Below are 1,153,433 nucleotides of genomic sequence, written 5' to 3'. Positions count from 1 at the left end.
AACTTTAACCTGTTAAAATGAACTCCTGGGAGAATATTTCAAGAAGAAAATATTCACAGAATGCATAAGAGATGGGAGTTACCTAGAAAAAATCATAAGTGGAAATTCATTAAAGTCTGTGATACAGAAGGTGTGTCATCATATAGACGACGGAGCAGTGGGATTTCCACAGTATCCCCATTCAAGCAATGAAATTCTTTATGAACATCAAGATTTACTGGACATTTAGACACAGAAAATATGAATTCTCTAGACACTGACACTTCAACTTTAGCATAAGAACACAACAACTTTAGGGTTATTACAGCTATAATGTACGCAAGAAGACTGTCAGTATCAGTACAGCAGTAAAGAAATCATAAGCTTAGAAATAACAAATTGTTTATGTGCAAATTTTAGCCAGAGGTCTTTGAGAAAACAATGGCTTACATTAATATCAGCTCTTGAGCATTCCTCTGTTCAAATGACCTAAGCAAAAAAGAAGTCAAATAGATAAGTGGTTAAAAAGGTATGGGAAAAGGAAAAAATATAACCCATAAGAATCAGTGGGAAAAGAAGGTACACTATAATGCAAAAATAATGAAAAGTAGTGAAAACATTTCTATGTGACCTCGAGAGAGTTGTCGAGGAATTAGGCAATTCTCATGGCTGACCTACAAGTGTCCGTGGTTGGATACAAGGTGGGAGTTTGATCTGGTGAAGGATATTGACTTCATGCTTACAAAAGTCTGTGGAGGTAAAAAGCGCTCTATGGGGCTAACCGGGAGACTTTGGCGGTCATTCTGACCCTGGCGGTCAAAGACCGCCAGGGCGGAGGACCGCGGGAGCACCGCCGACAGGCCGGCGGTGCTCCAATGGGGATTCCGACCGCGGCGGTAAAGCCGCGGTCGGACCGGCAACACTGGCGGTCTCCCGCCAGTGTACCGCCGCCCCATTGAATCCTCCAAGGCGGCGCAGCTTGCTGCGCCGCCGAGGGGATTCCGACCCCCCCTACCGCCATCCAGATCCCGGCGGTCCGACCGCCGGGAACCGGATGGCGGTAGGGGGGGTCGCGGGGCCCCTGGGGGCCCCTGCAGTGCCCATGCCACTGGCATGGGCATTGCAGGGGCCCCCGTAAGAGGGCCCCTAAATGTATTTCACTGTCTGCTGCGCAGACAGTGAAATACGTGACGGGTGCAACTGCACCCATCGCACAGCTTCCACTCCGCCGGCTCGATTCCGAGCCGGCTTCATCGTGGAAGCCTCTTTCCCGCTGGGCTGGCGGGCGGCCTGAAGGCGACCGCCCGCCAGCCCAGCGGGAAAGTCAGAATTACCGCCGCGGTCTTTCGACCGCGGAACGGTAACCTGACGGCGGGACTTTGGCGGGCGGCCTCCGCCGCCCGCCAAGGTCAGAATGAGGGCCTTTGTTTGTGCTTAGTTCCAGGGTGGCCAGACATTCTTGCTGGAGCCCTTGGTAAAGTGCAGACAAGTGTACAGAATCCTTCTTGTGGTAAAAAGTTTCAAGGAAGCTGCATCCACAAGTGTTCTGAAATGTCGTCTGCTAGCTCTTTAAAGCTTAAACTGGTGCTGTGTCTGCCTTTTGAGATCTTCGTCATGACATTTCAGAAGCTGTAACATGGACACAGTTTAATTATTTTACTGTGCCTTATCGTGACCTAAGAATCTTGATGTTGATCAGATTCCTGAATGGAGGAATACTAATTTTTTTCACAAGACCTGAGGAGCGACAGATGAACTGTTGCACATTAAATAACTACACTTATGCATTTTAACATGAATTGGTGAAATAAAAATTATCAGCATTCTACTATTGACGTCTTTGTTGGGTGGGACACATTATTCTGTTGTATGTCTTGGCTATTAAACTTACCAAGCAGAAAACACATGAGTTCTATCAATCACATTTGAATTTTTCATAAAATATGAACGGTGTGAATTATACTTTTCCTCCATCCTTAAAGTTGCAGATTTAGCCAAGATTGCAAGTTTTGTGCTGTGGGGAATAACACACAGAGAAAAGAGGAGCCCAGATGGCCATGTCTAGGACATAAAGGGGAATAGAAAGGTACCTAGAGGCATGGAAGCGTTGTTCAGAAAATGAAAACAAAACATTTAGATGAGGATTATATTGCTGATTCCCAAAAAATCGTAAGCATGCAGCAGTCATTTTAGATTTAGAAAAAGGAGGCACTTCATAAGCTAACAAATTTCAATTCATTTGCAAAGTTAACAAAAAGGAATACACATAAAAGGCACCATTGTAGGTCTGATTGATGGGCAGAGACAGAGCGAGAGTGGAAGTAGAAAGGCACAGGTCAATCATTGGGGTGCAATAAAAACACTTTAATGTGGAAGGTATGAACCAATAAATACAAAATTGTGCACTGGAATTGAGAGCTTGAAGAAATTAAGAAAAAACTGTAGATTTGTGTGTGTGTGTATGTTTTTATAAGCTCTTGATTCTAGTTCACAAATTCTGTGACCAGGTCCTGAGCCCAGCCCCCCCCATTCATCTTAGCAGTTGCATGGAGGGTGTCCTCTGAACAGATCCCACGCCCACCCACCTGTTCATGCTACCAAGACCTGCACTCAGCCATGCGCCAAAAGGCTATATAGTTAGGTGAAAATTGTATTTACAAGATAACATTTTAAACTAAAAAAACGCTGAAATTCACCAGTTATAGTTGTCTCAAGTAACTGTAACTCATGTTCTGAAGTAACTATAACTCGTGCCCTGCCATGCACAGTGTTGTTATCAATAATGTAATTTCAAATATTATTAATTATTAATGCAGTCATTGAGCTTATTATGTATGGGTGTGAGTTAAGGGCATGAGTTATACTGGAGACCACATCATGATTTTAAGAGGCTAGAGGGAATGTGGCTCCTTTCCAGAGCTTTTTGAAGCCTCTAGCAAACTCATTCCCCTGGACTGACATCTTTTTTATGGAGAGGGGAAGACTGCCCCTCCTGCTTGAGCCTTTTTAAAGGCCCTGGGACATCAAACCCCAGGTAGGGTGGGCGAACAAAATTTAAAAGGTGGGACCCAGCCCTATTTTTAATTTTGTTGCAGGCCCTCCATGGATCAGCAGTTTCATCAAAAACAAATTGTTTTTAGTCCTCCAACCAGGCTAAGGGGGTCAGGGTATCCACTACCCTTCCCCCTATATGTTTTCTTTAATCTTTTTCAGGACAGGGGACTGAGTCCCTGCAGCCTGATATGGCTGCTGCAGCATATTTTATGATATTGTGGCAAATCAGATTTTATCTTTGGATCTGCCATGTTTGCTGATCCTCCACGGCATGAAATATACGTACATTTAGAACCCTATTTTTTTCAAAAACTGCTGAACAGATTTACACCAAATCCCCAAAAAGCACACTTTCTGAATAAAGATCTAGCTTTCTTCCAAATTTGGTGCCATTCCATTCTGCTTTTTTGAGGTATCGGTATTCAATTTCCCTTGAAAAATTGCATGGGGAAAATGCGTTTTGGGACCCCACTTTTTTGGCCCCCCATGACAAATCACCCCAAACCTTTCTGAGAAGAAGCTGAGGTGGATGAGATATTTTTGGAAAATTTCATGAAGATTTGTCACATGATGCCAAAGTTATAAGGAAACCAAAAAGTCAATTTCCTATGGAAATGTGGTCCTAACTATAAATACCCAGTGGCTTTGAGCAATGTCCACAGAATGGCTTTCCGCAATCCGAAGCATGATCAGGGCACATGGCATGGTCTTCAGCCACACTCCTAACCCAGTCTCCCTCCACCATCCTTTTTTCTCACTTCTTGTGATATTATAATTTATCTTAGCATATTTAAATATTGTATTTATGGCACAAGGTTGCCAGAGTTCTCCTTTTGTTTATGGAACAGGGTTTGTGAACCGAAGCAGCTGGTTTATGCACTCTATATTGGTCACTGGAGCAAAAAAATCTCAAACTAAATCATACAACCCGTGTCATCTCGGTTCATGAACTGGTAGAGTTGTTTTTTTAACTATAAGATGGCAAATAGAAGAGCGGTCATTTTTATATCTAATTTTCTAAAAAAAAGACTAGCGAATTGATTTACACCAAACCTGAAAAAGTCCTACGATGGTCCTACCTCTGACATAATGCTACGTTTGGTCTAATTCTATCCAGACATTTTTGATGATGTTGTTAAAAGTCAGAATTCCTGCCACAATTTTTATCAGAAATGCAGCTTTTCAAACACGACTTGGTAACATTTGCCTCCCTTAACCAACAGCACAACATTTTAAATGCTCAAGCTAAGGGTCATGTATGCTTATCCTGCAGATTTTATTGTAATTTTCGCAAACAGGACTTAAGGTATTAACTGCGTGTAATGTAGAACCATGATGCTAGCGTTACTGTAGGTGTGTGTGTGCACGCTAAAGAGAGAGGGAGATAGAATAGCATTTATTGCATAGCTATGAATTTGTTACATTTGCCACATAATTTGTCGATTTTACAAAAACGCTGTTTCTAGCTCAAATAAATAAAATAATACAGCTGAAGAATATGCTGCATCATTTGCCTTTGTTTTGCTTAATTTAGATAGCCACATAATCTTAGTAGCACTGGTAATGGTAATACTTGCAGAGTGGCTTGAGGTGGTCATTGTGATGACGACGCCCATATTTGATAGGGAACTGTGAAACAGTTTCTATATTTCAGGATTCCCTGTGAAATATGGGTTTTTATACCACTAAATCTCGTGCAATAAAATCAGTGGCAAACGTAGTGGGAGGGAAGTGGCATCACAATCCACTGAGGCTTCGCCTCTTGTGAATCCAGGCTCCTCCACATTCTCAGCTGTGTTAATAAAGATCATATTGCAACCTGTCAATCTACATTTACAACATATATTTGTTTACTGAAATACTTTTAGCAAGGTCATAAAGTTTTTAAAAATGTATTTGTCTCTTCTTCGATGTTAACAGCATATACAGACCTTCAAATTTCCCAATAGTCGCCAATACTGGGCCTAATGTGGACCTAATACAGGCATTGGGTGTAGGGCAGTCGTGGATTTCGTGGTCAGTTGTGGTCCGGGAAAGGGGAAAGTATATTGACATTGAATTGCAAATGCTATTAAGCTACACTCCTGCCATGGTTCTAGGATGCAAATTGAATGCCCCCCCCCCCCCCCCCCCCCACCCCCCATGGCTGAGCTATGTAAGATCCTGGCTCAAACGACTAAATTTGGACTCTTTGTAGATCTGTCATTTGGGATGAACTGGCCCCATTAAACGCTTGGCAAAAATGAAATTCTGTTCTTATGTTAGAATCGATTGGGTCAGGTAAACAACACGTGGGGGACTAATAGGTCCACTTTTATTTGAACCATGTATGTACAACATTTTACCCTATGAGGCCAAGAACATTAACTTCCGCTTCAGTTTGGGGATAATTGTGTTTAGATTGTTCACGGCAAAATGGGCATTGATCTCTGCATAGTGTGTAAAGGAGGCAGAGGGCCATTTTGTTGTTCTGTCCAAGTTGCCAGGTCCCTCGAAAGAGATGGATTATTTCTGTCTGTGGTTTATTGCATTTTAGGGTCAGCGATCTTTAAATCAAAAACTAATGACATAATTGTATTCAAGCTGTCGAGATTTCTGCACAGGGCTTGGTTGCGAAGCAAATATTTTATTTTGTGGTAATAGAATAAATTGTTAGTGCACTTTCGATTTTTATATTTTAGGATATAAGACCTATTTTAAATGCACTTATCAATTACTTTACATTCTCGTCCTATGTACTTGTTTAAATTACTGCTGCTTCTTTCATGGGGCTTGTTCCCCAAAATAAGCAATATTGTACGACAAATTCAATCTGAAAACTGTGCGTTCTGGCTGAGTCTGCGGATCCCAAAGTCAAAATGTTTTTACGACAGTGCACCAGTGCTTTAAATGGAAAAATAGAAGTGCAGGTACTCTCTATCAGAGTACCTGCTTGTTTCTGAGAAGTGCCGTTACACTCCAGTTAAAAGTATTACGTTTTTCTTGAGATATGCCGGTACTCTCCCTCTCAAAATAAAAAAGTGCCGGTACTCAGTACTGGAGAGTATCGGTCCATTTAAAGCACTGCAGTGCACACTACGCTGTTGCCACTACAACTTGCCACACTAGGAGCAGAAATCTTTTCAGCTTCATCTGTTGATTAAACTTGAGTTTATCGAAATGAAAGAAAAAGCAGTTTAGCCAATAAATGCTGCATTTAGGGTTTACATCCAAATGGTACATATTTCTTATCGCTTGCTCGTGGGAAATGTTGCTTTTTTGACACTTCATTGGTAAAAAAAAGAGACCTCGGAATGATATATGCTCGCATAATGTGACACGTGACTATTTACCTTTTAGTATTGTTCAGTGAATTCAATATTCACCCATGAAAATTAGAGATCATTGCTCCCATACATATATATGTCAGTACTTTCTGGGTGAAACAGAGTACCCACGTTAGGTGCAGAATGTATATGAGTATGGATACCGTTGTTTCTTTGTTATATTAAAATTAATATACTTCAATAAATAAAACATATTTCTTTATTTTACAGATTGGTGAGTTACTGAGCACTACACATCCTGCCAACAAAGCAAGTCTAACACTATTTTGCCCAGAGGAAGGCGACTGGAAAAACTCGAACTTAGATCGACATAACCTTCAAGATTTCATCAACATTAAACTTAACTCTGCTTCAATTCTACCTGAAATGGAAGGACTGTCAGAATTCACAGAGTATCTTTCAGAATCTGTTGAAGTACCTTCCCCCTTTGACATTTTAGAGCCACCAACCTCTGGAGGATTTTTGAAACTCTCAAAGCCATGCTGTTATATTTTTCCAGGCGGACGAGGTGACTCTGCATTGTTTGCAGTAAATGGATTCAATATGCTTATCAATGGTGGATCAGAACGCAAGTCTTGCTTCTGGAAACTGATTCGGCACTTAGACAGAGTAGACTCTATTTTACTGACCCACATTGGTGATGATAACCTCCCTGGAATCAATAGCATGCTGCAGCGAAAAATGGCTGAGTTGGAAGAGGAGCAGTCACAAGGCTCTACAACTAACAGCGACTGGACAAAAAATTTGATTTCACCTGACCTGGGAGTTGTTTTTCTTAATGTACCTGAGAATCTGAAAAACCCAGAACCTAATTTTAGAGTACGGAGAAGTCTGGAAGAAGCATGTTTTACACTTCAGTATTTGAATAAGTTGTCTTTGAAACCAGAACCACTCTTAAGAAATGTAGGAAATGTAATTGACCCACTCATTCTGTTTCAAAAAATGGGGGTGGGAAAACTCGAGATGTATGTACTGAACCCGGTCAAAGGTAGCAAAGAAATGCAACAGTTCATGCAGCATTGGAATGGCACTAGTAAAGACAAAGGTGGATTGGTTCTGCCCAATGGGCAAGAAGTAGATATTCCACTCAACTACTTAACGTCAGTTTCATCATTGATTGTGTGGCATCCAGCTAATCCCACAGAAAAAATAATCCGAGTTCTCTTTCCAGGAAACACTACCCAGTACAACATTCTGGAAGGACTAGAAAAACTGAAGCATTTAGATTTCCTTAAACAACCAATAATAACCCAGAAAGATTTAAGTGACAGTGCACCCAGTCCAGCAGTGAAACAGACAAAGCTTAAACATAGAGCTGAGAGTAAGGAAAGCCTAAAAGCAGCCACTAAAACATCTGTCAGCAAGTCTGTCAAAAAAGATTCCAGAGAAGAAGCCCCTGAAATAATAACAGTGAGCCAATCAGAAAAGCCCCCAAAAGTTGAAAACAAAGAAAAACCAATGGTGAAGAAGGAAAGGCATACCAAATCCGAAACAAAGGCATTGGGAGTCGAAAAAGAAGTATCTAGTAAGGAGGAAATACCTCTAAAATCTGAAGCTGTTGAAAAGCAAAAGTCAGAGGTGAAACCAAAAGTTGCAAAGGAAAAAACAGTGAAACGTGAAATAAAGCCAAAAACAGAGGAGAAAAAAGAGGAAAAGGAAAAACCAAAGAAAGAAACGGCCAAAAAAGATGAAAAACCTCCAATTAAAAAAGAAGAAAAACCTAAAAAAGAAGTGAAAAAAGAGATTAAAAAAGAAGTGAAGAAAGAAGTTAAAAAGGAAGTTCCTCAAAAGGAGACTAAAAAAGAGGAGAAGAAAGAAATTAAAAAGGAAGAAAAGGAACCTAAAAAAGAGATTAAAAAGGTTCCAAAGGAATCTAAGAAAGTATTGGCTTCCACAACTGAAGTCAAAAAACCTTTGGTAAAACCAAAGACTCAGAAGAAAGAAGAACCTGTTAAAAAAGAAAGTGCCAGCCCTGGAAAACCAAAAGAAAAGGGGAAAAGTAAGGTGACAAAGAAAGAGGGCAAGATCAGTGGGACAAAAGCAGCTGCTGCAGCACTGGGAACCACTGCTGCTACCATGGCAGCAGCAGTTGCTACAGTAGCTGCTTCTGGAAATACAGCAGAACTTGAAGCAGAGAGATCACTGATGTCTTCACCAGAAGACTTGACGAAAGACTTTGAAGAGCTTAAGGCAGAAGAAGTTGTGGTGGTAGCAGAAACAAAAGCTGCGTATCAGGACACAGACACCGAAGTGGCAAATGAAACACTGCAGAATGAAGCATATGTTGTCATGAAGCCGTCTCCGGATCTAGAGGAGCATGCCTATTCAACTGATGAAGGCATTATTACCACAGAAGCTGAGGGAGAGTGTGAGCAGACACCAGAAGAGCTTGAGCCAGAGGTTAGGCGCAGGGTGGATGAAAATGAAAGATTTGAAGATGAAGGAACTGGCCTGGAAGAAACATCTGACACTGGAGATTTTGAGGAAAAGGCAGAGACAGAAGAAGTAGAAGAACAGGGTGAAGATATAGAAGAGAGGGCTTCACTAAGCACTGCAGAGCAGCATGACACAGAGGAAGCTATAGAAACTGGCGAAGCAGAAGAAACTGAGGAGGAAATTGAGACAGAAGCAGAGGAGTTTGCTAAGTTCAAAGAGAGCAAGAATATTGAGAAAGACGAGTCTGAGACGGGGGATGAACGTGCAGAAGAGGATATGGATGAAACTGCTGAAAAGGAAGCTGCTGAAGAGACAGAAGAAGAAGTTGATGATGACAAAACTCAAGAAGCAAAAGAAGACGATGAAGAGATTGAAAAAGTAGAAGCTGAAGAGGACTTTGGCATGGTTATGGAAGGCAAATCTGCATTCATCGGTGGGGGTGAGGACAAGTATGGACTTTTCATTACTTCGTCAGAAAAAAAGGCTTCACCTCATTCCCCAACTATTGAACCAGCCTCCTCCATACATTATGAAACATTCCCTGGTGGTTCTGAAAGTGAAGCCACTGCTTCTGATGAAGAGAACCGAGAAGACCAACCAGAAGAATATACTGCCACTTCAGGTTTTACCCATTCAACTATTGAAATTTCTAGTGAGCCAACTCCTATGGATGAAATGTCAACACCTCGGGATGTCATGAGTGATGAGACTAACAATGAGGAAAGTGATTCTCCATCTCAGGAATATGTCAATGTTACAAAGTATGAGTCGTCACTTTACCCTCAGGAATATGATAAAGGCAAAGTTTCACAGCTTCCCAATGGCTTCACTGGTTTATCTGATGCTTCAAAATCTGATGCAACAGAGGGTAAAGATTACAATCCCTCAGCTTCTACAATATCACCACCTTCGTCACTTGAAGAGGACAAGTATTGCAAGTCTACCTTGCAAGGAATGTACATTGAAGATATGGAAGACAGAAGTACCACAAAACTTGATATTAGAGATAATTATTCAGAGGTTCATTATGACAAAGATAGTCCAAATAAAAGCCCTGCTCCTCCATCGCCCATTCCAAAAACACCTCTGAGTGAACGTAGCGTAAACTTTGACTTAACCCCAAATGAAATAAAAACATCTGATCTAGATGTTCTTCCTGCACTGCCTGATGACCTCCAAGAATCCCTTGCACAGTGTGCCAGCCCTGATGACAAAACATTAGAAGTGGCTTCTCCATCCCAATCAGCATCAGGGAGCGCAGGCCACACACCATTTCACCAGTCCCCAACTGATGAAAAGGTTAACCAGATTGCTTCTAAAAGCACTGAGAAGTCTACTATTCCAGTTCTTTTTGAGTTTTGTGAGACCAAAGAAAAGCCTGATAGTCCAAGAATCAGCCCGATGGATGAGCCTGTGCCAGATTCTGAATCTCCAATAGAGAAAGTGTTGTCTCCTTTACGCAGTCCACCCTTGATAGGTTCTGAAGTGTCTTATGAAACATATTTAAGTGCGGATGTAAAGTCTTCCTTTGGACACGTTGTTAGTTCTTCTGAAGAAAAGTATGAACAGAAAGTATCACCTAATGAGAAAAGTCCAGTTGCTGAAAATGCTCCAGAACAAGATTCCAAAAGCATTGAGCATATGCCAGCTAAGGATAACTTGACCCTAAACACGACAGCACAAGACACTGGAACCACAAGCTCTCATTATTATAGTGCATTAGATGAAAAGAAATCTGCAGCCGAATTTTCACCAACACAGATGGACATGAACCACTTTGGATGCTTTAAGGAAGACACCAAAATGTCAATTTCTGAAGGCACAGCTTCTGACAAATCTGCAACTCCTGTTGATGAAGTTGTGGCTGAAGACACATTTTCTCACTTGGAAGGTGTTGCCTCAATTTCCACAGCCTCTGTTGCCACCAGCTCATTCCTAGAACCAACCACTGATGATGTGTCTCCTTCTCTGCATGCTGAGGTTGGCTCACCTCATTCAACAGAAGTTGATGATTCACTGTCAGTGTCTGTTGTACAGACACCTACAACTTTTCAAGAAACAGAAATGTCTCCATCTAAAGAAGAATGCCCAAGACCTATGTCAATTTCTCCACCGGATTTTTCTCCTAAGGCTGGAGCATCAATAATGCCAGTTCAAGATCAGAGATCCCCTGAGCAGTCAACAATGTCTGTGGAATTCAGCCAAGAATCACCAGAGCAGTCATTGGCAATGGACTTTAGCCGCCAGTCTCCAGAACATCCAGTAGCAAGTGCTAATATGCTGCACATATCTGAGAATGGACCAACTGAAGTGGATTACAGCCCCTCTGAAATTCAGGAGTTAAACTTTGCACTTAAAGCATCACCAATTGGACACGAGTTATATGCCCACGAAAAAGATCGCGCAGAGATCCTTTCAGGGTCCCACTTGGAGGCCTCCCCTTCTACATCATCTGCTCATACGCCATCACAAGTGGCCTCTCCGTTGAAGGAGGAATCTCTCCCAGATGTCATTCAGGATTATGATATGCCACTGTACTCACCAGGAGCAACTCAGCTGGCGCATAGTCCAGATGAAGAATTAGCACTAGCGTTGGAGAAACTCTCTTCCACCCCCTCTCCTAGCTTACCAGAAGAGCCTTCAGCGATTAAAGAAACGGCTGGTAGCTACTCTTCACAGTCACCACCACTACAATTTTCCTCGGATCAGTTTAGTTACCACGCATTAAAATCAAATGACATACTTCAAGAATCCTCGTCATTGCACAGCCAGAAGCCTTCATCCTATTCAGACAAATTAGACAGTGAGAAAAATGAAAGCGTGTCCGATGCTCTCAGTTATTCCAGAGAGACAGCCTACAGATATTTCACACCTGAGAAGGTCTCTTCTTCCGAATCCCGCCAAGATGTGGATTTATGCCTTGTGTCAGCTTGTGAATATAAGCATCCAAAAACAGAACTGTCTCCCTCTTTTATTAACCCTAATCCTCTAGAGTGGTTTGCAAGTGAAGAGTATTCCAAAGAGCAGGACAAGCCCCTCACTCAAATGGGAGGAGCACAGCCACCGTCTGGAGGGAAACATCAAGCACGCCAATGTGATGAAACGCCTCCAACCTCAGTAAGTGAGTCTGCTCCCTCTCAGACTGATTCAGATGTTCCTCCTGAAACTGAAGAATGCCCATCTATCACAGCTGATGCTAACATTGACTCAGAAGATGAATCAGAAACTATACCAACTGATAAGACTATAACGTACAAGCATATGGACCCTCCTCCAGTTCCAATGCATGACCCTAACCCTCCTCCTCGGCATCCTGATGTTTCCATGATAGACCCAGAAGCTTTGCCTCTGGACCAGAACTTAGGAAAACCAATGAAAAAGGACCTGAAAGAAAAGACAAAAACGAAAAAGCAAGGGACCAAGACGAAATCTTCTTCACCAGCAAGGAAAAGCGAAAGCAAGTCAAAGCAGTTAGCTCCCTCCCCTAAAGTAGGTGGACTGAAGGTGGACACAGAGAAATCTCCCAAAACCGCTTCTCCAAAAAAGAAAGATCCAATCGAGAAAACAGCCAAAAGCAGTTCTGCTACAGAAGTGAAATCTTCGAGAGTTGATGAGAAAGATAAGGAAACCAAGAATGCTGCCAACTCCACTACATCGAAATCTGCAAAATCTGCTACAACAGGTAAGGGAGTTCAGTGAAGTTAAATACAATGCATCGTTCAGTAAACAACTGACACCCAGGTTTCTGCTTCGTTTTATTTTATTCGAATTATACATGAATCACCTATACTGTATTTCTTTAATTTGTGCTTTGACTTTAGAAGCTCGGACGCAAAAACCTAGCTGTTATTCTGAGCAATAAACAGTTTGGTTGAGCTGTGCTAGGAACAAAGAGCAGCGTTTCTCAGTGCTCTTTTCTCCACCTCTACTTGTCCATGAGCGATCACACAAGTTCACCATCAGAGAACGTTCATCACCAATCATAGCCTTTCGAATAGTTCATGGAGGTCGCTAGGGTCATGCCTCTGTGCTGTGTTCCATGTGACCTCAATGACAAAGGAAGTCAGTACACCAGTTGTACATACACCTTTACTTTCTGCAGGGAACTGGGGCACAGGAAGTGAGCGGATAAAGGGTGACACCTAGAGGTTGAGACCAGATACAGCACGCATGAAGGAAGTTAGATTTTGCATCAGTATGTCACACACTAGTGCACCTGTGAGGGAAATACACAATTATAAGTAAAGAAACATAATAGTACCTGTGACTGGTGTGGATTTCTGGCACAGATGCGGATTTGGCAATTAGGATGTTGGTAACACGTGAAACCATATATTAAAATCTTTCTTTTTCATATTAAATATTATAGCAGACGCCGTTACCGTTTAAAAAGAGGTCTGCCTCTTTAGGTGTCGACCCTGCCCTTGTTGAGCACGCTCATCATTCCGTGCGCAAATGGTAGTTTGTTTTCTAAAGTATTTTATCCCTCTCACAAATGCCGTTCCCCCCTTTTAACGTCTTAATTCAAGAGGCTTGACCTTTGTCCATTTTCCAGCTGCAAAGCATTTTTTCAGTCTTACAGTTTCTGAATTAAATTGTTGCGAATTTCTGTGAATCTGGCCTTTTGACATTGTTGTGTCCAACAGGAATTAGAAAGGCAGAGAGCCTATGATACTGCAAAATATGCAGGGTCGTTTGGAAAATAGATTCAGCTCTAGATCCCCTTTGGCGAAGCTCCTCGGGACACGATAGCTGAAACTGACTATTTCAGACTTTTCAGGCTAACTAGGGGTAGTCTAGAGTCAATAGGCGAGGATTTAATCTCAAACTAAAAGATTTATAGAGTATCACCCCCTAAATTTACGTTTCGCAGATTTTCGACTTTTATATTGTGAGTTCTTCAGATGAGACTCTTAGTCTAGCCTCAGTACTGACTGTGTCGTGCCTCGATACCACATTAAGCTGGCATGTAGCACATGGAAAGGAAAGGAAGAGTATCTGAGCAGAGAGGTCTTCAAGGAGCCCCCACCTTTTCACAAACCAGAATTGTCACCAAGAGGAGATTTTTCCAGTGAGAATTCATAAGGGTTCACTACCAATAAACTCACAAGCAGAATGGTGACAGGGGTGTTCTAGTTCTGAGATGCTCCCTATTCACGCTGATGGTGTTGATTGGTTGAGGCAAGCAGTAAGACACTAGTTTTCAGTGATGTGCAGTGCATACGAGTTTTTTTGTGTGGTTTGCAGCTGGGTTTAGCGGGTTTGCTCAGTATGTGTCAGAGAGGGCACTGGTGCCAAGATGGGATGCCAAGAAAAATTAGGAATAACAATGGCCAAGGCAGGTGAAAACGCTAGACGCGGCACAACTAATTCACTGCACGCTTGGTAATATATCAGCATTGTTTACAAAACGTATGTAGACTAGACCAGAGTGCAGGTATGCACATCTGCATGATCACGTCACAACTGCCACAGTATTGCTCTCAAATGATTTCAACGTTTTTTAGCTTTCCTTCCCTGTCACATAACTTTACCAGAGTAAAGCCAGTCACTGTGTATGTGTGTAATATAATTATTCCAGCCAGGATTGTGGCTGTCATATATAACAGCCAACTGCCAAAGGTCTTACTCATTGCTCCTAAAGCTCACTTTCTGTATTTGTTTTATGTGGCTTTTAAGAGCATCACTTGTTTCATTGTTTAAATAATAATCCAAAACATTCTTAGGCACAAAAAAAGTATGCGTCTCGAATACCGTTTTACTGTGATAAAATCTAATTGTAAAGTACTTCAGTGCAAGGGCATGTCACGTTTTGCTCTTTCTAGCAGCTTCTATCCCATGAAGGAAAATAGGGATAGACTTGGTGAATGTCCCATCCACTCTGCCATATATACACTTTCAGTAGAGCAGACAGGATATCAGCCAATTTTTGGTAGACATCCCATCTGCCCCCAATTAAAGTATATATCCTTATACACACACTAAATACGGAAGACTGGACATCTTGCAGTTTTAGTGGAGGTCCCAGATCCGCCAAACTCTAAATAATCCTCTAAATAATCCCCACAGACTTTAAAGTAACAAGTTTTTTTGGCGGTAAGGGCCATTGGCCAATTCATTGAGCCGTCAACATAGTCAGAATTGGTATTTCCCTCCATATAACATTCCTGGTACCACAGAAATATCCTAGGACAGACAAATAATTGGTAGTGGGAAAATGATTTGCTTACTAGGTAAATATTACTATAAGAGCACCTCCCAATGCCCATGCACCCATTCTATCAGCAGTAACCATCCCATGAAGCCATGTACCACTGCCAGGGGCAGTCCAGCCCATTCATAACCAATTCCAAATCACTAGACTACTAGAATGCTTTATCCACTGCACAAATCAACCATCAACTCTCCTCCATTTTCCCCCTTAATTTCGTCATCATTTGTCTATGTATCTACAAGAGGAATAGAAGAAAGTGAGTTACCACAAGGTTCCGCCATGGTGAGAAAAGCAAGAAACACTTCACTGCCATTTACCTTTCCTATTCCTCCTCTTGTAATTAACACATGACTTTTGACCTTAGAAATTAAGTTCCCAGACTCTTTGAATCTGTGGAATGAACGCACAACTAATATTAGCCTTTTTAGGTCTTGAAGGTCTTGCCTGAGACAACACATGCACTTTCGCTTGTGAGACATGTTGTTAGCTTACTATGGGTTTGAAGCCCACCCATTGCTTACCATTGGATGGCCTCAACATCACTCTCATTTGCTTGCTTCTCTTTGGCTAGTGAGTGCCACCTTAATTTCTTCTTTGTGTGTTTGTCCCTCTCCTGGGGCATGGCCCAAGTACTTGTGTTCTTCCGCCTCCTCAAGCTTTCTGAGATATTTCTTTAGGTCTGATCTTGCTAGGGGTGTTGTTCAAAATAAAGGGCTTAGAGCCCAGCTATTGCTTACCATTCATTGGCTTTATTGTCACTCTTCTTTGTTGCTTCCTAATTGACCAGCGAGTGCTGAGCATTCCATCATTTTCTTTCTGTGGAGCATGAATCGAACTTAATTAGGGTCTGTCCGCTGATCATGCTGTCTTTGAGGTATGTGTTTCAAGATGCTTCATCTGTTTCCAGGTCTCATGCTGTTTTTTCCATTCGTTCTGTTTTCAAACACATTTTTTGACATTGTTTATCTATACCTGCATCTTTTGGCTTACTCTTACAACTAAAATAAAATCTCATTTTACGTGGGTTGGATTAAGCTGCTATAATGTAAAAATGCCACACTAACAATACAATAACACCTTTATGATGCTTGCTGCTGCCTATTTTCGATGCCTTTTAGCCATTCATCCACTTTATGCCTCATACCTGTGCATTGATTTTAAGTTTGGTTCCTTGCTTACGTTACACTCACAACTGTACCATTCTATGTCACTGTACTCCACTTTATACCACTCCACTCTACTCTACACCATTTCACTCTATTCTATGCCACTCCACTCTGTGCGACTCCATCCCACTCTAAACAACTTCATGTTACTCCATGCCTCTCTACTTCACTCCATTGAACACCACTCTACTCCACGCTACTCCATGCCACTCCATGCCATTCTGCTTCACTCTATTCTACACCACTCTACTCTTTTCTGTGCCATTTCAACCTTTTTTCTGCTCCACTCCATGCAACTCTACACCACTCCACTCTGTCACTGTACTCTACACCAGTCCATGACACTCTATGCCAGTCCATACCACTCCACACCACTCTAGTGCACTCTATGCCACTCTACTCTATAGCAGTAAGTGCCACTCTACTCCACCCCATGCCACTCCACTGTACACCACTTCACTCTGTGCCATACCACTCTACTCTACGCCACCCCACTCTAAAACACTCCACTCTGTACCACTCCACGCGACTCAAAAACCACTCTGCGTCAATCTAGTCCATTCCATTATTTTATGCCACACCACTTCACTCCATGCCACTACACTATGTGCTACTCCACTCTATGACAAATCACACCACTCCACTCCATGCTACTTTATAGTACTCTATGCCACTCCATGCCACTCTACAGCTACTTTCTCAATGCCACTCTACTCTACATCACTCCATGCCACTCTACACCACTCCACTTTGTGCTTCTCAACTACATTCCACTCCATTTCAGGCCACTTCACTCTACACAACTCTGCGCCATTCTACTCAACACCACTCCACTCCTTGCCACGCCGCTCCACGCCACTCCAGTACATGCAACTTCACTCTTCGTTACTTTACGCCACTCCCCTCTATGTCACTTCATGCAGCCCAAGCTATACCACTCTTCTCTGTGCCACTCCACGCCACTCTTCATTACTCTACTCTATGCCACTCCTCTATGCCACTCCACTCTGTCACTCTACATCACACCAATCTCTGCCACTCTACTCTATGTCACTCTACTCAACACCAATCCACTCTACTCTATGCCACTATTCACTACACACTCCACTCCACTCTACTTCACGCCACTCTGCTCTGTACCACTCCACTCTATTCTACCCCGCTCTACTCTATGCCACTGTACTCTGTGCCACTGTACTCTACTCCACTGTCCTCTATGCCACTCCTACACAACTCTACTCTATTCCAACTACGGCATGGCACTGATTTTCAGCCATGCTGAACAGCAGCCACCCTGCTGTGCAACATAGCTAAAAGACATTGGTAACGCCAGTAGATCTTGCATAGGCATTCTCTCTCATGTGCTTCTCTCACCGTGTTGCTGCTCTCTCATGCCTGTGTGTTTTTGTTCTGTCCATGTTGTCGCTTGCCTTGACTCACTGCCCAAGCTGTTGCTTGCCCTACCTGCTGTGCATGTTGTTGCCTGTCCCCACCCACATCAGCATTGTTGCTTACCCCCGGGTCCCTGCTTGCCTCCACCCACTGTTCGTGTTGTTGCTTGCCCCCTCCTGCCCTCTGCATTGTTGCTTGCTCCCTTCTGCCCTACATGTTGTTGCTTGCCCCCGCCGCTGTACATCTTGCTGTTTCCCCCCAAACCATCTTATTGGATTGCTTGCCCGTACCCGCTGTCTATCTCGTTGACTGCCGCTAGCCACCCTCCTTTTTGTATCTTGCCCTCTCTCGCCTTTTTTTTCATTGTTCATGTTGTCCCCACCTGCCAATAACAAAAAAAAAGTTCCACTGCTTGGCCAGCGCTGGAAAGCTCAAGCAGAATCCGTATTTCATGGCCACTGCACTACATTTCAATGCTGGCAGGTTTGAGGAGCTGGTCTCAGCCACTTATCAGTGCATGTAAAAACAAAAGGCTGCTTCCTACACTCTCCCGTGGTCTCCTCTACGTCTTCCATCTGCCAGGTGCAAAACCCTGTCTACTGTTGTTAGTACATAGGGTTTGCATCCAAACCCATCGGTGGTTGATTTAGAATGCCCATGTACCACTGATGGAACACACCCTTAAGGTGAAGTAACTCAAAGCAGTGCTATGCGCTGTTGGCTTTACTTTGAAAGAACGCAAAAACAAGTTTTGCACTGGAATGTAAATGAAAAAACACATTTACACAGGTTTGCATCACTTTTGTGATGCAAAACCAACACAAAATGTTTGTTTATCTGGGCTTTAGAGTACTGACCATCATGCATACTGCCGTACAACCAGTAGTGCTTCCATTAGAATACTGACAACTTAGTAAACAAATCATAAAGTACTGACAACCAGGAATTAAGTTGTTTGACTAAAACAACCTGGTCTATGTCTGTTAGAGTACTGATAGCCAGATGTGCACCTTTTAGAGTACTCACAACGAGGTGTGTCGTTTAGACTACAGACAATTAGTTGAAGTTCTCTTTGAATATTGACATCTAGATGTGCAGCCCTCTGAGTACTTCCAGGCATGTTACTTCACAACCAGGTATTATTCCATTAGTAAGCTGACAAACAGGTGTGCAGCTATTAAAGTTCCTATAACAGGGTGAGCCTCTGTTAAAGAACTGAGTGAGTGCAGGCACACGCACTCTACGTACTGCACTACCTGTATCATTTAATTAGAATCAGCAAACATAGGGACTGTAAATAATGTACTATTAAATGATTAGCATCAGCAAGCACACAGTCTGTAATCATTGCACTATTTAGAATCAGCAGTCACAGAGAATGTAAACTGCACTATTTCTAATATATCATTTTTGGCAGCAGACACAGACTGCAATACCAGCACTTACAGGACTTCTTGTCATGTGCTCTCACTGCATGCCTCTTTCTTTTTAAGTCTCACCCACTTAACAAGGCATGCACTGTCTGTTACAAGATGTATTGTCAGCTTAGAGTGGGCATAGAGCCTGACTATTGCTTACATTTGCTGGCTTCACTGCCTCTCTCGTTTGCTTTTTCTTATTGATTAGATTATGTGGGCTTTTCTCCCTCTTTACGCATTTGTGTCTTCCTGGAGCATGGACCCATTAAGGCACTGCACATTCCTTTTGTTAAGCTCTCCACAAGAGTGAATGTTTTCCAGCTGTCTCCATTCTGCACTTTCATCCATCAGTTGCACTCATGTTGCCCTTTTTCTGCTTGTGTGCTTCTGCCTGCCCCTCCAGAATGCACTTGCCCTCGTGCGCTTCTCCCTCTGTATTGCTTTGTCACCCATTTGCTTCTCCCTCCCAGCCCCACATTGTGCTCTCTCATCCACTTTCTTTCTCCTTGCTCAGTGTTCTTCTTTCTCCAGTTACTTCCCACTCCCTCTATGTTGAGTCCTCCCACTGGTATCCCCCATGTTGCTTCCACCCACCCCCTTGTTGCTTCCCGCCACCCTCCTGTTACTTATTCACCCTGCCCTCCTTGATTCCACCCCCACCCCTACATCCGTGTTTCTTTTCCCCACCGGTTTGTGCTGCTTTTATTTCTTTGTGTTCACAGATCGAAATAGGATCAATAAATACAAACGAAAAAAGAGCTTGCATCATTTTGTAGGGGTGTGCATGCCTGGCGCATGTACGTACCAAATTACTTTTCTTTTTTATAGGCATCTGGGATGCTGCACAGCAAGGCTAAAACCACTGACAAAGCCATTAGACTTCAAAGATGGGACCTAGTGACTTTTCCAATGCTTGTTTAATTTAGCAAAATTTGGATTTTAATGCCCTTTAGCAATTATGCCTTTTTTACTTTTGGCAGAAATGTCCAGGCCATGCCTACACTTTATTGTGAATCTGCAAATCTAGTTGTAGGTGACTATACTGAGACTGGCTACATCATATGTAACTATATTGGATCTGCTTCATCCTGGGGCATTAACTTGTCTTATGATGGTTTGTTTCTTTTTATTAAACCTCTATTTTACATGAATAACCCTTGCCCTTAAGTTATTAAGCTCTTACCTTATTTCCCAAGTATGGCCTGATTTAGAGTTTGGTGGATAGGGTTACTCCGTCAAACGTGCACCGCATTACGATCCCATTATATCCTACGGGAATCATAATTCGCTGGACAGGATATCCGTCATGTTTGTGACAGAGTAACCCGTCCGCCAAACTCTAAATCAGGCCCATAGTGTAGCAATACACAGCTGACCGATGGAGTGGGAGTGCCCCAAAGTAAATAGAAATAACTAGCCAGGTCTTTATTCATTACATGTGGGGAGACAAGTACCCATTCTTCAGTATACATAACTCGAATCGACAATTAAACAACATCAACCGTTGGATATGAGAAAAAGAAAGGATTTTCTCTTCTGCCCTAATATATGTTGAAACTATTTCATGCAGGTTTTCTTGAGATAGCGTTGCGAGACTGCAGGTGTGGCTGCACGCCATGCGCCTTGACTTCATTTGGATATCTCCTTTGCATGCCACAAAAACAGATTTTTACTGGCTACTAAGATCGCGGCTTCACAGAGAGTTCATGGGAACCTCATTGTGATTGTTTATTTTCAATGAAGCAGGCAAATAAATTCACTCTACATCATGAGAGGACCGTCTCCGATATACTTTTGTTCCTTGTTGGATGATGCATAAACACGTTACTTGGTCGCAGACTGATTGGTAGCTCAGTTATCTCCTCTTTCAGCAGGGATTGCTCGTCTTGACCAGGACTCATTTCAGTGTGTTGTAGCCTGCTAACTGGGACTGTCTGCCCAACGGACAGCTCACTAGGGATGTGATGAATAGTCACTTCACCTTAAATCTGAGCTATTCTTTGTTACTAATAATTTGAAGAAGGGAGTTCGGTAGCATATTGTCACTATTAAGCAATGACATCTTGGTCAGATAAAACATTTCATGGTCTAGGAATACGTTTGGACCTGTTTTATGACTAATAGCGCCCATGGGGAATGCACAGCTGCATTGGTTGTATCCACATATGGACGTGGCAGTCCATATATTTAAGAAGCAATCAAGCCATCACCTTCACAAAACAACGAGTTGCAATGACCGCTTGCACAATTGCATATCTCAAGGACGTCCGAGAGCTAACACATATCACACTATTCACAAAGGCATTTTTGGAATAAAGCGGTACTCCTATAGTTTTTACATACTTGTGCCTGCTATAGTGAATCTGCCCCAAACCATATAAGGGGGGAATAAATGGATGGGGATATTCAGGGAGTAGTTATATACAATTAGAACAAACAGATAGGACTGTACCCTCTTTGCAGTTTTACAGAGGCTAACGTTTCAGAGTGATTTATAAAGGCATGTAAGAGAATACTCATATAGTAATATTTCTTTCTGGTACTCAGTAATGCTTTCGTACTCGGCCCCAAAGTGTCTAAAAAATGTGTAGTTGCAGATTTTGTTCCAAGTTCAACCTTAGTTCCGGCACACTCTCCCAGACAGACGGACTAGTGAGAAATTTAACAGCTGGTGGCACAAGAAAAGACTGCTTACCGATTCCAACCCTGGTACAGAATCCTCCACTGGCCTTCACAGGTAGGTCAGAGAATTCTGTACCACCCAGATTCACTTTACTACAGCGAAGCTTAGCTCCTCCAGTAACCACTTCTGAATCAATTAATATTCTGTCTACCCTGGTATTGTAGATGCCCAACGGATTTCATAATCGTTCAACATTTTTTTAAGTGCACCTAAGGGTTTTTATTTATTGACCCTATCACTGGCTTTTACTTGAAGGCTCTCACTTTTAGAGTTTCATCTATCATATTACAATTGCCATCTCCTACCAGTTTGGTTCTCTTTTTTAGGCCTGCACGAGCAGAATTCTTTTTACACAACAGCACTGTTCAAGGCACCTTGTTTTAGCATTAAGATTCACTGCTTCATGCTTAAACATCTGTTCCTACTTATGACTTAATCCATTTGGAGTTTCCTTTGTTCCCCACAGTGAAAGTCCACCATTATATCTGACATGGACTGTGTTACCACTTTGTGAGAGCTCTGGTATTCTTCAACCCACTTTCCAGCCATCAATATAGCCAGCTTGAGGTGGAAAAGTGAACTAAATCTTGGTCTAACGCGCCCCTGCTCTGTCGTCTGATACTTGCCTTGGTAAAACATTTTCCTGTTAAGACTGACTAGTGATTTGAAGGTCTACTCCTGCACCCCATGACCTTCACTTTTATAGGCAGATCAGCAATATCTGCATCTCTTCCTTATCCAAGGCCCATCCCCACTCCACCTAAAGTGACTTGAAAGAAGAGACATGATGAAATGGAGTCCACATGCTCTCAACATTTTTGCACAACAGTTATGGGTGTGCTAAAGAGTTACTTCATTTCAAATGTCAGGAGAAAATTACAGAAGCGTAGCTTCACTGCGTGTCTCTGAGGTGTGACACTCCCAAATAAATGCATTCTTGCTCTCCTAGTTGGGTCTGCGGGTCCCGACTCAGGTCTGATATGTCGGTGTCGATTTTTCTTCGCGAGCCAAGCAGTGAGGGCTGACAACTAAGAAGAGTGAGGGACAGGCAAAGGGGTGGTTAGTGGGTGCATGTATGCAAGGTGAGTGGGGAATATAAATAAAAAGAAATAGCCAATTACCTTGCTTGCTGTATGATGTCTGATGTCCTTCTCGCTCCAGTCCGCATTGTGCTTCTGTCTCATCCACGCTCTGCAGGCTCCAGCCAATTCCCCTAACCGATCTTGGTGCTGCTTTCATGCTGGTAACCAGCGTGAGAGAAGCACCAGGATTGGAGGGAGCGACCTCTCTTTACACTCCAAGAGCACTGGGGGCCTGTGCTTTCTCTAACCCAGCTGTCTAACACAGCTGGGTAAGAGAGGTTTAAAATGAGCATGTCTGGCCGGTCGTCGCAAGACAGCCAGTCAAAGAGACATGCACACTTTAAACCTAAGTGCACAGCAAGTGACCACTCCTCCCTGCTGCATCAATGGCCCGTCCCATCCTGACATGTGGTTCGGGTAGGGTTGGTGAAATATAAAATGGTAATAAATTAACTTTATTACTGTTTTATTTTTCATCTTTGGGGCTTTTCTGGGGGGCATGCACTAATTTGACAACTCTACCCTCAATGCTTCTTAGTATGTACAGTGACTTTAATTTGAAAATAAGTGATTCCATGGCCAGGTTCTCCAGGCTGTTGTGTTGTACACGACCATAGTCATGAGTTCCCAGGGAGAACTACCAAACCCAGTTTGGATTGGTAGGGGCATAGTTTCAGTGGGGGCGGTTTGCGGTGTGACACCCCTTAAATGCATTCTTGGTTTGGTAGTTGTATCTGGGGCTCATGCGTCGGGTCTGCTATGTCTCTGCCGTTTTTTCTCATTGGTCTTATTTCACTAAGATGTTTTAAAGGCTTAATTTTTAGGGTTTGCCTGCGCAAAGCTTGTGCGTGCTTACAAAATCTTTTGGGATAAAAAATCTTAAAAGGGACTTACAGCCCGCCCACAGGAAACCCATTACTTACTATTTGTAACTTGGCTGGTCACTCTCGTTTTCTTACTTGTCACTGGTCACCAGCCAATTCTCATGTTATCAGACTGCATTTTCTGTCTTCTTTCCTCTGTTTCAGCTGTTCCGTGGAGCCTGGACCAAGTACTGTTTCTGGCTGATAGCTAGTGGCTTGTGGCTCGTGTCCTTCCACTGATCGCCCCCTTTCGAGGAACTTTTTTTTCACTTTCCTTTTCCCAACGGTGCATCTGCAATGTCATCATTTGTCCTGTCACTCTCCATCTCTGGCTCCTTAGGGATGCTTTACCCACCCCAACCCCACTCACTTGTTGATTTGCAGTGTTGAGATGGATTTGGGCAGCATATGCCCCTGCATTAGGGGAAGGATGGGAGATGTTCCTGCTGCAAACAGAGGGTCTTCTCCTCCCCCACGGCTGATGTACACAGTCTGACAATGTGCACCGTCTGCTTGCCGCAGTACATATACCACCTCTCTGACCCCCATCATTGCTTTCCCTTTCATTCATTTCCTCCTCATAGCCATAGGTTGAAGGAACCTTTTATAAAAAGCTCTAAAAGCATGTTCCGAGTGTTTTCAAGTGGGGCCCAAGGGTAGTGGATAAGAAATATCCCTCTGTGTGTGTTCCTTGAGCATCTTGGCGCATGGATGTGCTGCGTATGACCACTCAAACTTGTATGTATACGAACACAAGCACTGCAGATATGCACACTCTGAAATCACACATGTGCACATAAAACATAAGCACCCCATACATAGGCAGGCTTTCAAATCACAAGTGTGCATATACAAACACAAGCATCCCAGGCTCATGTATACTCTCAAATCACACATGTGCGTTACAAACACAAGCACCTCAGACACACGCACACAATCAATCACACGTATGCACATGCCAAAATAAGCACCCCAGATATACATACACTCTCAAATCACATATGCATTCACAAAAACACCACATGCACGCAAAGCAAGGACCCACATATCACCAATCACTTGTGCACACAGGAAAATACCGGTGGAGCCATACGCACATACCTATTAAAAAAGTAGGTCTTTTATTCTTGTTTTTCTTAAGCCTAGAAGATGTATCAGAGTGCTTTACAAAGCACAACACGTCACATCAATCCAAAATATAAAATGAGGGGCGTGGCCAAGCCACTGACCTAAATGGCCACGTGGCTCTTAAGCTCCTGTGGAGGCTCCCAACACTTAGACAGGAGAGGGCACCTGGGACCCAGAGGCGGACGAATGGTGAGACCAAAGCGGTGAGGAGTAGGGGGAGCTCACGGGAGCCGTGGCTGCGGGTTTCACAGTGCGCGGGCACTGCTGTTGTTGCAGCCCACACCTGCCGGCCTACGTGCCTTGGAGGTGCTGAGGTGACAGGGGCTCGGGGGAACCTGAGGGGCTGGGCCACCTGACTGTGCGGGTCCACCAGGGGCAGTTACCCACAAGACCAGAGAGACGCTGGGGGAGTGTCACACGCCCCCCCCCCTTGTCCTTTGCGGAGGGGGCCGAGTGGTAGTACGGCCTGGAGCGGCCCTCTCTGCAACCTTGTTGACACACGAGGGGGTGGCCGGCGACGCATCCCTCTACATGAGGGCACAGGACTGGCTGTCTTCGTGAGGGCCAACAGCGATGTGGCAGGTGGTCCTCGCGCCCTCCCACTCTTTGCTGTTCCGTTGTGCTGCCGGGGGGGGTCGCGCCCCAATTTGCACTGGTGGTCCTACAATCGATGCTGTTTGCCTAGCAATGCGGGGGCCTAGCTGAGGTCCTACATCCCTGAACGGTACACGCTGGACGTTTGAGCAGCGCTGCGCTGCTGAACTGTGTGGGTGATTGGAGTTGCCTGCCCAGTGGCCTAGTTGGGGACTGTTGGCCCCGTTGCTACTGCCTGGATTGCTCTTCACGTGGCATGGGGCCTTACTCAATGATTCTTGGTGTACTCTTGGACCGGTTGGGGGGGCAACCCCAGGTGGCCGTGGGCCAAGTTGAGCCCAAACAATGGAAACTTCCTTTTGAGGAGAGGCCGCAGGAAGACATGACTGTTTCCTCGGCAAGGGAATCCGAAGACATCCATAGCGGTCAGATGCGAGGTCAGACACCAGGAGCTTAGGAAATATTGGCAGAGCTGAGGGCTGGATTCCGCGCCATTGATGATAGGTTTGACTTGCTGACCACCAGGCTTGACAACATGGGCAGTAGGTTGGACAATTATCAATCACACCCGGATGGTGTGGATGGTCGAAACTCTACCATTGAGGACGAAACAGCGATGCTCAGAAAATGCCATGAGAAGGTCGAGGGGAGATTAAAGACTGTGGCTATAAAGTATAAGGATTTAGAGGCCAGAGGGTGCTGTAACAACCTGCAAATAGCCGGTATTGCAGAATCCACCAATACTGGTCAGTTAGACTTGTTTGTAGAGAACCTGCTGGTGGAATTACTGGGGCGCCAAGGCTTCACCTCAATCTTTGTGGTGGAAAGGGTGCATCGTACCTTGAGCCCAAGACTTCCCCCGGGGCACCGGCCCGCTTGATAATTGCTTGCCTATTGAATTATAGAGACTGAGACACCGCCCTCTGACTTGCCAGAGAGAAAGGCCCATTGCAATATCAGGGAGCAGTTGTGTCCCTCTACCTCGATTTCACGCCTACAGTGCAGGAAGCCAGGCGGAAATTCTCTGAAGTCAAGGCCACTCTCCATTCTCTTGGTGTACGCGATGGCATGATATATCTAGCCAGGTTGAGAGTGGAGGTGAATGACAAATCGCAATACTTTGATAACCCTAGTGAGGCCATGAAGTTCTGCAAGCAGAATACCCGGTTGGGTGGGTCGCGGCTCATCGCGGGGGCGTGACAATCTGTATGTTGAGCCTGCTTCGAGCATGGAACTGTTTCCCCCAGACTAGATGAGATGGCCTGGACTGTGGTCACGTCATGTTTGTATAAACAGCGCTCCCCATCGATTCTATCTGATAGTCGCTGTTTCGCTGCTCTACTGTCGTTTTTTTTTTGTTTAAGTCAGGTTGGCCTCTCCTATGCTACTCTGTCAATATCATTAGCAGCTGGGCGTACTCCGTGGCTGCGTTATCATGCTCCCATGGATAATACCAAGATATTTCTTCTGTTGTAATGGTCTTAGTCTAGGGTTTTGTGGGTTTCGCTTGGCATCCTTAGGCTGGATGTGGGTGGTGGGAGGGTTGTTTCACACATATGGGTTGTGTGATGTAATGTTGTATAACCCCTGGAAAGGTAAAATGGTGCTGCAGTACCTACTCAGGCAAGTGGTGCAAATTGCTTCCCTGCAGGAGATACATCTCTCCGCCGGCACAGTACCCTCTTTGCAGCCGTGTGGGGCCAGCACTAATACTTTGCTAGTTACAGCACCTACCCTCAGGGGGTATGTATCTTGTTTCATAAAACAGTACCGTTTAAGCCCCTATCGGCCCCGGTGGATGGCAATGGCAGATATGTGATGATTGCGGGGATTTTGGATAATCGTAAGATCCTACTTGTAAATGTGTCCGCTCCTAATATTGAGGCTCTTGAATTTTTTCAGGATATCGATTCACATATTGATTGCTTTGATATAGATCACATCCTAGTGGGTGGGGACTTTAATTTGGCGGTAGGTCAAGCATTGGACCACACCTCTCGTGCCCCGATGTCCAAGCCTCGCTCCATTAGGGCTTTGAGTGATCTATGCAGTACTTTCGCTTTACATGACCCTTGGCGACTGTTTGGCACTGGTACGTTGGCCCACACCTTTCTTTCAGCACCCCATGGTACCTGGTTGTGTATTGACTATTGGCTTTTGACGGATGCTACTGTGCAGTGGGTTACGGATGTCACTCACCTACCTCGGACATTATCTGACTATTCCCCGGTGTTACTTGCACTTTCTATACCCGCGATGGTTGGGCCAGGAAATTTTGGAGTTTCCCGGACATGGCGCTGTTGGACGCTCTGTTCTGCGCATCCTTGAGGAAGGCGGGGGTTGACTTTTTAAAATTAAATGAGGGCTCGCTGGGTACCCGAGCAGTATTATGGGATGCCTTTAAGGCCTATACCAGAGACCTCTGCATTTCCACACACTCTGGAGTCCTGCAGGAAATACATTGCGATCTAGCGCGGGTGGATGCACAGCTTGCCAATCTTGACCGGGAAACAAAGGGTGCCGATATTGCCCCTCAACTGGGTCGTCGAAAGTCTTTCCTTGATGAGTTTAATGCATTAGCAGTATGGGAGGTACACTACATGGACAAGTATGCAACAGCCCGTAGATATGGAGAGGGGGACAGGCTCGGGAGACTGCTAGCCACACTGATCTGACCCTCATGTCCTGCGTCCCATATTCTCCAAATTAAAATGCCTGACTACAGTGTTGCCGTCAGTACCGCTGAGGTCCAGGTGGAACTTCTCAAATATTACTCCACGCTCTATACCCGCTGGGTCCCGCTTTACAAGACTATCTAGATGACATTGCGTTGGTCTGGTTAACATCCGCCCAACAACAGTTCCTTAGTGAACCCTTCACTGTTGAGGAGTTGTCGCAGGCAATAGATTCGCTGCATGGGACACGTGCCCCGGGGTTGGATGGGTTTACCGGAGTGTTTTACAAGAAATACAAAGATATTCTAAGCCCTCATCTGGTATCGGTGTGTGCCGAGGCTCTGGAGGCTGGGGCTCTCCCTGCATCAATGAGAGAGGCGGTTATTGCCCTTTTGCCGAAACCTGGCAAAGATCCTCTATATTTTGGGTCATATCGCCCCATCTCTCTGATAAATTTCGACAATAAGATCCTGGCCAAAATGATTGCTACCCGCCTGTCCCTCTTGTTGGATAAGATTGTCTCCCTTGCTCTGTCTGGCTTTGTTCCACACCACTCTACCTCTATCAATCTTCACACTGTCTTTGCGGTGATAACCAGAGTCTCCCAAAGGTTCCAGTGGCAATCAGCTTATTGGATGCTGAAAAAGCTTTTAATTCACTTGAATGGCCCTTTTTACATGTTGTCCTTAGTACTGATCTCCCTGCTGTACTCACAGCCCTCAGCAGCCATATGGCTTAATGTTGAGCTCTCCTCATTTTTCCCCATAACACGCAGCAGGGGTGCCCTCTGTTGCTTCTGCTCTTTATTCTGGCAATGGACCCCCTTGTACGCCACTTACATAGGGGACACATCCACAGAGGACTGCAAAGGATCAGTGGTCCACTCCTGGTGTCGCTATATGCAGATGATATTCGGCTATTTGTCCGCCATCCGGATTCGAACCATGCCCCAATATTGGCAGAAGTGACACGCTTTGGAGAATTCTCTGGGCTGCATATAAATTGGAGTAAGTTGGATCTGTTTCCGCTGACCGACAGTACCCGTCCACCTGAGACAGTATTCCCTTTATGCTGGTGCCTCTTACTCAGCGAAATATTTAGGCATTCATTTACACAGAAACAAGGAGCAGGTGCTACAGCTCAATTATGGACCTGCGCTGGAGAGATTCCCCGCACAGGTGGATAGATGGGTAAAGCTGCCCATCTCTATGGCGGGCCAGATATCGCTCATAAAAATGGTGGTTATCCCACAATTTCTGGATCTATTTCTGAATATTCCGATCCAGTTTACTAATTCCTTTTTTGCTACACTTCGCAGTTTGGTCATTCGACTGGTATGGGCAGATAAACATCTTTGCATTCGATGGCAAATCCTCTCTCTCCTCTCTGAGAGGGGTGGGTTTGGGGTCCCCCACTTCCAGCTTTATTATTTGGTGACGCAATGTCCATACACGTATCACTGGTATCATCCTGATGCCCGCCTCCCTTACTCTATCCTAGAGTGGGACCTGTCAGATCCTGTCCCACTGAATACCCTTTTGCCTGGGAGTGGTTCCACTACATTGCAGAGATATTCAAACTCTTTCCACGACTAGCTGAGCTTGGCGCAGACTGTCTTGTTTGCTTCAATGCGACACATTGTACTCCCCAGCACTGACCCTGATTAATAATCCATTTATACTCATTACACAGGAGGCGCTGGTGCAGTGTACATTATGTGCTTTTCAACATCACACTTTTGGTGATGTTTTCCTAGATGAGCAAATATTTTCACGCACTACACGTACTCGTTTCACACGCGCCACACAATTGCAACACTTTGTACTATGCTGTCTACAACGCGACATGCATGCACGCTACACTATCAGTTGGCTCCTGACGAGTTTGCACCACTTACCCTGGTTGCTACGGTGAACTCGGGCGCGTTTAGTATCCAGACTATTTAGTTTGTATTGGGGCTCTCCCTGTCCCAAAAGCACTGCCAAGGGAATCGTGGGAGAGAGATCTGGGTCATCCAGTATCCCAAAATGTTTGGGAGGCCTGCTGCTCGCAGACCAGATTTGTCTCACCTAACCAACGCCACAGGCTGATGCACTTCAAATTCCTTAGAAGGGCATACATCACCCCCATCAACACTGTTCAAATGGACCCGAGTCACTCTGCTTGCTGTACTTTGATTGCTGATTTTTCACATATGACCTGGACCTTCCCTAACGTTAGTCCCTTCTGGTGCGAGGTATATGACAGATTGTTGGCTATTATTGGTTGGCCTCTGTGACCTGACCCACTCTCGGCCCTTCTTGAATACACCGGTGACTTACCAAAGCCCATACGACAGCTCAATGCGATATCGCTCTTGCTGGATAAGCGCGAGGTTGCACTTCGATGGGGGTCCAAACATGCGCCTAGCATTCATTCCTGGTTAGCCAATCTTGCATAGTTCGAAACTAATAGCAAACTCTACGCCTCACTACAGCCTGTGATGTGTAGACCCCGAGACATTTGGCAACCACTGAGGGACTATTTGTTTACATTAGACACCTCTCCTCCAACATCACAGACTTCTGATGATACCAGCTCATATTGAATTCAGTCCACTCATGTCAATCTGGCTGTTGCAGTACTGATTGTCTTTTGCCTGCCACTGCTCATTTGGCCTCTGAATGCAAACAATGATACTATATATGATTTGTACAGACAAACTACAGCTTAAATGTGGTACAGTTTCCATGTTTGAACTGCACTGCTCTGTCTTTGTTCTGATATGTTTTAAAATGACAAATAAAAATATTAAAAATAAAAATAAAAAAGTAAAATATAAAATGATTAAAGCTTTATGACACAAAGCAAGGTAAAAATAAATGCATGGACGAAGAGAACATAGCAGCCCAGAAAGGTTTTCCGATACCAAGTTTTCAGAGTTCTTCAAAATGGTTCTTCTTCATAAATGAGGAGGAGGAGGAAGGAAGCAGAGTGAAGATGTCAAGGGGACAGAGTAGGCGTTTTATGAAAGCCGGGAAAATTCCAAATGAACTGCTATGTACTAAATACCACAAAAAGCCAAGTTGCAGTCGGAACAAGCACTGGCAAAGCCACATGTCTCACTTTGAAAGGCATTAGTTAACTGTTGCTTTACCAGCGCTTGCTGCCCAACACTGAACAGCATCTGCAAAAGTAAAACAAGCATTGGCTCGGTCAGTAGGTCTCACTTGCCTTCTGAGTCCTGACTAAAACACGGAAAAAGCCTGCCGGGTCGTAGCTTGGTCAATAAGATTGTTTGGGGGGAAGGGGGCGATCTTCAGATTTTTCAACAATCAGGCTGGCATATAATGTTAATATACATTATTATACGACAAGTAGAGTGCATGAGAGGGGACTAATGGCCAGTGGAAAGGGAGATGAATTGGTTGGAATACTAAGAGGAAACTGAATGTTCTGTAAAATAACCAATATTTTGAGGACTTTCAAAACAGAGAGGGAGGGAGGGATGGAGTTTGTGTGCATTTCTGTCTGTGTGTATGTAAACATCTTTGGTGAAATCCAACTGACATCTCATAATACCCGAATGAAAGCACCTGCACTCAACTGTTTATCAGAAAATACATTTATTATGGGGGTAAAACACTCCAAACTCTTCCCCTCTCTGGCTACACCCCTGAAAGCCTGTTGGAGTGAAAAAAGTAAAAACAGTCAACAAACAGCTGCAGAAACAATAACAAAGCATACACTATTGCCAATGTCAGTTGTTCTGGCTTATCAACGAAAGTTCCTTTTCAGACGCTGTCAGTTTAGGCACATAATAATTCATTCTATGTGTACTCTGACACATATCTTACACTAATGCACCCATTCTTCCACCAGCCTGCTCATTTTTGCTTTTCCTAACCCACACAGAAAACACCCACAAAAACCTCCAAGCATAAGCATGCTACAGGAAAAGAATAATTTTTTTTTAAATTGGTGACTTAACCTGGTGGGCATATGTTTGCAATGCAAAATGAGTAAAAATGCAAACACAGCAGTGTTCCCTCTTGCTCTCGTCTCTAATCCTACATGACCTGCCGATAGTTGCGTAAAACTTGTAAAACCAGTGCTGTTTTTATTACAATGTTTCTGTGATTGTGTACATGTTCTTCAAGTGTGTGCATGTGAAGTTAATGCGTGTCTGTGTGTGTATGTCCCAGTTTGTACCCCGGCGTAATTTAATACTCGGTGAATGCATGTCACAAGAGGTAGCCTGCTGCTCTTGAAGGCCAGATTACTATGTACTGTTTTTTGCATGTTTTACGGCCAGCATAGCTTAAAGGGGAAAACAAGTTATATACCTCAGCCAGCATTGACTGCATTGTAGCAGAGTTTTTTTGTTTGTGTTTTTTTACACTTCAGGCCGTGTTAGGCCGTGTTGCACAGCGGCTTTGCCAATGATTGATTGGATCAATATCTTAAATATACATAGTGACCAGTTTACCAAAAAAGTAGTAAATCTGCACCAATAGAAGTGCTCCTTGAATGGGTACAAATGTACAACTTTTTGGAATTAATAAAAATTGCCAGTAGACTCAGAAAGCTGCACCAGTCTCAAGTTCCTAGGCATACTACTAGCAATCAAACCCCCAAAAGGTGTTGGGATGAATGCTTGTAAATAGTGTAGCAACTGGCATTCGCTAGGGTAGCATTACAACCTATCATTTTTTGCCCACTGTGGCTCTCTAGAGGCCCACCTAGTGCAAATCAGTACTGAACCTGTTCCTCATGCAAACAGTCCATCTTGAACCTTGGTCATCTCACCCCTCTACTTTGCAACCCACAGTTTTTTTTTTTGTTGGGAAATTTGAGATTCACAACCCCCCAAATCTCACAGATTAATCTACACACCTGGAAATTTGCCTTTTTATTTATTTGCTGGTCACGTGGCATGAATGTCAGAATCCTATTTGTCACGAAGCCCCCATGCTCCAGCATTAAGGAGAATGCGAACCTTGTATACATCATGTATACTTCAGACTGATTTAAGTATGGTGGATCCCTGTCTGTTAAAGATGAGCGAAAAACGATGGAGTGGATACAATACAGATTAATTACCAGTGACTGAGTTTTATTCATTCCATCCATCACGTTTTTCCGTTCTGTATAATAAGAGAGCCACAAATACGTCTGTCAGTTTTCAAAGCCATCAGATTCTTGACCAATATTACAGGCTTAATCTGCATACTAGTGTACTGGTTGCTGGTGCATTTTAAAAAATCCACGGAGAGGAACATAAAACTCCACATAAATAATTTTTTTGACTTGTCAATGTTTTGCCATGTATTTTTGACCTAATATGCTTGCAAATGAAAAATGTTCCAATTGGAAACAGTAAACTCAGAGCTAAGTCATTCAGTACAAATTCCTCCACCATTATTGCATTGTAGAGAAAGAATTTACATCAGCATATTTGCCACAGATGTTTGTGTTTCCTCCAGGAATTGTAGTATTTCCCATTTGCAACAAACTCAATTCCGGTCCCTGAACTTCTGAATTATCCATAAAGGTTATCTGATACTCAGGCTTGTGGTGCCACAATTCAACCAATGATGGGTGGATGGATGTATAGATAGATAGATCTGTTTTTTTTTACTGAGGGGTTTGGGGGTTTCGAGTGACGTCAGATCGAGAGCAAAGCTCAAGTTGTCCTTGATGTCACAGAGAACCCAAGGTGAAAAACATCCCCTTTATTTACTTTTCACTCTTCGATCATTTTATGTTATGTATAGACCCCATATTTATCTGCCTCTGCTTTCTGCTGATATGCAGGAGTAAAGGAGTAACTGGAGAACGATACATCATGTGGTCTCTCCTCCATGTCCCAAATGAAAAAAAAAATACATAGGCTCTTGACACCCGCCCACCACTCTCTACCCTTTCCCTTCCCTACAGAAGCAGTGCTTCTTGCTCTCAGATTCTCAGAGATCCCAGCCAAAGCAGCCTGAAATTCACTGATGACCTAGCAACAGTGGGTAACAGGTTCTGTTACCCACTGTTGCTACCTCATAGCAGTGAATTATTGGATTAAGAATCCGATTATTGGCTCTCTAGAAGAGCCACACATAACAGATTGACCATTTGTATAGCTTACAGTATACCAAGTTGTCTCTAGGTGCTGAGCACATTCACAAGCATCTAACTGTATATTTTATGGTAAAGTGTCCATTAAAGAAATGGAAATTAATTATTTTGCTTTATATTTCAGGAACCGGAAGTAGTAAATCGGCAAAAGTAGCAGCTGTGCCTCCTGGACCTCCTGTGTATCTGGACCTTGTTTATATTCCCAATCACAGCAGTGACAAAAATGTTGATGTTGAGTTTTTCAAGAGGGTGAGGTCGTCCTATTATGTGGTGAGCGGTAATGACGCAGCAGCAAATGAGCCCAACAGAGCTGTGCTGGATGCTCTTTTGGAAGGCAAAGCCCAATGGGGAAGCAATATGCAGGTATGTAGATCGGGCTATGAATAAGGCTCTTCAGATGAAAGGTAAAAAAATACCTCAAAACACTAGTATCAAGAGAAAGGTCACATAATGATTAAAAGGTAAACAAGAAATATATTACTGAGAAACAATGTACTTTGTACAGCAGAATGCAATAATGTTGCACCTGTGATCAGTATTGTAAAATACTTGACAAACGGCAGAGGCTTTTCCATGTGTGCAGCCATAACCCGCTCAACCCTGGTGAATGTTTTATGTAAACTGCTTTGTTCCATGGTTCCAGAAATCAGAGTGGGCAGAAAGCATTTATATATAAGCTTACTACCAGAGATCACAGTATAGGACTGGTTTCACTTGTATGACCGGTTTCTTAGAAAGCTTTATTCCCATGACAAATGTTCTGGAAGGTGGATATCCCTTGTTGCGATGCCCAGCATCTTATACACAGAAGACAAAGGATCCAAATTGATGGAATGTTCACATAATTTCATTGTATGTGGATAAATTATGTAAAAAAGATTACATATTAATAGATCTGTAATGTAAGGAGGCAGTAAAATAATTTTTTTAATTGTCATCTAATATTAACCATGATACTCATTTTCCTAGACTCCATGTCAGAGAGTCACCTTTCTCCCAGCCAGGGACAAAGGTAATAACCAAAACTATCACTTGATGTTACCACGCGTCAAATGCATTGAATTGAGCACTCAACCATCAATCTCACCCTCAGATCTAAAGGTCACAGCCATAAAACCAGGGACGGCTCCTCCATTAGGGCAGAGGCGCGTCAAACCCCCCCACCCACCACCAGTAGCGGCAGCTGCAAACCTTTTACCAAAAAACAATATTTAACTATGTTTATTATCGTTTTTTGGTAAAAAGGGAGTGGCCACAGGCTGTGACGTGCACTGAGGGGGGAGTGCACAGCACTCCCCCTCACTGCGCATGCATGTTTCGTTGCCATCTTGGCCAGCCAAACACACATGCGCAGTGGGCTCCCTCCAGCCTGGCACTGTGTTGCAGGGCTGGAGAGAGCATGCACAGGCTCCCAGTCTGCCTGGGAGTACACTGGCTGGGCGCTCCCAGTCAATCCTGACACTGCTTTGAGCAGCATCAGGATTGGCCTCAGGGCAGGCTGGGAGCCTGTGCCTGCTGAGGAGAAGCGGCTGGAGCGGTGCGACGGTGGTGAGCAAGGTAAGTGTTTATTTTTTTATTTAATTTTCATTCTCCCAAACCCACCCACACCTCCCTGGCCCTTCTGTGCACCACGAGCCACAACTTCATAAAACAGTACCCTGTTGCTGAAGCCGTTGAAGAAATATCTGTTACTTATTTCCCATGAATGGGAAGATGGGATAAATTGATGAAAGTGCCACACCATAATACTGGGGGAATCATTTTCACAACTTTGTAAAAATGTCCTTCTAACCTCTCTCACCAGTCCCTGGGACAGGAAGGAAGAGAGGGCTCCAGTTTGAGATAAAATGCTTTTATTGAGTTGAGAGTGCACTGACAGCTGGTGCCACCTACCTCTCTGCCAGTAACTGAATTTAGTTACAACTCATAAGTTTATCCTCTATACCACTGGAATAATGCAGTTGGGCAACTAAATTATTGAGATACAGTGATGACTACTACCTGGCCAGTGGGTTAATTAAGGACGAAATTAAATGTTGACTTGAAAGCAGAGAATCACAACTCATTAAGGCACAGATTTGTATGTCCTTTAATAATATAGTGTTGTGGACTTGCAGAGGAACTTTCAGAACTGCATACCAGTTTTAGTTTGTTGTCTTAGTTGTGGTTTCTACAGTTTGTAAAAGCATTGACGCTTCCGAAAAGGAAATAGATAATAGTTTATTTGCTAGAATAGTTTCTGAGCAATTTAGCTCAACATCCACAAAGAGTGCAGAGAGATGATTCAAACGTAATGATACTTAACTAGAGGAAATATCATAGACCACTGTGTCTGCTTGTTTAATCACAGCTGCTTTCTGGAGATGTTTCCTACTAATGACATTAATTTCACAGATTCTAAGACGATGATCTGAAATTAAACTGGAGGCAAGCTATTAGTTCTGTTGTTGGACAATAGCATTGCTCAAGTAGGACCACATGTAGCACCACTGATAATGAGGATGTTTATAATAACACTCAGTATTAATGTAGTGGTAAATACCACACTTATGCATATCCCAAGCTCTGTAAATAACGGATGTCTATTACCTGATGTAAGGTTTTCAGTTTTCTTACCTTGAAAGGATAGAAATCAGAGTCTGCCTTCCGGAAAAACAAGTGCTGATAGAATGTAATGAATGGTTACTTCTGAAAGTTACCACAAATGATGATGGCCCCTAAGTGGTGTACGACCTTTCTTTTGGAATCTGACCTGTAGAAATAGGTCTACCAGCACTGTGACTCTTCCCACTGGCTCTGCTTTCTCTTTCCCCCACCCTGAGGTAGAGGTCCTTTCTTCTGATTGTAATGTCATTGATTCTGCAGTTTGCTCTATTCAGAATGTAGCACAACCTGTAAAACTGGTTTAAATCCGTAGAGAAAACCTAAAGTTTTGTGTTCACCTGTGCTCCTATAGAAGAGAAACGTGAAGCAGATCATCAAATTTACTTTTGTATTAGAAACCCCAATCAGCCAATTGTCAGTTGTAAATGTGTGTTCGATGGCATGTGTAGCTGCAGGTACACATGCTATGCATATCTCTTCCGACATCTAGTGTTGGGCTTGGAGTGTTACATGTTGTTTTTCTTCAAAGAAGTATTTTCGGAGTCACGGGACCGAGTGACTCTTCCTCTTGGTTACAGTGCGCATGGGCATCAACTTCATTGTTAGATTGTTTTCTTTTCGCTGTCGGGTTTCCTCTCGGTCCGAGATTTTGAATCGGAAAACCTTAGAAAACCTATTTACTCGTCAGTATTGTTTCGATCGCGTTTTCCATTTAGCATCGAACCGGTATTACCGTCAGAATCTTCATTTCATCCTTTGGGGCGCGTGCGCCCGACTCGGGCCTACTGCATGGAAAGCCTGATGGATCGGACCCCATTTTGATTCTGCTCTCAGTGCCAAGCGAAGTACCCATATACAGACCAACAACTGGTTTGTAATTTGTGCCTTTCTCCGGACCATCGAGAAGAAGATTGCCAAGCCTGTCGATCGTTTCGATCGAAGAAGACCTTGAGATTGCAGGGCCCGAAGACTAGAAATGGCATCGAAAAGCACTGAACATCTCGACGTCATGGAGGAAGAGCTGACGCAGACAGCAGTCTCCATCCGAGACACCGACTCCAAGCAAGAATCGGAAGACGATAGACCCATCACTGCTGGCCTGCACGTAAGCACGTCTGCCCATACGCCCATATATAAAAAACAACCAAAGGCCTTGGGTACACCACTGCCGGAAGGCCATGGTTCGGCCTGAAAAAAGACTGTCATCGACCGACCTTCGGGCTTGGTGCTGAAAAAGGCCACTCCTCTGTCCACTTCGGAGTCGAGCAAGTCGGTAAAAACATCCACCTCCATCTCTAGTAAGCATCTTCACTCTTCGGAGTAGAAGATTCGACGTCCTGCTTTGGAGCCGAAACAGCCGACTTCATTTTCGGCACCGAAAAAGATTCAAACTTCAGAGCTGAAAAAATCCTCATATACAGAGGAACAAGGACTTCTGAGTAAACTTAAGCAAATCTCGAAGCTGATCCAAGAATCTCACAAAGTTTCTGAAGAAGAGACTGAGATTGAGCCAGTATTGGAGATTATGGATGAAACACAATCAAGAATCCATATACATAAAGAGACTGGTCGAATTCTCACTGCACCTCCTTTAAAGACTAAAGGAAAGCTGGCCTCTCAAGAGGAGTTAGACTCTGCTCAACCACCAGAAAAGGTCCAGAAACAAAAGGAGGAACCATCACCTCTCCCTACTTCTCCTCACTCTCCACAGCTTTCTTTTTCACCTCACGATAGTTCACCACCATTGCCTTCTCCAGCACACTTATTATACTCGCATGGAGATACAGTGGATCCTTGGGATCTCTATGATCCTGATCCCATTCCAGATAATGATCTGGACCTATACCCCTCCAAACCTTCTCCACCAGAGGACACTACTGCCTACACTCAGGAAGTTTCTAGGGCAGCTGCTTACAAAGGGGTACTTATGCACTCTGAACCCCTGGAGGAAGATTTTTTTATTCAACACACTGTCTTCCACTCACTCTAGGTGCCAGTGTCTCCTAATGTTGCCTAGAATGGTCGAACATGCTGACCAACTTTTTAGTGAGCCTGTCAAAGCTAGAGTCATTACCCCTAGAATGGACAAAAAATATAAACCTGCCCCTATGGACCCAGACTACATCACACATCAGCTTCCTGCGGACTCAGTAGTAGTCAGTGCGGCTATGAAAAGAGCCAACAGCCAGTCATCAGGAGACGCTCCTCCGCCTGATAAAGAAAGTAGAAAGTTTGATGCTGCTGGCAAGAGAGTAGCCACGCAAGCGGCCAACCAATGGCGAATTGCAAATTCACAAGCACTTCTTGCCAGATATGATAGAGCCCATTGGGATGAGAAGCAAGAATTCATAAGGCACCTCCCAAAAGAGCATCAAAAAAGGGCACAACAGGTTGTAGAAGAGGGACAGGCTATAGGTAATAATCAAATAAGGTCTGCCCTCGATGCTGTTGATACAGTAGCAAGGAGTGTCAATACTGCCATTACATTTAGAAGGCATGCATGGCTACGCTCCTCTGGTTTTAAACCAGAAATTCAACAGGCAGTACTTAACATGCCTTTTGATAAAAAAACATTTATTTGGGCCTGAAGTGGACACCACTATAGAAAAACTGAGAAAAGACTCAGATACTGCAAAGGCAATGGGGGCTTTATATACTACACCATACAGTGGCTCTTTTCGCAGGCCACAGTTTAGAGGAGGATTTAAGCCACAATCCTCTGAAGCTTCTACCTCCCAAGCAAAGCAGGGACAACAAACACAATTTCAAAAAGGAGGATTTAGAGGGTCAGAGTTTCCTTTAGAGGACAATATTTAAGAAACAGAGGCAAGTTTCAAGCCTCAAAGCAAGCCACTACACCATCCAAGTAGTGACGTCCTTCCCACCCCTCCACTCCACACATCTCCTGTGGGGGGAAGACTACAGCAGTTCCACTCTCATTGGCAAAATATCACCACAGACAATTGGGTAATGTCAATTATCCACAATGGTTATTGCCTAGAATTAATTTCCACTCCTCCAAACATTCCACCATGTTACCACAAATTGTCCCCAGAACACAATGTTCTGTTGCAACAAGAGGTACAATCTCTACTATTAAAAAGCAATAGAATTGGTCCCACATTCTCAACAGGGAACAGGAGTATACTCACTATACTTCCTCATTCCCAAAAATGACAGCACCCTCAGGCCCATCTTGGACCTCAGACCTCTCAATCTACACATCCTGTCAGAACATTTTCACATGGTAACTCTGCAGGATGTCATTCCACTACTACAAAAACAAGATTACATGACTGCTTTAGACCTCAAAGATGCATATTTCCATATACCCATCCATCCAGCTCACAGAAAATACCTCTGGTGCGTCATAGCAGGAAAGCATTACCAGTTCAAAGTTTTGCCATTCGGCATAACAACAGCTCCAAGACTCTTCACAAAATGTCTAGCAGTAGTAGCAGCCTACTTGAGAAGACAACACATTCACGTCTTTCCATATCTAGACGATTGGTTAATAAAATCAAGCAATTTTACACAATGCCAACAACACACTCAGTATGTGATAGAAAACACGCATACTCTAGGGTTCACTCTCAATTAACAAAATCACACCTTCAACCAGCACAACTACAACCATACCTAGGTGCTATTTTAAATACTCAAAAAACCCTAGCATATCCAAATATACAAAGGATACAAGCTTTTCAAAATCTCATCCCACACATACAGCCAAATCAACAATATACTGTAAAATTTATCATGAAAATTCTAGGGATGATGGCATCTTGCATAGCCATAGTTCCACATGCAAGACTAAACATGAGACCCTTACAGCAGTGTATGTATGTATGTATGATGTATTTCTAAAGCGCATTCCGGCCCGTGGGCATCGAAGCGCTGACAAAGGTGAGAGTGGAAGCTCGGAAGAAAAGAAAAGGATCAGGGTCAGGACTAACTTGGGAAAAGCCAGGTCTTGACCCGTTTCCTGAAAGTAAGATAATTGTGCTCTTTCCTAAGTTCCAAAGGGAGTAGATTCCAATTCTTTGCAGCCATGATAGTGAAGGCTCTGTCACCCCACTTCACCTTCTTGGTGCAGGGGACTTGAAGTTGATAGGTGCTAGCAGAACGCAGTTGTCTTTTGGGTCTGTACCATTGTAATTTGGACGTCAGATACTTAGATCCGATCCCATGGGTAGCTTTGTGAGTGATACAAAGAGTTTTACAAATAATCTGTTGGGCTACCGGAAGCCAATGTAAGCGTTTGAGGCTATCCTTAGCGGAAGCCAATCGCGGAAGGTTCAATAGCATTCTAGCAGCAGTATTCTGCATCAACCTCAATTTATTGAGGGATCCTTTGATCAGATTGAGCAGAAGAGCGTTACCGTAGTCCAGTCTGGACAGAACAAGGGCCAGGGTAGCTGTAATTCTCCATAGTTTTTTAATATAGGGAAAAACTTTCTTCAATTTCTTTGGGATCCACATACAGGTTTGGACCATCTGGTTGACCTGAGGTTTAAAAGATAGATGGTCATCAAAGAGTAGGCCTAAGTTCCTTGAGGTGGAACCCAGGATGGGGGAATGCCACACTCTTTAGGCCACCAACTCGGGGACCAATGTTCCCTGCTCATACCAAAGCAGAGAATCTCGTTTTTTTCTCAATTCAGTTTTAGCCAATTGGCCTTCATCCAACTATTTACAGCTAACATACAGGTATTAAAACGAGCCGCAACTTCCTCCACATTTTTATTGATAGGGATGATAAGTTGTGTGTCATCTGCGTAGGAGGTAGGGATGAAGCCAAAAAAGCGTATTAGTTCAGCCAGAGAGGCAACATAAACATTGAATAGAGTCGGGCTGAGAGACGAGCCCTGCGGTACCCCACAGGCACCCGGTCAACTTCAAGATCTAGTGGTGATGGACCACCAAACACATATGTCCCTTCAATGGTGAAATCTCAGCAATCTAATAAAGGGGCTGTCATTTCAAGACCCTGTGCCTCAGACCATAATCACAACAAATGCATCAATGATAGGTTGGGGAGCTCATCTCAACAATCATACCATTCAAGGGGAATGGGATCCCAAACAGAAACAGCTTCACATAAACCACCTAGAATTATTAGCTGTATTTCCTGCCCTAAAAGCGTTTCAACCTCTTCTCAAACAGAAGACTGTTCTAATAAAAACAAACAACATGACAACCATGTATTACCTCAATAAACAGGGCGGGACACATTCATCTCAACTGTCCCTACTAGCCCAAACAATATGGAAATGGGCAATGCACAATCACATTCATCTATTAGCACAATACATTCCAGGGATAGACAATCAGCTGGCAGATCTCCTAAGCAGGAATCACCAACAAACTCATGAATGGGAGATTCACTCCCAAGTACTTCAAAAGTGGGGAACACCAAAAATAGATCTATTCGCAACAAGCGACAATGCAAAATGCCAAAACTTCTCATCCAGACACCCACACCCCCTATCCAAGGGCAACGCTCTATGGATCAATTGGTCAGGGATATTTGCTTATGCTTTTCAACCTCTCCCACTCCTTCCCTTTCTGATCAGCAAATTACGTCAAACATCACTTACCATGATACTCATAGTCCCAACATGGGCACGTCAGCATTGGCCCACAACACACCTAGATCTGTCTGTAGTCCCTCATTCCAAACTCCCAAACAGACCAGATTTGTTACTCAGAACAAAGGTCAACTCAGGCACCCAAGCCCCAATGCTCTCAATCTAGCGATTTGGCTCCTGAAGTAATAGAATTTGGTTACCTAAAACTTCCATCAGAATGTATGGAAGTAATTAAACAAGCATGTAAAGCTACTAATAGACAATGCTACACAAACAAATGGAAAAGATTTGTCTACTACTGCCAATCTAAAAATACTGACCCACTTATAGCATCTATACAAGATATTGTATGCTATTTATTTCATTTGCAGAAATCAAATTTAGCCTTCTCCTCCATCAAAATCCAGCTAACTGCAATATCTTCTTATTTAGAAACTATTGAACACACTTCTCTATTCAGAGTTCCTGTGATTAAAGCCTTCATGGAAGGATTAAAATGCATTATTCCACCCAGAACACCACCTGTTTCTTCTTGGAAATTAAATATTGTTCTTACCAGACTCCTGGGCCCACCTTTTGAACCCATGCACTCTTGTCAATTTCAATTTTTAACATGGAAGGTTGCCTTTCTTGTAGCTATTACTTCTTTACGAAGAGTTAGTGAAATACAAGCGTTCACTCTCGAGGAACCTTTTTTCCAAGTACACAAACATAAAGTTGTACTTAGAACAAGTCCAAAATTTCTACCAAAAGTAGTATCTCTTTTTCACATCAACCAAACAGTGGAACTGCCAGTCTTCTTTCCACAGCCAGACTCTGTGGCAGAAAGAGCACTTCATACTTTAGATCTCAAAAGAGCTCTCATGTACTGTATATACAGAACTAAACAATTTAGAAAAACAAAACAACTTTTTGTTGCTTTTCAACAACCACATACAGGCAATCCTATATAAAAACAAGGGTTAGCAAGATGAATTGTAACATGCATACAAACATGCTACATCAAAGCGAAAAGACAACTTTTGATCACTCCTAGAGCACATTCTACAAGAAAGAATGGTGCATCAATGGCATTTTTAGGAAACATACCAATGGCTGATATATGTAAAGCAGCTACATGGTCAACTCCTCATACATTTACAAAACGCTAATGTGTTGATTTTTTTTCACGGCAACAAGCTAATGTATGTCAAGCTGTCTTAAGAACATTATTTCAAACAACTTCAACTCCTACAGGCTAGCCACCGCTATTTTTTGGAAGGACTAACTTTGTAGTCTATGCATAGCATGTGTATCTGCAGCTACACATGCCATTGAACTGAAAATGTCACTTACCCAGTGTAAATCTGTTCGTGGCATGTAGTGCTGCAGATTCACATGCACCCTCCCTCCTCCTCAGAAGCCTGTAGTCATTCAAGTTTAACATTTGTACACATTTACATTTGCATGGACATCTCTTTATATTCTTATACTCTATCACTCCTTCCTTCACCCTTTGCGGGAAAACAATCTATCAATGGAGTCCATTCCCATGCGCACTGTAACTGGGAGGAGGAGTCACTCGATCCTGTGACTCCGAAAAGACTTCTTCAAAGAAAAACAACTTGTAACACTCCGAGCCCAACACTAGATGTTGGAAGAGATATGCATAGCCTGTGAATCTGCAGCACTACATGCCACGAACAGATGTACACTGGGTAAGTGACATTTTCATTATAAAGCGCTTACAACCCCTGACGAGGCATTGAAGCACTTTTTGTGGGGAGCAGCATCCTTCTCTGGAACCCAAGATTAGTAATTAGTATATTTTGTTAGTTTTTTCTTGTGTAGTTGTGTTAGGATTGTGGTCTTAATTTCTAGTGTGTTTAGGAGAGTTTGGGTAAGATAGAATGAAAGAAGTGGATTTGAAAAGGGGAAGTAGTGAGTTGTTTAGTAAGTGATGTGAAGTTGTGTATGCTTGTTATTTGGGTGGCATGGTTTAAAGGAGGGGTGAAACATTGAGAAGGATGTTTGGGAGTTAAAGTAGACAGGACTGGGATGAGTTAGAGGGGGAACGGATGGGAAGGACAGAGTTTTTTTAATAATAGGAAATGTAAATAAATGACATACAGATATACACACAAACACACACACAAACACACACACACAATGCTTGGTAAAGTTTAGCTTGCTTGATTAAACTCCATTAAATAAATACCCATATGTATACAGAAGCGGCAATATTTACACGGTTTGCTGTCTGCATTTATAATGGGGTAAAATTTTATGATTTCAAATAACTGTCATTAACTTATATATACATAAATACACACATTGCAGTTATTGTAGTTCTTTGTAGCATGTGTAACCCTCTATATATGCACCTATATATACATAGAAGAAACGATTTTGTCTTGGTCTGATATACACATGAATCCTGTGGTGTAATATATAATTTTCCCAATTATATCTGCTTATAATAGGAGACATAGTTCAGATTACAGTGATGTGTACTTGTATGAAGGCAGCTCTTTTCCATACCATACATTGTATATTATTGTGGTACATTTTTGAGTTATGAGTATGGTTGTCATGTAGGGAAGAGTCAGCTTTTAACTAATCTTCTGAAGAGGGTGCAAAGTGGAAGAACTGTATTAAGGTGTGCAGTGTCCATATACATTGCCTTTACATTTAAGGCATACCCATTGCCCTGCAAATGGTTAATCCCTACTGTTAAAAAATAGACAACCAATCAGTGCAAACGCTTCAAAACCAGAAAACCAGTGAGCCTTCTAAGTACACCATGAAGACCTTTTGCTAAATAACACACTCATCCGAGAGGTTGTAAAGCAAGTAAATATATAAAGTGAATAAAAGCATGTGTGTATGTGTGCACCTTAAGAGGTGGCTTGTGAGATCCTTATGGAATTTCAGCTGCATCAACGTGGATCGTTACAACACGATAATTACATTCTGTTTACATTTATATTGCGAATTACAATGTATTATCAAGCTGCACTTTACAACACATCTTTCTTAGTAAAAAAAAAAAAATATATATATATATATATATATATATATATATATATATGTTTTATGGCATGTGTAGCTGTAGATACACATGCTGTGCATAAGTCCGCCATCTAGTGTTGGGCTCAGAGTGTTACAAGTTGTTTTTCTTCAAAGAAGCTTTTCGAGTCACGAGATCGAGTGACTCCTCCTCTCGGTGATAGTGCGCATGGGCATTGAGTCCTTTGTTAGATTGTTTTCTCTCCGCTGTCGGGTTCGGATGTGTTTCCTCTCACTCCGGTGAATCTCGGTTCGGTACTTCAGAACTTATTCTACTTTTTTTATAAGATCGTCGGTATTGTTTTCAATTGTGTTTCAATCTATACTCGATCCGATTTACATTGTCGGGTCGAATTTCTCGCCCTTACAAGGGCACCACCCTGTAGGTCTCATGGAACTAACTCGGTTTCGATTCTGCCCTCAGTGTCACGCCAAATTTCCGTACCCCGATCAACATTCCATGTGTAATCTTTGTCTATCTCCAGACTATTGAGAAGAAAATTGTGATGCCTGTAGATCATTTCGATCTAAAAAGACTCTTCCGGACTGTAGAGCTTGTCATCTCGAAATGGCGTTGAAATCCACAGAAGACACACCGGATATCTTCGGTGAGGAACATGCTCAAGAAGTAGTTTGCAAGGGGCAGTCTTTTCGATCCAAGACTCAAACTCCGATCAACCCTCCGATAACGATAGCCACTACATGCCTACGGTGCAGAACGTGAGTACATCTGCCCCATCGCATGACGCAAAAATACTTAAAAAGACTCCAGCACTAGTCGTCGGTTCTCCACTGCCTTCGGGCCATGGTCGGATTTGAAAAGAAAGTCTGGATGACCAACCTTCAGGTTCCGCACTGAGATTCAAGTTGAAAGTGCACTTGGCATCGACCAAATACTCCTACACCAGACTCAGAATCGAGCCAAAAATCAGAAAGCATATCTTCGGAGCTAAAAAAATAAACACCACCTTTGGAGCCGATCCTACAGTTTTTTCTTCAATATTTGACTTCTAATGTTTCATTGATATTTTTATTGATCTTTTAAAAGTGGTTATGAGTGCTGTAACATCTAGGGTAATTAGCAGTGCATTGCGAGGGTGCGAGTTATGGTCACTTTAGGCTGCAAGTTATAGTTACTTGAAATAACTGTAACTATAACTGCTGAATTTCTCTGGTTTTTGAGAGTACATTCAGAACCTAATTATAAGTGAATTTCTAAGGATTTTTAAATTCTATTTCCTACCTATAATGTCCCTGTAACCTTTGGGTTTTTCGGTGAATTTCTATGTTTTTTAACATAAATTAATTTTCATTACTATAAGTTAATGTAACCACTGGCCAGTCCCTGCAGTCAACCTCCTACCCACCCAATCCAATGCTGCGCACAGTGTTTGGCCATGTTGCGGTGGGAGTTTGCCGCAGCGCCTGTCTCTCTTTGTGTGAGAATAGGTGTGAGAGAATGCCAATAGGTGTGACAGTGGCTGTGGGTGTGTCTGAGTGTGAGTGGGTGTGGGTGTGAGACGTTTTATGTGATGTGAAAGTGAATGTAAGAGGCAGCACTGTTTACTGGTTGGTTAGTAAGTACTACTTACATTTGTTTGGGTTCAGGGGGGCCATACGCCCCCCGGGGCTTCATTAAGCCCCAGGAGGGTGGCCCCATGCACCCCCCCCCCCCTTTATTTTAACATGCCCCCGGGACCTGGCCCACTCGGGGGCTTCATTAAAACAGTTGTAGGAGACCATTTGTTTTTTAATTTTTGCCATGGATTAGCTACTCCGTTGCAAAAATCGCAGCTAAATCTTTAAAAAATGTTTTTTTTTGCCCTCAGGTGTCCCTACCTTGCCCTTTTTCTTATTTTGTAAATTATTTTCTGGGACTCGCCTGAAGCTGAGTCCCAAGATGGCTGCCAACACTTCCATGTTGAAGTGCTTGCAGCCAGTCAGATCTCAGCACGAGATCAGGAGGGTTCGCGGAGCCTTCCCGTCCCTATATATACAAATTTGAATTCTACTTAGGAGATTCCCGTCCCTATATATTAAAATTTGAATTTTCTTTAATATTTCGAAAACTACTGTACTTATTTACAACAAATAACAAAAAGGGTGCCTTCTGGACCAAGAACTACCTTTCTGCCAAATGTGGTGTAATTCCATCCGGTGGTTTGGGCTATTTCTGTTTAAAATTCTTATGGGAATTAAAATGGAGAAAACAAGTTTTGGGACCCCCATTTTTTCTCAGCCTCCGCTTGACACATCACCCTAAAACATTTTCTACAGCATCTGACGTGAGTGTCACATTTGTTTGGAAAAATTTGTGAAGATTCGTTAACCAGCGGCAAGGATATAGGCAAGAAAAAAAAACTATTTTTTCTATTGAAACTAAGAGCCAGATTTATAAACCATTTTATTCGGTCCTGTTTGCGCCCTGAAAAATGCTTTTTTCTGTGTACCAAAGTAAGATGCAACTCTGTAACTTGTTTACTGAATCACATTTTGCTTTTGCAATTCGTAATTAGGAAGGGTCGTGTTTAGGGCGTCCCTTCCTAATACTGAATCTCACTGGCATTTAGGAATGCTTTGCTACCATGAATGTGGTCGCAAAACATTCACAGTTACCACCATTTTCAAGAGGTAACTCATTCGCAAACCAGAATGGGTCCCCTGGGACCCCTTCCCCTTTGTGATTGGAAGCATAAATATTTATTCAGAGCAGGCAGTGGTCCCACATACCACTGCCTCTTCTGAAAAAATGAAAAGAATACTTTTTATTTAAAAGCAGTCAAGGTGGTCTGCTGACCCCAGCAGGTCACCATACTTGTGAGTGCGGCCATTCATTCCCAATGAGGTCGCAAATTTAATATTGATGAGGTAGGTCTTTACGACCACATTGGTAATCTGAAACACATTTGTACATCCAATTTTGCGGGTCTCTAAAGTCACATGGACATATATCTGGCCCTAGGCCCTAACTATAACTACCTAGAGGCACTATAACTTGTGCCCTAAGGTAATACCCTCGCTATGCACAGTTTTTTTGTAAAAAATGTTACTGCAAATATTGTTTTTGATTTTATCAATGGTGTTATCAATGATGTCATGAGTGCCGTAATTTGTGGGGTAATTAGCAGTGCATGACAAGGGCCCGAGTTATAGTTACTTGAGCTAACTCTAACTATAACTGGTGAATTTCTATGGTTTTATACATTTAAAATGTGTCCCTAACTATAACGTCCTTGTAACCTTTGGTTTTTCAGTGAATTTCTATGTTTAAAAAAAATTGTATTTCCTAACTATAACTTCCCTGTAACCTTTGTTTTTTTCAGTAAATTTCTGTTGTTTTAACGTATAGTAATTTCCATTACTACACATTAATCCAACCACCGTCACGCAGGCCTTCGGCTGTGCGTGGCAGCAGTTGATTACAGCCAACCCCCTATAAGCACCCAACGTTGCACCACACACGGCTTTCTCCCGTTCACATTGGAGATTGCCTGTAAGGCCTGGCCTGCAGTCAGTCAAAACAGTGGCTGCGACCTCTCTGGGTGTCAGAATAGGTGTGAGAGGGTGTATCTGGAGGTGAGAGTGGCTGTGAGAGTCTCTGTCTGGGTGTTTTAGTGAGTGCGTCAGTGTGTGAGTGGATATTTGCGTGGGTGCATGAGGGTGTCAGTGGGCCTGTGAGTTGGTGTTTGAGAGTCTGAGTGAATCTGTGAGTGGGTGCATTAGGGCCTGACTGGGGCTATGACTGGATGCACGAGGGCCTACGTGCGTCTGTGAATGGGTGCCTGAGTGGGTGCGTGTCTGAGTGGGTGTGTGAGTGAGAGAAAGAGAGAGAGAAAAAGAGAGTGAGAAGGATAGAGATAGAGGCTTTGATGTATGATATACTTAGAATGAGATATTTCTACGCAATTTGAAGACAATAATATATTTGTCATTTCAAAAGTGTAGGATCACCTTTCATATAAGCCTTAAACATTTCTACTTGGAAAAAAAAACAAAAAAAGGGAGGGAAACGAGTCCAGCTGTACTCAAACCCTCAATGCTCAGTGTGAAGGTCTGTGACCACACTGAGCTATTCTTTTTTATAAATGTTTTTTTTCAACCTTTATGGGCTATCTTGGACCCTCAAGGGCTCCCCCGTGGTCCCTATATGTTTTAAAAATTATTTTATAATGTGCCCTTTGTGGGCTATCTGGGGCTGCAGGGGAAGCCTGAAGGCCTCCCCGTGGTCCCGTTGCTTCAGCAAGCAAGGAGCTAGTTTCTGAAGCAAAGATTTCATCCCTGGATGCAGGGAACAGAGATGAAATCTCTGCTTTCTGATAGCAGGACTTGTATGAGTGTTTGGAGTCCCAGGACATAGCAGGAACCGGCCCAGGGGGGTGGCAGTCCCCAGGACCATCAGTAGCTCCTTGAGGGGGGGGTGTGGCCCACTCCAACAATTATATCCCCAGGGAGGTGGTAGTCCCTGGGGCCACAAGGGGTCTGAAACGGCCCCTTCACTTTTTTTCATCTTTGCCCCGGGGAGGTGGTGGTCCCTGGTGCTGGTGGGGAGGGCCCCTATTTAATTCAAAAATCCCCAGGGAGGTTGCTGTCCCCTAGGCAGCGGGGGCCCCACTGCATGTTAATTACTTAAAGCCCTGGGGAGGTGGTGGTCCCTGGGGCTGTGGAGGAGGCCACTGGGCCTCTCCCACAAAAAAAAGCATTTTGCCCCGGGGAGGTCATGGTCCCTGGGGTGCGGGGGGGGGGGTGACCAGGCCCTCTGCCCATGTTACAAAATTGCCCAAGGGAGGTGGTGGTGCTCAAGACTTATTAAAGCCAAAAGAGGGGGGTCCTGTGAGCCCCCCCTCCTCTATTAAGCCTCAAATGCCTCCGGGCCTGGCTCATCTGGGGGCAATAAAGATAGAAAATGCAGGGGACTGCGTTTTTTTTAAATCTCTGGAAATTTTGCTGATCCATCTGTGGATTTGTCCAATGTTTTTAAACAAAATGCTTTTTAGCCCTGCCAGGGTCCCTCCGGGACCCCAGCACCAGGGCTAAAAGTCAGGGTGATTCTACCCTGGCCCCTTTTCTTTTTTTTTGGCTTTTTTTATGGGACTCGGCTGAAGCCGAGTCCCAAGATGGCTATCAACTCTTCCTTGATGAAGTGTTGGCAGCCAATCAGATATCAGCATGGGACAGTTGGATCTGCAGAGGATTCGCGTCCCTAGATATCTATGTTTTTTGGCCTTAAATTACCCCAAAAATACTGAACAGATTCACACCAAGCCACCCTAAATACACAGTCCTATTAGTCCAAAGTAGGAACGCATAACAATATTGCCTTTTCTCTTTTGCCGATTCTGAACAGTATTGACAAAAAGCAGCGGGGATGTCAAAAAGGGAGAAATGGTGACTTTGTCACTGTTTTATTTCTTGTTATTGATCTGTTTTGTCTGTTTCAATATGTATTACTCACAGGAAGCATAACCATGCCTACCGCATGTGCATGGAGACCTTATTCATAATTTTCCAGCCTGATGAGATTGTCTTTACATGCTATCATTCAAGTCTACATTAAGTTGGTCTTTGACAACAGAGACACTTGTGCATACTCCTACTGATTTAGTGCAATTTTAATATTGGAAATATTTCCTAATTAGCAATCTTCAAACACAAGGGATGAAAATATTTGCATTTAAACATCATAAGTGTTATGACCCCCGTATTTTCCTGCAACCCCAGTATGCATCAGAAGGTAAAATACCTAGCTTGTTCAGTCCTACAAGGGTCCAATAAGACCAATCTACAGAATAAATTCCAGTCTTTGTGATTGAGGGTGTGATTTGCAAAAATAAATGCAAATGGGCATCTATCCTGGGGAATATCAGACCTATCTGACAACTGTCCTTCTACCTCCCATCTCTTGATTTCCAATTGAGTTTAGAAGTGGGCAGAGATATAAATCTGTACATTTTAGAGAAATGCCCATGAGAGGAAAGACTAGCTAAGATGTGTGTGAGGTCTGGCTTCACAATCTTATCCAGTCTGGGTAGGACTACACAAAGTTTTTAAAAACTGTAAAAATCTAGATTGCTTATGCTGAATGTACATTGCCAAGTTTGACAACCTTATAGTACTTTTTAGAATCACTGTGAGCACATGAATGGTCTCATTACAGGTTCCAGTGGGATGAATGCCTAGATGTATGTCAGATAATTTTGCTTTTGGAGTGCTGAGGCGTTTATCTAGTGTAAGAGCATTGTCTAACCTACTCTATCACCTACGAGCATCAGTAGCAGGCCATGATAGTCATCCATTTGTCCAGCATATAAACACAACATCCATGCATTGTGCAGTTCCAATTTGCTAAGTAGGTAAGTGCTGTCATGTAAGGTCTAAGCAATCAGCCAGCTTACTTGTATTGAAAAATAGTACAATTCCACATTTCAGGCCAGTTGTCACTAACTCAAATGAATGCACTTTGTTGTGGATCACTTGATAAAAGCTGTCACTGTCAGATATTGTATACAGATTAGGTTTACGTAGAGTCAGTTCCACTAACGGGCACCACACCAAATACTGTCTACGTTAGCTCATTGTGTTGAAAATAACTTCGACTCCCTCTTTCAGCTGAACCTGTATCACATACACTGTCATTAATCCCACTTTTTAATTTGAAAGGGATCTTGTTTCAGCTATAGTGCCACTGATTCCATCAGCATGTGATCTTTGTTGGAGTATTTAGTGGATATTGTCACTTATACTCCCTGCAGACATGTAACTTGCCTAGTTTAACACCAGGTACAAATGTTGAAAGTGACCTCCAATGCCTGTAGTTGATGCACTGTGTTACTATTATTCACTTAATGGTACCTAATTTAGGACATTAGGATTTTGATTGAGAGGGGGGGAACAAATACAATCCATGTCAGGGTGAACCACAAAAATCACTAAATTAGCTTGTGCATAACCCTCCGGTACCTTAGCACAAAATCAGCCTGGCTTAGCTTAGAGGCAATGTGTTAAGTATGTTCGATGGCATATGTTGCTGCAGATACACATGTTTCGCACAGTCCGCTGCCTGGTGTTGGGCTCGGAGTATTACAAGTTGTTTTTCTTCGAAGAAGTCTTTTTTGGTCACGGGACCGAAGGACTCCTCCCTCTTCGGCTCCATTGCGCATGGGCGTCGACTCCATCTTAGATTGTTTTTTTCCGCTGTCGGGTTCGGACGTATTCCTTTTCGCTCCGTGTTTCGGTTCGGAAAGTTAGTCAGAATCTCGGAAGAAAGCGTCGGTATTGTTCCGTTCGGTATCGGGATAGTTAGGTACATCGACACCGATCATCGGAAGACTTTGGGGTAGCTTCGATTCCCCCATCGGGGCCTGGTCGGCCCGACCGCGTGCGACATCGAAGCCGATGGAACGGACCCTGTTTCGTTTCTGCCCAAAATGTCACAGTAAGTATCCTTATACAGATCAGCACTTGGTCCTTAACTTGTGCTTGTCCCCCGAGCACAAGGAGGATACCTGTGAGGCCTGTCGAGCCTTCCGGTCCAGAAAAACACTCCGGGACCGAAGAGCCAGGCGTCTACAAATGGCGTCCACGCCAACAAAACAACGTTTCGACGACGAAGAGGAAACATTCTCGGTTCCGGAATCAGAATCCGGAGACTCCGACGTCGAACAACAGCAACAAACAGTGAGTAAGACGTCGAAAATTAAAACCATCGAGAAGACAAAAGCCCAGGGGACGCCACTGCCAACAGGCCATGGCTCGACCCATAAAACCGGCGACCCGTCGAAGGCGCCGAAAAAGGGCACGCCCATAGCGAAGACACCCGACTCCGGTCGAGGGACCGCCATGGAGCAACCTCGGAGCCGAGATAGCGGCTCCGAGAGGCAAAAACAAGATGCCGGCACCGAAAAACATCGGCACCGAGACACACTGCCGAAAGCCACAAAAATTCTGTTGGTGCCGAAGCCGAAAAAAGATTCTCTCTCGGCGCCGAAAAGTTCCACACCTTCATCCTACACAGAGGAACAAGGAATAAGTGGCCAGATGCACAGATTTGGACAAGAGCTCCAAAGTGTAGAATCAGACTACACACAAAAGAGACTGTACATCCAGCAAGACACAGGGAAGATATCAACCCTTCCCCCAATAATGAGGAAAAGAAGGATCGGACTTCTCAAGGATGACGCACTATCACAAGCCAAAGTGGTTAAAAAAGTCACGCCTCCGCCCTCTCCACAACAGGCATCGCCGGCACAAACACCGCCACAAATGCACTCACCAGCGCAAACTACCATAAGTCAAGATAATCAGGATCAAGACGCTTGGGACCTATATGACACCCCAGTGCCGGACAATGATCCCGATTCATACCCCACAAAGCCGTCACCGCCAGAGGACAGTACCTCATACTCGCAACTGGTGGCTAGGGCTGCAGAATTCCACAATGTCCAACTGCATTCCGATCCTATAGAGGATGATTTTTTATTTAACACCCTCTCGGCTACACATAGCCAATATCAATGTCTCCCAATGCTACCAGGGATGTTACGGCACGCAAAACAAATTTTTGAAGAGCCCGTAAAATCAAGAGCCATCACCCCAAGGGTGGATAAGAAATACAAACCACCACCCACAGACCCAGTGTTTATTACTTCGCAGTTACCACCTGACTCCGTAGTAGTAGGGGCAGCTCGCAAGAGAGCAAATTCCCATACATCTGGCGACGCCCCACCTCCGGACAAAGAAAGCAGAAAATTTGATGCGGCAGGAAAAAGAGTAGCATCACAGGCAGCCAACCAGTGGCGCATCGCAAATTCTCAAGCGCTGCTGGCCAGATATGACCGCGCACACTGGGATGAGATGCAACTTCTCGTAGACCATCTTCCCCAGGAATACCAAAAAAGGGCGCAGCAAATAGTTGAAGAGGGACAAACGATCTCAAACAATCAAATCCGCTCTTCACTGGACGCAGCCGATACTGCAGCGAGAACAGTCAACACTGCTGTCACCATAAGGAGACACGCTTGGCTCCGCACTTCAGGCTTCAAACCTGAAATCCAGCAGGCTGTCCTTAATATGCCCTTCAACGAGAAACAACTTTTTGGCCCTGAAGTGGACACAGCCATTGAAAAACTTAAAAAGGACACAGACACGGCCAAAGCCATGGGCGCACTCTACTCCCCGCAGAGCAGAGGCTCTTTTAGAAAAACTCCATTTAGAGGGGGGTTTCGTGGCCAACCCACAGACACCACCAGCCAACAAACAAGAACCACACCATATCAGGGTTCATTCCAAAGGGGAGGTTTCAGGGGATATAGAGGGGGTCAATTCCCAAGGAGTAGGGGAAGATTCCAGACTCCAAAAACACCTCCACCTAAACAGTGAGTTTCAAGTCACACAACCCCTTCACTCAACACCAGTGGGGGGAAGACTAAGCCAATTCTACCAATCTTGGCAGCAGATTACAACAGACAATTGGGTATTAGCAATAATCCAACATGGCTATTGCATAGAATTCCACAAATTCCCACCAAACATCCCTCCAAAAACACGCAAAATGTCACCACAACATTTAGAACTTTTAGGACTAGAAGTTCAAGCACTACTGCAAAAGGATGCAATAGAGTTAGTACCAGTACAACAAAAAAACACAGGAGTTTACTCCCTGTACTTTCTAATTCCAAAAAAAGACAAAACATTAAGACCAATATTAGATCTCAGGACACTAAATACCTACATCATATCGGACCACTTTCACATGGTCACACTACAAGACATCATTCCACTGCTCAAACAGCAAGATTACATGACCACATTAGACCTAAAAGATGCGTACTTTCATATACCGATACACCCTTCTCACAGAAAGTACCTAAGGTTCGTATTCAAAGGAATACATTACCAATTCAAAGTGTTGCCATTCGGAATAACAACTGCACCAAGAGTGTTCACAAAATGTCTAGCAGTAGTAGCAGCACATATCAGGAGACAACAGATACATGTGTTTCCTTACCTGGACGATTGGCTAATCAAGACCAACACAGTAAAAAAGTGCACAAACGACACCACATATGTCATACAAACCCTTCACAAACTGGGTTTCTCCATCAACTATACAAAATCACACCTCGAACCGTGTCAGACACAACAATATCTAGGAGCAACCATCAACACATCAAAGGGAATTGCCACTCCAAGTCCACAAAGAGTGCAAGCATTCCACAAGGTAATAAGTGCTATGTTTCCAAACCAAAAGATACAAGCAAAATGTGTGCTAAAACTTCTAGGCATGATGTCATCATGCATAGCCATTGTCCCAAACGCAAGACTACACATGCGACCCTTACAACAGTGCCTAGCATCACAATGGTCACAGGCACAGGGTCAACTTCAAGATCTGGTGTTGGTAGACCGCCAAACATACCTCTCGCTTCTATGGTGGAACAGCAACAATTTAAACAAAGGGCGGACATTTCAGGACCCAGTGCCTCAATACGTTATAACAACAGATGCTTCCATGACAGGGTGGGGAGCACACCTCAATCACCACAGCATTCAAGGACAATGGGATGTACACCAAACAAAATTTCATATCAATTACCTAGAACTGTTAGCAGTATTTCTAGCGTTAAAAGCCTTTCAACCCATAATAACACACAAATACATTCTTGTCAAAACAGACAACATGACAACAATGTATTACTTAAACAAACAAGGAGGAACACACTCAACACAATTGTGCCTCCTAACACAAAAAATATGGCAGTGGGCGATTCACAACAACATTCGCCTAATAGCACAATTTATTCCAGGGATCCAAAACCAACTAGCAGACAACCTTTCGCGAGACCACCAACAAGTCCACGAATGGGAAATTCACCCCCAAGTTCTGAACAAGTACTTTCAAATTTGGGGAACACCCCAGATAGATTTGTTCGCAACAAAAGAAAACGCAAAATGCCAAAACTTCGCATCCAGGTACCCACACCGCGAATCACAAGGCAATGCTCTATGGATGAGTTGGTCAGGGATATTTGCATACGCTTTTCCCCCTCTCCCTCTCCTTCCATATCTAGTAAACAAGTTGAGTCAAAACCAACTCAAACTCATACTGATAGCACCCACATGGGCAAGACAACCTTGGTATACAACTCTACTAGACCTTTCACTAGTACCGCATGTCAAACTACCCAACAGACCAGATCTGTTAACACAACACAAACAACAGATCAGGCATCCAAACCCAGCATCATTGAATCTGGCAATTTGGCTCCTGAAATCCTAGAATTCGGACACTTAGACCTCACACAAGAATGCATGGAGGTCATAAAACAAGCTAGAAAAGCTTCCACTAGACACTGCTATGCATCTAAGTGGAAAAGATTTGTTTGCTACTGCCATACCAATCAAATCCAACCATTGCATGCCTCTACAAAGGACATAGTGGGATACTTACTACATTTGCAAAAAGTGAATCTCGCTTTTTCATCTATAAAAATACACCTCGCAGCAATATCTGCTTACCTACAAACTACTCATTCATCGTCTCTATTTAGAATACCAGTTATTAAAGCATTCATGGAAGGGCTAAAAAGAATTATACCACCAAGAACACCACCAGTTCCTTCATGGAACCTTAACATCGTCTTAACAAGACTCATGGGTCCACCTTTCGAACCCATGCATTCCTGTGAAATGCAATATCTAACCTGGAAAGTCGCATTTCTCATTGCAGTCACATCCCTCAGAAGAGTAAGTGAAATACAGGCATTTACCATACAAGAACCATTTATTCAAATACACAAAAATAAAATAGTTCTAAGAACAAATCCAAAATTTCTACCAAAAGTAATCTCACCATTCCATTTAAATCAAACAGTAGAATTGCCAGTGTTCTTCCCACAACCAGATTCCGTGGCTGAAAGGGCACTACATACATTAGACATCAAAAGAGCACTAATGTACTACATTGACAGAACAAAGCTAATCAGGAAAACAAAACAACTGTTCATAGCTTTTCAAAAACCACACATAGGAAATCCAATCTCTAAACAAGGCATTGCTAGATGGATAGTCAGATGTATTCAAACATGCTATCTTAAAGCCAAAAGAGAATTTCCTATTACACCAAAGGCACACTCAACCAGAAAGAAAGGTGCTTCAATGACCTTTCTAGGAAACATTCCTATGAGCGAAATATGTAAGGCTGCAACCTGGTCTACGCCTCATACATTTACTAAACACTACTGTGTAGACGTACTAAATGCACAACAAGCTACAGTGGGCCAAGCTGTACTAAGAACATTATTCCAAACTACTTCAACTCCTACAGGCTAAACCACCGCTTTTAGGGGAGTTAACTGCTTTATAGTCTATGCGAAACATGTGTATCTGCAGCAACATATGCCATCGAACTGAAAATGTCACTAACCCAGTGTACATCTGTTCGTGGCATTAGTCGCTGCAGATTCACATGTGCCCTCCCGCCTCCCCGGGAAGCCTGTAGCCGTTTAGAAGTAGATCTTAAATCTTAAACATTTGTACATTTGTAAATAATTATTATAAACTTTTTATGTACATACGTATTCACTCCATTGCATGGGCACTATTTATAGCAAACAACTCCATCCTCACCCTCTGCGGGGAAAACAATCTAAGATGGAGTCGACGCCCATGCGCAATGGAGCCGAAGAGGGAGGAGTCCTTCGGTCCCGTGACCAAAAAAGACTTCTTCGAAGAAAAACAACTTGTAATACTCCGAGCCCAACACCAGGCAGCGGACTGTGCGAAACATGTGAATCTGCAGCGACTAATGCCACGAACAGATGTACACTGGGTAAGTGACATTTTCATTATGCAGCACTCAAAGAGTAATACAGTGAAAACATAGCACAAGAAATACGCTGCACCAATTTAAAAATAGGGTACAATTTGCTAAATAATTTGAGACAAAAATGACAAACATCTAATCAGTAGAACCAGAGATATTCAATATTAAAGTTGTATGTAAGTATAGCATGTAAAAATACAAAGAACTACAGGTGTTCATCTGGTCGTGCTGGACCTGGGCAACTCACAAGTTGAGGCTGACTACAATGGAGCATGGGTCAGAAATAGGAAACGGGTTAGCTCGCTTAAAAAAATAATTTCTCAAAGTTTGGTGCGAAGAGCCCAGTTCACAGTGGAAGAGGCCACAAGGAGCTAGGAGAGGGTCGCAGATGGTTTCCTTTGTAGCGCGAAGTGCAGATCTCATGTTGCAAGTTGTCACTTGCAGTCACTGTAGCGTGAAGAGTCGGGTTCACTGGAGCTTCGCACTGGTGGGCAAGGGTCCAGTACCTTGGGAACTCACTCCAGAAGTAGTGCTCAGGCAGCTCCAGTTGCAAGTCCTGGTAGGTCAGTGCAGCTGGTCAGCTGGGCACTTCAGGGAGGCCCGTGGAACCTTTTGTGTCCCTGTTGCTCAGAACAGGAAGTCAGCCATCTGACTTTTGGAGTTGCTCTGGTAGTCCTGAGATCAAGCAGCAAGGCAGCCTCAAGCTGCAGGGCAGTCCTCTGGGAGTACAAAGCAAGAATAAAACAGCAGGGCAGTCCTCTGAGGTACAAAGTAGGTCTGGAGCAGCAGGGCAGTTCTCTAAAGTACAAGGCTGTCCCCCTAGGGTTCCCCCACAGGCCCAGGAGTGAACTGAGTTCTTGATCTTAGGGTCCAGGATTGGAGGTCAGAGAAAAGTCTAGACTTTCCCCACATCTGCGTATGGAATGTACTTTCTCCCTACCCGAGCTCCAAGAGGTCTAGGGTAACAAAAGACTAGTGTCCAGTTCTTTGTGAGTGAGCTGAGGTAGCCCCTTTGAAATGCAGTGCTGACAGAATGACCCATCCTGTCAACATCTAGTCCCCCTTTGCCTCCCTGTTTGGGAGGAATACACAAAGGTTAACTGCCAACTATTCAAATTCATATCACCTAAGACACATGCTGCAGGCACCAAATGGTTAGGACAAGAAAATGCCAACTTCCTACAAGTGGCATTTTCAGAACTGTGACCATCCTAAGAGCAGTCAGTTCTAACATATTTCAAAAGGATGGAAGGCAGAGGTAGTGTTGCTTGGATTCCAGCCAATAGCCTACATGAAAACATTAAGTAGGCCTCTGAGTAAAATTAAGCACATCTTTGTTCAGATATTTTATTTGGAGAAATGTCTCAACAATTTACAACAGAATTAATTACATCTGTACTAACTATTTATTCTCATTTGGGGATAGTCCTAACCTGTAAAAGTTCTTATTTGTTTACCTAGATTGGAGTCCTTGGATGCATTGTTATGGCAAAAATCACAAAACAAAAAAAACAATGACTATATAAACATTGCTAGATTATTTCATTACCATCCACCATTTAGTGCTTACCACTCTTGTGGTAAACAAATCAAATATGCACCAGTTTGAATGAATGAGAGTTTTCAACAGATGAAAGTATATACTTTTTCGGTTCAAAGACTGTCAGATCAGTTCCAGTGATGTGACAAGTTGCTATCATTGAGTTCATGAAGCAACTTTGCAGTATACAACAATTGCTTTACTACATGTTTGAGAGCTGTGCATCTGGCATAGTAAAAGGCATGTATGATTCTTCCCATTGTAAATTTGTATTGGAGACAGCAGACCTACATTAATTTACAGCTTATTTATTACACCAGCCTCAGGGCACATATTTGCAATGATCATTTGCTTTCAGAAAAAAACATATGTCCTTTGCCTCTGTTAAGTGATCCATAGGAGTTCAAACGTGCAGAAATCTTTAAGAGTTAGGCTTCTGTTCTTCCTGCAGGGTTTTGCTTTTTTGCTGAAATCTACATTTTCTGGCTTTAGCTCTCTGTGCCCTTTACCCTTGCTAGCCAGTGGTAAAGTGCTTGTGCTCCTCCTTTCTACATGGTAGAATTCAAATACTCCTTATTGGGTTATTTAATTAGCCTGTAAATTAAAAGCTGCCAGTGAACTACAGCTCTCATTGAGCCATCCAGCAGAGTGGTGCTGTAAAGCATGTCTTCTGGTGTACCACTGTAGCTTGGGCATACAGTTTTTAAACTGCAGATTCAATCTGTCGAAATAACCCCATTTCACATGCCTAAACCTTCCTTTTATATATTTATGTCATATTTATGTCACCCCAAATAGGCCTTAATGCCCAATTTTATAGGCAAGATTAATGGTAGTTAAAAGTAGGACATATAAAGGTTTACTGTTTAACATGTCCTTAGAGTGACTAGCACTTTAAAGCTATTTTCACTGTAGCAAGGCTAGCTGTTCTATGGGAACACTCTGGGATGCTGTATTAACTATTAATACTGCATCTCTGGAATGGGATCAGCTAGAAAAACAATGAAACTCTTTTTAATACTTCTAAAAAATCCAATTCAATTGTGAAGTCATTTTTGTTTCTAAATAACACAGAAAAGTAACTTTGAAGCCAGCCAGCAATTAGAATTTGAATAGGCGTGAATGAGGTAAGAACTTGCTCCCAGGCAACAAAGACGTCTCCCCTGTCACAGACAAATATTAGCTAACATTTTGCAGGGCCCCTATTTTGTCTCTCTAGCTTGACAGACCCCAAGCACAGTGAGCCTCTTTTTGACAATACAGTGTCAACGCCTGTTTGACAGGTCTCCTGGGTTTACATACAACATTTTGGGCACACTTCAAAGAATTGAAATAAGATGCTAAAACAGTTTGTATGTATCCACTCTCTGGTTGCTGAAAACTCAGATTTTGTTCTACCAGACTTCTGTCTCTGAGGTTGTGGGTACAGATGTGCCTCAACTGGATTTTAGTCTCAAATGTGGGAGGCACTAGGGTTACCAAACTACACTCCCCACACACCCCCCAAACTTCAGAGCCCAAGTTGAATGTGGCTGAAGATTTCGGCCATATTGAAAATGCTAAAAGTGGGTAGGGCTGGCATCCAGAACCTTTGCCCCATGGGTTAGAGTGTCCCCAGAGACGATTCCCACCTGCTAGCTTGCGTCAGGCATAAATGTGGCATCCCCATGCACCCACCTCAGAACACACCTGATCATGAGGAAGAGCAGAAGATGACTAAACCTGCAGTCCGAGACCTAAGAAGAGTCTGGATTTGCTCTCCCTCTTGTACCCAGGACAAAGAAATGAATTCTAAAGATCATAAAATTGACCTCCTGTTGAAGCTGCTGTGATACAACAAGCTCAGAGAGGCCTTTTCTGCAAATGTCCAGCTGATCAGAGGCAACTGAACCTGGACTCTACTGACACACTGGAAGTCTCTAAGTGCCTCCCCTAGGGTCCTGGGGGACTTTAGAAGTGTACTCCTTTGGTAGGTTCTGACTTAAGGGATTACAGTCAGAAGGTAAAATCTTTGACCAGGGCTAACCTGGTTGGTGTATTTGACCCTCACTACATTACTGTCAGCATCATATTGCACCTAGGTCCCAGCCTGCCCAAACCTTGACTATCATTTGCACTTTGTGCTTCTTGTTGCTATTTTTACTTAAAACGCAAAAGAAAAGTTGTATCTCAGGTTTTCCCTTTTTGGATGTTTGTAATTTCGTGACATTTGGTTTATTACATTTACTCTATTTTCCTAATTTATTTTGGAATTTTAATTATTTTGCATTTTGACATAATGTTTGTACTGCATACATACTATATTGTAATTTAAGTCACTCTGCTCTGTGCCATAGCTTCCTAGGGGTTGAGCTCAAGTTTATGTAGTGACTTTATTAGTTCACCTTGTAAAGGATCATGATTACTTCAGGTGGGTACTTGCCCCCCTCAACTAATAAACCAATGTTATTCAAAGAGGGTTATGACAATATCATAGGAATGCGCATATTCTGACCCTGCAATTGGAATGAAAGAAGAGAGGAGAAAAACAATACAGCCAGTTTAGTGTGCTCAGGGTCAAACATTGTTATTGATGGTTTAAGTTTTCTCAAAAGTATAAAGTACACCTGTCCTTTTCAGTTGTTGTTCAACACACTATTTGATTAATTCAGTCAACGTTTCTTTAATTTACCCAATTTATGTGAAAGTTTTTATTTCCAATACTTTCTCGTTCCACAGATAATCTCATAAATCTATTTTGTTTATCCCTGCCTCTGAGTAAAAAATGTGTTTCAATTTAACTTGTAATAACCACCTTTGTGAAAGATCTTTTGTTTGTTCTACATTGCAGGTGACGCTGATTCCGACACACGACTCTGAAGTAATGAGGGAATGGTACCAAGACACTCATGAGAAGCAGCAGGACCTCAACATAATGGTGCTCGCCAGCAGCAGCACCGTTGTTATGCAAGATGAATCATTCCCTGCTTGTAAGATTGAACTGTAAGATGAAACAAATCAACCATCCACCCACCACATTGAACTTTGTTTCCAGAAATCAGCTAGTTTATGAAAACATCCTTTTGTAAATACACAATCAACCTGATTCTACTGCTGGTCGTGGACTTATATACCTGCCAAATGCTATGCCGTCTGATGGTGGTGCAAATCATTCATGGTTCCTTAGTCTTTGCTGTGTGCTGAGACGAGTCATGTAGAGCCCACCTTAGGGTTCACATTGCTGCTGAATTGCAAACGATCAAGGTTCATCAATGCTGAAAATGTGGAAACCATGCACTAACAAACCCCCACGGACCTGAGACTATCCAACTGACAGTATAAGAGCGAGAGAGAGGGCGGGAGGGCAGAAGGAGACTAGAAAGTAGGCGTATATTCATTTAACAGCACTAGATATATAGAAGATGCCACATGTACGTGAAAGCCGATTTTTATTTTGATTGGGCTGAGCTGTTGTGGGAAAGTCTTCATTTATCGAAGCGTGGTTGGTTGGAAATAGGAATCTCTGATGGGACATTTGCTCTGAAATGGTATTAGACGGCGGCTGCTTAAACTTGAACTGTGCTAACTGACGTCACCAACAATACTGATCGTAGGCTGAAGCACGCACGTAGTTTTAACCTTTTTTAGAAACCTCATATTATTCTTTCAACATGCTAAATCAAATGTTTGTCTAAGGTATGCTTCCAATGAAGGATCACCAAACCCAACCTAAATTGACCAGTCCCTGCATGTATAAACACTCTAACATGAGAACCAGTTCACAGAAGCAAAATACCAAAGCACTTACAGTAGACATTTCGCCTTAGAAAGTCACTTGAATGTACAAAGATTCTTGATGCACTTATTTTTTTAATGTGAGATGGCAAGGGTGCAAACAAACAGTTTAGAAACATGGTTGCACCAGTAAGAGACTTGTGTGTGTGCATGTGCTAATTTGATTGGTTTATCCATGTCATGCTACAGTATGGGTTGTTTAACACTACAGCGGTGCATTTGGTCAGCTGAGAAAAAGCAACAGAGCTTTCTACAGCAAATGGCAGACTTGTATGAAATAGATTTTAGGAGTCCCTATTTTACCTTTTTTGTTTTTTTCTGTTTTAATTTCGTTTAGCTTTCATTGATTTAGGCAGAAAGGTTGAAATATATGACTATTTTATTTTTACATCTGATTATTACTGTAAAAGGTCATTTTTTACTTGCTGCTGGGCTTTTTATGTATCTTATTTCTGATCTGGCAATTTTATTATTTACAAGCACGAAATTGGGTAATCCATTTTGGTAAAATTGGATATAATGTCAGACAGCTTGATCAATGAAAAAAGTTAAAAAAAATATTAAGCCATTTATTATGGCAAGGAAGGGGTTTGAGGTTAGAGCAGTAAAATCTTGTTCAAGTCATTGTTTTAGAAGGTTTTGATTAAGAAGTATTCTTACACCTTGTGTGGCTTTTTTATATACATTTGCTGCTCATAAACAGAATGCATCCTATAAACCGAATCCAGAAGAGTATCATATAGGAGAAGGGTGAGTGTTCTCATTGCTAAAACATGACAAAGATGGGGATATTATGGCCCAGAGGAAATTTGCTGTGTGGGTCTCAATTTTAGCTACAGTCTGCTAGATGTCAGGATAGCACTAAAGGAAGGCAAGCTCCAAACATATGGAGGTTTACTTTCTGAACAGCACTGAAGTAGTTTACATTTGTAAATTCTACACTCGTGGATGGTAATCTTTTTTATTTTACACATATTTAATTAATTTCTTTAATTTAAACTTGCCAGTTTTTTTATATGTTCACAATCATAATTTTTGCACTATGAATGTTTCCAAAGTGTTTTTATTGTGCTTTTAAAAACAATGTCCTGTAAGTTTTGGGTTGTTTGATTTATTTAATGCTGTGAATTATACTTCTGAATGGTGATTAGGTGAAAACATGTTTACTTTTAATTTTGTTAGGAGTTATATTTATTGGTTTAGCTTTAAAAGCAGAAAAACCTTTTGGCATGACAGAATCATACACAGTTTAATTTAGTTAGATCATTTGTTATGTATAAATTCATTTATGTTGAATTTATATTTTTTAAATAGAACTGCCAATTTTTTTAAATGAGTAGGATGCAGGGAATCCTATTGAACACATTACCGTTTCCACACCCCCTTGAATAAGAAAGTTATGTTAAAGTGAAAAACATTTTCATGAATCTAGTTAATATATAATTCATCAATGTTTTTAGGCCAACTCTTCGAGGGATATACCGTTGCAAGCTAGCTTCTGCGGCTGTTGCATTCAAAAGTATGTGTACCCAGACAGTGTAAAGAACTTCCCTTGTGACACTGAAAGTTTGCAGAGAACAATGCCTATAAACCCACAAAATTATCTCTGAAATTATTTTGAAGTCAGACATCAATAAAAACAGTTAACAGTGGTTAAATCTAAACATTGCTGCCCAAAAAATATTTGCCAAAATTATTTTTCAAATTAAAATTTTCAAATGTATTTATTTTCGCTAGGTAATTAAAACATTGCATAAAACACCAAGTTAAAATCTGAATATTTAATAATATATGCTTCTGACAGTTGTTGAATGATATACAACTGTCATCACTTGCTGACAACATAGTTACTATCAAGTATTAGAAATTTCATGTCTGACGTGTTCGGATTACCTCATAGGAGTCTTAAATCATTGGTCAAGGTTAATGCAATATTGCAGCTTACTGTTCTGCATGTGTGTGTGCTGTTAACATAGGCGGAGGAAAAACTCAATGTACACAGTCTCCTAATGATGCATAACCCAGGCGTACATTCTTTTTGTGTTACTAGTGAATGCAAACACTTCAGGTCGACAAATAATTGGCCAAGATGGTGCAATGTATAAGCTTTAGAAGTTGCACAGATCACTTTATAAGAAGGTTGTGAGACTTCAAAAGATTATAAAATGAGGTCCAAGTAAAGGAATAAACCCCTGTAGTTCTGTATGTACAGATTTGACTAATACAGCAACAATCATATCCTCTGCATATGTCTTGCATGCTTATATTCACAAATACAATAAATGATTGTTAAATATATTATTTGCAGTAACACTCAATCAAGCTACCAGCTCCACATAGGTTAAATAAACTAATCAAAAGACAGGCCATGTATGTTGGTATGCAGTGATCTGTTTAGTGCCCACTTAGCTCAATACTGTGAAGTCAGACATCTCCCATCACATACATTGACGCACTAATAAGTAAATATGGCACAACTATCACAAACCAATGAACACTTCAAAATGCTGTTGATATTACCTTAGATCACAAAGGAAGAACAACCTTCAGAAAAGCCAATGAGCATCTTTGTCTACCAAGTATAGAATGTTGGCGTTAGTGATTAAATAATTTTACCTGTGGAAGTGCACATCTTATTGAGTATTTCAGCATCTAGTTTCTGATCCCAAACACTGAATACTGGTGTATTTGTAAATAGTGATTAGACATGGCACACTATTTTGAAATTTAACTTTTATTATAGCACTGCTGTACCAAATGATATTAGAGCGCTTTACAGTGAACCGTTAGAAATATATCTAATCGTAAAGAACAAAAACAAAGGGATGTAGGAGATATTAGAAAGGTATTATCGAAATTTCCTAGACTCAGGTCTAAGTTAACAAAAGAGATGGAAAAAATGAGTCATCGAGAAATCTCCTGAAGAAAGGAAGGGATGGTTAATAAGTTCTTATGTGGTCTTGTACGGAGTCCCGCAAGCTAGTTGTAGTGCCAATAAAAGGCAGACTTAAGAGCAATGGGTGCAGGTCTGGGACAATGGTGCCACTTCACCTGATTGGTATCATTAATCAGCATGTTAATTGTGACTTTCATGGCCTAAAATCTACACATATTTTAAATATACAGAAAGGCAGATAGTAATGGTGTACAGAAATGTTAATGACTTCAAGCTTAGAACTGGTAACAGATATAAAATGCAAAATTAATTGAATATTTTAACTAGCTAAGTTAATTAGGCTTGATGTGAATTAACTAATAAAGAAACTGACCCAGTGTGTCAGAACCTGTTGCACATTTGTATGGCAAATTAGGCATTTCAGTTTCTCTTTGTCTTCTAAACAATGTTAATGACTTAAATGAGGTTAAGGCGAAATTCCCCACTGAGCCAAATGCAAATAAATGTATCAATCAAGGAAGGGACATGCTTAGTTTATTTCATTGCGGAGCACGGAACATAGACTAGACAGCTCAGGAGGATCACCGTAGGGTGAGAAGAAGGGGCTAGTTGTAAAACTAATCCTTATTTCAAGCTCCATAAAAGAAAATAACACTGAATTTCACGAGGTACGGTACATATCTGGAAATGGTCTACACTATCTCTAACAGAATGTGAACTTTGTGAAGCACAGGTGACCAATGTTATAATGTAACTTTACCCAGAAATGTCAGTTTTAGTGGCCTTATTGTTTCTGAAATGCTGTCATATGCATGCCAGTCTACAATCAGGAATCACCGAAGACAGTCATCAGCTACATTTGTGAGAGAAATAATGCCTAACTGTAGCATCTGGAATAGCTTGTCCGAATGAAAGCGTGATTGTAAAATGGAATTTGTCAAAACACAGAGGAACAAAGCCACAGAAGAAGGACACATAGTACAACACGGTTACCATGTCAGGCTGATAAATTGTATCTAATGCTTAAATAATTTGTGTGACTGTTAAAAAAAATATATTATACGAACAAAAAAACGCCGACCAAGACGTTTTGAAATGGAAGAATGCTTCTCTGCACTGCTCCAGCTTTAGGCTTCCGACTGCAGGAGCCACGCATAGCCTTCATCCAAGCCTGGGTGCTGTAATCACCAGATCACATCGGCAGCTGTTAAGTATGCTTAACACTTTTGCATGCATCCATGTATCTTGCCACCTATGGAAAGGAAGAGTCTTGTTGCTGGCCGAGAAGCACCTCACAGTCCTCTCTCTTGTTCTGAATGGTGTTTGTGTCAGTCTGCAGCTGTGTATGGTATTATGTCTTATAACCTTGCATCACCTTTAGTCTACCCAGTCATATCTAATGTAGAAACATAGTTTCCAGTGAGAGTAATATGTAGTGCTTTTATGATATTTGTGTGCAATACCCCTTGCCCATGGAGGGTATTTGATGTAACGGAAAAAAAAACAGTTCCACAATAAAATACTCAAGTGGTAACATGGCGATATTGTGAGGTTTTCTTTGTCTGTGCGTGCATGAATGTTCTCTCAATTCACTCAAAGGAATCTGATGATCTACCAGATGGTACCACGAAATGCAATCAGTAGATCATACAAATCCAGTTAACTTAAGATGCTTGCTTGATTCACCCTGAATACATCACCATAGTATGTGAGGAGCTACGTTTATTAGTAAAGTCCTCATAAAAATGTACATTCAATTGTAGGTTGTTATTATAGTGTACCTGCCAATTTTCCTACCTCCCACTGTTCCCACACGTCTCCCGATAAAAACAATGTCCCACTTGTGTGGGTGGGCCTAGCACCTGAAATAGGTAAGGGCCCAAAATGCAACATGGACACATCAATTTTTTCCACTAAAAAACAACCTTTTTTTTGCAATTTGGTTAGCTGTGGGTTTTGGGTTGTATCTCAGTCTTCACCTATGGAAACCTACAAACCCACACATTTCTGGAAAACAGACCACCGAAGAAGTCCAAGGTGGTGTGACTTGTCTGGATCTCACAAGGTGTTTTTACCCAGGAGCCTTTGCAAACCTTAAACATTGGCTAACGCCATGCTTTTTACTCATATCTGATAGGGAAAATTCCAGAATCTCTGGAAATCCACAACTTTACTGCTACCCAAGGTTCCCATATGTCTTACGATAAAAATGGTATCCCACTTCTTCAGGGGAACCTAGTGCCCATGAAAGGAAAGAGGCCCAAAACGCATCATAGACACTTTAAATTTTCCACTCAAAACCAACCCCTTTTTTACAATTTGGGTAGCTGTGGATTTTGGGCCCTACCTCAACGGGCACCCAGGGAAACCTACGAAACCTGCACATTTCTAAAAAAGAAACGTCCATGGGGTGTCCATTGTGGCATGACTTGTGTGGCTGTCATGAGGTTTTCTAACACACATTTTCTTCAGGCCCAAAGACCTCAGCTACCCCAATCACTTATCTCTCCACAAAGCCCCTTAGGGCCCTGTATGTCTCGGGCAAGTGGCCAGCCCACACAAGTGGGGTACCATTTTTCTCAGGAGACATGTGGGAATGCTGGGTGTTAGTAAATATTTGGATCCCTACAGATTCCTGAACTTTCCGTCTCAGAAAAGTGAGGAAAATTTGTGTTTCTAGCCAAACTTAGAGGTTTGCAAGTGCTTCTGGTAAAGAAAACCTTTTGAGATTCACGCAAGTCAGACCACCCTGGTTCACCTTGGGTAATTTAGTTTTCTAAAATGTGCAAGTTAAAACATATAGGACTCTCTGGCAGTGTGGCGCACATCCCGTCCACCATTATGTCCAGTGCTGTGACTGAAAAGCACTTGGCAAACAGCGAAAAGAACATCTACCACCATGTTTCGACAGAGGATGAAAATGGCAAGCAGGCCACAAATATAACCTGTTGGTGTAGTGCTGGATGCAATGTTATGGGTATCTCTCGTACCTTAACTACCTGTCTTTTATCTAAGTGATATCCCTATAAAGGATGCCTAGGCTAAGTGTTTCGTTCCTGTCCTGATTAATACTATATTCAAGCAAAGTGAACCTTCAGTAACACCTCCTATGGCAGCCGTCTGAGGCTCAGGAAGACGTGTCTTTCATGCACCTTTAGTGCACTTGCTGTGCTAAATCAAACTCATTACAGTTTGAGGATGTAAGCTGGGGGGTGTCCAATGATGCCTTCGGGAATTGGCCTACATTTCTCAAACTGTGAGGATATCTACCTTTGAAACTAATATAATCATGCTGGGGAAGACTGTCCTATGTTTCCTATAGAGCAGTTCAAAAACATCTAAGGGCTTTAGGTTTTGCCACCCAGGGTACACTGTGACAACGTGGTGCATGTTCCGTTTCAATGTTTTGTGCAGTGATGTGACTATAATACACTTGTCATACAGCAAACAGAACATCTACCACATTCTGGTGGCGGATGAAGGCATCAAACAGGCCATAAACAAGATTAATTTTTGAAAGACTGCTTGCCTAATGAAGTAGTGCCCAATGGAAGGTATGTATCCATGAACAGCCATTAAAAGGTATATACTATCTGTAGGGCAGCTCCTGTTCAGTCAGTTTCCCAATACTTTACTTTTTTATGGTACAAAGAGAAGAAAGTTGGGAAACATAGGCCTAGCTGAGATGGGCACTGGAAAGTAAAGCAGACTCTCCTGACTGTTTCCTTGCTTATAGCAGACTCTGCAACAACAACATGGTTGACTCTTTCTCTCTGTTGCAGAAGCGGTCAGCAAAGGGCCGATGCTGCAGTTTTGCAATGTCCTCCACAGCAGGTGAAGTAGAGGCTACTGCTTCTGCAGGAGTTAGGCTTTCAATGATTACCAACTGGAAGTCAAGGAAATACAATGGTCTTCCTGTGAAGGTCTGACAATAAACAATATATACATTGTAAGTTGCCAACTGCAACAGGTAGGTAAATAACATTTTATACCATGTGCAAGTTTTACAACTTGCTTTATATAGCTGAAGTATCTGGTCAGCCCTGTCCAGTACGCCCATGTACTTGTTGTGATCAAGTAAACTGTTGGGCTTTGTGGAATTCTGCCAGTTGGCCCCAAACCATGGCAAGGGAAGTGTTGTCATATTTGATTGTAGTGATCATGTATACATCCCACCTGGCTTATTATTTAACTGTGAGTAGCTCCATGGAATGCAATGCAGTGCTCTTCCTTTTTTGGAGCTTCTGATGAACAAGCTCCTGCAAGAATCTTTTGTGGCAGCCACAAATTGTACGGCATTTCACAGTGCCAGCTTAGTACAGTTCATTGAACAACTTGACTTCTGCCCAGATGCTATCTTATAAATGTTATCACCTTTATGAAGAAGTGATTGGACGGCTCCCATCCAATATTTGCAGTGATTCCTAGAATGCAAGGGCAACTTACAGGATTTAGAGCGGAGTCCATCCCTCTATACACTCTCAGGTGGTAAACATAACCAGCAGAGCTCTCACACAGCACGTACAACTTGATACCATAATTAGCTCTTTTGCTTGGTATGTATTGCCTGGACAGCAGTTGCCTTTTATACAGGATTAAGGACTCATCAACATCTGTATTCTTTCTAGGAGTATAAATCTCTGGAAACCTGGAAGGTAAACGTTCCATGACAGGTCGAATTTTGAACAAACTGTCATGGTCTGGACGGTCCCGGGTCAATGCAGCATAATGATCATTGAAATGCAGCATACTCTGCAATGTAAGAAACATATATCTGATCATGACTGGCAGGAAGCTGAATGTTGCCATAATCGTGCAAGTAGACCGGTAGGACTGTGCGCTTGGTTTATGCACTATCCCCATGTTGAGCGTATAGCAAACAAAAAACAAGTGATGTGCGAATCCACCCTTGTGCCCTAAATGAGACCCAAGAGTGCCTCCATGCTCCCTCAGAAATAGTTTGGCACACAAATTTGTTTGGTGCACAATTTCCTCCGGGAAGTCAACATCCAGAGAGAGATGGACAGATTAATAGGTAAAACACTTTCTGTATTGACTTTACATTTAGAGGGTGCAGTGACTTGGGGAATTTGGGGTCTGCCAAGATAGCCTGTGCTTGCCGTCACCTGTTCCTGCTCTCTGGATTTGGCTACCCAGCTACTGTCTCTCCACTGCACAGATTGTGCTTGCAAAGGAATATCGTGACTGCCATGACCATGTTCCTCAAAATCTCTGGAGGAAAAGTCGTTAGGTTCATCTCCACAGACTGACAAATCACAAATTCTGCTCTATTTGTCACTCCCTCTGATGACGTCTCAGTATCGGATTCTGCCTCATCCACTGAGACACCATCTGTCCTATGTAGAAGGCAAGAGTATGTTTATAAAACAGTATGTGTGTGTGTGTGAGAAAGAGATAGATCAAAGTTGTAAATTAAAAAAAAAGCTTCTCTGTGCTGCAATCTGAAGAACTTCTCCAAAGAACTTCTCAAAAGTAGATAAAAGAGAAAAATCTAAGTATTACTTCAACTTGCCTCATACAGAATACAACAGCATAGTTCACAGGACGAAGGGTGAGTTCACACAAGTCACTGTTCATTTATTAGGGCACTCACATGCAGTAGATGCAATTTTAGGTTGCAGACAGATACAATCAAGCCATATTAGAGTCAGACAGGCACATAATGTTGGCCTGGCAGAACAATAAAAGGGTTCCCCATTAGGAAACAGGACAGCTAGCCAACCATTTGCAAAGCCAATAGGCTTGGCGTTCAGTGCCAGCCTTTTGGCTTTTTCAATGCTTGTTTTGTTTTGTGGTGGCGTTTGCAAATCTTTATTGTTGGGGGAGCTGCTGGGCCATTGCCAGCATAACAAATTGCCTGAAAGCAGAAATATGGCTTTTGTGTCAAGAAGCACACATAGTTTAGTAGACCCTGGAACTGTAGAGGCCTACTTTGTGTACAGAAGTACTCCTTGTGAAAAGGCAGAACGTCATCAGTCAGAGTTGAATTAGCCAGTGGCTGAAGTGGGGTAACACATTGCCTCATGCTGTAGGCTATAATGGTTGGAAAAAAGATGTGAATGACACAACAACAGATCAACGGACAAAGAGGGCTAACTGAAACCCCTATAACTATCATATTTCTATGTAAGTTTAGTAAAATCAAAAGGTCCACGCTAACACCAGAGTTGAAAAAAGTAGTACACACTGGGGCTGTTTAGAACTTATAACCACATGCTGGATAGATATTTTGCAAGGTGTGGAAGACTGCATGCATTTATGTTGTTTGTGGTAATATCAGAGGAATCATCAGTAACAATCTGCCAATCAAATCATAAATCAGGCCCAAAAGTGCCTGGAGGTGCAGTAGATTTGGCCTATTTTGTTTTCCCCTAGGAAAATTGGGCCCCTCCTCGAGAAAACAAACATTGCTGGCAAACAAATTCATGCCCACCACAAGGGTTGGCCTTATGTCAGCTGGCAGACCCCCACAAATTATATCCTCCATTTTGATATCCCTTGGGGGAGGGGGCAATTGTGCTTTCCTTGAGGGCATAATAGCCACACCTAAGGGAAAACAGCCACCCAACAATATACATTTGACCCCCAAGGAGGTCAGGCCATTTGTCAGAAGAGCCAACCACCAGAAAGTATATACAGCATTTTGCATGTCCAAAGGGGATGCACCTCTGAGGAAATCAAATATATTCAAACAAAACTTTTGGTGTTTGGACCATATGTCAGAAGGACCGACCCTCTAATAAATGCAAACAGCCACATGTCAGAAAAGCCAACCCACATAACAAGTGTGTACACTTTTGTTTTTCTGTTGGTGGGGGGCACTATCACAGCGACAGGGGAAAGCAAACCTACCAAAAAAGCAATTTGGTCTTCAGGATGGTCAGCCCATATACCATAGAGGGTTCGTCCCCCTAAAACACTGTGGTCAGGTGGATTCCTAATGATCCAGTGGATTCTTGCTAGTGGATTGCAGAGCATTTGCGCATCATAAGCAGGGATTTGTTATATTAAGCCATTGCTGGAAAGGGGAGACTCTCCTAAATCCCATGATGCCTCCCTCAAATGTGGGGAACCTGCCTAAGGCCTAAAATCCCCACCCAAAGCATGAGAGAGCATTCATCTGCCCCACCCTCACCATTCTAGTGGGTGTTTGTGATGTCAGTGCAGAGATTCCACCTGAGCCTCATTCATGGGCCTGAGAAATGAGAGCGTCTGGTGCAAGCACTGGGGGTGAATGTTTGACATTGTTCAGCATTTCGTCCATCACTTGTTCTTTTTGCGTTTGTTGCCCCAAGTGGGAAGGGTATGCCCAGACGTGGGTCCCTTGCTCCTCATGCCACTGGAGTCAAGCTAGCCTGGCTGATGAAAGGTGATACCCTGAAACCGGTCCTAGGATGCTTGTTTCCAGTCCAGGGAGGACCTAGCTTGGCAGTTCGGGCTGGACTGTTCCCATGGGGAACAGGGTCAAGACTGATTTGCATATGGCTAGGTCCAAACTGGAATGGTATGGGGGGCAAAAAAACGATGGATTTAGGCCCAGATCTCTGTACTGGGGGTGAATGTTTGACATTGTTCAGCATTCCGTCCATCACTTGTTCTTTTTGCAAGCACATCAATGCCACCACTTCTGTTTATTATTGAAATCATCATACTATGCTACTCTAATCTACATTACAACACTTCATTAATCTTTTTCGGCTCCTTCAATTTCATCTCCTGCCAGGTCTTCAGTTGATCAAATATCTCTGCTTTGAGGTCATCAAGTTCGATTTCCTTCTTCCTTTGTCTGGTCGTTTTCTTCTTGTCAGTTTCAATATTAGCACTGGGCATGTTATAAGTTGTTATTATTCTTCCTGTTAGTATTTTCTTTAGTAAACCACCACCAATACTTTCAAGCCATTCACCCATCTTTCCACCTCCCTCACCAGTTTTACTGAACCATCCACCAATACTTTCCCAGACACCGATTTCTCCCAAAGAATGAACCTCTTTCGCAATACAAATTATAATATCAATATATTTATTAACAGTCATAGTATTATCATGTACAACAAAGCCAAATCTTAATCACACAGCACACTCCACCTTCTTTAACCAGGAGCATATCTAAAGCGAATCTCTTTTGGATCCCAACTGCATGAATGGCAATTATGGGTCCGAGGACTGCCACACTTTTGTTGGGAGACTGCCAGACTGCAGATGGTCTGACTGCCTAATTACAATCCTGGCAGGCAGACTCACCAGGGAACCACCGTCCCCACTAGGAACATGGTTCCTGATGGCATGATGGCGGTCAGAGTTGTACTCAGCCAAGACAGCGCTGAACTCAGCACCGCCTGGCTGATTACAATTCCCCTCAACGCCATCATTTCCATGGTGGTCTGACCAGCATGGAAAGGCTGGTGGTGAGGGTGTGCTGGGGGACACAGAGGGTCCCCTGCACTGCCCATGCCCAGGGCATGAGCAGTGCAGGGGCCCCCCTGGCCCGCACTATCCGAATGCGCACTGTCTGCTTTGCAGACAGTGCACTTTCCAAGGGTGCGGGTCAGCCCCCCCCTATTTTGCAATGAGATAGCACTCAGATCCTTTAAGGGAGCCGAGTGCTATCTTGTAGCACTGTTCCTGCAGGTCTGACTGGCGGGAATGCTGTATTGCAATGTTTCTACCCAACAAACCAACAGAAACATTATAGTAGGGCGGGGCTGTGGCATCCTCCCCGCAAGTTCGGCAGTCCTGCAGTGAGACCGCCAAACTCGAAATGAGCCCCTATGTCTTCATTAATTATAGTTGATGCACCTGCAGTGTTTGTAGCCAAACACTCTGCTAAAGTAGATAATTTTTATAATTTTCACATCATTCAAAGCCACACCAATAGGAAGAAATAATATACCAAACACATTTATAAGCACTTGACCGAACTTTTGCAACTCACTTCACTTATTTAATTCCATTTATTTAAAATATATATATTAGGAAAAGAGGTGCTAAATAACAAGAATCTATCCAGGTACATGGACTGTTAGAAGAAGATGTTTTGCCGCAGATGCGAAAAATGCCTCTAAATATAGAGTTTTCACCCAACGTAAAATTTCTATAAATTATAAAATTATGACTATATAGACGTGCTCATCCTAATTGAAGTATTCCATCTATCACATCTCACACACTCATATGCACATCTCCTTCCTTCACTTGCAAAATTTCAAGCATAAGATGCTTCTTAGATGTTGTCTCACCATTTGAATGAAACTCTATTCCTTCAAAATAATTCATACTAATTTGCACTCTCCTCTCACCATGGGCCAGATGTATCAAGCCTTTTTGCATTCGCAAAAAGTGCGAATGCCCGTTTGAGAATGCAAAAATGGCGTTCAGTATTTATGAAAGGCATTCGCAATGCAAATTTAAGGAATCGCTAAAATAGTGATTCCTTAAATTTGCGAGCCTGTTTAGAGAATCGCAAATTGCGATTCTCTAAATAAGAAATCGCAAATAAGGAATCCTTATTTGCGATTTCTAAACCACATGTAACAAGCAATTCCTTAATGCAAATTGGGCATTAAGGAATCGCTATGGTAACCATGTGCAAATGTAAAAAAAAATCATTAAAAATGCATTTTCAAAATTGACATGTAACGCACACTGGCCCTTTGGCATGTGTGCGCCTTCCATGTCCTTAAAAAACTTCTTGAGGTGCAGCAGAGGGGGCCTTAGGCCCACAGCACCCTGGGGTTTGCATTTCCCAAATTTGCGAATTCCAGTTAGGAATTCGCAATTTGGGAAATGCTAAATATTCGCAAATATGGGCCTACAGGCCCATAGATGCGAATGGGGTCTGTATCGCAATTTGCGATTCGGTAATTGCATTTGCGATTTTTAAGAAATTGCTATTACCGAATCGCAAATATGACACATTGCATTTTGCGAATCAGAAATAGCGATTTCTTAAAAATCGCATATTTCCAAATCGCAAATGCCTTTTTTGTGACATCTGGCCCCATATTCTTTAATAAAATTACACTCTGCGTCAATCAATGTACAAACATTCCTCTCATTTGTGCCATTAGTTGTTGAATTTTAAAACATAATGGGACTTTTATTTTTAATGCAAGAACTTAATCTTACAAATTCAGGTATTCCATCTATAGAAACATTTTAATCTACATTTTATTCTTCCAGGAATTCCAGAAGCATGATAAGGGATATATAAACACTACATGATGAGTCGTATGACAAAGGTAGAGGATAGGATACTCCTGAAACAGAAGTAGGCAGGTGTGTGAAGATAAAGCAATTAGGAACATTCGTTATACTCTTATACTCACTGAGCAGATTTGCATAAGTATTTTCCCCAGTGTTTCCTTCAAATGTAGCTTGTTATTACATTTTGAATTATTTATATGAAAGAATGCATATCTGACAGCGATGTATAAATTCATGAAGATTTTAATGCATCCTGTTAAAATAAAAATTATAAAACAATTTTAGAGCCAAGCAAAAATCTCTCTTTATATAAAGCCTTCTTTTTTTTTTTATAAACAGTCTCTCAATAAAATCTCAGCCTCAAAACACCACAAAATAAAAAATTCTCCAAAAATGTGTATTTAACAAAACTAGGGCCAGATGTATCATCACGGCCCTTTGCGATTCGAAAATAGCGATTTTTAAGAAATCGCTATTTCCGACTCGCAAAGTGCCATGTATCACATTTGCGATTCGGTAATACCGATTTCTTAAAAATCGCAAATGCTATTACCGAATCGCAAATTGCGATACCGGCCCCATTCGCAGCTATGGGCCTGTTTGCCCATATCTGCGAATTTCTTGCATTTCCAAAATTGCGATTTCTGAACCAGAAACCGCAATTTTGGAAATGCAAAACCCCAGGGTGCTGGGGGGCTAAGGCCCCCTCTGCTGCACCCCCAAAAAAATTGGGGGGACATGTAAGGTGCACACATGCCAAAAGGGCATGTGTGCTTTACATGTACAATTTAAAAATGCATTTTAAATGCATTTTTAAATTTTGCACATGGTTACCACCAAGTTCAACTTGGTGGTAATTAGCGATTCCTAAATGCCAAAATCGCATTTAGGAATTGCTTCATACATGTGCTAAGAAATCGCAAATAAGGAATCCTCATTTGCGATTTCTAATTTAGAGAGTCGCAATTTGCGACTCTCTAAACAGGGTTGCAATTTTAAGGAATCGCTATTTTAGCGATTCCTTAAAATTGCGCTCAGAATGTATTTCATACATTCTGAACTGGCCTTTTGCATTCGCAAACGGGCATTCGCACCGTTTGCGAATGCAAAATGCTTTCATACATCTGGCCCCTAGTCCTTTAAGCAACAAATGCGGGCAAATCTTGTGGGCATTAGCAAAATAGCCCTTTCATTATAATTCATATATTAATGCATGCAAGAAATAAAATAGACACAAGCATATAATTCAGTAGCTCAGATATTTCCAAAAATCATGCAAGCATGCATGGGAAACTGTTTATTGTAGCACAAAATGATGTTCAAATGTTCACAAAAATTATGCGGGGAATAAATAAAGTTCACAAAGGCTATGGGGGCACAAAACTATCTAAACTATCTCCAGCTGGATGCTAAAGTAGGTAAAAAAACATCTTCCAAAATAAGGGCATACTCTTAAAATGCTGGCAAAAGCAAACATTCTTATCTAAGAGCTATGCAGACACACATTTAAAAAAAAAAAAATCAATCATTTTCTTCTAAAAAAAATCAATTCCATTACTTCATCAGGAAGTTAGCCATGTCGTTCACTATCATTCTCAGTTCATATGTCAAGTTATGGATATCTTTCAAATAAAAATCGAAAAGCTCTTTGTTCAATGTCCTCTAGTTCAATCTTTGTCAGATATGCCCATTCAGGAGTTGTGTACTTCTTGTTTGGCACTCCTAGTCTTGTTGATCTTCTGACTTCAAAACTTTCAAACTCTTTGTCATTTAGATCTGTCACCGAATCAGCTGATTTTCTTTCATTTCCCTTTAGGCTGTTGAACCTTTGCAAAGCTTGTTTCTGTTCTCTTTCAACTTTGAAGAAATCAGCTTGTATCAAGTGTTCATCTTCAGTTTAATTTGTTTCACCTGCCTCATTTTCGTCTACCTTTGCTTCTTGATTTGCACAACTGCAACTAGAACACTTTGATTTATTCTTGAAGTTTGATTTTCTTCTTGTTGACCACTTTGAGTGTGGGCAGATGTGTGAATGAGAGCATTAACTCTTGCACTTCAATTTTTAAAAGTTTGATTTTCTTGATTTTGTTTACCTTGTTCTTATTGTTGTGTTTGTTGTTCTCTTTGTTCTTCTTGAATTCTTTGTTCTTCCCCCTCTGGATTCGTGTCATATAACTCGAGGTTGAGTCTGTGAATCAGCAGCATCTTCCTCTGTAGTCTATACTATTTTTGTGTGAGATGTGTAGGTCCAATACAGCAAACTTCACAGCAGAGTTCATCACCATTATGACTTGGTAGAGCTTCTTTCACTGACTCTCTAGGCAGGTCTTTTGAATGTTTTGCTTCAATACAACCCAGTCTTGGGGTTATAAGTCATGGCGGGCTCACTAATTGATGAGGTGTACTTCATTTCACCTGGTGAGAGATGAAGTATACTAAATCAACAGACTGTTGCAGTAATCCAGAAGCAAATCATCAGTAAAATTCACATTCACAAAAACAGCTGCAGGACTACCAGGAAACATCATGGCTCTGCCCATTAACACTTCATGAGGTGTTGAACTTATGTTTTATTTGGGGTGCTTCTCATGTTTATAAGAGCTAAAGGAAGAGCATCTGTCATCGACGTTCAGGTGCACACTTTAGTCAGCTTTGCTTTTATCGTACGGTTCGCTGTCTTCACTACACCTGATGCTTTGGGATGGTAAGTTATATAGGGCCATATGTACGAAGACTTTTTCCCATAGACACAGAATGAGTAAAAGCCTTTGCTACATCTGGCCCATAGTACTTTTAATCTATTTTCAGTGCTATGCATAAATCCACCTGTAGTATTCTAGAACTGGGCTAGAACCTTGATGGTGAGATTCGCGGTGGTGTAACGGTGGGAAGTCGAGAGACAGAGGTGGTCGGCGAAGGACCGCTCATCAGGAGTGGTTCTTGAGAGGCGAATCACGGATGGTTGGGATGCAAATTAACCTTGAAACTAATAAAAGAAGAGACTCTACGAAATACTGTATGTGAAGTTACTTTTCTACACTGGCGACAAATGGGCGAACAACAATTTCTACAGCTCAACATTCAAGGACGGTCGGATGGTTGATGGTGAATTTGTGACGTTTTTCACATGGCTGCTCTTTAACACTTTCAAACTGTATGTTCAACAAGGTACTGTACCATATTTCTTTATTTCACTTGGCCATAACGGTTGATTCTCGTGGAACTCTCCTGTTATTGTTTGAGAGTTCATGAGGGAGTCACAAGAGCGCTTCCTTTGTGACGCATGCACGTTCTTTTGTGCGTCGACCTCCAGGATCTGTTGCTATGTTTACATGGCAACGTCTGCAGTAATTGACAGAGTGTGGTGATGGCTGTCTCATGCCCTCCCCCCTTTATCGTGTTTCAAGGAATTTCGATCTTGGTGGCAACGGAACAGACCTCCTGCCGCTTCTATTGTGTTTAAAGGAGTTTTTACCCTTGTGGCAACGGAACAGACCTCCTGGGTCAATGTCAGCAGTCAGTTAGTTAGTGCCAACTGAGGTTTTGCAAGCAAGTTTATTGTTTATTACGTTTTATTACACCGGTCTCAAACTTTTGGAGGACTTTTGTGTACATCGCTGATGTACACAGCGTAAAGCCCGTGCATTTTATTCTGTGGGCTGAGTGCACAATATCGAAACTCTTGTCTGCTCATTTGTACTGTTCATTCAGTTGATTGGTGAATCGCTGATGCGCACAGCTTTTGGACTTATATGTGTGCATCGCTCAGCATCTAAAATGGACGTGTATCGCTGATGTGCACAGCATGGAAACTCTCATTTAGTAAACATGTATTTGGTGGATCGCTGATGCGCACAGCTTTTGGACTTATATGTGTGCATTGTTCAGCATTTAAAATGGACGTGCAACGCTGATGTGCACAGCATAGTAATTCACTTCTGCTGATTAGTACTAATAGTAAATTAGTAGTAAATATTTGTTTTTGTGTTTTCTGATGTGCACAGCTTTTGAATCCACGTGTTCATCGCTCACATCTTTTGATAGTTTGTCTTGTTTGATAGGTATTTATTGTTGTTAGGGATTTATTTGTTGTTAGTGGATATTATTCTTGTGGGCATTGTTTGGTGTGTGTGTTGCTGAAGTAGCAAAATGCAAAATGTCACAGCACCTACATTTTTATTTTCTTCTGCGGGTGAGCCTCCGATCAAGTGGGCAAAATGGAAAAATGTGTTTGAGCATTATGCTAAAGTATGCAGGACCTATGAGTGCTGAACGACGAACCGCCTTATTCGTCCACTGTTTGGGGTCAGAAGGTCTAGAAATATTTGATCATCTTCCCAATGTTCCAGATAGTGAAGCAATAGATCTCAATAAGTTTGAAATTTGCATACAGAAATTAGACATTCACTATCTTCCTAAGGTGAGCACTATTTTAGAACGGTATTACTTTGGGAAAAGGTTACAACGGGAAGGTGAATCTATTGAGGACTATGTGACAGATCTCAGACGGCTTTCCTCTTCATGCAAATTTGCTTCTCTGACTGATGAGAGGATTAGGGATCAGTTTATGTTAGGCTGTAACATTGAGAAAGTCCGCAAGGAGTTGTGGCTTAGGGATGAACCCTCTCTTGATGATGTGTTGATGGTTGCGAAAAGAACTGAGCATACTCGTAAATGTGTGGATGTGGTTAAGAAGGAATCCTCTAATGTGGTTTGTACTGTTTCGGATAGTTACAAGAAAGTGCTTAGTATGAAGAAGAAGGTAACTGATTCTTCCTCAACAGGTAGAGAGAAGAGATGTTTTCGGTGTGACAAACTGGGGCATTTTGCTAATGACAAAAAGTGTCCGGCTCTTAGAGCGGTATGTATGTTCTGCAGGAAACAAGGGCATTTTTTCTCTGTGTGTAGCTTAAGAAAGTCTAAACAAAGTGTTTATGATGTTCATACTGGTGATGACGAGGGTTTGGTTGCTGATGATTTAGACTGTGGACAGATTGTACTACAAGTAGGTAAGGGTAGAGGCCCTCTGGACTCTATCCTTGTTGAAGGGAAAAAGACTCAGTTATTGTTTGATTTGGGTGCGAAGATTACGATTGTATCTAATGATTTCTTCTGTTGTTAGCTTAAAGGCAGTGTTACTCTTCTCAAACCAGACATCAGGCCATGTGCTTACGGGGGGGAGATGATTCACTTGCATGGATATTTTGTTGGCTTAATTGAATACAAAGGTTGTTTCACTTCTGGAAAGATTTATGCGTCAAAAAGGGGTTACGGTATTATAAGCTGGTGGCATCAAAGGGATCTTGGGGTAATGATGGATCCTAATAGTGAAAATCCCATTATATTGAAAGATGTTTCTTCTATCAGCTATGTGTCACACCAGACCTCTGCTACTGATTCAGGGTTACAGTTTTATCTCAAGAATTTCCCAGAGTTTTCAGGAATTAATTAGGCTGCTTAAAGGTTTATCGTCATAACATCAAAGTTGTTCCAGGTTCAATTAATTTTTGCAGTAAGGTTAGAGATGTTCCTGTTAATGTCAGGGATGAAATGCTAAGTGAGTTGATTAAACTCAAGGATCAAGGTATCATTAAGGAGGTGGAAAGTACTGCTTGGTTGGCCCAGTGGTTGCGGCCAGGAAGTCCAATTGTTCACTTAGGTTATGTGTTGACCTCAGACAATTGAACAGATGCGTTCTGGTGGATAGGTATCCATTACCTAACATTGCTCAATGGCTCATGATGATCGGTGATGTGAAGTTTTTCAGCACTATTGATCTGGTCTCAGCATATCATCAGATTCAGCTTGATGAAAATTCTATGGATCTTACTGTCTTTATAACACCTTTTGGTACGTTCAGGTATACCAGACTTCCCTTTTGTGTATTCTCGGCTGCTTCTGTGTTTCAGAGAGTTATGGAGAGGGTGCTTAAGGGGTTGGATGGAGTCTGTGTATATCAGGATGATATTCTTGCGTATGGGAAAGGATCATGCTGAACATGGTGCTAGGGTCAGGCAGGTGTTAAAGAGAGTGAATGATCACAATCTAACTGTGAAATTGGAGAAGTGCAGGTTTGGTACTAAGACTATTGATTATTTAGCCCACACTATAACTGGTGAGGGTGTTGCCCCTAAATCTGATTTTGTTAATACCATTCAAGTGATGGTTTCTCCTACCACAAAAGAAGAGCTCATGAGGTTCTTAGGTATGGTTGAATATTATCATAAATTTGTTAAAAATGTTGCTGAAATGACTTACAAGATGAGAGGTCTTTTGAGGAAAGGGGTGGATTTTGTGTGAAGTGATGTGTATGAAAACCAGTTTAAGATGATCAAAGATAAGTTATCTTTGGCACCCTGTCTCAAGAATTTTGATCCCAAAAAAAGTTCTATCATTACAACTGATGCCAGCCTCAAAGGTCTGGGAGCTGTTTTGCAGCAAGGTGGGTGTGGGCTGCAGAACACCATTATGTCTCAAAGGCTCAGAATGCAAATATTCTGTAATTGAAAGAGAAGCACTTGCTGTTCATGCAGCCATCAAGAAGTTGAAAACTCTGTTATGGGGCACTACTTTCATTGTAAGAACTGATCATAAACCGTTGTGTGAGGTCTTCAACAAGAAGGGGATATATTCTATCTCCTCCAGGATATCCAAGTGGGTGGTTGATCCCCAAGAGTTGAATTTTGAGGTAAAGTACATTCCTGGGGTTGAGAATGTGATTGTGGATGCTTTACATAGGTTAGTGTCTGAAAATGGAACTGGATTAATGGATGATGATGTTTGTGAGCAGGATATGGATTTTGTTTGGTAAGGGAATGTATTCAATGTGCCGTGAGTGAGAAAAGTGTGAAACCGAGAGTTCAACCCATGTTGTTGAGAACTTGTCCAGAGAAGCCATGGAGAGATATTGCGCTAGACATTCTGGGCGCCGATGCATAGTTATGGTCAAGAAACATATATCATTGTGGTTACTGATATGTTTTCTCGTTGGCCTGAAATTCATTTTTCTAGAGGTATAGAGACACAAAATGTCCTAAGTTTTCTGAAGGATCTGTTTCTGAGGGAAGGCATACCTGAAACATTGCTTACAGACAATGGGGTTCAGCTTGTTTCCAGAGAAATTGAGAATTTTCTTCAGCTGTGTGGGGTCAAACACAAAAAATGTGCGTTGTATCATCCAGAGTCAAATGGTATGATTGAAAGATTTAATAGAGTGTTGAAAGAGACGATAGCTTTCACTAAGAATGGCAACAAGAACTGGAAAGATGAAGTAATCAAGAGAGTTGGGGTGTACAGGTTCACGCCTCATACAACCACTGGTGTGTCTCCTTTTGTTTTGTTTCGTGGGAGATGTCCTAACACTGTTCTTGAACCAGGTTGGGTAAATACATTTTTGAACGCAGATGAACATCCTGATAGAAACGATCAAAGGAGAGAGAGAGAACTTTTCAGGATGAGGAGTAACAAATTGTATTTTGATCGTGGTCATGCGGTCAAAGTGACTGAAGTGAAAATTGGGGACTTGGTTTTGATAAAACGTCCTGGATTACTAACCTGTGGGAACAAACTGTCTAAACCCATGAGAGTCATCAAGATCTTTACTAATGCTGTCAAAACCAGTGATCATCGTGTGTGGAATCTTAACAGGGTTGTTGTGTATAAGGGTGGAGCGGTGCAGGAGGATTCGTTCAAAGTTGGAAGTGACCCGGTAGAGGTGAAAGAAAGGAGCTATCCAAGGAAGTCTAACAGGAAATTGCAGAGCCCTGCTTATTTGAGGGACTATGTTCAACTCTTTGTTTTTATTTGGGGGACTGTTTTTTTTGTGTGTGTTGTAGAGAGGGGGTTAGTATTCTAGAACTGGGGTGCAACCTTGATGGTGAGATTTGCGGCGGTGTAACAGTGGGAGGTCGGGAGACAGAGGTGGTCGGCGAAGGACCGCCTGTCAGGTGTGGTTCTTGAGAGGCGGGTCGCGATGGTTGGGCTGCAAATTAACCTTGAAACTAATAAAAGAAGAGACTCTACGAAACACTGTATGTGAAGTTACTTTTCTACATCCCAATACACTAATTTTTAGGTTTCCATGGACAACGCATGCACTCTCTGCGAGACGTGTTGTTTACACACACAGCTTATCATTTGTTAGTTTCAATGTCGCTCATATTTTCTTTCTTCCAGTTTGTCACGGCAGGCGAGCGTTGTAGCTTCTTCTGGTGTTTGTTCCTCTCTTGGGGCAAGGATCAAGTACTTTTGTCCACCCTCTGCTCCAATTTTTGGAGCTACGTTTTTCTTTGTGTTCAAGCACTCCATAATAGTGCTTGTGTTTTTAGTCTGTCTCTCATATCCCTGTCCATATAGCTTCTTTTCCCTCCCACTTGGTTTATTATCCCTTTGTGGTGGAAGGGGCGGGGCCACTGGGGTGACGAGCACCGAGGGCTCCCCTCAGAGTGCATTTGTGTGTTTGGCCGGCCGTCTCAGTTGCTGGGCTGGAGAGAACCTGCACAGGCTCCCAGATTACCTGGGAGCGCCTAGCCAGGGCGCTCCCTGCCAAACTCAGGATTGGCCGCAAGGCAGGCAGGGAGCTTGTGCATGCCTGCAGAGAGACAGAGGAGAGGAGCGGCACGAAGCAAGTTAAGTTTTTATTTTATTATTATTTTTTGAATTTATTTTTAGACCCGCTCTTGCGTACCCCCTCCCACGTGTGCAGCCCCCCTCCTCATTGGCAGAGTGAGCCATGACTGACTCTATGCCACTGGACTCTACACTGCTCCACACTACTCTATGGCACTGCACTCTACTCTGCACCACTGCACTTTGTGCCACTGAACTCTAAGCCACTGCACTCTACTCTATGCTTCTCACCCAACACCACTGCACTCTACTCTATGCCAGTGCACTTTACACCACTCTACACTATGCCATTGCACTCTATGCCACTCTTCTCAATGCCACTGCACTCTATGCCACTCTTCTCTTCACCACTCCATACCACAGCACTCTACCGCACTGCACTCTACTTTGCACCACTCTACACCACTGCACTCTATTCTGCAACACTCTACGGCACTCTATGCTACTCTACTCTAAGCCAATGCTCTCTATGCCATTCTGCTCTTCTCTGCACCGCTTTATACCACTGCACTCTGTGCCGCTGCACTGTACTCTGCACTAGTCTACACCACTGCAGTGTATGCCACTGTGATTTAATCTGCAACACTCTATGCCTCTGCACCTTATGCTACTTTATGCCACTCTATGCCACTCTTCTCTACGCCACTTCACTCTATGCTGCTCTGCTTTTTTCTGCACCAGTCTACGCCACTGTACTCCATGCCACTCTGCTCTTCTGTGCACCGCTCAATGCTACTGTACTCTATGCTGTTAACAACTCTACGGTGCTGCACCACTCTACTCTGCACCACTCTGTGCTACTGCACTCTACACCACTCTGCTCTTCTCTGTGCTACTCTATGCCCCTGCAGCCTATGCCACTGCACTCCACGCCACTGCACTCTGCCACTGCTCTACAGGTTACTGCACTCTACTGTGCACCACGCTACACCACTGTACTCTACACTACTCTATGCCACTGCACTTTATGCCAGTCTATTCTACACCCCTGCACTTATGTCACTCTACTCTATACCACTCTGCTCTTCTCTGCACCACTATATGCCACTGCACTACACTGCATGCCACTCAGCTCCTCTCTGCACTACTCTAAGTGGCTGTATTCTATGCTACTGCACTCTATGCCACTATACCACTCTATGCCACTGCACCACTCTACTCTATGCCACTATACTCTACACCAGACCCCTCTTCTTTGCACCACTCTACTCTATGCCACTGCACTCTATGCCAGTCCACTCTGCTCTGCACCACTCTACTCTGTCACTGTACTCTACTTTGCACCACTGCACTCTATGGCACTCTACTCCACTGCACTCTACTCTACACCACTCTGTGCCACTGTACCCTACCCTGCACCATTGTACTTTATGCCACTGCACTCTACATCTCTCTAATCTACTGGACACCAATCTACTTTGTGCCACTGCACTCTGCACCACTCTACTCTGCATCACTGCATTCTACACTACTGCACTCTACATTGCACCACTGAATTCTATGCCACTCTATTCTGCACCAGTCTACTCTATGCCACTGCACTCTATGGCACTGTACTCTACACTGCTGCACTCTACTCTTCACAACTATACTCTATGCCACTTCACTGTAACCACTGCACTCTACTTGTCACTACTGTATTCTATGCCACTATACTCTGTGCCACTGCACTCTACTCTACACCACTCTACTCTGCACCACTGTGCTCTATGCCACTTCACACCACTCTGCACCACTGCACTCTACACCACTGCATTCTATCCCACTTCTCTCTATGCCACTCCACCCTATGCCACTCCACTGAACAGCACTGTATGCCACTCCAATCTGAGCCACTCTATGCCACTCTTCTCTATGTCACTCTATGCAAATGCCACGCCATGCCACACAGTGCCACTTTACGCCCCTCTTCTCTATGCCCCTCCAAGCCACTCTATGCCAGGCCTAGTCTACCCCACTCTATTCTATGCCAATCCATTTTATGCCACTGCACTCTCCACCACTCTACCCTATGCCACTCTACTATATGTCAGTCCGTTCTACGCCACTTCACTGTACACCACCACACTTCAAGCCACCCTACAGCCCACACCACCCCACTCCACTCCACTCCTCTAACCTACTTTTCTCCTCACTGCTGTACAACATGGAGAAAACACATTGGCAAATCCAATAGCTCTTGCATAGGTGAAAACTGCTGGCTTTGCTGATGCTTGTTTAAGTGAGCTCCCCACCTAATTGTGAAGAAATTGGCAGGCCAAGTCTAGGGATCAACTGCATCAGTAATAGCTTGGCTACAGTGAGTGAGTGTGTCACAATGCCTCTTCAGGTATGCTCCCATACCTCTTCTGAACAAATAAATGACCACTAAGATGTATGGGAGGCCATTGCAGAATGGTATTTCTACAAACTCTAATTGTAGGCCTGTGAATGGACATTCTGATTTTCCCACACAACTTATAATCACTTGTATTTTTCTATCAACTACCTACCTTTGACACAGGTTTTCAGCTATGTATCTAAACTAAGGTTTAAATGAATACTTCTTGAGTGTGGCTAACATTCGTAATGTCCCACATGTGTAGGCCAAGCATGTGTATGCCAGCTGCGTAGCACTGCAGCTTGACCTCCACAAATCATCTGTATCTTGAGCACATCTCAATTTCCCCCAACATTTCTTTTCATGCCCTGACACCTCACTTTGTAAGTGTCTGAGTCCATCCAAGGTTTAAACTGCCATTGATAAAAAGTTTTTTTTACATTTTCCACTTAGTTTAGTAATCGTCATCCAGTTCTAATGTACCAGACACAAGAGCATAGAATTTTGCAACTTCATCAGGGAGGTTGTTGCCTAATGAAACCATGTGACCTCCTCTCTTGTATTTCACACATTTTTCAACAGCAATTCTCTTTGGAACTTTTAGAGCTTCCAATAAATCCAAAATTCGTGGGCTATTCTTTATTGGCAGGCCAGAGGATGTCATGAAAGGCTGCTGGGACCACAATTGGCCAAAATCATGGACCACATTACAACCATACAGGTTATCTGAGTAGATTACAACACTCAATTCACTGACCATGTAGCATGCTCTTGGAATAGCAATCTGTTCTGCTACTTGTGCTGAAGGGTATTGCAATGTGCAAACCTCATATACTGCTTGAAGAATTCCATGATGATCTCTCAGACAACAACCATCCACAAATAGAATTACATCAGCCAACTAAAGTGGTACATTTTGAATGTCTGGTCTTGTCTTTGTGCATAATTCAGTCACATCAATACAGACATGCTCAAAAGCATCAATTCCATCATCAGCTTCTACAGCTTCTTCCTTGCGCAAAGATGGTAGTGTAGCAGGATTCAGTGCATTAAATCATTTAAATCAAATGTTCTCTGCCATTAAAATGATCTGTTCATGGCTACTTGTGAGATGCTAAGTGAGTTTATAAGTTAGCAATGTCTCAACTCACTGTGGAACCAACACAATAAGGGGCATATTGATGAAATTGTGGAACAGCGCTGTGCTACGTCATAGGGGAACACCAGGAGTGCACCTTATTTAAGGCGATAAAGTGTATTCCTGTCCTTTCCCCTGCACTGGTGGACAATGGGCTGCCTAGCACCAATGCAGGCACCCTTGCACCATGGTGCAAGGGTGCCTGCGATGCAAGCAGGATTGTTTTGGTGCAGGAAGGAGTACCTTCCTGCACAGAAACAATCCAGAGACGCTTTTTCCTCTTTCTATATGTGCTGCAGAATGCAGCACACATGGAAAGAGGAAAAACAAGAAGAAATAAAGACATGTTTCACGTGGGACACATAGGTTTCTGGCGCATTCCCAGGCCTAACATTTCTGGTAAATATGGGAATGTGTCAAAATCCATGGATGTTGCATGGTAACACGCACGCAACACCTATGGAAACGCTTCCTTGGCACAGAGTAATGCAACGCAGTGATGTGTGTTGTGTTGCATTACATTACTTGAAATACATGAATCTCCTTAGGGCCACACAAGGCGGCCTTGAGTGGCTTCATAAATCTCACTTAAGGTGTGCGACACTCATGTACCATGATGCGTGTTGCAAATGCAACACAAATCAGGTCATAAATATGGCCCTAAATATATACCCCATTAGAATTGTCTCACTCTGTACCATTGCCAAAGGAGTAGCTGCAATGTTCTTTGAACAACCAAGCAAAGCAGCTGCTACCGGACCTGGTGTTGCAGGAAAGTATGCAATTAGTTTATTTGTGGAACATGCTTTTGGGTAACAACTGAAAGTGCACAACCTTCCCTTTTGTGGAAAAATAAACAAAAGTCTTTCTCATAATCAGGCATTCCAAGAGCAGGAGCTACGGAGTTACACACAAACACTGTCTGAGCTCCAGGAAGTCTTTTATATATTCATCATCCGAAGGCACTGGCTTACCAACATTGTGTGCCAGCTTATGTAGCAATCAAGGAAATAGGAATCCACAGAAGACAGTAGCCAACCATTCATAGAAATATCATCACTTCTTTCTGTGTAGTTGGTAGGTGCATTCTCAGAACCACAGAAATGCGTTTTCAACTCCTTCCACAATAGCTTTTCAATTTGGTGTCCCAAACGAATGACCTTCTTTTGCAGTACTGCATTTTAATAGGGGACATGTTACACCCATTTTCAGCCGAATAATTTAATAAAGCAATTGTATCCAGATTACAGACTTCTTTTCTTTTGACTGCATTCATCAAATCATCAATATACTGCACCTGTACTGAGATACAATACAAATTTAAACTCTCCAACTCTATCTTGAGTTTTTGTGAAATTATTGAGGGGCTTTCTCTATACCCTTGTGGGATTATATACCAAATGAGACCTTTATCTTTAAATCTAAACATGAAAAGATACGGTTTATCCTCACGAAGAAGGATAGAGAAATATGTTTGACATAAATCACCTACTGTGAACCATTCTGCATTAGCTGGAATTTGAAACAATCATTGCTGGATGACCTTCGCAGGAACACGAAATCACTATGGGGGTTATTACAACTTTGGAGGAGGTGTTAATCTGTCCCAAATGTGACGGATATACCACCAACCGTATTACGAGTTCCATAGGATATAATGGACTCGTAATACGGCTGGTGGTATATCCGTCACTTTACCGTCACTTTTGGGACGGATTAACACCTCCTCCAAAGTTGTAATAACCCCCTATATATTTTATTTAGTGCTAACTCTGCAGTATTCTCTGTTTGCCACTCAGTTTCTTCAAGCCCATTATAGGTGAAATGTATGGAGTTCCTAGCACTACCTTTAAAATGCCCTGCTCAATCATTTTATCAGTGACAGGAGCGATCCCTTCCTCAGTTTTGCAAGTAAGCTTATATTGAGAAGAGAGTGGGTTTGCTGTTTTAGTTTTACCAAGATCTGCACTTGCTCTGCACTTTTCATCAAGCCAATTTCTTTTCCTGCAAAACCTCAAACATCCTTCTTCGCAGCTTGCCTTAAATCTGGAGGTTGGTCGTTTGTTGTGAGAATTGGGAACAATTTAACCTTTGTCTTTCGTGATTTTATTTTTATAGACCATGTCCTGTTTTTTGTTTGAATGCCAACATCATCTGGTGGGCTGTAAATCACGTAATTTAACTTGTGCAAAAGATGATCACCCAACAAATTCACTGGACTTGTCTCCATAATTATGAATTCATAATTATATTCATATGAAACTATTTTAACAGTGGCATTTGTTGACAAGTTATTAGTCACTTGTTTATTTGAAACGCCTACATTTAGACTTCTTTCCCCAAGCAGGTATACCCTGGTCCTACCCAAGATCTGGCAGCACCTGTAACAATTAAAAATGATTTGCCCCTCCCTCCTGTAGGAAGTCTCAGTATAGTTGCAAATTATAGATAATTATAATTATTTTCTAAATGCTTCTCTTGAAATTTAGAATTAGGCTGCAACCCTGTTGAATTATTCTTTATAGGTTGTTGTATGACTAGGGAGTAGGCATGTTCCCATTGAACTGCCTTGCATTCTGCATGTTCTGTTCAGAGACAGTAGGGCTCAGACTTTTGAATGTATCATCTTATAGTGTGTCATGTAATACTCTGCTGCATTTGAGGCACCATTTGCAACTCATTTGAAACCTATTTGGATTAAATCTGCTAGGTCATTTCCAGTGACCTTCTTTAACACAAATATGACACACTCCTGATTTTACTTGAAATGTGTTAGAATTGTTTTTAATAATACTGTCATTATTGTTAGTAAAACCTCTTGCTCTACAAAGAGGATCACTACTTCCACCTTGCACAAATTGCATACCATCTGGTCATGGATCTTTTAAAAGTTCTTCACAAACGTTTTGAAAAAAGTGTCTCAGCCACCATCAACTTTTGTTTTGTCATTTTCCTTTTCACAACAATAGTTTGCACAGGCAAGGATCCTATCTAACATTTTTTCTTGCCTGCAGTATATGCGCACTGATCTCTGGACCCAAACCCAACACAAAAGCTAAAAACAAATTCAGATACACCTTCTTTTGTTGGATCATCAACTCCACTGTGCTGGTTATCAATCTACATCAATCTCTCATAATATGCATTTAATTATCTGAGTTTTGCCTCGCTCTTCTGATTTTTGACCAGTTGACTTGTTTCTGAGGAATCTTTCCTCTCACATGCTCAACTACTACTATTAATGTTTAGCCATGACCGTCAAAGCAGGATTATTACTTGGAACAACTGTGTGTGTGTCTTCCTCAGGCCTCTGAATTATAATCTCACACTTGGTCTTCATATCTGTAGGTGTTACCATTGAAAACAACACGTAGGAATCCACCAAAACACCTTTAAAATAGTCACAATTCTCTCTTCCTCAGGATACCACTTTTCTAGGTCCTGTCTGAGCTCAGGGAGATTCTTTATAAAATTCCACAAGTCACTCCTTTACCAAAGTACATGCTCATATACTCGTCCAAGCACTTTCCTTGATAGAAACTTTTTTCAACAGTCACTGAGCATTCACAATTACACACTCACATCTCTTTTTGATTTACACTTCATTAATTTTTCAAACTTATCAGGATCTTCTTTCCATTCATCTCTATATCTCGTCACATTCTACCTTTCCCTAATTATATTGAGTAATTCAGAATCTCTTGCAGATGTTCAAACTTACACTTCTGTAATTCAGTTTCTGTCAGTTTCATTAAAAAATTCTCAAGGATACCATTTGTATGCAAATCCTACTTTTGAACCAATCAACAAACAATCTATGAGCTTATCCTCTCTCTGAGTATCACTCCCATTCTCTTCCTTTTCATTCTTTTTCTATTTTTTTATTTTATTTTTGCCATCTTTTTGGCTCAATCACCTGCAGTCTCAGAAAATGCACCAACAGTCTCCAGCACATTCCCTCACCCCGCCTTCTTCCATATATGCAATATCACATCCAACCAATGGTCAACATCTTTTCTAATCCGACACTTCAGCATTTTCTTATGAGATTTATCATTCACCACATTATCCCACTGAGTGCTTCAAACTGAATAGGTCTTGGCTGGGGTTTCATCTCAAACATGATACTCCTCAGGTTCTCAATCTTTTTTAAATGAAACATACGATTCCCAGGAAATTTCAAGTTTTCATAATTCGGGGTAATTTTATGCCCATCTTTAACCTATAAACGTATGTAAGCCAAGGTCCACCAGCATTTCTAGGGCAGGTGTACTAACTGGAGGCTCCAGATTAACCTTTGACTTATCCGAGTGCGCACCCATTGTAATCTCAACCATGCTTCACAGCATGCGTAAAAAATCACAATACAATTCAAAACAAAGTGCACTATTCAGGATTAGTTCTCATTCACAATTAGACTACTAAGGATTTCAGAAATTTAGGCCCATATTTATACTTTTTTAGTGCCGCATTTGCGTCATTTTTTGGCGCAAAATCAGCGCAAACTTACAAAATACAATGGTATTTTGTGAGTTTGTGCCGATTTTGCGTCCAAAAACGACGCAAATGCGACGCTAAAAAAATTGTACGTTTGCACCGATTTTGCGTAAAAAAACTACGCAAATGCGACGCTAAAAAAAGTATAAATATGGGCCTTAATCTTACACCCTTGAGCCACAACTTTATTCAGTAGACAACCTATAATTAACTCGAGTTCTCAATTTTCCATAAATCTGTAACCTTCACACATACATCCTAAAACCTAAACCTTTACATAAAATCTGAATGTCTCTGGCAATATCCATAACCTTGTACAATTTTAGTCATTTTTCGCAACCCATTACAATGTAATACAGTACAACTTAAATTTTTGATGCATGTGGATAACACAATACTAATTGCATAATGCGAAAACACTGACAAAATCAGGAAACCATATCACATCATCTCAAGACAACACACACCTCACAAAGTCCTATTAATACCTTCTCACAACTACACACACAATAGCAATAATCGAGATGATTCCAGGATCCTCCAATTTCTGACTCTCAAAAATGTTCACTATATAGGCTAATTATTCAATTGTAATTATGTTAATTAGATTAATTGGTGGAGTGCTTGCATTCTCCACCAAAATATGTTGAGGTTTTAATTAAAATAATTAAGAGAGTTGAGGCGTAAGATCAGTACTGCCTGAGTCTTCATAAGACTAAACTCAATAGCAATAAATGAAACCTCCACAAGACAAGAATTGAAGTCAAAACCATTAAGGTGTATTCAATATTAAGGTAATTATAGATGGTGAAACGTTGTTAGTTAAATCATGGAAAATCTGCCCTTCTAATCAGTTTAAATCAAATAATGGAAGATAATTAACATAAGGTAAATCTTGGACATGAGTACAAACCAAAATCAGAATATACTTAAGCAAGAGGACCAACACAGAGGCCCTCATTATGACATTGGCGGTAAATGCCGCTTACCGCCACGCTGACGGCCGCCAAAATACCGATACGGTGGCAGATATCTGTTATCCATATTATGATACACACACACCAATCCAACAGAATACTGCCACACACACAAATCCACCACCCCAAAGGTCAGTGGTAAAGTGTCGGTGACAACACCCGTACCGTTACGCCAACAAAACAACACCCACCATATTATGACACACAAAGGGGCGTGGCCTGGGACCAATGGAGCTGCACGCGTAGTGCGGCGCTCTCGGACCACAATCCAGGCCCGAAGCTTAAATCCTGCTATAATAACGACCGGAGGTCTTAAAAGTTGAAGAAAAGTGATCGGAGAATATACAGCACGAGTAGAGACCGCGGCGATACATTTTGGGGCAGAGTTTACCAAGAAAACTCCCCCCGACAACTCCGCGGCTGCCGTGACCCAAAATGGCGGCCGCGGCAGAGCAGTGAACCAGCTGCAGCCGCGGCCCGCGGCTGAGAAGATATGAAGGTCCTGTGGAGGTGAGGGCCCCCACACCATTCGTTGGAGGGTACGAGGGGCTCAGACACCTTCGCCACAAACAGCGAGAGCAACAGTATGAAGCGGAACATCAGCAAATGCGGCATAGCGTTGGGCCTTTGGGCCACAATCCAGGCCGAAGTTTAAATCCTGCCATAGTGACGACCGGAGGTCTTGGGGATTGAAGAGAAGCGATCGGAGAATAGACAGCACAAGTAGGAACCTCGGCGCCCCACCCTGGAGCAGAGATCGCCCGGAAAGCTCCCCCCGAAAACTTCGCAGCTGCCGCAACCCAAAATGGCAGCCGCGACAGAAAAGTGAGCTCACTGCGGGTGCGGCCCTCGGTTGTGAGGACACGAGGATCTCGTGGAGGTGGAGACCCTCACACCATCCATCGAAGAACACAAGGGGCTCAGATACCTTCACCACCAACGGCGAGAACAACATTACGAAGCGGAACATCAGCGAATGCGGCGTAGGGCGGCGCCCTCAGGCCACAATCCAGGCCCGAAGCTTAAATCCTGCCATAATAACGACCGGAGGCCTTAAAAATTGTAGAGAAGCGATCGGAGAATATGCAGCACAAGTAGGAACCGCGTGGCTCCACTTTGGAGCAGAGATCACCTGAAAAACTCCCCCCAATGGAGCAGGAAACCAGCTACAGCCGCGGACTCCGGCTGAGAGGATACGAGGGTCCCATGGAGGTGAGATCTTCCACACCATCCATTGAAGAGCGCAAAGGACTCAGACACTTTTGCCAATAACGACAAGAGCAACAGTACGGAACATCAGTGAATACAGCGTAGTGCAGCGCCCTCGGGCCACAATCCAGGCTCAAAGCTTAGATACTGTCATAATAACGACCGAAGATCTCAAAAAGTGAAGGGAATCGTCTGAGACCTGTTACAATGGTAAAACCAAAAAAACAAGACAAATCACCAGCGGGGGACTCCTCGCACACTGAGAATCCACCCCCAACGCCCACCAGAGAATCGCAAACGGGGCACGAACAACAAGAAACAACTCTGGACACTGTGCTGCTGGCCATTAAAGATTCCCGGGAAGCGGTTGAGCGTAAAATCGACAACCTCACCACAGATCTTTCCCTTTTGCGGGACGACCACCGTAAATTAAAGGAAACAGTGGGTTTGCACGAGACTACGCTGACAGGAGTGTTAGCAGCGCACAAAGGCTCATCCTCAGAAATTAAAGACCTGACCATCCGGCTGAAAACATTGGAGGCAAGGGCGGTGGATGCAGAAAACCGAGCCCGACGGAACAACATCAGATTGGTGGGGGTTCCGGAGGGGGCGGAGGCCTCCGCAGCTAATATAGAAGTATTCCTAGAACAGTGGCTCAGAGACACGATAGCATCAGAGGGCTTCTCAACATTCTTTGCGGTGGAACGTGCCCACAGGATCCCTGGCAGACCACCCCCACCAGGAGTCAGGCCACGGCCAATAATCGCTAGATTACTCCACCACAAAGATAGAGACTACATACTGTCACAATCCCGCCAGCTAGGAGAGATTCAATTGGATGGCCAAAAGGTTATGATATTCCCAGACTTTACGAGAGAAACACAGTCGCAAAGGGCATCCTACATCGCAGTAAAACGAGCCATGCATAAAATATGCCATGCTCTTTCCGGCAAAACTCCAAGTGGAATACGATAACAGAACCCATTTTTTTCTCACACCTCAGCTGGCGATGGAATGGCTTGAATCGCTGAACGTCCACTGCAGAGAAACCCGCGACCGGACATTCCGAAACCCCGGGAAGAAACGTAGCAGATCCCAGAAAAAGACCACGGAAGCGGCTCCATCGAAACGTCAATCACAACAGGAGATGCGTGATGCGGTGGAAACAGCAGCAGCATTAAGCGGGGAAGACTTCCACACATGCCGGACCCCAGATGCTACATCAGACGTTGACTCAAACTACGAACATTCCTCAATATCCTCCCAGGACACTCTCATCGGCTTGCCTTTGATCACCCCAGGAATGGCGGACGAGATTATTTGACCTCGCTAAAAGAACAAGTTGGCAAGTGAGCGGACAATTGTGGGGGAACCTCAATCTGTTTAGGGACATTGATAGGACCTAACCGTAAATATAGAGCAATAGGAACCTAGATGTCATTTCTTAACCGGCACATTACACATGATCGGGCCTGGGGGAGAGTCCGGGACGCTGCCTCTTGGTCTGTGGCACGCCTCCCTCCAATAGGTTGATAATTAGGATTACAATAGTTGTAATGGTTTGGACGGGGAGAGTTGTAGGTACCGGTCCTGGGGAGAGGGAGTTCCAAAGGGGGTTTGATTTTGGTTGTGTTGTCTTCAGGGTTTATCAGGCACATCTATCTCGCAGTCCAAACGGTTCACACCTTAGATTACGAAACTCAATAGGTTTGTCCAGTAGTAGTAATAGAGCGGTGTTAGCGGACCACCTCCACACCCCTCCTTAAACTATGACCACAGAATACAAGATAATCACATGGAATGTCAGGGGCCTAAATAACATGTCCAAGAGGTACAAGGTTCACAGCTTTCTTAAACGAAGGGGAGTGCACATAGCTATCTTACAAGAAACTCACTTGTTGGAGCAGGAGATCAAGGCCTTGAAAAAGCGCTGGAGGGGACAAATATTCGCCACTAACCACGCAGCATTTGCAAGGGGAGGCTTGATATGGATCAGACCAGGCGTTCCATTACAGGTTCTTCATACCTTGATCGACACTGAGGGGAGATACGTAGTGATATCTGGTAGATTGGACGGGAGAGAGGTAACTCTTGCGGGACTATACGCCCCAAATCACGAACAGGGAAAATTCCTAGACAGATTATCACTGATCATGAGCACACTTCTCACTAGTTCTACATTAATAGGAGGAGACTTTAATTGTGTAGTGGATACCGCAATGGATAGATCGCACCCACCATTGTCACAATCCGTAACCCATAAAACAGCACTGCACTTTCAGCAGTGGCAAAAACACTGGCAATTAACGGATTGTTGGCGCAAACTTAATCCCCCCAATAGAGAATACTCTTTCTGTTCAGCTGTTCACGACCTGCATGTACGACTGGACACCGTTTTGGCATCTCCAGAGGTGCAATCTGTGGTGGCGAAGGCCGAGTACCTTGGCCGCACCATCTCAGATCATAATCCCTTATTGATCTCTTTGGCCTGGTGCGGCGAAAGACCTTTGATTCCCACTTGGCGCCTGAGAGCAGAGTCACTTGAAGACGAAGCTTTTAGAACTGGGCACGCAGATTACGGAATTCTTCGAGAACAATGCTGGAACTGCCTCGTCAAGATCTGTTGAATGGGAATCCTTTAAAACAGTGATCAGGGGATATTGTATTAGCACTACTGTGGGAGTACGGAAGGTGCTAGAGACAGAACTAACCGATCTCGAGAACTCCCTTAGGGAACTCGAACGTAAGCACCCATCACAACCCGACCTCTCAACACAACTAGAAGAGACAAGGGCTAGAATAATAGAAACTAACACTAGATTGTCTTGTTTCGATTACAAACAATTCTTGCAGAAGCAACATACAGAGGGCGACAGAGCAGGTGCCCTACTGGCCTGGCTGGCCAAACCGCCCCAACTTCAAACCATAGTGGTGGAGTTAGAGACCACCCCGGGTATAAAAGTATATGGACAGAAGGAGATCAAGGCCACCTTTCTTAAATATTACTCAGAGCTGTATGCCCCTCCCTCTGAAGTACTCAGCGACGCTCACTTACAAGATCTGGGGAACCTCAACCTCCCGGCATTGAAAGGGGAAGATAGAATAGCCCTGGCGACTCCCATATCACTTACAGAAATAAAGACTGCAATCCAGAGTATGGCAAGGGGCAAGGTACCGGGAGCAGATGGTCTCCCTTTGGAGTTCTACCTTACATATCAGGACTCATTAACCTCCCAGCTCAGCATCTTATATGCAGAGGTATGGAATAACAACAGTTTGACTCCTTCCACTACAGAGGCAATAATGATTCCCCTTCTGAAACCTACCAAACCCCCCACAGAAGTTCGATCATACCGCCCACTATCAATGTTGAAGTTAGATTATAAAATACTAAGCAGGGTACTAGCTAATAGACTTCTACCATATATGTCCTCATTAATCCATCAGGACCAATCGGGATTCATCCCAAAGAGAAGCACTGCCCAAAATATCCGTCGATTGATTTCACTCCTTCATGCCCTACCCTCTGACGCACATAGAGCAGTAATCATCTCGATAGATGTCGAGAAGGCTTTTGATAGCCTACGATGGGGCTACCTAGAACGAGTGATGCTGCAGCTAGGACTAGGAGAAGGGTTTGTCAAATGGACGAGGCTTCTCTACACTAACCCCACAGCGAGAGTACGCACTGGCCGTACAATATCCCCTTCCTTTGCCATAGGTAGGGGTACAAGACAGGGATGCCCGCTTTCACCTTTGCTTTTTGCATTGGCCGTTGAACCTCTCGCCCAATCAGCTAGGTCCCAGAGGTTCTACGAAGGCATTACAATCAATGCTTGGACGCATCATATTGCTCTCTATGCGGATGACATGTTACTCTTCCTCTGGAACGCAGAGACCGATCTACCAGGAGCAATGACAATGTTAGACAAGTTTGGAGCTGCATCTGGACTCCGGATAAACTGGGGGAAGTCGTCCATTTTTCCAGCTGCTAGGGGTATCGAAGAACCAATGGACAATCGGGGTCTTCCGTGGTCCCCGTCCACATTCAAATATTTAGGGGTCAATATCTATCACTCCGCTGAGGATTTACTAGAAGGGAACATTCAGAGCATGATTAGGAGTATCAAAAACAGCATGATATTCTGGCAGACACTCCCACTAGCGGTTACTGGGAGAGTTGCACTGATTAAGATGATAGTATTACCTAGAATGTTATATTATTTTGCAACCATCCCACTCATTATACCGAGGGTGGTATTTAAAACAGTTTTGTCCTTGATTACAGGATTTATATGGGAACCAAAAGACAAAGGATAGCATTGCGCACCCTCCAGAGAACAACTGCAGAGGGTGGTTTGGCTGTTCCTGACTTTGAATTATACTATTGGGCGAGCCAACTCCAATGGCTGGCGCGATTCATCAGAGCACCCCCAGTGGGGGAAGCACTGAGAACCCCTCTCCACTGCCCCCATGATAGAATTCTGGGCATTCTACTAAACCCCAAGAAACAGAATAAACCACTTCCGATAGAATGGGAAGCATCACGTCACTGCTGGGAACAATACCTAAAACAAACACATACCAGAACACCGTACTCACCAGAGGCCCCCCTGATCTGTATAGGAGCTGTAACAGGAAATCATGTAATAAGGGGTATCACCCAATTCATGGCACTTCAGATCGACACCATAGGGGCTCTATATAATAACGGGAAACTGTGCACTTATGCAGAACTGCAGGAAAGGTTCCTGATACCACCAGGGCTGTTCCTAACCTTTAACGCAATTGCTAGGACTCTTCGTAGACAATGGGGTACAGGACTAGAAGAGCCCCCCAGACATAACACCTGTGACCAAATATGCACTATAGGAGACCAAGGAAAGTTGATATCAGGGATATATACATCTCTACTAACCAGCATATGTCTTCCCTTAAATAAACTTAAGACCAAATGGCAGGGGGAACTAGATGTTACAATAGATGACACACAGTGGACCAGAATAACCACACACATATATACAGTTTCCAGAAATGCCAGGTTTAAATTAATAAACATATATGTTTATCACAGAGCTTACCTAACCCCCTATATGATATCAAAGATTTATGGTGTAGAAAATGCCAGCTGCCCCCGATGTGCAGAACTAGCAGCAGGGTTGCTGCACATGCTCTGGAGTTGCCCACTAATCGGGGACTACTGGATGGGGATATTTGAGGCACTCTCCACTTGCACGGGCAGAACATTATCCCGATCAGCCATGGTGGCGGTTTTGGGAGATTTCCCTCGCCCCAGCAAGCATAAAATCACAAACCGATTCATAGACCTGGGTTTGATACTAGCAAGGAGAGAAATAACTTCACACTGGAAAGATCCGAAGGGACCACAGATAAATCGTTGGAGAAATGCATTAATCAAGTGGGCGGAAACTGAAGGGACAGTATTACTAAGGGAAACACTCAGGGGCCTAGGAACTAGAGACAATGCTCAGCATTGGAACATGATACTGGACAATTTTAGAACACCCGACACTTCTAACTCTGATGCAGAGGCAAATTTATCAGAGTCAGATCATGTATAGTTGATCAAGACATTCCTGTTGAAGATCGTACAAGAGACCAAATAAGTGATTCATTTGTGAACCGAACAAATACCTCTGTATAATTGATGGGAAGTGCGAAAGGGGAGAGGGAGGGGAAGGGGGAGTTACAAAAAGATGGGAAGTTATTTTGTTTTGTATGCGTTTCATGCAATTATAAAGCAATAAAAGAGATCTTAAAAAAAAAAAATATTATGACACACAAATCACCACAGTGGACATTCAATGGCGCTAAACCATTGGCGGTACATACCGCCGCACTCCGAATGGACACCCACAAACAAAACAACACTACATTGGCCAATACTAAAAATACACACCTGACATTCATACACACACCACACCCACACCACTATAAAACACCCACCCACATTACCCACAACCCTTTGCCAACACCTAAAGACTGCAAGAGTTAGCCACCAACATCACAGAGACAACTACAAACACACCACTTACACCCATACATTCCTCACGCACCCCACATCACACACCCCACCCCATTACTCAAAACATTCTCACCAACATACAACCCCCATGGCCCCACAAAGGCACCCCCGTTTCACTGAGGAGGAGTTAAGGGTCATGGTGGAGGAAATTGTCAGGGTAGAGCCACAGCTGTTTGGAGCACAAGTACAGCAGATTTCCATCGCAGGGAAGAAGGAGCCATGGCAGAGAATCGTGGACAGGGTGACACTGTGGGACAGCGCCCAAGATCAAGGGATGAAATCAGGAAGAGGTGGAACGACCTACAGGGGAAGGTATGTTCCATAGCATCAAGGTACCAGCACTCCATACAGAGGACTGGCAGTAGACCCCTACCTCCTCCCCCACAGCTCACAGCATGGGAGGAGCAAGTCTTGGCATTACTGCATCCTGAGGGACTCGCTGGAGTAGCTGGAGGACTGGACACTGGTAAGTCAACATTTACTACCTATCACTCCCCCCCACAACTGCATGCCACCTCACACCCTCACCCTCACTCCCATCACTCCACTTCCTCCCACGCACTGCACCTACACATATGACTAACCCCAATGCCAACCCCTGAATGCTATACCACTGCATGGACAGCCCTCCCAGCCCTACATGGACACCCATCACCAAAGCATGCAAGGCATAGGGAAACTAACAATCCCACAATACATCACCATACACAAACAAAAAGTGGCAGGGCAACAGCGACCATAGAGGGGAAGCCAGGGATGTACAGAATGTCATACACATGAAGCATAATACATCACTTACATCCCCACAGGTGCCCCAGCCAATGTCAGTGGAGAGGAGGTGCCACGTCTATCCAGTCCCCCAACAGAAGATGCCCCCAGTGATGACAGTAACTCTGGACTTCTGAATCTGGATGACCTACCTGGCCCATCAGGAACCACTGGACAGCCGGTCACCCAAGCCCACTCACAGACCACCACAGAGCATCCCCCATTAGGATCAAACACCACAGCACCCACCCAGCGTCCCCACACCTGTGTCACATCAATCAGCAGTGTGCCCACCTGTACAGGGACCCCAGGCCACACCTCACCCTCAAGATAATCAGGGACCTGGGGTCAGTGGGCACACTGTTCAGGGGACAGAGGCACATGCCAACAGGGGCAGTGGGAGGACTGCTGTGCGCCAGGGGGAGGACAAGAGCAGGGTACCAACTCTCCAGAAGGCACTTTCTGGGATCCTGGGAGCCTACCTACATTCCCAGGACACGATGGGCCAGATCCTAGACAAAGTGCAGGAGAACAGGTGGCTGCAGGAGGGACAGTATCAGGGGATCAGGGAAGACTTGCAGGCCATTAACACCACCCTGATCTCCATAGAAGGGGTGCTGGCAGACATGGCCAACATCATGAGGGAGGCATCAGCACAGCAGGGGGGCCCTACGACTAGCCAGTTCATCGACCAGCCCTCCTCTTCCGCTGCCACTAGTGGGCAGGAGGTGCCGCCACAGGACCCACGGCCACCAGCATCCCTCCCCCTGCAGAAGGTGAATCACCCCGTAAACGTTCCCTGCGACCCAGACAGAAGCCAGAGACACTTGCCAAGACCACCGCCAGGAAATGAGACTCCTGATTGTCCCCCTTGTGTCCCACACTGTCACCTTGTCCACTTTGAACTGCCATTGCTCCCCTTCCTATGGCCCCTCAGACACTGGACCTGTGCTACAAACAGACTGGAACAATACCCTGGACTTTCCTCCATCATCACCCCATTCCATTGCACTTCCCCTCAATTTCTTAGCACTACAATAAACACCCTTGGACACAACTCGACTACTTGTATATCATGTGTTGAAAATGTGTATTCATGGGAACAGTTTCATCCATTGAACATTGTGAGAGCATAGAAATAATGACCTGTAGCTGACAGTAGTCAGCACATCAGTACACAGTTGTTATATCACCAACATCTGTAAAATGACAAACCATAGGTGACAATAAGTAGAGGTAAAGGGAAGTGGATGCCATCATGCCACAGCCACAGAGAATACACCAATAGTCATAGAAATGTTAAGTTGCACTGTCTCACATGTGCGTCATTGGAAGTACTGACGGATAACTGATATTGTGTTGTCCTCATCCTTATCCTCAGCCTCTTCATCCTCACTGTCATCAGGGTCTACTGCTGCCAAAGGGGCATCTCCAGTCTCCTCCTCCTGCAGAAAAGGTACATGCCGTCTGAGGGTCAGGTTGTGCAACATGCAGCATGGCACTACTATCTGGTAGACCTTCTCGGGTGAGTAGCACGGGGATCCACCTGTCAGATGGAGGCATCTGAACCTGGCCTTCAGGAGGCCAAAGGTCCTCTTGATGATCCGTCTGGTTTGCCCATGTGCCTCATTATAACGTTTTTCAGCCCTTGTCCTGGCCCGTACCACTAGCCAGTCCATCGACCAGCCCTCCACTTCCGCTGCCGCTAGTGGGCAGGAGGCGCCACCACCGGACCCACAGGCCACCAGCATCCCTCCCCCTGCAGAAGGTGAACCACCCCGTAAACATTCTCTGCGACCCAGACAGAAGCCAGAGACACTTGCCAAGACCAACGCCAGGAAATAAGACTCTCCTGATTACCCCCTTGTGTCCCACACTGTCACCTTGTCCACTTTGAACTGCCATTGCTCCCCTTCCTTTGGCCCCTTGGACACTGGACCTGTGCTACAAACAGACTGGAACAATTCCCTGGACTTTCCTCCATCATCACCCCATTCCATTGCACTTTCCCCTCAATTTCTTAGAACTACAATAAACACCCTTGGACACAACTCGACTACTTGTATGTCATGTGTTGAAAATGTTTATTCAGGGAAACAGTTTCATCCATTGCACATTGTGAGAGCATAGAAATAATTACCTGTAGCTGGCTGTAGTCAGCATATCAGTACACAGTTGTTATATCACCAACATCTGCAAAATGACAAACCATAGGTGACAGTAAGTAGAGGTAAAGGGAAGTGAATGCCATCATGCCACAGCCACACAGAATACACCAATAGTCATAGAAATGTTAAGTTGCACTGTCTCACCTGTGTGTCATTGGAAGTACTGAATGATAACTGCTGTTCTGTTGTCCTCATCCTCATCCTCAGCCTCTTCATCCTCACTGTCATCAAGGTCTACTGCTGCCAAAGGGGCATCTCCAGTCTCCTCCTCCTGCAGAAAAGGTACATTCCATCTTAGGGACAGGTTGTGCAACATGCAGCATGCCGCTACTATCTGGCAGACCTTCTCGGGTGAGTAGCAGAGGGATCCACCTGTCAGATGGAGGCATCTGAATCTGGCCTTCAGGATGCTGAAAGTCCTCTCGATGATCCGTCTGGTTCACCCATGTGCCTCATTATAACGTTCTTCAGCCCTTGTCCTGGCATTCCTCACAGGGGTCAGCAGCCACGATAGGTTTGGGTAGACAGAGTCACTTGCAAGTATTGAGGGACAACATTTAGCCACACACAATCCTATAGGGTAGACACCAGAGGCATACACTAACATACAGAGGGTGGGGACCAACGCTCAGCTATTAGCCACACCCTGTGCCTCTGTAGTTGGCCCATCACATTTGGGATGCTGCTATTCCTCAGAACAAAGGCATCATGCACTGACCCAAAATACTTAGCACTGACGTGGGAGATGTATTGGTCCGCTAGGCACACCATCTGCACATTCATTGACTGGAAACTCTTATGATTCCTGAACACCTGTTCATTCTGGCAGGGGGACAAATGCAATATGTGTCCCATCAATCGCCCCAATAATATTGGGTTTATGTCCCATTGCATAGAATCCGGCCTTCACAGTGGCCAAATCTTCCACCTGTGGGAAAGCTATGTAGCTGCACATGTGTTTTACTAGGGCAGACAAAACTCTTGCCAGCACAATTGAAAACATTGGCTGTGACATTCCTGCTGCCAAGCCCACTGTCACTTGGAAAGAGCCAGTTGCTTGGAAATGGAGCACTGATAGGACTTGCACAAGAGAGGGGATCCCAGTGGGATGACGGATAGCTGATATCAGGTCAGGCTCCAACTGGGTACACAGCTCTGTGATTGTGGCCCTGTCCAGTCTATAGGTGAGTATTATGTGCCTGTCCTCCAGTGTAGCCAAGTCCACCAGAGGTCTCTTCGCAGGGGTATGCCTCCACCTCCTATTCATCCGCAGCGGTAGGTATCTAAGGGACACAAGAGTGAGTAGGGTGTCACAACTGGAACAACAAAACCACAACTGCAGTCCACATGGTGCACTTATGTATTGGGACAGTGTAAATGGCGAAGTATGTTCCAATCTAATCTGTGACTCAGTAATTGTCGATAGGCCTGTTTCCACCCCCCTGAAATGGTGACCGCCTGTCCTGTTTGGAGGGACAGGTGGAAGTGAGGTAATTCTGCTGACGTTTGCCATCGTGGCGGAAGGTGGTCTTGCGCTGCCATGCAATTCCTCATTGGATAATATGGGGCTCTATGGAGTACAGTGGCCAATGGGGATCTACGCGGACGTGACCGCCATTTTCTATCTGATTCCTCACTTGTTTCCTGACCTTCAACAGGAGAACACCTACACTGCGTGTGATGCTGTGACCTGTGTCTGGAACCTACCATGGCCCGTGTGACCGGGGAAAGATCCCCAGCCTTCACTTTGGAGGAGTTGGAGTGACTGGTGGATGGGGTCCTACCCCAGTACAGACAGCTGTATGGGCCTCCAGACCAACAGGTGAGTACATTTTGGGCACCATGCATGTGGGAAGGATGCATGGAGATGTGTGTGCAAGCATCGTGTAAAGGGGTGTGGGGGTATGGGGAATGACTATTGGCGGTGTACATGGTGATGGAAACAGGTATGGTGGGCCATTTGTGTGACAGGCTGGACTGTTTGTCTAATGGTATTCTCTTGTCTGTATTGCCTCTGCAGGTCAGCGCCCATCAAAAGAAGGAAATATGGCGTGCCATCTCCAAGGACGTGCATACCCTGGGGGTCTATGGCAGACGAGGCACCCACTGTCGGAAACGGTGGAAGGACCTGACATGCTGGACATGGAAGACCACAGAGGCCCAGCTGGGATGGCCTCCCAATGAGGAAGGGGTGCCCATCGGACCCTGACCCCCCAGATGGCCTGCATACTGGTGGTGGCCTACCATGAGCTGGATGGGCACTTGAGGGAATCACAGCAGCCACAAGGGGGTGAGTACAGTGGGTATCATTACATATTTTGGCTGGTGGGGTGGTATCCGGATGGTGGGTGTGTGTTCGTGTGTGTTCGTGGGTGCCCCTAAGGCCAGGCCTGACATTGCAGCATGGGTCAACTGAAGGGTAATGGGTGTATGGCAAATACAGGTAACCTAGCTTGTTAGCAGTCCATTTCAGCCAGGGCATCGGGGTGCCAGGAGTGCTGCAGTTCGTGGTATGTGGTCCTCATCTTGCCTTATTGACTAGCCATATCACTGGTAGTGTAATGCATAGTGCCTAAGCCTGTTCCCTGTGTGTGACTGTGATGTGCATGCTGATACTGGTGTTGGTGCAGTCATTGACCCAGTGTACCCTTTGTCCCCCCCCTTTCTTGTTTTGTCATCCTGTCCCTGTTGTTATGCCGCGGCGCTCACCGCGGCGCTCGCCGCGGCCGCCGGCTCAGGTTGCCGCGGCACGTCAATCTCGCCGCGGCCGACGCCCGGTCGCGAGGAGCGCCGCAGCCGGCGCGCGAGTTACGGCAACCACTGCGGTTGACGCTTGGGTCGCGGGGAATGCCGCGGCTCAGGCGCAAACCAGGGAGGCTCCTAGGAGCCGGTTTAAGGGTCGCGGCACTCGCCGCCTCCCTTATTATAAATTGTACCGTAAAGGCAGACGCGGCATGGCCGCTTACAGCGCGTGATGCGCCTTACCGTTTCTTGCTTGTTTTCATACCACTTACCGATATCCTGGGAAGGAAACAGAACCCTTACACATGGTGCACTTTATACTTGTCCCTTCTTCCTCCCAGCATGCTGACCACTTCCTCTCTGCCCAGCATGCATTGTTAGACGCACATAACTGATTCACCATTGTTTTCTTTTCCCCAATCCAAGATGGTGGTATTTCTACTTCCTGCTTTCTACTTCCTGTCTAAGGGTATATAAAGGGATCTCAACTACTTGTCCATTGCGTTGCAACACTCCTTGGTGGTAGTCACGCTCTGATTGCTCTCCTCCTGCGAATCCTGTCTGTTCCTGTCCTGCCTCGTTTTTTCCAGTCTTCCTGATTTTTGGTCCTAACGTCCTGGTGTCCTCCTTTCATTTCAGGGAGTTCCTGTGGAGGTTTTTTACCCTACTGGGGTTTTTCCTCTGGGACTCCTTCTGGAGGGCACGGACTGTAGTGGTTGCTCATACCAAACAGCACTGTGGCTACTGGAAGGGGTCGCCCTTACCTCGGCCAGAGCAGAACCTGCCGGAACAAGGACCGTTCCCCTACGCCTCTCATCCTCGACGGTAAGACCACGGAAACTCGTGACACCTGTGTGCATTAGCATCATCTGGCGGAGGAGCAGGGACACCGGCGACAGAGGAAGCTGCATCCCACAGGACCCAGGAGGCACAGTCCACTGACGCCGAGGGAACCATTGGGACGGAGGGCGATGGCATCACCATGGCAGAGACTGCAGGAGTCAACACAGACTCAGATACCTCCTCCGATGGAAGCTCCCTGGTGGTGGCAGACACCTCTGTGACCACCACAGCTGCAGGTACAGACACCACAACCGTACCAGCACTACCCTCCCTGTAGCCCCTCATCGAGTTGCCCGTGCCCGCTCACCCAGGAGGGTAGGCATCTCCTTCACCCCAAGTATCTCAGGCCCTGCCCCAGTGAGCCCTGCTGCCCTGAGTGAGGAGGCTATTGACCTCCTGAGATCCATCTCTGTAGGGCAATCAACCATTGTGAATGCCATCCAGGGGCTGGCATCCCAGATGCAGCAATACATTCCTGGAGGGCATTCACTGTGGATTGGCGGCCCAACCGAGATCGATTCAGGCTCTGGCCTCCTCTCTGATGGTAGCCATTGTCCCTGTTTCTACTGTCCCCCCTCCAACTACCATTTCCCATTCCCATTCTCCTCAACCATAACCCATCACAGGCACACATACAGACGAGCATGTACACTAGAAAACACCCAAGAGTGGCACAGACAGACACAAGCACCACACTTCATCCCACAAGCACTCACGCAAACACCAGGCAGTTCCAGACACAGCCACGTCCACTACCTCCACTGTCTCCCCCTCCTCCTCCTCCTGCTCCTCCACCTCCCTCCCAGTCACGTCCACACTCACACCTACATGCACTGCCTCAACATCCACCGCCACCATCACCACACCAAGCAGCACACACACCTCACTAGCAGACACCTCCACAACATCCATGCCCTGTGTCCCCTTCCACTGTCTGTCCCCCCTCCTAAAGGACACAAACGCAAGCACTCAGACACCCAACAGCCATCCACCTCACACATGCACACTGCCCATGCACCTGCACCCAAGTCCAGCAGACGTACACCTCCAACAACTACTCCCTCAACCTCCATTCCCATCCCTCCTCCCACCCCACTGTCCCTAAGAAGCTTTTCCTTGCACACCTTGACCTCTTCCCTCACCTCCCCCGTCCTGCCCATAGAACCAGGGTGCCAACCAGCCAGCCCAGCACCTCAGCCAAACAGTCCATGGGGACAGTGGAGGCACCTCCTAGTCGTGGAGGCAGGACTGTGAGGGATTCCACTCCAACAGCCAGAAAGGGGAAGGAATCCACAACACCTACAGCCAGGAAGGGGAAGGAGCCCACAACACCTACAGCCAGGAAGGGGAAGGAGCCCACAACACAAACAGCAATGAAGGGGAAGGAGCCCAAAACACAAACAGCCAGGAAGGGGAAGGAGCCCACAACACAAACGCCAGGAAGGGGATGGATCCCACAACACAAGCAGCCAGGAAGGGGAAGGAGCCCACAACACAAACAGCCAGGAAGGGGAAGGAGCCCACAACACGAACAGCCAGGAATGGGAAGGAGCCCACAACACAAGCAGCCAGGAAGGGGAAGGTGCCCGCACCTCCTGCCATAGAGGGAATGAAGCCTTCAACTCCATCAGAGGCTGGGAGGGTGAAACCACCACCTCCACCGCCACCAACTGTGGTCATGGCACCCTCACCGCCAGCAGGGGCAGGCCAGGAGGCACCCTCACCTGTTGCCACAGAGCAGCCCCCACCACCAGCTGAGGCAGTGCAGCCATCACCACCAGCGGAGGACATGTAGGCCACCCTCCAGGGACTGCTGCACAAGGAGCCCCCTCCAGAACCAATGGGCATGTTCCCAAGCTCAGAGACTGTGACCTTGCACTCCCCAGCAATGGGACATGGGCATGAAACCCCCTCCAGAACCAGTGGGGAAGTTCCCGTATTCAGCTGTGGTGCCCCCCCCCATCCGCCTGAGGTGCCTGCCCACTTGCAGAATGATGTCCCTGCAGTGTTCTCTCCGGATGATGTCAGGATACAAGTTGGGCCTTGGACTGGGCCCTGTGGCCATGTGTGCCGTTATGAATTTGGACTGGGCATTGGCCCTTTGTGAACATTTGTATATATTTGGTTTGTGTGGTGGGTTTTGCTATGCTAATACATTTTCTGTACATCCGTACTCTTATCCTTGTGTTATTCTGCTGTGTTTTGTGCCATTGGTTTACGTCTGCAGCTGGTTGTGTGTATGGTGTGTGTGTGAATGGTGTGTGTTGTGCGTGTGTGTGTCACTCTAGTTTTCCTCCCTCCCTTGTGTGCTAGGCGGCTGTACTCACCGTCATCATCTTCGTCAGCGTTGGTGTTCAAGGTGGAGCATAACGTACAAGATCATCGGGAAGACTTGCAGTTTGGGTTCCGTGGTGGCGTTGTTCTTTCCTGTGTCTCCTAGAGTGAGTCCTTTCTCTTCTGTGCTCTGTTTCCGCAAGGCTTTTGATGGCGTTGGCACCACCCCAGAAAAGGTGGTGGATTTGTGTGTCATGATATGATGGGCGGTACTTTGTCTTCCACCTGGCTGTTGAGGGCTACCGCTGTGGTGAGTGTTGTTTCCGCCCTGGGGGTTGCTTTGGTACATTGGCTGTCTATGGGAGTATTCACCGCCATGGTCATAATTTGGCGGTACTTACCGCTGGCCTGGGTCGTAATGAGGGCCAGAGTCTGCTTCAAAAGAAAGCCCCTTAAAGTCTGGCACATATCCCCAAAAGAAATGTTATTGGGTTTTTACCAAAAAATGGATAAGAAAGCTGCACACGTTACTTTTAAATGGCCGACATGGCTGGACTAGCAATGTGACCAATAAACGTTTTAATACATTAGAGATATTCAATAAGATACGTCTAGTAACACCTACTTTGCTGCATATTTATGAATGAAGTGTGCACAGAAAATGCAGGAGATGACGGTGAATTTATATAAGTTAAACACTGCCATGCTCAGTGAATGAAAGGCTGTTACGTTCAAACCAAGGAAAAGGGCCCTGAGAATTGCAACATACAGGATCATCTTGAAAATGGCTTCTGCTTAAGGAAGGTACATTATTACAATTATATATTACATTGAATAACATTTATATTAATGTAGTAAACACCACAAACAAGACTTCTATTTTGCTGATTTTCTGAAGGCACAAAGAGAAACACGTACACATGGAGAATGCCTGTGCACATAAAATAAACGTGCACTTTCCTTCTGCCAATGTGAAATGATGTCATTGCAAGTCGTTTGAATCCTAGTTAAGATCTCCTCAAACATCTTTGAAATTAAGTGTTATTTTCTAGTTATTACAAACGCTTTCACGAAATCTGAACGGGGTTGAAACATGGAAGGTGATATAGGTGGTGCAAGGAACTCTAAAAAGCAAATGGAATTGGGATAATGTTCATCTCTGAATGATCCTGGCTCTGGATGGTGGTGGAATTACAGGGTTATATCCCAGGGGCGTAACAAAAGCCCCCGCATTCCCCACGGTGGGGGGGTCCCCAAGCCCCAGGAGGCCCCTCAGCTCAGTAACCAGGCATGAGAGCTCCTGAGTGAGTCTGGAGGGGGCACCTCCGTGTGCTTTGCGAGGGGGGGAGGGCTCAAGGTTCGTTACGCCAGTGACTATATATCCTCGCTTGCAGGACACAAGCTCATAAAAGATAGCGAGAAGCTGAATTAGCCGCTGCAGTTTACAATGACATCACATGCAGTGTCTTCCGAGGATGTGATGTTGCACTTCTATATCATCTCATGTAAAAGGGGACAAGGCTATATTCAGGGCCACTTAAATTATGTGATTGTGTGGCTGTAGCGAATTTAACAGAAAAATAGATTTGCCGCATTTGCCACATAATCATTATTTGCCGCATAATCTGCAGATTTTAGCAAAAAAATTGTTTCGAGTTCAAACAGTTCAAAAGTTACTAAAAATGCTTTGGCACAAGTTGCTGCGCAAGGGAAGGCCCTTGCAAAGGTTGACTTGGTACATTGTTGTGCTTATTCCTACGTTTAGGTGTTAAACTGTTACAAATACGGAGCAACCTATGCCCAGACAGTGTTAACAAGTTTAAAAATGACAAAATAATTAAATAATAGGATCACAAAATGTGTCACATTGTGCAGCATAATTTGCCTTCATTTGCCACATAATTTACTCAACCCTGCTGCAAAATTTGACCCTTCCCTGTTGCATAATTCCAGTGGCCCTGACTATTTTATAGTCAACGTTGTGATAGTTATAACTTTATATGTAATTTGTAAAGAAATGTATATGATGTATGTATTGATATGTAAATCAAATATATATGTACATCTACTTGCTTGTGAACATAAAGCTGTGAATGGTTTAATAAATTCTCAGGTCCACATTTAAAGCGTAATCCATATCGTTATAAATATTAATTTACTCAGTATCAAATAATGGGCAAGTGTATGCAACTGATTTGCAAATAAATACAGAATTAGTGCATGCATATATTAAGACACCACATGCTCTTACGTCATCTATAGATTGAGCTTATTAATTTAGTTTCAGGTAGAATTGCAATTAAATGTCATGTGGTGCATGAGGTTTTTCATCATGTGCATGTTTTATCAGCACTTTGAAATAGCCTCCTGACTGCATGGACGCTTTACAAAAACTACAGATAAATGTATGGATGTGCAAAGGGCATTTTTGATTTCAGTTTTACTGTTTTAGGTCACAGGTATGTTTCCCACAAACCAAGGTACAAATGACCTTGGAAAAGTCTCAAAACGAACTGAATTTTTAAACTGACCTGGAAGGGGTGTGTTAATGCTCGCCGTTAATGTGTTCATTTCCTACACTCTCTGCATATTATTTCTGGGATAGGTAATTAGTTAAAAGAGCCAGAGATGACCCTCTTCTGGGCTATTCTCACAGATACAAAATACGCTGCAGTGGGGACGAAGAGTTGAACTGACGTGTTATGTATACACTTTGCAAAAAGCGAGCAGACGTGGTGGTGTGCAGGTTGATACCAAAACATCTGTGGTTTTCGCAATATATGTTTTTGTTCCTTTGAAATGCACATAATAAAACATTCATCTATAAAAAAAAGTCCTCAAACTAACATATGTGGCTCGGGCCCAACGTAACTCATGAAGCATATTAGACTTTTTCATTTTCAAAGCCTGAAGCCCGATAATAAATGTCAAAGTCCTTGATCCTCTGCACCATCTGGGGCCCAAGTTTTTTGTGTCATCCAGGCTGAAAGGTGGAGAAGCGCCCAGAGACATGACTCAAAGGTAGTTGAGGTATGTGGCGCAATCATCTTAAGCGTACTCATGCCCCGACACAACAGATTGGGGGCCGTATTTATACTCCGTTTGCGCCGAATTTGCGTCGTTTTTTTCGACGCAAATTCGACGCTAAACTAACGCCATATTTATACTATGGCGTTAGAGGCGTATAGCGCCAAAGTTCCCGGAATGTGCGTCATTTTTTAGCGTGAACCCCTTCCTTGCGTTAATGATATGCAAGGGAGGCGTTCCCGTCTAAAAAATGACTCCCAGGCCTTTACGTGGTATTTATACTCCCGGGCAAAAGAGACGCCCGGGAGTGGGCGTGGCTAAAAACGGCGCATTTGCGCCGCTTTTTAACGCCTGGGTCAGGCATGGCGTTAAGGGACAAGTGGGCTCAAAATGAGCCCAGAGTGCCCTCCCCTGCCCCCAGGGACCCCCCCTGCCACCCTTGCCCACCCCAGGAGGACACCCAAGGCTGGAGGGACCCACCCCAGGTACATTCAGGTAAGTTCAGGTAAGTATTTTTTTATTTTTTTTAAATAATTTTTTTTGGCATAGGGGGGCCTGATTTGTGCCCCCCTACATGCCACTATGCCCAATGACCATGCCCAGGGGACAGAAGTCCCCTGGGCATGGCCATTGGGCAAGGGGGCATGACTCCTATCTTTACAATGATAGGAGTCATGTTGATGGGGGATGGGCGTCGTTAAAAAATGGCGCAAGTCGGGTTAAGACGATTTTTTTGCCTCAACCTGACTTGCCCCATTTTAAGACGCCCTAACGTCATTTTTGCCCAACGCCGGCGCTGCCTGGTCTACGTGGTTTTTTTCCACGCACACCAGGCAGCGCCGGTCTGCTTGCGCCGGCTAACGCCATTCCATAAATACGGCGCCCGCATGGCGCTTCAGAATGGCGTTAGACGGCGCAAAATTTTTTTACGCTAAACTGCGTTAGCGCAGTTTAGCGTCAAAAAGTATAAATATGGGCCTGGATGTCTTTAGAGGAGGAGGAACCCATCATATGTTTGTGTGACGCACTACAAGGCAAGATGAGCAGGCCCTTCGCATTCATGACGGCAAACCACTTAGTTTATCGTCGTCGCCAGTGTTATGAACTGGTATAACCTCATCACCAAAGCGTCTCTCAGCCTGTCATTGGGCTCGGCCCCGCCCATCACCTAAAAACCCTGACTTATGCCCTGCGCGAACTGCAAGAAAGGTTGTGCCATCCTGGCCCATTTGACGCATTCTTGCTTGCCTTCTGTATTTCGCTCAGAGAACTCGATGATCTGTGAGCTTATATTTCGTAGCAGAAATGTGAAGGATGCGAAAAACTGGTGCTGAGCCTATCCCCAGGGAGGAGGAAGGGTCCATCTATGAAAGAAATGGAGTTACAGCTAAGAAACTAAGGGCCATATTTATACTCTGTTTGCGCCGGATTTGCGTCTTTTTTTTAACGCAAATTCGACGCAAAACGAACTTCATATTTATACTCTGGCGTTAGATGTGTCTAGCGCCAAAGTTCATGGAGTTTGCGTCATTTTTTAGCGTGGACACCTACTTTGCGTTAATGATATGCAAGGTAGGCGTTCCCTTCTAAAAAAATGACTCCGAGGCATGTGCGCCGTATTTACACTCCCGGGCAAAAATGAGGCCCGGGAGTGGGCGGGTTAAAAAAAATGACGTCCAGCCGCTTTTGCGTCATTTTTTAGCGCCTGGTCAGGGCAGGCGTTAAGGGACCTGTGGGCTCGGAAGGAGCCCAGAGGTGCCCTCCCATGCCCCCAGGGACACCCCATGCCACCCTTGCCCACCCCAGGAGCACGCCCAAGGATGGAGGGACCCATCCCAGGGAACTTAAGGTAAGTTCAGGTAAGTATTTTTATTTTTATTTTTTGTGGCATAGGGGGGGCTGATTTGTGCCCCCCTACATGCCACTATGCCCAATGACCATGCCCAGGGGACATAAGTCCCCTGGGCATGGCCATTGGGCAAGGGGGCATGACTCCTGTCTTTGCTAAGACAGGAGTCATTTCAATGGGGGTTGGGAGTAAAAAAAAAATGGCGCAAATCGGGTTGAGGCGAAAATTTTGCCTCAGCCTGACTTGCCCCATTTTTTGACGCCCAAGCTCCATATTCCCCTACGCCGGCGCTGCCGGGTGTAAGTCATTTTTTTTTTACGCACACCAGGCAGCTCCGCTGGCTAACGCCGGCTAACGTCATTGAATAAATACGGCGCCCGCAAGGCGCTTCAGAATGGCGTTAGCCGGCGTTAGATTTTTTGACGCACAACTGCGTTGGCGCAGTTGTGCGTTGAAAAGTATAAATATGGCCCTAAAGGTCATGTGAACAAAGCTTTTTTGCCTTCACAAACGTAAAAAACGCAAAAAAGGCAATTGGTATGTATGAAACAGACTACTGAATCTCAATTTGGGTTTGTGACCACATACTGATTCAGTATTTGAAAGGGCATGTTTTAGGCATCCCTTCCAAATACCAAATCTGAATGGTTTTCAGTTTTTGCGACACAAATTATGGCCGCAGAACATTAATAGTTTATCGACTAGCAGTGATAATCCATGCGCAGATGGGACGGGTCCCTTTGGGACACCTTCCCCTTTGTGAATGTAAAAAAATACAACTGTGTAAGAGAAGACATTGCTCCAATTGGTCTTCTTAAACAAAAAAAACAAAGGAACTTTTCTTTTAAAAGCACTGTACCAATTCTTTTAAAGAAAATGAGCTGTATTTGAGAAAAAGAAAAAAATGGCTTTATTAAAAAGCAATTACAGAAATGGTGGTCTGCTGACTCCAAGAGGCCACCAACTCTGAGATGACTGTGATTTATAGTGGGTTGCAATTTGCAACCTACCTCATTAAAATTCATGATGTATGTTGAATTGCGACCCACTACGAATCAGTAACTTGCAAATAAACCTACTAAATTACTACACTAGTAGCAAATTGCAACCACTTCTTACACATCTTGCCCCACATTCCTCTATACAATGGCCTTAGAGACAAAGTCTTCATTCAGAGTAGCAAGCAATATAAAAGGTAATATGTGAGAAGCAGGCTCATCTTCAAAGGAGAAGGTTGTGTAGTACTGCTTGGCCCACTGAATAGCACATTGCTGTTTTTAGGTTCAAGCAATAGTACTTGATGATGTGCCTGTATTTCCACATAGCTGTTCACCAGAAATCCAGGAACAGTAGCCTCCACCATAAAGTGCAGCTGTTGCCAACATTCTTCTGGTGGAATGCACCATCATTCTACCCCCTAGGGAGCACTGTGATGTCTTATCGCAGAAAGTGAGGCAGGCAGAGATCCATGGGCAAATGTCCTGTTGATGCTGGGGTTGGTACATGCTGGGGCATTCAAAGGAGATGAATAGCTGGTCTGATCTTCATGTATCTTTAGTATTGTCCATGTAAAATGTGATGCACCTACAAACGTCTAGACAGTTTAGTACTTTCTCTGCTGTTGACAGTTCCTATATCATGAAGACTTCATATTCTCCTGCTCTTCATGCTGATGTCATGACCAGGAGGAGTGCTTTTTCTATGATAGATAATTAAGATGCATCTAACAGATAGAGGTTGGCAGACCCAGACCTGGGGAATGGCCCTTTATTGAACAGTTTGAAGAGATTTTTACCAAAGGTGGGGGGAGCATTGCTCAATCTTCTAAACCCCACAGCGCTGTCACATAGACTTTTACTGTTGTGTACTTAAGACCATCTTTGGCCTGGCAGCGTAGTTATGTCACAATCTGGTGTGGCTGCATAGAGATGGGATTCAGACCTTTAGCCTTACACCATAATGAAAAATGATTCCACTAGGCATGGAGGTTTATGTCAGGGGTGAGTGCTTGAAACAGTATTGCCATGCAATCTGCAGAGACTTCCAGATGCCCACCTTCTAGGGGGTCACTAACCAGGCTACCAGGCTGAGTGATTTCAGGTAGTGATACAAGATATGACCACTGAGCCTGGAGAGAAGCATTGTGTGATTGTTCCGCGAGATACATAGGCATCAGGACTGCAAAACCATCTAGGTATAACAAAATTGATGTTGCTACACCACACTATCAAAATCAGCTAATTTGACTCTATCTTGGCCTTCCTCAGCACCCTGGGAATGAGGGCACATGGCTGAAAAACGTACAGACATTAAACCACGTCACAGAGAGGGCATTGTCTCTGGAGCCTGGATGCCAGTATCTGCTGGAGTAGTACAGACATTTGTTGTTCAGCAAGATGGGAAACAGACCTAGGATAGGATGGCCCCAACTTCCTGAGGATGTGCTTTATTTGCTATTGATGCAGTTCCAGCTAATGACAATCCACAGGAAACGAGTACCTGGGAAGTGCTCTATGCAATATCCCCTCTGTTCCCTAATGCCAAGTTCCAGTTATTATCACCTGACAAGGTATGCCAAAGTTTAATACAGCTGTCAGTCTTTTCTTTTATGTGGGAAAAGCTACATTTTGGGTTTTGTAATATAATGTTTGCCACCATCCTGTCCGTTATTGCCTCCTGACAAGGTCCAAAAGCATGTGCTTCCCTGTTTGGTGATGTAATACATGGAGGTTATGTTCTCAGCTCTGATCAGAATGACCTAGTAAGCAAACTGAAAAAGTAATGTTTTTAGACCCAGCCTTATGGCCTGTTGCTACAAGATGTTGATGTGAAGTGATTTATTTTCTTCTGGCCATAGCTTCTTGTCTATAGCTCCTGCATGTGAGCTCCCTAGCTTTCCATTGAGTAATCTGCCATGATGACTATATGTTGGCGGTCCCTGTAAATGCAAGAGATGTCCACTGGTCGGGGGAATACCCTCGCAATTGCAGGAGTAAAGTACTTTGCCATGGTGACTGCACCTAATCCGTTCACCAAAGTATACATCAGCCCCATAGTGTGCCACTTTTTTATATATTAGGCACCCTGTCAAGTGTGCTTAGAAGGTACACTTTAGCGGAAACGCCAACATCTCAGAGTAGATGTTCCTACATGGCAAAGTCACTTTTTCTTTGCATGTGTTTCTGAGGTGCCTTTAAATTTATCCCAGCCAGGGCACATTGATGGCCCTGTCAGCCATATATTTTGTGTTTGTATAGATCATGTAAATACAAACTGCAGCCTGCATATTACATTTAACTAACTAACATTTAACTGGTGCTTTTACGGTGTCATCTACTACAGCCTTACAGGTAAGTTGAATGGACAATTTGGGTGAAACCAATATGTCCAAAACCATTTTAGGACCGGAGGACAGCCACTGAATAGTAATGTCACAGTGCACAGAGTCCTAATACCGGCAACCATAAGGTCTAGAAAAAAGAGAAAGATTTGGGATGACCATGCAGAAAAGACATCTTGCTACAGGCATGTTCAGAATACAAAGTAGAAGTCTGCTGTAACTGCACAGCAACAAAAACTGCACAACAAGCTGATCGCAGAGTTGAGGCAATGAAGTGTGTTTTGCAGAGATGATTCGGTCAAATCTATCTGAATCTCAAAGTTATTTGTTTTTTTCCCATTTCTGGTCACTACAACACTAGATATTTGATTCTTTATCTTAGTAAGTAATTTGTCAATAATAAAATACAAGATTATTCTTAGATGGCTGCGCTAGAAAAGGTTGAGCTGGGCTTCTGCTGCCAGATAGGCTCTTCTCATTGATGCAGATCGTTACTGAATCACAAGCTGCATGCAAGAAATGTTCTCACGTTAACACCATGCCGAGTAGACGTGTGTTCCCAGGGCTCTGCCAGGTTCAGACAGTTCCTACACTAAAAAGAGGATGAAATGCCCACACTATCCATGGACAAGGTCTTCTAAGGGGCAAGAGAGCGGAGGGAAATAGAGAAATCAGCTGGAGGAACCCTGGTCTCGAAAGATAAGAAGCCTGGTGACGCCTGAAAGAGCAGTTAAGATGACAGTTCCTCAGCCTCAGAGACGATTTAGCAGAAGGAAGATGGGTCTGAAGGCCCGAAGCTTGGAAGTCTGGTGCCACAACAGTAGAGGCTGAATGTCAGAGCCCAGCAGTGGCGGCGGAACTACCACATGCCATCATCTATTATGGCCCCCGAAGAGAGAGAGAGAGAGAGAGAGAGTAACTGGGAGGCCATTAACCTGTGTGTGAGGGCCACAAGTGAGCAGTGGAATAGTGGACTAGGGTGACCATAACTGTGCAGTCTTTATTTGGTAGGGCCGCTTGATAGACCCTACTAGCAGCCCCAGTGGCACCCCCGATGCTCCTGGGAATCGTGGCTCCCAACAAGACAGAGAGGTGACGGGAGGCCGTGAGATAATATGTGGTTGCCACAGTTTGAAAATATGCTGGTGGATTGAAATAGGCACTAGCTGTGCTGTCTTTGTATATTCTACAAGGATATCTGAGACACCTTGACGCCCCCTGCTCTACATTCGGCCTAAAATGCATCTTCACAAGAAAGTCTCCAGGTTCTTTAGGGGCGCGCCCTGAGGAAGCTTATAAACAGCTCATAGGGCAGGATCAAATGCTTCGTTGCCAGACATCACCATAGCTGTCACAAAGGATGGCTTGTTAGCATCCCTCTGCACCTTCAAATCCAAGCTAAGGGAAGAACTTAAAGAGGAGATTCAAAAGAGTATTGCAGATTTAAAAAAAATAGCTCGGCTATTAGATGACTTTCCTACGACAAGATGTAGACACCATCGGCACCAGAGTATTAGAAGCAGAAGCAAAGATTGAAATCTTGCTACAAGGGGCTGAAACCACTCAATAGAAGCTCTCTAAGCTCAAACTTGAATTAGAACAAGTCAGGTTAAAATTCAAAGATCAGGAAAATAGATTGCGTTGCAACAATTTGAGAGCACAGAGGGAACAGACTTGGAGGTATGCCTTATCGGTCTGTTCCACACAAAGATTGCCCTATAAGTGGAAACAAATCTATATAAATACCTTTCATAAAAAACAATAGATTAACAATTTCCTATTAAGGAAAACTATTTTGTCAAAATCACTTGGAATGTTCTTTTTAACATCTCCCTTCTTGGATTCAAGGAGTGCAGTTATTGTTAAAAGAAAAAGAACCATATTAAACAAATAAACAGGGAAACAATGGTGTATGATATCATAGTGCTTTCATAATACTTGACTTCATATCTGCTGTACAAAATTATACTTCAAACATACATATATTTCTTATAATTTCGGATCTATTCCCATATCGTCTCTCCTTGTCTCTCAGTTTACATTTTCACAAGCATTGGTGGTGTATCTAATATTTCATCTTCTAATCCACCAGAAAGGTGTCCATGTAAGAAACAAAGCGATCTATGGAAAAACATTCTTCCCCGAACATTGATTAAGAACCCTTGTTCATAGAGTTCTTTATATTACTTTAGCAATCGCCAGACTCCTATGTATGAAATGTCAATGCGTTGTGACCGCAAATTCTCAGCCTCCTCAGTACTGCAGAAAGACAAGTATTGTTATCTGTCTAAACCCCAAGGAATTTGCAGTCATTAAAAACCCAAATACATTGTATTACTTGGCATCCACCTTTTCAGATACCCTGCCAAGGCGTTCACCGTACTCCCTTAGATATGGCTCTGTGACCTTTCCCTTTAGACTGGTAAACTGTTTTGTTGTCAACATCTATGGCACTGCATACACTGAAGCCATCCCAGGTGATCTTTCACCAGTGTTCTAACCATAAATGTGTGTACAACCATTCTGCCAGATTTATCAATGGTTTTCCAAATACCATGTGTAAAGCAAACAATTTGTCGTGAGGGCACCTGCATGTGAATAACCAAAGCGGGGCACCTACACAACTAGACAAACGGAAACTACAATTCCTCACTTTTTAACCTTCCCTGAATCATTTTGGTTCATCCAAGGTACTTCTTAACTTTCAGTGCGTACATGCATGGTTAAAACGCGTCAATTTGGACAATGCTCCATAACGCAAAACATCATGATTAAATTAGCTGTGATTACTTACAAATGCTGCCAAGCTTTTAACAGGTAACCTTAAGAGCCCAGCACCCGCCTCGGAGTTATTTGTGTACTACCAGTGCAGAAAGAATGTGTGGCATGCAAAGAAGAGCTCTTTCTACATTTCTCCAGTGGCCATTGACAGTCATTGAAAGAAAATTTACCAAAAGGCCAGTTCTTGCGGCTCTGAACAAATTGTTTGCTGAAGGAGGACTATTTTGCTATTGCTAACACTCTTTCTCTGACACTCATATTGAGCAGCTATCCTAAAAAAGTGCTTAAATCTGCCATGAAAACGGCATGGTTCACTCCTTGCGATACACTACTTGAGCCAAAATCCAGATAAAAGATATTTCCTTTGACATGTACTCTTACTTAACCCTAAAGCCAACAAAATAAAGGGAATACTCATGAAGCATTGGGAGATCCTCCCTGGATTTGACTTACCAGCCCCTCTCTTCTCCTTTAATAGAGGAAGAAATTTGAGATGTTCTTTGGCAAGAGCCTCTAGACCACAGCAGACAAAAGATATTTCACTAATGCTAGGTCTCCCCAATCATGTAAGACATTTTTGGTACTAAAATTGTTTGGCCTGCAAATTCACTAGTGATATAAAACGTCTCTCACTTAATGGTATAGCGTTTGCGCAAACAGAATTCTTTAATTGTAGCACAAAAATTGTAGTCTATACCATCAAACCTCCATGCGAAAAAGTATATGTAGATCAGATTACCCAAGCGGTTAAATCCGGGATATTGCAACACAGGTCAAGGACAAAATGCTGCACTTTGGGCACAAACGTGGTGCAACTTTTCAGAACTTGAACCATTCAGAAAATGAGTTTCAATAGTCAGTCCTATTGGCAGCTCAACTGGACAGGAGAGGGGAGTCAGTACTTATCATTTCAAAAAAGACAAGAGGCGAGGAAGATCGAGAAATGTCACACATGTACCATAGGTATCAATTAGATCAATGAGATGTGGGGCCGATGAAATAAAGCACTTTTACAGCTTGCAAATGACCTATCGGGCTCCTTGCGACTGGTAAAATGCTTTTAGACAAACACCAACTCTATTTTTCTCCTGGATTCCACTTTTTACTCTGTGTATCTACTTGGAGATATTAAAAATATAAATAAGGTTTTCTTTATATGGGGGGTCATTCAAAGAAATATTTTATAATATGTGTTTGTAGTTTTAAATATACAATAAGCCAAACTTTGGTTTGAAAGTTATACATGTATACATATTGACAAAGTAGAGGGAATCACATTAAAATGGCCACATTGAGTAGTTCTTTCTCCTAGGCCCCCTGACAATTTCCCTTCATGCTTTGCAACACAGTGTTTCTATCTGGCTGTCTGCACGCGCACGAAAGGATCGGATTTGCAGTTGGAGCTGTGCCATTCGGAGCATTTCTTTGCATGCTGCACGTTCTTTCTGTTCTGAGAGTGCATGAATAAATAACCCCGAGGAGCACAGTGGACACACAAGGTTACCTGACGAATTTGTGAGCAATCACAGCGGATTAAGCATGATGTGTTTCGATATGTAACACTGTCCGTTTTAACCGCGGATGTACACTCTTAAGGTTAATAAGTACCTTGGATGAACCCGAATGATTTGGTTAAGGTTAAAAAGTGAAGAACTGTAGTTTCTAGCTGTCTAGTCATGTAAATGCCCCGCTGTGGTTATTCATACGCGGTTATCATTTTATATGGAGAAGCCTGACAACTTCTAAATCAAATCAAATCAAAAAATTTATAAAGCGCGCTACTCACCCGTGAGGGTCTCAAGGCGCTAGGGGGAAGGGTTTACTGCTGCTCGAAGAGCCAGGTCTTGAGTTGCCTCCGGAATGCGAGGTGGTCCTGGGTGGTTCTGAGGTCGGTGGGGAGGGAATTCCATGTCTTGGCCGCCAGGTAGGAGAAGGATTTCCCACCTGCCGTGGTGTGGCGGAAGCGAGGGACGGCGGCGAGTGCGAGGTTAGCGGAGCGAAGCTGACGGGTGGGCGTGTAGAAACTGAGGCGACGGTTGAGGTATTCGGGTCCCTTGTTGTGGAGGGCTTTGTGTGCGTGGGTGAGGAGGCGGAAGGTGATCCTTTTGTTGACGGGAAGCCAGTGCAGGTGTCTCAGGTGGGCGGAGATGTGGCTGTTGCGGGGTACGTCGAGGAACGAGGCGGGTGGAGGCGTTTTGAATTCGCTGCAGGCGTTTCTGGAGTTTAGCTGTGGTTCCTGCGTATAGGGTGTTGCCGTAGTCCAGGCGGCTCGTGACGAGGGCATGGGTCACGGTCTTTCTGGTGTCGGCGGGGATCCAATGGAAGATCTTTCGGAGCATGCGGAGGGTGAGGAAGCAGGAGGATGATACGGTGTTGACTTGTTTGGTCATGGTGAGAAGAGGGTCCAGGATGAAACCGAGGTTGCGTGCGTAGTCTGAGGGGGTTGGTGCGGTGCCAAGGGCCGTGGGCCACCAGGAGTCGTCCCAGGCAGACGGGGTGTTTCCGAGGATGAGGACTTCCGTTTTGTCTGAGTTCAGTTTCAGACGGCTGAGTTTCATCCATTCTGCGACGTATCTCATTCCATCTTGCAGGTTGGTCTTGGTGCCAGTGGGGTCCTTGGTGAGGGAAAGTATCAGCTGAGTGTCGTCGGCGTAGGAGGTGATGTTGATGTTGTGTTTGCGTACGATGTCGGCGAGGGGGCTCATGTAGACATTGAAGAGAGTCGGGCTGAGCGAGGAGCCTTGTGGGACGCCGCAGATGATCTCGGTGGGGTCTGAGCGGAAAGGTGGGAGGTAGACTCTTTGGGAGCGGTTGGAGAGGAAGGAGGTGATCCAGTCCAGGGCCTGTCCTTGGATCCTGGTGGAGCAGAGGCGGGATATTAGGGTTCAGTGGCAGACGGTGTCGAAGGCAGCCGAGAGGTCGAGGAGGATGAGGACAACTGTTTCTCCGTTGTCCATCAGAGTTCTGATGTCGTCTGTGACTGAGATGAGGGCGGTTTCTGTGCTGTGATTGGCTTGGAATCCGGACTGAGAGGGGTCGAGCAGGTTGTTGTCTTCCAGGAAGTTGGTAAGTTGCCTGTTGACGGTCTTCTCTATGACTTTGGCGGGGAAGGGGAGGAGCGAGATGGGGCGGAAGTTCTTCAGGTCGCTGGGGTCCGCCGTAGGTTTCTTCAGTAGGGCGTTGACTTCTGCGTGTTTCCAGCTCTCGGGGAAGGTGGCAGAAGCAAACGAGCTGTTGATGATGGTCTGGAGATGCGGGGCGATGATGTCGTCGGCTTTGTTGAAGATGAAGTGTGGGCAGGGGTTTGAGGGGGCACCGGAGTGGATGGAGTTCATGGTGGCTTTGGTCTCTTCCGTGTTGATGTGAGTCCAGGCGTTGAGGGTGATGGCTGGGGTTGTAGGTTCTGTGGTGGTTGGCTGGGTCTGGTGTCCGAAGCTGTCGTGTAGGTCGGTGATCTTACGATGGAAAAAGGTGGCGAGGGAGTTGCAGAGGTCTTGAGAGGGCGTGATGGCGTTGGCGTTAGGGTTGGAGAGCTCTTTGACAATGTTGAAGAGTTCTTTGCTGTTGTGAGTGTTCTTGTCCAGTCTGTCTGTGAAGGAATTTCTTTTGGTGGCACGGATCAGTTGTTGGTGTTCGCGGGTGGCGTTCTTGAGGGCGGACATGTTATCTGAGGTGTGGTCCTTGCGCCAGGCTTTCTCGAGAGTGCGGCAGTTTTTTTTAGATTCCTTGAGGGTGTCTGTGAACCAGGGAGGTTTCTTGGTGTTGGTCTGTCTTGGGAGGCGTCTGTGGGGAGCGAGGTTGTCTGCGCAGTTGGTGATCCAGTGCGTGAGGCTGAGGGATGTGTCGTTGATATAAAGAACTTTATGAACAAGGATTCTAAAGCAATGTTTGGGGAAGGATGGTTTTTCATAGATTGCCTTGTTCTTTACATGAACTGCCTCCTGGTGGATTAGGAAATGAAATATTATGTACCCCACAAATGCTTGTGAAAATTTTACACTGAAAGGCAAGAAGAGACTGTATGGTAATAGACAGGAAATGATACAAAGTACTTGTATGTTTGAAGTACAGCAGATAAGAAGCAAGGTATTATAAAATAACTATGATATCATACATTGTTGTTTTCCTCTTTGTTTGTTAAATATGGTTCTGCTTCCTTTAACAATATCTGTGCTTCGTGATTCCAAGAAGGGAAACATTTCTTGTTTAAGTGATTATGACAAACTAGTTGTCCTTAATAGGAAATTGTTAACCTATTATCTTTTATCAAAAAATATTTATATAGATTTGTTCGCACTTGTAGGCCATTTTTGTTTGTTGCATTATAGCCCAGGACCAATGGGGTAATGTGGGCATACCCTTCTTTTGTAGATTATCAGTGTCCCGGCAGATCCTGGTAGTTCCAAATCTAACCCTCCCATTGAACACACCCACTGAGTGGGCCTGCCACATTGTGAGGGGTCGGTATGTAAACAAGCTATAGTGGTCAAACTTAGCAGCTTCAAAATGAAAAAAAGGTTTCTCGGTGCTTCTAGAAAGCTGGATAACATCTCCTGTCAGCAGGGGGCTTGGCTGCACAACAATGAAGTGAGGAAGCGAGGCGCGCTCCTCTGATGCTTCCGCTGCTCCTTTCACATCTGAGCCCCTCCTGATGTTGATGTAAGGCCTGGTGGGGCCGCCAGCCATTGCTGTCTGCCACCTGCCCCTTGCCAGCCCCTGCTGTCTGCCACCTGCCCCTTGCCAGCCCCTCCCCCACATGAACACCTGTGCTAGTAAGGAGAACTCCCCGGACCACAAAGACGCCAACCTGGAGGTCGCATTGCCTGAGCCTTATGGTGAAAAAGATGGTGATCGCAGGTGACCTCTGAAGGCCGTGCGGCACCTGCAGAGGAAGAGATGGGAGGGGGAGAGCAGTGGAGGACTGGCACGGCCGCGTTGAGGACGGCAACATCTTCAGGCTGAATCTCTCGCTCTGGAGTTCGGAAGCAGAGAGCTGATGGGCGGAGGGCCACACAGGTGAAGGGCTTGGCAGTAGAGTGACAGCGCTGCTCTAGGTGCTAACAGGAGTGCCCGCATTCCTTTGGGGGAGCTGCCAAGCTGTGAGGCTTGCAAGTGGCGTGCTTCCCTCTGCCTACTCAGTGGCTCCACTACCGGTGGTCCCCCTTGGCTGTGCCACTGAACCTTGAGGATCCTACCACAGAGAACCTTGATGAGGACTAGAGCCGCCATACTTGCTATACTACAGGTAATGTTCACTCGGCCAATTACTGAAGAGAATCGAGCGGAGAGAGCCAGCAGAACCGGACCAGGGGAGCCTTGGCCCAGACAAAGGCAGCACGATTGGCACCACGGACGAGATCTTGCATATTGTGAATTCCCCAGGAGACTAACAATACACAATTGTCCCTGCTGCCCTGCTTAAGCTGGGCGCCTACTCTCCCGCTGCTATGGGCATCCTTACTTAAATCTTGAATGTAAGACTAGCGGAGTACCCCTTGGAACGCTTTTGCACACTACTGATGGTGTAGGGTTGCCTCCCTGCTGATCGAACCTGCTGAGGGACCCTGAGATCAAAGCCTAGAATTGGAACGTTTTCTGGCCCATCCTACTGAATGATCACTGATTTTGAGAATATAATTGGGGCAATCGGCAGAGGGCTTGCTTAGAGTTTCCTACCCTATTTGAGGCTGTGACAAGTGGGGAGAGTGGCCTCAAGTTAAGGGTACTGCCTAGGGGACCGCTTGGAGGCCGCCAAGGACTCGTCAAAAGGGCGCGTTGCGCCCCCTTCTTGCCCCTTGTTGCTGTTCTAAACTTACCGCAATGGGCAAAGTCACTAGGAAACAAGACAGAAACTGCTGGGCTCCTCTTAAGTGGTACTGCCCTGACTACCAAGGATGATGGGCAGTCCCAGAGCCCTGCAGAAAGTCCTATCCTACAGGACATCCTCCAGGCCATCACAGCCTCTAAAGAAGCCCTTGGGACTAAAATTGACACACTGGGTGCTGACCTAGGTATCCTCTAAGACTATCACCGATGACTGGCCGAACATGTCACAACAGCTGAACAAACAATTACAGAGAACCCTGCAGATCTGCCGACCTTCCATGAGAGACTTACTACTATGGAGAGAAAAGTCTAAACATTGGAACTTCAGGCAGAAGATGCCGAAAACAGTTCCAGGAAGAACAATATTCGAGTTCTGGGACTACCCAAGTGAATTGAGGTGGATGATATGCTCGCATTTCTAGAGAAATGGCTGAGGGACGAAGTAGCCCCTGAGGGACTCTCCCAATTGCACAACCACCACTTTCGTGGGTAGCTCCACAACCTTTGGTTGCCAGGTTCCTCCATTACAAGGACCAGGATTACATCCAGGCTCAAGTCAGACAGAAGTGAGAGCTTAAATCGGAAAACAGCAAAATAATGATCTTCCTGGACTTCACCAAAAAAGTGAAAAAGCAGAGAACAACATTTCTAGAAGCTAAGAGATGCCACCTCCAAAAGGGAGTGGCACACGCTATGCAGTTCCCTGCTGGAATCGGAATCATGAAACCGGATGGAGCACAGTTTTTCAGAACCATGCAAAAAGTATGGGACTGGTCTGACCAACACTCACCGACTGGTCCCAGTTGGAGATCCCCAGGAGGAAACAGGGACAGTGATGTCCGAATCTCAAGAACAAAAATTCCCAAAGGAGTGCCCCTTCAGGAGAGGAGGCTCGCAGAGAACAGCGGAGAGCTTTATAAGTGGCAGCAGCGATGAGCGGTACAGTAGAGAGCCCAGCCTCAACTAGGATAGATGAGGCTGACCATTCCTATGAGTCTGTATTGCCCATCAAGACCTAGACCGCTCCTACCCCAACTGCATGATTCCCCTGTTAACAAACTGGCCCAAGCATTCACTGATTGGATGGAATGGGGACTAGTTGACTCCTGGTCATTACACTCAGAGCAGAGAGACTATTCTTTCTTTTCAACATTGTATGATCTTTGTGTGCGATTAGACACATTCCTGTGCACCTCCAGATGTTCAGAACTCCGTGAAGACCGAGGAATACCTTTCCCGCACAGTGTCTTATTAAAACCCAATCTTATTGGTGACATGGGAAAAAACACAGCTTTGCATCCCATTGTGGAAATTGAAGCAGGAATCACTCGAGAATCCAGTGTATTGTGAGAGCATAGGGAATCACATCAGACACTGTTTCACAGACAATGACGACATTGCCTCCTCTGCACAAATAGAATGGGATGCCTTGAAGGTGGTGCTGCGGGGCAGGTGCATAGCTGATTCAATGGGAGTAAGAAGCACCTTACTCAAGGAAATCTTGTCCTCTGAAGAAGCATTGCGTAGGGTTGAGCTGCGAACACCAGGCAACCAGAAAGTGCAACAGGAACTATTAGCAGCCAGAGAAAAAGTGGCAGAGAAAGTGGAGCACCTTCAGTGCTTCTCCTACAAGAACTATATGACCAGAGCTCATGCGAAGCGTGACTGTACTGGTATGCTGCTAGCCTGGCTGGCTAACCCTGCTAAACAGGGCTCGATAATTTTAGAAACTGAATCAGCTATTGGTCACAAACAATATATGCATGTAGACATTAACAGAGGTTTACAAGATTATTATTCTACACTCTATTGCAGCACATTAACCTGCTTTAAGGTGGACACAGACAATTTCTTGACACCCCTGACTTTTCCAATATTGCCACTTGAGGTAGCAGAAGCCCCTGGAGGGGAGATCATATTGCCAGAGGTCCGAGCTGCAATAAAGTCTATGGCCAGTGGAAAAAACACCAGGCAACAATGGCCTTCCAGTGGAGCTATATGCTTACATGGAAGAACTTGCTCCCTGTTAGAAATTGGGTCTCTAGTTGGCAGAGGTGTGCACCCTGTCCAAGTACGGACCACAGTCCTACTCAGGGCAAGTCAATGGCACAAAAATAATTAGCCTATGCTCGCCCTCTGGTAGCTTGGCGCAGAGGAGGCAGGCCTAATTTAGAAGGCAATGTGTAAAGTAATTGTGCAATACACACACAATAACCTCAGGAGATGCATCACAGAAAAAGACTCTACACTGATGTAGAAAAATAAAGCTTGTTTATCTGCTTAGTTTTAAGAGCAGCATGATACAGATCCAATTCATAAATAGCTAATATTTGCTTTGCATTCTCAAAAGTAAAGCAAAGTTGATGAGCAAGTGCAGAGATCACAGGGGTGGTGCCGGGGAGTCCTCGGTACGGGTGTGCAATGTTTTGATGGACTTCAGTACTGTCCTAGTTGCGCTCCTCTTGGGGAGCTGTGTGTGGCTAAGCTGGGCAAAGCTGGCCAGGTTGACTGAAAGTAGTGAGCTGCAAAGGAAATCAGGCCCGTTCTGGATGGTTCACAGGAACAAGCAGCAAGGTTTGGCATAGCTGTTCGGTGTTGACTGAAATTAGTGAGTGGCAATGAAAGCAAGGAGGCTCCTGGCGGTTCACAGGAGTATGCGGAAAGTCGCTCAGGATGACTGAAAATAATGAGTGGCAAAGGAGAGCGGGCCGCTCTGGACGGTTCACAGGTACAAGCGGCAAAGGTTGGCAGAGCATCTCGGTGTTGAGAAAGTAGCTAGCGGCAGAGGAAAGCAGGGCCGCTCTGGACGGTTCACAGATACAAGAGGCAAAGTTGGGCAAAACCGCTCAGGTTGTCAGAAAGTAATGAGCCGGAAAGGGATGCAGGGCCGCTCCGGGCAGTTCACAGATGCGACCAGCAAAGTTTGGCAAAGCCTCTCGGGTTGCCAAAAAGCAGCAAGTGGCAAAGAGAAACAGAGCCGCTCTGGGCAGTTAAAAGATGTGAAGTTTGGCAAAAGACACTTGGGATAGGTTTGAAAGTAGCGTGTGGCACAGGAAAGGAGGAACCACTCTGAGTCACTCTGGGTTTGGAGAACAGGTCGTGGGCTACAAGACAGAGATCAGCGAGGCGCAGCACAGCAAAGCAGGGCAGCAATTCCTGAGAGCAGTCAATCCTGGCAGAGTAGCCATCCTAGCAGAGTGGCCATCTTTACTCCAGCAGCATTTTCTTGAGTCCAGAAGTGTACTGATTTTAGTGGACCAGGGAACCAGTACTTATACTAGAAAGTGCCTTTGATGTGGGGGGTGACTACAAATAATTCTTGTAAAGTGCACAGGTCCCCCTTTCAGGTCAGCCTTGGCTTCAGACTATCTGTAGGAGGTAATCAGTCACTTTGTGGGGACACTAATCACTACTCTTTGAGGTGTAAGTGAACCCTTCCCAACCTCCTCCCCAGGAAAACGCATCATTATGCAGATGTAGTTGAGTATCCTGTTTTGTGGGTGTCTGGAGAGAATGCAGAAGTGTAGCTGTCACCCAGCCCAGGGGAGACGTGTATTGGATATAGGCTGTAGACACAGAGGTCAGCGACTGCAGAGAAATGCCCACTATCTAGAAATGGCATTTCTAAAATAGTAATAATAAATCCGACTTTATCAGTAAAGAGGATTTATTATTATCATTCCAACATAAACATGATGCAACTACTCCTCTCAGATGAGGAATTACAGCCTAAAGGTATTGAAATAAATTCCCAATACTGGCATATGAGAGGGGCAGGCCTCACAAAAATGAAAAATGACTTTAGGAGTTTTTCATTACTAGGACATGAAAAACACAGAAGTACATGCCCTGCCTTTTGTTTACATAGCACACTGCCCAATGGGCTAGCTAGGGTCTTCCGTAGAGGTGATTTATATATAAGAAAAGGGGAGTTCTGGGATTGGCAAGATGTTTTAGATGCCAAGTCGTGGTGGCAGTCAGACTGAACACACTGGCTGTGCAGTGGCAGGCCTGAGACATGTTTACGGAGGTACTTAAGTGGGTGCCACAATCCGTGCTGCAGGCCCAATAGAAGCATTTAATTTGCAGGCCCGGGTATATGGTATCCCACTTTAGAAGACCCTTACAGATAAATTAAATATGCCAAATGTGGATACACCAACGTTACTATGTTTAGGGGAAAAGCACATGCACTTTAGCACTGGTTAGCAGTGGTAAAGTACTCAGGGTCATTAGGCCAACAAAAAGATAGTCAGAAAAATAGGAGGATAAAGGCAAAAAGCCTGGGGATAACCCTTCAGAATGGGCCATTTATAACACTCCCAAACTGGCGGACCTTTATAACACTGCCAAGATCGCAGGCCTATTGCCACCTTCCACTTGCGAAGCCCTGATATTTCCGCTACTGAAGCCTGGGAAACCTGCACATGAAAAATTAGCCTATTGAGACCCCTTTCAATATTAAACGTGGATTATAAAATACATAGCAGGATACTTGCTACTAGGCTCTTTCCCCACATGTCTACGCTAATACACGCAGACCATGCAGGTTTCTTCCAGGCCTGAGCATTGTAATTAATATATGTAGGCTTCTCGCATTATTAGATGATGACACATGATCATACAGAAGTGGCGATATACACAGTAGATGTAGAGAAAGACTTTGATACCCTGGAATTGGCCTATCTCTACGCAGCCATGAGATGCTTTCAGATGGGGGATAGCTTTACACCCTGGCATAAGCTCCTGTATAAAGATCCTATGGCTAAAGTGTGCACAGAGGGCTATGTCTTGGACTGTTAGCCGGTAAGTAGAGGTACCAGACAGGGTTGCCCCCTCTTGCTCTTACTATTCCCCTTGGCAATGGAACTGCTCACCGCCCACGCTAGAGCAGCTTTAGGGCTTCGACAGCGGAGGCGGATGCATCATATCGCCTTATATGCTGAGACCAACTGATATTCTTCACGAAACATTAACAGAGCTGGCGGGCACCCGAGAGCTCCTAGATCGCGTTGGGCAGTAGTCGGGACTGAGGGGTAGTTGGCAAAAAACACAATTGTTCCCAACTAAAGCGGACCATTGCCAGTCACCAGATTCCAGATTGTGGGAATAGCGCTGCTTCCTATGCCTTTGTGTCAAAATGTTCCATGATCGCAAGGAACTGTTGGAAGACAACACAGGTAAGGCGATTAGAGATTGTAAAAGGAGCTCTGAATGTTGGGCAGCGCTCCCACTCCCAGGGGGTGAAGTTGCACTATTGAAAATGATAGCGCTTCCATGGCTTATCTAGTACTTTGTGGTATTTCCAATATGGATAACCTGGCATATATTTCGGGACATAGATTCCATCACTACAGCTTTCCTATGGGGGGACGAGCTGCCAACGAGTCGCTCTCCACACCTTACAGATGCCAGTAAAAGACAGAGACCTGGCAGCGCCATAGTTCGAAACTCACAATCTGACAGGGCAGCTTAGGTGGCTAACCCAGCGGGGGGAAAGTATATTGGCACCCAGCCCTGTCATGAGACCCTATAGACCAGACACTAGTACACTCCTTGCAGCTCTCATAACTCTTAAGCACTCCAACACAGGGGACTCAAAGGAGTTTAGGGTCCTGAACAGATGTAGGGCTCATTGCTTACAAAATACTAAGATGAAAACTCCACATGTGCCATATGTTCCGAATATACCTATGTCTTATTTGTATGTACTGCCTCATGGTGGCAGTTGGAGAGGTTTGGCGGAATAGGATTAGAGGTTTGGCGGAATGGGAGGCAAGTGCAACCGGGCTGAGTGACCTATTCGAAAATGAGGTACTCCTCCCTTTTGAAGAGTTCCCAACGACATATAATGTGCAGAGAGGGCAGTCCTAGTTCCCTAGAGCAGCAGTGAAAGCAGTGCGCAAGCACTGGGGGGCGGGACTTACAGAGCCAAAGCAACACAATACCTGCCAATACATTCTCACACCTGCTGGCGCTTTTGAAGCTGTCACCTGGCTGTGTAGAACAATGTGGGGAGATATGCTGGGGCCTCTGGCCACTCTTCGGGATAAGTGGGAGACAGGTCTAGGGTGCCCATACCAAACAGACACTGGGCGGACATTTCTACAAAAGGTACCTCGGGTGTCAAGAATGCCCAGTTGATAAATCTTGACAGCGGGACGTATTAATCGATATTTCAACACCACAAATGCCAGCTGTCCAAGATGTGGGGAGAAGAGTGCTGACTTTATTCATGTTCTGGACTTGCATGACACGCACACCCTATTGGGGGGACATAACTGCTACACTCACTGTCATTATTGAGAGGTAGGTTCAATGTACCCCACAGCTTTCCTCATACAGCTAAAAACAAAGCCACAAGCAGATTCCAGGACCTGACATTCCTGCTAGCAAAACAAGAGATTACCCAAAACTGGAAAGCTCAGAAAAGCTCTTGGGTGGGAGTATGGCAGAAGGAACTTGAGAAATGGGCTGCCTATGAGGGAGACGTGATGCTGGGAGAGGCCAGAGTTGGCTCTACGGACTTGGCCAAAGCCTGGGATGTGATAGTAGATGGCATGAAACACCCAGATCCCTCCCCTCAGGGGCCCCAACTGCTAACCTCCAGTTGTAGGTACTCGTATCATAGATTCTGCATGTCCCCTTTACATCAACAGAAAAGATCTCTACACATGGGCTATCTCCTAGTCTTACGTAATGGTCCTTCTTGACCATTGAGATGAATAAGAAACTTTGGCCTCCACCTAGTATACACTATAAACGGGCGCAAATATCGGGAGGCACGACAGGGAGGGATGGATTGGGAAATGTTAGGGTGGTCCTGTTAAAACTATGCTGGTTGAACTGTGATGAATAATGTACGATAATATGCTTTGAATTTTCCAGGCATGCTAAATTGTTTATGTTAATAACAATCAATGAAAACTTTTTTTTTTTAAACACATCTCCTATCAGCATCACTAATGCGTTTTTAGAAGGGTGTAGCCACATCACCACTTATGAGGAGACAACTCTTCAGACTTATCACAGATCAGCTCTGGAAATACCATATCTGATCTTGATGGACTTACCCCTTTGGTTTACCCTTTCCTTTTAAAGGGAAAAACAATAACAAAATAACAAACTATAGCAAAATGCAGCTGACCACTTAGGCATACAGTTATTGGCACCAGACTCCTCCTCATCTTCATCAAGAAACTACAAGAAAAGCCAGAAAACATCGTCAAGAGAGTCCAGTATGAAAATGAGAGCACACAGGCGAAGAGAGCAGCATGGATTCAAATGAAACATGGCTGCAAAATCTTGTGTCCAAACATCCTCAACCGATTAATAAATGGGCCTGAAGTCACTTTAAGATGATCTCTCTTTCCTCTTAACTCAGGTGAGCCTCCCCTCTAGTTTGTGTAAAGAAGACTCTGATGTGTATCCTTACTTTTAGGCAGCAATACAATCGACTCACCTTTGAAACTTGCTTCGTAGGATGGAGGAATAAGATGCTAAGATGAGATGAGAGGCCTTTGTTCACTAAGGGCTGGAAGAGTATTTGGCCATTCTCACCCCTCTCTCTCCCCATCTCCCACTCAGTGCCTGGCAGCCAAGATCCTACTCCAGAAGAGGGAATTTTTTTTGGATTGGCTGAGAATGAGAAGGCAGTGCAAGGATCCATGAGTCTCAAACTATGCATTTCTGTAAGCAATTAACTGGTTTGGGTGGGAGGTTTCTGGTGGCGATCCTCGGTCATTTGCTCCCTTAGTGCAACACAGTGGCATATTTACAAGTGGTCCATGATGGGGGTCACCTTGGGGACCCCATCATTTTACTAAATCTAGATGCTAAACTATACATGAAGATCCTACCCACTAGATTGGAATCCCTACTCCCCACATTAATCAACTTCAGTCAGCGTCAGGCCATCTTCGTTCTTGGATGTGCTTGACTTCAGGTCTCGTATTGCAGTTGCAGATTGGGTTCTCATGCTCACACAACTGTTATTTTACTCGGAGGAGGAGGGATGAACCCAGGAGAAAGGAGATCAGGACTAAGTAATACATTAAAATAATAAGAGAGACAAACTAGTTCTCCTTAAGCTGAAAGAGAAATAATGGGGTTTTGTGTTCTTACTTGGTTAAATATACCCCTCTCCCTACACTCTCTGTTTAATTGCTTCCCCTAAAAAGGAACTAAACTTTCCTTACCTTTCTAGAATCTGTTGAGTTTCTACTAAATTCTTTCTGATGGTAATTATTTCTCTCCGGCTTGGTAGAGGTTAGATTTCCCAGGAATGGCGTAGGAGGGAAGGTGGTGGAATTTGAGTGTCTGTCACTACCAATTGCAGTTCTCTGGCTTTGGCTACAGTTCTCAATGTGGAGTTACCTCACTAAGCTCACAAGTTTCAAGGAGCAGCATTTCCTTTCTGCTCTGCAGGAGTTCTGTGATTTTGGACCTCGTTAAGCATAATAATCTGAGGTTTGAGGAAGAGTTGCTTTGGTTTAGCCTTCAATGGACTCTCAGTTGAGATAAAGGTCTCTTTATAAATTCTATAAAGAACACCAGTTCATGTCACAGGGGTGAAAAATGGCATAAGTGCTTAAAGCCAACTAACTTAACCCAGCCATGGGGTTCATGTTTCTGCAGTTGTGCGTTTAAATTTGGTCAACTTGTAACTATGGGGGTTATTACAACTTTGGAGGAGGTGTTAATCCGTCCCAAAAGTGACGGTAAAGTGACGGATATACCACCAGCCGTATTACGAGTCCATTATATCCTATGGAACTCGTAATACGGTTGGTGGTATATCCGTCACATTTGGGATGGATTAACACCTCCTCCAAAGTTGTAATAACCCCCTATGTCTCTGAAGGCAGTGTACACTCTACAAGCATACCCAATACTTGGCACAGAAGTCTCTGCAATGTTTTGGTTGTTGAGTACTAACTCCAGTTCATCAAAGTTAAAAAGTTACTTGCTCCAGTTTTCAACTTTTAAAGAAAATACAAAGGGTCAGTGACATATATTTCAGGAATGTTTATCCCTCTGTGTTATCCAGTCAGATCTTCAATACAAGGCAACGGGGGTGGGTTTTTATAGCCTCAGGACCTAAAATGCTTGCCAAGACATGAAACTCTTGCAAGAGCTTCTATGCTTGCAAGAGCTGGAGTGTGCAACTCGCTCTCGTGCTACTGCTCCTGTGGGTAGTGTGAGATAAAAAGCAGATGTTTAGATGTCCATTCTTGCAAGAGTCTGACTAAGGTTGACAGTGATAGCCTCATTAGTCTTCTGGTGGTCAAAGAACGGTGTCTGGCAGAACAGAGGGTTAAGGAAGGTATGGGCATTACAAAAGTAATTACAGTATGTAATCAATGTGTAATACAGGGGCACAAGCGCTAATATGGGGCCTGTCCTGAATGTCTGTGTGTGGCATGCAGCAAATAGTTGAATAAAGAAGAGGTTCCATTTGGTCTGCTATGGTCCAAATGTCTCCAAAACAGGGGCAGCCTTGAAAGATATGGTTTCTCACTTGTGTTGACCACGGAGACCAAGAGCCATGGTCAGAGCGACTGTGACTTCTTAACTGGCAATCAGGTTTTATAAGAGGGCGACAACGCCATGGCAATATCTGCAGAATCTTACATGTAATTGAGATAACCCAAAAGAAACATATTCCAGTGGTGATATCGCTTGACACAGAAAAAGTATTCGACCAAGTAAACTGGAACTATTTAATGTTAACCCTTGAGCACTTTGGTTTTGGGATGGTAATGGCAGGCTACCATGACCTATGCTTGACAGTCCCACTTAATATGTTGACATTGGCAGAACATCAACATATTTTCCACTCTCTAGGGGAAACAACTCTTTGCCCTTAGTACAGAGCCGCCTGCTGCTAAGATCAGGGCAGATCCAAATATCCAGGGCATCTCATTCAATGGCCAAGATTGACATTTTTGCAGATGATCTGTTGTTCTTGCGTACCTCACCACATTCCTCCCTCATCCACGTGCAGACTCAGCACAGTTCAAATCAGTCTCAAGATTTAGGGTAAATACCGACAAATATGAGATTCTTAACTTAATGCTAACTCATAAAGAGGTTACCACCCTTCAAAATAGTACCCTCTTCAAATGGGTGACTAAATTCAAAAAACATTTGGCCATTAATATCACACCAGACTTCTCGAACCTCTAAAAAGATAACTATCCACTGATTTTATTATTCCATAAAAAGTATCTCAGGTGCTGGTTACCTCTGTTCTCTTCATGGTTAGGCTGGATCGAAACTATTAAAAAGGAATACTTCACCAACACTATTATATCTCTTTCAGGCTCTTCCTATCTCAGTTTCATCTGACCTCGCTTGGCAGCGCTAAATAGCACAAGCTGTGCTTTGACTAGCAGAAGGGATGACCACGACTGGGTTACAAGGAGATGTGTGGATCAAGAGCAGAGGAAGGATTGACACTCCCCGATTTTCCTCTATACGACTGAGCAGCGCAACTAAGGGGTCTTGTTGTGTGGTTCCCTCGTATTTCAAACAAACACTGGGTCAGCATGGCTAAAACAATTGCAGGCGGAATGATATGGATTCATCCTGGAAGCCCAAATGCAACAGACTTCCCTAATGTTTATTTGAGCACGCCCAAATGCACTGTGCTAAAGTTTTCTTGCCCACATACACCGATCCATCAAACCCGTGCCTTTTCCACATGAGGTTCACTCCGGGTTCCTGTGGAGTAGAAGTCTTAATCCATTCTAATATTCCCTTCTAAAAAACACAAGTTGGGCAGGACAAATGGGGGAGATATGTGGTGTTCTCTGACGAGCTCCATGGCCTATCTTTCTCCTTTCTCAGCATTTATGCCCTGCCCCAGCTAGCAGCAGAATTTCTACATACTTTGAGTGAGCTCCTCCTGCAGTTCCTTTAGGGACCATGGGTAATGAGGGGTGGTCTCAATGAGGTGGGCAACCTCCTCCTAGATAGATCCACAGTCCTACGCACACCCCTGACTAGAGCGACCCGCCTAGCTACTTTCCTAGATAACAAGCTCCTGACAGATGTCTTTATCGCCCAGGCATACAGGCTGTACATACTATTCAGGGGCTCACAAAGTGTGCTCGTGTCTCAACTACTTTATATTCCTCACTTCTGAATCTTCACGGTTAGCAGAGGTGAAAATATTTGCCAGGGGTCTCTCTAATCACCTCCCCCAGTTGAGGTCACTATGAGTCTTGGCCCACAAAGGACTGGCTCAAGGTAGCACCTCAACACTTGGGCCCTCATTATGACTTTGGTGGTCTTTACCGAAGACTGGCGTGGTGACGGCTGCCAAATGATTGCCGCGGAGGTGACAATCCACCCATTGTATCATGACCCACAGAGACAAAACTGCCACAAGGCAACCATAAGTTCAACACCGCCAGAGCCAACAAAGGCGGGAGTCAGTCACACCACTCACACCACCACACCTACAAGAAACCAGCCTCCAAATTACAACCCACAAATCACCACAGCGGTCCCTCAACGGGTGCGGACCGCCGAGGTTGAGTTGAACACTCCACAACAACAGGAGCCAACATTGGCCAAATTGAAAAACCCATGCCTGATACACATACAGACACAGTACACACCCACCAACAGCACTATAAAACAACCCCCCACACAACCTACAATTCTTTGCAAAAGGCAAAAATTTGCAACACATTGCTAGCCCACATTTCACCAAGACTGCACACACAAACCACAGCCACCTATACACCTTACATGCATCACACACCACACATCATACCACTACACCAAACACACACAATACCACTGCACTCAATCAGTATGTCACAGCATCCCAACATATGCACACACCCTGCACCCCCACCAAACATACAACTCTTTGCAAAACACACACATTACACCGACCACACAATTGGCATGTCCTCACAAAAGAACACCCATTTCACGGACATGGTAGACTAAATCGTTAGGGTAGAGCCACAGCTGCTCGGTGCACAGGTCCAGCAGATCTCCATTGCCAGGAAGATGGAGCTATAGTGGAGAATCGTGGACAAGGTGAACTCAGTGGGAACCTATCCTCGCACAAGAGATGACATCAGGAAGAGGTGGAACGACCTATCGGGGAAGGTACGTGCAATGGCATTCAGGCACCACATTGCCATCATGAAGACTGGCGGTGGAGCCCTACCACCTCCCCCAAAGTTGACAACATGGGAGGAGAAGGTATTGGCTGCCCTGCATTCCGAGGGTCTAACTGGAATAACCGGAGGGCTGGAAACTGGTAAGTCACCATTACTTCCCTACCACCTCGTACACATGCATGACATGTCTCCCCTTCATCCTATCTCCATTCAACCCACTCCCTCCCAAACCTAGAACCACCCCCATTACCACCCTCAACAATTTTCCCCTGCATGCCCAACTCACTGATAGCACACCTCTCCAAGGTCATCAGTCACACACCTGAGTAATGCATGGACAGCAATGAAGCACTACCAATCCCACACACCACCCCCAATCACAAACCAAAATGTGGAATACCGTCACCCATCCCATAGGGAAATCCATAAATGCTGAGTATGTATCTGAGGATAAAGTATGCAACTATAATACATTTCCACAGGTATCCCAGACAATTTCAGCCGGATGCATATGCCACAGCAACCCAGTCCACCACCAGAAGAAAGCCCCAGGGATGGCAGCTACTCTGGATGTCTGGATCAGGAAGATCTCCCTGGCCCATCTGGTACCACTGGTCAGTCAGAAACCACCAGCAATACCCGGTCCACCCCAGATAACTCCACAACAGGCTCCAAGATGACAGCAGCCACCCAACGTCCCCAAACCTCTTTCCCCAGGACACATCAATCAACAGTATACCCACCTGTACAGGGACCGGAGTCGTGGTGTCAGTGGGAGTGGGCACACCGTTCAGGGGACACATGCACAGGGAATCAGGGCCAGTAGGAGGATATCTGTTTGCCAAGGGGTGGCCCAACCCAGGGAACCGACTGCCCAGGAGGCATTGTCACATGTCCTGGGAGCATACCAGAAATTCCAGGACAGAATGGGCCAGGTACCTACATTTCTGCAGGAGAACCAGAGTCTGCAGAGGGAACACCACCAGGAGGTCATGCAGCAGTTGGAGGCCCACAATGGCACCATAGTCTCCATTGTAGGGGTGCTCAATGAAATTGCCACCATCATGCGTGAGTCCACAACATACCAGTGGGCCCCCTCCACTACCCAGTGTACTGACCAGCCCTCCACAACTGCTGCAGCTAGTAGACTGGAGGCCCTGCCACAGGACTCACAGACCACCAGCACCCCTCTGTCTGCAGCCGAAGAACCACCCTGTAAACGTTCCCGGCGAGCCAGACATCCTCCAGAGACTGTAGCCAAGACCAAAAACACTGCAAGGAAGTGAGCCTCACCAACATGTCTCCCTTGTGTGTCACTGAGACACCTTGTACACCTTGGACTGCCACTTCTCCTTTATCCCATGGCCCTATGGATACTGGACATGTGCTACAAACTAACTGGGCCACTACACTGAAGATTTTGTTCCACATTACCCTACTATATTGTACTATCCCTTCATATTTGTAATCTCAATAAACACACTTAAACACAACTGAAGGGGTTGTGCTTTTATATTGTCAATATGCAATGTATTGACCCTTAGTATCCTGCGCAAATGTAATGTAAAGTGTGAATCCATTCAATACACAGTCAGTTTGGGGTGCACATTGCCAGTGTAAGTGCTTGCCACAAGTCACCATCCACCAAACTGTGCGAAAGCAGTCTGTAGGCATTCTATGATTTCACTGTAGTGACCACACCAACATCTGAAAAAATGGAAACCATTTTTCACATACAAATGAGGAGTAAGGGGAAGGAAAGCAACATGAGCCCCTGTAACATTACTGTCATATTTAATCTGGTCACATCAACCTTGATATTTTGCACTGCAATTGACTCCATACACAATTAGTGACAAGAAACAACCGATGTAAGGGCTGCAGACAAGACACCACGGTTTTCTCCATGCCATGTTGTCAGGATGCCAATTCCTCTTCTGGTACACCTCATCTAGGCCAAACTGTCAGGGACACATAGGCTGAATCCGTTTTTTCCTAATCATCATACCACTGGCACGACTTAGCACAGATGGAACAGTGTCAGGGTACAGAATACACACATTTGAGTTTGGTACATCATAGCTCCCACACAGCTCTTCATTAACATGGAGGAATGGACAGAAATACAGTCTTACCTGACTGTCATAGGAAGTACTGGTGTATAAGATGTGTCCTGTTGTCCACATCCTCCACCTCCCCCTCCTCCCCATCTCCATCACTGTCTTCAGTTTCCTCTGCTGCCACTGGTGTATTGTCCCCCCATCCTCCTGCAGGAATGGCACATACCGTCTGAGGGCCAAACTGTGAAGCATGCAGCAGGCCACTACTATCTGGCAGACTTTTCCAGGGGAGTAGAGCAGGGATCCATCTGAAATATGGAGGCACCTGAACTTGGCTTTCAGTAGCCCAAAAGTTATTTCGATGACTCTTCTGGTCCGTCCATGTGCCTCACTGTATCAATTATCTGCCCTTGTCCTCTGATTCCTCACTGGTGTCAACAGCCAGGATAGGTTTGGGTAGCCGGAGTCACCTGGAAATAGTGAGAAACTCACATTACATGTGTACAATAGCACAGAGGACAACTCCAAGTAACATACTGTGACATACATTGTGTGAAACATCATGATCACCAATAAGCCAGACTCTCTCTCTCTCTGTAGTTGTGCCATCATCTGTGGGACACTGCTGTTCCTCATTATGTAGGCATCATGCACAGATCCTGCAAATTTGGCAGTAATGTGGGAAATATACTGATCAGCAAGGCACACCATGTGCACATTTATAGAATGGTAACACTCTATTTCGGAACACCTGCTCATTTATCCTGGGAGGGACCAAAGCAATATGGGTCCTGTTAATGGCCCCAATTACATCTCAAATGTGTTCTATTGAATAGAAATCAGCATTGACGGTGGGCAAATCATCACTTTAGGGGAATGTAATGTAGCAGCTACACGTGTTTCAACAAGGCTGTCAAAAATCTACTCAGCACATTAGAAAACATTGGCTGTGACATACCTGCACCCAAGCCCACTGTCACTTGAAATGATCCACTGGCCAGGTAGTGGAGCACTGACAGCACCCATACTACGAAGAGCAGGAGTGAGATCTGGTTCCAATTGTTGACACACTTCAGTGATTGTGGCCCTGTCTAGACAACAGGTGAGTAGTATATGGCATTCTTCCAGGGTAGCCAAGTCAACTAGGGGTCTGTACACGGGTGCATGCCTCCGCAGTGGTTGATATCTGTACAAACAAAACATCACAAGTGTATGATAGCAGGAAGGATAGGATCATAGAACATCACAGTAACTAGAGCTGTCTCATACATTTTAGTCAACCAATGATTGGGATCTGCTCTGGTGAACTCTACATGCAAATGGACTTCTGATACCATACATTCTCATTAATCTGTCATACTGCTACACGGATGTCGTCGTAGTTGTGAGACGTGATAACTACCATTGCATTTTACATGTTTTGTCAAACACTCATCAGCAAGCAATGCACTGGTATGAGCTCTCTTTGAAGAGCCAGATTCTCTCAGGAAATGTAATATGTTGACGTGTAGGAACTGCCTTAATGTGTGCCATCCTTACCTATGATGCACATTTTTTTGACTAACATGATTACAATCCTCAGGAATTTGCAGCCGCCTGCCCTGCATGGAGAGTACAAGTGGAAGTGACCTCACTCCGCAGATGTTTCACGTCATGGCGGAGGGCGATCTGAACCGCTGTGCAACTTCTCATTGGTTAACATTGAAGTTATGGAGCACATAGGCTGATCACTGCCGGCGGTGACGGTGATTACCGGCGTGGGCGTGACTGCCATTTTCAGGAGGCCATGTCACTTGACTCCTGACTTCACCCTATCAAGAACTCCACTGAGTAAGCTGCTGCGTCCTGTGTCTGGAACCCACAATGGCCTGTGCTACAGGGGATAGGGCCCCAGCCTTCACATCCAAACAACTGGAGAAGCTTGTGGATAGGGTCCTACCCCTGTATGGACAGTTGTATAGGTCTCCAGATCAACAGATGAGTACCTTTTAGGTAATTTGGATGCGACATGGCTGTATGTGTATGGATGTGTGTGCAGGCAGTGTGTCCTTCAGGGAGTGTTGTTTATTGCAAGCAATATGAACACAGAGGTATGAGTGATGTGTAAGATGATTTTGGGATCAATGTAGTATGTAGTCCATTGCTGTAACTATATGTAGTGGTAGTTAATGGTGTCCTTCTGTCTGTGTTTCCTATGCAGGTCAGCGCCCATCAGAAGAAAGGGTTATGGCGTGCCATCTCCAAGGACGTGCGGACCCTGGAGGTCCATAGCCCACTGTAGAAAATGGTGGGAGGACCTGAGACGCTTGGCGCGGAAGACCGCTGAGGCTCAGCTGGGGAAGTACTCTCAATGAGGGAGGGGTGCCCGTCGGACCCTGACACCCTAATGGCCCGCATACTGGCAGTGGCCAACCCAGAGTTGGATGGATGCTTGAGGGCAGCACATCAGCCACAAGGGGGTGAGTACTCACTGTCTACATTTGTTTCCTAATGCCTGCCATGGTTTTTGCACGGCAAGGTAATAGTCAGTGTGTGCCTCAGTATGCCCTTGTAGGTATTTCTCTATAGGTCTGCATTGCTATAGTGAGTGTCATGTACAATTAGTATCAGTCATTTCCTGGGATTTCTGTTTCAGTAAGGATCTACATCCTGACTCACCACTGTTGGAGTGATGCTCTGTTGTCCACTGTCTATGTGGTGTGACCTGGCAATTGCAAGTTGTTTAAATACTATAACGGAGTACGTGTAGCTGTGCCTTTGTCAACAGACAGACATGGATTAGTGAGTCACAATAGGTGCGCAGATGGTAGTTTCTTCTGAGTTCTTTACAGCTGTTGATCCCGGGAAATGGTGTGGAATTGTGGTTGCATCGGCATAGTGTTAGTTACCAGTGCGTTAATGTGATGTGTATGCTATATGTGCTGTTATTGACCCTGTGCTCCCTTTCTTTCTCCACCACCCTCTCTCCTTTTCTTTTCCTGTCCATGTGTGCTTTAGCATTATCTGGCGAAGGAGCAGGGGCACCAGCGAGTGGGAGAGCTGCAGCCCACGGGACCCAGGAGGCAGTGTCCACCAACGCCGAAGGGACCAGTGGGTTGAAAGGCGAGGGGAGAACCACAGGGGAGACAGGAGCTGATACTATTGACTCTGATTCCTCCTCGGATGGGAGCTCCCTGGTGGTGGCAGACCCCTTTAGGACCGCCCCAGCTACATCATCTTCCACCACCCTCCATTCCAGCACCGCCCTCCCAGTAGCCCCCCACCCAGTAGCCCGTGCCAGTTCACCCAGGAGGGTAGGCTTCTCCTTCGCCCCAGGCACCTCAGCCCCTGCCCCAGTCAGCCCTGCTGCCCTAACTGAGATCCATCTCTGTAGGGCAGTCAACCATAGTGAATGCCATGCAGGGGCTGGCATCCCAGATGCAGCAATGCAATGCCTACCTGCAGGGTATTCATGTTGGCTTAGCTGCTCTACAGAGCTTGGTTCAGGCTCTGGCCTCCTCTTTGACCGCAGTCAGTGTCCCTAGTTCTTCTGTCCCCTCTCCAACTACCTGTACCAAGTCCCAGAGCCCTCTCCCCCCACCCTTCCCAAGCACACATTCAGAAGAGAATGCACCCAAGACAACAGACAGGACTCGCAAAGACAAGCACACGCATCACAGATCAGACCACAAGCATACACACAGCCAACACACAGAAGCACACACAACAGCCACTGCCTCCACTGTCTCCCCCTCCACCTCCTCAGTCACATCAGCACTCACACCTGCAAGCTTTTCACCCTCATTCCCAGATCCTGCCACCTGTTTAGCCTTGCCCACAGTCACCACAAAAGCAGACACGCAGACTAGCACCCCATTCAACACATGCGCATTCACCACCACCTTCACAACCACATGCAGCACACCCACCTCACTTGCAGACACCACCCCAACATACATGCACATGACCTGTTTGTCCTCTCTCTCCCTCTCTTCCCACCCTCCTCCCAAAGCACATAAACGCTCCCATTCAGACACTCAACAGTCATACACCTCACACATGCACACTTTGCATGCACCTACTATCCATGCCAGCACACTTACACGTCTTAAGACCACCTCCTCTATCTCCAATCCCAAACCTCCTCCCACAGTCTGCCCCACTGTACCTAAGAAACTTTCCCTTGCCCACCTTGACCTGTTCCCTTTACCTGACTCATCCATGTTGTCCCTAAATGAAAGGTCCCACTCTCCCAGTCCAGGACCTCCAGCTCCCAGTACTCCCATGGTCCCCCTAGTGTTTCCAATGTCCCACCACCGCTAAGAAGGCTTCCACTCAGGGACACAAGTCAGGCAGTCCCACCCCCCACTCCAGACCCACTCCCGCCCCCCAAACAGAGGAGCAAGAGCACACCCCCTCCCAAACCCAAGTTCAAGGACCCCCCTTCCAAGTCTACCCCCCGCCAACACCCTGAGATGCCTGCCTCCAACATTTATGTCCCTGCCCAGTGGAGTCACTTTGGCTGTCAGGAGTCAGGTTGGGCCTCTCATGTTGCCCTGTGTAGTGGCATGGACACTTTTGGACTGGCCAATGGCCCTTTGTTTACTTGTTGTGGGTGATATTCCCGGCCGAATACAGTGGTTGCCTAACTTTCTTTTCTTATGGCTTATATGGATGTTGTATTTCTCAGTGAATTGTTCTCCGTGTGTGGTATGTGTGTATGGTGTGTGTTGTGCGTGTGGGCGTGTCACTTTCCCCTCCCTCCCTTGTGTGCAAGGTGGCTGTACTCACCGTCATCGTCTACATCTATGTTGCTGCTCCTGGACTCCCATTGCGTGGTACAGCATCGGGTTCCATGGCGGCCGCGGACTCCTCTGTGTCCCTGGAATTGAGTGTCTCCTTTTGAATGGGTCATTTCCGCCCGGCTTTTCACAGCAGTGGTCCTGCCCTGGAAATCCTGGCTTGCTGCAATGTCGTAATATGGTAGACGGTGAATGGTGTTCCTCCAGATTGAAGATGGCAACCGCAGTGGTCGGTGGCCAGACAGCACTGGCAGTTCAAGGGGTCCATTGGCTGTATATGGGAGGGATCACCATCATGGTCATTATTTGGCGGTACTACCGCCACAGCCGGCGTGGTGGTCAGCTGACCGCCAAAGTCATTATGAGGGCCTAGGTTACTCAAAGATCTGTGTGCGAGGGATCACCTTCAGGAAGAAATACGACACACAACAAAGGGTACATTTCGTCCCAAGGGACATGCAGGAAGCATTTAAAGCCAAGCTAAGGGGAGTCATTATTAGTTACTAAACTGGGGCGAAACGACAAGCCTGCAAGGAGGTTGCAGAACAGGAAGCCCAGCTTTTGGAGCTGGAAAGGCTTTATGCAGATGTGTCAGACATGGCCCTCCTTAGCCATGGTTGCCCCAACCACCTGTTCTTCCTACCATCCTAGCTCCCCTCTTAATGTGGGAGTAAAGATCTAGGCGGAAGTCCTAGTCAACCAACTTCTGCTGGGATCCTTGGTCCATCTGGACCAGTCCGGATTTATGGCCAGCCGGGCTATATGCTACAATATCCAGAGAATCCAAAATGCCCTGGCTTTATTTGACAGAATACTGGGGGAGAAGGCATTACTTCTAGTCTGCTTTTGAAAGGCTCTCGATTCTGTGGAGTGACATTACTGTTTTGCTCTCCTCACTTAAATGAACTTTGGACTAAGATATACCAGTCTGGTTAAATTACTCTATACAAATCTCACGGCTTGCGTCAGAATGGGGGGTTCAATATCCCCAGTCTTCCCCATACAACGGAGCATGCAGCAAGGATGCCCCCTCGCCCCACTACTCTTTGCACTGGCTATTGATCTTTTGGTGGAGCTGATCCGAGTAAACGCACAGATGTGTGGCCTTAAGTGGGGTCCAGGCGTATCAGATGAGATTTCCCTATACACAGATGATGTGCTCATTTATGTGTCTGACTCACCCGGCCGGGTCCTCGCTCTCTCTGAATTCTGCAGGTTTTGGGATAATACTCCTGACTGCAAAGTAATGTGCCCAAATCCTCTTTACATGTGATAGGAGGGTCGACTCAGGCTACTGACCTGCGACTCAGACCTGAAAATACAAACAGGAGACTTTGGATGATTGTGGGGAAGCCTGGAGGGAGAGCCTACAACCTCTTCTCCATAAACTTGATGGAGACTTTGACTATTGGTCCATACTTCCACTCTCACTGGTGTGAAGATCAGCAAGTTGTAAAATGGGCGGACTCCCCCACCTATTATGTAAATTACAACTCTACCCCTATCCTGTCCCCAAGATGTTCTTCATGAATTTAAATGCGGCGTTGAGGCACTTTCTTTGGAACTGGCGACCTCCTAGACTTGCGCTCACTAATTGCTACAAGTTGCTATTTGCCACACCAGATATTTTTTCATACTATATAGCGAATGGTTCATCTGGTTGTGCTGAATGAGTGGTGGTTTGGAGGCGAGACACCCTGACCTAAGCTTCAGAGGGGTGGGCCGTGCAGGGAACCCCAGTCGTCCACTATCTGTAAGGGGAGCCCCTTTCCTCAATGCTTTCCCCGGCGACAAGAGTAGTTTCCCAGGCCTGGAGAGACGTTCTCTATGATCTGGGATATCACAAGCACTTCAGCAAGTCTACTCCATTGTGGAATAGGTGCTGGCTGCCACAGATGGCAGGCTTGGAGTGCTTCAGAGAGACAGATCTCATTGGCATCTCTACTCTGGGGAACATCATGTCAGGAACAACCATTAAATCCGTCTCTAGCCTGAAGGCAGAGTTCGAACTTCATAAAAACCCAATTCTTCCGGTATCTGCAATTCAGACATGCACTCTTGCTTTGTACATCTACACCAATGGAGCCTCCGGAATTCAGCCCCATGGAGGCAGAGGCGCTGCTCACTGCCCCCGTCTGCAATAAACTCTCCTATGTATATGTCACTGGTTCTATACATGTCAAATTCCTTCCCTGATGTGAGAGCTACCTGGGCGAGAGACCTCCACCAGACTGAGGACAACGATTGGCAGAAGCCCTAAACTCCCTCAGAGATGCCGCTATTGCTACATAATTTCATTTCATATAGTTCAAATATCTGCATAGAGGATGCCTGACATGCTCCAGACTGGCGTGTGGGCGTGATCACCTTGCCGCTGTGCCTGCATTGGTCCGTGCACCGTGAAGATTTTCTACACATAGTCTGTAGCTGCCAGCCCCTCATTCCTTCTAGGGGGCGAGCCGGAGGGGGGAAATTAAGACGTTTAGACAGAGATCTGGGTGGCCATGAGCCCATGACCCTAGATTTACATTGCTGCACATTTCAGATGAGGGTAATAGGAATAAACGGACCTCCTGTGCACCGGTCTGGTGGTTGCCAAAAGAGATATAGTCAGGCTGTGGAAGACGGTGGTTGCTCCGTCAGTGTAGACCAATTGAAGGCAGATCTAGATAGATGTATGGCTTTCAAACGTTTAATTTGTGCCACCAGGGGCTGCCCCCAGAAACATGGGAGGATTTGGGGGGGACAGCCACCCTGGTATCGCACTTGAGGCCTCAACAGATTGCTCTCTTCCTATAAATATGAACACACAGTCCAATGGAACAAATTGAGGAGGCTGGGAGGACGGGCACTCGGGATGAGGTGGGAAGAGGGCTACCTGAGGAGCGGGGGAGGTGGCCAGGATTGACATTCAGACAGGGTAGAAAGAGGTACCTCACTTCATTCTATTGCTTTTGTACTGTCTGGATGGGAGGGCCCAAGGATGTATTTCGTTTTGCTTTTCTGGACAGTGCACAGTTACTAATATGGTTATTGTGAACTTAAGCAAAATGCCAATAAAATTTAATACAAAAAAGCCCTGCCTTTACGTCAAAACTGCACCCAGGTTATTTTGATAAATGAAAGCCGGAAACTACTTGACTGTCTCAGATCTCTTTGCAGGCTCAGAAGTACTGTTCCTCTGAGTTGCAGGCAAAAGTTTCACTTTGGCAAAGCATACCATTATGTCCAGGTGACCCATTGGGTGATGCACCGTGAAGTTAAAGTACCAGTTACCCAAGAACATTCCTTCCTTTGAAACATTTTTTAAAACGCAGGTGCTACAAGATGTTCTATAACCTAAACTATCTCCACATGCCTACCGGGCCCATTGTTTGACAGTTCTTGGAAAACCAATAGATGGCAAACAATGGACCGCCCTTTGGAGGGACATAGCCAAAAATACACATAGCAGATTGGGGAGAGAGAGGCTCACTACAAAATAGCATAGGATTCGTATCTTTAACCAGCTACACTGAGGAAGTACTATCCCCAGGTTTTGGATCCCTGCTGAAGGAGATGTGGACTTCAGAGGGACTTTAAACATATATGGTGGGACTGTCCCTTTGTCCAATCAAACCGTTTTTGGGTTGACATTTTAGCAGCGATGAAAACTATCTTAGGATACCCCCTCCAGATTCCAATAGGTAATATACTTTGTGGGCTGCCCACTCCCCGCTTGGAGTATCAACCCAAGGCAAAAAGAATATTGATGTGGAACTGCTTGGCTGGTGGTCAAACAACTATAGCTGCAAAATCGAACAAGAAGGATTCCCCCAATAGCACATTGGTTTAAGAGAAAGTTAGATATTTTAGCAATTGAAAACCTCTCAAAAACAGTCACAAACATGGACAAAGACTTTGATTCTATTCGGAGACCTTTTCATGACTACCTCTCACAAGGATTATCAATGACCTCCTACTCCGTGCGCTTCCGAGACTTGAACTTGTTTCACTAGACAACGAGTTTATTTTCAAATAGCACAATGACTTTAACCAAATATACTGGCTTTTTTGATTGTTAAGAAAACATTGGACTCTTTCAAAAATTCGTCCACCTCTTCCTGACCATTGAACTCAGTTTACAGTGATAATTCTCACAGGAAAAACAGTACTGGGAGATCATGGTTGTTTTCTTTCCTTTTTCATTTTCTTTGCGGTGTTATGTTGAGAAGGAGGGTGATATAAATGTTCTATTTTTATTCTAATAATGTGCAGTTGGCAGCACATGTATGTATTCTTTGTCTTTGCGATGTGTTAGGTCAGCAAGACTTAAGAGAAATTCACAGGGATGTGTCCAAAATTGGGTATCGAGTGGCCGTGCTGAGGAATATAAGTGCCCAGTTACACAACTGTAAACAACTCCATAATAGGATGACCAAAGTGCAACACATCATTCTGCAAACTAAATGTGGAGACTTGCAGAATCGCTCTCCAACAAATAGTATTTGCATCTGCAGAGCATCTCTAGGGTGCAAAGGTAAATATATCACTCAATATATCTAGGGATTGTTTGAATAGATCTTGCAGAGAAGAGGCACTGACTGACCCAATCTTCATTAACAGAAGGCTATAGGCTTGCTCTGGTGTTGAAAGGCTGGAACCCTCTAACTGACCTTCTGGTAAAGGTCCATTACTATCAGGACAAAGAAAGGATCATGGCAAAGTCAAGGCAAAGCTGCCCGAGATTGACCATTGGATCAAGCCTTTAGCTGTTCAAAGATCTCTTTCTAATAACTAAAATCCTTCAAGCGTATCATAGATTTCCAACAAAGTAACTGTCACATACGAATGAGGGAATTCTTCAAGCTTAACTTCTAATGGGAGGGCAGACAACAAGCTTCACATTGCCACCTTTCAGAGACCCTCCAGGCCCCCCGCCCCGAAACATTACAAACAAAAGAAATGGCCAGGAATGAGGGAACATGCATGTGCATACAGCTGTCGGCGTGGGCTGGGTAATGGGCATGTGGTGCAGATGGATGCAGAAGCTGCATCTGCCCTGAAAACATGTATGACCTTATGAACCTAGGTGCTTTGTAACTGATTGTCTTATCCAATTACAAAGCAATAGGAGTTAATTTTTTACAAGCCAAGACTGTGTTGATGCCTGTCTTGCTTAGCAGGTGGATGGGTCCACAAGTTCAACCTCTCCCCCTCCCTCTTGAGTTGAAAAATAAAACACTGAAGCTACGCCAGGATTGAATTAATTTCAAACACATCATAAATTACTTATAAATCTGCCAGTGCAGGGCAGATTAGACCCCTTCTCCCCTGGTATATTGCATAAACTGCACCACTGGTAGCTACCCCACTTCATTTAAGGACAGCCAGATTAGTCCTGGCCCCTTGACGTACCGCCATAAAAGATGTTATCCAGAGATTTTCATTTTTGATTTGTGTTTTTGCATCATCAGAAAAGTAATTTTTCTTCAGTAGACATTGCTAATCCGGGACGATTTTTTCTGGACAACATTTTCAAAAATGGTGAATGTGTTGCAGCAATTGTGTAATATTTCAGGAACCATGAGACCTATGTACTTCATTTTGGTGTCAAAACAGGTTTTGAGGGTCAAGTAGTCTTATAGAGACAGAAAATAACTCCTCACAGCAACTGTTCCGCCATTTTCCAAAATGGCAGCTCTATATTGATGTGTTTTAGCCATCAATGTTGTAATTTATTTTTATATTGTTTTTGTTTCATATTTTCTGTTGAATAAAATTCATAAGCATGAGGGAGCAGGTGGTAGCTGAGGATCTTTACCTCCTGATAGAGTGTTGCTAACTACAAAATCTGAGGACTCCTTCAACAAAGAAAAATGTGTCATATGCCAAACTAATTCGAAAGAAAAGCTAACATCAACTGTGGCTGGACAGAAGAGAGTTCAAAATGCTGCAGAAATATGGCAAGACAAAGGCCCTCATTATCACATTGGCGGTAAGTACTGTTTACCGCCATGCTGACTGCCGCCAAAATACTGCCGCCGCGGTGCATCACCGCTGCCCATATTATGACACACACATAGCAATCCGTCACTATACAGCCACACACACAAGTCTGCCAGCCCAAAGGTCAGTGATAAACTGGCAGTAGCAAAACCCACACTGTTACGCCAACAGAACTACGCCCACAACATTATGACCCACGAATCACTGCAGCGGACATTTAATGGCGGTAAACCATTGGCACTACATACTGCCGTGCTCAAAATACACACACACATACAAAACAAAACAAAAATAAAACACCACCACATTGGACAATTCAATCTACACACACCTGACACCCATACACACACCACACTCACACACCCACACCAGTATAAAACATACACCCACATTACCCACAACCCTTTACAAATACAAACAAGTGCCACAAGAGAAATAGCAAGACCACAGACAAGACCACAGCCACACACCACCATCATCTATACACCATCCACACACCTTACATCACACACCCCAACACATCACCCCTCACACTCTCATCCACATCACTCACACTACACCCATGGCACCACAACAACACCCCAGGTTCTCAGAGGAGGAGCGGAGGGCCCGGAAATCATCCGGGTAGAGCCACAGCTATTCGGATCACAGGTGCAGCAGACATCCATTGCTAGAAAGATGGAGCTGTGGCGGAGAATTGTGGACAGGATCAACGCCGTGGGACAGCACCCCAGAACAAGGGATGACATCAGGAAGAGGTGGAATGACCTACGGGGGAAGGTCCGTTTCACAGCAGCAAGACACCAAATAGCTGTACAGAGGACTGGTGGTGGACCCCCACCTCCTCCCCACAACTAACAACTTGAGAGGAGCAAGTCTTGGCAATCATGCATCCTGAGGTCCTGGCAGGAGCAGGAGGAGGACTGGACTCTGGTAAGTCAGCTCTTTACTACTATCACCCCCCCATCTGCATGCCATCACAAACCCCCACCCTTACCCACACTCCTATCACTCCACCACCTCCCACATACCCCACCATCACAACCCACTCATCCCAATACCAAGCCCTGAATGTAACACCTAATTGCACTTTTGCTGATACGTTTGACCACAAGGGAACTTCTTTTTACCTTTTGTGTCTCTCCTTCACACCCTTTGCAGGGGTACTGGCAGACATGGCCAACACTATGAGGGAGGCAGTGGCACCCCACCAGGCCCCTACCACTAGCCAAACCGATAACCCGCGCTCCACCTCTGCTGCCGCTACTGGAGAGGAGGCCCCGCCACAGGACCAACAGGCCACCAGTATCCCTCCCCCTGCAGAAGGAGAACCACCCCGCAAACGGTCCCTGCGATCCAGGCTGAAGCCAGAGACTATTGCCAAGACCCCCGCCAGGAAATGAGACTCTCCTGGTTGTCACCCTCGTGTCCCACCTTGTCACCCTGTCCACCTTGAACTGCCAGTGCTCCACTTCCTATGCCCCCTTGGAGAATGCACCTGTGATCCACATAGACTGGACTCTATCCTGGACTTTCCTCCACCATCACCACAGCCCATTGCACAACCCGCTCTACTTATTAGCACTTAAATAAACACCATTTGAAAAAATACAAATATGGAGTCTGTCAAATGATTGAACTATGTATTTGTTCAACAAGCTTTAAACACTGCAATACAACTGTACAGTAATGTATACATAGGAATGACCTGTAGCTGGCTGCAGTCAAAATACCAGGAGTGATAGTGGGGCACAAATATCTGCAAATAGAGATGCCAAAGGGTACAGTGAGTGGCCATAGAAGTGGGGAAATCAGCCTGCCAGTGACAATGTCAAACACAAAACAGTCATTTAAATGTGAAGTTACACTGTCTTACCTGTGTGTCATTGGAAGTATTGTCAAATTATTGGATTTCTTTTGTCCTCATCCTCACCCTCTGCCTCCTCATCTTCGCTGTCCACAGGGTCCACTGCTACCACTCGCCCATCTCCAGCCTCATCCTCCTGCAGAAAAGGCACCTGGCGACGAAAGGCAAGGTTGTGCAACATACACCATGCCACGATGATCTGGCAGACCTTCTTGGGTGAGTATCACAGGGAATCACCTGTCAGATGGAGGCAACGAAACCTAGCCTCCAGGAGGCCGAATGTCCTCTCTATGATTTTTCTTGTTCGCCCATGTACCTCATTGTAACGTTCCTCTGCCCTTGTCCTGGGATTCCGCACAGGGGTCAGTAGCCATGAGAGGTTGGGGTAACCAGAGTCACCTGCAAATATCGAGGGACAACTGCTAGACACACACTAACTCTTAGGGCCCACACCATACCTATACACCAACATATACTGGGCGGAAACCAGGGCTCACCTATTAGCCACACTTTGTGCCTCTGGAGTTGAGCCATCACATATGGGATGCTGCTACTCCTCAGGATCTAGGCATCATGCACAGACCCAGGATACTTTGCATTGACGTTGGAGATGTACTGGTCTGCCAGGCTCACTATCTGCACATTCATAGAGTGAAAGCTCTTTCGATTTCTGAACACCTGTTTATTTCTATGGGGGGAGGGACAAATGCAATATGTGTACCATCAATAGCCCCAATAATGTTGGGGATATGTCCCATTGCATAAAAATCAGCTTTCACTGCGGCCAAATCCTCCACCTGGGGGAAAACGATGTAGCTGCGCATGTGTTTAATCAGGGCAGACAAAACTCTTGCCAGCACTATTGAGAACATTGCCTGTGATATTCCTGCTGCCAAACCCACTGTCACTTGGAAAGAACCATTTGCCAAGAAATGGAGCACTGATAGCACTTGCACAAGAGGGGGGATCCCGGTGGGGTGACAGATAGCAGATATCAGGTCAGGCTCTAATTGGGCACACAGCTCTGTACTTGTGGCCCTGTCCAGTCGATAGGTGAGGATAATGTGCCTGTCCTCATTGTTGCAAAGTCCACCAGGGGCCTGTACATGGGGAATGTCTCCATCTCCTATTCATCCACAGCAGTTGCAATCTAGGGGGCAAAACGGTGAGCAGCTGGTCAGTATCCTATATTTCCAAACACTACACATCATTGCATGTTGTGACTGTGACAGTATATTGTTGGATAGGCCCAAATGGTGCTTATGTGTACTGTGACGCAGTTAGGTGCCATGGCCTGCCCCCCCCTGAAATGGCTTCCGCCTATCCTGTTAGGAGGGACATGTGGAAATTAGGTAATTCCGCAGACGTTGTGCACCATTGAGGGAGGAGGTCGAAAACCGCCGTGCAACTCCTCATTGGTTACCATTGGGCCCTATGGGTTACAGTGGCCAATGGTGATGTACGCCGGTGGTGACGGTACGCACTGCCGCGGACGTGACCACCATTTTCTGTCTGTTCACTCACTTGCTACCTGACCTTCAACAGGAGAGGACCTACACTGCATGTGCTGCTGTGACCTGTGTCTGGTTACCTACCATGGCTCGTGTCACTAGGGAAAGGGCCCCTGCCTTCACCATGGTGGAGTTGGAGCGACTGGTGGAAGGGGTCCTACCCCAGTACCGAATGCTGCATGGGCCACCAGACCAACAGGTGAGTACACTGTGAGCACGATGCATGGGGCATGAATGCATGGAGTGGTGTATGTAAAGGCCTCATGTAGGGGGGGTTGGTGGAAGGGCACTAGGCAGCGAGCTGCATGTATGGTGGGCCATGTCTGTGCTAATGGGGATGGGAAGGGGCATGGTGGGCCATGAGTGTAACAGGCAGGACGGTCTGACTGATACCTTTTCCTATGTGTATTTCTCTGCAGGTCAGCGCCCATCAGAAAAAGAGTATATGGCGTGCCATCGGGAAGGACGTGTGGACCTTGGGGGTCTACGGCAGGTGGAGCACCCACTGTCGGAGACTGTGGGAGGACCTGAGACACTGGGCAAGGAAGGCCGTGGTGGCCCAGCTGGGGATGGCCTCCCAACGAGGAAGGGGGGCCCCTCGAACCCTGACCCCCCTGATGGCCCGCATACTAGTGGTGGCCTATCCGGAGCTGGATGGGCGCTTGGGGCATCACAGCAGCCACAAGACGGTGAGTACAGTGCCCCAATATACTACTTGCACGTGGTGGGGTGGCATCCGGGTGGTGGATGTGGGCCTGTGGGTGCCCCTAGGCCAGGCCGGACATTGCAGGGTAGGTCCCATGTTGGGCAGGGTCTGATGTAAATTTCCTCCAACCAAGCTAGTAGGCATCCACTACTGGGCAGGGGTCTGTGGGTCTCAGGAATGCAGCAATTGGTGTTAGGTTTCCCTGTCCATGGGCTGGTGACTAGCATTGTGACTTGTAGTGCATTGCCTAGTGCGTAGGGCTGTTCCCTATGTGAGTGTGCTGTTTACGCCAACGGTGCTGTTGTTGCCGCAATTGACCAAGTGTATCCTTTGTCTCTCACCCCCCTTTTTGTTTTGTCACCCTGTCCTTATGTGCATTAGCATCATCTGGCAGAGGAGCAGAAGCACCGGCGATGGGGAGAGCTGCATCCCACAGGGCCCAAGAGGCAGAATCCACCGACGGTGAGAGCACTAGTGGAAGAGAGGGCGAGGGGAGCACCACGGTGGAGACTGGAGGGGACAGTTCGCCAAGGGATACCTCCTCTGATGGAAGCTCCCTGGTGGTCGTGGACACCTCTGTGACCACCCCAACTACAGGTACAGCCACCACCCCCGTACCAGCCCCGCCCTCCCGACAGCCCCTCAGCATGTTTCCTGTGCACGCTCACCCAGGAGGGTGGGCATCTCCTTCTCCCCAGGCACCTCAGGCCCTGCCCCAGTTAGCCCTGCTGCCCTGAGTGAGGAGGCTATTGATCTCCTGCAATCCATCTCTGTTGGGCAGTCAACCATTGTGAATGCCATCCAGGGGCTGGCCTTCCTCTCTGATGGCAGCCATTGTCCCTGTTTCTAACCTCCCCCCCCAACTTCCTCTACCCAATCCCATTCCCCTCAACCCCAACCTATCCCAAGCGCACAGGCAGACCAGCATGCACACAGGACAACACACAAGAGTGGTTCAGACAAACACAAGCACCACACATCATCCACACGCACTCACACAAACACCATCCAGAATCAGACACACCAACATCCACTGACTCCACTGTGTCCCCCTCCTCCTCGTCATCCACCTCCCTCCCAGTAGTGGCTACACTCACACCTGCATGCACTACATCCTCATCAACTACCACCATCACGCCTATCACTACAAACCCCTCACTGGCAGTCGCCACCCCCACATCCATGCACATGTCCCCTGTGTCTTCTCCCACTGTGTCTGTGTCCCCTCCTCCTAAAGTACACAAACGCAACCACTCAGACACCCAACAGCCATTCACCTCACAACAGCATCCAGCCAACGCACCTGCACCCAAAATCAGCAGACACCTCCTACAACCACCTCCTGTTCCTCCACTCCCAAACCTTCACCCTCTTCCCGCCCCAATGTCCCTAAGATGCTTTTCCTCTCCACCGTTGACCTCTTCCCTACCACTCCCCCTCCATCCTTCACGTTGGACCAGGGTGGTCAGAACCCAGACGAGCACCTCAGCCACCCAGTCCACTGCCAAAGTAATGTCGACACCTACTGCAGGTGGGAGAGGATCCCGGGCACAAGGCAGCCACACTGAAAGGGTGCCTGCACCAGCAGCGTCTAGGAAGGGGAAGGAGGCACCACTAGCTGCATTTAGGAAGGGCAAGGAGGCACCACCAGCTGCATCTAGAAAGGGCAAGGAGGCACCTCAAGCTGCTACAGGGAAGGGCAAGGAGGCACCCCCAGCTGCTACTGGGAAGGGCAAGGGACAATCCCCGGCTGCTGACAGGAAGGGCAAGTGCTGGGACTCAGTCAGAGCCCCCACTAACAACCATGGTGGTTCAGCCGTCCGAGGCTGCAGGGGAAGGGCTGGAGCCTTCCCTCACCACTGCCAGCACCGCCACCAGCACCACTGCCAGCACCGCCGCCAGCAGCAGCAGCCCCAGCGGGCAGCCATCCGAGGCTTCAGGGGAAGGGGTGGAGCCTCCCCCCACCACTGCGAGTACCGCCACCTGCACCGCCACTGCCACCACTGAGCAGCCGTCACCGCCGGCGGGCAATGTGTAGTTCTGCATCCATGGGGTATTGCGCGGCCTGGGCCTGGCAAATCCTGTGGGTCTGACACCGAGGTGAGAGACTGTGAGCTTGCACTCCCGTAGATCTGCATCACTGGGCACAATGCCCCCTCCAGAACCACTGGAAGTGGCCACCCACTTGAGAGCCTGTGGCCTTGCACTCCCCAGGACCAAGCAGTGGGCAAACCACCCACTTGAGAGACTGTGGCCTTGCACTTCCCAGGACCAAGCAGTGGGCATGTAGACCCATCCAGGACCAGTGGCGTTGTACTATCTTCCGGCTGGGGTGCCCCCCATTCCCTGTCTCCCTGAGGTGCCTGTGTATTTTCAACCTGCTGCCCCTGCAGTGTTCTCTCCATGTTGTTGCAGGAGTGAGGTGGGGCCTTAGCCTATGTGATGTGGCCCTGTGGCCCACGGACATTGAGGACTAGGCAGTGTCCCTACATTAGTAAATATGTATGTACTTTTTGATGCACTTTTTCCTAGTATTTTTTTGTATTACACTCACTTTCTTCAAATCATTTTGTCCTTGCATTGTTCCTGAGGGGCACGGGTGAATATGAAATGTTAGTGGATCTGTTTGTGTGTATGGTGTTGGGGGTGGGGGTGGGGGTGAGGGTGGTGGTGTTGCGTGTTGTGTGTGTGTGTCACTGTCTTTTTCCTCTCCCCTCCCTTGTGTGCTAGGTGGCAGTACTCACTGTGGTCATCTTCGCCGGCGTTGATGTTCATAATGCAGCAGAAGGTAGACGAGCATGGGGAATATGTGCAGCTCGGGCCCTATGGCATCGTGGTTGTTCCCTGAGTCTCCACAGGTGAGTCCTTTGATTTCTGACATCTGTTTCCGCCAGGCTTTTGATGTCGTTGGTGCCACCCCGGAAAAGGTGGCAGATAGGTCGGTCATAATAGTGGGGGCGGTACATTTTTTTCCGTCTAGCTGTTGGCGGTTACCGCCGTGGTGCTTGTTGATTCCGCTGTGGCGGTCGATGTGTTAAAGTGGCTATTTGTCTGAGCTGTTTCCGTCATGGTCATAGTTCCATTTTTGTTACCACCGGCAGTTGGCGGTATTACCGCCACTTTATCACTGACCGCCAGGGTTGTAATGTGGGCCAAAGTTCACAAAAGATTGAAACTGATGGGTGAAGAGGATCAAATATTTTATCACTGTAACAACAAGTGCTACAAGTGGTATACGAGGGAAAAAGCTTGGAAAAAAATTGTCAAAAAACAGCAGAAACCGGTGAAACACAAAAAGAAGCTGAGTCTTCTGAGAAAGCACCAACAACCAAACCCAATGCCTATCCACTTAGAAGATTGATGGCTATCCCTCTTCCACCTCCAACAACTGATCAGAAAGCAGAGAATCTTCAATGTGTTATCTGTGGTTTAGCAAGAACAAGGGCCAAAATGATTGACGAAAGAACAAAGTGCAAAAGTACAAAGCATGTGAGTCTCAAAGGGCAAACATGTTTTTATCTGCAGCTGTTACTTCAAGATATAAGTGAAAAAGTGGAAGACAATCCCATGAACAAACAGGCTTATGAAAATGTATTGTCTTTTCCAAATCATGTTTTATGAATTACATCATGGCAAAAAGAAAATCCTACTTCACATGATAACTGCCCGCACAGTTTAAGACAAGTGCAAAAGTAGAAAGCTAATCACTTCAATGATTGGTGTATCAACAAGTTATAATGACATAGTACGGAGCAGGAATTTGTAGCAGCTCATTCTGTAAAATCTTGTGAATCTGACAGCACACCATTTCCAAGTCATTTTACCAAGAAAGGATTTACAATTGCTGCTCTAGAAAATTTTGATTTTGAAGACATCTCTTCTATGTCTGGAACATCCAGCACACACAATACTTCCATGGTGCTTCTTCAAGACTGTACCAATGAAGTAGCTGCTGGAAAATAAGCTGTGTCAGCTGTAGGCATAAACAAACAAAGCTACAAACTTATAACTCAACTGCCTTGCCAACGTGTGAAAAATCACTGCAAACCATCAACATGTCCCAGTCTACAAGAAAGTTTCAAAGGGGCTGATGACATGGATCTTCTACCTGATGCTGTGGTCCGCAAAGCTGATTTAACTGAATTTATCATATTGCTTATGAGGTGCGGACTAAAGGATGAAGGTAAGCCGGTTCCTCCGTGGGCTGGAATTCATGCTCTTATCGCCCAAATTACTGTCCTACTAAAAGGTTGGGTTTTTACCAGTAATACCATCTCCATTCACAAACAAAGCAACACTATACACAGCTCTAAATAATTTCCAAATGTGCATGTTCAGCTTGAACACCAGCATATCCTGCCACTTGTCTGTGATGAAGCTGTTTTAACTATCATAGCTGACATTTACTATGAGCAATCCAGTAGAATTTGATGTTCTTTACCCAATGATGGGATTTTTCACATGACAAAAGTTGTGTTGCGATGTGCAGGAAGATAGCTCAGTGAACGTGGCATAGATGACGCACTTATGGAGGCTGAAATCTTTGGAAGCAAAACTGTCCAGTCAATATTGAGTGGAACTCATTATAGCTATAAAAACATTGTGTTGGAATGCTTTCTGGAACAATAATTACAAATTAGGTTTTGTATATCTTATCTCAGAAATGAACAAGGCACAGGGTGCACTTAATTCAAAAGACATAATGCAAAGCCAGGCAATGTTCAATACACTCAGCTCAAAGTCAGAGAACCTGAAAAAGCAAGGTTGTAGAGTTTGTCAAAGAATGTGAAGACAAATCAGAACTTTGCCAGTACTTGAGATATGGGTCCTGGTATTTGGAAACACTGAAAAAGCTAGAGGTGGAAAAGTGATACCTCTACAGAAAATTAATCCAAAGACATTTTGTGGTTCAATGCTGTGGCTCCATGTGTGAAACTGGAACAAACGATCCAGATATCACAGAAAAGCTCTAAGGGAATTGTTGGTCAGGCATGTAAAAGTAAATATGTTGCTCATTGGCAGCATGTTTACCATAAAGTCCTTTCAACTTGCAATGTTTTCAGAGAGATGACAAATTCAAAATTAATAGACCATTGTGAAACTGTTCCTCACCACAAACGTGTGGGAAAGAGAGATGAATGTTTTAATAAACATGTTGACAGCCTTCTTCATTTCACTCGGCAGCAAGGAAATTACTTTGAAATGACTGAGCCTGTGTGCCTACCCAGCTTAGTGGCCAAACAATATGTGGATAACGATATAAAGACATGTCTACTAGATGTCCTAGAACGTGGATCAAAACTATATGCAGAACTGAAGCATGAGAGATTTGTATTGAAAGAGATCACTAAATGTAATCTTCCACGCTTTAATTGCCATAGTAAGAGTTTCGTCCAACCAGCCACTACAAAACAGGTTAAAAAAAAAACAACTTTCGCAAGCACATAGAAAATGGGTGTAGGTAAAGAAAGGGGTGAATTTATCAAGGACACTCTGTCTCTTGGTCTTCTAATAAACACATTATATGACGGAGATGCTGCAACCAAACCAGTGAAACACAAGCTCATACAAGAGTTCAAAAAAAAACTTTCACCAGAAGAATTTCAATTCGAAAATGTGTCCTCATTGAAAACTGCTGTTGTTGTGGACTGTGTCACAATTGCGAATGGTCAAGATTTCATCCATGCAAAACTTCATAGAGGTCGTTCTGACTGTTCGACAGATATCAAAGTCAGTGTGCACCTTGCAAGAACTGCACTTTACCTTTGACAATTATCTTGAACTATCTGTCAAAGAATTTGACAGCTATCCCTTTGCAACTTGATAAATTCTGGTCATCAACATCGAACAAGATGAACTTTGAGATGTTAACTTGCCAAAACATTGCTGCTGCTTCAGTGAACACTGAATTTCCAATTATTGCAAGTGGAATGATTGTCAATGAGGAGTTGGTGCCTACAGAGATATATTCAAAAGCCACAGTGTTCAAGAACTTAACAGCAAATTGGAGGAAGCTGACCTCCGTGTTGTTCCGCATGTTGAGTGGGCTGTTCGAAATGGTTCCAATTGAGTCATGGTACCCTCAAATGACACAGATGTTATTGTTATGCTACTTAGTTTTGTTGCAATGTTCTTAAGTCAAGGATAGTCAGAGTTATGGAAGAGGCAAGAAAAGGCACTTAGGTGGTCATTATGAACATGGCTGTCTGGACCGCCACGCCGGCGGTGTCGGTCATTACCGCCAACGGCATGGCGGTCCAGACCACTATATTCTGAACACAGTAGTGAACTGGCTGCAAAGCCAGCCAGTTCACTGCCAGGCCAGATTCGACCGCCGGGCCGACTGTGGACACAGTCGACCCGACGGTGGAGGCTGGACAGGCAGTGGGATTATTATCCCATTTCCACCAGGACTTCCCTGGCGAGTTACCCTGCCAGGTAATCTCGGAAAGCATACGGGTGACAGGAATAATCATTCCCGTCACCTGTATGTGACACGCCAGGTCCCTCCTCCTTCTCACAACACCTACCCACCCCCCAAGCCCCTAGCACAGCCCACACCCCCGAAAAACGACCCCAACCTTCCACTCCCAAAACTCCATGTAGCTCCCTCCACCCCGACCCCCACTATCCCCCACTCCCACTGCTACATTCAGGTCCCCCAACACCCCTACCCCCCACATCCACATGCACCTATTCACCCACATGCACACACGCATACATGCACTGAGACACACATCCCCCATACACTCACGCACATCCCCATGCACTCACACACTCACACACACACACACCCCTCCCCCTTCTCTCTCGGACAGCACTTACCTTTTCCGTCGGGCTGCTCTGGGAGGGAACGGGCTCCCTGGATGCTTCTCCACCGCCATCGACGCCTCTCCATACACCGCCACGCCTATAACTGCTTCATAATAGGCGTGGCGGTGTATGGAGTGACGTGGTGGTGAGGGTGGAGCAGCATCCACCCCCGCCACCAACCGCCAGCATGGCGCATGGCGGCCCTCACCATGAGGCACCATGCTCAAAGTCAAAGAAAGGGCTCCCCATAATCTACTATAGAAAAGGGACAAGGGGGACAAATCAAAAACACATGAAATCCCTCATGACAAAGAGAAAAGGCAATAATTACTGGATAAAAAAAAGGGTTCCTAGAGTCAGAATCCCAATCCCACAAATCAAAAACCATCACAAGCTTGAAAGACCATCCACAAGATGATATGAAAAAAAATGTGTAATATTTATTTAATCAAATATATGCTTGTTAATTGAATAATAACCAAAATAACTCTATTACTAATCAACACAAATAATGTGATAGTGAATAATCCTCCCTAGGAAAAATAAATGAATAAAAACAGTGTACACAATCACTCAGATACATTCACACAGAACCTAAAAAAATATACATACAAGAAGGACAAACCAATCAATAACAGCAAAGGATAACCCATCATCAACCAGTCCTTCTAAAAAATGAGGGATTGACAAGGTTACAAAAAATTCATATGTCCAGCTTCTCTAGTCCTCAAAATGTCATCTATTGAGAGAGGTTCTTTGAAGTCTTCTATCTTATTGCTGGTTACATCGATGCTCCTTGAGTGTCCATCTTAATCTTTCAATTGCAACCTTCTTGACCTCCTTGTGAATAAAGGAGGAGGATATTGCTTGATGCAGTGTTATTGTCCTGTGTATCTATGTCAGGTTAAATCCGTCCTACCATTTCTTTTTGATCCACACACCCCCCACATCAGAGCACATCTCCGAAGAATAGCAGTCCATTCTGTTGCAAGAGGTGTGAGTTTTATTTTTCAAAGGAGCTACTGAGCGAGTTTAAGGCTCAGAAATTGGAGAGTGCTGCTACTTTTGCTATTTCCTTGTACTGAAGAGGGATGGGTGACTTTGGTACACTTTAGATCTACAGCCTCTGAATGCCTTCCTGTGGCAGGACAAATCCAGAATGCTTACCCTGGCCCAGATCCCGTCCCCCCTGGACCCAAGAAATGTAATGGTGTCCTTTGACCTGCTTCCCCATAGAAGTTACCTGTGGTTCAAGGTAGGCCAGAAGAATTTTCAGTTTGTTGTGCTCCCCTCGGTGTTGATAGTTGATCATCTTCAAAGTTTGGGGATATCATTTTTAACCTACCTCAATGACTAAACGTTAAAAGTTGGCTTGCAACAGTCAGTCGTAGACCATCTCCAGATGACCGCACACCTCCTGGCCTTGGTTGGGTACATGATCAATAAGCCAAAGTCTGACCTGACTCCTTTGCAGAGGCTTCTTTTATTTGGAGCTGTCCTAGACATGGTCCAGTTCAGGGCCTTCCCTGATTTGCAATGAGTCCAGGACATTTTGGCTGTGAATCCAACATTTTAGCTTTGTCCTGTATCTCAGTGAGAGCATCCCAAAGGTTTCTTGGCCTTTTGGTATCCTCTGATTTTCCTTGTTGACCATGCAAGGTGGCATACGCGGGCTCTGCAATAGAGTCGGATGTTCCATTGCACGCAGCACCAGGGAAACCTATTGGGCACTATCTAAATTTCAAAGAAGAAGGCACCCTATCTACAGTGGTGGCTACTCGCCTCCAGTTGGAGCAGTGACAGGTCCCTCTTTGTTTCTCACCCAGAGCTGACATTGGTAATTAATACATTGCTGCTGGGTTGGGAAGGTCATCTGGTTGAGGTGGGAGTAAGAGTACTCTGGCCTCCAATGGAAGCCCGACTCCATATCAACTGCCACTTCAACCTGACAAGATAAACCTCTTGCCAGGCCAAAACTTCCCTTATTAATACATATAAGTCACCCCTAGGGTAGGCTTTACGCAGCCCAGAGGACAGGGTGCAGTGCACTTGAAAAGATGGACGGAGCCATGCTGGATGATTTGAAGGACCTATCTGTTGGATGCAATGGAGTGCCACTTTAGAAGAATAGTGGTTGCGTGCCATGAATGGCAAGCTAAAGTGGCTTGGTAGCTGTTGCCGCAGGGGAAGGGAAATGGGAGGACTGGTGTCCTTGTTGGTTTGCACATTGCCTACCAGATCCACATCCCCAGCCTCAAAAGCACTGGGGTGATTATAGCAGTACCTGGTAAGATTCACAATTACTATAAGCCAACCCTCTAGAGTAGGCTTGAAATTTCCAGAGCTAGTGCGGAAACTGTTTGCTAGGGGTCAAAAGAGCCATTTAGTGTGCAGTAGCTCTACTTTCTTTGAAATGGTGTAAAGTAAACAGTGTATTTCTTGTCAAACAGGCATTAACCATTGAAAGGCATATCCATGTCAGAGACCTGCAGGTCTCCAGAAAATCCTAGGAATTACACCCACGCATGGCGGTTGAGCACCACGCTGGTGCCAACCACTCTTCCAAGACAATCAGTAGTATTGAGGCCAACATGATTCATGTATTTGGCTGCATCTTGACCAAACTGAATTCTTTGAGCCATTGAGGCCCTAAGGTCTTTTGGGACAGCACTAGAAGGCGTGCATATATCGGGACAAATGAACAGACTGTAATGACTGATCTCAATACTAGGCTGGTGGAGGAGGATATTTGTTTTTCAAACGTCTCAAGCCTCTTAGGTTCCCTATCCGGAGAGCCATGGGGAAAAAAGTGGGCTTCACTTTCGGACTCTGCAGTAGGATATTTAGTGAGGGTCACTAAGTACTGGTCTGTGACATCTGGCCACCAACCTAATCACTGGTGAGCAAGAACATGGCTTTAACCAGGTGCCCATTAAGATATCAATGAAGACTTATTTAAAAGGGAGCAAGGGCACAGATTTGGCAAGACCAGGCTGTAAGATGTCCATAAGGACATTAGTTTGAGTCTCAATGGGTGTGTGCGGTCAAGATGGCGAGAGAAGCTTGATGATATCCTGATTTGCACAGCTGCCAGTACCTTCCACTGCGATCGTTACTGGCAAGTGAGGGTCCAGGCAACTCTTGCGAGGTGATCTGCAGCTCCCGGGTGCAACTGGGGTGAAATCGCTGTGCAACAAGACTACGCCGATCAGAGGCCTTTGGTATGGCCTGGGAAGGAGGCGATGCTGCCTGTGCTGCTAGGGGAACACCCCCCACTGGAAACCGGCCGGTGGGGAGACGCAGCAGAGCTGGGTGCACTGAAGGATCTGGACACCGCACAAGAGGACCCCGGGGTGAGGGAAATTGGTGGAGCGGTTGGTGGAATGGATGGTGCAGCCTGTGCCATCGGAGGGATCTCGCACCATCCGGATGTGGATGAGCGGGTGAGTGCTGGAAGGCTGTGGGCGGTGGCAGTGGAAGACGCCTGCAGGAGATTATTGATTCTGCTTTGGGCCGCTCCCTGGGTGCCCTGCCACCCAGATGAGTGTTAGGGGGCTGTGGCTGCAGTTCAACCACCATGTGAGTGCTCTTCAAAGCACCTCCACCATTTCGAGGGGATTGAAGTAGACATATATAATTTTGGGCACTACTGCATGACCCTCAGCAGAAGACCTATGCGGAGGGGAGGTGGTGTGGTGCCCTGAGGCCTGTCACATTATGCCATCAGCCTAGCGAGAAGTGCTGCCGCCTTGTTGGAAGTGAGCAGCTGTATGTGTTGCTCTCTCGCCCACCCATGCCGGATCTCTGATACCCTGCAGAATAGATATTTTGGACCCTCACACCCCCTTCATATACATCCTCATGGGAAAGACATGACCTGCAAAGACTGGGCTAGATACGGCGACTATTGGTGACGCCATTCCATCTACACCTCCCTTACCTATGGACACCTTTCACCATCTTGAGTCCAAGCTTAATAAATACTCTGAACAGTTTGATAAGGTCCTCCATGCCATCCTTGATACCAAAACTTCTCTGGAAGCAAAAATTGACTCAGTATCTCTTGATGTGAGCCTCCTTCAAGCAGATCACCGCAAGTTGGCTGATAGAGTTAGTGAAACAGAATCAGTGATAGATATCATCACCCCAACAGTACATGATCTGCAGTCTAAACTCACGTTGATGCAGGAGGAGATATCCTCCCTCCACTGGAGGGCGGAGGATGCTGAGAGGAGCTTGCGGCGCAACAGCATCCGGTTTATTGGACTTCCTGAGAGATCAGCACTTCCTTGTGCTGAACTTTTTCTAAAGGAATGGCTCTTTAGCATTGTACTGAAAGACAAAATACTCACTCTGTTCTCAGTGGAAAAGGCTCATTGTATACCAGGATGTCCACCTCGGGCGGGGGCACCACCATGCCCTCTCATTGCCCGATTTCTAAATTCCCGATATCAGGATGTTACAATAGTTTTGCACTAAGGGACCCTGGCACTTTGAGAACGCCACCATCTCAGCCTATCTGAATTTCACTTTAGAGGTCCATCGCAAACGTGGATCTTACATGAATGTTAAGCAGCGCCTCCAAGAACTCCACCTCCGGTATGCATGCCTCTTTATGGCAAAGTTCAAGGTTATTGATGGCAAAACTTCTCATGTCTTCCACACCCCAGAAGTTGTTTGGACCTGGCTCCATGCCAAGAGGTTCGTTACCATCACTGAGGTGGAGTAGAGAACATGGGTGACACCTCAACCCAGACGCCACCATCGCAGACCACCACTGGTGCGGACGATCCAAGAACAGGTGGCTGCAGAACAGGCAGGTTCACTTGAAACAGTGGCGCTCCATCAGACCAACTCCTTTGCTGTTCTGCAAACTGATTCTCCTGCAGAATCAGGCTCCGAAGTTTGTAATTCTGAGGCTTCCGCCACGTGCAGTGCCGGACTTCTCTGGGTCATGCCTCAGTCAGCCGATTACCTTATTTGAATAATTTTGATACTATCTGAGTTCTCTTGTGCCACCTCATTCTACCAGAGCTCAGACACATGGGCACTTGAAGTGCTTGGTTACATGCCGCCTCTCCTATATGGTTATGGCCCCCCCGATGAGCCTTAATCCTGTTCTTATGCCACGTCCCACCAACATCCCTACTCGGACTGGTTCTTTTGCACATATTTTCCTTTTCTATGGTTGTGATAGCGTTAATGTTCATTCGGTGGCCCCTAATGGGGTTACTACCCTTGGGGGGGTAGGGATGATGTATTGGATTGTTTTGTTTTGTCTGGAACTTATTGTTGGATACACTGCTGTTTTTACACATGCCATACAATTATACCACTGGTAATCTGTAAGGGTTCTTACTGGAGGGATGGTGGGGCTCGGGGGATTGGGTGGGATTCGCTCTTCTACACTCCCCTCTTGCATATATTTTACTGACTATGACAAATACTCTGACACTTACACACCACATCCCACACTACTAAAGTACTAACGTACGGGGCATGGCCACACCAACCAAATGTCACAGAGTGTATGCCTTCCTTAAGGGCCGACATGTACATGTGGCCATGCTTCAGGAAACACACTTCACGGCTTTTGAGTTGGACCGTCTTCATGTAAGGTGGCAGGGACAAGTGTGTGGTACTACTACATCTGCATACGCGTGACGGTGCCTGTTTGTGTAGCCCTGGAGACCCCTTTGTCTTTACCGCTCAAAGAGTAGACACAGATGGCCGCTATGTCATTCTGGAGGGACTCTTAGAATGCGCCTCCTAATCAGGCTGGATTCCTTGACGTGCGCTCACCAGCACTTTTCCGGGAGCCGCTACATCCAGCGTTATGGGGAAGAGACTTTAACTTGCTGCTTGACTGCTCTTACGCCGCTTTATTCACAGCCACAGGTACCAGCATAACCCATCACTCTACTCATTGGTGTACACGTATGCACTTACATGATTTATGACGCATGAGGCACCCACACAACCGTGAGTACTCGTTCTAGTCAGCGGTTCATGACTTACACACTAGGATTGATCTCTTTCTATGTACTGATCAGATTGGCCCCTTGAATAACCTGAAAGGAATATCTCTCTCAATCACTATCTGAGCACTGCCCTTTGCCATTAACCCTGATATGGGGCAAACAACGCCCCACCATACCCACTTGGCGACTCCAAAATGAGTTGCTCTTGAAATCTTTTGTGATGCTGTCACAATGTCTTACTAGTTATTTTTCAACAGAAGCTGGTTCTGCCTCATCCCGTGCCCTGAAATGGGATGCCCACAAGGTGGTGGTCTGTAAACATTGTATGGCATCCTCTTGGGGGGGCCGACGCCAACTAACAGAGGACCTTACTGCCCGTGAGCATGATTCGAGGCTACTGGAGACTCTGGTCACGAACCGAACAGACTCGCACCCCTGACTTTGCCAGCTTCACGAGTGTCGCAATGAAGCAGAATCTTCTTTGAGCTGCCATTATTTTTTCAAACGGATGGCCAGGTAGCACGCCCATGGGTACTGCTTGGGAAAATTACTTGCTTTGCTTCTTCGAGGGGAGCTGCATGGTGCGCCTATTGTGGCACTAAGATTTGCTGACGGTGCTATGGCCACTTCTCAATCAGCCATTAATGATGCATTTCGCGACTACTATCAAGAATTGTGTACACAGCCTGACTGTCATTGAGTTTTTATCTATGCACATCTGTTCACAAACTCTCTGTCTCCCAGTGGGGCGCCCTCAAGGAGCCCCATCAAGTCAATGAGCTTCGCATGGCCATATCCCAGATTGCCCACAATAAAACCCCGGTGCAGACCATCTCCCCACCGAGAATTATGCTGCCTTTTTAACACCGTCACCTTTCTGAGATGTTCCAGGAAGCACATGTCCGGGGCCACCTACCAGACTCACTCTGTGAAACCTGTGCTAGTGGTCTTGCTCAACCCGGGTCGGGTTCCCATGGATGTCAAGTCGTATCACCCCCTTTCCCTATTGAATCTTGACTGTAAAATATTGGGTAAGGTTGGCGAACCGCATACTCCCCATTATTCATAAATTAGTCCATGCCGATCAATCTGGCTTCATATCGGGCCCTAGCACATTCCTTAATATAAGACGTTTGCTAAGACTCATTCACAACACATGCTAGACATTGAGAAAGCCTTTGACACTCGGGGATGGGACTTCCTTTTCTCGACTCTCACAGCTACGGGATTCGGACCTCGGTTTCTGAGTTGGGTCCATGCCCTGTATACAGATCCGATGGCTAGGGTAAGAACTGGCTAGGTGATTTCAGAAAGTTTTGCTATTCAGAGAGGAACCCGTCAGGGGTGTTCCTTGTCACGCCTTATTTTTGCACTAGCCATGTAGAGCCTTGCTTGCCAGCTGCGAGATCAGGCGGGAGCCTCGGGTGTTCCTGAATTAGACTCCCATCACATAATTTCACTGTATGTGTATGATGCCTTAGTTTATCTCCGTGATGTCAAGGCTGCACTTCCTGATCTTATGCACCTCCTGTCAGAATTCAGAGACACTCCAGGGCTACAAGAGAGCTGGCCAAAATCATGTCTGTTCCCTCTGCCATGCCCCTCCCCCCATTGTGCAGGGAACTCAGAGAATGCAACCTTGATAACGCAGTTGCCAGTGTCTACTGTTCCCTCCTTTTTTGGCAGCTGTTGCCCTTGTCATCACTGGGCCGTTTTGCCATGTCTAAGATGTTGATACTGCCCAGACTCTTATGCTTCTTTGAGGCACTGCCCCTGGTGATTCTGCATGCCTTCTTTTGGATGCTTAATGGCCTCCTACTTGATCTGAAGCGATGGCGGCCGACGAGTGGTCCTATCCAAACTTCAGAGACCACTATGCTGTGGCGCAATTGAGTGGCCTTTGGCCTAATTGTGCTCCGCCAACTAACCGAAACTGCCTCCAGTGCAAGCATTGCTGGGTGATGTTAGTGTTTACACCTAGCTATCGGACCCGCCTGGACTCTACCGGTGCGTTTCGCACCAGATAAAGGTGGCCCACACATGTTGGCACCGCTTTGTTCATACAACGTACCCCTGCCTCCCATACTCATCGATGATTCCCATATGGGACATACCTAAACTGAATGGGGTTCTTTGAACTACCGATCGAGATCTGTGAAAAGCCACAGGAGTCTCACACACAGGGGATATATACTTAGGGGGCAACCTTATGACGTTTCAGGACATTACCCAGACATACACCATTCCACCTGGACAATTTCTCACCTATTACACATTATGGCATGCAATGTGAAATTCCTGGAAAACCGTGGACAAGGAACCTCCCACGTCACCTGTATTTCATGCTTTACTCCTTGCCGGGGGCACACAGCCCAGTTTCACCACTCTTTACCCAATCTTGCACGTGTCTACGCCAAATCTCCTAGTGACTGGACATAATAAATAGGATGCAGTGTTACCGCAATCGTTGTCGGACTGAGAGTGGATCAAAGTGCTCCATTTAGTGAAGGGAGTGTCCCAAACCCCTAGATTCAGATTCACACAATTTAATTATGTCCATCAGACTTATTTGGACCCCCATCGTATCAGACGCATGTTTCCCCTGCTTTCCCCTGGGTGCCTACGCTGTACATTGCTATGAGCGGTATTTTATAACATGCTGTGGGATTGCCCGTTATTACAACCCACTTGGCACAAAGTGACTGAAACTGTGTCGGAACAGACTACACATATCCTTCTGCCTCCATCCTCTTCATGCTTATTGGGTCTTCGTCCCCGAAAAAAGGGTGATAAATATCTCCACAGATTCATCGATCTCGCCTTTGTATTGTTTAAGCGCAGAGTGGCTATGTCGTGGAAATCACCACACACCCCCGACCTTCAGCAGTGGCTTTGTGAGCTGCTGACATGGACTCACGCAGAGGCCCATGCCATTCAGTGGTTACGAGCACGTGGGATTATCCGCTCAGGGAAGAATGCTGGGAGATGTTTTTACTAAATGTAGAAGCTAAGAACGACCTTCGCCCTCCATGATGACAACATTAACCCATGATACATACTCCTGCACACATGACGAGATGCTCATATTCAGCTTGCGCCTCCTGCCCCCCAGCCACCAGCTACGCTCCTTCCATCCTCCTACTCAACTCTTTCTAACTCCTTAGACAGAATGTGGTCCTTTTTTTCTCACTCTGTATGTAGTTCCATGAGCCTGTTAATTTATGTTTGCTTCTTATGTGATGTTTATTGATGATGTGCACGTCTGTCTCTAAAAAAACGTATTGGTCTCAATAAAGCGCAGTTGTTGGTCTGAGACCTCAGTTACTTGTCAGACTATGCAAAAACAACAAGTGATGGACGGAATGCTGAACATTGTCAAACACTCACCCCCAGTCACAGATCTGGGTTTAATCCATCGTTCTTTTGCTCACCATGCCACCCCAGTTTGAACCCAGCCATATGCAAATCAGTCTTGACCCTGTTCCTCCTGGGAACAGCCCAGCCCGAACTGCCAAGCCAGGTCCTCACTGGACCGGAAACAAGCATCCTGGGACCGGTTTCGGGGTTTCACCCCTCATCAGCCAGGCTAACTTGAATACAGTGGCATGGGAAGCACGGGACCCACGTCTGGGCATACCCTTCCCACTTAGGGCGACAAAGCAAAAACAACAAGTGATGGACGGAATGCTGAACATTGTCAAACACTCACCCCCAGTCACAGATCTGGGTTTAATCCATCGTTCTTTTGCTCACCATGCCACCCCAGTTTGGACCCAGCCATATGCAAATCAGTCTTGACCCTGTTCCTCCTGGGAACAGTCCAGCCCGAACTGCCAAGCCAGGTCCTCACTGGACCGGAAACAAGCATCCTGGGACCGGTTTCGGGGTTTCACCCCTCATCAGCCAGGCTAACTTGAATCCAGTGGCATGGGAAGCACGGGACCCACGTCTGGGCATACCCTTCCCACTTAGGGCGACAAAGCAAAAACAACAAGTGATGGACGGAATGCTGAACATTGTCAAACACTCACCCCCAGTCACAGATCTGGGTTTAATCCATCGTTCTTTTGCTCACCATGCCACCCCAGTTTGGACCCAGCCATATGCAAATCAGTCTTGACCCTGTTCCTCCTGGGCAGCAAAAAAACGATGGATTAAACCCAGATCTGTGACTGGGGGTGAGTGTTTGCATTGTCAGCACTCCGTCCATCATTCTTTTGTGTTACTAATGTCGCCCTAAGTGGGAAGGGTATGCCCAGACGTGGGTCCCGTGCTTCCCATGCCACTGGATTCAAGCTAGCCTGGCTGATGAGGGGTGAAACCCCGAAACCGGTCCCAGGATGCTTGTTTCCAGTCCAGGGAAGACCTGGCCTGGCAGTTCGGGCTGGACTGTTCCCATGGGGAACAGGGTCAAGACTGATTTGCATATGGCTGGGTCCAAACTGGAATGGCATGGGCAGCAAAAAAACGATGGATTAAACCCAGATCTGTGACTGGGGGTGAGTGTTTGCATTGTCAGCACTCTGTCCATCATTCTTTTGTGTTACTAATGTCGCCCTAAGAGTGATGGGTTTGCCCATACGTGGGTCGCGTGCTTCCCATGCCACTGGATTCAAGCTAGCCTGGCTGATGAGGGGTGAAACCCCGAAACCGGTCCCAGGATGCTTGTTTCCAGTCCAGGGAAGACCTGGCCTGGCAGTTCGGGCTGGACTGTTCCCATGGGGAACAGGGTCAAGACTGATTTGCATATGGCTGGGTCCAAACTGGAATGGCATGGGCAGCAAAAAAACGATGGATTAAACCCAGATCTGTGACTGGGGGTGAGAATTTGCATTGTCAGCACTCCGTCCATCATTCTTTTGTGTTACACTTGTCAGACTATTACTGCAAATGATGCGATCTCTTTTGTTGGTGATGAAATGGCAAGTTCAACCCTTCCCAGAAGAAGGATCAAGACCACAGGCCTCTTGAGAGTCATATGAAAATTGTCATAATGAGAGGGTAGATCATTCTCCTCCCTACCATCATCTCTGGGTGGAGGTAAGCCTTGGTCAGGATCAGATCTAAAAAGAGAATGGAGCCTCTGATGTTGCCTCATCTCTGTTAGTCAGAGTATGGTGACTGGTTGCACTTTTGTAGCACAACATTGGTGGGGATCGGTCTGAAGTTGGCTCCTATGGAAAACTTCAGGGGTAAAACATGTTCTGGGACCCCCAATTTCCTTATCCCTGACTTGACCGACCACCCCAAAGCTTTCAAGGAAGGAGTTGAGGTGGATGTACGTTTATTGGGTAGGTTTTGTGAAGAGTCACCAAACGGTGCCAGTTATTAGCAAACAAAAATGCTTTTCCTATGGAAACATGGTCCTAACTACCCAATGGAGACAGCATGCTTTGATTATACATACAATCAAGTCTGACTTGCAAGTAGCACATAGCATGCATGCATTATCAGGAAAACTCTGCTAATATGTGATGGGGACTGAGGCAAAGATTGTGGTGTGAAAAGGAGCGGTAGAGATGATGATGGAGTAAGAGGTAGAATGATATAGAAAAAACAATGGTGTAACAATGAAAAGCAGACATTGACAAGAAACGGCACTAGGTTGTATTCTTTGGAGTCCCACCATAGCTGTTATCCCTTCTCTCTCTATAACTGCCTTAGACGCATCCCACTGTCTCTCGGTCATTGAGTTGTAAGTATTTCTCCGGGATCAGTTGCTTTCTCATGGAGTCGGGCCTCTAAGGAGCTCCATATGTAGTATCCATCTTCCCTTACGCTCTATGTCAGGGGAGCATTGAACTGAAATATCTATTGGAGAATGATCCTACAGTTTGATTGGGTAAATGTTAGTGTCTTGTACCTCTGCTCTTGGTCTGTTACTTATCAGCATGTAATTGATCCTAGAGTGTGCATGGTATACATTCAAGAAGAACCTATAGTCTCTCTGGTCAGCATTAAGCTTCTTCCATGGATCGTAAAGATCCAGCTACTTAATGGTTTTCTTTAGCTTATTGGTAAATTCATTACAGAAGGATGTGTCTACAAATCTGTCTTTTTGTGCGCTGCAGACAAGATTTAAGTTGCCCGTAAATATAATCTCTCTCTGTACAAAGCCAGATAGTACAGTGAAATTCTTCTTGTGCCGCATTAGGGGCATAAGATGTTGCAATTAGGAGGGTACAATTCTGGATAGTACCATTGGACCATGAGGTGCCAATATCTTCTATGTGTCTATTGTATTTCTGAGTGATGAATCCCAGTGATCTGTAGAAGTTGACAGCTACTTTATTATGCTTTGTTGGTTTTTCTGAGTAGTAACCAATAGGCTCTTGTTAGAGTTTAAACTTTTTTTTGTCACGCTCTGCAAGGTGTGATACTTGTAGGGTCAGTATGCCGCATTTGCTTTCCTACAGATGTCATCATAGGCTGAGCTGTTTGTTCGCCAAGTCTAGCCCTCTTTTGTTCAATGAAACTACATTTACCATTAATGATGGCTAGGTAAGTATGTCAGTATAGCATCTAGCCGGTTGTTAAAAGAAAGTTCTCGTTATTATTGTTTCTTGGTCCAGAAGCCATTTTAAATAACACTTTGCGTTCCTTAGTTTGGGTCTGTGTGTGTGTATCCGTTCCCTTACCTTGACAGTTATATAAATAAACTTGGAACTCTTACCAACCTCCAGTTCTTCACACAGCACAGAAGATGGGGCAGTACATCCACTTTTAATATGATTGCCCCTTGAGATGAGTGGATTGCAACAGACCCAACTGTTAATCCACCCCTATATTGGACATGAGCTCTATTCTCCTGCTATACTTAGTGAGGCTGGGTGGAGAATAAATGATAATTCATGGCAGACAGTCCTACATACAGAGAAGTCTTTCTAGGCAGTAGATCCCTGAATCCCTTTCATGATTCTTACATTGTGCAGTATCTCAAAGAAGAGTCATTTATCTTGTTTGGCGAGTTCCATGTCCCGTCTTTGTCAGCTTTCATGTGCTTTTGTTCTCGCCACCTTCGGGCTTCTTGGAATTGCCACTGGGGTCGAAGTGTCTGTCTGAGATGCCCCTTCCACTTACGGATTGTTGAAATAAAAATGTCAAGATAACTCTGATGATTAATATTCCTGCTGGAGAGAGATGGGTTAATTCTAGTGTCAATTTGACTCAGTAGGGCAGAGGGTTAATTTGCCTGCTGCAAAGACTGTGTACCATGCAGATCACAGAATTGTATTTTATGTGAATAGCTCAGTGGTTTACTGCTTTTGACATCCAGATCCTTTGGTTACTTGCAGTGCATAAGTTACAATTCTAATATAGCACACAGAGCCATGAACTGTCATCAAAGACTTACATGAAAACTGCAAGGCATTTGTTACAATGTTCTGTTTATTATGGATTTCCCCAGTCTTTTATTATCTTAACATTGCTAAAACGAGGTTGTTTGGGTAGAAATACATTCTTATTAGTAAGACAAAACTCAACCACTGTGGTACATTTTAAAACCAGAGTTAGGGATTCTCCAGACTGAACACACTTAAAATGTGCTGCTTACAAGTTTAGATTACGTGATTCCTCATTTTGTAATCCTCATGGTTTTATGTAATATATCCGATAGACTGATTTACACACATATGATTTGCTGTCTCTGTATAATGTGTGTGTGATGCAAAGTGCTCTGACACTCTACACTGGTACAAGGAGCGCTATAAAACAAACAAAATGTATGTGAGATTGAGGGGCACTGTTGGAGGGTGGTAGAGAGACAATCTGGGAAGGAGAAGGTCATTGTGGAGGGCCCAAAAAAAAGATTGTTGCACCGGGCACCACCAGCACTAAAGCCAGCACCGTGTGGAAAAGTGATACATTATTGTGCTTTTACCTCATGCTGTTTACAGGAAATGTTCTTTATCTTTGAAGCTGTGAATTTTTACTATGTGTCTTCTGCTTCTAACCTGTCCAGGTTTCCTGGGGGGCCACATGGCATGCTCTTTCAAACTGTATTTTAGAGTTTTCCTGACCTATGAGCAATGAGACCCTAACTTCATGGAAAGTTTCAAGATCTTGCCCTTCTGCCCCCTTCCCTAGGCCTTTTAAGCACATGTTGTCTGAGCAAGCCTTTTTTCATGTCTTTGCATTCAAGTGTCAGAGCCTCATTTTGCATATGGAGCTGATCCACTGCCGATGACAGACGTCCCTTTAGTCTCCAGACTCAATGTTTCCTTCTATGTCCAGGATTCTTGTGCCAACAGATTCTATGTCTGCCTCAAAAGTGTTTACTGTGGCATTTATCTCAGCTTTCAGGTCTGCCCAGTATTTAGTTAGGTCTGACTTTAATTATCCTTGTAGCTCAGCTTGGAAAGCCTACATTTTGATATGAGTTCTGCTTTTTGCAAGAGCCATGTCGACACTATCCCATCTGTGCGTTGGCCTGCTCCTCTTATCTGTGCAGTTCTCTCGAGGCATCACAGCAAAGAAGCGAGATACCTTTTTCAGTAGGCCTCTTGTGAGGCATGTGTATTTAGTCCTGTCTCTCTTTTTCACTTCTCACCAGTATTTTTCCCATATCTGGGGCATAGAAGTAGGCTGTGCCAGGGCCTCATATCTCTTACCATAGCGTTATTCTTGGATGTCAAGCTCCTCTTTTGCTCCACTTGCTCAGTCTCTTTTTCTACTTACGAAACTTCAGAAGTTGTGCAGTCCATATCCATTCAGTCATATCAGGTTATTGTATTTCCAAAGGAGCTCAAAATGTTTCACCCTCCCTTCTTCCTCCTACGCAGCGGAAAGCAATAACTGATGGATTTCAAGCTGAGAACCCACCCTGGCCCTTTCCAAGAACACTGTCTCTATGTGAGGTCTTTGCGGCTCAAGTCATTTTCCTGATCTGTCTTGCTTTTACAGCATGAAGAGCTTTGTCGCCAAGCCCATTGCTTTTTCCCATCCTGCTTGTGTCTCTAAATGTTGCATTTTAGTTCCTGTGATTGTTTATATTTTTAATAGATGGTACTTGCTTGCAGGACAGGTCACCTCCAATGCTGGTGGGCCCTTTTTTAAGATTTTGCCTGTACATCACTTGTGCTGTGCTTGTAAAATCTATTGTTAATATACATCTTAGAAGTGGCTTACACCCCCCTGTTTTTCATTGGTTACTGTGCTTGCCACTTACTTTTCTTCCATTTCTATTGGCTGTAGCATGCTATTTCCTGTTTTCCTTGTGTATTTGCTCTTATCATTGTCCCGAGGCCTAAGCACTGTTTTCATCTGCTTTTGTAGCAGAACTTTTTTTCTTGATGTTCTTCTTGCCTACCGCTTGCCCACATAGTCGACAGCTCTCAACACAGCCCTCTTATACAGAACTGCATGTGCCTTATCAGTTTCATGCCAGGTCTTCTCTTATTATTATTGTGTTTGTCACGCTCACATAGCCTGACTTTAATATGGCCACCTCTCATGACGTTTCCTTGTTTTGTTTGTTCGACATCTTTGATTTAATCTTTTTTGTGTTAGCATGCATTTCAAGCATGCTTCTCCAGGATGTTAAGCCAATGTCAAGACTCAAACCCAGCTCCCCAACTCTAAGGTTGACAGTTCTGGCCATTACACAACATCCTCCGTCTTGTGAGAAATGGCCAATCATAACAATCAAGCATTATGCGTATCCTATTTACATGGTAAGTACACACAGACACACTTAAACACTTGAGGTGTACTTGTGCATTGGTTCTGTAAGAACGTTAAAATGCCGTCTGCATCACTCTTCTGTGTGACCAAGACCTTCACATTTCCAGGGTCTAGGGGTAGGGGGCAGCTCCTGGGTACTCACATCACTGGACACCCGGGGGGGGCAAGTTAAGCTAAAGGTCAATGGACCACAGTGAGAGGGGTTGAGGGACATTGGAGTGAAAGACAGTCCTCACTCTTTACCAGCCTCTTACATATCAGGTGCAACCCCCACCGAAGTGCACCTCACTGCCATCATTGTTGCGGAGTCTTCCAAAAAAGAGAGCCAGATTGACTTGGATATTTTTGCAGAGTTAAAGACTGGTGATGGCATTACTCTGCCCTACATGTAGAATCGTCTTTAAAGTAGACAGAATCCACCCACTTGACACAGGATAATATATGTACATATAAGTTCGTTAGATCAGTTTCATAGGGCTGCTCCGAGCAACATTCAGTAACATTATCCTTGATAGCATGTATTTTTATTTAGCACTCGGGCTCTCACTTTTTGCCGTTTCGAGCCGCTATAAATACATATTACTGCTGGACTATACTGAATCCTTCCTGCGCCTCTGTGTATCCCCAAAATGAAGCAGGGCTGAGAAGGACAGGCTCGGTGCAGCGACCTTGGAGCTGTGGCTTCCAGCACCAGGCTCTTCCTGAAGCGGCTCCTTGGGGAATGTCCCCAGCAGCTCAGACCCTCTGGTAACTGCAGTGCTTGTCTCAGTACTGCTTGTGCAGACGGTCGTGTTCACCTAATGGCTGATGAAGTGCTGTGCACTCTAAAAACACATGCTGACCTTAGCATTATTATACAGTAAGTGTACAATAAGTGACATTTTACCCGGATATGTGTGAGTGGCACGTGACCTGCAGATGTCATCTTCAGTGACAGGTGCTGGAGCACTATCCTCGAAGGTCTGACAGTACCCACCTCTCTAACCGAAATTAAGCCCGACTGGACCTTTTACAAACCCTGTGGCAGAGCCACAACAGTGCTTTGCATTTGTTATGACCGTACATATCAATTTGGAAATATAAAGTGTCAATTTACAATGCACAAGATTGCATTGCAATTCAAGCCTGCTTGTACAAGATGTTGAACCGAGACTCGAACCCGGCTCCCCAGCTCCAAGGTCCAAGGTCAGCAGTTCAGGCCGTTATGCCACATCCTCCATCCGCCGAAAAATGGCCAATCATAACAACAGTGCTGCCTTAGTTGGCTCACAAAAAATAACCTTACCAGTACAAACCCTTCAGGTATTTCATTTTAAAGCTCTTTAGCTGTGAGCTTCTGGGTGAGACGAGACAGCAGTTCGCTCTCACTGATGTGTCTTTATTTCTTGATCTAGGTTTTATCTTTCCCCTTTCTCCTTTCCGTTCTCACATTGTAGCGCCGGACCTGCCTCATTCCTCTACTGCTGACAGAGGCTTTGGGGAAGAGAACACATCTAATGCATGGGATGCCTCGTTACTATTTTTCTGTGCTCAGAGGTAGCCTGGCTCACGTGGCTCACCTTCTCCTTGAAATGTACTTTACAACTACTGCAGGTTAAGTGCAAGGAACAGCATCAGTAAACTGAAAGAGTACCAGTGCCTCCGTCAGATCAGTTTGACAAATGTTCTTTCAGATACATATGGAAAAGTTGCGCTATCCGATGGTTCCTGAAAGCCAGAAGGGGGCTCTGTTCTTAGTGCTGAAGGAAGGATCATAAGTAAGATAATAGCAACAATCAACAATTAGTATGTTTGCAGTTTTTTTTTTTTTTTTTAATGAGAGCAAACTCGCCTCAAGGGTATTGGGGCACTTTCCATGAGCACCAATCAAATTACACAAAGTTTTTTTTATTTTTTATATATATATTTTTTATTAACATTTTAGTTACAAACAGACATAATTTCAGTACCGTTTACATTACTTGTTTCTATGTTCACACTTATTGCTTCATCATACATTTTGGGTTATGCATCAATATCAGACTAGTTCTTGGTAACAAATCATTCGTGGTTGAGATACCTCTCATGCATATAGGCAGTGATTTTTCATAGTCATTTATGTAGAAGTTGCCTGTCTGATTCCATTCAGAACTATGTACACGATGGTGGTATGCAGTGCTAGTTCGGTGTTGTGTTGGGTTGGGGGGGGTCCATTGACATTAGTTTATTCAGTTCTGAGTTAATCCTTAATTACTGAATCTAGTAATGTAGGGGGGAAGGGCTCTGCATGTGCTGATGCCATTATGCTCACTCCTCCACCAGGTCCGTTATGCTGTGGTGTGGTCTGACTCTTTCTTCTTGTGCCTACTAAGTTGCTACTAGACCTGCCTTCTCTTCCCCTATCTACCCGGCTTGCCACTGTGTGCTCCTTGCTCATGATTTCTATTCTAAGGAGGAGGGTCCGTTGTCTCTCCATTGGTTCCCCTTTCCTGAATTCCCTGCTCCCATTTATCTAAGATTTCCTCCCGGTCAGGAGCAATGGGTTTCAGGCGCAGCCCCTTCATCTCCTCTCGCCTCAGTGCTTGAAGCTCAGCTCTCGCCCACCTCGAGACATCTCTTCTCCAGACCTCCAGGGGGGGGCTTTCAGAAGATTTCCATCTAATGGCAATCTGTCTCCTTAATAGTACCAGAGCCAGGTCTAAGAATCTTGTTTTTACTGATCCAGCCGCTGCTCCTGCATACGGTCCCATTAGACATGCCGCCGGGGATTGATCCAGTTACCTTTTCAGCAGCGACCCCAGCTTGTCTAGCACCTCTCCCCAGGCATGTCGGATCTCAGAGCACCACCACAGCATATGGTCCAGGTCTGCATCTAGTTCCCCACACCTGGGGCATGCTCTAGTTTCGCCTCCGTAAACGATATTTAGTCTATGTGGGATGAGGTACGTACTGTGTAGGTAGTTGTATTGGATATAGCACAGTTGTGTGTTTCGTGATACTATCTTGGGGTAGGACAGTGCTCTCTTCCAGGCCGAATCCGTTAAGTCTTCCCCTAGAGTTTTTTCCCCAACGTTCTCTTAACGCCTGTAACTGCATCATGGAGCATTCCATTTGGGCCTTATATAATTTAGCTACCAAGTGGGATTCATCACCCTGTGTTAGAAGGTAATGAAGGATCTTATGAACCTCGGGCTCCGCGTTGGCAGTGTCCCAGAGTGATTTTATGCGGTGTGCTAGGTATTGATACGACAGAAACCTCCCACCCGGGACATTATTTTTATAAGTCATGTCTGTGAAAGTCCTCATTATCCCGTCCTGGAAGAAATCTCCAACTGTCTGTACCCTGGCCCGCGCCCAGACTCCCAGCCCGTGGCCAATTAATATTTTATCTGGGGAGGTTTGCACCTGTACTGAGAACGGAAGGGCTGGTGAATAAGCTACTCCCACCCCTACTCGTCTCGAGCAGCGTTTCCGGCAGGTTGCCGCAACATTCATTAGGGCACTTTCCTCCCACCGGGCTCAACCTCGAGCAATCATGTGTACTAGTATCTTGCCTATATCCTGCACTCCAGTGTCGATGCATCTGTCCAGTTGGCCTCTTCCCCTCAGCCATCCTTCTGTCCACTGGAGTTGACAGGCCAGGTAGTACAGCTCAAAGTCTGGTACTCCCAGACCCCCCCATGAGTACTGGCCTAGTCAGGGCCGATAGGGATGTGCGCTTCCGGCCTCCATCCCACACCAGATCCCTGAGAAGTGTATTTAGTTCGTGAAACCATGTCGAAGGCACGAGCACCGGGAGATTGGCAAAGAAATAGAGAAGGTGTGAGAGCATGATCATCTTAGAAAGGGACACCCTAGCTGATATGGTTGGTCTGAGTGATCTCCAGAATCTCACCGAGGACTGGAGCGAGCGCAACGCCTTCCCAAATTACCCTCGGGAGGTCTTTTAAGTTGTGAAACACCTGTACTCCGAGGTACATAAAGGTGGTTGGAGCCCACACCACATCCCCGGGGCAAGAGGAGGGTCGCTCACTGCCCTCTACCATGGGAAAGACAAAGGTCTTACCACGATTAAGGCGGAGTCCAGAGACAGCACCAAAGTCATCTAATATTCTCAATGCCCTTGGTAAACCAGCCTCGCGATCTCTCAGATAAATTAATACATCGTCCGCGTAGAGTGAGATGATGTGTTCAGTTTGTCCCCACTCCACTCCATGCCCCCTTCCCTCTATCCAGAACCGGGCTGCTAGTGGTTTGATTGCCAGGGCAAACAACAAAGGGGATAATGGGCATCCTTGTCTAGTTCCTCTGTATACAGGGTAAGTCTCCGAAATGATTTTACCCGTTCTAACTCGTGCCAGGGGACTCGTGTATAGCAGATCCAACCAACGCACCCAGCCCTCACCCATCCCCATCTGGAGCATCACGGAGCGCAGGAAATCCCATCGTATTGAGTCAAAGGCTTTTTCAAAATCTATTGCCAACAGTGTCAACCCATCGGGCTTTGCAGCTTGCGGCATATGTAAAAGATTAAACAGGCGCCTCAAATTTAGGGAGGTGCTTTGCGCTGGAATAAATCCATTTTGATCTTCATGTATTAAATTGGGGATGTGGCTGAGGAGTCTGTTGGCCAATAGTATACTCAAAATTTTTAAGTTACAGTTTAACATTGACAGTGGTCGAAAGTCTCACCAGTGTTCCGTTTGAGCAGGGGGACCACTAAAGCTTCTCTCAGTGTCCCTGGCAAGGAACACCGTTGGAGAGCCTCCGCATACGTTTCAACTAGCCTGGGAGCCAGCAGTGCGGAATACTTCTTGTAGAAGTCCATTGGGAGACCATCCGTACCTGGGGTCTTCCCTGACGCCAGCTGTTCTATGGCCTCTTTTACCTCTTCTAATGTCACTGGTCCCCCTAGGCTATCCCCGTCCTGTTCTGTCAGAGTGGTCAACGGTAATGCCCCCAGGTAATCACTGAACCTTTCTATTTCCAGGTTCTCTGGTTGTCTGTACAGGTAGGTGTAGTACTCCCTAAAGGCTCCACTTACCTCACTAGGTGTATGTTTATGTAGTCCCTTCGCACCTTTAACACTCACTATAGGCATCCCCTCTCCACCAGGTCTCACCAACCATGCTAGCATCCTCCCCGATCTGCCCTCCTCCGCTTGTATTGAGGTTAGGTACCTTTGGTGGTTGTGGCATCTTAACTGTTCCTCAGTCTTAGCGTGTGAATCCTTCGCTTCTCTGAGTCTATCGCATTCTAAGGCAGTTCTGCTCTCTTTCTTTTCTTCTTCGTGGATGGTTTTCTCTAAACCTATTAGCTCACGCTCGAGAGTGCGCGTAATCCCAACAGTCTCTCTCTTGCAATGCCCTCTTACCACTACCTTTAGCGTTTCCCATTCCACTCCTCTAGTTGATGCTGAGTCAGAGTTGGTGGTGATATGATCTGTGAGAAAGGAACGCAATATCTCCCTATATGCTTGGTCCTCCAGAGTGGCTGGGCCCAATCTCCATAATGGTATAGGGGGTTTGTCTCTAGTTGTTATGATCAGACAGAGTGTGCCCCAGATATTCAGTGTGGCTCATGTTCTGTGCTATCGCTGCCGAGCAAATCACCCTGTCAATTCTGGTGTGTAACTGATGTAAGTGTGAGAAGTAGGAGTAGTCCCTATCTTGCGGATGCTGCGCTCGCCATACATCCACCAAACCCCAGCCCCGACTCCATTCCTCCAAGTGTTTAGCTATCTTATGCGTTGTTGCTTCAGCCAGTTGCTACAGGTGGGGTGGAGCGGTCCAGTTCAGTATCCAATACACAGTTAAAATCCCTTGCTAATAGCAGCTTCCCCTCTCCCCCCTTTTCTGGCGCATAAGATGACTCGATAGGCGCTGCATGAAGGGTATCTGGTCCTGGTTGGGCGCATAGATACTGATAATGGTAATTGTAACTCCATGTAGTATACCTTCCACAACCACAAACATGCCTTCCTGGGCTATGTCCACAGCTTTGGCCTCAAAGGGGACCCCTGCTCATACCCATATCAGTGCTCCCCTAGCGTAGGCTGAGTATTTAGTAGCAAATATCTGTCCCCTCCATCTACGCCTGAGTTTGTCTACTTCGGAGGTGGTAAGGTGAGTCTCCTGCAGCATGGCAATGTGCACCCCGCCGTTTCAAGTACGATAACACTCTGTACCTTTTAGAGGGCGATCCCATTCCCCTGATATTCCAGGTCAGAAAGTTGTATTCATCCATACTAGATTAATTAGGATGAAACTCAGTTCTGTCGCGCTCCTATGTGTCCCCTCCTCTCCTCCTCTCGTTGTGGATGACTGTGTACTACATTCATAGTGTTTTCATCACCATCAAGAGAGTGCAAACATAAACCCCAACTCCCGGACCCCGGGGCACCTATCAAAATGTAGGTTGCCCATAACACATTGCAAAAACGAAGCAATAACAGCAAGTTAATTAAAGTGCTCGCCATTCTGTCTCGTGGCCGAGAAACTAGTGGGAGGGGTGAATGCGTGTCCATCGGGGCCACATTCGCATGACACTCCTCACCTCGTGTTCAGGTTGTGGACCATTTAACCTAGCTTGTCCGCAGTCTGTGGGGTTACCCTTGGCGCATCACCTGGGCCAACGGAGCCCCCGTCAGAGGACATGGATGCACGATCTGAGTCTCCACTACCACTATCAACCAATGGAGTGCCTCCACAAACGGAGGCCGCCGCATTCAGTGCGTCCATCCTGGCCACTGCCTTTTGGGCTGTGGTTGGTCTTGTCCGCGATCTGTTTCTGTTTCGCTGTTCCTTCTGACCCCTTCGACCTGTGCGGGCCATGCGCTCGATCTGGCCACGTGGTCCCTCTGCCATTCCCTTTGATTCCAGCCACTTCCATGCTTCCTCAGGTGTCTGAAAGAACATGGTTTTGCCGTCCAGGGTTACCCTTAGCTTGGCCGGAAAGAGAAGAGAATATTGTATCCCAGCTTCTCGGAGTGTCCTCTTCACCGACGTGTAAGAGGCCCGTTTCATCTGCACTTCCATTGTGAAATCGGGAAACAGTGTTACCGTGGCATTTTTTACTTTGAATGGTCCAGTCTCTCTGGCCCTTTGGAGTAGGTTATCTCTTTCCCTGTAGTGCATTAATTTGGCTATCACCACCCTTGGTGGCCTTCCTGGTGGCAGTAGGCGCGATGGAACTCTGTGTGCCCGCTCCAGGGAGAAGAAGGGCGAAAGAAGCTCCAGGGCCACGACTGTGCGCAGCCATTCCTCAAGGAACTCTACCATATTTGGTTTCTCTATGCCCTCAGGAAGCCCCACAATCCGTATATTATTTCTGCGGCTTCTCCCCTCTGCATCATCTACCCTACGTTCTAGTTGTAGCACTCTTCAGTTAGGTGTAGGACTGTGGGGGCGCGGTTATCTTGTTTCGGTGCGAGCTCTGTCAGTGTAGTTTCAGTGTCTTTCACTCTGTCCCCTAATTTGTGGTGGTCGGCTCTCAGCAGACCCAGTTCGACCACTACCTGGTTGATGTCATGTCTCAGAGAGGTTTTTGTGTCTACTATTGCACCTAGGATTTTGTCAAGGGTGGTCTGTACCGTGGATTGTGCGGGGTCCTCCATCTTCTCTTTGTCGTAGTCTCTGGTGGTGTTACGGCCCTGATTTTTGCCTCTTGCTCTGTGCCTGGTGGTCATCCGGGACATGTAGATCGTACTTCAATTGTCAGACAGGTGGGAGATTACTCAGTGCCTCGTCCCTAGGCTTATAAGATCACCTCCAGCTGTTCTCCACGGCATTGATAATGCGTTCCTTTGCAATGGCTCTGACTAGGGGTGCACCAATCAGCAGCACAAATCAGGCGCCGTCCCGGTACTATCTTTCTTCAGTGAAGTGGCAGGAGTGCCCCTCAGGAGATTGTGACACCAAGCCAGTCGTCTTCCACGAACAGGCACTGTTTCTAAGGCGTGTCTATGTGTATGACCCCAGCTGTCGTGTCGCTGTATGGTATGCGCTCCGCCCCCAGGCCAGGCACCCCCGCTCCGCGTTGTCAAGGCAGGGCCTTAATCAAGTTAGGGTTGTGCGTTCAGTTCCGCGGGCCTCTGTCTCTCACCAACGGGCGCGTTCTGACGCACCACCCCGGCCCAGGGCTGGCAGCTAATTTGCCACTCCGTGTGCACTCTCCCGGTTCCTCCCATGGCTGTAGTCTGCTTGCCTCAAGGTTATGGGTCTAGAACGATTTTCCCTCTGTGCTGCTAAGTCGGCTCTGCCCCCGCAGCCGAGTCTGTCCTCTCCAGTATAGGTCACTGGCCAAAGCGCCCCTCAGGGGGGCGTGACAACAAACCAGTCGTCTTCCGCCCGCAGGCACTGTATGACCCCGGCAGTTGTGGCCTTGTATGGTACTGCTCTCTGCCCCTAGGCCAGGCACCTCCACTCCGCGCCGTCCAGGCAAGGCCTTGTTCAAGTCGGAATTGTGCTCTTGTCCGCTCAGTTCTGCGGGCCTCCGTCTTTCCCCTACGGGCGCGTTCTAACTCACTACCGCGGCCCAGGACAGGCTGCCAATCTGCCACACAGTGTGCTCTCCCCTGGTTCCACCTAGGGCCGTGGTCGGCTTGCCTCTGGGATATGGGTCTAGTCTAATTCTCCCTTGTTGCCGCTGCGTCCGCTCTGCCCCAGCAGCTGAGTCTGTCCTCTCCAGTATAGGCCTCCGGCTTACCAGAAGTGATAGCGCTCCCCCTGGGCTGGGCCGCAACATCCATCCGGTTGTGCCTCCAAGGGTCTCGTTTTAAACCACCAAAATTCAGCTATTGAGGTACCTCCGCGGGTCTGCAGGTATCCAACGGCAGGTCAGGCCCAAGATTAGGCCATGTCGCCGGCGCCCCACTCAGCGTCACTGCTCCACTCCTCACTTCGGTGCCGCTCTTCCTAGGTCAATCGTGCGCACTAGGGATCACCACTATAAGCCCAGAGTCTCCTCTAGCACGCTGGTCAAAGTCGGCACTCCTCCGCGGGCCCCAGCCCCGCTCCTCTCGCTGCGTCCGTGGGTTAACACAGCCAGGAGGCCCCGGCCCCAGGCCGCCGCTGCCACGGAATCACTCTGATCGCCATGGGCCAGAGGAAGCACACCAGCCAGCCCGGCAGGCATGGGCATGACAGAAGCCCTCCGGGAGCGCAAGCCGCTCCTCGCATCAGTGTCCCACCTCCGCGGCACAGCAAGGCCTCCAGGTCCACTCCTGAAGTAGTCCGCGGGCGCCTCAGAGTTCCCATGCGCTAGCTGGCCACTCCTCGCCTGCGCCTCAGTATCTCTCTGCGCAACCAGGTCTACTGACTCAAAGGGGGAGTAGATTCAAGCAGGATTCTGTTAGGCCCCGACAGAGCCTCGGGATTATGCGTCCGCCATGTTGGTGTGGTTGGCCACGCCCCCCAAGTCAGATTGATTTTTTTAGGCAAGGAGAGATTACGTGATTTGCTCAGAATCACAGGATGTTGAGCCCACAGGACTGGATCCTTATTCCCCAGTTCCAAAATCGGCAGCTCTGGTCATAACTGCCGTTTTAATGAAAGGCACTGTTTTGTGTGTTGGGAGTTTTTCATGTTCACTAAACACAAGGGCTCATGTGCAGCTTTCTTTCCACCAAAGCCCTGCACCCCTTGCCTTGAGCGCTCCACGGTTGCTCCCCCATATCCATTTGCTCTCTCTTCCTTGTGTGCTGTATTTTATCCTCCTGTCCCAACCCGCTCTGTGTATCTCCCTCCTCATGCCCAGTGCTTCTCACTCCTTGTCTTTCTTTAGATTTCAAAATATTATTCTCCCCAATCTCTGGTCCATTGCTCTGCCTCCGTTGCTCTCCTCGCCTGCTAACCATTGCTTCTTGTTTTCATCCACTTTTGTGGAACTATCCGTTTTATGTTTTGGTTGCACAGCACTTGTGTTTTGCTTCTTCTGTCTTCTGCTCTCGCATGTAATCTCCTTGTGGCTGTCTTGTTGCCCACAAAGGTCAGTGTTTTAGTGTGCTTTCTCTACAGTGCGCGCCTCGTTCTCTTGTTTCTGTAACTTTCATTTATTCCACAAGGCTTGGAACTCATTGTTCTACAAACCTCGCTTTCAGTCCTGAGCCCCGCCTCTGGTTATGCTAAGACAGTTCCCTTCACTCCCGCATGTCAGCTGTGGCTGTCCTGGAACAAAGGGTTGCGTAGCTCTCCGGCGCTCAGTTGAGATGATAAGTAAACGCTAGACTCTGTCCCCTTCCACCTTCTCTGTGCAGGTAAACAGCACAGAGAAGGTCAGCATGGTCCGGTCACACGCACAGAAGACACGTTGTGAAATTCCCATCCGGAGATGGTAAATGCTATGGCAACCTTTAAATGATTGTATTCTTTAGCACTTACTATATTCCAAATTAATCTACCATGCAACATGTTATGCGCTGCTGATCAGAATATGAAACACACTGAGCCCTGCTGATGTTAATTAGGAGTCCACAGCTGTTCTAGATATGAACTACACTACTTATTTCTCGTGCTATTGGGTGCAACACCATTTTTAGGTTTCGCCTGTGCTGTGCTTGTGAAAGCTATTGTATTTAATATAAATCTTAAAATGGGCTTACATTCCACCCTTCATTTTCATTGGTTGGTGTGTTTGTGCCCTACTTTTCTTTCATTTCAACTGGTTGTGCCTGCACAGCGCTTGCGCTGTGCTTGCTTGGTTTGTCCTCCACCCTTTACCTAATCTCCTGGTGGCTGCACGCATTTCAAACGTGCTTGGCTACCGCATGCTTTTTTCTTCTTTTTCCTTCGCCCTTGACCTGATCTCACCCCCCATTCTATTACCCACAGTTACTGCACAAAATATATGCTTTCTCAATGAACAAGCGATAACACTTTATGGGGTTTCAGTAACTTTTATTGCCCATCTACTCGCCAAGGTAAAACTTACAACAGCAAAAACAAATATTATTAATCACATAGGTGAAACCTAGGGCATTTACCAATGCTTGTGTTTGATAGTCATCTCCCACCCACCCCTGGGCTTACTGCTCTGCCCTCACGCAGATCCCATTTTGGAGGAGGAAGCAGCACTGATCAAAGCGTACCCAGCAGTTCCCTACTGTTGAGCATATAATAATTCTTGAGCTGATTATCTTCACCATTTGGAAATCGCCCTCTGTGGTCTTCTCAGGCTAGGAGTCAAAGCAGGCAGGGGATAAAAGGAATGACTTTCTCACGTGACCAAGGCTGCTGTGTCAGCCGAAACGCGTTGTGGTTTGATTAAAAATGACTTTCGCTTTCCTTAAATCCTGATTGTGCGAGTATAATTTTTTTTTCTTCTGGATATATATATAATATATATACACAGACACACACACACACACCTTTCCACCTAAAAACCCTACCTACCCTAAATCCTAAAAATTACCTTACCACCCCAAAACCCATACCCACCCTAAACCTAAACACCCCTTACAACCCAAAAACCCATTACCACCCTAAAACCTAAAAATGCCCTAACCACCCCAAAACCCATAGACACCCTAAAACCTAACAATGCCCTCACCGCCTAAAACCCATACCAACCCTAAAACCTAAAAATAAACTCACCACGCTAAAACCCATGCCCACCCTAAAGCCTAAAAATGCCCTTTCCTCCCCAAAACCCATACCCACCCTAAACCTAAAAATGCCCTTACCACCCCAAAACACATTCCCACCCTGAAACCTAAAAATGCCCTCACCACCCCATATCCCATACTCACCCTAAAACTTAAAAATGCATTTACTACCAATAACCGTTACCCACCCTAACCACTATATATATATATATATATATATATATATATATATATATATATATATATTACTCAACCCACGTAATACCTAGCTGTACTTACCTTTAAAACCTTTACCACGCATGCACCTTTAACATTCATACCTTTAAAATGAAATTAGTTCTAAAGGCATGCATGGTAAAGGTATATTCGCGGTAAAGCCATGTGTGGTAAACACATATGTTGAGAAGGCATCATAGTAAATGTATCTTGTTGCATTTACTGCATTGTAAGTGATGTCTCTCGTCTGAGAGGTTTACAGGGCTAGTCATGTGGGTGGCACAATTAGTGCTGCAGGCCCACTAGTAGCATTTGATTTACAGGCCCTAGGCACACATAGTGCACTTTACTAGGGACTTACCAGTAAATCAAATATGCCAATCATGAATAAAATAATCACCAATCCAATTTAGACAGAGAGCACTTGTCCTTTAGCACTCGTCAGCAGTGGTAAAGTGCCCAGAGTCCTAAAACCAGCAAAAATAGATCAGAAAAAAATAGACATGGGGACAAGAGGGGAGGGGTTTGCAGGGTATAAGTGTATAAATAGGATCCTTGTGACTGGGCTGCAGATTATCGACTATACAGTTTATTATTATAAGCTGACCATAGATGGGGATATATTGCTGATGGGTCCATATTTTACCCCTTGATTGAGGCCCAGAGTTAAAGTGTTATGTCACTATGAGTAGTTGTCAGGCTCCTGGAGTTCCCGCACCGTGTGGCGCAATACATGTTTTTCCCTGGGTAAATGTGACTGACCTGAAAATCACCTGGCGAGACTACCAATGGTGTAGTAGCTTCCGTCACAACTTGCCAGAGGGATTAGACCTCCCTGCTAGTGAGTCTCATGTAATGGACACTGAAGTGCAAGGAAGCATGCATTTTGTGTGTGGAAATGGCCGATAAGGTGATCTCTTGGGAATGGGAAGAAATATGCTCTGTAGTTCATCTTACACCCAGCATCACAGTAATGCCAGAATTAATGGCTATGAAACTCTGAATCTGGGGAGCTTTGCACACCACTACCACTGAGGTACACCTATATTGGAAACAAGACAGAATGTGTTTTATAAGGTTCTCCTTATGCATGCCCCTGGACTTAGGGTATATGGTTTAAAACAGGCTGTTGTTAATATTTAAATTGACCAGATGGATGAATGACTACTCTCTTTGCCTAAATTCTGATTAGACACAAGTTCTAATGTGTGGGAACCTCTCCATCTGGTCTCATAAGTGGTGGCCTCAGTCTTTGGGCAAATGCCAAGTACCTTCTACTTCGGACAGGAACTTAGGAGTTTTATTTCACAACAGGCTCTCGTTTGAGTTGCAAATTAATAAATTATGTCAACAATTTAAGCTTACCCAGCTTATTCCTCAGTATTCCAGGCAATTGCTGATGCAAACCTTGGTGCTTAGTAGACTGGATTACTGTAATGACCTACATATTAGGCTTCCTGAGTACCTTATTAGGAGGTTACAACTGATACAGAATGCAGCAGCCAGATTGATCTTCGGCAAGAGAAAAATTGATAGTGCTTTCCCCCTTCTTAGACTGCTATATTGGCAGCCTTTTAAGAGGGCATATCAGTTTAAAGCCCTGTGTATGGCCCTCATACGGGGTTCATATGTTTCAGATGTTTAAAAAATATTACTCTTCCACACTAATTTGGTCACTTTCTTCCGATTTGATCAGTATTCCAAAGTTTTGCGAAGTACGACTAGGGGGCACAACCTTTTCTGTGGTTGCTACCCATGCCTGGCACAAGCTGCTTTTGGCTCTTTGTTTTGAGCCAGACTTACACAATTCTTTAAAGCATTGAAATCTCATGTATTTATTTAAGCCTGGCTTTTCACTTTATTTCTTGTTGACTTGCAGAATTTGTTCCCTGGGCTGAGCGCCAGATTCCTGTTGGATAGTCCCACACTCAATGACCAATAAACAAATAATATTTCTGCTGAATTGGCCATTGTCTTAAATGGTACCCAGGATGCTATTCAAGGGTTGCAGGTGGAGAATAACTTGATAGCTACCACGACAGCACAAAATAGACTCACGCTCGAGTTACCAGCTGTGCAACAAAGAGGCATTTGTGCACTCATCAATGAAAATTGTTGTTACAACATCAATAAGTCCAGAAACACAGAAAAGTATAATAAAGAGAGCTGTGGAAGTTTCTCAGTGGGGGAAGGGCAGGGAAACATCAAGGGCTGGGATTTTTCTTATTTAATGATCTTGACTGCCCACCTGGTGAATAAAAAATGGTGGTGGTTGTAGTGATTATAGGCACAGTCATCTGGCAAAACATTATCATTAGTGTAAGGGATATAGGCCCTCATTACGACTTTGGTGGTCTTCCTTGAAGAACGCCACAGCCGCGGGCGCCAGAAGACTGCTAGTGCTGGAGGTCTTCCGCCCACCATATCAAGGGTACTGCCAGATTTCTGCCACACATTGGGTGGAAATCCAGCAGTAGTCGTGCTGGCGGGCGGAGGAGCTCTGGCGGTTCCACCACCGGCCCGCCACGCCAGTTGGACACTGCCATATTACGGCCTGGCGGTATCCTGATCGCGAGGCGCTGCCGGAGGTGGAAGCGCCTCTTCCCTGTCCGATGACCTCCTTCCCGGACCAGGTAAGTTGATCGTCAGGGAGGGGGGTGGGAGGGTGTTGTGTGTGCATGTATGAGTGTGTTGTGTCTGTGTGTGCACATAAATGTGTGTATGCATTGTTGTATGCATGTCTGAATGTTGAAGTGAGTGTGTGTCTGCCTGTAAGTGTGTATGAGTGTGTGTATGCGAGTGTTGTTGTGAATGGGTGTTTGTCTGCGTTTGAGTATGCATGTTTGGATGGGTGTGAGTATGCGTGCCTGAATGCCTGTATGAATGTTGAATTGAATGTGTGTATGGATGCTTGTGAGTGAATGCGTGTATGAATGTTGTGGTGAATGTGTGTTTGTATGCATGTGAGTGAATGCATGTATGTAGGTGAATGGGTGTATGCGTGGAGCGTGAGGCTGTCTGTGTGCATGTATGTGGAGAGGGGGTGCGGTGTCTGAAGGGGGGTGGAAGTTGGGGGACGCTGTGGGTGAAGGGGGTAGTGGTTGTGGGGACAGGACGCTGTGGGTGAATGGTGGCTGGGGGAGTTTAGTGCTTGCTGGGGGGAGAGAAGGGGAGTTGTTTACCTGTGACAGGGAAGAAATTCCCTGTCACCGGTAGCCTTTCCGCCATGGTTTTTGTGGCGGTGCTACTGCCACGGAAACCATGGCAGAAAGCTGGCTCCTACTACTGCTGCGGTCTTCTGTGGACAGCCGTGTCGGAGATGATCACCTCAGGGACCAGCGGTTCCAGCCGCCAGGGCAGAATGAGTGGAGATGTGGCAGAGGCCAACCCGCTACTCTCATAATGTGCACCGCCACATTTACCCTGGCAGACAAAAGACCACCAGGGTCAAAATGAGGGCCATAGTCAGCATTAGGTAATGGTGTGTCAATAAGGTCTGGTGAAGGAGTGTTAGTGAAGGCCACAACTTGGAAGCAATCATAAGGCTCACCATCCTCCGCAGTGTGGAGAAGAGTGGCAGGACTGAGAATGGTTCACCCAACTACGATGAGATTCGTGTCTCCAAGAACAGAACACTGTGCTCCAGGATTGCATCACTTATCATGCCACCTTACAGTAACAAAGCTGTAGAAAGCAATGCTTTCACTGTGCAAGCTGTCAAGCTCTGGACCTCACTACCAGCCAGCATTAGAAGCACCCAGGAACAAATGCACTTCCCAAGACAGTTGCCAATGTGTCTATTTATAGGTAACTGTACCACCTGCATCCAGGCAACAGAACCCAGAAAACAGTCACACCCTCAAGGGCAATCCTCAGCTTACAACCCACAAACTGCAGACAACAACAGCAAACTGCTTTTATTATGCAGGTAAACAAAATGGGCTGACCTATGGTTCACTGTGGCATTATATAGTTATGATTGTCCATATGTAACTGTTACGGCCCACATTAATACTAAAACCATAATACACAGCGGTCAGCAACAACTTATACCCATTAAATAGAGATCATAGATATCTGCCATGTGGGTTGTCCATCAGCAGCATTACTGTACAGCCAAAAACCAAAATACCACCAGATGAATATGCATGAAATAATTGAAAAGATCTGTCTCACCTTACAGGACAATTCTGGAGGACTTTAATGTAGGCCATTGACTGAAGGTCCCAAATAAATAAACAATTTGACCTCTTCTTTACATCACATACGGACACACAGTTATAAGATGTTACTAAAGAAGCTCATCCCTACAGATCTCTCCACTTGCCTCCATCCATGCCAGCTCAGGACCACAACTATACACAAAATCTCAGAAGGGACAAACCCAGTGTGGTACCCAGCTAGGCAGACTATAGGTCTATTACACTTCATCATCAACCCACTGCTAGGAGCTGAGTCCCATAACACAATAACAGCACCTCAGTGGTCATTACGCATGACATGGACACGCTTCCCCAATAGGATGTGAACAAAAACAACATCCTTCCAACCCCACACCCTACATGGTGTAGTAATATTATTTATGTAAGCAAATGCTTCAACGCCCCAGGTAGGGGTAGCAAGCACTATATACATGCTGCAACAGACTATAATACAATATTTTGATAGTATTCCTGAATCATCACCTTGAACTATGTCTGTTCTGATTGCCTTGGTTTCCTGATTCCCGAAATGCCAATTATTTTTTATATTTAGAGATTTAGCTTGTAACTAGGAATTTGTAAAACTGCTTGCAATGCTGCTCACTGCTGCTTTATGATACTGTGACCAACTATTTGTTGTACCATAAGCTTAGCCAGCTGTCTCTTGGCATGAAACAATCAGATTATGACATGTTCAAGTGAAGCGAGGTCCTTGCACAGTTCCTTGTATCGTTCATAGTAACTTACAAATGTCTGATAGGTTTCTGTGCCTGATCACTACATCTGCTCTTATTTGCAATCAGTAGACAGTATCCGCATAGCATAAGGGTTCTTAACTCTCCATCTCCCCTTGCAGTGTCTTCTGTATCTGCGAGAATGTTCCACGAAGGCGTAAGCTTTGGATCTCTTACCTGATCACTATTAACTCGTCCATATTTAATAAGCTGAGAAGGAAGAAACCAAAGGCATAACAGCACACGGTCAACTACAGATTATTATACTACTCACTTCAAGCAGTTTAGAAATATGATCACACTGTTTCCCACATCTACTAAAAATTGTTCTCACTTCGAGGCATTTATTAGCTCAGTCACAGCACATCAAGTTCGGAGCCCACTTCAGAGTGCTGATAAAACATACACAAGGTCACAAATCTCATTTTACATTTTTAATGCACCACAAATATGGAAAATGTTACTTACCCAGTAAGCATCTGTTCGTGGCATGTAATGCTTAGCATAATCCTTCCATCTAGTGTTTGGCTCAGAAGTGTGCAAGCTGATTTTCCTTGAAGAAAGTCTTTGATATTACAAGATGGAGTGATTCCTCCTCTTGCTGGTAATTTACATTGGCATGGACTCCATTGTTAAATTGTTTTCTTGCAAGGCAGGTGAAGATGGGGTGGAATGAAACCTTAATATAGTAAGATGTCCATGCTAAATGAATGTGTGATACCTTATAAAACTTACTGTTACACACACAGGTGTCCAGGGAGGAGGGTGGGAGCATATGAATCCGCAGCACTACATGCCACAAACAGATGCTTACTGGGTAAGTAACATTTTCCATTTGCAACATGTGGTTGTAGATGCACATGCTTAGCACAGACTGAAAAGCAGTCCCCCTCAATAAGCGGTGGCTAACCTGCGGGGTTAGAGTTGTTTTGAAATAATGTATGTAGAACGACTTGGCCAACATTAGCTTCTTGACAGGCCAGCATATCGACACAGTAATGTTTGGTAAATGTATGTGGTGTAGACCATGTAGCTGCCTTATATACGTCAGCTATAGGTATAGTTCCTAAAAAGCCCATTGAGGCTAAAAAAAAGTTAGGAGTGGAGTGAGCTCTAGGAAGGAGAGCTAAAGTTCTTTTAGCTTTAGCATAGCATGTTCGAATGCATTTGACAATCAAACGTGCAATGCCTAATTTACAAATGGCCTTTCCTATGTGTGGTTTTGAAAAGGCAACAAAGAGTTGTTGTGTTTTCCTAAATGACTTGACTATCAATATAATACATAAGGGCTTGTTTTACATCTAGGTTATGTTAAGCCCTTTCCACAACTGATTCAGGATGGCAGAAAATACTGGCAATTCAATAGATTAAGGTGGAATTTAGACACCACTTTTGGAAGATATTGAGGATTGGTGGGTAGTACCGCCCTATCCCTATCTAGTTTGAAGAACGGCTCTTCTAAGGGTAGTGCCTGAAGCTCACTGATACATCTGAGTGAAGTGATAGCAACTAGAAATGATACTTTCCAGGATAAAAACTGGAGGGGGCAGAAGTTGAGGGGCTCAAATGGAGGGACCATTAATAGTAATAGTACAATACTAAAATCCGAAGTAAGAGCAGGTGGCACCCTAGGAGGAATAACTCTTAAGTCCTTCTACGAAGGCTTTAATGACAGGAATCCTTAATAGAGAAGTGTGTTTATCTGATTTGTAGATAAGCGGCCACTATTGCAAGATGTAGCCTTATGGATGTAAGCTTGACCAGTAGTATGTACATTAAATAAATAGCGCACCATGTCCTGAACATTGGGTTTTAAAGGATCAATTTGTTTGGAATTACATTAGTGAACAAATCTTTTCCACTTTGCTGATTACCAAGTGAGAGTAGTAGGTCTACATGCTTCTTTAAGAATCTCCATGCAGGGTTGTGGTAGGTTTAAGGAACTAAACTCTAGGACTTTAGGAGCCAGATCGCAAGGTTGAGGGATCTGGGGTTCGGGATGTCTAATTTCTCCATTGTTCTGGGTGAGAAGGTTCTGCCTGTTCAGCAGTACTTCATTGGGGAACTACTGAAAGTTCTAAAAGTGTAGTGAACCATGGCTGCCGTGCCCACATGGAAACCACCAGGATGAGGGTGAGAGATGTCTGCCAAAGTTTGCCAAACACAAACGGAAGCAGTGGGAGAGGTGGAAAAGCATAAACAAATACCCTGGACCACTTCATCCATAGTGAATTGCCCATGTACTGTGGGAACCTGGAGGCAAAGTTTGGGCTTTTTGTTTTTTTCTACTGTGGCAAAAAGGTCTATTTCTGGATGACCCTAATGCCGTGAATATGGGAGAAGGACTTGCGGGTGGACCTCCCATTTGTGGACTTGTTTACACCTCCTATTGAGGAGATCTGCAAAGTTGTTGTTGGCTCCTTGGAGGTACTCTGCTAACAGGTGAATGCTGTTTTGGAAAGGCCATTTCCAAATGGTCGGGGCTAGGTGAGAGCTGAGGGAACATGGTACACCCTTTGCCTTTGAAGATAGTAAATGGTAGTCATGTTGTCTGTTTTTATCAGGACTACCTTGCTGATTAGGTGAGGAACAAAGACTTTTAGCGCTACATGAACAGCTCCCAACTCCAGGTGATTGATATGGAGATGTTTCTTGCTGAGTGTCCAGCGTCTGCAGACAGTGAGATCTTGTGAATGCCCTCACCAGCACCGGAGTGAGGTGTCTGTTGTTATGGTAACGGAACTGGGTCCAGGAAAGACGGTCCTTTTAGGATATTGTTGGTGTTCCATCATTGCAGAGTGGCAACTTAACGGCCGACCAACACAGTTAATCCTCAACTTGAGACCATTGACACGCTAAGAACTCTTGCAATGGACGCATGCGAAGTGTAGCAGGAGGTTCTATGGCTAGGCATGAAGCCATCATACCGAGGAGACAAATGACTATCCTCATTGTTACTGATGAGGTTGAAATAGAGAAACAAGTACATGGAAGGATTGAATCCTGGTGACATTGGGGTAAGCTATCCCTCGTTGTGAATTGAGGATGGCTCCTAGGCAGGGTTGTATTTGGAGAAGCTGGAGACGGGATTTGACTGCTTTGGTGGTAAAGCCTAGTTAATGAAGTAAATTTATGGCGGCCCGAGTGTGCTGGAACCATTGTTGACGAGTAGCGCTTTTGGTGAGCCAACCGTCTAAGTATGGAAAAACGTGTATGTTTTGCCTGCGCAGGTGGGCTGCTACTACTGTGAGGCATTTGGTGAGGACCCTGGGGGTGGTTGTGACCCCAAAGTATAGCATCTTGAACTGGAAATGGTGGTTGTGTATCACAAACATGTGGTATCAGCAATGCACCAGGTTGAAGTGGAATGTCGAAGTAGGTGTCTTTCAGTTTGAGTGCTGCATGAAGTCACCTTTTTGTATTGGTGGAACAACATCTTGAAGAGCGACCATGTGAAAGTGTTTAAGGGTCTTAGATCCAAAATTGGTCTCTAGTACTTGTCCTCTTTGGGAATAAGGAAGTAGAGTGAATAGTCTCCTGTACCTTACTGGTGTGCTGGCACTGGTTCCATGGTCTGTTTTTGTTTTTAAAAGTGCCTTAACTTCCTTTTTGAGTGGATGCTGGTGTTCTAACAAGAGTTTGTGTTTGCAAAGTGGAATGTTTGGAGGTGTGTAACCAAGTTGGATAATTTTCAACACCCACTGGGTCAGAGGTGATGTGCCGCCAGGTGGGCAGAAACCCTTGTAATTGTCCTCCGACAGGTGTTGTGTGATCGGAGGAATGGTGGGCAAGTCAAGGTTTTGATGTGGTGGCAGAGGGCTTTGTGAAGCTCGTCTTTCCTCTGCCCTCAGAATTATTGCCTGTATAAGAGCCTCTATAGTAACCCCAGATTACTTACTTTAGAATAGATACCCAAGCAGAACCATCCCTGGAGGAGGGTCTGTGAACTAAGATCATACTAAAAGGTCCTGCAGGACCAAACAGCCAGAGTAGCTGTCACTGCAGACCTGACTGTCCAGGCAGTAGTGTTTAGTGAACGTATGCAGGGATGCCCATGTTACAGCCTGGCAGATGTCCAGGACTGGAACTCTGCGTGCCAACGAAGTGGTTACAGCAGTTGCTCTGGTAGAATGAGTATGCAAACCCTCAGGGGGTTGCTTCTTAGCCAAAGTGTAGCACATTTCGATGCAGTGAACAACCCATCTAGAGGTGGTCCTTTTCTGCAACGCCCATCCTTTCTTTGCACCCACATAACCAACAGAAAGTTAATCGTCTACCAGGAAATCTATGGTACGATTAAGGTAGAACGCCAATGCTCTCCTTGAATCCAGACAGTGGAGTCTCTCCTATTCACAAGAAGGATGTGTGGGTGCGTAAAAAGTAGGCAAGGTGATGGATTGGCTGACATGAAAGAGCATGACCACTTTAGGTAGGAAAGAGGCCCTGGTACGAAGCACAACTTTGTCAGGATGGACAGAGATGAAGGTTGGGTTCGAAGAAAGAGCTTGGAGCTTACTCACTCTATGTGCAAAGGTGATGGCTATAAGAAAGGCTGTTTTTAAATTTAGAAGCTGAAGAGAAAATTATGAAGAGGCTCAAAAGGAGCACACATGAGGAAAGCGAGTACCAAGCTCAAATCCCACTGTGGCATTATGAACGGGGTAGGTGGAAACGTGGGTAAGACCTTTGAGGAATCTCCCAAAAATGAGAGATTCAAACAAGGAGGGTTGATCAGGTAGTCTGAGGAAAGCAGAGATGGCAGACAGATAACAATAGGGTGCCCAAAGCAGGGCCCTGCTGGGAAAGAGAAAGTACAAACAAAAGAACTTCAGACATAGGTGCAGAAACGTTATCAACAGACTTGATGGTACACCATGCAACAAATTAATTGAAACGAAAGGTGTATACCCTTTTAGTGGAGGGACGTCTGGCTGCCAAGATAACATTACAGACTTTGGGTGGAAGGTCGAAAGCTGGTAACAGCCGCCACTCAATCTCCATGCAAGAAGGTGGAAACTGGCCAGGTTCAGGTGGTGCACAGTCCCCTGCTGCTGCAACAGAAGATCTTCCCGAAGAGGCAATCTGAGCTGAGGATCGATGGCCATGTTCAGAAGCTTGGGATACCATACTCTTCATGCCCAGTCCTGGTGCCACAAGAATTACTTGGGCCCAGTCAGTCTTGATCTTCTTGAGAACTCTGGGCAGAGTGGTATTGGCAGTAAGGTGTATAGGAGGCCTGAGTTCTACTTGAGACAAAAAGCATCGCTGAGCGAGTGCCGCTGTGGAAACTCTAACGCGCAAAACAGCTGACATTGCACGGTCTCTGCAGAGGCAAACAGATCAAACCAAGGCTCTCCCCACTGCTGAAAGCTTGTGCTACCTCTGGACCCATTCATGGTCAATCATGCATTGACAGCTGAGTTTGTCTGCTCTGGTGTTTAAAGAGCCTGCCAGATGTTGAACCACCAGGGATATGCCCTGACATTCCAGCCATGTCCAGAGGTGCAGCACCTCTTGACAAAGGGTCCACAACCCCACCCCGCCCTGCTTGTTGCATTACCACATAGCGGTGGTGTTGTACGTGAACACCTGCACCACTTTCCCTTTGAGAGAGGGAGGAAACGATTTCAATCTAAGCCGGATCGCCCTGAGCTCCATAAGATTGATGTGGAGCCCGGACACTGCAGGAGACCAGATGCCTCTGATCTCTGCCTCTGCCATGTGGCCGTCCCATCCCAGGAGTGACGCATCTGTCACTATTGTGAGATCTGGTTGGGGAATAGAAAGGGATCTGCCTCTGGCCCAATTGAGGTTCAAAAGCCATCACTACGGGTCATGTGTAACCCCTCCAAGGTCTGGACCATGTCAGAGAGATTCCCCTGATGCTGTGCCCACTGGAACTTCAGGTCCCACTGCATAGCCAACATATGCCATCTGGCATGTGTCACCAGCAGGATGCAAGAGGCCATGAAGCCCAGCAGCCTCACAGTCATTCTCACTGAAATCCAGCACAGAGGCTGAAACATCGGTATAATAGCCTGAATATCCTGGACTCGCTGCTCAAGAGGATAGGCCCAAAACTGCACTATGTTCAGAACAGCTCTGTTGAAAGGGAGCATCTGAAAGGGTGTCAGGTGTGACTTTAGCAGTTTATATCGAACCCCAGCAAATGCAAGAGGTTCACCATAGTCTGGAGGTGGGAGACTACAACCTGGGGCGAGCCTACCTTCAACAGTCAGTTGTCAAGGTAGGGCAAGACTGAAACCCCTAGACGGCGCAGACGAGCTGCAACCACTGGCATCACTTTTGTGAACACCCAAGGGGCACTGGTAAGGCCAAAGGGGAGCACGGTGAACTCAAAATGCTTGTGACCTACCATGTACTGCAAGTAACGTCTGTGGGCAGACAGGACAGGCATTTAAAAGTAGGCATCTTGCAAGCCCCACGCTACCGTCCAGGGGAGACAGGAACTGAGCCAGAGTGAGCATTTTGAACTTCTCCTTTCTAAGGAACAGACTGAGGGACCGGAGGTCTAGGATAGGGCAAAGACCCTTGTCCTTTTTGGGCACCAGAAAGTAGCAGGAATAACAACCACAAGCTACTTCTGGCATAGAGACCCTCTCTATGGCACCCTTGGCCAAGAGAGCCGTAACTTCCTCACGGAGAAGTGCCAAGTAATCCTCTGTCATCCGATTGAAGGATGGTGGCATGACTGGAGTGGTAGTTTTAAAGGGGAGGGAGTAGCCCTTTCAGACAATTTGCAAAACCCACCCGTCTGTCTTGATGGATTCCCAGTGGGGCAGGTGACGGCGAACCCTGCCCCCAACTGGTCTGTGATGAAGCAACGGACTAGGAAGGTTTAGAGGCTGTAGTGGGGGGAGGGAGGCGTCAGGGAGTGTTGGTTGGGGATGGTATCAGACTGGGCCGACCGTTTGGCTCCCTGCACCACGGGGACATTAGATCCCGCGTCCTCGTCTGCGCAGAGGCTGGGCAGTATGCGCGGCATGGTGGCTGGAAGGAAATGGTCACGGTTGGTGGCAAAAAGCAGACTGAGGGGGGCGAGGAACAACTGCAAGGCCAAGGGACAGAGCCATAGCTCAGGACTACATAAAACGCTCAAGCACTGAGTCCACTTTGTGTCCAAACAAAAAGATGGGTGCCATTGAAGGGCATGTACATAAGCGACTACTGGACATCCCCTGAAAAGCCAGATGTCCTCAACCAACAATCAACACAACCGATTTGCCTAGTGAGTCGGTCATATCCAGCTGACAACGAATCGTGAACTTGGCTGCATCCCTCCCGTCAGCAAAAGTTAGGAGAGAATGGGCTGGGTTTCCCCTGGACCTGTGACCGCACCAGAGTGACTGTATCCCATAAAGTATGGGAGTACTGGCCCAAAAGGCATGCAGTGTTCACGGACCACAACAGCAGACTGTAGGAAAAGAATACCTTCTTCCCAAGTTGGTCCAGTTGTTTTGATTCCCTGTCTGGGGGTGTGGAAGGGAATGCGCCAGAAGAGGAAGAAGCCTGGATGACCAAACTCTCAGGCGTAGGATGTGGGGTCAGGAATTTAGGGTCGTTAGGCAAAGGCCTATGACGGCGGGCAGTTGTCCAGCTGACAGGAGCCGCTGTGCTGGGTTTAGACCATGTCTCCAGCAGGGCATCAGTGAAGGTTTTATTGAAGGGCAAAAAGGGTTCAGATGTAGAAGCCCCGGGCTGAAGCACCTGTCAGGAGGTTAGTCCTGACAGCCATTAAAGGAAGCTCGAGGCCCAGGACCTCAGCCGCGCTTCTCACCACTATTGAATATGAGGCTCCCTCCTCCGTAGCCAAGGTAGGGGGAGGAAGCATGCTAACATCAGAGGAGGTATTAAGACCACTGGTACCACCCAATTCCTGAGCCCAGGCTACATCAGGGTCCTCTATCTGGAATTCAAAGGGGTCCAGCGACCCCTCCATACTCTCACCGTACCCGTACCCATAGTCGTAAGGGTCAGGATCCAACCTGGGGAACAAGGTCCCCACTGAAGTCGGAATCGGTGTTGTGCAATGTCGTTCCAGCTCTGTGTTGGAGTCGAGAATCAGTATGGGGTCAATGTCGATCGTGGGCCAGACCAATGTTGGGAGCTCCAACTTCTGTACTGGTGCCGAGGAAGGTCTCAATGGCACGACCGGCATCAGTATGGATCCGGTAGCAGATCCTGAAGTGCCCTCTGGACCTGAGGTCAAAGCCACCGGCTTGGAACCTGAGGGGGCCCCCACCAAACCTAATGGTCCCGAAGCAGTCACAGGAGGGTCGGACTGCCCAAATATGAGCTGCATGGTCTCATAAAAGTCCCTGAGTTGGGCAAGGGTGGTTCCGGCTCCTGGAAACTCATGGAGGTGCGGAGCCGACCCCAAAGCAGGCTCAGAGGACGGAGGACTGGAGCAACGACGATCCTCCTGCATTGCATTGTTCGAGTGACGGGGTGAAGTCGAAGAACATTTATTCTGCTTCGACGACTTGTTCTTGTGACCCGAATGGCCCAACAATTTGGAGTGGTACGAGGATGAGTGGTGATGGCTCCGCAAGGGGTCTCATGACCTTCCTCTTGAGTGAGACTGGGAGCAATGGGGAGCAATAGGGAGCCGAGCACTGGGCCACCATGAGCTTTAGGGACCGATCCTTCAAAGCCTTTGGGTTCATGGCCTGGCACTCAGAGCACAACTTCGGGTCGTGGTCGCGCTTCAGGCACCACAAGCACACGGGGTGTGGATCAGTCACGGATATCATGTGGTGACAGGAGTCACATGGCTTGAATCCAGTCTTCTGGGATGAGATGTTGACGCACCAGGTGGTTGAAAAAACTTCAACAAAACATCAAAAAGGCAGTCAAAGAACGACTAAGGGTAGCTCTTTTCTGAATCTACATCTACTGTATACGACCATAACATCATCTTGGTGACCACGACTCCAACGACTGATGCAGAATCGATCAGTGCCACCCAACGGTGTGCAAGGGTACTGCTTGAAGAAAAATCTCCGGATCCAGTCTGACGCCTGGAGAGAATTCTAAGGTAAAGAATCTGCAACTAGAAGTCTATCAGATAATTAATTTGCCCTCAGAGGCAATCTTGCATACCCTATTTTTGTACTCATGTGGGAGATGTTGGAGGAGCCCCTCCATCCCATCCCAGTGAGCACTATCGTAGCAGGAGAGGCCAAAGGAGTTGGCAATTCTCCAGTGATTGGCAGACTGGGCAGCCTTCCTCTTCCTTTCTGCATCTATTTTCCTACTCTCCTTTTCTGGTGGGGGTACCTCACCAGATGTTTGTGAGTTTGTCCTTTTTCTAGCTGTAGTGTCCACCAGTGAATAAGGAGGCAGTTAGCCTTTAATGTATGTGGGTTAGTATGGAGATGCCTTGTACTTTTTATCAACCACTGGTGATATGACACAGCCTTGACTGGTTCTTTGAAGATATCTGGTGGGTGTCTGATCGGTGGCTAGAGGTGAGGGTTTCAAATAAAAAAATCACCCTCCATGAGGTCAGTGTGGAGCTCGACCTGATGGTATGCGGCTGCTCTACCTATAACATCATGTTATGTAGTGATGTCACCTGGAGGAGAGGGCTTAGCTGGGTATAAATTAGGGTCTGTATCTGTAGGTGGTTCAACACGGTATGCGCCCCAGTGATCATCATGAGGTGGGATGAAGTACTGGTTTCCCTCCTCTTCCCCAACCAAAAGAATGTATGGGCCTCTCCAGGGAATATTGTTCTAGTGTAGGTGGTGAAGGAGGTGCAACAGGTGGTGGTGGTGAAGTGGGGTGCACAAGGCTAGTAGCCTTGTCAGTCTTTTTCCTATGCGTTGTCAGTATAGGATTGCCCAAAGACTCCTCAAATGTTAATTGTCTTTTAGTTGGCTGTACAGAAGTAGATGTAGGCCTTGTTAAAATACGGCCAGTGTCCGGATGGATAACAAGGTTCAATTGTTTGTGGTCTCTCTCCTTTTGGAGCCTTTGAAGGACTGACTCCAAAGGTTGGGATCTGACTGTTTGTTTCAGGAAGGAGTACAATATCAGCTCTGATGCAGCTTTCAGCTCTCAGGGCTTCAATGCTGAGTGTCCAGGGTCTGAAGTTGACAGCTTTGGTGCCGACAGGACTGATGTTTTGGTGCAGGTGCTTTTGGCTTACATGGTTGGCTCTACTCCGATGGTGTGGGAGTCAGCTTGGAAGCATACGTCTTCTACTGTGTTTTTGGCACCGAGGCAGGGCTAGGTGTTTCCGACACAACTGGTCAGTGCTTACCATGGCCCAAAGGAAGCAACGGACCGACGGAGGCCTTTGTTTCATACTAGACAGGTAAGCAGCCCTTGGGGACGGACTGTTGGTGCTGGGGAATGGATGGAGGAGGTCCTGTACTTACAGCTTGTTCCAATGTGTAGTCCTGCATCTCGAGCTCAGACCCTGAGCTATTCTCATGGGAGAAGGTGCCCTCATCTGCTGCCGACCCCTGGACATAACATTTCTCCTGAAGATCCTCTGGTCCGAAGATGTCCGGTGTGTCCTCGGAGCTGCATTGGGACATCTTGCGTCAACAAGCTCAGCAATCCTGCAGCGTCTTGTAGGATCAGAAGGATTTGCAAGCCTCAAGGGTGTCTTTCTGATGGTCTGGAGAGAGGCACAAGTTACACACTTGATGTTGGTTGATGTGTAGAAACTTGGCGTGGCAGCGAGGGCAGAACCGAAAGGGTGTCCTTTCCATCACCAAATAGACGTGGCGCAGATGTCATTAAAGAGGAAGTGTTGCCCCGAAGGGTAGAGGCCCAAAAGGCCGAACCAAGATGCTCCAGCAACAATGACGTTCATGAATGACTGAAGAAGGATCAGATATTAACCACAATCGAAAACAATACCAACGTTAGTCTTAAACTAGGAAACAATGATGCTGAGGTGGGGCAGAGGAGCACCCGTTTGAAACAGTTATTGGAAAAAAATAACCTAACAACGGAGTCAATGCCCATGCGCATTACCAGTAAGAGGAGTCAATTCTCCCTTGTGACTTGACTTTCTTAGACGAAAAACAACTTGCACACAATTCCAAGCCCAACATTAGATGGCAGGATTATGCTAAGTATGTGCCACACATGTCTCAAACTTGCAGTTACCTTCACATGTCTGCCTGATAACAAATTGTTTAGTTTCAAATATAAACCAGACCGCTAAGAGCATCTTAATATCTGTCTGATTCAATTTTATTTTTATTTGTTAATCAGGTGTAATTATTTGCCCATAATTTTGTACTACACAAACAAGTAAACATTTATAAATCTGTGGGTTATGTTTTAAATGTTGACCCATTTATTGTCTACATGACAAAGACTAACTCAACTATGACTTGTAATTAGACCTGCTCCCTTTTTCATGAGAGATAAAACAGTAGTGTGATGTCACTGTGCACTGCATAGGCGCCCAACTACTTTTTTTTGTGCCACCAATTTTATATTTTTTTTGGGAGAATACACAACATAAGGTAGGCATACCCACCATATATTGCAACCCATTTTGTTCCTCTAAAGTCACAGCACCCATGCCCCCCCACACTGTACATCCCTATTTTACTTGTCCCAATCTACTCAGTATGTGGTAGCAGTGTTATGTTCATTACTCCAAGTTCTTGTTTGTCTGGAGTTCCCAGCCTTCTAAGCCTCTTGGGGCACAAAAGCCCTCTGTAGTCCTGGTTCAGATACAAGAGGACCAGGCCCCACAATTTACAGAATGTATGTTCTCGCTCCTTTGCACTACACACCAATTTCTTTTAACCCAACAGCTGCCAAAGTCACTGTACCCATTGGTTAATAGCCAGCATCTGATCTCCACCCCAGCAAGCTAATATCACTTGTTTCACACCTTGAAGCAGCTGTTGGTCAGTTTTACTTTTCGGGGAGAGCAAAGGATGCCAGTTTTGGAATGGGCAACCCAGTGATATGGCCTTTCAGCAATGGTATTTCTCTCTCCCTGCAATCCTATCTATACCCTCAAACACTTCAGTCGAATAAGCTTGTATTTTTGGGCACCTCCAAAGGATGAGAGGGCGTATGTATCCCCAATACCCACTCTAGCATGCGGCAAATCTGATCTGAATTAAACTATGTAGGGTTAGTGGAGTAGAATGCCATCTACATAAGATTTTGTACACTGTCTCTCTACGCTGTAGATGTTCAGCATAGTTATTGGCCCTAGTTATTATTTCACGCCACTATCTGGCATTGAGTGAAATATCAAGGCCCTTTCCCAATGATGGAATGGAAACTTGTGCCCATGTTGTTGTGTGTTGAGTAACCAATACAAATTAGGTGATCAGGTGTTATGTTGCCGTTGTTCTGTTTGAAGACATTTCTCATAAAGAGTAAGCCACTTAAGTGCCTCTTCAGTGATGGAAGGCTGTAAGACCCACTGCCTCAGATGAAGATAGTGACATTTCCCCATTTCAGGGAAGCCATATGTTCGCCTTGCTTCATAAAAGGACATGATATCTCCCCAGCAAACAAAATCCTTCAGATGGGCACATCCTCCATCTTCCAATGCCTTAAACTTTGCTCGTTCCAAGCCCATTAAGAAATATACATTGCCAAATAGTAAAGTAAGTGGTTAAGGGTAGGAAGAGAATCCCCTTTTCAGGCTTATCAAGCCCCTGCCTCATAGTGCAGCACTAACAACCAGGAACAAGGAATATGTTACTTACCCTGTAACCATCTGTTTGTGGCGACTGAGGAGACAATCTAACAATGGAGTCAATGCCCATGCACAATACCACAGAGGAGGATTCACTCAACCTTGTGACTTGAAGAACTTCCTCGAAGAAAAACAATTTGTACAACTCTGGACACAACACTAGCTGGCAGGAGTATGCAGAGCATATGCATCTACAGCCACACATGCCATGGAACATACAGATTCCACCTCTGCGAATCCAGGGTTCTTCCCTTAAATAATGAGTAGCCAAATTCTGGTCTATACATGGTTTGTTTTTTTACTCTGTAACCATTCTATATGGTATCTTGAATGTAGGGTCAAAGTTAGGGGACCGTTCCCCGCCGATCACCCTAATCTGTGTCTTTGGTGCACTGTGTCATGCTTACTCTTAATCTCTTCCCCCACCATATGTAGACACTGCAGGCGTAGGTGTTTGATATTGCCCAGTGTCATGGGGTTATGGGGAGCAAGGGTGACTGAAAGATACATAGGATTTTAGTCAAAATTGTAATTTTGAGGGCAGTAATAAGACCCAGAGGAGTGTGTGATTGTTCCCAATGGCACAACAAAAGCTTAGGTGGGCCCTTGCAAGGTATCCTGAAAGGGCGCACCCATGCAGTAACGCTACAACTCTTCATGTGGCAGTAGCTTACCACTACAGGGAGTGCAGAATTATTAGGCAAATGAGTATTTTGACCACATCATCCTCTTTATGCATGTTGTCTTACTCCAAGCTGTATAGGCTCGAAAGCCTACTACCAATTAAGCATATTAGGTGATGTGCATCTCTGTAATGAGAAGGGGTGTGGTCTAATGACATCAACACCCTATATCAGGTGTGCATAATTATTAGGCAACTTCCTTTCCTTTGGCAAAATGGGTCAAAAGAAGGACTTGACAGGCTCCGAAAAGTCAAAAATAGTGGGATATCTTGCAGAGGGATGCAGCACTCTTAAAATTGCAAAGCTTCTGAAGCGTGATCATCGAACAATCAAGCGTTTCATTCAAAATAGTCAACAGGGTCGCAAGAAGCGTGTGGAAAAACCAAGGCGCAAAATAACTGCCCATGAATTGAGAAAAGTCAAGCGTGCAGCTGCCACGATGCCACTTGCCACCAGTTTGGCCATATTTCAGAGCTGCAACATCACTGGAGTGCCCAAAAGCACAAGGTGTGCAATACTCAGAGACATGGCCAAGGTAAGAAAGGCTGAAAGACGACCACCACTGAACAAGACACACAAGCTGAAACGTCAAGACTGGGCCAATAAATATCTCAAGACTGATTTTTCTAAGGTTTTATGGACTGATGAAATGAGAGTGAGTCTTGATGGGCCAGATGGATGGGCCCGTGGCTGGATTGGTAAAGGGCAGAGAGCTCCAGTCCGACTCAGACGCCAGCAAGGTGGAGGTGGAGTACTGGTTTGGGCTGGTATCATCAAAGATGAGCTTGTGGGGCCTTTTCGGGTTGAGGATGGAGTCAAGCTCAACTCCCAGTCCTACTGCCAGTTCCTGGAAGACACCTTCTTCAAGCAGTGGTACAGGAAGAAGTCTGCATCCTTCACGAAAAACATGATTTTCATGCAGGACAATGCTCCATCACACGTGTCCAAGTACTCCACAGCGTGGCTGGCAAGAAAGGGTATAAAAGAAGGAAATCTAATGACATGGCCTCCTTGTTCACCTGATCTGAACCCCATTGAGAACCTGTGGTCCATCATCAAATGTGAGATTTACAAGGAGGGAAAACAGTACACCTCTCTGAACAGTGTCTGGGAGGCTGTGGTTGCTGCTGCACGCAATGTTGATGGTGAACAGATCAAAACACTGACAGAATCCATGGATGGCAGGCTTTTGAGTGTCCTTGCAAAGAAAGGTGGCTATATTGGTCACTGATTTGTTTTTGTTTTGTTTTTGAATGTCAGAAATGTATATTTGTGAATGTTGAGATGTTATATTGGTTTCACTGGTAATAATAAATAATTGAAATGGGTATATATATTTTGTTTGTTAAGTTGCCTAATAATTATGCACAGTAATAGTCACCTGCACACACAGATATCCCCCTAACATAGCTAAAACTAAAAACAAACTAAAAACTACTTCCAAAAATATTCAGCTTTGATATTAATGAGTTTTTTGGGTTCATTGAGAACATGGTTGTTGTTCAATAATAAAATTAATCCTCAAAAATACAACTTGCCTAATAATTCTGCACTCCCTGTATAACTCACCCCACAATAGCAAGAGTTTCAGTAATACAGTTAGCATCAAAAGAAAAGCAGCTACTTATTTGACATAAACATGCCTGCAGGGCCATGACATCACCATGAATGGCCGCAATAGACTGGGGCTCCTGTGCAGTCCAAAACTAATCAAGGGACATCGGGATGCTCCTTTAACTTTAAGAAAATACTTTGAGTGGCTGCAGTTGACTTCAGCAGCTGGGAAGGGACAAATGCAATTTTAGAAGGTGTGTCATACTGAAGAAGACGGAGGAGCACAAGAGGGCCAGCAGCAGGTGAGGATCCAAGATGGCTCCGATGGACGACATTTGTGAATTACGAATAATATATTTACACCCAGCCACAGAGTTGTCGATAGGTCTTATGGTTATGCGTGCACGCATGGTAATAGTACTATAGTATTGTTTTAGCCCTCCATGTCTCTTCAGGGAATGAAATTTGTGCATTGACAACACATGAAGGGTCCCTTTTTCCAATAAGCTGATAAACCTTGTGCTTTTTTTGGTACACGTGTGGTACCCCACAGCAGAATCAGTCTCTGTAAAACAGTGTACATATTTGAAAATATTGGCTACATGAATTATTTTATATTTGTTCCATACATATGTTTTTTTATTGTCTTTCTTTTGCCCTGAGGAGGTCATGATTCAATACAGCCAAAATGTGTCAGCCTATATAAGTGGAGGAGTATATGCGTACAAAATGGACTATAAATTAAGTTTCAGTGCGAGCAGCAAATAATAAGCAGAGGGTTCTTCTTTTGCCTCTTTGCCATTGTGATAACCTCCAGGTGGATTATACACTGAAACTATTAAATAAACACCTATAATGTCTATACTAACAGGGAGGGACAAGTAACAAAATGATACAGTGTAAAACTTCCCATGGTGTACATTTGTGATATTTATGGGTTTCAAGAAAAAGTAAATTGAAGTTGATTGGAAACCAGAAAAGCAGATCTGCATCGTAGGGCACGTATAAAATGGAACTGACATCAGCACACAGGGGCAACACCCCAATGCTGCCATGTGAATGATGGGACAGAGTCCAAGTGGAATGCTGTTTGCCCCAACTACTGTCACTTGGGTTGGGTTGGGGAGGTATGAAAGAGTTTTCTACATCTAGTCTGGTGCCTGGTAAGATTTTAAAGGTGAGAATCTGTGACCACAAGTATCCATCATACAATAATCTATTTCAGGTGGAAAAAGGGCTATGACGGAAAGAAAGAGATACAGAAAGGAATAACATAAGCTATTATGATGAGAAAGCCAACTATAGCGTTCTTGTTGTGACTTCCCTCAGTCAAGGTTTAGACATACAACACAACCTCTATGTTTTACGTTAGGCAAAGGGGCACAAGATCTTATCTTCTATCCATTGCAGCTCAAAAGGCATAGCCCTGGACATTTGAGTGGCCTATCCACTCAGATACTCTAAGCAGAAGCAAAAGATCATGCCACATGTGGGAAATGGGCCAGCAAATTCAATGTCTTCAACAGGTAAGTGAAGCTCCCAAGATCTCTTCAGAGATGACGAAATTATTTTTTACCTGCAAGCTCTGCAACTGCAAATAAAAGGTTAGGTTTCACCAAAATGGTCAGGTATCTTTGACCCCTTCATCCTATTTCCGGGTTCCCATTCTAATATTAAAAATGAAAGATAAATTCAAGTTATTATAGCCCTACCATGTTAGAGGCACACTTTGGTACACATATCTGCTTAAATAGACAAGACGTACAAGTTTAAAATCTAACTGGCACTACTGAAAAAGGAGCAGCAGTTACTACACCACAAAGCTAGTAATTAGATGGCTACTAGAACAGTTATCAAACCAGCCAAGGCATACTTAATAGGGGCAGCATATGTCCAAAAGTAGAAGTGTTTTGATACTGGTGTGAACATGTCTTCCCATCAATTTGGTACCAAAGTACACATCTTTTCTAACAAGCAATATCAAAGAATTTATGTAAGGTTAATTTTGATCCTGCATTCCAGTGATCAAATTAGCCTACTCCAGGGAGATTAATATTTTTCTTTTAAAGCCAATTGTTATTATTTTGAACTAATTTACAAAGCCTCTAACATGGAAAAAGAAAGCATTGCTGTCTGCAATTGTACCTAATAGATGTACTGGATTTTCCAAAGATTTGATTAACGGAATTAGGACTAGCAAGCACTACATAATGAAATGAGGGAAGGCTGGAAAGAGGCTTAAATTATTGACATATGTACTGGAGCACCAAATGCCGATTTTTTTTTTTATCCCAGCTTGAATACACATTCAAACAGTAATCGTTTGTGAAAGTATGGCATGCATGCCAAATTGCAGATAGCGATTCAAGGTGGCACTAAAAATAATGCCAATGGAACCATTGTCCTGGTAAAGTTTGCATATGCCCCTCGAGTGAAAGGTATGCATGCTTAATTATGGAACAATTCAATACCGGCTGTGATCTCCTGAAGGATTGCTTCGCACGACCATTAGAGGACTGGGAGAAAGAAGGATCACAGACAAAATATGAACACAATATTGAGATACGGAAATATTGTGTCACAAATATTGATTACAAAAATATGGTTTCCCTATACTTGGTATAATGGTGAGTGCAAAAATATTGCACACATATTGTTTCACACTAATATATTTAAAATATCTTTAAAAAACGTACAAAAATATTGCTCTGTAATATATATGGTTTCAAATAGTAACTCCTAAATATTTTAATATATAACATTAATATAATCAAATATATTTAACAAATATTTGCATAAACACACACCTATATAAATAAAATATTAACAAATAACCTGCAAAACATTCAATAAATGATGAAACTAAATATAAAAAAAACTATAAAATCCAAAAATAGACATTTACTAAAATATTATAAATAAACAGATAATAAAAACATGTTAAGAAAAGTATTTAAGTCTAAGAGTAATAGATATACTGTTCCATTTTATGCTACAGTAGGTAAATAGCAGACTTTCAGAGAGGTTAAATTTACTATTCCCACTCCAGACTGTGCAAGAACAAGGAAAGCATGGGACTTCTTGGGGCTAAGATTTACTATTCCCACTCCAGTCCGTGCAACAGTAGGGAAAACATTTACTATTCCTACTCCAGTCTGTGAAACAGTAGGTAAAGTGTTGGACTTCGGAGGGGTTAAATTTACTATTCCCACTCCAATCTGTGAAACAGTAGGTAAAGTGTTGGACTTCGGAGTGGTTAAATTTACTCTTCCCACTCCAGTCTGTGCAACAGTAGGGAAAGCATTGGACATTGGAGGGGTTACATTTACTATTCCCACTCTAGCCTGTGCAAAAGTGTTTGACTTCGGAGGGGTTAAATTTACTATTACCACTCCGGTCTGAGCAACAGTAAGGAAAATGCTTCACTGCAAACACATATTTGTATAACTCTGTTAATTTACAACAAATATAAAAATCTTAACAGGAACATGATTGAAATGAAAAAAGTAAACAGGTTACATGCTTATTCAACAATTTAATTATCAATTTAAAAAAAAGTTATTTATTCATTACTTAATTACCTTCCCACGCTGTACCCCCACAAACCTTTCAGCCCACACTTAAAATAAAACAAAAAATTGGTATAACACAATTAAAATAATTAATCAATTCAATAATCATGAATACATTAATCATTATTACTTAAATAACTTTCCACCCTATGCCCCTTCAAATCCACCAGCCCACACCTAATATAGAACTTAAACAATTTTATTACACAATTGAAATAATTAATAATCAATCAAATAATTAAGAATTAATTGTTAGTTATTTAACGTCCCACTCTATACCCCTACAAACCCAGCAGCCCACATCTAATATAGAGCTAAACATATAATTACACCAGACACAAAATTATTAATCAATTAAATAATTAATAAAGTAATAATTAATTGCTAAATATTACTTAATTTCCCACGCTATACATCTACAAACCCAGCAGCCTGCAACCTAACTTATAACTTACAAAACATAATTATTACACAATTTACATAATTATTAGGCAATTAATTAATAACGAATTGTTTAATCTCAATTAACTTCCCACCATATACCCCTGCAAACCCAGCATCCCGTACCTATCCTATTACTTAAAAAATATAATTAAACAAGTCACATCATTAATAATCAATTTCATAATTAATAATAAATTCATTGTTAACTCATGATACTTAACTTCCTACCCTCTACCCCTACAAACCTAGCAACCTGCTACAACACTATAAATTACTATTAGTAATTAAATTAAAATATATAAATCACTTAAAATTACAAACTATATCCAAAAATATTATTAACAATTATACAAACAATATTAACACAAAATGAATATATATGAATTAAAACACATTGATAATTAACAACATTTTTTACAACTATATTATTGAAAGGTATATTAACAATGATATTCATTTTTTTAAAACTCTGTTTATTGACAGCACAATAAAAGACAGGTAAACAGAAGACTGGTGAGCAGACAGTACAATGGAGTGAATAAGCTTCACAGCTCTCAACATAACCGACAAGGACCTCCTACTCTCCCCCCCCACCCACCTCTGGCAACATTTGTGAAGGACATACATGGGCCTGCTAGTGTCCCCAGTAGACCAGAGGAAACAGTCATTGCAGATATTGCCCCTCTAGGTGTTCCATGTCCCCCAGGTTTTCGACCATTTCCGAGGGTTGTTCCGTCCTCCTTAAAACACTCTATCAGCCAACATACATCAATCCATATCTTGCTTCCAGTCTGCCACCAATGGCGGCTGCTCTGCCCACCTACGCCCTCAATCATGCAACATTGCATTTGGCAACCATTAGACCCAATGTCCAACAAATTTGTGCCATGCGAGTCACGTCCATGGCACTCTAAACACTGAGGAGACACCATTTTGTAGAGGCAGTCATTGAACCCCCCCCAGTCACTTTTGCACATACATACCATCACATCCGCCCAGAAGTCTTGTAGTGCAGGACATTTCCATACAATATGGCAGAACGTGCCTAGTTCTCCACACCCTCACTGACAATTCCCCATTTTAGCTCTACCCATCTTCAACAATATAGTCTGAGCATAGTAGGACCAATGCAATATTTTTAGTTGAACTAAGCGGAAGCCTGCCCTTACAGCCATATCCCCTTGGATTTCACCCATTCTTCATCCTCCAGCTCTTCCAGATCATGGGTCCATTGTTCCTTAAAGTGCTGCAGTGCATCAGGTGTGTTATTGAGTAGCTTTTTTTAAGTCAGGGAGGTCGCTTTTTGTGACAGGTGATCGTCTAGTAGGTGATCTTCTAAGGGGGTAGATTCAGGAAGATCCGCTCCTTTGGCAATACTGCCCTATGTACATGACACACCTGTATGTAGCGGTAAATCTCGGTGGGGGCTAACTGATAGTTGTGTTCTAGGTCTGCCCAAGGGATGACATCACCATGGGTCCCCCTACTCGGGAGAGGCCAATTAGGTCTCACTTATCAAAACCTGGATGCGCTCCCAGGGTGTCTTATAACGCAGTATCCGATAGGGGGGTAGGTTGTATGATTCAAATCCACAATAACAGGGCTTTCAGAGCTTTATGCCAAAGAGTATTCACAGTTGCAGTGGGACAAATGAGGAAAGTGTTCTTAGCTATACCACAGTGCCCGGAGATATCCCGACAGCTGCATGATGAATCTATCCATCGGAGCGCTGGTTCACCTGAGGGGAGATGCATCCAACTGTAGATAGTGGTAAGCTGCACTGCACAACAGTACTTCTGGATATCAGGGAGAGCTATCTCCGTCATACCACTCCCTGGTGAGTTTGCGTAGTACCACCAACTGGTGAGTTTGTGTAGCACAATCCTAGTCGGACGCCCATCCCAGAGCAACGTTCCGAGTTCTTTATTGATGGTGTTGAAAAGAGAACCATGCACCTGATAGGGTGTATTTTGTAGAACATGAAGAAAATGGGAAAGGGACATCATTTTAAAGAGGGCAGCTCTGCCAAGGAGAGACAAGGAAAGGAACCTCCAGCCTATCCAGCTAAGGCAGGAGATTTTGCCTTAATGTAATGTATATGCCCAGGTAATTAAACTTTTCTGTAACTATTGTCACTTCACAGTCCCAGGGCAATTGTGGCTCCAGGCCGCTCAGAAGGTAAATTACTGATTTTTTCCAACCTATAGTATAGCCCTAGTAGTGACTGAATTTGGTTATGATCTGCATAAGTCTACTGAGTGGTATGTGACATATAAGAGGATGTCATCCACATACAATTATATTTTGTCCTCCCACTTATTGCAGCACAGATCATGGATCGGTGGGTTCTGTCTGATCTAGGCCTCCAACGGCTCCAATATTGGGGCAAAAATCAGTGGCGACCAGGGGCTACCCTGACAAGTGCCACGCTGAAGGTTAAAAACCCAGGACAGCCTTCCATTGACCTTCAACTGGGCCATTGGGCCCGTGTAAAGCAGTCTCACCCAGCTGATGAAGCGAGGGTCGAAACCCGGTCTGGTCAGTACTTTGAACATGTAGGGCCATTCTACTGTGTCTAACACTATTTTTGTGTCAAGAGAGAGTACTAACCCACTCTCCTGGAGATTGGTAGACTGACCCAGCACACCATGAAGGCGCCGCAAGTTAAGAGTGGTACTTCGGCATGGCATAAAGCATGATTGGCCTGGGTAGACAAAAGTTGAGACTACCTTGAGTAAGCAGGAAGCCAACACCTTTCCTAGGATCTTGAGCACTGAGGAGTGATATAGGCTGATATAAGGAACAATCATCAGGTGGCGCCCCATCTTTGGGGGTGGCCACAATGCTTGCTAGACATTGGTCCCAGGCAGTCAACAGAGATTCCGACTCTCCTCAAACATGTGCCGCAAGTAAGGGGCTAGTCTGGAGACCATCATCTTATACAGCTTGGTGGCACCCCATTGGGGCCAATGGAATTATCTGGATCACTTATGGCTTGAATTATTTCAGCTTTAGTTAACTCTTCCACCAAAAAAGCCCTGTCAGACTGCTCATGCGTTGGAAGGTGGAGGTCAGCAAGGAGCTCCCTGGAGTTTTACACTGTGGCAGTGGCTACTGTGGAGCAGATCTGAGTGTAGTAAGTGGCAAAGGCGTTAGCTATATCTTGTAGTTCTCTTACCAGTGTTCCAGGACCTGCCTGTACCTCCAGCATCCAGCAGTATACCACCTCCTTTCTATCTAACCAGACTAGGAGTTAAACCGCCTTATTATCCACCTCATAGAGGCAATGCTGTGTTGCTCTATGACTCACTTTGGTGGCATCAGTGGCCTCACCTTTATATTCTTTTTGCTTTAAGTGCCAAGCATGGAGGGCTTCAGTTGAGTCTTGTGTCAGAAGATCCCGCTCTATCTCCTGCAACTCTTTTTCAGGGGTATCAAGTCTACCTGTTTGTCTCTTTTGTGACCTGCTGTCAGAAATTAGCCCTGCCCTTTAATAACTGTCTTATACACCTTCTATAAGGTCTGTGGCGAGTCATCAGAGGTCTCATTCTCAGTGAAATAGTGGTATGTTGCCTCCATAAGACCATCTTTAGTATATGTCACTTTAAAGTACCAATGACTGAGCATGATTTTGTGAAGTTCCGAACCCTTTTGGAGTCCGGAGGCTGTACCAAACGGTGAGAGGTCCGAGATGCCCCTGGGCCTGATGGTGGATGTCTGAGGAGGGATGGATGTGGTGCAACTGAGTGAAGAGATGGTCAATCTGGGAGAAGCTGCCATGTGCCTCTGAATGTGCCATGTGCCCCCAATGGAAAGTAAAATGTTATAGACTGGGGTTATCTGTACGCCAAGGTTAGTTTAGCCAAGGGCTGAAAGGAAATCTGATAGTGGATGATGGGAGGAGCCTGCATGTCTGGGAGGGAAGTGGTCTTGCACATTTCCAAGTTAAAGCTCCCCCCCCCAACAGTAGTTTACCCTCTGCCATTGTGAGCAACTGGGAGCTCAAGTGAGGCAATAGTGAGACATGGAGGTAAAGCGGGAGAGCATACATTGATTGTTGCACCCTCCCAGCTCCACAGGAGGGCATCTGATCAAGTCTGATGAATAAGTAGCAGGAGTGACTTTCGTATAGGGATTTCTCAGGCCCTTGCAACCAGTAGTGTATTCTGCATGCATGGCCATTCTATAACCCACCTGTCTAGGGCAAGGTATGTGAAGTCCATCATGTGAGTCTCCTGGAGGAGAACGATATTGGGTAAACAACATTTGATGTACTGCATCACAACTCCTCATTTTATTTTATCTCCCAGGTCGTTAACATTCCAGGAGAGAAGTTGTATGTTAAACCTACTGGAGGGGTCGCCCATGTGCGTTTGGGACTAGGAGGCCTTGACTGGCTACCCCCCCAAATCCTTGTTACTCAGAGGGACGTGTTGTAATATGTGTGTGTATTTCGCGGTCAGATCCAATGAGTCATAGTATAGCATTACCTTCAGAAACATAGCAAAACTGCAAACAGAACCCATAAACTGTTCTCCCCTCTCTGGCCCCCTGCATAGCAGACTTAGAACTGCCCCCCCCCACAATATTGTAGAGTACCTGTTGCCCCCCAACTAGTACTGAAACGAAAGGTGACTGTGGCAACCACCAGCACCAATCCCCCACACCTCCATTAAGAGTTCTGACATGTTACCAACGGTTATCCGTCAGCATGTAGAACATGATCGGCCATGGTGATGTCATCAGCCATGCCGTGCCCTATATTAAGGAAAAAAAATAGGAGGAATAAGAGGAACAATGGGACAATGTCCCCAGTTACGGGCCGTTGCCCCAGCATTAGTCATATTTAGCTCAATGTGTCATTTAGCTACGTCAGCCCACTCGTCATGGCGTTCATGCTGAGGCTACGCCCCCAGGGCTTGCTGTTGCGGTGACCTTTGTTCATGTAGCTTGCCTCTCGAGTCATCACTTGGATCCCAAGCCCAAGAAACTTTTTGCTGTCATCTGGACCGCTTCTTTGTCGTGCACCTACGGGTGGCATGCAGCCCTAAAGCCAGTCCCACGTCTCTCTGGGAGTAGTGAAATGACATGTCTTCTCTACTGCTATCACTCGTAGTTGCACCAGGAACTTCATAGAGTATTTGAAGCCCTGGTCACACAGGTTCCGTTTCACTTCCAGAAAACTACGGTGCAGGTGGAGTGAAATCCAGGAAGAAACTGATAGTTGCATTCTCATAATTGACTGCAGGCGCACTTCGGGCTGCTTGCAAAATTACATCACGGTCCCTGAAGGTGAAGATGCAGGCAATTATCTACGTTTTGGCACTCCTGGTTTGGACTTGGTGCCTGGAATTCTGTGGGTCCACTCAGTAGAGAAATATTTAGATAGCACACGAGGCCTTTGAGAATGAGGGGTTCGATCCACGAAGAGATCAACTACTGGACATTCCTCCTTCTCCAGGTCCCTGACCAGATGTATGTTGTTCCTCATCAAACGACCCTCGAAGTATTCAAGTTTCACCCCTAGTACCTTTGCTCTGGAACTCATATCTTTGACTTGTTGCTGCAGAGTGGCAGTTTCCATCCTGAGGGTCGTAAGGGACACCATACCTATTTTGGTTTCCAGCGAACCATGTACTCCTGAATCACCGCCATATTGTCATTGAGGGTGAGTGTCTCACTTTTAGATGAGACATTTTCGATAGGGCCAGGCCCGTGTCATCTTTGTTCCACCTGTGGCCTCACAGGGGAGCCCAAACTTATTAGGTTTAGTCTGGTGGGGGCGTGGCCAGGCAGCCAAGATGGCACACGCTTGAATTCCTGGCTTCGGTGGGGCCTGTACCTAATCCTTTGAAATAACTCACCCCCCCAGACCATCGGCATGGATAGTCGGTGCCTGAGGTGGCGGTGACCTGGAGGAACGTGGGGGAGTCTGACCCCGGAACGTAGGAAGCGCCGCTGGGGCCGACCTCCCGGGGTCCACGGCTGGCACTGAGGCCAGGAACGAGCGTGGTGATGCAAGCCTGCCGACGGCTCTGACGTCCGCCCGCAGAAGACGCTGAGGGGCGATCCTGCCCCGGCCTGGCTAAAGACAGGCGGCGGGGAGCGAGACGAAGCACCCCCACGTGCTGGTAGAACGGCAGGGGCGCGGGCCGTCCACCTCAGTGAGGTGAGCCCGGTCCCCCAACAAGGAGTGACGCCGTGGAACGAGGTGCGGGGCAATGCCCCAGAGGATTTGTGGAGGCGCCCTGGGCCACCGGGGTGACCTCGCAGTGATTGCATTTTTGAGACGCCCCCTGCACGGCATAAGAGCAGCAAGGTGCACGGGCAGATTGCTGTGGAGGTGCGAGCCTGGCCCTTCCACAGACGGCGGTACCGGCGATTGAGAGGTGGGGCAGTGCCCCAGCAAGGCAAGTAAGGTACCCTGAGCATGCAAAGCGACGCCATATTGTCCACGCTCTGCGGAAACTCGATGGGACCCCATCCCCTCTAAGCCCACGAGGGTGAAGTGGTGGGGTGAGACACCCTACTATGATGAGAGGAGGGAGCGCACTGCGACCAACGTGAGGGAGGAAACAAAGAAGGCCTAGGACTGCAGACATCGCTCCAAGAGTTATACCGCAGCTGATTCATGGAACGCCGGACGCAGATGGCCGCAGAGACCAAGGCCTGGAGCTGAAAGCGACAACGGGAAAGCCTGCGGAACCCTCAGGAGAGAACCAGGTGAATGAGGGGGGACACTCTGAAGAAGCCAAGATATTGCTGGGCGGACGGGCTGATCTGATCTGATCCTCCGGATCGGAGGGACCGGCCTGAGAGATTTCTAGGCCCACGTTGATGAACAAACTGTAACGGACCTGTTCATTTTTCTATCACTGCCGAGGTAAACTACTGCACATCCGATGTCGTCCAAAAACCGGCACAAGACCAAAGCTATGGATCTTCCGATGTCTACTGACCTCAAAGAGGGGGACCCTCAGAACTTTTCGCAGACTAAAGTGCAGGATACCCTAGACAAAATTTCAGGGGCAATTGAGGACACCAAAGCTACATTACAGCACAATATCAATCAAGTGGCTGTAGAGGTGGGACTCTTGAGAGCAGACCATCAGAAACTTTCAGACAGAGTCAAAGAGGCAGAGACAACACTGGCGGACATCACGCCCAAACAAAGAGACCTAACGGTAGAGAATCTCAATGACAGAGTGAAGCGGCTGGAACAGAGAGCAGAGGACGCGGAAGGGAGAAACCAAAGGAATAACGTGCGGGTGGTAGGCCTGCCGGAGGGAGTAGAAGGGATGAACATGCTGGCATTTCTTGAAGGCTGGTTGTGCACAGTGGTGGCACCAGATAACCTGACCCCGTTCTTCACGCTTGAGCAAGCACACCGAGTACCCTCAAGACCCCTCACCCCGGGCAGACCACCCAGAGCGGTAATTGCCAGAGTACTGCACTACAGAGACAGAGATGCCCTACTCCAGAGGGCTAGAGAGGTGGGCCCCTTCAGAGCTGCAAATGGAAAGGTGACGTTATTCCCGGATTTCACGTTTGAGGTCCAGGTCAGGCGAAATTCGTACATGGCAGTCAGGAAGGCCTTCAGAGCCGAGGGGATCCAGTACTCGCTCCTCTTCCCAGCTCACTTGAGAGTGATGCATGAGGGTAAATCTTTGTTTTTCCAGAACCCCGAGGAGGCATGGGAACGGCTGGAGGCCTAAGGGGGCCAGTCGTCCCAGAGAGCACAGGGGAGAATGGAAAGCGCAGAGACCTGGGGAGACGGAGAAACAGGGGCCGCTCTCGGGGGATAGCACTGCAGACACAGGCGGGAACAGCACCCCACCGACAGACTACTCATTGTACTCGGGGCTACACAAAGTACACACCAGAATAGATAGAGTAGTGAGTACAGCAGATCTGGCACAGGGAATGACCCGCTCAGAATATCTTGCTCGCACATTATCAGATCATAACCCCCAACTGGTTACTTGGAGGGCAACAATGGACAGACCCCCCCCCCGTCCCAACATGGAGACTGACCCCTGCCTCGCTAGAAGACCAAGCATATAGAGAATCCCTTCGCCTATACCTCTCTGACCACATTAAAAATAACAAGGGATCTGCCTCCTCAAGATCCCTGGAATGGCCCTCAAAGTGGCAACTAGAGGTTTTTGTCTAAGTCAAACAGCTGGAGTGAGGCGCACTCTAGAACGGGAACTGAACAATTTGGAGACGATAATGCATGAAGGGGAGCGTAGTAGGGGGAATGAGGGCACAGAACAGGAAAAGTATGTCCAAGCACGGAAGTCCTATGCCCAAGTGGAAGAACAGGGGGAGGGGGAGGAGGGGGGGGGAAACGTCTATGTAGGCCGGGACCCATAAATGACGCCTTCAAGGATTATTACTCTACAGGGCCCCGGGCGAGCTTAAGGTGGATGACCTAGATAATTTCTTAAGTCCACTCCCTCTGACCACGCTGCCACCCGAGGAACAAGATAGTCCAGGTGGCCCACTGACGGTAGATGAGGTACAGGAGGCTATAAAGCAGTTAGCCCCTGGTAAGACCCCGGGTACGGATGGACTTCCAATGGACTTTTACAAAAAAATATTCTGCACTATTGGCCTCCCAATTAGTGGAGATGTATACGGAAGCATTACAACGTGGAGTACTGCCAGACTCACATAGAGAAGCATTGCTAGTCCCCCTGCCCAAATCGAAGTCGAGGGAAGCCTCAGTAGCTGACTTTCGGCCATTATTGATGCTGAATAACAATTTTAAAATCCTTAGTAAAACCTTAGCTAACAGACTGTTACGTCACATCACTGGGCTAGTACATGCAGATCAGAATGGCCTTGTTCCGAACCACAGCACTTCTCTGAACCTGAGGCACCTATTCGCTGTTTTGCACATGCCTGAAGAGGAGAGACCCACGGCGGGAGTGCTGCTTGCAGTAGACTTTGAGAAAGCTTTTTATTCAATTAGATGGGACTATCTAAGAACAGTGATGCAGCGGATGGGTATGGGAGAGGGCTGGATAAAATGGGTAGACTTACTGTATATGGCGCCACTGGCAAGGGTGAGGACGGGCAGAGTGATATCGGATACTTACCCTATTTATCGGGGGACGCGAAAAGGTTGCCCGCTATCGCCACTACTATTCGTCCTGGCCAAAGAGCCGCTTGCGGCCGGGATGCGAAGCGGGGGTGCTGGCAGGGGAATAAAATGGGGTCAATCAGAACATATCATCTCACTGTATGCAGACGACATTCTCATAAACGTCACAGACGGGGAGTCGGGCCTACCTTGGGCCCTGCTGACGCTGGACCAATTTGGTGCACTGTCAGGATTACGCCTCAATAGGAGTAAGACATTTGTTTTCCCCCTAACACAGAACTATGAGTGTCCCTCCTCCGGCCCAGAGGACATGGTTTGGGCCCCACGTACCTTTAAGTATTTGGGTTTACAAATATACCATGAGATCGGGGATTTGCGGGATGGAGACATTGGGAGGGCACGTCGTTCCTTGAGGGCTTCGGTCGGGTTCTGGCGCTCACTAAAATTATCCATAATGGCCAGAAGTTCGTTATCCAAAATGATCATGCTGCCCCGCCTCCTTTATTATTTTGCTAACCTGCCGTTATTGATTCCTTCGGCATGGTTCCGTGAGCTGAACACACTACTTAGGGAACTTATCTGGGATGATGGCCGCAGACTTACAGCACTCCCGACCCTCTGTAGACCAACGCTGGCGGGAGGCCTGGGGGTCCCAGATTTCGAGCCATACTACCTGTCATGTCAACTGCAATGGGTCACCAGCTGGCTCGCTGGGAAGGGATATCTGGACAGATGGGTTACCGCTGGCGAAAAGGGCACGGATCGGGTCAGAGCGCAGATGATTAACAAGAGGGTGGCCCGACAAGTGGACAGTAGGATGACAAAAGTAGCCATATCATGCTGGAAGAGATGCACAAGACGGGTGGGGGCAAAGCCTTACTCCCCGGCTTTGCCGCTGACCGTGCTATTAATAGATCTGGGGGAGGAAGGCTTGATAGGTACAGGACTTGGGATTTGGAAAAGAGCAGGAGTGGAGACGGTAGGTGACCTATTCCGGTACGGGGTGTTGAGGCTCTTTACTGACCTAGTGAATAAAGAGGGAATCCCGTTGGGGCAATTTCTTCTATACCAGAAGTTAACACATAATCTACGATAACACTGGGAGACAGTGAATGCAGAGCCTACCACTCACCAAATTTTACACCTCCTCCTAACACTAGGGGACAACTCCCACCGTATCACAAGATTGTACCGAGCCCAACAGGGGGAGGCCCTTGATCCAATGCAACCCCTAAGGGAGAGATGGGAAAGATCCTTGGAAAGCGAGATAACAGACTCTGAGTGGAGTAGGGTGCTAGCGTATTCAAAGGAGGTTTCGAGAAATACAAGACTGAGGTATACCCAGTATAATTATACCCACGGGACGTAGCTTACCCCACACAGCTTATCCTTAATGTACGGAGGGGAACCCAGGACATGTCCCAGATGCAGTAACGTGAATGCAGATTTTGACCACATGGTGTGGAACTGCCCCGAACTACAACAGGGCTGGGACAGTGTGTTAGCAGACCTAACTAGACTGCTCGAAAAGGAATTGACCTTATCCCCTATTATGTGTCTCCTGGGTCTTAGAACGGGACTTCCACGTGGGAAGGTGAGGGGTCGCTTTTTGGACCTGGCTCTGGTTCTATATCGGAGACTGATCACAATGGGATGGAAATCACTTCAGATGCCCCTCGTTGATGGAATGGAGGCGAGAAGTGGTCCAGAGCAGAATTACAGATACTGAGAAGAGAGGAGGAGCGTGGACTCCGCCAAACACCCATAGCCCCAGAGTGGGAGGAGATACTGACGAAATGGGAGGGGATGTTGAAGGGAGCGGACACGTCTACAGAGGGACTGACATAGAATCAGATTGAGGGACAGGAATAGAAGAAAGCAGTGACCCAATACCTGTGGCAAGGAAGGGCGAACCAGAGACCTAGATCCTAACGGACAATAGAAGGGAAACGGCTGTAGCCATGGCATATAACGCTTAAGGACACAGAAATGACAGGAAGGGGATAGATGGAATTGGGCATTGCATGAAGGAGATACCGTTTTGGGATTAATAGGGACGGATAGCATGAAGGGAATTAACCCTGCTCTTAAGGGAAAAGGAAAAGAGGCTAACCCCGGAAAGTGAAACCGCCTGTCCACACACGTACCATCGCATTATTCGTTTGTTTCATCTTAGTTAAAGACTGTTTTAGAATTATGGAAATTAGGCTGATGGTATAGCTCTCATGTGGCTCCCAGGTATATACACGAGGCTCCAAAGAACTGAACTAAGAGTATCTGGACATGATGTAATGGTATAACGCATTGTATGATAACCTCTTAGATCATGTAACACCCTGAAATACAGACGAAAGAACCAGCTCCTATCTTGAATTATAATGTATATGTACAACAGCAAAATGTTAATAAAAAATATATTTTTTTTTAAAGTTTAGTCTGGTGGGCAGCTCGGGTGCCCCAACCCCTTGTCATTACCGTTGTGGAGTAGCGCCACCTTGGTCCAGAAGGAAAGGAGGGAGGGGGATCTGGCAGTGGTACTCATCGCTGCTTGCCTGGGAGTACTCACCAAGAGGATATCTCCCAGCGGCCTGACGGGTTATCCGCCGCATGTCTCTTAATATATCTGGCACTGGGTCCGTGTTGACACGCTGCGTAGGAGGGCCGGTAGCGAGCCAACACACAGGGACGAAGGGACAACAGTCTGTCACTCCTCCATTGTTCCTACTCCCAAGGACGACCCTTTTCGCCTCCAATGCGAACTCTCTCGCTTCTTTAGGAAGATTCGACTACAATTCTTTTTTAAAGATAAACCTACTCACGACTCTTCCCAGGATTCTGGGCTAAAGAAACCCTCCAGCTTCATGCCACCCACGTCCGCTATGCCCTGTGAGGTTCTGGCCTTTGAAAAAGCGGTCACCTCCGGCATTATGAAAATGCAACCACGGCACAGATTCAACAACATTCCTAGAGCCGAAAACGAGGCCCTCCACGACTTATCAGTGGATACTAACATTACCATAAAACCAGCAGATAAGGGAGGTGCCATCGTTGTGATGGACACAGAGGACTATAGACAGGAATGTCTTCGCCTTCTCAGTGATTCTACCTATTATGCACATATCACCCAGGATCCCACGGCCAATTTACAAACTGAGATCCGGGGCATGATAGAAGAGGCCCGCGGCAACAAATGGATATCACAAAAAGAAGCAGAATTTTTGGATACTGAGAAGCCTCGCACACCATATTTCTACTGTCTTCCCAAGATTCACAAAGGCCGATCTCCCCCACCGGGCCGCCCGATAGTATCAGGGATTGGGTCTGTCCTTGAACCATTATCTATATTTTGTGACCAGTTTCTACGACCTCTTGTACAACAATCGCTAACTTACCTTAGGGACACAAAGGATGTCCTTAATCTCATTGAAACTATAAACCTTACAGTTAATGTTCATGCCCTCATCACACTTGATGTTGAGGCTTTATATACCAATATTCCACAGGCAGCTACACTGGAGGTAGTCGAGGCAGCTCTTCTGTCAGCCAGATTGGAGTCAACTACCCCTGTTCATTTCATCATGCACTGTGCTAGCCTCGCCTTGACAAAGAATTTTTTTCAGTTCGAGGATAAGCTTTTCCACCAGATTCGCGGTACCTCGATGGGGAGCACTTTTGCCCCTAGTCTAGCATGCATGTATATGTATGATTTTGAGAAGCGCTACATTCTGCCAGAGACAAATCCTTTTTTTGACAACATTAAACTATGGCGTCGATATATAGACGACATTTTAGTTGTCTGGCATGGCTCTGCCTCAGAAGTTGACTCTTTCACGACCTGGATTAATGGTCTTGATCCCTTTCTGAACTTCACATCCTCTATCTCTACCATTGAAATCCCCTTCTTAGACCTAATGATCAGCATTGAGGGAGGTAAACTGAAGACAAGAACTTATCATAAAATGACAGATCGGAATAGCTTGCTATTATATGACAGCCACCACCCTAAGGCACTGAGAGACAATTTACCGTACGGGCAATTCCTACGTCTTCGACGGAATTGTAGTGACCTCAAACTATTTAATACCCAAGCTACTGACCTACAGACTAAACTACATGACCGCCATTATCCTGATAAAGTCATAAGGACGGCCTACAAACGAGCCAAATATAGTGACAGAGATTCACTATTGCAGCTGACTCCCAAATCCACAGAAACCAAATTGACGTGTGTCTCCACCTTCACACCACTATCTAATACAGTCAAAAAGATCATCAATAAAAGATGGTCTGTTCTCTGTAGTGGAGGCGAGAGTATCTCTAAACCTGTTTTTGCTTTTAAGAGGACCTCCAACGTTAAAGATATGTTAGTACACACTCGACCGAGACTCAATACGGTCTCGTCCAGCCAAAGGTCTCTATGGGATCTTCCACCAGTCAAGGGTCACTTTCCATGTGGGTCTTGCAATGTATGCTCCCTCACTAAACGGACAGACACCCTAGATTTCGAACCTATACTAACTTGGCGACTGATGAAACATACCAATTGCAATACTCGCAATTGCGTCTATTTGATCACCTGCCCATGTAATCTTCGATATGTAGGTATGACCACACGAGCAGTGAAAACAAGAATAAATGAACACCGCAGCAACATCCGCTGCGGCAGAGTTACAACTAAACTTAGCATCCATTACATTGAGTCCAACCACACACCAGATGATATGTGGTGGGTTGTTTTACAGACCAGCACCTCAGAAGGTACACGTCCACTTTTTGAACTTGAACAGCGCTGGGTTTACAGGCTTAACACCCATCGCCAAGGGTTGAATGATGATATTCCCTGGTTCAACCTGTCAATATAAACAATCATCAGCTGACTGATGATCTACTTATAATCTAAAAGATACAGACTATTGTACTCTTTTATGATTACACTTTGGGCTTCAGTGGTAACATTTCCTACGGGAGCTGGTTACTCCCCTCTACACTTTCTATAATTGAATTAAGTGCTCCCTTGGTAGCGAGTTGGCTAATGAGCAAGTTACTGTATCAGATGGGGGCATTGTGAGTCGTTTATGCTGTCCCTGAGTGGTCTATACACTCATTTCTCTTACAATGCACACTAGCCTAAGATGGCCGCCATGTTATTCACTCTCTATTGACGTTTTTTGATAGTCCCTTCTTTAATTTTTACCTGTTTCTTGTCCCTATCGCGCCTCGTTCGGAGGGAGAAGTTACCAAGCAACCAATTGAGTAATTGACGCTTGCGCGCACTTCTCGCGTATAATTTATACCCTTGGAGCACTCGGCTTCCGCCTCATTCGGGAACGGAGCCTGAGGGTAGGTGCTGCGCCTGACACCGAAACGCACACAAGTGAGTACCTGCACGTCCTTATGGATATGTTTGACCATAATGCCATTTTATTGAATTGAGATACCGGTTCCTTTAGGGGAGGTCGAGTGTCTCCTCCATTAGTTACCTGTGTGTTTGTGTCTCTGTCACTAAAGAAAATGACCTGTTCAGAGACTGTTAATCTCGATCTTTTTAACTAATTACCCGGCCTTCTTCGACAACAAAGGAAAGGTATTCATAACCTGTTGAATATTCCAAGCCCCGCACGTGACCATTTCAACACTTATGAGCACTTGCTTACTTGTGACCATTAAACGGACTACATGCACAGACACCGAGAATCCGGTGCTGTTGTCTTTACCGTTGATGTTTTTCCATGAGGGAATGACTGATGTTTCATTGAGCATTTTAATATATAAGGGGGAGAGACCGATTATCTGTTCAAACTCCAATCCCTGCACATGTCTATTTCACTATTTATGAGCACGTGCTTAAATGCCACTATGAATTGAGTTACATGTATAAACATCGCGAATCCAGTGCGTTTGTCTCTACCATTGCTGTGTTCTATTATGAAATGAAGGGTGTTTCATTGCACATATTAGTACGTACTATTTGGTTCTTTTTTGATCTGACTGCATTATTAAGTCTTTCTGACATACATTGTGGTACCGTTGAAGGCGCTTGATTGACTGTTGAGGATCAGACTCCTTGCTGTTTATTTTGTTACTCATTTTGAATGCTCTCCCTGTTACATGTCTTTGTTTTACCTTGACCAGATTGTTTGTGTATTGGGCATCAGGCCTACGTGATCCCATGAAGCCCTTTCTCTAGTGGAGATGGTAAGCCCAACCAATATACTACCAGCATGGGTTGCTACCTCCCACCCCATCACGATGTGTTGCACAGTTTGTCACTATTTTTCCACTGACTTGATTGAATTATTCTTTCATGTTCAATGAAGAGATTATATATTTTTAACCTCTGTTCCTTTTTGTATTTAGGGTGACTGATAGGAAAAAGCCAGTCCTGTTCTATCCTAGTAAGTGACTGACTACGTTTTGACTGTAAACGATAGATTGCAGGAGTCTATATATATAATTTTTTCTTTTTTTCACTTGGGTTTCGATTGAAGAAGTCCAATTATTTAATAGGTCCTGAAGAAGCGTCGTAGGATCCTGTTGAGACCATATCAAGACGCGAAACATGTCGACCACATATTAAGGAATTTCGGATAATTACCGACTTCCTTCTTTGAATTTTCTTGTGTGAGTGTCTGAGCATTACCTCAATTTTCACTCCCTTGCCAATTTTTTTTAATCTTGGCCATTTCCCAACATCAAAGAATAAATCACTTAGTGAGGGTCCTGAGCCAATCTTATCCTTTATTCCTGTACTTTCCTTCCCCACGGACCCATACTTGGCTCCGCGGCATCATCGGCAAAAACAAAAGATCTCCGGCAAAGAGCCCCCCCTTTTTAGGGGGGAGCCCGTCAGACATTGCAGCGCCGGTCTGACGAGGAGCTGTCCGATGATGAAGCATGACACCAAGTACGGTGTGTGAGGACTCTTGCTCCTGATGATCAGGACTCCTTTACTTCCTCTCCCTATTCTTTTGGAACAGTGTATCATATTTTATTAAAAGGAGGATATACACTGGACCATAAATCCTCCCATCCCCTCCTTTTTTTTGAAGAAACTCCTCCATTGAGGTCAGTGTACTTCAAGAGTCCCGGATGTGAGTCCAAGTGCCCTAAAGGGCTCCCTAGTGTGGAAAGGCCACTATATGCCTGTGTCTGTCAGTTGTAAGCAGGATCTCCCAGCTGTCTAAAGAATGGGTACGTGGTCAAATATAGGCTTCTCTCCCAGGGCCATATCCATATAAGGCAACCAATGATTACATGCAGTTTGTTCAGAGTGAGTAGGTGGAGTGAGGGCCCGAGTGAGTGTGTCCACCCATTAACTTTTCACTGATGGGCACCTCTTCAAGTCTGAAGGTGCCTCTGCCAAGTGGCGATCCAACACCCCTCCAGGAGTCAGGGATTTTGTCAGACAAGCTTAGCTCTCATTCGAGGGCCCTCAATTGGTGTGTGCAGGAGGAGTGAAGTGGAGCCCATATACTGGCATGAAGGTGCTCCACTGTTCTAAAATCAGTGTGGGGCATGAGGACAAGGTCTGTGCACCTCTGTAAAACCTATGCAGCTTCACGCTCACCCACTATGTGCCTTACATTAGATAGGCCACACCAGGTGTATTGAGACTTTAGAGGGTGTAGACACTGTTCCTGGGTCACATTTTCACTCACTCGGGCCCTGTACTAGTCTGGGGTCAGCCTACAGCTCCTGTAGTGCCCAGGGACCGCTCTAGGGCATCTTTGATTGTCTGAAGCAGCACTGAGGGCTGTTCATGCTAGGCCCGGTATACTCCGAAGAGGTAGCATGCCACTTCAGGCGGGCTTCCCATTGCCCAGGAGGCCATGTGGGGGAGTCAATTCACAGGACTGTGTGATCACTGACAGGCTGAAGGTCCTCAGGACCTGTCAATATTTCCCTGCTGTAGGTGACGCCCCAAACTTCGCTCACAGTTCGGGCTCTGGTAATGCGGACATCAAGAGGCTCCCGCCCGGCACGGTTTCGGGGGCCCCTATTCACTCACTGTGGTCTTCCTGCTGCCTCTATAGTGTCTGGGGGGCAATCGAGGGCGCAGTCCGTCATCAGGAGTGAAGTTAGGGGCAGGACGCACTAGGCCCCAGGGCCCCGTGGAGAGATGGCACGCAGCTTCAGTCGGGTATCCAGCTGCCTCAAAGTCCACACGGAGCACCAAAACACAGTTCAGGTGTGCTCACCAACAAAATGCAATCTCTCGGGCCGGTCTATGTTTCCCCGCTGTAGGTGTGGGCCCCAGCTTTACTCACTCTGAGTCCTGGCTCTGCTAAGGCATCTCCACTATGAGGCCGCAGCTGTCCACGCTGCACCATGCCCCGCTGATCAATTCACCATTCAGAGCCGCAGACAGAATAGAGGTATCTCCACAGCCTTGCACCATTTATGTCTCCATGGCGGGCCATGGATGATGGATGATTGGCTGGATTGTTAGGGGATTGGGAGCCGCTCTAGGAAGTGGCCATCTTAGTCAGCAGTCGGCCACACCCCCATAACAACAATGATATTCTTGACAACGATATTACCTTAAACAAAAAATAAGAAATACAAAATAAAAAAAATAAAAAACGAATAAAATAAAAAAGAAAATCGATATTCTTGACAATGATATTTCTCCATCAAGATATTTTGGTATTATGATTTTTTTTCCAGTATTTCTGTAACTCGATATTTAAAACTCAATATTTTGTCCAAATACATGAAAGAAACTACTGGTCAGAAGACATTGTGGTCCTGTCAAATAAAATTTGAAACACTGTATAGCATTGGGAATGCAGAAATATTTCTGCTAGAGAAAAGGGGTCTTGAAAGAAAATACAGAGAATTACAGGGAGTTGGATTTGGAATTATGTAGGAATTTAAAGAATCAATCTAGGATTGAAGGAATTATGCATGAATTCTTCTCAGACAATTATTGAAAAACATGCTTCTTTTTTGTTTTGGAAAAGCACTCTCCTGAGTGATACAATTTATTTGTGGGGTTTGATTTAATAAAGACCATCCATAAGTCGAACACTGGCTAACCACCATCCTTCCCATCAGTCCTTCCGTTTGATGAGAAGGATGGTGATTAGCCAGTGTTTGACTTATGGTCTTTATTAAATCAAATCCCACAATTAAACTGTATCACTCAGGAGAGGTTCTATTACTAAAGTACTATCTTTATAGGCATTGGCAAAATGAGTTATCAAATGCCTTAAAGGCCAAACAATCAGCTGCCCATCTGTCAGGATGAAGACATAAAAATAATAATTCCGTGAATATTATGAATGTGTCTCTGAGAAGGTTAGGTTTAAGCTTTCCTGACTGAAATACAGACCCTCCTTACACAAAGGAGTCAAATGTTCTGCCTATGGGTTAGTGCATGGCAGAAGGTCCCCCCCATTATTGAAAAAGGCCTCTCCTGCTAACCCTCCTGGTGGAAGTTAGTAGCCTGCAGTATGCTGCTATGTTAGCAAAGATGCAGGCAACTTGGAGTCCACACCACGCTAGAGCTTCTAGAAGAGCTACCCAATGTCTTAGGTGGCTCTATGGAGTCCAGGAAGAAGACACTGCTTGGAGCGATAGCTTTAGGGATAAAAACTATAACTATTTTGGCTGGAAAACAACATCCTACACCTTCCTAGAGAAATAAAGAGATCCTTCCAAATGTCCAAAGAGACCTCTGAGGCCTACCTAGAAGAAAAGTGCAGAGGTTACAAGTGTGGACACAGTGACTGAGGACTGGAAGTCATATGTCACACTAATATTTAAGGATAATCTTCTGTAGACATAAAAAGGAGCCCGGAAGACCTGTAGCAAATGCATCGAGCTAGAAACATCCATATAATCCATTTACATTACGCACTAATATTTAGATTTAACTAACATCACATAAAAAGATAAATGCACACATGAACATTTAAGCAATTCAAGACAAGAAACCTCTTATTAATGAAAAAGTGTGTTATCTTTATTTATCTACAAGTAAATTGTATTGGATATACTCCATGAAGGGTGCAGCCAAATGTATATAAATAGGTAAAGACCAACAGACCGTTTACTTTTAGTAAAAGTGGACAATCTTCAGTTGAGCAAACAAGTTATGCTGTTTGAGTCACACCTTTAGCGGCGAGCCTGGCTTCTTGCTCCCGTTTGGCTATTTCTCTCATCTCCTTTTCTCTCTCAATCAATTTTGCCTGCTCTATACTCCAATCTTTCAAACTCTGCTCATAGGTTGCAATGTCTTTTGCCTCAGCAGCTGGCAGTTTTTCTTGCACTAGGTGGTTGAAGCAGGTCAGAAGACTCTCAGATTCAACCTTCCCAGATGAATGCAGCTTAGAAGATAGTTCCTGAGAAAGTAGGGTGAAACAAAGAAGTAAAAACAAATAAAAACAGAGCACTTTATCTAAAGATGGAACAGGGAGATCATTTAACAGTTATAGTTTCTCACACAAACACTTTTGAGGAGACCTTTTTGCCTTTTATTTTTCATGCAAGCTAACTAGTTTTAATTATTTTAACTATAATGGACATAATTAAATACAGACATGTAATGAAATGACAACTCCCAACAAACATGCTTTTGAAGAAACTAAAATGACATCTTGTGTCAATAAAGATCAAGTTACTTACCTTTGGTAACGCTTTGTCTGATAAAGACCATCTACCTCAGATTCCACAAAATGTTTCCCAGGCATCTGACTGGATCAGGAAAATATTCTCAGCAGTCCCATTTGTGCACCAGTAAGTGGCATCGATCAGTGCCACATCTGCATCATAGGCGCTGTCCGCGCCAGGGGTGACGTGCATGGTGTCCATATAAGCACCACCACAACGTGCTGACCTCAGTTTTGTGACTACATTCCACGCCAAGAGCACAGAGCAATACTGAGGTTATGTGACCAGTGTGTCACAGTGAGGTCCTCAAAGACCTCTTTAGAAGGAACCCACAGTTCACAGAGAATGAAGGATGGGAGAGCAGGAAGTATGGGAGGGTTAGTAAGGAATTTGCGGCCAGATAAGGCATTACCAACGGGAAGTAACTTATTCATCTGATAGAGTCTTGCTTCAGAATTGTTCCCTAAGAATAGATACCCAAACAACACTGCCTAAGAACAGGGCCCCTCACGCCGGACCTGACTGTGTAGGCAGTAGTGCTTAGTAAATGCATGCAGTGATTCCCACATGGCTGCCTGACAGATATCCAGAACAGGTACTCTGTAAGGTACTGCAGTGGTTTCAGCCTTGGCTCTGGTAGAATGAGCCCACAAGCCTTAAGGGGGTTGCTTCTTGGCCAGAGTGTAGAAGATCTTGATGCAGATTATAATGAGGTTTCTTGCTTGACAGTCAGTATGCACTCTGTCCAAGCAGGGACCCTCAACTGTAGTCAGGGTAAGGGAGATACACACTTAGGATAACCCCTGCTCACCCCCTTGGTAGCTTGGCACAAGCAGTCGGGCTTTTCTCAGGGGCAATGTGTAAAGTATTTGTACAGTCACATACAGCAACACAGTGAAAGCATCACAGAAGGACTCCACACAAGGATAGAAAAATATAAATAGCCAGTATTTATCTGAGTAAAACAAGACCAAAACAACAGAAATCCAACATATACAAGCAAAGTTACAAATTTTTAAAGATGAAACTTCAATATAGCACTTAGAAACACAAATGCTTCAATTTGGTGATATCACGGCATCATGACGGAGTCGTTCCCAACAATCCGATGTCAATGGCACCGGTCACGGAGTCACACAGACCCCCAGATACAGTACATTGAGAAAATGAGGAAACAAGCTGGTGCACGGAGTCGGAGATCGAGGCGTCGCTGGATCCGGTGCAGCGTTGGTTCCAGTGCTGCAGAGCCAAGGAGTCGGTGCGAGGTGTTGCATACTTGCTGCGGAGGTGAGGCGATGTTGGTGCGAAGCGTCAGTTCCTTGCACTTCTGGCAGGGTCGTTATCCAGCAGTCACGACGTGGAGAGACAACCTCACAGGGTTGCGGTCACACCATTAGTCTGGAGGCGCTGCGGCGGAGTCGGGTGTCATGGACGTCAGTGACACAGCACTTTGGAGCTCATGGAGTCGTGGACTTCGGCGAGGCTGCATCTGCGTCCGGCCTGCGGGGTCGTCGCACTCCAGCAGGGACAAAAGCTTCAGTTGCAGGCAACGTTACGGGATCCGGCAATGGCATCAGTCTGGGCGTCGGCTGAAGTCAATGCACTTGGTTCTTCTTAGTTTTTCACCAGCTTCTCCTTTCAAGGGGCCAGTGACTGAATTGGGCACCACTTGGCAGGGTAGGAGTTTCAGCGAGATAGTCCAGGTGCTGGTAGGGTCTTTAATGGCCCTCAGACTTCAGAACAGGGGGCCAACTCAGTCCAAGGCCTTGGAGAAACTTCACAAGCAGGATACACAGCAAAGTCCAGTCTTTGTTCTCTCTAAGGCAGAAGCAGCAACTGCCAGCCAACGCAGCAAAGCACACACAAGGGGGCAGTACTCCTCCTCTAGCTCTTCTCCTTGGCAGAGGTTCCTCTTGATCCAGAAATGTTCTAAAAGTCTGGGGTTTTGGGTCCACTACTTATACCCCTTTCTGCCTTTGAAGTAGGCAAACTTCAGAGGAAAGTCTCTGTTGTTGATAAGATCCTTCCTTGCTCAGGCCTGGACCCAGACACACACACTAGAGGGTTGGAGACTGCATTGTGTGAGGACAGGCACAGGCCATTTAGGTGCAAGTGTCAGCTACTCACTCCCTACTCTAGCCCAGGAGACTCATCAGGATATGCAGGCTGCACCCCAGCTCCCTTTGTGTCACTGTCTAGATGGAATTTACACCAGCCCAGCAGTCAGTCCGACCCAGATGTGGAATACACAAGTAGGCAGAGACACAATGTTTTTAGCAAGAAAATGCCCACTTTCCAAAAGTAGAATTTTCAAACTGACAATTTAAAAAACAACTTTACCAAAAGATGTATTTTTAAATTGTGAGTTCATAGACCCCAGATCGCTATCTGCTCCCAATGGGAAACTGCACTTAAAAGATATTTAAAGGCAGTCCCCATTTTAACCTATGACAGAGATAGGCCTTGCAACAGTGAAAAACAAAGTTGGCAGTATTTCAATGTCAGGGCATGTAAAACACATCAGTACATGTACCTCTAACATACATTGCACCCTGCCCATGGGGCTACCTAGGGCCTACCTTGTCGCATAGCTTCTCATTATCCTAATGAGACTACTGGATTCGGGCGGCAGAATCACTTGTACTGTGGGGGACTGAGTCTGATCTGGCACCATGTGACACCCGTCTGCCTAATCCAGGTTTTGTTCCGGCTAACTAGCAGTGCCTCATCTCCACCCAAGAGCAGGGATGATTGGGCAACCAGGCGCATGACACAAAGGACTACTCAGGGAAATCGTGGTCACTCAGATCTCATCCGTTACTCTAAGTTACATTAGTCTCACATATGCAAGGACAATCAGAGGCAGAGCATAATTCAATAAGGTTTTATTGAAGTAACTGCATCTTAGATAATAAGGCATGTATTGCAATTAATAGGAAGATGAAGCACAATAGGATTAAAGTTGTTACAAGGAGAGGGAAACACAAAAATAACGATACCATATTGTCACTAAAGTTTTTAAGGATAGTTCCTACCCAAGCTATATTAGAGAACAGCATGTTAAGCTCTAATTCTGCCCTTCAGGTTCCCCTAGGAAGACATCATCCCTCATACCTGAGCAATCAGCATACAGTTGTGGTCATCTGGCTGGAATCTCCCTCTAACATTCATGGGTCAAAGTAGTATTTTTATAATAAAACAGCTGATGTTCCAAGAAAGGATCCCCACGTAAGAGTGTGTATGTTTCTGTGAACATTGGAGACAAAGCGTACCACTTTTGCCGCCGGCAACCTATCTTACTGCAGCCTTGAGGAAAGCACAGAGTGAGAGAAATGTCTTGTTTAAGAACCCAGTGCTGACCTAGGCGAAGAACAGCTAGATAGAGAAAATAAAACAAGACCACAAATGTGGCTACTGTTAAAATAATATAACAAAGTTAAAATAAAACAAATCTAGGTTAAAGTGCACAGCGGCAGGCATAGTTTGCTAAAATAACATGGATAAAACTGTAGCTAAAATGGCTACACAACAGCCTTAGGGATGCCTTACATGTACAAAAAGGGACGGTTTGGGACTGGCAAGTGGGTACACTTGCCAGGTCAAATTGGCAGTTCAAAACTGCAGACACAGACACTGCAGTGGCAGGTCTGAGCCATGTTTACATGGCTACTCAGGTGGGTGCCCCATTCCGCCCTGTTTGTTGCATTGCAGTGATGTTCATGAACACCTGAATCAGCCTCCCCTTGATGGATGTGAGGAAGGCTTTCGATGCCAAGCGTATCACTCTCAACTCCAATATGTTGATCTGGAGCTGAAATTCCACAGGAGACCAGAATACTATGCTGTAGTCTGGAGGTAGGTGACGACTGCCTTAGGCACGCTCACTTTTAACAACCAGTAGTCCTGGTAGGGGAAGACTGGAACCTCTAACCTCTGCAGACAGACTACAACCACGATCATCACTTTCGTAAATACCCAAGAATCACTGGTAAGTCCGACAGAGAGCACAGCGAATTGGAAATGCTCTTGACCCACCAAACGGTAGGTAATGTCTGTAGGCTGGCAGGACAGGAATCTGGAAATATGCGTCCTACAAAACCAGCGCTACCATCCAATCTCCGGGATCCAAAGCAGACAGGACTTGAGCCAGAGTGAGCATTCTGAACTTTTCCTTTTTAGGAAGTAGTTAAGAGAGTGTAGATTTAGACTAGGACAGAGGCCTCCGTCCTTTTTTGGCACCAGAAAGTAACAGGAACAGCAACCACAAACTTCACCTGATATCGACAACCTTTCTATGGCTTCTTTGGGCAAAAGAGCCTGTACTTCCTGTTGCAGGAGTGAAAGGAGGTCCTCCGTCAGCCGATCTAAGGATGGTGGCAAAGGCAGCGTAGTTTCTGTAAAACGAAGGGCATAATCCAGCAGAACAATCTGAAACACCCATTGTTGGATGTTATGGTTTGCCATTGTGGGATGTAGTGACGGCTTCCCGTGATGATGCAAGGGAATATTAAAGGGGATATGAGGCTGCGGCTGCTGGGGGTGGCGGACTAGGTAGACCTCTGCCCATGGATACCACAAGGTCTGTGGGAGCCATGTCTATGGACACAAAAGGACTTGGGAGCAAGGTGACTGTGGTGGCTAGGGAGAAAAGGATGAGACTGGTAGCCCCTACCATAGCTAGAGAAGTAGCGAAAGGCAGAATGCGGGTGTCCTAGGGCCATGGTAAGCCCCAGCAACTTAGCAGTGGCCCTGCTATCCTTGAAATGCTGAAGCTGCCAAAGCGCTAAATCCATCTTGTTGCCAAACAGCAGAGTGCCACTGAAGAGCATGTCCATAAGGGATCCCTGGGCATCCCCCAAAAAGCCACTCGATCCTGGCAACGCGTGGTGTCTGAGAGCCACTGACGGTGACATTTTTTGTCTAGTGAGTTGGTTGTATCCAGTCCGCCTCATATGGTGAACTTTGCTGCATGTCTGCCATCAGAAATTGCTTGGGAGAGTATGGTTTTGTCCTCCTCTGAAACCACGGGCAGCACTTCTGCAACTGAATCCAATACCATATGGGAGTAGTGAGCCAATAAAAATGCGGTGTTCAAAGACCACACTGCAAGGCTGGTGAAAAAGAAGATCCTCTTCCCAAAGTAATCAACACTTTTGGATTCCCTGTCCGGTGGTGTGCTGGAGAATGCATCAGGGTTAACTTTGGATGTAGAAGCCTGGAGCACTGGGCTCTCAAGTACGGGGTGCTCAGTGCGGAAGGCTGGGTCCCCAGGTGCAGGGCGATAGTGGTGGGAGATGGTCCTGCACACAGGAGTGCCAGGACATCAGTGAGAGCTTCATTAAAAAAGAGTAAGGGCACTGAGGGGGATACCCCAGGATGACGCCCCTCTGTCAAGACTTTAGTTTTGGCCTCCACCAAGGGTAGCGTGAGGGATAGGACCTCAGCTAACCTCTGCATTACCTTTGCAAGCCACGGTAGTAGGAGGAGAGCAGAGACTGGTGTCTGATGAGGTATCCAGACCACTGGCATCAGCCAGCTCCTCATACCACTTATCCTCGGCTGCAGTCTCTTCTATGAGGTTGCGATAACTATAGGGATCTTCAGATCCACTCCAATCATAATCTTCACAGGGCCTTTCAGTATAAGCAGGCTCTGTCTCCAATTCAGACTGTCTGGGTCCAGTTGATGCAGTTACAGATTCATACTGGAATCAGTAATTATAAAGGGAGCGGCACCAGGAACAGCGCCACTGGAACGAACCCCGGTGGAGGTCATTGGTTCGTGACTGGGGTCAGTCCAGATCAATAGGCTCCGACTGATACTATGGGCGAACGTGCAGGCGGAAACTCAGTCGGGATCCCTCTTGGATCAATGGGGCCCGAAGGTGCCCCAGAGGGTCCGGCCTCTCAAAAATGCATTGCCTGGCTTCATAAAATATTTTACATTGGGCAAGGGTCGATCCAGCTTCAGGTAACTAGGGGAAGCACAGAGAAGACCCACGCTCCATGGGGACAACTTGGAAGTGGGGCCCTAACTTGTGGTCTTGTTCCGACACCTCGTCCGGTGACTTGGATGGACACAGAGAAATCAAAGAATGCTTCAACTTGCTTGACCTGTTTGTCAATGAATTCTGGTATCACAATGATGACCGTTGCAAACGATTCCGAGACCTGTAGCTGTGCAGATTTGTGTGTTGGACAACCAGGAGCTTCATGGCTCACTCTCAGATAGCCTTAGGATGCATGGTCTTGCACTTTGTGCCGGCGCTGGAGTCATAATCCAGCTCCACGAACAAAAGGCAAACCAAGTGGGGATCTGTCACAGACATTTGCCTGCGACAGGAACCACAAAGCTTAAATCCCACAGGTTTTTTTCAGGAACATCTTTCAAAAAATGTTGGGGGAAAAAGGCACACTGGTTGAAAAATTGACAAAAAGGACGAAAAGTCAAAAAATGATTGAGGGAGCTCAATCCAGATCTGTGCTGAAGGAGTGGAATAGAAGGAACTGAGGTCAGCACACTAAGGTGGTGTATGAAAATGGCTCCCTGTTCCAGTTACCCCCCACTTTGTGCCTGATATTGATGCTGACTTGACTGATAAGTGTGCTGGGACCCTGCTAACCAGGCCCCAGCACCAGTGTTCTTTCACTTAAAAATGTACCATTGTTCCACAATTGGCACATCCCTGGCACACAGATAAGTCCCTTGTAAAAGGTACCAGTGGTACCAAGGTCCCTGTGACCAATGAAGGTCCCTAAGGGCTACAGCATGTGTTGTGTCACCCTAAGGGACCCCTCACCTAACACATGCACACTGCCATTGCAGATTGTGTGTGTTGGTGGGGAGAAAAGGGCAAAGTCGACATGGCATCCCCCTCAGGATGCCATGCACATAAAATACTGCCTGTCAAATAGGTAAGTCCCCCCTCTAGGAGGCCTTACAGCCCTAAGGCAGGGTGCACTATACTACAGGTGAGGGCAGAGATGCATGAGCAATATGCCCCTACAGTGTCTAAGTCTATTCTTAGACATTGTAAGTACAGTGTGGCCATAATAAGTATATGGTCTGGGAGTTTGTCAAAAACGAACTCCACAGTTCCATAATGGCTACACTGAATACTGGGAAGTTTGGTATCAAACTTCTCAGAATAATAAACCCACACTGATGCCAGTGTTAAATTTATTACAAAATGCAAACAGAGGGCATCTTAGAGATGTCCCCTGTATTTTACCCAATCCTTCAGTGAAGGACTGACTGGTCTGTGCCAACCTGCCACTGAGATGAGTTTCTGCCTCCCTGGGGTGAGAGCCTTTGTGCTCTCTGAGAACAGAAACAAAGCCTGCACTGGGTGGAGGTGCTTCTCACCTCCCCCTGCAGGAACTGTAACACCTGGCGGTGAGCCTCAAAGGCTCATGCCTTTTGCTACAGCACCCCAGTGCATCCCAGCTAGTGGAGATGCCCGCCCCTCTGGCCACTGCCCCCACTTTTGGCAGCAAGGCTGGAGGAGATAATGAGAAAATCAAGGAAGGAGTCATTCACCAGTCAGGACAGCCCCTATGGTGTCCTGAGCCGAGGTGACCCCTGCCTTTAGAAATCCTCCATCTTGAGTTTGGAGGATCCCCCCCAATAGGATTATGGATGTGCCCTCCTACCCTCAGGGAGGAGGCACAAAGAGGGTGTAGCCACCCTCCAGGACAGTAGCCATTAACTACTGCCCTCCTGTCCTAAACACACCCTAAATCTAGTATTTAGGGGCGACCCTGAACCCAGGAAATCAGATACCTACAACCTGAAACAAGAAGGACTGCTGACCTGAAAGCCCTGAAGAGACAAAATAGACGACAACTGCTTTGGACCCAGCCCTACCGGCCTGTCTCCTGACTCGAAAAACTGCAACAGCGACGCATCCAACAGGGACTAGTGACCTCTGAAGCCTCGAAGGACTTCCCTGAACCTAAGGGCCAAGAAACTCCCGTGAGCAGCGACTCTGCTCAACAACAAGCAACAACTTTGCAACTTTCTTGCAACTTCTAAAGACTTCACTTTTCCCGCCGGAAGCGTGAGACTTCACCCCCTACACCCGACGCCCCCGGCTCGAGCTCCAGAGAACCAACACCACAGGGAGGACTCCCAAGCAACTGCGACCTCGTGAGTAGCCCGAGACTACCCCCCTGCATCCCCACACCGATGCGTGCAGAAAGAATCCAGAGGCTCCCCCTGTCCACGACTGCCTGTAACAAGGAACCCGACGCCTGTACGAAGCACTGTACCCGCAGCCTCCAGGACCAGAAGGAACCGAACCTCAGAGCAGGAGTGACCCCCCAGGAGATCCTCTGCCAAGCCCAGTTGGTGGCTAGCCTGAGAAACCCCCCCCTGTGCCCTGCCTGCACCGCTAGAGTGACCCCGGGTCCTCCATTGAATACTATACAAAACCCAACGCCTGCTTTGCACACTGCACCCGGCTGCCCCTGTGCCGCTGAGGGTGTGTTTTGTGTGCCTACTTGTGTCCCCCCCAGTGCACTACACAACCCCCCTGGTCTGCCCTCCGAAGATGCAGGTACTTACCTGTAGGCAGACTGGAACCGGAGCACCCCTGTTCTTCATAGGCGCCTATGTGTTTTGGGCACCTCTTTGACCTCTGCACCTGACCAGCCCTGAGCTGCTGGTGTGGTAACTTTGGGGTTGCCTTAAACCCCCAACGGTAGGCTGCCTATGCCGAGGAACTTAGACTTGTAAGTGTCTTACTTACCTGACAAACTATTACTTACCTCCCCCAGGAACTGTTGATGTTTGCACTGTGTCCACTTTTAAAATAGCTTATTGCCATTTTAACAAAAACTGTATATGTTATTGCTCTAATTCAAAGTTCCTAACTTACCTGTGTGGAGTACCTTGCATTTTATGTATTTACTTCAAATCTTGAACTTGTGGTTCTAAAAATAAATTAAGAAAAGATATTTTTCTATAGAAAAACTATTGGCCTGGAGTTAAGTCTGAGTGTGTGGTCCTCATTTATTACCTGTGTGTGTACAACAAATGCTTAACACTACCCTTTGATAAGCTTAGTGCTCGACCACACTACCACAAAACGGAACATTAGAACTATCTAATTTTGGCACTATCTTACCTCTAAGGGGAACCCTTGGACTCTGTGCACACTATCTCTTACTTTGAGACAGTATATACAGAGCCAACTTCATACAGGTGGCACCTATAAAGGCACCGCATATGTCACTTTCATGTAGACACCGCCAACATGGGGTCGATCTGCACCACCTACCGGTGAACAAAGGTGACTGCTCAGAAAAATTTCCGGGATCCAATCTGATGCCTGTGTAATATTTTAAGGTATGTAATCTGCAGCTAGAAGTTTCTATCAGATACTGAATTTTAATAAACTTTAGCACACTTAGATTTTATTGAATATGAATGTTAAATGCTTGACCAACAATATAAAGTACGGTGTCAAATGAATTTTAAAAGCAGCATCTGGGTTCAAAATTTCCATATCTGAGGTGAACATGTTCCTATTTTGAACTTTCCCACCTTCTAAAACTTTTGCAGTGCCATAAAACTAACCATGCCTGAAAAATGCCACACTCAATGCGTAACATTCGTAGGTGTCACCCGAGAACACCGAGAACGTAAAAACTGGATTTCAGGATCTGATACAGAAATCCTCATTTGAAGTATCTATATTTGCATCTGAGAAGAAGCCTTGCAGTTTGCATGCTGCTCCTTGATGCCTGTTCATAGTTCACTGTGCTATATGAGGGGAACTGCAACTTATAAAAGGTGCAAAAATATCCCTTTACCAATTTACATAAAATACGAATCTGTGATCTTCATGTTGCACAGTGTGGTTTGCAGCAGGCACATCCACCTTCTATGCTACTTTGAATCAAAACTGTGACTAGACAAAACACAGCTCTCTTTAGTAAAAGCTTTATCCACCAGAGTTAACTATCTTACCATTATTATAATAGTTAAAATGCAGCCTGTCGTATCCAATTAAGTAAGCCACCACAAATGAACTGTCATTGTTGACACTTTCTTTGCAGCAGTGTTTTAGCAATAAATGTATAAGTTGACTGTCATCTGCTTGTCATGAATTCGCCCCTCGTGAGTCCACCTCCTTTCTGCTGCCGCACCCCTTCACTTCTGAACAATGCAATGAAAAGGAAGGCGCTAATACCATATCAAAATGGCAGCCAAATCTCTAAAATGTATCACATATTGACACAGCCCATGCAACAGGCTGCGGTGTCGCCAGGCGCCTCCACAGTGGGTGCCAGGCCAGTGCGAGGCACATAATCATTTTGTCATCTGGGCGTGATGTCAAACCACGCAGGAAGAAGGCAAGAGTATGTCTTAAAACAAGTGAGTACGACAGGCTCTCAATTTCAAGAGGCGATCTGACCACGCCAGGGCACTGGGCCCACAGTGAAAAACCACTCAGGTTAAGAGGTCTTTTGTTTGTCAGCAGAATGTCTAAGTACAGTCCCGGGGGACGCTAAAGCAGATGGCCTTGCGCTCTTCAGGCTATTTCCCGTTTGAGGTAATGTAATTGCATGATGTCAGTCCTATTAAGCAGGCAGCCTCGCAGCCCTGGGCAGCGCAGCGCGTACCTCGAAGCGCTCGCAGTATTCGGGCAGTCGTCGCAGCTCGGAGTCTTCCTCAGCTCGGCCCTCCGTCGTGTCGGATGGCTGCGGGTCAGCTGGTGGTGAAGCCGCGGGGTCCAGCACGCTCCCCAGGACATCCATCTGAGGAACACAAAAATGAATCATGACCATCTGCTCCCCGGTCAAGCGCCCACGGCCACCCCTGCCAGACAGGCGAAGACCCAGGAAGGAGTAATGCCGTGCTGTACGGCGAGGGGGCTTGTGCTTGATGTGAGCTGAGACACCAGCACCAGGGGGAGAAAGCTGCGAAGCACAACCCGCCAAACGCACCTGTCACTCCCCTGGAACCAGCCCTCCGCACCCCACGGCCTCTAACCCCGCAGCGTAAGCGGGCCCCCCTTGTCGCACCGTGCCCTCTCCCCGTCACTCTCCCCAGAATGCTGCTGCCCAGCTCCTGTTCCAGCCCCTCAAACCTGCTTTGTAAGGCCCGCTCACCCCATTATTCCATACCCCACTTTCTAGACAAGGCCTTTCAACCCCCTGGGTCTCCTGCTCTTCCTTAGACCTCCTAGCCTTTTCCCTCATCTTCACAAGATGTCCTGGTAGCCCTCCCGCCTCTCTCATTTCAGCTCCTTCTGCCTCGATGCTCCAGGCCTTTGGGAGATCTCCGCCCTGTCTTTCTCACCCTTGAAGATTCAGAACTGCTCCCAAACCTTCTCCTTCCCCCCACCTTCCTCTAATCGCCGGGCTGCCTGCTTCCATCACTTCTCACCAGGTAGTGTTAGCCTAACTCATCTGTGACCAAACCACAAAGCATGAGGAAATAAGTGAAGCAGTGAACTTAAAAATGCCACCAGGCTATCTGGACATCGGGGTGTGAAAGCAGCACTGACCAAAATAAATGTTAACGGCAATGGAAGGTAATTGTGTCAAAGATTCAAATAACATTAACCGTGACAGGGAAATTCTGATTATACAGATGCCTTCTTCCAAAACACCAACAAAGGATAAAGTAAAACACATAAAAATAATTCCGGCCTACGTCCCAGTGGAAGGGGTGTTTCGTAGACAGAAAAGCAAACGTACTCAGACGCTAAGGACCTGCGGACTATTTGTGTAAAGCTGTATCTGCAGCTCTACCATTCTGAGCCGGGTGGTGCGTAGGGAGACAGTACACGCACTGTACATACTTTCCAGTACTAGATGAAACATGCAGCCCATGCCTCATCTGCTGTTGCGTTCAATAGCAGAACCAACATAGCATTCTTGTACCACAACCATCCCCAACAGGATACTCAGACAAGACATTGGTGCCATCCTGTGAAGAGAGAAAACCTGGGCATTTCCATCCAAACCACCCTATTTATTGTCACTGTTGGTTGTAAGTGATTGACATGTTAGTGTAAGGCTGAAAAGTTTAATATTCAGACTTCCTGGCACTTTTTTTTTTTAGGCTCAAAGTGTCCTTCGCTAAGATATACACAACCGTCTCAACCCCACAGCCGCCATTATGTGTTTTATCAGCTATATAACGTATGCATTTTGTTGCCATTGCTGCTACAACCCTACTCTAGCCTCTTCTCCATCTAATGTTTGCACTACGCTTTACAGACAAAAGGACGACTGTACATCATGAAGGAGGGTAAGCGTCTACAAACACTGGAGTTTTTAGGAGAATTTAACAACTGATTTAACAATCGTTTCATTCACTGTGCCGAGGGACATGTTCACTTCGTTTCCTACATGCAACACATCACTCTTGGCTGCTTAAAATACAAAATAAGAAAAGAGTAAGGACGCCTTCTTAAGTAAATCCGCTCACGCTGCGCTGAGGGCGAACCTCAGAAGAAATGTACCTTCCCCATTTAACCTTTCCACGTCCCTCTTGTTTAGGGAGATAAGCATGTACTGTCTAATTAATGAAAGCATTAGGAGATTTCCCCTACCTGCCAGATTGCTGACCCTCTTAAACCCCTGTCATAGGAATGAATGTATTAATCATCTCAGAGGCCTTGGCCATCCCCTCACAAACTCACATTCACACACACAGAGCTCATCCAGGCAGATGTGATGGGTGCGTTCACGACTACTGAAGCAGAGGGGGAGATTCCCAAACAGGATTAGTTCCTGTGAGAGACCTCCTAAAACTATCATATCAGGGACTTTGAATAACCATATATCATCTTTTTTCTCTCCCCTGGAAAGGGTATGTGGCACTGAAGTGGTGTCTATTGATAATATAAAGGAAGCCCTCTTATGGTATACATGCTTCTGTTTCATATGTACTCCCCAGATGTCCTTAAGGTTCTACGTTTATGAAACATAAAACTGAGAAGATGTGACATTTTGTAACTGTTATTTCTTGATTTCATGAAACATGATAAAAAAATAAATATTAAACACACATAACACACTGTTCTCTACCAGATCTGTCTTCTGTGTGGAAGCTTGTCGTGGTCACCATGGCCACATTTCAAACAATGCTTGGAAAGGAGAATTTATTCATTTAAATAACAAAGGTTTGAAGTAAAAACTTGTTGTCATACAAAATACAACTATTCTAGATACTTCAATTCATCAATCATCTGGCAGGGTGGTTCAGCTCTTTACCCAGTATCCTTACCCATGAACCAGTATAAAGATGTCAGGGCAACAACTCATCAGGAGCAGCTTCTTTAAAAATGTCTCCAGTGAAAACAATGCTATTCATCCCGTCATCATCCGTATCAATTTCCTAGATCAGTGGTTCCCAACCTTTTGACTTCTGCGGACCCCAAATTTACATTACTGGAACCCAGGGACCCCCACTGAATCATTATTGGAATCTGGGGACCCCCGCCTGAGTCATTACTGAAAGCTGGGGACCTAATCTGTTAATATTATTTAATTTTCTAAGCAGTCAGGGATCCCCTGAGGAGGCTTTTCAGACCCCCAGGGGTCCCAGCGACCACAGGTTGGGAACCTCTGCCCTAGATGGACAGGAGTTGGTAACAATGGCCAAAAATGAGCATTCACAAATAGCACCAGTGTTCTTGACTTTCCTTCTACCTTGCAGAAAGCCTGGTAAATGCTGAGGGCCATTTTACTCCTGACATTCAATTAGAGCTTCGGGCCATATCTGATCAGCCTCAAATGATCAGCAATTTTACAGGCTCAAGTAAACATCCACTCTGTTCAGTTACATTAGTGATTGACCCATCCATCTTAGTTTACCCTCCCAAACATATTACAGATCTTTTAAATCTAATGATCATCATTAATTATCCAGCATTAAAGTTCTTCTTCCTGGCCATCAGCCCTTCGGGGATATTGAAGTTCTAGTAGCTTGTTCATGGGTTATTATTAATTATGTAGTTTGTGCAACACACAGCTTAAGGATCCTGGTTACTCTGCAATACTTTCCACTTTGTGGTAGTTTTTCTGAAATTATCATAATTTGGCCGACTAGCAGAGTTTACGTCTACACGTAGGATATGCAGGAGCTATGAGAAACCTTTACTGAAGCCCTTTACCAGTAAAGGAATTAATATTTCAGGCAGCAAAAAGCCACTGCCATTGCTGGGTTAAGAGCCATCATCAAACAAGCATCAGCCCAACCCAAACACAAGAGTCCTATCACTGTTCACCTAGCAAGGGGCCAATGGAGTTTTGAGTATGAACGGACATGAGAGCACTCATTATAAGGGAACTCACTCTAGGAAGCTTACTTGAAGTAGAATAGTGAGCTGCACTGGAACCTGGAGAGGTTTGGGCAGCACATACATTACACTGAAAACAAGTCTAAAATCCGATTGCAGAATCATTTAAGGCCTGAGGATACATTTGGACAATATGTACATTCAGCCTTTGTACCTCTGTCTCAAAATATCATGCGTGGTAGAAAACATTACTGCTATTTTTTTGTAAAATCAAATTTCTTTCCTTCTGTAAACATAGCGTTTGTTTACAGCCCTATGTTCCCGCCCGTTAAGATGGAGACATTCTGACCAAGATTGATCCATGTGCGTTGTAATAAGACATTAATTACCATTGGTGCATTTCTATGTGTATGAACAGCTGTGAGTAAATGAATAGCTTACTGCACACAAACTCCACTACAAGTAACAGCCTCAATTTGGGGGTAAACAAACAAGCAAAAATAGTTTCAGCAGTAAAGGGGAAACCAGATTCTAAACGGGAGGTGGTTTGGTTGAGTTCCCCAGGAGGTCAGTATTCCACATTCTTGGGGCCTGAGTAAAGAAATGCCCCCTCCCAGTGCTTGATTTAATGGGAACCCAAGCATTTCCATATTTCCGTTCTACTGGAAACATTTCTGGTAGGGCCATGCAATCATTAAGGACACATCACTTTGATGATTGTGCTAAGTTGGCCCCTTTGCATCGGCATCCCAGTAGTGTCATCTGCAACCCACACCCAGTTCTGACAACCATCTTGGACAGGGAAGAGTCTAACTTTAAAGAGGATGTAGGGGACCGTGACCATGTCTGGAGCAGACTCCAGAGAAGAGACTATAAAACTCAGGACATCCGGGCTGTCCCCATTGGGCTCTTCGTGGGTGGATAGTGCCAAAGTCTGTGTGGTCTTTCTGCCTATGTCAATACAATTGTGCAATTCACAGCACCCATTTAAGGCATGTCAAACAATTAAATGTGTCTATAACGCTAGCGTCAACAAGATGCACCTATATGGATGGATGGTCAGTCACTATTAATACACAGTAAATTCTAGGCACACTGTGTGGCAGAGGAAGTCCGATACATATTCTAGATGGTATCTAAAAATTATGCAAATGAAACTGATAGAAGATGAGCTATAAAATATGCAGGCATTGAGCACAACACTTTATATGCACCCTGGCTTGAAGCAGAAGTGGTTTGAGAGCATGCAGTGTAAGGGATGAATGAATATATGATTTCATACATCCATTTAGTGCTGGAGTAAATGGTGCATGTGCAGACGAGGAAGGAGAAATGAAAAGAGGCTTAACATAATGGGTAAGGTCGGAATGTCTGGTGTGACAGTTTATGGCAGAGATGAAGGTAGATAAATTCAGAGCTTGGGGTTAAGAATAAATAAACTCTGTTCTCCTAAAATAGATCCTTAACATTTGCCTTCTCCCGAGCCCAGCCAAGCCACAAGACTCCAAGGGCTAGATGACTGGTCTCCTGTCCGCAGCAAAGGGACACAAAAGCTGAAGAAGCCTTCTGGGGCAAGTTGGTAGCCCAAACTCTTCAACCCGCTACCACCGCTGCTGGACAGCACTAGGGACCAAGACCCAACGCACAGAGTTGCACCCGCATTTGCTGGGCCCAGGAGTGCTGTTGAAGAGTTGCTGGGACCTTCAGAAAATGAGTTATTGACGGAGGAAGAATTGGCCTGTGACCACGGCACTGGACGACCGGTAGTCCAGTTGCGGCTGGACTTTAACCAGACCAGAGTGGAACCCGTGGGGCGTCAACCTTGCAACCAGGAGACCTGCACCATCTTTGTGGACTGAGGAGCACCTGCTGGAAGAAACCCGTCGGCCTTATTACATCAACAGCATCCTGAGAGCATCTTCAGCATCCTTCATCGCTTGCATCAGGACCACTACATAGGAATCCATTGCAACACAGATAAAGTGCCTAGAACTGCTTGAGGTCTGTTCTTCTGTAGAGATAATTGTTTCTAAGAAGCTTGCTGGTCCCCCTTGTCCAACTCCCTGCCGGAGTTGGTCGCCCCAAGTACTTCTACCCGACTGCATTGACACTAATAAAGGTTTGTCTTGAAAAAGTTTTAACAGTCTAAGTCATTGAATTTGCTCACAGTTGAGTGAAAATTATTTGATTAATTTTTGTAAAACCTATCTCTTTGGAACCACCAGTGAATCATTTTCGTTCCAGTGCCTAAATTTATATAAAAATAGTCTATATTTAAAAAATTGGGGTCATATTTCTTGAGTGTCATGTCGATTTTTCCTTCAAATGTTTTGGTGCAGTTTAAATGTGTTTGCACTAGTTCCTCTGTGTAAGCCTTACTGCACAGTGCCACAGCATACCGCGGACAGAGCTAAGAATTTGACAGGCAAAACCTACTGGTCTTAAAGAAGTTGGTAAGTACATTACACGGTGAGGTTATACACCATATAATAACACCCCATTTTCTCACATTAAGTGTGATGATAGAGGAGGGTGTAGAAATGGAACATTGTGTCAGATAGGTGTTAAATGTTTTAGCTTCCGATGACAGCACTTTTTTTTTTCTTTTTTTTTATGCACTGCCTGTTATGTCGACAGCCATTTAGGTAAGGAACAAAGGTCCTTCACTTCTGACTGCCTTGGGCAAATTTCTGTATGGTGCTCCAGGTGTGGTTCAGGGTCTTCATTTCTATTTCCGTAGATCGTCTCCGGGTGTTCTTTGGCCTGCCTCTCTTCTGTACCTAGCTTTCCTGTGTTATACATCGTCCGTAAGTTCCAGACTATGATTCTGGTCTTGCACTGAATTTCCTTCATCCTGTCAGTAGTTTCACTGAGGCTTTGGCTACTGTCAATTGTGCATGTAGCATACAGATGCTCTGGGAGTTCCTTGTTCCCAGAGTATTTAGTGGTTCTTGCTGCTGTGGCCATAACAAATGCTTTTTATCGAACAAGGTAGTTAGTCTTATGCCCAAGTCTGGAGGACCAGTGGCTCATGCTTCTTCTGTTCTCTAACTTTTGACCTGTCCAGCCTGGGTGACCCTTCCAGGAGACTACGCTCCCACCAGCATAGCTCTCCAGGTCACTTAGACATGCAAGCCCCCAACCACTTCAAGGTGGCGATCGGCTGAGGATCAGATGATGGTAGTGGTAGTAGATAAGGAGACATGGCAAAAGCCATGTTGAGTATGCCATAAGATAGTAAGTTAATGTAGTGCCTTGTATAGACATCTAGTTAGAGAGCAAATAAAGAGGAACACCTATATCAGAATGAATATTCAAAGAGAAAATATACCAATTGGGGTAATTGTCATAAATATGGAAGTATATGAAATCTTATGCAATTTGTAGTTTCAATGACTATTCAGATATCTGATTATATGTTTATACTCAATGAATGCCAAGCAAATTGTTTACATCAGAAGTCGCATATACCATTATTTTTGTAGTGAGCAATTATTGTGTGTCAAGTTCCAGGTCCAGCTACAGGACCAAGAAAGCATAATAGATTTAAGGGGCAAATGATTTCTTTACACCTAAACATTTAATAGCATTTAGAAACCCCACTTCAGAGGGTCATTCCCATGCTCTCTCTCCAAAAATGGGGTTATATCATGGCCATGTCCTGGAGAATTGAGAGAAATACTCCAAAACGTAAAAAATAATTTAGATACAATCAGCAAGGCTTTTCACAAGTTGGATACCAGGTGTAGGACTCTACTGAGGGAGTCACAAGGCAAACAGGGGCGAATGGACCACAACTGTAGTGGTTGAGGTGCTCTGCCACTGGTATACTGGGGCCCGCCCTACTATGGATCTGCAAAAGGGGCAAAATACACCTTTCCTTTCACCTTTCAGAAGCTCTTAAAAAAGGGCTTCCTTTATAAGGCATCCTTCTTTACACCCTATGGTACCCCCAGCGTCTGTGATGATCTCCACGCAAGTCAAGTCTAGGCAAGATTAGTCACAAGTGCAAGTTTTAGCAAGCGGTGAGCACTCAAAAAACTTTTAGGGCAGTTCAAACGCTTCTTAGGCCAAAAAGTGTCACCAATAATGACACCTTCCAATTGCAGCTTATCTCGGTTCACGACACACTCTTTCAGTCTTTGAAGGCTGTGCCTCACAGATGCCTATTAATCAGAGGAGCATCCTGGTCGGTGCCAGTGCTTATAATTTGTGTCAGTGTTTGCCAGTGCATGGCAGCAACACGTATTTTCTATACTCCTGCACTTGTTAATCAGAGCTTATCATATGGCGGTGCTGTCCACCAGATTCTTTGAGCAAAGCACATTAGTACAACAATATACTCTAACAAATATGACACTACTAGCACCTCCAGGCCATCCATACTGAATAAGCTGACCTGGATTGGTCGAAAATCTCGCACTTGTAAGAGTGTGGTGGTTTGAAATCTAATGCTGGCACTGGCAATCTGCGGCAGAGGCAGGAGTTGTGGATGGTAGAAACTTCAAAAAAACGAACGTGAAATACCTTATGTCCTGGCACCAACATTTTTACAAATTAAGCACTTGTTGGCACTGGAAGGTACTCTTGTTGCCCTACAACGGTGGCCTCTTCTTTAGCATTGCTTGACCACACCAGTGGTCTGGCTTGTTTCTCCTGGACCACTGAAGGTTTCAGCATGGCAGGTTGGACTGCTGGATGCTCGTATTCCTCAGTAGTAGCGTCCTTTGGCAGACCCAGACAGTGCTCCTCTTCTTTAGTATTTCCTGGCCCGGGGTGATCTTGGAGGTGCTCAGCTTCTTCAGCAGTTGCAGTTTCAGCCCCAGCCAACAGGGCCAGTGCTTGGCTTCTTGAGCAGTGGAGCAGACATGTTATCTTCATAAAAAAATTGAGTTGTTAGAGAATTTTAGGAGGATGTCCTATAACGAGGGCAGTTAGCTTCTCCGTAAGAGAAGGAAGTTCGTCTCACAATGGCTTTTAGGGGTATGTCACCTTCTCCAGGGAAGATCCTCAGATGCTAGGGATTAAAACATAGGGAAGATACTAAGACAAATGAAGGGAGTCTGAGTGGAAAATTTTTAATGATTCTGTGCTCACTACCACAACTTGTGACACTCTCCCCCTATATCTCCTGGCGGAAAAATGGCTCCTTACATCCTCAGATGCTTTAGATTAAAACGTAGGGAAGATACTAAGACAAATTTCTTCGTTTTGGTGCTAGATTCAGGATGCCTTTTTCCTGGGGACCAATGCATTTTAGAAAAAAAAGAAATCAATTTAAGTAATACTAAAGAAATGGTGGTGCTTTAGAAGGTGGCTATGAAGAGGGGTCTGTTATTTTGCCAACATTACAGGATCCTGGTATTCCCTGATCGAAGTCAGCAAACACAACAAAGATGAAAACGAAAGAAAGGCTGAGATTCAGCTTTTGGCAAACCTGAGAACTATAGGGCGAACAGATGTTTTTCAGGAGATGGAGGATGCAAACACATTGCTGTGCTCTTGAAGGACACTATATCAGGAAGATTTGGGGAGAGACACGTTGGGGTCGGGGGGAGAAGAAGGTGTGGTGGAATGAAAGTGCTCAAGATAAGGGATGGACTGCTGAAGTGGCTATAGGGTAGAGAGGGTTGTTGTTATGCTAGACCAGAGGTCTTCAAACTGGGGGGTGGGCCCCCCTGGGGGTCCTCAAGTGATCCCAAGGGGGGCGCCAAACTCTGGCCAAAAGAAATATTATACAGATAACTTGCCTTTGTTTTAAGCAGAAGCATGTTATTGCAGTTTTAAAAAGGTAACAGTACTTAACTGCAATGTTTAAATAGGTTTAGACATATTTAAACATTGCCATCTTTCTAAAAGAATTGTGAAAAATTCTGAGGGGGGGGGCCCAAAGATTTTTGATTTTCAACTGGGGGTGAGGGAGAGGGGGGTTGGGCATTAAAAATTGTGAAGACCACTGTTCTAGACTGATGTATTTTTGTCAAAATAGAGGGGTGTTCCGTCAAGGAAGGCGATTATAGCAGAAACTGAGTACAGGAGGGGTAAAGGGTTTTAGATAGGCGAAGGGTTTAAAAGTTTAATAGTTTCACTTACAATTTGTGAATTGTATTAGGTATCTGTTTTATCTCTCTAAAGTAAACGTTCTTTTGGTATTTTTCCTTGAAAATTACCACACCCCAATACACTTTTGGAGGACTATCATGGTAGCAATTGATGTATTTTATAGGTTATGATTGTGTGCCAAGGGGATGGTTGGCCTGTGAAAATTAGTCTGACAGCTTTTTTTTATATATTATTTAAAAAAAAAAAAAAAAAAAATCTTACCGCTTAAAACAAAGAATGGTTATATTTTCCTAATGTTTTCTATTGAGGCCAAGAGTGTCTGTCAGCCATTTTCTTTGCATATGGCCTAAAGATGTGATAAGATTATTTCTACCGTGTACATAGTCTATTCTGATAAAAATAAATATGGAATGGATAGATTTAGGTGTGAATCGATGCACGTTTAAGGGATATGCGTACTGAAAGGATTTACCACACTACAGAGGAAACACGCTCTGTAGCAATGAATGATGAAGACGACAAATAATTAAATGACATAAATGAATGTTTTCTTGTTAATTCCGAAAGTAAAAGCCTAGACGGAGAAAGCTTACTTCCCCTTTTGTTTTCTATACCCGTGAGTGCTGGGAGATTATGCTGAGGCCTGTCTGCGAGTGCGACAGAAAGGAAGAAGCTTGTCTTTAAAAACATGTGGGATAGCCTTCTGATTCCCCCGAAAATCCACAAGGCCGAAGAATTAAATTCCCCGGTTCAGTAATAGTAATTAGTGGGCTCACTGATGAAATGCAGCATACTTTCATTGCTGAGGCCCAATACCTGGGTGACTGCCCCACTTTGCATTACCTGCGGGTGAATCATAAGATAAGAAGCATTAGATACAGGACATTTCAATAACGAGGACGTGGCCATACAAGTACTGTCTGCAGTACACTTTGAAGGAGCCTAACCAAGGCCCTTTGGTTTGTAGCAGTCCAGCTTGTGATGGTGACCACGTAGATCCAAGGAAGTGGGCACACAGCAGGTTATTGCTTTGTGTTGTGAGCCCATTGTTGACTGTGAGGGTGAGTGAATGCAACACCTCCCCATCCAGCACCATCAACAATTGAAATACAATGGGAAGAGGACCAATTCACCGATTAACAACGGGGGCAGACTTCGATGTCTCAAGAGGGACACAATATGACGTCAGTGTCTCGCCCGCTCCCCCCCACCCACTAAATATCCAAGAAGGTACTCCTTAGTTATTGCGCTGCACTATCGATGGGGGCAGTTAGACGTTCACGAACTGGTACCCTAGCACAGGACCTCCGCACTGTGCACTGAATAAATACTGGATCGAGACCCTCTTTCCCATGCAATCATCTCCCCCTTTCTGGCATGAAGGTCACTCAACTACTGATTACATTAGACCTCTGAGAACATGATTGCTTACAACCGTTTTTTACTATGATTAAGAAGTTGTGCATTTTGTGAAATATGTACAATAATTGGCGCACTCTTGAAAGTGAGCTAGTAATTTGACTGATCGACTGACTTGTAAAGCATTCTAGATAAAAAGTGATACATGAACTAAAGTCACCTTTTCTCTTTTAAACAGTGCACTGTTATTTACAGTAAATTCAAATTGCTGAGCTGCAGGCAAAGTATCCTTTTATGCACGGTCAACTAATGAAGGAAGGTTAAAAACACACACAAAGGTAAATTACACTTGTAATTAAATCTAAAAATGTAATTTACTGTTATACTTTGGAGTAACTTTACTACTTTTGGATATTCACAAAATCCGAGTACATTTACTCTTAAGTGTAGACTTACACCTCACCACCCCCAAACAAAGGGAGAAAATAATGGAGTTCGGAACTTAAAATAAAACCTCATAGGTAATAATATTCAATTAAATGTAATGATTTTAAATCATTAAAAATAAAAATAAATATAACTGTCAAAGCATTTCTTATTAAAAAAGTGTCACTGTTTTAATTATTTTTTTTGTATTTAAAAATAAATGTAAAAACACATTTTATAAAGATGTCCTATCAATGAATAAGACGAGGCCTAGAATGAGAGGATGGGGTATGGCAAACTATCATACACCTACTGCCAGGGTGAGGGCCAATGGTATCTGCTGTGAAGAAACTCAACCTGGGAGAGACTAGAGACTGGGTTGTCCCTTGTCCAGGATTCTGTTTGTGCTAGCCATAGAACCTCTGGCATGTGCTATTAGAGGAAGCCACAGATTTCGGGTTGAGAAATTTGGCAGGTGCGGGAGGAATGGCAGGTGAGGTGAGGGGGGGACTTAAGATCAGTCTGTTCACAGATGACGTGCTGCTCACGGTACAGAACGCGAGGCTAGTCTACCAGCACTGATGTCAATACTTGGATGAATCTGAACAAGCCTCCCTCTTCTGTATCAATTGGAGAAATCCGAAATTCTTCATCCTAATATGCCATCAAACCACCTACAGCATTGAGAGCACTTACACCATCGGCATGTGCCAAGACGGCAATTAGATACCCAAAGTAACTATTGCTATCTATATTTCAGACTGGGTGAGACTCCTTGTATATAGGTACAGGAGAAGCAGAGGCTGAAACTCTGCACGTAGGTTTGTGAATAGAATTTTATAGTACGTTTTGTAGTACTACAAAACAAACTACAAAATGCTGCTTCTGAAAAGCCCCCAACACAGTTTAGCACTGAACAAGAGCAGTGACTGGTAGTATGGTTCCAGTGAAGTAATCGCATCTATCATTTCTGGTGGGAAGCACTATGCTGATATTTAGAAACAGTAACGCAATGCATCTCATTTAGGGGAAATTGTTTTTAGTACAGCTTTTTACTCAACTTAAGTAGTTCACAAATGAAAAAATGAGACAAAGTTCAAATTGTAGCAAAAACAAACAACGGTAACAGCAGCTATGCTGCAAAATGTAAACGCACTTGGGGAAGTCCAAGTGAGATTCAAAGTTAAGTAATGGATACAACCGCTGGGGCAGGCATTATCCAGGTTTGTACAGTGTGTTATTCAGAAAAAACAGCAAGGTATATGTGTAATGATATTTGTATTTTGACCACTGACTCCACATTGCACTTAGCCTAGCAGCACACCGTAACATTAGTGACCGAGAACTTCATTTTGCTTATTAACTTTATTTTAGCATTAGCAACCACCACGTTAAAAGTTGCAAGTTATTTTTCATGCTCTCGTTATACAATGTGCTCGTGTTTTTATTTTGCGTGTTTGCCTGTTCTTTTCTCACCAAGGGCTTAGGCTGATAAGAATGTACTAGGGCGGCAGGGAACGGTTTTGGTTTGATTCAGGGCATCGTGGGATTTTGGCCAAGTCCTGATGTGTTCTTTTCAAAGCTGACCTAAAGTAATCAGCATTTTTTGAATAATAAACTTACGTAGTGAGAGGGAGTTTCTAGAATTCTCCTCTCTTGCTTGTTCAAAGTATAAGAGGCCGACTCAGATGGACCGGGGAGTGATTCAGGTCTCAGGCATGCTCAGGACGCTGAGGTGTGTCATCCTTCCCATGAGGATGATTGATCTCGCTCTCTCTACGATCGATTCTGGGATCTGGCGATCTGATGCTGATAGGAGGGAGATTAAGCAGATTTGCCCGTGTCCCATGGTGATGCATATTATTTTAATTCTTATCTGCTTTGTATTGTGATATATATATATATATACACACACACATATAGATACATATATTTGCTGTGTATTTTGCAGTGGAGAATCATTTGTACATGTTCTCATTTCATTGCAGTGAGCATTTTTAAACGTGTGCTTTCAGTATGCTAATCTCCTTTACGAACCTTGCAAAGTGAATTAATAAATGTCTTCTTTAGACTAAGAAGCGCATTTCAGAGACTTTTGGCAGTGCATGAATGTTTCAGCTCAGTCATTAGTGAAGCAAAACAACATGGAGTACATGTCCGTTGATGCTTTCTTCACTATCACACAGCTATCACGTTCTGCAGGTTGGCCAAATGTGGAGCTAGTGCCATTATATCAGAACCAACATTCGATTTTCTCAAGAGAGTAGGCCTCCAAGGTAAAGGCATTCATTTCTTTACTTGAGACAGCTGTAGTTTAGGGTTTACATAAAAAAATGTGTGGCATAGCCTTTACCACCCCGGAGAATGATGGAGCTGCAGGACTGCCTTGGGATGCGTGGACTGTCTTCCAACATTTAGGCAAACCATTACAATTGTAGGTAGTGTAGCATTTTAAAACTGCTCAAGATACTAAATAAGTTGCTCAGTACTAGGAAATTGCTTTATGGGCATCCAGTGAGGATAATGAGTAAGAGAGTCTGCACAACTGGAACAAGGAAGAACACAGTGAAAACCAGGTCAAGATACCAGCTTTGAATGATAGTTAATATTGTTTTTCCAAAAATCTGAAGCCACCAGAAAAATGTCTTAAACAAATACGTCATCTGCTAAAGGAGATGAAGCTCTTCGGATACAGGCAATACTGATTTGGTATATGAGTGAAGACCACACCCTTAACCAGCAGTTAGATACTAATTCTCAGTAGCAAAGACAATGGGAAAAAGGTCTCTCTTACCTCAGTTATGATTTGCAAATTACATTTTTGTAGAGATTCCGCCACACTTGTTTAACATTTTCATGTGTTCAGTGTTCGCCAAAGAAAATATTTTACATTATGTATAATTTATGCCAGATCTTCTGATGTGCGGTTCATCGTTTGCAGAGCAGGACTTGCGAGAGGGACTGTGCTTGGTGATCAAATATTGAGATCCACTCGATTAGCTTTAATTTGGTAAGATTTCTAGATCCAACAGGCTTTCGGCAGAGTTCTTGAAGTGACCGTCTCAAATACTCTTCCCATGCATGCAATCATGCATCCATTATGAAACAGATGGCGAATATCTTGGAGAAAAGAGGTGATCATGAAGTTGCCTAAGCTTGGCTGCCCTCGGATTTCTGCTCCTAATACAGACCAATGTAACTTATAAATGTAGAGGCAAAAGTGCTAGCCTAAGTGCTGGACACTAGACCTACTACACTATTAGACCTCCTGATAAAGAGCTCTTGCAGTATTAGACCCCCTGATATAGCCTGTCCAAAATGCTTTTGTGCTAGGCCACTCTACTAATATCACTTTCACAATGCTTTAGCCCTAACACATAGGCTGCAGGGTTCTCTATAGACACAGACACGTTGTGTTATTAGTTAGCACGGGATTACTTGTTTGGAAAGTAAATCTGGAGTTACATCGCAAATATATTCCTGACGTCTGTGTGAGGCACCCATATCAAGGGTTCACTCAAACAGGACTCTCTCCGATCTCTTCCCAAACTGAACTTGGCACGAGGCAGAGGTACCCTTTGTCAACCTTGCAGTTTGTCTTAGTCACCAAGCCACTTATTGAATGGATCAGATCGGTCAGGGAGATAGAGAAATATGGCTGGGCGCCTGGGTTCAAGGTCAAATATCATTATATAGAGATAACCTCATTGTCTACCTCAGTAACCCAAAGCTGTCATGCACCTTAGTAATGCTGATTGACAGGTTTGGTGAATATTCTGGTCTCCTCTTTTAAGTGGTCGAAATCTGTAATATATCCGGTACACAGAGGCAACAGACTTCTGCTTGGACAACAGCAATGTGCGCTGAGATGGAGGTATTTGTATATCTTGGGTGTACATTACTAGAACAGACTATCTTTTTTTGGTCAGTGAACATTTCACTTTACTTGATTCCCTAAAGCGCAGTTTGGATCACTATGGCTATCTTCCTGTCATGTTCATGGGTGGGACTGCTTTGGTATACTTCTCAAGGTTTTACTCCCTTCGGAACTGCTTGTACATAATTATCACTTTTTTTAAACAATAGCTATCCTAGCTTTGTGCATTTTATGGGGCCCTACAATTCCAAGAATAAAAATCCAGACTATACTTTCGATGGGGTTCTGGGTACAGAAGATATTGTGTCAAACTACTGTGTATCCCACTTAATGTTATAAATTATTTTCTCTTTGGAGCAAGGCCTCCAACCTCCAGATTAGAACTGTGAGCACCAGGACATGCAACACCCATATGCTTCACTTCCATTATTGATGGTGAGCATCAACCAATATATCTCTGAGCAATATAAACGATGTTTATATTGTGTCAAGAAAGACTGAACACTCTTGGTTGGAAGAGAGATCATTATGGGATGATGAGAGAGTACTCCTCTTAGGCAGGTCTCTGCTTTGCAAGGATTCTGGAGCTGGGACACCCTGGGGGTCTCAGAACCGGGAGACAGGCATTGCTGTGAATTACGTCTCAGATGTACAGCTTTTATGTTTGGCCATTATAAAAAACTGTTATACAGAAAAACTGCAGTTACATCTCGCTCTTTCACCTCATCTTGCAAACTTTTATATCCTCCAGACTTCCTCCATGGAAGAGAAGCTGTCAAATGAAGTAGCAGGCTACCCCAGCATCTTGATAATATATAAATCCTTACTATTTAACACACAAGACATACGTCCATAACTAAGGGCCTGTAAGTAGTCTTCAGAGCATTATCAGACAAAACGTGGTGGAGGGCGTTAGTAGCTCCCACTGACGTAGCAATTTTCTCGGCATAGGTTAGATCAGCTTGATTACCTACCTTCAATATACTACACTAGAAAACTTCTATGGAATGTGTAGTTTGAATCCCCTTCAGCCCATGTACTGTATCACTTGGAAGAGGAGGGATTATCAGCACATGGTCTTGGCATGCAAAATTATGAAGGGCTTTGGGGTCATGGCGGCAGATATCCTCTCAGGCATTTGGGATAGGGAGACACACCCAAGTGGGTACACTGATACAATTATTAAGCGTTGCGCTGTTTAAGGAGGTATGAGAACATTTGAGCGAGGGTTGGCTCTCTTTTAAGCAATAAGCTCTGAATCTGAATTATAGTTTATAAACCTTTATTTACTTCTTCCCAATTTGATCTCTTAATGGCTGTACCCCTTTGCTTGTTAACAGATAGTTGTACACATCAATATTAACAGTGAAAGTGCTGCTAAATTCAAAATGAATAAAGCTGTGGCAAGACATAGGTGGGTATGCAGGTTAAAGAAAAACATGAGAATCCATCTAAAGGTCACATGTTTGGCATCTGCAATGAATAAGTGCTGGCCTGCAGAAGGATGCATATTTATATGTGTACTCACATTTGAAATTAAACATGACAAGCTTTAATTACAACTTACTGCTTCCTTGCATAGTTTCAAGTCTCCAGGTAATGTTAAAACTTTGTCCATCACTTGTAAAGCTCGGTCCAAGTAGCCTGGAACCCACATCAGTGGCATTTGGTGGTACACAGCACGCAAACCTTTGGAAATCTCCACTTTCCCTGCCAATGACAACAAAGTAAAATTTCACTTATCTTATAAGATGATTTGTCAATTGTGGACACTAAGGGCCTGATTTAAAGTTTGGCGGATGGTGTTACTCCATCACAAAAGTGACGGACATCCCGTCTGTTGTATTACGATTCCACTATATTCTATAGAAATCATAATATGGCGGACGGGATATCAGTCGTGTTTGTGACGGAGTAACCCATTTGCCAAACTCTAAATCTGGCCCTAAGTGACCGAATGAGTTTACAGGCTACCAAACGAAAAAGAATAAAATAAATATGTGGAATACACAATAGAAGTCAAAAACGTTTCTTTTTAAAGAACCAAATCTGAAGGCTTGAAGTGGAGTATAGCAACAGGGAAAAGTTTAGAGTATTACATGAGAACTATGAAAAGGCTTTTCGTATCTTGTAGCCAACTGCAACAACAAAATGATCATTGAATGTTAATAAAAAGTTACATTAAAATGTGAGACTATCGGCCACAATGGAGAAGCTAAGACACGAGGTAACACACTGCTGCCTCCGGGCATGCGTAAGGTTATGGTACTAACACTTGTGATTGGCAGCTTGTTGCAACTGGCATCTGTTTTTATCAGACATCCTGGACTGAAATGGACAGTTTTATGCCTTGCACCCCCTATCGCATCCCTCACCCACCTGTTCTGACACACGCACAACCCTCACTGCTCAGGTCCTGTTGACCTGGGATTGAAGAGTACCAGAGCACCTCTTAACCCAGTGGCAGAGTATGCTATGAATCCAGCTGCCTCAGCCCTACCACAACTCCAAAGGCTTTAGTAGAGAGCAACTGGCGCTCCATTAGCTCCTTCCTCCTTTTAATTCTCTCTGCAGCTCTGGGTTCGAAAGATATATATATTGATGAATGAGAGTGGGCAGCAAGAAAGGGAGCATAAAGATCACTTGTCTCTGTAGACCACCTGGGTAGACTTCTGAAAATACATCCTTTCAGGGAACAGACTCCCACCTGTACAGAGACCATAGCAATGGGCTAAATGTGCACACGCCTCTGATGGAAGCACCTATGCCACTGCACACAGCAAAGCTACCACTCTGCCACACACAGCAGAACTACCACTCATTTACCACAAACTGTGCAGTTTTCTCTCACTTGCCACAGGCAGCATACAGATTTCTGCCTCAGTGCAGAGAGCAGAGCTTTCCCTTACTGATTACAGACAGAAGAGCTATGCCTTGGTTCCCTAATCTATCTCTGCATATGTGTGTACCCGTCTGTTTGATTAGTTGCCTATCTGTCTACTTGTCTTATGCATCCATCTATAGCAGGGAGCCCTCGGTCATACGACTTCAAACAACGACTTCAGTGGACCAGTGTGCCTTGAGGGAAGGGCCACCCAGGCAAGTCTAGTGGGCCAGGGAAAACAAGTAGTCGGGGAGTCTGAAGTGCCGGGAAGAGAGGCTTTCTCACACTTAACATCTTTGGATCGGGAAACACAAGGCTCAACAAAGGAACACTGCATTCAGTAACACAGACAGTATAAACAAGCATTTGCAATGCAACAGGTCTAGCATTTGCTCGAGTTAGAGCTATTAGCGTTGTAAACTCCTAACTGACTTCTTTGCCAGATAAATTGAAAATGAAAAGTAAAACAGTTTCACATAAGCGAGCCGTCAGCCGCCATGAGCGTGAAGGAGAGACACAAAAGGAAAAAAGACGTTCGCTCGTGGTCAAATGTATCGGCAAAAGTGCACTTGTAACAGGGTCGATGTCTAGGGCAGTAATCAAACCGCCCCCAGGAGAGACAAACTTAAAGCATTTACCAATGATAACAAAGGATTTTCGAAGGGCAAGCACATGAACTAGCGATAGTGATGGGCATGAGGGGAGCATGGTTAAAAGCCCACATAGATACCAAGACATCGGAAAAGCAGCTGTGAATAGCGTTGCTATGCTCAACCTAATGACAAAATAATGAATTGACATTATCACAAAATGTGTCAGAATTTTGCATTTTCTTGATGCATAATTTAGATAAATCTTCCACATAATCTTTTCCTCTTGCTGCTTAATTCCAGCCGCCCTCACATGCTAAACATAGGCACTTAAGCAGACAGCATGGTTACATTCGTACCACAGGCTCTGATGTGCTAAACCCAGATATTCAAGCAGACAGTACAGTGACATCAGTACCACAAGCCCTCACGAGCTAAATACAGACACTCAAGCAGAGAGTACAGTTACATCAGTACCGCTGGTCCTGTTGCGCTAAACACACAAAACAAATGAATTACATGCGACAGAGGCTATGCATAGATGAGAGGCCCTTTAGGTTTTACTTCCTTTCCTCGCAACATATTTATGTCAAAAAGCATTCTAAGATCTTATGCACCTAAAAAAAGCAAAAACAGAAATCACTTGGAAAATGTAGAATCCAACCAGAGGATTCAGCTTTCCTAAATAAAACCAAACATTGAAAAATTAGTCGCTGAGATGCAGCGCCAACCTTCCCATTGAAATGTTTTGCTTTTTGCATATTTTTCCAATATAAAATAATTATATCTTTAGTAATTTGAGCATTTGTTTGGTGTGTGCTTTGTGAATTACTGTTTTAATATTTGAAATTTAAATTGTACAAATTGCTTAGGGGTCCCCAGCTTCCAGTAGTGATTCAGTGCGGGTCCTCAGGAGTCAAAAGGTTGGGAACCACTGCACTACAGAGTTGAAAAACAAGCAGCATTAGTCAAAAACCTGAAGAAGTGATCACACCAAAAGAGGCCCTTTTCCTACAAGAAGGATACCTTTTGAGACTCTATTGTGGAGAGGGGGGTGCAATTGAGTGGCTTTGGTAGGTTATCCCATTGAAATCAATGGTGATGAAAATGTTTTGGGAGAGTGAAGTATGTTTTCAAGGTAGGTGATTTAATTCAAGAGTACAGGAGGCGTTTTGTGGGTTTAAAGGTTGATGATTAATCCATGTACGGATAGACCCTCCAAATGAGGAATATGGAATACTTCAGACCTACCAATAGGGCAGAGAGCAGAAAACGTTTTGGTAGGCTTGTCCGTTTATTTCCAGAAAAACCTTCAATCACATCAATACAAACAGAGATTCACCATATAAGCATATATCAATATATATATATGTTTCCAAATGTTGCTGATGGAATCTGGTTGTCTTGCGATGATGGCGATGAGCACCAAGTTATGTATGTGCTCTCCGCTTTTATGTACAATGAGCCATTGTACCACCCTTGCTACAAAAGCCACTGTCACACAGCCCATTTATTTCATGTCAGTAATCATTTAATTTTTAAGAAATGCGCTTCAAAAGCTTGTCATGCCAGGCTGTAAAAAAACACTGGTGAACCCTGTAACAGAGACGACAACACTGAATGGAAAAGCTAGTGCAGAGAGCTGCCAATGTTTGGGATGTTTTAAAACTCGATATTCCTCTAAAAGGAATCAACTCATTAATCATTGTCTTAATAAACCTAATTGTGACTTGCGAGGCACTGGCAATTGCTATCTTGGCACAGCTATCTTCTCATGCACACAAACACTATTTTTTTTCAAGTCATGCACTCACTCATCTATTCATTCACCCATGCACTCAACCACTCATCCATCCATGCAGTCACACATTCACCCATTCTTCCATCCATTAGCTTATTTAGTATCCATCCATTCAAACCATGACTTATTCTAATTCACCCAGGCACCAATCCAAGAAACACATAAAAAAACAAGACAATTTATTAACAACGTTCATTGAGAAAGGAGCCTGATCAATGTGCTTTGTCAATGCTTGTTTGCTGTGTCTGTTGCCATTACAGAACGTGATCATCAATCACATTAATATATGTGATAATAATTTGCAAAAAAATGCCAAGTGGTGCAACGTAAGGTTCCAGCGACACTGAGCCAAGTTACATAGGCAAAGTAGCTAAATTTCTTAAAAAGAAACCCAGGACTAGAAACTTGGTGTCCCTGTGACATGGAGGGACATGGTAAACCTACAGATGCACTTTTACATACATTACATGATTATTGTACGCAATGTGGAGGATACAGGTATAAGGATGGTCTGATAAAGAGAGAACATCGTGATATGAGGAAATATCTGAAACTATTGACAACAAAGGACAGCTTAGTTCCATGCTAAGAAATCAAAAGGTATGAATGTGGCAGCTCTGTCGAAAAAAATGAAAGCAAGATTTAAAACAAGTGTGAAATGATAAGACAAGACAACAAAAAGTGTGTAAAAACTACAAATTATGTTTCCTTTTGGGTTGTGTACTTCTCTGCCGAGGCGAGGGGACACCACAAATGGTGCAACCCACCCGTTTTCCGTCAATATGGATTCCTGACTTTTTCAGACACCTTGAAATACTGCCTTGCATACTTGGGGGAATTAATAATGACCTGGATTGATAATTAATATTGCCCTATCCGCACCTTGCTTTGTCATCGATCAAGTATAAGGGCTGGAAGGGACAGCAAAAATAACTCATCACGTTACACATGCCACGACAGAGCCGCGCTTGCCCATGTACTCAGAAAGCGAGGGACGGCGTTGCTTTAATAAAACACTGTATCCTTTGTGTATATATTTTAAACAGAGAATGTGAACACAGGGGGAAGCAGCATAAACAATGACAGCTGAACAATGACGGGCGTTGTCCATGAAAGCGGAACAGCGATTTTGTGAACAACGACCCTGTTTTCGTATGCCGTAACCACGCATGTCTGAAAAACGAACATGCGTGGTTAAGGCAGAGGAAAACAGACTCAGGATCGGAGAGGACGCGGTCAGGTAAGTGGGACTTGGGGTAGGGTTGAGGGGTAGTTTTAGGGACGGGGTAGGGGTAGTTTTAGTTTTTAAGGGCTGCGTGGGGGGTTGGGGTCATTTTATGTTTTAATGGCAGGGTGCGGGTAGTTTTAGGGGTGGGTGTCAGGGTAGTTTTATGGGCGGTGGTGAGGGGGTTGGGGTTCTTTTAGGGCAGGGTGGGGGGTCACAGTAGTTTTAGTTTTTAGGGGCTGGGGTAGTTTTAGGGGTGGGGGTGTGGGGTTGTGGCAGTTTAGTTTTAGGGGCTGGGTCGGCAGTAGTTTTAGGGGTGGGGTCATTTTAGATGCGGGTGGGGGGTTGGGGTAGTTTTAGGGGCTGAGTGGGGGGATGGGGTAGTTTTAGGGGCGGGTCACTGTAGTTTTAGGGGTGGGGTCAGTAGTTTTAGGGGTGGCTGGGGGGTCGGGTTAGGTTTGGGGGGGTCGGGCTAGGTTTAGGGTGGGGGGTCAGAGTTGTTTTAGGATTTAGGGCGGGGTAGTTTTGGGGGTGGGGATAGTTTAGGGGCGGGTTGGAGGGCTAAGGGGGGTCGCATGCTGTAAACATGCATGCCATTCCACGCATGCCTTTACCAGCAATGCCTTTACAATGAAAAATCATTGTTAAGTCATTCGTGGCAAAGGCATTCGTGCTAACAACGCGGTCATTGTTCTGACCGCGTTGCTCATGCATGCGTGGTTCCAGCACGCATTGTTCCGACATATATTCGAACACAGAGACATAAGTTCCAACGACTCCACCACCCCACTAATAAAATAAACAAAAAATAATCTGAAATGAGCCGGGATATAGGAGAACATCATTACATTAATATATCAAACAAATATGAGCATGGCTTAATTATCCCCTTTGAGAGTTGGGGAAACTAAGCACAGCCTTCAATTTACAGCTGTTTGGTGCTGGGTACCTGAATTGTTCATCATCATTATTGCAGGACATTATCTTGCTCTAGTGCAGCTGCACTCAACCTATCAAAAGTGCTGAGAGATACAAGGAAGAGGGCAAGAGAGGCCAAGGGGGAAAGGGAGAGAGAGGGGAGCTAATGGAGAAAAGGACCGGTCAGTTCCCATATGCGGATAATTCGTAGTTTCTCAATAATAAATAAAATAAGTTACAGCTATTAGCAATGTGAACTCCTAACCGGACTTTTCTTGCCACACAAACTGAAAATTAAAAGTAAAACAATTTCACATAAGGGAGCTGACGCCCGCCATGAGCGCGAAGCAGACATACAAAAGGAAACAGAAGTTTGCTTGTAGTGAAAAGTATCGGCAAAAGTGCAATTATCCATGTAACAGGGTAGATGCCATGCAAAGCGTTTGACTACTGCCCAGCGAGATCGCGCTGCCTACGAAATAAAGAGAAAAAGTAGTCTAGAAACTACACAGAAAACATGGAGCCTCATATGATTTCAGTAGTTTACTGGTGCGCTTGAGGGGGGCTAAACATCGGAAAAGGCACGATATATGCATGCCTTTCATAAATGAAATCACGCGAATTTTAAAAGGCAAGCCCACGACTCAACCAAACTGATGGGCGTGACATGGGTGTGGTTAAAAGCCCACAGAAAGATTACAACAGGCACAAAGCGCTCCCACCCTAAGAAGGGACAGAAATGTTCTGTCTACAGACAGGGAAATAAGTATTAATGGTAGCAGATTTTCATTATAACTTACTCATCTGGGGTGTATTGTTTCTAGTGTAACAGAATAACCATGAACTCTGCCTTAAAACGACTGTAATGTAACTGCATATATTGTTTGGGAATGGAAAAAGATCCATTGCACGATGGGACAGACTAGGTGGATGACCAGAAGACCTGAACCACTTCTCTGTTTCATCTTAAAGAAATAATGTATGATGTACATCTGACACATTCAGGTTACGCTAAACCATCTTGAAGGAATAATTTATAATTTATAATGCTCATCTGACACATTTCGGTCAGGTTGGAGATCTATTCGAGCGAGAAGCAGTTACTTACAGGAAACAAGATGCCTTTGCAAAGAGTCAAATCTCCACTCATTATTCTAGATCCAAAAAGGGTGAGTAGCAGATTATGCAACAACCAGAGGGAAGGATAATCCTCACCTCCACGTGCTTAATTGGATTGCAACTTTCCTTCACATTAGCTAGGAAATTTAGCATTCTATGGCAGGACAAGAGATGAGGAATATTCTAATTTAAAACTCACTTACCACCAGCAAGGCCAAGTCTACCACAGTTTTAAAGTAAAACCTCTTAAAAGATGAATCTGAGTACCAGTCCTTTATCGTCTTCTAATCATAAACCCTAAAGCAAAAGATTTAGATGTCATGGAGCCCCCAGCTGAGCAGGACCTAAACATGTTAACATTGATACCAGTTTCTTGCATCAATTATCTGACTGTTATAGGAGGAGAAACCACTTTAAATGGCCTCTTGAAAGAAATCAAGAATTGTCTCTCACCATGAGGCTGAACCTCCTCTGTCGTACTCTCACAGCCCTGACACATCTTAATATGGGCACCTTCAGAGTATGCCTAAATGCTGGGCAAGAAATTACCCAGTAATATGATTTTGTTCTTCTAGACAAGTTAAACGTAACATCTTATGGAGTAAACATCCTATCAGTTATGTCCAGCAGCCTAACATCGGCACCCTTCTGACCCTTCACCCTGTACCAGGCACAAAGGCATTGTTAACATACCTGAAATGTTGTTCCTGGAAAGATATCTGTTCTCATACCTAGACTAACACATTCAGCACTCTGTTCACTTCCCATAACTTTGAGTGACTAGGCTCAGGTGACAGAGAGAGGTGAATACCCCTCAACAATTTCCTGAACATGGGATGTTTCGAAACAACGTTCTTTTTAGTGGAATGTACATAGTTGATATAGCAGAGTGAAGGACTGGGTTACTTAAGCATCTTTTAGAGGCATGTATTGCTGTGGATTCACATGCTCTACATACTCCTGCCACCTAGTGTTGTGATCGGACATTTGTAACTTGTTTTCCTGTAAAGAAGTCTTTCGAGTCACAAGGTATTGAGACTCTTCTCCGTAGTAATACACATGGTCAGCTGCTTTAATGTTAGACAGTTGCTCACACACCGGGTGCACGTTAGTGGAGTTAGAAACAGTACGTAGTGCTGGCCAAGCATTCTAAGTATAAAAAAAAGAAAATATGTACAATATATAAAGCAAAAAACAGTATCTCAAACAACCAATGACTTACGGGGAGGTGGGTGGGTGCAGATGAATCTACAGCACTACATGCCAATAATAGATGCTTACACGATAAGTAACATAAACCATTTGTAGCACATGTGGCTGTAGATACACTTGCTCTGTATGAACTGTAAAGCAGTTATCCCCTAGTGGTGGATAGCTATTGGCTGGTGCAGATGCTTGAAATAAAGTTCTGAGTATGGTCTGTCCAATGCGTACCAGTTGGCGTGCTATGATCTCCACGTAGTAGTGCTTGGTGAGTTTGTGTGGAGTTAACCATGTCACTGCTTTGCAGATGTCAGTTACAGGAAGGTTACCCAGAAAAACCATACAAGCACCTTTTTTTTCCTAGTGGAGTGAAGTTTTGTAAGGACTTCCTGTCTGGAAGTATTTAACAATCCATCTAGTGATACCTGCTTTAGATATTGCTTGCACCTTCCCTGGTTTTGAAAAGGCAACAAACTATTGTGTTTTATAAAAAGATTTAGTTCTGCCAACATAATACATTAGTGATCTTTTTACATCTAGCGCATGAAGAATCCCTTCTGCTACAGTGTCTGGATTGGGAAAGGAAAGGAAACTGGTAGGTCAATAGTTTGGTTCGTTCAGGTAAAAAGGGGACACTACTTTTGGCAAGAATTTAGGGTTGGTTCTAAGGAATACCCTATCTTGGTGAATCTGAAATAAATGCGCTACTATAAGGGTTCCTTAAGAAGCGTCTCACTGACTATTCTTAAGGCAGTAATTGCTATAAAAAAATAAACTTTCCATGAGAGAAATTGAAGTGGCCATGAGAATTCAAAAGGAGATTCCAGACTGGAGCAGGTGGTGACTTTGGAAGTGTTGGCCTCTTTACACCCTCTTTGAATGCATTAACAACAGAGATTCTGAGGAGTGATTGTTTTTCCCTGTTCTGGAAATATGCATCAATAGTTGATAAGTGTAGTTGTGCCGACATGCAAGCTAACTTGCCTTTTGTAATTGTAGGAGGTAGCATACGAGGTTGTGTACTGTAGGCTTCAGGGACTCAATGTGATGTGTGCTACTGTAGTGGACAAGTATCTTCCACTGAGCTGCATAACACGTTCTAGTGATAGGTCGTCACCCCTCCCTAAGGATGTCCATACGTTCTGCTGGTAATTTTAGGTAACCCAACTCTAGGATGTCAGAGGCCAGACTTAGCTGTTTGGAAGTCTGACTCTGCCATGTACCATGGCTGTCTTGCCCATCTGGGAGCTATGAGAATCAAGTTGAGAGATACCGGTCTGAGCTTCCTTACCACATATGGTGGGAGTTGTTGAGGTGACAAATCCATCTATAGTGCATTGCCCTTGGATTGTGGGTGATAAAACCTGGAGGCAAGGTTTTGGCATTTTGAGTTCTGCGCCATGGCGAAGAGATCTACATTCAGGTGCTCCCCAAAGTTGGAAGTATGGAAGTAGGTCTTGTGGGTAGAGTTCCCACTCGGGGGGCTTGTTGCTGTATCCTGCTTAGGAGGTCAGCAAAGTTGTTGTCCAACACCCCCCCCCCCCCGCCACCTCCCCCACTCAGGAAGATACTCTTCCAAGAGGTGCATGTGGTGAGAACTACCCAATCCCATATGCTCTGTGCTTGCTAGGGCAGCTGGAGAAAGTGAGTGCACCTCCCTGTTTCTGTAGGCCAGGCTTCTCCAACAAGTAGCTTGTGAGCTACTGGTAGCTCTCCAGCTACCTATATGTAGCTCTCCTGTGTGAAGTCTAGCATATGAAATCAGAAGATTGTGCTATGCTGAATTAATACATGTATACCAAAATTGAAAATTGAGTACATGAGATGAAAATCTGTATTTTGAGAACGTATAACCCTTTGTTTGAACAAATTATGAATTTCCAAAATATACTTAAAACTGATATTTGAATGATAACTAATGTGGAATTGAAGAGATTTATTTCCTTGGTGCCACACATATTGCAACTATGGCTGATATGTGTTACTCATATAAAGGCATGCAAAATTGAGAAATACTTTTTTTTTTACCTTACTGTGTCTGATGCACCAAGGTGACGACTGCTGCTAAGTTTGCATACATTGGTCAATAATGTAATATTTTTTGGTGTGGTCATGATTACAACACTATTGGTAGCTGGGGGTGATTTCCATTGATTATAAGTAGCTCTTAATGAAGAAGTTGGAGGTAATACATGGCTGTCATGTCTATCTTTATGGGGACTACTTTGTGCTGAATGTCCTCGACAAAATATTGCAGCTCCAGTTTTACTGCTAATAGTTCAAAATAGGGTGTCGTGGAGGGTCTTTTGCTGAGCCTCCACAACTTCTGTACCTTTGTGCACCCACCCCCAACCTGTGAGTGATACGTCTGTAGTGATGGCCGCCTGTTGTACATGATCCATAAAAGGCCTGTCCTGCAACAGGTTGTTGCTGTTCCAACATTGCAGAGACTGACAGATCCTGGGCTGAATCAACACTAAATATTCTACACTGCTCTCCGCTTGCGACCACAGTGACACAAGAAACTCTTATAATGGGTGCAAATGCAGTCTGGCATGTAGGACAATAGATATGCAAGACACCACCATGCCTAGGACATGCATTAATGTTGTGACTGGCAGGTGACGATGTGACTGAAAAAGAGCCAGTTGGATCTGGAAGTTCAGAACTCTCTGTGGATTGGGATAGGCCTTGGGATAGGTCTGAGATAAGGTTGGACCTGAAGTGGTTCTAGGGGGTATTGTGTCATGTTTATTGTAAATCTTAACCTGTTGAGAAGATTGATGGTGGCTTGTATATCTTTTATATACTGGGCTTGTCTAGACTCTTAATCAGACAGTGGTCTTGATCAGGAAAAACATGAATACTTTGCCTCCTTGGGTAGGCAGCTACTACAGCTAGACATTTTGTAAATACCCTTGGAGCTGTTGTGACCTCAAATAGTAAAAAAACAAAAAAACAAAAAAAAAAACTTGCATTGATAATGACGTCCACTTACCACAAACTGCAGATAGTGGCTGTGTGCATGGTTGATGGGAATGTGGAAGTATGCATCTTTTAAGTCTAGAGCTGCCATGATGTCACCTTCCTGAAAGAGTGGGATGACATCCTGAAGCGTGACCATATGAAAATATACCAACAGGATGTTTTGTTTGAGAAGCCTGAGGTCTAAGATTGGTTAGGAGTGTTCTGTCTTTCTTTGGTACAAGAATGAAAAGGGAGTACACTCCTCTGCCTTGGTGTTGCTTTGGAAGTGGCTCAATAGCCCCCTTTGCAAGGATTGCTTTTACCTCCTATTTGATAAATTGTAAGTGTTGTGGGCTGAGGGTATGCTTCCATGGAGGCATATTTGGTAGGGTTGCTGCGAGTTCGAGACGGTAGCCATGCTTGATGATGGAGAGTACCCTTTGGTCAGAAGTGATGTCCACCTAATCTGCCAAGATTCCTTGAAGTCTGCCCCCGACAGGTGCTGAGTGATCAGGGAGAACGTGAGGGGTGGGTCACTGTTTGCTCACTGAGGTACCTTTATGGGCATTTCTCTATCCCTTTCCTTGGCTCAGTTTGCTTTATAGACTCCTCTACTAACTTCCTGGTGAAAGAATTGTTGTTGCCTTTGAAGAGTCTCCCCCTGCTCAGAGGTAGATGTTTTGACACTACCCGTTCTTTGATGCTTACAAAACCACTGGTGTGGAGTTGTGGTCTGAAACACCCCAATAGCCTTTGCTTTCTCTTCCTTATTTTTCTCTAGCATTTCATGAACTTGTGGGCCGTATAAATGTTCGCCATCAATAGGAATGTTAAGTAGATACGGTATGCCGGCTTGAAGCCTGAAATGCCCAGCCATGCATGTCTGCATAAGATGACAGTTGAGATTACACCACTTGAAGAGGTGAGTGCAGAATCTAGTGCACACGTCATGGAGGCATTAGATTAAGTTTACCCTCACACACCAAATCCTCCACTCTCTGTTTGTACTCATCTGGAAGATGTTGTAGGAGATCCTCTATCTCATCCTATCGGGCCCTGTAGTACAAGGTAAGTAACCCCACTGAGTTAGAAATCCACCAGTGAATGGTGTTCCCTATGTCCACCCTTGTTGGCGCAGCAACAGTGCGTTTACTTTCTTCATGAGGCGGTGGGGCATCTCCTGTTGCCTTTTATGCAGCCCTCTTCCTGGCAGTAGCAACGACTAATGAGTCAGGAGAAGAGTGTCCACGTATGTACAGTGGGTCCGAGGGGGATGGCATATACTTCCTCTCTACTCTAGGAGTAAGTACACTCGCTTTAACAGGGCCTTTAAAGAACCTATTGGCTGGTTGGAGCATAGACTTAATCATAGGTAGGTACTGGACTGACTTTCCTGTCTTGGATAAAGTCTCTAACAAAAAGTCATCATCCTCAGTTATCACATGCATTTATACCTTCTGGTATATTGCTGCTTATTGGATGATGCTGTGGTCACTTGTGGTGTCTTCAGGTGGGGATGGCTTAATTTGTACAGGCTCTAGGTCGGTGCTGTACTGAGGATTGACATTGTAGCCCTACCAAGGGTTATCAGGACTATGGGGACAGTACACGGACTCCCCGAAGTCATCTGCAGGAGAGTACAGTTTGGACTCCCTGTGTATGACTGCAAGGGTGCAGTCCATGAGGGAGACTCCAGTGGTGGTGAATGAACTGGAGAATGTTGTGGTGGATGAGTCTGAGATTGAGGTGGTGGTGGACTAGTGCCTTTGTGTGCCACATGTTTCTTCTTTGGTAGCAACATGGTAGACCTCTCTAACTCGAGCCTTTTCTTTGTAGAGGTGGTGAGTTTTCTAGTCTAAGGGTTAATAACAAGTGTCCTTTGACCTTTGTCCAGAACTTGCTGTAACTTCTAAAGGATAGGACCCTCCTGGTCCTCAGCAGTTGCCCCCAATGTATTTTTCGGTGCAGGCCTGTTTTTCAATGCAGATGTTTCCTTGGAACCAGTGGTTTCTTTCACCTGGCCCATGTCCTTTTTGTGCCAGAGCTTTCAACACTGACAGGGTGTGTTAGTGCTGAGTGGCTTTGATCTGCAGTCTTTGGCTCCAAGGGTTGTTTCTTGGTGCTATGACTGGACTGGTCTTTTGACTGGGACCCTGATTAAATCAACGGTTTGACTCATGCTTTCTCAGCTCTGAAGCCCTTTCACAGGGTCAATCAGAACCAACTGGTTGAGGAGCACCAAGACGTATGTGTTGTGTAGCCACAGGGCTGCCCAGATGACCCCATAGATGGCATGACTCTGGCACCTCCTGCAGCAATTTGGGATGTATTTTAGGATTGATGGCTGTGAGTACTCATGGCCCTTGCTGAGGTGCTTTGTTCTCATACCAGATCACCTTCCAGAGTCGGTACTGGGGACACTGCCAAGGGATGCCAATGGCTGTCCTTACCCCTCAAAGCTCAAGGACAGACTATCCCTTAAGAGGGAGATTCCAACCAGGGAACCACAACTGTATGCTGATTGCTGAATGCTTGCTGCAGATGCTAACGCAGACTAAAGGCCTTTGCTCAGGTATGAGGGTCGATGTCCTCCCGGGGGAACCTGAAAGGCAGAATTAGAGCTTAACATGCTGTGCTCAGATTATGACTTAGATAGGGAATAGTCCATCGATTCTAGTGACAATATGATAGCGTTATTCTTATGCTTCACTCTTCTCGTCACCATTTTAATATTGTCATGTTGTGTCGTCCTGGTTATTTCAGCTCACGCTTTGCTATCTAAAATGCAGTTGTTTTATTAAACCAGTCTTTAAAACTCATACTGCTTTTTATTGTCATTTATATATGAGACTGAATTGTGAATGAGAGAACCGGGTGCGACCTGAGTGACCACAACTTCCCTGAGAAGTATGATATGTCATGCGCTCGGCTGCCCAATCATCTCTACCCCTTGGGAGAGACGAGGCACTGCTAGTTAGCCAGAGCAAAATCTGGATTTGGGACAACAGGTGTCACCCACAGTGGGTCAGACTCAGTCTCCCACACCGTGGACGAACCTGCAGCTCAAAATCCAGTAGTCTCATTAGAATAATGAGAGCCTACGCAACACCACCAGGGGATGCAGTATTACCCTCCAGACTCAACTTGACGTTCTGAAGATGGGAAACAAAGTTGGAGAATTCCAAGAAAGATCCATCAGAACCAGACACCACACTTGAGACCTCCAGAGCAGGGTGAATATCACCACATCTGTTGCTTGCCTCCTGACCTTGCAATCATTGCAAATGGCAGAAATAAATAAACTCTCTCCTGGCTCTAATCCTGAAGAAAGCCTATGTCGATTATGCTCCCGGGTCTGGTCTCCAGCTGAAGTACCTCTGTATCTGAATGACAACAAAGAGATTGACTGAAAATAGTCCCTATCTTTTTCTGAGTTTCCTGAAGGTTTCTAGATCAGCTTTCACAGACTTTTTATGTTATGTAGATTTTTAGAGTGCTCTATCAACCAGAGGGGTATCCTGGCACTTAACAGATGCGAGTAGCCAAACCTAGGACCTAGTGGGCTAGTCGAAAAGCCCGGTCTTCAGCTTCTTGTAGAATTCAAGAAATGAGGAGGGGGACTCATATGTGTAGCAGCAGACCGTTTCATGCTTTAAGAGTGATGTATGTAAAAGCTTGACTACTGGATCTGATTACCCATTTGCATGGGATGTGTACGCTGATGAGTGGAGGTGCCTGGAAGGTTTGTGATTCAGATGCAATTCTTGAGGTATGCTGGGCCGGTGTTATGTAGTGCCTTGGAAGTGTGGGTGAGGTGTATGAATTGTGCTTTTTTGTGTATGGAAAGTCAGTGGAGCTCCTTCATATGTGGTGTGACGCGAGTGCAGTGTGGCAGGTCGAGAGTGAGTCTCGCTGCAGAGTTCTGAATGGTGTGCAGCATTCTGGTGAGTTTTATTTTGATCCCAGCACAGAGGGTGGTCATGTAGTTCAACTTGCTTGTACCAGGGCTTGCTGATTGGGAGCCATTTGAAAATGTTCCTCAGCATCTTCAGCATCTTCAGGTTATGCAAGCATTAGGCGGTGAAGGCACTGATTTGAGTGGGCATGTCAAGTTTTGGGGGGGTTCCCAAGTATCTGGAGTGGAGACCACTACCACATCTTTTGTTCCTATGAGGTATTCTACTGTTAGCACCACTTGAGTCTCCAGGCAGAAGGGCCTGATGTCCTTTACCGGTTCTGTCAAGACCTTTGATCTGGCTCCTCCTAAATGACTGAGGTAGCATATCACAAAGATATTGTTGATCTTCAGCTCTACACTACATTGCGCTTTCTCTTTAGTCCCATGCTTAATTTCAAAGGATCCTGTTTGGAGTTCTAGATAGTTGATATACAGACCATCAATTCCCACTGGAGAGTCAAGAGGTATATACTCAAGTTCGTCCTAATATTGTTCGTTGTAATATTGACAACCTTACGACAAAAAGTACTTGAGTACTTGAATTACTGGTCCTACTTGTCCTCATTCACTTACGAAAATGTTGAGTTGGTTCATAAAAAGATATTTGAAAGGTCATGTCCCACAACTTATCGTGCCATGCTTCGCCATCAGTGACCTTTCTCAAAAGGGGGACAATGCCACTCCAGTGGACTCAACTGAAGTACATGGATTTGGGAGTTCCTAAATATCTAATTTCAGGACAAATGCACTGGTCCAGTTGACGTCTCAAGAGTTTAAAAATACTTAAGGATTTACCCATAGAGTTTCCTTTATCATCATAAAGTAAAGTGTTCTGCATCCCATTAAAATATTTTGTTCACCACACCGAAGTACAAAAATGGGCTTTGAAAACAACTGAAATATATTTTTAAATGTTTGCACTATTGACTTGGCTATTTAAATGTGTGTTAGGAAAAACCCGATACCCTAAAGCCCTTCATTTCACACTTTGTACAGTAGGTCAGACAGGAAACGCTACAAAATCCTGGAACTCTAAAGTCAGAGAAGGAAAAGTAATTGTCTGACCTCTGTCTATCAACACAGAGCAAATCTGACAAGACAAACAAGAATTAAAGGCATCTTTATTGCTCCTTCACTTTCTGACTAAATAGAACACCTGTTCTTTGTCAACTCACCAGAATGGGGAAATAGGTCCTAAATATAGCTCGTCTTGATAAAATTCGACTCGCCATAGCAAGTGGGTGAGAAGATTTCTTGAGGGCTCTACTTCCTTAGAATGGCTGGTATCTTCACTGACCGAGAGCTTGGCAAATCTGCTGCTGCTCATGAAGACCAAGTACCCTCTAGCGAATGGAGGACTGAACCAAAATGGATTGCGGCTCTGCTACCGCTACACCACACAGAGAGGGTCTCCACTGGCTCAACGGTGTCCAGTAAGGGAGGAAAAGGCAAATTAAGAGCAACAGAAAGTTAGTTCACGCATCGCCTTCTACCAAACCAGTGTGAAGGACCAGCAAATAAACGCCAATAAACGCAAAGCACAAGTATAGAGAGCACATATTAACTGATGGAGCCGAGAACACGGTGGAGGTACAGGAAGTGACAGAGCCTCTTCAAAGGACAGGTGGGTGATGACTGGACAAGAGACTGTTCTTTTCCTGAGCTCCAAGGGAAAAGTAGTTGGATAGATTTGTTATACAACTGCTGTTGGAGAAAAAAATGGAGAAAATACATCATAATCCTGAGCGGACATCGAATCATTTTTTTCAGGGTCTCTTAAAAGCAATTAATTATCCTGAAGGTGCTGAGCACGTGGACATTTCCTTCCATTTTAGCATCAACCGTGACAGTGGTGAATGTTTTAACACAACTGTTAAGTCACTGTAAATGTCTAGAACGCTGGCAGTAGATTGTTGAGAAGCATTTGGTGTTATGCCCTTGGGTTTACGTTTTCCCAAAAGCACATACATTTTAAACGTCAATATTGTCTATAGTATGTCTGTTCCAAAACACTAATTTTCTGGTTCAAATCAAAGCTTCAGTCCCTGTGGGGCAGATGCGTCCCTAGACCCACATAGAGCACCTTATTCTTGAACTGTTCAAATATGGCTAGGTGGCACACAAGCTATGCAACTAAGGCAGATGGGAAATGCCTGATGGAGCAGGAGGCCGAAGTCATGGTTACTACATAAATTGTTGGTTCGGCGAGTGTATGCTGGTTTAGAATTAAAAAAGGGAGGATGGAGATCACATGGTATCCTGCTTAATTGAAAGGAGGGATGACGAAAAGGAAGCAGAGGAGAGGTTCACTGGGGTCTGGCATACATTCTCTCATTTAAGTTCAATTAATACAGGCAATGTCTCTTCCAAGAGATAAAGGTGTTTTAGCTGATGGATCACTATGGTGTTCTCATCTTTTTAGGTCTGGTGTTATCCAAGACCTTTTGAATTTACTGAAATCATATGTAAAATAAACCAACTTATAAGGGGTTTCAGACAGCTCTCTTCATCCATTTGTCCCATTAGTCTGTTATTGTGTCATTCATATTTTTATTCTTCCCACTATAGCATACAGAATGACGAAATGGCTCAGCCCACTCCAGCTATTGGCTAGCTTCAATGTGAGTGGCGGTATTCTGCCCTTTCACAAGGAGTACATTCTCACACAAAGTAGTTCAGTGGCAGGTACTACCTATGGCAGTGTGTGGTTTGAGACCAAAATGTTTTTGCTTTTAGCCAATATTTCTTTAGATTGGTGAGAACCTAGCACCTACCTCAATACTAAATTTGTCAAAAATCCATGACACAACAAGCATTGGCAAAGCCAAAAGGATGGCGGCCAATGCCAGAGCTAATGCTTGTTACGAAATAGATTACAATCCCCACCCCTAAGACAGACACAGCCAAAGCTTCTTGCTAGTAGGAGTGCCACCTGGAATTAGTGATCAAATTGGCATTACAAAATGCACCTTCTCTGTGATAAGGCAGAAAACAAGGCTACTGTCAAGATGGCTATCCACACTGCAGTCAACGTGATGTAGTAACTATTTAAAATTTAATATAATTTCCTAACTAAAGTCAGGTTTCAAAGAGATTAATATATTTGGAAGAACCCCTATTTAAAAGCACGAGGCTTGATGTTAGTGTTTGGTAGCTGCCTCATTTAAAACTGATGAAACCAACACATTTCTGATGAAAAAAACAGACCTAACAGGCTCTCACACGTGAGGCCTTTTTCTTGGATGAAAACTCATCTGTCACTGGCCGCCGATCGTCGTGTGTGTGTGTGTGTGTGTTGGGGTGGAATTCTTTCTGGGGGGGTAGCTTGCACGACTAAATCACAGGGCATTAAGAACGTTTCTTTTTTGGCTTTTTTATAAACAATCCCATGCTTTCTGGTTTGTATCTGATGAGAGGGTGTTCCAGGTCTTGGCGGCGAGGTAAGAAAAATATCTGCCGACGGAGGATCTGCGCTGGATGCGGGGGATGGAGGCAAGTGCGAGGTTGGCGGAGCAGAGTTGCCGGGTGGGGGTGTAGAAGCCGAGTCTGCTGTTCAGGTAGGATGGTCTGGTGTTGTGAAGTGCTTTGTGTGTGTGGGTGAGGAGCTTGAAGGTGATCCTCTTGTCGAAGGGGAGCCAGTGTAGGTCTCTTAGGTGGGGGGTGATGTGGCTGTGGCGAGGGATGTTGAGGATGAGTCGGGCGGAGGCGTTTTGGATGCGTTGGAGGCGTTGAAGGTGTTTGGACGGGATGCCTGCGTAGAGTGCGTTGCCGTAGTCGAGCCTGCTGCTGACGAGGGCCTGAGTTACTGTTTTCCTTGTTTCGGTTGGGATCCATTTGTAGATTCTGTGGAGCATGCGGAGAGTGTTGTAACAGGAAGAGGAGATGGCGTTGACTTGTTTTGACATGGAGAGGGATGAGACGAGGATGAAGCTGAGGTTTTGTGCGTGGTCGGTTGGTGTCGGTGGGGTGCCCAGCGAGGCTGGCCACCACAAGTTGTCCCAAGCGGAGGGGGTGCGCCCAAGGATGAGCACCTCTGTTTTGTCCGAGTTCAGTTTCAGTCAGCTGCTTCTCATCCAGTCAGCGACGGCCTTCAAGCCCTCGTGGAGGTTGGTTTTGGTGGTGTGTGGGTCCTTGGTGAGAGAGAGGATGAGTTGGGTGTCATCGGCGTAGGAGATGATGTTGAGGTTGTGTTGACGGGCCACTTGTGCGAGGGGGGCCATGTAGATGTTGAACAGCGTCCAGCTGAGGGATGAGCACTGGGGTACGCCGCAGATGATGTTGGTGGCTTTGGATTGGAGCGGGGGAGGCGGACTCTCTGGGTTCTTCCGGAGAGGAAGGATGTGGTCCAGTCGAGGGCCTGGTCTTGGATCCCTGCTTTCTGGAGGCGGAATTCCAGAGTGTGGTGGCAGACAGTGTCAAAGGCGGCTGACAGGTCTAGGAGGATGAGGGCTGATGTTTCTCCATTGTCGAGATGGCTTCTGATGTCGTCTGTGGCGGCGAGGAGGGTGGTCTCGGTGCTGTGGTTTCGTCTGAAAACAGACTGGGAGGGGTCGAGGATGTTGTTGTCTTCGAGGTACCGGGTGAGTTGTGTGTTGACGATTTTCTCAATGACCTTCGCCGGTAATGGAAGCAGGGAGATGGGCCGGAAGTTCTTCAGGTCTTTGGGGTCTGCCTTTGGTTTTCTGAGTAGAGCGTTGCTTTCGGTGTGTTTCCAGCTTTCCGGGAATCTTGCTGTTTCGAAGGAGATGTTGATGACATTCCGTAGGTGTGGTGCGATGGCTGCGTCTGCTTTGTTGAAAATGTGGTGTAGGCAGGGGTCTGATGGGGATCCGGAGTGGATGAAATTCATGGTCCTGCGAGTTTCGTCGTCGTTGATGCTGGTCCAGGAGGTCAGGCGGGTGGAGTTCGTGGAGGGAGGGAGAGGTGTGTCCGCGGTGTGAGTGGTGTTGAAGCTGTTGTGGATGTCTACAATCTTTTGGTGGAAGGCGGTGGCTAGGGCGTCGCATAGTTCTTGGGAGTGGGTGATGTCGTTGACGGTGGCGCTGGGGGTGGAGAGCTCCTTCACGATGTTGAAGAGTTCTTTGCAGTCGTGAGCATTGTTCTCTAGGTGAGTTTTGAAGGAGGATATTTTTGCTAATCTGATGAGTTGGTGATGGCTGCGTGTGGCGTCCTTGAGAGCTGTGTGGTTGTTAGGTGTGCGTTCGAGGAGCCATTTTTGCTTGAGTTTACGGCAGTTGCGTTTGGAGGCTTGGAGGTCGTTGGTGAACCAGGTGACTTTTTTGTTGATTTGTTTGTTGGAGGGTTTCTTGAGTGGTGCGAGGTGGTTGGCGCAGTCGTTGATCCAAAGCTTGAGGTTGTGGGTGGCGATGTCAGGGTTGGTAGGTGGTTTCTAGGCTAGGGCGTTGGTTAGTTGGTCGTCTGTGACTTTGCCCCAGCGTCTGCGGGGTGCTTGCTCGGTGAGGTGGTGTTGGGTTTGTTTCTTGAAGGTGAAATGGATGCAGTGGTGGTCGGTCCAGTAGAGTTCGGTTGTGTGGTTGAAGGTGACGTGGTCGCTTGTGGAGAAGATGGGGTCTAGGGTGTGACCGGCTATGTGGGTGGGTGCATTGACGAGCTGTCTGAAGCCGAGGTTGATGAGATTGTCGATCAGGGTGGTGGAGTTGATGTCGTTATTGTTTTCGAGGTGAAAGTTCAGGTCCCCGAGAAGGATGTGGTCCGTGGAGGCGAGTGCGTGGGTGCTGGCAAGGTCGCGATGGCGTTGCTGAACGGTGCCCTGGGTCCAGGACGTCTATAGATGAGCATTCCTCTGAGGGTGGTGTTTGGGTCGGTGTGGATTTGAAAGTACAGGAGTTCGGTGGAGCTGAGGGAGTCGTCGGGGTGGGTTTTGACTTCGAGGGTGGCCTTGTGGATGATGGCTATGCCTCCTCCGGTTCTGTTGGTGCGGTCTCTGCGGGAGATCTTGTACCCGTCTGGAATGGCTATGGCGATGTCAGGTGCTGAGGAGTCGTTCCTCCAGGTTTCGGTTAGGAAGGGTACGTCCGGGGAGGTGGAGTTGAGCAGGTCCCAGAGCTCGATGGCGTGCTTGCGTGCGGAGCAGGTGTTGAGCAGTATGCAGCGGAGGTAGTTGGTCTTGGTCCTGGAAGGTTTGTGGGCTCTGACGCAGGTGAAACTGCAGTTGTGGCAGGTGAAAGGCCTGTGTGTGCTCTTCGGAGTGGCCAAGAAGCAGGTGGTGTCTCGTCGGGTGTTGAGTGCGCGGAGGGTGTCGGCATCGTATCGGAGGCTGGAGATGTGGCTGTTGCGGGGTCCAGGTGTTCTGGCGCTGGGCGTGGTCCAGGCGCGGACGGGCTTGCCTCTGGCGTGCCAGTGGCACGCCCGCTGCGCGTGACCGCCATTAAGAAGGGAGGAGAAGCTGGGAGGTGTGGGCGAATGGGAGTGCGGGGGCAGAGGGAGTGGGAAAAAGGAGCGGGAACGGCGCAAAAAGAAAAAAGTGAAAGAGGGCAAAAAGGGCCAAAACGTGGGAAAAAAACTGAAAAAGTATGAAAGTGGCAAAGGGTAGAAAGCCGAGAAAGGCAGAAAAAGGCAGAAAAGTGGCAAAGAGTGGAAGGCCGAGAAAGGCAGAAAAAAAGCAGAGAAGAGACCGACAGAGCAAGAGGAGACATTCCAGAAGAAACACTCTAGCGGATCGGGGTCAGGAGGGCCTCGATCCCTAGAAGCAGCGAGGGTGGGGAGCGGGAGACACAGGCACGTCTTGGTGGTGCTGTGCGTGCGGGGAGTGTTTTACCTGGCCAACAATACTGGAGGTCCTGAGAGTTATTCTGTGGTGGGAGATTTTTAACTAGAAAGGCCGTGCATTTTTTTTTTCAAAGAGTAAATATTAAAATTAGGTTACTTGATCAAGTGAGTCATATCTGCTCCATCAAAAATACAATGGCTCCTGTGGGCCACGGTATGTGCACATAAAGTGGCGCACAGAATGTACTTTACACCCCCCACAGAAAGCGCTTATTGAACAGTGGATGCATTTAGACGGCCGCAGTGCTGCAGGACAGGCTCCAGCCACAGGCATCTTCCACAGAGGTCAGCTCTGTTAATGTTCGGCTATTCCAGGAAGCATTACTGGCGGTGAGCTGTTCTTACGCAACGAGCGTCAAAGTCACGGGGTGACAGGCACGCGAGGCAGACAGGCAGAAGTCAAATGTATTTTCGGAAGAGGGATGCCTTTGGCCATTCTATCAAGTGTCGCAGGTCATGATGTCGAGCGAGAATCAATGTCTGTATCGAGGTCAGAAGTGGATGGCATTGGTCAGCTGAGTGCTTTCAAACGGCATTTTAACCTTCCTGTGTTCAGACTGATAATCTGTTTGACTGAAAGAGTCAGACGAAATCATCATCTTTAGCCTGTCACTGTGCGAATCTGTCTGTGCGTCATCCGCGTGCCACCACAGGCTTTCACTGTGTTCCCTCAGCTCCACACAGGGACTGCTCTACGACAACTACGCATCACGGAGACCTTTAAAACAATACTTGGCATAAGGGCTATCGCATGAAAGAGGGATATATTATGTGAACCCCGGCATTTCAAGGACAGGGAACAGGGTCGGACTGGGAAAGAAAATAGGCCCTGGCACCAAATTAAAAGTGGCCCCTATTTGTGCATTAAATAGCTAAAGAGTGGCCCATGTCTGAAAACTGGAGCCGTTTTCAACTTGTCAAGCCATGCCGTGTGAGTGTTTTGCGCTACAATGAAGACAACATGGGGATCAGCTCACTGCAGACCGTTTGTTTTAGTAACAAAAAAGCAACAGTATAAAACGCAGCACAGCTGACTATTAAACAAGCCAACAAACAGCCAAACAACTGCCCACGCACTGACCTGTGAGACCAGCTCGTCGGACACTGCCAGTTCCATAGCCCTGTCCGACTCGGACAAGGACATTGACAGGGGCCCCTTAAGAAAATACAAAAAAACGACGGTCTATTCCACGTTTTCACAACCAGAATTAAGAGCGCACGTGTTCATGTCGGGGTGACAGCTCTTCACTTGAACAGGAATACTGAAAAGAGCTGAAAGGAGCCATGTACGCCTCCGACGCACAGTAAATGATCGGCAATATTTATGTACAGTGTGGAAGAGGAAAATACTCCAAATACGGGCTTAACACAGAGTCAAGAGGCACAATTACCAAGATTCTCCCTTTTTGATCGGCATCAGCACAACTGGATACATGCTGCAGAAGGAGCCTGGGACTTCCAGCACGATATTGGTGGCCATGAGCTTTGCAGCTGCCTGCACTTACAAAAGGGGTTCTTAGTATCCACTAGCCCACTGTACTGGAAGTTCCTGCTCTTACAGAAGGGGTTCCAATTATTCACTAGTCTACTGGAGTGTCTGCTCTTACAAAAAGGGGTCCAAAAGGGTTCTAATTAGCCACTAGCCTAATGGAAGTGCCTGCTTATGAAAGGGGTTCTAAGTATCCACTAGCCTCCTGGAAGCACCTAGTTAGACAAAAGGGGTTCTAATTAACCAATAGCCTCCTGGAAGTTCTAATTATCCACGTTTCTGGTCTTACAAAAGGGGCTCAAAGGGGTTCAAATTATCACTAGCCTACTGGAGTGCCTAGTCTATCAAGTGGGGATCCATTTATCCATTAACCTACGAGAAGTGCCTGCTCCTATAAAAGGGGTTCAAAAGGAGTCCTAATTATCCACTAGCCTACTGGAAGTGCCTGGATTTGCAAAATTGGATTTCTATGCTTACCATGAAACTCACTGATATACACAACCCTAAACGTCTGGTTTCAGTATTCTAACTTGAGCCCTCGAACAGTTGCTGAAAGTGATTGTGTGTGAAACTTGCTGCACTTTTGTCACACAAATATTGTAATAATACGGCATCTCATTGCACATGTGTGGAATGCTTTCACAAGTGCACCAGTGACTGAGGGCCACGACAGAAGGGTAGAAGGAACACACAGAACACCCGCAATAGGGGATGTGAAGGAGTAGGGCCACGTTAGGGAAATAGTACAAATACAAACCGTTGTTTATCATAAAGGTACAATAGTTTTGTGACCCCCCCAATAGCTCAGATTACTTTATACTTGTGCTCAATATGGAAGCTCGATCAGCCATGATGATTATCTATTCAAGGCAGCCTAGACGAAGCACTTGGCTGAACTTAGTGACTTAGCTTAGCTTAGCTCCTTCTAACTGTTTAAATACCTCTCTGTGCTCTTTTAAGCACTTGAGGGCCACCAGTCTACAGCCTGTCAGTCTCCATGACTTTGGCTAACATTTGGAGGAGATGCAATGTCCTCAGCATCGAGATACTGTGTTAAAAGATGGGCTGGAGCACTGCAGACGCTTTCATTATAGTTTATATTATGCAGCATTAATAACAGGAAATAATGCAAAATCCACTGTAAACAGCTTCTGTGCATCATGTAACAATAACGGAATCAAGGATCTTCAAAGGATTGTGCAACACTTAAGAAACTTTAGAAACAGAAATCATCGCTCGCTCTGACAAGAAAAACGGTAACACACAAGATTTTGGATTAACAAAGCTTGGAAAATACCAAGCACAGCATTAGATGGGTACTGATTTGACTTCTTGAGATGTTATGACCTCCGTTAGAAGTGTGTAGTCCAGACAGATGAGACAGAGCATTGCTAGGCAATATTTTAATTAAACCGGTTCTATACCTCAGGTTCGAATTTTAAATCATTTTTATTGAGAACAGAAAAACACAGCTTGGCACTGCACACAGGCACAACACAATGAAAGAACAGTAGCACATTTCAACAGGCAATATGAATACTAAGACTCAATAATTCGGTCAACTTATTATATAAGGTCACAAAAAAACCCACACAGGAACAGCCTTCAAAGACCAGCAAAACCCTTCAATAAGACTGGAGAAGGGCGAGCAGAGAGTGGTGTGTGTTCAAAGCTCTCCAAATACTCGTAACTATCCAAAAACAAATCCTACCTCCTCTAGTCCTGTAGATGAGCCACTAGCAGTGATCTTCGACAAAGTATAAAGGATTAGCATGAGACAAGCCTGCCAAAAGGGAAAGTCCTAGCAGCAAACAACGAATAATAAGAATATATTGTGAGCTCCCCTGGGAACTCTCTTCAGCCTTGGCAGAGGGTGACATAAGACATTCACAGGTGCACTCTGGTTCAGAACTAATGGAAGCCCTACCTTCAAGTTTGGCCTCAGTCTTCTGGGGGGCCAGAGGGAGACAAGGTGCTCTCTGGAAATCAACTATCCCTCCTATCTTTAGCAGGGGCGTAGCTTGGTCAGTAAGAATGGGAGGGGTGAGCTTCAGATTTTCTGACAACCACGCCGGCTAATGTTAAAATACATTAGCTAACATAATGTTAAAATACATTATGCGGGCCTAAGGGGCAGTTGACGGGAGAGAACTGTGGATTGGTAGGAGTACTAAGTGAGAGGCAGCTTAATATTTTGAAAAATAAATAACATTTTCAGGACTTTTAAAACAGAGGGGGAGAGTGTATGTGAGTTTTTGTCTGTGTGTGCCCAAATGCTTGGTGAAGTCCGACAGACATCTCACCATACCCGAGTAAAAGCCCAGGCACCCAACCATTTATCAGGTAATACATGCGTTATGGGGTGTAACACCCCGAACACCTTCTTGAAGCTACGCCCCTGATCTTTAGTTCCTGTCTCGCCTGGGCTAGGTTAAGGAACACGTGAGCACTCACTCAGAAATGTGAAGGTAAGACTTCCTGGTTGTAGCCCTGGCCACCTCAGTCAATAAGACCAGTAGCATGTTCTCCCTCGGATTTCTGCCAAAGCAGTCTTTCATAGGGAACTTAATGATCTTAAATCCTCCTTTTGGCAGAAAAATCAGCCTCAGCTCCTCTTACTGCAGCATGCATTTCATTTTCAGATGGAGGAGGTGTCCAAACCATTCTGACATAGGTGCTCCAAGTTACATTCTCCCGGGGCTTTCCTTAGTTTGAAATGCTCTGAAGAATGTAACAACACACTTTTCAAAGTTACCTCAGTAACACGATGCCAATCTCCTTCTTAAACGCTGAAACCAGCCCGTAAAGGGTGCTCATGCCCTTTCCCATTCCCTGTCTCACAGATCTTAAACTGCTCCGGCAACTTTTCCACAGCCACCATTTTGCCTGATATCACTAAGAGGATTTGTGAAGGTCTCTCAATCCTTCCATCATCATCTTCCCCTGAGAAAGAACTTTACCAACAAGTTCATATGCCCCGTGGAGCTCGCTATGTAACCTCTTCGATGTAAAGACATAAGGAGATCACGTTTCCTTTCTCTGTCTTTTATTTATTTCCCTTCAGCAACGTATAATCAACTCAGACGTTTTTTATTGTTCATAAAGTAAATGGAGCACCTGCTCCTTGGCAAGAAGCGAACAGTGTGCGGATGCCCACAACCCATCAACTCATTTGCCCCGCCGTGTTGCAGCCAGACTTTACTCAGCAGACGATGGGCTGCCATTGCAGTATGGAGTAGCTCGCTCTGTTGGATCTCACCTCAGCTCTTTCTGTTGCCACAAACCGCCTGGCACTGCGAGACACCTCTCTGGGCTGGTATGCCAAATTGCCTAGTGACTCTTCTGACTGTGGTTTTCTTTGCCTCCAGTGATGTCAATTACCAGCGTGTTGCTACTACAATTATATGATCTGAAGTCACAGGAAAGGGGTGTAGAACTCCAATCATCCAGTTCCGGCCTGGGTGTCTCAGTGCACGGGTAGGTTATCACCACGCAGTCATCCATTTCAGCGGTTCACAACCTCTCAGAGCCAGGCTCACTAAGCCTCAGCATTGTATCAGGACCTCCAAAAGGGAGCCAGAGCCATTGAGAATGACAGCCAACTTGGTGCGTGGCTGGTTCCACCACCCAAAAGCACAATATCTGGTACATCTGCACTTTACATGACTCAATACAATCCCACAACAGAGAGATTATGGTCACATCAGAACAAGATATGGTGGAAAATAGAACAAAAAAACAAAGCAATCTAGATCAAAACTGGCAGGGGTGAAGGAGGGAAAGGGAGCTACAAGAAGGGTAAGAGCAAAACTAAAGTACAACAATCGGACAACGGCTTGTGGTTATTTGTCAAAATGATCAGTGCTAAAAACAGATTCTGTCTTAAAGACCTTCGTGCTCATATTTTAGGAAAAGAGAAGGAACAATCATCTGGATGAACTGTGATCTTTTTCTGGAGGGATGGGATTCATTCATGCATGTCAAAATCTAGCTAAGGCCTTGCAAATATGGTCGAAAAGAATGTATTAAAAGGAACAACAAAGGATAGTATGTGATTTCGAAATTATTTCAAAAGAAAACACAAATGAACGTTTTCGATCTGTAACTTACCGAGCAAAGCAAGTCCATATAGTTGGGAGCTAAAGGCAACTGTATTTTCTTGTTCCAGGCCTATGAGAAACAAAGATGCTCCAATATTCCTCTCATCTTCCCACTGAAATGTACGATTAAAAAAAGAGAAAAAGAACTAAGCACATACTATGCACCATTAAAAGGTAAAGTCAGAGACTAAACTCTTCAAGGACTTTAGTTAGGCATGTTTTCAGGAGCAAAAGGAGAGTTCATGTGGGAAAACATCATGACAAGAAAAAAATCTACTCAGCAGTAACACCGGTTATCAGTCATGGGTAACTCCATTAAACTGATAAACAATGATATAATTCTGCACACATGAAGGATGCAGAACGATTTTCATGGGAGAGAAAACGGACTTTTCAGTTATAAAACCAACAGTGACTCTTCTTTACATATTTGTAAATAAAAAACAATGGATTAAAAAAAGCACCCAGATATGAAAAAGTACTACTAAGCAGAAGTAGAAGCACTGAAGCTCAAGCATTTTTATTTTGCCCTTATTAGAAGAGAAGCAATTAAAGGGAAATTACATAGGCAAAACACTTCACATAAAGTAAAAATTGCCCTGTAGCATCAAGGCATCAATGACCACCGTATCGTGCATCGTAACATGCAGCACAGTGGTAGCTGATCCCCGATTTCCTTTTAACAAACTAGTTAAGGGATTAAGTTGACAATAAAAAAAATCTGTGCTTCTAGTCTTATGGCTCTAACAGGTAGGATGGTGAGTTGTTTCTAAAATTAAGAGACCCATCGAGTGGATTGAATGTTACAGGCACCTAGCTTTTTCATCTTTATCAATGGCTCTTTTTTAATACTCAAAAACATCAGAAGAGAATAGCAAGTTGATCCTTTCAAAATGTCGTGGCAGTCATGGGAAAATTTGCCTGGACTGGTTGAACAACTTTAGCATGTATTTACTACAGAAAATCAGCTACCTGCAAAACAGCGTTTGAAGAAATGATTCATGAGCAAAAGTCATGCTATCTTATTAACTAACTCTTCATTCTGCCCTTCTGCAAATTATACTCTGGAGAAAAAACAAGACCAAGTGCTTTTACTCATCCACAGATCCTTTAACCACAGTATACATCAGAATCCAAGGAGTTGATCTGCAGAGTTCTTCAGGGTTCATCACTCAGCCCAAATCACAAGCTCCAAATTCATCACCATCATATTATACGCCAATGACACCCAACTTATCCTCTCTCTGACAGAGAAGTCCACCACCACCAGAACTAACTTCTTCAATTTCACGATCAACGTAGCAGACTGGATGAGATCTAACTGCTTGGAACTCAACTCTGACAAGACGGAAGTGCTGACCTTTGGGAACAAGAAATCTCCACAGGACTCCACCTGGTGGCCTTCAGTGCTTGGAGCAACAACCACTCCAACTGACCACATCAGAAACCTAGGAATCATCCTGGATGACAAGCTCAACATGACAGCGCAGGGCAATGTGGTCAGATCCTTCTGCTTCCACATTCTTTGCATGCTTCACAAGATAGCTAAATGGCTGCCCCTGAACACCAGACGTACCATCCCGCAAGCTCTCATCACTAGCAAATTAGACTACGGCAATGCACTCTATGCCAGGATCTCCAACCACCTCCAGGCCATCCTGTATGCTACAGAAAGACACACCCTTGATATCCAACACACCCACATCTCACCACAACATCTACTAATGCAGCCAATTCACATTCCTCACACATGCATACAAGGCCCTGTACAATATTGGACTCGCATGCCTGAATAACAGCCTGCACTTCCACCAGATAACTGCACTCAGACATATTCTCATTTACTAATACCGCTACACCCACACAAGCAGAACAGGAGGTCGAGCATTCTCCTACACTGCACCAGAGACCTAGAACAACCCACCCCCTCCAAAACACATCAGGGCTCCTGCCTCACTTTTGACTCTGGCTCTTTGATTGATTTCTGCGGGGCTAGAGACCCAGCACCAGTCCGTGTGCTTGCTCCAGCGCCTGCACACCCTCACAGGTGCTTAGCTGTGCCATTCAAATCTACATGACAGTAATGTATACAAGGAAACAGAGATAGTACAATGAATAATTACATGCCTAGAAGGTACTCACTCCTTAGATCAGCTCCTAGGATTCCTATGTGTATGGTGGTTAAAGCATCACACAAGTTGTGAGTCTCTGGTGGAGAAACCACAGCACCAGGGTCACTGCTCCTGTCTACACCAGCAGTCAGCTCCTCCTGTAGGGTTGGCTTGCTCCTTTCCTTTTGCTAAGGCAGGACTCCTCGGACTTGCAGGACAAGATAGACAATTTTTCCTCCAGATCAAACTCCAGGTGATGTCCCCTCACCTCTGGGGAAGCTGGCTGTCAGGCAGAACCCAGCTCTAGTCTAGCAGGATTCCTCTGGATACTATGTGGAGCACCACTACCTTGCTCTAAGAGAACTTTGAACTGGAACAAAAAGTAGGTCAACTGGTCCACATTTATACAGTGACTGCAGCCAGTGGATGCAACTTCTCTGCCATCCCTTTTAAAGCCAATTTGGGCCGATTCCCTTTTCATGTGTCCACCACAGACTGTCTCTAGACTCAGGTTTTGTCTTTAGTGATGCCTTTCGCAGCAGGGTTGTGTTCAGGCTGGAGAATCCACAACAGAGGTACAAAGAGGTGTGAGCAGTGTGCACCTGACTATCAACAGCCACACCTGACAGTGATTAGAAGAGAGTCAAAAGGCTGATTCCCTTCTGAAACGACTATTCACACTCTTGTCAACAGCAACTGTAGTCCCACTATTCACCCCTAACATCCACCAAAACGGCAGCCGCAGGAAGACTGATCAACAACCCTCTGTATCAAAAAGGACCCAATTGAATTTTTATGGGAAAGTCTGCGTCCACTTTCCCCACTTCAGTGTCTTGGTTCCCTTCCTCCATTGTCAGGAACTTCAGCAACACACTTCCACTGTCTGGAAAGCAATGTTACCTCCATTTTGTGCATGTGAATAGGGCAGGATTTTCCAAAATGGAACCCACAGGCCAGTGTCACTCTTGTTCAGTGAATCACTCACCCAGCAAGTAATTCACTTCTCACGTGCAAGAAGCACAGCAGTAGGATTCTGTGTTTACTGCTGACAGCAGAAATATACAAGTGGGGCAGCAGGTTCCCACTAAGCAGCACATGTAAAAAGCCCTGGTCTCATTAGGATTCCTTCAAAACACGGTGTATTGCAACAGTCTTCCGTCACTACTGAGGGCTTGCTTGGTGTGCCCCACCTGCTCCAATACACGTTAGAATCAGTCTCATGTCAACGTGAGAACTAGGACTTCACGTACAAAGTAGATTAGCAGCAGACAGTGGCCAAAACATCCAGAAATGGGATACCAGATACTTTCATGTGGGCAGGCAGGGGACATGCAGCGGTCCTTCTTTGCAGACCCATATAAGGAAGGACCTCACGACACAAGTTACAAACTACCTCAGCCATCAGTGTTGCAGCCTGTGTGCCCAGTGACACCCTAACGGGATCTGACACTGGAAATCTACAAAAGTCCAGTAATCCAGAATTCCCAAACCCTCCCCGATAAAAACAGCACAAACCGTTTGGTTAGGCATATTGCACAGGGACTGAAAAAAGCCCAACCAGCAAACATGAAGTGTCATTCAGCAGAGCAGAAATGGGAGCAAATCCGGTATGGGACAGTTGCAGTGTCTAATCCAGAGAAGCTTAAATCCGTAGACATTTCTGAAATTTAGAGACCCAGGAGAACTCATTATGAAATAGTTAGCCTGTATCCCACACATTTTTGTTACCTGGAATGTGCTGCCAATCTCATGCAATGTCTTAAAAAACACTAAATGCTGGAATGTGTTGCCAAAATCAAATTTAACACAAATGAACTGCAAAGAAAGTAAAACCAAACAAACCACAGAAAACTAGAAAAAGTAACCAAATCGCTCTGCGTATTTTTTCTACTGTTCTGCTGACTTGGGTTTTCCTCGCCCCTCTGTGAAGCAGGCTGCGGCTGCAAATAGGCTTTCCAGTGACCCGAGCAACCCGAAAGAGAGTTGGAGCTGTGCTGAGATCCACATCACCCACTTTTCAGGACAGGCCACGCTGTACTGGATTCAATGTTCCCTTCACCAATGAGGATGAATTAAGACAACACTGTCGGTGCCAGGGAAGTAGAAACTATTAGAGGGTGGGGTACCCCGAGCACACCAGGACAAGGAGCCGGCAGCTGTAGAATGCTTCCTAGATGGGCCAGTACAGGTTGTTACCTAGTAAAACGACAGTGCACTGAAAATATAACTTATGGATAAATTACTTCTTGACTATGGATGCATTCACCATTTCTAATGCAGTCTGACTCGGGCTTTTTAAATTCGAGGTTTACCTTAAGATCAGGCTTGGCTTCGAGGTATTTAAGCAAGGCATAGAAAGAAAGAAGCTGTGTAGAAACGTCATCAAAACTTTCCTGAAGCATTATCTCAGTTACCACTAAAACAGCATCTGGTAAAACATAAAAGAGAAATAAATAAAATACAAATTAATATATAAACAGAATGTTAAACGGACTGCATTCCGAACATAACGGTTACAAGGCGAGAATATTGCTAAGCAAATAAACCTGAATACTGCCTGGAAATCTACAGACTCATGAGACAGGTGCTGAGCAAAATTCACAAGTGAGCAAGCCTAACGAGGAATTATACAAACAGTGGGCAATCATTAAATGAGCAAAAACTGCAGGGATACAAAGTATACACGAGACAATAGGAGGCAACTAATATCCATAACATAACTCCCAGGTGCGTATAGTGCAACACGGTGTTACTTCCAGTGTGAGTGTTCAGAGACACTGAACGATGAGGACAAAGCCCTACGTGGGGCAGGATACCTCGGTTAAATTGTGATAAACCCCAACACTGCACGTCACGGAGTAGCAAGTAACCTTCCGCCCTTTTAAGTCCCATACAGGTCACAAGTGGGTGCCAGCATGGCACCTGTACCCTTACCGTTCAATGAAAAATACCCCCACCTTTTAGCAAGCTGGAGGGGGGGGGTGGGGGGGGCACACACTAAGCCCTCAGCTCCAGACAAGGCAGTGGTGATAGTTATTAAATACACATCCCCTGTTTTTGGGCGGGGGGAGGAGGGGGTAAGACTACTAAAGTCACTCGCTGGGGTGGGGCGTTATGCTGAACGCCCTGCCCTTCCCAAAAACTCTGACAATGTTGGCAAACTGCACGAGGGGGCTGCCAGGGGCACGGCAGGCTGCGCTGAGAGTGGTCGCAAAGGAGAGACCACCGAGGGTCTGCAGGATAGGGGAGGAGGGCCCATGGAGGCTGCACGGGGCGGACCAGGATACCAGCGGACACGAGCAGTATAAGGCAGGGCTACACATAAGGGTGCAGGCACACAGAGCCATAAAAACGGGGGATGGGCAACATAGAGAGAGGCTGCAAGGCACAGCACGCAGGGGCTGCGTAGGGTGGGGGCAGTGGGGCACAGAAGCTTCGGGAGAAGAGGGAGCATACAAATGGGGTGAGGGGGAGGCATACAGGGGGGATTCAAGCAAGGTGGGAGGACAGGGAGGGTCTGGAGAGGACTGAGGGACAGCACAGAGGGGGAAGCACAGGTGGCGTAGGGTACAGTCTAGCAGGGCACAGAGGCTGCTGACAGCGTATGGAGAGCAGGCGAGGGACACAGAGCGGATGCAAGAGTCGGGCTGACGGAGACGCTACAGGTGAGGGGCAGGGTGACGCAGAGGATCTGCAAGGGAAACACTGTAGCGCCTGTAGGCAGGTGCACTAAGCAGTGGTAATGCAGGTGGAGGGTACGCAGATGGACGTCCGGGGGCAGAGGGGCACAGAGAGGCCAGCATAGGAGGGACAAGACGAGACAGATGCTGCAAGGGTAGGGTGACCAGACGCCCCTTATTTCACCGGACAGTCCCGGTTTTCAGAAGACTTTCCGGTGTCCCGACGTGTTTGTTAATTTTAAATAAATGTCCCGGTTTTTGGGGCAAATGTCAGGTCAACCTGCGAGGCAGAAGTGAAAGGTGTGCTCTCCTTTCACATGCAGCTCTAGAGCCTTAAATAATTTACGAAATATGTGCGTGTGGTCGGATATAAAAGTGAGACTAGGGCTTTAGTCCTACTTTTATGTCTGACATGTCCCACCACCACACCTCAACAAAACAAACATCCTCGGACACCACATCATACGTGCAAACCACCGACATCATGTCAACACACCTACTATACTATGCCAGCACCCACTATAACACGCCAACAAATACCGCAACACAGCCAGAATCATTCATCTGGAAATCCAGTATCATAGGAAACACAAAAAAGTTAAAAACTAAACTAAAGAGTTACGCTCCAGACGTCCAGTCCCCCGAGTCTCAGTGAGCCGCTCTGCACGAATGCACTTTAATTGATTTAGATGCGGCAGTAAGAGACTGCAGAAGATATCTGTGGAGCCTAAAAAGAAGTGCTGTCCCTTCCTCAGGGGGACATACTGGGTGCTTTCCCACTCTGAAGCGCCAAGTGGACGTGCTAAGGGGCCAGACATTCTGGCTAGTCTAACGCACAGATTGTCATTTTTAATGTGTTTTATTCTAATAAGAAGTGCCGTTTAACAGTCAAACAAACTATTTAAAGATCCAGAGAGGAAAGCATGTGGTTAAGTTAGTGAAACTTTTATATGATGGGAAAGAGAAACGATTGTTTAAGATTTATTATGAATAAAAAGGTGTTTCGTCAGCTAACCAGGAGTTTTCAAAAGGAAGTTTCTCCCCTAGTGAAAGAGATTGTGTCACATGCCCACACAGAGCTGCAACCGAGCAATACAAATTAACGGCACAAATCAGACTCGAACTTGTGTCAGCATCTGATAAAACAGAGGGCCTCACAAAAACTGAACCCGAGTTATTACGTCTCGGTTTCTCCACCACCTAATATGAACTTGCTAACTGTCCGGCGTAAACAATTGGATTATTGTGTGAAAGGGCGAGAACCCACTTCAAACAATGGTCCGGCTTCAGACCGGTGCAGCTGCACCTGGCACTGACCTCAGAGGGGACGTTTTGTTTAGAAATAACTTATGGGTTTACAAGCACCTATTGCAGAGTGCCATGTGTGTTTAGCAGTTTTTAGACAAAAATAAAAATGCCTAGATAACTCCGGTGAATAGTGTTCCTGCTGGAGACTTTTCCAGTCCAAACACTCTTAAAACATGGAGGACACAGGATTCTTGTACCTTCTAATCCTCATTTTCTTATGTAACATTTCCTATAGACTGATTTAAACAGATATGATTCATTGTCTCTCTATGATGTGTGATGTAAAGTGCTTTGACACCCTACTCTGGTATGAGTAGCACTAGACAATAAATGAAATGCAAGTGAGAGAGAGAGGCTATGGAGAGATGAGGGGCACTGCTGGAGGGTGGTAGCAATGGAATCTGTAGAGAAAGGAGTAATTAGGGGGTGCCAAAAAAGTTTGTCGCACCGGGTGTCACCAGTACTAAAGCCAGCCCTTATATTAACAGTCCTTATCAGGGTGAACCACAAAAGACACTCAATAAACTGGTGCTTAACCCTCTGTTAGCTCGGCACAGGAGCAGTCAGGCTTAACTTGGAGACAATGTGTAAAGTATTTATGCAGCACTCAAATTGTAATAAAGTGAAAACACAACACAAGAAGAATCCTAAACCATTAAAAACATAATATTTTAATAAATAAAAGGACACAAAAAATTGCAAAAATCCACATTTTAGACCCAGAGTTATGAGTTTTTTAAGCTTTAGGTAAAAATAGCACCAAAAGGCTTGAAGCATGAACTGCGGGTATCTGGTTGGGTCAGGACAAAGTCAAAAGTTCAAGCTGACTGCGATGGAGCCTGTGTTGGGTATGAGATAGGTTTGCTCTGCTGGGAGTATTATCTTTTTCCTTTGATGCTGAGGCTGCACGGTGCTGCAATGCAAGGCTCTGTGTCAGGTCTGTCGGGCCACTGATCAGGAGAAGGGCAGTGCTGTGATGCGATTCTCTGGGCCCGATCCAGTCTTGTGACACTGGACACTAGCAGAAAGGCACATTTGGCTAAAGCAGGACTTTGCCAACTTTCTATAAGTGACAGTTTCAAAACATCAATCTAAAAATCAGACTTTAATATTAAGGAGGATTTTACTTTACAATTACAATTAATGTTAGAAGTATTTTTCTTACTGCTCCCATAATGAATTTAACACTTATTAAACCAGTGTTAGTCCATGGGAGGCTAGCCTTACCAAAGTGAAAAACTACAGATGTCCTACTTTTTACATACAATGCACCCTGCCCTGTGAGCCTTTATGGCCTACCTGAGGGGTTACATAAGTATTAAAAAGGAAGATTAATGCCTGGCAAAAGGTTTATTTTGCCAGGCAGGAATGGCAGATATAAAACTGCAGATGACAGGCCCAGGCATGTTTTAAAGTGCTACCTTAGTGGATGGCCCATTGAGTGCTGCATCACACTAGGAGCACTTAATTTACATACATTGGGTACAAGTAGTAACATATATTAGGGACATATAATTAAATTAAATGTACCAATCAGTTTTACACCAATTTTACCATGTTTGGAAGGGATAGCACTTTACTACTGTCTAGCAGGAGTAAACTGTGCAGTGTTCTAAAGCCACTAAAAACAGGTTCAGCTATAGAAAGCAAAACACCTGGGGTGATGCTGCATCAAGGGCAACTGTCCAACATGGGGTAATAAGTATTAAGACATGAGTGACTCTAAGAATTGTACTAGATTCAGTCTCTTAGGTCCATTCCTACTTACCACTACTGTTTTAGGGTTTTACTCAGAGAAGGAGAAAGTGTGTCTCGACTTCTTGACCAACTCAATAATAAAGGTGACTGATTCATATTACCTTCCTTGTGACTAATTAGACCTATCTAATGCCATGGTTTTGAAGGTTTTAGTTGATCCTTCCATGAGATAAAATAATGTTGTTGTTATATCATCCCACACGTAAACAGTAACTACAGTAAAAGCAGTGGCTGCTCAGACTATTTCTGAGACAGCGGATAGCCTTGTTTCTCGAGAGCAATCAAGTACTATTGCCCTACCTGGGCATAATAATTGTGTTCCAATCCTGTGGAGACATAATGGGCTAAAGCAGCAGGTAACCTTAAAATTAAAAGGGAACAGATTTACTAGTTTACAAACTTTTCTCTGAACCCAATAACATTTGGAAGGAACAGATATCAAGCTGGAGTCTAATGAAGAGAAAGAGGGTGCAATGGTTACAGAACTTAATCTCTTTAAAATATGCCAAAAAGATAACACAAGTTATTGCCAATAGTGCAAAAACAACAAAAAAACAACAGCCTTGATTATCTAAATTAGAGTCCTGAAACTGAACATTTTAAAATCTACAGCATTGGTAAATAAGATGTAAAGCTAAATCACCAACAGAGGTGCCTTTAAATACTGAAGTAACAGGGTTTTCTGGGGGTAACTAAGGACTGAAGCTGGTGTCCAAACCATACCCAAAACACTGTTAAATTTAAATCAGAAGGCGAATGTCTTTGCTTCAGAGATTCAAGTGCCCTAGATAACTTTGTCCAGAACAGTGGACAGCGTTCAGTCTCTATTTATTTGGATAGTCATAATCCAAGTTCTGTACCCTAACCTCCGCATTTAATGTATGTCTTGATTTTATAGCTCTCTTCCCTGATAAGGGGGTATATTTAAATTTATTTAGATTGCTTGAATTGTTCTATTTTATCCATAATCTATAACTGCTCAAAAAACAAATATGTATTAAATGTGCATTTTCTATAAATCTTATCTTCCTGGTGGTAATTCACACGTTTCCGGGGTCACATTTGCAAATATAACCATTGTAAATTTGATAATCTAGAATTATTCACTGTAAAAGGTAATTGAGATTTTACCATCCCCTTAATCTGCGATAGACACTGACAATCCAGAGTGTCAATGACCTCTGCATAAATGTATATCTACTCGAGTTATAGGTAAAGAAGCCCATGTTGTGTCTACAACACTGAATTTAATGGCAGAACTGACTGGAGTGGAAGATCAGTGGTAGCTCCTGTGTATGTCCTAAACTCCATTATGGCATATATTAAGGATATTGTCAAGTATTGGCTTCCCAGGCTATTGAGTACTTCCACTATTACATGTTCTAATTTTCTAAAGGTTTTACAATGAACTCAGTATTGGGAGGTGGAACTCCTTAGGGCCGTAGAATCTGACCAAAGAAAATTATTTTCAGAAGGATCAAAATGCACCTATAATCAGTTTACAGGAAACATGGGGTGAACTATTGTGATTTTTAGAAATTAGATAGCCCCATACATATTTGGGTCCTCAATTGTGTTAAATGCTACATTCATCTGCGATTTCTCAACTGTTGTAACCTATTCTAACTATCTATTATGTCTCAAAACAACTATGCCTAGTCTTACTGTAAAGAAACATTTTGAAGTGCAACATTCAAGTACCCCCTGGGAGAGCTAAACATTATATTTAAAATTATGTTTTATAGAGATAAGCAATATTTATCATGTAGTTGAGTATACATGGAAAGTTTTGCTGGAGCTTTTAATACAAAGATTTTGCACTTGTTAATTAAGCTGTCTGAAAACAAATGATAACTCATGGGCCATGGCATACCAATACCTCTCCTAACAACATAAAAATCTGACGTGTGGTAAACAATTACTACTTGAATCAACAACATTGAGTTCCACGATTTTGAATAGGATGATGAAGGGTGTCATTCCAACTACAATTATTTAATTATTTCTTCTAGTCTAGTTTCATTAGCTTCAAATATGACAATAGTTTTTACAGATTTGAGTGATTATAATTTAATTCTCTGTTCAATGGATCCAATTATGCTATTTTCACAATATGAGATTTGCCCCATGGAGATTTAATGAGTACAAAAAGTAACGGTAGGGGAAAGTGGGCACAATGCTCAACAATTCAATTAAAAAGCTAAACTTGTAAAAACAATGGAAGTATGTTACATGTATCTGAAAGGGAATATTTCACTGAAGTATGATCAACTAATTCAATGTCTTGATGAAAGCACATCCAAAAAGAAAGTTCTAGGCAATTATAAACAGAGGCTTGGCCACATCTGGTATTGCTACATCTAAATCAAAGGAAGAAATAATTCTTTGCAGGACTCTGAATGAATTGATTCGCAATCAGTTTTTGGAGTAGAGAGATGGGTGTGCTACGCAGCTCGTGCACTTTAGCAAACATTTTCGTAATACCAGACAAATCGCAAGAGAAATACAAAAAGCACAGCTTGGTAGATGTTGACCAGGGTAGGGACTTCAGATAGCCATCGCATCGAGGGGAGGAGGGGGTTGCAATTTTACTGCAACAATGACTGGGACAATCTTCCAAAAGTCTACAATTTTTATTTTGGAAGGAGACTGGGGCAATTATATTTCAGAAAAATATCCCAGAAATGGAATGAAATCATTTAGAGAGGCGGAAATTACAAAATTGCTCCAAGTAAGTCCTTGTCACCTTGTTTGATCACAAGAAGTATTAACAGAATAAGACATACATTGGCTTTGGGCCCAGACGGGTTGCTTGTTACTGAAATAAAACAGCATCATGAAGTTTAGGGAACATTTTGGGGCCCCTGGTTAATAACAGTTATAATCAGGGTATAACTTTCTTGAAAAGGATGCATAATACTGCCCACATCCGAAAAGGATTCCAAAAAGCAGCCCCAAAGTTTTGCCTGCCAGCTCCTCTTTTGTTTTTCCTGCATATTTATCTTTTACTCAAGCTACTACATTTCTGTCATAAATTCCCCCCACACTTGGGTGGAAAGAAAATCAATATACAGCTTTACGCAGATGATATTCTGATCATGGATCTAATTCCTACTGACTTGCAACTGGCCCTTGCAAAACTTAATTTTTATGCATCTTTGCAGTAAGTAAATATCAATACAGAGGAAACAAAAGTTGTGATTTTTCATAAACATATGGTGAGATATATAATTGTTGTGCATCAAAATGGAGTAGGATTGAAAATAGTGCCTAATTATAAGTGTTTGGCTGTTGCAATGGAACATGATCTGAAATTCATGTTACACATTAAAACGTTTTCCTTTAGAAAATATTCATTTGTTATAGTTAACCGGCACTGAACATAAAGCTTGTGGAGCCATATTCATGTTAGAGGAGGGGTATTAAACATTGCTAAAACATGGGAAATTGTTCATATGGATGCAGAATTTAAGAAGATGGCTCTCCTCTCAAATTATGAGTTGCCACAGTTTATGATAAATTTCCAAACGCATGGTCTTCCTTTGAAGCACAACTATGCAAAATGGCATAGCACATGCTACGAAGACTATGTGCTAGAAATGTATTCATGGACCCAGGAACAGAAGCATGTATAATTAGTCTGTCCTGGCTTAACCACCTTAAGATGATGATATGCATGCATTTAACTTATTAGTAATAGTGTACACATTGCAGCTGACTATCTTCATTTTATATATAACCAGATGGCTGTGACAACTATTTATTAGATGTATACATTTTTAAAGGTTTTTCAGTCATGTGAATGTTAGGTATTGATTATGTTTATGTTATTCATTTGTTTGATAGGAGTATTGAGATCTAAATCAAATTTAAATACATAAAAGTCATGAAATTCTCAAGTCAACCTTATATCAAACCCCTAGCACATATCTTTTTGCAATGAAACACATCATTTAGACCAAAATCTCTTCACAATATAACACATCAACTGCATTTTACACCAACACAACCACCATCACATGCATGTCAACACATCCAACATGTCAACCCACCATAGTACGATGCAACATCTTCATACATGCATACAGCCACTATCATACAGCAACACATTCACCCATTCAACATATTACATGGGTGCACCAACATACATCCACACTCCCTATCAGACAGCCACACAGCCAAGACCATACACTCATAACCTCCAAAATAGGATTACATCCTTAATCACATGCCCACTCATCCACAATCATACATACACACATCCATCATACTCCAACCCACTGCCATCATACATTCAAACACCCACCATAGTACCCGAACAGATCCACCAACACACCCATTAGTGAATTAATGCAGGTTAGACTCTGCTCCTGCCAATTAATCAGCCTCCACTGATAGCTAACAAATAGCTTTGGATAGCCAATGAAATCCGTTTTAATCAGAAACACACATGTAAGTATAGTGTGACTTCGTTATTAACACACACTCGCAAGAGTCGTCTGGGCTCTGAGGAAGGGGTGAATGGAGGGGTCATTAAGAAGGCATCAGCAGGAATGCTAGTGCTCAAGGCATGAGTTTTTCACCCAATCATGTTGGAGTCCTAATCTCCTCCCCACCTTGGCTGGTTGATTTTAAATACTTACCAGAAATGTCTTCTTGGTACTGAAGAACAAAGCCACAATTTTCAAGCGAGTAGAAAATCGAAACAAGAAAGTTTTCAGACCTAAACTTCCTAATCTGTGGAAAAAGTTTATCACAGGGGTTTGATCCCAACAGTATTAAACATCTCCCTCCAACCAGCTCCTTTTTCATCTTAAGAACTTTTATCAGCAGCATGTTTTCCCGGTAAGGGGAGCAAACAAGAACATAAAAGCAAAAGTAGGAACACACCAGAATGGTAAGGTGCTTTTATACTACATGTCCTGTGGATCTTCTGGTCCATTGCCTAAAGTTTCTTCAGGCATGAGACATGATCATGCTTCGTCAGGTGATAAATCATCTAGATGGCTGCATTTTGCATTATTGAAGACTGGCCAGAACACAGTCTGGAAGCTTAACGTGGCACTGTTAAGGATATATTCAGGCACAAGGTGCACAGACACAAAAACTTATTGTTCCTATTGTCATTAATGCCACAAAGACGTGATAATGAAATAAAACTGTAAGATCATCTATCACACTTTAAAGCTTGATGGATAAGTGGCATGGTATGTGTGATTTTTAAAAGAAATGCAAAACAAAAGGTGGTGACAGAACATGCAAGGAAAAAATGGATCAAGGAGCACATGACTCAGCACTTTATCAGATGAGGATCAAAAACAGTATACATGTTGGTATTAAGGGACAAACTTAGTGAAATGCAAAGGAAATATACATTTGGTGTCCTAGTAAAATAAAAAAGTGCAGGATGGCTTTGGTGTGTTTTTAAAACCTGATGCTCTTTTCTTTAGTTTGCCGTGTATTTTTATGAATACTGTTTTCTGATATCAAACAATGTAGACAATGGCAATGATACACCAATCCTTGAGGGAGAGTCCTGTACCCAAGGGAGCTGCTGCACCAATCCTGAACAAGACTTGGCCATCTTCATACACCTTGCCTATAGATTGTACGTGCTCGAAGGCAGGTTAACAAAGACTGGTAAGACTGGTAAGCGAACAATGGGGGCAAGGCTTGGACAGCGAAGATGGCATGAAAGTTGTATTGGGGCTCCATCACGAAGCCCTGATTATCCTCCTTTTATACACCAGCAGGCATCGCATCGGATGTTGTAACACAACGGACTGCAGGTACCACAACCAGGAGTCTCTGAAGACACCTGCAGCTTGTGTGGAGGACCAGGCGCTACAATGGTGGAGGACGCCCGTTCTGCTGGTGCGCACAGCCTGGCCTGTTGGTGTGTTCAAGTGATGGCGGCTGCCGTCCTGGGCTGTGATATCGAGGCGGGAAGCTGGGGCGCCGAACCTACTTTGCCCCTGGGCAGGAGTCGGGCCCCCAGGTGTGGACCGATGTCCGGCGTGACGCCTGATGAGCCAGTGCTGGAGGGTGGCGATGAGTGGACCTGTGGCTGTGATAGGCAGGCAGTCTGTTGGGATGGCTCTCCCGTACCAACATGGCTGCGATTGTTGTACTGAGGCTGGGGTCTGCTGCATATTCCCAGTGAGATTCTGGTGGAGGCGGGAGCTGAGTGCTTGCTGATTGTCTGGCCCATTGCCACCCCAATCAGCGAGTAGTTCTTCGATCCTTTCCAGGGGCGGGGCACCATGGGCCTGCTTCGCAGAGAAAAGCACTTCTTTGAGTAGCCGCACCTACCTGATGTACACTGTCCTCCCACTGGCTGGGGTCCCTGTGCGGTGCTGCAGCTTGGTCATGGTGTGTGAGGGGGCTTATGGACAGTGAACACGCCCTGCACTTGCCCTCCCTCATGGAAGTATGTTTGTAGCAGGTCCACATTACATGTTACACGGCACTGCCAGGCTTTAATGACCGTATAGAGCCCAGAATGTGGGTACTACGCCACTGCGCAATCCCCTGAATCAACCAGGCATAACCTTTCCCCTTGTTATTTGAAGCACCTTTGTCCACATTTGCACCTATCCTTGCCGTGGTTGGTATGATTCTGCCGCTTACGGTGTGGGGCCAATTGCGCCTCTTTGAATATCTCCTGGTGCAAGAAAGCAGGCCTTCCTTCTTCAGGCCTACAACATGGATGGTGTTCCTTTACACAAGGGACTCCTCAGTGACGGTTGCTGCTTATGCTCCTTCGCTGTGCAGTCTTCTGCAAAGCCCAGCTGTTCTTTCAGCACAGATTGATTGTGTCTGATAAACTGGTAGCTAGCTGTTGCTGTCCTACAGACTACTCTACCTCACCCACTTGCACCAATCCAGGGTGCTTGTCCTCAATGACCAACGCCATGGATCATTTGTGTTCCAGAACTGGCGATAATTCCCCGGCGCCAAGCTCCATCTCCTCTACGTCCACAGGAAAAAAGCTGGATGCTGACTTGGAGGTGGAGCACCTTGGTAAATCCCAGGACCAAACGAGAACATCCTTGGAACACAAGATTGACAAAATAGTTGCCGATCTCACCCTGCTCCATGCCGACCATTGCAAGCTGGGACATACTCTGAATGACCTCACTCCTAAGTCCCGCCAGATGGCAACCTCTCTACAGACATTACTTGATCGTGTGACTGTCATGGAATGTAGAGCAGATGATGCTGAGAGACGTTCCAGAAGAAACAATATTTGCGTGGTGGGCCTCCCAGGAGGGTGGAAGGGTGGATACGTGATCTGGTCCTGTCTAAGGCACTCTCACAGTTCCTTTCCACTGAACAAGATCACTGGGGACCAGTGCGGCCTCCTCCGCCGGGGTCGAATCTAAGATCTCTACTGTTTCGCTTGCTTAATTACATGGACAGAAACTCTATACTATGTGAGACGGGGGTGCTCCCGGACATTAAAGTGAAAAATGCCAAAGTAATGATGTTCCCTAATTATACTATCACAGTGCAGAAATTGAGGAGTTCCTTTCTATTTAAGAAGCACCAGTTGCAAACCCTTAACTTGAGATACTCTCTTCTCTTCCCTGTGAGTTGTGGCCCAAGGGAAAACACGGTTTCTCAATGCCCATGAAGTAGCTTGAGAGTGGCTGGAATCGACAAGGCTGACCTGACAACAAACATCACCAAAGATTCAAGAGTGGATCACAGGAGTCACTGTCCGGCCACCGTCAAGGTGGAGAATGCAGCAAGAATCCCCCCTAACTGTCAGGCAATGCTCCTGATCTAGAACAAATTATACAGGACCGGTGTAGACTTTGTAAACTGCAGCAGCAACACAAGCTTCTAATCTTGACAAGGGTCTTAATAGTTCCAGCAGTGAAGATGGCTCTCTAAACAACAGTCTTTCTGAAACAGACTGTGGGGCGCCCCTGTGGCTGCTCTGCGGTAGTAGGCAGCCTTAAACCCCCATTGTCTACCAATGGCTCCCACTAATATTCTCATGTGGAGTGTGAGAGGTATACATATGGCTGCGCGTATGTACTCCATTTACTCATACCTTAATATACACTCCATTTTCATTGCACTCCTGCAGGAAAGGCACCTCACACGCCCAGAGACTACTAGGTTGCAGCGGCACTGGCGAAGAAAACAGTTTGCAACTCAGTTTTCCACATATGCTATGGGAAGCTTTTATACGGATTAGGTCAGGTACCCCCCCCTTTGTAGCCAACAAACACAACATCGACACTGAGGGTTGCTATACGTTTGTATAGCCAAACGCTCTTATTGGGGTCAATTTACGCACCAAACACAGAGCAAGTTCCTTTCTTTAACAAGCTGTCTGGTATCCTTTCTTGGTGAAGTGGCCTTCCATGGCTTATAGTTGATGACTTTAATATAGCAAATTGGAATATGCGTAGATCTATTGAAAGTGATCTTGCTCATGTGGAAGGTGCACTTCTGCAACATGAGACTCACGCGATCCATGATCATAGGGAGCAGCAAAGGTTAGCAAATAGGCACCAGGAGCATGCCTCCTTACTGGAGAGACTACGTTGCCTGAATTATGGAGCTCACTTAGCTCGCACACATGCCGTGGCTGAAAGGTCAGATTGATATTTAGCCTGGCTCATTCATCAAGACCAATCTCATACCCCTATTCTAACACTGCGTTCTGCCACAGGTTCTCTGCTTCACACCTAGAGTGAGGTACATAATGAATGTACGCAACATTATACATTCTTGTATCAATCGACTGTGAAGGCAGACTTTGAGGAATTCGTCGCATTCTTCTCCTCGCTCTCTTTGCCCTTTCTCACGACTGAGAAGTGGGCAGATCTGGAGGACCCTCTAACGCAGTGCCACCAAACTTGGAACACTTGCAGGGTTTGTCCTTGCCGTCGTCATTGCGTTGTGTGGTCCAGCTGCGACTTCTGGTTTGGGAGTTAGCAGCGGTCAGTGAAGTGACCCTCACTGGCTTGCTGGTTTCTTGCTGTTGAAGAGTGGTACCTCAACTCTGGAGGGAGTTCTATGGCTATTTTCGAAGCCTCACGGTCCTCTGGGGTTCTTTAGAGTTTTTCCAGCAGCTCCTCAGCGACGATTGGCAGGTCCTGGGTGCAGCAGGCAGGGTTTGGAACCTTTTCTTTGTTTCAGCAGGTCCACAGATCTCGTGCCTTGAATAGTCTTGGTGCTGGACTTCTTCTGTCCATCAAATCTGATTTCCTGGTCTAGAGATGCCCACTAAATACTGTATTTAGAGGGCATTTAAGGGGTAACCTGGTAGTGACCAATTGGTCACCTACCTTTGGGTGGCTACACTCACTAAAGTGACCACTTCTTGTGGGAAGGGTCACTTCCCTATCCCTGATTTACTATTTTCCTTCCGTCCAAGATGGAGGTAAATGAAAAGCAGTGCCTTTCTCGCAGGCAACACCTTAGGGCTGGTGCAAGCCAGTCGGGGCCACTCCTCCAAACCTTTGTGGAGTTTCCTGCCTTTTCTCCCGCCAGAAGTGGGGGTTAGCAAAGGGGGTGACCATCTGCTGCTAGCAGCTAGCCTGAGGGTCACGTTTCAAGGGTGGTAAGCCCTTTGAATCTCACCGCCCAGGCAGTGCACGTTTCTGAGGGCCGGGTGTTAGCACTAGGGAGCTTGTTCTCTCCCCCCAAGGTTTGTAGATTGGGTGTATGGAGGTGGCAGACTGGATAGGACCAGTCAACAACCATACCAGGGTAGTTAGCTTTTGCAGGGGGCACCTCTAAAGTGACCCCTGGGTACATTTAGGGATAAATTCAATACTGGTACCTGTTCGGATTTATCATTCTGAGTTGTTTGATACCAAACAACCCAGGATTCAAAGTGGCCATCATGTAGCTGGAAAACTCGTATTGACTAGTGTCCAGCACTTGTATTAAAAATGGCTGCTCTGTTCACTCACTTTGTCCCAGGTGTAGCAAGGACACAGTGGGGGCATATTGCTCATGCAGCTATGCCCTCACATATAATATTGTGCACCCTGCCTTAGGGCTGGAAGGCCTGCCAGAGGGATGTCTTATTCATAGTACAGAAAGTGTATGGCGGACAGGGCACCCAGGCAGTGTGCCATGTCGAGTTGGTGTTTTAGGTTTGCACCGCGACACCCCGCCAGCAATGGCAGTCCTGGGTGCATCTGGATGCATGGCCCTAGAGGGTGGCACAATCAGTGCTGCTCCCTTCAGGAGCCTACCCCTAGTAATCCATTACCTGGGTACCTAAGTACCTTTTACCAGGGACTTATAGTGGTAGCTAAAGGTGTATCCAATTGTGCCAATGTATCACAACAGTTTTAGGGAAAGAGCTCTGGTCCAGGGACTCTGGTTAGCTGGGGCCCTGGGCACTACAATTTTTAGGCTACATCATATATCAGTCAAAAAGTGGGGGGCTAACCATGTCAAAGAGAGGCTTTTTCTCACAGCTGGATGGCCCCTTCTGTTCGAGATACTATGCTGATGTGGTCTTGGCCCTCACTTTTTGGGAATATTGCAGTTGCTGTACGCACAGCCCCGATTAGAGTCAAGACTGGCTCTCTGGGCTGATCCTGGTCGGTAGGGGGACCCGGCATGGCTGCCCCCGCTCCCCATTGTGTTTTTTTGCTCTGACAATGGAACTCTGGTGTCGGGGAGAGGCCTGGGGTATCCCACTAAGCACCGGGCTACATCTTGCATCTCTTTATGCGGACGATCTCCTTTTATACTTAAGTGGATATCTTAAACGTCCCTGACAACATTGTGAAAACATTGCAACGTTTCGCTTCATTTCCTGGCCTATGAGTGAACTGGGCAAAGTCATGCTTATTTCCTTTCGGACCTGAATTGCCAGACCCAGGTCTCGCTTTCTCTGGAGTGCTTGTCCCCTGGCATCCCAGGACGTTCCGGTACTTGGGTGTTCGCATATACCATTCTTTGGAAGATTTGTATGACGTTAATCTCAGGCATGCAGTCGCATCTAGTCGAGCCCAGATGGCCACCTTTGCAGACGCTTCCACTGTCGGTGATAGGGTGAGTAGCCGTTTTGAAGATGGTGGTTCTTCCACAGCTTTTGGATTTTTTTCCAACATATCTTTAAATATCCCTACCAAGTTCTCTAGTGATCTTAAGCTCAGGATTAGGGAATGTATTTGGAACACGGGCTGCTGCAGAGTACCACTGGCAAAACTATATTCACCGCCAGATCCTGGTGGTCTCGCAGTGCCGAATCTAGAACAATATTATTTAGCCTCCCAATCACAATGGGTGGCTAGGTGGCTCTAGGGTTTACGTTTGTCAGACACGGCTATCATGCTACCACCCTGGGCGCTGTCCCATGTGTCCCACTTGTTCCATCCGATTACACGTACGAGGGCGCCAGACTCTGCCGTTATGCACCACTGTTATCGGGGGAGTCTCTACCTCAGGCATGCAATGGTTTCTTATGTACCAGCACTGGCTTTACTAGCTTTACGAGGCACTCCGAGGAATGCCACAACTACATCCACAGCAGAATTGGAGGACTGGCATGCTGTAGGAATGCACACATTGGGAGACCTTTATGACAAAGGCACTCTGACCCCCTTTGACATATTGACGGATGATACTGGCCTGCTGCCGAGACAGCTTCTTCTTTACTACTCTTTATTAGCGTCACTGATTCAGCACTGGGGGTACTTATCAACTGAGCTGCCAATTCACTTAGTGGTACAGTATCTGCAGGTCATGGGATCGGACAGGCACCCAGTGCGTTTGCTGGCTAGTTCACTATAAGCACACACTATACCCACACATGCCGCTCTATGCACCTGCTGGGAAGGCGACTTTGCCCGATGGATATGGAATGGGCCACAGCCCTGGAATGCCCCACTAACATACCGTGCAATGTAAGATTTAGTCTAATACAGTTTTATACAACACAGTGCCTATCTCACCCCGCCAAAATCAACCGATATTTCCTTGCCACTGATGCAGCCTTCCCCCGATGCGCACCGATGGTGGCAAACCTAGTTCATATGTTGTGGTCCTGCCCCTCCTTGCACTCTTATTGGCAGGGCGTATCGACCTGGTTTTCGATCTGCACATCACGACCAGCATTGCAAACATGGGAAGCACGTATATTGGGTATGTTCCCTAGGGCTAAGAAATATAAAGCAACCTTTAGGTTTCTAGGCTTAAGTATTTTCATGGCTAAGTGCCTTATTACCAGAATGTGGAAGTCTCCCGAGCCCCCCTCACTTGAGGCGTGGACACAGTCCTTTCTTGTGTGCGCACAGGCATGACATTGTGGAGAGAGGATAACATGGGATTGCGCAAGTACCCATTAGCTTCCAGCTGGGATGCGATGCTATCTGATCTTAGAGTGCTGATGCACAAGGTGGACGGAGATACCCCAGATTCGTGAGCTGCACTTCGGTGCTATTGTGGTTTAGATGAATGTCCCATACTCTGCCCGGGGCCCTATCACCCGGCTTCATTCTCTGCCACGATCCAGGTGGGTCACACTTGGTCCACGTTTGTCGCTGTGCTGTGGGGGCGCCTGGTTGGATAGGGCAAGCCAGGATGTGGGGGAGGGGAGGGTAATTGCTGGGATTTGAAGGTACGGGCTTCAGTTGCTGTTGTTATTAATAGAATCTTTTGTTCTTGAAAACAATGAATCTTTTCTCCCTTATTGCAACGATATGAATGACTACTCATTATGGGGCCTATCTGGTCTGCCTGCCATTCTGCATTGCTAAATATCCAGTTGGTTGTGGATACATGTAGGTCATCCGGTATCCACATGTTTCTTTGGCTGCCTTACATGCCAAACTTGTTGCTAACTGATTAATGTACCTTTGGGATATTGCCTGTTTTGATTTATATTGACTGTACTCTGGACCGCATCCCTGACTAGTTTTGCTGCAGAATTTGTATACTGATTGAAACTATCTTAAACCTAGTGGTCGGGGCGTGGCCAAACACACCAACGTGGTGGTCACACTTCAGGTGTGCTTCCAATCCCCCACCCCCATGATCCATCAAAATAATTAGCCACCCAAGCTTCAAAATTCCCTGTAGCCCCACAGGGGACTGTGAGAAGCCCGACTACCTCGTGCTTATGGCTCCAGAAAGATGCACCTGCCGACCTATAACTTGTTGGCTGACTGACTCCCAACGGATCCAACATGGCAGATGGGACGATTTAGCGGCGCTCTGATGCCATGCGTGCAGGAAGAACAGTGTGGATGAGGACGTGTAGGCTGGAAACCTCCTGATTATACAGGGGCCTGAAACATGACTGGGGCAGTTCACTGCCCCGGTGCCGCAGCACCCAAAAAAAAAACGGTGAGTGCGAGGCAAAAAAACCCTGCCTCCCCGTCCTGAGGCCTGGGGCCCAGAGCGCTGGAGAGTGAATCGGCTCAAAGCACTCGGAAGAGAGCAACTGGCCTGGGGAGACACGGCCCAAGGAAGGACACTCGTTCTCACGTGGCTGAGGACACAGGCTTTGGGTTGCCTGAAGCCCTTGATCAGCTCCGCAGAGGGAGCAGTGTGGGGGCCCACACTGTGATGACAGTGCCCCCCTTCTGCTGAGCAGCAAGCAGTGGACCCGTTGGTGATCACATTGCCACTAATATACAAGGCCGGACAGAGACGTCTCTGCTGGGGGAGACTGCCCTAGACCTGGGGTGATCAGAGGAAGGGCCCCATGGCAGTGGAGACGCCAGATGTACCTGCTGGTTGTGAGGGACGCCACAGAGTGGAGAAAGCCCCCACTCCTTCTGCTTCAGAACTGCACAGTTCACAGTGCATAGCAGCACTTAGCACCTGTAATCTGAGGGGGTTGGGGAAGCGAGCGGTCCCCCGGGCACAAAGGCCACAAGAAATCACATTTTGGAAAGGACCCAACCCCTCCAAAGAACGATCCCCACAATCCTGATATCAATACCCATGCACAGAGGGCACATGCTGAACCCAGCGAGAAGCAGCTGAGTCGAAGACCAGGAGATATCCCCATGAGGGGGTGACCTCCTTGGCCGCCACGTACTTACCCCTAAAGGTGCTAGGCGATCCACCCACCAAGATACCTGAAGCATAGACACTCAACCTGAAGCTGGAACAACATTCAGCAGACTTAGCAGCTGGAGAGGTAACAACAAGTGGCACGTACACCAGTACCCCCTTGAAAATAGCAGCCACAATGGGCCAAGATAAACCACTCAGATTGACCACTGCACATACACGGATGAATCAAAACACCACCAACAATGTGATTACAGCCACCAGTGATTCCTCAGGAGAAAAAACACCAGTCCCTGCCAATGAACTCAATACTATCCTTCAAGCTATACATTCCTCTCAACTAGCACTGGAAACAAAAATAGACGAAGTACAAGAGGACGTGGCCCTGCTTCAACAGGATCTCCGAAACATCTTAGCCAGAATCACTGACGCCGAGTCCCGAATCACGATGGTGGAAGATGAAGTAGCTACCTTAAAACCCAAGTGACAAACCTACTGACCGAAACAACGGAACTCCACTGCCTGGCAGAAGACACAGAGGGTTGCTCGAAGCGCAACAATATACTTGGGTTGGGAGTGCCCGAAGGGACGGAGGCGCAGCAATCCGCAGACTTTCTGGAAGCATGGATAAAAAGTTGGATGCCACCTGAACACCTAGCGACTTGGTTTGCGGTCGAACAAGGCCTCTGAGCCTTAAACCCAAAACCACCTCTGAGACACATGATAGTCTGCTTTTTAAACTACAGGAGTCAAAGACACTATACTCCGCAAAGCCCATAATCATCCAGACTCCGCTGCAAAGGTACCAAAGTCCTTCTATTCCCTGACTACACGCGTGAGGTCCAACAACGAAGAAGGTCTTACACAGAGGTTAAGCAAAAGCTGAGGGTGATGGGCCTCCAATACAGTCTCCTCTTTCCTGCAAAACTCCGAGTGCTCCATGCAAATAAGACCCACTTCTTTGACTCACCAGCCTTGGGCTGGCAATGGCTCACCGAGAAACAACCATGCCGAAACGCGGAGCACACCAATATGCATCTCAAATGAACCACAAACTGTTGCTACAGGCACAAAACCCAAGCTTCAGGGCCACAGAACTTGATCTCTGGGATGACGCTGGGGCCTCAACAATGATTCCTCCTTGCAGTCTCCACTGGGACAACAGGTCTCCTTGTCACTGTTGGGGGGGGGGGGGCAAGAAGTTTAGGTGAGAAAACCGACCAAGTATCAGACAAAGAGGGACTTACAGATTCACCCCCTCGGGAGGTGGACCATAATACAGACTGAGTTTTCACGCAGCCCTGTGATCTAACTATATACTTACATCGATGGCTACTAATTTTCCTTCATGCGGAAGGGATCCACTAATCCCACCCCCTGATTTAGCTTAGTGCTTACTGTTGTTGGTTTAGTTTTTTCTATCATTTTTATGTTGCAACAGGGCAACAGATGTTTCTATGAGGGAAGTATGGGGTGGGGTGGGAGTTGGGAGAAGGGATTTAGTATGTTTACCGGTGTTTGGGAAAAGTTTAATACTGTCTTTTGTATGACCTGCTAGGACACAGTTGCATAGAAATGTACTACTTATGCACCTTGAAGCAGGCATACCGACACACGCATTGGAAACTGCAAACCACAGAGAGTAACCCCCACCATTCTCTGTCCCCAGGTGATGCTGCAATTACCAAGAACTTCACAGTGGCAACCGTTAGGGTCCTGTCTTGGAATGTGAAGGCCAGTTGGACAAGGTGAAGCATACAGCAGTGCTAAAATCTGCACACCAACACTCTCCAGATGTCCTACTATTGCAGCAGATTCACTTAATGGGCCACAACTGCCAGTTCTGGACACGTAGGGGCTATGGCAGGGTTTACAATGCAGGGCACACTAGAGGTTCTAGGTGGGTGTCTATTTTACTGCAGAAGTCCTGTCGATGATCTCCCATATGGTAAGTGAACCGCAAGGACGATTCTTAATCCTGACTGGTACATTAGGGGGACACACCATTTATCTAGTAACTGTCTAGATACCGCCAGTGGCCCTACAGTCTTTCCTTCAGATTCTTTCAGAACACCTCCTATATATGCCCCAGAGGCTCACTTTATTAGGGAGAGACTTTAATGCAGTTCTAACGCCGGAGGTGGAAGCGTCTGGCCCCCCACTGCAACCCACCGCACAAACGCCCAATATCTCTCTGATTTCTATAACTCACTGGGATTGTGCAATGTCTGGCGGACTTGGCATATGCAACACTTACAATACACGCATACATGCTCACCACACTCAATCACGCATAGACCTGATCTTTATACCCACACTGGACTTCCGAGGTCTCAACCAAATACAAGTTTTGCGAGAGGAATCTCCGATCATGCCCCCCTGCTACTGAGTCCACGTCCCCCAAGAGACGGACTACGGCTTTGTGGCACCTCAACGCCTGGTTTCTACAAGACAAAGCATATGCAGCAGCACTCAGGGCAGAAATCCAACACTATGTTAGTGGTAATAAAGGCTCGGTTTCATCTCCTGGAATCTTGTGGGCAGCTGGTAAAGTGACGATACGAGGCTTTGCCAAGATCTGTCTTCGAACGCTCGAGCGGGCGCATTCACTCCCGTCTGGAGGCTCGCGCCCTTCAACTGGAGACTGGGGCTGTGGGGGCACATGGGGAGATCACGACTCAAGAGCTTGAATTAGTCAGACAAGAAATACGCCACCACTCCCTAGAAACGGCTACGCATGTCTAGATGGCCACAACAGCTAAGATGTATGGCTGGGGGAATAAAAATGGTAACTCTTGTACTGATTAGCTTTCCATCACCAAACCCTAAGGATTATACCTGAAATCATAGGCTGGGAAGGTAATACATTCTGCACGATCCCGACAACAGTGCAAACTTTTGCCCAGTATTACCGTAGCCTATACGCAGCCCCGAACATTGAAGACACAGAGCCTCCTATGCAGTTCTTAGAGGGATTATCTCTCCCCAGGCTTCCCTGACTTGAAACAAAAATAATAGACGAACCCCTGTCAACTGTAGATATATCAACAGCACTAGCTACAATGCCTTCGGGGGAAACCCCGGGCCTTTATGATTTTTCAACAGAATATTACAAAGCCTTCAAAGATCTTCTAGTGCCAAAGTCACCGGCATTATATGCGTAAGTGGAGAACAGCAGAGTCTTCCCACCCAAGATAGATACAGCACCACTGTGTTAATTCCAAAGGCACAACCTCCCCTACCTCCTGCTCAGCCTAGCGCCCTCTCTCTGTTCTAGATGATGAATATTTATTTTATTAGTTAATTAAAACCATAAAACATTCCTTCCAAATAAATTACGCAAAACATTCGTAGTCCAATGAAACATTAATAGTGCAATAATACAAGACATAATTAGTGCATTGGGCAGGTTAACCCCACTTAGCTCTGACTACCAGTATAAGACTTAATTACAAGGATAATTAAAAACATACCTACATGGAGTAACCGCTCTGCCACTTTCCACCCTGTTTTTTCACAGTAGGCAGGTCCCATGTTTCGTAGTAAAAATGATTCAGCACCCCTGGCGTGGTTCCTGTCCACTAGTTTTTGGCGAGGTGATTAGGGAGATAAACATTTCCAGAAATTGGACGCGTCTAATATTCAGTATGGTGTTACTTGGGTTAAGGGCTTCAATTAGAGCTTGTCTACATGATCTGACCCCTAATTCACTTAGTTCTTTCTTCAGTATTTTTCTTCTTTTCATGGCCAAAGCTGGACAAATAAATACCACGTGGGTGTCTACCGCCAGATGACATAGGCGGCATTCCTGGCTGTGTATTTGCGACACCTTCTTCCATTTTGGCCTGAGGGATAGCTTTGGCATATCGCCCAGCCTTAGCTTTAGAAAGCGTTGTTAAATTTTTAGTGAGTTGGGGGCAACCAATAATGGTGATTCTTTAAATACTTTATATGAATTAAGAACCAACCAGCCATGGGGCCTTTTAGCCAGTTCTTCCCTATCTTCTAGCCAGCTGTGTAATTTACTTGTTTTGTTCACTACTTTATTAAAAGCCAGGCTAGGGAGTGACTGATCCCATACATCAACTCCATTCAGATGGGTTAGGCTTTTTTCCAGATAGTTTTTGTATTTACTATTGCCTCTTTCCAAATTAATTTCCTGCCACACTAAGTTAGCCAATGTCCTTTTGGGGCATGACACAATTTGTAGCAACATTTGATATATGCCGCAGGTCGAGCCAGTGAGTACTTGACCAGCATAAATGCCAGTCTGAACTGGGATGGGGCAGCATATCCCGGTAGCCGGAAGACAGGTTTATATGCCTTTATCAGAAGTTTGTCCAGGAGAACTTCCTCATTCCCCCTCATTCTTTCAGTCCCTTAAGCAAGAGTTGGAAGTAATTTTGCTCTCATTATAGCTGTCGGTGGATTCAAAGTGTGGCCACGAAAGGTATCTGCAAGCGTACCAAAAGCATGATTGAGTGCTTGTGCCTTATTTTTTATTGCTTCTTTTTGGGACACATAGTTGCCTCTTGCATCTATCATAATTCTTAGGTATCTGTACGAGGTTACTTTCTCTGTGGTCTTCCCATCCAGATACCACTTGCATTGGCTAGAGGGTCTGCGGTTAAGGGCACTCTTCTTGGTTTTACTTTGATTTATTTCTAATTCATTTATTCTAGCAGATCCTTCTAGATTATTTAGCAGTTTATGCATGCCAATTCTAATATTACTAAGAAATATCAGGTCATCTGCGTATAGTATGTTGGATAATTGTTGACAACCAAGAAAGGGGGAGTGGGCTGACTGATTATTTAACTTGGTAGAAAGGTCTGCTATGCACAGACTGAAAAGATTTGGTGCCAAAATACAGCCTTGTTTTAATCCAACTGTTGTTTTAACTGCCTTAGATAGATGTGAACCTTCCCCAAGTTTAACCTTCACCTACGTATCAGAATAAATTAATTGAATGGCATTTAAAATGGTTGCTGGCAGCCCCCATTGCTGTAGTTTTGCCCACAGTTTACAGTTGGGGACACAATCAAAGGCAGCTTTAAAATCAACATAACACAGGTATGTGGGGGTCCCAGTTGCCTTGGCTCTGTTCATAATCAGTCCCAGTGCCATAAGGTTCATTAACATTCCCTGGTTCCGGGTAAATCCACTTTGATTTCTTGGAAGTATGTTATTATCTGCAATCCATGCCCCTAAATGTTGCAGCAGGCATACCGAAAAACACTTGAGGTCAACGTCCAGGAGGTCGGGGAGGTCAGGAATTAGTCTATAATTGCTTGGAGAGGCATCCTTCCCTCCCTTATATGTGGGGTGGATTATTGAGCCCTTCTGTCACAATCCCAGCTGTAAGCACATGATTGAACATTGCAACCAGGAAATCAGCCCATCTTTTTATTCCTTGTTTAAACACAGCTTGCGGTAGACCATTGGACCCAGGCGCGCAATCAGTTCGCGACCTCCCAATGATTTTTATTATCCCTAACGCTGCCATTGTCAAGGTATTCAAGGTGTGGGGTTTCCAAGTGTTGGACTCCCCCTGAGTTAGCACTGTTTCTCCAGTGGGCAGCTCCCTTAGATGTGACTTGAGGTGATGCACCCAAGCTTCCTCTGTTATATGGGCATTGTTAGCTGCTTTTGGACCCTTTTCAAAGTAATTCATTAATTTCCAGAATCTTTTTTGAGTCTGATGATTTTGACGCATAAAGTAGCTTGGCCCAAAACGTTTCCTGCTGCTGTTTTTAAAAAGACCATATTTCTTTTTTTAGGAGTTTCCTTTGCTCTCGCAAGACACTCAGTAGTGTTCCGTTCTCTGGGAATTTGCGCAGTTACCTCAGTAGCATACCTACCACTGCTTTCCTCCTGCAAACAGGCTGTGGTATATGTATGCAGTTGTGATGGTTCAGTTGTGCTCCCTTATTTGTATTTCCCAAAGGACCTTGGATTGTAAGGTCCTTGACGAAGTTCTCCCAGACCATTGTCAAATTTGTGGTGTCCGTGGCCATGGATTCTAGCCTCAACAGTGCCTCTTCTCCTTGACTTTTGATGGAGTTGGATGACCATTTCAATCGTTTGAGGTTTTCAGTGCGGATCTTCCCTTTCAGGGAGACCACTTTCTCCAGCTTACGCAGTGTGGAACGTATCCTAATTGCCTGCGGTTTATAGTCGCTTTCTACACGGTCCAAAATTCTGAAGTCTTCCACCAACGTGTACATTGCAGGATTGACCAGAGTGTAGTCTAAATGTGATACCTTTTGTCCGGAGGATCTTGCCCATGCTGGCGGGATGTCAGCCTGGTTCCGACCATCTACTGCAAAAAGGCTGACAGACTCACACATGTGTATTAACTTCTCCCCTATCTTATCTTTCTTACTGTTCACTGGGAGAGTTTGTCCAGGCACCGCTGCTACAGTTTGAATGTGGTCCTCACCAGGGTTATGGAATAAGTAGAGATTAAAATCACCCGAAATCTGGCAATGTGCCGGGTGTACTATACTTTTTATGTACACCACATTCTTTATTAGGTTATTAACTTCAACTCATTTCTTTCTTGGATTAATATATATATTAATTAGAATCAGTGGCTCATGTATGTTTTTTCCCCTGCCATCTAGCCTGACTAGTTGAAACGGTAGATCTTCCTCTTTAAGCTCTGAAGTCTTGGCGAGGACACTTGTGCTGACATAAGTTACTAGCCCTACCTGCTCTGCTAGTTTTCGTGGCCGGTTTAAGAAATTCCGTGTATCAAATTAGGGGTATGGACTCCTTGGCCCAGGACTGCTGTATCAATATGATGTCAAATGAGCTGAAGAACTGGATTATTGCTGGATTCTCCAATTTTGCCTGTAGGCCTTCTAGATTCCATGAGCAGATGTTTAGTACCCCTTGTGGGAGTTGTTCCTTTACCATTCAGCATTTACCAGCCACTACTGAGGATAATGCCAGTGGTAGTCACCTCCAGTTGGACTGTGATTTCTGCCTTTGATACTAGTCTCTTTCTACGTTCTTCCTTCCATATTTGAACTCTTAAAGGGGAGCTGCTGCCCTTTCGCTAGTCTTTCCTTCAGTGGATTCGCTTAGATTAAAGGTAGCGTGTGCTCCACGCAGGACTGACCATGCACCTTTGGACTTGGAGTGATAATTTTGTGATAACAGGTGCGGATATCTCTCACCTTGATACGTAACCAGCTCAATACCCTAGGTTCTCAAATGTTCCTTCCTCTCCATGATTTGTTTAGGTAGATCAGGCGCTGAAAAGTTAACAAGCGTTGGGTCAGTAAGCTGGCTGCCTCTTGCTTGGATACATTATATAGCTGCAATGTCTTCAGTGGGCACATGTTGGAGGTCTGAAAGTGCTTTTATGAGTTTTAAGATGGTATAAAGGTTGAGTACATCTGAGGTGGATCTTGAGTTAAATTCCGGGATCCAAAGCAGCTGATGGTTCAGCACGTGACTGCTCATGCGTTGTTGCATTGACCAGTTTCGGTCCTGTGTAGTAGGTTGTTCATTACTCACGCTGCTTGCGTTGGTCGGTCTTAGCGGGTTAGTCTCTCCTCTTACATTGTTTTTTGGTATTACAGTCTGCTGACCCCTAAAGGTACTTGCTCTTTCCTCTGTGGGGCCGCTGGCTCATGTGGATTGATGGTATTCTAACTGAGTCCCCAATATCGGAGTGGTGACTTCTAAGTGGGGGGCATTCTTTGTTGCTACGTTTGAGTTAACATTTGAGTTGACATGGGGAGTACTATCCTCATTTTCCCTTCCACTTAGGGCAGTCCTCTTTTCTTAATTCAATAGGGGTAATCTCAGTGGCCTTTGTGGTAATTATATGGATAGACCAGGCCGACTTCTTGCCCTTTCCTGCACATTTTCCTTCTCTTTTTGCTGTTTTACGGGTTTTGGGATTCTCAGAATTCCCGGAATTGATAGCAGCTAGTAAGTGTGCTAGTGCCTCAGAGACCTCCATGCTGAAATTTGCCGTTACATTACCTTCTGCAGAATCCCTTTTATCTGCTGCGATCAAGGATGGGGCCCCTTGGGTGGGTATGGGAACTGCCCTCTATTTTCTCCATGAAGGGAGCATATGTCAGCAGCGTGGGTAGCAGGTTGACGTGTGTGCATTCCTCTTTGTGGGCGGTGCAACCTTCTATTTAGTATTACTTCCACAATTAGCGGCAGTTGGGATAATCTATCTACCACCTTTTTGAATTTTTTAGCATGGGCCCTTGTTATCAGAGCTTTTAGTTCTTCTAGCTTGCCGTCTATTTCGGAGACAAATACCACCAGTGTGTTTAACAGATCGACCTGGATGTTCATTTATTAAGAGTGAAACATTTAGTGCCATTACTGTTGCCTGCATTGAGTTCAGGATTGCAGCCCACATTTCATTCCCACTGGTTACCGCCGGGGTTGTGAATTAACCTTGTGGTCACCCCTTTGACCTCCCTTACTTGTTCTTACATTGAATATTTATTTCTGTGAGACATGCTCTTCTTCTGCCATCCTATCTGCGGCAACCGGTTTTGTCTCTGGAGGCTCCTGCTCATTGCCTCCAGATCCATATGTCGGGAAGGAGTAGAGCTCAGGGCTGAAGCTCATTAAGCCATCTTGGGGGGACCCTTGTTCTAAGATTTCAGCGGTTGCTACCATCTCTGAGTCAGGAATGGATAGGTTAACCGTGCTGGACGTCCGGTGGGGATTGCTAGTATCTATACATATGTTTCTCATGAGTTTTGCTTGCTTGGGGGTATCTCATGATTTTTGCTTGCTTGGGGGTATGAAGGGCTCCTAACTCGGGGATTGAGTCCACGGGGCCATAGACGAAACGTCTCCCACCGAAGGTTGCTTCGCCATAATAACTATTGTGAAAGGGGAGGTGGAGGCGGTGACTCTTCCCTGGCCTTCTTTCCATGACCTCCTTTGGTTGTGGTTAGTGAGTCCCACTTACTTTCACCATTGATGCTTGTAACAGCATAGTAGTCAGTTATCTTACGGTAATTGAGTGCAACATCATACTTTGCTCCCTCCTCCTGTGGAGTCTCATTTTCCCATGAACGGTCTCTTTCCTGCTCTTTTTTTCCATGCTGTTATTTTGCTCTGCCGGGCTCCTGCCAGATTTATTGATCGTGCCCTGTGCGCTGAATGGGCTGAGGCGGTTTGAGTCACTGCTCACTCTCCTTTTTGCGGTTGCCTCATCAGAGGCCTGATCTCTTTTCCTTTTCTCTTAGTTTGATTGGTGGCATTGTTAATGGCATTGTTTTGTGCTTTGCCTGACCTCATGCTCCTTTTTCCTAGTTAATTAGTTTGTCTGGTGAATGGGCAATATAATCCACTCTGGGGGCCTTCAGCTGTCCAGCCGTGTACCATAAGTTAGTTTATACTAATATTCTGTTCTTGTTCACTTCAAATTTATTCAAGTCTGCTCTCCAGTTGTTAGGTTATACACCAAATATTTGAAATTGTTAGGTATTTCTCTTAATTTATATATCTGACTATGCCTGTCGTGGCATGTTCATATTCTGGTGTCCCAAGAGAGCTGAGATGGGAGTGAAGTCGGGAGGGCAAGAGGGGCTTGCTAGCTGCCCTGCAAACCACATCCGGACCTAGCGGGACTGCTTCCGCCTGGGGGCTGCAGCTCGCACTATGCGATAGCCAGCTACGGCTATCGCGCTTGCTTCACCTGACCACTCGGATGGCTAATGCCAGTGCAGCGCTGAAGGCTATGCTGGTATGGACTCTGATACTGGTGCTGACAGAGCAGGCAATGGCAATGGTGGTACTGGTAATGAGGGCTGGGGGCAGATGGCTGAAACAAATGTCTTTTTACAGTTCTCCGCTGTGAAGTTTGAAGTTGGTTTTAAAGTTTATTTTGGGGTTATTCCCTGCTTTTTGCCCACCGTACCTCTCCACTTCTGTGGTGTACACCGTACAACCGTGCCTCTGTACCTTAGTGCCTCGCCACCCTGCTATGTGCCGCTGCTCCGGGCCGCTGGGCCATCTCGAGCTTCCAGACGACTCTCTCCAGATGGCTAAGCCCTACACGGCTGCTCGGGACGCCACTCCTCGCTGGGCCATGATCACAGCGGCTACCGGTCCTTCCAACAGTCCTTCCTACCGGACTCGACTCACGGGCACGGACCTCTGAGGGGAGGGGAGTGTCCACCTGGACCGCTGGTGAGGACGCCCAGGACATTTATGCTGTTGGAATGCTGTCAACTTAGTAGGTGTAGCAAGTGCTGTAAATCTCTGGACACGTGTTTCTGGGTTCAGCCCTTCATCAGCAGAGAGCAGCTTTGTCTGTGGGTTTGCTGTTCCGACGAACATCAGCACCTTTCTGTGACCTGGATAATGCATAGCAGAATTCTCAAAATGTCAGTCGAGCACCGTTTTCTTTGCAGCGCAATCACACCTAAGGAAACACGTTGATACTATCTTCTGATTGCGAAATTAAGATACTTGGCATCATTCTGGCATTGCGGCTCTGGCGGGTTCTCCCCATCCTAATACACCTGGATCAGTGTGGCTTTATGCCGGCATGCAGCACAAGTCATTGTCTCCGATGCCTGCATGTGACCCTGGCCCATCGAGACCGACTCAGGACTGATCTGGCACTCCTCTTTCTTGATTTCGAGAAAGCCTTTTATTCGGTTGGCTGGGGTTACCTGAGGTCAGTGCTGGAGCACGCAGGCTTGGGACTGCAGTTCCTGGGGCTCATACAGGCCCTATACTCCAACCCTACAGCCAGAGTTCAGATTAGCGGGACCCTCTCAGATGCCTTCCCCATCAGGAGGGGAACGAGACAAGGATGCCAGTCACCTCTCTTTTTTGCCCTTGCAATTTAACCCTTAGCACATATGATCCGCACAGATGAACATGTCCAGGGGTGAACAGGGGCGGAGGAGGGGAGGATCGAATTGCCTTATACGCAGATGATGTCCTCCTATGTCTGGCTACCTCAGCTGAGTTGGGCCCTTGCTGCCTGGGGAGGCATGGGGCCTTTACCTGAATCCCTCCAAATCTGTGCTGATGCCCCTGACACCCACGAGAGACTGCGTTGATTGGCAGGACCCCATACCCCTCCACAGACTCCGCATCAAATACCTGGGCGACACTGCTACCAGAACTCATCTGGAACCTTAATGACAAATGGCATTCTCTCCCACTGAACGTGTTGGGCTGCATCACTTTTTAAAATGATGATCCTGCCACGCTTTTTGTATGTTTCTCAAAACACCCCGCTCATCATACCACCAGGCATCGTTGTGACCACAGGAGCGCATAGACACTAAATGATTGTGGCGTGGCCCCTAGTCCTGCCTGGCCCTAAAGACCTGCCAACGTAATCCATATGAAGGGGGCTTGGGGATGTCAAATCTATTTCTCTACTATTTAGCCTCCAGTTTAGTGGCAGTGCATGACTGGTTTAATGGAGGATAGTCAGACCCAGCCTATCGTTTAGAGCTATCGCTGATGGGCTTTTCCCAAATCTTAAACATGCTATATGGATCTCCTAACCCTCGGACACTGTCACCATCACCAGCCTCGCAATGTCCTTGTGGAGATTCGCACTAAGGCAGTCCCGTTGGGCAAACATGCTAACTAAACAAACTCCCCTGTGGCACGGTACCTGGATTGGAGACTCTGCGAAGCGCCAGAACTTTTTGAAATGGGACCCAGTAGGATTATCGTTACTGGGAGATGTAAGGACAGAAACACACATGAAATCCTTCCAGAAACTTTGAAAGGAACACACGCTTGCACCCACACAACTCTATAAGTACTTACAATCGCGAAGTGCCCTCTTGGCATGGGTCCCATGCACTGACCTGCTACCAGATTTTTGTCCCTTAGAAGCTAAGCTCCTGATAGGCTCCCTAGGGAAAGAGAAAACATCCCAGATTTACCGTACACTCCTTGCAAACACCCGCTTACCCTAGACCGCCTCTGAGCCCGCTAGGAAGACTGGGTGGGCCTCTCGAGGAGGACAACTGGAGAGACGCCCTGATGGCAACTAAAACTCTTACTATATCTTCCCGACTGAGGTTGATTTAGACCTACTACTTACATTGCGTGTATCTAACACCACAAAGACTGCGGGTCTAGTCCCTGAGCGAAGTTGCCCCCACTGCAGTTTCTCACCAGCTGACTTATCACGTGACCTGGGTCTGTCCCCAAATCCATAACTACTAGTCAGTTATTACAACGGAGCTTACCGAGATACTGGGGTGGGAGGTTCCCTTGTCCATCCTGGTGGTCCTGCTCGGGGGTCCAGGAAGGTGTGGGAGCACGATACCTGAAAAATCTTTTCTGGGCACAGCTCTGCTAATTGCCAAACGTGATATTGCAACACAGTGGAAGAACCCAGTTGCCCCGGGAGTGGTGCAGTGGCGCAGAGAGTGGTTGACTTGTACTCCAAACAAGAAAAAGCAGTTCATGAGGCTAGAGTTTGCCCTATGAAACATGGTTGGGTGTGGGGTAAATGGTTGAATGAGAAAATGGGGAACTGAGATACGGAGGTGGAATGTTCTCGCATGACTGCACCGCGGACTGATGTTACAAAGTATGCTTCTTGATTACTTGTTCAATGTAACTATTGTGAGCTTATGTTTTGAATGCAACTCCTGTGTCCTGTTTTTTCAGATGTAAAATTCAATAAAATTGGTAATAAAAAAAAAAAATAGTGGAAAGAGAACAACTAAAATTTACCACAGAATCATTACTGGAGCAATGTTGGTCTTTGATTCATGGTTTAGGTGACACTGAGCCAGCACCAATAGACAAAAAGATGACAGATGAACATGATTCGACCCATATATAAGGCCACTGTCAGACATTATCTAACTCACTGGCCTCTCGGGTTGAGCTCTCCACCATCCAAAATAAAGACAGTACAATGCCTTAGAAACATATTACATAGTTATTTTAAGTCTGAATCTAGAATTAACAAACTAATTCAGACAAACTTCCGAATTATAGTCTGAAAAAAACACCATGGTGCTCATGCCTCTTTAAAAACAGTCACACCGTTTTGGAGAAGTGTGAAATGTGGATCATGGTTTTGCTTTGTATGTGTGCCTCAGTAATAACTTCCTGGCAGAAAGGAGTGTTTACAGAAAAATGTGCCACATTAATTGCAGAATGTATTCACAGATGAGAAGGATCAACAGCATTCAAGGTAAAGGAATACCGCAGCTGTTGTTATTGCTGTTGGAACACCAGGATGTATTTCTGCATGGAGGAATGTATTAGACTGCGAAAACACATGAATTAGGGTGACACCAGTTCATGTAATTCCTCTCTGCAGCGCATTAGGCAAATCAGGGCTCACCTAGGTAGCTAGTGAAGGTTCTGTAACGACGTCATATCACATTTTGAGGACGCTGGTTAAAAAAATAAATCACATACTTGATTGAGTATATGGACAAATACTTTTCTGTGATGTTCTGCTCACTAATATCTTTGACCCGTATGACACGTAGGCACACAAATGTACAAAAAAGTATGGGGGAATGTTAAGTTTGATCCTTTAAAGTTTTCAATGATGGCCAGGGAAGGGGTAGAGAAAGATGTATAAGGAGGTACAAAATATGGGGTTTTACACTCAAATCCCCACAGGACATTCAGTTAAGAATAAAGCAATAACTGCTTGGCAGATTTACCTCAAATCTGGGCCAGACAGACCAATGGGCCCAACTCACAAACCTGTCCCGGTTTTCATAAAGCCATCAAGTGTTTTTTTAAATATTCACAAATGGATTTTGAATTCTATTTTGACAACTAGGTTTGTGAGCTCGTAACCTGAGCTCTAGACACCAGTTGCTGAATTGTAACCTAGACTGCAATTACAACTAGGCTTTCCTGTTTTCAGTTTCTACTTGTGAATTCTGGTGTTTATTTTCAATGTTTTGTAATGTAAAAATCAGTGGTTACCTTTGCTAGCTCCTACAAAATAGTGTTTTTACAGTGCTTATAAATAAATATGCTTCTATTTGCTTCAGCCCCTTGCTCCGTCCCCTTCTAAACTATTCCTTTCATCTCCCTGCCTGTATATTTCCCCAAATACCCAAATCCCTCTTCTCAGCAGTCAAGTCCCACGTCATGAGAAGGGTGTGCATAGAAGGAGATATGTGTACCTCATTAACATTTGATTGTACCAGGTAAAAACATAAATGGTGGACATTTGGCACACCTTACTTCTAGTTTCCTCTGACAAATGGCAATGGTTAGGCAACAATTTTCGACTTAGAACATGAGAAAAATATTGTGGGGTATTCAGTGGCTGCAAACCAGTGTCATACTACATGTTCTTTGCCTCAAGACACCAAGAACAACTTGGGCTAATAAACGTTTTATCATTGTCTGATCTGGGCCTGTCCCTCCCCAAAGTAACCACAAGGGGAGAAGTCTGATAAGGAATGAATATGTATCCCGTTAGTTATAGGGTATATGGAGATAGCAAACTGTGCTTCTGAATTAAGATGCAGCTGAGGTGGTAACCATACTTTAGGGTCTGCAGAATGCTGTGGCCATTTGGGTGCACACTTCAGGCTGTGACTGACGTTTGCTTTGCATTGTTGGGCCTTATCTGTGTGATTTTGTGTTTTTAAAAGCCAGCGCAAGGACATCTAGGCATAGATCTTCATCAAGCATGTGGGTCGGTTTTTGTTTATTTTAAAGCAGTAAGGGCACTATATTTCTTTTGGAAAGGTTTAACAATTGCACAAGGCACTTTATCTTTGTGTTCTGTGCAGCGTCAACTGTTCTAGTGCATTTTCCATTCTGGGGAAACGAACAATCACAGCTCAATATGTTTCCATTAAATCTGGTCACAATGGTTTGTGAGGGTGCTGCTGCAAAGTACCAAGCCTTGTTTCGCCATCATAAGTTTCAAGCTTCATTTTGACATGGAGGCATTAGGAATGAAAGTTGAACAAGGTGATACTGGGGTTAAGTCATGAACACATCCAACACCAGTGTTAGCACTGTTTTTGCTGAAACTGCACCGTCTGCAGGGCATAATAGGAAGCACAGAGGAGCTGCTGCCCATTCATGTTTCAGAGTACTCTATACATCTCTTAAACTAACACACAGATTCTCTGACTTAATGTATGTGTTAAAAGCAGTGTAGTTTCACCAAAACCAGAGCATGGAAACCTTCTGGCCCAGTACATGGGCACTGAAGAGGTTCGCGTTGCGGCCCCTGATACTTTTGTGTGAATCACGATGGGAACCTACCAGCAGCAGCGTCTGGGGCAATGTATAATAAAAGGACAGATTGTGAAGGCATCTGTATTCACAGTGATCTTTTTTGCCACAATCCTGAATCCTGAGTTTTCTGAGAGGAAAGCTCGGTTTCACTCGCAGTGAATGAGGATGACATTGTGGAGGCGCCACTTGCCCTAAATTGAAACTGATCACAGTTCACCTACAGACCAGCAGCTCAATATACAACACCATAAAGTAAACAGTAAGTTGAAACCATGTGAGGTATGCCATGCTCCAAAAATAGGAGTGGGAGTAGATCATGGGAGGAGTGAAGCAGGGGCCTTGCAGATGGTCACAAGGTCATACCAGGTGGCCGTCACCCTCAGAAAATCATTCATCACAGAGTGCTTAGAGGTAAGAAATACACTTATACTGTTTGGCACCAGAGGACACCAAAGCAGTAGCAGTTAGGCAAAATTCGGTGTTTTCCAGTTTCTACTGAAAAAAAATATCCCTTTTGGTGATGTTTTATCACTTTTAACAGTGTTATAATCATATTTCCTGGATCACAAGGTGGACTCCAGTTGAACACCAAAGCGCCTGGTCTGCAGGCTAAAAGGCAGTTCAAACTTATTTGAGAAAAAAAAAATATTTTTGAGGCCATGCACAGGTAAGATGGCCACACACCACCTCCACCTGCGGGTGGGCTAATTCACAAAAGGGAAAAGGAGATTTAAAATAACCCCTTTGCTCAGAAAAAACAGCATACTTGTGTAACAAAGTGTGTAATCTTATATTTGGGTCCAAAAAATAGGTATAGACATTCTTGGATTTGTTGCCATACTTTGGGTGATATAGCATTAAGCCACCCTCTATCTTCAAATGAAGCCCTTACCTTTAATTCTGCACTGATATCAATATGTACTGCATGTAAGGCACGGCCAGCAACATCCAGCTGCCATCAATATCAGTGTGCACTGATAATGCATGCATGTATGTGGCATTTATATAACAAAACCTAATTAAAAGGCATTGGAGGGATAATTACTATGGATAAAAATAGCGATGGAAAAGGGTTTTTAGATCTCTTATAAATTGGGCCTTTTAAGACTATTTTCAAAAAGCAAATTATGTCTACCCAAGTTTGATACTGGAAAGTTCTTTGCAGATCGGTGAAAGAGGAGTAGAGGAGTCTTAGCAAGCCCCATAGATAGGTTTTCCTTTTAAACTCCCACAGTGAAAATCGAAAACATATTGTTCAACAATTGTAACCAGGAATTTTGGGGAAGGTGAGTAGGTGCAAGGTAACACTGCATAGAGACTGCTGTGCATCGCTGATAGCCATATCTAGGAGAACTGGGGGTAACGGAAGTGGGCGCAGATTGCGGCTGAAGGTAACACCCCCTGCTCACGGGACACACCCGATTGGAATTTGAGGGACAGTCTTAGGGAACAGGGGTTTAGCTTTTGGACCTTCTCTTGTGTCAGGCCTTGCTATTCATAGGTCAAATGTGTATCTGTGGCATCTTTTCTTCTCTATCGGCCCTAATAGCAAATCAGTTTACCATGGGTAAGCAACAAAAAAAAAGGTTTAAGTCCTAAAACTGATTCAGAAAATAGGGGATGGTGGAACTTTACAGTCACAAAGTTCATTTATGAATGTAAAAATACTGTCAAGCAATTTGCCATGCCCAATGTGCATTGGGTGTAGGGTTTGGCCTTTTGCTCGGCCTTGCTCTCACCAGATCTACTCCTAATTCCCACTAACCATACCCGTAAGCTATGTCCAGTGATCCATGGGTGATGCGCCTGCCCTTTAGAGAGACTCCACAATTAAGGCCTTTTCCCTAAAAGCCACCAGGGTATACTCTTCTGCTTTCCTCAGTCAACCCTTGGTAAAAGTCATGGACTCAAGTCCTGTCTTTAACACCACTTCCCCAAGAGCTTAATATATTTATGCTTTAGCTATGTCCAGTACACTCTACTAGGCACAGGGTCTGGCCTTCAGACATACCCTCCACTGCCAGCTCAGCACATTAAGCATCATGTCTGAGATCATCAGCAACACATCAGGGGTTATTTTGTTACTTTGTTAACCATAAATGACTTATGTGAGTCGTATTTAGGTTCTGCATAGCAACAAAAATGTCCCATCAGCTGAAGTTGTATAGTGAAATGTCATTATATTTGTACAACTGATGCAAATCTCATATTCCATTTAAAATGTTTTTTCTGAGAACAGCTAAGGTTTTTTTGCAACATGTACTCTGGCCCTAAGTAATATCCTACAGTGTGCAGATTTTAGTGATGCACAGCGGGATCTCCGAGCAAGGCGTAGTTGGATGTTATCCCATGAGCCCTTTCAATGTACCCCAGAACCCACAGCTTACAGCATTTGTCTACGCACAGCAAAATCTGGCTCTCCGGCCTAAGACAGGGCATGGATGAAATCCATTACTGCGTGCACTACACTCAGACCATGGCTTCCCAGAGCATGATCTTCCTGCTATTATCAGTGAGTACTGAACACAGGACTTGGCTAATGGATATTTCCTCGTCATATACATACAGATTATGGTTCCAGATACAAAGTGCAGAATGTACTAGCAACACAAGACTTGATCTGCACAAAATACATGCATGGCTTGGCCACAGACCATAACCTGTGTATACGATGTACCTGCCTCACATCGTGCAAAAGACATGACTGCAAGTCCAGTCAAGGTGTATCATTACAATCCCAAGCAATTAGGTCAAGAAACGCGCGAAGGGGTGTGATATTTCTCGAAATGTACTCTTCCTGCATCAATGAAAAATCTCACAAATTCTCTAAATATATTGGGCCCCAGCAGAAAAACATGCTCTATTCAAACTGGACTCACCAATGACACTATTGGTAATGCTATACTGATGTTGCAAGTCACCCCAACTGAATGTTCTGCAGATGGTACATCAAAGTAATAAACGGTTTAATTGATGAGGTCACATGTGATGTCATAAATAATGCATCTGTGATTTTTATATAAGGTCAGAAGCATTTCATGGAGAAAAGAGGCACTTCAAGCCTGTGTCCAGAAACACAAAACTCCGAAATGTAATGGCCGATTGCGCACTATACTGAAAGGAAATGTTGCATTATATTTTTTTATTAAGATAGCGAGGAGTGCGCATGTCAATTTAAAGAATGAGGAAGCACTGAAAGAGAATAGCTAAGGTAGAATGATTCACTTGGGAAGGCTTAATGGGTCTTAATTATTCAAGAAACACATTCTCTCACTGCAAGCCGAAGAGCACAGAGCTTCATCACTTAGCCATAAATGCATGTCTGAGAAAGAAGCAGTAATAAATGATATCTTTTTCTCAGAAGGAGTACAATACTTTCAGTAAATGAGTGAATAATATTAAATGACTATTTAAATGATTATATGAGTATTTTAAACAACATTTACAGAAACTAAACTTTAATAGCCAAGCAAGAAAGACTGCAGTAGGTTAGGCACTGGCGACTATGTAATTCTGGCTGCTTTCCTAAGTAAAGGTAGGAACTAAGAAACTGGTTCTAAGCACCATTAATCTAAAGAAAAAAGTGCAGTTATGCCATAATGTGTACGTTTTTTCTTACCTTTATAAGTTTCACTCTTTATAAAAGAATCCAGTAGCAAATTGAAAGTAAAGTTATCTGGGAAAAGTCCATATTGTACCTGTAAAAGTCATTTTATAGTTAAAGGCAGTACGGATCTCTATCAACAATTACATGAAAAATATTTTCAAATAAACAGTGAATACCTCAAAATACTATGAGCATGAATTAGAGTTGGGTGGTAATAAAAACTCCTGAAACCAGGGAAGAAATCTCTAGTCAAATTTCTTCTGCCAGAAGAACATACTGGTGCAAGAAACTATGGGTCTGATTTATATGTTGATGGTAAGGATACTCCATCCCAACAGTGACAGAGTATGATTACTGCCACAATAATTGTCTGCCCAGTAGATTAAAATGTGGGCCAACCAATAGTATAACCTCTGCAGAGACTACACCGTCTGTACCATGGTTAAAACTCTCCGACGGCCTGATGGAGTAAGGGCCATCGGAGGCTGACCTCTATGTCCACCCACCTAATTTAGATGGGCGGACACACAAGTCAGTTTCGTTACCCATCACTGCCGGGAAAACATAATGTAATGTAATGTAAATTGCATTTCTACCGTGCAGCGGTTACTCCAAGGGTTATTTTATATTTTATTTAATTTTCAACAAGAAATTCCCACTTCAGGATTTTCTTTTTGAAACTAAAAAAAGAAAAAAAATAAGTTTGAAGTGTGGCTCAGTCATGTTGACGGAGCCATGCATCAAACTTAAATAAGCATTGACCTGAACCATTATAACGGTGGCTCCTGCCCAAGCTTTAGAAATGACCAACGGCTTGGCACTCAATTCTAAATTTGCTGGATTGGGACTCCGTCAGGGCTCCAGAGTAGTTTATTCCATTTCCCTGATGGAGTAAACTCTAGCCATCAATATATAAATGAGGTCCTATGTCAGTTCGTTCTCCTCCAGAACTACTATTTCGTCTACAAATAGGATTTTACATTACCAGCCAACTCTAAATCAGTCATGATGTTTGCATTTGTTGCTACCTTTCTGCATCATCATGTTGCATTACCGATGTGGTTGCTAAGTATACCAGTAAGGAGGTCATCTCTAGGTCTCTTTTGGAAAAAATATATTTTAACTTTGTATAAACTATTTTAGCTTCAAAATTGGAAGCTCCCTAGGAGGCCGTGGCATATTAGCAAACCAGACATTCTGACTCAGAAATACTGATGAGGATATCCTGCAATTTAAAAACAGTGCATGGTGCTCAAATAAAGTATCTTAAGTGTATCTATATGACATCAACTACCTAGAACCTATTTTGCTCTAAATACAGCATAACATCCTTGTTATAAATAGCGGAAAGCTAAAACGCTCACACCATTGCATTATGAAGACTATGTTGGCCTGTTGGGTAAAAATCATTTGGGATGATCAAGATGTTTAACTATTTAGTGCTGTACTTTGACTAAGTAGTACCTCTGAAACCATGGCAGAAAAGCACTATAAAATGGAACTTGCCACTGACCGGATCATTGATGTCAGCATTTGAAAACCACTGAAAATTCACACCAATACGGAATATCTTTCTGCAACTACAAAACAATGTGTCAGTGCAGTCGGTTCGCACTTCCTATACATACGTATATCGTGATAAAGGAAACAGTGCCCATATGTTGTAAGAGGTGCTGTAGCGGGTGCCACAGTGGTAAGCACCCAACCACCAAGGGTGCGGTAGTGTCAATTGGAAGATCCAAAGAAACCTGGAAATTCAACATTGTAATACCAGGGCACACCACAGAAGTCCATTCCTTCTTGTTGTAGACGTCAGAAAACCAATTTGCTGTAAGTGTAAATGTTATCAGAAGCCATTAGGACATCGTGAAAATGTTAGAGCAGAGAAAGTCAGCTTCTTTGCTCGAGAATTATATGCACATGTGAAAATTCTGATAACATTTAAATACATCTAGTCTCAGCCTTGAAAAAGTCTTGTTGACGAAACACATGTTGGCTGTTGTATTCCTGGACTCATGATGGCTGTTATCTTCATGAAGTATTTGGATGAATAAAATTGCTACCAAACACATACAACAAATTGGCTAGCTGACGTCTACAACAGGAAGGAATGGACTTTTGTGTTGTGCCCTGGTATTACAATATTGAATTTACAGAATATCTTTCGGTTTCCGTAGAGGCCACCTTACATCCGTTGCAACCAATAAATTGTGTGGGCAATATGATGCAGTTTATTGTACATTTGAATCAATTTTTAACAAACTCATCAGTGGGAATCTATTTTTCTTTAAAATCCTTACCTTATTTCGTAACACATACAATGCTTTGTCTTCAGCACCATATTTGAGACAATGTCGAATCCAGCTGTGGGTTGTCCAGTCTCTCAAGTAAAAGCAATTTGGACTATGTCGAAACCTGAAAATAGAGACAAAAGAAAACCATATGTTACAACCATTCAACTAGCAAGTAAAACAGACACAATCACGACACGCCTAAAATTATATATATATATATATAGATATATATATATCTATATATAGATATATCTATATATATAGATATAGATATATATATATATAATATTAATCAGGCAATCAAAACACAAATTATTTAAAATCACTTCTGCTAATCACACAGTATGCAGAGTAGCAGTCGCAAATGTGGAGACTCCTTTCATTGTGCAGAGGTGACTGATGGCTCGACAGTAATTCCTAAATATGTCCCCCACCATCCTGTCAAACACTAAATCAGTTCACATGTCTAACAATCTTTTGATCCCTTGTTCAACCATTGCAGCTTACGAAACCAACCCTCTAATTAGTAAGAACAAAAACAATTTCTCTTAGTCAATATTCATTCACAGCAGAACAAACTAAAGTACTGCCCCTACAACCAAGCGGAATCAGTGATTACATTTTGGAGTACTGCACGCACATTTCAATTTCTACCTACATTTTCCTGTACGTTTCTCATGCCGTAGAGTACTTTATTACGAATTTGTATTTTTAAATAAAAGGCCGGAAGGAGGTCTGCTACTAGAGACATACCAGTGAAATAACCAGCCAACTCGGAACGGTAAAGAAAAAGGTTTTTCAGAAAAAAATGTCTATTTTCGAAGTAGATGTTCAATGGTTCAAAATGTCATATTACTACCATTCACAATGAGACTTAATTGCTCGGAATTAACTGTTAAGTAAAAAGGCTGTACTGCGTCTACACACATTTTTTTTCACTATCTATAGAAGACCTTCACCGAACTGTGACTTACAGCACATACGTATCCTAATTTTCTATTATTTCACATATTCAGCTGAACACACTATGGAATCGTACTGGATTACATACTGACTAAATGCTTGAAAAATGTAGACGATGTATAGGATAAGCAGTTTTACCCCTTCACGGCCAGGCCTTTTCCCCCTCCTGTGCCAGGCCTTTTTGTTGGCTATTTGGGGCAGTTTGTGGTTTTTCCCCTGAAAATGGCATCAACAAAGGGTTTGCGGTGCTAAAATCACCAGCTTGCCAGCTTTCAGGAACAGGCAGACTTGAATCAGAAAACCCACTTTTTCAACACAATTTTGACATTTTACTGGGACATACCCCATTTTTGCGATTTTTTGTGCTTTCAGCCTCCTTCTAGTCAGTGACAGAAATGGGCGTGAAACCAATGCTGGATCCCAAAAACCTAAACATTTCTGAAAGGTAGACAAAATTCTGAATTCAGCAAGGGGTAATTTGTGTAGATCCTACAAGGGTTTCCGACAGAAAATAACAACTGAAAAAAAAAGATATTGAAATTGAGGTGAAAAAAACAGCAATTTTTCTCTACGTTTTACTCTGTAACTTTTTCCTGCAATGTCAGATTTTTGAAAGCAATATACCGATACGTCTGCTGGACTCTTCTGGTTGCAGGGATATATAGGGCTTGCAGGTTCATCAAGAACCCTAGGTACCCAGAGCCAATAAATGAGCTGCACCATGCAGAGGGTTTTCATTCTATACCGGGTATACAGCAATTCATTTGCTGAAATATAAAGAGTGAAAAATAGCTGTCAAGAAAACCTTTGTATTTCCAAAATGGGCACAAGATAAGGTGTTGAGGACCAGTGGTTATTTGCACATTTCTGAATTCCGGGGTGCCCATACTAGCATGTGAATTACAGGGCATTTCTCAAATAGATGTCTTTTTTACACACTCTCTTATATTTGGAAGGAAAAAATGTAGAGAAAGACGAGGGGCAATAACACTTGTTTTGCTATTCTATGTTCCCCCAAGTCTCCCGATACAAATGGTACCTCACTGGTGTGGGTAGGCCTAGCACCCGCGACAGGAAATGCCCCAAAACACAACGTGGACACATCACATTTTTTGACAGAAAACAGGTGTTTTTTGCAAAGTGCCTACCTGTAGAGTTTGGCCTTTAGCTCAGCCGGCACCTAGGGAAACCTACCAAACCTGTGGATTTTTGAAAACTCGAGACCTAGGGGAATCCAAGATGGGGTGACTTGTGGGGCTCTGACCAGGTTCTGTTACCCAGAATCCTTTGCAAACCTCAAACTTTGGCTAAGAAAAAACACATTTTCCTCACATTTCGGTGACAGAAAGTTCTGGAATCAGAGGAGCCACAAATTTCCTTCCACCCAGCGTTCCCCCAAGTCTCCCGATAAAAATGATACCTCACTTGTGTGGGTAGGCCTAACGCCCACAACAGGAAATGCCCCAAAACACAACATGGACACATCACATTTTTTGACAGAAAACAGAAGTGTTTTTTTTACAAAGTGCCTACCTGTGGATTTTGGCCTCTAGCTCAGCCGGCCCCAGGGGGGGCAGAAATGGCCTCAAATAAATATGCCCCGCCAACCCCCTTTGGGGAGTGACCCTTGCCTACGGGGTCACTACCCCTGCGTGACATTGGCACAAAAAAAAAGATCCCCGGTGCCTAGTTGTTTCTGCCCCCCTTGGGGTCAGATTGACCTAAAATCGGCTGATTTGCCCCCAAGGGGGGCAGAAATGGTCTAAAGACAATTTGCCCCCCCCAGGGGAGAGACCCTTGCCTAATGGGTCGCTCCCCACCTCTAAAAAAAGAAAAAAAAAAAACAAAAAAAAAAACACAAAAGAAATTAGCCCTGGCGCCTAGAGGTTTCTGCCCCCCCCTGGGGGCAGATCGGCCTAATAACAATAGGCCGATCTGCCCCCAGGGGGGGCAGAAATGGCCTAAAATAAATCAACTTATCTTCTCCCAAAGGCGGCAGAAATGGCCTAAATACAATTTTCCCCTCCAGGGGAGCGACCCTTGCCTAAGGGGTCGCTCACCATCTGTAAAACAACAACAACAAAAAATCCCTGGTGCCTAGTGGTTTCTGCCCCCTTTGGGAGTAGATTGACCTAAAATCAGCCGATCTGCCCCCAAAGAAGGCAGAAATGGTCTAAAATAAATTTGCCCCCCAGGGGAAACGACCCTTGCCTAAGGGGTCGCTCCCCTTGCGTGAAATTCACGAAGAAAAAAAAAACCTCCCTGCTGTCTAGTGGTTTCTGTCCCTCTTGGGGGCAGATTGGCCTCATAAAAATAGGGGTCGCTCCCCACCTCTTTAAAAAAAAAAAAAAAAAAAAAATGCCCCCCCTGGGCGCGACCCTTGCCCAAGGGGTCGCTCCCTTATGCCAATATCTGTTTTCAAAATAAATCCCTGGTGTCTAGTGGGCGTTTCAAAAGCCAGGTTGCTTTACAATCCGGCTTTTGAAACGCTGAGAGAGACTTCAAAGGGAAGGAAATACATTTCGTTCACTTTGAAGACTCTCTCGGCCTCCTCCACGTGATCGGAGCATGCTTCCAGCGTGAAGGAGGAGGCCTCTGTGACAATCAGCGCGCTGACGTCACAGTGGGGTGAGGGAGGGGGGGAGGGGGTGGAAGGGGAAGGAATTCCCCTTCCATCCACGACCGGGGGGTGTGGGTGGGGGGTTCATGGGGGGAGCGCTCCCCCCGGTTCCCGGGTGCAGGACGAGGTGATCTCGTCCAAGGCACCCGGGAACCGGTGCCTTGGACGAAATCACCTCGTCCAAGGCACAGAACAAGTTAAAGAGGTGGTCGGGTTTGTAAACCCTGATGTGACCCTTTGTGGTTATCAGGTTAAATCAACTGAAATTTTGGACTACTTTGGTATATATACCAAAAGTAGGAGCTAGCATGCTTAGTGTGTCATATCAGGGTGACACAGTATATTTTTTTTGATCTAGGCTCATCTAATCCAATCAATTTGAAAGGTGGTGAGGGAGTCATGAACACACTGTCCCTGATAGATTACCAAGCCTACAATGTTGTTTTAGAAAGAAAAAAATGTGGTTCTTCTTTTTTTACTGAATTCCCTGACATTTTTATTTATAAGTTAAGAAGCTTAAAAACTGGTTCCTAATTTTCGACTCAAGGCAGGTTCTGCATCAATTGAAATCAAAGTTAGATGAATGCCTTTCAGTGTAAGAGATTCGGGTGAAAAAAACAACTGGATGATTTAGATCACCTATTGACGAATGAGCCTGTGGAATGAATGGGATGGTTGCTGCCTATAGTTCTGGTACACAAGGCCTCACGTAATCAACATCTGTGCGCTGATTTAAGGGCACTGAATAAATGTGTGGTTGGGGATAGTTTTTCTTTGTCGAATATTTCTGAAATGGTGTCATCTTTGGCAGGTGTGAGGTTCTTCATGACACTACACAGCATCAACTTATCAGATTATGCTGTATACCAAATCAAAATGTTTAACTACTTTCATAACCGCGTTTGGCACTTTTCAGTTTGCCAGAGTGCCATTTGGATTAGTGTCAGCCTTATCAGTCTTCCAACTGGAGATGTGTAATTTGTTCTAGGTCATTCCTTGGAATACACTTCTATGAACATGACATTCTGATTTGCTGCAAAACTAAGCCTGAACGTGATGATAAAGTGGCTCAGGTACTTGTGGTGCTGAAAAGGAATGGTTTGACAATGAAAATGAAAAAGTGCAAATGTGGTAAATAAAAAAACAGAATACTTAGGACATATGATCAATTCTGACGGGAAGAAACCTACACCAGATTTTGTTAAAGCCACAAATGATTGTAATGATTGCTATTTGAGCAGTTACTGGAATCTCACAGATAAGCTGGGTTTGGAGGGAACACGGTAGTCTGTAGATCAAGGCTGATTCCTCTTACATCGACTCTGAGTTGGTTATAGGTCTTTATGCACAATGGTCATCAAGCCATTACAAAGGCTAAAGGGAGGCTTCAATTAGATTATTGGCGATCTGGTGTGGAAGTACAGGTGGAAAGACCTGTATTTCCATACCATGTAGTGTGAGTGATAAGGTTGGGCAGGTTATCTCCTTCTATAAATATAAGGAAGGTTCCCTCTAGACACTGTGGGACCGATACAAGCGAGAACGTACCAGTATATGTTTAAGTGTTGGCGGATGTATACCCCCCGAGGTCTAAAAATAAAATTGGTGAGTAATATTAAACTAAATTAATAAATGGTTTTCTTAACTAGTGTTTTAGCAGGGAAGTCTTTCTCAGTTGTACACTTATGGATAATGGGTATCAAATTGTATAACATGACATGGAAAATGTTCTGAACAAGAGAGCTATTTTGCCTAAGAAGTGTGGAATATATCATCCCGAGGGGAACGGTCTTGTTGAGCATCTTAATAAAACATAATACTATTCTGTGGTTTCCTTTTTAGCAACTCTACACTAATTTTCTGTGGTAGCACATGTGTCTTTCCTGGCTATTAACCTTTTTCCTCTGGGTGCACAATTCATGGCATGGTTTGGTTAATACATGTTTCTCACTCTTTAATCTCACATGGTTCACTTTTGTGGCCACCTTGTTAACTCAGGTATGTTTATGGTGGTAGCATTTATGCATATCAACTGTTTACACTTGCCATTCATATTATAATTATGTGTATATATTTTTTCTTTGTTATGTGTCCTTGCAGCCTTGAAAAAGTCGTCTAAAGACAAAACATGTGCCAGCTGCCTGTTGTGGAATAAACTGTCCATTTATCAAAATGTACTATTTTGGTTCGGTTCATTAACTGTCTGCATTATCTGTGAAGCATTTACATTTTGAGACTGTTCTCTGCTCTGGGTAACTTCATAGGCCACTACAGGAGTGGGCTCATCTCCCGCAACTTTAGTCACTATTTGGCTAGCATAGTGTCTCTACCTGTTGAGCAGATTATTCATAAACGTTGACACACTTTACACTTGCGGGAACAGCAGTATTTGTTATACCGCTGCCATTTTTCTATAGTTTGTTTTAAAACTAGAATGCATTCCATGTTTTGGCTTCTATGCAGTTTTTCCAAGGAACGTCAAAGAGGTCTGCATAGCTCACATCACAAACGTCAGGCCCAAGGCGTCGACTAGTGTCACCCTGTGAGGAGGTAGCAGCAGTGAGACAGTGTTATCTCTAACTTGAGGCACAATTCATGTTACTCATATTGTTGCCTTTGGAGACAAATGATATGAATGAAATGAATATAATAGCCAGTCTGATAAAGCTCAGCTGGGCGATTAAGCGGGCCCAACAGTCAGGTCGCTTAGCAGGGATAACAGAAGGTGTCCCTGGGCTGATAAAAGCAGCTTTAGTCTTAGCTGGTCTTTCAGTTTGAGGAGGACCTCGGTCTCATTTAGTTAAATGTGCTACCCAACATTCAATTTTATCCTTTCAGTTGAAACTGAGGTTTTAAAAAGGGATTTGCCACTAACAAGCTGTAAGAAACTGAGTTATTAATTGCAAAGTGTGAGAGTCCTTCCCAAGTTACACATCCGCACGTTTCTAGTTACCTGGAGCCAAGCACCCCTTTGCAGTACTTGACTCTCAGGGTAGCAAAGCAGTCAAAAGCCTACTTGGGGAGAGGGGATGGGCTAGACACTCTCTTGCTAGTACAACTCAACACTACTCAGTAAATCAATATTCAGTCAGTGCTTTTCCTTAGGAAAAGACAAATTACGGTTATTACACACAGGCTACTGAATATGATGCATTAAATTACAAATATGGACAACGAGGTAAATGTAAATATCTTTGGTAACACCCTCATCTCACGTTACACTCCTGGTGGGTGTTGAATCCCATAACCCATGTACCCCTCACTTACACTAGATTCAAATACACCGTATAAGGAAGGGGGTGTCATTATCAAAAAGGCAGACCTAATGGCTTTGTCACTGTCTCACCTCATTAGTAAAAGCAACATGATGTTTTCCTTCTTTGCAACTCATCTGAAATCAATGAGGACAGTACCAAAAGGCAATAAATGTTATAGCCCAAAGGTGAAGTCAAAAGGGGTAGTGCTAACATTCAATTAATTTCACTGCAAAACCTTGCATTGCCAACCATTCAATCAATCAGTAATTTGTTAAGCGCGCTACTCACCCAGAAGGGTCTCAAGGCGCTTTGGTCTTAGTGGTTGCGGGGTCCTTTGTGAGGGAGAGGATGAGCGGAGTGTCGTCTGCGTAGGAGACGATGTTGAGGCCGTGGGATCGGACGATGTTGGCGAGGGGTGCCATGTAGACATTGAAGAGGGTGGGGCTGAGTGAGGATCCCTGGGGGACTCCGCAGATGGTCTTGGTGGCTTTAGACAGGAACGGGGAGGCAGACTATAGGGGTTCTTACAGAGAGGAAGGAAGTGAGACAACCCAGGGCTCTGTGGCGGATTCTGGCGTTGTAGAGGCGTGTGCGAAGGGTGTGGTAACAGACGGTGTTGAAGGCTGCGGAGAGGTCAAGGAGAATGAGGGCAACGGTTTCACCTCTGTTGAGCCTGCTCCTGATGTCGTTGGTGCAAGTGATAAGGGCGGTCTCAGTGCTGTGGTTCTTGGGGAAGCCAGACTGGGAGATGTCGAGTAGGCTGTTGTCGTCGGTGCAAGCGATAAGGGTGGTCTCAGTGATGTGGTTCTTGCGGAAGCCAGACTGGGAGATGTCGAGTAGGCTGTTTTCATCCAAGAAGCGGGATAGTTGGTTGTTGGCTATCTTCTCGATGACCTTCGCAGGGAAGGGGAGTAGGGAAATTGGCAGGTAGTTTTTGAGGTCTTCGGGGTCGGCTTTGGATTTTTTGAGCAGGGCGTTGACTTCGGCATGTTTCCAGCTCTCCGGGAAGATGGCGGTCTCGAAGGAGCTGTTGATGATGGTCGGAGCTGGGGAGCGATGATTTGGATGGCTTTATTGAAGATGTGGTGAGGGCAGGGGTCAGCGGGAGAGCCGGGTGGATGGTGCTCATGGTCTTGGTGGTTTCCTCCTCATTGGTGGGGGTCCAGGCGCTCAGGACGTTGGTGTGGCTAGATGTGTTGGGGTCGACCTTGGCCGTGGTGGTGGTGGGGGGCGGCTGTGCGAAGCTTCCCTGGATGTCAGTGATTTTGCGGTGAAAGGAGGTGGCGAGGGAATCGCAGAGGTCTTGCGAGTGGGGGGGGGGGTCGGCAGAGCAGGACTTGGGGTTGGTGAGTTCCTTGATAATGCTGATGAGCTCCTTGCTGTTGTGTGCGTTGTTGTCGATTTGTTCTTTGTAGAAGGATTTTTTAGTGGTCCGGATGAGCTGGTGGTGTTTGCGGATGGCGGTTTTGAGGGCGGCTCGGTTGCTTTCTGTTTGTTGTAGGCGCCATATCTTCTCAGCTGATCAGCATTCTCGTTTGGAGGACTGAAAGGTCTGCGGTGAACCAGGAAGCTTTTTTGTTGGCACGGGTGTTGGTGGTTTTCATGAGTGGAGCAAGAGTGTTGGTGCAGTCTTCGAGCCATTGCTTGAGATTGAGGGCAGCGGTGTTGGGGTCGTTGGTTTTGGGTGGAAGGGCGAGGTTGGAGATCAATTGGTCCTTGGAGATCTTGTTCCACTTGCGGTGAGGGATCCGATGCTGCTGGTGGTGGGTGGTGGGTTTCTGGATGGAAAAATGAACACAACAGTGGTCGGTCCAATGGAGTTCGGTGGTGTGAGTGAAGGTGACGTGGCTGCTGGAGGAGAAGATGGCGTCGAGTGTGTGACCGGTTGAGTGGGTGGGCGAGGTGACCAGTTGCTTGAGGCTGAGGTTGGAAAGGTTGTCCAGTAGGGCTGAGGAGTTGCTGCAACCGGTGTTCTCCAGGTGGAAATTCAGGTCGCCGAGGAGCATGTAGTCCATGGAGGCGAGGGCGTGGGTACAGATAGTGTCGGCGATGGCGTCGCGGGGTCTGTAGATGAGGGTTACTCGCAGGGTGGTGTTGGCGTTGACGTGTATCTGGAAGTGCAGATGTTCTGCGGCATCTAGGGCATCGTGGGTGTTGGTCGAGATCCTGATGGAGCTCCTGTGGACTATAGCGGTAACCATTAACATTATCAATAAAGCATTTCATTTAATAACGTCTCCAACAGCCTTATTACTATTTTTATTAGGCTGCTGCTATGAAAGCTTTAGGAACAACCAAAATAAGTCCCTGCTTTCCCAAGCCCATGTGCAACAACACAGGCCTTAGAAGTGCTTTGAATTCTAGAAAGTTCTTCAGGGAACATAACCTCGGTTACATTTATGGTGACAAACGTTTCTGGGGGCTGCTGCACCACCTCCACACACTTGGGACTATACTGGTGCTGCCCATGCCCTTCATTGAGCACCACAAGGATGAAATATGTAATATTTTGTGTGTATGAAGGGGTTTATGGGGTGCTCTCCTGTCATGAGACGTTGATATTAGATTACTGGCTTTGCCATTTGTTGCAATGCGTATAGGTGGCTTTGCACCAAGTTTTCTTTTTTACATAACAGATGCTCATTGCTCACCAGGATGGTGCCATTTCCACTGGGGCTGTGCAGGGAGCCCACTCCTGAGTTGCACTTCCAGCTCCCCATGCTGCAGCACCTCTCTTGAGTGACACCCAGGAGCGAGCTACTCCTGCTCTTCTATCCACAGAGGCTTGGAGCAGAGTGCGTCCGCCCTTCAGAGGGCACAGGGGGCAGGTAGAGTACCCTGCAGTCTTCCTGGCATCTTCTGTCCTGGGGAGGGAGAGTATTCCAGGTCACCTTGAATCATGTCAAGCCTTATGGGGATGGGGTCCTCAGGGCTGTGATAGGGTTCAGGGGAGGGAGGGCCGTAATAGAGCTCAGAAAGGGGCACCATGTATGCCCCCTCCCCATCCAAAATCAACAAAACAAGGATGCACTGACCCTGGAGCTTGACCCTCCCTGGGTGAACAGCTTGAAGGAACAGCAGTGATCACTGTGCGGTTTGTTCTCCATCAAATCCTCCAGAGGGACCGGGCTTGGGGCAAATTACTTCAGCCCATCCTAGCATCAGGTTGCTTCTACTTCTGGTTGGGAATTCTTTTGCAATCATTACTCCCAGATTCAGAGATTTCTGGTCAGTCTCTCCATTGTGCTGAGGTTGTAAGGTAGGGGTGGAAGGTTCTAGAAGCCAGGAACCCCTGTCATATCCCAGAGTACTACATCATCACTCCACCCCATACATCCCTGCTCCACAGTATTCTGGGAAATTTCAAATTCATGTGGTCTATGAAAAACTGCAAGATCATTTTCAACCCTTCAATTTCCTCTTTTCCCTTTCCTTTCCCAGGAAGTGGGTCAAGCACTGTTAATGGCGCTTTTGTGTAAGGAGCCCTTTCATCCTCCTCCTGGCCAGCAGAATAATTAACTTGGCCCAGTAGAGGTGACAAAGGTGTGGAATTGGATTGTGAGCGGATCCAGGGAAATATGAAAATTAGTAAAGTGCCCTAAGGAGTGTAGATATGATGGCAGGGATTGTGAATATACCCTCAGGATGCATGTTTCGCTTAGGATTGATATCTCATTGGGTTCTGTAAGTCTAAGTAGAATGAACCTGTACACTGGTGCAGATTTTGCCTATAGTGTGTAAATGAGTTAAGCAGCAAAGACTTTCAGTAAGCATTAGAGATCTATAATAGGAGTACCTACTAACACCAAAAGACCCAACTAGGTCAGTATCAATTCTTGAAGGGAGCCTCATATGTGCAAACACACACACACACACACACACACCCGCATGTTGTCAAGTGCTCACATGTAACATCAGACCCTCTTACCCTAGCTATGCAGCCACGGCCTTATCTTAAAAGTCATACACTGGCGGTAAACACGCTCCCTCCTCACAGTAAAAGTCCAAAAATCGGGTAGTCAAAAGCAAAAAATCCAGGGGGATCCAAAAGGTGGAGACCATTTGCTACACAAGTCTAGAGGTACACTTCCAATTTGTGAAGTACAATAAATGGAAGGAGGTTTTGAGCTGATGTATGTGAGTAGAGGTGAAAGATATAAACCACAGATGTGCAATGTTGCTGCCACCTATCATTCTTTCTAAGTAAAGTAGGATGTGATCAATAGTGATGTAGACTGCAGAAAGGTCTAAGCAATCACGGCTTGTTCACGACCGTGACCACTAGCATACAGTAAGTTCTATGTGATATTCAGGAGGGTGTATCTTGTTTTTGCAACACAATAGATTTAAGCCTTAATGGAAGTCAATAACCAAACCATTTTTGTTAAACACAGAAATTGAGTGAAGTAGAGGTGACCTAACTGAGGGCCTCATACATACAAGCATAGGGAGAGTTTGTAGTTTTGTAAACGTTGATGGGCAGTATGAGTGTTTTCAGTAGTGGATTGATTATGGCAGGTGAAGGCACCGAACCTTCTAAAGTGGTGTCTTTGGGAACTAAATGATGAAGTGGAAAAGGTTGGTTATGCAATAAGTACGGTGACATTTGGAAACAATTACATATTTAACTTAACTTAATCACAAGAATCAAAGCATGTGGAAATAGACAAAATGTCTACAAATCTGCGATTAGTGAACTCAGGTTATTTATGAATCAGAAGCATAAAGCTCGACTGTTCTAGATCACACAACTTTTAAGATGCACCCTGAGCAGTTGAAAATATAAAATTATCCGTGTTTGCCACAAATTGCAGGCAACGCTTGAGACTTGAGCGGCAATGAAACTGTGCAGATGCTGCAGCCGGAAGCCAGCCTCCTCCGTCTTAGCTAAAGGACTGGATCTTCCATCTGAATGAGCAAGCTTTCCAGAGCGTTTATCAGATCATCAGAGCCACCAACCTTTTCACGGGATCCCCCCGTCTGCCGCCAGAGCGTATCCTCCTGCATTGTACAGTCTGACCGAAGGCAACATAGGCATTGAGAAAAGGCTCAGCTCCATTATGTCTGCTGTGTGGCTGCTTTTACAGTCCTGCCATGAGCCCCCAGCAAGGGACTTGAACATATTTTCTGTATTCGCCATTTTATATTAATAGTCCGTAACAAATATTTAAAGGGGCACTCCTGTGTAACTAAAATCCATCCTTTAAAAATACTACTGCACATTCTCTTTTCGTCAGCTTCTTGCCAATGGCGTTATTTATGTTTGCTTCCATTTTTCTGCTTACTGACAAAGGCTAGCCCCGCGTGCTTCACCGATACTTGGCAGACTTTCCCTTGCTTTGTTTTTCATTCGATCATAAAATGTGGCACTTCTTGCCGCTCACTGGGAACATCTGGGAGCTTCGGCTGCGCTCCCGAGATTACAGTCGGCGAATCAGAGTCATTGATAATCTCTGTGCATGCCACACACAAACATGTCTGAAAGCACTCGACAGCTACATTCTGCAGTAGCAAGAGCGGGAATAATATTTTACTAATAATTCAATTGGAATGAGTAATTGACAAGGAGCAAGAAAGAGAGAACATCAGGAAAAAAACCAAAATACCTCAATTTTTGTCTAAAAAAATCTATTGCCTCTAAAGACAGATCTGCAGTTGCCCAATAACAGAGGTGAGGAGTTTGTATGTTTTTTGGTTTTCTATGCATTTTTCATGTCTAGCACCATAACACAAAGAATAGTATTACTAGCAAGAGTACTGTAGAATGTAAAGGAAACATTAGGACTGGAGGACCTATTCATGTCTGATATACAAAGACTTGAGGCCTTTGCAAACGGCGAGATCAGCACAGGATTGTCTTTTACATAGACGCACGTTTATGACAGAGACTTGCACATTCAAAACCCCACTGGCAGAATCATTTCAAGGCAGGTTAATGCAGCTGAAAAGCTGGCAGGGATTTTCATGGATCTCAATGGCCCCTTCTTGTTGGAGCCGACATTAATTTTTATCCACATCTGAGAGCCTCTGGCAGACACACTAATGGCTGAGGAACCCCACATACCCTCATATTTCAGGAGCTATGACATCTTGGCTGAGGAGCCCTCACTAAAATCGTCACATTCAATGCACTCTAGACCTTTGTGTGAAAGGGACCCTCACCAATACCCACATATAAATCCACAAATCCGAGGGGCGAATACCATGTTTCTCAAGTCGAGACCCTCACATCTGAGAAACCTTGATTGAGACCATCACATCTGAAGAGGCCAACACCCTCACACCAGGGTGGCCTGATCAGGAGGGCCAGCATGCAAGGGGTGTGAAACTTCGTGAGAGAGCGATACAAAGCAGTGAAGACAGAGATGAAGGAAGTGGAAAAACATAGTGGGATGATGAGAAGATTAAATATTAAGGGACAAATGGAAAAGTGGACATTCCGCTTTATTATTACTTCAATTTTAGTTAGAAAGGAATAAAAAAAACTAAACCATGATCCATAAAGGTACATAAAAACATAAGCCATATCTTTTTCATAAGAAATACTACAGAAAGACAATCATTCAATAGAGAGTGCATTATCAAAACACTGCTGACAACAGAAGTGACACTTAAGTAGGTGAAAAGTGCTAGTTGAACCCCGAATCACAAGCAGAAGGGTTTCAGCTTGGGGTTCCAGATGATCTGCATATGGAGCAAATCGATGCACAACTGATGTACTAATAGTGGCTCAAGATATACCAAACAATTGGTTTATGGACACGTCTTGTAAGGTATACAGGCCACATTAACTGAATTCAGTGCTTTCAGAGATGGCGGGTGTAACAAGGAACTGTAAACCTGATCGAACTTAGAAGAATTAAACAAATATCGAGGACGTGAAGCGAAAACACATCCTATAAAGGATGCCAAATCATCTCTGTCTCTCTCATCCATCATTTGTTTGGTACTTATGCGCTTGCATGGAAGCTATAGAATATGGAGACAAGACAACATGAAGAGCGAGTTAATACCATCAACCTAAATATGCTAAGAAATGGGTGCCTGAAAGGATGGCCAAGAATCGTAAAAGCAACCCATGGTTTTGCAAGTGGTACAACATTGGAAGCCATGACAACAGCCAGAAGTGACAAGTTACAGTGCCAGACTGAATAAACAGTAGGGCACTGGCAGAACAATTAAGCAAGAATTTAGTTTTACTGGGTTGAATGTTACCTTTGTTCCTTCAGGGTCGACCTACAGACAAGGCTCACGTTTCACCACTTCTTTCTCTTAGTTAAGCAGCAGTGAACACCCCATCTCTCGAAAACACAATGGCTATATCTATCCATTATAACCACGGCTTCCGGTTTTATAGAATTTTTTTTTTTTTCCATTTCCGTCTGTATTTATCCATATTTAATTTCTGCTAGTGTCTGTAGTTAGCCATACCTATAGCTTTTGTGAAAAAATTAAGCTGAAGCTAGTATATTTCTACAATTATTTAACCAATAAATGTACATTCACTAAGGAGCGGCTGACAGGTTTCAATGACAAAAATAACTATAGCTGATAAACCAATACCCTCTGATGAAAACATGTACATTTTAGTATCAACCATGTGTACATTTACAGTTGATTGTGCTTCACTAGAAAATTCTCGCTCTTTTTAAATTCCTTAACTGTCAGTCCACACCGCTATTGGCCTGGCGGTCATAACATTGTTATCATATGGAATCACGAAAAAAAAGAAAAACTCAAAAAACAAATTTTCGTTTTTATCTATATGTAAAATTAAATACAGACAGGAAATAGATGGTTTTCTTTTTGTAATTATATATATGAAATCACTAAAAACGGAAAACTGGGCATTTTAATTACACTACAGTGAAATTGTTCTGGACAAAGTTTGCCAAGTGCCTCCACTGCGCTGGGACACATTAGCTTTTCCTAAAATGTAATATCATGCAAATGTGACATGTATAGAGTTTAGAAAGCCTGTCAATTTTCAGTCTGCTATTAAAAAGTTTACTTACATTTATCTGTAGCATTAACTTATCCTAACGCAATGGGCCTACATCAAATTCCTTTAACAGCCTTATTTTCCTTAATAGGAAGTATTTGCTGACAAGGACTGCAGAAACTTCACCTAGCAATCCACATTTCTTTCATCAACCACAAAATATTTAAAGAGCTGATATCCTTGGCCTGTTGATGTCCAATTTTCTCTAAGCATGTCCATATTCCTTTGTTTGTATTCACACACACTTTTTTGACTCAATAACATGAAAACCCCCAAAATCAAGAAGACCTAAATTTGGCTCAGGCTTAAAGGTCAGGATCAAATTTACAGTATTTAGGGATTCATGAAGTGTCATTGTTATGTTTTGGAGATTTATTTTGATGTACTTGGCATCTGGTTATGAGCAGATTCTGTCATTTTACCAACATTTGGTGAGTTAATGTGAACAGCTTCAATAATGGTTTCCAAACAAAGATTTTATCAATTGGAAAATAGGTGGGCCTGTGAAAGAGTTTTTTCGACGTCAGTTTTGCATATCAATGACCTCACCTCCTGCCAAGATCTCCTAAAGCTTTTACAATGATGGATGGCTTCGGATATGCTGGAGGCACAGAACATCATATCCAACATATTGCTTTACTTTAGATTATCCATAGGCATAAAAAGCTTAGTATCTATCAGAAAAGGCTCAGCAAAAGTTGATTCATAGGGCCAAATTCACTAAGCATTTTACATACACCAGCTGAACTTCAAAGCAAAAGATTATCTCTTTGCAAATGTATAACTTTAATTCCTAAAATAGACGGAATTTGCAATGTAAGGTGCGCTTATACATGCAAAAACAGTGCCAGTGGGGAGGAACTACAGTATTCGTCAGTTTATGGTAAGGGGCAGGATTCTGGCCATTGCTGAGCAAGGCAGCCTACAAAACAAGGAGAATAAACAAGCTTGGTAAATTATGAGTATTCAGTTTCCACTTGAAGGTAGTTTTTCATCTTGGAAACCTATGTAAATCTGCACTTCTGAAAGGAAGTAGTGCTCACATTTCCCATGTGGCAACAGTGAGTTTTTACCTTATACCACCGGTATTTACGGGGGGTGTAGAGGAACTAGTCTCTAATATTTAGAATTCCATGGAGAAAAACACTTTTCTTGTGCCACCCACATTCCTGTAACATTTAAGCAAGCAGAATTTTACAAATGGTAAACCACTGCGTGAGTGCGTTTTGTGAATCAAGCCAACAATCATTACACTAAGTGCATTGTAGGGGATGAGCCTAGAACACAGAATTGTTCTAAGTGGGTTAACACAAAAGATTGTGATTGAATTATCCAATTTTATCACACTAATTGCCCTTGGAGCTTACAAGAGATTTGATTATCCAGGAAGGAGTTTGCGACAAGTCAATTTAGCATTTTATTCACCTCCTAGACGAGCACACACGGCGTGTGAAAAGATAGAGAAGGTTTGTACATAGGTGTGGGTCTTCTTTTGGAACAGAAATGATTTGTAGAACTGATTAACAGGTAGACAGTTGTTCGGTGGGTAGGAGAAGCAATTTGTTGTCTTTACTCAGTAACAGGAATGGCTCCCTCTGGGATACCCCTTAGGTACATATTGTATTTGATGGATGTGTCTTTTTCCTGAACCTAACGAGCCACTATAGATCAATTTCATCTCTCAATACTATTTTGGCAAGCTTTCTACCAGGCTAATAGCCCTCCTATGCCATTTTAGAAGCTTGGAAGTTTTCCAGATTGCTAGGTACATAGTGGGGCTTTAATTAAATGATTCATACTTCATAAAGTCTGGAAGTCAAAGAACTTAAATGAGCAATCAACGAGAGATAGAATTGCAGCCTTGTCTGAACCGTGGTACAGGTGGCTTTCTGCAGTGGAATAATCCTACATTCCTCCTGTGCTGGATTTATCTGTTGCTACCAGTGAGCAATAACAAAACTGCAGAAAGTGATGCAGTAATATTGACTTCAAATGAATTATGCAGGAATAGAATAAGCAAAATAAGAATTGGACGAGCACGGATGCAAGCTCTACATTTCTGCAATACCTGGCAGACTGTAGCAAATCACTCTTGCAATGTGCTTCGTAGCAGAGTCACAGAATGGAACTTTTCAAAGTCATGGATTATCTGACGTATCAGAACAGTTAGAGTTGCTTTTCCTTGTGGTATTATAAAGCAGCTTCCATATAATGTACAAGCTCTTTGTTACGTAAATATTTTGTTTGTCTCTATTTTTTCAGAGCGATGGAGAAAAGCCATCCCTCTGGGGATGACACAGGGCTAGTTACCACATTGTAATGTCATTGATTGTGGAATGTCAGTTCCTGCTTTGGACTTCTGCAAGGTTCCATCACCCAATAAGAGAAAAAATGAGAGGTAATTTAACAATCCTGTGAAATATCAAAGGGTTTCCACAAAACTGACACCAGGGCCTAACTTTTCTAGTCCTTGGCTTTTCTTTTAAAAATCAGTGGTTTCAGCTGTGCTAGTCCAATAGGTTTAAACCAAGACTATTCGACCCCAGATTAATGGATGTGCTTCTTTGTGAAACTGGATTATCTCCAAAAACAAACCAATTACTTAACAGCAGTCAGATGGAGACATGCAGCTTTTTGGCAACCAAACAGTTTCCGATTTAGGCATTTTACTGGAAGGGGAAATCCAAACTGGTAATAAACAGCCATAAAACAAAATATCTAATAATTAATTGTTAGTGGGAAGAGAACAAAAATCGGAAAATTACTTCAGTCAGATTTTCGTCTAAAAGACCTAGTTTTCAAAGCAGATATTCAAATCTACTAAATACACGCACATATTCTGAATGGATGGGCAGGTGGTTAGTTAGAAACTAAGGGCCTCATTAGGAGTTTGGTGGCCTCACCACAGGACCGCCTAACTTGCGGGTAGGACGCCACCGCAATGGCAGTGGGGTCTCCCCATCCCTATTGCAAGGTTTCCGCTGGTCTGACTGGCGGAAACCTTTAAACAGAACATTCCCATCTGTCAGACTGGCAGGAACAGTGCTACGAGACAGCACTTGGCTCCCTTAAAGGAGCCAATTGCTATCTTCTAGCACAGAGGGGGCTGACCAGAACCACCAGAATGTGCACTGTCTACAAAGCTAAGCTAATAACTTTGACAATGTTTGACGAATCTTCACAAAACCATACAAAAAAATGTTCATCCTCCTCACCTTCTTTCTGCAAAGTTCTGGGGTGATCCATCAAGTGAGGGTAAAGAAAAAGGGGGGAACCCAACACAGATTTTTGCCATTAGACCAAGCAACAGCCAAAACAGATGAACTGAATTACACCAAATTTGGCAGAAAGCAAGATCTTGGTCCAGAAACCGTGCTTGTGGTGTAATTCTGTTCAGTAGTTTTCAAGAGAAACCCCTTGGGGGGGTAAAATGTACTGCAAATTTGAAGAAGATGCGCAGTAAAATTGGGAAAAAGTGTAAGCTCTTGTGCTTAAACAAAAACAACAAGCCCCCAGGGTTGGTGGTGCACAATATTTTTAACAGGGAGGGGTGTTCTGACAAAGACCCTGCGCCCAACCCCATGCTCCGCAAGGTGATGATATTTTACTTTACATTAACATATCATAGGAACTCACTGAAAAACAATCAAAGGCTAAAGGGATGTTAGAGTTAGGAACTGTAATTATATCATACTTTATATTAAAAACAACTTTGAAATCCACTGGAAAAAAACTAAAGAATGTTATAGTTAGATGAAAATGTCAGTTAAAACATAGCATTTTAAACATACAAACCACTAAAATTTACCAGTACTCTAAAGTAACGATGTCACGCCTTCGCCATAAACTGCTAATTACTTCCCATATTACATCACTCATGACATGCTCTATGACATCACTGAAAACATCATTGCAACATCTGAAATGATGTCATTGATGAAAACGCTGTGCATGGCGGAGATATGATGGACTGGTGAGGCCCTGCTCCCTTCCCATCCTTTTTCCACTGTCCTCCATGCCATGGGAGCCTGGAATATTGGGTACACATTATCATAGCTCCCGCTAGCGTTGCCTCATGGTAGTCTATTCCAGCAGCCCAGGGAACTTCTAATGCTTCCTCAATAAAGGTATCCTAAACCCTGCTCCCCTCCTGAGCTAGACAGGGGAATGGTACTGTAATATGGGCCTCTATTCCAAAGCCTAACAGTCAAGAGTTAGAACTCTGGTCACGGATGTTGGGAGCTATAGAGTCAGCGTTTTATTCTTCAGTGACTCTACAAATGGAGCACCGAAAGGCTTGCATTTATTTTTTGGGGAAAATACAAATCAGTGAGCATGCTGACAGTTTATAGCTTGAATGTTTATTTTTAATTTCATTACCAGCAATCATCTGTCCATGCACAGCTCCTTGGATTGGCACTGAAAGCCATTTTCCTTTTGATATACACTTTCAGTCTGCTCGGTTCAAAAATAACTCTTTGGTTTCTGTGCTAGCAGGATCATGGACCAGTATTTCACCGCCTATCAGGATTATTGATGCCAGTCTGGAACACACATTACACGTAAAATATTCTAGCCTTTGCGAGGCTGATCCTATCCTAAAGTGTATGTACCATGCTTGTTGAGTTGGAAACAGTAAGATATCATTTAATGTCTCAAGAAACCCTGGTCGGTCGGGCACTTGTAACTGATGTGTTTTAGTGCCGCACTGTGTGATGCCTTACCAGCATAATAATCAGTGCCTGGCCTCAATGCTATATATTGCTTTAATAATAATAATAATAAAGCTACGCTAGGTAAGTTTACGGTTTGCATACTTGAATTTATTAGTATTTGACCAGCAAAACAACATAGCTGCTTCAAGTTGCAGAGGAAATAAATCATAACCACAAAATTCATCTCTTTCAAATGACTGACACACTCTCTCTCTCTCTCTCTCTGTATATGTGTATATATATATATATATATATATATATATATATATATATATATATATATATATATATATATATATATTCCATTCTTTCTGCATTAAGACTACTGAATCAGATTGTTTTGTTGATACAATTATTACATATTTATCATTTGGGTGGGTATTACCACAATCAGGATGTACTACTATTTGTTGGCTGATCAAAGAAGTGCCTAGTGGGTTGCTGCATTCACCTGTGCTTAAGGAAAACAGCTGTCCTTAAAATGTAGTTTGTGGGATTTGCCAATGAAACATACTGTCTTATTCCTCTCTGCATTATGTCATCCTACGTCATTTAATATTGAACAGCCCTCAAACTATAGCACATGTATTGATACTGAAATAATCCCATGGATGTGCCATGTTACACTAGGCTTCTCATGGAGAGACAATTCAAATTCTTGTATAGCTTGTTGCTTACCATTCATTTCAAGAAATAGATGCTATTTATAACTTTCCATTCCTTCTGAGTTTTTAGCACATGTAAAGAAGATAGGACGATTGCAATAAAAATATAGCTGTATTGCTCGTTTCTTTCTGTAATCTTCACAATTTCAAATGCTGGTCATGTTAAATCTGACAAAGCATATTATTTCTCTTTCAACATTCTAAGATCACCATCAATTATCATAACTGCACTTTTAACGTTAGTGCAGATTTCCCAGATTCATTCAGCTACATCTTTGGCAGACCACTGAATATTTTTGCATTGAGGGAATCTAGACACCTGTTGTTGACTAGGGGGAAAATAAATCCTCAAACTTGAAGCCCTGGGAATTCTGATTATGATAAGGGGCGAGGAAATCCGTGCTTACCCTCATGAAATTGCAGATGGCGCAGGCATTGGTAACTTCAGCAGGACATATTTACTCACCAATGCAATGTGCTAGGGCAAGAAAATGTGTGAAGCGATTTTTCTACACCCGCTCTCAAAGGTTTTACCTGCTATTGAGCTTGGACACTTTGCCTGCTTTCAGCCAGTGAAGCGTACAGGCAAACAGAACAGAACCCACAGCGTTTCTCACAGACCTGCCATTGCGATGACACAAGTAATTAGTTTGATCAGCGCCACCAGATTAGTCTCTCACATGAAGGGCTAAATATTTGCATAGCACTGAATGCAAGTATTATCAGATCCCTTTTGGATCTCTCCTTCTGGGGATCTTCGAGTTGGTTACATTTACATTTTCATTGATGATTCAATGTGTTTAACCAGAATTAATTAGAACATTCTTAACAACATTTCCCTATGCTGTAAGGTAGAACTTGCACCCGACTACACTGCTTGCCTGTTTGCTAGGAGACATGCAAATGCTTTGGCGATCGTTTATGATACCCGACTCTGATTTGTTTTTAAACAACTTTATTTAACATATTTGGACACAAGGTACAGGATTCACTGCCAAGCACAGATACTGTTGTACATGCGGCATATTAAGGACAAATCATCTGCTCATTACAGCCAGCAGCATAACCCAACTCTGATTTTTGTGAAGAAACCAAGTGCACATACCTTTGGATTCTTTAAATTAAAGCATCTATTTATTAGCAACTTAAGATTCTACTGCAATTCCAATTTAGAGTATGGGAATAATTTTAATGAGGTACTATAGGATCAATTGCCTAGTAATCGAGAAATCAAAACAAGCAAGTAACCTTTGCTGTTCTTTCTGGTGGATACACTATCCACAGGGGTGAGCAACTGCATCTTTGGGAAAAAATATGTCTCAGTCAATAACACCAATTTGTCTCAAAAGGAGGTACTACACAGAGAAGGAAAAGACAAAGCTTGCAGATCACCTGGCCCACAAACTTAGCCCAACGGCTGAAATAGGTAGACTTGATGGAAGGGCAGCGAGCCACCAGGATCACATCTCCCACTTCCAGTAGAAGTAAATGGGCCACGACTCTACTATCCTTAAAGCACTCCAGTGCTGAAACTGCTTTCTCTCTGAAGAGCTTTGATTCCATTATTTATTTTATTTAAAATTAGTTTTATTAAGTGCAAACATGACCCATGAGTATCAGAGCGATGTACATGGAAAAACCTACCCGTTACAAAACATTTGTAGTCCAAAAACAAAAGGAATGGCCGTCCATGATCATTCTCCAGAGGCTCAAGGCTTCTGCGTTACAGTAAGTGAAAGTCAGATGATCACTGGGACAACCCTGGTATCAGTTGTTAGGGTAGGAATCTGTTTAGTACTAACCTTTGAACATCTTTTTCTGAAACCTATGGTTGAGGGGTTCAGTCAAATCTCTTGGGGTGGACACGGCAAAGGTACAGGAGTAAGTGTTTTTTTTCTAAATCTTGGGGGTTCCAGCTGTAGGGAGGCAGCACTCATTCATGAGTGGCTACCTTCTGAGAATATAAACCTATGTTTATGATACATTGGTGAAACATTATGCAGGTCTTTGTGTGTTAGGCATGCACTTTTCAGCTGGATCCTCAAAAGAGAGCCAGTGGAGAGACTTAAGAGATGTGATATGGTCAAAACATATTGCTCCTGTTATCTGTTTTTCTGCACCGTTAAGGGTCGCCTTGAGTGGAGCTGTTCGAGATTTCAGTAAATCAGTCAGAGGACCAAATTCCAGTCTGAACACGAGTAGGTATTGCACTGCAATCTTAAACACAGGAGAGGGGATGAATGGCTACAGTTTCCTGAGTAGGTTAGTTGGTGAACTGCACTACGAGTGGATGTGCATGTGTGTGTTTGCATGTAAAAGTGTTCATCCAGGGTGATTCCCAAGGATTTCGTTGATTTGATGATGGCTGGTTTGCAATTGAGGGGGGCCAGGTGGTTGATCCATTCCGAAAAGGGGGTGGTGCAGTTAGGTGGGACAATGAGGAGGAATTCTGTTTTCAGGGTGTTAGATTTGCGGTGATTTCATGCCAGTCCGGTTTGAGTTTTTGATAGTTTGTCACTGAGTCAGAGAGGACATTTTTAAGTGCAGCTAGGTATCATCAGCATACATGTGGTACACAAGGTTAGCTTGTTTGAGAATCTCCATCAGGGGCATGATATAAAGGCTGAAGAGTGGGGGAGAGATGGTGGATCCTTGAGAGACTCTGCACTTGGCAGGGGATTCAATAAATATTGAGCTGCCCACTTTGACTCGTTGTGAGTGACTTTGAAGAAAAGAAGTGAACCATTTTAAGACATTTCCAGACAGCCCCAATTGGACTACCAATATCTCTAAAAGGGTGGTCTGATTGACAGTGCTGAACACACAAATAAGGTGGAGGAAGATGAGTAGACAAGAGTCATTATGGTCCAGGACTTTTAGAGCATCATTCATGATAGGCAGGATAGCTGTTTTCATGCTGTGCCCTGGCCTGAATCCAGATCGGAACTTATTGCATGAGTTGAACTGTTCAATATGCTGACATAGTTGATTGTGTACACATTTTACCAATAGTTTCACAAGGAACAGGTTTTAGACTGGAGAAAAATTGTTTAGGTCTGTCAGGTCTCTGCCTCTTTTTTTCCAGGATCCGAGTTACTTGTCCAATCTTCAGGCAATCTGGGATTTTGCCTTGAGTTATTGACTCCCTGATTCCAAACCATATAAAGGTCAGAGTGACAGCTACACTTTGTGCATACTTTCCAGACAGTCATCACACAGGAGGGGCTGTGGGCATCTGCATACTGACAGCCTTCCTGGGCTGAGAGAGAGGGAAGCAAGTGCACTTACATGTCAATAGGTTGTGTCCCTTCCTCACACAATGGGCTGATTTACCCCCTACTGATGTCTGGAGCAAGGGCTGGGTTGAAAGGGGGTGTGTTACACTTGAAAAGGTTCCTTTGAAGTCACCCCTTGAACAAAGACATGTTGGAGTATAAGTACAGGGGCTCTGACCTCATGTTTTTAGAGCACTTTTGGAACTGGGACTGAGCCTCTGTCAGAAGGACTGCTGTGCTGCTCAAAAGACTCAACTGGACTGTGCTTCCGCTGTTGCCCTGCTACCCCATGATTGCTGGGTGGCCTAAAAGACTCACTGGATTGCTGCCAGCTGCTCCCTGACTTTGTTCCAACTGGACATTGCCGAGTTTCCAGGAGAAACCGCCATCCCTGTCATCTGTTGTACCTGGATAAGCTCGCCTGCTGCCCTGCATAGTGTTTACTGGTTCACTGTGTTCTCCCAGGGGCCAAGCGCAGGATGGGCATTGGTTGCTTACCCTAGTCTCTACCATCATAGTGCTAGTGAGAGCTGCATATCTTCGCTGCATATGTGAGGCTAGCGCACAATGAATGTTTTTAAACTGTCCCTTAACTCTTTAGACCAGCTCATGGTGAGCGCTGTTTCACCGCTCACGACCTTCGTGCCCAGCGTGTGATGAGTGATTCGTGATTTCATTTTTATTCTCTAGGGACCAGCGCCTAGTGAAATAATCTCCTCTGGCCAGCTGGTGCATAGTGGGCACATGTGCAGCGCTTCCCCTTCCTCCCACCCGTGTGAACCTACAAAGAGTTCTAGGGAAAAATAAAGCTGTGTCCGTTTAAGCAGTGCTTCAAGCTGCCTAAGTGGAAGGGCTTAGTCTGCTCACCTCTCGGCAGATGTGGCCTGGGTTGCCATAGTGAGGGCCGGCCACGCCCCTACAGATGTCGACTGGAGGCTGCCACGCTACTGAAAGGAGAGCCCGGAGTGAGCCAGGAAATCGAGGCTCGCCGGCCCGGCTTCACTCCCCAGATTAATCTTGTGTGCCCAGGCATGCTGGAGACACTACCATGCTGAGGAATTGATCTGGATGGGTCATCCACCCTACAGGTACTGTGGGAAGGCACCACTTTCCTTGTTGTGTCCCTGCACGGACACCCCAGCTCGTGGCAAAGGAAGTAAACCGTGCTGTTCCCCGTCGCTGCACCACGTGTTGGTGGGCAGCTGTGCTAAATTCAGAATGCGAGGGAAACTGAGCGAGGCCTCTATGCACGGCCACCCAGTTGTGCTTTCCCATTTCTTCCTTGAAAGAGAACTGCAGGGGCATTGCAGCTTGGCAAACCTTTGAAGAGGACCCAATAGCATGGGCTGTTCTTAGCTGCCGCACTGCTCGAGGACTCACAGAGCCCACATGCAAAGTTACTAACAGGATAGGTGCACTGTGCCCCACATGTACATGGCAGTATTTGGGGATAGCTTTTGTACTGTGCCTGCAAAGTATTCTTGATTTGAGGGTGACAGCTTGCTCCTTTACATAAACTGACCCACATGCATTGCAAGGCTTGATAATGGCGTGGTTCACAAAGTATCCCTGAAGCCATAGCACTTGTGTGATTTATCAGCATTGTGTACCAAACCATTTTGTTGATGCATGTCGGTTGTATCTCGTCGACAAACACCATCAGAATAATGACCTTATAAGCAAATTATGCCTAAGGCACGAAGTGCTTATAACTCATTCAGGATGTACAAAGCAATTATGATTTACTGCTAACACACAATGTATTTATGAGTTATGACATTTTTGTCTAAGACAGAGGTTTGCAATATATGGAACCTTTTTTAAATGTAATCTTGTGTGGAGTCTCTAGTGTTGTATTTATTGTGTCACTGGTGTTGGTACTACCGCCAAGAACAACCAGACTCCTCGCTATCGCCAACTGGATGACAGCAAACCACCTCAAATTGAACTCAGAAAAAGCAGAGATCATCATCTTCGGTCCCAACAAGACAGAATGGAATGACTCTTGGTGGCTTACCCCCAACACCCACCACGCACGCAATCTTGGCATCATACTGGACTCATCTCTCTCCATGACTCAGCAAATCAACGCCATATCATCCTCCTGCTTCAACACCCTTCACATGCTACGTTTAGAAACAAGAAGAACAGTCACCCACGCCCTCATAAGCAGCAGACTGGACTACGGCAATGCCCTCTACGCAGGGACCACAGCCAAGCTTCAGAGAAAACTCCAGCGAAGCCAGATGACAGCCGCATATCTCATCCTCAACCTCCCTCACCACGAACACATCTACGCCCACCTCAGATCCCTACACTGGCTGCCCATCAACAAAAGGATAATTTTCAAAATCCTTGTCCAAGCTCACAAAGCCCTCCACGACACTGGACCGGCCTACCTCAATGAACAAATCAACTTCCACAAACCAACTCGACAGCTCCGCTCCGCCGACCTCACCCTTGCTACAGTTCCCGCATCCAACGCACCACCTCCGGCAGCAGATCCTTCTCCCACCTCGCCACCAAAACCTGGAACTCCCTCCCCACCAACCTACGCAAGACCCAGGACCTCCTAACATTCAGAAAGCACCTCAAAACATGGCTTTTTGAGCAGAAACCCCCCCCAGCGCCTTGAGACCCTACCGGGAGAGTAGTGCGCTTAAGAAATGTATTTGATTGATTGATTAATTGTTGTACAACTGCTTTACATATGACCTCTGGGGATACACCAGGCTGCTCTGTGCCAAGCTACCAGAGGGTGAGCACAAGTTATCTTTGGTGTATAACTTACTTGTCCTAACAAGAGTGGTGGGTTCTGCCTGGCTTAGGTGCATAATCTAGCCAACCAGAAACTCAATTTCTAACATGGAGGTTGATTATATGAAATAAAGTTTAGCTGCTGATCTGGCTGCTGTGAATATTTCAACTTGTGTGTATTCGCTGGGGGACAGGATATCCCATGGGAATGGGTTTATGTGTAGGAAGTCTCACTGAATGACTGTTGGCATCCTTGTACTGCATTACAGTCAGATCTAAAAAAGTGCCTGGCAAGGCAAGCATGCCACTGGGTAATCTTTCCAGGGGAAAGGCTGCACCACAGTGATCTCATACATAACATAGGCCAAGTGCTAGTTGACTGGCTCAAGATGTTACCCTGGAATCAGGCAGAGTCCAGAACTGGCATCTGTGGTGCAGAGGCAAGAATCGAACAGGACAGAACCAAAGTGGCCTGCAGCAAAGATGTGAGGTGTGGCCTGGTGCCAAGGCATCAGAAAAGGAACCAACAGCGGAAGTCAGAATGGAGGCCCCCTAGGGATCCATGGGTCCTGAAAGTGCATGCAAGGGACCCGGAACCATTAAAAACAGCTGCAGCATTGCCTTTCGAAAGGAAAGGATGGTCCGGAAAATTCGGAATACATCAGCTCTAACTTTGGTACTGATTCAAAGTTTGACAATGCCAGAGAAGTCGGGTCTTGAATTGTGGACTCTGCAATTTCTTAATGGAATGGGAGCAGCAGGAAGGAGTTGAATATCTTATGGATTTCTTGTTTTATGAAGAAACCTGTCTTTTGATTTTGTTCAGGACTTACCCAAAGATGGTGACAAGGGTCAAGACTGGGATTAACCATTGGACATCAACTAGGACAAAGCAGGCTGTTTGTTTTCGGCAATGCACATGTCCACCTCATGCTCCCAGATAGCAGTCAGAAGCACCAGAAAGCATTTATCACTTGATTTACAGTCATGCTTGGACTCCAGGCACCAAACAACCTATTGTCTTAAGGAGAGACATGTTACCTGTACACAGTCAAAAACCTATTTCGGAAGTCTGTAAACACCAGGAAAGAGTTTGGCGCAGAGCTCCAGATCCATGTTGAAGGGTGTATAAAAATTGAAACTTGCATCAGTGCAAAGGGCTGGTGCATAGTTCCTTACCTAAGGGTGACTGAACTGTTGCAGAGCCATTGTGTCACCTGCGGGAGCACAAGAGCTACTGCATTAAAAAAAACTTCCAACTCCAGTCTGGTGCTTGTGGATTCAATAGATGAGGCATCCAAGTTAGGAATATCCATCAGAAAAGTATCATTCAAGAATGTAAAATGTTTAGAATATTAACATTTTGAAAATAGTCAGTTCCCTGGATTTGCCATTCTTCACTTCCTCATATCTCCTGTAAAGATTTGTTTCCCCCAACATTGTATACATTTATCTAGAAACAAAGTTGAATATTACTGTTTATGTCTAAAAAGAAACATACAAGCCAGGTTTATGTCATTTTGATTTTAAAACCATGAGTCTGGATTAAAGCAATAGTTTGAAGGGGCTTTAAAATAGGAAAATGTTTCCTTGAACTAAGGCATACTGTTACGTATCAGGAAAGAATGGTGTTCCCACTGATAGTGTGGTTGTACTATCCTTGAAGAATCTAAGATGTAGGAATTGATCAGCAAATCTATTGTAACAGTACATCTCGTCATAGCTTTTTTATTTAACATATGGACCTGTATATATAATAAGGTGCAAGACTGTAGAATTGTAAGGAGATGCTTGGCAATGTCTTTGCCTCAGCCTCTGGCATTTGTACTGACACAGCTGGACCGGATGTGGTAGTCCAATTCTTTCCAATAGACACTATTTTGTAGTAGGGTTGCTTTTAGATTGAAACAAGGCACACTCTTAACTGGATTGGTCTTGGTTCTTCAAACCCTGGCAAATATTCACCATGCACCACTTGGATGTAAAATATCATATTTAACCAGTTCACAAAAGTGATGATTATTAATGCAATCCAAACTAAGGGGGTCATTATAATCAGCGGTGGTTTAGCCCGCCATGCCGACGGCGACTAAAAAGACCGCCACAGGCATGGCGGAATGAATCACCATATAATGTACACATGGAGGGCCACAATAGGCGGCCCTCCTCCACTGCCAGGTTGCCTCAGACGGGCAGCCTCATGGTGGAAGGAATCATCATCCGACAGGGCAGCGCTGCTGCCCCTCGGATAACGATCCCTACAGCCACCAGCCTAACCCGCCAGGGAAAGGCTGGCGGAAGGGGTATTCTGGGGCCCCCCTGGGGCACTGCCCATGCCAAGGCCCCTGTGCAGTGCCCCATCGTGCAGATCACTGCCCGATTTACGGGCAGTGATCTGCGTGATGTGTGCAGCTACACGCGCCGCACAGAGGCACGGACAGCGGCTCCATTTGGAGCCGCCGGCAATGTCCGGGCCAGGCATTCTGCTGGACTGGCAGGCGGAAACAATGTTTTTGCCCGCCAGCCCAGCAGAATGTTCTTTATGCTGCCGGCAGGGTCCCAGGAGGGCTGGAGGTCAGTTAAATGACTGCCAGCATGAACACGGCGGTAAACACCGCTGTGTTCATAATGAGGGCTTAAGTCTAAGGATGACTTGTATGTGTATTCATCACTCCCCTAACCAGACTCATTTCTCTTGCCAATTTAAACTGAGTCAGAATTAAAGTTAGTTCCTCTCTGTCTGCTTGAAAATGTTCACCCAACACATTCCATGGTTAGCATATGAAAGCTGTTGGAGGCTGGTGGGTCTCTTGTGTCTCCACTATTTAAGTCTGAAAACTTCTCTTAAATATGTCTCTGGGGGTACAACAGTACAGTTTGCATCTTGCGCACGATCACTCTCGAAAAACAGTGTATACACCACTTGTTCGACTATGCTTTGAACTGGTTGCCTTTTATAAGGCGTGTTCTCCAACGGGAGCATAGCTTGTGGTGTTTCAAAGTATAGCACCAGATGACTTCACAGCACGGGCCACATGGTATCTACTTAATCAACCAATTTGTTTACAGGTAATGGTGGCACCATTTCAGTTCTGGTACCTTCTTTGTTATGACTGGTACAGTCTCTATCTAAGAGTTGCGTGACGGAACCACATTTGCATTTACAACGCTGCCTTTACCATGCATTGCCTTTACAGTGCAATCTTTTATTATAACTCAAGCCCTAAGGTAACTATAACTTGCGCCCTTGTAATGCACAGTTTTCTCATCAATAATTTTATCGCAAATGTTACAGTGATATTATCAATGATGTCATATAAGATGTCATGAGTGATGTAATATATGGGGTAATTAGCAGTACATGGCGAGTGCACAAGTTGTAGTAACCTTAGGGCTAGAGGTACTTGAAATAATAAACTACAATAGCTTTATTAGTTTTTGTAATTCTCTTTCCTAACTATAACATCCCTGTTCTCTGTAACCTTTTTTCCCAGTCAATTTCTATATAAATATATATATATTTTTTTTAAGGTAACAGAAGATGCCCATCATGATGCACAGGTTGGATGCAGGGCCTGGCCTGGCACAGTGCTGTCCCCACCCAAGCTTGCTCTTGCACACCCCCTTCCTCATCTTCCATTGTCCAAATCAATTCCCGCATTACAGCCCTGTGTGGCTGTTGTTTTGCCACTGCCCTAGAAGGCCTGCCCTGAACAAGTTAGCTTGCTGCCCATCCACCTTCTCCCTACCCTCTGTTGCCTGAGTCCATGCACCAGCCCCCTCCCTCCTGCCCTGCGTGGTCTGATGTGCTGCCACTGCCTTCCATTTAGCTGCCCTGCCCACTCCCCCTGCCCTCGACTTCCCAATTCTATGTCCCATCATTTCTCTCCTGCTTAGCCTCTGTGCTTAGCTTGCTGCCCCTACTTTCCTTTCCCCTGCCCTCCGATGTCTGTGTGCATGCTCCTGCTCCCTTCTTTTTGCCCACCATGATCCACTGTTTTGCCAATGCTTGTCCTATCTACTGTGAGTGTTCTGTTGAGCTGCCACTGCCTCTCCCACCTGAATAGCATGGTCAGATGGCTGTTGCCTGTCCCTGCCACCTCCACCTCCACCCTTCCTGTGCAAGTTCCATGCCCCTGCCCCACATCCTGTCCATTAGTGGTCCTATTTGTTTCTGCCCTCCATGCTCTGTTCTGCTGCAACTGGTCCTCATGCCTGTCCTGTGTGGTCTGTTGTGAAGCCCCTTCCCCTGCCCATCATGTTTGTGTCCAGCGTCTACCCCTCCCTTCTGTCTTCCAAGATCCTTTGTGCATGCCCCTGCTCCCTCATTCTTGTCCCCCATGGCTGTTGTGCTGCCAATAATCCCCCTGCTTGCCTTGCAAGGTCTTCTGTGCTGCCACAGCCCCTCCTACCTGCCCTCTATGCCATTCTTCACTTGCTGTCCCTGATACCTACCTTTCCTCCATTGTCTGTGTATATGCTATTATAGTCTCACTGTTGTCAGCTTTCTGCCCCTGGCCTGCCTCCTTGTCGCTGCCCTCTGTTTTCCATGTGCAGGCTCCTATCCCATCCCTCCTGCCTTGTCTGGTCCATTGTCATTGTTGCCCCCTCCCTCTTGCCCTTCATGTTCCATTATGCTGCAACTTTCCCTCCTGTCTGTCCGGTATGGTCAGTTTGCTGCCCTTTCCTCCTTCCCCTCTGATCTCTGTTGTCAATGTGCATGGCCTTGTCCCCTCCCTATTGCTTTCCATGGTCCGTTGTGCTGCACTACCGTCCCACTTTCCCTGTGTGGTATATTGTGCTGCTGCAACCCCCGACGCCTACCCTGTAAGGTCAGTTTGGTGTCCCTCTCATCTCCCTCCTGATCTCTATTATCCGAGTCTATGTCCCTACCTCATTCCTCTTGCCCTCTGTGATCTAATGTACCATATCTGCCAACATTTTGAACTTGGTAAAAGGGAGATTTGGAAAGAAAACCTAGAAAATTGAATTTCCCCACTGAATTATATTGAAAAAGAGGAGATTTTTGGCAGGAGACAGATAAAAATAAAGCTCTTTTGGGCTTAAAAACACTGGGAGTCTCTTGCCTGAATCAGGTTTGTTAGCATGTATGGCTGTACTGCCACTGCCTCTTCCTCCTGCCCTCAATGGTCTGTTATCGTGCCACAGCCTCTCTTGTCTGCCCTGCATGGTTGATTTGTTGACCCTGCCCCTCCCACTTGCCCAGCATGGTCAACTTGTACCTCTGCACCCTCCTCCCTGCCCTCAATTATCAGAGTCCATGCCCCTGACCTCTGCCTCCCCATAGTTTTCTAATGAGCAACTAGCTTGCCAACATTCTGTATTTATTACAAATGTGTTGCACGCCTGACATCATCTTAGTGTAATCAATACTGTAATGCCTAAAGCATGTCCTTTAGTAATTATTAAAAAATTGAGAGGGTCTTGTTCTCATTGAAATTATGGTTAGTGCTCTCAAAAACTAAAAGGGGACATATTTTCTGAGTTCTCAAATAGCGACAAAGCATTTTTAAACCGTTTGCCATCTTGATGCTTTTTATCCAGTTGATCACTTGACTATATGTTACACTTAGGGGATGGAATGTGGCGTTACAGCCAAAGCTGCAGACTTCGCAACTTGGGAACCAGGTTCGAGTTTCGCCGTCAGCTCAACATCCTGTGATTCTAGGCAAATCACTTACTATCCCCAGGCCTAGAACCAAATGAATGTGTCCTTGTGTAACGTAACTGATGCTCATGTAAAGCACACCAGTACCGTAGGGTCAGGTCAGCATATATAAAACTGCAAAAAAACAACAGAAAATAAGTGTTTTGCACACTTCTGCCATTGGGCTACATTTTGCTGATATTTGTGCTACATTTGGGCTCTTTATTTTCTGGTGGCCATCTTTGGAGACTTATGTGTGAAGCTCTCTAATCTCCTCATTTACTGCAGTATCCTCAGTAGAAAATGCTTTCAGTTTTCCACTTCGATTTATTCAAGATGGCGCTCAGATGTGCCACACTTTTGGAATAAATACAGACTGCTAGCACTCTCAATCATTAAAACACTGCAGTAAAGCTGCTGGACATCAAGGAGCTACTGGCAGTCTGCTGCTGGTGTTGAAAGTGCATGTTTCAGTCTGCATGCCAGAATGTTATAATGAAATAGAAGAGGAAGATATTTCAGAACTAATTTTTCTTTTTACAACACTAACTATAATTTCGATAAAAAAAATGAATCCCCTCATTTTGCTCCTTTATAAATTAAATATTTTACGTTTTCTGAGTTTGATTCAATCAAAATGGCCTCCGGTGTGCCACACTTTTGTCAAAAGTAAGTCTGTTAGTGCTCTAGTTGTTTTTTTAGTACACTCTGGAAGGCCACGGCAGTGATGCCAGATTAGGTAATTTACCGCAACAATGGGTGACATTTCTCTCATGTGTGTTAGAAAAAACACTCCAGTCAGGCTGGAGAAAACTGGATTATATTTTCCCCTTTGTGCGCATACTTTCCCAAATCGGCAGCGCCCACAGACACTTGTCAAAATGAATGCAGGCTGTGAGGTTCAGCTGAGCCTAGGCCCATATAAGAGGGCCTTTGTTGATTGTCTCGTGGTGTGGGCGGGCCTCGGAGTTTTGGTTATTGGTGAGCCCTGCCCGTCCACCACCCTGCACCTGTGCTGAGCCAGAATGTTCAGTAATAGTGAAGGGACATAAATGGCGGTAAGGTAACTGGTGATTATAACATGTCCTGCAAAATTAACCTGCATTTTCAACATGTCTTTCCTTCCTTTGTATCAATTAGCAGTTGGGCATGATTAAGACAGTTCTAGAGCACATTTTAAAGTGTTCTCTTGTTATATTTACTTTTAAAGACATGCACTGAGAAAGTGGAAAAATATTGTGTTTTCACAATTCTTTTTTCTACCAGCTGGGACCTTAACGTTCTGCTCATGCTGGTAAACAACTGACCTGCTGGTAACTCTACTTGTAACATGCAAATCCCTGATCTGTGATGTGCTTAGATCGCTCAGTGGTTTACTTGTCTCAGAGATACCGTAAGCACTTGAAGTTAATATCCTTCTAATGCAGCACAGTGAGCTGTGAACTGACATCCAGGAGATACATGCAAACTGAAACTAATAGCCTTAGACCTTTTATTTTTTTCCTCTAGCTTTCATTACTCCAAGGTTGTTAAAAATGGTTCCTTTCAGTAAAAATAAAGTCTAATTTGCATTGGCAGCCACTACATTATGTTTTGAATCCCCACTTTGTGTTTCTCCAGACCATGTTCTCTTAACCAGAGCTTAATCTCACTTGATGATTGCCGGTGGGCCCACTGGCACACATTTTTGGGGGTCTGTCATTTATATTTCCTCATCAGATATTGACTGTGAGAAAGACGGATAAAAACACACAAATTAGAAAGAGAAAGGGAGAAAGCAGGGGCTGGCAAGAGTGAATTAAAGGGGCAGCAATGTCTAGAAGTAGATTACAGAGGCCTGAGGTAAATTCCAGAGTATGCAGCCTCTGAATTTAGGGTGCCAATTTTTAAAAGTACCTCTGGAGCAGACTTGGAGCACTGGTACTCATTCTTTTAAAAATTAAGCACTGCTCTTAACATATAACATTCTCATTGCATTATGTAAAACCCCTGGTACATTGATTTGCACACTTGTCTGATTCATTGTCCTTGTATAGTATGTTTGTGTGAAGTAAAGCGCTCTGACACTCTACACTATGATGAAAAGCACAATAAAATAAATTGAACAAAAAATAGATTAGTAAGCAGTATTTAAATCATTAGTGTAATTACTCATTCCGACGTACATCTGACATTCTTACTTTACCTGCATATCTTTACATACAGGGAATGAACAAAGTCAAAACCTCCCTCCAAATCACAGTTTTGGTTATGCACCTATAAAGTGACACAAAGCTGTGTCTGTTTCCCTCCAATGCATAAATATTTAGCTGTTAGGCTCCAGATAGCACTGAGTCAGGCCAGTACTCCAACAAAAGAAGGGCTGATGGCTCATTAAGTGAGGCCATTGTTTGAGACCCAGATGGAAGTGAGAATAAGAAACCCTCTTCAAGTTGCTGCTCTCAAAGTAAAGCAGACACTGCACTGCTGATGCTGAATGTGTCCTGGTGTCGGCAGACTACACAAGGACAAATTTAGTGTATTTCACTGATGTTTCCTGCGCCGATTAAAGGAAAACTGTACATGAGGAGAGAGTGGAAACTGGTGCTCATGAGGAAAGAGTCACGTGAGGTATGTAAATGGAGGATTTCAGAAAAATGTGGGGATATAAGGGACCCCACAGCCCTACACTCACTTTACCCAGATGTGCATGCAAAGCTGGTCATGATCCAGCATCCTGTTGCACACGTGTAGTGCTGCTTTCAGTTGCAATGTGAATACATTTGACCATTGATCTGTGCACTCTGCAGAGAGGCCAAGATTGCATGTCAATTTATTATAAACTCTTTAATGCAAGGGTCTTCAAACTGGGGGGTGGGGTGGCTCAAGGGGTCCCGTGGGAGGGGGCGCCAGGCTCTGGCCAAAAGAAGCATTACACAGATAACAGTGTTTTGTTTTAAGCAGAAACATGTTATTGCATTTTTAAAAAGGTAACAGTACTTAACTGCAATGTTTAAATACATCTAGACATATTTAAACATTGCCATCTTAATAAAATATTTGTGAAAAATACTGAGAGGGGGGCCCAATGATTTTTATCAGCGCGGCATTAAAACACTTCGAGACCACTGCTTTGATGACCGATGGCAGGCAATGTGAGAAACCTGTACCGCCTTCAGCCTCAGGGTTCACAATTGTGCCCGTCCTGAACACCCACCGAAAATCTGTACTTACCATACTCAGACTCATGGGACTCAGTTCTGAATATGTACTAAATAGTAGCCCTATGTTGCATGAAAATAAAACTACTGAAACATAACATCTGTAAAGAGGAAATGATCATATGGATAAGGTTAAGCTTTGAAATGTAAAGAGGGACTGATTTGCTGCCATGGATTACCTTAGCGTTTTCATAGTTATTGTTAAAAAAAAAAACTGCTCTGTGCCTTTGCCTTTAAAGTAAAGAACACAAATTTAGGTATCCTTTTCAAAGTCAATTTTAGGAATCACACCAAGTAAATTCCATTGTGATGGGTATAAAAGAACTGCAAAGTCTCATGAGATTGCTCAGATCAGCGGTTGTGTGACAGCAGTACAGCCCAAATGATGAACTGGAATGGATCGCAATGGGACAAGAGGAATGATGACAGTTTCAGCAGTGTTGAGGGAGCATCAATTTTCAGATGTTGGGGAGAAGTTGTTGCAGTATGTTTTTGAGACAAGGGGTCTTCTAGACACCAAACAAACACATCTGCTTCATGCCAAGGCTGTGAGCATTAGCCTAGGTTTTACTGCAGCACAAATGCAACAACACACGCCCTGTATAACTTTTAGTGCCAGTGCTTGTGGTCATGATGAAGGACTTTGAAGTGGAGGGAAGGGAAGGGAATTGGTCAGAGTAAGTTAATGTCTCTTTTCTGGCCTTTTCAGACATTCTAACTGAAGGGGTGTGGGCCTCTGCTCTTACTGCGGCAACCCTCGCAGCTCTCAAACAGGACACTCCTCCTAGTCCTTTGAGTATGTTCACATGGTCACTTCATACTTAAGCACACTTGTTACTTATCTGCTTCAACTTTAATGTTTATTTTTTGACATACTGCCATGTATACCTTGTAAAAAAAAATACTTTTTTTGTTTGAATATCTTCAGACAATTGGATATAATGCAAACCTTCTCAGACAAATCATACTGGAATTATTTTAACTCGAGGGTCATTTCATTATATATGTATCATTGTGTGGTGTTACTCTGTTCAATATTCATTTTTTGGAGCCACACTGCTGAAACCGCTTTGATGTTACTGTTCTTAGATTTAATTGCAGGTTTACTATAATCTGCTCTTGTAGATTTATTTCATGAGTGCCAGGCTTCAGTTTGGATTTGTAGTGCCAGAAGGGCCAATTACAAAGCCACATTGGGGAGTGGTTTCCTAAACGAGTGGTTTTAACAGACGTCTGGCATGATTGCTGAAGTCCATTGGTGTCCGTTGTACTTCCTCCAACCATATGTCTATTGAATATACTTTAGAATTATCCTTTAGAGGGGTTTGGAAGCTATTTTTGCATAATATGAGAATTGCATTTTTGGGCTGATACTGCTCTGCCTTGGGCTGATTTTGGGCTTGTACTCAGACAGATTTGGGCAGGTCTCAAAATCTTGCAACACTGGGCTGCGGTACAACACAAGGGAATCATCGGACATGCTGCTCCTGGTGGAAGTAAATGTTTTACTGAGAACGTCAAACTTTATTCTCAGATGGCTGAGAAAGGTAGGGTGAATTTACAGAACTATGCTCTTATTTTAGCTTCTGGAGCACCTTTCATAACCTCTATGGGAAAATCATGAGAAAAACTGTTTTCTCTCAAACATGAGTCATGAAATCCAGCAGAAGGCTTTTTTCCACAGGGTAAAATCACCTTAGACTACACCACAATTCCGAAAATTAGGTTGGTACCATCAACAAACGATTTTTTATGTTAACTAAAATCTGTTATCACCCGTTTATACGTTCTCCTTTTGTGACCCTCAAAAACTGCCATTCACTCAAATGCATTTCAGTGGGGACCATGCCTCATAGTCCTGCAAGTGCTGCCAAAGCATGTTGTTCATGTTGTGGCCAGACAATAAAAGGAGGGTCCATTTGGGACTCCTGTATATGCCTTTTGGGGTCTGGGTGTGTTCACCCTGCCAACTTACATCTATTTTTAATTCATTTTCAGAATTCATTTTCAGGACACAGGGACAAAGTCCCTGAGTCTTGTTATGGATGCCAAAACATATTGTTCAGGTTGTCACCAACTAATCAGAAATGACCAGTTTCCTTTAAATTGGCCAATCAGAGCATATCAGAACACCAACTGTCCAGATAAACAAATGTATTTTCCTTTAATACCTCAAAAACATTCTGAACGGATTTACACCAAAGAACCAAAAGGGCTCTTCCTGGACAAAGAGCTATCTTTCTGCCAACTTTGGTGAATTCTATCCAGCAGTTTGAGTTGTAGTTGTGTTTAAAATCCCTATGGGAAACTGCATTGGAAAAATGCATTTTGAGACCCCGCCCAATTTCTCTAAGCCCCCGCTAGACAGATCACCCCAAAAATTTCAAGATTGCACCTGAATTGAGTGGCAAACTAGTTTTGAAAATTTTGTAAAGATATAGGCAAAAGAAAAAAAAAAGATTTTTTCCTATGGAAACTAGGTCCTAACTATAACTAACTAATGGTGACCACCAGTACCTTTACCACCCCATGCCCCTAAACCCTAAAAAAAAAAACACACCACCCAATACCCTTACCCATACTCTCAAAACACCCTTACCATTCAAAACTCTACCCACCTCCAAACCCTGAAAACACTTACCACCCAAAACCCTTACCAATCCCAACCCTAAAAACACCCTTAACACCCAATACCTTTACCCACCCCTAAACCCTAAAAACACCATTAACACTGAATACCCCTCCCTACCCATAAAACCTAAGAACACCCTTACCACCCACTACCCTTACTCACCCCTAAACCCTCAAACACCATTAGTACTTAATACCCTACCCATCCCTAAACCCTAAAAACACCCTTACTACCCCATACCCTTAACCATCCATAAACCCTAAAAACACCCTTACCACCCAATACCCCTAACCTAGGACCATGTCTTCCATAGACAGACTTTCTTTTTGTTTTGCCAATAACTTTGGCACAGTTTGAAGAATCTTCATGAAATTTTCAAAACTTATACTTCAGTCGGTTCAGCTGATGTGTTTCAGGGTGCTCTGTCAAGTGGGGGCCAAGAAAAAGGAGGATCCTAAAACACTTTTTCCCAATAGTACCTCAATGGTATTTTTCTAATTTTCTGAACATGACCGTAGCCCGAACCGCTGAACAGAATTACACCAAATGTGGCAGAGAGCTACCTCTTGGTCCAGAAAGAGTGCGTTTTGTGATTTGGTGTAAATCCGTTCAGTAGTTTGAGATATTCTAGGTAAAAAAATATAGATATCTAGGGATGCAGATTCTCTGCGGATCCAACTATCCCCTGTGCTGATATCTGATTTGCTGCAAATATTTCAACAAGGGAGCGTTGGCAGCCATCTTGGGACTCGCAGCCTAAGGTAACTATAATGTGTGCACTCGCCATGCACTGCTTATTACCTCAGATATTACAGCACTCATGACAACTTTTATAACATCAATAAAAATATCAATAAAACATTAGAAGTTAAATTATTGAAGAAAAAACTGTGCATGGCAGGGGCACAAGTTATAGTCACCTTAGGCCGAGCCTTGTAGTTACTTGAAATAACTGACTATAACTGCTGAATTTCTGTGGTTTTGTGGGAGTAAATTCAGAACCTAACTATAATGGCCCGTAACCTTTGGGTTTTTTTTTTTAAAGAGGATTTATATTTATATATATCTATACACACACACACATACATTTACCTTGCATATACTTACATTGCACTGTAAAGGCAACTGTGATAAAGGCATATTTCTAGTAAAGGCTTGCGATGTAAAGGCAATGCACGGTAAAGGCATTGCATAGTAATGGAGGCGTGGTAATGGCATTGCGTGGTTCCGACCACACGGAAAAGGCCGTTTCCCTCTGGAAGTGGCTTGAAAAACCTCTCTGTCTCCTAACCATTCAGACACCAAATTGCAGGACTGTGGTTATTCCTGACATTCCTTTTTTGCAGGTGTTATATGAAGTTAAAGAAAGTCCAACTCATTCTAAGCACAGTGTAAGTATTGTCACAGGACCATGTTCACTGACTAGGTGGGTCAATACAAACAGATGTGGCCTTCATACAATCTTTGTCAGGTCTGCTGCAAATCGTTTAATAGATAAAGGTGTGATTAATCAAGAGAGTTTTCTCCTCCTCTAAGGTCTGCCATGTAGCTCTTGATGCCGAAAGAGATTTTATAAGGTGAGGGGTGAAACAATATTGTGGCTCAGCATATTACATAAAGCTCTTTGAGCACTATCCTGGCTATATAGCCAAGTTGTACCAGTACTTAAGACATTTGCAGTCACGATTTATTCAAGCATGCAGTTGTTATGTTTCACTACTTCGTTTGAACATGGTCTGAAAGGACTGGAGAAATGAAGGTACCGTCCCACTTCAGCAAGCAACTCTATTAATACGGGAAATAAAAGCCAACCACTGGTCCAAATCTAAAATACTAACAGAACTCCAAATCATTTGAGCACAAAATGGATATTGTTGCAGGACTATGCCCAATGACCAGGTGGGACAATACCCATAGAAGTGGGCTTTATTCAAGCTTTGGTGGGTTTGCTGCAAATCCTGTAACAGATGAAGGTCTGACTGGTCATGCTATAGCACTCTTCTCCATGACTACTGAATATTCTCAGACATGAGATCTTATTTATTAACTTGTTAAAGACAGCATTAAAATCTAGTGTGTTACTTAGTGCACTAAATGATATAATTGTATTTGGGAGGGTCAATGTGCAACTGATACTGAAGTACCCAGTTTAGACATTACAAATGGGTTTAATGCACCACCAGATCAGGGTCTTAAATCCATTGCTGGTTTACTCTAACATGTCATTACGCACAGATCCAGTTTCTGCAACATTTTACATAAAAAGGTAATGCTGACTCTCGTAAGTCTAGTCAGACCAATTATATTGTTGAATCCAAAGAATTTTCAATTCAGGTAGCTGAATCTAAAGCGTAACCTACAAACCAATTTTTTAGGTAATTCTGGTCTATTTCAAATGATGTGGCATCCCCGAACATTAGATAGTCACCCCATTGGTAGCATCAATGCATTGGGTGAATATTTAGGACATGTAAAGTCAATATGGCCAACAATGGTATTTTCATTTTATATTTTAGTTTGAATGTTTGAATCCTGTGACACTTTGTCCCTTTCTTAATGATTTTTGACAACTGTTCAAGCACCATCTCAAACAGCAGAGTTTGTTGAAGGGGGCGCTGGCAGCTTGTAATGTAACGTATTCGCCTAGATCCTAATTAATAAAACAGAACATATCAATACTGCTGCTGACACTAGTTGTGAAATTCAGATAAATCAACCATTTCTATGAATGAATCCCCAGCCCTGATCCATGTCAAGTAGTGCTTATTTGTTTGCAAAAAAATGGAAGTGCAGGGGTCTACAGTTTTTCATAGGAGGGGTTGCTGAATACCATGGAAGTCTAGTTTTGATTCCACCTCATGCCTCTGTTGTCCACTACTTTACACTTCCTGCTTGTTTATCTCACTCTTGCAGGTTCTTTTTTATTCGGGCTTTCTCTCTTCATCCCTTTTCTTGGTCTTTCTCTCCTTGTCAAAGTTTGATGATGAAAAATAAGTCTTGGTACCAAAAAATGAGCGAGTGGCCATCACCTGCAGACATCACCCAATTAAGCACTTTTCTGAAAGTGTAGTCCCATTCGATTTTAAAAAAAGTCTAGTGATATTGCTGCTTGATTTTCACCTTTTACTTTTCATGGTGAATGTGCTCATTGGCCCGAGCAAAAACAAAAACACACTAACAACCAAAACCATTTTAAAGTTTTGCTTTTAGTTGCTTTTTGTGCATTGCTTTTGTGCATAATGTGGCAACGTTAGCTAAAGGTACTACATCAATAAAAACGGGCTATATGCAGCCGGTGCAATTATTACAAAAAACAAGAGAAGAAGAAGAAATGGGTGGGAGAAGGTCAGCATGTGGTGCTACACTCAGTCCCTAAGAACAGTGAATTAAAGTATATATACCTCCAAAAATATTAGTAATACAACAAAAAAAGTGTACAAATTAATATTTTGGTTGCCTCTTGGTATCCTACATTGCACTTATCTAACTTGTGATTGCCTAGGTTTGTTTGGACTCCGAGAAGAGCATTGGTGAATATGTAATTACCACAAGTACATTGCCAATATGTATAGCTTCCGGTCTTGCATTCCCCTGTTCTAGCTAATTCTGACAGAAGTGATGGGGGTGGGTAAAAGACACGCTGAGATGTTTTTACTAGTAATTGCATTCAGAAGCAATTTATAGGCACAGCCATATGCTCACAAAATTACACTGAAAAGCCATGAGGCACTGCTCATTTAAAGGAAGCCCAAAAGTAACTAATACTTGAGCTCCCACTTGTGTTTGCAATATGAAACGAAAGTAATTACGCAGGGAGAACAACTGTGAGACTCACTCTGAAGGGGGCCAGGTGCTGGAAACTACCACTCCCAGTGACCTTTGCGGCAGGAAGCTACTTCTGCTGTTTTCTTTGTGCCCGGAGGCCCATAAAGCCGGATTTGGGGCCCTCCACGAGGGACACACTCTGACGGGGGCTGGGGACTGGAAACTACCGCTCCCAGTGGCATTTGCGGCAGGAAGACACCCCTGCTGTTTTCTTCATGCCCCGAGGTGCATAAAGCTGGATTTGGGGCCCGTCTGCACCCATCCGCGGCCGGGCTGGGCCCAATAACTTACCTCCCTGTTCTGGTTATTTAGTAGGGTATGTGCTGACATTGCTCAGATCATAGATAACCTACATTAGCTCTTACTTGCCTACTGGTAGGCCTGATGGGGAAGCGCAAAGGAGCCCATGGGATGGTGGTTGCACAATTAGGGGACCCTGGGCTTAAATTGATAACTAGCTATCTTACTTCTGTGATGGGCGCAATTGAATCGGAGATAGAGAGGGTAGAAGCTAGTCTGGGAACAACTTTAGAGAAAACTGAAAAAAGTGAGATAGAAGAAATAGCTCCCTCTGTAAAATCCCCTGTGACTAAACTGAGGGACCCATGTGTCATATTAGACCAGGACCTCTTAATTTAGCCAATTTCCCATATAGTTTCTGAGAGTACACCTTTAAAAAGTAGCAGACAGTTGGCCCTCTCTTATGTTATAAGCCCTCCCCAGGATCCAGCCTCGCCTTGTGTAAAGTCTACTTTACCTGGGAAGGACCTAATAGGAACAGAGAGCGGAAAGAGAAGGTCACAATTAAAGTTATATAAGAAGGCCACTGGGAAGCGGGCTTGTAATAAGAAGCCTTCTATTATCTCTAAGGATCATCATAGCCAGTTTGACAATCATTTTATGGATATAAGGCAACTATGCTCCTTGGTTTTAAATAAAGTGGAATCTTTAGAAGGGAAAGTTAATGCCCTTTTAGTGGCAAGGAAAATGACAGGCAATCCACCACTACTGAGGGGTAAATCCCAGTCCGACTCTGTTGAGTCTGTACACCTACCAGACCCAGTTGTTTCCTTAGATCAAAGTGGAAGATTAAATCATGTGCAGAACTCTATCTCAAGGACTCTGAGTCCTGCAATAATAGGACATTCCATAAATCAACCACATCAGGAGAGGATAGATAAGCATGTGGTTTTTAAGGGTTTGGCACAGGCTTTCCCCATTGCGTCTTTAAGAGCCCAATCATCTTACCCAAGGATTCCGTTGGCATGTGCCCCGTACATTTTAATTTTGGAGAATGCTCCTATATAAGGCATGTCACATTCTGAGTCCCACACTTCACTGCTAAATAAAGTTTTATACTGGGTGGAGGACAGATCTCTCCAGGGAAATTTTTAACTGTAAGGAGGGTTCTATGGATTGGTACATCAACTAAGACCTGACAAGGGGACTGCATAATCATAAACTTTAGGAATCCACAGTTAGCTAATACTCTGTATCATTATCTTTTAACCCCAACGATAGCTTTAGGATCCATTAGAGTACAACGACTAACAGATTTTATTGGCACTCCTTCGCAGGCCCAGCCACCCTGTCTTATTGACTCAGATAAACAGAAACTTTGCTACCTGTGCGTGTCTAAGTCTCCTGACACCCTTTTACCGCTATTCAATAGTTTTGAGCCTCTGAATTCTCTGGAGCAATTGGACAGACCATTAGTAACTGTAAACCCTTAGGAGGAAATCCTAAGACAGACATACCACACTTGTCCAACCTGCAGTCTATCGGAGCATTTAATACATTTGATGTGGCAGCTCCAGGGATTATCTCTTGGAACGTGGCAGGACTAAAGTCCAAACTGGATAATTCAGACTGGTTAAAAATAGTGACTCAAAACTCTGCTGTCAAGAAAAATGGCTCCTAGACCCCCCATATATTAATGGTTACACCACTTATTGTGTTCCTGCAATTAAGTCTCCCTTGTGAAGGGCTAAGGGAGGCTTGGTCACATTTGTATTGGTATTGGTAAAGGGGGTAGATGTGCGCGTCATGGATGTAAACCCACACGGTTTGGTTCTTTTTCTCAAACAAACTGAGCCGTAGGACGTGTTGCTGATCAACTATTATAATAATTATTTCGATCTGTGAGATACTAGTGTGATCGACAATCTTGAGACTATGGGGCACAAGGCATTGAATGGGAGTAAGAAGGATCTTAGAATAATCTGTGTTGGTGATTTTAACACTCATTTGTGTGAACCAGAGCTTCTAGACTGCTGTGGGGTCCTTGATGAATATGATCGTCCCATGCAACATTTTATACACTTCCCTTATGGAAATACACTCAATCAAATGATATCTGCTAATTCTTTGCTCTTCCCAACACCAGAGGTTGAGGGGGTTCCCACGTTTATGAGGGGAAATGCACATACCACAATTGGTTTTATTGTTTATTCTAGAGAACGTATCTCCTTTGTTGGGAAGTTAAGGGTGATGTTAACTTGTATGAGTGACCATAACCCCTTAATTTTAGAAACAAGTCTGGGTCTGGATAAGGACTCTAGGGCAGTGGAATAACAGCCAGTTCTGAAGCTCTCTGCACAGAAATGTCTGATTATCAGGTGAGAAAAAATTGATAAGTATAGTTTTTATTTAGATTTAATGCTGAATAAAAGGGAAGAGGTCATGACTGCACTGGGGGAAGATATGCCTCCATATAAAATTGTCGAGGCATTTTCTGCCTTGACAAGGTATATGGCTGACAAATTGCTACGTCCAAGTACTAGCAAGGATAGAGGACCCCGTTGGTTCAATCATGCATGTACCTCCTCTCTTAAAGATTTAAAGAAGATAATCAATTTTGTCCCTCGAAATTGATATGCCATTAAAGTTGCAAGAAGGACATATAAGGCCGCTCTTGCTCCTAGGAAGAATGAACTGAGGGAGATAGCCTGGGATGAGCTTATTGAAGCAAGCAAAAAAAGACACAAAGGCTTTCTGGCAAGTGGTCAAATCTGCCCCATTGAATGATAAGGATAAAACTATAATGGACACTGTTATTCCAGTTAAAGCTTTGGTGGACCATTTTTCTAAAATCTTTATAACAGCGAATAATGTTACCCAAGATTGAATGAATTGTCCTATTGCAATGAGAAATGCTTTGGTAGGTGCAGCCTTTTGTAACATATTAGAAGTAATACAGGCTATTCAAGACTGCCCATCTGACAAAGCTCCTGGTCCGGACAGAATCCCAGCTGACTAATATAAAACGCTATCAGAATTTTGGGGACCACTGCTTACTAATGTTTTGAGATCTGCTATGATAAGCCACTTAGTAGACACCTGGAGAGATGTGATTATTGTGACTATTTTTAAGAAGGGGGATAGGGCCGATCCACAATGCTACTGCCCAATCTCCCTCTTAGATAGTTCAGTTACAATATTAGGCAGAGTGATTTTAAATAAACTGGAAAAATGGGCAATGGAGACTAAGGGGGTTATTCCAACTTTGGAGGAGGTGTTAATCCGTCCCAAAAGTGACAGAAAAGTGACGGATTTACCACCAGCCGTATTACAAGTCCATTATATCCTATGGAACTCGTAATACGGCTGGTGGTATATCCGTCACTTTACCGTCACTTTTGGGACGGATTAACACTCCTCCAAAGTTGGAATAACCCCCTAATTGTCTGTCAAAGGTACAGTATGGGTTCCGCCGAGGGCTGGGCACAGTTGAACAAACTCCTAATTTGACCTTAATAGTTCAAAAATACATGAAGGCAAAAAAAGGCTATGTACATTTAGCCTTCATGGATCTGTCCTGTGCATTTGACACAGTTGACAGATTGAAATTGTGGACTGTTATGTCAAACATGGGGGTGGATAAAGATATAATTGTCTTACTTAGCAGGCTCCATGCCTGTACCTCGGCACAAGTTTGTTTTACTCAGGAGGGTGATTTAATGGAAAGATTTGCTTCTTCAAAAGGGGTAAGACAGGGATGTGTGTTGGCCCCCTTTCTCTTCCTTCTCTATGTAAATGGGTTGAAAAACGTTTTATGTGCTATGGGGAAGGACTTGCTACTTATTAATACCTACCCAACTCCAGTTCTTCTTTATGTAGATGATGCTGTAATCATTTCAAAGGCAGCAAATGGTCTCCAAATTTTATTAAATGCCTTTAACACGATTATGGGAAACCTTGGTCTTAAAATTAACAGAACAAAGTAATTTGTCATGAAGAGTGGTCCAAAATTAGCAAAAAGTAAAATATTTGCCCTGGAAGTTACAGAAATACTTAAGGTTCCCAATTTGACTTATTTGGGGGTTCCCATTGATGTGGATTTTAATTGGAAATTCTTAGTAAGTGTTCGTGTAATACAATTTCAAAGAGCAATAGATGCTCTTTTTAGATTTTCTAAAAAGCTGGGCCATAAACCTGTTAAAGAAATGTTGACTTTTTAAAAGCAAATGCTCTTCTATTGCAACATTTGGAGCTGGAGTTTGGGGTCACACTGATTGTTCAAGTCTCCAGGTAGTTGAAATTAAGTTTTTAAGAAGGTTATTAGCAGTTTCACAATCCACCCCACAAATGTTTTGTCATGAAGAAGTAGGTTTGCGGGGCATATCTGATTATGTAAAACTCCAACCTGTATTGCTATGGCTAAAAATGTGGTCAAATCCTGAAGCCCACCTGTGTAGAACAGTGATCAAGGATTGTTTGTCATCATCACAGGGGATGGATATACCCTGGCTTAGATATGTTCATTCTACACTTCTCCGTCTTGGGGCAGGGGACTTATTTCTTGCCCCTGATTCTTTAGCGGACAGGATATTAAAAGGATCAAGGAGACATATTGGCATTTAATTCATGACCCAAAACAACATTGACGCAGCCTGGGATCAGGAGAGGTTGCTGTTAAGGCAACTACACTCTATGTTATATTTGGACATTACTAGCTTTGAGGCGGCATAGGTTTTTACTTACCAGGTTACGCCTGAATACTATACATCATCTAGTAGCATTTCCCACCAGAGGCACCTGGTTTAAGAAACTTCCGCCATGCTGTTGTGATGGTAAATCAGTTCAAAGCACTCTGCACTTTGTCCTCTTTTGTACTTTCTATATTGCACCCAGAAGAAGGTTCTTACGTCAAATATTTTTGTCCAAGGGCATTAGGTCTAGTTACCTTGCTTTCTTTTATTTAAACAATCTGGGAAATGAAGAGATAATACAGGCTGTGTTAAATTTGATATATACTGCTTTTGGTATCCGAAACTCTTATTAACTTTGCCATTGATTGTATGTATGGGAATTACGTATTTACATTTGATGTATTTTATGGTTTTTATCTGTACCAAATAAAGTATTTGATGATGATGAACTGTGAGACCTGGCTGTAGATGTAGACACTCTGGAGTGCACATACCTTAACAAGCATTTGCAAAGCAATGGGTCTCCCGTTTGCTCGAGTTAGAGCTATTAGAGTTGTAAACTCCTAACCGGACTTTTCTTGCCACATAAAATGAAAAGATAAACAGGTTCATGTAAGCAAGCCGACGGCCGCCATGAGTGCAAAGCAAAAGAAAACAGAAGTTTGCTGAAATGTATCGGCAAAAGTACAATTATCCATGGAACCGGCAAACGTGCAATTATCGAAGTTACTGGCAAAAGTTCAATACACGGTCAATGTCATGCAAAGCGTGCCACTACTGCCCAGCAAGATCACGCTCCCCATGAAATAAAGAGAAAAAGAAGTCCAGAACCCATACGGAAAACATGGAACCTCGTATGTTTTCTGTAGTTGGCCGGTGCGCTCGAGAAGGGCTAAACACCTGAAAAGGCATGACGTATGTATGTCTTTCACTAATCAAATCAAGCAAATTTTAAAAGGCAAGCCCTCAAACCAACCAAACTGATGGGTTTGACATGGGCGTCGTTATAAGCCAGCAGTGAGATTACAAATGGGACAGAGCACTTTGCGCGCTGAACCCTAAAAATTGTGGAGACAAGATTACCTTGCAATTTCACACAGAAAGTTTTATTTTATTTGGATTTCTAGTCAGTTATGTTAATTAACGTTTCTGACAGACAGTAGCCCCTTGTGTTCAGAAGTTAGAACATATTTTTAGAAATATAAATCTTTCTAGATCTGTATACTCTTTTCTAACGTATTATTAACCACGTCCAGCATACAGAAACCATAACAACAAAGGGAAACTGAATGAGACAAACACGGACTTTTTCCTTTTATAAGATCATTTTCAAACGCAATTTGATTAGGTTGACTTGAAAATGCAGAATTGAGGGGTGTAAAACTTATGGTTATCATTTTCAGATGCAATGTGAGTAATGGCAAACTCTGTAGGTTTTACTGACCTGCTTGGTGGAAATCCTAAAGCTGCTAAGCAGCCACCTTACACAAAATGAATGAAGAGGCACCTGGATACACTTTTTGGAAAAAGTTACAGAAGTTTGCATGTTGGATTGATGAAACTTCCAACAGAGGCACAAGGTGGAGCAGTTTAAAGTTAATATTCAATGAATGTGCAAGATGAGTTCAATCTGAAGTGAAGTTGTATTAATTTCTTTACAAATCCTTTACATCCTTATTTGTGCTATAGTAAAAAAATAACCAACACTACAAATACATTAAACATTCTGTTTTTGTATTGTTAATTATATAATGTTTCAGGGGACAAATCCAAGATCGCACCTGTCACTCACCGAACGCCGATTTCCTTTTGGTTTTTTTTCAGGCGAAAATGTGTTTTTCTCCAGGAAATTCTACAGTAAGTCAGAAACGAAGCACCGCTATTCCCCAAAAAACACTCCAGGAAATGGCCCTGTAAGCTGGAGTGGATGATCTTAGAAACGGTGACGTGTGCTTTCATTGTGGATCTAGCCAGTCACTGAAGCAGTTTGTATGCAGTAACATGCGTTTCTGGCCCATCAGGTTCATGGACATCAGCAAGCCTTTTCCTCAAGGATGACTGAATGCCTTTCCTTAATTGTTAACACCATGTATAATAGAAACGAACAATTGAAACGCTGAATCACATATGCTGAACTGGGATGCAATTAGAACTCTTCAAAATGAACAGTAAAAGTGGCTCCTTGGCATATGCTTTAAAAAAACAAAACCTGCAAAACATTTCTTAAGTGTGTACCCAGATCTGTTATGCACCGGTACTCTCCGGTACGGAGTACCAGCACTTTTTTATTTACCGGCACTTTTTTATTTTGCGAGGGAGAGTACCGGCACTTTTCAGAAAAACTTAATACTTTTTATTGGAGAGTACCGGCACTTCTCAGAAATAATATTTTTCCATTTCAAGCACTGGCGCCAAGGTTTGTTGAAAGTAGGCTGCTATACGTTGCTGGGCACAGGAGTCTCAACAGCAGTAGTGCGCAATGATTTGCTTTCCCAAACTCTCTTTTGAGAAATCTCGTCACCACTATTTACAACTGAGAGGTGCACATTTCTGAATTCAGAAACCGCAGGTGCCAAAGTGGCGGGATGCCATCTTCTACAGATGCGAGAGGAGATGGAATGGACCATCTGTAAGGGACAGTGCCTCCGCACACCCCCGTGCCTGAAGCTTGGCTCCCATATGCCCACCCATCCTTCCCTGCACTTCATCATCGGGCTTCGTTACTAGATTCCGTGCCACTCTGCAGCGCACTGCAAGCCATCACAAACAGGCCATCGATGCTCAGATTCAAGGGTTCTTCGACGTCCACCCTGAGCCAAAAAGGGCCCGTCTCGCTAGAGGAGCTACCGCAGATGCTGTGCACGAGGTGGACGACATCCGGAACGCCAACAACTGTTACTCATGCTCAGAACCACACACCACACTGAAAAGGAAGCCAGACCAAGGGCAGCAGGAGTGGAACACAACACACCCGAACAAACTAAGACAAAGGAGGATCCGGGATATGGATGGATTCAGCGTAGCTGCCGAGTTTCTACCTAGTTTACGAGTGACACTTCCAGGTTTTTAATGCGCTTTTGTGTGACCGCATTGTGTGCGACACTATCACAAGGAACAACGTAGGAAAGTCAGACATCACCACTTCCCTGCTCTGTACTGGTCTAGAAATGGCTTAAAAGCACTGAAACGCCCATGAAGTGTTTTTACAAAGAGGATTGGCTAAAGAGGTCTTATTGTCTGACTTGCGACTTCCACATCCGTCGCCACGGACTGATGGGGAACAGTCCCAAACGTCTCCTTTTCCCCAAAAAATATTTTAGTGCTTTTATTTTCCAATTGGAGCCGAAGCAAACACTATCATCATAGTAGGCACAAGTGTGAGAATATCTGGATTATTCTGGTCACCGCACTGTATGTACATATGTAAATGTATGGCATTTCACTTATAAAACCAAGCATTACTTACTATTAAAGTTTGTAGGTGCTGCATGTTTTCCTTGTCATATACTCCGAGAAAAGACTGGTTTAAAAAATGTATGCTTTATAAACTCATTGACAAGCGGAGCAGCAGAGTATGGAGCAGACTTCCTTCATGACAACTGTGCTATTGTGAGGGGAGCCGGTGGGAAAGGGGAGCAGACTTAGCAATCTAAATCACCTGGAAAAAGTATATCTCTAGCACCCGGTGTCCAAAAGTAATTGATTTTATTTTATGAGCCAGGGACTTTGACGTGAATTGTGAAGAATCAAATTGTACGATTTATTAACCAAAATACCTCAGTGCCTGTCAGAGCTTAGTTTGATTAAAAAAAAATATATTGCAGGCCTTCGTCTGCCACTGGCACCACCTACTGCGATAGTCAGCTCTGCCAATTACAGTACCAACACAACTACTAAACATCACATTGCTACAAGGGTGACAATTCTGACTATTTCATTGCCCATCAAATAGCTAATAATGGCTTAGGAGGTAGGTATTAGTCACTTTTAAAGTATATTGAAAAAATAGACAACTGTTGTTGTGCTGGTCTCCAAATTAGACAAACATCGCCACCAGGTGGCAGACTGTCGTAAGTCCTGGTGATGCCAATTAAGTGCCAGCGCAGAGTCCCAGAAACTACAGGCTCAAATTAAGTATTGGCCCCTGTCCCTTGCAAGCAACTGACGAAAAGAGGCAGAGCTGTTTATTTGCTTGGTTTAGGCATGCCAAGTAATGTCCCATTATACAACTAATATGCATTAGATTAACCCAAGAAGTGAGGCCCTAAATATGACCTTAAACTATCACTGTTCAGCCTCCTTGGTGTGATATATACCCACTTTAGCTTGGTCAGGGCTTGCAAGTATGCATTATGCTCTCACTAATCCAGAGGTTGAAGAGGGCGGATCTAAGGGGCAGGATGTGCCCAAATTTTTCTAATTTAAGAAAAACAGTTCCCCTACTGTTTGTAAAAAGAGAACTGTCACGGGGAGGTTAATTCTGAGAATTGAAAAGCTTATGCTGCAATGTTAGCAGTGAGTCTCCTCTGCTGTGAAATCAAGGGTGGGGCAGTCAGCTAATCAGTCCTTCTTGCCAGGGTGTCTGCTGCCTGAAAGAAATGCCAATGTGCACAACTGGCCAATCTGCAAATGTAAAGGGCCTACCCAATAAGCCAATCTTGGCTTTAATTGATGGACTGACTTGAAGCTCCTAATAGCACATATTTATTCTTTTTGAGTGGTATTGTAAGGGACCTAACAGCTGAGCTATGAAATTTGCGCTTTTAGTAGACAGTTATAAATAAAATACACTATGTACAGTCTGAGTATTAGTAAAATCTACATTTTGAAAGCACTTTTTCCTTAAACCCTTTTTGTGCGTTTTGTAGCAGACTATCTTATACTATGTGTAATGCAAGTTTAAAATAACTACTTACATTTCACAGCGCTTTCTTTCATAGACTGGGACCTTGTAGCACTACACATACACGAGTCAGTGCTCTCCACTGCATCAACCAGGATTTAATTTTATAGGTCTCTGATTACAGACAGACTGCTGCAGCGAATTAAGCAACAGAGGTTTCATAATGTAAGATAGTGCATTTCCCACTGGTTAACTTAATTTGCATTTATATTTATGCTGCCTTATTTAAAATGTAGTTGCCTGAAGGTGAAAGACAGAAAAAATTACAGAATATTTTGGGTTTCTTAGCCACATCTTTGATCCCATCCCCACGCTGACTCGCGCAGTCCCCTTTGCGCACAGCACTAAGGGTCCCATACGTTTTTGATGCACTTTTTGTACTGCATTGGTCACTGCGTTATTCCTATTTCCCTCTCCCCTCATTTCCGAGGAGCAGGTTAGATGGAGAGCTGAGGTGCGTGCTTCAATTCTTCAAACTAAATCATTTAAACATTAAACCATTTTGTTTCTCCGCCAGTTCTCTTAAGAGTTACTCAAGCTTTCTGACTAGATACTACCACGATGCATGAGTAAGGGATATGATTAGATTTTTTTAGGCGTGCATTTTTTTCTTCACAAAGCATGCTCAGTGTTACAGGATGTGATCAGCTCAGTAAAACGAGGAGACTGCTGTGGTGAGCGGTTGCCATGGAGACCGAGTAATACGGATTTATCCGCTGTCTCCTCATTCCCCACGCAGCCATTTAATGCAGTCTGAGGTACGCCCTGCGCATCTATTAATGACACGGCTCCATTGTTGCCGAAAGCAGGCAGTCGGCACGGTACATGCCCCGCGCTCCATGTTTTACAAGGCCTGAAAGACACGCGTTTACCCAAAAATATCGCCTCCCATTTAAAATAATTACGTTTGCAAACTTTCCCCTCGCGTGCACTTAACCCACTTCCAAAGTAGAAGGAAAGCATGAAAACCAGACCATCACTGGTGCTGCACCAAAAAAAATATACAGCTACTTCGCAAGGATGTGGTTTGCACTGTTTTTACAAATTGTTTTAAGACATGTCGTGAAATGACAACGCAAAAGAGGTCAGCTAATATATTTATATAGTAATAAATCCTTTAGTGATGAAATGCCGGGGGCTACAATTCACACAGAACGTGGCCAAGATGGATGCCCCCGTTAACTAGAGCATCTATAACCTGGATCTGTCCCGAGTGCCATGAGGGTGAGCCCGCCTTCCTGCAACAGAGTGGACGTGTAAGGAACTGGTGGCACTAGGCTCAACCAAGCAACGAACATATCCCTACAGCTAACAGTACAGCGCTGCCTGAGCGCCATGCCCAGGCCCAAAGAGTGGAAGCGGGAGGGGGAGGTTTCTGCCGCCGAGACCTGAACCAGCCACAAAAAGAAGGCCTGCAATTGGGAGTGCATATACTCTGGGGACCCGGGACGGAATGTGTGGATGTCGGTGTGTCTCGACTGTACAAACCGAACCGAACTATTTGCATGAGCTGTTATTTCTATTTCAACAGCATCTATGGCATCTGAATGAGCAAAATCAAGGCTTAATGACAATAGCGCAGTCTGTTTTATTTCACCGAAGTGAGGTAATTATAAGGCACTATAGACTCGGTCACTGCGAAAGGAAGTACATGGGCACCAGAAACGTTATTCTTGCAGAAATATTGCAGACAGAATTCTGCTTCAAGCTCGAATTCTGCGTCCTTTGAAATTATAGCCACTTTGAATTTATTAATCGCTTTCTGTGAGAAGCAATGCCAATTAGAAACATCACCTGTGGAATACTGACCCCCCGGGGTAAAGTGCCCGGATTACAGTGTCCCTCAGACAGCCTGTGACAGGTAATTGCTAGCTGTAATGCTCTGTGGACCCAGCACCTGCGAATTAAATGTTTGAGTCCTGGAAGAGGGGCTCTGGCGCCTTCTATGTATCGAAGGTCCTTGAAAAGACTATATTGTAAGACTCTTAACACAAACTGATAACAGTCCAACGCCACAATTCAGAGTGCACCACATACATTACCAATATCACGTTTTTGTAAACTTAAATACTGGATAACACCAGGCTAGGAGGAGACCGAGAAAGTCTTTTAAGGATCCCATCACAATATTTTAAGCTAAGAGATGCATGCAATCAGGATATTTTACTTGGAACATTATGCGTAGTTACCTAGGCACAGTCTTCTCAAAGCATACTGCACATTCAATTCTGCCCATAAAGCACAAAGGTAACTTATCATAATATAACAAAAAACGAGCTCCATAATATTACAGGCACAAGCGTTATACATTGTGTATCATATTATGTCATGAGCACAATAAATAATCTGCCGTGGCAGACAACTTATTACTGTGTTATAAGTAATTCTTCTTATTATTGCACCAAGTGATCAGGGCACTAAATATATCACATGTGCCAGGAGACACACCTTACAAAGTGCACCACGAGGCACACGTCAAGAGCTCTAGGCGATCAGACATAATTCTTATTTAGGAGTTTGACCTTGTGCTAAACATAGCCTCACAGCTACTTCAGAGGCCTGTACAGATCAGACTGCAAGTTCAAGATTTCTGAGGGAGTAGGCATCTGACCGAATGCAGGGTGTGACCCCTATGTGACAGGATTTAGTTGCTACCAACAAGATTGTGGTCAAGTACTAACCAACACTGAAGCCAATTTTGTAGCCAATCGAGTCTTGAAGAGTCCAGTATTCAAGAGGGATTTGAATCTAAGGTGGCTGGGATTTGCTCTCAGGCAGGAATTTAAAGCATTCCAGAGTTTGGGACCCTTGAATCCCAGAGATCTGCTTTAGTGTTTTTAAAATTTGATGATTCATTGTTAGATAAGGTGTAAGATGTCTGTTCGTAGGTTTCTGATGTAAGTATAGTGTGAAGCTAGATTTTGAAGATATATGGATCCTCAGTCTTAAGAAGCCTTGTGGATGGTATAGAGTATCATGAATTTTATCCTTGACTTCACTGGGAGTCATTGGAGTGCTTTTAGATTTAATTGCTAGGTGCACGTTTCTGAAAATCGAATCGAGGCTTAATGTGGCTGCTTCAGTTTGTATCATTTTAGTTTCAGTGAGCTTTATTGGGAGTCAGTGTAAATAATAAATCAATATTCCAGATGGCCCATTGCTAAGTGTTAGAAATGGGGTTTCTGATTGGCTAGGGTATGCACCTAAGCTAGGCAGAACTCAACACTCTAGTCAGGGTAAGGGAACTACACACCCAAGAACACCTCTGTTTACCCTCTTGGTAGCTTGGCCAGAGCAGCCAGACTTATCCCAGAGGCAACAATATTATGTAAAACTATAATATTTACTCATAAATCATGGACCAAAACCACATAAAAGTAATTACTTTGCCAACTAGGCAATTGTCAAACATCACGATAAGTGCAAATACAAGAAACATTTCCACATTGCACGTCATGAAAGCATCACAAAAGAAACATTACTGCGCATATCAATAGCCCCTGAAACAGTAGCTGTGCTCTTGACAGAGGAGAACACAACCTACATCAATCTCAGAACATAAAATGCAGCATGTAAAAAAAAGAAGAAAAAAAAGGCACTGTCACCCATTATCGCCCAAAACTGTCACCCACATATCAATCTTGCACCTCTGCGCTCATATTAGATGCCATGCTGTGACTTGTTCCTACAAGCGTAGGCTCCTGGGCCACATGCCCACTTACAACATGGATTATGGTAATGGAGGGGCTCAACAGGAACGGGACCTCAGCTGAGAATTCCTTCCCATCCTGCAAGCCACGTCTGTGCCCCTGCAACAGGTATGCCACCAGCATAGGGGGAGGGCACACACATCTCACACGTCAGCGGGGAGACCTTGATAGGTCCCCTGGCAGAACAGTAGTCCTTTGGTGCAGCATGTAGAGCCAGCAACGTCTGGCTACAAGTCCCACACTGTGTCTAGAAACATGGGCTACCTCCCCTGTACTTATGCTCAAAATGTCTTTGGTGTAGGGGGAACTTCAAAAGAACTTCAGAAGTGCACAACACCCCGTTAGCCCCAGGCCTGGCTCCAGAGATCAGTAGGGGGTAAACAGGCCCTTTGTGTGAGGGCAGGACACAGCCTATACAAATATGAGTGTGCCCCGCCTCCCGCTTTCCCAGCCCAGGAAGACCACTCACTATGCAGATGTACTCCTGTTACACCTCCACACTCCCTGTTTGATGGCTGTCTGGAAAGAATGCACAAAGCCAGCTGTCACTCTATCCCACAGGTGGTTTGGAGTCAGGCTGCAAAGCACAAGAGTCATAAGCACAGTGAAATTCCCACTTTCTAGAAGTGGCATTTCCACAATAGTAATAAACAAATCCACATACACCAGTAAGCAGGATTTCTCACTACCATTCCAAGCATACCAAACATGCCCATGCTACTCCTCACAGATCAGAAATTACCACTTAGACATATAAGAGGAAATTCTAATGTAAACCTATGAGAGATGCAGCAATCACAGCAGTGAGAAACAAAATAGGTTGTTTGTCAATACCAGGACATGCCACACAATGAAGGTACATGTGCAACCTTTTACCTACACAGCACCCTGCCCATAGGGCTACCTAGGGCCTACCTTAGTGGTGACCTATATGTAGTAAAAGGGGAGTTCCAGGCTTGACAAGAAACTTTAGATGTCAAGCCAATGTGGCAGTGAACTGCACGTGCAGGCCTTGCAGTGGTAGGCCTGAGACAGGTTTGAAAGGCTACTTTGTGGGTGGCAGAAGCTGTGCTGCAGGCCCACTAGGAGCAGTGCAGTGCATATGCACTTTAGCACTGATCAGCAACGATAAAGTGCCCAGAGTCCTAAAGCCAACAAAAGAAGGTCAGAAAAACAGGAGGAGGAAAGCAAAATGTTTGGGTATGACCCTGCAAAAAGGGCCAGGTCGAACATGAATCTAGTCAGCTCTACTCGGGTTGATTTGCAGAACTTGGGAGTATGTTCCTGAAGGAAGTTGTAAGCTCATGCACTGATTTGAGGTGAGTGCAATAGATCAGTATGGAAAATGATCCCCAAGTTTCCTGCTTTTCACTCATCTTTTGAGTTCATAACTAATTTGGAATGAAAATCACAGTGGAGAAGATCCCAACATTCAAGGTTTTCAGATGAGCATTTTCTGGTACTTTTCTCGTGGACTTTCCCTAACAAAGAGAGAGCCATGATTTATTGACAGCCTGGCTAGGGTGTCAAAAAATAGACTGATTGCCCAGGAAAAGTAGGAAGAACCTCCTTCAGAAAGTAGGTATTAGATACAAAATTAAAATCAACTATAGGAAGAGTGGGGGCTGATGTGTAATTTCCTCCAACAAGCTTGGTAAAATCAGATGGAAACAGACAAGTGAAGCAGAAAGAGTTTTTCTAGTATAATTTAGCAAGATTCCAAAGGGTAAGTCAACACAGAGAGGGAGGAAACATTATTGTGCACTATCATTACTTGTGCCCTTACTTGTTACTTACTGGTTTCACCCCACATTTCTAATATTTAAATAGCTAGGGGAAGAAATAAGTGCTAAATTGTTTCTTTTCGATTAAGATAAACAAGCATTTGTCAGTAATCTTGTTCCTTGTGGCCCATTTAGCTCTTACTTCGGACAGAATGATTATCACCACTTTTAAGATGACAACTAGCTTTAGATAATTGTGTGGGTTGATATAATCAAAATATTTTTCTCTCCCTTCACATGTGTCAGTACTATCATGCACTATGGTTAACTTCGCTTCTGGGCCTTTTTCCATTCATATATTTTCAATACAACTCCACATAAGCCCTTGGTCATTTTTGTTCCTTTTTGAGTTATGGTGTCTAGTTCTGACTAGAAATGCCTTAGGTCAAGATCAGTGAGAGAACTCTGAATGATTTTAAACAACAGGATGGAAAAGATGTGCGGTATCCCTGCTACCTCCTTCAACTTATCATTAAAAAGTATCAGTGTTGGATTCAACCAGATCCTTATTTAAACTAGGATTAGCTAAAGGGCTGTCAAAATTTGTTCCAGGTTCAAAGGGCAGTTACACTGATTGCTAATATATGCAAGTAGATGCCTTAAGACATTTTACTCTTTAGTTGTTAAAGTTTTTTCCTCAGTTCAATACGAGCCTGCTGGTCACATTTGACCTTTAAATTAATTCTAAGGTTGACCGAAAGGTACTACCTAATTCCGCTTCAGTGTACATGTTTGTGCATGTCGCAGTCATGATTTTTAATAGGCTGAGTATAGAGAATGGTCGAACAGATTATCGAGTGGATGTAGGGTAACTGTGATTTAGGTGAAGTATCCAGCAGCAACTTCAAAACAGGGATCTCTTTAAGAGCATAAGGGCAAAAGACAAAATCATGTGGTTTCTAAATCAGGGTGCACACAGGTAACTGTCAAAAGGCCTAAGAAGTAAAGAAAAAAATCAATGTCCTTCTAAGTCAGGTAGAGGAGGCCAGCGTGTTTAAGTGGGTGCAGGGTGGTTGGGGGCATCAATCCAGGGCTGGCTTTAGCACTGGTGGCACCCAGTGCAAAAATCTTTTTGGTGTCCCTCACACCCCCAAATAACCTCCTTCTCCATGGATTCTCTCACTACCACCCTCCAACAGTGCCCCTTATCTCTCCATAACAGCTCTATGACATATTTTATTTTTTACAGCACTAATCAAAGTTCACTCACACTCAGTTTTGAGATCTGCATGGTACACGATCTTTGCAGCAGGCACATTAACCCTCTGTGCCACTTTAGGATGAGTCAAAATTTCCACTAGACAGAACTCAAACTCTCGCCAGCTGGAACATTAATCACCAGAGTTATCTTGACATTTTTATTGTTGCCTGAAAACTGCGGGGCACCCAAACTCTGCAACATGGACCTTTAAACCCATAAGTTATTTTGAATCACAACCCCCTCCCTGAGGTCAGCACCCGGTATGGCTGCACCAGTCGCACCACCCTAAAGCCGGCCCTACGTCCATCCAACCAAAAAGTAACTAGACTTGCAATCTTCAAATGCTCTCAGCAAGTCCTCAACCTCCTGGATGCTACAGTATTTCTTAGATTGTTTTTAGCAAGGTGGTTGCAAAGTTCTCATGGCTTCAGGGAGGCTCACTCCTTTAAGAAAAGTTCCATGGAGGCTTAAGCATTCTGGTCTTGGCACTTTTTCTTCCTTGACGGTGACTAGCTCCCTCCTACACAGGGTGGTTCAGCTTCCTTTTCTTCCACGGGAGGTTGTAGCTGAAAGGCACTTCAACTAAGAGGCTAATAATCTTTCTTCCAGAAGAACAGCAACATGTTAATGCCGCCGTATGCCAAATCAACACAGTCCATGGAGTCCAAATCTTTTATAAATGTATGTGCCCTCCTTAAGGTGCAATAGAGGGAAGCTGGGGCAACAATAGCTCAAGCGACTTTCAAAAAAGTAAACACTCCTCAAATCTGCAAAGGGTTCATGTTTCTGGGCCTCACAGAAATTTGATCGGGTGAGCATCAAATTGTGAAGGGAACAGCGGAAGAGGTTTTGGCCAGTGAATCAGATCCTTCTGGATGGGGCCTCTCCTTGATAAGTAATGCTCAAAAGTACAGAGGGGGTGTGGTTGGTTAGGTATGTCAGCTGTTTTCTACTAGGCAGACGTGCAAGATCCGCCTAGAAAAACCCAAACCCACCAGGCACCAAGAAGGACAGAGATCAGGGGGCAGGTGCAAGCAGGGAGTTACATGCGTCAGGAAGACGGAGACAATCTGAATGGGAACCATTGTTTTGTGCAGGCACTCACTATGTCACTTGCACAAACCCATTCACTATTACTAAAGTATTTCAGAGCCCCCCACACAAATCTCCACACATCATTCCACACATGCAGCAAATAATACACATAACACATCGGGCAGTATGGGCTGCAGCTTGTGGGGGGACACTAGAGATTTTCCCCTGGAGTACAGAAAAAGAATCAGCTGTTATCCCCTTCCAGTCTCATCTAGTCATGCTTAAGGAGGCAGTAATTTGCCCCTGACCAGAGTAAGGATGCTCCGGATGCTGCTCCAGACTACAAACTCCTGTCCTGTGGTCAAATGTAAGTATATTAGATGTGAGAAGGAAAAGTAGACTAGGGATAAATTAGCACAGCTGCCCTGGTCAAGGGATGGCCCTTAACTCAACATGCTGTTTTATTGTCTAGAAATGTTTGTTTTGAAGAACTTGTGATCGTATGTAGGTATAAAGCATCGGATACACTACCCCCATTAATGGAATTTCTCCCCATTCCTCTTTAATGCTGTGCTTCCCTCTTTATAAGGACGAGGCACACCCAGAAAAAGGTGTATTTGGTGACCTCGGATCTATTTCTTATGTATGCAGTACGACGTAATCTTTACGTCCTCCGATATGGATAGGAAAACTTGATACTGCCTACTTTTTACTTCTAAAAAACAATGTTGCAGGCATATGCAAAAGTTAACGGTGGCAAGTTGCAGCCAGACCATACAGAACTATTTTGATTGTACAACCCCTTTTCCTACTATTTGGTCAAAGAGGCTATTCTATCTAATTGCTCTATAGTAATTACATTTTTGTTCTAAAAGATAACGCTGTTGGTCTGAATTTTTAACAATTAATACCATTTTACTATCTTCATGAAATAATTCTAACAACATTTTTTTAAAGATCCACATAACAAATCTAGGTCTATGCATGCATGCCTAAAGTACAAAACTCATGAGGACTTTAACACTCAAAGTTTTAACGATATTAAGAAATTATATTACATATTAAAAAAACAATCGCAATTCGCTTCAAATCATCCATCATATATTTTAAGGATGCCAACGCATGAGTGGACTGTCCAAACTGGTAACCACATTATCTGGTAGGCATGAATACAAAGTAAGGACTGGCGTTATCTGCAGTATGTGACATTATTGGAAGGTTAAACATGCAAAGGTTTCTTACTTGTACAGATAGTATTCTGCTTGGTCTATTTCTTCTCGCGAGGAAATGCTGTCAACAAACTGAGAAAGGACAAACTTTAGTTTAAACAGAAAAATACAACTCTTGATGACACAAGTGGATCTAGCCTGAAACTAAAGAACATGAACCCATCATCCAGGATTAGGCACATATTAAAATTCAGTACCCAATTAAATCTATATCCTCTGAGAGAAGGTATGAGTGGCAATGGTAGTTGATCTCATTTCACTGCGAACATCAAGCAGTTTAAAAGCCAGCAGAACCATCAGAACTTTACATGGATAAACTAGTTTGTGGCGTGGAGGCAAAGAAGGGCTGGTGGTGAAATTGGCATGATGTTTGAGGAAATGCTGTATGACCAAATCTGTACTCAAGTTAGTAGACTTTGGCTTATTCACATCCGGTTTATTGTTCCATGTGTGGTACGTGGTGGAGATTATCAATAAGCTATCCATCGGAATTCTTTCTTGGAAGGGTATATACAGCATTTCCTCAGTCATAGTTGCGCTCTGATACATCAAAAACTACTTGGCAGAATTAAACCAGACATTTTAGCAGAACAGATTTTTTTTGCGGACTGACAAAGTAATTCATTAGACCTTTAGTTATTAAAGTGAAAATACTGGTTCAGCAAAATTAAATATATCTGTCCTGCTAAGTTTGCAAACAAGTTCCTTAAAATCTGTTCGTGATAATCCCATTTGATTTATTGTGATGACTTTAAGTGTGTAATTTCACAGGACTAATTCATAAAGTAAGCCACATTCGAGAAGACAAAGAGGAATAAGTTCTTTGCGTTCACCTGGCATTATGTCGTTCATGAACCAGGCCCAGTGGGGAAGGGTCTTATTTCCCAAAAATACAGATGTCACAAAATGAAACAATATTTACAAACTGGTTGTTGTAACATGGTTGAGGACGTTTAGGGTATCAGAAACATTTCATAAATCAGAGTGCCAAATTAAAAGTAGTTTGTAAACCAAAATATGATCACTATCATTTTCGACTCCCAAACCAGAAAACTTTTAACACTGATCATGATCAGTTGCAGTTTGTAAACAGGTAAACTCAATCCGTGGATTAAAAAAAGAAAAAGTGAACAAAGAAATACGGTGACTGCAGCGCCTCAAAAAAAAAAACAACAACAAAAAAACAAATGATTTTTTTTTTTAATAATAATGATAGTTAGGATAAAAAAGTGGAAAAAAACAACTTGATTGACCAGGATGCTTATTTTCCTCACTGGGATTATCAATCAATCAATCAATCAAAGGATTTATAGAGCGCACTACTCACCCGTCAGGGTCTCATGGCGCTGGGGAGGAGGAGCTACTGGTCGTAAAGCCATGTCTTGAGGCATTTCCTGAATGCCAAGAGGTCTTGGGTCTGGCGAAGGTGGAGCGGTAGGGAGTTCCAGGTCTTGGCAGCTAGGTGAGAGAAGGATCTTCCTCCGGCGGTGGTATGGCGGATTCGGGGGACGGAGGCGAGGGCGGGGCTGGCGGAGCGAAGGTTGCGGGTGGGGGTGTGGAAGGTGAGTCTGTCGTTGAGGTAGGCTGGACTTGTGGTGCGGAGGGCTTTGTGTGCGTGGACGAGGAGTTTGAAGGTGATCCTCTTTGATAAAATGGTAGCCAGTGTAGGTCTCTGAGGTGGGGGGAGATGTGGTTGCGGCGTGGGACGTCAAGAATGAGGCGGGCGGATGCGTTCTGGATTCTTTGCAGCTTTGTTTGTAGTTTGGTTGTTGTTCCTGCATATAGGGCATTTCTGTAGTCCAATCGGCTGCTGACAAGGGCGTGGGTGACAGTTTTCCTGGTTTCAACGGGAATCCGGGATTTTACGGAACAGGGGGAGAGTGTTGTAGCAGGAAGAGGAGATAGTGTTGACCTGCTGAGTTATGCTGAGTGTGGAGTCCAAGATGAATCCCAGGTTGCGTGCGTCGGTGGTGGGTGAGGGTGCGGATCCTAGGGAGGTGGGCCACCAGGAGTCGTTCTATGCTGAGGGGTTGGTGCCAAAGATGAGGATTTCTGTCTTGTCTGTGTTTAACTTGAGGTGGCTTGATTCCATCCAGCTGGCGATGGCGTGAAGTCTGTTGTGGAGGTTGTTCTTTGCAGTTGTAGGGTCTTTCGTGAGGGAGAGGATGAGCTGAGTGTCGTCTGCGTAGGAAACTATGTTGATGTGGTGGGTTTGTGCGATGTTGGCGAGGGGTGCCGTGTAAATGTTGAAGAGCGTGGGGCTGAGCGATGATCCTTTGGGGACGCCACAGATGATTCTGGAGGCTTCTGACAGGAACGGTGGGAGGCGGACTCTCTGGGTTCTGCCTGTGAGAAATGACGAGATCCAGTCGAGTGCCTTGTCGCGGATTCCAGCGTTGTGGAGGCGTGTGCGGACAGTGTGATGATATACCGCGTCGAAGGCTGCGGAGAGGTCCAGGAGGATGAGTGCTGCTGTTTCTCCTTCATCGAGCATGGTCCTGATGTCATCTGTGGCAGCAATGAGTGCAGTCTCGGTGCTGTGGTTTTTGCGGAATCCGGATTGGGAGGTGTTGAGTACCTTGCTGTCTTCTAGGAACCGGGATAGTTGGCTGTTCACGATTTTTTCGATGACCTTGGCTGGGAAGGGGAGGAGGGAGATCGGCCGGTAGTTCTTGGGGTCATCTGGGTCTGCCTTTGGTTTCTTCAGCAGGGCGTTGATTTCTGCGTGCTTCCATCTTTCTGGGAAGGTGGCTGACTCGAAGGAGCTGTTGATGGTGTTGCGGAGGTGGGGAGCGATGATGATGTTTGCTTTATTGAAGATATGATGTGGGCAGGGGTCCGATGGTGATCCGGAGTGGATGGAGGTCATGGTGTTGGCAGTGTCTTCTATGTTGACGGGGGTCCAGGTGTGGAGGAAGTGGGTGTTGCTTGGAGGGTTGGGTTCATGGGTGTTTGTAGTCAGCTGGTGGGTCCCGGGGTTGAAGCTGTTGTGGATTTCTTCTTCTTTTGACGGAAGTGGGTTGCGAGCGAGTTGCAGAACTCCTGTGATGGCGGGGGTTCATTGGATCAGGTCCTGGGAGTGTAGAGCTCTTTGATGATGCCAAAGAGCTCTTTACTGTTGTGAGCGTTGGTGTCAATGCGGTTTTTGAAGTGGGTCCTTTTGGTGGTGTGGATCAGTTGGTGATGTTTGCGTATGGCATCCTTGAAAGCGATGTGGTTGGAGTTGGTAGGTTCATGGTGCCAGATTTTTTCCATTTTGCAACATAGCCGTTTGGATTTCTGTAGGTCTGGGGTGAACCAGCAAGCCGTGATTCTGTGGGGGGTGTTTTTTTTTTTTTTGAGCGGAGTGAGGGGTTGCCGCAGTCTTCTATCCAGCGATGCAGGTTGGTGGTGGCTGTGTTGAGGTCCGGGGTCCCACGGTAAAAATTGAAAGATGGAGGCATGGATTTGGTGTACGTTAGGGTGATGGTGATGACAAACATAACTTTCATTTCTCCTCAACCATAACATAGCTTTTTAATTCTTTTAAAAAAAAATAATAAGATATACTAGTACATCTATAGGCGTCTTCTCCCTTTAAAAGAAAAATAAACAGCAAGAAGAAATCAAATGAATATCACTGGAGAATTCAATCAATCAATCAATCAGTTTTTGTAAAGCGTAACTACTCACCCGTGAGGGTCTCAAGGCACTGGCAGTGGGTCTGGGCCTCATTCGAAGAGCCATGTTTTGAGGTTCTTCCTGAAGATGGTGAGAGATGGGCTTTGTCTAAGGTGCATAGGCAGGTTGTATAAGCTCTTGGCTGCGAGGTATGCAAAAGATCTTCCTCCAGCAGTGGTTTTCCCGATGCGCAGGACGGTAGCTAGTGCCTGCTGGGCGGAGCGGAGGGGTCTGGCGGGGTTATGGAAGGAGATGCGATGGTTCAGGTAGGCCGGTCCGATGTTGTGTAGGCCTTGTAGGTGTGGGTGAGTAGTCTGAAGTTGATTCGCTTCTCTACTGGGAGCCACTGCAGGGTCCTCAGGCTTTGAGAGATGTGTTCTTGGTGGGGGAGGTTCAGGACAAGTCTTGCGGCGGCATTTTGGATGAGTTGTAGTTTCCTGATGTTCTTTGTTGTGGTGCTGGCATAGAGTGCTTTGCCGTAGTTGAGCTTGCTAGTTACTAGGTAATGTGTGATTGTTTTGCTGCAGTCGACTGGGATCCATTTGAAGATTTCGCGGAGTTGGCAGAGGGTGTGCCAGCAGGAAGAGGTGACTGTGTTTACCTGTCAGGTCATTGATAGGGAGGAGTCGAGGATGATTCCTAGGTTGCAGACGTGGTCAGTTGGAGTGGGTGGTGTGCTGAGTTAGGATGGGATAGGCTGAGGTGGAGTTTCTGAAGATGATGAGCTTGGTCTTGTCCGAGTTGAGCTTGAGACAGCTCTGCCTCATTCAGGCAGTGATGGCTTTCATCCCGGTGTGAAAGTTCCTCTTAGCTTTGTCTAGGTCTTCAGTGAGGGATATGATGAGTTGTGTGTCATCGGCGTATGACACAATGTTCATTTTGTGGTCTCTGATGATGGCTGCCAGCTGGGCCACATATATGTTGAAGAGCATTAGGCTCAGGGAGTATCTCTGAGAGACTCCGCAGCTGACTTCTGTTGGTTTGGATATGAAGGGTGGGAGCCTGACTCTGTGTTCTTCCGGTGAGGAAGGAGTGGATCCTTTGGAAGGCTTTTACGCGGATTCCTGCTTCGTGGAATCTGGTGCATCCGGTGCTGTGGGAGATTGTGTGGAAGGCAGCTGAAAGGTCGAGGAATACGAGTGCTGCGGTGTGTCCGAGGTGCACTGGCTCTGTTGCAGATATGGTGAGGACAGGGGTCTTTTGGAGCTGTGAATGCGGTTCATGATGATTGTAGTCCCTTTTGTGGTGAGCGTGGACCAAATGTAGATGGTTTGGGTTCTGGGGGGCTGGGTTAGTTGTAGGTTCTGATGCTGGGTGGGTTCTGTGGGAGGAAGTTGTCATAGATGTCCTTAATCTTGCGGTGGAAGAAAGTGGCCAGTTTGTCGCAGAGGTCTTGCAATTGGGGGATGTTGGTGGCTTCGGAGGGCGGACTGGTGAATTTGTTGATCACCGTGAAGAGTTCTCTCGTGTTGTGCAGGGAGGTGTTGATGCATTCACAGAGTGTGGCTTTTTTTTGCATTCTTGATGCGTTGGTGATGGGTGGTAATGGCGCTCTGAAAGAGTCAAGGTCTTTGCTGGTTTTGCTTTTTCTCCATTTCTTCTCTAGGCACCAATAGGAGGGAATTATGGCAATTTACGGAAGTCTAAATCCCAACTTTCCGTGGTGACTCACATTCTTAAGCAATACAACATAGTGAAAAGGATATTCACAATAAAACACTTGTGCTGTATAGTTTCTTACTCCTGATGAGGACGTTGCATAAAAAGCAAAAACCTCATGAATCTGTTTCACGCACATACACATATGAGCAACGCATGGGAGGGGCATGTTATGATTTGTAGGTACCATAATGCAGGGTGATTCACCATTTTTTAGCCTTTGCATTATAATGTCACTTAAACTGTATTATCTTTTTAGGTCTCACCTAGACAGTACGTGTTGTCTCTTCAAGACCTTTTGTTTTCTATCAGTGGGCTGATATGCCACCCACTGATTACCATTGGTTAGCTTCATTGTCACTCATGTGTCTGACCTTCCTCCGTGGAGCATGGATGCATTATGTGTGTCCGTCCCCGCTCATTTTGTTTTTGGAAACAACTTTTTTTGTTTGAGCTTAAGCATTGTATAAGATTGTGTCTCCTTCACACACTTTTTTGTCACCTGTGTTGGGTTTCCCACACCTGCCCTCCCTCCTTTTGTCTATGTTGCCTTGTCCCCAACTTCCCTGCCATTGTCTGTGTTGTCTTGCATAGTCCTACCTCCTGTTGTTCCATTGTCTTGCCCACAACCTCCCACTCACAGTCCGTATTGCCCAGCTCCATCCCACCTACCTTTGTCCATGGTCACTTGCTCCCATTGGCCGTGCTCGCTTGCCACCACCCTCACTCATGTTGTCCGTGTTGGCTTGAACAACCCTTCACCCTGTTGCCCTCCCCCACTCAACCTCCTGTTGACCGAGCCTGCCCCCAAACTCTCTCCCACTGTTATTGTCACCCTGCTCCCCTTCTCCTTCCTGTTGTCAGTGTTGCCTCCTCCCATCTCCGTCCCTCCGTTATCAGTGATTCTTGCCTACCACCCTCTTTCCCGTTGACCGTGTTGTCCTCATATTACCTGCCCTTCTATTGTGTGTATTGCCCTGCTCCTACCCGGTATAACAAAAAGCCCCACTACTATGCAGATACCACTAGCAGTGTGAGAACGCAGTTTTTACTCCCACCCGCCCTCCATGTTGCATCATGTTAATTTTCTTACCCGAGATATAGTCAAAGAGCTGACTGGGAGCTTTTTCTCGTAGGTTCTGTCCATTAGCATGGCAAGGTCAGCTGTGAAACAAATAAGAGATCAGAAATAGCATTTATTATAACAAAAAAATATTCAGTAGATGTAAGAACTGACACACCACACAAATCAGTCTTCTGAGAGATGTTCCACTGCCTAAAGACCTAGACAGTCTCAGTCGTAGTGCTAAGTAGACCTGATATTTCTTGTTTTATTGATTGGCTTTATTTGGAATTCATAAGCATTACCCAAAGTCTAACCAATTCCTTACTAAATAACCTGGAGTGAAAAATTCAGACAGTTTGAAATAATAATAATAGTGACTTCATAACATAAAAATGGCAGATTGTGCACCACTGAAATGCCAAAAACACATCTTCATAATAGGCCAACAACTCACTTAACAGGTGGTCCTGTACACAGTTTTCTGTGAGTGAACCCACTGTAAAAGTTTTCACCTGGGTTCATTTTTAGGTCCAGAATGACAGAATCTGTAGCCATGCCTTATATGATCAACCTACAAAACAGCTTTCTCGTGTACTACAGAGGGGCTTTGATCCACCCATATGTTGGTGGACAGGAGTACATGCTTTGATTTAACAGAAGATGTGTGCTTCCACAGGAAAAAGTGCTTCCCCTCCATGCAGCTGTGATTATTTTTGCTGTTAATTCAGTAACCCAACAAGAAATAATAAAGTACCAAGCTCACAGGATAACGCTTGGCCTGTCAGGGGTACACACTGACAGCACTGTAATGCAGTTTAGGGGTATTCGATAAGTAGATTAATTTACAGGTTTTGTTTTTCTCTAGCAGCAACACAAATAAAAGGAGAGTAGTTATGAGGAATGTACTGCTGTTTTGTGTTCTAAAAAAATCTCTGCTTTTATTTTCAGCATCAGATTTAGACTACAATGAGACTTCTGGGATGCCCAGGTTTGACAGCACCACTGTTGCTTTACCTTATGTGATCAACTAAAAAAAAACAAAAAACTTTCAGAGTACCACTGAGAGAATGACTTAGGCTCCCCACACATGCTGGTTTCCTGGAGGCCAGATATGACTAAGCCAAATGTAAGTGCTCCCACTAAAAAGAGTGCTTGTGTTGCACTATATGGCTTGTGACAAAGAGTATACTCAATACACCATGACTGACATGGTGGCAAGCCAAGAAGCATTGCTATAGGCCTGATTAGTTTATTATGAAATGTTACCCCAAAGGCAGAAGGGCCTAACATTGTTATTGTAAAAAGTATATATTAAAGTCACTAAGCATTTATGAGTGGATTGCTATTACTCTATTTTAAAGCCTACAGACAGGCACTATAACAAACCATGGATACAGAACATTTGCACAGTAAGAATCATTGTTGGGACCTCATGGAAGAAACAGTATTTTATTTAGCCAACTGTAACTTTGTATGCCTTTTTAATTTTGAAACTGTGTGTCTAATAGATGCATTGGAGAAAAGCTTTTTTATTATGAAAGAAAGAAGAGTTACCCTAAAGTAGAAATTTTTGAACTGTAGTACTAAGGACCAGATTCAGAGTTTTGCAGAGGGGCTTATTCCATCACAAATGTGACGGATATCCCGTCTGCCATATTATCATTCAATTATAGCCTATGGAGAGGGTAATATGGTGGATGGGATATCTGTCATGTTTGTGGTAGGGTAACCCATCCGCCAAACTCTAAACTATGCCCTAAGTTCTGTGTGCATGTGATTACCTGCGTATGTCTAAAAATGTATTTAAGCACAACAATTCACCCTGTCAAGGAAAGATGGAAGGAACATTTAAGAGCTTTCAGAAATCTCATTGAAAATTACAACATGTCATTACATCTTAGGGACTCTGACTGCATGCAGAGACTCTGTGAAATACATTTCTTGCAATTAAAACTGAGAAGAGACACAGAAGAGATGGTGATTAGGTAAAGAGGTTATGAGAGAGGTAGTTACTGGACGTTCAAATTGGGAGCATTTAAGTATGGTTTCAATACAGAAGATGAATTGTATTATATATAAACAAACCTTGAATGTTAGAGTCTAAAAGTGAAGACGAGGACAGCTACTTTGTGGACTGTCAAAATGGTTTATTGGAACACAGTATTGGAATGGAATGGATTTAAGGCCTCATGAATTTTGTGAGTTCAGTTGATAGAGATCTTGTGGAATAGAATAGGTACATAACACTGTGGTGGGCTGTGTGGTCATTTTGGAATTAATTCACACAGATGTAGAGTAGTTCTATTTTATTGCCAATAGATCGGTTGATATGATCTAATAGCAGGTGTGACTAGATGCTTTAAGCCATAGTTGGTGCACTAGTTGTTTTCTTCCTTGACAGAGGGTCCTAGACGTAATCTTTGTGTCAATTAAATCATTTCCTCCAGGGGCTGCAAACACATTCTGCACTGGAACGCATCAAAATGTGCCTCCTTCTCTTCTTAGTCAACCCTCTGTGAAACCAGGACATGGGCTGAAATTTCCCTGGACAGATGGTGACAAATCAGGAATTTCATTACAAATCTAGTGATTTTGGTCATCAGAGACCTTTTGACACTGGAATGTCTGGTGAATGAGGATTTTAAGTGAGATATCGGAATAGCACAGGCAGGAATTGAGTTGGGCAGGGGATCATGCCTGTGGAATAAACGGTTTATCGCTGTGTGAAATTAGTTGAGTAGAAAAGGGTGTGCAGACGAGTGATGGTGTAAGTCATCTTGATGCATGCGCTAGAGGTTGTAGGTGTGCAAATGTTTGTTGAAATACACAGAGGGCACAGGCAGAGTGGAAGCGCTAGTGTGCACTGCAGGATTTTATCCATCAGAATACTAGTAGGCACCAGAGCTGGCACGAATACAGACTACAGTCTGGCAGAGAGGTGGGTGATACTTAAAGAATAAGGTGTTTTATGCAAGGGCAGCAACACTTCTACAAGCCGTGCCAAAGACAATGCCCTATTAATTCATCCCCCCCTCTTCGTTTGCTGTATTCATGAAGTAAATACATGGGAATAGCAGTCAGGTTTCGCAACTGTAGAACTAACCGTTACGAGTTCTTTGTAGATTGCCAGATGATGCACTGGCGAATTTCACCAAAAGAACACTCAAAAATAAAGTTCATTGTCAGTAACTTTGCACGCTGGATATGAATCTTGCTGTGTGCACACACTTTCACCCACCATGCAAATGATGATAGCGAGTCATAGCAAAGAGAAACAAACATGAAACCATGTGAACTGGAAGCTGAACTATGAGACTTAAGAAAAAGTACTCGTTTTGTGGGTTTGTTTCGCATTTGGGGGCTCTGACCCGTTGCCTCCATTCACCTGGAGCAGATTCGAAATGCCCAACTATTTTGCTGCTCATTGCTAGCAGACGCACCCGCGCCTAGCAGGGTGTCCTTATCTATTTCAGCCCTGTATGAGCTAGGAAAGAGGTGCCTAGACGCGGCTGGGAGGGAGGAGCTGTAGCACAGGAGTGGTTCTGACCAATGCAGGTCCAGGGACAGGTTCACCTTTAGAGATGCTAATAAGCAACGCGTACAGCTACGGTTATACCCAGTGCTTTAAATGGGCCGGTACTCACAGGTACTGAGTACCGGCACTTCTTATTTTTTTCACTCTGAGTACCGGCACTTCTCGGCAGCCAAGGAGAGTACCGGTACTCATGAACGGTAGGCTCATTAGCTGCTAGTGCTGGTGAGCACTAGGCTGTCAGAGTTGAACCTACCTCTGACAGCTAAGGTGCTTCTGTAGCCCTAAACTGACCCCCGCTGAGCTATTCAGCAGGCATTAAGTGCCTAATGTCCGGGTATTCACCATCACACTGTGTTTGACAGAACAGGGTCCATTCAGGCCCTGTGCTGTCAATCACATTTACACTATCGTATGCATTTGTGCAAACACAGGAATAGAGGCAGCCCAGCTGAAAGTGACAACTAAGAAAGCCATGGGAGGAAAGAAGTTTACAATGGCATTTAATCCCACCTGAGTCTTTTGAACGAGGGTCTGCTTATGTATGTGTGTTTGCCTGGTTGTATGTGCGTGTTTTTGTGTGAGAGAAAAGCGAATGAAAGAGGGAGAGAATCGGAAGACTTTAAGGAGGACTGTGTGGAATGCTTTGTGTGTGCGTGTCTGCTTGTTTCTTTCCTTGTGTGCACGTTCAAGAATATATAGTATTTTGAAAAACAACAGCAAATAACAGTATGGAATTAAGAAGCTGCAAATATTACAAAACAAAAGAAATGTTAAAATATCATTGGGTTTAGCTTTCGTTTTGTGTAACGAGTTAACTTGTTTTGTTTATTTAAATACATTTCTCATGGGCCTTTGGGATGTGCTGCAACTGTATAAAAGTCATAAAGTACCCTAATGTCTTGCTCTAAGCCCCGCCCCTAGCCCCACCCACCACACTACTAGTTCATGCTAATGAGTACCGGCACTTATTTTTTCCCATTTAAAGCACTGGTTATACCACTCTGAATGTGTGAATGAAAACCATGATAAGGTACCTTGGGAATATGTCTTTGTTTATTTGGCCCGTTAACCTCTTTCCAGGTGCGAGACAATCCAACAATTTGTCAAATCAGGAGACAGGGACACAGGGCGAATACTTATTCTCCAAGATCAAACACCTTGGTAATGCTGGAGAGCACAGATTGTAATTCAGTACTGCTTGTCTCAAAGAATGTTACTTCAGCACCATATTTCATTGTGGTGAATAGACCCCGAGGGTGTGCACTATCTTCCCGCCCATCCCCCAAGGACTATCTTGTCCAATTTTCTTTTACCACAAGCTTACTAACAGTTTTTTCAAATGATTTTAAATACTCACAATCGTCGACAAAATTGAGGGCAGAGTAGTAAGTTTGGGGGTGCTTGCCACATAACACATAATTTGGCTAAATGGAGAGGCTGCGAATTACAAAAAAGCATTGGTGAAGCCTATAGGTCTCGCCTTTTATAATGAGCCGTAGAGCCACTGGCTAGAATTTTCATAATTACTTTAACTTTTTAATTTGCCATTCCAAAATGCACATAAAGCTACGTAAACAAACAAAAAAAGCGAGTGGCTAGGTAGAACTGTGCAGTTGTCGGGCACGTGCACAATACTATATAAAAAATATATGAAGAGGATTGGCAGGGGAGCAATGCCACTCCATGTAATGGTAGTTTAAAAGCGTACGGAATGTTATGTTACCCCATGTCATGGTGACTTTTAAAGCAAAGGTTATATCAACCTGTCTTTCAAACATATGTTGTGTTATGGTGCGTTTCTAAGCATATGTTATGATGGCTTTCAAAGCATGTTATTTATATAGCTGGGTTTCAAAGTCTATGTTATAGTGACATTCAAACACATGTTTTGTTATGACATGGTAGCTCCCAAAGCATATTATGTTTATGTTTTGTTACTTCATGGTGGATTCGAAACACAGCTCATGTATGTTTTCAAAACATATGCTGTGGTGGCTTTTAAAGCCTATGTTGTGTTATGATCACTTTTAAAGCATGTGATTTTGTATTATGTGTTTTGGCTTTCAAAGCAAAGTTAGGTAATCTTGACTTTCAAAGTATATGTTAAGATGTCTTACAAAGCATATACTATGCTGGGTTTCAAACATGTTTTAGTTCAAATCATACATTATGCTTTGCCATGGTGTATTTCAAAGCATGTGTCATGATACGCATGGTAGCTTTTAAGGCATCTGCTATGTCAAGTCATGGTGTATTGAGTACATGTTGAATTTAGATAGTAGAACGTAATGCTAATAGTGGACAGGGTGCTTCATTTGTTTCTCCCGTGAGTCTAAAAACATATACATAGGAAGCCAAATGCATTTTCCAGGACTGAGGTATAACTTTCAAAGGCTACCTTCAGGGCCTGCGCTAGGCATGGTCAGCTGCCCAGGGCCCCGCACTCAGCCCACTAAGTTGAGGCCTCAAACCATAATTTTAACACTTTAAAATGACATGCAGGACTCATGGTTTCAGCCCTTTATTAGCTGTGAAAGAGACGCTTGTCAGTGGCAGACAGGGAGGCATTTCAGCTCCAAGCAGGTTCAGCAGCAGTTTTAGCTATTAAAATGCAAACTACCTTGAATGAGTTAGTAAAACCCATTTTTAACACTTTTTTCCAGGTTTACGTAGAGCCAACTCGACCCAAAGTTATTGGGGTGCTTTATATGAGCTCCAGTTACATTATGCAAGGACATATTCTATTTTTAAGGCACAAGGAATTTAAATGATTTGCCCAGAATCACAGGATGCTGTCACATGCTCAGGACCAGTCAAGGGAGCACGCGCATGGTATCTATTTCTTACATTTAGACTGTTTCAAAGTGCTGCCATATTGTCAGATCAGTGAATGAGGTACAAGGAGAGTAATATTTGCCCAGGATCAAACACACGGTTAAATTAGTAGGCCCAGGAGTACAGTGCACTGCTACTTGGTGCACAGGCTATATATTTACCATTGTACTGCTTTTAGGTGCCTTTAACATGTGACTAGCCACCTCTTCCCCCCATGGTAATATTCAGTCCATTCTTTTTCTTTTTTTTTTTTAATCAAGCTATCAATTTCCACATTCAATCAGAATACTCCCAATCTTGCCAAAAAGGGAGCAGCAGAGCAATAAGTTCATGAAAGTAATTGGCCAAGAGCACATAATTTGGCCAAATTGGAGCCCGGGATTAAAAGCCACGTTTCCTAGTCCACAACTAGAGTCTATGTGATTTTGATGGCAAGGCGAGGTGCTGCCCCTTGCAGGGAGTTGTCACTCTGTTATTGGCCCTGCCCAGCTTTAGAACACAGTGTTTATTTCCACTATAAAGCTGACATTAAATGTCAATTATTTTATTTCCATAGCTAAAAAATATCCACCACACCAGCACTAGGTCCTGTGGCAGTGGGTGCTTCCTTGTGTGGTAAGATACTAATATTTGCCACTGGTGTTTCAAAGTTTATAAATATTTCATTCCATTTGAATTCCAGAGTTTAATTTTTGAACTCATTGCTCAAAGTTTGCAGCAGCAAGCAGTAGTCAAGGCTTACTCCATGAGGTAATAAAGGGATCAGAATTCAAGTATAGTATGAAAAGTAATAACACCCGATAAACATAATCTCTAGCTGAGTTATCTTTTGAAATGGACTGCTTTAAAGGGGGGAATTTAGATTGAAACCTTAAAAATCCTCTATGTGACTCCTAGTTCAGCTGCTCTCTAACAAACATCTTCTGATGTCTCTACCCAAGCAATGTTTCTCCACAGATGTAGGTGTCTTCAAAGTCACAAATTGTCCTGTGAAAAGATAATGGAAAATTGCACACCCTACTTGATTCTCGCAGTGATGGATAGAGGCCATAGCTATGGGGCCCAGTGAAGGGGCCTCTCCTTCTCTCCCAGCACAAGACCATGGATGCGAGGCCCAGGACAGTGGGGCCACATCCCATGGGGCTTGCAGCACTAGATTATGGCCGTCATTATCAGTCTGGGGGTCTAAAGACCTCCAGACTCGTGGTGGCGGTATTACTGCCGACCGTAGCACCACTTTTAGGTGGTCCGCTAGGCTGGAGATGAGCACCTACGGCCCGGCGGCAACCGAAATACCGCTAGCAGTATTACGAGGCAGCATACCGCCAGCATTTTCGTGACGGTCGCACTGCCACAAAAAAGCTGGCGGTCCTGCACCCGGCAACAGCAATCTTCATTCCTGTCGCCAGGACACCCCCCAACATATCCACACACCCGCACACATGCATCTACACACTTTTACACTCATCCATGCACTCGCTACATACACCCCATTCACTCGAGCACACACACTCAAACATGCACACGGAAACACTCATTCACGCATGTACACGCACTCAGGCACACCCATGCAAACGCTCACACGCACATAAACACCCCCATTCACTCGCATACACACAAGAATACATGCACGCATGTACCATCCCCCTCCCCATCTGCATACTGGCACTCACACACGCAGACACCCCACCTCCCCTGCATTCAATAATTCACACATGCAGTCACGCACACACAGACAACCCTCCTCCCCTGTCGGACTATCACTTACCTTTTCCAGCAAGGAGGTCGTCCGGGAGGCAATGGGTCCCGGCACTTCCACCGCCGGCATAGCACTGCCTTCAGGACACGGCAGCGCCGTATTACAAGTCATAATATGGAGGGTGGAGTCCTTTTGGTGTGGTGGTACCGGCGGTGGAACCAACTCTCCACCGCCGTACGCCAGGTCGACTCCTGTCGGATTTCTGTCTGAAATCGGGAGGAAATCTGACAGCGGTCATAATAGGGCTGTCTTGAGACCGCCAGCACTGGTGGTCTTTCGGCGGTCTTTATAAAAGACCGCCAAAGTCATAATGAGGGCCTATATCTCTGAGGACCAGGGGATGGTACCACCCTCCCCTGGCCTTGCATCACTGGATCAATATTGGGTCATCCAGGGGAGGCAACACCTTTCACCCAGGGCTTGTAACTCAATACCATTATTGCAAGGCCCATGAAAGAGGGTTGTATTTTTGGGTTCCCTCTCCTGGGCCCTGCAACACTACATCATGGTTCCTAGACCCAATGGACTGAAGATCTCTACCCTATGACTTGTAGCCATGGCGTAGCATTGCACAGCCTTGGGGAGGGCCCGACTCCCCTTGGTCTCAAAGCCATGATTCAGTGCTATGATGCCTGTGGGTAGTGGGCTCCCTCCCTAAATACTCTTAGCGCCACACCATAACTAAAAGGCCCAGGAGAGGGTTGGGGGTTGACATGGCACCTTCCCCTGGGCAAACTGAAATTGAATCATAGCTCTGTACCATACCTCTGTGCATGGGTCTAAATAGCAGCACCCACCCTAAAATCTTAACTTTAAGATAATGACCAGTCAGCCCATGAGATATTGGTAAATAAGATGAAAAAGGTCCAGGAAGAACACAATTCACATCAAACAATTTTCTCAAGCAGGAGAACCAACACTGCAAAATAGGACTGCTTGTTTCAAGACGCATAACATTCCCACTATACCAAATGCTTTACATTTTAAAGAAGATAAAGGATATGATGTAATTGGCTGAAAACTCCAACATTAACTTATTTGTGTTACCTCCATATAAGCATCTTCTTCGTAAAACCACAAGCACAATAAGTAACCTGCTATATAATAATTGGAAGTTGGCTTCCATACTGGGGCAGGGAGCCATAGGTATAGGTGGGTGAAAGTGAAGACTGTTCTTTACTTTTAGAAGTTAGAGGTTAGTTCTTGTCATCAAGGACTCTCAGCCATGACTCAGTGCTGTGAGGTCCAATAGAGGAAGGTCCCACCCCTGTGCCTCACAGCATTAGACCATGGTGGGAAAGGATCTCCCTTACTTGAGCCTCACAGACATGGTCAAATGCTGCAAAACTTGATGAAGGATCATATTCCATTGCCTTGTAGTGCTGGATCATGGTTGTGAGACCAAAGAGGCTTTTCTCCCTTAGACTTCAAAGCCCTGGTTAAGCAGTGAGAGGCCCAGAGAAGTTGGCCCTGGGTTTGACTTCGATTACTTCAAGTCAAGTAATCATTTTTTTCCAGTTACCTTCCTGTGTGCAAACTGGTGTTAATGTCTCCAGAAGTTAATATATCCTGATCATCTGTTTGGACCAGGTGTTGTTTGAGCTAACACTTCCCCAGTGCAGCAGCTGTAATGGTGAACATTATCTGCTAGTTAAACATAAGAAGATGGCCAAACATGTGGTGTCATGCTCTATCTTTAAGCCCCCCCCCCCCAACAACCTTACACCTTAAGTAATGGAATTCGATTTGTTTTTCTTGAACCTTTAGACATAAACAAGGCTGACGGGTAGTTTATTTTTAACAGTTTAGAGACTCTATAATGCCATGAATCCAAGCTGCAATGTCTGCAACATTGCAGACTATCCAGGGATTTGGGGATTTGGGAAGCAGTTCGGGGAGCAACAGAGGGGCATGGGGAGCGAGGAGAAGGAACATTAAAAAACAAAAAAAAAACTGACAGGGAAAAGTTGGGCAAATGACACATGATTAGGGGAGAAGGAGGAGCAACGCACAGAGGGTGAGGGGTGGGCTGGGTAGTTAAGGGAAGCACACAAGGTGGAGAGCAAGAAAAACACACGCACTTTCAAAGATTGAAAGAAAAAGAAACAACCATTGGCAAAACCACTAGGTCACGCCTGTGAGTGCATTTGGCAATGTTTTGTAGTCATGCTGTACAGCAGCGCAAATGCTTTGCAGCATAGCTAAAACTAATTAAAAAAAGTTCTATGATACAGCCAGGGCTAGTGAGATTTTTTTTTAAGTGCATTGGGGCTGGATGCAAAATAGTCCTTTTTTTTTATTTTTTTTAGCCGTGCTGCACAGCTATACAGCATGGCTACAAATCATTACCAAAGTCAGCAATGGCTACACTGTACAGCATGAACAAAAGGCAGTGACAGAGCCAATTGTCTCACAGGTGTGACTTACTGGCTTTGCCAATGCTTGTTAGATCTTTGCACAACACCCCGGTCATTCTGAGCAAATCAATGAACCTCCCCATGCATGGGAAAAAAATGACATTTGCCACAAAAATGCTATCACATTAAGAATGCAATTAGTGAAAATAAATTTGGAAGCAGATAGCATCTATTTTCACAATAAAAGCAGATAACATTTGTTGCCAGAATAAATATGAAAAGGGCTTTTTTGAAGTGTGTGTGGCATAGTAAAACATAGCTAAAAATGGCAAGAGGATGACAGAAAAAAAAGAAAAAGAAAAGTAATACCTCAATCACAGAATGATCAGCGGAAGGACAGCAATCAAGCTGAAAAAAGTGTACTTGGTCTATGCTCCAGCCGAAAGTAGAGGAAGGAGAACCAGCATGTGCTGGCTAATTAGAAGGCAGGAAATTAGAGTGACAATGAAGTCAACAAATGTTAAGCAATGGGCCGGCTGCAAGCCTCTTGCTGTATAGAATATCTCTTGCAAGCATCAGTGCATGCAGGACATGCACTGTCACTACCTAAAAATTAGTTCCCTAAATAGGAGTAGGTGAAGGATATCAATCAATCAATCAATCAGGATTTATAGAGAGCGGCTAATCATCCAATAGGGTATCCAGGTGCTTGCAGTTCCCGGAGACTTATTGAACATCCAGGTCTTGAGGGCCATTTGGAATTCCAAAGTAAGTTGATGGTCCGCAGGAGCGTGGGGAGGCTGTTCCAGATTTTTGCTGCAAAGTGAGGGAAGGAGTGTCCTCCACTTGGTTAATATACGTGGGTCCTTGGTTGTGTAGAGTCTTGTGTGCATGAGTCAGCAGCTTGAATTGGCATCTATTCTGTATGGGGACCCAGGGGAGTTGCCCGAGGTAGGGGTGTGATGTCAGGGAAGGCCAAGAATGAGTCTGGCTGAGGCGTTCTCTGTGGTCTGAAGAATCTGTAGGAGGCGTGTGGCGATTCCCACGTAGAGGGCATTGCAGCCCTGGTGATGAGGGCCTGTGTCACGGTGCATCTCGTGTGTTGGGGTAGCCACTTGAAGATCTTATGTAGCATGCGCAAAGTGAGGAAGCAGGCGGAGGAGATGTCGCTGATCTGTGATTTCATGGTGAGTTTCTTGTCAATGATGATACCGAGGTTTCTGCCATGGTCGGAGGGAGTGGGTGTGGGTCCTAGGTCTGAGGGCCACCAGGAGGCATTCCATGTGTTGCTGCTATTGCCAAAGATAAGTACTTCTGTCTCGTCTCTGTTCAGCTGCTGGAAGGTCTTCTTTATCCAGTCAGCTACGTTTGTCATGCATCTGTGAAAGCTGGTTCTAGTGGTGGAGGGGCAGTCGTGAGTGAGAGGATGAGTTTGGGGTCTGCGTAGAAAATTTTGTTGAGACCGTGGGATCTGACAACGTTGGCCAGTGGGGTCATGTATGCAATGAAGAGCGTGAGACTGAGGAATGCGCCCTGGGGGACACTGCAGGTGGTCTCCTTGGGTTCAGAGTTAAAAAGTGGGAGGTGGGTCCTCTGGGTTCTTCCAATGAGGAAGGATGTGATCCATCTGAGCGCATCCCCTTGGATGCCGATGTGGTGGAGTCTTTCAATATGCATATGGTGGGATACGGTGTCGAAGGCTGCCGAGTGGTCGAGGAGGATCACAGTTGCTGTTTCTCCTCGGTTGAGGAGGGTTTGGATGTTGTCGGTAGCTGTGATTGCTGTGAAGCCGGATTGGGAGTCATAAAGTAGCTGGTTCTGCTCCAGGAAAGTCATGAGTTGCTTGTTGATGATCTTTCCAGTACCTTCGCTGGGAATGGGAGCAGCAAGATTGACTGGTAGTTTTTGGGTTCGCTGGGGTTGCCGGAAGGTTTTTTGAGTAGTGGTCTGACTTCAGCATGTTTTCAGGGGTCAGGAAATGTTGCAGTGGTGAAAGAGGTGTTGAGCAGGGTGGTAAGTTCCTTGCTGATTTTTTGCTTTCCAAGGTTGAAGATGTGGTGCAGTCATGGATTGGTGGGAGCTCCCAAGTTGATGGATTTCATGGTGGAGGTGATGTCCTGGGTGGAGAGGATGTTCCAGGCCGTCACAGTGTGTGGTTCCTGTCAGTTACAGTGGTGTTGTATATATCAAGGAAGTCCGTAGATGTGGGTTGGGATTCAACTTTTCTGTATAAGGCTGTGATCTTGTCATGGAAGAAGTGGGCGAAGTTATCGTACAGCTTCTGTAAGAGTGTGATGTTTTCACCAGCAGCCAGGTTGGAGAATTCCTTAATGACATTAAGAAGTTTCTTAGTGTTGTTGGCGCTGGTTTCGATGCACATGGCAGGGCCTGTCTTCTTTGTTGCCCTCAGCAGGCGATAGAGGAGGTTGAGGGAGGTCTTGAAGGCTGCTCTGTTGGATGTATCCTTGCTGGCACACCATCTACTTTCCAGCTGTTTGCTGTCTCGTTTAGCTGTTCTGAGTTCTTGGGTGTACCAGCTGGCTGTTTTGGAGTATTTTCTCTGGTTGTTGCTCTTGATGGGGAAGTTGCTGTCAGCGCAGCTGGTGAGCCAATCCAAAGGAACATAAATAGGAAGGCAAGTCTTTGAATACGAAGTAAGCAAATGAGAGTGGCAATAAAGCCAACTAACATTAATCAGAGGGTAGGCTCTAACCTCACTGTACGTTTTTGGGATGGTCTGCAAGAGGCTTTTCCCTACCAGACAGAAGTTGTCTGGTTGGCGAGATCTAACCATGTGTCCTATTTCCACAGTTTTCAATGAGCTTACTAGAACACAACCTGGTACCAGTAACTCCGGGAGTCGGGAAGGGAGTTATGGAATTAAAACCCACCAGTTATCTCCATGACTCCACAAATGTCTTCTGAGGTTTTTGTGTATGTAAAGTGCTTCACCAAATGCAATGTCCCCATGTGTTCAAAGTGCCAACACGTACTCCAAGTGTCCTGCAAAATGATAACAGAATGTTGGCCACCCTATCCAAAATGGCGTAATACTCACAAGGCCTCCCAATAAAGAAGCAAAACAATAATGTACAATGAGTGTGGAAACACACTAAAGGCGCCTCCTAACATAATGAACTTGAATGATAACAGTATTTTCTCGTTTGCTGTAGACTGTGAGAGCAAAATACTACAATTTTATTCCTAGCTGCCTACCTCCAACAAAAGTGATCCCAAGCAAACCATTAACCAGTGTCCTAGTTCATTATTCTGCCATTTACAAACTGGCTAACCATCAGTATTATGCACTAAATAAAATATGTACAGTCAGGAAAAGCCCTGGGGTGATACAGATTTGCACTTTGAGGCTAAAACGTCTCCTCATTTACTCACTCCCTAAAAGAATACATTTTTACTTCAATAAATTGTCTCAGAAGGCATATGATCTCAGTGTGGTGTATCCTTAGGTAGGGATTAAGCCAAATCTTCATAACTAAATTCTAAATACAACGTAGTACGTGTATTTTCTCAGTTCTACAACATTCCTGCTAAGAACAAAGGGCCATCAAACAACCGGGAAAGTCAGCAGAATGGACAAGAGGAAAATGTGGTCAGCCCTGCATTTGTCAGGAAAGTTATGAAGGGAAAATGGTTGGGCTTCTGCAGATCCTTGCTTAATTGCTGATACCTTCCAGACATATTAGACCAATGGTTCCCAACCTTTTGACTTCTTTGGACCCCCACTTTATCATTACTGGAACCTGGGGACCCCCACTGAATGATTATTGGAATCCGGGGACCCCTCCACTGAGTCATTACTGAAAAGCTGGGGACCTAATCTGTTAATATTATTCAATTTTCTAAGCAGTCGCAGACCCCCTGAGGAGGCTTTGCGGACCCCTAGGGATCCCCGGACAACACGTTGGGAACCACTGCATTAGAAAGAAGAGCCTCTCCTTTTCTGGGTCATCATGTCGAAAGTGGTTCTAATTTTTTTTAATATTTTTATTTTTGCAGCTATAGATGACAATAAACAAAATTAACAATGCTCTAGAGCCCACCAACACAGCTGAAAGTCAGCAAATGATACCAATCACAAGTGACATAGAAACCAAACAGGAGTATACATCAAGGAGAATGCAGTGTAACACCGCACAGCGATGAATGGCAGAGCCACATAATGAAAACATCAAGATGTGAATTCTGAGAAATCATGAAAGTGATAAAAAGGTGGGAGGGCAGAGAGCAAGTAAATGCAAAAGAAAGAGAAAACAGAGGAACAAAGGAAAAAGGGAAAGGGGGTGTCGAAACACAGTAGCCTTCAAATCGTCAACTGGAGTATAGGCAGTGATAGAATGGTGTGGAGGGGGAGCGCACCCACTACATAATCAGTGATGAGCATTGGGCACTTGCATGTTTTTCAATACCTGGGTCTTCAAGTAGGATCGCAGGGGGGCCCATATATCCCTCGCCCGGGAACCCTCAGGCATAAGCTCCCAATATATCATTAGTTGTTCCTGGCAGTATGCAGCATCCTGTAACCAGTCACAGCAACGGGCGGCTAGCCGTCGCCCCCAGCACATCTCAACCCTACGCTTGGTAAGCAGCAGCAGCAGTCCCACCAGTCTCTGATGCGCAGGGGTGATCCACTCGACATGGCCAAAAAGGGCAAGCTTAGGGGTGTGTGGCAGCAGGAGTCCCGTCATTTCCTCAGCCGCCCGCAGCACCACTGTCCAGTATTCACACAGTGGCGTGCAGCTCCATGCGAGGTGAAAGAAGCCAGCCTCAGGAGCCTGACACCTCTTGCAGCCCTCATTAGCTCTAATTCCCATACTTTTCAGCCTACAGGGCGTGTAGTACAAAAGGTGTAAGAAATTAAAATGGATAAGGCGCAGGCTGTAGTTAGGCGACAGCTCTCGCATGTGCGCACAACACTGTTGCCACACCTCGTCAGGGATGGGCTCGTCAATATCCGCCTCCCACTGGGCCTTTGCTTTAATCCCTGTAACAGACCCCACATTCTGCATGCAAACATATAGGCTAGTGATAATCCTGCGTGGAGATCACGTTTGGGTTAACAGTTCTAACGCTCTGCACATCGGGGCGCATCAGGAAAGCAGGGATAACAGCCACAGAGCAAGGAACGAATTCTGAGAAAGAATAACCTGTGCAGCGCTGAGTCATGTACATCACCAAGGGCAGCCTCCAAGGAAATAAATCTCCCATCCAGAAACCAAAATCCTAAAGTAGTTAAATTGGACTCTCGAAGAAACTCATAGACTAGGACATCCTCCGCCAGCGTTGAGGCCGCAACATCACACAGCGGCATCAAAGGCGCAAAGGGCTCTCGCACATCAGTGCGCTGCAGCAGCGCAGTCCAGGCCCCCGCCGTGCACGTCACAGTGTCAACCCCACGCGGTCGGGGTCTATTCGGACCACCGAGCAGCCGTGGCAGGATATCCGGCCAAACCGCATCACAGTCAGGCGCCAAATGTGGCAAGTTGCGTGTAGGGTGCAGCCAGAAATGCGCAAAATGAGCCTGCGCACAATTATAATAAAGTTCTAAATCCGGGGCTGCTAGCCCACCCAATTCAAACAGGAGTGTCAGTTTTTCCCAGGAAATTCTAAGCTGCCGCCCAGCCCAGGCCAGAGTCACCAGCGAAGATCTAAGCCCCTTCAGAAAGCTTGCAGTAAGAACAAGAGGCAAGTTAACAAATAGATACCGAAATTTAGGCAGAATAATCATTTTCACTATCGCTATGCGACCCGTCAACGAGAGCGGCACCTTATCTTCCAACCATATAATCGATTTGCCATAGTTTGCTAGCAACAGCGTATTAACGTCCCTGCTCAGCCTGATGCATAAATACCACACAGGACCATCAGTCCATTTGAGGGGGTATCTAGAGGGGCACCGCACCGTAGCCTCAGACAAGGGCAGCACCACAGAATTGGACCATTTAATGGTAATCCCAGAAATGAGCCCAAAACAAACTTTCTAATCTAAAAGTGTGTCTAGGTGGAGCTGTGGATCTTGAACGTACAGAGCAACATCATCCACATACATAGAAATCAAAATTGGACACTGTTGGAATGCCAATCCCCTGTGATCATGGTGGTGTCTCAGACGTGCCGCAAGCGGTTCCATTGCCACCGCAAAAAGAAGCGGAGAGGGTGGCAACCCTGACGAGTGCCTCTCTCAATCGAGAAAGGGTCAGAAATAGTCCCATTGACTCTCAGCCGAGCGGACGGCTGCGTGTACAGCGGGCGAATCAGTTGGATAAACCTACCACTCAACCCCAACCACGCCAACAAAGCAAACATATACTGCCACGCAAGGGACTCAAAAGCCTTGGTGGTGTCCAGGAACACCACCGCCGCACGATCCTCTGGATCGATCATGCTAGATATTGCAAAGTAGGCGCGGAGATTATACAAAGTGGAGCGCCCTGGCACAAATCTGGACTGATCAGGTAGCACCAAGGAAGGAAGCAGAGGCTGCAGTCTGGCCGCAATAAGCTTTTCCAGAATCTTACTATCTATATTTATTCATGAGAGGGGCTGATATGAATCGCAACAGCGCGGGTCTTTTCCGGGCTTCAAGATGGTTACGATGAGAGCTTCCTGTATCAAGGCTGGGAGAGCTCCGCTCTCAAGAGCTTCAGCATATACCTCCAAGAGGTGAGGTGCCAATATGTCAGCATATTCCGTATAGAAGGACAGCGTCAGGCTGTCCAGTCTAGAGGCCTTATCACCAGGCAAGCTACGTATCGCCTGTATAACATCATTCACGAAAAAGGAGCATCCAGGTACTCCCTGTGTGAATTCTCAAGCCACAGACGGCTGATATCCTCAAAATAGTCAGTGACAGTCGCTGCACCCGGCCCCGGACGCTCTGCATACACATCAGAATAGAAATCAGTAAGTACACGCCTACTCTCCTCAGTGCAGGTACAGCTCATGCCAGACGAATCAGTCAGTTCTACAATGTAATTATTTTCCCACGGCTGCTAGCATTCGACCGGCCCTCTCACCCTCACCATATCTCCGCGCTGTGGCGTCCTTCCCTAAGAAGTGGACCTCACGAAGAGCGGTCTCTTCAAACTGTGTCATATTTCCCCTGAGTTCAGCCATGAGGTCACAAGACAAATCAGAGACCAATCTTCTCTCAAGGTCCGCAATCTGAGCCTCCAGTTCAGCCAAGTCCCGCCTTAGCACCTTCAGCACACCGTGCTGTTTTGAGAGACAGAGCCCACGAATTACTGCCTTGAAGGCCTCCCAAACAGTGCCCGCAGAAGACACGCAGCAGTGATTCTCAGTGAAGTAATGGACAATAGCGTCACGGATCTTGTCTCTAAAAACCTGATCTCTAAGAGCACCATGAGTTAACCTCCACATGAAGGTGCGCCCGGGGCCTCCGGAGACAAGCAACTCCAGCAGGACCCACGAATGATCTGATAAGGTACAGGCCTTATGTTCGACTGACTGCGTATAGAGCTCTACATCCCTGGTACCAAGCCATCAGTCAATACGAGACCAGCTGCCGTGCACATAGTTAACGCAGGTACCTTCCCTGTCAGCTCCATGCCTAGCTCTCCACAGGTCAACCAGAGCACCTTCAGCCATTACAAGAGACAGGGTCTTAGCTGCTGCCACATGCTGTGGTCTAGCCCGGTGCTCACGATCCGCGACAAAGTCCAACACCACGTGGAAATCCCCCACTCACAGCAGGGATCTGGATCCCAGTGAGCAGATCAACCACCACACTTCCCCAAAGAATTCAGGGTCGTCAGTGTTTGGCCCATAAATCGACATCAGCCAACAAGGTCTATATAACAGCGTGCCTCTCATCATGACATAACGACCATTCGGATCCACAAGCACCTTTTCAGTACATCACTGCAAACCCTTCCGGATCAAGATCGCCACACACTGTGCATATCATCATGCCATTCACCAATCCAACCAGCTTTCACTCTGTGTTTCATAGCTTCCACTAAATGAGTCTCTTGTAGCATACAAATGTCTCTCGCATGCCGCTGCATGTAGGCAGAGATCAACTGCACCTTACGTCCATCATTCAGCTCACGAATATTCCAAGTGAGGCAGCGTACAGACGTCACACTCTGTTGCACTTTCGCAGCAATCTATCAATACACACCACTCCCCAGACCAGCACAAAAAAGGCATTGGCTATGTGAAGAGGAAATGACAGGAGGAAAGAAGGCAAAGAAAAAAAAAACATGCAAGAAATTGCAAACCCCCACCCACACCAACCCCCCAATCGGGTTAGTACTACATTCCTGCCCAATCCCAAATACATTTCCCACAACATGACAGTGAACAACTTGAATGGACTTATCCTATGGGGCGTCAGCGATGTCATCCGATAACCATCCCAGATGGGATGGGAAGGCAAGGGGACTCACAATGTGAGCTGAATAGCAGAACAGACCATTCCAACATGGAAATTAACAACTAATGCGTGGGCCATTAGGCACCGGGCAGGCCAGCAACAGGACCACAAATGATTTAGGAACTTCAGTCATTGTCACTAAGAGTATCACTCTCTCCACCACCAGCCTGTGGGCCCCCAGACAGCACCTTTTTGGAACAGATTTAGCATATTTAGCTGCCAATTTGGGGTCAGTGAGAAAGTGCAGCGTGCCCTTATGCTGCATTCTCAATTTAGCTGGATAAATGAGGGAGTATTTGCCATCAGTCTGGCTCAGAGTGCGCTTGGCAGGCAGGAAGGCCTTATGGGCCACCTGCAGCCCAGGAGAGTAATCAGGAAAGAAGTTCAGTTCAGTATTATTGTAGATCACAGGTCGACGCTCTCTAGCCAGTCGAAAGAATGTATCTCTATCCCTATAGTTTAGTTGCCGTACAATAATAGGACGTGCCGGTGCCCCCGGCCGCGGCCCCAGCGATCTATGGGCCCTCTCCACCACCAACACTTAGGAAAGCTCGCCGGGGAACAGCGCAGAGAGCATGGTCTCGACATAGTCCTCCATGCGCCCCATGGCCGTCGACTCCGGGAGGCCCAGAATGCGGACATTGTTACGATGGGAGCAGGCCTCAAGGTCCTCGTTTTTATTCCAGATCACCTCCAGCACATGCTCCATGCACAGCAACTGTTCCCCATCTCCGCGTTGATTGTCCTCCAAGTCTGATGTGCGTCCCTCCAGCTACTTAAGATGCGTGTCGTGACCATCTACCCGTTCCTTTAGACGGTCCAATTGCTCAGTTAAGTGATCAAGCTTGGCATCGATGTTAGCCAGGCTATGCTTGAGGTCCAAGAACATAGCCTTCACAGAACACGCGGCAGCCTCCTCCTCTAGTGGCAAATCCGGGCCGCTTTTCTTTTTCCCACTTTCAAAAGTGAGCTTTGACTGTCTCTAGTCCGCCCTCCCCATTCTCTACGCCGCCGACCAGACCAGGATCCAGATAAACGCCCACCACTCCGCACAATAGTAGTCTCCAGCCAGATTGAGCACCAGTGACCAGAGGTTCCACGAGGGCACTCACTCCAGCCCGGCACATATGTCTCAGCCGGACAGGTGAGGGGGGACGCCAAGCCCTAGGACTTTTCACGGGTATCCCAGCGCAGCCGGTCAATGTCCTCAAAAAAGAAAAACCCGGCCTGCAGCAGCCCCCAGCGTCAACACGCTCACCCGCGGGGGGAGCGCGGCTCAAACCCCGCCGCTGATAAGGCCCCACAGGACACCGGTGTGGGCCTTTCTCCCTCCCTCAACCTAGATCCCCATCTATCACCTGGGATGGCACCCTTTAACTCCACAAGTCTACTCTGGCTCTTTCCTCTGCAGTGTGCGCCAAGATCAATTATTCATCCAGCGAGGAATGCATGTTCTTAAGCAGTTTATATGTCTAGAGCATGGTGTGACACGTGCCGGGGTGGGGGAGCAGCTGACGTGTCATGATCTACTGTGTCGCTTTGTCTGCTTAGAGTGCCATCCTTAAGGGTTACTTCACCACTAGATAGTGTTGGGGCTCTGCTGTCACATCTCAGGCCTTCCTCACATGCACACTTGATTCTTCACTTGATGCTTCCCTTTCTGCACTTTAGGATGCAGATACTCCCCGCTCCACTCTCCAACCATCAATCCAGACTTACAACAATTGCCAGCATGAGCAAGCTCCCTACTTTTCCTTCTGTGGCATCCAGAGGTCTGCTCTTCACCAGTGTGTTCCTCTTTGGTTAACTAGGCTTCTATATCGCTTAGCTTTCGTACCAAATGCCAGCAGTCCACCCATTACAGTTGGGGCCTTATATGTTCCAAGGTTGCCTAAAAGCTGGAGGTTTAGACTGTGGCAAACTCTCCAGTAATGACAAAGCTGGTTATAGCAGACCAGGGGTCCAATATAAATATCTCTAGAAACGCTTGATAGATTTCAGTGCAGTTAATGGTTTCAACCTCTGATGTCCCAGGGCAGGGTTTCGAGTGGAGGCTGTTCTCAGGGCAGGTGGTGGCAACCACAAGGCTCACATAGGTTTCGAGGCAGTGCGGAGGGGAATGGGGACAAAAACATCTCACAGCAGATGGTAAGGGCTCTTCCCCTAGACCCCATGTGATGCAGACAAGTGGTGTCCTCAAGCAGTTGTGCGAGCTGACCTTGGTCTATGGAGCTGTTGCAGATCCACCAAGCCTCTGGCAGGTTTTCTAACTACAGCTGGACTGAGCTTCCTGGCAGGCATGTACTTCTTCGAAAAAGTGCAGTCCAGCATCTTCTTTCAGACAGTTGGGACCCTCACACAAGACAAAAAACAGCTCTTCATCAGGTTCTTGGAACCAAGTTTATCTCCATTCTAGAAAGAAAGTTAGTAACAAGCAGGGTGCATTTCCAGGATCAAGTCTCTGTGCTACACTGGTGTGCAGCTCTGCTTTGGAACATAGAGAATTCCTGAAACAACATACAGATTAAGGTGGCCAAGTATTTATGGTCAATCAGTTGATCTGCAACATTCATATGTTGAAATTCTGGGGCCATACTGTATTATTAGTTCATGCCAGGGCCATGGACAATAGAAAGATCTCCTAGGCCAGATCCAACCAGTCAAAGAATAATGTGTATTGAATCTCAAACAGTAGAACACACCTCACTGAGATGGAAAACAAGGGAGGAGGAGGAGAAGGAGGCAAGGTGTTTGGGGCATTCTTGAACAGCAGCAACTACAAATAATGAAAGTCTGACACCCTAACTCACAGAATTACTGCATCACATTGCAAGGGGTAGAAGGGAAAAGAATGTAAAAAGTGGGCCCCCATGCTGTTAGAGAAATTTACAAACTTACACAGAGCCCTCCACTCTTTTAGGTTGTCGCACATATGTGAAGTCAAAAAGGACTATGCACTCCGTCAGAACTAAATATAGACTCCTCACTTAACTCACAGATATACACACATCCACACAGTTTCATACATGTTCCATAAGTAGGGGAGCAAATTATCTCAGTTCAAAGAAGACTGGCAGTAGCATTTACAAATATGAATCCCATGGTATCTCCTCCTGGAAGGACCCGGGAAAAAAGCTCACACTGCCACTACTGGTAGTGCCACAGAGCCCAAGAGCCCAATTAGTTAATCCAGTAGCATTTATTTGAAAGGAAATTCAAGAGTTGCAATCCAGTAAACAGAAATGACCCTAAGTAAGCTCATCATTCTTGAACTCACTGGCATAAAATAGTGAAAAAAGACAGAAACTTGAGGCGACAACATGAGGCACACAGAAATACAGTACATAAGCAGTACATAAGCCATGGTCCCTTCGAGCCTCTAATTCCCAAGATGCTCCTCAAAACAACATAAGTACTCTGCTGTCAAGTCCTGAACGGTCTCTTCCACCTGATAAACAATCTTTACTTCTGAGAAGTGACACATTCACCATTAATGATTTGTGACCAGCAGATACTATCCTAAATATTGTTCCTGCTGGATCTGCATACTTCATTACCAGTTACACCGTACTTATTTACTACCTGATTACTGGCATGTTCCTAAGGCAGATACCTGCCACCAACCTCTGGTTAGATTAGGTAACATTTTACACCTCTGGTTAGATTAGGTAAAATTTTTCAACATTTTACACAACAGGGCAGAAGGGAAGAATGGTCAGGTTGAGTAACCCTGCTTAAGTACACAAAAGGCTATCAGTATGTCCAATTGCTACAGTAGTTTGAGAGATTACCCGAGAGCCCTGAGCTGGAAATATTTTCTGTTGTGGAAATACTTGTTTCCATGCATGGGTCAGTGGAAGCTGCAGTGGCTGGGTGAGCTCAATGAGAAATACCATCTTCAGGTTCTGGGGATGTAGGGGACAGCCGTGTAACGGCTCATAAGGGATACACAAAGAAAATAAGGACCAAAGTAAGGCCCCACTGTGACATCATGAAAAGCTTCACAGGAAACATGCAGACCAAACCTTTGAGGAAACTCATCAGAGCATATTACAAGTCCTTGATGGGCCAAAGATAAAACAAACTAAAACATATCTGACAGTTTAGACTGCAATGGGCCTATAGTACAGGTGCCACACCAAGCCTCAAACTTGTCCCATCATCCAGCATAAACAGGTTTTGTAAGAGGAAGTCTGGCGGCTATGATGACATGTGCTGCTTCAGAAGGTAGACTGAATGCAGTCACGTGCTGCTGCTCAGTCTCCACTATCACAGGTGCAGATTGTACAGGCCAGGGTGCAAGACCCAGATCTGTTGCTGTGACGAAACTTCCTCCCGAAGGGCAGCGTGATAGGAGGAGAGATGCTCATGCTCACATGTTCTAGGTACTACACTATCCTGGGCCAATCCGGAACCACTAGGATGACTTGGGCCCGGTCATTTAAGCTTTTCAGAGTTTGGGGCAGGAGAGGTAGCGGTGGGCAGGCATGCAGGAGTTTAATGCTCTTCTTTAGGTGTAATGCATCTCTGAGACCAAGCCTTCTTGGGAACTTAAATGTGAAAAAAAGTGTTGACACTGCACATTCTCTGCAGTAGCAATGAAATCGAAGCAGGATTTTCCCCACTGTTGGAAAATGCCCTGTACCACTTCTGAGTGTAGCTATCATTCACGATCAGCTAGTCGTCGTCAGCTGAGTTCATCAGCCCCTTGACCTTTAAAGACCTCACCGGTTGGTGTACAATCAGGGAGATGCCCTGATGGTTTAGTCAGCTCCACAGGGCCTCCTGGTAAAATAAAGGACTCTATCCCGCCCTCCTTGTTGCTGTAACTCATAGTGGTCATATTGACAGTGAGGACTTAAAACTGCCTCCCCATGAAGGATGGCAGGAAGGCTTTAAATGCCAAGTGAACGGCGTGCAACTCCAGCAAGTTGATGCAGAGGTGGATATCTGCCAGAGACCACGGCCCCACGATTTCAACCTCTCCCAGATGTCCTACCCAATCCAACAGTGACAAGTCTGTTACCACCTTTCTATCCTGATGGGGTATGGAGACGGGTCTGCAGACAGTCCAATTGTTGTAAAGAAGCCACTACAGCAGATATTTTGCAGTCTCCTCTAAACCTTGGATGGAAACTGGGCCAATCAAAACTTCAGAACCTACTGCAAAGCCTGCATACGTCATCTGGTATGGTCGACAAACAGGGTGCAGGAGGCCTGTAGCCTAGGAAGCCTCAAAGCCATCTTCACCGAGACCCAGAACTGAGCCTGAAAAACCAGGATCAGAGCTTAAATGTCTTGGACTTAATCCAGAGAGAAAGCCAGAAAGTGCACCATGTCCAGGATGGTCTCAATGGAAGGAAGCCTCTGAGAAGGATTTGGGTGCGACTTTGGTATGATGATTATGAACTTCACCATGGTTCGATGCCATCTGGAGGTTTTCCATGACTTCCTATCACAAGCCTGCCTTCAACAGCCACTCGCTGAGGTAGGGGAAGACTGCTAACCAACCTTCAAAGATATGCGGCAACTACCATCATCTTCTTCATGAACACCCAAGGGGCACTTGTGAGTAGAAAAGGGAGTATGGAAAACTGAAAGTCTTTGTAACCCTCTCTGAACCGGAAGTAGCACCAGTGGGCATCTGGGGCAAATATATGGTAACAGGAGTCCTGCAGATCCAGTACCACTATCCAGTCTACCAGATCCAGGGCAGAGAAAACCTAGGTCAGTTTGAGCATCTTGAGTTTGTCCTTCTTCACAAAGAAACTGAGGGACTGAAAATCTAAGCTAGGCCTCTGCCTTTTTCTGGTAGATGGAAATAACACCCAGTTCTGCGCTACAAGTATGGGACCCTCTCCAGGGCTCTTTGGAAAAGTTTGAATTTTCTGTAACAGAATGGACAAATGGTTTTCTGAATGCCACTCAGATGTGGGTGGAAGATGTGGAAGGACAGAAAGGAATGTCAGGGTAACTCCAGTGGAATATTGGCAGATCCATGGGCAGAATGTTGTGGTTTGCCACTTGCAGAGAAAATGACTGATCCTGCCTCCCACTGGGTGGTTGTGTGCTGCTAAGAGCAAACACAAAAAGCTCAGAGGCTACTGCCGGAGGGGCTGAGGACTGAGAGGTTTGCTGTCCTTGCGGGCCTGAAGGTTGGTTGCTGGATCCCCTACACTGAGGTGCCTGCTGCTGGGATGGTTGACCTGGATATGGTCTACAGGAGAAGCCAATAGCAACACCCCAAAAGGGGCAAAATTGTTGAGGATACAGCTTTATGAGTGTGGAAAAACCGAGGGAGTGTGGAAGAGCTCTACTTGCTTGAAAGCGGAGTCAGCCTTCTTGTCAAAAAGGTGAGATCCATCAAAACACATTCATGAGCGAGGTTTGAAAAACCTGTGGCTTTCATCTCTATGTGGTGCTGCAGCACCAGGTTAGTGCCAACAGCTTGGTCTAAACATGTGGTCATGTCCATGCCTGACCACATGACACACATTCCCAAATCCTGACCATCTTGAATGGTCTGTGCTAACTTGGTGTGGAATTCTTCAGGAATTGCTGGCAAGATCTCTGAAATCACATCGCATAGTGCATGGGACTACACTGTTTCAGCAAAAACCTGTTGTTGACTGATCTGATCTGAGGAGACTACAACATCCTCTACTCAAATGTAGAAGAAAACATCCTCTACTCAAATGTGTCCACTATTTTGACACTCTGTCCAGGGGGTTAGGGTGGTTGGAAAAGAACTGGGATTAAACCTGCTAGTATGGGCCTAAACGAACCGGCTCTCAGGTGTAGGAGGTTGTGCTCGAAAGGCAGCATGCCCTGGAGAGGGTCTGGGCCATCGTGCCACCTGTGTGCTCACAGGTGAGAATGAGCAGGGTTTAGCCCAACTGCACATGACCTGGTCAATTAGGTCTTCGATGAATGGTAGTAGTGGTTCGGAGGAGGCATGTCCAGGCTGAAGTACTTCCTTGAGTATGCTGGTTTTTACCTCAATGGAAGGTAACTGTAAATCTAGCACCTCAGCTGCCAGCCTAATGACTACGATGAATGAGGCTGATTCTTCTGCATAAGGGACAGCAAGAGAACTCAAAACTATGTCAGAGGAAGTGTTCAGCCAATGGCTTCTTGTAAGTCCAGATACAAACCGTCATCATCATATTGTGGGGAAAATTAATCCACACCATGACAAAAGAAGCTGGTTGGCTCTCATCGGTGTCTGATCCAAATATTTACGGGAGCACTGGGTGTCCGCTACTGGACCAAGGCACTGTCTTATCATAGTCAGTTTGTACTGGGGCTGGGTCTGTCAGAACTGTAATAGGATGCAGCTCTGGCCAAGGTAGAGACAGATTCAGTTCTGAGTCGAACAGAACAATGGGATTGACGTCCTTTTTTAGTGTCCTCACAATAAGAAATTACATGCATTGTGGTGAAGGCACGGACTTGGCTCCGGAACTAGATCTGAACCCAAAGCAGGTTCAGGAGGCACATACAGCACAGTATGCGACCTACTGGCTGACTGGAGACTTCCGAGAATCTGTGGGGCCTGACGATGCACCAGAGGGAGCCGCAGGGGTTTAATAATATCAGTCTGCTGTGGCGTCGCTGACAGACCTAGGAATTCAGGGTGCATTACATATGCTGTGGAGCTGGCTTTTCGGTAGGGGACAGGGCGTGAGACAGGGAGCACCTTTACATCCACACAATTTCTCAAACAGTGGTGAGGCTGAGAATGGCCACAAAAGGAGGAACAAGTCAGTGTTCTAACTTCGAGTGTGAGTGGGCCTTACGCAATTTTCTGTGGTGCTTGGCAATGTACAGCTTGTATTCGTAGTTGCAAATTGTGTGGTTGAGATTCGTCAGGCACACTGCTAGCAAGACATCGCGCTGTGACCCAAACCCAAACACACACCTTGTGGGGATCTGTTTCTGACATTTGTTTTTGACAGTCCCAACAAGAATTAAACCCTGTAGTTTTAGAAGGGGACATTTTTCCTTGCACACTAGAAATACATTTTGGAGAGAAAATATCTTGTCAATTGAAAAAAAAGTAGGTGCTAGGTCTAGATCCATGTCCAAAAGAAATGAAATGTCATCAGCGTGCTTGGATGGTACCTATATGTGGCTCCGGTTGTCACATGGGGGGCAGGGCGGAGTCAACCTGGAGCCCACCACGAGACCTACAGGCAGGTAGGATCTATGCTGAATAATCTTCCAGATCCAATTTGACACCTAGGAATGTTCTAAAGTTGAGGAATATACGGTTAGAAGTATCCACCAGAACTAAAAATCACTGGAACCTACAGCACACAGTACTAAATCAGTTTCAAAAACCTACTCAAAAGTGAAACACCTATATCTATGCATCATTCAGAAAAGAACCGAAGTCCCTTCTCTTCTAGAAAACTTGGTCACAGATTGCCTCTACTCCTCAAAATCCAAGACTAGAGGGCAGGTGTTACAAAAACGCTGAATCATCACATATCTAACTTTTGACCTCTAACTTTACATACATTTGAGAGTGTGCCATTACCTTTGGGGACACAATGATACATATATCAATGATTTCAAATTAATTAAAACACAAATGTAAAGTATTACAGTGCAAATTCAAATCATTAAATAGGGTTTTTAAACATCCTTCCCCAGATGCCAAAAAAGCAATGCTATGCTATGCCGCTGTATGTAAGGGTTGTGCTGCCACCTGCTGGTGAGAAGTGGAGCGAAAGGTGCTTTCATGTGGCTCTGAATTGAATGTTTGATAGAGGTCTGTACAGGCATCTCAGCATGCAATGAATGCCTCAATTTGCTGTTGCGTTACAAACAGAAGAGGTTACTGAAGTCAAAAGAAGAAGTTCCAAAAAGTGCTCAGGATTACCTGCGCCTGTATTATTGCATGTATATACTATCATGCAATCAGTTAATAGTTTCCTTTTATCCCTGAACAATGACGTTTAAAGTTGGAAGTCACAATTGAAATCTGAAAAATTACTGTCAGAGGCAGAAAAGCATGCTAATGAATAAATATTCTCCGATCGGCATTTTAGCAGGTTCCAGAGAATGCCCTAACCTCAATTGCAAAGTACATTTAAAACACGAGTGTGGATTCAAATGCCACGAGGTAGGTGCGACGGGAAGCACTGCGGCTTCATCCATGCTGCAGCCTGGCTTGTCTTCTTCACGGAAGGTGCCGGTATGGAAGGCAGAGTTCAACAGTACATCGGAGAAGTGCCAGCAGTAGTCGAAATTAGGTTATTTTCTGTAACGGTCATGTGGCATGCGTTTTCACGGATTACTGTGCATATACTTTCTTAATACTGGTCCAGCTCCAGTTTGATTAAGATTATTATTTGTTGGGTGCTAGTAAAGAGATTGTTCAACGTTTAGTTTAGAAGTGGTTTGTGTACGACAGTGTAAACGTAAACCAAACATTGGCAAAGGCAATAGGTATCGCCTGCAACATCGGAATGCAGACCTACTGGCTTTGCCAATGCTTTTTCCCCCCACAGGCTGCTGAGCACCCTTCGGGCCATCTTGGAATATTTTTTCATAAAGAAAAAGAAAACCATTCCAAGGTGACAGCGACATGCCGCTTGGGCAGAACAAATGCACGAATTGGGAGAAAAGCTTCTTAATCAGGAACGGAGAAAGGAAAGAAAGCCCACACATCATGAGCAAGGGTGGACCAAACCCCACTTTGAGTCTACTTTGGATAGTTACATCTGCAGCCTCTCCGTATTCGAGAACTAATGAACAGTGTTGGTGAAAGGGCCCTGTAAGAACTTAAATGTACGGGCTGGGAGCTGAAAGACTGTTCCGCTGGGGTGGCTGGTTGTCCATTGCTCAGCCAGAGCAGCCTGCTTTCTATACATGCACTTGGCGATCCAGGTCTGCAATGATGATGTGATGTGTGTTTAAGGGCATGGTATAGTTATAATAATTCTATCTCACGGTTTCTAAGGTGCGCGAGAGTCCTGTTAATATGGCAGCACTTTGACAACTATATGACGTTGGTGCTGAACTGTGTGTATAAGGGTAAACGCTGACTAAAGTGTGTGCTTTAAATGACACCATTTGTAGGTGTTAGTGGAATGAGCATTTGCACCATTACTTTTCAGTGAAAGTGCAGATGGATGTCTGATGAAAGCCACCTATGAGACACTGGCAGTGTTTTATTTGTAAAACTGTGTCAGGGCTGTCTCCAGAAAGCAACCCATTGCAGCCCATACCCCTCACTGCCCCAGCCAGCGCTCTCAATGATAGTTCCAACACAACTACTAACCACTGCACTCCAACATGTGTGACAATTCAGACTATTCCAGGTCACCAAAAGCTATAGGAACGGCGCTGGCAGCAGGTAAATGTATACTGAATTATTTAACACTGTTGGTGTGCTCATCTGGAAATTAGATAGGCAGTGCCACCATGTGGTGTACTTAGTGCCAGTATTGAGAATTAAGTGCCAGTGGTGAGCACCAGATACTACCAGTTCAAATTAAGCACTGGATATTGGAGGTGTATTTGGTGGTTGTGGTAAGGACTTTCTATAATTCCAATGGGAAGTTGTGCCTTTGGTTTGGGTGATTTGTGCAGTCTGGTCTGGAAAAACGAGTTATTCAAACTAGAAATGCTTAATGCATATGTGTGATGTTAAGTGAGGCCGCAAGAAGGGTGAGCAGTCACTCCTTTGAGAGAGAAGACAGGTAGTCAGGCAAACAAAATGCAATTGGTCTGAGGAACATCATTGCATGGCATGGCTTATCACAGGTGCTCATCCCAACCCCCATCCACCTCTGGTTCTGGGTATTAATGGCCACTGTAGGAGGCTGGCCTGGCTTATAGTGGGTACCACTGGTACTTACACCATGTGCAGGTCCAGTTATCCCTTATTAGTAGAGTAGTAGTGTTCTAGCAGCTTAGGCTGATAGAGGTAGCTATAGCAGAGCAGATTAGGCTGAACTAGGAGACATGCAAAGCTCCTACTATACCACTTATATCATATAGGTACTATATCATAAGAAAGGCAATACTCAGAGTTACAAAAACAAAGGTACTTTAGTGACAATGTGCCAAACATATCTCACAGGATATACTCTCTTAGTCGGTAAGTAAAATACACAAAATATACACAGAAAACCAAATCAGGTAAGTAACACAGTGAGAAAGTAGTGCAAACACTGTAGAATACAATAGGATGCAATAGGCCTAGGGGCAACACAAACCATATACTAAGAAAGTGGAATGCGAACCACGAATGGACCCCATGGCTAGCGTAGTGTGTAGAGGGTCGCTGGGAGTGTAAGAAAATACTGAAGGTGTCCAAGATACCCCACCCCAAGACCCTGGAAAGTAGGAGTAAAGTACTACTATTTCCCCAGAAACACACTAAAGTTGTGATAAAGGATTTTGCAAAGACCACAACAGACTCCAAAGCACTGAAGATGGATTTCTGGACCTGCAAAGGAAGGGGACCAAGTCCAAGAGTCGTGAAAGTGTCCAGGGGGGGGCAGGAGCCCACTAAACTCCGGATGAAGGTGCAAAATGGCTGCCTCCTGATGGAAGAAGCTGCAGATTCTGCAACAACGAAAGGTGCTAGGAAACTTCTCCTTTGTGCAGAAGATGTCCCACGGCGGGCTGGAGGATGCAGTGTTGTTTCCTTGGCAAAATACCACAAACAAGCCTTGCTAGCTGCAAGAGTCTCGGTAGAAGAAAAAGGGTGCTTCCCGGACCCAGGAAGGACCAGGATGTCACCACTTGGGAGAGGAGACAGAGGGAGACCTCAGCAACCTAGAAAGCCCACGCACAAGAAGGTAGCACCCACAGAAGTCCTTGAACACGGGTTCAAGAAGTCTGAAAATGGCAGTTGTCTCAACACTTCAGAAGAGGGTCCCACGACACCGGAGATCAACTCAGGGAGCTGAGCATCGCAGGACAGAGTGCCGGGGACCTAGGCTTGGCTGTGCATGGAGGATTTAATGGAAATGTGCACAGAAGCCCTTGTAGCTGCAGTAGTTCACGCGGTGCACAGGATTACTGTCTAGAGAGGGGAGGCAAGGACTTACATCCTCCAAATTTGGACAGTTGGACCACTGGACAGTCTGGGTCACTTGGGTTCACCACCTGTGTTCCAGGGGCCACGCTCATCAGGATGAGAGGGGTCCCAGAGTACCAGTGACACTGAGGTTTGGTGCCTGTTGGAGCAGGGGGAGGATTCTGTCAACCCACAGGAGATTTCTTCTTGGGTTTCAGTGCAGGGTGAAGGCAGACAGCCCTCAGAGCATGCACCACCAGGAAATAGTCGAGAAAGCCAGCAGGATTAGGAGCTACAATGTCGCTGGTAGTCTTCTTGCTACTTAGTTGCAGCTTTGCAGGCGTCCTGGAGCAGTCAGCAGTCGATCCTTGGCAGAAGTCAAAGAGAGAGGTTCAGAGGAACTCTGGTGAATTCTTGCAAGTCGTTATCTGAGAGAAAATCCCACTGGAGAGACCCTAAATAGCCCTCAGAGGAGGACTGGCCACCTAGTCAGGTAAGTACCTATCAGGAGGGGTATCTGACGTCACCTGCTGGCACTGGCCACTCAGAGGCCTCCAGAGTGCCCCCACACCTCTGGATCCAAGATGGCAGAGGTCTTAGACACACTGGAGGAGCTCTGGGCACCGCCCCTGGGGTGGTCACTCCCCTTTCCTTTGTCTAGTTTCACGCCAGAGCAGGGACTGGGGGTTCCCTAAACCGGTGTAGACTGGCTTATACAAGGAGGGCACCATCTGTGCCCTTCAAAGCATTTCCAGAGGCTGGGCAAAGGCTACCCCTCCCCAGCCTTTAACACCTATTTCCAAAGGGAGAGGGTGTAACACCCTCTCTCAGAGGAAATTCTTTGTTCTGCCTTCCTGGGACTGGGCTGCCCAGACCCCAGGAGGGCAGAACCCGGTCTGTGGGGTGGCAGCAGCAGTAACTGTAGAGAAAACCCCAGAGAGCTGGTTTGGCAGTACCCGGGGTCCATAGTGGAGCCCCGGGGATGCATAGAATTGGCTCCCCAATACCAGATTTGAATTGGGGGGACAATTCCATGATTTTAGACATGTTACATGGCCATGTTCGGAGTTACCATTGTGAAGCTACATATAGGTATTGACCTATATGTAGTGCACGCGTGTATGGTGTCCCCGCACTCACAAAGTCCAGGGAAATGGCCCTGAACTATGTGGGGGCACCTTTGCTAGTGCAAGGGTGCCCTCACACTTAGTAACCTTGCACCTAACTTCTAGCAAGTAAAGGTTAGACATATAGGTGACTTATAAGTTACTTAAGTGCAGTGAAAATGGCTGTGAAATAATATGGAAGTTATTTCACTCAGGCTGCAGTGGCAGTCCTGTGTAAAGGATTGTCTGAGCTTCCTCAGGGTGGCAAAAGAAATGCTGCAGCCCAACGGGATCTCCTGGAACCCCAATGCCCTGGGTACCTAGGTACCATATACTAGGGAATTATAAAGGTGTTCCAGTGTGCCAATTAAAATTAGTAAAAGTGGTCACTAGCCTATAGTGACAAATTTAAAGGCAGAGAGAGCATAAGCACTGAGGTTCTGGTTAGCAGAGCCTCAGTGACACAGTTTGTCACTACACATGTATTCACATTCAGGCCACAAACTATGAGCACTGGGGTCCTGGCTAGCAGGATCCCAGTGAGACAGGCAAAAACAAACTGAAATACATGTAAAAATGGGGGTAACATGCCAGGCAAGATGGTACTTTCCTACAGCCACCCCTTATACCCTAGGCTCAAACCAATGCCACTGAAGATGTCATCCATGCTGAGTAACAGGAGTCATGCTGCCCAGGATTCTGTCACATGCATGCTGTCCACTTATTACACCCCATCACCAGCACATTCAATACAGTCCTCAGACAGGCATCCTAAAAGCTATGACCTATGCCCCATGTGAGTGGCAGACAGCAGTGGTATTTAAGGATCTACTGCAGGTTCTGAAGATCCTGCAGTCTATAAAAGCCACACCCAAGGTGTGAGGAAGAGCTTGGCTTGCCTCCTTCCTGATAAGAGGAAGCCTCTACTTTGGCTCGGTTCTTCACATGTGTTCCACTGCTGGGGTTCAGCCCTTCACCTCTGTTCCTCGCTGCCCAGTAAAGATTATCTTTAAACCACATGTTAAGAACATCTACCCTGTTTGAGGCACTTGCAATTTCATCTGTAGCGGTACCTCAAAGATTATACTGGTATCCTTGGAATTACTCAACCACTACTAGTGCTGCCTTCAGAGGCCTCGAGTTAGTGATAATATCAAGCTCCACATAGCTATTTGTTTGGATTGTGGGCCTCTGTACTGTCTCCTGAACCAAATTCATCAAAGTTGTACTGTAACAACTGTTTCTTGGGCCTCTGCAGTGTTATATGCAGATCAGCTGTGAACCTTTGTTTGTGATCAGTGTCCCAGGTTGTGGGGCATTAGAAAACACTAGAGGACAGCAGGACAAGAACAATCTCATGACAATTTCATTGGCTCAAACAAGATAAACTGATTGTGCCACTGATTTGTTGAATGTTTACCGAAGTGCATCAGATGCTACAGTAAAACTTGTGTACATGTCACTTCCTGTGGAATGATACCATTTTCTGTGAAATCCATGTAAATTGAAAAAACTGTATTTTAAGTTGATGTAATGGTAGAGATTAACACTCTTGCATTTTGTTTTGTATAAAAAAGCTGTCACTCGCAAGGGACTGCATGAAATTCAAGAGGACCGCCATCCAAGGAGCTGTGTGACTACAAACTGTATTGCAACTCTTGTGTGTCTTTTCTCATATCCCAATCCCCCTTCCACCCTCTTAGCTCTCAGTGCAGAGCACAGTCTTGGATGTCTTTAGCACTGTCAATGGGAAAGGAGACTGGTGGGCTCCACGTCATTCCCACATCAACATTCAGATCTTAGTGGTGGCTTGAGTCTGATTCTGCATAGCTAGACAAATTTAAGTAGGCAAAGCACTGGTTTATGATTTAGAGACAGCATTCTATACTGTAGGAGAAAAGTGAGGTATACATTATTCAAGGGTAGGGAACTAATGCAAGATAAGCAGAACAAAACACTGCAGTCCCCGCAATCATCTGTGCACAGCACCTGATGGGCCAAACAGTACAAAAGCTCGGTGTAAAACAAATAGTTGAACTATGGTCTAAAGGTCATCATTAGGATGGAGTGGTGCAGAAGTAGGAGCGTCTAGAGCAGCAGAAACTTCCATTAGAAATAGTTTGTCTGGTGGAACTAGCTCAGTGGATTCATTAGTACGACCCTGTGTCCTCTGCAAACCACACAAAGCACTCCTTCCTCCGAGCACCCCACTCCTCATACATTTCACTTGGCATCCCTCATCCAGTACAGACAGACAGCACATTCAAAAAAGACAATGTCTTGTTTCCCTTTCTGGCCCAGGATGTGTAGTACAAATGTTACAGCACTCATCACTTCCTCCTTTCTATCTTGCTTCATTTGCACTATTTCACTGCTTCTGCTTCAAATAAAAGATTTTTTCTTTTGATATCCCTTTTGTCCCCTGCTGGGATTCTCAAATATGACTTTCACGTTGCGCTTAGTTCTCTAGACAGTGCAACAAAAAAGATAATAAATCTCATCAATGCACATAGAAATATAAATCTACATAATGGCATTCTGAAGGCCTGAACAAACATTGAAAAAGGGCTAAAGAGCTTATGTCCCACACTACGCGTTCTCTAAATGACAGTTAGCCTACTATCATTACACATATAACTATTATGAAAATCTCGCAAGAGGCAACTAAGACAATCAAGAATGTTTTCCATATTCTTAAAATTCAGTATAATATCCAAAAAGACCATTTCATTCAAAAAGGTATGGCACCTGAGGAGTTCATCGACGGTACCACTCCAAATCATCAAAATACTTTTGCTGTATCTTATCCAAATGACAATTTTGTCTTCAGTGTCATACAGATAATCAATCTAAGCAAACTTTCACTTCATTCAGTAAAGGAAGTGGGTATGAGGCCATTTTTTTTTACGAGTAGAGTTGTGTATCATCTGCATATTATGCCTTTTGATGTTGGTATTAGTGAGTAGACTCCCCAAGTCCCTTCAAGTAAAGGTTGATGATGGCAGGGGACAGGATGGAACCCTTGGGGAATCTGCAAGTAAAAGGAATCCTCTGAGACCTGGAGGTGCCCATGTAACTGAACTGAGGTCTGTTGGAAAAGGAGGAGGATGAACTATTGAAAGATGTTACCAGTGAGTCTGAATCAAGACTTCAGGGTGTGGATGGGGCTGGGATGGTCAATAGTGTCTAAGGCAGTTGAGAGGTCCAGCAATATCAAGAGGCATGGGTCATCTTTAACTGTGGTCAGAAGACTGTGGTCAGCAATGTACACAGAAGCCGTCTCTGTGCTGTAGTATAGTCTGAAGCAAGACTGGAGACGCTGGAGATGGCGATGGATGGCACTGATGTAATCTTGGGAGTTAAGAGTAGATTGCTTTTTCTATGATCTTGCCGATGAAGGCTAGGTGACGAATAGACTGGTAGCTAGGGAGGTCATCAGGGTCTAATGCAATTTAAGTAACAACAATATAACACCCAGAGCAAGATCCTGTAATTCATCAAAGCAAGTAGCACCAGTAAAATAAAGTCCAGACTTGGGACTCAGTGGACAAAGTTATTAACTCCTGTTACACCAGGACAATAGTACTATATGGGAATACCCATAAAGGAAAAACCATGATAAGTTCTCTCATTGTTCTAGTCTCAAAATACCGACACTGTTGTCCTGGTGTAATTTACATGTTTGTCTGATTTGTAAAACAAACAGGAGTTAGTAACTTGGCTAATGGATTATTTGATGATTTATGAACTACATGGACATTTATAGCCTGTTTGCTTTGTCATTATTGCATCCCGATCAACTTACAGTGCCATAGCCTTGAAAGTCGTTACAGATGAAACACGTGTCGGCTGCTCGTTCATCTTGGATTAAAAAGCATATTCGTCCACTGAGTCGCAAGTCTGGACTTTATTTTACTGGTGCTACCTGCTTGATTTGATGAATTACAGGATCTTGCTCTGGGTGGTATTTTGTTGTTACTTTTTATGGAAGATTTCTCCCAACTTGCAGCACGTAGTTGGTAGCATAGTGCTGTCACCCGTGGATCCTTTACATTACTTGTACTGTTATTACATTGTACACTATAAGGGTGGAGCGATTTCTTTTGTACCACTGCTACCACATCTGTGTTCATAATCTAATGCAATTTAATTTAACAGTGAGAGGGTCTGGCCTGTTTTGAGAGCTTTTGGGGAAAAGCGTTGAGGGATGCGTTGCAAATGGTGACTACACACAAAAACAAAGAAAACCTACTTTTTCCTTATATGATACACACACACACACAAGTCAATGGACACACACACTAATCACTTTTTCTCTGGAGGTGTCTTAGCATAAATGAGTGTCATTCAAGTCCAGAGATATCTAGCACTTGTGGGACCATACGAAAACATACACAAACCTCTCAGCCCCTACTGTAACTATTCAAAAAACTTCACAAAGCAGTGCTTTAATGTTTTTTTTGTTAATGAGAGAAAGTCAACTTTAACAAAGTAAATTATAAACATTATTTTAGTTCATGCCCATATCAACTTCTCGTTGCCTGATCATATTAATTGCACCACACAATAACTTTTATTCAACCAAGATTAATTGTCCTTTCTACCTTGTTAAAGTGCAGAAGAGGCTGAAAATGTTTCCATGCATCAGCAAAGAGACTACAATGTCATATAGCACTTTAGCATTGAGTAGAAAGGATAGATGGGGGATCCAGAATTAGTCAAATGAGGTGTTTGCTTCACAAATAGAGAGCAGGGAATGGATTGCAGTAGCGTGAAAACCCTTGGTTGAGATTTTCTGTGTGAGCCAGCAGCAACAATATGTGGGGGTGACAAATGTCTAGCAGAGGTTAGACTGGGCTTTGCAGAGTGCTGCACGACTTGGACAGAAGCAGGTGAACCCACTTTGACCTTGAGCTGCCCACTCTCCTGGAAAACCTGTAAAAGTTACCTACAGTGCAAGCAAGATGAAAATGTGTTAGTAGTTGAAGCTCTGATTCACCCAAATATCAATTCTCTCAAGGGAGAAAAGGCCACAATCAAGTGGTTGTTTTCAATACTTCAGATTTCTCAACTTGTAGGTTCAGGACTGGAGCAATGATGTGCACTGCATGCCTGGGCCTGAACCCAGGAATTCTGGCTTAACATTGATGCAACACCAGCTACAGCCACCGCAATCCTCGACAATCACCATATGATTAGAGTAGACAGAGAAGATAGAGTGGGGTGTGGCACTGCCATAATATTCAAGGAGTCTGTTAAGGTATTTTTAATTGATTCTTTCTTGGCAGATTGGGTAGAAATATGTCTTTTTAGATTTGAACTTTCAGCCAATGTCTGTGGCCATGGGGCTTTAATCTATTGTCCACCCGGCCCAAAAAAGCAATTTAGTCACAAACTGATGGAATTAATTGCCTCTTATGTTTTAGCTTCTCAACAATTTTTCATTTTAGGGGTTTTTAACTATCCGAGTGAAAATCTTCACGATTTTGAGGTAGCACAGCTTATATCTGATATTGCCTCACTTGGCCTGGTTCAGAAAGTTTTGGGCCCTTCTCACAATACGGGTCATACTTTAGTTATGACTTTTTCAAATTCCGCCTTTTTAACTTGCGACCCCCCATATCAGTTAATATGGTCAGATCATGCTGCCATCTTCTTTAAATTTTCCATATGTCATAAGCCAAGCAGCGCCAAACATATTGAAACCAAGCTTCAAAACAATGGTCTAGAATTCCTCCTTTTTCCTTTGCGGATATCTATCTATCATCCACTTTAGGAAATGTGCCTGATATTGAATTAGGTTTAGCCACTTACCACTGTGTGCTAATTCTGGCCTTTGATAAGTTAGCTCCTTTGCAACCTCGCTCTATTAGAACATTTTCAAATGGAGATACACCCTGGTTTACCTCTTCACTATGAGAAGAAAGAGCTTCTTGTAAAAAGCTGGAACAGCGCTGGAGCCGATGCAAGGAACCTGAGAGCAAGGAACTGTATCCCTCAGCGTTGACAAAATATCACTGTAACCTAAAAAATGCTAGGAAGCTATTCTATGCGAACCAAATTGACTCTGATGGCAATTCAGTCAAATAACTAAATAAAATTCTTAATTCCTTTTCCAAGCCTCTAGCTTGTACTCAAAAGATCTATCATGGCCAAGTTTTATGTGACTCTTTCGCTTCCCATTTTGAGGATAAAATAAATAAGATCTATTCCAAACTTGCCGACTCCATGGAACAAGAAATCAAGCCTTTGAAGTTAATTTAGGATATGCCTATTAGTTCTTCCCGCTTGGAGCAGTTCACTCTTTTTTCTCAAGAACAAATACATTTGGCTCTCATATGAGCCAAATCAGACTCCCCTTTAGATATATGCCCTCCAAAGATAACATCCTCATTAGCTAACATTCTAGCTCCAAAAGTGGCTTCTCTTTTTAATGTGTCTGTTATTAATAGAAAAATTCCAGTAGCCTGGAAAGCAGCACAAGTGATTCCAATCCAGAAGAAAGCTAATATGCCTCCTGATGACTTAAATAACTATTGGCCGATCTTGCAACTTCCATTATTGGGCAAGTTATTGGAAGGCCTAATAAACAAACAGCTCTTGGAATATTTACAACTCAATCAGCTCTTGCATTCCTCGCAGTCCGGTTTCCGTCATTTTCATAGTAAGGAAACTACTTTAGTAAGGGTGACGGATCATATCAGAAGTGCATTCGCTACCAACTGTCCTATCATGCTAGTACTACTAGATCTATCCGCGGCTTTTGACAGCGTGGCACACTCCTGCCTGATATATAAGGCTGGTGGAGTGCAGCATAGTCAGGCCAGCACTACAGTGGCTGGAGGACTTCCTTTCAAATAGAACGCAATCACGTTAGGCTCTTTCAAATCACATACTGTCCACTTGGATAAGGGAGGCCCTCAGGGCACGTGTCTAAGTTCTACTCTATTTAACATTCATATAGCACATTTGGCCAAGTTAGACTTGTACATTGATGATACCCAACTGTTGCGGTCTTTTGGTGGCGAACCTTCCAAAGTGGAAGAACTCTTCGGAGCTGGCCTTAGGGTTATCACTCACTGGAATTCGGTAAATTGTCTCCAGCTCAACTCAAGTAAAACTGAGATAATGCTATCTGGGAAGGCAGCTTCTTAGTGGAGGCCGAGTTGGTGGCCTTTAGTACTTGGGACCCCTCCTATCCCCACCACAGTGTTAAAGAATCTTGGTGTTCATTTGCATCCATTTCTCACTATGGCAGACCATGTACAGAAAACTATGGGTTTTTGCTTCCATCTACTTTGTCTGTTGAGACAGGTTTTTCCTCTCCTTCTGTCCTCCTCTAGGAAAACATTTGTTCAGGCTTTAATCATGAGCCGTCTGGATTATGGTAACGCCTTGTTTGCTTCCATAAATGAGTCCTTGTTGACCAATCTGTGGCAGCACGTCTTATTTGTAATGTGCCTGCAAGAACATCAGCTACTCCTCTACTCGTTCTCTTCATTGGCAACCAGTTCGCAGTAGGATTACTTTTAAAATCTGTTATATTACTCATAAGGCACTAATTGGAAAGGGACAGCGTTATCTATTCTCTAGGCTTCTTCCCTACAGCCCCATTAGAAACCTGCAAACTCGCAAAAAAAGGTTGCTTACGGTCCCTAGGGTAAGTAGGATCTGGAAGGGTGGCAGATCCTTTTCATATGTGGCCCCTCTCTACTGGAATGCACTCTCTAGTCGTTCTTCGTTGATGCACCGATCACTTTACTTTTAGGAAACTTCTCAAAACGGTTCTAACAGTATTCAGTTACTTGGTCTTTGCTTCAACTACTGAGCTAACATGCTGAGAAACCCTTTAGGGGGCGAGTCATGTGCGATATAAGCAATTTTTAACATAACATAACATAACAGCCATGCTCAAGTGAAGAGGGCTGAGTGTTGGAAATGTAACTGTTTGAGTGATACATGTGCACAAATCTGATGCACAGTTTATTGATCCTCATCTTCTTTAATTCATGCACTTCCTATCACTTGCAAAGACAGTATGGATCATCAGGCACTTTGTTAGGAGGGCAGCCTCTCGACTAAGAGCATTAAGCAGTTATGGTGTATTGAACATATAGCGGCAGGAATTTCTTCTTGATGGAGATCAGGGACCTGTGGTTTTTCTGCCTTTGGTGAAGATAATCAACGATGTATAAAAGCAAAAAGCGTATCCTGGCCTACTTGCGCTGATTCTAAGTCGTCAAAATGTGGACTCCTTGGGGAGTGAAAGCATGAGGGAGCACATTTTGTTTAGATGAGCAGACTCTTACAATTTTTTACAATAATGAACATTTCTGGCACAGCGATTGACAAATGTTTATCACATGAATACATTCACACCACAAGTTCTATCTTGTATAATTTCTGATAACAATTCAGTAATATTTCCAAATGTAACAAAATCACCAAAGGAGAGTGTAACAACTAACTACTTCAGCGGCCTATGTTCCTGCCATAACTGACCACAAGCATAAATACCCAGGGTGTGAATATCTATAAGATATTTATTTGTCCAAGGGATGGGTTGCTTTAGAAATCTATGTGTATTTAAAAATTGCATGTGTCCCTTCTGGTGCCATGCAGTTGAGGTGACTGTTCTCATTATATCAGAGCTCTGATATTCTGATTATTTTATAGGTCAGATTATATCAGAGGTTAATTCTAGCAAAGTGTTCATTTTGCCACCTTTCCACAAATCTAAATACAGTTGCTGGAAGTGTGCTGGAAGCAGAAGTTCCTGGAATGGGGTGCCCTATAAGTGTTCACACCAACAAACTAACATGTTTAGAATATTAACCAACTCCTTTCGAGTTCCTCCCACACTTGAAAAGGTTGAAATTTTACTACTGACCAGAGCAGGAGCAAAACTTTTGAAGGGTGGGAAATAAGGGTATTTACAGAGGGTACATTTTCAATTACTCGGCTGATTTGTCTATGGGCATTTATACGAGTTTATATCAGTTTATGCAAAAATGGAATTCATAAGTTTCTAGGAGTATGGTTTCTAGGCCTGCTTCTGTAAACACTTATGAATTCATGAGAACTGTAAATCTGCACCAATGCAAGGATGTATATTTGAAGGTGCACTTTTGTGACTTTCTCTAAGAATCAGAATTCAATTTATTTTCATGTTGCCTAAAGTACTTTTGAACCTATTCTGCAATATTAATCTTTTTTCAATATTGGCATATGCCAAACAAGATTTACTATATGATTCCTTAGAGAAATGGCATTAAACATTGCTCAATAATGTATCAAAACCTTTATTTCCAAGTGGCAATGTTATGCTCCATTTTATTTTAAAAGCAAATAATTACCAATATTACTTTCAAGCTTATTCGCGTATATTTGCATATGGCCTTGGAGTATTTTTGTGGGCATTATAAATGGGTTCAAGGTGGTTAATTTGGCAAATTTATATATGTTTATATATGTTTTTATACTGGAACCACTCTCAGTAATGCAAGCAAATGCGCTGCATTTCTTTAGTGTGCTCGCCCTGACAGTGAAGGCTTTACATTCATTATATACAGAAGATTAAACAACTGTTATACATACAGGCCTTGTCTTAGTGCCAGACAATATTCTTTCACAGATCCATTCTGGTGGACTGTAAACTGGCAGCCAAAGGGTTTGTGTTTCGGGGAGTTAGATCTACTTCTCTATTGGACATAATAAATATGCAAACTTGTTGTCCTCGACTTCAAACATGTCCTCTGAGATTGGCTGACAGGAATTCCACACCCCTGAATACGAATGCTAGTGACTAAGTCACAAATAAAGCAATCTATTACATGAGAGGAAGAAAAATATTTGACAGTTTGACATGATTTGTGGGTCTCCCAAGGTTCCCGAAAGATTTATGGCTGTGCTCAACAACTTAGATATAGGTTTACCTGTTTTAAACCAGGATAGATCCAGATAAAGTTATTAATTGTTTTGAAATAGACATCGCCCAATAAAGTGAGATTTTTTGACTATTCAAGCTGTTGTGTCGAAATCGAAATCACTCTAAATACATGGAGAAGTGTTGATGAATTCAACAAAAGTTGGCTCATATTGAATGAAATCTCACTTTGGGATATTATACTGGGGAACATCCATTCATAATTGAGAATAAGAAAGTTAATTTAGAGTAAGACTTTGATCTGCCTCATAAACTTCCCCTAGCTTCAGGATGTACATATAAGAATTATGCTTTTAAGTACTGTTTTAATTAAAAGGTAATACGTTATTTGTTTAGGGGTGCAAAATGGATCCACATGCATCATCTTTGTGTAATCCATATAGCGAAGATAGTTCCTCATCCACCCCATGATTGTCTGTCCAGCACTTGAGTATTTAGCAAGCTATCCTTTACACTATACCGGAGGTAGTTTAACCTTCAGCTTCTTCTACTGCTCTAAATCTAAATTAACTCAAATCTCCCACCTCAATGCCAGGAGAAGAAAGGATTTCATATAAAAATGTTTCAATTTGAGAAGACTATTTGGAGAGGCAGCAGTAAATGGAAAGACATAGAAACATCTCTTATATTTGTTATTTCAATTAAATGACAAACTCTGTGGACTGGTGGAGACAACTGTCTCATCTACTAAACGGACTACTGTAAGCTTGATTTTCTATGAGCTGCTCTTTATAGTATAACTTGTTTTAAATTGCCTCTCCATCTTATTATCTATATACAAGATCAAATATGTTTAAAAAACAATTCCCTTTTTACTTGAGATATACAGCTTTTACTTATTAGTAACCCTTCCCGAGACTATCAAGTCCTTCCTGATAATGTACTTTGTCCTCTGACTTTTCATAGTCTTCTTCCTAAAACATGTCAAGACTAGAAGTGATTAAATCCACAACAATCCCATGCTTCAAATAAACAAAAAGTAAAATAAAATGAATCATAGTTAAAATAGCCAAATGTACATAACGGAACCTGGATTTCATGATCTCCCATGTACATGTCTATCATACAGAAAGTAATATAGATGATATTGAAATCTAGAATTTTTATCAGAAGAGCCAACCAAGCTTACATCTATCTCCCTTCTTGGCTTACCACACCACAGTCATCTGAAATTTTAGGTACAAAGAAGAGAACTCTGAAGATCATGTAGACTCAGAAGAGGATGCCTGTTGGGATAGAAAAGTAATCTGCATTGTTATGGCCTTGTAACCCTGCCCAGAGTGCCTAACCGTACTGTTGTCTGAAACCCTAATGCTGATTTTTGTTGTCAAAGGCAAACATGGGTAATGCGAGTGCGCCATGACATAGGCCTGTCTCATGGACTGGGGTATTGTTGCACCAGGAGGGGGACCCAAAGCACTACCCTCATAGTGGTGAAAGGCTACTGCCTTCACCAATAGTTAAGCAGCACGGTGGTGGCAGCATACCATGTAGTAATCAGCAGGCGTAAACCAGTCCTTTTTAGCCTATGAACTGGAGTGAGACCTACAGTTTCACTGACCTTTATTAACTTCTGATGTTGTGTGCTTAACTTGCCCTTGGCCCACATCAATTGGAGGTAAAGTGCTGCACAGTGAAGGAGTGGAGACTCTGCGTTGGATGTATGTGTTTCTGGGAAGGTTACAGTGCTGGAATTGTGCAGTGCATGCATGGTTTGTGGGTGTATGTATACAGAAGAGGAATGTATTAGATGAGAGTTGTAGTGTTGTATAGTGCGTGCACAGTGAAAGTATGCGCTTGCGAGAAGTACAATACATGGAGGCTGACGTGTTGTGCAGCGAGCATGGTGAATGCATGCGCTACAGTACTAATCAGTGCATGCAGAGAGAATGTGTGTGCCGATGTATGTGCGCCTGGGGTGGCACAATAACTAGACTGGACACTGTGTGTGCTGTGTATGTACACTAGTGCAACATTGCTTGTAATAGTATATCATATGGAGGACACCGGCTTCTGTTTTGGAAAACCCAGACCTGCATGGTGAAGACATAAGAAGAAGAGGAATTGCCCACAGACAGAATTGTGTATTGTTCCATTCCTGTGAGGTGGGTGGGACACACTGGAAAAGGAAGAGAAAGACTCCCCCTATACAGTTTAAAGACTGCTCTCTGATTCAGTGGGTGATCACAAGGAAGGACCCTGGACATATCTCAGGAAGGCCATGGGGCTGATAAAGGAATCATAAAGAGTAGGACTGGAAGCCTGATAATAATCTGCATAGCACTGTGTCTAGAGTGTGAACTCAAGTCCCACCCATGGCGTGTGTTGTGGGACTATCCGCTATTACAGTCTCCTGCTGTGACAGACAGTCTTTCAAGAGGAAGGGAGAAAGAGGAGAAGTGTACCGCTCAAAAGATCACATTTGGTGTCTGGAAATAGGCTATAAAAAGGGGAGGTTGAGACCCCAAAATCTGTCATCAGCCTATGTGAGGAGGGAAAGCTCTGCAAAAATCCTGCGTGTGACCAGGACTGAGGGGGGGCAAGGCCTGCAGGGAAAGGGAACATCACTCAGGGAAACCAGGAACTTCTCTGGAGCCTTGAGCACCAGTGCCTGCCTGCTTGTCAAGACCAGTGTGCCCTTTGAGGAAGAGAAGAGTATTTGAGGGAGCACGTTCTAGTGGGGAGCCCTGGCAAGAGGGTTCCCTGTGCAAGGTGTGAGGAGACTACGGCTGCACCTAATGGGTCACTGCCTGTGTGCAGATTTAGTTTGGCGACCCCCATATCCCAGAAGAGGTCCGCCATGAAAATAGCCATGAGCTGAGTGCTGTGCGGGAAGAGTGAAGCCTGCACTGTACTGCTGTGGTGACCTATATGCTAGGAGGGGCTAGCGTGGAAGTCATTGCTGCAGACAAGTGCCAAGAACTGTGTGGTGTTTTAGTGGTAATTCTGTGTGCCAGAAGGAGCCACAATGGCATTGACTGCAAAGCCGTGAAGACCAACGATTTGTTCGAAGGTGTTGCAGCAACCCTGTATGCGTGGAGGGCCTGCCAGTACCAAGTTAGGGCCGCCATTCAAGAAATGAACATTGACCCGTGGCCTCAGCTAAACAACAGGGATTGCCCCTGACCTGCCCCGTGGACCGAGGAGGACACCATGAGTGCATTACCACATCAAAGGGAACAGGTCAGGAATGCCAGGGTCAACCCTCCTCTACTGAGGAGCACTTAACTTATTGTGTAAGAGGAAGTACCATAGCACCTGTGCACTGCTGGGGCCGGCCGCGGAAGCTCATGGAGAGCCTGCATCTGCATGCAGACCAACTCGACTGAGCACGACTGAAGCATCACGTTTGGGTCGCCCGCTAACATGCTGAACGTTTCCTCACTGTTGGAGCGAGTAAGACTTAAAATAGCTGCTAAAAATGCTGCGGCACCAAAGACACTTTTGACTACTTTCTAATAGAGTGGACTATTGAGAGAATGGCCTACTAGTGAGCATTCCCTGGATGCAGCCATCAGCAAATTGGGAATAACCCTGACCACATCACAAGGAGTGGGTGGGACAGGGATACACCAGCGACACACTAGAGCCCCGACCTCAAGGGGGATATTGTAATTGCTTATGAATGTGGTAATACTTCTTTGAATATGTAGAACTAGAAATAAAATGCTTCTTTTTAATCTGAAAATAAGTATTTGACTGGATGCTGATTTATTGACATTGCTGTGCACTCTTTTGGTTATGAGTTGTGTTCACTAACCTGTATCTACACTCACCCACCCACCCAAAGGAGTCTTTGACTTCTCGTCTACAGCTACCACTGAGAGTCAAGCACAGAAAGGGTACTTGGTCCAGTTGCTCAGAACCCAAGGTTAGGCCCAGTACCCCGTGTGTGATCCTCTGAAAAGGGTTCTGACAACTCCTGAAAACAGAACTTGGCCAGTTCTACTTGGAGTTGTCAGGTATGAGGTAGGTTGAAGGATACTGGAGTGGCAGCTGAGCCAAAAGAGGGTCCAGATAAGATTACCAGGAGAAAGGGTCCCATGTTTAGAATTCAAGCAAGGTCAAAACCTTGATGTGGGTTGTAGAGACAAAGTGGTGTTTCAATCTCCCAAACAATAATTAACTCATCACCAGAGAATCTCAAAACTAAAAGAAAGGCAGACCTAGACAGATCAGACAGTCTGGAGAGTTAATTGCTCTTTGTCTGAATCAATCATAAACGCCAAGGAATCATAAAAGGAAAAAATAGCAAGGGAAGAAATTGTAGGGTCTCAGTTGCAATGAGAAGCAAGGAAAAGGAAGAGTGGAACTTACACTTTTCCTGGAGAGGTCTTAATCAGTTGCAATCCAGAACAACCTTAAGAAAGCCATGAGACCTAGGCATCCCTCAGAACGCTTATAGCATGAAAAATAAATTCCCCAGGTCGATACCAGGAAGACAAAATGTAGAATTCAAGTCTACTGGGATTGTACCCAGAGCAAACATCAGCCTGGTCACAGGGAAAAACCTAAAGCTGGAATGACTTTCTACATAGCAAGGCAAAAGAGACAGCTGAACATCTTTCCCAATGCCAGAGTGCTACCAAAGTTGCCCATTCCTCATGTAATACAGAACAGAGCAGATTACATTTCTACATAGAGCAAATGATTATAACTGCAACAACTATTTTTTATAGATGAGAAAATCTGACCACCCAAAAAAGAACACACGTTCCTAATGTCTTTTTCATTCTGTGCCCCTCAATCAATTATCTAATATTTTAGTACAGAAAAGCAAACATTAGAACCTACCTAAATTATGAAGATCCTTTTCTCTTTCCTCCCATCTGAGAGGATCAACATATGCAGAGGACAGAAGAAATCGCTTCCCTAAAAGCACAATAAAAACAAGTTAGTTGCAATTGGTGCTTCACACAAAGCATACGTTAACATACAGTTCTTTAAGCAATGGCAACATGGAACAGACCTTGCTACTTGAATGTTAACAGGCTTTCCTATAAGAAGATTGGCATATTTGTCAGCTTAGTTCAACGTTTTAGTTTAGAAAGATTTTATTTATTATTTTATTTTACATTTTTATCAATGATCTAAATTATTTAATTACACCCTTGTTCCTAACTTAACAGCTTTGAATTCCATCAGAATTCCCTGCATCTGAGTGGATGGCCCATTCTTGTGTTTGTCCTGCCCTGTATCATTGAGGTCTCACAGTCTTCTGGCTGTTTTATTTATATTCTTCTTTAGCATACTGCTCCTCTACAATACAAAAGGGACTAGTTTACATCTAAAAAGTGCCCTAAGTGATCACACATTTAATTGTTGATCTCATACAAACATTTTTTTACAATTATTTTCAGTGTAGGAGGTGTTTTTGTTTTTTGAGGACTCCAGTGGGAGCCTGCTCTTAAGATGACCATTCAGCATCACAGGCTCCAGTCTTGTTAATAACAGGACACCCGCACCCTATCCTTTTCAGAAGAGTCTCAAGCCCATAACATTTTTACCTTCGAGTACAAAAGGCACATTTACATTTTTTGAAGTATTTCTCGTAAATAATTTTATTGGACTTTTCCCTGTTATTTTATGCTAATCTTGTGCTGAACCTCTTCACAATTGGAATCGCTTCAATATGGCCAACTCTTTGCTTGGTAAGGATTGTGCATTCCCTTTTTTCTTTCTGTGTGTGAGCGGGCGAGATGCCAGTTACACTTCTCTTGCAGTTGGGAGCAGCGGAGAGACGTTGTAAGCATTCACCAGGCTCCAGAACAGGTACATAGTCCACATGCTGGATGAACACCCAAGCCTTGGCACACAAAGGTAGAGTTTATGTCACTGAGAGAGAAGTAGGCTGGTGCAAATCTAATGCAAATAGACTTTTCTCACTGCGCTTAGCTCTTTAAGAAAAACATTGCTAGTGCTGTATAACTCCCTCCCCGGTGACTGTATGGCGACCATACTTGCCAATCGGCATAGTGCTTTGCAGTGCCTTAAAAAAAAATTGAATGAAAAGTTAATCAAGTGCTTTACTCTGCAGTGCATTTGGTATGCCTATTATGTCCACTGAATGACAAGGCTTTAACCTGGGATATGCTCAGGGTGTGCAATACATGAAAAGAGGACTGTTACATTTGTACCATCTAAGCGAATTCATGGTTTAGATGGGACAGTTAATTGCAAAAGTTATTGTAATGTAATTTTATGTGGTGCCATAAAATTCGTTTTTCATGTTTTATGAACAGACAAAACAATGTTCTTCTTCATATAATCTAAGGATACAAAAGTCTCTTCAAATCTAAGTATGTACAATGCTACCGACGCCCTGGTAGATGAATTCCCAATGAATTGTATTCCATTTTTACTTGTATTTCAAAAAGCTATTAATGATGATGACAGCATCAATTGTCTGCAGAGTAATTTGTCCTGGTCGGTGCCTCGCAGCAGCCCATCACAAGCACTGGGTCTACCTCACCAGGCCCCCACTGCTAGGCTGGATGCCTATCTCTTTACATCCGCATGACCTGAGCAGCTGCCAAAGAGTACTTCAAGACATTTTATTTCTAGTCTCATTATGCTATTTAAATACTTTAGACAAAATATGTAAAACTGCATAAACCCATGTGTTTCCAGCGATGTTAACATTACATTTCGAGAACAATCAGATTTGTGTTTATTTTGGACTTTAAAAACAATTATTAGTTTACAATACCTTCGTTTTAATATTTTTGAACAAAAAAAAGATTACATAACTATTAACAAGCTGTCAATGCAAGACCTAGTGGCTTTACCAATGCCTGCTCGCAGCTTCACTTTGCATTTAGCACTCCATGGAAGCCCATGCTTTTCCTTGCTCTTCCCCCCCCCCCATCCCCAGTTGTTTGTGTAGCCTGTGGGAGATCTATTAATACTGCCCACACACTCATCGCAATGTTTTTGTATGCATTTATTTGGTTATTTTTTAAGAAGGCATGGCAGCAGCAAAGTTCTGCAGGGCCACTAGCATTCTTTACTGTCACTCTTGGGCACCTTCATTTCATTTTTTTGTGCCCAGATAGTCGCTCTATTTTTACTCCCATGCCCGCATAGCGAGCAGGTTCATTCCCTTTTTTTGATATTCGCACACAATTTTTCTCCCTTTCCTGTCCCCTACACGCTCCCGTCCCTCTTAGTTTATTATTAGTTATTTTTTTATGAGGGCTTGCGTCATTTTTTGCACCCACTTGCACTTGTTTCTTTTATCAAATCAGGCTAACATGGTCGTCCACCATGTTAGGTCGAAAAATAAAAAAAGAATGGTCGTAATGCGTATACCTTACATGTGCACATTCCGGAGCATTTTGGAAAATGGTTTTCTTTAACAGAATTCACTGCACAATATGTGGTAGATAATTATTCGCATTACAAAAAAAAATACAAAAAAAAACACTGGCAAGGTCAACAGCTTCGCCTTTTGGATCAGGGGCCTAATGGTTTTGCCAAAGTGTGTTTTGTCTATTTAGTCCACATTTGCAGCTCCATTTATAAGAAACACAAAGTCGCAACATCTAACTTTAGAGTGAAAGCTTTTATTTGTTGAGTCACGTTGTTGGAGTAACCAAGGACAAACGTGATAGTGATTGCAAGAGACATTTTAAGCTTCAAATGGAGTTTCCAAACTTAAAGCAATAAAATAACTAAAGACTAATTAGCGTTGTTACAGGTAGGGAACCAAATAGACTACATTGGCCAGGGCTATGTCACACACCAAATATACTTTTTAAGATGCCAACAAAAAACGTTTTAGGAAATATTTCACAATGTATAAATAATTATTCTAAGCAGAAGTTAGTTATCCCACAGCCACAATCTGCAACATTGTTCATTTTCTCTTTTAAGGTTTGAATGATAAACAATTCTTCCTTTATTATTGGATGCACAAACTACAGCCATATCTGACAGAAAATGAAGTTGAAAAAGTTCGCTGTTCTTTCAATATCTAACATAAACAAGCATTGGCATAGCCAATAGATCCCACCTATGTAAGAGCTACTGGCTTTGCTAATATGTTTTAGCCACGTTGTACACCAGCGTGGTTGTTATTCAGCATGTCTAAAAGTTGGTGGGGTAAAGGATTGTGGCTTGGGGTGTCCTAAATTGGAGTAGCGTGGAGTGCTGTGGAATGGTGTAGAGGGATGGAACATAGAGCTGAGGGAGTGTTGTGGAGGGAGTAAAGTGTTGTACAGTGGAAGGGAGTAGAGTGAAGTAGAGTTGAGTGACGTAGAGTGGAGTAAAGTGTCAGAGTGGAGTGGCATGAAGTGTTGTGGTGTAGAAAGGAGCAAATGGTCGTAGAATGGAATGGCATAGACTGACGTAGTGGAGGAGAATGGAAAGGCATAGAGAGTGGAAAGGCATAGAGAGAGTGGAAAGGCATACAGAGTGGAAAGGCATAGAGTGAGTGGAGTGGTGTGTCATAGAACAGAGTGGAGTAAAGTGGCATGGAGTGGCATAGAGGGAGTTGCATAGAGCGCCGTAGAGTGGAGTAGTGTTGTAGAATGGCAAGGAGTGGAGTAGAGTTTAATGGAGTAGAGCATCAGAGTGGAATATCGTAGAGTGCAGTGGCATAAAGTGTTGCATACTAGAGTATAGTGGTGTAGAGTAAGGTGGTGGATGGTGCATTGGCGTAGAGTGCAGTGGTGTAGAGTAGACTGTTTCAGAGTAGAGTGAAGTGGCATTTAGTGGAGTGGTGCAGGGTAGAGTGCATAGGTATGTAGAGTTCAGTGGCGTGGGATGCAGTGGTGCAGAATAGATTAGAGTGGTGTGGCATGAAGTAGTGGCACAGAGTTAAGTGGTGCAGACTACTAGAGTGCAGTGGCGTAGAATGCAGTGGGGCAGAGAGCAGTGGCTCAGAAAAGTGACGCAGAGAAGTGGCGCAGAGTAAAGTGGTCCAATGTAGATTAGAGAAGAGTGGTGCTGAGTAGAATAAAGTGGCGTAGAGTACAGTGACATACTGTGCAGGGGTGTAGAATGGCATAACATGCAGTGCTGAAGCGTGCAGTGGCATACAGTGCAGAAGTGTAGTGTACAGTAGCGGAGAGTTCAGTGGTGGATAGTGCAGTCTTGCACAGTAGAGTGTCGTATAGTGCAGTGGCATAGGGAAGAGTGGTGCAGAGTAGAACAGAGTGGTATAGAGTAAAGTGACAGAGTGGCATTGAGTTCAGTGGTGGAGAGTCAGTCTTACAGAGTAGAGTGTCAGAGTGAAGTGGCACAAAGTAGAGTGGCGCAGAGTAAAGTGGTGCAGAGCAGCTGCGTATAGTACAGTGGTGCAGAGTAGAATAGAGTGGTGTAGCATTCACTAGTGTAGAGTGGTGCACAATGTTGCAGAATAGAGTATAGTGGCACAGAGTGCAATGGTGTAGAGTAGATGCGTAGAGGGCAGTGGCACAGAGTGCATTGGTTTTGAGTATGCATAGAGTTCAGTGGCATTAAGTAGATTGCTTCACAGTAGAGTGAAGTCGCATAAGTGGAGAGGTGCAGGTCAAAGTGGAGTGGAGCAGAGTGGCATGATGTGATGCAGAGTGGATTAGAGTGACACAGAGTGCAGTGGTGTAAAGTGGACTAAAGTGGCTAGAGTGCGGTGGCATAGAGTAGTTTGTTGCAGTGGTGCAAAGTAGACTACAGTGGCTTGAGTGCAGTGACGTAGAGTACAATGGCATAGAGTGCAATGGTGCAAAGTGTTGCAGAGTAGAGTGAAGTGGCGTAGAGTGGAGTGGTGCAGGGTAGAGTGCACTGGGGCAGACTGGATTGACGCAGTGTAGTGGATGTAGAGTGCTCTGGTGGAGAGTAGAGTGCAGTGGCGTAGATTGCAGATTTGCAGAGTAGACAGTCACAGAGTGGTTTGGTGTTTAGTGGAGTGGCGTGGAGTGCAGCAGCAAGAGTGGTGCAGAATAGAGTGGCGTAGAGAGCCATGGCCTAGTGTACCGTGGTGCAGCATAGATTAGAGAGGTGTGGAGTGCAGTGATGTAGAGTACAATGGCGTAGAGTGCAATGGCACAAAGTGTTGCAGAGTAGAGTACAGTGGCATTGAGTGCAGTGGTGCAGAGTAGACTACAGTGGCGTAGAGCACACTGATTTTGAGTAAAGTGGTGTAGAGTGCATTGGTGTAGAGTGGAATGGCACAGAGTGAAGTGCCCCCCAAATACAGTGCCGTAGAGTAGTTTGCTTCAGAGTAGAGCTGAGTGGGGGACAGTAGAGTACAGTGGCATAGATTAGAGTGGCATAAAGTGCAGAGTAGAATAGAGAGGCATAGAGTGGACTGGCATAAAGTGCACTGGTATGGACTGGTACAGATTAGAGTGCATTGGCGTAAGTGCAGTGGCATAGAGTGCACTGCTGCAGATCAGAGTGGTATAGAGTGGAGTGGCGCAGACTAAAGTGGTGTAGAGTGTAGTGGTGTAGAGTGCAGTGGTGAAGAGTGCAGTGGTGAAGAGTGCAGTGGTGAAGAGTGCAGTGGTGCACAGTACAGTAGAATGGGGTAGAGTGCACTAGCCTAGAGTAGAATGGTGTAGAGTAGAGGGGTGTAGGGTGGAGTGGTGCAGAATAGAGTGCAGTGACACAGTGTGGAGGGTCGTGAAGCGGAGTGGGATAGTGTGGAGTGGTGCAGAGTAGAGTGGAGTGGGGTAAAGTGGAGTATGCATGGTGTGGTAGCGCACTGCCATTACAGACAACACATCTTCAACTGAAATGACCATTACATTTGCACAGACATACAGTTTTACTGATAAAAGTATACAACGCACAAACAGTAACATTTGGAAATGTCATCACCTTGTGTGTTGATCTGTTTTGATCGTATTAAAATATTTGCTTCCACCACACTTCAGAATTACCAAAAATGTGCTTCATTTGTGCTTTTCAAAATCTGATATATTCTGAAACATCTACACAGTTCATTTACAGGCATTTAAATGTTGTTGTGTGCTAAGAAAAAAATAACATTGTAAAGCCTTCCTCAAGAATCATCTCATTAGACAGCATGTTTGTCACATAAATCCTCTCACTTTGAAGTCAGAGAAAGAATAGTAAACACCAAGCTCCCTCGAAAACAGAGCCTGACATTTGACCTCTGCCTTTGAATGCACAGCAAACGTGACAAGATTTAAATGCTTGTTTACAGAAATTCAGTACAGGCCGAAGAATACAGTGAATAGGTTTTGGGCAAGGGAAGCGACAAACTCAACCTGGACAGCCTAGAAAAAATAGGCAAATTGAATGCAAGCAAATATGAGTTACAAACCACAAAGCCAATGGTAAGCAATGGGCAGAATGCATTTCAAGGGAAGCTTTCCAAAGGTCCACAAGATTTCGTTAGCAAACAGGCTTTGACCTATAAAGGATTGCAGTGCTTCACAGCCAAAGATTCCTAAGCAGATATAAAAAATATATAGACAAACTGTAATAGCTGTTACAACGAGAGTCCATTAAAGTCCAAATGTTAGACCAAATTGTCCCGGAAAACTGTTCTTGCTTACAGATACAAAGGATTATTTCATAAAACGTTGTGCAAGGTTTGGGGAACTTCCAGACTATTTATAAGAGGGCTGTTGTGTGGAGTTGTGAATAAGAAAGGAAAGTCATAGCTTAACTGGCACAAATCAAACTTTGATGTAACCACTCTTTAATAATATTCGGGTCATGGATAATCTCCCAGAGAAAAGGACACAAATGTTGGTTTATTTGGGAGAGGTGGAAAGATCTTATATTGTCTTATCTTAGAAATACTGAAAACATTAAAGAAGCCAAAAACCCTACAGAGTGGACCAGAAAATTAAACAGTTAGAATACTTACCAAGTAGAGATTAAAATAGAAGGCTACCTGCACTTACATTGGCTTTAATCACAAGGACTAGAGAATTCCACATGATTAGGAGACGTACAAGCAACCTACCCTATAAAACAAACATAAAGGCTTTTTGGACAATTCCAATGTGACTATTAACAAATTTTCTTTACATCTAATTTTGCTAGCACAGAACAATTCTCTAAATAACCAAAACAATTGAATGAGAAATTGAAAGCATGAAGCAAAAAAAAAAAAAGAAATGCAGATAAACAAGGATGAGTGGAATAAGGCATTAGAATGCGTTAGAAGCCATTAACAAAAGGATTGGAATCTATAAACAAGAAACAGACGATCATAAATTGATAAAATTCCGACAATATTATAAACTGCAAACCTGACAGTCTACACCGACAAGATTATTACAAAACAAAAAAAAGAAAACAAAATATATATCTGCCCTCATCAGATTTTAGCAGTGAAGATGACAGGAAAAAGGAAGGCACTGAACATGCCAGTCACTAATGCACATAACAAAAAGTCAGGAAGCACACAGGATCAAACAGAACCCATTCAGAAACTAGACACGCCTAAGGATAAATAATCTGAAACACATTAAGAAGATCAAATGAGAATAAGAGCAATAAAGTGAAAGAGTCAACCAAGCACATACAGAGGGCCTTTTTTGGGAGGACCATCGAAGAAAGAGAACCACCTAGAGAGGACAGAGGAAAGACCCTGCAGAGAAAAACGAGAAACCCATAACTTACTTCAAAAGAGTGCATCATTTGTACTAGCAGCAAACACACCAAAATATAAATCTAAAATAGAATTATACAAATCTATGCCTAACTTAAAGCTTAAATATCTTAACTATGGAATATTAAACTAAGAAAAAAGGCACAGAGGCATGTGAGCATAAAGGGCTAAAAAAGAAGTCTAATTTTAAAGCCCCTAAAGTGCATTACTTATTTAAAAAACTGGTATTAACAGATTTTGAAAAGTTTGCTTAAAAGATAAAGTACAACTTGAACAAACATATGCATAAAGAAATTAAGCTAAAACCAAGAAATCACAATTGAGTGTCAGACCAGTGCTCTTTTAATTTGTATTAAAAAAAGCTCAGAGAGCACATACAATATGAAGGAATATATCCGTTAATGATTCAGGCTTTTACATCATAATATAGTTATTAAGGAACAAACAAGACAAGCTCTCATGGATTGTTGGACTACAAGGAAAATAAAGAATTAAAGAACTACCAGCACAAACACATACCCAAGAATTCCAATTGTCTACTTACTTCCAAAAAACCTGTGTGGTCGTCTAAGCAGCACAATTATCTCATCCACACAGTCAATACAAAAACCATTACAAAAATATGTTGTTTCTTCCGTCCACTGCACAAGAGGAATACACCTACATCCAAGACACCACACATTTTCTCAATAAACTGCAGAAAATACTTATCAAGAACAGTGAGGAACTGTGGCCTTGTACTTTGGATGTTATAGCAATATTTAAATGTCCATTTCCCACCGCAATGGTATAGAAGCAGTAGATTTTAATCTCCAGAACAGGCAAACACTATGGATGAATAAAGCATCTCTACAATTGTTTAATTATACATTTTATTTCAATGAGTATTACCTTCCAATCTCTAAAATCTCTATGGACCAGTGAGCTGTGCCTTGTTATGATAACACAGCTATGGAAAAATCTGATGAGGAACACATGTTGAATAATGTCAATTCAAATGCATAAGAACTCCCCCAGTAAATTTAGACAGGAGAGTTGTGTGTTTTCCTGTTTCTTGTTTCCTGATAAATTAGTGTATCTGGGTGGAAGAGAGGAGCTTTGATTCTTGTGCTCCTCGTGCTCCACTCTCCAGAGCTCCCACACTCCTGCTACGCCGTGTGTCACATCAGCATCCAATCTGCCTTTTGCCGGAGTTCATTCTGTCTGCCGCTGGTCCCGCCTGCCCACTAAAGCCACCTGCCCGCTGCTAGTTCCCGCTGCTGCTGACTGTCGCCTTGATACAGACTGACGGTGAGGGGTAGATGGCGAGCTGTGGGTGCATGAAGTTTTATCGGGCCAGGTTTTGGGTAGGGTGCGGATTTGCATGGCGAGAGGAAGAGTAAAGGTGCAAGTGAGCAGGCAGAGGTGGGGGATAACGGCTTGGGGTGGTGGCAGTAAACATTAGGCTGCAGGCAGCTCACACAGCGTTGAGGTGGCTGGCATTAGGCCAGTGTGGCTTCCACGGACGAGGATGCTTTGATCTGCTCTGACCGTGGGCACCACCATGAGTTGAGGTAGAACAAGAGAGGCCTCTACAACAGTCTGGTGTAAGCAGAAGGGTTCTAGTGGTACTACAGATAGTTAAGCAGCAACATCCTCAGCAGCAATTATGACTAATACCATTGATCAAGTAGTGGTGCTCTTCCATCCACTGTTAACGCCAGTAAATTCCAGCCAAGAGTCACTGGCGAATTTTAGGACCAAGTTTGACTACTTAAAGCACCAACGGGTATCCTGTTAACTTATTTAAAAAAATGTAGATGGCTTGCAAACCCCTTTACAACCCCAGTCACTTAGTGCTGTGGAACTAGGCCTGAAGGTGACACAGGGTAGCTTAGGGGTACAAGCACCTCTGTTTTCAAAGAAAAAGTTGGCCTTCAAATTGGAGAACTAGGCAAGAAAGAGTACAGAAGTTTGAGTAACGAGGCAATCTCATACAACTGGTACGCCACTAGGAAACAGTGGAACTGAGGCCTCACAGCTTTAAGAAACTAAAGCTCTCGAGGCAGATGTTAATAGTTTAACTGGCATAGAGCCTACAAACAGCATCCGGGAATCTAATGGCTCCCTGGGAAAAAATAAGGACATTCAGGTCACAGTAGAGATATATCATTCACCTCATAGTAACATTATTATGGCTCCTACTCCAGGAGGTCAGGAGGAGTTCATTTCAATGGCCTCAGCTTGGGTACCAGATCAATTAAAGGATAAAAGTGCGGCTCCATGAGCTAGGCCAAGAAGTAGAAGTAGAGCACTCTCAGTGGGGTCCCCAGATGAGGTTTTTCCTGCTTCTCAGGCCAAGTCAGTGGCATGGCGGAAGGAAAAGAAATCTTCAGAAGGATCTCACCTATCGGCGAGTCCGAATAACTCCTTTCAGTCAGACACCTTTCAAAGTAAAAAGCCTTTCCTAGAAGGGAAGACAAATAAAACATGGGACGTCTTGCTCCGTTCTTTTCAGGCAGTAGCAAACGCTTTAATGTATCAGTCAAGCAAATTAGATATACAGGTTGATCTTGTAAACACATTGGCTATTTATGTATTTGTATGTATTTTGTTTTTATAAAGCGCATTCCGGCCATAGCATCGAAGCGCTGAGCAACACTCAGTAGAGTGACCAAAAGGAGAAACAGAAAAGAAAAGGAATAAGATTACTGAGGAAAAAGCCAGGTCTTTAGTTGCTTCCTAAAAGGACAAAAAAATTATGTTCCTTCCTGATCGTCATTGGGAGCAAATTCCAGTGTTTGGCAGCAGCCACTATGAGTAATTTATCGCCCCATCTGACCTTACGAGTGCGAGGAATATCGACCAGGTAAGCTCCTGTTGATCTAAGCTGACTACTTGGAACATACCAGCGTAAATTTGACGTCAGGTATTCAGGTCGGCGCATATATAAGGACTTATGCGTCACACATATCATCTTAAAGATAATGCGCTTCTTGACCGGTAACCAATGTAACTGTCTCAAACTACCACTAGCCGAAGCTGAGCGGGGAAAATCTAGTATTAGTCGGGTTGCTATATTCTGAATTAATTGGAGTTTACTGAGCAAGGTTTTGTTAATATTAAGCATTAACGCATTACGATAGTCCAATTTAGAGATCACTAAGAGCAAGGGACACCGTAATTCTGAGCTCCTTTTGTAAACATGGAAAAACCTTTTTCAGAATTTTAAGAGTCCAGAAACAGGCTTTGGTAATGGAGTTAACTTGCGCCTTGAAGGATAGGCCATTATCAAAGATAATCCCAAAATTCTTAGTGAAATTTATGTTACAGCAATTGACTCAAAAATAGGTGCATTGAATTTACTGATCCAAAAAGCCCAAGGGGAAGCACAAACTGTTTCTACTTGTGCATGCAGTCCGATACTGGATAAACTGGGATGCCTACCAGGTATACTGGACACTGTGTTAAACATTAAGCTGCAGCTAAAAACGGACAACCAGGCAGGACAAAATCTTGAAGGACGCAATCCAGTAATAAGTGTTACCAAAAAGCCACAACAGGACGCCATTCTAGGCAATGCTGAACAACATATAATTATTAGCGGCCGGCCTTTGGTGATCAGTCAGCCAACAGTGACTATTCGCAGATAAATTACTAACAACGAAGTTCTTAAGTAATGCTGCTCAACTGAGAGGTAGGAATTTCAATGAGCAAGTCAGCTGGGTTCCACAGCCCTCTACTAATAGGTCCCTTGAGAGAATTGGAAGTGGCGCGAGGAGCAGGCAACAAATGCCTCCAAACTACAATTTGGGGACTAGTGAGCTTGATTCAACTTTTGTTTTAGCGACAATCTCACAGAGACTACTCTTTCTTTGAAAAGATAGTGCAAGAGGCTTAAAATATCCCATAATAAAAAGTAGCCTCCAGCTTGGGGAAAGTGCAAACAGAACAGACAGATCAAGTTCATTCTATTTTTAGACCTCTGGTGGGGCCCAAAGAGCTTGCTCCTAATTTGGGAGGAGAATAGGTCCCGTTCGTTCTAGCAATTTCTGCCAATGTAAAGGATAAGGATTGCAATAGATGCAACAGAAGGTATTACAAACATCTTAAATTCCTCTGGGCAGCAAATGGTTACAAATTTAAAAGCCTCCGACTTACTTCTGCAGAGCAAATTACACCAGTGGGTGACTTGAGATCAATTGGGGGTATTTACAGCGTCGTGAGACCCTATGGGTGATTGGCCACACTTTAGAAATCACCGATTAATTTGCTCCACAAACAATCCAAACAATCAAGTTTTTACAGCACCCAGCCTGGGAGAAATGCAAGGTAACCATCATGACAAAACCGCCATGGGGGTGGGAGGGTGGAGTACACATTTTCAACAAATTAGCTGTAGAGGTATGCAGGATCAGCCCAGCAGTCAGTAGAAATTGCTTCCCCATTTACTTTCAAAGAATTCAGGCCAACTCCTCGGGTTATCTTAGTTCCGCATTTGTCATTGGACCATCACCTGCTTTTTTCTATTCAGTCAGCATTAAATATAGTCTACCCTCATAATAAACTACGTAACGTGATTTTTACACCAAAATATAAATCGAGGGGACATTTTGACAAAATCAATAGAGGGACCATGCTTCGTATGGTACAAGAAATCCCTTCGTTGAGATACATTAAGGCATCGGACATTCATTCAGTCACCTTTATAAGTGCTTGAAAACCTGATGATAAAGAATCGACTGCTCTAGGTTGTTATTCGCTCGCAGAACAGGTGTGGGCAGAGAAACAGGCATTTGCAAAATGGGGAATTGAAATCTTCCATGAGGCTGAAGAAGCCTATCCCAGTTTCTCCTGTCCCGTAGCCCTGGGGGACGCAGCCCTCATATGGGCCCTGTGGGGTGACTGGGTGCACAGGTTCAAAGTAAAGGACAGGATGGTATTATGCAGATTAAGCCTGTTTCAATTTTGAGAGGGGCTTGAGCCAATTGATCGCAGGAATAAGTGACAATGAGGTCAAAATAAATGGTCATTATGTGGTCCAGCCTCAACAACATGAGGCGATGGATTGATCTTGGCTTCCAGGTGCCTTTTTATCAGCTCCACGCAGAAGTCGGACCAATTGACCAAATAAACATCATGTTGATAATCCCACAGTGGAGAGTCTTTTGCTCTGTGTCTGGAATATAGGTGGTCTGCCAGGCGAAATTGAGGATGAGGACTTTTTAGCTTTTATTAGAATCTTTCATGTGGTGATCTTAAAGAAGAAACCTGGGCTCAAGAAGCCATTGATCTTCCAGCTTATTTGTGTTGTAGCAAACCGGCAGTTAAAACAAATTCAATGGGCCACCCTGCTGGAGGTCTTGTGGTATATGTAGTGGCTGAACTCAAATCCAGGATAGAGGAGATCAATATAGACCATCCTAATTTGCAGGCAGGTAAAGTTTGGGAGTATTCTTCAATAAACAAATTACCTAAATGTTTATGTCCATCCCTTGCCAGCAAAAAAGAAAGAATCCATTGACATCTTACTGAATTTTCTGACCACTCAATTAATGACAGGTGATTTTAATATGAATTTGCTACAGGTGGTATCCAGGGATCAAATAGTGGAAACTCTAGATCAGATTTGGCATATCCCCGTCTCAACTAAACAAGCAGAGGAAGGACGCAAGCGGGCGATAATTTATAAGCAACATGGAGCACATGGGCCTGAGAGTTCTGAATGGTCATGTTGAACCTGATCTACCGGCGCATCAAACTCATCACTCAGTGACTTCTCATTCAATCATTGATTATACATTAGTGTCACTTTCTTTATTTCATGCAGCGTCTTGCTATGAGTTGGGAAGCCGGTTGGAAAGTGACCATCAACCACAGATGATTCAATTAAATTTGCAGGTTTCTTTGCATTATCAAGTCCAACCAGAGATAGGTACAGTCTCCACGACTAATTAAAGGAAATTGCATTCCATCGGAAAAGTGGATTTCACAGCCAGACTCATATGGGAAAAGTTAAGTGAAACAACTCTTAGCCCACTGGTCTTGAGGGATCAACTCCCAAAGCAACTTCTGGAGCATCAGGATGGTGCCCATAAGACAGAAACTGCCTTGGCTGGGGCACACGCACAGCCTAGGAATGGGTGCGCACAACTATTAATAGAAAAAAAATATATATCTGAATCAAGCTTTACGGGTTGTTAGAAACAATCCAAATATAAACACATGGAAAGAGATCCTCCCAAAATCAAGATTATTATTTTAAAAAGCAGTATGGGATTCAGCTAAATCGGAGGCTGACTTATACAGGTGTAAAGTTCATTCAGCTATAAGACAAAATGATGCCAGGGAATTTTGGCGGCTGGTGAATCGAGCAGCTGGGCCTAGGATGCTGCCGTCAACTTAGAATATTTCAGAAGCTTCTTGGGCAGCTTACATAAAGGAAATGTATGGCAGTGCAGAAGTATTAAAGAGTCCATCAAGAGCAGTGGCCTCAAAGTTGGAGGGGGAAACTTAATTAAAAACAGCTTTGACAGAAGTGGAGGAAATAATAACCAGGCGTCGCCGAGATGGGGCACTGTAAAGCAATCTGTTTTTAACCACCAACTCCATCTTGACTACTGACTCAATTTTTGTGCTTAGTTTAGGTGCCATCACATCGGTGGTGCAGAGTTTTTCCACACCGAGCTTGTTTTCAACATAGCACAGGTTTGCACTTTTTGTCACCAACACCGAGTTACATCGTGCAGGAATATAACATGGGGGATGTGGAAGGTAGACGTGATAAGAGAGTCTCAGCCTGGGAATGTTTTCATCAAGGAAAAGTACTGCTTCACTGTCTCTGGAATGCGCACTGGGGCAGGGCCCGTTGCTTTGTGTGTTTTCTCCGAGTACAGCCAGCACTTGAATTTCACAAGCGAAGGTAGGGGGAGATTCACAGAATCTTCCTCTTGAGTTTGTATAAGGTATATAAGGGGGGGAAACTTGGCCCTGAGGTAGAAGGAACTTGCCTGAACGTAGACGCACAGTTCAGGGTCCCATGTTGGGAAGACCTCCTGCCTCAGCTCTCCAGGGTTCCTCGGCTTGATGTTGGCAAGGATGAAGTATTCAACCAGCATGTTGATGCATGTTCATTTTTAATTCATATTCTCTCTCTCTCTCTACACATATATATATATATATGTATGTGTGTGTTCACTGCGTATGTTCATTGTTGATATATTGCACTTTTTCTGTCTGTCAGTGTTGAACTGCTGTGAGTATTTTGGCATTTACATTGTTTGCAAAAAGTGCCCATAAACAGCAGGTGTGAATTCTCTCTTTTAGGCAGACAGGGCTGGATCCTGTTATCTGCTTATTGAAAAATTTATGAGAAATGTGCTTACTTAGAACAAGAAAATCAGCAATTGGAGAGGCAGCTAGTTGAAGCCAAAAATAACGTAACCATGTTAAATAAATTACTGCAAGATAAAGTTGATACTTAGTCTGTTGAAGAGAAAGCCGCTGTGTGCGTCACACAATATAAGTACAAAAAGCGCAGGGGGAGAGTTAATAAAAGGAATGTCCATTTAGCCATTGCTAAAGCAGGGCTAGGCTGAAATACTGACGCATTGTATGTGCACATTTGGGATTCCACTGATTTTTCTGATTTAAGTGAGGAGTTTTGTAAAAACAGTGCTGTTCAGAGTAAGGCAGATGAATAGAAAATGATTCAGGTGCAGCCCATACACAGACGAAAGTTGCAGCATGGACCTCAGTACCCTCTTGGAGGGGCTGCTATGGATTCTTTAGAGGATTATACACAAGAAATAAATGATATTATAGACAGATTTAGGCAGAGATCTGGGGAATCATTATTTACATGAATGGTGCAATTATTGCTAGAGTATTGCTAGATCTAGGAGATGCTCCTAAGTTTTGCATACTTAGCACTGATCCCACAGTACAGGAGCAGTTTTGGGGTTATCACGGTAACCAACTGTGGCGGGTTCTTTATCCCGGGTCGAAGGGATATTGGATTTAAGACGACAGACGCGTACTCACGGGGTTAATTAATTTATTTCCCTTGCAGTCTTAAGACAAATTAACTATTTCCTAGAATGTCCGGTTTGATTTAGTCTCTCAAATGATAAATAATAAAGTCTCTTGTTTCCTTATTTTCTCTTCCAGGGTTTGGATAAGGATCCTTGTGGGGTCTGGTTCGGCTTTAGGAAGATTCTGCTCCTCCCATGCGTCAGCGGCCCAGGTTCCCAAAATAAAGGAGAAAAGAAAAAGGTAAGTGGGGTTTAAATAATAGGTAGAGCTATTTAGGTTAGTAGGGAGGTGGGGGTAGATACAGGAGTGCAGGGAGGTGAGGATTACTTTTCTCCACGTCCTTCTCCCTGTCCCAGTGCGTTCGTGTAGCTCCCTTGTTGGGTTATTAGCAGTTTTTATGGTCGGGTCCCCGTGAGGTTAGAGGGTATCCTGGGTTCCTTTTTACACCACCTCCCCCTCCCTATAAGACCTCAGCCCTCTTCCCTCAGTTCCCCGTAGTCTCCATAGTCCCCGTAAACCCGTAACCACCCGGTGTCCCCCTCCCCTTTTCGGTACGACCGTACCTCGGTAGGCCACGCCCCTCCAGGGACGCGGCCGGCTTTCGGACGGTCTCCCGACTTCACCGGCTCAGGGGCGGGAGGCTCCCTGGGTATCGCTCCTCTTTCGCGGTGCTCGTCTGCTTTCCGGGGACTCGCTTCGTTTGGGCGTTCGATCGGCTCTCTTGCTGTTTTTTGTGCGTTTCGATCCTTCGCGATCTCTGGGTCTACGGCGGCTTCCTTCTTTTCAATATTCACTCTGGCGTACATGACGCTTGACGTCACGACGTCCAGAGCTCCTGGGGTCTCCGCGGGGAATCCTTTGTCAGTTTCTGTGTCTTTCTGAAGACCGGCGTCTGGGGACGTCCGGTTACACATCCCCTCACTTGAATGGGGCTGTTCGAGTCCCACAGGACCCGGGAACCGGGATAGATAGTCGGCCTGACCCATAAGGTCGCCTGGGAGGTGGCAGACCTGAAAGGAGAAAGGTTGAAGCTCAATAAACCACCTCAGGATGCGGTTGTTGGTATTTTTATATCTTGAGAACCAGGTAAGGGGAGCATGATCTGTATACAGCAGGAAGGACCTGCCCAAAAGGTAATATTGGAGGCTTTCGATTGCCCACTTAATGGCAAGACACTCTCGCTCGATAATGGGATATTTCTGTTCCCTGGGAAACAGTTTACGACTAATATAGACCACGGGATGGCTAACTTCGGTTTCATCTTTCTGAAAAAGTACGGCTCCCAATCCTACATCGGAGGCATCCGTTTGAAGGTGGAATGGTTTATTAAACTCCGGGCACTTTAAGATCGGTTGAGTAGTGAGGCATTTCTGCAAGGTACGATAACTATGATATTGATCCGGGTTTAGTCTCGTAATGGTTTTAGGTTGTCCCTTTCTCAGAAGATCAGTCAGGGGGCTAGGTGTAGAACTTGTTGTCTGTAGGGTTCGGGGACTATCAATTGCTTCTTTTCTTCTCGGCCCGTGCTAGTGACTCGATATAATAGATTTTTAACTATTGTGAACGATGGACCTTTATCTTGGAGGGCCCGGGGTCGTGCACTTTTCCAGGCATGAACTAAACTTGGATCTTCTCTTTGGCAGCTCCGGAAGGGGGGCAGGTTAGTAAGGGTAAGAACGGGTGTAATTACCATCTCTGGGCTCGAGTTTTCTTGTGTGTAGGCTTTTTTGGTTGCTCTTTTTTCACTCCGAGAGGGTTTGTACCGGTCTAACGGGGTCGGTATAGGTACGTTAGAGAAGGGAGCACTGTTCCACCATGTATTCATTTCTTCAGAATGTCTGGTACTATCTAGAAGCTCCGGAAATTTTGTAAAATCCGTTCCTATAATAGCTTCTTCCACTAGTCGTTCCACTACCCCCATCCTTATGGGATTTTCTTTTCCTTCCCATGACAGGGTTGCCCAGGTTAGAGGATATTCCTTGGTTTCTCCGTGAATACAACAGATGGATACAGTAAGTCCGGCAGTAAAGGTAGGGTTAACGAGTAGATCAGCTCGGATTACGGACTGACTGCATCCTGAATCAATGAGGGCCAGGGTGGGTCTTCCATTGATAACCAGTGTCTTCTTATATGGGGTTTCTTTTCCCCCGGTATAAAAGACTCGTCCCCTAGTAATTCCTATTTCCATTGGTTCGGGTTTTTCGGTTTTTAGGGGACAAACCCGGGCTATATGTCCCCATTCACCACAACTAAAACACTGTGGCTGTTGAACATACGGCTTTTCAAACCCTCGTGTTTTTCCAGTATCCTCGTTGGCTCTTCGTCCTGCCGATGAGGATGAAAGGGGACTCGGTCGAACCGGACTAGGGGTTGGCCGAAGGGGGGGGACCTTAAACTCGAGGGAGCGGTGAAAGGCACATGCTAACTCAATGGTGGTGTTAGTGTCTGGGTTTGGGTGTTGTTTAATCCAGTGGCGTGTGTTGGGGGGTAGGGCGTCTAGATACTGTTCTAAGAGGACGATCTTGATGATGTCTTCCCGATTAGTCCCAATGGGGCCTAACCATTTGAGACCTAAATCCTTGATCCGGAAGTATAGGGCTCGGGGATTCTCGGAGGGTCCCCACTTAGCCTTTCTGAACCGGACTCGGTAGTGTTCTGAATCGAAACCCACCCGTTCCAGAATGCTCTTCTTAATGTCCTGGTATGGAGTTGTTCCCCCTGGGTTCACCGCTTGATAAGCCGCTTGGAGGGTTCCTGTTAATAATGGTGCTATATATTGACCCCATCGCTCTTGGGGCCAAGTAGCGGAATTGGCAACTCGCTCAAAATTGGTGAAAAAAGCATCAGGATCTTCGCCTTCCTGGTAACGCTGTAGGACCGAACTAGGCACATTCGGATGTACCCGGGTGGCAGCAATGGTATCCGTGAGATTTTTGATGGCAGTTTCATGAACCAATTGATTGTTGGCCATGATAGTGGCCTGACTTTTGAGCGCGCTTTGCAGGGCCTCCCTTTCTACTTTAGCCTCCTTCTGTTGTTCTTCCCATACTATTTGTAGATGCCTCTGTCCCTCGGCCAACTGCTGCATCATATCTGAGATGGTGGGTTTATCCTCCATGGTCTTGAACTGCCTGTCGCCTGGTCCAATATCCCACTTCTGACACCACTGTGGCGGGTTCTTTATCCCGGGTCGAAGGGATATTGGATTTAAGACGACAGACGCGTACTCACGGGGTTAATTAATTTATTTCCCTTGCAGTCTTAAGACAAATTAACTATTTCCTAGAATGTCCGGTTTGATTTAGTCTCTCAAATGATAAATAATAAAGTCTCTTGTTTCCTTATTTTCTCTTCCAGGGTTTGGATAAGGATCCTTGTGGGGTCTGGTTCGGCTTTAGGAAGATTCTGCTCCTCCCATGCGTCAGCGGCCCAGGTTCCCAAAATAAAGGAGAAAAGAAAAAGGTAAGTGGGGTTTAAATAATAGGTAGAGCTATTTAGGTTAGTAGGGAGGTGGGGGTAGATACAGGAGTGCAGGGAGGTGAGGATTACTTTTCTCCACGTCCTTCTCCCTGTCCCAGTGCGTTCGTGTAGCTCCCTTGTTGGGTTATTAGCAGTTTTTATGGTCGGGTCCCCGTGAGGTTAGAGGGTATCCTGGGTTCCTTTTTACACCACCTCCCCCTCCCTATAAGACCTCAGCCCTCTTCCCTCAGTTCCCCGTAGTCTCCATAGTCCCCGTAAACCCCGTAACCACCCGGTGTCCCCCTCCCCTTTTCGGTACGACCGTACCTCGGTAGGCCACGCCCCTCCAGGGACGCGGCCGGCTTTCGGACGGTCTCCCGACTTCACCGGCTCAGGGGCGGGAGGCTCCCTGGGTATCGCTCCTCTTTCGCGGTGCTCGTCTGCTTTCCGGGGACTCGCTTCGTTTGGGCGTTCGATCGGCTCTCTTGCTGTTTTTTGTGCGTTTCGATCCTTCGCGATCTCTGGGTCTACGGCGGCTTCCTTCTTTTCAATATTCACTCTGGCGTACATGACGCTTGACGTCACGACGTCCAGAGCTCCTGGGGTCTCCGCGGGGAATCCTTTGTCAGTTTCTGTGTCTTTCTGAAGACCGGCGTCTGGGGACGTCCGGTTACACCAACAGATCCCCCTACTGCAGCTACCAGCCTTGGGGTGTAACCATAAGTATCAAACAAAGTCAGACTGGCCACAAAATCATAAGCCCTGCTATACATTAAGAGATGCACTGCAGAGAATTAAGGAGGAGGGAATGAAAACTGCTATTTTTCAGGGTGATGATCACCATCTGTTAGATGGACCGTTCTCTGTGTCAGTGGGAAACAAGATAATTGGCTTTGCTTCTCCAGCCTACAAACATGTTATAATGACCCTATTAATCAATCAGACAGGTAATCCTTTAAAGGATGTGCTGGAGGCAGTTCGTGAGTTAGGAGAGCTCGGGGACTGGATGAAACCTGAGAGACCCTTGAGGTCTGAAGGTCGCACAGATTATAACAGAGTACCTAGAAGAGATATGTTTATGGAGTTTCTGAAGGATGGTGTCAACAAAGAACAGATAGATGGGATAGATACCAAGAGTCTGTGGAAGATGTACTGCAAGCAAAGGCTGGACAGAAAGGAGGGCAGCAGAAAGGTAAATAAGCAGGACAAACGAACGAGTCAAGGGAAGTCACTGATAAAGGAGGAAGGAAACAAAAGAGAGAAAAATGTTTCTCCAAGGGGGAAGGAGGAGGAAGATTTGAATACTGACTGGTTGACTGAGGAAAATAGAGAAGGGGAGGAATCTCCTCGCAGATATGAGAGCATATAGCCGGACTTGACTTGGGCAAAAGTTGACAGGTTTAAATCAGATTAGGAAATAGGCCAAACTCCTGTATAGGGATGGGCTCTCAAAGATAACAGACCCCATGTTGATTTAGAAATTTACTGGAATAATAAAAATGTTCAAAAAGTTTGGGACTTGGTGGACATCAGAGCGGAAGCCTCTTTAATTTATAGAAATCCAAAAAAGCTTACAGGTCAGAACTACACCATGACAGGGTTGGGTGGAAAGCAAACCCCCACAGTGCAGACTAATGTTCAAATGAAAAATAGGGAGAATGCCAAAAAGAGAATACACTGTTTTGATTGTGCCCCTCCTAGAGTTTATACTAGGAATTGACCTTTGGGAAGGGATGACTTCATATTTAGACGATGACTGTTATCAATTTGGATCAAAGCAGTACATTTCAGCGGCAGCAGTGAGGGTGGGTTGTCTAAAGATACCCCCAGTGAAGGTGCCCCCAGGCACGAAGGTGGTTCATTGGAAACAGTAACAAATCCCAGGAGGGCATGAGTGCAAGACTATACAGGAGTTGCTAGAGGCAGTTGTGGTGGCCCCAGTCACCACTGATTGGAACAATCCTTTGTGGCCCATATGCCAAGTGGATGGGTGCTATAGAATGACTATCGATTATCATGAATTGAACAAATATACACCCCCTCTGACTGCTGCGGTCCCTGACACCATCACTTTGACTGAGAGGATACAAAAACATAAAGGGGCCTGGTATGCAACTACTGATATTGCCAATGCTTTCTTCTTCATACCATTGGTCCCTAAAAGCCAGGAGCAATTCTCCTTTTCACACTGCGGAAGACAATTTAGGATCTTAAGGCTCCCTATGGGATATGCACACAGCCCCACCATCTGTCACTGGCAGGTGGCAGAACACCTGGATGAAGTACCTGTCATTCCAGGGGTGCAGTTGTCACAGTATATTGATGATGTGATGATTCAGGGAGACATACAAGAACAAGTGCAGACTCAGCTGGACCAGGTTGTGGAACATTTGCAAAGCAAAGGGTGGATGATCAATCCAGATAAGAAGCAAGGACCCTCTCAAAATGTGAAGTTTCTGGGAATTCAGTGGAATCGGGGAAATAAGGAGGTGCTGCTGCAGGCAAGACAAAAGAGTTTGCCACACCCCGTAATAAGCCAGAGACTCAAAGATTTATTGGATTGTTTGGTTTTTAGAGACAGCATATCTCTCACTTCAGTCAGATTTTGGCCCCTTTGTACAAGGTGACTCGAAAGAAACATTAGTTTGAGTGTGGAGAGCAGTAGTGTTTGTTTGAATTGTCAAAAGAGGTGATTTAACAGGCATTAGACTTATGGCAAGTGCAGGAAGGAAACACTGAGTTACATGTAACTATTCAGGGTTAATATGCAAATTGGATATGTGGCAAAAACAGGGAAGAAAGAGGGTGCCTCAGGGTTTTTGGACCAATGCTGGGGAGTGATATACTCCCTTTGAGAAACAGTTACTAGCATGCTACTGGGCTCTAGTGGATACTGAGCAAATTACCATAGTGCATTATGTGATTTGGAGATCCGAGATCCCGGTAATGCAGTAGATGAGTTCACTTAAAACATACCAGATAGGACAGGCACAGGATGCAAGTGTTATCAAGTGGAAATGGTACATTCAGGACAGGGCCCTAGTGGGACCGGAGGGAACAGTGGCCCTGCATGAACAAGTGGCACAGACTCCTGTGCTGGATGATGAGATGGTGTAGGAGGTACCAGATATAAGAGTCACCCGTAAGATGGGGTGAGCCATTTGAATCCTTGTCGCCCCCAAGGATAGGAAACATGTATGGTTCACTGATGTTTCAGCTGAGTACGTGGGGGCCAAATGACATTGGAAGGCAGAGTTCTATAATCCAGACACCAAGAAGCTAATTTCCACTACAGGATAAGGGAAGAGCAGTCAATACGTAGAATTGTACACTGTATATCAAGCGTTAAAACAGGAACTTCCTGGGACATGTCACATTTATGCTGATTGTTGGTCCACCGCCAATGGGCTAGCAACTTGGCTCCCCCCCTGGCATGCACATAAATGGCAAATACATTCTAAGGAGGTGTGGGGAAAAGAATTGTGGCAGGAAATGCTAGCGCAAAGACTGCAAGAGAGTCCCACACTTTCAGTGTAGAGTGAGTCGCAGGGGAGCAGTAAAGGCCCCATGCCCTATGCCTGTGAGGAAGCCAGATCTCTTTCCATACATGGGAGCCCGCAACAGCCTGATCCATAAATGTCCAATGCTTTTCTGAGAGTGAGCAGTTACATTCCATGATATAGTGGAGTTGAGCTGCCTGATAATACCTGAGCAGGTGAGGGACTGACAGCACTCCCTCCACCTTCGGTCGGGACAATAGGTGTCTGTTCAACCAGGGTTTTTTCAATAAACTTGTTGACTGTCAGCTGAAGGAAGTGAATCGCAGTTGGGGCGGCTCCAGTGGCAAGGTCTGAAAGAAAGCTAGTATACGGGGAAGGACTGTCATCTTTACCACTGTGATCCTGTCCATCTACGAGAAGCGAAGGTGAGACCATGACTCAAGTCTTTGTGATCCGTATTACCAGGGCTAAGTAGTTAGCAGATGCCATTTTGGAGGCAGACAGGGTTAACTCAATGCCTAGGTACGGAATAGTATCTGCTGACCAAGTGAAGGGGAAGAGTGTGCGGAGCGCCGCCTCACACGCTAGGCTAACAGTGAGGTTCAAGATCTGTGACTTTTGCAGTTGATGTTAAAACCCGAGACCTCACCAAAAGTGCAGAGTTCGTCTATCAAGGCTGGAAGCAAGTTCGCTGGGTTCTTCTAAGAGCAAGATTACATCATCCACATAGAGGCTTATCAGGTGTTGTTCCCCTCCAAACAGAATCCAGATCAGTGAGCTGTCCCTCACACATTGCGCAAATGGCTCAGTGTACAAGGCAAAGAGTAAGGGAGACAAGGGGCAGCCCTGCTGAGTGACCCTCTGGACTGGAAAGGGTGGCGATGATATATGGTCCACTCTGACAAAGGCCCGGGGTTTGCTGTAAACACTACTGACCCATCTACAGAACCGCTCACCAAAAACCCGGATTTTCGGAGCACCGTTAAGAGCTAGGGCCAATGGATGCGGTCAAAAGCTTTTTCCTCATTGATGGGTAGGAGCAAAGCTTCCATGCATGACCTCTGGGCTTTATATATTAGGTGGAGCAGTCATTTGGTGTTGTTCCCACATTGTCGTGTGGGGATAAAGCCTGCCTGGTCTGGGGCAATCAAACCGGGCATTAAGAGGACGAGACAGGGACCTAGGATGCTGTAAAATAACTTTGTGTCTATATTCAGGAGTGAAATGGGTCTGTCCGACCAACAGAGTGCCGGGACTTTCCTAGATTTCAGGATAACTGAAATGACGGCCTCCAGCATGGAGTCGGTTAGGGAACCGGATTCCGTGAAGTTGTACAAGCAGGTGAGTATGGGGGCCAGATCCTTGCAGAAGACTTCATAGAAGAGTGAGCTAAAGCCGTCCGGCCCGGGGATTTCCCTGGCTTCAGTCTAGCTATGCCAAAAAATCACCTAATTCGGGTGGGTTGCTCCAGCACTAGAGCTTTGCTATTGGGGAGAGTAGTGATCAGGGTAATCTTGAAGGTAACCTGCTGGTAAACTACCAGGGTGATCCATATTAGCATAGAGGGAACCATACAAATCCCGAAAGGCTAATGCAATTCCATCTCCAGAGTGTACTTCATTGTCTGGGCCAGTATAAATTGTTTTCACTGACCATTAATTTATTTTGTTGTGGAGCTGGTGCGCTAGCATGCGGCCGCATCAGTTGCTGCTCAAATAGAATTTATGCTTGAGGCACACCAAGACGTACTCCGCTCTATCTTAATCATGACACTTGAGAAGAAGCCGGGTATGCTCAAGCTCCCTCCATACTCTGTGGGCTCCTGTGCGTTTGTGTATGGTTTCTAGCTCATCCACCTTCCGCTCATAAGCACCTCAGTGATTTTGTCGGTGGTGGTTCTCGGCCACCGAGATTGCTATTACATCACCGCGGACTCCAAATTTCAGGGTTTCTTAAAAAGAGGGAAGGGAGGTTTTCCCATCATCGTTGGTTTGAATGTATGATGCAACTGCCGCCTTGATGGAGGCTACATTGGCTTGAGGCTGTACCAACGAGTTGCGCACGTACCACAGGGGAGTTTGGGGCCTAAGCAAGGGCAACCTAAGAGAAAGCGAGAGTGGCGCGTGATCTGAAAGTGAACGGGGGGCGATAGATGGGTCAGTGACCATGTCCAGGAGGGGCAGAGTTTATAGAAAATGGTTGATTTGGGAATATGTCTTCTGGGCAGCCAAGTAGAACATGCAGTCTCTATTTGAAGGATGCAATTTGTGCCAAACACCCTACAGTCCTCTGTTAGAGAGCCAGCGCAGGCCTGACATCATGAAGGCCCTGGCCTGCATGGAGCTGTGTCCGAAGCGGTCCATGTCGCTATCCATGACCAGGTTTAGGTCCCCCCCAGCAATACAGCGACATCGGTGTCTGGAGTACTGTCATTAGGAAGCTTGTAACGCAAATCTCCTTACGCTCATTAGGAGCATATACATTCGCCAGTGTAAAAGAGAAGGATCCTATCCTGAGGAAGATTGAAAGGAGGCAACCCTTAATTTCAGCTAGTGTGGATAGGATCCCCCCCTTGAATTTACGTAAGAAGAGGATGGCTACTCCCCCTTTCTTTACCAAACAGGAGGACCAGAGCTGAAGCGGGAACCGCCGGGAGCGCATTCTGTGAGTATCTCTAGGGAGTAGGTGTGTCTCCTGTAATAAACAGATGTCTCCTCCAGAGTTTTCCAAAAGTGAGAGGACCGCTAACCTCTTGGTGGGGTTGTTTGGTTCCCAAACATTAAAGCTGATAATCTTAAGAATCATGGCAATGTGTGTGGGGGATGGATGTCGGTAAGATGCTGCTGGCCACTGGAAGGGCATATAGTGTGGAAGTGATTCCCTCACGACCAATCTGCGTAGTGGCATGCCTATAGCTAAAAGAGGACCCTGTTGCACAGTGGAGCCAGTATATTCTAAGCAGAGCGAAATTAAGTAACAAACAAAAAACAAAGACAACTTCAGGCATCAGTCCATAGAACATGGCTAGTTGAGAAGGAGTGTGGACTCAGCTGGCAAAGTCACACGTGGGAAGGAGCCCCACCGAGGGGGACAGCCACTGCAGGGAGACATTATGTAGTAGGATGAAGTATCAAAAGGTCCTCGTCTTTCTTCCTGCCCTTGCGAGTCCCAACCACATACATTCCGTAACGGAGGATAACCCCGCCATTATGAGGCCACAGTTTTGTCAGATTCTCCAGAGAGTGTATCTAGAACTGCTTGCCTCTCCGAGGGCATGGTTGCTAGATCAGGTCATGCAACGTCCAATGGCCTGCAGGGCCTCCGTCCGTGCAACCTTTTATTCAACAATTGATTTTGCAGACTGCCTGGACAAGATCCAGGAGTGGGCTTGCTGATATTCATTATCTGGGACACCTCGATGAGCGACCTGACTGAAAGAGTTTACCGTCAAGTCTGAAGATGATCTGAAAGGGGTGGCCCCACGAGTACGAGATCCCTTATTTTCTCAGGTTACTGGTTTAAAGTCCCTTCTTTTTTTGCAGAGTGATGGCTGCCAGGTCTTTGTCAATCATAGGTGTATGGCCCAGGAATTGAAGTGGATGTTGCTCTTTAGCTTTGCGTGAAATCAACTGTTTGATCTGAAAGTCATGTACACAGACTAGGATGTCCGCAGAGGGGCGAATGGAAGACCAACTCGGTGGAGCAGGTCCAGTTTCAGCTCTATTTTAGCAGGATCTCCCAGAATCTGACTGAAGAGGGCGTCCACACATTCTCTCAAGTCAGGACCCTTGGCCGTCGTGGGGACCGCCCACCCCCGTGGTACGGATGTTATTTTGTCGTGAGCGGTTCTCAAGGTCCTCAACGGAACTGGAGGTCAACTTGCTGCTCTTATAGCTGAATAATCTCTTGATGGAGTCATTCAGTCTCTTTGCTGTGTTTGTCGTCCTTATCTTCTAAGGCTGCCACTCGTTAACCAACACTGTCCAAGCCACGCTGGACCTCCCGGAGGTCTGAGGAGAGGTAATTTTTTGCCTGTCTGTAGGTCTTCTCGAAGGTAAGTAAAAAGCACCTCCAGGAAAGACTGCTTGACAGGGTGTTCAACGTCGCTGGAATCCTATGTGTGGTCAATGCCTGCCGCAGGAGGCTTGTCTCCCGCAGGGCCTCCAGGGGTCTTGGTTAGCACATCCTTAAGTGATTGGTCTTTCTCTTTCTTGCTCCAGGTGCAGACATGGTCAAAGCCGATACACATGAAGCAAAGAGCATGCCACTAGGAGCTCCAAGAGGCGGTCGAGAGATCGGCATCGATCCTATCCTGGGCAGTCCGGACGGGAGAATCGTTTCTAGGCAAAGGCAAAGGGGTGGAAGACCAAAGGATCAGCTGCGCAGGGGTGAGGAGGTGGGGGAGAAGGCAGCCACACTCGTTATGTTTACTGTGACATCGGGTGGTTGTACAGAACTCCGGCACACTAAGGCGCAGCAGTAACGAGAAAGAACCAAACGGTGTGTGGCTTGCAGTATTGCTACGCACGGAGGGGAGTCCCATTAAGTCTTTGACGAAGGAAGGAGAAAGGGACCCACATAATTTGCTCCCAGCTGGTTGGGTACCCTCTTGTACCTCAATCTAGTCTCTGCTGGCACCTCAGTCCAGATTCAGACCCCTCACAGTCCCACCCAATTTCACCCTGTTTGTGGCGATTTACTATCCACCCAGGCCACTGCAACGCAGCACTGTAAAGGAGAGATCCCCAGGCAAAGTCCTTAACGTTGGGGCCCAGAGGAATGGCAGGATCCGCCCCCACCTCCACCAGCAACAGACACCTCAGTAGGTATATGGCACGGGGAGCACGTAGGCAGACGCACCCAGTAGCAGTGGTTGGAGGACCAGGCCCCAAACCATGTGGCAGCACCAATTTCCTCAAGGCTGCAGCAGGCGGGGGTGGGTCCGCAGGTAATGACGTGCACCGATGTCCACTGTGGAGTCGGGGTAAGGGGTTAGGGCCACTGGAAAGCGACCAAGCGGGCCGCGCCACTTCCGATGCTTCTTGTTTGGGCACACCGCCCGGTCAGGAGCGGTGCCAAGCGGCTCAGTCACCTGCCATTTTGAGCTGTGCAGCGTCGGACCGGAGTGCACGTGTCTGCAAACTCACCTCTGGGGTGCTGCTACAGGGGACTGGCTCACTGTTTCTGCGCCCCGGACCGGTCACTTCATGTCCTCCCTTCCCTGGGGCAGAGTTGAAGCAGCGATTAGGGAGCTAGTGCAAGGCACTAATTATGGCCAGAACACAACGACAGAGGAAACATCCTATTTGCCTGCCATCTTGACCATCCCCTCCCCTCGCCATCTTGCCCCTGTGTATCAATATTTAAAAGTGAACCTTGTACATACCCAGATTTTGCACCCAGGCAACGTTCTGGATGGCAAAAGAAGAGAACAATGATGGCTCATTCTCTTTTTTGGAATGTCCACAGCATAAATTCTGCTAATGCAGAGAATATTCTTGCCCTTATTAAAAGAAGTGGGATTAAGGTGATGGAGTTTCAAGTATCTCACCTTTTGAGCTTCACAACGAGAGCTTTGAGGATGATGTGGAAATTACATTTAATGCGTATCATATTTTGCTCAATCATTCATGAGTTTTAAGAAGATTAGAATTATATTTCATGAGCAATTAATAACACAGCAACCTTTGCTGGGATGTGGTTAACCAGCTCAGTTAATATTTCTTGCACAATTTTGCATATTTTATTATGAACGGAGTTTAAATCTGTGCATAAGCCAGATATTAACATGTTAATTAATACATCTACAGTTGAAAATCAAGTGTAAATTAAATTGCCAGCATTGGTTATTGAAAGAATTTGACATTATACCTTGTGTGGTATCTTTGCTGTTATTAGGAGGCACAGTGAATGGGATTCCCCTGTGCCGTCCTTTAATACAATGGAGATGGTACAGAGGTGTAGTGTCTTTGGCAAAGCCTGAAGAGGCAGCTGAAAGTGATGTATTTTTACAACATGTCTCAATAAATAAAGTACATTTCTGAACTTTCATTTGCCAAGGAACTATAAATCTGATCACAGAGTGAACAGCAGCGTGTTCATGTTTACAATAATTTTACTTGAAGCTAAAGGGAGATGAATTAATGTAAAAGGTGAAGCTAAGAATACCAATATTGTTTCTGTCAATGTTTTTGACCAACTGAAGTCTTTGGATGGGTGGTCAAACAGTGATGTTGCATTAAGGATATCCTTCTTCTTTGGCCAGTTCAATTTAATACTATACCGGATCCTAGCCCTCAAGGGACCAACTTAAGGGCTAGGAGTAAACGTAGTATATATGTATGCAGTATATGACCAGCTCTATGCCTACTTGTTCACTGAGTAGAAAATCAATACATTTGATCGCTCAGCACGTGTCAATCAAGGTTTATTACTATTTTTTTTTCCTATAACAGCTTCTTGGTGTGGTTCGGAGTGAGATATTCTCTTACACATGTTTAGTCACTGCCATATCAAACTAACCAATGCAGTGGCTGGAAAGATGACAAAAAAGCATCTTGATTTAAAACTGCTACATTTAAACATGCAGCCTTTAGATCATCAGTGCATGAGTAGATAATGATATTTTAACTTTATGCTGGTTTAGGAATGGCCAAGAAACATCCTCACCTTGAACAGAAACTGCAGTCCCACTAGTACCATCTACCAAATGGCACTGCGCTGAGCAAACTGATAAGCAGCCCCTTGATTACAAAGTCTCCGTGTAATTTCTAAAGTTAACCCCGTCTCCATCCTCTATGCTCAGTTGCAGCGATAAGGGCTGTCTTGGTGCTGTGTTTGACTCTGAATCCTGATTGTGAGGGGTCCAGTCGGGTGTTTTTCTAGGTGTTCTGTGAGTTGGAGGTTGATGGCCTTCTCCAGAACTTTGGTGGGGAACAGGAGCAGAGTGATGGGACAGCCATTCTGGAGTTCGCTGTGGTCAGCTGATGGTTTCTGGAGGAGGGGTCTGACATCTGCATGTTTCCAGGCATCAGGAAAGGTGGCTGTGGCGATGGAGGTGTTGAGGATGGTGGAAAGCTGGATGATGATTGTAGGAGGCTGGCCTGGCTTAGAGTGGGTACCTTGTGGTACTTACACCCTGTGCCAGGTCCAGTTATCCCTTATTAGTAGAATAGATGTGTTTCTAGCAGCTTAGGCTGATAGAAGGTAGCTATGGCAAAGCTTAGGCTGAACGAGGAGACAGGCAAACCTCCTACTATACCACTTATATCATATAGCACAATATCATAAGAAAACACAATACACAGAGTTACTAAAAATAAAGGTACTTTATTTTTACGACAATATGCCAAAAGTATCTCAGTGAGTACCCTCAGTCAGAAGGTAAGTAATATACACAAGTTATGTGTACACAAACCCAAAACAGGTAAGTAAGAGTAAGAAAAGTAATGCAAACAGTGTAGAATTACAATAGGATGCAATGGGTGAACATAGGTCTAGGGGCAACACAGACCATATACTCCAAAAGTGGAATGCGAATCACGAATGGACCCCGGACCTATGGGAGCTTGTGGAGGGTCGCTGGGACTGTAAGAAAACAGTCAGGGTGTCCAAGATACTCCACCCCAAGACCCTGAAAAGTAGGAGCAAAGTACACCTACTACCCCAAAAGGACACAATAGTCGTGATAGGGGGATTCTGCAAGAACCACAAACACCAGCAAAGCACTGAAGATGGATTCCTGGACCTGAGGACCTGCAAGGCAAGGGGACCAAGTCCAAGAGTCGCGATAGTGTCCGTTGGGGGGGGGGGGGTACAGGAGCCCAGAAAACCCCAGATGAAGGTGCAAGGAAGCTGCCTCCGGCTGGAAGAAGCTTGAAATTCTGCACAACGAAGAGGACTAGGAACTTCTCCTTTGGATGGAAGATGTCCCACGTCGCAATGAAGGTTGCAGAAGTGTTCCCACGCAGAAATACTGCAAACAAGCCTTGCTAGCTGCATTCGTTATCTGAAGAATTCCCCAGAGGAGAGACCCTAAATAGCAAGAAAAGGAGGTTTGGCTACCAAGAAAGGAGGATTGGCTACCAAGAAAGGTAAGAGCCTATCAGAGGGGGTCTCTGACGTCACCTGCTGGCACTGGCCACTCAGAGCAGTCCAGTGTGCCCCCAACACCTCTGTTTCCAAGATGGCAGAGGTCTGGGACACACTGGAGGAGCTCTGGGCACCTCCCATGGGAGGTACTGGTCAGGGGAGTGGTCACTCTTCTTTCCTTTGTCCAGTTTCGTGCCAGAGCAGGGCTGGGGGATCCCTGAACCGGTGTAGACTGGCTTATGCAGAGATGGGCACCATCTGTGCCCTTCAAAGCATTTCCAGAGGCTGGGGGAGGCTACTCCTCCCCAGCCCTTCACACTTATTTCCAAAGGGAGAGGGTGTAACACCCTCTCTCAGGGGAAATCCTTGGTTCTGCCTTCCTGGGCTGGGGCTGCCCAGACCCCAGGAGGGTGGAATCCTGTCTGAGGGGTTGGCAGCAGCAGCAGCTGCAGTGGAAACCCCGGAAAGGCAGTTTGGCAGCACCTGGGTTCTGTGCTAGAGACCCGGGGGATCATGGAATTGTCCCCCCAATACCAGAATGGTTTTGGGGGGACAATTCCATGATCTTAGACATGTTACATGGCCATGCTCGGAGTTACCATTGTGACGCTATACATAGGTAGTGACCTATGTATAGTGCACGCGTGTAGTGGTATCCCCGCACTCACAAAGTTCGGGGAATTCGCCCTGAACGATGTGGGGGTATCTTGGCTAGTGCCAGGGTGCCCACACACTAAGTAAATTTGCACCCAACCTTCACTAAGTGAGGGTTAGACATGTAGGTGACTTATAAGTTACTTGTGTGCAGTGAAAAATGGCTGTGAAATAACGTGGACGTTATTTCACTCAGGCTGCAGTGGCAGGCATGTGTAAGAATTGTCTGAGCTCCCTATGGGTGGCAAAAGAAATGCTGCAGCCCATAGGGATCTCCTGGAACCCCAATACCCTGGGTACCCAAGTGCCATATACAAGGGAATTATATGGGTGTACCAGTGTGCCAATGAGAATTGGTAAATTTAGTCACTACCCTGCAGAGACAAATTTAAAAAGCAGAGAGAGCATAAACACTGAGGTTCTGGTTAGCAGAGCCTCAGTAATACAGTTAGGCACCACACAGGGAACACATATAGGCCACAAACTTATGGCTAGCAGGATCCCAGTGACACATAACAAACACACTGACAACATAGGGTTTTCACTATGAGCACTGGGTCCTGGCTAGCAAGATCCCAGTGAGACAGTGAAAACACCCTGACATATACTCACAAACAGGCCAAAAGTGGGGGTAACAAGGCTAGAAAGAGGCTACCTTCCTACACTGATCTTGTCTCTTCCAAGGTTAAAGAGTCGGTGGGGGCAAGGGTCGTGGGTGCTCCCGAGTGGTTACAGTTCATGAAAGTATTGGTGTTCGGTGTGTCGAGTTGTTCCCATGCGGTGAGACAGTGGTCGGCAGCCGTGGTGGATGGGTTGCAGGGTAGGTCGGTTGGTTGGGGGTCACTGTTTCTATAGATAGTTGCTACCTTGTTGTGGAAGTGGTCGGCAAGGGCTTCACAGAGTTTCTGTGAGGGGGGGGGGGGAAATCGAGTTATTGGTGGCTGGCGGGCAGGTGAAGTCTTTGACAACGGTAAAGAGTTCCTTGGTTTGGTTGGCGCTGGTATCAATCAGGCGTGTCAGGGCCGCCTCCTTCGTGGCTTTGAGTTGGCTGTGGTAGTTGTTGAGGGCCGATTTGAAGGTGGCTCGGTCCATGTTGTTTCTGCTGGCATGCCACTTTCTTTCGAGCTGTTTGCACTTGACACATGGTTGCCTTGATAGTCAATTTCGCTCTTTGCATCCTGACCAATACTTGTTCTATGTGCCTCAGATGTCCTCTGATGAATTGCTAAAGAAGACAATGTCGTCGAGGTAGGCTAAGCACAACTCTTCCAGCCCTGAAGAAACATACCTCAATAAGAGCTGAAAAGCAGTAGGAGCATTCTTAAGCCCCAAAAGAATGACCCTATTATGGTACACTCCCTGTGGCATACAGAATGCAGTCTTCTGTTGCCACTAGGTGTAGGACGCTGGCCTGGTGTGTGGTGGGTACCTAAGGAACTTGCACCTTATACCGGGTCCTGGTATCCCCTATTAGTATAGTGTAGGCAGTCTAGAAGCCAGGCTCTCTAGAGATAGCTGGGGATGAGCAGCCCAGGATTAACAAGGAGACACGCAAAGTTTACACAATACCACTGTAGTCACACAGCAATTACACACATGAAAGAAAACACGCAGTGTTACAAGAATAAAGGTACTTTATTTTAGTGACACAATTACCAAAAAGTCCTACATAGGCAACCCTCCAATAGGAGGTAAGTAACACACTAGATATGTACACTAGTAATCAGAAATAGGCATTAAAAGAAGTAGAAAACAGTGCAAATAGTAATAGACAATAGTGACCCTATGGGGAGCCCACACTATTAAAAAAATGGTATGCGAATGCAGGAGCTCCACCTAGGTAAGTGGAATCTGTAGAAGGAAGCTGGGGGAACTAAGAAACCCCAAAAGGTAAGTAGCACAGTGCCATCCGTGACTAGGAAGGAAGGAAGAACTAAGTTACTGGATTTTCCCCAAACCACCCAAAAGGACTAAAAAGAAGATAATGCAATACCCAGACAAGACTGCAAGAAACCAGCGGTGGATTCCTGAAGAGGAAGACCTGAAAAAGAAGGGGATCAAGTCCAGAAGTCGCAGGAGTGTCTGGTTGTGGCAGGAGCCACTACCCACCCACCTGTGGTTGCAGGAGTTTGTCAACGGTAGGACGAAGACGGTCAGCAATGCAGCCCTGGAGTCAGTGAAGAGTTCCTGGAGGATGCAGTCGACGTCCCACGCCGGATGGAAGATTGCAGTATTTCTGTGGCATGGAAAAGCCACCAACAAGCCTTGGCAAAGGCAAGAGTTACAGTAGAAGAAAAGTGGAGCTTCTGGGGACCAGCAAGAGCCAGAAGGACTCAACCCACGGTGGGGAGGGAAGAGTCTCAAGGGACCCTCAGCAAGGCACAGAGTCCACAGAAGAAAAGGCAGCCCCCACAGGAGACCCACTGGAAGAGGTGCACAGGAGTCACAGAGGAGCCCATGCAGTACAACTGAGGAAAAGTCCCACTCTGCAGGAGAAGCACACAGAGGGCTGTGCATCACAGGGAAGAGTCCTGGGGGCTCGGGCTACATTGAGTCAGAGGACCTCTTGGAGGAGATGCCAACAAGCCTTAGTAGCTGCAAGAGATGCAGTGCACAGGGGTACTGTCCTGCGTGGGAAGGCAAGGGCTTACCTTCACCAAAGTTGGACAGCTGGCAGAGAGGACCAAGGGGACCACTCCAGACTATGACCCGTAATGCAGGATCCACGCAGCTCAGGATGAGAGGAGATCCACAGAACCAGTCGTCATTGCAGTTGGTGCCTGCGGATGCAGGAGAGTGACCTCTTCACTCCAAGGGAGATTCCTTGTTCCCTCTCATGCAGACTGAAGACTTACTGCCCTCAGTGGATGCACAGCCGGGGAAATGTTGCAGAAGCAGAAAGGAGCCATGGAAACAATGTTGCAAGCAGAGTCTTCATCATGGATGCAGATTGTCGATTCCTGGAGGGTCAAGTCACAGTTACAGTGGTTAGAAGTCAAAGTAGAGGTTGCAGAGGAGTCCTGCTGGAATCTTGCAGGCAGAATCTGAGGACCCACCCAAGAGGGAGACCCTAAATAGCCCTGGAAGGGGGAATTGGTCACCTATCCAGGTGACGACCTATCAGGAGGGGGCTCTGACATCACCTGCCTGACCTGGCCACTCAGATGCTCACAGAGGCCTCTGCCCACCTTGGATTCAAGATGGCAAAATCAAGGGTCCCTCTGGAAGGAGCTCTGGGCGCCACCCCTGGGGTGGTGATGGACAGGGGAGTAGTTGCTCCTCTTGCCACGGTCCAGTTTCGTGCCAGAGCAGGGACTGGAGGTCCCTGAACCGGTGCAAGCTGGTTTATGCAAGGGGGGCACCAAATGCGTTCTTCAAAGCATACCAGCGGCATGGGGAGACTACCCCTCCCAAGCCATGCAACACTATTTCCAGAGGAAATCCTTTGTTCTGCCTTCCTGGGCTTGAGCTGATCAATTAGCAGGAGGGCAGAAATCCGTTTGAGGGGTGGCAGCAGCTTGGGCTGCCCGGAAATCCCCAGAAAGCTGGTAGGAGCAATTCTGGGGGTCCACTAAAGAGCCCCCAAAGTACATGGAATGATACTTCCAATACTAGCAACAGTATTGGGGTATGATTCCGACATGTTTGATACCAAACATGCCTAGGTTCGGAGTTACCATTATGTAGCTGGACACAGGTAGTGACCTATGTCCAGTACATGCATAAAAAAGCGTGCCCTCCCCCAGAAAATCCATGAAAATGGAGATGGAGTTTGTGGGGGTACCTCTGCTCATGCAGGGGTGCCTTCACACTCAGGTACTTGCACCCTGCCCTCTGGGCTAGGAGGACCTACCGTAGGGTTGACTTACAGTGCCCTGTAGTGAAAAGGGTGCATGCACCCTTTGACGCAGGCTGCAATGGCAGGCCTGCAGATATACTTTGCATGGGCTCCCCATGGGTGGCATAATACATGCTGAAGCCTATGGGGGACAGCTGGTATCCCAATGCCCTGGGTACCATATACTAGAGACTTACAGGGGGCACCAGTATGCCAAATGTGGGGGTGGGGGGTCCGAGCAAACAAGTTTAAAGGGAGAGAGCATAGTCACTGGGGTCCGTCTTAGTAGGATCCCAGTGAACACAGTTAAAACATACTGACAACAGGCAAAAAGCGGGGGTAACCATGCCAAATGTGATCTGCCAAAAGCCAATTTTCACCTCAAGGGTGCTCCAGTAGCACCCAGCTGGTCCACTAGCTCATACGCTCTAGTGATGTGGTGTGTTTTGATCTTGGTCTCCTCACTGAGGGTCCGGTACACAAAAGCACAAGTCTGTAGATCCTCGTTTGAGCGCCAATACCACTAAACTGACTTAAAGACTACCAAAAGGCTCTATCACCCCTCAGTTTACCATTTCCGCAACCTCTGACGAATTGTACTCCGGGATTTAGGTTGTCATTCTCTAAGCCTTGCTCTTCACTGGCAAGCTTTCCTCTGTATCTATGTATGTACACAGACAGGTGTCAACCCAGGAGTGAACGAAAAAGAGATGGCATAATCACCTCAGCACTTCTCTACACTCTCTTTGCTGCTCATGGAATTAGTTCAGCGGTAGGCTGTACCAAATCCACAGATCCATACTTCACATCACGGTGCAGTAGATCAGAAAGCAGCTCACTCTCTTGCTTGTCCTCACCTGACTCATTGTTATGGTGTTTGCTGTGAAATCCCTCTGGAGATGAGGCTTAAGCCAGTTCTCAAGCCCATCCTCTTTGTCTCTCTTTTCTCTTGTGGCACACATACCCAACAAGTAGTTTTCCTCAGAAACCTTCTACACTACTTTGCATGACACACACCATTTATCCTTCAAAGCTGTTGGGCAAACGTTTCCAGCCCCAACACCTCCTGGTACTGAGTGAGCGCTGGCTTTAGGTCATTTAATTATCAGCTCTTTGCGCCACTGAAGGTTTTTCTTTTCCTGGCTCATGTACTGCTCCATGAACTTCCTGGGACCAATCACACAGTCCATTGCATCCTTCTGAGATTAACTCTGAAGTTTCTTCCTACCCTTCTCTGCCTAATATGAGTAGACCAACCATCAGGTACCGAAATAGTAGTTCAAAAGGAATTAAACCAACTCATTTCTGTGGCATTCCTCAGTGGGTGAATTAAGGATATGTCATAAGGGTTACATCAGGGGGAGATCTCACTTCCTACTGAGATTCCCTGATAAAGTTCTCCAAACCCTCTTATGGGTCATGTTAAACCTTGGTATGTAGAGGTCCCTGAAGATTTATTCAAAGATTTGCCATGGTTGGCTTACAAAACAACAAGAAATCTCAAATAACTTGTTACTCACAAAAGCATAGATGACATGACTATTAAAAGACCAGACACTTTGCCCTATCATAATTGCATGCACTGTAATAATGTCATCATTGGCCCATTTTTTTTTTCAACCACACCAATTAAAACGACAACAAACTGGTTATTGAAACCCAAGCAACTCGGTTTATTACTTGAAGTGTCCCAGCAGGTTGCTTTATATTGGGATGATGAAATAAAGATCAAACTACCTACTACAGAAAACAAAAGCAATTTATGTCATCATTCAGAAAAATCTATGATAGCTCTACATTTCAACACATAATCTAAATATTTTACAACTCAAATTTCAAATCATCAAAAACGAGTACAATCTGGAATGGGACACAAGGAAAAGACTGTGCCAAAAAGAATTATATTGGATTAAAATATTGGATAGTCTTCAACCGAAGGCTTTCAATGGTCGGAATTGAAATGGCTTGCTATTTGGATGACAGATGAGCTTAGAAATTCAAATTAACAATCTGCACAGGACTTCTAACAGGGAAACATTAGTGATATTTTAATGACTTTGGAAGGTCAGTTATCAAGCAGGGTGTTCGAATTTGTCTGCTTTTCTGTTGTAATAACATTTTTTCTCTTGCTATGGTATTTTGCTCAACTAGCTTCTACTATTCTACTGTACACTTGGCTTAGCATTGACACATGTATAGCCTTAGGTTCCATAACATGACAGGTATTTTCATTAGATAGCATGTTTAAAGATAGCGGTTTATTTTTTATAAGCTCAAGTGATACAGCGAAAACAACACGTTCAATCAATATGTTTCTACCATACCCTGCTAATTATTACTTATTTTTTTGTTTGTATTTCGTTCTCCACATGTGTATTTTTTGTCATTAGCATGCTTATATCCTAAATCATGCAAGAATTTAAACATAATTGCTGTGCCTTGTAGGACTGTTTCACCTCCGTTCTCGGCGTTGTGTGCAGGGAGAAAACCATCTCCACGCTAAAGCTCACTGTTCCAGAGTGGACCTGGAACTAACTACTCACAGTTGTCGGTGTGCATTACTCTTGTATGACTGTTTAACTTTTGTGTTTGGCATTCCACATAATGTGGGAATGAGTTTGCATATTATCACAATGCTGTACTGCTACAGGCGGCAATTACTTTGATGCAGATTTATTAGGGGAACACACCTCTACATCTATAACATACTGGTGTGTTTTCTCACAAAGCACGGGCATGCTGTTGTACCTGCTATAAAAGACAATTTATTCATTTTTACTCACTTTGGTGTAGAGTTATTGGGTAAACACCATGGTGTACCTATGATGTACTTGATTTTTTTTTACATACTCATATTACTTGACTTGTGCTACAGATTCTTGAGAACATTTATTAACTTGAGCATGCTGAATTTTAAGTCTCCGTTCAGATTGAGTGAGCAAGCGCTTTTTGACCTGCTGTAAGTATTCTGTGGGCTTTTAACCACGCCCGTCTCACTCCCATCCTTTTCACTTGTTCATGGGCTTGCCTTTCCAAAATCCCTTGATGTAACTGGTAAATGCTTTATGTTTGTCCCGCCTTGGGGCGGTTTTGTTACCATCTTTCAGACTGACCCTGTTACATGGATTATTGCACAATTGCCGATATGTTTTACTGTGGGCGAACTACTTTCTTTTTTTTTGTCTCCCTTATGCTCATGGCGGCCATGGCACTTTGAAGGTTTATACATACAGTGCAAACTTGATTGGCGGTATTGGAGTGGTTTGCATGACTACCAGTTATGTCACATTGTTTCTCCTTCGCGCTCCGTGGTGCCATGCCACTCTGAAGTTTCATAGAGCACAAACTTGTTTGCTTTAAGTTTCACAGGCTTTCGCTACTGATTGGATGCTAGCCAAGGGAAGGGTAGAGCTGCCGCTGATCAGATGCTAGTTTCGTGCAGTTGTCATCCGGTGTCCCCCATGGGGTGCTGTTAATCCTAGCATACACAAGCAACACTACAGCTGCCTTCTGTGTAACCAAGCAAAAGCACATTTCTGTTTTTCAACAGTGGAAATATTGTAAGGGCATTTGTATCTCATATGAAGCTCACTGTCAATTTGGTGGGGCGATTAATGTGCGTACGGACATACCTTATAGACTCTATTGTGTCGCACTTTGTTAACAACGCCTCCATCTTGCCCAGCTTTAAGAGCGGTAACGACTCCATTGTGTCTGGTTTTAAAAACAGTAGTTACTCCATCATGCCTCACTTAAATAGTAGCAGCATCGCCATTATGCCCCAGCGATGCCATCGTGGCCAGCTTTCAAATTTACAGTGGTTCATCTCTCCTCACTTTAGTAGTTGCGGCACCTCAGTCATGTTTCCTTTGAATAGCTGCAGCGGTTTCCTCTCGCCTCACTTTAATGCGTGCATCACACAGTTTCCATGTACGTTCTCAGCTCTGTGTTTTACAGAGGATAACCTGTCAATCACGGAACACAGTGCCAAGTGTAAACAGTGTTTGCTTTTGGTGGCAAAGTTACTGGGTCCTTTCAGGAACATGTTCCTCACAGACGGACGCATTTGGCAGTTCAAATGTGCTATTCTCCGCCTCCCGAACATTCACAAGGCACTACTAAATAAATCACCTCCGTTCCACAATGCCTCAAGACAAGCGTAAATGTAAGTGGTTTAGTTATATGCAGGCCCACTGGAATTATGTGGCAGGAAAAGACCAAATTATGAGGCAGGGTTGACCAAGTTATGTAGCAAGAAAAGTCCACTTATGAAATTACAACGCCAATTGCTCTAACTCAAGCAAATGCGAGACCCACTGCATTGCAAATGCTTGTTTCCTTTTATCCCTTATTAATGTACGTGACCACTGGTACAAAATACAGTAACAGAAACGTTATTCTGTTGGCTCATATGTGCGGCATACACATAGTGTTTGATGATTAGCATTATTTTTTTTAATATCTACATTTTCACTTTACCCACTTTTGATAACGACACTCGGCTCTAATATTTTTTTGCAATTTACAAGTCACTGATCAAAGTCTTGTTTAACTGATGGAGGTTTTAGATCACTCTCACCTATCAGCATTTTTAGGTTCCTCTAACTAAGTTTATTTATGTTTGACATTATAAATTAAATATGAACTTTTCCCTGATGGACAGGTTGTCCAAAATGTATCAGGAATTGTTGCAATCAGAAGAAACTGTTATAATGCAAGAATGACATTCAAAGATGCACAGGACTACTGATATGCGTGAATATTGAGTTGATTTAATACAGGGCAATAATTTCTCTGAAAATGTCCAACACAAGTGTTCATAATTGATTAAAGGCTTACTGTCCTTCATATACAGTGTGGCTTAGGACTTTAGTTATTTTTAATTATAGCAACTTCAGCTCTTGTTAAACGTTGACACTAACCGAGTTGTTTTGCAGAGGTACACTGTAAAGAAATAATACGTCACACCTACTCATTCTGCCACCACTTTCATGTAAGGCGATAAAGCCTGTTCCTGGTTGGGAATCACTATCTTAGGAAATCCAGCCCATTAAAAGCGATTTACCCACTATCTTGCTCCTCAAAAGGTGCTGCTCAAGATACCTGTTGGCATAATATATCAACCAAGATTTACTTGTATCCTTACAGTGAGGGGGTGTTTAAATGGAACAACAATGTCAATTCCCATCTGCTCCAACAGAACACCTACCATTGGCACTGATGGTTCTTTGGGTTTATCTCTAGAACTTCCATTAAATTGGCAAGTAGGACATGTTGAACAGAACACCCCTGTGTTTCTGCACATCACTGGCCAGTAAAACAAAATTCCAAACTATCCTGTATGTTTCTTATGCTCGAGTGTGCATTGAAAGTGCCTCTTGAAGGCCAGTGACAACTAGAACTTCCTGTGCTCCAAAGCAACCATTCGCCTCTTGCTAGCTCCTGGCTTGAGATACACGGACTCACTGTAAAGCAGAGCATCCTTTCAGCACATATAGGGGGTCATTACGACCCTGGCGGCCGGCGGTAAGCTGGAGGTAACACCGCCAACAGGCTGGCGGTGTTCCGCCAGCTATTATGACCGTGGCGCAATAGCCACTGCCATACCGCCGGCCCCCCCAACATACCGCCAGGCTTCTGCCTGGCGGTCATAAACCCCAGGGCAGCGGTGCAAGCACCACTGCCCTGGAGATTATGAGTCCCCGACCGCCAGCCTGTCCGTGGCGGTAAACACCGCCATGGAAAGGCTGGTGGTAAGTGGACTTGGGGTGCCCCTGGGGGCCCCTGCACTGCCCATGCACTTGGCATGGGCAGTGCAGGGGCCCCCAGACATAGCCCCGTCGCGTATTTCACTGCCCGAATTTCGGGCAGTGAAATGCGCGACGGGTGCTACTGCACCCGCTGCACATCAGCATTGCCGCCGGCTCTATTACGAGCCGGCAGCAATGTTGATGTGACTTTTCCACTGGGCCAGCGGACGGTAACACTGTTACCGTCCGCTGGCCCAGTGGAAAAGTCATAATAGGGAGCCAGGAATACCACCAGCAATGGCGGTATTCTGGTTCCCGCAGCCTCGTCGGTCTTTTAGAAAGACCGCCGAGGTAGTAATGAGGCCCATAATGCCATCCAACCACTCCCTTGCTGATCTTTTTCTGGGCTTTCTTCTGAAGTCCCACAAGTGTACAGAATTCAACTTGTGCCTTAAAGAATTGTTCCTGGATACATCCTCCAGTAGCAAACAAATCCTGCCACTCTGGCAGTGACAAAGACTACAATACCTGGTCCGTAGAGGCGATAGGTGGTAATAGCCTGTGCCTTCTCAGAGTCTGTTCTAATCTGCTCACTAACTTCCTCTGGTCCTTACATATCTAAGACAGTCCCAGAATCTTCCTGAGACTGATGAGTAGACTACTCCCTGATCAGCACAGCTGACTTAGTCCTAGTCATGAAGGATTCTGGTCCTAGTGCGAAAGCAGGGGCAATCAGATCATTACACAAGAGGCATCAAATACCATGCTTCTCTCTCACCCCATCCCTAATGACCAATTTTCCTTGATTTCTACCTCAACTCAGGAAATTCCACACTGGCTATCAAACCTGTGCCACTGGCAAAAGGGAGAATCTCCTAACGTTTGAGATATTTCCCTCAACCATAGCCCTGTAAGTACCTTCCTCCCACTGACCGTAGTTTCCAACAAAAAAATACACAATTATATGATGGATGTGCTTAAGGGTTTTTGGGACTCTTCCCAAAATATCCATTAATATTAGGTTGAGCACAACCGGACACTCTTTGGTCCCTTCACCCACAATCAACACATTTGCAATCATGGATGCAGTTGGTATAGGGTAATTTGCTTGACAGCCCTTTTGTAATGCCTCTTCCTGTGTCACCAATAACAAGTAATCACTTTGGGTATGGAAAAGTTTCCTGTACTCTCGTCTTGAATTCCTGTCTTGGAGTCCAATTCTTTTTTACCTATGTCCTCATCCGAACCCTTGAAAATGGCCCTGGTCCTTACCCCTGTTTGGAACAACTTTATTGAGAATTCTTCCTTCTCTTTGGTCTAGAGCTAAGTTGTTCCAGTCCTTTGTTAAGCATTTTAGTTAACCACTCATCAGACAATGCTGCAAGCTTCTCTGGATCCTTCTGTGCCATGTCTGATGGGTATTGTTTAAGTGGGGTAGAACATTCCTCCTTGAATCGGTCTATCAAAATCAACTGATTAAGGACATGAAACTACTTGGCCTCCATCTCACCCACTCATTCCAATCATACAGCACACCATATAAGGGAATACCATCCTCTCTCTTGCTTGCTTTGAATATGTGAAGGTACTGAGTTGGCTTCTTCTCAAACCATCTTGTCAGAGCTTCCTTCATTCGCTCAGAGTTCATTTCAGCAGCTGCAGGTATTCTCCCAATGACTGCTGCACCTTCAATGGGCAAACGACTCAATAAAATGGCTGCCCTCGATACATCAGTCAAAGCCTACGCTCAACAAGCAATTTCAAAACTCACACATCATGTGCAAAAGCTCTTTGGAACATTGGTTGGTACTCCTGTATTGCTGAAGGTGTGTCTGCTGCCATTTCGAGTTTTTACTTCTGTAAGGCTATCATCTCTCGCTTTCTTTTTTATACCTTTTCCTCTCCTCTTTCCCCCTTTTACTTTGCTCACAGGCTCATTTCATCTGTCGTTCCTACCTTCTTTCCTCTTGCATCCAGCAAGCATATCTCAAATTTGCCCTCTCAAACTCCTTGGCCTTCACCACTTCCTCAGCTTTTTGGAGATCCAGCTGCAAGTTCAGGATCTCAGTCAAACTTACCCACCCACATGGGAATAGCTCCTGAAATTGGCGACAGTGGAACCCTTGAAATGAGGAGTGGGTGCCTGGGGCTGATATCTCCAGGAAACAATAGAATGAAAATTAGTGGACACACTCAGGTGTGCCTAAGGAAAACCCCTGTTCTAAGGGGCTAAGAGAGCCACACACTGCAGCACTCCCTTCCAGATTTAATTTGCAGCACCACCTCAAGAGTCCATCACAGTTTCTTCTCTATCACGGTTACTCTAACTGCTCCTCAACAAAGCCAACAAGTATATCCCTATTCTTGTTTCCAGGAGCCCTCAACCGTCTATCCAAGAAGATCACTCAACTGATCGAAAGACAGGGCCTCAAGGTCTAATTTCACCAATCTTATATCTTCTATGGTATTATGTAGGTAATGATGTGCTCAAGCTAGACTTACTTTTCTATTCAAGACAACTGGAATTTGCATTTTTCACACCGCTTGCCACCAACTGTCAGATTCCATACGGGGGGCCTCAGGGCAGGCTGGGGTTACTGTGCCTCAATCATGAAGGTTGAGGTTGTTTGCTACTGACATTCTGGGGTCGGTCCTACTATGACTCTGCAAACATGGCCAAGTAAAACCCCTACTTCGCTGGATTCTGTGGGTAGCAAGGGCAATCAGCCCCAGGCATCTCACTGAGGTAATGTGGGGTTCATAAAATGAACTCAACCTTAAACCAACAGAGATTTTAAAACAAAACTCAGTGCCAAGACCAGTGCTTAGCTTTTAAGTAAACATACTTTAGCTTTTAAGTGAAAAGAAAGTACTTTAATCACACCCCAAAACGAAATGCTACACAATTCAAATGAATTAACAAAAACAGGATTGTTGTCCTCATTGCAGTCTTAATTCAGTGCCACTCTGATATTCCCCTAGTCTCTGCCTGTGCTGGTAAACCTATTAGGTATAGTCCCAGAAATCCTGTGAGCAAAGACATGAATAGACACAGGTGCTATTCATTTCACTTTTATCCCTACATTTTAGGTGTGAAGCTCAGTTCAATAGTTCTCACTCTTGGTATGAATGTGGACAGAAAGTCTCAAGTCAAGGTGCTTAATTTCTCTGTGCGTATCCAAGCCCCTTATCCCAGTTGCAGGTTAAATCCTGAGTTTATGTTGTTATTCATCACTGTAACCTATGATGTAGATATTCAATCCCATCCACCTACTCTTTATGTCATCCACTGTATGTACAACTCTCTTATCAAGGCAAATTAGGCTGCACTATAAAACAGTGTAAAAATGCATTGCTGACATGTCCTAAATTAATCAATTGAGCTGTCACCACCAACATCATGTCTCCTGAAATTTGAAGTTATGTTAGAGGAGGGCTCCTGTCATGTATGTGATCAGAAGCCAAAGAAACAAGTCTAAATGTTGCTAATTTCTTTAAGAAAAGTGGAATCATTGAAGTAAATTAAATGAATAACTATGTAATTTACAGTAGCAACACACTTCGATTGAAATTGATTTAGTTTCAACCACTGAAATGCACAATCCTTGCAAAATAATTATGTATGAATGAGTTATTGAAATCACATTATTGCAAATTCTGCAAGATGCCACATGAAACTTAATGAATGCTTCCATGAAACTGTACAAGACGTATTAAAAATTAAAGCTCATTTTATCAGATTTGTTTTGTTCTGATATTTTAAACCATAAAAAGGTTCAACAGAATGATAAAATACATCAATAAAATGAATATAAGTCACAGCAGATACAAATACGTGCATTTGAGTAATGATTTGACAAGCACAATATAAAAGTTGCCAAAGAGTAATATGTAATGCAAGGTGCAACAAATGTAGTTCAGAAGATACCTAGATCTGGAATTATCTTGAAAGTGCGTTGTTATAAATATCGGTGATTCAAATGTAATCTTGCACAAAAACAACAATTAAAATGTATTTGCCAACCTCGTTTTTTAACTAACCGAAGCCGGTAGATACTAATGAACCATTATACAAGTCAATTCATTTTGCAAGTGTTGTAAACGCAACAGCGAGGGTCTACATTTTCAAATGCTAGGCATCTTCAATAAAGGTAATAGAACAATTTCCTTGACATTGTGTATAGTTTGCAAAAGAACCAAAAAGTGAAGCATCAAATGAGAGGTAAGAGAATCACAAGCACAAGGCATCAACTCTGAGTATCTATGCGCCACTTTGGGATAGGAGACTAAAAAAAGAGCGATGTTAAAACGGAATCTCAGCAAATAAAAGCAATAGCAATAGGTGGGGACATAAAATAGATAGGATTCTATATGATCTGTAGCTGAAAGTAGTTGGTAAGTTGCCACTCTACTTAATACACTCTGTCACCTCCCTATTCCTTTTAACAAGGCAAGGTAGCTGCATTTTACAGACACTTTATTAGAAGAGTTTTTGGGCTCTTAAATAATTGATTTCCCAAATAAAACAAGTTGATTTTTAATGTACATCAGCCAGGAATGGTATCAGCTTTTTGTGTCTTAAACAATCGGAAATCACAGTTCGGTTGAGCAGAGTTTCTGGTTTAGACCATTCAGAAAGCCAAAACATCAAGGGGCTCAATTTCACGTGATCCTCTAGGTATGCTAGCCCTATCACCCAGTAGTATAAATACAATGGTGTGCTGGTGGGGGGGACACATTTCCTCACAAACTTGCTTTCAGTTATCTCTAGGTCTGAACTATCTTGCATACCCCAGATGCCTGCCCCAAGAGTGGCTACTGTAATAGACTTGGCCCTATATATGTTGATCATCACGTCAATGGGACTGGGAGCCAGCTTAGCAGAGAAACTAAATATTGCTGCTACAAAGTGTTCCAGCTGTGCTTTCCTAAACTTTCATAAGGAATGACCAAGTGCCTTTGTCATCAAACGGAATACCAAGGTATGTGAAAGTGGATACATGCAACAATCTGGAATTATTAACATGATGCAATTTCGTTTTAGAGTGCTTTCATCCACCTAGCATAGAATATGACTTAATGGCATTAATGAACAAATCCAGATCATGCATAAAATGAGCGAAGCTGTCTAATAGCCTCAGTAAGCCCATCATGGTTCTTGCTATTAAGACACGGTCATCTGCATACATCAAAACAGAAAGGTGTCTAGTCCCCATCATCGGAGTGTCAGCAATAACAATCAGCAAAAATGATTTTAACTCCGTATACAGGCAAAAAAACGAAACGTGCAGGATGCCTCTTTGACTATCTCCTCACTGTATTTGAAAAGGGTGTGTGCATTCTCCATTTGACCCATATCTAATCCATCCAGACAACTGTAACTGTATTAGAAAGTGCACTAACGAGCTTTCCACCCCTATTTCAATAATTCTGTTCCATAATGTATCCTGATTTACACAATCAAATGCAAAGGTAAGGTCCATAAAAGCAACTTTGTGTACTTATCAATTATGAGGGGAACATTCAAACATTGTCAGTGGTCCTCAAACCTTGTCTAAAACCAATTCCAAGTTCAATGCTGCCAGTCACAGTGAAGTTAACCACAGGCTGAAGTGGATATTCAATTAATCTATGCTATAATGGGCAGAAGAAAATTGTGAATGACACAACAGACTAAAGAAAGCTGGCACAAAGCACCTATGAATAAGTTATACACATAATACTAAAATCAAAAGGTCTTGGTTAAAGTCAGAGGTAAAAATCGGAAACGCGAGCACTATGCATCAGCAATTACAAAATAAAACAAAGGCAAGCGTGCTTTTTTCTCAATGAAGCAGCAGTTAAGTGAACGGGGGCAAAAAAGCAAGCAAGCCGCTGAAAATGAGCCATGAAACGGGATCAATAGGGCAAGGACGCCGGGTCAGGGATAGTTTCTTTTGGTCTCCTATGTGACAGACTGGAGTCTAGTAAGAGAGCAGAGACGCCGAGGTCGCTTTAGGGTCACCCGTAGGAACCACAGCTCCGGAGGTGAACTGTTGCACCCGGGATCCGTTACCTGCACACAGGGGACGAGGGGCTGCTAGGGCAGCAACAGCACCCCGGCCTGACAGCCAGCACCGCCGCATCATGGAGGCCGCCATCTTGGAATGTACTAAGTCTCCACGTGACAACGGAGGTGCGTACTAACGTTCCGAAATTCACGTGGGAGCTTTATGACACGTAGAAAGTAGCTGCTGCTGCTATGCTTGCGCTTGAAACAGTATGAGTGTTGTTCACAAAGAGATCACAGTCGATCAGTTAGTCTATTGCACTCGGTTGTCTAACTCCACCCCTGAATCTGGACGGCGTGAGTTCGCCCAGGGGGGCCAGAATGGCGGCTGGTCTGTGGGCGTGCGGCAGCCGTCGGTCGCTGCTAGGGTGCAGAAGGGTTACCACGGAGGTCAAGCAGAGCTGCTGGAGGCGGCCGCATGGAGGTAACCAGTGGTCAGTGACGTGTGAGTTGCCTCGTTATACGCCGCGACCTCTCACACTGCAAAGTTAAAAAAACCTTTTATAAACCATTTGGTACGGTGAAAGCATGGATGGGTAACCCCGTTACGTCTTTTGTGACTCCACCGTTCCAGTTTTGTGTGCTACAGAACTCTGCACGATGTTGGCACTTGGACTTGTCTATGCTCCCCATGTTTTTAAATATTTCCTTGGGAGTAGCAACTGGTTAAATATTGTTGGGACAGACCTAGTGTGGAATGTCTGTCAACTGTAAAATGGTAAAAACGATAATAAACAGAGGCACCTTAATTACTCGGTCGCTAGTCACGTTTACACTGTATCCCGTGCTTTAAAACGTAAATAAGCAAACTCCAAGTACTTATAATCACACTACCTGTTAGCTCACGAGAAGTGCCCTTTCTCCCCCATTAAATGTATTGCAAAGGTGCAGGTGTTCTCCCTTTAAAATTAAAGAAGCGCAGGTTACTCAGTACCTGCTGATTTCAGGCGCTGACTATATATCCTTTAACGTTATGCAACGTTTTGGAATTGGCATGTTCTTCTTTCGAAGTAAATGCAGCAACAAGTTGCACAAAGTATGTAACAAATAAAAGGGTGTTTCTGATGAACACTTCCCTTTGAAAATACTTTTACTTCTTTTCATGGAATTCACAAAACGTTAGGTAGTGTGTCTGGAAGCTGCACCATTCACAGCTTTCCTGCTAGGGTAACCGGTACAGTCCCTGCCAACACATAGACTATTTTCCAGCTCTTGGTTTTAGTGTGAAAACCTAGTACATACTGAATGTTGACCTAGTAATTGTGGCTGAGCCCCTAGACTTGGCATTAGTGACCACGATGACCTGGAGTGAGGCAGTCACCATATTTCCCGCTGAGTGTTATCACTGTAATGCATTTCTGATGCCTGAGTGGTGACACTGCTTATGGCGCATCTATTTCTGAAAGTCCTGTCAGAGGCACTGAGCAAATGTCTCCACTCAGTTCCAAAGATGATTCACTAGCAGTATACACTCTATGTACATAGTTAATACAACAACTCCCTTAATGAAGTATGTGTTATTCGCAACCCCACACTGGCGATGATGCACTCTTTAGTATCACGTTAAATCTGTTTGCTGTCTTGTTGCTGCTGCCCATGGTTGCTATGTTCACCCTTGATGTAGATTCTTTACTGGTGTTGCTGTGCTGTCTCTTAGATGCATGTTAAAATACAGTCAATAAGAAAAGATTGGTTTAGAAGTCAGATGTCTAGAACAAAAAACATAAAGGTTTATTACAGTTTAAGTGCAACACAGAAAAATCGAAAAAATGCATTGAAGTAGTCAAAATGCATAGAAAACAACTAGCATGAAAGTTTTTAGAGTTTAGGTAAAATACAACATTATGCAAATTCTCAAAAATAGACTAAGTTCCAAAGGTGCAGCAAATCGAACAGCATCCCTATTTCAAACTCAAAAGTCTCTGGCGCACCCTCGAACTTGAGGGCTTTATAGCCAGTTTAAGTATAGAAACTGATGGAAAACTATGCATGTCACAATGGTGGGACAAAAGTATCATTATTTTAGCAAATAGCTTTTCAGTATTTTAAAACGTCATATAAACCCACCATGTTAGCACTGTCCTCTAATCTAAATATATTAAACCTTTTCTGACCTACTGTCATTAGAGGTGGTGAAACAAAGGTGTAATACTAAACCATGGGAAAGACTTATGGTTGTACAGTCTTCAGCAAGCAAACAGGATGAGCCTTCAAAGTAACAAATTGGCTTTCTCCATGGTTTCTTTGAGACTGGCTAATCATTGCAAAACAACCAGTGCTCATTTTGTTGAGAAATATGAACGCACAATGAACATTATGAAACAACTGCCATATTTTAAAGATGTAGTTGAGGCCTAACTGGAGCCTGGTTTAGTCTAAGCCAGAAAAACACATTAAAACACAGCACAATATCATTTCAATTGTAATAGCTCTAAGTTAACGCACATACATAATTCAAATGTGTAACAACCTATACAATGGCTAGGCAAAGCTTGAGATATCCTTGGTTTTTCACTGTCAGTTGTTTCTCTTCCTCGTCAGCTACTTTCGTATTTTGTGTTTTGCTCTTGTCAATGGACACTAGTGAGCAATTTGGGGCTCCATTGAGCCTGCTGGTTCAAGGATTGTAACATTTTCATTGTTGTCAAGGGCTTTAAAGATGGAGAGGTAGAAGGGCTTCTTGATGCACTCAGTTAGTTCAGGTACGCATGACAGCATGTGTGAACATTCAGAACTGACTACAGTTTTCAAGGTTTGAAAGACAGTTTGATACTTTGAACCCCTGAAAAATGGACATGATACACCTGCTGAATGGTGGAACGTTTTTCTTCAAACGTGACCTCAACACGATATATCAACAGCTGGAAATGGAAGAGTCATCCAGTCATATTACTGCTTTTTTCATGTGCTTGGCCTTTTAAGATGCATATGCTTCAGTCTTCCATGATCACTTAACACAACAGGGTTTGATTACCTGTGGGTGATTGGGTGTAGGGCCTGGCCAAAAGGTATCTGCTGCAGGGTTGGCTGCCTTTGAGGGTTTGGGTGCAGGAAATAAAGTATGTTGTTAAAAAAAGGAATCCACTGAAAAACAAACACAGTTCAAAACTGAATTAAGGTTCTGGATTAAATGTGCAAAATTACTGAAATTTGACAGCTATGGTTAGCGGTGCCCACAGCTAACACCACAACTTATTCCATCCTTCATGTTCAAAACTCCAAGTTCCAACTGCACAGAAACAAAAAAGAGCTATCATTCAAATAACATGGTGGGTGGCACATGCTTTTTAGTGTGTTTTGTGTGCATTGTTAACCATAACTGGTGAATTTCAGAGGTTTTGCATGTTTGAGCCAGAACCATAACTTTAAATGTTTTTTTTCCAGTGAAATAAACATATATTTTGCATTCCAGTTTGTAGTGCTTAGCACACTTCAGTGCACTTGTAGATCTCTAGCACTCACCTATTGGATTGTGGTAATAATTGATGCTAATGGAATTGTTCTGCTCAAGTTGTTGTTGGTCTTACTACTTAGAAGGTTGTTCAGGGTTAAAACACCTACAGATAGATTTAGGATTTAATGTTTAGTTGCTGTTGGTTGGCTGTAAAGATTACACAGTTTTAAGACTTTAGGGCTTCGAAGTGTCTGTAGAAACAGGTTAAATATTATATCACTTAAATGATGCTTAAGGGTAGGTGCATTTGAAGGTTGTCACAGCGTTGCGCTGAAAACTCTTTGGGTACATTTGGAGTTATAGCTGTTTTTATCGATCCACTCATTGTGCTGTTGTGGAGGGTACGTCACCAAAACGCTGTTAAGTTTTGTAAGGGTCAGGATGGGAGTAGCATGATTTCGGTGTCTTTTTTTTTTTTTTTTTTTGAGTCGTAGTTGATGGTGTGACACATTCTCATCAACAGTGATCATTTCATTTAGTCAACATTAGACCCTACTGTCTTGTTTTCATGGCACTGTTGGCACCAAGCAACTGCTGGCCTAGAGTGGTGAAAGTATAACTTCTCCTTAGCTGCAGTATTTGAGCTGTTCATTAGTGCTGATAGCTCCCAGGATCTCTTCCTCTGATGTTTTATGAGCGGCATAGTCCTCAGATGAGCGCCCAGGCAGTCTGTATAAGCTTACCAGGTTCTTGTCCCAAGCAAGTGTTCGAAGCAGCTTGGGAAATGCAAAGGATGGAGATTAGTAGTAAAGTAGGAGCGAGATACTAATCTCTTTGCTGCAAGGATAAGAGGCAGCCTGTAGCCAAAGGTGTTTTTTAGTAGTTGGCAAAAGTTGGTAGCAAAAGCCTCATAACCATAAATGGGTAGCCAGAAGGCCTATGGGACTGACAACCCAAGTCTGCTCCTGTGCTGGTGGGAAACACCCGTTTTCATAGGGCATGAGTGTGGCATTTCTATTGCCCAGTGCCCCAAGACATATAGTTTAAGGTCAAAGGCGAAACGTTTTGATGTTTGGACAAGTAGGGCCAACCCCACTACAACACAAACCCTTTGATTACCAGTTTCAAATTCCAGATATGGATATTTCAAAGATAATTGTCTGCTACTAAAGGCAACACTCAAATCTACATGTATGTTGTTCAAACTTGTGTACGTGATTCATTAATTCTAAGGCTATTAGTAGGATGAGTGCCTTAAAGAAATACAGTTAGCAGCGACCTCAGCTCGAATTTCTAGCAGCAGTCTCAAATTAAAAACTTGTACACATGTTTGGAAATTGTAATAATTTGAGTTTTCTTATAAAGCTTCTGGAGTGTTCCCTGCTTACACACAGAAGCATGAAAGCAAGACTGGTTATTGCAAACCAAAACATACACAGAAAATGGAAATTTGAAAAAAAATGTTTCCTAAACTATTGTGCAAGTTCAAAAATGCAACTTTAAGTACAGTTTCTCTGGGTAGCTTGAAAATAAATAAGCAACTCAATTTTTAGAGGCAGTCAAAAAAGGGCACCTGTAGGTATACATCTTTGCATTTGTGCTTGTTAGAATTTGAGTTACTGGTTGACTGGGAAGTGAGCCCTGGTCAAGCAGCAACCACAATCCTAGCGAGGGTAAGGCAGAAGCGAACCTCAAATTAACCTGTGTTCACCCCACTGGTAGCTTGGCACAGAGCAGCCAGGCTTAACTTAGAGGCAGGAACTCACTGAAGACAGGTCCAAGATCTGTTGGGGAGCCTTTTATGTCCCTGATGCTCAGATCCGGAGACTAGCCCTTTGAGTCACTCTGGCATCCTTGGTTCAAGATGGGTTGCAGGGAAGAGGGCAGCCGGACAGCACAGCAAGGCAACAGCTCATTCGGAGTAGCAGTCCAGCAGAGTGGCAGTCCTTGTAGCAGCACAGCAGTCCTTCTCCCTGGCAGAGTGTCCACAGGTCCAGAAGTGTGTGGAAGTAGTGGTGTCTGAGATCTTTCTTTTATACCCTGGTGCCCTGGGTCTGGAAGGTGAGAGAGGATTTTAGACAGTGTCTATGAATTGCATGGAATTCCCTACCTCCCCTGGCATGGCTTCAAACTGGCTAAAGTGACAATGCATGGACGTTAAGCCCATGGGGGAGACAGAACACCGCCTATTCAGGTGTCAGTGAGACTGAGCCCAGCTCCTCCCTCCCACCCTGCCAGTGATGGCTCATCCCATCCAGTCACACCTAAGCTCCCATTGTGTGTGGCTGTCTATAAGGAATACCCAGTCACACAATCAGAGACATTCTGCAGGTACAAAACGACTTGGGCAAGAAAATGCCAACTTTCTAAAAGTGGCATTTTTAGAATGGTAATTCAAAATCTGACTTTGCCATAAGTTAGGGTTTTAAATAAGAATTCCAGAGACACCAAACCTCAACCAGTTATATCTTCCTGTTTGAAAATACACTTATAGAATGTAATAAGGTAATTCCAATATTATCCTGTGAGAGAGAGAGATAGGCCTTGCAGTAGTGAAAAACACATTTTGAGAGTTTTCCATTACCAGGACATATAAAACTAAAAAGTACATGTCAATTTATTTTACTACATTGCACCCTGCCCTCTGGGCTGTCCAAAGCCTACCCTAAGGTTGACTTATATGTGTTAAAAAGGAAGGTTTCAACCTTGCAAAAGGTTCATTTTGCCAAGTCGAAACAGCAGTTTAAAATTGCACACACAGGATCTGCACTGACAGATCTGAAGTATGTTTAAAAGACTAAGTAAATGAGTGGCACAATCAGTGTTGCAGGCCCACTAGTTGCATTTAATTTACAGGCCCTGGGCACATGTAGTATCACTTTACTGGGGACTTGTATGCAAATTACATATGCCAATTGAGTATAAGCCAATGTTGCCATGTTGTAAGCACAAAGCCCAAGCATTTAAGCACTGGGGCTAGTTAGCAGTGATAAAGTCCACAGAGTCCTAACGCCAACAAAAATGAATTCAGCAAAAATAGGAGGTGGAAAGCAAAACATTTGGGGATGACCCTGCAGGGAGGGCCAGGTCCAACAGTGCACATTTATGATTTTCAGGAGTTTGTGAGCATTCAAAGTATTAGGCCTGGAAAAAGTACTCCTCGTAAGTTTTTCTACATTCCACTTTTGTTTGAGCATATACATGTATAAGTTCACAGTGCAAAAATCTGATGTAATTGCAAATTCAATTTCCTTGCGCCCCTTTTTTTCCCCCATTACGAACGTTTTACACATGCCTGTGTCAGGAGTAATTTTTCAAACATTACAATGAGGGAAGAGATTAGAGAAAAGTTGGTGAATACGCTTAAACATGTAAGTTGTGTGCAGAGACTCCTAAGGTTTTCCAACCCAGCTACCAATTCTTGCCCAGTCCCATGCCCTGTATGTAGATTTGTGGAAAGATGGCAAAATCACAGCCTTTCTAGAATCCAAGCCCTGATAAAATATGAGCCATGGAATAATCATAGAGGCTATTATCAGAGTTGTGATGACGCCAACAAAATGTACAACTTTACTGCATGACCCCAAAAGGGATAGGTGGATTTCTACATAAAACAAGTAGATTTCTGAATAATCTTGTCCTTGGACAAATAGATTTTTTAAATAAAACTCCACACCTCTGATTGGGACACTAGAGTTAAACAGGCACAGTTGCAAGGTATCCAAGACTGCCTGCATAGCAGAGTTTCATCCTACAAAATACTGATATGATATACAAAACCGAAGTCCAAAACAAATCTGCAATGTGTGCTTCAGATACATTTTTATGAACTGTGGAGGTGTGTAGTAGACTGTAAAACATTTTATTACAAAATATACTTAAATTGAGTAACGTTTAGTGGCATTTAGAACTCACAGCAAGTTAGGGTCACACAATATACTGCTCTTTGCATATTTTGTTTCTGAGTAGCTCCAAAACCTGCCTTTTATTCCTATAGTTTAGTTTTCCTCGAGAATAAACAACTTTTGCAACCTTTGCAGAGCTGTGGAATCACTGCCACATCTGCAATGGGGAGCCCAACTATAAAAAGAAGGAGTTTTCCTTCTTTAAAGTGACTGCCCATCAACCTGGAAACAACCTTGAAATACTGGCTTCTTAGCACATGTGGGGGGCCGGTCAGTGAAGGATGAGTGTCTGCTGTTTGCTCCGATTCTGGTGGAGGTGAAAAATATGGGCATATGAGATCTTCAAAAATGTACACTGTTGCTATTAAGCTCGACATCCTGTATGACTTTTTGGACTCAGTTATTGGCAGGATGACTGAGGGAGAGTTGTATATCTTTATAACCGAGAATACCCTGATCTTGCTAAAGCCAAAGGTTCAGTGCTCACATTGGCACTAAAGACCAAGAAGGGTAAGCGCAAAACTGCAATATCAGCTCCCTGAAGGTTCTACAAATGAGGGAGAAGGACCAGATGGAACCATTTGTTGAGTCACTGGTGCGTGAACTGCGGAGTTTCCAAGGCCTACAGAGGCAAATATTTTGAATTATCATAATTGTAATGTTGAGCTCCATGCTGCCAGAATCACCCCATTCATTAAGCTGGAAAAGTTTATCCTGACTTCAGCCTTCCATAACAATGCAATAAGAGGTGCTTCAATTCTGTAAAGACACTTTTGCACCATTTCTGGGTGAAATAAGCAGTGTTCTATCTAGTCAAATTGAAGATCCTTCTTTGAGAAAAGGCTTTAGATTTGATTTGGAGAGTAGCATGACATTTGTGGTATCAGCAATGCAGTCACCTCGTGCTCTCCATTTCAGATTACCTCAATGACTGTCCACCAGTCACTGCTTCTAACCACTACAAAAACTCAGGCGGACTTCGATGGTCACACAAGTGTGTTGGTTTGCATTGGCTCATGTTTTTACATCCGAGTACTGTCAGTTCAACTTGGCTAACTAATGGATCCATGTACATGAACTGTGTTATGCTCTACTCTTCAGAAAGATGTTTGACTTGCTTATTTGCATTGGATTTTCCTCTGATGACCTAGTTCAGGTATAACTGGTGACAACTTATGTAGTGGTTGACTTATCATTTGGCATTATTCTGTAGGTGCCAATTGCTGGCTAACAGTATGTTTGGTGTTTTATCGACATGGTATTTTATGCCTAGTGTACAGTTATGGAGGACACTATGCCAGCTCTAGTTCTGTAATTTCTTTCTGAAGGAAACCAGTTCTCTTGGCCATGAAGTATGACCTTCACTACAGTCCATGTTTTTCATCTCTTACTTTGCTTAATTTAGTTTCTATTACTTGAACCCAGTAGAGAGGTTTTTGAAGTAATTTCTCGGACCCATCATTGCAGTTTGCAGCAACTCCGTGTTGGTGTTAGTGCTTTGAGCAAGGTCATGTAGAGTTGATAATTGTTGTAGCATCAGATACATTATGGCATTGAGACCTGATTTCCCTTTGACGGCGGATTTAGGCATCAGGGGTTATAATTTTGTTCTGTTCTGACACACCATTTGTTTGTTCTCCTGCTTCCTTGGGATCCTTTCCCTTATCGTCAGCCATGATTTTTGCATTTCAGGCTAGTTATACTGTGGTCTTGTTCTATATCAATAATGTTAGATATTGGTATTTAGTTGGACTGAGAAAGATTTTGTGAGGATTGCCCCTTGATTTTTTTGGTGTTTGAATATTTTTATTGATTTCATTTCTATATGTACACCCAAAACACATTATAGTTATACGAAACAAGCACATTCTTTTTGCTGTGTACAATTGCATCAACAAAAGGCACCAGTACTAGGTGCAGATGATTCAATGGACTTGATATAGAAACGGAGACAACAAAAGGTAAGATGGGTGGGAGGGGAACATCCCCAGTTACGGAGCAGCAACAATGAGGTCTGAGACATTGCTTGACAAATGTGGGAGAAGTGTTTTTTCACCAGTACAGTGGAACAGTTTGGTGAAAGGGTGCATTAACCTATACTGTATTCAGGTGCAACGTTCTCAGAGTAGGGCGGCTGGTGTTTCTGACAGTCTCTTAGGAATTGGAAGGGGTGTCGTGTGCGCCGGACATGTGGGTGCTGGAGATTTCTACAGTGGTGTAGGCACTGAATCTGCTTGGAAGTCAGCCTGGATAGCATCCCAGCTGGCAGCAAGTGGGTATTTACGTAGGCCTGTGTGACCTCCCTGCGCAATGCAGCACCCTCTGCTCTGGCCCATTTCTGCATGGAAAGCTGCCAAGCAGGTAGGGTACCCTCGGGTGATTAAGCATTTAGCAGGAAGGAGTCCCAAATCTATAAACCACATGGTGCCTCTGAGCTTCTTATCTCTGTGAATGAGACCCAGTAAATAGGGCTTCCATATATGGAGTACTGTTCTCTCTGTGCAGTCTGCCCGATTTGAGGTTACGCCCAGCCAGTAGTGGTGAAAGGGGGGGTTGGGGAGGGAGCAGTCCCTTAGCATGTGTATTTGACCAACATTAGGAAGGGTGGTGCGGGGACAGGCAGCATCAGTGCAATAAAAATAATTGTTTGTTTGTTTTTTCTGGCGTAAGGTATGCCTTATGTAGTATTTAACAATGTATAAGGCGGAACCATGAGTTGCGTGATGCACGGGAAGGATATTCCACTATGACCTTCCATTCTGCCTTCATGCAGGGGCGGCCTAGGTCTGCTTCCCAGCAAGAGCGCGATGGGGTCAGTGAAGCGTAGTGATTCAGCAAACTAACATATCAGGCGGCGGCCCATACCCATGACATGAAGGTATTGGGTGGTAAGGTGCATTGAGCGTTTTTGTTGCATGCCACCCCAGCATGTGTCAAGTGTTACAATTTTGGATTTATGAAGAAGGAAGTGGCCAGGCAGGAGTCCTTCCTCTGTCATTAGGGTTTCCAACAGTACAGGGGAGCCAATGCGATAAAGGCCCCTTAACGTATGTAGACCTATTTTGTGTCAGATGACAAGCTCCTTGCTGAGGTGATATGAGCACCCCGAGGGGTGCCCAGTAGCGGCAGCGCAGGGGCATAGGGCTGGACAGTTTGGGTAATTATGAGACTACGTTTAAAACACCGATGTGCCATGTGGAGTATTGCAGGAGACAGAGCTGATCATCTGCCGCAGGGATGAAACAAATGTAGAATGTGTAGTTGACTTCAAGCTGGTGGTGTTGTGGTGGAGTCTGATAAATGTAATCCTGCCATCCATTTCAATTGTGAGGCTAGGTAGTAGTGCTCATTTTTGGAACTCTGAGTCCCCCATCTGCAGTCAGTAATTGTAGTTTGTGAATCGCTGCCCAGCATCTCGTGCTATGCCAGATTAGGTCTGTTGTGAGTTTGTCCAGTGTACGGAAAAGGGTTTCAAGATATACAGGGCAAGGTTTGCAAAATAATATAACAGGCAAGGCAGCATGACCATCTTGACAAGGGCCACATGCCCGGCAACCAAAAGTATAAGTGATTTCCAAAAGGCTGATTGAGCTCGTGTTGAGGACACTTTGCGGGTGAGATTACCTTCGAACAGGTCAACAGGGTCACGGTAAATGCGGATACCCAAGTATTGGAATGTCACTGGCTGCCAAGTTAGGTGAGCACTACCAAGGTGGTAAGTAGAATCTGGGACAGTGATACCAAAGGAGTAAAGACATGATTTTGTTCAGTTCACTTTGAGTCCAGAGTTTGTGGCAAACCAGTGGAATATGAGTGCATAATCTGAGGGGATTTCGTGTATGTCACAAAGGTATAAAAGCAGTTCATCGGCATAGAGTGATGTGGAGTGTAATCCATTTCCCATTAGTATGCCCCAAGCCTGACAATATGTACGAAGGGCGACTGCTAACAGTTCAGTGATGTAAGTGAGAAGTAGAGGTGACAAAGGGCATCCCTGTCGGGTGTCTCTCTGTATTGTAACTGAGTCCGATATCTAGAATCCGGTTTTAACCCTTACAGTGGGTTGGGTATATACTAGTTTCACCAAGCTGATAAATCCAGGGTCCAGTCTGTAGCAAGGCAGGACTGCAAATAAACATTCCTACTCGAGGAAATCAAATGCCTTTTCCAAATCTAGTACTAAACATCCAGAGCGTGGCCAGACTTGAAGACTGTTTTCCATAACCCTAACAAACGCTGTAAATTTAGTGAGGTGTTTTATGCCGGAACAAACCCATTTTGGTCTGGGTGTATAAACATGGGTATTAAGGGGGCGGGGGCAGACAGTCGACTGACATTTTGACTGGTATTTTATAATCTGGGTTGAGTAATGCGAGAGAGCGGTACAAGCCTAAGGCTGGGGTAGCATGGTCTGCTTTGGGTAGGAAAATAAGAAATGCGTCACAAAGCGAGGGGGGCAGGCAGTTTAAAGGGCCTTGTCATATAGTGTTTGCCAGTTGGGGGGACAGAAATGGGAGGTATGCTCTATAAAATTCAGTCGTGAGACTGTCAAGTACTAGGATATTTCCTATGGCTACGGTGCGCATGGACTTCTGGATCTCAAGTGTGGAGGTAAGAAAGGAGTCAATGATGTCTGGACTGGCAAGCGCTGATGAGATATACATGAAGGTGTAGTCCCGTCATTTTGGTGTGGATCGCCCTGTGTGTGTGGAGAAGGGTGCCTGTGGATGAGCAAATAACCAGTATGAGGTGCCTAGTGTGCTTTTGGCAAATAAGCCATGCTAGAAGTGAGCCTGCTTTGTCTGGTTCAGCTTGGCTGTGTTTGCGGCATAGTTGAGACATTGCAAGCGTTCTAGGGAGTCTCTCCCTGTGTTCCATGATCAGAATAGCTTACGACTGTAGGCCTGGCAGGTCCTGTTCGATGCAGGAGATTTCCCTATCGAGTGTCCAGCTTGCGTTTCACGTATATCTTAAGCAATGGCTCCTAATAACCACTTTAAAACATTCTATTCTAGTAGACGGGACAAAGTCATATTCGCATTAAGGTAAGAAAAATTCTTCTATTGCCATCTTTAGCCAGGACCGAAATGAGGGGTCTTCTAGTGCTGTTGGTTGCAGATTTCATTTAGGTGTGTGGCGGGAGGAGGGGGCTGTGCTGTTTCCCAGTTCAGGCACAAGTGTTTGGGATTATGCAGCTAAGGGGTACCCCCTTGGAGCTGCATGATGGAGGACATAACTGTGTTCTTGCATTTATTACATCCACTTTGCAGGGACATCAGTGGCGCTGAGTGGCAACTGACTGATGTTTGGACATTTTTAAGTTTTAATAGATGTGTACTTTTACTAGCAGTGATTCCTTGACATTGAATGATTTGTAATAATTTTACTTTTGCTTAATAAACCTAATCTAAAATAAAAACGTCTGGCCTTCAGTTAATCACAGGCAGCCTGAAATAGTGGCTATGTCCCCGTCTGCCACGGCCATAGAATATCATTAGCGCTTTGTGCTCCTTCATGCTATTTTCCCTTAAATGTTTAGAAACGCACTTCTCTGGGTCCTCTTATTGGATTTCTGACATTTTGGTATCAATTTGTTTGTTGGCTTGTACTCTGCAATTCTAATTCGGTTTGGGATTATCATTTGGCATTTTTACTTTATTACTGTTTTGGTACTGCATACTTAATTCACATATTGCCCTGAGTTAAGCCTGCCTGCTCTGTGCCATAGCTATCAGAGGGTTCACTTCAGGTTAATTTAGTAACCTGGAGTGTTAACCTTACCAAGAGTTGTAATTATTCTTGAAAGTGGGCAGTCACCAGCCCCAAATATTAATCCAATGTTTCACAGTTGCAGTATGCGCATGGGCAGGAATGTTAGTCACATGTGATGAGTCACATTGTGAGGAAATATAGAGATGCAGGAATCTGTATTAGCAGCAGATAATGGCACCAGTAATCCTCCTATCCATTTAGCACGCTTGCAAGCTTTGCTTGACTTTATCCACTCCTCCCTCCCCTGAAAGATCACTCATTACTTTCAGCCAGACACATACTCAGGATCGATTTGAGGCCCAAAAATGTCCACTTCTCAACAGCCTCAATTCTGTAAAGCTATAATAGCGCAGACAGAATATTGTGGTGATCAAGTGAGGGAAAGGTGTGGGAAGGGAAAGGAAAGGTGTGGGAAGGAGACCTGAAAAAACAAAGCAAGTATGAAATTTCCTTCTCTCTCTCATATATATATATATATATATATATATATATATATATATATATATATATATATATGTGTGTGTTCGATGGCATGTGTACCTGCAGATACACATGCTGTGCAGATCCCGCCATCTAGTGTTGGGCTCGGAGTGTTACAAGTTGTTTTTCTTCGAAGAAGTCTTTTCGAGTCACGAGATCGAGGGACTCCTCCCATTTCGGCTCCATTGCGCATGGGCGTCGACTCCATCTTAGATTGTTTTCTTTCCACCATCGGGTTCGGACGTGATCCTCTTCGCTCCGTGTTTCGGTTCGGAAAGTTAGTTAGATATCGGAAAAATTCGACGGTATTGTTTGCCGTCGGTATCGGGTTAGTTAACGCAGATCAATACCGAATTTTGAAGAGCTTCGGTGGCCCTTCAGGGTTTCGATTCCCCGACCACGTGCGTCTACAAGACTAATGGAACGGACCCCATTCCGCTTCTGCCCCGAATGCCACAACAAGTATCCTTACACAGATCAACATTTGGTCTGTAATTTGTGTTTGTCTCCCGAACACAAAGAGGATACCTGTGAGGCCTGTCAAGCGTTTCGGTCGAGGAAAATGCTGAGGGACCGGAGAGCGAGAAGGCTTCAAATGGCGTCGGCGCCATCAGAACACCACGACTTGGAGGAAGAAGAAACGTTCTCCATTGCTGACTCGGACGAGGCCGAAACAGAACAGACGCCGAAAACCGTGAGTAAAACAGCCCTGGCCAAAACTCATGTAAAAATCATCAAAGCCCAGGGGACGCCACCGCCGGCAGGCCATGGCTTAACCCAAAAAATCGGTGACTGTCCATCGGCACCGAAAAAGGGCACACATGTGTCGAAGTCATCCGACTCCGGTCGAGATACCGGCGCAGAAAAGACTCAGCCCCGAGACACTGGGTCAGAACAATCTCGACATCGAGATACCGGCACCGAACTCAAAAAAGTGGCTTCGGAGCCGAAAAAGACGGTTGAAAAGGTTTCGATACCGAAACATCCGGCTTCGGAGCCGAAAACAAGTTCCTACACTGAGGAACAAGGGCTTTCCACACAAATGCAAAGCCATAAATTCGGGCAAGAGCTAGAAGCAGGGGAGCCAGATTATACACAGAGAAGGCTCCATATCCAAAAGGAGACAGGGAAGATAAAAACTCTCCCTCCTATAAGGATGAAAAGGAAACTGGCTTTCCAAGAGAAGGATAAACAACCACAAACAAAGGTGGCAAAACAAGTAACTCCGCCACCATCACCACAACGCTCACCGCAATCATCACCAATTGCTAGCCCACCTATGGTGCAGTCTCCAATGCACACAGGCATGAGCCAAGATGACCCAGATGGACGGGATCTTTATGATGCGCCTGTGTCAGATAACAGTCCCGACTGTTACCCAGCAAGACCATCACCACCTGAAGACAGTACTGCTTACACACAGGTGGTGTCCAGAGCAGCTGCTTTTCACAACGTGACACTGCACGCTGAACCTATCGAAGATGACTTTTTATTTAATACTCTGTCGTCCACACATAGTCAGTACCAGAGTCTTCCGATGCTACCGGGAATGTTGAAACACGCAAAGCAAGTATTTCAAGAACCCGTAAAAGGCAGGGCCATTACTCCTAGGGTGGAGAAAAAGTACAAGCCTCCACCAACCGACCCTATGTACATCACGCAGCAACTGACACCGGACTCAGTAGTAGTAGGCGCAGCACGCAAAAGGGCGAATTCACACACCTCCGGAGATGCACCACCACCAACAAAGAAAGTTGCAAGTTCGACGCAGCGGGAAAAAGAGTGGCAGCACAAGCAGCCAATCAAGGGCGCATTGCAAATTCACAGGCTTTGCTGTCAAGATATGACAGAGCCCACTGGGATGAAATGCAACACTTTATTGAACATCTGCCCAAAGAATTCCAAAAACGTGCACAACAAGTGATAGAAGAGGGCCAAAGTGTCTCAAATAACCAGATACGTTCAGCAATGGACGCAGCAGACACAGCTGCAAGAACTGTAAATACAGCGGTCACAATTCGGCGACATGCATGGCTGCGCACCTCAGGATTCAAGCCCGAAATACAACAGGCTGTGCTTAATATGCCTTTTAATGGACAGCAGTTGTTTGGGCCGGAAGTGGACACAGCTATCGAGAAGCTGAAAAAAGATACAGATACGGCCAAGGCTATGGGCGCGCTCTACTCCCCACAGAGCAGAGGCACTTTTAGGAAGACACAATTTAGAGGGGGGTTTCGGGGCCAAACCACAGAACCCTCAACCTCACAAACCATGCCCACATACCACAGCCAGTATCAGAGAGGAGGCTTTCGGGGACAATACAGAGGTGGACAGTTCCCTAAGACTAGAGGGAAGTTCCAAAGTCCAAAGACCCCTCAAAACAAACAGTGACTTCAGTGTCACAAATCCCCAACACATAACACCAGTGGGGGGGAGACTAACACATTTTTACCAAAATTGGGAGGAAATAACAAAGGACTCGTGGGTCCTAGCCATCATCCAATATGGCTACTGCATAGAATTCCTACAATTACCACCACATGTGCCTCCAAAAACACACATGTCCAAACAACACATGGATCTATTACAGATAGAAGTCCAAGCGTTGTTACAAAAAGATGCAATAGAACTAGTACCCAATCACCAGAAAGGAACAGGGGTTTACTCCCTGTACTTTCTCATACCCAAAAAAGACAAAACTCTAAGACCCATATTGGATCTCAGAACGCTAAATCTTTACATCAAATCAGATCACTTTCACATGGTGACACTTCAAGACGTAATCCCCTTGCTCAAACAACAAGACTACATGACCACATTAGATCTCAAAGATGCGTACTTCCATATACCCATACATCCTTCACACAGGAAATACTTACGGTTTGTAATCCAGGGAGTACATTACCAGTTCAAAGTGTTACCATTCGGAATAACAACAGCACCAAGGGTATTTACAAAATGCCTTGCAGTAGTAGCGGCACATATCAGAAGACAGCACATACACGTGTTCCCGTATCTAGACGATTGGTTAATCAAAACCAGCACACAAGAACAGTGTTTTCAACACACAAAAAAGTCATAGAAACCCTTCACAAACTAGGTTTCTCACTAAACTACCAAAAATCACACCTACAGCCGTGTCAAATACAACATTACTTAGGAGCAACAATCAACACAAAAAAAGGGATTGCCACTTCAAGTCCACAAAGGGTACAACCATTCCAAAACGTAATACAAAGCATGCACCCAAACCAGAAGTATCAGGTCAAATTAGTGATGAAACTACTAGGCATGATGTCCTCATGCATAGCCATTGTCCCAAACGCAAGATTACACATGCGGCCCTTACAACAGTGCCTAGCAACACAATGGACACAAGCACAGGGTCAACTACAAGATCTAGTGTTGATAGACCGCCAAACACACACCTCGCTACAATGGTGGAATCATATAAATTTAAATCAAGGGTGGCTTTTCCAGGACCCAGTGCCTCAATATGTGATCACAACAGATGCTTCTATGGTAGGGTGGGGAGCACACCTCAACCAACACAGCATCCAGGGACAATGGGACACTCAGCAGAAACAACTTCACATAAATCAGCTAGAACTACTAGCAGTGTTTCTAGCGTTGAAAGCATTTCAACCGCTAATAGCCCACAAACATATTCTTGTCAGAACAGACAACATGACAACAATGTATTACTTAAACAAACAGGGAGGCACACACTCATCACAACTGTGCCTCTTGGCACAAAAAATTTGGCATTGGGCGAATCACAATCACATTCACCTAATAGCGCAATACATGCCAGGAATTCAAAACCAGTTGGCAGACACTCACAGTCGAGATCACCAACAGATCCACGAATGGGAGATTCATCCCCAGATACTACAAACCTACTTCAAAAACTGGGGAACACCGCAAATAGACCTATTCGCAACAAGAGAAAACGCAAAATGCCAAAACTTCGCATCCAGGTACCCACAGCCTCACTCCAAGGGCAATGCGTTATGGATGAGTTGGTCAGGGATATTTGCTTACGCTTTTCCCCCTCTCCCACTCATTCCGTATCTAGTAAACAAACTGAGTCAAAACAAACTCAAACTAATACTAATAGCACCAACTTGGGCACGACAACCTTGGTACACAACACTACTAGACCTGTCAGTAGTGCCTCATATCAAACTACCAAACAGACCAGATCTTTTAACTCAACACGAACAGCAGATCAGACACCCGAATCCAGCATCGCCAATCTAGCAATCTGGCTCCTGAAGTCTTAGAATTCGGACATCTAAACCTCACACAGGAATGTATGGAGGTCATCAAACAGGCTAGAAAACCTACTACAAGACATTGCTACGCAAATAAATGGAAACGATTTGTTTATTACTGTCATAATAATCAAATTCAACCATTACACGCGTCCGCTACACACACTGTAAGCTACTTACGCCACTTACAAAAATCTAAGTTAGCTTTTTCATCCATTAAAATACATCTCACAGCAATTTCAGCTTATCTGCAAATTACACATTCAACTTCGCTATTTAAAATCCCAGTCATAAAAGCTTTTATGGAGGGTCTAAAAAGGATCATTCCACGGAGAACACCACCAGTTCCTTCTTGGAACCTCAATATTGTATTAACGAGACTCATGGGTCAACCATTCGAACCCATGCACTCTTGTGAAATGCAATACTTAGCTATTAGGAAGGCTACTTTCCAAGTTATCACATCTCTCAGAAGAGTAAGTGAAATACAAGCCTTTACCATACAGGAACCCTTTATACAAATACACAAACATAAAGTGGTTCTACGTACAAATCCCAAATTTTTGCCAAAAGTTATATCACCGTTCCACTTAAACCAAACTGTGGAACTCCCAGTGTTTTTTCCACAACCAGACTCTGTAGCTGAAAGAGCATTACATACATTAGACATAAAAAGAGCTCTAATGTACTACATTGATAGAACCAAACAGTTTCGCAAAACAAAACAATTGTTTGTAGCTTACCAAAAACCCCATACAGGGAATCCAATATCCAAACAAGGCATTGCTAGAAGGATAGTGAAATGTATTCAAACCTGTTATGTTAAAGCTAAGAGAGAACTGCCTATTACTCCAAAGGCACACTCCACTAGAAAGAAAGGCGCCACAATGGCCTTTCTAGGAAATATACCAATGACAGAAATCTGTAAGGCAGCCACATGGTCTACGCCTCATACATTCACTAAACATTACTGCGTGGATGTGTTAACAACACAACAAGCCACAGTAGGACAAGCAGTACTAAGAACTTTATTTCAAACAACTTCAACTCCTACAGGCTAAACCACCGCTTTTGGGGAGATAACTGCTTACTAGTCTATGCACAGCATGTGTATCTGCAGCTACACATGCCATCGAACAGAAAATGTCACTTACCCAGTGTACATCTGTTCGTGGCATGAGATGCTGCAGATTCACATGCGCCCTCCCACCTCCTGTAGCCGGTGTAAGTTGATCAAAATTAAACTCGTAAATTTGTAAATATAATACTTTTAGTCACATTATGTGAACATACTTACTCCATTGCATGGGCATTATTACTATATACACAACTCCTACCTCACCCTCTGCGGGGAAAACAATCTAAGATGGAGTCGACACCCATGCGCAATGGAGCCGAAATGGGAGGAGTCCCTCGATCTTGTGACTCGAAAAGACTTCTTCGAAGAAAAACAACTTGTAACACTCCGAGCCCAACACTAGATGGCGGGATATGCACAGCATGTGAATCTGCAGCGTCTCATGCCACGAACAGATGTACACTGGGTAAGTGACATTTCCCATATATATATATATATATATATATATATCTCAAGACTGTGAAGGTTGAAACACGTTGGTGTTTGTTGTGGGTGTTATACTGCACATTAAAGTGAAGATTTAAGAATCCTGTGAGTGCCACGTCATTGACAGTAGTGTCAAGTTTGTGTGATAATTAATTAAGGGAATAGGTCCTTTCATGGCGTGGGCACCGACTAAACAGAGCACGCCTTGAGTGAACCTTTTGGGAAGAAAATATATATATAATAATATCAACCCTCCTTAATTACCTGAAAAGTACAAGACCAGACTAATGATGCTTCGCTGCAATATCACAATTGTAAGTGAGAACATTAATCATCTTATTATTTTCAAAACATTAGAAATAGCCTCTCTAATCATGAAATGCTGTATTAGTGGTCTACACCAATGGTTGCCAACTTATGGACCTGGGGCTTCGCAAAGCATCCTCAGGGGGCTCTGCAACTGCTGGGAAATTTTTATATTAACAGAATAATAAAGGGTGTATAAATAAAGTGGCTAAATGTACAATTGAAAATTTTAAAACATACTGTAAATGTCAAGGAATTAGAAATTGAAGGCTAAAAATTAAATTAGTATCCTCAATATGATTTGTAGGAGCAGTGCAGATGCATCAAACAGAACGTTTTATGGATGATGTGTGGCTTAATTTACAAGAACTCCAACCTTCCTATTAAAATTGTTTTTTTTTGAGTTTATATTTGTTTGCAAATTAAAATCTGTTGTCATTTATGTATGTGTTTGAATGCTTGTTTCTGTATTTTTTTGTGTATTGTTATGCAGTTCAAATCATCAAGTGTTTAGGCCAGGGTCCTTGGCTTTTCAGTAATGACTCAGTGGGGGATTCCTGGATTCCAATAATGATTCAGTGGGGGTCCCTGGGTTCCAGTAATGATAAAGTGGGGGTCCACAGAAGTCAAAAGGTTGGGAACCACTGGTCTACACCATACCCACCATAGAAGTTAGAAGGCCTTGCGTCACAGGGAAAGAGCTTAACAAAAGGACTCTAGATAACCCGTTAAAAAGGCACAATAAGCAGTATGATATGTATCTCTCTCTCTCTCTCTCTCTATATATAATATATATATATATTAATTTTGCAACAGCATTTATTTTACCCATAGTGTGCAAACAATGCAAAAGTCATGCATTCCAAAATGATAATTGAATCAGGTAGGCAAATGAGCTCCACTACTGACACTGAACCTCAGTCAATAAAGTCCACACCCTAAGCGCACTGCGCGGTATACACAGAATGTAGATAACACCTCTCTTTGACCACTGGTGCCAGTATTAGTTTGCCTGTCTCAGTTTAACTTTGAGAATGGCGACACAGAGATTTGTTGTGCTCGCCCATATCCAAAAACCTACAACGAGGCAGCAGCGAACTAAACTGAGCATAGGATAATTCAGTTGCACCCTTACCACTGCCATGGTCCGTTTAGGACCTTTCTTCTATAATGCTGAATCTAAGGAATGATCTGCAGTGCAATGTGGGCAGAGGTGATTTAATGGAAAGGCCAGCCCCACCGTCACCACGATGTTGGCAGAGCTGCCTGTCGAGCAGGCGCTCGCTCAGCATCACAGGATTTTTAGTTCATGCTGCAATGGAGAAAAAACAGATATGCTGTGATTGAACTATCTCCCTCAAGTACAATTGTTTGTGAAGGCTTCGAAGTCATAATAGTCCCCTCAGCGTCATCATGCACCTAACCACTCTAACATATGTGCATACTGGTTAAGATCACACATCTGTGTTATGGCTGTTTTGTGTCGATTTTGTTTGTTTTTTGTTACTGACGGCTTTCACTGCCTTAACCAACTGCACTTGCTTGCTGAGTGTGACAGTTAAACTCATTATCCCATATGGTGGAAGTTCGGGGCAAGCATGAAGTACAAGCTGGACCTTGAGTAGTTGTTTTGGTTGGCATCAGGATCAGCAGTCATCAGGTAGGCTGGAGCATGAGTTTGAGCAGCTATAGGGGCCAACTGGGTTGTGCCTGCTTGGTAAATCAAACTTGAACACAGCTCATACCCGTATCTGAGGATGATGAGTTGTAGTCAGCGCATTTTTAAGTTTGGAGGGGCATTGGTGTTCGTTGGTCTTTTTTGTGCCTAAATGCCATCTTAATATTCTTCAACTTGGATGATGGGTACTAAATTGGGTCTGTCACGTGGCACATGCAACATTGGTCACTGAATTTGACTTTGTGCATCAGCTTGCCTGTTCTATTGCACCACAGTATCTGGCATCCACCAAGGAGATCTTGCGATTGGTGAGCGCTGGCGGACCAGCTGAGCACACACGATCAGTCAGTACCGACATTGTTTGTTATCAGCTAGGCACCTTGTTAGACCTACAGCATGGCATGGTGAGCATTACCTTGTCAGACTGTGCTAGGTCTTTTTTTGCTAGGCTGTTAAAGCAGATGATGCTTGGTTCCAATCGAACGGAGCTCATGGCATGCTTTTCAGCTGCGGGAAGGATAGTGGGGCGATCAGGAGTGCCTCACTTAGCCACAATCGTGTGTTAACTTGAGAGTTCTGAGTTCATCGGCTAAATATTATGGTGTAGTTTTATTTCCAGCTTTTTTCCCTTGGAGTATTGGACTATCAACTCACTGATTAGCTGTGATTTGATCATCATCAGAGGTAGTTATTCAGAGGATGTACACTGATTATCCCCTCCCTCCCCACCCCCACCACAGTGTGGAGCTCTCAGCTGTCACAGCCGTCTTTGTCTGGCGCTACACCATGCCCCCTTGAGTATGTGAGTTTTAATGTAACACTTAACATTGGTGAACAACATGTTTCTGCATGCACTCCAGAATTTGGCGGAACTGTAGTTTAGCATTGAGATAAAGGGGTCTTATTCACATTACAAAATCATAATTGTTTGAATCATAAACTTCCATGTATAATTTGCAAACATTGCAACCACTCCCATGCATCTCATTCGTGTCTCTGTTTTTTATCTTCCAGCAAACCGGTACCTACTGACAGATGACGTCCTACGGCTGCAAGAATTTCAAGAGAAGAAAGTAGCAATTGCCTATCAAATTTATGGTAACAAAGGTAAGCATATTTTACTTTCTTGAAACATTATTACCTTTTGCTCATTCAAAGACCAGCCTTCAATAAAATATATATCAAAATCATTCTTTTCCCCACTTGTTCTCCAGTTATTCAGTACAATACCCCCACACACAGCACTTATTCCTTTTCTGACTTGCTCACAACAATAGCCTAGACACTCATTAAGGTGGTATTTTTTTCAGGTAACACTGAAGTACTCTTTTAACAAAGGGTGGCAACTGAAGCTTATGCAAAGACCAGAGATGGGCTAACCTGCACACTTACCTTCCATAAGAACATTGACCTCGAATGAGCCCAGTTCTCTTAATTTCCACTACCTCCACATTGGCTACTTCCACCACATATGAACTGGCAAGCCAGGTCAGGTCATTTAAACTAAGAAGACTGTCAGACCAATGCTCACCTTTATCTAGGATTTTCCTTAGTTACTTGTAGCTTACTTGGCTTTAGAACCAGGTTGTGGGTGTGGGTGTTTTTATTTTTATTTTTGGGGCGGGGTCCCCAGGAGGGCTTCAGGTTCCACGTAGGCAGGAGTATGGCCTTACAACACATCCCTTCTATTGCACAGTGCTTTTGCTTTTTTGCTGTGACTGCCTGAACACCCCATTTGGCCTTTTCTCTGTGCTTGAAGTATGTCAGAGAGTTCTGCGATGGCTATATAGTACAGTGTTAGCACTCTGTGGAACACCTAATCATTTAAGCCATGATTTAGATTCCTTTTGATACTTTGCCACTTAATATATTAATAAAACTCCCCATTGAAACATATAGGGCTTCATTACGAGGCTGGCAGTCATGAGACCGCCTGCCTTGCCGGTCCTTCCACCGCAGACCCGGTAAGGACCGTCACATCACGAGTTGTGAGGCTTGGCAGATGCCAAGCCTCCACAACTCCGCCTGGCCCGCCTGTGCGGTCCTACCACCGTGGCCGGTGGTTAGCACCTCCAACCCGGCTGCAGGCCTCAGCCTGCTGGACGGATTACTAGGCTGCAAACCGCCAGGCTTTCCATGGCAGTCACCCCGCCACGAAAACCCTGGCGGTCACGCACCCGCGACAGGAATCTTCATTCCTGTCGCCGGCACACACATGCACACATGTTCCCACTCGTCCCCCTCCCACCTGTCCACACACCAACAAACACCCCCCCTCCCCTTCACGCATGCATGCATTCACATACACGCCCCTCAGCATAGGCATACATGCACACAGACACCCCCACTAACTTGCATACATGCTCAGACACCCACCCTCCCTCGCAAACATGCTCACAGACCCCCCCCCTCGCAAACATGCTCACAGACACCCCCATACAAATGCACATACACGCACACACATTCACTCGCATACACGCACGCATTCACCACTTCCCTCCGCAGACACGCACCCACAGGTCCTGCCGGTCTTGCACTGCCAGCACCACCCCACCATCAGGACTCCGCCACGCATTATTACGCCTTGTAATACAGCAGGAGAAGTCCTGCTGCCGTGATGGTGCGGGTGATGCAACTGCCACTTCGGAGTAGGACTTCCACCCAGAAATGGACGGAAGTCCTCCAAAGACTACTAATATGGCGGTCAACAGACCACCAGCACTAGCAGTTTGTTGGCTGCAACGGCTTCACAGTCCTGGAAAAGGACCGCTGAAGTCATAATGAGGCCCACAGTTTGAAATATAAGTGTAATTTATTGATGCATTCTAGCCCCGTCCCAAAGAGTTGGGAGCACCTTGACGTTGATGGAACCACAATATGCCTCAATGGCTGTAGGGCAAAGTGACGCAGCCTAATGCCCTTTCATTGGACCTCCAATTGCATTTATCTTTTGATAATGGAAGCTGTACTCATGCGGACTGTTCTTGCTGTGGTTAGGGATAATAGACATAGATCTCCAATTCATACAGTAATTTTTTGAGCACGGTTGGCAAAGGTTAGCAATTGTCTCTTTAGTTAGTAACCCAAAGCTCATTCCGTTCTCTTTGTTCAGGGAGCCGTCACTTCTTTATATAATCTCCTGCAGTACTGCTGGTCATATTTGAACCAAAAATGCCCTTGATGACATACCAGTGACGTCTTGCTATCAATGTAACAGTGCTGGGAAGGAATATAGTTACAAATATGTAGGTAAGCAAACCTGGGGTTAGTCAGACTCTGTTGATAATCAACGTTTGACATTCTAGTGTCCTGGTACTTCAATATTAGAGGTTTGCTTCAAAGCAAATCCTACCCCAAGAAGACTGGTTTTACCTCTTTACAGAGTTTATTAAGTTCCTCATATGGCAGATGCAATACAAGTATTTCTGTAACATGCATGAGTTTCACTATGTTCCACTCCAAAAGGGAGGCTACTGTGTTTTTTCTTCAGTTTTCCTGTAATGAAATCGTTGTACCATTAGTTGTGGTGATCCAGATATTGAAAGCGCCATGTGCCACAGATGAAGAACTTTCATGAATGTGGAATAATTTACATATTATTATATATGAAAAAACAGTCTTTTCTCTCCTTTCTCCTGTAACCATGGCAGTGGGCCCTGAAACCTGAGAGGCACCTCAACACTTTGAGGCAAATCGACATGGTATGAAAACTGTGTTCCATACCACTCCTTTATGCTTGGTTGGGAAACTTTTGTCAAAGATTTTGAGGTGTAGCTTTTACCAGCCTAAGGGTTCTCAAAAGAAAGTACCTCCCACCCGACAGGCTAAACTGATGACTGATCCCTAGATATCAGCATAAGGCTACTTCATTCATATATCTTGCTGCGTCCATTTCTTTAATGCTCACACTAAGATAAATGTGAGTATGATCTTGGTCCAGTGGGTACATGTGTAGCCCTTCAGTAAAGGAGGCCATTCTGCTTACTGCCTCAAACTTGAGACACCTAGTCTCAACAAGTTAGAGCCTGAAATTAACATCAGATCACCTCTCTTGTTTGAAAAAAAAAATTATTGATTCCTGAAAAAGAATCAATTTCTGCAACAGCTGTAGAGAGTTTGAAAGACCGAGATTGCCTCTGTTGTCCTTTCAGAATTTCAACAAAAAATCCCCAATACCTTAAAGCAAGAAAATGTATGTGTCTGCATAAATTGCAGCTTAGTTGGATGCAGTCTAATCACCCTTGGGATTGGGAAATATCTTATTTCACAGCCTTAGTTCCTTGTATATGGAGGCTAAAGCCTCCGTGTGAGAAATGAGATTCAAGTAGCACGATAATGCATCAGTGAAATGGGGGTAGTGAAACATATACACGCTCTTTCTGTGTGTCACAAGAATGGCGATTCTCAGATTAACATAAATAGAAAATTAGGATTTCATCAAAGAAACGGAGGATAGCATTATGTTTAAACCTTTTAATAGCCACTCCTGCAGCACCTTTAAAGAATTTCATCCACAAAAATAAAACAACCCAGAACTGGAATTTTTACAATCCATAAATAACACTGCAATAGAATATTTTTCCTCCTTTAAAAGCAAAACTGCGAAGAATTCTGATTCTTGACTTCTGTCTGTAACAGAAACTCCCATTGTCTTTCCTCTTCAAGATGGAGAGCCTAGAACAAGAAAATATAAACTGAACCAAAATATGCAATAAAACGTACCAAAAGAATCATAACTGCATGACAAACTATTTTTTCAAACTAGTAATATCCTAAAACTGTTCTCCCCTATTAGTCCTTTCCTACCATACCAATATATATATATATTTTTTTCTGTGAGGGAGAGGAGGGCAGATAATGCTAGCCTCTGAGTCTTCAATGAAATCCCGATTTTTTATTTTTCCTCATGTTAATCTGCCATTTCATTAGAAGACTGGGGGCTATCATTGTACACGTTGAAAGCCCTACAACATCACCTTTTGCATGTGCTCAATTGGTCTAAAGTAGTGCTAGCTTTAGGAGGTCTCCTAAGTGTCATACTCTTCATGTTCCTACAAATCAAAACATTATTTCCTACAGACTTTCCACCAACAGGCACATGACCTGCTGAAACCGCTGATCTATAACAGTTAATTGTATGATAACTTTGATCTTTCTCAAATTGTTCAACTCAAAAATTCACTACTACTACCACAGGAACCTCCACGGGATCCAAACTCCTTTCCATGCACTAACGTACCCAAATGTTCCATATTCCTTTGTACCTTTGCCCACTTCCTGGGGGCCAAGAATCCTCAAATAATTCAGCAGCCCTTTCAAAAGTCCTTGGTAAGCTCCAGATTTCCTGACACCTTCCTAACAAGAAGGTTCAACGATTTGTTCAGAACTAATGGATATTCTTCCCCTTTTCCATTTTTCAGCAAACCTTCTTTTGCCTGTATCAACAACTGAATCTCGCATGCCAATTCCATAACTGTGAGAAAAAACGCCTGAGACACCCAAAAAGGAGTTAACACTAACAGACATCTCTCTCCTCACCTTACCTTCAAAAGCACCCTCTGAATTATTGCAACAGGTGGAAAAGCATATTCCCTCTTTTCCGACCAGTCCTATTGATAAACATCTACCGCAGCCGCACCTGGGTCTGGTAACCAACTGAAATACTTGTTTATCTGAAATGTCAACCTGCTTGCAAACAGATCCACTTCTAAAGGACCCCAAATCCAATCTTTACTCTCAAAACACGCCTGATTCATCTTCCAGTTGCTGTAATCTGTCAGATATCTCAAATTTCAATCCATAATTGAATTAATCTCCCCTGGTAAATATTCTGCTCTCAAATTTATGTTGTGCTCCTAAAAAAAACAAAAAAACACAACTCCTTTGCAATGCCCGACAGGCTCCGGGTTCTTATTCCCCCCACCCCCCAAGAAATATATGTAAGACACTGCCAATACATTGTCCATCCTCATCAGAACTGTCTGTTCCTGTAACACTCCTCTAAAACTCTTCAATGTGTACAGTCCCGCTTTCACTTCCAAACAATTTGTGTGTTCACTCCTCTCCAAATCTGATCATCTGCCGCCTGTCTCCCAGCCGAGCTCCCCAACTAGTCAGACTGGCACCTGTTTACAGCACAAAATCCGGCACACATCCAAAAATTGCCCAGCCCTTCCATGCCTCCAGATTGTGTAACCACCAACTCAACACTTCCTTCGCCTCCTGATTCAGCACAACCTTGTTGCCATACCATAAACCTTTCCTTAATTCTTCTGCTTTCAACCTCTGCAAAACTTGATAGTGCAAAGATCCTGGTAAAATTGCCTGGATTGATAATGGAAACAATCCTATCATCGCAGCCAAGTCTTTCAATGTTAGACATTCCTTCCCCAATACTTGTAAAACATCTTTATTTATCATCTTTGTTTTCTTCTCCGGCAACATTACTTCCACCGTATCTCCCAGAGACCCTAAAACTTCCAACCTCTGAGATGGAGACATCATGGACTTCTCTTCATTTATCAGAAATCCCAAACTCTCCAAGAGACTCTTCGCCTCCTTCAATTGAGCTACTAACTCCTCTGTATCCTGCGACATTATCAGTATGTCGTCTAAATAAACACTCAAACAAAACCCTCTTTCTCTCAAATGAGCTACCACAGCCCTCATCACCTTTGTAAAGCACCATGGTGCAGAGGACAGACCAAATGGGAGACATAAAAAGTGAGACAACTGATTCCTCTATCTGAATTGTAATTATCTCTGGCCTCTTTCCTCTATCAGAACCGTAAAGTAAGCGTCCCTGGGTTCCAACTTTACTAACCAATCCTTTGTCAGTAGCATATCTCTCAGAAGATGGATCTCCTCCACCTTGAAATGCATGTAGACATGAAACCAATTCAGAAACCTTTAGTTTATCACCGGTCACCATCACTTGTCCTTTTTTCTACCAAAAGTAAAGTGCTTGCAAAGCCTTTCAGTGTTCTACAGGACGTACAGCACCCTTCGGAAACATTGCTTCTATTGCTTCATCGACCAGTAGCTTTTGATCTTGTGTGATGCTCAATTCTCTTGGTTCTTTTTCCTGAACTAGAATTTCCACAAACTCTTTCTTGAACCCCTGGATAGTTTTTCATACCCATGAATCTCCTGTCATACACCTCTATTTATCTACAAACATCCTCAGGCGTCCCCCTACTTTCTTTGGGAAAAACCAGTAGGTATCCCTTTACTCACCGCAGAGCCCTAAAGATGCTTGACCTCTTCCACAGTTACTCCTGGATCTCCCTGACCTCCTCCTTTGCGGGAAGAAACCTGATGACCCCTAGAAGTCTCTTGCAACACCTCTGTAGTTGTAATTGTACTGGAACCTTTGTAGTCTATGGCCAGCATAAGGTCCTCGTCTGCTAGCCCTTCCAAAACAACCCGCAAACACTTTTCTCATGTTTGTGCCTTATGCAGTGCTGTAAAAGTAGTTACATACTTACCTAGGGTTTTCACAAATCCCTCACCAAAGGGTGACCCTTCTTCGTCCTCACTGGCCTCCTTATTTGCCACTCCTCCCAGTTTGGGATTAATTCATTAATACAGTTTTCCTGCGTTCAGCCATAAGCCCTGCATTGGCATTACTTAGAAAAAACATAGAACCTTGACTCCATCCTCTCAATGATTCCACATCAACTGGCTCATTGTTCAAGTAGGCCTCTTCCACCATAACCATAATCTTTGCCAGAGGACACAGAACATCTAAAAGTCAATCTTGACATTGCTTTAAAGATCTCTTATGTCGTTTTTGACAATCTCTCCCCACTTTAAATAGAAAAGTAATTATTTCTGGATCTAGGTTTGGAGTATTACACACCTTTATCCTCAATCACTGGTTAGGACGTTCTGCTTTTAACACGTTCCTCAGCTCCTTTTCTAAAGTCTTTTTGATCCATGCCTTAATGAACTTCCCCACATGCTCTAAGGCCCCCCAGTCAGCACGTCTATGATGATAACTATTGTATGGGTAAAACATTTCCTCACCTAGAGGATTCTTAATCACCACCTTTGAAGATGATCCTAAATCACCTTTTGGATCATCATTTAAATCGTTATCCTCATGTAAATCAAAAATGTATTGATCATACATCTTATCCACCCCTTGTACGATGTCTCCATCAACATTTATGAACTCGTCATCCTGCAAAACCTGCGTGCCGCTAAGGACACCTTTTCCCTACATATCGCTACGGACACTAACCTTTGTTATGGAGTTTAATCCATCTTTCTTTCGTTCATTTGTCTTTTTTTCCATATGTCTAGTTTTCCGCACCCTTTTGCCCTTTTTAACACTCTTACCTGCCTTTTTGTTGGATAATAACCAGTATTCTTCACCTGAACCTAGATCCTTTCTTTTCTTTTCCATCACTGTATCCACTACCTCCTTAACAGAAGCTCTAACCTCCTGAATTACTTTTTTATTCTGCCCTCTCGCATCCTGCTTTCTGCCAACTCTGGTTCAACACTGCCCTCATCTGAAGCCGTTCTACACTTAATAATTATTTCCTCGCTCAAAACAATGCAGCCTCTCGCATCGCGGCACTCCGAACAGCTGATGACTGTGGCTAGCCCACTAATCACGCTGCGAATAGCGCTAGCGTGAATCCCATCCATCTCCTAGGTAAACTACCCAAACCAAAACAGCTGCCGAGACATGCAAGATGTGTGTATCTGTGACCTTAGGATTAAAGTCCTGAGCGCACCTATAATACCGGAGCACGTGGCCGGGAATTCTTTGGAAAGTGCCAGCAATGCAGTTTTAGTGCCTGAGGGGTGCCCCCGCGCCACCTCGCAAACACTTCTTAATACAGGTGCTTGATTACTGATGCCAAAATGAATTCCATGCGCTTCTAAACGCACCTTCCCGACGTCGTAATTAACACATTTGACCGCGAGCTTCTTCGCATACTCTTCCAATAAGGACATGCAATCCCTGTTTCCACAAAGTACTTAATGCGCCTTCAAACGTGTGAAAACTAAAGCATTTAACGACTCGCCCCTTCACACACTCCCAATACCTGCGCATGGCCTCTGTTCAAAAGACCGCATCCGTTAACCACAACAGCGTTAACTGTGGGCCCTTACTACCCCCGTAGCCCGACCTTACTAATATATAACCTCGTCTTTAAATTAATGCGAGCAGTCTGCCACTCGCCTGTTCAAAATGCTCATACACTTAAAAACATTTACACAGCTTAACAATTCAATCCCTCTAAATCTATTAAAAAAAGAAATCGCAAACAAACACCACTCGCACTGCTTCTGTAGATTAAAAGCTTTTGGTTCTTTAAAAAAGATCATACATTACCAACAGTCTATGCATATATCTATAAAGAAAGTCACTCAAAAAGTTACTTATCTGAACAGGAGCAGCATTCTATTTCAGGATTTTCTATGGTTTGTTAAAATTCCAGTTCTGGATTGTTTTATTGTTGTGGATTAGGTTCGTTAAAGGTGCTGCAGGAGTGACAATTAAAAGGTTTGTTCATAGTGGGAACCTCTGGTCTTGTAATGAAATCAGATAAGCAAATCACATAATCATTGAAGACAAAGAATTGTCTGTATTTTGCTTTTAGATGCCTCCACCAAGTTCACCGCTGCCTTAGTGTAAGATGCAGCAGCCAGTAGGCCTCAATCACTGTGTGATACGTAGTTGCCATTGTTGAAACAATCTAGAAGCCAATGTCTTAGTTGCAGCCTTAAGTCCTTGCTTGAGAGAGATGCGCCAGCTGCCATCATTGCTGCTCATCTGACAAGATGGGGAATTCACTTGTTTTGGAAGATCAATATTATGTCTGCCATCAAGTCATTTCCAGAGCAGTCTTTGCACTCTACATATTTTAGTTCACCAATGGCTGTTCATTTACACTTCGTGCCAGACAGTGCTGCGTATCAAGATGCCAGGTTGTTTCAATATGTTTTGTTCTGTCTTTCACTTTTAACTCCTTATTCACTTCTGTATGTCATCCTATCCATCTTACTTTCAGCCCTTCCTGCCTTTCATCGTGTCTTTCATTTTTAATCACTTCTACCTTTCTTTCATGCATTTTATCCTTTATTTACTTCTTTGTTTTATCCTTACTCGTTTCATGCGTTCTGTCATGTTTTCTGTTTTTCTTTTGGAACCTGTGCATTCTTTCTTTTCATCCTTTCTCCCTCAGGTCTTTAATGGTTTCTCCTTTCCATTATTTTCGCCTTTCATTTTTCATGCAATCCGTTTATCATTTATTTTTTTTTATTTTTTTTATCTCTTATGAGCTCTACTTCTCTTACGTGATTTTCTTTCTCATTTGTATAATTTTCTCTCTCTCTCTACCACTGCATTTCTTTCCTTAGGCATCCTACTACCCTCCACACTCCAGCTTCTTAATATTATTTTTTTCTAGATTTATTTATGCTCTTCTGTTTGGAGACCTGCGTGTCCGATCAGAGTTTGGTGCGGCACAGAACTGTAACAGCTGACCTAGTAGGAAATGCCCCTGCAGGAGCCGGGCCTTCACAACAGCTTTGATGTTATGTGTTGTGTGTCAAGGAAGATTACTCTACTGCTGCCTTTTCTGTGTGTGATGGGGAAACTCCAAGTCACCAGTAGCCAGTGGTGTCTGGAGATACCTACCTGGATTCTCTGATGTTAGTTATTTAATTAGGAAAGCTAGTGTAATGTCTAGTCATTCAATTCCATGTGTGATAGGAGTATATTGATAGGAGAATTACTGTAGTTTTATCCACAGTGGCTCAGAGATTCAGGAGGACCAGTAGTCCCCTATTGTGTGACTAGGTTGTTTCCATCAAGGTCTTGGCTGCCTGCTATGTCGGTGCTGCTGTGTGGCCTGAAATCATTTAAAGCAGAATTAATCTTAACATTGTCCTTTGTTTTGATAGTGGTTGCCAGGATCAGTTTGGCCCATATGGCAATTAGGCAATGCTTGATGGACTGGTCTGACAAGTCAGTGGGCTATTTGTGGGCCTGATCATGGTCTTTTAGGGCAGTTTTTATGTTTGAATTCCCTGATACTAAAACAAACATTGTCTGCAGCAAGCTCAAACTTCTGCAACCTCCCATACCATACAAAACACTTACGCTGCACAAATTTACAAGTTCAGAACTGCCCCAATTTGCAAACCTAGGTCTCTTTTTATAGACCAAATTCACTAATGGGGCCACTTTTATTTTAGTGCATCGGCCTGTTTTCTGTCACAGTCCGACACTGGTAGTGTTTACTTATGTTTTTGAGGAACAGTAGATTTGTGAGAGGTTGGTAGCTAGTTGCCACAGTCTTTGGGGTTGAGGTTTAATTTGTCAATTAACCGGGGAGTCCTTCCACTCTTGATTGCATTAAGAAAGATTCCTTCTTCAAGTGATGCATTGTTTTTGTTCAGGGATGTGAGAGCATCTTTAGAGAAGAGGTTTAATGATGCTGGTTAGAAGATAGTCATGATGCGATGTGAGGATGGTATGGTTGTTTGCATGGTCTGTTTAGGAGGTCAATTTTAAGGTTTCTTAGAGGAGGGAGACGAAGAACCGCCTTCAAAGAACGCATCAACAACAACGCAATGCAAGGAGCTCTTCAACGTCATGAAGGAACTCTCCAACCTTCACATCCCGCCATCACAAGACCTCTGCAGCTCCCTAGCCACCTTCTACCGCAAGATCGCAGACATCCGTGACCCACCGACACCACAGACTCACCACCCCCCAGCCACACCAGCCTCCTGCTCTCCTGGACCCACGTCAACGACGACAACACCATAAAAATCATGAACACCATCCACTCCGGCTCACCATCCGACCCCTGACCTCACCACATCTTCAACAAAGCGAGCTCCTTCATCGCACCCCAACTCCGGAAGATCATCAACAGTTCCTTTGAGACTGCCACCTTCCCGGAGAGCTGGAAACACGCCGAGATCAACGCCCTCCTCAAAAAACTCAGGGCAGACCCAGAGGACCTCAAGAACTTCTGGCCCATCTCCCTGATCTCCTTCCTGGCAAAAGTCATAGAGAAAAATGTCAACAAACAACTGACCCGCTTTCTCGAGGAGAACAACATTTTGGACCCGTCCCGACCTGGATTTCGCAGCAACCACAGTGCCAAAACCGCCCTCATCGCCACCACCGACGATATCAGGACCATACTTGACAACAGCAAAACCGTGGCCCCCATCCTCCTGGACCTCTCAGCTGCGTTCAACACCGTCTGCCACCGCACACGCCTCAACGACGCAGGGATCCGCGACAGAGCCCTGGACTGGATCACCTCCTTCCTCACCGGCAGAACCCAGAGAGTCTGCCTCCCTCCATTCTGCTCTGAAGCCACCAAGATCATCTGTGGCGTACCCCAGGGATCGTCCCTCAGCCCGACCCTCTTTAACGTCTACATGGCTCCGATCTCTCAAACTCCACATCGTCTATACGCCGATGACACCCAGCTGATCCTCTCCCTCACCAAGAACCCCGCCACCACCTAAATCATTCTCCATGAAGGAATGAAGGCCATCGCCGAATAGATGAAGAACAGCTGCCTGAAAATGAATTCTGACAAAACTGAGGTCCTCATCCTCGGCTCCACCCCCTCCGCCTGGGACGACTCCTGATGGTCTGGCACACTGGGAATCGCACCGACACCCACCGAGCACACACGCAACCCGGGATTCATCCTGGACTCATCGCTATCAATGACCCAACAACTCAACACCGTCTCTTCATCCTGCTTCAACACCCTCTGCATGATTCGGAAGATCTACAAATGGATCCCCACTGGAACCAGAAGGACGTTCACCCAAGCCCTCTTAAGCAGCAGACTGGACTACGGAAACGCCCTCTACACAGGAACCACGGCCAAGCTCCAGAAAAGACTGCAGTGCATACAGAACGTCTCCGCACGCCTCATCCTGGACATCCCCCGCCACAGCCACATCTCAGCCCACCTGAGAGACCTGCACTGGCCCCCCGTCAACAAGAGAATCACGTTCAAACTCCTCACCCACGCTCACAAGGCACTGCACAACACCGGACGAGAATACCTCAACAGACGGCTCTCCTTCTACACCCCGACCTGACAGTTTTGTTCCGCTGACCTTGCCCTCACCACTGTCACATGCATCAACAGAATGACCGCCGGTGGCAGATCATTCTCCCAGCTCGCCGCCAAGACCTGGAACACTCTTCCCATCCACTGCGACAGACTCAGGACCTACTTATCTTCAAGAGATACCTCACGACTTGGCTGTTCGAGCAGTAGCAACCCACCCCTTCTTCCCCCTCAGCACCTTGAGACATTCATGGGTGAGTAGTGCGCTTCACAAATGCTTTGACTGATTGATTGAACGATCAAAGTAGCTTGGTTTGTGCTATTGATGTGGTGCTAAATAGTTAATAGTTGTTAACACCAGCTACTAGTACTAGCAGCAGCTAATCTTGTTTGATTAATAATTGATTACTAGCAGTTTCCAGTTGGGGGCAGTATCACAACAAGCTGGATCTCACAGGCATCCTGGCACAGGACATCAAGAAATTCAACAAGTGGATCTCCAACTGCGTGGGTACTCCAGCCCTCATGAAACAAAGCAACACAGCAAAAACCAGAACACAAGTCAGCTGGTATACAGAATACCTCAAAATGACCAAGCAGCACTGCAAAGAACTGGAACAGAAATGGAGAATCAGCTAAGTAAAAGTGGAAAAAATGTCTTCAAAGCCACCCAGAGAACGTACCCCCAGCTCATCCGAGAAATTGAGGCACGTCCTAGTCCAACGAATAAATGGCAGCTCCAACCGCAGCAAAGAAATCATTGCAATTGTCAAACCACACCCACCGCGGTCACTGGAAACATCAGTGCTTCACAAGCTCTATACAATTACCTCACAAACATCTGCAGCAAAATCACAACCATATACAACAGCTTTGCCCTGCAACCAGACCCCAGGACTCTCCCCCAGAAGTCTCCCAGAGATGAAGGAAGTCAACACAATTCCCACATGGCACACCATTAGCACAGGGCCCACAGCAGTCATGAAGACTGTTCCCTCCGGGGCCCTGCCCCCACCATATCTTTGACAAAGGAGGAATCTCTTGTCAGCAAGGCCTACACCTCTATCCTCAACACTTTCATCAGTACAGCCACTTTTCTGGGTCCCTGGAAACACTCTGCTGTCAATGCTCTCCTAAAGAAACCCTTGGCTAACCTAACCAAACCCGCTAACTACCTATCAATTCCCTCCTTTCCTACTTAGCCAAAGTCCTGGAAAATGCCATCTACAAGCTCCTTTCTTACCACCTTGCCAAACACCAAGTTCTTGAAACTAGACAGTCAGGATTCAGACCCAACCACAGCACAAAAACCACCCTTATAGCAGTAACAGATGACATAAGGACGATACTTGACAGGGGGAAAACCAAAGCCATCACCCTTCTAGACCTTTCACCAGCCTTAGATACCATATCCCACCCCATCTCAATCCAATGATGCCACGAAGGATGCATCCAGGGACTCATCCATGTATGAGTCTGCTTCTTCCTCACCAAAGAACCCCAACTGTCAGGATGCCCCCCCACGCCTCAAAAGCACAACGTCTTATTTGCTGAGTCCCACAGGGAACCTCACTCAGTCCAACACTCTTCAACATCTACATGACCCTGCTGGCCAATGCCATGAGCTCACAACAAACATCATCTCTTACACCAACATGCAACTGATACTGTTCCTCTCTAACATCAGGGACAAGTTAACCACATGCATGACAGAAGTGGATGAAATTTAAGTGCCTCAACTTGAACTCAGTCAAGACCTAGGTGGTAGCTGTCAGAAAGATCGCCTCACTATGAGACTCTGCCTAGTGGCCCACAGACCTTGGACCCACCCTCATGCCCTACTCACAAATGAGAAACCAAGGACTCATCAAAGACCACAAACTAGACATGACCGCCCAAGCCAACGTAGTAGCCTCTGTCTGCTTCAACACAATAAGGATGCTCAAGAAAATCTTCAAGTGGCTACCAGACAACACCAGGAAAACTATCACTAAACCCTAATTTCCAGCAGATTAGACTACAGAAACACCCTGTATGCAGAGAATACCAACCAGCTCACAAAAAGACTGCAGAATATCCGAAACGTAGTAGCCAGACTAGTCCTCAACCTTTCTTGCCAAGCCCACAACACCTTCGAGAACTCAACTTGCTTCCTAAAAACAACAGCTCACACTTTAAACTCTGCACCCACATCTACAAAGCTCTCTACAACGCTGGTTCTGCCTTCCTGAGCAGCTGTATTCACTTCCACCACCCTTCCAGACACCTCCACTCTGCCGATCTTTCTCTGCACACATCCCATACATACACAAAAGCAGGCAGAAGGACTCACCATCTAGTACCTGCCCCAAAAATCTTGGAATGACCTCCCACAGCATATTGGAGCCTCATCCTCTCTCCCTGACTTTCTCAAGCAGCTGAAGACCTGGCTTTGCGAGTAAGCCCCCCTCGTCTGGCCTCTCACACCTGCTAAAGAGGGCCTGGATAACCTCACGGGTCATTAATGATCTATAAAAACATTGTTAACATGACATAACATTGAGGGGGCTTGTAGTTGCATTGAAGCAAAGCTTGAAGTCTTTGATGATGAGCTTGATGGCTTTAAAGATTCAGCATATAATGGTTGACTTCTGATAGTAACCCTTAGTGTTTGCGGAGCATTATTATTTTAATCTCGGACTTGGGTTTTGTGTTTTTCCTTACATTGCTTGTTGCTAGCAAATTTTCTGGCAGTGCGTTCTTAGTTGCACCATGAAGTTGATGTTGGGGTTTGTGTTCTTTCATAGCATGCGCGGTGCACACGCCAGTGTTGTAAAAACAGAATGTGAGAGATTCCAAATGTGTAAGCGTAATCACAGTAGTTGCTTCATGCCTGTGGCCCTGCTTGTTGTATATCCTAGTGCTTTAAAGTAAACTTACCTGTTCAACTTGATTGATGTCTTCTGCATCTTTTTACTGGCAAAGGGTGCCAGTAGAGGCACCACATCCGAAGTCATGACTCTTTCTTCATTGGTGACTTGTGACAGCCGAGAGGAAGAGACAGGCGAGTTGGGGCAATAGCAGAGTCCTCTCTATCGTTTGGTGGTATCACCTCACATTGGTGAGAATGAACAATGGAGGGCAAGCAGGTTTAGACAACCAAATCTACAGCCTTAGTTGGTGTACTCTGTTGATGGTAATACCATTCTCGACATCTATTTGCGCATCTCAGCTGTGATACATACACCTCCCTGCAGTCAGTACGTTGCCTAGCTACTGCATGCTGCTGTTCTCTCAGCCTCATTGTAGGCCCGCCATGTCTTTGTGTGTCTCAGTGTTTATACATGCACCTCCAAGCAGTTGAGTCTGTTGCCTAGCAACCATGTGCAGCCATTCATTTGGTTTTAGTGTTGGTCCGTCAGCCGTCACATCATCTGTCCGCTTACGCTACAGTGATAAGCACACTTTTCAACATGTCTCCTAGCAACAACGCATCAGCAATTTTGAATTGGGCTTTTTTTTAAATTTTTTTTTTTTTTGCTGAAACCGTCAGCAGTATTAAACATGCACCTTTTTTTTTAATTTAGTTTTTTAGTTTTATAAAACATAAAACAAAGTGCAGCAAGTACAGGTAGCATACTATTATGTAGCACCTTGAACTGATCATAGCCTCTATGGACAATTAGTCAGACTTTAGGTCTTGGGAATAGTTCCACAATAACCACTGTATTTATTTATATTTTTGTGGGCACCCCCTTGATTTATAAACCTACTCTTCTGCCTTATCACACCAGTCCATCTCCCCATGTCCTCTCCACCAGCAAGGGGGGCTTGTCTGAACATCAGTGTTGAAGTATGTTGCCACCAGCTGTCTAGTAGCCAGAGGCTTCCCCATTCCTCTATTAGTCGTCAGGGTGCCATTTTAGGGTCAGGTTTGACTGGTCTACTCCCCATTTGAGACAGGTCCAAGTGTATACAAGAGTAGTACTGTCGGATAATGGGATAGTTCCACATTTTGTTGTAAAAGGTGCCCAACTCAACTCTACACTGCATTGAGTGCCAGGACCTCCCTTCCTTTTGTGCAATCTGGTTGGACTCTAGTAAAATGGGTGTTAGTATTTTAACTGAAAAAATCTTATTCTCATGATTACCGCTTGGACTCTAGGGGCCATCTTTGCCTCCACCCTTTCAGTGTTGTCTAAAGCGGCGATGTCTTGTGCCCATCGGTCCCGCAGTTTGATTAGGGAGTCTAGTGTTCAATACGAAGTGTGTCTGTATCTCTTAGTGTACATTGAGAGGCTGCCAGAAACACATTTGATACTTTCTTTATTTTTCCTGTGATATGTCGCTCTGACCTATGTTGATGTGCACATTTTGGATAAAATATACTTGGTGAGCTCTTTTGAGACACAAAATCGGACACAAGACACACACTTTTTTATTCTCTATAACCTCCTTACATTTTTGCGTAGGCTCTCATTATTCTAATGAGACTACTGGATTTTGAGCAGCAGAATCACCTGCTGTGTGGGAGACTGAGTCTTACCCACTACAGGTGACGCCTGTCGCCCTAATCCGGGTTTTGCTCCGGGTAACTAGCAGTGCCTCATCGCTACCCAAGAGCAGGGATGATTGGGCAGCCGAGCGCATGACATAATTGATTTCTCAGGGAAATTGTGGTCCCTCAGGTCTCATCTGTTTCTCTCAATTACATTAGTCTCACATACACAATGACAAACAGAGGCAGTATATGTTTCAATGAGGTTTTAATGAAGTGACTGCATCTTAGATAGCAAAGCATGTACTGCAATAACCAGGACGCTACAGTATAACAAGATTAGATTGTGACAAGGAGAGTGAAGCATAGAAATAACGCTACCATATTGTCACTAGAGCCAATAGACTAATTCCTACCTTAGCTATAATAAAGCACAGCATGTTAAGCTCTAATTCTGCCCTTCAGGTTGCCCTGGGAAAATATCATCCCCCATACCTGAGCAAAGGCCTGAAGTCTGGATAAGCAGCTGTAGCGAAGCGTTCAGCAATCAGCATACAGTTCTGGTTCTCTGAATCCCCCTCTAACGTATAAGGGACAAGGAAGTGTTTTTATAATAAAACAGCTGATGTTCTGAGAAAATTTCCCTGCGTAAGGATGTGTGTTTTCTATGAATGTCATAGACAAAACTTGTACCACGTTCACCGGCAACCTATCTTACTGCTGCGTTGAAAGCACAGAGTGAACAAGAATGTCTTGTTTAAGAACATCGTGCTGGCCTAAGCAAGAACAGCTAGATAGAGAGAAAATAAAACAAGACCGCAAAAGTGGCTATTGTTAAAATAATAAACAAAGCTCAATAAATTATATCTAGGTTAAAGTGCACAGCAACAGGCCTAGTGTGCTAAAATAAAGTGCATGAAGCTATAACTAAAATGGCTACACAACAACCTCCCCTTGTCGGTTGAAGGTGGTTCAAAGCCTAAATATATATATGTTACTAAAACTCAACCTAAGATAGATGTGTGAAAGGGGTCAATAATGACAAGTTAAAAGGACACATGAGCATATATAGAGGGACAATTTAAAATAGTAACACTGCGTAAAAGGGGCCGAATCAAGAGTCAGAGTCATTTTGAAAATTGCCAATTGGATCCGGAACAGTGGAGGAGAGGAAATCTTCCACTTCTGCAGGTGTTAAAGTTGGAAAGGCATCACCAAGAAGGACCAAGGAGCAGTCGTGTTCCATAGCCTGAGCCTCAGCCAAGGCGGCAGCATTCCGTGGTGTGCCTAATAATGAGTTCAGAGATGCATCCTCTAGGAAGGACAGCTCATAAGCAGCTTCCCGTAGCAAACGCACCCTCAACGCGCATGTCCGGTAATGAACCCTCAGCGAGAACATCAACAGATCAGTGTCCAATGAAAGCAAGTGCTGCGTAGAAAGGCAAACTTTCAGTGCATGTTCGAACGAGCACCAGAGGCACTGAATCACGGGCTGCACACAATGCAAAACCGGTCTGAATGACAGAGACCAGTCACACTCCAATTCCTCCAGGAGTGTTGCTCCACAGTACTGCTTCATGCGTTCACGACACAGCTGCGCTGGTGGGAGTGCTTTCCTTCCTCCTTGTTGCTGTGGGACAGCCGCTGTGCATGAGAAGTAGCAACAGCAAGATGGCAACTATTATAGCCAAAGTTATTGTTAATCCCCGGAAAATACTGGAAAATATTGAGTGAATGGCTGATGGTATTAAACCAAATATGGAGGAGAAGGTTTGAACGAAACCAGAACCAACAGCCTTAAAGAAATTTGCGATTCCAGTAGTACTGGACGCATTAAATATTCATCCCACGAGTTCACCAAAGTGTCTCGGAAAGTTGGTACTTAAAAGGGGCTGTATCTCTGCTGACGACCTAGCCACCTGAAGTGCGTAGGTCTCGCGTGCAGATGTGAGGGCCATATGTTTTTGAAACAATAAAGCTTTGAGTCTGCTTAACTTGTCAAAATTCATATTAGAAGTAGCAATATGGGGCCAAATGTCAGCTACCTCTTTTAATCTAGTGGGAGGAAAAGGTACTTTCCCGCAGCATGTAACAATCTTAGAGACCGAAACAACATAAACTATTCCGTCTCGCATCCCACAACAATCTTCACCATTGAGGAGAACATAGTTGCCATTTGAAAGGACCTGGAACGTAGCTCTGATCAGGGGGACAGGAACTCCCTTCAGATAACCAGCCAAATTCATTGCCAACGCGTTACACGCCCAGTGCAAGGACAGTTGTTTACAAACCATCGAATGGCTGACAGCATTCTTGCATTCACTACCGCTAAGAAAGACTTATTTCATGCCACTGAGACATTTGTACAAGAAGGGTAGCTCCCACAGCTCATGGATGTAACTGTCTCCCAGCCTTTCATATCTGCCTACCGGAATGTGTTTTAAACAGGACATGAATTGAAGTGTGGAAATAGGCAGATTAATGACCCCGTGTATTAACCACTCAGCAGATGGTATTTCAGCCACAGTAAAAGGCAACTTTTCAATTTTTTTTATGTTTATCATGACATAAGTCGCTGCTTTCTTAGCCATTAGTTGCTGTTGTTGCGTCAAATTAAATGTAGAAAATATGTCCTGTGCGCTAATGTGCTACCAGGTAACGTGACCTGCCTTCAGTGTTTGAAGTGTCCATCCCAACTGCATAATGGACCTTAGTTGACTCTGTCCATGGTGTAAGGAAGACATATCTGTCTGTATAATGTCTGTAGCACAAGAGACAATGTTATTTAAGGTGTATATCCGGTCGGACATGGTATTAATCCGATTATCTACAACAGCTAATGCCTTCTGTAAATTTTCTTGGTCTGTTTGCCTTAACCGGGCAGCGGCCTCTTGTTGGGAAAGCTTCCAAATTTCATTATATACTTCATATAAGAAGCGCTTTCTGTGTTGTTTTCTGGGGCCTAACAGAACGTCTTGTAAGTCGTGTTATTAGACAAGAGACTGGGGTGCTCTTGTAATCTCATCTAGTGAGGAACTCTTCAACCATTGCTGGCATATTTTTCCTACACTGTATGTTGTTACTTTACCCCCATGTTCGGATGATATATAGCGAAGGTCCGGCCTACTAGTTCTAAACCCCGTGGAGTTTATGAAACGTTTATGACACCCATTGGTATCTATTGGCCACAATAACCACCTGCCAGGACGTGACAGTGAAGCATTAAACGTGCCATTCTGGACCCATTCATCAAGCTGATCTTCAGTTGCATTGATATACTTTTGCCATTTATGAAATTTTGTAGGTGCAGGAATACTGGGCGTGTTCAATTCCTTCATTTTTGCTAAGCCTAAACAACTTGTTTGTTGTACAGTTTCATTTAAAAATATCATTAGAACAGGTATAAGGCATGCTCTAAACAAAGCTTTCTTCCCCCGTATTTGCCAGTGTCTAGTTGCCCACACACTTTTTAAGTCAATCGACTTCAGCCGATATTCATAGCCTTCTATAGTCAACCGGGAAACAAAGGAATCCAAATAAATAAATGTCGTATTTCAAATAGTATGCATACATTTTCTATCAGTAGCAATTTAAAATAATATGACTCAGTATTTTTAACATTGTGCCCAGAAAAATATGTAAACTTTTCAGGGTATGTTTTAGAACTCCCTTGCGGCGGAGTCCGACAATGTTCCCATTATGTGTCATTAAAAACAGTCTTTGGGTTACTTGCTCTGGGGATGTAATAGTGCCCATAATAATTATAGCAAAACATATCACCATAATTCTCTTTAGATTGGTAAACATCTTTGTTTTCAAATACAGTGTAATACTGCAATTCAGTCATCATAGAATCAACTGTTTTGACATCCCAGTCATCAGAAACAACTCCGGGTATTATTATATTGTTCATTGAAAGTTTAATCACATATGGTATTTGAATGACCTCTGTGGGGCCGTAAATATCAAATGTTACCTTATCCCAAACAATCCCATCAGGAATTGGTATAGTGGAAATGTTCACAAAAGACAAGTCTCTACGGACCTTGTGAGAAGAAAAATGTGGGCTTAGGCCCTCATTCACCAGTTCAACGGTCGATTTTTCAGGAAGAAAATGACCATGTATTAGTAAAAAGAATGTTTTAAAAAATCCAGTCCAAAGCAGGAAAGCCAGTACATTCAAGGAAAGCCACAGATAGTTCCATGAAAGAATAAAGTAAGTTGCTTTAAGCCAATTTATCAGCTTACGTGTTTTTGACAGTTCAGGTGTCGAAGAGGCGAATGAGTCCGAAACGTTGTCGTTCGTGTCGGCAACATATCCAGAAGCAGTCTCGTGCAAAAGCTGGAGCCGTGTTTGTAGGTGGAGTGTGTTTTTCCCGTGGTGGTTCAGAATAAATGACGCCATCCGTCTGTGTTGAAGTTGTGTCAAATCGATTAGTTATTTCTGTATTATTTGATGTCATTAGAACCAATACACAATCATTTTCCACCCTTCCCAAGCGCGGAGAGGTGTCAGTGTTGCTGCTTACAACTTGTAGAGGAACTTCTTGATCAGTAGTGAGAGGGGTTCTGCTCCTTTTGGTTGGCTGTGCAGGATCGGCCGCATGGTGTAGCTTGACATTGTCGATAGATACAAAGCGGTTTTCTTTAGCACCTGCCAGCGGTGGTAGCATGACAGTTCTGTTACCATGCATTCCCAAAACTGGGACCGGTGCGCGATAGGAAGGACCAAACTCCTTTTTCGCAGCAACCTTTTCACATACTAGATCCCCAACTTTAGGAATCCAGCCTGTAGGCGTTTCAGGTACATCCTTAATTCCTGTGGAGGCAGCACTGGCAGAAGCGTTGTCGTCACGGAACTGTTGCAATTCCTGTAAGACAGTGACACGTTCATTTATGTCAAAGGGTGTTTCTGCCGCCTCCACGCCAGGACCATCAAGATCTGGAACATACATTTGAGTTCCGAACAGGCACTCATATAGAGTACTACCCCCCCAGGGACCTTGTAGGCAGATTAAGTGACTTCATACAGGTGATTAAGCCAACTACGACCTCTACCTAAGACTCTGTCTGTTAAGAACTGCTTTAAATCACGGTTTAGTCGCGCCACAACATTATTTCCCTCTGGATGAAATGGAGACGAGTACTGTAGTTGGACCCCCAACGAAAACATGTGTCCCTGAATGCCCTTGAGGCGAAAACAGGGCCCTGGTCTGAATGAAAAACCGCAACTGCATATGTACCCATAAAGACTAGCAAATCTTTCATAACAGTCTGAGCGTCAGCCAAGCGTTGTGGCCACACCCATAGAAATCTGGAGCAGGAATCAACAGCAACTAAGATGTATTTGTATGCACTGTCCAAGTACATACATTGTAATGGTTTGTTTGAAATAAGGAGGGGTGTTTGCGGTGGGGGTTTAGAAGTGGTAACTTTAATTTGTTGGCAGATGTCACAACAAAGGACATATAGCTTGGCCTTTTGGTATAGGCCTGGCCACCAAAAACGGGCTTGTAACAATGATATTGTAGCTGCCACACCAGCATGGACAGATGCTGCCCCCTCATGCGCTGCTTTAATCAACTCTGGTCTTATATCTTTGTTGTGAATTTCTCGTACCCCTATGCCTGGTATCTTAACCTCAGCATTTAGGCAGCCTCCCATTCGGTAGGAATATTTTGCAGGAAATGCTTTTGGATAGGGCATACCTTCAGCTGTAGCTTTCACGGCAGCCCTTATGTCATCGTCTGGTTTCGCACCTAAGCGGGTTACTGCAGCCTCAGTGGCCGTAGCTAATGCTGACTTTGCGGCTTCATCAGCCAATGTGTTTCCCGCAACGTGTATTCCAACGCTCTGATGTCCAAGTGTATGTACGACATGGACATTTGGTAGCGTTTCTTTCAGATCCGCTACTTTCCCCAACAGAAGTCTGTTTTTATTGGTGTTGCCTTTAGAATCTCTGAACCCATTCTGGCGCCAGTAAAGCAGGTATTCATTGAAGGACTATACACAGTAGTACGAATCACAGACAATCAGTGTTAGTTGTGCAGGATCCGTGTGTTCCGATGCCATCACCAGAGCCTTCAGCTATGCTAGTTGTGCTGTGCAATCCCCCAGGGTTTCCGTATACCTATGTTGGGCACAAAATTTAGTATCCTCCATGTAGCCACTTATGACTGCGCAAGCAGCGGAATATTAATGTTTTGTGCCAATTGCAGAAAGCTCTGAGCCATCGGTGTACATAACTCTTTGATACTGATCAATAGGCAGTGTGTTTACAGGAACTGGGTATTCTAGTTCATAATGTAAGAATTCTTGAGTTTGTAATTTTGGATCAAAAATATAGTCTACATCAGTGGCTGTCAAAGACGTTGCCCATTGAATCCAATGTACGTTTGCAGGTGTATAGTGATGAAATGGATTTGTGTTCCCATCAACTGCTGGAAATGTGACCCAAGAATAGAAGAGTTCTGTTCTGTAAGCTGCATGTGCGTCCACCACAAATGTGACTGGACCCCCCTGGGCCCTAGGCCATGTGCCAATAAATGTGCAGTAAGGGGTTGTCTCATATTGACTGCAATTGCTACCTTTTGTGGATTTGCCATATTAAATGGTAAATTGGTTCAGAGATAAGCACACCAAATGGGGATTTTCCTTTTAGAGTTCAAGCTTGAACAATCTCCAGCGTCAGATAGGTGTTCCCTACTTAGCTGAGGAGGAAATCCTCAATACCACGGACGTCTGCGTATATAGTACTAAGGTGTCTTTGTATATAGTAAGACAGAGATACTCCGGAGGACCCGAAAATTGGAGGCTGACCAAATGTTGGCGGCGCCATGTCGCGTAGGCTCTCATTATTCTAATGAGACTACTGGATTTTGAGCGGCAGAATCGCCTGCATTGTGGGAGTCTTACCTACTACAGGTTACGCCTGTCGCCCTAAGCCAGGTTTTGCTCCAGCTAACTAGCAGTGCCTCATCTCTACCCAAGAGCAGGGATGATTGGGCAGCCGAGCGCATGACATAACTGATTTCTCAGGGAAATCGTAGTCACTCAGGTCCTTGAAGAAATTGAAGCACCCTTCTGATGAAACTTTTGATGGGGAGAGGGACACAATGAATGAATTTGCTTCGGCAATCAAAATGTTAGACAAAACAAAATGAAAATGAAATGATCCGAGATCAAGTGTTTGAAGAGACTAACAGCATGAACGTTCAGGAGACTTTACGGACATCTTCCAAATGAACGTTGGCTAAAGAAATTGAACTAGCATCTGGGATTAAGGACACATCCTATGGAAATAATGTCACTTTCATCAGACTCTTGGAGTTCACGCAGTTGTGACTCCTGATCAGACATTAAAAAAATTTGTTACAACACTTGAAGGAAGTCAAAAGTTGTTGAATGTTATAAGCCTAGGAGTAATAGTCATCTTGGTAATGCATCTTGTAAGTCTGTTGAACATTTTTGCATTAAGTGCAAAAAAGGACATTTTACTAAACTATGTAGGAGTTCCTCGAAATATGTGCTTAATGAGGTGGTGAATGTGGTTGGTTTGCTAGATAAATCTTCCAAAGAGAGACTTTTAGGACATGAGAACCTGGTTTTATGTAAGCGCAGTAACAATTCAGTTAGCTAGTTTAGGAGTTTGTATAAAAAGACCCTTTTGCCTAATAAGAATTGTTCATGTGTGAGCATGAATGATGGCTGATTCAGTTTCCTCATTATTGTGATTAGTTTTGGTGAATGAGGGAAAATTTGTAGAGTAAGGTTAAGGGTATCTCAAGTCATACTGGTGCCTTATGGCGATAAGCCTATTGACGTTTTGGGGAAGTTTGATACTGTAATTTCATACTATACTAACTCTCCTCCAGTAACAGTCAATGTTGAAAAGGATGGGTTCTGTCTTTTGAGGTGGTTGGAACAGAAAAATATGGAGATTATTATGGATCCAAACAATTCTGAATAAGTGATATTTAAAACACATTGTTATGGGAGTTCTGCATGGAATTATGTTCTGTGGATGTTTCAGAGTGGCAGAATAAATTTCCTGTAGTTTTTCCAGCAACTTTGGAAAGCTACAGGAACGTTTCTCACAGTTTAACTCAAGTCAGTCGGTCATGAATGTTTTTATTTCAGAAAGTAGGTTCCGTAAAACATACAACAGGCAATAAATACTTCCCATGGTAAAAACATCATAAGATTAGAAATAGCCATAAGGTCCAAGTAAACATTTCATTTCAACGTAGAACCAATAAAATAATTATCAAAGCACAATCTTTTCCTTACAGTGTTGCTCAAAAATCCAGCCACAGACAAAACAAATGTGTTCTGAAGTTAACATCTGTATAATCATGAGGGCCGGTCTCGCCTGCAAGAAGGCATACCTTTAAGAAGGGGAAGTATGAACTTGTGACGGAGGTCCCTATAAAAGATGCAGAAAAGGTAGTTTAGTGTAATTTATCCCAGCAACCAGGAGTAAGGTTTTCCACCAATATTCACCCTTTATAAAATGCGAGCAGCTGTTGTATCATCCCCAAATGAAGTCTGGTTAGAGGGTAACGATGATGGCAATTACCAACAAGGATGAAGTAAGGTATACAAAGTTGTTTAAGCATGACAAAAGCCCACATTGTATCTTTTTTGCAGTTCTAAATCCTCCCTTTCCGATTTTCTAAAGGCGAGAAAATTATTCTTTGTCCAGGTTATGTCAGCCTTTTGTGATGGATTCGGGAACTGTGAATAAGCCAGGGTGCCCAAGAGTCTGGAAGCCTTCTTGCACAGAATTGAGCCAGGGCAATTTTCTTGCCATAATCCAAAGATGCAGTCCCTCAAAAGTAGTTCATATTGGCAGCCATTTTAAAAGGGGATGAAGGACAGTAAGAACTGTTTATTAACCCTTTCTTACCTCCACTTGAACAATAAAAGATGTGCCACTGGTGTTGTAAAGTGCCCCGTTTGGATGGCCACCCCCACTTTTTGCTGCTTGATGCTGTTGTTTTTTATCTTAAAGTGCACTGAGGCGTGCTAATCAGACCCCAGTGCCAATGCTCATTCTGTTAAACTGTGACTGTGCTTGGTAAACCCAATTGACAAGATATTTACCGCCCTTGTAAGGCACTAGTAAATGGTACAAGTGGTACCCAGGGCAGGGATGGCAAAGGGGCCACCAAGGCTGCAGCACTGATTGTGCCACCCTGAATGACCTGAATAAAAGCAAAGCCTGCAGGGCTGCCATGTCAGCCTGCACGAGCAGTTCACCTGCTTGAGTTTGACTCTGCCCCCACCATGTGCAGGCAGTCTTCTTGCTTCCCGTAACATAAGTCAGTCACCCCTAAAGTAGGCCTCCTATTGCCCTGGAGGCAGGGTGCAATGTGTTAAGAGTGTGGCCATATATGTGCAAGCATGCATAACCCTGTGGTAGCATTTAAAACCTAATACTACTGCAAGTGACTGGGGATCCATGAGATAACATGACACTCGTGAGTTATAAGTTCAGCGTTCATGAGTTTTCGGTCCTTGTGTCTTGTTCATAATGATCAACCGTACATCCAACCAGGATAAAGGGCAGAGTTCTTAGTTTATTCTTGTAGTATAATGTCCTTTACAACAACAGCCAACACGTGTTTCGTCCCGTGAGAGAGTTGCTCCCAAAGACTTCATCAGGGCTGTAAAGATTCAATTTGTGACCAATATTAAAAAACATATTTACAATGTTGTTCCTTCGCATAGGATATCCCATCCTCCAAACCACGTGACTCTTGTGCCAAACCCTAATTTTATATGTGACAGTTTGTGAGAAATTAAAAAATATCAAAATTTTTTAAAGATTTTCTTGAATTCACAATTTAACATTATTTAAATTCTTTTAGCAGTCGTAAGGAACAGACGGTGAGCAGTCTAGAATTGTGATGAGACTTTGGAGCCTCTGATATATGCTGCTCTAGAAATGATAACTGGAATATTTGGCATTGATAATTAGTCATTGCATTAGTTTCATGTGATGGCATAGAGCATTATGTAAATCGTGACACCCGTGTATGTGGACCAAATGAAAACGAAAAAACAGAAAAAGTAGAACTTATCCCAATTGATCTAAAAGAGTTAGCAATATAATAGGAAGGGAGATGTCAATACCCTACAGTGAAATAAAGTGTCCTTGTGAGTGTCTGAGAAAATGTCCTACATACCTTTCTATCATTTAATCAAGTAGTGCGATTTCGTAAATGTTTAGATCTCTCTCCTGAGAGTCTAATATTACTTTCATCTAGGAATAAAATTGTAAGGTGATGTAACCCAATCTCGAAGTTACTGTTAACAAGCAAGAGCAACACGTATGTAAAATTGTGCTATTAAGTCTAAAGGATAATGTTGTGCAATACTTTAAAGCACGTACCCCCAAATCCTCAGTCCAAGTATTCATACGTGTGTCCAATCGGTGTGTGGACACAATTATCTGGAATAAAATAAACCGAAGAAAACGATTCATTAAGTCTATCCGTGAGTCTTAATAATCGAACACAGGTGTCCCACAGACGCTTCAGAAACAGCCCGACTCTCCCCACTCACCTTCGTGCTGAAAATTATAAAGCAAAAAGGTTCTCTTGTTCCGTGGCGTTGTTTCAAGTGTTGTTCGAAACACGAGCAACCCGGAAGTGCTGTCATTTGTACTCTATTGAAACGATCATCCGTACAGTGGAAGTAGAGAGAGGACTAAGACACTCCCCCGCGAGGGCGCCATCTTGGAGGGGAAACGCTCCGTTTCAGGATAACGTCCGATCTCATACTCGGCAATTAAAGCCGACCGTCAGCTAATTGTGCACGGCCGCACTACTATCCATTACAGATATTGAGCAAGATCCGACTACTATATATCATATTCTGAATGATCTTGATATCCCAACGGATACTTCATATAGTGGATTAAGGAATAAATCCATGTGGATACCCACCCTTAGCAGTGGGAATTGTATTGATACATTCTTTAAGTTAGTTTGGCGTGACCTAAACAAGTTGGAATCTAAGAGAAGTTCCCAGTACATAACTCATCATAAGAATTTAAACCAGGAGGAACAAATGTCCCTCAGGTGCCTACAATCAAGCACTGACAATACAATCAAGGAGGCTGACAAAGGGGGAAATATTGTGATCATGAATAGTCATGATTACGAACGGGAGATTTTAGGACAACTAGGTGATAACACCTGTTATGAGAAGATCAGTTTTGATCCCATCCAGTCACTTTCAAACAGGATCAATACATTTCTGCGGGATAGTTTTGAACAATCCCTGTTGAGAGAAGATGAGTTTATGTATCTTAGAGTATTCGTGCCCAGAAACCCTTGCATCTACACGTTACCAAAAATACACAAGAACCCTACTTCCCTTCCAGGCAGGCCCATTGTCTCAGGTATAGGTGGCCCAACGTAGAGACTTTCAGAATATGTAGATATTTTTTTGCAGCCCTTTGTAATCAATCTACCTTCTTTCATAAAGGATACCAAACATATCTTGAGCACTCTGGCGGACATCAATTGGGAACTTGGGATGACTCTAGTAACATTGGATGTCACTTCCCTATACATGTGTATAGAACATGTCACTTCCCTATACACGTGTATAGAACATGATTTGGGCATGTTAGCCTTACGTCATTTTCTTTACAAGAGATCAGCGAACCTCTATGGCCACACTAACATGGTTCTTAATATGGTTGAATTGATTCTGAATAACAATTTTTTCTTGTTCGAAAAGGACTGGTATCGCCAGAAACGGGGTGTGGCCATGGGATCTAAATTTTCACCAGCCTATGCCAATCTCTTCATGGGATACTTTGAACAGAAAATTATTTGGAGCAAAGAAGGCAGTCTTTGGAATACAGATATACTCTTTTGGGGCAGGTATATTGACGACTGCATAATGATCTGGACAGGTGACACACAAAAACTCAAAGATTTCCTGACCTACTTGAATTCCAATGACCTTAACATTACATTCCCCTCTGAATACAGCACAACTAACATAGCATTTTTAGATGTGGAACTCTTTATCCAAGATAACAAAATTGAGAGCCGTCTCTTCAGGAAAAGCACAGCCTGTAACTCTATTTTACATGCACAAAGTTCACATCCAACACACCAAATAAACTCGATACCATATGGTGAAATGGTACGGGCAAGGAGGAACTGCAGTCTTGAGATGGATTTCTTACAATGTATAAGTGATATGGAAACTAGATTTAAATCTAGGGGATACTCTTCACGCGTCATTAAAAAAGCACATGACCGAATAACACGTTTGGAAAGGAATGACACACTGAAACATAAAGATAGATCGAGGAATAACAGCACTCTATGTATAATTAATTACACAACTACATCCACATTTCTGCGCAAATGTATGAATAAACACTGCCACATATTGACAGCAGACCCAATACTCAAGGGACTGGTCACAGACACCCCAGCATTCACATACCGTAGAGGCAAGACCCTTAAGAACATGCTGTGTCCCAGTTATCGTGTCACTCATCAACAAGAAAATTGGCTTACTAGTCGCCACAAAGGGTTCCACAAATGTGGACACTGTGGGATGTGTAGATGGGCTAGATCCGGTGCATCTACGTTTCAGAGCCTTGCAGGGGATCAATTTTCAATCCAGTTTAATCTCACATGCGACAGTAAATTTGTTGTTTACATGATTGTATGTAAATGTGGACTCTACTATGTAGGCAGTACGATTAGACCTATCAAGATCAGAACAATGAACACTGTAGGGCTTTGAGAGGTAATGATGATAGATACCCTATAGTGACTCATATGGGACAATGCCCTGCACAAGGCCAAATGAAAGGTTTTGAATTCTTTGGCTTTGATCAGGTGGCCAGGAACCCCAGAGGGGGTAACAGAGAACTGGCCCTGAGAAAGCGGGAATGCTATTGGATCCTCAAACTTAAAGCGGTTGAAGAGGGACTCAATACGAATTTTGAGATGGAATACTATTTGGGTGAATAATCTAGCATCAATATGACTCCAAAATCGCCTCTAGTGCTATGAATGGGCGAATTCGTCAGTTCAACTAATGTCAATTCTTTATGTATCTTCTCAAACACATCCAGTATATATATCTGGTTTCAATCATTGCTAATGTACAATATAATATAGTCAACATTTACACATTGAAAGCAATGGTATGGCATAGAGCATATGTGACTTATAACACCCGGGTCCAATATGGCAATTGGTTACTACCATGATACTTATATTACCTACTCTCTTCTTTAAGAATCGCAGCAACCAACTTCTCCCTATTAGCCCACTGAAATTTGCGTTGCTTACTTTCGTCTGTGTGCTAGTTCAATTTACTATCATCAGTTTGGGTTATACAGGGAGTGCAGAATTATTAGGCAAGTTGTATTTTTGAGGATTAATTTTATTATTGAACAACAACCATGTTCTCAATGAACCCAAAAAACTCATTAATATCAAAGCTGAATATTTTTGGAAGTAGTTTTTAGTTTGTTTTTAGTTTTAGCTATGTTAGGGGGATATCTGTGTGTGCAGGTGACTATTACTGTGCATAATTATTAGGCAACTTAACAAAAAAAATATACCCATTTCAATTATTTATTATTACCAGTGAAACCAATATAACATCTCAACATTCACAAATATACATTTCTGACATTCAAAAACAAAACAAAAACAAATCAGTGACCAATATAGCCACCTTTCTTTGCAAGGACACTCCAAAAGCCTGCCATCCATGGATTCTGTCAGTGTTTTGATCTGTTCACCATCAGCATTGCGTGCAGCAGCAACCACAGCCTCCCAGACACTGTTCAGAGAGGTGTACTGTTTTCCCTCCTTGTAAATCTCACATTTGATGATGGACCACAGGTTCTCAATGGGGTTCAGATCAGGTGAACAAGGAAGGCCATGTCATTAGATTTCCTTCTTTTATACCCTTTCTTGCCAGCCACGCTGTGGAGTACTTGGACGCGTGTTATGGAGCATTGTCCTGCATGAAAATCATGTTTTTCTTGAAGGATGCAGACTTCTTCCTGTACCACTGCTTGAAGAAGGTGTCTTCCAGGAACTGGCAGTAGGACTGGGAGTTGAGCTTGACTCCATCCTCAACCCGAAAAGGCCCCACAAGCTCATCTTTGATGATACCAGCCCAAACCAGTACTCCACCTCCACCTTGCTGGCGTCTGAGTCGGACTGGAGCTCTCTGCCCTTTACCAATCCAGCCACGGGCCCATCCATCTGGCCCATCAAGACTCACTCTCATTTCATCAGTCCATAAAACCTTAGAAAAATCAGTCTTGAGATATTTATAGGCCCAGTCTTGACGTTGCAGCTTGTGTGTCTTGTTCAGTGGTGGTCGTCTTTCAGCCTTTCTTACCTTGGCCATGTCTCTGAGTATTGCACACCTTGTGCTTTTGGGCACTCCAGTGATGTTGCAGCTCTGAAATATGGCCAAACTGGTGGCAAGTGGCATCGTGGCAGCTGCACGCTTGACTTTTCTCAGTTCATGGGCAGTTATTTTGCGCCTTGGTTTTTCCGCACGCTTCTTGCGACCCTGTTGACTATTTTGAATGAAACGCTTGATTGTTCGATGATCACGCTTCAGAAGCTTTGCAGTTTTACGAGTGCTGCATCCCTCGGCAAGATATCTCACTATTTTTGACTTTTCTGAGCCTGTCAAGTCCTTCTTTTGACCCATTTTGCCAAAGGAAAGGAAGTTGCCTAATAATTATGCACACCTGATATAGGGTGTTGATGTCATTAGACCACACCCCTTCTCATTACAGAGATGCACATCACCTAATATGCTTAATTGGTAGTAGGCTTTCGAGCCTATACAGCTTGGAGTAAGACAACATGCATAAAGAGGATGATGTGGTCAAAATACTCATTTGCCTAATAATTCTGCACTCCCTGTATATTAAATTATTCAAATTTGCCCAATGGTAATTCCAGACTAGCAAATTTGAAGGCTCACACTCTATGGCTACTTTCCCATAAGCTTTTCTCTAATTACAATTTTTATTTGTAATGTCAATATCTATGGGGCGTGCACAATTAGCTGACGGTCGGCTTTAATTGCCGAGTATGAGATCGGATGTTATCCTGAAACGGAGCGTTTGCCCTCCAAGATGGCGCCCTCGCGGGGGAGTGTCTTAGTCCTCTCTCTACTTCCACTACACGGATGATCGTTTCAATAGAGTATAAATGACAGCACTTCCGGGTTGCTCGCGTTTCGAACAACACTTGAAACAACGCCACGGAACAAGAGAATCTTTTTGGTTTATAATTTTCAGCACGAAGGTGAGTGGGGAGAGTCGGGCTGTTTCTGAAGCGTCTGTGGGACACCTGTGTTCAGTTATTTAGACTCACGGATAGACGTAATTAATAGTTTTCTTCGGTTTATTTTATTCCAGATAATTGTGTCCACACACCGATTGGACACACGTATGAATACTTGGACTGAGGATTTGGGGTACGTGCTTTAAAGTATTGCACAACATTATCCTTTAGGCTTACTAGCACAATTTTACATACGTGTTGCTCTTGCTTGTTAACAGTAACTTCGAGATTGGGTTACATCACCTTACAATTATATTCCTAGATGAAAGTAATATTAGACTCTCAGGAGAGAGATCTAAACATATACAAAATCGCGCTACTTGCTTAAATGATAGAAAGGTATGTTGGACATTTTCTCAGACGCTCACAAGGACACTTTATTTCACTGTGGGGTATTGGCATCTCCCTTCTTATTATATTGCTATCTCTTTTAGATCAATTGGGATAGGTTCTACTTTTCCTGTTTTTTCGTTTTCATTTAGTCCATATACACGGGGGTCACGATTTACATAATGCTCTATGCCATCACTTGAAACTAATGCAATGACTAATTATCAATGCCAAATATTCCAGTTATCATTTCTAGAGCAGCATATATATCAGTGGCTCCAAAGTCTCATCACAATTGTAGACTGCTCACCGTCTGTTCCTTACGATTGCTAAAAAATGTTAAACGTTTAATTGTGAATTCAAGAAAATCTTTACATTTTTGATATTTTTTAATTTCTCACAAACTGTCACATATAAAATTAGGGTTTGGCACAAGAGTCACGTGGTTTGGAGCATGGGATATCCTATGTGAAGGAACAACATTGTAAATATGTTTTTTAATATTGGTCACAAATTGAATCTTTACAGCCCTGATGAAGTCTTTGGGAGCAACTCTCTCACGGGACGAAACACGTGTTGGATGTTGTTGTAAAGGACATTATACTACAAGAATAAACTAACAACTCTGCCCTTTATCCTGGTCGGATGTACGGTTGATCATTATGAACAAGACACAAGGACCGAAAACTCATGAACGCTGAACTTATAACTCACGAGTGCCTTGACATCTGTTTGTGGTTACTGTGTTTCTATTAGAAACTTGGGAGGTATGGGGGGGATCCTCCTGTCAAGAGCATCGTGTGCAACTCTTTCGATTTATTGATACTTGGTGAACTACTGTGAGCGCTAATCCCTATAATCATCCTCCTTTTCGTTGTTTTCTGTCCATGAGATAACATGGGTTGGCACCCTGGCAGACCCCAGATGTCCAGCTTCATGGTGACCTGACCGAATTCCCTTGTGTTTGGTGTCAAAAACTCTGATTGTTAACCCTGGACACAATTCCTGTGCCCAGGTTTACCTAGTGTATACCCAGGTGGCATCCTCGGAGGATGTCCACGAACTGGCAGCTTTCCCCTGCCTTGGTGGGCTTTCCCGAGTGTTTGCTGCCAAGACAGAGTTCTGACCACTTGCTGGGGTGTGTGGGCTGCTCCCAGAGGTCAGAACAAAGGCCTATGGAGGTAGGAGGTTGCACCTACCTCCTACCAGGATGGCTAGTGATGAGACCCATCACAGTGCTGAGCTTCAAATGCTGCACATCCGCTGCTCGACGAAGGAATTTGTCCCCCACTCGAGGACAAAGACTCCACCCCCCCACCCCTCAAAACCCTGCCGAGACACCTTCTGAGGTGGGAAAATTAACTAGCCCAGAGGCAGACACCCCCCTAAGGCTGACCACACCTCTAGGGTGGACCAGCTGGAGTGTACTGTGGCAGATGGCCTGTGCCATATTGAAAAAGGCTTAGGAATAGTGGGTTCTTGGTAATTTAGTGACATATTCCCACCGGATGTGGTCACCTCAGGTGCAGATTAGCCGCAGGACTAGATGCCCGTTGGCCATTGGTCCTCACACCCCTTAATACCCCTAAATCCCTGGCACCAGAACCTCAGATCTGCTGTGAAACAAGAAGAGATCAGACTCCACAAGGCAGGATGCCACAAAGAAGAGGCACATTATCTGCACCTGTGGTAGCCAGTCTGCACACTGCTGGACTTTGACTCGCCCGAACCAGAGACCGGTTCCAAAAAAAGGGCAAGGTGAACCCCTCTGCAGCTGGACCCATTTACTAGGACTCCCTAGGACTGGAGGAACTAGTCTCGTGACGATGGAAGGGCCAGACTGCACTTCCATAACAACCGAAGAACTGTCCACTGGTTTCCGAACCATGTCTGCCCAAAAGTAATTGGCCAGGTGCCGTCAGGGAACTGCAGACCAGACACTCAGCGAGGCTCAGCTTTTTGCATTGTTTCCCTGGAACAAGATTTCTCAAACCGCTGTACTTGCCAGCACCAAGGCTTGTTGGTGGTCAGCCTGACTACTACCTGATTTACTCCACACTCCAGGCCCAAGAAACCATCATCACCATGCAACAACCCATCTCACTGGTGCCTTTGTCCAGTCTTTGCATCTCCTGTCAGCCTGCGTTTGCATGCCTGGTAAAACTAGCACCCGTGGATTCCGTTCAGCACACTGGACAGCCATGAGAACCTCTGCACCCAAGTCACCCGAGTGTCTCAAAGCTGCTGTACCAAGTGATTCCTGATCCAAGGCCAACTCCCAGCTTAAGATCCAAAGGGCTTTGCTGAACTCCTACTGCAAAGTACCTTTTGCTAAGGCACCCACCCCAAGACTGTGAGTCCTGTTCAGCACCAAGAACAGTCTGTACTACTCCGCTTCCTGGCCTCTCGAGCCAGGTAAAATTGTACTGACTATTGTTGCTTGGTCTGTGAGCCTGTAAGACCTTAACCCCATGTGGGTTCCATGGAACTCACCCCACAAGTGACCGACTGCATACTGTGTTTCTCCCATTGACCGTAATGATAAGAGTTTGACAGCTCTGCAAAGTACTGCTTTATTTAGTGCTCTAAAATCAATAACTCCTGTTATCCTCAATGTATAAACCTCATTTCAGTGTCTAAATTAATATAAAAATCTGCTTTATTTTTTATAAATTGGTGTCCGATTCCTTTCAAGTCATATCAATTAATTATTGTCCATGTTGGTGTTGTGAAATATGTAACACACGTTCCTCTAGGTAGCATGACTGCCCTTTATCACTCTACCAAGACTTAGCTAAGGTTTACTGGTGGGAATCCGAGGTCCACTTTTGGGTATCGTGTTAGTATTACATGGTAAGACCCCCTTTCCGGTCAGACCACATAAAACTGCCACCTTGCTATAAATGGGCAAAGCCAGCAGACGCTCCAAAAAATATTCTCCACCACTTGAACCTGAGAGCAGCCAGAGTACTCCACAGTTCCATGCCAAATAAAACATTAGGGCTATATTTGGCATCAAAATGTTCAATAAAGTTTGGGTGGGTTTGGTTCCAATCCTAGCGTTAAAATCATAAATTGCCCTCACAGTCCTCCTGAAGAGAGACTGCTTGGCTGAGATCAGAGGACATCCGGTTCCTTTCTGGTTCAGAACCCTGAGATTTTAAAATCAGGGGACTCAAGTGATTTCCATCCCGCTATCATGTTTTCTACCCTTCGTGGATATAGGGCCCATAACATGTGACTTGCCTAAATTAGATGAAATGTCAGGAAATAATCTAATAGTCGTGAGAGACCCAAGGCTTTCTTTTCTAGAAGGACAGCATCATCTGTGTAAAGGATATCAGATGCGTCTCTTGTCCATTTGAGGTAAATCGTGCCCCTTCCGCAATAATTGACCCTCAAGTAAATTGGTTTTCAGTGTGAAAAGAAATGGGGCCAAAATACAACCCTACTTGACCCCCCTCCACTACTCCCGAGAAATAGCAGAGTGTTTTGTGCTGTTCCTTTACCTGCTAAAACTGACACACACACAGACATATTTGAATGTAGGTCAGTCAGGAAAAGAACAATCTTGAGTTCCAATCGCAAGACGATCATCAGTGGCCAGAGTTTGTTTCTATTTACAAAGTCAAAAGTGGAGGAGAGATCCATAAATGCCATGTGGATACTCCCCTACCTCGTAACTGTACATTTATTAATGAAGCTGTGTAGGTGCAAGGCTTGATCGATGGTTCTTTTCCCTTAACTAAAACCATATTGTATATCAGAAAGGATCAGATTCTGCTTCATCCACCCTTGTTGGCAAGCTAGATGACCCTTTCTACAGTCTTAACTGTTGAGTCCAATAAAGATATTGGCCCCTAACATTTTAGGTCTAACTTATCCCCCTTTTTAAAAGAGGTGGATAATCACAAAGCAGCACCACGAGGAACAGGTCCTAATTTTAACCCCTTTGCTGCCAGGCCTTTTCCCCCTCAGGTGCGAGGCCTTTTTTTTTTTTTTTTTGGCCATTTGGGGCAGTTAACGCTTAGGCCCTCATAAGTTTTTGTGCACATAAGCTGCCCACGCCAAATTTGCGTCCTTTTTTTCCAACATCCTAGGGATTCTAGAGGTACCCTGAGTTTGTGGGTTCCCCTGGAGGATACCAAGAAATTAGCAAAGATACAGCAAAAATGTCGTTTTTTTTCGAAAAATGGGGAAAAAAGGGCTGCAGAAGAAGGCTTGTGTTATTTCCCCTGAAAACAAAGCGTTTGTGCTGCTAAAATCACCATCTTCCCAGCTACCAGGAACAGGCGGACTTAATTCAGAAAACCACATTTTTCACACAATTTTGGAATTTTACTGTGGCATTCCCCATTTCTACTATTTTTTGTACTTTTAGCCTACTTGCAGTTAGTGACAGAAATGGGTGTGAAACCAATGCTGTATCCCGGAAATCTAAACATTTCTGAAAAGTAGACAAAATTCTAAATTCACCAAGGGGTCATTTGTGTAGATCCTACAAGGTTTTCCTACAGAAAATAACAGCTGAAATAACAAAATATTGAAATTGAGGTGAAAATAAAAGCCATTTTTCTCCACGTGTTACTATGTAACTTTTTCCAATGATGTCAGATTTTCAAAAGTATTATACTGTTACGTCTGCTGGACTCTTCTGGTTACAGGATATATTGGGCTTGTAGGTTTATCAAGAACCCCCAGGTACGCTGAGCCAATAAATGAGCTGCACCTTGTAGTGGGTTTTCATTGTCTACCTAGTATACAGCAATTCATTTGGTGAAATATAAAGAGTGAAAAATAGGTATCAAGGAAACCTTTGTATTTCCAAAATGGGCACAAGATAATGTTTTGAGAAGCAGTGGCTATTTGCACATTTCTGAATTCCGGGGTGCCCATACTAGCATGTGAATTACAGGGCATTTCTCAAATAGACGTCTTTTTTACACACTGTCTTATATTTGGAAGGAAAAAATGTAGAGAAAGACAAGGGGCAATAACACTTGTTCTACTATTCTGTGTTCCCCCCAAGTCTCCCGATAAAAATGGTACCTCACTTACGTGGGTAGGCTTAATCCCCACGACAGGAAACGCAACATGCATACATCACATTTTTACATTGAAAACTGACATGTTTTTTGGAAGGTGTTTAGCTGCGCATTTGGTTCTCTAGCTCAGCCGACACCTAGGGAAATCTACCAAACCTGTGCCGTTCTTTAAAACTAGACACCTATGGGAATCCAAGATGGGGTGAGTTGTGGGGCTCTCACCAGGTTCTGTTACCCAGAATCCTTTGCAAACCTCAAGATTTGGCCAAAAAAACACATTTTCCTCACATTTCGGTGACAGAAAGTTCTGGAATCTGAGAGGAGGCACAAATCTCCTTCCACCTGGCATTCCCCCAAGTCTCCCCATAAAAATGGTACCTCACTTGTGTGGGTAGGCCTAGTGCCCCCGAAAGGAAATGCCCCAAAACACTATGTGGACATTTCAAAATGATTAAATACAAAACTACCTGTTTTTGTGGGCGGGGGCACGTGTTTTTGGTCCTGGCCTCAGCAGCCATATAGGGAAACCTACCAAACCCAAACATTTCAGAAAACTTGACACCCGAGGGAGTCCAGGGAGGTGTGACTTGTGTGGATTCCCAAGTGTTTTTTTACCCAGAATCCTCAGCAAACCTCAAATTTAGCTAACAAATCCAAATGTTCCCACATGTCTGTGTTGGATCAAAACACCGGGACATTCCCCTCACTCTCCCGGTAAAAATGATACATCACTTGGGTAGGTGGGCCAAGTGCCTGTGACAGGGAAGAGCCAAAAACATTTCGAAATTGAGGGTGAAGCAAAGCAGGCCCAAAAGGGCAGTTTGGAAAAAATAAAATTTTTAGGCTGACAAGTGGGGCAGAATTTTTATTGGTATAGATACAACAATGCTGGGTGGTAGGAATTTAGTGGATTCCATTAGATTCTGGAAGGTTCCATCCCAAAAAAGTGGGAAAAATGTGTGATTTCCAGCAAAGTTGGAGGTTTGCAGAGCATTGTGGGTAAGAAAATGGTGCATGGTGCATGTGAAGCACACCACCCTGGACTCCCACAGATGTTTAGTTTTCAGATGTGTCTAGGTCTTGTGGATTTTTCTACATGGCAGCGTCCCAAAGTCCAAAAAGTGCAGCCCTCACCATTCCAAGTAGGACAATTTTGAGAGTTAGACAAGCTCCCATGGCCCAAATGTAAAACCAAAACCCAAAATGATCAAATGTCCTCTTGCTTGCCATGGGATAAGATGTTTTAGTGTGGGGGGAGGATAGCTGAAAGACTGTTACCCCCCGCAGTTGGGGTGGGGGCATAACCATGCCCATACTGGTTGGTAGCCACCACCCCACTATTTTTTATTTATTTTACATTCCCTGGCATCTAGTAGGCTTTGTGCGCCCCCGCCACCCCCGGGAGTGGATCCGGGGTAGTTGCCCCTTCTGCCCAACGGTGGGCAGAACAACTTTGTCCCCATTTATTTGGGGTGGGGGTATGGCCATACCCCCACCATCTTTTAAAAATAAATAAATATTTCCTGGTCTCTGGGTGAGAGGGCCCCATGATATGATTTGGTCCACTGGGGGGCAGCGCACCAGGTCGATCATGCCTCTCTGAAGTATCAACATTGGGCTTAGAGCCGGATGAGGACGGAATGCCTGCAGGAACAACAGTGTCATGATTCTGACTGTTGCTAGTAGTACTCTGTTGACCAGGGGGGCCACCGTTCTGGGGAGCTATAGCTTTCTGTTTTTTAGAGGTAGCTTACTGCTGCAGGGGGCTATCCTTAGGACTTTACTTGGATGGAGAAGCAGGCAGGTTACTCAGAACCCAGTTCTTTGGCTATTTAGCCGCTTCTTGCTGTCATTATACCCCTTGCTGACCCCTTGCACCCCTTTAACCTTCTCAACACACACATAGGAGCAATATGGCACTTCTCTCAAGTCTCCTTGGAAATATCAACCAGGCTAGCTGCTTAAAATGATTGATCATTTCTGTCCAAAATGGCTGTTAAAGAGTGTGTGGTGAGACCCGCTCGCAGTGTCGGTGAGACTCAGTCGAAAGCGCTTTTTGTATGTTGCCCCACTACTGCTAGCTGTTTTGCCTCCTCCTCCTCGGAGAGGGCAATAGACACTGATATGGATTTTCCAGCTCTTAACTCTCTCTTGGTTAAAGAGCTCAGCCTGCTGTACCAAATTGTCACTTGAAGAAGTAGAGGAGTTAGAGAGGGAGTCAGACACAGTTAATATTATCTATTACTGAGAAGCAACTGTGCCACAAAGCAAGCTCCTCATCCTCCATGGGACGCACCCACCAAGGGAAAGGAAGCCTCATTGACTAGAGGCTTCCCTTGGGCAACATAAAAAACGATAACTCCACAGGGAACACAAAGGAGTGGGTGACGGTAAGCAGGGCACATGGGAGAGAGCACTCGATGGTGTAAGCACACTACCATCTTTTTTCCCTTATGAGAGAATGGTTCTTACTAGGGGTGGGCAGTGAACTCCACTCCGTTCCCGGAGTTTGCAGAGTTTTTCCTGCTCCGCTTAGATGTAAAAAGCTCTGCAGAGCGAGGAAAATCTTACTCCAGATTACCTCCCGGCGAGATTTCCCAACGTGGGCGGTCACGGATGGTCACTACCGCTTGCTTTGAGAAACCTTCAGTTTGCATTGAGAAACTGCAGCTCGAGTAGAGAATTTACTCGAGCGGCAGAAAAAAAACAACACCTTCTTGTGCTGCGTATGGTACCGTTCAGGCAGATTTACAGCGTGGTACAAACACCTGGCGCTAACATTAAGCGCAAATATCATGACCGAAACGCACTCAGTCGCTTGCAGAACTCCTCGTATCGCGGCAGAGGTTTTTTGGTCACTTCACGGAGTTCTGCATAGCGGAACTCCGCCCAGGCGTACTTCTTACCTTAAATACAGTTCTAATTCATTGACAATCGATGCATTTATTTTTAAGAACCTTTCATTACGAAAATGAAGTATTTTAAAAAGTATTATTAAGCATTGTCCTATCTTTTGCCAACACTGAAAATAGCTGTCATGCAGAGGTGCAAAAGGCTACTGAAAATGTAAGTGAGAGATGACAAGAGGGAAGAAAGTAACTGACCAAAGTGTGTCTTGTGTGTAGCATTACAGTGGGAAAACTGAAAAAGCCCTTTTTGTTTTGAAAAATATAATAATTTTCATATTTTAAAGTATGTAGGCTTTAAGCACCAAATATCACACTATGAAAGTTATTTCACTCTTTTCAATATACACTTTGAGTTGACTGCTCAACTCTTTACCAAATACATCACAGTCCCCATGCATACATTCCTTAATCACAAGTTTATATTGTTCTGGACCTCACAATGCCCATCTAATTCAACACTAGAAAGTCAATCCTAGCAGCTATTGTCAAACAGAAAATAAAACAAAACCTTTATTTCAAAACTCAAAGTAGCAAAACCAGCTAAGCAAGTTAGCTAACAGTCATGCTGGAGGAAATGTTTCCTCTCAAAACTAATGGTAAAAATGGCCTTGCAACTAGCTATACTAAATCTAACTAATTACACTTTGCGTTTGACCGCGTACACACATTTTCTTTCAACACTTAAGCACAAAGTGTTTTCCTGCAGATGATTTGACTTTTGATCCACTCACCACATTTCAGAGAATTCTTCATTGCAATGTACAGACCCAACCTGTTTCTCTGGTTGGAATGGCTTCCCTTAGAATTCCCCTCACCCCCAACCCCACTGGCCCAAGAAAATAAAAAGATTCTGCTCAAGGATTGACAGCTCCCTGCCTGCGTGAATGCCTTAAATGTAAAATCATTTTTCTTTATTTTGAACTTCTGTGGTTAGTATGTTTTGTTAGAATTGTAACTCCTGTTCTTTACTCCTTAGCAGAATGCCAATTGTCCCATTTTCACCCTTGGACTTGCCTTTATGGTCCTCATGGACAAACTTTTTCCACTTTCCTACCTTTTTTAGGGTTGAGCCTGCAAGTGCTTGTGGCTCACTTGCGAGACTGTTGTGTGCAGGAAATGGCTTGGAGCCCACCTGTTGCTTGCCATATACTGGCTTGCATGATGCTCTTATCTAGTGCCTTTATAATTCGTCACTGATAGGCAAGCGTCATTTCCTTTCCTCTCTGACGAATAGTGCCAAGTTTTGATTGATTCAACTTAATCAGTGCACGTTGGCTGCTCCAGTCATGATTTAGGTACTATTTTGTGCTTTTTGACTTCTAGTGCCCTGCAGACAGAAGGTTTGTGACTGGCAAAAACATGTGCAGCGGGACAAACAAAAATGTCAAAGTTTTATTTTTTATAACTAACTTTATTTTATTTTGACAAGTCGTCTTTTCTCACTTTCCGCTCATGTTTTCTTTTGTTTTAACTTGTGGGCACCTTCCCAAAAGATGACAATTAACTTGTTCAAGCAATCGCAAAGCAACATTGTTTCTTTGTTATGTCTAATTTCTGAAGTGATGCTATAACACATAATCGTGCAGTACACCCCGATCCACCCCACTCCAATCAGCCTCACTACAGACCACCCCACTCCCGTTCAAACCATTCACCCCAGTCCAATCAACTCTCACCCACCACACCTCACATCATTTCAATTCACCCAACCCCATTTCAATCCACCCCACTCCAGTCCAACACACACCAATCCTGTCCACCCCACTTCTGTCCGGTCCACCCCACTCCTGTCCGGTCCACCCCACTCCGGTCCACCCCACTCCTGTCCGGTCCACCCCACTCCAGTGAATCAAATCCCCCACCCCTCCATTCCAGTCCAACTTACTCCACTCCAATCCGATTTAATCCACCTCACTCCAATCCTGTCCAATCCACCCCAACCCTATCACTCTAATCCAAACCACCCACCCCAATCCAATCTAATCCACCCCAATCCTATCAACCTCACCCCATTTCAATCCACTCCATGCCAATCCCCAACTCCACTTAATCCACCCCACTCTACCCCAATCCACCCTACTCCACTCGACACTCTGCCACTGAACTCTACTCCCCTCTATGCATCATTACAACACTCCTCCTACCCCACTGTATGACATTCCAGCCAATCCACTCTACGACACTGTACTCCCCCACTCTACTCTTGACACTCCAGGCCCTAACCTTTAGCCATACTGGACAGCAGCCACACTAGTGTACAACATGGCAGAACACATTGCCAAAGCAAATAGCTCTTGTATAGGGGAGACCTGTTGGCTTTGCCAATGCTTGTTATTTTTCTCTTAGAGCACCTCTGTGCATTAAAAGCCTCATGGAAGATGCAATAGTGCTGTTTCTATCACAATTTGATTCGTCTGCATCTTGTCACATGTTTGTCTGACAAATTCTGTCCATTTGTTGGCCAGTTTCATTTATTGAGATCTATAAGATAAGTCTGCTTTCCTCCAGCATTTTTTTCTTTCACTTTTTTTATTTAAAAAAATTGTACGTAATGGACAAGCCTGGGCAAATCCAAAGGCTTGGCACTCACTTAAAAGCGAGACCTATTGGCTTTGCCAAAGCTTATTTGGTTTAATGAATCCACCCCCACCTTCTGTGTTGCTAATTTCCTTTTATCTCCATTGTTGTCTACAGCTCCTACGTCTCTGTTGTTGAAGGCCTATTGACTGTCACAACAGTCAACAGGGACTTTTGTGCACCCTCACCATGTTGCATCAAGTTCTTTTGGTGTTTTGGTATTGACTGTGCCCATGCTTGTTTTCTGTTGCATTATTCACATGCTGCTCTTCTCATCTGTAACAGATTGTGCTAGAAGAACAACACCATGCATGCCCATAGTACTGTGTTTGCAATATTAGCTTACAAAGATGAGGAGCCGTCACCCTGGTCTATTGTTGCATATTTTGGGCTTGTGCAGAAAGATAGAGTGGTAATGTTAACACACTGCAATTCACCCCACTGGGCTGTATTTCTGACTACTCAGACAGGTCTAGAAATAGCATAAACATTTTACTAGATCTGCAGGTTGAGTAACTTGAATAATCTACTCAACCTAATTTTAATGTACTTGACCTGTAAACGGGTCTCAAATTGTGTGATGCTAGGCAGATGTTTACAATCGTCTTTTTTTTTCTTCTCGCATATCATTCCACCTTCAAATATGTGAGCTCAGCATTTCTGTAGTACAAAAACAGCTCTTTTGTTTAAGTTGACTAAAGTTTCTGCATGTATCACAAGAATTTAACTCACATATAGGACATGACCCATGACTTGCTTTTAGTTTACTAACAGCATTGCCATCAGGGCAGGAGTGTTTATCAGTTTGTTTAAACACTCATGTTCAATAAATACATTACTAAACCATGATGTGTTAGCATATTGTCATCTACACACAGTAAATTTCCAAGAAATGTCCAAAAACCTTTCCACTAACTTGCAGCTTTACTTATGAAACTATATAGTGTATTAACAATCTGTGAAAATTGGGTTTAAGAAAATATACCTTTGCACATTGACACCTAAAGTATTCTGATTTGTTTTCATCCTATTAAAATATATTTTTCATTACACAGAAATATAACAAAATGGGCTTTCACAACTACTGAAATATATTTTAAATTGTTTGTACAGTTGACTTAGTCATTTAAATGTCTGTTAGGAAAAAACCTGACACTCTATATCCTTTTTATTTTACATTCTAAACAGCAGGTCACACAGTTCACCTTACAAAGTCCTGTAACTACATTCAGAAGGAAAATGTATTGGAAGACAAACTGACTTCTGACCTCTGTCTGTGAACACAGAACAAATGCAACAAGAACAAGATTTAAGAGTCTTTTATTGCACCTCCACTTTCTGACTGAACAGAAAACTTGTTTTTGTCAACTCCCCAAAAGGGGCCAGTTAAGTCATAAAAATAGCTCAACCTGATCAAATATGACTTGCCATTGGAGCCCTGTCAGAAATAGTAAGCTTTTTAGTGAGCAGGACAAATAATTGACAAAGGTTTCATCAGTATGGCACAGCTTCATGACTGAACACAAAGGAGAAATGGAAGGAAAACACTGCTTTTCTTATGACGGGGATTACATGACAATTGCTAGAAAGTATATATTTTATTTTCTGAAACCTGTTAGGGAATCTGATTTTGCAACATTCTTTAGTGCCCTTACTGAGAATTGATTTGGATTGATCTCTGGCAGGTGACTTCTCTAACTGTAGGTGGCTTTGTGTCTCAGTGTTTTCACAGTGCTCTTAGGTGGAGTTATGACAGCCTTGTTACCCCTTTCTCATGTAATCTTCCATTATTGTCTTTTATAATGACCCTGTCAGGATTATTTGTCAATTTATTTTTAAATGCACAGTAATGCATACAATTCTTACTGCCCTTTCACAGTGAAGAACAAACAAGATATTAACAAACATGAAATGATCTTTGATAGACCTGGCATCCTTGGCTTGGTTTCCCCCCTAAGCCTTTGTCTTCAACCCTCCTGTTTTTTTACTTCCTTTTTGCTGGCTTTATGACTCTGCACACTTACCACTGCTAACCAGTGATAAAGCACTTGTGCTCGCTCCTTAAAACATGGTAGAATTGGGCTATACTCAATTGCCAAATGTAATTTGCGTGTAAGTTCCTAGTAAGCTGTCACTACATGTGCCCAGGACTGTTCAAGTAAATGCTGCTAGTGGTTCTGAAGCGCTGATTGTGCCACCTACTTAAGTAGCACTTTAAACGTGTCTCAGGCCAGCCATTGCAGCCTTCGTGTGCAATTTTAACCTGCCATTTCGACTTGACAAAATAACCCTTTTGCCAGGCCTCAACCTTCCCTTTTAATACAAATGTCATCCCTAGGATAGGCCCTGGACAGCCAAGAGGGCAGGGTGCAATGTAATTAATATGTAAAACATGTGCTTTTAAGTTTTACATGTTCTGGTATTGAAGAACTCTTCAAGGCCTACCTCTCCCATAGGATAACATTGGAGTTACCTTATTACATTAAATAAGATATAATTTCCAATTGTGAACAGGTACCCAGTTCATGTTTGGTGTTCTTGGAATTGTAAGGAAAAATCCTAACTTTTGGTGAATTTGGATTTTAAAATTACAATTCTGAAAACGGCACATTTAGAAAGTTAGCATTTTCCTGTAGTAACCATGTGGTACCTGCAACCTGTCTCTAGGTCAAATGACTGGGTGTAGTTGACATTGAGCTTTGTGTATTCCTCCTAGACAGCCACACACAACAGGGAGCTTAGGCATGCCTGGATGGGTCATCACTGGCAGGATGTGAGGGTGGAAATGGACCCATCCCCACTTACACTTGAATAGAATGTGTCCTGCCACCACAGAAAGGGGGCGGTATACTCCCTGTAGTTAGTCTGGAGCCAAGGTCAAGAGGGCAGGGCACCTCTGCACTTCATAGGCCTACCTCTAGAAGCTTCTCCCCACATCAGATGCACATCTGTGTATAAATACTGGACCTCGGACACCAACTCTTCAGTCCACCTCTGGACCTGTGGATACTCTGCCAGGACGAAGGTCTGCGGTACTGCTTAAAGGACTCCCACTCTGCTGAACTAATGCTCTGAAGGACTGCTGCCCTGCTGTGTTGACCTGCTTCCCTCTTGCCTGGGTGTAAAGGAGTGGAGCTGCATCTTGTGAACCCCTAAACCCAGAGTGACTTCAGGATCTAGTTGGCTTGCCTCGTGATCTGAAGCCTCAGGGACACAGCATACTTCCCAAAACCTTGCACCTAAACTCTGCCATTTGTGACTCTACCCTGCGACTCCAGTCCTGGACCCTTGGAAATAGGTTTAAGGTGCTCTGACCGCCTCTGTGATCCAGTGGAACCGGTGCATCTCCTCTGCTGTGCGGTGCAAGCCATAGAAGAGCTAATGCATTCCCACTGCTGCCTGGTTTGGACCCGCCGCAGAGACACACATTGCACTGCAGCCCATCGGAACCACTGCTTCGTGACGTATCTTGGCACAGGCCCTCGCTTCACTCGTCTAAGGCACCCTCAATGCCTGCGCATCACAGCCCAGTCTCCGAATCAATGCATCGCCTCAACTGCACAACAACACCTCGACGTCGGCCTTCACATCACAAGCCCTCGTCAAAGCAGGACCTCACACTGCAGCCTCCTTGCCTTTGTGAACTGACGTATCGCACGGCTATGCAACACATCTTCGCATATCCTCACAGTGGTCTGCAAACCAGGATTTATGATACTTTGTTCAGCAGATCTAACTGGGTCCCTTTATACGGCCCGTGCTCCTTTGCAGTCGGCCTGAACATGTGACTTTGTCCTGGTCCAGCATAACTAGATATCTAGAGTTGGAGTTTTGTGCTTTTTGGTGCTATTGTCACTAAAATCTATAAAACTGAATTTCTACGGTTCTACTGATTGGATGTTGTTGTTTTTGTCCTGTTTTATTTATTAAAGAAAGTTCTAATTTTCTAACTTGGTGTGCCTTTTTGTGTGGTGGTGTTCACTTTATTATTGTTCGAAGAGTTGCCCAAATACTTTACACATTGCTTCTATGTTAAGTCTGACTGCTCTGTGCCAAACTACCAGAGAGATGAGCACAGATTAATTGAGGGTTGGCTTGTGTCTCGCCCTGACAAGGATTGTGGTTGCCGCTTGACCAGGGCTCACACCCCAGTCAATCAACAACCCGATTACTCACAATGTTGTTTTACAAATTAGCTGTCCTTGTAATAGTTACATTTCACTCCTGCAGACCTCCATCAGTGTTCTCACTTCAGAGTTTGTATAAGTAATCTTGGTTCTCCACAGATACTGAAGCCCGTAATGACAACTATGACTTATGAAATTATGAAGGCAAGAGTTTAAATGTATGTTAGAAAATGAATAGGTGTATGTTGGTCATAAAAAATGCTCCCCTCCACACAATATTTTCTAGGGTGCAGCTATCATTAGTGAAAGAAGTACTGTGCATTGGGGCCCAGGGATCTGAGGGACCCAAATATCATTTACTACTCAATTTAATAGGTTTCAGTATGGAGCTAAAGCATTACATATACATAGTTAAACTCCGATTTTATCAATTGATCCGTTTTTATTCAAAAACCTTTTAACATAACATGCTTAAGGCATGATTCTCCGAAGGCAGGGGTCTTCAAACTGGGGGCCTCGAGTGATCCCAGGGGTCGGTGGGGTCCAGGCTCTGGTCAAAAGAAGCATTATGGGGCTTTGTTTTAAGCTGCACAAATGTGAGCAGCAGTAAATCGCTTTGTAATGGCCATCATTGTAAATCGCTTCTAATGGCCATCACTAACATGCTTTGTCATTTTTATCCAAGCTGGAAGTATGTGTCAAAAGGGAAGAGACTTCAAATACCCCTCAAAGTCCCCAACCCCACTTCTAATAATCACACTGTGGATACTTTTACGTTAGTGGGGCCCACCCGACCAGAATAGTATGTTTGGCATCATGTATGTGATTGCATTTTTAAAACAGTCTCCGGACTTATTTTGCAGTACGTTCAGACATATTTAAATATTGCCAATTTAGAAGAATACTTGTGACAAATTCGGAGGGGGGGGGCGATTATTTTTTTTGTTTGTTTTTTTGTTCACTAAGGTGGGCTTGGCATTAAAAGGTTTGAAGACCACTGTCCTACTGTAACCTGGTGCTTTTTGCAAAAGTGAACCATGATGGTATACTGAGCTGAAATTTAATTCAATATAAAACAAGTGATATACACATTATTTAAAGAAAAGATACAGATTTCGAGATGACAGATAAGAATCATAATTATAATTTATACAAGTATCCATCTTTGTACTGTCATTAACACAAATTACCCATATGAAGAAAACTGTTTTTGAAGAGAAATTATGCTAGGAGGCTTTAACCCCTTCGCTGCCAGGCCTTTTCCCCCTCCTGTGCCGGGCCTTTTTTTGCCTATTTGGGGCAGTTCGCGCTTAGGCCCTCATAACTTTTTGTCCACATAAGCTAACCAAGCCAAATTTGCGTCCTTTTTTTCCAACATCCTAGGGATTCTAGAGGTACCCAGACTTTGTGGGTTCCCTTGAAGGAGGCCAAGAAATTGGCCAAAATACAGTGAAAATTTCGTTTTTTTCAAAAAAATTGGAAAAAGTGGCTGCAGAAGAAGGCTTGTGGTTTTTCCCCTGAAAATGGCATCAACAAAGGGTTTGCGGTGCTAAACTCAGCAGCTTCCCAGCTTTCAGGAACAGGCAGACTTGAATCAGAAAACCCAATTTTTCAACACAATTTTGGCATTTTACTGGGGCATACCCCATTTGTGCAATTTTTTGTGCTTTCAGCCTCCTTCCAGTCAGTGACAGGAATGGTCATGAAACCAATGCTGGATCCCAGAAACCTAAACATTTCTGAAAAGTAGACAAAATTCTGAATTCAGCAAGGGGTCATTTGTGTAGATCCTACAAGGGTTTCCTACAGAAAATAACAGCTGAAAAAGAAAAATATTGAAATTGAGGTGAAAAAAACATAAATTTTTCTCTACGTTTTACTCTGTAACTTTTCCCTGCAATGTCAGATTATCGAAAGCAATATACCGTTACGTCTGCTGGACTCCTCTGGTTGCCGGGATATATAGGGTTTGTAGGTTCATCAAGAACCCGAGGAACCCAGAGCCAATAAATGAGCTGCACCCTGCAGTGCGTTTTCATTCTATACCGGGTATACAGCAATTCATTTGCTGAAATATAAGGAGTAAAAAATTGCTATCAAGAAAACCTTTGCATTTCCAAAAAGGGCACAAGATAAGATGTTGAGGAGCAGTGGTTATTTGCACATCTCTGAATTCCGGGGTGACCATAGTAGCACGTGAATTACAGGGAATTTCTCAAATAGATGTCTTTTTTACACACACTCCTATATTTGGAAGGGAAAAATGTAGAGAAAGACAAGGGGCAATAGTACTTGTTTTGCTAATCTATGTTCCCCCAAGTCTCCCGATAAAAATGGTACCTCACTTGTGTGGGTAGGCCTAGCACCCGCGACGGGATATGCCCCAAAACACAACGTGGACACATCACAGAAAACAGAGCTGTTTTTAGCAAAGTGACTACCTGTAGATTTTGGCCTCTAGCTCAGCCGCCACCTAGGGAAACCTACCAAACCTGTGCATTTCTGAAAACTAGAGACCTAGGGGAATCCAAGGAGGGGTGACTTGTGTGGCTCGGACCAGGTTCTGTTACCCAGAATCCTTTGCAAACCTCAAAATTTGGCTAAAAAAACACATGTTCCTCACATTTCTGTGGCAGAAAGTTCTGGAATCTGAGAGGAGCCACAAATTTCCTTCCACCCAGCGTTCCCCTACGTCTCCCGATAAAAATGATACCTCACTTGTGTGGGTAGGCCTAGCACCCGCGACAGGATATGCCCCAAAACACAACGTGGACACATCACAGAAAACAGAGCTGTTTTTAGCAAAGTGACTACCTGTAGATTTTGGCCTCTAGCTCAGCCGCCACCTAGGGAAACCTACCAAACCTGTGCATTTCTGAAAACTAGAGACCTAGGGGAATCCAAGGAGGGGTGACTTGTGTGGCTCGGACCAGGTTCTGTTACCCAGAATCCTTTGCAAACCTCAAAATTTGGCTAAAAAAACACATGTTCCTCACATTTCTGTGGCAGAAAGTTCTGGAATCTGAGAGGAGCCACAAATTTCCTTCCACCCAGCGTTCCCCCACGTCTCCCGCTAAAAATGATACCTCACTTGTGTGGGTAGGCCTAGCGCCCGCGACAGGATATGCCCCAAAACACAACGTGGACATATCACAGAAAACAGAGCTGTTTTTAGCAAAGTGACTACCTGTAGATTTTGGCCTCTAGCTCAGCCGCCACCTAGGGAAACCTACCAAACCTGTGCATTTCTGAAAACTAGAGACCTAGGGGAATCCAAGGAGGGGTGACTTGCGGGGCTCGAACCAGGTTCTGTTACCCAGAATCCTTTGCAAACCTCAAAATTTGGCTAAAAAAACACATGTTCCTCACATTTCTGTGGCAGAAAGTTCTGGAATCTGAGAGGAGCCACAAATTTCCTTCCACCCAGCGTTCCCCCACGTCTCCCGATAAAAATGATACCTCACTTGTGTGGGTAGGCCTAGCGCACGCGACAGGATATGCCCCAAAACACAACGTGGAAATATCACAGAAAACAGAGCTGTTTTTAGCAAAGTGACTACCTGTAGATTTTGGCCTCTAGCTCAGCCGCCACCTAGGGAAACCTACCAAACCTGTACATTTCTGAAAACTAGAGACCTAGGGGAATCCAAGGAGGGGTGACTTGCGGGGCTCGGACCAGGTTCTGTTACCCAGAATCCTTTGCAAATCTCAAAATTTGGCTAAAAAAACACATGTTCCTCACATTTCTGTGGCAGAAAGTTCTGGAATCTGAGAGGAGCCACAAATTTCCTTCCACCCAGCGTTCCCCCACGTCTCCCGATAAAAATGATACCTCACTTGTGTGGGTAGGCCTAGCGCCCGCGACAGGATATGCCCCAAAACACAACGTGGACATATCACAGAAAACAGAGCTGTTTTTAGCAAAGTGACTACCTGTAGATTTTGGCCTCTAGCTCAGCCGCCACCTAGGGAAACCTACTAAACCTGTGCATTTCTGAAAACTAGAGACCTAGGGGAATCCAAGGAGGGGTGACTTGCGGGGCTCGGACCAGGTTCTGTTACCCAGAATCCTTTGCAAACCTCAAAATTTGGCTAAAAAAACACATGTTCCTCACATTTCTGTGGCAGAAAGTTCTGGAATCTGAGAGGAGCCACAAATTTCCTTCCACCCAGCGTTCCCCCACGTCTCCCGATAAAAATGATACCTCACTTGTGTGGGTAGGCCTAGCGCCCGCGACAGGATATGCCCCAAAACACAACGTGGACATATCACAGAAAACAGAGCTGTTTTTAGCAAAGTGACTACCTGTAGATTTTGGCCTCTAGCTCAGCCGCCACCTAGGGAAACCTACCAAACCTGTGCATTTCTGAAAACTAGAGACCTAGGGGAATCCAAGGAGGGGTGACTTGCGGGGCTCGGACCAGGTTCTGTTACCCAGAATCCTTTGCAAATCTCAAAATTTGGCAAAAAAAACACATGTTCCTCACATTTCTGTGGCAGAAAGTTCTGGAATCTGAGAGGAGCCACAAATTTCCTTCCACCCAGCGTTCCCCCACGTCTCCCGATAAAAATGATACCTCACTTGTGTGGGTAGGCCTAGCGCCCGCGACAGGATATGCCCCAAAACACAACGTGGACATATCACAGAAAACAGAGCTGTTTTTAGCAAAGTGACTACCTGTAGATTTTGGCCTCTAGCTCAGCCGCCACCTAGGGAAACCTACCAAACCTGTGCATTTCTGAAAACTAGAGACCTAGGGGAATCCAAGGAGGGGTGACTTGCGGGGCTCGGACCAGGTTCTGTTACCCAGAATCCTTTGCAAACCTCAAAATTTGGCTAAAAAAACACATGTTCCTCACATTTCTGTGGCAGAAAGTTCTGGAATCTGAGAGGAGCCACAAATTTCCTTCCACCCAGCGTTCCCCCACGTCTCCCGATAAAAATGATACCTCACTTGTGTGGGTAGGCCTAGCACCCGCGACAGGATATGCCCCAAAACACAACGTGGACATATCACAGAAAACAGAGCTGTTTTTAGCAAAGTGACTACCTGTAGATTTTGGCCTCTAGCTCAGCCGGCACCTAGGGAAACCTACCAAACCTGTGCATTTCTGAAAACTAGAGACCTAGGGGAATCCAAGGAGGGGTGACTTGTGTGGCTCGGACCAGGTTCTGTTACCCAGAATCCTTTGCAAACCTCAAAATTTGGCTAAAAAAACACATGTACCTCACATTTCTGTGGCAGAAAGTTCTGGAATCTGAGAGGAGCCACAAATTTCCTTCCACCCAGCGTTCCCCCACGTCTCCCGATAAAAATGATACCTCACTTGTGTGGGTAGGCCTAGCGCCCGCGACAGGATATGCCCCAAAACACAACGTGGACATATCACAGAAAACAGAGCTGTTTTTAGCAAAGTGACTACCTGTAGATTTTGGCCTCTAGCTCAGCCGCCACCTAGGGAAACCTACCAAACCTGTGCATTTCTGAAAACTAGAGACCTAGGGGAATCCAAGGAGGGGTGACTTGCGGGGCTCGGACCAGGTTCTGTTACCCAGAATCCTTTGCAAATCTCAAAATTTGGCTAAAAAAACACATGTTCCTCACATTTCTGTGGCAGAAAGTTCTGGAATCTGAGAGGAGCCACAAATTTCCTTCCACCCAGCGTTCCCCCACGTCTCCCGATAAAAATGATACCTCACTTGTGTGGGTAGGCCTAGCGCCCGCGACAGGATATGCCCCAAAACACAACGTGGACATATCACAGAAAACAGAGCTGTTTTTAGCAAAGTGACTACCTGTAGATTTTGGCCTCTAGCTCAGCCGCCACCTAGGGAAACCTACCAAACCTGTGCATTTCTGAAAACTAGAGACCTAGGGGAATCCAAGGAGGGGTGACTTGCGGGGCTCGGACCAGGTTCTGTTACCCAGAATCCTTTGCAAACCTCAAAATTTGGCTAAAAAAACACATGTTCCTCACATTTCTGTGGCAGAAAGTTCTGGAATCTGAGAGGAGCCACAAATTTCCTTCCACCCAGCGTTCCCCCACGTCTCCCGATAAAAATGATACCTCACTTGTGTGGGTAGGCCTAGCACCCGCGACAGGATATGCCCCAAAACACAACGTGGACATATCACAGAAAACAGAGCTGTTTTTAGCAAAGTGACTACCTGTAGATTTTGGCCTCTAGCTCAGCCGGCACCTAGGGAAACCTACCAAACCTGTGCATTTCTGAAAACTAGAGACCTAGGGGAATCCAAGGAGGGGTGACTTGTGTGGCTCGGACCAGGTTCTGTTACCCAGAATCCTTTGCAAACCTCAAAATTTGGCTAAAAAAACACATGTTCCTCACATTTCTGTGGCAGAAAGTTCTGGAATCTGAGAGGAGCCACAAATTTCCTTCCACCCAGCGTTCCCCCACGTCTCCCGATAAAAATGATACCTCACTTGTGTGGGTAGGCCTAGCGCCCGCAACAGGATATGCCCCAAAACACAACGTGGACACATCACAGAAAACAGAGCTGTTTTTAGCAAAGTGACTACCTGTAGATTTTGGCCTCTAGCTCAGCCGCCACCTAGGGAAACCTACCAAACCTGTACATTTCTGAAAACTAGAGACCTAGGGAAATCCAAGGAGGGGTGACTTGTGTGGCTCGGACCAGGTTCTGTTACCCAGAATCCTTTGCAAACTTCAAAATTTGGCTAAAAAAACACATGTCCCTCACATTTCTGTGGCAGAAAGTTCTGGAATCTGAGAGGAGCTACAAATTTCCTTCCACTCAGCGTTCCCCCAAGTCTCCCGATAAAAATGATACCTCACTTGCGTGGGTAGGCCTAGCGCCGGCGACAGGAAACACCCCAAAGCGCAACGTGGACACATCCTAAATTTTGGAAAAAAACAGAGGTGTTTTTTGCGAAGTGCCTACCTGTAGATTTTGGCCTCTAGCTCAGCCGGCACCTAGGGAAACCTACCAAACCTGTGCATTTCTGAAAACTAGAGACCTAGGGGAATCCAAGGAGGGGTGACTTGCGGGGCTCGGACCAGGTTCTGTTACCCAGAATCCTTTGCAAACCTCAAAATTTGGCTAAAAAAACACATGTTCCTCACATTTCTGTGGCAGAAAGTTCTGGAATCTGAGAGGAGCCACAAATTTCCTTCCACCCAGCGTTCCCCCACGTCTCCCGATAAAAATGATACCTCACTTGTGTGGGTAGGCCTAGCGCCCGCGACAGGATATGCCCCAAAACACAACGTGGACATATCACAGAAAACAGAGCTGTTTTTAGCAAAGTGACTACCTGTAGATTTTGGCCTCTAGCTCAGCCGCCACCTAGGGAAACCTACCAAACCTGTGCATTTCTGAAAACTAGAGACCTAGGGGAATCCAAGGAGGGGTGACTTGCGGGGCTCGGACCAGGTTCTGTTACCCAGAATCCTTTGCAAATCTCAAAATTTGGCAAAAAAAACACATGTTCCTCACATTTCTGTGGCAGAAAGTTCTGGAATCTGAGAGGAGCCACAAATTTCCTTCCACCCAGCGTTCCCCCACGTCTCCCGATAAAAATGATACCTCACTTGTGTGGGTAGGCCTAGCGCCCGCGACAGGATATGCCCCAAAACACAACGTGGACATATCACAGAAAACAGAGCTGTTTTTAGCAAAGTGACTACCTGTAGATTTTGGCCTCTAGCTCAGCCGGCACCTAGGGAAACCTACCAAACCTGTGCATTTCTGAAAACTAGAGACCTAGGGGAATCCAAGGAGGGGTGACTTGCGGGGCTCGGACCAGGTTCTGTTACCCAGAATCCTTTGCAAATCTCAAAATTTGGCTAAAAAAACACATGTTCCTCACATTTCTGTGGCAGAAAGTTCTGGAATCTGAGAGGAGCCACAAATTTCCTTCCACCCAGCGTTCCCCCACGTCTCCCGATAAAAATGATACCTCACTTGTGTGGGTAGGCCTAGCGCCCGCGACAGGATATGCCCCAAAACACAACGTGGACATATCACAGAAAACAGAGCTGTTTTTAGCAAAGTGACTACCTGTAGATTTTGGCCTCTAGCTCAGCCGCCACCTAGGGAAACCTACCAAACCTGTGCATTTCTGAAAACTAGAGACCTAGGGGAATCCAAGGAGGGGTGACTTGCGGGGCTCGGACCAGGTTCTGTTACCCAGAATCCTTTGCAAACCTAAAAATTTGGCTAAAAAAACACATGTTCCTCACATTTCTGTGGCAGAAAGTTCTGGAATCTGAGAGGAGCCACAAATTTCCTTCCACCCAGCGTTCCCCCACGTCTCCCGATAAAAATGATACCTCACTTGTGTGGGTAGGCCTAGCACCCGCGACAGGATATGCCCCAAAACACAACGTGGACATATCACAGAAAACAGAGCTGTTTTTAGCAAAGTGACTACCTGTAGATTTTGGCCTCTAGCTCAGCCGGCACCTAGGGAAACCTACCAAACCTGTGCATTTCTGAAAACTAGAGACCTAGGGGAATCCAAGGAGGGGTGACTTGCGGGGCTCGGACCAGGTTCTGTTACCCAGAATCCTTTGCAAATCTCAAAATTTGGCTAAAAAAACACATGTTCCTCACATTTCTGTGGCAGAAAGTTCTGGAATCTGAGAGGAGCCACAAATTTCCTTCCACCCAGCGTTCCCCCACGTCTCCCGATAAAAATGATACCTCACTTGTGTGGGTAGGCCTAGCGCCCGCGACAGGATATGCCCCAAAACACAACGTGGACATATCACAGAAAACAGAGCTGTTTTTAGCAAAGTGACTACCTGTAGATTTTGGCCTCTAGCTCAGCCGCCACCTAGGGAAACCTACCAAACCTGTGCATTTCTGAAAACTAGAGACCTAGGGGAATCCAAGGAGGGGTGACTTGCGGGGCTCGGACCAGGTTCTGTTACCCAGAATCCTTTGCAAACCTCAAAATTTGGCTAAAAAAACACATGTTCCTCACATTTCTGTGGCAGAAAGTTCTGGAATCTGAGAGGAGCCACAAATTTCCTTCCACCCAGCGTTCCCCCACGTCTCCCGATAAAAATGATACCTCACTTGTGTGGGTAGGCCTAGCACCCGCGACAGGATATGCCCCAAAACACAACGTGGACATATCACAGAAAACAGAGCTGTTTTTAGCAAAGTGACTACCTGTAGATTTTGGCCTCTAGCTCAGCCGGCACCTAGGGAAACCTACCAAACCTGTGCATTTCTGAAAACTAGAGACCTAGGGGAATCCAAGGAGGGGTGACTTGTGTGGCTCGGACCAGGTTCTGTTACCCAGAATCCTTTGCAAACCTCAAAATTTGGCTAAAAAAACACATGTTCCTCACATTTCTGTGGCAGAAAGTTCTGGAATCTGAGAGGAGCCACAAATTTCCTTCCACCCAGCGTTCCCCCACGTCTCCCGATAAAAATGATACCTCACTTGTGTGGGTAGGCCTAGCGCCCGCAACAGGATATGCCCCAAAACACAACGTGGACACATCACAGAAAACAGAGCTGTTTTTAGCAAAGTGACTACCTGTAGATTTTGGCCTCTAGCTCAGCCGCCACCTAGGGAAACCTACCAAACCTGTACATTTCTGAAAACTAGAGACCTAGGGAAATCCAAGGAGGGGTGACTTGTGTGGCTCGGACCAGGTTCTGTTACCCAGAATCCTTTGCAAACTTCAAAATTTGGCTAAAAAAACACATGTCCCTCACATTTCTGTGGCAGAAAGTTCTGGAATCTGAGAGGAGCTACAAATTTCCTTCCACTCAGCGTTCCCCCAAGTCTCCCGATAAAAATGATACCTCACTTGCGTGGGTAGGCCTAGCGCCGGCGACAGGAAACACCCCAAAGCGCAACGTGGACACATCCTAAATTTTGGAAAAAAACAGAGGTGTTTTTTGCGAAGTGCCTACCTGTAGATTTTGGCCTCTAGCTCAGCCGGCACCTAGGGAAACCTACCAAACCTGTGCATTTCTGAAAACTAGAGACCTAGGGGAATCCAAGGAGGGGTGACTTGCGGGGCTCGGACCAGGTTCTGTTACCCAGAATCCTTTGCAAACCTCAAAATTTGGCTAAAAAAACACATGTCCCTCACATTTCTGTGGCAGAAAGTTCTGGAATTTGAGAGGAGCTACAAATTTCCTTCCACCCAGCGTTCCCCCAAGTCTCCCGATAAAAATGATACCTCACTTGCGTGGGTAGGCCTAGCGCCGGCGACAGGAAACACCCCAAAGCGCAACGTGGACACATCCTAAATTTTGGAAAAAAACAGAGGTGTTTTTTGCGAAGTGCCTACCTGTAGATTTTGGCCTCTAGCTCAGCCGGCACCTAGGGAAACCTACCAAACCTGTGCATTTCTGAAAACTAGAGACCTAGGGGAATCCAAGGAGGGGTGACTTGCAGGGCTCGGACCAGGTTCTGTTACCCAGAATCCTTTGCAAACCTCAAAATTTGGCTAAAAATACACATGTTACTCACATTTCTGTGGCAGAAAGTTCTGGAATCTGAGAGGAGCCACAAATTTCCTTCTACCCAGCGTTCCCCCAAGTCTCCCGATAAAAATGATACCTCACTTGTGTGGGTAGGACTAGCGCCCACGAAAGGAAAGGGCCCAAAACACAACGTGGACACATCAAATTTTTTTATAAAAAGCAGTGCCTACCTGTGGATTTTGGCCTGTAGCTCAGCCGACACTTGAGGAAACCTAGCAAACCAGTGCATTTTTGAAAACTAGAAACCCAGGGGAATCCAAGATGGGGTGACTTGCGGGGCTCTGACCAGGTTATGTTACCCAGAATCCTTTGCAAACATCAAAATTTGGCCCAAAAAACACTTTTTCCTCTCATTTCGGTGACAGAAAGTTCTGGAATCTGAGAGGAGCCACAAATTTCCTTCCACCCAGCGTTCCCCTAAGTCTCTCGATAAAAATGGTACATCACTTCTGTGGGTAGGCCTAGCGCCCACAAAAGGAAATGGCCCAAAACACAACGTGGACACAACATATTTTTTCACAGAAAACAGAGGTGTTTTTTGCAAGGTGCCTACCTGTGGTGTTTGGCCTGTAGCTCAGCCGGCCCCAGGGGGGGGGGGGGGGGGGGGCAGAAATGCCCTAAAATAAATTTGCCCCCCCAACCCCCACCCTCCCCCGCCGGGAGCGACCCTTGCCTACGGGGTCGCTCCCCCTGCGTGACATTGGCACCAAAAAACAAATCCCCGGTGCCTAGTGGTTGACCTAAACTCAGCCAATCTGCCCCCAAGGGGGGCAGAAATGGCCTAAATACAATTTGTCCCCCAGGGGAGCGACTTTTGCCTGATGGGTCGCTCCCCATCTCAAAAAAAAAAACAGAAAAAAAAAGAAAAAAAAGAAAAATTCCCCTGGCGCCTAGAGGTTTCTGCCCCCCCCCCCCCCGGGGGGGCAGAAATGGCCTAAAATAAATTTGCCCCCCAACACCCACCCCCCCCGGGAGCGACCCTTGCCTACGGGGTCGCTCCCCCTGTGTGACATTGGCGCCAAAAAACAAATCCCCGGTGCCTAGTGGTTTCTGCCCCCTTGGGGGCAGGTTGACCTAAAATTGGCCAATCTGCCCCAAGGGGGGCAGAAATGGCCTAAATACAATTTGTCCCCCAGAGGAGCGACTTTTGCCTGATGGGTCGCTCCCCATCTCTAAAAAAAGAAACAACAACAAAAAAAAACACAAAAAAAAAATTGCCCTGGCGCCTAGAGTGTTCTGCCCCCCCCCCCCGGGGTCAGTTCGGCCTAATAATAGGCCGATCTGTCCCCCGGGGGGGCAGAAATGGCCTAAAATAAATTTGCCCCCAGGGAGGCAGAAATGGTCTAAATACAATTTGCCCCCCAGGGGAGCGACCCTTGCCTGATGGGTCGCTCCCCATCTCTAAAAAAAAAAAAAAAAGAATAAAAAAAAAAAACACAAAAAAAAAATTTGCCCTGGCGCCTAGAGGTTTCTTCCCCCCATGGGGGCAGATCGGCCTAATAATAGGCCGATCTGCCCCCAGGGGGGGCAGAAAAGGCCTTCCCAAAAAATTGCCCCCCCTGGGAGCGACCCTTGCCAATGGGGTCGCTTTGTTGCGTGACATTCGCGCGCAAAAACAAACTCCCTGGTGTCTAATGGTTTCTGCCCCCCTTGGGGGCAGATTGGCCTTATCAAAATAGGCCAATCTGCCCCCAAGGGGGGCAGAAATGGCCTAAATATATATTGCCCCGTAGGGGAGCGACCCTTGCCTAAGGGATCGCTCCCCACCTAAAAAAAAAGAATTCATCACAGAAAAAACAAAAAAAATGGTCCCTGGTGCCTAGAGGTTTCTGCCCCCCCTGGGGGCAGATCGGCCTAATAATAGGCCAATCTGCCCCCAGGGGGGGCAGAAAAGGCCTTCCTAAAAAAATGCCCCCCTGGGAGCGACCCTTGCCCAAGGGGTCGCTCCCTTTTGCCAATTTCAAGAAAAAAAAAAAATCCCTGGTGTCTAGTGGGGTTTCAAAAGCCGGATTGCAAGCAATCCGGCTTTTGAAACCTGTGAGAGACTTCAAAGGGAAGGAAATACATTTCCTTCCCTTTGAAGCCTCTCGGGGCCTCCCCCATGGGATTGAAAAAGAAATGCAAAAGCTCTGCTTCCAGCGCGATGGGGGAGACCCTGTGACTAATCAGCGCGCGCTCGCGCGCTGACGTCACAGGGGGGGTTGGGGGGAGGTTGGGGTGGGAGGGGAAGGGCTTCCCCTTCCATCCCTGACTTGGGGGGGGTGGGGGGGAACCCCACAGAGGGAGCGAGAGCGCTCCCTCTGGGCTCTGTGCACAGGACGTAATGGTTACGTCCTGGGCACAGCAGCACTGTGCCTCAGGACGTAACCATTACGTCCTGGGCACAGAAGGGGTTAAATGAAAGAAGAAAGTGCAATATAAAGTCTATCACCCCAAGGATGTGGCACTATAGCTGCGAAACATGTATTGGCTGTACCTTGTGAGAATCAGCTGCACTGTGGAATAATGGTCCTTTTATATCAGCGTAAAAGAAACCTTCTGAAACTGAGTATTACTGTTAATATGGAAGATTCGTCTTCATTATATAGATTGTCTCATTGTGATAGGATGATTTTATTAGTGTACCTTAGGAGAATCATGTCTTGTGTCGTTTATTGAAAGGTGGTTTGGAAAAAAAGGATCAATTAATAAAATCAGAGGTTAAGTATTTCTGTATAATGCTTTAGCTCCTTAATTAAACCTATTGTATTTTGTAAGATATATGCTAATTACTGGCTTGGTGGGTTGAGCAGCGGAGGACCTATCCAGGTCAGATAACTTTCCTTTTTTGTTGCTCCTTCACCAAGCATCCAGGGTCAGGAGGACCCATTTTATGTGCTTGCATTAGCGTCAATTGCAGATTTGCTACACCACTGATAATTTCAGTGGGCAGAGTTGAAAATTGTTTGCATAGCACAGCTAATAAATTGTTCTTTTCCTCTTTCAGATCTATACTTTAAGAGAATTGAAGACAAGTTAAAGGAAAATGAACTTGTCCACAAAGAAGAGCTCAAAAAGTTTCTCCATTTGTGTCAGACAGCTGCTGATGTAGAATTGGCGAAAACTGTTATTTACAGGTACACTGTAATTCGATTTACTTTCTTTAATTGGATGTATGTAGCAAGCCAAATGTAGCGTGATATAACTTAAAGAGTAAGGTTACAAAAGGGGTTGGTTACAAGCATAATCAGCTGAGATATATGAAATTATATAAGGTGAACTCAACATGCCATTATCAGCAGTGAAGCAATCTAAATGTCTGTTGTGAAAGAAGAGTTTGAGGATGGACGCAATTTGAACAGGAGGTGCCTTGAGCTTGCGTGATCTGTTAACAAACTTTTTGTGGTGAGACTGTTCACTTGAGGAGTAATTGAAAAATTAACATTGAGACCTGCACTCAAATAGCGTGCTGTTTGGGAAAGAGTTGATAGGGACCAATGGAAAGACACCAGTCCTATATGAAGAAATGTAGATGACCTGGACAAAAAAGATGAATGTTCGTCTTTGGGGAGGTAAGCCAAAGAACTTTATGCTGCAACCAGATTAGACACTATCGAGATATTCAAGGCCTTTAGGCGTTTGTCGAGATTATTGGAGAGTTCAATGTGAATTAGTGTGTCACACATGATTGCCCAAGTCTTAGCCCTTGAAGATATTTGCAAAAGAAAAACATGGTGATGTAAAAGTGGATTAGAGATAGAGAGACGATTTTTGAATGCCACTACAGGTGACATTGGTAAAGCGGGACATAAAGAAGGCTATGTTTACATGGTGTGATTTTTATGGCCAAAGACCAGGGAAGCCATTTGGTTACCTTTCCCTCAAGGCTAATAGTAGAATTTCCTGGATGTTGAAGATTGATGTCTTATTTTCTCTACATGGTTGCAATAACGAAGAGGAAATCTCTGAGAAGGGTGTGATTTTTTTTTTTTTAAGTGAGCTGAATGTTGAGTGATCACCACAGATAGATATTTTGTCAGGAAAAAACAGAGATTAGTCAATGGTTGGCAGGAGATATTTCATTCACATTAGACAGAGCCAAGTAGTGGAATAATCAAAGCATGTTCTGCACCATCATGTTTGTAGCTCTAGCCCTTCATCAAAAACAAATTCTATATTTAGGAATCCTGTGTTTATTGACAAAAGGTGATGGGACTCTGAGCAACTTACTGCAGTTCTCTAGATTTAGTCTCATGGGTTCATCAGCTTGCACTTCTGAATGATAGGGTGGAAATTCACAAAGACAGTATTGAAAAATATTGGGCCTGGGCCGTTCTGCAGGGTGACCCCAGATGTTTGCCTTACCTTTATTGAACCATTTTTGTGGTGTTTAGGATTCTGCGCACTTTTTCCCTGCTAACCAGTGGCAACGTGTGTGTGGCCCCTCCTTCAAACATGTTAAACATGGTAAGATTGGCCCACATCTGGTATATTTAATGTACTTGTATGTCCCTATTACATTGTGCTGCATGTACCTAGGGCCTGTAAATGAAATGCCATAGCACTCATTATGTCACCCACTGAAGTAGCCTTTTTTTAAAACAAGTCTCTGGCCTGTCACTGCAGCCTATAATGCATTTTTAAACTGCCATTTCGCCCTGGCAAAATAAACCTTTTTGCCAGGCCTAAACTTGTAGGGTAGGCCCTAAAACTTGTAAGGCAGGGTGCAAGGTATTTAAAAGTAAGGCATATGGGTTTATGTTTCGCATGCCCTGACAGTGACTAACTCGTAAAGTAGTTTTTCACTATTGTAAGGCTATCCCTTTTATAGACTAAAATTGGGCTACCTTATTACATTTAATAAATGCTAACTTTGGATTAGGAGCAGATAGGGAAATGATGTTTGCGTTCACATGAATTTTTATTTAAAATACTCTTTGATGGTGAAGTCACATTTTAAGTTACAATTGGGGAAATGACAAAATTGGCACTTTCTTGTCCAAATTAACTGTGCCTTTATGCCAGTATCCTGGGTGACATGAATTTGAATGACTCTGCTGCTGAAGTTGTTGCATTGCTTCCAGATATGCAAACAAAGAAGTCCTGGGTATAAAGGAAGTGGTACTTTCTGACAGGATGACTTAAGAGAAAGCTGTCCCCTGAGCTGATTATACTTCAAAGTAGACTGCCTGCAGCACATTCAATGGAACTATTGCCAGAAAAAAAAAATGCAAAAACAGATGATGGACGGAATGCAGAGCAAATCAAGCATTCACCCACAGACCCAGATCCGTCTGTTTTTTTGCTTGCCATGCCATTCCAGTTTGGACCCAATGGGAACAGTCCAGCCGGAACTGCCAGGCCAGGTCTTCCCTGGACCAGAAACAAGCATCATGGGACTGGTTTCAGGGTATCACCCTTCATCAGCCAGGCTAGCTTGAATCTGGTGGCATGGAAAGCACGTGACTCACGTCTGGGCATACCCTTCCCACTTGGGATGACAAATGCAAAAACAATAGATGATGGACGGAATGCAGAGCAAATCAAGCATTGACCCCCAGTCACAGATCTGGGTTTAATCCATCAGTTTTTTTGCTTGCCATGCCATTCCAGTTTGGACCCAGCCATATGCAAATCAGTCTTGACCCTGCTCCAGTGGGAACAGTCCAGCCCGAACGATGGATTAAACCCAGAGCTGTGACTGGGGGTGAGTGGTTGAAAAGTTTCAGCACTCTGTCCGTCATCCTTTTGTGTTGCTAAAGTTGCCCAATATGGATTTTATCATCTTCAGGACCCCTCTGCACATGTTTACGGTTGTCTTAAAGCAAAATTCTGTCTATGAAAGAAAAACCTGAACGTCCTAATTCCAATTAGTGACATAATTCAGCTGCACTTTCTCTCTCCTACAGACACAATGTATTATTCAACAAATTAAAGTTTTATTTTTATTTTGCAGCTGTAGACTCTCAACACCTTAATTATGTTTTTATCTTTTTGTGGCAGAGCAGTATAGTCCAGCATCTCACAATAAGCATTTCCTCATTTGAAAAAGAATTCCTTTAACAAATTAACTCCCCCAAATAAGTCTGTAATATAAAAACTAAAGATCAGGCAATTTGTGATATGATCCTATGTTGTGTGTTGCTATTTCAGGGTTCAGGGACACTTCCAAAGCACGTGGTCTCAGGCCTAAGGGTTTATGATGTCCACAGATCCCTCAATGGTATATAATGTATGATTTAGCATGGTTACTTATTTATACAACAAATAAATGTAATTTACACGGGTATGCAGCTTAGATGTGCTTGCATGTGTCCCACCATAGATCTTTTACATCTCTTCTTGTGATTCATTTCTTAGGTACCATTCAGAGAACATAAATGGGAGATTTGGCGAGTTTAAATTTGGGCCCCTATTTATTAGATTATGCTATGAGTTGGATCTGCCTGAAACTGCATTGGAACTAATCAAGGATAAGGTACGTGGCTTGTTTAAATAGTTACCACTGCTGGTTGCATGGGCATAAACTAGCCAGTTTCTCTGACTATAATTGTTACTCATTATCGTACCTAATTGTAAATGTAACTGGTTTGGGAATGTGAGTCCCACATTTAATGATTTGATTTGAGCGAAAACTATTGCATCTCAGAAGTTCTGATGGACTGAACTGTGATTCTTATCCTCTCAAACTGTATCTTTTATAAACTCTCAGATAACTCAGTAGCTACATTTGTGCTCCAGAAAAGAAGCAATGACTGAGAACCGACAGTCTACTTAATTGCACTCGCAATGTACATTGGAAATCTGCAGGAACCTTGGATTTTCATGAACTTAAACTGGCCACAGTTTCATGAAACTCCAGTGTAAAAAGCTGTCGGTACCAATTTGGACTGCTGATGTCAATGTCTTGGCAGTTTGAGGGGGAGGCCAAATGTTCTCTATATCTATCACTTGCAATATCTTATCTGACTTAGGAAGTTGCCTATTACGAGTCAAACTGTAGGCGTGATCTATGTTTTTATTACGTTTGAATTGTAAATTAGGAGCCTACTACCTAAAGGTTGATTGATAAGCCCTTCATGTCCATATATGACAGTATACCAATTTGTTTATCTCAGCAGAGAAAGCACTGTTGCCGGGAAATCTTTGGAGTTACCAACACCCAAAAAGTGCGATTTTATTGTGTGTTGTAATCTGTAGCCCTTGAACAGCAAGTGTCACTAACTCCGCAATGAGTTCTTTTTTTGTTTTTTTTTTGTTTTTAAGATAACATTGATAGGATCTGCTGTGAAATCTTGAATCTGCTGACAGTACATCTAATAGCCACAAATGTTGAAGGTATAACTATATGCATTTTGCCCTAGCTCCCAGCCATTTATTTGATTTCTGAAATAGACTCCTTCAGATGCCCTTTTACCAACTGGCTCAGACTACACGTTAGGTGGCTACGCTGGCTAGCTCCAGTAGCTACATTGGAAAGCTACCTTTTTATTTGCCCCTCGCTGAGGTAATGACAAGGCCCAAAACCATACTTGATCTCAAAATGTCCACGTGGCTTAAAAAGCAGTGTGTTTGTAGGGTGCTTTTGCACCCAAACACCTTAATCAGTGCTAAGGTGCATTCAAACCCTGTTACGGGTCCCAGCTGAAACTGCCTCCTTTTCCTCCTGCTTTTGTAGAACAAGGGCCTAACTTAAGGAAATCCTTGGCCTTCCAACAGGCAGAGTTTGAGCTATCCCCAAGATCACTAATGTGGGTGAACCTTGAGCATCACATTTGTGTGATGATTCCGAACCCCTGGGACACTCAAAACCTAACGTGCGCTTAAAACTAATCTCTGGACATTAATGTTTTTCATGTCGAAAATATTGAGCCGCATTTGGAGTGCAAAAAGCAGTTGTTATTGGTCACAAGTCCAATAGTGAAAGATAATTCAACATTATCTTCGTGCCTGGTGCAATTGCTATGAATGAACCAAATGCTCAGGTGCCACTGATTGCAGAAAGGTGACAGCTCATTGTGCATAGGTGGGCTGTGGCATGCAAGCAGCGTATCCCTTTACTACACACAGCCCTGTGTCATGGCCTCTCAGGAGTAATACTTCTGGGAAGGACGGTGGACCCTGTGGGCAGCAGTGCGTGAGCCCCAGAGGGTAGAGAGCACTTGCAGGGCTTTCACAGGGTGGAAAGCATTGGCAGGCAGCTTTCAGTCCAGGGGAGGAGAAGGTAGGCTCTGAAGCGTGAGTTCCACTTCCCTGAGCCTCGACCCCTTGAATCCCATCTCTCGAAGAAGGCCTCTGGAGATTTAAACCCTCATAGGAATGGATTTGAGTAAAAGCTGCAAAGAGCGCACGAATCCAGACACAGGGACTGATTACGACCGTGGCGGAGGGGATTACTCTGTCTCAAACGTGACGGACATCCCGCCCGCCGCATTACTGGTTCCATTAAATCCTGTGTAACTTGTAATACGGCGAACATGCTTTGTGACCGAGTAATCCCCTCCGCCAAGGTCGTAATCAGTCTCATGGCGTACAGTCTGAGGTGCAGGGGCAGGTGTTGGGACAGTTCCAGAAAAGCCCTCACCGCAGCACCAGAGGCGTTAAAGACTGAGGCAGACTAGACTTGGGCATCCTCGGGTTACCTGGCCTTTGTGCTACTGTGTAAACAGACACTGCACAAATAGTGTTTTAATTGGTGAAACCGTTGTTGTTTGCCGGTTTGCTCTTGGAGCATAGTCATTTCCTCTTCAGAGTGCAGTACCGTTTATTTTGTAGAGACTACATTTGATGTTAGCGGCTTCTGTGGTCCACAGCGCTCGTTATTCACCGGTCCCATGTTTTCTGTTGTGGTTGCACACGGGTGGGATTTCTACTAGGAGTGCAAAGTCTACCAGTGTGATGAAAGTCTGTGCTCAGACGAGTGTCGGCTCATCTGGGATACTTTCAATGGTGAGCATATGGAATTGGTGCTGTGATGTTTTTGTATCTAGGATGTTTTTGTTTCAAGGAATTCTGTCACATTGTGTCCTGGGGAGTATCTAGTTACTGTAACTGTGTTCCAGTTCGAATGTGTACTTAAAAGTGCTGCGAGTAGAGTCTCTTTAGTTTCTAAAAGAATGAATTTCATCCCGCAGGGTAGTAATCAGTGCGTACCTGGGGCAGCTCATGGACACCAACAAGCATGCTTTGGGACCAGGACTTAAGCTTTTATCATCAAACCTGCCCCAGAGCAACAATAAGAAAGGCAGAAAGGGGAGACAGAAGGAAGTGAAAGATAAGAAAACAGTGACCAAAGGAGAAAGTATGGATAAACAAGAACCTGCAAGAGTTAGATAAAGATATAGAAAGGGTAAGGAACTGAGTTCTGCCCTCCGAGTTTGCTATTTCTCGGTTTCATTTTGCACTTTGTAGCTTTTGTTTTTCATAGTGCTGCTGCCGCTTTTCCTGTCACAACCAATGAGCAAGTATATGTTTTGCAAGACATTATGGGTTTTCCGGCATTCTTTTATATTTTTTTTAAACTATGAGCTGGTGGTATAGCAAAATTACAACAAATTGATCCTTATTTCTTTGTACGCAAATTAACAAATCTGATAAACATGTAATGCAGGACTATTACAGAAACTGCCGTAATTAGTGCACCATATCCAAGTATATGTTTAAAGTGTACATTTCCGTTAATTCTCACTCATGTAGGTCCCAGGGTTGGTCCAGTACAGGTCTTTTACATACATATGTACAAGGATACAAAAGTACCAGTTGTGTTATGCATACAGGTATGGTTAGTTAATTCAGTATTTATGGCAAATAAAAGTATCAATTCAGGCCTTGAAAATTGTACTGGGCCACTCGCTATGGCAAGTGAGATTGTATCAGGTCGAGCTATTTTCATGGTCTACTGCTCCGTTCTGGCACTTGAGCTTGAATGGAACAGGTGTTCTGTTCATTCAGAAATTGAATGAGCAATAATGATGCCTTTTAATGTATCTTCACACATTTGCTGTCTGTTCAGGGACATCGGTCCAATGTCATTTTGTCTTTTTACTAAATGCTGCTTATCTTATCCTGAAAATGGTCTTCACCTTTTTCCTCTCACTACAGTTAAACAAGTTTGTAAAGTGAGCTTTTTGGCAATCATTGTGAAACAAAAGGCTGCAGGATGTCATTTTTTTAACACATGTAAATAGTGTGTTAATAAATAGTACAAATATTTCGAAATATATTAGGAATTTAAAATTCACTTTTTTAGTTCAGAATTGTGATGCAAAGATTTAAATAGGAGCAAAACATTTCAGAACACTTTACATGGTGATGTCCAAATGACAAATATTTGCAGAAACTCGATTTCCGCACATTACTGTTTGTAAACTATACAGGTGTATCGGTAAAATCGCATGTCACTTGGACATTTTGTGGCTATTTCTATGTAAAATGTGCTGATTGGGATTGACAGTAGGGTACCACTACATGTTTAGTTATATATACATTCAAAGTGATAGTTTTGAACCATAATTAGAGAAACGTTCTTGCTCCGTCCCAATGACAATGATGGCAAATGATGACAAAGCAGAGCCACTGGAATTATGCAGCAGGAGAGGTCCAAATTATGCAGCAGGGTTGAGTAAATTATGTGGCAAGAAAAGCCAAATAATGTGGCACATTTTGCTGTAAAATTCCTTCATTATTTAGTAATTTGTAAACTTGGTAACACACTCTGGGCGCTCCTCATTAGTACCAATTTAATGCCCAAATATGGCAATAAGTAACAAAAAGGTGGCCAGTCTAGCTTTGCAAAGGGCTTTTTATTGCTTGGCAACACGTGTTGTCGCATATTTAGTAACTTTTGAACCATTTGAACTAGAAACAACATTTTTGGTAAAATCTGACAACTATTCAGCTGATTATAAATTACATGGCAAATGCGGGAAATCTATAATTCTGCGAAAATCGCCATGGACGCACCATCACATAATTTCAGTGGACCTGACTAGGAGGCAAGTCAGGGGTCATGTATATTCTATATGCGGCTAAATTTGTATTATATATGGGGCAAACATTTAGTCTATTGAACAAGAGTTTGTGTACAACAGACATGCTGCACTAACATTTAAAAGTGTTATCATATGTGATAATGAAGAAAATGGTGGCTCAGGATTGCATAACTTGAAAACAATTTATGGGTCAAGAGCATTACAGTTAGGTCAAGTAGATTATTTAAGTCACTAGACCTGCAGGTCTGGTAACATTTTTATGATTTTCGAGGCCTGTAATTGAGGTATCACATATATCTAGATGAGGGCCTGGGAAGTCACAGTGATGTAGAGTCATGTCTGATTGCATCCCTAAAAGCATGTAGCATGTCATCCCTCTGCCTAGCTATGAGTGTTTTCTTAGCTGTCAGGCCGTTTTTCCTATGTAGAGCCATGTTATCTGCTTCAGCTCATCTTCGGGTGCTTCTAAGCCATGAAGTGGTTGTTCTGCAATCATTAGCCTTCCATCTCATTGCCATAGCCCTTTGTACTACTACCAGACATAGACCTAGGAATTTGGTTTCTACGTTATGCTTTTGAGAACTTAAAGACCCCAAGAAAGCAGCTCTCCAAGTGACATAGACCACCAGTGTCCATTATCTCAAACAGTTTGTTAGTGATGTGAACTCCATATCACATTGCGAAGGGGCAGTCCCACAGCACAAGTTTGAAACCAGCTTGCAATACGTGGCATTGAAGGCAGAAACTTGCTGCAGGGACTAATGTGTTGATATTAATCAGAGTCTGGTTGGCTCTGTGCAGCAGGTTATAGTGGATGTATTTGAATTTGACATTACGTGATCGCATATGGATAAACTAGGTCCTCTTCCCCACTCCTTGTCATGAAACACTCTACCTATCTCGTTCTCCCATTGCTGTCAGCGATTTAGTAGGATGTAGTACGGTGCAGGACATGCATGCACCACCCAACATGGTTGCCACCATGCCTCAGATGAGAGCACTAAACGATCCCCTACTTTCCAATATGGCCACCTGATATTCCTCAGGCGCATCTATTGATTCTGCACAAGCCATACAGGAGAACCACGTTGAGGCTATGTTTGACATTAAAGAGGGACCAACAAACTCTTATGGGGAGAAGAACCAGCGAGTGGGCTACGTGTGGGAGACTGCTACCGAAGTGAAGAGACGCCGGAGAATCAGGATCAAGGAGAGAAGTCTCCTTCAACAGAGGACTGTGAGCCAGTGACAGAGGGGAGCCGGGAAGATTGTGTTCTTCAGTAAAGAACCTATACTTTCCAAATAAAAGCCCCTGTGTGTCCTTTTGACTATTGGGTAATAGACCACAGTGGTGTCAGAAGTCTGATCTTATCGCGAGTGATAGCTAGTATGACGCAACCCTTTGCTATAGAGGCAATGGCAGCCCAATTGGCAGAGGGGACAATGTCACTTGCAGCTTATGTTAGAGCAACAGACCCACACTGGGCAAAAGACCATGAGGCATTTCAGGAACCCCTAAAAGAACAGGCAACACGGACAACAAACCAGAAAGTACAGGACACAGCAATACTATGCCTTACTGACGCTATATCTAGTGCAAGAGTAGATCCTAATTTGCTGGGAATGGTACTACCAGAAATACCAAGATGGGGATGACCCTGACTATTTTATTGTCAATTTTGAGAGAGTAGCTACAACTGCAACCTAGCCACAGGAGAGATGGGGTCAGTTCACAGCACCACTGTTGTCTGGTAAGCTACAAGCAACCTACCAAGTGGCCAGTCCTTCTGGGGGTATACTAAGAGTAGAATATTGGTGACAGGAAATGAAACGCCAACCTACAGAAGAAAGGTCTGTCTAAATCGTTGCCCTGTTTGTGCTTTGTTAGATACAGGATGTGGTTCTCCATCTTGTGCATAATGAAGCTGGGGATATTCATTATGGTCAGTAACACACAATAACATATGTATTGGGTACGTTTTACTGACCAGGGGTGTACTGGGAAGTAGCCCGGTTCTGTGCTGTCTATCCTAGATGCCAGTTGGTTAATCCAGCAGGAGTAGCCAGAGTCTCCCCCCCCCCCCAACCCTGTCCCATTATTGATATCCGATTTCAATAAGTTGGAATGGACCTAGTCAGGCCATTGTCTCCATCCACCTGAGGACTTCAGTATATCCTTGTCCTCGTGGACTGTGCCAAGCATTATCCCAAGGCAATACCCCTAACTAGCCTGTCCACTACAGCTATTGCCCACGCTATGGTTTCTTTCTTTTCATGGATGGGGTTTCCTTGTGAACTGTTATCAGATCAAGGTACACCCTTTATGTCTAAATTAATGCATCAGACATATATGCTACTACAGACCCATCAGATCCGTATGCTGTTTATCATCCAGACAGATGGTCTGGCGGAGCTGTATAACCGAACAATTGAGACAATATTGAAAAAACTAATACATGAAAGCAGTAGAGACTAGAATCAGAAATTGCTATTGGTGCTCTTTGCTATTAGAACACACAAACAGAAGTCAACGGGAAACTCTCCATTTGAACTTCTATTCAGGGGAAAAGCCCATACCTTACTTGATATGGCAGCGGAACAATGAACAGAAGAAGACTATGAGGGACAGCCACTTCGGCAATATAGTACGTTCTTAAAAGAGACAATTGAACCAAAAGCAGTTTTACAACAAAAATGCTGAAATGAGAGGGTTCAAGGGAGGAGACAAGGTTGAACCTGGTTCCTACAGCCAACCAGAAAACGTTTAGCAACCTGGCAGGGACTATATCCTGTACAAGATTGTGTGATCCCTGTTACTTATCTAGCGGCCATACCACTTAAAGGTCGGTGGGTCAGATATATCATGTTAACTTACTAAAAACGTGGGAAGAGCTACCCACGATTCATCCAGCCACTGAAAGACCAGTACATTACATAAATACCACTATACCCCTAGACATCCTTCTTCTCCTATTTCGGGAAGACTATATGTCGAACTAGTAAACACAGGTAACCCTTTAACGGCTGAACAGAAACAACAATTACTCACTGTTTTAGATGACTATCCAGGTGTCTGAGCAAGACTGCCTGGACAGACATCCCTGGTATCCCATGACATTGTCACAGAAAGAGCACAGGTAGTTAAACTTAAACCATACCGTATCCCTGAAGCCCGTTGGAGGGCAATGGAACAAGAAGTTGAAACCATGCTCAAGGCAGACATCATTGAACCCTCCCAAGGTGCTTGGTAGTCACCTGTAGTTCTAGTTCTGAAACCAGACGGAAGCCTTTGATTTTTAATCGACTTTTGACAAGTGAGTCACATCTCGAAATTCCATACATATCCAATGCCTCAAGTGGACATGTTGGTAGAGAGACTCGGGGGCCCCAAGTGATGTCCACCATAGACCTAACAAAGAGGTACTGGCAAATCCCTTTCTCTCCTGAGGCACGAGAAAAAACAGCCTTTGTAACCCCTTCCGGGTTGTACCACTTTAAGGTCATGCCCTTTGGTCTACACGGACCCCCTGCCACCTTCAAAAGCTCATGGATGTACTGTTGAGAGCTCACCAGGCCTACGTGGGAGCATACCTGGACAATATAGTAGTCTATAGTCCTGACTGTGAGACACATTTACAGCACCTCCAAAAAGTCCTGATCACCTTACAGCAAACCGGTCATACAATTGATCCCAACAAAATACTTTTGCAGCAGGCCTAATAGACTGTTTGGGGTTCACCATCCAATATGACAACCAAATGAAAAATACAACCTTTCCTAGTCCTGGCAGAGTATTAACATAGGTTCATACCTCGATTTTTCAAGCTCGCAAGTCCTCTCACAGCCCACCTGACTCAGAAATGCCCCAGGAAACAAATTGTGTGGACGGAGGCTCACAAGAACAGCTTCCAACTATTAAACAACACTCTTTGCCAGGACTCAATTCTGATCTGCCTAGACTTTAATAAGACATTTGTATTGCAAACTGACGTCTCCGGTCGGGATCTAGTGGCTGTACTCTCACAGCCTTATCACCACGGAGAATTAAGATCGATAGTTTACCCAAGTTGTAAACTGTTTCCTAGAGAGACCCATTATTGAACCATGGAAAAAGAATGTCTACCATTAAATGGGCCATGGAAGCCTTACAATATTATCTCTTAGGCAGACCCTTTATCCTTTTGACCAACCACTTCCCCCCCCCTTACTTGACTTGTACAACATAAAAGTACAAATTAGGCGGTGCTTCAATGGTTTCTTGCCTCGCAACCATTTTCTTTTCAGATCTTCCATGTTCCTGGAAAACTGCAAGTCATCACAGATTTTCTATCCAGGTATCTGCTCACTGAATGGCCCGATCGTCCAAGGAGAAGGCAGTGTAATATGGACACGTATGCACCACCCAATATCTCTGCCAACCATGCCTCAGACAAGACATACAGTACAGCACTAAATGCACCTGTACCTTCCAGTATGGCCGCAGTATATTCCCCAGGTGCATTGACCAACCAGGCATGCAAGAAAACCGTGTTGAGGCTGTGATCGACATAAGAGGGACCAATAACCCCTATGGGATCGGAGAAGGACCAATGAGAAGTGAGAGGAGGCAGGAGAACCAGGATCGAGGAGGGAGGTCTCCTTCAGCAGAGAACCGTGAGCAGGTCCAGAGCAGAAGTGGATGCTGTAACCCCCAAAGCTACGACCCAAGAGAGCCATGTTTAGCAACCAGGCAAGTCCTCCCACCCTGTGTGGGCTTATTTGAAAGGTGGTGGGCTGGGATACAAGGGCACAAGGGAGGGGTGTGCTAGACCTCCTACACCAGTTGGAAACACTGAACCCTGAGCACCTGGTGAGGGGCACACCGAGCACCAAAAGGCACACGACCATGTAGTAATACTTACTGATATAATGTTCTATGCTTATATTCGAGGGCCACTAAGCCATATCCTGAGGGGTGATGAAGACTCCAAAACAGCAGTGACCTATAGAGGAAACATAGTTCAACAAGTCCCTGGAGATAAAGGAAGGAAACGTAATTCTGAGTTCTGTTTTTTTTTTTGGTCATTTCACCAATGTAGTGACAGTAGTTCTTTAATAAACAACCTATACTTTGCAAGTAAAAGTCTGCATGTGTCCTTCTGACTACTGGGTAATAGACCACATAGGCATGCTCCAGTGTGGGACTGAGTTGCCTTGCTTAGCCAGCTAATCAGTCTTCTGGCCCTGCCTCTGATATGTGTGCCATGTACGAGCATGTGTTTGTGGGTTTTCTTCCATTATATTCCAATTTTCTCCAAGTGTATTATCCAGGATCTGTGTTTCAGAAATTGCTCTTTAGGAATGTTGTACTCTGCAACCAATGTTTTAAATGCAAAAGTAGCCAACTTGGAAACGGCCACCCATCATTGAGAGACCCACCTTTTCGTAGTTGCATCGTGACCACAAGTGGAGGAGGAAGAGGGTGTTTAGGATTCAACTTGCAGGTGAGATTGCATGGTACTGGTTTTCTTTAAAGAGCTGCAATACAGCCAGTGGTAGGCATACTGCTGCTGTGTAGCCAAGTAGTAATGTTCAAAATTAAGGCACTCTAATCCCCCTTGATGAACTAGAAATCTAGCTAATGTAACTCTGTGTCTGCCCAAGTTCCAGATCAAGTGTCCCCGCATTGTGTGTGAGTCTCGAAACTTCCTGGGGAGCAGTAAGGGAATATTCACTAAGCCAGTGGTTCCCAACCTGTGGTCCGGGGACCCCTGGGGGTCCGCGAAGCCTTCTCAGGGGGTCCGCGAGAGCCTAGAAAATTAAAAAATATTAACAAATATTGACAAAATAGGTCCCCAGCTTCCAGTAATGATTCAGGCGGGGGTCCCCGGATTCCCATGATGATTCAGTGGGGGTCCCTGGGTTCCATTAATGTTAAAGTGGGGGTCCACAGAAATCAAAAGGTTGGGAACCACTACACTAAGCTGTAGAGGAGGCAGAGCAGCATGACCATTTGATAAGCATGAATTTTCCCTTCACTGAAATGGTAGAGTTTTCAAGAACATTACCTGGGACCTTTGTGCTGAAATACCCTTGGTCAGGTTCTTGTCTACGAGGTACTGATTACTTGTGAAATACTCTAAATTGTAAGAGAGAAAAAGGTAACACACTCTGATCTAGCCACACCCCTGTGTCTGACATTTGGAGGTATAGAAAAAAGCATGACTTTTAGGAGTTAAGGCTCAAACCAGACACTACCCCAAATTTTTGCAGGGTTTGAATTGTCTCTGTAGTGGCACAAGTGACATGTTTAATATATAGCAACATGTCCTCAGTGTAAAATGACACTACATGGATACCTTCAGCAAGCAGAAGGCCCCAATCCCATCCCTTTGAGTGTTATATGATAGCTATTGGTTCCAGGGCTAGTGAAAATAGTAAGGGAGATGGGGCATCCCTGTCCCATTATCCAGAACAAAGGGCTCTCAGCTGATCCATTCTTCCAGTTGGTATGTGTTAATACCCCTCATTCCCAGTGGAGTAAAAGGTCAGTTTGTGTGCAGTTTATGATGTCATTCTGGGGGTGGGGTGGGTGATCAGAACCACCATTCCATGTGCACAAAGATCCTGCTTAGCCCAATCTCAATCCACTTCTGGCTCTGTTAAAAAAAAAAAGAAAAGTTGGCACATTTATCTGGCATAATCTTTAACATGGTTGGAAACAAGGCGTTTTTCAATCTCAGTTCTTTCAACTTGTGCTTCACCGTCTTGAAGAATGTATGGCTGAATGGTCAGTGAGAAGTCAAGGAAAATCATTGTTTTGCTACCTTTTAGAAAGCCCAACTCTCCTGGAAAATTACAAGATGCGTGGAATGGAATGGAATGGAATGGTTTCCTCCACTTTCAAGTGCACAGTGCTATGTGTTAGTTGATATGGCTCCCAAATAATAGATGGTCGAGGAGCAAGAGTTCGGGCTTTAGAGTCTTAAAAGCTAGTAGGGAGCCTGGAACATCCTCTCCAGTTGATGGGTCACCATGAAAATAGGATGAAGGAGCCAGCCTGTCTTATCACATGCCTTTCCATTTGCCCCACAAATGACAGCTATAGATCGGCATTGAGAAGCATGAAAAAAAAGTTGGTGGTAGAAATAGCTTTAGAATGAAACACAACCAATGTTTTTCATGCTTCTCCATGCCGGTTCATCAGTGTCCACCATTCCGAGACTACATCAGTGCTCCCACGTATCCCATAGATCGTAGCACGCCCCACTCTGTAGTGGAACGGGAAGAACCCCAATGATGAAGCATGCCACCAAAGGGTAACCCTGGTGGGTGAGGGTTTTTCTAACAGGAAAATCCTTTTTCCTATCTATCCTGTGATAGTTTTTAGCTGGGCCATTTTTGTAATGTTTTATATACCTAAACCCATATGGAAAAGTAAAACAATAAATTACCTCTTCGGAGTACAGTTGGTGTGAGAATGCAATTTCCATGCTATTTTAAACCTAGATTAACTTCCTTATTTACTGAGGTGAACCTACAGACAATGCACCATCCCCCCCTTCCCCTTCCTCTTTCCCGCAAGGGAAATGACTCATTATTGGGTCGGTACCCCAAAGGGTCCTTATAGTTTCCGGGGTGGGGGTTTGTTCTAGGTCTAGTATAAACTAGCTCATCTATTAAGCTTTTGCTTCTGAAGTGAGGTGTGGGAACCGGTGAGTTTGTCGGGGCGGGTTGGTTAAGAGGATCTTTTGTTCGCTTTTTACATGCACTTTGAGACAGTGGTATAAGGGTTCCTCTTGGTCAACAATCAGTTGCCAGAAACTGCCCATCTCCTGGGCTTTGGGCCCACTTTGTGGATGTGGGGTGGTGGTTGGAAATGGGACATTTCTCCATTTTGCTTTACGCTCCTATAGCTCTTATTACAACACACACAAGGAACCTGACATTTAAAGGGATAACCTGGAATGTTAATAGCTTTAATGATATGGTAAAGCGAGGAACAGCAATTCAGTGTGACAGGTGGCACTTCTCCACCATTCGTAAGCTGCAGTAGACACATCTCCTTGGCATTGAGTGTTAATTTTTTGGGGCGATACAGGTTCAGCATTATTTTAAGGTATTTACAAGAGATTCCAGGTATGTACCAGTCCTACTACACAATATTTCCAAAACAGTTTGAGTATACACAGATAAACCTGGACAATTTGTCCAGATTCTGGGTCTTCTTGATGGGTCACCCTTGCTATCTAGTAAGTCAGTGCCCCCGTTGACTATTAGGCAAGAAACATTAAGCACACTTTTATCAGACACCATTATTGAGTGAGATAGGAGCCGACTTTAATGCTACCGTGGATTGCACAGTCAACAGATGTCATGGACATCTAGTCCAACACCTAGAAGCTCATTTCTTGTAAACTGGATTGACTCCCTGGGACTTACTGATGTGTGGGGGAAGTGGCATCCAAGTGAAACACATTTTATTTGGCATTGCATCTGTCCCTTTCACACATTAACTATTCCCCCCCCCCCCCAGCCATTGTGCAGTGGGTTGCGAGTTTTCGCATTCTATCCCATGGCATCTCAGAATATTCTGTAGTAAAGATGTCCCTAAAACACACTCGTTGGAGAGCATAAGGGATATGGCACATCAACAAAGACTTGCTCACATATGGCGACTTTTCTGCTTTCCTTCATGAAAAAACAATGCCTTATATTGACCTAAACACCGGTTTGGTCCCTACAAAGGATACCCTCTTTTAGGCATACAAGATAGTGGTAGCTAAGGTACTCTGGCCCACTATGAGGGGAAGGCTCGGAAGTTGGAGCATATATCCAAGTTAGACTGAACAGCAACTCAACAGGAGTGCTCACTTTCCCTGCTACATGTCGCTTTAGCAATGGAACAGCAAGTGGCTAGAGAAGATAGTTGGTGCAAGGCTTTCAGTTTAGTGGTGGGCTAGAGGACCATATACCCCTGCACGCAAATGACCCATTGCTTTCTTTGGTTACCTGCTATGGACGAGCAAGAAGCTGATAACAATTCTTGCACTTTATGGGGAGGCTACTGGTTTGATTGTAAGCTTGGACAAAGCTATCAATCTAGCCTCAGCTCCAGATACAGCCAGATGCTTTAAATACTATGGGGTACACCTCTCCACATGTACTAAAGAGTTGTTGAGAACTTGGCATGACTCCCCCCTATGACAAATATGTGGAAGTACTTTTGGACATGAGATGCTCTCCCACTCTACATTGGGCTGAGTAGAGTTGTTTAAGAAGATTGTGCTCCCAAGGCTTCTTTCTTTTCTTGAAAACTATCCACATGAGATTAAAGATCATTTCTTCACTTTGGTTGTTTTGGTGTGGTAAATCCCCTAAGAATTACTTGGTACACTCAGTCGAGTGCCATGCAGTGATGGTCTGGGCATGGCACACATATGCCTGTACTACTGGGACATACAGTTACCAGCCATAAATGTGAAAAACTTTAGATCCAGGCACGACATGGAGATTCATCAGGAACCGGCATTGATAGGCTTCCTGTACTGTTCACATATCTCCAAATCCCTTCCTGCCTCCACGAGAGGGGCACTGCACTACAAACAGAAGCACACCTCTGGATCAGTTGGCGGGGGTAAACTGTCGCGTGAGACCATTGTGGAAGGGCATGGGGCTTTGACAACTAGCAGCACTGCGGGGATTCCATGACTGGGACCTCATTGGCATTTCCAAGCCAGGAGATTTTTGTGGACTTGGCCACGTTCAATTTTCTGAGACACTATAAAGAGTTTGTACATCACAGATCCCAGTTCCTTTGCTATCTCCAACTCAGATGTTCCCTGAAAGAATAATTTTTGAATTGTCAACACTTCCAAAATGTAGCTTACTCAAAGCCATTATTACACTGGAGATAATGGGACAGCAGACCGGGACAGCACGATTATAGTGTTCCCTAATAGTAAATGTACCTGACCACTTAGCAGCCTTGCAGATCTGATGGCAGAAGGATGTGGGAACTTTAGAGGGTGAGGAGTTGATGGAGGCCAGACTGGCCCCTTGAAAACACATGATTTCAGCACACCTCCGCCTACTCCTGTTTAAGTTCCTACATGGAGACGACAGTGCAATAATGCAGTTTTTGAAGATGACCTAATCATCAAATTGTCAAAGATATCGGACAGACAATTGTGATATTTTTTTTTCCCCACACAAGAGAGTTGTCTAGAGATCACTTAGTATTGGCAGTTGATGACTTCGACTTGTTTATGCAAGTATTGGGCTGCCCCATAGAGCTTTCCCTGAAAATTGACCTACTGGGTGATATGGGCAGTACACACCCAAATTACACATTAGTTGATGTCAGATAAATTCTGGCTGGAAGGGACATTGCACACTGTTGGTGCAAAGAAAAAGCACCACCATTCATGGAGTTGGAAAAGGGAATGCATCAATCAATGGGGCCGGCCAAAAATGTCTAGATGATTACCTCATGCTCATTTTGCCAACCCATACTAGAACCTTATCACCAATTTAAAATCGATACATATATAGCTTGTTTATTTTTCCCTGTTAACTGTACCCAATAAAGTGTGTATAAATAAAGAATATAACGAAGAAACAACCATCCCCCTTTTATTTGATTTTCTTATTTCCCGAGCTTGTGTATTTTTTTTTTTTTACTTTGTTGGTGTTCGGATGTTTCCCCTCTTTCAATGAGTGAATTAATTCAATGAATAAGTAAACCATACTAATAGCCACAAACTAATTAGATGAGGGCGACCTAAAGAACCAGTTTGTGCGCTTCAAGGGAAGGGAAGGGAAGAAATACATCTCATATTGGCAGGAAGAGAATTTCAAATTCTAGCACGCACATAGGAAAACAACCGCCCGCCAAAACTACACTTCTATAATCCCTGAAATCTGAAATAGGTTGGTGCCGGCTGAGCGTAACTTGTAAATCTATAAGGAAGCAACTTCTGTCGGAGGTAGGAGGGACCGGAGTTAAAATCAGGGCCACTGGAAGTATGCGGCAGAAGAGGCCCAAATTATGCAGCAGGGTTGAGTAAATTATTCGGCAACAAAAGGCAAACAATGTAGCACATTTTGGTATAATATTACTTCATTATTTGGTCATTTTAAAACTTACTAACACTGTCTGGCCCTTGGTTGCACCTCATTAGTACTAAATTAACACGCAAATATAACAATAAGCAACAGAGAGCTTTGCGAAGGGCCTTGCACCACGCAACAAAACGTATCAATGCGTATTAGGTAACTTCTGAACTGTTTGTGCTAGATACAATTTTTTGTTAAAATCTGCAGATTGTGGTAGATGATGGATCATGTGGCAAATGCGCAGATCTCTTATGCGAAAATCGCCACGGCCGCACAGTCCCATAAATCCAGTGCCCCTGGTTATAATGCACAGGGGCTGCATTTGTGAATAGGGAGCCAATGTAGACATTCAAGATAAAGAGGTACTGATTCATGACATGGGAGGTTCAAAATTAGACAGGCGGCATTTTGAGCCACCTGAAGTTTATTGCTAAGATAATCAGGAAAAAAGGGATAAAGGCAATTGCCACAATCGAGACAGAAACTTCTAAGGACCTGATTAACTGTTTGGCTTGATGAAGTGTGAAAAAGTAGAAAAGAGTTATGGAGCATTCTGAAGATAGCAAATCATGTAGAGGCACCCTTAGTTGTCTGAGAAGGCAAGTTGACATCAAACAAAATGGCACACTTTCTGGTGCAGGAGGTTGGAAGCAGGGATGGAACCAAGTTCTGAGGGCCATGTGTATGGCTGGTGTTGGGGCGTTGCGACCAGTGCCAGTGCACTGGGTGCCACAGTTGAAGAGGTGGAAGCTGTCCTAAAAAATCTGCATTGTTCGCATCACCCAAAAGACTGCGGTGAGCACCGTTGTACCTCTTTATTCCTGAGTTTGTGCTATTCCCGTCTAAACGCTCTGAAAATATACTGCCTACTAGTACAAATGACGTGATTCCTACACCTTGTAATTCTCATTCTGTTAAGTAACATTTCCTATAGACTGATTTACACATGTATGATTCATTGCCTCTGTATAATGTATGTTTGACATAAAGTGCTCTGACATCCTACACTGGTATGAGTAGCATTATAAAACAAATGAATATTTTGGGAGAGAGGAGCTATGAAGAGAAGAGGGGCACCGTTGGAGGGTTGTAGAGAGAGAATCATGAAGCAGGGGATCATGCAGAGGGTGGGGGCACCAAAAAAGACTGTCACAAGAGGCACCACCTGTGCTAAAGCCAGCCCTGTGTACGATTTATTACCAAAACATAAGATCTGTTTTGTCAGAGTTGAGTTTTCAGGAGTTATGATTGCTCCATATGGCAACTGCTGACATACAAAAAGAAAATCGATCTTGGGTGTAGGAGGTGTTCTCAGAGATAAATAAAGCAATCTGGGTATCATCAGCTTGAGACATGTTAATGCTGAAAGATCTTATCAGTGCTGATGGGGTTATATAATATCAAATAGAGTTGGACTTAAAGAGGAGCCCTAAGGGACGCCATATGCAGATATGAAATTGAAAGATTGGAAATGCTCCAGAGAGTTGACAAAATGTAGCCTAAGAAGTTGCCTATTGTGCACTTACAAATGAACATTACTGAAGAAACACCATGAGGCCTACTTTTCATAACCGAGCCATAGCCCAGTGGTCCTGCATTCAGATCTAACGTAGACGAAAGGCTGTAGTACTATCCTGTGCTGTCACAAGCATGGGACATAAACTAGTTTGTTACTAAACATATTCAGAACTATCCAGATGTATATGATTTGTTCTATTTTAAAGTTAAAAGAAAAAAGCAACATTTGAGGTCCAAGATGTAGCCACTTCAGACCTTGGAAAACTCTCCTGTAAGGCTTTATGATAGTAGGTGTCCGGGCTTTAAGTGGGATGAAAAACTGGTGGGTCTCTCAAAGGGGCGTGGCCTGTATAATTAAGGGTGTGGCGTGAAAACGAGTAAACTAAAAATCTGTGCTTAGCATAGTGTGCCGCCCAAATGGTATTTTTCTGCTTCTTTCTGTCATTGCATCCAGATATATAACAACTAAAATTACACCTAAAACAAGCCAGGACTATTGACTTTGTCAACTGTTTGTTGCATTAGATAAATAATCTACAACACTGGCTTCATTGCATAAAATGTTGAAAATGCTTCAGTTCTGAAAAGATGATACTGAGAAAGAACTATAGCAAGTCTCTTTGAAATTACATCAAAGGCTGCACAGGATACTAACTGCGTCCGATATACTATAGATTTTTTTCCACCGTAAGGATGAGGGCAAAAATGTAGAGCCCGGTACGGACCCATCCTAGCACCTTCTTTTCAGAACTGCCAGTGCTCAGCAACGGCAGGACCCAGTCCACTTGAAGCCCTGCTGTGTGTACTTGTGATTGAAAAAATGTTTGTGGCATTGATGGCTTATGCAGCTTGCAGAGCTTCCATCTTCTAGACCTTGATAGAATACCTATATTATGTATATTGATTTTGTGTATATTTTTCTTTCGCTTCTTGTATACATTTTCAAAACCCAATATGCATTTTACAAGTTAGTGATGGGGTAGACAAGTTATGCTTGCCGTGGTTTCCCCTACCTTTCTGCCTCTGCTTCCTGTATTTTTGACTGTGTGCTGGACTTTGTTGTTGCTGGTTTTGGTTCTCTGGGCAGTTTACCACTGTTGACCAGTGCTAAGGTGCAAGTGCTCTCTGTGTCAATTGTATTGGTGATTGGCTTTTCCATAGTTGGCATATTTGGTTTACTAGTAAGTCCCTAGTAAAGTGCACTAGAGGTGCCCAGGGACTGTAAATCAAATGCTACTGCAGCACTGATTGTGCCACCCACATAAGTAGTCCTGTAAGCATGGCTCAGACCAGCCACTGCATTGTCTGTGTGTGCAGTTTTAAAATGCCAATTCGACCTGGCAAGTGTTTCCACTTGCCAGGCTCAAACCTTCCCTTTTTGTACATGTAAGGCACCCCTAAGGTAGTCCCTAGGTAGCCCCATGGGCAGGGTGCAGTGTATTTAAAAGGTAGAACATGTACTGATGTGTTTTACGTGTCCTGATAATTTAATACTGCCAAATTTGGTTTTCACTATTGCAAGGCCTCTCTCTCTCTCTACCGATCTGGAGTTTGGGTTCTCTGAAATCACAGTTTAAAAGTACACCTTTTGGTCAAGTTGGTTTTTAGATTGTCAGTTTGAAAATGCCACTTTTAGAAAGTGGGCATTTTCTTGCTTAACCATTCTATGCCTCTGCCTACCTGTGGAATCCACATTTGGGTCAGACAGATAGTTGGGCATTTTGTGAATTCCCTCTAGACAGTGACACAAAGGGAGCTGGGGAGTGTCCTGCATATCCTGATGAGTCTCCTGGGCTAGAGTGGGGAGGAAGGAGCAGACACCTGCACCTGAAAGGGCTGTGCCTGTCCTCACACAATGCAGTCTCTGACCACCTGGTGTGTTTCTGGAGCCAGGGTTGGGCAAGGCAGGATTTTGTAAACAACAGAGACTTTGCTTTGATGTTTGCCTGCTTCCAAGGCAGAAATGAGTATAAGTGGTAGACCCAAAACCCCAGACGTTTAGAACACTTATGGATCAAGAGGAACTTCTGCCAAGGAGAAGAGCTGGAGGAGGAGGAGTACTGCCCCTTTGCTGGGTTGGCCTGCAGTTGCTGCTTCTGCCTTAGAGAGGAAAAAGACTGGACTTTGTTGTGTATCCTGCTTGCGAAGTTTCTCCAAAGGCTTTGACTGAGCTTGCCTCCTGTTAAGAAATCTCAGGGACAGCAAAGACTTCACCTACCAGCCTCTCGGTTCACTTGCTGTGGACCCTAACTCTCCAGGTGGTGTCTATTCCTGTTTCTGGGCCAGTGAGTGAAAGCTGGTTGAAAACCAAGAAAAACTAAGCGCACCAATGCCGGACAACGCTGCCTTACCCTGCAACGCCGGCTGCAATCAAGGCCGTGGTCCCCACTGGAGTGCGACGACTTCAACTGACATCGCAGCCCTGCTGACGTCCCGTGACTTTGTGAGTCCCGAGTACTGTATTACCGACGTCCGTGACACCCGACTTGCCGCAGCGCCTGCAGCCCTGTGGCGTGACCACGACCCCATGAGGTCGCCCCACGACGTCTTGACCTGCCAGACATCGACCCTGCCGGAGCATAAGGAACCGCTGCCTCATCTCTACTGTTCCGCCGCAAGGATCCAGCGCTTTGCACCGATGCCTTTGCTCCGCAGCACCAGAACCGACGCTGCACTGGATCCAGTGATGCCTCGCTTCCCCGACTCCGTGCACCAGCTTGGTTCCTCACTTTCAAAAGTTACTGTACCTGGAGGTCCATGCGACTCGTTGACTGGCACCATTGGCGTCAGATTGTTGGGAACAACTCGTTCACAATGCCGTAATAACACCAGATTGAAGCATTTGTGTTTCTAAGCGCTATATTCAAGTTTAATCTTTGAAAATTCATAACTTTGCTTGAATGTGTTGGATTTGTGTCATTTTGGTCTTGTTTTAATCAAATAAATATTGGCTATTTTTCTGGGGTTGAGTCCTTTTGTGGTGTTTTCACTGTGTTACGTAGTGTGATTGTACAGATACTTTACACAATGCCTTTGAGATAAGCCTGACTGCTTGTGCCAAGCTACCAAGGGGGTGAGCAGGGGTTATCCTAGGTGTGTATCTCCTTTACCCTGACTAGAGTGAGGTTCTCTGCTTGGACAGAGTGCAAACTGACTGCCAACCACAGACCCCATTTCTAACAGTGACCACCCATCCGTAATTTTCACGGACTGCCCCTAAATTAGCCCTGCCGTCTGTTGTCTGTGATAGAACTCTTAACGACGGCATTTGTCTGTAATTTTTGCCTCTTAGCCAAAAGGCAAGGGATAATTCCCTCAATAGATTCCCCAGATGAAGTGGAGGAAGCCTACTGTGCAGCATTCAGGAGGGAGGGGCAGGCAGCTAAAAAGAAATAAGCCTTCTTGTCATGGTGTCTGAGTTCCCAAAGAAATGCTATTGTGTGCAACTGGAAAATGTAAAGGCTGCTTGGGGTAAATTGGTGGAGTCACTTGAAGCTGCTTGATGTCAAAGATACTTACTTTTAGGAGGGTACTGTAAGGGTGTTCCAAGCTGAACTATGGAGTGTGTGCTTTTAATGGCCCGTTATAAATAATGTTTGCAGCAGTTATAATCTGCACGTTACTGAAAACTACACTTTAGAAAAACGTTTATCTTTAACCTAAATTTATATGTTCATTTAGTGGCAGTCTATATAATACTGTGTATAATGCATGTTTAAAATAATGACTTAAACATTCACAGAGCTTTCAGGGACCTCCTAGCATTACAAATATACAAGTTACTTTTCCCTGCTGCGCTAAACACAATTAAATTGTGTGAGCCTCTAGTTGCACACATATGCATCTGTAGTGATTGTATTAACCAAAATAGTTTCATAGCATAAACAAGCATATTTCCCACTTATTAGTTTAACTTTTATTTATTTTTCAGTTAAGGTGTGCATTATTTTGTATGTCGTTACCTGACGATGAGAGATCACCAAACTAGTTTCAGAGTATTTGGCTCTTTTTAGCCACGCCTTTCATTCCACGTCCGCATTGACGTTAATAGGTCACTTTTAAGTCCATAAAATCTAATACACTCTGGTTTTGTACAACTGGTATTCAGAACTCTCGTATTTGAAAGTGCTTTCACATGCATTAATGACGAAAAAATGGTTTTGGTGAAATAAAATATTTGCCAAAGATCACATAATTTAAGCAGGGAAGCCGCAATTTATCTTAGTTTTCTAATGTAACTTGTACAAATCAGCCAGGAAATGGGTATTTGGCTTTCCTTGTGTTAATGCTATCTTTTTACTTCTTTGTCCATTTTCTGCAGTTTTTATATAGCAGATACTTGACCCACAGATATTAGAGCACTTTACATGACCAACGCTTACATTACACAAAGTCGCATTAATTTTTTATAGGCATGGAGAGAGTAAGTGGTTTGTCCAGAATCATAGGATGTTGATCGGATGGCGAGACTCGAACCTGGTTCCCCAGTTCAAATGCCTGCATCCCCCACTCTAACGCCACATCCTGGGGAGCGGGCAGGCAGAAGCCACATGAAAGCTCAACTAGTTATGGGCTTGAGATTACAACAGGTCCTTAAGCGGAGCCAGGTTTTAGGCTCAAGCTTTCAGTGGCTCGCCCAGCTCTAGAAAAGCTATATAATGTCTAAAATGTCAGTGATATCAGCATATAGTGTCCTGTCTCCCCTTACCTTCATTATATTGAGAGTCCTACAGCATGCCGCCGACTAACTTGCCCTGAGTGAAGCCCTCCTGTGTGAGTGGGGGGCCTAGCAAAGGTATTGCAGAAGCGTAGGGTTTCTATGTTAGAGAGTTTATGGGTTTTAATAAGTTAGTAAGGAAAGAGAAATGAGTGGCATAATGTAGAATGGTCTGTAGGAAACCCTGTCTTATGCAGGAGGCGGCCAGACACCCTTTGAAACATCCATTGGAGCTCTGCAGCTAAATAATGGCATTTTAAGCCCGGACGGGCTAATTACCTACAGTCACAGACAGCTTTAGAGTGGAAAAAGCTACCCGGCTGCACCCCATCCCCCAAATCAGACGTTGAACATGTTGAGGTATCTGAGGAAGGAACGAGGGTGGAGCAGGTGAAGGCTTGCAAAATAATGCAATAACTGGGGTAGCACCACCATCTACAATAGTGCCACATGGCCCATTACTGAAAGTGAAAGAGAAGACCCAAAAGCAAACTGGGCTTGAAGACCGAGTCGCTCTGCCCAGATTTCCATCCTGCAAATCAGTGGGTTAATGGTAGATATTAATCCCCTGGTATTGAAAGGTCACTGATTACCAGTTCAATTTGGGCTCTAATTGTCTAACCCAGGGGGAACACTACCATATGTTAAAGAAACACTTCTTACATTATAAAACCTTTATCATGTTTTTACATTTTTCTTGTGTAATTTACATCTCAAATATTTTGATGAATCTGTCTGTACTTTGGCACTTAGGAATGAATCAGATCACTGGTCCAGCCTTGGCTCTGCTGCAGAAATATTTTAAGATATGGACAAAGTGGGCAATCGCCCAGCACAACCTTCCAAAGGGTCTGGCCCCTGCTTACTCTTCACAAGCATGACCAGCAGACATTTGTACCAAGAGAGTTTGCCAGGGTCGGGGCAGCTCCTCCTTAATGGTGGAGGAGTGTCTGTCCCCTGCCCATAGTCAGGCAGTGACAAATAAAATGATAATAACATTTTTTATTATCATTTTAATTGTCACTGTCTCTCTGACAGCCATGGAATCTAGGGCTGGCGGGGCCATAGGGAGAAGGAGTGGAGGGCACTGTAAAGTGCGCATGTTGGTTTGGCCAGCCATCTTGGGATGGGCAAACTGACATGCGCATTTGCATTTCTCCAACCAAGCTGTGTTGCACAGCTAGGTGGAGAAACGGCACAGGGTTCCTGTGCCCGAACGAGCATCAGCTAGCCCACTCAGGCCAATCCTGGCACTACTCTCATGCTATGTGCCCCAGTAACTGCTGGGAGGACAAGGAGCACCGAGGCAGCTAGTGCTGGGACCAGAGCGGCAGGTACAGTTTTTTTTTCTTTAATTTTTACTCCCTCCGCCCTACAACTTTTGATTGGTGGCAACCCCTCTGGCCATGCTGCTTGTTCAACCACTTGACAATGACTCCTCTGTTCCTCTCCTTTATGCTGAGGCAACTCCTCAAGTACAAAATACTTTCTGACATTCATGGCAGGCCCATCTTGTCTGATTTTAGGAATTGTCCCACCTTGTTCTTCTCATTATTTGTCCGGTTCTTAGCAATAGAGTTCCCGGAAGCAGACCCTAGCGCTGTGAGACCACAGACAAGTTGTGGGCACCTCACATCCTGTCATTAGGTTGGAGACTGTTGCCCACACCATCTGCTCTGCCTCATTAATTATTTTTAGGTTTAACATTGACTGGAGCTTGAGGTGAGCCAGATGTTTGGACCACACTAATGGTCTGTGTCACGGCGCAAGTTTGGCAACTATGAGAAGGCTGCAAAGAATTCAGAATGCTGCTGCTAGACTACTCCTACATGTAAAGCCACAAGCACACATCTCTCCTGCCTTAATGATGCTACATTGGTTACCATGTCCAGGAGATCCTTCTCCAAGCTGCTTTGTATCACACACAAAGCAATACAAGGCAAAGGGTTGTGCTTCATCATGAAGAAAATCAATATACACATACAACAAAGAAGCCTCTGCTCAGCAATGGCGCCCCACCTCATAATTTCTACATAGAAGAGAAAAACAAACATGGTTGAAACATCTTTCTCTGTTCAAGTAGCCAAACTGTGAATTTCCCTTCCCAAAAACATAATATCCACAAACTGCCATCTGCACTTCAGATTATCAAAAGCTGGCTCTTCCCCACATGACTGCTATACTCACAATTCCAGATTCTACCACAGCAGTATACTCAGACATCACAAACTATACTTCTCACGGTATTGAAAAGAGCAGTCGTTATAAAAGTACACATCATTGTACTTTGCACTATGCCTCCAGCTATAAGCAGATATATTTATGTAAGGGGAAAATTGTGTATTACACCACAGGATACATGCATATATCAGGCCATGTCAGAGTTGCTGCTCTTATCTACATATAAGTACGTATATAGATGGCACGCCTGCTAATAACAACAATGAACATAAAAAATGATAAATATGGACAGCAGACATGAAGATGCATTTGGGTATTTAGATGGATGGGTTTAATCAAGCACATACAACTTTCCAAGCATCGCTCGTGTGCAGTGTTTGTGTGTGTTTTTGTGTGTTGGGTGTCTGTGTGTGTGTGTATATATATATATATATATGTGTGTTTGATGGCATGTGTAGTTACAGATACACATGCTATGCATATCTCTTCTGACATCTAGTGTTGGGCTCTGAGTGCTGCAAGTTGTATTCTTCGTAGAAGTCTTTTCGAAGTCATGGGATCGAGTGACTCCATTATTAGATTGTTTTCTTTCCGCTGTCGGGTTTGGACGTGTTTCCTCTCGCTCCGAGATTTCAAATCGGAAACTTTAGAAAACTCAGATATTCGTCAGTATTGCTTCGATTGCGTTCCATCTAGACTCAAACCGATAGTACCGTTTGGAATATAGATTTCACCCTTCTGGGCATGCGCGCCCGACTCGGGCCTGTCCAGGCCTACCGCGTGGAAGCCTGATAGATCGGACTCCATTTCGATTCTGCCCTCTGTGCCACGCGAAGTTTCCCTATACAGACCAACACCTGGTTTGTAATCTGTGTCTTTCTCTGAAACACAGAGAAGAGGATTGTGAGGCCTGTCGATTGTTTCGATCCAAGAAGACCTTAAGGAGATCGGAGAGCTAGAAGGTTAGAGATGACATCGAAAACTACAGAGCATCTCGACGTCATGGAAGAGGAACAGACACAGACAGCAGTCTCCATCCGAGACACCGACTCCGAGCAAGAATTGGAAGACAGGCCTATCACTGCTGGCCAGCACGTGAGTACATCTGCCCCCATGCCCACATACAAAAAACCACTGAAGGCCTTGGGTATACCACTGCCAGAAGGCCATGGTTTGACCACAAAAAAGACTGTCATCGACTGACCTTCAGGCCCGAGAAAACCTCTTATACAGAGGAACAAGGACTTTCGAGCGGCCTCAAACAAAGTTCAAAGCCAATGCAAGAATCTTTCATGCCTTCTGATGAGTACACTGAGATTAAGCCCATACTGGAGGTTATGGATGAGAGACAATCCAGAACCCATTTACACAAAGAGACTGGCAGAATTGTTACTGCACCTCCTTTGAAAACTAAAAGAAAGCTGGCTTTTCAAGAGGAATTAGACTCTGCTCAACCACCAGCAAAAATCTCCAAGCAAACTGAGATGCCAGTACCTATACCTACTTCTCCTCCTCATTCAACACAGCTTTCTTTTTCACCTCCACGCAACAGTCCATCACCGTTGCCTTCACCAACGCACTCACAGTACTCTCATGGGGATACAGTGGATCCTTGGGATCTATATGACCCGGATCATATTCCAGATAATGATCCTGACTTATACCCCTCCAAGCCTTCTCCACCAGAGGACACAAGTGCATACTTGCAGGTAGTTTCCAGGGCAGCTGCTTATCATGGTGTGCTTATGCATACGGAGCCCCTAGAGGAGGATTTGTTGTTCAACACTCTGTCTTACATTCACTCTAGATATCAGTGCCTTCCCATGTTGCCTGGAATGGTCAAACATGCAGACCAACTTTTTAGTGAGCCAGTCAAAGCTAGAGTAATTACTCAGCAAATTGACAAAAAGTACGAACCTGCTCCTACAGACCCAGACTACATCACACCCCAAGTTCCTCCAGACTCAGTGGTGGTGAGCGCGGCTAGAAAAAGAGCTAATAGCCAATCCTCAGCGGATGCTCCTCCACCTGATAAGGAGAGTAGGAATTTGATGCCGCTGGCAAGAGAGTGGCCACGCAAGCGGCCAACCAATGGCGAATTGCAAATTCGCAAGCACTTCTTGCCAGATAAGATAGAGCCCACTGGGATGAGATGCAAGAACTCATACAGCACCTCACAAAAGAGCATCAAAAGAGAGCACAACAGGTCGTAGAAGAGGGACAAGCCATAAGTAACAACCAGATAAGATCTGTCCTCAATGCTGCCGATACAGCCACAAGGAGTGTAAATACTGCCATTACAATAAGAAAGCATGCATGGTTACGCTCTTCTGGCTTTAAAACAGAAATTCAACAGGCAGTACTTAACATGCTTTTTGATAAGAAACACTTATTTGGGCATGAGGTCGATACGACCATAGAAAAGCTGAGGAAAGACTCAGATACTGCCAAAGCAATGGGAGCATTATACACAACACCGTATAGAGGCTCCTTTCGCAGGCCACAGTTTAGGGGAGGATTCAAACCACAATCCTCTGAAGCTTCTACCTCCCAGGCAAAGCAGGGACAATAGCAGCAACAATATCGGAGAGGGGGATTTAGAGGGTCCTATAGAGGACAATATTTTAGAAACAGAGGCAAGTTCCAAGCCTCAAAACAAGCCACTACACCATCCAAGCAGTGACGTCCTTCCCACCCCTCACCCCACACATCTCCTGTGGGGGGAAGGCTACAGCAGTTCCTCTCTCATTGGCAAAATATCACCACAGACAATTGGGTGTTACCAATTATCCGCAATGGCTTTTGCCTAGAATTAATCTCCACCCCTACAAACATTCCACCATGTTACCACTAATTGTCCCAGAACACAACGTTCTGTTGCAACAGGAGGTACAATCTCTACTACTAAAACAAGCAATAGAATTGATCCCACATTCTCAGCAAGGAACAGGAGTATACTCACCATACTTCCTCATTCCCAAAAAAGATGGCATTCTAAGGCCTGTCCTAGACCTCAGGCCTCTCCATCTATACATCGTGTCAGAACATTCCACTACTACAGAAACAGGAATACATGACTGCTTTAGACCTCAAAGATGCATATTTCCATATACCTATCCAACCAGCTCCCAGAAAATACCTTAGGTTTGTCATAGCAGGAAAACATTACCAGTTCAAAGTTCTGCCATTCGGCATAACCGCTCCATGAGTGTTCACAAAATGTCTAGCAGTAGTAGCAGCCTACTTAAGAAGGAAACACATTCACGTCTTTCCATATGTAGACGATTGGCTAATAAAATCAAGCAATTTTACACAATGCCAACAACACTCTCAGTACGTAATAGAAACCCTACATACTCTAGGGTTCACTCTAAATTTCCAGAAATCTCACCTTCAACCAGCACAAGTACAACCATACTTAGGTGCTATTCTAAATACTCAAAAAGCCCTAGCATATCCAACTACACAAAAAATACAAGCTTTCCAAAATCTCGTACCACACATACAGCCAAATGAACAATACACTGTAAGATTTATCATGAAGATTCTAGGAATTATGGCATCCTGCATAGCCATAGTACCACATGCAAGACTCCACATAAGGGCCTTACACCAATGCCTCTCACAACTATGGTCTCAGGCACACAGTCAATTGCAAGATCTAGTGTTTCTAGACCGCCAAACGCACACGTCCCTTCGATGGTGGAATCTCAGCAATCTAATGAAGGGGCGGTGATTTCAAGACCCTGTGTCTCAGACCACAATAACAACAGACACATCAATGATAGGTTGGGGAGCTCATCTCCACAACCATACCATTCAAGGGGAATGGGATTCCAAACAGAAAGAATTTTACATAAACCATTTGGAATTATTATCTGTGTTTCTTGCCCTAAAACCTTTTCAACCCCTTCTCAAACACAGGGTTGTTCTGGTGAAAACAGACAACATGACAACCATGTATTACCTCAGAAAACAAGACGGGACACATTCATCTCAACTGTCCGTATTAGCCCAAACAATATAGAAATGGGTGATTCACAATCGTATTCATCTGGTAGCAGAATACATTCCAGGACTACAGAATCAGCTTTTTCACCATGATACCTCATAGCCCCAACGTGGGCACTACAACATTGGTACACACCTCTCCTAAACTTGTCTGTAGTACCTCATTCCAAACTCCCAAACAGACCGGATTTGTTAACACAAATCAAAGGCCAAATCAGACACCCAAACCCCAGTATGCTCAATTTAGTGATTTGGCTCCTGACGCCATAGAATTTGGATACCTAAAACTTCCATTAGAATGTATGGAAGTGCTTAAGCAGGCACTGAACCGACTACTAGACAATGTTATGCTAACAAATGGAAAAGATTTGTTTACTACTGTCAATCTAAAAACACTGATCCACTTACAGCATCAATACAAGATATTGTATGCTACCTCCTTCCATTTGCAAAAATCTAATTTGTTTTTTTTCATCCATCAAAATTCACCTTACTGCAATATCTGCATACTTAGACTATTCAACACACTTCTCTATTCAGAGTTCCTGTTATTAAAGCCTTCCTGGAAAGATTAAAATGCATTATTCCACTGAGAACACCACCTGTCCCCTCTTGGAATTTAAATATCGTACTTACCAGACTCATGGGCCCACCTTTTGAACACATGCTTTCTTGTCAAATTCAATTTTTAACATGGAAGGTTGCCTTCCTCGTAGCTATTACTTTATTACGAAGAGTTAGTGAAATACAAGCATTCACTCTTGAAGAACCTTTTTTCCAAGTACACAAACATAATGTTGTACTTAGAACAAATCCTAAATTTCTCCCAAAAGTAGTATCTCCTTTTCACATCAACCAAACAGTGGAATTGACAGTCTTCTTTCCACAGCCTGACTCAGTTGCAGAAAGAGCCCTTCATACTCTGGATCTTAAAAGAGCTCTCATGTACTATATAGATAGAACTAAAGATTCTAGGAAAACAAAACAACTTTTCATTGTTTTTCAGCAACCACATAAAGGCAATCCCATCTTTAAACAAGGGTTAGCAAGGTGGATTGTTAGATGCATACAAACACGTTACATTAAGGCAAAAAGACAATTTTTGAGCACACCTAGAGCACATTCTACAAGAAAGAAAGGTGCGTCTATGGCATTCTTAGGAAACATACCAATGGCTAAAATATGTAAAGCTGCCACATGGTCTACTCCTCATACATTTACAAAACAGTATTGTGTAGGTGACACTATTTCAAACCACTTCAACTCCTACAGGCTAGCCACTGCTTATTTCTGGGGAGGATTTGTAGTCTATGCATAACATGTGGATCTGCAGCTACACATGCCGTAGAACGGAAAATGTCACTTACCTAGTGTACATCTGTTTGTGGCATGTAGTGCTGCAGATTCTCATGCACCCTCCCTCCTCCCCAGAAGCCTGTAGTCGTTTAAGTTTATCTTTTGTACATATGTAGATACATGTACATTTGCATGGACATCTCTTTATATTCTTATACTCTATCACTCCTTCCTTCACCCTTTGTGGGAAAACAATCTAACAATGGAGTCGATACCAATGCGCACTGTAACCGAGAGGAGTCGTCACTCGATCCCGTGACTCCGAAAAGACTTCTTCGAAGAAAACAACTTTTAACACTCAAAGCCTAACACTAGATGTCGGGAGAGATATGCATAGCATGTGAATCTGCAGCACTACATGCCACAAACAGATGTACACTAGGTAAGTGACACATATATGTGTGTGTTTTGGTCGCCAGTAGGTATAGTTAGTACCTAATATCCGTTGAAAAATAATTTTTTGACTTTGGCAGCATTTTACGAATCTTCATGAAAGCTTCCCAAAACAAAGTGCTCACTAGAATCTTGTTGTGCATGGAAAGTTTCAGGGTGATCCGTCAACCAGGAACCGAGAAAAAGAGGGGGTCAAACAAAGTGCATTTCCGATTTTAGACACAACTGCAGCCTGAACTGCTGAACGGAATCACAGCAAATTTGACAGGAAGAGAGCCCTTGGTCCCGAAAGAGTCATTTTTGTTATTTGATGTTAATCCATTTAGTATTTTTTAGATATTAAATGAAATCCAAATTTGTAAATCTAGGGTCATTACGAATTCATGAATACTGCTGATCTCGTTAAGAGATCTGATTGGCTGCCAATGTTTCAACCAGGAGTCTCAAAAAAAAAAAAAAAGAGAGAAAAGGGGGCAAGTTACCGTTATCCTAACCCCCTAGTCTTGGCCCAGGGGTCCCCCAGGAATCAGGCTAAAAAACTATTTTTTTAAAATCTCAGCAAAAATCGTGAATATTTGAGAATTTTGCTGTGAAAAAGTGCCATCTCCTGCACTTGCTTTTAATTGTGCCTTTGGGTGGGCCAGGTCTCAGGTGCAAGGTGGGCACAATAGGAGGGGTGCATATGCCTGGGGGCCCCCTCCTAGGGCTTGGAGAAGCGACAGGACCACCACCACCACCACCTCCATGGGGCTGCATGCTAAAAATATGTGGGGGGCTGTGCAGCCCCCATGCCCTGGAGACCACCACTTCGTAGGGGCAATAAACCTAATTTAGGGGGGAGGCTATGCATGCCCCAGCCCTGGGGACGTCAACTCCCTGGGGCAATAAATATTATGTTTTGGGGGGACATGTGCCCCCTCTCTCCCGCAGCCTTGGGAACCGCCACCTCCCTGGGGCAATCAATATAATGTTTGGCTAAATGCAAACGATGGAGGGGGGCTGCCTTGGAGCCATAGATATCTCAGGGGACTGCCACCTCCCATGGTCGGCTCCTGCTTCCTCCGAAGGTACTCACACTCTGGAGGTAGCTGTTTGCTTTCCCTTGCGGGAGCTGACAGCAGTCCTGTCACTATGGCCCTCATTAAGAGTGTGGTGGTCTTAAAACCGCCACACTCAAGGTGGCGGTTTGGACTGCTGCATAACAAACCTGTTGTTCAACAGCCAGGGAACTGTCATCTCTGCCAGGATCTTGGATCTCAGCGGTCTGGCGGTGGCAGAGTTCCTAATCCACCGGCCTTTTCATAGAGGTAACACCGCCATGAAAAGGCTGGTGGAGAACAGGTGCAGGGGGCCACAGGAGGGCTCCTGCACTACCCATGACTTGGCACCCTGCTTGCTACAGCATAGCCGTTGGCTTGATTACGAGCCAGAGACAATGCTGTAGCCTGTTTCCCGCTAGGCCAGCGGGCAAAAAAATAGTTTTGGCAACCTAGTGGGAAACTCTTAATGACTCTGGCGGGGAGGTCACAGCGTAGGCAGCGGACACTCTGTCTGGAATTTGCCAGACGGAGTTTTCCATCTGCCAAACTCTTAATGAGGCCCTATGTGTCTCTCTCTTCCGTCCCATAATAGAATGGAACAGAGAGTGAGAGACATTACTATTGAAATGGTCTCACCATACAAAATCTTCAAAGTGTTACAATAGCAAGATGTTTGGATGAAATGTTATACTTACGTTTTGATGCTCAGCAGAACAGAGTCACCTCTGGCCTACTGGTAAAGCTCTTGGACTGTCACTCAGTAGGTTAAAGGTTCAAATCCAGGTATCTCATGGCAGTGTGTATGTTTATTTACTTGTGTTTTGGATGTTAGGCATTCCTTGTGATGGAACATCTGCACCTTTTTCACCATCACCATCTCTAGCTTGAACATCAAAGAGATGTGTGCATAGTAAGGAATCACCTGTGACCTAGTGGTTGAGGTCTCAGAAGGTTGAGCGTTCCAGTCTAGATGTCAGTTGTTATTTATCAGCTTTAAATTGTTTTCAACTTCAAAAATTCAAGGTACATACAGAAAGGTGATCTCACCTTTTACTTGTCACATACATTTTGTTTTCTAATTGTCTTAACATTTCTCATTGTAAGTGGTGCAGGGTTGGATGGTTATCAGGGGACGGCGGCAGGGCCTGGCCACGGTGAAGGCTCTGCAGCCAAGCCCCACCATGCATGGCCAACCCTGGCTGTGCACAGCCTTGGGTGCTGTTCTGCTTTCCCACTTATCTCCTATTGGAGCTTACAGAACTTCTCTGGAATGCACTTCTGAGTTCAAAGAAGACATTTATTGTTATTAATTCCCCCACCCACAAGTTCTTGAGAAACGAAATTATTAGATTGGAAGCACACATTCAAAAGTAGTCGCAGCAATTAAAGCAAAATATATCACAGTACTTCTCAGTTGCAATGTACACAGCAAATATATAACATAACTGCAAAGCAAAGCATAAAAGTCAAATTCATCACCGTATGGGCAAGGCGGTAGGGCCTAAAGCTTCATCTTTTTGGGGTCTGCAAGTTGCAACTGCGAGAAGGAGATTTTCCACCCAAACGGGAGACTGGCAACTGACGTCTAGCTCCAGCCTGAAGTCAAGCAGATTCAAATCTAACTCACTGTAGCCCAGAGTCATCCTTAAAAGCAAACTCAGTGTGAGAGCCGAATAACCTTGGAGAGGGGGCAGTTCTCCTGAGCAAATTCGCTTTCAGACTGGATTGCGAGGTAAACACAACATCTACGTGCTCTTATCAGCTAAGGTCTGGTGTGAAGAAAACAGCTTGATCCATCTTGTGGGAAAACACAGCTTGGAAAAACACAGACATCTGCGATGTCTCAACTGCAATGTCTAACCCTACGTTAAAGCCAATAGGCAGCTAACCTAAATATCAAATCTAATGTCATGTCAAAGCCAATAGGCAGCTAAACTGAATACAGAATGTAATGTCTAATGCCATGTTAAAGCCAATAGGCAGTTAAACTGAATACAGAATGTAATGTCTAATGTCATGTCAAAGCCAATAGCCAGCTAAACTGAATACAGAATGTAATGGCTAATGCCATGTCAAAGCCAATAGGCAGCTGAGCTGAATACAAAATGTAATGGCTAATGCCATGTCAAAGCCAATAGGCAGCTAAACTGAATACAGAATGGAATGTCTAATGTCATGTCAAAGCCAATAGGCAGCTAAACTGAATACAGAATGTAATGGCGAATGCCATGTCAAAGCCAATAGGCAGCTGAGCTGAATACAAAATGTAATGGCTAATGCCATGTCAAAGCCAATAGGCGGCTAAACTGAACAAAACATATAATGTGCTACTGGTGAACATTGAGCAACTAATATGCGCAGTGGTGAAGCACGAAGTCATTGGTCAAACACAATTAATAGCATCACATTCCACCGTATGACCAATTAATTTTTGTTTCACATACCTCTTATTTCAAACAAAAACAAAAAACAACTAATATCAACAAAAAACATTGTAAGCAAATCAGATTTGAATGATAAAAGCAATCACTGTAAAGCAATGGAAGTGGATTAACATATAGATCTCACAACCTTTCACATCAGATACATCTACACAGAAAAGACTGAAACTTATATACTCTGATTCAACAGTGTCTCTAGAATAGCAATTTGATGTAGCATGAGTTCTACTCATGTAAAGGTGCACGGTCCACCTGAAAGGTTTGCAGGAATGTAAGTGAAAGTCCGAGTTCCACACGAAAAAACACAGACAGTTAACTGTTAAGGTTGCATAGTTCCAGTGGAAGAATGTAATCAAACAAGTTGAACTTGAACTGAAGGCGCCATTTGCGCAAAATGGATCCATGGTGCTTGTACTTTACTCAGTCAGGTTCAGGTTAGGGGTTCGGTCCCTCCCCCTACCCCACACGCACACACCCGAAGGGAGACCACACAGCACACTTACGGTCAGTGGCGAAACGTGGTAGGATCTGGAAAAGAAAAAAGTATGACTTTTCTTGCAAATAACATTTGACATCTGAAATGTGCCCTTCCTCTTCCTTTCCCTGTTTTATAATCAGCAGGACGTTTTTGGGGCCCTTTGTTATGATTTCTGCAGGTTCTGGAGGGTCACTTGAGGCTTCAACCCACACCTCAGCACTGAGGTTATCTGCTGCACCACAGCTTCCCTTTCCTTGCACTGTCAGAAGGGCTGGGGCAGACTCCTTCTTTATCAAACCTCCATTCACTGCATTTTTGACAAGTTGGGCCATTCTGTCTCCAATTTGTATGAATGAATCAGATTCTTTTCTAGTTATCAGCATAATTTTGATTTCTCCTTGGTAATCTGCAGCAATCGTTCCCCCTAAAACCTGATCAATTTGCCATATCTGTCCTGGTAACTTTCCTCTCTCCAATTGATGTTTGACTGTTTGTGGGACAGATTGCTCTTGTGCGTGCTGCACAGTTTTTATCAAATCTAGGGTAATGTGCATCCCTCTCATCTCTGCCCACCTGTAAGTGGCTTTTTCTCCCAGCTGTCCACATTTCTGGTGCACCCACTTAGCCATCCCCACTAAGTCAGGATTCTGGATGGACACTTCAGACTCTGAATTTTTCTCTTTAACATCTGCAAGGGAATTGAACCAGTTATGTACAAGCCATGTGGAAAACCAAACGGCTGAACCGTTGGCAGTGAACCAAGAATCAGCGTAAAAACGACACATCTCAAACAGCTCTTGCTTTAAAGTCTGACACACATTGTACCACATTGTTCCTTCTCCTGTGCTAGAAAACCACTTTTCAGTCAATGAATCATTAGTCAAACAAACATGCTTTTTATCCTCAGGGGACACGAATTCAAATGGTGCACTCAATTTCACTGGTGACTCTTTTACCTATGGTTATCCCTGCACCCTCTCCACATCCTGAAAAGGGGCTTGTGGCACCTGTTCATGTAGGGCTGCAGTGACTCTAGCCCTGTCTTGCAGGGGCACTCATTTCTTTCCCTGTTCCTGATTTACATGTAAATCAGTGTTTCCCTCTTGCACTGCGCAGAAACCTAAAGTCTGCCTTATTTCATTTGCCAAATTTAAAGCGTGCAGCTGCCTATATTTTTTCCTAGTGACTTTATACCAAAGTGTTAAGATTTCACTCAGATGAGGGCTATACTGTTTCCAAAAATCAAACAAGCTAATGAAACTCGGTGTCTCTTTCTTTGTGCAAACAGTAAGAAACTCTAAAATCTTTCATTTTACTTGTGTATCTGCCATGTAATTAATTTTTCTTTGCAGAAGCTGTCCGCAATAACATTCTGAGCTCTGTTCTCCGTGTTATCAGTTAAGGAATGCGCTTCAACTGCCAAAAAGCCCGGCACACACGGAGGCTCAGACTGGCTCACAGCTGTCTTAACCCCCTCTTTACTGGAATGGGAAAAGCCAGATTCTTCTAGAACAGCAGTTTTATAGATTTCAGCATTATCTTGCATTAATGTGTTCTGGCTAATTTGCTCACGTAAATTCTTATTTTCATGTTCTAACTGCCTACATCTCTCCTGCATTTTTCTGTAAGCAGATAAAAGTATCCAAACCCTTCTGTCTAGAACAAAAGGAACATCATTGCTTTCAAAAGGCACATTTTCTAAATATGCTTGATCACAGCAAGAAAACATGTTTCTCACAGCACCATCAGGCAGTTTAACTTCACATGCATTTTCAAACATGGTCTGCCGTGCTTCTGTAATTCTCTAAACAACAAAAAACAATTACTCTTTTAAATAGTGCACTTAGAAATCTATAATTTGACTCCCAAAACTGACAACTAAGCCATAATGTTCTGCTTTCCCACTTATCTCCTATTGGAGCTTACAGAACTTCTCTGGAATGCACTTCTGAGTTCAAAGAAGACATTTATTGTTATTAATTCCCCACCCACAAGTTCTTGAGAGACGAAATTAGTAGATTGGAAGCACACATTCAAAAGTAGTCGCAGCAATGAAAGCAAAATATATCACAGTACTTCTCAGTTGCAATGTACACAGCAAATATATAACCTAACTGCAAAGCAAAGCATAAAAGTCAAATTCATCACCATATGGGCAAGGCGGTAGGGCCTAAAGCTTCATCTTTCTGGGGTCTGCAAGTTGATGACTCCGGTCAACTGCGAGAAAGAGATTTTCTACCCAAACGGGAGACTGGCAACTGACGTCTAGCTCCAGCCTGAAGTCAAGCAGATTCAAATCTAACTCACTTTAGCCCAGAGACATCCTTAAAAGCAAACTCAGTGTGAGAGCCGAATAACCTTGGAGAGGGGCCAGTTCTTCTAAGCAAATTCACTCTCAGACTGGATTGCGAGGTAAACACAAAATCTACGTGCTCTTATCAGCTAAGGTCTGGTGTGAAGAAAACAGCTTGGTCCATCTTGTGGAAAAACACAGCTTGGAAAAACACAGACATCTGCGATGTCTCAACTGCAATGTCTAACCCTACGTTAAAGCTAATAGGCAGCTAACCTAAATATCAAATGTAATGTCTAATGTCATGTCAAAGCCAATAGGCAGCTAAACTGAATACAGAATGTAATGGCTAATGCCATGTCAAAGCCAATAGGCAGCTAACCTAAATATCAAATGTAATGTCTAATGTCATGTCAAAGCCAATAGGCAGCTAAACTGAATACAGAATGTAATGTCTAATGCCACGTCAAAGCCAATAGGCAGCTAAACTGAATACAGAATGTAATGGCTAATGCCATGTCAAAGCCAATAGGCAGCTGAGCTGAATACAAAATGTAATGGCTAATGCCATGTCAGAGCCAATAGGCAGCTAAACTGAATACAGAATGTAATGTCTAATGTCATGTCAGAGCCAATATGCAGCTAAACTGAATACAGAATGTAATGGCGAATGCCATGTCAAAGCCAATAGGCAGCTAAACTGAACACAGAATGTAATGTCTAATGTCATGTCAGAGCCAATAGGCAGCTAAACTGAATACAGAATGTAATGGCTAAAAAGCCAATAGGCAGCTGAGCTGAATACAAAATGTAATGGCTAATGCCATGTCAAAGCCAATAGGCGGCTAAACTGAACAAAACATATAATGTGCTACTGGTAAACATTGAGCAACTAATATGCGGAGTGGTGAAACACAAAGTCATTGGTCAAACACAATTAATAGCATCACAGGTGCTTATAGGGGGTTTGCTGTAAGGCCTGGCCGCAGGCCCTGCCTTGCAGCCAACCCCCGATTCTCACAACCAAAGGTTGTGCATGGTATAGTTTTTGGTGGTTATAGGGGGATGGCCGCAGGGCCTGACGTGAATGGCCAAAGACCATGTGTGGCATGGGGTTTGGTGATTATGGGGGGTTGAATTAACGTATAGTAATTGAAATTACTTTACGTAAAAAAAAAACATAGCAATTCACTGGAAAAAAAAAGAGAGGTTACAGGGACGTTATAGTTAGGTTCTGAATTTACTTGCACAAAACCATAAAAAATTCAGCAGTTATAGTTAGTTATTTCAAGTAACTGTAACTCGCGCCTTCGCCTTGCACTGCTAATTACCCCACATATTACAGCACTCACAACAACTTTTATAATATCATTTAAAATATCAATGAAACAGCAGTCAAATTATTGAAGAGAAACCTGTCATTTTGGGGCGCAAGTTTTATTTAAGTAATTAAGGAAATGGGACTATTTGAATTATTCAATCATAAAGACGTATGTTGCGTTTGATGACATTTTTTTTCAGGTGAAATTAGGCTTGAAAAGGTGAGATCTTTTGTAAATAAACCTTCCATCCAAATAAGACTCACTGGCACCCTTAAGTCTGTATAAAGATTAGTGAAAATTGGAGAATGGAGTGTTCACACTATTGATTAAAAAAAAAAATCCAGTTACAGAAATATCAGGTTTTAATAGTGTGACACAGAAATATTGTGTGCAAAAATATTGTTGATGGAAATATTGATATTTTAAAGTAAGAAATATTGTTTGTGTAATTGTCAATGTTTCTAAATATAGTTTGTAATTTTAAGTTGTTTAAACTTTTAATTTAATTGTAAAATAGTAATTTATAGTTTCGTAGCAGGTTGTGAGGTTTGGAGGGGTACAGGATGGGAAGTTAAGTATAATTTATATATTTTTTTAAATCAATAATAATTACTCGATTATTAAGTATGTAGTGTGTGTTAATATTTTTTTAAGTAATATTGTAGGTGTAGGTTGGGGTTTATGGTGGGAAGATATTCAATAATTATTCATTATTAATACATTATTAATTATTTAAATTGTTTAATTGTTATATTTTTGTTATTTATATTTTAGGTGTGGGTTGTTGCATTTGTAGGGTTATAGGGTGGGACGTTAATTAAATAATTATAAATGATTAGTTAGGTTTTAATTTTGTAAATTGTGTAATTATAATTTTTTTATTTACATTTTGGGTGCAGGTTGTTTGATTTGTAGGGGTTTAAGGTGGGAAGTTAATTAAGTTATAATTATTTCTAAATCATGTATCTATAATTAACTAATTACTTTATTATATAAATTGTCAATATTAGAATTTTGAATTTATATGTATGTTTAATGTGCGACTATAGTGTGGGATTTTAATAAAATAATTATTAAATAGCATTTTTAAATTTGTTATTATTTAATTGTTTTTAAATGTATATATTTTTTGTTAATAGCTCTATAATTGTATGAAAACGTGTATTAAAATAAGGTATGTTTAAAGTGAAGTCCTTCCCCGTCTGTCGCACAGACTGGAGTGGGAATAGTAAATTTTACCCCTCTTGAGTCCAGTGCTTTCCCTACTGTTGCACCATTTGGAGTGGAAATAGTAAAGTTTACCCCTCCTGAGTCCAGTGCTTTCCCTACTGTTGCACAGAGTGGAGTGGGAATATTACATTTCACCCGTCCTCAGTCCAATGCTTTCTCTACGGTTGTACATACTGGAGTGGGATTAGTAAATTTTACCCCTCCTGAGTCCAACACTTTCCCTACTGTTGCACTGAGTGAAGTGGGAATATGATATGTAATATTCCTAGAAATGTTTATATTTTTATATTGTTTCAAACTATATTATGCTTCTGTGTATTTTAAATTATATTTTTTAATTAGTAATGTATGTAGTATGTAATATATTTTCAGTAAATTAAAAAAAAAAATGTTTTTTATGTGTAATTAAATTAGTATGTTTTTAATTTTTTTCTAAAGTATTTGTTACGTTTTCATTTTGTGTGTGTGTGTGTGTGTATATATATATATATATCTTATTACTTTAAAAAAATATTAAATTATAATATAAATTAAAATGATTGTTAATAGTTTTACCTTGTGTAATTAAACATATAGATGTTTGTTTAAATAAGTATATATTTATATATATATATATAATATTTAATTTATATTGTTGTTACATGGTAATATTTTTAATGTTGACTTTAAAAAAATATATATATAGTTTAAAAGGCAATATTTTTATAATTTTGTTTAGATATTAATGAAAAATGATATTTTTTGTGCACAATATTCTTGTATCACAATATTTCTGATCACGATATTTAGGTTTTCAATATTTTGTCAGTGAACCAAAAAATGGTGGGATGTAATTTAGCGGTCTAGTTGATCTTTTTTAAATGGTGGTGGGATGAGGGTTTGTCCCTTTAAAAAAGACTCTCTGTACATGTGGGTCAGGCTCTGGCTGAAGCGCATTGGTCATTATTGCCTTTTGTTTCAGTGGATGAAATGAAAATGTAAAAAAAATCCTTCATGGTTAAAAAAAAAAAAAAAAAAAAGGTCATTATCACACAATTGCACTTTGTTTCAATGTATGAAATGAAAATTAAAAAAAATACTGCATGGTGTGCTGAGCTGTTCTGCCTTCTTAAGTCTGTGAAAGGAGGGTATATATATATATATATATATATATATATATATATATATATATATATACATACTATACACACACACACACACCTATTGGCGGTCGCCATTTTATAGTTAGGTCTGCCCTTCCATAGGAAAAGCGTTTTTTCTTATACTAATAACTTTGGCACCATTGGGTGAATCTCCACGAAACTTTCGAAAAAGGTGCTATTTCTTGAATAGTTTGTGCATGGCAAGTTTTTGTGGTGATCTGTCAAGTGGGTGTCCCAAATCGCAAATTCCCCCTGCATTTTCCATAGCCTTCTTTAAGACAGACTATAGCAAAAACTGCTCAATGGAATTACACCAAATTCGACAGGAAGCTAGATGATGGTCCAAAGTGTGTGCTGCTTTTGTGATTTGATGTAAATCTGTTTTTGAGAAATTAGGGGTAACATTTTTTTTGTATATTTTGTCAGTTGGGCTCACAACAGTCTCAGAGACTCTTGCTGGGGCACCAGTTTAAAAATATAGCATTCTGATTGGCCCATAGACCTTTATTCCCTTGGGCCATCTCACTCCTGTGGGAGTCAGATTTCTGCAAGAACGATCACTCTGATTGGCTGCCAGGAACATGAGAAAAATGTTGATGGCAGCCATTGCAGGACTTGAGGGACTTAGGGCCTCATTACGAGTCTGGCCGTCTTAAGACTGCCAGAGTCACATTGGCGTCAGATCACCGCACTGCTGGTGGTCTGACTGCCAGATCATGACCCTGGTGGTTGGACCGCCAAGAGTCCACCACCAGGAAGATGGTTCCCGACGGGGTGGTCGTGGTCAGCCACGGCGGCCCGGAGTTCAGCGCCACTGTGCTGATCACGAGTCCCCTTTCTGCTAGGCTTTTCATGGTGGGGGCCCTGCATGAAACGTCTGGTGGAAAGGCAGTGCTTGGGGCCATGGCTATTTCGTGGGCAGTGCTTGGGCTCCCCCTGCCCAGCACCCTCGGAATTCATACTGTCTACTACTAAAAAAAAAAAGAAAAAGGAAAAATATATATATATATATATATATATATACAGAAATTGACCAGTTAACTATAATTGGCACCCCATGATGTCATATGTGAAGCCACTAGCAGTCCATGGCTCTAACTCGTGAAATTCTCTGGTTAGTTCAAAACGTTAATTGTATCACTGACATTTTCAATATAATGTTACTTTAATCTTTGGTTTTTTTTTTCAGTTAATATATGTATTTTACTATATAACCTTGTGGCAGTCACCACTAGGTAGTTATAGTTAGGAACTAGTTTCTATAAAAAACATTTTTTTTGGTTTGCCAATAACCTTGGCGCAGCTTGATTAATCTTAACAAAATTATATAATACTCACTTCAGTGACTGTCTGGAAAGCTTCAGGGTGACCCGTCAAGAGTGGGCTGAGAAAAAAGGGGACGTCCCAAAGCTCTTTTTCCCCATGCATTTTTCCATTGGGCTTTTGAACAGCAATAGGGCCCAAACCACTGGACGGAATTACACAAAAGTTGGCAGAAAGTTAGATCTTGGTCCAGAAGGCAACCTTTTTGATATTTGGTGTCAATCCATTCTGTAGCTTTTGAGAAATTAAAGGAAATCCAAATTTGTATATAAAGGGATGTGAAGGCTCCGCAAACCCTCCTGATCTCGTACTGAGATCTGATTGGCTGCCATCACTTCAACAAGGAAGTGTTGGTAGCCATGTTGGAACTCAGCTTCAGCCCAGTCTCAGAAAAACAAATGTAAAAAAGAAAAGGGGTCAGGGTAGAGACAGTATGACCCTCTGATGCTAGACCCCTCCAGAGCAAAAAAACATTTTTTAAATGTTGCAGTAGATTCAGCAACATATTTTTTTTTTATTTTTTTTTAAAGTGCGGGCTCTCGTGATTATTTTGTAAACAGCTCTCGGGTAAGCCAGAGACTGGGTGCATTACAGTTTTGAATTAGGGGGGGGTTGAGGGGTGGGTAGCCCACCCCAGTGACCACCACCTCCCCAGGGCTAATGTGTGATGAAATATGGAAGGGGGGCCACCTGCCCCCCCCTGCAGCATCGAGGACCACCACTTCTCTGGGGCTAATGTGTGATGAAATGCAGAAGGCTGCCCCTCCTCCCCCGCATCCCTGTGGTCCACTACCTCCCCAGGGCTAATGTGTGATGAAATGCGGGGGGCACTTGGCCCCACTGCAGCCCAAGCTACCGCCACCTTCCCAGGGCTAATGTCCAATGAAATGTGGGGGGTGGGGTCAACTGTCCACTCTGCTGCCCTGGCGACTGCCACCTGCAAGGGCTCATGGCAAGTGAAATGCAGGGTGGTGCCCCTGGGACCGCAACCCAACCAGGGCTAATATTCCACTAAATGTGGGGCGGGCGCCAGCCCCTGCCACCCTAGGGAGCGCCACCTCCTTAGGGCTAAATTTAACCAAGATAAGTGGTCCGTTTCGGACCCCTGGCCCTGGAGATCACTACCTCCACGGGGCTAATTGAAATTTTAGAGGGGGCCAGGCGGCCCCCTTGTGAAGACAATAATGGCCCTGGGGACCGCCACCACCCAGGGCTGGTTCCTGCTATGTCTCGGGGTGCCAGGACATAGCTGTTTGCTCTGGCTTGACTGGAGCTTAGACTGCTCCCGCCATGTCAGAGCAAACACTTCTGTTCCAGCAAGTGAGAGCTGTCAAACAGCTCTCACTTGCTGGAAGCAGAGGTTTCCCTGCCTTAAGAGATGCAGGCAGGGAAACAGAGGAAATGATTGCTCTTGCAGACAGGGAGCTGCATGTTTAGCAGCTTCCTGTCTGTGACAGCAATGCATGCTCCCCCTGGAAGCGGAGAGCTGGCTGGGACCACGGGGCCTTCAGGTTAACCCTGCGGTCCCCAGTTGTGGTGACTAGGTGCCTTGGGGGGCACCCAGGTGACATGGCCAGGCCTTGGTGGTTGGGATTCCCGGGGACAAGATCAGCCTGGGGAAGGGGGCTGCACTCCCCCCCCCGCCCCCATAAAAAAATTATAATAATGCCGGGTCCTGGGGATGGTGTCCCTGGGGGCAAAATCAGCTGGGGTGGAGCTCCACGTGGACCCCCTCCTAAAAAAAATACATATATTAACGCCGGGCCCATGGGGATGGGGTCCCCAAGCCTAAAATCAGGCAGGGAGGGGGGCTGCATGCCTCCTCTCCTCCAACAAAAAAAGTTTTTTTGAAGGCCGGGCCCAAGAGATGGGGTTTCCAGGGCAGAAATTAGCTGGGGGAGAGGGGCCTCACGGACCTGCGGCCAACTCCCGCTGCGCATGGCCAGAGACCTTGCGAAGCGTGGGGTTGGGTGGTTATAGGGGGTTGGCCACAGAATGCACACGAACAAGGTTGCATTAACATTTAGTAATGAAAATTACTTTACGTTATAAAAACTTTGAAATTAACTTAAAAATCAAAGGTTACAGGAACGTTATAGTTAGGCTCACATTTTAAATGTACAAAACCATAGAAATTCACCTGTTATAGTTAGTTATCTCAAGTAACTATAACTCATGCCCTAAAGTAACTGTACCTTGCGCCCCCGCCATGCGGAGGTTTTTCGTCAAAAATGTTACTTCAAATATTACATTTATATTAACAATGATGATATCAAAGATGCCATGAGTGCCTTAATTTGTTGGATAATTAGCAGTGCATGGGGAGGGCGTAAGTTGTAGTTACCTTAGGGCACAAGTTATATAGTTTCTTGAGATAACTGTAACTAAAACAGATGAATTTCTATGGTTCGTACGATTAAAATTTGAGCCTTACTTTAAGGTCCCTGCAACCTTTGTTTTTTTTAAGTGTGTGTATATGTGTGTGTATATAAATATATATATTATATGTATGTATGTAAAAGAAATTACCCTTTGGCGACCTTGAACAGTTAAGGTTAGGATCGTATTCCCAAAAGAAATACCTTTTTTATGTTGCTAATAACTTTGGCACAGATTGACGAATCTCCACAAAACTTTACAAAAATGACTAGTTTACGAATTAAAAGTTTTGGGGTGAGCCATCAGGCGGGGGCCGTCTAAAAAGGGAGTGGGGACCCAAAATGCATTTTCTATAGGAATTTTAGAAACGGCTACAGCCCAATCCACTGAATGGTTTTTACACTAAATTTGGCAGGAAGCTAGATTATTGTCCAGAAGCAGTGCTTTTTGTGGTTTGATGTAAACCCATGAAATCATTTGAGTAAATTTTGAGCAATTAATGCTCGAACAAATTGTATATTTCACGTTGTGGTGGGATCCACAGAGTTGAAGTTTATTAAAGGCCATGGAGGCCATGCAGCCCCATTCTTGGGCCTACAATAGTTCCTGGGGACCACACCCCAGGGGGCCAAAATGTGGATAAAAGGGGGAGAGGTCTGCGTGTCCCCTTCCCTAAGCTGTAAAAAAAAAAAAAAAAAAAAAAAAAAGCCCTGGGGACCCCCATCCCACTGGGCCCTTACTTTAATTAAAAGGGGGTGGCCCATACCCTAAGGTAACTATGACTTGCGCCCTCGCAATATACTGTTAATTACCCCACGTATTACATCACTCATTACATCATATATGACATCATAGATAATATCACTTCAACATATGCTATGAAATTAGTGGTAAGAAAACTGCATGGTGGAGGTGTGCGTTAAATAGTCATCTTGGGGCATGAGTTATATTTACTTGAGATAACTATAACTGGTGAATTTCAGTTTTTTTTTTTTTTTTAAATCTACATTGTTCCTGGAGATCTCACCTACCTATAATGTTACTTTAACCTTTGATTTTTTTCAGTGACGTGTAGATATGCATAAAATATCTGCATTTAGCTATTACGGAAAATCCATTCCCATCACTATTCCCTCTGACTCATCCCAAACCTTCTGAGTACTGTTAACTCCCAAACATCCTTCTCAGTCTTCCATCCCTCCTTTTTAGTCATGCCACATAACTAACGGGCACACACGACCATTACTTACAAAAGCAACTCACTGTTTCCTCTTCTCAAGTCCACTCCTGTCATTCCATCCCTACCCCAAACTCTACTAAACACACAAGAAACCAAGAGTACAGGGAGTGCAGAATTATTAGGCAAGTTGTATTTTTGAGGATTAATTTTATTATTGAACAACAACCATGTTCTCAATGAACCCAAAAAACTCATTAATATCAAAGCTGAATATTTTTGGAAGTAGTTTTTAGTTTGTTTTTAGTTTTAGCTATGTTAGGGGGATATCTGTGTGTGCAGGTGACTATTACTGTGCATAATTATTAGGCAACTCAACAAAAAAAAATATATACCCATTTCAATTATTTATTATTACCAGTGAAACCAATATAACATCTCAACATTCACAAATATACATTTCTGACATTCAAAAACAAAACAAAAACAAATCAGTGACCAATATAGCCACCTTTCTTTGCAAGGACACTCAAAAGCCTGCCATCCATGGATTCTGTCAGTGTTTTGATCTGTTCACCATCAACATTGCGTGCAGCAGCAACCACAGCCTCCCAGACACTGTTCAGAGAGGTGTACTGTTTTCCCTCCTTGTAAATCTCACATTTGATGATGGACCACAGGTTCTCAATGGGGTTCAGATCAGGTGAACAAGGAGGCCATGTCATTAGATTTCCTTCTTTTATACCCTTTCTTGCCAGCCACTCTGTGGAGTACTTGGACGCGTGTGATGGAGCATTGTCCTGCATGAAAATCATGTTTTTCTTGAAGGATGCAGACTTCTTCCTGTACCACTGCTTGAAGAAGGTGTCTTCCAGGAACTGGCAGTAGGACTGGGAGTTGAGCTTGACTCCATCCTCAACCCGAAAAGGCCCCACAAGCTCATCTTTGATGATACCAGCCCAAACCAGTACTCCACCTCCACCTTGCTGGCGTCTGAGTCGGACTGGAGCTCTCTGCCCTTTACCAATCCAGCCACGGGCCCATCCATCTGGCCCATCAAGACTCACTCTCATTTCATCAGTCCATAAAACCTTAGAAAAATCAGTCTTGAGATATTTCTTGGCCCAGTCTTGACGTTTCAGCTTGTGTGTCTTGTTCAGTGGTGGTCGTCTTTCAGCCTTTCTTACCTTGGCCATGTCTCTGAGTATTGCACACCTTGTGCTTTTGGGCACTCCAGTGATGTTGCAGCTCTGAAATATGGCCAAACTGGTGGCAAGTGGCATTGTGGCAGCTGCACGCTTGACTTTTCTCAGTTCATGGGCAGTTATTTTGCGCCTTGGTTTTTCCACACGCTTCTTGCGACCCTGTTGACTATTTTGAATGAAACGCTTGATTGTTCGATGATCACGCTTCAGAAGCTTTGCAATTTTAAGAGTGCTGCATCCCTCTGCAAGATAGCTCACTATTTTTGACTTTTCTGAGCCTGTCAAGTCCTTCTTTTGACCCATTTTGCCAAAGGAAAGGAAGTTGCCTAATAATTATGCACACCTGATATAGGGTGTTGATGTCATTAGACCACACCCCTTCTCATTACAGAGATGCACATCACCTAATATGCTTAATTGGTAGTAGGCTTTCGAGCCTATACAGCTTGGAGTAAGACAACATGCATAAAGAGGATGATGTGGTCAAAATACTAATTTGCCTAATAATTCTGCACTCCCTGTACAGTCCAAACAAAACCTAATTCACAAGGAAAAGCAAAACAAGAAAATCGTACTAACTACTAATCTTGGGTACGGGAGTAGTTTGCTAATCACTGGAAGAAGAGCTTCAATGCCGGATCAGCAGCCCTAAGTACTATATAAATACATTTACACTTTACAATTAAACTGACAGTAAAGAGAACTATGATTTCTTTATAACAATTTTCCTGTTTTGTGGGTTCCAATTTGTTAAATGAGCATCCGAAAACCATGTGTTTTGGCCAGTTTTGAATACAGAATGAGCCTTTTTGGCTGACAAAGACACGCCTCAAATCGGCAGGATTTCTTTGCGGCCAAATCCGCAGTTCCTCCTCCCCATTTACAGATGGGGGAACCAATAAGTGTGTGTAGGTGAAGTCACTGCCGTCTCTGTCAGTACGCAATCATTAATAACAACTGGTTGCCCAAGTGACTGCTTTGTTTAGTGTACATGGAGGTCTGCCCAGTTTAGAGTAGTCCTTCCAATGTTGATTTTTTTTTTCCCCCGCATGGTCGACCGACTTGACCAGGAAAACAAAGGCTCCAAGCACAGACTGAAATTTGAATGTGATTAAGGGACACGGATTTGTTTTTCAGAAACAAGACTCTGTTTTTCGTATTTATTCCTGAAAATAAAAAAGGATGTTGATTGTGCTGTGACCTCCGTGGGGTAGTTAACTGAAAATAGCGTAAATGGTCTGCGTTTGGGCAGAGTGATGCAGTACCTCTTCTGCCTTGTGGACCTCTCTAATCAACTGCCCACTAGACATTCTCTTCTACAACTGTCTATTATCCTGTGGTCTGGAGACCCTTGGGGGTCTGCGACACGTATTCAGGAGTTCTAAGACTGCTTATACCATTAAATAATATTGACAGATTAATAAAGTGTATCTAACTAAAGAAGCAAAATGTAATTTACAATTTTTTTTTTATGTTCTGTAAAAGCGAAGGAATTTGGAGTTGAATGCTAAAAATTAAGATGGCGTCCTCCAATGGATTTGTGGGAGTAGTGCAAGTACACCAAACAGAATATCGTATGGACGATGGGTTGCCTAAATTAAATTTAGAAAACCACCAGCCTTCCCACCAAAATCAACATTTTTATTTTTATTTGTTTGTGAATTAAATAACATATTTCATCACTTGTGTATTTGATTAATGGTTGTGTATTGTTTTGCGATTCAGTTCATCAAAGTTGCTTAGACCGGAGGTTCCACCTTCCATTAATGATTCATTTGGGGTTCCCAAATTGCATTAATGATTCATTTGGGGTTCACAAAAGATAAATAGTTAATAACTACTGATCTAAATCAAATGCATTAAGATCTCCAAATTGCTACAAGTACAGTTTCGTATTCAGGGTCTCGAAGTTGCTAGCCTGCAAAATTAAATGTGTGCATGTTCACTATGTAGGAATTAACAAACCTAAGTCAGAGGTCCTGGCAAAACATGTTGTCATGGTGTTGCCTAGTTCCCTTATCCGTCAAGAAACTGCCGTAGGTAATTCTGTTTGCAGTGTGCACTAAACAAACTAACTCAACACCAGCGAGCACAATTGTTACATGAGAACCCATTGCAAGACCCCAGCTTTTCTCCCACTGGAAATCATAGTCTGGATGTTGACTTTAATTGCAGTTCACCTGCTACCCAGGTAAGCAGTACATGGCTACAAAAATAATTCATGTGTAAGGATAATAAGCCCATATTTTACATTCTTACTATTTATTTGTATTTACCACATTTATTTTCTTTTTTGGGGCTCAATTATTATGTCTGAAGTAAAATTCTAATTTCCTATTCAATACTTGTCTGGGATAGTTTTCATTTTCCAGAAATCTTCACTTATTCCGTGATGTAAATTAAATGTTATGGAGTCACATTTTACGTTGCTGTGTAATTATGTCCTGCAAGCTTCGCCAGAATTTAATATAGTCTCTCAGATGCAAACAAAAGAGGAGACTGCTGAGATTTGTTAAATATGCAGGACACATAGATTTTAGATGGATTAATGTTTGTTTGAAACAGAGTACAAAGTGCATTATTGTGTGAATTTCCAGAACCAAAATAGATAAATGAATCATATGGTTGTGTTTAATTATTAATAATTCAAGTTGTGTCGGAACCCACTGGGCTTGATGGAAGACGTTTTTAAATTAAATCAATCGAAGTACATTTATTAACATTTTTTTTACCTTTTCTCTTAAAATCTGTTCTTTTCTTTTTATCTGAGCCCAGACTTTGATTGGTTTCTTTTGCGACTGTACATCGTTCAACATTTTGATGGACATGTTATTTACAAAAGGTCATTATGAAAGTGAGTACTTAAATATTCTTATATAACCTTTGTTACTAAATGAAATCCTTGCTATCTTTTCGTTACAACTGAAAAGTCCAAAAGTTTCAAAATAACAATTATTACTTGTAGCGAGAGAATTGAGCCCATACAATAGGGAATGATGGCTAGAACATACATAAATATACCTGCTGATGCTAAGTTTCTTGGGTCAGTGCTAGATTGGAAACTTGAAAGAAAAGCCCAATATAATGGTTCAACGCAGACTTAATTTTTTTCCATCCAGAATTAGTCAAGGAGAGGGTCTGATTATTTTTAAGTCTTAAGTGGTGTTTCACTCAACCACTTCAGCCGCCACAAGAGTACTGCAAGAAGTTGAATTCAAGATGGCACACTGATGAACATGGATGCCAACTGAGGTCCTGCAGTGACCTAGCCAGCACAGAAAGGCTAGGCCTTACTCAGAAGCGTGTTTTGGCATCATTAAGATAGTATTCAGATTTTTTCCTGTGTTGAAGTTGGTTCTTTGCAGGTGACAACAGGTCAATAAGACAAGCATTGGCAAAGCAAATAGGTTTCACCTATGATAAAGCTTTTGGCTTTGCCAATGTGTTTTATCCATGTTGTACACCAGTGTGGCAGTTATTCATCATGGTTAAAGATCAGTGGGGTGAAAGAGTGCAGTAGTGTATAGTAGAATGCATTGCCGTGGAGTGCAGTGGCGAATAGTGGTTCAGAGTAGAGTGGTGTAAAGAGCAGTGACGAATGCAGTGATGTAGAGTGGTGCAGAGTAGAGCATAGTAATGTAGAGTACAGTGGTGCAGAGTAGATTGGCGCTGAGTAGATTGTTTCAGAGTAGAGTGGGGTGGTGCACAGTAGAATACAGTGGCGTTGAGTAGAATACAGTGTAGATTGGAGTGGTGTAGGGTGGAATGGCATAGCGTGCACTGGCATGGAGTGGTGTAGAGTGCACTGGCAAAGAGTACAGTGGTGCATAGTAGAGTGGTTTGGGGTAGAGTGCATTGGCATAGATTAGAGGAGTAAAGTGCAGTGACACAGTATGGAGTGGCGTGGTGCGGAGTGGAGTGGAGTATGCATGGTGTGGTAGCGCACTGCAGTTACAAACAGCATGCCTTCAGTTGAAATGACCATTACAATTGCACCGACATACAGTTTCACTGATAAAAGTAAACCACACACAAACGATAATGTGTGGAAATGTCATCACCTAGTGTATTGATTTGTTTTGATTCCACCACACTTAGAATTACCAAAAGATGTACTTCATTTGTGCTTTTCTAATTATGATATATTTTGATATATTCAGACATAACCCGCACAGTTCATTTAGGAACATTTAAATGTTGCTTACCTCAAGCTCTCACCCATAAGTCACATAAATCCTCCCACGTTGAGTTCAGAGATAGAAGAGTAAACACCAAGCTTTCTGGAAGAGAGAGCTTGACGTCTGATCTCTGTTTTTAAACACACAGCAAGTGCAATAATATAAGAAAAAAGATTTAAAGGCCTGTGTACAGAAATCCTGTGCTGGTGGAAGAATACAGTAAATAAGGATTGGGCAAGGGAAGGGACAATCTCAAGTTGGACAGCCTAAAACAAATTAAGCCAGCAAATAGAAGGCAAGCAAATGTGAGTTGCAAACCACAAAGCCAACGGTAAGCAGTGGGTGGAAGGCATTCCCAAGGAAGCTTGACAAATGTCCCCAAGATGTCGTAGGCAAACCTGACAGCTGCACTGTCTGCTGCGCTTCGACCTAAAAAGGTCTGTAGTAGTATTCACCAAGCACGTACATAAAAACCAGGATAAAAAGCAAGAAGCGTCTATGTTTAGTAATACATAAAATTACCCTGTATTACTCCAGTTCTCTTTTTAATAGTTACGTATTTTAAGTTTATCTGTATCATTAAGCCAGCATGCACTTTGATGCTTGATTTTGTCCCTCCTGTATATTCTTTATTGTTTTAGCTAAACTGGAAATTATGCCACAGTCCTAGTAGGATCTTGCATCAGCCAGATCCTTATGAATCAGAAATTAGATAAAACACACACATCAAGCTCTCACCCTCACACTTGATCACTGTTTTTTTTTTTTTTTGCCAGTAAAAGGTATTTGGTGGGCTGAAAAATTGTTCTGGACTCCTCCAAAAAAGGCAACAATAGGTAATATAGAGAAACAGCAGAATCCTGCAATCTACTCGGCAACTTACTCTGAATCAAATTAGATAACTATTTGCTAGAAAAGAAAAAGACAAGGTCACATGATGACAAAGCTGTCTCTTAGTTAAAAAAAAAAAAAAAATCAGAAAGGCTTATTCCATGAATATTATGGGGGTTATTACAACTTTGGAGGAGGTGTTAATCCGTCCCAAAAGTGACGGCAAAGTGACGGATATACCACCAGCCGTATTACGAGTCCATTATATCCTATGGAACTCGTAATACGGCTGGTGGTATATCCGTCACTTTACCGTCACTTTTGGGACGGATTAACACCTCCTCCAAAGTTGTAATAACCCCCTATGTCTTTTCTCTTCTAGGAATTACCCATTTTGAATTAAACATTACAATCAATCAAACAATCAAGAGTAAATATGTTTGATTAATAGAATGCACATTTAGGAGATATTATTCGGTTCTTCAAAGTGATAATCAAGTTTGCTTGAATATATTTCTGCGATTAATCTAAACACTGCCCGTTTATTACTGATTTCTGACGAGTTTCTTTATGGTTAATAACTGCATGCCTTGTTTATTGATTATTCTGAGAGTTTAAACAAAAATAGAAAATAGTGTTATAAAAGCTGAGCACAAAGATTGAGGAGTTAGCATTAGTTATAAGAATTTACAACTCCTCATCTTCCTACCTTCCGGTTGTTTGACATTGCTTAAAAGGCAACCCTGAGGAGAAAGGACCATGTTCAGGTGTGTGGTTTGTGTTAAGTCAGCAACTACCTGTCTCCAGAAGTCATAAACTTGAAGTGCAGTGCCATGCTAAGTGTAGAAAATCGGCGCCACTGACTCCACTCCCAGCATGACGCCCTATACAGGTCAGCCTCCATAGAGATGGACAATCCTTGGACCTGCGACCCTTGCTTTTTTTCTACCCAACCCCTGCAGTTTCACAACATGGACAGAAGTACTTGCATTCACCTTGTGACAACCTTCCCTTTTCTCAATTACTCACCATCATTCATGCCGTTCAGACACACCCAGTCCCCACTTCTGGGGCAACCCTTGTGTCTGGCACAAAGTCCAGTACCAGGTTGGAGTTATATTTGTCAGTTTCCTCTGACTGCATTTGTTGATCTTATACTATGTTTAAGGATTGGTGATTCAATGGTGCATAGCCGCATGGTGCCAGGTCATCACTTATCGTCACTTTGCGGCGTCCCAGAGGGTGTTTGTTCGGGCCTAATGTTCCTGTTTGGTTTCGACCAGAAGTTCTATGGGTGGTGTCCCCCACGCCCGGGTGCAGTTAGCACCCTGTAAGGAGTCTGCAGCTTCACACCTTATCTCGAGCTATTCCCAAACATCTTCTGTTTGTTAAAAAAGTATGGGCTTTCCCCTGTTGTATCTCTTTGAGTTTTGCTGGGTAGTGGAGCAGGTACCTAAGATTGAGGGCTTGCAACTTCTGTTTGACAGAAAAGATTTACATCTGATAGAGATTTCTAGTTGCAGATTTTTACCTTAAAATTTCCCCCAGGCATCGGACTGGATCCAGAGATTTTTCTTCAAGCATTACCCTTGTGTGCTGTCAGGTGGTGTTGGTTGACTCCACGATTGTCGTTGACATCATGGTTGCCGTGATGATGTCCGGGTCATACATAGGTGCCACCGCGGCATGGTGACGTCAGTTCTTTTCTTTCCGTGCTACGCGCTGATCCAGAGAGAGCTACCTTGTGATTTTTTGATCGATTTCAACACTTTTGTCATGTTTTTTGGTGACTTTTGGTGCGTCAAGGATGTCCCTGAAGACTGGGTTCAAACCATGCGAGGGCTGTCACCGGGTCTGTTTATGGTGTTGGAGTGCGACCACGAACTGCAGACGTGCTCCGAGTGCTGGGCTATGCATCCGAAGGCCTTGAGGGAGCGGTCCCTAAAGCTCGCGATGGCCCAGGAGCTCAACTCCGCATCACTCCTGGTCCCGCTTAAAAGGAAGGTCTCGAGACCGCTCACAGAGTCACCACCACTCGTCTTCTTCCAAGCCTTTGGGTCACCCTGATAACAAGAAGGTTAGCCATTCTTTGACTTCACTCTGTCACTCGGCCAATGCAGCATGGGAGGAGCATCGACACTCCAGGCCTCCATCCGAGTAGCCTGCTTCTGGGTCCGCTCTGTGCCTCCCTGATTTTCTGTGAGCCGGTGCGACCCCTGCCCAACCAAAGGAGTTCTATGAGGCCATACGTCTCATATTTGGGCAGTCTGACCCCCTTGTGGCTCTGTCTGGGCCTGGGGGTTCGGCTAGGAGCACTTCAGGTTCCACGCCAGCATCTTCAGCCTCGGCCTCCGAAGGCCCCTCCAGATCCGCTATCGAATCCATGTCGACTCTGGTCGTGCCATTGCAATCTTCCTCAGCGCTTGCTATGTCGTCATCACTCTTGACGTTCGTTGTACCCACGATAGAGGTTGACCCAGTCCTAATTCCCGACGACCTGGAATGGCGTTGGTCGATGCTGCTTTCGACTTTGATGGAGCCTACTCACCCCAGGTAGGATTCTGACCTTTTCCTATGGGTACAAATATGAGGAGGGATTGGAGGTGTTGCTGGACCCCTATGAATACCAGCTGGATGACCTAACATGGACTGTGCATAGGAATTGGGTGAAGACAGTGGTCTGAATAGTTCTCCAGAGGCGGGCATGCTTTCTCCTCTTACCATGGCTACGGCGGAGGGAGCCTCCTATTCAGTGGTGGTCAGTAGGGCATCTGAGGTCCTTGGCCTCGAAATTCCCTGTAGGAAAGTACCCTCTTATGGCATGGCTATCCCCACTTTTTGTCTGCTGTCAGTGTGTTTTGACTGTGTTCACCGGGATCCTGCTAACCAGGACCCCAGTGACTGTGCTCTCTCGCACTAACTTTTGTTGTCTAAGACGTTACACACCCCACAATTGGCATACTGGTGACCCAGTATAAGTCCCCAGTATATGGTACTTTGCTACCCAGAGTAGTAGGGCAGCAGCAGTTCCACATGGGCTGCAGAATGTATTGTGCCACCCATGAGAGCCCATGCAAAATGTCTGCAGGGCTGCCATTGCATCCTGCATGAAAAGGTGCATGCACCCTTTCACTACAGGTCACTGCCATCAGGTCACTGTAAGTCAACTTTATTTTAGGCCTTCCTAGCCCATAGGGCAGGGTGCAGTTACCTGTGTGTGAGGGCACCCCTGCATGAGCAGAGGTGCCCCTACGAGCTACAGCTCCATTGCACTGAACTTCGTAAGTGCGGGGAAGCCATTTTACCCGAGTACTGGACAGTCCAGCTACATAATTGTAACTCCAAACCTGCAGCACTGCCCCCGGGTGCAGGGCCGCCGCGTGCCCTGAGTGGGTCCTGCTCCTCAGAGGCACCCCCGAGGCAGGCGGCAGCCCCGCGCAGTGCCCCGGGGGACCAGGTATTTACCTCTTCTTTCCTGGTCGCTGGGGGTCACCCTGGTACTTACCTTTTGGGATTCCTAGTCCCTCCAGCCCCCTTCTCCTGATTCTACATCCTTGGATGGGAGACTGCCTTTCACATTCCACTTCCTTAGTATATGGTTAGTTCCCCCCCAGGGCCCTCACTATTTGCTATTGATTTTACTAATGCCTATTGCTTTTTATGCGTTTTACTGATTTCTAAATATATATATATATATATATATATATATATATATATATATATATATATATTAGTGTGTTTTTGCGTATACAGTATTTTTGTATTTGTGTTACTATAATAAAGTACCTTTATTTTTGTAACACTGTGTGGTTCTTTCATGTATGTAAGTGCTGTATGGCTGTAGTGGTATTGCTTACGTTTTGCATGTCTCCTATAAAAGCCTTGGGTGCTCATCAACAGGTACCTCTAGAGATCTCTGGATTCCTAGACACTTCCTATGCCTCACTAATAGGGGATACTTGGACTGTAGCAGTCAGGACTAATCTCCTGACGGAGGTGCTTCAGCCTGGGGCTTCCACTTCGGAACGTCTACTCCCATTCAATGAAGCCCTCACTGATATCCTTCTGGGTACTTGGTCCAGACTCAGCACAGGTTGGTTGAACAATTAATTTGGGGAGAAGGCCTATCCTCAACACTAGCACCGGCAGTCAGTGCGCACCGCTCCTATGGCCAATTTGGGATGTTAATTAATAATGAGCGGCAGCGCCGGGCGCCATGAGGGGAAGATCAGTATGCTGTGGAGAGGAAAGGGGGATAGTTATCCCCTGCGTGTGTACTATACACTTGAAGACTGTGAAAAGCTGGATGGCTACGGCTTCAAATGCGCTTTTTGGAATCTCTACATTCTACGTGTTCTCGTGGTTGATCGATGCAGCCCATACACTGAAGGACGGATCAGTGCTATGGGCCTGGGAGCTGAGCACCACAATATCTAGATCAAGCTGATAATGATGGCAAGTGTGGGTAAACATGAGGAAATATCAATAGGATATAAGCATTAGACACGAAAAGTAACAGCATTTGAAACATGGAGTTTGTTAGAACAAAATGGGAAATAAGGACATTACAAGCGCTTTTGGTAAACAATGTATTGTATTCTATGAAGCTGCCATTAGAGGACTTTGCAGAAAAAATGGAATGTAAGAGAACAACACTGTGTGAAATATGGGACTTAAAGTTGACAAAATGTGGCGCTGAAAAAAACAACAAACTTATAAGTGCTTGCATAGAAAAGTATACTCCATGACGCTATCTGAATGAATAGTATACTAATGCTAGGATTATGGACAACAAATCCCACAATGCCTCAAATATGTGATAACTTAGCATTTATCTAACCAAACGAAACCACCGTGATCAAGACAGCAGTCGAAATGCGTAGGTGGTGGTATTAGATGAAACGCGTATGTTTTTGGTAATAAAAAGGTGAAATGGATTCTTTTGGTTGAACAATTAATTTGGGGAGATGGCCTATCCTCAACACTAGCACCGGCAGTCAGTGCGCGCCGCTCCTGTGGCTAATTTGGGATGTTAATATATATATACAAATATATATATTAGTGTGTTTTTGCCTATACAGTATTTTAGTATTTGTGTTACTATAATAAAGTACCTGTGCTGTATGGCTGTAGTGGTATTGCTTACGTTTTGCATGTCTCCTATAAAAGCCTTGGCTGCTCATCAACAGCTACCTCTAGAGATCCCTGGATTCCTAGACACTTCCTATGCCTCGCTAATAGGGGATACTTGGACTGTAGCGGTCAGGACTAATCTTCTGACAGAGGTGCTTCAGCCTGGGGCTTCCTCTTCGGAACGTCTACTCCCATTCAATGAAGCCCTCACTGATATCCTTATGGGTACTTGGTCCAGACTCAGCACAGGGGCTCCTGTGTACAGGACAGTCGCCCGCCATCGGCCTGCCCCGAACGACCCTAAATTCCTATCCCAACACCGGAGGCCTGAAAGTCTTGTGAGTCAGGCTTCCTCTTCTTCTAGCACATTCCCCTTTGCTCCGCTGGTCAAAGAGACTGCACCAACTTGGAAAGAATGTTTTCTTCCTCCAGTCTGGCATAGCAGTCGGTGAATACTGCATGCCTTTTGGGTGGCTATACCCATTCATTGTGGTATACGGTTGTCAAGTCTTGCCGGAGGTTTCGGAAGAAGCCCGGGCTATCATCTCTCAAGCTGTTGCTGATGGAAGAGATGCAGCGAAGTTCACAATTCGCTGTGGGCTGGGCACGGCCGACTCTCTGGGTGGACTGGTTGTGTCAGCAGTGGCTTTGAGGCGCCTCGTCTGGTTGAGGACATCTGGTTTTTCGGGGGATGTCCAACAATCCCTTATGGACATGCGCTTTGATGGCACCTGTCTCTTCGGAGACAAGGCGGACTCAGTGCTTGGGAGGTTCAAGGAGTCTCCGGCTACAGCTCTGTCCCTTGGCCTTTCGTGGCCACGGAAGGGGCTCCCTGTCACAACCCTTTCCCAGCCACTGTGCCACCCCCGCTACCCATGAGCCCAAGCAGTGGGGAGAGCCTTGGTTAGATCTGGGTGGGATGAGGTCCTCCTTTACACCTTCCCACCTATAGCACTTCTGTCCACAGTTCTAAAGAAGATCAAGAATGACCGGGCCTGAGTAATCCTTGTACCCCGGACTGGGCATTTAGAGTATGGTATCCAGAGCTACTGAGCATGTCCACAGATCCTCCAGTCAGACTTCCCCTTTCGGAGGATCTTCTGTCGCAGCAACAGGGGACTGTCCTCCACCCGAACCTGCCCAATCTTCGTCTTCATGTGTGGAGATTGAGCAGCGACAGTTGGCAGCCTCTTAACCTTTTGCCTGAAGTCTGTGATATTATCTTGGCAGCCAGGCACCCTTCCACCAAAACAGTATACGCATGTCATTCGCATAAATTTGTGGCATGATGTACCAACAAGTGTGTTAATTCCTTTCTCTACTCCTTTCGCTGAAGTTTATTTTTTCATCCTTTCTTTATCCCAGGAGGGCTCTGCTTTGGGCCCCCTTAAAGGTTACTTACCAGCTATCTCAGCCTTTCTTAGATTGCAAAACCCACCTTCCATTTTTAAATCTCCTATTGTTGGTAGATTCCGTAAGGGACTCAACAATTTGTTTCCTCCCACTCCGTTTATTATGCCTCAGTAGAACCTCAATATGGTCCTCACTTACTTGACGTGTGCCTCTTTTGAGTCGTTACACAATTGCCCCTTGCAGCTCCTTACTGTCAAAACTGCATTTCTTGTTGCCATCATCTCTGCTCGCAGTGTGCGAGCTTTAAGCTCCTTTTTCTAACCCCCCATTTTTGTCTGTTTACCCTGACAAAGTGGTGCTTCATACGAGGGCCTCCTTCCTTCCCAAGGTTGTTGTTCCTTTTCATGTAGGCCAATCCATGCCTTTGCCTACTTTTTTGCACCCCCACATCCTTCTCATTAGGAGTAGAGACTCCAGTGTCTGGATCCAAAAAGAGCATTGGCGTTCTACCTCAATCGTACTAAAGATTTCTGGGTGGACTATCAACTCTTTGGGAATGTGGGTGTGAAGAAAGGGAAGGCAGTGTAGAAGCATCAAAATGTGCTATGCTTTGGCAAAAAAGCAACCCCCTGAGGGCTTGTGCGCTCACTCCACAAGAGCAACTTCTGCTTCCACAGCAGTAGCACGCGGAGTTCCTGTCCTGGACATCGGCCAGGCAGCAACGTGGGCATACCTGCACATGTTCATAAAACATCACTGCTGGACAGTCAGGTCCCCAGAGACGGCTACTTTGGTCTTTCGGTCCGCAGGACTTTCTAGTATGATCTTTGTTCGCATCCCCCCACCGAGGATGGTATTGCTTGGTTATCTATTCTAAGGTAAGGAATCTGCAACTAGAAGTCTCTATCAGATGAGCGAGTTACTTACCTTCGGTAACGATTTATCTAGCAGAGACATATTCTGGTTGCAGATTTCTTAACGACCCACCCATCCTCCCCACTTACAAACTTATTTCTAGGGACAGGGATTCCCTTTTCAGTGCCTAATCTCTGGAACACCATTATCCGTGTTATTCATGGTTCTGCGCTTTGGCATGGAAAGTTGTGAAAAGAAACTGATGTCACCGTGCTAAGGTGGTGCCTATGTACAACTCCGATGTCATCATGGCGACCACGAAGCCAATGACGAACACGGAGTCAACCAACGCCGCCTGGTGGCATGCAAGGGTACTGCTTGAAGAAAACTCTCCAGATCCGGTCTGACACCTAGGGAAAATTCTAAGGTAAGGAATCTGCAACTAGAATATGTCTCTACCAGATAAATCATTACTGAAGATAAGTAACATCTTCATTGGTCCTGAACTTGCTTCATGTAGTCTGGGTAAATGTTGATTTTGGCATTGCCGGGTAAAGGGATCTGCTTTTCCCGTGCCACACGGAGGATACAGTGTCTATCACAGTAATTTAAGATCATGGTGATAATCACCTGTAGAGGCGCCCCCGGTCACAGAGGAGACACGAGAGCTCTGTGTGCTCTCTCCAGTACGAACAGTTCGGATAGACCCTTTGGCTTAAGGTCAATGTGCACCCAGTTCTGAAGGAATTGCTCTGTGGAGGATCCTTCTGTTCTTTCTGGAAATCCTAGGATACAAATATTGCTTCCACAGGAGTGGCCCTCTGCACCCCCAGCCCGTTGCTCCAAGTCTGCCGTGATTGGGACATTTGGGTCATGTGGAGTTGTAGGACTGCAACTTCCCCTTGCAGTTCGGACATGTTGCTTTCAGCAGGTTTTACTTTTTTGGCATCCTTCCGTAAACTTGTTCTGAGGAGGTTTACATCTATGGAAACTGCCTCGATTTTTTTTTCAAGGGAGGTGCGGGATCCTTGTATGGCTGCCAGTAGCTCTGATCTGGTCGGTTCCAGGTTACTTCCCAGGACATTTTCAACATTGTTTGTCCCTGACTGCCTTGTAATTCTTTGCCTATGTTGGCGCGGGGTGGTGTATTGCATGACTGAGTTTGTCACGTGAGCTGTCAGTGACTTGTCTTTCCCCATTGTACAGGGTATTGTTTTGGCTAGTGTGTCAGCGCACTGAGTACTGAGTCTAGCGCCCACGCTGGGTTATCAGGATTCTTAACAATAGGCAGGGCTCAAGGATGATAACAACAACCGCCTCTTCTACCCTCCAAACTCATAATGAGGCCCTCAGTGTGTTCTCCAACATTGGGACCATACCACCGAGGGAAGGTTTGCCACCCCAGTCCAGGAGTGTTGACAGCTTGGGGTCAGAGTGTCTTATGGGGCAGGATCTGCAATTCAATGTGGGGTGTCTTATATTTTGTGCCGACCTCTGGTGGGGTGCACCTGTGATATGGGGTGCTCACGGGATTGTCCTCAGTTGGCATAATATGTTTGAGTCATTCTGCAACAGAATTACACCCACAGTGGTGAGCGGTCACTGCACTTGCTGACCAAGGCCAGCTGATGGTCTTCGCTGTTAAGGGGCACTCGATGCTGCAGTGTGGATTGTGCCGAAATTCAAGGCGCCTCAGAAGAGATGAAGGGGTGTGTGTGTGTGTGTGTGTGTGTGTGTGTGTGTGTGTGTGTGTGTGTGTGTGTGTGTGTGTGTGTGTGTGTGTGTGTGTGTGTGTGTGTGTGTGTGTGTGTGTGTGTGTGTGTGTGTGTGTGTGTGTGTGTGTGTGTGTGTGTGTGTGTGTGTGTGTGTGTGTGTGTGTGTGTGTGTGTGTGTGTGTGTGTGTGTGTGTGTGTGTGTGTTGTAGAGGAAACATACTCTGTAAGGGTACACAGGTGGCTGGGGAGAAATTAAACGGGCCCTACCGCAGTGCTGTATCCAAGGGAAAAAGCGGCCGCTGAGTTACCTAATATGCCCTGATGTTGAAATGTTCTTGGGGGAGGGAGGGGAGTCTCACGTCAGTAAGGATTAAAGAACCTGGCATGCAATATCCCAAAAAAACGCAACAGATTTATCAGGCTACTTAGCTAAGTAAGTGGGCAGAGGCTAATTAGCAATTGGATCTGAATCTGAATCCTGAGATATCAGTAATATTGGTTGCATTATCTACATATTGAAATAATTATTCTGCCCAAATTGCATTTACTGTTTCAGCAACTACCAGTTTGTATTCCATACTCTTTTCTTTTTTTTCTTTTTTATTAGGAAGACAAGTAGATTGGGGATGTTTTGTTTTGCCAGATATACTCTATAAAAGCATAGAGAAAGCGGGCCTGAGCCGTTCAAACTTTGAGTATTACTACGGGTGGCCTAATTGCTAGATACTTACTATTTGTTTGGACCATATAAATGTGACTATGGACATTTCACCTTCTTCACAGAAGTTATTTTCCCTAGTTCACCCATGGCTTTTTTTAATTAATTAAATTTAAAAGTGAAATAAAAAAGTAAGTTAAGAATAGTGCAGGATCTTGTACATCTTTGGCATGGTAGACATTTTTAAAAACTAAAATGTCATTTGTAGACAGTGTTACGTATCTCAACTCAATACAGATTCCAGACACAATTTTTTGGTTACAGATGTGTTAGATTAAATGGAGACTTCAGCTAAGGGAAGAGAGATGCAATTAATTTTCATTATTACTATAATGTAGGCTAAACATGTTTTTCACCAGCCTTAAAGATCTGTGGTTCATGGGAAAAATTAAGTTTAGAGCAATATATTCTTCTGAACATTGCTCTCATGTTACACGAATATATCAAAAATTGCACTACAGGGAGACAGATTGGACCCAGAAAGTAATAGGTTGATGGCATTCCAAAGACATTAGTATTAAAAACGAACTATGGATCAAAGTTGTGTTTCTGATTGATGGAACCGTTTCTTGTGTACAATATTGCTGACAGTTTTTATGATGGATCATTTATATTAGATAGTTAAAAAACTGTCAAGATCTTCATGCTGTGCACCAATGCATGTGCAGGAACCAGATCCTGCACGTTTTTATTTGTGTCCAGTATTATTCTCATTCTTGTCACAGATCAGCAGAACGCTAACAGATATCACTGGAGAGCAGATAATGTGATCTTGTTGTGAGTCCATTCGGGGCCAAAGGGCGATCTGCTGACTCCCCAATAATTATCCAAGTAATCTTGTGCCTGGGAAAGGTAGTGGCCTATCGTATAATTGCTTAAAACGTGGAAGAATCCCAAACCTCGTCAGTTTAATGTCTTGTGTGTTTAATGTAATTAGCGCTATTGAAAGTGCTATAACAATAAAATAAATCAAGATTTTCCCAGAAGTTGAAGGGAGGCAAGTATTTTATGGTGATAAAGTGGTGAGTAAGGCAGTGGAACTGTAGTCTGTTTCCTTATTATCCACCCTTATAGGTTCACCGCAACAGTCTTAATACTTGATGTTAATCTTCTTTGTTCTGTTTAAGTACCGCTCTTATTGGCGTCATTCCTGCCTACTATGGGGCACTTTGGGTTGCTAATGAACTTGTTAGTGGTGTATGTGTTCTCTTCTTTGCCTTTTTCCCCACAATCTTCTTCTCCCGTGGTCTTTTAAATATACAAGTGAGTAATGAATTGGGATCTCTGGCTTAAGCTGTGACACCTTATAGGATCAGATTTGCGGTAATCGTATGACAGCACATATCGCTTAACATTTCAGTACTGGTAGCATTAATTGGATATAGTTATAAGAGTTTTTTTCTAAACTGATACTTTTTAGAAAAAAATAGTGTAGTTGGAAATGCCATGCCCAGAATTTTGGTTTGGGTGGTTTTCCTGTGGTAAATGTGAGGGACCAACGAGACCTAGGCAGGTATTCATCATGTAAATATGAGTTTCAAAAGGAATATCCATAACTCTAAAAGAAGGCAGTTAACTTTACAAAGCTTTTGATTGAGTTTGAAAAAAAATGTTTGTTAATCATATAGATTTGTACATGGCTGAATATGGGGAATATAGAAGTGCTGGTTTCTACTGAACGTGGTTCAAGACAGTTACCCCCTCCCCCTACTACTACTTGTTCCAACTAGGCCCCATTGCCCCAACGCAGGGGAGGGGGATGTGAAATGCCCTGTAGTGTAACTCCCTTCAAAGACTAAATTGTCCTCTCTTCGAAGACTCCATTCCACCCTCAAGTCCAGCTTCCATGACAGCACAAGTCCCAACCCAAAATTCCTGAACTTTCCTCTAATCTGGCTCTGATTATTTACAGGCTACAATCGTACTTCCCTAATCATGTGGAGATACTTCCTTGAGACATTTATGAGAAAGTCAACTCTTCCCTCCCCACGAGTAGTGTTCCACCACCAGTAAAATCCATTATCATATACTGTCTAAAAGAACATTCCGAGATCTTAAAGAAATGTGCCCCTGTGCACCTGCAACAGGATCTTTGAATCTTAAACATCTGCATTGTACCCTAGTAGAGGCATTCAAACCCCACTAATTCATGATGTCTAGCTGAAAATACAATGGCTTGGTATCTCTCGTTCTGCTAGAGATCTCAGTCCATATTTGACACTGCCAGCATTTGAGGCTACTTCAGAGGCTCTCAGTCTAACCTCTAGAGAGAAACCAGGTATTTAAGTGATTCCAGTCTTTCTCCTCTAACTGTGCCTACTCTAGGTCTTAGTGTTTCCTGGCCTGTAATATCATTTTTCACTGTGGCATCCACTAGGGTTCTGTTAATTTGCAACTTTTTAACATGTCTCTCATTCTAGTAGCAAATGTTACTAGGGTATAACCGATTCACTGCAATAGACTTGAAAATTCTTTCAATGCACAATAAGTTGGCCTAACTTAATGGCTCCAAATCTAAAATCTTTTTTCTAGCAAAAGCTTTATTCTGTTGTGAGCTTCCTTAACCCGTTTTCAATGTCTAGGAACCGATTGTCCTTTTTGACAGAAATCTCTCCGCTTTCTCAACTTAATATCGTTGTGGCCACTGTCATTTTCAAACTGGAAACCCTGTGATGGATCACCATTTCTCCTATGTCAGATAATTACTACTGTTCTATGGAGTAGTGTGGCCAGTATATACTACTTCAGTGGATTGGTTTGCCCTTTTGACTGTAAATGTCAGTCTATTGAATACAGCTTAAGCAATGACCACTGAGACAATTCAATGCCTGGAAATTTACCCACCTCATTTCAGGACCACGAAGAGTTTAATATACTACAGTATGGCACTTGTGGATATGAACATCAATAGTTTAAGTTTTTTTCATATTTTTTGATGTAAGGTAAATAGTAATATTTACCTTTACAGTTACTAAATTTGAGGTACAATCAGCAAGATTATGTATACTAGATTGCAATAGAAGTAATAGAGTATTAACATGCCCATTGCATTGCCCCAATGACTAATACTTCTTCTCTGTTCAGGTGCTTTGGAGGTGCTGCTGGAAATGAGGAGGCAGAAAATAAAATTCAGCAGAGAAACATACATACTTGGATTTGCAATCTGCTACAAGCTAGTAAGTGATGGTCTACTCACAAAACACAAGTCAAATGGTTTGGAAAGTCAAAATTTATAGTGATTTATTTTACCAAAAGTTTCCAAATTTGTGTTGTGTAAATACCAATTAAGATAGCTAATTTAACGGGAGCATCTAAAGAACATAATAAGAATCTGGCGTGTTTCTTCCAAAAGAAAATCCTACACATTTAGGCAACCTTTCTAACAACTCCTCTAAGGAGCTTAAATTGACATCTCAAGATGAATATCATCCTATTAGACCCACTCTCTGTCTTTCAGCCTCTGACTGGAGAATTACTTGGAAATTATCTGTCAAATATAAAATCAGGACCTCCTCTGGACCCTGCCCCTCCGTTTATACTAGCCCTAGGTGCAAAGGTTATAGTGCCTGACCTAACTAATATTCTTAATGAATCTCTCACAGCTGGTAAGTTACCGCAAAATTGGAAACATGCGGTTATCAAACCTTTATTGAAAAAACCTATGCTGGATGCATCTTTACCTAGCTATTATAGACCTATTACTCCTCTTCCCATAGCATCGAAAATAATTGAAAAATGTCAATAACCAAGTAACAGGCTTCCTGGAAGAACATAAGCTTCTTCATCCCACCCAAATGGGCTTCAGACCACAACATAGCACTGAAACTGCCCTCTTGGCTATGACCGAAGACACTCAACAACGTCTAGATGCGAGCGTTTACGAAGCAATCATTCTATTACATTTGAGCGCCGCGTTTGATACGGTGGATAACAAAATCCTACTTCAAAGAATCACCCAAGCAGGATTTGAGGGCATTACCTTTAAATGGTTCTCTTCTTTTTTTGGAAAACAGGTCTTTCCAAGTCTTGGATAGGTCATTCTTTTCCAATATTTTTCCCTTTACTTGTGGGGTTCCTCAGTGTTCCTCCCTGTGCACTACCCTTTTTAATAATTATATGTCTCCATTGGCCAAGATTGTGGAACCCTATGGTCTATCCTTAATATCTTATGCTGATGACACTCAGTTGGTTTACTCCTTCTCTACTAATGCGAACTCTGATCAAGCCACTCTATCGTCCTGCCTTTCAGATGTCACCAGTTAGATGCCAGACAGCAAGCTTAAACTCAATTATGAAAAAACTCAAGTTATGTTGGTTGGGAATTTTTACCTACTTAAGTCCCCTATTTCTATCCCAGAAGGGCTGAAAGATCTCCGCCCTTCAAAAGAAACCATAAAAAGTTTAGGTTTCTGGCTGGACTCTCACCTTATAATGGAATGTCATTCAAAAAAACTTGAGGCCACTTGCTTCAATCTTTTAAGAATCTTTAGGAATATTTTCTAAGTTTCTTCCTTTTCCCCCCAGAAGACTTATTATTCAGGCCCTTATATTGTCTTGTCTGGACTATGGAAATGTCTTATTTTTTAGCTCTCCCACCTACGTATTAAGGAGATTGCAGGTAGTGCAGAGCGCAGCAGCCTACCTACTCATGGCCACCCCCGACATCTATCAGCCAAACCAGCCTTAGCCTCCCTCCACTGGCTTCCTATCCAACAAAGGATTAACTTTAAAGCTGTGTGTATCGTGTGCACCGAGATCTTCATTCTAAGGGTCTGGCTTTTCTCAGACGAATCATTACACCCTACATCCCTTGGAGATCTCTTAGATCCTCATCGGATGCTCTAATTATTACCTGTTGTGTTAAGAAAGCAAGATTGGGAGGCAGATCCTTTGTGTTTAGAGCAGCTAATATTTGGAATTCCCTTCCCTTGGAACTCCGGCTGGACAACTCTGAACTTTCTTTTTGTAGAAAACTGAAGACTTTATTCTTTTTAGCATAGTCCAGTTTTTTTGGTTCCTCTCAGTACAGTTTTTAGCGCTGGAATGCTTCCGGGTAGTCATGCTCTCTACAAATCCACTAAACTAAACTAAACTTAATAAACCTTTTCCAAAATGTGCTACAGTAACGCTCCTGTAACTCTTCTGATTTATACTATAATCTCTATTCCAGTTAAATTCTCAGAGATATTGCTTTTGGAATTGCAAAAAAATTAATTTTGGATATGTATATAATTTTCATTGGAGATGAAAGTGCATTAAAAAAATATAGCTCAATATTGTGTGCAGTTGTGCAGAATAGTTTGTAGCCACCATACTGAATTGGCACGTATAGGGCCCTTCAGTGAAAAACAAACACAGTTCTCATTCCCACCGATCCTATGTCACCAACATTAATGATTCAAAATGGCCCCTTTGTTTTATGTCTGTTTTAAGAGCTTCAATGGCAGCCATTCAGCAGATGTCCCCTTTGAACGACGTTTTAGGCCTACACTCTATATTTATATTGCCCTGCTTTTTCTAATTATGTAGCAAATATGATGGCATATCTGTCTGCTGCATCTGTTTATTTAAACATGTGATCACCCTTTATAAATGTTTTTTCTTTTCAGAATAGATCAGAATCTCCCTCCATCTGTTGCTTGCTGCTGGATGAAATAGACATGAAAGCAGAACATATACCAAGGCAAGCATTCTGCTTTGCTGCTGCACTGGCTCTGAAACAGGTATAATTTCGTTCTCTTTTTATTTTTTATAAATGTATGAAAGCCAGTATGTCTTGCCTATTTGAAAGCTTTAGGCTTTGTCAGTGGCGTGACCTTCAGCTATGTTTTACAGCAGTGTGACATAGCTGAAAGTTGGAAAACGAAGAGTTATATGACGCAGGCAGCACTGGCTGCGTCATAGAGCTTTTTTCTCTAGTGGGCCCGTAGGTGTAAACAAATATGCGGGATGGAAAATGGCAGCAACAACAGGGGAGGGGGTGGATGGGAAGGGTCAAGCAACAATGCAGGATGGGACAGAGGCACAGGGCAAGCAACAAAGCAAGTGAGACAGGACAAGCAACAAAGCAGTACAAGAGGGACTTTGGCAAGCAAGAGAGTGGAAGGAATGGGGGCAAGATACAAAATGGGAGGGACGGGACAAACCGCAATGCAGGAGGTCAGCGGGAGCAGTAGCAACATGGCAAGCAGCAACCCAAGAGGGGCAGGTGCAAGTAAAAGAAAAAGGTATCTCCGAAAGCGCAACCAGTGGAAGGACATGCATTGGACAAGGAAACAGTACTTCAGCATTGCTTCAGGGGAGAGACAAACACACAAAGAGAAAATGAAGCCAGGACCAGCTGACCAAAGAGAAGCAAGGAAATGAGGGCAATAATGAAGCCAACCACTGGTAAGCAATGCACGGGCTCTAAGCCTCCTCTAAGTAAACAAAATGTCTTCCAGGCGAGAGCATATGCGCTGTCTCAGGCGAGACCAAACACAATGAACTTGAGAAACTATCCCCATCCACCAAGTGCCACTAGCAGCAAATGCCGCTAGCATCAGCATCCGATTATGATCTCAGCACACCTTTACACTGGAGAAGCAGCAGATTCAAGTATGAAGATATCACTGAAGAGTTTTCTTATGTTTCAACGGTAAATAGCCTCTCAAACACCAATAGAAAGGGTACCTTGCATCCAATCCTAAATTGTCTCTCACAAACAGAACATGATGCCTTGTAGATGAGCACAATCTATAGTAAGTCAGAGCAATGTGTTCCAGAGAATCAGTAGCTTTGCTACATATTCAGCACGTTCTAGCTTTATAGTCAGTATTGTGCCAAACTCCTCACATCGAGATTAGGTTCAAATATCTTGAGGTAAAAATAACTAACTTTGTAAATGAGTTTTCCAGTGGGAGAGGAATGGCCTATCAGGACCAGGTTTCAGAGCAGTAGAATAGTTGCCTGAATTTGGGGAACTAAGGCTATTCTTTTCAGAATGCTGCTGTGGGGTTCCCTTAAAATAGGTGTACGTAATCTGGGAATGAAGGGAAAAGGTGTAGGAAGTAAAGATGATCACACCACACACTATGCCCCTTTTATTGGGAAGGACGAGCAAAACCAGGGACAGGAATGCTTCCCATTGGTCACAGATATGTGGGACAAATCAGAAGAGAGCCCTTGGTAGTAATAAAAGTCTGAAGAGAAGAGAACTGCTAATAGTCCACTTTGACTAAGAGATCTGAACTAAGTACCCTTATTGCTTCAACAAGATCTTGGTTAGGATGATGTCTTTGTAAACCACCACCTCTTTGCCCAACACAACTAGAAGAAAACGTGAGGACCCGGAGTATAGAAGATACTGTCTTCTAGTTTGACTAGAGACCATTTTTCACAGAAGACCACAACTACTAAGAGGCAGCACCGTACCATGCCACTTCTAAGTGTTCTCCGGGCAAATTCCTTAAAGAGGCTGAATTGCCTACAAGGGTCTCTGAAAAGAATAGTTTCTATTACACAGCACTTGGTCTCTGAACCCACCTTCTATGAATCTTTAAGTCCTGAACATGTGGGACATCTGAGTAGCTAGCTATGTGAAATCACTGGCTAGCAAGCCTCAGTGATATTCCTGTCTACCTGGCGTCTGCCAGTGTGTTTGCCATCCACCAAAGAGTGCAGTATTATGCTTTGTTTGTGTTACACTCCCACTTGAAAAGAACACGGGGTAGGCCTAGCAATAGGACTCTAATACAGAAATTATACTCTGAATGAAAAAAATGACAATCCACTGTTTCAACATCTAAATTGGGATATAAATATAGTCCTCTAGATCAAGGCTCCATGACTCCCTGACTGGAAGAGTGCTGTTATCCATTGACATGTCTATTGTGGAATGTTTTCCAAATATATTGAATGTTCTTTATTAGATCTAAGATGAAAAAAGACAAAGTAGTAGAGCATCTATATTATCTCACTGGGTGTAGTACCCTGTTATTACAGAGGGCTCCCTTCTGGCAGGATTTCTTGTACATAGCAATGGGGTGAGACCCGAGACTTGTGGCACCAATAAGTATTCTGGTCAGTATCCTGTTTTTGTTTTGAGAGTTAGTCTGACTGGTGCTGATATCATTCAGGCCTGCACAAATTGTTGAAGCCCCTTTCCCTTACCACATCAGCTGTTTCTGAGGCTGTTCCTTGCCAAGATTCCTTGATCCTCCCCTAAGACGTTGCAATTGAACCTGCCTCTGCTTGATAAAGTAAAAGACCTCACGGAGGGCTGTCTGAAAAGTAGGCCTTGGGGGAGGCTGTCTCTTGTCCTAGGAACCCGAGAATTCTTCAAGGCGCTGTTGCCTTTCAGTCACGCATGAAGACCTTTTTGTGGGCTGCCACGAAAGACCCTGTAGCCAAGGCAGTTGCCTTATCCATATCAAACATTGTGTGTGCTTCACACTGCCATATGACTCCACTAGGTAAAACACTGGAACATATAATCCCTGCTTTGTGGTTTATTTATTGCACCTGCTTTCTAAACAAGTGCGGCTGTATTTATCATCTGTGCAGAAGTATTCACTGCTAGTAATTAACGTTTTTTTTATATGTATTAAAGCGATAAATTAATCCTTTGTAACTTGGTAGAATATCCTGCTTTACAAGGGTTTGATCAAGTATTCAACACATACAAAAATGGCACGTAAGAAGTATCCAACAAAAATGTACTTAAAGCTCACATAAAAGTATCCTGTAGCAGTGCTGGTTGATCACCACCTTGAACAACGGATCAGAAAATATCAATCCACAAGGCAGCATAAGTATTCGTCTCTTTTGCAGTATTTTTGTTATATCTAGGGCGAGTGTTCAATAGTCCATCGGAACAAACGCCAGTTCTAATCTTTGAATATGAAAACTGTCACTGCTTGTCAATTACCCGTTACCCCCCCCCCCCCAAAGCTGGAAATGATGGAACTGACTCTGTAGGTAGAGTGAAGGTGTTGGTGTCCTTTACTGGTCATCCTGCCCAAACACCGCTCTTGACTGTCTGCAAATGTAGTTCCCTTAATAGAGTGTTGATGAGTTTCGATGTTTGGCCTATTTGCAGGGCGTGTCAGTTCAGGAATTGAGATGGTTGGTATTAACCATTGTGTTGCCAAGCTTGCTGCTATCTCTTATCTCCAACTGGGCATGGAACTGCAAGAGTCCTAACATTCTGCTGTCCAGCGGTGTTAGTTTGGCAGTCCGTTCACGAGGACTGTGCAGATGTTATCCAGACAATTGTAAGAGGAGGAGACTGGGTTAAGTCGATGGAGCACTTTATCATTGCAGCCTCAACCATCTTGTCCCCAGAATATCAGGATGAAAAGTCCTAAATTGCCTTTTTGGGATGTGTGAAATACATGTAATTACACAGAATTTTGGGAAAATTATACTTAATTGCGTGAAATGCAAAATCAGCATTTAGTGCAGCGAAATGCATCCTTAGCACCAATTTTGAACATTAAATTATTTTTGCGCCAAAAAGTGCAATAAACAGCATCTGCTTGCGCCCAGGTCATCCACATTGCTGGTATGCACTCGTATTACATTTTTGCAATAAATGGCACAAAATTATATAGCGTTGCATAATTTTGAGAATTTCGAGTAAAAAACATAATGCGAAATTGCTCAAATGACATGACATTATTCCGGCGTATCGAATATTTTCCCGGACCCTGCTTTAGTGATTTCCATGAATGATTTGCCTGGTGACAATCAGATTCTGCCTTTATCAAGGGCAATAAATGAGTCCTGAATTGTTGCACCTTTATATCTTCAGGCCGCCATTCCAGTCAGATCTCTGACTGCCAAGTTTTGACATGTGTAGACATCAGTCGAAAAGCTGACCAATGGTGCTTGGTTTATTTCCTTATTTTTTACAAAGAAAACAACCTGATTAAGGATGAATGTTTTTTCTTTTCGGAAAGTTGTGCAACAAAAACACTCTATCTTCATCTTCTTAGTTTTACGTTAAATTCCTACACAAATGTATTCCTCTTCACACAGACCAAATAAATAAAATAAAATTAATTTTAAAGAACATTTTGTAGGTCTAATTTCATTAAATAAGGCACGGTAAGCAGTTTAGTGTATATTCCTGTGATAGTTTTATTTATCGGGTCAATATTATTTTTGGCTTCAGTGCTCTATTGCGTTACTTTGCCTTATTTCATAAATATTATCAGCTCCTTGATGTTGTGATGCATTTTGGTCTTACACTTCTGCTAAGACGCCACCAGGACACATTTTATTATTGTGATAAATAAAATTAGTCCTAAGTCAATTTTTTGGGCAGTTTCGTGACACAGTACTTCGAGTCCATTTCTTCCACCCTGTCGGACCTCATCACCTGCATCTCATAATTCACAGAGGTCTGGCGTGGGCAGTAGTTTCTGGATCATTTCAGCCCTGGTGACTTAGGGCCAGATGTACAAAGTATTTTTCCAGTTGCGAACGGCCCGATTCCCAAAATCAGGCTGTTTGCAACAGGAAAAATGCTTTTTCAAATTTTAAAAAGGCTATTCAGTAATTTGTTACCGAATAGCAATTTACATTTGCGAATCGGTATTTGGAAGGGGAATGTTTTGGGCTTCCCTTTCAAATACTGAATCGGTATGGTATGTTGTACTATTTTGCAACCAAAGTCCAGTCGCAAAACATTTAATACTTTACAATCGTTTTACATTTCATAAGTCGGGGTAACCCATTAACAAATGGGGGGACCTCTTTGACATTGTTGAAAAAATTAATTTTTAAGAACAGGCAGTGACACTGCCTACTCTTAAAATATGAAACTTCAAAGTTTCATTTTTCTCTTTTCAAACGGAAAAAAAAATACTTTATTAAAAGCAATCGCAGACATAGCGGTCTGCTGACATGAGCAGGCCACTATCTCTTTGATGGCTGTTATTCCTAATGGGTCGCATATTGTGACCTACCTCATTAATATTCATAAGGGAAAGCGATTTGCGTCCTACTAGGAATCACAAATTAAGAAATAAACATTTCATCCATTTAGAATACAGATAACCATATAGTGATTCAGAAAAAACACTATTTGGGAGTTAATATTTTAAAGGTATGTACATCTGGCTCTAGATCCTCTATTACTTCATAGTCTCTCCTGTTAGTGCAATCTGTGATTTTACCCACAAAGGACCATTCAGTGTAATCTTTTTCCCATTCCTTCGCTGTTTGACCCTGGGGATGTAACCAGTAAATAGAAATCGAGTGTTTTGCCAGTATCACCCTGAAGACTGTCAATCTATAGCTCATCCTGCCTTTTGGTTTGGTGATGCTTCCCAATAAACAGTGTTTGATGGAGGCCTCATGCATGGTACCTGCTATAGGACACAGTCTGGATGTAACATTTACCGTAATTCAGAGCAGGCCTCCACCTCCATGACCCTTGGACAGACAGAAGACCTCCCAGGCCATATTTCCTTTGGCTTCAACAGGGTCAATAAGTATGGCGCCAATAGTGTGCCAGTTTGAATCTCATGTTACTGGATGCTTTTTGACCTGGCAGAACTCTACCACTTTCTATATATTGGGGGTTCCATGACAGTCTTCCCATTGCACCCTTATCCTTAGAGTAATTTCTGATTTGTCTGCTTTCCTTACTTATCTTGCTTCAGATCTAGTACTGCTTCGAGTGTGGCTGATGCTTTAGTTGTGTTTGGAGAACACTGTCCATATCTCTCTTGCTGTCCTAGCAAATAGGGCATATTGTATGAACTGTCCAGGTCTGAGCACAAACCCCTTCCGTCCTTCGCTAAATTAAACAAGGGTCTCTCCCAGCATATGCCTCCAGGGTGTTTATTAGTCTATTTGAGTTTGCTTAGTGATTTGTTACTAATATTCGATTCCTGTAGATCTAAAATTGTCTTGTGTGGCAGTCATTTTGCCGATGAAATAACCAAATGTGCTTTGTTTGAGAAAGCAGCTCTAACGCTAAGATGTTCTAGGAGTGAACCTACTATACCCTGAGGCTATTAATGAAAATCCCAGCTTCGTTCTCAATGTAAAGGTAGTAGCTGTTTGTGGATAAAGTAAAATACATTTTTCATTCCTTTCTTAAATGACAGGATTGTATCCTGATAGGACAGGGTAACTGGTCGTTTATCTTGTCCCAGGCTCTGTGTCTTCCACTTTCTCCTGATTATGCTCAAGTGGTAGCTAGGAAGAAGCTTATACATCTTGAGCAAAAGAGATAAGTGTCTCTCGGAAGTTTGATGCTGAGTTCCCCAGTTGCTGGTCATTTTGTACACTGCCTATACTGAAAAATGAGGGCAAGATGTGTAGTTGGGGGAGATAAATGGAGCACAAGGACTGCTGGACTTCACATGAAGTGGACTGCACTGTTATTCCGATGAGGGAGAGGAGACGCATGCTCTTCCTGAACATCCAGCACTGCACACCTTAGTGACTTAGCTTGCCAAAACAAAATCGCAGGCCACCATTCTGCTAAGGAAGATGCTGTGTGTGTGCCAATAAGAAACGCCGACAGAGCAGTACATTGCTGTGATTGTTTCTGCCCACAGCTCACAAGGCACAATACTGCTTGCGAGCCCATAGGTGTCTCCCTCAGCCTGCTCTTGTGCCCTAACCATGATGTCAGCGAGGGCTTCCCACCCCAGTTGGAACTCATGGTTACTCGTGCTCGCAGGCACACAGACGGGCAATGCAGGCAGTGAGTGTGACCCTGCAGTGTGCGGGAGGGAAGCAGTGAATGCTAGGACTGGCCCCTCTGCCTGTGTAAATACGCCCTCTTCTGACACTGCCCATGTGCCCAGGCTGCAGCAGGGGAGTGCCTCCAAGTCACGACGCCAGCCCAAGCAATGGTCTTTCTTTTGTCGAGCATGTGGTGCCCTTCCAGACTCGGCCCTGCCCTCGCTCTGAGGTATCTGTCCAACACCGGATTATTCAGAAGGAAAGATAAAAACAGTGACCTTCATGCAGGACCCACAGACCACGCCCCGTTGAGAGAGAGAAAAAATGTGTACGTTGTGGTTAAGGCAGTCCTTTAGGGTCATTCGTGAGTGAATAGGAGTTAACTTTAGTTTAGGCGGTGGCTGCGTATCACCGAGTGTGAACTTATCTCGGAGTAATGATTGAGACCGTTAAGATGACTCCTGATATCGGGTGAGTGCGAAGCTAAAACACACGAATACGGTTTTTCTTGACAGAAATGGGCAGTGTAATCTCACAGTGCTTGAATGCTCGGGAGAGGTTGCTTGTGATTGTAAACGTTAGATCAAACTTCCATAATTTGAAACTATTAGCATTACTTTATGGTTAAAAGCACATAGTAAACACCAACTGTTTGTGTTATCCTTTACCTGCCGATAATTCACTGAAAAAAATGGCTGATACACAATTTTGGCATATATGGATAATATGGGAACCATCTTTAAAACAAATAATCAATGCTATTTGATGTGTTTGCAATTAGTTTATAATGTGCTACCATATACGATCGATTTCTCAAGTGGAACATTGTAAATGTTCGTTTTGCCCAGCGCTGTGTAAAATACATAAATAGTATTGCTACCAGAAAACGTTTTAAGCAGTGTGCAATTTTCAAAGTAGACTACTGCAAATCTGAAGGCAGTGGCATGTGTTTTGTGCAATGTCGAGTGTGTCTCATTTTAGCCGGTCGCATGTTTGTGTACAGATCAATAATGCTGTAAAATATTTGCTCTGTGGCCGCTGCGTAATTAGACAACCTCCCACATTTTATACTCTGTCCTGTTTGTCATAATTGTATCAATTGCCATCCTTTGTATACGTGTAAAAACCGATATGATAGGTGTTTAATTTGACTCTCCCTTACTTTTCCTCTCAGAATGATATTGCGAAGGCCAAATCCATATTTTCACGCATCATGAATACAGACAGCAGAATATGTAACAACCTTAATGTAAGTAGGAGCGACAATGTGTGTACGTCACTTATGCTGTTCTTTGTGCATCCTAGCCACGTACTAGTGTTCTCCTGATTCCAGCATTCTGTTGCTGTGATTATCGCAGTTGGACTCTTAAAGTTTATAAGTGAATGCCATCTTGTACTAACCACTGGTTACCAACTGTCCTGTAACGTGTGTCACTTGGCATTGGCTGTACAGATGTGCCAATGTGCGTTTTGTTAATTTTGTAGACGATCGCTTACAATTAAAGCAACGAAATAGGCAAATGTAATACGCATTGACAATGCCAATAGGTCCGGTTCATAAATGAAACTACCTGTTCATTTATTAGTGAGTTTAGCCACTCAAAACGTCATACAGTCTGTTGCTCAACAATGACTCTTGCATTCATTCTTACACCTACTGACTCATTCTTGCATTCAACATTTCACAATAAGCGGGATGGAGAGGGGTGTTATAATGCGGTACAGCATACTTTCTCCCCAGACCTTATATAATACATAAGGAGGTGTGGAGTTTCTACTGTGGACATTTTTTTTTTAAGGTCATCAGAGTATACTTTTGCATTCACCAATTTACCATCCACTATGAAGTACACACACAAACTGAGCAAGACTATACAAAATATTTTTTTTTTATAGTAGAATAAAAGAGCACATCCCAAGACCATCATATACCTTGCAATGCTAACTGTACATAGAATGCTTTTTTAAGTTCCAGCATAGCGACTACCTTGAGAAGCAATGTTTTTCATCCAATTTGAAGCAGTAAAACAGTACTCTGTCCACGTTATCATGTGATGTTGGCTGCTCAGGAAACCTAACATTGGTATCATATTGTGTATTATTATTGTACTGATCCAAAATGGGCAGCATAATGCTTCTAAATGTGGCAGCCATTGTGGAATGAAGCAAACAGCCTGTTGGACAATATTTATCTAAAAGGGCTGCTTGTTTTAGAAGCTGTGATCTTGCTGAATGTGGCACATTTCAGATTAAATGCGTGGCAAGCAGTAGCACTGTCTGGCGACCTTCAGGTTAAAAAAAATATTTAAAAAAATAACAAAAAAAATAAGAGAAGGAAAGAAATGAAATTAGCTCTATAAAAGGAGAAACTGGTAAACTAAAGTACTGGCCCACCAAATATAGCACCGAAGAGCACTCAGGTGGATAGACACACATGATCTGGCAAAAATCAGTCACTCACAGAAAAATAAATGTTGAAGTGGGTTTTCCCACTGTCCAATAGTGTATGCTGTCACGTAGAAGCAGAATGTGAGTGCCATTAAAAAAGATGAAGGACGGAAGAAGACTGACCCAAAACAATCTATATATGTAAATGTTTGTATAAGTTATTTATGAAATTTCTATGACTAAATCCTGGCAGACAACTAAATCTGTCAGGCCCTCGTAGTAGGGTCTAGCAAGGATTATTACAGTGCAAATCTTCTATCCCCAGAGTTTGTCAGGGGTGGTAATCCGCATCAAAATCCTTGCCTATTGCAGTAATCTGTAAAGTTCCATTTATCATATCTGTCTACAGGCTTTAACACAGTGTGGGGCCAGTCCTTCACCTAAAGAGCTTTAACATATGCTTTTCACAATAAGTAGGTCAGGCATACTTACTTTGGCGTAATGCTTTATTAACAGGTCGGACCTGTGGGATCTTAAAAGCTCTTCCCAGTCAACCAATCAAGCCTATAACCTTAACCATTGGCTTGTGTCCATGATCCACAGTGGTCTACTATAGTCAGCGTAAGCAGTTCCAGAAGGCAACTATTAGGCTTACAGTCATAGCATTAAAAAATATGAAACCACATATGCTTCCCCATAAGACAACTCGCAGTCTTAAAATGACACACACTTTCAATATTGCAATTGACAAAACAAAATACAACCCCTACTAGGATGGCCTACCAAAATTCTGTTGAGGATCAAGTCCCCAACACTAAAACTCCTGCTGCTATAGTAATCTGTGAGCCACTGTGTAATCAAATGTTAATAGCATGTGTGGCATACTCCTGCCATCTAGTGTTGGGTCTGGACATTTCTCATTGGTTTTCTTTGAAAAAGTTTGAGGCACAAGACCAGCCGTGACTCCTCCTTTGGTCCAGAATGCATCAGCACACAGGCTCCTCCTCAGATTGTTTTAATCCCATATCTGGCTCAGTCGTTCAGTACTCTGCTTCAAAGTAGAAGCTTTGTTTGCCATGGATTACTTTCTTTTATGGTTCCATTTCAGGATCTGTGGCTCCTTCTTCCACCCCAGTGACAAAAACAAGCAATGGCTTCCAAGCCACACGGAATAACTGTCACTCTCATCCTAGTCACCAGCAAGTTGAACTATGGGAACACCCTCTCACAAATCAGCTTACTAGAAGACTACTGACCATGCTCAACCTAAAACTCCCACTCAGAACTCGCATTACACCACATCTAAGGAAACTATACTGCTTCCATTACACAAACGTGCTTTATTCAAACTCCAAATCACACAGTCAAGGCACACCACAACTCAGGTCCAATGTACCTAAACAGTCATATCTCCTTCCACCAACCATCCAGACACCTCCGCTCCACAGGACTCTCACACAATGGCCTTGACCCGCCACTTCCCTTCAACGTTGGTCAAAGTTTATAATGCACCTACGACCACGTAATGGAACACACTCCATTCCATTTCTGACCTAGATGGAATGCGAAATATGCCTGGGTTGACCCCACGAGGTCTACAAACTCTGAGTCTCCCCAGACCTCAGAGCATCCCCCTGTGACACGTGCCTCGCCTTCTGTTGCAAAAAGGACTTTCAGACACAGAAGAAAGAGAAGGTGGACTCAATCCAAAATGCAGTGACAAGAGTTATCTGAAATGCCTGACACTTTCGGGGCTTAAGAGACCCCTGGTGTAGAAGAGGAAGATGTTTGCCCTTCTTGCATTCCCCTAGGCCAGACACAAGAAGAATCCAAGGCCCCCTTCTCTGAGGACTCTGACTGTTAGAAATGGGGTCTTTGGTTGGCAGTCAGGTTACCCCCTGTCCAAGCAAGGACCCCTCACTCTAGTCAGGGTAAGGCACACACAATCCGAATTATCCTGTGCCCACCCTCTGGTAGCTTGGCACTGAGCAGTCCGGCTTAACTTAGAAGGCAATGTGTAAAGTATTTGTGCAATAAATCATACAATAACACAATATAGCACCACAAAAATACACCACACAGTGTTTAGAAAAACATATAATATTTATCTGGATATTAGCAGGTCAAAACGATCAACGATGCAGTAAGTAAATGTAGAGATATGACTGAAAAGTGATATAAAGTGTCTTAAGTCTTTTTAAAGCAAACAAAGTCTCTTTTTAGCCCAAAGTACCTGGTTTGGTTGAAAAATCTCCAGAAGGGGCCACAGAGGAGGAGAAGCATGGAAACAAAGGAGGTGTGCGTCGATTTCTCGGGCTGCACACAGTGATGCGTCGTTTAGTTTCCATGCAGGGACGGCTGTGCGTCGATTTCCGGTGCTCGGTCATGGATCCTCTTCGGGTTGTGGGGTTTTCTGACGCCCCGGGGTCTGTGCATGGAATCCTGGGCTTGTTGAGCGAAGTCACAAGCTCTGCGTTGTTCCGGTTCGGCGTGCAGTGAATTACTCACCACGGGGCAGGCTGTGCGTCGTTTTTATCAAGCTGTGCATCAAATTTTCGCCGCACAAGGAGGCCAGTTACAAGTGAGAAGTCTTTTTGGTCCTGAGACTTCAGGGAACAGGAGGTAAGCTCTATCCAAGCCCTTGGAGAGCACGTCTTCATCGCAGCCAGGGAGCAGCAAGGCAGCAGTCCTTCACAGAAAGCAGTCAGGTGAGTCCTTTGGGCAGCCAGGCAGTTCTTCTTGGCAGGATGCAGGTTCTGGTTACAAGTTTCTTCTCCAGGAAGTGTCTGAGTTGGAAGGGGCAGAGGCCCTGTTTATATACCCAAATGTGCCTTTGAAGTGGGGGAGACTTCAAAGAGTGGCTTAGAAGTGCACCAGGTCCCCTTTCAGTTCAATCCTGTCTGCCAGGGTCCCAGTAGGGGGTGTGGCAGTCCTTTGTGTGAGACCAGGCCCTCCACCCTCCCAGCCCAGGAAGACCCATTCAAAATGCAGATGTATGCAAGTGAGGCTGAGTAGCTTGTGTTTGGGGTGTGTCTGAGTGAATGCATATGGAGCTGTCACTTAAACCCAGCCAGACGTGGATTGTAAGGCACAGAAAGATTTAAGTGCAGAGAAAAGCTCACTTTCTAAAATTGACGTTTCTAAAATAGTAATAATATTAAATCCAGCTTCAGCAGGATTTTATATCACTATTCTGGCCATACTAAATATGACCTTCCTACTCGTTTCAGATCAGCAGCTACAACTCAAACAATATGCGAGGGTAGCCCCAATTTTAGACTATGAAGGGAGCAGGCCTCACAGAAGTGTAAAAACGAATTTGGGAGTCTTACACTAGCAGGACATGTAAACTACATAGGTACATGTCCTGCCTTTTGCGTACATAGCACCCTGCCCTATGGGCTACCTACGGCATACCTTAGGGGGTGTCCTATGTGTAGAAAAAGGGGAGTTTTAGGCTTGGCAAGTACTTTTAAATGCTAAGTCGAATTGGCAGTGAAACGGCACACACAGGCCTTGCAATGGCAGGCATGAGACAAGGTTAAGGGGCTCCTTAAGTGGGTGGCATAACCAGTGCTGCAGGCCCACTAGTAGTATTTAATCTACAGGCCCTGGGCACATATAGTGCACAGTACTAGGGACTTATAAATAAATTAAATATTCCAATTGGGTATGATCCAATGTTACCATGTTTAAAGGGAGAGGGCATATGCACTTTAGCACTGGTTAGCAGTGGTAAAGTGCGCAGTGTCTAAAAATTAGCAAAAACAGTGTCCAAAAAGTGGAGGGAGGCAGTCAGAAAGTTAGGGGTGACCACCCTAAGGCTGTCAGGTCTAACGTGTCCCCCCCCAACTGAAAGTGGGGAGAGTTAACCAACCTCCTGGGAGCTCTCATGGCTAAGGCGGAAGTATCTGGAGAGACCATCAGCGTTGGCGTGGTCAATCCCCGGACGATAATCCACCGTAAAGTCTATCCCCTATAGGGAAATGGACCACTTCAAGAGTTTTGGATTCTCACCCCTCATCTACATGAGCCATCTGAGGTGCCTGTGGTCTGTCTGAACCCGGAAGTGAGTCCCAAACAGGTAGGGTCTTAACTTCTTTAGTGCCCAGACCACAGCAAATGCTTTGCTCTCAATAGCACTCCACCTCTGTTCCCATGGTAATAGCCTTCTGCTAATAAAGGCTACTGATTGGTCTGAGCCCTCCTCATTTAGCTGAGCTATAACCGCCCCCATGCCATGCTCTGAAGAGTCTGTCTGCACAATAAATTCCTGGGAGTAGTCATTGCCCTTGGGCACGGTGGCCGTGCACATGGCTTCTTTCAGAGAATCAAAGGCTTTCTGACAAGCCTCTGTCCAATTCACCAACCTAGGTTGTTTCTTGGAAGTGAGTTGTGTCAAGGGTGACACAATGGTACCATAGCCGTTGACAAATCTGCGGTAGTATCCAGTGAGGCCTAAAATGGTTGTCACTTCAGTCTGTGTTCTAGGTGGTTGTCAGGCCTTGATAGTTTCAATCTTGGCCTTGAGTGGCTGCACCTTGCCACCACCCACTAAGTGTCCCAAGTACACCACGCAACCCTGCCCAGTCTGGCACTTACTAGCCTTGATGGTCAGACCTGCCTGTTGCAGAGCCTGAAGCACCTCCTTGAGGTGGAGTAGGTGTTCCTCCCAGCTGGACTGCAGACAGCTATGTCATCCAGGTAGGCTGCACAGTAGGCACCCTTGCCAGCTAGGACCCCGTTAACCAACCGTTGGAAGGTAGCGGGGCATTTTTCAACCCAAATGGCATCACCCGGAACTGGCAATGGCCATCAGATGTAGAAAATGCTGATCTCTCTTTGGCCCCCTCAGTCAGGGCGATCTGCCAGTACCCTGAAGTAAGATCAAGCGTACTCAGGAACTTGGCAGCGCCTAGTCTGTCAACGAGCTCATCAGCTCGGGGATCTGGTGAGCATCATTCCGTGTGACTGAGTTGAGACCCCGGTAGTACTCACAGAACCTGAGTTCTGGCTTTGCACCGGGAGCAGCAGCCTTAGGCACCAGCACCTCAGGGCTGGCCCAGGGCCTACTGGCTTTCTCAATAACCCCTAAAGTCAACATCTTGGAGACCTCCTCCTTGATGCTGGCCTTCATCTTATCCGATAACCTGTAAACTGTGTTCTTCACAGGGGGACTGTCACCAGTGTCAATGTCATGAACACATAGGTGGGCCAGCCCAGGAGTAAGGGAAAACAGGGAGGAGAACTGCTCTAACAGCCCATAGCAGTCTCCTCTCTGGTTTACAGTCAGGGAGTCAGAGAGAATGAAACCCTCTACTGACCCATCACCTTCTTTGGCATAGAGGAGGTTGGGGAGAGGTTCACTCTCCTCTTCCATGCTCTCATCTACAGTATGACCAGAAGCATACTTATCTCAGACCTCTCAAAGTGAGGTTTGAGCCTGTTGTGATGGAGGAACCTTAGGGTGTGCCTAGGGGTCTTGAGGTCCACTAGGTAAGTGGCCTCCCCTTCACGCTCCTTGATCTCAAAGGGGCTGGTCCAGCGGTCCTGGAGAGCCCTGGGCTGTATGGCTCCATCACCCAAACCTTGTCTCCAGGTGAGAACTTAACCAGCGTGGTCTTCCGGTCATACCACTCCTTTATCACCTCTTGACTGGCCTCGAGGTTACTCTTGGCCTGCTTCCAGAAGCGTTGGGTTTGGTTGCGGAGGGCCAGCATGTAGCTGACCACATTCTGGGGAGGTGTCTTGGGAGCTTTCTCCCAGCCCTCTTTAACAATGCTTAGAGGTCCCCGGACAGGGTGACCATAGAGAAGCTCAAAGGGGTGAACTCCACCCCTTTCTGGGGCACCTCTCTGTAAGCAAACAGGCATGGTAAGAGGACGTCCCACTTACGCCTCATGGCTTCAGTCAGGCCATTAATCATGCCCTTCACGGTCTTGTTGAATTTCTCAACAAGCCTATTGGATTGAGGATGATAAGGGGTGGTAAACCGGTAGGTCACCCCACATTCATCCCACATGGACTTAATGTACGCAGACATGAGGTTTGTGGCCCTGTCAGACACAACCTCCTTAGGGAATCCCACACGGGTAAATATTTCCAACAGGGCTCTGGTCACCATCGGTGCGGTCACTGTTCTCGGAGGGATTGCCTCTGGATAGCCGGTGGCATGGCCCACCAAGACCAGGATAAACCTGTAGCCCAAGGCAGGTTTGGGGTCCAAGGGACCAACAATATTGATGCCCACCCTTTCAAAGGGGGTGCCAGTGACGGGGAGTGGGAGCAGGGGAGCCTTAAGCTTTTTCCCTGTCTTTCCACTAGCCTGGCAGGTGGGGCAAGCTCTGCAGAAATTATCTGAGGCTAACCTCATTCTGGGCCAATGGAAGTGGGTGACAAGCCTATTAAAGGTCTTGTCTTGGCCCAGATGTCCTGCCAGGGGAATGTCGTGAGCCAGACCCAGTAGGAAGGCCCGGTAACACTGGGGGACCACCAGCACACATGCTGCCCCAGGACCTGGAACCTTAGGCTCACTGTAAAGGAGATCATTCTCCCAGTAAATATGGTGAGTGCCAGAGGCGTCACCTGCTGCTTGGGCTGTGGCCTGTCGCCTCAGACCCTCAAGGGTGGGGCATTCCTTCTGCGCCTTGCAGAATTCTGCCCTGGTTGGCCCACCCTCTACTTGCCAACCAGCAAGTTCAGGTAGGTTACCCAGGTCAGCTATGTCCTCCGCAGTTGGCTCAGGGGCCTCCTCCTCCTCAGGGGCCCGTCCACCATTGTGGGAACATCTGAGGCGGGGTTCCCGCACCTCTTGCCCTTCCTCTTTGCAGCTGTTTGGGCCATTGTTCCAGACTCCAGACGCCGTTGACTCCCTTCCCGGGTAGCCATGGACCGTGTGGTCATGCAGACCCACTCAGGCAAACCCATCATCTCCAGGTGGGATACAATGGCAGGCCTGAGACAAGGTTAAGGGGCTACTTCAGTGGGTGGTACAACCAGTGCTGCAGGCCCACTAGTAGTATTTAATCTACAGGCCCTGGGCACATATAGTGCACAGTACTAGGGACTTATAAGTAAATTAAATAGTCCAATTGGGTATGATCCAATGTTACCATGTTTAAAGGGAGAGAGCATATGCACTTTAGCACTGATTAGCAGTGGTAAAGTGTGCAGAGTCTAAAAACCAGTAAAAACAGTGTCCAAAAATTGGAGGGAGGCAGGCAAAAAGTTAGGGGTGACCACCCTAAGGCTGTCCGATTTAACATTGATGTTGAGAAAATGTCGAATTCCTCATACCAGCACCACAGCAGGAGTCAGTTTTGGGGCCCGAATATCAGGGTCAGTCTTGAGCTCCTATGCTACCACCTGCCGAAGCAAAACACTGCTCCCACCTGAGTCCAGCATCAAGCCCAGAGCTGAGACTACACAGCACCCTGCCCTATGGGTTACCTAGGGCATACCTTAGGGGTGTCTTATATGTAGAAAAAGGGGAGTTTTAGGCTTGGCAAGTACTTTTAAATGCCAAGTCGAATTGGCAGTGAAACTGCACATACAGGCCTTTCAATGGCAGGCCTGAGACAAGGTTAAGGGGCTACTTCAGTGGGTGGTACAACCAGTGCTGCAGGCCCACTAGTAGTATTTAATCTACAGACCCTGGGTACATATAGTGCACATTACTAGGGACTTACAAGTAAATTAAATAAATAGTCCAATTGGGTTTGATCCATCGTTACCATGTTTAAAGGGAGAGAGCATATGCACTTTAGCACTGGTTAGCAGTGGTAAAGTGTGCAGAGTCTAAAAACTAGTAAAAAACAGTGTCCAAAAAGTGGAGAGAGGCAGGCAAAAAGTTAGGGGTGACCACCCTAAGGTTGTCAGATCTAACATTGATGTTGAGAAAATGTCGAATTCCTCATACCAGCAATACAACAGGAGTCAGTTTTGGGGCCGAATATCAGGGTCAGTCTTGAACTCCTATGCTACCACCTGCCGAAGCAGAACACTGCTCCCACTAGAGTCCAGCATCAAGCCCAGAGCCGAGACTAAAAGGCCTAAACCCTCAGAGCTCACACCTCCATCCGGCATGTCCCAAACTCCAGAGGTCGGCTTGCCTTTTAGGCCTCAGGAGGGATATGACCCTTGGAAAGATTAAGTAGTCGACCACATCATGACCAGGATCTCAAGCAGTATCCTTCTGAGTAGTTCCAACAGGATGGTACTACTGGATATCTTGCAGTAATACAGCGGGATGCTCAGGACCACCAGATCAAGCTCCATTCTACAGAGAATGAGAATGAGAATGAGAATGACTTCCTCTTAGAAACAGAAAAGAGTGGTCCGTTAGTTATTTTCCCATGCTGAAAGGTGCAATAAAATTTGCCAGTAACACCTTTAAGGACCTTATAAAGGTAAGGGTGTTGACCCACCAGATCAAAAAGAAGTCTAAGCCTGCACCAGAAGATACGTTTTTTTTCTCGCTGGAACATTGTCCTGGATTAATTGATAGTGCACACTGCTGCTCAGCGGGCCTCTACACAGGGGATTCTCCTCCCTCTCATTAAAAAAACAAACAAAAAAGATGATGCTGTAGGGAAAAGGGTAAAATTTGGGCAGTCACACACTGGCACATTGCCAACTCTGTGGGCCTTCTTTTCCGATATGATCAGTTCCTCTGAGAGGAGATGGAGGAATTCATAAAGCATCTGCCTGGTGCTCAGTGTAAAATGGGCCAAAAGCTAGTCACAGAGGACAAAACAATTAATAGAGCCAATATAAGTGAGCCCTTAATGGAGCAAATATAGTGCTTAGAGAGATCAAATATTGCTTCCTTCTTTTTTATAGACATTCTAAGCTAAGGGTCTTAGACTTTGGGCTGAGGTTCAGCAGCCATCCTAAATGTACCTTTTGATGGCTGCCTCTTTTCAGTGCTCAGATCGATGAGATACTCAAGGATACATACGTAGCAAAGTCTATAGGTGTCCATCAGTCTCCCACTCCAAAGTCTGCTTTTTTCAATTAGCACACCTGGGAAGGGAACAGGCCAGCAAGTTCAAGCCAGAAATTCCCTTTTTAGCAGTATTAGCAGCCCTTTTCACGATCCTCTGCAACCTAAGTTCTTTCAGGAGGGCTAATGAGAAAATAGGCAGGGAAGGGTAGGGGTGGCATTGCAAGGGGCTTCTTTGCTACAAAACAGTGACTCCACTTCCTTTTGTTGATCACACTACACCAGTCAGGAGAAGAATAAATGCACTTCATGTCGCAATGGAAACCATTACATACGAACAGTAGTTCCTTTGTGAGAAAGATACCTACTCAAATTTCACACATGCCTCCAAACGTCCAACCCTGCTGTTGAGTACTGAGTTCATGCTACCTTCATCTTGTAGAAAAGGTGGAAGTGCTCCTTGCAAAGGACGCCATAGAACCCGTACCTTTACACCAACGTGGTTAAATAGGTGTACTCCTTGTACTTTCTAATCCCCAAAAAGTACAGCTCACTCTTACCGATACTCAACCTTTGACCACTGACCAGGCTCATCTCTTCTGCACGCTTTCACATGGCCATGTTACAAGAGATCATCCCCTTTCTACACCAATGCGACTTCATGGCAGCGCTGGCTCTGAAAGATGCATACTTTCACATCCCTATCCACCCAGTGCTCCACCATTACATTTGTTTTGCGGTAAGTGGAAAACTTTCTGTTAAAAGTTTATCTTTTAGAATTTTTACAGCCCCAAGGGTATTTGCAAAGTGTCTAGCTGTTGTCACCACCTCATCAGCGCTGAAAGCCATTCTTGTGTGTCTCTACTTAGATGTGATGGCAAACAACAATACCTAGCAAACACTCAGCGAGTAGTGTCTCTACTTCACAAGCTAGGTTTTACCATCAATATAAAAGTTGCATCTTCCATGCTAATACATTCAGCCCTTCTTAGGGTTGGTCCTGAATGCGGACACAGGCAAAACATACCCCACGCAACTGAGAGTAATGGCTTTCTAACAGCTGCTGCCTCTTTTTCAGTCAGACTGTCCCATCACTGTCTGCACTGCAATGAAACTGTTGTGAATGATGGCTTTGTGCATAACTATTGTACCACGTGGCAGGTTACACATGCGCATTACCAGAATGTCTTTCCTGGCAGAGGGTATTGTGAGGATCTAGTGTTGCTGTGATTGGACAGGGACAAAGTCACAAATTCAGGCTGACTGCAGTGGAGCTTGGGCTTAATACTAAGTGAGGCCTGCTGACCAAAGTTCCATAAACCCTGGTTGCGGAGTGTTGTGAAATCCCACTTTGAGGATGCATCGCGCAGTGGCGGCTCCAGGGAGCTGATGGGTGCGATGTGTTGTCCTGTGATGAAATCCTGCATCAAGGATGCATTGAGCAGTGGCAGTTGAGCTGCTGGGCTGCGATGCAAAGTTCTGCATGAAGATGCATCACACAGCAACAGTTCAGAGGCGCTGCAGGGCTGTCAAACAAAGTCTTGTGTCAAGGATGCATTGCACAGAAGCAGTTCAAAGTTGCTGCAGGGCCGTGCATCGGGATAAGTTAGTGCAGCATCGGTTCCAGTGTGAAGCTGCGAGGAGATGCGTCAAGCTGTGTCAGTTCTGCTCAAGTCCACAGCTGGGCTGGCACCTTCAAGTCAACTTCCAAGGGTCCAGGACTAGGGTGGCACCAGATGGGGGCAGGCAGAGTCCAGTTGTAGAGTTCAAGGTGGTTGAGCCTTTTATATCCCTGAAGCTCTGATCAAAAGGCCAGCCAACTAGCCATTGGAGTCACTCAGGTGTCCTGATGCAGGTCCAGTCTTTTTCACTGAGAAAGCAGAGTAGCAGTCCTTCTTGCAGCAGGGCAGCACAGCAGATTTTCTGAGTCTTCCACAGTTCCAGAGGTGTAGTATAGTTGGGTCTGAGGGTCCACTATTTAAACTTGGTTCCAGCTTTGAAGTAGGAGAAATTAGGGTTCCACCCCCATCGATGTGTGGAATTTCCTTCTTCCATGCCCTGTCTCAAGGTTGTTTGGGGGCATAAAAATCTAGTGTGAAACCCTTTGTGATTATACTGAGGCAGAGGCTTTGTGATGTGAAAATGTGGTATGTGACAGCTCCACCCCCTACCCAGTCCGAAATGTCCCATCCTTCCAACACCTATTCCCCATTTGTTGCACTGTCTGGGACCAATGCATAAAAAACAATTGCAAGCTACACCTAGTCATGTGACCCTAGATTGAGGCTGCAGGTTGGAGCTAAAAATGCCAACTTTCTAAAAGTGGCATTTTCAGAATTGTGACTTAAAATCCGACTTTACCATTAGAGAGGGATTTAAATTACAAACCTTTAGAGACCAAACACAATATTCCTACTGTAGTAAGGTAACCCAATGTTGTTCTGTGGGGGAAGTAGGCCTTGCAGTAGTAAAAACGAATTTAAGAGTTTTTCACTACCAAGACACATAAAAGTAAAAAGTACATGCCCACCTTTTTAAATACACTGCACTCTGCCCTGTGGTTGTTTAGGGCCTACCCCAGGGGTGACATATGTGTTAAAAAGAAAAGGAATGTTTTGGCATGGCAAAGGGTTTATATTACCAGTTCGAGATGGCACACACAGGCTGCAGTGGCCAGTCTGGGAAAAGTTTAAAGTGGGTGGCGCAATCAGTGCTGCATGCCCATTAGTAGTATTTAATTTACACGCCATGGATACATTTAGTACCACTCTACTAGGTTCAGCAAACATAAAGGCGAAGGCTGAAAGTTTGGGGATGACTCTACAGAGAGGGCCAAGTCCAACAATGGTTAGTCAGCAATGAGTATTGACTATCTTAGCTGGTTTATTTGCAGTTGGGGTCTTAGTACAGAACTTTGGGAGCATATAATGTAACATTAGGATGAGAGTGCTCACCTGCTTCAGTGGAACTGACAGCTCCTCACTAGCAGAGAGTACACTGAAATGCAGAAACATTTTTTTAGAACATTAAATGTACTGACCAGCACTAATCACATTTGTTTCAGATTCTTATTCAGGCTGAGTCAGGTGCAATGGAAGATGTCTTGCATGTACTGGAGGTGGCTGAAGAAACTGGAACTCCACACTTTGTGAAGAAACCAGAGATTTCTGAAGAGGTGGTAAGTTAGTCTTGTAATTATTGCATTGTTGATCATCCAGGTGATGAAACACTTTAAACTACATTTAAAGAAGGACTCTAAAAGTGGCACTTTGAACTATAACTCCCATCATGCACCTGTGTCTATATAAGGCAGGTAAATGAAAACCATGTGTGCCTACAAACTGAAACCACCTGAGCAAGACAAAATGTTCAAACGCGTAGTGGTGTTTGAAGTGCTACTCTGTGAATAAATGGAATCTGTAAATCTTTACCTCTGGGAGTGCAGCAATTCTTGCTGATATATATATATATATATATTCGATGGCCTGTGTAGCTGCAGATATACATGCTATGCATACGTCTGCCATCTAGTGTTGGGCTCTGAGTGATGTTAGATTGTTTTCTTTCCGCCATCGGGTTCGGATGTGTTTCCTTTCGCTCCGCTAGTTCGATTCGGAAAAGCTTGAAAACACTTAATTTCTCGTTGGTATTGTTTCGATCACATTACACCTTCGATCGACATTTCCGTACCGTCGGAACAAACAGCTCTACTTGCCCTTCGGGGCGCGCGCACCCAACTCGGGCCTGGTCGGGCCGACCGCGTGGAAGCCTCATGGATCGGACTCCATTCCGATCCTGTCCTCGGTGCCGCGCTAAATTCTCTTATACAGACCAGCACCTCGTCTGTACAATCTGCCTTTCCCCTGACCATCGGGAAGAAAATTGCGAGGCCTGCAGATCCTTCTGGTCGAAAAAGACACTCTGGGACAGAAGAGCACGTAGACTCGAGATGGCATCAAAAAGCTCCGAACATCTCGACATCGAAGAGGAAAAAATCATGCAGACCGCAGTCTCCGTTCGTGGATTCGACTCCGACCAGGATTCTGAGGAGGACAGACCGGTCATGGCAGGACAGCACATGAGTACGCCTGTGCCCCTGTACCATCTAAGCCGAAACATAGGGCCTTGGGGATGCCACTGCCGGAAGGCCATGGCTTTACCCGAAAGAAGACGCTCGGTGACCAACCCACCAGCTCGGCACAGAAAAAGGCCACCCCTCCGAAGCCATCTGGCTCGAGCCGAAGCTCCGTCTCCGAACTGAGTCCAAATCTCGAAAATCATTTTCGGAGCCAAGACCATCCTCAGCCCCATCTTTTTCGATACCGAAGAAGCCAGCTTCGGAGCCGAAAAGACCTAGTTATACTGAGGAGCATGGACTTTAAAAACACTTAGAGAAAGCCATAAATCTACTGAGGAGGACTCTCAAATGCAACCAATCATGGAAGTAATGGATGAAAGGCAAGCCAAGATTCATATCCATAAAGAAACTGGCAGAATTTTAACTGCACCTCCTCCAAAACCAAAGAGGAAATTAGCCTTTCAGGAGGAATTGGACACTACACAGCCGCCAGCTAAAGTGCCAAAAACAAAGGAGACCTCCACCTCCTCAATTTTCTCCTCCTCACTCTCCACATCTACATATCTCTCCTCCTACCAGTCCTAAACCTATGCAGACCCCATCACGCTCATTTGATTCACAGCAAGACAATGTGGATCCATGGAATCTTTATGATCCAGACCCCATTCCGGACAATAACCCAGATTGATATCCCTCGAAGCCTTCACCACCAGAGGATATTACAGGCTACACTCAAGTGATAGCTAGGGCGGCAACATATCATAATGTCACCATGCACGCTGAGCCATTAGAGGATGATTTCTTATTTAATACACTCTCCTCCACGCATGCAACATATCATTCGCTCCCTCTGCTACCCGGCATGCTAAAACATGCTGACCAAATATATTAGGTAGCCTATAAAGGCAAGAATAATTACTCCTAGAGTAGAGAAGAAATATAAGCCACCTCCTTCCGATCCTGTCTATATTACCCAGCAACTACCTCCAGACTCAGTAGTGGTAAGCGCTGCCAGGAAGAGAGCAAACTCGCAGTCGTCAGGTGATGCACCCCCACCAGACAGAGAGTAGAAAGTTTGATGCTGCAGGGAAGAGGGTGGCATCTAAGGCAGCCAACCAATGGAGAATAGACAACTCACAGGTGTTGGCTAGATATGACAGGGCCCGTTGGGACGAGATGAAAGACATAATCCAGCATCTCCCCAAAGAACAGCAAAAGAGGGCACAGCAGATAGTGGAGGAAGTCCAAGCCATCACTGACAATCAGATTAGGTCTGCCCTAGACTCAGCAGATACAGCGGCCAGAAGCATCAACACTGCTGTAACCATAAGGAGGCAGGCATGGCTTAGGTCCTCAGGATTCAAACCTGAAATCCAATAGGCAGTTTTTTGGCCCAGAGGTCAACACTGCTATAGAAAAAATGCGGAAGGATTCAGACACCGCAAAAGCTATGTGTGCACTATACATCACACAATACAGGGGATCCCCAGTTTAGAGGTGGATTTAGAGCCCAAACTGCAGAGGCATCCACATCACAGCCAAAGCCGGTCTACCAACCTCAATACCAACGAGGTGGTTTCAAAAGCACTTATAGAGAGGCCGGTACCCCAGAGGCAGGGGAAAATATCAAACACCAAAACAAGCCTCACAACAAAATAGTGACTTGTGCCATTCCCTTCCAATCCTCACCTCCTCTGTGGGAGGAAGACTGCAAACGTTCCACAACAATTGGCTAAACATTACCACAGACAACTGTGTATTATCAATTATCTGCAATGGTCATTGCCTAGAATTGATACAAACTCCACCAAACATTCCACCAAAACCACACAGACTATCCACAGACCATATCACTCTGCTACAGGAAGAGGTCAAATCTCTATTACTCAAACAAGCAATAGAAGCCGCACCACAAAATCAAGCAAGGACAGGAGTTTACTCACTGTATTTCCTAATTCCCAAAAAGGATGGCACCCTAAAGCCAATATTAGATCTCAGAACCCTCAATCTTTACATCCTGTCAGAACACTTTCATATGGTAACACTACAGAATGTTATCCCACTACTTCAGCAACACGATTTCATGGCAACATTAGACCTCAAAAATGCGTATTTTCATATACCCATCCATCCTGCGCACAGAAAATATCTCAGGTTTGTCATTCAAGGAAAGCACTATCAGTTCAAGGTGTTACCCTTTGGAATAACAGCTCCAAGGGTATTCACAAAGTGCCTAGCGGTAGTCGCAGCCTACCTAAGACAACACATACATGTCTTTCCATATCTAGACGATTGGCTAATAAAATCAAACAGTCATACGAAGTGTCAAAACCATGCGCATTATGTAATACAAACCCTGCACACGCTAGGGTTCTCAATAAATTTCCAAAAGTCACAACTACAGCCTGCCCAAATACAACAGTATTTAGGGGCAATACTAAATACTCAAAAAGCGCTTGCAAGTACTATACGCAGATAATACAAGCATTCCAGAATATAATGGCACAAATACAGACAGGTCAACAGTACACTGTCAAATTTGTCATGAAAGTATTAGGTATGATGGCATCATGTATTGCAATTGTTCCACATGCAAGGCTAAACATGTGGCCCTTGCAACAGTGCCTTGCACAACAATGATCACAAGCACAGGGTCAACTTCAAGATCTAGGGTTGATAGACCGCCAAACATACATGTCCCTTCAGTGGTGGAATTCCACAAATCTAAACAAGGGGCGGCCATTTCAAGACCCTGTGCCTCAGACCATAATTACAACAGATGCATCAATGATTGGCTGGAGGGCTCCCCTCAACAATCACAACAGTCAAGGACAATGGGATGCCCAACACAAATAGCTACACATAAATCACTTAGAGTTGTTAGCTGTCCTCTTAGCACTCAAAGCTTTTCAGCCTCTCCTTATCCACAAGAATGTCCTGATCAAAACAGACAACATGACCACCATGTATTACCTAAACAAACAAGGACGGACATATTCGTCCCAACTCTCCCTCCTAACTCAAACAATTTGGAAATGGGCAATACACAACCAAGTTCACCAGGTAGCACAATACATTCCTGGGATACACAACCAATTAGCAGATGTTCTCAGCAGAAATCACCAACAGACACACGAGTGGGAGATTCACCCTCAAGTACTTCAAAAATACTTTGGGGAACACAGACATAGATCTGTTCGCCACCAGCGAAAACGCAAAATGCCAAAACTTTGCATCCAGATACCCACATCCTCTATCCAAGGGCAATGCTCTATGGATCAATTGGTCAGGGATATTTGCTTACGCTTTTCCCCCTCTCCCACTCATTCCACTTCTAGTCAACAAATTGCGTCAAAACATGCTCAATCTGATACTCATAGTGCCAACGTGGGCACGTCAGCCGTGGTACACAACACTATTAGACCTCATGCCCTAAGGGAACTATAACTTGCGCCTTCTCCATGCACTGCTAATTACCCCAGATATTACAGCACTCATGACATCTTTTAGAACACCATTGATAATGTTACTGTAACATTTGCAGTAAAATTATTAATAAGATAACTGCATGGCAGGGACGCAAGTTATAGTTATCTTAGTGCACAAGTAATAGTTACTTGAAATACGTCTAACTATAATAGCTGAATTTCTATAGTTTTGCACATTTAAAATGTGAGCCTAACTATAATGTCCCTGTAACATTTGTTTTTTTTTTAAGTGAATATATATATATATATATATATATATATATATATATATATATATATATATATATATATATACATATATATATATAAAAAACACTATAAACTTGTGTCCTTATAATGCACAGTGTTGTCATCAGTGATGTCATTTCAGATGTTGCAGTGATGCTATCAATGATGTCATCGAACATGTCATTAGCAATGTTCCCTCTACTTTTGTTCCGCTGTGTGTGGCAAAAAGGGTGCATGCAGCCAAGGTTGCATGGACCTACATGCAACAAATCCCTACGCAAGTAAATGCTGTGTATAAGCTACCAAGTGCTTAATTTGTACTTTGATTTCATTCCGATTACCCTCTGTGTCCTTAGGGAGAACCATATTTAAATTCATTTGTAAGCTGGTCTCTCACCTCTAGCGGTCTCTGGACTTCAATGGTGGGATAATTAAGATCCTCCAGCGTGGAATCCATTGAAGAAAGGACGTAATTATATTACTTGGCCACTATCAGAAAATCTCAAGCTCTGGCACACCCTCCTAGAATGAATAAGGATAATCAGCAACTGATTAGGAACACCAAAAAGCAAAAAAGACCTAACTGCTCTCTAGTAATGGTCCATCAGGTGCAGGTGACTAGGTGTAACAGGAGGTGTAAGCAACCTGAGATGCTATTTTTTCACTCACATTCACTTTCATGCATAAATGCTCTTACAGACTAACTGCAACTCAGTTGGAGCACACATTCAACCTCACGTATGACACTAAACATACTATATTCAGGTCAATTAAAAAAGCACTCAGCCAGCTATACCACACTATTACAAAGCTTCTTACTCAAACATCCAGAGAACTCTTTGGGGCCTCATGAGGGATATCAAGTGCTGTACTAATGCTACAGTACAATAATATATAATGCAATATATGTACCTTCTTCAGTTTTATCAATTTAATGAGACAACTTGAAAATGAAGGTGCATTTCTATGGAAGAAGTTTGGGATAGGGAATTCAACATTCATGAGTGCCTAGAATAAATAAGGAGACACATATTTAGACCATAAATATAGGTGCAAACCTTAATTGGGAGACAGTGTATGGCTGTACAGGCTGACACATGGTCAAGCTTCATCACGTCCTTGACTGATGTTCTGTATTTCATGAAGACATAGCTGTACAAAACAAATAATTGGTATTCTGTTGGAATGAAGTGGCGCCTTAGGCCCTGAGAAGTTAACAATAAACAACAGTATCAACCACAGATTCTGAAAATAACCAATGCCAGATTCGGATACAAATCTCAATGTTGTCTTTATTCCTTTTTCTCAGACAGAAAGAGCTCTTTGACACTGGCTCAATTTGCTTGCCACATGCTGTAAAAAATAAAAAAAAACCTTCACAGGAGCCCTCAGGTGTTTAGCAGCATACAACACCACAAAGTGTAGGCCTCCCCATTTTGCTAAATGAAGTGCTCTTGGGTAATCACCATTTTAATTTGTTCCTCTGCTCCTGTTTTAATTAGTTTGGTAGTACTTAGCCTAAAGGTTGCTAGTAAATGTGTGATAAAACTGTACCTCAAAACACTGAAAATTACCCATAGAGAGCAACCGTTCCTGTGTTGCCCCCGTAGTTCTAATTTACCGAGCTCGGTGTCCTAATCGGCAAATACATGAGATCTCTAAACTAAGCCTAATAGAATAAGTGATCACCATAACATATTGCCAGGACCTATCCCCAGCACAGATTGGGTCATGCATCTTTGTGATTTTATTAATGTTTCGTGGCTAAATAGATGCAGTTGACAGACAGTAACCATCTGGTCTGTCACGGTAGCTGGTCAGGCTCTACATGGCCTCAAGGTCTGCCTTTGGTCTACATGGTTACAATAAAGAGTGGTGAAAATAAAAACCTTCCTGCGCATCGCAATTGATTCCAAAGATTCTTGAAATCACAAAATCTTTTTTAAAATTTATATAGTCTAACACGTTATTCTGATTACTATATGTGGGTGAAATATTCTCAGGCTACAGTTTCCAGAAACTCACTGACTGTTAGCTCCCACTGATTAACACAAGGCTCGTGTCAAAATGCCAGGAGTAGCAGAAGTAACATCGAGCACCTTTAATTACATCATATGAAGTGGTATTACTTAATTTATATATTAATTTCATTAAACAACAATGATTGTGGTAAAAAGGTTGCAGGAGGTATGGTTCTAACGTTACGTTACATGGTGAAGCTGGCACTGTATTTTTAGCTGAAAAGTCTATGAATTAACATCTTGTTAAGATTAAAAACTAACACTTTCCAGACACACTGATATGAAGCACTGTATTTGTTTCTTAAGTACATGTGCTACCGGCTGGGCACGTTGATGAAGCATCAGATGCCTTCTAACGCATTCTTAGGATATTATTATTTAGTATTAAACAGACTCACACAGCAACTTCTCCTCTCAGCTTAGGTGTAATGTGCACACCAGTGACCATTGAATTGATATTTCCATCTCTGTATAATACACAGGCAATGTTACAAGCAGACATGCAGCTGGTACACAGCTATTATTTACATCACCAATTCACTTGCACACCCTGCTTTGAACATAATAATGTATGGTCCCACAAGCAAAGGGTGATCTTGCATTATGCAATAAAATGGACATAGAACGACTACTTGCATTTACAAAAGGAACCAGGGTTGGACTGGCCTAATGGGCAGTCAGGAAGTTCACGATGCGCTCCCCATGCGCTGGCTTGACAGGTCAGTGTTTGGGGCATTTTTTGGCTGCTTTGGACCTGTTCTATGGTGTGGTGGGACGTTTTCTTTTTGTTGTTTTTTTACTATTGATTGCCCTATTAAAACGGCATTGCCTGCAGCAAGCTAACATCCATACAGTCTTTAATACCTTGCAAAATACGTATCGAGCGTGCCCTTAAAAGTAAAAACTGCCTCTATTTGCATATTTGGGTCTCATTTAAGGTTTCTAATTCAATATTGACGGACACTTTGATTGTGGTGCCCCGACCTAACCCCAAGAGGAACCACCCTAGGTAACGGAAACAAAATTGGCTTTATTTAAAATTGATGCTGCTTTGATGGACATACACAATTTAAAATTTCTATAGCTACCACAAAATCTCAGAAAACTTAGACCCTTTGCTCCTGTGCTGTTCTCATGCTTTCTAATATTTTGGTAATAACATATTTTCAGTTATCTCACATGTAGTCCCTTATTCAGAAAACAATTGTCCTTGAAATTAATTAGTGTTTGCTTTCCCCAAAGTTAATAGAACAAACATATATGGTTTAGAAAAAAAGAGGGAGCACAATTTTAGTGACTATAAAGATGGTCTTCATTCAGAGGAATAGTTGTAATGGGAGGCAGCCAGTAACGAAAGACATGGGAGTGCTGTTGTTGAATAATTTAGGTTGTCCTCTGTTTCAAGTTAGCATCTCACCAGCTGATAGGAGGACACCCTGCCCAGCCTACTTCCTGTACTCGGTGCTGGTTACGGACCGCTTAAGTCAAGGGCGGAGCTACTGGAATTATGTGATTGTGCAGCGGCGTTTTTCGCATAGTTATGGATAATCCAACATCTGCTACTCAGTCTGCAGATGTTAACAAAAAAATAGTTTCTAGCTCAAAACTGTTAAAAAATTACTGAAAATGCAACAATATGTGTTGCTGCGTAGTGGAAGGTCATATGCAAAGGTTGATTAGTCACCTTTCTGTTGCTTATTGCTAAATGTGAGTTTTAAATCGCTACTAATGAGGTGCAACCTACGCTCAAACAGTTATAACAAGTGTAAAAATGACAAAATCATGAGGTAATGCTATCTCAAGAAATGCAGCATTATGCCCCATGATGTGCCTTTTTGTGCTGCATAATTTAGTCCACCCTCACGCATAATTTGGCCCTCTCGTGCCTCATAATTCCGGTGGCTGTGGCCAGTGGCTACCTTAAACACTTTGCTTAGTCCTTCCCATTCAGTGAAGCTCTTTTTAATCCTCAGCAGAATGTAAGCACTTGAGTGCCTCATAGGGCTTTGGGTAGGCTTCATAAATACTGTACCATAGCCTTTCCAGGTGATTTATTTTCATTGTACAGGATTCATGATGTGGTGCAGCTAGGGTTGCCACCTGGTTGTTTTCCTACCTCCACCCGTACAAAAATAAGCTAAATGACTGAAAGCCATTATTTTTAGCCCTTGTCTATACAATTTCAAAAAGCAAATATAAATAGAAAACACTTTTAACTGTGTTCTATAGCGTAGTTAACCATCCTTTAGAAATAATTAAGGTAAACAAAGGCAGAAAAGTCATGTTACAAATAAGGACATTCAATTTTGTTTACAGTCCTATTTAGAATCATGTCCAGGCCTTGCAGACTCCTAAACAACAACAAATGTCCGTTATTTTTCAGTAGCACCCCCGTGTGCTCTGCACTCCCAGGCTGTTGTGCAGCTTGTTTCCACTCTAGGGTCCAACACCTCTGACCCCTTTCTGAGCTGGGTCGCCTTACCTTCCTTGCAGAGCGTCGAGAGACACGCTGATCTTCAAGCTAATAGCACAAGGCAGGCTCGCTCCCAATGCCTCGAATGACCTGTGCGCTTTCAGATAAACTTCAGATTAGCGTTTGGCTAAGGCTGTGTGCGCGACCAGCGCGCACGCTGGGAGGAACATAGTGGTAAGTGATGTTTAAATGTGGGGTAATAAACAGTGCATGGTGAGCACACGAGTTATAGTTTCTTGAGATAACTATAACTTGTGAATTTCAGTGGATTTGTTAGGTGAAGATGACAAATCAAAACAATTTAAATTAACTATAGCATCCATTTAACCGTTGGTATATTTAGTGAATCTGTTTTTCATGTAAAGTACAACATTACTGCAATTCCTAACTATAATGTCACTTAAACGTTTGTTTTTTTCAGTGAATTTAAATGTTTATTTGTAAAGTGTAGTAAGATGTCAATCACCGTGCGTGTTGTAGGGTAGGACTCTGGCCTGGCTGCAACTCCCCCCCCCACCCCCCACATGGGTACCCAATTAGCCTGTGCCCAACCCCAAGCCGCTGCGCACGGCTGACTGTCCTATAACAATAGAAAGGGTATCATTTTAAGTGAGGCAGACCTACTAGTTTTGTCATACGATTAGAACATCAAAATATACAATGCAGGACATTTGGCTTTATTAAAGGATCAGCACATCCACATATATTAATCAGACCTATTGGCTTTGTCAAAAAGTCACCAATAATTATGATCAAATATATATTTCATATATTCACACATTGAAATATTTAATAACAGTGATTGCTACAAAATAATCTCAGTAAAGCATTATTTCAAAAACACATTAAACATGCCTGCAGTCATTTTTAGCATTTTTCAGGCCCTAAAGTGCAGCCACACAACCATCTACAACTGGTCCCTGCAATCCAGCTGAAGAGCATTCAGCTCCAGCTTGGAGTGATTTAAAGATATGGTAAGCTCTCCTGGAGTAATGGACTCAGTGGCACAGGAGAGGTATTTTTTTATTATTTTTTTATTCTTGCTGGGGACTTCTGCGCTCCTCCACAACATGCTTCTACCAGCAATTAAGAATGTAAAAACCTCAATGGAAATCAAGATGCCATGACCATAGAAATTCAGCTCTTAAGAGCAAATCACAAAAAACTCACAGAACAAGTGGAGTCCAGTGAGTCTGCATTCCAAACGATGCAGCGTTCTGTGGCTGAGATGCAATCGTGAATCAAGGACCTACAAAGTGAAGTGCACTTCCTTGAGGTGAAATCAGAAGATGTCGATGGTCGATCAAGGCATAACAGTGTGCAAATTATAGGACTCTCAAAGGAGGCATAGTTGCCCAGCATGGAAATGTTTCTTGCGGAATGGTCATTGAACATGGTGTTAGAAGGAAAGCACACTACCTTACTCTCTTTGGAACTGGCCCTCAGAGTACCAAACATAGGCCCTTCCTGGGGTCCCTTCCGGGCCATTTTTAGCAAGACTGTTAAACTACAGAGATAGAGATAATTTCCTGCAGGCCTCTACGAACAGGGGCCCATGGCATCTGGAAAATGGGAGATGACCATATTTCGGGATTATAGAATGAAAGTCCAGAAGTGACCACGATTATCAGAAAAATAAGGTTCGATGGCATCTGTCGCTGTAGATACGCATGTTTTGCATAGCTCGCCATCTGGTGTTGGGTCGGAGTGTTACAAGTTGTTTTTCTTCGAAGAAGTCTTTCGAGTCACGGGACCGAGTGACTCCTCCTTTTGTCTCCATTGCGCATGGGCGTCGACTCCATCTTCGATTGTTTTTTTTCCGCCATCGGGTTCGGACGTGTTCCTGTCGCTCCGAGTTTCGGAACGGAAAAACAGCTAAATTTCGGAAGATTTTCGTCGGTATTGTTGCGTTCGGGATCGGCGTAGTCAGAATCAACACCGCATCGAAGATCGAAGAGCTCCGGAGCCCTTCGGGGTAGTTTTCGATCCCCGTCGGGGCCTGCTCGGCCCGACCGCGTGTAGAAGAACGCCGATGGAACGAACCCCGTTCCGTTTCTGTCCCAAATGCCACAAAAAATACCCCTATTCAGACCAACACTCGGTCTGTAACCTGTGCCTATCACCTGAGCACAGTGAAGACACCTGCGAGGCCTGTCGTGCGTTCCTGTCCCGAAAAACACTCCGAGACCGTCGAGCAAGAAGACTTCAAATGGCGTCCACGCCGCAGCGCACCGAGAGTTCGAGGTACAGGAAGAGGAAGAAACCTTTTCGATACACGAATCGGACTCCGAGGAATTTGACGATCCACGAACCGTGAGTAAGACGTCGAAAACCACGCATAAGAAGATTGTCAAGGCCCAGGGGACGCCACTGCCACCAGGCCATGGCTCCACCCATAAATTCGGTGACCGACCGTCGGCACCGAAAAAGGCCCAATCAGTGCCGAGACCGTCCGACTCCGGTCGAGACACCGGCACGCAGCCTTCTCGGGACCGAGAAAGTGCTGGAGACATACATCGACACCGAGATAGCGGTGTAGACACGGCTCGACGCCGAGACAGCGGCACCGATGAAGATCGACGCCGAGATGTTTGGACTCCGAAAAAGAAAAAAGCCACCTCGGAGCCGGAAAAAGATGCAGACAGGGTTTCGGTGCCGAAACAACCTGCAACCGACCCAGTTTCAGGCTCTTATACCGAAGAGCAATCAATGACCTCCCAAATGCGAAAGCATAGGTTTGAGGAAGACCTGCAATCCACCGATGTAGACCATACGCAGAAACGTATTTTTATACAGCAGGGGACAGGAAAGATAAGCACCCTTCCCCCTATTAGGAGAAAGAGAAGACTGGAATTTCAGACTGACCAAACACCACAAACAAAAATGGTGAAAAGGGTTACTCCGCCACCCTCTCCTCCACCTATAATTCACGTCTCGCCAGCACAAGCTCCATCACATTCCCCGGCTCACACCACCATGAGCCAAGGTGACCAGGATCAGGACGCATGGGACTTATACGACGCCCCTGTGTCAGATAACAGTCCGGAGGCATACCCTACAAAGCCATCACCACCAGAGGACAGTACTGCATATTCTCAGGTGGTGGCTAGAGCAGCACAATTCCACAATGTAAGCCTCCACTCAGAACAAGTCGAGGATGACTTTCTATTCAACACCCTCTCTGCCACCCACAGCTCCTACCAAAGCCTGCCTATGCTCCCTGGTATGCTTCGGCACGCAAAAGACATCTTTAAGTAGCCGGTCAAAAGTAGGGCAGTCACACCAAGGGTGGAAAAAAAAGTATAAAGCGCCTCCTACAGACCCTATTTTCATAACTTCGCAGCTTCCACCAGATTCTGTCGTTGTAGGAGCAGCTAGGAAAAGGGCCAACTCCCACACATCTGGGGACGCACCACCCCCAGATAAGGAAAGCCGCAAGTTCGATGCAGCTGGAAAGAGAGTCGCAGCACAAGCTGCAAACCAGTGGCGCATCGCTAACTCACAGGCACTTCTTGCGCGCTATGACAGAGCCCATTGGGATGAGATGCAACATCTCATTGAACATCTACCCAAAGACCTACAAAAGAGGGCAAAGCAAGTGGTTGAAGAAGGACAGAACATTTCAAACAACCAGATACGCTCCTCCATGGACGCAGCAGACACAGCTGCAAGAACAATAAATACATCTGTGACCATCAGAAGGCATGCATGGCTACGAACGTCTGGGTTTAAACCAGAGATTCAGCAGGCAGTTCTCAATATGCCATTCAACGAAAAAGAACTGTTCGGTCCAGAAGTGGACACGGCGATTGAGAAACTTAAAAAGGACACGGACACTGCTAAAGCCATGGGCGCACTCTACTCCCCGCAGAGCAGAGGAAATTACAGCACCTTCCGCAAAACACCCTTTAGAGGGGGGTTTCGGGGTCAGGCCACACAAGCCAGCACCTCACAGGCAACACCATCCAGTTACCAGGGACAGTACAGGGGAGGCTTTCGGGGCCAATATAGAGGAGGGCAATTCCCTAGGAATAGGGGAAAATTTCAAAGCCCCAAAACCCCTACAACTAAGCAGTGACTCACATGTCACTCACCCCCTCCACACAACACCAGTGGGGGGAAGAATAGGTCATTATTACAAAGCATGGGAGGAAATCACTACAGACACTTGGGTTCTAGCAATTATCCAAAATGGTTATTGCATAGAATTTCTACAATTCCCTCCAAACATACCACCAAGAGCACAAAATTTATCAAAACATCATTCCGAGCTCCTGGAGATAGAAGTTCAAGCACTATTGCAAAAGAACGCAATCAAGTTAGTACCAAACACACAAATAAACACAGGAGTTTATTCACTGTACTTCTTAATACCAAAGAAGGACAAAACGCTAAGACCAATCCTAGACCTAAGAATACTAAACACATACATCAAATCAGACCACTTTCACATGGTCACACTACAAGAAGTGTTACCATTGCTGAAACTACACGACTACATGACAACATTAGACCTCAAAGACGCGTATTTCCATATACCAATACATCCATCGCACAGGAAATACCTAAGGTTTGTATTCAAAGGAATACACTACCAATTCAAGGTACTGCCTTTCGGTTTAACAACCGCACCAAGAGTCTTTACCAAATGTCTAGCAGTAGTCGCTGCACACATCAGAAGGCAGCAAATACATGTATTCCCGTATCTAGACGACTGGCTAATCAAGACCCATTCGTTAATAACGTGCTCACACCATACAAATCAAATCATACAAACCCTCTACAAACTAGGGTTCACAGTCAACTTCGCAAAATCCAACATTCTGCCGCGCAAGGTACAACAATACCTAGGAGCCATAATAAACACAACAATAGGAGTAGCCACTCCAAGTCCACAAAGAATTCAAAATTTCAACAACATCATACAACGCATGTATCCAACACAGAAAATACAAGCAAAGATGATATTACAACTCCTAGGCATGATGTCTTCATGCATAGCCATTGTCCCAAACGCAAGACTGCACATGAGGCCCTTACAACAGTGCCTAGCATCTCAGTGGTCACAAGCACAGGGTCACCTTACAGATCTGGTGTTAATAGACCGCCAAACTTACCTCTCGCTTCTATGGTGGAACAATATAAATTTAAACAAAGGGCGGCCTTTCCAAGACCCAGTGCCACAATACGTAATAACAACAGATGCTTCCATGACAGGGTGGGGAGCACACCTCGATCAACACAGCATACAAGGACAATGGAACGTACATCAAACAAAACTGCATATAAATCACCTAGAACTGCTAGCAGTTTTTCAAGCACTAAAGGCTTTTCAACCAATAATAGTTCACAAATACATTCTCGTCAAAACAGACAACATGACAACAATGTATTATCTAAACAAACAAGGGGGGACGCACTCAACGCAATTGAGCCTGCTGGCACAAAAGATATGGCGTTGGGCAATTCACAACCAAATTCGCCTAATAGCACAATTTATCCCAGGAATTCAGAATCAACTCGCAGACAATCTCTCTCGAGATCACCAACAGGTCCACGAATGGGAAATTCACCCCCAAATTCTGAACACTTACTTCACGCTCTGGGGAACACCTCAAATAGACTTGTTTGCGACAAAAGAGAACGCAAAATGCCAAAACTTCGCATCCAGATACCCACACAGGCAGTCCCACGGCAATGCCCTATGGATCAACTGGTCAGGGATATTTGCCTACGCTTTTCCTCCTCTCCCTCTCCTTCCTCATCTGGTAAACAAACTCAGTCAAAACAAACTCAAACTCATATTAATAGCACCAACTTGGGCAAGGCAACCCTGGTACACAACGCTGCTAGACCTATCAGTAGTACCCCACATCAAACTGCCCAACAGGCCGGATCTGTTGACACAACACAACCAAACGATCAGACACCCAGATCCAGCATCGCTGAATCTAGCAATCTGGCTCCTGAAATCCTAGAATTCGGACACTTCCATACATTCTTGGGTAAGTTGTAAGTCATAAAGCAAGCCAGAAGGCCATCCACCAGGCACTGCTATGCCAGTAAATGGAAGAGGTTTGTTTGCTACTGCCATATTAATCAAATCCAACCATTACACGCAACCCCAAAACATGTAGTGGGTTACTTGCTTCACTTACAAAAATCTAACCTAGCTTTCTCTTCCATTAAAATACACCTTGCAACAATATCTGCATACCTGCAGCCTACCTATTCAACTTCCCTATATAGGATACCAGTCATTAAAGCATTCATGGAGGGCCTTAAAAGAATTATTCCACCAAGAACACCACCTGTTCCTTCATGGAACCTAAATGTTGTCTTAACTAGACTGATGGGTCCACCTTTTGAACCCATGCACTCCTGCGAAATACAGTTCCTAACATGGAAGGTTGCATTTCTCATCGCCATTACCTCTCTAAGAAGAGTAAGCGAGATTCAGGCGTTTACAATACAAGAACCTTTTATACAACTACACAAAAATAAGGTCGTCCTAAGGACTAATCCTAAATTTCTACCAAAAGTTATTTCACCGTTCCATCTAAATCAAACAGTGGAACTTCCAGTGTTCTTCCCACAGCCAGATTCCGTAGCTGAGAGGGCACTACATACTTTAGATGTCAAAAGAGCATTAATGTATTACATTGACAGAACAAAGAGTATCAGGAAAACTAAACAGCTATTTATTGCATTCCAAAAACCTCATGCAGGAAACCCAATATCAAAACAAGGTATAGACAGATGGATAGTTAAATGCATCCAAATCTGCTACCTTAAAGCTAAACGACAACTGCCCATTACACCAAGGGCACACTCAACCAGAAAGAAAGGTGCTACCATGGCCTTTCTAGGAAACATCCCAATGCAAGAAATATGTAAGGCAGCCACATGGTCTACGCCTCACACATTCACCAAGCACTACTGTGTAGACGTGTTATCCGCACAACAAGCCACAGTAGGTCAAGCCGTATTAAGAACATTGTTTCAGACTACTCCCACTCCTACAGGCTGAGCCACCGCTTTGGGGAGATAACTGCTTACTAGTCTATGCAAAACATGCGTATCTACAGCGACAGATGCCATCGAACTGAAAATGTCACTTACCCAGTGTACATCTGTTCGTGGCATCAGTCGCTGTAGATTCGCATGTGCCCACCCGCCTCCCCGGGAGCCTGTAGCAGTTCGGAAGGTACCTTCAACTATTTGTATATATATTATTTTAACCTTAAATAGGTACATACTTAGTCACTCCATTGCATGGGCACTATTACTACAATAAAACTCCTACCTCACCCTCTGCGGGGAAAAACAATCGAAGATGGAGTCGACGCCCATGCGCAATGGAGACAAAAGGAGGAGTCACTCGGTCCCGTGACTCGAAAGACTTCTTCGAAGAAAAACAACTTGTAACACTCCGACCCAACACCAGATGGCGAGCTATGCAAAACATGCGAATCTACAGCGACTGATGCCACGAACAGATGTACACTGGGTAAGTGACATTTTCATTGTCAATTGGGCATCAGGTATTCTCTCGTGTTTACAACCAAGCTGAATGTGCTGGACTCTGAGGAAATCGTTTTCCTTCACAACACCTGCAGAAGCCTGGGAGTGGTTGGATTACAAGGGGTGGCTACCTCAGTGACTAGTCATGCATTAGAGAGTGGATATTTGACACAGAAAACTAGATGGTGCCCCAACAGAGGGCAAGTCCACAAGGGAACAGGCAGCTAGAGAAAGATCCAGGGCAGTAGAGGAGTTGCAACTACAAAGCATTCCTGATTCTGCAATGATGAGATTAGCAGAGTCCCTGGAAGGGCAGAAGATATCGCCATGGACGACATTGAATTGCAACGGAGGCCTAGCACAGATGTTTTGTTATGTTATGCAGATCTGTAGAGCACACTATCACCCGGGAGGGTATCCTGGTGCTGAGCAGGTATGAATCTAATGACCTCTGAACTTGATATATGCCTCTGCTTCTTCAGATCTTTTTCTTCATCACTGCATTGGTGATGTTTGTATATGTTCTTATGTTGCAAGGGGGAGTACCAGAGTGTATGATTGAAATATGATCCGGGGGTGGTTCTGTGAATGGAATAGAGGTGGGCTTTCATGGAGGTTATGATCTCATAAGCCGCATGGGGGCGGCTCCTCTGCAGTGGCAGAGGGGCATCACCACCCTGGCTGGCCAGCAGATGCAAAATAAAACAATTGCTTGCTAAGGGGGGAGGAGGGGAGAGCACACTAAGTGCTCATGTATGTTTGCCAGCCAAACAGCCGGGCTGGAGAAACAGCACAGACCACAGGTTTGTGTCTGAGCATCAGTCAGACCAATCCTTATGCTGCTTTCATGCTATGTTTAGCATGTAAGCAGCCCCAGGATTGCTGGGGAGCCTGTGCTGGTGTCCCAGTGAATGCTGGGACACCACAAGAGGAGCGAGGAGGCTGGAGACGGGTGGTGCAAGGGAAACAGTAAGTGTGTGTGTTTTTATTTGTGTAAATGTTTTTTCCCCGTCGTCCTCTCCGCCCCCTCTGACATATAAGGTGGCCGTCGCTGTAAGCCGCAGGCAATTGGGGCACCCTTATTTCCGAGAAGGAAAGGTTCGATAGACAAGTCTTATTCATCGGTTAGACGATAATTCTCATCCTGACCTGATAGTGGGAGTTTGGTTTGGCACCTCTGTTAATATTTATGTGGATAAAAATATAAGCATAGATTATAAAAGGTAGAGGATTACTGGTGTCACCAAGCATCTGGTTCTTGCACAATATGGGAAGAGAGGGGCAACAACAATGTAAACCACAGCAGTTACAAAGAAGAGGATATTAAACAGTGGTGATGTAGTTACAATGAGTGCTTGGAGACAGGCAAACATTGATATGTGCAAGAAACACACCTGACCTGACTCAACGATTCAAAAGCTATCCAAGAGAACGTAGGGGCCAAATCATAGGCACCATCTTTTTGGATTATGCAAAGGGAGTGCTGATATGGATCTGCTCCTAAATAACAGACAGACAACTACATGACATGTGGAGTATTGTGCATCCTACCAGAGTGGATTACTATTCAGTACACCAATTGCATACTATAAGAGTTCTCTTTTTACGCAATATGGCTATGACACTCGATATACTAGACCCTGTGTCAAACTCTCTCTGACCATAACCAACTTAAGATGACAGTAATGTGTGGTAGACGATGAGAGCAGATTCCTACTGGATACTTAACACTGAGACCCTGCAGGACATCCAAATTTGAGAAATCACAGGCACGCATGTAGATCAATATATTGCGGAAAATGAGGGGTCATCAGCCGATAGAAGAGACAAATGTGATGCATTTCAGGTGGTGATCCTTGTACTGTGTATTTAAGCTTCCAATGGCATATAGAAGACATTGAATAAATACATTTAGCATTTGGAACACAAAATTAGGGGTGAGAAAGGGAGAAGCAGCAGGCGATGAACACAGTATCACAGGGCTTAGAAAGGAACACATAGACCTTTTGAATATATCACAGCGACTGGATTACAGGGAATCACATAACGTCAGCAAGTGAAGGGAGATAGATAGGGGCAACTGCTGGCCTTGCTTTTTTTTTTTACTGACAAACCTAGAATTCCGATAGAAGCCGTTACGTCACCAAGAAGTGAGATGTTCAACACAAGTGATCATTAATAGGAGTTTTGTGTAATACTAAGCTTACCTATACACAGCCACAGATGTGAAGGACCTTTCTTGCAATATTATATAGATAGGGTGCCCATTCCATAGATAGATCTGCTCCAGTGGCTTACCTTTGATGAACAACTCACAATAGATGAGGTTCATTACGCAGTAGATCAGATGGCACATAATAAAACTGGGTACAGATGGACTCCCTGTGGAGTTTTATGCCACGTACAAATTTTAACTGGCTCCAAAACTTCTCCAGATGTTCAAGGACGCTAAAGATGCTGGGGACCTGCCTGAGACATTGAGAGAGGCACTGATGGTGGTTCTTTCTAAACCAGATTGTGACCCACTTGATGTGCTTTCCTACAGACCCCTATCACTTCTTAATGTTGACTCCAAAATCTTTGGAAAAGTGTTGGTCAATATATTTACTCTGGTAATTGAAACCCTAGTCCACCCAGACTATAATGGTTTTATACCTAGTAGAAACACATTTCTAAACCTAAGACAATTATTTTAACTCACAAATGGAACCCTCAGGTGAGGCCCCACCCACACCTACCATTGTCCCTTGTCACTGAAAAAGCATATGAGACCCTGGGATGGCCCTACTTTATGAAAGTGTTGGAAAGAATGAGGTTGAGTTTGGAAATTAGGAACTGGACAGGACTGCTGGGTTCCAGTCTGAAGGCCAGAGTCCAGACGGGGAGAGACATCTCTGACTTGTTTGCTGTGGGTAGGGGCACCAGTCAGGAGTGTGCGTTATCACAGATAACATTTGCTTTGAATATGGAGCCTCTGTTAGGCCTATTCAGACAAAGAGGTTCTGAGTGGGTGATACAAAGTAATAGTGCCTGGGAGATCATCATACTCTTTGCCGATGATATACTTGTTCATTTGGGGAATGTACAGCATAATCTGCCCTGGGGGATGGAGGTGCTGAATGAGGTGGGCGCCTTATCTGGTCTGACTTTTAACTGGACTAAATTGTGTTTGTTCCCACTTACGTGACTGACAGAGGCAGAACGAGAGGGCAGTGGGCAGAGAGGCAATAGCCAAGATGTTGGTGGTGCCCAGACTATTGTATCACTTTTCTGCACTTCCAGTGACGTGATAAAAGTGATTCTCCAAAGATCTAAATAATGTATTATCCAATCTGATATGGGGGACATGTAGGGAAAGAGTGGCCCTGCACAAATGATACAATCTCTTGGACAAGGGATTATGAGAGCGGACACATTATGAATTAGATTTTGCAGCAGCACAGCTGCAAGGGCCTATGAGATTAATATTGAGTACCTCTAACCCAGAGAGGGCTGGAATAATGCAGGAGTTAGAGAGGTTAATGGTTGATGGACCACGGGATGGGACTACCCTAGCACAGAAACTGGTTACTGTTGCAAAACATTCCTGGCCCAAGTATATGCAACCCAGGAAAAACCCTCCCCTGTACTTTGGACACTTACTGAATTTCGTAGGATCTCCACCAGACATAGCACCAAACCATGAACGTAATCAGTACTGACTTCATTGGAGACATTTACATGCACAGAACATTATTATAATTCCTAGAGGTTAAAGACATCTATGAGATGTGTGTGGGACACTTCTTGCCATACAACACCATCAAATTGACAATCTGAGACCAAAGGAACTGCACCTATCCGAAACATTACATCTGTTATGTATTGGAGATAACAGGAAGGTGGTCACTTTAGTGTATAGTGCACTACTGACAGGCCATACAACTGAATATCCAGCTCTCTGGGGCAAATGGGTTATTAACATAGGTCAAGAATTGACAAACAGTGGAAGTCCTTTCTTGAGCATGTTCAAAATGTGTCGAGGAACCCTCATCCCCTATATACCCAGTTCAGCTACCAACACCAAATGTACCTTACCTCTACACAGATTAACCTTAGTTCCCAGGTGTAGTACCAAAATGCCTTATGGTCCCTTGTCCAGAAGCTGACTTTTACCATATGGTAAGATCATGCCTAGAGATTACACAGTTTTGGAAGGAAGTGGAGGCAGGAATGGCTGAACTGGCTGGTAAACCGCTCACTGCTGACCTATCATGTGCCCTCTGAGGCGATTGCCACAAACAGAAAAGAACACATACGTAATGCAGTTTGTAGGCTTTGCATATATCTTGTTTAAAAGACGGTCACAATGATGTGGAATTCATCCACTGCCCCTCGACTGAAGAGTTGAATGTGTGGGCTTAACAATTGGGGTACTGCAGAAGTAGACACGTGGCACACACTGCTTACACTGGGAGTTAGAGGACCCCCCAGGTGATGCTTGAGACTCGTACATGACTGCATTAGTGGCAAAATGACAGGAAGACCCCCATGAAATTCTAGCATTATGCTGATGGAACAATGATCTATGAAGGAGCTCTTGATGGAGATTCTCTAGGCAGGGTCTGCTGATATGTGCGATACCGGAAGGATGCTAAATGGGTTGCGGTTTGAATCTCCTCCTGTCTCACCCTTCCCTGATCTAAGAAGTCCAGATTATGAATACATGTAATAAAGGAAGATTACAAACTACACAATGTAGAAGTTCCGATATTGTAACGTACAGTACAAAATTGTGCGATCCACAGGGTTTTATTGTACGGTATATACCGACTCCTATGCATAATGTACAGGAAAGGCAGTGTGAAATGTAAAACGAAATTGATATGGGCAATTAAACAATACCGTTCTTCCTGCTGTATATTGACAGTAATGTAACACAAGAATGTTATATACCTACTTTATTACGTTCTGAAAACTCAATAGTTACTTGAAAATAAAGACTGCAAATTGCAGATTTCGCTAGCTCCCGGCTTGTAAACTAATCTCTTTCAGACTATTGTATATCACTTAAAGAACCGAACACAAGTGGGCACCACATTTTATGTCAGGAGAAAAATCGAAGCATCGTCCCCAAAAAGGACCTTTAGATTGTTAGATCGAGTACCCATAGGACAAGTCACCCAAACAAAGTTTCAGGCTAAGCACCAAAAAGCAAAGAACCTTCTAGGTTCTAGAAACTCACTCCTATTAGAAAACATGCTAAAAACCTGTGTGCAGAGCAATACTCCACTCTTCGCCTTGACTTGGTTCAATGTCAGGAATTGGTGAGTAAAATTAGTTAACTGTTGCTGAAGATATTTATAAAATCTGGGAGCAATACATGTATTTTTTTGGGAGTAAAACACCGCAGAGGCCTTCAAAAGCATACCGCACCTGCGGATATTGTCACTAGTGTATTTTTTCCTTCTGCCGTGTAATCCTCAATAGTGGATTGAAGCGCCAACCTTAAAGGGTTTTCTGTGAATATGCTGCTGAGATCTTGTTTTACAGTTAAGCATTAGGATATGTTTGTGTGCTGATCCTAATGGAGCCGTTCTCTCTCTCCCTCTGCTCCTAGAACAGTCTGTACCTTTTAACAAAGCTGAGTCGGTATCCATTGTTAGTGGAACAGTGTTTGCTTTTTAATCATTGATTTTAAGCCACTGCCTTATCGTGTATCACTAGAGTGATCTGTGTATTTTATTACCGACTAAAAACTGAAAAACTGCATTTTGATCACTGGTTGAAAATCTGAGATAATGCCCAAGTAGTGGAACAGTAGTGGGACAGCCCCCACCCCTTTGTTTCTGCATGCTGGGTAGAGTACTCGGCTATTGAACATTACACTGTAACTTTACTTTGTGTAATCATTCACGTTGTTAAGCAGACAGAGCAGTGAACTGTCAAGAATATTCACACAGTGGCGGCATTTCAGGTATTGCAGCAGCCTCCATAGCAAGAACCATTATGGTTAGAGACTGTACCTGTCATGCATGTGTATATATAGTGACAGACAATGTAGCTTTCCAGTCTTGCACGTTTGCCACACTGGTTTGGCCGAGAACATTGAGTTTTAGTAGGGTATTGGCTCTTATACATTGCCATCTATAGTTTGCAGTAATGGTGCTTTAAAAGCATTTGACGGAAACGTTCCACCCATCCCAGCCCATTATATTGAAGGAGTTGGCACAGCATTTATTCTATACCATATGGAGAAGGCGGTTTACGAACCTGTAACCATGTTTTCTTTCCTACATATTTCTGAGCAGATTAAAACATCGAGGCATCCCCTGTTAGTCACTGCCATTTGTTACCCTTTATGGTACACTGGCAATGACGTCAACATTGTGAAAAGACAGTAAAAATGCTGGAATTACTGTCTGTTCTGTCCTGATGAAGCCACCCATCAACCTCACACATGCGGAAATGCAGTCAGTTATTCGTCGTTGTTTGTACATGTTGATTATCTAGCACTGCTAAATGATGTAATTCTATAATGCTTTGTATTTGAATTTCCTTACCATAATACAGTAATTTTCTGACATAATGTGTTTTAGTTTTAGAGGTCATCAGGAACTTAAGGGATAACTGTGGTGTTTATTACTGGGTATGGCACTAATGCATCTTGTCAGAAAATATGTTTTAAAACACGTTGTATTTGGATCTTAAGGGTGTGACTCTTTATTTAGTAAATGTAATATTATGTGGACAGGACTTAGAAGTTAATTTCTAAGGGATTGGTGCATACATCACAGTAGGGTGTTTATTAGGATATTGGGAAAAGTAACAAATACTGAATCACTCAAACCTGGCACCAACACTAAATCAGGAATCAGAGTATCACTGGAACACAATGTAACCACAGAAAGCAGCACTACATATGTCCACCTACAAGAGAAATTGCAAATATTTTTTATACTCTGCCATGGCTGGAGTATGTTCTTGGCATCAGTACCTCTTGGAAATGTTGATTAATGATATTGGATTGGGATTTTGACAATACTTTTCTTGATCTGGCCTCCATCTTGGACTGGTCCACCAAATACATTTGGATTGTATAAAGCCTGTCTGGGTCAGTTGTTAAATGCAGCAGCAGTCTAGAAACGTTATTTATTTCCATGAAAGAGCCCTCCCTTAATGCATCCCAAAAGAGCCATGGCAATATTCCAACCCCACTCAAGTGCTCGATGTGTCCCCCACACTCCATATATTGTCCCGCAGTGTACTATCTCATTCATTGGTCATTCCCTGGTAATGAGCCTGTGTCTCTCCTGTTGCTAGAGTGTGATAACAATGTGTACTAGAAAGAGGACCGAAAACTACTTCTTAAAGGTGTTCCATGCAGAGCTTTGCCTACCGTTTGTTGCATAAGTGTCAGGGTGCATATTCAGCCGCATTCCCTACAGCCACACAAGAGCAACCTTGCCCTCTTTCTGCCATCATGTCAGACTAAAACTGCTTGTCGCCCTCAAGAGTTGTGCTGACCAGAACACTTAGATTTTTTTACGTTTATGTGTGTGTGTGTGTGTGACTTTGTTATTGATCCTCACCCAGCCACTCGGTTTTGTGTTCTCCCACAATAAATCCTGGAAGATAAAGACTGTACCTAAAGGTCAACTCCCCCGTTCCTCAGAGTAGGATCTTTCTTAGCAATCAGTGTCTGCCTCTTTGGCCTTCATTGTTACAGAGATCCTCATTGGATGTCCCTTTTTCATTAACTGTTTACTTCACTGAAGATTGTTTGCATTAATCACCATCCAGAGCACAGCAGTTGACTGAAGTGCCCATTATGTTGGACTTGTTAGAATTGTTTTTACCAATCTGCAGGCAAGAAAAATGTCACTAATCTTTGGGTTAATTCCCTAGCTTCTTCAGGTGACAGTACCAATGTCTGTACTTTCTGAAGCAGTCTGAATATACACAAAGTAGGGGGCTGGAAGGTGTTAACGTTCCATCACATACCCACCCCACCTGAATGTGAAGTAGTACGATGTGATATATTCCAACTGCTGTAATCCTTAATAGAGACCTATGTGCCTCTTTAGGATACTGGATGAGCATGGGTAGGACACCGGTAAGCCATCCACATTGCAAAAGAAAAGCTTAAGTCCTTGGATGCCAGTTCATCTGTATCCTAAAGGGATAAATATGTCAGTAATAAAGGGTGTATCACTTGGAGTGCATGCCACCAAAACTAGGAAGGACTCATAGGCTATGACGCCTATAGGACTGTGCGTCACGTCACAGTAGGTTGAGGCACTAACTGTGGATAGTAGGGTTTAACCAGTAGGTATGAAGAAATGCAGCTTGACCATGTGAGGCAATAGAGGGGCCTCAGGACACTTCAGGTTCATCTGGTCCTCTGTGTGCCTAATCTTGCTGGTTCTCATAAAAAAGGTCTAGTATCCTAAGAAGAGCTATAAGCCCTTTTAACTACACCCACTATTATCACTAGCTACATGTGCACTTAAAGCAGGCAGTAAAAAGATCCTGACAAAAGAGCCACTGCTGTGTGTCCTGCTAGGCATTTCATCGCCTGCCTAGCGTGGACCAGAATCCAATGATGAAGCATGCCACCTTGGTGGGTGAGGATTCTTGTCCCCAAAATAATTTATTCCTCACTTTGCTGTGGGGCCGATCACACCGAAGATCATAATATTCAAATATCAAGCTAATAGGCTCATATGTGGTCTGTCTGGAATGTTACATCGTACTACTTTACCTTCTGAAGCAGTACCTGTGTTGCAATTAGTGGTGCTACATCACTTCCATCCCTACTTTTGTCACCTGTTTTTACATCCACCTTGGCATAAATTGCTGACTCAAGTCGTTCTTTTGAACGACATGGATCTCTCAAGTGATCCAACCTCTACATCACATTCTAACAAGATACCAAGGTCGCCTGCTCTGGAGACTGCATCAGGTACCCAATATAATAATGTCGGAAACTGAGAGCGCTTTAATCCGTCATGGAAATATTTCTTAGCTACGGGTCCTTCGGTTGCTGAGCTTTGCGGCACGGGGCCGCTGCCAGAGAAAGGAAAATGTATATGCTGATGTTACCTTAGCCTCTTAGAAACCTCAGCACAAGTTAGATCCTCAAGCATGGTTAGGAGTTGTGGAACAAAAGGTATACTCTTGAGTGTGCAGTCTCAAAGTCTCTGAATAGCAAGTATGAAGTCTGCAGTGATGACTGCCATCATTGCCAAAGCGAACTGTACTTCTCAGTTTGCAGTGGTGATAACTCCCTGGATGGTAAGGGGAGCAAATAAATACCAGCCAGGTGGGTTATGCCGGCCACAAACTAATGCTGATTAAGTCCTGGTAAACTGTAGTCTAGATCTCGCCATAATTACAGAGCAAAAGCTCACATAAACTTCTGGAAACGTTATTGAAACTGTTGCCAAAATCACGGTCGCCAGTCTTTGGAGGTCTGCTAATAGTGGTTGATGCTGGACAGCTTATAAGAGGGTATTGGAAACTTGTGGGATACCTGCAGACCTCCTTTGGAACCTAAGAGCCCTTCATTCTAATACTTACGCAAAGATGAGGTGGAACATGGGTGGTGACTTAACTGATAGAATCCCCATTAGACGTGGGTAAAGCAGGGGTGCATAGTAGCCCTGACACTTTTTAGCCTTTACACCAATGGGGCAGTTAAATGGTTACCTGAATGTACTCATGACACACCCAAGACAGCTGGTGTATCCGTGCCAATCTTAATGTTTGCGGACAATGCCATTCTTATCTCGAGAATTCCCATGCGCCTCCAGACGGAATTGGACTCCTTTGCTGCTTTTTGTAAAAAGAGCAGCGTGGAAATAAACCCATCAAAAACGAAAATTGTGGGGATAAACGCACATAGGTCCTTCAGAGGCAGAATGACAATCGAGGGTTCACCGATAGAACAGGTCAAACATTTAAACTATTCAGGAATAAGACTGCCAGGTACCAAGACCTGAACTCACCAAATGGAGAAGAGCAAAACAGCCCTTAAGCAGAGAGCACTCTATATTATAAGGAAATATGAGGCTTCTGCAGGTGGTGTGATCACCAGCCCTCAAAATGTACAGCGCCACAGCAGCCATTTATGGGGCAGAGTTATGGGAGTATGCTGACGCATCTGTTCTTGCATCTGCAGAGAATGAAATTCATATAGGGCCTGCCCAACTTGCTATTGGGCACGCCCCTAGTTCCGTGGAGGTTAGGCCTAGCATTAAACCCTATTCACTTTCTGTCTTCTTTAAAGCCACTATTACATTGGGCGAGGCTATGGTCAGCCCCGGAGTTGACTCTCTACAGGGGCTCTCTAGTAGACTTAATCTCCTATGGCAGACCGGCCCATACCCCCTGCCTGAAAAATGTCAAGAAGCAGTGTGAGCTTCTGAAAATCGGAGAGATTTGGAAATCGCTGGCAGTAGTTGCTAAAGGTGCTACCCAGAAACTGAAAAAGCATACTGGGAAAATGTTTTGCTAAGGATTTGGTCTGACCATAAAGATGGGAGCCTAACAAGGCAGTTTTTGAGCGTTAAATGCTAACCCAGTTTTGAAGCATATATGGAAAGAATTTATCCGCCCTGAGCAAAATGCTTGCATGTGCAATTTAGATGTGGTTCATTACCCTTAAGATCATTCACATCTAAGTGGGACAAATCAGGTTGCTCCCCAGAGCTCTGCCCCTAATGCCTGCTGGTAAAAAACAGAAGATAATTTCCCTTTATTCTGCCCCCAGTACTTCCTACCGCGTAGGAAATGGATAATTGCACTCTAAATTTCAGGGTGCAAGGCTGTAAGAATGCTAAAAAGTGACATGAAGGCATCAGCAGTTTTCACAAAAGCAAAGTATTTACAGTGGAAGGTCGGATCAAGCGAACCTTTAATCTTCTATGATTAGTTATGGTGTAAACTGTGTATCTGTGTACAACTTCAGTTATTCAGTACTAGTGGGTTACGATGGAAGGTGGTATTATTTTGTATACTCAGAATCTACAGAGTAAGTGTTTTTGAGGTAGCGTTAGTTTTTTTTATTGGGTTTTAGTTTACAGTATGATTTCAAAATGACATAAGATCGATGGCTCCCATATCCTCCCGCTGGATGGGACTAGACAACATAACCGACTCTTCTTAGCCCACTTTTAGGTATTCTTAGAGGTTTTTGCTGCCAGTGGTTCTACTTGCATATTCAGGAGGATGATTTGATAATGTGGGATGCCGCTTGCAGTTTTAACCTATGATATTTGTTTTGTGTCTGCTGTAGGTGTAGTTTTACCATGTATTGTATTATATTTATATCATGGATTTTATTTGCACGATGCAGTTTTATGGTCGTTTGACCAAAATAAAGTTTATTGATTGATTGATAGCAGTTTGATGCTTCATGACTTAAAGCAATAGGCCCAGTAAAAGGAGTGGGTAGAATTCATTAAAATACTTGATGGATGCGGGGATGAGCAGTACAAGATCGGGTATGGTTACTTACATCTCAGTTCCACCTGGTTTTGTATCATCCATATCCAAGGGTCTTTGGTCGTCCTAGTAGACCACAACAGCTGTGCTTAGCACCTCCAGCCACTAGCTTCTCTAATGCAGTTTGTCATCATGGTATTTCTGAAACAACAGATGAGGCTACAACAATCGGAAGTAAGGTATTAGTCCTGTCTGACTGACCATGAGTGCCAAATAGGATCACCTCGTCCCTTTCTGCATTTAGCTGGAACCAAAATGTGTGTATCCAATTGTCAAAATGTCAGCCAAGTTATAGGCATATGAAGATTATTGATAACCCAGTAAGTTTAGGAACAATCTGGGTAATATGAAGAGAGGATGGGTCGCTAAAGCTATCATTGTTTGTTATAATATCCAGAGATTCTTATAAGGTGATACAAAAGGGAGGAGTTATGTCTAAAAGTCCTGGAGATGAGAAGAGACCAAGTTTAATGTCAGCTTCTCTGCCTTTTAGATGTTACATTTATCACTAATAAATCACCCTTATATGCCACTTTTTTAATCTTGTGTATTGATTGATTGGCTGGAACTTTAGGTCACCGCCTGGCTTATTATACTAATGAACCTGGCTTGCTTAGTTCCCTGTAGTTGGCCACTCTGGGTCTAAAATAACCAGAGGGTACATGATGACTCTCTTAAGTACATTTAGAGCTGCAGCTTACAATTGTATAACCAATGAGAAAATACTTTCACAGGACCCTGCACCCAATTAGGAATCTGTCACTTGACTGTGGCGAAAAATGCTTCAGTTTCTTGAGGGTGAATGAGCTGCCAATTTAATGTGAGTGGATCTGATTTTCCATAGGTTGAATTGTTTATAAATCCCTGGTTTTGCTAGGGTTTTTTAACTGGATGGGCCTCACAAATAGCATATATTTGGGAATGCACATGCTGCACGTTAAGCTAAACACATTGCAGTATGCAACCCAAAGGCACAAGAAGTAGGGGTGCTGCGGCACCCCTAGGAATAATCATGTTGGAGTTCAGAAGGTGAATGAGCAATGACGATGCCTTTAAATTTGGTGTGTATCCTGTCACATTTGTTGTGCATTCAAAGACGAACATCAAATATGCTAGATGTTCTGACAAATTGCCGCTTATTCTGAAACTGGGGTGCATGTTTACCTCTCTGACTGCAAAGCAAAAGGATTTCTTAAAAGTGAACTAGGTGACAATCCTGCTGGAGTACAAGAAGTGAAAGGAAAGGCAGCTTGTCCGTTTTTTTCTAAAACATATTTAAATATGGGGAAATGAAATATACACATATTCCAAATTATTCAGCAATTAGGAAAGTACGAATGAAGCACTTTTTTTGTAATTCTGATATGTGATGGTACAAAGGATTTCATAGGAATTTTCTTCCTCCCTGCCCTGGCCCCAGCTTGTCTGAGGGCACAAAAGACTAGTGAAACCCTTTGTTAATGTGATGATGCAGAGTCATTGTGATATGTAAGTGTGGTAGGTGATAGCTCCTACACCTTATCCTAACAGAGATGACCCATCTTAACAATACCTACCTGTCTAACAGTCTGCAATTAATACACAAACACCAACTGCCACCTACATCTAAACATGTGACCCAGGATACAGACTGCAGGCACCAACCCGACACAAAAATACCAACTTTCTGAAAGTGTCATTTTCAGAATTGTGACTTAATCCAACTTTACTATTAAAGGATGTTTTTAATTACAAGTCTTTAGAGACCAAACCCAAAGTTCTTACCTGCGCCCAGTTGAAATGTATCATTTCTTAAATGTAATAAGGTAACTCAATGTTATTGTATAGGAGAGGCAGGCCGTAGAGTAATTTTGTGTGTCTGTGATTTAAGATAACAAAGGTGTAACATGATTGTATGTCTTTCATAGTATGCCATATTCATGACGTGAGTAATATTCACTAATGTGACGTTACCTTGTTTAAAAGAAAACTTGTTTTCACTGCAGTGGCATCATGCTTTTTGGAAGCAACAAAAGGCCACTTTCCCTGTTTTCTCTAATGTCCCCCAAGGTCTTTATAGACTTTAAGAGTTGTGGCACTTTAGGGTATCTTCTCATGATTAATTGAAGTGGGGCCATGATACTCTATGGTACCTTTGTTTGATGGAGTGCTGTTGAACACAGTACTGCCGCGAGGCGCAGCAGATCGAGGAAGAGGGGAACATAAGCCAGGGAGATGATGGAGACTGAGAGAACGAAGTGGATGGGATGCAGACGTGCATTTTTGTTTTGGCATTGGGTTTCAAGGGATGCAGGGAGAGCCCTCGCCCTAAGGGAGATGGAGATACCAGATATAATTTATTTATACTTAGTGGGGATAGATCAGGCAGGGGGCAATCGGAAGGGTACCAGGAAAGGGTTTTGTATGGGTTCCCCCATCAGTCCTGTCCACTTCCACTGCTGGTCTACTTGATCATCTTGAGAGTGTGACTTTTAGGTGCAATGCACAACTTAAAATTGTGCTCACAAAGGACGTGATGACTTGTGCTCTGGCTCCTATATCCCCCTCCTTATGACACCGATCCTCAGCTCTCCCTTAGTGGTTTACTAACTAAATTCTTCACCTTTTGACAGGGACTAGGTCGTATATCGCCTCTAAAGCTTTTGGAGTACATACCGGCTTTAAACAATGTATTTTCTGTATTTACACGACATCTGCATTGGTATCTTGGTTGTGTCCACGATCCATTGTCCTGTGACTCCTGCACCTTGAAGCATTTGAAGGCCATCAGAGAAGGAACACCAGCTTATTTTTAGGCAGGGTCTGCAGGGAAACTCCAAAACAGTCCCTGTCTCCTGAGATAAGCGTCAACAATATGCAGACCCGCAAGAGAGATTCCCATAATAACACAAACACCATAGAAAAGGAGGGGTTGTTTCAACCTCAAGTAAACTGTTTGGCTACCAGAATCCTTTGGAGATTCAACACCTGCCTCTTCCTTGTCACCAGAGCTGTTTCTGACATTTAAGGGTTCCCACTCCTTCTGCTGACCTTATACACATCTAGGCCTTTCATCAGGCCATGCTGGGTGTATTCAAGACTGCTGTCTATCCTCACGGCCGCTCCCCAATGTTGTGCCTGGTCCTTTGGGTTTGATCATTCCACTGGCCCTGATCTTGCTATCGCCTGACTTTGTGTTTTCACAGGCTATGGCCAAGGCCCTAAACACCTTGTACTCTGTGCCCCCTAACGCACCATGAGCGGTGTCACCTTTCTGTTCCATGTACTACTTTGACCTTTAAAGTTGGCAGATGATATTCGAGCAGCGAGAGACAAGGTACATGCCAGTGTGTTCCCACTGGACCCAGAGGTTTGCTCGGATGGAGGAACTTTTCCGATTGGGCTCTGATGCACTTACTATGCCAGACAAAAACTGTCCAGTAAAAACATGATGACTAAGAGGCTGATGACCTTCTCCCTCCTTACAATAAAAATGCTGCTTTGGACTTACTAAATGCTAATAGCCCTCATGACCTTCAGAGAAAATCTGCTTGTTTATTTTGATGATACGAAAAGCTGCAGAGGCCCTGGAATTGTCCTTGCCCATCAGTAAGGTGAAGTCTAACACTTTGACGAAAAAGTTGTAGTTATCTCCTGCAGACATAAACCTATTGCTGTCTTTCAACGGAGCACTATTTGAGACAGTTTTAGTTGCCTGGAGAAATTCTTCTCCGGCCTAGCAGTTCTCAGAGAGACTGGGTCTGAAAGCACAGATCATTGTTGTCATACAAAGTTTCTGTCAGCACACTGCTCTCCAGATGGTTTGGTGGATCAAGTCTCTGCCACTGAACTGAATCCTACTGCCTTTCCTAAGGCCCATCCAGACCGAAAATTTAAGAGGCTTGATGCACCTAGCTGCAATTTATCACCTCTGGCACCTTAGCTCCTTGTACTGGTAATGCTATGTAGGTTTTTGCCTGCTATGACTGTGTCCTATGGGAGTCAATTGAAATTGAATTAAGTGAATTGAAATTGATAATGTTATGTTATTGTTTTTTAGTGCACAAACCATCCATGAGGGTATCCAGGTGCTCGGTAGCAGGTGTGTGAAGTCCATCCCTGGGGTCTTACTCTAAAACCTGGGTCTTCAGCTTCTTGTGAAAGTAAAGAAGAGAGGATGAAGGTCTGATATGTTGTGAGGGGTTGTTCCAGTCTTTAGGGGCCAGGTACAAGAAGGTGTCGCCTCCTGATTTGGTTTTATGTGTGCGTGGGGTGTGTGCTAGTGAGAGACTGGCAGAGCGGAGGTGTTTGGAAGGTTGGTGAAACCTCAACCAATGATAACCTCACATGATCATCATGAACCTTCTCAACCACATCAAAAAGCTGTTGTTGGATGTAGTCAAAGGTGAACTAGATGGCTCTGTACAAATCTTTAGATGAGCCCAGGATTTCTTCTGGCAGTGGCTCCATGCATGGCCTGGGCCCTGCACCACCACACTTAGATGTGCTTCAAAGGCTTCTCTGGAGATGTCCAACTGTCCTTTATGAACATACCTTTGACATCGAACAGCTCATTTGAGAAAAAGCTGACTTCTTCATGAAGCGATTCAAAAATCTCACAATGGCATGTTTGCTGGGCCTGACAATACTGGCAGTGCTGTTCCACTTGCGGTGCCAAAGCTTTTGGGTCTTCCCAAGGGCAAAGCAGACCCCTCGCCACAGATACAAAAACCTTAAAAAGTGTATTGATCCTTTCGAGGTCGGAGTGGGTCTAAAGGATGCCTTCTGCTGCAGCAGGTCCAGTCCCTGCCATCTTCCCCTGGCTCTGCTGTCTCAAAACCTCTGACTCTCCCCCTGTACACCACCAGTTTCCAGTAGGGAGAGTGTCTTGCATTTCTCCATGTGCTGAAAGATAATGAAGATGGATTGCTGGGTGATCCAGCTTATCTGCTGGGGCTATGTTCTACCTTTCCTGTCTTCCCTCTTCCGACTGTCCTCCTTGCACTAGGTTATGCTTTCCCATTCGCACCAAGATCTTGGAGGCGAGGTTCTTGTCCTATTGAAAAAAATGGCCCTAGAGGGGATGTATGACTTTAGCATGCATATGTTTTTTCCACACATGGTAAGTTTACTTAAGGTAAGTAAAACCATATATGTATATATAATTTAATTTATATATTTTTTCTTTATTGTGGTGTAACTCCGTAACCCCCTTTTTACAATTACCCTTAACACACTTTACACATACCTAACCCTAAACCCTATATATATGTGGGTGTGTGTCTATATATTTAATTTAAGGTGTATACATGTACCTTAAATATACTTAGCTTGCCTGGTAAAGACTGCTTGGTAAAGGCTTTTTCCCCATCTGCGTGGTGCCCTTGGAGGACAGGGGAATGAGATTGTATTCCCTCTACTAATTGGTTCCCAAGAAGGATAATAGTCTGAGGCCCATTCTGGGCCTTCTGCTCTTGAATATATTCATTCGGCCAGACAAGTGCAAAATGTTGTTTCTAAGCCAGAATCTATTGACCCTCAACATAAGGGTAATGGTTAATGTTAATAAATATAGCATGAATTTTGGCACTTGGCCACTTGACGCTATAAGCATAGAAAACTTCACTGAAGAGTGATTAATGAGAATGAAGGAAAGTATTAAGCTTTTTTCCCTAAATCTTGGATGAGAATGGTCTTCATGTCATATGGAAGATTAGTCAAAAGATGAGGCTAGCACAGTGGAGAATTTGCCTCCTACAAACGACTTAACAAATAAGCATTTGCAATGCAACGGGTCTCGTGTTTGGTCGTGTTAGAGCTGATAGCATTGTAAACTCCTAACCCGACTTTTCACTGTTAATGAAACCTATCGGCAAAAGTGCATTTATGTACTAACCGAAAAAAGTGCAATTAACTGTGTAACAGGGTCGATATTATGTAAAGCGCGCGACTTCTGCCAAGCGAGATCGCGCTGAGAAAATAGAGAAAAAGTAGTCCACGAGCCGGACAGAAAACAGCGAGCCTCGCATGTTTTCTGTACTTGGTCGATGCTCTCAAGGAGGGCTATCCATCGGAAAAGGCATGACGTATGCATGCCTTCCACTAATGGAATCAAGCAGATTCTAACAGGCAAGCCCACAAGCCAATGGCAAATACTGACGTGATGTGGACAGGGCTCCGAGCCCTTTTTCATTACTAAAGCGTCTCACTTAGCGAAACGCATGCGCAAGCGCATGCGACGCAGGCTCGACCCTAAAAAGGGAACCACTAGCACATTGGCCCAGAAAGACCCAGAATGAGTGAGATTGTATTTAATGAACTTAAATCTAAGAAAAAGAGGAGCTGTACTATTCAAGCTTTTGTAAACAAAGCAGAGCTATAAAATGGATACTTGTTAAGATTACTATCTGCGTAGACTTTGAAGAATTGGTTTTGCGGAAGAAAACAGAGGGGCAAAGGTGGTTGATATGTCAGCCTGAGTCTGGATTGACTGCTATCTGTAATTTGATGGCTCAAAACGCCTGGGTGTAATGATTACAGTAATTAACCCTCCTACCAATCACGACAGAGATAGTCCCTGGACATTTATGGTGCCCAGTTTAATCTGCTAATTCTCCCTCCTCACAGATATGTCCGGTTCACAGTGGTGTGTCTGCGCTATAAATTAAAGGTTCTACCATTTGGTCTGAGAACCACACTGTTCGTGTCCCCCAAGGTGCTGGCCTCTAAGGAGTTGTGGATTCCACACATTTACCTACTTGTAGGACTACCTTTTGAAGGGTAGAGATATGAGGACTCCGCTGGTCTCTAAACATTTTCAGCACACCATAACCTTTCTGTATCATTTCAGCCTTTCCTTCAGTGGCCGAAAATCTCGGCTCTTCTCCGCACAGATGATGACCTTCCTAGGTGCAGACACCACTTGTATGAAAGATTTTTGTGTCAGTTTACTGCAGATAATCGAGATGTGATCCTGGTGATTACACGTTCTGCAAGTCATGCCTGTGAAGCTGGATTACTTCATGCATCCTGGTGGTGCCACACTCCAACGGGCGAATGAGGATCATTGAGTGTGCTTGAGGAAACAGTCTCTTGTCACGTGCAGATTTACAACTCTTTTTTTCTGGATCTTCACTGGAGGGTGTGAGCCTTATACCTAGGCTGGTCTTCGCTTCACTCATCCTCAGTTGCAGCTTCCCATAATTTTGGAAGCCTCCTAATTGGGCATGGTCATTCATCTTGGAAGCAGAAGGTGCCAGTGCTCTCAGTCTGAATAGTGCTTGCACAAAAATGTTGTGTAGCTGCCGGCGATCGGCCTCACTCTGAAGTCCTTCCTCATTTCCATCTCAGGAGCAGCATGCAGTCATCTCAGACAACACAATCACTGCCCAGTATATGAACAGAACAAGACATTGTGCCGTGTGCTAAAAGGCTGTGACATTGGGCCTTGCAAGGGTACCTATAGGTACCCTCCGCACTAAGAGTGATGCTCTGAGCTGTCGCTAAAGAATCTCCAGTGGGCCCTTCATCCCAAAATGGTCTTAAAAAAAAGGCTGTATGTGCACGTGCTCCGATTACTGCTGCTACTCCTACTTTTTTAAACTCCTAATTAAAGGCAAAAGGCCGGCTAGTTCCCTGCCAGCAATAGCGCCTCACTTTAGTCTTCAAGACAATTCACGGCTTATCAACTTTCTCGATTGTGCGGGTTCTTTCTCCCTTTGCGATGACCGCTGTGCTGGATCCCCCTTCTTTCTGTGCACAAACTCTTGCCTGCTTCCGCTCACGCACCCTTACCCCATGGCTTAGGAATGTCACAAGCCCCGGGCCACTCAGTACCTGCGCCCCGGACCGCTGTCAGGTGCCACCACCTCGCCTTACCAGCCTTCATAACTGGCACGCGCCATCCTTGCGCCTCTTTACCCCTTGTTGTAAGTATGGAATGCCCCATCTATTACCTCAGAAAATGTCACTCATTTGTGTAACTACCAAAATGTCCTGTTACTATGTGGAGCAAGTTCCGTTCTTACTTGAAACGCTTCGAAATGCTAAAAAAAAATACCTCGTGAGACCTAAAATCGTGCGCTCACATTTCAGTCATAGCCTGAAGTAGCCACATACTTAGTATGGAAGTAAAGTTTGTCTCCACTAGGTGGCGGCATGCGTGCAGATTAATAGATCATACCTCAATATTTTTCTTCTGTTTCCTGTGAGTGAAAGTGCACTCGGTGCGCATCTACATCATGATGCGAGCAGCAGTTCTGCATTCTTATCTCTTGTTCACTTTATTCACCTGTGGGCATCTCACCCGTGAGTAGAGAATACTTACTTTTGCAATATTTGACGTTACTGTGGCTGCCATCCAGATATAGAAAGTGTAAACGTTCCATTAAGTGAGTTTTCTTTTCTCTTGCCGTGGATGATCCACACCTGCGACTCTTCACATCTGTGCACATTGCTGTTCGGAGCAGTGTTTTAATTTACCTCTGAGGATGACTAGACGGCGCCATAACAACTTGAAGTGCTATCAAGCACATATATCGTTCTTGTTATCAGTACCGTCCAAGTTACCGTGAGATAGGTGCCCATATTCTCATGTAGCGTGAGAGGCAGCCTGAACCAGCTCAGGTGTAGATTATTTCCAGTGTGCTAATCTCGGGGGACCTGTCGCTGCGACGGTATTTTTAGAGAAGAAAGAAAGGGAAGAATGTTTCCCTAGTAGTCGTGTCACAGATCCCTGCGCAGCGAGCCTAGTGTTGTCAAAGCCTGGACCTCCGCGGCATCCCCGCTGCCAAAAGAGAGCGACTCAATCCTTGAAAAGGGACCTGTAAAGTGGGAGCATTCCCTCGGGTTGTAGGTTAAATGGGAGTGTAGTAAACACCAGAAGAACACATGGACGAGCTTGGTATTTATTCTATGGCACCAAAAAAAAACAGTAGGAAAATCAAGTTGCCCTTTGATCTATCCCGGCATCTCATTTCACACCATCCACGTCTCCAACTTGTCAGAAGTGAAAATTCTGACTCCATTTTGGACTTCCAAGAATTTGTAAAGCCACAAATCAATTAACTGACTGGCTTTATTCGTGCTATGTAAAATCTTAGATGCGTCCCTGAATTTAGGATCCATCGGGAATCTGCCGCGTGCTTCAGGGTGATACAACCGATTCAAATCTCTAAACATGGCTTCATGATCAGTTGCATGCTATGCTGATGTAAATCACCATACGACTTGTGACGACCCCCACCTGAGCAATCTGACATGATGTAACTTATGTCGAATTTATCACATCTCTCTTGGTAAAAGCAGTTTATGGAAAAAATACATTGTCAAGCCGGCAAGTTATTTCGTACTTTTTATTATGTGTGGAGGAGTCCAGTACCCTTTCTTGACTTCCCGACTCATTCTTCCTCACCCTTTCCCTATTCCCCGTTACTCTTGCTCTTGTGACTCTCTTCGCCTTCTGTCTCACCTCTAGATATTTATATTTTTTTCTCTCCTGCCTGTCATCAGCAGAATACGTTGCCTACTGCCGCTCCCTCCACCCTATCCCTTCATACCTATTCTGAATGGAGTACCCAGGCTCCCCATTCACCTAGCCTGCTCCTCCGACCAGTCAAGGCCCTTTTGGACCCTGCTACAAGCCGTTGTTTTTTCCTTTCCTCTGTTGCCGTTCCCTTGCTGCTGTCTACCTCTTTCTCCCTCCTTTGCTTGTTCTGACCTTTTTTTCTCTGTTTTTCTCACTCGCCTTTTCATTTGTTTGCCTCTTGCACTCACCTTTTAGCATTTTTCTGACCTTTGCTTTTTTTTTTTTTCGCATTCACATTGTTGCCTTTTTCATTAGTTTAACACTTTTACACTACTTTTGCCTTGTTTTAGCCAGCGGCAGCCACCGCAAATCTCAAGGGGAGGGGTGGGGGGAAATAAAATAATATTTTTTTTTTAAAAAACTTGTTGCTATAGCACGACTCAATACTCTTCCTGCAATCGCAGGCTCCCCAGCAATCCTGTGGCTGCTCTCATGCTATACCTAGCATGACTGCAGTGTCAGGAATGGTCTGAGCAGCTTGGTCCGCTGCTCAGACAGTGCACTGGGGTATGTGCAGCTTCTCCAACCCGGCTGTGTAACTCAGCCGGGTTGCCAGTTTGGCCAGCCTAAGACGGCCGTCCAAACTGTAAAAGCAAATGGGGTGTAATTTCCGGGGATTAATGGCGCTCAGGAATACTACTAGGCCAATTAGATCACTAGGGGTTGCCTACACAAGGGAAAACACCCATCCCTCAAGGGTTCAAAGAACCCCACAACAAATTTCCTATTTAAGGTGTGGCCCCCCCTGTCAATAGCTCGTTACAATCCTAAAATTGAATATGTCAACAATCAAGTAAGTAACGTTGAAACCACATGGGTCAAATTTCAAGTGAGTAAAGTTCAAAGGAATGCAATCAAAATAAGCTTTTTTCACATTGATCAAATATAAAGTCTAATTCAGTCCAGAGTTTAATAGGTCACAATTTCAAGTTTATAGCATCAACCAAGAATATAACTCCGAGCCGAGCCAACACGTGTTTCGTCCAAGGGAAATTCTTCTAGTCCCCGACGACTTCTTCAGGGCTCTAAATTTACAAGTAAATAAATAATATTAGAAACCAAAATGCTCAGACTGGAAATAATGGATAAAATCAAATACTAAGGGGTCCCCTTATAATGGACCGTACACCCATAATTAAAGTGTGTGTGAAATACAATGAGAGGAAAGAAACAACTATTGTTAATAAAGTCAAAAAATTATAAAAGTTTCCATTCAAAAGCTCCACATCACCAATTTCAAAGTGAACAAGTGCTCCTTCACCATATTGACTTTTAAATAGTGCCAAAGCACCCAATGAAAGATTACCATGCACCAAAATCTAGTAAACAATTCGTAAAAACGAAACTATTTTGACTAATGAGGCGTTGTCACTTAATATACCTTATAACTATCGAATCCAAAAACTTCAAGCCACTTCCAAAGGTAGATAATGTAACAAATATGATGATTCTATATCGAGAATAAGAGTACCTGTTGCAGCAAAAAGAATATATATATACTATTTTATTAATTCCATTAATGACCTTAATTATAAATGCACGCTAGACCAAAATAAAATTAAAATTTTTTTAAAAGAAAACCAGTTCTTACAAATAATTCCATAAGTTGTTGTATCTTCAATGTTTAAACGCCATTGTTGTGCAAGCTCTATCTGATAAAAGAAATTAAATCCATGTATCACGTTAATCAATATCATAGTTAGTTCTAAATCCAAACATGTTAGGAAGTAGTACCTTCGCCCCTCCACTCGTACCTCTAACAAAAGACATGCGATTCCTTGCGGCGTCTGAATGCCACTGGATGCCGTGTTGCGAGTACGCACACGCGCGATCCGAACTTCCGGAAATAAAACAATCCCGGAAGCGCGGTATCGCATCTATTGAACAACACAAAGGACGGACTAAGCCCAATATAGCTACAGAACGACGTTGTAAACGCAACGTCATTTCGACCATTTTTAACTTATTATTTCAAAACTTACCAGGTCATTAATGTGAGGAAACTTGCTAACTACTAACTTATCAAATAAACTATAAATACACGTTGTAATCCAGAATTCACAGTGCATTACCAACGCCCCTAAATAATATCCTAAACATCATGGCTATACCTAAGAAATCTGAACACTGCTAATTATCGTATGCACATCAGTGAAAGTTGCCCACAAAATGCAAATTAAAAAACCCTATTTATGACAAACACCAACGGGTCTTGTGACCTAAAAGGAAACAATAAACACTCTACACTGGCCAATAATGAATATATCGATAGATGTATATTTTACCACCAGGTTAAACAACTCAGGTGAAAATAAGATGAAAATGATTAATTTAAGAGAGGTAAAAAAACACCCCAGGTGTCACCACTAATGAAATTGATATTCAAGTATGAGAATTTTGGTTAGTAATTACAATATTTGTACATACAATTTAAAGCATGAAATAAACATATCAGTGTTCTGTAAATATAAAGATGACTAACTCTTATTGCATTTGTATTAACCACGATCCCCCAAAAAGAACTCCAACTCCCTATCAGTATTAAGTCCCAATTCCACGGCCTTTAGCCTCATTATCCATGTTGCCTCTTTCCTACGTAGCATTAGCTCTCGATTACCCCCTCTCGGGTTACGGGGAACATGTTCCAGTCCAAAAAATTTAAAGCTCTTATGAATTGATTGTGAGTCACAGGATAAGATATGGGCCACAATTGGATATCTCATGTCACAATTTTTTAACATCCTCATGTGCTCGCCAATCCTAGCTTTAAGTGGGCGTATAGTACTCCCTACATAGATACGTGTGCACTTACATTGTATTATATAGATGACATAAGTAGTGTTGCAATTAATTAAAAAAGACGGCCGTCCAAACTGACATGCCCACTTATGTGCAGTGACTCCACTCCCCCTTCCCGTGGACCAGTCACGCCCTCCTCTGCACCTGCTAGCTGAGCCAACAGCTGAAAAATAAAACAATATTAAAATATCGTTTTATTTTTCAGCTGCTGGCTCAGCCAGTGGGACGACGCTCGTTCACCATTGCGAAGGAGCTGTCCCTGGTCTAATCCCTTGCTTTTCTTTAATTCACACTCTCATCGACTTTCCATTGATTGTCTCTCAGACTCTCCTTTTTGCACTCTCCTTTGTTTGCCTCTTGCACTCCCTGTTTTGCCTTTTTTCTGACTTTTTTATTCTCTCTCACCCCCACCCCCAGAGGCCGCCCCTAGCACCTCCTCCCCCTTGCTCTCCTATGTGCTTCTCCTGCCTGTTTTTTCCTCCTCTGCTAGCCCGACCTACCTCACCCCTGCATCCTTCCCACCTCCCAGGACCTGCTTAATAGCGGCCGCATCACAACTGCATCAAAGACATGCCTGTCTTCACCCATCCGCGCCTGGACTGCACCCAGTGCCAGGGACCCTGGTACTACTGCCCTTCCTCCCCCAACTACTCCTCTGCCGAACTGCATGCTCTGAACACTGGTAACACCAGCAATCTCTGTTGCCACTCCTCCCCTGCTTCACAAAAGTCCCTTTCTCTTGCTCCCACTGCAGCTTCACCTGACTCAGCACAGTAACTAGCTTACCCCCCCCCAGCACCACCCACCACACCCCTACAGCACCTACCTCCCTCCACGTCACCAAAACATCCCACCACCATCTTGCTTGCATCTTCCTCAACATGTGCTTGCTGTGCAAACACACCACCAAAATATGGGACCTCATCTCCAGCCGTGCTTACGATGTCATCTTCCTCACCAAAACATGGCTCAATCCTTCATCCTCCCCCCAACATCACCATAGCAGTACCTGAAGGATACAAGATTATCCACAGGGACAGTACCAACAAACTTGGAGGCGTAATCACCATTATTCACAAAAAATCCATCCAATGCACCACGCATGGAACACCTCCATTTTAGGCTCCAACCTGATGGCAATCCCACCATCAGAGGCATCCTCACCTATCAGCCACCAGGACCTCACTCCAGATTCTGCAACATCATCACCAACTTCATCACTCCCTTTGCCATCAACTCCCAATTACTTCATTTTCCTCAGAGACCTCAATTTCCACTTCGACCACAGCAACACCAAACACCACCAACCTCTTCAAATGCATGAACAACATAGGACTCACTCAACTTTTCCACGACCCTGCACACACCACAGGACACATTGATCCCATATTCACCTCAAGAAGCACCACTGAACCCACCTGGAACAACCACTTCATCATCTACTTCAGCATCACCAGCACACGACCACTACCCACACCCAAGAAAGATCCCCCACTGCAGCTGGGGCAGAATTACTGAAATCCAGTGGACCGACGCTCTCAAATCACTCCAACTCGGACTCCGCCACTTCCTTCGACCAGGGAGTTAAGAACTTCAACACATGGATCACTAGCTGTGCCAACAATGCCAGCCCCATCAAGGGTAACCACTACAAAAGGCCCACCAAACAGGCTAGTTTGTACACTGAAGAGCTCAGGACAGCCAGATGCACCTGCAAACAGCGGGAGAGAAGATGTCACACCACCAACAACACAACCAACAGAACCTACTTCAGAACCTCCCTCGTCCTCTACCATCGACTTCAAAGGGAGAAGAAGAGAGAAACCTTTGACGCCCACATTGACTCCACCCCCAACAACACCAAGGAGCTCTTTAGCATTGTGCAGGAGGTCTCCAACCCCACAACCATCGGGAACTGCATCACTCCCTATCAGGAACACTGCGTAAAACCTTGCCATCTACTTCCACCACAAGATCTTCCCCAACTACAAAAACTTCAAACCCCAGCTTAAACCCACAGACTTTCTCAATCTACACAGCCCCACCACTAACAGCACAAAACCCTGTCCAAGCACTTGGGACATGCTCACCACCCAGAAATCCACAAAACTCAGGAACACCACTCGGGTGTACAGAATGACCCCTGCACATCTTCAACCTTGGAATGGACAAAATCAGCCAAGAATTCACCTCCCTGTTCAATATAGGTATAACCACGGCCATGTTCCCAGAATACTGGGAGCACACCAAGATCAAACTCTTACTCAGAAAACCATCAGCTGACCCCTTCGAACTCAAGAACTACAGACCCATCTCCTTGCTCCCCTTCCCGACCAAAGTACCGGAAAAGGCCACCAACATATAACTCACCACCCACCTCGACCAACACAACCTCCTCGGCTCCTCCCAGTCCCGAGTCTGCAGCATCCACAGCACTGAGACCATTCATGGCAACAACAGACAACATCGTAGCCCTCCTCAATCAAGGAGATACAGCGTCCCTGATCCTCTTTGATGTCTCGGCAGCGTTCAGCACGGTATCCCACCACGCGTTGATCAGATTACACAACATCGGTATCCCCGGGAACGCTCTCAGATGGATTGTTTCCTTTCTTACCAGAAGAACTAGAAAGGACTCCTACCCCCATTCACCTTGGAGCCCAAAGACATCATCTGCAGGGTCCCTCAGGGCTCATCCTTCAGCCTCTCCCTTTTCATCACTTACATGACACCCGTGGCCAACATCTTCAGATCCCACGGACTCAACATCGTCTCATACACAGACAACACTCAACTTATATTCTGCGACTCCAAGGACCCCACCACCACCAAAGCCAGATTCCATAGTTACGTGATGAACGTTGTCAACTGGATGAGAGAGAACTCCCTGAAGCGCAACACCGACAAAACTGAAGTTCTATTCTTCACCAGACTCGACTAAGGCAATACCCTATACTAGGAGATCTCTACACTCCTCCTCAAGAGACTACAGAGCATCCAGAACGCCACAGCTAGACTCATTCTCGACCTCCCCCATCAGACCAAACATCTCTGCCAACCTCAAGTACTCTGTTGGCTCCCAATAAAAAAAAAGATGCCTATTCAAGTTACTGACCCACGTGTACAAACTCGTTCACAACCTGAAACCTGCCTACATCAACCACCGCCTGAACTTCCACCAACCAGCCATATTACTATGATCGCCTCCCTATCAATCACCCAAACTCCCTACATTCACAGAAGTACCACCAAAGGATGTTCCATCTCTTACTTTACAGCAATAGCTTGGAACAACCTTCCCCTGCAGCTCCGCATCTCTCCCAGAATTCCGTAAAGCACTTAATACCTGCCTATTCAAGTGAGCCTTTTGCACCCTGCAAGCGCCTGGATACCCTCGCGGGTGATAAGTAGAGCTGCATAAATCTGCTGATTGTTTGATTGATAAAGACTTCTTACTGCAGATTTCTCACCTTTAGAATATTCCCCCATGTGTCAGCCTGGCTCCTGAAAACTTTGAAGCTGTACCCCTTACACCCTGGAATGAGATGCCTGTGGCTCCCCATCAACACTGTCCCTGCTAGATGTGAAGTTTGCAGGCCTATATAGGTGCCACCCATGCATGCTGACAATAGTTCCTTTCCGAGCCGACAGACACTGATCCGCAGCTAACCTTGGTCTCGGAGTCTATTTTTCCTTCTATTGTCAAGTCGTTTTTGATAAACTATTTCTCCTCTGAGCTGGGGACCATGTCCCCAAACAAATCTTCAGAGCTTTTATCCTGTGGGGATTGTCAGACAGATGTCTGTCTCCGATATCCCATTTGGTCTGTCTCTTGTGCCTGAGGTTATCCCCAGATCTGCGGTGACTGTGCCCAGAAGTAATCTGGGATTGGAAGGTGTTGTTGGCTGTCGTTTGGAATAAGGGGGGGATTCGTTGTTCAAAGTTGCAAGTTCAAACTGCTCCCGTTCCTGCAAGCAGCCCAGAAAGAAGTTGTTGTCTAGGACACACTCCTCCAGTAAGTCAAAATAGAAGAAACAGTGAGTTAACGGCTCTTTAAGTCCCCTGAGAAGGAGCAGGGTTATCGCGCTTGCAGCACCCACTCCCGAAGCCCTTCTCTGGTGCTGGTTCTGGCCTCTGCTCTGAGCCAGTCTGCGTTTTCCGGGCCAAGGGCAACCCCTGCTCAACTCTGTGAGTTTCAGGGGGCTATGATGCGCTTGTTTGTGCAACCAACTCTCTCTGGAACACCTTTGGCCTGTGGAGCAGAAAAGCCTCCCAACTTGGACTCCACCGGCAGGACCTCCCTCTGCACAAGTGAGGCCCTTTGGATCTGCTCTGGGCACCAGTGCTGCTACTGGGACCATCTCCCACGCCAAGATGCAAAATACTACTACCATCAAATCCCCCATACCCTCCCTCCACCAATGCAGACTTCACTGGTAGACCATCCGATGCCTTTGTCCGACGCACCATAATGACCTCATCCTGCATCAATCTTGACACCACTTCTTTTGGACTTTGACATGGTCCTCTTTCACCCAAGCAGAGAATACTTCATCCAAGACATTTTTTTCACGGATTCCGATGATGGCACCTCTGATGACACCATTGACTTGCCCCATCAGGGAGACTACTGGTATGATGAGCTCCAAGAATCCAGTGGACTAGATAGGTTCCCCCTGCCACAGAGAACTCTGTGTCCTTCGCTGTGGTGGTGCGCAGAGCCACCAATGTTCTGGATCTTCAGCTCCTCTGTCAATAAGCCAAAACACATTTATTTTCTGAGGTCGTCCAACCTGGCCAAACAGCTTCTGGGCCTCTCCTACCCTTCCATGATACCTTGACTGATACCATATTAGGAACCTAGGCTAAGTCTTGCTCAAGGCCCTCCATCAATCGCCAGATTGCCATACACTGCCCTTTTTCTCACAGCACCCATCCACTGAGAGTTTAGTGAGCAGTTGATTCAGTTAGCAGAATGCAACCTAACTCCTTTCCCTCTGTTCCACCGAACAGTGAGTCAAAATGCATTGACACCTTTAAACAAAGGGTTTTCTCCGCCACAGCTCTTACCTTGCATTCCATTAACACCTCTTGCCTGCTCAGTCACTACAGCTATGCCTTATCAAACTCATTGATTCAGGTCTTGCCCTTAGTTTCAGAGGAGGTTTGTGGCATTATTTCCCAGGCCATGCGAGACAGCCAAGATGCAGACAAATTTTCCATATGCTGTGGTCCGGCTACCACAGATTCTTTAGGCGGAGCCATTGCAGCCAGTGTCTCCTTTGGACTGCACTCCTAAATGCACTCCATAGGCTTTTTGGGGGATGTCCGATCCACCCTGATGGACATGCCCTTTGAAGGGTCCTGTCTTTTTTCAGAGACAAGGCTGACTCAGTGTTGGCGCTGGATAGCTTTAAGGACAGCAGAACTACAACCTGCTCTCTTGGGTTCTCTCCTGCTCTGCGCCCATCTGCTCCCCTGTTTCACCCTTTGTGTAGACTTGACAGATGTCAACACCATCAAAAGATACTACCATCAGCAATCACAGCCCCTTCGTGGCTACGGCAAAGGACTTCTTAGGTCACAAGGACAACAGAGGCAGCGAGCAGCACATTCCACTACCCCTTTGGCTACTGTCTTCCCTCCCCCTTCCCCCCTCCCAAGCCTCTTTAATGTACCCTTTCTGGCACACTGCCACCCTGTTGGAGGCAGTATCTGATTTTTCCAGTCAGGGTGGCAGACCATCACCTTGGATGGGTGGGTGTTACAAATTGTTTGGTAGGGATCAGCCCTCCCGTTTCTAGAAACCCTGTCGTCCATGTGACCATTCCAGGAATGGCTGATGGAGAAATATCTGTCTTTGGTGCAACTGAAAGTGCAATCCCATTAGACCAAAATAGGTTGTAGAGAAATAGGTGATGACAGAAGTAGGTCATTGTTGCTGTTTCCGCTACTTCTTGGTGCCTGGACCATCCTGGATCTGCACCTTCTCAACACCATCCTGAAGAAGGACAAATTCAGGATGCCCACTTTGGCTCAGGTCTTGCTTGCCCTCAACCCCAGAGATTGTATGGTTGTGTTGGACCTGCAGGATGCTTATTAGCACATCCTTATCCTGTGGGCTCACAGGCATTACCTGTGGTTCACGATTTGCCATGAGCATTTGCAGTTCACTGTGTTTCCGTTTGGCCTCATCAGGGCCCTGCAGGTGTTCACAAAGGTTATGGCAGTGGGGGTAGCTCATCTGCAAAGGCCAGGGGTCCCAATCTTCCCCTACCTTGAAGACTGACTGCTGATGTCTTCAACCACTTTTATACCAATGGGGTTCACCATCTATGTGCCAAAGTCACATCTGACTCCTCAGTTGCTCCTTTTTTTCTGAGCCATTCTAAACAAGATGCGGTTTTGAGCCTATCCATAGAGCGGAGAGTCTAGATCATTTGGGGTAAGATCCGATGTTGCAGCCGCAGTTTTAGATCTCAGTGAGTTGGAGACTGAGACTGCCGGGGCTGATGACATGCAGCATCCTGCATCATGCTGGTCAAGCATGCCAGATACCATATGTGGGCTCTGCAGTGGGATCTGAAGTCCCAGTGGCAGCAGCATCAATGGGCCTTCTCCGCACTTGTCTAGATTTTGGAGGATACTGCAAAAGACCTACAGTGGTGGCTACATGACTGTGATTTGGTCAGAGGCAGACAACTCTCTTTTCCCCACCCAGAGCTTTCAGAGGGGACAGATGCATCGTGGTGGGAAGACCCTTGACTCAATCTGTTTGCCACCACAGAGAATGTGCAGTGTCAGCACTTTATTCACTTTGGTGTTTCCCGAGCAGCTCTTGCTTGGAGATGCAGCCAGTGAACTTCGGGACTCCAGAATGCCTTTCCACAGATAGCTCTCCTGCTCCAAGTGCTGAAGAGGATCAAAACAGACTGGACCCAAGTCATCCTAGTGGCGCTAGCCTGGGCAATGAGAGTTTGGGATCCCGAACTCGTGAGCATCTGTCCTTTGAGCAAGCTGACACTTCTGGAGGACCTCCAGTCTTAGCAGTAGGGCAGGGTTCTGCACCCAAACCTGCACACTCTCTACCTCTATGCTTGGCGATTGAGCGGTGGCAGTTGAGGGCTTTTGACCTTTCCCAGCATGTTTGGAGATTGAGCGGAGGCAGTTGAGTTTTTGACCTTCTTCCTATGGTTGTGGATGTAATTTTCGCAGCCTAACGTCCTGCTACCAAATCCCTTTAGGCCTGCTGTTGGTACAAGTTTATTTCTTGGTGTTCATTCAAACAGGTCGACACTCTGCATGCCAAACTGTCTGAGGTTTTGTTGTTTCTATTGTCCATAATCTGTCAACGCCTTCCTTTGGGCACAGTTAAATGTTATCTGTCAGCTAGTTAGGCATCTTTGGTTTATGGACCAGCCTTTGTTGTTTAAATCACCAGTTAAGGTGCTGTTCCTCAAAGGTTCCAACATTGAGTTTCCCCTTTCATTTTGTTATTCCCCAGTAGGACTTGAATTTAGTTTTGACCTTCTTTGTGTTCTCCCATTGAACCCATTCATAGCTGTCCACTCAGGTTGCTCACCCTTAAGACTGTATTCTTGGTAGCCATCACATTGGCCCCAAGGGTGACAAGCGAGATTCAGGGTCTTTCCATTGCTGCTCCTTAAGCTACCTTCTCTCCAGACAAGCTGGTTCTCTGGACTCGTGCATCCACCATACTAAAGGTGGTTATGCAGATTGACATTGATCATTCTATTACCTTGCCGATGTTCTTGGCTCCACCTCACCTCTCCGAGGAGGAGGAGGAGCATCTCCATCATCTGGACCAAGAGAGTGCACTGAGCTGTTTATACTGATCGTACCAGACAACATCAGGGGGACGATCAGCTTTGTATTGGGTTTGTGGGAGCAAATCTGCAGTTAGAAGTCTGTCAGAAGAACAAGTTACTTACCTTCAGTAATGCCTTTTCTGATAGACTATTATCTAACCACAGATTCTTCACTGATCCCTCCCATCCTCCCTGTTCTTTGAACTGGACTTTTTCACCTAAAATGATCCCCTGTCTGTGGGCATGGAAGAATCACAAAAGCAACTGGTGTCAGCAAGCATGGGTGGTGCCTTTATAGGCCTGTGCATGTCACATCTGGTGCATATAACAAAAATGTGGACCTGCAGATGGCACCTTCTGGCATGGAAGGGTCTGTTTCAAAGTTTTCGGGATCCAGTCTGACACCCTGGGGAGTCTGACGCCTGTGGGAATATTCTGTGGTGTGAGTAATATGCGGTTAGATAATGTCTCAACCAGAAAAGGCTTTACCAAAAGTAAGTAACCTGTTCTTTTTGATTTTAATTCTGCTCCCTCACCCTGTTGTATTCCCTCGTCCTTCTTCCAGTAGGTGCTGTGAAAGTTATAGATGATGGACAGAATGGCTTGTGGGTTTTTTAAGAGGTCCCAATGCCCTGTTGTCATTGTTATTTTTAAATAATTATTCTCACAATTTATTATATTTTTAGGAATGGTTGAAAGGGTTTTTGCTCACGGATAAAAGGATTGTATTCTCAGATTAGTGTCTGTTTCGTCAAACATTGCCAGATTTTAGGCAGAACAGTTTTTATGTAACAATTCACAAAGTTGGAGTAGCAATTGTTTTCAGCAGCACACCATTCTCCAGCATGGGTTTTCATGAATATGAGGCAGTGACCACAGTAACTCTTAAAATGTTGCATATGCTCAGTAAGGCACCTTTGTTTTGCATTGCCAACCTGTACAGCGTGACATGTAATTTAATTGCTTACCTTCACTTAAAAGTGCCATACTACCTAAAGGAAAGTTTAGTTTTTAGACATATCTAACATCTTAAGGTATTGTGACTTACATTTACACCAAGTAGCAAATCATTCTCCCGTATTATGTTACGGCAAAGCTGGAAAATAGACATTGTTTCTAGCTTTTATCCTTCATGAGGTTGTCTTTAGCATTTGCTTGCCCTTTGCAGGGTATTTGTGTGGCCAGCGACCATGGCAACTCACGGGTAGAGGCAATTGGGTATTGGTTTCAAGTATATCTCCACTCCTCCCTCCTCTCAATGTACCTGTGACCTCTTCAAGATGGAGGTCCTGGAGGCTAGTATATCCTCAGGTCTAGCCAATGGAGGTGCCAAAATAGAGGTTGATTGCCAACTAGCTAGACATCTCGCTAAGTAGTAACAAACAGTAATCGTGATCCAGGCCACAACGTCGTAACAGTACCGAGACCATATTTTTAAACCTTTGAGGTTTGTGGGTATCTGTCTGTAATGCTTTACTACTTTCATGTTGCTCCAGTTGTTGAGACACTATTGACTCAGTGGAGCGGTTTTCTACGAGTATCGCTTCCCTTCCTGTTTGGAGCTTCAGAAGTAATTGTACCAGAAATATTAGTAAACACTTAAGTTAATTATAACTATGAAAGGTTTTTACATCATGTTTGCGCTTGGACTATTTGTGTCTGTCAAAGCAGGACGTGACCATCGTTGGACTTTGTCTTCTCTTTGGTGTCCAGGAAATTCCATGTGGAGAAAACGTGCACTTCCCCTGAGATGAGACTCTGGTAGAACAAGGGTGGATGCTCTCAGTGGGGGGCAATGTGTTTACATCCGTCCAATGGAGGGCAGTGGCGAAACAGCTGAAGCAGAAATCCATAGCACGTCGGTGTTGAGGATTCCTAACTTTTGCTTCTCGGATATACCTCGTATTCATGTGTATATCTGGGCATTGTGCTTTTTCTCTACACATATTTACGCCGTATTGAGATGTATGTAAGCCACCACCAACACCCAAAAGGTCATAAAGATTTTTTTTTTTAAAACAGCATGTTCAGTGAAGACATGTTACTGTGATCACAGCATAGATGAAAATTGAATCTTATATGGCAGGTTATAGTAGAGCACTTGATAAGTCTCCAATGGGGACTAAACAGAACTAGAAGCTAATTACCCTATACCTGTAAAAAGTACAGGCAACGTCATCCTTTTGCCTTTTAAACAAGGAGTAGTACAGCACAACTTAGATGTCTTTGTAACATGTAAAAAACACAAGGAGTGAACTAAAAATATCATCAAACGAAATGTACGGCTTTTATGCTCCACGAATTTAAGGCAACTGCACATGACAAATTAACTCTGTTAATGCCTATGTAAAGGACTTTGTCTTGCAGATCCGTGCAGGTACCTTGTTAACAGAACTAATCGGAAAGCCTGTTTAAAGACAGGGTGGCACACACAGGAACTGGAGGCCATTGTAATTTGCATATTGGTCACCTTATAGCCGCTGTGCTCCAACACATGCTAGTGGGATGATGAATAAAGGCATGAATAGTAATAATGAAGATAATAGTAATTTCTGCTTAGACAATTAAATAATGAGTCATTACCAATTTTGTCAGCATGGAAGGATGATAGTCTGAGAAGGACTGCCGCTCTTGAACCTAAGACATGTAGGATCTGCAACAGGCATTCAGCCCGGTGATCCTTCTTCCCGGCGACGACAGTGCATTAATCTAGTAGGGAGGTAATACAATATATATGCTACCAACAAAACGTTGTATTAAAGCTCATTTTGAGTAACAAAAACATACTGGAAATTTATTTGAAGCAGAGAATCCATGATTTCATGGAAACATATTTTCTATGTGGGGGGAAAAGTGGCCAGAGACACCTGCTGTGACAGTTTAGATCCCTGCTGCCCATTGGACACAGCAACCTAGAAAAAACAGCTATTGTGTATTTATCATCTGTAGAAGGTGTATTGGGTTTCTTCAGTGGATTAATTCAGCAGAGAGCTATTTGTAAGGTAATAGAAGGCTCTTAAAAAAGCCTATTAAATATATTTCTGACGGGAGATTCAGCATCACCAAGTTCTTGGAAGGACTGATTATTGCAAAAGTAAACAGTCTGTTATGAACAATTTCAACTAGGAAACATGATTCTTATATACAAAGCTTAGACAGTCAGCAATATGATTTTTTTTATGTTGTAGTTTGATACTGTTTTCAGTTATTTCCCTTCGTTAGGGCAGTAACCCTGGCTATTACATTAAAATAACAGTATGAAAGTAACTCATTTAATAAAATAGCCTGCTTACTCCATCCACCTTCAGATGTTTGCTCTGCAGAATTTCTACGGAAACTGGAGACAGCTTTCAGTATTTTTTAAAAGGCCTTTCAGAAGGTTGCCAACTCCATCAGGCTGTGATCTAGGGGACCTCCCAGGGCTCAGCTCCGGTGGGAAGGGCTTACACCTCAGACATAGAGTATTGGCTGAGACTGCTTTATCCTTTGTACTATAACACATTTGAGCAGGCAGTCCTCCCCAAACTCTGGAAAGGCTCTGTCTTGTACCTACCTCCCAAGACGGGTCCACTTTTCTGCAAGATCCTATTAACTACTGGATTAGTGCCCTTAATGCAAAGGCTCATGCTAAAATTCTTCCAGAAGTGAGAGTGAAAGATAAATCTCTTCACTCCTTTCACACAGGCTTTCTACCCAGCCTGCTACATGGATACCACGATTGCTTTAATTATTATGCCACACCACTATGTCTGTGCCATCGGGACAGGAATGTTTCTATGTTTTACTGATTGCACTTCAGCCTTTGGCAGAGGGCTGTCTGAAGCAAACTACAGATGTGGGGTGTCGACCCTGTCTTTGAAAGCAGTTCAAGCTCTATACAGCAGGACGTGGGTCCAGGTAAAACCGCCTTGCAACCATTATCTAACCAATAAGATTTACACAAAATAGAGATCAAACTTTGCTTTTGTGTCCCATTCTGAATGGCCAACCCAGCGTGAGAGCTTTTACTAAACAATATCTGGATATCATATAAGTACAATATACTATATACACTGTTGTTTTAGGATGCACCTGTGTCGACTTCAGACATCCCTCTTTGATATAATTGCTATAACTGCAAAAGCTGACTTGTGGTTAACAGTACAGTGCAAGTCAAAAATAATGGTATTTAAAAGAAAGCATAAGAACTGGGGAACGGGTAGCCTGGGTAAAGTTAAACTATATGATGAGAAAATGAATATTTATCGAGGTTTCTGGCTCAGTGATCGAAGCTGTCCACAGAAGCTCAAGCAGGAAAGCTCTCCATTAATCATTGTACTCAGTACTTATATTGTAATGATCTAAGGCAGCGGTTCACAACGTTTTAACTTCTGTGGACCCCCACTGAATCATTGCTGGGATGTGGGGACCCTACTCAGTCATTATTGCAAGCTGGGGACCCCCAATCTAAGCAATTTCTATGATTTGGTACTCAAAACAATACACAAAAATGCCAAAGCAAATACAATCCAAACAAATGGGCAAGCATTTAAATATTTTGTGTAATTCACAATCAAAAAAGTTTTCAAATTTTCCTTTTTTCTTCGTTATTTGTGTATACTGTATTATAATTGTTTCATTGTAATATTATTTAATGTTATAAAATCAACAGTTTAGGACGCCTTTAGAAGGCCTCAAGGACCCCGAGGCGTCCTTGGACCACAGGTTAAGAACCACTGACTTAAATAATTGGTGTGTGTATATGTATATATATGTTCGATGGCATGTATAGCTGCAGATACACATGCTATGCATATCGATTCCGACATCTAGTTTTGAACTCTGAGTGTTACAAGTTGTTTTTCTTCGAAGAAGTCTTTTAGAGTTACAGGATTGAGTGACTCCTCCTCTCGGTTCCATTGCGCATGGTCATCGACTCCATTGTTAGATTGTTTTCTTTCCGCTGTCGGGTTCGGACGTGTTTCCTCTCGCTCCGAAATTTCAAATCGGCAAACTTTAGAAAACCTTCTTTTTCGTTGCTATTGTATCGATCGCGTTCTCCATCTAGCATTGAAGCAGTAGTACTGTCGGAAAATCACTTTGTTCACCCTTCGGGGCGTGCACGCCCAACTCTGGCCTATTCGGGCAGACCTCGTGGAGAGCCTCATGGATCGGACTCCATTCCGATTCTGCCCTCGATGCCACCCTAAGTACCCATACACAGACCAACGTCCAGACCATTGGGAGGAAAACTGCAAGGCCTGTCAATCGTTCTGGTATAAAAATACTCTTAGAGACCAAAGAGCACGAAGGCTGGAAATGGCGTTGAAGAGCTGGAAACATTTCGACGTTACCGAAGAGAAAAAGACACAAACAGCGGTCTCTATCCGAGACACAGGGTCAGAGCAGGAATCCAAAGAAGACAGACCCATCACAGCCAGCCAGAATGTGAGTATGTCTGCCCCTGCACCCCTACACAAAAAAAAAAAAGAAGGCCTTGAGTACACCACTGCCGGAATCCATGGTTCGGCCCAGAAAAGGACTGTCGGTGACCGACCCTCGGGTTCGGCACCAAAAAAGGCTACACCTCTGACGACTTCGGAGTCGATTAAAAAAATATCAAAGGCTCCATTTCAGACTCCAGCAAAAAACAACTATTTTCGGAGTCGAAAATTAGAAAGACTGTTTCGGAGCCGAGATCTTCCTCATGATTTTCGATACCGAAAAAACATCAAACTTCGGAACCGAAAAAGACAAGTTATACAGAGGAGCAAGGACTTTCCAAAAGACTTTGAGAAAGCCATAAAACCTCTGAGGAAGAGTCTGAAATTGAACCATACATATCCATAAAGAAACGGGGAGAATCATTACAGCACCACAACTAAAGAAAAAATTGGCATTTCAAGAGGAATTGGACCCTGCACAGCCCCCAGCTAAAGTGCCAAAAAAAAAAGAGAAGCCAGCACCTCCTCAGTCTTCTCCTCCTCATTCTCCGCACCTACCTACCTCTCCTCACACCAGCCCTACACCAGTGCATTCTCCAACACATACGTTTGATTTTCAACAAGACACTCTTGATCCATGGGATCTTTATGACCCTGATGCCTTCCAAAGCAACGACCCAGACACCTACCCCTCTAAACCATCTCCACCTGAGGATACTACAGTATACAATCAGGTGATAGCTAGGGCTGCAGCCTATCATAGGGTAACAATGCACACAGAACCATTAGAGGAAGACTTTTTGTTTAATACGTTATCCTCAACGCATTCTAGGTACCAATGCCTCCCAATGCTACCAGGCATGGTAAAGCACGCAGACCAAATTTTTATTGAGCCTGTGAAAGGAAGGATAATCACACCTAGAATAGAAAAAAAGTATAAGCCTGCACCCTCTGACCCGGATTATATCACCCATCAGGTGCCTTCCGATTCAGTAGTGGTTAGTGCTGCACGAAAGAGGGCAAATAGCCAGTCCTAAGGAGATGCACCCCCTCCTGATAAGGAGAGCAGGACATTTGACGCTGCAGGAAAGAGAGTGGCGTCCCAGGCAGCAAACCAATGGAGGTTAGCTAATTCCCAAGCACTACTAGCCCATTACGATAGAGCCCATTGGGATGAGATGTAGGATATCATTCAGCATCTCCCAAAAGAGCACCAGAAGAGGGCACAACAGGTAGTAGAGGAAGGGCAAGCTATCAGTAACAACCAAATAAGGTCTGCCCTTGATGCAGCTGATACAGCTGCAAGGAGTGTGAACACAGCAGTTACTATTTGTAGACATACATGGCTGCGCTCCTCTGGTTTTGAACCAGAAATCCAACAGGCTGTGTTAAATATACCTTTTGATAAGAAACATCTTTTTGGACCAGAGGTAGACACAACAATGAAAAAATTATGAATGGACTCCGATACAGCCAAAGCAATGGGTGCTCTCTGTTCTACACCATATAGGGGGTCATTTCGTAAGCCTCAGTTTCGAGGAGGTTTTGGACCACAATCCTCAGTCATCAACCTCACAGGCAAAACCAACCTATCAAACCCAGTACTAGCGAGGTGGGTTTAGAGGCACATATAGAGGACAATACTGTAGAAATAGAGGTAAATTCCAAATCTCTAAACAACCAGCAACACAACCAAAACAGTGACTTTCCTCACTCCCTTCCACTACACATCTCCTGTGGGGGGAAGACTGCAATAGTTCCACGCACATTGGGAAAATATCACAACAGACAACCGGGTGTTATCAATTATCCGCAATGGCTATTGCCTAGAATTGATAAACACTCCTCCAACTATTCCACCAAGGTATCACAAATTAACCCCAGAACATACAATTCTGTTACAACAAGAGGTTCAATCTCTACTACTCACACAAGCAATAGAGTTAGTTCCCCAGTCTCAACTAGGAACAGGAATTTACTCACTGTACTTCCTAGTTCCAAAAAAAGGTATTACCCTCAGGCCACTAAATGTCTATATCCTATCAGAACATTTCCAAATGGTAACTCTGCAAGATGTTATCCCACTGCTACAAAACACGACTTTATGACAGCATTAGACCTCAGAGATGTGTATTTCCATATACCCGTCCACCCAGCCCACAGAAAATACCTCAGGTTTGTTATACAAGGAAAACACTACCAACGTGTTACCTTTCGGCACAACAGCAGCTCCAAGGGTATTCACAAAGTGCTTAGGAGTAATAGCAGCCTACCTAAGGAGACAACATATCCATGTATATCCATATCTAGGCGATTGGCTAATAAAATCAAGCAATCGTACACAATGCCAAAACTATACACAGTATGTAATAGAAACTCTGCACACCCTAGGGTTTTCTATAAATTACCAAAAGTCACACCTTCAGCCAGCACAAATACAACCGTATTTAGGTGCTATCCTAAATACTCAACTAGCTCTAGCGTATCCAGATTCACAAAGGATACAAGCTTTTCAAAATCTAATTCCACTTATATACCCAAATCAAAAATACACTGTAAGATTTGTCATGAAAATACTAGGAATGATGGCGTCTTGTAGTGCAATAGTCCCACATGCAAGATTAAACATGAGGCCCTTACAACAGTGCCTTGAACAACAATGGTCACAAGCACACGGTCAACTTCAAGATCTAGTGTTGGTAGACCGCCATACACATATGTTCCTTCAGTGGTGGAATCGCAACAACTTAATCAGTAGCCGGTCATTTCAAGACCCTGTGCCTCAGACCATAATTACAACAGATGCATCAATGATTGGTTGGGGAGCTCACCTAAACAATCAACATTCAAGGGCAATGGGATGTCAAACAGAAACAGCTACACATCATCCATTTAGAGTTATTAGCTGTGTTCCTTGCCCTCAAAGGTTTTCAACCTCTTTTCAAACAGAAGAATGTTCTTATAAAAACAGACAACATGACAACCATGTATTATCTCAACAAGCAAGGAGGGACACATTCATCTCAGCTGACCCTTCTAGCCCAAACAATTTGAAAATGGGCAATTCACAATCAAATTCATCTATTAGCACAGTACATTCCAGGGATAGACAATCAGTTGGCAAATGTCCTCAGCAGAAATCACCTATAAACACACAAATGGGAGATTCACCCTCAAGTACTTCAAAAGTATTTTCAAAAGTGGGGCACACCAAACATAGATCTATTCGCAACAAGCGAAAATACAAAATGCCAAAACTTCGCATCCAGACATCCACTGTCCAAAGGCAAATGCTCTATGGATCAATTGGTCAGGGATATTTGCTTACGCTTTTCCCCCCTCTCCCACTCATTCCATTTCTGGTCCAAAAGTTGCATCAAACTTCACTCAACATGATACTCTTAGCACCAACATGGGCACGTCAGCCATGGCACACAACACTACTAGATTTATCTGTGGTACCTCACTCCAAACTCCCATGCAGACCGAAATTGTTAACACAACACAAAGGTCAAATCAGACATCCAGACCCCAAGACTCTCAATCTAGCGATTTGGCTACTGAAGACATAGAATTTGGATATTTAAAACTCCCATCAGAGTGTATGGAAGTTATTAAACAAGCATGTAAACCCACTACTAGACAGTGCTACATAAACAAATAGAAAATCTTTGTTTATTATTGTTAATCTAAAACCTTAGATCCTCTCCCAGCATCAATACAAGACATTGTATGTTATTTACTCCATTTGCAGAAATCAAATTTAGCTTTCTCCTCAATAAAAATACACCTTACTCCAATATCTGAATATTTACAGACTATTCAACATAACTCTTAATTTAGAGTTCCTGTTATTAAAGCTTTCATGGAAGGATTAAAATGCATCATTCCACCAAGAACACCACCACTTCCAACATGGAATCTAAATATAGTACTTACCAGACTTATGGGACCACCTTTTGAGACCATGCCCTCTTGCCAAATTTAATTTCTGACATGGAAGATTGCCTTTCTTGTGGCAATTACTTCTTTACGAAGAGTAAATGAAATACAAGCTTTAACTCTTGAAGAACCTTTTTTCCAAGTAACACAAACACAAAGTTGTACTAAGAACAAATCCTACATTTCTACCAAAAGTAGTCTCACAATTTCAGATCAAACAAACAGTGGAACTGTCAGTCTTCTTCCCACAGCCAGATTCTGAGGCAGAAAGAGCTCTACATACACCAGATCTCAAAAGAGCTTTAATATACTACATAGACAGAACTAAACAATTTAGGAAAACAAAACAACTTTTGGTAGCTTTCCAACAACTACATACAGGCAATCCTATATCAAAACAAGGTTTAGCTAGATGGATTGTTAGTTATATACAATCATGCTATATCAAAGCAAAAAGACAACTTGTAATCACTCCTAAAGCACAATCTACAAGAAAGAAAGGTGCAACAATGGCTTTTTTGAGGAAACATACCAATAGCTGATATATGTAAAGCAGCTACATGGTCAACACCTCATACATTTAGTAAACACTACTGTGTAGATGTTTTTTTCACAACAACAAGCCACAGTAGGACAAGCTGTCCTAAAGACATTATTTCAAACAACTTCAGCTCCTACAGGCTAGCCACCGCTATTTTGGGAGGACAAACTGCTTTGTAGTCTATGCATAGCATGTGTATCTGCAGCTACACATGCCATCGAACGGAAAGTGTCACTTACCCAGTGTTCATCTGTTCGTGGCATGTTGTGCTGTAGATTCACATGCACCCTCTCTCCTCCCCGGAAGCCTGTTGTTATTTAAGTTAACACATTTGTACATATGTATATACATTTACATTTGCATGGACATCTCTTTTCTCTTATATACTTTATCACTCCTTTCTTCACCCTCTGTGAGGAAAACAATCTAACACAGGAGTCGATGACCATGCGCAATGGAACCGAGAGGAGGAGTCACTCGATCCCATGACTCTAAAAGACTTCTTCAAAGAAAAACAACTTGTAGCACTCTGAGCCCCACTCTAGATGTCGGAATCGATATGCATAGCATGTGAATCTGCAGCTACACATGCCACGAACAGATGTACACTAGGTAAGTGGCATTTTCCATATATATATATATATATATATATATATATATATAATTGGATTACTGGTTGAGGGGGAAGAAATCATACTCAAGCAGTAACCACAATCTCTGTCTGGGTAAAACATAAGCAAACCCCAAATGAGCTTGTGTTTAACCTTCTGGTAACTTGGCACAAAAGCAGTCAGGCTTAACTTGAAGGCAATGTGTAGAGTATTTATGCAACACTTGAAACAGTTATTAAGTGAGAACACAACACAAGAAAATTCCCACACCAATTTAGAAAATAGAATAAAATCTAATAAACTATTTTAGACCAAAACAACAAAAATCCAATCAGTAGAACTGGAGATAAGCAGTTTAAATGTTTTAAGTAAAAACAATGCCTAGAACCACAAAGGGCCAACTGTGGTTATGAGGTTGTCTTGGACCAGGGCAAAGTCAAAAGTTCCGACTGACCACGACAGAGCGCGAGCCAGATACAGGGACAAGTTAGGTCTTCTGAACAGAGTACCTTAAATCCTGGTTTGCAGAGTGTTGTGAGATCTGTGTTGAAGAGGCTCTGCGATGTGAAGTCCTGCGTTGTCGTCAAGAATGTCATTGAGTTGCTTGCGATGTGAAGACCTGCGTCAAGGATGCATTGCGTAGCAGCAGTTCCAAGGAGACTGTGAACTGCAATGCCTGGATCTGGGATGCATTGCACTGCAGTAGTTCCGATGCAGCTGAGAGGAGATGCGCTGCATCTGTTCTGCTTCAAAGGACCACAGCTGGGCTGGCAGAGCACCAGAAGGTTCATTTCCAAGGGCCCAGTACTGGAGTCATGACACTTGGGGAGTAGGACTCACAGCTGAATCCAGGTTCTCTGAGGCTCTGATTAGGAGGCCAGCCATCTGGCCCTTGGAGTCACTCTGGTGGTTCTGGGTTCAAGATGCAGGTCCAGTCTTTTCACACAGGCAGCAGGGGACATAGTATCAGTCCTTCTTGCAGCACAGCAGTTCTTCTGAGTGTTCTATTTGTCCCATGGTGTACTGAAGTAGGAGAAGGTTCTGGAGGTTTCCACTCTCATGGATGTCAAGAATTTTCTGTCTTCTTTCTCTGGCCCCAGCTTGTCTGAGGGTCACAAAAGACTAGTGTCAAACCCTTTGGGAGTGTGCTCTGGTTGAGCCTTTGTTATATGGAAGTGTAGTAGGTGACAGCTTCTTTTCCTCATCAAGTCGGAGATGACCCAACCTGCCACCACACATTGCCCTTTGTCTTACTGTTTGAGAGCAATACATACAGACCAACTGCCAGCCACATCTCGTCTTGTGATCCAGGATACCGGCTATAGGCCCCATATGGTTAGGACAAAAAATTGCAACTTTCTAAAAGTGGCACTTTCAGATTTGTGACTTAAAATCTGACCTTACCATTAAAGAGGGTTTACAATTAAAATTCTTTAGACATCAAACTCAACATTTCCACCTGCTCTCAATTGAAAGTTCTTACTTATTAAATGGAATTAGTTAATCAAATGTTATCCTATGGGAGAGGTAGGCCTCAGAGTAGTGAAAAACAAATTTAGTTTTTTATTTCCACTATTAGGACATTTAAAACATAAAAGTACATATCCAACTGCATCCTGCACTCTATGGGTGACATATAGATATTAAAAAGGTGGGTCAGGGGCCTGGCAAGAGGTTTATCTTGCAAGTTCGAAATTGCAGTTGAAAACTGCACACCCAATCTGCATTGGCAGGTTTGAGATATGTTTAATGGGTTACTAGAGTCGGTGGCACAATCAGTGCTGCAGGCCCATTTAATTTGCAGTCTCTAGATATATGTAGTATCACTATACTAGGGAATTACAAGTATATTAAATATGTCAATTGGTTGGAAGCCATTGTTACAATGTTTACAGGAGCAAGTACAATCACTTTAGCACTGTTTAGCAGTAAAGCGTGCGGGGTCCTAAAGCCAGCGAAAACAAATTCAGTGAAAACTGGAGGTTAGGAGGCAAAAAGTTAGGAGATATATATTTTTAGTTTACAAGAGTGGTGGTAGCTACTCTTTAATTATAGTTAGGATTCAGAGAGATAGGAGTTCCTTGGATTTTTTAGTGGTAATAACTTTGCTACCGTTTGCCTATTCTCCACAAAACGTTGCAGACCTTTTCCTTTTTCTACATTGACTGGTGATGTAATTTTTCGTGGTGATTAGTTAAGCAGGTGCAAATGAAAAAATGAGGTAGTCCCAAAACACTTTTCCACCATTGCATTTTCCATAGACTTTTTACTCAGGCGTAGCAACAAAATAACTGAATGGATTTACTTGAAATTTGGCAGGAATATAGATTATGGGGTGGAAAGGATCCTTTTTGTTATTTGATGTGAATTGATTCAGTAGTTTTAAAGCAAAGCCCAGCCATATTGGTCACATCACACTTTGTTTGTTCTAGGGTTCAGTGCTAAATATACCTAATTACCTTTTTCAATGTATAGAAAGAAATGAGGCACTTAAACAAAAGTATATAGAGCTAGGGGAAGCTATTTTTTTTGTTTTATATGTTTTTTAAAAAGTTTGAGTACCGTGGTCTTTCCTCAAAACTATCTAGGAAGTACGATGGCACCCATTGAAATAAAAAAAAAAATGTAAAAAAAACTGAATAAAAATAAATAGGTTCATATGACTAAATATATTCTGCTACACCGTTCCACTCTACAGCATGCCACTTCACTCGGACACGCCACTCTATGGTGCTCCACACCACATCACTGCACTCTGCAACACTCCACGACACACCACTCCACAAGTCACTTCACCCTATGACACACCACTCTACTCTGTGACACTCCATTCTACGACATGCTACTCCATTGTGCACCACTCTACGATCCTCCACTTTAATACACTCTGCGACACGCCACTTCAATCAACTCCACTCTATTACACGCCATTCCATGCCACTCTACGACACAACACCCCACTCCCCTCTGTGACACTCCACATTACACTTTTAGCAAAATAATCTCTTTCAAGAAATTATATTTATATATATATATATATATATATATATATATATATATAATTGCATTGAAGATCGTTCTCTGACAAATCACAATTCATAAATATAACTTGTTACTGATCACGTGTAAATTACAAACCTACCACTCTACTCTGTGCTAGTCCACTGTACGACATGCCACTTCACTCCACTCTACGCCCTCTAGTGTAAGACTCTCTACGGCATATCACTCTGTCACACCACTCCACTCTACTCTGACACTCCACTGCTCTGTGTTACTGCAGTCTACAACATTCTACTTCACTTAATGGCCCTCTACTCTATGCCACCCTGATCCGGCCTACTCCTCTTTCCGATACTCTGCTACGCCACACCACTCTACAACAGGCCACTACATTCTGACTCCACTCCACTGAACGCCACTCCACTCAACCACACAACAGTGCACTCCTTTACGATACAACACGGTCCACTCTACACCCCTCCAATCTATGCCCCTCCACTATAAGACACACTACGACACACTTCTCTACGGCCCACCACTCCACTCTAAGCCACTCCACATGCAGCTCCACTATATGAGATGCTACTCCACTCTACGACTTGCCGCTCCACTCTAGTCTAAGACACGCCACTGTACTGTATGTCCTTAAACTCTTTAGTCTGTGGCCTCGACTCTACACCACTCTTCCCCACTTTCTAACTCTCTACAATATGCCATTTTATGGCACTCCACTCTGTGACAGTTTACTCCACTCTAGGCTGTGTCGCTCCTCTGTGCGACACTTTACTCCACTCTACACCACTGTACAACACTGTACTCTGTTGCTCCACTGTATGATACTCCACTCCATTCTATGCCACTCTACTCCACACCACACCATTCTACGACACACTGCTCCACTCTGTGCCACACTACGACACTCTGCACAACTCCCTCTATGCCACTCCATGCCACTTTACTCCATTGTACTCTGACGGACTACTCCACTACCAACTGTTCGCCACTTCATTCCACTCTTAAGACAGTGTACAAAATGCCACTCCAATACACAACACGCCACTCCTGTAACAAGTCACTATACTCTGCCACTCTGTACATCACTCTCTGCAATACTCCACTCTACACTGCTCCAGTGTGTGACATTCTACGCAACTCCCTCAATGCCACTCTACACCACTTTACTCCACTCTATTCCTACACATTATTCCACTTTAATTTACTCTACTCCACTCTTAGAAACTGTATGAGACGCCAGTCTATGACATGCCACTTAACTCTACAACACTTAAACTTCACTTTGTGTCCCTCCAGTCTGTGCCACTCTACTCCATTCTAGGACACACCACTCCACTGTACTCTACAACATGCCGCTTCCCTGTATGCCACCCCACTCTACAACACTGTACGACACCCCACTCTAATCCACTGTGCAACCCTTCCGCTCTACTCTACAACAAGCCACTCCACTTTACGACATGACACTCCACTCCGACATTCCACCGCACTCCACTCTGACACACCACTCTACGCTGACATGCCACTCCACTCTACACCCCTCCACTCCACATTGAATCACCGCGCCACTCTACTCTACGACACTCCACTCTGCAACATGCCCTTCCACTCTATGCCCCTCCATTCTATGCACCTCCACTCTAAGACACTCTGACACGCCACTCCACTTTACTCTGTGACACACCACTCCACAACTCAACTATCTACTCCACTGTCCAATACTCTGACTCGCCAATCCAATACACTCTGACACACTACTCCACTCTGTTACAACACTCTAGTTTACCCCACTCTACTCCCGCCTGCGACTCTCTTCTTTATTCTTTGTGCCTTCACTATGACAGTGTACAACACACCACTCTGCTCCACTTTATAACAAGCCACCTTACTCTGACATGCCGCTCCACTCTGATACACCACAGCACTGTGCTCCACTCACCGACCCAGCACTCTGACACTCCACTCTGTGCCATGCCATCCACTCTGCTCTACGACATGCCACTTTACGACACTCCATTCCACCACTTGTCAGTCCACCGTATGACATGCCTCTCCACTTTGCTAGACTCCACTTCATTGTACAGCATTTTACAACACTTCACTCTACACGCTTCATTCTGCGGCACTCTACACAACTCCCTGTATGCCACTCCTTGCCATTTTACTCCGCTCTACTCCGGAATGCTATTCCACTTTACTCCACTAAACTTCCCTACTTCACTGTATGCCACACCATTCTAAGACACAATGTATCACCCCAGTCTGACATGCCACTCCACATAACTCCCCTCGACTCCTCTCCAGTCTACACCACCCCTCCTCCATTCTAGCACAAGCCACTTTGACACACCACTCCACTCCACTCTACGACATACCACTCTACTGTACGCCACTCTACAACACTGTAAGACATGCCATTCTGCTCTACGGCCAGCCACTCTGCTGTACGACACTCCACAACACTCCAATGTACAATACATAACTCCACTGTACGACATGCCACTCCACTCTATGCCCCTCCACTGTAATAGGCACAGCTCTCCACTTTACTCAAAGACACACCACTTTACGACACTCCACTCAGCGAGACACCACTCCACTGTATGACATGCTGCTCTACTCACCTTCACTCTAAGTTGCTCTGACACATGCCTCCACTCAATGACCCCTACATTCTGACATGCCACTCCACAACAGTGTACTCCACTCTATGCCACTCTAGTACCCTGAACAACACTGACACGCCACTCCCGTTTGACACGCCGTTCTTCTCTGTGACACCTTACTCCACTCTACAACACTTTACTCCAATCTACAACACTCCACAATACTCTGCTTTATGCCACTCCACTGTATTCCACTCTGCAACACTATGCTCCTTCACTCTGACACTGTAAGACATGCCGCTCTGCTCAACCCTGACACCCCATGCTGCTCAACTCTGCATGCTGCTCACTCTACTCTGACGTTTCACTCTGCTCTGATGTGCCACTCTACTCTGACACGCCATTCCACTCCACTCTGTGACACTCCACTCCATGTTGTGACATGCCACTCCACTCTACGGTACAGCACTTCACACTACTGCACTGTATGACATGCCACTCCAATTTACAACACTTCACCCCACTCCCTGTACGACATGCCACTCCACTTTGAAACACTCCACGCCACTTTACGACACTCCACGACATGCCACTCCACTCTGATATGCCACTCCATTCTACGCTCCTCTGCTCTGACACACCACTCTGTACTCCACAAAACACTAATCCACAACATTCTACACCACTCTGTGCCTCTGCATTCTAGCCCCACTCTGCTCCACTATCCAACACTCGGACAATTTACTCTAGTCTGCACTACGCCTCTCAACTCCACTGCACTCTGACACTTTATTCCACACCACTCTACAACACTGCATTCTATGCCACTCCTCTGTACTCCACTCCTCTGTACGTGACTGTACTGACACTCTGCACCACTAAACTCTGACATTCTGCTCAACTCTTTGCCACTCTACAACACTTTGTGCCACTCGATGACCCTGTACTCCACTCTTTGCTACGATACTACGCAACTCCTGCTATGCCACTCAATGCTACTTTACTCTGACAAAATACTCCCCTTCTCAACTCTGCGACACTTAACACCATGCACTCCACTCTGACATGGCACTCCACTGTACGACCCTCCACTCCACTGTAAGATAAACTGACACGCTACTCTATAACGCAGAAGTTCACTCTGACACGCCACTACACTCTACACCAGTGGCTTTCAACCTTTTGATTTCTGTGGACCCCCACTTTATCATTGCTGGAACCCCGGGACCTCCACTGAATTGTTATTTGAATCTGGAGACCCCAAACCAAGTCATTACAGGAAGTTGGGGACCCCGGCTAAACACTGGTGATGACTTGAACTGCAAAACAACAAACAGAAAAAAGCATTCATCAAACACATACAGAATTGATAACACATTTTATTTAACTTGCAAACGAATGGAAGTAAAAAAATTAAAAAATAACGAAGTTTACGGAAGGTTGAAGGTTTTCTAAATGTAATTGAAGCCACACATCATCCATACTTAATGCTGTTTCATGCAGCTGCACCTCTCCCATGAATCAATCTGAGGATAATAATTTGATTTTTAGCCTCCAATTCCAAATTCCTTGACATTTACAGAACGTTTTAAAATTTTCAGCGGTACATGTAACCACTGTATTTATATACATTTTATTAATCTGTTAATATTATTTAATTTTCTGAGCAGTCGCAGACCCTCAGGGGTCCCCGGATTACAGGTTTTGAACCATACTCTATGCCACTCCACTCTTTTCTACTATATGACACTACACTCTATAAAACTCTCCTCCACTGTGCCCTGTGACACTCCACTCCACTCCACTCATATATGAAACACATTTTTAGGAAAAAAACATTGAAATTCAATGAAGAAAACGATTGAAGATATCTTAGTTTGGAAAACTCAATTTTTTTATTTCTATTCAAAACAACTTAAACTACACAAATATTACACATTTGAAAGTTCTAGTTATAACCTTACAGTTTTAAATTAGATTCAGTTTATGCATCCAAAACATACTATAACTTTAGCCTCTCCATACAGTGTTGTCAACACGCTAGCCAGTCTAAATGAACTATAACTCGTCCTTCCCAATGCACTGCTTCTACCCTTTCATATTACATCACTTATAGTATGTTAAGTCATAAAATTCATAACAAGATTTATGACATCTCAAATGACATCATTTATGAGAATACTGTGCATAGTAGAGGGTATAGCCCTAATTTACCCTTACTGTTTCATATAAAATATACAAATGTGCTAGTGATTACGCTTTCTAAATACACTGCCACATCTTTAGTAACCTCTTCTAATACACTTGTGATAATGGGGATTTTTAACTTTTGTCTGAACATGTTTTGTTCTGAGGGACACAGGCTTTCCACCCCAGCTCCTCTTTACCAACTTTCTAGTGAACCCTTAAAACTTTACATTCTAGTGGAAGCTATAGTTAGCTGACTTTTGCTATTATTCCTCACACAGCATCAATATACTGTTATTAAGGACAAGCCTCTACTAAGTTTCCGAAACTAGATAACATAATATTGAATTTGTCACTACTGGTAGCAACAGCTCCAATGTAATATAATCACCATTCCCATGATATCTACACTTTCACTACAAAGGATTAAGGAGGTATTTACGTTCTCAGAACTCTGTATGGTTTCTCTACCTTGGCCTCAGAATAAGGAATCAAAACATGTGCCTTCCAAGCCTCTCCCCATTCTGGAGCCATAGAATATTGAACCAAGGCTATTCAATCCCCTTCTTCTGCCCCAAACCCAATGCCTCTCCAACAATAAAAAGGGAGCTGTTGCTTAACCAGAAGACAAGAGTCTGGAGGAATCGGAAACGGAGAAAGGTTAAACTATTCAGGATGAGGAGGGAAAAAGGTGAAAATATTTTGGTTGCTGATAAAGGCACACCATCATAGGCCCATTAAGTATTCCCCTGCGGATAATGAAAGAAGAAGCTTTCACTATGTCTGAGATTAAATTACTACAGTCTCAATGCTGGACATAAATGTCTTATTCTTGTGCATTAGCTATTACAGACTGACCTGAAAAGTAATGTGAGATACATATGAACAGTTCTAATGGAATTATTTAATTATCCAAACAAATTAGGTCATCACTAAACAACATAAAGATATTACCTGTAAACTGAGAAACTGTTTTTTTGTCCTTTCCAAAATCACTAAAAATAAACAATTTCTTGTTATATAGCCCTTCCTGCAGATCCCTCATGGTAGAGATCTCCAAAGATGTCTGATGGGATGCAGAACTGCCTCCGCAAACCTTGGGTACTTGTTAACAGCCTTAGTCCAGGGCAGACCCTTTGTGATATTCCTGTGATGTCAGGGTCTGGATCATGATATAGAAGTATGTTTCTTCTGAACTCAGATACAGCTTAAGGCACTAAAAGAGAAGAAAGCAAAACGTTTCTTTGCCTTCCTTTGTCTGTGCAGCAACTCTCTTTCCCTTTCTACGAAATGCCTTTGTCCATCCAGGAGTTTAACCCTTATAAATTAATATGCCTATTCACTGCTGCACTGCCTTCTCATAACCCATTCAATATTGGTAGGAAAAACAACTGTCTGTCTGGGGCTTTTGTGAAACTACTGTTTCTCTACCAAGTGTGTATAACAATGTTGGAAAATGTAAGTGTGAACCTCAGGGTACTGTTCCCACGGTGGCTGTGAGTAGAGACCTTTATGGCCACTATGTCCCAGATCTTTGCTTAGCTCTTCAAGGAAACAAGTGGAAGAGTTTCACTCTGATGAGGGTATTATGACAATAAAGTTCACAGGCAACAGATTTTGCATTATTTGAGGCCTAATGGAGATGCTCTGGGTTGTCAGATCATTAACCCTACTACAATCAGGGTGACAGTTGTATGGTGGGAAGTCTACTTCCCCTCGTGGCTTCTGACACCGATTTGTTAAATAATCTGCAGAATGCTGGTGGGATAGGATAGGTGTGGCATACCTCAGTCAGAGAGTATAGTTCTTTTGCAATGAGCCTTGGTGTTACTGCCAACTGAGGACAAACCCCAACCTTCTGAATGAGGTGGTGGCCCTTACTGAACAGTTGGTGAAGTCTCTCTCCTAGCGTTTATAGTGGCAAGTGCTTTAAAGGGCAAATCAACTGTGGGGCCGAATATACTCCCATTAGCAACACTAGTGAGTCTACTCTAACTCCCGCTCTCGCCCAGTCAGACTATCTTAAATGTTCTAAAATCCATATCGGGGGAACAGATCCAGGTATTTGAATGGCTTAGGCCACCCCCCGACCTAGATGGGCCTGGAAGCACCCTAGACACGACTGAGAAGGGCACAATGCTTCCCCACGGTACCCTAGCCCCAAGAGAGAATCCTGTGGCTGAAGCTCCCCATAACAAACCAGATGGCTTAGATACCATCTTCAGTTGGAACATTGCCGGGCTGGAGAGTAAAATGAACAACCCTGAATGGGGAAAATTTATAGACAAACATAAAATATGTCTCTTCCAAGAAACATGGGCGCTGGAGCCTAAATATAGAATCGGTTACAAAATCTACTGGGTTCCAGCAAATAAGGCGAATTCAGGGAGACCCTCAGGTGGCCTGCTAATATGGCTCAGCTGTTCTCTCAAATGTCAAATTGAACCAATTGACTTGGGCTGCCCTGATCTAATGGGTCTATCAATACCATCCCTTAGAGAGAAACCACTTTTAATAATTAACATCTATAATAGGAGCCTGGGCAATAAATATGAGTCCAACGCACTGACTATTTTAGACAATTTTCTCACCGATAAATCACCCTCTCATTTTATTCTCATTGCCGGAGATTTTAACACCACTTTTGAACCCTACTCGCTGGCCCAGGAACTATATAAAGATGAAGATGCTCACTGGGGCATCCCCCAGCTGGTGTCAAGCAAAAGACCTAAAATCAACAGACTATCATACCAGCTCATGGACATTACATTGGCACACGGCCTCCGGGCTTGCAATGGCCGTTCCCGCTCGGATCTTAACCTTCACCCCACATTTAGGCGTGGGTTGCAGAAGAGCCAGATTGATTACATCTTGCTCGACATCCGCCTTTGGGGCCACATGGTCGATATGAACATCACAGAACATGAGGAAAGCGACCATGAACCATTGATTTTATCTCTCAGGAACCTACTACCCCTACTTGAAGCCTCCTGCCCCAAGTCCTATGGACAGCAGCTCGCACTGACCAACAACAGGCGAAATGTTAGATGGAAATCCCTGAACACCGACATAACCACTTTGGCAAAAGTGTACAGGCAGCTGGCGGATCATATGGAATATATACTTCAACCCACGAAAGATAGTGGTGGGCTTATAGCAGCCCACACACTGTTTTTTTAACTCTCTAAAAACCCTACTTACTAAAGAGTCGGCAACAGAGCCTAAACAGAACTCTAACGCAAGATGGTTCAACACTGCATGCAGAGAAGCACAGCATAAGTTGCTGAGAGCCCTAAGAGGTGGCCAGATGGATTATATAAGGGAAGCTAGAAAAGACTACAAAAAGGAACAAGGTAGAGCCCGTAGGAAATGGGATGAATCAAGATGGGTCCTCCTCCTGGAATCTGCTAAAACAAACGACACCACGAAATTTTGGAAATTGGTAGCTGATGCCAGCAATGAACCACACCGTTCGCCTGGTGCCTCAATACTCCCTGCAGAATGGTCCGACCACTTTTCCCAATTATACCTGGGGACCACCGATGTTGCTTCCCGGGATCTGATCCATATCATGACCACCGAGACCCCCAAAATTGAATTCACTTTGGCAGATACCAAGGCTGCGATTGCCTCAATGAAATGGGGAAAGGCCCCCGGCCTTGATAAAATACCAGGAGACCTTTACAAGACGAATCCAGATGTATGGGCCCCATACTTAAACCTCATTTCCAATGAGATAGCTGCTGGAGCACCTGTTCCGAGCTCCTGGTTGGGAGCAGAGATAGTCCCCATTTTTAAGAAAGGCGACCCCTCTAACCCTGCCAACTATCGCCCAATCTCCTTACTCGACAACTTCCAAAAAATCTTTGCAAAGCAAATTTTGTCCTGTCTAGAAGACTGGATTTTAGAAACAAATGCCATCTCTGATCTACAAGCAGGGTTCAGACCAGCAGTCAGTACTATAGATCAGGTGCTAAGATTTTTAACAATAAAATGGAAAACTGTAGAAATAGGAAGGGGTAACCTTTACGTAGTTTTTATCGATCTCAGAGCCGCGTTCGACCTGGTCCCCAGAAACCAGTTATGGCTGACGCTAGCCAATATGGGTGTCCCACATGGCCTTCTGAAACTTATTACCCGCCTACATGAAAATACCTATGCCCAAATCAGGAACGGCAAGAAGGGTGATCTCACAGAACCAGTGGCTATTGAGAGGGGAGTTAGACAGGGGTGCGTCCTGGCCCCAACTCTCTTTCTATTATACATAAACAACTGTATCAAGTACTTAGTAAACTGCACAAATGATTCTCCCAAGCAGGCTGGAACCAAAGTCCCCTGCCTACTCTACGCAGATGACACTATTCTTTTGTCTAAATCACCCATGGGAATTCAAAACTTGGTAAACCAGTTTGGTGTATACTGCAGAAACTATGGATTAGACATAAACCATAAGAAAACTAAACTTATGATATACAGCGCCCCGAACAAGAAGCTCAGCGCAAACATAAAGATGGATTTAACTCCCCTGGAGAGAGTAATGGAATATGACTACTTGGGCATTAGACTATCTGACAAGGGCAGCTGGGAGCCAGCCATAAGGAAAGGGGCACTAACAATTAGCCAAAGATGTGGAGTAATAGGACGCAAAGCTAGTACTGCCACAAGCCCCCCTTTGATCCTTATCTCTGAAATATATAAAGCACAAATCCGTGCTGCGGCCCTATATGGAGCAGAACTTTGGGGATTACACAGACAGATGGATACTCTCCAAATCAAAGAAAATAACTTCCTCAGACACATATCTAGACTGGGGAGGGGCACGCCAATGCTCCCCCTCAGACTGGACCTGGGCTTAAATAGTATCAAAGACATAGCATATCTAAGACCACTCCTGTATTGGGTCAGACTATGGAAAACAGATGAACTTGAACCCTACAGGGCAGCAGTCAAAGAACTATTACCACCTCATCACGGATGGGAAAAAGTACGGTGGCTTAGGGAGATGAAAGCGGCATGGGCCAAATTGAGTCTATCCCAGTACTGGGAGAACCCCGAGATGATTCCTGGCAGTGCTAAACGCCTGATCAAAGAACATTATTGGGCAAAAATCAACGAGGAATCTCTCGGTCCAAATGGGTCAGGTCGGCTGACAGCAGAATTCCTGCTGGTCAAACACGTTCCCTTCCCTGAAAGCTCCCTGGATCTACCCATACCAGCCCGTGCTCGCTCTCTATTACTCCAGCTCAGGTACGGGACATTGGCGGTCAAAAGCTACACGGCTGGTTGGTCGACTAACAGTTCCCCATCGGACAAATGCATAAATTGTCACTTATGCAAGGAAACTGCTGAACACGTCCTATTTTTTTGCCCTCTGTACAAAGGTCCCCGAGGGAAGTGGATTATTCCCTTGTGCAGAACACTCCAACCACTATCCCGCAACAGTCTATTCAGAATATGTAAATACGACACTTCCATACTGATAATCAGCGCTGTTTCTAAATATCTGGCAGCAACATGGAAAATTCGTAATAGGACTATTTTAGATTTTAACTCACTGTTTGAAGAGCTGTCTAGAAAATAGTAAATCAGCATCCTGTTATATTAGCCTTGGGCTCTAATTGTAAACCGCGACTTATTGAGCCCAAAAGACCGTATCTCTGAATAAGTGCTACATTGAGTTATTTTAACTAAAGTGTTTTATAAATTTAAAATTATACTTAATTTTATAATTGTCAAGATGCAATTTATTGGATTAATTAACCCAAAAGATCTAATTAACCTAGAGCATCATCTACCACTGTCTGACTTCTTAAATTTTTAATCGGTTTTACTGTCTGGAGTTTCAATGCCTGATTTTATATAGAGATGTGCTACACAACAGTTTTTACGTTATTGTTATTTTACTGTTCAGGGTTATGTACAGGGTAAGATCCAAAGACTATTCCAAGCACCTCCTTCACCCCACCTATTTATGAAATCTTTCTCAGGCAGCTACTGGACCCCTACTTTTTTTACTATTGTTCCTTTTACTGTGTATTGGTTTATGGTTTTTATCTTTCTGTATGTATGTATATATTTTTAAACCTTTTAAATGGCCCAAATTTGGACCGAATAAACTATTGAATTGAAAGTGCTTTAAAATTATATTAGGTGCAGTTCCAAGTTTTAGTAGGGTTATATTTATGAAACATTAAAGGTTTGCAAGTCTACATTTTGGAGTCTCTCTTTTTGTAAAACATTTTTTAGCTTTGTAGTGTGTTTGTGAAGACACTAATCCTGAATGTGGGCCTCAACTTTTTTAAAGTGGTGTCCGAACATTGCTTCTGTACATACCAATTGATGAAGTTTGTGCTGGGAAAAGTAGATCGCTCCGGAAGTATTTTCCTCAGTCCACCCGTTGAAAATAGCTTAGCCTGCAAAGGAATCCATCATAAATTTCATAAGCTCAAAGGATAAACCTAGTCCGATGTTTCCAGGTTGATCACGTAACAGGCGCTCTATAGCTTCTGGCTGCTGCAAGGCAAATTTACCAGCAAGATCAGTGGCAGGTGCAGCAATGTCCTCAGACATCCAGTCCCACGACACTGCTCCACTTTGATAAACTAATTTAATTTGATTATTTAGAGGTTTTGTAGAGTGCTGCATGTCTTTGAGATACATCTGAGCTTCAAGGTATTGACACAAGTATACTTGTGAAGGAAAAAGGACATTTAACGGTCTGGCTGGGTAGATTGATCTTCATCTCTGATATTCTGCAGTTGTGACCAGAGTTCTTTGCAGAGTTCATTTGAAAATAATAAATTTCTCAAAACAGAGAATCTCAATCAATTGTGGTTCTGTTCAGGTCTCAAGACTGGGTTTCGAAAATTCCACAACCTGGAGCATTTTACTCCTTCAGCTCTATTTTTGTGTTCCAGCCTCTTACGTAGTCAGATTTACAGTTGCAGAGTAAATGTTTCTCATTGGTGAATAGTATGGTGTCAGTTTCTGCAGGTATTCTGTCCAGTAACCTTTCTGAATGGTGCAGAAGACCTCCTTCTTGACCCTTTTTTCCATTAGAACCTAATGGACTGCTTCGAGGGCTGATTAATCATGGGCATGTTTATGGAGGTTAAATTACATTCTGACTTACTGGCTCTATAACCCTTTATGCTTGGAATTGAGCTCATTAAGGAGACCCTTTTTGGTGATAGTGCTGTAGTCCAAACATGCCAAGAGAAGGGCCTTTTTAGCGCTACCCTTTGTTGTTGTATATTTTGTAGTATGAATGGAGTAGAATGTTGGCAGAGACGATGTTCCAATCTTGGCTATGGAGTCACCAATTATGCAAATTCTGTTTTCAATAAATTTATGTAGGTCTATACGTAAAAGGCATGAATTACTTTTCAGGGCACCTGATTTTACTTTTTGGAATATCTGGGGTGAACACTTCTGCTAACTGTTGAAGGTTTTCTGTATTGATTGGATGCTTCAAAGATGAGTTAATCAAATTAAGCCTATTTGGCCTTCTCTGTATGGTAACCTACAATATGTGTCTTTCAGCAAGTTGTCTCCTCTTCTGACCTACACTTGCACCATTGCCATTCCAGCTTGTGGTTGTCACATTTCAGCATAGTTTCCCACTGAAACACGGGTTGATTGATTTGATTTTTACAGCTTGAGTTTTCTCATTTTGGCTGGCAGTAAAATGTCTTGTGCAGACCATCCTTTCTGATGAGATTGCTAATCGAGTTTTCAAGGTTAATCGAATCAGGTTGCTTGTCTGACTGAACTGTAGGTTGTCTCGAACTTAATGTTTGTGATGTGCTTCGAATGAAGGATATGTGAGTCATTGCTGCTTTGTTTGACACCTTTATAGAGACCAAAGAACGGTCAGACCGAATTTGCAGTTGCACCTCTATGTTTGGGGTTTTGAGATTGTGCACAAAGCTAAGATTCAGCAGTTGTTTGTCTTTGTGCTTGGGCCACTCACCAGTTACAGGTTGTTGGATTCAGTCATGTTATTGTAGATGTGCATCGTAGAATTTGAATTAGGACTCTCAACCTCTAATGGTCAACAGCTGGAGTGTCCTTTTGAGAAATCTAGAAAAATAGAGTTGGATCCAAGGGGGCTGTAAACCACTGCAGTGATAATGAAACTCTTGACGATGCAGCCTGCATCTAGGCACTCGAATGAGAGTATGCTGAATCAAATATTTCCTTGAAGATCGGGTAGATAGCATATACTAGTGCTACCCCTTCACCCTTATGTTACCTTCTGTTGTCAAGGGTGATTTTATGGTTCATGGAATTTGAGAGTGGTTACTGATTTGTCTCTAAAACATGTCTGAGTAAAGCTGTTAAGTAGTAAGTAGTTATTTGACGTTGCGTATGCTTTGCTGTGTGCCTTTAACCGGTTAAATTATTACATGGATGGCGGCCTTTCTGTCCAGGCCAGGGACAATGTTTTTTTTATCCTGTGTTCTTTGGATATAGTCTGTGTCACCTCAGCTAGAGCATCCACCTATATCTGCATGAATTTTCCTGTGTTGTCTACATGTTTGAATCCCATACCGGTCTGTGAGTTTTTGATTTTTGTGTTCAGTCCAATATGACATATGGCCATAACTACAAAGACCACAGAACATTGGCTGTGGTTCTGTAGTCATAGGCTTGGCTGTGTGTTTTTTGACTAAGCAAAGTCTGTGGAAGTTTTCACCGTAAGGTTCATTAGCACCCATATGTCACTTTGTCTTTTCTTGTGTTGATTTTTGTCGGTCGAAGGCAAAGTTAAGTCTATGGCAGGACTCCGAGGCAAGGATTATGCCATGCTTTCATTTTTAATTTCAACAGCAGCCACATCAACTTGTCAACAAAAAACTTAATTTCCCATAACCACAGGAAAAAAATTAAGTCACAAATAAACAAGTCTAAAACTAATAAGGCTCCTTGAGTGTCTCTAAAGGGTGCTATCCTTCTTCTATCGCCCTATTTCTTCACCGCTCACAGCCCGTGTCAGTTAAGTGTCAGGACTATGGTCCCCTTGTTATATTATGCCTTTGTGCTGATTAGTTTCTTTTTCAGGTCCTCTGTGAGACGCCTATCCCTCGTTTCATTCCCCGACTGTGGGAACGCTGAAGTGCTCTTACGCGGTCGCTCTTCAGTGATTTTTCACCTCCTCTGAGGTAGTCGGGCCAGAGTGCGCTGCTGTCCACTGACCGCTAGAGGGAACACGCCCCTTGCACATCTGTCCTGGGACGCTCTATTGCCTCTTTGATCTGCTGAGCGTGCAGTAGTTTCAAAGGAACAAGAGAAACTGAGCGTCTCTGACCACAACTGCGAAGAGAATTAGGCTCTATCAGCTTGGAGCCAGAACACCCTACAGAGTAGGACCACACAGGAGCTCCAGTTCCTGTTTAAGAGCAGACACTGCCTAGGCTGGCAGTGTTGTTTCCCCATAACGTGCCCATTTAAGATAAGGGTGAAATGTCGGCCAGGCGCTAGGCCCATCACTAAGAGGCCCTCTAAGGCTTTTAATCTGCCTTGCGGCGTGTGCCCTACTACATTCCCTGCCACAGTACTGAAGTAGTAGGCGACCGTTCATACCTGTGGTTCCCCCTGACCACCCCCTCACAACCCCCAAGGCAGATTCCCTCTTACCTGGTGGGTGGCCACCGTTCTATATTTGATAGATAATTATCTATTCTAGCCAGGGCAATTAATTAGAAGACCTCAAGGAGAATTGTGAGGACTATTATGAGGAGGTGGATGCGTACTTTCCCATCACCGAGCAGTTCTATGACGCACTAGACTCCTCCATAATTTGTGCAGTATCAGAGGCAATGGCCCCCCCAGGAGAAGAGACTCGCGGACATGGTGCAGAGGTGCCTACAACCCCTTGGCCCAAGAGGAAGCTAAACCTGTGCCTTCGGCCCCAAAACCTCCAAGGTCGGAAACTGCCCGCCCCTCCAAAGAATCTGTGTTAACGCCCACAGCCCTTTGGAGTGGACCTTGATGCCTTTGGCAAGTGTGTTCTTGGACACCAGCCCTCCTACTCCCTGCAACAACCTTCTTCAGCGGGCACCTCGTATCTGAGGGATCCTGCCCCACACACCCCCACCTCACCCTCAGATGGTTCTCATACCAGGTCAGAGCCAGGTCCAGGACCATGATTGATCCTGGAGCCCCTCGCCCTAGGCCCCTATTGGGCCAGCTCTGTCTCCGAGGAGCCCGAAGGCTCTCATTTGGACCTCTTGGACTCGGAAGTGCTGATTCATTCGCACTTGGCTGAGTGGACCCCCAGCGAAAAGGTGGCCCAGTATGTAGCTAGCCGACCCCGCAAGCCCCTGGATCAGGAGGTCAGAAATCGCCTTTGGGCTGAATGCCCCTACTCATCGTTGGATGAGAAAGTAGCCACCATGCCAGAATTAGACTCCTGGCCAAGTACATTAAGGACCCTAAGAAAGGTATTGCCAGGACAAGCTCAAGGATGTCAATGGTCCCAATGAGAAAATATTTGACAAGGGGGAAGTCGCAAAGTCATCTAGAGCCCTGTGTCTCCCGGAGATACTCTCTAGCTGGGCCGAAAGAGCAATTATATTTTTGGGTAATGCGAACTGTCATCTCTACTGAGAGGTGTAGATCCTTGCTCATAAAGGTTGACCCCAAATTAGGGGCAGGGCCAGTGGCACAAGGTGGGCTCTTTGGAGACCCGTTTGTGTAGGAGTTAGGTATATTTATTTCCACCTTCAACTCACTGGTCAAGGCCCAATCAATGGTCAAGTGCATTTTTAATGCACATGTTTTCACCAGGGCCGGTCATGGCAGGGGTCGTTTGGCTTCTGCTTCTGGTAGGGGCCTACCATCCCAGAGAGGACAATGGCAGTACTCCTCATGCTTCGGGAACTTCTATCACACCAGAGGATGGTCTTGTCAATGAGTCTTCCGCAACAGATTCCGAGGTTCCCTGCGGTCTATTGGGGGTGGGGGGTTTGATTAGCACATTTTGAAAACAGCTTGTGGACTTTCACGTCCGACGCATGAGTGCTCCAAACGGTAAAGGGATTCTACATAGAATTTTACAGATTCCCCACCCACCCATTCCATTCCCTCCCCGCCCCCTTTTTTTTCCCTCAAGACAGGAGGTCGCACTGGTTATGGATGGAGATACCGAAACTCTTAGAAAAAGTTGCAATTTGCCTTGCCAGACCACATCCACCGGGTTTTCTAAGCAGACTGTTCCTGGTCCAGAAACCAGATGGTGGCCAACAACCAGTGATCAGTCTCCGGGTGGGGAGCGTGCTGGGTGGAGTTCACAGGCGGAGGATGGTCTGTCACAGAAAGGTCATTTCACATCAACTGCTCAGAACTGATGGCGGGTTCCTTTGCTGTCAAATCTTGGACCAATGATCCAGTGCAGTCTTGTGTCCTTTTGAAGATGGACAACATGGCAGCGGTCTGCTGTATCAACCATCTGGGGGGTACACAGTCCAGAGCCCTCTTGGATCTAGCCAAGCCCTTTTGGAAGTATTGCGTTGAACACCACATTTCAGTTACAGCAGAAACTTTCCAGGGTTCGCCTATGAAGTTGCGTACTGGCAGTCTCGACATCTTCGAGACTCAAGCCAATGGCAACTGCTCCCAGTGGTTTTGGACCTTGTCTTCCCTTTGGGGCCCTTTCTTGATCAACTTGTTTGCATCCAAGCTCGACCATCTGCCTCCCCCGGTAGGACTGGATCTGGGAGTGGTTGTGACTGACGCTTTTCTCTAGGATTGATCGACAGATCAGGCATATACTTTTCACGATGATCTTGCGGCTGACAGCTCAGGTGCACAGACAAGGGGTGGGCTTGGTAGGGATCATTCCTGTGTGGAAGTCGCAAGTATGGTTTCTAGTTCTGATGGAACATTTTACCGGGCTTATCTAATCTGTCTACACCATAGTCCTCATCTCCTGAGTGATCCTTCTGTAAGTCCCCATCACTTGGAGACGAGCAGCAACCTCCAGGTTATGGTGCGGAGGATTACAGGGCTCGATGGAAAGTCTCTGACCTTTGGAGAGACACTGCAGAGCTCCTCTCACAAGCATGGGCCAACGGTATGGTCACGAGATATAGATCGGCCTGGGTCCATTGGATGGGTTGGTGCCTGCAACAGAGTTTGTATCTCGTGGGGGGAGACGTTGTTTACATTCTGAATTTTCTTGGCATCAGAAGGCTTAGCTTACAATTCGGTCAGTACATTTCGGTCAGCCATATCGGCGGGCCTCGCTGTAATTGCAAGTCTGCTGGTGGGGGGGGAACATCCCCTGGTTAAATAAATTGCTTTGCAACATTAGACTGTCTCTTCAACCAGGACCTAGGTACTCCACACTCGGGGACATGAATAAGGTCCTACACCTTCTTTCCTTGTGGCCAAGTAACAGATATATCTCATGCATGCATTTGTCTCCTAAGCTTGCCATTCTGTTGTGCTTGATCTCTTGTAGATCTTTATCGGATGTCAGAGCCTTAGACATCACAGGATGGATGTTTACACCCGATGGGGTCACGATTCATATGGCTTGACAGACAACGTGTAATTCGAGGGTGATTTCCTATTCAGCTTTTCCTTACTCACCCAAGTTGTGCATGGTGTGATGTATTAAGGCTTATGAGACCATGACTGAGGAACTCTGTCCGTATGGAGAGAGGCAGCTGTTGATTGCCCTTAGAAAACCTTTTTGAGCAGTTTCATCACCAACCCTTGCTAAATGGTTGTGATGGATAATGCAGGAAGCAGATATTGATACCAAACAATTTGAAGCACACTCTACCTGAGGAGCGATGGCCTCAAAAGCCTTTGCACTTGGAGCTTGCTTGAAGGATATTATGAACGCAGCAGAGTGGTCATCGGATTCAACCTTCAAGAGCTCTATTTCAAACCAGTCTACTCCATAGCAATTCTGGTGGTGGATAAGCTTTAAACTGGCATAATCCTTGTCTCTGGGGCCTGACCTAGAATGTAAAATTTCCTAGCTATCTTAAAGGAAAGTTTCTATTCTATTAATGACTCGGAGGTGAGGATTAGCCCACTCTCTGATGAATCATAACTTAACCAGGGTATGGACTCTGATTATGGATGTAAGTAATGTATGTTTCTGTCAATGGTCAATAATGTGATGGACTTTTGGTCATACTGCTATGCACCCACGTTTGCTTGTTCTGCGTTATATGGTTATTTCTGGTTTGAGGTATCACATGGTTAACATATGCTCTCAAATTTTTTGGAACACATTCCTATAAGCATGAGTGACATTTTCCACGGTCGGCTTTGTCGCAGGAAGAATAAGGGCAATATACAAGGGACAGCACCCTTTAGAGACACTCACGGAGCATGATTGTTTATAGACTTGTTAATTTGTAACTTCATGTTTTCCCTGTAGTTATGGGAAATGAAGTTTTTTGCTGACATGTTGATGTGTCTGCTGTTGAAATAAACAAAGAAAGCATGGCATAATCCTCGCCTCAGAGTCCTTAATAGAATTGAAACTTTCTGTTACGATAGCTAGGATATTTTTCATTCTGCTTACGCATGAGGTAGTGATTGGTGCTGGAAAGAGGTAGGAGTGGCTAATTGCCCTGATTGCTTTTCCATAGGTTTTATTTTGCCGAATCCAGTTCTTCTCGTCTCAGCTTGTGCCAGTCTGTAAGTTGTAAAGAAAAAAAAAACAGAACATTACTTTCTGGATTAAAAGCATTATACACTGAAGTGGTCAGTGACGTGTTGTCAGTTCAGGTTGCAATTGTGGCTGGGCTTTGTTCATAAACAAGAACCTGAGGAGGGTAGGATTAATGTCACTTTTTGTAGGGATGTCTAGAGAAGGTTAAACATATTTTTAATTGTCTGATGTGTTGTCTACATGTTTGAGTCGGGCATCATCTGACAGCTGTTTATTGACACTTAGAGAGGGTGTAACTAACAGTTGAAAGTTGCTTACAGGGAGTAGTAATTTGAAGTCCTTCTCTACAGCAGTTGTTCAACTTATATGGAAATATATTGATTGAGATTTTTTGTTACTGCAGTATAACCTGTTTGCTGAAATCCTTAGTATATATCTATTTGTTTCTTCCTTTTTAGCTTGCTGCTGTCCGTGAGAAGGTGAAGAATAACCCAACACAATGTGCCAGATTCGAAAAGGTATATTCCAAGCTGCAAACGTCAGGACAGACAAGTCTTCTGTCACTGGATGACATGCTATGCCAGACTCCTCACCAACGAAAGCACCACCCTATTCCACTAGAGCAAAGGAAGATAAACCCTCGGACGTTCAGGTCGCTCCAGTCCACCCTGCTGGCCGAATAGCTGAACCTGAGGGATTACAAATTGCACTTTTGGAGTGAGCTTCATCTGCAACGAAAGAGGGAGACCGGTCTCCAGGTCGCAACATTTTTCCTGACTCGTTTCGAACAAGGGTTTAAGGAGAACATTTTCAGACCAGTCTTCTTGGGGGCTGTGAATGCTTGGTAGAAAGGTTACTCGAGCAAAGAAAGTGGCGATTCTTGAGAAAGAGTTCCCCTCAATTGTTTTAACACTGGCGGTACCTGCTGCAATTTTAAAGCAATAATCATGCATGATCTTATTTTTTAGTTTTACTGGCAAACAGCAAAATCTGTTCGCATATTAAATGAAACCATATGTTTCTCTCCTACTGGCTTCTTTACAGACTTTGATCTGTGTGCATTATTCTATCAGCGGATGCAACTGTAGGTGTTGGAATATAATATCTTCTGAACACCAGTCTTCATATATTGCTTCCCCGGCAGTGCGAAGCAGCTTCCTCAAAGACTATAAAAACATTTTAACGATTAAAGAAGCTGATGTTTTCTGCTGCCTTCAACCCAACAAGGCATTAACAGACCCATAGGGTTTACCCGAAGGCATTTGTTGCGGTTGCAAACCTGAAGGAAATACAAGAACCTTGTAAGTATGTTTCGTCCAAACGGTTCCCAAGGTGGCATTCTCTGTTACACCTCGTACCCGCCGAACCCGACTTGTCCAAACAATTAGTTTGAGATTTCCTTTTCAATATCCTAGGACACCCCCTCTGTTAAGTCTACCATATTGGTTGCTAATGTGGTCAGCTCAGCGCATTGGAACCATAACATTCATTTATTGGATCAAACATTGCTCAAATATGGCTCTCACTGTCAATGTTATTACTGTGTGCATTAGGCTGAACCTGTCTCTGTGCTTCCAAACTCAAAAGAAAGGATAAACACTATTAATTTGAGTCTCTTCAGTATACCCTGTCTCGCTTCACATGCAGTGCTGTGCCCTCCACTCCCATGGTGGAGATTCTTAGGTTCCAAAGCAGTGTCTGCATTACGGCTGAATAAAAATTCAACTTTTCTGACCTCGGTGCCTCTGTCAAAAGTACTCTTGAGATTCGTTAAGGCACTACCAAGGGTAAAATACTACCTCCAACACTAACACAATGGGGAGTTTACTGAGCTTATAAATAGTGTTTACCTGAATTTGCACAATCTTTATACGTTATGTGTCTATGTTGTGAAATGCGCACATTAGTTACGTTTGTTACATTTATTTCTAAAATTTCAGCTAGATGTGGAAGTAGAGTAATCCAAATAAAAATATTTTCTCTCTAATTTGCAACATTTTTCTTGTCTGACTAAAAACGTAAAACCCTGGCAGATTATTAATGTGTTCCTGTAGAGTTAGCTGCTATGTCACTGTTTTATTTCTGAGGTTTCAATATTTTTGTCATTCATAAAAAAAACAAAATGTTCTCACCCATACAGGAACCTCTGACCTAAAAAGACTGAAGTTGCGTTCCTGTGCCCTACGTGACAAATGGATAGAAACTAGTAAAGCCATTCCGAATATATTTCACATTTGTACACTATCTCGAAATCCACAATTATATTACATCTAAGAATCATAACTGAGGTAAAGTGCCTTAAGCTATTTGGTTAAGAGAATAGTGCTGCTCGTAGAGCTGGCATGAGCCTGGAGTGCCTTTACATGTGAACCTAGGCATACGTACTTCACCGATCTATCTGAATTTTCTACCACAGTGAAGTTTCAACATTGCAAACTGATTCATTGAAAGTCCACAGCTCCTCCTTAGTGTTTTAGAATCATTGCCGACAGGAAGAACACTGATGGCTATTGTCTTTTGGGATGTTAGTAAAGAGAGAATCTGCTTTTTCAAGGACTTAGAGAACAATTGCTTTGTATTTCTTGTATTGGAAGAGAGAAGTCAGTTTGCATAAAATAGTTGAACAATAGTGCAGATACTTGGTATCACTACGCTGGACTTTGTGGCAGACATTCGACGTCAGCAGGGCAAGAGTATGAACAGCACTAGTAGAGAAGCATGCACTCCTAACTTTAATATCGTTGCTGTAGTAGCATTCTTGTTTCCACAACGTCAGAAAGAAGAGAAAATATTGGATGTTGAACTATTCTGGGACTGGTTTTGGAGTATCACCCCTCGTCAGCCAGGCTTGCTTGAATCCAGTGGCGCAATGAGCAAGGGACCCACGTCTGAGCATACCCTGGCCACTTACCGCAACTTTAGCAACACAAAAGGATTATGGATGGACTGCTGAAGCTTTTCATACGCTCACCCAGGAAGCTTGTTTCCAGTCCAGGGAGGACCTGGCCTGGCAGTTCGGGCTGGACTGTTGCCATAGGGCTCAGGCTCAAGACTGATTTCCATATGGTTGGGTCCAATCTGGGGTTGCATAGTGAGCAAAAGAACAATGGATTTAACCCAGATCTGTGACTAGGGGTGAGTGTTTGAAATATTTCAGCACTCCGTCCATCATCCTTTTACGTTGCTACAATAAAGTCAAGCATGCTTAAGCTTTCTTGATAAGGATAGCTGCCATTATTAGTCCAAGGATGCCCAGCATATGTGAAGATTTCCCATTACTATCCCAGTTCCAACGTTATGTCAAAAAGGCATAAATGTGCCAGAAATGAGCCCCTTATATTGGTAGCCTCAGGTACATACAATGTTGACTAATAACACAATGGCTTCCAGGAAGTGAAAATGTCCTTCACTGTGGGGCACAACGCAATACACATACTCAACACATACATAAATGCCCAGATATGTGTACATTTAAACAAAATACATTCAAACATGCACACACCATTCCACCGTCTGAAGCAAGCGAGACTGTTACCTGTCTGTACTCTCAATCCAGCCTTTGCTGTCCCTGGCTCGCTAATGTCTGGTTCTCTCTCTATCCCTCTTTCTGGTAGTCTCACCCTCCAATGACTCCACTTTGGCTATTGCTGGCTCGTCTTTTTCTGACCCAGTTTTCACTAACACTGATAGAGTGGGGCTTGTAAAGTGACCGCTCTACAAACTACGACAAACATGTATCTACCAGCACACTGGAATCCAAACATTCACATTTTCCCTGTCTTTGTGAGTAGTGCTGCAACTGGCTTCGGCTGTAGCCTTATCTATACTTTGGAGAAGACCCTGACTTACAGAATTGCTCAGTCTGACATTGGGCAATTTGTACCAGTGTTTCAGAAAACGCATGAAATTAAATGTGGCTATGGCTTCCTTATCTTTACCACTTTAAGCTGAAAATGGCTGCATTTCAAACTGTGGGCCATAAGAAGTCACATGAGCTGGCAAGTACTTGCAGAGCAGAGGTGAAAAGGGCAAGCACTTCTGACTAGGTCTGTCAGCGTGGCAGTTCTCACAGCTCCTGTTGTTTGAGTCCAAGGGGAACACATGTAGCACGTGAAAATCACAAATATTCATCTGGGACTCAGAGTCAGACTGCTTACAACTCATGAACCGGGCCCTATACCCGCTGGTGTCAAAGCAGAACTGTTGCTAGACGCATATTTGGAAGATGTGTCAGCAGTGCATAATCTGTGCTTGTTGTTTCCAGTGCTGAGCACCGGCACTTATTTTTGAGGGCCGGGGTTTATTCTTCTGCCCCCAGCACTTGCTGCGAGCAAAAGACCCATATGGGAAAGACGGAGGAAGAGAAAAACGAATAAACGTCACAAAGGGAGAAAGCAGAAAACTGCAGGAGTGAGCTTAAGGGGCAGGGAGTGGTGTTAAATAGATTGAAGAGGCCCAAGATGGCTTCAGCATTACGCTGCCTTAGTGTTACGTGCTCGCACATTTAATTGCAACAGCTGCGTGTTTAAGAGGAAGGCTTTGGGCACCGGCACGTTTTTATTTACAAATTAAGCACTGTGTGTCAGAGTTAAAAAGTGATGACCCACGCCACTACCAAGCATCGAAGAAATGACCTGTCCATGTTCACATCCAGCCATGGGCAGGTCCAGCCTCCCCGTGTATCATGAGATGTATTTACAGTGCTACAAGTGTAAGCGCTTCTTAACACAGAAGATTCTGTGGTTCATGTAGAAAAAATAATATTCAAGAAACAAAGACGACGACAATCTTCCATTAAACAAAGGTAGAGGCGACAAGTTGAAACTGAAACCACGGCTTATTTCCATCTGACTCAGACGGTAACACATACCTAATAAAGTCAATCAATCTGGAATTGGCTGCAAGCCTGGTACCTTTGGGAAAGAAAGAAAGAAAGATGGCATGCAAGACGGAAAGAAGGCAAACAAAGGCAGAAAGAAAGGCAAGAAAGAAAGAGAAGGAAGGAAGAAAAGTGAAAGAAAGAAGGCAAGAAGGAAAGGATGGGTGATTAGCCGTTCAGAAACAAAGACAGAAGCCAAGAAAGAAGGAAAGAGAAGGAAGAAAGGAAAGCAGAAGAGAAATCAAGAAAGTGAAGGAAGTAAAAAAGGCAAAGAATCAAAGAAAGCAAAAAAGAAGGCAATAAAGAAAAAGAAGGAAAGCAAAAAAGACAAAGAAGAAAAAAGAAAGCTTGCAAGAAAGAAAGAATGAAAGAAGGTGGGTGGTGGCTATGGCGGCCAAGATTGAGGGCACATTTAGAGTCGCTTCCGTGATCTCCTCTGCCCTTTGTTCCAGTCCTGCAGCTGAGACACAAATCCCTGGGCTGCTGACTGCCCATGATATTCCCTGATCCTGGTTGTTCAACTACAGGAACAGGGATGCAATTCTGCAGGTGGTGCGAGAGGCTGGGTAGGTCCGATATCAATCCTCCCACATCATGGTCTTCCCAGACTACACCTTGCCATCCAACTCTAACAGAAATTGTTTAAAGAAGTTAAACACAAGCTCCAAGCTATTGAGCTTGTGCTGCATGTTTATAGTCTCAGTCTGCCTCAAGGTTCTGTTCCCGGATCGCTTTTCCTCAGTATCCCCAAAACAGCATGGGACTGGGTTGCCAAGAAGACAGATCTGTGAGGCATGCTGACCCATGGAGAGGAACCCACAGACCGGCAAGCTGCTGGACTTAGACGCTGTGGGTCCAGATGCCAGAATAGGTCCTGTAGGGTGAGGGAGGCCGCAGTCTGCCTCCCAAGGCTCTTCATCACCAGGACATCCTAACCCGACGAGAGGAGGACCCCGGGTCGAGGGGTTGGCCATCTCCAAGCTACCTGTCCAGTGTGGGGGTGAGGGGGGCAGGCACAGCTAATTCTGTCCCTGGGGACTGACTGTGGACCGGTTTATAAATACTATCCTATTCTGTCTCACAGCAGCTGTTGTTAATGGATTCTTCAAAGGAGGAGGTCCATCTTTTGCTTTTTGCATGACTTTTGTGGTTTGCCTTAATTTCTACAGGGAGTTTCCTTTATAAATATCTTTAGCGCGGCAGATACACTTCAAGGGGTGGAAGTGTGAGAAGGGAGGATGTTGTTCAGGAGGTGTTTTATTCGATATTTTACGTTATACTTTACGTTATATTATTTTTTTCTCTCTTTCAGCCAGCCTTAGATTCCGCACCTAACATTATGCACCACATATGGGCAGGGGAAACTAGCACAGATGTCCCTGGCCTATCGGTCAATGCACGGGGTCCCCCGGACACCTTATCACAATCCACCAGGTGTAATGACTTTCTCTCTGATGTCTTGGAACATTAACGGGCTCTTAGAACACATCAAATGGACTGCTGTACTGCGCTACTCAAAATGCACTAGGCCCACCATCCTCGTGCTCCAGGAAACTCATCTGTTGTTTAAATTTTATCCTCCACAGCAGAGAAGGCCCTAGACGAAGCCTTGACAACCAAGGAGGAAAGAAATGAAGCCATCCTGGTGATCAAACCCCAGAAAACTCCAGACCCTGACGTTTTCCCCCCCGGAATACTACAGCAGATTCCACAATCCCTTTCCCCGCATCTGTTGAAACTCTTACCAAGCTCACTGCAGCAATGGATGCAGCAACTATAGTGGTGATCCCCAAATTGAACCACGTCGAACCCTGCTGTGAGTACTGTTGTCCCATGTTCCTGATTAACAAGGAGCTGCAAGTCATCGAGAGCCTGCCCACCTGGACCAATGCGGCCTCATACCAAAACACAGCACCCACCCCTGCATCTGTCGCCCACATATGGCTCTGGCCCGGGCTCGAGAATTGCAAGTCACTTTGAAAAAGCATTTGATTCAATAAATAGATCCTTCTTACAGGGGGTGCTGGAAAACATGGGATTCGGCCCAAAATTCCTCACCTACGTAAAGCCACTATACTCAGAGCCGATAGTTCAGGTCCGGTTAAATTGGATTCTATCCCCTCTCCCTTCTCCTTTTTGCTTTTGCATCACTGGCATTGCTAGGGCTGTGCAATGTCCAAATAACTGGTTGGTGATGGAAAATGGACTGGAAGATAAAATTGCAGTATATGCAGGCGATGTCCTGTTGTTCTTCGAGAACCCCCACCTCACAGTATCAAGATGCCTGCAGCTGCTGAACCTGTACGAAGAGGCCTCCTGCCTTCCCTGGATGGCAGTAAATCCCTACTGGTGCTGGTCCTGGGCAACTCTAAATCTACCACCTGGCAGGGATCCATACTGATCTGATGCCGGAGCTTCACATACTTTGGTGTCACAAGAGCCCTGAAGCCTGAGCTCAGGCTTCACCTGAACCTCACCCTGCTCATGTCTGACATGAAAGGGGACCTGGTACGGTGGTGCTCCTTGCTGCTTAATTTGCTTGGGCAGGTGGCTATCTTTAAAATTATGGTCCTTCCCTGCTGCTTGTACATGCTGCAAAACTTCCCACTGACAATGCTTTACTAGTGTGGCCTCTGAGATACAAGCCTTTCACTAGGCCAGTACACCTGCACCCCCCTCATTGCCATGAAAGAATTATGTTTCTCAACTTACGACGGGGGTATGGTGCTGGCTGATGTCAATCTTTACTTCCATGCATCCCAAGTGTTAGTGGTGATTGAATGGCTCTGCAGAGGGCGGCAAGATACAGTATATTGAGTGGAACTCTCCTTCACAGGGTTGGACAAATTCATATGCCTCTCATTTGACACCCCTACCCCCAAGATCCTCCTCGAGGTTAGTAAACAAGTGCTTGCGAAATGGAGGAGGACCCTATGGGCCCTGGGATGGGAGGGTAGTCTGACCAAACAGACTCCCCTGTGGAAGGGACCCTAACTACATCAGACCACCCAATTAGAAGGGTTTACCAGATGGGACATGATTTGGATCTGCACACAGGGGGTCATATGCTAGGGCAAACACATGCACTCTTTCCAAGAAATGCAGTCCCACTTCAAGCTCTACAAGACTCAACTCCACCAGTATCTTCAGTTAAGACACGCACTAGCCGAATATAATCCTGATTTGGCTAACCTTCCTGACTACAATCCTTTGGAGGCCAAATTTCTTATGGGACACCACAATAAAGGTGGGCTATCCCACATCTACTGTACACTTGTCCTTAATTCCCATAAGCTACTGGGCCCACTTAGACAGAAAAGGGAGGGTTAGGTGGGCCCATTAGATGGATTTAGAGTGGAGGAAGGTTCACATGGCTCCAAAGGAGCTTGTGATGTCCTACTGCCTACGATTGATCCAATTCCGCTACTGACATGCAGTTTACTACACACCCTGATGCTTGTGGTGAGCAGGCCTTGCCTTGCCCTGGCTGCGGAGGGCCCAACACTGAATTCTACAATGCGGCTGACAATGTCACATGATAGAGACGTTTTGGAACTAAATTGGCAGAACTCTCTCTGCAGTCTTGGGAGGACCTGTGGACCTGAAATCCAAATTGGCCATACTAGGCATCCTAGATGACCTATGAAACACAGAGGGGAATGTAAACGTGCTTGGAATTTCCTGCAGCATCCAACACTGGAGCGGGGTGGATTCATGTGCATAGCAAGAATAACCAATCTATGCAGTCAGGGGCTGCCTGCAAAAACATGCCAAAATATGGGGCAAATTGGAATATCATGGGCTGGGACTCAAGTTGACAACCAACTAAGTATTGTTGCATATTTATTTATCATTATAAAGGTACAACTTATTGGGTACCAGAGGCTGGCAATATGAAGTGCACTTTATATGCTTCATGTAGACAGAACTCATTTAAACCTGGTTATCAAAAAAGAGTGAAAAGGCAAGAATGAACGAAGACAAGAAGGAAAAACCAAGGTTGAAAGAAGGCAAGAAAAAAGGAGAAAAAGAAATAAGGCAAAGTAAATTAGGACAGAAGAGAAGAAAGAAAAAAGTAAAAAGAGGGAACAATACAGAACAGTTTCAAATGGCCACCATCTGGTATGCTGTGAATGGCAGCAGTCAGAAAAAGCAACACACTTCAATAGGAATTTACAACAACACTGGCAGAAGATGTAATCTCATAGACCTGGTATGTTCATCAGAAACATCCTGCTATCACTCCCAGCTCTAAACTTAAAGGCAACACTAAAGTGGTTATAAAGTAAAAACAAAAACACTAGCACTAAAGGGAAATAGCTTGTCTGCAAATATGTTCCTTGTGAGAGAGCAAAATGCAGTTACTGAAAGTGAAGTTAACCAATGGCTTAAGTCGGCTGACCCATAACCCATGCTTATATGCTGTAGTAGGTGGAAACAAAATGTGAATGACACAACAAATCAATGGATGAAGACGGGTAGCTGAAACCACTTATGTGTAAATATATTGTACATATGTTAGTAAAATCAAAAGGTCTTCGCTGACGCCAGGCCTAATAAGCACGTTCTTCCCGCTACACTTGCAGCATTGAAATCCTAGAAATTTCTTCCATTAAAATCCTGACAGATGTAATTGAGTTTCAAAGGAAAGCTCCTAATCACAACGTGACAAAGAAATTAGCATTACTTTTAAAAAGTGGAAGTCTAAGGGACTAAAGTAGACTTGTGTGCCTCTGACAGCTGTACATTTTGGCTCAGCCATTGACATTTTTACATTTCTTTTCTACAAAGCCCATCACCTGTGGCCTGTGCTGGGGATGTGCTTTTTCCAATGTGTGCACATAATGGTTCCCTGCGCAGGGAGCAGTGCTTAATTTGTAACAAAATAAGTACCAGGGCCCTCATCAAGAGGCTTCTGCAGCTTGCACCACCATTACTACTGCCAACACTACCAGCGCCAGTACCAACAGAACTAATAACCACCACGCTCCTCCATCTGTGAGAGTTCAGACTATTCCATGCCACCCAAAGCTATAAGAATGGCTTGGACGGCAGTTATTAGTAATTTTTAATGTATATTGCATGAATACTGTTGTGCTTATCTCTGCATTAGGCAAACAGTCCCACCGAGTGGTAGACTGTCATAGGAGCCTGTGTTGACAATTAAGTGCTGGTGCCTAGCACTGGAAATCGCCAGCTCAAATTAAGCACTGGCAGGGAGAAAGAACGATGCGAGGGGGTGCACAACTGCGCAGCTTCGAGGAAACGTGTTTCCTCCTAAAGATTAAATTACACTCGTGCATAGAGAGGGCATTAAAAAGATTTAGCATGTTCACAGTGAGAGGTGCACTCATAACCTCAGATTTGACAAATCAAAGAAGTTTACAATCTCTTAAAAATGATTGTTTTATATGTCAGAATAACAACTTCAAGTTATATCAAAAAGTGTATTTCATCACTGCTTCGTTTGTTATTTTTCTGTTCACCTAAATAACGACTGTTCAGGCCAGCCAATATGTTTTTTCCATGAGATTGAACCGCTTCAGGACTACATATATATGTAGCAAAAACATATAAACATTTGAAAGTCAGTTATTATAAATGATATATAATAAATGTCTATGGTAAAACAGTGATGTACAAAGACATCAGTGGAACTGATAGTTCTACGAGAATGGCAACTATATATATATATGTTCGATGGCATGTGTAGCTGCAGATACACATGCTGTGCACATCCCGCCATCTGGTGTTGGGCTCGGAGTGTTACAAGTTGTTTTTCTTCGAAGAAGTCTTTTCGAGTCACGAGACCGAGGGACTCCTCCCATTTCGACTCCATTGCGCATGGGCGTCGACTCCATCTTAGATTGTTTTTTTTCCGCCATCGGGTTCGGACGTGTTCCTTTTCGCTCCGTGTTTCGGGTCGGAAAGTTAGTTAGAATCTCAGAAAAATCGTCGGTATTGTTTGCGTTCGGTATCGGGTTAGTTACAACAGATCGACACCGAATTAAGAAGAGCTCCGGTGGCCCTTCGGGGTTTTCTTCCATCCCCGTCGGGCCTGGTCGGCCCGGCCACGTGTCTCTTCAAGGCTGATGGAACGGACCCCATTCCGCTTCTGTCCAAAATGCCATAAAAAGTATCCATATACAGATCAACATCTGGTCTGTAACTTGTGTTTGTCACCAGAACACAAGGAGGATACTTGTGAGGCCTGTCGAGCGTTTCGGTCCAGGAAGACACTCGGGGACCGAAGAGCAAGAAGACTGCAAATGGCGTCGACGCCGACAGGACAAGAGCGTTTCGAGGAGGAGGAAGAAACATTCTCCACCCAGGAGTCGGACTCTGAGGAGATCGATCCCGAGGAAACACCGAAAACCGTGAGAAAGACGTCGAAACCAAGAAAAGCGCTAAAGCCCAGGGGACGCCACCGCCAACAGGCCATGGCTTAACCCGAAAAGTAGGTGACCGTTCATCGGCACCGAAAAAGGGCGAGCTGGTGTCGAAGTCATCCGACTCCGGTCGAGATACCGGCACACAGCAATCTCGGGCCCGAGATAGTTGCTCAGAGAAGATTCAGCACCGAAACGGGTCGGCACCGAGAGAGCACGACGCCGAAAGTAAAAAAGGTTTCGTCGGAGCAGAAAAAAGCAGCCGAAAAGGTTTCGGTACCAAAATATCCGGCCTCGGAACCGAAAACAAGTTCCTACACTGAGGAACAAGGACTGTCCACACAAATGAAGACACATACATTTGGACAGGAATTACAGGCAATAGAGCCAGATCACACACAAAGACGGCTCTTTATTCAAAAAGATACAGGGAAGATCAGCACTCTTCCTCCAGTCAAAATGAAACGCAAGCTTGCCTTCCAAGACAAGGACAAACAGCCACACGCAAAGGTGGCTAAACAAGTAACACCGCCACTATCCCCACATCACTCTCCGCAACCATCACCGGTAGCCACTCCACCAATGATGCAATCCCCAACTCATACAGGAATGAGTCAAAATGACCCTGACGCATGGGACCTTTATGACGCACCAGTGTCAGATAATAGTCCAGAATGCTATCCAGCTAAACCATCGCCACCAGAGGATAGTACAGGCTACGCACAGGTGGTGTCAAGAGCAGCTGCATTTCATAATGTCAGCCTTCACTCAGAGCCCATTGAAGACGACTTTCTTTTTAATACACTGTCGTCCACACACAGCCAATATCAGAGTCTTCCTATGCTACCCGGAATGCTAAAACACTCCAAACAAGTGTTTGAGGAGCCTGTTAAAGGGAGAGCCATTACTCCAAGAGTAGATAAAAAATATAAACCACCACCAACAGACCCAGTGTACATTACACAACAGCTAACACCAGACTCTGTTGTAGTGGGAGCAGCGCGCAAAAGAGCCAACTCACATACTTCAGGAGATGCACCACCTCCAGATAAAGAAAGTCGAAAATTCGATGCTGCAGGCAAAAGGGTGGCGGCACAGGCAGCAAACCAGTGGCGTATTGCAAATTCGCAAGCTTTGCTAGCCAGATATGATAGGGCCCATTGGGATGAGATGCAACACCTTATTGAACATTTACCCAAGGAGTTCCAAAAAAGAGCGCAGCAAGTAGTTGAAGAAGGACAGGGTATCTCCAATAATCAGCTACGGTCAGCAATGGATGCTGCAGACACAGCTGCTAGAACTGTCAACACAGCAGGAACAATAAGGAGACATGCATGGCTGCGTACATCAGGATTTAAACCAGAGATACAGCAAGCTGTGCTGAATATGCCATTCAACGGACAGCAGTTGTTTGGGCCGGAGGTGGACACTGCGATCGAAAAACTTAAGAAAGACACTGACACGGCCAAAGCCATGGGCGCACTCTACTCCCCACAGAGCAGAGGCACATTTCGAAAGACTCAATTTCGAGGGGGGTTTCGAGGGCAAACCACAGAAGCCACAACCTCACAAACAAAGCCCACTTACCAGAGCCAGTATCAGCGGGGAGGTTTTCGGGGACAATATAGAGGGGGACAATTTCAAAGGAATAGAGGAAAGTTCCAAAGTCCCAAAACTCCTCCAAACAAGCAGTGACTTCAAGGTCACAAATCCCCAACACATAACACCTGTGGGGGGGAGACTAACCAAGTTTTACAAACATTGGGAAGAAATAACAACAGACACTTGGGTCTTAGCAATTATCCAGCATGGTTATTGCATAGAATTTCTCAAATTCCCTCCAAACATCCCACCGAAAACACACAATATGTCAAAACAACATATAGATCTTCTAGGACTAGAAGTTCAGGCAGTGCTACAAAAAGAAGCAATAGAGTTAGTACCAAAACAACAAATAAACACAGGAGTTTACTCCCTGTACTTTCTGATACCCAAAAAAGACAAGAGTCTGAGACCTATACTAGATCTCAGAACATTAAATACCTACATCAAATCAGATCACTTTCACATGGTTACATTACAAGACGTAATCCCACTGCTCAAACAACAAGACTACATGACAACACTAGACCTAAAGGATGCATATTTCCATATACCAATACATCCTTCACACAGAAAGTACCTAAGGTTTGTATTCCAAGGGATACATTACCAATTCAAAGTGTTGCCATTCGGAATAACAACTGCACCAAGGGTTTTTACAAAATGCCTAGCAGTAGTAGCTGCACATATCAGAAGGCAGCAAATACATGTGTTCCCGTACCTAGACGATTGGTTAATCAAAACCAACATGCTAAGATGGTGTTCACAACACACAAAATATGTCATAGAAATCCTACACAAACTAGGTTTCTAGGCTTCTGCCGTGTCAAACACAGCAATACTTAGGAGCAACAATCAACACAGCAAAAGGGATTGCCACTCCAAGTCCACAAAGAGTTCACACATTTCACAATGTGATACAGACCATGTATCCAAATCAAAAGATACAAGTCAAACTGGTGATGAAACTACTAGACATGATGTCTTCATGCATAGCCATTGTCCCAAACGCAAGGTTGCACATGCGGCCCTTACAACAGTGCCTAGCATCACAATGGTCACAAGCACAGGGTCAGCTTCTAGATCTGGTGTTGATAGACCGCCAAACATACATCTCGCTTCAATGGTGGAACAGTATAAATTTAAACCAAGGGCGGCCTTTCCAAGACCCAGTGCCACAATACGTAATAACAAAAGATGCTTCCATGATAGGGTGGGGAGCACACCTCAATCAACACAACATCCAAGGACAATGGAACATACAGCAAAAACAGTTTCACATAAATCACTTAGAACTGTTAGCGGTATTTCTAGCGCTCAAAGCATTTCAACCCATAATAAGCCACAAACACATTCTTGTCAAAACAGACAACATGACAACAATGTATTACCTAAACAAACAGGGAGGCACACACTCAACACAGTTGTGTCTCCTAACACAGAAAATATGGCATTGGGCGATTCACAACCACATTCGCCTAATAGCACAATTTATTCCAGGAATTCAGAACCAGTTAGCAGACAATCTCTCTCGGGATCACCAACAGATCCACGAATGGGAGATTCACCCCCAAATACTAAACACTTACTTCCAAATGTGGGGAACGCCACAAATAGATCTATTTGCAACAAAAGAAAACTCAAAATGCCAAAACTTCGCATCCAGGTACCCACAACATCAGTCTCAGAGCAATGCACTATGGATGAACTGGTCAGGGATATTTGCGTACGCTTTTCCCCCTCTCCCACTTCTTCCATATCTAGTAAACAAGTTGAGTCAAAACAAACTCAAACTCATACTAATAGCACCAACATGGGCAAGGCAACCTTGGTACACAACACTACTAGACCTTTCAGTAGTACCTCATGTCAAACTGCCAAACAGACCAGATCTGTTAACACAACACAAACAACAGATCAGACATCCAAATCCAGCATCGCGGAATCTAGCAATTTGGCTCCTGAAATCCTAGAATTCGGCCACTTAGACCTCACACAGGAATGTATGGAGGTCATAAAACAAGCTAGAAAACCTACCACTAGACATTGTTATGCAAATAAGTGGAAAAGATTTGTTTATTACTGCCATAATAATCAAATTCAACCTTTACACGCATCTGCAAAAGAGATAGTAGGATACTTACTACATTTGCAAAAATCTAAACTAGCTTTCTCTTCCATTAAAATACATCTTACGGCAATTTCAGCTTACCTGCAAACTACGCACTCAACTTCATTGTTTAGGATACCAGTCATAAAAGCGTTTATGGAAGGCCTAAAGAGAATTATACCACCAAGAACACCACCAGTTCCTTCATGGAACCTCAACATTGTCTTAACACGACTCATGGGTCCACCTTTTGAGCCCATGCACTCTTGTGAAATGCAATACTTAATGTGGAAAGTTGCATTTTTAATTGCCATCACATCTCTAAGAAGAGTGAGTGAAATTCAAGCATTTACCATTCAAGAACCATTTATTCAAATACACAAAAATAAAGTTGTTCTACGGACCAATCCTAAATTTTTACCAAAAGTAATCTCACCGTTCCACTTGAATCAAACGGTAGAATTACCAGTGTTCTTCCCACAGCCAGATTCTGTAGATGAAAGAGCACTACATACATTAGACATCAAAAGAGCACTAATGTACTACATTGACAGAACAAAACTAATTCGAAAGACAAAACAACTATTTATCGCCTTTCAAAAACCTCATACAGGAAATCCAATTTCAAAACAAGGCATTGCTAGATGGATAGTTAAGTGCATTCAAACCTGCTATCTTAAAGCTAAAAGAGAACTGCCTATTACACCAAAGGCACACTCAACCAGAAAGAAGGGTTCTACCATGGCCTTTCTAGGAAATATTCCAATGAACGAAATATGTAAGGCAGCAACATGGTCTACGCCTCATACATTTACCAAGCACTACTGTGTAGATGTGTTAACTGGACAACAAGCAACAGTAGGTCAAGCTGTACTAAGAACATTATTTCAAACTACTTCAACTCCTACAGGCTGAACCACCACTTTTGGGGAGATAACTGCTTACTAGTCTATGCACAGCATGTGTATCTGCAGCTACACATGCCATCGAATGGAAAATGTCACTTACCCAGTGTACATCTGTTCGTGGCATTAGTCGCTGCAGATTCACATGCGCCCACCCGCCTCCCCGGGAGCCTGTAGCCGTTTAGAAGTAGATCTTAAACATTTGTAAATATATTACTTGAAACTTCATTATGTACATACGCATTCACTCCATTGCATGGGCACTATTACTAGCATACACAATTCCTACCTCACCCTCGGTGGGGAAAACAATCTAAGATGGAGTCGACGCCCATGCGCAATGAAGTCGAAATGGGAGGAGTCCCTCGGTATCGTGACTCGAAAAGACTTCTTCGAAGAAAAACAACTTGTAACACTCCGAGCCCAACACCAGATGGCGGGATGTGCACAGCATGTGAATCTGCAGCGACTAATGCCACGAACAGATGTACACTGGGTAAGTGACATTTTCCATATATATACGAGTAATTTTATCTCATCATGTAGAGAAAGTTCTTTACTTTAGTATACCAACATTTTGGACATTTTTCTAAGATAAAGAAATGTCATTCATTACTATAATCTACACTAGTGTCCTTATATCATATGTGGGTGTGCTATGCCCCTAAACCTTTACAGCTTATTGATGCACCCGGAGGTAAATTGGGGGCGGTGTTAACCTAGAATAACCAGCCAATTTCTCCTAAAGCAAGATTCAACCAATATTTCAAAATAGTCAAATAACAAAAGGGCTGACTTCAGTGAGTTCTAGAGCAAAATTTAGAAAATTCATGAAGGTTTATTCCACAAATTCAAACGTACAACAAAGAAATAGTAATTTGCAGATGCAGCAATAGTGTTATTGAAATGTATAAGATCATTGCCACGATGTCTCTCAAAATAGGAACAACATAGTATAATAAGCAAAATCTGAACTAGACTAAGTCACAGATGTTCTGCAAAATCAGTAAGAAATTGGGAAGCATCCCTAGTAGAAGCCAAAAAGATGTGGCTCATCCCCAAATTCAGGATTTATATAGCTATTTGCTCCATAAGAAAGCATTAAAACTACAAACTCCTCATGAGGTCAGCAAATAATTACATTTTCAACAAATCAGTTTACAGCATTATGAATTACTATATAACCCTATCACTTTAGCAGGAACCTGCTACATGAATATAGATTCAGCCTCTCTTACCAAATGTCGTCAGGAGATATTAGAACAAACTAATTACATAAACAACAGTTAACCATTGTGAATGAATGTAGTACCACGACACGTGCAAGGTACTTGAAAGTAGTAACAAAGCTTTGGCCCTCAGTGAGAACACTGTCATTCAGAAATAAACAAATATACATCATGCTGCAAGTAGTGTCAGGCCGAAAAATAATCTGAGAATAAAGATATCACAGCATTGGTTCTGGACACAATGACACAGAGGCCTAACTGAGGCCGAGTTAGACAAAGCCAGAAAAGCACACTTCAACAGGTTGTAGTAAATTTGTTTCAACAGCAATATTTCCATGTCAGCATACAGGTGAACTGAAGTGTAGAATATTTGCTGTGCACACTGTTGTTAATGCACTTATTGATGTAAAAACTCAAAAGTGCTATACAGATCTACATACATGTTAAATATCAATTATTTGAAAGGCAGTGTTACATAAATTACTATGCACTATTTCAAACAAAGCATCTCTACCACGTATTGTTTTGTTAATGGTTTTATAGACCTAATCTCTAAACTATAATTTGTATAGTAGACCTTACATATAAATTGTATCAGTAGAGTGAAAACAAAACACATTCATTTGACAGTTTCCAAGCACAAAAAAACAGTTGTCTTGGGTTCATATCATAAATCCTGATTCAAAGGCACTGATACATACTACATTCATTATATTTTAGTTCAGCTCTTTTTGACACTAGCATGAATTTTAGGCAAAACCTATAAATATGGTTTCTCACAATATTTATTCAAATTTTTCACATCTTTCTTACCCAAGTAGTTCATACTTTGTGTCTAGAACTGCATCATCAATCATTCTGTGTACAGTGACATGGAAATCTTTGATTGATGTAGAAATGTGGAAATCTAAATCTATATTTCATATTCAATAGTGCAATTGTAAAAAAAAAAAAATAACACATCCCTTACCTAAATAATATATCTATATTTTTTTGTATTCATATTTCTAATAGTACTTCCATTATGACCAGACCCGATTTGTACTCCAATACCTATTGGATCAGGCGAAGGCCAGCCTCATCCGGAAGACCAGTAGCGGAAGGGTGGGACTGACTGTATGCCACCCTTCCATTTGAAATAATCATTGGACAATATGCTTAAGAGCTAGTGCTCAGAGAAAATCAATTCACCCAGGATTGCCATAATTCTTTAACATTATTGGACCCAGTTCTACAATTATCTAATTGACAAATTTTCATTGCGGCATCCACCCATTCCCACCAAGTTGGAGGAATAGAAGGAATCCAATGCCTGCAGATCTCCCGCCTAGCCAAAAGTATTAAATAGAATAACAAATTCCTATGAACACTTGAGAGGTTTAGCGGTTCTAAAGTGCCACCAAATAAAACTAAGGCTGGGGAAGCTACCAGTGGGGCCTGTATCACAGAGGATAGAGTCTCAAACACATCCCCCCAGAAATTTGAAACCTGAGGACATAGCATCAACATATGAGTGTCATCTGCCCCCACTAGTCCACAGTTTTTACAAGCTGCATGGGCATTTTTATTGAATTTGTTTAACTTCTTTGGAGGATAATATGCCCTATGTAGAACAAATAAATGATTCTTTCTAAGAGCAGCAGTCTTGACCATCCTATAAAGACGTTGCCAAGAACCTGCCCATAATGTGTTAATCTCCTCCTTACTCGCCACTTCCTCACATATAGAGCCAGGAAACTTCTGTTTGTCATCTAAACTGTCCAGACAATCCAAGAGTATTCTATAGTAGACAGCAGCTTCCTTCTTGCATGGCTGATTCTTATGTAATAACTCCACTAGCTCATTGGTCTCCTTTTCTGCTATTCTTAAAGATCTTACCCATGCGTGTAATTGATAATATTTGAACGTAGACATCGAACACTGACTCACAGAGGCGAATGTTCCCCAGGGTTTCAACACTCCATCCTGTAATACTTGTTCCCATTCCACAATATCTGCCTCCTTTAAAGGGCGAGCTAAAGCGTCTTTCAGACAATCCAGGGTTCCAGGGGAATTCCAGATAGGAGCATGAATACTATAACACGATTATTCTGGCCCACAAAGTGATTTCAGCCTTACTTTTTTATAAAATCTTGGGTGGCCAAATTTATACAGGAATTTCCGCTCCCCTTTCCCTTCACCACTCAGCATAGCCTTCTTCTGGGGAGAGACCTCCTCTGCTTCTAATAGATCTTTAACATTCTCTAACTGGATTGCCAATGCATATAACTGGATATCTGGGAGGGCAATCCCTCCCTTGACATAACTTCTGCAAAGCTTCTTCCTGGCAATCCTGATTCCCTTGTAAGCCCATATGAAACTATCTATCCTTGATTGTAAATCTTGTATCCTTTTTTCCCTCAAATTACACCGGAATCATATTGAAGAGAAAAGTGAGCTTTGGGAGAATAAATATTTTTACAAAATTCGCCCTCCCGTATAGGGTTAAAGGAAGATGTACCCAGCTTAATAAAAGTTTATCTATCTGATGCGTCAAAAATTTCAAGTTTACTGATGGCATTTTCTCCAGATCCTGCGGTATCTTAACTCCAAGATATTTTATCTCCTCTTTTATTAGTTTATGATGAATATTCATATTCCATGTCATAATTTCTGTCTTTGGCATATTAATTTGATATCCCGATACCTGGCCAAAGTTTCGTGTTATCCCCTCCAATCTATCTAATGTCGAGGGGAGGTCTGTAGTATAGATTATAATTTCATGAGCATACATGGATACCTTTTTCTCCCACCCCATGTAAACAAAAGGTTGTATCAGAGCATCCTTTTTAATCATACAAGCAAGCGGTTCTATATACACATCAAAGAGCAGGGGAGAGAGAGGGCAACCCTGTCTGGTCCCTCTAATAATGGAAAAAGTAATGGAAAAAGGAGGAGTTAGATTCCCATTTATCAAAACTCTTGCCGATGGATTGGCGTAAATACTTTTTACAGCCCCTAAAAACCTTGGCCCAAAATTAAAATGTACTAAAATATGATTTAAGTAGCTCCAGTTCACCTGGTCAAACGCCTTGGTAGCATCAAGAGTAATAACCGCCAGAGGAAGATCCGATACTGATGCCATATCAATTGCCCCAATTAATTTGTGGGATAATTGATACATATGCCTGTTTTTTAAAGACCCCTTCTGATCTTCATAGACCAGCGGCGCAATACCCTTCCATAATCTGCTGGCAAGTATACTTGTGAATATTTTATAATCATTATTTAGTAGGGAAATTGGTCTGTATGATTCACAAAGCGAGGAATCTTTCCCAGATTTTAATATGACAGTTATTATTGCTTCATTCCAAGACCCTGGTAATCAGGATTCTCCCCTCCAAATTGCGTTAAAAAGGTCTTTGAGCAGAGGGGATAAGATACTACCTAATTTTACATAGAACTCCGCAGGTAAGCCATCTGGCCCGCTGCTTTCCCTTTTTTTGCTTTTGAGATGGCCTGTACTATTTCCCCTCCGGGAACTCCTCCTCCAAAAGAGACAGCCGTTCCTCATCAAGTTTCCCTGGCATTAATTCTTCTACCTTTGGCATCTTATCTTTCACCACTTCTGGTAGATCTTCTTTATATAAAGCTTAAAAAAAACCTGAAATGCTCTTTGAATAGCTGAGGAGCCCGTTACGACCACCCTTCTGGCGGGATCTCTTATCTCTGAAATCTGATTTCTGGTGAGATCAGGTTTTGTTTTCCACGCCAATAGTTTCCCCGCGCTTTCCCCATATTCAAAATTTGCGAATTTGCTTGCTTCCCATTTTTCCCTTACTCGCGTCTCTATTAATGCTGAAAGGGCTGCTCGCTTAGTCATCAATTCTAGCATGATTGGGTCTTCACTTCTCCCACCTAAATGTGCCTCGACTAATTTTTTCTCCAGACTCTCTAAATCTTTCTCAATATTCTGAATACCTGATCTGTATTCCCTATTTCTCCGGGCAGAGATGGAGATCAGAACCCCCCTAATAAAAGCTTTATAAGAGTCCTACACCACATAAGGTGCTGCAGAATTCCAATTATCTTCAAAAAACCACTTAGTCTCCCTAAACAGGCATTCTACCACTTCGGTATTGCTTAATAGGGAGCGGTCTAACGTCCACCTCTTTGCCAGCCGTGGTCCATCTTCCTTTAAAGTCAACATGACTTCAGCATGGTCAGATAACTGAGTGGGGATGTGTTGCGCATCCACCACGCATGCCTTGAGAGTCTTGGCAAGTAAGAAATAATCTATCCTGGAATGATGCCTGAACTTTTTATTATGGATAGTGAAACTGCGCGAGTGACCATGCAAGTCTCTCCAAATATCAACCAGAGCATACTGTTCCATCATCACTTTGATGTACGCCAGGGATTTTTGACAAGCACATGCCTTGCTGCCAGAGGACTTGTCTAAAGCATAGTTTAAGACCACATTAAAATCGCCCGCTATTATGATTGGCTGCTGAGTTTCCTATTTCCCGTAGAGAGGTCGTATCATCTACATTGGGGCCATAATAGGATACTAAAGTGTAAATAGCCTGATTAATCTTAACCTCTGCCATGACCCATCTACCTTTTGTATCCGACTTGGTGCACATAATCAGAGCATTGGCGACACTTTTAACCAAAATGATCAACCCCTTCGAATGTGATGTATTATTAGAACAAATCATTTGACTAACCCAAGCCAGGGGTTTAAAAATCTCCTGTGCTTCCACAGATGTCAAGTGAGACTCCTGAATCATTACAATTTGCGCTGGGGAGTCCTTGATATATTGTAGAATATAGTTTCTCCTTGCCCTTACTCTCAACCCGTTCACATTCCAGGGGAGAATCAGAAAATTACCTATGACCATCACTCTTATGTATTTTTCCAAAAGTTACGGGCTTTCTGATAAACATTAGTACGGGTCGAACCATTTTGCAATGAGGAACACATTTCCCCCCCTGCCAAAACCAATCCCCCGACCAAATCCCTACCACCATCATCTCGGCTCCCTCCCTAGTCCCCTCACTCTCACCTCCCTAGGGAACCCCCCATTTTCTTGGCTGTTAAGCCATTTGGCGCTGCTAGACCCCCACCACCTATATTCAGCAAAAAAAAAAAAAGTGCGGGAACAAGACTAAAAAAAAAAGTGAGCAGATATCCTGGCTTGATTTTAGTTGCTCTTAAATTTCTCAAGTAGAGAGTCTGCTTCCTGGACATCCTGTAAGTTATACATCCGGTTTTCTCTCATCACTCTCAAAGTTGCTGGAAATTTTTATTGGACCGTGGCCCCCAACTTCCTAAACTCCTCCATCCTCCTGCCAAGTTCCCATTGTCGGTTGGAGGTCACCTGAGGTGCATCAGATCTTATTTCAAAGGCGAAACCACTTTCAACACCGGTTTTCAATGCTCTAGAGAGGATTTTTTCCTTAATAACATTAAGTAAGAAAGTTCACCAGTATCCTCCTTGGCTTGGCTGCGTTTGGTGATTTCTGAAAGGGATCCCTATGAATCCTCTGTATATCTTGGGATAGTAGGTCCTCAGGCCCCTCCCACACCCCGCATTGACTCAGGAGACCTACCACAAACATTCTAATATTATCACCCTCAGCCCCCTCTGGGACATTCATTATTTTAATGTTATTCCTCCTGGCGTTGTTATCCAACACTTCCAGCTGCTCAGCGTTCTGGTTTCCCCTGATCTTTAATACTTCTATTTCACTAGTATGCTTCTCCACCGTTTCATTAAGTTGGACAACTTGATTTTACAGGATCTGGGTTTGTTGTGCTATAATATCCATCTTAGTCGTCAAAGCTTCACAGACCTCTTGAATCCCTTTCTGATTAGTCTGTGATACCAAGAATCCCTGTCTAACTTCCTTAGATAAAGAATGCAGCAGGGATTCTAAAGATGGCTGAGCATGCGTTAAATTAGTCTCCGGTAGTAGGTCCTGTTGAGATCCCAGAAGGTCTACTGTCATCCCCTCTGAAGTGATATTCCTTTGTTGCGGGGGAGTATCTTCTCCTATATCGGGAGGGGCCTGCTTCTGCTTTGGCATACCTGTATCTAATTTCCCCCCTCACTTAAAGGGGACACAGGTGAGGGAGAAAGATTCATCCTGGACAAGTCTGCTTGTTCTCCCTCCTCATATTCAGACCATAAGGTCTCATTTGGAGTTGCACCTGAGGAAACGGGGGGGGATATATTGGAGGTAGCCATGATGTTGTCGGAACTCTTAGCCTGATGCTTTCTGAGCAAGAGGAATAGGGGGGGGAACATGGCGGCTGAACTTCAGCAACGCTCGCGTTGCTAGAACAGCTGCGGCGCTGCTCGGACTCCCACCGGCACGAAAATAAGGGGAACAAGGGACAGGAATCCCCCTGTACTCCTGGTCGGGGTTTCTCTCACCTGAGGGCGGTATGCCGCCTCGCAGGTTGCGGGATCGCGTCCTGGCGCGAGTCAGGACGCCGACAACAGGAACCACAGCAAGGGAAAGCGGAGGCAATTGGGAGCACGCCACTCTCGAGGTTAGGAGAGTGCGAGCCCTCACCTCCAGGATCACGCTGAGAGGAGCGAACAGAGGCGAGGTAGGCAGGGGCAGCACAAGACTGCGAGGCAGTATGGAAGGCAGGATTAAAGAACTGCTGCCCCATACGAGAAGGAAGGACTCTCTCTCTCTCCCCCTCTGGCATTGGGACCTCCCAGCCTGTCTCAAGGTATCGCGGACGACGTGGATCAGGTACCGGGAGAGGGGGGGGGGATGTGTGGAGTCTGAGGACCTTAACAGTTTAAAGGAGGGGGGTTCTTCTTATATATGGCCATGTCAAGTTAGCAAAGGCATAGTTAGTGCTGCCAAAGGCTATGTGGATGCTTTGGTGGGGAGGAGCGGGGTAGCGCTGCCACAGGAAAAGAAGAAATCTGTGGGGAGGAAAAAGCAGCCCTCCCTCAACGGAGAATAACCCCCTCATTGAGGGCATATTCTAAATAATTTCTTATAAATGTGTTAATATCTAGGTCCTAACTGATGACAGGAATCTCAGATGGGAGTAGTTATCCTGTATATAGTCAAACATTTGTATTTGCTATCTCTGTACTGATCACACCTTACAACATAATTGTCGTTCTGTGTCTATCTAAACCATCTAGCCAGACATTGTCAGCATAATAGGCATATCCCTATTTATCTTAATAGATCATAAACTGAACATTTCTTTCCAATCTTCTAACTATGGATTCCTCCCTTTTTTAATATCCCAAGGCACCATGCTGCAGTGTTTCAGTGCACCAACAGGTGGCATTGTGTGGCACCTCGTTGACATAATACCACCTCAAAAGTGATGGAGCAGAGCCACATATAAGAGTGACCCATGCATGCTGATATCAGTTCCTTTCTTTCTGTGCCTTTGGACGTGGATGCTGAGCTCCAAACCCAACTTTGTTGTTCTTCCAGTGGCTTTAGAATAGTATCAGATGGTATGTCAGGAGGTTCTGTCCCCTGCAAAACCTACAGGCTTCAAGCTCTGCCAAGGATGCAGGAAGCAGATGTCGAGCACAGATCTATATTAAGTGTCTCTTTGGTGCCTAGTTTATGGTTACAACTAAGTCATGCAACACGTGTGCCTTCATGGACCCAAGGCAATTTAGGACTAGGAGATCAAACCTTGTATTTCCAAACACAACAAGAGGTTGCAGTCGAAGCACAGGTATCACTCAAGGACCGTTCCGGTGAATGATCTACCTACTGCTCGAAGGCTGGCAAAGTGGGATTCAACCCCATCCTACCACTCTGCCTCAAAAGTCAAGGTGCTAGGGCTAGGTAAACATGGCACTCGTACTAAGTCCCCGGTTTCAGAACCAATTCCTCAGCTGGTCCCAATACGCCCTTATTACGGTGAGCTGTTTTTGACTAGGGCTGGGCAGGGTTCGCGTAGCAGCGTTACGAGGAGTAAATAAAAACCCCTGTCACGCTATGCCACGCCCGTTCACATGACATTTAACATAACTGGCAATGTGAAGTTGTATCTTGCGTTGGAATTATCGTGCAAACGGCACTACGCGGTTCGCATGGGCACGGCCATCCTGTTTTTATTTTTGCTTGTTGTGGTGCTGGGGCCTAGTTTTATCCTCTCTATATCTCTCCCATCCGCCACTTTTAAAGCCTTGTTTCGCCTAGTTTAAAAAAAAAAAAATATTACCTTTTCTCTTTCTCTTTTTATATTTTAACTTTTCTCCAAATTTTTTTAACTTTTTCTTTTTTCTTTACTTTTATTTCATTCCTTTTTCCTAATCCTTCCTTACTTATCTGTTCCCCACCCCCCCATCAAATCCCCAGTGCCCTGGCACAGCAGGGGAGTGCCAGGCCCCTATCTGCCAGCTGCCTTCCCTACAGAAGGCGGCGATGTGAAGGGGTACAGCCCTTGCCATATTTTTTGAGGTGGTGGTGGCTGCTTTGGTGTTTCATGTGCAGTGCTACTTCCCCTCTACCTTGGTAGCAGGCGGTAGGCCAGTTTCTGGTTACGACCTCCGGGAGCACCAGCAGTGCTGGGAGAGGGTGCGCCGGGCTGTGCACCACAGCTCTGGGGTCCGGCGCACCCAACAACAGCTGACATACTGGTGGCCCGACATCCTGGATCAGGAGACCGACCTGCTAGACGTCGAGGTTTGCAGAGCTTGGTGAGTAAAAATCAATTATTATTAGTTTTGCTCTGTGCTTATAGTTTCTTCCCAAATAGCAAACATGCTGCTCAGTAACACGCAGGTAAGTTAACTTTATGTGTGATCTTCATCTAGACAGGTGCTCAACGCAACCTAATTGTACTTTTTGGGGCTTGTTTGGGCTTATTAAGAAGTAATGCAGAGACTCCTCCTGAGTCCCGTGTCTGTCAAAGATAGTCAGCCTTAATATATTAGTATTAGTGATTTTGCATGTTCTGTCACTTCTCTGTGCCTTTCTTTTTTGTAGCTCTTACAGTGGCAATTGGCAAGCAATTTCCCAGTGATGTGTAGTAGTTTTGCATGCATCCAATCTAATTCATTGAGAGATTGATAATGAGATGGGAACTGTAGAAATAGTTCATTGCAAGTTATTAGTAATTCCACAATGTAGTTTAGGAAATTAGGAATAGGGTTAGGAAATTTGAAATAGGAGGATGGTCCTTGATACTGATATGATTATTATACAGGCCACCAGAACCTCTGATGTAGAAATGTTACTGTGTTTTCCTTTTTCTTTAAAAAAAAAAAAAAAAGTAATATTCTTGGAGAGATTATTTAACAGTACCAGTAATCTTTTCTAATTAGTTTTTCTTACATCATCCAGCATCCAAGGGCAGGAGGAGTGCTGTTGAGGCGTGCGAGGCAGCTGAAGGTGGCCCCTCCACAAGTGCTTGGAAGATGGGTCTGCTAGCCCCAGTAGTTCCCCTGTTGTTGTTAATATTTATATTTATTTCCCTAACTTTTACCGCTCCACACTTAGAATTATTTTCTATCTTTTTACTGTGCCTGTCTCCTACTTTTTTCCAACTCCACTTCAATTTATCTGTTTAGTAAAATCTTTTTATCCTTGCATTATCTTATTTACTAATTTTCTATACTTCGAGTTTCTTTACTTCGAAGTGTCTGGCTATAATAGTCTGTCTGTAGCTTCCTTTTTTCTGCTTTGTCAGTGAACTTTTCCTCCCCCCCTTATGTATCTTATCTTGTGGAGTGGTGGTAAGGCTCAGAGAACACATGTACTGTAGATTGCATCCCCATGTAAGGTATTCTACACATGTTTCGTGAGAAGTAGGCTTGGGTGGTGTGATCTGAGTCCGGCTTTGCAGAATTCCACAGGGTTGGGAAAAAAACCTCTGTGTAATTCTGCGAAGCCAGAGTTCCGTGCCCCGTGAAGCCCTTCTGAATGTGCCCATCTCGGAAGCGCTAAGCAGGCTCGGGCCAGGCCTGACCCTGCTGAGCACTTTCAAGATGGGTGCATTCAGGATGGCCGTAGGCAGTGAAAGCTGCTGTTTTAGGCCTCTTGTGCACGGCATGACCCGCCTGAAACTGCAGCTTTCTTTCGCTGCCTACGGCCCTGGCCTGGATTCAAACCAGGGCCTTAGGCAACAAAAGCTGCCAGGCCTATTGTGCACCGGCCTGCCCCATGTGCACTGCACATGGGACAGGCTGGTGCACAAGAGGCCTGAAATGGTAGCTTTCACTACCTATGGCGCTGGCTGAATTCTGCTGCCGTTTCAGTCCTTATTTGTGCACCAGTGTGCACAAACAACGACAAAAAAAGAGAAGAGGACTTATCTGGTTTCTTTCCGGGGGTCCTCCTCTCAGCGCGGCTGCCTCCCTCATCTGTATTGGTGCACGCTGCAGCCCAGTTATGGGCTGCAAAGCGCAAATGAAGACTGTCTGCACTTGCGCTGTGCAACCCATAGTGGGCTGCAGCGCACCCCGGGTGAGCTCCTCTGGCGGGGCTAGCTAAGTTTTTTTAGAGCGGTGTTCCAAAAACTCTGTTAAGTCCGCCAGCAGAGCAGAGCTCCCAGCACGCCCCACTTTTAACAAATTTCCAAACAACAAAAACCCCACCTGATATTTTGAAAAAAGAGAATCCGTACCCGAAATATAGAGATGTATTTTTGGTTGTATTTTTCCTATAAAAAAAAAATAGGGGAGGCGTATGTGGCATCTAAATTGTGAATTTATTTTTTAGTGGCAGCGATCACCAGTGCCAGGGCTGCCAGTACCGACACGGCTGCTGGAGGCGACCAGGGGGTACTCTCTGTGGAGGCAGTGGCGGGCGATGGTAAGTCCTCTTGCTTCCTTATTGACAATTAGTAATATAGTCACTACAAGGGTGTACTAGTGTTGTTGACTCACTCGTCAACACCCTGCATTTGCTGGTACAGCGGGAGTTAAGTATTGAGCTCTGCTATCTGCAACTTATCAGACTAAGGTTTATAAAATGAACTTGAACTCTGTGTTTTGGAAAATTTAAAAAAGGATGGAAGTAGAATGGATGGGTAAAATATAATATGAGTGAAAGGATGTGTGTGTGGATGAAAGGGTGCATAATAATGATCATATAGGTGGGTGATGAGGAGGTGGATAGGCTGGATGAAAGGGTATACAGGTGAACAATGCCAGGCCAGGTGGGTGAAAGGGTATGGGTGAAAGGATTCCATGCCTGGATGGGAGAATGGACTCCTCGTGTGGGTTAGATCTCTTGGATGGGTGAATGTGGGAAAGGATGAATGGGTGGTTATTGGGTGAATGTATGTTAGCGAAACGTTAGTAGAGAGCCACGTTTTGGAATTTGGAAAATGGCAAAGGACTGGATATGGGAATGTAAAGCTTAGCTGAAATGCTGTGTATCACATCCAAGGCAAGGGTGAAGAAGAATAAGAGTACTAGAGAAGACATTTTCAATGGTGATGAATAGATACATGCTTGGAATAAAGAAACAAGGGATCTCTTCTAGATAGGGGCATTCTGCTCATCCACATTACTTGCTTGGAATGGTTTTTATCAAAGGTTTGATTCAAAGGTTTGGATGGTATTACAGAATAATCCTTTGACTCACAGTATTTTTCAAGCAAAGCATGTAATATGTATCCCAGCATCCATTAACCATCACCTCCTTCCCTCACTATGGCATTTCACCAGTGCCACCCATGATGACCTAACAGCTGCGTAGTAATTTGGCAGAATCGGCACAGCAATGTTGGCTGTGCAATGTGTGTCTGTCAGCTTAAGTTAAGTTAATGTGTCAGTCACTTTTCAATGCATGGCACTACTAAAAAAAAATATGTGTTTCCATTTACTCCCAGTACCCACTGTGTCAGTCACTTCCTAGTACTTCACTCCATTAATCTTTTTTAAGTTCTGTTCCAGACTTCAGAATAATTTGAGAAAATCAGTCTTTGGTTGCGCCACATTTTTCAAGCCAAGTGATAAATATAATTTGTTATGGCTTCCATAACGGATTTACTTCTGTTCTAATTTTTCCCTTTCAACATTTTCTAACCACAGTGAGTCACACTACTAGCCAAACCTAAGGTACATGATGATGATGAAGAATTGATTGATCTGTAAAGTGTGTACTCTACCTACCCATACTGATCAACTCTACCTTACCCTGCAGTTGAGTAAGTTAAAAAGATTCCTTTCCTTACTGCAAAGCAAAGGTACTCTGTTTGCTACAAATGTACTTATTTCAATGTGTGGTGGAGGAGGGGCCGGAGGACAGTGAGTAAAGTGGTCCATAAGTAAGTGCCTTGATTTTCCTGAATGGGATAGTCTGTGACGATGTGAATGCGCCACATACAATCTAAATCCCATTCCTCAATCCTTTCCCTCTACTGCAGTGCATCACTTCTCCCACCACCTACAGGATGTCTGCATGATTGATTATATTATATGGTGTGTTTCATTCTTAGTATTTATCTGCTTTGTAGTCCAGGTACAAAAAGAGAACAGCGCCATTGGAATAAAATAATTTTCTGGTACAGCTGCCCCAGCTGCAGACAGTAATGAGTACGACTATGGTGCCAGATGAGCTAGCAATGCCACCATTAATTTAGCACAATAGTAGAAAGAAGAATACTTGTACTCCATAGTGCATATTATGGCTGTGACAGTTATCACCTTAAAATTGAATGGCCTGAGGTGTCCACCAAATGTACTGCTACTGTGCCACTACACTACATAATTTTAAACAAGTGCTTTGCTCAGAGCATTGTTTACAATTTCTCTTTTTTCTTTCTTAATATATATTTCCACCATCACGGTAGGAAATAGCAGCCCGGCTGCGGCGGACGAAGCTGGAGGCCATACGGGCCGAGTACCAGTGGCTGGTGGTCCTTGAGGAGGAGGAGGAGGAGGCTGCTGCCGGTACTCAGGGCTCCAGCCAGGCCCCAGTGCCTCCAGCCCAGCAACACCTATGCTGCAGTGTCAGGGCAGCCACCCGCCGTATTATCTCTGCTGCTTCCCCCCTCCCTCGGAGACCACCTCTCATCCGGCATCCTGCAGAGGCTGGCAAAGCTAGAGGCCCATCAGGCAAGTGTGGAGGGGCTCCTCAGGCGAATCCTGGCCCACCTGTAGTGCCCTCCTCTGCCCCTTTTTAATCTTTTATTTTGGTGGGTGGGACTTGTGGGTGGAGAGGGAGGGAATGCGTTTTTGCAGGACTATTTTTTGTATTATTTTGTACAATGGACAATTGGACTTATTATTTCTGTTTTGAACATTGTTTGGGGAAAGATACAATTGTTTGGGGATAGGGGTGGGCAAGTTGTGGGTTGAAGGGGTGGGTATTTTATTATTTTTGTTGGAGACGGGGTTAAATAAATAGCTATGTACAGTTCCTCATGCCTAAAATCTTTTTTTGGGGTGTTTTACTTCGCACAGCTGCCTTTACACAGCGTGTTTTCAAAATCCACTGATAGTGTATTCATTTTAGCGCAGCATGTTTTACAAATCTGCTGATAGTGTATAACAATTATTAATGCAGTTAGGTAAACTTGTCCCAATACTCTTCTAGTCTCTGTAGTGCATTCTTCAGGATTTGACCAATAGGAGTGGGGTGGAGAGATTTTCCATAGCCCATTATATTGCCTAAACTAAAGGTACAACAATGGTCCCATAATTATCTTACCTGAATGGATGAAGTGAGGGCTGCATGGTTTCTCAAGGTACCATGGTGGTGTAGTAGTAGCATGTCACTGTGCACTATCAGTGAAGGCATCAGAAGCAAGGTCCCACTCCACCTAGGTGAAATGAAATGAAGATCCTAAACACTGAGTTGAGGTTGCTTCTACCATATCCGCCCCACCAAGTGTGAGATTAATCAATGGTGTAAATTATCAAGTAACACCTCAATCAATCACACAGCCCGGGGAAAGAGGGTTAGGGATTTGATGAATGGATGAGAAAGGTATGACAAAAAGACAAACACAACCTAAACACAATATTTACCTGGGAAATGGCCATCAGCCTGTTGTGGGAGGAATAGAAAAACATGAATATGTATGACACAGCTAATTACACTCTGCCAGCCCCATTGAGACCCAAGTTGTATATATTTAAAAATGTTTGGTCAGCTGCGTTTGCAAAATAGTACATGTAATAATTAATCTTGGGGTGACAGTAACACACACAGTTCTAAAAAAAAAATATATATATATATATATATATATTGAAACAAATATTATACTCGTCTGTATTGCCAAATTGGGTGGTGCAGCTGAAATCTTCTGGGATTGCCCCGTCAATCTTTTTGATTGCCTGCCTGCAGCGGTCCGATAAGGTAAGTGTGAGAGTTATGGTGCAGGAGAAGAGATGCCTATGGATTGTAAAACAGAAATTATTATCATCATGATATTGTAGAATAATGAAGTATGGAATGGAAGGTAAGCTTCATGAGGAGTAGTGTACCAAGAAGACTCAGAGGTGGCAGAGGAAGAGCCAAGACCTTTGCGATCATCCAGTAACAATCACAGACAGGTTTCAGCATGCATTAGGATGATCCAACTCGCAACTGTAATGCTCATCATAACATTTAGCCTAGAGCACTGCATAATGTGACATTATTATCATCCATCACATGTCTGTCTCCTCCCGTTTCCTACAACAGGCCCCCACCCAACTACATTCTTTTAAGTTTGAGCCAGCCAGCAGACACACACAGCAGCATTGAATTTCCCAAATGAAGTAATTGACCCACCTCTCACCACCAGTTTACAGATTGGAGTAGGCCTCTTAGACTCCTCTTCATACCACCCCTGTTGATTTCCATTAAGTTGATAACTTCCTTCTTCTGGCAGTTGTTTAAGTTGTCAAATCACGCTCTGATTCCTTCCATCATGCTCCAGTCCAGATTCTTATTAAAGATTATGTCCAACTCCATACCAACTGCTCCCAAGAGTCACAGTCTCAGGCACTTCCCAATTGAGATAGAGTGACCTGTAACTGTTTAACAACAAGAGAAACATTGAGTATTTCTTATTTTCTGGACTAGAATTTTGTTTGTTAGCTAAATGGACTGGTCGGGTCTTCGTTGATAAATGTGAACCAGAAAGCAAAGCACCAGAAAACAAAGGAGTGTGAAAACGTCGGCAAACAAATTTCGGTAGGTGGGGAAGGGGAAAAAAAATCACCTTCAGAAAAAAAAAAAATATATATATATATTATTTTTATGCCACCAACATTGTAAATCAATCACGATACAAACACAAGCCAGTGTAGTATATTTAAACAATATAAACATCCACTCTACCTATCTGCCACCACTAGACATGATGAGTCACAATAACCATCTCAATTCTGAACATTGAAATAAGCATCCCCATATCAATTGTTGAGGCATATATAGCATTACTTACCTGTTCCAATCAAGCATAATGGCACATTGGCGATCCTCTTCGATTCAGGAAACGAAACACACATTGGCCAGTAAGTTGTAACTCAAATTTCTGGGGCAGTCCTGCTAGGAAGCAAAAGAAAGGATAGGCACAGAATGGAGGCAGGCACTGTCTCTAAAATCTCCTTGAAGTGATTTTGGTGGGTTTAGGGGCTTCTTCAATGCACACTGGTCCAACTACAATCCGGCCATACACGTGCCTAAAACAGTTGCGGTTCATTAGTCATTTAGACAGAAAAAAACAATATGCACTAATAAAGTTCCCACAGCTAGGTATTTTTTTTCTCAACGCTTTTCATAGTAGAAAGTAGAAAGCTCTATGGTGCCCCAGGTCTAGTCGGGGAAGTAGAGTTCATCCTCAAACTCAGGTGGTTCACCAAGAAGTTGGTCAGATAATAACTACCATGACCTGAGTCCGACCAATCATCCCCATCATCGACCTCCTGTTGGACTTCAGTTATGCTGTAATTTGGTGGTATAAAATGCTGATTCATTTTGAGTATGGTCCATCTTTTGACATTTTGGGGCGAGAGACTAATCCTTCTTACTGTCATAACTGCACCAGCTGCACTGAACACATGCTTGGCAGACACCCTGGCTAGAGGGCAAGGCAAATACTTTATTGCCAGCCTGCTGAGCACTGTTCATTGGAGCCCTTTCCCATACTAATACACCAATGGGTTTTGATCCAGATAGACCTCCATTGGGTCATCCAGGTAGGCCTGGACCATCTGCTCAATAGTCATTGGTGCTCCACCTTGCTTAAGATCCGTTGCCTTCGCCTCTGCAGTGGACTTAAGCCCTGCCTTTAGAAATCAGTAAAATGCAGGTTTTGTGGCTGCTGCTCCTGTTCCTGTTGTTGCTGATGTCGATTTTGGCTGTTGTGTGCCAACAGCACTCTCTACAGGTTCTATGGAAGTTGTAGGCTGCACCCCAGAACTTTTGCCCATGAGTGGGCCTCTAATTCCCAGCCGTTCTTTTTCTAGGTCTTTGGGTTGCTCAGCAATCCATGTTTTCTAGGTTGTAACATCCCCATCAGAAAAATGAATGAAAATGGCCAGTAATTGTTTGTACCGCAGGTCAAGAACTGTGGCACAGATGTAATGTTTGGATGACACAATGGCCCTCATTATGTCCCTGGTGGTCTTCTGACCGCCAGGGATAATGTTGCGGTACATATCGCCCCATTATGAGATTGGCGGGTTGGCTGCAGCCAACCCCCCACATCTCTCCTCAGACCGCCATGGCAGTATAAGCTGCTGGGCTTGAGATGTCTATCTCTAGCCCGGCGGCCGGTATAGTACCGCCCATGGCATTATGAGCCAGCCTACCACCATGGTTTTAGTGACGTTAGCAACGCCACGAAAACCATGGCGGTAGGCCCTACCGGTGACAGGGAATTCCTTCCCTGTCACCGGTAGGTGGCTCCCCCGCCTCCCAACACTCACCTGACACCCTCCACCCCCTTCTAGTCATACTCAAGATTCATAAACTAAACCCCCCCCTGATCCACTCTCACCCCTCCACCCCATACACACACACACCACACAACTGACCCCACCCCCACAGCCACACACACCACTACGCCCCCACTACAGACACACAGTGCCCCTCACCCCACACCCCTCCCTCCCCGCATACACGCACACAGACACCAACGTGCACCAGGCATACATCCATTCACTTACAATGACATACATGCATTAATTCACACGTTGACATACACGCATTAATTCACGCATACGTCCAGACTTGCTTTCACACATTCTTACACACAATCACACTGACATACAGATACGCACTCAGTTCACCATTCTTACACGCATTCACTCACACGCATAGACCCACGCAAACAACACACACACTCAGACATTCATGCACACACATACATAACACCCCCCACCCTCCAACCCCACTCCCCTGTCGGAAGCCTGATTTACCTTGGGTGCGGAGGTCTTCTGGCAGGGAAGCGGCACCACTACCACCAGCAGCGCCCCACGAGCAGAACACCGCCAGGCCGTATTTCTGGTCATAATACGGCTGGCAGAGTTCTACTGGTGTGGCTATGCTGGTGGTAGCAGCGCCATCTTACCACCGTCTACCACCATGAACACTGCAGGATTTCCACCCTTATTGTGGCGGAAGTGAGGCAGTGCTCATAATATGGTTGACAGATGGTAGCCACCGTGGCGGTATGTGGGCAGCCGCCGCCACGGCGGTGGGTGGTATGTACCGCTAATGTCTCTTTGAAGTCTTGTATTAACGGATAAGTGAAGGATTAAGCTCTCCATCAACTCCTGCACATCTGTGTTTTCATCCACACCTGCGTACATTTGACACCTCCTTTAGCTGTTTCTGCGGCATATGCACCAATGGGATAACTTGACCCCTGGTACAGTCCTCCTTGCTGACTGCCTGTGTGTAAATTTCAAAGGGAAGTAGCATCTGTGTCAGGCATTTGACCAGGCCCCATTGGTCCATCTCAATGATCATGCCTTTCACAGTAGTATCCCCTCTTTGCATGACATATTCATTGATCAGTCTGTACTGCTCAAACAGACGACGTAACATGTAATAAGTAGAATTCCAATGTTTTGGAACCTCCTGTATGAGAGCTTTAACTGGCATTCTATTATCACGCTTGATAATACTCAACAGCTTGTGGGCTTTAAAAGAATGGCTAAAATGAGTGCAGATTCTTCTGCATGTGGACAGTAAGTTACTGACTCAAGGTCCTTTTTTGAAGAAGTCCTGTACAATGATGTTTATGCAGTGCGCCAAACACAGGACCCTGAAATAGCCACCATCTGACAAGGCCTTAACTACAATACTGCCATTGTCCTTGGCAACAAATTCAACGTTAAGCCCTATGGGGTGTAGCCATTCAAAGACCTTGTTGTTACAGTCATCCAAGATGTTTGCAAGTGTATTGGATTTCTCCATGGGGAACATAGCTACGGTTGCATGCTTCCGAGCACCATTAAAAATTTCAGCTGTGTCAACACCTGCAGATATCATGTCTCTATCCCCCACAAAAGAGATCCATAGTGCAGTGATGCACATGCAATGAGTGGCTTGGCTACGGGTCCACATGTCTGTCATTAGGTAGATTGTCTGGACAGCACTCTGCTGCAAAGCTTGTCCAACCAATTCCAGTACATCGTGATGTATCACTGGAATAGCAACTCTGGCGAAATAGGTCTGGCTGGGGACCTTCTGTTTCGGGCAGATAGCCACCACAAATTCTAGAAAACCCACTACTTCCACAAAAGAAAAAAGGAGGAGGTCCAACGCTAACATTTTAGCCAGCTTCCCATTGTACAAGCGTGCCATTGGGTGGTTGCTTTCGTACTGCCCCACCTGCCTAAACATGGCAGTAATAGCAACAAAAAAAAGGGAGCACACTGCCTCACACTCCAGCAAAAAGTTGGCCCCAATTCATCTTGGTAAATGCAGTCAGATTCTTTCACATTAACAAAAGTAATCAAAGTCTATCACCTTAGTAGGTGCAGCAAGTGCTGTGTATCTCTGGACACGTGTTTCTGGGTTTCGCCCGTCATCAGCAGAGAGCAGCATATTTTGTGGGGTTGCTTGAAATGCCACCAAACGTCTTCTCAGGTTTATGTACCACTCTGGTGCGCAGGTGCCTCACCAAGGCTCGTCAGCCCATTAGCTCAAGGGAGCGGTCATTCGACACAGTGCAAAAAAAAAGGGAGCACACTGCCTCACACTCCAGCAAAAAGTTGGCCCCAATGCATCTTGGTAAATGCAGTCAGATTCTTTCACATTAACAAAAGTAATCAAAGTCTATCACCTTAGTAGGTGCAGCAAGTGCTGTGTATCTCTGGACACGTGTTTCTGGGTTTCGCCCGTCATCAGCAGAGAGCAGCATATTTTGTGGGGTTGCTTGAAATGCCACCAAACGTCTTCTCAGGTTTATGTACCACTCTGGTGCGCAGGTGCCTCACCAAGGCTCGTCAGCCCGTTAGCTCAAGGGAGCGGTCATTCGACACAGTGCAAAAAAAAAGGGAGAACACTGCCTCACACTCCAGCAAAAAGTTGGCCCCAATGCATCTTGGTAAATGCAGTCAGATTCTTTCACATTAACAAAAGTAATCAAAGTCTATCACCTTAGTAGGTGCAGCAAGTGCTGTGTATCTCTGGACACGTGTTTCTGGGTTTCGCCCGTCATCAGCAGAGAGCAGCATATTTTGTGTGGTTGCTTGAAATGCCACCAAACGTCTTCTCAGGTTTATGTACCACTCTGGTGCGCAGGTGCCTCACCAAGGCTCGTCAGCCTGTTCGCTCAAGGGAGCGGTCATTCGACACAGTGCAAAAAAAAAGGGAGCACACTGCCTCACACTCCAGCAAAAAGTTGGCCCCAATGCATCTTGGTAAATGCAGTCAGATTCTTTCACATTAACAAAAGTAATCAAAGTCTATCACCTTAGTAGGTGCAGCAAGTGCTGTGTATCTCTGGACACGTGTTTCTGGGTTTCGCCCGTCATCAGCAGAGAGCAGCATATTTTGTGGGGTTGCTTGAAATGCCACCAAACGTCTTCTCAGGTTTATGTACCTTCCTGGTGCGCAGGTGCCTCACCAAGGCTCGTCAGCCCGTTAGCTCAAGGGAGCGGTCATTCGACACAGTGCAAAAAAAAAGGGAGCACACTGCCTCACACTCCAGCAAAAAGTTGGCCCCAATGCATCTTGGTAAATGCAGTCAGATTCTTTCACATTAACAAAAGTAATCAAAGTCTATCACCTTAGTAGGTGCAGCAAGTGCTGTGTATCTCTGGACACGTGTTTCTGGGTTTCGCCCGTCATCAGCAGAGAGCAGCATATTTTGTGGGGTTGCTTGAAATGCCACCAAACGTCTTCTCAGGTGTATGTACCACTCTGGTGCGCAGGTGCCTCACCAAGGCTCGTCAGCCCGTTAGCTCAAGGGAGCGGTCATTCGACACAGTGCAAAAAAAAAGGGAGCACACTGCCTCTCACTCCAGCAAAAAGTTGGCCCCAATGCATCTTGGTAAATGCAGTCAGATTCTTTCACATTAACAAAAGTAATCAAAGTCTATCACCTTAGTAGGAGTGCTGGAGTGTGAAGCAGTGTGCTCCCTTTTTTCTTTTTGTCCAATGACTGCTCCCTTGAGCTAATGGGTTGACGAGCTCTGGTGAGGCACCTGTGCGCCAGTGAGTGGTACATAAACCTGAGAAGACTTTTGGCGGCATTTCAAGCAACCCCACAGACTTGGCTGCTCTCTGCTGATGACGGGCTAAACCTAGAAACACGTGTCCAGAGATACACAGCACTTGCTGCACCTATTTAGGTGAAAGACTTTTGATTACTTTTTTAACACAAAACAAAGTGACTGCATTTACCATGATGCATTGGGGCTAACTTTTTGCTGGAGTGTGAAGCAGTGTGCTCCCTTTTTTCTTTTTGTCCAATGGCAGTAATAGCAGCCTGGTGGAAGGCTCAACGTGGGTCTCGGGGGGCAGCCACTGTAGGATATTGCCTTGGTGTTTCTACCTGACCTTGAGGCTTCCTGTGCCATTGCGAGGTTGCTGATGTAGGCAACAATACTATTGCACTGCTGGGGACAAAAATGTCACCCTCTTCTTCACCTTCCATCATGATCGGATTAGATTCCCTGCTTTCAATACCTTCACTAACACCACTTGCAGGCTTTTCCTTTTGGCGCTAGGGTGGGCCTCCGAGCTGATTGCATGGTATTTTCTCAAATGGGTTGTTTGGCCTCCAGTTCCATAGTTTGTACCAAGCTTACCCAGACTAACACCTGCTCGGCAAATGGAGCATATGGCAATGTTCAGCTCCTTTTCACTAACTGTAAAGAAGTCCCAGCTCAACTTTCTAACACTGGTGCCACTACCAATGTCTGAAGAAGTGGTGGTAGGTGGAAGTTGTTTTGATGATGTTTGCCTCTCTGCGGTCCCTTCTTCTACTAAGGTGGGTGTGAATGTAGGTCGCCTTGTAAATATGGAAGCTGGTTGAGGTCGTGGTATCGCTGCCACATCTCTCGGAACAGGTTGAGAAGATGGGGTAAAGTTTGACTCCAGTGGAGCTGGGCTAACATCCATGATGATTGGCTCATCGTCCGACTCGTCATCCTCCTGGTCTTCATTCATAACTCTAAGGATTTCAGGATCCTTTATTTTCACTCCTTGCCTCTCCTGGCGTGTCTTAGACTGAGGTGGCATCTTGATCATCAGAAGGGGGGCTTGAGGAAGAAGATGGTGGAGATCTGGAAGACAGTGGATCTTCTGAAAGAGGGGCTTCTTCAGCTTAAATGCATGAAGCACAACATCCTGTTGTGCTCCTATTTCAGGAGGAACGGCTATTGCTGGCTGCGGCTGTTGTTCACTGTCCTGAGTTTCGGGCAATGATTGGGTACTACTTTGAGAAAGAGAAAAGTCCAGTTCAACGTCACTGTTTGTTGGCGTACCTGTGATTAGAGAGGCTGCCTCTCTGCAAGACATGGGCTTGGCCCTACTTTGGAATGGGACTGCTGATGTGGGAGTGGTGCTCTCAGCTTCCTCCCCAGAGGCTGGTGCGGCAGGTACACATCTTTGCCCAAAAAAGGTCTGGGGCGACATACCAGTGGTGGGAAGCTCCTTCTTATCAATGGCCGCTTTCTTGGTAGCAGCTTTCTTTGGGGCCATCTTGAAGCGTTCAGTTGGCAGTAGCACTTAGCTTCAGCAGCTGAAGAGATGTCTGTGTGGTTTCAAGTGTGGTCACGCATCACGTCAAGCACAGGCCTTCTGTCTGGCAGTACTGTGGGTGATGTCTCTTTCTCTTCGTGCACCTAAAAGCAAACATGCAAGAAGGATCAGTGGAACATGGCATTGGTGTTGCAGTTACATTAGTAGTAGAAACAAACAATATTGTAGAATGGTTACTTAAATAAATGTATAAATAATTATGAAATAGTGTATCCATTCGTGAAAACAACACACCAACATTAACTTTCATTAGCATGTAAGTCATGAAAGATAAGAAAGAGCAACAACTACAGCATACAGAATGTAACTGTTAGCTTTATCTGTCCGCATCAAGTTGGCGTGTGGCACTCAGGGAGGTGCTGGGGACAAATGGAATCATAATAATCTTTGAATAATGTAATGTTATGAAATGTACTGCAACTGTACGCCTATGGCAGACATGGCGCAAATGGGAAAAATTGGAAAAAAATATAATTTATGTAAAAAAAAAAATCAAAAAGCAAGAAAAAAGTTTACAAAAAAAATATATTATTATTAAACTGATATTATGACATTAAATAAAAAAAAGTGAACAAAATTTGAAGAAAAGGATATACATTTTTTTTTTTAAATAGATTGCAATTGCTGATGTACTAGGGGCATGGGACTAGCATGAAAAACCACAGTGATTTGGGAGGCAAGGAGTGGTGAAGGTTAAAAATACAAAACAAATCTGCTCATACACTACATTTAGTAATAAGCATCATTGACCTACTAGGCACACAAAATTGATGCCACCCTTATGGTCAAAAACAACCATCAAGGGCGCATGGCCACCAACACATGCAGGCCTAAAGCACATTGACTGCCTACACAAAATCGCCACCAGCCACATGGTCAAACAGCAACCATCAAGCGATATGGCCACCGCAACAAAGAACAATACATGCAGGCCTAAAGCACACTGGCTGCCTACACAAGATGGCTACCAGCCACATGGTCAAACAATAACCAGCAAGGAGGCATGGCCACCACAGCCCAAAATTAACTCATGCAGGCCTAAAGCACAATGGCTGCTCACACAAAATGGCCACCAGCCACATGGTCAAACAACAACCAGCAAAGAGGCATGGCCACCACAAAAAAGAAGAACATATGCAGTCCTAAAGCACACTGGCTGCCTACACAAAATGGCCGCCAGCCACATGGTCAAACAACAACCAGCAAGAAGGCATGGCAACCACAACATAGAACACATGCAGGCCTCAAGCACACTGGCTACCTATACAAAATGGCCACCAGCCACATGGTCAAACAGCAACCAGGAAGGAGGCATGGCCACCACAACAAAGAACAACATGTGGAGCCCGAAAGCTCACTGGGCTGCCTACACAAAATGGCAGCCAGCCACATGGTCAAACAACAACCAACAAGGAGGCATAGTCACCACAACAAAGAAGAACACATGCAGGACTACTGACTGCCTAAACAAAATGCCCACCAGCCACATCAAACCACAAACAGGATGAATAGAAAACATGGTGGCCTATGACAAACAGTGTCAGGCACTGGCCAGACAAAGTAGGCATTGGTACAGGAGAAAAAAACAGCATTAAGTCAGTATTAGTAATTCCAAGAACTTAAATTAAAGGGGCTACAAACGTTTACATCAACAACACACATCATACAAAGGCATCAAGTACTATATTATCCCCCAAACACTGCTTGCAGAAAGAAAATGTGAAATACTGCCAAACATTTTGTTATCTTTAATCCATGCCATCCATGGTGTTTCAGTTCCACAGACCCCACAAACAGTTGTTTTTCATCATGCACCCATGACTAATACTGGGCCTACAGCTGGAAGGCCTTTTACATTAGCAGGTTAAGCCACTTTACATTAACATTCAATTTAAAGAATATTTTATATTTACAAAACAGAAAATGGAGCAAATGTAGTGCAATGTTAAGCATTTTCCTTTGTAGAACAAAAATTACAAGTAAAAATATAACTAGGCCACAAACGTAGGCCACCCACCAACATAAATTTAAAAAAACGAATAAAAGTACAGATAAATCCTGGAGCATGCCCCCACTATCAAGCAAACGAGTTGTACAACACCCTTATACAAGGGTTTTTTAACTTGCTTGTGAAAACTCTAATACAACTGTCCTTAAATCCAATGATCTATTAAGGAGACAATTAAAGTGATCCTTCCAGCTCGAAATCCAAGTGAAAAGTGAGCAGGAGATGGTCAAAGCAGTGGGAAGAGCCTCCTGGACAGGAACAGGAAGTTGGAGTCTCTGGGGTATTTCCTGTTATTGGGGGAAAAAAAAGTGTACTCCTCGCACAACAATATCAAGGCGAACGGTAAGTTAGAAAAGATCTTGTTGCACTGATACAAACTTCACTTGCACCAATTTAAAACCCCGGAGCTAACATCCATGTCGGCTCGAGAACCAATGCTGGCCTAACTACTGTGATACCAGATCACAAAAGTGCAACCAGTTATCATGCTTCCTGACTTTGACCTGGTGCCTTTGCCATTGCACAGCAGAGGTTCTATCCGTCTTTTGTTTTTTATGACCATATACAAGAAACACATAGGGTCGTCCAGGACCATGATGATAGTAAAGATGGTGGCTGTACTGATGCATTTGGCAGGAGAATGTTTTCTTCCACAAGTCTTGCCCTTAGGCACATAAATACAGTTTGTTTATTGGGTAGGTATACGCACGTTCTGTATGACGTAACTAGCGAGTTCTGGAGAACCTCAGAACTTTTTGTTCTCAGACAATACTTGATGAAAAGCATGTAGTGAAATAGTCTGGTTGGCACCAGTGTTGTACTTTAGAGGCACAAATATATGAGGCAGACCTCATTTTCTGATGTGTTGAAGGTGACCCTAATGCATATGCTGTTTAATGGGCCTAGACTCTTTTGGGAAGAAGCAAACTCATGCTTGAGAGATTTAAATAAATCCAAGACTCTGCACACTCTTTAGTGTTACTGACCCCAGCAAAACAGTTTCCTCATCCTCTCAAAAACTTCTGAGGCTATTCCAGGGGACTAGCATATAGGCAGCATCAGCTTTCCCAACCAGTGGTACAGAAGAGAGTCCAGTCTTTTTAAGACCACAGAAGTAGCAAAAGGGGCATGGGGCAGCAGAGTCAACATTCCTTCAGTTCCTCCTACCAAGCCACTGTAGTTGGTCCTCAGCAACTCATGTCAGGTAGGATTCAACATTAGCCAAACTATACGCCTTATCTGTTCATGTCTCATCTTCCTCTCAGTATTTCAGAGGAGCATTTGACAATCCTGACAAAGGAGGTATGTATTTTACTCTCAAAGGGTGCCATTCAGTGGGTACCGGACTCTGAGAAAGATGAGGGATGCTATTGATGCTACTTCCTTGCCCAAAAAAATACATGGTCTTTGGGTCTATCCTGGATCTTTGCCTGTTGAATTCCTTTCTGCTGAAGGACAGATTCATAATGCTCATGCTGGATCATATTCTATCCTCCCTATAGAAGGGAGATTAGATGGTGTCCCTGGCCTTGTAGGTAGCATATCTCTATATACCCATCCTGCAGCCCCTGAAGCATTACCTGTGGTAAAAGACGGGCCACCTTCAATTTGTCATGCTCACCTATGGCCTTAACTTGGCCACTCAGGTATTCATAAAAATGTTGGTCATGGCCGATCTTCATAAGTTGGGAGAACATGTACTGCTGTGCCTCACCAACTGGCTACTAAATGCAGGCTTTCCTCAGTCAATCATGGGCCATCTCTGGACAACAGCCAAAGTCTTGGCATTTTTGGGCTTCACCATCAACGAGCAAAAGTCATACCTAAACCACATGTAGACTTCCATTCACTGGGGCAATTCTTGACACAGTGTCAATTAACGCTTTTACTTTTATGATACGATCCTGATGTTTTGGGATTAGATCTGCATCTCGATGCAGATGTCTCTGAGACTACATGGCATCTTGGCCTAATGCATCCTCTTCATCCACAACTTCTGCAGTGGAACATCAAGTTTCAGTAGGCTTAGTATCAGACCAGTCTCTCCATTCAGCCCTCAAGAGAGATAGCTCAGGGTCTGCAGCGGTGGCTATCAGCTACCTATCGGAACCATGGCAGGCCAGTCTCCCTTCCCCACCCAGAGTTCACAGTTGAGACTGATGTGTTGCCGCTAGGTTGGAGGAGGTCACCTAGGGGAGGTGGAGATTAGAGGTCTCTGTTCTCCAGCGGAGAGCCAGCTTCATATTAGTCTTTTGGAGATAGGGGCCACCCATCTGATCATTAAAGCATTTCTGCCATCCATCAAATTGAGGTCAGTGCAGGTCCTCACAGACAATACTACCGCCAAGAAGCATTGCAACAGGCAGTGCGAAGTGGGGACCTCTGCCCAGAACCTCTAGAGCTGACTGGAACAACAGAATATATTCCTTGTTTCCAACCACCAATGATCCCTGAATACCAGATCGGACAAACTGAACAGGTGTCAACAAGCAGAACAAGAGTGCCATCTCCAGCCCAAGTTGGCACAGGATGTCTATGAACAAATACCAAGGGGTGCCCCTGCAAGATCTACAAGCCACCTTCTAAAAAGTGTAGTTTCAACAATTTTGCTTGCTGGAGATTCATCCAATGCACTCATTAGAAGATTTTTTCTTGCTTGAATGGAGAGAGGGACTCCTGTTTGCTTTTCCATAAATATTTCACCTGTCTCAGGTCCATGCATGGTAATTGAACGGATGCATTTGAATTATCCTTGCTGTCAGGTGCTATTGCACGAAGCCTGTCTACACTGAGCGCTTAGACAGTTTTTTGCCCTTTGTGTTGCCCAAGGCACCAGCCTCTTACAAACTAAACTTTCCAACATTCTTTTGTTTATTCTGTCCCTAGCCCAGCAAAATCTTCCCATTGGTACAGTGAAAGGTTATTTACCAGTTCTTTTGACCTTTTTATGTTTATCTGACCAATCAGCAGTTGTGGTTTCTTTTATTAAAGATTTGACACATATATTTCCTCCTAAACCATTTGTGATGCCCCGGTGGGATCTTGACCATCCGTATGTGCATGCCCGTAGAGCCAATGCACAGCCGCTCCATAAGGCTCTCAATGGAGAAAACAGTCTTCCTTATTGCCTACATGTTTGCATCGTCATGTGAGAGAGCTGAAGGTACCGTCGGTACAGCACAGCCACTCATAAGGCTCTCAATGCAGAAAACAGTCTTCCTTATTGCCTACATGTTTGCACGTCATGTGAGAGAGCTGAAGGTACCGTCGGTACAACTGCCTTGCATAACCTTTCTGAGACATTGGTGTTCACAACCCGGGCAGCTCTCCTCCTTGAAGTCATGACATCCTTCCATGTTGGCCAATTGGTCACCTTCCCTAGATTCTTCATGCTGTGTCATCCTACAAAGAGAAGGAAGCTCTATTGCTTTGATCCAAAGATGACAGAGCTTTTACATTGACCAGAAAGTAAATTGGTAGACTATCACTTTGAAGTCGGCTTCTTGTGTGTGAAGAAGTGCAGGGTGATGCAAAAGAAGACCTTGTCAAGGTGGATAGTCCTCTACATTAAAATCTGCTACACACTGACCAAGAAACCGCTACCTGAGGGCCTGGGAGCCCATTCCACCAGAACAAAGGCCGCTATGACAACATTGGCCATGGGGGGTGCTTCTTCTTTGTATCTGTCAGGTTGCAAGGTGGGCTTTGCTACAAACATTTACATTGTACTACTTCCTTTACAGCTATGTCCAAGAAGGAGGTCACTTTACTTGCTTTGTACTGCTGGACGTATTGATCTCAGTCTACCCCCCAGCTCTTCCACCTTTGACAGTTACTACCTTGGTATCTATTCTAAAGGTGAGGAACTGAGGTCAGAAGTATCCATCAGAAGAACAAGTTACTTACCTTTGGTAATGCCCTTTCTGGTAGATACTGTGACCACGTATTTCTCACTGCCCTCCAACCTCTCCTCTCTGTAGAGTTTCCTCTTCATCATCTAAAATGCTCTCAAGTTAGAGATGAGCATGTTGCCACCAACCATTGTTCTATACTCCAAATCTGAGGGTGTGGTAGCGGACTGGAAACTGATGTCAGAGTGCTGTGCTTTTGCTAATATTCTACTCCACACTCTCACTTTCTAGCAGTTAAAGCCAAATAGGAGCCATGCAATGCTACCTGCCAGCTCTCAGGAACTCTGCTGTTGAAATTCTCTGGATCCAGCCTAGGGATATTTTAAAGGTGATGAATCTACTTTTAGATGAAGTATCCACCCAGAAAGAGTGTTTTTGAAGGTAAGCAACTTGCTTTTTCATAGTATAAGGCTACTGTATGGCATGATAAAATTTTGGTCCATTGGCCACTGGACATGTGTTTGTGTGCCCCATAGAATGTTTAGAACATATGGGATGGAGGTGATAGCATTGGCTGTTGCCATTGTAAATTGGAAAAAACTGTTTGCTATGTCCAAATCTTGATATCCAGATAATGCTAGATGTTGTGACCACTTTGCAGAGGTGAATTTCCTTACATAGCTGTACTCCTCATTTTTTGCTAGTCACACTTTTTCCGAATGGAGATTTACACCTAATTGTAGACTTAAACAGTTTCTACCCCCTGCAATGGGGGACTGGAGTCTCCAATGACAGAATTTACAATTGTAGAGTTACTACAAGTAATTTTGCAACCGTATTGTACGCTCTTCCTTTTGGGGGCAGTACTCCCCACCTAGATGGAAAACACCAAATTGTGAGGATAGGTAAATGCTATATACATAAACCAAATCACACATGCTGGACACCCATTCACTTAGCACATAAATATAGCCCGCATCCTTAGGCGTTTCCCTCTTTCACTTCTAGCCTCGAGGATGCAGACCACAATACTCAAGGGGAAGAGGACCTTCAATGAGGAGGAGACAACCCTTGTAGTTAAATTTGTAGCCAAGCACTGCAAATAGCTGCATGTGTGTTGACTCTGTAAATGCATTGGGCACAAGGCACTCACAATGAGGAGCATTAATAAAAGTACACCCTCAAGCATCAGGGTGACACAGGGGTCTCTCCAAACACAACTTTATAATACACTGAGGTATGTAACTATGCTTTCAATGTCACAGCACACTCTAGGGGATATATATACCCTTATTTGTAGAACCATAACAATGTCTATATTTTGGAGGTCTAATGCAGGGGTCTCCAACGAGTAGCTGGGGAGCTACTCGTAGCTCACCAGACCCCTTCAAGTAGCTCCCAGAGCTGAAATGGAGCTCAGTGCTACTTTCAGAGGGTCTGTCCATATTAAAGAAGGTGACACTGCTCACTTTAAGACTCTTAGAAGTAGTAGGCTGGCAAACCAATGACCGGGTATCATAATAAGACTCAACCATATACTGTGTCAGCCTATGGGATCTGCCTCATGGCCATCTGTCTTCACTCACAGTTAGAAAATACAATTAAAGTTCATAACTGAATGAGAGAGATATTGCAGTGGTCCTTTGTGCTAGGGGACACCTCATGTTTGGCTGACATTTCATTAGTTATGTGGAGGCACTTAATACTGATGGGCTCGTTCCTGGTATTTCTGCTGGTAATTGGCCTGAAATTCTTGTGTGGTCGCTCCCAATAATCCTGCTTCTGGTGTCCATAGTATGTTAACACATCATTACTATGTTAACACATCATTAGTATTTTACAGTGCTAAAAGTTTCTAGTAGCTTGCAAGGACTTTGCTTGAGAAAAAGTAGCTCTTACTACAGAAAAGGTTGGAGTCCCTGGTCTAATGTATGAGACTAGAATATTCACGTCTTAATTTAATTCACTTTTAAAGGCCTCTGTTTTTGGCTGTTCCACTTCTTTTCACCACCTCTTCTTCTGCTCCTATCATTGTGCCCAAACCAGGACTGACCCCGGCTAATGGTAGAAGGTAGTAAATACACCATCTGCTATTTTGGATTTGGACTAGACATCTCTCTTCCTAAGTCACAGGATCGGTGTGTGCCAGTTGTCACACATCTGTATATCTACCCAGGTTCCCATTTTGCTCAATTATTTACTGTGATAACCTTTGTCACTTGTCTTAAAGCTATGACATGGCCTTGCAATGTAAGCACAATATTATGTTTATAGCCAAGTTGTTAGCATTCATGAGAGGACACTGTGTGTTTGTTTTATTGTGTATCCATGGTATCACCATACCACAAGTGTGTGTTGGATGTCATATTGGTCTGTAAATATAGGCATCTCCTGTCAGCTGTTGTGAGACACCAACTCGTAATGTCCACATTTTGACTTACACCACAGGTGATATTAGAGAACATCTTGACAGCAGCAAATTACTTCTCTATCACCCATCTAGCAAGCAACATGAACATCTAAAATCTACTAATATAGATCATCATTTGTACTTTCTCTGCATCTTTTTGTTGTATGTTGTTTCAAATCTATGTTGTTTTGTTTGTGGTTTATTTGTTATGAAGTATTGTTTATCATTCAAGTATATCTCACAGGATTGGCATTGTTTGCGTCAGATACCAGTGGTACCCTTTAGTTCATACCTCTTTTACTTACCTTTCATGTTAATCTTCTCTCCAGCTGCTGGATCAGGGTATACCTTACTACCATGTCTTCACAGACACTGGTTTAGCAGCTGACATGAAGTGGTCCATCCACAAAGGAAGCATCCATGGTTTTTGTACTAAGCCAAAGTAAACAAAACATGAATGTATATGTCAACTCCATGAAATTACTTGTCAGGAAAATTACAACATTAAGTAATAAAACACTGACTGTGAAAACTTTGACTGCTTTTCTGTGTTACTGTCTAAAGCATCCATTTGTCACAGTGATTAAACTGTGTCCATTATTTTTTTAAATAGTCGGGGATGATTACAAAAACTATAAACTAGGCACAGTGATTAAACTGTGTCCATTATTTTTTTAAATAGTCGGGGATGATTACAAAAACTATAAACTAGGCACAGTGATTAAACTGTGTCCATTATTTTTTTAAATAGTCGGGGATGATTACAAAAACTATAAACTAGGCACAGTGATTAAACTATGTCCATTATTTTTTAAAATAGTCAGGGATGATTCCAAAAACCTCAAACTAGGCATTGTATGAACGATAAGTTTCTTGGAAATGAGACACACAGCTCATGAGAAGCTTGTGTCATGGCAAACAATCCTACTCCAGCTACTGCCCCCCTGTCATGCTGCCTACCATGAAAATGATTTCATGGCTCAATTGCCTCTTGAGTTGTGTTTGTTTATCTGAAATAAAGATATAGACTTGAAATAAATATTAGACCCACATGAAAGTGTTTTAAAAGTTCATTGGAATTAGTAAAAAAAAGAGTACACGTGGGTAGTGATTAAGATTTACACACTGTCAGTCCTACATGGACACATGTTGGGAAACTTTCAATGTAACATGAGTTAATGTTCAAACTGTGGCAACTGATGGGATACCAGCCAACATATTAAGGTCATAATAATTGTGCTCGCATATTAATGTTTAAATGTAAATGGTTTTATAAACAATATGAAAACAAAAAAACAGGAAAGTGTTGTAGTGAGGGAATAGCTCAGAATGACCAGAAAATGGCCTTTTCCTGTTTGTAGCCAGATCTTGTTCCCGAGAATGTACATTTCTGCCTTGCAAACAGAGGTTTCTGTAATCATAAAGCACAAGTTTGCATGTCAATGAGACCTGATTTATTATCTGGAAAACCACATTTAAAGAGTAAAAAAGTGTGCAAATTGTGACTGACTTTTATTTTAATATAAATATGTAAATGTGGTGAAAAAAATTTGAATGGGTAGAGAAAGTGTATAAATAAATTAAGCAAAGCATGTTTGATTGTGATATTATGTCAGTGCAACAGTACTGTCCCAGGACAGTGTAATAATCTACTATTCATCATTGACAGGACACTGTCAATAATGCAGCAACCAAACTAGGCGCTCAAGGGAACAAATAGGGAACTAATCAACCATGTACCTATAGACCATGACTCAAAGTCAGACTTACATATATGAGTCTCAAAATCATAGTGTAAATGTGTAGAACAACCAAAGGTGAATCAAAACGTTGTGTATTTTGAAACTTAATAAGCATATAAAAACACTAATTCAATAGTGATAATGCAGAATATAAGGAAAAACAATTGATGCATAGAGTTCTAATCCAAGTCTTCCTGCCTAACCATTTAATCTAAATTCCGGGCTAGGCTAATATTCTATAGGTTTGGGGAAGTAGTCAGCATGACAGAACTTCTGGAGAAGATCTCATCAAGAGAGGTATGGTGGTATGAGGCCACGTTGAAATTAAAGTTCAAGAGAAGTATCTAATTAAAGTCCGCTCTTAGCTACATGCAGAGGGAAACTGAGGCTCACCGCTAACAAAACTACACTTAAATCTCGTTTCTTCCAAGGATGATCTCATAGGCAAATACCTTTCCCAGTTCTAAAACATAACCACAAAATACAATTTGATAAGTGACACTTTGGCCTTCTGGGTTTTCGGTGTCGACCTTGGTACACCCTCACTCTCTGGAATTTCACAAGAGTTACAGCTGCCAGTGCACAATACTCCTCACATCCTCGATAAGCATTAAGATAAGATATTAAGATATCTCTGACGGACTTTCATTCACTGGAACTGGAACAGTGGTCTCAAGGAATACCAGGGTCAGTAAAAAGGGTAAGCATTCTGAAATCCATTGACTCTGCATCATTACTCTTAAAAACCACCCTAAAAACATAAAAATAACGTTTTAAAAAGAGACAGATTACACGTGCTGATTTTCTTTTCTTGTTATGCTTTAGGAGCTGTTACGTCTTTGGTGTGTAGTCCAAAGTGCAGTTCTTTCCATCAAGCTTTTCTCTAATCTGTGTGCAATACCAAACCGATTCTATTTTTACATGGTGATTTTATAGATCACGGGATTCATTGCAGCTGTTTTCCCTCAGCTGGATGTCTCTTCGATGAAGCTTTTCTGGAGTTTAAAAAAGCCAACCTCCTTCACAATCTCCAAACTGGCTTCAGAAAGGACCACAGTACAGAGACTACATTTCTGCAGATTGTGGATGATGGTTTGTCTCCGCATCCTCGACACTGGAAATTCTTTTGTTCTTGTTCATATCAACTTCTCCACTGCACTTGACGCTGTCAGCAACCAGGCTCCGATAAACATTCTGAAGTACTGAATCGGAATTGAAGGTGTAGCCCTTAACTGGTTCACCTCCTATCTAACAAACCACTCTAAGGTAGTTGAAATTGGGAACGCTATCAGAGGCAGTTTTCCTGTTGCAAAGGGTCCTCAAAGGCTTAATACTCTCTCCAACCTTATTCAGTTTCTACCCTGAACTTGTATGTGTGACCCTTAGGAACTTTGGAATCCTCTTCCACCTTATGTCAACAGTATCCAATTATACATGAAGTCTGCATCCTCCGACACCTTGGCTCGCCTATCCAGCACCTTGGTAACAATTCAGTCATGGATGTCATACCTCCGCCTCAAACTAAACCCTGTGAAAACAGAATACCTTCTCATATCTCAGAAGAATGCTAATCTATCTATACTGGATTAAATGAATTCCTGCCTTGACATGCCAACCTTCCATTGTGCAGAATGGCAAGTCGCTTGGCTTTTTTCTAGACAGCCTACTCAAGTTCCAAAATCATATTGCAGCCATGGCCAAGAGTACCCATTCCCAACTAAGGCTGCTTTGGGGAGTCCGGTAACTCATTGGCGAACAGGACCTAAAATCAGTTGTACAGATGCTGGTTCTTTTCAGTCTTGATCCCTCTCCTCTCAGCATTCCCAAAGGTCAATTAAGTCAGATCAGAGCAGTCCTATATACTGCAGTCAGCTTGGCTACCGGTCACAAGAAATGTTATTACATCATTCAAATCTTGCTAAACTTCCTATGTCCATCTATGGAGGTGAGAACCAATTTAAAACCACTTGCCCCACTCACAAAGCAATGCACTCCTTTTTACACACATATCTAAGTGTAAAACTGAACATTTTTGGTGTGAAAAAGAGAAATCTCTTCTCCTGGAGTCCTCCACCTTCAAACAAGAACGATCCATGGACCAGTCATTCTCCGAAAGTGTTAATAAGAATTTGGAACTCCCTCCCTTCATATGACTACTTGCCATGCAATCTTCAAAAAACGACCTCAAAGCTCTTCTTTTTAAAAGACAATTGTGTTAAATTTCTTTTGCCTCCAGTCACTCTCCAATGTCTGCTTTCATTTTTCCAATGTTATATCTTAAGTATATTTCTCTACTGACTGTTTATGATTTGTACTCTGCACAACTTATCTCTCACTTACTCCTGATTACCTGCTTTTAACTCTTCATAGGTTGTATCTCTAATGTATTCCCCCTATGATTGTTGTAACCCTTCTACTGGTAGCAGTGCTTAATTGGAAAATAAAGAGGTGCCTGTGCTCAAAGCCCTTCTCTTAAACACGAGGCTGCTGTAATTAAATCTGCCAGCACTGAATACTGAGGCAGAGTAATCCTGAAGCCATTTCGGGCCTCTTCAATCCATTTACGGCCACCCCCGCCCCTTCAGCTCATCCTGCAACTTTCTACTTTCTCCCTTTATGACGCTTTTTAGTTTTTCCTTCTTCCGTCTTTCCCATATGTGTCTTCTGCTCGTAGCAAATGCTTGAGACATAAGAATAAGCCCCGGCCCTCACAAATAAGTGCCGGTGCTCAGCACCGGAAACAACAAGCACAAATTAAGCATTGCTTTTAGCGCTGTAATGGGCCGGGCCATGTCCGTGCTGTAGATAATCACATAATAAATATATTTAAAAATCCACTCCTAATCTAGGAGCACATTATTCTGATTTGTTACATGGTCGTACAAGAGAGCAAGCACATCCCTGGAGCTCGTGTTTCCGCTTCAAGATAAGATTTACATTGATCCATGCATTTTAGAATCTGAGATGTATATCAACAAATTAAATATCACTTGATATGATCATGATGTTAAATATTCCCAGTGCAATTACTGCTGCTCAAAGAAATCTGGAGAAATCAGAATATTTACTGGTTGGTGCCCTCCTAAATTACTGATACATTTAAGTATGTAATTGCTTTCTTGGCAACCCTCTGTATAACCCATATTTATTGTACTTAGAGAAAGATGATTCTTTCCTTGCACACGGGGTTAAACTCCCTGCACTTTTCTCCCCAATTCCCTTCCACCAAGGTCACTCCCTGGTTACCTGGAATAAACATTAATGAATCATTGCCAAACTTCATAGGGACTATGGTTTTTCTGGAGTCTCGAGGTCTAGACAGGGGTCAAGGCACAAGTAGTTCTCTGAAGGTCTCCCAGCGTGGAAAGCTTATGCCTAATTGACAGTGCTTGTGATTGTGAAAATATTTCAAGTTCCCTGACGGACAATTTTCAGACGCAGAGCCGTGAAACGCACACAACGGCACATATCACTGAAGAGAGTTAATCTTTGTGCAACTAAACAGAGCTGTTTGTGGTGTTACATAATCCTACATTTGGTTTTTTGACACAAAGTCGCTCCAGGAGCAGCAACCAGTCGTAGTCCAAAGCAGCAGCACATTGAGCAATGCTTTGTTAGATGCTGTACTTCTTGTCATCAGATGAGGGTGGCAATATTAGGAACCACATAAACAGCCTGAGATTGAGACAGTGAAAAAAGGGTGGGAGAGCCAATGAGACAGAGCAGCATGGCCTGCAAACCCTGTTGGATGCAGGCCATGGATACATAAAACAATGAAATTGGTGCCACATGACGGCTCAACTTGCACTGAAGTTTTATGATTAGTATAGTGATAAATCCTACCACAAGCTGCTCTTTATTCTAAAGCTTGACACCATTTAATGAAAGCCCAAGGTTTTTCGTTTTCCTGAGATGCTATAATCACACGTTTATTACTTGAAAGAAACACCTCCCACAAAGAAAAACTACTGTCACAGTTATACTTTTAGCTCTTAAGACAAATGAAGAAACCAGCAGGTGTCAGGCAGACCAAGGATCCTGCCACCGACCGAGTGAAACCAGGGCCTTTCTGAATCTCTGGCAAAGCTGACATTGAAAGGCCGAGAGGCATTTTAACCCCCGATCCCCAGACTCAGTGTAGAAACAGCAGAGAAGTATAAGTGTGTAGGATCCAGATCCACACCACCAGCCTGTGCAATAACATCACCATGTTGGCGGCTCCCGTTCAAGTAGCGATGGCTCAGGGCTCATATATAGAGGCCAACAATAATACTGATCAATGCAACCTGGCATGAGGGCGTTGGCGAGAGAATCCTAGAGTGCTAGTCCTGCTAGGCAGCTAAGACCATGTGGGCAGTATGCAGAGTGCTGCACGAAAATACTGCTGCCACAACGACTCTACTCAGTGGTCACAGTGTCTAGTATGCCTTGTTCAAATTCGGTCATGATATTTTGTAAGTAGTCCAAACACACAATGGCATTTCTCTTGCCAGTCAGGCTCCTGTATACTGGGAGACTTTAATCATTCAATATGAAGATCCTCTTGTGGGAGAGGAGCTAACTTTATTGGTGTATAAATCCCCAACCATGAGGATGTCACTAAATACTGCTGTCGTGCATGTCTGATGGGATTGACAGGGGCCAGAGATAGCTGCAGATACCTGTAGCTCCTAAATATGGCCCATGCTGATCGCCCTTCAGTGGGTTGAAGTTCTGTCATGCCCCATGGAGGCTGCAGATTTCGGCCACTGATATTCCTAAGGTGTCCTAAAGTCTTGTTGTAGCCAGCAAGTGACAATGGCAGAAAAAATGAAAACCAATGTTTTTTTTCACGCCTTGTGTAGTGAGATGCAACAAAGGGACCATCAGAGGTCTCTCTGCCAAGGATGCTGATGTGATTATAGGTAAGTGCCCTACTCAGGTACATAAATGTACTAAGATCATAAGTATAGGACAGAACCTGCCAGGGCTGTGGTCAAAGTCAAAATGAATAAAGTGAGTGATAAGTGTGTTGACAGATTTGGCATACATCAGGCAGGATCCAGACACTGTGAGGTTAGGCTTAGGACAGAGGAGGAGTTGAATTCCTTCAGGACCTGTTCTATAGTAATTAAGGTGAAGAACTGATGTGAGGATTGATCAAACTGGATAATCCTATGAGGGGACACTCGTCTACGTAAACTGGGTGTTCAGTCATCAGTTCTTGGTGACTCATTTGCAGTGGAGATGGAAAAGGCTTTGGAGGGTGCTAGACCTGAGAGCCTTAGGGTGGTCTTCCCCCAACTTTGGCCTGCCTCCCTCCATTTTTATGATCTTGTTTTTGCTGGTTTAGAACTCTGCTCAATTGCTCTGCTGACCAGTGCTAAATTGCTTGTTCTCGCTCCCCTAAAGTTGGTAACATTGACTCCTACCGAACTGGCATATTTAATTTACCTATAAGTCCTTCGTAAAATGCACTATATGTGCTGAGGGCCTATAAATTAAAAGCTAGTAGTGGGCCTGGAGCACTGATTGTGCAACCCACATACATAGCCCCTTAGTCATGTCTCAGGCCTGCCATTGCAAGGCCTGAGTGTGCAGTTTCACTGCCACTTCAACTGAGCATTTAAAACAACTTGCCAAGCCTTGAACTCCCATTTTATTAGACATAGGTCACCCCTGTGGTAAGCCTTAGGTAGCCTATAGGGCAGGGTGCTATGTAACCTCACAGCCTCAACAGATGTGCGAAGAGATGCACACATATAAATGACTCAACACTGAATGCACTTTTGGAGTCTAGAAGTCACACTTCAGATGGCTTGACCTTGTGTATTGAGGGAGTGCTGTTGTGCTCCCCAGACGTTATGTGCAAAATAGTAGTACCTTGTTGCATGTTACAAAGCATTGCCATTTCATGGGGCTTACGAATGGATACCAGCCCTTAACTATGGCCCCATCCAGGCCCCATATATGTAAGTTTGACTTTGAGTCTAAATAAAGCCCTTTGAACTATAATTCGGTCTTTGAGTTTGAACGTGTGACTATTGAATTACACTGTAATTAATTTGAATAATTTGATGCATTGTCTCCTCACCCTTCAGAACAGAGAAGAAAAATTCATCAGACCCCAGAAATTAGAATTAGGGCCCAAAGCTGGAGTACAGATGATAGACAGTTGTCTTATACCACATTATGGGACTTGAGGAGATGCGTGCCAACTGCCCTCAACAAGGTTACTGTATTATCTGGCCATGACTGCAATCCTGTTCCATGGGATAGCCATACCTCTCCATTCCTCTAAAACACATTAAACACAGAACAAATAAATCACAAATAAGAGACCAAAAAAGAAACGGGTAGCAGCAAATTAAAATGAAGATATAACCCTGGAACTTGCCCCTTTTCCTGGTTTTCTTTTTTACGTTTCTAAATACCCAATAATCATATGTTTAAAAAATGAAGAAATAAAAATGCCATAGAATGAAAAATGTTTAAACACACAAGGTTTGAGAAAACAGCACTTAAAATAGAAACAAATTTAAAATTCAGTAAAAGCAACGAACCAAAGGAAAGAGCCTTAATTAAACTAAGCGAAAGTAAACATTCTCCTAAAGAAACAAAAACATTCCCTAACCTAATAATAGCTACATAAAAACAAGCTTTTCTTAATAAGGAAACGAAACAAAATAAATACTTTCCTAACAAAAATTAAGCAAAACAAAAAGTGTTCCCAGAGCCAAAAGACTTGCTGTAAGGATCCTAGTTTTTCATTTTTATTTTGTGTTTTTTTTACATAAAATATATCTATTCCTTTACTCTACCTATTTATAAAACAATGCTGTTGTCCTTTTGTAAAGTTTACCACGCTGTCACAAAGACATCCAGACCAATGAATCTGCAAATGACGAACAAGAAAATTGTACAAAAAACATGTTAATATACTTCCATTTAGCCTGTCTGTGCAGTGATTAAAATTTCCTTTCCATTTACCTTCTATCCTATTTTATTTTATAACAAAATGTTTAATAGAGTTTGAGGGAAATGTATTAGTTCAACAGAATAGTCTGATTTATTACTCTTGTGCATGCGCACATCAAGGGCTGCCTGGATCAACAGTTTTTTGCAGGAATTATTTAACTAATTTCCGCCCCAGACTCGGGCTTTCCGCAAATTGGTGGTCAGTGTGAGTTACCATCTTCTGCCATGGTGCTTTACAATTCACAGCACTCGGGCACTTATGAGGTTGACAGCCGGATAAATTCAATAAAACGATGGAATTTTTTTACAAAACTGGCAGAAAGCATTATCAGATTGCGTACACGTAACTTGTATTGTACGAACCCATGCAGGGATCCATTGGCTTTGGTACATGGAACAAAAACAAATGTAACCCGGTGAAGTGATAAAAATATAACTGAGGTGACAATATAAAAATAATAAAACCAGGAGCTGTACTCGTATTCATTGCTCAGTCAGCACACACTATTGTAGCCAGTCTTAACACACAATAAATGTTACAGTTAGTCTTGTAACAGACTAGGACAGCAATAATGTATTTACGATAAAAGCCCTTGTTTCTGTAGTATTCAAGTAAAGGTTAATAAAACTCCACAGCGAACACGAAGTTCGTCCTTCTTGTCAGGACTTTGTAATGCATCCAAAGAAGGTCACATCTTTCATGAAGTTGATGACCAAGCATGTGTGCTGGATGGATTTCAGAGCTGCCATTCAGTAAGTACAAGACATGGTACACTACTGACGTCCTTTTGTTGTATTAATTTGACATCAAAAGTGCGTCAGGAATGTTTTCAGATGTGTGTTTCTGTGCTTGCTTTGCCATAGGACCGAGGTCCAACACGAACGAAATCGGTCTGTGGTTGCTTGAATTGTCCTTGGGATTCCACATGACTTAGGAATTCGAGCTTGAAAGTGGCTATTGGAACCGGACCAAGACGTATGTGCATTTGGTTACTTCCTGACTGAAATAGGCCAGTAGAAATAAAGGATGGACTGCAATGTGCCAATGAGTGACGGCCAGAGACTTTTTCAAGCATTCTGCACATCGACCATTATTATTTTAAAGCAACAGAGCCGCCCCAGCATAAAAAGTTAAAAAGAATAACTTAATACCTAACAGCATGTCGAGCTAAGGGGAAAAAGGATGGAACAATACGTCAGAAAGTGTTTTTTTAAATCTATTTATTGCAATTTTTGTGTATGAGAATTACATGTTACAATCACGTGCCAGATGCATGACACATAAATAAAACATATGAACATCAGTGCAATAGGCAAAATACTCAATATATTCCTTTTGAAACAGAAACGTCAAAAAACTTGACTAAATAAATAACATCAACATTGGGGTCCGTGCCATTTTGTAAGAGGAGGAAGGAAGGAAGGGAAAAGCACCGTCACAGAGAAACAGTTGGAATATGGAAGGTGTCACCTGTTGCCATGTTTGAAGGAAGTGTTGTCAGGGTGAGCAATAGACATGCGGGGTGGTAACCTGATGCCATTCCCAGTTTCCACAGTCGCTGGGAATGAGGACGCCTCAGGCGACCAACTAGCTGCTAACAGACATTTATGCAGGCCCAGTGTGTCCTCCATGTGTAAGTCAGTGCCCTCTGCTCAGGCCCAGGCCTGCATAGAGAGTTCCCAAGCAGTGATCGCAGGCGGTGTAGGTGACTTCTGTAGGTGACTTCTACCCATGGGTGATCAAATTGTGGCTATGAGCAGTCCTAAATCTATGAATCTCGTGGTAGCCCTGTGTTTCTTGTCTCTACATATAAGTCCCAGCAAGCAGGCATCCCAAGTGTGGGGCATGGGTCTCGCCATGCAATCAGTCAAACAAGACATCACACCTAACCAGTGTTAGTGAAGGGATGAGCATTCCCAGAGCATATGCACTAAACCAACATCAAGGAGGGAACAGCGAGGGCAGACTGCAGAGGCAGTTGCAATTTATCTTATCAGGAGTAAATTAGGCCCTGTGGAGTATGTAGGATTGCATAAGATGGAATAGTGTATTATGCGGGACAAGCACTGGGTATTATACTATAGCCTTCCACTCTTTATATGTGCAAGGACGGCCAATATCTGTTTCCGAGTGATGGCGTAATGGGGTCAATGGAATTCAGCATGTGTACACAGTGATTTGGCTATCCACCATGTCAGATGGTGGCCGTGCCCATTACAGGGAGATATTGGACAGTGAGGCGCATTGGCATTCCTGTTGCATGCAGCCCCAACATGCAGTGAGTGCCTCAAATATGGAGTTGTGTAATAGGAAGTGACTGGAAGAGAATCCCTTGTTAGCTATTAGGGTTTCAAATGGTATGAGGGAGCCTTCATGGTAAAGATCCCCCAGTGTATGCAGGCCTACTCTGTGCCAGGCAATGAGTTCCCTCTTGGTGGCAATCCGGTCTCCCCTAGCAGTGCCTATCAGTGGAAGTGCAGGGGCATATGGCTGGGTAGGTTTAGTGATTAGTAGGCTCCATTTAAAAGACCGGTATGCTACACAAATCAGTGCAGATGGTGGGGTAGTTACCTGGTGCAGGGGTGAAATAAATGTAGAATGTGAAGTTGACTCCAGGCTGGGGCCACCATGGCTGTGTCTGATAGCCTGAGTCCTGCCAGCCATGTGGCCACCCATTGCAACTATGAGGCCAAGTAATAGTGTTCAAAGTTTGGTACATCTAGCCCTCCTTCAGTGGTCGGCAAGTGAAGTTTTGGAGTGCCACCCTACAATGTGTATTGTGCCAAAGGAGGTCTCTCATGAGTTTATCAAGTGTTTGAAAGAAAGATTTCTTTCTCCAAGGGACTTGGAGGGGGGCAGAGCAGAAAGAGTTATTGATACATCAAGAGAGGAAGAAAAAAAGATGGGAAAAAGAACTGGATGGTGATTCATTCTTTGTGAATATGCCATTATGTAGAAGAGAAATAAAAAATGAAAGATCATGTTAGTCAAGGTTTGGTGCATATATTTCAGAAATGTTTTATTGTTGGAAATTCCAACTACGTATGTCTGTATTTATATGATATTCCTATAGCGCAAACCTAGCCGAAAGCCAGCACAACACTGTACGTGGTCAAAAACAAGCATAAAATCAACAAGTATAGAAAAGGAAGCCTGGTTGTGCATGGCTAATGCATTCTGATGTAGTATTCTATAAAGTGATGAATCTTTAACTGTTTGCTACATTGGACCAGCGTTCAGGTGGCCTGCTGGACACAGGGATATTGCTCCATATCCTGGGTGCATAGGTGGAAAAGAAGTGCTGTCTTTTTCCCTTTTTACACTATTCAGTCTGCAGTCTGATAGGATCCTGGTTATGGGTGTGCAGAGAACCACCAGAGATGGTGAGCTTGTCTGCAAGGTAAGTGTGGGTGCTGATCAACAGGGCTTTGATGCAGCTGGATTTGAAGATGATGTGGGTGATAAGAGAAACCAATGGAGTTCCATTAGGATGGGGGTGATGTGATCCTATTTCTTCAGGCCCTGGATGGAATGTACTGTGGCATGTAGGATGCCCTTAAGGGGAGCCAGTTTGGAGTCTGGGAGGACTTATAGTACGGCATTACTACCATCCGAGTGCATGACTGCTTGAACATCAGTGAAGTCACTTTCTGGAAGAAACGGTTTGACCTTCTTTATAAGAGATAGCAGGTCCCAGACCCTCTGTTTTTTTCAGCAATGTATTCCTAGTGGGTAAGGTTGGTGTCCAGGGCGAATGCAAGTTACTTGACATTTGGTGTAAGTTAGAGTTCAAAGATGAAAGGTTCTTGTCTTTGAGCCAGATTTAACTTTCTTTGTTGTTTTTGACAAATATCAATAATTTTGTCCTGGTTGGGTTGAGTTTCAGATATGCACAGGACATCCAGGTCTATATGATGTGCAAGCATAAAACAATTGCTTGCTGTACCTAAATCCGCTAGCAATCACGTGTGCCATCTGGAAATTGGTGAAGGGCGTATACGTGACTTGGTGAGACTACAGCCCCTCCTTTTATAGTTGAAGATTTGGATGAAGGACGAGACTATATTTAATTGTGAAGGCCTGGCTGATTGCCTGGCCTTGGAAAAGAGATTTAAAATACCCTAGCTTTCATATATATCCAAGACCTGCAATTGGCTGACCCTGGATGAGTTGTTTTCATATCCCACAATCTTTAGCTCCAATTTTCTTAAGCAATTGATTAAATCTTTGCTAGACAAATGCGCAGAATAAAGAATGGTAGAATATTCTACTTCATTGAGAGCTATTGACTATGCCTAAATTAGAACCTGTTTTGGCACGGAGCCGTATCTTTTATGGGTAAACAACCCATAACAAAGGGACCTGCTTGTCGGACTACGTTTCAACACAGCCCATTTTTTAGTGCACCCCCCCTGATACAGGACACTCCCCGTGCTACTCTCCCAGCCTGTCCATAAAATGGATTTTCTGCTCAAAGCACCCTGCACTTTATTCTTTTTTAAACATTTTATTCTGTACTTAGGTCCGTATATATTTTACCAATTCTAAAGCAGGCTGAGATAAGGCAGTGTAGGGCTGCCTTTGAGCAAACATTATCTCATGGTGCTAAAATCAGAAAATTAAACAGCAATAGCTTAGATTGAAAAACTGCTTGTCCAGGCTGAGGTGAAATGAGGAGGAGGAGTGTTTTAAGGGATTTTGTAAAGGTTAGATAGGACTGGAATTTCTACAACTCCATGGGTAGCTTATTCCAGACTGTAACAGCTAGTATAGAAGAAGCCCAGTGCCTCCTCAGGCTTTCTGAAGTGCTGGAACTGAAAGCCATATAGGTTGACTGATTTTAGGGATCTTGCCGGCTGGTAATTAATACGTTGAGTAAGAGTAGACCTTGAGAAATAATGACCACAAATCCTACTGCCCTTGAACTGTTAGCCTATGCAACGGTATAATTTCCACGGACAAATATTCTAAGGTCCAGATTTAAGAAGGCCTCATTTTAACACCACATTAGCAGCATTTTGTTTACGCTAATATGGCATTAGAAGGCCAAAAACGCCACAACATATTTACAAAGTGATGCAATGCATGCATTGCGCCAATTTGTAACCATTTCACTACATTATGCCTGTGCCAGGCATAATGTATGCAAAGGGGGTGTTCCCCTATTAGGGGGCTGTAAAAATGATGCAAAGAAATCTAACAGATTTCTTTGCGTAATGTTTTCTGGGATTTTTAAAAGGAGGCTCCCATTGGTTTCAGTGGTCTTCTGGGTGCTTTGCAGTATTAGCATCAAAATGTTTGACGCTAATGCTGTAAAGCGCCGAACTAGCGTCAAATTCTTGTGCTAGTTCCCTAACTACCGCCATGGTGCGCCATATATTAAATACAGCACATACATGGTGGTGTTAGGGTAGCGCTAAGGGGTGCAAGAAAAGTGGCACTGCAATAGGTGTAACGCCACTTTTCATAAATATGCTCCTGAGGCCCATATTTATACTCTGTTTGCGCCGGATTTGCATAATTTCTTTTGAGGCAAATCCAGCGCAAACCTAACTCCATATTTATACTTTGGCTTATGGAGTTAGAGTCATTTTATTACAGTGGAAACCTACCCTGCATCAATGAGATGCAAGGTAAGCCTTCCCGGGCAAAAAATGACTCAAAGGCATTTTATACTCCTGTGCAGAAAGGATGCACGGTAGGAAAGAGGGCCTTAAAAAATGTCTCTAAGCCTGTTTAGAGTCATTTTTTAAGGCCTGGGTCAGGGCAGGCGTTAGAGGACCTGTGGGCTCATTTCCATGGTCTCTGACCATGGAAGCAGTTCACAGGGCCTTCCCTGCACCCAAGGATCCCCCTGCCACCCTCACCCACCCCTGGAGGACACCCATGGATGGGGAGACCCATATACTGTAAGTACAGGTAAGTAGAGGTAAGTAATTTTTTTTTTTAAAGTGGCATAGGGTAGCATAACTTGCGCCTCCCTACATGCCACTGTGCCCAATGGCCATGCCCAGGGGACAGAAGTCCCCTGGGCATGGCCATTGGGCAGTGGGGCAGGACTCCTGTCTTTGCTAAGACAGGAGTCATTTCCATGGGGGTTGTGCATCAAAAAATGACACTAGTCAGGTTAGAGTCAATATTTTTGACACAAACCTGACTTGCACCATTCTTTGACACACAACCCCCAGTCTTCCCTACGCCTCCGCTGCCCGGTTAGCATCAGTTATTTTGACGATAACCAGGCTTCAGCGCCGGCTACCGCCATTCATTAAATATAACGCCCGGCTGGCGCTGGAATGGCGGTAGCCGGCTTTAAACTTTTTGATGCAAACCTGTGCTAGCGCAGTTTTGCGTCAAAAAGTATAAATATGGGCCTAAGTGTCTCAACCCCCCCACCCCCCCAGCATTCTAGCTGTTGGTTTTAGTAATGTTCAGTCACAGTTAACGCTGAATATCAGTCGAAATCTTTCAACTTCAAAATTCAGAGTTGGAGAACTTCTTGCCTATCTCATTTCACAAATAATTCTATTCATTGTGCCCTTGAATCACTTCACTAGTGGCTAGCCGCCTCGGTGAAAATGAATAGTCTGTTGGATTAACATTTTAGAAATCGTAAAAACTTGGTGGGTACTAGTAATATTTCTTCCGCGTCGTCACTGCAAACAAGGAAGGAAAATTACCAACTACCGAAATGGTACTAGGCTACAGTTAGCGCGTATTGTGTGTGTTTGGGATACATGCTCCATGTATAACTTTGAAGTATGCAAAGTTATAGTTTAAGATATTTGGCCATATTTCACATCTACCTTCAATACCGGAGCTGCAGGTTGTTTAACAATCATTCAGCTTAGGGTTGACAATGGTGTCACATGAGGGCCACTATTCGCAAAGGGTTAAGAACACCTACGTGCGACTCGTGTGAGCTAACCTGGCTATTAGGAGAAAAGAAGAAACAAAGTGGAACGTTGATCACTTCCTACCAGCAGCAGAATGTCAGAAACCGAGAACCAAGAAGAACGGAAAGGTATATAAATGGGAATGTAATGCCCACAGTACTAAAGTTTTCAGGGGAAGTTTAGACCACAAAGGACGCATCCGACTGCACACAATTTTTCATTTTGTTTTAGTAAAAGGAGAACTGGGTTTCTACAAGTGACATTATGGTTTAACCATACACGAAGTTCATTTCTATCCGTTTTCTGTGTTCCTCTTTTACCTGTTGCTTATTGTCTAGGATCCAAGCCATTTGCACATTTGAGTTCAACTGATATGCATAAGTGAGTCACTTCTGGACGGCAAGGTATTCGCGAAGGTGACCCTTCTCTCCTCAACATGTCATTCAAGCGCAATATTACGCCATGATGATGTAATATTGTAACACAAAAGGATGATGGGCGGATGGCGCAGACAGTTTTGTCGTCGTTGTGCTTAGTTTGTTTGCAGAGTGCTCACTTTACAAGCCCCACTCTATCAGTCAGACAGTGTTAGTGAAAACCGGGTCAGAAAAAGACGAGCCAGCAATAGCCAAAGTGGAGTCATTGGAGGGTGAGACTACCAGAAAGAGGGATAGAGAGAGAACCAGACATTAGCGAGCCAGGGACAGCAAAGGCTGGATTGAGAGTAGAGGCAGGTAACAGTCTCGCTTACTTCAGACGGTGGCATGGTGTGTGCATGTTTGAATGTATTTTGTTTAAATGTTTGTACACATATCTGGGCATGTATGTATGTGTTGAGTATGTGTACTGCATTGTGCCCCACAGTGAAGGACATTTTCACTTCCTGGAAGCCATAGTGTTATCAGTCAACATTGTATGTACCTGAGGCTACCAATATAAGGGGCTCATTTCTGGCACATTTATGTCTTTTTTGACATAACGTTGGAACTGGCATAATAATGGGAAATCTACACATATGCTGAGCATCCTTGGACTAATAATGGCAGCTATCCTTATCAAGCCATAACTTGAGCATTCTTGGCTTAATTGTAGCAGCGCAAAAGGGTGATGGACGGAGTGCTGAAGCTTTTCAGACACTCACCCCTAGTCACAGATCTGGGTTAAATCCATTGTTCTTTGGCTCACTATGCAACCCCAGATTGGACCCAGCCATATGCACATGAATCTTGAACCTGGGAACAGTCCAGCCCAAACGGCCAGGCCTGGTTTTTCCTAGACTGGAAAGAAGCATCCTAGGACCAGTTTTGAGGGTATCAACCCTCACCAGCCAGGCTAGCTTGAATCCAGTGAGCAAGAGACCCACGTCTGGGCATACCCTGGCCACTTAGAGTGACTTCAGCAACACTAAAGTATGATGGATGTAGTGCTGAAACTTTTAAAACACTCGCCCCCAGTGAAAGATCTGGGTTGAATCCATCTGTCTTTGGCTCACCATGTCACCCCAGTTTGGAACCTGCCATATCCAAATCAGTCTTGACCCTGCTCCCCATGGGAACAGTCCAGCTGGAACTGCCAGGCCAGGTCTGCCCTGAATGGAAACCAGCATCCTGGGACCGGTTTCAGAGTATCACCCCTCATCAGCCAGGCTAGCTTGAATCCAGTGGCACAGTGTGCAAGGGACCCACTGTAGATATTGCATCAAGCGTTTCAGCACCCTCACTGCACTGGTCCCTCCTCCAGACAGCTGCATCATCTACAAGGCCATCAGAAACAATTCACCCACAAATCAGAGCAAGTAACTAACCACCTATGGACCACAGCAGGAGTCAGGATATCCCCAGACTTGAGACAAAGGCCCTCATTATGAGCTGGCCTTTTAATTTATGACCCCTCTGCAAATACCTCTTTGTACAGGTGTGGCATTTATAAGTTTGTGGGAGTTTACCAAGCCTGAGCCAAATTGCAGTTGGCCAAACCTGCAAACATTTATCATAGAGGAAAATGCCCAGAAAATAACAGGATATGCACATTTTGGAAGGGTGATCTTGCATTTTATGTACAATGTTGCATCGGCAAGGTGTTACGTATCATACCTGATAGAATCCAATACCTGGAGGATTGAATTTTAACAGTTGTGATAATCACCACACCACTACAAGGCCATTTATATTGAGGGCCTAGGAGGAGTACCCAGGATCTGAACCCCATCAAAATCTGAAACACTTCAGTTCTCATGCAAATCAGGAAGATGTTGAAGACACATCTCTTCAATGATCATTTCCCCTCAACACACTACAACCTAGTGGTTTTCTAGCTCATTGTAAACAATATGAACCATACATTTGGTGTCTCCTCGCTTTCAGGACTCTGTCGCTTTCCAGTGAGTTCTGCACTATATTGCTAGAGACATACGTACAGTTGTCTCATGCTTCTCATGTTTTACCAAAAATTTAATAGTTATCTATGTCATTTGGTCTGTGTTTGGTCTCTCATGCCTGAAGCAATATGCAAAAACTGCTTCTTATTTAATCTGGTACATAATCATGGGCATTATATATTGTACATGTGACATGTATAGTAAATCCTGCTCTATAGTACTGTATATAATATACTGTGCATACTATGCTTACTGTTTATACTGTCGGATCTTATCTATATATGTGTCTATGTGTGTGTATATATATATATATATATATTTATATATATATAGTCACTGAAAAATGAAGGTTACAGGGACGTATAACTATAAGTATAATTGAATTTCCATGGTTTTGTACAACGTAAACCTAACTATAACATCCCTGTAACCTTTGTTTTTTTCAGTGAATTTCTATGTTTTTTTTTAACACACACATTAATATAACCACCATGTAAATATAACCTGCAGCCAACCCTCCCGCATGCACCCAAACCCAAGCTGAGCATGGCCTTCGGCTGTACATAGCCTGGGGTTGGATACAGTGGGTGTATTTTCCCTGGATCTGCAGATCCTTCTCAAGTTTACTCAGAGGAGCCACCCTGAGCCCCGTGGTGGATCTGCAGATCTGAAAAAAAATAATTGGGCAATTGTTTGCCCATGAGGGGTCCCTAAGGGAGCTCTCCATCTATCCGATGTGGTCAGGATAGCTGTATCCTGACTCCTTATATGTTTTTACACTATATTTTTACCTCCCTCGAGCCGATGTGAGAAACAAAATGGCGGCTGCAACTTTCCTTTCTAGTCAATCATGGCCTTGCTTTTCTCCCGGATCTGCAAATACTCAATGGGTAGATCCGCGGGTGGATCCGCAGCTTTAGATATCTATATTTTTTAACCTTCAATAACTCAAAAACTACTGAAAGGATTTACACCAAATAATTAAAAAGCTTGCTTTGTGGGCCAAGATCTAGCTTCCTGCCAAATTTGGTGTAAATCCGTTCTGCGGTTTGGTCTGTAGTCATGTTCAAAAACTAACTTGTGTTCTGTTTCCCTGCCTGCGATAATGTGGGCAGGGAAACAGAGCACATATTGTTCCTGCATTTTGCAGGGAGCTGGCTGGAGCTGAAGGGGTCCTGGGACTCTGCTGTGGCCCCCAACATGTGCTTGGTAGGTGCACTAGGTGGGCACTGACCTATTTATAATGCCAGCGCCAGTGGATGGAGTCCCCAGGGCCAAAATAGGCTTGGGAAGGGGAGGCAGTGTGGCCCCCTCCCCTATTGAAAAATAGCCGGCCTCAGGGGATTGGGTCCCCGGGGACTATTAAGGCTCGGGAGTGGGGCTGCACACACCCCTCCCCTTTGATTTTGGCCCAGAGGTGTAAGGTCCCTGATGCCCAAGAAGGCTCGGGAAGGGGGACATTCACTCCCTCGCCTTTTTAAGTGCTTTAGGCCATGGGGTAATGGGGTCCCCAGGGCCTAATAGGGCTTGGGGAGGTGAGTAGCACACCCCCTTTACATAGATTTTGGCCCTGTGGATGGGGTCTTTGGGCCTAAGGAGGCTTGAAGAGTGGGGCTGCATGTACACTTTCTTTTAATCTATATGTTTAGGCTCCTGGGGATGGGGTTCCTGGGCCTCGGAGACCTACCCTACACTGTGCACGCCAAAAGCTGTCTATAGTGTGAAACTGGTTGCCTGAGTGGAGTTGGATGCCAAGTTAGGCCCTGCAGCCAGTAGTGGCTCGGGGGCATGGAAGGGGTGGGGCGGCGCACAGAGGGGGGGGGAATAAACATTCTTTTTTTTTTTTAAACACTTACCATCACTCGCCACCGAGCTGCTCCTCCGTCGCAGGCTGCCAGCACAGGCTCCCTGCCTGCCCTGTGGCTAGTCCTGACATTGCTCAGAGCAGTGCCAGGATTGGCAGGGAGCACCCAGCCAGGGCGTCCCCAGGCAAACTGGGAGACTGTGCAAGCTCTTTCTACCCCTGAAACTGTGTTGCTGGGCTGGAGAGAGCCTACTGCGCATGTGTGTTTGGCCGGCCCGAGATAACACCAGTTGCTCGTCATCCTCACGGCCCGCCCCATGGGAAGAAAACAATAATAAACTCAGTTTATCGTTTTCTTGTAAAGGTTTTGCAGCTGCTGCGGCTGGCTACAAGCAACACTTCTCCGCCCTAATGCAGGAGCTGCCTTTGCTTGGAGCCGACCTCACGCAACACATGGCTAAAGGTTGTGTGTGGGATGGGCTGGCTGCCTTTCGGGAGTTGGCTGCCTCTGCGTGGGTTGGCAACAGGGCCTGGCCACAGACAAAGCTCTGTTGCTAACCACCTGCTGTGCATGGCCAAAGGCCATGAGCAGAGTAGGGTTGGCTGCCTGTAGGTAGTTTGCCATTGTGCATGGCATAGGATCAGTGTCGCACATAACACAAGCATGCTTCACCTATGGGGGAATTGTATGTACGATATCAGTAACGCCAAACATTGTAACCACAGCACACAATAGAGATAAAAAAGAATTAGAATAGGCTCCCCTGCAATTTTCCTCATCACATACCACACTGTTCACACATTATTTTTCTAGGCAAATACATTTGCACTTCCCAACTTCACAAACTCACTGTCAGCTGTTAATTTCAATTCATTCCCTTAGCACCACTATGTCACACCAGAAAAATCCTCGTTTTACTGATGATGAGTTAAAACTCATGGTGGATGAAATCATAACAGCAGAGCCACATTTATTTGGAGCATTAGTCCAGCACACTACACTGTTAGGAAAATGGAAATGTGGCAAAGGACAGTCAGCAGAGTAAATTGTGTAGGCCCCACCACGTGCACAAGGGATGACATCAGGAAGAGGTTGAACGACCTCAGGGGCAAGGTCCATTCCATGACATCCCAGCACCAGCTTCATGTCCAAAAGACTAACAGTGGTTCCCCCTACCTCCCAAGGTCTTGTCCATCCTGCATCCTAAGGGCTTGACAGAAATGCCTGGGGGAGTGGAGTGGGGTAAGTCACAACACTAAAATATCACCAAAATGTATTGTCAAGCATGCTTACTGCTCACCTTTGATCACCTTCACTGTCACCCCCATTCACCAGCCCACTGTCCACCTGGCCATAAACCACTGTCTCTCTCTTACATTTTAAAGGCTAGTGACCTGCCCTCACGCAAAGGATTGATAAACTTCCACAGGGATCCTGGCACACATGACTGGATTGAAAGGCGAATTTGTGCACTTCAAAACCACTCTTTTGAAGTCTTCCCCACTTCAAATGCATTTTTGGGTATATAAACTAGGTCTCTGACACCACCAAATCAGACACTTCTTGCTTGGCAGCTTTTCTGAGAAGGGCTGCTTCCCCGCTTGTTGCCTGGCTGCCTGCTGGCCCCTGACTGAGTTGGAAGGACTCTGCTTTCCCTAAAAGTGCTCTCCAAGGGCTTGGATTGAGCTTGCCTCCTGTTCTGAAGTCTCAAGGCGAACAAAGACTTTGATGCAAAACTGTGCAAACGCAGTTTTGCGTAAAAAAGTATAGCGCTGGCTTGCGTCATTCCAGAGTGCCAGCCGGATGCCAAATTTATGGAATCCCCCAAGCCGGCACTAAGGTTGGGCTATCATCTGGGAAAATTACATTAGATCGGTGGTGGTGGTAGGGGAGAAGGGGGTTTTGCCTTAAAAAATTACACTAGACTGGTTAGAGGAAACAAAAATTCAATTAACCAGCCTAGCGTCATTTCCTGATGTAAAACCATACATACCACATGACTCCTGTCTTATAAAAGACAGGAGTCATGCCCACCACCCCGATGGCCAGCACAGGGGACGAATGTCCCCCGGGCATGGCCATTGCACCCAGTGCTATTTAGGGGGGGTCCATTTCAGGGACCACAATGGCACTTAATAAATGTCTTTAAATACTTACCTCTACTTACCTGGGATGGGGTTCCCCCCCATCCTTTGGTGTCTCTCTGGTGTGGGTGGGGGTGTTCCTAGGGTTTGGGGTGGGCACCTGTGGGCTCTTTCCATGGTGTTTGACCATGAAAATGGGTCCACAGGTCCCCTAACGCCTGGTCTGACCCAGGCGTTAAATAATGGCCCTAAGCAGGCTTAGCACCATTATTTAGGCCCGCCTCCCACCCATGCCCCATTTTTGCATGGTAGGATAAATAAGGCGCTAGGGGCTTTGGGTCAAGGAGGTTTCACGCATCCCAAAAATTATGTTAACTCCAACATTTTGATGCTAGACCGGTCTAGCGTCAAAATATACATGTGGAGTTAAGTTTGCGCTGAATTTGCGTAAAAAAAGTGACTCGAATTCAGTGGAAACAGAGTATAAATATGCCCTTCATCTACTAGCTTTTAGCTAGTTCACCGACTTCAGCAATGCCAATAACGACTTCAGCGTTGCCAGCACCGACGCCTCAGCTGCTCCCACCCCATGGACCTCACTGCATGCAACAACTGTGGCCTGCAAGGCAAGTGCGACGTTGCTGAGATACCACTGACACCCAGCGGTGTTATCATGACACTGGGAAGTTGACACATCACGTCTTGACCGACTAGATTCATCGACTCCACCGGGGGACCCGGAACCGAAGCCTCGCCACCTACGCCACACCGGCTCCCCCTGCAACTGGATAGAACTGACACCTCGTCTTCCTGGATGCAGTAAGGGACTGACGCTGCACTGGCCACAGTGACACCTCACCTCCATGACTCCATGCAAAGTCTTTGTTTCTTCGTTTTCAGAGGTACTGTGCCTGGGGGTCCGTGTGACTCCATGACCGGCACCTGTGGCGTCGGACTACCGGGAATGACTCCGTCAACGACACCATGATAGCCCCAGTTGGAGCTATTGTGTTTCCAAGTGCTTTGGTGGGATTTAATCTTTAAAAATTCATAACTCTGCTTGTGTACATTGGATTTTCATTGTTTCAACATTATTTTATTCAGGTAAATATTATGTATTTTTCTAAACCTGTGTGGTGTATTTTTGTGGTGTTTTTACTGTGTTACTGTATGAGTTATTGCACAAATACTTTACACATTGGCTTCTAAGTTAAGCCTGCCTGCTCTGTGCCAAGCTACCAGAGGGCGGGCATAGGATAATTTGGATTGTGTTTTGACTTACCCCGACTAGGATTCTGGTCCCTTCTTGGACAGGGGTTTATACCTCTACCAACTAGAGACCCAATTTCTAACAGCCGCAATGATCTTACACACTTTTTTGAGTGTGTAGAGGAGGGCTCCACCTGTCTTGCCAGGACACTCAAATCTGGCCTTCAGGGGCCCACAAGCCTGCTCCATGACATGCCCTGTTCTTCCATGAACATCGTTGAAGCAGACTTTCCCTGGCATAGTTGGGTTCCTCACCAGTGTCAACAACCATGGACGACTTGGGTATGCAGAGTTCCCTGTTATGGAATGGAACATATCTGCAACTATGAGTCCCTCTCATTGGATTTGTTGCAGCAGACATCACACATACACAAATAGGACAGATTTGACTTACTAACCAGCCAGGCTCTCTCTGGGTACAGTTGTGACATCAGTTGGAGGATTGCGCTGTTCAGCATAATGAAGGCATCATGGACTGAATCCTGGAAATGGGTACAGACTTGTGAAATGTAGCTATCCCCCAAGCAAACCACTTGGACATTGATGGAATGGAAGCTCTTTCTGTTGTGGTCCACTTGTTCATTGCCATGCGGTGGGACCAAGGCAACATGTGTACCATCAATGGCTCCTGTCGCATGTGGGATGTGTGCCAAACCATAGAAGTCAGCCTTCACATAGTTCAAGTCCTCATGCTGAGGAAAGCAGATATAGCTGTCCAGGTGTTTCAACATTGTCGAGAGTTCATCCTTTAAAACCAGACTGAACATAGGCTGGGACATCCCAGTAAATAGGGCCACTGTATTTTGGGAGGGCCCTGTGGTCAGGAAGTGCAAAACTGTCATAACTTGTGCAATGGGTGGTATGCTATTTGGATGATGAATGGCAGACATCAGATCTGGCTCCAACTGACATCATAGGGCCACAATTATTAACCGATTCATACAGTAGGTCTGGATGATGAGGCGTTCTTCCATGGTCTGAAGGTCTTTAAGTGGACGATAGACAGGAGGTTGTCTGGTCCTTCCCCTCCCCGGGTACGACAAGACATGAGTGTTGCCATTATTCAATGTGTCCCTTGCAGCATACAGGATGCATGTCAATGCTATGATGTGACAAGGCAAGTACTCAGGTTTGAACATAATACACAGTACCCATCACAACTGCTAATCACACAGCAGTCACATCACCCCCTTGCTTTGACATACATGTGTATACATCATGTGAATGGTCATCAACAATTGTGCAACAAACATGCCTCTCGGACTGTGACTTGATGTCCCAAGCATTAAAATGACCTTTGTGGGAGAGAGGGTTGTGTCCCACTGCAAATTACCATGTATGCCTAGCAATGTGCAACGGTATCTGAGTAGTAGGGGCTACATGACTGGAAAAGGCAAGCAGTTAATGATGCAAAAGCCAACAGTTTTGGAGGTGTGACACATTTGTCGGAGCTCTGTAACACATTTCAGGCCTCTAAAATGGTGAATGTCTGACCTACTCCACAGGACATTAGGAAGCCCCCGCGACAGCCAGCAGAAGTCATCATGGCACCAGACGGTTGCAACCGCAGCAGACACAGCCTTAGGATAACGTTGATGTCAGTGATGGTAGTAGGCCAATGGATGTGTCCAATAGAGGTGACGGCTGCATATGTGGCGGAAGTGACTGTGATGTTCTGCTAAATCCCTCACTTGACTCCTGAAACTGCTGCCAGAAAGACCTCCACTACTTGAGCTGCTGTGTGTACCGCCTCTGGGAGCCATCATGCCACTTCCAGCAGGTGATGGGGCCCGAGCTTTATCACAAGAGGAGCTGGCAACGCTGGTGCCTGAGGTCCTACTGCTGTATGGACAGCTCTATGGTGCACCAGAGGAGCAGGTAAGTGCCTCATGTGTGCAGTTGTCTTTGTACTTTGACATATATTCCTTCCCCACAGGCTAGAATGTGACCATGTGTGCCAGAATGTGAACTCTAAGCCCTGTAGGTGAAGTCAGTGTGCATCAATGGGGGAGTCAATTTACATGTATTTGTGTTCAGTGCCAGGTGTTGAGTGCTGATACATTGTGGTGTGTGTATATTGAGTGTACCCTGATCCACCTCTTGTTGGAAGCACATAAATAGTTGAGGTGACATAACAGCCATTCCCAGATATCTCTTACCTCATGGATGTCAAGCATGTGAAGGCACATGTATTTGAATGACAGCCTGAACATTGTATGCATGTTGTATGCATGTTGTATGTGTCAGTTGTGTGTAATGTGAGCTATGTGTATGGTGCCACAGATATTTCAAACCACATATGCCCTTGCTAGACTGTTGTTAGGAAGTCATATCCTGACTTACTTCCCCCCTCAAGTTGTCACAAAAACACCACATGCCAATTGGCTACATGATTTACTGTCATGCATGGAAATGTTGGGAATGGAGTTTCATGTATGTCTGTCTCCTCATCCTGCAGAGACCGGGGCCTGTCAAATGTATCTCACTGCATTTGTCCAAGTCTGGGTTGGTGTCAAATCACTTTTGTCATGCAACTGTGGCACTGTGCCCACTCCCTGTATCCCACCACATCATGTTATGAGGCCAAATCTTGCCTCAGTGCTAAAATGGCACGTCTTGAGCCTCTTACGTCTGATAAGAATGCACATTGTATTGTGGAGAACTGATGATCTATGACTGATGTGCACTTGGCATCTCTGTCAATGTGTGTTTCAGAACCTTCACAGGTCCCTTGATCCCAAAGCCCTGTTGTCACCTTCATAAAGGTCACGTGTCCTGTGCAGGCTCATTCCATTTCTGACATTGTATAAATGCAAACTGTGTGTTGTTTACTGATAACCCATGATATGTGACTCAGTTGTCTGGTCACAACTGAGTCGGGTCTTTTTGAAGAAAATGTACAATGCATGCCTATGTTATTCTGAAGATGATCTATGGATTATGTACATATATGTCTAAAAGTGTGTTTTGTGTTGATGAGACACACAGACACCCACCCCCTGAAGTAGCTTGTGTCTGCATCTGTATTTACACAGGTCCACACATGGACAGGATAGACTTCTGTACTCATCATGCCAATCCCTTCATTGTTACCCATGTGTGATGTTAGAGTTTGTACCTTGGCAATAGCCTATAGGTACTGTATGCATAGGATCGTTCCCCCAGATTGTGAGTGTTTGGATGCATTCATGGCTGAGTAGTTTACCCTCCAGAAGGCAAATATGTGTGATGTGTCCAATAGTGTTTATGATCTCTGTCAGATTACTAGATCGCAAGAAGTAGGAGGGCCTGAGACGCTGGGCCCGGAAGAGCACGGAGTCCCAGCTGGGACTGTCCTCTCAACGTGGGCAGGGTGCCTGTCAGACCATGACCTCCCTTATGGCCTGCATTCTGGAGGTGGCCTACCTGCAAGGGGGTCAATACATGGCAAATTCCTGCCTGTCCCATTGCCAGGTGAATGAGTGAGGTACTGACTGCTCCCCCTGACAGTGAGGGGTGAATCATGTGTCACAGAGTAAATGGGAGATTCTTTATGTTGACATGTTACGTGTACCAAATTGGTGTGCCTTGTCTTTTGGATCTGGGACCTAGGACAAAACTTTGGGGAATCCTCAGACCATTTGCTCAGCAGGGAGCGCAAATAACTGTGTACAGTGATCATTCATTTACTGATTGTTGTTCTAGTGGGTCTAATTTCTATCCAACTGATCACTCTGCTTATATGTTGCAGGCCAAAGGTAAGTAGGTTGTAGATCACTGTACTCTGCCATGTGTCTGGTATATGTGTATGTAGACATCTGCCAGCCAGGAGCTAGTTAACTTCAATGTATGATGGGTGCTGATGCCTCAATGCAGTCTGTAATGTGTAGATGTGCATCATACATTTGACATGGCTTACATAGCTATTTGTTTGCAGCTGTAGCAAACTAATTTCCCTTGGTAAGTGGGGAATGTCTATTGACATGAATGATGTGTCATCACTGTTACAAACATTCCTTGTGTCCATATGTCAGCATATGTCCCTTTCTCTTTGGGAAACATTTCTATGCTGCAGTTCCATGCATGTTCTACCTATGGTGATGGGAGGATGTCTGTAATCCCTCACACATATGTACATGGGAAACAGTTAGTGGTATAGTGAATCTGATGGGCGTCCATTTCATGTGGTGCCACAGACAGGAGTGTGGCACCATTTTTCATTGTCTGACATATACCTTCCTGTGTCATAGTATGTCATTTGGCATGTAGAACTGCAGTAGCTATGAGGGAGATTACAGGTAGGCCCAGAGTGTGGGACCACTTTGTGATTATCTATGCCCTTGATGTGGAATCATGTGTATAAGTACACTGCACATGTGTAATGATTGAGGATTGTGCCCTGAATGTTGGTTTGAGTGATTTGTATTGATGTTGACACCACATTGTTTGGGTACAGGCATTCAACCCCAGACAGACACCGGGATTGGGATGTCCCAGATGTGTTTAGTGATGTTGATGCACATTGGGCAACAGGTTGAGGGCCTTCTAATATTCTATTAAAAATATGTGTCTCCCCAACATGCAAAATGCAGATTTCTACTACAGAAACCATCAGAGGATGCCATTGTAATGGGTGCCAAACATTAGTGGTGACTATCCTGGGTTTTGCAAATTCATTGTTTTTTTTCTTTTTCTGGGGACATCTTTCCCTTACATATTGAACCTCACGTCAACAGTGTTGCTTTCAATGCCATATGTGAGGCCTATCTGAGCTACATTGATACTACCTCTTTGAATCTATTGTGGCAAATGTCATTTGTTGAAGTGTACATTGTTGAAATTTTTCCTGGGTGATATGGTTATTTCCATGTCACATACTCCAGGATATAGAACTTTTGGGATCAAAAGCAGGCTTTCAGGACCTCATTTCTAATTGTAGGTTAATTATATATGTGCTAAGCAGATGTGTGCATGACCTTGTGTGGGATATGTGGTAATGATATCTACAATGGGATATTGTTGTATGCCATTAGTAGACTGAGGTCTGCTGCATGTGAGGCAACTTTGAGGATGAAGAGGACTCTTAGTTGTTGTATAGTTAGTGTAGTTCCAAGACTTCACCCATGCAATTGTAGTTGTCGGAGGTTCTGATTTTGCTGTGGCCCACTCTAGTAAATCCAGATGGCATGTAGGCATATCTCATGGCACATGTATGCACCTCTTAGATGAGTGGTTTTGCTGGGGCCTACTAGAATTGATGGTATTGTTAGAAACTCTGAGCTGTGGTTCAGGTGTTATCATGGACATGTGATGACCATATTCCTCTTTGACCTTGCAGCTTCAGCACAGGTAAGCAGAGAAGTTGGGGCCGAGCCAAGTGGGGACGCATCTGGCCATGGGACCTCGGGTCAAGGGACTACTGACTTGGAGGGACCCTGTGGCCCGGACGGCGATGGGAGTGCCAAGGGGAGACAGGGGAGACTGGATCTGCATCATCATCCTCGGATTCCTCCTCCAGTGGCCACTCTCTAGTGGTGACAGACCCATTGGGGCATTCCCCAGCACCATCTTTGTCCACCACACCCCGTTCTATCACCGCCCTCCCTATTGCTCCCACCAAGTTGACTGTGACCACTTCACCCAAGAGGGTGGGTGTCTCCTTCACTGCAGGCACCTCCTCCACATCCCCTGTTATCCCTGCTGCTCTCAGTGAAGAGGCTATTGACCTCCTGAGAAGTATCTCTGTGGGTCATTCTGCCATTGTGAATGCCATTCAGGGACTGGTGACACAACTGCAACAAACAAACATGTTTCTGGAAGGCATTCATGGTGCAATTGCTGGCCTACAGAGATCTTTTCAGGCTCTGGCCTCCACACTGACAGCAGCCAGTCACCCCCACCTCCCTTTTCCCAGTCCAAATCTCCCCTTCCCCTTCCCATACCTACCCACAGCACACAAACAGATCTACAGACATCCACTTCAACAGACAAACAAAGTGCACACAAACACAAGCACCACAAGACTCACCGGCACATACACAAACAACATCCAGCTACTTACACAACAACAGTCACAATTTCCCCTGACACCCCACCACCTACCTCATCACACACAACATCAAGCATACCTACAGATGCCACCACAACAGTCACTGGCACAGCCACAGCCACCACACCCATTCTACCTGTAGACACCGCCTCGGCAGACCCAGAGACATGCACCACAAGCACCACACCCATGGACACCACAGATACAGACACAACATACATCCACCATACCTGCAGTAACCACCCCAACAGACAACCACCCCCACCACAGCATCCCCCTGCACCTCCACCCAACCTAAGCCCAAGACACATGAACACCCTCACTCACCCACAAACAAGCATACCTCGCATAAGCACAAACCCAAGACATACACACTTACACATCAGACAACCATTCCCTCAACCCATAAATCCTGACCCCCTTCTGATTACCGTCCCCATGTGTCCCAAAAACTGTTCCTATGTGACCTTGGCCTTATACTAGTTCCCCTCCCCCCCCTCTCCAATCACACCCAGAAGGACCCTGGCCAGCTCCAAGTCCATCCCTTACAACTCCAAGACCTCCCCTGCCCACCCTGCAAGCACCCATACCTCTCCCCCCACCAAGAAGAAGCCCATCCCTCCCAAACAGAATCCCACCCCTCTCAAGAAGACCTTCCCTCCCAAGCCCAAACACCCTCTCCCAAATCCAGATAATCCCTGAGGTGCCTGCGGGCCCCCTTGATGCCCCTTCCTGTGGAGGTTCCCTGGCAGAAATAGTCAAGTGTTGACACAGTACTGTGCAATGATAGACTAATGGACTGGCCGTTTCTTCTTAATAAACCTAAACAGTTGTTTTGTTGGGTACACAGTTGTCCTGCAGTCCCTTTTCTACCTTCATTTTGTTCCTGAGTAAGTTGTGGTGTGCGACTGCAGTTGTTTGTGTCTCAGCCTGCATCCTGATCCATTTGCTGTTGCTTGCAAAATCTGACTTTGTGGGAAGTGCTGGTGTCACCCGAGACAAAGGTATATGTTGACTGTATGGATATGTGGGGGTAAATGCAATTGTGGTGTCATTGCATTTTGTACTGTTTGGTAATGTAAGTATTTCACCTTGTGTTGTCCAATGTGAGCATGTATGGTGTTAGACTTGTACCCCTGATGTGGATTATGGATTCATCTAATGTGTGTCATCTTGAGTTTTGTTTGTGCAGTCATTGAGTGTGTTCAGTTGTGCTAGATGTGTTTGAATTTGCCTGTTCATGCGTCCATTTAGGTGTGTGTCTCTTGCAGCTAGTTTTTGTAGGGGTATGTCCCATGAAGTAAGAGTTATATGTGCTTTGTTGACTTGCCCTTTCCCATTGTGCTATGTGCATGACATTTGAATTTAGTATTGTTTGTCTCTGGGACCCATGTAAGGCCATTTCCTGTGCACATGTTTTTGAGGGGCCTGGTCGAGGTGATGTATAGCACAGTGCAGTCCCCTTCCCTGAGTGTCCCAGATGCCCCCTCCCTATTTGTGTCATGTTTTCTTTGTCTGTTTGTGTCTGTCTCTATGTTTAGTGCATGCCATGGCGCTTCCATTGTGCTGTGATGTATGTGCCCATTGCAGGGTTGTTCCGTGGTGGTGGTGTTTGTGTTCCATGCCACTTCAAAATATATGTATGTTGTATGTGTGAACAGTCCCTGGGCAGTCGTGTGACAATGCTGTGTAGCCTTCATTATCCCTATGTCTGATCTGTGTGTATTTTTATAGTGTTGAGGTGCAGTGTGTGTGTGTTGCCCAAAGGGGGTGTATAGTGACTGTGTGCATGTCCGTGTTGATGCATGTTTGTGGGTGTGTGTGGTTTGAGACTTGTACCTGCTGCATATGGCGTGCCCCTTCCCAGTGTGTAAGCAGGCACAACACGCTGTTTTGCTGGCGCCAATGGCGTGTGCATTTCATTGTCTTTGGATAAGCAGGAGCAGCAGCATGACGTTTTGTGACGGGCTCCATGGAAGCAATGGACATGTGAGTCTGCCTGCAGGTGTGTCTTCCTTTTTTACTGTCCATTTCTGCCTTCTGATACATGGTGGTTGGACCACCACAGTCACAATGGCGGTGTGCAACCTCGTAATGATTCTGGCAGCAAAACAAGCTCCTCCGGCCTGTTTATGCCTTCTCATGACTGTCTGTCCTACTTGGTGGTGCCAGAGGACCACTGCTGGTCTTCTCTTAGTGTGACCACCATACTCGTAGTACAGAGGCCCGACCGCCAGCTTGACAGCGGTTAGACTGCCGCCCCTGCCATGGCACAGGCTGCCAAACTCATAATCAGGTCCTAAGTGTCAAAACAATCTTAGTTCATGCCAATACACTACTCTGTATGATTTGTAGAGGTTCACAATCGTGATGGAGAAACTGTTATTGATAATCAGCTTTTGTTTATATATGTGGTTCAGTTTGAACACTCTTTGTAAGTTATGTTGCAGCACTGGCTTTATAAGTAGTTTTGCATGTTGAAGCAGGTTGTGGTGCAAAAATGTCCTCTACTTCGTAAAAGGATTTGACGTGAAAAGCAAACCTCCACCAGGCGCACTGTCCCAAGGCGAAGTCAGATAAAGTACATAAAGGAATTTGATATGGGAAACCTTTTGTGCTCAAAGGTACGTTATTGTAACAGGGTGAACTCAAAGCTGCTGGCTTTTTTTAAATCGGAAAACCATTTACAGTAAAGGCCAAGGAACAAAATCTTATCTTCTGAGATGATGAATGGGTGCAGGTCAGTACCTTGTCTGGGATGACGGGTGGCCATTAAATCTAAAAGGTTGGGGTCCTGTGTATTTGGAGCACTAGATCTTCAAACTGTGCGTTCTCACAGGACCCGTGTTTGAACTCTGCTATCTTGGGTGAGCAGATTACAGCTCTACTAGAAAATGTCAAATGGAGAGGGAATCTTTTATGAGGTCAATGAACATCAGTTAAGGTGGGACATCGAGCAAGGGTTTTTTCAAAATGCTCATGAACACAATAGTCGCGGCCATTTTGGGTAGGCATAGAGGCATGATATGTATGCAACTACAGTGCCTTGGTCAAAACTGGTAGCATATGTGTGAGTGTGACAGACACTTGTAACTGTGATACTTGATACAAAGCACATGCTCAAACGTTAGTTTGGCAGTTACAAAAACATTTCTATGTTGCTTAGTACAAGATCAGTACAGCATTTTTTTCAAACGAGACATTTCAGTGCCATTGTTAAGACCTTTGGGTTACACACTGTATATTGTTTTTCATCCAGAATGTCTCTCTTTTAGAAGTGTTTCATTATTGTTTGTATTTTGTTTCATCATGATTCTTTGAATCACTTGAAAATGTATTTGGGTGATATTGATACAGGTGTAATACTTCTGATTGTTTGATTGCTACATTACAAAGTACACAATTAAGACACAGAAATCTACACCTGGCCTCCTTGTTTTCATTCTTGTTGGACATTTTACATTTTTGTTACATATTGTTGCATTTAAATTCCTGGTACAAGTCTTGGTTTGTAAGCAAACATACTGTTGAAGTCAGATTCTGTTGAAAGGATGGTTCAATGTTATAAAACTGCTGTTTTGATTCTGGAACTTTGTGTTGAGCATTTGGATACAAATATGAGTGATTACAAACTGATTGATATTCAAGGCTGGGTAGTAGGAAATACAGAACTAAGAAAACAATCAAAGAACCGTTTGTGGTGTAAGGAGAAAGTGTTAATCCCTAATACAGTATTATAGAAACAGATCATGAAAAGGGGGCATGTTTTTATGGTGGCAGGCCATCTTAGAATGTGAAAGACTCTAGAATTAGTAATGTACCTGTTCTGGTGGCTGCATATGACACGAGAGCTAGTACAGAAGTGTGCAACATGTGTGAATGCCGCACTACCTCAAAAGAAACCAGCAATGATCACACCTACCTATGGACTTTATTACCTCAGTTAGAAGGGATGTCAGTGTTGCTTGTCGTTGTAGATAACCTCACTTAGCGTGCCAGTGATAAGCTCCTGTTTTAGCAGCAACCTTTCTGAAAGAAATTGTCTGCCTTGATGGGCTACCACCCATTATCATCACAGACTGGGGTACCTAGTTTTTAGTTGTAAGAATTTGTTCAGGGGCCATGAGGCAAACAGGTGTTACTGGGCCTCAACCACTGGAGCTGGGGCTGGTTGCCTCTGATGGCCTGGTGTACATCCTACTTTTGCCTTGGAAACTGAGCCAAGTACGTCCTCTTCAGCACTTTACTGTCAGTGGTAGCAATGATGTGCAGTCATAGGTTTGTCAGGGAGGTTGTGCTTCAAGCTCAGACCGCAACAATCACCCAGCAGTGTAATAACAGATTGTTCAACCAAGTACTTGTCTTTATTAAAGATAAAGATGCTGCACTGGTATGGAGAAATTGTACTTAGAGCTGGTAACCCCCTCTTTCCTCTTCCTCTCACTCTCCTAGCTTTGAGTTCTATTTTTGGCTGGAATCAGGCACAGGTTCAGATTTCTATTGAGCTTGCATGCTCATTTACTCTTACTAACTCCAACTGTCCTCATTTAACTACTGCATGCTCTACAGCCATGACAAGGACTCATACACACATGGCTCTTTCTCTTACTCTTTTTTGTTTTTTTCCAGAGTCTTTTTGTTTTTCCAGAGTCTTGCCAAGAGATGCAACATCAGTTAGTCTTGGGTAGACTTACCGTAAACCAGCGTTGATAGATATGAAGAGCAGTTGTTGGAAAGAATCACATACGTGTTGGATTACCAGCACTGAGGACATGTGCTGGGAAAGGAGAAAACCAGAACACACAAAAAAGTGCTGGAATGACAAGTTTTGGTGTCCAGAAGGAATGTTTGATTCAGTTTCCATGCTCAGAAATGGTCATTCAACTGAAGCTGAGCCATGCTTCATCAGTTTGCTATTTATATCATAATTCTTTATTGGAAATGTTTAGTTATAACACAGTACACCAGAGTATATCACAATGTACATATAAAACAGTATTTTATGGCCCTTTTGCTTTCTTTAAAAATGAAGTATGTTCCTTCTTCTCTCCCTCCAACAAACCGTTCTTGATCCTCCTTGCATCTGTCAAATGTAGCATGCAAGGGGGGAGGAAAAAATGAGTGAGGGCTTTTGCCTATATGCCCGGCTACTTTTCGATCTTGTCTGTGAGAGAACCTGTTGGATCTCAGGTGTCATAAACCAGCCCCACACTGCATGAAAGATCGCTGTCTGGTCATTAAGAGCATACATGCTTTTGATATTCTGCCACTTTTATCACGTTCGAGTACCTGCCAGTATACGTGGGCACTGCCAATGGCTTCCGTATTTTTAAAATGCACACCTTTGGGGCTGGAAGTGCCGTTGCAAGCCACCATCTTAGGAATTATGTCATACCTTGAATTTCTGAAGTGGCCTGTATAATGTCCTGACTGACTGTTGTTGTGAAGTGTTATCCACTTGGTATTTTCAAGTTATTCCTTACTAACTCCCAGTATTGTATGAGGTCAGGGCATGCCTACAAAATTTGCAAAATGAAATTGTCAGTCTGCCCACACCTTCATCAATTTGAGCTTGGGTTCATGTGGCTTTGTGTAGTCTTTTAGTGGACAAATGACATTCGTATATAACTTTATAGGCACTAAAATTATGTCTTGCCTTCCTCATTTTTAGGTCTGGCATTAGCCAAGAACTTTTGATTTAAAAATATATATATGTACAATATACTTTAAAGAGGCTTTCAGTCAGTGTTCTTCATCCATTGTTCTGTTGGTGTGTGAGCATGGGGTCAGCCCACTTTGAACACTGGATAACTTCACTTTGAGTGACTGCATTTTGCTCTTTCACAAGGAGCACATCCACACTCAAGCTAGTTACCTTCTGTGCCAATGTTTTTGTTTTCCATTTATTACTTAGACATTTCCTTTGTGTTTAGAGTCAGATGTGTCAGCAGAATGCTATTTCAGGGGTGAGCACATGCCACATTCCACACTTTATCAATTCCTGTCTCCTGCCAATGCTGTTGTAAATGTATTCTAGAGTATCCTTGGCTTACTGTTTGACTGCTGGTGTTTCACAACATAGCAGATTGCCTACATTTGAAATTGTTCTCTATTAAGTTGTTGAAACCTTCAATATTATATGTGAATTCATAAGCAGACAAGAACAAGTTTATTGTGGACTCCGTTTCACCAATAAATAATAATAATAATAACAAACTTTGTCCAGGAGAAACCAGCCTGTATCTTGTTTATTATGCAGCACTTATAACACTTTTATTAGTGCCATCTTTCATTCTTGTTTCTTTCTTTCTTTCTTTCTTTCTTTCTTTCTTTCTTTCTTTCTTTCTTTCTTTCTTTCTTTCTTTCTTTCTTTCTTTCTTTCTTTCTCTCTCTCTCTCTCTCTCTCTTTCTTTCTCTCTCTCTTTCCTTCTTTCATTCATGTTTTTTTCATTCTTTCATTTCTTCTTTCTTTCTCTCTCTCTTTTCTTCTTTCATTCATGTTTTTTTCATTCTTTCATTTCTTCTTTCTTACTCCTTTTCTTTCATTATTTCTTTCTTTCTTTCCTTCTTTCCTTTTATTCTTTCATTACCCCTTTCCTTCTTTCTTGATTTCCTTTTTTCTTTCATTCCTTGGTTCATGCTTTCCCTTTTCTTTCTTTCTTTCCTTCTTTCTTGCTTTATTTTTTCTTTCAGTCCTTATTTCCTTCAATACGTCTTTCTTGCTTTCATTTCTTGTTTTTTTATTCCTTTTTTCTTGCTTTCATTCCTTCTATCTTGCTTTCAGTCCTTCTACCCTTCTTCCCTCCTTTACTTCCTTCTCTCTTACTGTCTTTTCTTGTTTCTTGCTTTCTTCTCTGTTTCTTTTTCTCTCTTTCTTTCATTTTTTCTCTTTGTTTTCTACTTTCATCCCTTTTTTCCTTCGTTCTTGCAGTCATTCTTTCTTTCTTTCTTGCCTCATTTCTTTCCTTCTGTCCTTCTTTCTTTCCTTCTTTCATTCTTGCTTATTTCTTTCCTTCTGTCTTTCTTTCTTTCCTTCTTTCATTCTCACCTTCCTTTTTTCTTTCCTTCTTTCTTTCCTTCTTTCTTCCTCAAAGGCAAGACGCTAGCAGGCAATGGCACAATCATTGCTTTTTAGGTCTTTGTTAGCAAAGACCTTTTGTTTTTTTTTACCCCTTTCCTTCTTTCTTGATTTCCTTTTTTCTTTCATTCCTTGGTTCATGCTTTCCCTTTTCCCTTTTCTTTATGATTAAGTATGCATGACATACTTACTCATAAGGCTTTTCAGAAGCACTTCATTTGTCTGTGGTTGTGTTGAGCATGCATCAAGGGGCAGAGCGTCACTAAACTTCGGCCATTTTCTGACTTCACTATGAGATATGGCATGCTGCCCTTTGACAAGGAGCACATTCATGCACAAAGTACTTCCCTTCAGTGCCAGGGAACACTTAGGTAGTCTATGCTTTTTTGAGACCAAAAGACATGTCTTTAGTCAATGTTTTTTAGATTGGCAAATGCCCAGCAGCTTCCCGAGCAATACACGTTTGCAAAAACCATGATAAAACAAAAATTGCGAAAAGGCTGGCAGACAACACTAGACTTAATGGCTTTGCCAATGGTTTACCAATGCTTTGTTTATCATGGCATGGCTTTGCCAATACTTGTTTTATCATTCTGTGTCGCCATCATCAAACTGTATTGCTAGTTTCCTTTGCATTTATGTTAAAGTGTTCCAGCCAGTGGTATCGGAAAGGAGGTCTCGATATCTCTTTATATAACTCAGAGACACTGCCCCTGTAGTATCCCCATACTTTTGTGTATTCCTTGAGCAGGAATATTGGGAGATCGTATTGTTGGGTCGCCAACATTTGTGTGAGGCAATGATTTTATCTCCAGGCATAGGTTGGTCGAAAGGCAAATTCCGCTCCTGGTTTCCTGAATGGTTTTAATCAGTGCCACATATTAGATGTTCTAGGATGTGAATACCAGGTGCTTCATCAGTTTTGACTGACATTTATTCATGCTCAGGGAACAGCATGTCCCACAGGCATTGAAGCTGAGGAATGTTCTATACTGGGACCGGAGGGGTCTCATACAATATGCAAAGGGGAGGAGTTCTCGGCGAGTGTTTTTTATCTAGGTATGTTTTGAGGTGTAACGCAGTCGGGCTACCTGAAAGCACTAAGAAACCTCTGGTTCCTCATATAATCAAAATGGATATGCAGTATAGGAGTATGGTGTTGCTGCTCTGTTTGGCACTATAATAGAGATAGGAGCAAAAGCATGGAGCAGTTGATGTGTACTCTAACTATGAAGGGTAATTAGGCAGAGACGTGTCCTGATTAGATACTTTTTGTTTTTGCTTAATTATATCACAATTCCCACATTATATGGGCTTAAGTTATCGTACAGTATTACATTTTGAATTTTGTAATGCATGCTCACATCTGTGTTTTATTTTGACAGAACAGCTTTCACGCGCTGAGGAAGCTGCTAGTGGTGCCTCCTACTTCTGCTGATATAGGTAGTCGAGGTAAGGGTATAAGCTGTGAATATTAATATTGATGCTTGCAGTGAAAGCTCTGGTGAAGGCTGGAGGCATGGAGCTCAGCAGTAATCTTGTGAGGCTAGCATCTTGTGCGATTCATTGTCCAAGCATCATCCAGATTAAGGTAAGCAAAGTAAAGGTAAAACCGGGCAGATGCCTCCATTTAAGGCACCTGAGTGTTAGACCTTGGTCTGTAGTGATGATTACAACTGAAGAGATGCTTATCCGACACACTAAACGAAGGCTGTTCAGGAGAGGTCCCAACTCTGGATTTAGGACCTCAGTTTGAGTCTATTGATATTTCTTAGTGTAACAGGAGTGGTGGTCCGGGAGAATCACTTGTGGTACTTCAGAGTTTTTTTGCAATCTGATCTGAAGCAACAGAGTTTCTTTTGATCGACAATGTAGTTTATCATAGTTTTTTTCCGGTATAATTATGTGTTTTGGGAAAAATGCTATGTATAAAGTTGTAGAGGGGAAAAGTTATACAAAGTGTCACCAGAAGTTGAATATTTATTTAGTTATTGTATTGTTAATCCATAGTATGCATTTTATGTTATGGTGTTGGATGCGAAAACACATTATGTTGGGGATATTTTCACGAAGTAGAGTGGGTGTCTGTTCTTAGCGCGCATGTATTGAGGCATATCTTGTGTTAGGGCTTGGAGCAGTGTTATTTTTGTTCATATTCTTTGATGTACAGTAAGGTATTGTGTCAGAAATTAGGTCTCTAGTTGGCAAAGGTATGCACCCTGTCCAAGTAGGGACCACATTCCTAGTCAGGGTAAGTCAGATACACACCCTAAATTAACCTGTGCTCAACCTGTGGTAGCTTGGCACAGAGCCATCAGGCTTAACTTAAGAGGTCATGTGTAAGGTATTTGTGAAACACTTAAATTACAGTAACATAGTGAAAAACACCAACAAATATTTCACACCAGGTTAAAAAATAGAGAATATTCATCTGAGTAAAATAAGACCAAAAAAACAAACATTCAATAAGTAGAACTCAAAATATGATTTTTAAACAATAAATTGCAATGCAGTGCTTTAAAGTCAATAACTTTGAAAGGTTACTTGAGGTTGTACATCCAAAGTTGTACATTTGGTTGTAAATCCAAAGTTCAGACCGAACACGATGGAGGGCACACCAGCTACGGAAGGCCCACTGAAACAGTACTTTTGATGGAGCAAGTGCTGCCATTGAAGACTCAATGCATCAGTTCCGATCCGCGCAATCAGGTAGATGCATTGTCATCGAGCCTTGCAGTTGGGTCCCATGTCGGTGTCAAATCCTTTTCAATGTAGGCAATGCATCGTCATCAAGCTGCCCGATGATGTCCTCGGATCTGTGCTGCGTCATCATTGAACCTCACAGTTGGGTCCTGCATTATCGCTGAATCGGCACTGCCTCAGCTTCAAAGGGCACTGCATTGGTTCCGAGTGGTGCAACGGCCTCAATGCATCAGTTTTTGTTGGAAGTTAGCTGCAAAGTCCTCTCTCAAGGCCAAGGACTGAATTGGCACCTCTTGGCGGGGCAGGACTCACGATGGCAGAGTCCAGGAGCTGAAGCAGGTTTGAGAGGGAAGTCTTTGATGGCCTTGAGACTTCCAGATCAGGAGGCAAGCCAGCAAGCCCTTGGAGTCACTTAGTTCTGCAGAGGATGTTGAGAGCAAAGTCAGTCCTTCTCACTCCGAGGTAAAAAGGCAGCAGGCTAACACAGCAATGCAGTAGAGTAGAGTAGCAGTCCCTCCTGGCAGCACAGCAGTCCTTCTTCCTGGCAGAATGCCCTTCAGATCCAGAAGTGTACTGATTTGGTGGGGTTTGGAGTCCAGTACTTATAACCAGTTATGTATTTGAAGTGGAGGAGACTTCTAAGAGTGGCATTTGAAGGGCACGAGGTCAGCATCCTTTGTACCCTGGATCGAGACACTCTACAGGGTGTTATGCAGCACTTTGTGTGGTGACAGACACAGCTCCATTCAGGTGTAAGTGTCAGCTCCTCCCTCCCATCTAGCCCAGGAAGGCCCATCAGCCTGGTAATGGGCCATCAGGATGCAAATGTCACACCCCAGGGCTCTTTGTGTGTGATTGTCTAGAGGGAATGTTCCCCACCCCAGACATGCATTCAGAGACCGTCTGTAGCTCACAATAGTTAAAGTAAGAAAATGCCAACTTTCTAGAAGTGGAATTTTCAGACTTACAATTAAAAATCCAACGTCACCATAACTTTTATATTATGAGTCCAGAACACCAAACTACAAAGTTCTATCTTTTCCAAATTGGAAGTTACACTTAAAGGTTGCTTCAAGGTAATCACAATGTTAACCCATGGGAGAGATAGGCCTTGCTGTAGTGAAAAACAAATTTAATAGCTTTTCACTACCAGGACATGTTAAACTTAAATGTTTGTGACCAGCTTTTTAAATACACTGCACTCTGCCCTTAGGGCTAATTAGGGCCTACCTTAGGGGTGACCTATGTGTAATAAAAAGGAAGGTTTGGGCCTGGAAAATGAGGGCACTTGCAAGTTCAAAATGGCAGTTTAAAACTGCACAAACAGGGTCTGCAGGGACATGTTTCAAGGAAACAGTAGTGGGTGGCACAATCAGAGCTGCAGGCCCACTAATAGCATTTACTTTACATGACCTGGCCACATATAGTGCACTTTACCATAGACTTACAAGTACATTAAATATGCCAATTGTAGTTAAGCCAATGTCAACATGTTTTAGAGTACAGAGCACCTGCGCTTTAGCACTGGTTAGCAGTGGTAAAGTGCACAGAATCCTAAAGCCAGTGTAACAGGGTTATCGGAATCCTGTACAGGGCGGCAACACTAGGGCCGATGATGGAGTGCCCCGGGGGCACCTCCAAGTGTGGTTCGTCGGGACGGCGTTAAAGACCCGGAAGAAGATGCGCAGGTTTTGGCGACGGGTGAACCGAAAGGAGAGACAGACGGCGACAGGAGAGAGACTCTGAATCAGAGAGGAACGACGAGGATGATAGCCGGTGGAGACGAAGAGGAGGCCCATTTCAGGCGGAAGGTGAAACCGGAAGACGACCCCGATCAAAGACCTGTGAAGGACAAACTAGCCTTTTTTTTTTTTTCTTTTTTTCTTCTTTTTTCTCTCTCCCCAACTTTCAACCACTAAATCACTGGGCAAAATCACTTAAGTGAACGCAAGAGGAAAGTCAATGAAGGTGTACTTGCTTCCACTTTCCCTTCACACACCCCCTTTTCTAAAAAAATAGTTAAACAAAAACCCAGGACTTACCTCTTTATTTTATCCTGTGTTCTCTCCCCATGCCCTGGAGTGGAATCTGAAAACAGGAACCGAGGAACCACTAAAAAAGAAAGCCAGTAAGAGAGACTGTTAAAAACAAGTGGATGATTAAGAAGAGAGGAAAAAACCATTCGAGTAAAGAATAAAATAAAAGAAGAAAGAGACTGGGAAAAAGAATAGAGGAGTAGAAAAACACGTAGAGATAAAAGAAAAGAAATGTATTCATCGGTCCTCTTTAGAGCAGTTGTAATCTGTGGAGGAAAATTAATGAGCGACAGTGCAACATTGTAAACAATAAAGGAGATTGGGCCAGATCTAGCAAAGTTCTGCGAGTCGCAAGTGGCCCAAATCACTATTTGCGACCCCGCAAAATCTGAAAATCCCATTTCCGATCACCAAATAGCGATGCGACCCAGCACCGACTCGCAAAATTTGCGACCTGATTTTGCGACCCGTAATCAGGAAGTCACAAATTGGCAGGTGGGGTATCCCAAAGTGCCCTCTCACGATTCTTCAGATGTATCCTAGATGCCATACTCGCACACATGTCCAGATATATATACCTTCCCAGGAATGAGGCAGAAATGAACAGCACCAAGTTGGACTTCTACAGAATTGCCAACTTCCCCCATGTAATAGGGTGTGTGGACGGGACACATGTACAAATTTGCCCACCTGCAAATCTGGAATATGTGTTCCGCAATAGGAAATGTACCCACTCACTAAACATCCAGGTGGTATGTGACGCCCATAATGTCATTACTGACATTGTAGCTAAATATCCAGGGAGTACACATGACTCATACATATTCAGGCACAGTGGGATACACCAACGCCTAGCACGTGGGGAGTTTGGAGAAGGATATTTATTAGGCATTGGTGACTACACTCTGAAGCCTTACATACAGGTCACTGTGTAACCCTGTGATGCCCTGCTAAATTTGCCTCTTTTGTCAAACAGATGACAGTGCATATGCCCTGAGACCATGGATACTCACCCCATACCTAACACCTGGCAATCAGAACGAGAGGCAATACAACATTGCACATCGGAGGACCAGAACTGTAGTCGAGAGGACCTTTGGCTTGTTAAAGGTAAGATTCCGATGCCTCCACAAAAGTGGAGGAGCACTCCAGTATGCCCTAGAAACAGCATGCAAGATAGTTGCCGTCTGTGCCATCCTACACAACATTGCCACCAGACGTGGGCTACATCTCACCCCTGAAGACACAGACACGGAGGATGAGGAGCAAGAGCTACCACACCGACAGTCTGGGGATAGAAGCATCGCAAATGAGGGCAGACAGAGACGGAACCACATTGCAACCCAATACTTTGGCAGGTACGTGGCAACCTTGACCACATTCACCAATGTCAGACACACATAGCCCAGTTGTGTAGTCAAACAAACAAAACCTTTTTATTGCTAAACTATAATGTTTTTTTTAAATGTGCAGTATGCAACAGTCTGGTATTGTAAACAGTCAAATCAGACACATTTTTTTCAAGTGCCTCAGTACTAGTACATGTCAGTGGCTCACAGCCTCCTCCGACTGCGGCCACCATGGCTCACTCCAGGTGGGTCCCCTGAGCCCTGCCGTGCACTGCTACTCCGCAGCACACGTGCATCAGTGGCAGACACACTGCTGATTGTAGAGCCTTCCTCGCTGTCCTGCTGGGTATCCCCTGTGCCCCTTGCAGCCTGTCTGAACTCCATGATATTAACTGCATGGCTGATGCGGCCAAGTCCCCGTGCACATCACCAGCAAAATGACCCAGTTCTATCTACAGGCTGACAGTGCGCCTTGACAGGCAGGTTGTGTTCGTTGCCAGGTGCCCAATGGATGCTGCAAGTCTGTCGAAACGGGCTCCAGTGTTGCGCTCCCTGTGCCATGCCTGTGCCCTGTCAGCCACCAGTTCCCTGACCAATAAGTCAATGGATTGTGTCAGGTTCATGCATGCATGTTCATTGTTTGGAACTGATTGTCCACATTAGCCAGCCCATGGGTCACAGTGGTCTGCAGTCTTGTTAGGTTCCGGTTAATTGACCTTAACTGTCTATTTTGCAGGCGCTGACCCTGTTCTAAGGATGCCTCAAGTCCCGCAAACTCAACATCTGCGACATCCTCACTGTGCACAGACTGCACTCTGTGGCAGCGTCTGCGCACTGCGCCTGCTGATGGCTATGTGTGCCTCTCCGTAGGCATTGGCCCTGGTGCTACCACTGCTGCCTCCATATCCAGCGCAGGATCGTCCATGGACTCCGGTGGCATTTCCATGGGTGGTGGTGTCCTGCAGTGCCCTGCTGTGTCAGTGGCAGCCTCCTCCTGTGGGTTTGGCCCATGTTCCTCTCCCTGCACGTTTGTGCTGATGGGGGGACCTTGTGGGAGACCTGTGGGACATAGGGGATACACTGTCAGTCTCGCACATCTGTGTTTTGCCTCATAATAAACATTTGCCTATATTTGGACTACTGTACTACATTGCCCATAATGCACTATTCCAGAGGTTGCTAGACTGGAATGGAGCTAGTCTGGAGGTGCCTGCTGCTGTGTACTGGGATTGTGTGTATAGTGCATTTGTGGGTGTCAGACCATATATTTTGGTACTTACTTTTTGATGTTCCAGGCGCCGAGCTGTCCACATCTCCTATGCCCAGTACAGCCTCCGGCTCCAGTGTTGTCTCCACCATGGTTTCCAGTGCTGTAGGTGGTGGAACGGTGGATGGGCCTCCTCCAGTGCCCTGCATCTCCCTCATGCCCTCTGCAACCCTTTCCTTGGTCCTGGAGCGAAGGTCATACCACCTTTTCCTAATTTCATCCAGGGTGCGGTGGCTTACCCCAATGGCATTTATTTTGTCATGTATGTCTTGCCATATTTTTTTTTTTTTGGGTGTCAGGGTCACTCATTGCTGCCTTGTCAAGGAGTTGGTCATGGTGCAGGCAGCACTCCTCAGTTAGTACCTCCAACTCCTTGTCAGAGAACTTGATTTTTCTCTTCCTGCCAGCACTGGGTGTCTCCTTCTCCATTGTTGCTGCAGCTCCTCTCACCTGGGTGTGGCTCTGCAGTTTGGGCTGGGTGTGCTCCTCCCTCTTCCCAGTTCTATTTGGTGACTTCCTGGTTCTGATGTCATCACCGAGAGCCAGGAAGTGGGTATTCCAACTGTTTTGTTCCACCTGCAGGCAATTTGCGAGTCAGACGCAATTTGCGACACCGGACCACACCCTTCGCGCAAATTGCGACCTCGCTAAAAACGGAGGTTGCAAATTGCGGTGCGACACCTCTGCGACTCGCAATTTGGAATGGCGAGTCTTTCTGGCATTTGGTTTTGCGAGTTGGAAATAGCGATTCGCATGGAGTCATATTTCCAAGTCGCAATTTTTTATCTACCTACATCTGGCCCAATCTTCTTTATCTAAAATCTTTTGTGAGTTTAATGTATTAGAAAGGGGTAGGATCTTACCCACCCCTTTACAGCTAGCAACAATGAAGCCAGAAAAACAGGTCAGAAAGCAAAACATTAGGGGAAAACACACCAAGGAAGCCAGGTGTAACATATCAGAATTGTTCATACTTTTCACATTGATGTGGTGTGTTTTATGGGCATGTTTAGTGTATGTTTGCATAAAGTAAATTAGAATGATGTTAGTTTTCACTTCGGTGTGCATACATGTGTATGTGGAAGTTAATCTGAATTATATGAGTTAGGTGTCTGAATTTGAAACAAGTTCTTAGGAAGTGAGTTATGTGATGGTTTGGCATATTAGAATCGGTTTGATTTAAACAAAATTGAAAATGTGTGACGCTCTTCATCTATTTGTTGTGGTGTGTGATCGTATTTGCTGATATGAGGGTGATGGGGACCTCCCATGTTAAAGGAGGCAGCAAGGTTCCATGCCACGTTCTTCCACTGTGTTCTTTGTGTCGCTACTTCTACTTTGTATGTTTGGGTCATGCTTGTAAGTGTGCAAATATGAGGTAATACAATCTCTGATGTTTGAGGTGGTTGCAAGGTTTTCAGATCTTGGGCCGTCGCAAACATTTGGGAGTCTCATTGTCATTGATGGGTAGCAGGGTTTTCCTTGATGCTTTGCAGAGGTTTATATGACTACTTTATTGTCCTTGAGGTGTATGTGGTTGTGATGGAGAGTGTGAAGATTTATGGTTGGGCAACTAGTGTTTAATTGATATGCAAGTGTTTGTGGCTTTGTTTTGTGGACATAATTTATCTACCTGTTGCAAGTCTCTATGTTTCCTTGTTTTCATGTGTATAAAAGGGAAGTGCGTGGTATGATCTGTGTACCCAGCCACTGTTGAGTATTCTGGTGCATGCAATGTCTGTGTGTAGAATGGTCCCTTTGCCTGATTCCACTGGTATCTGTTGGATGGGTCAGAGGAGACCCAGAGGCTGAGCTGGAAACACCAATAGCTCCTGGTGGAGTATAGTAGTACTTGAACCTCATATATGGCCTGCATCTACAAATGCACTCACTTTGTACCTGAAGTCATGCAGTAGACTTATTTCTAACAATTTAGTACAGGTTTCTGTCTACATTGGCGCAGTGGGTAAAAAACGATGGCCAGGAATGCAGCCCAGTGTGATCGCCAGTGGCTGATTTGAATTCAAGTATCTCTTCTATCACTTTGTTTGATGCTATTCATTCCCTAAGTACAATGGCTATGCCCAGATGTGGGTTTTGTGCTCATTGTGCCACAGAGCTCAAGCAAAACCTCACTGATGAGGCCTAAGTAGGCCAAAACTGTTTTTTGGGTTACCTGTGTTCCCATCTGGAGAGGATGTGGCCTGACGGTTTGAACTGGATTGTTCCTATTGGAGAAGGATCAAGGTTGATTTGCATTTGGCAGGACCCTGTCTAGAGTAGCATACTAGGAAAAAAAACATTGGACAGGAATATGGCCCAAGTGATTGCCAGTGTTTCTGAGATTAATTCAAGCATACCTTCCATCACACTGTTGTCTGTTGTCACATTCCAGTCAGTCTCACACACTGTCTGTATCCATTAAAAAACTGAATTTACCATTGTGTAGTACTCTTAAATTGCCTGGGCAAATCAACATATATTTCAGATCAAGGGTACACAACTTCAAATGATTTAGGGAAGTTTTGGAATATGTGTATAGTCCAGAAATATTGTAATGTTGTGCTTCTTGAACCTTACAGATACAGCCCGCCTCGTGTGCTGAAGTGTAGCATTCCTATTCAGGTAACTGGATTGCACTGAGTAATGCCCAGACCCATCATCTATGAGGTGTATCGTGAGTACCTTGCCACTTTCTTAAGATCTGTGAAATGTTGAAGCCAAGGTTCTGGGCACCACGGAAGTTAAAGGTAAGATCTGCTTTTTTAGACAATACAGAACCTGTGTACAACAGAGGAAGTGAACCGGTAGCAACTGCTATCCTGTGTTAGACCTGAAATCCTTAGGGTGGTCACCACTAACTTTTTGCCTGCCTCCCTCCACTTTTTGGATGCTGATTTTTTCTGGTTTTAGGACTCTGCACACTTTACCACTGCTAACCAGTGCTAAAGTGCATATGCTCTCGCCCTTTAAACATGATGACATTGAATCATACACAATTATATTATTTAATTTACATAGTCCCTAGTAAAGTGCACTATATGTGCCCAGGGACTGTAGATAAAATGCTACTAGTGGGTTTGCAGCACTGATTGTGCCACCCACTTAAGTAGCTCCGTAATCATGTCTCAGGCCTGCCATTGCAAGGCCTGTGTGTGTAGTTTCACTGCCAATTCGACTTGGCATTTAAAAGTACTTGCCAAGCCTAAAACCCCCCTTTTTCTACATATAAGTAACCCCTAAGGTCTGCCCTAGGTAACCCATAGGGCAGGGTGCTGTGTAGGCAAAAGGCAGGACTTTTCCCTTTGTAGTTTACTTGTCCTGGTAGTGTAAAACTCCTAAATTCGTGTTTACACTGCTGTGAGGCCTGCTCCTTTCATAGGCTAACATTGGGGCTACCCTCATATACTGTTTAAGTTGTAGCTGCTGATCTGAAAGGAGTAGGAAGGTCATATTTAGTATAGCCAGAATTGTGATACAAAATCCTGCTGACTGGTGAAGTTGGATTCAATATTACTATTTTAGAAATGCCACTTTTAGAAAGTGAGCATTTCTCTACACTTAAATCCTTCTGTGCCTTAAAATCCACTTCTGGCTGGGTTCAGTTGACAGCTCCCTTGTGCATTCACTCAGAAACACCCCAAACACAGGATACTCAGCCTCACATGCATACATCTGCATTTTTGAATGGGTCTTCCTGGGCTGGGAGGATGGAGGGCCTGACACTTACATGTCAAAGGACAGTAGCCTGCCCTCACACAAAGGACTGCAACACCCCCTACTGGGGCCCTGGCAGACAGGATTGAACTGAAAGGGGACCTTGTGCACTTCTAGGCCACTCTTTGAAGTCTCCCCCACTTCAAAGGCACATTTGGGTATTTAAACAGGGCCTCTGCCCCTACCAACTCAGACACTTTCTGGAGAAGAAAACCTGAACCAGACCCTGCATCCTGCCAAGAAGAACTGCCTAGCTGCCCAAAGGACTCACCTGACTGCTTTCTGTGAAGGACCGCTGCCTTGCTGTTGCCCTGCTGCCTTGCTGCTCTCTGGCTGTGATGAGAAGTGCTCTCCAAGGGCTTGGATAGAGTTTGCCTCCTGTTCCCTGAAGTCTCAGGACCAAAAAGACTTAATTTCTGCAAGAAGGATTCCTGGTGTGGTGAAAATTGACGCACAGACTGCCAGAAATGACGCGCAGCATGCATCGCGGTGAAAAATTGACCACACGCCGAACCGGAACATCGCAGCCCGACTTCGCAGAGAGAAGATCGACACTGCGCCAGTGTAGCACCTGTAAATTCAATGCATAGCCCACTGGATCGACGCACAGCTGAGCCGGTACAACACAGCCTGACTTCCAGAGAGGAATCGACGCAGCGCCTGCTGTGCAGTAGAAATTTCCACGCAACGCCCACCGGACTGACGCATTCCCTGTGACGTCATCCTGTCAGTGCCGGAAATCCACGCATCGTCCCAGGGGGGTCCGAAAACCATGCAACCCAAAGAGTATTCAAGACCGAACGCCGGAAATCGATGCAAAGCCTTCCCTGTGTCAAAATTAAACAAGGCATCACCATGTGCGGCCCAAGAAATCAACTCACACTGTCCTGTTTTCCACACATCTCCTCCTCTGTGGTTCTTTGCGGAGATTTTGAACGCAAACCTGGTACTTTGTGCTTGAAAGAGGCATTTATTGCTTTTAAGAGACTAAAGACACCTTATATCATTTTCACAGTGATATTCCAAAATATACTTATTTCATTTTAATCGTTTTGACCTGCATCTTATCAGATAAATATTATATATTTTTTTAAACACTGTGTGGCGTATTTTTGTGGTGTTCTACTGTGTTATTGCATTATTTATTACACAAATACTTTACACATTGCCTTCTAAGTTATGTCGCGCAGCGGCACCGAATGTTCGGCTCGGGATGTGGCGCTCGGCAGCAGGACGCGCCGCGCCTCGAGCCTTTCTTATATTTGTCGAGGCCCCAAATTGGGCATGGGGCCTCGTTTTTCCTTTGGTGTGGCGCTCCCCTGTTAGATCCTGCTTCCCCCACTCACCTCTTATATTCTTTTTCTTCTTTTCTGTCGTTCTTGTTTTCTTTACATTTATACTTACTTTTTTACCCATGTTTCCTTCTCTTTTCCCTGCATGCACTGGTTCCCTATTTACTATGGTGTTTTTTCCATAGAATTCTAAGACTTGATCCCAATTCAATATGGCAACTTTTTACTTCCTGTCGGTCACTTCCTGTTCTTTGGGTAGATAAGGTGTGTGCTACTTTTTCTCTTTGCACTGCATCACTTCCTGTTTTGTGGTGGTCTCCGCTCCTGTTCCTCTGCGTCAGATTTTGATATTCTGATTTTGTTTCAGCTTTTTCCTGGACATTTTTTCCTTTTTGTTCTGATTTTCCTTTACCTTTGTTTTTGTTTCAGGAGTTCCTTTTGTTGAGGTTTTTTCCCCCTTTGTTTTTTTTTTCCCTCTGGGACTCCTTCTGGAGGGCACTGACTGCCTTTGGCGTTCCCTCCGTCAGCAGCACCGTGGCTAACAGAAAGGGTCGCCCCTATTTGGGCCAAGGCAGAACTTAGAAGATCAAGAACCTCACCACACTTCCCGTGGGCCACTGACCCAGACTGCGAGTAGGTTGTGACAAGTTAAGCCTGACTGCTCAGTGCCAAGTTACCAGAGGGTGGGCACAGGATAATATGGATTGTGTGTGACTTACCCTGACTTGAGTGAGGGTCCTTGCTTGGACAGGGGGTAATCTGATTGCCAACCAAAGACCCCATTTCTAACATTGGTGATTAGTGGTGAGGATAGGACTTGTATTTGTACAGTGACATACAATAACTAAGTGTTCACTGCCTACCAACAGTTGAAAATCAACTTGATTTTTTATCTTTTTCTGCAATTTTGTTTTCTATCTGACATTTTTCAACAAAAATTCTCATTCAATATGTCTCTGGCTGGGTCTCAAGCTGGAGATGAAGATTTTGACCTAGCCATGCTGGAGACACATACTATCAAAAAGCTGAAGGGGTTCTGCAGGGATATGGGATTACCTACCCAGAAGGCCTCCAGAAAGGAGGAATTCCCAAAGGCGCTGAGGGCCTGGGCAGAAGCCCATTCTGATGAGAATGTTGAGGAGGAGGGTCCAGAGGATGGCCCCTCAGATGATTTTTTGCCACGGGTGGAGGATGTTACCTCTGTAATTGTGGCCCCTGCCAAACCAGGGAGCAGTGTCTCTGATCAGAGCCTGACCACAGAGGAAAGGAGAGAAGAGAGAAAATTCCAGTTACAAATGGCAAGTGTTGGACCTGGCTTTTTTGACAGGGTCATCCCCAAACATTTTGGGGGTCATTCTGACCCTGGCGGTCAGTGTTAAAGCGGCGGCCAACCCGCCAACAGGCTGGCGGCCAAAAATATTGAATTCTGACCCTGGCGGGAACCGCCAACACAGGGTGCCGCATTAACACTCCGACCGTCACGGCGGTACAAACAAACAGCGCGGCGGTCACCGCCAACAGGCAGGCGGCAGACAATGTACCGCCCACCCTATCACGACTCACCAATCCGCCACCTTTTCCGGGGCGGGAGCCCCGCCGATAAAAACACGGCGGAAACAGACATTTCAAAAGGAAAACGCTTACCTCGACACACTCCACGAGGAATCGGAACAGCATGGAACCTGAACTCCACATCCTCCCAGCCATTGCCTTCCTGCTCTTCTTCCAGGATCACGAACCTCGCCGCAGACGACAACGGTGAGTACTGCACCTACGACACAGGGGAGGGGGGAGAAGGAAAGGTTCCGGGCACACACATACGCGACACACCCACCCCCACCCTCACCCTGACCGAAATACCTACACACCTATGCATATAAAAAGTCAGTGACACCCCCAACCCCCCCCCAAAAAAGCTAAGACAAAAGGCAATGAATGTAAAAGTAGAACTATATTATTGCAACAATAAAGTATAGCGATCTTAGCAATATATGAATAATAAATACACATCTAGAACTATATACATACAAGTAGCAAAAGTCCGGCCCAGTCTTTCAAAGTCCAAATGTCCGTGGGCCAATGTGCAGCAACACATGGGCAAAGCCCACACACAAGAACGAGTCCATTGGAGAGAACACTGCTGGGGCATCACAAAAAGATAAAACAGGCACCTCAGGGGGAAAGGAAGGGGGGGGCACCTCAGCCACATGAGTCCACGACGCCAGATCCACGAAGGGCCTCCATGCCCACTGTGCCATCCTGGGGAGTGCAAAGCCACAGTCTCTACAGTGGGTGGATTGCCCACTGTGCCATCCTGGGGAGTGCAAAGCCACAGTCTCTCAAGTCTCTACAGTGGGTGGATTGCCCACTGTGCCATCCTGGGGAGTGCAAAGCCACAGTCTCTCAAGTCTCTACAGTGGGTGGCTTGCCCACTGTTACATCCTGGGGAGTGCAAAGCCACAGTCTCTCAAGTCTCTACAGTGGGTGGCTTGCCCACTGTTACATCCTGGGGAGTGCAAAGCCACAGTCCATAAAGTGGATTACAGAGACCACTGGTCATGGAGGAGGCATGGTGGGCAGAGTGCGTCGTGAAGGCCTGCCCGACACAGAACCGGGACTGCCAATGGGCCAGCGGTGCTTGACAGGAAGGGCCCAGCGGAGCGGTGCTTGACAGGAAGGGCCCAGCGGAGCAGTGCTTGACAGGAAGGGCCCTGTTCAGCGGTGCTTGAGACAGCGGGGCCCTGTTCAGCGGTGCTTGAGACGGCGGGGCCCTGTTCAGCGGTGCTTGACCGGAAGGGCCCAGCGGAGCGGTGCTTGACAGGAAGGGCCCTGTTCAGCGGTGCTTGAGACAGCGGGGCCCTGTTCAGCGGTGCTTGAGACGGCGGGGCCCTGTTCAGCGGTGCTTGAGACGGCGGGGCCCTGTTCAGCGGTGCTTGAGATGGCGGGGCCCTGTTCAGCGGTGCTTGACAGAAAGGGCCCAGCGGAGCGGTGCTTGACAGGAAGGGCCCAGTTCAGCGGTGCTTGAGACGGCGGGGCCCTGTTCAGCGGTGCTTGAGATGGCGGGGCCCTGTTCAGCGGTGCTTGAGACGGCGGGGCCCTGTTCAGCGGTGCTTGAGACGGCGGGGCCCTGTTCAGCGGTGCTTGAGACGGCGGTGCCCTGTTCAGCGGTGCTTGAGACGGCGGTGCCCTGTTCAGCGGTGCTTGAGACGGCGGTGCCCTGTTCAGCGGTGCTTGAGACGGCGGGCCCTGTTCAGCAGTGCTTCTCACGGCGGGGCCCTGTTCAGCGGTGCTTCTCACGGCGGGGCCCTGTTCAGCGGTGCTTCTCACGGCGGGGCCCTGTTCAGCGGTGCTTCTCACGGCGGGGCCCTGTTCAGCGGTGCTTCTCACGGCGGGGCCCTGTTCAGCGGTGCTTGAGACGGCGGGGCCCTGTTCAGCGGTGCTTCTCACGGCGGTGCCCTGTTCAGCGGTGCCTGTCTTGTGTTTCCAGTGAACCACACCTGGCCAATACTTGCCGCTCAGTCTGCATCGGACCTCTCCGTTGCGGGGCCCTCCTGTGATGGAGCCCTCGGGCCCTGTGTCTCCTCCGATACCCCCAGAATGGGGCTGGTGGGGCCCTCATGGCCAGGTCGGCTGCTCCCTGCCTTTTGCTCCTTGCTGCCCTTGCTGCCCTTGCCCTCCTTGGCAGACTGTCCGTGGCCCTTGGCTCCCTTACCCGATGTGGCAGGTGACGGCGTAAGGCTACCCTCCTTGGGGGCAGGCGTATCAGGCCTGTCGCGCCTGCCCTTTAGTTTTTTGCTCTTCTTCCCAGGGGGGGGGGGGGGCTGGCTGTGCCTTTGCTGCTGGAATATGTCCCAGACCAAGGAAAGGGCGGACTCCAAAAACCAGGCACGACGTTCTTGGGAGTTGCTGGGCTGGTGGTGGCTGAGGTGTTTGTGGAACTCTTACGGGATGGAGGGGGTGGGTCAGGTGAGGAAAAGAGGTCATGTTTAGAGAGGAAAATTTTCTTTGGAGCCATGGGAAGGGTAGCTGGAGTGGGTATGGGAGTGGAGGAAGAGGATGTGGTTGTAGGAGAGTCAAGTGTGCTGTCTTTGGGTGCAGGTGCTTGGGCTGGAGGCTGACGTGAGGTGGATGGCTGTTGTTTGGGTGCCTGCCTGCGTTTGTGTGGTTGGGAAGCGGGGGTGACAGACACACTGGGAGAGGACACAGGGGACGTGTACATGGCAGTGGGGGTGGTGACTGCACATGTGCGGACTGTACTGGAGGGTGTGCTGGTGATGGGTGCAATGGCTGATGGTGGTGTGCTTGCAGGTGTGTGTGGAGACGTCACAGGGAGGGAGGAGGGAGACGAGGAGGTGGGGGACACAGAGGAGGTAGTGACTGTTGGCATGTCTGCATCTGGATGTTGCTTGGGTGAATGCTTGTGTGTTCTGTGGTGCTTATGTTTGGATGAGCTGCCCTTGGGTGTTGAGGTGTGTGCAGGCTGGTCTGTAGGTGTGGATGGGATAGGCAGAGGAACAGGGGAGTGGGACTGGGTGGAGGGAGTCAGAAGAGGGAGGCTGGAGACAGGGACAATCGCTGCCGTCAGTGCTGAGGCCAGAGCGTTGAACGATCGTTGATGGGCAGCCTGACCCGAATGAAGGCCCTCCAGGTATGCATTGCTTTGATGCACCTCCCTCTCCACACCCTGGATGGCATTCAAAAGGGTAGACTGCCCAACAATGATGGTCCTCAGGAGGTCAATGACCTCCTCACTGAGGGCAGCAGGGGTGACTGGGGCAGGGCCTGAGGTGCCTGGGGCGAAGGAGATGGCCGGCTTCCTGGCCTTGCGGGCACGGGCCGAAGGCCGAGGGGCTGCTGGGAGGGCGGAGCTGGTGCGCTGGGTGGCGGCTGTACCTGTAGGATCGGTGGGCACGGATGTTGCCGCCACCGCAAGGGAGCTCCCTTCCGAGGACGTGTCGGTGTCGCTGACGTCTCCACGGGTCCCCGTGGTGGAGCCCCCCTCGCCCTCTGTCTCACTGGTCATGTCGGAGTCAGTTGCATGGCCCTCCGTGCCATGTGAGATGCAGCTCCCTCTTGCGCCGATGCCACTTCTCCTCCGCTTGATGATGCTAATGCACACATTCACAGAAAAACTAAGAAAATGGGGGGGGGGGTGGAAAACATAAAGACAAGTTGAGTGCATGCATTGGGGACACCGTTGGCGGAGAGGACAGACACAGAAGCCCCCTGCACTACGCTGCGCACTTGGGGTACACTACTCATTCACTGGGACATGCCCTACAAGCCTATGGGGGACAACTGCCCACACAGTATACACGGGTCCATGAATCGCATTACTAGGCACCCTACAGAGGTGGGGGGCGGGGGCACAGGACCATACCTCACGGACGGGCCTATCCTACAGAAATCGCCCTGGCCTAGGGATACCCACAGCCCTCCTCCCCCCCCTGGCACCTCCACTGCGCGCTAAATAGCCGAATGTGCTGGTACTCACCCCCTTGTGTCTGCTGTGATGTCCTCAAGTGCCCATCTAAATCGGGGTAGGCCACCGCCAGGATCTGGGACATCAGGGGGGTCAAGGTACGACTGGCACCCCTCCTAGGTTGGGAGACCATCCCGAGCAGAGCCTCCGCAGTCTTCCTGCTCCCGCGGCGGATGTCCTCCCACCTCTTGCGGCAGTGGGTGCCCCTTCTGTTGTGGACCCCCAGGGCCCGGACGTCCTTGGCGATGGTACGCCAAATGTCGATCTTCTGATGGGCGCTGACCTATGTGACATGTACAGGGGGGGAAGAGAAACATCATCACTTTTCTGCATGCTCGATGTGAGTGGCCCCCCTCCCCAACCTTGCCATGTGGCACATGCTCTCATCTGTCGTGCCATGCATTCGTCATTCGCTGCCCTCGCCTCCATCGTACATCCTCCCCACTCAACCCAGGCATTGGGCACTATGCATTGCCCCCCATGTACTCACCTGTTGGTCTGGAGGCCCGTAGAGTAGCGCATCCTGGGGGAGGACCCCGTCCACGAGCTTCTCCAACTCCTCGGAACTGAAGGCGGGGGCCCTTTCCCCAGTCGCAGCAGCCATTGTCACTTCCAGACCGAGGTCACAGCAGCACTTGCAGTATATGTCCTCTCCTGTGGATGATCAGGTCTTGTGTGAATAAGCATAGAGAAAATGGCGGTTATGGCCGCGGCGGTGCGTACCGCGACCGCCGGCGCTCACCGCCATTGGCTCCTGAAACGCATAGGGTTCAATGTTATCCAATGCGGCTTTGCGCCGCGGACTGCGACCGCCTACCGCCACAGTGTGCCACGCTTGCGCAATGACCTCACTTCACATTGTCACACTTCACAGGTCAGGCAGCCGCCATTTCGAGGGCCCAAATGGCTTAATTCCTACTGCGTCATACATGGCTAGGCCATGCACCGACATTCATACTAGCCATTCAATACCGAGAGATTCGTGTACTGTGCATGCTGTGGGCACTTACCTGTGGGTTGCTTGACTCGGTGCTCCATGTTGTCCTTCCTAGGCACCGTCCGCTGGGACTTGCGAGGAGATGGAGGAATCCTCCTGTGTACAGACCGCTGGTGGACCTGTCGACAATGGAAGAAAGACACGTCATACTCACCTACAGACTCAACCGTGCCACTATACAGGAACTGTGTGCCCAGCTGGAGCCAGACCTGATGGCACCCATCCGCCAACCCACAGGGATTCCGCCTCTAGTGCAGGTGCTGTCAGTACTGCATTTTTTTGCCAGTGGATCATTTCAAACTACAGTGGCCATTTCATCTGGGATGTCTCAGCCTATGTTTTCAAAGGTGTTGTCCAGAGTGTTGTCTGCCCTGATGAAATACATGCGGAGCTACATCATTTTCCCTGAGGTGGGTGACTTGCCTACAGTGAAGGGTGATTTCTATGCCCTTGGACACATTCCCAATATCATTGGTGCCATTGATGGTACCCATGTGGCTTTGGTTCCCCCAAAAGACGATGAACAGGTGTACAGGAACCGAAAAAATTATCATTCGATGAATGTCCAGGTGGTCTGTTTGGCTGACCAGTACATCTCCCATTTAAATGCCAAGTTCCCAGGGTCAGTGCATGACGCGTACATCATGGGAAATAGCAGCATCCCTTATGTGATGGAACAGCTACAGAGACACCGTGTGTGGCTAATTGGTGACTCTGGTTACCCCAACCTGCCTTGGCTATTGACCCCAGTGAGGAATCCCAGGACCAGGGCAGAGGAACGGTACAATGAGGCCCATGGGCGTACTAGGAGGGTGATTGAGCGTACCTTCGGCCTCCTGAAGGCCAGGTTTAGGTGCCTGCAACTGACTGGTGGATCCCTAATGTACTCACCAAAGAAGGTGTGTCATATCATCGTGGCCTGCTGCATGCTTCACAACCTGGCTTTGCGACGCCAGGTGCCTTTCCTGCAGGGGGATGGTCCAGATGGTGGTGTTGTGGCCGCTGTGGAGCCTGCGGAGAGTGAAGAGGAGGAAGACGAAGAGGACGACACAGACAACAGGGACAGAGTGATACTGCAGTATTTCCAGTGACACACAGGTAAGAATCTACTCCTGCATTGTATTATATCTGTAACTGTAGAGGCTCTCTACTGTCTGACCTTTCACCCCAATGTATGGTAACTTAGTTGTGTATTTCACTTCCTATTTCAGTGATCTGATCCCCACAGAGTGCCCTCTGTTTTTTTTCCCCATGGACTACCGCTGTGTGACACTGGTATGTTGTCATCACAATGTTAATAGAAATGTTTTGTTGGTTATCTCGAATACATTTGGTTTAAATAAATAGATAGCAGAATCCAGTTTGTTTTTGTGCAAAAAATGTGTTTATTGTAGTTTTCAAATAGGTGTATAGTTCTAAAAGGGTGATGGGTGATGGTGGAGGCATGTCCATGGCAGTGTCCAAACTGTTGTTCCTACAGGTCCATTGTCCATATGCCTGTGGAAGGTGGAGCAGGGGCAGTTCAAGGTTGGACAGGGTGAACAAGTGGGACAGTGGGATGACATCCGGGGGATTCCGGGGGGTCTTGACATCCTACTCTGTCTTCTTCCTAGATCTCAGGCCTTTCTTGCAGGGTGGTTCTTGTTCTGCAGGGGGTGGGGTCCGGGTGGGCCGTTGCTGTTGTGTCGGGGCCTCCTGACCACTAGCGCCGGCGGAGGTGGTGGGCTGTTCTTCCTCCATGCTAGTGGCAGGGGCCCTTTGGGGGGCCACATGGTCCCGCAATGTGGTGACAATCTGGTTGAGTGCCACCACGATTGTACCCATTGCGGAACTGATGCTGCACAGTTCTTCCCGGAACCCCATGTACTGGCCCTCCTGCATGGCCTGGATCTCCTGGAACCTGGCCAGGACCGTCGCCATCGTCTCTTGGGAGTGGTGGTACGCTCCCATGATGGTGGTGAGGGCCTCTTGGACAGTGGGTTCCCTAGGCCTGTCCTCCCTCTGTCGCACAGCAGCCCTCCCAGTTCCCCTTTGTTCCTGGGCCTCTGTCCCCTGGACGGTGTGCCCACTACCACTGCCCCCAGGTCCCTGTTGTTGGGGTTGTGGGTTACCCTGGGTGCCCTGTACTGGTAGACACACCGCTGCTTGACCTGTCCTGGAGACAGAAGCATGGGCCCGCTGGGTGGGTGCTGTGCTGGTGTTTCCAGAGGGGGGTAGGTCTGGTGTGGCCTGTGGCTGACTGAGGGTAACCGACTGTCCAGAGGTCCCCGATGGTCCGGGCTGGTCATCAGGTTCTAGGTCGACAGAGCTGCTGTCATCACTGGGGGCCTGTTCTGGGGGTGGGATGGACAAATCTGGACCCTCCTGGCCGGTGTGTTGGCGTTCGGGCTCTGCAGGGGTAAAAGAGTATGGTTATTGCTTTTGTGTGTGCCATGGCGTGCGATTTGTGGGTGCCCTTGTCCCCCAGTGCTGGCAGTCCCTTGTGGGAGGAGTTGTGAGGGTGGTTTGGGGGGGGGGGGGGATGGGTATGTGCAGTGGTCATGCTTAGGTGATTGGTGTCCATGGTTTGTGTTGGCATTCAGGGGTTGGTGTTGGGTTGGGTGGGTTGTGCTGGTGAGACATTAACAGGGAGGATGTGTGCTGGGGGGTTGGGGGTGAGGGTGGGGGTGTGGGTTGGCATTCTGGTGGGTGGGGGGGGGTGAAGTAGTTGAGATTAAACTTACCAGAGTCCATTCCTCCACCTACTCCAGCGAGGCCCTCAGGATGCAGGATGTTCAAGACATCTTGCTCCCATGCTGTGAATTCGGGTGGAGTGGGTGGGGGTCCGCCGCCTGTCTTCTGCACAGCGATGTTGTGTCTTGACACCATCGACCGCACCTTCCCCCGTAGGTCGTTCCAGCGCATTCGGATGTCTTCCCGATTTCTGGGATGCTGTCCCACAGCGTTGACCCTGTCGACGATCCTTTGCCATAGCTCCGCCTTCCTGGCTATTGTGGTGTGCTGCACCTGTGTGCCGAAGAGCTGGGGCTCTACCCTTATTATTTCCTCCACCATGACCCTGAGTTCTTGGTCCGAGAACCTGGGGTGTCTTTGGGGTGCCATGGGGTGGTGTGGATGAGGTGTGGGGTGGTGTTTGTGGTGATGAGTGTGGTGGTGTTTTGTGCGTAGATGTGATGTGGGTGATGATGTTGGGTTCCTGTGTGTGTTGTGCTTTGCGTTTCCTGTGCTCTCTCTCTGTGTTTTGCGCCTTGTCTCTGAATTTCGAGTTGTGGGGGTTTGTGGGTGTTGTGGGTGTGTGTTTTATATAGTGATGGGTGTGTGGGAGTGGTGTATGTATGTGTATCAGGTGTGTGTATTTCGAATTGTCCAATGTGGTTGTGTTTTGTAAATGTGTGTGTATTTTGACCGCGGCGGTGTGTACCGCCAATGGGATACCGCGGTTGAAAGACCGCCGCGTGGATTCGTGGGTCGTAATGGCATGGGCGTGTTTGTGTTGGCGTGACGGTGGAGGTTTGGTCATCTCCAGTTTATCGCTGACCGCTGATGAGGCGGCCTTCAGTGGATGTCGGGTTTTTGGCGATTTGGCAGTTGTGGGTCAGAATGACCGTGGCGGTTTACCGCGGCCGCGGCGGTATGATGGCGGTCTTCTGACCGGCGGTAAGAGCCTTTTACCACCGAGGTCAGAATGACCCCCTTTGCCTCCTTCCTCCTATTTTTTCCGACCTGTTGTTGTTGGCTTTTGACCTCTGGGCACTTTACCACTGCTAACCAGTGCTAAAGTGCATATGCTCTCTGTGTAAATTGTACTATTGATTGGTTTATTTATGATTGGCTATTTAATTTACTTATAAGTCCCTAGTAGAGTGCACTATATGTGCCTATGGCTTGTAGATTAAATGCTACTAGTGGGCCTGCAGCACTGGTTGTGCCACCCACTTCAGTAGCCCCTTAACCTGGTCTCAGGCCTGCCATTGCAAGGCCTGTGTGTGCAGTTTCACTGCCACTTCGACTTGGCATTTAAAAGTACTTGCCAAGCCTAGAACTCCCCTTTTTCTACATATAAGTCACGCCTAATGTGTGCCCTAGGTAACCCCTAGAGAAGGGTGCTGTGTGGGTAAAAGGCAGGACATGTACCTGTGTAGTTATATGTCCTGGTAGTGTAAAACTCCTAAATTCGTTTTTACACTACTGTGAGGCCTGCTCCCTTCATAGGCTAACATTGGGGCTGCCCTCATACACTGTTGAAGTGGCAGCTGCTGATCTGAAAGGAGCAGGAAGGTCATATTTAGTATGGCCAGAATGGTAATACAAAATCCTGCTGACTGGTGAAGTCGGATTTAATATTACTATTCTAGAAATGTCACTTTTAGAAAGTGAGTATTTCTTTGCACTTAAATCTCTCTGTGCCCTTCAATCCACTTCTGGCTGGGTTTAGTTGACAGCTGCTTGTGCATTCACTCAGACACACCCCAAACACAGGGTACTCAGCCTCACTTGCATACATCTGCGCACAGCCCCGCGGAACGACGCGCAGCCGGAAAACAAGCAGGAGAATCCACGCACAGACCCGGGACATCTGGTAATCCCTGCGACCCATAGAAAGAGACTGTCCGCGCGCCGGAAAACGACGCCCGACTTCCCCGCGTGAAAAATAATGTGTGCCGGGGAGAAATCGACGCACACACTATTTTTCCACATATCTCTTCTTCTGCGGCCCCTTTGCGGAGATTTTCCACTCCAAACCAGGTACTTTGTGCTTGAAAGAGACTTTGTTTGCTTTTTAAAGACTTAAGACACTTTATATCACTTTTCAGTGATATCTTTACAAATTCATATTGCATCTTTGATCGTTTTGACCTGCAAATACCCAGATAAATATTATATATTTTTCTAAACACTGTGTGGTGTATTTTTGTGGTGTTATATTATGGTATTGTATGATTTATTGCACAAATGCCTTACACATTGCCTTCTAAGTTAAGCCTGACTGCTCGTGCCAAGCTACCAGAGGGTGGGCACAGGCTAATTTTGGATTGTGTGTGACTTACCCTGACTAGAGTGAGGGTTCTTGCTTGGACAGAGGGTAAGCTGACTGCCAAGCAAAAACCCCATTTCTAACAGTAAGGTTAAAAATTGAAGCTCAACAGGAGGAGAGGAGGGCAGAGAGAGAAGCCAAACAGGCTGAAGCTGAGAGAGCAGCCAAGCAAGCGGAAGCTGAGAGAGCCTTGGCTGAAAAGAAACTTTTATTGGTTAATGAACTGAGTCTCAAAGAGCTGGAGATCAAGGCAAGACAGTCTGAGTCCAGCAGCGATGGTGGCAGCATACATGCAGGACCTGTTGAGGGGAAAAAAAGGTTTGTATACCCAAAAGCGTTGTGCCCAGTTATGTGGTGGGAGAGGACATTGACAAGTGGTTGGCTGCTTATGAAGTTGCACTAAGGGCTCATGGGGTCTCTGAAGAGCAATGGGGGGAGCCTTGTGGTGGTATGTACCAGTAGTGGGGAGGGACACACTTCTTACACTGGTTCGAAAAGATAAAAATGTATATGCACCCATGAAAACCGCTTTACTTGCCAAGTTTGACTCCTAAAAAATACCATCAGGAGTTCAGGGACAGCACCAAGCTTTCCACACAAACTTGGGTAGACTTTTTTGATTTCTCCAAGAAGGCACTGAATGGATGGGTGCGGGGCAGTAAAGTAGAGGACTATGTGGCGTTATTTGATTTGATTCTGAGAGAGCATATGTTCAGTGTTTGCTTTACAGAGTTGCGCCAGCACCTAGTTGACAGTAAGCTGACTGATCCTAGAAAGACTTCATTTCTGAGGAGGCGGACCTCTGGGTTAGAACCAGAGTGTCCAAAAAGGTATCTTGGGGGGACACCCACAAAGGTGGTCAGGGTTCCCAACAGACGAAAGAGGGGGGAGAAAAACTTAAAGATAAGGAACTCTCAAAAGGCCCCCAAAACAATTCCCAAGGGGGGGTGGTAACCATTCCTCATCTAAATTTGGGAAGAAGCCAGGGTACTTTGATAAGAACATAGGGAAGTTCATCCCCGCATGTTTAGAGTGCTACCAGCATGGACACTCTAAGGGCGACTCCCAGTGTTCCAAGAGAGCACAGCCCACCACTGGAGGGCAGACACCTGGGTTGGCTAGTCTAGCACTCAGGGGGGAGACAGTCCCAGTTAGCTTTGGGGGGCAGATAGAGGTGTCCCTGGCCAAAAGCCCACATGCCTGCCAATACTTCCAGGTATGGGCAGTGTGTCACCGTTGATGGGCAAAGGGTGGAGGCTCTGCGTGACACGTGAGCCAGTATGACTACTGTCAAGAGTCAGCTGGTGTTAGCAGAGCAGATAGTCCCTAATACATTCCACCAGGTCATAGTCGCTGACAATCGCGAGAGTCACCTACCAGTGGCTCTGGTTCCCTGTGAGTCGGGGGAGTCTCTGGTACTCTAAAGGTGGCTGTGAGTCCTGCCATGCCTGTAGATTGTTTGTTAGGCAATGATCTTCAGCATACTGCATGGAAAGAGGCAGAGCTCAGATACCACCTGGAGATGTTAGGTTTGCCTGAGTGGGTCTGCATGCCCGCAAAGGGAGTCAAGGGCGTCTGAAGCTTGGAACAATGGCCCTGACAGCTGCACAGAGGAAGGGCAAGAGGTGCGGGAAACCCGCCTCAGATATTCCAAGAGTTGTGGATGGGGTCCCTGAGGAGGAGGCCCCTGAGCCAACTGGAGAGGATGTTGCTGACCTGGGCAACCTGCCTGAACTTGCTGGCTGGCAAGTAGAGGGTGGGCCAACCAGGGAAGAATTCTGCAAGGCACAGAAGGAATGCCCCACTTTTGAGGGTCTGAGGCAATAGACCGCAGCCCAAGCAGCAGGTGAGGCCTCTGGCGATCACCATATCTACTGGGAGAATGATCTCTTTTACAGTGAGCCTAAGGCTCCGGCCATTGGGGCAGCACGTGTGCTGGTGGTCCCTCAGTGTTACCGGGCCTTCCTACTGGGCCTGGCTCACAACATCCTCCTGGCAGAACATTTGGGCCAAGACAAGACCTTTGCCAGGCTTGTCACCCACTTCCATTGGCCTAGAATGCGGGTAGCCACAGGTAGTTTCTGCAGCGCCTGCCCCACCTGCCAGGCTAGTGGGAAGACAGGGAAAAGGCTTAAGGCCCCCCTGATCCCACTCCCCACCGTTGGCACATCCTTTGAAAGTGTGGGCATCAACGTCATTGGTCCCTTGGACCCCAAAGCTGCCTTGGGCAACAGGTTTATCCTGGTTTTGGTGGATCCTGCCAGCCGCTATCCAGAGGCAATCCCCCTGAGAACAGTGACTGCACCGGTGGTGACCAGAGCCCTGATGGAACTATTTACCCGTGTGGGGTTCCCTAAGGAAGTTGTGTCTGACAGAGGCACAAGATTCATGTCTGTGTACATGAAGTCCATGTGGGATGAGTATGGGGGTAACCTACCGGTTTACCACCTTACCATCCTCAATCCAATGGGCTTGTTGAGAGATTCAACAAGACCCTAAAAGGCATGATCACTGGCCTACCTGAGGCCATAAGGCGTAAGTGGGACATCCTCTTGCCATGCCTTCTCTTTGCTTATAGGGAGGTGCCCCAGAAAGGGGTGGGGTTCAGCCCCTTTGAGCTTCTTTATGGTCACCCTGTCAGGGGACCTCTAAGCAAGAGGGCTGGGAGAAAGCTCCCAAGACCCCTTCACAGGATGTGGTCAGTTATATGCTGGCCCTCCGCAACTAAACACAACGCTTCTGGAAGCAGGCCAAAAGTAACCTTGAGGCCAGTCAAGAGGTGATGAAGGAGTGGTATGACTGGAAGACCACTCTGGTTGAATTCTCACCTGGAGACAAAGTTTGGGTAATGGAGCCAGTAGAGCCTAGAGCTCTCCAGGACACTGGACTGGCCCATTTGAGATCAAGGAGTGGAAGGGGGAGGCCACTTACCTAGTGGACCTCAAGACCCCTAGACACCCCCTAAGGGTTCTCCATCACAACCGACTCAAGCCTCATTTTGAGAGGACTGAGGTCAGTATGCCCCTTGTGACAGATGAGGGCATGGAATGAGCCTCTCACCGATCTCCTCTCTGCCAAAGAAGGTGATGGGTCAGTGGAGGGTGTCAATCTCTCTGACTCCCTGACTCTAGATCAGAGAGGAGGCTGCTATGAGTTATTGGAGCAGTTCTCTTCCCTGTTTTCCCTTACTCCTGGACTCACACACTTGTGTGTCCACGATATTGACACGGGAGACAGTTCCCCTGTAAAGAACAAAATGTACAGGTTGTCAGATAAGGTGAAGGCCAGCATCAAGGAGGAAGTTGCCAAGATGCTGGCCCTCGGGGTTATTGAGATGTCCAGCAGTCCCTGGGCCAGTCCTGTGGTGCTGGTACCCAAGGCTGCTGCACCCGGTGCGAGGACAGAACTGCGGTAAACCACAAATATCCAAATAACAATTGCATAATATATACACAACAATAAAATATACCATTTCCCATCCAAAACAAATAAAATAAATATGACTTATTGTCCTGGTTATGCAGATCTTCCTCTGAATCTATGTAGTCAAAAATAATAATCCGCCAAATGAAGAAAAAGATTTTCCAAAAATTCCCCAAAAAAGCAAAAATAAAACGAAGCTAATAGAGATCTCTTGAATAAATCCAAAGTATCTAGGAACCATAAAACCTCAAAAAAGTGTTTTAAAAAATAAATGCTCCTGGATACCCAGAGGAAAGGAAATCAAAGTTAAAAATGCTGGTTTATTATAAACTAAAGTGATTTCCCTAAAAAAAAAAAAAGGTAACTCCCATTACCCATAAAACACGTTTGTAGACAAAAGCCTGTAAACAAGAAAACCCACCTTCAAAACATATTACATTCCGTAAAATATATACACTTCACATGTAATCATCATAAAATAAGTAACATAACATGACATATAACATAACACAATTATATATTATGAAAAGAGTGTGCAAAAACTTAAAACTGCACACTAGTGAAAAATACTGCTATTAACACAACAAAATGTGTACCTCCCCCTACATCCTCCTTACCCCCATAAACAGAAGCACCTTAACCACGACCTAGATCCCTGAAAAATAGACTACAAATTACACAAATAGACTACAAAATATAATGTATCTGTAAAAAAAAATGACCACTAAATGAAACTGAAAAATAGACTATTTCCCTGTAGAAATAAATGGTGAAAACATTTGAAAATGTTGAATAAAGGTATTAAAATATAAGAAACTTATTAAACATGTAAAATATGGCAAAAACATAAAAAACTAATGTTAAAACACTGTAAAGTATAAATTGAATAATAGTATAAAATATATACAATTTAATATATACTGAAAAATATACGTTAAAATCATGTTGGAAATATGCATAGAAAACAATTTAAGAAATGTTTTAACATGTTAAACAGTGGGAAAAAGTGGAAAATATACAGCTTGCAACACTATTTAAATATGATTTACTTTTTTGTAAAAATACAAACATGTTACTTTTTTTATTTATCTAGGTATAAACGTTTAGTTTTTGTGTTGAATATATATGTTTGTGAATGTAAACCTATACCAGAAATAAACTTTGAAAACATAAATTCAATCTGAAAAATGTGTTACATGTCTTTATTCTATACAAAATGTGCAATTATTAATATTACTTATTACAAACGTACACCTAACTGTTTTTCTTTATATTTCCAAACACCAACAACACTAATTGAATAACATAAACTATTTCATCTACATACAAATACAATTTAAACAAAAGTATCAACTAAAATTATAAAATTAAATAATCACACTCCAACGTAAACCATTTTAAAGAAAGTGTTGGACACTAAAAGGGTGACATTTACTATTTTCTCTCCAATCTAAACCAATTTGAAGGTGTTGGACCTTAAAGGTGTGACATTGATTAGTCCCACTCCAATCTAAGCTAATTCAGGGAAAGTGTTGAACACTAAAGTGCTGACATTTACAGTTCCCACTACAAAGTAAACTATTTTGAAGGAAATGTTGGACACTAAAGGGGTGTCAGAGTCACCAGATCCTCGGGGTCTGCGCACGTTCCCAACATGTCCACCACTGAACAGCTCCAAGACTCTGATAGATAAATCACAGAGGCTAAGAGAGTTCAAGAGGGGAAGAGGGGATTAGGAAGGGAAACAGCTGGGAAGGAGAACTGTAGTAAGAAAAAGGTTAGAACACACAATATGAAAATTATATCTCCTGAAATCAATACTAGACTATGATTCTAAGCATAGTCTTTCTGAAAACATGAACAATCTAAGAATTAAATTTAAAATGACTAAGTTTCAAGATGGCCGGATACCTGTAAGGGAATCAAGATGGATTAAATGAAAACTTTCTTATTCAAGTACTTTCCTTTACATGAGAATCAGAAAAACATTCTGACAAAATTTTTAAACCAGTCCTATAAATCCTTTTTTGAGAATGCACACTAGGACCATACAATATTGCATCTAGACACTCTGATCTTCTGTGTACTCTTAAAATGTTTCAACACAAATTGCGCATATTGTAGATATATAGTAAACACCATAAAAGGATTGTGCACCATGAATAACACAATATGGATTCAGGAAAAACAAATCACATAACTTGTCAACTCGAATATTACATGATAAATATCTTAGAATAGTGGCATACAATAAACAACATGAATTAAACTCGAGGAGAGAATCGTGCGTCTTGCCCATTCGAGTGTCACCATGTAAAAAGCCAAGAAATGGTAGTACGCAATGAATATCAAAGTCGAATCATCATTAAACGAATTGCGCGTCTTGCCGATTCGTAAACCACGATGTAAATGCCAAGAAATAACAGCTCACAATGAATAACAAGATCAAAGTACAATGAAACGAAATCGAGCGTCTTTTGCCGATTCTTAAGCCACATGTAAATGTCAAGAAATGGTAGCGCGCAATGAACAACAAAGTTAAAACACCATAAAACGAATTGCGCGTCTTGCCGATTCTTAAGCCACCATGCAACTGTCAAGAAATGGTAGCGTGCAATGAATAACCAGATTAAATTATCATGAAACGAATCGCACGTCTTGCCGATTCGCAAATCACCCTGCAAATGTCACAAACACTCAAGCGCATATTTCACACGCGCAAAGTATTCTGTCAAATCATAAAAGAATTAGGCCCAAGAACATGAGAGTTCTCGATAACGGCATCCGGAGGCCAGCCGAACCACCGTCTTACCGCCCAGAACAAGGATCTCCAAATGAAGAATGAAAGTCAGATGTCTGGAAGATCAAATAGGACACTGGGACAGGAGCTCAGGAAGTAGCTGCTGCTCTGCACCGGGACCTCTGAATAGTGAGCACGTGGAGCTGGGCTGGCTCCTTTTTATAGAGTCTTGGCCCAGCCCACAACCACACCCAGGCATGTTGCAGGGAAAGTCTCTAGAAGGCCCTGGAAAGGGACCACACCCTAACACACTCTGAAAGCCTGCAGCAATACATTGCAAATGAACAGCATTTGTAAGCACATTAAAAATAAGTCTTCATAAGGATTGAACTCTGCAATGCAAAAGGTTAAACAACAACATATCAGCACAATGCATAAATTACGTTGTTTTGAGAGTGCTGGGTTTTTGCATTCTAGTTGCCAATAGAGCGTACACTGCCCTGGTGTTGACAGTACTCCCCTCTCCCAGACGCGCTCTAGGGCCTGGTTTGCCTGGATTAAGACGATGAAAGCGTCTCACAAGTACTGGAGCATGAACATCAGATGCGGAAACCCATGAGTTACTTTCAGGACCATAACCTTTCCCTGAGATTAAGTACCATAGATTACGCCCTCGTAGTTTAGAAACCAACACTTTCTTAACTTCATATTCTTCTTCTCCCTGTACTAGAACAGGAGCTGGATGAGGGTGGACCTTTTGGACTGCCCTTTTCAATAGGGAAGTGTGGAACACTGGATGAATACGTAAGGAGCTGGGCAATTGTAGTTTATAGGTTACCGGATTGATTTGCTGAAGGACTGTGTAAGGACCTATAAATTTGGCATTAAACATGTGCTTCTTCTTGAAGTCTATATGTTTTGTGGAAAGCCACACTTTGTCACCTGGTTGATATTGCGGTCCCTCACAATGTTTCTTGTCATAATGCCTTTTGTATTTTTGTTTGGCTTTTTCTAAATGCTGTTGAATCAGTTTCTGGGTTTGATGCAAATGCTGAATGGTTTCTGACACAGCTGGAGTAAGAGAACTTTCTTGAGGAATTGTGATGGGCAGGGTGTCAGGATGATAGCCAAATAAACCAAAAAAGGGTGTAACGCCAATAGAAGTGTGGAATGAGTTATTGTAAGCTAACTCAGCTAACCAGAGCATAGACGTCCAAGAATGAAGTGCCATTTCAGCGTGGGCACGTAGGTATTGTTTCAAAGTCTGATTTAGTCTCTCCGTTTGACCATCTGTTTGAGGATGGTGACTAGTAGATAGCGTAGATGTCACTTGGAGTGTTTTACACCATGTCTTCCAGAAATTGGAGGCAAATTGCGACCCTCGATCGGAGAGGATAACTTTTGGCAGTCCATGATAACGAACCACTCTGTTCAGTAAAATAGTTGCCAGTTCACTAGAAGTGGGCAATGTTTTACAGGCAATGAAATGTCCATATTTCGTGAGACTATCTACTACCACCAGAATTCCTGAATGCTCTTGAACCACTGGCAGACCGGTAATAAAGTCTAAAGAAATGTGCTCCCATGGACGACTTGGGGTTGAAAGTGGATGTGACAACCCCTTTGGTTTTGAATGACTTGTTTTAATGCGAGCACAAACTTTGCGGTTGTTTACCATTTCTTTTACATCTTTTGTTAGGGTAGGCCACCAAAAATAGCGTTGGATCAGTTCAAGAGTTTTAGGAGTATCTGGGTGACCTGCCGTCGGTATAACATGCAACCAATGAAACACTATCTTGCGAAGTTTGGTAGTGGGTACGAACAAATGAGCATCATGAAAGGGTAGTCCTTGCTTGATTGACCTTTTGGGATCTGCTTGGGCCCATGTTTGCCATTTTTCAACAGTGAAAGAGTTGCGAATTTCTTCAAAGAAATCTTCAGTTTTTATGATACATAGAACCTTGTCAGGAGCAATGATAGCTCTGGAGGCTTGAAATGCAGGCAACGTGGTAGACTCTTGACGGGACAAGGCATCAGCTTTGCGATTATCTTTACCAGGCCGGAAGGTTACTACAAAATCAAATTTGGCAAAAAACAGCATCCAGCGTAATTGCCGAGGGGTCAAAAGTCTGGCGGAACTCATGAATTGAAGATTACGATGATCAGTATATACTGTGACAGTGTATTTGGCACCCAACAAATTATGTCTCCATTCTTTAAAGGCGTCACAAATTGCCAGAAGCTCTTTTTCAGCAATGACATAATTCTGTTCAGCTTTGTTCAACTTCTGAGACATATAAGCTACAGGATGAAGTTGACCAGTGTCTTTATTTCGTTGTGATAAGACGGCTCCTATTGCTACATCTGAAGCATCAGCTTCCACTATGAAAGGTTGATTCGCATCAGGATGAGTCAAGACTGGGGCAGTGGAAAAAGCTTTCTTCAAAGTCGAGAAGGCTTGATCAGCTTCTGGGGACCATACAAACTTTTCTTTCTTTCTTAGTAGCTTAGTGATTGGAGCCACTGTCTGGGAGAAATGATTTATGAATCTCCGGTAAAAGTTTGCAAACCCCAGGAAACATTGTACATCACGAACAGTCTTTGGGGTGGGCCAATCAGATACGGCTTTTACTTTCTTTTCTGCCATCACCATACCTTGAGGGGTAAGAATAACCCCTAAAAACTCAACTATGGTAACATGAAACTCACACTTGGTTAGTTTGCAATATAAATGGTGCTTTCGAAGGGCTGCAAGAATTTTCTTGACATCTTGGACATGTTCGTTTTCATTGTCAGAGTAGATCAAAATGTAATTGATGTAGACTATGGCAAATATGTCGAGGTACTCTCTAAGAACATCATTCAAGAAAAATTGAAATGCTGCTGGAGCATTACACAGACCAAAAGGCATGACAGTGTATTAAAAAAGGCCATATCTTGTATTGAACGCTGTTTTCCATTCGTCACCCTCTCTCATTCTGACCAAATGATAAGCACCTCAAAGGTCAAGCTTAGTGTAGATTTTTGCTCTCTTTACTTGTTCCAATAATGCCGGATTTAGGGGTAAAGGATATTTATTCTTGATGGTGACTTTGTTCAAACCCCTATAGTCGATGCAAGTTCGAAGTTCTCCATTAGCTTTTGGAACAAAAAACAAAGGCGAAGCTGCAGGAGACTTAGAGGGGTGAATGAAGCTATTCTCCAAAAATTGATCTAGGTATTTTCGTAAATGTTGATTTTCATGTTCTGACAGGGCATATACATGACAGTTGGGAAGTATCGCACCTGGGGCTAGATCAATTTGACAGTCATGAAGAGGTAGAGTCTCTGCTCCTTTCTCATCAAATACATCTTTGTAAGATGAATACTGTTTGGGCAGCTGAATTTCTTTCTCCGCGGCAGTAGCTATGGAAGAGTTACAAACTTTTGGTACTTGAATCTTTTGGAGATATTGTTCGTTACATAGCGCAGATGAGAACACGATTTTTTTGTTCTGCCCAATTGATCTCTGGATTGTGATGAGTTAACCATGGCAAGCTGAGGATAATCTCATATTGGGGAGCATGGATCAAGTCAAGAATGATTTTCTCTTTATGTTTCTTTCTTTGATTCTTATCTTCACAAATCATCGACAAGGGGATAGTCTGAAGAGTTACTGGGCCTCCAGTCAAGAGTTTTCCATCGACTGCCTGGATGATTTCTGGGGTCTTCTTTTCAATACATGGGATCCCCCATGCACGAACCAATTGGACATCAACAAAGTTCCCAGTAGCCCCAGAATCGACTAGAGCTTTTTTGAAATATATCTTTTTCTTGACCTGAACTATTATTTCCAGTTTAAGATGTCTACATTGTGAAGGGTCCACGGTGACACCCAAGAGCAACCCTTCTCTGCATCTTGGGTGTTTTAGTTTTCCAACTCGACTGGTGCATTGGCTGCTACCTTCTGAACTAGACCTTGCTTGTTCTTTGGTTTGATTGGACAATTTTTGGCAAAATGACCCTTCCGCCCACAATAAAGACATTGTCCATTTTTTCTGCGTAGGTCCTTTTCATCTTTGGTCAAAGGTCTTCTGATGGTTCCAATTTCCAGCGGTTCCGGCGTTCTCTCTTTCAGAGTTCTTGAGTCTCTGTGATTATGAACACACCATGAATATTTTTCAATCTTGCTGCGCGTTCCTTTACGTTCTGCTAAACGATGATCAAGCCACAAGACAAGGTTTATTAATTCTTGACAGTCTGTAGGTTGTGGGTCGATTTGCGCTAAGATATCTTTTAGTTCCTCTTTGAGTCCCTTGTAAAACAAGACCGCTTGTTTTTCTTCAGGCCAGGATGTCTCGGCAACCAGCCGGTTAAAGTTGGCTAAATACGACACTAGGTCTTGATTCCCTTGGCGTAAATCTAATAATTCACGATCTGCTGACTGTGTTACAGTTCTACAATCAAAAACTCTCTCAAACTCACAAACAAAATTTCTCCAGTTGTCCAACAAGGGACTATTTTTACGCACAAGATGAATTGCCCAAGTAGCTGCATCCCCAGCCAAATATGATAACAAGTAAACTACTTTGGACTGGGCATCGGGGAAAGTATGTGGTCTGCAGGTGAAGTGTAGTCCCACTTGAACCAGGAAAGATTGCGCTTTCAAAGGGTCACCTGAGAAACGTTCTGGGGGAGCTAAAGGAATTGCGGAAGGAACATTTAGGGAAATGTTTGTCGGATAACTTCCAGAAGCCTGAGAAGAAGTACCTGGCCAGGACACACCTGTGGGACTTTGTTCCTTCTTCTCTACCTTATCTTGCAACTGACTCACTCTCTCAGCTAAGCTAGTTGTCAATTCTTTGGATGATACCACCTCTGCCTGGAGCTGGGTGATAGCCTTGACTAACTCATCCAGCGTGGCCATGCTGAGAACATACACAAACCAGGAGGATAATAATTTGTGGGCTCACTATTCTGTCAGAGTCACTAGATCCTCGGGGTCTGCGCACGTTCCCAACACGTCCACCACTGAACAGCTGCAAGACTCTGATAGATAAATCACAGAGGCTAAGAGAGTTCAAGAGGGGAAGAGGGGATTAGGAAGGGAAACAGCTGGGAAGGAGACCTGTAGTAAGAAAAAGGTTAGAACACACAATATGAAAATTATATCTCCTGAAATCAATACTAGACTATGATTCTAAGCATAGTCTTTCTGAAAACATGAACAATCTAAGAATTAAATTTAAAATGACGAAGTTTCAAGATGGCCGGATACCTGTAAGGGAATCAAGATGGATTAAATGAAAACTTTCTTATTCAAGTACTTTCCTTTACATGAGAATCAGAAAAACATTCTGACTAAATTTTTAAACCAGTCATATAAATCCTTTTTTGAGAATGCACACTAGGACCATACAATATTGCATCTAGACACTCTGATCTTCTGTGTACTCTTAAAATCTTTCAACACAAAATGCGCATATTGTAGATATATATATATATATATATATATATATATATATATATATATATAATAAACACCATAAAAGGATTGTGCACCATGAATAACACAATATGGATTCAGGAAATCAAATCACATAACTTGTCAACTCAAATATTACATGATAAATATCTTAGAATAGTGGCATACAATAAACAACAAGAATTAAACTCGAGGAGAGAATCGTGCGTCTTGCCGATTCGAGTGTCACCATGTAAAAAGCCAAGAAAGGGTAGTACGCAATGAATATCAAAGTCAAATCATCATTAAACGAATCGCGCGTCTTGCAGATTCGTAAATCACAATGTAAATGCCAAGAAATAACAGCTCACAATGAATAACAAGATCAAAGAACAATGAAACGAATCGCGCGTCTTTTGCCGATTCTTAAGCCACCATGTAAATGTCAAGAAATGGTAGCGCGCAATGAACAACAAAGTTAAAACACCATAAAACAAATCGCGCTTCTTGCCGATTCTTAAGCCACAATGTAAATGTCAAGAAATGGTAGAGCGCAATGAACAACAAAGTTAAAACACCATAGAACGAATTGCGCGTCTTGCCGATTCTTAAACCACCATGCAACTGTCAAGAAATGGTAGCGTGCAATGAATAACAAGATTAAATTATCATGAAACGAATCGCGCGTCTTGCCGATTCGCAAATCACCCTGCAAATGTCACAAACACTCAAGCGCATATTTCACACGCGCAAAGTACTCTGTCAAATCATAAAAGAATTAGGCCCAAGAACATGAGAGTTCTCGATAACGGCGTCGGGAGGCCAGCCCAACCACCTTCTTACCGCCCAAAACAAGGATCTCCAAATGAAGAATGAAAGTCAGATGTCTGGAAGATCAAATAGGCCACCGGGAAAGGAGCTCAGGAAGTAGCTGATGCTCTGCACCGGGACCTCTGAATAGTGAGCACTTGGAGCTGGGCTGGCTCTTTTTTATAGAGTCTTGGCCCGGCCCACAACCACACCCAGGCATGTTGCAGGGAAAGTCTCTAGAAGGCCCTGGAAAGGGACCACACCCTAACACACTCTGACAGCCTGCAGCAATACACTGCAAATGAACAGCATTTGTAAGCACATTAAAAATAAGTCTTCAGGATTGAACTCTGCAATGCAAAAGGTTAAACAACAACATATCAGCACAATGCATAAATTACATTGTTTTGAGAGTGCTGGGTTTTTGCATTCTAGTCGCCAATAGAGCGCGCACTGCCCTGGTGTTGACAAGGGGTGACATTTATTATTCCCACTCTAATCCATATTTGGGAAAGGTGCTTGACACTAAAAGGGCCACATTTAATATTCATTCTCTAATTTAAACCAATTTGAGGGTGGTGTTGGACAATCAAGGGGTGACATTTATTATTCCCACTACAATCTATACCAATTTGGGGATGATGCTGGACACTAAAAGCATGACATTTACTTTTCCAACTCCAATCTCAACCAATTTGGGGAAGGTGTTGGATGCTAAAGGAATTACATTTACTATTCCCACTCCAATCTAAACTAATCTGGGGAAGATGTTGGACACTAAAGAGGTGACATTTACTATACGCACTCCAATCTAAGCCAACTTGGGGAAAGTGTTGGACACTAAAGGTATGAAATTTACTATTACCCCTGCAATCTAACACATTTTATGCAAGGCGCTACACACTAACATTTTATATTTAAAATAATATTTTAATCACTATTAATAATTTATATATTTTTTAAAATATTTACTACCATTCCTAAATGCTGAACCAAATAAAAAATAAAACCATAGTCCAAAATTAACAATCATATAATTAAAATACATATAAACCAATTTTTAAAATACAAATAAAAAAAATTATATTTACAATTTAAATTGTAATTTTAAACATAAAAACAGAAAGGCCCTCATTGCAACCCTGGTGGTTGGTGTTAAAGTGGCGGTAATACCGCCAACAGGCCGGCTGTAAAAAAAAAAATTGGGATCACAACCATGGTGGAAACCGCCAACACAGCCAGCTACTTTAACACTCTGACAGCCACGGCGGTAGCAACAAACACCACAGCGGTAACCACCAACAGACAGGGGGAAGACAATGTACCGCCCACATTATTACAAGGCACCAATCCACCAGCTTTTCCGGGGCGGTACTAACGCCATCAAAAGCACGACGGAAACAGTACACAGAAGGGAAACCACTCACCTCTCGACACTCAAGGAAGAACCAGGACGCCATGGGCGAACTGCAGATCCTACCCATGTTGCTGTATCTATTGTTACACCACGAAGTGGAAAGAAGGCGACGACGACGGTAAGTACTGCACCTAGCACACAGGGGAGGGGAGGAGGCAAAAGAGAGTGACACACACACACGCGACACGCAACACCCCTACCCCCTCCACAACAACATACAAACACACATATCCAATAACATCACAGATACACCCCGTCACCCCGTGGAAGAACGCAAGGACCAAACGAAATGAGTTTAACTAGTGTAATATTCGAACAATCAGATAGATCAAGAGAACAGCAAATAATCAGTATACACAAATATTTACAGCAAGTACACAAGTCCTTACACTGTCCCATTAAATGTCCGTGGACCAGTGGTCCCAAAAAGCATGGGCGAAGCCCACACATGACACCTGTCTCAAAACGGAGAGAACACTGCAGAGGCATCAGGTCGGAAAAAAAACATGCACCTCAGGGGGAAGCGGAGGGGGGCCAACTCAGCCGGATGATGGTACGACGCCACTGCTCCTCGAGGGGGCCCCATGCCCACTGCCTGGTCCTGGGGAGTGCAAAGCCACAGTCTCACAAGTCTCTCAAGTGGGTTCACTGCCCACTGCTTGGTCCTGGAGAGTGCAAAGCCACAGTCTCTCAAATGTATGCCTTTCTCCACTGGTTCTGGAGGGGGCATTGTGCCCAGAGTGCTTTATCCTGCCAAGGACTGGGTGAGTGGATGCATATCTCCACTGGTTCTGGAGGGGGCATTGTGCCCACAGTGCTTCATCCTGCCAAGGACTGGGCGAGTGGATGCATATCTCCACTGGTTCTGGAGGGGGCTTTGTGCCCAGTGATGCTGCACCTGGGGTGTGGCAGTTGACTTCATCTCACCTGGGTGTCTTAGCCATGCCATGTCACCGGAACAGGTAGCATGATACTCCATGGAGGCAGAGCCACACGTCATGCTGCGGCGACTTAGGCTGCCAATTACTGGTTCGTGTCAGTGCTGGAGGTGGTGTCTCAAGTGGCGTGTCCAGAGTCCAGGACGTCACCTGCAGACTCTGACGGCTGCACACTGGGGATGGGGCTGACATCCGACAGAGTGGGATCCGCTGTGCATGTGGTGGTGCTGATGGTGGTGCAGGTGGAGGTGTCTGCGGCAGAGATGCTGGCAGTACAGGCCGTGGTGCAAGTGACTGTTGCGGTGGATGGAGACACCATACCGTCTCCGGCAGCCTCGGATGGCTGATCCTTGGGGAGGATGCTGCAGACTGGTGTTGTGGCAGCGGCAGTGCAGGTGGTGGTGCAGGTGGCGGCCGGAGCGGCGGTGGTGACTGTGGTGCAAGTGGCTGCCATCCCTGATGATATGGTGGTCACCAGGCCCTCACCAGGAGACTTCGTGTCCAGAGGTGATGTGCCCTTTGGCTTGTGGCCCTTCCCCATCTTGACAGTCGCTGCAGGGACCTTGGCACTGTCCACTCAGTGTTTGGGCGAGGCCTTGCTGGGTGGGTGGTGTGACTGTCCCCTGCTGGAAGCTGGCCCCTTTTTGACCTTTGCAGGTGGTGGAATAGGGTGGTCCTTCTTTTCTGACGGTGGCACACTGGTACCTCTCACGGGTGCCCCCTTAGACCGTACTGGAGTAGGAGGGACCACAGCAGATGCAGATTTGGTGGCTGAGGTGCTGGGCCGGGATCTAGGCATCCTGGGCCAAGGGGAAGGACTGGGGGGGAGGTGTAGGGAAGAGGTTAATGTTAGCCAGGAAAAGTTTTTTAGACACACTGGGATGGGAAGATGGAGAGGGTGTGGGAGTGGAGGAAGGGGTAGTGGTTGTAGGAGGTGTGCGTCTGCTGAATTTGGGTGAAGGTGCATGGGTTGGAGGCTGTTGTGAGGTGGATGGCTGTTGAGTGGGTATGTGCCTGCATTTGTGTACTTTAGTAGGAGGGCTTACAGTCACACTGGGAGAGGACACAGGGGATGTGTGAATGGTAGCGGGGGTGGTGATTGCACGTGAGCAGTGTGTAGTGATGGGCGTGCTGGTGATGGAGGCAGTGGCTGATGATGTAGTGCATGCAGGTGTGAGTGGAGACGAGACTGGGAGGGAGGTGGAAGACGTGGAGGAGGGGGACACAGTGGAGGAAGTGGATGTTGGTATGTGTGGATGGGTATGGTGCTTGTGTAAGCGCCTGTTGGATGTGTGGTGCTTATGTTTGCCTGAGCCACTTTTGTGTGTTGATGTGTGTGCATGCTGGTGTGATGTTGTGCTTGGGATAGGCTGAGGTAGAGGGGATTGGATCTGGGTAGTGGTAGTTGGAGGGGGGAGACTGGACACAGGGACAACGGCTGCCATCATTGCTGAGGCCAGAGCCTGAAATGCTCTCTGTTGGGCCGCAACGCCAGAATGAATGCCCTCCAGGTATGCATTTGTTTGCTGCAAATGCCTCTCAACAATGGGTAATGTGTGTGTGTGTTTTATAGTGGTGTGGGTGTGGTGTGTGTATGTGTGTCAGGCGTGTGTATTTTGAATTGTCCAATGTGGTGTTGTTTTGTAAGTGTGTGTGTTTTTTGAGCGCGGCGATGTGTACCGCCAATGGATTATTGCGGTTGAATGTCTGCTGCGTTGATTCGTGGGTCATGATACTGTGGGTGTATTCCTGTTGGCATAATGTGTGGGATTTGGTATTGCCAGTTTATCACTGACCTTTGGTGTGGCAAACTTGTGTGGGTGTCTGTATAGTGGCGGAATTCTCAGTGTGGGTTATAATACCCATTGCAGATTTCCGCCGCAGACACGGTATGTTAGCATCCGTCGGCACGGCGGTCAGCAGGATTTACCACCAGGGTTGTAATGAGGGCCAAAATGTATTACTTTTGATAACAAAACCCAAAGATTAAATTTTTTTACCAATTTGTACAATGATTTTTATTTATTACAATTATTTCAATATATTTTTTATGTTAACATTATTTTTGTATTTCAACCCCTTCGCTGCTAGGCCTTTTCTCCCTCAGGTGCCAGGCCTTTTTTTGGCTATTTAGGGCAGTTTGCGCTAAGGCCCTTATAACTTTTTGTCCACTTAAGCTACCCACGCCAAATTTGCGTCCTTTTTTTCCCAACATCCTAGGGATTCTAGAGGTACCCAGAGTTTGTGGGTTCCTCTGAAGGAGACCAAGAAATTAGCCAAAATACAGCAAAAAGTTTTTTTTTTTTTTTTTTTTAAATAGGAAAAAAGGGCTGCAGAAGAAGGCTTGTGGTTTTTTCCCTGAAAATGGCATCAACAAAAGGTTTGCAGTGTTAAAATAACCATCTTCCCAGCTTTCAGGAACAGGTGGACTTGAATCAGAAAACCACATTTTTCAACACAATTTTGGCATTTTACTGCGACATACTCCATTTTAAAAAAAAATTGTGCTTTTAGCCTCTTTCCAGTTAGTGACAGAAATGGGTGTGAAACCAATGCTGGATCCCGGAAAGCTAAACATTTCTGAAAAGTAGACACAGTTCTGAATTCACCAAGGGGACATTTGTGTAGATCCTACAAGGTTTTCCTACAGAACAAAACAGCTGAAATAAAAAAATATTGAAATTGAGGTGAAAAAAACAGCACTCTTTCTCCACGTTTTACTCTAGGTACCCAGAGCCAGGAAAAGCCAGTAAACGAGCTGCACCTTGCAATGGGTTTTCATTGTATACCGGGTATACAGCAATTCATTTGGTGAAATATAAAGACTGAAAAATAGGTGTCAAGGAAACCTTTGTATTTCCAAAATGGGCACAAGATAAGGTGTTGAGAAGCAGTGGTTATTTGCACATCTCTAAATTCCGGGTTACCCATTCTAGCTTCAGAATTACAGGGCATTTCTCAAATAGATGTCTTTTTTACACACTAACCTACATTTGGAAGGAAAAAATGCAGAGAAAGACAAGGGGCAATAACACTTGTTCTTCTATTCTGAGTCTACCGATAAACATGGTACCTCACTTGCATGGGTAGGCCTAATGCTTGCGACAGGAAACGCAACATGGACACATCACATTTTTACATTGAAAACTGTTGTGTTTTTTGGAGAGTGCCTAGCTGTGAATTTTGATCTCTAGCTCAGCCGGCACCTAGGAAAACCTACCAAACATGTGCATTTTTAAAAACTAGACACCTAGGGGAATCCAAGATGGAGTGACTTATGGGGCTCTCACCAAGTTCTGTTACCCAGAATCTAGTGCAAACCTCAACATTTGGCCAAAAAAACAAGTTTTCATCTCATTTCAGTGACAGAAAGTTCTGGAACCTGAGAGGAGCCACAAATTTCCTTCCACCTAAGTCTCCCAATACAAGTGGTATGTCACTTGTGTGGGTAGGCCTAGTGCCCGCAACAGGAAGTGCCCCAAAATATAACATCACATTTTCCCAAAGAAAACATAGCTGTTTTTTGCAAAGTGCTTAGCTGTGGATTTGGCCTCTAGCTCAGCCAGCACCTAGAGAAACATACCAAACTCTTTGCATTTTTTTAAACTAGACACCTAGGGGAATCCAAGATGGGGTGACTTGTGGGGCTCTCACCAGGTTCTGTTACCCAGAATCCTGTGCAAACCTCAAAATTTAGCAAAAAAAACTATTTTTCTTCACATTTAGGTGACAGAAAGTTCTGGAACATGAGAGGAGCCACAAATTTCCTTCCATACAGCATTCCCCCAATTCTCCTGATACAAATGGTACCTCACTTGTGCGGGTAGGCCTAGTGTCCACGACAGGAATTGCCCCAAAAGACAATGTGGACACATCACATTTTCCCAAAGAAAACAGAGCCTGTTTTTGCAAAGTGCCTAGCTGTGGATTTTGGCCTCTAGCTCAGCCGGCACCTATGGAAACCTACCAAACCTGTGCATTTTTTAAAACTAAACACCTAGGGGAATCCAAGATGGGGTGACTTGTGGGGCTCTTGTGGGGCTCTCACCAGGTTCTGTTACCCAGGAACCTTTGCAAACCTCAAAAATGTGGCTAAAAAAACACTTTTTCCTCACATTTCGGTGACATAAAGTTCTGGAATCTGAGAAGAGCCACAAATGTCCTTCCACCCAGCGTTCCCCCAAGTCTCCCGATAAAAATGGTACCTCACTTGTGTGGGTAGGACCTGAGTTTTTGGTCCTGGGCTCAGCAGCCATATAGGAAAACCTACCAAACCCAAACATTTCTGAAAACTAGACACCCGAGGGAATCCAGGAAGGTGGATCCCCAGTGTTTTCTTACCCAGAATCCTCAGCAACCCTCAGAATTTGGCCAAAAAACACTTTTTCCTCACATCTCGGTGACAGAAAGTTCTAGAACCTGAGAGGAGCCACAAATTTCCTTCCACCCAGCATTTCCCCCAAGTCTTCCGGTAAAAATGAGTGTGGGTGGCCCAGGTGCCTGCAACAGAAAAAGGGCAAAAACCTGTAGAGATTGAGGGGATAACACAGAGAGTTGATAAGCCCATATATTTCTTTTATACATCCTTAGGCTGACTCTGCTTTGGGGACCCACACAAGTGAGGTATCATTTTACTTAGGAGACTGAGGGGAACGCTGGGTGGTAGGAAATTTGTGCCAGAGCGGTGATCCTACAAAGAAAAGTGAGAAAATATGCTTTTTTTAAGCAAATTGTGAGGTTTGTAGAGGGGTCTGGGTAAGAAATGTTGGGGGATCCACGCAAGCCACACCTCCCTGGACTCCTTGGGGTGTCTAGTTTTAAAAAATGTTTGGGTTTGGTAGGTTTCCCTAGATGAAGGCCGCACTGGGACCAAAAACATATGTGACCCTCCCCCCAAAAACAGGTAGTTTTGTAATAGATCATTTTGATGTCTACATGTACTTCTGTGATGTTCCAAACACTAAAATTGTGAAACGAAACACACTTAGGTTATGTTAAAAAGACCCCTCACCCACCAACCAAGTCGGTGGCATGTTTCATCAGCAGGGTCCCACCCGAGACACCTAGCGTGTCACGGGTGTCCTGCAACGCCTGATTACAGCGGAGCAGGTTTTGTCATTTTTACCACACATACTGGTTGGATTTGGCAGGAGGGTGAGTGATGTTCAGTAAATCAAATTATATTAACAAGAGATTTCACAAAAATGAAATGCACTGTTAATATCTGAAAGGTCAAAAAACTGAACCAATGACTCATAACTCGTGAGCTATAAAGCCATGACAAGGCACCAACCGCTTTACAGTCCATTCACAAATCTTTCATACATGACATGCATGAATGTACTGCTAAAAATCCAAATGCACCTTGATGAGGACCAAAGACTCATCCACACTTATTTCTTTGCCTGGAACATACACCTCTGAAAACTGATCTACAAAATGATCAAGGACAGGCCTACCTTAAAAAGACGGTCACAATCAGGGTGATCTCGTGGCAAGGCTAAAGCATTGTCAACAAAATGCAGCATCCAAAGAAGAAGCAAATAGTGATTACAAGTCATGGTTGAAGGAAATATAGCAGGTGCCATCAAGGGACTAGTAGACCAATAAGAAGCCAGTGACGGCTTCCTTATCAACCCCATCAAAAAAAGTCAAACCTAAGAACTTTTTCATCTCTTCCAGATTTGTGGGAACCCACTGGGTAGCTCTAGACTGAGGTCTAAGTCTGGCAGCGTTGTCCCTCAAATACTGCTCCACATACAAATTAGTCTGCTCAACAATCTCTTCCAAGAATACATTGTCCATAAACAACTCAAAGAAATTGACAGGCAAAAAGTTTTCTGTATTTACTCTGCACCCTGGGATACCAGTAAAGACAGGCAACTGTGGCTGCTCCATGTTTGGTGCAACTCAGGTGTCAGGTCTTCCAAAGGGAAACCTTTCAGCCCTAGGCTGCTGTACTACTGGCATGTCAGTGTCCTCCTCTAAAACAGGTCCTTCATCTGCACTCAGAATGGCTGCCTCATCAGAAGATTTCTCTCTGACAGAAAACTCACTGCTGGAATCTTTCAGTTCCTCCTCTGCCTCAGATGCAGAGTCAGTCTCATAATCATGGTCAGAAGATGACTCAAAAAGCATGCCAACAACCTGCTGAGCGGCTACTCTGCGGCTAGCCATGATCCTTTCCAACAACAAATGGATTGCCAACAACAACCAGCACTGTCTAAAATAAGTAATAAACAAAGTGTGGCTTTATCACAAAGAGGTATGTACTAAAAAACTATACCACTCACTTGCCTGAAAAAGCTAGACTCACCAGCATCTACTCTGCACAGACACAGCAATCACCAATGCTATCCCACTGAAGAGAAAAAAAGAAAAGAAAATTAGACATAAGACAACACAAATATCATTGTGCACAGATCTAAGGAAAATTTCACACACAATCCTGCATTTAGTACACCACCTACAAACATGCCATTCATGCATGTCAACAATACTCCTTTGGAGTAAATTGCTTTTACTTACCTAAAACATGCAACTACGCAAACCGCAGGTCAACTACTGCCAAAACCAAAAGGATCCACAGCAAAGGAAGCAAAATCTTTGAACTAGAACAAAAAGAAGAAATAAACTGTTATAATCACAAATACAAATACTTCGCCAGTTGACAAACACCCCGCCACCAAGAATTTACAAATTTTCCCTGGTGCCTAAGTGGATTCTGCCCGCTTGGGGGCAGATGGGCCTAAAAACAAATAGGGTGATCTGCCCCTGAGGGGGACAGAAATGTCCATCAGTAATGTGTCCCCTTTGGGGGCGACCCTTGCCAAAGGGGCTGCCTCCCCACACAAAACACACACACACAAGATCCTTGGTGCCTAAGTGGATTCTGCCCCCCTTGTGGGTAGATGGGCCTAAGAAAATAGGCCGATTTCCCCCCAAAGGGGGCAGAGATAGGCAACAGTCCTGTGCCCCCTTTGGGGGGTGACCCTTGTCAAAGGGGGTGCCCCAACACAAAAGAAACAAAGGGGAACAAATTCCTTGGCGTCTTTGTGGCTTCTGCCCCCCTTGGGGGGCAGATGAGCCTAACAAAAATAGGCCGATCTGCCCCCAATGGAGGCAGAAATGGCCATCAGTAATGTGCCCTCTTTGGGGGACGACCCTTGCCAAAGGGGCCACCCCGCCACACAAAACACACACACACAAGGACCCTGGTGCCCAAGTGGATTCTGCCCCCCTTGGGGGCAAATGGGCCTAACAAAATAGGCCAGTCTGCCCCCAAGGGGGGCAAAAAAGGCCAACAGTTCTGTGCCCCCTTTGAGGGTGACCCTTGCCAAAAGGGGCACCCACAAGACACAAAACACACACACAACACAATCTCGGGGCGAGATCGGCCAAAAACATGGCTGATCTAGCCTCAGGGGGGGCTGAAACTTATTAAAAAAATATTGCCCCCAGGGCAGTGACCCTTGCCTAAGGGGTCGCTCCCTAAATTAAACATAAAACAATCTCTGGTGTATAGTGGGTAGATTCCTGCTCTACGATCACGGGCCTCGCCCGCGATCGTGGAGCAGGAATCCACTCAAAACAGGCACAGGGGGAAAGGAAAAACTCTTTCCTTTCCCCCTGTGTCTGTCCCCCCCCAACCGCCACCCAGGAGAAGGACTCACCTTGAAGACGTCCTCTCTCCTAACGCTCTGGAGTCACTGGCAGCATTTGATGACGTCGGCACGCTGTGAGCGCGCTGACGTCATCAGATTGCCAAGGGGGAGTTGGGGTGAAAGGGGAAGCGATTCCCCTTCCATCCCTGAATGGGGGGTGTGGGATGGAGGCCCACGGGGGAGTGCTCTCCCCGTGGGCCCGGTTCAGGATGAGCTGGTCTCGTCCCGGCACATGGGAATCGTGTGCGAGGACGAGACCAGCTCGCCCCAGGCATCGTACCAGTTAAATATTTGTTTTAATATTTACAATAAAATATTTGCATAATTCAATATAATTCATATGTATTCTGTTTAGTTATACATTTAATTTATAAACATTACTGTAACAAAATAAATGTTAACATTTACAATATTAATTTGCATATCATTAAAATAATTAATATTAAGTTTACATTTAAATATCCACTTTTTAAAAATCACCCCAACCTTAACCCCTAAAAACCTAATATCCTAAATCCATTATTCCTAGATATTAATACAACCATAAAGATACATTTCAACAATTTCATAATTAATAAGTTAACTTACTTAAAACACAAATAAGAAATAAGAAACCTATAGAATCAATCACACTCAATAAATTGCATACCAAACAACACTTACAAATGATATTACATACAGTGATATTTTCTACAACAATATTAAAAACAACACTTAAAACAGCGTTTTTACTTTTGATAGTCCTGTCAACCATATTTTTGACATTCCGATATTCACTGAGCTTATTACAGCCACACTGTCGCCGTGACAGTTTCCTCATGGCGCTCAGCCAATGGTGGTTGACCATCGCGGTACGCATCCACCAAAGTAACAAACAAGTTGCTCCAGTGGACACACCTGCAAATCACACTATAAAACACACCCCTTCGCAGACCACAATCCTTTGCACCACCACAGGTATCTCAAGAACTATGACCACTGTTTTTCGAAATGTACATAGGTTAGGCATTCCTTTTTTCACCATCTCATAGAACACCGTGCACACACTTTTGTCCATTCATTCCTTATTGCACTTCCCCTGTTAAGTACGTCCCTGTCACCCACTTTAGTTGTCCACCATGTCACGTTCCAAAAATCCATGTTTTTCTAAAGATGAGTTGAGAAACATGGTGAATGAAATCAGAAGAGTAGGCTAAGAAGACTGGTGTTGTCCCTCCCGATACCCCACTAAGACTATTTCCCTGGGAGGAGAAGGTCTTGGCCATCCTACATTGTGAGGGCTTGACAGGAATACCTGGGGAGTGGAGTCTGGTAAGGTACAACACAAAAACGGTCACATAACTGTGATGTCATGCATGCCTACAGCTCAGCTTTTGGCACTGTCTTGTTCATGTACCTCACCAACATTCAATACCCAGAGTATCTGAGTTTTAACGCTGTCAATGTGTATCATTGGACCCAACATCACAGCTACCATGTCTCATCACATGCCATATGTCGAAATTGTGCCTGAAAATTTCACAATATCAAAAAACATCACAGGGTTCATTGTATGCCCAAAAATGTAAATGTATGCTCAAACCTAAATGCACCCTGCATACAGATATGTAATACCCAGTATCTGTCAAGTGCTGGGGAGTAGAGGGAGTGACCTGACTGCCAGGAGGCCTTGTGTCAGTAACTCCAACCACCAGCACAGTGTTCACTTGCCCAAATACATCTGTTAGTGATCTTTCAAATGAAGTGTACTTACCTGGTAGGATATCAATTGTCAAGTGTTGGGAAGTAGAGGGAGTGACCTGACTACAAAGTCCAATAGGCCCTCTTTCTCTAACTCCAATCACCAGCCCAGTGTTCACTTGCCCCAATGGATCTGTTAGTGAACTCTCATGTGAAATGCACTCACTTTGGAGGATACCAATTGTCAAGTGTTGGGAAGTAGAGGGAGGGACCTGACTGCAAAGCCAAAATAAGCCCTGTGTCCCTAACGCCAACCACCAGCCCAGTGTTCACTCGCCCCAATGCATCTGTTAGTGAACACTCAAATTAAGCTTAGTCACTTGGGAGGATACCAACTGTCAAGTGTTGGGAAGTAGAGTGAGTGACCTGAATGCAAAGCTAATAGGCTCTGTTTCTCTAACTCCAACCACCAGCCCAGTGTTCACTTGCCCAAATGCATCTGCTAGTGAACTGTCAAGTGAAGTGTACTCACCTGGGAGGATACCAATTGTCAAGTGTTGGGAAGTAGAAGGAGTGACCTGACTGCAAAGCCCAGTAGGTCCTGTTTCTCTAACTCCAACCACCAGCCCAGTATTCTCTTGCCCAAATGCATCTGTTAGTAAACTCTCAAATGAAGTGTACTCATGTGGGAGGATACCAATTGTCAAGTGTTGGGAAGTAGAGGTAGTGACCTGACTGCAACTCCCAATAGGCCCTCTTTCTCTAACTCCAACCGCCAACTCATTGTTCACTTGCCCCAAAGCATCTGTTAGCGAACTCTCAAATAATGTTTACTCACCTCGGACGATACCAATGGTCAAGTGTTGGAAAGTAGAGCAAGTGGCCTGAATGCAAAGCCCAATATGCCCTGTTTCTTTAACTCCAACCACCAGTCCAGTGTTCACTTGCCCCAATGCATCTGTTAGTGAACTTTCAAATTAAGTTTACTCACCTGGGAATATACCATTTGTCAAGTGTTGAGAAGTAGAGGGAGTGATCTGACTGCAACTCCCAGGAAGTCTTGTGTCTGTAACTCCAACCACCAGACCAGTGCGCACTTGTCCAAATACCCTTGTTTACTAACTCTCAATTGACGTGTACTAAGGAGGATAACATTGGTATAGTGTGTATTGTAGAAAGAGTGTCCTGCCTGCAACTCCCAGAAGGCCTTGTGTCAGTAACTTCAACCACCAGCCCAGTGTTCACTTGACCAAATCCATCTGTTACAAATGAAGTTTACTCACCTGGAAGGATACCACTTGTCAAGTGTTGAGAAGTAGAGAGAGTGACCAGAATGCAAAGCCCAATAGACCCTGTTTGTGCAACTCCAACCACCAACCCAGTGTTCACTTGCCCCAAAGCATCTGTTAGTGAACATTCAAATGAGGTTTACTCACCTGGGAATATACCATTTGTCAGGTGTTGGGAAGTAGAGGGAGTGACCTGACTGCAACTCCCAGGAAGTCTTATGTCTGTAACTCCAACCACCAGACCAGTGCGCACTTGTCCAAATACCCTTGTTTGATAACTCTCAATTTGACGTGTACTCATCTGGGAGGATAACATTGGTATAGTGTGTATTGTAGAGAGTGTCCTTCCTTCAACTCCCAGGAGGCCTTGTGTCAGTAACTTCAACCACCAGCCCAGTGTTCACTTGCCCAAATCCATCTTTCAGTGAATTCTCAAATGAAGTTTACTCACCAGGAAGGATACCAATTGTCAAGTGTTGGGAAGTAGAGAGAGTGACCAGAATGCAAAGCCTAATAGACCCTGTTTCTGTAACTCCAACCACCCACCCAGTGTTCACTTGCCCCTTTGCATCTGTTAGTGAGTTCTCAAATTAATTTTACTCACCTGGGATGATACCAATTGTCAAGTGTTGGGAAGTAGACCAAGTGACATGAGTGCAACCTGAGTGCAAAGCCTAATAGGCTCTGTTTCTCTAACTTCAACCACCAGCCTAGTGTTCACTTGCCCCAATGCATCTGTTAGTGAACTCTCAAATGAAATTTACTCACCTGGGAGTATACCATTTGTCAAGTGTTGGGAAGTAGAGGGAGTGACCTGACTGCAACCCTCGGCAGGCCTTGTGTTTGTACCTCCAACCATCAGACCAGTGTGCACTTGTCCAGGTACCTTTGTTTGGTAACTCTTAATTGAAGTTTGTGTAGTAGAAAGGGTGACCTGACTGCAACTCCCAGTAGGCCTTGTGTCTGTATCTCCAACCACCAGCCCAGTGTACACTTGTTTGATAATTCTCAATTGTAGTTTACTTATCTGGGAGTGACCAAGATCCAGATCATGCTCAACTCAGAGACATGCCCATCTACCTAGCTCCATCTTCACCTGCTAACCCAAGATGAAACTATTGAGGACAGGAATAACACTTTACCCAGTGTGTACAAGTATTCCTGAGGTCTCACACTGCATCACCAGATTAGTATCGGCAGCAGACACATTGACACAGCACTGTGCCAATGATGATTCCAGTCACATATACAACTAAGGCCTGTGCTTGCCTGTATCTCACTCAGCTAGGCCTCCAAATGTTCAAATGCACATGTTACCTCCCCACTGTGTTGGCTTCACTGCTGGTAAGATGTCATTTTCAGTCCGTCTTCCAAAGTGCAACTGATCTGCACATCTTATCAGCTGCTTGAGTCAAATAGTTTAGGCATGCTTCACCCGTCATGTCAAATAACCCAATACCATGGTAAGTTGGCACAACAGTATTACTTACAACCTAACCATGTCCAATGTTACTGTTTACTATAACACAAACCTGTGGAGGTAGATGTCACAATTCAACCAATAACAATGTAAGTTCTTCATCAACAGGTCGAAATACCCCTGGGCACACGGAGACCACAGAACAGAATACCACTAGCCCCCTGGATGAGGCCCTCAGTGACAACAACACTCCTGGACTTGTGGGCATGGAGGAAGGTCCTGGCCCATCTAGGCAACCTGGTCAGATGGCAATAGTGAGCCCCACTGTGGCCACAACATCACCTCCCAGCCCTGTTGCGTCTACATCCCAGTCAACGATGCGCCCCCCAACCTGTGTACATGGACCCGTTTCTTCCATCTTGTGCCCCCCAGTCCTGGATCCTGAGGTGCAACTCAAAACTTCAGACACTAATTGTCTAGGATCCCGTTAGAGAGGCCTCCCTGTGACAAGGGCACAGGCTTGTGGGGGTACTTTGTGTGGGATAGATGCTGTGGGCCAGCGCAGTGAGGCCACTGGGGCTGCTGTCAGCCAGAAAACTATCAGCCATGACTTGGGGGTCGATCAGGAGTCCCAAGGCATGATGGGCCAGGAGGTGACCGAACTCCAGTAAATCAAGCAACTACAAAGGGGCCTGCATAAGGACATGTTTGAACAAATGGAGGCCCACAATTCAAACATGGCATCCCTAACAGGGGTTCTGAAGGGCATTCATACAACCCTGAGCAGGGCTTTTCAAACCCTATCTTACCCTTCCTTTGGGTCAACAACATCAAGCCCATGCACATTGGTGCCAGCCACAGAAAGGGAGGCCCTGCCAGAGGCACACCTCTTATCCTTCCCCGCAAGTGGGGATGTCCAGCAAAGAATCCAGGAGGTGCAGATGGCAAAACATCCACCACAGCCAGCAATAATCCCCTTTCTTAAGATCCTCCTTTGTGTGTCACACATTCAATCTGTGGACTGATCCTGAATCACTTTCCATTTCCAATGGGATGAGTACTCTGAATTTTGGACTTTCAATGGTGTGGCATCTACTCCAATGATTTAATTCACAAAGGCTGACCCCTTCACAAATGATTTTTGTTTGAGTCATGTCACACAAATTTTCCATTGGTCGTAGCTTCCCAATAAAATCACCCGTCACTAAATGATTGTCTGCTGTTTTTAATTTCACATTTAGCCAGGTAGATATGCAGACCATCTGAACCATATGATGGTGATCCAAGGTACATATAGAAGAAGGGATATGTTCCAGGTACACAGTGTCCACCTCAGAACTACAACCATTCCACACAAACACATACATATGAGTGGCTGGTCAAAGAAGAACCTTTATTACATTGTTCAGCACATAGGCTGTCAAGATGTCTGAAACATTGCAAATCACAATTATTTGAGTCATACTGAGTACATGAACCTATTTAGAGATACAGACCTACAGACCATGGAAGGGAGGGATTTGTCAGGCACTGTCCTAAGAAATAGCAAACATTGAAGTGGCTGATGTCTTCAGCTGGAGCCATATCACCTACCACACCAAAGTAATTCAACATCATATGATGCAAGACACAGACAGATGGCAGTGCAACAGTTTCTGATTGCAGGGTCATTACAATCCAGTGCTTATGCATCTGGAGGTATGACACAAACATATGTCTGTGATTTGGCACAGGCACTTTGTCCTACAATGATGAAACACATCAACAGCTACATACAGGTCATACAGAAAGAATGTTTAGCTAATGTGAAGGGAAACTGACATGATTGTGGCCTACACCTACGTATTTTCTGACCACATGATGACACACATGAGTCATAAGGAACAACAAAGGACAAGAAACAAGTCCAATGGAGTTTTAAGAACTTCCATCCTATCACTGTGCACGCTGTCTTGGCACAGGTCTTCTACACCCAAAGTTTGTGTCATTGGAACAATCCATATCCACTTCGTATGTCTGAACAGCATCACATACCTGCCAATGTCACAACTCTGAAATGCCCACGTGAAGATGTCATGGTGAAGGCTGAACAAAGAACAAAACAAGGAGTATAGGCATAAAATCATACTTATGACATAAGTCACATAGCAGGCATCTGGAAAGCAAAGTACATTGCAATAAATCTGACACAAACAAAATCAACATCATCAAGGTGGGTATGTGTCAAAAACTACCACATCAAACAGCCTTGGCTGATTTTTGGCTGAGTATCAGCTCCCTAACTATTTCAAACAATCAACTTCACATGTTCTCACAACTACAGCACATTGTACAGCCAAACCCATGACATTACATGACATATGCTCCTGAGAAGATGCTGTTGATGAGATCTTGTCGCAAGTCAGCTCCTTCTTTTTACCACTATCATCTTCATTTGGAATTTTAGGATTTCCACCCGGTGGTACTGCAGGCTCCCTCTCCTCTGGGATGTAAGGGATATTTCCTCGCCGGGTGATATTATTGAGCATGCAGCATGCTACAGTGATCCGGCACTCTTTCCTGGGTGAGGAGAGGAGGGCTCCACCAGTCCTGTGCAGACAGCGAGATCTGGCCTTCAGGAGCCCAAAAGCCCGCTCCACTACCTGTCGTATTCTTTCATGGGCTTCATTGAAGCAGACTTCCCCTGGAGTGGTTGGATTCCTCAGCGGTGTCAATAACCAAGGATAGTTTGGATATTCTAAGCCTCCTGGTTAGCAATGGGACATACGTGCAACAATGAGTCACTCATTCATGATTGTAGCACCTGACATTGCACACACACAATCAGGACAGATGTGACTTACCAACTAGTGAGGCCTTCTCTGATTGCAGTTGTTACATCAGCTCGGGAATGGAGCTGTTCTGCATTATGAAGGAATCCTGGGCTGATCCAGGGAAACGGGCACAGATGTTTGAGATGTAGAGATCAGATTAGCCGACAACTTGCACTTTGTTTGAATGAAAGTGCTTTCTGCTGCGATAGGCTTGTTCAGTGATCTGTGCTGGCACCAAGGCAACATGTGTGCCATCAATGGCCCCCTACTGCACGTGGGAGGTGGCTCAAACCATAAACATCAGTCTTCGCATTGGCCAAATCCTCACGTCGGGAGAACATGATATAGCTGTCAACATTGCTGATAGGAAATCACTCAACACAAGACTGAGCATAGTTTGGGACCTACCACCCGATATGGCCATTGTATGTTGGAAGAACCCTGTGGCCAGGAAGTGCAATACTGCCATGAGTCTCACAATGGGTGGTGTGCATATTGGATTGGTGTTTTCAGGCATCAGATCTGGCTCCAAGTGACGGCATAAATCCACTATTGTTTGTCTATTCCGACGGTATGGTTGAGTTATGTGGCATTCTTCCATGGTTTGAAGGTCTGGCAATGGATGGTACACTGGAGCTGTTCTCATCCTCCCTCTCCCTGGGTATGTATATGTTAAAATACATAAGTTCGAGCATTAGTCTCTGTCTACACCAACATACATGATGTATCCCAACAAAAACTATGTGACAAAGCATTTCAGACTTGAAATACATTACAACCAGTACACATCACATCTGTCAACTACACAAGGGTCAAATGTGACCCCCATGGTTGACAAGACGTGTCCACAACATGGATTCGTACAACACCCAACCATCTGCTACTCAATTACCCCTCTAAATTTAACAATATTTTCTGACTTCCAAAAAACTGTCAGTGGCCGTGGACAGTGCACCGTCGTTATATGCCATCTGTGTCCAGCAACCTACTACACTAGTGATTGTGTAGTAGAACCTTCACAGGAAGACTGATTTGGGATGTTTGTTGTGATCCTACACATATATTGTTGTTCTGACGCATTTAAGAGGGCCATTTACTGTATTTTCAACCTCCAAAATGGCGGATGCCTGACCTACTCCACTGGATGTTAGGATCCGCCCACGACTGCCGGCGGAAGTCGTCCACGTGGTGGGCGGTACCAACCACAGCAGACATAGCCATAAGCTGAGATTGTTGCCTGTGGCAGTTGCGGGCCAATGGCTGTGGCTGTCAGCGGTGATGACCATGTATGTGGCGTACATGTACGCTGCATTTTGCAAAATCAGTTACTTGACTCCTGACACTGCTGTCAGCAACACATCTACCACTACAGCTGTTGTGTGGTGCCTCTGGGAGCAATCATGCCACAGCCAGCAGGTGAAAGGACCCCTCCCTTCTCTTCGGAGGAGCTGAGGAGGCTTGTAGATGTGGTCCTTCCCCTGTATGATGACCTCTATGGCTCACCAGAGGCGCAGGTAAGCACCTCATAGGCACAATTAACTCTGTGCCACACCATCCTTTCCATCCTCACAGCCTACAATGTGCCACATTGATGATGGGCACATGATGTACTATCATGCATGGAAGTGAGGGAAATATGAGTGTAATATAGGTTCTGTATGCTCAACCTGCAGAGACCAGGGCCCATCAAATGTATCTCACAGAATGGGACATACTCCAGGCTATGGGAGAGTCACTGTGGCTATGCAACCTTGGCACTGTAACAACTCCAGGTAGACCTGCAGATCCTGTCATGTGGCCAATATGAGACTCTAGTGGCAAAACTTGCCCTGAATGCCTCAGTCCGGTAACTAGATTAGGAATGGGTACAGAGGTAAATCCCTGAACTAGTCCATATGTGCATTTTGCATCATTGTCAATGTGTGTCTTTGACCCAGGATAGGTCCTTTACTGCAATAGCTCTGTTGTCACCTTCACATAAGTCATATTTGTCCAGCCCAGGTGTATTGCACAATTGGCAAACCCACAGTGCAGACAGTGTGTAGATTCCAGGGAGGCCATGACATATGACTCAGTAGCTTAGTTACATAGCAGAAATTGAACCAAACATAACTTTGTATGTTGGATGCCATGTCTGTAGGTTTGCCACATATGTTCAAAGGCATGTTCTGTGGTACAAGTACATAAGACCGAAACCCACCCTGAAGTGGCATGAGTCTACATTTGGTGGGCCACATGTCCACAAATGCATTGGGTAGAGACTTTCTGTGCCCATCATGCCAGCCCTTTCATTGCCACTCAAGTCTTAGGGTGAAGTCTGTCCTATGATAGTTGTCTTTAGGGATTTGATGCATTGAGTCAATGTTGCTGAGCGTAAATGTGTTTGTCTAGTCAGGCCCAAAGAGTGTACCCTTCAGAAGTTACACTGGTGTATAGTACTTTATTGTGGCTCGCATCACAGTACGAGCTTCAGCTGGAGTCTGGGCTACCTGATGTCAGTAGGCTTGCTTAATCATTGTAGGCCATGAGCAGGGTAGTGGGTTAGTCTGCAGATTTCTCCAAAAGGCTGTAGTTATGTCCCTATACTTATCGGCATGTGTGCTTTAACCCCTTCGCTGCCAAGCCTTTTCCCCCTCAGATGCCAGCCCTTTTTTTGTCTGTTTGGGGCAGTTCGCGTTTAGGCCCTCATAACTTTTTGTCCATATAAGCTACCTACGCCAAATTTGTGTCCTTTTTGTCCAACATCCTAGGGATTCTAGAGGTATCCAGAGTTTGTAGGTTCCCCTGGAGGAGACCAAGAAATTAGCCAAAATACAGTGAAAATGTTGATTAAAAAAAACAAATGGGAAGAAAGGGCTGCAGAAGAAAGCCTGTGTTTTTTTTCCTGACACTAGCATCAACAAAGGGTTTGTGGTGCTAAAATCACTATCTTTGTAACTTTCAGGAACAGGCAGACTTGAATCAGAAAACCACTTTTTGCAACACAATTTTGGCATTTTACTGAGACATACCCCATTTTTATTATTTTTTGTGCTTTTAGCCTCCTTCCAGTTAGTGACAGAAATGGGTATAACTCCAATGATGTATCCCAAACAGCTAACCATTTCCGAAAAGTAGACAAAATTCTGAATTCAGCAAGGGGTTATTTGTGTAGATCCTACAAGGTTTTCCTACAGAAAATAACAGCTGAAATAAAACATATTGAAATTGAGGTGAAGAAAACAGCCCTGCGCTCCACATTTTACTCTGTAACTGTTTTGGTTGGGAGGATATATAGGGCTTGTAGGCCACTAAAGAAGCTGCACCTTGCAGTGGGTTTTCATTGTATACCAGGCATACAGCAATTAATTTGGTGAAATACAAAGAGTGAAAAATAGGTATCAAGGAAACCTTTGTAGTTCCAAAATGGGAACAAGATAAGGTGTTGAGAAGCAGTGGTTATTTGCACATCTCTGAATTCCAGGGTCCCCATACTAGCATGTGAATTACAGGGCATTTCTCAAATAGTTGTCTCTTTTACACCCTGTCTTATATTTAGGAGGAAAGAACATAGAGAAAGGTAAGGGGCAATAACGCTTGTTCTGCCATTCTGTGTTCCCCCAAGTCTCCCAAAAAAATGGTACCTCACTTGTGTGGGTAGGCCTAATGCCCATGACAGGAAACACAACATGGACAGATCAAATTTTTACATTGAAATCTGTCATGTTTTTGGAAAGTGCCTGGCTGTAGATTTTGGCCTCTAGCTCAGTCAGCACCTAGGGAAACCTACCAAACCTGTGCGTTTTTTAAAACTAGACACCTAGGGAAATTCAGAATTAGGTGACTTGTGGGGCTCTCACCAGGTTATGTTACCCAAAATCCTTTGCAAACCTCAAAATGTAAGAAAACAAAACACTTTTTCCTCACATTTCAGTGACAGAAAGTTCCGGAATTGGAGAGGAGACACAAATTTCCTTCCACCCAGCACTCCCCTAAGTCTCCTGATAAAAATAGTACCTCACTTGTGTGGGTAGGCCTAGTGCCCGTGATAAGAAATGTCCCAAAACACAACATGGACACATCACATTTTCCAAAAGAAAACTAAACTGTTTTTTTGCAAAGTGCTTAGCTGTGGATTTTGGCTCTAGCTCATCCTGCACCTAGGAAAACCTAGCAAACCTGGGCATTTCTGAAAACTATTAGGGGAACCCAGGATGGGGTAGCTTGTGGGGCTCTCGCCAGGTTCTGTTACACAGAATCCTTAGCAAACCTCAAATGTTTACACAAAAACACTTTTTCCTCACTTCTTGGTGATAGAAAGTTCTGGAATCTGAGGGGAGCCACACATTTCCTTCTACCCACTACTCCCCCACATCTCCTGATAAAAATGGTATCTCACTTGTGTGGGTAGGCCTAGTGCCCGTGAAAGGAAATGCCCCAAAGCACTACATGGGCACATCAAAATTATCAAATACAAAACTACCAGTTTTGGGGGGCGGGGATGCACCTGTGTTTTTGGTCCTGGGCTCAGACACGGGGGAGTCCAGGGAGGTGTGACTTGCGTGGATCCCCCAGTGTTTTCTTACCCAGAATCCTCAGCAAACCTCAAATTTGGCTAAAAAAATCACATTTTCCCCACATTTCTGTGTGGGATCACCGCACTGGCACAAATTTCCTACCCTCCAACATTTCCCTCAGTCTCCAGATAAAAATTATACCTCGCTTGTGTAGGTGGGCCATGTGCCTGTGAAAGGGAAGAGACAAAAACATGTCAAAATTGAGGGTAACCAAAGCAGGTCCAAAAGGACAGTTTGAAAAAAAAAAAATGAGGTTGACAAGTGGGGCAGAATTGTTATCGGTATAGATGCAACAATGCTGGGTGGTAGGAATTTTGTGGATTCCTGCAGATTCCGGAAGGTTCCATCACAAAAATGTAGGGAAAATGTGTGATTTCAAGCAAAGTTGGAGGTTTGCAGGGCATTGTGGGTAGGAAAATGGTGCGGGTGCATGTGAAGCACACCAACCTGGACTCACCCAGATGTTTAGTTTTCAGATGTGTCTAGGTCTTGTAGATTTTTCTCCTTGGCAGCGTCCCAAAGTCCAAAAAGTGCAGCCCTCACCATTCCAACTGGGACAATTTTGAGAGTTAGACAAGCTCTCATGGCCAAAACGTAAAACCAAAACCCAAAATATTCAAATGTCCACTTGCTTGCTGAAGGATAGGATGTTTTAGTGTGCGGGGGAGAGCTAAAAGACTGTTATCCCCTTTAGTTGGGGTAGGGGCATGACCATGCCCATACTGGTTGGTAGCCACCACCCCACTATTTTTTATTTTTTTAAATTACCCGGCATTTAGTAGCCTTTCTGACTCCCTCCCTCTTCCGGGGAGTGGATCGAGTGATTTTGCCCCATCTGTCCACCAGTGGGCAGAACAACTTTATCCCCATTTATTTGGGGTGGGGGTATAGCCATACCCCCAACCTCTTCTTTTTTTTTTTAAAGTAAATTCTTCCCTGGTCTCTGCTGGGCTTTCTGTCCCCCTTGGGGGCAGATGAGACTTCCAAAAATAGGTTGAATGTGCCCCCATGGGGAGTGACCTTTGCCGAAGGGGCTGCCCCCCCCAAACAAAACACACACACACAAATCCCTGGTGCCTAAGTAGTTGCTGCCTCCCCCCACAACCGGGGGCAGATTGGCAAAAGAAAAATAAACTGATCTGGCCCCAAGGGGGACAGAAATGGCCTAAAATTAAATTGCCTCCCAGGGAAGCGACCCTTGCCTAAGGGGTCGCTCCCCATTAGTAAAAATTTTGTTTTTTAAATGGTGTCTAGTGGTTTCTGCTCCACTTGGTGGCAGATCAGCCTAATTAAAGTAGGCTGATCTGAACCCCAAGGGGGGAAGAAATGGACTAAACTAAATCTGCCTTCAGGGGAGTGACCCTTGTCTAAGGGGTCGCTCCCCTTGCGTGTAACTGGGTCTCGTGGTTTCTGCCCCCCCTTGGGGCAGATTGGCCTAATAAAAATAGGAAATTTTGTCCTGCCATTACTTTTCTACCTTTCTGTTGTTCCTGAATAACTTGTGTTGTATGATGTCTACAGTTGTGTATGTTTCACCCTGATTGCTGATCCATTAGCTGTTGTTTGTAAAATCTGACTTTGGGGACAGTGCTGGTATCACCCAGGATAAGAGTAAATGTTCACTGTATGGATATGTGTTAGTTAATCCACTTAGGGTGTCATTGCATTGTGTTTTGTTTGATATGGTAAGTATTTCATCTTGGGTTGGCCAATGTCCGCATGTATGGTGTTAGCATTGTCCCTCTGATCTGGATTGTACATTTGTTTCATGCGTGGAAGCTAGAGTTTTGTTTGTCCACAAATGGAGGGTGTTCAATTGTGCTACCTTCCTTTACATTTAACTGACCATGTGTCCATTTTGATGTGTGTACCTTGCAGCTACTTCATTTTCATGTATGTCCCATGCTGTTGTTGATGTATTTGCCTCCTTGACTTTCACTTACACATTGGCAGATTGATTCCCGTGCAAATGGTGTTTTAGGGCATGTGCAAAGTGAAATATGTCCCAGGGCAGCATCCTTCCAGGAGTGCTCCTGATGCCCTCATCCCTATTGTGCAGGTATTGTTTGCATTGTGAGCTTTGGATATTTGTCTCACAAGATATTGTGTATCCTGTTGACTTTCCACTGTGTTACAATGTGGATGATATGAATGGGCCCATTACAAAGATGTTTAATTGAAGGGGTGTTTGTGTTAAATGACACATCCATATATATATGTGTGTCTTCAATCTGACGACAGTCCTTGGCATGTGAGCAATGTTAGGGTGTCAGTTGAATTATGTGTGAGGTTGATGTGGTGTTGCTGTTGCATGACACAATGTTCTGTACACTTCAGTGCCCCTGTGACTAAGATGAGCAGATATGTGTTATTGTGGAGTATGGTGGTGCAGCATCCGTGACCTGCCGAAAGGGAGCATTTTATGGCTGTGGATGTGTCATTCGTTGCGAGTGACTCCGACCTGGAACACAATGACAAGTGTACTTCGCCCATGTAGTTAGACACCCAGATCATGTGGGTGATGGTGCGATGATCTGTTGTTGAGCTTAATGACACCTGTGTGTTCTTACTGTGGTTGTCCACAACCGAGTTTAATTTGTACTCTATCTATGAGTAGCATCAGAATATGTGTGATCGGCTTCATGGTGGCACAGAACATGTGATGCTGCCTGCAGGTGAGTTCCTTTCTTTATACTCTCTGTTTCTACCTGCGGGAATGTGGTAGTTGGACCGCCATGGTCATGCTGGTGGAAGGCAACATCATAATCTGTCCGGCCGAAACACTGGCTCAGACGACCTTATTGTCCTGTCTCGCCACCGAGGTAGTCTGAGCTGCCTGGTGGTGCCGCCGGGACCATGGCGGTCTTTCCTATATGGCACTGCATGCATCATAATATGGTGGTCTTACCACCAGCGCCGCCATGGCGGTCCATAGACCGCCAAACTCGGAATCAGGACATATGCCCCCTGACTATGTGTTTCATAATGGTTGTATGTCACAATATGTTATACAGAAATGCTGTCTGTTATAAATATTGTTTACCAAAATAATATACTTTTACTTGTACATTTACTATTATTAACTCCAATGTGTCGATATTGCTTTAGACGATATTTATGTCAGATCATATTCTCACAGAGATATTCTGTTACTGCATCATTCCTAACATATTGCTATGTCCTTCAGTTCAAACAGCAGATTTTTTAAATATATTCATATAGTACAATGGAATGGAAGCACCGTCTTAAGTGTAGAGAACTGGACATCAACAGTTTAGTGAAGAAGTACCCCAGGAAAGTCAGCACTCCTTTCTCTCCATGACTCCAAAGACACGGATATTGTCCCTAGGTATCCTGTCCTCCAGGTCCATGATTTTGTGAAGGAGAAAAACAATGTCTTTGCCCCAGACAGGTAGACTTTTGTACTGAGTGTCCAAGTAGTCCATCCATGCATCTAGGGTGTCTAAGATTGTGTGAAAAGTTGTGACCTCTACCCATAGGGATTTAACTTCCATAGTGAGGCCCACCATTTTGACATTCATTGCAGTGAGGATGGACTCAATGGCAATATTTCTTTTAGGAGGGTATCCATGTCTGCTGCTGGGGGGGACCCCAGTTTGGTAGGAGTGGTGAAAATGGCCTTGGATTTAGGTTGCACCACCGCCTCTGAAAATAATAATTGGTGGGCTTCCTGCTTGGACAGCAGTATGTGGGGTAGTCAAGACGTTCAGGCAACACTGTCTGGCTGGCCTCAGGTTCCTCAGAGGGGAGTGTTGACACCTCCAGGTGACTTCTTGGCAGGCCTTGGTGTCGGGTGGTGCAGCAGGCCGGCAGGGGCAGCAAAAGCAGGTAAGTGGCCTCACTGGGTTACTGGCCATAGATTGGGAGTAGAGCTCAGGACGGAGCCTACACACTCATCACTTGCGTGGTCTTGAGTAGGCCAGAGGATTTGGGGTGGGGGTACCTGCAGGCCCAGAACACCTGGGAGCAGAGATGCAGTGAAGCCAGTCACATTACCATCCATGTGAAACACCATGCCTGCTGTGGCAGTCCTATGGACCCATCACTGGAGGTGCAGGCTTATTGAGGGAAGCCGTGTCATGGTTGGTGAGTGGGGACTGGCTCAACACATGGTAGTAGGCCTAGGCAGCATGTAGCAGGATAGCTACAGCAGTGATAGTGGCGGGCACAAGACTAAACTCCTCCACACCGGTACAGGGCTCGTGTTTGGGTCTGCATCTCTCCTGGAGCACTACCGGGGCAGTGCACCCCCTAGTAGGTCAAAAGAGTCTCTGTCCCTCCAGGATGTAAAAACATGGCACAACCAGGAGCTGCACCTGTTGGAGTTTTAGCAGGTTGCAGCCATGTTAGTCCACACCAAGGTCCAACTCCCATGTCTTAGGTGTTCAAAGACAGACTTGATTGATGACATTATTTTAAAATGTTGGAAACCCTGATATCAACGCAAAAGGGAACTGGCAAGCCCATAAAGGGTGCCAGCCCTCTATACCCTTTTTGATCCCCTTTTGAGGTCCTCCGTAAAAATAGCAGTAATATCCTTCTGTGGTGATGACAGCGCTGCAGGGAGGTGTGATTTGAAGTCTTTATTTAGCATGTTTGTACATCACTTAAAATCCACTGAATGAGTAAGTATGTGCAGTAACTGGATTACAGCATTTTCTCCCATTACTGCGCCACTTAAGTGAGAACCGAAGCTCCTTATTTAGAGAATGGGGATCCTGGAAAATGATTAGTGGAGAAATTGTTTATCCTGGCAATGGTGGATTTTCTGTGGTAAGACAACCTTCCAGTGATATCCCCTCAGCAGTGAAAATAGTATTGCATTAGTAATTATTTCTGAGGACTTTCCTCTGGAAGGAAATTTTTCACCAGAGGGTTTACCAATTCCTTGGGTCCGAGCAATTACAAAATTCAAAGCTGCTTAATGACAGCGGAATTTTGCACGGCTACAGATCCTGAGGTACTTGTTTGGTATCTTCACTTAACACAATACAAAATAAAAAATAGTTGCTGTTAGACCTGACAGCCTTAGGGTGGTCACCCCTAACTTTTTGCCTCCCTCCCTCCACTGTTTGTACACTGTTTTTGCTGGATTTAGGACTCTGCGCACTTTACCACTGCTAATCAGTGCTAAAGTGCATATGCTCTCTCCCTTAAAACAGGGTGCCTTTGGATCATACCCAATTGGCGTATTTAATTTACTTATAAGTCCCTAGTAAAGTGCACTATATGTGCCAAGGGCCTGTAGATTAAATGCTACTAGTGGGCCTGCAGCACTGATTGTGCCACCCACTTAAGTAGCCCCTTAACCATGTCTCAGGCCTGCCATTGCAAGGCCTGTGTGTGCAGTTTCACTGCCAATTCGACTTGGCACTCAAAAGTACTTGCCAAGCCTAAAACTCCCCTTTGTCTACATATAAATCACCCCTAAGGTAGGTCCTAGGGAACCCATGAGGCAGGGTGCTGTGTGGACAAAAGGCGGGACATGTACCTGTGTAGTTTACATGTCCTGGTAGTGTAAAACTCCTAAATTTGTTTTACACTGCTGTGCGGCCTGCTCCTTTCCTAGGCTAACTTTAGAGTTACCCTCATATACTGTTTGAGTGGTAGCTTCTGATCTGAAAGGAGTAAAAAGGTCATATTTAGTATGACCAGATTGGTAATACAAAATCCTGCTGACTAGTGAAGATGGATTTAATATTACTATTTTAGAAATGCCACTTTTAGAAAGTAGGCAGTTCTCTGCACTTAAATCCTTCCGTGCCTTACAATCCATGTCTGGCTATGTTAAGAAGGTTTAGTTGACAGCTCCCTTGTGCATTCACTCAGACAAACCTCAAACACAGGATGCTCAGTCACACTTGCATACATCTGCAGATTGAATGGGTCTTCCTGGGCTGGGAGGGTGAAGGGCCTGACACTTACATGTCAAAGGACAGTAGCCTGCCCTCACACAAAGGACTGCCACACCCCCTACTGGGACCCTGGCAGACAGGATGGAAGTGAAAGGGGACCTTGTGCACTTCTAAGCCACTCTTTGTTGTCTCCCCCATTTCAAAGGGACATTTGGGTATTTAAACAGGGCCTCTGCCCCTATCAACTCAGACACGTCCTGGAGAAGAACCCTGAACCAGAACCTGCAACCTGCCCAGAAGACCTGCCTGGCTGCCCAAAGGAGTCACCTGACTGCTTTCTGAAAAGGGCTGCTGCCTTGCTGTTGCCCTGCTGCCTTGCTGCTCTCTGGCTGTGCTGAGAAGTGCTCTCCAAGGGCTTGGATAGAGCTTGCCTCCTGTTCCCTGAAGTCTCAGGACCAAAAAGACTTCATTCCTTCAAGAAGAAATCCTGGTGCGTGAAAATCGATGCACCGCCTGCCAGAAGCAATGCACAGCCTGCACTGTGGTGAGAAAATCACTGCACGCCGAACCTGAACGACGCAGCCCAACCTCACAAGGAGAAGATCGATGCAGCGCCAGCGTAGCAACCGGAAATTTGACGCACGGCCCACTAGATCAACGCTCAGCTGAGCCAGAACGACGCAACCCGACTTCCTGAGAGGAATCGACGCAGCGTCTGGTGTGTGGTAGAATTTTCCATGCAACGCCCACCGGATCGACACAGCCCCTGTGACTTTGTGCTGCCAGCACCGTATTTCAACGCATCATCGCCGGGGTGTCCGAAAGCCCCGCAACCCAAAGAGGACCCAAGTCCGAGTGCCGGAAATCAACGCAAAGCCTTCCCTGGGTGAAAAACAAATGACGCATCGCCGTGTGCGGCCCGAGAAATCGACTCACACCTCCCTGTTTTCCACGCCTCTACTCCTCTGCAGTTCCTTGCAGAGATTTTGAACACAAACCAGGTACTTTTTGCATGCAAGAGACATTTGTTGCTTTTAAGAGACTAAAGACACTTTATATCATTTTTACAGTGATATTTAAATATATACTTATTGCATCTTAATTGTTTTGACCTGCATCTTATCAGATAAATATTATATATTTTTCTAAACACTGTGTGATGTATTTTTGTGGTGTTCTACTGTGTTATTGCACAAATACTTTACACATTGCCTTCTAAGTTAAGCTTGACTGTTCAGTGCCAAGCTACCAGAGGGTGGGCACTGGATAATTTGGATTGTGTGTGATTTACCCTGACTAGAGTGAGGGTCCTTGCTTGGACAGGGGGTAACCTGACTTCCAACAAAAGACCCCTTTTCTAACAGTTGCCATAGTAATTCGATGGGAGGCAGTAATCGCAGAGTTGAAAATAGAGATCAAGACAAATTTTGAGATAAATATGAAACTCCATAAACTTCCCTAAAAAAATAATAGTGAAAATACAGAAGTTTAATTGAGGTTGATGAATGTACACTATGCTACAAATACCAAAACTAGCAAAAATAGTACTATGGAAAGAAGGGTGTACCCATTTCAGAAAAGTTGAAAGTATTTTTTATAAATTTCATAATATGCAAATTTTAGGACTCAGAGGCTTATGGCATCATGGGAACAGAGCACGCAACCAGCTGCAGATAGGCAAATACGGGCAAGTTAATGTTGGTGAGACAGGCTACTTAGAGTTTTTATACACCATTTCACAACGATGGTTCAGCAAAGTGTGCATCAAACTTCTTGCTACATCACCTTCTACAACCTCTTTAATCTCAGTTATTAACATGCTGTTTACATGTACTTATTTTTGAAACTTGAGAAGTGCATGCCTTTATGAGCCTTGTCATCAACTTAAACATGTTCTGACCATCGTTTAGAGTGATATGGTAAGGGCAAACATGTTTGTACTCAGCTTACTCCACATTTCTGCTACTACCCCAAATTCTGAGAAGAGCAGCCATTGTACATCCGATCACAGAAACCTTGTGACTGGTCATATCCAGCAAACAACGGAAAGACATTTTTTACTCTATTTGTCTAAATTGGTGTGAGCATTTTCTTGTGTTGTGTTGCCACATTATTACTTCTTGAAGTGCTGCATGAAATCTTTACACATTGCTGATAAGTTTTGTGCCAAGCTACCAGAGGGTTAAGTACAGGTTGGTTTGGGGTTTGCCTGTGTTTCACCCTGACAAAGATTGCGGTTTCTGTTTGAGTAGAGTTTCACCCCAACCCAACCAGAAACCCAGTTTCCACAGCACTATCGTCTCGTAATAGGGCAGAGGGTTAGTCCAAATAAGCTGCATCTGGTTAGATAGGATGTTTGAAAAGTGAGAGCAGATTTACAATATCTCAAGGTGCATAAATTCAACATTATGATCTCACAGGCCCTCTACCTACCCCAGGTGCCTCTTACAGTATCTTTAACCTCACCTAAAATTGTTCCAGATCTGGTACTCCTCTTTCTGGGTAACAGGTGGGCTAGCCTTGTGGCCTCATTGCTTTTCCTGTAAATCTGCCCTTAGGCCGACCTGAGGACTTCTCCTGTAGTCCCTCATGGCTCTGAAACAGAGGGGTGTGCTCTCACATTTGTGTCTAAATTTGCATGGTGAACAGAACACATACCTATGCTAAAAATTCAGCCTGTAACAACGATGGTGTTGGAAATCCCCATCCCTACCTAGGTGGCGCCCCCTGGAAAGCGATTGTAAGGCAATGAAAGGCCAATTCCATGTGTACTTACAGCTTGGCCCTTGTCAGAATTATCCATTGAAGCCACAGTTTACGCAGCTCACCAATGGCTTTGGATGGGTCTAGGCTTCTTCCAACCCTAACTTCCTTATGGTGTCAGAGCCATGGTAGTCATCCAAAGCTGATATGCTGTCCTTATGACATCCAGGAACTTAAACAGTGCATCACTGCAGCAGGGATACTTCTTATAACTACCACTGACATTAATATAGTGAAAGCCACCATCCACATAGCAATGTTAGTTGGGACACGTGGTCTTCTTACCAGCTACTTATCCTCTTTTGATCCGTTCTTTCAACGTGTTTCTCTGTGTAATAATTTCAATACATCCAAATATTCCCAAGCTTCTACATTGCCTTTTGTGCTCTACATCAAACGTGCCTCCAAATGTGCCTTCAGGTGTATGTAAAGCAATATATGGTAAATTCTCCCTATTCCATGCTCCCTTCATCCGAAGACTGGTTAATGAATGCTTATCCTGCAGGCTGATCCAAATTGGTAATGGGTCATTGCCTCTCACTGGATGTATGTTGCCCTGAGAGCTAACCCAACCTTTGAATGGCACTCCAACAGAGCAATGGCTAAAGAAGACTGACCCAAGCCCCTTGGTGCATTATTGTTTTACATATTATGTTTGTTTTTTACACAGGTCTATCAGTCCACTTAAAAAGTGCCCACGCCAGTTCTAAAAATGGAAGATGGATTTACCTAGATTTGAACAATATGCTATGTTTAAACAGAAAAGCACATATTCATACATCTAGTATACTAAAACATAGCACATATCTCTACAATAAGTTGAATAATCTTTGCCCAATGCTTCTTTTCAACCTCCAAAAATAAAAATACTCTTTTCAATGTTGTCTTCCTGAAAAATTTAGAATTCTCACAATGTAGCCTTGTATGAAATTACACAAGAATCGTATAAAAGTATACATGTTAATTACAAACACAGAAACACTGCCAGGGGTACTAAACGTAAGCCAGGGGTAGCAAGTGATACTCCTAGCAACTTTGAATTAATTCAGTGGTAAGCAGATCACTACCTTGCTCTAGATGGAGATTGTTGTGATGAATGCTAAATGGTGGATAGACACTGCGTGACCACTCTCTTGTGGCTACAGGGACGGGCCAGTGTGCTGTAGGCCAACTTTGGAAAATTTCTCTCTACACTTGGCACTTACTGGGTTGAAAAGTCTTATGATTCAAAGGTATCAGAAAATAGAAAGTTTTTAACTCCATTTATGGTATTGATTTTGTTTTTCCTATTGACCTGTGCAGAGTGCTTTCCCCTGCATTACTTGAGATACACTAAGGCCCAGATTTATGGGCTTTGTGGAGCAGGGCAGCGCAAGTCACTTTGCTGTGCTGCCCTGTGTCACAGGGAAAGGGCAGGAATGCAGCGTATTTGTCCAATATGGCACATTCCTGCCCTTTCCTCCCGTGCTGGTGCCCTTTTGGCTGCAGAATGCCAATGCAGACACTCTTGCACCGTGGTGCAAGGGTGCCTGTGTTGCATGCAGGATTGTTTTTGTGCAGGAAGGAGCACCTTCCTTCACAAAAACAATCCACCCTGAGAGCCTTTTACCTCTTTCTATGTGTGCTGCACAATGCAGCACAAATAGAAATAGGAATAAACAAAGAGAAATAAAGATATTTCTCCTTGTTACGCATCACCTGGGGAGGTGTAGGAGTTTGGCTCATTTCCATGTTTACCAGGATTAGTGAATGTGGGAATACATCAAAAACCATGGGATTTGTGTGGGAAGGCCCATGGGACGCCTCCCTAGTACAGACTAAGGCAGTGCAGTGATTTACGCTATGTTGCCTTACTCCATATTTTTTACGCCATTCAGAGCCACGCAAAGTGGCTTTTTATGGCTTCAAAAAAAGACAGTGGTTTGCATCATGCATGTACCACGTTGCAAGCATGGCGCAAGCCCCTCATAAATATGGCACTGGCCCAGATGTCCACTTTCTTCATTAGATGCCTTCCTTGAACAGCTACGCCAAGCTCTAAACAGGGAATTTAGATGCAGCATCTTGCCTATCCCCGGGGCGTGGCTTCAGAGGCGGTATTTGGGGTGTTACACCCCCTAACAAATCTAACAAATTTGTTTTCTGAAAACTAGTTCGATACAGGAACGTTCAGTCAAGTATGGAGGGGGTGTCTTTTAGATTTCACCAGTAATTTGTACATAGACGTAAACAAAAACGCACACAGTCTCGCCCTCTGTTTTGAAATTTCTCAAAGATGTTGGTTATTGTACAAACTATTGCGTTTTCTCTTTTTTAGTACCCCGACCAATCTGCATCCCCTCCCTCTCCACTGCCCGCTAGGGCCCACTCTTGCACCCCGCTTGTCGTATAACATACTTTAACAGTATTTACCAGCGTGATTGTTGGAAAATCTGAAGCTCAGCCCGCCCCCGGCCCCAATCTTACTGACAAAGTTACACCCCTGGCCTAGCCCTCTTTTTGGCGATGCTGTAGAGGGTCCAAACATTCCACGAAGGTATTTGGGGAATCATCTGGTACAGATCAGGGATCTCTTGGAGCCCTGAAAGGAACTTCAAATAATTCTTGTAGCAGCCCCTTCAGGATACGATTATTTGCAATCGTCCTTTCCCCTAACAATCTATGTACAGCCTACCATACTTATCATTCAAGGCACTCAGTCACCTCAGGGCCAGTCGAGCTTTTGCTTTAACTGCGTAGAGTCCAACAATAAAACTCCATTAAAAAAGGTATATGACATTACCACCTCTAGTTTTCCTTTAAAAAAACACCCTGATGAAGGATCTGTTATGAACAAAGATCTGTGCTCGTCTTCCAAATGCCTGGATGGTTTTGCCCCTATACAAAGGTCTATCCTTACATTAAAAAATTACACTTACAATCACTCACAACTTTAGCTTGGCAGTCCCATCTTTTTAAATAAATATGAATGAGATCTCTGCTTTGTGCCTGTGGCCACCTAGCTATGAAACCATTGCCATTGTATATTGGTCACCGGCTGACCATCGTAGACTTAGATAAGGACCTTGAGCCCTCATCGTTTTCCTTATCTTGTTTCCAGCTCTGCCCAACCTTGAGAAAGTATAGTTCATGGTGGGGTGTGTTGTAAATAGTTACAACCAAACTACCCTAGCCGAGTTTGGTTTAACTTAACCTGATTTAACTTATTGTTAATAACATATCCCTTACCATATTTAGACGATTTATGTTTATGTTTGCTTGTTAAGTTACCTTTTATTTGTATATTCAAGCGTTAGAAGATTTGAAGTCAAAGAAGAACCTTTGTCGGAATTCACTCGTAGGTTCCCTTTCAGCATCAGAAAGTGAAATGTAAAAGGAAAGCATAAAAGGGAAGCAGAAACATGAAGAGATACTTCAGAAGAAATATGCGGTGTGCTTTTAGGAGCAAGCAGGATGAGGTTTCTTTCATTTTCTTGCGGTATGTTTTCTAAACCAAGTATTGCACAAGATCTTGCCGTCGCCTGAACTAACTGAGAAAGCTTATGAGGTGTTTCACATCGTCACACAATTTCAAAGCACTTCAGAAAAGGACTTTCACTTGAAACCAGACATGATCCTTTTCTCAGCAGTAGAACCTCCATGCTTAGCATCTGGAGCAGCTTAATTTAGGCTTCAGCCCTACATGTCTTTGAAGCAATATATATGTGTACCTGACACAATATACTCTGAGCCTGATTTCGATTTTGGCGGACGGGCTACTCCGTTGCAACAGTGATGGATATCCTGTCTCCCGACATATAAATCCCATTATTTCCTATGGGATTTCTATTTCAGCAGATGGGATATCCATCACCATTGTGATGGAGTAACCAGTTGGCTGAAGTCTAAATCAGGCTCTCTGTGTGCCTTAACTTTATTAATGTAGAGTGAAGCACCAAAAACCTATCACTGAGGTGTATTCACTTTAGAAACTAGAGTTTTATATATGTGTGTGTTCTAATGTTTAGCGTCATATGCTGGTTCGTAGTTTTCATTCCTATTTGTTTTTCAAGATACACTGCATTTATTGAAAGTACATTGCACATATAATCATGAATTCATTATTTAAGCTTTGCATTTATTCTGACATTATGCATGCACATATAATTGTGTAGTGGAAGTGTAGATTGAAAACAATTAACTAAAGTTAACTTAACTTGACTAGGCCTTGATTTCGTAACATGAAATGTATTTTTCCTGGCTCTCCATGTTTCTTTTTCTTTGCAGATGTGTTTTCGTAATTTCATAGCTGGAGAAAGGAATATTGTGTATTAGAGCTAGTGAGGCCTGGAAAGAGAAATCTTGGCAAGAACAGGATGTTTTATTGCGCAGAAGAAGGCTCTTATTCATTGAGTATCAGAAACAATGGTGCTCAAGGTTAACTTGGTTGTTGGAGCTCTGTAGGATGGGAAAATCAACGGATGTTGTATATGCTTCCTGTGAGAAATAGAAGTAATTGGGTTTTTGTGATAGGCTAAGAGATATGGATGCTCCTGGAACTTTTTGGTCTTAAAGTAGTGTTCACACTGTCAAGCGGTACAAAATTCAATTTTGGCATTGACAGACCTTTCCGCTTCCGTTTGTCCTTGCCATTGTGTAGCTTCATGCTAAACACCGATTTCCGTTTCCAGAAGACTTCTACTGGAGTATTAGTCTGACACCTTTCTTCCTTTATTCCCGAATCCTTTGAGACCTCTATTTTAAACATTCCCATTGATTCATTAGAGCCCGGATTAGATGACCCTTAAATTTGCTCATGTTCAGAAACAGTGATCCAAATTTCTACAAGGAACGCCAATTTCTGCTTCTTAGTATGTGTAGTGCTGTGACTGTAGTCTTTGTATGCCTTATGCTACTGAGACTGAACCTATTCAAGTTCTTCAGCTTGCCGGTTCTGATTCTGTATCTTTATCATATGATCTTGATATGCACCTTTTTTTGATTGATTACTAATTAGTAATAAATATACTAAACTTCACAAGCCGATTTCTGGTTTTCATTGTGTGCCCAAAAGGGCTCCACGAAAGTTAAATAGTAAACTAGACTCCCTGTCTTCATCCTGCACCAGAAGGACCGAAGAAATCTCCCGTGGAGTGACGGAATCACTCCCCTGCTCCAAGCAGGCACCTTCCAAGACGACGACCAGTACCCTGCGACTCCTCTCACAGCGACGAGCTTGCTCCTAAGGACACAGAGGGTGGACATCATCGACATAGACTGTCCTGAGGTCCTGCTGATGCAATTTGGAGGAGGTAAGACCTTGTCTTCCCCGAGAGCGATGGTACCTCTGTGTACTGCGTCTTCTTCACCTCCTGAGGCCTTTGTGCACTCTTTGCAAAATTCCTTTGTGCACAGCCTAGCCCAGATCCCCAGCACCACAAAAGGATGATGGACAGAGTGCTGAACTATGCAAACACTCACCCCCAGTCACAGATCTGGGTTTAGTCCATCGTTCTTTTGCTCACCATGCCACCCCAGTTTGGACCCAGTCATATGCAAATCAGTCTTGACCCTGTTCCTCCTGGGAACAGTCCAGTCCGAACTGCCAAGCCATGTCCACCTTTTGTTGTGCTGCATTAACCACGTTTTGCACCTCCTTTTTCCTTGGATCCTGCGACTCCTGGGGGTGCTGGCTGGCATCCTGAGGGATCTCTAAAGTGCTGAGAGCCCCCCCCCTTCCTCCTCACACAGAGTTGAGGCCCCCAGGTCCCTCCTGGGTCCATACAGCGCCATTCTGATGCAAAATGCACTTTTGTCATAGCCAAGGTTTGTTGGCAACTTCCAACATGAAATCTCGTCCGCAACAATCTTCACGCCGTGGGACATCTTTTGCATCATGCAGGAACCTGCTGGCATCTTCCTAGGGTGCATTTCTGGAGTCTTCGACTAACCGGGGACTCTTTTTTTGCACCCTCTTCTGGTTTGGCAGGGGCTGGAACTTCTTTTGACTTCTGGACTTGGTCTCCTTCCTTTGCAGGTCTTCAGGTCCAGGAATCCAGCAGTTGTTCTTTGTAGACTTGGTTGGCTGCTGCAAAATCCGAATCACAAGGTATAGTGTGTCCTAAGGAAACTTGCAGTACTTTACTCCTGTTTCTCTGGCCTTTGGGGTGGGGTAATTTACTTACCTTTACTATATTCTTACTCTCCCAGCGATTCTGCGCACACTACACTTGTCTAGGGGGGAATTCGTGATTTGCATTCCACTTTCTTAGTATATGGTTTGTGTTGCCCCTAGACCTATTTTCTCCCATTGCATTCTATAGGATTTCCTACTGTTTGCATTGTTCTATGACTATTTACTTGTCTAATTTTGGTGTCTAGTGTATATATTGTGTATAATACTTACCTCCAGAAGGAGTATTGTCTCTAAGATATTTTTGGTACTGTGTCACCCAAATAAATACCTTTATTTTTGGTAACACTGAGTATTGTCTTTACTTGTGTATAAGTACTGTGTAACTATAAGTGGTATTGCATGAGCTTTGCATGTCTCCTAGTTCAGCCTAAGCTGCTCTTCTATAGCTACCTCTATCAGCCTAAGCTGCTAGAACACTACTTCTTCACTAATAAGGGATAACTGGACCTGGTATAAGGTGTAAGTACCCAAGGTATCCATTACAAACCAGGCCAGCCTCCTACAGTCAGAAAGCGTTACTCCAGACTGTTTCTTGTGTGTTTGAAGATCTTAAATTCTTTAGAGGAGCAGACAAAGTTAGTTGTTGAAGATGCTTGCATTTGTGTTTGCAAGTAAATTGTTGAGCGAGAGTATGTTTTTGGAAAATTGTAAAGGAGGGTGAGCTGCTGCAGAAGGTGAGGTTGACGTCACTGTGTACTTTGCTGGTATTTGTTGGTTGGTTGGTGTAGAGCTGTGTTGGCTTTGTCTGGCTACATCATACAGAGCTGCACCTTTATTAGTTGTGGACGCTGAAAAGAGAATTGTGGGTAAAAATTATTTTCTGCGTTAAGAGAAAAGTGACTTGTGAAATCTGCATATTTTGACAGAAAATTAAATTCTTTAAAGACTGCAAAGTCTGATAAAGGGGGAGATGACTAACTCTACTAGAAAGGGAGAAGAGGTAACTTGAAGGTACACGAGGTCATTATATGGCAATAAATGTGGGTCTTCACACGTGTATTTGGTGTCTGGCTTGCTCATGAGTGACTCCGGCCTGCATGCACACTGAGGGCATGGCTGAGATCTTCATCATGGATGAGGGCGGTACGTGTTCTCCGTAAGACAGGCACCATCCTCCAGGAAGCAGCTACCTGGTGTTGCGTCCCTTCCTGTTTCGTCAGGGCACTTACCTGTTTTTCCCTTCTCTCCTCAGCATTCTGCAGTCTCGTCTTGGAACACTCACCTGATATTCTTCTGCATTCCACGTTCTCCATGGCACTCCTTGTGTGAGCATCGTGTTCAGCATTGTATTCCTCCGGCACTTTTTCATGATTACCTAGAAAGCAAGAACAAGCAACAAGCATCAAAGACTGGAAGCACGCTTGCTGGTAACGTGCTAGCGCTGAAAACTTTGATTAAGACATTACAAAAAACATATCTGAACTAACAAAGACTTGGTAATGTATCCACACACTGTGGGCATCTGAAAGTTCTGTGATTTGGTGATCTAAAAAAACAGAGGGATAAAAGCATTAGCATTAATTCTAAGGGCTATTGTAGAAAGATATTACTCTCATGTTTGTGTTGAGATGTGATAGTAGGATTCCCTGGAAAAAGGGGACTTATGGAGCTGGTGCATGTTTTTAATGCGTATCCTGAATTATTTGTAATACTTTTTTGAGTAATTAATTTTACAGAGTGCTGCCAGTGTTTACGACTATACAAGAAGAAGTATCATACACCTAGGTATGTTCTAATAGATGTATGCAAAAATGTATAGGAGTAAAACATTATAAAATTAAAATTGAATAACCCTGTGGTAGGCTTGGCGGTACAAAGGACTCTGGACCGTATATATGGGTGGAAAGTAAAGGTTTTTATTTGCTTTTATAATAATGAAGTGGGGAGAAAGAATGTTCGTATAGGGCAAAAAAAAAAAAATGTCTGTTAGGAACAGTTCCATATAAGTTTTCTCCTTGTCTTAATTGTCTCTGTCTTTTCTTCTCCTTTAGGTCTTTCGGATTATTGGGCGGCGTCTCTTCCTCCAGTGGGACCGGAAAAACAAGAACACAGGAGCACACAAAAAGGTAAGTGGTTTTGTGGGGGTTCTGATACTGTTTAGTAGGGGAACGTGCGGGGGTAGGAAAAGAGGGTGGTGTTTTTATGGGTGAATAGGTATAGGTGTAGACCGGATTGTGAGGGAGTGGTGGGGATTTCTCAAAGGCATTAGCGTCAAGGTGTTCCAGTGCTCAGCCCAAGAGTTCGTCCTCCGTGACACTGTCCCCTGTCTCAACCCTTTCCCCCTCCCCACCCTCTCCTCTTTTCTATTACCCCTCCTTTTCCTTAATGTTGCATACAGAGTGACTTCGCCCCCGTAGCAAGGAACGTACCTTGTGAAGCCACGACCCTCCGGGGTCGTGGCGGGAGCTGCTGTCGTCCGTATCCTGCTTTCTGGGTTCGTCGTGGTTCGGCTTTGCTGTCTTCTCCTCTCCTCCGGCTTCGGCGTCTTCCTCTTGCCGTCTTCTTCCTCCGGCCTCGGCGTCTTCCTCTTGTCGTCTTCTTCCTCCGGTCCGCGGTAGCTGCGTCTCCTCAGGGAACTCCTCCTCTCCTCCCGTGCAGTCCTTCGTCTGCTTTAATGCCGACACCCGGAAATCCGGTGCCGGCGATTCTCTCGGCGTTCCTGCGTTTCCATGGAAACGCTCCAGGGCTCCGGACGAGGTGCGCGAATGGCGCCAGTCCGCAGAGTCGGAAGATGAGGTCGACGAGACCTGTCTACAAACCCCTTATATTTGTATTTGCATTTCTAGCATAACCCACAGTGTCCAATTGGTACTATCATTTGCGTTCAGGAAAATGTTAATCTACAGGTACCTACTGTAGTTATTTAACACACATCCCAGGGAAGAAAGTATGGAAGGAATTCATGTAGCTGTTCATGCTAATTATATTTTATTTTCATTCCAGGGAGAACAGCAAGTAGATGTACTGAGATTGAAAGACAGAGCTGCCTCTCATGGATATTTTTCTGTATTCACTGTCTCCCTTCCCCTTTTTCCCGTTGGTTGAATCCTGGCTTTGACTTTGTTGGCCCCTTCGGCCAATAGGAAAGTGGGGAATTTGCTTTGTGTCCTCGGTCTTTGCTCCTGGGGAAAATATACAAGGTGAGAATGTGTCATTTGGCTTGAACAATGGCATAAGATCACAGAGAAAGAGGGTGCACTGGTATTTCCCCGTTACAGCACACATAATTTGAGGATCATTGAACATTTCAGGAGGCTGCTGTATAACCTGAAGCCGCCTCCTAGACCTACACAATGTGAAGCACTAAATGCTTGGAAACCCCATAACATACAAAAGACACAAGGAAAGATATGAAGGAAGGGTCAAGAAGGCAATACATTCTTTTGTGGATGCTAGTTGAGATGAGAAACAGAAGACATGGAGAACTGATATGATCAAATGAACTAGACTGTATCCTGCGTTGACGAGTGAAGAAGAGGGGAAGGGGAAGGGGAAACAAAAGGAAAAGAAAAAAGGTAGAGATAGATGACATAGAGAATGGAGATGAGAAAAGTGATAGTGATTCAGATAAGGATTTCATAAATGAATTATTGTTTAACTGCCCACCCCTATGTAATGCAACACAAACAAGAGGACTGAGCAATGCGATGAAGACGGGACATTTTATTTTATAAATCAGCAATCAGATGTCAGACTGTACCCCATGCTGACAAGCAATGATTTGCCCCCAGAGCTGACAGACACAGTGATACTTGAAGTCTGTGATTTTTCAGGGAATGATATTGCTCTCTTTAAAGATGTTGAACCCATCCGTATAACAGTGCTGAGTATCCGAGAGTCCTGCAAAATATAATTTGACTCCTGAAACTATTGCTGAGATTACTCATGTGATCGACTCAATGATTCAAAAAGGCATACTAAAAGAGTTTATGGGGGGTCCAGGTAACTCATCCATAATGGGCTTGCAGAAACCCAATGGCAAATACCACATAGTGCAATACCTGAGAAAGATCAGTGCCATTGTAGTTCCTTGTCGTCCTGTGGTACCGAATCCAGCTGTGATTTTATTTCAGATTCCATGTGGGACAGAGAGGTTTGCTGTCATTGTCCTTTGCCAAGCATTCTTCTCCACACTGTTGCGTGAGGACAGTCAGTTCCTCTTTGCTTTTCGGTTCAGCAGTTGTTTTGGCATGATGCTAAGTCCCACAAGGGTACACGGAGAGTCCATCCATTTTCAATCTTATCCTTAAAAAGAATTTGGAGTCCCTGATAATGCTATATCACTCCGTTTATGTCCAATATATTGACGACCTGCTGGTGGTGTCAAATACACAGGAATCTTGTAGACAGAATAGTATTGCTCTATTGAACCACTTAGATGAGAATAAGCATAAAGTATCCCCGACCAAGTTACAGTTTCAGAAAATGGAAGATCTGCATTGACAAGACACTATCATGGACCTGCTCATGTATGAAGGGATGACGTGGTGCATTTGCTTCTGAAGACATGGTTTAATCCTAGGTTCAGACTGATGACTGAAGTGTTATGTCACAGATGTGTTGTGTGTCAGGAGATGAATGTAGGTAAAGGAACTGCAATAACAGTGATTCACATAGGGAGCTAAGGACGTCCCTTCCACAGTATGCAGTTGGATTTCATTGTGATGCCTGTGTGCAATGGGTGGAGATATGTCCTAGTAAATCTGTACATTTTCTTTTATTGGGTTGAAGCCTACCCGACAAGGAGACATTATAGTCTCACAGTAGCTAAATTGTTGTTGAGCGAGATCATACCCAGATTCGGGTTCCTGAATTCTCTGGAGTCAGACTGAGGGAACCACCTTTAATAATGAGGTGCTGAGTTTATTGTCTGCAGCACTGCAGTCAAGGAACATCTCCTTTCAGAGGACCTCCAATCAGAGGATATAGAATTGCAAGATTCATTGCTAGGTCAAAGAAAGCCACGCTCTAAACGATTCCTGTATGCCATATATAATGAAATATGGAAGCCTCAAATGGAAGTGGCCGCACGTTTAAGGCAGATGGATAAAGGAAATATGGAAAAGGCTTTAGCTGTTGTCGATAATGGCATGAGTACTCTGTCCAACAGAATCTACACCCTTAATAACATAGGGGGTCATTATGTGACCACCAGGGTCACATTATGACTGTGGCGGAGCAGCCACAGTCCAACCGTTGACACCATCAGGCAGCAGCCAGCCTGCAGCATGGCGGTCCCGGTGGTTGTAATCCACCAGGGCAGCGCTGCAAGCAGTGCTGCTCTGGGGATTACAAGTTCCCATCCGCCAGCCTGTCCATGGCAGTGGCCACCATTGAAAGGATGACAGAATGGGGGACTCAGGGCCCCCTGGGGGCCCCTGCACTGCCCATGCACCTGGCATGGGCAGTGCAGGGGCCCCTATGCACAGCCCCATTGCGCATTCCACTGCCCGAATTACGCTGCACCTGTTGCACCGCCACATTGCCGCCGGCTCCATTAGGAGCTGGCTGCAATGTTAAGGCCCTGTTCCACGCTGGGCCGGTGGGCGGAAAAAACACTGAGCTACCCCTTGTCAACTATTTGGCTCCTTCAGGCACTTTGGATGGTGCTACCTTTGTAGGTGATCCTACGATTGAGGCTTCTGCGCAGTACTGCTCAGTGGATCATCCTGTCATCGATCGACATCTGACGATGTGGAGTCCTTCCTGGATGCACTTCCATTTGATGACTTAGGAGACATTCTTCAAGATCATGATTATTGTTCACTATTTTGACCATTGGCTTTATTCCAAAGTTTTAAAAGTTAATGCCAAATTGCCTTCTTAAATTAGATGGCCTGCTGTACTTGTCATGGTCGACATTTTTGGTCTCTTTATGTTTTTAGTTAGTTTTTTAGTTAGTTTTTATTAAGATTTTACCATGTTTTTAGTTCAGAGCATTTTAATGTGGACTCATGCACCTTCTGTGGCGTCATCATTAAGGCGTCATCCTTTGTTGAGACAATGGGGATGGTGTAGTGAATCCTACTTAGTTTTAACGGGAATCAGGAGTTTAGCTTAGCCTTCTGGTTGCAGGTCTGTGCCCCCGTCACCTAGTGCCTTTTCACCTACTTATCCTGGTCTGTCTTAGCCCATTTATCCTGCTCTGTCTTAGCCCATTTATTTTATTATTTATTTTAAGATGGCCTTTGTTTAGAGTTAGAGCAATGTTTTGATTTGCGTCATCAGTGCCACTTTGTGAAGACGTCACTATCAGCGTCAAAACCAAGTGATGGAAAGGGTATTCACATCATGTGCCTTTCCTACTTACATGTGACAGGAACATAATGTACTTTTGGTTGGAATTGTTTACATTATTGCCACCACAAGCCTGCCCCCTTTTCTCTTGGTTGGGAACATACCTGTGACAAGGGTCTTACAAGATCTGTGCAAATACATCTCACACAGACAAGGGTATCAGAGAGATTCCTACCAGATGCTATTGACACCTTCTATGCTGTATGTCGCCTTGATGCAGACCCAGCCTTTGTGTCACCACTGAGTCTGAACTAGAGAGCTCATTCCAAGGTAACAAGGTTTGGGGGGTGCTTCTCATGGACCTGGTACTGACAGATTAGGTTCCTCACACCTAGCTCTCGTTAGGTTAGGTATTAGGTTCTCCATGCTAGAGATTTTACATTTCATGTTCCTTGCAAGATGGTGGGGGTCTTTGTAGTCACGACTCTCATCATTATATTTCTGCTTCTTGCATTGTTCACTACCCTAATCATTGCAGCTCATGCATTTTACTGTAGATTGCAGTCTTTTTATTTAACCAATTGAAAACGTTCCTGCATCTTCTTTCTCGCCTGTGTGTTATTGAGACTTATTCCTAACGTGAGAAAAGGGTAACTTCCATTCCACTACAACTCCTCTGAGATGTTGCACTCTAGAGTCAATGCATAAGGCTGCCAGAAATCACCTTTTACTGTTGGGGTTTTTGGAGAGGTACTGTTTGTGAGCCGGGAGGGTTGGGTCGACAGTTGCGACTTGTTGCAGGAATGGCCTAGTCACCTACAAACAAAAGTGCTGTCATTCCTAAACCAGCAGTCTCGCCTAGGAGCAAGAGTCCAACTACGACAGGCCTTTTGTAAGGAATACATACAAGTACAAGTGAAGAAGGGAGTAAAGAGGAAAAGAGCAGACATAGAACTTGAAGATAGACGGGGCAGATATGATGCCATGAACCATCTAGAGGAGTCCAGACCATCATTTCTTAATAAGCCTGGTCCATCTGATAAGAGATCTATAGCTTGATGTGATGGCTTGGTTCACCCTCATAGGGTGGACTGGAGCAGCGTAATTGTGGCTCCACCCTTAAATGGCATAAATACGCAATATATGTGTGTGCCTAGAATAATATATTTTGTGTGTTCTAATGTATTAATGTAAAGTGTGGCACTTGAACCCAATACTGAAGTGCACACACTGTAGAACTAGAAATTCATATATTCTGTGTGTCTTAACCTTATTAAAAGAAACATGGTTTCAAGGAGTGGATAAAATCATCCTTACTCTATTGAAATGTATTTACTTCAGAAACCAGAAAGATTTATGTAAACATGTGGACTAATGTTTTCAATTTTTTTTTAATATTATAGTGTAGTTACATTTATGTAAATGTATTCAAAGTTGTATTGCATTTACCTGAAATGGCAGCATGAATTTAATTTGAGTTTATGCGTTGACATTTTCATTTATTTGTAGTTATATGTGCACACATGATATGACTAAGCCTGTATTTCTTTCAGCATGAAATATTGTTTTCCATTTCTTTTTTCCTGTCTTTTCTGTGCAGGTGAATTCACATGAATTGTTAGCTATAGAATAGATGTAACACTGTACTAGTGATAGGGAGCCTGAGAAGAGGACCCTGTCAAAGAACATGGGGAGCCAGAATGTTAACTGACAGTCCGCATTCAGTAATGTATCAAGCAGTTGCAGGCACCCCAGGTCAACATTGTTCTCCAGATTGGTCTGATAGAATCTGCACCTGTTGTAGCTTACAACATGAGAATGAAGAGAACAATTGAAGCTCAGATGATGTGAATGAGAGGTGTTTCTTAGAGGATTTGTGTTATTTTAATTAGTGTTCTTAGAGATTGAGTGGAACCACTAATCCTTTGGATTTTGAGAGTGCAGGCCTCTATGCTTTTCCCTGTTTTCTTTTTTTCTTTTCTCCCCTTGAAGAGTGTGGCATAGGCTAACGCTTATCTCTCTCTAGAAGACTATTGACAGAGCTTCTGAAAGCTGATACCTTTTTGTATATACATGTGCATTGTATATAATGTTCCTTTTGTTTTGTATTTTGAGATTTTTCTTAATTAAATTTATTTGGAGTATAAATTAGATGACTTTAGACCTTACTCGTGTTTAGGAGAGAAGATGGAAGACTCTTTTCTGAGCAGTGGTGGCATATCAAGCAACCCCACAAAATATGCTGCTCTCTGTTGATGACGGGCAAAAGCCAGAAGCACGTGTCCGGAGATACACAGCACTTGCTGCACCTACTAAGGTGAAAGACTTTGATTACTTTTGTTAATGTAAAACGAATCTGACTGCATTTACCAAGATGCATTGGGGCTACCTTTTTGCTGGAGTGTGAGGAAGCGTGCTCCCCTTTTTTTGCACTCTTTTATGAGCACCAGATTTTTTTTCTAATTTTCTGTATTGCTGTAGCTGAACTTCTGGTTTGCCTTACATCGATGCACCTAAACTTCTTCAGGAGGTTTGGTTATCCTGTTGTTTTCTTCTATCTTTACAGCATTGTATTGAGATTGGTTTGTATTAACCTGACTGTTAACTTGTAATAAAACTCCTTAACTTTATTTCTGCTTCTCAGCCACTCAGATTACACTGTTAATTAGGATTGCTTGCCTAATGTTAACACCCTCCACCTCTCAGGTTGACAAAGAAAAGATCCATCAGGTAAGCGACTGGAAGAGGATGGCCTAGCACTGGATCACTCCTTTACCTCCTTGTCAACTAAAAAGATCAATTGGATGAAGACCGACTTCGATTCCATGCGCGCTCCAGCACATCATTGGCTCCAGATTACACTATATGACTGAAAATGTTTAATTTATAGTAGTTAGTAAAATGTTCTTCAGTTTTCTGGTCTCCTCATACTGGAACAGACATATTTGTTTTGCAGTTTTAGCAAGCCAGCATGCCTGCAGCTTGCATTGGTGTTTTTATGTTTAACAATCTGGAAACACGGATTATTTAATCTTTTCTTTATCTTGTATATTCTATTTCTCCATCAAGTGCTGGTTTTGTAATTTGTACACTGCCTGCGCCTATTTATATGACTCATTTTCTCTGTTTCATACTTTTGTAATCGTGATTTCATTAATTATGAACTTCTTTTTGCAATTTCATAGAGCGTGAACAATACCCTTGCTGGAACATTTTCATACTTCGCAGGAATCAATGCTCAACGAGGTCAGTCGATCTTTGGGCCCTTCATAGGATGTGGTGGAATCATAACAACACAATTTCAATAAACACATATTAAGGTAAACAGTATGGCTAATGTGGCTATTACAGGAAAACTCCAGTCAGGAATATAGTTATGGGATTTATTACATACTCAAGCTTAGTGTCAAGTAGACAATTCACAAAGCAAAGTTATAAAGATACAAAATCACCAAGGCTTGCCAAAGGTGACGAAATAAGTTCAGATGAACTAGCAATAATAAAACTAAGCATTCTACAAGGACCATGCAAAACATTAAGAAGAGAATCTGAGATATAGAAAATAAACGTTGTTCAGTCTTTGTAATCATCAATGCAACTCAAGTCATCAAAGGCCACTTTAGCTGGGCACAGGGAAACCCCTACTATTGGCCAAATAAAGGGATGGCGTGCAGGGCGGTACACATGCGGGCAAAAGAGAAAAAGGATAAAAAGGGAAAAGAGAATTTAGAAAAGGATAATCTCAGGCAAGAAGGTACTAACTAAGATGGGCAAAATGTAGGTAAAAAGGGAAAGCATCAGCATGTCAGAAGCTTGGTCAAAAGTCTTCTGCAGGGGATAGGAAGAAATTATTTAAGTCTCAATAAGGCATTTCAAAGAGGAAAATACCTCTCCAAGGGGGCTTGGTATAAGGGGTTATTCATCAGTAAGGGTCTGTTTGGATTCTGAATGGGAAAAATCTGACCAACGTCTAACTGGTTGTAATGGGTTCTTTATCCCTGAAGCAAATAAAAGGGATATTGGAATAATATAACAGGCGCAGAAGGTGGGGTTTAGTTAATTTATTCGTGTTTTGGTTTTAAGGATGGCTTTTTATCCCCTGGATTTTTGTTCACAAGGATAACGCACTTGCAATCCAGAAATAATTAACAAAAGTTCCCTTTTCTTCTCTTTCAGGGTTTTGGTGGTAGTCCATAAGTAACCTGGTCCAGCTTTGGGAAGGTCTCCGGTCCTCCTCTACGTCAGTGGGCCAGGCTCTCCAAAGAAATAGAAAGAAGGATAACAAAACAGGTAAGTGGGATATATATATATAAGGTAAGTATATAGGGTTAGTAGGGCGGTGGGGGAATAGGTATAAGTGAAGGGAAGTGAGGGTTTAACTGTCCTTTAGTTTGTGGTTCCCCCTATAGGTGTTCTCAGACCTTCTCCTCTTTGTAGAAATCCTCTGGCGGTTGGTTCCCTTGTGAGGTTAGGTTTACTTTAGGGGTTTTTGTTATATGGTCTCCCCTTCCCTGCAGGACCTCCCTTCCTTTCCCTTGTCTCCCCTTTTTCCTAACAACCACCCTCTCGCAAAACCCCAGCTGCGGTACGAACGTACCTGAGATGGCCACGCCCCTCCGGGGACGTGGCCGGCACTTTGGCAGCCTCCCGGCTTCTCTCCGACGGGGGCGGGAGAGCCCCGGGGCTCTCCTCTCTCTCTCGGAGTCTCGGCTCCTTCGACGGGTTCCTTTCTCTCTGTCCTCGGCGTCCCGGTCTCCTTCTCCTCCGGCCGCGTACGTCGAGAGTCCACTTCCGTCTCCTCCTCCTTTTCATCTTCTTTTGGTCCGTCTTTTCTTTCGGTTGTCGCCCAGACGCCGAAGGCGTCTGACGTCACAGGCTCGCGTCCGTCCCGAGTGTGTAGGGCCCCCGTAATGGCGTTCGGCACAATGTCCTGGAAACCGGCGTCCGGAGACGTCCGGTTACACTGGTCATGACCATATCAAAGTTCATAGGACAATCTGATTTGTTCAGGACAGCAGTTCATTTGATGTTAAATGGGCATCATCTTATAGCAATCGATCACACGACTCCAAGTTGAAACAGCCCTATCTCTTCCAAGGTCTGTCATGAGAATGGCATCCATCAATGTGGCTCCACACAAGATTGAAACAAATGTTTAATTGACTAGTCCACAGCCCGGGATGTTACAAATCCAAGGTCAAATACCTCATCTCTTTATGTGTAAAACAATAGTCGCCTTTCAGCAAACCAATCTTCTCATGGGAACGAAGTGCGAAAGAAGAATTCATATTAAGAGAATGATTTAGCATTCCCTGCACAATCACGAATCCTAAGTGAAACCCTAGCAGACCTCACTTGGGCTACTGCAAGTGAGTCAATGCAGCGCATTAATTAATATGTTCCAATAAACACATTTTAATAACCAAACTCATAAATTCAACATTAATAATTCTTAGTTAATATTCATGTTACAGTAACTTTTAAACAAAATAACTCTGCTAATAAATTTCAGTCAGTATAACCTGGAACTGAATTCCTCTATTTCTATACAGGGAGTGCAGAATTATTAGGCAAATGAGTATTTTGACCACATCATCCTCTTTATGCATGTTGTCTTACTCCAAGCTGTATAGGCTCGAAAGCCTACTACCAATTAAGCATATTAGGTGATGTGCATCTCTGTAATGAGAAGGGGTGTGGTCTAATGACATCAACACCCTATATCAGGTGTGCATAATTATTAGGCAACTTCCTTTCCTTTGGCAAAATGGGTCAAAAGAAGGACTTGACAGGCTCAGAAAAGTCAAAAATAGTGAGATATCTTGCAGAGGGATGCAGCACTCTTAAAATTGCAAAGCTTCTGAAGCGTGATCATCGAACAATCAAGCGTTTCATTCAAAATAGTCAACAGGGTTGCAAGAAGCGTGTGGAAAAACCAAGGCGCAAAATAACTGCCCATGAACTGAGAAAAGTCAAGCGTGCAGCTGCCACAATGCCACTTGCCACCAGTTTGGCCATATTTCAGAGCTGCAACATCACTGGAGTGCCCAAAAGCACAAGGTGTGCAATACTCAGAGACATGGCCAAGGTAATAAAGGCTGAAAGACGACCACCACTGAACAAGACACACAAGCTGAAACGTCAAGACTGGGCCAAGAAATATCTCAAGACTGATTTTTCTAAGGTTTTATGGACTGATGAAATGAGAGTGAGTCTTGATGGGCCAGATGGATGGGCCCGTGGCTGGATTGGTAAAGGGCAGAGAGCTCCAGTCCGACTCAGACGCCAGCAAGGTGGAGGTGGAGTACTGGTTTGGGCTAGTATCATCAAAGATGAGCTTGTGGGGCCTTTTCGGGTTGAGGATGGAGTCAAGCTCAACTCCCAGTCCTACTGCCAGTTCCTGGAAGACACCTTCTTCAAGCAGTGGTACAGGAAGAAGTCTGCATCCTTCAAGAAAAACATGATTTTCATGCAGGACAATGCTCCATCACGCGCGTCCAAGTACTCCACAGCGTGGCTGGCAAGAAAGGGTACAAAAGAAGGAAATCTAATGACATGGCCTCCTTGTTCACCTGATCTGAACCCCATTGAGAACCTGTGGTCCATCATCAAATGTGAGATTTACAAGGAGGGAAAACAGTACACCTCTCTGAACAGTGTCTGGGAGGCTGTGGTTGCTGCTGCACGCAATGTTGATGGTGAACAGATCAAAACACTGACAGAATCCATGGATGGCAGGCTTTTGAGTGTCCTTGCAAAGAAAGGTGGCTATATTGGTCACTGATTTGTTTTTGTTTTGTTTTTGAATGTCAGAAATGTATATTTGTGAATGTTGAGATGTTATATTGGTTTCACTGGTAATAATAAATAATTGAAATGGGTATATATTTTTTTTTGTTAAGTTGCCTAATAATTATGCACAGTAATAGTCACCTGCACACACAGATATCCCCCTAACATAGCTAAAACTAAAAACAAACTAAAAACTACTTCCAAAAATATTCAGCTTTGATATTAATGAGTTTTTTGGGTTCATTGAGAACATGGTTGTTGTTCAATAATAAAATTAATCCTCAAAAATACAACTTGCCTAATAATTCTGGACTCCCTGTACATTAAATTCAATATAATGTCAATATACACTATTAGTTTAGAGTCCAAATTATAACATATAACAATTAAATCTTTCAAACATTTAATTAAATCTTGATACCACCAGGTTTCTAACATTAGTCTAAACTAATGCACATTTAAAATGACTTCTGAGTGCATTACTCCACAATCAAACTATTAGTGCTTTGCTTAACATAATGCATAAACTATCCCATATAGATGACTTCTGTGACATGAGGGACAACACTAAAGTTTCAGCTTCATCAGTCCCGCTTTGATGGCGAATCAAGCCATCACAAAATAGTTCAACTCTCATTTGCAATGAGACAGCTAAAAATTTCAGAGGCTTGTTCAAGCTAGGGTCTTTTGAAGTCCTCTAACTGCTTGATGTTACTATTATATATTCTCCTCCTAGTCTCCTTTTCATTCTCCTCTTATGTCTCTTTATTCTTCGCTCTTTTCTCCCTCAGCTTCTTGACTAATCTATAAAGACCAACTGCAACTAGGGCACACAAAGCCATAATAAATAGGGGTCTCAAAATGGTTCCAGCAATTCCTCTCCCTAAATTTGCAAACCACCTTCCAAAAACTGAACACCTACTACCTATCACTTCCCAAGCACCTGTTGCAGTTAACTCTTTCAGGTTGTTTCAAGACAGTCATGTTTGCAATGTATTTTATTATCTCTTCACTATTGTAGGGTATGTAAGTGCAACATTGTTGAGCATGTAACATCTTACAAACTCCGTCTTCCTTTGCGAGGAGTATGTCTAATGCAAGCCGATTTTGCAAAACCATTGATTTCACTGCACCATTTATGTGTCTATTATTAATATGGTACCTGCAGGGTTTGTAGATAATTCAACTACTATTGTTGACAACTTCCTCATCTTGAGATCATTCAAGATAACATCTACTGATGGAATTATGACACCAAAGATATCTCCCACAATTTCTGAAGCACCAGCTCCTCTTTTAATTCTGGAGTTTGATTTCTCATCGCAGACTGGATCATTAAAATGGTCCACATGATAAATCTTTGGAAAAATGGCTCCCAGGTAACATGTCCCATACCAGCCTTTTGGCAACTTGTAATAGGCATTTGTTTCCACATATGAAATAAACACCTGGTATGGCGGGGTCTTGTCCACTCAACATAAAAAGCCAAACACTCTTAAACAAAAACACATCTACATTAACTAGTCCCTGCAAAAAGTGTGTCAGTCTTTGAACTAGGTCTATATACACATAATTTCCCTACATGCTGCCAATCTAAGGCCAGTAATACTTGATTTCCAGCTAGTTTCATCTTTGTAAAACTATTCCCTTTTAGCCTTCATAGCTCTTCTCCTCTCCTAAACTTGTCCAATGAACTCCTTCTCTACTAGGCTAAGAATGCAGGTCAAATTGTTCTGGTGGGCATAGACTGTATCAAATGGCAATGTAGGGTCAAAGAAACCTCCCACAGTGTCAATGTTTTTTGTCTTTGCAATGTTACTTAAATGTTTCATGATGGGGGCGATTGAAAACACTAGGTCATAATTTGAGTAGAAGTATTGATAATACTCCTGCTGATACAACAGTGTTAATAACAGACTACAGGAAATTCCACAGGTCAGGAGCAAACTGTGATATGTTATACCTTCACTTACTGATGAAGGCTACTTTGTGCAAACATAACAATCTCTAGCTTCCATGGTGTCTACATACTCATATAATAATCTGTAATACACATTTGTAGATAACTCTCCTCTAGAACCATCAGTGTATAAACATTTCTCATCATTGTACAGGGCATTTTGAGCTGCAATAGAATTTGCTAAATTTGGGGCACTTGTGAATGTAACTTTCTCAGAATCAGTTGCTATGGGCAAGCTCAATCCAATGAACATTCCTATCATCATGATAACTGTCACGACTACTAACCCTATACATATATTTTTTTATTTACTACCTCTATTGGTATTCGAGGCCATGAGTTCTCTAATTTCAGACCAAACATTCAAATTCAAAAATCAAAAATGCAAGCAGCTTTAATGTATCACTGTCTCTTTTCAGCAGTTTTTTATTTGTGAGCAAAGCAATCATCAAAAAGTCTCTTTAAAAGTGCAAATTATTCACAGAAAATTCCTTGATCTTCTTGAAAGTTCATTCAGAATTTTCTCCACTTGCAAAAGTTCAAAAGCTTCTACTAAAAGTTCAAATGTCTCTAATAAGAACACAACTTGTAATCTCTAATAATCACTTCCAAAATGTAATGTATTTGTTCATCAAGCGGCAATGAGATTTCAAAGTTCCGCAATTTCAAAATCAAGACTATTGAACTGGATTTGAATTGTTAAAGCAAAAGATAGCAAATTCCTTCTCCCAGTAATTTGCAGCAAAATATGTCCAGCCAGACGGAAGTCAATGTTCTGCCAACTGTATTATGAGACAGGAAACCGCCACCTTTTCCGGGGCGGCACCAATGACATCAAAAGCCTGGTGGAAATACTGCACAGAAGGGAAACGACTCACCTGTGGAGACTCTAGGAAGAACCAAACTACCATGGAGCCCGAACTGTATTTCTTCCCAATGCTCTTCTACGTCCTGCTCCACAATGAACGTCAACACCGGCGAAGACGACCACAGTGAGTACTGCCATCTAGCACACAGGGGAGGGAGGGAGGAAAAAGAGAGTGACACACGCAAAACACACACATCCACAAACCACACCAGACACACAACTAGATGCAGTAACATAACATATTGACCCCATACCCCTCAGGAATAATGCAAGGACAACACTAATAGATCAAACTGAGTGTAATAAGATAAATATAGTAGAAATATGTGCATCCAAATCCAAAACTATATACATATTTACAAATGAAGGGACACTGCCCAGTCCTCAATGTTCATCGGCCACAAGGCCACATTACAAACCAAGGCCCCACTTGTCTCCTGCAACAACACAGAGAGGACACTTCAGGGTCATCAGCTGGAAAATAGGCGGGCACCTCAGGGGGACAGGGAACGGGGGCACCACAACTGGAGGATGGAACAAATCCACTAGTCCTGGACAGGACAACATGCCCTGTGCTTGGTCCTGGGGAGTGCAAGGCCACAATCTCTCAAGTGGCTGACTTGCCCACATGCTCTGGAGGGGGCATAGTGCCCTGTGGTCTTCATCCTGGGAAGGATGAGGTGAGTGAATGGCTTATCCACTGGTTCTGGAGGGGTCATTGTGCCCTGTGATCTTCATCCTGGGGAGGATGGGGTGAGTGGATTGCATCTCCACAGGTTCTGGAGGGGGCATTGTGCTCTGTGATGCAGATCTTGGGGAGTGCAAGGTCACAGTCTCTCAACTGGGTGTCATACCCACAGGATTTGCAGGGGCAGCCCGCACAACAGCCCATGGATACAGGACTACACACTGTCTGCCGGCAGTGACGGCTGCTCAGTGGTGGCAGTGGTGTTGCTGCTGGTAGTGGTGGGGGGAGGCTCCAGTCCATCCTCTGCAGCCTTGGATGGCTGTCCGCTGGTGCTGCTGGTGGTGGTGCTGGCGGCGGTGCTGCTGCTGGTAGTGGTGGGGGGAGGCTCCAGCACATCCCCTGCAGCCTCAGATGGCTGCTCACTGGTGCTGCTGCTGCTGGTAATGGTGGTGGTCATGGTGGCGGTGCTGCTGCTGGTAGTGGTGGGGGAGGCTCCAGCCCATCCCCTGCAGCCTCAGACGGCTGCCCACTGGTGCTGCTGGTGCTGGTGGCGGTGCTGCTGGTGGTGGGGGGAGGCTCCAGCCTATCCCCTGCAGCCTCGGACATCTGCACCACCATGGTTGGTGGTGTGGGCTCCGACTGAGTACTAGCACCAAGCCCCTTGTCCTTTCTGCAGGCTGGTGCAGGCCCCTTGCCCTTCCTGGCAGCAGCTGGGGATTCCTTCATCCCCTTCCTGGCAGCAGCTGGGGATTCCTCCTTGCCCTTCCTTACAGCAGCTAAGGGTGGCACCTTTCCCTTCCTTTTAGCAGCTGGGGGTGGCACCTTTCCCTTCCTTACAGCATCTGGGTATGGCACCTTTCCCTTCCTTTCAGCAGCTAGGAGTGACTCCTTGCCCTTCCTTGCTGCACTTGGGGCAGGCACCCTTTCCGTGTGGCTGCCTGGTCCCCGGGATACTTTCCCACCAGGAGTTGCTGTGGACACTACTGGGCCCGTGGACTGGGTGGCTGATGTGCTTGCCTGAGTTTTACACACACCGGCCAGACATGAGCGATGGGGGGGAGGAGGTGTAGGGAAGAGGTCAACGGTGAAGAGGAAAAGCTTCTTAGGGACATTGGGGCGGGAAGAAGGAGAAGATTTGGGAGTGGAGGAAGAGGAAGTGGTTGTGGGAGGTGTCTGTCTGCTGTGTTTGGGTGCAGGTGCATGGGCTGGATGCTGTTGTGAAGTGGATGGCTGTTGGGTGTCTGAGTGCTTGCGTTTGTGTACCTTGGGAGGGGGGGCACAGACACAGTGGAAGGACACAGGGGGCGTGTGCATGGATGTTTGGGTGGTGTCTGAAGGTGAGGTGTGTGGTCTGCTAGGTGCGGTGGTGTTGGATGAGGATGTAGGGAATTCAGGTGTGAGTGTAGACGCAACTGGGAGGGAGGTGGAGGAGGAGGAGGAGGATGGGGACACAGTGGAGGCAGTGGATGTTGGTATGTCGGCATCTGGATGGTGTATGTGTAAGTGCCTGTGGGATGAAGTGTGGTTCTTGTGTTTGCCTGTGCCACTCTTGTGTGTTGTGCTGTGTGCATTCTCGTCTGCCTGTGTGCTTGGGATAGGTTGGGGTTGAGGGGAATGGGACTGGGTAGAGGAAGTTGGAGGGGGGAGTGTGGAAACTGGGACAATGACTGCCATCAGAGAGAAGGCCAGAGCCTGGATTGATCGCTGTTGGGTCGCCAAACCAGTGTGAATGCCCTCCAAAAATGCATTGGTCTGTTGCATTTGGGCTGCTAGCCCCTGGATGGCATTCACAATGGTTGACTGCCCTACAGAGATGGATTGCAGGAGGTCAATAGCCTCTTCACTCAATGCAGCAGGGCTCACTGGGGCAGGGCCTGAGGTGCCTGGGGCGAAGGAGATGCCCACCCTCCTGGATGAGCGGGCACGGGCAACTCGCTGAGGGGCTGCTGGGAGGGCTGTGCTGGTATGGGGGTGGCGGCTGTAACTGGGGTGGGCACAGAGGTGTCCGCCACCACCAGGGAGCTGTGTCCGAACTGTCCCCTCCAGTCTCCGCCGTGGTGCTCCCCTTGCCCTCCGTCCCACTGGTGCCCTCAGCGTCGGTGGACTCTGCCTCCTGGGTCCTGTGGGATGCAGCTCCCTCCATCGCAGGTGCCAGTGCTCCTCCACCAGATGATGCTAATGCACATAAGGACAGGGTGACAAAACAAAAAGGGGGGGAGAGACAAAGGATACACTTGGTCAATTGCTGCACCAATACCACCGTTGAGGTACACAACACACTCACACACAGGGAATAGCCCTACGCACTAGGCAATGTACTACCAGTAGCAATGCTAGTCACCAGGGTATGGGGAGGGACACATACCGCCACCTGCAGCATACCTGGGACCCAAATAGTCCTGCCCAGTAGAGGATGCCTAATAGCTAGGGTGGAGGAAATTCACATCAGAACCCTGCCCAACATGGAACCTGCTCTGCAATGTCAGGCCTGGCCTAGGGGCACCCACAGGCACACATCCCCCACCCGGATACCACCCCACCAGACGTAAGTAGTGATGATGGGCACTGCACTCACCCCCTTGTGGCTGCTGTGATGACCCCAAGCGCCCATCCAGCTTCGGATAGGCCATCGCCAGTATGTGAGCCCTCAAGGGGGTCAGGGTTTGACGGCACCCCTTCCTTGTTGGGAGGCCATCCCCAGCTGGGCCTCCGCGGTCTTCCGTACCCAGCGTCTTAGGTCCTCCCACCATTTCCGACAGTGGGTGCTCCGTCTGCCGTAGCCCCTAGGGTCCGCACGTCTATGGCGATGGCACGTCATATACCCTTCTTTTGATGTGGGCTGACCTGCAGAGGAAATATACACAGGGAAGGTTATTAGTTAGACCGTCATGCTGTTACACTCATGGCCCACCATATCCCTTCCCCTTACGCACAGACATGGCCCAGCATCAATGCTGCACGCTGCCCAGGACCCATCCGCCAACCTCCCCCCAACACGTGGCCTTCACACACAGCACTCCATGCATTCATGCCCCATGCATTGTGCTCACAGTGTACTCACCTGTTGGTCTGGAGGCCCATACAGCAGCCGGTACTGGGGCAGGACCCCATCCACCAGTCTCTCCAACTCCGCCGAGGTGAAGGCAGCGGCCCTTTCCACAGTTACACGAGCCATGGTAGGTTCCCGACACAGGTCATAGCAGCACATGCAGTGTAGGTCCTCTCCTGTTGGAGGTCAGGTAGCAAGTGAGTGTAGAGATAGAAAATGGTGGTGACGTCCCCCGGCGTACATCACCATTGGCCACTGCACCCCATAGGGCCCAATGATAACCAATGAGGAGTTGTACGGCGGTTCCCAACCGTCTCCCGCAACGGCGCACAATGTCAGCGGAATTACCTCACTTCCACCTGTCCCTCCATACAGGACAGGCAGGCACCATTTCAGGGGGGGCCAGGCCATGGATCCTAAAAGCGTCACCGTTCACAATTGTACATTCAGGACATTTGCCACTAATAAATTATAAAAATCACATGCATTGAACTGTAGCTGTTACAATTTACAGATAATGACCGGGTCCTCATTCTTTTCCCCCATAGATTGCAACCGCTGCAGATGAATAGGAGATGGAGACATCCCCCTGTGTACAGGCCCCTGGTGCTCTTGGCAACAATGGTTGACAGGCATATTATACTCACCTACAGACGTGACAGGGCCACAATCACAGAGCTGTGTGCACAATTGGAGCCTGACCTGATATCTGCTATCCGACAGCCAAGTGGGACCCCCCTTCTTGTGCAAGTGTGACCTGTGCTCCATTTCTTGGCAACTGGTTCTTTCTAAGTGACAGTGGGCTTGACAGCAGGAATGTCACAACCAATGTTTTCAATCGTGCTGACAAGAGTGTTGTCTGCCCTGATTAAACACATGTGCACCTACATCGTTTTTCCCCAGGAGGAGGATTTGGCCACAGTGAAGGATGACTTCTATGCAATGCAAAATTATCTTTGATAATTTAAATAAGCATGCATAGCTTACTTACTGGGATCACATTTAAGAAAAACATGCCAGTAAGCAAACAAACGCTTAGATTCAAATTATTGGGGCTATTGATGGAACACATATAGCATTTGTCCCCCCTGTTGAAATGAACAGGTCTTCAGAAATCAAAAAGGTTTTCACTCGATGAATGTGCAGATGGTGTGTTTGGTGGACCAGTACATCTCCTATGTCAATGCTAAGTATCCTGGGTCGGTGCATGATGCTTTTATCCTGAGGAATAGTAGCATCCCAAATGTGATGGCCCAACTCCAGAGGCGCAGGGTCTGGCTAAAAGGTGAGCCCTGGTTCCCACCCAGTGGATATTGGTGTATGGGTATGGTGTGGGCCATAAGGGTTAGTGTGTGGCAAACAGTTGTCCCTCGATATTTGCAATATTTGCAGGTGACTCTGGTTACCCCAACCTCTCATGGCTACTGTCCCTGTGAGGAATCCCAGGACAAGGGCAGAGGAACGTTACAATGAGGCACATGGACGGAAAAGAAGGAGAATTAAACGTACATTTGGCCTCCTGAAGGTGAGGTTTCGGTGCCTCTATCTAACAGGTGGATCCCTGTACTACTCACCCAAGAAGGTCTGCCAGATCATCGTGGCATGCTGTATGTTGCACAACCTTGCCTTGAGACGCCGTGTGCCTTTTCTGCAGAATGAGGAGGCTGGAGATGGCCGTGTGGCAGCAGTGGACCCTTTGGACAGTGAAGATGAGGAGGCTGAGGATGAGGACAATAGAACTGCAGTGATATGTCTGTACTTCCAATGACACACAGATAAGAGAGTGTAACTTCACATTTCATTGACAGTTTAATGTTTGACGTTGTCACTGGCAGGCTGTGACTTTCTACTTCTATGGCCACTCACTGTACCCTTTGGCATCTCTGTTTGCAGATATTGGTGCCCCACTATCGCTCCTGGTGTGTTGACTGCAGCCAACTACAGGTCTTTACTATGTATACATTTGTACAGTTGAATTGCAATGTTTAAACCTTGTTAAACGAATACATACTTAAATCATTTGACATACTCCATACTTGTATTTTTTCAAAGTGTGTTTATTGCAGTGCATAAAAGTGGGAAGTGCAAAGGGCTGGGTTTGCAAAGGGCTGGGTTGATGATGGATGAAAGTCCAGGGTAGAGTCCAGTCTATTTGTAGCAGAGGTGCATTGTCCAGGGGGGCATAGGAGGGGGAGCAATGGCAGTTCAAGGTGAACAGGGTGACAGAGTGAGACACAAGGGTGACAATTAGGAGAGTCTTATTTCCTGGCGGGGGTCTTGGCAATAGTCTCTGGCTTCTGCCTGGATCGCAGGGAACATTTGTAGGGTGGTTCACCTTCTGCAGGGGGAGGGGTGCTGGTGGCCTGTTGGTCCTGTGGCGGGGCCTCCTGTCTACTAGCGGCATCAGAGGTGGAGGGCTGTTCAGTAGTCTGGCTAGTGGCAGGGGGCCGCTGGTGTGACACTGCCTCTCTCATAATGTTGGATATGTCTGCCAGGACCCCTGCAATGGAGACTAGGGTGGTGTTAATGGACTTTAAGTCCTCCCTGATCCCCAGGTACTGTCCCTCCTGCAGCCGCATGTTCTCCTGCAACTTGTCCACGATCTGGCTCAGCATAACCTGGGAATGTTGGTATGCTCCCAGGATCACAGTGATTGCCTCCTGGAGAGTCGGGTCCCTGGGCCTGTCCTGCCCCGGCGCACAGCACTCCTCCCAGTTTTCCTGTTGTCCTGTGCCTCTGTCCCCTGAACCGTGTGCCCACTTCCACTGACCCCAGGTCCCTGATTGTCCTGGGTTTGTGTGGTGCCCTGGGGCCCCTGTAGAGGTGAACACACTTTGGATTGACGTGTCCTGGGGACAGAGGTATGGGTACACTGGGTGGGTGCTGTGGTGGTGTTTCCTGAGGGGAAAGGGTCTGTGGTGGTATGTCCGGAGGTCCCTGATGGGCCAGGTTGTTCATCCAGATTGAGATGAGCAGAGCTGCTGTCATCACTGTGGGCCTCTTCTGTGGGGGGACTGGATGTTGCTGGTACCTTTTCTCCGGTGAGATTGGCTGGGATACCTGTGAGGATGTAAATGCAGTGTTATTGTTTCTGTGTGTGACATATTGTGCATGGGTGGGTTGCCCTCTATGGTTGTTATTGCCCTGGCAGCTTTGCCTTGTGTGAGTTGTTATTTGGTGGGCTAGCTGTTTCCCTGGCAGCTTTGCCTTGTGTGAGTTATTTGGTGGGCTACCTGTTTCCCTGTGGTGTGCATGCTTTAGTGATAGGTGTCCATGCAGGTCTGAGAGTGGTGTCCATGCGTTGGTGGTGCATGCAGGGATTGGGATTGGGATGGGTGAGATGTGATGGTGGGGTGTGTGGGAGGTGGTGGAGTGATGGGAGTGAGGGTGAGGGTATGTGATGGCATGCAGGTAGGGGGTGATAGAAATAGTTGAGAGTTGACTTACCAGAGTCCAGTCCTCCTCCTACTCCTGCCAGGCCCTCAGGATGCATGATTGCCAAGATTTGCTCCTCCCATGTTGTTAGTTGTGGGGGAGGAGGTGGGGTCCACTGCCAGTCCTCTGTTCAGCTAGTTGGTGTCTTGCTGCCACATAATGCACCTTCCCCCGTAGGTCGTTCCACTTCTTCCTGATGTCATCCCTTGTTCTGAGGTACTGTCCCATGGCGTTGACCCTGTCCACGATTCTCCGCCATAGCTCCATCTTCCTAGCAATGGATGTCTGCTGCACCTGTGATCCAAATAGCTGTGGCTCTACACGGATGATTTCCTTCACTATGACCCTTAGCTCCTCCTCAGAGAATCTGGGGTGTTGTTGTGGTGCCATGGGTGTAGTGTGAGTGGTGTGTGTGAGGGTGTGTAGAATGATGTGTTAGGGTGTGTGTTGGGAGGTGCGTGGGTGATGTATAGGTGATGGTGGTATGTGGCTCTGGGTGTGTGGGTGCTCTTGCTGTCTCTCTGTGTTGGCAATGGTTTGTATTCATAAAGGGTTGTGGGTAATGTGGGTGTGTGTTTTATAGTGGTGTGTGGGTGTGGTGTGTGTATGTGTGTCAGGTGTGGGTAGTTTGAATTGTCCAATGTGGTGGTGTTTTTGTTTGAGTGTGTGTATTTTGAGCGCTGCGATATGTACCGCCAACGGTTTACCGCAGTTGTGTCCGCTGTGGTGATTCGTGGGTCATAATGTGATGGGCGTAGTTCTGTTGGCATAACGGTGTGGGTTTGGATACCACCAGTTCATCACTGACCTTTGGTGTGGCGGAGTTGTGTCTATGGCTGTATAGTGATGGATTGGGATGTGTGTGTCATAATGTGGTATGCAGATATCCATCGTGGTGGCGGTATGTTGGTGGCAGTCAACATGGCGGTAAGTGGGATTTACCACCAATGTCATAATGAGGGCTATATCCTTTGTACTAAACTCCAATCTGTAACTTCTCTTTAAGGGTTTTGATTTCTCCAAATCTACATCATATTTTTCTGCTACTTCAGCTAATTTCTCATAAGCCTGTGCTGCACGTTGAGTAATGTCCTTGCACACGAACCACAGTTCTTCTTCTGTGTAAGTTTCCAATTGGGCTCTGTCTAATGTTCCTAAAACAATTTCAATTAATTCCAATTTTAAACTGGGCCCGTTCACTAATCTCTCTCTCTCTAGTGTCACTTCTGTTCTTGTATTACAATTTGTTACACCTGTTGCACCTTCAGGACTCAGATTATTTAACCAATAAGTAGGCTGTTTTCCATTGAAACCTCGCAAACTGATATTTTTCTTCTGTGATACTCCTCCCCTTAATGGTCCTACATTCTGCTGACTCAGGATACTAACGTTTGACATGTTCTCTGGTGTGTTAAAGGGTGCTCCCCCTTGTCAAGAGCTGCAATTTACATACAGGATCTAATCAGGTCTGAGAACAAAATAACTTGGGGATCTCGGAGGGAACCTAGCATCAGGAATAAATCCTGTCTGACTTCTCATTGGGTTTGAATCTGCAATTCGTGTAGGGGTTAACAGTCTAACAGGGGAAGCTGTTCTCTCCACTTCTGAGTTAATAGAATATACTGAACTCTGCATACCAATTGGTAATATCCCAGTAGATGGTCTATCTGGAACTGTCGGAATGCTTATTGAGTGTGCATGGCTTCCAGATGTTCCTGGTGCATACAAAGCAACAAGGGGACCTATAGTCACAGGAACTGTTAATGTATCTGGACCCATATGCTTTGTCTGCTTCTGTGGAATTGTCATTTATATGCTCTGTCCTGTTAAGACAGTACTGAAACTTTGATGTGTTTGGCTCTGGGTGATATTTGACATTGACTGAACTGGACTAAACATTGGCACTGGTTAATTTGGCATGCAATTTTGTACAGACGGATTCACATAGGGTGACTGCGCTGTCTGGTTCATATTATAATTTGGCACAATCTTGTTTACAACTGGACTTGGTATGGGTTGAACTGTATTAAAATTCAGAACTGGTTGATTTGTGTCAGGAATTTGTGTCACTGAATTTGCAGGTGTACTTGACACTGTCTGATTGAGGAGCTTTTCAACTGGAGAAATAGGCACATTCTGGGTTACATTTTGTGCTGCTTCACTTCTTGGTTCTACCTCAACTGAATGGTACGGAGGTGGAAAATTCATCAGGATCTGATTTATAAACTCATCAGCTGAATCACTCTCATAAGTCGCTGTCTTTTTATCCTCAACTTCTGTTATGTATTCGGTCTTTCCTGTCTTATGCCTAGTCTTGCGTCTAGTGCTTTCACCATCTTAAGTAACTTTCAACCACTGTTCAAATCACAAACATGCATGAAATCCCTTAACAGACGATACATAACAACCTGGAGTTCCTTTGGGTGGGACCCTTTCTAACTGGAATAAATGCATTGCCTCTTACTGCACTCTGTAAAGCCTTTAGGAATTTCATTTTTAATCAAACTCAATTCATCACAGTGGCTTTTGATCGAATCAGGAAATAACTTCAATCCCACAATCCTGTTTTCTCAATGTTTTCAACCAATAGCAATGTAGCACTGTCCACCAATGCTAGTGTGGCTTCACACCAAGCAACCTATACCAGCACAGCACACAATGACCTTACACTCAGTCCTTTCAGCACTGCAGTCGCTATGCAATTGTCTCACACACAATGGCTCACACACACTTTTAAAGCAAAATATTGCATGCAAAAACCAACAACCTGTCTGCACACTACAGAAACTCAAACACTTCATAGCTGTATGGAGATACACTTTCTGGTTGTAGCTTTCACAATTGCACAACAAGTTAAACTTGACCAGCAATTCTCACTCCGGTTGGTATAGATCCTCCATGGGCCCTTAGAATTCACTTAATATCAACCAAAACTCACGCTCACTCAAGGAAACTATTAGAACTGTCAACATCGTCTCATGACAAGTACCCCTCACTCCAGACAATAAATTAACCAAGTGTCCTCTACACTCGTGGGTCATCTGGGATGTTATGCCACAATGAACCCGTCAACAACAACCGCAGACATTTGTTAGCAATAAGTGCCACAATCAATTAAGTATGATGACACTGCAAAACACTTCACAAAATCACACTTTACAGCAATCTTCAGGTCGAAAGCAATACAAGCGCAAAACCCTATTAATACTCATACTGTCTCTTGTAGGCACGATGCTGGAACCTCATAAGATCTTCAGAACAGACCATGGGACAAAACTCGGAGTGGGCAATTTTTGGACTGGACAATCGCAGGGGACCAATCCTCTCTCTCTAACATTATCCTTGAATGGCTTTCCCTCCTTGTGGACAACCATTCCTCTGCTACCAAATCTGTTGGAGCATTTTGATCCTTCGCAGGAATCAATGCTCAATAAGGTCAGCAATCTTTGGACCCTGCATAGGATGTGGTAGAACCATACAAAACAATCTCAATACAAACCAATTAAGTTAAACAGTATGAAAACTCCACTCACGAATATAGTTAAGAGATTTTTTACAAACTCAAGCTTAGTGTCACGTGGACAATTCGCAAAATGAAGTTATAAAGATACAAAATCACCAAGGTTTGCCCAAGGCGACTAAATAAGTTCAAAAGAACTAACATTAATAAAATTAAGCATTCTACAAGGACAATGCAAAACATAAACAAGAGAATCTGAGATACAGAAAATAAACTTTGCTCAGTGCTCAGTTTTTATAAGCATCAATGCAATTCAAATCATCAAAGGTCACTCTAGGTGGGCACAGGGAAAACCCCACTATTGGCCAAATTAAGGGATTACATGTGCAGGTGGAACGCATGCGGGCAAAAGAGAAAAAGGACAAAAAGGGCAAAAATAATTCAGAAAAGGATAATCTCAGGCAACAGGAAACTAACTAAGATGGGCAAATGGTAGGTAAAAAGGGAACCCGTCAGCATGTCAGAAGCTCGGTCAAGTCTCTTCTGCAGGGGATTGGATGAAATTCTCTAGTCTCAATAAGGCATTTCAAAGGGGTAAAAGTTAGAGATGAAGATACCTCTCCTGGGGGCTCAGCATGTGGGGCTCTTCATCAGCAAGGGTTCAGTCTGGATTCTGAATGGGAAGAATCTGACTAAAGTCCAGCTAGTCCTCAGTATATCAAAGTCCATACAACAATCTGATTAGTTCAGGACAACAGTTCATTCAGCATTAAAGGGGCATCATCCAATCGATCAAAAGACTCCAAGTTGAAACAATCCTTTTTTTTCCCAGGTCTGTCATGAGAACGGCATTCATCCCTGTGGCTCCACTTGAGATTGAAACAAATGTTTAATTTGCTAGTCCACAGAGCAGGATGTTCCACATCCAAGGTCAAATACCTACGTCTCTCTATGTGTAAATCAATAGTTACCTACTACCAAACTAATCTTCTCATGGGAATGAACCCTGTAAGAAGAATTCATTTAAACAGAAAGATTCAGCATTTTCTGCACAATCACTAAATACAGGGCCAAGGTTAGGCTAATGCAAGTGAGTCAATTCAGCACATTAATGAATATGTTCTAATAAACACAATTAATATGCAAACTAATAAACTGAACATTAATAATTCTTAATTAATGTTCATGTCACATTAACTTTAAAAAAAAAATTTAAGTCAGTATAAAGTGGAAGTGCATTGCTCTATTTTTGCACACTTATTTAAATCCTTAATCATTAGAAATGCAATATTGTTTCAATACACACTGTTAGTTTAGAGTCTAAAGTATAATATAATATCAATTAAATCTTTCAAACACTTCATTAAATCTTGATACCACCAGGTTTCTAACAATAATCTAAATGAATACACATATAAAATGACTTCTCAGTCCATCACTGTACAACCAAACTATTAGTACTTTGGTTAATGTAATGAATAAACTGTCATATATAGATGACCTCCGTGACATGAGGGGCAACACTAACGTTTTGGCTATATCTCCCTTGAGCGCTTTACAAAACTACAATAACTCCTACATGCCACAGTTTAAATTAAAACAGCTGCACACTATAGTTACTTTAGAAAACATGTCTTTCACAAGAACATATTAGAATAGTATATTATTCTAGTTACTATGGCCCTCATTATGACCTTGGCGGGCGGCTGCAGCCGCCCGCCAAGATCTGACTGCCGTGCGGCCGCCAATGCGGCCGCACCCTCGCCGCGGTCATTAGGAGATCCCCGCTGGGCCGGCGGGGATCTCGGCCGCAGCATAGGAGCCAGCTCCAAATGGAGCCGGCGATGTTGCGGCCGTGCGACGGGTGCAGTTGCACCCGTCGCGCTTTTCATAGCAGACAATGAAAAGCCACATGGGGCCCTGTCCGGGGGCCCCTGCACTGCCCATGCCAGTGGCATGGGCAGTGCAGGGGCCCCCAGGGGCCCCGCGACTCCCCGTACCGCCAGCCTTTTCCTGGCGGTTAAAACCGCCAGGAAAAGGCTGGCGGTCGGGGACCCCTGGCGGATTACTACCGCCGGGGCCAATGTGGCGGAATGAACCAGGAAGCACCGCCAGCCTGTTGGCGGTGCTTCCGTCATTTTAGCCCTGCCGGTCATGTACCACCAGGGTCAAAATGACCCCCTATGTCATGTAAATCGGAGATGACAAAACAACAGTTTTAAAGACACAAAATGAAGGGCTTATGGCCATTAATAATTCCAAAAGGGCTGGCAACACAGTGCTATATTAGATAGAGATGGCTGCAGAGGCCTGATGGTGCAGTTGTTGAAGGAGGGTCAGGGCAGCACATGAAGGGACAGATTCACTAAAAAGCTGTTCGGGCGCTAGGGCCTTGTAAATCTGGCCTGAAGTCTTCGTAATAAAGTGTTGCAGGGAAAACAAGATGTTGTCTTACATATTGCTCCGGGTAAACCTCCTTTACATGGGGACACAGAAATCCTTGAAGACTAATGGGAAAAGACAGCCACAGATGACTGTACAGGTATAACTCATAAGACAGTATCCATCCCAGTTGAAGAAGGGGGCTCCAGGCCCCTCCTCATGAACATTGACCTCATTTCCCAGTGCACCAAGCCCCCTGCTTCTTGTAGTCCCATCTGCTGAGAGACAAGAGTCTAGCCTTATGAGCGATGTCCTAATTTCCCAGAATTCCATGTTCGATCCCAGACTCAACCCCTCCTTTGTGTGGTCCCAGGGCTGGCTTCAGGGCTATGCAACCAGTGCCAATGCACGGGGCGCCAACCTAAAAGTGTGCTGCATTTTGAAATATTATAAGGGATTAAGTGAACTTGCTGTAGAGCTCTGAGTGCCTAGCAATTTTCAGGCAGTAATAAAAAAAAAATCAAGATAACTCTGGTCATTAATGTACCTGCTGGAGAGCTCTGAGTTTTGTGTAGAAATTTTGACTTAACATATAGAAGCACAGAGGACTAAGGTGCCTGCTGCAAAGCATGTGTGGCTTTCATATCACAGAATTATATTTCATGTATATATCTCAGTAGGTTACTGCTTTTGTCAAAGAGATCCTTTCATTACTTCCAGTTTATAAGTTACAAACCTGCTTATGTAGCACAGTGAGCAATGACCACATGCAAACTTCAAGGCATAAGTTTAGAACCTTATTTTTTCCCCAGTCTGTCATTGCTCAAAAGGGTTTGTTTGTGTTACACTGTAAATCCCTAGTTTATGTTTCTACAGACCTAGCACTCCTATAGTATATTGCCTACCGATGAGGATGACACCAGGGGCGGCTCCTCCATTAGGGCGGAGGAGCATCACCCCTCCGCCAGCAGCTGCAAACCTTTTTACCAAAAAACGATAATAAACTGTGTTTATTATCGTTTTTTGGTAAAAGGGCGGGGCCACAGGGGTGCCGAACAGTGAGAGGGAGTGATCAGCACTCCCCATCAGAGCGCATGTGTGTTTGGCCACCCGTGTCTGGCTGGCCAAGCACAGATGCGCAGTAGATTCTATCCAGCCCGGCAACGCAGTTGCTGGGCTCGAGAGAGCCCGCACAGGCTCCCAGTCTTCCTGGGAGCACTCAGGCTGGGCGCTCCCAGCCAATCCTGATACTGCTTTGAGCAGCATCAGGATTGACCACAGAGCAGCGCGCAGCGTTCAGGTAAGTGGTTTTTCTTTTATTATTTTTTATGTAATTTTAATTGCCCCCCGCATCTCCCCTGCACCGTCCCGCCCCTTCTGCTTGCCGCAAATTGTGACTGGGTGACACATGACTCTTACACCTTGTAATTCTCATTGTTTTACATAATATTTTCTTTACATTGATTTACACACTCGTGTGATTCATTGACTCAGAGTAATGTGTGTGTGTGTGTGACATAAAGTGCTCTGACACATAATTTTGGTATGAAAGCACTATATAAAAATGAAATATGTGTGCAATAGGAGCTATGAAGAGATGAGGGGCATTATATTAGGGAGTGAATGGTGAGGGGAGGCAGTGAGGCGACTCCGATGGGTTTTAGACATAGTAGGTCTGTGAAGTTGCTCCCCCGACCTCTGCAGCCATTTTAAGGTTGCTGTTACTCTACCGTAATGTATGCATTAACTGTTTCCCAGTTCAAAGTAATTTTGTGTTTTCCAAGTAGACCATGAAGGTTTCCTTTCTATATGCCACACCACACATAACCTGTACTCTGCAGATTAATGTCTCTTAATCACCCTCACAACCTGATGGAAACACTGAACATTCCCAGTAGCAGCTCCTCATCTCCGGTGCAACTTGCTCTGTCAATTCTGAGAATCCAAATCTTTGATGCAGTTCTGATCGAGACATAAGACTCATTTCTACTAAATCGTAGTTTCAATTTATGAACCTCTTTCACCCTCACACACCTTTTCCTTCAGATTTGCATGTACATTGTATAACATATAACATCCATGTTAATACGTGCTTTGCTTGGAAGATGTATTTAAGCTAATCAGCATCTTGAGCTCGATTTTTGTATCTTTGACAGCCCAGACTCAGCGCCACATACTTTGAACTTTGTTCCCACTATGTAACCCATGTAGTTATGTTCTCCCAATCTATGGGGCATAGTTACAAGCCCCTTGCACCTCCTTGCGCCACATAAGCGTCCTTTGTTGACACTAATGTGCCTTTAAGAAGGCATTTTCATTGTGCCATTTTTACAAAGTGGCGCATTGTAAGCATTGCTCCACTTTGTTACCACTTGTGCCACTTTATGCCTGTGCCAAGCATAATGTATGCAAAGGGGGTGTTCCCCCGTTAGGAGGCACACAAAAAATGGCACAGTGAAATTTCCAAGATTTCAGTGTGCCATTTTAAGCGTAATTTTTAATGCCTGCCTTAGGCAGGAGTTAAAGTGACACTCCCATTGTATTCAACGGGTCTCCCTTGACTTTGGTGGATTAGCACCATCATTTTTGGTGCTAATCCACTAAAGCACCACAATAGCGTCAACATTTTGGACGGTATTAGCCTAAAGTGCGCCATGGTGCGGCGTACTGTAAATGTGGCACAACCGCGGTGTCATTGGGTGACGGTAGAGGGGAGCAAGAAAAGTGGCAGATCATCTATGATGTGCCACTTCCTTGTAAATATGCTCCTATGTATGTATTCTATTTTTCTAGGCAACTTGCTATATGCTCAGTACTCGGAATTGCAATACCCCTGTTATCTCCACCCATTTGCCTGGATATTAGCTCATAGCAGTCACCATGTTTTGTACATATTCTATATTTTTGCACCTAGGAAGCAATGACGATTTGTAGTGAGCAATTAAGGTTTGTAGTGGGCACAACATAAGGTAAATAAACACACAGTAGTCAAGTACAGTTGAAAAAATTGTAAAAAAACTGAGAGAATAGTTAAGTACATCTGTAGCTATCTCAAACTACCTCTGGAAGGAAATCGATGTTTCTTGGCTAATATCAGTTCCTTTTAAGTTAAAACACAAAAGGACGTTGGCCATGTTTATTTGACCTGCCCAGCACACAAATGTTCAGTCAAGATTCAGAACTGACAAGGAGATATTATGCAGAACTGCTTAACATCTCCCAAAGTTTATCAACTGACTGTACAGCAAGTCTTTTGATATTATCCGGTGACACACGCATGATCTCCTTTAATGACCAATACGATCCACCAGGTGGGCAATATCTAAAGAATCAGGCATCTGAGCTACATGTGCCATTTCCCATCCGTTCTCAAAATACAGCACATAGACTTATGTACAGGACTGTTTAACATTTTTTAACACATGCAAGTAGTATTATGGTCGCACAAAAATCCTATCAAGGCATTATTCGATTTTGTATTACATCGAGTGTGGTGTATCTCAGAATACACAAATATACATATATATATATATCATCACTGATGACAGGTCAGACATTTTACTACATTTATTTAAGCAAAAAATGCAAATTCAGTCTAGTCTATATTTTTAGTTTTGTTGTGATTCCATGAAGTACAATAAATGCATTTCAGACATATATATTGTATGATTTTAATACTAAATATCGACTTACAAGAATATCGAGGGCAAAATATTGAGGGATAAAACATTGAAAGGTAAATGCATATCAGGAAGTATAGACTTATTATTTCTTAGTCCGCACTTATGTACCTTGAAGATGTATGCACCAAGTAGGTACATATATTTGGAGTTAGGTATATAAAATATAAACTTGCTTACGCCTCTATTTTTTTATATTTTGTCCTTATATTTAGTACCCTCAATATTCCGACTTAGATATTTCGGACCTGATTTAGAACTCAGCGGATGCGTTTCTCTGTCACAACGGTAACAGATATTCTGCCTGCCAAAATCAAAATTCTATGGGATTTAGATTTTGGCGAACGGGATGTCCGTCACCACTGTAACAGAGTAACCCGCCCGTCGAGATCTAAACCAGGCCCTTAATATGCACACCATGTTGTAGTATACCATTAAAAAACGTCAATCATTTGATAGTAATGGATCGAGAATTGTGTTAGACATGAATAGAATCTGTGCCTTATCTCAGATAGTAGGAAAAACTAAACATGAAATCTAGGCAATAACTATATGCTGTAATAATGTTGTCACGGAAAATAATAGCATACACCAAAATGTGGTGTTCTCTATGTAGCCATCGAATCCTCCCAAGCTAAGCATGAATACAAAATGTGCTTAATGGACGCACACTTAAAATTATATCTATTTCAGGTGATTGTTTTACTGTAGAATAACTGAATAATTGCAAAATTTTAATAAAACAAGGTCAGAAACCTGTGACCTCCAAACCAATCCCCAGGTAATCTCAAATACTTTTTTGAAGGCCTTGTGGTGGTCACAGCAACCACCCTTACCATCATCAGTTGTACTAAATAGGCCCATATGTTGTCTACAAATTCTAGTTAACATTCTTACCTGGAATGAAACTATTATGGTAATTCTGTAGTAGGCATTTAGGCAGAGTGTTCTTCAGTTATCAATATTATAGCATAGATTTATTGACAATAAATGTCAATGTCATGGGCTGCTATAAGCTACAACATGTTTTAGCCTTCCATTTGATGTCCAAGAAAACAGTCTTGGACTTTGATACTGACAGTGGATGTGTCCTAAAAAGGTAAACCTTGTGAAAACGCCTCATTGGGGTCAAATCAATCTCTGCGTAGCCTATAAAACCATAATTAATTTCCTCAGTAACTGGACACTCACTGAGCTTTTCAGTTGTCAATTTCTCAATCTATTTCAATCTTCAAGGTCGAATCTAATTATCTACTTATTTTGTCACTGCTGTAGACTTTCAAGCTTAAAGCCTAGCATCTATCAGGCTTTAATATTTGACATATGCAAAAGCTGTGTTTTTGACAAACTGAATCTACCTTAATAAAATCAGCTCAGAGTGGGAGTTTGAACTATTGAGCTAATAGAGTCTTAGGCCCATTATGTTTATCTAGTTGGATCTCTTGGGCACCTAGGCCCAGATTTATGGTGGCCTAGCGCCATTCCAGTGCCACATTATTGGAATTTTGTTTACGCTAATGTGGTGCTGGAAGTGCAAAAACACTGCGCCATATTTACAAAGTGAAGCAATACTTGCATTGCGCCACTTTGTAACCCATTGCACCACATTATGGGGGTCATTCTGACCCTGGCGGTCCATGACCGCCATGGCGGAGGGTGGCAGAAGCACCGCCAACAGGCTGGCGGTGCTTCCTGGGCGATTCTGACCGCCAGAATGACCGCCTATGTCTGTGCCAGGCATAAGGTATACAAGAGGGCATTCCAGCGCTTGGGGGCTGTAAAAATGGTGCAAAGGAGCCTATGAGATTCCTTTGCGCCATTTTTATAAGCATTTTTTAACACCTGCTAAGTGCACGTGTTAAAAAGAGGCTCCCATTATGTTCAATGGGCCACTGTGTGCTTTGCAGGATTAGTGTCATAATTTTTTACGCTAGTCCTTGAAAGCGCAAGACTAGAGTAAAAAATTATGACAATAGTCCACCTGACTACCTCCATGGTGCGCCGTATTTTAAATATGGCGCACACATGGTGACGTTAGGGGGGTGCTAAGGGGTGCAAAAAAATTGGTGCAACACTAGGTGCAGTGGCCTGTTTCATAAATCTGGGCCCTAGAGTTTGTTTGCTAACTTTATCTTAGGTCCTTATCTCACAGCTGCAACCTTTAAAGCTTCCTACAATACAGCATGTCATATATCGCCCTTCCTGTTTTCTTTTAAGCGTTGTCCGATACGTGATAAAGACTGAGGGTCCGATTATGAGTTTGGCGGCCTGCCAGACCACCTTGTTGGCGGTCCCAAAAGACTGGCGCTTTCAGCGCCGTGGCCAACTGTTGAGCCTATTACAAACACACAGTCAGCGTAATGGTCCCCATGAGGTGGTTAGCCAACTGGGGTTGACTGCCGCAGTACGTGTTCAGCAAAGCAATATACAAATGCCCATTGGATGAACTAAAAAAACAACATAGCTGAAAACCATGGGACCAGTGGACACACCTGCATAGCACACTATAAAACACACCCCTTCACAGACCCTGACCCTTTGCATCTCCACTGCAACCAAGAGTTGATTTCGAATCAGAGAGACAAGACACCCCTTTTTCACTATCCCTAAAACCCCTTTTGCACACTTTTCTCCATTTACTCCCCACATCACTTTTCTTTGTTAAGTAATACCCTGTCACCCACTTTAATTCCCTACCATGTCACGTCTCAAAAATCCCTGTTTTTCAGAAGATGAATTGAGAGTCATGGTGGATGAAATCATAAGAGTAGAGCCACAATTGTTTGGAACCCAGGTCCAGCACACTTCTCTCAGTAGGAAAATGGAACAGTGGCAAAGGATTGTCAACAGAGTGAATACTGTAGGCACCACCCTGCGCACAAAGGAGGGCATTAGGAAGAGGTATGACAACTGTGGAAAATTATTTAAAATACCTCTGAATTTGCCTTGTAAGTTAAATAAATAATAAAAAAAGGAAAGAGACGGGGTCCGAGATGTAGAGAATAATCAGAATTTATTCAATAACTCGAGTTAAGGGAGAGCTCCTTCACCAAGCGGGTTAGGGAGTATTCTGTCTTACTTCGCGCAGCATAGAGCTTTTATACATTTTTCTACTACATGCAAACAAATGGCAGAGGTTCAATCATTTTCCACTAGTTAGGTATAAAAACATTTGTATGCCTCAGGGGAGAGGAGTGGGAGATTGCTTACAAACAAAAATGTGCAAACAGCTGAAGCGTATAATAGTGTGTAGTAAATGGCAGGTATGACCTTGTTCCAATTGCAGGTTATTCCGTGGAAATTAGTTATTCTCAAAATTGGCTTAACCGCAGGTATGTGGCCGGTCTGGTATTCGGCCTTAGGCATATTACACGATGTAGCTGCTTTCAAGCTGCATCTTTTTCTGCCTATTTCCTCTGCGACGGGGTGTTTAAAACACTCACAAAATGGATGCCATATTCAATATGGTTGTCCTGATGTCAAATGAACAGTAGTTGCACGAAGGGTGATAAACTATTTTTCCACATTCCCTCCTTGCACCAGAGTGCAACCATTGTCCTCTATCTCGATGGCCATAAAATCATCAATATGATCTTGGAGCATAATCTTAACATTTTCTTTTTTCTGGATGTGTGGTTTAGGAATGCACATGGTAGCACACAATCCACAGAGTGGCGGGCCGCACTGGATGCACAGGCAGCATCCCATTAATGTAAACAATGCTATGCCAATAGCAGAAATCAATTTCCAGCCCCATGTGGAGACTAGTCCCCAAAACCATCCTGACCAGGTCCAGTTGCCAGGATCCTGGTGTAAGCTGGACGCAATTTTGTGCAATCTAGAAATAGCCTCATAGACAGAGGGGGCATTATCAGGTATGAAAACACAGCAGCTCGACCCGATAATTTTACACGCTCCGCCCCTCTCTGCTAGTATGACATCAAGAACAAGACGATTTTGAAGCGCTACCATTCTGATAGCGGATTGTTCCTGTGTCAAATTTCCCAGAGTGGCTATAGTCTGATTTACAACTGCTTCTACTGTTCGAGTAAGCCTACGGATAAGCTTACTATTCTGAATCGGTCCAATAAAGAAGAAGAAACCTCTATTGAAGTCTGTATACTGTTCCAGGGTAGTCTCTGTTTGGTCTATCTCCGAAGTATCTATAGATCTCTTATGCCTTTCATTAGGGAGTAGGCGATCCTTATGATACATCGGCGGGGCAAGGAAAACGGGAGGCAATAGGAAAGATATATAACATCTTCCTCCCCATCCGGGGGGAAGATGCATATAGGCTATCTCTCCACAGACAAAATATGTATGTCTAGACGCTGGAAACGTTGATTGGCCTTTATCCTCGAAACTCACTGTAATATTACATTCACTGTGTCCTACCTGGATTATACCAGTCTTCTGGACACACAGCTGTCCTTTCATTTTGGAAACAGATATGGAGGTTGGTCCGCCTTTCTTTTTAGGCTTAGTATTTACTAATTTGGAAGACCAATACTCCTGTTTATACTCTTCACTTTCGAATATAGTCCCCTTAGCCTGTGGTATTCCATTATCGTCGGGATAACAGACTTGATTAAGGACGGTATTCAGATCTCCCCATGGCCACCCATTCTTACATATCCGAGCATCTCCTTCAGGGCATGCGGAATTGGAGGTATTGTACGCTGTTATTAAAGCAAACCAAGCCTCACAGGTACCATTATATGAAAATGGAAAAGGTACCAGTGGCATCCCTCCGTCATTCTGATGAGGGGGAATCTGTCCGCATATCCAGCAATCGGTAGTATTAGCAACCTGGTGAGTATAGTGCAACATCCGTACAAAGGAGTTATTTTGCATAGCTAATCTGTGGGCCCGTTCATGAGGCGTAAGATCAGAATAGGTATGTTCTTGTGTACTGTTGGGTGAGAATATAGGGAGTTGACTAGATGGAAAAATTAAATGTAAAACCCAACCTAAACACATTGCTGCTGCCAGAAACAACATTAACATCATTATACAAAAATTTCTTTCCGCACACATTTTCTTTCTGTATTTAGCTCTCAACATCTTCTGCTTCACTGTCTCCGTCGTCATTTTTGTCAGGTATACTTCTCAGAGCCCCTGCCGTTTCACCAACAAGTAGAGCTTGTTTGGACTTAATTGACCTGGGCTCGAGTAGATGACCTGAGTTTAGATCTATAAGTCTGGTGGAGACTTTCTTCTGTGGGTAATGTCAATTGTTCTGCGTTCTGTTGTGTCTTAAGTGGCGATGTCTGTCCGCTTTTTTCTTTGGGAAAATGTTTCTTACAGTGACTGGCATGGAGCCATCCCTTACGACCTTCGACTTTTACAGCTGTCCTGGTAACCAGTAGAACGAGCTTCGGTTCCTTCCATCGAGGCTCAAGAGGTGTTGTTCGATCAAAATTGCGAATATAAACCCAATCGCCTGGTTTGATCTGGTGCTCTTTGGGCTCAGTATTATCAGGAAATGCGGCTGCAACCTGTGAACGACAAGATTGAAGTGCAGACATCAAGGAAGCCAGGTAATCAGTCAGTACAGGTATTTCAATATCTGTTATAGACTTAGCTCGAGGTATCCCCCATATGTTAGGTGGTCCTCCAAAAACTATCTCGTAGGGTGCTAATCCTATCCTGGAATGGGGGACCATTCTCATATAGAACAGTGCTACAGGTAAAGCAGTTATCCAATCAATTTTCTTATCTGCACATATTTTTGACAATTTGTTTTTTAAAATCTGGTTATGTCGCTCAACCAGACCTGCTGCCTGTGGATGACGCACACAGTGAAATTTCCACTGGTATCCCAACAGGAGCGATATCTTTTTCATTAATTCAGACGAGAATGGTTGGCCATTATCAGAATATATAACTCGGGGCAGACCGAACCTAGGGAAATACTCCTTATTCAATTGTTTAGCTGTAGTCCTGGCAGTATAGTCAGGTACAGGATAAGCTTCGGTCCAACGTGTTAATGCACATACTACTACGAGTACATACTTCTGTCCTCTGCACCTTTCCATTTGTATATAGTCCATCTGTATAACTTCAAAAGGGTGTTCAGGAGGATGAAATCCTCCTGCCCCTACTGTTGTGGCTTATCCAATATTATACTGACAACATATCATACATGTTTGGACTCTTTGTTTGGCTGCTGCCCTAAGATGTTTATTGTCCCATATATGTTGTATTGCGTCTAGCATAGCTTTTTCCCCAAGGTGGGCTGGTCCATGTATTGTATTAATAATAATCTGCACCATGGCATCGGGAAGATACCAGACTGCTTTATGTGGTGTCATCCATCCTTGATCAGTTAGTATCCCTCCTTCCTCTTTCCATTTTTCTTTTTCCTCATTTGTGGCGTGACTCTGTATGTCTTGGATATCCATAGTTATATCTTGTGTGACCTGCATATGCATAAATTCGGGACCGTGATGCAGCGTACTCTCTACGTCTTTCTGTGTCATGTCTTGAGCTGTTTGATCTGCTAATGCATTTCCTAATATAACATGATCTGTCCCCTTTGTGTGTGCTTTGCATTTTATTATAGCTATTTGTTCTGGTAGATGTATATCATCTAACAATTGTGTTATCAAGTCTGCATGTTGTATTTTTGATCCTTGCAATGTCATGAATCCTCTTTCTCTCCATAATGTTCCAAAATTGTGTACTACTCCAAAAGCGTACTGTGAATCAGTATAAATATTTATTTTTTTTCCTTTACCCAATTGACAGGCCCTGCTCAATGCTATCAACTCAGCCGCTTGTGCTGAGAGAATGGGTATCTGTTTGCTTTCTAAAATTTGAGTATTTGTGGTAACAGCATAGGCGGCCCTTATCTCCCCCTTTTCTGTTCTTTTACAGGAACCATCCACGTAAATATTTTCTTCTGCATCTGGTAATGGAGTGTCCTTTAAATCTGTTCGTGGTTTTGTCACTTGTTCAATCACTTCCATACAATCATGTACCTCATCTATGTTCTCGTGAATGGGTAAGAGTGTAGCAGGGTTCAGGGTATTGCATCTTAAGATCTGTATGTGAGGTTGAAAAAGTGTCAGTTCATACCCTGACAGTCTTGCTATTGTTAGATGTTGTGTCTGTGTTCTGTTAAGCAATAGTTCTACTGCATGGGGAACTCGTACTATCAAAGGATGTCCCAATACTATAGCATCGCTTTGTCTAATAGCTTGAGCTGTTGCTGCTACAGCCTTCAGGCATGCGGGAAGAGCTTGTGCTACAGGATCTAAGGTGGATGAAAAATATCCACATGGTCTTTGTTTTCCAGCTTGCTCTTGTGTCAGGACCGATAGAGCGGTCCCATTCTTTTCAGTGATGAATAGTGTAAAATCTTTATGATAATCAGGGGTGGCCAACACCGGGGCCTGACACATCGCCTCTTTCAATGTTTTGAAAGCGAGCGTGTGTTCCTCTGTCCAGGGAAGCTGGGGTGACGTGCTGGCTTCTAATGTTGTCAATTTTACAAGTGGTTTTGATATTAGTACAAATTGGGGTATCCATTGTCTGCAGTAGGATGTTAGTCCTATGAATTCGCGTACCGGTCTCTGTGTTTTTGGCTGTGGTATATTTTGTATCAATTGTATTCTCTCCTTCGTTAGCTGTCTTCCCTCCTTTGACAGCAAGTGCCCTAAGTAGGTCACTTGCTGTTGACAGAATTGCAATTTCTTTGGTGACACTTTGTGACCATTTTCAGCCAAGAATGTTAATACCAATAATGAAGCTTCGACACATGACTGCTCAGATCTGGCCGTAATGAGTATATCATCGACATACTGCAGAAGGGCTGTTTGATCAGGCATTTGTATGGTGTCTAGCTGTCTTTTTAGTGCTTGGCTATAGATGCTCGGGCTGTCAGTAAATCCTTGAGGAGCTCGGGTAAACCGGAAACTCCTTCCGGACAATGAGAACCCAAACAAATATTGACTGTCTTCATGTATTGGTACACTGAAAAACGCGTTTTTGAGATCGATAATGGTAAAATGTGTGGCTTCACAATCAATTGTCGTTAAAAGGGTAGATATGTCTGGTACGACAGGATGTTGTGCCACAACTCATTTATTTAATTCCCGTAAGTCTACCACAAGTCTATAGTTGGTATTTTCTCCTTGTTGTACTTTCTTTGCCACAGGTAATACGGGTGAATTCACGGTATTTGATGGTACTTCAATCACCACCTCACTAGTGATGAGGTCCTCTATAATGGAAGTAAGGTCTTTCTCAGCTTTTGGAGGCATTTTATATTGACGGAGTCGTGGTAATATGGCTCCCTCCTTTAAAATGATCTTGTGGGGCGTAATGACCATCCGCCCGTCCGATGTGGGACTGGTGGCCCACAACTCGGCTGGGAGATGGGCCAATCGAGGATCTAAATCTCTGACTGTATAATGGCCCTTGAAGTCTCGAAGGAACAGACGCACATCCTGGGGGGAGCACACTATTATGGCTCCTAATTCTTTCAATTGTTTTATTCCTAATAGATTCTCGGGGCAAGCATCAGTCAAGAGAAGATCTGTCGTAGTGGTAAGGGGGCCAATTTGTAAGGGTAGTGGCTCTGATGTATTACTTGTAATGGGTTGACCAGAGAAACCCAGTGAAATATTTTTATTCCCAGAGAGTGGAGCTTGCGGGAGCTCGTTATGATCTATTGTTGTCTTACTTGCCCCTGTATCCAATAGGAATTTCTTGTCTTGTCCCAGGAGGTGAACGTCTACATATGGACCAGTTTGGTCCACAGGTATAGGGATAAGGGGCAATTTATCCTCAAACCCCCTGGGCAGCCTCATAAAAAAAACTGGGAAAATCGGCATATCCAGTATTTTCATCAGATATGTACATTTGCGTTGTATTTGGTATTCCCTGATTCTGTTCTTGGGGCGTTCCTTCTTGAGGTCTGTACTGATCTCGAGGAACATGTATTCTGGGTGTAGTTTTCCCAGTGGCCACATTATGTTTTAGAACTGGGCACGTAACGTTCCCTTGTAAATCTTTAACATAATGTCCTGGTTTTTTACAATAGTTACAAACACCTTTAGAATTATTACCCTTTCTTTGTACCTGAGGTTGTGGCCCTGATTTGGGCATCACTGTTTGTGCCACCAGTGCTCTTAACTTAGTCTCCTTTACCCTAACCTTTTCGCTTTCTTCTTCCCCCCTTATCCTGTTTTGGTGGTATTGTAATATTCGTAGGACTTGGGAGGGACTTTGTGCTTGCCAGGAGCTCTCTACTTTCTGAACTCTTTCCCTTAACTTCGGAAGGCTGTTTTCCACCAATTTGGATACAAAAAGATGTGCATATGAATCACTTTCTAATTTAAGACCACTATTGGCAGTGAAACATTTCTCTAATCTCGTATAATAATCCCCTATATCTTCACCTGGCTTTTGTTTACAGGCAGAGATAGCATCCCAATCCTCTTTCCTTGTGGTAAGAAGTTGGGGCAACACTTTAAGAATGAGGGTCGGTGCTAATTTCACATCATCTGGTATGTCGGCTCCAGCTGCCCTGGCATTGTCATTTGTCTCTAAGGCGACCCAATTAAAATTAGCGTTATCCACTAACCAGTCTTGTCCCCTTAATTTCTCATAAATACCTGGGGGCAGCAAATTTGTTAGTATAATTGTTAGATCTGTTAAGGTATATATTCCCATAGTAAGGACGTCTGTGAGTTCCTTAAAAAACCCAACAGGATCCTTAGAATGCGGTGGTACCATTTCTTTCATTTTCATTATTTCCAATTTAGTAAGAGGTGTATACACAAAAACTTTTTGCAATTCATTTGCGGCGTTTACTCTAGGATGGACCTCTCTGAGAGGGTATTGTCGATACATTTCTTTCTCCCGATAATCAGTATGGCGGGCCCGAAGGAGTGTCCTAGCCACTTCATCATGATATTCCTGTCGTGCATCTAAAAATATGTTAAGGAAGTGTGCAGGATCTTGCAAGAAGGCCAAGGAGGTACATTTGGATAACAAGTCTTCAAGGGCTGATTGATGGGGTCTGAAAACTCTATTCAGTGTCATCAAGTGTTGTGTCATGTACAGACTTGCTAACCTACGCTGGGTGAGGGGTAAACTAGAGTATAACTGGGCTATAATGTCCGAATTATAAATCTTCGGTTGTGAAGTCCATAGGGTAGCAGTACGGACCAGTTCTTGTTCCTCGGCTGTCAATGGCGGTTCTTGTTCGAAGAACCAGTCGAGAGCTTCCTCAGTTTCCTCATATAATTCTTCGCTACTGGGAGGTTCTGGGAACGCGAGTAGGGGAGCAAACCTATCCCCTAGGGGTGGTACGCATCGTACAGGTTGCTGTTTACTGATTTTCCTCTCTGGAGTTACTGTTCCTTCTTTAAATTTATGTCTATGTTCCCTCATAAGATCTAATAATTTGTTCAATTTGGAATCCACTCCTTCTCCCTTATCCCCCCTTTCCTCTTCCTCCGCCACCTCTTCCATTAAATCTTCTAATTTCGCCGGATTTCTTAATCTCTTAAATTGGAAGTATCGAGCAAATAGATATAACATGAAGGTATATATATACATTTGTTGTTTTCTGTTTCTTCCTTTCAAGACATCTTGGTAGGGAGTAGAGTCGCCCCCTCTTAACATGAATTCTAGCATACCATTGATATTATTTTGTACAGCGGGGATCTTTTCTATTTTTTTCCAAATGGCAACTAGTCTTTTTCCCTCGTCCCCTAAGGCGGGGTATATTGTGGATAAGGGATCGTGTGGGCACTGTCCTTCTGGTTCTCCCCCTCCCGCTTCGTCCTTCTTATCCTCTTCTGCTATAGTGAGAAATCTCGTGGCCTCGGAGAGATCCTCGACAGTTTCAGGAGAAACCAATGGTGGTAGATTATGTACGGGTAAGAGTGGTCGTGTATTGGTAGAATATGGGGGTGGCACATCTAATAAGACTATAAGCGCCGAATGATCAGGGGGCATAGGGTGCACTGGGAAGGAGAGGATTCTTTTTTGATTTATCGGAGCAGGAATTTTCACAACTTGGCTGTACGGGGTATAAACCTGTAACATTTCCTTGACTTTCCCTTATCATCTGCTCGAGAACTACCTCCTTTCCTTTCTCTTGTAGTTCCTCCTGTCTATTTTTTCCTGACATTCTCTGGGCTTTCTCAACTTTTCCTTGCGCTTTCTCTTGCCTCCGTTGGGCTTCTTTCCTCCACCATTCTATGGCCTCTAACTGGCCCTGTCTTGCTTTTCTCCTGAACAACTGTTCCTCTACTTTGAGGACATTTTCTATATCAAAAGTCCCCGTACTTGGCCATTTAAATCGTTCTGCTAATTGACTAGTATATTCTACCCATAGGTCCAAGAATACAATGGCGGGCATACCATGTTTGTTATACATGAACCTGGCTGGAGTGTCCTTAGGTGGGAGTGCAATCGCCCTCTCTAACAATTTTTTCTCTTTTGCCCGATACTTGAATTTAGTAAATAATGACATTCTTAATGTATATTTGTACCGTTTCTGTTTAAACAGAAAACGTCTTGATACTTTTCAGCAGTACTCACCGAAAAGCAAACTCGTTATTCTTCGATCGAATCCAGACGCTGCGCGTTTTGAGGGGTCTCGGACTCCTCTTCTCCTCGTTGTCGTACTCGGTATGGACTTTCCGCGTCTCTCACCGCCTCATTTGTATGCCGGGCGCTGGTCCGCCCCCGGGTCTCCGAGGGAGTTCGGAGGGAAATCCCCACCGGGTGCACCTAAAGTCCGTCGCGAGAGAGAGTAGGGGAAAAACCCGCGACCGGCAAAACCGGCGCGTGTAGAGAAGGGAAAGTCCCTGTTCTGGGGCCAAAATGTGGTAAATAATTTAAAATACCTCTGAATTTGCCTTGTAAGTTAAATAAATAATAAAAAAAGGAAAGAGACTGGGTCCGAGATGTAGAGAATGTTGGGATTTATTCAATAACTCGAGTTAAGGGAGAGCTCCTTCACCAAGCGGGTTAGGGAGTAGTCTGTCTTACTTCGCGCAGCATAGAGCTTTTATACATTTTTCTACTACATGCAAACAAATGGCAGAGGTTCAATCATTTTCCACTAGTTAGGTATAAAAACATTTGTATGCCTCAGGGGAGAGGAGTGGGAGATTGCTTACAAACAAAAATGTGCAAACAGCTGAAGCGTATAATAGTGTGTAGTAAATGGCAGGTATGACCTTGTTCCAATTGCAGGTTATTCCGTGGAAATTAGTTTTTCTCAAAATTGGCTTAACCGCAGGTATGTGGCCGGTCTGATATTCGGCCTTAGGCATATTACACGATGTAGCTGCTTTCAAGCTGCATCTTTTTCTGCCTATTTCCTCTGCGACGGGGTGTTTAAAACACTCACAAAATGGATGCCATATTCAATATGGTTGTCCTGATGTCAAATGAACAGTGGTTGCACGAAGGGTGAGAAACTATTTTTCCACACAACCTAGGGGCATGGTGCACTCCCTGGCCTCCAGGCAACAGACGGAGGCTAACAAGACAAGCAGTGCCCCCTTCCAGTGCCCTATTACAGCTCTTTCCCTGGGAGGAGAAGGTCTTGGCCATCCTGCATCCTGAGGGCTTGAAGGAATACCTAGGGGTCTGATAAGTTACAACACAAAAACTGTCACAAAAACGCAATGTCATGCATGTTCACAGCTCAGCTTTTGCCACTGTGTTGTTCATTGACTCTAACAAAATTTAATATTCAGAGCATCTGAGATGTAAGACTGTCAATGTGTATTGTTGGACCTCACATCTTAGCTACCAAGGCCTATCATATGCCATAAGTTGGAATGGTGCCTCTAAGAGTTTCAATAACAAAAATTTATCCCAGGGCTCATGGTATGTCTCAACATGTACATTTATGCTCCAACCTAAATGCAGTCTGGCAACAGACATGTAATACACAACATTTGTCAAGCGTTGTAAAGTAGAGACAGTGACCTGACTGAAACTCCCAGGAGGCCCTGTTTCTGTATCTCCAACCACCAGCCCAGTGTCCACTTGCCCAAATACATTTGTCAGCAAACTCTCAATTGAAGTTTATTCACCTAGGGGTATACTATTTGTCAAGTGTTGGGAAGTAGAGGGAGTGACCTGACTGCAAATCCCAGGTGGCCCTGATTCTGTAATTCCAACCACAAGCCCAGTTTTCACTTGCCCAAATACATCTGTCAGTGAACGCTCAATTGAAGTTTATTCACCTGGTAGTATACCATTTGTCAACTGTTGGGAAACAGAGAGAGTGACATGACTGCAAAGCCCAAAATGCCCTGTTTCTGTCACACCAACCACCAACCCAGTGTTCACGTGCCCAAATACATCTTCTAGTGAACTTTCAAATGAAGTTTACTCACCTGGGAGTATACCATTTGTCAAATGTTGGGACGTAGATGGAGTGACCTGACTGCAACTCCCAGGAGACCCTGTTTCTGTCACTTCAACCACCAGCCCAGTCTTCACTTGCCCAAATAAATCTATTAGTGAACTCTCCAATGAGGTATATCCTCCTGGGAGTATACCATTTGTCAAGTATTGGGTAGTAGAGGGAGGGACCTCACTGCAAAGCCCAATAGGCCCTGTTTCTGTAACTCCAACCACCAGCCCAGTGTCCACTCTCAGAGTGACTCTCAAATGAAGTTTACTCACCTGGGAGTGAGCAATATACAGATCATGCTCAACTCAGAGGTGTGTCTGTCTACCTACCTCCATTTTGACCTGGTATCCCAAGATTAAATAATTGAGGAAAGGAATTACACCTTACCACATGTGCACACAAAGTAGTCCTAAGGCCATAAGTTGCATGAGCAGATTGGTAGCAGCAGCAAACAAATTGACACATACAGCACTGCACACATGATGACTGCAGGTACAGATACAAAAAAGTTGAGTGTTTGCCTCTATCACACTCAACTAGGCCTCCGAGTGGTCAAATGCACATATTGCCTTTCCACGGTGTTGGCTTCACTTTTGGTAAGATGTCTTTTTCATTCTATCATCGAAAGTGCAACTGACCAGCACATCTAATGAGCTGCTTGAGTCTAATAGTTTAGGCAAGCTTCACACATGTCATGTCGAATTGTCCTGAACCATGGTAACATGGCACATGAGGCTAAGCTACCACTTAAGAATGTCCCATGTCTCTAATTGCCATAAGACAAAATCTTTGGAGGTAAATGTCACACTTCAACCAATAACAATGTACCTTCTTGGGGGGCGTGTCCAAGATGGCGACCGGGTCGGACGTATAATTCACAGCTCCGACCCGGCCTATAATCAAGATCCTGCAAAAAGATGCTCTGACCCGCGGCGGAGGCAAAAAAACACCCCCTCCTAGCTGCGGAGCCGACGGAGCGGCGGCGGTGTTGGGCACGGACCTGAGGGAGCTGCCCAAGACGAGTGACTCGCACCGGGCCCGCGGGATGCCGGCAGCGCCCTGCCACGACGCGCGAACGCGACGTGAAGCACTGTGTGCTCCAAAATCGAAAAGCTAAGCCAGCCGGAACCGCGCTGCCTGTATAACGCGGAGCTCCCGCGAAATAGTAAGTGCAAGATTTTTAAAATCGGAACACGAGGGGCACCACATGCAGACCTGAGGGAACTGCCCAGGACGCATAACACACACCAGAACCGAGAGACGCTTGTGCCACCCTCCCTCGCCGCGCGATCGAGCTGTGAAACCTCTGAGCGCTTCAGGCCCGAAAAAACGTGACGGTAGGAGCTGCGCTGGCTATAAGGATACAGAACTCCAAAATAGTAGCAAAAGCGAGATACTGCAGAAAAAATCGTCCAGGCCCACCATGGAGATGAAAACCATCTCTCACCAGATAGGGAACTAATGACGCAGAGGCGACAACGCATATGAGCCTGAGGGAGCCACCACAGAAATCTAACCCGCGATAGTCCTGAGAGACGCTCGCGGCGCCCTCCACTGCAGCGAGGTTACGCTGAGAAGCACTTGAGTGCTCCTGAATTGAAAAACAAAGGCGGGGAGAACCGTGCTGACTACAGAGCTCCCAAGAGGCGGTAGGTACGAATCCCTGGGGCCCCCGTCCCGGCGCGCGCCTGACTGAAGGAACCTGGACAGTATGAACAGCGTACTCTATAGACCTCTTGTATTCCTTTAGAGGTCGGACGTGACCCTGGCTGGTAGAACAAACGCCTGGAAAAACCGCTAGTCACATAGCAACACCGCTACTAAGGGGCCAAAAATAACGTGATTTAACTATAGTAGATTGAAGAAACTTGAGAGAGAGAGCGAGTCTGATCAACACAATAGGAGCAAACTAAGAAAAACAGTGCCTAGTAGATAGGCCGACAAGGAGCCGATACCAAAACGGCGCAGAAGTTGGCGGAAATAGGATCAGCCCTTCGTAGTCCCAGCCGGCGAGTGCGTAACGTAGGGAAAGGTGGAGGCCACCTGCCGTTTGCAGACTCTGTGCCGTAGCTCAACGCTTATGCAACGTAAGGGATACGCCGACGACGCTGCAGCACTTAGCCTCTGTGACAAAACTAAATAACGCAACGCTGAATTCGGAGCTTGGCAATACCTTTAAACGTGAACCATCTGATGGGAAAACCAAGGACCTCACGTGCACCCCCAGAAACCATGGGCCCAACTAACCTGCCTCTAGCACCTGGTGCCACAGACACATACCAAACCCTTCAGAAAATGGAAGAGACATTGCAAACGCACTCAGCACAATTCGAAAAAGTGCTGCAAGCTATATTGGAAACTAAAACAACTCTGGAAGCAAGAATTGGCTCAATTACAGAAGATGTTAACCTGCTTCGTACGGATCAGCAGGCGCTAGCTGAAAAGGTCGGCGAACTCGAAAAGGATACGTCGCACTTCAAACCAACTATTTTAGAAGTTAAATCCCAATTAAGCGCCATAACAACAGAAGTGGAGACACTTAAGCGACGAGCTGAAGAAGCCGAAGGCAGGTCGCGACGTAACAACATCCGGTTTGTAGGATTTCCAGAGCACATCGAAGGCCCAAATACAGAACTCTTTATCGAAAAATGGCTGACTGAAACGGTGTTGAAGAACAACGTCCCAAAGTTCTTTTCAATAGAACGTGCCCACAGGATTCCGGGCAGACCCCCTCCACCGGGTGCCTACCCACGTCCCCTCATAGCAAAACTATTGAATTACCGCGACAGAGACCTTATATTACAATTATTCCGGAAATTAAACCCAATTCACTTTGAGAACACGCAAATAACCGCCTACCCGGACTTCACAGTTGAGGTACAAAAAAAACGAAACTCATTCTACCGGGTCAAAGAACGTCTCAGAGAACACAATATTAAATACTCCTTGCTGTTCCCCGCTAAACTCCGAGTACAAGACGTCACTCGTACCCTATTCTTCACTACTCCTGAGGATGCATGGACATGGCTTCACGCAAAAGGACTAGCTGATCCTCTATCCCCTAATGCCAAAAGCCTACCCCCGAGACACAAGCGTACACCTCGCAGTAAGCAAGGTAACAAACCTTCCCCCGAACAATCACGAGTAGAGAGATCGCTACTACTACAGTCTGCGCAGCGTTTTGCCAACGTATCACCGACATCTCTCTCTGAACAATCAGAAGCTGAACCTGATCTAGAGTTAAATTCCGACTCAACGGAAACTGAGAGGGGCCCAAACCTCACCCCAAGAACAGCAGACGACATTTGTTAAATACCTGATCCCATATACAGGATACCATTTCTTTAGCTGTTGCTGTTTAGTCAATGTAGTCGTTTACAATTATGTAGATACTTTCTCTGGCCTGTGTGTCCGATCCGCCGCCGCTCGGCCCTGGCAATGATACCTATATACGCAAAATAGGCCGGTTCTAAAACCACTCCAATACCCGTAACCATGGAACACCCTCCATACTATATAGACTGTTATCCCAAGCAGACAAGTTTGTCTATCCCCTTGTTTTTACCCCTCCTGCTATTGTCGTTAAACATAGCGGATCTTGTAGTCATAGTTGAATGGAAAGTTTGGTTATTATGTATATCGACATGCAAGAATTATAGAGCGTCACACCATAATGTAAATCTTAGGAGCAGGGCACACATTTCAGTAGCTAGAAGGCTAGTTGTTGGGTATAGATACCAAACAACAAAGAAAATTTGGGCTTACACAACCCTGAGCGATATCCCCTCAGAATATTTTACTCAAACCCTATGGCATCACAAAATAAACAATATACTACACAATATAAAGCCTTAACATGGAATGTAAAGGGCATGGCTTCCGCAAGCAAAAGACAACGGATTTACACATATCTTAGGAGGCACCAGATACACATAGCCATGTTACAGGAGACCCAGTTAGATAAATCCTTGCTGGCATTAACTAAAACAAAGTGGAAAGGACAATTATATGGGACCACCTTTTCGTCATATGCCAGAGGAACTGTAATATGGATAGCCCCCGGGGTTCCGTATACTGTGTCCCACAAACAGTGCGACCCAAATGGACGGTATGTAGTTCTAGAAGGTACCTTAGATGGCATCCCATTAGCCTTGATAACCTTATATGTTCCTAACACAAATCAACGCGACTTTCTAGGAACAATAGGCAGTAGCATGCTCAGCGACCCTGCTATAGATGCCATATGGGGTGGAGACTTTAACTGCGTCTTGGATATTTTGAAAGACCGATCTATCCCCCCACTGGAACGCGCCCCGGCTAAACGTGCATCACTTGATCTGATAGAATGGGCTGCTAATAACATGCTCACTGAAATATGGAGAACTTTCCACCCCACACTACGCGAGTACTCGTTTTATTCACCAGTACACAAACTCTATACTAGACTGGACATGTTCTTCGCTACATTTAACATAATCCCTAAGGTAATTACAACTAGCTACCTGGCACGCACCATATCAGACCATAATCCACACTACTCCATACTGATGTGGGGATATATTCATGCCCGCATTCCAACATGGCGCCTACAGCCAGACGCCTTGACGGATCCCCCCTTTAACACAGAATTGACCACATGCCTAACAACCTATTTTTCTCTAAACAAAAATACAACATCAACCCGAGCTATCGAATGGGATACCCATAAAGTAGTAGTCAGAGGACACTGCCTGGCAGCATCGGTGGGCATTAAGAAAATGCTGTCCTCAGAATTATTAAAATTGGAAGCCAAAATACATAGAGCAGAGATTGAAGTCTCAACAAATAATACATCACCAGAAACACTTATATCACTGAAAGCAAAATATAGAGAAATGGACGACAGCCTTGGTAAACACAATTATAGACACTTTAAAATGAGACAACATGCTGAGGGGGACAGATCGGGCAAACTATTAGCGTGGCTGGTACGCCAATCACCGCAATCATCACCGATAGGAGCTATCAAACTACAAACAGGGAGAGTGGTCATCACTCAATCTGATATCAACCAGGCCTTTTTCTCATATTATTATACGTTATACCAATCTTCTACACCTCCCACAGAACAGCAACTTGCAGAATTCTTAACTCAGATTCCCCAAAACTCGAACATCGTCAACAACGCAGATATACTAGACGGCCCCATTACTATCGAAGAACTTCGCTTGGCCCTTTCTCAGATGGCACAAGGCAAGACCCCTGGCACAGATGGTCTACCGCCAGAATATTATAACTCGCAAAGCACTCATCTGTTGCAACCTCTGCTAGAAGTGTTTAATGAAGCACGCAACAGAAAACAATTACCAGACTCCATGAGGGAAGCATTAATAGTGGTTCTACCAAAACCGGGACGGGACCCTTTAGACGTCAGATCATACAGACCACTCTCTTTGCTGAACACAGATTGCAAACTTCTTGGAAAAATCTTAGCAAACAGATTACTCCCCCATCTACCTGACTTGATACACCCAGACCAGTCGGGTTTTATTCCGGGTAGAAACACTGTTATTAACATAAGGCGCCTAATTCGTATCATGCACAACACCACTGACCCAGAAAGTGTGACTGTGTCACTAGACATTGAGAAGGCGTTTGATACGCTAGGCTGGGAATATCTATTCACTACCCTTAAGATGTTTGGATTCAGGAGCGGCTTCATTGACTGGATCATAACACTATACTCCAAACCAACAGCCCGAGTCAAAACCGGCCAGGTAGTGTCGGAAGCCTTCCCTGTGTGCAGAGGAACCAGACAGGGCTGCCCACTGTCACCATTGCTATTCGCAATAGCTATGGAACCACTTGCAATTAAGATCAGGATGAATGCACATAAATGGGGAATAAGGGAGTTCGAAACATATCATATAATCTCTTTGTATGCAGATGATGCCCGGATATATTTACGCAACCACTCTGACTCCCTGCCCAAGATAATGCATATACTGGATAGCTTTGCTCTGGTGTCTGGCTTACGTGTGAACTGGTCTAAATCCTGTATCTTTCCCCTTACTGGTTTGCCCCCTGAACAACAAACATCATCCCCCATACATCAATTACCATGGTCGTACCAAACCTTCAAATACCTGGGTGTCCAAGTGTATCACTCTATAGCAGATCTAAGAGAAGGTAACCTAGACAGGCTCCTCCGCTCCACCCGAGGCTCCTTGGCATTTTGGAGTTCCTTACCTCTATCGCCCATGGGCCGGATAGCAATAGTCAAGATGCTAATACTACCGAGATTTTTATATTATTTCTCGGCACTCCCGTTGGCCTTACCGCGCTCATTTTTCCACAAAACACATTCTCTGCTAACTGACTTGCTCTGGGGCAGAGACAGACGTAGAGTAGCTCTAAACACCACGCAATATCTGCAAGAGGAAGGCGGCCTAGGTATGCCGAACCTTGAGCTATATTATGCAGCAGCCCAACTTCAATGGGTCACCAAATGGCTCAATGAGCCGTCCAACACAGAGGTTATAGCAATACTGGATTACATAACCCCTACACAGATAATGGCATGGTTATTAACAGGTCTCCCTCATCTACGACATAATACTCCTCTGCTTAGCTCGGCCAGGCATTGCTGGAAGAGATATGTACAAGGCAAAATGCCATCACTCCCCTACTCTCCCTTGATTCCAATATCTCAGCTCCCGGGCCTCCATGCCTTATCCTCTCATCATGACTTACGAACGGTTAATACCCTCTATGCAGGAGACCTATACAGCGAATCCAGAGCAATCAAGTTCGCAGATCTGACAGCTGCGGGGGCGGTGCAACCATGGGATTTTCTGACATTCAATGCCATTAATAATCTCCTACGCAACACTTGGGGCTGTGGTCAAAACGAACCAAATGAATCCCTCCTACTTTCTGCAATACTTTCTATGGGAGAGGCAAAACACACTGTTACTAAATTATATAAAATTCTATTATCAAGAAACTGTAAAGCTCTAAACCAGGTTAAACTCCGCTGGGATTCCGCTCTTCCTACACCAATAGCACAAAAATCCTGGGACACAGCCCTAACCTCGATCAAGTCCGTATCACGTAACTTTAGACTAAGATATACGCAATTTAATTATCTGCATCAGGCTTATCTCTTCCCAGCTCATATCCATAAAATATATCCAGGAGCTAACCCTATATGTCCAAGATGTGCTGCCCCCGCTGCGTCCTTCTACCATATGGTCTGGGAATGTTGCACGATCAATACTGGCTGGAACCAAATCGTCAACACAACCATAGACCTATCAGGCCAACAGCTTACCCAGACTCCAGAATCCTGTTTACTTAATATACGACACCGGGAAAAAAAAGATAAGCACACCCACAAGTTTGTAGATTTAGCATTCGTGACATACAAACGCCTGATAGCCACACATTGGAAGGCCCCAAATGCCCCTCCACACTCTATCTGGCTACGCGACCTACATGATTACACATTGGCGGAAGCTCAAACTCTGAGGCAATCACAGCATAGAGGTCAGACACAAGGTGGGACTGAAAATTGGGATCTCTTTGTAGTTAGAATTGAATCTAGGGATGACAAATAACCCCCATGAACTATACCCTTTAATAAACTTGAAATACGCCATCCATAGATTTACACACAATAACTGAATTTGCCAGGAATGGATCCAAACTATTACATCACTAGGCCTAGCCCACACCACATTTACCCAATGACAGCCCCATGACACAACCATCCCTCTAAACCAAAAAATACACACAGAATTGTAGCCCTCGGAACCAGCACAACCTCACGCCCCCACTATCATTATGGACGACAAAAGACATACCTAAGAATACTATTCATCATGTCTATTGTTATTGGTTATAGAATGTTCATGGAAAGCAAGTACACTGAAATGTATCAATACTGTGGAATGTACAAACGATAGAAGATAGGTGACTTTTCACCTAAATATATGCAATGTACTGCTATGCCCAGACCTTGTTTGACTCTAAGTTTAATAAACAGATTTTTAAAAAAATAAAAAATAAAAAAATGTTACCTTCTTACTCAACAGGTTAAGCTGGCACAGCCCCTGGGCAGACCTCGTCCACCAATCAGACTCACACTCCACCCCTGGGGGAAGCCCACAGTGTTGACAATACTCCTGAACTTGAACATGGAGGATGGTCCTGGCATATCTGGACAACCTGGTCAGACAGCAACAGTGAGGCTAATTGTGCCCACAACGACACCGCCTAGCCATGTTGCATCAACATTACAGACAACAATGTGCCCCCAACCTGTGTACCTAGCATCGTTTCAACTATCTTGTGCCCCCAAGCCCTGGATCCTGAGGTGCAACCCAACACTCCTGACGATGAGGGTCCAGGACCCAGTTCAAGAAGGCACCCTCTGCCAAGGGCACAGGCTCCTGGGGGTAGGGTGCGTGGGAGTGATGTGGTGGGCCAGCAGAGTGAGGCCACTGGGGCTGCTGTCGACCAGGACACTGTCGCGTGGGCTCTCATTATCCTAAATGAGACTACTGGATTTCTAGGCAGCAGGATCGATAACGGTGTGGGGGACTGAGTCTGACCCACGTGTAAGGAACTCTGTCACCCTAAATCCGGTTTTTGCTCCGGCTAACTAGCAGTGCCTCATTTCTCCCACGGGGAAGAGATGATTGGGCAGCCGAGCGCATGACATCTTTGGAACTTCTCAGGGAAGTCGTGGTCACTCAGATCCAAACCAACTCTCTCATTTACAGTATGATCTCATATACAAATGACAAAGGCAGTATAAGTTTTATATAATGTTTTAATAAAACAACTGTATTTTAGATAATAAGGCGTGAGCCGCAATAACCAGAACCATACAACACAGTATGATTGTAATAGTCACCAGGAGAGTAAAACATAAGAACAAAGCTATCATCGTGTCTAATAGTTTCTACTCTCCCTCTGCTTGTTCTATTTCGAGCACAGCATGTTAAGCTTCTAACTTGCCTTTCTGAGTCACTGGGGAGACATCAGCCCTCATACCTGAGCAAAGGCCTGTGATCTTGGTTCAGCATCTGCAACGAGGCAGTCAGCGTCTAGTTGTGGTTCCCTGGTCGGAATCTCCCTCTGCGTGTATTGGGACAAGGAAGTGATTTTATAACTAACATGTCAGCGTGATCACAAAATGCCCCAAGCAGGAATGCCAAAGACTAAACTCATACCACGTCTATCGGCAATGTACCAGACTGTATCCTTGACTGAAGCATAGAGTGAACAGGAATGTGTTATGGAGAACTCCAGTGCTGAAGTAAGCTAAACAGTGTGATATGAATAAAAAACAAGACCGTAGAACTGGCTATTTGAAAAATAATAGTACGAAGCCTAATAAAAAGCATTTAGAGCAAAGTGCACAGAGGCTTTAAGCTGCAAGCAAATGAATAAAATACATCCAGGGCAAAGTGCACAAAGGCCTAAAGCCTGAAGCTAATGCGCAAAGGATACGTAAAACTAACCACACTACACTCTCCCCTTGTCGGTAGCAAGTGGTTCCAATAATATAAAAGTATGCCCCAAATATAAACAATACATAAAACTATATATTTCGACAAGGTCAGAAGACAACAAAGTCATAAATTTAGGAAACATGTGACGATAAAGCCAAATTCAATATAGTGTCAATTTTGCAGGAGAGAAAAAAATCCAATTGTCAGACAGAAGCAATAGAACATAGGAGCTCCTCCACTTCGATATATGTCAATATCGGAAGATCCACGCCACAAAGTACCATGGAGCAGGTGTGTTCCAAAGCCCCAAAACCATTCAGGGCGGCACCCCGTGTAGGGCCTATGAATGAGACAACACCATCTTCCTCCAGGAAGGGAATCTCAAAAACTGCCTCCCGAAGCAGACGCAACCGTAGTGCACAGGTCTGGGAATGAGCCCTAATCGGGAACATCAACAGATCAGTATCGACCACTGGAGGGCGCTGCAGTGAGAGACAGAAAGCCAGTGCATGTTCAAACGAGCACCAAAGGCACCGAAACACGGGTTGCACACAATCCAAAACTGGTCGGAATGACAGAGACCAGTCACACTCCAAATGTCCCAGGAGTGTTGCTCCAAAATGCTGCATCATGCGTTCACGACACAGCTGCGCTGACGGGAGCAGCAACATAGGGTCTCGTCGTGGCGGGACAGCCATTGCGAAAAAATAGCAACAATAGCAAGACTCCAGCCAACAAAGCCAAAGTAATCGGGAAACCCCCAAAAATGCTTCAGAAAATAGAGTGTATAGCAGAAGGTATCAAACCGAATATGGAAGAGAAGGTGTGAGCAAAACCAACACCAATGGCTTTGAAAAAATGTGCAATTCCAGCAGTGCTGGACGCATTAAATATTCGTCCCACAAGTTCACCAAAGTGACTTGGAAAGTTAGTATTCAAAAGGGACTATTTCCGCTGATGACCTTGCCACCTGTAGTGCGTAGGTCTCGCTAGCAGATGTAAGGGCCACATGTTTTTGAAACAATAAAGCCTTCAGTCGACTCAACTTGTCGAAATTAACCTTGGAAGTAGCAATATGAGGCCAGATGTCCGCTACCTCCCTAATTTGAGTGGGGGGAAACAACACATTCCCGCAGCACGTAACGGCCTTGGTGACAACGACAACGTAAACTATTCCGGCACGCATGCCACAGCAGCGTTCGCTGTTAAGAACAATGTAACTGCCGTTAGAAAGCACCTGGAAAGTGTTTTTAATAACCGGGACTGGAACTCCCTTCAGATAACAAGCTAAGTTAGCAATCGAAGCGTTACACGCTCCGTGCAAGGACAGCTGTTTACAAACCATGGAATGGCCGACAGAAGTTTCGCATTCACTACCGCTAAGAAAAACCTCCCTCAAACCATTAATACATCTGTATAGAAAGGGAAGCTCCCACACCTCGTGTATGTAACTGTCTCCCAACCGTTCATATCTTCCCACCGGAATGTGCTTCAAACAAGAAGTAAACTGCAGAGTGGAGATAGGCAGATTAATTACCCCATGAATCAACCACTCAGCTGATGGAATCTCAGCAACCGTGAAAGGCAGTTTTTTCAATTTTTCAATATTCAACATGACATACGTCGCTTCCTTTTTAGCCATCAGCTGTTGTTGACGAGTTAAATTAAAGGAGACAAAGATCTCCCTGGCACGAATGTGCTGCCACGGAACGCGACCTGCCTTCAAGGTCTGAAGAGTCCAACCCAACTGCATGAAGGACCGCGTCTGACTGCCCATGATATAAAGAAGACATATCTGATTTAATAATGTCTATAGCAGAGGAAACGATGCTGTCAATTGTGTAAACACGGTCAGAAAGGGTATGCATGCCATTATCTACAACAGACAAAGCCTGCATCAGGTTTTCCCGATCAATGTGCCTCAACCGGGCCGCTGCCTCCTGATGTGAAAGCTTCCAAATCTCATTATATACTTCGTATAAAAATAGTTTCTTCCGTGGTATCTTAGGTCCTGACAAAAAATCTTGTAAGTCAGTATCATTAGACAGTAACGTGAGATGTGATTTAACTGCATCCAGCGTGGACGACTTCAACCATTGCTGACAAAGCTTTCCCACGCTGTATGTAGTTATGATATCAGCATGTTCTGGTGAAATGTAACGAGGGTCTTCCCTACTAGTCCTGAACCCCCCCTGAAGAGGTGACAAAACGTTGATGACACTTATTAGTGTCTACAGGCCATAATAACCACCCGCCGGATGTACCAATGAAGTGTTAAGCGTACCATTCTGGACCCAGTGTGTAAACTCACTAAACGTTGTATTAACATATCGCTGCCAATTGTTCAATTTGGAAGGGACAGGTATACTAGGCAAATGTAACTCTCTAATCGTTGCCAAGCCCAAACAGCTAGTCTGTTGTACCGTATCATTGAGGAAAATCATCTGCACAGGGATAATACATGCTCTAAATAATGTGTCCCTGCCCTGCATTTGCCAATTTTTCGTTCCCCAGACACTTTTCAAATCAACAGTCTTAAACCAATATTCATACCCCTCAACCGAAAGTTTAGACACAAACCAATTTGAATACAGTAATTTAGTATCGGTCAATAACATTTGCTTATTAGCATACGGAGTAACTTTAAAATAGTAAGACTTAGCATTTTGTTGATTATGCCCAGAGAAATATGCAAATTTATCATAATACGTTTTTGAACTCCCTTGTGGAGGAGTTAAGCAATGTTCTCATTGCACATAATCAAATATGGACTTAGGGCTACTTGCTTTATGAATAAAATGGTGTCCATAATAGTTGTAGCAAAACATGTCACCATGATTATCTCTAAATAGGTAAGCATCTTCATCGTCATAGACAGTATAATATTGTAAGTCTGTCAGCATAGAATCCACTGTCTTCACATCCCAATCATCAGAAACAATGCCCGGTATAACAATATCATTCATTGATAACTTGAGGATATACGGTATTTGAATCAATTCAGTGGGACCATATATATCAAACATTACTTTATCCCACACAATCCCATCTGGAATCGGTATTGCAGAAATGTTAACATTGGACAAGTCTCTTCGAACCATATGAGACGAAAAATGTGGTTTTAACACAGTCTCCACGTGCTCAATGTCAGATCGTTCAGGAAGAAAATGACCATGTATTACTAGAAAAAAGTAACCACAAATCCCAACCATAAAAAAACAGTCACAGCAGCCATAAAAAGCCACAAATAGTTCCAAGGAAAAACAAAATATGTGCGTTTAAGCCAACACAGCAGCTTAAGTGGACCTCGGACTGAAGACATCGAGGACGAGGAGCCGGACACTGCATCATCAGTGTCGTTGAAGCAGCCAGAGGCAGTTCTTGCAAAAGGTGCAACTGTGAACAAAGAAGCAGATGGAGGCCCTCGCCTTGGCACACTATAAACCACATGTTCAGAAACATCAGTAGAACGTACAGCAACCTGATCAAAAGATTCCAAATTAATCGTTGTCTGTGGAACAATCGCAAGATCATCTTCCACCCTCCCCAAGCTCGGAGAGGAAACAGCGTCGGTGTAAATTACCTGCAGCGGGACTTCTTCCCCAGTAGTGAGAGGGATTCCGGAACTACTGGGTATCCCTCTTGGTCTGCTGTGCAGAATCGGCCACATGTTGTAACTTGACATTATCAATGGAAACAAAGCGATTTCCTTTGGCCCCTCGCAGCGGCAGTAAAATCACAGTTCTCGTGCCGCTAACCCCTAACACAGGGACAGGTGCTCAATAAGAAGGACCAAATTCTTTCTTTACTGCGACCTTTTCACGCACTAGATCCCCAATCCTGGGTATCCAACCAGTAGGAGTTACTGGCGCATCCTTAATTCCTGAGGAGGCAGCACTTGCAAAATAATTATCTTCACGGAATTGTTGTAAATCCTGCAAAACAGTGACACGATCATTTATGTCAAAGGGCGTATCCGCCGCCTCCACACCAGGACCATCTAGATCAGGAACATACATTTGTGTTCCAAACAGGCACTCATATGAAGTACGACCCCCCAGTGACCTTCTAGGCAAGTTATTAAGTGCTCTCTGTACTCCATACAGGTGGGCTAGCCAACTACGACCCGTACCTATAACTCTGGCCGTTAAGGATTGCTTTAAATCACGATTTAAACGCTCCATGACAGAATTTCCCTCGGGATGAAATGGAGACGAGAATTGGAGTTGGACCCCCAACGAAGCCATGGTTTCCCTGAATGCCTTAGAGGCAAAAGCAGGGCCCTGGTCCGAATGAAAAGCCGCAACTGCAAATGTATCGACAAAGATGCGCAAATCTTTAATAACAGTCCGAGCGTCAGCCGAGCGCTGTGGCCAGACCCACACAAATCTGGAGCACGAATCTACAGTAACCAAGATATATTTGTATGCACTGTCTGGGGTCAACGGACCACAATGATCCAAGTACACACACTGTAAAGGTTTGTTTGAAATTAGAAGGGGCGTCTGCTGCGGGCGTCTAGCCGAAGAAGCTTTAATTTGTTGACTAACATCACAACAGAGGACATATTGCTTTGTCTCTTTATAGAGACCAGGCCACCAGTAACGAGCCTGTAAAAGCGAAACAGTGGCAGCCACACCAGCATGTGTAGATGCCGCCCCCTCATGTGCTGCAGAAATTAATCGAGGTCTCTCAATTTTATTCGGTAAATCACGTACACCAATGCCTGGAATATTAACAACAGCATTGAACGCACTACTCAAGCAGTAACGATACTTAGAAGGAAATCCTTTAGGAAATGGCGTGCCATCAGCCGTAGCTTTTATGGCAGCCGAAATCTCTGTGTCTGGTTTGGAACTCGAATGAGTCACTGCGGCCACAGTGGCAACAACCACTGCCGACTTCGCGGCTTCATCAGCCAAAGTATTCCCAGCAACGTGTATCCTAACACGCTGGTGTCCAAGTGTATGCACAACATGGACCTTAGGAAGCGTCTCTTTCAGATCCGCAACCTTACCCCACAACAATTTGTGTTTAATGGTGTTGTCCTTAGAATCTCTGAACCCATTCAACTTCCAATAGTGTAGATATTCATTGAAAGACTGAACACGGTAGTAGGAGTCACAGACCAGCAAGGTTAAAATCGCCGGATCCGCGTGCTCCAACGCTAACAATAGAGCTTTGAGCTCAGCCATCTGTGCCGTGCAATCTCCCAAGGTTTTAGTATAAGTATGTCGGGGGCAGAACACTTCCCCCTCCATTGTGCCGCTCACCACCGCACATGCAGCAGAATACTGTTGTCTAGTCCCAACCGATGGTTGCGCAGAGCCATCGGTATACATGACCAAATGATATTGGTCAATAGGCAATGTGCCAGCAGGAACTGGGTACTCCATTTCATATTGAAGAAATTCTTGAGTCTGCAGTTTAGGGTCAAAGATGTAATCTACATCAGTGGCTGTCAAAGACGTAGCCCATTGTATCCATCGCGGGTGTAAAGCTTTCGAATTAGGAACACTCGCTTTTGTAACAGCCTCTAAGGCTGGAATCGGGGAAACGACAATGATGCGTTGTCCCTGGGCAAGCGGTCTTTCTTTAATCATCTGTACTGCAGTGAGTATTGTCTCAGTTTGTGCAAATCGTTGTTCTACAGCAGAATACAAGTGGGACTTGTATGCAATCGGGACAGTCTCACCCTCATTAGAGGTGACCTATGTAAACCCAACAGCCCCAGGTATCACCCTGATGACTAAATGTGTCATATTGTCCCTTGTGTGTAAGTGTTTAACTGCTAAGAGATCAGTCTGCAAATCTCGTAGGATATGTGTATGCTCAATCGTCCAAAATCTACTCAAAAAATTTGGGCGAATCAACTCGTATAAGGGTTTTATACGCGTAGCATAATCAGGAATGTAAGTTCTGCCAAAATTCAGAAACCCCAACAATGACTGGAGCTTCCGAACCTTATTAGGAGGCTGCAATAAAGCACATTTCTCCAAAAAATGTGGCGCTAAGCTCTTGCCCTCACTCGACAACTCATATCCCAGGAAAATGACGCTGAGGAAGGCAATCTTCGATTTCTTAAAATTAAACTTATAGCCAATTTCAGCAAACCCCACAACAATGCGCGATACACGCCTTAGATGTTGCAGAATCTCATTGTCTGTCAGATATATGTCATCAACATATGATAACGCTTCAGGGTCCAACTCGTGGAGCATTTCAGTGACACGAGCCGAAAACAGTCCTGGGCTATTCTTATACCCCTGAGGCAAACGACAAAACTTTTTCTGAGAGCCAAACGCACTGAAACTGGTATAGTCCCGACTTTCAGGCGCTATATTTTGGCAGAAAAATCCATTCGAGATATCTAACGTTGTTTTGTATTTCTTACGCACTATATTATTCATAAGCGCTGCGCTATGTGAACTCTGTATTGCATATGTGCGTGTATGACCATTTAAATGTCTGTAATCCACCACTATCCTATATGAATGGTCCGGTTTAGCAACAGGAAATAAGGGATTATTCATTGGCGAGACACAGGGCTCAATTACACCCTGGTACTCCAATTGTGTAAGAATTTTCCTAACCGATGCCCTTGCCTCAAATTTGATAGGATACTGCGGCTGTGGCTGAGGTTCGCCCTTTATTGGAATTACATGATAAGGTGATTGTCTATCCCACCCCACGTTATTTCTATATAGGGCGGGAGCCTGTGCTAGAGCCCATGTTTTACTATAGGACTCCGCTAGTTCTCTCGGAACAAGTGGTGAGAAGGAAGGTGTAATAACCTCCTCCCCAACCGGACAGTCGCGAACAAAGTCAGGTGGCCAATCCTGTTCGGCCGGCAGAACATCATATGATTTTACCACATGGTCCCAAAAGATGGCGTGTACAATGCGGTCAATGTCCCCTTCTAATCGCAGAGTCACTTTATATACTCTATCAGGATCAGAGACTCGCATATCCGCCGTTTCGACTTGTATGAAGTCATCAGTTGCTTTCACCTCCAGATGCTCTAGAAGACTCCGGCGAACTATTGTGACCTCTGCCTCGCTGTCTAACAGTGCCAACGCCCATGTCTTGTTCATCAAGAGAACTCTCTTCTTGAGCGGCATGTCTAACTGAGACTGCTGCCACTTTCTTCTTTTTAAATTGCTGTTTTTGTTGCAGCGGTTTCTCTTCTTGTTTAATAGAAACCTCCGTTGAGCGTTGTGAATCCTGTCTTGGTTTCACGTACTCCGTTCTCCGCTCTGACCGCCCACCTCTCTCACTTCTCTTCTCTGAGGAGTCCTGAAAGGAACGAGATTGGCGTGTATCAGTATATTGATATCTTTCAGGCGTCTTCCAATTATCCCTATTCCTGAGATTATACCTATTCTGCGGGGTCTCCGGTTGCGGAGACTGTCCCCCATCTTTCTTAGGTGTTTGCTGTTTCTTTTCCCAGCGCTTTTTAGTACCCTCAGGTTGCTGTTGTTTAGCATTGTCTTTATTATTTTTACCCTGTAATTGGGGTTTTTGCGGTCTAGCCCCTAGGCTATAGCGACCAATACTGGAATATGTCTCTGCTATTATTCTCGGAAGTTCCCGCTCCTGATTAATCTGCGGAACGTCCCGAAGACGCATTCGCACTGCTAGTGCTACTGCCTCTCCCTTGAGATTACTCAAAATAATAGAAGAAACTGCGGCAAAATTGACCATTAACTGCATGCCCAAATCTAAGGCAGGGGCAGCCCCATATTCATCTTGAATTTGTTTAAGCACTTCCGGTAAATTAGCTAATGTCGGTGTACCGTGTGCCGTAGTGTAGAGCGCAGCAAACACCGTGCCCCAGGTATTACAAAGGTCCACCGGAGGAACCATCCCATACGGCAAACACATCGTCAATATTCTATGTTTATCCTGAGGTCCCATATGGGGAAATACTGCTTCCAGCGTATTAATTTTTTGCGCCAGCCAAAATGGAGTTTCCTCACGTTTAGCCGGTACCTTACCCATAACTGAGTGTACAGTGGCCAGATTGATACCCGGAACCACCGCCTGTGGGTGCGCCGGAGCAGCACGCGCTGCGTTCGTATTTAGTATCTGCATGACAAACTGAACTAATCGGCTCTATGTAGCCGTTAAGTCTGTATATAAACGAAGAACTTAAACCACTGTCAATTGAGCAGCCGCAGGATGAAGTGTATATGTAGCCAATAAAGGCCAGGTAGGACCATCATTACTCAGTGGACCTAACCTAACTTGTGCTACTGTGTGTGGGAGGGCGCCATCAAGCCAATTATGGTGTTCTTGATAAGATAAAGGTATCTCTAAGTATGCATAAGCCCTGTATTGTCCAGGGACATTTGCAACAGTGTATTCGTGAAAAGTGTTTGTACCCCCATCAACTGCTGGAAATACGACCCAAGAATAAAAAAGTTCTGTTCTATAGGCTGCATGGGCGTCCACCACAAAAGTGACCGGACCCCCCTGGACCATCAGGCCATGTGCCACCAGATGTCCTGTGAGCGGTTGTCGCATATTGATTGCTATATTCACTACATTAGGATTCGCCATTTGTCAAAAATAGCACTAGGTCAGAGAAGGCACACCAATATTGGGGTTTTCCTGTTAAAGTTCCAGCTTGAACAACCAACCACTAAGTAACAGGATGTACCTATACCGTGGTGGCGGAAACCCTCAGCCCCACGGACGTCTCCGCTTACGGAACCGAGAAGTCAAAACATTTATGAGACCGAGAGAGTCAGCCGGACCTAAACATTAGAGCCAGACCAATCGTTGGCGGCGCCATGTCGCGTGGGCTCTCATTATCCTAAATGAGACTACTGGATTTCTAGGCAGCAGGATCGATAACGGTGTGGGGGACTGAGTCTGACCCACGTGTAAGGAACTCTGTCACCTTAAATCCAGTTTTTGCTCCGGCTAACTAGCAGTGCCTCATTTCTCCCACGGGGAAGAGATGATTGGGCAGCCGAGCGCATGACATCTTTGGAACTTCTCAGGGAAGTCGTGGTCACTCAGATCCAAACCAACTCTCTCATTTACAGTATGATCTCATATACAAATGACAAAGGCAGTATAAGTTTTATATAATGTTTTAATAAAACAACTGTATTTTAGATAATAAGGCGTGAGCCGCAATAACCAGAACCATACAACACAGTAGGATTGAAATAGTCACCAGGAGAGTAAAACATAAGAACAAAGCTATCATTGTGTCTAATAGTTTCTACTCTCCCTCTGCTTGTTCTATTTCGAGCACAGCATGTTAAGCTTCTAACTTGTCTTTCTGAGTCACTGGGGAGACATCAGCCCTCATACCTGAGCAAAGGCCTGTGATCTTGGTTCAGCATCTGCAACGAGGCAGTCAGCGTCTAGTTGTGGTTCCCTGGTCGGAATCTCCCTTTGCGTGTATTGGGACAAGGAAGTGATTTTATAACTAACATGTCAGCGTGATCACAAAATGTCCCTACGCAGGAATGCCAAAGACTAAACTCATACCACGTCTATCGGCAATGTACCAGACTGTATCCTTGACTGAAGCATAGAGTGAACAGGAATGTGTTATGGAGAACTCCAGTGCTGAAGTAAGCTAAACAGTGTGATATGAATTAAAAACAAGTCCGTAGAACTGGCTATTTGAAAAATAACAGTACGAAGCCTAATAAAAAGCATTTAGAGCAAAGTGCACAGAGGCTCTAAGCTGCAAGCAAATGAATAAAATACATCCAGGGCAAAGTGCACAAAGGACTAAAGCCTGAAGCTAATGCGCAAAGGATACGTAAAACTAACCACACTACAACACCATCGCCCATGTCTTGGAGGACTATGAGGAATCCCACAGAAATGATGAGCCAGGTGTTAATTGAACTCCCCTAAATGAAGCAGCTGCAGAGGAACATGATCCAAAAAATGGATGATGGCAATTCAAACATAGACACTCTAACAGGGGTGCTGAGGGACATCCACATAGCCCTGAGCAGTGCTTTTTAACCACCATCCACACCTTCTTGTTGGCAAAATAAGTCAAGGCCAAGTACATCTACAGCAGCCACAGGAAGGGAGGGCCTGCCAGAGGCACAACCACCCTTGGACACCCTGCCTCTGCAGCAGCTGACCTCCTCTCGCAAGCAGGGACTTCCATGCAGGAATCCAGGAGGTGCAGATGGCAAGACACCCACCACTGCCAGCAAAAAACCTCTTCCTTAATGTCCTCCTTTGTGTGTCACACATACACTCAGTGGACTGGCCCTGAACCACATTCCAGTTCCAAATGGAGGAGTTCTCTGAACTTTGAACTTCCAAAGGTGTGGCATCTACTCCAATGATTTCATTCACCATGACTGACCACTTCACTGTACATTTTTGTTTCTTTCTGTCCCAAAATATTTTTCTGCATTAACATTGTAATAAATTCACCCATCACAAACTCATTGTCCGCTGTCTTAAAATCATATTTAGCTATGTAGATATGTAAGACCATGTCAACCATACAATGAAGAGACAAGCTACTTGTGCAAGCAGGGATATGCCACATGTACAATATGTCCAGCTCGGGATTAAAACCATTACACACCAACACATATATACAAGTGTCTTTTACATTTGTTCAGAACATAGGCTGTCACGATTTCAGAAACATAGAAATTCAGACATGACCATATCAGACTGTGTAGGCCACCAAATATACTGGTATAGACTCCCAGACTATTGTTGGAATGGACATTTCAGACATTGTCCTGTTAAATAGGCAAACATGATATGATTGATGTCATCAGCTGGAGCCATATCACCTAGCTCTCAAAAGGAAACCCACCTCATATAATGCAACACCCAGACAGATGGCAGTGCAATTGTCCCTGATCACAGGGTCATTACAATCCAGTGCTACTGCATGTGGTGGTATGACACCAACAAATGTCAGTGAAGTGCGACAGGCACTTTGGCCTACAATAATGAAACACATTAACAGCTACAAACAGTTTAGACAAAAAAGGTGTTTAGCCAATGTGGAGGGGAACTAGCATGATTTTGGCCTACAACATTTTTAATGACCACACAATGACACACATGAAGCATCATGGCCACCAAACAACAACAAGCAAATCCAACGTAGTCTTCTGTACTTCGATCCTAACACTATGCAAGCTGTCTTGACACAGGTCTTCTACACCCAAAGTCTGTGAAATACATTCCCAGGAACAATCCATGTCCACTTTGTATGCCCCAACAGCATGATATACCTGCCAATGTCAGGACTCTGAAATGCCCAAATGAAGATCTCCTGGTAAAAGTACATGAACAAAGAACGAAACAAGAAGTATAGTTACGACACCATACATATGAGACAAGTCACATAGAAAACATTTGGAAAACAAAGTCCATTAGAAAAATCTAACACAAACAAAGCAAGATCATCATAATGTGAATGTGTCAAAAGCTTTCTAATCAAAACACTGTTTGGCAGATTTTGCCTGAGCATCAGCTCCCTATGTCCAAAAATATACTCCATTCATTATCACAACTACAGTTCACTGTGCAGTCAAAGTGATGACAGCTCATTACATACTTAAACTTATGCTGTTGATGAGATCTTGTCGCAAGTCAGCTCCTTCCTCTTCACCACTATGATCTTCATTTGGCATTTCAGGCTTTTCACACATGGCACCGCAGGCTACCCAACCTCTGGGATTTAAGGTATGTTCCTCAGCAAGGCGATGTTATGGAGCATGCAACACGCCACGGTGATCTGACACACCATCCCGAGTGAGTAGTGAAGGGCTCTCCCAGTCTTGTCCAGACAGCGAAATCTGGCCTTCAGGAGCCCAAAAGCCTGCCACACTGCCCGCCATGTTCTTCCATGAGCTCCATTGAAGCGAATTTCCCGTGGCGTAGTTGGATTCCTCAGCAGTATCAACAACCAAGGACGGTTTGGATATGCTGAGTCTCCTGTTTTGGAATGAGACATAAGTGCCATAATGAGTCACTCACTCCATGATTGTAGCACCTGACATTGCACACACATAATCAGGACAAGTTTGACTTACCAACCAGCCAGGCCCTCGCTGGTTGCAGTTTGACATCAGCTGGGGTATGGTGCTGTTCAGCATTACAAAGGAATAATGTGCTGAACCTGGATCCCGGGCACAGATGTTTGAGATGTAGAGATCTGACAAGCAGACAACTTGCACGTTGATAGAATGGAAGTGCTTTCTGTTGTGATAGGCTTGTTCACTGGCCTGCGGTGGCACCAAGGCAATATGTGTGCCATAAGGGCTCCCACCACATGTGGGACTCAACTAAAACAATAGAATTCAGTCTTCATATTGGGTAAATCCTCACGTCTGGGGAACGTGATATAGCACGTCTCTTAACACACCACTGAGCATGGGTTGGGACACACCTCCAGAGATGGCCACTGTATATTGGAAGGACCCTGTGGCCAGGAAGTGTAATACTGCCATGACTTTAACAATGGGTGGTATGCATGTTGGAATGGTGTTTTCAGGCATCAGATCTGGCTCCACCTGATTAAATAAATCCACAATAATTTGCCTATTGAGACAGAACTGTTTGATGATGTGACGTTCTTCCATTGTTTGAAGGTCTGGCAATGGATGGTATACTGGAGCTTGTCGCCTCATCCCTCTCCCAGGATACCTATTTGTGAAATTAAATGAATTAGAGCATTAGTCACTGTGTCCACACCAACATACATGATCAATAGGACCAAAACCATGTGATAAAGCATTACTTACTAGAAAAACATTACCCCATTGCACATCAAAGCTGTCTACTACTCAAGGGCCAAATGTGAGCCCCATGGTTGTCTACATATGTGTCTACAACATTCATTTTGGCATTACCAAACTATCCGCTCTTCATGTGCCCTCGAATTCTGACAGTCTTATCCGACCACCAAAAATACTGTCACAAGCGGTGGACAGTGCACCGCCGTACTATCCCATCTGTGAGCAGCTACACACTACACTGGTGATTGTGTAGGAGAACCCACACAACAAGGCTGCTTTACATTGTTTGAGATGCTTAGACACATATATTGATGTTGTGACACATTTAACAGGGCCCAACACTGTAGTTACAATTGCCAAAATGGAGGATGCCTGGTCTAGTTCACTGGAAATTAGGTACGTCCTGCGATTGCTAGTGGAAGTTGACCGCATGGTGTGCAGCTACAACTGCGGCTGACACAGCCAGAGACTAAAGTTTGTGACTGTGACGGGCATGGGCCAATGGCTGTGGCCATCAGTGGCGATGACCTCGTGTGCAGCGTACATGTATGCTGCATTTTGATAAATCACTGACATGACTCCTGACACTGCTGTCATTAACACCTCCACCACTTCATCTGCTGTGTGCCACCTCTGGGAGCAATCATGCCAGTCCAAGCAAGTGAAGGGGCCCCTGCCTTCTCACCTGAGGAGCTGGAGAGGCTCGTTGAGGAGTTCCTTCCCCTGTATGGTTAGTTTTATGGCTCACCAGAGGAGCAGGTAAGAACCTCATCTGCATATTTGACTCTGTTTGACACTATTGTCACATTTGGTGTACCATACATGGGATGTAAATGGTGCTGCTAGTAGAGACAAGTACTCTATGTATTTCACATTACCATTGTGATGTGTAATGAGCCCTAGATCCTCCTTCAGTTGCATTCATATATCTAGGCAAAGAGACTTTACAGTGATACAATGACATATCTTTTGATATGATGTTTGCAAATGGAAAGCAACATGTATGTGCATTAAAGCATGAACTATGTATGTTTACTGTTTGAGTCATTTTAGGATCTTGTTAGCAATGTGTATATTCCCACAGTTCACTCAGCCCACATCTGATCTTGCAAAACTGTTTTATGAGACCCATGTAAAACTCACCATGCCCTTCAGAATGCCACACAACCCTGAACCTACATAGAGTATGGGTACAGGATGTACTGTCATGCATGGAAGTGATGGAAATGTGGGTGACATATAGGTGCTGTATGCTCAGCCTGCGGAGACCCCGGCTTGTTAAATGTTTCTCCCAGTATGGGACATAGACAAGGCTGAGGTAGCGTTACTGTGGCTATGCAACTGTGGCATCAGTCCCACTCCCTGTAGACCTGCAGATCCTTGGATGTGGCCAAAACGAGTCTTCAGTGGCAAGACGTGGCCTGAAAGCCTTTGTAAATTGACTACATTAGGAATGTGTACTGATGTAATCCCCTGACCTAGTACATATTTGTATTGACTCTCATTGGCAAGGTGTGTCATTGACTTATGACGGGTCCCTTACTCCCACAGCTCTGTTGTCACCTTTACATGAGTCATATTTGTACCATACAGGCATATTTCCCAGGTAACAAACCTACAGTGCAGATAGTTGGTTGACGCCATTGTGCAAGGATGTCTACATTGAGGGGTAGGATTGTTTATGTGCAGGAAGGGACACCTTCCCGCACATAAACAATAATTTCTGTCATTTTGCTCTTTCTATGTGTTCTGCAGAATGCAGCATGCATAGAAAAAGCAAAAAACGAGGAGGAATAAATGTATTTCTCCTTGTTGCGCCTTGCCAACGCCACCCCTGGGGTGGCCTTAGATTTTGGCACTGCCTCAGGTTTACGAAATCTCGTAAATCCGAGGCAGCATCAAAATGTGACTCATTAGCTTGGTTACATGCAATCAATCAAACCAAACATACCTTAGAATGTTGGATGCAATCTCTGTAGGATTGCCACATACGGTAAAAGGTGTGTTCTGTGCTTCAGGTACATACCACACAAACCTACTCTGAAGTGGTATGAGATTACATTGGGTAGGTGACATGTCCACACATGCACAGGGAAGAGGCTTTAAGTGCCACCCATGGCAGCCCTTTCATTGTCAATTAAGTCTCAGGGTATAGTCTGTACTATGGTAGTTTCCTGTAGGGACTGTATGCAGTGAGCCATTGTGGCTGTGTGTAAATGAGTCTGTCCAGTCAGGCCCAAGGAGTGGACCCTTCAGAAGGTTACAATGATGTGTTGTTTTTCATTGTGGCTCACATCACATTACATGTTGTTTGAGCCTGGGCTGCATGATGTCAGTATGCGTGCTTAGTCAGTGTAGACCATGAGCTGGATAGTGGGTTAGTCTTCAGATGACTCCAAAAGTGTGTATTTATGTCCCTGTACTCATCAGCATATGTGCTTTTCACTTGTAGTGTGTTGACAATTACAACATTTTTGTGTTTGGTATATTTTTGAAATGTGTGTGACACAACCAATTGGCCCAAAAAATGTAATTGTAAACTTTTCATTTGTTTATTGCATACACACAGGTCAACGTCTATCACAAGGAAGGGATTTGGAGAGCCATTGCCTGGAAGGTGCGGACCCTGGGAGTCCATAGCCGGCGGAGCACCCACTGTCACAAGAGGTGGGAGAAACTGAGATGCTGGGCTCGGAAGATCGTTGAGGTCCAGCTAGGGTTATCCTCCCAATGTGGCGGGGTGCAGGCCGATGCCTGACGCCACTGGTGGCCCGCATTCTGGTGGTGGCCTACCCCAAGCTTGATGAGCGTTTGAGGAGATCACAGCAGCTACAAGGTGGTGAGTCCTGGGCATATTTTTGTCCATTACATTGCCAAGTTGATGTGTTACAGTCTGCCATCCCCAGCTGAAGGTTGGAGATGGGCCATGTGTGACACACAAGATGAGTAATTGTTTGTGTAGGTATGGAAGTTGGTGCATGCTGATGTGCCTTGCCTTTTGGCACAGTGACCTAGGACACAACAGTGTACAGTCCACCACCAATGTACTCTCCAGGGCCAACACATGGCTGAGTACAGTGATCAATCATGTCATGTTTGTTGTTGTGGGTGTCATTTGTACCCAACAGTTAACTTGTCTTCAGTGTGTCAGCTCCAACAACATACAACATGAGGTAATAGGTATGAATATGCTCAAATGAGTATATTGGCGTCTATCCCCCACAGGCCACTTGTCTTCAGTGTGTCACAACTGCTGGTGCCTCACTACTGTCTTTCATGTGAAGGTGGCCATCATACATGTGACAGAGCATACATTGTCCTTTGGGTGCAGTCACTGAGCAATACTTTCCCTTGGTAAGTAGTGAATGTACGTTGACATGATTCTGGGCACATCACTGTTGCCATCATTCATTGTGCCTACATGCTAGAATCTGTACTTTTCACTTTTGCCATATCATTTTCACTGCTTTTTCATACATTGTCTACCTGTCTTCATGGGATGATGTTGGATTCCATCACATATGTGTGCATGGCAACACGTATTAGGAATTAGACATATGTGATGGGCCTACAGTTCATGTGGTACCACAGACAGGAATGTGTCCCACATACCCTCACCTGTCACTCCATGTAGTTTGGCATGTGCAATTGCAGACATAATGAAGGAAATGATAGGTAGGGCAACAGTTTTTACTCACAATGTGCATTTCCATGCCATTGGTGTAGAATCATTTGGCGAAGAACTTAGCACATGTTAAATGGTGAAGGTTCATTACCTAACTCTTGACATGTATCAGGGAGTGACTTGTAGGAATGTGGGAATCATATGTGGTTGTGTACACTACTTCATCCAAGAAAATCTGTGTTTGTATGACAAACAGGGACAGTGATATGCCTTCCCATTGAGCAACATGCTAGGGGCCTTCTACAGGTCCTGGAGAACCCCTGAACCTCTACAACATTCAATTGACTATTGGCTTTTACTTATGCAATCTAAGTAGAGTATTCTAAACAGTACCAACCAAGACAGGTGATTTCCCTGGGGCTACCTGATTTATTGTGGTGTGAATATTTGTAGACAAATCCCAGTCATGTTGGCCAAATTGTCTCTAGTGTACTTTTCTGTGCACAATGTGTTATCTATCAGAGCAACATTGGTACAACTTCCATGAGTCTATTTCGATAATGTACATATTTGGGATTTTTAAGAGTGTGACATAGGTGTTTCCCTGTCACCTTCCTCCGGCTCCTGTACTTCTTGTTGCAACATGGCTGGATTATTTGGCCATCATTTCGTCATGATGTGGTATTGGGTATAAGAAGATAAGCTGGATGCATGAGCTTGTGTGGGATCTGTGAGACTAAACTTGGCATTGCCATACTATTTTGTGCCAACAAGTTACTGAGGGATGCTACATAAGCCAAACCGTTCAAGGAGATAAGGGCCCTCATTATGACATTGGCAGTAAATCCCACTTACCGCCATTCTGACTGCTGCCAACATACTGCGGCAGATATCTGTTCACCATATTATGACACACACACACCAATCCGTCACTACACAGCCACAGACACAACTCCGCCAACCAAAGGTCAGTGATAAACTGGCGGTATCAAAACCCACACCGTTACGCCAATAGAACTATGCCCATCACATTATGACACACCAATCACAACAACGGACATTCAACCCCGGTAAACCATTGGCCGTACATACCACTGTGCTCAAATACATTCAAACAAAAAAACACCACATTGGACAATTCAAACTACACACACCTGACACACATACACACACCACACCCACACCACTATAAAACACACACCCACATTACCCGCAACCCTTTATGAATACAAATAATTACCAACAGAGAGAGACAGCAAGAGCACACACACAACCAGAGCCAAATACCACCATCACCTATACACCACCCGCGCACCTCAAAACACGCACACCAACACATCACCCTACACACCCTCACACACCCTCACACACCCTCACACACACCACTCACACTACACCCCTGGCACCACAACGACACCCCAGATTCTCTGAGGAGGAGCTAAGGGTCATGGTGGAGGAAATCATCCGGGTAGAGCCACAGCTATTTGGATCACAGGTGCAGCAGATATCCATTGCTAGGATTGGAGCTATGGCGAAGGATCGTGGACAGTGTCAACGCCGTGGGACAGCACCCCAGAACATGAGGAAGAGGTGGAACAACCTACAGGGGAAGGTATGTTCCATTGCTGCAAGACACCAGCTCGCAGTACAGAGGACTGGAGGTGGAACCCCACCTCCTCCCCCACAACTAACAACATGGGAAGAGCAAGTCTTGGCAATCATGCATCCTGAGGGCCTGGCAGGAATAGGAGGAGGACTGGACTCTGGTAAGTCAACTCTATACTTCTATCACCCCCCTACCTGCATGCCATCACATACCCCCACCCCACCCTCACTCCCATCACTCCATCACCTCCCACACACCCCACCATCACAACCCACTCATCCCAATGCCAAGCCCAGCATGCACCACCAATGCATGGACACCAGTCACAGCCCTGCATGGACACCAGTCACTAAAGCATGCACACTGGAGAATCACCTAGCCCACCACATAACAACTCACACAAGGAAAAGCTGCCACAGCAATAACAACCGTAGAGGGCAACCCACCCATGCAAAATATGTCACACACAGAAATAATAAAACTGCATATGCATCTCCACAGGTATCCCAGCCAATGTCACCGGAGAAGAGGTGCCAGCAACATCCAGTCCCCCCACAGAAGAGGCCCACAGTGATGACAGCGACTCTGCTTGCCTGGATCTGGATGGCCAACCTGGCCCATCAGGGACCTCCGGACAGTCGGTGACCCAGGCACAGTCACACACCGCCACAGAGCCTCCCTCCTCAGGAAACACCACCACAGCACCCACCCAGCATGCCCATACCTCCGTCCCCAGGACACGTCAATCAGCAGTGTGTCCACCACTACAGGGACCCCAGGGCACCCCCGATACCCAAGACAATCAGGGACCTGGGGTCAGTGGCAGTGGGCACACAGTTCAGGGGACAGAGGCACAGGACAACAGGACAACAGGGAAGCTGGGAGGACTGCTGTGACCAGGGGGAGGACCGGCCCAGGGAACCGACTGTCCAGGAAGCACTCACCGTGATCCTGGGAGCATACCAACATTCCCAGGATACGCTGGGCCAGATCCTGGACAACGTGCAGGAGAACAGGCGGCTGCAGGAGGGACAGTACCAGAGGATCAGGGAGGACTTGAAGGCCATTAACACCACGCTGGTCTCCATTGCAGGGGTGCTGCAGACATGGCCAACATTATGAGGAAGGCAGCCTTCCACTAGCCAGACATCTGAACATCCCTCCACCTCCGATGCCGCTAGTGGACAGGAGGCCCCGCCACAGGACCAACAGGCCACCATCACCCCTCCCCCTGCAGAAGGAGAACACACCGCAAACGTTTCCTGCAATCCAGACAGAAGCCAGAGATTATTGCCAAGACCCCTGCCAGGAAATAAGACTCTCCTGAATCTCACCCTTGTGTCCCACTCTGTCACCCTGTCCACCTTGAACCGCTAATGCTCCCTTTCCTATGCCCCCTTGGACAATGCACCTTTGCTACCAATAGGCTGGCCTCTACCCTGGACTTTCCTCCATCATCACCCCAGCCCATTGCACTACCCCCTTTTCTTCATAGCACTTAAATAAACACCCATTGAAAAAATACAAGTTTGGAGCATGTCAAATGATTTAAGTATGTATTTGTTTAACAAGGTTTAAAGATTGCAATTCAACTGTACAGTATTGTATACATAGGAAAGACCTGTAGTTTGCTGCAGTGAACACACCAGGAGCGATAGTGGGGCACCAACATCTGCAAAAAGAGTTGCCAAAGTAGCCAAAGTTGCCAAAGAGTTGCCAAAGAGTACAGTGAGTGGGCATAGAAGTGGGAATTCACAGCCTACCAGTGACAATGTCAAACACAAAACTTTCAATGAAATGTGAAGTAACACTGTCTTACCTGTGTGTCATTGGAAGTATTGATGTATCACTGCAGTTCTGTTGTCCTCATCCTCTGCCTCCTCATCTTCACTGTCCACAGGGTCCACTGCTGCCACACGGCCATCTCCAGCCTCCTCCTCCTCCAGAAAAGGCACATGGCGTCTCAAAGCAAGGTTGTGCAACATACAGCATGCCACGATTGTCTGGCAGACCTTCTTGGGTGAGTAGCACAGTAATCCACCTGTTAGATGGAGGCACTGGAACCTGGCCTTCAGGAGACCAAAGGTTCTCTCAGTTATACTTCTGGTTCGCCCATGTGCCTCATTGTAACGCTCCTCTGCCCTTTTCCTGGGATTCCTCACAGGGGTCAGTAGCCATGAGACATTGGGGTAACCAGAGTCACCTGCAAATTTTGAGGGATAACTGTTAGCCACACACTATGCCATATGGCCCACACCATACCCATACACCCTCAGCCACTGGGTGGGAACCAGTGCACAGCTATTAGCCACACCCTGTGCCTCTGGAGTTGGACCATCACATTTGGGATGCTGCTATTCCTCAGGATAAAAGCATAATGTACCAAGCCTGGATATTTAGCATTGACATGGGAGATGTACTGGTCCACCAAACACACCATCTGCACATTCATCGAATTAAAACTTTTACGATTTCTGAAAACATGTTCATTCTGGCGGGGAGACAAATGCAATATGTGTTCCATCAATCGCCCCAATAATGTTGGGGATATGTCCCATTGCATAGAAGTCAGGCCAAATCCTCCACCTGGGGGAAAACAATGCAGCTGCACATGTGTTTAATCAGGGAAGACAACACTCTGGTCAGCACTATTGAGAACATTGACATTCCTGCTGCCAAGCCCACTGTCACTTGGAAAGAACCAGTTGCCAGGAAATGGGGCACTGATAGCACTTGCACAAAAGAGGGGGGATCCCAGTGGGGTTACGGATAGCAGATATCAGGTCAGGCTCCAGTTGGGTACACAGCTCTGTGAGTGTGGCCCTGTCAAGTCTGTATGTGAGTATAATGTGCCTGTCCTCCATTGGTGCCAAGTCCACCAGGGGTCTGTACACAGGGGGATTCTCCATCTCCTATTCATCCGCAGTGGTTGCAATGTATGGAGCAAATGAGTGAGGAGCCGGTCATAATCTGTACATTGTAGCCACTACAGTTCAATGCATGATGTGATTTATTAATGTATTAGTGGCATATGTCTTGAATGTACAATTTTGATCTGTGATGCAGTTAGGATCCATGCCCCCCCCCTTGAAATGGCATCCGCCTGTTCTGTATGGAGGGACAGGTGGAAGTGAGGTAATTCCGCTGACGTTGTGCGCCATTGCAGGAGGCAGTCGGGAACCGCTGTGCAACTCCTCATTGGTTATAATTGGGCACTATGGGTTACAGTGGCCAATGGTGATGTACGCCGGCGGTGATGGTATTTACTGCCACAGATGTCACCGCGATTTTCTTTCTGTTCACTCACTTGCTACCTGACCTTCAACAGGAGAGGACCTACACTTCATATGCTGCTGTGACCTATGTCTGGAACCTACCATGGCCCGTGTGACTGGGGAAAAGGCCGCTGCCTTCACCTCAGCAGAGAGTTGGAGCGACTGACGGATGGGATCCTACCCCAGTACGGACTGCTGTATGGGCCTCCAGACCAACCGGTGAGTACACTGTGAGCACAATGCATGGGGCATGAATGCATGGAGTGGTGTGTATGAAGGCCTTGTGTAGGGGTATTGGTGGATGGGCCCTGGCAGCGTGCAGCATGTATGCTGGACCGTGTCTGTGCGTACGGGGATGGGAGGGCTATGGTGGGCCATGAGTGTAACAGGCAGGACGATCTAACTAATACCTTTCCCTGTGTATATTTCCTCTGCAGGTCAGCACCCATCAAAAGAAGGGTATATGGTGTGCCATCGCCAAGGACGTGCGGACCCTGGGGGTCTATGGCAGGCAGAGCACCCACTGTCGGAAACAGTGGGAGGACCTGAGACGCTGGGCACGGAAGACTGCAGAGGCCCATCTGGGGATGGCTTCCCAACGAAGAAGGGGTGCCCGTCGAACCCTGACCCCCGTGATGGCCTGCATACTGGTGGTGGCCTATCCGGAGCTGGATGGGTGCTTGTGGGCATCACAGCAGCAACAAGGGGTTGAGTTCAGTGCCCATCATGGGGTGGTATCCGAGTGGGGGTGTTTGCCTGTGGGTGCCCTTAGGCCTGGCTGACATTGCAGTGTAGGTCCCATGTTTGGCAGGGTTCTGGTGTGATATTCTTCCTACCTAGCTAGTAGGCATCCACTACTAGGCAGGGGTGTGTGGGTCCCAGGTATGCTGCAGTGAGCGGTATGTGTCCCTCCCCATGCCCTGGTGACTAGCATTGTTACTGGTAGTGCCATGCATAGTTCGTAGGGCTGTTCCCTGTGTGTGAGTGTGCTGTGTAGGCCAACGGTAGTGTTGAAGCAGCTATTCACCAAGTGTATCCTTTGTCTCTCTCCCCCCCTTTCTTGTTTTGTCATCCTGTCCTCATGTGCATTAGCATCATCTTGCGGAGGAGCAGAGGCACCGGCGACGAGGGAGCTGTATCCCACAGGACCCAGAAGACAGAGTCCACCGATGGTGAGGGCACCAGTGGGACGGAGGGTGAGGGGAGCACCACGGCGGAGACTGGTGGGACAGTTCGGACACGGATACCTCCTCCGATGGAAGCTCCCTGGTGGTGGCGGACACCTCTGTGCCCACCCCGTCTACAGGTACAGCCGCCACCCCCGTACCAGCACTGCCCTCCCAGCAGCCCCTTCGCGAGTAGCCCGTGCCCGCTCACCCGGAAGGTGGGCATCTCTTTCGCCCCAGGCACTTCAGGCCCTCCCCCAGTGAGCCCTGCTGCCCTGATTGAGGAGGCTATTGACCTCCTGTGATCCATCTCTGTTAGGCAGTCAACCATTGTGAATGCCATCCAAGGGCTGGCAGCCCAAATGGAACAGTCCAATGCATTTCTGGAGGGCATTTATACAGGCTTAGCGGACCAACAGAGATCAATCCAGGCTCTGCCCTCCTCTCTCATTGGCAGCCATTGTCCCTGTTTCCACCCTCCTCCCTCCAACTTCCTCTCCCCGATCCCATTACCCTCAACCCTAACCTATCCCAAGCACACAGGCAGATGAGTATGCACACAAGACAACACACAAGAGTGGCACAGGCTAACACAAGCACCACACATCATCCCACAGGCACTCTCACAAACACCATCTAGATTAAGACATACCAACATCCACTACATCCACTGTGTCCCCCTACTCCTCGTCCTCCACCTCCCTCCCAGTTGCATCTACACTCATACCTGCATGCACTACATCCTCATCCACTACCCCCATCACCAGCACACCTATCAGAACACACACCTCACTGGCAGTCACCATCCCAACATCCATGCGCGCGTTCCCTGTGTCCTCTCCCTCTGTGCCTGTGCCCCCTCCTCCCAAAGTACACAAACACAAGCACTCAGACACCCAACAGCCATCCACCTCACAACAGCATCCAGCCCATGCACCTGCACCCAAACACAGCAGACAGCTCCTACAACCACTCCCTATTCCTCCACTCCCAGGCCTTCTCCCTCTTCCTGCCCCAATGTCCCTAAGAAGGCTTTCCTCCCCACCATTGACCTCTTCCCTACTCCCCCCGTCCTTCACGTCTGGCCAGGGTGGGTAAAACCCAGGCAAGCACCTAAGCCACCCAGTCCACAGGCCCAGTAGTGTCCCCAGCAACTCGTGGTGGGAAGGGATCCCGGGCACCAGGCAGCCACACGGAAAGAGTGCCACCTCCAGCTCCTACCGTGAAGGTCAAGGTGCCACCCCCCAGCTGCTGCCAAGAGGAACAAGGAGCCATCCGCAGCTGCTGGCAAGAGGAGCAAGGAGTCATCCCCAGCTGCTGGCAAGAGGAGCAAGGAGCCATCCCCAGCTGCTGGCAAGAGGAGCAAGGAGCCATCCCCAGCTGCTGCCAGGAAGGGCAAGGGGCCTGCACCCGCAGGCAGAAAGGACAAGGGGCCTGGTGCTGGGACTCAGTCGGAGCCCCCACCACCAACCATGGTGGTGCAGCCGTCCACAGCCGCATGGGATGGGCAGGAGTTTCCCCCCACAACCACCACCACCAGCAGCACCATCACCAGCAGTGGGCAGCCATCTGAGGCTGCAGAGGGATGGGCAGGAGCTTCCCCCCACAACCACCAGCAGCAGCAGCACCAGTGGGCAGCCGTCCGAGGCTGCAGGGGATGGGCAGGAGCTTCCCCCCACACCCAGCGGCAACATCACCATCACCACCACTGAGCAGCCATCACCGCCGGTGGACAGTGTGTAGTCCTGCGTCCATGGGCTGTTGTGCAGGCTGCCCATGCAAATCCTGTGGGGTTGACACCCACCTGAGAGACTGTGTCCTTGCACCTGCATCACAGGGCACAATGCCCCCTCCAGAATCAGTGGAGATGCCATCCACTCACCCCATCCTCCCCAGGATCAGAAGCACAGGGCACGATGCCCCCTCCAGAACCAGTGGAGAAGCCATCCATTCACCCCATCCTCCCCAGGATGAAGAGCACAGGGCACGATGCCCCCTTCAAAACCAGTGGGTAAGACACCCACCTACCCTAACCTCCCCAGGACCAAGCACAGGGCATGTTGCCCCCCCCAGAAACAGTGGGCAAGTCACCCACTTGAAAGACTGTGGCCTTGCACTGACCAGGACAGCGCACAGGGCATGTTGCCCCTCCAGAAACAGTGGGCAAGTCACCCACTTGAAAGACTGTGGCCTTGCACTCCCCAGGACAGCGCACAGGGCATGTTGCCCCTCCAGATCCAGTGGGCAAGTCATCCACTTAAGAAACTGTGACCTTGCACTCCCCAGGACAGTGCACAGGGCATGTGTCCCCATCCAGGACCAGTGGTGTTGTTCCATCTGCCGGCTGAGGTGCCCTGTGCAACTTGTGAAGTATGCCTACAGTTATGTTTGATTCAACCGGATTGCTGATCCATTTGCTGTGGTTGGCAAGATCTGACTTTAGGAGCAGTGCTGCTGTCACTCAGGACAAGGGGAGATGTTCAATGGATGGATATATGGGAGGTAATTCATTTGGGGAGTCATTGTGTGTTGTTTGATATGGTAAGTATTTCATTGTGGCCAGTGTCAACATGTATTGGGTTAGATTAGCCTCCGGATGTAGATTGGACATTCGTATCATGTGTGCAAACTAGAGTTTTTTTTGTCCACACATGGACGTGTTCAATTGTGCTACCTTCCTATACATTTGACTGACCATGTGTCCATTTTAATGTGTGTGCCTTTCAGCTACTTCATCTACATGTGAGACCCATGCTGTTGCTGTTGTATATGCTTCCTTGACTTGCACTTACACACTTGGCAGTTAAGCATGTCACTTGGTTATACTATTGGTTGTCCCTGAGATACCTGAAGGCCCAATTCCTGTACAAATAGTGTTTTAGGGGCATGTGCAAAGTGAAATGTGTCCCAGGGCAGCATCCTTTCTGAGCTACCTCTTATGCCGCCATCCTTATTCTGCAGGTATTGTTTACAGTGTGAGCTTTGGATATTTGTCTCTCAAAATATTATGCATCCCATTTACCTTCCATTGTATTGCAATGTGGGTGAGATGTGAGGGTCCATTACAAGGATGTTGCATGGAAAGGGGTGTTTGGGTTAAATGACACATCCATAAATATGTGTCTTCAATATCATGACAGGCCATGGCATGTGAGCAATATGAGGGTGTCAGTTCAACTAGTAGGTGGGATGTTGATGTGGTGTTGCTGTTGTGTGACACAATGTTATGTACACTCTACTGACCCTGAAACTAGGATGTGTGATTTTGTGAAGTGTGGAGGTGTAGTGTCAGTGACCTGCCCAAAGGTGGCGTTATGGGGCTGTGAGTGGGTCATACGTTGTTTACATCTCTGACCCACGAGACACAAGATCATACTTGGTCCACCGATTAAAGCCCCTTACTTGGTCGATGGTGGTGGATCGATTTGTTGTGGTGTTTGGGGACACAGGTGGGTGTTTTGTCTTACCGTCGGTTGTGTCCACGGCGGTGTTGATTTTGGGCTCCATCTGTCAGCAGCAGAAGGACGTGTTGGATCGGCTCCATGGCAGCACAGGATGTGTGATGCTACCTACAGGTGAGTTCCTGCGTTATATGCCTCAGTTTCTGCCAGCTGGGATGTGGTGGTTGGATCATCAAAGTCATGTCGGCGGAAGGAAACATCATAATCTGTCCAGCAGAAACACTGGCTCCAACAGCCTCATTGGCCTATCTTGCAGCAGTCTACGCTGCCTGGAGGTGCTGGCGGAACCATGGTGGTCTTTCGTCTATGGAATCACATGCATCGTAATATGGTGGTCAGACCACCTACCTGACGGTAGTCGGACCTCTGCTATGGCGCTCCACCGACGAAACAAACTCATAATCAGGCCTTAAATAAATATCAGATATTGCTTATAAAATCTTTGAAGTGATCTTTATCTTTTATCCTCATAAGAGTAATATTAATTGAAAAATAAAGTGATAGGCAATATTTATTTGGAAAATCCTAAGTATTTAATCCGGTCATTGTGATCTATCATATCTATGAATTAAATATCCTTTTTTGCCAGATAGTTATGCTACTATGGGTCAAAAAGTCCATAGTGTGTAATATTAGATTACATATTAGCCCAATTACTATAACAAATGTTGCTTGAGAGTTCCTATTTCGGATTCTGTAAGAACAGATAATGGCATAATCATCTCTTTACCCAGTGGTAAGTGACCTAACACTTAAAGACAATAACTGGTGCCATTATTATTTAGAGCACATGTATTAGTCATAACAAGTATTCTGTCGTATATCCCTTGAGTCAGAATTAACATCATCAAGCTTCTCTATATCCGTGGAAAATATATGTAGTGGTAAGTCTTTATATAGTAAAATAGATGTATCATGCATATAAATAGAGTATATTTAATAGATCTTATTAACAGCATGAAATTTACTTTTCTGAAGAATCACTACTTGTATTCCGTAGCACTTTAGTAGGTTATATATTGTAGATTGTTTGTTTCACCAAGCCCATACCTGTTAATAATAATGTTTGAAATAGACATTCGCATACACTGTATTACAATTTGTCTCTCATGCCATCAGGCAGCCTATTCATACTAGAGTCACCTTTAGAACCTACCCCATGGATACGAACAACTATAATGTCCAATTTATCCATGGAATCTGACGTTCTTAGTTGCCATTCTGTAGAGGGAAAATGCTAACTCTCCCAGTTATATCATTTTTCTTGTAATTATTTGTAATTATTAGATTCCCGTATTTTAAATCTAGGTCGTAACCCTGTAACCAAAATGATGAATTGGAAAATATCAGTAATGAGATTGAGAATGAAGCATTTGTTTAAGGCTAGAAGAAGTTTATTCAGTTCTGCAATTTAAGCAATTGAGGCCCATATTTATAGGAAAATGACGGAGCGCAACGCTGAGGCAAAATTGGCAGTGCTGTGCTCTGTCATTTTCACAATGCAGGGATGTGCTGTATTTAATTGAATACGGAGCACCCCTGGGTTGTCCCCTGCGCTGGTGCTAAATGTACCTTCCAGTGCCAACGCAGGCATCCTTGCACCATCGTGCATGGATGTCTGCATTGAGGGGTGGGATTGTTTATGTACGGGAAGGTGTCCCTTCCTGCACATAAACACTCACTAATGGCGATTTGGCACTTCTGTGTGTGCTGCATTCTGCAGTACACACAGAAGTGCCAAAGCATCATTTTGAAATTATTGTTTATGTACAGGAAGGGACACGTTCCCGCACATAAACAATAATTTCTGTCATTTTGCTCTTTCTATGCATGCTGCAGAATGCAGCACACATAGAAAAAGCAAAAAACAAGGAGGAATAAAAGTATTCCTCCTTGTTGCACCTTGCTAACGCCACCTCTGGGGTGGAGTTAGATTTTGGCGCTGCCTCAGGCTTACAAAATCTCGTAAATCTGAGGCAGCATCAAAATTCAATGCCACAGCAACATCCATTGCACGCCCCTCTGAGGCAGAAAACTACGTTGGAGGGGTCCATATTCACAAGGAGGCGTAACGCCACAAAAAGTGGCGTTACACCTCCTTGTAAATATGGAGCAAAGGTTAGCGCCACTGGAGTATCACTTAAAGTGACACTCCAGTGGCGCTTGGGGCACTTAAATATGCCCCTGAATCTTCTAAGGGTTTAATATTTCTGCAGAACCTGACAGGATTTTAGTCCACTGGGCATTTCACTAGTGAGCTGGAGCCTTTGGAAGCTGGTTTTGAAAGTCCAGTGCCCCTGTCACCTTCCCCAGCTCCCCAGAGTTAATTGCAGCAGGCCTATGGGGCTTCAACACAAAGAAGGAGAGGGATGGGAAAAGTAGGGAGCAAGCGATCAGAGAGGTAGAAGAGAGCAAGAGAATGGATGGATGAATGGAAAGATAGACATTGCCACAGGAGACCAAGGCAGAAGTCTGCTTTGGCCATTTGGCCATTTTTTCCAGGACTGATTTTAGATCCCCAGTCTTCAGAATCTTCCCAAAAACTTTTTACTACTGCACATGCCGCATAGAATCTCTGTCTTGTGCTGATCTGTCTGCATAGAGCACAGTATGGTTCACATAATGTTTTGACTAATGGTGTTTTTGGACTTGTCTGTTGATACTGAAGGATTTCTTGTATTGTTACTCCTCACCCCCCAGTGCCTTGAGACCCTCACAGGTGTGTAGTGTGCTTTACAAATTCCTCGATTGATTGATTGACTCCAGATTGTATTCAAATTAAAAGTCTGAACTTGTTTGGCTTGCCTCACTTTAACCCAGCCAGTGATGCTGGAAAGATATTCAGAGTGGGGGTGCTGCCATTAAAGTTACATCACTGAACTCATAAGAATTGTGAAAAAACAAGCATCAGAAAAAGAAGAAGTGTAGCAAATAAGCCACACCCATTGGACAAGAAAGTGGTGCATTTTGGAGCCCACTGTTGCAAATATATTACTAATCATTGTGATAGCACACTTTCACAGACAGCATATTCTCCACTGAAATGGAAACTAAGGCCCATATTTATCAAGGTTTTGCAATGCCCTTGGATCACGCAAGTGGATGCAAGGATGACTCAAAACCTAAGTGAGATTTATTAAACCTCTCAAGGCCTCCTTGAGTTACTCTGCAGCAGGAGAACATTCTAGGGGTGGAGCCTAGGAGTGCCCACGCATCCACTCATGCATTTTGGTGCATTCATAGATTTACCACTAGTGGAAGACCTGGAGATGCGTCAAAATGCTACGCCTCCCCAGATGAGACATAATGAGGAGAAATATCTTTATTTCTCCTCACTTTTTCCTCTTTCTACGTCTGCAGCAGACATAGAAAGAGGAAAATGTCTCCCATGGTTGTTTTTGTGCACGAAGGTGCCCTTTCCGGCATAAAAACAACCCTTCCTACAATGCAAGCACCCTTGCACCATGGTGCAAAAGGCCTGGATTGGTGCTTGGCAGCTAAAAGTGTGCCAGCGCTAGAAAAGGACAGGAATGCACAGTATAATGGGAAATAGAGCACATTCCTCCCATTTCCCTTTCGCCCAGCACAGCAAAGTGGCTTGCTAAACTGCACCACATGAAAGAATGTTAAATCTGCCCCTAAATTTGCAAAGACATGCAGTTTTACTTATAAAATCATATAGCACACAAACAATAATGCTGTGGAAATCGGATGTCAGCAAATATTTGTCATTTTTGCATCACCACGTAAAGTGTCTTTATTTGTTTTGGTCTGTTAAAATCTTTGTTTCCATCACACTTCAGAATTACAAAAATACATTTTATTTGTGTTTTCCTAACTGCTGGGAATATTTGTATTGTTCATTGATAGTCATTTAAATGGTCCGGTTTGTTAGAAAATAGACATCCAACACACTTTCCACTTCACACCATCATGATTGTCACATACTTAGTTTCACAAAATCCTCTCACTTTGCAGTCAGGGAAAGAAAATTAAACACCCATTTTCATATTAAAAGAATAAGCAGCAATTTGTCATAAGACATAGACTGATATTTGACCTCTGTCTTTGAATGTACAGCAAATGTGACAAGATGAAAACAAAATGTATAGGTATCTTTATTACTCATTCACCTTTGGAACTCCAGCATATTTATTTTGGGGGTGCTGCAACACCCCACGGGAAACAGCATTATTAATGAAAGCGGAACCATGGAAACCTTTACAATGAAGACTTTACAACGAAACAGTATTTACAACTACTGTTTTAACAATGAAATATTTCACCACATGTATGCTTTTACCACAGATGCCTTTACAATGAATTTCATTGTAAAGGCATGAATTTACATGTAATTTTAAGTATTTTGCAGGTAAGTATTAAGTGTTCATATATATATATATATATATATATATATATATATATATATATATATATATATATATGTATATATACAGAGAGAGAGAGAGAAATGCCAAAATAACAAACATATGAGTAATTTCTCTCCAAAGGATTTGCATGATATATCACTTTTGAAGAATAACGTCTCTTTGGTCATCAAACCCTCTGATAAGGGGGGGCTATTGTATTAATGGATCATGAAGCTTATGTGTTAGAAGCTAAACGCCAATTGAGTAATACAGCTCATTATGAATGTTTGTCTCCCAACCCTATGAATAATATGGAAAAGGAGTTACATCAGATATTAATGGTTTGGTGTCAACAGAATTTATTGGATTGTGATGAATTGCAATATCTAAAAATGGAACATCCTAAAGTTGCCACCATTTACTTCCATTCCAAAGCTCCATAAAGATATAAAAACTCCATCTGGCAGACCTTTCGTGAGCTTCTGTGGATCACTCTTGGAGAAATGCTCACAATATTTAGATCTTTTTCTTCAACCTTATGTGAGGGCTCTACCCTCATATCTCAGAGATTCCACTGATTTTTTTAGAAAAATGGATGGGGTTGTGTGGATGCCGGAGTACATTATGGAGACATTAGATGTGGTATTCCTTTATATCTCCATCAACCATGAGAATGGTATACAAGCATGTGAATCCTTTCTCAAGGATAGATCCATTGAATATCTTGTACATACACGGATGGTATTGAAGATGTTAAGATGTAGCTTGACACACAATGTGTTTATGTTTAGTGGCCAATACTATCTACAGAAGCAAGGGACAGCTATGGGCACTTCCTTCACCCTCACCTATGTGAACTTCTTCATGGGATGGTGGGAGAAGGAGGTGGCCTGGGCTGACAGTAACAACAAGTACATGGAGAACATGGTACTATGGGCTCGCTTCATAGACGATTTGTTCATATTGTGGGAAGGAGAGAGATCTCATTTGGAGGAGTTCATTAAGAAATTGAATTGTAATGATGTGAATATTCAGTTAACCACGACGTTAAGCAAAACACATTGTGAATTTCTTGATATGGATTTGAATTTTGTAGATGCTAGATTAGTCAAAACTATACATAGAAAAGCTATGGCTAGTAATTCAATTCTGCATGCAAATAGTGGCCATCCTGCTGTTTTAAAGTGGAGTATTCCGAGTGGACAAATGTTACAAGCAAGAAGAATTTACTCTACGAATTAAGAATTTGAGTCCGAAGTAGCAAAAATTATGGAGAGATTCAGGCAACGAGGATATCCTCAAAGTGTACTATTGGATGCCAAGGAGAGAGCAAGAAATACATATAGAGAACAACACTATATCAAACAGAAGGAGGGAGGATAAATAAGGAAACAGAGGAAATAAAAAGGTTATTTTCTGGAGTTCAATCCAGACCAATCAATAGTGAAAAGAATATTACAAAATAACTGGCATAGCTTGCAAAATGATAACCATCTGGATGAAGTGATTGGAAATGGCACCAGAATAACCTCTAAACAGACCAAATAATTTTGGGATATCATTAAACGTAGTCACCTGGAACCCATAAAAGGAGGGGAGTTGGTTATTGACATGATGGGGGTGGGGGGGTTCACAAAGTGCCATTTGTGTAAAGCCTGTCAATATGGTGTGAATCAAAAGGCATATCGGACATTTGAAGGCCGTATTATCCCTATAAGGGACAGAATAACATGCAACACTTATAATGTAATCTATGCATTACAATGTGAATGTAATGAGTTGTGTATTGGCAGCACAATTCATAAATTTAAGATCAGAGTGTTGCAACACATACAATCAATAAGGAATGGGGATAAAAGTTATTCAATGGCTAACCATTTTGAGAAATGTCATAAACACCTCCACCAAAGGATTCAGATTTTTTGTTTTGAAGCATATTAGGAGACATGCATGAGGGGGTAACAGGGAGAAAGACCTTAGCAGAGAAGAATCTAAATTGATTGTGTTGATGGGTACTGAATTCCCCTGGGGGTACAACACAGATGCTGAACTACATGTACATCTGTAGAAGTCAATTTTGATACTGATGGACTTAATATGACATTTGTTACCACTACTGATGATCTTGCTGCCCCATATATGTTTGTGTTCTTTTTCTAGCACTGCTTTTATGGTTTAGTTTGGATCAATGGCATTGGACTGTACTTAAGGCATTTTATAAATTTGAATGTTCTTGATATATGCATGAAATTGTTGGACAGTATACCTGCTGTTGAATAGTGTACTTTATTGAGTTGACAAATGAAGAGTTGTTTCCATTATTATTTATTGTTATGAATTGAATAATGGAGTTATTAATGTCTGGATGAAAGGATATGGTGGTATTCTATTGAGATGTCACCGTTTCTACTGAATATACTTGTATTTTATATATATATCTTATTGTAGATTTTAGATGCACTGTACATGATTTATAACCATCATAGGAATATGTGAATTTAATCTCTCATTTATTACCCCTTATGAAACTCAATGTGGAAAATAATGAGAATCACTATTCTTTGAGTGAATTGAGATTAATGACCACTTCATTCCTCATTGGTTAGAGTTTACATCTCTTGCGCTCGACACTTTATAAAGTAACGGTGAACAGAAGGAATTTGTGAATTGGGCATTTTCCCTTGTTTATTGAATGTTTAAACTCCTCGCTCATACTTTATAAGGGATGGTCATCAGACATAAATGGTTAATTGGACATCGTCCTTTGCACACTATGGGGGTCATTACGACCCTGGCGTTCAGCATTAATATGGAGGAAAGTACTGCCAACAGGCTGGCGGTACTTTCCTCCAAATTATGACATTGGCGGTTTGGCTTGTACCACACCAACCGCCACTTAACCGCCTGAGGGATTATGACCCCACCTATCACCATTGTTTTCGTGGGTTCCTTATCGCCACGAAAACCATGGCGGTAAGCACTATCAGTGACAGGGAATCTTCCCTACCCCCTCCACAGGTTCCCCCACCCTCTCCCTTCCTCTCCAGACTCCCCCTTCATACACGCCCCTCCCTTCACACATGCACATACACACACCCATTCCCACATTAATCCACGCATGCATACATCCATTCACACACACACATCCGCACACACTTACATACATACACGCATTGACACTACTCAACATACACGACTCACACCCCCAAACATGCACACACATACAACATGCACCCGCACAGACATCCACACACACCTCCACACACACAACACCCCACCCCCTCCCCTGTCAGAGCACCCAGTACCTGTGTCCAGGGGGTCCGCCAGCAGAATACCACCAGGCCATATTAATTCTCATAATGGCAGCCGCGCCACCTTACAGGCATCCACCGGCATGGCCACAGACAGAAGGATGGCAGAAATACGTCTGTGGTCATATTATGGCGGACGGCTGGTAGCCGCGACGACGGTCTTTTGGCGGCCGTCGCCATGGCGGTAGGTGTTTTTTACCGCCAAGGTCCTAATGAGGGCCTATATGCTAACATACTTTGCATCTGGTATTGTATAAAAGCAATGGCCAATCACCATATTACGCTGATATCAAATATGGTGCACAATAATGTCGATTATGAATTGATTAGATGTTTACATTCTCTTGCACTTGTCACTTTAAAAGGGAGAGACCAGCAGTGGGGAATTTGGGAACAATCACTCTTTTGAAAATTCTCCCCCTGTATCATGGTTTGATATGTATTAACTATATATCTTTACATTTTTGCATTTGAAACTTTATAAAATATAGAAGCAACAGAAACAATTTTATAATGAATTTGATATAATGTGTATTATACCTTTTGGGAATGTGCTTATGGTATAAAGATTGGCTTCAGATACATGAATGTGTTCCAGATTGGCGCTCATTGTTGGACATTATATGATGTTTTTCGGTCTAGTGTGTGACTGGGTATTGAAATGGAAGAAGGACATTATAAAGTAGAATGCTATATGCCATGTTATTGACAGAGGCCCAGTAGAAGGCATCAAGCCGAAACATGTCGGCCTGGATTGTACAGATCTTATTGCTTTTCCATGCACTATTTTTGTTCTTTTGCACACACTAAAATAAAATATAATGTTTCTATGAGAAAATCGGCCATGGGATGTCCTCTGAGAGCTCTGTGCCACTGCATCGCAGACCTTTGAATGGAATGCCATGTGAGATATATATATATACATATATATATATATATATATATATATATATATATATATATATATATATATATATATAACCTAGTGACGGTCGCCACTAGGTAATTATAGTTAGGACGTAGTTTCTATTGAAAAATATTTTTTTTTACTTGCCTATATCTTTGGTGCCGGTTGGTGAACCTTCACGAAATTTTCCAAAACAATTTGCCGCTCACGTGAGCTGTTGTGTAGAAAGTTTTGGGGTGATCCGTCAAGAGTGGGCTAAGAAAAATAGGGGGACCCAAAACTCTTCTTTCCCATTCATTTTTCCATAGGGAATTTTAAACAGCGATAGTGCACAAACCACTGAACAGAATTACACCAAATTTGGCAGAACACTAGGGCCTGGTCCAGGAAGCAACCTTTTTGAAAAGAAGGCTCTGCAAACCCTCCCGATCTTGTGCTGAAATCTGATTGGTTGACAACACTTCAACAAGGAAGGATTGGTACACCATATTGAGACTGCTTCAGCTGAGTCCCAGACATAAAAGATGTTAAAAAACAAAACAGGCCAGGGTAGGGACACCCAGATTCCTTAGCTCTGGTGCTAGGGTCCCAGAGGTTGAAAATGTTCACTGTGAGTTGCAGCGGATCCACGGATCCGGTGCGAACTAAAAAAGAAAAGTCCTGGGGGCATTACCATTTTTATGCGGGGGTCTGCCTGCCTCCCGCCCTGCTGCCTCGGGGACTGCTACCTCCCCGGGGCTCATATGTAATAGAATGTGGGGGGCCACCGCAGAGCTAAAAAGCATTTTTTTTAAAATGTTCACCACAAGTCGTAGCAGATCCAGGGATCCGGTGATTTTTTTTAAAAGCCCCGGGGGCATTGCCATTTTCATGCAGGGGGCTGCCCAATGCCCTCTCCCACTCCCACCCCTCGCCTCGGTGTCCGCCACCTCCCCGGGGCTCATATTTAATATTTAATAGAATGTGAGGGTGCTGGCCCCCCACACAGCCTGAGGTCTGCCACCTCCCAGGGCATTAAACAAGTACAAGGCAGGGGGCCCTGCAGCCCTGGGGACTGCCACCTTCCTGGGTCTTTAACGTAATATTATGTGAGGGCCGTGTGGCCCTCTGCAGCTCCCGGGGATCACCACCTCCCCAGGTCTGTCAGTGCATACAGTGCAAGGAGGCCAGGCGGCCCCCCTGCAGCCCCGGAGACCGCCACCTCCCCGGGGCTACAATAAAAATGTGAAGGGGGTCTGTTTCAGAGCCTCAGGTACCACTACCTTCCCAGGGCAATGCTCGTTGGAGGGGAGCCACGCAGCCCACCTCGTGGAGCCACTGATGGCCCTTGTGACTGCCACCCCCAAAGAGCCAGCTCCTACTATGTCCTGGGGTGCCCACCCCAGGACATAGTTTTTTGCTTGGTGGGAGCTGACAGCTCCAACCAAGCAAAAGCAAAGCCTGCTTTCTGACGGTGAGAGCTGTCAAACAGTTCCTGCTGTCAGAAAGCAGAGAATACACTGCTCCCACAAGCTAGGACCTGCTATTCAAAGTAGCTTCCTGCTTGTGGGATCAATGCCAGCTCCCACAGGACGTGGGGAGCCAGCTAGGACCGCACAGGCCTTTAGGCTTCTCCCGCTGTCTTGTCACTCTTTCTCTCTCTCTTTTCATCTTAGAATTGGGTGGAAGAGAGAGAGAAAGAGATTGCCATTGCAATGGTTTCTCCATGCAATGATTTCAAAGATTAAGACTTGCAAGATACTTGGTACGAATGTTATAGTTACCTTTTGATGCACAGGGGAACTCAATCACTTCTGACCTAATGGTGATGGTCTTGTGCTGTCATTCAGGAGGCTGAAGGCTCAAATTCTAGTATCGCTTGGCAGTGTGTTTGTTTATTTACTGTTGTTCTGACTGTTAAATCTTCCTAGCGATGGAACATTCATGTTTTTTCCAATCATATGCATGGGTTGACTGTCATAGGTATGCCTGGAAGCATCACAGTAAGGAGTCACCTATGGCCTAATGATTAAGGTCACAGACCCTCGCACTAAAAGTTGAGGGTTCTACTTCAGTTGTGTCGGTGGTCATTTCCCTTCCTTAATTTGCTTTCAACTTCAAAAGTTTAAGGTTCAGAATGAAAGGTGGTCTCATTCTTTTTAATTGACGAACACATTTTTTTTTATTTGTCTAGAAATATCTCATTCTAAATATATCATTCACCAAAGCCTCAAAACTCTCTATCTCTCTCCAGCTCACTCTCTTTCTCTCTCTCAATTTCTCTTTTTTAATCTTTCACCCACTCACACACCCACTCAGACCCTTACGCACCCACTTACAGACCCACTTAGACACTCACACACCCATTCACAGCCCCACTCAGACACTCAAACACCCACCCACAGACCCACTGAAACCCTCACACACCCACTCACAGACCCACACGGAAACTGACACACCCACTAATATACTGATGCAACCACTCTCACATCCAGACAGACACTCTCACACCCAGATGCACCATCTCACATATATTCTCACCCCAAGGCAGACATGCTGCGGCCAATGAAAATTACTTTAAGTTACAAAACACTGTAGAAATTCACTGAAAAAAACAAGGTGACAGGGACATTATGGTTAGGAGACAGAATTTTTAAAAAACATAGAAATTCACTTTAAAAAAACAAAGGTTACAGGGGCGTTATAGTTAGGTTCACATTTTAAATGTATCAAACCATAGAAATTCACCTGTTATAGTCAGAGTTATCTCAAGGAACTATAACTCGTGCCCTAAGGTAACTATAACTCGCGCCCTCACCATGCACTGCTAATTACCCCACAAATTACCACACTCATGACATCTTTGATAACATCAGTGATAACGTCACTGTTACATCTTGAGTAACATTATTGATCAGATAACTGTGTATGGTGGGGGCACTCGTGCCCTGCCATGCAGTGGATCCCCGCCCCCATATAGCTATATTGTTAAAACTCTAATATCTCAGAAACTACTGAACGGATTTACACCAAATCACAAAAAGTGTGCTTTCTGGACTAAGAGCTAGCTTTCTGACAAATGTGGTGTAATTCCGTTCAGTGGCTCAGGCTCTAGTTTTGTTCAAAAATGTGAAAAATCCCATTGACGTAGAATAGGCAAAATAAAATTGGGACCTCCCCTTTTTCTCACCCCCCCCCCCGCTTGACGGATCACCACAAAACTTTCAAGACAACAGCTGAACTGACCAAAGTATAAGTTTTGAAAATTTCATGAAGATTCATCAAATGGTGCCAAAGTTATTGACAAAACAAAAAAAGCTCTCTCTGGTATGTAAAAAACTGCCACTAGGTTATATATATATATATATATATATATATATATATACACATATATTATATATATGGGTTAATATAGGGTTTAGGGAGGGTATGAATTTTTGGGTGGCAAGGGTATTTTGATAGAGGGTATGGGTTTTCGGGTGGCAGGGGAATATTTTGTGTTTAAGGCAGGTATAGAAGATTTTGGGATTGCACGAGTACTTTTAGGGTTTAGGGTATGTATAGGTTCTTGGGTGGCAAGAGTAATTTTAGGAGTTAGGGTGGTTATTGGTTTTTGGGTGGCAAGGGTATTTTTAAGATTTAGGGTGGGTATATGTTTTGTGATGGCAAGAGTACTTTTAGGGTTTAGGGTGGGTATAATTTTGGATGGCAAGATACTTTTTAGGGTTTAGGATTGGTATGGGTTTTAAGATTGGCAAGTGTATTTTTAGGGTTTAGGTTAGGTATAGGTTTTGGGATGTCAATGATAATTTTAGGGTTTGGAGTGGGTATGGGTATTTGGGTGGTAACGGAATTTTTAGGGTTTAGGGTGGGTAAGTTTTTTTGGGTGGTAAGGGAATTTTTAGGGTTAGGGTGGGTTTTTAGAGATTAGGGTAGGTAAAGGTTTTTGGATGGCTAGGGGAATTTTTAGGGTTTAGTTAGTATGTAAGTATAAACCCATTATTCATGTAAAGATATATATATTTTAAAAAGGGTTGATACTTACCTGTAAAATACTTACATTTTCTTGGTAAAGGCAATTGCTGTAAAGACATACTCGTTGTAAAAATAAATCGTTATAAAAGGCGTTGTAACAAGAGCGTTGTTGTTCAAAATTCGTTGTAAAGGCATACGTTATAAATGCCGTCGTTATTCTATCATACAGGATGAAAACGAAATGTAAATAGATCTTTATTACTCCTTCACCTTTGGAACACCAGCATATTTATTCTGGGGGTGTAACAGCACCCCGCACCACTTTGTCCAGCGCTATGAACAAACCAGACATATAAAACCTGAACACTGCGAATGCTTGCTTTAGTGGCTCCCCTAATGATGGCACAGTTGAGACCGCGAGTATGGTCTTGCCTTGTGGCGGGTGTTTCTCTAATTTCTCTAATGATTGCTGTTTGTACAGCAGTAAGATGTGCCGTTTTCGGAGAGTGTTGATTTGTGGTGTTTTATGTTGGAAAGTTATCAAATGGTGGTCTGACTATGCGATTGGCAGGATGCTATGAACAGTAACTAGTTCAGGCTTTGCAAAAATGGCATCTCGGATGTTTCCAGCAATGTGTGTGGTTTGTGTACAATCTGATCGATGTTCAATGTGACTAGGCCAGTGGAGATAGCTTGTGGATGGCGCATTTTGGTGGTTGGTCAAACCAAATGTTTAGGTCCCCAAGAATGCATAGGTTTGACTATAATGTTAAAAGTTTGAGACTGTAACTAGAAAAGTGTCTGGGAATGTTGAGTTGTTAGGAGGAGGTCTGTAAAGGAAGAGAAAGTTACAGGAGGAAGTTGGTGTAGGGTTGCATCTAATGAGGAGGGTTTCACAACCTTGTATGGAAATGTTGTCTGTTTTACTGAGATTTATTGTTTGTTTGAATATAATAGTTAGTCCTCCTCTCTTGCCTACACGGTTTTGTGTGATGGTTTGACAGCCCAGAGGAACGGCTTCATGCAACACTGGGGCCATGTCATCTCCCAACCATGAGTCCGTTACGAATAGTAAGTCAGGTTGCGTGTCCGTGAGCAGTTCATAGATGTGATTTTGTTTTTTGAGAGTGATCGAGCAATTATGAGCAGGCAGTTTAGAAAATGTGTATTTGTGGTGATGTTGTTTTGTTTTGGAGAAGTGTGAGCAGTATCTTTTGAGCTTGTAGCAGGTGTGTTGGAGGTGATAACTGTGTGATGGTCACAATGGTCCTGTTTTTCAATATAGCGTTCCTCTTCCAACAGGCTAGGAGGCATTTTGTTGGGTCCGTGTCTATTGCTGGACTTGGTGGCTGAGAGAGACATGAGTATACTTTTTTTGTAGAATAGCCTTATTATGTAATAGACAAGGGGATGCAAAGTTGTTAAGAGTGGCATGCTGTTTATTTCGTTTGCGTCTGTTTAGTGTGGAAGGTGTATGGGATAGGGGTGGTGGAGGAACATGTGGATCATAATATAAGGCTCAGAATTGTGCAATGGATGAGAGGCGGGTGAATGAATGTTGCTGTGTTGGGGTGCTTGTGGTAGATGTTTATGAAGACTGAGAAAGTAGGAGTAAAGATTGGTCAGGATTTGTATTCTTTGTGTAGTCATGAGGGTGGGAGTGAGTGTGATGGAAAGTATTGTGAAAGTTTGTGTTATTTGGATGTGCTGATGTGTGTGATCTGTTTTGTTTTTGTGGAATAGTGAGAGGAGATATTGATGTAGTGGTTTTGTGTGATGGATGTGTATGTGAGTTAGTGCTGGTGATTGGTATTAGAATATTACAGGAGGTGTTGATGTGTTTTGGAGAAGAGTGTATGAGGTATGTAAGAGGGGATGGATGTGAGTCAGGGTGTTTGTCTTAGTTTTGATCACTGGAAGAGGTAATATGTGTGGTGGAGTGGAGTATAAGGATTGTTTGGCTGTGTGAAATTGGTGAGAGGGTGTTTGTAAATGGCGTGTTGGAAGGCTGGGTTTAAGTATTGTCATGATAAAAGGTGGTCTGGCAGGAACAAATAGAGGATAGTGCTGTTGGTTTGTATGAACATGGAGTGTGTCTCTGGATGGCTGAAAGTAATGTATAATGTAATTTTGTGTTATGTGGACGATGGCAAGTTGTGTTACTGGGAATGGACAGAGTAGTGTTTTGTATGAGAATGAAGGTGTTTTACTGTTGTATGTGTGGTGGATATGTGTATAGGTGTAGTATGTGGGTTTTTGTGTTGGTTGATGTGACATTTCAATCTGTATGAGGTCAGTTTGTGATGCATGAGCTGGATGTCTTTGCTGATAATTTGTTTGCATGTTGATGGAGGTGTAGAGAGTAAGGTAGTAAGGTCCTTTCTGATAAATGTAAAATTGGGCAGCACGACCTGGCCTGAACAGGCCCAACTGGCAAATGCCCTTGTCCTCTCCGCCCTTAACCTCAGCACCTGGGCTGAGACGCCCTGAGCCCAATGCTTAAATAGCCCTATTGGCCGATAGAAACCTAGTCCTAACCCTAACCAATCAGATTTGTAACCTTAAATCCCACAACCAATGGGAGACCCAGCCCTATTCACCAATCATACCCCTAGTCCTGACAACCACTCACAACACTAACCCTAAAACCACAAACCAATAGTAATCCCAACCCTAGTACCAATCACAACTTCAACCCTAAAAACACGCGACAATAGGAATCCCAACCTTAGTACCAATCACAACACCAACCCTAAAAAACTATCCAATAGGAATCCCAACCCTAGTATCAATCACAACACCAACCCTAACCCTCAAGCGAATAGAACTACTAATCCCAGCAACCAATCACAACAACATATGCAACAACCAATAGAAACTTAAATAAGGGCCTAGTTAACTGAAGCTCAAACTCCTGTGGGAAGAGAAGAGGGAGATGGTGCTCTATTCAGAATCTCCTTGGATACGGACAGGCTGAATACACACCTTTCAAGCTAGCAGAGCCTACTTTCCAGGTAAGAGAGAGATTGTAAAAAACACTGAAATACTGCTTGTCGAGCACTCAGATATTTGGCTTTTTCAAGTCAAAAACAGGTGATGCAGACACTTTCCAAACACAATTACAGAAACAGATTAAGTAGTCTCCTTAACACATTCTGGTTAGCCACTGAGGTGTATGTAGCCTTTTCACTTAAAAAAGAGGAGGTGAGGGGTTGGCTTTATGCAGTCTTTTGCCACAAACTAGGCGGGAAATTTCAAACAGTCACAGCTAAAAAGAGCACTTGGATCTCTAGCCTCCTGGGCTCACCCAGGTCAAAGTTCAAGGCCGATAATTGAGCAGCTGTTTCAATATAGAGGTCGAGATCAAATCCTGCACCTTAATAGAGCTGATCCTGAGCTGTAGCATGGAGTACCCATATTGTCTTCTATTTTGACCTAAGATTGCAGGAGGCCAGAAGGTCCTTTATCGAGGTTTAAAAAAGCACTCTGTGTGAAATCAATTAAATCATCAATGCTGTTTCTAGCTAAACTCGGGATCAAGCACAATGTGAAAGCTTTCTTCTTCACAAAGCTGGATGATGTCGCAGAATTTATCAACCCCTACTTAAGTCGTGGAGACGGCACTGGATCCCTTCCTGCCATTACTGAATCTTCCAGGGGATGCCTGGGGTGGGCTGCCACCAACTTAAGTGAAAATTACTACTCTGTTCTCATTTGTAATGCATCCACCTCTCTGGTTGTTTTTTTGTTCCCTAATGGGATTAGACGATTGTGTGGGCATATATAATGTGTGCTGTTGATAGTCCATGCTCTCCTTTCTTCCACTTGTTATTGTGTAGTACTTCGCTTCAGCAGCATCGTATGTTCCTCTTTGATAACAAAATTCGCTGGCTGTTTTTATCCTCTGATATTACAATTCGGTTTAATGAGTGTGCGCGAATACTTTATAGAGCTCTTGGAGATACTCCCAATTCTCTATTTATCTTTTTTCTTTTCAGTTAGGTGCCCCGGAAGTCGGCAGAACACTAATTGAACGACAAGGTCTGACATGAACATTCTTGCTCTGGGCTGAAAGGTGGTCTAAAGCGCTTCACAAGTAGAGCGTACTTGCAGTGACAACCAGTGTTGCTGCTTTGTCTCTATTATCTTTGTTTTTGTGAATCTTGCGTTGAGTATTTGCTGACAATTGGGGTTGGGGATTTTATATTTTGTTCTATCCCATGAATGACACGAGTAGGCTTTTGAACGCCAAGCTACCTATGCAGTTCAGAGTGGTGCAGCGGTACATATGTATGATACAATTCATAGCCCTATGTATGACCCAGTTTGATGGTGAAGTTACTTAGCTGGAACTTGTGTTGGATCAATAACCCACCGTCATTTTTACTCTCATTCTACATATTCTATAAGTCACCACAGGAAGGGTGGTTATAATAGCAGTGATACAGGACACTCAATTGCTTCTGTCAGTGGACGTCTTGGACCCATCATAGATGACCCAGAGTTCTTTGATGATGCAATTCACCTCTTTGACGATGTCATTCTCAAACGCTGTAATTATAATGATTAGCCTATACTGTGGGATGGGGAGGTTTAACCTGTCATTATCAATGAAGCTTGATTGGCAATCTAGTGTACTTATCCAGCCACCCAGGGTGGGCTTGGACCTTTTACACATCCTGCTATTGTATGCCCTAGTGGGCGTATGGAGAATGAAGCACCCAAATAATGCTGAGTTCACTTATTTTACTTCAGTACATGGGAGCTGCTCCTGAATTAATGTGTGGCTAGGCACCCGCTCCTTGTTAACACTTGTAACACTCCATCAGTGTTAGTGATGCCATTATCCATCCCATAGCTTTATCTGACCTCTCCCCACTCTTGTTCTCCTGAAGCTCCTTCCTGTGCATGCACCAAAGACAGGTCACATAAGTTACATTTCAAGATAAATTGAAAGACTTTCAGGGAGCCATGGATCAGTAAACTTTGCCTTTGGGGCAACATGCATGTACTGACTCTTTAGGGAAGGGGATAGACCAGGCAGGGCTGTGCTTGGGGTACTTAAATCTAATTATGAGTGTAGTCATGTTACTTGCATAATCACGGATGATGATGAGTCTACCTCTATCCCAGGCAATATCCTTGATATTTGTTGCTGCTATAATGCACACTTGTATACTTCCAAAATACAATGTGATGCCTCAGACATAAAAATATACCTAGGTACCATTGCTATGACATGGTTTGATGGGGAAATGCCAGAATTACTGGACTCCCTTCTGGCCTTGGAGGATGTTGAGTGAAATTATGAATCTGCCTAGTGGTAGGAATCCTTGAAGGGAGAACTACCCGTTGAGTTCTAAGGCTTATGGGGTGTAGGAAAGAGCCCTCTTTTCAGCATGGTTATCCCCACTTTTTGCCTGTTGTCAGTGTGTTTTGACTGTGTTCACTGGGATCCTGCTAACCAGAACCCCAGTGACTGTGCACTCCCCACCTAAATTTGGTTGCTTAGGACTTAGCACACCCCACAATTGGCATACTGTTACCCCATGTAAGTCCCTAGTGTATGGTACTTAGGTACCCTAGGGCATTGGGGCACCAGGGTTCCCCATGGGCTGCAGCATGTATTATGCCACCCATGGGAGCCCATGCAAATTTGTCTGCAGGCTTGCCATTGCAGCTTGTGTGAAAAGGTGCATGGACCCTTTCTCCACAGGTCCCTGCACCAGGTCACTGTAATTCACCCCTATGCCAGGCCTTCCTAGCCCAGTGGACAGGGTGCAAGTGAGGGCACCGCTGCATGAGCAGAAGTGTGCCTACAAACTCCAGTTCCACTACACTGGACTTCATAACTGCGGGTAGGCCATTTTACCTGTGTACCGAACACTTGTGTCCAGCTACATAATGGTAACTACGAACCTGGGCATGTTTGGTAACAAACATGTCGGAATCAGACCTCAATACAGTTGCCAGTTTTGGTTGTATAATTCCATGCACTCTGGGGGCTACTTAGAGGACCCCTATCATTGCTCCTACTAGTCTTCTAGGGTTTTTCCAGGCAGGCCGATATGCTGCCACCCCACAGACAGGTTTCTGCCACCCTGCTGCTTAGCCTGCTCAAAAAGAGGAAGGCAGAACAAAGGATTTTCTTTGCGAGAGGTGTTACATGTCTTGGGAGGGGTAGCCTCCGCAAGCCACCGGTATGCTTTGAAGGGCACATTTGGTGCCCTCCTTGCATAAACTAGTTTGCACCAGACCAGGGACTCCTGGTCCCTGCTCTTCCACAAAACTGAACAATGGAAAGTGGAGTAACTACTCCCCTGTCCATCACCATCCCAGGGGTGGTGCACAGAGCTCCTTCAGGTGGCCACTTAATTCTGCCATCTTGAATCCAAGGTGGGTAGAGGCCCCTGGGAGCATCTGAGTGGCCAGGTCAGACAGGTGACGTCGCAGACCCCTCATGATAGGTGGTCACCCTGCTAGGTGATCAATCCCCCTTCCTGGTCTATTTACGGTCTCCCTGTAGGGTGGATCTCCAGATTCGATGTGCAAGATTCCAGCAGGGCTCCTCTGCATCGCTTACTTCATCTTCTGGCCACCTTGGACTGCAACTGAACCCTCCAGGAACCGACAATCTGCAACTCCAGCGACAACTCGATTTTGCAACATTGTTTCTCCGGCTCCTTCCAACAACTGCAACATTTCCCTGGCTGTGCATCCTCTGAGAGCGACAAGTCTTCAGCCTTCACAGAAGCAAGAAGGAATCTCCCGTGGAGTGAAGGAGTCATTCCCCTGTATCCGCAGGGACCAACTGCAATGGCGACCGGATGCGTGGATCCTCCCTTCTCCAGACCTACGTGGATCATGGAGGAAGCTGGCTCTGTATATACTATATCAAAGTGAGATATAGGCCCTCATTAAAACATTGGCGGTAAGTGCTGCCTACCGCCGCGGCGACAGCCGCCAAAAGACCATCGCCCGGCTAACACCCGTCTGCCATAATATGACTACAGCCAGATTTCCGCCACAAAAAAGGCGGAATTCCAGCTGTGGCCATACTGGCGGACGGTGTTAAGGTGGCGCTGCTACCACTAGAAGCACCACGCCAATGGACTGCCGCCCGCCGTATTATGAAAAATAATATGGCCTGGCGGTGTTCTGCTGGCGGGCGCTGCTGGCGGCAGCATCGCCCCGTCCCATCCCCTGCCAGAAGAACCCCTAGATTCAGGTAAGTTGGGTTTCTGACAGGGGAAGGGGTGGGGGGTGTTGTGTATGTGTGAGGGTGTGTGTGCATGACTGTGTGAGTGTGTGCGTGCATGCGCATGAGTGTGTAGTGTTGCGTGCATGTGTGAGAATGCGTGTATGAATGGAAAAGTGAATGCGTGTCTGAGTGTGTTGGATGTGTGTACGGATGTGTGCCTGAATGAATGGATATATGCGTGTATGAATGCGTGTATGCCTGTGTGAGTGAGTGTGTGAATGCCTGGTGTGTGCCTGCATGTGTGCGTGTATGGGGGGGTGGATTGGAAGGGGGAGCGTGGATGGAGGGGGGCTTGGGGGTGTATGGGGAGTGTTGGAGGGGAGGGCCTCCTACCAGTGACAGGAAAGAAATTTCCTGTCACTGGTAGGGCCTACTGGCATGGTTTTCATGGCGTTATGAATGCCACGAAAACCATGGCGGTAGGCAGAGTCATAATGCCGTCGGAGGGACAGTAGCTGCCGCCAGGTTGGAGATTGTTATGTCCAGGCCGGCGGCTGCTACCACCATGGCAGTCGGTGTGCTACATTGGCGGGTTGGATTCAGCCAACCCACCAATGTCATAATGTGGCGGTATGTACCGTCAGCCTGTTGGCGGTACTACCGCCACATTTACGCCGACCGCTGGGGTCATAATGACCCCCATGGTGTGCACAGAGTCCAGGGGATCCCCAGAGGTTTAACAGAGGCTTAAATAGATAATACTAATGCTCTCTTTTGTGGTAGTGTGGTCAAGCAGTTAGTCTTATCAAAGGGTAGTGCAAAGCATTTGTTGTACACACACAGACAATAGAAGAAGCACACACTCAATGACTTAACTCCAGACTAATGGTTTTTATATAAAAAAATATATATTTTCTTCATTTATTTCTAGAACCACAAGATTCAGGTTGCAGGTCAGTACTTCAATAGCTTCATATTTCACACATGTATCAGCAGTACTTTTTGAAATCTGTAAGTTATACAGTTTTTTAAATATTGGCAATAATCTGTTTTAAAACTTGACAGTGTAATTTCAGAAACAGTTCCTGGGGGGAAAAAAGTTAGAACGTTTTACAGGTAAGTACAACACTTACAGTTCCAGTCTCTAGGGGTTAGGAAGTCCCGTGGTCGGGGGTCAAGTTAACCTCAAACACCAAACACCAGCAACACAGGGCCGGCCGGGTGCAGAGGTCAAGGTGGAGGCAAAATGAATGTGGGCTCCTATGGAGACTGGGGGCACTCAGTTTCAGATCTGCAGGCAGGTAAGTACCCGTGACTTCGGAGGGCAGACGTGGGGGGTTTAGAGGAGCACTGGGGGGAGGGCACAAGTAGGCACCAAACACACACCCTTGGCAGCACTGGGGCAGCCAGGTGCAGGGTGCAAACAAGATGTCGGGTCTCCAATGATTCTCTGTGAGGAGACCCCGGGAGTCACTCAGAGGCTGCAGATGAGGTCCAGGAGGTCGTCTCGGGCAAACAACAGGCTGGACAGGGAGGAGGGCTGCCTGCTGAACGTTGCTGCACCTGTGGCTGGGTTCTCCAAGGCCTGGGGGCTGCGGGTGCAGTGTGTCTTTAGGCCTTGGATATCTTTGTCCGGAGCTTCGCAGTCAGGAGGTCCTCGGGATTCCCTCTGCAGGCGTCGTCTTGGAGGGGTGGAGAGGTGAACCCAGGATGGGCAGTTGCTCAGAACCACCTGGGGATCCTCTGTAGCTGGTTTGGCCACCTGGACCCGGGCTGTGGGTGTCAGGTGCAGAGTGGTTAGGACTCACACATTCGGAATGAGGTTGGAGTCCTTGGTTGTTGTTTTCTTCTTGGACAGGGCCGCTGTCCGCTGGAGTTCTTGGTCCTTTTGGGTGCAGGGCAATCCTCTGGAGCTTGGCAGAGTTCACTGGTCCCACTGGATTCGAGGCTGTTCTTTTGGAGGTTCTTTGAAGCAGGAGACAGGTTAATAGGGCTGGGGCCAAATGAGTTGTCGTCTTCGTTCTTCTCTGCTGGGGGTTTCAGCTAAGCAGTCCTTCTTCTTCTTGATAGGTCACCAGAAATCTGGTGAGCTTGGTTCAGGGAGGCCCTTAAATCCTGGATTTAGGGGGCGTTACAGCGGTCAGAGGGCAGTAGCCAAGAGCTACTCTTCCAGAGGGTAGCTACACCCTCCTTGTGCCCACTCCGTCTGGGGAGGTGGGCACAAACTTAATCCTATTGGTCCCTGTCCTCCAAACCAAGATGGAGGATTCTGCAGGGACGGGGTCACCTCAGCTCTGGACACCTTAGGGGTGGTCCATGCTGGGGTGGTCACTCCTCCCTGTTTTCCCTAATTTTCCAGGTGGACTTGCTCCCAAAAGTTGGGCTATGTCCTGTGGGCAGGCAGCTCTACTAGCTGGAGTGCCCTGGGTCACTGTAATCCGAGGCTTGGGCCTTTGAGGCTCACCACCAGGTGTTACTGTTCCTGTAGGGAGGAGATGTGAAGCACCTCCTCCCCAGGACAGGCTTTGTTTCTGAGAGCACAAAGGTTCTCACCCCATGCGGTCAGAAACCTTTCTGAGAGTGGCAGGCTGGCACAGACTGGTCAGTCCTACCCTAGCAATTTGGCTAACACACAGGGGATATCTCTAAGAGGCCCTCTGTGTGTATTTTTCACTGGCATCAGTGGGGGTTAATTGTGCTGAGAGTTTTGACATCAAACTTCCCAGTATTCAGTGAAGCCATTATGGAGCTGGGGATTTCATAATGACAGCCTCCCAGACCATATACTCAATATGGCTATGTTGAACTTACAGTGTCTAAGAATGGACTTAGACACTGTAAGGGCATATTGCTCATTCAGCTATGGCCTCACCTGTGGTATAGTGCACCCTGCCTTAGGGCTGTAAGGCCTGCTAGTGTTTTTTTTTACCTATGCCACAGGCAGTGGTTTGTGGCCATGGCACCATGAGAGGGGTGCTATGTTGACTTTGCCTTTTTCTCCCCACCAATGCACACAAACTGCAATGCCAGAGTGCTTGTGCTTAGTGAGGAGCCCCTTAGGGTGGCATAATACATGTTAAAGCCCTTGGGACCTTCCCTGGCCACAGGGTCCTTGGTGCCATGGGTACCTTTTACAAGGGACTTAACTGTGTGCCAAGGGTGTGCCAATTGTGGAAACAATGTTGCAGATTTTGGGGAAGAACACTGGTGCTGGGGCCTGGTTAACAGGATCCCAGCACACTTTCAATCAAAGTTGGCATCAACACTAGGCAAAAAGTGGGGGGATAACCATGCCAACAGTGGCACTTTCCTACAATCCTGCATCACAGGTGGTGGTCTGGATTGGTCCCCTTGGTCTTCTCTATCAGCTGTCCAACTTGGGAGACGGTAAGCCCTTGCCTCGCCTTGTAGGACAGTACCCCTGTGCACCACAACTTTTGCAGCTGTCAAGGCTTGTTTGTCCCTCCTCCAAGGGATCTTCAGGCTCCATGTACCCCCATCCTCAAACACTCTTTCATGCAAAGCACAGTCTCATTCCTGCTGCTCCAGTGACATGGGACTCTTCTCCAGGTGTACTGAGTGGGCCTCGCTGCGACTCCTGTACCTGCTGCCTTTGAGTTGCCTGTGAGTGCTGCCTCCTCATCTTCCAACTCTCCTCACTACTGAGGGTCATCTGGGACTCCCCTCCTTGGGTTGAGTCCCCCTGGACCTTGCTGGTCCCCGGCAGCTCTGCAACTCTTTATCTACGACCTTTGCCTTTGCCAAGGTGTGTTTGTGGTTCTCCAACACCACTGACTGACTGCAACTCTTCTTCTGTTGTGGGACATTGCCTGCATCACTTCTGCAACTCTTCTCCTGCTCCAGTGCTGCACAGCTGACTCTTTGTCTCCACCGTCAACCTGGTCCTGCATCTCCAGAAGGGTAGGTAGTGGCTCCTGCCCCAACCGGACACTCCATCTCGACCTGGTCTTGGTCCCCTTCTTTTGCAAGTACTTTTCTGTCAGAATCCACTTTTGGTTTCTTCCAGTCTTTCTTGGGTCTTGCACAGTCCTTTTCCAAAATATACCTGTGGGTTTGGGAAAAAAACAGGTACTTACTTCTTGTCTCCTGGTCGCTGGGGGAAACTCTGGTACTTTGTTATGGTGACACAAATACTGAAATACTGTATAGGCAATACTCTGCTAGGAGGTAAGTAAACACATTTTATATACACATTAGAAGTCAGTAATTGGCATAGAAAGCAAGAAGGCCTAAGGGGAGACCAAACCATATACTAAGTAAGTGGAATGCAAAAGGCAGCCCCCCCCCAACCCCCAAGGAAGTGGAATCTGTAAAGGGTAGCTGGTGGAACTAGGAACCACAAAAGGAAAGTACCAGAGTACCAGGCCAGCTTCGTATGAGGGGCACTTCCCTAACAATGAGGAAGGCCGTAACAATGGACTTGACAAAACCATACTGGGACCCCACTCAATGTTCATCCTATAGGCCACTACCCACATTAAACACTAACAACAAAATACTTGCCAAGATATTGGTTCCATGGTTGCAACCGCTGATAACACTTTTGGTATTACAAGAGCAAGCTGGCTTCATACTGCAATGATGTACTGCCTTTAATCTGTGAACTCCTATTGCTATTGCTATTGTTCATCGGGTCAATCCACAGTTTTGGGCCATAGCAGCATTTTTGGATGTTAATAAAGCATTCAGTGCTCTAGGGTGGCCATTTATGAAGGAGACCCTGAGATGCATGGGTCTGGGAACACACTTCTTAAGCTATCACTATATATCTCATCCTCTGCCAGGGTCCAAGTCAATAGTTGTTATTCCAAGTCAGTAGCTAAAAGCAGCAGCACTATTTAGGGTTTTCCTTTATCACCCTTAATTCTTGCATGCTTTTTGCATACTTTACATTCTGATTGCGGACTACATATGGGGTAAGGCCCTTGGTGGCATTCCTGTATGTTGATGATGTAGTGCTATATATTGAAAACTCCAAGGACAGCCTCACATCTATTATACAAGAAGTTGAGCGCTACAGGGGTGACTCAGGTTTCCAAATTAACTGGGAAAAGTTGTAGAGTACCCCCTGAAATGGTGCATAGATGCTGCAAAATCCATGGGCACCAAAGCTACTCATTACCCTTAGCCGCTTCTTTGTCTCAGCTTTGGTGTTACACTTGAGTCTCTGAGAACGTGCGTTGAACACTAGATACAGCTACTGCTTTCTATGTTAGCCCACATGCCACTCATTAAAATGATAGTTCTGCCCAAGTTGTTATATATATTTGCAAATATACCTTTTGGCTGAATTTTACAAACAACTGCGGCAAACGTTGAACAGGTTTTTCTTCTTTTTTAAATTTATTTTATTGGCTTTTTAAAGAAGGAGATAACAAGCAACTGTCAGCATTGTAGAATACATAAAAAGGTCAATCAGGAAGCATACATAGGCAATGGCATGTCAGCTTACAAGCAAAGAATCTGATACAAATAGATACGTATGATAGTTCTATTAGCGGTGACAACGCCAATATGGAAATTGTCCACTACAAATGGTGGGGACGTTAGCTTACATTGTTCCCCCGGAAGTGACAAATATGCAAGTAGGATATCATCATTTTACATAGCATGTCTACGGAGAACCCTGTCAATCAGGGGGAGAAGGGAAAAGAACAAGGGGGTAATTAACAGTTAATTGGGTCTAGGTTTGCATAGACCTGCAGAATTAAATCAAAACAGTATCACATGAGTTAACCCATGTCAAGGAGACGTCGCCATTAACCTGAAGCAAGTGGTGTCAGATATCTGGGATGTATTCAATTGTGCATACGGGGACCCAGGGGCCTTTGCTGACAGCACCTTCTCAGTCAGTCAGGTAGAGAGGCAGTATTGTGAAACCCTCAGTGGAGGAGGAGAGGTGGTTGGGTTGGAGTCAGCACCTCAGTAGCTGGGGATGGGTTACTAGTACCTGTATCTCTAGCGGGCGTGGAAGGTCAGTTTATCTGATAACTTCAATAAATAAGTGTCCCAGAGCCTGGTTACCCCACTCCCTCCCGTAATCTATGGTTTTGTGCCAAGGCACCAGCCTCCACCGTGGCTCAGCGTGAGGTCACTCATAACCAGTTATCGATTGCGGGAGGCTGGGGCCCCTTCCAAGACATGGCAATCAGCCCTTTAAACAATATCAATGCAAGGGCTACAAATTTTAAAGAGTGTTTGGTCTGTTTGGTTCTTCTCATGACCCCTAACAGGCAAAGGAGTGGGTCTGAGGTGAGCAGTGTGTCTATTATCTCCGAGACATATTGTTTCACATGGGACCAGGTAGTGCGAATCAGCAGGCACTCCAATGTCATGTTAATAAAGGTGGCATCATCATGACCACATCTCGGGCAAAGGGACAGAGTGCCCAGGAATATTCTGTGTAGATGATGAGGTGTGAAGTAATTTTGGTGGGTATAGTTGAACTGAGAGTATTTTAGTTAGGCATTGCGAGACACATATTTCACCCATTCCACGGCCATCAACCACTGCTTGTCTGTTAAGTTGAAGCCAAGATAGTCACCCCATCTAGCTTTACCGCGCAGGTGGGGGAGACTCCTGCAATGCCATATAGACCATTTAAACCGCTGTCCTGCCAAGGCTGTGAGTCAATATGCAATGTAGCCACCTGTGGGATAAGCGCTCGGATGGGCCAGATCTCCAAACCTCCCCAATTACTGTTCTTACGGCGTTATATGTGAGAAACTGTCCGGAGCCTAGCCCATGTGAATCTGTAAGGCCTGGAAAGGACCATAAGAAACTATCATTATATAGGTTGCCTATGAGGATGAGCCCCTTTTCTCTCCATGGGGCGAAGAGGTATACATGATGGAGGCGATACAGCTGGGGTATGCTTCACAAGGAGAGCTGCGGGGAGTACAGCGTTGCTGTCCGTCTAGGTTGGATTTAGCGGTTCCAGACTAGGTTCCAGACTAGTTTTGTGGTCTACGTGAGCAGTTCAGGGGTGCTGAAGGGGGAGTCCGAGGAAAGGAGCCACTTAAACACATCTTTAGCACCTATGATGGATCGAACCATGGCACCCTTTGTTGTATGATCCCCAGATATCCAGTGCATTGGCCATTACAGCTGGGCTGCCACAAAATAGCGTTCTATATGGGGAACTGCCAGACCGCCATCTATCAAGGGGCACTGAAGCGTAGCGAGGGACACTCTATTGCATTGTGTTCCCATTATGAGTTCTGTTACCAGGCCCGTAGAGTCCGGAAGAAAGTTTTTGCGGGAATCACGGGTAGCACCACATAAAAATACAGAAGCCTGGGAAAGACCAGCATCTTGACTATTGACGCCCTGCCCATAGGTGAGAGGGGGAGGCGTGTCCAGAAGGGTAATGACTGCTGGATAGAGACTAGGGCCTTGCCATGATTACTATCTAATAAATCAGCCTCTGTATGATAAATATTGACTCCAAGATAACGGAAGGTCCCAAGACCCCACGCGTGATGCCCCCGGCTAGATTCATCTGGTGCCCAACGCTCGTTGCCCGCAAGGGGAAGATACAGGATTTCCCCCAATTCACCTTAAGGCTTGCTGCTTCACCGCATTGGTCCAACAGCGTCGTATAGGGCCGGGAGATTGCCAGCCACATCCTGCATGTAAACCAATACATCATCCGCATATAATAACATTATGTGCCTGTGCATTCCCACTTGGACACCCCAATAAGGGCTTCTGCATCGCAGCCGTGCTCCCAGGGGTTCCATAGCCAGTGTAAATAGCGCAAGTGAGAGAGAGAGCAGCCCTGGCGCATCCCCCTCTGTATAAGGAATGAGCCGGAGATCTGGGTGCGGGTGCAAAGTCACGCTTGTGGGGTAGTGTATAGGAGCTTTACCCAGCGTATGAAATTAGGACCAATCGTGAACCACTCCAGTGGGTAGCCTGTCTCCCTAGAGTCTGCGTCTATAATATAACACAGTTGTCTAATGCTATGGTGCATAGCCCTTTGCGGTATGAAACCACATTGGTCTGGGTGTACTAATTGGCAGATCAACGGAAGTAGTCTGTTCGCGATGATCTTGCTCAAGATCTTGTAATCAATGTACAACATTGACAGAGGGCGACATGAGCTCACCTCAAGTGGATCCCTGCCAGGTTCCGGCAGCACCACTATGAGTGCCTCGAGTAAAGAGCCCAGCAATTTGCCACCTTGGTGTGTAGCCCTATACATGTCCAGTAGCTGAGGTGCTAGTGTATCCTTCAAAGTAGCATAATACTCCACCCATCGGAATTTTCCCACGGGCCATCTGCCATATCGCCATGTGTATTTCATCTAAGTGTAGAGTTGTCCTAGGTTTTGCAATTGAGGAGGCGTTAATCTAGGCAAAGTGAGAAGCTGAAGGAAAGATTGGGTGCATGAGGGGGAGTGAGCAAAGGTATTATTATTCAATTTCTGAGTATTCACCACCTGGGCCCTGTCATCCCAAATAGCCCCTATGGCAGTTCTAGGTTTGATCATAATAACCACCCTAATGTTCGTCCCGGTTTGTCTCCGTCCATATGTTGTCAGACTAGATAGGTCTTATAGTCAATGTTGCTGAGGCGCTGTAGCTCCTTTCAGTACTGGTGTTACTGGGCAGTTAGAATGGGACGTGCCGTAGGAGTTGTGACCACCTCCCTCTCAAGTGTACGGATATTGTTTTCAAGTGCTAAATCACTGTGGGCCTGATTACAACTTTGGAGGAGGTGTTAATCCGTCCCGAAAGTGACGGTAAAGTGACGGATATACCACCAGCCGTATTACGAGTTCCATAGGATATAATGGACTCGTAATACGGCTGGTGGTATATCCGTCACTTTACCGTCACTTTTGGGATGGATTAACACCTCCTCCAAAGTTGTAATCAGGCCCTGTGTGTGAGAGAGGATTTTACTCCCTAGGATGTGGTTATGCAGTGGCCTCTCAAAACCATTTCATTGCGTCCCATTCCACCCCTAGGTCGCCCACGGAACCCGAATTGTAATATAAGTATGTAGAAATATGTGAGCCCATCGTCTCTCTATATACTGTGTTGTGTTGGGCCTCAGCTCTTAGGGGGTGATTCTAAGTCTGGCGGGCGGCAGAGGCCGCCCGCCAGACTTCCCCCTCCAAAATACCGCTCCGCAGTCGAAAGACCGCTGAGGGTATTTTGGGTTTTGCACTGGGCTGGCGGGCGACCGCCAAAAGGCCGCCCGCCAGCCCAGTGCAAAACACCCTTCCCACGAGGACGCCGGCTCAGAATTGAGCCGGCGGAGTGGGAAGGTGCGACAGGTGCAGTTGCTCCCGTCGCCAATTTCAGTGTCTGCAAAGCAGACACTGAAATTCTTTTTGGGGCCCTCTTACGGGGGCCCCGCGACACCCCATACCGCCATCCTGTTCCTGGCGGGAGAACCGCCAGGAACAGGATGGCGGTATGGGGTGTCAGAATCCTCCATGGCGGCGCAGCTTGCTGCGCCGCCATGGAGGATTCATTTGGGCAGCGGAAAACCGGCGGGAGACCGCCGGTTTTCCACTTCTGACCGCGGCCGAACCGCCGCGGTCAGAATGCCCAGCGGGGCACCGCCAGCCTGTTGGCGGTGCCCCCGTCATTTTAGCCCTGGCGGTCTTGGACCGCCAGGGTTAGAATGACCCCCTTAGTCTCCACAATGGGATGGGAGGTCTAACCCTTCCCCACTGGAATGTAACTTTAAGGGGATTGTGATAGGATAAGCTCCTGCCCATATATTCAGTGCCTCTGATAAAGGCCAGCAGTCCGTGTTGCAAAAGAAGAAATCAAGTCACGTATGTATTTGGTGACCCGGTGCATAATAGGAATATTCCGTATCCCCAGGGTGACTAAGGCACCATACATCATGCAGGCCCAGGGAGGAAGACCAAAGTTGAAAGTGTTTAGTGGCCTGTAGGTGAGTGGTGTTCTGGAGAAGGGGAACCGAGAGGTCTAGTGTTGTGTTATGTATGCAGTTAAAGTCCACACCCCAGAGTCCAGGTGCCCGAGGGTCCTGTAATAAGGTTGGGGAAAGTGTATTTAAAAAGGCACCTTAAACCATGTTAGCGGCATAAATCGATGCAATCATGATGGAACACCCATCTAGAGTGCCTTCCAGGAGATTATGGCCCTCGTTATAACATTGGTAGTAAATTCCAAATTCGGCCGCGGTGACTGCCGCCAACATACTGCCGCGGAGGTGAACATCCATCTGCCAGATGATGACATACACACAAAAAACCCGACAGAAAGCAGCCAAAACCACAAATCCGTCAGACTCACTGAAAAACTGACGGAACTACCACCTATACCGTTACGTCATCAATACTATGCCCTCCAAATAATGACCGACGAATCACCACAGTGGACATTCAATGACGGGAAACCATTGGTGGTGAACTCCACAGCGGCGGATATGGCCACCCAAATACAAAACAAGACAACATTGGCCAGAACAAAAAACCCACATCTGACACAAATACACACATCCCACACACCCACCAACCGCACTATAAAACACACACCCACTCTACCCACAATCCTTTGTAAAAACAACAACACTGCTACACTTTACCACGCCAATCCCAGAGACAACTTCACACACACACCATAACTACCCATTCATCGTCACACACCACACACCCCACCACATTACTCAACACCCTCTGCACAACACACACCACACAACACCCATGTCCCTACAAAGGCACCCACGTTTCACTGATGAGGAGTTGCAGGTAATGGTTGAGGAAATAGTCAGGGTGGAGGCACAGCTGTTTGGAGCAGAGATCCAGCAGATATCCATTGCCAGGAAGATGGACCTATGGCGGACGATTGTGGACAGGGTGAACGCCATGGGACAGCATCCACGAACAAGGGACGACATCAGGAAGAGGTGTAACGACCTACGGGGGAAGGTGCGTTCCATAGCAGCAAGGCACCAGCTCGCTATCCAGAGGACTGGCGGCAGACCCCCACCTCCTACCCAACAGCTGACAGCATGAGAGGAGCAAGCCTTGGCAATCCTGCATCCTGGGGGACTCACTGGAGTTTCCGGAGGACTGTACACTGGTGAGTCAACATTTACTACCTATCACCCCCCCATACCTGCATGCCACCACCACCCCTCACCCTGACACCCAACTCCATCCCACACAGTGCACCACCACTATTAACAAACATAAATGCCAAGCCCTGCATGCCATACCTACTGCATGCACACCCCTTCCAGCCCTGTACGTACATCCATCACCTATGCATGCACAACATGGAGAACTAACAATCCCACAATCCATCACATATACAAACAAAGGTGGCAGGGCAACAGCAATAATATAAGGGAAGCTAGGGATGCTGAATATGTCACAGACATGTAGCATAATATACCACTTCCATCCCCACAGGTGCCTCAGCCAATCTCAGCGGCGGGGAGGTGCCACGGCTACCCAGTCCCCCACCAGAAGATACCCCCAGGGATAACAGCAACTCTGGAATTCTGGATCCGGATGAACTCCCTGGCCCATTAGTGACCACTGGTCAGTCGGCTACCTCAGCCCACACCCAGTCCATCACAGAGTCTCCCCCCTCAGTATCTACACCACAGCAGCCACCCAACGTCCCCAGACCTCTGTCCCCAGCACACATCAATCAGCAGTGTATCCACCTGTACAGGGACCCCAGTCCACATCTCAAGGGCAAGACAATGAGGGTCCAGGGGTCAGTGGCAGTGGGCACACAGTTCAGGGGATACAGGCACAGGAGGCCAGGGATGGTTGGAGGAGAACTGTGCACCAGGGGGAGGACAGGCCTAGGGAACCGACTGCCCAGGAGGCACTCAGTAATGTCCTGGGGGCATATAACAATCCCAGGACAAGATGGGTCAGGTGATAAACATCATGCAGGAGAACCAGCGGCTGCAGGAGGAACACCACCAGGAGATCAAGAAAGAATTGCAGGCCCTGAACACCACCATGGTCTCCATTGCAGAGGTGCTGGGTAATAGGGCCAACATCATGAGGGACTACACATCAATCAATCAATCAATCAGGGCATTTATAGAGCGCGCTACTCACCCATGGGGGTCTCAAGGTGCTGGGGGGTGGGTCACTGCTGCTCGAAGAGCCAGGTCTTGAGGCGCTTCCTGAAGGCGAGGTGGTCCTCGGTAGTCCTGAGGTGGACAGGGAGGGAATTCCACGTCTTGGCGACCAGGTAGGAGAAGGATTTTCCTACAGCGGTGGTTCTGCGGATGCGAGGGACGGCGGCGAGAGCGAGGCTGGATGAGCCAAGGTGACGGGTGGGCGTGTAGAAGGCGAGGCGACTGTTGAGGTATGCGGGGCCCTTGTTGTGGAGGGCTTTGTGTGCGTGGGTGAGGAGCCTGAAGGTGATCCTTTTGTTGACGGAAAGCCAGTGCAGGTGTTTCAGGTGGGCGGAGATGTGGCTGTGGCGTGGTACGTTGAGGATGAGGCGTGCAGAGGGGTTTTGTATGCACTGAAGACGTTTCTGAAGTTTTGCGGTGGTTCCTGCGTATAGGGTGTTTCCGTAGTCCAGGCGACTTGTGACGAGGGCGTGGGTCACAGTTTTTCTGGTGTCGGCGGGGATCCAGCGGCAGATCTTTCGGAGCATGTGAAGGGTGTGGAAGCAAGAGGACGAGACGGCGTTGACTTGCTTGGTCATGGTGAGGAGGGGGTCCAGGATGAATCCGAGGTTGCGTGCGTGGTCTGAAGGGGTTGGTGCGGTGCCCAGGGCCGTGGGCCACCAGGAGTCGTCCCAGGCGGATGGGGAGTTTCCAAGGATGAGGACTTCCGTCTTGTCTGAGTTCAGCTTCAGGCGGCTGAGTTTCATCAATTGTGCGACGTCTTTCATTCCATCCTGTCGGTTGGCTTTGGTGGTGGCTTGGTCTTTGGTGAGGGAGAGTATCAGCTGGGTGTCGTCGGCGTAGGAGATGATGTTGTGTTTGCGAGCGATGTCGGCGAGGGGGCTCATGTAGATATTGAATAGAGTAGGGCTGAGCGAGGAGCCTTGTGGGATGCCGCAGATGATCTCGGTGGGTTCTGAGCGGAAGGGCTGGAGGTAGTCTCTTTGCGATCGGTCCGAGAGGAAAGAGATGATCCAGTCCAGGGCCTGTCCTTGGATACCGGTGGAGCGGAGGCGGGTTATTAGGGTGCGGTGGCAGACGGTGTCGAAGGCCGCCGAGAGGTCAAGGAGGATGAGGGCGGTTGTTTCTCCATTGTCCAACAGGGTCCTGGTGTCGTCGGTGACTGCGATGAGGGCGGTTTCCGTGCTGTGGTTGGCCCGAAAGCCGGACTGGGAGGGATCGAGCAGGTTGTTGGCTTCGAGGAAGTTGGTCAGTTGCTTGTTGACGGCCTTCTCAATGACCTTGGCTGGGAAGGGGAGGAGCGAGATGGGGCGGAAGTTCTTCAGGTCGTTGGGGTCCGCCGTAGGTTTTTTCAGGAGAGCGTTGACTTCCGCGTGTTTCCAGCTCTCGGGGAAGGTGGCAGATGCAAACGAGCTGTTGATGATGCTCTGGAGATAGGGGGCGATGATGGCGTCGGCTTTGTTGAAGATGTGGTGTGGGCAAGGGTCCGAGGGGGCGCCGGAGTGGATGGTGTTCATGGTGGTTCTAGTGTCTTCAGAGCTGATGGGTGTCCAGGCGTTGAGGGGGATGGTTGGGGCTGTGAGTTCCATGGTGGTCGGCAGGATCTGAGGTCCGAAGCTGTCGTGTAGGTCGGTGATCTTTCGATGGAAGAAGGTAGCGAGGGAGTTGCAGAGTTCTTGTGAGGGCGTGATGGAGTTGGAGTTGGGATTGGAGAGCTCTTTGACGATGTTGAAGAGTTCTTTGCTGTTGTGGGTGTTCTTGTCCAGTCTCTCTTGAAGGATGCCCTTTTGGTGCAGCGGATCAGCTGGTGGTGTTCGCGGGTGGCGATCTTGAGGGCTGACATATTTTCTGCTGTGTGTTCTTTGCGCCAGGTTGCGCGGGAAAGCGGGAGGCGGGAGAGCGCAAAACAGGCAACTAGAGGGAAGACGGCAACAGGAGAAAAAGGCAAGAATATAGAGAAGGCAAAGAGCGATTGAGGCAACAAGATAGAAAGGCAGCAATATAGAAAAGGCGAGGAGAGATTAAAGCAACAAGGTAGTTATTGACAACAAGGGAGAAAACGGCAACAGGAGAAGGAAAGAGAGCGATGTACAAGAAGGCAACAGGAGAGAAGCTGCAACAGGAGTAGGAAAGGCAGCGATATACAGGAAGGCAACAGGTGAGTAATGGCAACAGGAGGAGGAGAGGCAGCAACAAGAGAGATTAAGGCAGCAAGATGGAAAGGCAGCAAGAGAGTACACGGTGGTAGGAGGAAGGAGGCAGCAAGAGAGAGAGCAGAACGGATGCAAAGCGCAGAGAGAAGACAAAAACCTACACACAGGTGGCAGAGGTCTGGGCATGTGGAGCTGCAGCGGCGGGGGAGCGACCTACCCGAGGGTCAAGGGTCGCTGTCTCTCTCGCGCAGCGGCCGCCATAATATGGAAGGGGGGGAGGAGGGGTCAGCTGGGAAGCCGGAGGCAGGAGGGGGGACAACGAATGGAAGCAGGGGGCGGAGCCGCACGGGGGCAGCTGCGGGAAAGCGGGAGGCGGGAGAGCGCAAAACAGGCAACTAGAGGGAAGACGGCAACAGGAGAAAAAGGCAAGAATATAGAGAAGGCAAAGAGCGATTGAGGCAACAAGATAGAAAGGCAGCAATATAGAAAAGGCGAGGCGAGATTAAGGCAACAAGGTAGTTATTGACAACAAGGGTGAAAACGGCAACAGGAGAAGGAAAGGCAGCGATGTGCAAGAAGGCAACAGGAGAGAAGCGGCAACAGGAGTAGGAAAAGCAGCGATATACAGAAAGGCAACAGGTGAGTAATGGCAACAGGAGGAGGAGAGGCAGCAACAAGAGAGATTAAGGCAGCAAGATGGAATGGCAGCAAGAGAGTACACGGTGGTAGGAGGAAGAAGGCAGCAAGAGAGAGAGCAGAACGGTTGCAAAGTGCAGAGTGGAGACAAAAACCTACACACAGGTGGCAGAGGTCTAGGCAGGTGGAGCTGAAGCGGCGGGGGAGCGACCTACCCAAGGGTCAAGGGTCGCTCTAGCGGGCCCCTTCTACTAGCCAGTCTACTGACCAGCCCTCCACATCTGCTAGTGGACAGGAGGCCCTGCCACAGGACCCACAGGCCACCAGCACCTCTCTCCCTGCAGAAGGTGAACCATCCCGCAAACGGTCCCTGCAACTCAGAAAGACACCAGAGACACTTGCCAAGACAAAGACTACAGCCAGGAAATGAGGCCTTCCTGAATGCCCCCTTGTGTTCCACTGTTTCACCTTGTCCACTTTGAACTGCCATTGCTCCCCTTCCTATGGCCCATTGGACACTGGACCTGTGCTACAAACAGACTGGCCCACTACACTGGACTATTCCCAACCATCACCCCACTCTATATCGCTTTCCATTGTATACCAATTTTCAATAAACACCCTTGGACACAACTTGAGTAATAGTGTTTTATCTACAGGTAATGTACAATGTATTAAACTGTAATGAACTGTATGATCCTGTGTAAATGTCCAGTAACATGTTGATCCGTCCAACAAATGTGTCTCAGCAGTCTGTAAACATCTTAGCAGTACACTGTTGGAACAACACCAACATCTTCAGTAAGGGAAGGCATAGGAGACAGTCAGGTGGGATGCAAAGGTAATAACTTGCATTATGCTGCGGTCACACAGCACAACACTAAAATGTAGAAATGTTTAGTTCAACAGTCTTACCTGAGTGTCATTGAAAGTACTGCAGGATCAAATGTAGCCTGTTGTCCACATCCTTCTCCTCTTCCTCCTCCTCACTGTACTCAGTGTCCACTGCTGCAACAGCTGCATTGTCACCGCCTCCTCCTGCAGATAGGGTACATGCTGTCTTAGTGCCAAATTGCGCAACATGCAGCACACAACAATAATTCTGCAGACCTTCTCAGGAGAGTAGCATAGGGATCCACCTGTCAGATGGAGGCACCTGAACCTAGCCTTTAAGAGCCAGAAGGACCTTTCTACAATCCTCCTGGTATGCCCATGAGCATCGTTGTACCTATTTTCAGCCCCTGTTCCTGGATTTCTAACAGGGGTCATGAGCTGGGATTGGATTGGGTAGCCGGAATCACTTGCAAGAAGTAAGGGACACGCATTAGCCCTGCACAATGGCATGGGCTATGACTCCTGAAGGCATTCACTGACATACATTTGGTGGGGACTCAGGCTCACCTATTAGCCATACTCCGTGCCTCTGTAGTTGTGCCATCAGCTGTGGGACACTGCTATTCCTCAGGACAAAAGCATCATGCACTGACCCTGGATACTTGCCAGTGACATGGGAGATGTGCTGGTCAGCAAGGCACACCATCTGGACATTGAGTGAGTGGAAACTCTTCCGATTCCTATACCCCGGGAGGGGGGGACTAAGGCAATATGGGTCCCATTGATGGCCCCAATAACATGTGGTATATGTCCCATTGCATAGAATCCACCCTTCACAGTGGGTAAATCATCTACCTGGGGAAATGCAATGTAGCTGTACATGTGTTTGAGCAAGACTGCCAAAACCCTTGGAAGCACAATAGAACATTGGCTGTGACATCCCTGCAGCCAAGCCCACTGTCACCTGGAAAGGGCCAGTTGCCAGGAAATGGAGCACTGAGAGTACATGCACAAGAGGGGGGATTGCTGTGGTACTACACATAGCAGGTATCAGATCAGGCTCCAATTGTTTACACAGCTCTGTAATTGTGGCCCTGTACAGACAATAGGTGAGTATGATGTGCCAGTCCTCAAGTGTAGCCAAGTCCACAAGGGGTCTGTCCATGGGTGTCTTCCTCCTCCTAATCCTCCGCAGTCGTTGGTACCTAAGGGACCCATGATGTAGGAAAGGAGTGACAACAGGAACCATGAACATACTGCAGCAGGGTACACAAAGCATGCTTGTATGTTGGACACTGGAATTGTGTAGTTGAGTATGTTCGACTACAATGACGCACTTATCAATCTGTATATGTGTACCAGCATTAGAAGATGGCACCCGCCTGTCCTGTGTTTATGGACAGGTGGAAGTGACCTCCGCTGGCGTTCGCGTCATGAAGGGAGGCAGTCTGCACTGCCGTGCAATTCCTCATTGGCTAACATGGCCCTCTATGGAGAATGGGTACGAAATGATCAATGCCGGTGTGACTGCCATTTCCTTTCTACCACTTCACTTAATTCCTGACTTTACACAGGACGACATCTCCACTGCGTGTGCTGCTGTGACCTCTGTCTGGAACCTGCCTTTGCTCCTGCGACAGGGGAAAGGGCCCCAGCCTTCACATCAGAGGAGTTGGAGAGCCTCGTGGATGGGGTCCTACCCCAGTATGGGCAATTGTATGGGCCTCCAGATCAACAGGTGAGTGCACCATGGATGGGTACGTTGCATGCAACATGGCTGCATGGAGATGTGTGTGTGTGCTGGCAGTGTGTCAGATGGGGGGAGGTTATGGCTGGTGGCAGCGCTGATGCAGGGGTACTGGTCAGTTGTGTGCCTGATGAGGGGATAATGCTTTTTGTGGGCCATATATGTGACAGGCTGGATTGTCTGATTCATGGTGTCCCACCTTATGTATTTCCTCTGCAGTTCAGCACCCACCAGAAGAAGGGGTTGTGGCATGCCATTGCCAAGGACGTCTGGACCCTGGGGATCTATAGCAGGAGGAGCAGCCACTGCAGGAAAAGGTGGGAGGACCTGAGATGCTGGGCCCGGAATACCGCAGAGGCCCAGCTGGGGATGGCCTCCCAATGACGGAGGGGTGCCCATCGGAACCTGACCCCCCTGATGGCCTGCATACTGGAGTGGCCTACCCAGAGCTGGATGGATTGGCACTTGAGGGCATCACAGCAGCCACAAGGGGTTGAGTACAGTGTGTTTGTCAACCAACTCTGTTGCCTGGCATGGGATTTGGGTGCAGGGTACTAGTCAGTGGATGCCCCAATATGCCAGTTCAGATATTGTTGCGTGGTCCAGCTCAGGTTAATAGGGTGGAAAGCATGTATTAGATAGCTTGGTAGGTGGCTTCCCATCTCAGACAGGGCTTAGCTGGTCCCAGTTGGTGTGTAGCTCACAATGTTTGGATCCTACCTGCTGTGGTAATTAGCCAATGGTATGCCAGTGTGGCCCATATTGCCCATTCTCAGTCTCAGTGTGTGACAGTGATGTGTCTGCCATCTGTGCTGTTGGTGTTGAGATTGACCCTGTGCTCCTTTTCTCTCCCCACCTCTCTAATTTTGCCTACCTATCCTTGTGTGCATTAGCATCATCTACCAAAGAAGTAGGGGCACCGGCGAGTGAGGGAGCTGCAGACCACGGGACCCAGGAGGCAGAGTCCACCGACACCGAGGGGACTAGTGGGGCAGAGGGTGAGGGGAGCACCACGGCAGGGAGAGGAGGTGATACTACTGAGTCTAATTCATCATCCAATGGGAGCTCCCTGGTGGTGGCGGACCCCTCCGGGACCACCCTAGCTACAGTTTCTTCTGCCACCCCCATACGAGCACCACCCTCCCAGTAGCCCCGCACCTCAGGTCCTGCCCCAGTCAGCCCTGCGGCTCTCAGTGAGGAGGCTATTGACCTCCTGAGATTCATCTCTGTAAGGCAGTCAGCCATAGTGAATGCCATCCAGGGGCTTGCATCCCAGATGCAGCAATGCAATGCCTTCCTGAAGGGCATCCACGGTGGCTTGGTGGCCCTACAGAGATCATTTCAGTCTCTGGCCTCTTCACTGACGGCAGCCAGTGTCCCTGTTTCATCCATCCCCCTCCAAATACCACTACCCAGTCCCATTCTCCTCTCCCCCAACCCATCACACGCACACATTCTAACAAGCATGCACCTAAAACAACACACATTACTCGCCCAGACAAACACAGGCAGCACATTTCAGTCCACAAGCACTCACACAACCAACACACAAATGCACACACAACATCAACCACTGCCTCCATTGTGTCCCCCATCTCCTCCACCCTCACAGTCACATATTCACTCACACCTGCATGCACTGCATCAACAGTCCCAGAACCTGCCACCTGCACAGCCTTGTCCACTGGCACCACAACAGCAGACCTGCAGACATGCACCCCACACACCACATGTACAGTCACCACCACCACCTCATGCAGCACACCCACCTCACTTGCTGACACCACCACAACATCTATCCACACGTCCTGTTTCTCCTCCTCACCCTGTCTGCCCCCCTCCAGAGACACACACACTCACACTCAGATCCCCAACAGCCATTCACCTCACACATGTACACTGTCCATGCACCTGCACCCAAGTCCAGCACATCTCCTCCTCCTCCAACCACTCCCTCAACCTCTACTCCCATTCCTCCGCCCACATCCTGCTCCATTGGCCCTACGAAGCTTTTCCTTGTCCGCCTTGACCTCTTCCCTGCTCCTCCCCTCCATCCTGCCCATAAGAGGAAGGTCCCACCACCCTAGCCCAGTACCTCAAGCACCCAGTCTGACACAGCTCCACCCTCAAAGTCTCCAGCTGCCACTAAGGGGCACATGAGTGCGACGCCGGCACCCCACACCAAGGAAATCCTCCCCCCCAAAACAGAGGGCTAAAGTGCCGCCCCTCCCAAACAGACTGGCAAGAGCATGGGGCTACCTCTAAAACCTAGGGGCAAGGAGGCCCCAACCAAATCCAAGGTCAAGGAGGCCACACCCAAATCCCTGGCCAAGGAAGCCCCACCAAAATCCAAGGCCAAGGAGCCCACACCCAAATCCCAGGCCAAGAAGGCCCCAACCAAATCCAAGGCCAAGGAGGCCACACCAAAATCCCTGGCCAAGGAGGCCCCAACCAAATCCAAGGCCATGGAGGCCCCGCAAAAATCCAAGGCCAAGGAGGCCCCACCAAAATCCAAGGCCAAGGAGGGTCCACAGAAATCCATGCCCAAGGAGGCCCCATTGGGAACCATGGCCACGGAGGCCCCACTCAAAACTGTGCCCAAGGAGCCCCATCTGGAACCAGAGGCCAAGGAGCAGCATCCCGAACCAGAGGCCATGGAGCAGCATCTGAACCAGAGGCCACTGAGCTCCATCAATAACCAGTGGGGAGGCAGTCTCCTCCAAACCCAGTGGGCAAGAAGTCCCCTCCAGAACCAGAGGGCAGAAAGTCCCCACCAGAACCAGTGGGCAGGAAGCCCCCTCCAGAACCAGTAGGCAGTAAGCTTCGACTTTGCCCTTTGGGCATTTATGACTTTGGACTGGCCTTTGGGGCTGCATGTATTTATTTCTGCAGTTGTGTATGTTTTTGCATTTTACATATTCATACAACAGGAATACAGTGATTGGAAATGTGTATGTGTCCTGAGTTTCTTTACTCCAGGGTTCTGTTACTGTTATTTTCCTCTGCATCTGGTTCTGGGTGTGTGGTGTGTGTATGGTGTGTGTTGTGCGTGTATGTGTCACTCTCCCCCTCTCTCCCTCCCTTGTGTGCTAGGTGGCTGTACTCACCATCGTCGTCTCTGTCGTCGTTGGTGCTCTAGGACGGCCATGGCGTGGTACAGCATCGGGAAGACTTGCAGTTCTGGTTCCATGGTGGCCATGGACTCCTGTGTGTCCCTGGAGGTGAGTGTCTCCTTTTATATGATGTGTTTCTGCCAGGCTTTTGGTACCGTTGTTTGTGCCCCGAATCAAGAGGAACCTCTGCCAAGGAGAAGAGCTGAAGGGGCTGAGGAGAAGTGCTGCCCCGCCTGTGACTGTGCTTTGTTGGGCTATCCTGCAGTTGCTGCTTCTGCCTGTGAAAGGGGACAAAGACTGGACTTTGTTGTGCATTCCTGCTTGAGAAGAATCTCCAAGGGCTTGGACTGAGCTTGCCCCCTGTTCTGAAGTCTCAGGGCCATCAAAGCCTTCTCCTGCCAGCACCTGGACTTTCTGCTGAGACTCCTGCCCTGACAAGTGGTGCCCTATCCAGTCTCTGGGCCCTTGAAAGGAGAAGCTGGTAAAAATCCAAGAAAACCGACTTCGGACGACTCCAGACCGATGGCGCTGCAGAATCCCGTGACGCCCTCTGCAACTGACTCCGTGGTCCTCTCTGGAGTGCGACGACCCTCGCAGGCCCGACACTGCTGGAGCCCCACCAAAGTCTGCGACTCCATGGAAGTCGCCACACCATGTCGTGACCGACTCCGCCCAAAGTGCGTGGATTCAAATCTTCGCACCGACACCGCCTCACTTCAACCGCTCCGCAGTAAGGACCCAATGCCTCTTTGTGATTCCTCCGCTCCTTTGCCTCACAGCACTGGAACTGACGCCGCCTCGGATTCAGCGACGCCGCGTTCCCCGACTTCGCGCACCTACTTGTTCTCACAGTTTACTAAGGTACTGTACCTGGAGGTCTGCGTGACTCTGTACCCGGCACCATTGGCTTCGGATTGTTGGGAACGACTCCGTCACAACACCGTGTTATCACCTCATCTAAGCATTTTGTGTTTCTAAGCACTATTTTTTAGTTTAATCTTTAAGAATTCATAACTTGACTTGTGTATGTCAGATTTTTGTCATTTTTGGTCTTGTTTATTTAGATAAATATTGCCTATTTTTCTAAACCTGTGTTGAGTCATTTTGTGGGGTTTTTAAATTTTACTGTTTGTGTTGGTACAAATACTTTACACCTGGTCTCTGAAGTTAAGCCCGTCTGCTCGTGCCAAGCTACCAAGGGGGTGCGCGGGGCTTAACTGAGGGTGATTCTCCTTTACCCTGACTACAGTGAGGGTCCTTGCTTGGCCAGGGGGTAACCTGACTGCCAACCAAAGACCCCATTTCTAACAGCGAGCAAAAAAAATATGGATTTAACCCAGATCTGTGAATAGGGGTGAGTGTTTGACAATGTTTAGCATTCCATCCACCATCTTCTTTTGTATAACTTTAGTATTTGTCATACCCCTACAATTTTGTTGAACTGACGTCCGTATTGGGGGCAAAATTGGAATTCGAGAAGGCTTTTAACAGTCACATAGGAATAACCGAGTACGCTGCTTAAATTAAGGTGAGTGCACTGTATGGCATCAGGCAGGGAGTGTGTACCCTAGATAGCACTGTGATCGTTTAAAGGTGTGACCACTACATGTATGTCACATAAGTCTCTAAAACTTTACCAAGACAAACATAATGAGAAGTCTTATGTGTGTATATATACCTTAAAGTAACCTGCCATGCAGTTCGGTTCAGAGGGCATGTTGTTTATCTGAAAGGAGTCTACAATTGTAGTCAAGCAGACCACGGCTTTGCAAGAGCTGGGCAAAGACCTACAAACCTTTCAGCTAATACATGCCTTTGACTTGTGAGCTGCAATGCCTCGGCAAAGCTTTGTCCCTTGCGACTAACACGAGCAGCATATTATGCAACGGAAAGGACTGCCGCTTCGTGCTCACAGCACAGTAGATCTTCAGCCACTTGTTATTGATGTACACCGCGTTCAGTTCAGACACACTCCCTCTCTAGCAGCCTGTTGGCCACGTGAAGCCCTAGCGGTCCCTAGACAATAGCTAAGGACATTTCCCACATCCCACAGCACACTGTTCGAAACCCCTGGGGGATCACAAGAAACATTTTCACTTCCACTTCCTCTTAGCCGTTTGAAGAATCGAAGGAGCAGTTCCATATTCGGGGAAAAAAAGAATTTTAGAGAAAGTTATGAAAGGGGTCACCGTCTGGCTGCCACGGTGCATGGAGAGAAGAGGAAGCGTGGCGAGTCATTGATACCGGACCACCTCCCGGCACCGAGCTGGGCCGCTCCCAGCCGTCAGACAGACCCGCCTTCCTCCGAGGGGCTCTGGCCTTTCAGTCATGGAGGGAATAAAGAGGCGCGCGGGCCCAGCCAAGACAAAAATCAAAGCACAGTCATTAAAATAAAAGAAAATCACGTGGTGAAAGGTGAGAAAATGCACCGAAGTCAACTTACCTGCTGGGCCACACAGAATATCAGCACTCAACATTATCTTTAGTGCATCATAGAAAACAACGGATTAATGTCACACAGGGTCCAGGAATTAATTACAGCTGTACTTTACAAAACGTACAGCCAACTTAATTATGCTGTGAGATAGAGAAATAATTGCGAGAATATCAAACCTGGCACTAATTTTATTGACCTGAGAAAGATGAAATAATGATTTCCTAGGTCTTTCGTCTGTTATGCTGTCATCAAAAAATAGACAATGTGGCGTGGGCTTTGATCATGATGCTATTTCAGTAGCCGAAGAAACCGCTCATGGTCGTGCGAATGTGTTGGAACTGCAGTATAGAGATTCCAATTCAAATTCTAACCCAATTCACATTATTACTCTGAAAGGCACTATTGTATGTATGTATATGTTACTGCAATGTGATAGAAGGGCCTAGTCACATAGGTAAATTTTCACATGCGTAAATCTACATGTGTAAATTTACCCTTACACTTCAGAGTAAATTGACTACTTTTGGCTTTTCACCATTTTCGAATCGTAAATTACTCCAAAGTGTAGACTTACATGTCTCCAGTAACGGCTCTTCCGCTATGGTGAAGGAGCGTCGCCCCACTGGCTGAGCCAGAAACAGAAAAATAAAACAATAGTTTTCTATCATTTTATTTTTCTGCTTCTGGCACAGCAGTGCAAGGAGGGGTGGGACTGGGCTACTGGAGGTGGGAGAGATGAGGAGGGGAGAATGCACTAAGGCCCATATTTATACTCTGTTTGCGCTGGATTTGCGTCATTTTTGTTTACGCAAATTCGGCGCATACTTAACTCCATACTTATACTTTGGCGCCAGACCCATCTGGCGCCAAATTTATGGAGTTTGAGTCATTTTTTGTACGTGAAAACCTACCTTGGGCTAATGACATGCAAGGTAGGCGTTCCCGTGCATAAAATGACTCTAAGTCATGTGCGCCTTATTTATCCCTGGCGTCCAAATGACGCACAGGAGGAGGCGGGCCTTAAAACATGGCGCCCAGCCGGACTTCCGCCATTTTTTAACGCCTGGGTCAGGGCAGGCTTTAAGGGGCCTGTGAGCTAATTTCCATGGTCAGAGACCATGGAAGCAGTCCACAGGTGCCCTTCCCTGCACCCAGGGACACCCCCTGCCACCCTTGCCCACCCCTGGAGGATACCCATGGATGAGGGGACCCATCCATGGTGAGTGCAGGTAAGTATAATATATCTTTTTTTTTAAGCAGCATAGGGGGGCCTAACTTGCCACTGTGCCCAATGGCCATGCACAGGGGACAGAAGTCCCCTGGCATGGCCATTGGGCAGGGGGGCATGACTCAAGATTTTGCTAAGACAGGAGTCATTTCCATGGGGGTTGTGCGTCAAAAAATGGAGCAAGTCAGGTTAGAGCCAATATTTTTTACTCTAACCTGACTTGCACCATTCTTGGCGCACAACCCCCACTCTTCCCTTCGCCTCTGCTGCCCGGTTACCGTAATTTATTTTGACGCTAACCATGCCGCAGAGCTGGCTAACATAATTCTGTAAATAAGGCGCCCCGCTGGCACATTGGAATGGCGTTAGCCGGCGGTAAACTTTTTGACGCAAATCTGCCCAAGCGCTGATTCGCGTAAAAAAGTATAAATAAAGGCCTAAGTGGGCATATACGGTTGGCCGGCCATCTGAGGCTGGCCAAACACATATGCGCACTTAGGATTCTAAGTCACAGCCGAGCTGGAGAAACTGCACAGACCCCAGGCTTCTGTCTGAGCGGCTGTGACTGCCGCTCAGACCAATCCTGATGCTGCTTCCATGCTATGTTTAGCATGTAAGCAGCGCCGGGATTGCTGGGGAGCCTGTGCTGGTGTCCCAGCGAATGCTAAGACAGACCACATCGATGAAAGAGGTGAGATAAACAAGGCTGCGGCGTCCCTGAAGGTAAGTTAAATTTCTTTGATTGTTTTTTTACAAATTTTCTTCCCTCTGTGTCTGCCCCCCTTCCCCTTGTGATTTGCAGCTGCCGCCACTGTATGTCTCCACACTCTAAAATAAAAGAATAGGGAAAATGATTTGCTAATTTTTTTTTTTGAAAAATGTTTTATTTATTATTATTTTTACCTGAGAACTAATAAAATAAAAGGCCCAGCCTCTTCAAAATAAATTGTTATTAAATAATTAAATAATTGAAATATATTTCTTTCTTTTATAAACATTAATTTGTAAACAAAATAAAATAAAAACACTCTACCATGCACATTTATGTTTATTTAATATTTAGTACATTTATTTAAAAGCTGTGTTTATATTATATATTGTGCAATTTAATTTTGTAATAAAAGTGTAAAAACATTTATTTTTTTAATATTAACTATTCATCTTTTAAACAATAAAACATTTAATTATTCATTTTGCATAATGTTTAAGATGGAAAACATTTACACACATCATTTAAAAGTCAAAATAATTTAAACAGTTTAATATTATGTCCTATAAGGTGTTATGTTAAGTCCCTGCCTCTTTTATTTTCCATGGCAGTGTATTGCAGTGCCTGTAAGTGACATTCTATGGTGCTAGACCTATTGCAAGGTGAGGCTGGTGTACATTTACTACTTGTCACTTTTAAGATGGTGGTAACTTTAGAAGTGTAGTTTGTGAATAGCAATGGGGTTACTCTTTTGTGGTGGGTGTTTGTATTAGCATGTCTCTCTCCTAACTAAACACTTCCTTACCCATCTCTAAATCACTCCTCATTCCTCCATGAACCCCACCCGTTTATTAGGAGATATTCCCCATTTTTCCACCACTCCCCTTCCTTCTTCTCACATTTAGTACTAAGCAGTAAAATTTCATGTTCAGAGATATATCCATAGAACTTATAGGAGAGGTAGACATTTCCACCCAAATTTTTATGAACTGTATTTTGTGGTAAGTAGTACTACTGTAATACTACTTTATGTACTACAAAATGTAGTTTGTGAATCAGTCCCTTAGAGTTTTCTAAGAGGTGAGTCTTCAACTCTTTTCTAATTTGAAGCAGGGTTTATATTTCCAAACACATTGCAGTGTATGTACATGGCGCATGATGCCTAAAAAACCCTTTTTACTTTTTAAGCATCAACATCCTTCTGTTATTGTGTAAATGCTATTTTCACTTTCTTCCACCAAACTTACAGAGATCCTTCCATACTAGTCCATCCTAAATATCGGTTTTCCTTCATCTGTGTTCCCCTAACTCCACTGCACAAGATTTTGCAAACAAATGTATGTTCTTACTCTCTTTTCCAGCCATGAAGCTCTAGACGCAGGACAAATACTATTAGGCTAACACCCAATTTGGAAACTCACACAGAATATGCCTCCATAGGAGTCACAATGTTCTTATATGGTGACTGTGGGAGGGAGTTGTTTCCGGACAATAGGTGTCCTGTACATCTCATTTCCAGGAGTACGTTGGTAGGGGAACAAGGGACAGTTATACCTAATTCAGCAGCCACAATGCAGCTTGCTGACTAGGCATCCACTCTCTTTAGCTTATGCCCAGGCCACACTTTTGTCTGTTCTCTTCCATTTTGAAAACACATCATCAAGCCAGTTTATAACTTTCTCTTCAAAAAGCTGCAATTAATGCTGTGCAGTGTGTCACCATTCTTATGGCATTTCTTGCCAGAACTCCACAACTTGCCTTAACTATACATAACTTTAACTTTTAATATTGATCTTAAAACATCCATGCTACTTTAGTCCTATTTATGCTACCCTGACAGCATTTGGAATCCACCCACTGTTTTTGATCCTCCATCCATTGCCTTCTCTCCTCTCCCAAATCACAACATTCCAGCCCACCACCACACACATTTTGGCCTTTCATTATGCAATTTTAGATTGCACGATGTATTTCTTTACCCAGTTTCCACCTCAGACACCACTTCTGGTGCCTAGATTTGTTTCTTACGATAGTCAGTTGAATTTTAATGGGGTCAGATTACTAAACTTCGTCAGTTAGTCCAAAAGTGAACAAAACTTGCAAAATATAAAATATTCACAAAAATCACCAAAAACAGCCCAAGCACAGCAGCACACAACAAACCCACCCAGCAAATATAAGTGCACAGCACAACTTCTCCACACCTCTCACAATGCATGGGAAACAGAGCACAATCGGACCTGCATCCCACATGAAACAATTTTTAATAAAGTCTGCAAACGTCAAAACTCAATGGGCATGATTCACAAACTGTAAAGTACTGCTACTTATTTACTACAAAATGCAATTCACAAACTTAGGAGGCCTATTCACAAAGGTAAACCTATGTGTGAGTAAATCTTCATGTGTAAGTTTACTTTTACAGTTTTGAGTAACTATACTACTTTTGAATATTCGCCATGTACAAAAGTAAAGTTACGCATAAGGTAGATTTACTTGTACTCCTCCCTAGGAACGGGGGCAGGGGAAGCCAAATTTACAAATATAGTACAGTCAAAGACCTAAAAACAGTAATAAATGTACTCCGGCTCAGACCTAGAGTATGTCCAGCACAACACATTGCCAACACCCTCCCATAGAAAATAATGGATGCCATGACTTAAAATAGGACTCCTTAGGAAATAATGTGGATAAATTGTTTTCTTATGACTATTTAAACATATATATACATTTAATATAATATTAAAATGTATGGAAATACAATTCAATATTCATTATCGCAAACTATTTTAATATTATCAAGGGGGTATAATTGCATCTGAGTACAGAAAAATTATAATCTTAATGAGACTTGCTCATGTGTAATGCAAGATTACAACTGTCTAAGTATGCTTTATATCACATAATTGTAGGTGGCACTGTCTTGTTTGGACCCTAGAATCTTAGGGCATGATTATGAGTTTCGTGGTCGGCTCCTTATCCCCAGTTGCATTACGATGTTCCCACCGGACTGGCAGGCAGGAACATCATATTATGACATTCCAGCCAGTCGGCCGGGTGGGAACAGTGCTACATTATAGCTCCTCTATACTGTAGCACAACAGCACCCGGGGAATGCACACTGTCTGCAGACAGTGAGCATTGCGAGGATGCTGGGCAGGGCCCCCAGCACTTCCTTTCTGCCAGCCTTTTCATGGCAGTTAAACTGCTATGAAAAGGCTGGCGGAAAGGGGACTCGTGATCAGCACCACCATGGCTGACCACAAGTCCGACCTCCGTCAGCCCAGTGGGACCCATGTTCCTGGAGGGGACGGCGGTCCCACCGCCAGGGTCATGATTTGGCGGTCGGACTGCCTGGAGTACGACGGTTCGATCACCACCATGAGGCTGGTGGTCTCAAGACCACTAGACTCGTAATGAGGCCCTTAATCTGTTTCACAGTGCAATGATGACCTTCGCAATGATTTGTTTAGTGCTGGCATTCACTAAGACTTTTATCAAACATTTTTCAAATTTGAATAATAGCTCCTTTTCTAAATCATCAGGACATCAATGGGTACATCTTTGGAAAGCAGCTTAGCTAGCTTATCTAGTGACTGGTTTGAATATGTGTTCATTTTGAATCAGACAAATTATTGAACTTTAGCATCTACTCGAAATGTTATATTGATGAAGATTGTATGTTCTGGCCTGGCAGTGAACAAACATATCTGTGTTCCTTCACTACCTGAATGGATATGACATTAGACTTGAATTCATTCATCACTTGGGTAAAACAAAAAAATGTTTTACTTTTCTCAACCTGGCAATTTTCACATAGAATAACTGTATACACCTATCTTGCTGACCAAATGCAAAATTTTTCAAACATAAACTCTAAAGTCCTCTGAACAGTATCTACAGATGTGCAGCACTGTTCACAAGTGCATGACTTTGTAACACAAGCTGATAGCCTCATGAGAAGTCTTCAGGAACATGGGTCTTGTGCACAAAAGGCCGAACATCACCAGAAAACTAAGCTGGACAGAATTACTCATCTGTTTATTTACAATCTTTTGTTCAACCAAGCAAAGATGATAATACTGACACATTGGCACATCTTAAATGTGAGTACCTCTTCCCATTCACAATTTTTGCCTTTAAATAGGCACTAAGCTATACTATAGAGTGAGTTACACTGCTCTTGATCAGCATCAGATCAATTAACAATCACCAACAATGCTTTAGGTTTTGCCACCATTTATGCACCATTTTCCTTCTGACCAGTGTGAAGTTTGTCAGACAATTAGCCACATAATTGAATATGTTTTGTGTCTTAAGACACTCTGTAAACAAGCAGAACATACTAATTGTAAATCTAGTTGATTGTCTGCGTGTTGACTTTCAATGCATAAAATATATGTGGTAATGAACAATCACAAGATTAATCTTTGCATTGTGAAGCACAAGAGCATAATTCTCATTATCAAATTAACCAGCACACGTAGAGCAAATTCAATTATAATGGACAGTCTCAAGTACCTTAGGTAGATCTTCATAGCAGAGGTCATGAAGACAGTGTTGTTTTTGGGCCTAATCAGTTACACTTACTAAGAAAGCTTGCAAAACTTCCATAGGCCAGTTGACCTGTGATGAGCTTGCAGAAATCACAAAGATTTGAGAAATAAAGTGTTGAGAGGTTATTTTAGCAGCTTTTTATGGGCAAGTTATTTTAGCCATAGGCCTGCAGCTTGTGTCCTTTAGCCTAGTAGTAATTCATTTTAATTCATTTTATTTTCTGATCAGAAGCTTCATTCTGCAGTGATGTTTTTATTTCTTTCATCTAATACACTCTTAGCCCAGAAACTGTTTTTATTCTTTTTAGTTTAACATTTTTGTTCTGTGCTTTACTCAAGGCTGTTCGCGATATTGTTGTTGGTACAAAGTGTAACACCACAATCTCTGCCATTTCATGAAAACATCTGTGTTCTTATGTTAGGACAGTTTTCTTAGAACACAAGCTGTTTTATTATAAAACATCTCTCTGCCCCCATACAGTATATGTTACAGGGAAGTTCCTGCCAGAAATTGCCACCGCATGCTGTTGCTTCATTGCAGCTGCCTGCTAAGACCTGATGTCTTTTCCACCTACATGGGAGAGGACTCTCTGTAGACCAACACTCCTCTTCGCTACTACCATATTCAGGTATGGGGGATGGGGTCTTCCCAGGGGCGCTGGAGGGTGGATTAGGGCTAACACTGCTGTGCTCGAATATAGTGCTTTAGCGGCATACGTAGGTATTCCCATAATTAGCATCCTGACACTATGGTGGAACTTTTCTTATGTTTCACTTTCTTTGTCACTGCTCTGCTATTATTATGTTTCATTATCCTAATCATTGCAGTACGTGCCATTTTATCTAGAATACAGCTGATTCAATAAAATACATTGAACCAAGTCCTGCTTCTGTTTGTCTTTGCATGTGTGAGACAAATGTACCTGAGAGAAGAGGATAAGATCTGTTCCACCACGATTTCCTTGAGAAATCAGAATGTCATGCGTACTGCTACCACAAATCACTGCCACTTTCGGGTGGTGGTGAGGTACTGCTAGCTGGCCGGAAGGGTTAGGCTGACGGTTGTCACACAGTGTTGGATCAGACTCAGTTCCCCACAATCCAGTGCCCAAATCCAGCAGTCTCATTGATACAATGAGAGCCACCACAACATGGTGCCACCAATGTTTTAGGCACTGAATTAAGGATCTTCCTGAGTATCTTTGCCTCACTTCTTGCTAAAGGCACCCCAATACTATATCAGAGATGTCTGTAGTATTGAGAATCTTCTCAGCTGGATAGGTAGCACCTATTTGAGACTGTAGTTTGTTCAAGCTTAACCTTAAAAGGGGCACGGTATTTGCCACGCTCTACACTACTGCACACAATACACCAACACGTGCCAATCTGCTGGATGTGTTCAAACAAATACAAGATGAATACGGGGCTGCCCAACCGTAGACACGGGGATGCAATTAATAGGCAATTTTGCTACAATTTCCTCAATTATATTAAGTAACCTTAAAGGGTAAGCAGTAGCAGTGACAGTGCGCTTGCGGCTCCAGGACATTCCTTTGCAGGATCAAGAACCTAAGCTGCTTACATTTATTGCTGAAATCTATTCAAGTATAGGTAGAAATAGTTTGGAGCCAGACCTTGTAAACCACAATTACAAGGTAAATCTAATAAGGAGTTTACCAAGCAAGCAGCTGAGGGTTCTAACAAAATGCTGAGATAAACAAAAACAAACTTCTAAAAAAGACATTATAATGTAAGAAATAGGGATAATAAAAAAACTCCTGATAGATATCAATATACTAATATACGCCAATCTTGTTCTTTCAGGACTCACTAGATAAACGTGGTGAAAGAGGTGGGCGATCAGAACAACAAACCGAGTACGTGAAACCAAAAAAAGATTCACAGCGCTCATCAGAATTTTCAATTAAAAAAGAAGAGAGACTTTCACAGCAGAAACCACAATTTAAAAAGATGAAAATGGCAGCTATTTCTGCAAGAAATCCCACGCAAGATGAGAGTTTTATTGAAGAACGGGAACTGGGCACTGGCTCTGCTACACAGTGCAGCAGAGGTCACAATAGTTCGCTGGAATCTTTAAGAGCATCTAGAGGTGAAAGCAAAATACCACTTTTTAGAAGTCAAGACTGTGGACATGCGCGTCTTCCCTCTCAATAGGGTATATAAGGTGAAAATACAATTAGAGGGAGACATTGAGCGTAAAATTGATAATATATTTTGGAAACTATTAATTGACATTTATGACATTTTGTTGACTGAAATAGATTGGCTGCCAGAATTTGTCTGTGATGTCCCACAGGGAAGAGATTATCAGGCCTTCCTTCTCACCCCTGGTTCCTGTAGAGTTAAAAGAGTCATACACATCTTAGTGGGCATTGGCACATGCCCTGTACTGTCTCGCAATCATGTTGTGTGGGCTAAAGATTCTCTCTATCACATAATACCAATTAGGTACCAACCACAGCTCAACCTCAATATCCTATTAAGCATGAGGCTAAAGCACCTGTGAGAGAGATACTCGCACAGGGAGTACTAAGGTGTAATTGAGCCCTGTGCCTCACCAATGAACAATCCTCTATTTCCTATTGCTAAACCAGACCATTTATATAGAATTGTCTTAGATTACAGACATTTGAACAGTCACACAAGCACATTTGCTATTCAAAATGCACATAGCACAGGGCTCATTAACAATTTAGGGCCACACGTACAAAGCATTTTTCTAGTTGCAAGCGGGCCGATTCAGAGCTTCAGCCCATTTGCGACTAGAAAACTGTTTTTTAGGATGTACAAAGCCCAAATTGCAATTCAGTAATTTCTTACTGAATCGCAATTTGGGTTTTGCGATTTGCTATCAGGAAGGGACGTGTTCAGGGCATCCATTCCTAATACTAAATCTGAATGGTATGTATGATTGTTTTGCAACCGTGAATGCGGTTGCAAAACAATCACAGTTAATACCTACGGGACCCCTTCCACTCTGTGAATGGAAGCGTACATATTTTTTAGAGCAGGTAGTGGTCCCACAGACCACTGCCTACTCTGAACAAATGAAAAAAAAACTTTTAATTTTTTTGTTTGGAATGCATCCTGTATTCCTTTAAGGAAAATGGCCTGCATTTAAAAAAAAACTGCTTTATTTAAAAAGCAGTCACAGACATGGTGGTCTGCTGTCCCCAGCAGGCCACCATCCCTGTGAGTGTGGCCATTCCAAATGGGGTTGCAAATTGCGACGTACCTCATGAATATTGAAGAGGTAAGCCATTTGCGCCCCCATCGGGAATCGCAAATAGTGTGGTAAACACTGTTGCACATTTTGTTTTGTGACTCGCAATTTGCGATTCTCAAATGGATCACAAATTGCGAGTGGCAAAACAAAAGGTCATACACCGGGCCCATAGTGCGCAAAAAATACAAAACAACATTTGATATTTCCAGCGGCTTCTTCTGCCAAAATATAGCACCTGAAAGCAGAGATTTAATGGCAGTTAGTGCTTTAGGCTCGCAGAAAAAAACTGTAGACTTCCACAGGGGTATAAGAACAGTCCTGGTAACATCCATCTTACACAACATTGACCTTGAGGTGTTGTCCTTTGTTGACGACATCCATCTAACGGATGATGATCTCACTCCCCACCTCAAACAGGTGGCCCATGTAGTTGTGGGATTTGCCAAATTCAGCTACAGATTAAATTTTAAGGAAACAAATATTGCCTTTCTCAGTGTTCTATTTTGAGGTATATGAGTTAGCAGATGAAAGAAATAGCCTATCGCCCCACTTTCTGGAAAAGTGCACACAGATGCAACCACCAAATACCATAAAAAAGCTTCAGTCCTTATTGGGCTTTTTGAACTTTGTTAGAATTGACACTCCAGATTATGCACAACGCATTAAACCATTATATGATTTAATACGCCCGACTTTTCAAGCAAATATTGGACAGTCGAACACACACACATTCTCAGAGCGTTGCAACAAGACATGCTTGCAGCAAAACACACACAAGGGACAACAAAACACATTTGGTTATCAGAGTAATTGCAAGTGCCATTGGCTCCACCTATGTAACATTTAATGAGGGTGATACCGTCCCTGTTGCATACAAATCACACCTGTACTCCACAGCAGAACAACGCTTTGCTCCCACATAAAAGATTTTGACTGCTGTTCAGATGGCTGTCATTAAAGAGAGACCTCTGACTCAGGGGAAACGCATTATTGTTGTCTCTCCAATCCCAGCCCTTGAGGCTGTCACAAAGGCCAGCGTTCCAAACGTAAAAGCATTACACCCACTCTGAATTCAATGGGCAACGTCTATGACAGCCACTGATGTTGATTTCATTTTTGGCCCAAAATTACAAAATCCAGAATTCCTTCAATACGAGATGGAATATCCAATACCAACAAAAACTTTACCTATTGATCAATATCAAACAATGATTTACACTGATGGTTCGGCCCAACCAACCGTAGGCACTACACACCAATACTCTGCCACTTGCGTGGCTGTGAGTGTCTACATGAAAGATGATGAATTCCATCCACAAAATACTTATACACAGACCTTAGGGGACTGTACTGCCAAACTAGCAGAGCTCAAGGCTCTGGTGTTGCCACTGGAACACAGACAAAACAGCATGTCCTTTGCTGTGACATCTGTCAGCAAATAAAAGAGTCTACCATCTTCTCATTTCAAACAAACCACTGCAATGTGTGCATCTGGACCATTGTGACCCCCTGACTCCTCATGGTGCATACAAATACATTTTAGCCACTGTCGGCTCATGCTCCAGATTTCTATGGGTATGGCCACAACGATCAGCTGACACTCAAACTGGTATTAAAGCTTTGCAGTCTTTATCGGTACATATGCAGTTGCCGACTTTCTACTCTGACCAGGGCCCTGTCTTTGCCTCAACGGCATTCAGGGACACCATGGCTTTGTTAGGGGTCCAACTCAATTTCTCACCCCCCTACCATCATTTAGACTTAAAGCAAGCCTTTACAGCGTGTTAGGCACAGGTCGTAGTTGGCTTAGTCACCTGTATGGAGTACAGAGAGCACTTGATAATCTGCCCAGAAGGTCCCTGGGAGGGCGCACCCCATGTGAAGTGCTGTTCGAGACACAAATGTATGTTCCAGATCTTAATGGCTCTGGCGCGAAGGTGGTAGACACACCTTTTGACATAAATAAACAATTCCTTTCAGCAATTACAACAGTTCCATGAAGAAAACACAACAAAAGAATTGGCAACACTAGAAGGACAATCAATGTTCATTCCCATAGTTCACTACATGCAATAATAATTAGAGGTGCTCATACACTAAAGCACATCGTTGCCATGATGTGCGTCCCGGAATTCTATAATAGAAGACCAGTAACATAGACAAAAAGAAAAGATAGCGGAGCACACAAATTGTTCTTAGTATGAAAATATTAAGGGCCAATCATGGCTTGAGAAGAATAATATGAGAACAATTATATTTTTACATTAACAGCAATGGTGTAGGTTCTCTTATTAAAATATACGTAGCAATTCCATTATACATATAAAATTTTATTAAAGACAACATGTATCATAAAAGACAAATCATAACACAAAAACGAATACAATGAAGATGCACTGAATTGCAACTGTCACAGAAAACGTTGTGTATTAAGATGATCAGATTCTTAAGTGTGTGGGCCCAGAGGTTGTACGTTGAGCCGACATGTTGCATCAGCCGACACGTGTTTCGTCCAAAACTGGACTTCTTCAAGGCTTAATCGTCCATGTGTTTATAAGTCCCAAATTGATGTCTAAGACTTGATAAAAGTAGTATATATGCCAATTTATTGTAATGGGTCAAAAAAATGGGTCAACAAAAATTTATTTGTTGAAAAATTCTACTTTCACTCTCAGGTCTCAGCTAGAAGGAGATAGTGTTCATATATACCTCATATATAGAGGAGAAAGTCACGAAAGAATATTCTTCTACCTGTATATTGACACATCAAGCGTCGTGAATCCGCGTCTCACTTAACTCCGTCCGAACAACGTCTCGTCCATGAAGAAAATGCGTCTGCCTGTGCCGCCTCCTTGGGAATAAGGGATACACCAATAACATAATAACATCAATAACATCTACCGCCTCGATTTTCAAAAGTTGGGGATCTAGTACGAGAAAAGATTGCTATGAAAAAGGAGTTTGGTCCTTCATATCATGCACTGGTTCTAGTCCTGGGAATACACGGTACCAGAACTGTTATTCTACCACCGCTGTCTGATTCAAAAGAAAACCGTTTTGTCTCCATTGATAATGTCAAGTTACACCATGTGGCCGATCCTACATAGCAGACCTAGGGGACTCCTGGGTAGTTACCGAATCCCTCTCAGAACAGACCAGGAAGTTTCTCTACAGGTTTTAAGCAGTGATGCTGACACTTCCCCGAGCTTGGGAAGGGTGGACAATAATCTTTCATTAGTATCACTATCTTCATCTATCATATAAGAAACAACCAAAATAATGAGCAATACTACTCAAATGCAACTCAAACTGCGACAAGAAATGACCAAAATAATGAGCAATACGACTCAGATGTAACTCAAACTGATGAAATTGTCTACTACAAACCACAGAGGGAGACTTCTACTATTTTTCCACTTTCTCACACAGCTCCAGCTTTTGCACTAATTGCTTCTGGATATTTCGCTGATCGCAATGACTCCTTCTCTGACGCATCCACTTCTGCTGTGACACCATTGTCAAGAATATGTAAGCTGATAAATTGGCTCAAAATTAACTATTTTATTTGTCCATGGAACTATCTGTGGCTCTCACTAACTTTACTTGCCTTACTCCCTTTGATTGGGTTTGTCATTGTCCTTTTCTTACTCATACATGGTCCTTACCTTCCTGCACGCTCTGCAGTCGTATTGGTGGATGAGGTCCTAAAACCACATTTTTCCTCACATAAGGTCCGTCGAGATTTGTCCCTAACATTTCAACTACACCAGTTCCTGATGGGATTGTTTGGAATAAAGTATCTTTTCATATATTTGGTCCGACTGAGGTTCTTCAAATTCCGTACTTTTTCAAACTTTTCTTAAATGATGTGATAACACCTGGGGTTGTTTCTGATGACTGAGATGTAAAAACAGTTGATTCTATGCCTTCTGAGCTACAGTATTTTACTGTATTTGAAAGTGAAGATATTTACCAAACAAAAGAAAATGATGGTGATATGTTCTGTTATACTTATTATGGACATCATTTTATTCATAGAGCAAGCACCCATAAGACTGTTTTTAATTATACTCAATGGGAACATTGTCCTACCCCACAAGTGGGGAACTCTAAAACATGTATGGAAAAGTTTACATATTTTTCTGGACATAATGTTAAAAAAAGCTGTGTCCTATTATTTTAAAGTGCCTCTAATGGAAATGCTTAATGTATTGTTAATGGACACAAAATGTATTTATTCTGATTCCTTTGTTTCCTGGTTGGCTATGAAAGGCTATGAATATTGGATGAAGTCAATTGACTTAAAGAGTGTTTGGAGAACTAAAAGTTGGCAAATACAAGGAAGGGAAGCTTTATTTAGAGCATGCCTAATACCTTTACAAATTATATTGTTAAATGACACAGTGCAGCAGACACATTGTTTAGGCTTGGCAAAAATTAAAGAATTGAATGCGCTCTGCATCCCCTCTCCCACAAAAGTTTACAAATGGCAAAATTACATTAATGCAACTGAAGAACAGCTTGACGGGTGGGTCCAAAATGGTACATAACACTTTCAAGCCCTGGCAGGTGTTTACTGTGGCCAATGGACACAAATGGTTGTCATGCGTGTTTTATAAACTCCACAGGAGGTTTAGAGCAAAAAGACCAGACCCTCGCTATGTGTCATCAGAACATTCAGGTATTGTGACAACATACAGGGTAGGAGAATTATGCTAGCAATGGTTAAAACATTCCTCACTAGATGCTGTATAAGAACACCTAAGTCTCCTGTCAAATAATACAGATTTACAACATTTTCTGTTAGGCCCCAGAAGACAACTTAAAAAGCGGTTCTTACATGCAATTTACAACGAAATTTGGAAACTTTCACAACAAGAAGCAGCTGCCCGGTTAAGGCAAATAGGTCAGGAAAACTTCCAGAAAGCATTAGCCATTGTAGATAATGGGATTAACACCTTGTCTGACCGTATAGACACTCTTAATGACATAGGCCCTCATTCCAACCGCGGCGGTCAATGACCGCCGGGTTGGTGGACCGCGGGAGCACCGCCGACAAGCCGGCGGTGCTCCAATGGGCATTCCGACCGCGGCGGTAAAGCCGCGGTCGGACCGGCATCACTGGCGGTCTCCCGCCAGTGTACCGCCGCCCATTGGAATCCTCCAAGGTGGCGCAGCTAGCTGCACCGCCGAGGGGATTCCGACCTCCCCTACCGCCATCCAGTTCCCGGCGGTTCTCCCGCCGGGAACCGGATGGCGGTAGGGGGGGTCGCGGGGCCCCTGGTGGCCCCTGCATTGCCCATGCCAATGGCATGGGCACTGCAGGGGCCCCCGTAAGAGGGCCCCTAAATGTATTTCACTGTCTGCTGCACAGACAGTGAAATACGCGACGGGTGCAACTGCACCCGTCGCACAGCTTCCACTCCGCTGGCTCGATTCCGAGCCGGCTTCATCGTGGAAGCCTCTTTCCCGCTGGGCTGGCGGGCGGCCTGAAGGCGGCCGCCCGCCAGCCCAGCGGGAAAGTCAGAATTACCGCCGCGGTCTTTCGACCGCGGAACGGTATTCTGGCGGCTCCCGCCGGCCGCGCGGTGACCGCGGCGGGCGGGAGTCGGAATGACCCCCATAATGTCTTCTGCAATTGAAATTATGCGAACTAACATGTCATCTTTACAACATGGACAGAGTCACCTTAGGTCCATTAAGCAGTCAGGCCGGACATTACAGACATTGAAAAATGGTTGTGTTCCATGGCAGTACGTCAGAGCAAAAGACCTGTTTGCCTCATTTAATTTGCTGGGACAACAACAAATAATGGCTAAGAAAGAAGCTACTTGTTATGCTGAACATCAAAAAGTTAGAAAAGTTGCCTTTTACTATGGCGGAAATACCATTGGTAGTCGGGTTAATTCATGAGGTTATTAATCTGCCTATTTCAACACTCCAATTCACAGCTTGTTTGAAGCATATTCTTGTAGGCAGATATGAAAGGCTAGAAGATAGTTGCATTCATGAGTTGTGGGAGCTATCCTTCTTGTACAAATCTTTCAATGGCATGAAAGAGGTCTTTCTTAGCGGCAGCGAATGCGAGACCTCTTTGAGCAGTACAATGGTTTGCAAACAGCTGTCCTTGCACGGAGCTTGTAACGCTTCTGCAATTAATTTGGCATGTTCTCCTAAGGGAGTTCCTGTCCAGTTAATTCAACAAACATTCCAGGTGCTCTCGAATGGTAGTTATGTGCTTCTTAACAGGGAGAGCTGTTATGGAAGGCAAGCTGGAATTGCCTACATAGTTTTGGTCTCCAAAATTGTAACTTGTTGCGATAACATGCTTCCCCCCTCAAACAACAACAAAAAGTAGCAGACATTTGGCCTCATATTGCTACTTCTAATGTAAATTTTGACAAGGAGAGCGGACTGAAAGCTCTGTTGTTTCGGAAACATGTAGCACTGACATCTGCCTGCAAGACCTCTGTGCTCCAAGTAGTAAGGTCATCTGCGGAAATATAGGCCCTCATTACAACCCTGGCGGTAAATGCCGCCGACCGTCGTGCCTACGGCCGCCAACATACCGTGACTGCGGTGGTATATCGTTACGGGTATTATGACCCACACAGAGAAATCCGCCACTGTACAGACACCCTCACAAGTCCGCCAGCCCAAAGGTCAGTGATAAACTGGTGGTACCAAAACCCACACCGTTACGCCAACAGAAATACGCCCACAGCATCATGACCCGCGAATCACTGTGGCGGTCATTCAACCGCGGTAAACCACTGGCGGTACACACCGCCACGCTCAAAATACACTAACAAAACTACACCACATTGGACAATTCAAACTATACACACCTGACACACATACACACACCACACCCACACACCCAATTCAATATAAAACACACACCCACATTACCCACAAAACCTTACAACAACAAAAAAATATTGCCAACTGAGAGAGAGAAAAGCCAGGAGCGCCCACTGAATCACAGCCACAGAACACCATCACCCATACACCATACACGCACCTCACAGCACACACCCCAACACATCACCCCACACACCCTCACACATACCACTCACACTACACCCATGGCACCAGAAAGACACCCCAGGTTCTCTGAGGAGGAGCTAAGGGTCATGGTGGAGGAAATCATCCGGGCAGAGCCACAGCTATTCGGATCACAGGTGCATCAGACGTCCATTGCAAGGAAGGTGGAGCTATGGCGAAGGGTCGTGGACAGGGTCAATGCCATTGGACAGCACCCCAGAACAAGGGATGACATCAGGAAGAGGTGGAACGACCTACGGGGGAAGGTGCGTTCCATGGTTGCAAGACACCAGGTAGCCATACAGAGGACTGGCGGTGGACCCCCGCCTCCTCCCCCACAACTAACAACATGGGAGGAGCAAGTCTTGGCGATCATGCATCCTGAGGGCATGTCAGGAGTAGCAGGAGGACTGGACTCTGGTAAGTCAAATCTTTACTACTATATCCCCCACCCTACCTGCATGCCATAACAAACTCCTACCCCTACTCTCACCCCCAACACTCCACCACCTCACATATATATACCCCACTATCACAACCCACCCATCCCAATACCAAGCCCTGCATGGAACACCAATGCATGGACACCCATCACAGACCTGCATGGACACCCATTACCACAGCATGCACACTAGTGACAATCACTTAGCCAAACCAATAACATCTCACACAACCCAAATGTGCCTTGCTAATAACAACCATAGAGGGAAACATATCCATGCACAAGATGGCACACACAGATACAATAACACTGCATTTACATCTCCACAGGACCCCCACTCAATGTCACCGGAGCCCCCAACATCCAGCCCCCCCCCAGAAGAGGCCCACAGTGATGACAGCAGCTCTGCACGCCTGGATCACGATGACCAACCTGGCCCATCAGGGAACTCTGGACAGTCGGTTACCCTGCCACAGTCCCAACCCACCACAGAGCCTCCCCCCTCAGGAAACACCAGCACAGCACCCACCCAGTGGGCCCATCCCTCTGTCTCCAGGACACGTAAATCAGCAGTGTGTCCATCACTACAGGGACCCCACGCAACCCCACAAACCCAGGACAATCAGAGACCTGGGATCAGTGGCAGTGGGCACACGGTTCAGGGGACAGAGGCACAGGACAACAGGGAAGCTTGGAGGACTGCTGTGTGACAGGGGGAGGACAGGCCCAGGGAACCCACTCTCCACAAGGCACTTGCAGGGATCCTGGGAGCATACCACCATTTCCAGGAGACCTTGGGCCAGATACTGTACAAGTTGCAGGAGACCCAGCGGCTGCAGGAGGGACAGTATCTGAGATCAGGGAGGACCTCTAACATATCCACATCAGCCTGGTCACCATTGCAGGGGTGCTGGCTGACATGACCAACACCATGAGGGAGGCAGTGGCACACCAACGAGCCCCTGACACTAGCCACATCGAAGAACAGCCATCCACCTCTGCCGGCGCTAGTGGACAGGATGCCCCACCAGAGGACCAACAGGCCACCAGCACCCCACCACCTGCAGAAGGAGAACCACCCTGCAAACGGTCCCTGCGATCCAGGCAGAAGCCAGAGATCATTGCTAAGACCCCGCCACGAAATAAGACTCTCCTGAATGTCACCCTGCCCACCTTGTACTGCCATTGCTCCCCTTCCTATGCCCCCTTGGACAATGCACCTGTGATACAAATAGACTGGACTCTATCCTGGACATTCCTCCACCATCACCCCAGCCCATTGCACATCCCCGCTACTTATTAGCACTTAAATAAACACCTTTGGAACAAATACAAGTATGGAGTCAGCCAAATGATTGACATGTATTAGTTTAACAAGCTGTAAACATTGAAATTCATATGTACAGTTATATATACATAGGTATGATCTGTAGTGGGCAGCAGTAAACACACCAGGAACCAGAGTGGGGCACAGAGATCTGAAAATAGAGATGCCAAAGGGTACAATAATTGGCCATAGACATAGTGAAAGCAGACTGCCATGTCCAATGTCTAACACAAAACTGCAATGGAAAGTGAAGTTACAATGTCTTACCTGTGTGTCACTGAAAGTACTGCTGAATGAATGAATTTCTGTTGTCCACATCTTCTTTCTCTGCCTCCTCTTCCTCACTGTCCACAGGCTCCACCGCTGCACCAAGACCATCACCAGGCTCATCCTCCTGCAGAAAAGGCACCTGGCGTCTCAAGGCCAGGTTGTGCAACATGCAACGATGATCTGGCACACCTTCTTGGGTGAGTAGTACAGGGATCCACCTGTCAGATGGAGGCACTGGAATCTGGCCTTCAGGAGGCCAAAGGTTCTTTCAATTATTCTCCTTGTTCGCACATGTGCCTCATTGTACCGTTCCCCTGCCCTTGTCCAGGCATTCCTCACTGGGGTCAGTAGCCTTGAGAGGTTGGGTTAACCAGAGTCACCTGCAAATATTGAGGGATACCTGTTAGACATACACTCATCCTTAGGGATAACCCCACACCCATATTCCTACATCAACTGGGTGGGGACCATACGCTCACCTATTAGCCACACCTGGTGCCTCTGGAGTTGAGACATAAAATATGGAATGCTGCCATTCCTCAAGATAAAGGCATCATGCACAGAGCCAGGATACTTGGCATTCACATGGGAGATGTACTGGTCCGCCAAACACACCATCTGCACATTCAGAGAGTGAAAGCTTTTTCCATTCCTGAAAACTTGTTCATTTCTTCGGGGTGGACAAATGCTACATGTGTACCATCAATGGCACCAATGATGTTGGGGATATGTCCCAGGGCATAAAAGTCAACCTTCACTGTGGCCAAATCTGTTTCAGCAGGGCAGACAACACTTTGGAGAACATTGGCTGAGACATCCCTGATGCCATGGCCACTGTTGCTTGAAAGGAACCACTTGCCAGGAAATGGAGCACTGACAGGACCTGCACTAGATGGGGAATACCTGTGGGCTGGCGGATAGCTGAAATCAGGTCTGGCTCCAATTGGGCACACAGTTCTTAGACTGTGGCCCTATCAAGTCTGTAGGTAAGGATAATGTGCCTGTCCTCCATTGTCACCAGGTCCACCAGGGGTCTGTACACGGAGGGATGTCTCCATCTCCTATTCATCCTCAGTGGTTGAACTCTAGGGTGAAAAACGGTGAGCAGAGGGTCATATTCACACATATGTAAAAATGAAATTGCATTTCTTCCTTCACAGAAACAGTATGTGAATACGAAAGTCAGTTGATGTCCCAATGTTTGCTGCAACGCAGTTAGGTGCCAGGGCCTGTGTCCCCCTGAAATGGCGGCTGCCTGACCTGTGAGGAGAGACAAGTGTAAATGAGGTAATTCCGCTGGGGTTGTGCGCCGTTTCGGTCAGAGATCGACGACTGCTGCACAACTTCGTATTGGTGATCATTGGGCCCTATGTGTTCCAGAAGCCAATGGCGATGGATGCCGGCGGTGACGGTACGCACCACCGCGGACGTGACTGACATTTTCTATCTGTTCACTCACTTGCTATCTGACCTTTAACAGGAGAGGACCTACACTGCAAGTGCTGCTGTGACCTGTGTCTGGAAGCGACAATGGATCGAGTATCTGGGGAAAGTGACCCCCTCCTTCACTTCAGAAGAGTTGAAGAGACTGGTGGATGGGGACCTACCTCAGTATACTTTACTGTATGGTCCTCCAGACAAACAGGTGAGTACACTGTGAGCATAATGCATGGGCCATGAATGTATGGATTGCTGTGTGTGTAAGCCTCTTGTGGGGGATCTGAGGGGTCCTGGGCAGAGTGCTGCATGTCTGGTGGACAATGTCTGTGCGTAAGGGGATGGGAGGGATATTGTGGGCCATGACTGTAACAGTCCGGACGGTATGACTAATCCCTTTTTTCTATGCATATTTTCCTGCAGGTCAGCAGCGCCCATCAAAAAAAGGGTATTTGGCGTGCCATCGCCAAGGAGGTGCGGACCCTGGGGGTCTTTGACAGGCCGAGCAGCCACTGCCGCAAGCAGTGGAAGGACCTGCGCCACTGGGCAAGGAAGACGGCAGAGGCCCAGCTGGGGCTGGCCTCCCAATGAGGAAGGGGTGCCCATCGTACCCTGACCCCCCTGATGTTCCGCATCCTGGCGGTGGCCTATCCGGAGTTGGATGAGCGCTTGAAGGCATCACAGCAGCCACAAGGAGGTGAGTACAGATTCTGAATCATGACTTTGTGCCTGTTTGTACCTGGGTGGGGGATGTGGGCTGTGGGTGCCCATAGGCCAGGGCGAACTGGCAGAGTAGGTCCCTTGTTGGGCAGGCTCTGAAGCACTCCAACCCCAATAGTGTTAGTGGACATCTACTACTGGGCAGGGTCCTGTTGGTTTCAGTTGTGAAACCAATGGCATTGGACAATGTACCCCATGGGCTGGTGACTAGCTTTGTAACTGGTAGTGCATGGCCTAGTGCATAGGGCTGATCCCTGTGTGCTGTGTATGCCAACTGTAGTGTTGTTGCTGGCTTTGACCAAGTGTATCCTCTGTCTCTCCCCCTCCTTCTTGTTTTGTCACCCTATCCTTGTGTGCATTAGCATCATCTGGCGGAGGAGCAGAAGCACCGGCGACGGAGGGAGCTGCATCCCACATGGGCCCAGAGGCCGAATCCACCGACGGTGAGGGCACCAGTGGGACGGAGGGCGAGGGTAGTGTCGCGTAGGCTCTCATTATTCTAATGAGACTACTGGACTTTGAGCAGCAAGATCGTCCACGTCGAGGGAGACTGAGTCTGACCCACAGTGGGTGACACCGGTCGCTCCAAATCCGGGTTTTGCTCCGGCTAACTAGCAGTGCTGCGTCTCCCCCTAAAGGTAGAGATGATTGGGTAGCCGAGCCCATGACATATCATACTTCTCAGGGAAGTCGTGGTCACTCAGGTCGCATCCGGTTCTCTCATTCGCAATTCAGTCTCATATATAAATGACAATGAAAGCAGTATGAGTTTTAAAGACTGGTTTAATAAAACAACTGCATTTTAGATAGCAAAGCGTGAGCTGCGATAACCAGAACGACACAACATGACAATATTAAAATGGTGACGATGAGAGTGAAGCATAAGAATAACGCTATTATATTGCCACTAGAATCGATGGACTATTTTCTATCTGAGTCATAATTTGAGCACAGCATGTTAAGCTCTGATTCTGCCTTTCATGTTCCCCCGGGAGGACATCAACCCTCATACCTGAGCAAAGGCCTGTAGTCTGCATTAGCATCTGCAGCGAAGCATTCAGCAATCGGCATACAGTCGTGGTTCCCTGGCTGAAATCTTCCTCTTAACGTGTAATGGGACTAGGAAGTGTTTTTATAATAACACAGCTAATGTTCTAAGAAAATGTCCCTACGTAAGGATGTGTATTTTCTGCGAATGTTGGAGACTAAACTTCTACCACGTTCAACGGCAATGTACCAAACTGTAGCCTTGACTGAAGCACAAAATGATCAAGAATGTCTTGTTTGAGAACACAGTACTGGGCTAAGCAAAACAGTTAGATAGATAAAAATAAAACAAGACCGTAAAACTGGTTCTTGTAAAAATAACAATGCAAAGCCGAATAAAATATATCTAGGTCAAAGTGCACAGCAGCCTAGTGTGTTAAACTAACGTGCATGGAGCTATAACTAAAATGGCTACACAACAGGAGCAGCACGACGGAAGCAGGAGGGGACACTACAGACAGCGACTCCTCCTCCGATGGAAGCTTCCTGGCGGTGGCAGACACCTCTTTGCCCACCCTAACAACAGGTACAGCCGCCACCCCCGTACCAGCACCGCCCTCCCAGCAGCCCCTCAGCTTGTTTCCCGTGCCTGCTCACCCAGGAGGGTGGGCATCTCCTTTGCCCAAGGCACCTCAGGCCCTGCCCCAGTCAGCCCTGCTGCCTTCAGTGAGGAGGCTATTGACCTCCTGAGATCTCTCACTGTTGGGCAGTCAACCATACTGAATGCCATCCAGGGTGTCGAAAGGCATTTGTAACAAACAAATGCATTCCTGGAGGGCATTCACTCTGACGTGGCGGCCCAAAAGAGAGCATTTCAGGCTCTGGCCTCTGCACTGATGGCAGCCATTGTCCCTGTATCCAGCCTCCCCCTCCAACTTCCTCTACCCAGTCCCAATCCCCTCAACCCCAACCTATCCCAAGCATACCTTCAGACCAGCATTCACCCAAATTAACACACAGAAGTGGCTCAGGCAAACACAAGCACCACACTTCATCTCACAGGCACTCACACAAGCACCATCCCCATACAGACCCACCAACATCCACTTCCTCCACTGTGTCCTCCTCCTTGTTCACCTCCCTCCCAGTAGCATCTCTACTCACACCTGCATGCACTACATCCTCATCCACTACCTCCATCACCAGCACGCCTATCACTACACACCCCTCACTGGCAGTCACCACCCCCACATCCATGCACACGTCCCCTGTGTCCTCTCCCACTGTGTCTGTGACCTCTCCTCCAAAAGTACACAAACGCAAGCACACACCCACCCAACAGCCATCCACCTCACAACATCATCCAGCTCATGCACCTGCACCCAAACACAGCAGACTGACACCTCCTACAAGCACTCCCTCTTCCTCTACTCCCAAACCTTCACTCTCTTCCCTCCTCCTCCCCCCGTCCTTCACCTCAGGCCAGGGTGGCCAGAACCCAGCCCAGCACCTCAGCGACCAAGTCCACGTCCGCTGTGGTTTCTGCAGCTCTGAGAGGTTCCAAGGAGGCACCCGTCAGCCCAGCCAGTGTGCCGCCAACACCTACCAAGGCCAAGAAGGTTCCGCCACCTGGCAAGGACAAAAAGGGGACAACATCCAGCAAGGAGAAGGAGGCACAACCAGCCAGCAAGGTCAAGGCACAGACTCCAGCTGGCAGAAGCAAGGAGGCACCACTATATGCCAAGGGCAGAAAGGGGCACAGAACACCAGCCAGGGCTCTTCAGCCGTCCGATGCTGCAGGTGAAGGCCTGGAAGCTACCACCAAAACCGCCAGCACCGCCACCTGCACCGCGGCCAGCACCGCCACCTGCACTGCCGCAAGCACCACCACCTGCACCGCCGCAAGCAGCACCACTGCCAGCAGCAGCAGCCCAGTGGGCAGCCATCCGAGGCTGCAGGGGAAGGGCTGGAGCCTCCCCCACCACTGGCAGCACCGACACCAGCACTGGCACTGCAACCACTGTACAGCCATCCCCGCCGGCGGATGGACTGTAGTCCTGCCTCAATTGTGTGTTATGCATCCTACCCACAGAAAATCGTGTGGGTCTGACCCCCAGGTGAGTGACTGTGACCTTGCACTCCCCATGTGCTGTATCACAGGGTAAAAAGCTCCCTCCAGAACCAGTGGAAGAAGTCATCCACTCACCCTACCCTTGGCAGGATGAAGCAAACTGGGCACAAAGCCCCCTCCAGAACCAGTGGAAGAAGGCATCCACTCACCCTATCCTTGGCCGGATGAAGCGCACTGGGCACAAAGCCCCCTCCAGAACCAGTGGAAGAAGGCATCCACTCACCCTATCCTTGGCAGGGTCAAGCACACAGGGCACAAAACCCCCTCCAGAACCAGCGGAAAAAGGCATCCACTCACCCTATCCTTGGCAGGATGAAGCACACTGGGCACAAAGCCCCCTCCAGAACCAGTGGAAGAAGGCATCCACTCACCCTATCCTTGGCAGGATGAAGCACACTGGGCACAAAGCCCACTCCAGAAACAGTGGAAGAAGGCATCCACTAGAGAGACTGTGGCTTTGCACTCCCCAGGACCAAGCAGTGGGCAAACCACCCACTAGAGAGACTGTGGCCTTGCACTCCCCAGGACCAAACAGTGGGCAAACCACCCACTTGAGAGACTGTAGCTTTGCACTCCCCAGGACCAAGCAGTGGGCAAACCAACCACTTGAGAGACTATGGCTTTGCACTCCCCAGGACCAAGCAGTGGGCATGGAGCCCCCTCCAGGAGCAGTGGTGTTGTACCATCTTCCGGCTGAGGTACCCTCCCTTCCGTGCCCCCCTGAGGTGCCTGTGTGTTTTCGACCTGATGCCCCTGCAGTGTTCTCTCCGTATTGAGACAGGAGTCTAGTGTGGGCTTGGCCTATGTGTTTTGGCCCAGTGGGCCACGGACATTTTGAGCTGGCATTGTCCCGCCTTTTGTATAGATTGTATATATTATAAATAATGTTTTTGATTTCTGAACGTATTTCTAACTATTTCTAATATTACACTCATTTGACTCCATTCCTTTTATTCTTGCGTTATTCCAGAGGGTCACGGGGTGTATATGTAATGTTGTTGCATGTGTTTGTGTGTATGGTGTTGGGGGTGAGTGTGGGGGTGTTGCATGTTGCGTGTGTGTCACTCTCTTTTTACTCCCCCCTCCCCTGTGTGCTAGGTGCAGTACTCACCGTGGTCGTCGTCGTCGGCGTTGGTGCTCCTGGTGTATGAGCAGATACACCAGCATGGGGAAGACCTGCAGCTTGGGCTCCATGGCGTCCTGGTTCTTCCTTGAGTGTCGAGAGGTGAGTCGTTTCCTTTTAGAGCACTGTTTCCGCCGTGCTTTTGATGGCGTTGGTACCACCCCGGAAAAGGTGGCGGACAAGCTTCTTGTAATACATTGGGCGGAACCTTGTCTTCAGCTTGGCTGTTGGCGGTTACTGCTGTGGTGTTTGTTGCTACCGCCGTGGCAGTCGGAGTGTTAAAGTGGCTGTCTGTGTTGGCGGTTCCCGCCTTGGTCATGATTCAATTTTTTTTACCGCCAGGCCTGTTGGCGGTGCTACCACCACTTTAACACCGACCGCCAGGATTGTAATGAGGGCCATAGTCTCTTTCAAATACAAACTTTCTGAGACACTTTGGTGAACTCGTGGGATGAATTTGTAACACGTCCAATACTGCTGTGATTGTGTACCTCTTTATGGCTGTTGGTTCTCGTTTTGTCAGCACCTTTTCCTCTACATTTGGAATAATACCTTCAGCCTTGCACTCAATATTTTCGGGTGTATTTGGGGGTCACAATGACTGTGGCCTTAATTGGCGACATTTTGCTGTTGCTATTTTTTATTCGCAATGGCTGCCCCATCTCAACAAGGAGGACTAATGGTGCGTCCACCAGCGCAACTGTGTTGTGAATGCATGAGGCAGTATTTTGGAGCTCCACTTCTAGAAGAAATGGAGAGTAACTGGTTTCTATCATTTAGACCGGTACTGGATTGTGTGCAGCCTGTGTTTCATTGCCTATGGTGCCCTACTGAATGTGCACCACAGCTGTGTCTTTGTACGCGATGCTTACTTTCACTGGACACTGATCTGTTGATGTGCTCGCTGAGGGCTCATTGCCAGACGTGCGTTGAGGTTGCATTTGCTACGGAAAGCCTCCTATGAGCTTTCCTTTGTGGATCAAGTATCTCTTGGTACTTTAACATCTGTCAGTACACGGAATGCTGCCGCGTTGGCTGGGACTAAAGCTTTGGCACATGAGTGCTCTTTGGTTTTCCTTGGCACCGATTTGATTGCATTGAAACCTGCCGAAGTGGGATCTTTCCTTGATTCAATTGTCCTGGATATATTTGCCAGTCTTCAAAACGACACTGACTTTTAAATATTACATTCAGCTTTTTACACCCATATCATTATATTTTTCTTTGACTGTTTTAATTTGGCCTACTTCAGTGTGCTTTGCTTGTCAACTTGGACATTTATATATTTTAGCTTGTTTTTAACATAATATTACTTGGGTCAACCTCCACACTTTGAACCAACAAGGGGAGGTTGTTGTGCCCCCTATACGTTAGAGGGAAGTTCCAGCCAGAAATTGCCACTGCATGCTGTTACTTCATTGCAGCTGTCTGCTGAGACTTAACGTCTTTTCCCCCTGCATGGAAGTGGACTCTCTGTAGACCTACAGCCCTCTTCGCTATTACCATATTCAGGTAAGGGGGATGGTGTCTTACCAGGGTTCTTAAAGGGTGGATTAGGGCTAACACTACTGTGCCCTAATATAGTGCTTTAGCGGCATAGGTAGGAATTACCAATCTTAGCATTGTGACACTATGGTGAGACTTTCTTTTTCTTTGTCACCGCTCTCCTATTATTATGCTATATTATCCTAATCATTGCAGTACATGCCATTTTATCTAGAATGCTGTTGATTCAATAAAATATATTGAGCCAGGTCTTGTTTCTGTTTGTCTTTCCATGTGTGAGACGAAAGTAACCGAGAGAAAAAGATAACATCTGTTCCACCACGATGTCCCTGAGAAATTAGAATGTCATGAGTACGGCTGCCACAAATCACTGCCACTTTCAGGTGCTGGTGACATACTGCTAGCTGGCCAGAAGTTTAGGCAGACAGTTGTCACACGGATCGGACTCGGTTCCCCACAATACGGTGGTGCTGCCGCCCAAATCCAGCAGTCTCATTGGTACAGTGAGAGCCACCACGACAAAAGGAAATCACGAGTTGTATGCCACTGCGTTATTTCTGCTGCTTTGCTACAGTTGCACATTTCATAAGATCATTCACAAATATAGTTTGATATTTGTAGACAATTTATGATTTGATAAATGCTTGGAAACTCATATTGCCTTACATCGTGAACACCATCCTATTGGCTGTGTAAATTTTACAAGGTGTGCTATAACATATAAAAACCCTTGTAAATTTATTTGTGATAAATTAGTCTCTCCTAGAGACATGCCTCATGCTTCTGTGTTCTGATAATTTTTTTACTTTGAACTTTCACTGCTTATTTGTTTTCTTGATTTTAGGAATCTACAGTTACATCCACGATAGCCCAGGCCCTCTACTCACATAAGCAACACCTCCTTATGATGTCAGTAATGTGTTTTGCCAGTTCAGCAATAATAGAACACACATCAGTGCTAACCAAAGTGCGCCATTATGAGTGACATGACTCTGGCTCTATACCAAGTTATATATTGGTGTTATCCAGCTTAGTTTAGCCACACACTCACCATCTTACTTTAGCTACTCTCACACACACACGCACACTCACACACACGCACACACACACATGCACACACGCACATACACAAGTTAACACCATGTGGAGACTATTTGTGGACACGTGCCTTGTGGGGAATAACCTTTGCTAATGTTTTAAGCATATACCAATAACAAAAAATGTTAAGAAAAAAAATCATAATGCATGATTCTGCTTCAAATTTGCAAATAAGTTGTTATTTGATCATGCGCTCATAACCATACTTGTGGGGACTTCAACGCATGTTACCATGTTTGTGAGGATTTGTTCTAGAACTATCATTAGTGATTGAAAATAGTCATGGGCACATGGGCAAATGTTTATTTTATGACAAATATACACAAGTACCTTAATAATCCTTTCATAACTTAATTGCTGCACATATCCTATGGGTACACAATTGATGGATTATTTTAATACTGCACTTAAAAATATCATATCACAGGATTACAGACTGGAAATAAAAACAGTAGATAACTCTTTGCTTACTGCTGTTAAAAGATAAGGGACTAGCACATGGATAACCAAAATGATAGATGCAAGCAATATGGTCAAGTAACGCCCAGTGTGATTACTTTGATTTATGTCAAAGTAGTTATTCAACTGCATCTCCCTAGGAATAGCATGTCATGTCTTCAAAGGGATGGTGTGTAATGATACCCACAGAAGTCAAATATGATCATAGTAGTATTAAAGGCCCATATGTATGAAAGGATTTAGCATTTTTTAATGGTCCGAATCACAATTCCAGGACGTTAAGAAAAGCTAAATTGCCTTTTGCTATGTATGAAAGGCATGTGGCGTATCGCACAATGCAATTCCTACCCAGTAGAAATCATATTTTGCGATTCACAAAATAGGAAATTGCACATATGGATTTCCTATTTGCGATCTCCCAACTGCATATACATAGCATTTCCTAATTGTGAAAAGAACGTGGAGCAAATGCAATTACCATTGACTTGGATTTTATGGTATCCAAGTGCAAACAGTAAAAATGCACCCAAAATGCACCAGGATCATTCCCAATGGAGTCTTTGGACATCCTGGCAAGAAGGATAAGGATAGGTACTTTGCAGGCAAGTGTTTTATATATATATATATGTAGATATATTTCACTGAAAAAAACAAAGGTTACAGACATGTTATAATTAGGAAATAGAATTAAATAAACCCATAGAAATTCACTTAAAAAAAAACAAAGGTTACTGGGACATTATAGTTAAGCTCACATTTTAAAAGTACAAAACCACAGAAATGCACCTGTTATAGTTAGAGTTATTTCAAGTAACTATAACTAGTGCCCTAAGGTAACTATAACTCACGCCCCCACCATGCACAGTTTTTTTAATGAATACTTTTACAACAAATGTTACAGTGATATTGTCAATGAGTTATAAAAGATATCATGAGTTATAGTTAGGTACCTTTGGGCACGCAGTATTGCCAGCCAATCAGATATCAGCACGGGGACAGTTGGATCTGCAGAGGATCCGCGTCCCTATATCTATAGTTTTAATCTCTAATTACTCCAAAACTACTGAACGGATTTACACCACATTACAAAAGCACGCTTTCTGGACCAAAAGCTAGCTTTCTGCCAAAGTTGGTGTAATTCAGTCCAGTAGTTTGGGCTGTTGTCGTGTTCAAAATCCCTATGGGAAAATGTAGGAGGAAAACGTATTTTTCTCGTCCCCTGCTTTACAAATCACAATCTCACTGTCCTACCCATTTGAGGAATCAACCAAGGGGTATGTGTTTGGAGGTATAAAGAACTGAAATTGAAAGACTTTATGGAAACCGGCTTTGAGAAAGGTGAATTTACACCTAACGCGTCTACCTGATATAATAAATCAATATTTAGATCCCACTGAGTACTCTTTGTTGTTCCTTTTGGAACGTTGTTATTGACATATATATACTTATATATATATATATATATTTACCTGTAAAAAACTCACAATTTCATTGTAGAGGCATGCATGGTATGGTAAAGGCATAGTCGTGGTAAAGACTTACTTGTAATGGCATGCATGGTTCTGTCATACAACATTATTCATTAAAAAAAAAGCTTTCAGATTGCAAAGCAGTATCCTGCATCAAATCTAATATTGCTTAAGAGTTCCTTGGTGTGCTTGGTGCTTGCTTCAAACCAGTTTGTCAAGGCATCTTTTTTTGTGCCTTTGAGTTGCTGGTGTTATTTTTTATTTAGGGTGGACTTGAAAGTGGCGCGGTCTGTGGTATCTCCACTGGTATGTCATCGTCTCACCAGGTGTCTGCAGCTGTGTTTCATTGTCCTAGGCTTTAGCATGTATCAGCTGGTTTGTTTGGTGGCTCTGCGGGTCCTAGTTTGTTTGATGCGGGCGTTGGTGATCCAGGTGGTAAAGTTCTGGACTGCTTGTTCCAGGTTTGTTGCGGGGTCAGGCTGGTTGTTGTTGAGGGCGTCTATCCAGTGGGTCTGTGTTACTGGTTTACAGCTGCAGAAAGGGGTGTTGGGGTGCGGGTGGTGGTGCATGGTGATCCTGCGATGGTGAAGTGGATGATTGAGTGGTCGGTCCAGGTGAGTACAGTGGCATGGCTGTAATGGACTCTGTCGCAGGCTGTGACATTTAGGTCCAGTGTATGTCCTGCTCTATGTGTGGGGTTGGTGACCAACTGGGTCAGGCTGATGTTGCTCCTATGTTCCAGGAGGTTGGCAAAATTAGGTGCTCATTCCGAGTTTGGCGGTCATACCTAAAGACCGCCATGCAAAAAAGCAGCCGAAACACCGCTAGCGATGGCGGAGTGAAGCCTGACGTATTACGAGTGACCAACACAACACCGGCAAATTTGGATCGGAAAAACCACACAGTCAGCCAAACCGACAGAAAGGAGGCATTTGCACCACCGCCACGCCGAAAAAAATGCCGGTCGCCAAATTCCGATACACAAGTCAGCAACGCAAAAACCAACACTGCGGTAATAAATTGGCGGTCCAAACCGCTGTGGCAAAATAAGTAGCCACCCCCGCAGCAACACTGCACCAGATAGGATAACACCAATAGCAACACCTGAAACACATACACACACCTGTCCACAGCACTACAAAACACACCCCCACACACACCCAGAACACTTTGCAAATTGAAACCCAGATAGAACGAGAGAAGGACACACTGAAAGGAGGCACTGTACCTAGATACCACAGGCACCATCATACTAAGCATGCAGCACACAACACATCACTGTACACAAACACCACAGAGCACACGCACATATCATTACACATATTCATAACTACAAACAGCACACCCACAATCCCACAACACAACCACCATTGCACTATATAAAAAAGAGAACAGATTCACTGAAGAGGAGCTCAGGGTAATGATCCAAGAAATTGTCATAGTGGAGCCGAGACTGTTTAGAGCACTGGTCCAGCAGACATCCATAGCTCGGAAAAACGACTTATGGCAGGGGATAGTCAACACAGTGAATGCAGTGGGGAACTGTCCACGCACAAGGGAGGACATTAGGAAGAGGTGGAACAACCTGAGGGGGAAGGTACGGGCCATGGCTTCCAGGCACCAAGTGGCCGTCATGAGGACTGGTGGCGGACCACCACCACTTCCCCCAGAAATGGCACAGTGGGAGGAGATGGACCTAGCCATGCTACATCTGGAAGGCCTGACTGGAATTGCTACTGGACTCTGGTAAGTCCACTGTACTCACTGGCCACCATGTCCCTGTGCACAGCATGTACCCCCACCACCTTCTCACCTCCTAAAACCACATGAACGTGCACAATCCCCTCATTGGCCCCATACCCACACTTGCATGTCACATATCCCCACTGACGCCATTCCCTCACAGTCCAGCCTAGTACACGTATGCCTCACACAGCAGAAAGTACCACAACTACCACAAAGCAACACTCCCTACCCTTGCCTGACTGCTACGTCCATATCACATTTCTGCAATTGCACGTTAAACCATGTCACTCCCCATCAACAATTCCTGCCCCAGGAATAGATCCCTCTTTTGATATGTCACCCTTGTGTGCCACTGTACCACCCTGTTGGCTGCCCAACACCAAGGTCACATCGTTCCGAGGCTAATGGTCACAGGACCTCTGAACCTAACAGCTGGACCACCCACTCTGATCATCACCTAGATCACTATCCCACTCCTCTGGACTGTGAAATGCTACACTAAATAAACACCTATAACCACAAGTCATGGTGCATGTCTCTTTATTGTTAGTATGGCCAAATATGTTGAAGAACAAAAACATAATACACAGGTCTACAAGACACAGATGTCCAAGTCACATATGTATTGTGATACTCCAGCAGGTGTGTAAGTACATCCATTTTGTTTTAACATCCACTGCTAACTACACCAACAGGCAAATACAGCAAGCAGACTGCAAACAGAGATGTCACCTGCAGAGGGATAAGTAAATGGAATGAGGTACAAGGTGGTAGGAATGTAAACTACAGTCATATATCAATAGCAGTTGAGCACAATCACAGGATGAGTGTCCCTGCAGCTATGTTGCACCATAAATGAGGGACTGCATTGGCATTCACACATGTGTGGTACAGGAAAGATGATACATAGGTCACATCCTCAATTGCACAACTCCCTGAGTAGTCATAAACAGGTACCTGACAGATGTCAAAGCATGATATGCCTACGCAGCAGGACAAGAGCGAGAAATCCCCCAAACATAACCCCACATAGGCAGTCTGAGGACCCTAAGCCTTCACAACAACTTTAAGGCTGTACCGCAATAGCACAAGCATACCACAAATGAACTTAGCAGCTTTGCATTTCCACTACCCCTCATGGTGAGTCACCTACCCTCCAAGGTCGTGAACCAATATGTAAGGCTCCAGTCCCCACACATACATTGATGCATACAAATACTGCCTAGACACTGCCTTCAACAATACATCTACCATACGCAGATGATATGTAATGCAGACATACCTGTACATCAAGGAAAGTAGTGATGAATCATGTCAGTCCTGTTGTCATGTGCCTTATCCTCGTCTGCCTCCCCCTCAGCATCATAGTCACCAGCCACAAAAACAGCTCCAGCATTAACGTCCTCCTCCTCCAACAGTGGGATGTGCCTTCTGAGGGCCAGATTATGGAGCATGCAGCATGCAACAATGATCTTGCAGACTTTCCCTGGATTGTGCTGTAGTGCACCACCAGACACATGGAGACAACGAAATCTGGCTTTCAAGAGACTGAAAGTACATTCAATCACACGCCTTGTCTGCCCATTTGCCTCATTGTACCTGTTCTCCCCTAATGTAGTTGGATGTCTCACAGGTGTCAGGAGCCAGGGCAGGTTGGGGTATCCGGTGTCACTGGTGTGGGAAGGGAAACATGGCCATGGGTAACACTGCTAGTCAGAGTGCTGACTGAGTCATGAGGGGTATAGACGTCTGACATGGAGAGAATTACACATACCTATGAGACAGGTCCTTTCGCCCTGTAGCTGGGACATTATTGCAGGGACACTTCTGTTCCTCGGGATGTAGGAATCATGTACTGATCCAGGAAATTTAGCATTCACATGTGTTATGTAGTGGTCTGCAAGACACACCACTTGTACATTGAGTGAATATGTACTCCTCCTCTTCCATTAAACCTGTCCATTGATCCTCGGAGGTACCAAGGCAATGTGAGTCCCCTTAATGGCCCCAATTACATGTGGGACATTTGAGATGTTGTAGAACACTGCTTTCACAGTGGGAAAATCTGGAGGTAGTGGGTGCACATGCTTGAGTAGGGCATCCAGCACATCCTGTAACACCTGACAGAACTGGGGCTGCGAAAAGCCTGCAGCCAGTCCCACTGTGCTCTGAAATTAGCCACTCGCTACGAAATGCAGGACTGACAAAACCTTGACTGTTGGAAGAGATGGCATGGGAATTCCTCAAACCCAGCAGGAGGTCTGCCTTCAACTGGGTGATCAGTTTCCTGATGCACAAACGGTTCAGTCGATAGGTCAGGATGATGTGGTGCTCTTCCATGGTTTCCAGATGAACGAGTGGCCGGAAAATTGGTGCATTCCTCCTCACTCCATTCTTGCCAAATCCTTGCGGGTATACAAACAACAATCAGGATGTCTGTCACAATGTGGGCTATACAGTATGACACCCGACAGTCATTATGCAATACTCGTGCAAGTTGCCTGTAATGTGTCAGTACATATTACTCTACCATCCATACCTAACCTACGATGGCACATGATTTCTGTGTGGATGGACGTTTACAGGACATGTACACTGTTAGACTTTTCATCCGTGGCGTGGTCTCCCATAACTTTTTGCCTGTGTTTTCCAGGTTGTTGATGTGTGCTTGACTCTTATTTTGCTGTTTTTGTTACTCTGGGCACTTTACCACTGCTAACCAGTGCTAAAGTGTAAGTGCTCCTGTACAAAATGTGTATGTAATTGGCTTATCCATGATTGGCATATTTGATTTATTAGTCCCTAGTACAGTGCACTAGAGGTGCCCAGGTCCTGTAAATCAAATGCTACTAGTGGTAGCCCCAAGGGCACGGTGCATTGTATAGTTAAGGTAGGACATATAGTAATGTGTTTTATATGTCCTAACAGTGAAATATTGCTAAATTAGTTTTTCACTGTTGCAAGGCCTGTCCCTCTCATAGGTTAACATTGGGGCTACCTTTAAATCTGATTAAAGTGTAGATTCCCATTGGGAGCGGATGGACTTTGTTGTGAAGTAGGCCTACTTCAAAGGAGAAATTGGGTATAAGAAGGGCACCCAAAACCACAGACTTTAGAACACTTCTGGAAACCAAGAGGAACCTCTGCCTGGAGAATAGCTGAAGAGCTGAGGAAGAAGAGCAGCCCTGCCTGTGACTGTGCTTTGTGGAGCTATCCTGCAGTTGCTGCTTCTGCCAGACTAAGAGGGCAAAGACTGGACTTTGTGTGCCTTCCAACCTTGTGAAGATCTCCAAGGGCTTGATTTAGAGCTTGCCTCCTGTTGTTTGAAGTCTCAGGGACAGCAAAGATTTCTCTCTGTCAGTACCTGGAGAGACTCCTACTCTGCCCTGTGGTGCCCATCCAGTTCCTGGGACCCTGAAAGGAGAAGTTGGCAGCCTAAGAGGAAGAAATCCATGCACAGAACGCCGTGAGGGGAAAAGATCGATGCAACTCCGATATGCGACTGAAGAATCGACGCACAGAGCTGGAGAACCAACGCGCAGCCTCACTGACAGAGGCTGGGAGATCGCAACCCGTGCTGCGTAGTTTTCGGATCATCGTGCAGCTGGATTTCTGACGCAAACACCGCTGGGAGTGTAAAAACAACACAAGGCCTGCCCGGACCCGAGAGTGCTGACTGGATCGACGCATCTCTCTCCGGTGGAGAGAAGAAACAACCCGTCTTGACGAAAGGAGAAACAACCAAGGTCTCGCTCGTGAGTAAAATCGACGCATCGCAAGCCCTTTTTGATGCACACTCGCCCGTTCGGGGTTATTTTTGACGCAACCAAGGTACATTTTCAAGCTAACAGTGTTAGTGTGTGTTTAAAACTACATGAAGACTCTTTTTGCTTTTTAATTGATAACTTGACTTGTGTATTGTGGATTTTTATCGTTTTGGTTTTGTTTAGATAAATATTTCCTATTTTTCTAAACTGGTGTTGTGTCATTTTGTTGTGTTTTCATTAAGTTACTGTGTGTGTTGGTACAAATACTTTACACCTAGCACTCTGAAGTTAAGCCTACTGCCCGTGCCAAGCTACCAAGGGGGTAAGCAGGGGTTAGCTGAGGGTGATTCTCTTTTATCCTGACTAGAGTGAGGGTCCTTGCTTGGACAGGGGGTAATCTGACTGCCAACCAAAGACCCTATTTCTAACATACACCTACACCTTTCCAGTGTTTTACCTTACTGGTCAAATATGCTGACAATTGTTGTGCCAAGTCTTTACATTTCACTAGACTCGCACTACATGTGTCCATATTCACCATGTCAGACCTGCAGTATGTTTTTGTGTTGACAGGCAGGTAATGAAACTGTGTAAACTCAGGACAGTGATGTGACAAACTAAAATGGCATCCACGTGCCCGGCATGCAGTGGACTGCTGGAAGTGATCTCGTTCTGCCAGCAGAAGTCGTCATGGCAGAGTGCGGTCAGAACTGCCATGCAACTCCTCATTGGTTAACATTGATGTCAACAGAAGACTGGAATCAATGACGATCGCCGGCGGCGGTGACGATCATGACCGCTGCGGTCGTAACTGCCATTTTGTGTGAGACAGCTCACTTGACTCCTGGCACTCGGGTGATACAGACCTCCACTTTGTCTGCTGCTGTGTCCTGTCTCTAGGAGCAACGATGGCACGCACTGCAGGGGAAAGGGCCCCAGCCTTCTCAACAGAGGAGCATGAAAAACTGGTGGAAGGGGTCCTAGCTCTGTATGGGCGGTTGTATGGAGCTCCAAGACAACAAGTCAGTACAACGTCCATGGTTCCACAAGTTGTGTGTTGTTTGACGATGTATGTGTGAGCTCATTCACAGGTCATGACTGACCAGGTGTGTAGCATGCACATGATATGTGTGGGACATTGCCAGTGTGCATGAGCAGTGTTTGTTGTGTGTCACCAAAGCTTACTGCTGGATTGGTATCATTTACATCTTGTCCCCCCTTTTTTCACCGTTTCCCAATCAGGTCAGCGCCCACCAGAAGAAAGGGTTGTGGCGAGCCATCGCCAAGGAAGTGCGGACCATGGGGGTCCATTGCTGGCGGAGCACCCACTGCAGGAAGCGGTGGGAGGACTTGGTCGCTGAATCCAGAAGACTGCAGAGGCCCAGCTGGGGATGGCCTCCCAATGTGGGAGGGGTGCACATTGGCCCATGACCCCCCTAACGGCCTGCATACTGGAGGTGGCGTACCCTGATTTGGATGGGCGCTTGAAGGCAGCACAGCAGCCACAAGGGGGTAAGTGTTGACTGTCAGGTCACTACTGCATGGTTGTGCACTGTCACCCTCCTTGGACTTGGAATGAATGTAGTCAGATGTGATATAGGGAATGTACAGTCCTAGTTGCCACACCCATAAGGTAGGAGTGTGTGATGGATCCTATGTTGAGCCATGTCGGATGAGTAGTGGTACAGTGACACATGTTCTGCTGTAGGTATGGGTCTCTCTAGTCTGCTATCATGTCTATGGCTGCATCCTCCATCTCTGCGTGTACTGTAGTAGCTTGAGTTGGTCATGATGGCACTGTATATGGGTAATGACAGGCATGTTACGTGAGGGTTGCGGTTGCATCACTTCCTACATCAATGGATCCTCTGTACCACATGTACTCCTCACATTCCTGTCAGTTAGTTAGTGTCCGAGTCCCTCTCTGCTTAGATTTATATCATCCTGAAGTGGATGACACGTGATTGTTTCTAGTCCAGGGCTTGATACTAGGAGTAGTCATTTTGGCAATGATGGGCATGTAGGTGTCTCCATGCACGGGTTTGGTCTGCAGGATTTTAATGGGTTTGGACATAGCTTGCATGACTATTTTTGGCAAAGACTGCTATATTGTCCAATGTTTGGCAGGCAGGGACTGTTATCTGCATTGTTTGTTTGCAAAGTGGATGTGTGGGTTCTAATATTTTCCTCCCTCTCTGTTTCTGCTACCCTCCTTTTCTCTCTCCTCCTCTGTATCTGTGTGCATTAACAACATCTGGTGAAGGAGGAAGGGCACCGGTGAGTGGGGATGCTGCAGCGCACGGGACCCAGGAGGCAACCAGCAGTGAAGCTGAGGGTACCAGTGGGACGGAGGGTGAGTGGAACACCACGGCGGAGAATGGAGCTACCACAACATCTGATTCAGAATCCTCCTCCGATGGTGGCTCCATGGCAGTGGCGGACCCTTCTGGTACCACACAAACACCATCGTTGTCCGCTGTCCCCCTTTTCAGCACCGCCCTCCTTGTAGCACCCACCCAGATGCCCGTTCCCGCTCACCCAGGAGGGTGGGCGTCTCCTTCGCCCCAGGCACCTCTGCCCCTGCCCCAGTCAGCCCTGCTGCCCTCAATTAGGAGGCTATTGACCTCCTGAGGTCCATCTCTGTGGAGAAGACAATGATCGTGAATGCCATCCAGAGACAGGCATCCCAGATACAGTAGACCAATGCGTTCCTGGAAGGCATTCACTGTGCCTTGTCTGGCCTCCAGAGATCGTTTCAGGCTATGGCCTCCTCATTGACGGCAGCCAATGTCCCTTCATCTTCCGTCCCCTCTCTAGCTACCTGTTCCCAAACCACAAGTCCTCTTCCGATACTCGTCCATGCCACACCAACACACACGCATACACCCACTACAACAGACAAGGTGCGCAAAGACAGACATGGGCATCACAAATGTTCACACAGGCATGTACACACAACTCACATCTGCAGACACAACAACAGACACTTCTCCCACCACCTCCTCCCATACAGTCACATCTCCACTCATACCTGCCAGCACAGCATCATCACACACTGGTCCTGCTGTCATTCCTGCCATCCCCACAATCACCACAACAGCAGACTCACAGTCACACACCCCACACACCACACCGCACTCACCACGACTACCGTATCTACCACCTGTAGCACATCCACCTCACTTGGACACACCACCTCAACATTCACTCACACATCACCAATTCCCTCTCCTTGCTTATCTGCCCTCCTCCCAAGAAATGCATGTGTACCCACTCACCCACCCAACATTCAGCCACCACACACATACAGCCACTGCACACACCAGCATCCACGTACAGGACACAGACACGTCAGAGAAGCACTCCCTCTACCTCCACTCCTCTCTCTCAATCATGGGACCGCCCCTGTGCACCTAAGAGAGTTTTCCTTGCCGCCCTTGACCTCTTCCCTACTCCTCTCATACCCTGTCTTCCCCATAAACAGCATGTCCCCCTGCCCCTCTAAGGCCCTTCCACCTCCCATTCCTTGGGTCCCCCTTTGGTGTTTCCTGTGCTCCTCCACCCAGCAAAAAATCTACCCCTCCCAGTGCTGAGGTCACCCCTCCCAAGCCCAAGCCAAAACGTGCCCCTTCCACTTACAAGCCTCCCCCACCACCCCACGCCCCTGAGGTGCCTGTCTGTCCCATTGCTGCCCCTATGAAGTGGAGGCCTAGCTTCAGTCAGGAGTCAGGTTGGGCCGTTCTGGATGGGCAATGTGTCCTGCAAAATCGGACATTTGAACTTGCCATTGGCACCTTTGTATATAGTTTATTGTTCCAATACAACTGCCCACATTGCTGTGGATGGCAAGATGAGATGCTTGATCTGGTTTCCTTCAACATTGTGGTGTGACATCTGTATACAAAGCTGTGTGGTGTCTGTGTGTGGATTGTGTCTGTGTTGTTGCATGCGCTTGGTCGATGGTTTGTGCCATGGGGATGTTGTGATGTGTGTGTCTGCTTGCTTGTGTGTTTGTGTGGGGTGTTGTGTGTGTCCATGTGTCTAGTGCTGCATGTGTGTATTTTCTTGATTGATGGTTGTACGTCTTGTGTCACCTGTATGATTGTTTGGATGTGTGTTCACAGCTATTGATTGTGTGTCATTGCTCATTGAGTTCATGGTGTGTGTGTATGTCTGGTGTCGCACAACGTAGCCATCTATGCCATCGTTGAGGTGTTTGTGGGGTAGTTGTTGTTGTGTGGTTATGGGGTGTGTTGGTGGTGTTGTGCGTTGTGCTGTATGTGTGTTCTGTGTGGGAGTGTATCACTGCTATTCCCCTCCCCTCTGTGCTAGGTATACTTACGGTTGTTGTCTTCGTCGTCGTCTGTGGTCCTGAAGGTGTATGGCGAGATACAACGCTGGGAAGACTAGCAGTTCATTTGCCATGGTGGCCGTGGCGGCGTCTTTGTGCCTGGAGGTGGGCGTTTCCATTAATACTTTCTGTTTCCGCTAGGTTTTTCATGGCGGGATGGCCCTCCGGATATCCTGGCGGAGTGGTTACTCAGAATATGGAGGGCGGACGCTGGCTGCCTCATGCGTGAAGTTGTCTTCCGCCGGCAGATGTGGCTCGTCGGCGGTGGCGGGGCTGGCAGTGAGTTGTCTGTATTGTGTTGGATTCACCTCATTACTCGTAATTTGCTAGTCTGTACCACCACCCTGCCGGCGGTCACAAGACCGCCATCGGTGTGGCGGTTCAGTTACCCCCAAACTCGTAATGAGCTCCTTAGTGTCCGTGGAGTCATCCAGGTGGAAACTGAGGTCTACGAGTAAGTTGTAATGTTTGGACTTAATGGCTAGTGGGGAGATGAAGTTGATGATGGCATCACAGAAACTGGTGCATGGTCCTGGGGGACTGTTGGCGAGGGTGCCTCTGATGGTCATTCTGTCATTGGTGTGATTTTGGAAAATTAAGATGTTCCATGTTTGATGTGGTGTTGTCCTCGGTGGAGGTACATCAGATTGTTTCTTTGTGGGTGAAGTTGACACGTCTGCTGTGTTTGTTGGTGCAGTTTCAATGTGCCAACTTGTAGCCATTGGGTGTTTTGGTGGTGATGTTGGTGGCAGATGAGGGGTTGAGTCAGGCTTCTGTGATGAAAATCACATCAAGAGTAAGGGTGGTGATGGTGTCCCAAACTTCGGTGTTGTGTTTGCAGAAATATTGGACATTGAGCAGCAAGCATTGGAGAGGTTTCGGGAGGGGGGATTAAGTGGGAGTGGCTCGCCTGTCTTTGAAGGAGGGAGGTCCTCAGTTACAGGTGAAGAGACAGCGTTGACAGGTGAATGGCCCTGCTGTTGTGCGAGAAGAGAGGCAGCAGTTTTTGCGGCGTCCATGGTCCAGGGCTCAGACTTAAACAGCAGAGTACCTGTGGGTGGTTGGATGGCCAGGTTTTGAGCTGCTGGGCGTGGTCCAGGAGCAGACAGGTGCAGGTGGCTTACCTTTGGTGCACCTTCGGCACCTGTCACCTGACCTTTTAACCAACACCAATATTACTCTACAGTTCTTTGATTCCACAAAAATACATACTTGTTCCCATGGTATTTATTTGTAATGCTTTATGTTGCCATACAACCAGTATACCTTGAGAAACTGGTAATAGCCAATGTCTAGAGGAAAAAGTATTTTCTGATAAAAACCTCTGGAATTTTAGGCAGAATGAACACAGGCAGTGCCCATGGTTTCCAACAAAAACGGTGAGTGGCAAAATCAAGGTGATAGTAAATCACAGGTTGTGCAGCCCAAGCATAAGAGCTGCATACTTTACCTTTTCTCACAGCATGATTTAGTAAACCTGAACACATACCTTGGTCCTTCACTGCCACTTAATTCAAGTTATCCTAGTTATACTGCACTTTGGTTGAGGGAAGGAGCTTATTTACCTTCTGCTTGCTTGGAGCTTCCTCTATTTGCTTCCATCATGACTGGTGTCTTGATATTAAACTTAAAACGATGATGGCTGACTTTTCAAGGAATGCTGGTTTGTTATCCTAAAATAAGAGGTAACATACAATAAATATGGTGTATTATGAAGGATTTGTAATGTGTCTAAATATTTGAATCTTGTGGTGGAGTCTGATACTATTTATCTTAGAGAAAATGGACACAAACTACAATTACACAGCTATTTTCGTAGTTCATGGGAAAAGGGTTTAAAGACAATGAAAAAGTTTAAATGCTAAATTTGGGGAACTATCATATGCCCTATTATGAAGGGCTATATAGACAAGCTAGTACCACAAATCATTCTTGGTGCACCAATATGGGGTAATCATCCCTGTCTAATACTAAACTGCTTGAAAAGGTTATTATGGCAGACTATTTTATCCTTGACTCCAGTAACACTAAAGTCGACAGAGAATTTTGTATTTATCTCTCCTAAAATATTCCAAGCAAATGATTCATCTAGCATGGAAAGTATGTTTAATTGAAAGATTACTGTGACTGGGCAAGGTTTTCAGAAGAAAGCTGCAAAACCACTTAGGCTATATGTGTACATTTTATTAATTCCTATTAGGAAATTGCAATTTAGTGATTTCCTAATTTGCATTTCCTAATAGCGATTGCGACTCCGTAGGAGTTTCTATTAGGAAATCACAAATTACATGCATTCAATTTTGTGATTCCCAAATGGCGATTTCTACAGATTCGCTATTTGGGAATTGCAAAATTGGAATTTCGTACATATGGGCCACAAACTCTTCAGAGATGAAAGTCCCTCATTAAGGTAGCATGTGAAGATAATGATGTTCAAATCTCCACAAAGATAGTGTATGATTATAGGAATGCTCATATCCTCATAGAAATTAGGATTGGAAGATACATTCCTCTTTGCCGGCGGAGTTGTAGACATTTTTGCCACTCTGCATCACACTTGTAATGTGGAGCTCTGGTTGAATTCCAAGAACCGCTGCATGGCAGAGATTTTTCTCACGTGTGGCTCCCGAATGAAAATCAGCACCCCCAGCATGATTTTTGGGCATTAGGAGGGCACCTGGCAAGATCTTCTCGCCGCAAACGGTTGCTGGCAGGTGCAACCGTTCACAGTAAAAAAGCTGCAGGTCAAAAATCTACTCAAGCGGATGTAGAATGAACTCAAGCAGCAATGCCATTTGGCGTGCTGTGTGGTACTGTTCTTGCTGACTTTTCAGCATGGAACAAGCCCCCGGTGCTAAAAATCAGCAAGAGCACTGTGAGGTCCTGATTCCCGCCCATTCACAGAACTCTGCGGAATCTCTCAGAGTTTTCATGTAACTCCACAGATTTCCGTGGAGTGAAACTTTGAAAGTTTTGCCCAGTCCTAGAGAAATGGTCAAAAGTAATCATGTTCAAGTCCTCACAAAGATAGTGTGTGATTATAGCACTGTTCAAGTAGAGATAATTTGTAGTTATTGGGATGTTCGAGTCCCCACAGGTATAGTGTGTGGTTACTGGGATGTTCAAGTTCCCATAGAACTAGTGTGTGGTTATTGGGATGTTCATGTCCTCACAGAGATAGTCTGTGGTTATTTGGATGTTCACAGTCTCACAGAGATGATGTGTGAATGTAAGCATGTTCAAGTCCCCACAAAGTTAGTATGTGAAGATAATGTTCAAGTCTCCACATGGATGGTGTTTGAAGATAATGATGTTCAAGAATCTGTGTAGTATATGATTATTTTTGACTTCAAGTCTCCATCAACATAGAGTGTGGAATTTATCATGGTCAAGTCCATGCATTGGACTTGTGTAAAGATAATGATATTCAAGTCCCCACAGAGATAGTGATGACTATAGGCATGTTCAAGTCCCCACAGAGATAGATTATGATTATAGTGATGTTCAATTCCACATGGAGATAGTGTGTATACATTGGGATGCTCAAGTCCACAAAACGCTAGTGTGTGGTTACTGGTATGTTCAAGTCCTTACAGAGTTGTTGTGTGAAGATTAGCAGGTTTAAGACCTGAAAAGTTAGTTCATAAAAATAACGTTCAAGCCTCTACACAGATAGTTTTTGAAAATAATGATGCTCAATTACCCACAGAGGTTATGTGTAATTATAGAAATGTGCAAGCCACCACATAGTGTGTGATTATACTGATGTTGAAGTTCCCACAGAAATAGTGTGTGACTTTAGGCATGTTTAAGTCCCCACAGAGATAGTGTGTGAATATTCTGATGTTGAAGTCCCCACAGAGATAGTGAATGAAGATAATGTTCAAGTCTCCACACATACAGTGTTTGAAATAAATGATGCACAAGTCCCCACAAAGATAATGTGTGACTATAGGCATGTTCATGCCTCCTCATTGTGTGTTCAAGTCCCTAATGTCATAGGCCCACATTATAACTTTGGCGGTAAGTACCGCCTACCGCCGCGGCGACAGCCGCCAAAAGACCGTCGCCGCGGCTAACATCCCTCCGCCGTAATATGACCACAGCCGGATTTCTGCCACAAGAAAGGTGGAAATCCGGCTGTGGCCATGCTGGCGGACGGTGTTAAGGTGGTTCTGCTACCACCAGCAGCGCCACGCCAGTAGACCGCCGCCAGACGTATTATGAAAAATAATACGGCCTGGTGGTGTTCTGCTGGTAGGCGCTGCTGGCGGTAGCAGAGCCCCGTCCCGTCCCCTCGCAGTTGACCCCCTTGATTCAGGTAAGTCGGGTTTCTGACAGGGGCGGTGTGTTGTGTGTGTGTGTGGGGATGAATGTGTGAGTGTGTGCATGCATGCGAATGCGTGTGTAGTGTTACTTGTGTGTGTGTGTGCATGTGTGAGAATGCGTGTATGAATGCAAATGTGAATGTGTGTCTGCGTGTAGGTTTGGATTTGTGTACGGATGTGTGTGTGAATAAATGGATGCATGCGGGTACGAATGCGTGTATGCCTGTGTGAGTGAGTGTGTGAATGCGTGGTGTGTGTCTGCGAGTGTGAGTGTATTGGAGGAGGGTTGGAAGGGGGGAGGGTGGATGGAGGGGTTGTGGTTTGTCTGGGGAGTGTTAGAGGGGTGGGCCTCCTACCAGTGACAGGGAAGGAATTCCCTGTCACTGGTAGGGCCTACCGCCATGGTTTTTGTGGTGTTATGAACACCACAAAAACCATGGCAGTAGGCAGGGTCATAATGCCACTGGCGGGACAGTAGCGGTCACCGGGTTGGAGATTGTTATCTCCAGCCGGCGGCTGCTACCACCATGGCGGTCGGTGTGGTACATTGGCGGGTTGGCTGCCATAATGTGGTGGTATGTACCGCTAGTCTGTTGGCAGTACTACTGCCACATTTCCACCGACCGCCGGGGTCATAATGACCCCCATAGTGTGTGGAGATCATCATGGCCCGGTCCATATTGTGGTAGTTTGTAAAGATAATGACAATCCAGTTCTCAAAGAGTTTGTGTTTGACTATAGGCATGTTCATGAATCTGGATTATGTATGATTATATTGGTGTTTAAGTTCCTACCAACATAGTGTGTGGAGATTATCATGGCCAGGTCCATACAGTGATTTTGTGGGCAGGTAAAGCTATCCAAGTCCCCACAGAGATAATGTGTGATCACAGTTATGTAAATCCCCACAGAAATTGTGCGTATTTATAGTGATGTTTAAGTGCCCACAGAGATAGTGCCTGTTTACTGGGATGTTCAAGTCCCCACACAGATAGTGTGTTGTTACTCAAGTGTTCAAGTCCTCACAGTAATAGTGTTCGGTTATTGAGATATTTAACACCTCACAGAGATGATGTGTCAATGTAGGCATAATTGAGACTCAACAAAGGTAGTGTGTGAAGATAATGTTCAGGTCTCCACACAAACAGTGTGTGACTGTAGACATGGTCAAGAATCTGCATAATGTGTGAATACAATAGTGTTCAAGTCCCTACCAACAGTGTGTGTGGAGATCATCATGGTGAACTCTATACAATGGTAGTACCAGTCTACTTACCTGCTACATTTCTATCACTCACTGACTGTATGCTTACCTTTGGCCTTGTATAGTGCTACACTGACTTTTGGCTAGGTTTGTGCTATACAAATCCCCACAAAAGTAGTGTGCAATGACAGTGGGTTTCTAGTCCCAACAGAAATACTGTGTCATTACACTGTTTTTCAAGTCCCCACAGAGATTGCGTGTGATTAGTGTTGTTCAAGTACCTAGAGAGCTGGTTTGTGATTACAGTGTTGTTTAAGTCCCTACTGAAATGTTGTGATATTGTGTAGTACAGAGATACTGTGTGATTACCATTTTGTCACCTCCCCTAAAAATAATGTGCAATGACAGTGGGGTTCAAGTTCGCACATAGATGCTGTATTATTACAGTTGTTTTCAAGTCCCCACAAAGATTGTGTGTGGTAACTGTTGTTTAAGTCCTGTTAGACCTGTCAGCTTTCGGGTGGTCTTCCCCCAAATGTTTTGCCTTCTCCCCTCCTGTTTTTTCTGAATATTTTTTTGTTTGCTTCTGTGCACTTTACCACTGCTAGCTAGTGATGCAGTGCGTGTGCTCACTCTTTAAAACATGGTATTATTGGCTTACCCCCAATTGACACATTCAATTTACTTATAAGTCCCCAGTAAAGTAGTTCTACGTGTACCCACTTCCTGTAAATTGAATGCTATTAGTAGGCCTGCAGAACGTATTGTGCCAGCCACTTAAGTAGCCCTTCAAAATATGTCTCTGGCCTGCCTTAGCAGATTGTGTGCAGTTTTAAACTACCAATTCCACCTAGCAAATTAACCACTTTGCCAAGCCTACACCTTCCTTTTTAAAATATAGAAGTCACCCCTAAGGTAGGCCTTGAACAGTCCTTAGGCAGGATGCAGTGTATCTAAAAGGATGGACATGTATTTTAAGTTTTACGTGTCCTGGTAGTGAAAACTCTTATTTCATTTTTCACTATTGCAAAGCCTACCTATCCCATAGGATAACATTGGGTTACTTTACTGCATTCAATAAGCGGTAATGTTTGCTTGGGAACATGTTTGGTCTCTAAAAAGTTGTAATTTAAAAATTTGCCATTTTCTTGTCCTAATCATTTGGTGCTTGTGTCCTGGCTCACATGACAAGGTGTAGTTGGCCGATGGCCTTAATGTATTCTTCCCAGACAGTGAGACAAAAAGGTTTAAGTGTGGAAAGGATGGGTCATCCTGATTGGATGGGTGGAGGCGGAGCTGTCATTTATCACAGTTGCCCTTCAATAGGGGCAACCTCCTGCACTCACAAACACCTTCACACAAGGCTTTTGTCACACCAGACATCTTAGGGCCTGGACGGAGGAAGGAAATTCCTGAACCAGATGTGGGGGAGGTCCAGAAGTTTCTCCCACTTCAAAGCTGTCACCAGGTATAAAAATAGAAACCTCAAATCCACTATTCAGAACACTACAGGACTGCCCAGCTGCCTGAGGAACCCCTGCTGCCTGAGGACTGCTCAGCTGTTTGAGGACTGCCCTGCCGCCTGAGAACTGCCTTTCTGCCTAAACCCAGGACTACTAGAGTGTCTCCAAGGGTCAGTCTGTTGGCATCCTGTTCTGAGTTACAAGAACACAACAGGCTCCTGATTGGTGGCTTCATCTGAATTAATGCAGTGTGACGTATCCTGACACAAGTCCTTACATGCCAGCTCCAGGCCGGTGGCTTCATAGGAACAGATGCAACACAATGTGTTCTTTTGCAAGTTCTTGCATTGCCAGCTCAGGACCAATGCATTTATTGATGTACAGCGCCTCAGTTTGAAGCTGGACCTTGCATCGCAGCTCCTGAGCAATGGGTTCACCAGCACGGACACAGCATGACTAATCTCATCGCAAGTCTCTGCAATGCAGCCCTGGACCAATGGCTTCATCAACCCAGTGCATTGTGACGCATCTCAATGCCAGCATTGCGGGGCCTAAGGCAGCTTTGACAGCCCGACCAAATGTGATCCATCTCAATGCAGGACATGCATTGCAACACCTGCTCAATGGCTATTCGAGGCAGCTCAGAGCAGGCTGATGCAGACTTTGCATTTTGATTTCAAGGACACAAGGAACTATGGCTAAACTTGGTCCTGTGCCCGGCTTTCACTCTATTGTGGTCAGTCTGAACTTGTGACTTTGTCCTGTTCCAGCACAACCAGGTAATCCTAATTGGCACTATTTGCTATTTCCCCTAGAATCTTTGAAACTGCATAACTCTGGTTCTCGTGATTTGATTTCTGTTGTTTAGGTGTCATTTTGTTTAATTAATTTTACCTTACCTCATTTTTCTAAATTGGTGTGGGTTTTCCTTGTCTGGCGTTTTTACTTTACTACTTTTTGTGTGCTGCATATAATACTTTACACATTGCCTCTAAGCTAAGCCTAACTGCTTTGTGCCATGCTAACAGAGGGATAAGCACAGGCTAATTTAGTGGCATTTTGTAGTTCCCCATAACAAGAATTATTGTTGTTGCTGGAGTAGGGTTTCACCCCCTCAACCAATAACCCAATTTCTCATAAGTCCCACTGAGTGGTGTGTGATTACAGTGTACAAAGATACTGTGTGATTACAGTGTTATTGAAGTCCCCATCGAAACAGTTTCCAATGGCAGTGGGTTTCAACTCTCCACTGAGAAACAGCTTGATCCTGAGAGAATTTGATTAGTATTGTTTCAGCCCCAACAGAGTTGGTGTGTAATTGCAGAGTTATTGAAGTCCCAGCTGAGATAGCGTGCATTAGCAGTAGATTTCTGCCCCGTAATGATAGTGTTATTGTTGTGCACATGCCACAATTTGTCTCAAGCACAATGAAAGAGCCTGTGAAGGCTACGAGCTGGATAAAGTGGAGAAGGCATCAGAGGTGCTGTAATCTTTCTTGGAGCATGTGTAATGCAAAGTAATCAGCATACGATCTATGAAGTAGGTGGGATCACAAGTGTAACAAATCAGTGCTAAATTTATAAATAAAAAGGTGCTGGTGCTCAAAGCCCTCCTCTTAATCACGCGGCTGCTGCAATTAAATGTGTGAACATGGAATACTGAGGCGGCGTAATCCTGGAGCCATCTCGGGCCTCTTTAATCTATACAAGGCCACTCCCTGCCCCTTCAACTCACTCTTGCAGCTTTCTACTTTCTTCCTTTGTGATGCTTTTTCGTTTTTCCCTTCATCCGTCTTTCCCAAATGTGTATAGCTCCCGGCAAATGCTTGAGGCAGAAGAATAAGCCCCGGCCCTCAAAAATAAGTGCTGGTGCTCAGCACCGGAAACAACAAGCACAAATTAAGCACTGTAACAAATAGAGATTAACATTAGTGAGATGGCGGAGGAAGGTAGGAAAATTCCACTCTTTTAGGGCCTAAGCTTAATCAAACAGGGTGCTAAAAGGAGTTTCCACTTATGAGATAAGGACTTTTGTATTAGGGTTTCACTGCTATTATGTGGTATCCGGCCTGGTGGAAGATAGAGCTGGAGGGCGAATCACATATCTTTGTCTTAATTAAGGTAGTGTGAACATTCCTGGACGCGTTTACGAAGGCGGCAATTGGGTCAGACACGGCATGCAATAAGGAGGGTTGATATCAGAACCGCCTGAATAACTACACTGCTTGAACTCCTTTATATATCCGTAGTACAAGCAGGGATTTTTGAGAACTTTTGCAATGGTTTCAGGTGGGGTGTTTAAAGAGTTTGACCCCACTATTTGCTCTCGTATACATTAGACTGAGTTTTTACATAGTCTTTGATACAAGAGCCTTTGAAATCAACTTTGTGGGCAAAACCAGCCCAGCAACCACGTTTGTAAATTCTGATATGAAACTGAAATTGCACAGCAACAATGTTAGTAGCAACTTGGAAGTTGAATGAACCACGAAACACAAAAAAAACAGTGTTGAGATAGACATCAAGATTGGGGCTGAAGCCATCAACAACACAATGGCCAATGCTTCACCACTGGCATCATAGGTGCCCCTATCAAATGAATTAGAGATGCCTTTATCAAATATTTACAACATGGTCTCAGTAAAAGCCAGAATTTGCACAACTGACGAACAAGCAGTTGGCAAAGTTGACTTCGTCTTGGGCCCTAATACAGTAAGTAGATCAAATGAGAAAGGAATACTATCTTTAGAGCTCTTCCACTTTTTACCCTCCTGTGAGGAAGACCTAGGACGCTTTATAAGCCAATCCCACTTCAGATATTTAAACATATTAGGAAGTGTTATCAGGTGGAGGGCAATATTGTCTAAGTATATGTACCCTTAGGGCTAGTCTTGATGCTAACTAACAATAACTCAAAAACACTTCTTTTTACCCTTCCTGTTTTGGAACTGCTTTAAAGAATTTGACTCGTCCTTATGCTGTATCACTAGTATACAAGCTACTGACTCTCACTGCAGCAGCATGGCAAATGTAGTCTAAGAAAAACTAACAATAATTGGATCACGTCTGACCCCTACCATCCCTAGATGTGTGGGAAAGAAAAGGATTAGGGCTAGCTGCAAAGGCAAGAATCAGGCAGACCGCATGCTTTCTGTTGAAGTGCCACAATTGGCTCTATCAATAGAAAGCTTCCTCCACCAGCCTGACGAAGTAGGGATTGTCAGAGGAAGGGTGTTTGAGCTATCCCAGATAATCAAATATGATAGTGACAAAGCATAAATAAAGGGGCATTAAAAATAGTAAAGTGCAATAAAGAAGGTAAAAATATATTGAGTCTCAAAATCAATCGCAATGTGCCCCTGAAGATGTCCTAGTATCTTTGGAACGAAACATGCTGGCTGTGTCCATGTTTCATTTGAACTTGTCAAGATACAAATAAAGAAGGCAAGACATACCAGCAAAGAAAAGTTGTCTATTTAGAAGATCTAACTGATTGATGAATGTCACTATATTTTCTTTGCCAAGATCATTTGAAATGTTGTGATATGATTTATCCAGTGCTTCTCCGACTCTGTTCTGTCTATTTATGATTTGTGATTTGGGTGTTTTGTCAGTCTGCTCACCTCACTAGCTTAGCGATCTCAAGGCTTTTGGAGTCAAGGCTATTTGAAATGTTGTTTTGAATATTGTCTTTAGGAATACATATCCTCATCTAGTTTGAGGAAAACACTGTCCCCGATCCTTCATTGATGCTTCTTCTTTTCCAAACTCTAAATCTGCTAATTTTTCAAGAAGAGCAACACAATAATATCAGTGGAGAGAAGTATAGACATTTTGCATAGTTCTGGTGTTTTAATACTTGAGTAAGCAATTACAGCATTTAACAACAGGCTAGATAACAGCAGGGCTAGAACACACCCCTGGTAGACACATGACAGTATGTAGAAGATTTAGCTGCATTCTTCCAGTGGAGCATATCACACTCAAACAGTTGTTACTGACTGGAGGTCCTGCACACCACCTAAAATGGTTGCTCAGTGCCCAGTCAGCCTAGTATATGCCACAGTTTTGGATTGCTGTTCAGACACAATTCTGACTTTAGGTCTACAAACATCAAGTGTAGGGAGATGTGTTTTACTTGCAAATATTTGTGAATATCATTTGCAAACATTTTTTTTTTTGTGGCCATCAGCTTCTTGTAGCTTTTCTTAAGTTTGATGAAGATTACTTGGCTCATGGCACAAGAGTACCCTATTGTCAGGGCATGTGAGAGCTCCACTTCATTTGTGAGCATTACACATCAAACCACTGATGCTCCTATAGGATTTTCTTTCTGTCTTTGGTTTAAAGATGATCCATAAGTCTGATGCCTTAAAGATCACCTGATCAAATAGTTTCAGGACTATTCCTTCATCGCCTTTCCTTTATGAGTGGGTGGCTCTTAGGTCATCTACTAATTTATCCATCAAGAAGGGGGCACTTGTTGGAAAGCTGTTAAGAAGCAGCCACGTAGCCCTGTGTCATAGGTATGCGATGCTAACAGGTCTAACTAAAGAATTACTACCCAGTTGGTCTTGATTGCTCTTCAAGTGCAAGATCATCTCCATGTCTAATATCTGTGCCTAGGCTTCACCATTTCCCATAATATAGTTGATTAGACTGACCATATCCCTGAACATATAAGATTTGCTGGCATGGATGTCTTAAGTAGTGAGTCTGTTTAAGAAACTCAGGCCATAGTTTAACAACAATGAAGAAAAATGCTTCCCTCCTTGGGAGTTTTCTGCTCTAACACAACACCATCCAAACTTCATTCTCATTGTGAATTGGTTTTCTAGTATTTCTGTACGGGGAGACGTATTGAAGTCTCCACAAATAAGAAATGTATGGTGCTAAGGAGCACTTAGAGCACTTACACTATGGAAGGGAGTTGGAGAGCCTTGTTGTGCTACAAGAGAAAGATTGTTTCATATAGCGCTCTTGCCCGAATGTCAGAGATTCAAGCAGGAGGGAGTTCAATATTTTTTGATCCTCATTGGACACCCAAGAGTTGCAAGTCTCAACCAGGTAGGAAAGCGTAAAAGGCCATAGCCCATTCTGGTTCAAATGAAGGTACTTTAATCCGTGAATTTGAAGAAATTTACTCAATAAATATATTTATTAAGAATACGCAACATTGGCCTCTTTTGCCACTTATTTTTACATTTTGCGCTTACTTCTCCTAGTCCCTTGTTTATGATGCTTGAAGGAAAATCTGGATTTTATGACAAGACCGGAGGCTCCTGCAGTTGTCTTTTCTTTATTTTCAATAGCAGCTCCAGTCAAGATTCACTACAACTCCCATAAGGCAAACCACAAGTAGCCAATGGGAGAACAACAGTAGTCCATAACAGTGCACGGAATAATACCCATCTTGACCTAAAACAGCCCTCTTTTCTTGCTGCTCCTCAGTCAAGATAAGTATTATTTCACTTTTCTCCTCAATTTTAATGGTGGCGCCTCGTTTTGTATGAGTGTTTGACATTGAGGTTTTGACTTTCGTTTTCTTAAGGTTTTTTTTTTTCTAGATCGGCTTGTCAGCCGCAAGTGGTAACGGTCTCTGTGACCGTTTGAGTTTCTTCGGCAGCGTTGGCATATTTCAGCCAATGCATGCTGAAGAAACTCTCCGCTTATCTCGTTGCTGCTCCAGGGATCGCTGAGACTTGTCGGAGCAGGCTTTTGGATCAATTTCACTTTTGGATCAATTTCATTTTGGATCAATTTCACTTTTGAATCAATTTCACTTTCCGGCTTCATTTCTTTAGGTCAACTCCGCCTGTGGACAGGGCTTTTTTAACCCTTTCCGGTTTAACCCTTTCTGGCCAGATACTTTCTTTTCTCTCTGTGTGAGAGGTTTAACCCTTACCTGGTTTTGCTGAGGGAGGATTGTGTTTCATCTTGTTACTATGGATAGTTCTCAGCCTCAGTTAACTCATGAGGAGGAGGAAGATGTTTTAAAGGAACATTTAAATGATTTTATTCAGTCTTCTGTGGATCAGGCTATGGCTACCTCTTGGCAAAAACTGTCAAAAAATTTGGAAAATTCGGTAGTTAATATCGTGTCCAAGACCATGCTGGCCCCATTCTGCGGGGGAAAGCAGAAAGCGTCCAATCTCCTCAAAAAATAAAAAAGAGACGCTAACTGGTTCCTCATGGGCCTCCTAATAAGGAGGGGTTAAAACCAAACACATTTCTTCTCCTATCAGAATAACAAAGATTTTGGACACGGATGAGGAAGAAAACGCTCCAGAGTCGGATGAGGGTAGTTCGGATGAGGATGTTGGAGGGTTACTTTTCCCTCCTCCTCTTAAAAAGCCCAAATATGTTTCGGAGTCCTCAGCCATTCTGGATTCTGAAGGGGTGCCTATGTTTGATCCGGGAGATATACAACATCCGAATTCCACAGAGTGGCTTCCCTCAGAACATGTGGCGAATTATGTCACTGCAAGACTTCGTACTCCCTTGGATAAACAGGTCCGGGCGAAGTTAAAATCGGAGTGTCCCCGCCCGGCTCTGTCTTCTAAGATAACGGCGACTCCAGCGATTGATTCTTCGCTCCTGACTTTCTTTACCAGATACAGCAAAGATCCCCGTAAAGGAGTGGATAAGGCCTGGTCCACATGTCAGGATAAGCTTTTGGACATCGTGGGTCCCTTGACACGTATTTTTGATATAGCGGAAGCAGCTCGGCTGGAACAAGTCGCTATTGACCCTGAAGAGCTCTCTTTATGGGCGCAGCGAGCTGTTTGTTTGTTAGGAAATGCTAATTCCTCTATTACTCACGAGCGGAGGAAAGGACTCTTGCTCAAGTTGGACCCAAAGTTGGTTAACTTAGCCGGTTCGGATCCGGGGATGAAGGCAGAAGGATTATTGTTTGGTGATTCCTTCATTAAACAGTTAAGCAAGTATGTGACCACTTTTTCTTCGTTGGATAAGGCACAGCAATCTTTGAAGAAGATGTTCGCTTCTCGGGTTTTCACCAGGGCCGGCAGAGGTAGGAACCGCTTTGCCGGCCGAGTTTATGCCAATCAAGGTTCCCGCGGTGCCTACCAGAACACCTATCAGGATTACAGGCCTCAATTCTATCCCCAAAGAAGCAGGGGCTTCAGGGCAAAAGGAGGAAGTAACTCCAGAGGTGCGACCCAACTCAGTAAGTCAGACTTCCTTTATTCCGGTGGTGGGGGGCCGCATTGCGCTATGTCTATCAAAATGGGAGGATCTCACAAGGGATCCTTGGGTTCTAAACACAGTGCGAGGTTATGTTATAGAACACTTGTCAGAGCCTTTTCAAGAGGTTTTTCCTCCCCCTCCTCAGTTTTCAGATCAAATGACAGATTTAATTTCGTTGGAGATTCAATCTCTACTGCAAAAACAAGCTATTGTTCCTTGTTCTCTAGATCCTTCAGGTTTCCTCAGTTCTGTTTTTCTGGTTCAGAAAAAGAACAAGAAAATGCGTCCGGTCATCAATTTGAAACAGTTCAATCAGTTTGTTCTTTATCGGCATTTCAAGATGGAGACTATTCTTCATCTCAGAGATACCCTTCTTCGGGGCGATTGGTTGGTGAGGTTAGATCTTCGGGATGCTTATCTGTCAGTTCCCATTCATCCCGTCTCGCAGAAGTTTCTCCAATTCCACTGGGCAGGTCAGTATTTTCGTTTCACCTCTCTTCCTTTCGGCCTTTCCTCCGCCCCGTGGTGCTTCACAAAGTTAATGAGGCCAGTGGCGGCTTTCCTCAGAGCTCGAGGCATTCGTCTGGTGATTTACTTGGACGACATCTTGATCATGAGTCAGACTCGTGATTTGCTTTTGTCACAAGTGCATCTAGCTTGCGCTCTATTGGAAGATCTAGGTTTTATCGTAAATTACGAGAAATCTTCTCTAGATCCAGTTCAGCAAATCAAGTTCCTAGGCTTTCTGGTAGATTCCATATCAGGTACTCTCCTTCTACCGTCATCAAAGATCAAATCCATAAAGTCCGAAATTCTCTTAATTCTTCGCAGTTCTGTTTTATCCCTCAGATCTTTAGCAAGAATCGTGGGTCGGCTTTCGTCCTCAATTCAAGCGATTTTTCCGGGTCCCCTGCATTATCGGGCATTGCAAAGACTAAAGATTCGGCATATCCAAAAAGGCCTAGCTTATTCAGATGTTATAGCTCTGGATCAGGAGTCTCGGGCAGAACTCCAGTGGTGGATAGACCATTTAGATGCCTGGAACGGCAGAACTATCTTTGCATCAGCCCCAGATCTTGTATTAGAGTCAGATGCAAGTCTGACGGGTTGGGGAGCCCGGTGTGGTGCAATCTCGACTGGAGGTTCATGGTCTCTAGAGGAGTCAAAATTGCACATAAACTGTTTAGAGATGCTTGCAGGCTCCTTTGCAATCAGGAGCCTCGCAAGAGACAGGATTTCTTGTTCAGTTCTGCTCAGAATGGACAACATTTCGGCGGTGCGTTACATCAATCGGTTAGGAGGCACAAAATCCAGGCCTTTAGCGGAATTAGCGGAAGGGTTTTGGGAGTTCTGTCTTCAAAACAAAATCTCGGTTCAAGCCGAATATTTTCCGGGCAATCTCAATTTGGTAGCGGACTGGTACTCCCGTTTCTTTCGGGACTCCAGCGACTGGATGCTCAACTTACAGGTGTTCAACGCCCTACTACACAAGTGGGGACCCTTCCACATAGATCTCTTTGCTTCACGGTTAAACACTCAACTTCCACGATTTTTCAGTTGGCTTCCAGACCCTCTAGCTCTAGCCTTCGATGCGTTTGCTCAGGATTGGTCGTCTTCCCTCAATTACGCCTTTCCTCCTTTTATTTTGATTCCCAGAGTTCTGGCACAAGTCAGACGTCAGCAAGCTTCTCTAGTTCTCATAGTCCCTTTTTGGCACTCCCAGGTGTGGTTCCCTTCCCTCCTGGAACTGTCAATCGAATCCCCGATTCTGATACCCTCCTTTCCAGATCTCCTGACCAATCATCAAGGCCTCCGTCACAGTTTAATTCTTCAAGAGTCCTTGATCTTGTCGGCGTGGAAAATTTCGGGGAATCTCGATCTAGCGTTTCAATTTCGACAGAAGCTGCAGCCTTTATTGACCGGGCTACAGCTCCTGGGACAAAGAAGGCTTATAGATCAGCTTGGTCTCTCTGGTGTTGCTGGTGTTTGGGAAGACAAGTTGATCCCATTACAGCGGATGTGTCTTTGATGGTCAATTTTCTGGCGTCGGAAGCCAGTAAAGGTAAGTCCTTTCATACTATTAATTTATATAGATCTGCGATTTCTTCGACTCATGATTACTTTCAAGGTAAGCCTATTGGCGAACATCCGCTGGTTTGTCGTCTATTAAAGGGAGTAAAATTTTCTAACCCGCCAAAACCTAAATACAGTTGTTTATGGGATGTTAATACAGTTTTAACGTTGTTTGTCTCTTGGCCCGACAATCCTTTGTTATCTTTGAAGCAATTATCGGCTAAGCTAGCTATGCTTTTATGTTTGGTATCTTTTAAACGGTTATCCGATGTTAGAGCTCTCGACGTTACTGCTCGCTATTTTACTCCCTCCGGAGTTCTGTTTAATGTAGTGAGACGTACCAAAACTAACCTTTCTTCAGTTTTTTATCCCTTTTTTCCTGATCATCCCAAGCTCTGTGTGGGTCAATGTTTAAAAGTTTATGAACAACGGACAGCCGATTTGAGAAAGTCTTCTTCTACTCAGTTATTGATTTCTTTTAGGAAACCTTACAATCCTGTATCCTCTCCTACTTTGGCCCGTTGGGTTCGCTGGATTATGACTTTAGCTGGTATTGATACCTCTGCTTTTGGTGCGCATTCAGCTAGGGGAGCCATGGCATCTAAAGCTTTTTGGGCTGGTTCTCGTTTAGAGGATATTCTCAGATCGGCTGACTGGTCTAATGACACAGCAAACCTCTGCATAGAGATCGTTTAGGTGCGGTGGCTTCCCTGATGTTTCCTTTCAAGGAATCTCAAGCGACGAGTCGACAAGACCTGCCGGTTTTCCTCCAGAGACTTATATTTTATCTGCAAGAAGTTTTCTCGCTTTGTTTGGCGTTTTGTGTTTGTTGGGTTATTATTCCATTGTTTACTTCTTATTGAGTTTCGCACAAGAAAAGAGGGCTGTTTTCAGTCAAGATGGGTATTATTCCGTGGAATCGACGGTGATTGGTGCACTGTTATGGACTACTGTTGTTCTCCCATTGGCTACTTGTGGTTTGCCTTATGGGAGTTGTAGTGAATCTTGACTGGAGCTGCTATTGAAAATAAAGAAAAGACAACTGCATAATACTCGCCTCCGTGTCTTTAATAAAATTAAGACTTTCCTTCATAAATTACTAGGAAAATCTACATTGTTTTTGTAGATTGAATCAGTGGATACGTCTTTACTTTCCCTACCAAATAGAGTGAAGCCTGCAAACACTTGACTGCCAGTGACTTGGTGCACTTTAGTGGGCTATTAGGAATTAGCCCAGTTTGAAAATTGAATGGGGAAGGTAGTGATCCAGAAACTGCATTGGCCCTTAGACTGCTATATTGTTTGAGGTCTTAGTTTTGACTAAGACTTGTGATATGGTGGTTGATAGTGAAGAAATATGATTTGAAACTGTTTGTGATTTCTCAAATGGAGACAGATTAGATCCCAGTATTCGCTGTGGTGTTTGCATCTCATCCTGATCTTCAAAAGGAAGCATGAATCTCTATTCCTTGTAAGAGAACCCAAAAAGTCAGATTCTGCAGTGTGGTGCTGTGGACTAACCTCAGACGCTACTGATCGTCTTTGATCTGCCCGTGAATCTTGCCATTATAGTTCACTCAAGGCCCAGGTGAAAGTTTTATTATGTCAGCCTAATCTCATATAATTTCAGGAATTTTGTGTTCTGTTTGTTACGTGAAATTCCTAAAATGGTCTCTTAATTACTGCATGAAGGATTTCTCAGCACTGGGTTGTTAACTAGGGGAGTAAGTAGTTCTCAAAATTAGCTTTTGCATAATTATGCCAAATTACGGCAAAATTACATGAAATTACCTTTAACTATGTGAAAGACAAATCCGTCAGTTTGTGCTATATTTTCGCTTGAAATGTGTCCTCGTGTAATGGTTGGCACAAGGACACATAAAAGCAGAGGCCTATAGTCTGACCTGGTCAAGGGCAGGAAATCTGATCTCCTCAAGGACTTGAAACTTCAGCTGGACACACAGCTGCTGGCTGAGCTTTAGACAGGCCAGCCACCTTGTCTGGGCAGAGGGTTGCTGTTTGATCTGAGCACAGAACAACAGTCTGGACTGAGCAAAAGGCTGCAGTCAGAGATGGACACAAGACTGCAATTAGGGCTCGGTCCAGGCCTGAAATCTGATCTGAACACAGGTCTGCTGTCTGAAGTGGCCACAAGGCTGTAGTCTCAGTTGGGCACAGACCTGTAGTCGGAGCTGAACAAAAGAATGAAGTCTGAGCTAGCCTTGGGTTACAGTTTGAGCTAGGCACCGACTGCAGGCTGAGCTTGACATGGGCCTGTAGTCGGAGCTGGTTATAGGCCTTCAGCCAGAGTTGAACACAGGGTTTCCCTCCAACCTGGTATCTGAATACAGGACTGCAGACTCAGCTGGGCATAGACTTGATGCTCCATGTGGGCATAGACCTGAATTTTCTGTTTGCGAACAGGTCTGCAGTCTGTGATGGACACAGGGCTGCAGTCTAAGCTGTGCCCTAGGACGCTTTGTGATCTTGTCATAGAGTGCGGCAGAGGCTTGAAGTCTGACCTAGGAACTGGGGCATAGTTGGAGATGGCCACTTACCCGTAGTCACATTTGGACAGAGGCATGAAGCCTGAGCTGGATGCAGGTTTTCAGTTTGAGTTTAGCACACACTTGCAGTGAACTGGGCACAGTTTTGCAGTCTGAGCTGGACATAGATCTGAAGTCTGAGGTAGAGACATGTCTGCAGCATGTGCTGGGCACATGGTTGCCAGCCTGAGGTGTGCACAAGATTGCAGTCGTAGCTGGGCTCAGACCATTAGTCAGAGCTGGGCAAAGACTTTTAGGCCCTCATTACAACCCTGGCGGTCAGTGATAAAGCGGCGGTATCACCGCCAACAGGACGACGGTAAAAAAAATGGAATCATGACCACGGCGGAAACCGCTACCACATACAGCCACTTTAACACTCCGACCGCCATGGCAGTAGCAACAAACACCACGGCGGTAACCGCCAACAGCCAGGCGGAAGACAATGTACCACCCACAGCATTACAACAGGCCTATCCGCCAGCTTTTCCGGGGCGGTACCAATGCCATCAAAAGCACAGCAGAAACAGAACACTGAAGGGAAACGACTCACCTATCGACACTCAAGGAAGAACCACGACGTCATGGAGCCCGAGCTGCACTTTTTTCCAATGCTGGTGTTCCTTCTCATACACCAGGAACACGAACGTCGGCAAAGACGACCACCTTGAGTACTGCACCTGGCACACAAGGGAGGGAGGGAAGAAAAAGAGAGTGACACACACACGCAACACGCAACACCCCCACCCCCAACACCATACACACAAACAGATGAACAACATCACATATACACCCCGTAACCCTCAGGAATAACGCAAGGACAAAAGGAATGGAGTAAAATGAGTGTAATAGTACAGTTTTAGATATATACTTCCTTAAACAATAAACAGTATGTACAATATATACAAAAGGAGGGACAAAGCCCACTCAAAAATGTCCGTGGCCCTCTGGGCCATAACACATAGGCCAAGGCCACACTTGACTCCTGCCTCAATACAGAGAGAACACTGCAGGGGCATCAGGTCGAAAAAACGCAGGCACCTCAGGGGAACGGGGAATGGGGGGGCACCTAAGCCGGACGTTGGTACAACGCCACTGGCCTGGAAGGGGCTCCATGCCCACTGCTTGGTCCTGGGGAGTGCAAGGCCACAGTCTCTCTAGTGGGTGGTGTGCCCACTGCTTGGTCCTGGGGAGTGCAAAGCCACAGTCTTTCAAGTGGGTCGTTTGCCCACTGCTTGGTCCTGGGGAGTGCAAGGCCACAGTCTCTCAAGTGGGTGGTGTGCCAACTGCTTGGTCCTGGGGAGTGCAAGGCCACAGTCTCTCAAGTGGGTGGTTTGCCCACTGCTTGGTCCTGGGGATTGCAAAGCCACAGTCTCTCAAGTGGGTGGTTTGCCCACTGGTTCTGGAGGGGGCCTTGTGCCCAGTGTGCTTCATCCTGGCAAGGAGGGGCTGAGTGGATGCCTTCTTCCACTGGTTCTGGAGGGGGCCTTGTGCCCAGTGTGCTTCATCCTGGCAAGGGGGGTGCTGAGTGGATGCCTTCTTCCACTGGTTCTGGAGGGGGCCTTGTGCCCAGTGTGCTTCATCCTGGCAAGGGGGGGGGGCTGAGTGAGTGGATGCTTTCTTCCACTGGTTCTGGAGGGGGGCCTTGTGCCCAGTGTGCTTCATCCTGGATGGGGCAAGGTCACAGTCTCTCACCTTTGTGTCACACCAACAGGTGTTGCAGGGGCCAGGACGCACTGCAGCCCATGTAGTCACCACTACACACTGCTCGCCGGTGGTGACGGCTGCTCAGTGGATGACAGTTGTGCTGCAGGTGGCGGTGCTGTCAGTGGTGGTGGCCTCTGGGTCTTCACCTGCAGCCTCGGACGGCTGCCCACTGGGGCTGCTGCTGCTGGCAGTGGTGCTTCTGGCGGCGGTGCAGGTGGCGGTGCTGTCAGTGGTTGTGGTAGCCTCCAGGCCTTCACCTGCAGCCTTGGACGGCTGCCCACTGGGGCTGCTGGCAGTGGTGCTGCTGGTGGCGGTGCAGGTGGCGCGGCTGCATTTGGCAGTGCTGGCCACGGTGTAGGTGGCGGTGCTGGCTGCGGTGCAGGTGGCGGTACTGTAAGTGGTGGTAGCTTCCAGGCCTTCACCTGCAGCCTCGGATGGCTGCCCAGTGGGGCTGGTGCTGCTGGCAGTGGTGCTGCTGGCGGCGGTGCAGGTGGTGCTGCTGGTGGCGGTGTAGGTGACGTTGCTGGCCGCGGTGGAAGTGGCGGCGCTGTCAGTGGTGGTGGTAGCCTCCAGGCCTTCACCTGCAGCCTTGGACGGCTGAAGTGCCATGGCTGGTGTTGTGTGCCCCTTCCTGCTCTTGGCAGATGGCGGGGCCTCCTTGCTTCTGCCAGCTGGTGTCTTTTTCTTGCCCTTGCTGGCTGGTGGTGCCTCCTTCCCCTTGCTGGCTGGTGTCCCCTTCTTGCCCTTGCTAGGTGGCGGACTCTTCTTGGCCTTGGCAGGTGGTGCTGGCACACTGGCTGTGCTGACGGGTGCCTCCTTAGAGCCTCTCACACCTGCAGTTGCTGCAGAAAGCACAGTGGCCGTGGACTGGGTGGCTGAGGTGCTGGGCTGGATTCTGGCCACCCTGGCCCGAGGTGAAGGATGGGGGAGGGGTAGGGAATACGTCAATGTTGGTGAGGAAAAGCTTCTTAGTGACACTGGGGCGGGAAGAGGGTGAAGGTTTGGGAGTGGAGGAAGAGGGAGTGCTTGTAGGAGGTGTCAGTCTGCTGTGTTTGGGTGCAGGTGCATGGGCTGGATGCTGTTGTGAGGTGGATGGCTGTTGGGTGTCTGAGTGCTTGCGTTTGTGCACTTTGGGAGTAGGGTGCACAGACACAGTGGAAGAGGACACAGGGGACGTGCGCATGGATGTTGGGGTGGTGACTGCCAGTGAGGGGTGTGTAGTGATAGGCATGCTGGTGATGGAGGTAGAGGATGAGGATGTAGTGCTTGCAGGTGTGAGTGGAGACGCTACTGGGAGGGAGCTGGACAATGAGGAGGAGGGGGACACAGTGGAGGCAGTGGATGTTGGAGTGTCTGCATGTGGATGGTACTTGTGTGAGTGCCTGTGAGATGAAGTGTGGTGCTTGTGTTTGCCTGAGCCACTTCTGTGTGTTGATTTGGTTGATTGCTGGTCTGAAAGTGTGCTTGGGATGGGCTGGGATTGAGGGGGTTGGGACTGGTCTAGGAAGTTGGAGGGGGGAGGCTGGAGACAGGGACAATGGCTGCCATCAGTGAGTTGGCCAGAGCCTGGAATGCTCTCTGTTGGGCCGCCACTCCAGGTATGCATTTGTTTGTTGCAAATGCCCTGCTACACCCTGGATGGCATTCAGTATGGTTGACTGCCCAAAAGAGAGGGATCTCAGGAGGTCAATAGTCTCCTCACTGAGGGCAGCAGGGCTGACTGGGTCAGGGCCTGAGGTGCCTGGGGCGAAGGAGATTCCCACCCTCCTTGGTGAGCGGCCACGGGAAACACACTGAGGGGCTGCTGGGAGGGCGGTGCTGGTACGGGGGATGGCGGTTGTACCTGTAGTTGGGGTGGGCACCGAGGTGTCTGCCACTGCCAGGGATCTTCCATCGGAGGAGGTGTCGCTGTCAGTACTGTCCCCTCCTGTCTCCCTCGTGGTGCTCCCCTCGCCCTCTGTCCCACTGGTGCCCTCGCCGTTGGTGGATTCGGCCTCTGGGCCCATTTGGGATGCAGCTCCCTCTGTCGCTGGTGCCTCTGCTCCTCCACCAAATGATGCTAATGCACACAAGGACAGGGTGACAAAACAAAAAAGGGGGAAGAGACAGAGGATACACTTGGTCAATGCCAGCAACAACACTACCGTTGGAGTACACAACTCACAGGGAACAGCCCTATGCACTAGGCCATGCACTACCAGTTACAATGCTAGTCACCAGCCCATGGGGTACAATGCCTAACGCCATTAGCTGCACACCTGAAACCCACAGGACCCTGCCCAGTAGTAGATGCTCTCTAACATTATTGGAGTTGGAGTGCATCTGAGCTTGCCCATCATTGAACATACCCTGCCATGTTTGCCCTGGCCTAGGGGCACCCACAGCCCACATCCCCCACCCAGGTAATACCTTAATGCGCGCAAACTCATGATTCAGAATCCGTACTCACTACCTTGTGGCTGCTGTGATACCTTCAAGCACCCATCCAACTCTAGATAGGCCACTGCAGGATGCAGAACATCAGGGGGGGTCAGGGTACGATGGGCACCCCTTCCTCGTTGGGAGGCCAGCCCCAGCTGGGCCTCCACCGTCTTCCTTGCCCAGCGGCGCAGGTCCTCCCACCATTTGAGGCAGTGGGTGCTCCGCCTGTCAAAGACCCCCAGGGCCCGCACCCCCTTGGCGATGGCACACCAAATACCCTTTTCCTGGTGGGTGCTGACCTGCAGAATAAAAACAACAGAAAAGGTATTAGTCATACCGTCTGGACTGGCATACTCATGCCCCACCATATCCCCAGTCCCCTTACACACATACATTGACCACCATACATGCAGCACTCTGGCCAGGACTCCTCAGACCCCCCCCACATGAGGCTTACACACACAGCAATCCATACATTCATGCCCCACGCATCATGCTCACAGTGTACTCACCTGTTGGTCTGGAGGACCATACAGTAAAGGGTAATGGGGTAGGACCTAATCCACCAGTCTCTCCAACTCCTCTGAAGTGAAGGCAGAGGTCCTTTCCCCAGACACTCGAGCCATTGTCGCTTCCAGACACAGGTCACAGCAGCACTTGCAGTGTAGGTCCTCTTCTGTTGAAGGTCAGGTAGCAAGTGAGTGAACAGATAGAAAATGGCGGTCAAGTCCGTTGGCGGTGCGTACCATCACCACCGGCGTACATAGCCATTGGCTCCTGGAACCCATAGGCCCCAATGATAACCAATGCGGTGTTGTACAGCGGTCATCGACCGCCGACCGCAACAGCGCACAATGCCAGCGGAATTACCTAATTTCCACTTGTTCCTCCTCACAGGTCAGGCAGCCGTTATTTCAGGTGGGCACAGGCCATGGCACCTAACTGCATCACACCAGACATTGGCACATCAACTGACTTACGAGTTCACATGCTGTTTCTGTAAAGCAAAAATTGCATATTAATGTGGAAATATGTTTGAATATGACCTTCTGCTCACTGTTTTTCACCCTAGAGTTCAACCACTGAGGATGAATAGGAGATGGAGACAACCCCCCATGGACAGACCCCTAGTGGACCTGGCAACAATGGAGGACAGGCACATTATCCTGACCTACAGACTTGATAGGGCCACAATACAAGAACTGTGTGCCCAATTGGAGCCAGGCCTGGTGTCAGCTATCCGCCACCCCACAGGTATCCCCCCTCTAGTGCAGGTCCTGTCAGTGCTCCATTTCCTGGCAAGTTGTTCCTGCCAAGCGACAGTGGCCATGGCATCAGGGATGTCACAGCCTATGTTCTCAAACGTGCTGACCAGAGAGTTGTCTGTCCTGCTGAAACACATGCTCAGTTACATCGTATTCCGCCAGGTGGAGGATTTGGCCACAGTGAAGGCTGACTTCTATGCACTGGGACATATCCCCAACATCATCGGTGCCATTGATTGTACACATATTGCATTTCCCCACCCCCCACCCGGAGAAATGAACAAGTGTTCAGAAATAGAAAAAGCTTTCACTCTCTGAATGTGCAGATGGTGTATTTGGCGGACCAGTACATCACCCATGTCAATGCAAAGTATCCTGGCTCTGTGCATGATGTCTTTATCTTGAGGAATAGCAGCATCCCTTATGTGATGTCTCAACTCCAGAAGCACTGGGTGTGTCTAATAGGTGAGCCCATGGTCCCCACCCAGTTGATGTAGGTATATGTGTGTGGGTTTTGCCCTAACGTGAGTGTGTGGCTAACAGGTATCACTCGATATTTGCAGGTGACTCTGGTTACCCCAACCACTCATGGCTACTGACCCCAGTGAGGAATGTCAGGACAAGGGCAGAGGAACGTAACAATGAGGCACATGGGCGAACAAGGAGGATCATTGAGCGAACCTTTGGCCTCCTGAAGGCCAGATTCCGGAGCCTCCATCTGACAGGTGGATCCATGTACTACTCACCCAAGAAGGTGTGCCAGATCATCGTTGCATGTTGCATGTTGCACAACCTGGTCTTGAGATGCCAGGTGCCTTTTCTGCAGGAGGATGAGCCTGGTGATGGTCGTGTGGCAGCGGTGGAGCCTGTGGACGGTGACGTAGAGGAGGCAGAGGAAGAGGAGGTGGACAACAGAACTACTCTAATTCAACAGTACTTCCAGTGACACACAGGTAAGACACTGTAATGTCACCTTCCATTGCAGTTTTGTGTTTGACATTGGACATGGCAGCCTGATTTCCCTATTTCTATGGCCACTTACTGTACCCTTTGGCATCTCTATTCTCAGATCTCTGTGCCCCACTCTGGCTCCTGGTGTGTTTACTGCTGCCCACTACAGGTCATACCTATGTAAATATTATAGTACATTTGAACTGCAATGTTTACAGTTTCTTAAACTAATACATATGTGAAAAAATTGACAGACTCCATACTTGAATTTGTTCCAAGGGTGTTTATTTAGGTGCTAATAAGTGGAGGGGGTATTGCAATGGGCTGGGTTGCTGATGGAGTAGTCCACAGGGTCTACCTTGAACTGCCATTGCTCCCCCCCATGCCCCCTTGGGCAATGCACCTGTGATACAAATAGACTGGACTCTATCCTGGACATTCCTCCACCATCATCCCAACCCATTGCACATCCCCGCTACTTATTAGCACTTAAATAAACACCTTTAGAACAAATACAAGTATGGGGAGCAATGGCAGTTCAAGGTGGACAAGGTCTACTTAGGGACGAACAGATTCCCAATTCTTGGCACTCAGGGAATGTGGTTAGTTTTCCCAAACAGAATAAGGACAGGGAAGATTCTAATGCTTATCGTCCAATCTCTTTGCTAAATACAGATTATAAAATTATTACAAAACTTTTGGCTAATAGGCTCAGCGGGTCGTCAATAAACTGGTGCATCCCGATCAAAACGGGTTTATAGCTGGTCGGCAACTTGCAATTAATACGCATTTTTTGGCTGAGGCTCTTGACTATTTTGCCTCTAATAAGATTTCTGCCATCGGTCTTTTATTAGATGCGGAAAAAGCATTTGATTTGGTTGTATGGGATACACTCTTCGCAGTATTGGCTAGCTATGAGGTGCCCTCTCAAGTCTCTGCACTATTTCAAAGGTTGTATTCAAACTCTAAAGCTAATATTATTATTAATTCTGCATGTGTTCACCAACTTCAAGTACAACGGGAGACTCGGCAGGGTTGCCCTTTATCTCCTATACTTTTTGCTCTCTTCATTGACCCTTTAGCCATTAAAATTATACAAAATAGTCAGATTCAACCCCCTTTAAAGTCAAGCGGCTTTTAATGTTTTTGCCGAATTTGAGCAAATTGGTGGCTACAAGATTAATATGAGTAAGGCCGATATTTTTCTGTGTGGCACCTCTTCTATTAAACTGCTCCCCAAATTAAGACATTGTGTGAATACTAGGCCAAAGAGATACCTTGGGATTATTATCTCACTAGTTTTAAATCAGAACAATCTGTAGGTTGTACATTCTCTAATGACTTTCGTGAGTTAATATGTAGGGAGCACGATATTTGGAATCCAGCACTTTTGGCGAAATCTACGAACAAAGTTCGCTATAAGATACTTAAATGGCACTTTAAGAGAAAACCAGATTTTTTTAGAAAATATCAAATCCCATATTTGCATTTCAACACCCCCCTTACACAGTTCATGTTATGCTCTGGCGCTCAGCTCAATGCAGACTTAGTAAGGAGGTGGGGGCATGCAGGATTTAGTCAAATCGGGGATTTTCGCATCAATGACAACAGGGAAACTCCCTTAAACATCCAGATGGTTGTCAAAATTGACTTTCTTTTGGTGGTATCCTATAATACTATGCTATACAGTCTAAGGGATCTGGATATCAATTTAATCATTAATGCCCAGGCGTTAGTCTCAGAATTGGTGGATCCTCCTGGAATAAGGAGTGCCGGGTCGTGGGGAAGGTTATTGGTAGACAGGGATAAGGTTGATCTTGGGGCAAAGGCACAAAGAAAATGGGCTCGTCAGGAGGACTTTGATCTTTCAAGTGAGTGCTGAGAGAGAATTAATCACCTAAATTTCTCAGTTCTCAGAGGCGTGAACTGACACGAATGATTTTTTTCAGTAAATGGCTATTATATCGAACCCCGCGAGCCTTATCCCGTGTGGTGTCCAGCTGTCCTGATCTCTGTTTTTGCTGTAAGGCAGTAGGGGTGGCGGGTTGGATACATGTGATTGGGACATGTCGATGTATACAGGAACACTGGGATGGAATATTCAAGATGTTAACAACTATGGCTCAGGTTATTATAACTCCCAGTATCCGGTTGTTGTGCCTAGGCTTCGACCCCGAGCTTCCAGGTGGGAGAAACTCGTTTTTATTGCCACTGTGGTTGCCAGATCTCTTTTGTTAAGAAACTGGTGTTCTGAGTTATCTCCCACCCCTCAAGAATGGCGGAGCAAAATGATGCAAGTCAGAAATCAGGAAATGAGATATGCTAGTAGAATAGGAAGTGGTAAAAAAAATTCCTCGATCTGGGGCGAATTCTTTTTAGACATTCATGGCTAAATCTGTTCTTGAATCACCTATTGAATTAATTTGCATAGCTACCTAGTCTTAGTGTTTCTGTTTAGAGCTCTTTCTCTGAGAACCACTGGGGAAATTATTTAAGACAAAGTTTGGAATTGCAATGTATTTTTTCTTTCTGTTATCTTGGTGGATCCTGATAAAAACTCAATAAAAAGAAGAAAAAAAAAAAGAAAAAAAAGGTGGACAGGGTGACTGAGTGGGACACAAGGGTGACAATCAGGAGAGTCTTAGGGCCAGATGTAGGTAGGTAAAAAATAGCGACTCGCAAATTGCGATTCTTTGCGACTCGCAATTTCCGACTCGCTAACTGCAATGCAGGTAGAAAGTGCGAGGACAATTTGCAACTCGCACACGGAGTCGCACCGCAGATAGCGAGGCCGCTGTTTGCGAGGTCGCTTTTTGCGACCGCGCAAAAAACTGACTCGCAATTTACGAGTGTGCATCGCAAATAGCGACTGTGCTGAAAATTGAATGCAGGTGCTGCAGAACACTCTGGAAAACACTTCAGAACACTCAGGAAAACACTTCCTGGCACATGATGATGACATCACAGCCAGAAAGTTTACAAATACACCTGGGAGGAGGGAGGACCACACCCATTTCAACTTCAGCACAGCTAACAAACAGAGCTCCTGCAACCATGGCTGACAATCCTAGGAAAAGGAAGCTAAAGTTTACTGAAAAGGAGTTGGAGGTGCTGACTGATGAGTGCTGTCAGCACCATGACGAGCTGTTTGGCAGGGCAGCCCTCACCGTGCCAGACACAGAGAAGAAAATAATTTGGCAGGAGATCCAGGACAAGGTCAACTCCCTGGGGGTCAGCCACCGGAGTGTGGAAGAACTGAAGAAAAGGTGGTATGACCTGCGCTCCCGGACCAAGGAGAGGGTGGCAGAGCGGCTCCGGGAGATGAGAGGCACAGGAGGGGGACCATCGACGGTACCACCACCCACACCCCTGGAGGAAAGGGTAGAAGAGACCCTAGAGCCTGAGGCTGTAAGCGGGATGGGAGATCTGGACACCTCTGAGCCAGGACCATCAACCGGTGAGTACCATGTGACATGCATGTACCCTCATCAATGCCATACCCCCACCCACCTTGTACACAGGGGCATGCACAACCAAGATAGCTCCATTTCAGAGTAGCAAACACCAGAATGATGCATTATGGGCAATGTAGTCAAGTAGGCAGTTCATAGGCAATAGTTTATTAGGAAGTTGATAACAGATAGTAGACACTGACAGTGTGTCCCCTATGTCCCACAGGTCTCCCACAAGACACCCCCACCAGCCCAAGCAGCCAAGGGCCAATGGTCAGCCAGCACACACAGGAGACAACAGGACCAGCCACCACTGCTACCTGCACCACCGACACCATGCCCTCTCAGGAAACACCTGTTGCAACAGTGGTGTGTGAGCCTGCACCAGGTACGAGCTAGAGTGCCACAGCAGACAACACAGGGCCTCCACCGCTTCGCAGGCGACGTAGAATATCAACAGCAGAGCAGCAGGCAGAGTCAGGGCATGCCTCCACATCACCAACCGAGGCCCAACTGCTACGGGGTCAGCGCCTGCAAAACCAACAATTAAGGAGGATTAGTAGGGTATTGCGGTGCTTTGAACGCAATCATGCCATCAGTATGCAGCAGGTACATTCGGAGTTGCAGGTGATCGGTACCAACACAGGTGACCTTGCACTGTCTATGCGCCATCTAGTGGCAGGACTGCTAACGCAGAGTGACAGTGCACGGTGCAGGGACCACCAGCTGCTGCAACGCCTGGACAGGATGGCCTCCTCTATAGTTAGGCTGGCTGTCAACACAACAGGGCTGTCTAGGCACACAGTCAGCCTCCAGGTGGACATGGGCCACTTTGCTGGTGATGTGGCACGGGGACTGGGCCGTCTCAGCCATGCAATGGACCTCATGGAGGCACGGCAGGTGGCCAGGGGCACAGGCGACACGCCACAGGACAGTGAGGAGGGCTCCACTGTCAGCAGTGTCTCTGTCGGTGACACCAGGGTGCTACGTAGTGGAAGCACAAGGCAGAGCACTGCTGACCCCCCTAGTACCAGCCAGGCTGGCAGAGCCGCCGTAGGGTGTGAGCTCCACACTGTCCTTGGGTTTGGGGCACATGATGTCAATGTGTCCCATGCCAGGTAGACTATTGAAGCCCCTGAACTGTTCCTATTGTACATAGTTTGGTTATTTGCACTTATTAAATCACTTGTTCTCTCCACTAAACACATGGACTCTTGGTGTGTTACATTGGTGAGTATGGTAAAAGTTGGCACGTACCTTCCAAAGTATTGGTTTGCAATGTGTTCCCGTCTCAGTCTGCCTTGATTTGCGATGCTCCTATCCCCATGATGGCGATGTGGTTGCTCTTGCTCTTCATCCTCAGAATCTGGGTCTTCAGGGGTGAGAGGTAGCCCACGTCGGGTGGCAATGTTGTGCAGTATAGCGCATGCAACAACTATTTTGAAAGCTGTTATTGGGGTATACTGGAGGGCACCTCCACTTCGGTGGAGGCATCTGAACCTTGCTTTCAGCAGTCCAAAGGTACGTTCTATCATGTTCCTGGTCCTATTATGTGCACTGTTGTATCGCCTCTCGCAATCATTGCTGGGTGTTAAGTACGGAGTTAGTATCCATGGACGTAGTGCATATGCACTGTCACCTGTTTGGCACAAAACGTACAATGTTAGCAAGGCATGGGTGGTTTGCACATTGACCTGTGTGTATGTCTTCAAGGTGTATTCAGCTCTACCTAGGAGGTATCCGTCTCCAAACTCCCCACGTTCCAGGCGTTGGTGTATCCCACTGTGCCTAAAAATGTAGGAGTCATGAGTACTGCCTGGAAATTTGGCTACCATGTCAGTGATGATATAATAGGCGTCACATACCACCTGAATATTGAGTGAGTGGGTACACTTCCTATTGCGGAACAGATATTCCAGGTTTGCAGGAGGGCATATTTGTATATGTGTCCCGTCTACACACCCTATGACATGGGGGAAGTTGGCAATCCTGTAAAATTCCAACTTGGTGCTGTTGATTTCTGCCTCATTCCTGGGTAGGTATATGTATCGGGACATGTGTGTGAGTAAGGCGTCTAGGAATGCCCTAAAGAACCGTGATAGTGCACTTTGGGATACCCCACCTGCCACAGCAATGACCCCCTGATAGCTACCCGAGGCCAAAAGGTGCAGTGAACATAGCACTTGCACATGCGTAGGGATGGCGCAGCCGCGCACAGTCTGGCGTTCTAGCTGTGGTTTGAGTAATTCTATTAAATCTAGTATAGCTGCGCTGCTAAGTCTATATTTATCATAAATTTCCTCCTCAGTTTGCTGGAAGAGTGTCTGCCTTGTTCTGTATATCTTCTCCTGTCTCTGGCTCCTCCTCCTCCTCTGCTGGGCGGCGTGGGCTCTCCTCCTCACTGCTATCAGGTATATCTCTGCCATCTTGAGTAACCCAGATGCCTTCTGGGTCTCCTTTTATACTTTAGTAATGGTTACCACCTGCTCTGAGTTAGTGGTAAATTGGAAGTGCAAAATGGGCTTTTTGCGACTAGTCGCAATTTGCGAGTTGCTATTGCATATGGTTTGCGACTCGCAAATTGCGACTTCCTATTTGCGGGTCCCAAAATGGGGTCGCAAATTTTGTAAGTCGGTAACGGCTCGCATCGCATTTTGTGAGTCGGAAATGGGATTTTTGCATCCCATTTCCGATTTTACGGGGTTGCAAATTGCGAATCGGGCCATTTGCGACTCGCAAAAGTTTGCTACATCTGGCCCTTATTTCCTGGCGGGGTCTTCGCAATGTTCTCTGGCTTCTGCCTGGAACGCAGGGACCGTTTGCGGGGTGGTTCTCCTTCTGCGGGGGGGGGGTGCTGGTGGCCTGTTGTTCATGTGGTGGGGCTTCCTGTCCTCTAGCGGTGGCTTAGGTGGAGGGCTGTTCTTCGGTGTGGCTAGTGTCAGGGGCCTGTTGGTGTGCCACTGCCTCCCTCAGGGTGTTGGCCATGTATGCCAGTACCCCTGCAAAGGTAACCAGGGTGGTGTAGATGTCCCTCAGGTCCTCCCTGATCCCCAGGTACTGTCCCTCCTGCAGCCACTGGGTCTCCTGCAACTTGGCCAGTACCTGGCCCATGGTCTCCTGGGAATGGTGGTATGCTCCCAGGATGTTGGTGAGTGCCTCATGGAGGGTCGGTTCCCTGGGCCTGTCCTCCCCCTGTTGCACAGCAGTCCTCCCAGCTTCCCTGTTGTCCTGTGCCTCTGTCCCCTGAACCGTGTGCCCACTGCCACTGACCCCAGGTCCCTGACCGTCCTGTGTTTGTAGGGTTGCCTGGGGTCCCTGAAGTGGTGAACACACTGCTGATTGACGTGTCCTGGGGACAGAAGGATGGGCCCGCTGGGTGGGTGCTGTGGTGGTGTTTCCTGAGGGGGAGGCTCTGTGGTGGGTTGGGACTGTGCCTGGGTAACTGACTGTCCAGAGGTCCCTGATGGGTCAGGTTGTCATCGTGATCTAGGCGTGCAGAGCTTCTGTCATCACTGTGGGCCTCTTCTGGGGGGGGGACTGGATGTGGCTGGCACCTCCTCTCCGGTGACGTGGAGTGGGGGTCCTGTGGGGATGTAAATGCAGTGTTATTGTTTCTGCATGTGCCATCTTGTGCATGGGTATGTTTCCCTCTATGGTTGTTATTAGCAAGGCAGCTTTGGCTTGTGTGAGTTGTGATTTGTTTGGCTAAGTGATTGTCACTAGTGTGCATGCTGTGGTGATGGGTGTCCATGCAGGTCTGTGATGGGGATCCATGCATTGGTGTTGCATGCAGGGCTTGGTATTGGGATGGGTGGGTCGTGATGGTGGGGTATATGTGAGGTGGTGGGGTGATGGGGGTGAGGCTAGGGGTTGTTGTTTGTGATGGCATGCAGGTAGGGTGTGGGATAAAGTAGTAAAGATTTAACTTACCGGAGTGCAGTCCTCCTGCTACTCCTGCCAGGCCCTCAGGATGCATGATCGCCAAGACTTGCTCCTCCAATGTTGTTAGTTGTGGAGGAGGAGGTGGGGGTCCACCACCAGTCCTCTGTACAGCTATCTGGTGTCTTGCAACCACGGAACGTACCTTCCCCCGTAGGTCGTTCCACCTCTTCCTGATGTCATCCCTTGTTCTTGGGTGCTGTCCCACGCCGTTGACCCTGTCCACGACTCTCCGCCATAGCTCCATCTTCCTTGCAATGGATGTCTGCTGCACCTGTGATCCGAATAGCCGTGGCTCTACCCGGATGATTTCCTCCATGACCCTTAGCTCCTCCTCTGAGAACCTGAGGTGTCTTTGTGGTGCCATGGGTGTAGTGTGAGTGGTGTGTGTGAGGGTGTGTGGGGTGATGTGTTGGGTTGTGTGCTGTGAGGTGCTTGGATGGTGTATGGGTGATGGTGTTTTGTGGCTCAGATTCAGAGGATGCTCCTGGCTTGTCTCTCTCTCACTTGCCAAAATCTTTGGGTCGTAAAGGGTTGTGGGTAGTGTGTGTCTGTGTTTTATATTGGTGAGGGTGTAGTGTGTGCATGTGTGTCAGGTGTGTGTAGTTTGAATTGTCCAATGTGGTGTAGTTTTGTATGTGTGTGTGTATTTTGAGCGCGGCGGTCTGTACCGCCAATGGTTTACCGCGGTTAAATGCCCACTGCGGAGATTCGTGGGTCACAATGCTGTGGGCGTATTTCTGTTGGCATAATGGTGTGGGTTTTGGTACCGCCAGTTTATCACTGACCTTTGGGCTGGCGGACTTGTGTGTGTGTCTGTATAGTGGTGGATTTCTATGTGTGGTTCATAATACCCGTAGCGGTGTACTGCCACGGTCGCGGTATGTTGGCGGCAGTCAGCATGGCGGGAAGCAGCACTTACCGCCAATGTTGTAATGAGGGCCTCAGTTGGAGCTTGACACAAGAGGAACCCAAATGTCTGTATGAAACGGGGTATATTCTCACAGATCTCATTTGAGCTAAAATATTTACACAGGCAGCAAATTTACTGTGAGCAATTAATGCGATGAAAACATTGTACAGGCTCTCCTCATAAGAAGCGGTTTATTTACAGCATACACCAAGTTTCCTTAAAATATTGTGAAAAAATATGTGTAAATTGACCCCAATGAGAGATGTACAACCAAGAGTTAGTGAACAGTAGTGCATGAGTAAACAATTGTGTGTTGGTTCACAAACAACTGATGAGTGATTAGGTTCATAGACTGATAAATTAATGGGTGAGTGAGTAAACGCAATGATGAGTGGATGAATCACTGAATGGAAGAATAAGCAACTGGACGCATGGATTGAAATATGAGTGTTCCTATAGGTGACTGAGTAGATGAATGTATGAGTGAATGGATGGTGAATAGCGGGATGAGCAATCACACTTGTGGCTTGCTCATCCTGCTGCAGCCCAAAGTGTGCCTGCCAGAGGATGCCCTACACTCTCAGTTCCTTAACAGATTCCACTGAAATGTATGGTATATTGACGAGGTTAAGCAGTACCCATCCAGAAACAATGCTAACAGGGTATATTATAGGAGGGGTCGAACAGAGTTTTTTGGGAAGGTTTCCAAAGGGGTAGTAGGTTTCACATGGAGGAGTGAGTGCTTCTTAGATTGGGAAGTTGGCCTAGCAGAATATTAAAAGTAAGCTTTTCCTAGGCACTAGTAATAAAGGGTTAATAGGGTAATGGTTTGGTGAAAAGTCGGCCTTTCCCAGCAGTCAGTGTTTACTCTGCCCCTCCCCCACTGGCTCATTTGTGGCTTCATACCAAAAAACAGACACTCACTCTATCTTCCAAGACATTTTCGACTGCGTGCTCAGGTTGCCATCAAGGCCAGCACAATTTTACCCCTTTTGCAGCTCAGGATCACCAGTGTGCACTGTCTGGGTGCACCCAGCGTGATCGTACACTTATAACAGTAGTTACAGAGCTCACTTTGAGCCATGGTTGCTGGTGGGGCCTACCGGCACTCATTTTTAGGTAACAGCATGTATTTTTTTTCTCCTGGGATAGTACTTGCATGCAAGAGAGGGAAAATATACAAAGGGGAAAGAGGAAGAAAAAGAAAGTTCACTAAAGGTGCATGAAATTCCAGGCTATAGAGCTTTGCTATTCGGCACACTGATATGTAATAGCGCCGGCCCCCGGCTTCTGAACAGACCTTTCGGCACCGGCACTAATTGCTCTGAGCAGATATGTGCTCAGTCTTGCTGGGTGGATGGGTTGACTAGGTGAGTGGAGGCAGGAGAGAACCAGGCCTAGAAAGAGAGCTCTCTCAAAATGGCTTTGGATTATGATCTAGAAAATGTACACAGTTCTGGTTACTGCAACAATCTGAACTCATCCAGATTGTGATACCAGCAGCATGTACAGATCATCAACACACTCAAGAAGGAAGAAATCAAGAAAGACCTTCAACTCGCATATATTTTGTAGCAGTGCTTCTTTAAGCTTTGGGTGCATATAGCAAGGGCAGTGTTAACCATATAATTTTTGATATTTCTAAATTATCAATTTCTCTTCCTGAGACCCATCAGTACAGCAAGAAACTCAATGTGTTTTTTTAAAAAAAAGACAAAGAAAATGCCATGTATATAGCACTCTCTCTAAAACACTAGGGGCCAGATGTAGCAAGAAACCAAATTGCGACTTGCAATTTGCGAGTCCGTGCGACTCGCAAATTGCAAGTCGCAATTTGGTAAGCAGAAAGGTGTCTCAGACACCTTCTGCAACTCGCAATGGGGTCGCAAAGACCCACCTCATTAATATTAATGAGGTGGGTCGCAGTTTGCGACCCCATTGCGAGTATGGGCACTCACAGGGATGGTGGCCTGCTGGAGTCAGCAGACCACCATGTCCGTGACTGCTTTTTAATAAAGCAGTTTTTTTTTTTTTCATCTGCAGCCCGTTTTCCTTAAAGGAAAACGAGCTGCACTTGGATAAAAAAACGAAACCTTTAGTTTCGTTTTTTTTCAGGGCAGGCAGTGGTCCATTGGACCACTGCCTGCCCTGAAAAAATATATTTTTTTCCAATCACAAAGGGGAAGGGGTCCCATAGGGACCCCTTCCCGTTTGCGACTGGGTTACCATCCACTTCAAGTGGATGGTAACTGCGATTCCATTTGCGACTGCTTTCGTGGTCGCAAATGAAATTGAATAGCATTGCGAGTCGCAAATAGGAAGGGAACACCCCTTCCTATTTGTGAGTCGGAAATGCATTTTGCGAGTCGGATCCGACTCGCAAAATGCATTTCTGCATAGCAAAGAGGCTTTTGCGCCTCGCAAACGGCGTTTTTCGCTGTTTGCGAGGCGCAAACCCTTTGCTACATCTGGCCCTAGGTAAGGTGATTGCATCGTGGGAGAAAGAGAAATATTGACCCATAGATGGGTAAATGTGTATATTTATATATATATATATATTTATTTAGTAACAAAAAACAAAGGTTACAAGGACGCTATATTTAGGTTCTGAATTTACTCGGCCAAGCCTCTATGACCACCCAATCCTGCCCCACGCACTGTATTTGGCCGCACCCAGCAAGTGTTGGGCACACACACACATAACATATATATATAATAATTTTCACAGTTTTAGAGTCCTGTTATGGATTTCTTTATGAACTTTGCTGGGTAGATCTTCCTGCAAAACATACACTTTTTTGTTATCTGTCATCATTCATGCATCCATTTGAGGTAATTTTGATCCACTGAAAGACCCAAAGTTTACTCCTGTCAAGTGTAGGAGTATGTGTGTTTACAGTGTGAGTGTATAAAAGGAACACCCTATGTTAAATGGAGGCTTATAGGAAACTGGTTCTCTAAATATTTTTCTTATAAAATAAAAACGTATTTAACCCTTACAGTACGGGCATCTGCACTACCTCCCTCGTGCAATTCACGACCAGTGGCCAACACCAGGGAGGGGGTTAAAAAATCCTTGGGTGTGTTGAACCTGAGGATTTTTATTTTATTTAAACATACCCCGGGAGACACAGAAGATCTTCAGTGTCTCCCCCGCACCACTCCTGCCCGTTTGTGACGTCAGTGCGCCGCAAGGCTTTCTGACATCACTGTTTGTTTTCTCTACCGGAGCAGGAAGCAGCCTGGCGCCCGCTTCCTGCTCCGGTGGGGAAAACAGCCCCAAACAGCCTTCCCCACATTCAGGAAGGCCTCGTTTGAAAGGGGAGACTCTCCCCTTTCAAACAAGTTCTTCCCAAACGGTTTTCCTGGCCCTCGATGGGCCAGGAAACCCCCCTAGACACCAGGGATTTCACTTGGGGGGGGTCGGCACCCTCGGCAAACGGGCCTCCCCCCCCAAACCACAGATTTGATTTGGAAGGGTAGGCTTCCTCGGCAAACGGGCTGCCCCCCCCATGGGCATATATATTTTTTTAAAGGTAGGTTTGCCCCTGGGGCGCATGATCGCGCCGGATTGCGTCCCCCAGGGATGTAAAAATGTTTTCATTTAAAAAAAAAATGAAATGGACAGGGGGTAGCCCGTGAGAAGGGCGACCCCCTGTCGGGGCAATCATTTTTTTTTAACAGCTGTATGCTTTCTCTGGGGGCCACTATGGCCCCAAGGAAACCATACAGCTGTTAAAAAAATATATAGATATATATATTCGCCACCAGTTGCAGCTTGCGTCTTCAAAGCAATGCACATACTGACGCTATTCAACTGTAGCTTTAGGCAGCAATAAAAAAGTCAATTAACTATTGTGATTATGTTTCTGCTAGAAAAGGATCTGACTTTTTTCTAGTGGCAGTTTTGATGCCATAAAGTAGACCTCTACTGTTGCAGGTATCACACACACACCCACCAGCAATTTTGTGACTGTCTACATAGGCTAGTGTTCTAGAGCGACAGTTTAGCCAGTAGCAGAGATGGCATCTCGTTGGATGACTGCTGCTCAAGCCCTAACTCGGGTTATAGAGGACAGCTCTGACGTAGGATCAGAGACTGAGACAGCAGATGCTGAGAAAGCATCTGAAGGATAGGGCAATGGCACGGATTTTGGGAGTGATTTTTTCAGTTGTAGGAGTCCCGTTCGATAACTCCTCTTTCAGTGATTATGAGGGAGGTGATGAGGATAGTCCTGCTGTCCCTTCGCAAGCATAGTCTGTGCAGTGGGACAGTATCAGGTTAGCACAACCCAGAGAGCAGGTGCATGCAGTGGCAAGTACAGAGAGAGTGCTCTCTTGGGAGCTCTTCAATTTAGTTCAGCCCCAAATTCCACAGCCCAAATCGTACTGTGGAGACATACAAATTATCTATCACAAAACAAACTGTTTTTGTAAGGCAGGCACCTGCGTTTTTGGTCCTGGGTTCGGCGGCCTTATAGGGAAACATACCAATCCCAGACATTTCTGGAAATTAGACATCTGGGGGAGTACACAGAGGTGTGACATGTGGATTTTCCAAAGTGTTCTTACCCAGAAAACCCTGCAAAGCTGGAATGTTGAATAAAAACCTTTTCTTGCATTTCTGTCACACAAACTACAGGAATATGCTGGGATCCACAAAATTCCTACCACCCAGAGTTTCCCCACCTGTCCTGATAAAAACACTACCCCACTTGATTGCCTGTACCTAGTGCCTGCATCAGGAATGCATCACCTCAGGGTCAACAGCTGCCCTCATGTAAGGACCAACATTGACCGTTGTGTGATCTATTCCTGTCACGGGCACTAGGCCTACCCACACAAGTGAGGTACCATTTTTATTGGGAGACTTGGAGGAACACTGGGTGGAAGGAAATTTGTGGCTCCTCTCAGATTCCAGTACTTTCTGTCACCGAAATGTGAGGAAATATTATTCTTTTGGCCAAATGTTGAGGTTTTCAAAGTATTCTGGGTAACATAACCTGGTGCAAGTCCCACAAGTCACCCCATCTTGGATTCCCCTAGGTGTCTAGTTTTCAAAAATGCACAGGTTTGGTAGGTTTCCTTAGGTGCCGGCTGAGCTAGAGGCCAAAATCCACAGCTAGGCACTTTCCAAAAAACACGTCAGTTTTCAATGTAAAAATGTGATGTGTCCACGTTGTTTCCTGTTGCGGGCATTAGGTCTACCCACACAAGTGAGGTACCATTTTTATTGGGAGATTTGGGGGTACACAGAATAGCAGAACAAGTGTTATTGCCCTTTGTCTTTCTCTACAAAAAATAGTAAACATGGGGTATGTCCCAGTAAAATGCCAACATTGAAAAATGTGGTTTTCTGATTCAAGTCTGCCTGTTCCTGAAAGCTGGGAAGATGGTGATTTTAGCACAGCAAACCGTTTGCTGATGCCATTTTCAGGGAAAAAAACACAAGCCTTCTTCTGCAGCCCCTTTTTCACATTTTATTTCAACAAACGAAAATGTCGCTGTATTTTGGCAAATTTCTTGGTCTCCTCCAGGGGAACCCACACACTCTGGGTATCTTTAGAATCCCTAGGATGCTGGAAAAAAGGAAGCAAGTTTGGCGTGGATAGCTTATGTGGACAAAAAGTGATGAAGTGCGAACTACCCCAAATAGCCAAAAAAGGGCTCAGCACTTGTAGTGAATCCTACTTCATTTTAATGGGATAACAGGAGTTAGCTTAGCATTTGGCTTGCAGACTCGTGCCCCCGTCACCTAGTGACTTTTAACCTACTTAGTTTGCTCTGTCTTAGCACATTTAATTATTTATTTCTTCTAAAATGGCTGCCTTGTTTAGAGTTAGGCCACTTGTTATGAGTTGCAATATCAATGTCACCGCGCTAAGGCGTCAAGAACAAGCACCAAAGATAAAAAAACAGTAGGTGTTCACACTTAGGGATTTTTCCTCTCTATACTTTTGAGGGGTTGTTTATATTAATTGCTGTCCCAAGCATGTCTGTTATCTATTGTTTGGGAACACACCTACGTCAGGGGTCCTTGGTGGCTTTCCAATAATTTTAGCTTTGATTGGCGGACTACTACTGCTATTTCTTCTGATTCGCAGTGGTTGTTTCTTTCCAGCAACGCAGAGCAATGGAGCTGCTCCCACCAACTCCACTGTGCCGTGAGCGCATGGTTCCGATCTTTGGTGCACCCTTGCTGGTGGAGTTGGAGCATGACTGGTCGTTGTCATTCCGGCCCCTTCTTTGGTGCGTACAACCAGTCTTCCGGTGCATATGGTGTCTCTTTGAACATCTGCCTATGGTCTGTCTTGCTCTTGCACCGACATCTCCTGTGGACCACGCACTGCTGATGTCCCCGATGAGGGTTCATACACGGTCATGCCCCTTGAGACTGAGGTTGCTTCGCAGGCCACCTATGAGCCTTCCGTTTTGAGATCTACCGCGGATGAGGGCACCGCTACAGATAACGTTGCACCAGGAACTACTGCACACTACTGCTCTGTGGATCCGTTTGTCCGCCCTGAACTCGATTTTACATCAGATGATGTTGTCTCATTTTTGAGGTCCTTAGTTGGTGACTTCGATGACACTCTTCAAGATCATGCGTACAGCACATAATTTGATAATTGTATTTGCCATTCCCGTATAAAAATTGTGCACTTCAATTTCACTTGCTTTGGCATGCTGTGCTTGTCATGGTTGACATTTACATCCCTGTATGTGTTTTAATGACATTGTTTTTATTATCCTTTTAACACATTTTAAAGATTTTTTAGCTGCTTTTTATGCTTTTAGTTCAGAGCAATTTTAGCGATTGGGTTCCTATACTTTGGTCATACCTGTTACGGCAATGGGGAGAGTGTAGTGAATCCTACTTCATTTTAATGGGATAACAGGAGTTAGCTCAGCATTTGGCTTGCAGACTCGTGCCCCCGTCACCTAGTGACTTTTAACCTACTTAGCTTGCTCTGTCTTAGCACATTTAATTATTTATTTCTTCTAAAATGGCTGCCTTGTTTAGAGTTAGGCCACGTGTTAGGAGTTACATTATCAGTGTTACCGCGCTAAGGCTTCAAGAACAAGCACCAAAGACAAACAAACAGTAGGTGTTCACACTTAGGGATTTTCCCTCTCTATACTTTCGAGGGGTTGTTTATTTTAATTGCCATCCCAAGCATGTCTGTTATCTATTGTTTGGGAACCCACCTACGTCAGGGGTCCTCGAAGATCTGCATAAATATATCGCACTTTAGACAGATAATTAGAAGGATTCCGACCAGAGGGCATTGCCAACATCACTGATATCGATACTGCAGTCGTCTTGATGCTGACCCAGTCTTCGTGTCCCTACGGAGTCTGAGATAGAGACCTCATTCCAAGGTAACAAGAGTTGGGGGCTCCTTTCATGGATATGGCATTGGCAGATTAGGTTTAAAAAAAACAGCTCTCCTTTAGGTAGGAGGTTAGGCCTTTCACATTAGGGTATTAGGGCATATTTTATCTCGTATGTCTTTTTTATGCATTGCAAGATGGTGGGGGTCTTTGTAATAATGACTCTCGTCTTCACAATTCTGTTACTTGCATTATTCATTATCCTAATCATTGCAGCCCATGCAACTTATCGCAAATTGCAGTTATGTTGAATAAAAACTATTGAAACTTTACTGCATCTTTGTCATTGCCTGCGTTTGTATGAGACATGATACATCTGTGAGAAAGGGGTCATCTCCGTTTATCCACGACATTCCCTGAGATTTCTTACTCTCGAGTCCATGCGTAAAGGCTGCCACAAATCACCTCTTACTATTGTGTTTCTGGTGAAGTGCTGCTAGTGAGCCGGTAAGGTTGGGACAACAGTTGCGACTTGTTGTAGGAAAGACGTAGTCGCCTACAAACAAAAGTACTGTCATCCTTTAACCAGCAGTCTTGCCTAGAGCAAGAGTCCAAACTATGACACACTGAGAGGGGGGAAGCCCAGCAGCTACGGGGTTAAATTTGAAAGAGAACATTAGTGCACCATTATGCATGCAGAGCTGTGAATCTAATATCCCATCCTGTAGCACCAGATTTGCAAATTGCATACATTACAAAAACGTGATTCAGGTCCCAATAGTAGTCAATGGGGAAATGCATTCTCCTGATTTGTTTCTACAAATCTCCCACTTTTCTCTTAAAAAATGCTGCTCTGAATGCCCCCCCTCACTAGGCCGATTTAGGCCCTGGGACTCCATCTCCCAGGGCCGAGTCATCTGCACTGGGTGCTCCCCAGGGCACCCAGTGTGCAATGGGACTGTGGGGAAAGCCTAAAGGCCCCATGGTCCTAGCCGGCTCCCTGCCTTCGGGAGCCGGTATTGATTTTGCTCAAAGGAGCTCACAGGGAGCTGCTAAACATGCAGCTCCCTGTGTGCAAGAGCAATAGTTTCATCTCTGTCCCTGCCCGCATCTCTGCGGAGCTGGCCCTGGTGGGTGGCAGTCCCCAGGGCCATTATTGGCTCCACGAGGGGGGCCGTGTGGCCCCCCTCCAACATTTAATTTGGCCCTGGGCAGAATGTGGTCCCCGGTGCTGCGGGTCTGTAATGGACCCCCTTCATCATGTTATTCCAGCCCAGAGAGGTGGCAGTCCCCAGTGCTGCGGGGGCCACATGGACCACCTGTAATGGCATAGAATTGCCCTGGGGAGGTGGTGGTGCCTGGGGTCCACAACGGGCCCTCTTCATCATTTTATTTCACCCCGAGGAGGTGGTGGCCCCTGGGGATGCGGGGGGAGGGCACGCGCCTCCCATTAACTGCATTGAATTGCCCCAGGGAGGTGGTGGTTCCTGGGGCAGGGAGTCCACAATGCTCCCCCTTCATCATTTTATTTCAGCCCCAGGGAGGTTGCGGTCCCCCCACATAAATTTAATATTCAGCCTTGGGGAGGTGGTGGTCCCCGGTGCTGCAGGGGCGCTGTGTGGGCGTCCCCCTTTCAAAGAACTGCTTTGCCCTGGGAAGGTAGTGGTCCCTGGGCTGTGGGGGAGCCTCGTGGCCCAGTCTTACTTATTTAATAAAGCCTCAAGGAGGTGGCTCCAAGAACTTGCCCTGTGCACCCCCCCTTTTTTGAAGTAATGCCCCTGGGACCTGGCCCACCCAGAGGTCTAGTCAAAACAAGCACAGAAGCCCGTACTTGTTTTTCTTTTATTTTCACCAGATTCACGGATCCACTGCAATTTTCAGTGAAAATTATAAAACAAGACCATCAGTAACTACAACACCAGAGCTAAGGGGTAGGGCTGTCCCAACCCTGCCACCTTTTCTTTTTTAAATGTTTTTTTTCTGGGACTCGGTTGAAGCCGAGTTCCAAGATGGCTGCCAACGTTTCCTAGATGAAGTGTTGGCAACCAATCAACTCTCAGTATGAGATCGGAAGTATTCACAAAGCCTTTGCGCTCCTAGATATTTCTTTTTCTTTTAATATCTCTAAAACGACTGAACGGATTTACACCAAACAACAAAAAGGCTTCTTTCTGGACCAAAAGCTACCTTTCTGCCAAATCTGGTGTAATTCCGTCCAGCAGTTCGGGAAGTAGTTGTGTTCAAAATCCCTAATGGAATTATAATTGGCAACACACTTTGTTTGCCCCCTCCTTTTTCTTTGTCCCCACTTGACAGATCACCCGAAACTTCCCAGGTACAACAAGATTCTTGGGAACACTTTTTTTGTGGAAAATTTCATCAAGGTTCATCAAACAGCACCAAAGATATACAACTACCTACTGGCGAGCTTGTATATATAAAACCTACTGGCACTCACCAGTAACTATAACTACCTATTGGCGAGCGCCATTAGGTAATATATTTATATATGCCAAAAGACTTTGTCCCTCTCTCGCTTGCTGTCGATAGCACTGTGCTGATTCTATGCTTAAAAACTTTGCTAGATAAACAAAGGTGAGCAGATCTAGAGTGTCGCTGAAGTTGCAGGGTGCTCCTTACTAGAGCTGCTCTCCACCTAAACTTAGGAACTACCCGAGGTTCTCTTTTCTTATTTGCATAATTTATGCATCACTCTAACCCTGAAAGGGCATTGTTTTGACCTATACTGGGTGCTCCCTTGTGTCTGGACGAAGCTAAACCCCTTTGAAGAGCTCTAATGAGAGCAAAACACGTGTTGGGTTGCTTTTACTCATTGCAGGTTGGCTTGGATGGTATTTTACGAGTCCAAAGCCGTAATACTGTGCCTGGAGTGGTGAATGGCTTTTGCCATTTTACAGCTCAGCGAGGATGACACTGTCTCAAAGATTTTGCTGTACAAGACTTTGTTCCTATCTAGCTCTACCTGGATAGCACTGTGCTGATCCTATACTTAAAAACTTTGCTAGATGAACAGACATTTTGAGGTGAGCAAATCTAGATTATCGCTGGTGTTGCAAGGTGCTCCTTACTGGAGCTGCTCTCCAACTAAACTTGTGAAATACCCAGAGTTCTCTCTTCTTTTTTGCATAAATTATGTGTTACTCTAACCCTGAAAGGGTTTACTTTTGAGATATATATATATATATATATAAAACCATAACCTACTGGAGCTCACCAGGACCTAATTTCCATAGGAAGAGTGTTTATTGTTTTGCCAATAACATTGCCTTAAAACAGTTTGGCCCTCATTACAACCGTGGCGGTCGGTGTTAAAGCGGCAGTAATACCGCCAACAGGCCGGCAGTAAAAAAAATGGGATCATGACCACGGCAGAAACCGCCAACACGGACAGCCACTTTAGCACTCCGACCGCCAGAGCGGTAGCAACAAACACCGCGGCGGTAACCGGCAACAGGCAGGCGGAAGACAATGTACCACCCACCCCATTGAAACCCGCCTATCCGCCAGCTTTTCCGGGGTGGTACCAACGCCATCAAAAGCACTGCGGAAACAGTGTTTGGAAGAGAAACCACTCACCTCTCAACACTCAACGAAGAACCAGGACGCCATGGAGCCTGAGTTACAGGTCCTGGCCATGTTGGTCTACCTCCTCATCTACCAGGAATATCTAAGGCGGTGGCGGAGAAAAAGAGAGTCACACACACACGCAACACCCCCACTCCCACCCTCAGCCACAACACCATACACACAAACACATGCAACAACATTATATTTACACCCCGTAACCCCCTGGAAGAATGCAAGGACAAAAGGAATTGAGTCAAATCAGTGATATATTAGAAATAGGCAGATATACATAAGAATTTGAAAAACAGTATTTACAAAAATATACAATATGTACAGAAGGCCCTACATTGTCCTTTCCAAATGTTCGTTTGCCACTGGGTCTGAAATCATGGGCCAAGCCCACACTTGACCTGCCTCAATACGGAGAGAACACTGCAGGGGCATCAGGTCGAAAACACATAGGCACCTCAGGGTGATGGGGAAGGGGGGGCACCTCAGCCGGAAGATAGTATTACGCCACTGCTCCTCGTGGGGTCTCCATGCCCACAGCAATGTCCTGGGAAGTGCAAAGCCACAGTCTCTCAAGTGGGTGGTTTGCCCACTGCTTGGTCCTGGATAGTGCAAAGCCACAGTCTCTCAAGTGGGTGACAGTTTTCCACTGGTTCCGGAGGGGGCTTTTTGCCCAGTGTGCTTCATCCTGCCATGGAGGGGCTGAGTGGATGCATATCTCCACTGGTTCTGGAGGGGGCTTTGTGCCCAGTGTGCTTCATCCTGCCAAGGATAGGGTGAGTGGATCCATATCTCCACTGATTCTGGAGGGGGCCTTGTGCCCAGTGTGCTACATCCTGCCAAGGATAGGGTGAGTGGATGCCTTTCTCCACTGGTTCTGGAGGGGGCTTTGTGCCCAGTCTGCTTCATCCTGCCAAGGAGGGGGTGAGTGGATGCATATTTCCACTGGTTCTGGAGGGGACCTTGTGCCCCGTGATGCAGCACTTGGGGTGTGCCAGTTCACATTCCCTCACCTGGGTGTCTGAGGTGCCTTGCCCTGGGTTTTCTGCCCCTTCCTCACCTTGGCAGATGCTGTTGTGACCTTGGCTCTGGCAGCTGGAGTTTTGGAGGAGGCCTTGCTGGGTGGGTCGTGCTCCTTGCCCTTGCTGCATGCTGGCCCCTTCTTCACCTTGGCAGGTGGTGGAATGGTTTGGTCCTTTGCAGGGGTTGGTGGCACACTGGCTGGCCTGATGGGTGCCCCCTTTGATCCTCTGGGAGTTGCAGGTACCACAGCGGGCGCCGACTTGGTGGCTGAGGTGCTGTCCTGGGTTCTGGACACCCTGGCCCGAGGGGAAGGACGGGGGGAGGGGTGGGGAACAGGTCAATGTTTGCCAGGAAATATTTTTAGACACACTGGGGCAGGAAGAGGGAGAGGGTTTGGGAGTGGAGGAAGAGGGAGTGGTTGTAGGAGGTGTCTGTCTGCTGAGTTTGGGTAAAGGTGCAAGTGCTGGATGCTGTTGTGAGGTGGATGGCTGTTGGGTGGGTGGGTGCTTGCATTTGTGTACTTTGGGAGGAGGGGTCACAGACACACTGGGAGAGGACACAGGGGACGTGTGCATGGTTGTGGGGGTGGTGACTGCCAGTGTCGGGTGAGTAGTGATAGGCGTGCTGGTGATGGAGGTAGTGGATGAGGATGTAGTGCATGCAGGTGTGAGTGGAGACGCTACTGGGAGGAAGGTGGACGACAAGGAGGACGGGGACACAGTGGAGGCAGTGGATGGTGGTGTGTCTGCATGGGGATGGTGCTTGTGCGAGTGCCTGTGGGATGATGTGTGGTGCTTGTGTTTGTCTGAGCCACTCCTGTGTGTTGTCTTGGGTGCATGCTAGTCTGAAGGTGAGCTTGGGATAGGCTGGGGTTGAGGAATTGGGACTGGGTAGAGGAAGTTGGAGGGGGAGGCTAGACACAGGGACAAGGGCTGCCATCAGTGCTGAGGCCAGAGCCTGAAATTATATCTGTTGGGCCGCCACTCCAGAGTGAATGCCCTTCAGGTATGCATTTGTTTGTTGCAAATGCCTCTCAACACCCTGGATGGCATTCAGAATGGTTGGCTGCCCAACAGAGAGGGATCTCAGGAGGTCAATAGCCTCCTCACTGAGGGCAGCAGGGATGACTGGGGCAGGGCCTGAGGTGCCTGGGGTGAAGGAGATGCCCACCCTTCTGGGTGAGCGGGCACGGGAAACATGCTGAGGGGCTGCTGGGAGGGCGGTCATGTTAGGGGGGGTGGCAGCTGTACCTATTGATGGGGTGGGCACAGAGGTGTCCGCCACCGCCAGGGAGCTTCCATCGGAGGAGGAGTTGCTGTCTGTGGTCTCCCCTCCTGTCCCCATCGTGGTGCTCCCCTCGCCCTCCGACCCACTGGTGCCCTCTCCGTCGGTAGACTCGGCCTCCAGGCCCAAGCGAGATGCAGCTCCCTCCGTCGTCGGTGCCTCTGCTCCTCCATCAGATGATGCTAATGCACATAAGGACAGGGTGACAAAACAAAAAGGGGGGGAGAGACAGAGGATACACTTGGACAATGACAGCAACACCACTACCGTTGGCGTATACAACACACAGGGAGCAGCCCTACGCACTAGGCCATGCCCAACCAGTTACTAAGATAGTTACCAGCCCATGGGGTACAATGCCCACCGCCAATCAACTGCACACCTGAAACCCACAGGACCCAGCCCAGTAGTAGATGCCAACTAGCACTATGGGGGTAGGAGTGCTTCAGAGCCTGCCCAACAAGGGACCTACCTTGGGCATCTTGGCCCTGGCCTAGGAACACCCATAGCCCACATACCCCACCCAGGTACCTCTTAACGTGCGCAAAGTCAGGAGTCAGATTCTGTTCTCACCCCCTTGTGGCTGCTGTGGTGCCTTCAAGCGCCCATCCAACTCCGGATAGGCCACAGCCAGGATGGGGAACATCAGGGGGGTCATGCTGCGACAGGCACCCCTTCCTTTTTGGGAGGCCAGCACCAGCTGGGCTTCCGCCGTCTTCTTTGCCCAGCGGCGCAGGTCCTCCCACCTTTTGCGGCAGTGGGTGCTCCACCTGTCACTGCACCTCCTTGGCGATGGCACGCCAAATACCCTTTTTCTGGTGGGCGCTGACCTGCTTGGAAAAGACAGCAGAAAAGTGAACTAGTCAACCGTCTGGACCGACTCATGGCCCACCAGTTCCCTCCCATCCCCTGACGCACATACATTGACCACCTTACATGCTGATCTCTGGCCAGGACCCCTCTGCCCCCCCCCCAACATGTAGCTTATACACACAGCACTCCATACATTCATGGCCCACGCATCATGCTCACAGTGTACTCACCTGGTTGTCTGGAGGACCGTAGAGTAACGTGTACTGGGGTAGGACCCCATCCACCAGTTTCTCCAACTCCTCGACAGTGAAGTCAGGAGCCCTTTCCCCAGACTCATGAGCCATTGTCGCTTCCAGACACAGGTCACAGCAGCACTTGCAGTGTAGGCCCTCTCCTGTTGAAGATCAGGTAGCAAGTGAGTGGATAGATAGAAAATGGTGGTGATGTCCACAGTGGTGCGTACCGTCACTGCCGGCGTACATCGCCATTGGCTCCTGGAAACCATAGGGCCCAATGTTAACCAGTGCGAAGTTGTGCAGCAGTCATCCATCTCCTACCGCGGCGGCGTACAACGCCAGTGCAATTACCTCATTTCCACTTGTCCCTCCTCACAGGTCAGGCATCCATAATTACAGGGGGCCACAGGGCATGGCATCTAACTGCGTCACAGCAGACATTGGCACAGCAACTGATTGTTGGATTCACATTTTGTTTCTGTAAAGTAAAGAAATCAACATTAGTGCAAAAGATGTGGGATCATGACCCTCTGCTCACCGTTCTCTTCCACAGGCTTCAATTGCTGAGGCAGAATATGAGATGGCGGAATCCTCTGGTGTACAGACCCCTGGTGGACCTTGCGACAATGGAGGACAGCCATATTATCATTACATACAGACTTGAGCGTGCCACTATCCAAGAACTGTGTGCCCAATTGGAGCCAGACCTGATGTCCGCTATCCGCCAGCCCACAGGTATCCCACCTCTAGTGCAGGTCCTGTCAGTGCTCCATTTCCTGGCAAGTGGTTCCTTCCAAACAACAGTGGGCATGGCATCAGGGATGTCTCAGCCAATATTCTCCAACATGTTGACCCAAGTGTTGTCTGCCCTGCTGAAACACAAGCGCAGCTACATCGTGTTTCCCCAGGTGGAGGATTTAGCGACAGTGAAAGCTGATTTTTATGCCATGGGTCATATCCCCAACATCATCAGTGCCATTGATGGTACACATGTGGCATTCCTCCTCCCAGTGGAGAAATGAACAAGTTTTCAGGAATAGAAAAAGCTATCATTCTATGAATATGCAGATGGTGTGTTTGGCGGACCAGTACATCTCCCATGTGAATGCCAAATATCCTGTCTCTGTGCATGACGCCTTTATCTTGAGGAATAGCAGCATCAGATATGTGAGGGGCCTACTCCAGAGGCACCGGGTGTGGCTAATAAGTGAGCCCAAGGTCCCCACACAGTATAAGTAGGTGTCTGGGTATGGGGTTGTCCCTACTGGTTAGTGTGTGTCTAACAGTTGTCCCTCAACTATTTGCAGGTGACTGTGGTTACCCCAACCTCTCATGGCTACTGACCCCAGTGAGGAATGCCAGGACAAGGGCAATTGAACGTTACAATGAGGCACATGGGCGTACAAGGAGGATTATTGAAAGGACCTTCGGCCTCCTGAAGGGCAGGTTCCGGTGCCTCCATCTGACAGGTGGCTCCCTGTACTACTCACACAAGAAGGTGTGCCAGATCATTGTTGCATGTTGCATGTTGCATGTTGCACAACCTGGCCTTGAGACACCAGTGCCTTTTCTGCAGGAGGATGTGCCTGGAGATGGTCTTGTGGCAGCGGTGGAGCCTGTGGACAGTGAGGAAGAGGAGGCAGAGGAAGAAGATGTTGACAACAGAAGCAACGTAATTCAGCAGTACTTCCAGTGACACACAGGTAAGACATTGTACGTTCACTTTACATTTCAGTTATCTGTTGGACATTGTACAAGGCAGCCTCTTACCCTTTGTCTATGGCCACTGACTGTACCCTTAGGCATCTCTATTTTCAGATCTCTGTGCCCCACTCTGGCTCCTGCTATGTGTACTGCTGCCCACCAAAGGTCATTCCAAAGTATATTTCACTGTACATTTGAGTTGTAATGCATTGATAAAGATGTACTAATACATTTGTGAATACTTTGACAGACTCCAGATTAGTATTTGTTCCAAGGGTGTTTATTTAGGTGCTCATAAGTAGAGGGGGATGTGCAATGGGCTGGGGTGATGGTGGAGGAAAGTCCAGGGTAGAGTCCAGTCTCTTGGTATCACAGGCGCATTGTCCAATGAGGCATAGGAAGAGGAGCAATGGCAGTTCAAGGTGGACTGGGTGGGACAGAAGGGTGACAATCAGGAGAGCCTTATTTCCTGGCAGGGGTCTTGGCAATGTTCTCTGGCTTCTGCCTGGATCGCAGGGACTGTTTGCGGGATGGTTCTCCTTCTGCCGGGGGTGGGGTGCTGGTTGCCTGTTGTTCCTGTGGCGGGGCCTCCTGTCCACTAGCGCTGGCGGAGGTGGAAGGCTGTTCATCGGTTTGGCTAGTGTCAGGCACCCGTTGTTGTGCCACTACCTCCCTCATGGTCTTGGCCATGTCAGTCAGCAGCCCTGCAATCGTGACCAGGATGGTGTAGATATTTGTTAGGTCATCCCTGATCCCCAGGTACTGTCCCTCCTGCAGCCGCTGGGTCTCCTGCACCTTGGCCAATATCTGGCGCATGGTCTCCTGGGAATGGTGATATGCTCCCAGGATGTTGGAGAGTGCCTCGTGGAGAGTGGGTTCCCTGGGCCTGTCCTCCCCCTGTCGCACAGCAGTCCTCCCAGCTTCCCTGTTGTCCTGTGCCTCTGTACCCTGAACCGTGTGCCCACTGCCACTGACCCCAGGTCCCTGAGCGTCCTGTGTTTGCAGGGTTGCCTGGGATCCCTGTAGTGGTGAACATACTGCTGTTTGACGTGTCCTGGGGACAGTGGCATGGGCCCACTGGGTGGCTGCTGTGGTGGTGTTTCCTGATGGGGGAGGCTCTGTGGTGGTTTGGGACTGTGTCAGGGGAACCGACTGTCCAGAGGTCCCTGATGGGCCAGGTTGGTCATCCTGATCCAGGCGTGCAGAGCTGCTGTCATCACTGTGGGCCTCTTCAGCGTGTGACATCTTGTGCGTTGGTGTGTTTCCCTGTATGGTTGCGATTTCCCTGTCAGCTTGGCCTTGTGTGAGTGGTGATTTTGTGGGCTAGGTGAGTCTCTCTACTGGGCATGCTGTGATGATGGGTGTCCATGCAGGTCTGTGTTGGGGGTCCATGCTTTGGGGTTGCATGCAGGAGTTGGTATTGGGATGGGTGGGTTGTGATAGTGGGTATATGTGAGGTGGTGGAGTGATGGGGGTGAGGGTAGGAGTTTGTGATGGCATGCAGGTAGGGTGGGTGGATATAGTAGTAAAGATTTGACTTACCAGAGGCCAGTCCTCCTGCTACTCCTGCGAGGCCCTCAGGATGCATGATCACCAAGACTTGCTCCTCCCATGTTTTTAGTTGTGGGGGTCCACCACCAGTCCTCTGTACGGCTACCTGGCGTCTTGCAACCACGGAACGCACCTTCCCCCGTAGGTCATTCCACCTCTTCCTGATGTCATCCGTTGTTCTTGGGTGCTGTCCCACGCCGTTGACTCTGTCCTCGATCCTCCGCCATAGCTCCATCTTCTTTGCAATGGGCTGCTGCACCTGTGATACGAATAGCTGTGGCTCTACACTGATGATTTCCTCCACCATGACCCTTAGCTCCTCCTCTGAAAACCTGGGGTGTCTTTGGGGTGCCATGGATGTGGTGTGAGTGGTATGTGTGAAGATGTGTGGGGTGATGTGTGGGGTGTTGTGTTGTGAGGTGCGTGGATGGTGTATGGGTGATGACGTATTGTGCCTCTGATTGAGTGGGTGCTCCTGGCTTGTCTCTCTCTGCTTGCTATCTTTTTTTTCACTGTAAGGGGTTGTGGGTAATGTGGGTGGGTGTTTTATAGTGTTGTGGGTGTGGTGTGTGTATGTGTGTCAGGTGTGTGTAGTTTGAATTGTCCAATGTGGTGTAGTTTTGTAAATGTGTGTGCATTTTGAGCGCGGCGGTGTGTACCGCCAATGGTTTACTGCGATTGAAAGACCGCCGCAGTGATTCGTGGGTCGTGAGACTGTGGGCATATTCCTGTTGGCGTAACGGTGTGGGTTTTGCTATCGCTAGTTTATCACTGACCTTTAGTCTGGCGGACTTGTGTGGGTTTCTGTATTGTGGCGGATTTCTATGTGTGGGTCATAATACCCGTAGCTGAATACCGCCGCGGTCACAGTATGTTGGTGGCCGTCAGCACGGCGGTAGGCGGCATTTACCGCAGGGTTGTAATGAGGGTCTTTGTGTTTCCATTTCTGCGATCCGCGGATCCACCACGGTGCTCATCGCAGCCCCCCCTTCTGAATCCACAACAGATCCGGGGATCCTGCTGTGATTTATAAAAATAAAAACTAAAATTAAGAACCCACTCCCAGACCCTTTCACAGACACGGAGAGGCACTCTCAGACCCACTGAGAATCTTACACACATACTCATACATACCCTTACAGAATGACACAGGCACTCACACACCCAATCACAGACCTACGCAGGCACTCACAGACCCACTCACAGACCCACTCAGACACTCACTCACGGACCCACAAATGCACTCATATACGCCCTCACAGACCCATACATACATTAACACACCCACTCACAGACAGTCACACACCTGCTCACAGGCCCACTCACTCAGAGACTCACACGCCCACCGATAAACTGACTCAGACACTCACACACCCAGTGACAGACTCACATAGACACTCACACACCCACTCAAGGACTCACTCAGATATTCATATTCCCACTCACATTGCCATATAGACACTCACACATGCAGTTACAAAACCCTGCAGATACTCACACATACACTCACAGACCCACTCACACACCCACTAACAGTCCCACACAGACACTCTCACACCCACTCACAGACCCACTCAAGCACTCCCACTCACAGAATTTCACACACATACTCACAGACCAGGCCCAGTCAGACACTGACTTCCACACAGACCCATTGACACCCACTCACACACACACTCATACATCCCTTTACAGAAGGACAAAGGCACTCATATACCCAATCACAGACCTATGCAGGCCTTCACAGACCCACTCAGACACTCATAGACCCACACATGCACTCACACACCCACTCACAGACCCATACAGACCCATACAGACATTCACACACCCACTCACAGACAGTCACACACCTGCTCACAGACCTACTCACAGAACAGACTCAGTCAGACACACACCCAATCACAGACCCAGTCACGGACTATACCCCGTCAGACACTAACACACCCACTCACAGACCCACTCAGACACCCTCACACCCACTCATAGACCCACTAAGACACTCACACACCTACTCACAGTCCCACATAGATACTCACACACCCACTCACAAGCTGACTCAGACACTCACATACCCAGTGACAGACTCACATAGACACTCACAGACTCGCTCAGACCTTCATACACCCACTCACAGAGCCACATAGATACTCACACATGCAGTTACAGACCCACACAGACACTCACACATGAACTCACAGACCCACTCACACACCCACTCACAGTCTCACACAGGCCCTGTCACTCCCACTCACAGACTCACTCAAACACTCCCACTCACAGACTTTCACACACCCACTCAGACATGCACACACTCAGTCACAGAGCCACATAGACACTCAAACACCCACTCACAGACCCAATTAGACATTCACACACCCACTAACAGACCCACACAGTAACTCGCACACCCACTCACAGATATTCACAAACCCACTCACAGACTCACATAGGTACTCACACGCCCACTCACAGACACACACTCACAGACCCACTCAGACACTCACCCACTCACTCACAGACCCAGACAATCACAAACCCACTCACAAACAGTGACACGCCCACTCATAGACGTACTCAGTCACACACCAACTCGCAAACCCACTGAGACTCCCACAGACCCATACAGCCACTGACACACCCATTCATACACTTCTAAAATTACTCACACACCAGCTAACACATCCTTAAGTGTTTCTGTTGTGTATTGGATAAGTGCTTTTGGTTTGTGAATCTGCAATGGATTTGCAGGTCCTAATGAGTTTTTTTTTAAAGAATTGAAAATTTTAAAAAACCTGTGTTTGGAAAAAAGATTAGCTCTGAAAAGTGCCTTTGTGTTTATGATAGGTAAATGATAACTACACATAACCAGGATACAGTATTTCAAGCTGTTGATGAACACTATGTTGCCTTTCTCTGTGAAATGAACTCCGTTGTTTCTATATATTTTGTCCATATCAAAGTGCAAATTGTTGTGATATATAGATCCCAAGTTGTGGTCTCTGAGGAATGCCTATTTGTGGACAGAATTTTTTTGACCAGTTCCACTTCTGCCTTTGGCAAATATTGGCAAACCCACGGCAGTGTGTGGGAAAGTGCCAATAATTTACCAAAGATGTCCTTCAATAGGATTTCCAGTCCTACCCCTGTAATTGTGCCTAGGTCATTGCCACCACAGTTCACAATCATGAGGCCTGGATATTAGCAATGCACAATGCTTTCAACCAAAGGCAGCAACTGATGCCAATTCAACCTTCTCTGGCCAACACAAGTAATGTCTTCATTAGGTAAACCCAAGTTCACATCAATTCAACTCTTTTTACCACTTTCTTCAGCACAAAACACAAAACTATGAACAATAATCTACCCTGACCATTTTGGAGGCAAGCAGGAGCAGAACAAAGGAGAATGCTGCAGTTGAATGAGGCAGTTTTCAAAATGAAAAGCAGTTAAAATGAAGGACAGCACCTAAACTTTAAAAGGACATATTTGACTGGATGGTGTAGATATGCAGGTAGTGATATTCAGAAAAAATAACTACATGTGCAATTGGCTTTGGAGAAATAAAAAACAAGTTATGCTGTACGGGATACGCTTATACTACCGAACAGTCAACCACGTTTGCTACAGTTGAATTTGAAGCTAGTATGCTGCTGACAGAAAGTGCTGTGATCTTTTGACCTAGTGCTAGCAAAAAACATTTGAAGCATGGTTACCATGGAAACGTAACGAAAAGAGCATGGTGGAAGGGAAAAAAAGACTAGACTGTTAATGTGAAAGGAGAGTGGTATGGAAATATTGCTGATTGGGGGTGTTTGGGTTTAAATTCTGTAATTTTTACAAAGTAGATTATAAATGCCATGCTTTATCAGCAGATTGGTTTTAAGGGCTCCCGTGCAGATTCGTGGATCTGCAACAAATGTAAACAGGGGCGCACTGAGCACCACAGTGGATCGACCCAAAACCACTACCAAATTGGGCTTCTTAACAGTGATCTCACAAAGGTTTAAAAAAGAGTGACCATTCAGAAGTGGAATAACAAAAACAAAATATGAAAGGAAGGTTATGATTTTCTTACTACATCAGTATCCCTGAAAGCATAGTGAGAAGCAAAGGAGGACAGAACATTTCTAAACATGAAGTATAGTTATTTTATTAAACTACTAATACCTAAAGTGTTTGGAAGTATAAGTAGGTGATTGATTACAGTAAACAAATAATAGTATACATGCTTTACCCTCTCACAAACTCAGGAGGGTACTCATACACCCAGTTAGAGACTTAGGAAAGCGCTTATGAACCCAAACCTGTTATCGATAGAGAGTAAGTGGCACAGTGAGAAAGACGCTAATAAAAACACTTGTGTACCCACCTATACATCCACTAACATATTCGTTCACACCCTCATACAGGCACTGTGAGATTCCCTCAGACACAAAACACCCATTTTTGTATCCATTAATCACTCTGTTACAGACAAACGTAGAAGGCCATACACACAGGTATACAAGTCGCCTATGAATGCAACCACTGACGTACCTACTTAAAAAACCATAGAACCACTCACACATTCAGTCAGAGTACGACAGAGGCACTTACAAATTCACTCATACATCTACACAGCAGTGGTGTATCCAGCACAGAGCCACTTGCACACACAAATACCCAAACTCTCACTAACACAGCCAGTAAGCAACTCATACAGGTACTCAAATATCCATTTACAGACTGATAATAATGCTAAGTCAACCAGTCACACACTGATATTGTTACTCACATATCCAGTGACACACCTGCAGACCCACTGATACACTCACTTTGATATGAGTTCAAGTTCTGACCCAATCAAGTCAGTCATCCAATTGCTAACTCATCAACGCATTTATATGTCCAAACTGACAGACTTGTACAGCCTGTTCACACTGACATAACTACTTATGTACCTAATTAATTGATTAGAGTGTGTCATTTACCAATATCTAATGTAAAGCTAAATGTATTGTTTATTTGTTTTTCAGATATCTACTTGTATTTACAAAGGAGTATTTACAATGCCAACAAAGGCAGAAAGAAGAAAAAAAAACCAGAAGAAAGAGTATTATCGGCTTAAAACTGAGAACGAAATGGGACCTAAAAGCTGACCAGCAGTCATAATACCCCAGGAGATCCAATTATAAAACAACAAATCACAAAAAACAATACATGAAAAAATAGGATTTCCTCAAATTGATGTAAATGGATGAATAGTCTGCAAGAAGTATTGAGTGTGGATTTCACTCCAGATTCGGAAAGTATCCCTAATATTCTTAAACAGTGTCCATTCTTAAAATAATTTGGGTCACTTCATCTATTCAGAGCAAACCGAAAATCCGGCTCTAAGGCCATTTGGTAACCAAGAGCATGACTATCAGGCTCTTAATAAGTAAGAATGCTTTAAAAATGAGAACCAAAAACAGCCCAAAAATATAATTTAAAGTCATGGACAGAAAAACCACCTTGGCTAAGTGGAAGTTTTAAGAGGCTTATAGCCCGTCTGGCCCTCCAATAACCCCAGATAAAACTACCAATAGCTCCCTCAGAAAAACAAAAGAAATTATCTTGAACCCACAGCGGAATTGCTGGGAAAAGATAAAGAAATTTAGGTAGAACATTCATCTTGACAATATTACACCATCCAAGAATGCTAATAGGAAGCCAGCTCAAACACAGCATCTTTGCTGTAGTCAATTTCAATAATTCAGAGAAACAATCACTCCACATTAGGACAGAGCTTAACGTCGAGATAAGTGGCAGCAGTGACTTTTCCTGGAACCAGTGGGTCTGATTGAAAGTTAGAAATAACTTGCATGTTTGATAGATTAACTTTATAACCAGGAACCATCCCAAACGTTTCTTCCTCTGTAGCAATCAGCTACCAGGGGATCATTTGAATATATTGCAATGTCATATGCATATATGCACTAATTTTCTCTCAACACTATCGAAAACTACAGGGGATCAAATGATTTCTGCTAGGATGTTGTAGATAAGGTTCAATAAAGAGTGCAAATAATATGGGAGAGAGCGGGCATTCCTGACTAGCGCCCGGCAAATACTGAATGGGGGAGAGGTACAACCATCCAATAAAAGCCGGGCCCTCGGCCTCTGATAGAGGGACCTAACCAGGGCAATAAATCAACAACCCATCCCATATGCAGTTAATAAAGACCAGAGGAAAGGTCACAACACTCTGTCAAAAGCCTTCTCAGCATCCAATAGAAACATGCCAAGCTGGCTGCTTGTAGTTCTAGCTATATCGAATATAGACAGAGCCGTGTTAGTGTGACTGGTTGTGTCACAGCCCGGAACAAATGTTTTTGTGACATAACTAAATGCTGAATCAGAGGGGGCAAAACGGGTTGCCAAGATTTTGGCAAAAATCTTGGCATCAGAGTTGATCAACGAGATGACCCTCTGTCCTCTGGTTGTTTTTCATTTTTAAGAAAGACGATAATATTGATAAGATTCCAGGAGATCAGGACATCACACCCATTCTCAATACTAGCTACCAGATTCACAAATAGGGGAAGTATAGTGTGGAGAAATATTTTATAAAATTCCAACGGGATAGCATCCTCCCCAGCACCCTTCCCAGATGGTAACATCCTTGATTTCCTGAGCTGTTACATCCTTCTCTAACTCTTTAGATTGTGCTGAGCCGAGGGAATGGAGACATACATTCTGGATCTACCCATTGATACTAGACTGCAGTACTTATGATGGATGACCATAGATACCCGGATAGAAATTGGCAAACTGTTTCGCTCTAGCAGAGGTACCAGAGTGAAGAGTACCATCATTACCCATTATGCTTCAATTGCATTCCTATTATTCCTTTCCGTAATTCACTGAGCCACAACCCGCCCAATGTTTTCCTTATACTCATACTGAATTGCCCGATGTTTTAGATAACGTGCCACAAAGCCGGTGATCCAGCTTGCAACAAATTTCCATTACAGTAGAATACATGGATGACTCATTTGAAACTCAATCCTTAATCGCTTGGAAATGTTGATATTCGGCCTCAGGAAGCTGGGTAACCATCTAATGGACTCCTCCTGTGAGCGGTTGATCTGCTGAATATACTGAAGCGTGTTGGCATAAACAAAAGCCTTCAGTGTGTCCCAGACTACGCGTGGCGCTGCAGAATTAGTTACTCAAAACGAATTCTCTAAGAGTCATTCATCCAGTCGATATAACCCGTCTCAGCTAACAGAGACCTTGGACAAGTCTCCTTATTAAAGACTGATTCATAAGAGCCTTGCGTTTTTTCTACCTTACAAACACTTTTTGATCTTCCCCAGCATTCTTTTAAACAACTACAAACTCGAGATGTTTTCATACATAACCCAGCATCTGCTGCTGGGGACAAGGATCAGGATAGCCTTTGTCGCCCTAGATTGCAAACCATCAATTATGACGCTGTATGGCATTCTGACAATTGGTAGGGCAGGTGATAGGCCTACGCTAGCTGCTCAGTGGGATGCTAAACTTGGTCAGGATATTACTGTAGATGAAGTTACAGGTTTTTTGATGTTATAAATCGGTCTGTCTGCTGAGTCAGTCTTAAATTGCAGCAATCCCGAACACTGTATGCTATATTAAACCCCGAAATAAAATGTTAATGGCCTAGGAACAGTTTGAATTACAAGGCGTATTGTCTCAAATGTAATCAATATGCTGGTAATATTATTCATATGTTTGCTGAATGCCATGCGCTTAAAACAATTTCGTCTGGTGTTGCTCAACTGTTATCTTTTCATTTACAACAAGGTGTGAAATGGTGTAAGGACATTATGCAAGCTCACAATCCTGACATTAACCCCAGATTAACATCACCGGTATCGATCGCAATAACTGTCGTCCGTTTGTGCATCGCTGGAGCTCAGATACAACATTTCCCTTCTACAGCTTCCGAATGGTGGTAGCTGTTTTCACAGACTTATGAACTATAGTCTGCTGTCCATAAGGCTAAAAGTCTTAAGATTTATCAGCGATTAAATGAGGTGTGGGGCAATTTATTCTTGTGAGGTCCTGCTCTGGTTTCCCTTGCTCACATGTTTTTCTTTTGTATATACATTTTATTTTCCGATGACGCAGTGTGCTTATGTTGAGTACTCTATTGTATATCGTACTCTTGATTGCAACTACTTTAACCCCTTCGCTGCCAGGCCTTTCCACCCTTAGGTGCCATGCCTTTTTTTGGCTAGTTGGGGCAGTTCGCGCTTAGGCCCTCATAACTTTTTCTCCACATAAGCTATGCAAGCCAAATTTGCGTCCTTTTTTCCCAATATCCTAGGGATTCTAGAGGTACCCAGAGTTTGTGGGTTCCCCAGGAGAAGACCAAGAAATTTGCCAAAATACAGCAAAAATTCAGTTTTGAAAAAAAAGGGAAAAAGGGCTGCAGAAGATGGCTTGTGGTTTATTCCCTGAAAATGGCATCAACAAAGGATTTGTGGTGCTAAAATCACCAGCTTCCCAGCTTTCAGGAACAGGCAGACTTGAATCAGAAAAATCACATGTTTTAACACAATTTTGACAATTTACTGGGACATACCCCATTTTTTTACTATTTTCTGTGCTTTCAGCCTCCTTCCAGTTAGTGACAGAAATGGGTATAAAAACAAAGCTGGATCCTGAAAAGCTAAACATTTCTAGAAGGTAGACATAATTCTGAATTCAGCAAGGGGACATTTGTGTAGATCCTACAAGGGTTTCCTACAGAAAATAACAGCTGAAATAAAAAAAATACTGAAATTGAGGTAAAAAAAGCAATTTTTGTCCCTGTTTTACTCTGTAACTTTTCCCTGCAATGTCAGATTTTCAAAAGTAATATACCATTACATCTGCTGGACTCTTCTCGTTGCGGGTATATATAGGGCTTGTAGGTTCATCAAGAACCCTAGCTACCCAGAGCCAGTAAAAGAGCTGCACCTTGGAATGGGTTTTCATTGTATACTGGGTACACAGCAATTCATTTGGTGAAATATAGAGAGTGAAAAAAAGGTATCAAAGAAACCTTTATATTTTCAAAATGGGCACAAGATAAGGTGTTGAGAAGCAGTGGTTATTTGCACATCTCTGAATTCGGGGGTGCCCATACTAGCAGGTGAATTACAGGGCATTTCTCAAATAGACGTCTTTTTTACATACTGTCTTACATTTGGAAGGTAAAAATGTAGTTAAAGACAAGGGCAATTACACTTTTTCTGCAATTCGTTGTTCCCCCAAGTCTCCTGATAAAAATGGTACCTCACTTGTGTGGGTAGGCCTAGTTCCCGTGACAGGAAACACAACATGGACACATCACATTTTCACATTGAAATCTGACAAGTTTTTTGGAAAGTGCTTAGCTGTGGATTTTGCCCTCTAGTTCAGCCGGCACCTAAGGAAACCTACCAAACCTGTGCATGTTCCAAAACTAGACACCTAGGGGAATCCAGGATGGGGTGACTTGTTGGGCTCTCACCAGGTTCTGTTACTCAGAATCCTTTGCAAACCTCAAAATTTGGCAAAAAAACACTTTTTCCTCACATTTCGGTGATAGAAAGTTCTGGAATCTGGGAGGAGCCACAAATTTCCTTCCACGCAGCATTCCCCCAAGTCTCCCAATAAAAAAGGTACCTCACTTGTGTGGGTACACCTAGTGCCCGCAAAAGGAAATGCCTCAAAACACTATGTGGACACATCAAAATGATCAAATACAAAACTAACTGCTTTTGCGGGGAGCACCTGCGTTTCTGGTCCTGGGCTCAGCAGCCATATAGGGAAACCTATCAAACCCAAACATTTCTGAAAACTAGACACCCGAGGGAGTCCAGGGAGGTGTGACTTGTGTGGATCACCCAGAAAGCTCAGCAAACCTCACGTTTAGGTAAAAAAACAATTTGTTTCACACATTTCTGTGCGGGATCACTGCACCAGCACAAATTTCCTACCATTCAACATTCCCCTCAGTCTCCTGGTAAAACTTATACCTCGCTTGTGCGACAATGTTGGGCGGTAGGAATTTTGTGGATTCCTGCAGATTCGGGAAGATTCCATCACAAAAATGTGGGAACAATGTGTGCTTTCCAGCAAGTTTGAGATTTACAGGACTATGTGGGTAAGAAAATGGTGGGGGTGCATGTGAAGCACACCACCCTCGACTCTCCTAGATGTTTAGTGTTCAGATGTGTCTAGGGCTCGTAGATTTTTCTATATGGCAGTGTCCCAAAGCCCAAAAAGTGTAGCCGTCACCATTCCAAGTGGGACAATTTTTAGAGTTAGACAAGCTCTCATAGCCCAAATGTAAAACCAAAACCTAAAATAATCAAATGTTCTCTTGCTTGCCGTGGGATAAGATATTTTAGTGTGCTGGGGGAGAGCTGAAAGACTGTTACCCCCTTCAGTTGGGGTGGGGCATAACCATTCCCATGCTGGTTGGTAGCCACCACCCCACTATTTTTTTTTAAATACCCTGGCATCTAGAAGGCTTTCTGCCCCCCCTCCCTCGCGGGAGTGGATCGGGGGTAATTGCCCCATCTGTCCTCCGGTGGGCAGAACAACTTTGTACCCATTTATTTGGGGTGGAGGTATGAGCATACCCCCACCCTCTTTTTTAAAAAAAAATGATTTCCTGCGTTCTGGTGGCCTTTCTGCCCCCCAGGGGCAAATGGACCTTACAAAAATAGACCAATCTGTCCCCAAGGGGGGCAGAAATGGCCAACAGTAATGTGCCCCCATGGGGAGCGACCCTTGCCCAAGGGGCTGCCCCCCAAACAAAACACACACACACCCATCCCTGGTGCCTAAGTTGTTTCTGGCCCCCTCTGGGCAGATCGGCCTAATAGAAATAGGCCGATCTGCCCCCAAGGGGGGCAGAAATGGCCTAAAATAAATATGTGTCCCAGGGGAGCAACCCTTGCCAAAGGGGTCGCTCTTCTTGTGTGAAATTGTAACAAAAAAATAAAAATCCCTGGTGTCTAGTGGTTTCTGCCATCCTTGGGGAAAGATTGGCCTAAGGAAAATAGGTCGATCTGCCCCCAAAGGGGGCCGAAATAGCCTAAAATAAAATTGCCCCCAGGGGAGCAACCCTTGCCTAAGGGGTTGCTCCCCATGTGTAAAAACAAAAATAAATCCCTTGTGCCTAGTGGCTTGTGCCCCCTTTGGGGGCAGATCGGCCTAATTAAAATAGGCCGATCTGCCCCCAAGGGCGGCAGAAATGGCCTGAAATATATTTGCCCCTCAGGGGAGCAACCCTTGCCTAAGGGGTCACTCCCCTTGCGTGAAATTGACCTAAAAAATAAAATCCCTGGTGTCTAGTTGTTTCTGCCCCCTGGCTGCAGATTGGCCTAATAAAAGTAGGCCGATCTGCCCCCAAGGGGGGCAGAAAAAGCCTAAAGATAATTTGTGACCCATGCCTAAGAAGTCACTCCCCAAGTGTAAAAAATATTATTTTTTTAAAGATCCCTGGTGTCTAGTGGTTTCTACCCCCTTGGGGGCAGATTGGCCTAATTACAATAGGCCAATCTGCCCCAAAGGGGAGCAGAAAAGGCCTAAAGATAATTTGTGACCCATGCCTAAGTAGTCACTCCCCAAGTGTAAAAAAGATTTTTTTTAAAAAGATCCCTGGTGTCTAGTGGTTTCTACCCCCTTGGGGGCAGATTGGCCTAATTACAATAGGGGGCATAAATGGCCTTAAAATAATTTGCCCCCCTGGGGAGCAACCCTTTCCCAAGGGGCCACTCCCATTATCCACAAATATAAAAACAACAAACATCCCTGGTGTCTAATGGGAATTTCTGCTGCCTGATCGCTTCACGATCTGGCAGCAGAAATGCTCAGAGAGACATCAAAGGAAAGGAAGCGATTCCCCTTCCAGCCCTGCCCATGGGAGGGGAATGCGAGGCCCCCGGGGGAGCACTAACATTTCCACCGAGGGCCCATACCATGACATGGCCCCTCAGCGCCACTGGCGAGGACCAGCCCACCTCATCCTGGGCACCCAACGGGTTAATAAAGAAAATATTTTTTTAAAAAGAGAGAAAAGCTGCTGGTAAGAGAACTAAGACATTTCTTAAAATAGCATGTGGAAAAATGCAAGATGTTCAAAAAAATTTAAATGAAAAGCAAGGTTTAAAATCAGCTCAAAAAGGAGAAGAAGTAAGTGAAATTGAAAGTGAGAAATCTTATAGGAAAACAGGAACAATTTAAAGAAATACGAGTGAGAATGTTTTGTAGTAGGGTAAGACAGAATTTGGTACAAAACATGAAGCAGTATAAGAGGAGAAGGAAAGCAGTTAAGCAAAAGCAACATATTAAGAGTATAGTTGATAAAGCATTTGCCCTGAAGTGGAAACTATTTATTTTGATACTGAACAGAATGAGAACATTGGATAAAATATTTTTGTCTACGAAAAGAGAAAGTCAAAATAAATTCTTAATAAAAATAATTTTTGTAAAATGTTTAAAGGAGAATGGAAGCACAAGTCTAGTACCGAGCCTTTCTTTAATTAAGAAAGCTATTTCCAAGATAACACATTAGTGCATGCAGTTAAAACAACTGTTCGATGGTATGAGGTAAAAACTGGTACTTCCATTGCAAAAGAGGAGATGATTCCTAGAAATGTAGAGGAAGAGATAGCTGAAGAGGTACAAGGAAGGCATAGACATATAAATGTAACTGTAGCTGTATTTGCAGTGTTCACCTGGAGTCAATTGATATATTAAGAACCATTTTCCATGAATTTCCAGGTAAAAGTGTGAAGCGGACAACTGCAATGTTGTACAGATTAGATCCGTGCAAAGTGAGGAAAAATACTAATTTACAAGGATATTCACTGGCGTGTCCATCCAAGAAAATGTGAACAAGAACCTTTCATCATTTCCGACTGTTGACTGTTCATCCTTCTAAAATGCAAAATTTAATTAGGAGACTTTACTTTCTAAAACATTCCAGCATTGTGTTCAGTAGAAATGAATAAAAAACACTTTTGTATGGTACACTGTCAGAGGTAGAAAAAAGTGTGTGAAGATGTTCAGTTACGTTTCTTTGATCCTGAAGAGGAGTCTAGAGGAAGTGAGGAGTTGAGGAGGAACAGAACACAGATAATAGTACTTATACTTTTGCAGATGAAATTGCATAGTGTAATGCAGTTTCTGCTGAGAAAGCAAACTATATTTGTATATGTTTCTGATGCACTCACTACAAAAGACAAACTCATAATGTTGATTTATTCTCAAAAACTGAACAAAAAAACAGAGATATGTGGTTAGAATTTGCTCTGTATTCATTTGGATAGGAACACTTTGATTTGTCACCACAACAAATCATATATAAGTATTGCTATGACAAATTAGAGGACAACAAAATGCCTGCCAGAGCAATACATAACAAGTTAGAGTTGGTTCCAATTCCTAAGAACTTCGACACTTAAATATTTATGAAACAATACTGAAAAAATGTATGCACTCTTTTCAAGCAATAGTTCATATGGAACCAAACAGTGGGAAACTACCAACGACTGAGTGATATAAATGCCCTAAAGGTAAAGTTGTGTACTTACCTTTAGTTTAAAAAAAAACAATATTGGAACTGTAGGTGTGGACGGAGATATAGATGAGCCACTTATTATGCACAAAATATAGACAAAAAATCAAACAAAATCTAACAAGGACTAGTTGATGTGAATAATGTAAAAAACTGCATTCTGCCTCAAATAAAATAAAGTGTACTACAAAGATGTAGATGTACTGCGGATGGAAGTTGTATGGAGGATGAAATGTTACCTTCAAGTTGACAGATAGAAAAAGTATATAGAAGTAAATCTGAAGAAATATATGAGCACTACAGTATCTATCCACTACATTCAAAAGAATTTATGTGGTATGCCCTCTATCTGTATCAGATGAAACAAGCTAAAGGAGCTCCAATGAGTTTGTGGAAGAAAAGTTTGAGGCTCGCTGTTTTCCACAACTATTTCCAACTGGAGTGGGTGGGCGGTATGGCGACCTCTGACCCTGGTTCTCAGGCAGGTCGCTCCCCTCACCGCCTCACAGCCTCCAGCGTGACCGCTCTCGCTCCTGTGCCCTGTGCTCCTGTGCCCTGACTGCCTTCCCGCCTCCAGTGACCTAGCGCCAGCGCCCTCTTCGTTGTGCCCGAGTGCCTGTGTCCGCTCTTTCTTCTGTACCCCGAGTGCCTGTGCCCCTGGTATTGTTCCACTGTATTGTATTGTTTTTACCTTGTTTGCCCTTACCGTGTTCTTCTCTCTTCCAGCCTCGTCGCGTCACCCCATCGCCGCCCGTTCGTTTCCCGCCGCTACACTCCGGTAGCTCCGCCCCCTTGCTCCCCATTGGCCGCCCCGCTCCCACCTCCCAGCTGCTCCTCCCTCCCTCTTCCCCTCATATGGAGGCCGCGCAGCGATAGAGAGAGCGACCTCTGTCCCTGGTTCTCAGACAGGTCGCTCCCCTCACCGCCTCACAGCCTCCAGCGTGACCGCTCTCGCTCCTGTGCCCTGTGCTCCTGTGCCCTGACTGCCTTACCGCCTCCAGTGACCTAGCGCCAGCGCCCTCTTCGTTGTGCCCGAGTGCCTGTGTCCGCTCTTTCTTCTGTACCCCGAGTGCCTGTGCCCCTGGTATTGTTCCACTGTATTGTATTGTTTTTACCTTGTTTGCCCTTACCGTGTTCTTCTCTCTTCCAGCCTCGTCGCGTCACCCCATCGCCGCCCGTTCGTTTCCCGCCGCTACACTCCGGTAGCTCCGCCCCCTTGCTCCCCATTGGCCGCCGCGCTCCCACCTCCCAGCTGCTCCTCCCTCCCTCTTCCCCTCATATGGAGGCCGCGCAGCGGCTGCGCAGCGGGCGCGCGCCGCTGGCGCGCCGAAGCCCGTCTGCGCCCGTCCGCGCCTGGACCGCGCCCAGCGCCAGACCCCCTGGCCCCCACCGCTGCGAGCCTACACGCCGGACCTACGAAGCCGCCACCCTCATCGCACTCAACACCGGCCAGATCCCCGGGTGCTGCCGTGCCGCCCCAAGACGCACCCACGGACCCTTCACCTGCCAATCCTGCAAGTTCTCCTGCATCCAGACCCGCACCACGCCCACCAAACCAAGCACCAACAGCAACCACCTGAAGTGCATCCTGCTTAACACCCGCTCCATCCACAGACACGCCGTGGAACTCTGGAACCTGCTCGACACCACATCTCCAGACGTCGCCTTCCTCACAGAAACCTGGATGAACGCCTCCTCAGCGCCCGACATCGCCATCGCCATCCCGGACGGATACAAGATCACCCGGAGGGACCGCATCAACCAGACAGGAGGAGGCATCGCCATTGTCCACAAGAACACCATCCGCATCACGACCAACTCCGACGACACCCTCACAGCTGCCGAACATCTCCACTTCCAGATTCACACCGACCCCAAGACCACACTCAGAGGCACCCTCATCTATAGACCCTCAGGACCCCGCACACAATTCAGCGAAGACATCGCAGACTTCATCAGCCCTCACGCCCTCTCCTCCGCCGACTACATCCTCCTAGGGGACCTCAACTTCCACCTGGAGAACAACAACGACAACAACACCACCACCCTGCTGGACAACCTACGCCGGACACACGCTTGACCCAGTCTTCTCCTCCAGCAAGTACATCTCCTTCAGCCACTCCACCGGACTCCACTGAACAGACCACAGCTGCGTCCATTTCAGCTTCAGAAAAACCACGACTCACCACCACCCACAACAGGCTCCACGCAGGAGCTGGAACAAGATCACCGCCGACCAGCTCTCCACATCACTGAGCCAGAACCCTCGCGCCAGCTCAGCGGACCCCAACCAAGCAGCCAACAACCTTACACAGTGGATCACCAACTGCGCTGACAACCTCGCACCTCTGAAAACCCATCCCATCAGGCCCAACAGCAAGAAAGCCTCCTGGTTCAACAACGACCTCAAGAACTCCAAGAAGAACTGCCGCACCCTCGAGAGAGCCTGGCGAAAAAACCCGACTACAGACAACATGACCGCCCTCAAGTACGCGTCCCGTAAACACCACCAGCTGATCCACACCACCAAGAAGACAGCATTCAAAGAACGACTAGACAACAACGCACACAACAGCAAGGAACTCTTCAGCATCGTCAAAGAGCTCTCCAACCCCAGCGCCGGAAACAACGACATCACCCCCTCACAAGACCTCTGCGACTCACTCGCCTCGTTCTTTCACCGCAAGATCGCCGACATACACAACAGCTTCGGCGCACAGACCACGCACCCAACCACCAAACAGACGCCCCCCAACACCACCCTCCGCGCCTGGACCCCGGTCAGCACCGAAGACACCATCCATACGATGAACACTATCCATTCCGGATCAGCAACCGACCCATGCCCCCGCCACGTCTTCAACAAGGCCGACTCCGTCATCGCACCCCATCTCCGGGACATCATCAATTGCTCCTTCAACACCGCCACCTACCCGGAGAGCTGGAAGCATGCCGAACTCAGCGCCCTCCTGAAGAAACCATCAGCAGACCCCACTGACCTCAAGAACTACCGCCCCATCTCGCTCCTCCCGTTTCCTGCCAAAGTCATCGAGAAGACCGTCAACAGACAGCTGGCCGCCTTCCTCGAGACTAATGGATCCCTCGACCACTCACAGTCCGGCTTCCGAGCCAACCACAGCACCGAGACCGTCCTCATCGCAGCCACTGACGACATCCGAGCCCTGCTCGACAATGGGGAAACAGCGGCCCTCATCCTCCTGGACCTCTCCGCAGCGTTCGACACGGTCTGCCACCGCACCCTAGTGCAGCGCCTCAGCAACATCGGAATTCAAGAGAAGGCTCTAGAGTGGATCATCTCGTTCCTCACCGGAAGAACCCAGAGAGTCCGCCTCCCCCCGTTCAGATCCGAGGCCACCGAAGTCATCTGCGGCGTACCACAAGGATCTTCACTCAGCCCCACCCTCTTCAACGTCTACATGAGCCCCCTCGCAGCCATCGCACGCCATCACAACCTCAACATCATCTCCTACGCCGACGACACTCAGCTGATCCTCTCCCTCACCAACGACCCAGCCACCGCCAGAACCAACCTGCACGAAGGGATGAAAGACGTAGCCGAGTGGATGATGAACAGCCGCCTGAAACTAAACTCAGACAAGACAGAAGTCCTCATCCTTGGATCATCACCATCTGCCTGGGACGACTCCTGGTGGCCCCCTGCCCTGGGCAGCGCACCCAAACCAACGGACCACGCACGCAACCTGGGCTTCATCCTGGACTCCTCCCTCTCGATGACCAGACAAGTCAACGCCGTCTCTTCATCATGCTTCAACATCTTACGCATGCTCCGAAAGATCTTCCGATGGATCCCCACCGAAACCAGGAAGACTGTCACCCAGGCACTCGTCACCAGCCGACTGGACTACGGTAACACCCTCTACACCGGAACCACGGTCAAACTACAGAAAAGACTCCAACGCATCCAGAACGCCTCCGCACGCTTCATCCTTGACATCCCCCGACACAGCCACATCTCCGGACACCTGAGAGACTTGCACTGGCTCCCCATCAGCAAGAGAATCACGTTCCGCCTCCTCACCCACGCACACAAGGCCCTCCACGACCTCTGGGCCCCAGGTACCTCAACAACCACCTGACCTTCTACACTCCCACCCGCCAGCTACGATCGACCAGCCACGCCCTCGCCGCCGTGCCACGCATTAGAAAAGCCACCATGGGAGGAAGATCCTTCTCCTACCTGGCAGCCAAGACTTGGAACTCCCTCCCCATCCACCTCCGTCTGACCCACGACCACCTCTCCTTCAGGAAGCAACTCAAGACCTGGCTGTTTGAGCAGTAGCGGTCCTCCCTCCCCCCCAGCGCCTTGAGACCCTCCGGGTGAATAGCGCGCTATACAAATTTTTTGATTGATTGATTGATTGATTGACCTCCCAGTGTGAAAATCAGCAGCTGAATATGAGTCAACAAGATTATATTCAGAGGACCCTAGATTTCATCATAGCATCCCATATTTATTCCATCTATTATTTGAAAGAGATTTGTCTGAACTATCATACGCTTACATAATATTACATATTCTTAAGACAGGAGTTCATCTACAAAAGATGTCAGTGAAAGAGGTTGTTGACAAAATTTGTGGAAAAGATGAGAAGTTGAAGTAGAATTTAATAAATTCGATGGCATGCCAACGTGGGACCAATGAGTATTCTTATTGTCATCATGGTGAACTGAAATATATGTTGCACAATTTAGGTGCACCAACTTTGTTACTGACTGTGGGAGGCTGGCTTTCTATATAGTGAACAAAAAAGATGTGTGCACTGTGCAGAGAATCCAAGAAACTCCACATTTGTTTCCAAGAGTAAAAAGCAGGCAACGTAATCCTCTGTTTTTGTGGTAGTATGGGCGAACAGTTAGGCTTATCTTGGAGATGTGCTAAGCATTTGTTGTACAAGGTTGTGAGGCCCTCCTTATCAGATGTAACCCCACACCAACGTCCTCCCGGAACATCCTCCTCCTTTACAGACTACCACCTAGCAATTGTATAATTTTACATACCCAGACACATTTCTAGACACAGTCTCAAACCTTCTAAAACTATATTTCAACCTATGCATTCTTGTGGACCTAAACATTTGGTTTGACAACCCCATCATTCCCCATCCAAAAGCTATCATCACTGGTCTAGTTACATTGAACCTACATCAAACTGTACACTATCCCACAAACATTGCTGGACACATCCTAGATGTCATTTTTGCAAATCCAGAACTAGTTACAATTCAAAGCATCACATCAGTCACATGGTCAAACCACCATTTGGTTACTTTCCAACATAAAACACCATACATCAACACACCCAAGAGCACCTTACATACATCCACCTATCGACCATGTAACAAACTCAACTGTGAACACTTAGAAACACAACTAATAGCCAACACAGATTTAGAAGCAATACATTCTGTTCAAAAACCTGTCAAGTGGCTACAGGAAGCTTTTGATATCTTAATACTACTAAGAAAAACTGAACAGGACAAAAGAAAACGAGCACCTTGGAGAAATAAAGAACTCAAATGATAAAACAAATCAGAAGGCTTCAACAAACCTGGCTCAAATCAAACAACATTCAAACTTAGCTGAATATTCAAATCAACAATCAAAAAAGCTAAAAAAGATACTACTCAGATAGAATGCAAAATGATATATCTGCAAATAACCAATTTCATAAAATTCTCAAAAAATTTTGCAAACCTAAATGCATTTTAAGTAACTCATCCAATTACTCAAGATTTCGCTGCCAAACTGGCAAATCATTATACAACCAAGGCATCCTATTTAAAAGGAATGAAAACCACCAGCACCAACCCATTTCCAAAAATTCCCTCCAAGAGTAAGCCAACCCAGCCTCTGCACTCCTTCAAACAAATATCACAATGTGATTTAATGGATCTGGTCAAAGCAAGCAGGCATTCCCGCTGCCCTTCCGACCCTTGTCCACTACACATCTTCAGGAATATTCTTTTATCTACCTCTGCTGCCACACCAGTAAGAAGAATCATCACTACTTATTTAACTATGGGACTCTTCCCTTAAGATCTTAAAAAGGCATACATATGCCTGTTATTAAAGAAACAAACCTGGACCCACAGGACCCCAACAACTACAGACCGATTACAAATGGTTCTTTCCTGGGCAAACTGCTTTCACCCAGTTGTGACAATTCATTCAAGATAACTACATACTTTCAGACTACCAGAGTGAATTCCTCCCAAGAAGAGGTACCGAATCTGCCCCCATTGCCATCTGGCATGATCTTAAAAACACAGTAGCCAGCAATGGCGTTACAGAACTTACTGCACTACTTCTCCTGGACCTCTCAGCTGCCTTTGACACAGCTGACCATGACACTCTGATACAATCGTTCTGCAAAGACGGCATAGAAGGGACTGCTCTCGACTGGATCACATTCTACCTTCGTAACAGTACTAATGTCATCCATACTCCCCCTTCCTCATCCAAACCCTACTTCACAAAGCAGGAGTCCCTCAAGGCTCAATCATCTCACCCTTGCTTTTTAACATCAACATGATGTCATTACCAACAATGATGAATGAATTTCAACTCACATGCTACAACTATGCAAATGACACACAAATACTCCTTAAACTGGAATGCCCAAAGACATTGCAAACTGAATGCTCCTAAGACAGAAATACTCACATGTGGTGTTTGGAAAAAATATGACCCACTTTGCACCTGGCCTGATGGTCAGGGACCACCTCCTAAACTATCTAAGGAAGTAAGAAACCTTGGAATTACCATGGACTTCACATTAAAAATGAATGCTCAAGAGGACAAATTAGCAAGATCAAGCTTCATCACCATGAAAACTCTGCGACGCGTCTTCCCCCACCTTGGATTTCCACACAAGATTTAGGCTACTATCTCACTTGTACTATCTAAACTGGATTGCACCAATGGCTTCTACCATGGCTCATCTCTGTCTACTGTGACAAACACAACAACACATTCAGAACTTGGTTGCCAGACTACTCCCACATGTAAAGCTACTAGCCCACATCTCCCCTGCCTTGAGGGCCCTACATTGGTTACTGGTTGCCAGCAGAATCACCTTCAAGCTGCTCTGTATCACTCACAAAGCAAAACATGGTACAGGACTGTTTTTCATCAGGAATAAAATCACCAAATGCATTCACCAAAGAAACCTCCACTCAAGATTCGCACCCTGCCTCAAAACATCACAAAGACAATAGGGGGTACATCTTTCTCTGTTCCAGCAGCCAAACGATGGAATTCATTACCCCCAAATATAAGATCCACGAATAACTATCTTATCTGCAGAACACTACTCAAGAGTTGGCTCTTTCCTATATAACCACCATACTCAAAAAGCAAAGGACTGCATATCCCTGTGTATGTAAACATGTTATAATTTGATCATGTCTATATATCTAGATATGTGTATTTCTTTGTACAAATACATATAAAAACTATTTTATCTTAAAATAAATACATACTCTTTAGGCCTATTTAACAAATGTATATTTTACTTCAATTACTTCCACTTTTACACACCCACCAGACAGCTCCACTCCGCCGACCTCGCACTCGCCACCGTTCCATGCATCCGGAAGGCCACAGCCAGAGGAAGATCCTTCTCCCACCACGCCGCCAAGACCTGGAACACCCTTCCCATCAACCTCGGAAGATCTCCCACTCTATCACAATTCAGAAAGGACCTCAAAACGTGGCTTTTCACCTGATCCCCTCTGTTCATCGACGGCCTCTCACTTCCTGCCCCCCTGAGCGCCTTGAGACCCTAGCGGGGTCACGTATTGTGATTGATTGAATTAAATTTATCTATGTATGTAATTGTATGTGTAGGCGTATGTATGTATATATATATATCATGGATATGTGTATGTTTCTATGTATATATACATATATATATATATTAATGTGTATATTTTTCTACACTTGACATGTTCATTGTATAGTTTCTATATAAATTGCTTGATTAGATGCTTATGAGTCTCTGTTTTTATTTTATCTATTACAAGAGGTAAATATTATTTTAACTATGTATCTACAAGCATTTCACTAATGAAATATTGAGGAAAGATAACATACTGTTATAAAAGTACACAAATACATTAACTTCAAATACTGTAACTCTTGAAAGCCTGTGTTGATATGATACAACTTTAAATCTCAATATATTATATTCCTACACATTATTTCCTTGATTATGTAATCATGTATCTATATATTTACAACTCTAATCCTACTGTACAAGAGGAAAAAATACATTTTACTTTCTTTAAAGCTTTACTCTGTCTGACCATCACCCTATACCTCTTTCAATCTATCCTCTACCTCCACTCTCTGACTCATCCCAAACCCCTTCTACTACTATGATTTCCAAAATAACCCTTCCCAGACTCTCCCTCCTCTACCCCTCCTGGGTCACCCCAAACCTCAGTTTAAGACTATGAACTCTCAACCAACCCTACTAAATTCTCTTCCATTGATCTCTCTTTTGACTCATCCTGAACCCCATTTAACTACTATGGTCTCCCTAATACTTTTCCACAGACTCTTATGTCCTCCACCTCGCCTTTACTCATCCCAAACATCATCTTACTACTATGATCTCTCAATTAACACTTCTGGATTCTTCCCTCATCTATCCCTCCATTATCTGTTTAAATCATCTAACAGACTCACAAGTCCTCTGCTCAAATTGACTCATGCCTCCCCATACTAATACTAATATTAATACCGTACTCATATTTCCCTATACCAATCCACCCACTAATCCTTTTGGGTTCTGGAGTAGCGTGCTACTTGTCAAAAAGCTCTTTGATGCATCGTCAGGGGTAGTAAGTGCTAAATGAATACAATTACAATTACTCATAGTATCAATCAATGTGGACACACACTTGGAAGAATAACACAAACCAATATAAAAAAATACTTCAGTTTTTTATACACTTTTTAGCATCAAGATCATCAGAATTGGGTAAGTACTTTTTAAGTTGTGATGTTTCAAAGTTTAGAAAATAAGTACTTTTTAAATTATGATTTTTCAAAGTTTAGAAAATATGGTATTTTTGTGTGGAATTACTCACCATAGGAATGAATGAGAAAACCTTTAAAATGCGTATAAAATCGGGCAATACTTTCGCAAGTGTCACCTTCTTTTTTTAGGTTGAGGTTATCGAGCTGTCCTGTGGGTCAGCCGGAGAAGTTCGGGTGGGTCCCAGTTTAAGCAGGAGCAGTGTCTGAAAGTCTTTTGAGAACTGAGAAGTGGACCACTTGGAAACACACTGCACAGATGAACTCAAAAGGTAAGTCCGATGTGTCCCCTTGGAAAGTAGAAGTTGCAAGGAGTTGGAGACCCCTACAGAACAAGTGGCTTTGTGATGCAGGGGCAAGGGAGGCCGGGTGTAGTGCAGATAGGTCAGCCAAGGGACGTGCGTCAAGGAGTTCTTGGAGCTGGTGCAGGTCACTTTGAGGGTAGGTTGCAGGTCAGCAGGGGCACTCTGGGGGGAGGCTCTTGGGTGTCTTAAAGTCCCTCGACTGGTGCTTGTGTCTGGTCCTTGGAGAGTCCACAGAGGACTTTTCTTCTGGGTGTACGACTTTGGGGGTCCAGTATCTTAGGTATTGAGGCATCTCAGGTATGGTGCCTTTTTCTTCTTGCAGCAGGACTTCTGGTCTCGTGCCTCAGGTCTGCTTTGTCACTGCTCTTCTAGTGTCTGTCAAATCTGATCTGTAGGTCTAGGGATGCTCACTATATACTGCATCTAGTGACGATGGGGGAGTACCTGGTAGAGACCAATGGACATCTACCTTAGGATGGCTACACTCACTATGTGACCATTTTCTGTGGGAAGGGGTCACATCCTTAACCCTAATTGGCTTTTATCCTACCATTCAAGATGGAGAAAAATTAAATGGAGTGGTATCCTTGTCTGCCACATGTGGGGGGTGGTATAGACTGGGAGTGGCGACTCCTCCTACTCCTGCTAAGCTTTTCCTGCGGTTTTCCTGCTCCAAGTGGCGGAGAAACTGTTGGGTGGCCATCTGCTGCCAGCAGCAGAGTCAGAGGTCAGATTTCAAAGGCAGTAAAGCCTTTGAAGCTGACCGCTGGTGCAGGGTGCCTGTCTGGGGGAGAAGGTGTGACACCTCCACCCGGTATATGCTTTGTGTTCTGGCTTCTGGGAGCAGAGGCTCTCACCCCAGGAGTCCAAACTTCTGTCTGGTGGTGGCACGCTGGTGAAAAACAGTCAGCAACCATGCCAGGGCTGTTAGCATTTGCAGGGGGCAATTCTAAGGTGCCCTCTGGGTACATTTTATAATAAATCCAACACTGGCATCACTGTGGGTTTATTATTCTGAGTTGTTTGATACCAAACAACCCAGTATATAGAGATATAGCTGGGGATCTTGAAATACCAATGTCCAGCACATGCATGTGCAATAGCTTCTCTGTACATTTACCATGCCTTAAGGATTTGCAAGGACACAGTAGGGGCATATGTCCGCAAATGCATTACAGTGCACCCTGCCTTAGGGCTGTAAGGCCTGCCAGAGGGTTGAATTACCTATAGTGCATGCAGTGTTAGTGGAAATGGCACTCTTCATGAGTACCATGTCAAATTTGCTACTTTTAAATAGACCTTCTCATGCACTTGCAATGGCAGTCCTCTCAACAAGTCCTCTCAGTACAAGGATGGTGAAGTGCCAAACATAGTACAGTTTTGTAGAAAGAGATCTGGCCCTGGGAACCTTGTAGCAGGGGCCCAGGGTACTTACAGATTGAGACCACATCATTTTCCAGGCAAAAAGTGAGGGGCTATCATGTCAAACAAGGCCCTTCCTCACACTGACCCCCAGTTGTACAAAATATGCATGGGATGCCTTAATTGAACTGTTTGAGACAAGCAAACTTCAACATTAAGGACAGTACTTTGAAGACATCAGGAGAACTTTGCTCTTTGAATCCTGCAAAGGTTTGTAGGTATTTTAACCACTTATTCAAGACATGCTGTCCTTCATCTGCAACAACTAAAAATCCACCTCGTGGAGAAGATACTGATTTCTTTTGGCATAAAGAGTACGAAAAAGGCCTAAAACAGAAACATAGATGTGGGAGGTACTGTTGGTGAAAATATCGAGCACAAGGAAAGTTTTACACACAGGTGGTAATCTTGATATTGGTGGTAAAAACCGCCTACCTCTGCGGTGACGGCCACCAAAATACCGCCACTGTGGCTACCACCTGTCCGCCATATTATGAGCACTGCCAGACTTCCGCTACAAGAAGGGCGGAAATCGGGCAGTCTTCATGGTGGCGGACAGTGGTGAGGTGGCGCTGCGACCACCAGCACCACCTCGCCAGTAGAACGCAGCCAGCTGTATTATGACCAGTAATACCGCCTGGCAGTGTTCTGCTGGTGGGGTGCTGCTGGCAGTAGCAGCGCTCCTTCCCGGCTTGAAGACCTCCTTGACCAAGGTAAGTCGGACTTTTGACAGGATGGGGGGTGGTAGGGTGGGAGATGTTGTGTGTGTGTGTGTGTGTCTGAGTGTGTGCATGAATGTGTGAGTGAGTGTGTGAATTTGTCTGTGTGTGATGTGTTGTTTGCATGGTTTTATGCGTGTGAGTGAATGCGTGTAAGAATGGTGAATTGAGTGCGTGTCTGCATGTCAGTCTGAGGGTGTGTAAGAATGTATGCGAGCATGTCTGGAAGTATGCGTGTATGAATGGGTGTATGCCAGTGCGAGTGATTGGGTGCATGCGTGGTGCATGTCTGCTGTTGTGTGCGTGTATGGGGGGGTGAGTGAGAGGATCGGAGGGGGTGGGTGTGTGTGTTTGGATTGGGGTGGGGGGTGAGTGAGGGGACCGGAGGATGTGGGGGGGTTGTGTTTGGATCAGGGGTAGGGGGGGTGAGTGAGAGGATCATCGGGGTGGGGGGTGTTTGGATCAGGGTGGGGAGGTGTGTTTGAATGTCAGGGGTGGGGGGTTAGTGTGTGTAGGGGTGGGGGGGCTTTGGGTGGAGGGGGGGCGTCTGGTGTGTGTTGGGGGTGGGGGAGCCACCTAACGGTGACAGGGAAGGAATTCCCTGCCATCAGTAGGGCCTACTGGCAAGGGTTTTGTGGTGTTGCTAATGCCACGAAAACCATGGTGGTAGGCAGGCTCATAATGCCATCTCCAGCCCGGCGGGTGATACCGCCATGGCGATATGAGTGGAGAAGTGGCGGGTTGGCTGCAGCCAATCCACCATTCTCATAATGTAGCGATATGTGCCGCCTTTTGGCGGTATGACCTCCACATTAACACTCACCGCCGGGGTCATAATGACCCCCAAAGAGTTGTTTTGGATTTGCAAGACCTGTTATTCCAAAAGGAACAGTGAATAGTTGTTAGAAATGGGGTCTTTGGTCGGCAGTCAGGTTACCTCCTGTCCAAGCTAGAACCTTCACTCTAGTCAGGGTAAAGTATAATGACTCTCAACTAACCCTGCTCACCCCCTTAGTAGCTTGGCATGAGCAGGCAGGCTTAACTTCAGAGTGCTAGGTGTAAAGTATTTGTACCAACACACACAGTAATTCAGTGAAAACACAACACAGAAAAATTGAGAATATTCCTCTAAACAAAACAAGACCAAAATGACAAAAATCCAACATACACAAGTCAAATTAATTAAAAAGCAAAAAGAGACTTAAATCCTTGAGAAAACAGGTAAAACACTGTTAGCGTTGAAAAGTACCTGGGTAGCATAAGAAATAACACGCACGGGCAAGTGTGCATCGAAAAAGGTAAGCAGTGCGTTGATTTCTCACCCGCAAGCAAGACCGTGCAAAGTTTCCCCTTCTCCGGTTGTGGTGTGTCATTTTTCCTCACCGTAGGGGAGCGATGCGTCAATCCGGACAGCTCTCTGGTCCAGGCAGGCGTTGCGTTGTTTTTCTGTGCCCAGCATGTATCAACAAAACCGCGCAATGTGGGTTGTGACGATAACAGCCTCTGTCAGCGGATGTTGGACGTCGTTCTTCCAGCTCCGTGCGCCGATTTTCCTGCTGCGATGCTGGTGGAGTGTCGATTTCTGAAACGAAGCCGGCGGCACATCGTTTTTCAGCCGCATCTCAGAAGGTGCATCGAATTTTACCCCGTACGGCAGTCTGTGCATGGATTTTCAGTCTTGGTCTGCCAGCTTCACCTTCCAAGGCCCCAGGAACTGGATAGGGCGCCACTTGGCAGGGCAGGAGTATCAGCAGAGAGTCCAGGTGCTGGCAGGAGAAGTCTTTGATGGCCCTGAAACTTCAACAACAGGAGGCAAGCTCAGGACAAGCCCTTGGAGATTTCTTCACAAGCAGGAAGGCTCACAAAGTCCAGTCTTTTTCCTCTTGCACAGGCAGAAGCAGAAACTGCAGGATAGCTCTACAAAGCTCAGTCTCAGACAGGGCAGCACTTCTCCTAAGCTCTTCTCCAGGCAGAGGTTCTTCTTGATGTCCAGAAGTTATTTAAAGTCTGTGGTTTTGGGTGCCCTTCTTATACCCATTTTTCCTTTTGAAGTAGGCTTACTTTAAAGGAAAGTCTCTCTTGTTTGTGAAATATTGCCTTGCCCAGGCCAGGCCCCAGACAAACACCAGCGGTTTGGAGACTGCATTGTGTGAGGGCAGGCACAGGCGCCGTAGACGTAACCATTACATCTGTTTACTGGCCCTGAGGAAAGCGCTAGCGCTCCCCCCAAAGGTCGCCCTCCCAATCTCCCCCCGTGACATCTGATGACATTAGCACACAATCACGTGCTGACCTCATCAGAGGTCACCTCCTATTGCACTGGAAGCATGCTTCCAGCGCAATGCAGAAGAGAAATGTAAAAGCATTTCTCTTCTGCTCGGGAGAGGGGGGGCAGCAGAGACATGAAAAGAAAGGAAAGGCCTCTCCTTTCCTTTCATGTCTCTGCAAGCATTTCTACTTCTCGATCGCATTGCGATCGGGCAGCAGAAATGCCTACTAGACACCAGGGAATTTTTTCGGGGGGGAAATGGACATGAGAGGAGTGGCCCCTTGGGCAAGGACCACTCCCCAGGGGACCAAATAATTTTATGACATTTCTACCCCCCCCCCCCCCGGGGACAGAAAACCCCTAGACACCAGGGATAATTTGTTTTGTTGTTTTTTTTCCTTTTATGTGTGGGGAGCGACCCCTTAGGCAAGGGTCGCTTCCCGGGGGGCCAAATTATTTTTAGGCCATTTCTGACCTCCCTGGGGGCAGATCGGCCTAATACAATTATGCCGATATGCCCCCAGGGGGGCAGAAAACCCCTAGACACCAGGGATACTTTTTTTTGTTGATTGTTTTTTTTTTTTTATATGTTGGGAGCAACTCCGTGGGCAAGGGTCGCTCCCCGGGGGGACAAATTATTTTTAGGCCATTTCTGGGGGCAGATTGGCCTAATATAATTAGGCAGATCTGCCCCCAGGTGGGGCAGAAACCACTAGACACCAGGGATTTTTTTTATTTTTATACTTACGCATAAGGGGGAGTGGCCCCTTGCACAAGGGCCACTCACCGGTGGGGTCCCCCTGGGGGCAGAAACCTCTAGACACCACGGATATAGATACATTTTTATTTACTTTATGTTTGCGAGTCTGCAAGCCAAAAGCTATACTAACTCCCATTATCCCATTAAAACAAACTAGGATTCACTACAGGCTCAGCTAGAGGCCAAAATCCACAGCTAGGCACTCTGCAAAAAACAGCTCTGTTTTCTTTGGGAAAATGTGATGTGTCCACGTTGGGTTTTGGGGCATTTCCTGTTGCGGGCACTAGGTCTACCCACACAAGTGAGGTACCATTTTTATCGGGAGACTTGGGGAAATGCTGGGTGGAATTACATTTGTGGCTTCTCTCAGATTCCAGAACTTTCTGTCACTGAAATGAGAGGAAAAAGTGTTTTGTTGGCTAAATTTTGAGGTTTGCAAAGGATTCTGGGTAACAGAACCTGGTCAGAACCCCACAAATCACCCCATCTTAGATTCCCCTAGGTGTCTAGTTTTAACAAATGCTCAGGTTTGTTAGGTTTCCCTAGGTGCCGGCTGAGCTAGAGGCCAAAATCCACAGCTAGGCACTTTCCAAAAAACACATCAGTTTTCTTTGGGAAAATGTGATGTGTCCATGCTGCATTTCCTGTTGTGGGCATTAGGCCTACCTACGCAAGTGAGATATAATTTTTATCGGAGACTTGGGGGAACACAGAATAGCAGAACAAGTGTTATTGCCCTTTGTGTTTCTCTGCAGTTTTCCCTTCCAAATGTAAGACAGTGTGTAAAAAAGACATCTATTTGGGAAATGCCCTGTAATTCACATGCTAGTATGGGGACCCCATAATTCAGAGTTGTGCCAAATGATTGCTCATGCACACAGGGAGCCTGTTTAGCAGCTCCCTGTGTGCACAATACCAATGCCGGTTCCGGCAGGAGGAGTGGAGCCGGGTGGGACCGCAGGGGTCTTGAGGCTCCCCCGGTCCCTTTGCTCACTGGCTGCCCTAGGGGGCACTCAGGAGACATGGGTAGATCCTTTAGGATGGAATCTTCAGTGCTAAAATTGGCCTGGTGGGGCGCACAGTCCCCTCCTCCATTTGTTTATGGCCGAGCCCCATGGAATGGGGTCCCCGGGGCTGAAATCGGCCTGGGGAAGGGGGCTGCGCAGCCCCCCTCCCCTATTGAATGAAGATCAGGCCTCAGGGATGGGGTCCTCGGGGCTAAGACTGGCCCAGGAAGTGTGGCCGGGTGACCCCCCCTCTTCTGTTAAGTGTGTTTACTCGGCGATTCCATATTGAAAAACAATCTGAAATCCTTTGTGAAGGTGAATGCATCACTGATCTATTGGAACACAATCTGTTTGTGACTGTGATGAGTGGGTTCTTTCTTATCCTCTCCTGGTGAAAGAAGAGTCCATAAGCGCTCCAAGGTAACTATAACTTGTGCCCTCACCATGCACTACTAATTACCCCACATATTACAGCACTCATGACAACCTTTATAATGTCATAAAAATATCAACGAAATATTAGCAGTCAAATTATTGAAGAAAAAACTGCACGGCAGGGACGCCAGTTATAGTTACTATAGTTACCTTATGGCGCAAGTTATAGTTATTTGAAGTGACTGTAGCTATAACTGCTGAAGTTCTATGGATTTGTGCGAATAAATTCAGAACCAAACTATACCGTTCCTTTAACGTTTGGCTTTATAAGTGTGTATATATATATATATATATATATATAGATAGATGTATATATATATCTATATATATATATATATATACATATATATATATATATCCATTTATATATATGCTCTCTACTCTCCGTCCTTAGTTCAAGAATTAAGTCCGGCACTCCAACAGCGATTCAAGTAATTATTTATTGTCCAGCAGTTTATGAGGAAAAACGCACGCACACATTTCGGCTCTACAGAGCCTTGATCTCCGTTCCATTTAATGTCAGAATGCCGGTCTTCATTCTTGAACTAAGGACTGAGAGTAGAGAGCATGTGAATGCGCTGGCGAGCGCGGAGCAGCTCTGCTAACGTTTGGGAGCACGCAGTTACGCATTGTGGACATCATTTTTATATATATATGTAGATATATATATATATATATGTAGATCGATTTATAGATATATACATGCCTTACCTACTGGCAGTCGCTATTAGGTAGTTATAGTTAGAACAATGTTTCCATAGGAAAAGCGTTTTTTGACTTGCTTATATCTTTGGTGCCGTTTGACGAATTTTCAAAAAAAATTCAAAAAAAGTGTGCCAGTGATTCTTGTTGTACATGGAATGTTTCAGGGCGATCCATCAAGTGGGGGTCGAGATTAAGGGGGCAGGGGTAAAAGAAAGTGTGTTTCCCATGTTAATTTCCAAAGGGGCTTTCGACACGACTACAGCCCAAACTGCTGGATGGAATTGCACCAAATTTGGCAAAAAGGTAGATTTTGTTCTGCCCAGTATGCTTTTATTTGTCGTAAATCCATTCAGTAGGTGTTGAGAAATTCAAATGTGTATATCTGTGGCCGCGACGACTTCGTGAATAATGATGAGCTCTTGCAGAGATTTGCAGAGCTCTCATTGGCTACCAACACTTCAACCAGGAAGTGTTGGCAGCCATCTTGTGACTCGCCTTCAGCCGAGCTCCCAAAAAAATGCAGAAAAAAAGAAAAGCGTGCCAGGTAGGAATATCCTGACCCTCTAACCTTGGTCTAGGGGTCCCAGAGGGACCTCACCAGGGCAAAAAGCATTATGTTTCAAATGGTTGTCACAAATTTGTAAAATTCACAAATTTGTGGCAAAAATTGAAAAGAAAAAACATTTGCAGTCTCCTGGGCTTTTTAGTCAAGGCCCCGGGTGGGCCAGTGTACCGGGGGCATGCAGAGCTTTAAATAAAATGGAGGTGGGCAAATGGGTCCACCCTACAATGGATTATTTATGCCCCAGGGACCGCCACCTCCCCTTGGCTAATGTGATTATTAAAGCGGGGGTGCTGCGTAGACACCCTGGTCCCCGGGGACCACCGCTTCTCCAGGTTATACCCAAAAATAGTATGGGGGCCATGTATACCCCTCCTGCCCCAGGGACCACCACCTTCCTGGGGCTATGTTAGAAAATTAGTATAGGAGGGGCCTCACAGACCCTTACCCGAGGCCCTGGGGACCACCAACTCCCCGGGGCTTTCTTTTTTTTTTTTAGAAGGAGGCTGGCTACGTGGCCCCCTCCTCCCTGACTGTTTTCTGCCCTGGGGACCACAACCTCCCCGGGGCCAGCTCCAGCTATGTCCCAGGGAGCCCATCCCCGGGACATAGCTATTTGCTTTTGTTTGGCGGAAGCTTTGACAGCTTCTACCAAGCAAAAGCAAACACTCTGGTTCCAGCTGGTGGGAGCTGGAAAAGTGCTCCTGCCCACTGGAAGCAGATGCTTCATATCGCAGAGATGAGGTCAGGGAAAGAGATGAAACAATTGCTCTTGCACACAGGGAGCTGCATTTCCAGCAGCTCCCGGTGTGCAATAGCAGTGCCCGCTCCCACTTAGACACTCACGCACTGCAGGGTCTATGAATGGGTATGTGAGTGGTTGTGTGGATGTGTGAGTGGGTGTATGAGAGGTTGTATGAGGGTGTGGGTGTGTGAGTGGTTCTGTGGATGATGTCATCAGTGATGTCATTTGAGATGTCATCAATAATGTCATGAGTGATGTCACTGACCATGTCATCAATGATATAATATGCATAACATGTGAGGTCATAAGCAGTGCATGCATTGCGGGGGCGTAAGTTAAAGTCAGCTCAGATAACTATAACTGCTGAATTTTATTGGTTTTGCACGAGTGAAATCTGAGCCGAACTATAATATCCCTGTAACCTTTGGTTTTTTATATATATATATATATATATATATATATGTATATATATATATATATATATATATATATATATATATATATATATATTTAATATATATATTATATAGAGAAAGCAATGGGGTCACGAAGGTTCACGGTGCACTCGGGCTGTCAGTGTTAGCAATAGGGGGTAGGCCAATCTCCCTTGTCGTTATCATGCACAACTTGGAAGAAGATCGCTGCACACCAATCTCTCCGTACTCTGCACATCTTTAATAACAGATAGAGCAAACACCAATGAGTTTTAACTCTGCAGAGTCTTGTTCACGGTTAGTGAGTCCTTTGACCATTTGCGTATATATAACATTGCCCGTTCTGCCCCACTAAGAGGCATTCTGGGAAACATAGGGCCAGATGTAGGTAGGTATGAAATTGCGACTTGCAATTTGCGAGTCATAGCGACTCGCAAATTGCAACTCGCAATATGAAATGCCGAAAGGTGTCTCAGACACCTTCTGCGACTCGCTATGCGGTCGCAAAGACCCACCTCATGAATATTAATGAGGTGGGTCGCAGTTTGCGACCCCATAGCGAGTCTAGGCACTCACAGGGATGGTGGCCTGCTGGAGACAGCAGACCACCATGTCCATGACTGCTTTTTCAATAAAGACTTTTTTTTTCTTTTTGCAGCCCGTTTTCCTTAAAGGAAAAAGAAAAAAATACCGAAACCATTTAGTTTCGGTTTTTTCAGAGTAGGCAGTGGTCCATAGGACCACTGCCTACTCTGAAAAATACTTTTTGTGGCATTCACAAAGGGGACCCCTTCCCTTTTGCGAATGAGTTACCATCCACTTCAAGTGGATGGCAACTGCGAGTTGGTTTGCGACTGCTTTCGCGGTCACAAAGCAACTCAACATCGCGATGCGGTCGCAAACAGGAAGGGAACACCCCTTCTTATTTGCGAGTCGGAATCACATTCTGCGAGTCGGTACCGACTCGCAAAATGTGACTCTGCATCGCGTAAGGCCTTTTGCGCCTCGCAAACTGCATTTTTCGCCGTTTGCGAGGCGCAAAAGGCTTCCTACATCTGGCCCATAGTTCTTAAACACACATATGTGTTGTAATATTGTCATATTGATGTTATAAACTGATGTATCATAGTACGTTGCTCTATTATATAAGCACTGTTAAATTATTTACATATCCCAAATTCCACGGGACTAATTCCTTCCTTTTAGGAACATATGATAGTTGTACTAGTTAAGTGGAGCACTCCAGTTCCCTCCTTTAGAATGTTGGCTGATGGTACGACCTAGAGTGCACCTTAGAATGTTGATGAAGAGAGTGTGTGAGAAGATAGGAGCGAGGGAAAGAAGGTGGAGGCAGAGGAGGTGTTATGCAAAGAGTCTATTCAATAAACTTGTCAACTACTTCATCTTGTGGCGAGTTATTACAATATGTATTAAAAACAACTTTCAAGAACACATATGTATGATTGAGGCATATTTTTCAATACAATCAGTCAATCACCAGTCACAGATACTTATGACACACCTAAGTTTGAAATTATTACGTATTATATCATGATCGCATATTACATATCAACCGTGTAGTGGATAATGACAGTTCACAAATCCATGTTGACATAATATTTACAGTAGTCCTGAAGGCCAAATACATGGTTGATTTGTGCGTGCTTTACTTCTGAGCATAAATTTGTATAAGATGCATGTAGTGTTATCGGGAATGCCTGCTCCCACATCAGAACTTTACGCCGGGGGGTAGTGTGCCCCCCCTCCACAGCCCCAGGCACTGCCACCTCCTAGGGCACTTTCAAAATTGAATACGGTGGGGGCTGTGCCCCCCGCAGACCCAGGGACCGCCACCTCCCCTGACACTTTCAAAAATTGAATGCAAAGGTCTCTCCATACAATGACTTCAAAGAGTAAGACTAACAAGATGTTTGGTATGAATGTTATAGTTACGTTTGGATGCAGGGCGGAACAGAGTAA

At 44.8% G+C, this 1,153,433-nt stretch overlaps 3 protein-coding genes across 5 annotated transcripts in view; 2 read left to right on the top strand and 1 right to left on the bottom strand.

The window, feature by feature from the left end:
* MAP1B (microtubule associated protein 1B) overlaps positions 1–67,930 on the top strand; it is a 362,796-nt gene extending 294,866 nt beyond the window's left edge. For both annotated transcript variants that reach the window (XM_069224161.1, XM_069224172.1), the window contains 3 exons: positions 6,570–12,477; positions 34,243–34,481; positions 62,552–67,930. In XM_069224161.1, the coding sequence (XP_069080262.1) occupies positions 6,570–12,477; positions 34,243–34,481; positions 62,552–62,707 (6,303 nt within the window). In that variant the 3' untranslated portion in view covers positions 62,708–67,930. The remainder of the gene's footprint in view (positions 1–6,569; positions 12,478–34,242; positions 34,482–62,551) is intronic.
* A 165,407-nt stretch (positions 67,931–233,337) lies between these two features.
* On the bottom strand, positions 233,338–493,877 carry MRPS27 (mitochondrial ribosomal protein S27). The gene is made up of 11 exons (XM_069224131.1): positions 493,707–493,877; positions 446,567–446,644; positions 399,806–399,876; positions 393,407–393,465; positions 333,028–333,142; positions 330,740–330,818; positions 293,461–293,576; positions 289,048–289,150; positions 261,562–261,704; positions 244,638–244,772; positions 233,338–233,741 (listed from the first exon to the last, which is right to left on the bottom strand). Exons 1-11 carry the CDS (start codon positions 493,789–493,791, stop codon positions 233,493–233,495), a joined length of 1,233 nt encoding a protein of 410 aa, XP_069080232.1. The 5' UTR covers positions 493,792–493,877; the 3' UTR covers positions 233,338–233,492.
* A 120-nt stretch (positions 493,878–493,997) lies between these two features.
* On the top strand, positions 493,998–750,009 carry PTCD2 (pentatricopeptide repeat domain 2). 2 transcript variants are annotated; one of them, XM_069224151.1, is made up of 10 exons: positions 493,998–494,124; positions 516,091–516,183; positions 576,475–576,604; positions 579,828–579,945; positions 628,537–628,615; positions 643,629–643,720; positions 646,154–646,267; positions 654,406–654,480; positions 667,628–667,741; positions 748,481–750,009. In XM_069224151.1, the coding sequence occupies exons 1-10, from the start codon at positions 494,022–494,024 to the stop codon at positions 748,703–748,705; spliced, it is 1,143 nt and encodes a 380-aa protein (XP_069080252.1). In that variant the 5' UTR covers positions 493,998–494,021; the 3' UTR covers positions 748,706–750,009. The 2 variants fall into 2 exon arrangements, with proteins under 2 accessions (XP_069080252.1, XP_069080245.1); XM_069224144.1 differs by having other exon boundaries at positions 494,022–494,145.
* The last annotated feature ends 403,424 nt before the right edge of the window (positions 750,010–1,153,433 follow it).

This window comes from Pleurodeles waltl, chromosome 1_1 (genome assembly GCF_031143425.1).
Source record: "Pleurodeles waltl isolate 20211129_DDA chromosome 1_1, aPleWal1.hap1.20221129, whole genome shotgun sequence".
Taxonomy (NCBI): domain Eukaryota; kingdom Metazoa; phylum Chordata; class Amphibia; order Caudata; family Salamandridae; genus Pleurodeles; species Pleurodeles waltl.
Note: the sequence above shows the minus strand (reverse complement) of the source record. Positions and strands in the feature narration are given on the sequence as shown.

What these genes read in the sequence shown, in the direction of transcription:
- MRPS27 (XM_069224131.1), bottom strand. Translation starts at nt 493,791, where the DNA reads ATGGCGGCCTCCATGATGCGGCGGTGCTGGCTGTCAGGCCGGGGTGCT. An exon ending in GCTCTTTGACTATATCTCGG is followed by an intron (nt 393,466 to 399,805) that starts GTAAGAAAATTA and finishes GTCCTTTCTCAG; the next exon opens with TTTGTTGACAGCATTTCCTC. An exon ending in AAGCCAAGCCTGATCTTAAG is followed by an intron (nt 289,151 to 293,460) that starts GTAAACCTCGAA and finishes CGTACATTTCAG; the next exon opens with TGGGAAGATGAGAGGAATAT.
- PTCD2 (XM_069224144.1), top strand. Translation starts at nt 494,022, where the DNA reads ATGGCGGCTGGTCTGTGGGCGTGCGGCAGCCGTCGGTCGCTGCTAGGG. An exon ending in TCAAATTTATGGTAACAAAG is followed by an intron (nt 516,184 to 576,474) that starts GTAAGCATATTT and finishes TTCCTCTTTCAG; the next exon opens with ATCTATACTTTAAGAGAATT. An exon ending in GCGAAAACTGTTATTTACAG is followed by an intron (nt 576,605 to 579,827) that starts GTACACTGTAAT and finishes TTCATTTCTTAG; the next exon opens with GTACCATTCAGAGAACATAA.